At 39.4% G+C, this 1,151,323-nt stretch overlaps 6 protein-coding genes across 10 annotated transcripts; 2 read left to right on the top strand and 4 right to left on the bottom strand.

Annotated features, from left to right (window-relative positions):
* Positions 1-22,125: 22,125 nt before the first annotated feature.
* On the top strand, positions 22,126-40,466 carry PPIL4 (peptidylprolyl isomerase like 4). The gene is made up of 13 exons (XM_084201941.1): positions 22,126-22,225; positions 22,680-22,747; positions 22,833-22,897; positions 24,691-24,808; positions 26,441-26,583; positions 26,938-27,034; positions 28,456-28,572; positions 29,473-29,597; positions 31,691-31,757; positions 32,606-32,717; positions 34,221-34,317; positions 34,948-35,086; positions 40,228-40,466. Exons 1-13 carry the CDS (start codon positions 22,156-22,158, stop codon positions 40,444-40,446), a joined length of 1,437 nt encoding a protein of 478 aa, XP_084058067.1. The 5' UTR covers positions 22,126-22,155; the 3' UTR covers positions 40,447-40,466.
* A 10,405-nt stretch (positions 40,467-50,871) lies between these two features.
* On the top strand, positions 50,872-59,218 carry ZC3H12D (zinc finger CCCH-type containing 12D; the record flags this gene model as incomplete). The annotated part of the gene is made up of 5 exons (XM_084202635.1): positions 50,872-51,248; positions 55,529-55,668; positions 56,656-56,890; positions 57,532-57,638; positions 58,299-59,218. 5 exons carry the CDS (start codon positions 50,872-50,874, stop codon positions 59,216-59,218), a joined length of 1,779 nt encoding a protein of 592 aa, XP_084058761.1.
* Positions 59,219-74,955: 15,737 nt separating this feature from the next.
* On the bottom strand, positions 74,956-135,326 carry TAB2 (TGF-beta activated kinase 1 (MAP3K7) binding protein 2). The gene is made up of 7 exons (XM_084203276.1): positions 134,960-135,326; positions 94,736-94,925; positions 87,915-89,427; positions 81,127-81,287; positions 80,423-80,516; positions 79,144-79,224; positions 74,956-76,954 (listed from the first exon to the last, which is right to left on the bottom strand). The coding sequence occupies exons 2-7, from the start codon at positions 94,835-94,837 to the stop codon at positions 76,809-76,811; spliced, it is 2,097 nt and encodes a 698-aa protein (XP_084059402.1). The 5' UTR covers positions 94,838-94,925; positions 134,960-135,326; the 3' UTR covers positions 74,956-76,808.
* A 64,520-nt stretch (positions 135,327-199,846) lies between these two features.
* On the bottom strand, positions 199,847-352,111 carry UST (uronyl 2-sulfotransferase). The gene is made up of 8 exons (XM_084203571.1): positions 351,555-352,111; positions 297,483-297,526; positions 280,907-281,062; positions 273,620-273,699; positions 257,561-257,714; positions 232,815-232,912; positions 230,556-230,713; positions 199,847-203,874 (listed from the first exon to the last, which is right to left on the bottom strand). The coding sequence occupies exons 1-8, from the start codon at positions 351,811-351,813 to the stop codon at positions 203,591-203,593; spliced, it is 1,233 nt and encodes a 410-aa protein (XP_084059697.1). The 5' UTR covers positions 351,814-352,111; the 3' UTR covers positions 199,847-203,590.
* A 37,138-nt stretch (positions 352,112-389,249) lies between these two features.
* Positions 389,250-912,731, bottom strand: LOC311151552 (SAM and SH3 domain-containing protein 1-like). 5 transcript variants are annotated; one of them, XM_084202079.1, is made up of 20 exons: positions 911,263-912,731; positions 485,668-485,796; positions 449,089-449,139; positions 448,919-448,968; positions 437,566-437,606; positions 436,175-436,261; positions 434,792-434,904; positions 433,117-433,218; positions 418,903-419,035; positions 414,500-414,846; positions 410,364-410,435; positions 407,870-408,013; positions 405,942-406,077; positions 404,883-405,052; positions 403,572-403,781; positions 402,720-402,870; positions 400,273-400,392; positions 394,917-396,055; positions 394,260-394,391; positions 389,250-393,435 (listed from the first exon to the last, which is right to left on the bottom strand). In XM_084202079.1, the coding sequence occupies exons 1-20, from the start codon at positions 911,719-911,721 to the stop codon at positions 393,175-393,177; spliced, it is 4,047 nt and encodes a 1,348-aa protein (XP_084058205.1). In that variant the 5' UTR covers positions 911,722-912,731; the 3' UTR covers positions 389,250-393,174. The 5 variants fall into 5 exon arrangements, with proteins under 5 accessions (XP_084058205.1, XP_084058207.1, XP_084058206.1 ...); XM_084202081.1 differs by having other exon boundaries at positions 436,175-436,252; positions 911,263-912,727; XM_084202080.1 differs by having other exon boundaries at positions 400,279-400,392; positions 911,263-912,726.
* A 36,940-nt stretch (positions 912,732-949,671) lies between these two features.
* On the bottom strand, positions 949,672-1,051,493 carry STXBP5 (syntaxin binding protein 5). Its single transcript, XM_084202121.1, has 28 exons — positions 1,051,117-1,051,493; positions 1,049,217-1,049,314; positions 1,023,630-1,023,711; positions 1,022,820-1,022,920; positions 1,011,142-1,011,276; positions 1,009,952-1,010,015; positions 1,007,498-1,007,581; positions 998,507-998,630; positions 996,681-996,759; positions 990,657-990,811; positions 989,565-989,637; positions 987,526-987,673; positions 987,228-987,295; positions 986,087-986,127; positions 984,992-985,212; positions 983,332-983,510; positions 981,420-981,545; positions 980,786-980,937; positions 973,498-973,560; positions 970,097-970,156; positions 969,951-969,998; positions 963,167-963,217; positions 958,844-959,083; positions 957,080-957,443; positions 954,445-954,610; positions 953,572-953,683; positions 951,169-951,389; positions 949,672-950,473 (listed from the first exon to the last, which is right to left on the bottom strand). The coding sequence occupies exons 1-28, from the start codon at positions 1,051,267-1,051,269 to the stop codon at positions 950,432-950,434; spliced, it is 3,450 nt and encodes a 1,149-aa protein (XP_084058247.1). The 5' UTR covers positions 1,051,270-1,051,493; the 3' UTR covers positions 949,672-950,431.
* Positions 1,051,494-1,151,323: the final 99,830 nt, after the last annotated feature.

Below are 1,151,323 nucleotides of genomic sequence, written 5' to 3'. Positions count from 1 at the left end.
AATGATTGTCACCCAAGATAATTTTGAAAAGGAACATCTTTATTAACGTGTTTGTGCACTATCTACGCATGTGTCATGTTTTTCAATCAGCCTCTCCAGAACAGTTTCCAGTAGCTGCAGTCCTTAATGCTGCTGAGCTGTCCCTTTCTCTTGATCTGGAAGCCATGAGCATTAGCCACAGCACAAGCTCCCCCACATGGCAGCATAAATTTTATTTTGCTGAGTAGCAAAATAAATAGAGTGGGTTTGAGGGACCTATAAGCAAGAGCTCTGAACTTTGAGAAAGGCCTTGAGCCTATGCTGGGTACAACTCATCCCTATGATTTTGGTCTTTGCATGAGGGCAGTTAAGCCCAGGGTCTGGCTTGAGTAGCTGGGTCTAGCTTAAGGTCTTTTGAGTAGAGATGAAGTGACAGACTGAGGAAGCTTGAGTGAAGGAGGACGTGTGCCACAGAACTGACATAGTGCAATAACTCAGTACGGTGAATTGTATTTAAGTAGATGAAGGAGAAGAGGAATAATTTGAAGGGTAAAGAAACAGCACGGACAGCACAGGAACAAAACTTGTAGGAGACAGGAGGATGTGTGGAGACCACAGAGTGTTTCTTTGGAGCTGTGGTCAAGCAGGGGCTTTCCAGAGCTGTTCAGGAAGTGTATCGGTTCTTCCACACCCTCGTTCTGGTTTCTGCCCAGTAGACTCAGTAGAAAGATCTGTGATCCACTTTGTGTAGAGAAGAGGGAACCTGCTGCACCAGTGCTCTGCTTCCTTCCTTCCACAATCTCTCACTGCAGGTGAAGTACAAAAGTGCAGCTCCACCCAGGTATCAGCAGCCCTGCTCGCAGGGAGAGGGGGTTTCTCTTCATGTCCATAAACTCCTATGGCAGCCTCTAGAGGGGAAAGTGAATACCTGATAAGAAGGTCAGCCAAAGAAGATGAATTCCCAGCAAGCCTGGTGATCAGTTATGGCTGTAATATCTGTGAGAGCTAAAAGTGACCAAAAACCCAGGCTTTAGTTAGCATGTGCTAACTAATGATGTAAATGCGTCACATTTTCTGGAGGTAGAGAGAATGGGATGTCGAATGTGTCTGCATAACACCTACACTTGCTTCTGCAGTGAAATACCCAGTTTCAGACCTAAATGTGGAATCTATTCCTTCTTACATCCTTTCCCTTGGAAGTTCTTCTTGCATGCACATAATTAATGAACTGATAGAATAATCTTGTGTAGAGAATGGAACACTCAGAGGATCCTGTTGATACCAAAATAGAAGGACAAAAGGGAATTATTATTCTATTTCTACCTGCTTGAATATCCAAAGCCAACACTTACAGGCATCCTGTAAGCACCTGAACATTAAAGAACAAGCTCAGAGTTCTGTATCTTATCTAGTCCAGTTTCATTGCCATATTCACAGCCGTTTCCAAAACCCAAGGTCTGCAGCTGTGTAGCTGAATTCTCATGTGTCCACTGTCTCCATATTGAAGTGATCTGCTCTGCAAGTGCTCTCAAACACTCCAGCGTGTCCCAGGGACTCAACATCTTAGCCAAAAGCAGGCATCTACTTTTTGCAAGTGCTGTGAGACTTGCACTGCTTGCATCTGGATCTGTGAGCTACTGTGGAGGTAAGGGTCAAGCTATCTGTAGACTAATAATTTAAATATGAATGATACAGAGCTAGAGGGACTGAGATTTATTTATTTAAGCAACCTAACTGAACAGGAAGTGAAGCTGCAGCATGATGTTCTTAGGGGAAAAGTATGACTTGGCAAAATGAGGGCTTATTTGTCACACTGCGAAGGCCTGTGAAGTTCTACAGTATTATGCATTCTTATCTTAAATACATGTTTCCATGAGGGCTTTAAGTGAACCATGAGGTAAGTGAAAATAGTCAGGAGCTTTTGAAGGGCCCTTAAGCAGTCAGGCTCAGCCAACCAATTTAATGGGTTTTAAAAGAGACATCCTAAATATTTGCACACTTCCTGAGCACAGGTAGTTACAGATGGGGAATCCTTCGCTTCCTTCTTCTCTTCTGCAACTCTGAATCTGTCTGTATCTCCTCCTGTGACACAGAAGCAAGCCCCCTCTTGTGGATAAGCCTGAAGTAATTGTGTGCCACTAACTAAATTTCTGAATTCATAAGTCTTTATATCAAAAAGCTAGCTGGAATATTATTATGTTTAAGGGGATGCTTAGTACTCTTAGTATGTCTGATTTTGGTCCAAACTCACTCACTAGTAATACTTAGATTATAAACTTGTCTCAAAATGTTGAGATAAGTTCAAAGATCAGCAGTGGTATTTCTCAGTTGATTGGTTTGTAAGTACTTCTGGCTCTTTTTCTTTGTCTCTTGATTTTTTAACCCTTATATTGAACCTAGATCATAATTCTGATGATTTTTTGGTGTAGCCACATGGATTAGAAATTATTTATGTTACTTTTAAACTAGAGATTACATGACTGTTTTGTACCAGAGCTTGAGATTTTAATTTTAAAATGTTTCTTCTGCAAAAGATACTTCAGTTAGACTCAATAATTCTCTCTTATCTTTACCTGTATGCCTGGTGGTCAGCTCATTGTGATGGAATAGTTTCTTTAAGCTAATATTTGGATTCAAGTGCAGCAGTTGTACTTTTCTCGAGTGTTCTGTCTTTCATTTCAAGATTTTTTAAATCACTCTCAATATTAATTAATTAAAATTTAACCATACTGAAAGAGCTGAGCTCTAACGGCATACCCTCAGTAGTGTTTAAGTTCTTTCACATGTAAGTGCTCCTGGTTTAGCATTTTAAATTTTACAAGAATTTGAGACCTAAATTCTCAGTATTTTTCATTGCTCAAATTGGTGATTCTGACCAGACATAAAGCCAAAAATAAATCAGTGACTCTTTTTGAGAAAAGCTGGTGTGAGCTGACAGCCTGTTGGTGAAGGTCCCTTCAGGTACATCTTTGACTTTCTATTTCCTGCAGTATCAGTGGTTCACTGGCTTTTTGCCCTACGGAGGCTGAACTCAAGGTCTAGGCAAATGTTCAAAGGAGAAAAACATTATTGGATCTTCCTTTCCTATCATCTGGTTTCTTGTTGTCATTAATAAGATGCAATGTTTTATGGTTTCTGTCTACAGAAAAAACAGAATTGGCATTGTTGTTACAAGGTTGATGTTTCCTTGATCATCTCCTTGAGAAACTAAAGCAGTGTTCTTCTTGTGGACTGGAATTATGGGACACAATATCTTTCTTATCTTGTTGTGTCTGCTATTTGACACGGTAGAACATTTGCACTCTGGTTTGCTGGTTTTATTAATGTCCCTACTATGAGCACAGATCTTGGTGCTGGTGCCTTGGTGAGAAGTAACAGCATCACTTGCTCTGCAAATATGGATATAAAACTTACTCTTTGTCCAAATATGATCATAATATTGTTTGAAGTGTTTTTTCTTCCACATAGGGCTTTAAAGTATTTTGTCAAGCATAGTTCAGTTCTTTTCAGATAGGACGTCTTTGGCTTTATGTCCAGACTTTTTCTGGCCTCCCTGTTGAGGCTCCCAAGAATGAGGCAGACAATGCCAAAAGTATCCATTGGGTTTTGGTTTGTAGATACTGGAAACTGGTTTTTGTTTTAGCCTCAAAAAAGGGTGTTATAACTGACAGGCAGTAGAGGGTTTTAAAAATAGCTTCAACATGTCACTGTGAAGCTGGCTGCTTTGTTGTTTGATCCTTCTGACAGAAGGGTCAGGAGAGTCAAGCTCTCTGTCAGGGTTGAAAGCCTCATCAGGAGAGCAGCGCCAGAGTTTCCAGGAGTGACTGGGACTCCTTGGATACCTCTTTTCTCAGGCAGACGTGTAAGAGGCCTGATCCCTACTTAAGTTCTGTCCTTAATGTAAATGTGGACTCTTAAGGTACCCCCATTTAGGGACTCAGAAACTGTGGCTCACAGGACTTGAAGTCCCTTTTAAATTATTTCAGCAGAAATGTCTAAGGCTTCGACAGGTCCAAATCCAAACACTATAGAAAAAAAAAGTCCAAGTATAAAGGAAAGATTAGATTCCTTCTCTACAGTGTCAAGACGGTGTAACTTTGTTTCAGAAACCTGTTTTAGAGAATTTTTTAAGTTGTTAGGAAAAATGCCAAGATTCATGTATGTAAAAGAGAGGGATGTTGCTCAGCTATTTTTGAAGAGGGACCCCCAGATAACTATTCTTGGTGGCTCTACTGAGCCACCTACTCTACTTCTGTAATCTTAAACAAGTCCTGGGAGGCTGGCCAAGCCCCTGAGCCATATCACATACTTGGCTGCATAACAAATGCATTGCAGAGCTCAGCTCATACTCGTGTGCTGTGAACGAGGCTCTGGGGAAATGCGGACAATTCATTGGATATAAAAATGCTGACAGGGCTGTGGACTGATATGGGATTACTGTAAATCATAGCCCAAATGTGTACATTAGCAGATACTCAAAATTGTCTGCTTCAGGTGTCTAACTGGGGATGATGGGGATGAGAGCCCTGTTTTCTTAGGTGCTGTATACGGCCAATGGAGAGAGGGAGAGAGAAACTCTTGCATTTGGAAAGCAGGTGCCGTTCACTACCTGTATGCTTTCAGGTTCCCTACCCTCTTTCAAACAGTACCTTGAGAAGCAATGCAATGCCAGTTTCACAGTGCAGCTGACAAGAGCTGAGGTCAGGAACAGATCTGCAATTGTTACTATTGGTGACTCTTGCCACGCAGCGGCTGCCAGCACCAGAGAATGGCCTTTGCCCTGACACCTCAATGTTTGTAAGGGAGACTCTCAGAACAATAAGAATCCTGCATGGGAAATACTGCTGAAGAAGATTTTTTAAAATGTTTTAAATTAAAGATTAGGTAAAGCACATCTGAGATCTGATGAAAATCTCATCCTATAAAAAGACATAGATAAACAGTGTACATGTGGTAGCTGGCAGCTGTGGAATATTGAATGGCTCCTGTTGGTAACCTCAGGGAGCCCATACAGAAGGATCAAATGGCCCATAGTATTGGTATCTGGGTCACTCAATGCTAGGTTTCGGATATGGATCCTTCATGTTGTCAATATCCCATATCAGTTTGTCTGTGATGAAGACCTTTGGAGCAAATCCATGGGATAGTGCCACTTTGGTTTCTACAGTGCCCAAGTACCATAACAGAGGACAAGCACCAAGTGTAAATTTTCCTCTAAAGAGGACCTCAAACACAAGGTTGAACCGCACTTAGAAAATAATGGTCCAGAGGGAGCCACTGGAGTTGCCCACAAGTTGTTGTGGACAAGTGTTAGGTCCATGGACCCTCCTGACAAATGCAAATCCTCTCCCCTCACATGCACACTTGGATGTTTGCACCAGCATGATTGATGTTTTATGCTGCTACTTAAGTCTCTTGGGCTCAGCAGTAAGATGTGTTCATGTCTGAAACTATCTCTGCTTGCAGGGTGCGGGTTTTCATTCAAACCAAACAACTCAAAGATGGCTGTGATCAATCTGCAGAAGGACACATTAAGGTTTTGGACAGCAAATCAAGAGTTGCCCCTGTTATTCTGTTTCAATACATCTTTAAATATTTAATCATGTGCTTTTCTGAGTTTACAGTATTCTCTCCTTCAAAGATCTTTTCCTTTTTCCATTAGTTCTTCATATACTGGCTTTCACTTCTATCTGTGAGAACAGTGTCTTGCTACACTGAATTAAATTGAATATTATCCTGAAATATAAATACTGACGTGTATTTCCATGTATCGCTAAGAGCTTATTGGGAAACCAAGTTAGCTTTGCAACAGCTGAGGCATTCATTTCCATCACTTTTTACTGTGGAAAATCAAACCAAATTACTCAGACTCACTCTTGTCCCCATTCCTTATATAGCATTGACTCCATGCAACTGAAAATAAATGTTTTATTAACATAAGAACTCTTCTTACCCTTTAATTATCAGTATCCCATGTAACCTGAGTTAATTCTGTTCTTGTATTTTCTTTATTGTAAGATGAGAAGCTCTAATCATGTCAGACATTGCAGATTTTTTGTGTGCATACTTGTATATATAGGTACGTATTATTATACATAATTCTAAGAACATACTTATACACACAGATATATATAGATAGACATATAGGTATACATATCTATGTATATGTGTGTATGATATTTCTTCTTTTCCACTGACGATATGAAGTCAGATACACACAGTGGATTAAATAAATTGCTATGGAAGTAAATGATACTAAATTATTAAACAGCCCAGCTGTCTGTGGTCAAATGCAGCATCTCACCAAACACTTCTCCAAAATAAAAATTCTTCCAAGGCATGATTTATAATTTTGACCTGTAAAAGGTTTCCTGGATAGCATTTTTTCCCTATGTGTAATGTGGTTTTAAATCTACTTTCTGATCCAGCTTTCTGCAGTTGTCTCTGAAATGGGCTTGGTGACAGATGGTGGCAAACCGCCTAAGGATGAGTAGATATTTTGACTCTCTAACATTCATCTCCAGAGTGGTGAGTTAGTGTCTAGCATGGTAATGTCACAAAGAGGAAGTGGGCTGAGAGAATTGCTAATCAAGAATTACTTGTGCTGGACTCACAGAAGAAAAGCTAGGCAGCCAAATGCTCAGACTGATTCTTCTTATTCCATGAAGATTTAAATCTCTTTTTAGGAGAGATTTTGTTCAAGCAGAACACCTTTTGAGGTTTGTTTTTACCTGAACAGGAGCAGGATCCATGTCCTGTGCACATTAGGTCCCACTGGTGAGGATACCGATACGTGAAGCTGCCTTCCCTCTCTCGGGCTGACACAACCTCCAACGCAGTGCAGTTTGGTGAAGATATTCTTACCACTACACTCCATTGACCTGGCCATCTTGCCACTTTTCTATGGCTCTTTTTTTTTTTTTAGTTTCCCATAACTGCAAGTACAGGAAACTAACCTGGGCCAGTTCCAGCCCACTGTGAGCTGGCATTCTGGCACCAGGCAGTGATCCTTAGAAAAAGATACTTTTGTCTACCAGTGAAGAATTAGCACAAGAAGGGTTTGCCTTATGTGAAAACTGAACTCTGAGACTGGGTTAACTTCCTAGCTCTGTCACAGTCAACCTGGGTGCCTTTGGAGTCTCTTTCACTTTTGATGGGATTTTCAACAATATCTACAAAAAAGAGGTGCCAAATTTCTCATTTGTACTTAGTGCAGTGATTAGCACAGTACCACTTTGTCCTCATTTGGCATATGCTTAAAATCTTGAAATCCAAAGAGAAAGAAGTGGATATTATTATTTACTATGCTCAGAATTGAGGATATCCTATGAACATTCTCTCTAGAAGAATTTCTTGAGAAGTTAATTTCTCCATTAAAAGATATAGCTGCATGTTATAACTTGTGCATATACTTTTACATTATGAACTAGGTAATTGTTTGAATAATTAATAAATTCAAGGAGACTGAAATCTATTCAGACACCTAGTAATGATGCAAGAGCAAAATTCATCAAGGTAAAGGTTTACCATGTGTTATTTTCTGTGTTTCTGAGAATTGTGTAAACTGCACGCACCAGTGAGTCTCCTGGCTGACCTACAGTCCCTTCCATGCAGATGCCATGTTGGTGTCTCTCTCCCTCTTCTGTCTCAGGTCTCTTGCTGGTGACAGCAGTGATCTTCATGCAGCATCACCAACATCTCAGTCCAGTCACCTTTCAGTTTGTGGCTGTGGCCAGTATCAGCAGCCACCTGTAGCCAGCACTGCCTTTGAACCATGCCTTCACTACCGACCAAAGTTGAGAACACACTATGGGGCTAAATGGACCTTCGGTCTGACCCAAACATTTGTGTCCTAACATTACAAAAATGTCCACGGGAGCATATGAGAACATGAAATTATACTCGTCCACTCTCTGCCATTTGAAGTGCAATCATTTCCTGAGCCAGGGATAGCAGTTAATACCCTCAGACATCTTTCTATGGCTCTGTCCAATAGCATTTTTAATTATGCTGGTATAAACTTAAGTATCTGCAAAAGCCTGCTAGCAATGATTCCTACAACTTAGCTACATGTGGCATGAGGAACCACCTCCACTTGTTTATTCTGAACCTTCTGGTTGTTAGTAGTTTAATCCAATGAGCCTTCATTCTGGTACTTCAGGAAAGGACAATCATCCCTTGTTCACCCAGTCTGACATACTACTCATCTTTGTAAATGTTCCTGCAGTGTGAAAACAAAACACTGATTTTATTCTTGGAAATAACAGTTGAAACCAAATATTTTTTACCCTGGATGATCAAATTAAGCAACAAGAAGTGACCTGCCTTTATGAAGCTTGCCCTGCTCTTTAGCTTCCAGATAAGACTGTTGATTTATCTACAAGTTGTTGTTCCTGTTTTCTAAATTTGAGTGTCCAAGTTATAAGAGTTTTGCATACTGTTTGATTGACCTTCCAGGACTATTTTTAAAAAAAAATCGAACATAGGAGGTTGCGATTTTCACAATCAGCACTGACTCAGGCACATGAAAAGCAAGTCTGCAGAGGGTGAAGGTGGAATTTTTCATATGAGATGTTTTCTCACTTTAACCACACTGCAACAGACTGTAATGAAAACTCAAAAAACTTCAGTCAGCCTCTGGCTTTCTGCAAACCTACAGGGGAGATTTGTGTTTGCTTGATAGGCAGAAAATCATTTAGAGGCTGGGAGTTTATTCCCTGGAGTCCCTGAACTTCCAGAAAGATATGAACAAAATGTGAGTGTGTTCCAGAATGATTTGGGCTTCAAGCATGCAGTGAATAATATTTTTTTCTACCAGAAAAGTAAGGCTGTAAGAGGTCTTCCTACATGAAGGTCTTTATAAGACAGAACATTTTTTTGCACAATACAGGATATCAGATGCAAGTTCAAACAATCCAGGATGTATGTGCTGCAGCCCAAGGTTCAGGTATGGTTTATTTAGGATAATTGCCCAGTAGGATAGCTGTCCCTTTCTAGAGTGCACTGGAAAATCTAAAAGTACTAGAAGTATCATCCTGTAAGATTTCTGAGTACCTCTGTCAAGATTACAAATACCTTAAATTTTCCCTGGCTTCAGTCAGCAATCTGCTAAACCTCAATCTCATGCCTCTTACCCCAGAGCTGGACTGCTAATTAAACAAAAAAATCCTTTATATCTCCAAAATAATATAGCTGAATAACCACCTGTTACAGAATTATATATGTTGATAATGGTTTTAATTCATGGGGGGAGGTATTACTTGTATTTTCTTCTTGTTAGTGTCAGCTGAGTGCTAAAGACCCCTCTTGTGCTGGGTGCAAAACATACCCTGTACAAAAGGAACATTTTGCCATGGTTTCCCCCCTAAGCAGTGGAGAACTTTGTTGTGTTTGTAAGGGGCAAAAGAAACAGTAAGATATCTGGGCACAGCCTCATATCAGACAGTGGTTTTGGAGTGCAGCCAGCTGAAGCTCAACCACTCTCAAAACATGACACTTGAAGAGAGACCAGAAGACAAGAAAAAGATTCCCGACACTCAAGTATGTTGTGGGAGTTTCCATAAATTGAAACTTCAATTCCCATTGTTCTTGGTGCTATCAAGACTGCACAAGTGGTTCTGTACCCACTGCCTTTCTCCTTTGTCTTGTGAAAATCGGTGCCTTGCACAGAGCTTCCAGATGAAAAGATTAGGTTTAAAGTTTCCTCATGGAACAAATTTTATTTTATAGAGTCCACATTTTAGAGTCTAAAATTTCTTGCACCTGGTGAACTTTTGCTGAATGTCCAGAATCCTGAAGTAACCCCAGAGCCGCCCCCTGGGAGACAGGCCAAGGAGTCAGGGAAGCCCCAGCCTTCAGTGATGCTGATACCTGGCTTGGCTGTTGGTAATAGAGGGAGCTGTTACAGTGTCTGAGCAGCTTCCTGCTGACTGGAAAGCTGGGAAGAATAAAAAGATTTCATCTAATTCAGACTGAAACCAAATTCTGAAAAAATGAAGTTTCCAGTTAGCAGGAAACCCCCTTTCCTGGCTGTCCTCTGCTCTAACTTGGATGACTTCATCCTCTTAGCTAAACTGAGGATGCTTGTGCTTCTTGACTTTGCAGATTCTGTGCACAAAGGAAACATATAAAGGTAGTGGACTATAATGTTTGATCTAATAAGAAGCACAGAAGGGAATTACCTATATTTAAATTCCTAATGTGTTTCCTAACACTGTTTCTCTCTAAATAAGTGGATAAATCAGACTAGGTTTTAACAGATGGTGTTACATATAGTTCCAGAAACTAATAATCTGAATACTGTAGTTGGAAGGGAATTTACTCTGTCAAAGTCTAGATTTTTAAATCAACAGATCTATAGTTATAAATCTATAAAGTCTGTAGGCCAGGAGCAAAAGTTAGGTCTATCCCTCTCACATCAAATGTAACACAGGCAATAGATTTTTCTCCTGTTTTTTTCCCACATTTATAGCAGCCATTCCTAGACCAGGAGGAGGCTCCTGCAAAGTGGCGAGGGTGGCTCTTGTGGGAGAGAACAGAGGCCTTCCACACACCAGGGGAGGAGGAACTGTAGAAGGTGGAAACAGCTTGGCCTCTGGCCAAAAGGGGGAACTCAGAAGCTGCAATGGTTGGTAAATTCAGCAACTTTATCATCCTGTGATTGAAAGTGAAGGACTCTTCCCTCAGGATGCTTATTAGAGCTCCCAACAAAGGTACATGCTCCTGTGTGTTTTGGTAACAGGACTGACACAAAGGATTTTGATGAAGCACACTACCATCCACTAGAATTAATAATCACATGGAATACCCAACTCAGGTAAATAATTTAGGCACTGGTTCTGTGTTACATTGTAATTGCTGAATCAGCATTTGTATGTGCCGTTCATAATACCTCGTAATTCTTACTCCGCTATCTCCACGTTCCACAATCTTCTGGGATCTGTCATTCTCTTGCCCTCTGGATGTAACCTACTTACCACTCTCCTCTTGCTCCATCAAGCTCTTCACTCTTTGAATACTATTGTTGATGTATTGAACAGTAGACATGCTATATATTCAATTATATCCTTACAAATTATTCTTCCATTTTATTCCATGTTGGTATACGATGCTTTTTTTTCCTGGCTATTCCAGTTCCTTTGATAATAGCTATTAGTCTTGTAAATCATGTCTTGCATGTAAAACAAAACATTTTGTACAGGTGCTTCCTTTAGCCAGGGGCACTTGGATTTGAAAGGTCCTCCATCAAGACTCAACAAACAAAGGTTAATCCCACTGTCACAACCTCTACAGGAGCTCAATTTTCATGAAAGAAACCAGAGCAAGACAGCAATGAGGGGCAACAACTTAAAGAAGATGTAGCATCTTTTTATTACTTGAATGACTCCACATACAAAGAACACAGTCTGTGTTCTGTGAAATGACAATGTAATAAAATTAATGTAATGTAATAAAAACGTAATGTAACGTAATAAAAAATCTGCAAAGGAAAAGACATGGCAGCAGAAAATATTGAAAAACAGTCACAATAACAGTTAAGGTTAATGAGAACTACTAATAACACTGGTGTAACTGAAACTTCTCAATAGCAGTCCAGCAAGTAGAAGCATTTGTATAAAACAGCCAAAAATTAAATATTTTGCTAGGTATTTGATCTTATTTGATTTCTGGAACACATGTTGAGAAATTATAACATGTATAAATGGAGAAACACCATAAAAATTTCATTATCCTAAGGGTCTGCCTTGGCATAAAAAAAATGACAGCCAATACTAGTTTTATTACTTTCATTTGAGTACTGGCACAAAGGGAAAAAACCTTAATCCAGGAGTTGTACCTGTGGTTTTTAATATATTCTTTTGAGGGTTTTGCTCTACCTGACCTCAAAATATTTCACAAGAAGACATAGTATATTTTCATGAATGCTGAGGGTACACCAATGATGCTCCCATTCAGAGACAACAAAAACAGACCGTTCTCAAAGATCTTGGAAAGGCTGGGTGATGATGGCTTAAAATCCAGTTGACAGAAATGGAAGGTTAGTGCTGGATATGAGATAATAAGCAGATTGAGGAGAAATGCTGATTTATTATTGATCATTAATTTATCAGTAACAACTTGAAAAAAGGAATACTAAAATGATACAGGATTCTGGAAATTTATGCCCAGTCTACCTGCTGAAAAAATCTTAAGAGATTTCTTGTAGAAAAATACAAAATGGACACAAGAGGTGAATCTGAACTGAAAGTTTGAAAATGTCAGGGATTAGAGAAGGCAAACACCTATTCCCAGAGGCTCTGATGATACCAGGCAAAACTGCCAAATAATACTTCTAAGCAAAGCCATAGAGCAAGACTTTCTCAAAAGCAGGTCAATGACTATAAACACATGGCTTGTGCTTCTGGCACCTTCACCTGAAATGAAGAGCAATGCTCAAACTAGAAAGAGCCCAGCACAGGTAGGAAGAGCTTCCCATTTCTGCCTACAAGACACACATTGGCACAGACAGACTGCAAACCATTGCTATCAGTAAGAGCTCAGCAGGCACTTTTTCTATTTTCCATTGCAGCTGTATAAATGCCAAAGAGAAGGCAGAGTCAGCAAAGACTTCAGCAGTGGCTGGCATTTAATCTGCAGTTTTTGGAGAAAGTCCTCAGGTGGGGTGCACAGGGAGGGGAGAAGCACCCAATCCTGACATTTTCTCTCCTGAGGTTCTCTAACAAAAAATGTTTTATGTTATGGTGTTAAATGCTCAAAAAATATCAAATTTATACTAATGCTCTGTCATAAATACTTCAAGGTGAAGTATACCCTATATTTGTGGCACTTCCCTTAGTTCTCTGTCATAATGGTTACTTTTCTGTTCAAGTCCAGAAGGTTTGGCAGTCAACTTCCCAAGTTCAGAGGCACTTAGCCTGTTGAGAACAACTCTTACACCTTTAAGACCAAATTTCTTTCTTATTTCCTTGTCTTTATCCTGACGTGCTTTTTCGTCATTTCTTTTTTGCAAGTCTTCTTTGGATGGGAACGCAGGCTTGCTGAGGAACTGAAATGGGAAAGAGTAGAACTTGACTATCAGGAAGTGAGTGTTGAGTAGTGATTTTCTTCCCACCCCAGTTTATTTTCACAGCTTTTTTTCTACAGTGTCACATACCTTGGGCATGTGGCTTTGCAAGAAGAATTTAATTCAGGAGGGATCGTGCATGTCAGCCCTGCTCTATTCTTCCATTGTAACTTTAAAAAATGATCACGATGGTAATCATCACCTGTCTTCAAAAACTCAACCTTCTCCCTTGGGAAATATCTTGCTATTATATTAAATTCTGCCCTACTGTTCTCTAAATAGCAATGGACCATGATGCTTTTGTTCTGTTCAAATATAAGAAAAATCTTGGTATAACTCAAAATGTATTTTTTTCTCAGCATTATGTAATTATATTTTTTTAAAACAGTGAAGTCTTACAGGCCTACAAGCCTTAATTTGATTTCCTCTACAGTGATCGTATCCGCTGGACTTCTATTTAACTCCCCCAGAAAAACTGAAAAAAAAACCCAGGTCACTCATCTTGCACAGCATGTTATCAATACTCTGAACACTACACTTTGCATTCAGCTACGTCTAACAGGAGAGCAATTTACTGTTCATACACAGAGGCTCACCTGCTCATCATGGATTACCACCTGCTGCCTTTTCCCAGCAAGACAGGAGCAGTCCTCAGGCTGAGAGATTGTAGTCCTCTTGTGTGATGAGAAATGTATTTCATTTGATGTTTTCTTTTGGGCTGTGGGGGTAGCACAGGCTGTAAGACATTTTATCTTCTCTTCCACAGCATCTTCTCTCAACAGCAGTGGATGTGAATCTTGGAATGTTAGCTTACGGACAGAACGACACGTAATGAGCCAAATCATGGTCTTCATAAACAACATATGGTGGCCAGATATTTTCATTTCTGCTGCCAGGTCTTCATGCCTCATTACATATAGAAGGTAGACTTGATGATTATAGATCATAAGAGCATTTCCCTTTAAGAGAGGAATTCCTGGTCGCTCTCCAATAGGACTAACAGATGAAAGTGTTAACATAAAATCCTTATTCTTGATATTGGTGAGTGACTTTAAAATTTCCGAAACAGCATTGTTAGATGACTTTACAATAAGAGGATAGAATCGTGCTGTCTTTCCATCTGACTCTTCTTGCACAAGCTCTTTCACTGGGGTTATTTGGGAACATTTCTCATCCTCAGTTATATCAGGACTAGAACAGGGTCTTGTTAAGTCTGGGCTGCTTGGTATTAAAGACTTTGAAAAATTGTGCCAGAAGGATATGGAACTCTCTTGCATCCTTATTACTGGCCATATGTAAATTACAGATTGTGTTTCTGTAGCTTGTCTTGCTTCAGAGACCCTTCTCGCTGCAGCTACAAGGAGTTGCTGTAGTTTAGATGGGAAATAAGATAGTGGTATTGATGTGACTTTGGCTTGATGTGGTATCTCTAGATCAGGTTTTAAAATCTGTGCCTGAGGTTCTTCAGTAACTTTAAGAGGATCAGAGATTTCAGAAGTGGATACTCTGTCTTCTTGGTTAGCATGACTTGGTGAGAAACCTCTTTGCAGAGAGTGCCTTGCAGCTAAGTTTTCATTACTTTGAGCCTTAAAATCGGTTGAGAACTTTCCTCTGCCAGCAGAGGTCACGATGCTATTTTCTAGCATGCTGACATCTTCTTCGCTGCTCATTTGCTGATTCTCTCCCAGCAGGGCAGATGTAGCCCTGGTATCCACCTCCTAATGAGCGCTGTGGTTTGACTCAATGGGTTCTGTTTAGACAGACAAGCTCTTGTGATGGGCAGCTGTACACGTTGGAAAGGCTTCTGGAGGAAAGAGAATGCAGAAGGACTTTCAGCAGGTCTCATCTATTTTCACCTCTTTCCTGAAGGGCTTCACTTGTGCAGCCTGGCATGCTTACAATAAAAGTGGACAGAAATTAACATGTGATTACATGTTTGTAAATGCACAAGGAGATTTTTCTTCCTAACGTCAAAGAAAATTAATAAACAGAAACATATTTGTCATGTAAGCATTCACTGCAGCTCATCTAGCCAGTAGAATTTTTCTGCAATAGCAATATGCTGTCAGATACTTCCAATCTTGACTTAAGTTGGCAGTGAGTTTCTGCTTGCTTTTGTCGGAATTTACCCAATACTACAAGCTGCTGGTGGACAGGATCTCTTTTGTTTAGATGTAGCACTCCCTCATGTCAGAAGAAACAATCTTCTTAGACACACCATCATTGAAATCAATGCACACTTTTAATAAAAATGGTCTCAACCAAAGGCCTTTACAATCAGTTCTGTATTTTGCTTGCAGAATGCTTTCACTTCAACAGTCAACCCCAGCCTACCCTACTCTCAGCTGTAGCAGAATCAGACCCAGTAGCTTTGTCATGGCTTTTAATAAAGATGTAAAATAATAAAAAAAACCCAGTTCAGATGTTTATCTGATACATATTACAATCTTCTAAGCACCAGTGAAAGTGTAAAATGCTAAACAATAATAAAAACGTAGTTGAAGGTACAGGAGAAGGAAACATGAAATTTACATTTGTATCCTTTGTAAATTTGAGAGAAATCAACAAATTAATTTGAATTAACTGCCACTTCTCCAGTGGTTATATTCTCCTAGGAATAACCCACTCATCACTACAGACTTGATTTTGTAGAAAGGAAACATACACACTCACGTTATTTGCATGTCAATCATACAATTCTAAAGTGGTTTTTAGCCTTCCTAAACATTTAAAACGACAGTGAGTTTCACCTCCATAACTGAAGAGCTTCCACTACTTAACTCACAAAAAGAAATGTAATAAACACAAGGTCAGCCAACTTCTGTTTAGGATCAGGAAAATTAAATTTTCTGAGTCCTTTTATCTAGCAAAAATGAATAAACTGAAAAATAAAATTACATTTTGTCCTCATCTAGGCCATATCTCCTGCATTTATGATGCATCCATAAAGATGCAATCACCCAGTTCCAGGATTCTCATCAAGAATAATTAGAAATAATTATATCAATTGTCAGCAAGTTATTTGAATAATCAATCGTACATAGAGGATGAGTGAGGCCTTCTGTAGAAGCAGACTCTAAATCAATTCCTTTGCTTTATCTGATGAGCAGGGTCTTTTTTGTTCTGCTTTTTCACTTCTGATATTAGGGGTTTTTTAATACATCCAGCACTGCAGTGTGATAAAGCTAGGGCCAATCTTCCGATCCAGAAAGTCTCTTAGCATCTTAAAAATGGAAAAGTCTCAGAAACCTAGAGACACAGCAATTAAAATAAAATTTAAAAAAAAAGAAAAAAGGCTTTTATTTTTGAGCTAGAAAAATCCTGGTTAATTGTGAAGCCAGCTGAAAAAGAGGCAAATATCACTGCAGAAAAGAAAGTCTCTGATTCTCAGAAGTCATAGCTCAGCTGTGAAAGCTCTGAAATAATTGATGAAGTGATGGAGCTCATCAAATATAGTCTCTAACTTTGATGATTAATGTACTGTACCTTACAGTGCACATCTTAATGTACAGAACTGACCTGCATTGTGTACTTTTGTCAGTCCTTGAATTTAAAATATTAACCCTTGTGTCATGGGTCTCAAGGTTCCCAATAATACTGAAAAAAGGAATTACTATATTTACATGCCTTAAAAAGGTCTTATTTACACACAAAAAAAATCTGAAAGAAATCCTTCTTTCTTCTTCCACCTCAAAAGTTGCAGCCTGCCAAGCAGAATTTCACACTTAGGAGCTGAGCAGCACAGATTTCCCTAATACTTCGATTTCACGGATATAAATCTTTTCCATCTGAAGTGGTTTCACAATCTCATTTTTATGACTGTGTCTCACCATTGCCCTATCTTCACCAGAGATGAAGACAGGAAAGATTCTTAAGAGTAAATGAGTAAAATTCATATTTCACATTTCCTTATTTTGGATAAAAGCGTGCCATGCACCAGCAAGGGGTTCTTCTAGCCCAGTCCCTGTGCCTGATGGCGGCCAGAAGCGAAGGCGCACCAATAACCTGAGTAGAGGCCCCGCACATGGTGACAATTCCCACACACGGTGACAATTCCCGGGTGTCCCCAGGCTCTGCGGGTGGGAGGCACAGGGCCCTCCCGAGCCAGCAAGGCTCTCTCCATGGGTTTCCTGCAGGCACCGGGCCCTGCTGTGCAGCACCCTCAGCTCTCCCACCAGTGCCGCCCATGGGGCTACGTCTGGGCTCCCGGGGTGGGCTCAAGCCCGGCTCTCAGCAGGACAGCCAGGGTGGGCTGCAGCAGTGGAACAGGGGGCTGAGGTTTGGTTACCATTACAGCCAGAGCGCGGGCACCGGGCTAGAAGTGCAGCCTCCAACTGCAGCAGCAACTGCCAAAACTGCAGAGAGCCTTCCAGAACCTTCCAAAGGCTGCTAGACACCTCTTGCGTTAACTCGGAGCGGGGGGAAGAAGTGGGCAGGAGACAAAGAGACCACTCACCCAGATCTTCGTGCGGCGACAGAGAGAGTTTATGCCCCAGCCCTTCCTTATAAAGCGAGTTTATAGCCTGGATACTTTCATTGGTGGCCCCACGCCCCTCCAGGTTCCGGCCAGTGAAATGCCTGCAGCCTGCGGAGCGATGTGACTGGGCCAGGGCCCTGCCAGTCAGCCCAGGGGCTGGCCGAGTCACACCCCGGCGGCGTGACACCTGGCAACGCCTGGCCCTTCTGCCCTCGTAGGAATTGTCATCCGCTCTCTGTCACCCGTCTGCGAGGGCAAACAGGGGCACAGAGCAGAGCATGGGTCTAATTTGCACTGGAGCTGCAAAATTCACTTCCAGGGTCTGCCAGGCAAGAGCTCAGGTTAGCATTGGTCACAGGCTTAGTGCTTATAGGTTACAACTTACCTCTGAAACCAAGGAACTACTTAACTTTTAAACCATTTATCCCTTAGAGAAAAACCCAGCTGCTAGAGAAAGCAATCTGTAAACAGAAAAACAGTTTGTAAACAGGAAGCATCATTTGTAAACAAATCAAGCCCTTATATGAACTGACTCTTCAAGGGTCCTGGATTTCCATGGGATAGGTCCTTGTGGTGTTTGTTGAGGGACATCAGGATAAGCAGACATATCCAGCATGGTTCAGTGTCCATTGAAACACATTTATCAAAGGTTTAGGCAGCTGCTTATGGTAGGATATTGTGCTGCTATATGATTGGTTGAAAGATATGTGACCAGAATACTACCTAAGACTTAAAGGGGAGAGGGTACATTCACCCAACCTTTCCCCCCTTTTTTTCTTTGTATTAATTACTAAAAATAGGAACAAAACATGGACTTTGAACAGTATTAATAAAATAGGGGGTTGCTGAGGGGGTCACTTTTTCACTGTGAGGACTTGAAGGAACCTTTTCCAGACGAGGCTTTCTCATTTATCTCAAAGGAAAAAGGGTTTAACTTTTGTAAAGTTTGTATACTAATATATTTTTCTTAGAGGTTTTCTGTATTTTTTTTTTAACAAGCTTGTGCTAATATCTAGTGCAAACCAAAATTTTTAACATGAACAACTTAATGAAAGATTGAAGAAATATAGGTATTTAAATTTTCTAATTAATATGGTAACAGCGCAAGCAATATTAACAGATGACTTTTAGGATTTTGGTTTTTTTTAAATGATGACAGAACAAATTCTCAGTTAAAAAGAATTTTGCGACTAAAATTTGCTTATGATATTTCTAAATTAATGTTCTATGTATGCTTTAGTGTATCTAGAATGTTAGGACGATTATATTCTTTGAATCTTCCAGGTCGATCTAGATATATTACAAGTAGAAATACAATGAGAAAACTTATTAAAATACATTCTAGGATCTCTTTAATGCTCTGTAGCCCATGAGTTCAGAGACAGAAGCATAATATTTTCTTAGTAACTGTCACAGAGTCAGCTATCAGAGGCTTATTAATTTTTGGTTTAGCTAGCATAAACAACAATAATAAATATTGTACTGTGAGTTCTAGGACATACTTCTGTCTTGGTTTGGAAAGACAGGTGTCTGCTAAGGAAGGCAGGAGCATTTCCTGAACTTGCAACTGTAAACCCTCTCCCTCCGAATTGTTATAAATTTGAAATTAAAGGGGGCTCTCAGGCAAAGAGATGGGAGCAGGAGTAACAATTCTTTATTAGGGAAGAAAATTTAAAAAAAATAAAAATAAACAATGCAGTAGACCAAAACAACACTGACAGAGTCAGAATACCACCTGACACCCTGTTGGTCAGGGTGTTGGTAGCAGTCCAACTGGCATTGTGGCTGCAGTCCTCCTGCAGTGTCAGATGTGGTTCTGATGGAGCAGGGGGGTCCTGTAGAAGGATGTAGTCTTCCTCTGAAGATCCAGTGGAAAAGGCAGCTGCTCCTCTGGGAATCCAGTGGAAAGGCTGTTCTGGTGTCCCAAAATCTTGGATTATATCCAGGTAAGAATGTTTGGTTCCTCCCTCTGGGCAGAGCATCTCACAATGGGTTTCTGTAATTTTTATCAGTCATGCAGTGACATTCAATGGCCCATTAACAGCAGATGTCTCCCTAGAGGGAGGATTGGTTTGTGGAAGAAATAAAGAAAACTGCCCAATTAACAGAAGGTAACTGCCACACTTCTAACAGATGGCAAACAAAATACACATTGTCTTGCAATCTAGCACAACTTCGTAGGCTGTTGTGCAATTTTGTAACCCTTGTGTGACACTCTTTCAATATTTTTACCCTTAGCACAAGTTATTAGTCTGTTAGAGTCTGTGGAATATGAGAACCTTTCAGAGGGGGACTGTGAAGTTTCATTGAGGTTTGAGGGATAGAAACTTGGTCTTTGTTTGCTTTTTCACTGCCCATATGCAGGGAGGTGTTGGTTTCCTGCTGGACTTGGTGAGAGAGTGGCCCTCTCTTAGCTGCTGTGGAATGGCTGTGCCATGTGGCCAGCACCATCTTTTCAGGGCAGCTTGGTTGCTGTTATTCCCACAGCGCTGCATCCCTGCACATTTCCTTCCACTGCTTTTTGCTGGGTGGGTTCCTGCAGGAGCTTTTCCCACACTGCTTCTGGGTCTGGCGTCAGCAGCTCTTCTCAGGGGTCAGGGATGGCAGCTCTCCCTATGGCTCACCAAACGTGCCCCCACCTTTCCTGGGGGAGCACTGGAGGCTCTGTCTGAGCCCTTCCCATTGCACAGCCTGACCACAGGTTCTTCTTGCATGGTCCACAGGTCCTTCAGATGTCCTTGTCCTTGTCCTCCAGCCGGGGTTCAGTGGCTCTGGAAGGGAAGACATTAGCAGCCCCAAGGCTCCCTCCTGGCCTTTCCTGAGCACTGTTTCCCTTGCATTGCTAGGCGGTGCTCAGGAGTGGAGGTAGAAACAAGCCCTGGGACCAAGGTGAGCAACAAAGACTCTGCCCCTGGCACACCTGTGCTGGCCCTGCCCATCCCAGCCCGTGCCATTATTCCCTGCTGTGGCCCAGCTCAGCTCAGCCCAGCCCTCCAGGAGCCTGGGTGACAGCCCATCATTGCTTGCTGTACTGCCAAGGAGGCTGCAAACGCGGTGTCCCTTACCTGCTCACAGCTTGGAGAGGGGACAGAAGGTTTCAATATCAACCCTCTATCCGGCTTTTTCACACTGATTTGGGAATGTGACACAGCATGTCAGACAATGAATAGATGTTAGACTTCATATTGGGTTTTTTTTGCCTTCACAACAGTTTATTTAAATGCCTAGCAAAAAAACCATCAAATTTATTTCAGTGGGTTCTGGACCAAGTCCTAGCCTATCAAACACTTGCTCATAATACACTGTGTTTATTTATCTGTTTCAGATGCTGAGCTTGACATATAAATATGATATATACTGCACTGATTTTGAAAAGAGGTGGCTTCCTTCAGCTTGTGACAAATCCTGTTTGGAAACAGTGCATGGCCTCCAAGGTGAAACTTGAAGAATAGGAAAGGGCAAGCACCCCTGTACGGCCTGAGAGAGTAAGCTATGACCATGTGCAGCACCAGAACAAAGAACATCACACAGATATGCTTGTGGGCCTGCAAGGCACCAGCTAAAATCTGCAATGCCTCAGAAAAATAGGGTTTGTAGTGTTTCCTGCGAGCACTATGCCCTGCCAGCCTGCTTGTACAGCACAGCACAGGCACTGGAACGCATTGGCTGTGTCAGATGGCAGCTCTGTGGGTGAGAGGTGCCCAGCACAGCTCCTCAGTGTGTCAGCACATCCTCCTGTGCCTCTGCTGTCAGGGTCCTTCCACACCCCGGGCTCCAGGGCACCTGAGGTGCTCAGTTCAACAACAAGCTGGCAGGGTCCCTGTTCTTGTAATGTGTGGCTCTTACCAGCCTGTGGCACAAGAGTCTGAGTGGACTGCCTGCACTCCTTGAGCAAGATTTTTGAGGCCTTACAGCAATCTAGAAGGGCACTAAGTAAAACAGATGCTTGGAAAGCTCTATCTAGTGAACCATAATTAACTTAATCTCATTATTTCTATGCACCTTCCATAACTGAACAGATGGATTGCATTCAAATATCTTCCCTTTTAGATGATTCCACTTATTGCGGTCCTTAGCTGACGCCTGCTCCTCATTGATTTTACAGTCCCTAACTAGATGCTTCATGGTCTCAGCTGGGTGAAGAAGACAGGGGATTACGTCTCTCAGTAAAGTTTGATGTCTCTCAGCTTGGGTCTGTCAGGTTTTCATGATTGTAAGTCCAGCTTCTTTTGCTTGGGCACAACAGTTCAGAACGGCTCAGTAGCTTACAAGAGCATGGGCTGGGCTAAGGACCGACCAGGGAGATGGATGGTGGTTTCCCCATCCCTGGAGGTGTTTAAGGAACGACTGGCTGTGCCAGTTCTCTCTCAGCTTGGACTCGATCTCAGAGGGAGGTCTTTTCCCACCGGATTGTTCTGTCTGACAGTATACCAGGATCCTACATACCAAAGAACAGCCTGCCTTAATTTTTCACGCGTTCCACATTTTCCACCGCGCGCCCTGAGGACTGCGGGCACGGCCCGGCCCGTCCCGCCCCTGAGGGATCCTCTGCGGGGTCCTCCGCGCCGCCAGGGGGCGCGCCGTGCGCGGAGGACCCCGCGGGCCCGGAGCGGGGCGGGCTGTGCCGTGCGCGGCCATGGCGGTGCTGCTGGAGACCACGGTGGGCGACCTGGTCATCGACCTGTACACGGAGGAGCGGCCCCGCGGTACGAGCCGAGCCCGCCGGCACCGGCTTTCCCTGGCCCCCCGGCACCGGCTTTCCCCTTGCGCGGGCGGGTGACGGCCGCGCTCGGACAGAGGCCGGGGGTGGGCAGTCAGCGCTTGCGGCCGCAAATGTAATCTAATCAATCGAAGGGTTACCGTGAGCTGCTTTCTCAAATGTTTGACAAGAAACGGCGGGGTAAAGGAAGGGGGGAAGTGTATTTCTGTATAACCAGCCGTGTTTAGGGTTCTTGGAATCGCTGGCGATGGTTTATAGGAGGGGGGGAAATGTTAGGCCTCTTTCGAGCATTTCTCTCAGCGATTATAGGTTGTACCCTGGTAAGTGTCCATACAGTCTGCTCCAAAACCACTTTTCAACGCCTTAAACTAGGGCTCTGTTATATCTGTTCTTATTGTCTCTGGAGTTTCCTTTCTAAATGTTGGTATGATTTCTTGCAGCTTGTCTGAATTTCCTGAAGCTCTGCAAAGTCAAATATTACAATTATTGTCTTATTTATAATGTACAGGTGAGTATTCTCAATTCCTTGTTTTTTGGTTGGTTTAAATTCACAAGCATGAAAGCAATATCTTACGTATTCTCTTTTGTGTCAGAGGGATTTTATTATACAAACTGGTGACCCCATGGGAACTGGTCGTGGAGGGGAATCCATATTTTGGTAAGTGTATATGTATAAAAATGATACATACACATGTATATGTGTGTGTGTATATATATATATATATAAAAACAAAGAATTTGTGTAACGGAGTAGGAGTTCCAGTTAGATTGTCTTCAGCTTTCTTGGGGCAGAATTACTGGTGAGAAATAAAAATGTTGATGCATAAGCTTCTTTGGTTTTCATGCTTAGGTACCTTTAAAATTCTTATGCTGCCTTTGGCCATTCATTGGTTTTTTCCTGGACATTGTTCTGTCTCTGACCTTAGAAGTGAAGTTACAGGTAACAACTTGTACATACATTTCTGTCTGTTTAAAAGCTGGCAAATAACTATGTTTGGTAAGAAAAGTATCATGACTAAATGCTCTGTAGAAGACAGAATCAATTAGCATTGTGAATTCATTTATTATTATAACAAAATGTACTAAATTGAGCATGAGTGGAGCATAGAGGCTATGCTTGATTTCCTCTTTGTATAAGAAAGTGATCTCCTTACTTGAGTTTATTTTAGTCCTGTTGGGTGTTTATAAGGAAATCACTTTTCTTATTTGTTCAGGAAGTTTTCAGTGGTCATGGAGACAAGAGTTGAAGAAATCATTCAAACAGCTAGGACAGAATTAAAGTGCATGTGTTCTATATGATTCATTTGAAAAGTAGAATTAAAGTTACAGAGCAGAACTAATTACCAGGGAATTGCTGGGGAACACAATTTACAGCAATAAAAGAGTTTAGCTGGAGCAGAGACAGTGTTTCTAGACTAGTGTTGGCTTTTGTAAGTCAGTCTGTCAGAGCCTCTTAAATAAAAAACCTGGAGCTCATGGATCCATGAATCACCACTCCAGTGGTCCTGGAAGCAGTGTGCCTGTGCTAAGCAGATCCAAGTCTAGGTAGGTAAACTTGCCAGGCTTGCCTGTCTCTGCACACAAGTAAATTAAGTTTATTTTGATATGTTACAAATCTTCTAAGATTTACTGGTATGGCAAATTGGGAAGTACAGTGTGATGAGAGAGTGTCGCATCATGTCTGGCAATAGCATGGAAAAGGTCAGCTCATCTTTTGTACCTGTTTGTTTCTGCTGCAGTCCATGAAACTGGAGTTTGTGTTCTTGCAGGCAAAGTTTAATTTGAATCCTCTCTTCATAGAGGCTAGCACCTGCTTAGCAGAATGAGTTTAAACACAGCACTGTCCTTATTGATTATGCAGCCATCAGTTTATAGAATGAGACAAAATAGTGATAGCAGGATCAGACATAAAAAATTTAAAAGAATGCAACAATTTGCTATATCCTGTATGTCCCAAATTACTGTATGTAGTCCTGTCTGTATGATGAACTGATTTTGCACATAGATGTACTGCTTTTTTGTTTTTCTTTGTGGATAAATTTTTCATGTAAATAACTGCGTTTTTACAGTGTGGAATAACTTATTTTTGCAGAACCTATTTAAGAAATTTTTCTGAGGCATGAAAGAACCTATAGTTCTTTCATGCCTCAGAAAAATGTTACATACTGTTCCTAAAAATATATGTGTACCCTTCCCACCCCCCAGAAAGCCTCTGTGAAAAATTTGTTGTTCCTTGTAATATGGAAGGAACATAACTGTAACTGTGGAAGTGTACAGGTCCATAAATATGTTCATGGTTGCAATATAAAATATAGGTTTATTTGAAGGCCTAATGTAAATGTGAAATGTAAAAAATTTTTGAGATGTCATTTAGAGTTTTACAATGTTTGGTTAGCTCACTTTTAAAAATTCCTTTTTCTCGTAACATATTTGTTATTTATGTTTTTGTAGTCAACTATATGGTGATCAAGCCAGATTTTTTGAGGCAGAAAAGGTGCCGAGAATCAAACACAAGAAGAAGGGAACTGTGTCAATGGTGAACAATGGCAGTGATCAGCATGGATCACAGGTCAGCGCTATGTTAATACTTTGATGTGATTTTGCTAATGTATAAAATGGTCAGGAAAAAAAAAATTCTGTAGTTTAATGGAAGTGAAAATTAAAGAAACTGAGTTTTGAAATAATGTTGATATTTTCTGGTTATGACTTTGTGTTAGTTTGGAAATTGAAATCATATCACAGTTTCTCCTGTATGGTTACTTGAAAGTGCATTAATATGTAAGTTTACAGTTTTACCCCAGTGCCGGTATAAAAAGAGTTTTTGAAAGTGGTCTTGTTCTGTTTGCTGTTCATGTGCACAAAGATTTTGCTGCAGGTAATTCTTGTTTCTTCTTTTGTAAGTTTTTTTTTTTGTTTTTAAAGCTCATAGAATACTATTATCTCTGAACTATTATTATTTTAGATGCATTGTCACTTCTATGAATTAAAATGCCTCACTTTTAATATCCATCTATTTAAATTTTTAAAAAGAGGGATTTTTGAAAATCAAAGAACAGTTCAAAAAAAGGTAGGGTTTTATTCGAGCTAGAGCTTGTAAAATACACAGGTAATTATGGTGCTTCCCTGCATTGTATATATAAAATGGCATGGCTGGAGTATTTAGGAAAAAGAGATGACATCTGTATTTATATTTGAGATGTAGCCTGCTAGTGTATATGCTGGCACATGAGAATGAATGCTGATCCCAGGAACATTATTGCAGCTTCTTCCTTGGGAAAGAAAAATTCCAGAAAGGAACTACATGGAGTTGCCTTACAAGTATAGTGTAGCTTAGTGTAACCTATACGAAATACTAACCAGTCTTAACTGTCTTGTAGAGAGAATGAGGAGTGGGATGTTACCAGTCAGAGACTGTAAGGTGTGGGTGCAGTAGTTGTGTCCTGGTATTTGTGTGTATCTGCCTCTTCCTCCCTCCTCCATTACCAAATACCCTCTATAATTTGTTACTAAATTCTCAGCTGTGATAAATTTTCATAGTTTCATTTTTGCCTTAAGGTGAAAGATCTGATTTGTGATAAGATACAGTGCCAGTTCGAGTTGACCTAAGTGTGTGTTAGTTCTTCTCTCAATGCTACTGCATCCTGTTTTTCAGGAGAGAAAGGTTTGTGGGAAGAAAGGAAAAAAGTCTGGATAGAATAGGTAAAGGAAGTAGGAAAAGGTAGTGCTATGGGAGTTAGGTAAAGATAGTGCTAGGGAGTTTTTGCCAAATTTATGAAAAAGTACCTGCCGAATGCTGCTTGGTGAACAGGTGATTTGAGTACAGCTCACAAGGGGTAGCCTTGCTCTTTCTGTCCTCTCCCTTTCATCAGCTGTGATGCCAGTCATAACCTTTGCTGGTCTTGCTCACCAGACCTCCCCAGCAGAGATCTCTCTGCTCCTCCAGTGCTCTTGTGCCCGATTACCAATTCACAGAAGGGCCCTGTGGGCTGCACCCACTGGCTCCTGCAGAGAGAGATTTCCTCAGGCAGTGGCTGTGAACTGTACATTGGCTCACCATGCTCTCAGAGCAGTCTTCTACAAAAAATGGGAAGAGTTTTTTTTTCCCCACTGAATTCAGTGAGAGTATGTTAAGATTTTTAAAAAAAACCTACAACCTGAATTTTTCTATTTACTGTTTCTAGTTTTGTATCTTCTTTTGTAGTTCCTCATTACCACAGGGGAAAATCTGGATTACCTTGATGGTGTACATACAGTATTTGGAGAAGTGACAGAAGGCATGGATGTATTGAAGACCATTAATGAAACCTTTGTAGATAAGGATTTTATCCCATATCAAGATATCAGGTGACTGCTTTTAATTTTACTTTTTGAGGAATACATTACTATTGAATGAATTTACTTTTTTTGGAAACTAGATGAATATCATGATGTCAGGTGACCTGTATGTGCTATCTTAAATCCTTTTTTCCCCCCCAGTATTATTGGAAAAATCAACAAGTACTAAATAAACAAGCATGTACAAAAATATTTAGCCATGTTGCCCTTCCAAAAGCATCAGTGCTAGAATTTACAAGCACACAGGATATTTGGCTGTTTGGGATCCTACTGAGATTTAGTGGGGCTGGTTTGCTGTTAGTTGGGTAAACCAAGTTTTACTTGCATGTAACCAGTGCTGATCTTGATTTTGTTTTCTCTAAGGATAAATCATACAGTAATTTTAGATGATCCCTTTGATGACCCACCTGGGTTGTGTGTTCCTGATCGCTCACCAGAACCTACAAAGGAACAGCTCGATGTGAGTGTTCATGACAGGGAAAAGTTGGAGGAAATAATTTTAAAAGTTTATCTCAGTTAGTGTCCAGCACAGATTTGGCCAAAATAAGAAATCAGTCTTCAAGATTTTGTGTCTCAAATCTATGTCCTAAAAGAGCTACACATTTTTTCATGCAGGAGGTGTTCTTCTACTGTGCCAGCTTGAGTTCTGATATGTCAAATGTTTGTCAGTTATTTGGGGCTACTGCTGTGTTTAATCAAATACAGCTCCTTAACCTTTCAAGAGAAGGATAAAAGCATGACTTGGGTGCTCTCCCCTGTGGCTGCAGTGGAGTTGTGTTTGAAAGCTGTATTTTAGGTTCCTGTTTACAGTGTAGATAAGCAGAACATTCAGGCTATTCAGCACTAGTATTACTGGTTTTCTGTATACTCTGGTAGAAGACAAAATATTAGTAACATTTATTAATATTAAAATGGTTACTGCTGTTTTCCTTTAAATGTGAATAGGTTGTGTTTCAGTGGAAGTAATCTTGGTCATTCTTAGCATTATATGTGCAGGCACACATACTACTGTGGGATATTTGTTCCAACAGAAGGAATTTTATAAAAAATAATTGCAGTTATTATTAATTTACTCATGGCATACAGTTACAGAAATTGTATGTGAGATTATTCCCTTGTATGGAAACAGTTGTTTCTGTAAAGAATTAATTAACTAGAGAAAATATTGTTTATTTTGAAGCTTAATAGATACAATTACAAGATTGAAGTTAGGGTTTTGTAGTATGTGTGCACAGTGGTTTATCTCTGATGTACCTTCAGATATGTTAAGAATAAGATATTTAGTGGCTCACTGGCAGCAGCACAGAGATGTGAAGACTTGTACTGAGTTTTTTTCACTCATAGCCTGTCTGAGGATGCCCCTTTTAGCATAGAAATGTCTGTAAGAAAGGCAGCATTCTAGAGATGCTGGTGAGGAGAAAAAAAATAAACCTCAAGTCCTGCCTAGGTATAGATGTATAAAAACAAGATTATTATTGTGCTATGCTCTATTTAATGTCTTGCTAGACACAACAAATATTTGCAGTGTTCCTTGCCTTCATTTGTGGCAAGAGTTATCTGGATGAGTTGACACTTGTGAGATGTTGAGTGGATGGGTATATAGAAAAGAATTTAGAATACCCTGCTGAATATGGTTCAGACTAGTCACAGAAGTTCAGAAATAGTTCACAGTGCCTGAAATATGAGGATAACATCTTCTTTTTTCTTTTGTTCTTGTCTAAGTGGGAAGAACAGAATGAAAGCCCAGTTCTGCAGACAGTGCTTAAGCATTTTTCATGTATTGGCGGGTGAGGGAAGAGGTTGTCCAAGTAATAGTTGGAAAGTGAGAAAGAGGTTTTGGCCATGGCTTGGTAATAAATAGCCTTTTCCTTCATTTTTCAGAGTGGCAGAATAGGAGCAGATGAAGAAATCGATGACATGAAAGGACGGACTGCAGATGAAATAGAGGAAGTTCAGGCAGAAAAAGAAGCAAAAACTCGTGCAATTCTTTTGGAAATGGTGAACATCTTTCTGTATTTACCTTTTAGATCTTATTCCTCTGTGTGTGCATGTTATTAAGTCTAAGAGGATGTGCAATATTTATCTTGAAATTATCTATCTGGTAATGATGTCATGTTTCAGAATTTGCTGTTACTATCTGTTGTACAGTGAAAGCATTGAGCATGAGCACTCATGTTGCGGTTTTCTGATAAAACCAGTGATACTTCATTGTCAGAGTGGGCCAATGGAGGCTTTCTGAAAACTTGCTAGAAATTCATCCAATTAAAAAGTGTAACAGACATAGTATGCTGCTATGTCCTGCAGTCCTGGAAAAGTTTTAGCATGTGTGGGAGAGAGCTGAGCTAATTTGTGACAAACTCCTTGCAGTGCATACAGTGGTAAACTCCATAGTGAAAAAAATTGTAAACAGGCTTAACAGGCTTTGAAGTCCTTTTTTTTCCCTTCTTTTTTTAAGAAAAAATACACAGCATTGAAAAATGAGTGAATCCATCTCACTTCCTTACAACTACCAAATTCAAATTTATGGTGAACAGTTTGCAGCAGAGACTTATTCCAAGATGAAGCCAGATCTGGCCACAGTGTTGCAGGAGATTTGTACGGACAAAAAGGGTGCGCTTCCACCTTTTGGAACTGTCTGGTTTTTATGCTAAGAACAGAAAAAGCACAGTAGAACATATTTGTGAACTTTCATGAAGTCCAGCAGTGGAATTGCAAATAAATAATAAATTTTAGGTGCTATAGAAAATACTTTGTGACACTGAGTAGCAAAAAAATTTAATAAAGTTTTGGTTTTGTGATAGGAATGTGAAATCACACAAAAAATGTATTCCCGGTGTGCTGTGCTACCTACAGAGAGCTTTAGGCCAAAGTGATGAATGTCTTCTTTCCGTATCCCAGGTGGGAGATTTGCCAGATGCAGACATCAAGCCACCAGAAAATGTGCTTTTTGTTTGTAAACTGAATCCTGTGACCACAGGTGAAGACCTGGAGATAATATTTTCACGATTTGGTCCCATTAAAAGGTAATTATGATAAAAGAGAAAACCTTCTTTGTTGAAACTGAACTTGATTCCTCCCAGTCTGTTTAGGTTTGGCTGTAAAGGAGTAGTCTGGTGTCTCAGGAGATTTATGCTCTGTTTGGATAGAGACCACAACAATGAGGATACAAAGGCAGATCTGGCTAAATAAATATCCTGACCCCGGGAGTGTTTTAAGGAAAGCCTAAGAAGTGTAGGAACCAAGAAGGCATATGACACTTCTCTTTGCCCCCATCCTCTCACTCCCTTCAGCAGTTTTTATGTCAGATGCTCAATGAGCTGGATAGAGTCTCTGGGTTCTTCTTTCCTTTGGGAGTATTTGTGGTTTGGGATAAAGCACCAAACATCTGTGGCATCTGATACACTTCTTGTAAGGTGTTCCTCATTCCTGCTGCCCTTCTCAGTTTTGATCTTGGCTTCTAGGAGTTTCAGCTGATTCTTCCTAGTACTGCTATCAAAAGACCAGATGGGCAGTGAAATCTGCTTTCCTACACTCCTCTATCCTACTCCCCAAAGTTGCTTTTTTTTCCTTGCCAAGAGCACTAAGCTACATATTCATGCTTCTTCATAGTAGTGACTTAATTACCTTGTTTCGCTTTTCTTGTCCTTTTCCTGTTCTTTTGTTTTCATCTCGAGATGACAGAATCCGAACTGCACGCAGTTTTGAGGAAATTACAGATTTATAGTGCAACAGTTTTGTTCTCTGTTTTACTCTTAACTCCTTTTCTAGTGAATGCTAAAGTTGTTTTTTCATTGGGGTTTTTTGGGTTTTTTTTACAATATACAGTTAAGGTTCAACCCGTGCTTATCTTGTTGCATGTTTATTGATGCAGAGATGTTCCTTATGCCCTTTCTGCTTACTTTCCCCAAAAGCCTTTGGTGCAGGAGTTTATTAGAATTTGCAGAGGGATTTCAAAAGACTTCATGGAATGGATCATCATCACCGCACATGAGCATAGTGACTCTGTTAGAGCATTTCACTTAAGTTTATTCAGGTGGTCTGGAGTAGGCCATGTGTATTCAGATGGATGCTAACTTTGTTCTGCTTAGAGTTTCTAGCAGTTTGTGCATCACTGGCACACAGGTCTGCAAGCTTCCAGATCCTAAACTACACTGTCTGTATGTGGGGGGGAAATTGGCACTGTGTGCTGCTCTTACTACTCCAGCATGATTTCTCTATGCTGTAAAGATTTCTAATTTTTTGTATCTCTGTCAGAGTTGTCACTCTTCTGCAGTGCTTCCACTTTCAGATAGGTTCTCTGAATAATCCATGAAGGAGGGTTCTTGCACAAAATCATTCTGCCTTCTGCTGCAAAGAATTCCTATAGTTTGTCTGAATAGCCTTACAGTTTACTTTTTTTTTCTTTTCCCCCCACAGATTCTTTTTTCTTTCAGCCTTGATCATCTTTTGATTGCGGATCCTGATTTGTCACTTTCTCTCTACGTCTCACGTTATTCTCACCTTAATGCCACATATCCTGCCCTTGTTGACTGTGTACCCTCCTCCAGCATCCTGTAGTCAGAATTCTTACATCCAGTACAAGAATTGTGTAATGCTGATACAATACTATATTCTTCCCATTTTGCACTACTTACTCAGTGCTTTCAGGCTTCTTATTTTTGCCCCGTGACCTGCATGATAAAAAGTTGGGCTGCTGAAGAGGTGCTTGCTGAGAAGAGAAAGTTTGTCACAGGATGTTTGTTTAAACTTTTGCTTAAAGTGACAGAGACCAGAATGTGAAATTTCTGTCTTGCATTAGTGGAAAGCAAAAAATTAAAAACATGTTGGAAAATATGTTTTGTTTCATTGATTAGAAATCTATCTCTAGTTTTGTGCTTCATGGTAACCGCGTGTGAGTTCAGTGTAAATGCTCAAAGCAATGTCTCATGCATTTTTTTCTTGCAATAGGGAGTCTCAGAATATGGTGTTTTAATACCTTCAAGGTGTTGAGGTTTTGTGGGTTGGGGTTTTTTGGGTTATTTTTTTATCTCTTACTCTCCCTTTTAAGCAGTGCTTTCCTGCCCTACATTTTTTGCTCCAACAGTGTTGACATATTAATTTCCTATCATTTTTTCAGTTGTGAAGTGATCCGAGACTGGAAGACTGGTGAATCTCTTTGTTATGCTTTCATTGAGTTCGAAAAGGTATGGGTTTTAGGTATAAACTGTATATAGATCCTGCTTGTAAAAGCTCCTTTTTGGTATACTTCCATTTAGGAAAAACACTGGCATCTTCAAGTGTGGAATAGCTAATATTTTCTCTTACTGAGAGAAACTATAACTTAGTTATAGAAGTTGTAACTCCTAAATGAGGCAAGCATGTAAGTCTGTCTCTGTTTGAGTAGCCAGTACAAAAATGTGCTTAGACTGTCTTGAAACCAGTGGGTGGGGATCAGGCCCTTTTTTTTCCCCAGAGTGCATTAAGTCTTGGAAGAGTTGAAGAAAGGAATGCTAGGAGCATGCAGCATAAAGAAAGGAGGGTGTATGGAATAAGATGGATCCATGTGTACAGTGGTTTTCTCTTTTGAGCTTGTAAATGATGCCCACTGTATCAACACGCTGCTCTTACTGTGAGATGGATGGCAATAGTTCTCTTGGTGGTGCATAGCTTTATGTGTCCTGGTATCTCTCATCTGTGAGGACAGCACTGGAAAATGGTCTCACTTTTCTTTAGACTACTTATGTAGTTAAAATGGAACTTTTATTAGTTGTTCTGTTTTCCTTTTTTTTTTCTTGAATGTATTACATGTGCTAAACATGTAGCTGGATTGGCAATTTTTTAAAATACTGAACTGAAGAATTGGGAATTGAAATGCTGATATTCAGAGAAAGCATAACTATTTTTTTTGAAAAGGTACAATTCAAGAACTATGATGTTTTAGGCAGTTTCAGAAAGAAATGTATGCCACTAAGCAGTTGAATTTGTGTTTGACCTTTTCTGTGAATATTCCTATGAAATAATCATGACTCATGATTTTCCTGGTTTTTATCAGGAGGAAGACTGTGAGAAAGCCTACTTCAAAATGGACAATGTGCTGATAGATGACAGACGGATACATGTGGATTTTAGCCAGTCTGTTGCAAAGATTAAATGGAAGGGAAAAGGTGCGTATATTTGCAATTCTTTGATCCTCATAACTTTATAAGCCATGACTTTTAAATTAAGCATTATATAAAGAGTTAAGAGTTTAAGTCATCTCATCTTCAAGCCTGTAAATGTTCCTGTACTGTAATAAATGGAACAAAGACAGTTGTTAGTTCTTCCCTTCATTTGTTTCACAGGAAAAAGTAGAAGGGCTTCCTACTGATACATGACCATTGCATTGCCATTGATTACCTTTTTAGCCAATGTAATTTTGCCACTAAACATTTTTTTAATCTCAAATTTTGGACTTTTTTTTTTTTTTTGTATATATTACTAGCAAAACAATATGCCAATACATTGTTATTTTCTAGTTTCTTTATTCACTGTACGAGAGTCAGGTGCATGCAAGAAAAAGTCAGTATTCAGGCCAGGGATTTCTGCTCTTCACCTCCTGTAGGTCAAACATACTGCATGACAGATTGTATGTTACAAAAACCCAGTTTCAGGAGTTTGAGGATATTTTGGGAGGAAAAAGGGTGGTGGAAGAGGTGGATGCAGTGGTTATTTGAATACTACTGGAGTTAGAGACGTGTCTGTGCAGTGCATTGTTGACGTTCTTGTGTGTGATCTTATAAAAATGCAGTCAGCCCTCTGTTGGTGTGCAGTTTCTCCAGGTAGGGTTGTGGCCATGAGCACTGAGATAGTGGAATTTGTCCTGCACAAAGCTGAGATGACTCTGGATTCTGTCTATACCAGGTGCCGTAGTGCATCCTATATTGACTGCCTGCGTGGAGAACTTTACCTGAGCTCTAAATTGTCCAAAATACTGGAAAGCTAACTATATTGTCGTCCAGTGCTTGTATGGTACCCAAAGCATGGCCTTCCATCCTCGGGGGTGGTTTCTGGCCTAGCCGCCAGTGAGCGTTGCAGTTCTAAGCGTGGCCGTGAGAGGGCAGCACGTTGCCGTAGCTCGTTGATCCGTGCATTGGTGCTTCAGTGAGTGGAAGCTGAAATCCATCGTGTCCCTCTTTATATCTGGACGTGAACATTTTTTGTCATAGTCTTCCTTTTGAATTCTTGAGCTGTAGCTGTCTCAGAGGTTTCCCTCCGCGCAGACCAGAGCAAAAAAATCATTTAATAATGAGAACAGTCTGTGGGCTTACATGGTAAAGGAATTTTAAGCAGTGTGATATAGGACCTGTAATAGAAGTGAGACTAAGCCAGTTGCTGAATCCTGCTTTGTGATCCTCTTTATGTTGTCTCCATGTCCAGTGTTGTCTCCACTGGACATGAATGAGCAGAAAGCTGGGTGTTGTTTAATGGAATCGGCAAGCAAGAGAAGGACAAAACATCACAACTTGTTCTGCTCTCTTCTACTCTGTTATGCAGATGTCAGTGTTTCTGGAACTGGAGCTCTCTGGGGTTGTAAAGAGCCCCTAAATCATCATCAGAACTTAATGATAGTTGTGGGTGTTGGTTGTGTTTGTGGTTAGAGTGAAATGAACGTATTTTTTTGTGGACAGGTGGGCGGTATACCAAAGAAGATTTCAAGGACTATGAGAAGGAACGTGACAAACCTTCAAAATTTGCACTGAAAGAAAAGATAAAACCAAAGCAAGAGTATCCTTTTCTGGTCAAAGGTACTTTTTGAATTAGGTAGAATTCATGAAAACAGCCTGGAAAAAAACTTCTTATTTTTAAAGCTTGCCAAATGGATGTTTCCCTTCTAGCTCATATAGCCATTTGGTGCTTGAGATGGAATTTAATATTTTGTGGTTTTCACTTTGGTGAATTTAGTCAAACCAAAATGTGCTGTTTCACTTCCATGTTGTATGCAGGTGAATAATGTTCCTAGTCCACAGCCCTGGACATATGGCATAACAGAGTTCTTAAGTAGTTTCAGAGAGGACCGTCTACATCCAAAATGAGACCATTCTAGTAATTAAATCATTCTCTATTATACTTTGCTTGTGGTTAGCATGAGAGAAAACACCATAGGTTGTTCAGATATCCACAGATAGAAAAGAAAGGAGAAAGCAGCCTAGCTGTCTTGTTTGACAGGACAGACTTCAGTCATTTTAGCACAACTTATTCTTTTTTCCATGTGTACAACTGTGTTCTGACTGAACTATGTGTTAAGTCTTGGTAAACTCTTGTTAGATAAACAGGGGTTGATTTCCTTCCCAGGCTGTTGTGTTCTGCTCCTTACTGATATTGGGAAACAGATCTGTCCTTAACCAGCACTATCAGTGCCAAGTATGACCTTGTGCTGGATGAAGATGTAGAAGAGTCTCACACAAGTCAGTCACACTTGGCTAAAAAACAGAAAAAGAAAAAGCACCACCACTCTGAAGATGAAGATGATGACAAGAGGACCAAAAAATCTAAGGTACTTGACTCTTCATGCATTAACTTTATACCTGTTCATTGTTTTCCTCGTAAAAGAAGCCAGGAAGAACGTGTGATATTGAATAAGGACACAGCGTGCAAAGTCCTGTGTAACATACAGCAGCTGTAAACTTAGAGAAGACTGATGTTAATATTTGATTATGAAAGAGGGTTTCCTCATGGGCTTTTGTAGCTTGGCAGGTCTAGATGGTTTTTTTGCCAAAACATCCTGAAGAGCAGTGTAGCCTCTTGTAAAGTAGGGGATCTTCAGCACTTTGAACAGGTTGTTCACATATTCCTAGTCATAAAGTAGTAGTTAATCGTATTTCATGACTGTAGACTATGTGTCATTTTCTTGCCAGACCATAGTATGTTGGGTTTTTCCTACGTGGAGTTGGGAGCACAACCTCTTTACGTTATCTTTTTGTATTTGTCCTTAACTGTTTTGGAAGTGTTTCTGTAAAATCTGCATGTGGGTTTGCTTGCATCTGGAATGGGCAAGCCTATGGGGCTGTGGAGGACAGCACCAGGAGATAGTAATTCTGTCATTCATTAGTTCCACTGCAGCCTGTCAGGAGAGCATTCCCACATTTCTGTGAGCTTGGGATACTGAAGATATGGTGTTTTGTGGAAACAAAGTCTGCAATGAGAAGGTGGAGTGTTAACCACTGCTGAAGTGAGCATTAGGAAGAATTGAGCTAAACTGGAAAAGAAAAAAACCAGACCCCAGTATTTTAACAGTGCAAACTTTATGAGTGAGAACAAATCTGTCTCTAGCAACTTTGCAGAAAGTGAAAAAGCTTCAGCCACAGCAAATAAGGCTATTGTCCCATCCTGAGTTTTAAGTACTGCTGAATGTTTTGGGTACACAAAGCATACATGATTCTGTTCTTATACATCACTTCTTGCTAAGATGCTTGAAAATCATTTTTCTCATGAGCATCAGCAATTAAAATCTTTCAGTGCCAGGAGTAAGCCCTATTGCTCAGTCATGGACCCAGTCTTTTTGTCACTGCACTAATTCTGTCAGGTTCCTTTGAGTGGAGGGGAGGGGCTGCTTCAGGTAAGTGTAGTCCTGACTGCCGTGTGTACATACAAGAGGTGTGATCTAATGTTGGTTTAGACTTTCTTCTGTCTGTTTGGCTGATTGAAACTGTCGCTTTAGACTTCTTAAAACAGGTGTTTTTGGTGGCAGTCTTTGTTCCTGATGGTTCAGGAGTTGCACCCTTGGAACTGGCTGGTTATGCATTATCAGCAGGGAACCTTTTCAAATCATTTAGAAGCCTTCACCCCTGCAGGTGGCACAAGTGCTGGCAGCAGTAGGTTTTTACATCTATTCTAATTGTTGTAAATGGATTGTGAGACTTCATAGCACAGAAACATGAATGAGAACAGAGGGATTCTTGGTGCTGTTTTCAAGTTCTGGAATAGAACATATTCTGATGCTTGTCTCTGTGATCTCCTCTGTGTTTATGTGTATCTTTTTGTGATTTAGTCACCTGCTCCTGATGTGGTTTGTTCTTGTAATCTGCTCTGCTGGATTCTGGTATCTTCTTTCCCACAGCTTTCTTCTCTCTTAGTCACCTTTACCCATTTTGCTGTAAGTAGTTTAGCTTTCTTATGCCCAAAATCACAGAGGGAGGCTTACTTCTGTTCTCTGATGGCAAGCATCACAATTCCCTCTTGGAGCTGTGAAAATTAATTTCTGGGAAGGATTTCTCTCTGGATTTGAATGTCCTTGTTATTGTGTACAGTACAGTATGCATATAGTTAGCAGTATGTACTCAGTCTCACACAGACTCAGTATTTTGGGCATGCCCTCCCTAGTGAAATCTGCAGCTAGCTTAGGTGACAAATCCTGCTTAGCATATTCAAAAATTTAATTTTGTTTTATTTTTTACTATTCCTACTTTGGGCATAATATGTGAAACTAGGAGGAAGCAGGCATGTTCCTGAGGTGGAATATATTTGGGGGAAAATTGAGTCAAACACAAAGCATAACAGCATGGAAACTTTTTAGTGAATGTCTATATTCTAGTGAATGCCTATTTGCCTGTATTTTTAGTATAGGCAAACAAAGCATTCTCCCTTTTGTGAATCACTGAACGTATTTGAGGTAAGAACTTTAAAATAAAACAGCAGCAGACCTTCCACAACTCATCAGCCAAAGACCACAGTAGCTATGCTTCATACAGAAACTTCTACCGTGAGTCCATAGTGTGGCAGAGATTTTAATTAAGAGAAATGTGGAACTTATAATGGGATGTTATGGCAACTGGAGCTGCAGTTTGTGCTATCAGCTCTAGCTATGACTTGAAGGGGTTTTATTTTCTCAATAGTTTCCATGATGTTGAGTTGTTTTTCTGTTCTCTTGCTGGTGTTATTTTTTTTCTTTAGTATATTTTGACTCATCCTTTTCTTAGTCTGACACCCATTTCCTGAATCTTCAGCCTCTGTGTTGATGTTTCAAGAATATATTTTTGAGTCTTGTGCTGATTGACTTCATTCCAGTGGGTAGAAGAGGTAGGGTACTGTGGCTTGCTTTTAGTAAGTAACAGGATGTGGGTCCTGGGCAGGAGGGTGGACTGCCATGTGGGTTTGTGAATAGGATTTGGTAGAGTTTTTTTGCATACAGGACATACTTCCGCCTGAGATCTGTATTATGACTTTGTTCGCCTTCCAGTTTTCTCTGTTTTCTCTTGGATTTTATTTTTTAACAGAACTGGATCTGTGAGGTAGTATGGCCTATCCAGTAGATTTTTGCAAGACATAGGGACTTCCCAATTTCAGATTTCTGTAGTGCATGGTTTTGGCAGAGGTGCTGATTTTTCTGGTTTTGATTTCCTGCTTTTACTGCTTACTGGACACTGTTCCCTTCATATTCGGGGTCGAGTTTTATCAGAATCTCCCCCCAGAAAAGGCTCTCTCTATTTGTTTGCTCCTTTTAACCTTTAACTACCGTGTTTAATGTATGTAAGAGATGGCATATGCATTTTACTCCCATGGCAGAATATTTCTAGTTATTTCACCTGGGACTGCTGTTTAGCCAGTTACTAATTTTGGCAAAATCAGCCATGACTTCCAGAGAAGAATCTTTTCTTCTTTCATTATTTCCTTCCTCGTGTGTGTTCCAACACAGTGCTGGATTAAGAATTGGGGTGATCATCACTTACTCATTGACTGATGAGAGGCTGTGATCCCTGATATATTGAAAAATATAAATTACAGCAATAAGAGAGAGCCTGTTTTTAAGTATGAATCCTTTCCTTCCTCTTCCAAGACAGCATGTTTTTGACTTTTGGGCATGAAAATTTGGTTTCAAAATACCATTATTTTTAGTAATTTAGTGTGTTTTAAAAATTGACCTTTTTCTGCGCCAAAATCTTTAAAATGAAAAATCTTATAAAAGGGGAAATGTAAATTATGCTAACAAGAAATAAAGATGCAATTCGTTCTATTAATTCAAATTGCACTTTTTTTTCCTTTACATTGTGATCATATTAGCTACTGTGGTGACTTTGTTGTGTCACTTTCAGACTTGTCCTGAATACCTGTACGTTAAATGCTTTTGTGAAGGTCACTGTTGGCATTTAACTCAATGCTTGTACAGCTTTTAATCCTTTCAGCAAGTTGTCCAGTTCTGAGGCATTCAACGTGGGCCATTTGTCTGTAGGTTGAAATGTTCACTAACCTGTTCCCTGCCCCTACTTGGCCAATAGTTTGTCTCCAGTGTTTACTTGGTTCAGCTGAGTGCTGCCGTGCTTTTCTCCTGTTTCTTCCATTTTTTTCTCCCGTTTTCTCCTGAAACTCCAGCAACAATCCAGTTAGAAGGCAGCCATACACCAAGCCTACCATTTGGTTTTCTGGCCAATATTTTTTGTCTTGTTCCTGTCTACCCCTTCACTATCATGTCCATTGTCTTGATGTTCACTCAGGCCTTGTCACAGAGGGGCTTGAAACCTATTGGCTTTTTCAAACATATGGAAAGTGAAGTTTCTGGGTACAAGAGTAGTAGTATGGATGTGCATCGTTTTGAGAGTAGATGGACAAAGCTCTTACAAGTAGTTGGCAGCATCGCTGAGACACTTTGGTGGATCCAGATTTTAAAATCTGTACTGAAATAAAGTACAGTAAAGATGTGGAATAGGCATTTGGCCACCAGTGAGATGACTCTACCCAGCAGTAGCAGAATGTTTTTGTTACAGATCAAACCTGTGATTATTCGTGTGTCTGTTTATCCAGAGGGTTTGTGCTGCTTATTGTAACCCCAATACTTTCAGCATTATCAATGTCATTCTAAAGGTGGTGTTTGCTCTGGGAACCACCCCAGTCACTGACTTTCTGCGTAAAAATCTCTGTTTAAAGTAGAGTTTTTTCACCATTTTTTAAATAAATGAAGTTTGCTTGTACATGGAATGTAGGTTTTAACCATACAGTTGTGAAGGCTGCTGTCATGGTACATCCTTAGAAAAATAATATCTGAAATGAGGAAAGAAATACTGTGTGATCTAATGCAGACCTTCTTCTTAACTCATATTGATCTGTACTTAACCAGTATTATTAAAATCCCATAAAATTGTATCTTTCTGTTAGTACATATAGTGATATTAAACTGTCTGGTTGTTCATTTTGCTGAATCCTAGAATTTGAGCCGTTAAGAATTATTACAGGTAGGTCTTAAAATATGTTATGCATCTGCGTAGCACTGGAATGCCTGTAGGGCTTGAACCAAAACTTACAGAAATATTTGTTTTGCTTAGGTAAAAAAATCAGAAATCCACATCTAGCTTACAGACATGTTTGATGCTTGTGAAGAGTTTGATAATATCTATCTGAATGGAATCCCTGATATAACCAGTTTTGCTAAAGCTCCTTAGGCAGTACAAGAAGCATACCTGACAGCCATGCTTTTTTCCATAAACACTGACAGACACTTACTTGTAAACTTACCTTCTTCAGATGGTTTCAGTAGGGCATTTTTGTGTTACCTTCTTCAAATCACCGTGGATGTGAATCTCTTTAAGGTACTGCCAGCTGTAGCTAAGGAACCAGCCGTGCTCAAGTTTTCTCTAGTTCTCTTTATGCCTCTGTGTGTTTTCCCCTCTTGTTTGTAACTGCATTTCTGTCCAATTCCTTTGGCAGGACTCTGAGCGGAAGCACGAGGAGCGCTGCAGGGAGAGGACCAAGAGTGAGAAGAAGGACAGGCATCGGAGCCGCAGCCGTTCTCAGGAGAGAGATTACTCTTACAGCAGACAAAAAGACAAATACAGAGAAGACACCCGAGTAAGAGACTGGGATAAAAAAGCAGACAGAAGAAGTCCTAAGAAATCAAAAGACAAAGAGAGGTCCAAGTACAGATGAGGGACAAGGAAAATACAGAGGGGAACAAAAATAATAAATTTAACTTTTTTCTTTTGTGATCGTGTTTTTTCTGTAATACTTATTGTAGTGTCTGACTGCAATATGCAGTAAGATTTTACAGCTTGATACCCTTCATTGGAACATACTAATTCTAAAATTCAAGATGAATCACTGCAAATTGCTCTGCCCTGGAGCGCCTGTGCCTGGATAGAGTATTTCAATGAACTGTGAAGAAAGAACTTCTTACTGATTCTCTGGGAAGGCAGATATTTAAGGAACATAATCAGCTGAAACTATCCCATGGCAGAAATTTCTGACTAGGCAGAGCAGGTGGGATGGCTGTAATCTCCAGACTTAAGATGAGCAGGGATACTGAGGGTATTTAATACAGGAATGTGCTTTCCAGCACCATCTGCCCTCTGCTTTGTTAAAAACAAAGCTGGAGTCCAACATCTTTGGTGCTGGTGGTAATTAGAAAACAGAACAAAAAAAACCCCACCTTCCTGGAATGTTGAAAATAACATAGAAAATGCTGTAGCAGAAGCATCATCATCTTCACTTTGACGTAGCTGAGGCCTGTTTGAAGGGGAATGCCTCATGCTTTGAGGCTCTTTGTTCCTTAGTTGAAGGCTTAGAAACTAGCTCCTCAGAGTTTTCTATTGGATTCCTTTACTTGCAACAGCTTAAAAATGTGATGTAGGCTCTAAATTCTTTTATTATATGGATTTGAGTAAGTTTGAGACCTATTTTGATGTCACACATTATAGTTCCTTTAGTTCTTTGTAGTCTTGAGCTTGAGTCCAAGACTTAAAGTGGGCTTGACCAAATACAGGAAGTGTGCTTGGCTAAGAAGCTGCCTTTTGATGAATCTCTTACTTTTCTGTCCTTCAAAGCATAGAACTAGAAATCCAGGGCTTCCATAACTGTCTCCTGGCAAAACATTTCTAACTGCCTGAGACCCTACAGGGGCTGGTGCCATCCTTGCAGAGTCTGAGCGAGAGCCCTCTGTCCCAGAGGAGAGGGAAAAGGGAAGCCTGTTCCTGGAAGTCTCCTGGGGAATCTGGGACTGAGGACTGCTCACTATTCCTGTCAAAAAAATTTTGCCTTCTGTCTGGGCGTAACAAGACTCCAAGGAACTGTACCAGGACAGGTGATGGTACCTTTGGAGTAGTCCTGTGGAGGCAGTAGGTTGTCTCGAGCTCCTTCCTGCTCTTGGCCTGCTCTGTTAAAGAAACAAGGATTGTACTGTCCTACTGTTCTCAGTCCTGCTGTCCTTCTCCATGCAACATTCTTAACTTGGAAGAAGCACTGGCCAGATTTGACAAGGATTTGGAGATAGTGAGGCAATTGTGTTCTTGCTATCTTTAGGAAATGGCAGTCGTAGAAACAAACTAAAGCTTCCAGCTGGAGAGAATGCTGGATTCTTGCTGAACATCACACATCCTCTTGTTTGAGAGTTGTGACTTAACATCGCAGAGTTTCAGCAGCCATTCCTAGGCTTCAGCTAGCCCTCAACCACTGTAGAACATAGAGGGCTTACCAATGTTTAGAAACAAACACCCGAGTTCAGGTGAATGTGCTCACTTTTCTGCAGCAGAAATGGCTTTTCTTTTCTTTGCAGCAGATAAATGCTTAAGAGCTGAAAGTTTAAATAAGTAGTATATGGAAGTAAATAGTCCATTTTCATTGTTGGCCAAAGTCTTCAGAACCAAGGGTTGAAAAATCAATACATCCAAAAGGTTTCAAGTTTCTGATTTTCAGTATGCCTTGGTGCTGTTAAAAATGCACAGTACCTTCAGATTAGTGAAATTACCTGTTTATATTTTTTAGGAGGAAGCTTTCAAATATGGACATTCAAAAATAAGGTGGTATTAATAGGTGATTAAATGACAGTATAAAAGCTCCCAATTTGGGGGCAAGTACTTAATTTTAGGGCTGCATTTCTAGGCTAGTCTGCTGCCGCTGGAGGGGTCGCAGTTCACCTGGCACATAGACAGCAAAGCACTTGGGTTAGATGGGATTTACTCCTCCTGTCACTGGAAATTATGGTTGTGTACATGTATTCTCCTGGGAATGGCACGAACAACCTGAAACCACAAACATTTCCTGCTTTGCCTGTCCAGCCAGAGGTATTGGAGTGGACAGGACTTTATTATCTGGGAGCTGAAGAGTTGACTTGTTTTCATCTAATGAGAAGTCACACTTCCCTTTCATTTCTTTTTCGTCAATGCTTTCTCCAACCTCAGTTTCCCTATTGACCTTTGGTGTTTGTGGTAGATGAAAAACGGAACCAAAAATCCACCTTCTTCTATAGTGTTGAAAATAGCACTGAAAGTGTAGCAGAAGCATCAACTTCTTCACTTTGACTTAGCTGATGCTTGTTTGGAGGGGAGCACCTCATGCTTTAGGGCTCTTTGTTCAGTGGTTAAAGGCTTAAAAACCAGCTCCTCAGAGTTGTCTATTGGATTCCTTTACCTACAACTGCTTAAAAATGTGATGTAGACTCTAAATTCTTTTATTCTGTGGATTTGAGTAAGTTTGTGACTATTTTGCTGTCATGTGTTGTAGTTTCCTAATTCTTGGTAGATCCCTTGAGTTTGAGTCCTAGACTGGGAGTGGAGTTGGCCAAAACCATGTTATGAATGGGATCTGGTGGCAGAGCACTGAAGCCAAGTGGGAGGGAGGGTAGGTTGCAACAGAGATCTCTGTAATCTCATGGACATCACACAAGTCAGTGGAAGTAGCATAAATGTTGTATCCAATGGTTGGCATTGCAGGGTGGGAGTTACCCAAACCCAGTCGTGGTACCCCTCTGGAGACAAAGCTCTAACTCTCCGGAGATAAACTCTACCTGCTTCCTTCCACTTGTCAAAACCACACCCAACCCTAACAACCACACAAGCAAACCAAACCAAATTCTCTCCCACTCCCCTCATCTATTAATTATTTGGACAAGCATTTTTAAAATTTCCAAGAAGGTTAGAAGAGTTTCTGATTCTGTTGCTGCTGTGATCTTTGTCCATCTCACCCTGCTGTAGCCTGTTTTTTTTTTCATGTAAAACTTGTACGTTATTAGCAACAGGATTACAGGTTTTGCTTGTAAGCTTCCTGGAGGATGGGTAATGTCTCTCCTTTTCTGTCAGTCACCTGTTGCACACAGAGGAGATGCAAGCAATTTGAAAAACGTTAAATTACAGTCAGATTTATGTAAATACTTGCTTCAGGGTGGTATTTTTTTATCAAATACTTGGTCTGACCACTGATGGAATGTGCTTTTTCCCAGTGAGCAAGCCACTATCACCTTGGTTAAATGTGGTAGCTGTGGTAAAAGGTACCAGCAAACTGCATGTTGGTTTAGGCCTTATGAGCTTACAATAAATCATTGAAGCTGAAAGACAGTTCCGAGAGCCTTCTGAAATCTGAACCTGAACGGCAGTAAACTTTTGAACTTGAAACTTGTTTGGGACTTTCTGACTCTGTAAAAGGTACTTTTTTATTTTAAGCCCAGTGGAAAACAACTTGAGTCATAGCAGTATCTTGTTATATAAAAGGAGGAAAAATAGATATTTTAGGCCAGCCAAGTAGGGATCCTGCTACATCAGACATTATGGATGGGGTTGCAATTTTCCAAGAAGTTACCATTGTTTGCATTATTTGAATTGGTTTTCCTGTTTTTTGTTCTCTCTGTTCTGTGGTCAGATGGAGTGCTTGCTACAGTGGCAAGTACTACTTGCTGTAGTTTTGGGGAAGTAGGAAAGGTGGGCATTTTGGCAAGCATGTAGAAATACCTCTTCTAAAGATAGTGGCTTCCTGCCAGTGTGAATTCAGGATTGCCTGTCAGGAACTGAGCTGGTACTCTAGTAGGACCTGCTAAGGTAGTGATGTAGGCTTTTGGGGTGAACACCTGTCTCTAAGTCAAAATTTTCAGAGTCTCCAACAGGGAAAGAAATTCTCTGGCAGAAAACATCCAGATTTCACCTAATCGTAAAAAATTGTAATTAAAATCAGGATAAATAACTTATACTGTTGAGAGAGCTCGGCTTGAGGGTCTGACCCGAGCCTTCCTGAAGGGAGTAGGGAAATACTCTCACTTGAAGCAGGATGGAGAATATATTAGTTCCACAATTATTAAAAATATTCTTGGCAATAGACCTACATTTGATTTAGTATTTGCTTTATTCTGACTGTGTTCTGCTGGTTAGGGGCTAAAGAATTTTCACTGTGTTACTGTGGCCACGAGCTTGTTTGGTACACAGCAGGTAAACTTTTCAGATGAGGAAGAGGGTGATAATGTTTTTCTCTTGTACTGATGCAATAGACTGTTTCCTTTAGCAGAGCAAATACCTCATTGAGGTGTGTAGACCAAAACACCTGAGGTGTTCCACAGAACCACTTTCAAGAGAGTGTTTTTTCCAGGCAGGAGTCTAACACCACCAGGAAAGGGGTTTTGCCCAGGGAGCTTTCTTCAAAGTCGTGCTTGGTCAACTCTGTAGCCTCCAGGAGCAGCTGCCACAAGGCTGCCCCACTTTGAGGTTGGTAGTGATTCTTTCTGGTGAAGGTCTAATTGTTTCACAAACCAGTAAATCCTGTCCTCAGCACTGAAACATCCATTAGTGGGGAGATCTTCCCCTCTGAAAACTTCTCCTACTGCAGCTCTTTCCCTCCTCAACATAACAGTAGCCTTGAGCAGCAATAAATGTGCTGGGAAAACTCAGCATGCTTGCCAGCATAAGGGAGCTCAGCAGAGAAAGGAAACGTCTACAAAACCACAGCCTTTGATGCTCAAACGTGTGTCTGTGCTGCTGAGTGAAAGGGTGTGAGGCCATCTGAGAAGCTGGGTTATTTCTCATGGTCTTCTCTCTGGTAGCTGCTGATCACCTTGGTAAACAGGTTTCAGGAACTGGCTGAGGGTCTTCCTGGCTGTCTTCAATTTGAATGATGTTGAAGTCTTTTTTGCTCATGAATTTTACAGTAGATGGGCATGGTCATTTCAATAAAAATGAGATTTCTTTTATCTAATTGGCTTCTCTTTTTATAATTTCTGGTTTGTTCCTATTTAGGTAGCAAAACCCCCACTTTACTGAGAAGTAGGGGTTAAAACACCACACAATGTAGTGGGCTTTGCTCTGTTGCCTGCCTGGGTTAAAAATAATGCAGCAACTTTCTTCCCAGCAGTACTGCTAAGTGGTGGTCCTGTGATGAGGCGTGGGGCATTGTGAAAGCTTAAACGGAGCAGAGGAGATCCCTCCTCTCCAGGGATGTTTGGAGTTTAGGTTGGACTTGGTGATCTCAAAGGTCTTTTCCAGCCTAGTTCATTCTGTGATTCTGAGTCCAAGGAGTGAGGAGTCAAAGGTTGTCCTGCTCTCACAGCTGTTCTGGGCAGAGGGAGCTAGCATGTTTCTTTACTTGTGGCTCTAGGAACACTTCCCTGTTTCTGTAGCCTTAACCTGCCCAGCTTCGTGGATTAGAGGAAGTGTTGTGCCACAAGTAGGATGGAGGAGGCTGTGTCCTGCCCCTTTATCCTGTGACTGCCTGAGCACTGCTTTACACAGCAGCAGGGCATCCTGGCTCCCTGAGGGTTTCCAGGAGTCTGGGTGTGATGTAGAGGTGCAGCCATCACTTGGAAAGAGCGAGGGTGAGGCTCACAGCAACCAGCAAACACTCTTTGGGTTAAACAGGATACCGCTGCAAAGGCTTTGGCCACCCTGCTTACCCCCCCAGAGTGTGCAGTAGTGGGATTTGTGACTGGGAAAGGTCAATCCTGCTCTGGTGTGTTGCTTTCTGGCAGTGGCAGAGGCTCTCTCCTTCCACAGCACGGCACCCCCCTCATCCCTCAGGGCAGAGGGCACTGCCCATGCAAGAGTTGTCTGAAGCATCCAAAAGGTCCCAGAGGTTGACCCCTCTTAGAGTCTCCAACCCTTCTTGCTATCTAAAATTGGATTTTGTATGTATTTCTTTGTGGTGAGGTAAGGAAAAAGCAGAGGAAAACCTCAGGTTTCCATGAAAAAGTGCCTGTCAGCCTTTGCTGTGGACAGGCTGAGCATCCCTGAAGCAATCTTTCACTTGAGGCACCAGCAGGCTAAAGGGGGTTTGTTTGGATTTTGATATTTCATTGAAGTGTCCCAGAGCAGGTTCCTTCAGACATGGAAATGTTTGAATGAGGCTTTGCAGTATCAGGTGCTAAGCAAAATGTTGATTTTTTTAAAGTCTTTTTTCCCACATTTCCCTGGAGGTCAGGAATTTGCCAGATGTATGGGAATGAGGCTGTGCTAACTTGGTCCAGCAACCCTGGTGGAAAATGTTTCACTTGACCCGGAATTCATATGCAATGTTCTCACTGCCCAGTGTTCTGCATCCCTGCTGGAGTGACTAATTTTTGCCTGTGACTCAGAACAGAGATGTGTTGGGAACCTCTTTTATTTTTTTTTTCTTCCTTTTGAAAAATGCAGTGAAAGTTTATCAAACTATGGTTATATGAGAGCGTGGCCTCCCAAATGAGGAAGTAAAGCCTTCCTATAAAATGAGTTCTGCCCACTGCACTTATTTGCCTCAGTTACATCAGCCTTACCTCTAAATACAAGCTGGTGACTTCCTTGTGAGCCTGGTGCTGCTCTGAATCCAGCTTCTGGCTGGAGGATGGTGGGACAGCGCTTCTGGAACACAGAAAGGACAGCTGCCAGGTAAGGTGCAGAGCAAGAGGGGTTACCTGTGGGCACAGCTCACTCCCTGGGGAGTTTGACTTCATTTATTTTTAGCAAACAGAGCAGGGAAGGTGGGGAAGAAAAAGGCAAATCTTTTCTTAGTCATCAAGATAACAAATACCTGGTGTTGCTGTGAAGAGTTTATGAAGAGTTACGTGCGTCTTTCATTTGTGAAAATAAAAATTCTTCCTTTTCTGAAGGTAGAGCAGCCCCACCACATGGCAGGGCTCAAATGGGCTGTCAGTCTTGGGTGGTTTGCAGTGCCATTCTCAGGGGTGAAGGAGGGAGAGGGTGAAGTGGTCCAGCCCCAAGGTGTGAGGGGCAGCCCTGTGGTGGCAGGGAGCTGTAGCTGTGCTCCCTGTGCTGCTTGGCATACACATGAGCTTTAGAGAAGACCTTGTCCTGCTCTGCCTTGGCCAGTGCCAAGTCTGTCTGAGTGCCCTCTGCCTCTGCTTGGGCAGAACAGGCCTTTGGGGGGCTTTGAAGAGCCCTGTGGGCCAAACTGGTCCTTCTGTGGTTCTGTGCCCTGAGGCTGCTGGAGGTGCTGCTCTGACTGGTCAGAAGAGGAGCTAACACCTGGTGGAAGGAAAAATTATTCTTTGAAGTCATTCAAGATGTAGTCAACCACTTCTTTGGAAAAGTGCTCTCAATTATAATTTTCTAATCTTAAGATTGAAGCAGAATTTTGGAAATCTGACTGAAGCCATTTCTTCTGTGTGTGTGTGTCTGTAAGAGGAGTCACAACAACACAGAGAGAGTGCTTTTTGAGCTAGAACACAGGATGGACACACCATTAACCATGGATAAATTATTCCATGAAATGAAAAGACTTTGGCTGTCAGTGGAGTGAAAACAAAACCAGATTCCGGTGGGAACAGCTGAGATGAAGGGAGGAAAGTGGCAGGAGGAAATCTAGGCAGTTTGCAAATGAAGGTCATAAAGTTTGTAAATGGAATTTCACAACCTGTTTGTGATAGCAAAATCTGGACTCTGTGATACACAATTTCTCCTCTTGTCATGTTTTTTTACACTGGTTATAAGCAGCCAGCTCCATGCTGGACTTGGGCACACTCCTGACTCTTCACTAATGTGTAAGCCAGGGATTTTATTGCCCTTTAATTCCCCCTTGAGAAGTGTGACCAGTGTTTTCTGTGACCGAGGCTTCCATCTCAGTTTTTCCAAATTATTCTCTCTGTGGTGAAAACCCTGCAGTGCCTGTATCACCCATTGATGATGTTTGGCCACACTGCAGCAGAAATCCAGTGGTTAACCTTGCAGAATTGCCACACAGCTGCTGATGGCTGATATTGCACCACATCAAGCCGAGACACCCATGTGGAGCTCAGCACTTCCCAAGCTCACCAAGGCACAGGGATTCACTGCTTGCACAGAGGGATGAGCCTTGCAGAAAGAAACAAAGTGTGCAGACATGGACCACGGGCTTGTGCTGCCTGGGATGGGGCTGGGAACGTGCTGTGGTGGGCAGCTCTCATCCAGCGCCTGCTCACGTGCGCTCCAGGCTGCAGGGGGGATGTGGCCTCTGCCCCTCGGCAGCTGGTAAACTTCTAATGGATTGAATCCCACTTAATTTCAGGTGAAATCCAGGGCAAACATCCAAGCAACACTATGTGGTGCTAACATGGGAAATTCTGATAGTAAAAGATAAGGGGGAGAAAAAAAAAAAAGGAAAAAGCATCAGAGTAGACAGAAGTACAGGTTTGAAAACAATAGTAATGGCAATTAAAATACGTGGTAAATATTTTCAACCTGAAGCTATAGTAAGAAAAGTTTTAATTAGAAATAATTTATTTTTGAAAGTCCAGGCATTTAAAAAAAATGAAGTAGCACACTTTAAGTGTTTGGAGCCACTAATTGCATACCTGGAAGAAGGTTTTACTGTGGTGCTAGCCCAGATGTGACTGCTTCTGCTTTATTTCATTACACCAATGTATTTCAGCTCAGACAGTAGCTATTCCAAAGACAAGAAAACATTTCAATAATGAAATAGCATTTTAATTTTCATCTTTAGTCAAAGGATTAAAAACAAGGATTAGATGTAAGAAATGTTACAGAGTGCACTGTGAGGAAGACAGTCACTGACTAAAATAAGCAATGCTTTCGTTTAGATGGAAAAATACACATGGTAACTGTTTTTCCCTTGCAGTTATGACATATTTAAAGTATGTCTTATTTTATTGATGCTGTTTGTCATTTTTAACCAAATGCTAGATTTCTCCCAGAGAATGACTGAAATTTATAAAGCGACGTAGACAAGTAAAAATCAAAGTTCCACTAGGTGAAGTTATAACTATTTATCATGTTTTCCTGCTGAACTAATCAGTTTTAATGAAGCCAGTGTGGATTTCTTCCCCACAGCCTGAGAAGGCTCTTATGCCTTAGGGAGGAGCTTCACTCTGAATCCTCTCCCAGACACTTGTTTGCAGTACCTCCATGCCTTCTTCCACATGGTTTCAGCCTCTGGCTCCTGGGGTGGCCCAGGCAGTGGCTGTGGGCTGGGAAGGGGAGCTGGTGGGTGGGATGTGGTTCTGGCTCTGGGCTCAGCACGGAGGGGGTTGTTTGGTCAGTTAAATCTGCATCTGACCGCAGCCACAAAGGGGACACGGCCACCCTGACATCCCTCGTGTGGGTAGAAGAACCAGCCACAGCTTTTAACCAGGCAGCACCAGTAATTTCAGTTTTGTGACAACAGATGCTCCAGGGCAAGCAAGCCAACAGTGGCTGAAGGTGTTTGGCTTGACAGATGAGTGGTCACCCTGTGTGTTCTCCTGTGTCACCCTCGTTGGGCTTGGGCAGCTCTGGGTATCCCTGACTGTGCTGCCCAGCACCTTCATTCACTGGGTAGACCAGAAATTTACGTGGTGCAGTTCTGGGGAATGTGAAGTTGCTGTTTGCTACTTTTGCACACTCATTTCTGAATTACCTTGACAATAAACGTAAATGAAATTGAAACCGCTTTCTGGATCACCTGCTTCAAGGCACTGTCCCAACTGCTTTCAAAAAAACAAGCTGCTTCTCTGAAAATAAAAGCCCTCACCGAAATAGCAAGTAACAGGAAAAGAGCAGTCAGGCATCATTAGAACTGATGAGTGACAGAACTTCAGAATTTATGTCTGTATACACACAGACACATAGTAGGAAAGGGAAAACTATAAAAAAAAATCTGTTTCCAGAGACTTTGCGAAGTAAGTATGTTTCCTTATATCACTGGATGAAATTTGCTATACTTGTTAAGTTGCTATGGCATCTGAGCCCGTCCAGTAAAATGACAGATATTTATCTGGGGCTGAGAAACGACACAGCAAACTGAAAATCCCCTTTGTGTCATTTCCTGTCGATAAAGTCTGAAGCACCAGCTCATGCATGCAGCCTGCGCACAGGCAGCCTGGCACAGCTCACCAAGTCAAGTGACACCTGTCTGACATAATATTTGGGGAGTGACGAACATCACGGGGGACACTCTGGTGCTTTTATAATTAAGAGTGGAGCAGAAAATTGCTTTAATGCTGAGGGAAGGCTGGACAGTCTCCCCAGAGAGGAGACAGCTAATCTGCTGGTCTCTGCTGCGCACTAGGCAAAGGATTGAGATGGTTGCGTGTTCTTCCTTAATGCTTGTGTTTCGCTGTTGCTGATCTTTCCCTCCCTGCAGCTGATGCCCGTGGGACACAGCTGGGAAGACGGGATCATCAGGCTTAAAGGAACATAAATGCTCGCTAAAATGGCACTGGCCAGTTCAGTTTCTAGCAAAGCAGCACCACCACACTCCAGAAGAGTTTCTGCAGCAGGGGTGGAAGTGCACCAGAGCAAGATGGATTTTTTCTGCAAGCTGGGCTACGGTAAGCAGGACATCCGCAAAGTGCTGGAGAACCTGGGCCAAGAGGCCCTGGAGGATGATGTGCTGAAGGAGCTGATTCGGATGGGGAGCAAACCTCTGGAGAGCCAGGCTCAGCCTCCCCAGCTGAAGCTGGTTGCCCGTGGGTCGTGCAGCCCCGCGCCAGGGCTGAAGTGGCCCCGAGAGGAGGAGAGGGATTCTTCTGATTCCCTGAGAGCCATTGTCATCGACGGCAGCAATGTCGCCATGAGGTAAGCTCCTCTCCCAAAGGCACCGCTCTTCCAGAACTGATGGCTCGAAATGTGGTTTTCCTTCAGGTGCGAGGGGCATTGATGCATTTGATGTATGAACTATTGCTTATTCCTGTTCTTTGGCTGATGCCCAAGGACCTGCTGGCTCCATGCCCATGGACATGCACATCACATGAACATGCACATCACTGGCTCGCTCTGCACTCTGAGCTTCTCTAAGGCAACCCCTGCCCACTGATTATGGCACTGCCTCTCCCCTGGAGCTCACCAGTAGATTACCCACCCTTTCCAAATGGGCACCTGGGAATTCCAAACCTGAGATATTTCCGGGGAAAATCTGATGAACAGACAGAGAGACCGCCCAACTCACCTAAGGAGAGGGGAAATAAAGTCAGGTGGCTGTGGTTTCTAACAATATCACAGTTTTACTGCTTTGTCTTGCAAGTAAACTCCAAAAGTAAATGGAAGCCAAATCGAAAACTGACAAAAATTATACAAGCTGGGAACATTTCCAGTCTTGTATAATTTTTGTTGGTTTTTGATTTAGCTTCTGTTTTAGGTAAATATCAGGGAATTGATAGTTGATTTTTATTGAATAGATTCATTTCCTCCCCAGTCATTCTGTTTCTGGGAAACGTCACATCAACCCGTGCTGGCCAATTACATTTCCTGAGCACAGCCCTGGCACTGTGAAAGCGCTCTTACAGATGGGGAGCCTGGCATGTCCCTGTGGATGGGATGTCCCAAGGCAGCAGTGAGTTGGCCTCTGTTTACCCAAGCAGTATTGAGCCAGGATGCACTGGCTATCCATCTGTTTTCTCTGTTAACTTCCCTGTCCGCTCAGCAGGGCCAAGCCCATCCCTGCAGGCTGGGACAGGGCAAAGGAAGGCTTCCTCCCTCTGCTAGCCATCCTGTGAGATGAGATGAGGCCGTATCCCCGCTGGTTAAAGTGGCCAAGCACATCCAGAACAACCGGAGACTAAGCACATCATGCCATCTTGTGGGTGGAGGGAGAAATCCCAGACAAAGCCAGAGGTTCCCAGGGCAAAATAGTTTGGCCTTGTCTGGGCCATGAGCAGGTGTTAGGATCTGCCCTGCTTTGCCTCTTCACCCAAGCCCCTCCTCAGGGTGTCTTTCTTGCCTCTGCAAAAGAACTGGGTGCCCACTCAGGCTGAGCTGATCACCCAGCCTGTCACTGTTTTGGGGTCTGTACTACCCACAGCTGACCCTCTCAGCTCTCCTGGCACAGCAGCCTTAAGTTTCAGAAAGGCAAAGGTTTTACAGCTCTTCCCAGACATCCCAAACTCTGCCCTGATAACGAGTCTGTGGGTGGTGGAGGAGAATATTGAGTTGTCAGTTCAGCTGGTATGAAAGGGAGCAGCTGCTGAATGGCATTGGCTTGGCTGGTCAGTGCTTTCAGCATCCTTGCTTTATCTTTTCTGGTTTGCTGCTGACTGACAGAAAGACTGTGTGCAGATGTCAGGGGAAAGGGATGTTAGGTTCCCTTGCTGAGGAAAACTCCATCCTCATCAATACCAACAACCACAGACGTGCAGCAGGAGCAGCAGTTTAAGACTGAAACAATTGAGAAGTTAGAGCTTCAAGAGGCAGCTGTCTGTGTGGGGAAAAATACCTCGAGCATTTATGTTTATATCTTAGGATTGCTGTTTCTGGAGCGTTTTGGGGTTGGCACTGAGGGCCCACTGTAGAACACAAGGTTTTGAAAAGGATGGATGTGCCCCAGGGTAACAAAGAAACTGGCTCGGCAGTCTGCAGCCATCAGTCAGCCTACCCAGAGGAGCTGAATGGAAAATGGCCTTGCCTTCAGCCAGTCTCACTCACCAGACATCTCAGTACACTTGGTGTTTCCATCAGGTGAAATTTTGCTACTTTCCAGCCTACCCATGGGAAGTTGGGCAAGGCTGGTGGAAAAAATAAATGGAGTTTTATTAATAGAAAAAGGGAAGTGTCGAAATCATATTCACTGCACACTGCTATCTCCTCTAGTGCTTGCATTTATGCTTGGTTTTAAAGCTGTGGTAGCTACAGAGGCCTGTTCCCAGCCTTCCTGACCTTGGGCTCTGGCTGATGCTCTGTCATGACCACACGGAGATTGGGCCATTTGCAGTTTTCAAAAGGAGTTGGTTTGCCCAAACCACCTCTCAAAGGAGTTGGAATGGCACAAATGGAAAAGGATGCTAATGATAGATTAACTGCTGGAGTCACAGAGATGCCAAAGTGCTGCTCCATTTCCTGAGAGGGGGCCCTGCAAGTCTGTGACCCACGGGCAGCGTGCCCTGCTGCTGGCAAGGGGCAGAGATGAGACTGGGTTATGGCCCAGGGACTCCTGGGTTCTTGGGAAAGGAGACTGGCAGGAGGCAGAGTGTGCCCACAGAGGGAGGGTGGGAGCTCCCAGAGCCCTGCTCCATTGCCCAGCAGTCGCTGCTGCTCCCTGGGACCTGCAGCCCCACAAGGGCACACCTGCTCAGGCGGCCGCAGGTCTGGCTGCAGCAGCGCAGCAGCAGCAGCTGGATCAGCTGGTCATGCTGAGGAGCAGTTCCAGGTTTCCTTGGAGCAAGGAAAGCCCCACTTCCCTTGCTCCACCCAGCCTTTTGGCTGACCCACTTGTGCTCGAGTACTTTACTTTTGCACAGGATTATACATACAAGTAGCCAATATTTAAGAAAGGTGTTGCTGAACTCTGTTTGAGTCATGGCATCAAAGGTGTACCTGGACTGCTTTTAAAGGCAATTATCTGAAAAAGTCACTCAAACTTCCAATTCAACAGTCCAGATGATGTTATGAATATCCTGGAATGATCCTATCCTTTAAAACAAACAAATCAGCTGTTCTAAAATGGAGATTAGATATGCCAGGCACATCAGACCATTTATTATTGCTAGGGGTTTTGAATGACTTCCTATTGCCTTGGTAGCTCTTAATAGGCAGCCAGGTTTCTTCCTACAAATTGTGCTATTTTCATCTGTGGTCACCATTTCAGGACAGAAACATTTATTTGGGGTAAAACCAGCTTTGATTATGAGGCTGGTGTGGACAGATCCTAGAGATGAATCCCTGGGAGGGTGGTGGGACACTCATTTCAGACTGTGGCATCGCCCTTGACTGGTCTGTCCGTGCAGGTGGGTGGAGCAGCCAAGAGAGTCGTTCCCAAGGGCCTTTGGCAGAGGTGAAAGCCTGAGTGAGACTGGCAATATCGTGCAGAAAGGTTAAAGTACAAGGATGAGCATTCTGTAGATACTGTGAAGGCATTTATCCACTTAGGACTTGGGGTACAAATTTAAATTTAAATTAAAATTAATTTTATTTAAATTAATTATTTTTTTATTCTAATTTCCTTGTGCAGAGGTAGTTAACAAACTACCTTCCTTTACATACACTGTGGCGTAGTCAAATTTTAGATAAGTGAATGCCAAGCAGTAGGAGCTTTCAGGGAAGGTGGGACATTTAGAAGGATGTCACCCCCAGCTGTTTTCCTTGAGGTTATTTTCTGTCTGATGCTGCATATTGAATTCTTCAGAACCCACCTCGCTGGCACTTCTGGAACACTTGCCTTAGGGCTTTCCTACCTCTGTGCAATGAACAAAATATCCATCAACCAGAGCAAGACAGAAGTGGGCCTGAGGTGCCTGTGGCCATCTCCACTGATCTCTTGTCCCTTTTTTCGTTCTCTACATTTCCTATCCTGCCTCTTACAGTTTTTCTTCATATTGTCATATGTCATTCTTCATATGTCATGAGACATATTTTGTCTCATGTTTCCAAAAAGACCACCAGTGGAGTGCCCTGTGATCACACCTTCAGCCATTAAAATCTCCAATGGCCCTGTTTCTACAGAAGAAAATTCCCACATTTTGTTTCTCACAGGAGCCTCGTGGGTTTCTGCTTGTGCAGGAAGAAACTCTCACCCCTCAAACCTTTTCCAGACAAGGCACATGGAGGGTTTGACAAGGCCCAGGATCTTGTTGGTCCTTTAGAACGAGAGTGCATCCAGAGACAGACGGAAGGAATAGGCTTGGGTCACAGAAATGGGGGATAGGACACCTCTGTTTTTGGGCATCCAAACCGTTTCAGATAAGCCCTTGGCTCTGCTGGAGGAGCTGTTGGGATCTGTCCCACCAGGACACCCCGCCAGTTGTTTTCCTGGAAACCGGGGAATGACACAAAAGCCGTTTGTTTTGCCTTTTCGTTACTGGCTCAGTTCAAGAGAGCTCTCAGTTGGATGAAAGCTTTGCCTCATCATCCTCTCTCTTTCTTTGCAGTCATGGAAACAAGGAGGTGTTCTCCTGCTGGGGCATCCAGCTGGCGGTGGATTGGTTTCGAGAGAGGGGGCACACCTACATCAAGGTTTTTGTGCCCCTCTGGAGGAAGGAACCGCCTCGACAAGACAGCCCCATTGCAGGTAGGTCCCATCCTGGTGGAATTTGGCAGCCTTTAGGCGCAGTTTGGAGACAGAGGGGGTGTGAAGAACCCCGTGCTGCTGTTTTTCCTGTAAAGACAAGCACGGTGCCAGTTGTGTATCAGGCTTCCCTCACTTAATGAGTCATTAATCCATTGCCCCATTCAGTGCTCCTGGCTAGCAGCCCAAACTGCTCACAAGGCTTTGTTGCACTGCTTAAAATCTTCTGCTTAACAAGCACAAGGTGCTGCCAAGCTGGGTTACAGAAGGAGTTTGTCAGCTTGCAATGAGTCTGTGGAGCCTTTGAGGCCTGCCAGGAGACAGTGATGCTCATCACTGCCTGACTCTCATCTGCCAGCCTGCTACCCAACACCGAGGTGCATGGGCTCCCCTTCCAGGAGGAGAAAATGCATCAGCAGAAATCTCTGGAGGGGAGGGAGACTCGGTTTGTGGAGAAATATTTTGTCTGGGAATCAGCCAGGTTTGTGCCAGCAGCTTGGTGTCTGCAGATGAGGTGGAGGTGCCTTCCTGCAGAGAAGGAGTGGCAAGAGGTCAGAGTGCCCCAACAGCAGCAAAGGAAGTTTATTTTTGTATTTTATCACACAAGTTTTATCTCCATGTAAAGCTTACATCAGGGCTGGTTATGAGCCTTCTGGCATCTAGCAGGGTAAGAAGGGTGCTGCAGGGATTCTGTGTCAGACTCTGGTGTAGAATTCAAGGCGTTCTTTTACAGATAAAAATCAAAAAAGGGTGTCTCAAAATTTACAGGTTAGGTAAAACCTCTTTGTAAAAGACCTGATTTTCAAGTTGTCAAATAACCATCAGATATCACTGCATCTGAAAATTTCACCCTGAGTTTCCTAAAGTGCTTCAGTATCTTTAGATTCCTGCAGGTTTCTAGCAGATGTCTGAGACCTGGTCATAATTCATTAATTCGGTTCTCTTTTATTTTTTGCTTCCCTCATCGACTTCTGCCCATCCCCCCCCCAGATCAGCACATCCTGGAGGAGCTGGAGAAGCAATCCATCCTGGTGTACACCCCCTCCCGCAAGGTGAAGGGCAAGCGGGTGGTTTGCTACGACGATCGCTACATAGTGAAAGTGGCTTACCAGCAGGACGGAGTCATTGTTTCCAATGACCACTACCGGGACCTGCAGAACGAAAACCCCGAGTGGAAATGGTTCATTGAGCAGCGCCTGCTCATGTACTCCTTCGTCAGTAACAGGTGAGTGAGAGATGGTGCTGTTACAGAACCTAGAATTTAAACATTATGGGCCAAGTCGCCTCCAGCATCAGAGCCCCTCCCATCAGTAGCAGAATACATGAGCGTTTTTATGAAAGGAATTTGCAGCAGCTTTTCTTATCTCATTTCTTGAGTGTCCTACTCCCTCAGCTTTGGGCTTAAAACCTCCCATGTCACTCTTCTATGAACTTTCCTACTTGAATGGCAGCATCAGTGACCAGCTTTGCTTCTTTCCAATCCAATTTGTGATCTTGAACCAAGGGCTGGTATCTTTTAATTTCTATTTTCTGTAAGAAGCAGAATTAAATCCATGAGAGGAGGCTGGCTGGCAGCATTTTTAATTCACCTACATGACAAAATAGGACTTTTCCCTGTGTTTCTGCAGTTGTAGCTTGCTAGAAGAGACAAGAAGCTGGTCTCCCTGGCCCTTCACATCCCTGCTGAGAGCAGGTTTTCATTCTTCCACACGCCTGTGGGGCTGAGCTGAGTGCTCCTCAGTGTGTTCATACTAACCTCTCTTCTCTATGAGTTTCCTAATAGCTGTCCAGGGGAATTGCACTTCCCTGAGACATCCAGTGTGCACAGCCATGTGCTCACATCCGTGGCTTCTGTTCCTTTTCCAGGTTTATGCCTCCCGACGATCCATTGGGCCGGCATGGACCCACCCTAAGTAACTTCCTCAGCAAGAAGCCAGTGCTTCCTGAGAAGAAATGGCAGCCTTGCCCTTATGGTGGGTTTCTCCCCATGCTGGGAGCTGCCCCCTGCTTCCCAGCAGTGCTCTCCCTCGGCTGGGGCCCACTGCCACGTGCTGTCCTGCTTTGTGTGGTGGGCATTTGGGATGGGGTTGCTCAAAGGCATGATGCTTTTCCTGCTGGAGGGGCTGCAGCCACAGCAAAGGCAGCCGATGTTTGTGGCCCCTCCATCCTTGCCTGCACCCAGCACCCACGGGCACCGTGGCTGTGCTGATTGTCCTGCCCATGCACACTTCTCACCTGGTGGAGTGGATTCTGCTGCAGCCCTTGGGAATGGCCATCCAAACTTTCCCTCCCGGCAGCCCCCCAGCACCGTGCAGGTTTTTCAGAGGTAAATCCCTATGCCATCTTTTAAAGCCACCTTCTGCAGCAGCAGGCCTCCCAGCCCACTGAGTGCAGGAACTGAAACATGAATATCAGACACTTCCAAAATAGCTGAGACTTCCTTTCACTGCTGCTTCACCCTGCTATTAATATCAGCAATATTTAAATCTGGAGTCAGCGGTGCTGAGTTTGAAAATAGCACTTCCTCTTTTTTCCGCGTTTGTCACACCCAGCGCTGGGGAGAAGTGATGCGTGCGTTAATTGATGTTGGTGCCAGTGACAGCTTCCTGTCTGATTTGTTTTTATCCTTTCAGGTAAAAAATGCACTTATGGCAACAAATGCAAATTTTACCATCCAGAGAGACAGCATCAAGCTCAGCTTTCGGTCGCTGATGAGCTCAGGGCCAAAACAAGGGTCCCGTTAGCCCTGGGGAAAGAGGAGGAGCGGTGTCAGTGCTCCCCGTGCGATGCCTGCACAGAGACTCTGCGGGGAGCCAGGGGCTGCTCTGGCCCTTCCTGCTGCTCGGAGCCGGCGTTCCGCGCCTGGGCCAGCAGTCCCGGCTCTGACCTGCGCCTGGACCGGCGCTTGCCGCGGCCGGAGCCGCTCCTGGAGAGGATGTCGGCAGTGTCCATCCGTGAGGACGCCTGCGGCGGCAGCTGGTCCCGGTGCCCCTCTCGGGACAGCCCCCAGCCCTGCTCCGACCTCGGGCACAAACTGTTCTCCCTTCATCCCCCTCAGGGCTTGGAGCGCTCTGCCCAGTGCCCTTTCCAGCCAGGAGCGCTCCCGGCCGCGCCGGGCGGGATGTGCCCGGAGCGCAGCTGGGCTCAGGAGCGCCCAGGTGCGCACGGAGCTGGACACGGGAGCCGCTCCTTCCCTGGCGGCGCTCAGCACGAACAGGCCCTGGAGAGCCGGTCCCGCCTTCTGCTGCAGTGCCCGGCCCGGCTGCCCCCGCCCGGCGAGCCCCAGCCCCGGCGCCGTGTGCCCAGCCAGCCCCCGGGACAGCCCCCGCTGCCGGAGCCCGGCCACGGAACGGGATTGTTCCAGACAGCCCATGCCTACCCCAATGCCTCTTACAGGGACTACTGGCCCAGCCCAGCCGCAAGGTCACCCTCTGCCCAGCAAATAAACATACACAGGGAGCTGGGCTCCCCTTATCCCTACAGTGGGATGAGCCAGCTCGTGACTCTGTACCCTAGTGTCCAGGATAACGGGACTGGAGCACCTCCCCAGTGAAGACGGGCTCAGGAAGTTGGGGCTGTTCAGCCTGGAGAAGTTTGCATGGAGACCTCATAAAAACCTTCTGAAGAGAGCCTACAAGGAAGCCAGAGAGGGGCACTTAATCAGGAACTCCAGTGATAGTACACAGGGGGATGGCTTCAAACTAAATTAGATTTTAGGATGAAATTCTTAATTGTCTGGGTGAGACACTAGAACAGGTTGCTCAGAGGAGTTGTGGATGCCCCATCCCTGGAAGTGTTTAAGGCCAGGCTGGGTGGGGCTCTGTGCAATCAGGTCTGGTGAAAGGTGTCCCTGCCCATGGCAGCAGGCACGTTGGAACTGCATATCTTTTATGTCCCTTCCAATTCAAACGATTCTGTCATTCTATGATAGTGCCTGCTGGACTTCAAAGACACAGAAACTTGTGAAACCTCCAGGGCAAACCATTCCCAATCAGCACAAGTCCCAGGGCAAGAATATGCTGAGGCTTAACTAACTGAGGTTTATTCTGAGGCTTAATGAACTGTTTTTAGAGGGTGCTATGGCAAGGATTACAGCTGCTCCAGGAATACAAGTATAAGGATCAAGTCAAGGCAAGGCTGTCATCCATGGCAGTGGGATTGCATTCCCCCTCCCCTGAAAGAGAACAGGAGGGCTCAGGGTTACTGGGCTGTCAGCATTTGAAGGTCACTGGTGCCTGGATTGAGGATGGCACAGATTTTCATTAATGCCCTGAAACACTAGATGTGTTTTTAGAGTCCCAACCGATGGTTTGACTGCTGTAAAAGAGCTGTGCTTGCCCAGCCAGCACAGGAGGGGATTTGGCCCGTTCCCCTAGCACAGGGCTGTGCTCTCTGCTGGAAGGCAGCTCTGGGTCCCTGTCAGCACCTGCCAGTGAGCTCAGTGAGCTCTCAGAGCTGCATCTCGTGCTTCTGAAGAGAGCACACAGAACCCCCAGCAGAGGGGCTGGAGGTGCACCAGAGCACCTGAAGGAAGACACAGGTACATTTCTCAGAAAAGGGACACACAGAGCATAAATAAAATCAGGGAAGTCTCTTCAATGTAAGTCCTGGTGTGGACTGAGGGCTCAGGGCTGGTAATTAAAAAATCCAGAAGTCCAGATGATGCTAAAGAGAAAAATTTTAAAAAAAAAAGCTTGAAAGTGTCTCCTGTGTAGAACAAGAAATCTCTTGTTGACTTAACTCTCAATTACCACATGTGGCCCCACAATGCAATCATACAGTAAACTGTGTTCTGTTAGGACACGTTTGATTTTCAGTAAGCTGTAAAGCTGCTAATCTCTGCATTATTCCACCGAATGCTTCAGGTTCAATTCAATTAGTAAAGTTGACCCTGAAGGCTTTTTGGCATTATACCAAAGTTTAAGTATGTCAGTATGACATGTTTTAAAAACGTTTTAACACATTATAGAATGTTCATCTATAACACTTTGTTCTCGATAATGTCTTGGGTTTTACTTACTTGGTGGGGTTTTTTGTTGTTATTTTGTTTAGGTTTTGGTTTTGTTTTCTTTTCCCCCCAGTCCCAGTCATCTTAGAACTGATGCTTCAACATTCAGGTGGGATTTTCAAGCTCGCTGACCCTGCAGTATCTCATTTCTCTGAAGTGCAGGATTGTTAGTTCCATGCAGGAATTAAACACAGTCCTCAATGAGAAGTTGGAATTCTGTTGCTTTTGCAAAGGTAGCAGTAATTTACCCTTAGTGCCATTGTCACATGATGAATTTTTTGACAGCTGTGATAGTTTGGCATGTTTCCCTCTGGAAACCACCTTTTTTTTTTTTTTGATTTTTTGGGGGTTTTTTTTGATGATGGTATTTGAAGAATCTGCAGAAAATAAGTATACTGTGTCTGTTGAATTTCTTATGTCCCTGTGGTTGGCTCCAAGAAATAGCAATTTGGATTTTGGAGGTATGATTTACGTTCACAGAACATGACTGTTTTTTCCATATGTCCTATGGATTGTCAGAATGGCTTATAAATTTATCCACTACATATTACATAAGGATTAGAAGTTCTAACAAACCAGAAGTTAAAACAAAACTATGGAAAAAATTCTGCGTGACATGCCTCAAAAAATATTGGAGACAAAGTGTGATGCCGAGTGGAAAAATGCCTTCCACCCAAACAAAGCAAGTCCCAAATGGCAGCATCCAGAAAACACACACAGAGCAGTGGAGCAGGATGTAACTGTAGATGTCAACATTCATTTTCATGTCTGGCATGCATTTTACATATTTCAATACACAAAGCATTTAAAAATCCATGGAAAAATTGGCACACTGCCTTTGCATGGTGCCCTCGGCTTGCTGGAGATGTGCATGAACTTTTCTCCTTTTCCTTTGAGGATGCACAGGAATTTGGTGGTTGTCCAAAACCCTCTCAATGTTTAATTTTTTTTCCCTTTTAATTCCTGTCATACTTACTGAGAATCTTTTTGTAAAATACATAGAATGTGCACTCTGCTGAGAAAGTGTCTGAGAAAATAAATCAGATTTTGGTGCTAAACAGAACTCGATTTCTCTTGGCTCTCGCGCTCACCAGAGGGTTTTTTCTCATGGGGGTTTTGTTGGAAGGGCAGCTCAGCAGCAGCGCTGTGTCACTGCCTGAGAGGAGCTCTGCTGCTGGCCCGGAGCCCGCAGAAAGCAGGGAGAGCTTCCCTGTTCCACCACAGCACCAGCACACGGGGCTCAGGAGCTCCTGCTGCAGGGCCCTTTGCACTTTCCAAAGCAGGGATTTCCATTTGCCTTTGTCAGCCCCTGGAGCTAGGGAAAGGGCTGAGAACAGAAAGGAGGCAGCAGCTCTTGGACAGAGGGCTGAGAGGCTGTTGCTATTTGGTATCTCTGCTGAGATGCATTCGAGGCCAGCTCTCACTGCCAAGTTGCAAATGAGCCATAAATCTTAACAGGCTCAGAAAGCCCTTGATGTTCTTTGCTTTTTGGTTGTCAAGACTCTTTTAGAAGAAGCTGGAAGCACTGAGAGCAATCTTCCAGGAGATGGGCTGCTTTCCCAAGGGAGATTTACAGAGTTGCCAAGTTCATTTAAAGGAAAAAAGTCAGGGGAAAAAAAAAGGAAAAAACCACCAAACCAACAAAGCCAGATAAAAAATCCTCTTACTTTCTCTACACTCAGCCCTTCCCAAAAAGGCAGAAAGCCAGAGACACCCTCCCTTGCAAGGGGCTAGGGAAACTAAACACAAATGTTTCGCTGAGAAGTCTTGGGTCAGCCTCAGCATAAGAAGGAAGTAGGGTGCTCTCTGCAGTCCTGGGCACCTCAACACACCTCCCACCACCTCTTCTGAAATACAGAACTCTCTCCTTTACAGAACAGGGGTGACAAGCCTGCTATTGTGGTGAGCTGAGGTACCACAAGGATTAATGCCACAAAACAGTCTGTAAAACAAACAATCTTGCTGGGTATCAAACTCTTGTATTTGCCAATTATTTTGAGAAGTTTTGATAATATTTTAACTCAGTTCCCACAAGAGCTGGCACAATTTTTAAGCAAATATTTGAACTAATCACAAAAACTAAATAGAACATGACTTCTCTCTGCCTTAAGAAATGCTGGGAAGGACAAGGCCTGTACTCCACCAAGTGTGACAGACCTTTGCACTCACTCATGGATACACAGGACTGCTGTGGGATCTATCTCCCACGCACCGGGGGGACGGGGATGCTCTGACCTCTTGAGAAGAGTTTAATATTACAGCACCATTAGCATTATTGAGAAAGTGCAATTGATAGCAAAGGGATTTTTTTATAGTATTTTAGCCACATCCCTTCTCCACCCCCAGCTGGGCTCACTGCTTTGAAGTCTTGCAGCAGGCTCAGAGGAGCTCTTCAGTGAGATGTGCTGGCTTTGCAAATGCAGCCCAAAGGACACAGCAGTGGGGCAGAGCAGCGAGAGAACACAGCCCATGTGGGGCAGTGAGCCACAGAGTCAGCACAGCCCCTGCAGGGCTGGCAGGGCTTGGGGTGCAGTCAGGAAACTGGATGATGTGCATGAATGGTGGCATCAGGATTGTTCACCCTAACCACACGGCCAGCTCCTCCTCTTTCCCTGAGTCAAACTGTTTCCTCATCCTCCCTTTCCCCTCTCATCCCTGCTGGGCTCAGGATTTCCATTGCACCTACAATTCCCTAGTTTGGGCATTGAAGGGAATTACTAACACTGCTGGTTCCATACAGAAGACAAATGGGCATCAGCACACTGGATGGAAAAAGAAAAACACAAACTAGGAGCAGGCAGCGAAATATGGATGGCACAAAAAAATGTCACACTGGCCAAACAAGTAGATTTTCTCAGGAAAAGAACAAAAAGACAGTTAATTACAATTAATGAAATACAATTAATGAATAGTAGAGCTTGAAGAAGCAAGTACTCAATGTCACACATGGTAGGATGAACCTTGGAAAGGAGCTGCTGTGCACAGTAAGACTGAAAAAGGTGTCTGCCACCCATCTGCACACTTGCAAGACTGAGCAAAGCAGGCCCAGCTCTCCTGTGGGTCTCAGCTTGCTGAATTTAGAATCTGTAATTTAATATCTGCAGAGACTCCAAACAACTGAGAAAAGTGCTAAATAAGAAGCAGCATCAGCTGTAGTAACCAAATGAGCTACAACACTGAACACAAAGTCAAGACAAAGAGAACTTCACTGTCTGCTGATTTTGTTTCCAGATTAGACTTCATTTTACTACAGGAATCAAAGTTCTCCTGGCATGGTCGGGAGGAGAGCTGTGCAGAGAGCAGAACTGCCTACAAGGACTAAAGAACAGCCAAGGCTTGCCAAGGGGGGCAGCAGGAGAAGCCCAGGGGAATGTGATGGTTTTTACCACTTGAATTGGTAAGCAGCAAAATGCACTTCATTAAATAATACCACATTCTCCAGCTACAGGGAAATCTCAATCCAAAGAAATGCCATGATGCCCTGGCAAAGGTTGCAGTCCACCCCCACCACTGCTCCAAAAGTGGTGCTAAGGAAAATTTAGCAGGGAAGCAGATTTGTTATTGCCAAAATATACACAGCCATTGGCAGACAATTATAAGTGTTACTCAAAACCATCATCAGAATGAGAAATACTGAGTTCTCCCCACAGGAGGTCCTGTTAGGAAGAGGCTGAAGCGAATACAGAAGCTTGTAAAAATGTTATTTCCAGCAGGGAAACATTCTCGGAGAACTTCAGCATCTGCATAGCCTTTTGTTAATAACGTAATGTATGACATGTGGTGGATTTGGAGCCCTGGCTTCACTTAAAGAAGCAGATGGAAGATCTTTCAATCTTTGGAACATCTTCCCTAGGTAATATTTAAGCCTTGCAGAAGGTGAAAAAAAGTGAATACCAGTTTAAATTGAAGTAAAACAAACAATATTATGGAAGAAAGGGCAGCGAATCCAATTTTCTACATCAGTAGAAAAAAATAATCAAGTTTTTTCTGTTATTTCTGTTCATCTTCTATGACATTGATAGCAACTGGGAATGGTATTTGGGACACACTGGTTTAGGTCAGCCTCGGCGCTTTGCTCTTTGATGCTATAATGTTTGAATTTGCCCACAGCCAAATGGAAGCCTCTAGGGAACGTCCAGCAGCTGACATCCCTAAGACGTGCGCCGATAACGCCTTTCTAGAAAACACGGCGGCCGAGTCCGCCACAAGGTGTCAATGTGGCAGCACGAAGCAGGATTTGCTGCTCCGAGGCCGCTTTGACACGCGGCGGGAGCTGTGCGCTCGGGGCAATCCCGGCAGCGGGAGCGGGAGCTGCCCCGGGAGCGGCAGAGGGAGCGGGAGCTGCCCCGGGAGCGGCAGCAGAGGGAGCGGGAGCTGCCCCGGGAGCGGCAGCAGCGGGAGCGGGAGCTGCCCCGGGAGCGGCAGAGGGAGCGGCAGCGGGAGCAGCGCCGGGCCCTGCGCGCCGCAGCCTCCGCGGGACGGGCCGGGCTCTGCTCGGCACCGACGGTGAGCCGGGAGGGAGGGCCGGAGGGAGGGAGCCGGCCTGAGAGGCTCTCCCAGGCTGAAAGAAAGCGCGGGCGAGGCTCGATGTCCCCGGCCGAAGCAGCCCTGCTGGCTCCCGCGAGCAGGAAGGCGCGGCGCTGTTATCCCGGAGCCCAGTCCCGGCCGCCGCCCGCGGTTCGCGCTCCCCCGGCCCCGCAGGGCTCACAGCAGCTCCGGCGGGCTCCGGGGCTGCAGCAGCGTCAGGCTGCGAGCAGTGAGAGACAAACGCAGAATAACAGGTTCCAGAAAAGGGGCATTTTACAAAATCTGCCCTTTATTCCATCTCTTTATTCTGCCCTCACCTGCAGTTCAGGCTGCGGCTGCCCTGCCATCGGCCGCTCAGGATTTATCTTGGCCGGCGCCCAGGCGCTGCTGCCAGGCTTTCCTTTCAGGGCAGCAGCCCTGGGAAAGTCACTCGGGGTTAAGTTTAGAGTTCCAGGTTGGCACATTCTTAACGCAAGCCAAAAATAAGTGTGAATGGGGATCAATTTTATGAATTTGCTGAGCTGCCAATTATATTTTAAAGCTGAAATCTGAAACTAGGTTTGCCAGTGGATAAGTATCACAGCCAATCCTTAGGCAGAAATTAATTGAAAAAATACTCTGCAAGCCCAGATAGCCTTGCCTTACAAATGTTATCTCCCACGTCTTTCCAGGTGGACTTTGGACATTGGCAGTCAATCAGAACACAGGGGATTTAACGAATTAAATTTATTGTCTCGTTTGTGTCAATCAGCAGTTAGGTGGATATGCAAGAAAGATTCCCAGCATGCGACTGTAAGGCAGCATTAAGGGGGGAAGGGGGGAACTTTCTCCCGAAATGAACCAGCACAAGCTCCTACTGCATTCCTTCTATACCTTCTTTCCTTGCATTTTTGGGGAGGAGGGTCTCCACAGCTGTACAGTTGCCCAAAGCCAGGCAGTTGGGCTGTGCGCCTACATCTCAACAGAACTGAAAATAAAATTCTCCACTTGCCAGGCAGAGGCTGGATGTGCAACTCAGCACTTGGAGCCTTGAGCTCACAGCCATCTGAAACCTGCCTGCAGCTTTGTTTCTAAGCTCCTTGCCAGAGGCACAAATAACCCTGTGGGTCCAGCTGTCACATCACCAGCGGAGCAGCAAAACTGGCTTGAAGGCAGCATTTCCTGATGGAGCCTGGATTTGTCCACAAGCCAGCAGATGACTCCCAATACTGGGCCACACTCCATTTCATTTACTCTGGCCTGCTTGAAATGCTTCATTTGTGGTGCCCAGCTCTTGGTTTTCAGGGCCCAATACAGTTTTGAATGCAGTTTATCCCATTTCAAGGCAGATTTACATCAGAGCCATTAGCACTGATATTACAAAAGTTACACATGCTTTCTAAACTCTGCCATAAGTAAAATAATCTGTGAAAAACAGAAGACATCCCCATCCTTCTTGAACAACTTCTAAAGCAAATCTTCCAGAGGACACAGACAAATTATGATGTACAAAATATATAAGTCTTATTTATAAAAATGTATATTTATACATAATAAAATTTTTCTATTAAAATTTGTGAAATAATGCATAAACAGCATGTCCCATTGTATGGACACTAAACTGCAATCCAAAAGGACCCACCTCAAGTGCTGTGTGCAGTTTTGGTCACCACAATACAAAAAGACATAGAGCTATGGGAAAGCATCCAAAGAAGGGCCATGGAGGGCCTCCAAGGGCATCCAAGAAGGGCCTCCCAAAGAAGGGAGGATGGTGAAGGGTATGAGAGGAAGCTGTATGAGGAGCAGCTGAGGCCATTTGGCCTCTTCAGCCTGGAGAAGAGGAGACTGAGGGGAGACCTTGCTGTAATCTTCAACATCCTCACAAGGCAAAGCAGAGGGACAGGCACTGATCTCTTCACTCCTGAGCCCAGTGACAGGATGTGAGAAAACAGCATGAAGCTGCATCTCAGGGGAGGCTTAGGTTGGGTATCAGGAAAAGGTTCATCGCACAGAGGGTGCTTGGGCACTGGAACAGGCTCCCCAGAGAAGTGGCCACAGCACCAAGCCTGATAGAATTCAAGAAGTGTTTGGACAATGCTCTCAGGCACAGGGTGTGTCCTATGCAGGGCCAGGAGTGGACTCGATTCTGATGTTTCCCTGCTAACTCAGCATATTTATGATTCTAAACACTGAGGCTTCTGCTGGAGCATCCCCAGGGTGCTGCCATGACCCAGCCTGGAAACACTGCCCTGCAGTACACAGCCTCTCAAGCACAGGGGAGCCTGCCCTGAGAGCAAAGGCTTCCCCAGGCTGGCCTTGACATGATTCAGAAGGAAGCAAGAAGCACCAGCTTTGCTCCTGCCTGCCTAGGGACCAAACACTCTAGAGTGGGTCAAGTGTACAGTAAAACCTTGCCAGCTCAGGGGTCACTCAGCAGCATTGCATCAAGCCTTGCATGATCAAACACACTAGCAGGGAAGTCAAGAGATAATGAGGGAACATTTGGTTTGGGAGCTACCTGTGGCCATAATGTGGTAAAACCCCTCACAGCACTGCAGCAGGCTTATCTCCTCCTGACTGGAAAGAGCTAAAAGGGCAGGCAAAGCAAGCTCCATTGACCCAGGTACTGAAAGCTTGTGAAAAAAACATCTGGAAAAGGTCAGCAAGCGTGCTGGCTCATGTTACTGCTAAAGGACGTGCAGAGAGAGCTAACTGTGTCTTGACAGCTGGCAGACATCCTCTCAAAACACCACACGAAAACCAAACAGAGGCAGCCAACAAAACTTGCAGGTACGGAGCAACTTTTGTAGCTAAACACACAACAGGAGGGCTTGGGGTGGGGGAAATCCCACACAAAGCAGGCCCTGTCAAACATGAGTGACGGCTGATGCTTTAGAGGATCACACAGGAGTTGCTAACAGATGAATAATGACTGACAAAACAAGCCTCTGAGCAATCTGATTTATGCCACCTACCTCAAGCCCTCAGCCACAGCTTTTTCCCTGGTCTGTTTTATTCATTGGTCTTAAATGCTTTTACTCTTAAAATGAAAATAAAAACAATTAGGTCATGGCAGTAACAGCAGGAGCCAATTGTGATGTGAAATGAGCTGTGTTACCTTCCTGAGACTCATCTGGAGTCATAAAACCAAAATTCAGAAAAGAGTATTAATCACCGCTTGCCAACGTCTTCCTTTTGGCCACAGAAGTGAAAGCCCTTCCACACCAGGCAGGAAACAGCAGCTGTGACCAAATGATGAGCAACGCCAAGATCAGCCATTCCCTGTCAGCCCTAGGGGTGTGCCATTCCAGTGCCAGAACACAGGATTCATAGCTCATTAACAGCTCCACAGAGAATGGGAGCATCCTGGAGTGTAGCTCTGTAAACCAGTAACAAGGACACCTCCAGCTGGGGGTGATGCAATCCCTGCTCTGAAGCATTACTAATACATTTTGTCTCAGTCTCATGAGATGAATTTCACATGTGAAATGAAAAGATACGGAGCTGAAATCACCACATGGCAGCCCACCACCCTCTGGGCCACTACTATGAGTAATACAACTGTTTCAAAATCCAAGAGAAAAGCATGGTTGCCATGGGGTGTCAGACTGGTGAACAGGTGAGATCTAGATGCTGACTCGAGCCTTGAACTCAAGCACTGTGTGCAATCAAGTATCAACAGGTTCAACCCTGCTACCAAATACAGGGATTGGTCAAGGAAAAGAACAGGAAATTAAATGAAAGAGAATGCAAACCAACATGAAGCAACAGATCAGGAGATGGATGACACTTTTCTATGCAACTACGTCAGACATCCTTTGCATGACACTTACCTTATGTCCAATTTGAACTTGGCTGGGGTCAAAGTCAGAACACAAGTTTCCAACCATGGTACAGGGGTACAGCCATGCCTGACAGTTGTGTTGGGGGCAAATAGTAAATAAAGTCAGTAGTGAAGTATCTCCATCACTCAACCCTACTGTTTTTTTCAGGAAGCACTGAGAACTGCGACATATGACAATGGCCTTGAAAAATGATGAAGTCTCATTCTTCAGAGCAAACTCCACACTTGCAGTGCAGAGCTGTGGGGCCAGCAGAAAAACACTTTGTGGTGAGATCCATCAGCACAGCGGTAGGGTCCATCCACAAAAGGAAATTCAGCCCTGGCCATGCTAGCTGGCTGTTTTGTTTCATTTAGTCCAGAGTGCCAGAGCCAGAAGTGAAGCTCATGGGGGCAGAACGGTGGCCAGGCAGGCCAGCATTGGTTTCCTTAAGGCTTCAGAAAGTTTAAGCCATTTACTTTTAAAGCACCAAGCTCAGCAGGAAGAAACCTCCACATTACTAATCATTATTAAAGAGGTAAAAACTTGTTATGTCCTTCAGCTCAAAAAACACTAACAAGACATTTTCTTTCTCACGTACAGGGCAGCTGTACCAAGGATTAGGAAGAGTTCCCAAAGCCAAGCATCACGCTGCCTTTCCCCCCTCACCTCCTTAAGCCCAGCAGCAGCTCAGCTGGAGTGACACAATAAGATTTTCTACTGAACGGCATCACTTCTTCAAAACCTCAGTGCTCAGGAATATGCATGGTAGAAAAGATGTATGCTCCTCCAAATGCTTCCTCAATTGCAGCAGAATTGCACAACAAACACTGCAAGAGGCCAGACTGCTGCTGTGGGTCACACAGACAATGACCTGCACAACTTTCTCCAAGGCACCAAACAGGTCTGTGACAGGGCAGCAAACCACAAGCCATCAAGTTTCAAGCTGGGCGTCCAGTGACAGCCTCCAACAACCTCTCTATGACAGCAAATATGAACTATAGACATTGGATACCAAAAAGCTTTTCTTGCTGGCAGAAATTATGCCGCATGACAATCTTTTCATAATTGTGTCAGGTATCTCTGTCAGAAGACAGTATATTCTTTCCTCAGGTTATGTTAAATTTTATTTCTGGCCCTGAAATACAGAGGGAAGAAAAAGGCTCATGAAAACCACCAAAAGATAAATCCTACTTCTAACCCAAATTTGCACTGTAGCTACTGGATAGTTGCAACAAAATATCCGAAAATTGGCCTGAGGGGTTGTTCAAGTCTCTAATCAGAGATGGAGAAAAGGAAAACTGAAAAGACAGAGGCAGAGATGAAGGCACAGCAAATAGCAAAATCCTGGGGTCACATTCTGCACACTGCCAAGGCACAAGAACAGAGCATCTTTTAGAAGCTGAGCCAGTGACACTGCAATATTGCTGAGATGGACAAACCAAGGGCCAGGCTGGATTGGGCTTTGAGCATCCTAGTCTAGTGGAAGTTGTCCCTGCTCATGGCAGGGGAGTTGGAACTAGATGAGCTTTAAGGTCCCTTCCAACCCAAACCATTTCAAAGATTCTCCAATACCTTTGGCCAAATGCCTTTTAAGGCCTAAATGGTATTTCATGCTTTTTCACTACTGTCCACAGGCGCACAGCACCAGCCCCAGAGCAGTGGACCCAAAAATGCCCTCCTTCCAAACAGCAACTCCCCAGACAGAGCAACAGTAGCTCTCTGTGACAATAAAGTAAGATACAAAGCAGGTACAAACAAAAGCAAAGCTGCAAAAAGATTCTGTAAAAAAATAAATCCATCCATCCATCGTACATCCAATTTTGTTCTACACAGGATACCTGTGAAATAGCAAATATAAAAAATAAATAAAAAAGCCAAAATAACAATCAAAAAAGGGCCCCCAACTCACCATTTGCAGCTAACTATGAAGTACAGATCTGCTACTGGGAATAAGTAGATTGTAAATGAAATACTTTTTTATATCAGCTGATGAGAGACATTATGTATGTGCAAACATTGTTTTGCTTGTAATCTTAGGTCAACATAAAACCGCTATAAAATGAATTCTTTAAATAGTTTTTGGGATGATAACTTTTGTAATCAAGTTTTCATTACAGACACACATTCATTCTCTCCTCTGAATCATATTTCCTGTCACCTCAGAGGAGCTATCAATATTTGTTAACCTCTTTCAAACTCACTTCTAGATTTATTGCCCGAATTAGGAAACACCACTTTTATGGGTTCACTCTTGCAGTACAATGGTACAAAGCTAACCCAGAATTAATGATGCATGGGCTGTTCTTTCGAGAGTACAAAGTGTCTCTTTTAAGGAATCAGTGTCCAACCTCCAAAACCATGGGAGGCTGAATAACCTCTTTTACAAGCAGGCACCTCTTCCCTTTTGTGGGTAAGCAGCTGTGTACCAGCCAGATGAGGAACTCCAGGGACTCGCTTCCAACTGCCCTTTCCTCAGGAAAATGTTGTGAATGTTTCCTTGGCACATAATGAAATGTGGCAAGCGCACGACCTCGGTACACAATGGAGACATGGCTGTGCTGTCAGCAGATGCACAGTGCTGACACCAGCATTTCTCTCACGTAATGTCCCAAGTTCCTGACTCCAACAAACCCTATCCAGCTCTGAGGCCTTCTGCTTGCCACGTTTTATTTTGCATGTTACATCTGGGTGCCGGGAAAGCAACACTACTTGCTTCTGCATATGGAGAACAAAGGGCACAGCATTCCTCAGTCCATTTTCCTTGATATCTCCAACATCACATTCTTTAGCCTTGGACCTTCAATCACTTGCAAGGGGAACCTGAATTTAGGTAAAGTTTAAAGGCGTTATAAACAGATAAGGTCTGCTGATATCTACTAATACTAAAAGCACATTAAAATGCTTAATATGCAGCATGTCCATTTGTTACCACATCAGCTACATCAAAATTATTTTGGCACCATGCTCCTGTAAACAGTGTGAAAAAAAGCACAGCCACAGAATTCAAATCTGCAACAATGCACCCCCTTAAAAAGTGGAACTGGCTTTTAAAGCAACTTCAAATACTCTAGTAGTACCTGAATTGAGATGTTACTTTTCACCTTTAAAATCTGCACACTCATGTGATATGATAGGGTTTTATTTTTCTAAATGAACTTGCAAATCATAGGCAAATCATGTAGATAATCAATCATTTTGGCTCAATGCCCTCCGTAACTACACATGGGTATCTGCAAATCAAATCAAGAAAGAGAACAGGACACTGGGAAAAATAATCAGCTAAACTCATGTCTGCAGCAGCACTGCACTGGCTGAAGATTGTTATATTTTGATTAAATATTAAAAAACATTTGTATTTGCGATGAAAGCATAATTATATGCACTGCTGGAAATTAGCGTGTGAAATCTTGACTGAAGCAAGAATTTCTGAGACTTTTACTCAGTGCTGCCTCTGAAGGCAGCACTGTTTTGACTTCTACTGTAGATGCCATCCATACAGAACTGCTCAAAGAAAAAAAAATTAAAAACTAAAAAATCCTATCAAAAAGTCAAAATTGAGTCTGATCATATAATTTTCAATGTTCACCACTACTCCCAATTGCTCCTATAGCACTTAAGCTTGTTATAGAGCCTGAAGCTCCCAAACATTTCATACTAACTCTTCCTGTTCTCTCTCTGTACTTTTAAAGTAGTTTACACAAATATGAACCTCACAAGGCATTCTGGACTACATAAAATCAAAGACTGTTCCTCAAAATTAGCAATAAAAGAGCTATTCAAGCAGTCAGCCTTGTATATTCTGTAATTCCACTCTGTGCCAATGAAAGTAATCTAAAGTTTAATTTGTATTTGCTGTTCAACTTATCAGGGCGTTTTTAAAAAATATGAGATAAAATATCAAATTATTTTCTTGCTAAAGTTGGAATTAAACATAAGTAATAACTGCTGCACATTGACAAGCTGCACTACATATTTTGTTAACTGTGCTGAAAAGTTTCTGCCACTGCTTCACAGCAATACTCCCATTTTAGAATACCAAAGGAGTATTGAAAAGAGTAAATAGTAGATTTCAATAGATGACTTTTCTCTAATATCTCATCTACATCTTTAATCAAGTCTTCCTTTAATTTGTGTCCAGGCTCCAGTATACATTCAAGTGGGAGGAATTTGACTGAAGGAATATAGTACTGATAAGGACACTTTTCCCCCAGTCATCTACAAAATATACTGAAGGTAGACATTTCAAGACCAGAAAACTGATTAAATTCACATAAATAAGCAAATAGACAGGCATGAGTACTGACTACAGTTTTAAAGCCAATCTATCATTAGCTTGAGACTGAAGATATTGAATCTCACAATTAAACTGAATTTCACGGGTGCCACACCTGGCCACACTCCTGGACAAAAGAATAACTCTACTGATTGGAGACTGCCCAAGACAAAATGTTTTTCTAATATATTTAGAAAGTAGCAAGGTGAACTGAAGTCAGTTCCACAGAGCTGATGTCACAGAGCAGCCCAGTCAGTATTAGCTCTGTTTACTTGCTACATTTCTAAAGCTATCTCAATTCTCAAACTTGTCCAAGTGATAATCTTAAGCATTCACAAAAAATAAACAGGAGCATCTCTGAAAGCCAAGAAGGGTGCTCCCTTCCTGCCCATATGTACTTTTTTTACAGAGATCCCTGACAAAGACAGCACAGGAAAGTAAAAAATCATAAATCAGCATCCAAGATAAAGTACTGATGTCAAAACACAAAGTTTAGCCTTGCTGCAAGTATTTATTTTTTTATGCTCCATGAGGAAAAAAAATCCAGCAGTGAAATCTAGTTCTAGTTCATCCTTCAAACCGAAACCCAAAATGACACACTATATTGATATGCCACTATCTGATGATATACGTGACCTGAAGTACACAAAGAATAAACAACTCTTGAAGGGGAAGGTAAAAGTCTGGAATAGACACTGTTTCAGAACAAGTTACTGAAAAGGATATCCAATGCAAACTCATGTTGAGCATATGGCTCTACACGCCTAACTGGAGCAAGGAGGTAAGTATTTTTTTTTCCCTTCAGAAAATAAACACTCAAATTCAGGGAAAAGATCAATTATGCATGTCATAGAATGAGCAGGATTCCATCTCACCTATTTCTCCAAATATGCTCTTTCCACCCCTCAGCTGACTGGTGTTTCCTTTATAAATTCAGTTGCCTCCCTCACTCCAACCACTATTTCTCATATTGCAGATTATGGTACACTAGTTGAATAATACTCATTAAGGATTTTTTTTCCTGGATCTGTAACTATTTTTTTTTTTGCTACATAAGTTTATAGATGTCTCCTGAAGGCCTTTTATACAGCATCAGTATGTCTCAAGAAAGTTCAACTCCACGTAACAAATATCTGCTTCAAGAGGGTCCATGTGGGAAAGACAAGTCAAGGAACACTCCACATCTCACAGCATTTATACCCACAGCACCAACATACAGTTCAACCATATTCATCCTTAAACTGTGCTTATATCAACATAAGATTGTCATCTGTCACCACGATCAGTTGCCCATTTTGATTTAGAAAAACATTTTAAAAATCATAAACTCCAGAAGCAGGAAGTAAAAAGAGACTGTGTCTAGCTTATTGCTTTATGAATAAATGAGTGGGTCTTTGGTGAGAAAATAATCTTGCCACTGCAACTTTATGAAATACATTCCTTATGCTCACTGAATTGGAACCAAACAGAGTAATGCATGGCAGGAGAGACAAGGTTCAACAAAACAAAGGCTTAAATAAAAACTCTGGTCACAAGAAATCAGCCTACTTTTAGTACTGTTAATGCTTATTGTTGAGTATTCTGTTGCTCCACAGCATGGAAAAAGCAAACAAATCACAAAAGAAAACATTAGAATATATTTTTTTTTAATTTTTATAAATAACTTATCTGTTACAAAGGCAGTTTACCCAGCTAAATCACAAAACCATCAACTCAAGATATCCAAATTAGGTTTTATTAATAAACAGGTAAAAACTGATTTGTCAATCTTCACATAGAACTGCAGATGAAGCTGAAAAACAAGGCCTCATTTTATAAACAAAATGCATTGAATGCAATTGCTTTGGGTCTACTGCCTAATTACCTGGGATTGACATTTTCTTCCCACATAAAAAAAATTGCAAAGCCTTCAAAACAAAGGCCTCTGTGCATTCACATAGATCACTTGTAAAACTCCTAATAACAGTGTCCACTGGCAGATGTTTACAGTGGGTGACAGTCTACTTTGTCTCTTGCTACATGGTTAGCACTCCCTCCAGCCTCACGCTAAGTGCTGCTGCTACATAATTCTTTGTGTGCCGTCTTTCATGCATATTGTACTGGAATTCCATTTTCTTGATCTCGGTTACATACATCCCCGATCATGTGAGTATTTTCCTTAAAAAAATAGATCATCAAAATAAAAGAGATGCTTGAGGTTGCTTCAGTGTTCAAGTCTGTTTGATTTCTCTTTTCCAGCCTTTATTTCAGTTGTCCTAAATATTGCTATCCTTGTTTTCTATAAATATGAGACTTCACCACAAAGTCAGGTTTAGAAACTGGCTGCCAAAACAGGAAAGCATTTAAAGTCCTTGAACAAAGCCGTACGATGCTGCTGCTGTTGATTTTGGCACTTTATGTACTTCCCCAATGAATCTCTCTTCAGGAGTCTGCAAGACACCCAGCAGATGAAGCAAGCTTAACTCGGATGCTGATCTGTTGGTGGGTTGAAAGTTTCCTAGTATAAAGTTTCCTCACACCAGACAAAATGCTCCCTTTGTGTCACCCACCGTAAAACTCAGTGTACAGAGTGAACTATATGCATAACTCTTCCAACTTTTCCTGCACTTTTACCACGCTGCATCTGCAGGTCTTCACAGATCATCAGCATTTACAAGAGCAATGTACAGAACAAGCAGAGGAAAGCTATTTTGTGCATAGTTTTTTACTAATGCTCTTATTTTAAGGCATTGCTTCTCTCAGATAAAAGCTTAAAAAAAGGGACATGATCGTGCTTAATCACTTAAAGGGAAAAAAAGAAAGTTAACAAAAAGACTATTACACTATACATACAGAAGTACAAGAAAATAATAAAGGTGAGGAAAAGAAATCACTTAAAGCAGGCTCTAGAGCTATGTACAGTAGGAAAAGCTTTGGGGTATTTCACTGTGTGTATTGTACAGACAACGCATGCAGTTTTTCCTTTTCATCTTTAGATGTACTGATTGTACTGATTTCTGGCTTCACAGAGATGTTTTCAGGGAAGACAAGGCAAAGAGTACCACTGATTTGTGAAGTTCTTCCCTTTATCAAAGGCACTATGTGGCAGCAAACAGTTTAAATACTTAAACCTTGTTCCTTTTAAGATCTCCTTTGTGCATGTAGTGTTTCACTGAAAGCTCTGAAAACAAAAACACTAGCACTCTATGCCTTTCCCCTGTCAAAATTCAGTAGTGACATTGGGGCAGAGAAGAGGATGGGCAACACCCAGGCACTGAACACGGTGTGTGTTACTGGTAATACTGTACGTGGTTCAGGCAGCTGGCGAGTCTCTCAGCAGATTGCCCTTCAGCCGATCAGCGTCAGCTGCCTGCGACACAACTCTGAGGTATTGCTTGCTCTGTGGGCTTACATTTAACAATAGCAAAACACCATCTCGTCACGCTTTCCATTTTACAAAATCCTATGCATAAATGCTTTTTTTGCCCCCCAATGCCTGGACGATTCCTTGTACGTTTGCTATGGTTTTATGGAAGGTAATGGGCCTGTTGGCTCAGAAATGCCTGGGCATTTCACACTGTTCACAGCGATTTAAGGCCGGATGATTTAAAAAAGTACAGGCGGTACAACTCCACTGAGCTCCCTCATCTTCATCTGTGTCTGGAACAGTCTTTGGTGTTTTCACAATGGACCTCTGATCTGTGACATGGAAGAGATAAGATAAAATAAGCAGTTACTAACTGAAAACAGCATGGAAAGAATTTTGAGATTTTTTTTTTCCCAGTAACTGAGAACTATCTTGTTCCTCTGAGAACAGCACAGTTATTAAAAGTGACAGAAGCAGCTTTTTACCACCCCCTTGACCACAGCTTGATTGTAGGTCAGCCAAAAGGCTCAAGGTAAAACTACAAAAATCAAGTTTCCCATTCCCTAACTCTGCTGTCTTTCCTCAGTTAAAAGCTACGGCATATAAAGGAGATAACATTTGCAAATTTTTCAGCACAGGAAACATGGACAAGATTTAGAAGCCTGAAGTCTATGAAGTGGTCTAAAATTCATTATGACAAGAAGTATGTGCTTTGTAACTCTTTGACATGTCAAACTTTTTGATTCTAGAAAGAAGGTAGCAGCTCTTCAAGCCAGCTCAGCTTTTCTTCAGATATACTGAAGAAAAACCACTGCCTTGCTCTGTCATGCTACAGAGTAATCATCCCAGCTATACCAACACATCTTTCTACATGATGTGTTAGACAGTAATCTTCAAATATTTTAAGAGAGAAAAGAAGAGAGAAAAGGAATGAAAAGGATGAAAAGAGAGATGAGTGACTTCTCAAGTTAAGGGTTCCCCAGTCTAGGCAACTGCAAAATCCTTTCAGCCCATTATTTCATCTGGAAAACATCTCATCAGCAACGGCAATTGCTGCAAAATGACAGCAAGAGCTCCATAAGTACAACAGTACTGATCACAGTTGCAAGAATTATTTTTGTTCTTTTGTGAACAGCAGTAATTCTGTTTTAAGTCAAAGCCTACATGATAGCTAAATTTAAGCTTAAAATGAAATTAAAGTTAATGAAGAACTAAGATACAGCAGTGATACTTTTCTTAAAAAAAAGAAGAAAAGAATGATAATTGATAGAAGGACTTTAGAGCTTTATAAACCAATCAGGGTCAATTTTGTATTTTCAAGGTAGATTGAATGAAATACTTAAATTTGTGAGTTCCTAAGAGATAAACCAATACAATGTTGACAACTAGTCAAAGAAAATTAATTTTCCTTCTTTGACAGGTTAGTTTTTATTTATTATAAAAGGAGCTACATAACTGACAGAACTTATTAAGTTCTCCATGGTTCAGTTGTAAAATGTATCTAATAGGAATGTGTATGGATTTAACTTTACTCAGAATTTTAACTACCAGCTCAGGTAGTAGAAGGATAAAAAGTGCTTTATAAAGCATGAAAAACAGTATCAGTTTGGAAGTGTTGCAAAAGATCTGCAGGACACAAAGCTCAATTTATCTAGACCACTTTACAATGCAGAACTGTCAGAAATCTCCTGCAATGCAGAACTGTCAGAAGATGAGATTCTGTAACAACAGGTTACTGCACACTCCAAGGACAATTAACCACACACATCTATATTATGTGGAGAACTTCCAGGACAGAAAGACTGCACAGAAACACCTGTGGACTATCTCCATGTTTCATGAGGTGGTCTGCCTAAAGTCATAGTATAATGAAGTTCCAAACAAGCTGAATTCATTCTCTGCTTTGTGTAAAACACAAGAGGTAATTGTTCTGCTGTGTTTGGCACCCTGAGAGGGGGAAAAAGCAAGTAATGTGCACACTAATGATAAGTAGAATGCTTAGGAGTGGCTAATACTCAGCAATACTGACTGCCCTACTACTCTGCATTACTTTCCTGTTCAACCAGCTAGAACTACATTCACCAATAGTCAAAAGAGGCTTTCAAGTAACTTGTTAATACAAATTCTACAGTAGCCATCAATTCCAGCAAGGGAAACCAAGTGGAGCTGTTACTACATGTAAGCAAATCTACTCTTTGCTATGGATAATGGTGAAGTAATGTGAGTTTCACTGGTCCCTAAGCAATGTACCTCATGCCCATTTTTAGAGAAAGATGGATGCTTCTATTACATAAACTGCCTTACAATATATTATCCATTCTTTAATATAACCCATTTAATATACTTCTCTTTCCTGAATGTATGAATAGAGAGGAAACAAGAGCAAACAGAAGCATACTTACTGCCAATACAAATAAAATGCAAGGTTTGTATGCTTTTGAAGCAAGATTTGTAAATTAGAACTTGATATTAGATACAAACCAGGTATTTGTATCAAATCCAAATTTTATCAATACAATACCTTTGGGTTTTGGTGGCACGGGACCAAGAAATCCAATATTATCGTAAAAATTATGAATAGCGCTGGGATTAAAATGTGGTCCTAAAAATAAAAAAAAAAAGTGCAGCAGTTTAAAAAAATAAACTTGAGTAGGGAGGCATATCAGTTTTTTTCTGGCAGTAATTCTGTAACAATACTATTATTCACTTATCACCTTTTATATCAAAGTGTCAATACAGACCTTGGTGATTTCAACAACACACTTTAACAAACGTATTGCCTAAAATATGCAATATAAAATAAAGTCAGAGACAAGATCTAGCAAACTAAACTCCTTTAAAGGTATCTTCTTCTGCTACTCTTTAAGATCATTTTGTTAGTAAATCTTATCTGACTTTTTCTAAATTGCAACTATACTCAGAGATATCTTACCTACTATGCAGTGTATTACACATGCTTAGAATTAAAACTCAACAGGAAGTTCTAAAAGCAATTTATCTATTGAAGGTCAGGTTCTCAGTGTAGCATTACATTCAGCACACCTGTCTGCCTTCTCCTGAACTGCAGGTACACTTCTGAAGCAGAACTTTTGTAGCTCATGTCTCAGCTGAGCTAACAGCTCACTGCTTCTGGAAGTGGGAAGCATCAATTCCTTCCCTCTCACTACCTCAGTTCTCCCTTCCTGTGCCTCTCCCTCACATCAGCTACAGCAAACTTTTCCAGCAATGCAAGTTTCAGCTCGGCTCGTGAACAGAATCAGCTCTGCAAAGGGTCTAAAAAATTAATACAGAGCCAGAGGTCAGTAAGGGGCAAGAGAGAGAAGAAGGAAGAGAGAGGCTTTCTTGTTGGCAGCTCTTGAACTGGCTCAGCTGTCTCATAATTTCACACCCATGACCAGAGTCTGTGTCCCTGCAGACAAGGAAAGCAGAGAGCACACTAGAAGTTACAATCACATTTTATATTTTCTAACTTGAGAGGCTAAATACAGACAGAGGTGGAAGACAAAAGAGAGAGATGAACACATATGTACAGATGTATCATTCAAAAAACTCTCTTTCTTTGATACTCAGATAATCAGATTTGTATGAAGTACGAATGACTGTGGAATTAGGAAAATCATATGGCCAACAAAAACAACAGGCTTTAACGACAGTTACTACCATGGTTTCACTCAAACTAATGTGATGATTTTTCAAAAAGTGTGTATATCCATCCATGGACTTTTTTGAAACATGTGGACCATGAAAAAAAAGAAATAAATCAACATTTACAGTTACTGATGTACTAAGACATACTGTACCTCTTGCTTGAAAAAGATCAATCTCTTTGGTTAGGCAATCTATGTCTATCTGCAGCTGTCTGTTAGAACTTCTTAACTGTTGCATTTCTTCCAGCTGAAAAAATAAATCTGCCTGTTAGACTAATTTTCCCAGTTTATGAACAGTTATCATTCACGCACAAGTAGACAACATTTAATTATTTTAGAAATTATGATAAAAGAATCTTCCCTAATGACCATCTTTCTTTTAATCCAAGCATAATCTTAGAAAAAGCTTCCAGACCTACTGAATAGTTCTCTCTCATCAGACTTCAGAGAGGACTGAAGTCCAATCTTCAGTCAGGGCACAGCCACAGTCTGGTCCACCAGATCAAAGGACGATCATCTAGCACTGAAAACTGGTGCAATGATCGGTTTCTTTGAACTCAGTATATGCACCAAGACCAAAAAGTACTTGGTGTGATAAGAGTATGAGTATTAACTTGTAAGGACTTTAGTGACTGCCTTCAAAAGCAATTCTTCACAAAGCAATTAGCAAGTTGCAAGGTTGCAGTTAAATGACACATTTTTAGTCCTTACTCTAAACTCCACTGTTCACCAGCTTAATTCTAACTATACTGCCTGTTCCTAGTATATTGTCAATATATGAACAAGTCTTCCTTCAATTTATTGTGACAGACCACACTTGTGGTTTAGGTTTATACCCTACAGACGTTTCAACTTACTGATGGAATTTGGGAAACAGAATTCGATCTTTTCAGGCGCCTTCGTGTTAGATTATTCTCCATTTCATTGACCTCTGATTTTAGTTTATCCAACTTTTTCTTTTGAACCTCAAGTTCTCGTTGAAGTCGCTCCATCCTGGCCTTCTGGTGTACCAGTAAAGCTGCAATACATAAAGTCCCATTTTATCTACTTTATTATCCTTCACATGGCAACATCAGATTAAGATGCAAGTTAGTACTCTTTTGGGAAAAAACAGAAAAAAACCACTGCTACAGACTGCTTTTCCAATTTCCTCACAAGAAAACCTCTGCCATAAGACACAAAGTGCTGCATTTTTACAAACAGCACAAGCTAACTACAGACAAGCAAATATGAGGAAGCCATACAACATAATAAATGGCCACAAAAAATTTAACTGTAATCTGTAAAAACCTACAAGACTAACTACCCAAAGGCAGGAACAAATATTTCTGTGTGTATTCATCTTAATCACCGTAAAACAGGTAGCATGAAGAGGATTTCAGACAACTGCAATATAGAGCACTACATAGGCTTATTACAATTAGGATTGGATCCAGTGTGCATCATAGTACGAACCAACAAGTGAAACCAAACCAGAAATAAGCACACCACTAGCAAACTGATATTTGTCAAAAGCTGGACTGTATGTCACTTTACCCCTAAATTATGGTGCAGAACCATTAGCTCAGCTTCTAATTTCTGACAATGGTTACTATTTGTAAAGCAAAAGGCACAAGGACACCTAATTTAGAAACAATGAAGTCAGCAAAACTTCACAGTTTCAAACCACAGTTTTTTAAAGGTATAAAGAAGCTAAGTAGCAGATGACACAAATTCATGCAATCTAGTGAGTTAATTTCACTGAAGGCAGTTTTACTATTAAATATCATCACAAAAGCAGATATCACTGCTCAAAGTAATAACCACCTTCTATAAAAATGTATATAATTAAATAAACCAAAGAATCATTTTAACTTCTGCACAGCCATTCATTCCTCCATTAAACTAGTAACTCCTATAAACTGTGATCATTTTCACAGACTTTTATATCACCCTGGAAATTACAAAGAAGTAGCAATAACAAGGTATTTTAAAAAGATTGAATTTGCCTCACAAAGTCTTTAAACCAAACTCTAGCTGGAACATGATGTTTAATTCCTCACAATTTCTTCAGGTACCAAAAAATTAGAAGCACTAAAATCTGGTTGCCTAGGTTTCCTAAATAGTAGCAGAGGAAAAAAAAAACCCACATCAAAAAGATGGAATGCTCCACATCTCTGGCGAGCAGAACTGTCTTCTCCTGCAGATCCTGCCTGCTCATTCATTCATTCACACATTGCATTTTGTCTTCCAGAGGTTCTTTAAAAGGAGGAACCATGCCAAACTATTTTTGAACAGTGTTACAGACCGAACTGAGATCCAGCCTAGGCTTTTGAGCCACAAATGTTCACAAAATACTGAAATGACACCTAGCTTCTATTAGGTTTTATTCCAATTGCAGAAGTTTTCATAAACAGCCACCTTTACTTTGGGTCACAGTAGTTGCACTACAGTAAAAATTGCAGCTGTGCTCATACGTAAAATAAAAATGTAGTAACTGAAATCTCAGTGTAAAGATTTTTGTTGAAGACTTGGAATTATCAGGTAAGCAATCTCAACAGACAGCCTCTCTTCTTGAAAAGCCTTTTACAAACAGTGAATGAAGCTGCAAGTCTAAAGAAAGGAAATGAAAGACTAGTTTGCCTCCTGTGGAGAGTGTACAAGCCCTTTTTTTTCCTATATTTTATTTCCGCTTTTTGACAGTCTCTTCTGTTTTCGTTACCTTGGTAAGCCTGCTGAGGCAACACAGCCATGCTCTGCTGCCCCGACCCAGAACTCTTCAGACCTGTCAAATGGTGGATCCAGGCTGCAGGTGAGTAGCCAGTGCTGCTGGATGTGGCAGGTGAGGAGCATTGTTACCAGAATATCAACTTGTATGGCATGGCATGGCTTCAAGAGTTCTATATGACCAAAACTTTGCCTGTGCATCCCTCATCTCCTTTTTTAAGCTACTCTTGTAAAGGAAAAGAACCCAGGATTTCTCATTTTGATGTTTTCCTACTTGTGTGGTTTAGAAATTCAGCTGTCAATATGGACCCGTACAAGGAGGAGAAGGCACTGATGAATGCCCCCAGCATTACTACATGCTTTTCATTTTCATGTCATGTCTGGAAAGTCATGCACTTTACTCTCCTAGGAACTTTGTGACTACCATCTCACAATTTCAAATCCCAACAGGTTTTAAAAACACACATTAAAAATTACCATTGTGAATAAAGAAGAATCATTTGCTATCACTGTGCTATCCTTCTACTATTAAAAGTAACTTTGATAAGGAACTTGAAGGAGATTGGTGTAAGTGGAGACTTTAATATACAATTTGGTAATTTTGCTTTAATACCAATTTGGTAGCAGCAGGAAAACAATGGTGGGGGGAAGACAAAACCCTCCCTGTATTTCAGTGTCGCATTTATGAATGGGAAGTGGCAATTTAAGTATTCAGCTCCCTCTAGTGTTGCTCAGAGCAACTGAAAACGTTCAGAAAAACACTGCAGTTCAACTTCTTAATTAAGTGCAAACAGGGTATTTGGCACATTTAGTTTTTTACACTTCTGCACGTTTGCATTCAGCAGACTGCAGTACATGTCAATGCTCTGGCAGATGCCACTGTTTCCTCTGACATCCAAAGTGCACATTTTTCACATAAAAGCTGTATATCATTATAATTACAGGAAGAAGCATAAAAGTCTGGAGGACAAAAGTTCACTCTTCCTCTCCCAGAGACCTACTTAGTCGGGCACTAAATATACCTTTAAGTTTGTAAATGTATGCATAATTGTTTTCTCAAAGACTCTGTGAATGTGAATTTTAACATGAAGAGTGTCTTTTATTATTTTAAGTGTTTCTAAGATAAATTCTAATCTAGGAATACAATGATTTAACCCTATCCTATAGACCTAAGCATTTTTAAAATCTCTTAATTTGTCAGATAAGGAGGGGATTTCTGGCAATGCAATTACACAGTGGCAGGAGGTTCATGAGAGTCTCAAAACACACTTATGCTTGGGCATGTTTTCTAAACCTGTATTTGAAGCTGCACAGAATTCAGTCATCTGATGTGCAACTTCAATAGCTCAAACTGATATTTTTTTTGTCCTCTCTTTTCAATATTCTCTTCACCTAATTTTTTAAGAAGAACATCAGTGAAGAGTGGGGCCTGATATACAGAGCCAAATATAAGGTGGTATTTTTTCTCAGACCACATGATACAATGGGCTCAGAGCCCCTTGGTGCACAGGCCACAGCTGTATCTTATTCAAGTCTTTTTTTTAAACATCTTCAAGGACTGCCTAAGAAAGAAAAAAATTTGTTTCCTGCAGCTTTATTTTTTTTAAGTTTTAAAGAGCTCCAAGAAATCAAAGCAAGAGCTGTGCAAAATATTATTTTACTAATCTAGTTTATAAATTAATTTATTTACATTAAAAACATGGTGGCAAGAATTGCTAAGCAAGCATGTATCCACATATGTATCTGTAGTTGGTACCAACGATTCACTCAACTTTGCACACCATTCTCTTTCAAGTTAAAGAAAATAATATGAAAATATCAGACAGTCAAAGCTGTGTAATATTTAACCAAAGGACTTAAGTTCCCTAGGAAGAAAACATCTACCTAGTGATTTTATTACACAATTATGGATTTTCTTGATGGGATGCCTTCCCATTATACAGATGGAAAGCTATATGCAGAATGAGCAACTGTTAAATAACTACTCATTACATGACATGCATATAGAGCATATATCACAAAAATGTATCTGAGAATTTTCAATTTCTAACAAGATTCCAAGTTTTCATCCATAAGACACATTATACTAAACTAAATTATATATTGAAATCCCACTTAACTACTTCATATTAATAAAATTAATTATAAATTGTAATCTCTACTATGGGAATACTCCTGCACACTGACAGAAGTGATACTGAGCACATAAAAATGCATTTTTTGGCTGTCCTTCTGGGCATGCATCTAGCATTACTCTTCTCAAAGCAACATGAATTCTTACTGACTTCAACAGCGGACACATGCACTCAACACTTCCACAAGTGAGTCCTCAGTATTTCAAACTAGAATTCTAGAAAATGAGAAACATCCCTCAGCAACCAGTTCTGAAATATGAGTTTCTCAGGATCACAGAGTCAGTGCCAGAGATACAACCAAGCATTCCAGGGAAATGACATTGACCTTATCTCAGCAGTACACACTCCTTTACACATTCTATAACCTCCAGGTTTGGCAGCAAATAAGACAAAGATCTGGGGCAGCATTCTACTACCTACTGCAACTTTCCTGGGAGGAAAACCAGAAATACCATGGAAGAAGACTGAGGTGCCTACACACACTGCAATTAAGTAAAGCTTCTTTGATGGCAAGCAGCAGCACCTACAAAGAAGTCCAACACATCTTCTGTTCTCCTGGACTGGACTATGTACATAAATGTAAAATAAATAAAAAGAGCAAAGGAAATTTCATTTGACATCAAAGCAACTCCATCTTCCACCCCAAGGTTTCTTTTCCCCCAAAGCCAGTTTCAGTTCTCCCTGCCAAGATAAGGAGCATTCTGGCAGAAACAGAAAAGCTGATGAAAATACATTTTTCTCTAATCATGGCCAGAGAAACAACTCTTCCATGGATAAAATGAAAATGAAACAAGCACCTTGCATGGAAGGATTCTGGCAGTCTGGCTAAATCATAAGCAGTTTAGAATAGAGAAAACATCAAGCAACTAAAATCCCTTTTTGTATGTAAGATGAAATAAACCCACTGCTAAGTATAAGAAACATGTTTAAAAGCAACAGATAGGACTTCCAGATATCAATATCATACAAGTAAGTCTATCACAGACTTCTCAACTTTCCAAATATTAATTAATAATAATAATGTAAGAAACACTGCACTTATTGCAGCAGAAATGGAGCACACATTCCAGGAATGCAGAACACCTCTACATGTAAAGAAATTCAGAAGTATTAAGCATACTTTCTAATGAAGGACACAGAAGGATGGTGATTTCCTGTAGTCCCTAAAGCTGTACCAGCCCACATCATAGATCTACATATCACCTAATAGCTGCAGCTTGGCTTCAGGAAGAGATGGGCTCCACAGCAACTATGAAGTCAATGCTTGTGGAACTCTAGGTTGTGTATCAAGTTTGACTCATCTTGATAAACTAAATGTTGATACCTGCAGCTTGTAGAGAGGTTACAGTGGTCATCACTACCAAGGGTACAGGAGATAAAAATGTAGACCTGGTGTAAGTCAGTGCCCTTAGAAAGGAAAAACAGACAAAAGGGACAACTCCCCAAAATGTATAGCTTTGCAAACCCCTAAAAAGTATCCAACTTGCTTGGGAAGTAAGTTCATGATCTTAAAGACTCTTTAAAGCCTAAGGACAAGATTTCAATTGCTTAATTTCTGGTATATGAAGTTTTCCAGGACTAAGACTAAAACAGACAGATAAGTCTCCCTCCAAAGAAAGAAAAGGACATATGATCTGGGGGGCAATTTTTTTGCTTACCTACATATGAATTTTCTGAAGTTCTTTATGCACTGAACATAAGAGAATGTAAACATGATTAACTTTTTTGTTTTGACACGTAATATTTAGAAACTCTTGAGTTAGGATTGACTATTACTCACTAAAAATAGTTATATGCAGAAGTAATGCACAAGTTAGAATAACTTTTTGATTTACTTCATTAACACAGTACTCCAGAGGCAGCCCTGGCTTCCAGTGTCCTGACTGCTGTACTTACACAAAATAGAATGGCTAAGCTCATCTGAAGAATGTTTACACTGGTTGTGGAACAGGCCAGTTTTTTAAACTCAGAATTGATTGCTAGATCCAGAGAAGACCAGTGAGGTCAAAGACAAATTATTTTGACAACCTATTGTGAATACTGCTAAAACCTCCTAAGACTAATTTAACATTTTTATGTAAAAAGCTCACAGGATGGTTAATAAACCATTGAATTGGTAATAAAAGCATGCAAACCCATGAAAACAGAAGAAGAAGATTAACAGGTTATCTCGCTGTATCACATATTCTAAGTTTTACCCCTCCATTAACACTGATTCCTTAAAACAGATTCCTTTGGCTTGGTGTTCCTTTTCACATTTTAAAATGTAACAGAAGTAAGTATCAAGACGTTGAGCATTTTATTGTCAGGAACATAGTAAGAAACATGGAGGCCAGGCCAACACTTTGTGCCATTAATTGCTTTTGAAGTCTCCTTTTCTTTCTTCTTAAATAACACTTGCAAAAAAAAAAAAATTACCCGATGAAAACAGTATCTCAACTGATTTAAAAATCTGACAATGGAATTGTAGCTTTAAATCATTAGGACAAGTTGAACAAACGTAGATGTTTCTTTCAGAACAACATAAAAATGAAGATGGTATGACTCGACTCCATTAAACAGATAACATATCTACTTACGAAAACCAGAAGAATATCTCCAAGTATTCAGTTACATGTCTTTACCATAAAAAGAAATCTATGAATTGCTTATAAAATGCTTTTATTTATTTAGGAAACACAAATGCTAAAATTAAAGACACTGTATTACCATCATAAAGGTTACTAACTGTTTCCTGTTCTGCAATCTACATGCTGAATTGACAACCTGGTCAAAATCTCTACAATTGATATTAAGAATATTACCTTGTGTGTAGGCAGCATCATCAGATCCCATACTCAATTTCCGTGCATCACTGATCCTATCCACATGTGCTAAAACAGGGTCAGTAAGATGCTGGATACCCTCTGGTTCAACATAGTGATCAGGAAGGTTTAGAAGATTTGTAGGTTCAAAAGTTGGGGATACTACCCCTGGGGAAACTGCAGGGGGCTTATTTGGAGAAACTGTAATTTTAAAAGTATATTTTGTGTTAGGCTGCGTAACAACCACTCGAGGAGAAGTTGCAGTGGTGCTGTTGCCCACTGCTCGACTCTTGGGTGGATGGTGATGAATAAATGCAGGACCCATGCTTACTTGACCAGACATATTCCTAGCAGTAGTAGATACTCCAGGATTTGTCGATATGAAAAGCGTGGGCTGGTTCCGCACAAGTTGATCGTCTCCTGTCGTGGCATTTGCTGAAATGTAGACCTTGGGCTGACCACGTGTGATCACTTCATCAGTATTTGGAGGACTGGCCGATATGTAAACAGTGGGTTGACTTCTACTTAATGTCTGGCTGTTGAGGGAAGAGGGAACAGTGGAGGTGCGAGGGCCAGTTGAACGTAACTTAGAAGAACTGTTTCTTTGTGGCGGTTCAAGTTTGATTTCAATTTGATTTTTGCGAGGTCCTGTGGATATATTCTGAATGTTGTATTGGCTATGAGCAGAAGATTGTGAGCTACCAGATGAATGAATCATAGGTGCTTGTGGAGTAGTAGGAGAACTGATAGGCATGTACACATGGGAAGTCTGGTGGCCTTGCTGGTTTGGCTGTGTTGAGTGTTGCGATGAGGTATGTGGCGTAGTACTGGATGTAGGAATAGTAGTCCAGGGACTTGGCTGTGAAGGCTGGTAGACTTGCTGAGGGTGCATGGGATTAAACTGAGATGCCCAGCCTGGCTGCTGCTGCGTTTGCCGAGCGGTACCACTAGGAGCTGTGATGTAAGGCCTAATATAGATAGAATTTCCCTGGGGACTGTTAAGTACAGGAGGAGGTACACCATGTATGTGCAAAGACGTTGGGGTATTGCGACCAGGCTGAATGTTTGGGGCTAAAGTTACCATAATGGGGTTGAATCTGGGTGTTTGTTGAGACAAGTTAGATACTCCTTTGCTGCCTAGGTGAAATCCAAGATGCTGCCCTGGATTAGAAGCACTAACTGTATTAGCCATCCCAAAGACATTAAATCCTTGTGGAACCTGCGCAGGTGCCGTCTGTGGTTCCTGCTGAAACAGTTCATTGTTGGACTGACTGGTTTGAAGGTGTCCATCACTAACACTGTGAGCTAGAGTCCTACTTCCATTCATTCTACTTCCTTCTCTTCCATGGTGATAGACGTTCTGTGACTGCAAATCCAAATTAAGAGATGTCATGTGATTTCGTAGTCCAGGAATCCCAGAATCATCCGAAAAACTCAGGTCTCCTTCACCATAGAGATATTTTGTGCTCTCTTGAGAGAGAACTGCACAACAGGCATCCAAATTATTGTTATTCTAAAAAAGACAGATGAAAGTTTGACATTACTGATAAAATAGTGTCACAGTTATGTATGAATACATCCAATCACAACTGAAAAAAGAACAATATAGCACCAGATAGAAAGCTTTAGGTGGCTGGCTAGTGTAGCTGCTCTATACACTTAAGGGGCTTGCCTGTGAAGCTCACTGCTCTGGGAATAGTGACTGAGCCAGTGGCACCAAGGGTAGAGGTCTGCATTGCCTCTGAAGCAGTGACAGGGAGATCCTGCACCTTGGAAAGCTAGCTTTATACAGTATGATAGACCTTAGATGACTACTTTCCCTATTCCTTCTCAGTTTCAGAACCATCTTCAGCAGAGACCAAAGCTCTGGCTTTAGGGAGGAAAATGACAGCAGGAATGGAAAATGACAGCATCTTCATAGTATTGATTAATAACTTAAACAAAAATAAAAACACATGTTTATTTAAAAGTTTTCCCAAACACTTCAATACCAGTTATGCATTACCTCCTGCTGAAAACAGAAAGTGAATCTTATGAAGAGAAGAAACATGCAGACTCAAGAAACTGTACAGGACTTCAGAAGAAATGCAAAAATTCAGTTTATACAAATACATCAAAAGCATATTCTTTTGTAAGATCAAAACTATTAATTGAAAACCCAGAGGACATTTGTATTTTCATTTAAAATCACTACTTGCAAAGCTCTGAAATACTTATATTTGTACCTTTTAAAACCAGTAATAGGATGACTTGGAACAGAAACCACAATCTAGCTAACTCTTTTTTAAAGAACATTTCAGATGCAAACCGCTAGTCTCTTCTCCTTTTTCACATGTGTAATAATATTGTACTCTAATCTTCCCAATTGTGTTTCCTACATAAGGATTGTTAGAAAGAGTGAATGTGCATCAGTGACCTAATTTCTTTATATTGGGCTCCATCTTTATCAATTTTCACACAGAACGTCCCACCCCTCAAGAAATAAAGGTTAATACTTTCAGCCAGAAGAGCACTGTTCAGCCCCATGTTATTAACACTAAATAGGTGGCAAATCCATCCATAGAAACAGTTACTAGAAAAAAATGCATATGATCAAGGAAAAAAATTGCATGTGCTAAGTAGCAACATTATCAGTTAGTTAAAAAGTAACACAACCAGATAAACTGATCCATGCTACATGCTTTCTATTTTGTCATTTTTGTTAGACTAGCAGACATTTCTCATTCTTTGACTGTGATGAAGGTGACAGTGTGTGCAGACATAGCAAGACTGTCTGCATTACAGATTTACAAAAAAAAAAAAAAAAAAAAAAAGAAAAGAAAAGAAAAAGTAAAAAAATAAACATTAGTGGGAGAGGGATGACAAGGCTAAACTTCACCCACAAAACCAAAACTATGTGTTCACACAGACCAGATACAGTTCTGAATTCTTCCAAATTAAAGAAAAAAGAAAAATCCCCAAAAAACCCTAGCCACAGAACTTTTTAAAATGACAGGATTTTCTAAAGGCTATCTATCAACCCAGCTCTATATAATGATTGCTGCAAAAAAGTATTCAGCAATATGAAAATGGATCAAATTGATGATACACATATTGGCGCTAGTTTGGAATAAGCACCAGAGGATGAAGTAATCAAAGGAAGTTAGTAGTGAAGAAAGGAAACACACAGACAGAACAGTGGTAAGATAAGAACAATAGCCTGGTATTTGTTGCAAAGGAAAAAAGGGAGCCGGAAAAGGGAAAAAGATAGGATGCCACAGAAAAACAAGCTAGAAAGATCTCAAAGGCAGATTTTGCATGAAGTGAATTAAAATTATCAACAGAAAGGCCAAAAATATCAAACCAAAAAGGAACAGGCCAAGCTTGCAAGGCCCTTACATTCAGCTTGAATGCATTTCTTTGGACAATTTTTTTTTCTTTTTTAAGACCGCATCCAATCAATTCCAAAATTTCAGTGACGTCAATGAGAAAATTGGAGAACTCAAAGGGGAAACGGGGGCACATGGAACCCCTGGCATCTTCTGGCTGGCAGAGGCAGAGTTTCAACCGCTTCTAGCTCTTTACAGATCAGAGAACCGGTTGATGGCAGAACTGAGCATATTCCAGCAAAACAATACCCCTCATCTTATCTCTGCCCATGTCCCATTTGAGTTTAAAATGTTGGCACCCTGAAAGAGAAAGAAAAAAAAAAGAAAGAATAAGAATGTTGGAGGGAAATGAGGAAGCAAGGAGAGGACGTAGACTTGAGGAGCAGGCAAAGAATGCTCCGAACACAAAAAACAGAATAACAGGGAACAATGTCCACTGACTGTGGGCACTGCAGTGATTCCTTTAAATGAGGAGAATGGGAGAGCTGAATGCAGGAGGCTTGTTGGGAAGAACAGAGGGATACAAAACTTCTTAGGAATATTCAGTGCTGTCAGCCCAAGACTTCTTACTCCCTAGATTAAACTGGTTTAGGTTTCCTCCTATTAGCTCTCTGGTGGTCCTCTGCTGTTAGCATGCTATATATTGTTTAGGTATTTCAACAGCAGGCTATTTACCTTGAGGTATTTGTATATTCTCTTTATCCTTAATTTTTTCATTATAATCATATAATGCTATAAACTGCCCTTTAGAAACAGCTGTGTTTGTTTACAAAGAATTCATGGAGGATGACTGAAGTATCTGTACATTTTTTCTGCACAATTCCCAGTGATTCAAAGAAATTTTCCTTGTAATAAAAGCCTCATCAATACTATTATAAACTGCATAATTGCTTATATTCTTTCAGATTCTCACCTGGGGTATCTTATAACTCCTAGCTTAAATATAACTTCATCCTGACATATGACGGCTGCACATAAGGTACTGTGGGGGGCAAGGCACTTTGTATGCCAAATGTCCTCAAGTACTTGTCTTAGACCTGAACTACACTTACACTTTATTGGAAATTCCTTCCACTGTGTTCAGCTACAAGGTGGCAGAACTCAGGATTCAGAGTTGAATTGAAAACATGCGCACAAGTACTCTCAAATGCTGCTTTTCAATCTTTCCCATGAGTCTAAGCACAAAATTTGTTGGTTTGAAGAGGTCATGTTAGGCAGCTTTTATAACAACAACAACCCCAAACAAACCAAAACACAAACAAACAAACAAGACCCCAAGCCAGAGAGTAGCAAAGCTAGAAGGTGCATCAGAGAAACCAGAGCTCATGAAATTTCAAAAAACCACCAACATGACAGGATTATCTTGGTGAGTCTTAGTTCACAAAAAAGGTAGCTTTCCAGTGTGACAAATTAGTTTAACAATACTGCACACACAGAACATTAATTACTCTAGACTGTTTTTGAAAGATCCTCTTATGAAAGCTGACTTAGAACACTTCCTCAAAATTTAAACCCTTCCTCATAAATCTGTCATAATATGGGACGTACAGTATCTTTTCTTCACAATTATAAGGCTCTTTTTATTTAAAGAAATCCACTGCATTCAATGTTACGAAAACCGCTGACTCTATTGAAGACAAGCATTAGTTTTTAAATTTATCAGGAATTACATTCAAAAGATGATTACTAATGAATTCGCTCCATCAAGACCACAGACCTTGCCAAACAAGCAGCTCTCATGTTTGAAGAACAAAACTGTACTTGTAGCTTAAAGTCCTACAGAGCACTAATAAAAATAGCAGTGTACAATCCTGACAACAAGTACAGGCAATTTATACTCTGGTTCAGTTTCCTTTTCAGCTAAATAATGAGAAAGGACTGGAGAAAGCTTGAAACCTCGTGAGCCCCAAGCAGAATTTTGCCATCTTGCAAATCAAAACCAATCATGTTGATGAAACACACTTTTCACAACTTCTTACTCTAGAAAGACTGGAGAGTCATGAAGAAGTCTTGGCAATATGAATGTTAAATTGTCACAGACACTCTCCCCAGCAGTACGAACACTTTATTTGGATGTATGTGTGTGTGAGTACATATACACATGTAAGTATAGAAGAATATGTATTTCATACATAAAAATACATGTAAATAGTAAGACAAAAAATTAGGAATGTTGAATCACAGCCATCACAGTTGTCCTAGCCATACTCCAGAGACAGTTAGCTTCTGGGAAGCTGAAACATAATTTTTCCTATCAGAGTATACTGATAATGAGTATGACTATTTAGATAATTCTCTTATTAACCAGAATAAATCAAATGTTGAATATCTTAGAATGAAAAAGAAAATCAACCATTATGGATGCTTTGAATTGATGGAAAATGCAAAGCAAACATGCTTAAGCAACACAGTTAAATAAGTCAAATCTACCAACATTTGTTAACTCTAGGCATTTAGGTGTCCCCCTTTGGCTTTGGAGGGACATTAATTTATCTTCTGAAGTAGCTAACATGATGTTACAGAACAAGAAGCTGATACAAAATATGGTATGTGTTCTGATAGTGGCAGTATTAAAAACAGACAGCTGCATGTAGAAGTTGAGAATATGCAGCTTTAGCACTAACTGGTCTAGCACTGACTAGCATTGTCAAAAATTATTTTTTACTATCAAGCCCAACAGAAATCCATTAATTAATTACACAGACTCCAAAGGTACAGCAAAAAAATGAAGCCCATCTGGCAGCTAAAGTCCTGGGCAGATGCACACCAGTGCCCCTGCCTCTGGTCTAACACTGGTGGAGGCAAGGCTACCAGCACATCATCCTGCCTGAGAGAGCCCGACTTGGAGCACCTGGCTGTGCCCACATCACACTCCAGGCTTCCTGCCGGAGAGGGTACCTAAGGCCAGCAGTGGTAGCTCTGCAGGCCAAGGGAGATGGGAACGGAAAGCATTGGCACCAATCTGCATGCAGGCAAGGGCCCAGCTTTAAGACTGATGGAGACCAGGTGGCAAAGTTGCTTCTGGACCTGCTTCCACACTCAAACAAAAATTAAAATAAAATTTTAAAATGCTGCTCATTGTAGCATTGCCTTAAATTGTCCCTGCTGGACTCAAGTTGGATTTGCATCTCTCCTTTTGCCACAGTTAGTTTTGGCTCTTGAGATGGCCAAAAGGCATGAACATACTGATTGGCGAGTCAGTAGTCTCCATGCACACACTGATTACTGATTTACAGGCTGATTTACTTTGGACCACACCTGATTAGGGATGGAAAAAGAGAGGTCAATTTAACACTTTGCTTGCTGTGCAATATTAAGAAATTGGCCGAGTCTCTTTGCCTCATTTATAGAGAAACACCAAAAGAAAAACATCTGCTTTCAAAGGGGACACCCATACAGAAAGCTTAAATTAGCTATGCTGCTTACTCGTACAGCCATGAACAGAGCACTGACCTGTAACATGCATCTGGATACAACACCTTCAGGTACCTCAGGAAACTTCTGTCGCAGGTCATGTAAAACCTGAATATCAATTTGCTGGCTTCCTTGGGCCATTCGTATATTGCCTGGTCAGGATTGTTTTTCAACAGGCAGTTTTAGGCCTTAGTAAAGGGAGTACTCATCTCTCCTGTCCCAGCATTTTCTGAAAGAGAAAGGAAAGCCTTGAGACACAAAAAGCAGGCACTTTCGATACAACAAAAGAACACCCCACAAACTGAAACACACATACAAAATCCCTTTTCAATCATGCAGCCAAAGTCTGTACTTTATCTTGATGTTTTCCCATGTGATACTTCTGTCTTAAGTAATTGTCCTTCACACACTCATAACCTAGAAGATTGCCCATTTATAGACACATTTGGCAGTCAGTTTCCTTCTATCTTTAGTTTTATACTGATATTATAAAATACATTAAGAATAAAAAAAGACTTGAATTATGAAAATATTAAAATTATTTGGTTTAAGAACAGTATTTTTACTTATTTTAAACACAACTGAACGCAAAGTAGTCCACATCAAATACTGGAAAATAGTGTTCGCTCAACTTTTGAATGTACCTGTATTTTTACCTTTGCCATCATTGCTTTTGTTTACTGTCAGGATATTGTGCATAGAAGTTCAATGTCTCTAAGTTTCAGAATTTACTAACAATTGTCTACTTGGTTTTCACCCAACATACTTCAGAATATTCTGAAATTATTACTAGAAGGAAATAACACTGCAACAACTTAGGCTTCTTCAACTAATTCTGTTCCTGCTTTGAAGGAAATTATGAAGAGCTATGAATATGACTATTTCACAATCACCCAATCAACACATTCATACAAATGATCTGTCCAGACAATATCATATCTACAGGTTTTTAACAAGAAGAATTTCTACCAATAAATCTTCAAAGAATGCACCTGTGTTAAGCAACGGAATGGTATATTCTTCAGATAAACTAATATTATAAATAAATATGACCATATGGTTAATAAAACCCCGGCATGGTAAACTCCAATGAACATTTACCTCTTAAATTAGTAAATCTTATTCAAGCATCTCCATGAATTTTATTTACTTTCTCTATGGCAGCAGTAGAGCAATTTAAAAAGTTACTTAGTCTATATCTCACTAGAAGTACATACATGTTACTTCAACGGTTTACAGTGCTAGACCAATTTAAGCAGTGACAAGACTACTGATCTTGCACCTTCTTTAAAGAAATAAGGAAAAACACTCTTCAAATGAAGCAACTAAACAATTACAGTGTTTATCAAAAACTGTACTGCAATACTTCTCTAATTAGACTTCAAACCCAACAAGATCACAGCAAATCCACAAAACCAGAAGTTTCTAGTAACAAGAAAACTGGTTTTACCTAGTTCAGTATCAAATGCCATTTTTCCACCCCTCTTCTACTGAGCAGTTCATTAAACTTCCTGCTAAATTTTTAACTCCCCTCAATCCTCCTAAGATGGCCTAATTTTTTTTCCAATTTCTCTAACCTAGAATAGCAAATTCTATGATCTCCATCCCAAGTTCCCTGGACAGTACAAAAATTTTGTATTTATTCTTCATTCAAATTGTATCCGCAAAAAAGCACCTTTACAACTGCCACAGCAAAAACTCAATTGAAAGAGATTAATCCATGTAGTCTTTTTTAAAAAAACACAACGAATAAATAAAAAAACCCAGTATTTAAAACAAATGCTCCACATTGTCAACCCTGTGCTTCATTTCAATGAAGTATTTTGTGTTCTAACTCATTCTTCAATGTCTGAAGTCTTGACAAAACACACAATGACCACAATTCCCATTTATTATTCCAAAGCAGCAAAGTATTGTAACAATTACCTTAAAATTCAAAAGTGCTACAGAAAAACTTGTCTGCATCTTCAGGAGGCATAAAATGATTTACGTGTCATCATTCAATGCATGCAAAATTCAATTATTTTTTGGGAGCATGCAGAACTTAGGAGATTGCTTATTTTTATTTTTTCTACTGTACTTCTAAGTTTTGGTGGCTTAGCACCAACCAGATGCCTGTGAGCAGTATCACTTTACTAAATTTGCTGATAAATTTTTGCAGGTGTGCATCAAATGTCTCAACATAGCAAAATATTATTTTTACTGTAATATGGGAGGAAGTAAACCAAAGAGGCTCTGTTCCCACTATTTTAACTCTGAGAAACATACTCCAACAGAAAAAGAAAGAAGTTTTTCCCCCTTAGTTTCAATTACAATGGGCAACTGATACGGCTTCACTGACAATTTAACATATGAAAAATGTATCATATGAATATGAAGGTCTCATTCTAATCATCACTTCAAGAAGAAAAACCCACTAAAGAGCTCAAGACTATTAATAAACTCAAATTAACCTTAAGGAAGGCTGAAGTGACAGGTCATGAGATCTTTTGAGGCCTCTCTAGTAAAGACAGATGAAAAGGTTTTTTCCCAGTTCTTGATGTTGCAAGAAACTACAAAACGGACTCAGGATGCATCTCCAGAGGCAAACTTAAAGGAACTGAAAGTTATTGTGACAGATGGAAGCTTAAGGAACAGACACATCACACTGCTGTCAGCCATGAAACTCAGGATCATCCAGAATACTGCTGAGAAATATTCTCAGAATATTGTTAGAAAGTTACATATGCAAGTGGAAAATAAAAGGCATGAAGGCAAGAGTGAATAGCCAAGACTGCCAGTAATTAAGACTATAGAAGAAAAGGGTATGAACAGGAGGCAAAGGAAACTGCTGGCAGCAACATTTTTGCTTCATTCAGAGACTCTGGCATAAAAATCAAGGCAATACAGCACTACAGACGCAATCAGAAAAATCTATTCAAGAAATTAATTATTGGAAGAAGGAAAATTCAGCACTGGTGACTCAGAGAATTAACTCTTTCTAAAATCATTAATATCAGAGTTTAATTACAAAGGAACACTTCTAAATGCTGGCATGCAGTACAATATAAAGTTATTCTTGTAGTAATGCCCATTTACTAATAGTTTTACATACTGCTTCTAGCAATAAAAAAACCCCCTCAAAACAACCCCTTTAATGTGCCTTTATAATGTTGAAGAGAGACAGATCCCAGTGCTCATTTATGCCAGAAATACTAAGTAACCGGAAGAATTAATTAGCTGTGTTCTTTTTCAAAGAGTATTGGCATGATCCCCAGACAACTTAAAAGGCCTGGCAATTGTATCATGATGGAGCTCCTGTTGAAGCTTTATTCTGTGAAAACTATTGAAACCAAAGTAAACAATGTGTCATCTCCCAAAGACTACTCAGAACCATGAGTATGAGACAAAATACACTGCCTGTCTTGTTTATGAAAATATTCAAAGACAACTTAATGTGAAACATAATTTAGATGCCAAATACTAGGCTGTCATAGTACTGAACCAGAGCTAGCTAAATACATAATTTTTCAAGTCTCCTTTCTTCTGACAGGGCACATGTTTAACATACCACGGACTTTCACGGAAATTCTTCAATACAAACTTTAACTTAGTATAACACATTGACTTTCTACAAAATACTTATAAAGCAAGTGTTCCTCAGAGTAGATTCTGCCAAAATGGATTTTATGAAACAATTAAACCTGACAAAATCTAAACAGACTAGAATGTTATCTGCACTTCTTGTTCATTACTAATTTTTTCCGACTGCAATTTCACATGCAGTCCATGCCACAATAAATATGAAAGATAATTGTACAGATTTTAACATAACCGCTGTATTTAATAATTCCAGTTGAAGCTATGATGCACTCATTATGACTGAAGTCCCATTTATGGTCAGCTACCATTTGGGAAACAACCTTTGTGCATTCAAGAGAACAGCTTTTGGAAATATGCAGAACACTGCCACGCTAACCAGCATGTCCTTCACCTCCTCAAAACTCAAATCAATGCAGCCTTTATATCTCCTTTGTTAGTTCAGCTACATCTAGTAAGTAAATTGCTCATGTTTTTCTGAGGTTTTAATCTGATCACATCTGATCTGTGTTTTACTCAGCTGGCTAAAATGCTGTAAAAGTAATCTATCTAAAAGCTTATTTTAGAAATCAGGCTGTGAATATTTCTAAAGAGAGTGAATGCAGAAACAAGAGAACATTTTCTTGTGGCATTAATGGTGCAGGGTACAGACAATGTACATAAAAGACACCTGTAATGACAGCAAATCAGATGCAGCAAGTTGAAAAGCAAGCCTGGTAGAGGTTGCTAAACCAACAGCAGAAACACACAAGCAATTAAAAAGGTGACTGAAAAAAACCCAAAACCCAACAAACACCCAAAAATAAACCACCCAATCTCTCTATACTTATCTCAGGCTCCTTCATCAGGACTAAGACACACAGACTATGTATTCGTGCATTGGGTAATTCCAAAAAGTAAAATGATCTTCACCCGTCCTCAGTCCATGCTTTCATGAGCCATACCTTCTACCTTCCCCCATATATTTAGCTACATTTTTTCTGTTATCTTATCCAAACACCTATCCAGGCACCAAGCCAACAAATATTATGAAACTTCTATGGGCCCTTTTTTAAGCCAGACCTCAATTCTGATGTTTCATTGCAATAATTCAACTAAAGACTAACCTTAGTTCACTTTCCATTAAGGGATTCTTTACACTGAATTGCTTGAATGACAAAGTATAGCTGATACTAATATTGCTAGCATTTCTTTCAGCTTTCTTTAAAAAATATAATTTCCTCTCCAGTCTATAAGACTGGCAATCACATTATAAATATACGAATCTCTATCCACAGAAGACCCCTTCTGAGCAGGACCTCTGTTTCTTTGACTGTAAAAAGCATTGCAAGCTTATTGCCAGTTTGTACTTCTGTGTTAACACTACCCTTAAAATAAGTATGTTTCTGTATCGCTATTGCTTAGGAAAAAAAAAGATCATCACACAATAAATGCCATATTGTTCTATTTCAACCTCCCTCTTCAACCTCTTACATTCCAATTTCCACACCTATTCTTCCTTTTCTTCCTCACTTATAACTGAACATTCTTGTTAAACATGAGACTAGAAACTTTCACTGTATGTATGCCTCACAAATGAAGGCGGGGGGAGGGGAATTAAAGAGTTACCACTGCATGTAAGGCCAACTTTCCTTAAAGAAATTGGTTCCAAGCTACATCCAGGACAGCACACTTTTAACTCTGTCAATGACACCTTACAGGCAGGAAAAAACCCCAAAAAAATCAAAACCAAAATTGTCTGGTTTCTGAGAAACTACAACACAAAAAATTAGAAATTAAACAGCAAGGAACAATTAAATTATTTTCTCCCCATTTAGCCCTAATAGACTTTTTCTGAAAGCCTACATGGAGCAAAATATCAGGCAGCCTGAACACAAACTTGTTTTCTTAAAATTAAAATTTAGAGTAATTTCATAAGGGCAAAAATATAGAAACAAGTACATTCCACCCCCATTCCATTCCACTCTTCTGCAAAAGAGATTAAGTAGTGACAGGACAAAAATCTAAAAGCTTACACTAACATCACTAACACTTTAAATGCATATTTAAAAAAAAAAAAAAGTGAGAACTGCATGATGGAAACAGGTTTATTAAAAATTCCTAGTATAATTTAATTGTTCTAATATAGTATTCAGCTTTTCCATGGCCAATTTGAACCATTTCAACAGTTCTTCACCAGTATCTCTGCTTAAAGAATAGCATTATCAAATGCAGATGTTATACTTCACTCATTGCCATCAATCTCTTAAATAAATACAGAATGAATAAATTTAGCCCATCACAATTAGTTTTCCATCTCATCCTCAACTTACGATACAGTGATACTTCCTTGTAACTGTTTGCCAGATTTGTACTCTACACTGTTCTGAATCCAAACAAGAACAGGAAGGAGATAAACCTGATTTCATTGCATGACCTTAAAACCAAAAAAAATCAGAATTGCAAATAAGCATCACTAAGAGTTTTCCCCAAGAACATTACTGAATTAGATCAAACCAAAAGATTTCTATCAAATAATTAATGATGAGCAAAGTCAGAAAAATGGCAAACTCTGGAACAGTTCAAAGAAGTAATCTGTTCTTATGGAAAATTTATTTCAAGTGACCGTACCTGGAAACAATTCCTACCTGGAAGCACAACTCGGTATTTTTTCTTCCTCCAAATTCATTACAAAGAGTAATTTCCAGAAATAAATTTTATTTAACACATTTCATAATGTCTTTTAAACTCCTGGCCGGAATAACAATGTACTTTAATGGGTCCCACAGCAAAAGTGCACACATGAAACATTTAAAGAGGTTTAATCTGTCCGGTATTCCTTGGAAACTATGAGCAGTTACACAATTTCTTTTTCAAGGGAAATTAGTTGGGGTTGTACGTTTTTCAAGTTGAGCAAATTTAAAAAAAAAAAAAAGGGTTTGGTTTTGTTTGACTGAATTTATAATTCTTGTTAGTTCAGTAAAGATAATGCGCACATTAAGGGATTCAACGAATGCATTTTTCCTAGGTCTGGTTTGGATTTTTTTTCCCCTCTTCCTTAAGAGAATTCATTAAAAACAAAGCCACCTTCCTTTATTGCAGGTCATTCTGTCAATTCTATCAAAGCATAGCCGACCTTTTCAGAGCTCAGCAATATGCTGGCAAATCTCATACATAAGCATGTTAAAAATGACATTTCTCAGATCACTGTAAAAATTTCCTCAGGAATATGATTTTATTAGAGAAAAACCTATTACAACAATTGAGCTTGCCTTAAGCCACCGTTAGGAGTTGGCAGCTTGAAATTTGACCCGTATTTTTTGCACAGTATGTTAACAACAGAAAATCAGATCTGAAAGCTTTGAAATTTATAAAAAGGGTTTAATTCATTTTTATTGGAGATGAACTAAAGGAAAGGAAAGCAAAACACCTCTAAGATAGCTGAGAAGGCATTTTCAATTCTTCCTACACTTGATCACCAAGGCACACCCAGCCACTTAAGAGCAACACTTCTCATGTGCTCTCCTGTCCACAGAGTTCCCACAAGACCCCTAAAAGCTCTATATCACTACCCATTAAGTTATACTGGAAATCTATGTGAAGATAACAAAATCAGAATTACATTACAAATTCTGAATGACATGTGTATCTTAAATACAGTAGTTGATGAAACTCAGAATTAAAGTCCAAGAATGTTATAAATCTATCCTTATGAACCCTCTTCTTCACTTTAGAATCAATCATATGTTTTGTATGTGTCTTGTAAAACCCATTTCATGGCAATTGTAGGATGTCATATGGAAATGAAATACACAAAGCTAAAATTGCATTGCATAATCCAGCCAGGGTATTTTTAAAAATCATATTAATGAGCTCTACAGTAACTCTAAATTCTGCCTGCATTAGGATTCCAGTCCTAATATTCTTCATGTCAGTTTTACCTAGACAATCAAAACTCTCTATCTTTAAGGAGATTTATTCCCTTTTTTATTACGCAAATGTGTACATTTGCTTCCCTTTGTCAGCTTCCCAATGAATGAAAAAGCCATTATTAATTCACAGGAAGGTCAAGTAGCAAGTATTGCTCTTCACATCCCCACCTGCGACTGTATCAGGTTTCTTCTACAGATTAACAATACGAGAAAGCTGTCAAGTATTTTATTTTCCTTCTGCATACTTAATTTCTATGTTGCTGCAGTGTAAAGCCTTCACAAAGATAATCTTCTATGAACTTTCTGAAGTCAAAAGCAGGTGTAGCTATTTTGAAGTGTATGCACTATTTCCAGTGCAAGTGTTTTAAGAGTAGAAGGAAGAGAAAAAAACTTAAAACAATAAAAACGCCAATCAGAGAAAGAGGTGGGAAAAAAACCTTTAAGACGCAGCCCTCATTAAAAAAAATCTTGAAAAAGTAACTGAAAACAGTGATAGTCTACAAAGAAACATGATTAAACATTTTTCTTTAATTCACTTGACTATATCTCCTTTAAAATCTGATTTTTATTTATGACTGACAAAAAGATAAAAGGGCTTCCTAAAATGAAGCAGTGATTTTGAACAAGCAGTTGAAATCTAACTAGATGCTATAATCTCTCACAGATTCTCTAATCACAAAGTGCACTAATGGAAGAACATAAATATCCTACTGAGTCAAAAGAGGGTCATTTTAGCTCGGTGTTGTTTGCAAGAGTGGCAACAAAAAGCAATATTCAGGAAGAACATGTAAGCCTAAGCCTTTTTTGAGCACATTCCTCTCATTCTCTCCGTAAGTACACATACAACTCTCTGATTGAGGAAACTTGAGAGCAGTGCCCTGCCTATTCTCTCTACAGACCTGTTGATGATGTATTCATCAAATTCCATTTCTTAACCTACTGAAATTATATGCTTCTCCAATACATTGTGGCAAAGAATTCCAGAAGTTTACTACTCCATGCATTTTGAAATAACAATTTGAAATCAACCAAAAGATCTTCCTTAGACTTTTTTCAAACCTCTTGTCCTACAGGTCCTGAGTGGTACACAGTTCCAAGCTGAAGGATTTCGTAACAGTTCTGCATTCACCAACTGCATTAATTTTCAAGCTTCACTCATAAATCCTCCTACAATCTTCACCCCTCCAAACTGGTAAGCCTGTAGTCTAAATGCCTCCTTGGAAAGCAAGAGCTGTTGTCACGATTAAAAATAAAATAACATCCTCTCACTACCTTCTCTAACACCAACATATGCTCCCTGAAATACCAGGACTGTAGCCCTTGGTTCTCAAGGGGAGGGCTTACCAGGGCTTCACAGAGGAATGGCACCATTTCTCACGTCCTCAGTATCTTTCTGATGATGCCCAATAGCTCGGCTGGCTTTTCCATCTGCTCCTGAACATTGCACCAAAAATTTTACGTAACTCCTCACAAATCCAAGATTGCTCTTCTCAGAAAAAATGAGTTATAAATGTAGTACCTATACTAGTCCAAACCAAATCAAAGTCTTCCTTGAACAAACTGCCCCCAAAAATCTGTAGCTGTTCAGGGAACTCGCCAGTAACCTACTGCCAACAGCAGCAATTAAATGTATATGAACGACAAGTTGAGTAGCTTCAGGAACCTCTACAATAGCTCACTCCAGGCCAAAGGGGACTACCCCGCAGCCCAAGGACACAGAAGCCCATCTCAAAACCCCTTGGCTCCAAACACCCTTTCAACAGTATGAAACCACATTCCAGCTGACCTGGATCTGCAGAGCTTGCAGACTTCTGGCTCCACCACTGAAAACCAGTCCAGCATGACTGGCTGCTTCAGAGCTGTCAATCTGAACTCTAGAAGCATCAGTCCCATGATAGCTTCACTGAACCCAGGGAAGATTCAGCTTACACTTGCTAAGCTCATATTTAAAAATCTTCACATAAATGAAATAGACATCTCATGAAACTAGAATCATGACTCCTAGCAACCTACATACTTAGCAGTAGTTTTTGATAGTGATTTCCCAATTTAAAACTAAAACAAGACAGCACACAGTGAGAGATATACAATTACTACTGAAGAGGCATCATGGGACATCAGTGTATAGAAGTGGGCACATAGGAAGGACACGATATTTTTTATTCTTTGAAGATCACATGATCAGGAACCTTTCTGATTTTCCCAATGTAAAGCTCTATTCAAATCATACATTAACAATTTATTTTTTGAAAAGAGAAATATGACTTAGAGAAATAAATTTAGATCAAAGCAACTTGAAATTGCATTTAACCAAGCACAAAGAGACTCAAATCTGCATTGAAATACTGAAGTACAAAAGCACTGGTGGGTTTCATACTGAAATCCCACATACCTTAGCTTCCACTGTAAAGAGAACAGCAAGAAGTGTCATTGCTTCAATTCAGAACTAAGTAAGAGTGCAGTTAAAACTACACCCGTTCCCATGACTCAGAAAACTGTATCAGAGAAACACTGCAAACCTAGCTGGTCTGAAACTGCAGTAACTCTCAGATTTATTAATAAAAAAACCCCTTCAATTTCATTATTATATTGCCAATTCAATGATGAGGGAATCCAAAAGGCTAAAGAAATGCAATTACATGCATGATATATAATGATTTTGTTCTAATTTACAGTGACCTTTATAGTGACCTACAGTTGTTGCATGTAAAATTATCCTGTTGTTTGTCACGTTTCCACAACAGTGCAAAGCCTGAGAGTGAACTTTGTGCCCTTTTAATATGTTCCCAATGACAATATTACCATATTTCATTAAAATTCATATGAAAACATAAACATGTTATGCCATGTTTTAGCAGCTTGCCAGGTAGTTCAATTTCTGATATGTATTTTGGGTTATTGAGTTCACAGCAGGAAGCTCTAGAAAGCCTCTGTATCCAGGCAAATAGCCGAACTTGAGCAGTTCAATACAGAAGCCAACAACAGCATTACAAATCTCAGAGCTTGCATTATGTAACCCAATCTTCCAGTGGTTTTGCTGATGACTAGATTGGTATTTGAAGGACTTACTTGAGTGTTTCATACTGACACTAAAGCAAGTACCTCTAAAAATGCTGAGAAGTTCCATTATCCTACAAGTGTAAGCCAGAAGTCAGAGATCAAGGGATATGACAGCATTTTAGGGAAAACATTCCAGAATCAAAGTATCTCAATAATTACCCATAGCCAAAGTCAAAATCTCCTGAAGATGAGGTAATAATTTTAAACTAGAAGAGCATATATTTAGATTGGATAGAAGGAAGAAATTATTTGTGTCAAGGGTGGTGAGACACTGAACAGGTTGCCCAGGGAATTTGTGGGTTTACCACTCATTGGCAGTGAACAGGTTAGGTGGAGCTTTGAGCAACATGAACCTCTGAAAGGTGCTCCTGATCTTTCAAGCCCCTTCAGACCTAAAACATTCTGTATCCGTGGTGTCCAAACCAAGGACAATTAATTGGATTTTGATGCAGTTAAGTAATACCTTTAGAATTTTTTTTCATACAATTATACGATGTTGCTGAAGTCAGGCTGTATAGCAAATTAAATGCACACAATTACATTAAGAAAAACATACAGAAATCCCAGCAGTAACAAGGCATGCCAGTTGTTGTCTTATTCACATTATAGGATGTGTCCTATTTTCTAGTATTTGCATTACATTTTTCCCTAGAGAAAAAAAATGGCTTGTGTATAATATTGGCCTAAAATGCTGTTGATAGCACACCTAATGTATAAAAAGTGAGAAACAAAAAAGCTTGTCCCAGATAATTTCTAAATTATATTATTTAATCTTCCTTATTGCTTTGCCTGAAAAGATTAATTTATGGGAAAAACTCCTAAGACATTTGCATCTCTCTTTCCTTCTTAGGCACACACAATGTACAGGCTGTTTCCTGACCTTACAAGAAAGATTTTCTAAGCATTTGCCTGATTTCATGGAACCATTCTCTATTCTTTACTTTTTAATTTAATTTTCTATATTTTTAGTTGTGCAAGCCCCATCTATACAGTGACTCATTTTGCCACAACCTGGTCACTGGAGCACAGCCCAGCAAGAGCAGCGTAGCAGCGTCCACTGTCAGAAAGCAAAGAATCTGCAAGTCATACTCCAAGAAAACCTGGTCCTCAAATGTTTGCATGACTATAAAAATAAACAAAGCACACACTTCAAATTCAGGTCTAGCTGCATCTTTGACACTCTCTCCAGTTGTTCAAAATTGAAATCAAAACATACACGTTCCTATTTGGAAGATATTTACATTGCACAAGTATGGTCTTTTTATTATTTTTTGCCCTGTTCCCTTTATGTCTCTTGAATGTGACTAAATGAGGTAAGTAGGTAACTGAATTGTCATTTAGACAAGCAGATGGAACAAATTCAAAAGATGCCAGTATAGCCCCACCTGAGTGACCAATACAATTGGCCATAAGTTGTCTAAAGGTTGATAGTTCAGTCCATCCTCTTACTGAGGATAAAAGTATAAGATTAACTATAAGGATCTAAGGGAACATAAAAGATATAAGGCTAACTCTTGCCATAAGCAGGAGCTGGAGAAAAATATGCAGGTCTGGAAAAATGATTTGGAGGAAACTACCATCTCTGCACTAAGATTTAAATTAACCTTGTTTTCTTAGTAATTCCCAGAACAGAGCCAACCAGCCAAGAGATTTCTCCACCCTTCATTTATTCTATTGCTCTAAATGTTGTTACTACTGCAGCAAGGGCATCACTACTGGCAATGCTTTTGAATGCAGCTGTGGTACTGAGCAGAAACCTCCTCAGGCCATGGAGGAAAGCATATTTCACTAAGTTTCTAACTCAGCCAATGAGTTCAATAACATTTCACACAGCAAGAGAGGCCTCTAGCTTGAGGAATTCTCATTACCAATTTTTAAAACTGAGCTTCTAACAGTAGGTATACTAGACTAACAACAATAATTTTTAGAAAAGTATTTTAAAGTCTCATTTCCTGCTACAATAAGGCCACTATGAACAATAACATTCTTATGAATATTGCTGCTGGATCTTTGCCCTTGTAGCCATGTTATGTACTGTTCATCATATTCTGCAAATGAAAAGCCAGACCAACACAGTAACTGAATAAAAGGCCTCAAAAAAGCATAACTATACCAAAGGCAAACTAATAGCTGTGATACTCTGAATAACATGTAACTGCAATGCCAGTTCAGTCATACAATGACAGCCAAACTCTAGTAGTAGTAGTACTTTCTTTAAATATATCTTATTTTCCATTAATTATTTTTCATTTTTATCTAAAACCAGTGTGTACTTTTCAATAGTTGACATATCTACTACAGAGCAGCCTATATTAATGGTGACTTAACTGAGAAAAGGTTTTAAATACACATGAAATCACATTACTTTTGCAGAAAAAAAATCCTCATGCACTGGGAAGTTAAGAGTAAAAATATTAGAAACATCACAGCTAAGCCTGATGTGCTTTCACACACATGTTGCTCAAGTCCCACCTAACATCCTGCAGGAGCACCATCGTACTGCCAGGAAGAGAGCTGCACACTCTGAATTTAACACACTGGAACACAACCGAAGAGACAATTTCTCTCTTCTTATCACACTCCAGCTAATTCATCATCTTTCTCTTGTCTTGCAGTAGGGAAAACACTATATTTCTGAATTGTATCATCTTCCAAACACTCTTATCAACACAGTCTCCTTGCTGAGCTCATTTTAAAACATAGCAGGAATTCTAACTTGTTGAAACAACAAGAATTTTTCTAGGTCACAGGGTCAAAGCCTCTGATTCCCCATATGCTAAGCAGGCACTTTAGGAAGAATATTAACATTTTGCAAAAATTTACAGCAAGGGCTCTGTCAGCACTTGTATACAATGCACTTGTATACAAAAACCTCCATTCAGCTTTCTGAAGCCACATTCATACAGTATTTTACTGTGATTCACTGGCTACTTTGAGAATGCCTGGTTTATACAAAACACCACTCAAAAGAAAAGTGAAAAATTCCTGAGCAGTAAACTGGCTTTAGGGAGATTATCTGCTTAGAGAAAAGCAAAGATACCAAGGATAGCTTGAGCTATAATATTTTGAGCAAGTCTGTAAGCTATCACAAGTTACAAACCATATGATTTAAGAGCAAAACAACTTCATTGCCTTCCATCTTCAGTGCTCTTTCCTGGACACTACAAACAGTTAGTTACCTGTACATCCAAACATACCTTTGACACCACACACAAAGGTAGTTGCAAGTTTGGTGGTGGAATTTGTAATCCCATTTTCATGAAAGCCATAGCACAAAGCATTTAATGGATTAGCAATCCATAGCTGTGTGCACTGCACTACAAGTAGAAGAAACAAGCTGGTTTATTTCTCCCTAGCTGTCATGTACAACCATAAGACCACACAACTTCCTCCTAGGAGGCATGTGTTAAAATACACCATTTACAGAAAAACTAGAAGTAGCTTTGGACTGTTAAAGAAAGCATCAAACAACAGAAGAAAAAAACCCCTCAATTTCATATACACCAGACATAAGTAAGTATTTGAACAGTTGCTAAGCAGCAGCAGGCTGTGCACATCGCATCAGACTTTAATGTTTCACTGATATGTTAGAGGCAGTTTTGCAAAACCACCTATCCTAAGTTTTCAACTATTTAGCCATATTGCATTAAAAGTGCAGTCTGAAACCTTATTAACCAAGCACTACAGCAACTAACACAAATACAGATCCTGTTGTGTCACAAATAACGCACATCTGTGCTTTAGTCCTCTGGAGCAAAATAACAGACAACCAAATCACAGAGAAAGCTATTAGATTTTTGGCAGGGACCTTTTCCCCTATGGATAGAACAGGCTGTCCCCACAAAACTGGTACTTACCAAATGTGGCTCGATGATCAAATTACACTTCTCTGGTATTCACAAAGTAGTAAATGCATGTGTCACAAAAAAGCCACAAGAAATCCACAATGCTGAAGAGTAACTTAAAGTATTCCCTTTACTTTCCAGATACTCTGTTCAGAAAGCACTCTCAATTCCATGATCTATAAGCAAAAAGCCCTTTATTTTGTATATTCATATTTAAGGAATAAAATATCACTCACATCAATTAAAATCACCCAAAAATATTCAGGTAACACAAATAATTAGTCCAGGATGGTAATGATACTGATTAGAATGTCTCAAAAGGGGGACCTTTCTTATAATTGAGACTGCCAAACTAAGAGCATCATTTAGTGCAAAATCTATACGCATGCAAAAAAGAAAAAAAATTAGTTGCTAAAGAGAAAGTTTTGCTCATTCAGATCAAGGACTCCACAGGTAATATTCATCTCACTTTTCTTCTTTGTTCTTTCTTAATTAAAAAACAAATAAATACTAATACAAAACAGTTAAAAGTTTTACGGAAACAAAGTATTTAAGGTCCTCCATTAACTGCCCTAAGCAAATGATACTTCTAAATATTTAGACAGAAATTTCCTGCTTGAATACAAATGAAAGCTGGCAATTCATCCAACTGAAAGTTTTCTATGTTTCAACTCTTCAAAGTAATTCCAGAATTAACACTCTGGCCTACTTTCTTTTGGAAAAAAAAAAGTAGGGAAAAAACCCTACCTTTCAATATATTTGTCTGAAATCTCTATGAACCTTTTCAAATCAGGGTAAAGGCCACTCACAGTTCCAGATGCAAACACTGAAGACCCAGAACTCAGATTATTAGATCTGCCAGCTGCCTCCTGTGGCACAAGGCTGGGGAAGAAACCACCTTAGTCAGGAAAGCACAGAACCAGCTCCTTCAGCTTCCCTAAAGACCACAAGTCCTCAACCACTATTCTCACTCACTGTGAGGATAAGATTATTCCATGAATCTTGCCCTGTGAGATGACTAAAAGCTGCAAATTAGCTGTGTGGCAGTAACAGTCAGCCCTGCATGCTCCCTTGCTAATAAAGTGCTTACAGATTTAGGGAGAAACCACAAGAGAAAGCTGAACAGACTAAAATCTTCAGTGTATCTTACCTTTCTTGCCACTCTGCTCTTAGACCCAATTCTGCCCTCTTTCTTACTCAGGCCATGATATTTGTCCACCTCTTCTCTGTGACAAATTCAAGAGATCCATCTATTAGAAGATAATACCTTTCTTTTTTGTTGGATTTTTCTTTGTGTTCAGCAGTGATGAGCTGCTGTATAAGCTCAAACCACCCTGGATACATTAAACTGTATCACATCCAGCAGACTGGAAGATCCCATCAAGCAGAAAGCCTGAAAATGCCTTATTCTGAAATCAAAGACTTTACTGTAAAACTGAAAGAAATAATGAACTAGGCTGACATAAATTACACCTGCTTTCCAAGAACTGTAATTAAGAATCTGAATTACAGACTGTAAGTATGGCTAGACAGAAAGCTGAATTGGAGCAGTGAGTTATGGGACACGTGCTGTTATTTCAACAGCCAGCATTGGATCAGTGCTATGACTGGATCATTTTAATATCCCACTCCTATTATAATCCTACGGGACTACATATTAAACCAATTCTACACCTAGAACAGGTGCAGAAGAGCAGCGACTGCCTAAAAAAAAGAAAACAAAAGCATTTCTAAGACATGTAAAAGCAGATTTTAGGAAGCAGCAATCTCAATTCATGGAGCCTCAAAAAAGTGGTAACTATATAGTCTAAGCTGCTCTGTCTTAAAGCACTTCCAACAGCATCCCAGACAAAACACTATTGATCTAGAATGTTTTCTAAACTTGGGCCTGTGATTCTTGAATACTTTGTAATAAAAACCAACTCTACCTTCACAGAATTGCTGATAAACTCAGGTCGGAAGGTACTGACACAAGTCAACAGCTCCAAACACTACTGAAACCAGGACTTTACTTCGGGTTTAAACCAGGTGCACAAGGCCTTGGACAGTCAAATCTGAAAAATCCCAAGGATGGAGATTCCACTAGGTTTCTGGAAAATCTCCTCCACTGATTAATCACACTCACTAAGAGCAACTTATTCTTTATATCCAATTGGGATTTCCCTTGTTGTGATCTATTACTTGCCATTTTGTTTGCTACCTGAGAAAGACATTCTTGCCCCATCTTGCCTGCAATTCTGTACATCAGTTCATCTTTAGAACTCTCTTCCCCACATTAAGCATGCTGAGGTTCCTTAGCCTCTCCACTTATGTGACTAACCATCTTATTTCCTTCAGCTGAAGTTGCTCCCAGTTGTCAGCATTTCTTGCAATGGCAGGATCAAGGCTGTCAGATGCACCTTCACAAGTGCTGAAGAGAAAGAATAACCATCCTACAGCATGCTGCCTATGCTATTTCTTATGTTCACTTCAAAAAGCCCTTTTGCTTATCCTTCAACAAGTTGACTTATTGAGAAGTACATATCGAGAAGCCCATTCACAGCTGCTGCTAGAAATATGCTTTTTAAAAAACAAGGTTAGTGAACTTAATACTTTTACAGTGATTTTGCACCAGCAGTTGTATTGTAAATCAAGTAAAGCTAGGTATCTAAGAAAATACAATAATTGGTATAGAAACACTTTTTCTTTACTTTTACATGTATAATACACACATCTCCCTCTTCCACAGAACACAGAGAAAACCAGTCAGGTTTGACATCTGCCTACATAAGAATTGAAATGGGGAAAATCACACAGAGAGAAATTAAAGTTATGGATTTGAATAAGCTAGGAGGAAGAGCAAGAGGAAAAATTATAGAGCTCAGTGCAATTTGTGACACTGAGTCCAAATTAAATTCAAACATCTGTGCTAAGTATTTGTCTGTTACTGTTGGGCTCTATGCAAATCCTTTATCAGTAGCTTCTGTGAGTCCCAACACTTTTTTTCCAGACCTTTAGATCCCTCTCCACTAACTAGATGCTTACATACCTCAGTGGAATTTGGTTCCATTTGAGTAAGACTTATTTTTTTTTAGCCCAGACACATGTCCTCTCTAAACATCACAGAGAACACATTTAAATATTTGAAACTGAAATTTGAAAATGCCAGACTTCTTAATGCCAAAAATCAAAGCCACTGCTAACGTTATTTGCACAGCAGGAAAGTTTTGATGCCAGTATAGACAGTGGAAAAGCTTTTTCAATATCATATACTGAAGTTCAGAAAAAATTGTCAAGTTCCAAATCTTCCCATGTCATTACAGCTAGCAGATCTTGCTCTGCCTTTCTGAGAAAACGCAGGATGGCCATCTATTGGCTACGAGAACAAGCCTTGCAAATAGAAAAGCATATAGGTATCAAAAAGGGCTACTGTGAGTTGCTACTGGCACCAGTCATTATAAAACTAAGGAAAAAAATAAAGATCCAAACCAAAACCAAATGTTTTCAGACGGACTTCTAAACTTCATTTCCCCCTCACTGCCCTGAAAAGCTGCTTCTCACCAACAAGAAATGGAAACTGCTACACTTTCCATACAACAGAAGTTACAACCATATTGCAAATAAATTGTTAGCTTTTTTAAATGAGGTGGTATAGTTAATTCCTTATGCGGAAAATGAAAAAGAAGATTAAAAATATTTGAAATGCTCTGGCTTCCTCTTAACCTACAGATCTTCCAGAAGGTCTACTGATTAGTCTAAAAGACTGTCATAAAATTCCTTTTGGTCATTACACAATAAGTCCTCAAAACAAAAGCCTGAGTGGCCTTCTACTTCACCCTAAAAGCTACCTTACAGCTGTAAAAAATGTCAGTGATCTGTCTCTGGAAATATTGTATCCTCATTTTGACACTGTCAGGGTACTCTTTAGCACATCTTAAAAAAGCAGTTCCCTCAGTGACTGAACCACTGAGGAGGCCTTTCCCCCACTATTATTATGCAGTAGTTTTTAATAGCACCGACCAAGACATCTTAACCCTTTCACCGAGAGGCACAGAGGACAGATACAGCAGTTTGGGTGTGACAGTAAACAACTGAATCACACTGGGACAAATTTTCAAGAGATCACAGAAAGAATTTTGACCATACTGTACTCTATTCTTTTCTATCAATGAGAGTTAGATATGCTTAGAATGCATGACTGATTTCAGTCTTCCAAAGAATGCACTGAATTTGTCATAATACAACACAGGTTATAATAAATAAATTAATAAATCTAGAGCCATTTAACTTCACAATGTTAAAATATATTCTGAAATATTTTCACTTCTTTCATTGTTTCAGCTATAGTAAAATCAATCCCTTTTTAGCAGCAGTGAGTCCTAACAGGATTGATAGCTCAGTCAAAAGAACCCTACCCTAAATGCCACCAATACCACCAACCTGAGAGGCCTTGTATCTTTCAGGAACAAAACAAAAAAACATATACTAGAACAATAAAAGCTTCTGTGAACACTCCATTTCAGTCATATGAATTTAGAATTAGGAATTATGAAATGCTCCTATGCATGGGTTAATAGTAAAATTAGTATGTGTAATAGTAGGATAAAACACATGCTACCCACTATAATGTTTCATAGCAAAAACTCATCTAACAATTAATTACTTAAAACTCTACAATATATGTAACTTGCCTTCTAAGAAAATTATTCCTTGTATCTCAATTTATAAGAGATACAAAAAAAAAAAAGCTCTTCCTGTAACTTAAAATTCCATAAAGAAAATTCCATTACGAACAACACTGGATGTTAGCAATGTATTTCTTATAGATTCAGCAGAGGAAACCACTATTAATTAGTGAAATGCGGTTGCCCATACTCCTTTTTCCAACATCAGAGGAAATTCTGCATGAGTTGTCTTTACAGCTTCCCAACTACTGCATAATTTTCTCAAATATCAGTGACTGGAACAATTTCACTCATGCACAGATAAATAAGCTTACCCTTATATTAAAATTTCTCTTCAGTGCATAGGAAAGCTACAAACAGTCAGCAAAAAAAACTGTCTACAAAGAACAGATTTGTGCTTCCTTTCCAAGCCACAAAATGCAGAAGTTTAGGAGCTGCTTTTCCTCCCCGCCCCGCTCCACTTAAAAGAAACCTTAAACTTTGCATAATTAAAAAAGCTCTTTGCATAGGGATAGTGAACTCTTTAAAGGAATAGACAATGCACAAATTTATACTGTAACATTACCTTTGATTTCTCAATTGATGTGTACTTACTCAACTTTAACATTACATGATAAATACATGATTACATACAAGGATATTTGTAAATGAAACTGGGTAGAAAGCATTATAAAGACTCATTACCAAATGAAATAAATGAAACTTCTTTACAGCCACACAAAAGCTTAGATATTTGCCAACTTAGAGAGTAAAAACGATAAAACACTGCAGCATTTTTTATTTTTTTTTTTTTAATCCTAGAAATTTACTGTTAGGCACACATGACTGAAGGAAGCCCACCTTAGCCGAACAACACCTGTATACAAAGAAATGTAATATCAGCTCTTTTATTCTACACTGTATACTATGCATGCCAATACACAGAAATATAAAATTTAAAAGTAAACCATCATGAAATTCTAACTAACTAGTCCAAGTAAGGGCAAATACTTTCCTTCCCCCCACCCATGTATAACATGAGACTGAGAACTAAAGCTGACATCTAAAATTATTAAAAAATCCAATCAGAAATTAAAGAATTGAATTGTCTGTGTACAGGACATTTGACAAGCAACAGTACAGCCACAGTTTCAGGACAAAGAATGAAAGCATTTTTATGCTTTCTTTCCCAAGGGAACCCATAGTTACAAAGATTCTGCAGACGCACAACTGCCTAAGAAGGAATTACTATTCTTAGCATATTATCTCCTGAAGTCTTAAATCCATTCTTCAGATCTTTAAGGTTCTTATCACATCTATTGAAAAGCTGTGAATTTCATTTCTCCTAAGACTTTCTGCTGCTCTCATCTTCAAAAATAAAGGCTGAATGAACTGCAGGAACACCAGTGTTGTTGAAGATGGAAGCAACTATCTCAGCATTACATATATTCCAAGCAGACAGCATAAAAAAGCAGAGGATGTCTTGATTTTCCAGTTCTTCAATTTTCTAATGATGCATAGTAGTTCAAATCAGTTTATATAAACAATAAGAAATTTTACACAGAACTGTCAAGACGTGTTTTATAGACGTATTTTGACAACATAAATATATCAGAGCAAACCCCACAATTATAATTTTCTCCATTCCACAGTCAAACTGTGCTAATAAAAGCTGTATCTATGTGAAGAATATTTTGCCAGCATAGTACAACTGTACCTAGAACACACAGATTAAGCTATAGTTTCACAACACTTTTTCCACTACAGTACCAGCTTAAGCAGTCCTCATTCCTCAGCTGTGCTGGCACAACTGTTTGTGCAGCTGAGCAGTGAGGCCGGTCAGGGAATCAATCCAGGTTAAAAATAATATTTTTCTGATGGTAAATTCCACAATCTGCTTTGCTGCAAAGCCACCTGGCACATTAACTAGTTACACCAGCACAACTGAGGGGCAAGGCAGGAGCAAGAAGCTAAGGTCAGGGCAGCCCATGCCAGTGCTGACATGGAAAGAAATGCTCATGAAACTACACTCTTGGTCTTTAAATGTTTTGGCATTCCCTGATGAAGCGCATTATCCAACTACCACAGGAAAAAAAGGGAACACTAACTACTAGCTCACAAACATGTTTAAAATAAATAAAAAGGAGGTTTCCACCTACTTTTGAAGAAATTCAATGCAAGGGTTACAAGAAATTCTCTTAGAAACTCATTTAAAACAGAAGTTTTGAACTGCCTGCCCCCATTCCCTCACCACGATCATTTCCTGTCTGTGGAACAAGTGTATTTTATCATTTACTGCTTCTTTCACTTGCTCACACACAAAACTTGATCTTGGATCTCCATCCTTCAGAAAAAGGGCCAAAACGTAACTGCATTTGTCCTCTTAACAAATCCTAGGCAATGGAAAAGGAGGGGAAAATAAACAGTTAACTATGATTGCAACAACTGTTTACAGCCCCTTTGTATTGAAGCAAATTATCTCTGCTCTGAGAGAGTAACAAAACTAAAACAATACAAACTCATCTCACAACTGGCTCACAATTGGCTATCCTATTTCTGTAAGGGCTACACCCTAGCTCCTCAGTAAGATTTTAAGCTTCTGCAGCAAAAGGACAAGACTTTCCTTCTGTTAGTTCATTCAAAAAGATGTCTAACAAGGCCATGAAAAGGGATGAACCCTTGTTGGCTGTGCTTTATTGATATAAGCATTTCTATCTTGGGCACAAGCTATTGGCATACAAATACTCAGGTTTACAGCTACACAGCCAAAGCTTCCCGACAGAAGCTGGTTTAGATCATGTTAGCATGGCATGGAGCCATACTCTACACACACAGGGAGCACACGTGTGCTTCAACCACATTCAAAAGAAGCATCCCTGGCACACAACCTTCAACTTCCTGCTGGTTACAGCCCAATTTTTGAGAGTACTGCAGTTAATATTGAAAGAAAATGCAGTTTTACTTTTTCTTAAAAGGAAAAAACCACTAATTCTGGGAACATTCTATTATTTCGTTTTATATCTGATTCACACATACATATTTTACACTTAGGCAAGTCTCTGAACACATATCAGAAAAGTCAATAAATTAAATGTATCATTCCAAACATTTAAATTTAAATATATCAAACAGCTATGTCCAACTTTTGTAGCTTCTTTCTATGAAGTTGCTTCAAAGCATCCATGAGACATTTTTAACACTAATAACTTAGAGAATAAAGAATAAATGCATTTTTTTCACCTATTAACTTTAAATATTTATCATCAGATTTAATTCAAGATACAGTTCAGAATTTTTGCTAAGAAATACTGTAATTGAAGAATAAGCCTTATAATACTGATTTGGAAGAATTTTTAACACCAAGTACACACTGTACTCTATCCAGCCATGGTTGGGCAGGGTTACTTCTTAGAATGGGTCATGAGGAAAAAGCCTTGTTTAGTATTTTGATTCTTTATTTACCTCCCAACAGATATTACAATATGGCAAACCAGTAACAATAATACATGAAAGCCTGCTGACTCTGGACTAATTAAATAAAAACAAAAACAAACCTCAAGCAGGAATGACTATAGCATCAAACACTGACAGAGGCTTAATTAAGTTTAAGACACAATTCCCCTCTCACCTGAATACAACTTAGCACAGAATCAGTAATGTTGGAAAAGACCACAGGGTCATCTGGTCCAGCCTCCCTGCTCAGGCAGGAACATTCTAGAGCACACAGCACAGGATGGCACCCAGATGGTTTCTGAATAGCACCAGGAGGGAGACACTCTGGGCAATCAGTTCCAGTGCTCAGTCACCCTCACAGTAAAGTTCTTCCTCATGTTCAGGCGGAACTTCCTCTACATCAGTTTCTGCCCTTTGCCTCTTGCTCTATTGCTTATCCCCTCCCAAGAGTTAAGGTTGTGCACTTCCAAATCTATTAAAAAAAAACCAAAAAAACAAAACAGCCAGAAGCCCACACTTCTTCAGCAATTAATAAATACAAAAGAACGATAATGATGTCAGAGCTTGCCCAGACGACCCCAAACTACTGATCATCCTGTGGTACTACAGTAGCCCGTATCATGTAGGAAACACTACACTGAAGTTTTGAGACAGCAGTCTGGCTTCTCATCTGGTCTGAACACACCTCTTCAGGGGTCAAGTTTCACTGCATTACTGTTACAGTATAAATTCTATTAAAACCATGATCAAACTGTAGCCTGTGGGAACCCCCAAATACACTTTATTTAGGTACTTGTTCTAGCACCTTACCTGGTCTTGTATTACTCTGATAAAGGGTCATGAATTTTGATGTGACCAAATATATCACCCAAGACACATACTACCTGTTTACCTTGCACAAAAAGTATTTTAAAATGCACATTTCCCCTTACATACGTCTCACTGTACCATTACAGTAACACAGATGGGCCTAAACCAATCTACGTTCTCAGAAGATCCTACAATGAGTAGCTGAGCAAACAACAGCAGCCTGCTGTCACTCAGGGAGGCTCCTTTCTAAACACCACTCCAGAGCTCTTCTGACAAGTGTCCTGCACCACATCTTGTTGTGCAAAGGTCTGAGAAAAATCGTTTAACAGTTATTATTATTATAATCTATTAAAAGCTATCAAGCTACCTTCAGTGAAGTTTCTTCATCTATTTATCATTTACCAGCCATTTTTCCGTGCCTTCATACCACCAAGGCAGCCCGGCTCAACAGGTTGCTGCTGCCACCTGCAGGAAGAGCTTTACTATCCTTTCTCCATCACAAAAACTTCCCTGGATCTTCTGCTCACTGGATACTTGAAAAGGGGAAGTCCATTTGCTAGGTGATCAGAAAGTTATCTGGCAGCCTGAATTTGTCTGTAGCAAATGGAGCTGGTTAGAAGAGGTACCTGAGAAGTGCCAATCCAAGCCCACGTGTAGTGGAAGATACACTTTTGTTAACAGGAAGGAATTCTTATACTGGCACTGTATTATTTCCAGTGACAGGAACAAGCAGAATGACTGCTGAACTCTCAAAGCCAACTAGCATGATGCTTGTTATAAATAAAGCCATCTACTGTTATCATCAACAAAACTAACCATGTCAATATTGCTTATATAAACCATAAAAAAGTTGATTTCTCAAGACTACCATCTTCACATATACATTTAAAGACACTTGGGACTTTGAAAACAAAACTCTAAGCTGACTTTAGGCACCTTCTAAAATTCTTGGTCTTGCATCCCTTTGCAATGAAGTACTGAATTAATATGAAGTAAAGATCACACATATTTGATTTCAAGCTTTCAATGCATCTCCAGGGAGTTGAAACAAACTACTCCATTGTTAGCAACTCTGCTAATACCCGTCAGTCTGGTAAAAGAGCAGAAAACCAATTCATCTGTCCACTAAATTCCTTCAAATTTGAATGAAGTCTCCTGAAGTTGCAAGTGAAGTAAGGCATGAAGCATGAACAAAGTAACTGACTTGTACAGGTATCTGGTAATTCATAAAGATAACTTCCAGAGTGCCCTGGTGATGCATTAGCTTAGACTGGTACTTCATCACTCAATTGTGAAAGTTCCTCAGAACGCCAAACATTCCGTTGGGTAGTTTTTTATATTTTTAACTTTATAACAAATGTCATTTTAGATTAATTGTAGTCATCAGCAGCATGAAGCTTACTGGAAGTCTTTGGAATTTCAGTTTTAAAGTAAGAAGCAGTCATCAATATAGATGACCACATAAAAATGGGCTCTGGTTTTCTGGAAGACTTCAGAAGAAAGTCAAAGAAGAAAGAAATTCTTATCAGAACAATTTATTTTCCTTTCTCTTACTTTGTTTCATTCAAAATAATCAGAAATTATGTCAGCTGTGTTCTTCAGTCTTAAAGGACAGAAGATTGTGGTTTAAGAATATTGAAAATCTAACTTCAGTACTGGGCAAGCACCATGCAGCTCATTGCAAAATCACTCGAGTTGGCAGAGGGTTTCTTCTCCTAGTTATTCTTGTCACTTCTTCATGCACATTCTACCAGGGAACAATAAAATATATTCAGAAACCAACACTTTAATTATCCTATATTCCTTTTTGTCTAATCTCTCATCTGTTAAAGAGCAATCTTCCCACAGTCAGCAAGACCAAACCAGGTAAAGATGTGTGTGAAATAGGTCTGGCACTGTAGACTGGAAGAAAATGCTAAAACAGATAAAGAAAGAACACAGTGCAGATTCCCTTGTAGAACACTCAGGTCCTGAGAAATAACCCACTAATGAGAAAAAAATCTTGCATAGCAGATACCCAGTTTAAACAGCAGATCTTTGGAGAGGGACAGATGAATCAATTACGCCTACTAGAAACAGGCTCTGACTACCCTCTGTTGCATTCCTTTAAAATATATTGCTACAAATCCTACCAAGTATTGTATCAAACTACAACATTCTCATCATAAAAGTCCATATGCCTGCCCACAATGACTTGCTGATCCAGTTCTTAGCAATTTCATCTGCTCTTGAAAGGTAAGTTTTACTGCATGCTCTGATAAAACTTTTATCTACCTCAAAACATAAGACCCCAGCACAGTAAGACTCAAAGCTCAGGCTCTCCCCCCTCTAATTTCAGTAATTTTCAACATCTTAAATGTCATTCTTTAAGTCCAAGCTGCCAAGAGAAAACTGCTACCTACATCAAGCTGTACGATGCATTTTGCATGTTGAGGATAATAAGAACAAGAAAGTCCCTTTTTTTTTTGTCAAGGAAAAAAGTAATCACACATGACCCTAACCAAGAAAAGAGGAGTAAAAAATTCAGACCAGATTATCAGAGGACACTTCCCCATGCACAGGCAGACTTATGTTCCCCACTCACTATTTGCTCAAATAAAAGCAAATGCCAGCTTTTTATGCATGACGTTAAAAGGTAAAAACCAAATACCTGAAAGCTACAATCATGGTCCCTTAACAAAGCAAACACAATTACAACACCACTCTCCCTAACAGCTGAAGAAAAATTAAAAAAAATAAAAAAAACTTCTCCCTTATGAACACCTCTGCAAATCAGGCTTCTTAAAAAAAAATAAATTATTGGTGGCAAGAAACTACCAATTCCTTTAACTCATTTAAAAAGTGAAGAAATTCAATTAAGAGATTCAGTTAATTATTTAAGCCTAACTGAAAACCAGTTTGTTCAGAATATCCAGGCAGAAAATTAGGTTCTCAAGCTTTTTAAGGAAAATAGTCTCTTGTTTGTCTTAATATGATTCACACAGACCATATTTCTTTTACTCAAGACCATCTTCAACTAAAATGCTTCAGATTACAGATAAAAACCATTTCAAAACACTCATAACTACACTTCAATCCAGAAAACAAAGCCAGTATAGTAAAATGTATCCATGTCACAGTGTAGATTTTTATCAAACTGAAAGGCAGAAGTGAAAGAAAATCATATTTTTTGCTAAGGCAAAAATTTTGATTGCATAGAAAATGATTGGCTAATGCAATTAAGTCATATGCTTCTCTCATTTTAATGAAATATAAAGCAGATTTGTTCTAACAGAAGCAAACAGTTTTGGTTGTTTTAAGGATTTGGGTACATCTCCACCCAAGAGTTTATTCATATGGGTCATATTTTGAGAACAGCAAGCTCAAAGATACAGTAATAACCAAACATACAATTAAAAGATATACTTGATGATCGAATAGAACAAACCTTCAGTTTTGTGCATTGCTGTACTTCATTTCACCCATATTTTCCTGAGAAAATGACTACAATTGTTAAAGAAAATTCCTTGAATTTTTCTTGCCAGGCTTCGAATCCAAAATAAGCTCTCCTTTTTTCATTTTGGCATGCTTTAAAGTTTTTGCAATTACATGTGAAACTGGGACAGTAGGACAAGCCTCAAGGAACCATCAAATGCAACTCTTTCACTCTCCTCTGGCATGACCACTAATACCTTGTCCTGCACACTCCGAAATGGTGAAATCTCTTATGGTTAACTCCCATTCCATAGAGGTGGGTAGGTGGAAAGAGGCTAATGAGCAAAGAAAAATATCCACCCACTCTTTTTGAAAACACTTGCACTTTTCATAATATAATGACATCACCTACCACTACCAAAGAGTCGAAACACTAAAATGTGTGCCACTTGGGTACCGCTTAGAAAGCCCCATGGTCCTAATTCCCACAGAAACAGATGCAAGCAGAATGAAAGGTCTGAAGCAGCCGGGCCAGGGAATATGCAGTCAGATAACTAAGCAGCCAAGTACCAGGAGCTCCAACTTCCCTCCTTTTCCCTAAAGATAAACCAAGTAACTAAAGGGCAACTTCTACTTCCTTCTCATTTACATTGCGTGACTCGCCTTGAGAAACATCTCAGTTTATTTCATGAACTCTGAGATTTGATTTAATTTCCCAGCAACCCTCATGGTACTCTCTCCTGATCAAGGAGCACAGAGGACTGTGCGTCACACACGCTTTTACTTCTGGGCTGGCTCAGTACTTTCTTTTCCATTCTTCCACCCTTAACAAAACTCGAACAATTTCTTTAATTGATGGGAGAGGTGCCACTGGTAAATCCAGCATTTGCGTAAATACCTACTGGAAGCCAGACTGGCAAAAAAATAAATTCCTTTTTAATCTTAATCAAGGATTTCACTTGTTTACCAATATATCCTTTACTCATAATATTTTAATGACAGTAAGGCTGGGTATTTCAGCCACTCCTTAAAATGCTGTTCCAAAACAATTCAATACTGCCACTGTCGTTCATCCTGTTCCCAGGCATGCATTCCCCCTCTCCCTCCCCTCCTGTGAGTGCCCAATTCTGGCACTCATCTGATTCTGCAGCAAGCAAGTTCACGGAGCAAAATCAGAACAGGGAATAATGTTGTATTGATTTTTTGTTAGTTTAGCTTTGAGTCAGATGAATATCAGGGTGAACACAAGGAAAGAAGCAGAGCAAACTTACACTGATCTACAAATCACACCCTTATTTCCTAAGGACAGTCTTGGAGATGGGAGAAAAATCAAGGTTCTATTTAACACTAAATCAGACTTTTCTGATTTTCCATTACCTTAGCACTAGAATAAACACTGAAAAAGTTAAAAACCTAGCCCAATCACATAAAGCTGCTTCTGGCAGCTGTTACAAACAAGCAACAATGTAGGCCTGTAGGATAAGAGGTAGGAGGAAACATACAAGTTCTAGAGAAGCTATACAAAGGGTAAATAAAAGCAAACCACTTCCTTCAATTGATAGCAGCTATAATTGGAAACAACTCTGTCAAACACAGCACCTGAACTTACAGGCAGCAGAGAAGTTTCAGAAAGATTGGTAGGACAACAGCAAAAGAGAACCTCCCACCAAGAGTTAGGGAAGAAAAGACCTTTAGCTATTTAACACAGTATCATGAGCAAAAAAATGCCCACAGAACTCCCCTTTTCTGACAATCCTCTCCTCTAGAAGGTCAATTGAGATCCTTAGATATAAAGGGTGTCCATATTAGGAAGAGACTCACAGCTGGACTGCCATAGTTTTAGGCTAACAAAACTTTACTTTGTATCTGTAGTTATCTTCACCTGTGAAACTACACTGGCAGAAATCCCTGGGGTAATAGTGGAGGACTTTTGACAGCTGTCAGAAAAAAAGGGAGAAAAGAAAGGGTGAAGTGTGGCAATGGAAAACTAGCTGCTGTTTTCTCTTTCTTCTCTATTAGTTCCCAAACCAACACATATAAGGACAAACCCAAGTGCACCACTGCAATATTTGGGAGGAAGTCTCTAGCTTCCACTTATTTTCTGCCAAACTTGTAGTAGTAGAAAATAAACAAAATTCCATCCAATAACCTCCACCAACACTAAGATGAGGTAACAGACACTGATAGGCATGCGTCAAATAGAAATACTCATGGTGGTGCCTATGCAACTTGGTTTTCTTGTTGCCTTTCTTCCAAGGCCCTATCTGATGCACAAGTAGAGAAAAGTAACAGACAGGTATCTAAGCAGCTATTCCTCTAGCTCCCCCAGTTAGCCACCCATACTTATCTTCTTCTAGAATAAGATACAGATTTCCCATGAAGAAACTGATAATATATAATTTTTTAAATTGCTATTTTTGTATGTTCCCCATGTTTCACTATGAGCTGTCTTCAAGGAAGAGAAGTGTGCTAGTTGTTCTCCATCCTTTTGTTAAGGAAAGGAAAATGTGATCACTGTACTCCCTGTTATGTAAGAGACTAATACCACTGATCTTTTTTTCTGCATTTTACTCCACACAAGATTCAGGGGAAGGGGATTAACAAGGAAAGGGGAGAGGAAAGCCAGGAAGAGCTGAAATGTCTCCAGCGTTCACAGCTTCTCAGTACCTATTGTCTGTTACAATCTTTAAAAGATGATTACTAACCCTTTTACAAAACAACCTATCATCTACTTTTTTCCTACCTTAAACTAAAATTCCTTACAAGAACCCTGACAACAGATACATACTAACAAGAAAACTAGCTACTCAAAAGGAAAAATTAACTAAATAACCTGCTCTGAAAAAGTTAGACAAGAAAAGTAACAGGAAAACTGAGAAAGAACAGAAAACATGTCTCATGGCACCAGGTGAGTAGAGAGTTTTTAGCCTTCTAAGGTCTTCCACTTTTTCACATCACTTGGGAAAAAAAAAGTCCAACAGCAGCAGGTAAGTTTTACACAAGACTAAAATTCACATAAAAAATCCAGAGGACTTGCAACTAAGATTTTGTCCTTGCATGATCCCTATTCCAAGCCCTCTCTGTAAACTGTGGACTGAGAAGCAGAAGAAAAGTTAAAAAGAAACAATTTCTACTCAGATTTTGACTTCCCACTGTGTTTTCTGGATATTGTCTGGATATATTTTCTGGATATTGATATCAGCTGATAGCCTTTTATTAAGAAAAAAAAAGGAAAATATTAAAAGTACATACAATTAAGAAGAACTGTTAAACCTCAATGTTTACCTTCTAACAAGAGATACAGCCAGAGATTGTGTATTTTCAGGAAAATAAGGAAAGCAGAGAACCCATTTTATGAAAATAAATATTAAACAAGAGCATGGTGAAAAAGTACCTCTACTAGTCCGGATATCTCTTCACAGCTTTGACATACTAATACATTTCTTGCATTTGCAACAAAGATAAGAAGCCTGTTAATAGAAGTAGACCAACTTTTGAAAGATAAAATGAACAGTGTCACACAGATAAAGCAGCAAAGGATTTGTAACTATTTAGCTCTGTATTTCACAAGAATTCAATTTTTACTCATCCTAATTTTCTTATGCTTGTCCTGCAAAAATAATAAGCTATAGGTTACAGGCAGCATTTTTTAAAGGCAGGCATAATTAAAAAAAGCAGATGGGGACTTTTAAGAGGAACTAGCAAGAACCAAGGCATAAAAAACCAGCAAAACTCAAGCTTTTATTTTGTGATATCACCACAGTTTCCTCCAAAAATAAATAGCAAACAAAGTACTATTCCTTCCAATTACATTCTAACAAGAGGTTCAGAAAGGATGATAAAGGAGGGACAACAAATTCTTAAGTTCATGAGGCAAACAAAGCTGCATGCTAGGCTTCTCCTAAATCAATTTAAAATCCCAGTCAATCCATATATACCAAAAAATAAGGCTACAACAGCTAGAGGAGGTGGCAATAGTAAAACATAAATGAGAAAGGGCTTTTGAAAGCAGCAAATTTTGACAGTCTGCATAGTCACTGCAGGCATTCTGCAGCATTCATTGACATGACAGTGTAAGGTGATGACTTGCCCTTATCACAAACAGGCAGCAGCTTGAAGTCACACAGACTATGCTGAAATACCATTTTGTCCAAGACTCTTAAAAACTTCAAACATAAAGACAAATTTCTTTTAACTAATGAGACTCCATGCTAGTATAACTCTGAATATTTTTCTAGACTATGTATTCCACTCAAACTATATTATGCTGAAGCAGGTTGCAGGTCTCAATCTCATTTGCATCGGCAAGAATTTCCCCACTCATTGACAGGGAGTGGAAAAATCCTTCCAGAGAGCTGCCCCTGGCTCTGCACTGAAGAAACATAAGCTTTAGTTTGGCCTGTTCTTTTGGCTGGTTTCAACAGGAAGGAAGCCTGTAGCTTCATCAACTCTGTTAACTCCATTACGTGGTACTTTAAGATACTCTCTTGTCACTGCAATACAACTGGCAACCAAAACCCCTAAGAAATCAAACAAAACCAATATAATAAACACAACCAAGAAAACATGAAAGAAACCAGAGCCTAAGCTTTAGCTTGAAGAAGTTGTTGGTATATGCCAGGCAAGAATCTGAACATGAAGGCCAGATTAGCAACTGAATTTCAAAGTCCATTCAAAATGAAAGAAATGGAAAGAAAGAGAACACCTACACACTAGTTTTAATTTACTCATCTTTAAATGAAGCTTTGTATTCATTAATATGTTTGAATAGAAGATTATAATTTAAGAGATTCACTAGTTTTGTCTTCTAACCATTAAAGGTTATTAAAGGCTCCAACTCCACACTACAAATAATGCTCCCTTTGTGGTACACAGATGAAACATTAACATCATTACAAAACAACTGTTTTGCTATCCTAATTTAGCCACATTTTTCCTTTCCAACAAGTGCTGGACCTTTTCTCTGAGTCTTTCTCTTAGTTTGCATAACTCATTGCACTGACACTTACCTATTAGCCACACTTTGACTAGTTTCAATGGGACCTGAATTTCCTACTACACTGCAAAACTAGACTACAGCATTTAAAGAGCAGAAAACCTTAGTAAAAACTCTTTCTTATTGACAAAGAGAGGACTGCTAGGATTCTTGCAGGCACCATCACTTAAAGCTAATTAAAATACAACTGTTGAAAGCATTAAAGACTCCTTGATTATGTCCAGATAAGAGGAGAAAAATTACTGTAACCACCTTTCATCCAGCTAGGTCACTAGTGAAGATTTTACCGGTAGAATTCACATACATGGGTTCTGTGGTAAAGTTATTTCAACTAATTAAATTAGTTCAACTTATGAAGTTAGTTCTACTTTTTGAAGGGCTAGCTTTTAATTTACACCATTTCAGTATTTCATTTGGTGACTGTGAACAGCTGCAGTGCCACAGTGCGTAAGGATGAATCCCTGAGCAGATATTCTTGCTTCTCTGTCATAGGACCACTCTGAGGTCTACAGTTTCATGAGGGGCTTTCATCATCCAAAATACCAGCTTAATTAACTCTTATTTCTTCTATGTATCTATTCTTCTGGTTTTTCTACCATTTCTCAGTTTTGAAGAAAAACCTATTTGTGGGCTCATACTAAAAACACATCAGTGAAATCAGAGGAAAGGATGGCAAGTCCATGCCCTGTCACTGATGTAGCGCAAAACAATCCCCTCAGTGTGAAGTTACAGGAGGCTACCAGACTGACCAGCAGCTCCTTGGCACCCAGGGCTTAGTCTTAGCCCACGAGATCACCTAAATTTAATAGCAATCTGGTTAAATTTCTAACCACCCATACAGAAACTGCCCTGACTCACAGACAGATGAGACCAGAACAAGGGACCAGCTGCTTGTGTCAGTGAAAGCAATCTTCCCTGTTCAGTCACAGCAAACTATCAATGGCCCCTGATGCTCACAAACACTTGTGTGCTCTTCCATTTTTTGCTCTAAACCTCCTATCTCAAAGCCATTTTTTTATATTACTTCAGGAGTAATTAATGTATGCAAAATACTGACAAAATGGTGAAACCATTCCTTTCATGGCAGGTAAGGCCTATTTTTGTATCAATAAACCAAAACTACTCACTCAACATTGCAGCTCTTCAGAAAAACAGCACCATTCTGCACATATAACCGCACTACACCAGCAATCTCTGTATGCAGACTGCTGCACTATGGAAGGATGACACTTTCATCCATCCAAAATCATGGAGCCATGCTGGTACCTTTCCCAGCTTTGCCAAAACCAACAGCATCAGAACAGCCAAGATACCACATTGTCAAACTGATATTTTTCCTCCACAGTATGTGTATGAAAGCACTATTGGCAGAAACTAAATTTTCCTTTTGATCTGGAAACCACAGGGGTTTTCAGCTCCATGCAGGGGAAAGAAGAAACAATTAATGGGTATTTTCCCTGAACCTTGCTGCTTAAAACAAGAGACTGGAAAGAACAGGAATTTCCACAATTCAAGTGACAGCTTTCACCTGCTGCTTACAATTTATTTTATTCTCCTTCACCACATATTGTGGAAGAGGAACAAAAAAAGTGTTGCACCTTACACATAGAAAAGAAAGATCAACATGTACTTATTGTAGAAGCAGAAAAAATGATCCTTTAGCAATTTTTTTTGCATATACATTCATACTAAGTTTTAACTCAGATACAAAACAAAATTAAATATGTATTTTTAAGAAATTGCTTGTGGTCAAATTTTCCTCGTATTCAACTCATTTTCTGAAGAAATTAATCAGTTCTTATTCAGAGTGAAGCCCCAAGTGTGTCACAGATGTGATCCACTCTGATAACCTTCAACTCTCAGCTTTGATACACTGACCTCTACCCTAAGCAGCCACCAATGAATACAAGCTAGTGAGGGTCTAATTCAAGCAATTTCATACCTCGTCCATAAGTTTTCCAGGCAAATATTAGAAGTAATGTCAAAGCATCACTAAATTAATTACAGCTATCAAAGACAGTTTTAATTAATTTTTAAAGACTTTTTAAAGTCTTTAAAAACAACAATTTTAAAATTACTGGAGAACTAACATGCCTAATAAATGAAAGATAAAAATACTTGGCTAAATGTCTTTGTCTAATCCAATATATGTACCTAGGTAAGGAAATTTATTATTCATAGGATGGCAAACTCTTCTAGGACTGACTTATTTGATAAATATTTATACACTGCTTTGCACAAAAGGGCCCAATACACATTAAACTCTAGTCAATACAATATAATAATCTGGTATTGGCAGTTATTACAGTAAGACAGTTTTAAATACACAACTTTTTGCATACAAAATAATCTTATCCCCATTTACCAAAGACAAGAGTGGTACTTAAAAAAAAAAGAGAGAGAGAGAGCAAGACATCAGATGTTTTTACTGCTTTGCACTTATCAACCTAAAATGCCTTTTTAAGCACACTTTTGTTGAGCCCCTGGAGATTGTCTGTTCCCAGGCTTAAGGCCATCAGACTTAAGAAGGCTCTTAAAGAAAGATAACCTACTATTCCCTTTGAAAAACAAATGCTTATTCAACAAATGGAAAGCTGCAGTTTGAACCAGTTGAATGAATAGAAAGAAATCCAAGTATGGAACTCAAGATATTTTTTTTCCCTTATCATTCTCTCAGGAAAGCCTAAATGAAGCAGGGGCAAACTTAGCAACGATACTGTGAAGAAGAGACAAAATGGGAATGAAATGACAAGTGCTGAATGAGTCTCTTAAGAAAGATTAGAACTAAAAGAATGGCAAAGTCATGTATAAACGAGGGCACGAATGCTTCAGCTATAAAGTATAGAACAGCATGCCTAGGCAAGGTAAATGGAGAGGATACGAATGACCAGATTTCCTCTTTTCTAGCTTGCCTACAAATATGATACTATGTCAGTAAGATGGCTGGAAGGGATAAATTCTACATGACACAGATATTCCAAAGAGTAAAGAAAAAATAAACAGAAAAACAAAAAAACTGTGAATGCTGTAAAAAGACAAGAGAGTACTGCAAAGAGATGTGTAGCATGACACAGATGCAGGGAAGGGAGACTGCAGCTCTTAAGAGTTTAAACACAACATGAATCAACAAAAGATGCAATTACAGATCATACTGTACAAGTTAAATATTTCTTTAAGTGTGTGTTTTTCCCCCTATATATAGGTGAAACAGTTAATTTTCTTCTACCTGGGGAAATTAGGCTTAGGACTTACATGCGGAAAGGCTTTTCTGCATTTCTAGCCTTCAGTACAAAAGAGAAATCAATTTCCAGAACCCAAACAGCTTCAAGAAAAGAGATGATTTATCTGAATGTACATGTCACTCTCAGCTTCTGAGGCATCAGATCAGTAACTAATGTCTATGGTGTAGTTAAATTTGGAAACTTACTGTATTTTTTTAGTTACTTTACTAAACCTGTCTCATTTACCCTGTTGAAAAAGGCATTCTGAGAACACACTGATAAACTGATAGATCAGCATGAGATTTTTACACACAGTGTAATTTCCTTTGAAAAACGCATCCTAAATCCCTAACTTTGACTTACGAAACTCCTCCCTTACTCATGCACGTTCTTGCCCCATGCTGCTTCACACACTGTGCCAGTCTGGGCACTCCTGTTGAATCAGACCGACACAAACACAAGAGCAGCCACAGTGCAAGAGGCTCTGTCATGAGTGGAAACAACAATATCACCAAACCTTTTTTCTTCTTTTTTTTCAGTCTTCATCTTCTTAAGAACCAATTTTAATGTGACTTTTGTTCAGAGTGCTGTCCCAGAAAGTACAAAAGTAATATAGTCCATTTCCCACAGATTTTCTCTGTGTCTCAGCCATGCCCTTGTGCTCCAATTAGTCACGCTCCACCTCTATCCCAGACACCTATTATCTTACCACTCTCTCCCAAGCACTGGCCACAATATACTTAACCTCTCACGTCCTCTAACTACTGACTGGAGAAAAGAGTACAGCTCTTCATACCTGGTTCTTACCCCACAGACAACTGGCAGCTAAGTACAGGTAACTGCTAAATTCATGCAAAACTTTCCCCTAAATAGATGATCTTAATGAAGCTATCAACTTCAACAAGTTTAAGTTTTGTTCAACATTATTATAATGTAAATTCTTTCACACCTTGACACTTGGCTAATTTCTCTGCTGAAATTATGATGAGCTCAAAATTTACTGAGACACAAGATTAAATGAAATATAACTGCTCAAGATTTGTGACTTCAGAAAAGCAAATTAAAGACAGTTTATACACTACACAAATATACAAAACCAGCAACTATTTCTTAAAAAACCCTACAGAAAATAGGTGCATCTCAACATTTTATCCACAAGAGAACAGCTGATTTTGAGCTCCCAAACCGCAAAAGTTTATTTTCTAGCATGTCCAGTAAACTAAGGCTTCTTAAAGAGATTGCATTTATGTGTTTTATTTGTCCTTTTAATAACTACTTGCATCCTCCGATCATTTTCAAGTGCATTTTAAAGGACATGCAAAATCTCACAGATAAAAAGGGTTGTACAACTTTTGTGAAAACTGGCAGCTTTGTAGAAAAAAGTAACTTGAATTCATGCTTTCAATGACAGTAAAAGCAGGTTGAATTCTGCCTTCTCCACTGGCAGCCCCAGAAGACCAGCCAGCCAGCACCACATTTGATTATTCTGGAACAAGCATAGGATACTTTGCATTTAAGTGGTAATCTACCTTAAGTTAATCATCAAAGCAGTGAGCATATAAAGTGGCTTTGTCCCATTTTTGGCAAATTCTAGCAAACCTAACAATATCATGACTAAAAGGTGTACAGTCCTAGTTGCTTGGGTGATCATTTTTAAAAAACTCAATATACAACCTACATTTTTCTTCTGCCATGGAGTATTCCTAAGTTAATGATTTTTTAAACACTAAAGGCAGCACAAGGTTTAAATCCATGCTGAAACACAGATTTTTAAATAATGGAAACACTAAATTCTGTTCATAGTACAACAGGGATCTGAATGAGTTTTAAACCACTCATCACTAAAGACAGCGAAATCTGATCTTCATCTGAGCTTAGAATAGAAAAGAGCTACACATTTTGCACATTGCTGCAAAAATTGATTCCACATAGCATTTTTCTAAGACTAGAATGCATATTTCAAAACAAAAAAAAGTATTTTTGTGGTAAAATTCTGTGATTAGGTATTAGCTTACAATTTATTTAGCACATTACCAAATTATGCTTGACTTCTTGCAACCAACAAAAAAACAAATACATTCTAAAAATATTATGTATTTAACTGTACCTTAACTGCACCTATGGCAACAAGAATATAGGAAGTGATGCTGTTAATTTAGCGATGGTCACATTCCAAGAATATCGTGATACTACACACAAACCCCACAGATCTTTTAACTACTTATGGCAAGCTATTTCACTTGGTTTCACAAGAATCCAATTACTACCAGTTAAGGAACACCACCTAAAGGCAGTGTAACAGAAACCAGAAAACTCAGTAAATGTCTGTATAGCATTTGCAGTAATTTCTTGATTGAGAGTTTTACTTGCTGATCAGTTCAATAAAAATAAATCCCTAATTTTATTATAATTAGGATAAATGTCTACAAAAACTTCTGTAAGGGAAAGCATCAATATTATGTCAGTGATTTTTTGGTAAGCATTCTCAAGAGAGGGTGAAACTGAAACAATTATTATACTGAAAAACGCCTGATGACATTGGAAAGTTTATAAAAAAATATTATCCAATCTGACAGCTTTCTTGCTTTCACACTTGCATTTAAAGACGTGAAATCCAAACCAGACCAGGTTGCAAAGAAGAATTCAAGATGCTTTAGAGCATCCAACAGCATTTCTCCTCCTTGAAACAGAAAGCACACACTTGCTCAATTGAGATAACCTACTACACCAATGAAGTGAGAAAAACCCAGCTTGAATCACTGTATACATTCGTGGTAAAAAAGTTACCTTTCATGTCAAACATTTAAATATTTGAGTTTTGAATGCAGCTTTAAAAAAATCCAGTTCTGAATCACTGGAATTTTTGTTCTGTTTTCTGTAAAAGCACCAACAGTAACATCGTTCAGCATTCCGCTTGCAGCAGTTCAGAAAAGATCAGCCTGATCCCGCAGTCCTAAATTTACAGTCATTTCATAAACTTGAGGTCACATCTGACCAACTTATTTCTTCCAGTGTTTCCAACCATGGAGATCATGATAACGAAGGCAGCACTTGCAACAGGATGAACAGTAACATAGTTTTATGTTTCAAAATCCACTCTCACAAAGAAATAGTTTGCCAACAGCTCTTTAAGCTACCTAGCAAAAAAAAAAATTTTCTTTCTGAGAATAATCTCTTCAACAGATGACAGGTTTAATTCTACAAGACTCAAAAAACATACCAGTTACCTATAACACCAAAAACCATTACAAAACAACACAAGACCTTGTCCTTCAATCCTTCAAAGTAATGCCATGGTGCAGAAAACCACTATCATCTTCTCTTCTGTCACTGCTGGAAAAGAGAAGTTTCCACCAGGATACTGTCATAGGAAGAGTGCCCATTTTCAAGAATTCTATTTCTCTATCAGCAGACATAAAGGAAGAGAGTAGAACCATTTGACTTCTCTTATATTGAGAAAGATAATGGTTTGCATTTCACAAAGTCTTGAAAAGCTGGCATAAGCAAAGGTAGCATAGCACAGCATAGCAAGATGGCACTGCCCCCACAATGCAATGATAGGGATGATCTTTATCAAGTATCTCTTAAACACAAAATTGGGATGACCCAGACTGAATATGTCCCCCAGCCACCTTCCTTACCTCTTCCCCTTTGGAGGCTGTCTCCCCTGTGAAGCAACATGAGAAAAACCACCCAGGTCTTCTCAGTTTTCACAAGAAATTGAGACCAACTGAGACTTCATTCTGCTGCAGCACAAATCAAGGTGCAAGAAAACCCAAGTTTAACGTGTGGATCACAGTCACAACTGACTGAAATTTTCATTTAAAATGGAGAGCAGGACTCACTGAAGCTGATGACATGTCTCTCCTCCCAGTGGAACTTCCCTCTTGCCAAAAGCAGGTAACAGAATACACTTACAATTGTAGCTATATACACTGACAACAGTATAGGCAAAGAAGAAATAATTGAAATTTGTATGGGAAACACAAATGCCTAATTATCTGACAATTATCTGACAAATCAATAGCTAAGCTGAAAATCATTCCTGATTTCAGCAAATTGTGGCTGATAATGAATCTAATGCTACTGCTACAGCATCATTAGCTCTCCTTATAAAGCAGCATACGAATAGTACCATTTTGGTGGGTAAAATCACGATATTAACCAATTTGAATGGTCTAAGACTCTATCTGACTTATGCTGATGTTTAGAAGACATATGTTAAGAGTATTGAAAATTATATGCAGCACTTTTTTCAGCGTTCTACAGGTGATCTTCAGAAGCTACTTTATCAAGTCTGTATCAGATATCTTAAACTTACGACTAGAAAACCGCACCTGAAACCCACTCCTTGCTAAGAAGCATCCGTTTGGAATTCCTTTTTTATGTATGTGCTTACCATCATTAATGCGGAAACACCCACAGGTCTTGGGAACAAACCAGGCCCTGCCGAGCCACCGGGCACAGCACAAAGAACACCAGGTTTCTGCCCTGAAGGCCTTGCCTACATCTAACAGGACTGAGCATTCAGACTTTTGATACGAGCCTTCCAATGAATGAGACAGAGTACTACACACCTCCGCAGAGCGCTCCCACGTCTCTCAGAGGGACAAAACAGAAAAAGGGAAGAAAACGAGAAACACTATGCATCTCCCCTCTGCAAAACCCCTCTTATCAGAGCCATTTCAAGAATTTCTAGTCGACAACTAAATTGACTCGAATAATGGAAACCAACGTCCCAAATATACTATATATGGAATCGAGCCCAGCCAGCCCCCGCAAAGACAAGGGGCACCAAAAACTCACACCTCAGACACACTCGGGTACTCATCCTCAAATGGCGGAGTCTCGCCCAGCGCACTCACACCTGTCACCTGCCAGGCGCCGGGCCAGCCCCTCCCTCTCTCCTCTCTCTCTCTCCCCCTCCCTCCCGCAGCCAGGCGAGCCCGCTGGCAGCTCCCGCCCCTCCCCGGGCAGCCGCAGCCCCCCGATCCCTCCCCGCGTCGGGAAGCTCCAGCGACTCGCGAAGGAAAATAAGTTTCCATCTCTCCCTGAACGCCCCGCTGCGCGGAGCCTTCCCGTCCCTGCTCTCCCACCCCGCCCCAGCACGCCGGCAGGAGCGGGGTGCCGGGGCTGCTCCCTCCCCTCGCACAGGCCTTCCCTGTCTTCCTCACCGTGGCACAGCCCGGGGCGCGCTGAGCGGCCGCGGCAGCCCCGGGCCCCCCGCCCCTGCCGGCCCCCTGCGCCTCTCCCTGCAGCCCCCCGGGGATGGGACCAGGAAACCGGCCCGGGGAGCCGCCACCAGGCCCGTCTCGGCGGGGTCAGCCTTACCCTGCTGCCGCTTCTCCTCCTCCTCCTCCTCCTCCGCCGCCGCCGCCTCCCCCACCACCACGGCAGCAGCCGCCGCCACTACCGCCGCCACTACCGCCACCAGCGCCGCCGCCGCCTCCGCCCGGCAGGGGGGACCCCGCCGACCCGACCCTCTCCGCAGCCTCCCGCCGCCGCCGTTCCGCTCCGCGGGGGGAGGAGGCGGAGGAAGGAGGAGTAGGAGGAAGGAGGGCAGGGGGGTCCGTGCTGCCGCGGCGGCGGACGGGGTGGCGCGGGGCTGTGTGAGGGTGTGCGTGCGGTGGCTGTGGCGGCGCCGCTCCCGCTCAGCCGGAGCCGCCGCTGGGGCCGCGCGCCGCTCCCGGCCCCCTCCCCCCGCGCTCTCTGCGCTCCGAATCAAAATAGAGCGACAATATGGCGGCGGCGGCCCCAGCATCGCGAGACCGCGCCGCGAGCGCTAACGGGGATGCGCCGCGCGCCAATGGGCGCCGGGGCGGGCGGGGGGGGGGGGGCGAGGGGGCGGTGCCTCCGCTGGCTCCGCCCTCAGGGCGGGGCGCGAGCGGGAGCGGGGCCGCCGCCTCAGCGCTGCCGGGACCCCGGCGGGACGGCGGCGGGACACCGGGACACCGGGAGCTCACAGGGGCTCCTTCCTGCCCTGCCGCCGCCGCTCCACCTGGCCCTGCGCCAGAGGCCAGAGGAGGGAGAGGGGGAAGCGGCGGTGGCGCGTAGGGGGGCTGCCCGCCTGGAAAGCAAGCCGGGTCTGAATGGGCTGGGGAAGGAAGGGCAGCATCTGCAAGGCGAAAAAAAAAACAAACCAATCCTAAGAAAATTAATATTAATTAGCCCTCCCCCTCAGTTTATAACCAAAACGGTTATTTCGAGGGAATTGCCAGACGCTTTCTATCAGAAATGGGAGCGCTTACTCCACATTACTCAGAGTACGTGATTTCAATCATCCCTCTGAGGTAGAGCTCTGACTAATCATCTCCCAAAAATGTCGCCAGGCAAACGGGGCCCGGTATGCTGGTGAATCCCTCTTCCCCTCTCAGCTCCACCAGCACCCTGGCCCAGTCCACAACAGGCATCCTAAATTTTAGTTGGCTATCCAAGTAGGTCTTTGTATTTGGGAAGTTTCAGCTTCAATGAAAAGACAACTTTCTCATGAAATTGTAAAATCATCCAGTAAATCAGCTGAGTTGCAGGGTTGTGATACCTTACACTGTCTACTGCTTTCTATATTTGCTTTCTTCCTGCTTCTCTTGAATCCTCCTCCCTCATCCCTGCAGTGAGCAGGTGCTGCCCATGCTGTCCAATAATAGTCCACCCATCCATTCTTGTGTCATCTTACTCTGAAAAACACAGTCAGACACAGAAATAATTTTAAAGTAATTGTTATCATCTAGTGCAGAGGGGAAATTGCCTGAAACCCTGCAACCTAGAATGGGACCTGGCAAGGAATGGGACGTGCTGAAGCTTTCAGGTTTTCCCATACAGTGGAACTAGGCTGGAATCAATACAGAGAAAGGTTTTCTCCACCACCTTAATTCCCAGGGGCACCAGTGATTTTCTGCAGATGCCAGTGTGTGAAAGGTACTACAAAATGGGCAGGCCATAATCATCTCAAACCTTAAAACTATACCTTGCTCTATCCATTTCAGTGGTGTGACAAGAGAGAGCTGCACTTCCTTTGAAAGCTCTCAGCTGTTAGACTGGCCAATTAACAATTGCAACACTGAATGACAGAAACTAATAAAAAATGTAGCATGATGTAGGCAGGAACTAAATTACTCACGACAATTTAGGCTAAGTGTGCTGTTAAAGAAATAAAGACATCCTTGCCATTGAAACAATGGATATTTGCAGAAAAGATTGGAAATGCATTTTCCAAATGAAAGCTTTAACAAGTGAAAAAATCCCTCTCAACTACATTTAGTTAAGCTGTCAGAATCCCAAGGGAAGCAACTGCAAGGACTGACTGCTTGGAGTAGACAGGGAGAGAGAAAATACCAAGGAGTCTAATACTGAGTTGTTATGCTGTGAAGGGAAAAAAAATAGAAAAAAAGGGGAAGAGGAAGACAGCTTTTTTCCCCTCACAAAATGTGGAAATATAGGGGTGGGTGGGTGTGTATGTATGTACATTCCAGTAATAATCAGTTGCTTTCATAAGCTGCAACAGGGAAGTCTGCAGTTCTTTTGTACACTAGCAGCATGGAGCATGAAATGCTTGTGTCCAAACCTTATTACTCAGCCTGTCTTTTGTCATGCATATGCAGGGTTGAGAGTCACTGAGATTTGTTTGTTGTAAACAAAGTATTATTTCCCCAAACAGACAGAAATTATTGCAGTCCATTACAGAAATGGGTAATGGGGCACCTAGAAAGAAGGTGCAGTGGGAACATCAGGTCACAACTCTACCAGGGGTTGCCCCACTCCAAATGTTTGGGTACCTTAATCAAACTTTTCTCTTTTGCCACCTATGCTGTAGACATGGTCTGTAGGCATGGTGTGCCTGGTCATTGCTCAAGCACTCTGCTCTTCAACTCTTCCAGCACAACTGTTTCAAACTTTGTTAAGCCATTCCTGACCTTTCAGACAGATAGGATAATAAACTTACATGAATATGTTTTTTGCACAAGAAACTCAGTTTATTTTGCTAAGTTTAATACCAAGTTAAATATTTGACCCTTTTGCCTACAGTTGCTAAAACAGGGATTTACCACAGGAAAGTGAGACCACTTCTCACTGTGCTATCAGCAGAATTTACTGCAATGTTTAAGCACTGGGATCACATGAGTGAGCTGCGCTGTCCCTCCCCACTCCCCTGCCCCTTTTCCAGGCTCCCCACACCACATCTACGTCTGAGCCCATTGCTAAAGTAGCTCTTGTCCTCTAGCAGCTAATTTGGAATCAGTTTTTAGCACCTTTCCAAAATCTCACAGCACAACTATTTAGGAAATCGGGTTTTTGTAATGAGATTCAGAAATTAACTGTTTTCCTGTCAATCTGAAACAAGAACCAGGCAGATCTATCTAATAGTACATTCTGTGTGTAACTTACCATGGTGCAAATCAAAGCTCTGTCACCAGTGAGGCATCTTTCCCTTAAGATTTTAGAGATTACCCCCCTTTTTGCCATAGAAGGTATGAGTTCATGTTTTTTAAACCTTCATCAGACTGTTTATATTTTTCCCTGCTAGAAAATGAAATTTTGAGTAGGTTTGGGGAATTATTCTAAACATATTGTGCAGAAAAACTATTTCTAGAAAGTACAGCCAATTTCATCAGCTTGCTACTGACAATTCTGATGCTGAAATTTCCTGAGAATGCTCTTTAGAAAAGGTAAGAGGAGAAGTCCAGTTAAAATCCACAAGAACTAGCGTAATTATTTCTGCAATTGAGTCTAAAAGTCATCTTCCTCAGCAGAAGGTAGCACTGGCAGCTTTAAAGACAGTTTTCCATTGAATATTCAACTGGCAATTTATTTTTTGTTCTTCTGGATAGGTCAGTCAGTCCTCCTGTTGGAAGGGTGACAAAAACAGAAGTAGCATTCATTGGCTAAGAACAGTCCTTGCAAGCTGCTAGCCTGAGGTCGCAACCACAGCTTCTCCTACAAAAACAATTAGAATTTGAATTAATAACATGACAAGGAAATACAGAAATTCACCTTATTTCACAAGAAATTTCAGGCACCTTACTTCTCCCATTCCATGTGGAACTTACCAGCTGTGTGCAGTTACAAAAACCTGTTGAGCCCGATGTTTTCCTTTGCAATCTGCAGAACGCAAACAGCTCCTGTTATTACCGCTGAGACTCCCTTCTTTTCCAGGTTGCTGCCGTCCTTTCTTCAAGATAGCACCGGCTTTTTCACTTCCTAGCAGCTCATCTATTTGGGAGTGGAGCACAAACATGACATTTGTGATAAGGATGTGATTAAGAGGTGCCTTAGTGGTTCATGAGTTCTAGCAGCTTCACAAGATTTGGATAAGGCCTTTGCTGAAGGAAAATCCATTGAGATTTTGAGGACAGCCAGCCTACCCAGGCTTTTCAGTGGTAAAAGCACAGAGACCTGTGTTACAGAGGAGCATTATTGTGGTCTATGTATTAAAATGACATACAGAAATAGCATGTTTTGAGATATGGTAAGACTTTTTTTAATGCATTAAAAACCCCATACTTGTTTATATTGATCATGAGCATATTAGGAGAATGTTTACACTTGAAGGAAAATATCTTTGTTTACCCAAAGCAATTCTGATTTTTTTTTCAATAATTGTTTTAAAAAGTGGGAGAGATAGTCATAATAAATCAGTCTTTTGAGTAAGCAAGGAAAAGTGCATCCTTGACACATCTTTCAGTGCTCTGAATAAGAGAATTTAGAATATGTGAATAAAAGCTCATATGCTCATATGACATAGAGTTGAGTCAGTAGCTACTAGGGAGACAAATTTAGTATTACTTAATGCTATGATAAACCTTTTAATTAAACTATTTTATGATAATTCAATGACATAAAATATAAAAAGCCAAGACCATTTAAGGCTTCAAAATACTTCAGGATAAACACTGATTATGTTTCTTCCCAAAAATCCACTGTTTCCTATGCTTTGTGGGAAATGGAGTAGAAAGTAATGATAAATATTTATTCCACTTTTCTCAAGATTTATGTAATACTGGTATAGAGTTCCTATATGTCTCTAGGGTCTTGATCAGCAAGACACCTTTAATCTCTTGCTAAAGTCCATCTTTATTCAAATACTTTTCAATCCCTTGCTTAAACTTTATGCTGTGTTGAAACCTGAGACAAAGAATGGTTTTAAGTGTTTCTGGACAGGTATAACTTGCTAAGTTGAGACAGGAAACCTACCTTGAAGTCCAAACAAATGACTTGCCTGTTCCAGATACAAATCAGGCATGAATGTTTTCATAGTAAAAACCCTTGCAGAATGTCTTACAGCTATTTCTTTCTCTAGCTACTGATTTTAACCTCTTCTGTCTCAGCGACTTCAGCCAAATCCCTTCCCTTTACACATTTTATAAATGTGAGAAGTGAGAGTGAAAATTTCAAGATACTTAATCTCACTATATATGTTAACACACAAGGTACAATAATTATATTACATTTAAATTTCCCTAAATGTGAAGGAGGCTGTTTGTAGGTGGCTAGTATATTTTAAAAAAGAACCCAAAATACTCTCTAAACCTAAATGTTTCATGGCATTATATTTCTCTGTCTTCTTCTGGCCTTCTGCCCCACCACTGTAATTACCTTATCACCCAATAATAAAACTCTGAACAAATCTTGTGCCTTCTATTAAGGAAAATTAAAGCTTAGTACAAATTCTCTGCATTCTTCTCTTCAGCTGCAGTACTTGGCAGCTTGCATGGTACAAATGAAACACAGAAAGCCTTTAAGCCATCCCACATAATAAAAAAAAAAGGCAACTCTGAGCTTTGTAATGCTGATAGGTATTAGACAAAGTCAATTTTGAAGGAGAGGGTACTGGGTCCCCCTTTTGAGTGGAAAACTCACTAGTGTAACAAAACAATCAATCATGTGAACTTATATACGCACTGTACTGGTTTGTTTCCTTCTGGGTCTTATGCAAGCCCTTGTAAGGAGAAGGCAGCTTATTCCAGGTCCACTGTGTCCTAGGTCTGTCTGAGATTGCCAGCAGAAGTGAAAATTGTGGGAATACATTTCTCTATGGGACCAGTTTTCCTCTAGCTACTGCATCAGATCCCTCAAGTTCCTGTTAGACTTGTGTGACTTTCAAGTTCCAAATTTAGCCGCGTTTCAGTCATAATCTCCTGTGGTTTCACCCTTTCTGTGGGAAAAGATCACTTGTGTGCACCCACAATTAAAAATGTTTCAGTATCACAGAAAAAAATATTAAGAAATACTAAACTTCCAAATCATCAGCTCGCTAGCATGAAGAAAGATCATCTTTTTTCCAAGGTAAAATTCTTGATATAACTAGGAAAACCAATACAGAAAAGACAGTGATCATTTGTGAAAACAATCAGCTACCGCTGCTCCTGTTTTCTGCTACTACATTGTCACGTAGCAGAAGAAGAGGAAATTGTGGCAAATTTGTTAGGAGATACATGACATACATATTTAAAAGAGTGCATTCATCTCCAAAAATTTTAGTGTTCACTTGTTGGTGGGTTTTTCATCTCGAGATCTTCTGATAAATAACAATATACCTTAAAACTCCGCAAAACTCTGCTCTTCCTTCAGGAGGGCATCCATTCTGCAAAACACACAAAGCTCTCTAGACCATAACCCAGAAACTATAATCCCAGCTAAGCCAAACACAAATTTGTACTTAGATTTAGGCATAGGAAAGTTTTATTGGCTTTATTCAACTTGCTTAAAATTAAGCATATGTTTTAACACTTTACTGGATTAGGGCCTATGTCAGCAAAATAAATTTCTTGGGAAGAAGTAATAAAAATGTAGCTTGCAGTGAGGGACAGCAGAGCCATTCACAGTTACAGAAGCTTTAAAACACTAGCTGGTATTTATACATTTAGAAAAGAAATCAGGCGTGAAACAAAACATTTTAGATAGCAAACTAATTAGTCTGCTACAGAATCACTTTTAAAAAAATTTCATTTGAAGAAAAACATTTTTTTGTATCCTTGCGCCTCCAAAAGCAAATTGATTTGCACATCAAGGAAAAACATTTTTTGCAAGCACAAGTTTCAAAAGCAATTTCCCCACTGTTTAGTAACAGCTTGGCTGTTCAAGATATACCACTGCATTCCCTGGAGAAGAGGGCCGACAGGAGGCCAAGCTTTTTAAACACAGTTTTGTTACACACATGCACCTGAATTTGCTCATTCAAGTTCACAAAATTGCATATATACTATAAAAGTCAGCTAACTAATTCTCTTGTATGCATTGTGCACTGGTGTGTATTTATTTTTTATGCTAAGAATCTCTCTGAATATTTGATGTTGTAGGTCTATCCTTTAAAGAGAACTTACATCATTCTCAAAACCAGAAGGAATAAAATTCTACCAGACTGCGTCCATGCTAATTTGAATTTTTCCAGCAAAGCCTTTCTGTTGCTAACAACAGTGGGGCAAAGTATGAATTCTAGGGTAGCTATTTGCTTCTTTGGCATTCAAAGCACAGGGCTATCTGTCATCATTCAGAGCTGCTCTATCTTGTGTGAAGGGCCATGCACCCTTCAGGAAACCCAGACCTGGGAGGGGCAGATCTGGAGCTGCCCTCTGTGTGACAAGGCAACACTTGGATTGAATCAAGCTCTGTCTTGGGGGGGTGATGAGCAAGTCAAGAGTATATAGGCTGGGTTTAAAGAGCAGACTGGTAAGGGAGGGACTGTGTCGTGTTTGCTGCAGGCCATCTGATTATGGGGAGGAAGTAGGTGCTGCCTTTTACAGACAGCTGGAAGCAGCCACAAAGTCACAGGCATTGGCTCTTGTGGGGGACTTCAACCACCCTGACATCTGCTGGAGGAACAACATGGCAAGGCACAAACAGTCCAGGAGGTTTCTGGAAATTGTTGGCCACAACTTCCTGACACAGGTGGTGCAGGAAAAAACGAGTAATGGTGAGCTGTTTGACCATGTACTACCAAACAGGGAAGGCTTTGTTGCATATGTGAGGGCTGGGAGCAGCCTTGGCTACAGCTGCCATGAGATTCAGTATCTTGCATGGGGAAGGAAGGGCAGCAAGTAAGAATGCAACCTTGCAGTTCAGGAGAGCTGACTTTCAGTGACCTTCTTGGAAGAATCCCATGGGAACCAGCCCTGCAGGGAAGATGGCTAATCAATATTCAAGCATTACTTTCTCCAAGCTCAAGAACAGTCCATCCCTAAGACCGGGATCATAGAATTGTACAGGTTGGAAAAGACCTCTTGGATCTTTGGGTCCAACTGCTGACTATCACTTGCAAGTCCAACGTTAAACCTTGCCCATAAGCAGCAGATCTACACATTATTTTGAACTTCAAGGGACAGTGATTCTGTCACTTCCATGGGCAGCCTGTTCAAATTTTTGACCACCCTTTCACTGAAGAAATCTTCCCTAATATCCAGTTTAAACCTCCACTGGTGCAATTGAAACAATTTCTTCTTATGCTATCACGTGTCAGCAGGGAGGAGAGATCAACCCCCCACCTATCTACAGCCTCATTCAAGGTACTTGTAAAGTGTGGTAAACCTCCATTTCTTCACACTAAACAACACCAGCTCCCTCAGCTGCTCCTCATTGGACTTGTGCTCCAGGTCCTTCACCAGTTTCATTTGCACGGGAAGTTTCACCTGAACATGAGGAAGAACGTCTATGCTATGCAGGTGACTGACCACTGAAACAGATTACCCAGAGAGCTTGTGAAGTCTCCTTCCCGGTGGTATTCAAGAAGTGCCTGGACACAATCCTGTGCCATGTGCTCTAGGATGACTTTGCTTGAGCAAGGAGGTTGGACCAGATGGCCTCCTGTGGTCCCTTCCAATCTGACCCACTCTGTGATTTGTGATTCTGTATATCGTGGCACCAGCAGTCACAGCAGGACTCTGAATTAACACTTTGGCACTTCCCAGCAGCAGTGGAGCTGTACCAGCAACCCTCTCACTAATATCCTCAACAGAAAATGTGTTGGACTTCCACAATAAGTGTCATCTATTCCCTTAGCATTGCTTCACACCTGAATCACCAGGCAATGCATGTGCATTGTGCTTTCTGCCTCTTCAAAGGGAAAAACATTCAGAAGACATCATAATTTGTTTTCAATTTAGGTCCTTTACTGATCTTTAGTAGCTCTGTCCTTATAGCCAGTCTTCCAAAGGTGCAAGGTTGTTGAGTGCACAGCCTGCAGGTGTTTGTGCTCATTCTGCATTGCCAGCTACAGCCCCAGAGCCCATTGAACAGTTTCAGATTGACATGTTTCTAGTTTGGAACTTTTTCAGAAAATAAGTGTCTGGGCTGAAAGTAGTATCCTTACAAAAGGGAAGAATGGAGATGGATCTTATCTCACCCTTATGACACATGAGGGAATCCACTGGAAACACCAGCCTTGAGACACATGAAAAGCAAGATTTATCACTCCAATGTTAATAAATTCCTGATCTGACTGGATTTTAGAACTCAGGATCTGCAATCCTCTTTTCCTGTCTTATTCACAAGGCCCACAACTCAGTGAAGACTTGGTCATGGTCCCAATGCCCTACAGAACAAACAAACATTAAACAGTAAATTTATTGACTGCATGAAACTTATGAGATCACAGATGGTAAGAAAAGTAGCTCCAAAGGAATGTTTTCTACAGTAATCCTTATAGACAGTCATGGGACTCTAATTAGTAGGGTTTGTTTAAAAAAATAAATCCATTCTTCCTACCACTTATGTCAGAAGTTGCTTTTTCTTCAAAAGTCACCTCTTTACTAACTCTTCTGAAGTCCTGTGTTGATTTCTGCAGTGTTGTATACAGATACCATTAATCAGGTTAAAGTTTTTAATAATTTTTTAAATTGCACGCTTGTAGTAAACCCCAGTGCCACCTGTTCAGCTGGACATAAGCACAGTGCAATCCATAATATCAGAAAGAATAATGACACATATAAGTCACGTCTCAATTCTGCTGTATGGCTGTCATCTGCTACTGATGCACAGGAGACCAGAATATAAATTGGAATTATGTGGGTCTTGTGTTGAGACAGGACTGCAAAGGAGCCTTAGCACACAGCTGCACATTGACTGAGAGTGTGGCAGAAAGGAAAGTTTCATTTATTGGCAAGAGCAGCAAATGGTTTAGTGAAGTTGGGCAGCCAAGCTAAGATGTGCTGACCTGCAAAGAAACCAGCTGCAGGGAGCAGGCTAAGGTACAACATGGCTAGAATGACAGTTCAGGTTCAACAGCAGTTAGCTCAGCATTGTGTGCTTAAAAGAGCTGTAGTAATGGAACCATAAAAACTCCCACCAGTTGAAAGCTCAGTTTGGGAGCTTCCTAATGCATTACATATTTTAAAGTTTAATCATCAGCCCTTCTCCAAGCAAAACTCCTACTCGTTTCAGTTCATCTTTGCCAGAATTAGTCCCAGTAGTAGGCAACACTCTGCAGTAAAGCAAAAGTAGGTTTCTAATCACAGAAATTAAGTTCTGAAATAGTCTCCCAAAAGTAATGATGAGTGAAAACTAGTTTAAAAATGTAATAAAATGCAATAAACATGTATTATTGCAGCATCATAGAACTATGTGCAATGAACCATAGAGGTCTTGTCTGGTTCAATTTCCTAACTACCAAAATCCAACAGCTAGTAGTAATCTGAATTTGTACATGCATTGAACTGTTATTGATTAAAATATTTGTCACTAAGCAATTATTTTAGTGAGACCATCATCCTCAGAAAAAAAAAGAAAAAGAGATTTAAACCACTGAGAGTAACTTTTTTAATAAGTAATTTTTCAGCTTGTTTATAAATACTTGATGCCCAACAGCATAAACAGACTTTGTTGCTTATTTAGAAAGTATGAGTTTAATTTTCAGGAATACCATTTCTATCCAGAAATCTTGCTACAGAACTAAGCAGAAATTTTTGTTTTGAATAAGGAAGGTCTACAAAGGCAATGCATACATTAAATTGTCAAAGAACCTGTGCATTTTTGAGGCAATAAATATTCAAGTAATTAGTGTGTTTCGAGTATTGTTAGTCCTCATAAAACTTAGGGATTTTAAAAACTAATAGTTTATATCTAAACTAGCTTTTATGCATCAGCTTATATAGGAGAGAAGACACTCCAAAATAAAATAAGACTCAGAAAAGAAAGTAGGTTTTAGTTATTATTTTGATTATGATTAGCCTAACCCTGGAAAAAAACCCCAAAGGAAGATCACAACAAAATAAAAACAGGTGTGGAAAACAGTTAAGAGATGGTGTTACAATGCTGCAGCTGAGACTCATAAGGTACCTGTATAAAGAACAAGTAACACATGTGCTGCACAAGAGGTGAGTTTTAAAATATGTAAGTCAAGATGTCCTAAATAATTGTCTTCCTTTTGATTGTTCACCTGTGATAAAACATTAATTTAGTTTCTCCAACTTTTAGTTTAAGAATGTATAAGCCATTAATTTTGAGTTGTGATTTCATCTAATTTAATCTACAGCCTTTCTCATAACTGCAGTTTAGATAATTCAGCTTCAAAAAAGGAATTACATAGACCACATGGCCGTGTAACTGGGCAATTTAATTACAAGTGCTCTCTGTTTCTTTGAGGTATGATAAATTATCAAAGAAAATTATATATATGTAATCACCCTGAAGCAATGTAGTGATGAAAAAAAAACCAGCTGCTATAATTTCAGAGTGGAATCCATCAGAAATGTTGTGAAAGGGAGGAGAAAAAATTGTAGCACAGCGTGTAATTTTTTACTGAAATGAAAGAACATGCAATCGTCAATGATGCAATAAAATAATAGTGTGCAACATTAAAATGCCATGCATTGCAATAAAGGAGTTGGCTTGCAGACAGTACACCTACGTTTCCTGTAAGGTGTTGTGTATTGCTATCGTCTCTCTCCGATCAAGAACAGTGAGAAGCAGTGCCTTTTGTTTGTATGGATTTGTAACAATTCCTAGAGAAAAAGTTAAAAGTAGATAATTTTGAAACTGCAATAATTTGATAAAACTTTTAAGAAAGAATGCATGTATCACATTGGAAAGTACTTCTAGCAGTATTGTGGTAGCACAACTTCTAGGCACTGAAATTAGGCTGAAAATAGCTATTGAAGTACAATAGAGTTGCCGTATCCTTATCAGTTTACATCTTCTTCAGATAACCCAGTGCCCTGCCTCTAAATATGCAGATCAGATAATCACTATGTTAAAATGTACTCTTAAAATATTTTTCTGAGCAGAGCTCCAGTGTCACAGTAATGTAGTTAGCAGAGATGCCTTCTGTTCTGGTTACCTGGCTACCTGTATTAAGTTGATACAACTTTTAGGCGTGGTACTTAGAGGGAAATATCAGTAGTTAAAAAGCCCACCATGTTTAGGAAACTAGTTATGCAAATTCAGAGGCCTCATTACTGTGTGTTTTCTGAAGGCTCCTAGTCCTTGCCCTTGTGGAGCTGACTAGTTTGGATTGTAGTGAGGTCTTGTGTTCATGGCTTTACTCCAGGTGTTACTGGGAAAAATTGTTCAGAGCATCATCCCAGCTGCAATGCTATTCCAGATCACCCTGTGCAAGCAGGAACTCTTCCACCTGTCTTATAACAACCTATGCAGAAGATGAGGCAGGAGCACAAAGCTGCAGGAAGTACCAAGCAGTAGTTTGTGGCGCAGAACTAGAACCACAGCTGGCTCTGCAGCCCATCTCAAAATAGAGCCCTCATTAATCAAGATAATTTTATTTTATGAGCAGAGATCTTTCATGTCTCTACTCAACAGTACCTGGACTATGGTGGCAACAGGTGCCTTAAAGATACTTCTCTTAAGAGAGTGATCAACAGATACTGAAAGCTGTACCATGTGTCTTTTAATCACATTGCATAATGCACAGCAGTTACTTGCATGTGATCTAAAGCAAGTACTGTTTATGATTCCTTCCCTGGCAAGGTAAAGGGGCATTGTCATGTGTTTATGGTAAAAACAGATAAGAAGTAAGCAAGAAGTTTCTGTCAGGTGTAGGGCCGGAAACACTGTTAATAAAGTAATGTGTTGAGGATTGTAATTCCTAATATTTTAACGCTATAGGAAGATGCCTACATTTAAAGTATTTACTTATTCCTGTGGTAAGAAAAGTAAGTGTCATGCACCTAACTTGGAGACATTAGAAATGCCTTAATTAAAAGGCAAGCACGTAGGACAGCACAGCAACTGATTCGTTACAAACAGATCTTACACGTAGAAATTCTTCCCCAAAACAACAAACAGCAGCAGAATTAACCTGGGCAAAGGCTGGGTCCTTCCCCCTGCTGCAAAATGAGTTCTTTGGAACGCATGAAGAAAACCTGGTCTGAATGTGAGCACACTGGGAGCACGGAGCTATTGGCTTTTGGCATGCATACAACACAAAACAACCTGGAAACACAGAACCCCCTCACCTCAACATCAGCAAAAGCTGGGAAGTAGGTCAAATGCACCACTGCATTATTTCAAATTACGTAGCAGTTCCATTACATGAACACTTTTTCTCTTCCATGATACTCTCAATGTAACATTTCTCCCTTCTATTAGAAAAAATTACAACTATTACTAGAATTCCTTTACTTTCCAATATGTGGAAAACAAAATAATTTAAATATTCTACTCATGTTTATTTGTTTATTTCTAGAGGGTATTCTCCCTTGACTAAGTTCCAGAAATCTGAGATTGAAATTTATCAACCAATAACTGTCTCAAAACCTCTGCCTTTTAATTGTGTGGAGTTTTTTCTTCTTATTAACAGATTCTAAGGACCAGTTAAAACATTTCTAAGGACCAGTTCTTTCTCATCACTCACACTAGTTTGTTTCAGTTCTTTGTTTCGAAAGTGCCTGGCTGATCCGTGTTCTCATCTTTGGGAAATGATCCTTTTCTAAAACAAGAAGAACTTCAGAGCAAGCAATCTCATATTAGGCTTTACAAAAAAAAAGTCAGCAAAATACAGAAAAGTCAGCAAAACCAGAAAGTAATCCTGCCCTGCTCAGCACTGGCTTAAGTGAACCTTTCTAAACAGTGAGTGCAACAGTAGCTGGGGTAGTTCAAATAGCTCCACCTTTGGAGATACCTACAAAGAACTTACAGTACAAATGTGTCAGGAATGCTGTAGGGTATAGTTTATCCCTTAGGGAATAAATGAAATTGCTTATCTAAGTTCCTCTCCTGGCCTATTTCTATTGTAATTCTGGTTATGCAATAAAAATGTGTACTTAAAATGCAAATGTTTGTATTAGTTTATCATAGCTTTTACCTTTGTGATCATCTTCTTTTTGTCTGTAACTCATTACCCTGTTAGATATATGCAAAAAACACTGTCCAATGTAAACAGAACAAAAAATCTGCCTTCTTACAGAGTCCAATGGTTCACAAAATGTTATACCCCTCTTGTCTACATCTTCCTTCAGAGTATCAGGTGAAAAAGGAACAAGTCCCTTCATTTTGTAGAATTATTTGGTATTAGAAATGATCATCTGAGGCATTATCAGTAAGAAGACTGGTCGACAAGTATTCCAGTCTATTAAAAAAGGATTGGAAAGCCTCTCTTGGGTCACCAGAGTAAGCCTTTCAGTCTATAGTTTATCAATCTTCAATATGTTTGCAAAGTTATGTCCTAAAATGCTACTTCCATTATATCGACTGGGCAGCTGTTCTGCTTTCCTCTGATGTTCCAAAATTTCTGAAGTTTTCAAAGTATATTTGTTTAGGGCAGTTTGTGCTACTTCATTCTTGTGCCAGCATTGACTTTTTTGTTAAATATCAACTTTCTGTCCACCAGAGAGGGAGATAGCAATCCTAACCTCTCTATGGCTTCTTTGGTTTAAGGTTAATTTTTTTTTTTTGCCTCTTCTTTATCTGGTTTGTTAGCCACCTTTTGGTTTTTTCCTACAAATTTTCACCTTTAATACATCAATTTTTTTTTCGTTGTTGTGTTTTTTTGACGTCCAAAGCACTTCAGTCTTATGCTTTACTTGTCAGCAAGAAGAACATGACCAGTGGTAAAGACATATACCTCATCACTATGATATAATCTATTCCTAAAGTATATGTTGGATCTTATTTTAAGTTTTTCTCAATATTTTTGGTTATACTTCATTCAATATTTACAAGTTGAGATCTGATCAATGGATTCAAGTACTTACATATATTTTATTCTCGCTTCGTCCTAATCATAGGAACATATTTGCTATTTATGCCCTTTCCTTACTATCTGACCAAGTCAAAAAATCTTTACTTCTAGATTCCATTTTATGCACTAGTCCTTCATGTTTAGTGATTATTTTATTCTATTCTCTCTGCCCCACCCTTCAAATGAGCATCTTCAGGTCTTTAAACTTTGCTGCTGTCTTAGGTGTTCCCATTTTCATTTTTCAGTGTTAAACAGCCTTCTTAACTTGTGTATTTCTCAGTAGCTTAGAGGTAGTACAATTTTTTACCTCTACTTTTACTTCCTTTACTTGTTTCCATGCACTATCTCTCCTCAAATTGTTGGTTATTGGCACTTATTTAAACCAGTGGACACCAGCTGCATTTTGTGCAGTAGCCTACAGCACTCACCAGAACGGAACCAACTAGCATGTGGAGTCTTCCTCAACCAGAGAGGGTCCAAGTCATTCCTACATTCATGCTCTGATCACCCACACCACTACAGGAAATTCTCATGCAGGGCCTCCTGCATCCCACCTGAGTTACTGCATAGTTCAGATAAAAAAACCTTCTTGGCACCCAGAGTGGAAGGAGGAAGAAAGAGTTTGTGTTTAAAGCCCACTGTCAGGGGTTTTGGCAGAGGTGACGCCTGATCTGTAGTCCCCAGGCTGGTAGTGCATTTCACCCTGAGGCAGAGCAGTACCACAGCACTGGCTGGCTGTACCAGCTCTTTGTGGTTCAGATGCACAGAAGTGGATGTTCCAGGATGAGATTCACAGCAAACCCTGAATGAATGGTAAGTCTCAATCCCATTCACAGTTCAGTGCCAGCTGATGGTGGGAGAGAAAGAGCACCACTGTGGTGCAAATTAGCTGCCTTCAGATAGAGGCAGGCAAAGAAGCTTACAAAATTACTTCTTTAACAACAATTAGCAGATAAAACTTGAATCCAGTCAAACTTTAGGAGAAGCTTTATGGCTATGGACTTTTCTAACTGCTTCACACTCCCTAACCTCTGCAGCTTGCCTGTCTGTAAAGGAGCAGTAACACCCTAGCAGAGTTTATGTAACTGCTACTCAATATTGCATTAAGCTTCCTCTGTCTGACATGTAAAACTTCCACCTGCTCAGTCACCCAAGTCCTGATTTGAACTAATGACTTCTGATACTCCTGGGCTATATTTGCTCCCAGCAGGCTGATAACAAAGTGTACAGAGGATCGCCTGATCCAATTTATGCTATAGTCTGAGACAATAATTATTTTACACTGCCTGTTATTACCTAGCAGCAGAATCAGTTGCTCTCTAGAGAAGAAGGAAAATGCAAATGCAGAGAGAAATCTATGTGCTGTGGTATTTTAAAATGTCAGAGAGCCTCTACTATATCATTAGCTATAATTTTAAGCTTTAACAATGCTGTCAATGAGCCTTGGTATTTTGTCATCACTTTACTATTTGAAAAAATCTGTTTCTCTCCATTGGCTTCTTCTTTAATCTCTGTGGTTGGCAGTGTTGTTGTTTTTCTCTCTAATGGAAATTCTAGAACTCCTGGTAGTAAAAAGAGTATTGCTATGAAAAATACATTATTCTCCCTCCTCAAATACATCTCTTTCTCTGTTTAAAAATTAAGACTTTACCATGTGAATGAACACTGCTTCCTCCCCCTCCCAATTTGTTCCAAAGGCAGCAGGAGCTTTTAAAATCTGTTTCTCCCTAGACTTACCACTGATATAATTCTGAGTCACTGTGAAAAGTTTGTTTCTGTACACTCCCTTCTTTTTTGCACAGAGATGTCTTCACAAATCTCCTGTTGTCAGGCAGTGCTGAGAGTAGAGCAACTGTGGAGTCTCAAAATGCCAGCAAAGATGATCAAGTTTGCAGTGGTAAAGCACAGGAACAAATGAAAGATTGTAGCATACTTTAAAGATTCAACCTGAATTTGAGCATTTTCTGTGCTTGATCCACACAAAATAAGTATAAAATAGGCCAGCAAGTACAATAAGTCTGTGTATTCCTCTAGGGCAGAATAAAAAGCTCACAGGCTTTCTGTTTAAGCCATTGTAACGCCCTGGTTACCAGGGAGGCTCCAGAGCTTCTGAATCTGGCAATTTTTGTAATTACTGTTGTGCTTCTTTAATCTGGCATTATTTTATTTAATCTTAAATCTATGATCTAATCTCCCCTGCCCTTCCCTTAATGCATGTGCTGATCCTGCTGCTGTATGCAGAGTCAGCTTTCTGGATGTTCCCTCAAAACATACAACACAGCTCACCTTGCCGTGTGTAGATAGCTTTATCTGCTCCAAATCAACTTGTATCTAAAGAGAAATGAAGAGAGAAAGAAAGAGATCCATTCACCTTGCTAGAAGGTGGTTGCTGGAAATCCATACCAGCAGATCCACAGACCAGAAAATCCTTGAGAAAAGTGGATCTGGCACTGCTGTGCTGAATTCAGTGTATCCATGTGAAACCAAACCTCTCAGATGACCAGGGATGAACCAGGTGAATTCAGGTTATGAGGAAGCAGCAGTGGAGAAGCTCAGCTGCACCAGTGGCAGCCACCCTGAGCAGGTGACTAGAAAATGAGCAGAACTAGAAAATTAGAAACCCCTAGGCCTCCTTAGGTACCTTTTGTGGATGGCTCATTAAATTCCATTTCAGTAAAGCTTTACACCTTTCCTTTTTGATATGGCACTGCATCAAAGGAGCTGCATTTAACTTGGTCTAGGAACTGCAGAGGAGAGGTGGGGTAGAATGTGGCAGTATCACCTTGGCTTCTCCTGCCTCCCAGGTAATTTACCGGTGTGCACTCAGTGGGGATTTTAGCCATAGGTGGTGCCACAAGGCGCAGGGTCCAGTCCCCAGTGGATACCCTAAACTCAGTTCTTCCATGGAACAGCTGGATACTTCCGTCCTGATCCACAGCTAAATGACCAAAAGAACAAGCATACATCATGCCGGCGGCTTTAAGCCCATCCTTGGCACTTTGACTGCAGTGTGAAAATGTCCAAGAAAATGCTGAAGACAGAAATTCAGGAAAAATGAGAAGGCATCACGCAGAAAACAATACAGAGTCACATGCCTGAATGCTAGATTTCATCATCAGGGCTCCAATTTAGATTACAAGTTTGGTGATACTTTAGGAAACCCCACAATCTGCTATTCCCAAAGTTCTCCTGCCCCAGTTCTCAAGAAGCATATGAACAGTAGGCACATAGGGTTAAACCAAGGAATCTGTAATGAAATGCCAACTTCTTCTGTTGATATTAGTAAGGACTTTATAAGGAAAGATTTTATATTGTCAGAAGAAGAATTTTGTGCCCAGGTTACTTCTAAACTGTAGCATATATCTATGTCCCATACAGAATGTGTCTGTGACCAAAGGCCAGAATGAGTATTTAAGAGAGAAAATCAGAAACGTACCAATGTGAAAGAACAGGACTGTGGAATAAGAAAGATAGTTTACTTTCCATTTCTAGAGGCGCAATGAAACCAAGTGCTTTGCATTAACTACTCTCTCAATATCTTAAAAAGATTAGGAGCAGGGCATTCCCTTTGTGCATGTGACCTTTTCAGCAGCTTGGCAAATAAAATAAATAAAGAGAATAGGCCAGCCCCAGAGGTGGGTTTATATTTAAACACAAAGTTTACATTCAAGTTCCTAGGAGAAGAGTTGGAACAATGTGATGTAAGCTTGGATCTTCTAATTAAGATCAAATTTCATAGTATTTTTAGACTTTAAAACAACATGTTTTGACCCAAAATGCAGTTCAAGTTTTCTTTTCTCTTGGATCTATTGTGAATTATTAGCACTTGACATTCTGTAAACCAGGTCTGGCACAGACTTCAACGGACATAAACCCAGAGTCAGAGGGGGGCTGCTGGGTTGGCTTTTTTCTCTTTTCAGTAAACACAAATTTATAACGTGCCAAAAATTCTACAGATCCCTTCAGTCCAAAGTCAAGGGGGAGGCTTTCAAAACATTCTAGGCTTTTTTATTTGACCCACCTCGTAGCTTTTTGTGTAGGCATTCCTTCCCAGCAAATAGCACAAGAGCTAGCATGCTGAACAAATAAATATAAAAAGGTTACTGAGTGCATAACACTTTCCCTCTGAGCAGCCTCCCTCTACCTTGCTGCACACTGCAGGTTTGAATTGCAAGTGTAATTTAATTTCCACAAAACAAATAAAACAAGGCCCCCAAGGATTCAGAAAAAAAATATTATTGAGTCATGGCAGCTTGTTTCATGCGTGAGCTTACTGAAGATATAAAAGTTCCAGAAATAACTTCTGCTTGCTGGAACCTTCATTTCACAAGGTGCTCCTGTGCATCTTGACCCCTCCACAAGCACAAATTAAAAGGTTACTCATGGAAACACCAAGTTCATCTTCTTGTGAGGTTTTCGGACATAAACCCAGTTGTAGGTTTCTAATTAACGTACCCGGCCCCAGTGGCATCTTGCTCAGTGCTCTTGTTTTAAACCTGAGGCAAACATGACTTAATAAGGGAAATAGCCCTGTGCAGTAAGGTATTGTAAGGTTTTTCCCTAATCTTAAATACGTAAGGCAGACTTTGCTGCTTTAAAAGTGAAAAAACCAAACAGTTCTCACAAAAAAGTTACTTTCTGCAAGCACACGTCATGCTTCACTCACATAGTTTCAAAACCACACCTCTCAGTCTCAAAAACCAAGCTCACTTTTTTCATAACTTGCCATCTCTGAAGCAGGTAAACACATCCAAGGAATTAAAGCTGCTTGCCACTTACCCTAAGTGGACTGGTTCACTGTAGTAGAAAGATGAACCTTTATGCCATGAGAGTGATATACTTTTAGGCTCCTAAGGACTGCACCAGCAGTCTTCAGCTTAAAAAAAGAGAGAAATAGAAGCATCATTAGCACAGTGTTTCACAGCACCATAACCATACACAAGGTTCACAGCCAATCCAAGTCCAAGGATAAGTGGTGATCCTAAGCAGGCTATGCATTGTCATGCAGCAAAAGCCACTTCCTTGTGTACATGCCCAAAGCTCTGTCCCAGCTTGCACAGGAAGAGAGGTGAATGGGTTAAACCTCTATTTCCACTGCTTCTTGACAAGGCTATATGAAGGCTGAAGGTCTTAATGAAGCTTTTCTAAGATTTTATGTCAGATCTTGGCTTCCTTTTTGTTTTTTTTTTTACATTGTTCACAAATAGAATTCAATCTTTGGAAAAGATATTTTTATAGAGCTTAAAACATACATGGTTACAAGACTCTGACCTAGATTTGAAGGTTTCATGTGGAACTGATAAAAGCAGACTCTTATTGAATTTCTTCTCTCTACGAAAGTGACATTAGGGATTCACATCTTCACATATGGATGTGAAGATGTGTCAAAGATTCTCTATCTACCACTTAAAGCACATTCACCATCTCCTCTTTCTCCATGAGACTGTTGTCTCCTCATATCTGCTTGTTTGGATGGGGGACATCATTGACAGGGCAGGCATGACTGGCAGAGAAAATTGTCTATTGCAGCAGTCACACAATGTGATACACCCAGGGACTGCCTTGGAGAGAGTGGATGTATGCACAGAAAATCCTTAGTGTTTTTTGTTGTTACGTTTTCCCATGAAACCAGAACTGAAAGAATACACAGTTAGAAAGAACCTTTTTAACTTGGCCTTACAATCTTGAAATTCAGTATTACTCTGGGACTTGGAAAGAATTAGTAATATGTCAGATGATACGGGTATATAAAAAAATTGTACTCTTTTAATTATCTCAGTATTCACTCCTATACTGTAGATTTTCAGAATAAAGACTGGTAGGGACCTATCACAGTGCAGCCGAGGCATTTAGAAGAAGTGGTATCATTGCTTAAGGCATAACAATGTATCTTAATGATGTGAGATCTAACCCATTTTTTGTCTGTCAGTAAATGTACATACTGCCACTAGTGTCTTGGGACAGATTTCTCATCTCTTTTGCCATGTTATTCAATGATTTCTCACACTACTCTCTCTATACTGAGTTTCAGTTTCATTTATTATCTGACCGTGTATATTTCCCAAGGCTTGAGCTGCTATTCATCCTTTAAACAACAAAACCACTAATTTTATTTTCATTTTCCACTCTCTCTCCAGTTGTCTTCTATTCTCAACCTCATTTCTTCCCACTATGTTTTCTACTTCCCATTTCTCTGTCTCAGTTCCTGGCCTTTGTTTCCATCTCATCCCAGTCTGTAATCTTTACTTCTGTTCCTTCTCTTACCCCTTGTTTTCACAGCCTCTCTTCTTGATTTTGCCTCAGTACTGTGTCAGTTAGCCTGCTAAGCTCTCCGAGGATACATACATACATACATACATACATACATACATACATACATACATACATACATACATACATACATACATACATATATATGTGTATGTGTGTGTATGCACACACATTTTGCTGCCTAAGTAATTGCCATGGGCTATCTTGGGTTTCCCCCCATTCTCCATGACAATTCAACTCACCAGTCACTTTGGCACTCAGAAATGGGCTAGGGAGGCTAGTTCTGAAAGCGCCCATAATAAACAAAATCTTTCAACTCTTCCCCTTTCCACAGACTGCTGTTTTTGCCTGGCAGAGCTGTCTTTTAACCCATGAGTCTGCAGATAAATCTGCTCCCTGATCTGCTGTGCTGTGCTGGTAGAAGTCCCTCCGCAAGTGATACCTGTACATGATAACCACATTCAAAGAAATGGGTGAGAAGCACAACAGTTCTTGTTGTCTCTCTAAAATGATCCAAGTCATCTGTTTGGGTTTGTCCTCTTGCTGCCTCACTGTGTCTCCAAGCCCTGGACTCCTTGGAAAGGCTCTGTCATGCCTGGCTGCAGTGGGAACATCCCTATTGCTATGACTACAAATGCCCATCGTTGTCTTGTGCCCGTGCTCATCTCAGCAATTCAGAAATGAAGGCCCCAAGAAGAATTAGTAGGCCCCAAATCAATCCTTGGAGCTCAGTGTAAATACAGCCCAGTGGGAGAGAGAGCTGGATCTAGTCCTTAATCAGGCAGTGAGCACAGTAGCGTGGCTAAGTATAGAAGCCACTTAGTTTACAGTACAGTGACCCAATAATTATGCAAGATAATACTGTACGCACTTAGCTCGCCCGTACCATCCAGAGCACTTGCCAATAACACACGAGCATATTTCATTATCTCCTTCCCCAGCTCAGGGCTCTCTATAAACAGTTTGTTTTCTCCCCAGATTGCTGGAGCTATGGCCCAGAGCGCTGTCTAGGTATATTTAACCCCGCGGCTCATTCCAACATGCTTCTTTAAAAGAAGATCATATTGTTTTTCCTGCTTTCCATTTTTGTAAGCCTAGGCTTTGGCTGGAGGGTACTCAACATATCTGGCTGTAAATAGACTGCTTGGAGCCAAGCAATGCGGTGCCTTGACTAATTTCAGCATTCACTTAAGCTAAATTATTTATGATACTCTCTGCACAGGCTTTTCTCTGTTGTTGTTGTTTTAATGTCGTAATCTCAGCCAGAATAAAGGGATAATTTGCATGCGTTTTCAGCTACTGCAGTAGCTAACACATGGCTCTGAAAACTGAAGCCAACTACAATATATTCAAAGTTTGAACTGAGTGGCCAGAAAAGGGAAATCTTGACGTGCCACTAAATCATGTTCCTAATGGTGAGAAAGCTTAACTTTTTTACTTAAGCAGCTGAAACAACATCAGAAACATTTTCCAATGATACAGTTATTCACTTGTATCAAGAGCTCATCACCTTTGCTGCAAGAACGTAAATCAGGAGGATGTTAAGCTGTGAATGGTCTATTTTCACCTCTATGCTGATATTCCGAGTCCAAGTTCATCGCCAGCAGAGCATGTCTCCATCGTCATGAGAATGTAAAACACCATGCAGGCAGAAGGAAGAAATACAACTGTGTTTTTAAGGAGCCTCTGAGTTTCCAGCAGGCACAAGGCATAAGAGATAAGAAAGAGGATAAAAGTTAGAAGAGAGCTCAGAGCAGAGAGGTACCTCCTTCTCCACCAGCTGGTGGCTTGCCAAAGAAAACAACAGAAATGAGGATTAGAGTTTGCAAGGTTGCACGTTGCAGGAGGGCTACCTATTCCCTGCCTTTTCTCCTCTGAAAAGCTGCCATGTGAGGAGAAACATTCCTTTTATTATTTATGGGGACAGCCACTCTTGTTTATTATGCTCATGTTACTATGCTACATGCCAAGTACAGGCACTCTTTTTCACAGAGAGGTTTTTCTTTGTACAGAGGGGGAAAAAAAGGAAACATAACATAACCCCCCTCGCCCCATTCCCTGTTTGCAGGATGGGTGAGGAAATTAAAGTCAGGGTAGTTAAAGGAGATCTTTCTACAGAGTTGATTTTGCTTAGAAAGGTGGCAGCAGCAGAGCATTGCAGTGGCCTGACACCATCGTGCTCTAGGGGATTAGCAGATCTACTTCGAGAGCATTTCTGTTTGCCCCAGCACTGCTCAGGCAATCCCATCCCTTAACAGCCCAAGGGGTGGAGAACTCACAGCAGAAGAAAGATGAAATAACCTATAATCTGAACATCAGTATTTGTACAGCTTGTCGGAGGTGGATATTTTCCCTCCCTCTGGGTTTGGAACAATGTTGATAGGAAAGAAAGAAAAACAAGTTTATTCCTCACCCCCTTTGTATTTTTTTCAAGGCAGCTGAAGGACAGCTGACCTATTTTCTGAGTTGAGCAACAGAGCAGGCTCCCCAGCACCTGATCAGTTCTTTGTGCCTGTCCCCTGAAGCATGTTTAATACTGAAAGGCCTGGCCCTGGCCAGTGATTGCAAAGGAGGAAACCCTCAGCTGCACTTGGACTGCAGCCTTCGTGCTGAATGCAGGCAAGGATTTGAAACAATCCACTGAATGCAAAGTAAATCCCAAGGCAAAGGGAAGGGAAACTAGGCAACAGTACTTTCTGTGGTAGATGGCAGTGGATTTATTGCCTGGCAGTTCACAAACTGCCTACAGCTGGGGGAAATTGCTAGTTCAATTATCCTGTGTTTAATGTGATTACTGGTACTGGTTCATAGGCTTAATTTCATTCCTTTGAATTCCTCTCCACTAACAAAAACAAAACAATCAAGCAGAAAAAAAGGTGCAATAAAATACCTTCAAAAATACAGAATATAAAATGTATTTTTCAAACCAGGACACTTAATTTATTCTGTCATCCGGTTTTTTCTTATTTTTAACCAAATTATACACAGAAGGATCTTATTCTGATGAAAAAATCTGCCAAGTTGTAACAAAGGAGGAGAGATCTTTCTCCTTTCCCATTGGGATTTTAAAAGATAACACTGACAGATGCTCTTTGAGTTTAGAATCTAGGAATTAAATATTTAGATATGGCAGCAAGATAATCTATTTGCAGTGGCCATGTAAAAACCTGACTTAGCTGGATGGTGAGAAGGCACAACTCTCCCCAGCTAAAAGACTGCTAAAAACAAAGCTCCAGACTTCAGCATAGCAGCTCCTACACAGAAGCTTGGTTCTGCCAGGAAGGGATAAAAGAGCAAACACATGAAAAGAACAAAAGGACTCCTATCTCACACATAATTTTTCAGATTTTAGCCTTAAATACAGGATACAGCCACTTAGTTCTGTTTCAGAAACTGTGTGTTGCTTCACAATGGCCTTAGAATAAGGTGCTGAGGAAACATTTTCCTGTTTATCAGCAGCATAAATACCGTGTGACAGCAGCAATACTTCAGGTAGAGCCTTTTTCTTTACTGGGCATGATCTGAGTCACAGGACAATTCCCAAGAGCCAAAAGAAACATACCATAAAGAAATGCATCCCAACAAATTGCATTTTTCATGCTGCAAGGCCACTATATAACCACTGTAAACAAACTATAAGTTTAACATGCCAATTTACCCTTGTTTGCAATAGGTGGCTGAGCTTACTTGGACTTCATCCTTAATATGGTATCAATAGTTGTTGTAAACAATGCATTTTATGCCTTCTCAAGGCAGGTTATTGAAGCAAAAAGCATAACTTCCCATACTCTGAGTTGCTGTGGTGAATTTTGCAGATATGGTTTTTTTCACAGAAAGAACACAGATGTTCTATTTTTTGTTTTTCTCATGAAACAGCAGGAATCATTGCTTTTTTAGAAACAAAACATCTGATATATGGCAATGCAATACTGCTCTCCTAGTGCCTGTATTGACCTCCAAGTCCACTGCAGAATGCTGTTTTCTTGCTGTTTTTCTTACCTGTTAAATAACTTTTTTGTCACTGAGACTGTCCATTTCACTTAATTTACATCTCACTCTGCAACTATTGCATTATTTAAACATTTATAATTCTGTTTGCCAATGACTGTCTCCATATTTCTAAGGTGTTAATTAACATTTATAACATACCTGATTATATTTTACTATTGTTGGCCTAATTTACATTGAAGGAACCACAAACAGTTCTTACCAGTTAAGCTCATTACAGGAATAATGTTATGCCATTTTTGACAAAAAGCTACAGATAATAACTCACTTCAGTCCCTTCAGCTTCCCCACCAGCAGCCATGGATTTATCCTCCTGCTGTTGGGGTCCCTGGCTGCACAGGCCTGCCCAAGCCAGACATTATCCAGCAGGTTTAAAGACGGATTATGTTCCAGAGATCTTTTTTGCATCACCATCCTATTCTTTCATTCCCTCTCTGTCCTCACCTAATGAACATCACACCAAGTCCATTAGCTTCCAGGGAATTACTTTTATTTTTATCTGGAGATGTCTGGGCTTTGTGATCTCTACCCTTCTGCTGCATCCCAACATCCCTGTCTCACTCCAGTGCCCCAAAAGCCTTACTTGCTTTACTCTATCAATTTTCTCTAACTTCAGACTTACTTCTGGCTTTTTCCACTTGTACCAGCTGACCCCTCACAGTCCTGCCCAGCACTTCTTTTGCTGCAGAGCCACTGATCCCCTCAGTCCTGACATTAACACCTGCATTCCTTCTACTCAACAACTTTATTACATTTGTAGTTACTGTATTCTAATAGGGGGTATCTACAGCCTCTTAAAACCTTCCCCCCAACCTCGGTGTATTTTAAAAAATCACAGATTTCTTTTCTGCTGTACTGAGATTATCTTCCCTCTAGACTGTCTCACACAGAAGTGAGAAGGTGAAGAAATATGAGTACATGAGGAAATCTCTTCCCAGTCTCAGTGGACCTAGTATCTTCCCTCCTTCCATTAAATTTCATCAGTTCTTTCTCAGTCCTTCCACACTCCCAAAATAGTACAAATCCACACACTTCTCTCCTCGAAGTCCTCCCAGACTTTATCCACTGCTATAACTGGTTATCTGACTTACCTTTTTTTTGGCTTAAGCTACAAATCTGCATAAGTTCTTGCCTTCACAAACCCTTTCCCTTATTGAGGGCCCATGTTGGTGACTCCTACTGAAGCCCTCACAAGGGAAGAAATGTACCCAGGCTCCCAGAAGAGTGGCTGGACCTTACCCCTCCAGGTCCCTCCTGTCCCTGCAGAGGGGGTGACACACTGTGGGGTGGCCATCAAACGAAGCATCTGCTGTGCCAGGCTCCAAATTTCATCCCCAGCTGGGCTGCTGGGGCACTGCTCACGCTCCCCAGACCCACAGTCTAAAGGTACAGAACACACCTTCTCCAGAACCCGGCCACTGGCCACCTCTGCAGGATGACTACAAGCCTTTATTGGGTCTGAGAAATGCCCCCTTCTATTCCAAGGGGAAGCGGTAAAATGGTGTCCCCACAGCATGCAGACCTGAGTCTTTGCCAGCAGTTTTTCCAACCCCTCCCTGGTTGTGTTTGCTCATAAACGTACCCCAAAGGCTGGATGTGATTTTATTGTACTGCACTTCCTGGCTCCAGGTCGGCTGACTGTGTGCTGGGATTCTTCATGGAAGGAATGGTATCAGCTCCTCTGTTTACGAGGCTGGGACGTGCGCTTACCATCGTCATGGGGAAGATCTGGGCACCACTACAGTACTAATAAATGGTCAGTAATAATCAAAATAAAGGAATAAACTATAAACAAATAGCAGCAGCAGGAGCTGGCAACAGTCAAGAGACTTGAATGTTTTCTTTTCTTTGACTTTTTATTAAAGTCAGTAAAAAAATTGTATATGAGAAATCTTTTCCAGGAGAAAATGCCTTTTTTTTTTTTTTTTTGCTTTTCCCAGAGTGAAAACTCAGCAAACAGAAACACAAATGCTCCTACACCACCCTAAACAAACTTAGTTGATTCATAGGTATGTTCATTTACTGAAACAAACCATTTTAGGCAAATGCAAGCATTAATGGGATTTTAAAGGTGGTCCTTCAAAAAAGTTTAATAAAAATTATAAAAATGAAGAAACCTCAAAACTTAATTTTATTTACTGTCACACAGACCCAGTTGCTCAACTTCTGCTGAAAATTTGCAACATCTCCGAATACGCTGAATGCATAAGCAAGTGTACATGTGTACAAATATATACAAATACCTACATGTACTTAACTGTTTCATGGCCTTAAAAAATTGTCATGAGCTCTCAGATGCCAACATTCACTGCACTTGTCCTGAAACAAAGTCTCTGGAAAAGACAGCACCTGTCTCTGTCAAGCACTCCCACTCTGGCTATCATGGGGTGTATAGAGCCCAAATGGGCTATTATCTGTCAAAAGTTCATCTGTCTTGAAATGGAAATGACAAACACTGTGCTACACTGAAACAAGAGCTGCTGGTTTTCACTCCGTTTTGCAAAGGGCCTCAGTTTGCAGCTTTTCTTGCAGCAGAACCTTGTGAGGGCCACCCATCAGCCGGGTTCTGCTCTGTGAGAGTGGTGCCTTTTCTCCTGAAGAACAGTCATCATTTATTCAGTGGAAATTGACCAGCTGAGGTAGTCTATCAGACACGGACTCCACTCCATTTGAAAACTTTCCCCGCAGGCTATCATCAGCACATCTGTCTCAAAGCAGCCTTAGGTGACTACTTCACCTTATGTCTGAATCTTGTCTGGAAGGGCTTTGCCAGAAAAATCCCACAGAAGCAATTTTCTGTCACCAGGCTCACATTGTCAGAGACATTCCATGTTTTCCACCAAAGCACTCTTCCTACTTTTATTCTTTCCTTGTCCTTCCTAAGTGCATCCCTATGGGATAATTTCTTTCTCAGAACTCTGGACACCAAAGAAAGAGTCACGAAAGTGAAGCATTTTACATTTGCAACATGAGGATCTAGACTGAGTCAGTGAACCCAAAACCCCAAGCAAAATTAAGAGTAGAACTCAGTCAAGCAAACTGCTTCCTAGTTAATCTTCTTTTATTAGGGCACAAACACAGCGGATCTTCATATGTGAAGGACCCCTGGAAATCCCAGTGGCTGAAGGCCTTTACTGCCCTAAATTTGTATCTCTGTGCTAGGTACTTTGCTGGCTCCTTCACCATATGCCCCTCTAAAAGCTGAGCTTCTTCCCTGTTTGCAGCAACTGTTTTCTGCACAGCTACAGTGAAATGACACATTTCACCCCTCAGCTGCACCTCGTGGCTCATATCTACTTCTTGGTCCTTGTAGAGAGCTAGGCAGCTGTGATGAAAATATGATCACAGCAGCCACTACTTAAGAGTCTGGGGGACAAATAATTATCTGAAAAACTAATTTCAAAACACACCTCCTCTTGGTTACAGATTATGAAATTACTAATAAAATAATAAAAAAAACCAAAACCAACTTTATCCTAAACATAGTGGCTATGGATACCTACAAGCTGAGATGAGCTGGGGCAACACCCAAAGCCAGAGGGGTTTGGGTAACCCATAGGACAAAGTGTCAGTGTCTGAAGGCTGGGATCCCCAGGTGCTGAGTTTTAGGGAAATCCCTCCTGCAAGTACAGAACAGCTCCTCCTTAGCAGTCAGAAAGCAGCAGAAATGGCCTTTTGCCTGGAGAAATCAGGTTGCCACATATTCTAAACATATACTAAAAAGGGCTTTGTAAGGCTATACCCTCATTTTTGAACAGTTAAAGCATAAGACTAAGGGATAGGATCTAATTATCATAATTATTATGTGAAGATACATGGCTTAGTTTCTTGTAACCATTTCTTCAAAAACGAGCCTATGAGACTATTTTTAAAGGACCTTTTAAAAGTAAGTTGAGTAATTTAACAGGAGGTCTGCTTATTTCAAAGACTTTGAACCCAAAAACCACCCTAAAAGAAAAGCTAGTTTGCAGGGCCACAATTATGCTACAGGGGTCCTAGAGGAAATCAAGACAAAAAGCAGCAGCACAGCACCAGTGCAGCCACCCCATTCCAGGGCAGACAATCCCACACAGTGTGAATTTGAGCTGGTGTTTACCACTTGGCTCTGGAATAATAATCTCAAGTTGAGGGTATTACACTATTTGCACATAACAAGAAAATACTTCAGGAAAGACTCTTAAAGCAATTTACGAACACTGAGCTTCCAGGGAGCCCAGTGAAACTCCTGTTAAGAGTTTTGGAGATAATGAAGCAAGGTGCTGTAAGTTTAAATTACTCATTCATCATCACAGAAGTTATTTAGCAGCAGAAGCCCGAGACCCAGAACCCTTTCTGATGCTTAGTAAGGCTGTAATAAATGTTATGAGATGACAGAGGGCTCCTGAGGCAGGGGCCAGGAGCTGATAAGGCAAGAGTTGCATTCCAGCCCCCTATCTTGTGTTTACTTCAATCTGACCACTGGGCAGCATTCTTTCTAGGGGAAGAACAAAGTGCAAATCTCCTTCTTTCCTTCATTCTTAAGGGCCAGGCTCCATTTCTGGGCAGAACATGAAGGTTTACCTTATCAGGAGAAATTCCCACGTGGCGCAGCCAGACGAGCGGCTCAGCCATGTGCAACGTGCAGTCATGTGCTGCAGCGAAAGGAAAAGCTGGTGGAAGGTGCACGACTCTGCAATATCTCAGGGACAGATAATACTGTAATGACAACAAAATCAAGTCTGAATGGTCTGGGAGCATTAATGAGTTGTAGCAGAGCTCTCCGGTTGGGATAACGTGGTGACAGAGTTTGCATGGTCTTCATAGTTCAGAGCATTCCCCAGCGCCTCAGCCCCTGCCAGGCAAACAATGCAGGTCTTGAACTCTCTAGAAAGTGCTTTCCATGTTGAAGTCACTGGCCAGGGCTTCCCACTCTTTTTTTTGTTTTGAATGCAGGAAGGGATGGCATCTCCTACTGACAGCAGAAATGCGTCTTGGCCTTATGAGGAATTGTTTTTCTCAGAGCTGTCAGGAAATCTCAGCGAAAGCATTGGCACCCTGGAAAGTTCTGAGGCAAAGGCCGTGCTTCTGTTGATGTGTTGAGACAGGCGGTGCCAGCCCCTGGCAGAGCAGGAGGTGCTGAGTGTCTCAGGACATCAGAGGATATGAAGGCTCTCACCAGCCCAGAGTCCTGGGATGCACTCTGTGCAGGGCACCCAGCTGGTTTGCTTGATCTCACTGTAGCCATAGTGTACAAGAGCTTTTGCTCAGCTGGGAGGAAATTCTCCCACCTACAGTTCTGTTCTGGCTCCTTTTCAGGACCAGCACTGGAAGAGCCCCTGCCTGCATCATGCCGTGCTGCAGAGTCACTTCACATCTGCTCATCCTCTATCTGAATAAGTCCCCACATCAGCTACGGTGCCCCAGCCAGAGAGGAAGGATTTTTTGATTCAATGAACATGGCACTTGGGTTTTGCTACTCTTTGTGGATTTTTGTCAGTTTATGAGAGGAAAGACCTAACTTTTGATCTGTATTTGAGTCTGCAGAGATGGGAATCAATTTCAGCAGGAGTCTGTGGGCTCGTGCAATGCTGACCCATAATTAGGCACGTTGGAAAGTGCAAATTACAGCAATTTTTCCTTTCAGGTTGTACAGTGGTATCTGTCAGGCTTTTCCAAATGTGGGAGCCAAGGTGGGATGCTCTAAAAACAGTGGCAACTGCATATACCCAATACCCTTTGAAAAACTCTACAATATCATCTGTTAAAAAGATCTGGAAAATCCACCTTAAAAAAGCCACACCAATGAAATGGCCTGCCAAGCTGCAGCTTCCCAATCCTTCCATTATAAAGAAATTTGCTTATGGTGCAATTTATGCAGGCTCCATATTCCAGCAAAAATACATCAAGTGGTATCAGGTTACTAGAATCAGTCCTAAAGCAACTGTTTCCTAGAAGGGGAGGATAGAAAAATGAAGCAGCAGCTTGCTTCACACTCAGCGAGTACTTGTGACACAGGTCTACCAGGAAAGCAACAGGAACATGAGAAATGATGGTGGGTTTTTGGTTGGGGGTTTTTCTGTTTGTTTCCTTATGAAAGCCTAATGTGGTGACTAAAAGCAGAGGAAACACCCACTTTTCAAAACTGAACTGTTATCAGTATTTCAGCAAGGATGATGTCTCAGGCCAGCGGTCCATCTGCCACAACAAAACAACAATAGTAATACCCTTCCCTCATCTTTGAGAAATTTATTGGAAAAAACCTTTGTTATATCTTAATCTCCAAACCCCCTCGTTTGAGAGCTTTGAGGACCAAAATGTTTTGACCCTGTTTGGAGTCAAAGAAGTTTCCTGAAAGAAGATCTATCTAACACTACAGCCTCCCAATCACCATGGATAAACTTGTCTTCTGTCTTCCAGCAGAAACTCACCATTTCAAAGACATGATCTGACATCAAAGTAAAGGTTGACATCTTTTGCTGAACTGCTTAGGTTTTACAGTAAGGGAAGCAAATATTAGCAGAAGACAATGCAGCTGCCACAGAGGGTTGGTGTGAGGTTTTTTTGTTCTTGTTTTTTTTTGTTAGGAAGCTACATAGATGCACAAAACAAAACTAAACCACATGTGCAATTAGAGGGAGTTAAAAAAGTTTCACTAGAATCCACAATCACATATTCATCAGCTGAAAGCACCAGTTTTTATACAGGGAATTTTTCCTTACTTTCCCCAGTTTTCTGGAGCAGAAACGGCAAGCTCAGATGAAAACTTGAGCCCAGACAGTTCCTTGTTTCAGAGATTAACCTGAGTACCAGAAGAGCACAGTTGCACAAAGTGGAAGTGACCTACTTAATGACTGTGACTCATTTCCCTCTTTCTTAGGCTGGTAGTTGCTGCCTTGTCCCCATTCCCCACAGCCCCCAAGGAAGGGATCTTGTTTTGCTGAGCGCATATATATATATATATACATACCTTTAAACATGAAGCACTGCAAAATGTGCTCTGGAGACAAGGGCAAGCCTGAGGTACCTGGAGCTACATAAAACTTCAGCTTCACAGGAGTCTCATTTCAGGAGGCAGCAATCCTGCAGTTACACAGGTGGGTATTATATTGTCTTCCAGAGTAAATTGAGGCAGGCATGTGCTTGTTTAGAACATTTTAAAACATTAGATCTGCAGAAGATACTGGCTCCCCTGCTTTCTCAGCTGATGTGATCACCTGCTCCCATTACCTGATTTCTTGAGCAGTAAGAACAAGGTGATCCTGAAGAGGTGACACCCATGAGAGGTATTTAATTTACATACTGGCAGCAGCAGCTGAATTTTTAGAGTTGATGCTGCATTATGAGTTAGGTTAAATGTGAGCAGGAGTGTGACACTGAGCAGAAAACGTGAAGAAGGCTGCAGCCTGCTTGCAGTATCCAAACTTGCCCCTCACTTTTATTCCTGTAGCCAAGAAATTCCAAACATGCCTTTTAGTTTCAGGATACTTCACTGTAATCCCCTCATGAATAGTCACTATGCATGCAGGGGAAGAGATTAAAAACCAAATGGTTGACTCACATCAATCTAAGGCCTGGCACACTGCAAACTCATTAAGGAATAGCTCTCCAAGCTGCCCACACAAATACTTGCCATGTGTGACTCTGCCCTTTCTGAGACTCCTAACCTGCCACTGTGACTTGCAGCTGGGTACCCCATTCTTCCCTCCCACCCAGAACTTCCCTCCCCCATAGAAACTCTCAGGAACCCTCCTCATCCCTGGTCTCTGTCTTGCCACCACAACCACTGGTGGAACATCATCTGTTCTGCCCAGCCACCCAGGCACAGATCTGTCATTGCTGGCAGAGCCAGGGATGGGGCTGGGCTTCCCTTTGCTCAGCTGTCTGTCATTCAGAGTGCAATGACCAAACCCTCTGCACCATTTTATGTGCACACACTCCTTTCAAGTCAAAAGGAAAAGAAAGAAGGAAAGTGTTTGCATACTTCTCTTTCTTTTCCATCTGCAGCCTTTAAATAGGTACTGAGAGACTCTTTAGTACTTTTCAGTACTAAACTCTATCAGTATTTTTAGGTAAAAGCCAGGACTGGGGACTAGAGCAGCCTTACAACCACCAGTGGCAGTACACAGCACTAAACTGAATGAACTAAGAATAAAAAAACAAAAAACCTGTTTGTCTCTTGAAGTTCTTCACTAAAAAAGTGCCTGTGAGCAAAGTTAATTACTTATGTTATCATATATTTACCAGCTAATTTCCTACATGCAATTTACCGTTTTAGAAGTCAATGTATGATATAAGATTATAATTATAAATATCTTACAGTATTTACAATATTGCTCCAAAACCTCCTATCATAGGGTAAAATCATCTTTCCATTTTAGTTTGTCTTTCTGCCAGTGCTTCATGCTTCTTCACCTCATCTCCAGCAACTCTTCCTGAAGAACTTGACTAGTCTGTCCTTCTCTGACAACCACAGCAACCTCTTCTATGGATCAGTTCTTCCAATCATCCCCTGTGCACCTTTTAAGGTATTAAACATAAAAGCTAAATAAAAACCAAATAAAAAGGAAACAAACCCTAAAAATACAGGGATACTTCTCTCTACATGGAACTCTTTCACTACAAATGTTCAGTGCCAAGCTGGTCCTAAAATATACTTCCTTTGATGGTTCATATCCTCCACCCCTGCCAGACAGCTCTCCTCTTATCTTTCATTCTTCAGGTGAGTTTTTAGATATCATACAATATAAGAATCTAGTTAAAAAGCAATCAGATTAAAACACTTGAACACTGAATAAAATTGAAAGACCCTATGCTGAGGGTGTGAGAACTCAGAGACTGGCAAAGTGCTAAGAAAAGCAGATACAGAACCAAGCCTCAGTGATGGGCTTAGTGATATTTTCAGAGTGATAGTTTCAAAGACCTTCTCAGAGGAGATTTTTTTGCAGTACAGAAAGTTCCTGAGCTTCTAAACTGAGAGAAAACCTAAAAAAAGGACCTTTTCTGCCAGGACATAGCAGGCAAGAAGGAATTTGGTTTCCAAATGCTTTCATTTCTGTTTTGTCTTACTCTAAGTTTTATCTGTTTTTCGAGCTATGGGATCTAGTTTCTGTTAAAATAAAACTTGGGTTTGTATTTAAAAGCTCTTTTACAGTTTTGAGAACAGTTAACTTAAGAAAAAGATTTACTCAGATCTGCCTCAAGATTCTAGCCAGCTTGGAGTGCCATCACACCACCTTAGGCTGTGAAGAACACACCTATTTTCAGTGGAAAGTAACAAGAAATAAGCATTTCTAGATGCCACACTTTGTCAAAGTGCCTAGGAACTCGTGAGAGACATCTGTGTCTGCCTTTAAAGAGCTGCAGTATTTTTGCTTGGGGAAGAGACACCTGCTTCCTCTAGTGAAACATGACACAGATTCTGCCTTAAAACTTGCAGAATAAACAAGATACAACACTGTACAAAGCACACATCAACCTTTTTGTCTGTATTTACTTGCATGACTTTTACTGATCTTTTCCCATGAAGTCTGTATCTTGTATTACAGTGGGGAATCAGAATAAGCAGCACAGGAAAAAGGTCATTGGAAGAATGGACAGATTAATCAAATGGCTTATTCAACCAGTTAAAGACAATGGGTGTGGATCTTAAAATCCTATTTTTGCACAGAAAGGCACAATGATGACTCCTGTTGCCTGATACACTACACAATTCCTCAATTTGCAAACGTGAAGTCATTTGTACTGGACTTATCACCATCATATTTGACTATCAGAGACTTTTCTTTTTTATTTGCAGCAGCACATCCAGTTCAAAGGATGGCTGGGAGCCTTCCATTTGTTAACTGAATAGGATATGCCTTTTTAAGACATACCCATTTATGGAACAGCATAAACATAAAACTCATTCAGGCTGGAAGGGACTTTTGGACCACCCCACCTCTGCTGCACAAAGCAGGGGTAACTTCTAAGGTTCTTAAAACTTCAACAAGTCAAGTTTGGAAAGCCTCAAAAGATGCATTTCATTTCAGTCAGGAGTTCCCCATTCCAAAGCCAGTCCCTTACAGGGTTAGTAATTTCTGAGTGCTTCTAGTCCAAAGAGATCCTTGGAGATCAAACAAATGTAAGCTCCTTCACAGTGCTCTATGACAGGCTCCCATGGTACCCTGAAGATGAAATCTGCTCTCCTAAAGACCAATATTATCACTCTGTCTTCCTTTTTTTCCTCATGGGCTTGAAATTTATCATCTCATGGTCACAGTAATGTCAAACTGTAAAGCAGGTTGCCAGGTAAACATTAGAACAGTCACAATATTAGCTTATTTTATAGTTTCCTTTATAATGCAAATATCAAACTCATAGAAATATTACCATGATGCAATGCCAATGAGAGTGACCATTATATATCTTTGTACTTGTCAGTCCAGTTTTACCTTGCAAGTTTTACTCAACATTAAAATGCACAGGGCTGCATCATTTAAGTAATTACACGCCATTAAGATGAAAAGCAAAAGTTCAGATCTCTTCAGATCTTGCTCCACCTGCCTGTGGACACCTTTGTATTGCTTATCTTTGGCTTGCACTTTCACAACCATCCTTGCAGCCATTTGAGGGCCAGCAGGATGTTTGGGAAACATTAAAGCCAGAGGGTAGAGCACAGAGTTGCATCCTCTGTGAGACAGATTTATCTGGTGCTGCCTGTGAGCCAGCTCAAACTGCCCACACAGGATGTGTCCACATGATTTATTCACTTCTCTTGGGTCATTCACTCCCTTGCTCCTCCCTTCATCTCCTATAGTTTCTCATAACTGCTTTAAGAGCCATTTGTACAGATGGAACAGCAGAAAAACTACACTTAGAACAGATAGGGCATTACCTCACTTGTGAAAATAAACACATGGATATATGTTTCTCTATGTATGCACATTCAAATTTGATTTAGTGATTCTTGTTTTTCTGCCTTCCCACTCCTGTCTAGTTGACATCCATAAAGATATTGCCATTAACAATAGTTTGGAAACTAGTGAGCGTGAGTTTATGAATAGAATTTCATTGCTGGGCTATTTTGTCAGTTGTCAGTACTTCATTTTACATACCATCCATAACATCTCCAAACCAGAATCTGATTGACTGAATGTTTCAGCTTTAGCTAATAATAACTATTCAGTTTTAGAGACACAGACCATTGCTGCTAAAGCGTGGTCCTGACAAGGAGTTTGAGGACATCGAGGTCTTGATTTGATCATACGAAAATGGCGAAAAAACCGTCTAGAATGTGAAGTTACTTCCAGTGTATGTACCACATGTAAACCACAATGCAAACATTATGAAATAATAAATAAAAGTGTGAGAAATTCCCAATAGCATCCTGAAAAATATGGACACATCGGCCTTTCATGCTTCCTCTCAAACTGGAAGAAAAGCAGTCTGTTAATGAGTAGCTTAGCAGACTGCCAGCTCCTTTTCTCTCTCTCCAGACTGTGGCTGAGATGTCAAAAGTTATTCAGGCACCTGACCCTCATTTGAAGGGTCTGGGCCGTGGTTTCTTCTGTCAAGGTCATGTAGATCTTTTTAGGGTTCCTTTTAGTTGGGCTCCCCTTTTCTAGCTATCTTCATAATTTGCTATTTGAGCTAATTATTGTTCTATTTATCACAGCAGCATTTGTGTTAGCCAGCACAGAGCTCTCCTGAATATACAGACACAGGCTCTCCTCACATCCATCAGTGTGACTGCGTGGTGTTCCTGAAGCTTTCCCAAGTCCCATGGTAGCCATGGATGGATTGAAAGCCCCAGCTTTAAAGAGGTGTCAGCTGACCCCACAACCCACCTCTGTCAATACAATAATCATGATCTGTTTTGCTCCCAGAAGCCCACTAAATGCTTCATCTACATCTTCAGCTCTCATCACTGCATCGCTCGCAACTTTCAAATCTATTATTGTAACATGATCCTTTGAGCAATCGCTATTGCTTTTAAAACCAATTTATTCCACCCTCAAGGCCTCTAAACTCCCATAATATCCAGATTGGTGCTTGCACATTGAACTCTGGTTGCTAACAAAGGTCTCAGGAAACTAGCTGGTTACACATTCAAGCTAGTGCAAAAACAGTAGAAAGAGAAAAGGAGAGAGACACATTCAAACTACACTTACTAGTCTATCATCTTCCCAATTTGAAAATGCCCCACTGCTCTAATTTAAAGACAAGCAGCTCCCCATACAGCTGTGCAGGATAAAGGCTGTCCAAAAGCTCTTTCATATCATTACCCAGTGAAAAATGAGTGATTCCCAGGAGGGAATGGGAACCCAGACCCGGCAGGACCCACCTCCCCAAACAGGGCCCGAATGAGGCAAGCAGGACAAACCTGGAAACGAGGACAAACCTGGAAATGATAGCTGGAACCAGCCAAAAGCTCAGCTCACGAGGCAGGGTCATGGTGACAAAACAGGTCTGAGGTCAAGCTGCAAATTCAGTCCATAGGTCAGGGTTAAGACCAGGTTTAATGAGGTCCAGGAAGGTCCACAACAACCAGGCTGGATTAAGACAGCAGATCAGTCTGCTGGCTGAGGTCTAGATCAATAAGGTAAATAAAAGGTACAGCAGCAGACACAGATGAGAGAGCAGCAGCCCCCTGTTACTGCTCAGCCAGGGCATCACAGCCCTGGGCTGGCTTGGAATGGGGCTTCTTGGCCCCGTGGGTGTGGCTGGAAGCTCCAGCTGGGGCTGATCACGGCTTATTACTGCACTCAGGGGCCCAGCCTGGGCAGACTTGAGGAAGAAGATGGGACACGGATCAAAATGGGGGCACGGGGCATTTGAATCTCTTCAGCAGTTACAAATAACCAGTGGCAGCACCCCACAAACAGCAAATGCATCCCCTGACCCAGAGGCTTGGGTGGCCAGGCTGAAAACCTGCGCTGAGCGTGGCTTGCTGCAGGGGTGGGAGTTGCATTCTTCTTCTCACACTGTTGTCTTTGCATTTCCCCTGTGAAAACACACTGGGAAAAGCAGGACTAGTGTTTTGTTAGCTTTAAGATTTCCTCAGAGCTATCTGAGTCTTACTTGAGAAAATATTTAAAAACCAAGAAGCCCACTTCAAAGAGCCAATGTGCTGAAAGCACACACATGCAACACACACATGCACCAACGGGTTATTGAACTTGAATTTACAAATACAGGCTCTGTGTGAGGCAGAGGTCACTTCTTGGGACCTTTTTCCTGCTGCAATTCATTTTGATGTCTACTGAAAGGATAGGAATTATATCAGTGCTGTGAGAGTGATTATGTTAGCCAGTTTATTATATGAAAGTGACTATGTTATAAAGCTTTTGCTTTCCTAGTGTAAGCTGCAGAAATGTGAGAAAATTCAGGCTTGAGCTGTCTTGCTGATTCTGTTACTAAAAGTGCCATGTCTCTGTGTCAGCCAAACTCAGGGCTCAGCAGAGTGTTCACCATCTGCCCCCTGTGCAATACTCATAAATGTTGCAATCAATATAAAATGTGGGATGTGTGGGCAACGCTGGAAGGTAAAAATATTCTTTCTTTGCCAGATATATGGTAATTGGTTGTTTCATTTTACACATATGGGACAGTAAAATGTATTTGTTTTCTTGCCAATAAAAGAACATTTTCCTAACTCCTTATTCACAAGGTATCTACAAAAGGAGAAGGCTCTGATGTTTCCTGTTGGGTTTATGGTTTACATTACAATTCATACACAAATGCTTTTTGGCATCTAAATCCCGAGCTAGAAGTATTTTTAAAATTATGTCCTGAAATAGGAACTTCAGAACACTGCGTCGGCATCTGGCAGATATCTCAGGAGTGCCATGAACTGTTACTGCTTGAGGAACTTGGCAGGCTCTCCATGAGCCTTGTGTACCTCACAAGTGTGTAGGAGTCCGGCTTAATCATTGAGCATCCGTACAGCCGTGCTCTGGAGTGGGCACATACCCACCCACCAACCTCCAAACACGCGGCGGTGCGTCTGGGTTTTGCAGGATACATCCACGCCCCGGAGCAATGAAGGGGCTCACACACAAGGGACAGCAGACCACTGTGTTATAAAAGCAAGCATTTCCTCAGGACAAACCTTGAATCACTGCTCAGCCTCACAGAATCTGGCATGCGTGTTTCCATCCCCGTGTGTTTTACAAAGCGCTGACACACACGCTGGGGCTGAAAGCCCTTTATAAAGTGTTTGGGATCTTGCGTACAGGAGTGTTTCCTGGTAGGAGAGCACAGGAAGCATTTCTGGGGCCCTTGGTGGTGAGGCACTGGTGGTGACCACCATTCCTGCTCCAGGACGGACGAGGCACCCACTCCTGGTAAAAAGTGGCACCGCGGTGAGGCTTTGCCCCAGTCCAATTGACATTGGAGCCGTGCTTCATGACTGCTCCAGAGCAGCACCAGCTGTGTTTGTAGAACAGAATTTGCCTGAAAAGCAGTTTATATGTGTCTGCTTAGCGAGGTCTTTTGGTGGGAATTCTATAAGCGATGTCCTTCAGAAGCTCTCCGGTCTGCAAAGATGCTCTTCCTGGACAAACATTTGCTGCTTTCAGAGGGCACCCATGTACCAAACGCCCTGCACGGTTAATGACAAGACTTATGCCATTTTTGAGGGTCTTCATGGAAAAAGTTGCATAAGTCTGCACAAAAATGTTAATATTTTTTCATGGTTTACTCATCATTCCGGCAGAGAAACCACACAGCTCCAGCACAGAAAACAATGGCTTTGGCACTGCCCAAGCCAAGGAGCTAAGGGCTGGGAGCCCAGGAGCCCCACGGGGGGCGAGCAGTCACACCAGAGACCCAGAAGGGGAGTAGGGGCAGATCACCAGCTTCAGCCATGGCAAAGCATTAGACAGCTTTTCCCAAATGCCTCAGTGACAGCTGATTCCTGTCCCTCCTGTTTTCTTAAAAGAACATGGAAATCGCCCAAATTAGGAAGTCTTCTGAAGAGAAGTGCAAAGGACAAAGTATGGACCATCAGTCCCCGAGCCCACCTCCCACTCAGAGCAGGAGAGCAGGACAAAACCAGAGTAGGGGAAAGGCATGGCCCAAGGTAAAGGGTGAGTGCTCCTCTCAGTGCTGGGTTGCATGCATTTATTTAAGACACCAGCTTTGCTGAGCACCCTACCTGACCCTCTCCAACAGAGGCTGTCCAATTTTTGCTGTCCATAGTTAAAATGAACCAGAATGCTCCTGGTGTCTGTCTCTGGGCCGGAGCTTCTGCACCAGGCAGGAGGACTTGCTCCCCACAAGCCCTTGGCTCTGGGATTTATTGCTTCTTGACACAGAGTTTGAACAGTTGTAGAATGTGTTGTAAGACAAAACTTTTAACTCTGGCCTTTATTTAATTTGACGCTGGGTGAGGCCTTCATTCTACATCTTTCTTTAGCAGATAGAAATGTGTTTGGTCTATATTAATTTTTTGTTCTGTACCAATGGTTGGCATTGATTGGTTTCATTTTATTCACTATAAATGTTAAAATAAACAAACCGAGGTCCCAAGTGGTGGTCAGGGATTTTGCCAGACCATGGGAAGTAGTGGGCCCCGAGAGGCTCTGAAAACCACCCAGAGAAAGATCTGCACCAAGCAGGGATAATAATCTGTTCCAGAAGCTAGAAAATATTTTCCAGGAGACTTGGCAATTGTGGCTTAAGATGGAGAAAAAGATGGATCGAGAGAAATTGCCCTTTTTCCAGGAAAAATGGAGAAATCTGAGAAAAGAAAAGCCCTGGCTATTGCAGGGTACTTAGCCAGAAGGACAGATTGCCTTTGAATCTCCAGAGATGCAGAGACAGCTCTTTGCCCGCTTGTGGAGTCCAGACAGACAAAAGCTGGAGAAAGTCTTTGTTTACAAGAGAAACGACAAATAAGGCTGGTAGATAAGAAAAAACATAAACTAACCTGTACCAGTCTCCAAGACACACAACATGATGGCTAGGGAAGTCAGTAAATTCATCTGGTCTGAATTTCCTGAAGCCAGCTGAGCTGCAGTCCTTGGGATGGGCCATTAGGTTTGGACAGTCTTTCCCATTAGGAGCCAAAGGACTTGTTTAACAGAAACTCATCATTTAGAAAAGCCTGGAGATTTGATGTGATGATAGCTTGATATGAAGAAGCAACCACTTTCTTTGGCAAATTGTTTTAATGCTTACTCTCATTGTTAAACGTTTCTGTTCATTTTCTCATTTGAAGGTGCCAGGCTTCCATTTCCAGCTATTGGCATTTGTTGCACATTTCTCTGCTAGATTAAAAGCTCCTTCCTCCGTGACATTTCCTGCCAGGAAACATTCTCTGTAATCAAATAATTTCTCATTTTTTCACAAGTCTTGATTAACTCAACAGACTGTGCTCTCCAAGTCTTTGCTGTGGCCTTTTTCTCTAGATCCTGTACAGTGTTTTGGCTGTTTTCCACGCCCATGCCAATATTTCAACAACCTCCTAAAACCGTGGGTGTTGAAAGAGTATCCCTAATACTGTGCACAGATAAAAGCACGTCCCTGCTCAAACTGGATTGGGGTAGTAAACTCTTCTGTTTCTGTGATTTTTTTGGTCACTGTCAGAAGCTGGCCTGGATGCCATTTACCAAGGAGGCCCCACTCTCTTAAGTGCTTTGATGGTGTCTCTTGCTCACTTACTTCAAGTCATAGGGATCCCCTGACTTGGTTTCCAAGGTCAAATCATCAAGGACATTTGTGAAGTTTTCATCCTTTTTTCCAGCAGAGATCAGTCGTGTGCCTCTCACCTGAAGAGTTCCTTGCCAGGGTGGTGAAGTCGATCCTGCCTCGCTCTTGCCTGTGACCTACAGCTGATGACAGAGTCGCTGGAGTAAGACACAATTTACCTGCTTGTTGGCTCAGTCTGGTTACACCTCAGCAGCACTGAATAGCCTGCTGCATACAGACAGCTGCCTGCAGGGAACCAGCAAGAGAGCCCTTTGGAGGGGCTTGCAGCCCTATGTTAATCCCTTTGGAACAAACCCCACAGACGCTGGGTATCTTCAGTTTCTCGCAAGAATGCTATCTTGTAAACCAGCACAGACTTCTAGTGACTGTGTTCCTGTTTAATTTCATTAACAATTCATTCTTCTGCTGCCTAGGATCCCTTGTCAGGCAGACCAAGCTGCAGTGCTGTCAGGCATGCTGGTGACCTACTGTGATGTTGGCTGAGCACTTTGCATTGTTCTAGTGGACTTCTGGTGTTTCAGGATTCACTAAAAATGATCTGCTCCTTCATCTCTCTAGGTGTCTTGACTGCAAGCTTTCTAGATCTGTTGATTTTCAAAAAAATTAGTTCTGAGTCAGTGTGTTTTAATATACTCCTGCTTTATGAGTGGAAAGAAGGCATCCATGCTCATTAACTTTCTGGCTTCCAAACACAGGTAAGAATGAAATGAGTCAATCTTTTCAACATGACCATTAATAATTTTACAATTTTTATCTATCAAAGGGCCACTTACCTCTTGCAGTATGCCTTGCATCCTTGCAAAGTAGTCATATTGCTGCTTCTGATAGAAATATGGCTGCCCCATTCCTGCCAGTGTTCAGCTGCTTTTTACATCTTCCACGTTACCAAACCTCCAAACCTTTCTCTTTCTCTTATTAATGCATAGTTAATTTCACTTGTGTTTTGTTCCTGATGGCTAGACAAAATTTTCTGAGAGACACTAAAATATTCATACAGTCTGAAGTTTTGGCATCTGAGTCATGCCCTAAAAGAATCAGTGTTTTTCAGTAGAGGATTCAAGCTCTTTCATGATGTGCTCTGCTTTTCACCACATTTTGAAAACCTAAATAAGAGTGATTGTTGCAACTGTGTGGATCACTGTGGATCAGCTTTTGGTCCTAGTTTATTTTCTTTCAACTCAAGATTTCTTTCTCTCTTCAGTCTTATATGAACATGTATACATTTGTATTTAAGTTAATAATCATGATTCTTTTATTTTTTCCTCCCAATTCCTCCCAGTTCCAGGAAATGTTTTTTTTTTATGAAAATATGCCTACGACTCATCAGCAGTGGCTTCCATTTGCCCCTATTGAGTATCATGCTGCTACAGGCAGGCTACTATCAAGTTTCATCCAGTGACTAATTATCTTTCTCTTGAATAAAGAAACCAAACGATTTACCTCTTTGGGCACAATACCCTTTTGTTAGAAATTCTTTTCAGACAAAGATTATCTTGTAAGGAAATCTTACCTCTTCAGAACTTTTTAAAAAATAAAGCAGTTAATCATATCTGCTCCTCCTCAGCCCTTCCAAAGTCTCCATCTGAAGCCTTCTGCTGGAAACAAGAGCAAAATGGGAGGAGGAGGGGTAGAGGCAGACAGGTGGAGCAGGGCTGACTGAGAGACAGACAGGGACCTTACCTTATGGACACTCTTCTCAACCCTAATCCACTGCTTGTGTTTGCCCCAAGCCTTGCGTACTTGACACTCTGTGTTATTAAAAACTCAAAGCAGTATTGCTTAGACTGTTTTCAGCGCTGACAGTATCTTCTTCAGTGCACAAATCTCTGATACTGTTGCAATTAATAGCATTCTGATCGTAACTCCCCTCACCGTCCTGTGTTACAGGAAACGCAAAACCAAAAAACCCTACGCAAAGTATTCTTATCAGAATGAGGAGTACGTAGAAAAACCACAATTGTTGTTTACTTGTGTTTGAGTTTTAAGCCCCCATACTGGAAAGAAGAAGAAACAGAAAATGTGATGTCGTTCATCCAAATTTTTGTGTAAATAGACATAGCTGTTCCATGATGCCTCCAGCTAAGAAGTTTTCTTAGCTGCTGTTGAAATTGAACATAAAATTGTCTCCTGTACCCTGCATATCAATATTTTTTCTACCATGGTGATGATAGTTAGGGAGTCATTAAATTCAAAAACAGGAATGTAACTGGATAAATAAACCCACGGGATCCCAACCCATAGAGAATTGGTATCCAGGTATCCAGCCAACTCAAACTGCAAATGTTTGTGTAAGAAAAGCACTTGTGTTTCTTGTTCTGTGCCAGGCCCCTCAGTAATTATGTTCCAATACAAAACTCTTCATTCACCAGTGCTGTGCACATGTCATGTGGAGCTCTTGCAAAACGCTTGAGCAGTGCTGAGCCCAGCAACAAGCATAAGCTTGAGTGATCCAGGGCAGGCTTAATGGAACCAGAAGTGGGTAGGTGCAAGGAAAGAGAAGGGAGACAGGACAAAAGGTAAATTCAGGTATGAGGCAGCTGAGAGTAAAGAACCTGTGTCAAAAACAAAGCAGCAAATAACCTTAAATCCCAGCAAAAGGTCATCTCCAAAGGAGGGGACTGCATCCCACGCAATTGCTGACTAAGGATTCGCTCTGACACAGCAGAGAATACTCAAACACTCACATCTGGACAACTGCCTGGTGGACAGGACTCCCCAGAGGAGGAATCAAAGCCAGGAATCCCACTGCCAATTGCAGATGTGTGCTTGCATTCTTCTCCCTGCCTCCCTCCTAGATCCGGAAGGCAGCAGGATGGGCAGGGGACACCAGAGAGCGCCATGTGAGATGGTTGATTTATTGCTGAAAAACTGAACAGTGTTTTGAAGCAAAGATTTGGGTAGCCAAAATTGAAGGTGCTGAGACTTGTCAGAGCCAATGAAGCCCTGTCACAATCTCTTACGCCAAGAATTTTGCACTTCCAAAGTAATCAGAGAGCTGTGTCCGTAAACACACACAGAGTGTCTGCAGGGCCTTGCCGCAGGAATAAGGAAGGAAGGGAAAGTCACTTACTGCGGGACCGACAGTGTTTGGTGTCTGGCAGATATGGTCTAAAACAAGCCTGGAATTGAGGAATTATCTACTGTGCCTTTTTTGTTTGTTTTAAGAAGCATTTGCCAAAGAAGATGCCATGTTACCAGGAAATGACTGCTTGACACGATACCATATTTTCTGCCGAGTTGTTCTGGAAAAGCGGCTGGACTGAATACCTAGCTCCATGAAAACAATGGAGATCAGGCCTCCTGAGACACAGGAGCCATTTTCCATAGACACAGGCTGCTTTAAAGAAATATTTAGGGAGGCACAGTAAGTGTGACACTAGAAAGGCTGGTGCCACGAATGCTTCTAACATCTTTTCTCAACATAAGCCTCTTCATTGTATCCCAATGCAATGCCAAAGTGGGAACAGCCACTTTCTCTCCTTGTTTCACGTGAAGCTGCTCTCTGAGCTGGACCCCAGGCACAGGGAGGTACTTGGAAGACCCCAGTAAAGAAGATCTCTCTGTGCTGCACTAGGGACAGAATTTGGCCCATTCAATAGCAGGATAGAAAGATGGGCAGGCACAGAGGCACGTTTTGGCTTGGTGTTTTAATTTGGCTGGTTCCCTGGATGAATGTAAACAATCACTGGCCAAGATAAGCACAGAGAGAAGAAGCCTGCTGATGGACATGTGGACATACAAAGAAAGGGTGGCAGCATGATTTGTTCACTTCCACCTTGTGTGGGTGAGCTGTTGAGTCCCAGCTGTGCTTGCAGAGAGTCCCACACTGGGCATGTAGATGGACCTACACTGTGCTCCTTGTGGAGTGACTGCCTCACAGGTTCCACATCAGCTTCCTCCCCTGTCTGCTGTAGCTGAATCCCCAAGAGCCTATCAGTGCTCTCTCGTGGGCCAGATCCAGCCATTCCTGTGGGAACCACCAGCAAACTACTATCCACATCCACAGGGAAGGAAAGACCTTGCACTGTAAAGCAGTAAGAAAGAGGTTTGTCTGCCCTTCAGGGATAAAATACTGACAGTTGTTAACAAAGAATGGGTAGAAAGACTATATTTTGATCAAAGCAAGTCTCACTGCTTTGCAAAACATGAACTGAGTTTCTGTTGCTAACTATTTTCATAGGATCCATTTGGGACATACCTATCACATTTTCAGTAAGTTGCTAAAGATGTACCAATCCACCACAGAGGCTAGTTCTGACACAGTTTCCTTCTCACAGCTCAGTCATCACATAGAAAAAAATCCTAAAAATCTCTTTTCAAGATTAGTGCACTCTTGATGTCCAAGGAGCGAGAAGATTTAACTGGAGTACACTAAGAATGAATATGGTTGTGTATTTTGTGTGTCTTTTGCATCTGGTTTGCAGTGAAAGAAGAGTTGAGTACTTTCCTACGTTTCACAATAACTTCAAGTAGAGGGAGATAGTTAGATTTGACCTGCTTCATCAGGAGTCAGCTATTTCTGAAAATGTTGTTTGGCTAGTTTGCTCCAGTGACTTATTTGGCTTGCTATAAAAAACGATCATTTACACATAAACTTGGCAAATGTCAATTGCTTCCATTCCAGTCTGGGAGGTTTTATTGCCCTCTTGAGAAGAGTGGCACTTGGGTGAATAAGGCCTTTTAAGTCCCACTGGCAGCACAGAAGGCCCTGTAAGAAAGAGCAGCAATTTTCGTGATTCTTAGAGGCCGACTTGTCACTCGGTCTTGTAGGCATGTCCAGGAATCCCTGCCGGATTGTTATTTCCAGATTCTGAGAAAACAGCTTTGAGGGACAGCCAAGTGTCTGCAGGTATGGAGCATCAGGGTATGGAGCATCAGTCAGGGGCATGTGGTGGGAGCAGTGTAGGTAGAGCAGGCCGTGTGAGCTGCAGATTCCAGAGGTGCGGAGGTGCAGGCGCTGGAACATGAGGGACAAAAGGGAATACCACCCCTGCTGAGAGAGACACACAGCTCCATCACTCAGGAGAGAGATCAGCTGCATAAGACCGTGGGCTGGTATCAGCCTGTCTCCTCTGCTAATCGGGTCTTTCTGAGCTAAACACGGGGCTGGCAGGCAAATGGAGTCCTTGGGAACAACAGAGGGAAAAGTTTCACTGGGCTATAGAAGCTGGCTTTCAAGCATTATGCACAGTGAGATTTCTTCCTGACACTAATTTAACAACTCAGCAAACATAAAGCAAATAAGCAGATGAAATATGGATAATTTCCAAGATTAGCTGGAAATGAAATGTGAGCAGTGGTGTCTGTGGAGGAGGAAGCAGCCCTCTCTTGTAGCAGCTCCTGCAATTCGGTAGCATTTGGAGGGCTCCAGTCCAAACCCTGCTCTGTCACACCAGGGTTTGCTGGTTTGCCCGAGATGTCAGCGAAGAGCTCACAGCCCTAGGGCTGCTTCTTACTCCCAGCAGTTTCTTGTTATTGGTGGAAGTAAAGGGAATAGGAGCCAGAGCAGCAATACAAGACATTGTGACTCTGAGAATGAGGAAACTGTTCCCACAACAATGGTAGAAAAATATTTTTGATGCCAGCATCAACTATAAGAACAAAAGTTTTCTTGGGGCACAAATCTGTTAGTCCTCTAGGATGAGTATGCTGCATTAAAACACAGTGATAAGAAATTCCTGTCTGCATTGCTTGAGATGGCACATGGAGAAGGGGGAAGGCAAGAGAGGTAATGTTAATAAATCATTGTCCTGTCCAGCGGGCTTCCATTATTCATAGGGAAGGGCAATTACGGAGGCATACCACTGTCCCGCTTCCAAAGTTTAACATTCCTGTTTGATATCTGATCTAGCAAACAGTGTTAGGAGGTATCCAAGCAGCATGCACAGCACTTTAAATGATTAAGGGAGCAAAGTGCTTGGGCACGTTGGCATGCTAGGCCATAGCTCTCTGGCAATTAAAGACATACATACATACATACGTGTCTCCTTAGGTATTCATTGATACAACCCAAACTTGTTTTCACTGAGAAGGGAAAAACACATTCCAGGCCCAGTGTTGTTGGTATGAAGTCTGAGGCTGCTGTATCCTGAAACAGGTAGGCTTATGCTGCTGAAATCAGAACTGCCTCCACTCCTTTCATTTCTAAAGCGGTGATGGTGCTCCCACTGGACTCCAGCTCTCCACATCTAGGGAAAGGTCACTGAAGTATTGGCAAGATCGAGTGGACAGCTCAGACAGTCACCTCCTCACCCTCCACAAATAACAGGCTGGTTGGCTCCAAGTCCAGGACTCTAATCCTACAGGACAGATTCCAACCTAGAGATACTTTGTGCCCAATTCAATGAGTGTAATGTCTACCCCTGAAAATAAACCACAAACCTACAAGCTTACTTCAGCACAAAATTTCAAGTACCTCAATTTCTGCATTAGAATGCATTCCCTCCTGTTTCCTGTGACCATTGGAGGGCTGACCATGAATTAAGAAACAAAAATATTTTATGTGATTGCATATTTGCCCATCATAACCTCGTGGAGGTTTTCTGCAATGGTTCCAGTAACCTCTGATGAATTGGAGAATGCTGTGCCATGGGTCAGAGCTTTAACACTCACCCAGGATGCTTCTCATGGATCTTGGGAACGAACTTGGCATCCTACCTTGGCTCTGAAGCCCAGCTACAAAATAGGGATATAAAGACTGATCTGACTCACTCAAGTGTGCATTTCTCTGTGTGTGTGTGATGCAAAACACAGCACCAACACGGAGATAACATCTTCTGGTGTTGTACACTGGCAAGTGAGAAAGGAGTTAGACTTATTGAGACAGACTTTTATAAGTATGTACTGGAGCCCAACTGACTGTAGAGCCCAGTACAAACTGGGAGCTGAAACATCACATTGGCTTGCCTGACCTTTAGACTTGTATTTTTATTTATGGTTTGAATCACCTTCTCCCCCCAGTATGGTCAGGGTTTAATCATCTGAAAGAAGAGGACACTCAGAGTAGCTCTAACAGGGACTAGGTAAGTATAAAAGCCAGGCAAGCTTTGCAGGGACAGGCACTTACTGTCTGTAATTTCCTTCTGCTTTTGACTGTTTCAACTTTCCATGCCACTTCTGGGTCACTTACCAAACCTCCTATGGGTTCAAAACTAATTTACAGAGCAGAGAGAGAGCTTCCAGGGGCCAGCACCTCTGTATGGCAGGTCAAATGCTCTGCTGTTCATTTGGTCAGTAGCATGGCCCTTCCCTTGCTGCTGGGCTCTGCAAGGGGACCCAGAGTAGAAATGCACAACACAGGGACACAGGGGGTTTCAGCCTGCTAACTCTGACCCAGATAAAGCTGATGAATGCCTTTCATAGTACCTCACATCAGCTTGGGTTGTTAAACTCACAGGCTAAGCTTGCCACTGATTCTCTGACCAAGACATCCATTTCATCCAGCTGCTACATCTTTCCTGTGGTTTTTGAGGAGGACCCATAGAAAAGGGGAAAGACCCACTGTTCCACCTGGCCTGTGTTGATTCCCCTCAGTCTGTCTGTTGCAGATACCCTCTTTCCCACTATTTTAGCACAAGAAAGCACAGGGCTGACTCAGCTCTGAGGGACAAGGTCTGGGCCATATCAGCAAAAACCAAGGGTGGAGATCAGTGGAAGCAGATGCCAATAGAGCCTTCATCTCCTTGGCATTCACAGCCACTGACGACTTGTCAGTTCGAGCTGGGACTTTTGGCTGAGCTCTCATGGAGAAGTACTGACATGCAGCACCTGAAGGGAAAGCTTTTGTGATTCTAGAGACAAAGTCGTGGATGAAGCATCTGATATCCAAATAGGATATGCAGTCTAACCCAAAGCAACCTCAAAATATGGACTGTCCAGGTCAAGCCTTTATGTTCACTAGACACATTCATGCATGCAGATGTGCATACATCCATCCACACACTGCTAATAAAACATAATTAGTTTTCATACAAAACACTAAATGGAAGAAGAGCCCTTTCATTATTCTTAGGCTCATAAAAAATTCTCCTGGCTCACAAAATTCTTAGGCTCCCTGAAATTCTTAATTGTGGCTGACCAGCTGTTTAAGGTCAGTTACCCTGTCATGGGCTGTTTATTTCTCTGTTGCATAGTGGTACCACTGCTTCCACTGTGAGGTGCACAGTGCAATCACTAGATGAAGATCTCTTCTGTGCTGCTGTAAATTGTGGATATTCTGTGTCTGAGAGCTCAGGACACACTGCTGAGCCTTGTCCACTGAAACCCCTTCCCCTAACAGAACTGCCTGTATTTTAATGGAAAGCAGACCATTTTGAGTTATCCTTACTCTTTCATGCCTGAGGAAAAGGTGCTGGTTTTTACCTCATTTTCTCCAGTCAAACAGCTTGTTCTGCAAACTAACCTCTGAGCTTTTCTGTTTTAACCACTGCTGACCTCCAAACCCCACAGCACCCACTCACAGATATTTGGAATGACTCAGGGAAATGTACCTAGGAGAAAGGCAGGTATGAGAACTTTGTTCCAGGATGCAGATTCTGGGATGGTTAAATGGTTTTACCTAGCCAACAGTGGCAATTTGGTTTTCATCACTCAACCTCTTTACCTCAGAAGAACAAATGCATAAATTGAATTTTGGCAATGTGCACCAGAGCCCCATTCCAGAGGATATTTATTAGCTGTCTTACCAGCCAAAGAGTAGAAAGAGACTTTTCAGAGAGGTTGCATCCTGTCCTCTTGAGCAATTCCTGAGTTGTTATCTCAATATCTCACATTTAAATTACTGTAATAAAAGAACTTATTCACCAGGAAATGGGCAGTCAGTCCATTGTCACCTTCTGGTATCTCTGACAGTGTTCTTAGCGGGGCAGGCTCAGTCAGTCTCTGATTTGAACATGGGAACCTTTTTCCTTTTAAACAGCTGTAATAGATCCATTGTGACAGTGAAAATGCCTCTGGACTGCCTGTACTTTCTTGGAGGTATAGGCTCAACATTTCCTCACAGCAGTGAAGAATTCTCTGATAAATATTTGGATGGTCATCTCCTCCACCACCCCAGAAACTGGGCTCCCTTAATCCACCTTTACCTTGGATAGGCTTTCCATGGTCTGGTGGAGTGCCACCATCTGACCAGAATTTCCCAGGCAGGGAAGGTTCCACTACCAGGCACCAACACCCCAGCTGGGCACACATCAAATTGTTCTTGATGTCTTTTGGAAGAAAACATGGCAAGATAAAGAAGATCAGCAAAAGCTGACATTCTGGATTACCTGCAGTGTGCAGCTGGGTGCAAGGAAGGACTTTGTGTCTTCTATCCATCAAGGCATGGAAGAGCCTTTTCTGAAGGGAGGGTTATGGGATCACTTCAGTGAGGCCAGAATTTTACCCTTCTCTTCTGGAAGCACCCTGTGAAAGAAGCAGCAGCCTGAGAAGTGGGCAGGTGAGAGACAAGGCTGCTCCACTACTGCTCCTCCACCAGGGATAGCAGCGGGCTGAAGGCACAATGGGAGCTGCCAGCCTGCTGCACCATTTTCAGCTGGGGCTATCTCTTCCTCAGGTCCTTCCTCAGTGAGCTCCATGTTTCCACACTGGGTTCAGAAGTCTTCATATTTTCTTAGCAGTAATTTCCATAAGGAAAGGACTTTATGGAAAAACCACATGCAATTGACTTAAGGACTGATGCTACCAACACCTGTCATTCCTATTTATGTCTCATTTTAATATCTCTTTACACAATGTTTAAATAGCACAATTCTGCAATTCTCTGTTCTACAATATCCTTCCTGAAAGCTAAACTTTGCCAAGAAATTTCACACAACCACATGTAGAAATAACCAGATAAATCTCCAGTAGAAAGAGATGAACTTCTCTTTGTACTTTTTGGTGGCTTGAAAAGTTCTCTCTGACCTTAACATCCAGGGGGATGACAACATCTTCTGAAGAGAGAGGGAAGTTCTCAACAAGCTTGCTGCCCGTGGGCACACTCCAATGCATGAAGCACGGCCAAGCCTCTGACTGCTGCAGCTCCTCACAGGGAATGACAGCTCTACCTGCTTGGGAATGTGTTGAATTTCTCTGTACTGATCAATTACACCCCACCAGCTGTGAATGACTGACCCCCTGAGCCATTAGGTGCAGGACAGCACTGTTTTCCTGCAGGAGTCAACACTAATTTTTCTCAAACCAAATTCAAAATCTTGACTCCTAGCACTAATTACACTTACATTTACATTAATTTATAGTGACCTAAATAGCAGGACTTGCAAGAGTGTTACTTTTAAATTTCAATATAAATGAAACAACCTGTACTTGAGCTATAGTGATGTAAACATCTTATAAATGTTTCATGAATGAGATCAATGCAATGCAAGCAAGTAGTTTGCCTCCTTCTTCCTGATAAAGCAGCTTTTACATGTTCTTAAGTGCTTGTTGAAAATGAAACTTAAAAAACCCCCAATAGCTATTCAGGTCACCTGGCTCAGTACAGCTGAGCTGTGTGATTCCCCTTTCCTGACAAAAGACTCTCTTTTGCTTGTTTCCCTCACTTTGAAGCTGTTGGATATCAGCTACAGAAACTACACCAGCTTCTCCAAAGTAGGTTTTGTTGGTAGCTTGTCACAATTCAGTGGTGACACGAAACTCAGCTTCATTCCTGTATTTTGGAGCAAGTTAAAGTGCTATGTGATATTTAAGGAGCCTTTGGTACTTAAATCAGTTTGCCATTGTATTTTGGCAGCTTTTTTAGATACCAGCCACAAAGGATTTCTGTGGAAGTCCTGAATTCCTGCTGCTTGTTTCTGCTTGCAATGGTGGAAGGAGCTGTTGGGTCTCGTCCTGCCCAGGTGTACCTGACACCTGCTGGTACCTTTGGCTTTCTAGCTGCTGCATGCATCTGTGCCTTCTTTCCATGTTCTTTCCATTCCATTTTCCCCAGTGCTTCTGGCCCATACTCACACTCTGTCTTGTATTGCCAAGATCACTTCCTAAGCAGCATCAGATGACCCAGGTCCCCAGCTCCCTCTAAGGTCTATAGTGAGGCTGTTGTGACAGCCCTACACCTCTTGTAACAGTGGTTTCTCTATCCCACCTTCAAAACCCAAACAGTCCTGCTTGCCTCTCTCTTTTCTGTGGTCCCCTGTCCCTACCTCAGGCATGTGGTGCTATTTCCATGCTGCTCCCCAGCTCACAGCCTCCGAAGGACTGCCAGAGGAAGGCAGCAGCAGAAGGGCATTGCAGGGTGTGCTCCTCCCCAGCAAACAGGAGATCCCAGGGGCATCTCTTCTAAATGGAATAGATGACAAGAAAGGAAAAAAAAAATCCCTTTATGACCTGCACCCTGCAGAGACAGGTCTTCCCTTCTGTCATCCCTGCAGGCCTGGAGACAGGCTCCAACATAGAGAAGCTGGAGATAGAGGCTAACAGAAGAGGAGAACCAAAAGCTCTTTTCCCCTGTTCTGTTTATCCCAGAGGCCATGAAATACATGCCTTTCAAAGACAGATATTGTTGACACATTCCCCCATTAATATAAATTAGTGTAGGCCCCACACTTGATCCTTCTGGTAAATTCAGTGTATTGTCTCAGCTTTTACTTCAATGGGACTCTCTGAGGTCTGGGATGCTGGCGAGTTGCTTTCAGCACTCAGTGCCATTGCTGCATGAGAGCAGTGGGTGAGAGCAGGGGCTGCTTTACCCAGATCCACCCTGCTACAGAACTTCCATTGTCATTTCAGGAAAACTACAGACAAACCAGAACACCTTTCACCACAAATTCCTTTTGTTATCAGGCAAATGTTTTTGCCAAAATGTCCGAGAGCTTGGGTGTTGCCTCTGGAATTTGGAAGGATGAAATCACCACACATCCCACCACCCTGCTCTCTTTGAGACATTTCTGACTAGGCTCACATGATGTGGTTGCTTCCAATTAGGAGGGACTGGGATCAGTGATTCAGGAGGTCACTTCCAGTCCTGCAACCCTTAAATAGTATGGAAAGAGTTACTCTGAGCTTGCCAGAAGAAAGCAATGGTAATTGTTAAAAATGGCTCAGGGCCTGGAAGCGTGTGACTAGGGCAGGAGAGGGGAGATTCTGGTCCCAGCTGCTGCTCAACTCAAATCATTATGTTTGGTGGATCTTTATACCGCTATCCTTTATAATCTGAGGAAGTTGGTCCCCTGGGAGCAATGGCTCTTCCCAGCCTCTGGAAGGCCCTGTGATCTCCGTGTGCACTGACTCATGCTGGCTACTGGCAGTCAGTCTGGGTCAGCAGCAGCAGACAGACTGACAGAGTGACTCAGTGCCATTAGAAGTGGCCAGTATCCAGAGCTGTATCAGTTGCTCTCCTAGGTCAAGATGGATGTACTTGTGATGTATGTAATTTTCTCTTTCCTGCTCTCTGATTCCGTCCTGGGAACATCTCCTTGCAGGATGCAACAGGCACCATTGCATCTTCTGTCCAACCCTCTGCAGGGCAGTTGGATACTCAGGAGTATGCTTGTGTATTGCAATTAATTGGGAAGGCTGCTTTAGGAGCTTTTGCTTCTTCAAAACAAACACAAAGGCCAAGCAGTCTAATTGACTGCCACAAAATAAAGCCCTTCCCTTCCTTCCCACATGTATAGCCAATATTAAATAACATCCTCTTTTCCAAACTGGGACAGATCCCTGTTCACCTTGAGCACATGAAGCCTTGAAGGAACTTTCTTACACAGGATATTAGACCAAAAGTACTTATGCAGAAACATGTTTATATGCATGTGTTTATATTCACACGTAATTATGCAGCAGTGAGGCATTTTATGGTCTTGTCCTCTCTCTGCCTCCAACAAAGACTGCCTTTAATGTCTCAGTGATGTGCCAATTCAATGTTTACATCCCCCCCAATTGTGAAAGCAACTGTGTGATGTCTGACAGCAGTATTTCCTCTCTGTTATAAGCAGCACCAAAAACTGATTTTCATTTCCTTATAGAAGAAACTCACATTTCTGCTCCCCAAAGGCAAAAAAAAGCTGTATAAAATGTGTTTCCCGAGGAGTTATTTCTGGGCATGATATGATGCCAGCCTTGAGTCCTGATGCTGGAAATTGTTCTGTAAGTTATTTCTGCGAGTTCCTCCTTTAGCCTGCAGCTGAGAGTGCACGTACTAATAACTCAGCAGAATAATACATGTGGTAAGGTATTCAGTAATATTCAGCTTTATCCATGCATTCCTTCTCCTCTGTTTTTGTACAGCGTTCCCCTTCTTCTTACAGTTAAGCCTGGACATATTTTTTCTATTTTAAATTTTCCAATGATTTGTACAAGAGAGTATTAAATTGCTAAAGGGCATATTAAGTATTACAGCTCTGTTAAACTTGAATGAAGCAATGCAAGTCTGGAACACATTTAATAAATCTGCAGCCCGATAAGGAAACTCTCTTCACCAAATCTGACATTCCTTTGCACTAATCACCTTTTGTGAACGAACTACCTCTAATTATTTTATTCTTTCAACTTTCTCACCCCAGAACTAAAACCAGCTGCAGGCTTCCTCTTCTCTTGGTACCATATAATTTAAAACCCTTTCCACAGCCTTCAGAGGAAGGTGTGCAGGAGCCGGGCACTGTCGAGGCTGCAGATCTGTCCACATGGCCTCGCTGGAGCACCCCTTGCTTACATTTTTCCAGGGTTTTTTTAGCTGGAAAATGAGCACATAGCACAGTCAGCTCTGAGGAGGGCTCGTGGTGAGTACGTGGAAGCTGTACCAAGAAAAGACCTACAGCAGTGAATGCAGGGGGAGGAGACCAAACCAGGCCATCCAAAATTGCCTGGGAAAGCTAGGAGATTTAACACTGACTATTTTTCTTTAACCCATTTTTTGAAAAATTATTCTTTTGCTTGAAAACTCCCAGGTCATCTCCAGGGTGATTGACCTCCTTAATTTGACCCAGAGGGGGAGTGGCCATTGAATTAGGCTCCAGGAGGAAAGTTTGTGAAATGTGAAACCATTTCAGTGGCGATATATGGTGACAAATCAGTTTTGATGGATGACAACTCTTCTAGATGGCTTTGCTTTGCATTCAGTTTCTTCTGGTAGTGTATCCCTTCACTGCATCTGTCCTTCTCACTCCCTGCACCTTCTCGCCTCACAGAGCTTTTCTGGCCTGTCTGCTGCATGCTACACTTGTGTTTAGCATATTAAATGAATTAAGTCAGGAGGATTATGAAACCCACTTCAACAGAGATTTCAACCCTTGTGAGAAGCCTGTATAAACTCTCAGACCTGCTGATAAAAGAGCAAGGAGAAAACTTCCAGGTCTCTATGATGAAAGCTTCAGCTTTCTCATATCATATGATAAACAACCTTGCTGTAGTCAACACTTCTTGCCCACGATAGCCTCTTGCACGGCTCCAGACTCACTCTTGATCCTCACTTGGAGGGAAAGGCTGACAGTGGCACGTACAAGGCTACACTGTACCTGCTGCCCTGCTCCTAGAACTGCTCCTAACAGGTGCTCATCTACCTGACAGCCTGCCCACCCATGTGCCACTGTACCAGCTGGGCACTCAGCCTCATGGCCGGGAGGAGCTGGGGAACAAGAGAGGAGGGTTAAGAGGAAGAGGAGATGATGGGGTGCCTGCCAGGTAGCAGGAGGATAGGACACCACCTTTTATTCAGGACAGAAGGACAGCTGGTGAAGGCCAAAGAGTGGCCACAGGATTGATGGTTGAGTCCTGCAGCCCAGTGAGAGGAAATTGTGTGTCCTTCTCCTTTAAAGCCTATGTACAGTAAAGGGTACCCATGCCGTGTGCCAGACTGGCAGGACAGAAAAGGAAAGCCGGTCCGTGTGAAGAGGGCAAGTACTGTATTGACAGCGGGAGCACAAGGCTCCTCATACTTTTCTGATGACACGTTTCAACCCAGATCAAGCTCTTTAGGAGTGAGCTGCCTCATGTGTCACAACCCTCAAATCCTTGGCCTCTGCACTGAGACTACCAACGAGAATGCCAGCTATGATGGTGGGTTTATTTTCACTGGACTGAATGGACTTCCCGCTCATTCCACAGAGAGCACGAGACAGCTGTAAGTTAGCAACAGCTTTTCCTTGGAGAGGGGCCCGAGGCATAAGATTTAAACCACCTAATCTCTCTCTGTGCCCATGTCCCAGAATCTATGTTCTGGCCGGACAAAAATAGCTAACAAGGAACCACAGGCAAGTTTACCTAACGAAAACTGCACATAGCCCTTGAGGTGCTGCTGGAGGAGAGGTAATGGGAAAGGGGGAAAATACAGGGGAAGGCTCCTGCCTCAAGTGAAGGAAGAGATCCAGGTTCCCACTCCTAAAGTGAAGACTGGGTATGTCATGTGCTTCTAAATGTGCCCAGCAAAGCTGGGATTATGACAGTGAATGATCTCTCAAGACAGTGAAAAGGTTTAGGCTATTCATCTTCTTTTGGGCTTTGATGTCACCAGAAGAAAGGTACCCTCTGTGTGGGAGTTTAATTTGTTCTTCCCGCTGCCAAAAGTCAATGGGAATATGTTTTTGCAGATTTGATGGTTGTTCACAAAAGGTTGGCACAGCCGCAGCTTGAAAACGACTTTTCACAGCCTCGGCTTCTTTGGTTGGCTTTTGAAAGCAAGCTGTATATTATCATTTCCCTGAGATTTCAGCCGCATATTATCATTTCACTATGATTTCAGCAATATACGCGTCCTCCTCCTTACTCTCCCTCCAGCGCGCCTGGCTTTTGCCCAGATCCCGAGAGGTGGCCACTCGCTGGTTTTCACCCTCTAATATCCCGCCACACCTCACACCATCTCCCTCCCGGACTCTATGCCAGCCAGAACCCCTCCTTCGGCCGCCCGGCCCGGCCCGTCCCGGCTCTCTCGGCCGTTCCCTTCCCCGGCCGCTGCCCCGCGGGAGCGCAGCCCGACAGCGGAGCCGACAGCGAGCCCCGGGCGCCTTTCGGGAGCCGGAGAGCTCCCGGAGCTGCTCCACCTGCCCGGGCCGGGATCGGGGCCGGGCGGGGATGGCCGCGGCCGCGGCTCCCTCTAGTGCCCGCCCAGAGCCGGCATCGCCCCCGGGCAGCTTCGCCCCGCCGGCCGCGCCTCGGGGGCACGGGCACCGCGAATCTGCCCCGGGAGCCCGGCTGGGGACATCGGCTCCTTCCTCCGAGGCAGGAATTCCGGGGAAAGAACAGAGTCCGCCCCAAAAGCGCTGGGGGAAAGGAAGACCTTCACTTCTCGCGTGGAGAATTTGTTTGCTTTCCACTGCTTCTCATTATAAATGCTATTTTTCCCAAAACAGGATGTTGGGCCAGGGGAGGTAATATAAACAGATGCATTCTTTGAAAGCTTGCGGTGCATTTTTGCGGAGCACAGGCTCAGCGCTGGAAATGCAGAGACCCACGAGGTATGGGAACAAGGGACCACAGCGGCAGGAGGAAAAATCCTTCCTCTGACAAAAGTGAGTCAGCCCAGAGCCTCCCCTGATGTTAGTAATTTTTCTTGAGAAGCAGAGGGCACAAAGTTGAGACCGAGAGGTGAAGAAAACCTCTAAACAAAGCTGATATGGGTAGCTTACTGGAAGAAAGCTTGAAACAGTATTACAGGCAGCCTTGCTTCCTTTTAAAAAACGTGCAGTATTAGTTAATTTACACCAGCACTCACCTTTGATGACCAGAACAAAAAAGGACGAATAAATTCCATCTCTGCTCATTTCCCCTCAGACTGGCTCCAGCACCTGAAAGCCAGTGACTTCCAGGGTTATTAAGCAGCTTCACCAGGATTCATCACTTCATCTGGGCACAGGTTGAATCTTTTCCCCATTGCTGTGTGCTCCTGTCTCTTATCAGGTGTAGGCTTTTCACCATCAGGGGCAGGGAAAGTGGAGCCAGAGAGGCTGTGATTAGCCTTTTTGCCAGCTCCCCTATAATACCAAGCTTCACAGAGAATGCCCAATATCTGTACCTGGAGTAGTTTTCCTCGACCCCTTTTGTACTGGGGGGGGTGGGGGGGGGTGGGGTGTCCTTACACCCCACCTGTTTATCATCTCTGTTTTGGTTTCTCTGCTCTGGTCTCTAACATCTCTTAAATTTTCCAGGAGCAAAACCCTTCTCTCTTTTGCTCTAACCCCTCTGCAGTGTTCCAGAGGGCCACAGTGCTTTGAAGCTGTGCACATCCCACATCAAACACACACTGACTGTGTCACTGCAGCCCTGGGCTGGGAACTTGCCATTGCTGCGTGTGCCAGCCTGCTGTTGCTCCCCTTAGTTGTTTCAGATTGTGATCCCCTCAGTGGTGGCACTCTCAGGCAGGCTTCACCAGCCCTGAATAAAATCACCATTTAGACAGTCTCCAAGCCTGCAGTCCCTACAGCTAATGCAGTGCTTCCCCAAGAACCAGCTACCAAGTACTGGTGCAAGGTTCTGGGCTTTTCCACACCATTTCTCTGCCAGATCTCCCCTTGAGCAGTGCAAATGGGAATGATGAGTAAGGGAGTAATACCTTTTGACTCACTGCACTAAAGCAAACTACTATTGGACGGACAGGCTGGAAAAAACAATGGATACTTAGGTTTGGTTTGGCTTGGTAATTTTTCTGTTTCATCTAAACTGAAATGAGTGGCACACACAGGAGGGGAAGGAAGAGGGGAAAGCTGGCTATTCCCAGGCACTGAGCACTGCAGTCTAGGCCTCCTCAGCAAGGGGCTCCCGCAGTTTAACCTGCACTCATCCCTTTCCTGCATAAGGCTTCCTCTGCATGCAAAGCACCTTTCTTCCAGAATCTGCTGTTTCAATTGAACATCACTGTGAGGTAAACACAACATTATTATCATTACTATCACAATTTTATCCTAAATATTACCAGTAAGAGGAGTCTTTAAGGATATGACATGTGATTGCTGGCTTCACAGTACATAAGGGCTGGCCAAAACCTGAAGGGCTATTTTGAAGAAGGTAGATTACCTGTCCTGTTTCAAATTACTTTTCCTAGCTTACTATCTGGTAGGAAAGCAAGGAAGTTTTTCCCACGGAAAATTTCCCCAGGGAAGTTCTCAGGACCTCCTTTTTATTTCTGGAGGAAGACAAACAAGCGCAAAGTCCCCGAGTGGTTTAGAGAGCCACATTCAGCTGTCTTCCAACGGTGCCCATGCCCTTTGCTGAGCCTGGGACCGAAAGAGAAGGAGGGAGGAGGAGGGTGAAGCACTGTGGGCACTGAGCAGCTGCACCTCAGCTGGATTGTGAGGGGTCTGGGGCACTTTCCACAGACACTGGTGGGAGGCAGAGGAGCACAACTCCTCCCTGCAGAGACTGTGTGTAAATAAGGCAACAGTGCAAGCATTTGGGTTTGCACAGTCTGGCTCTGCTGCAGCTATTGTGATCCCTGTAATTCAGGAATTCTACAAAACCGTACCAATTCTCATAAAAGCTTTGCAGAGTAGATAAATACTGCACTCCAGCATTTGCAGAGAGGGGAAAAGGAAAGCTTTAAGCAATTAGGCTGGGCCACACAGCGATTCGGCAGCGGGCCGGGCTGCAGCTGCACAGGGCTCCCAAGGCACCCTCATCTGCCGCCTGCCACAGCACCAGCACGGCCCCATGGCCTGGGCAGCTCTGCCAGGGGCCGGGGAGGGGGCACTGTGGGACCACATCCATTGTCAAGGGAAGAAAGCATTTGTTCTTCCTTACGTTAGCAGGAGCAGCAGCTTTTGGAAAAGATGCTGACCTGCAGCTAGATGCGTTTTCCCTGGATTGCCCCAGTGAGCTTTGCTATCTATTTTGTGCTTTTCTATTTTGTAGAGAAGTAAGAAGCTCTTAACTTTGGTCAGAGCTGTTCTTGGCCAAGGTTTTTCTGATGCCTCTGTTCCCTTTCCTGTGGTGAAAACAGAGAAATGGGCTGGGTTTCACCTCACCTTCCATGCTGGAGCTGGCTGCTGAAGTGCTCTACCTACAGGAGACGAAAACACTTCAGGCTCCCTTGAGTTGACCAGTCCATGTCCATAAGGATTTAGAGTAAGTTTGAGAAGAAGCCCCAGTCCCAGGGCAAAAAGAGGACATGGTATTTTCTTTTTGAGAAGCAAAAAGCTTTTTTAACTCAGAAGATATTGTTTTGGAAAATCAGAGCTGACTGCACTAATTCAATCTCCTTTTCCCCGTTTTGGAGCGATAAAGCATGCATGATGCTGCTTGACACTGATATTTGCAAGACAAAGTAGAGGTCAAATTTGCTGAATGTTTTCCAAATTCCAGTGAGGTTTATCACAAAGAGACCCATGCACAGACCCAAGTGGCGTGACTGACAAGGGCTGGATTGTGGAGTCACTAGAAAGCTCAGTTTCCAGCCAGTGCTGATGGGCCAAATCATGTTCTCTGGGGCAAAACCTGATGGAAAGCTACAACTCTGCAGAGAGACCGCAAGGAGTTTTCATGGCTGTTTCTGACGCCAAACCCCATTGTGAAGAGCTGGGTTTCCATGCTTCAAGGAAAAAGTGCTTTCATGCAGCACTGTCCTCTACCAGCACCGTCCTGCCTAGGTCTGATGAGAAAGAACTTGGAGCTCAGCCCCTGTGGGGCAGGCAGGAGGCTGCTGCTTTTCCTCCCCCACACCCTGACATCTCCCCAGGATCTCTGCAGCCTCTATGGAAGAGAAGCACTGCTGAGTTTTCTTTGCCAGCTTCCTTTCCAAAGAAGTGCAGGAAAAAAGTTTCTTTTCCACACAGCAAGTGCTGACAGGACTAGCAGAAACTTGTGCAAGGGAGATTGGCAGAAGTGCCCACCAGTACGCCATGAGCGAGGAACTGGCTCAGTTTCCCCCACCCCACTCAGACACCAGCCCCCAGGGCTGCTGCTGGCACTGTCTCTGCTCACACTGGAGGACTGACACTGTGGAGGCTTCCTGGCACCCTGATGGGCTTACCTGCCAGTGCATTTCAGCCTCCTGGCCCAGAGCCAGAGGGGAAGGAGTTGGTACTGCTAAGCCTCATTATTTCAACAGAGACAGGCCAGCACCTGTCCTAACACTCAGAACAGAAACTACATCTGGAGCAGGAACACAGCTGACACCTGCAAGGTGGGCTCAAAATCAAGAGCCTTCCCCCACTATTAAAGTTTAGAGCCAGGCTCACAGCTCATGCATCTCCACGGACACTTGGAACAGAGGATTATGTCCCCACTTGCACAATCTTCCTTAAGATACTCCCCAGAAGATATAGGCAAAAGCTCTAATGATGTTGCTGTCCAGGTGAAGGAAGGACAGGGAAGAGATGAGAGGAAAGCACCAGCTCTGTCAGGTGAGAGGCATATGCCCCTGCCTGGTAAGCAGAAGGTATCAAAGTTCACGTTTATGAGTACATCAAACAAAACTGACTACTTGGGAGCTGTGTGAGAACTCTTTTCACTCCATGGTGGTGGCTGAACAGTGAGGCATCACTTCTTTTTCAGAGGTTTTAAGCGCTGTGGAAAACCAAATGAAAAGACAGCCTAGAGCACATACATGAACACAGGTCTGATGCCTTGTCAGGCAGGCTACAAGTGCCATATATTGCAGGAGAAAATGTGACTGTATTCTTGTGAATGGCTAAACATACAAGATGTGACTTCGGCCACCTATCTGCTGATCTCCTCCTAACTGCTACAGGAACGCCGTTCCCAAACACAATGACATCTTACAACCATACCATTCCTGCAGGTCTTTAGTGTGCAACTGAACAGATAAAACTTGGAATTAATCTTTGTCCCAAAAGGAAATAAATGGTCTGCAAAAGGGCTAAAATATCATTCACATTTAGGCAGTTAACTGAAAGGTTTTCCCAGTTTTAAGGAAAAGAGTCCAAGTAACTAAAATTTTCCATAGCAGCTTTTTTGCCTTCTACAATCTAGGGCTGATCTTACAGCAGAAAAGAAAGTTCAAGGACTAAGACACTTGGCTAAATTATCATCAGTTCTTTTTCACAACCTTTCTGTGTGACATGTGGAATATCACTTACACACTTGCTGTATCCATTCCCAATGTATGAAAGGGGGATAACAGCACTTCTTTACCTCCACTGTGGATCAAAAGGATAAGCATATGAATCATTTCATTAAACAATACGGTTCATGAAGAAATACCCTGCACAGACTGACCCTGGCAAATACAGCCAAATAGAACCAAATGGAGAAAGTGAAAATGGAAAAGGCTCACAGCTCTTCTGCAAAGCACAGGTTCCTCATTGCTGCTTCTTCTAGCACGCTTATCCAGCATGATCTTGAGAATCTTGTCTTCTTTGAGGAGTCAGAGACTAACTACTGCAGCTGACTTACTCTCCCTGAGCTTCCCACCACACCAACTAGATAGGAAGCTTCAAGAAGGCAAAGCCCTGCGTGCTGTGGGAAGCCATAGCCACTCTTGTGTCTAGTATGAGCTGTAACCACCTCTGCTTCTTTCCTGCACTAACCTGGAGATGGTCATGAGTTCCACACTGTGACATGCAATTGGCTTTTGCTACCTGACAGTGGTCCCACAACCCTTGAGGTTGAGGTTATCCAAAGTCTCCTGTAGTAAAGTGGAGAACTGCAGGAATACTTTCCCTTGTGGCACAGTAACTAAATATTACTCCGCCTGTTAGGAACAACACTGTGCCAAGGATTTGCTTCACTCTGCTCGTCACTTGCACTTGGAGAGAGGTTTGCAGAAGGATCAAATCTGTGTGTCTGATGAGCTCCTGCACATCAGATACAGGAAGAGGTTGTGTGCTTATGCTCTGCCAAGTTTGCGAGGTGAAGTGGCAATCTGAAAGCATAAGGAAAAAGTAAAAAATCCAGCACTGTCTTGCTTAACAGTACAAATCACAAATTTGAAGAATGATTTGAAGCATGGTCTCAAGTTTTCCAGATAAGACAAAGCCATAGAGCGAGCAGCTTGTGTGCCACTGCTGCTGGTTGCTCTATATCATCCTTGGGTTTAGACGAATAATCTTATGAACAGCATCACCTCCATGTATTCCTGCTAATCTCTACTTTTCACAGCACCAATTGCCCTGCAGTATGGCTGAATTCTTTCACTTTTGGTTTTTTTGCCCACTGCATCGAAAGAAGAGAACAGAGAGATGACAAAAGTGTGCATAAAGCACACTCTAATGTGTCTGCCTGACAGCAGTTTTATTAACTTACTCTTCTAGCCACAATCAGTTAAATACAAAACCAACTCACATTCCTCCTTTACACACTCAGAAAAGGAAATCCACATGTTTATATTAAAAATCTGCATTTAAATAATGGTCAAATCTTGCCATCTTACAGTGTCTACAAGACCAAATTTGTATTTGCAGAAATCTTTCCCTTTCCCCCATCCCACTGCTCCCACAACAACCTTACTGCAGGCTCTTCCAAGATGACAGGGTCAGCCATCGCTGCTGAGACTCAATCATTACGGTGTGCTGGTGCTCTCCTTACACACACACCGACCTTCTGAAGCTGGCAACCGAGATCTGACATTCACTGCACGCTGCAGCTTGGCATACACCACCATTTCCAGACAAACCAAAGAAAACTTACCACTGCTTCTCAGCTGTGAGACATCAGGAGTTGATTTATGCTGGTTGCAATTTAACTTCCAACCTTCAAAGTAAGATCCCTTCCCATCCACTTTAAATATTCTGCAGTGAAGTTTTTAACCTTCCAGTGACCATTTGTCACGGACTTGCTTTCTGGCACCTTCCTGCCATACCTGTGGGTACTTAAGCAGAGCCTAACTTTGCAAACCCTCCCTTGGGACAGATCCTGCAAAAGTTGTTCCAGTGATTCCATTGCCAGTAGACAGGCACTTCCAAGGCTCGGTAACACCCTTGTTCTTCCCATGGAATCTGTGTGTGGAGGTCTATATGTAGCAACACTCAGCTCTTTGGTCTTGGCTCGTGCAAGCAGACTGATCAACAGCGTTTTATGTGTTAGCTGAACTCCTTGCAAAAAAGGACGAGGCCTTAAAAATAAAACGGAAGGAATGCTGTGGTACTGTATTACAGTATTTTAGCTCTCAAAAATGTTGCTGTGTTGTTTTAGGCTAATGTTCTAACATCACAGATGTTCCCTTTCTTAAAATGGAGGGAATGATCAGAGCACCATTACTCTTAGCTGGGAATTTATTATCAGGTCTTTATTTTTTAAAAGAATGTAGAATTTTATTCTTTGGCAGACAATGCTTTTTCATTTGATAAGAGGATAAAAGTTGGCATGCAGTGTGGTTTCCTTTGCTAGTCAAAAAACATACCTGTACATTCAATTTAATTGTATCACATACTGAAAGGAGGAAAAATACCATGGCTTGAATTCACAGATGTATTCTCCAACATTTAAAACTCGTGGCTTTGCTTGTGTGTTTATGCTACAATGTACCATTTTACATCCTAACACTCAAATGATTCATCAAAGATCCACGATAAAAGAGCTGCAAAGAAACTGGAATGCTTTAAATACACCATCAGGTTAATGCACTTTCAGTTCTGCCAAGCTGCTTCTCTACATACAAGTAGAGAACATTTGAGACACTTGGACTTAGCCCTGCATCACCAACAAAATCATGTGGAGGAGAAGTAAATTGAACAGAAAAAAAAAATGGCACAATTTGTCATTGTCACTTGAAACTTAAGACTAAAATTTATTTTTTTTCCAGAATGCTGCATTTTAACAACAGTTGATTCTCTCTTTAGTGTGAAAGCACTGATACTTCACCTACATTGTAACATCACTCTGACTACTGAAGCTTTATGCCTGGCCATCAAACAGCATATCTAGTAAAAATGCAGTGTATGGAGACTAAGTTGTTTCTCTCCCAGATAAAACTACTTAGCAGCCATGGAACACTGGACAATGTACTTCACTGTACTGACCACACATCTCAGGTGAGTAAAACAATTCAGACCTCAGCTCACACCTCCAGATAGCTTGGGAGATGGAATAACCCAGGAGCAAACTGCTCCAGTCTTACTGTTCAAATATGACCTTCAGAGGATGCCCTAGGCAAGATCCAGCCCTGCTCTGCTGGGTGCAACTCCAGCATCCTACCCACAGCCACTGCATCCAGCCAGGAAAACTAGTGTAAGCAAGAGGACTATGGTGCCAGGAAGAAATGTGCAAGTTTTATTTTTAAACATCATTGGATTGAAAAATAAAGTATCATATGGCTTATTGGTATTTCAGGAGATAGTAGTGAATAAGTTAAAGAAGATTTCATTCCAAAACATGTGTTGCTTCATTTATAGCTAAGCTAATGTAGACATATATTTTCTTATTTTTGTAAGTGTTGAACAGCCACCTTTTTCCCCCAGAAAAGATCTCCAAGTTGGCACTTTCTACAAAGCTGTTGTGGACTAAAGGCTTACAAATAGTGATTTTTTTTGAATAAGAAATATTCCTCAGACCCAAATATAATTATTTAAATCAACTTCTTCCTGAGCAACTTAGAATTTGGAATGTGCTTTAAAGTTTCAATAAATAAGTCAAAGATTTACCAGCTTATAACGTACCTTTTAAAAGTTAAGCAAAATATATTTAATTACAGAGAAATAGGCCATAGGACCAGGTATATTAGATGCTATGTGCCAGATAAATTTAAGAACTACCATTTGAGGAGGAGAGGCCAGGTTGATTGTTACGAAAATACAACAATATTAAAACCTAGCGAGTAAATCACGAAGCAGCTTCTGTATTTAGATTATAAGTAGTGATGGCTGAAGATACCATTAAATAAACAAACAGATAGAAACAGACTTTACTGTAAGCGGCAGTGAACTCTCAGGAAGGGTGAATGTGTTAAGTGACTATACTCTGTTAAAACGTTGGCAGAAAAAGGATTCAAACAGAATTTCAGAAACATGAGAATACTAGTTCTTTCCAAAATATAACAACTCCACAGTGTGTAAACTAATCATTACTCTTTCAATGTAATTTCATAGAAACCACTTAAAATATACAATGCAGCAGATTCATATTTTAGCTAATATGTTAGTTACTATCTGTGCCATTTTCAGCTTTCTTTAATATGCTCCCCCACAGTAGTGTATTGCTACCACCAACCTGGGATGTTAATAATGAGAACAGAATCTTCTTCCTAGTATTTTCTGTAAGTTAGCATCTTGTCTTAACTCTCCTTTATTTTCGTTCTCTGTGTATAGGTAAAGACTGAGGGGTGAAGAAGATAGATCATAATTTCAATTGGCTCTCAGCAGGCTCATGGAAGAGGAAGCCCTTGGAAGCCCATTTGAGCTGATCCCGAGGTTATACGCTTCATCCATCACAAAATAACTTTTGCTTGATGTAGCAAACTGAAGTATGACCTTGCAGATGGCAGCTGTGGAACAGGAAGCAAAACTTTTCTGGTAGATGTTTGAGAAAAGATGTGAGATAGACAGAGGTTGATTGTTCTCATCCTGGCAAGCAGCTGCAGCATCTTGTACCTGCTTCTTTCCCATGCTCTGGGGACAGGAATATATTGCTCTTATTCTCTATTAGTCCAGCTTTCTCTGGCAATAACAGTGCATAAGAGGCCAAGGCCTCATCAAGACCCCAAATTCCCCCCTATTCTGCTGTGTAGCAGAAGGCCAAAGAGCTCTGCCCAGGGCTGCCTGTGGGTCTGTCACTTCTGCACCTCCAGGACTTTCAGGCTGGCCAACAGCCAGCACACCCACACATCCCAGGGAATCCCACTCCAGGGACACCTAATCAGCTGAATAGCAACAGCACCTCACATAGCAGCGCTACTCCTCTTTTGCCAGCTTCCACCGATCCCTTTGCTAGTGTTGGCAGACAATATTTGTAGTGATTAACAAGGGCAACTTTCACAGTGAGAATTGGCTTTGGTTTTGGAGAGCTCATCTTCTCGTGTTTGCTTGATGATTCTGAACTATTTCAACTAGAGGAGCTGTGTATCTCATCCTGGTAATTTTCCTTCTAACCACACTAAAAGCAGGAGTTTGGTGTTTGTGCTAGTGGGGAAGCTGCGCTCAGATTCAGATGTGAACAATTAAATTCTGCAGTTGCAGAAATACAGGTCGTGCTTCATAGGAGCGCCAGATCACCTGAGCTTTTAGTAGCTTTTTCTGCATCTCTTTGGATTTGTGACCCAAAAGAATAATAAAAATCTAAAAATGGCATTCTTCAACATAAACCCCATAAATTACACCTTTTCCTTTAGAGTCTGATAGAAACATATTCAACTGCTGACATAAGTGCCTGGCACTTTAAATTTGTTGTTGCAATTCACTGACCTGGTAACGTTTCCCACTCTATGAACTAGAAGGTTTTACCAAAAATATCTGGTTCCTGTAGCTCGCCTTACACTCACTAGTGCTGATTTGGCAGAACAGCAGCCCTGCTCCTCTGGCACAAGTAATTCAAGGAGCTGTTACCTAGCCCCTTTCTGAGCCTGGTATCCTTGGATTTGAAGACAAAGCAATGGCTCTGACCATACCACTGGGATAGCAGTGTGCTTTGGACAGAAAGAGGCACTCTTTCCAAATGGCTCACTGCTTGTAGTTCATGCCACAGTGTTATGCCACGAAGACTTTTTTCTGGTTACAGAGAGAGATGAGAATCTGTAAGATTTGCTTTTCAAGAATGCCTAATCTATTATTTTGTATTTTGCAGTTCCCAAAAGACTACTGCGTATTCCAAAAGTTATTTTGTGATAGATGGTACATCCTTCTCTCTTGAACTATGCTGTAGCAAGGATGCTATAGAGCCAACACTGTATAATGAATCAAACCTGCAAAATCAGGTATCTCCCAATGGCCCCAGCATGTGGGAGTGATCTCTTCTGTTCCATTTCAAATCCGCTGCGCATTAAATCAGTTCCTTAAGGAATCACTTTTAATAATAATTAAAAAAAAATCTTAAGAAAGCTGGAGGGGTCACCAGAAGAGAAAGGATAGCTCTTCCATCCATCACCTTTTATAGATATCCTCTAGCCACTTTTCATCATCTTCTTCCTCGTCATTTATTGGTTCTTCTGTTTCCAGGGGAGAAGGAATGAAGAACTCAGGTCTGGGACTTGGTTTCCTGATATGAGACTTCAGTCCAAACTTGCGCTTTAGCAGGTGGAATTGTTCTTTGACATAGTAATAGAACTCATATTCGTATCTCATGCGTTGGTAGAGGATCTGTATTGCCTCTGGAGAGGGGACGGTCTTTTTCACTGTCACAGTCAGATTGCCAAGTTTCCTATGTTCTGTAAAGAAAGAGCAACATGGTGGGTGCTGATTAGCGAGGCCAGACATAAACTTTTAAATTTAAACGTTAAGACATGGCCCTGCTACATTACTGATGCTTCAGAAGCCCTCCATTTGTTCTGCTCACACGAGCAAAACTCAGGACATTTTAATAATACTACATGAGACAAGTGCTGCTGGGGTGGACATCCTTCTAATCACTGGACTTCACTGTGTCACACCCATCTGGTGCAGAGGAAAAAAGTTATATCTGAAATAGTTTTGCTTATCAACTGCAGCAGAGTAATTTGAAACGCAGGAAGACTGATACAAAGAGAAGACATGTTGACTAACTTACCCAATGCAACACTGTTCTAAAAAAAAAAATATTTAAAGCATTAATTCTATTTTGCATCTATACTTTTAATTCCTTCTCTAAAGGAAAAATGGTTTTTATTAGTTGGCAACTATTAAAACATACTAAAACATACTACTTTGTAATTAAATGGATTTTTTACACCAAAGTTAGTAGTTCTTTACACTGAAATCTGCCTCTACTCATATATGTAAACAATTAAACAACTGAGTACACAGAGTCCTCTGTTCTTTAATTACAGTGATGTAAGGTGAAATATGCTCTATATTTACTGACTGTTTATCAATTCACTTAGTTTTATTTAGATAGTTGTGAAATTATTAAAATATACAGGAAAAGCAGGAAGAGAGATGCCATTTTTAACATGCTATTTAGCTAAGAAAAAGTGTAGAGGAAGGAGCAGGAAATGCTTGCATTTCAAACAGACAATGGCATAGAAAGCATCATATGGTTAGTGAATAGTGTGATTTTTTTTGGTGAAAATATCTGGATTCCCCAAGACCTTTTTCTCTTCTGCACCATCTTCACCCATAGACCAGAACAGAGTAACAAATATCTCATCTTGTTAAATTTTTAGTCAAGTTGTTCAAGTTACCTTCAAATTGCTATTGATGGGTATGAGATGATCACATTCCAGAAAGGCCAACGTACTCAGTCTGTCCTTGGGTGAGAAAACTTTAAGATTACCGAGCACTTCAAGACACTCCTCTTTATTGTGCCTAACTGATAGCTCCTGCCAGCTTTGCAGTCTGGTTTTCTTCACAAATTCAGCAGCAAATATACACTACTAAATATTGCATTTATTAGCTTAAGCCTTTATACTACCTGCCAACTTTGTTTTTATTTTACGTAAGTTATTTCTGCTACAGAAAACTCCATTTAGCTTGCTGGAAAAAGCTCTTTACTTATATAGTCCCTTCAGGACTGGAAGTGGGGAAAGCCACTTTCACAGCTCCAGCTCCCTTCGGTGGCTGCTCTCCCAGCAGAGAGAAGCACTTGTGCTTAGCCCAGGAGTGCTGCCAAGAAGGTGAAAAGCAGGAGACTGCTTTCTTTGAGGGGCAGGAGCAGCCAAAGGCAATGTCCTTCTGGCATGCCAGGCAGGGAGCAGCCCAGTGCCACCCTGGCAGCACAATGCACTCCTCTGAACGAGCTGTTGCAGTGGCACAGGGGTTTCTGGATGCGTGCAGTTCTCTGCTCTGTTCACACACCTACGACTCCAGAAGTACGCGTCCGAACAGACAGGAACAGCCACGCTCTGGAAGGCTGCAGGGATTGTGTAAATTCTCTGGCTCCTGTTTGTTTGCCTTGCAGAACAATCACTGGAACCACAGAGCATGAAGAGCTGTGAGGTGTGGGCTGTTGGATGGTGTTGGGCCTGTGCCTGGCTGCAAGCTCAGCCTTTTGATAAAACAAGTGAACTCTGCTATTTTTTGTACTTGAACTTTATTTAGGCTACGTTTTCATCTTAAATACTCTTAAAAGGCTCTTTAATACAAATATGGATGAAATCACAAAACTGCCCCTTGAAGTCACCTCAAGTACCTCTTCTCATCATAGAAACAAAATGGAAAATTAGGTAGATCTGGCTTAAAGCCAAAATACTGATCTGCATATGCTACATAAACCACGCTGCCCCACCAAAGGACCCCTGTTTTATGACCTTTGAGACAGCTAACCAGATGGAGGGCAACAAACTACACCATTTACTTCTTAGGGTTTGTTTTTTTTTTTAAGTGTTTGCTTTGGCATTATTTTAAATTACTAGAAGAATGTACTATACAGTAATGCACCTCCCAGGGCAGCCTGCTCATACCTTAAATTAAGACTAAACTGGTATGCAGATAGGAATGAAGAAAATTAAATTCTTTTGGGTTACCACTTGATGAGTGTTTACTGTTACTTTCCACACTCTCACTTTTTTTTTTTTTTTAACCTAAGAAATGGACATTACTCACTGCAGCAATCCAAACCATAGGGAAAAGTGAGTTTTATAACTTGTGGCTCCAAAAACCCTGAATTGCCATATTTAGACAAAATGATCCTAAAGGCATTCTCCACCTCAGAAGAACCTTTCAGAACGATGTGCTCTCCAGTGTCCTGCTGCCTTGGGGGGTGCCACGCAGAGGCTGCTCCTCAGAGCTGCTCCTGGATGAAGCCACAGGGAGCCAGCAGCCCTGGGGGCCCTAGAGGAGAGGTGAGGGTGGCTGCTGGCCAGCAGAGCCCTGGGCTGGCCGGGCTCACAGCCGCAGTGGAAGAACGCCGCGCCGAGCTGCGCCGCTCCCACGGCTGTGAGAACACGACGGCTGTCACAGACACAGCAATCCCATTTCCTGCCACGGGCAGGGAGGCCCCACGTCTCAATTGTATGCAGCTGAGTTACAGCACATACCTACTTCTCCAGAGTTTTAAATGGAAAGAAATGTATGTCACTGTGGTTAGATGTGACGTTCGGAGGGGCGAGGGTCTCTGCTTGGTCTGCCTCTCACTGCTGGGGTGCCAACCAGGGCTCTGATGGCCACGCTGGAAATGATCTCCCCCGGAACGTTCAACTGCAGCTCAGCAAAACAATTTTCTGGCACAATTGATTTGCTTTACGAACTTGAAATTTTTAGCCTGGCTCTTGAAGGGTATCTGGAAAAGGACAGTCTGGGGAGAATGGATGAGACACTGATGTGCTGGGCTTGCATGTCTTTCCAATGGCCACTGGGCCAATGCTGCTCAGGAGTCTCAGCCCGGGGCAGGTCCCTGGATCCGAGCCGGAGGAGGGATGGTGTGCTGCAGCCACACTCTGAGCTGCAGCACCTTGCTTTGGCTCACGTTTGTTAATGGAAAGCAGGGATGGTGGAGAAAATCTAACAGAGACACTGACCAGACAGAAATATATTAAAAATCAAAACTGATGTTTTGAACTAGCAATTTGTCCCAGAGTATCTACCAACTCCATCTGAAATACCATGAATCCCAGTTATTCACCTTATTATTATTAACCTCTTTATCACTAGTTTACTCTCAGTTATGCACACCAACAAAATATGGTGTAAGTTTTAACACATAAATAAATGCAGATTGGACCCTCATGTGCATACTGGGGACAGTTATGCCAGGCTCACAGCAGTGCTTGCTTGGTTTTAGCACTTCTGCCCTGAATTAGTGTGGTGCTTTGCTGACACAGAACAACTCCTTACTCCAGGGGATTAGGAGAACTCTCACACACTGGCACACAGCTGTTTCCTATCTCCTAAAGGTCAGGTACGGATCTCTCTGAAAGAGCATCTCTTCGGAGGTCACTGTAACTCCCAGAACTTCAGGGACCTGCAATCCTAGGCAATGGAACATCCTATTATTTATCAAACAGGGATCTTGGAAGCAAATACACCAGCCTGTAATTGGCCCAGACACTGTGAAATGATGGAACCAGGTTCTTTCTTCTTATCACTACATTGAATAAAGAAACTGGAGGAAAGAATAGTCTCCCTGTTAATCTTATATAATTTCATTATTTATATTATCATAGAAAAAAAAATGCAGGAAGCTCTGATAATCACAAGGTGGCACAGAAAAATGGAGGGATGCCAAAGCAGAGATTAGCCAGGAAGAGTTCAAAGAGACAGTCTAAAAGACACGTAATCAAACAACTACTGATGTTCAAGGACGTAAATACCAAGGAGGCATGATATAAAATCGCAGCAAGGGAGAAAGATGAAGAAAAAAGGAAATAAAAGTTAGTGATAAGTGATAAATATAAGGAGTACTTTGGGCTGATAAGGCCATCAATCACAAACATCTTCTTACACTGTACAAATAACATATATTTAGAAAATATTGCAGTGGTCAGCACTGCACTGGTCTGGCTGTCAACTGGACAGTGCAACAGCAATATGAATTCAACAGTGCTCTTACATACCTTGAGCTGTTAAAGGCATTATATCACTATTATGAAACACTTGCCATACAAGACACTCAGCAATGCTAATATATCACTTTCTCCAGCTACTACTCTCTGAAGTCTCTTCCCCAACCAGTAAGTATTATAAAGAAATCTCTAAACTCTCCTCCTGGAAATGTCACAGTGTCATGCCTTTGCTCCTACCAGTTCAGAGCTCTGGATCCAACAACATGGATTTCCAGCTGCATGGGATACTTCAGCCAACCCTGCTGTACCACACACTGCCTCCGATGCTGTCCTCAGCCTGGAAATGTGCTGTATCTCACACAAGATCAGATAACAAATCTCAGCAGGATCTTCTAAGAGACTCCTTTATTTGGTGCATTTTAATGTTGCATTCCCAGTTCAGGTAGGTTAACAGAGAAGAAACAGAAAAGTTGGAAAATAACCCACACTGGTAGAATGAACAGGCAGATTCCTATGAGAATGTGGTCAGGTACTTTTATAGCCCTTAAGCAACTTTTAAGTTGAACTAGACAGGGCTGGAGGTGCCAAAACCAAAGTCATCTGCAGAGGAAATGCCAGGATTGTCTAGTTTGAGTTGCCGAAAGAACTGCTATGGTTGCAGCTCATACGCTGCAATTTCTAATGTATCTTTTACAGCTGTTTAAGAGTTACTGAATGAATCCAGTCAAATCTGGATCTGACAAAACCACAAGTTAAAAATAGGTTCTTACAGATGGCTTGTGAACAGTGCTGCATAGTAGGTTAATCAGATACTAACATTATCACTTTTTTGCAGACAGAGGAGAGAGTTGCAATGACCGAGACAAATTTCAGCAGTGCTTATGAGCAGGAAAAGCTTCACCACAGCTATGTAATGCAGAAAGCCTGCAGAAATACAGCCCAGGACTTGAGAATCTAGAGCAGGCATCTTGCCTTTGTGCTTCGAGTCATGGTAGGCTGCTATCTGTGATTTTTGTCCACAAAAAGGAAATGATGAAGAGGCGTGCTGTGCAAGCTAAGATGTCCAAGAGGGATGGAGAGAGGTGGAGGTATCTTTATTTCCATATATAGTATTGGTAAGTGAAACACTGGCATATAGCATCCAGCTTTGTAACCACATCCTAAATCAGGAAGAGTATGAAAACAGCCTCAGAATGAACACTGGGGTTGAAAGGGACACTTTGGAGAAAGATGATAAATTTGCTCTGGTCAGCTTACCAAAAAAAGACGATTGAGAGGTGACTTGTTTACAGCATCTGCATATTTTCATGGTGAGAAAACTACGGGTACTGAAGGGTTGGAAGCAGGAACCAGACAAATGCAGACTGGAAGCAAGGCACTGCTTTCTTGAAGTGGTGAAGGTGATTAATTGTTAGTACAAAACAAACACACTTGATTGGCTATCACTTGATAATTCTGCATCCATGATGGATAACCTAATGAACTCCAGATACTGGTCTCTATGCAGAAGAGAGACTGTGTGGCCAGCAGCACACAGGAAGCCAAGCTCAATGACCCAATGACCCATTTAAGTCTTTCACAGATTCAAGTTTCGAACATCTTGCTTGTGTCAGCTTCCAAGTCAGAAGCACCACATGCAAAACCTTTCTGTCACTGCATTTCAGATACCTCAGTGTGAATGTCTTTTTTGGAAGATGTCTGAACACCCAATTTGCTAAGTTTTCCACTTCTTGACTGTTCAAACCTAGTGGTCACCATCCTGTAGGAATTCCCTGCAGGAATGGGAAATAATCCTATATTTAAAAAAAAATGTTGAGACTATAGCCTCAAAAATTGTTAATTCTTAATGCAGCCTCTTATACTCTTAGCCTCAAGCCTAAGTCTTCCAAGAACATACATATGACTGCTTTTTTCTTTATATAACTACTGAAATGAAAAATGAATGCAAAAATACTAACTAGGATACAAGTAACGTCCAGTAATAAAACTTATGCACTGCCAAAGCAAAATCACAACTGATAGGAGATACAGGACCGGGAAGATGGATGCTTCAGTATGAAGGCTGCTATTAAAATAGGGGAAAAAAGGTGCTATTGGTTCTTTTCTCTCTTATGAGAAAGTTACCAGTTCCAAGAAGATTTTCTCCCAACCATGTCTGCACACTCACAACTGAGAGCCTCAAAATGGTTTTGTTTCTTATTATTTCAAGTTACAGGCGGTCAAGAGAAAATTGTCTCTTTTGCCCTTAGGTTCTTTTGTGTATAATGAGTGACTGAAGGCAGCCAGGGGCCGAGGCACTGCTGAAGAAGGAAGAATGCTACCAGAGCAGAAACAACACACTGTTCCTTTCAAGTTCACCCCCTCCTGGCCCACATCCCGACTGCCTTGGCCAGCTGCCAGGAGATCGGGACAAAGGCTTCCTCCTCTGGCCAAAACCGAGGAAAAGGGTCTGTTGTTTAACACAGGCAGACTTGTTTCAGCAAGAGAAAAAAAATAAAAAGAAGGGGAATTATATTAACTAGAAGCCCTGGGAGAGGAGAGTAATCTCATAGTGTGGCTAATGCAATTCTCACCCTGTGCTTTTCCTGGAGAGGGAACATCTTGATTTTCTACTGTTGGGACTGGGAGGCTAAGTATAATGTCCCAACAAGGCTAAGCCCTAAGGCTGCCAGGGTCTTCATGTCCCCTGAGGTCACTAGGAACCAGAAACAAGAATCCATCTTTCCTCCTTCCAGGAAGCTCCAGGACACCCATTCTGCCCTCCATGCCCGCACTAATAGGCTCACACGAATGGCAAGTGTCCTCACTCACAAAAAGAGTAATTCCTACATACCTAGGAGACCTCCAAGAGTCTGACATAGATAGATAAGCCAAACATTTAGCTATCTCAGGACTTCACCAAAACTCCTGCTGGATTTCCACAGATGCAACCCAAGTCAAGGTGAATTCATGCTTGGGTTTTTCACTGCCTGCGTAACAGAGCCTGCAGCCATGTCTGCAATAAGGAACCTGGGACACTTGGGATTTGCTGCGATTTGAGAGTTTGCGTCTCTCCTGGAAATCTTGGAGGCAGATGCTGTTGCAGAAGCTACAGAGATACACTGGCTCTTCATGCCAACCTCAGCACTTCTTTAGCAGCTCAGCCACAGGTGAGGGATGGGGGCTTGAGAAAGGCAGAAGAAATTCCCTAGGTCTGGTGTGACCTGCTCGGTCCCAAGCACCAAAGCACTCCCTCAGAGGCTGTATCACAGGATGTAGTGTCTCAGTGACCTGTGACAGGAGACTTCCCCTGGCAATTCCTTATATGCATGAGAGCTTCTAGAAGCAGGCCCCAATTCAAGGATATGTATAACTTTAATCTTTTTTGGTTAATATAAATGAATACAAAACATTTTTAGGTGCTTAGAAGCTGTTCAAACACCATCAAGATTTACACATGCGTGTACTTGCTCTATATTCCAAGCAATATATTTTCTTCCAGAAGGAGTGTGAAAACAGCATTTCTGACATACTTACAAGAATAGGATCTTGGAAGATAAAGGCTTCCCTATGCACTCCATGCATCTGTCCCAGGCAGTAGCAAAGACAGCTGCCTCTGTAGTAACTCTGACTTGTCTTCTGGGACTGACATGATCAGCTCCAGCACACCTTTACCATTCTTTCTTGTGCACCAAGAACAATCCATTGAGAGAACAGGGCTTGCTCAATGATAATTTTTAATTCAACTCCCATTTAACGTTGTTGTACAGACAAGGAAGAGATAGATGGGTGCATCATTTTGCCATCTATCACCTTGTTTACAGGAAGTATATTCTCAGCAGCCTTAACTCCATTGCTTGTTAAGGGACTTAGCTGAACACTCTGAAAGCACACATGAATCAGAATGAGAGACTTATGGGGTATGAAAAGCCATTGCTCGTGCACTTAATCCTGTAAATTGTCTTATGTCTGCAGTACTTCAACCAGTAGTTTCATGCCAGTGTTAGAGAGACTGGCTAGTATCAAAGTTTCCAGGATAGTCTGCACATGAGTTTAATAACAATACTAGACCTGACATAATGACTACTGTACTTCAAAGTTATACTGCACAAACCTTTCCCTTGTGATTAACAAAACAGGAGATAAAATGATCTGCTGTCTTTTTCCATTTCAGTATTTACAGGAACTCATAAATGTTAACACCTCTGAATAAGAATAAAATGAGACAGAAACCAGGCACTATGACAGCAATTAGGAAAAGCTCTACAAGATAAATGAATTTTGGGAGGGAATGAGGTTACTAAAAGGAACACTATGCATGCAACAACCTAGGCTGTTGTTGAAGAACATGGCAATTTTCTACAATGCAATCTTCAGGAGTGATGGAATAAAGACATTCAACGTTACTCACAAGACGTGCAATATTACAAGTTTTATCAAGATAAAGAGAGATACCTGTTGAGGCAGGTTGGGCATAGTCAGCAGTCAATGTGGCCATTTGCTCTCTCCCACTGCTCCCACAGAGGGAGGATGGAGAGAACAGGAAGAACAAAAGCAAGAAAACTCGTGGGTAGAGTTAAGAACAGTTTAGTCTGAAGGAGGTGGGGAGGGAGGGAGGGAGGGAGGGAGGGAGGGAGGGAGGGAGGGAGGGAGGGAGGGAGGGAGTGATGCAAATGACATCCCTTTTCCATTCCCCAGTCAGTGCATAACCAATGGCCATCCCAGAAGCCAAAGAACTCACTCCTTCCTCCACCTCTACTTTTATTGATTACTGAACATGGTATTATATGGTATGAACTATCTCTTTGATCAGTCTGGATCAGTTGTCCTGGCTGTATCCTCTCCCAACCTCTTGCCCATCCCCAGTCTACTGACCAAAGGGCAAAGAAGAGAAGGCATTGATGCTGTGTGAATTCTATACATAAATTTAACTTATCTGATAACATAACACAACACAGGAAATACCATTAAGAACCAAAAGTCAATATTTCAGTGCCCAATTTCAACACCTATTCCTCTAAACAACAAATCTGAGCCTGAACCTATAAAATCCTATTCAATTTGCTAAGCTTACTAGAAGAATATTTTTTTCAATACAGAATATTTTAATGAAGTTCTGTGGAAGACATGATGAAAAGATTATAAAGGTTATCTGAGAAAATAGTACATTCAGGGTTCCCATAATAAGAACTACAATGAAAAAAATAAACAATCAAGCCCACTTTAGAAAGGCCTGTCCAAAAAAATAAAAAAAACCACCTCTGGCTCAGTGTACATTTGTGTTGAAGGGACACTGACCACACTGATGTGTGTATACACTTAACAGGGCTCTGAGATGCATGTTTTCACCCAGGCTTGGTGCTCAGTGGGTGAGCAATGCACACAACTAGGTTTTGTCCTAGAATCATATAATCATTAAGGTTGGAAAAGACCTCCCAGTTCACAAAGTTCAACCTTTGACAGAACACACCATGCCAACTAAACCACAGCAGTGCCACATTCAGTCTTTCCTTGAACACTTCCAGGGATGGTGACTCTACCACTTCCCTGGGAAGTTTCTTCCAATGCTCAAAGGCCCTTTCAGTGAAGAACATTTTCCTGATGTCCAACCTGAATGGTCCTGGCACAACTTAAGGCCATTTCCTCTTGTGCTGTTGCTGGTTCCCCGGCAGAAGAGACTGACCTGGCCACAATCTCCTTCCAGGTAGTTGTAGAGAGCACTAAGGCCTCCCCTGAGCCTTCTTTTTTCCAGCTTAAACAAGCCCAGCTTCCTCAGGTGCTCCTCTAAACATTTTACCAGCTCCAGCACCTCAATGGGTTTCTTGCAGTGAGGGGCCAAGAACTGGGCACAGCACTCGAGGTGTGCCCTCCCCAGCACCAAGTACAGGGGGACAGTCACTGCCCTGCTCCTGCTGGCCACACTGAGTCTGATACAGGCCAGGATGTCTTTGGCTTCCTTGCCCATCTGGGCACACACTGGCTCATATTAAGCCAGCTGTCAACAGCACTCTCAGGTTCTTCTCTGCAGGGCCACTCTCAAGACAAAAATAAAAAAAATCTACTGGGGAGGTTGTCCTCTGCAACTGAGTGTGCAGCTTTGGGAGGGACACACATGGAGCTATTGAAGGAGGAAGGGTACACCCAGCCTAACTAGTCAAAACAGCAGAATCAACCCTGGCAGTCAATGTGGGGACAGATGCTGCAGCTAGATTGCTTTCACATCCAGTCCTAGCGCTGAGTATGCAGGTCCTGGAACCCAATTCAATGCCTGGATGGGGCCAAGTTCATCAGTAAACCCACGGGGGCTGGGAGTATGAAATTGTGACTCTGAGCTCTTTAAAAACACATTCCTCACAGGCTACTCTAGTATGTCCAGTGACTGTGGTCATCAACTTCTAAATAAACAAAGTAACCTGGGCACATCACGTTCAGCTGAAACTTCATCCATCTGCTTGCCATAGCGGCTGACAGCATTTCTGGCACATTCCCAGGGCATTTAATTTTATTAAGTACATTTACTGAAGAAATGAAAACCCTTAAACTGAGTAAATATAGAGTCCTCATAAATATAACTAGGTTTTTTTCATGCTGTTTGAGCAACAGTGGGAAATGAAAAACTGCAAGGCTAAAGGAAGTGAAGGGGCTATTTATATAGCATGGGAAAAATTAAACTGAGATTCAACACTTTAAAGTGAGTGACATCTGTTTATCAAAATACTTTTGTTGTATCTTTTGCTTTTTGTCTCTTCCTGCTAAGACTCAGAAACAGGGATGCAGTGCTAGATTCAGCCCTTGATTTTAGCAGCAATCTGGGCAAGTTCTGCCATTATTTCAAAATCAAAATATTGGTCTGGCAGTGCCAATTGCTAATAAAATACAGTAATGTGTCATGTGCCATTTCTTCACTAAATTACTCACACATGTGTATACAGTATGAAAAGATGTGTGGGACTAGGAGTTTTTCCCTTTTTGCACATGAGATACAAAATGGCTATGTGCTTAACTATTTATTACTTTTGAAGGAGTGGGATGCACACCAAGATGTGGTCTGAAAGGGTAACTGAAGCAGCCTGTGAACTGAGTGGATGAATTAAGCAGGAACTCAAACCATTGATTTCTACAAGTAGCTTGCAAAAACATGCACCAAGGAAAATAATTTTCAATGATTCAAAGCAGAACCTTTGGCTAAGTGGCATATCTGCCTTTAAACTAGGCTAAATACTAAGTACTTTCTGCAAATGCACAAAGTACTGGGGCCTGCCAGGGACCCAGTACCATATTCCACCAGCAGCAGAAGGCAGTGCCAAGTAAATTCTGAAATGTATTGTACAGACAGATATGCTTTGCAGTTTCACTGATCTTCTGTTAGTAAAAGCCCAAGATGAACTGGGCTGACATCTTTGGTAAACTGTTTGCTAAAGTCTAAGACAACAGACTGAGTTTTCTTGCTATCAACCACTTGCACTGGCATGTCTGCACCAAAAGGCAAAGTTGTATGATATGCAACTTGTTCTTGTTATTTTCCACTAATAAGAGCTAAAAATGGCTGAATATAAAAAGGGTTTACTGTTCTCCAGGAGATGTTCTTGGTACATCTGGATAAATATATGTGTGTGTCAGGATGTGTGTATGTGTATGCCCATCATAATAATGTGTTTCTTTCAAGGGCTTAGAGCACTCATGTCACCCTTTTCACTATGGTGACTGGAAAGAGCAATTTGCCATTTGCAAACAAAACAATCTTAACACAATAAATTGTTTTATCATGCTAAAAAGAAATACACACCCTCCATGCTTAGCATCTCACCTGGTCGTTACAGATAATCAATTAATTGGCTTTGCACACAGTCATGAGCTAGACTAAGTACTGAAATTCCAGAAAGAATAAGAACTCTTCAAAATGCTATTTGGTCTCCAGGATTCCCAGATTCCCAGCTGGTGTCCTGACTCTAATAGCTTTTAATTGCCATCACAGACACTCAAAATTTACCACTGAGTTTGCCACTTACTGAATTAAATAAGACTGGAAATAGATAGGATAAGAGTCTAGAGTGGAAAAAGCCCCACACCAGAAATATCCACAAATCCTGACATCATAGCTCTAAGGAAAACGTGGGAAACGTGATACTTCTGTGGTGCAACCAGACAAACACTGGTCTCTCTATGAACCAGGATTCAGTGCAGAAAAATAGACTGAGGACTTCTCTAACACCCAAACATTAGCTGTGGGCAGTGAGTGGCCAGAGATGTAGCTAATCCAAAAATGTGCTCATCCAAAAAATCTTGGAGAGAATATGGAGGAAGCAACTGGTGAAATCACCTCACTGCCAAATACCTGAGCGGGTTGGTTCAACCATCATCCCTCATCCCAGCTGGTCCTGCCACGCTTCACTCTCTTCAAGACCCCTTCATAGTTTTACTGTCCAAAATCCTTCTCCAGGCTCCCATCTTCTGCAGCTCATTCACTCTCTAGCAGTTGCTTTGGTCACCATGCAGGGGTTTCTTGAGACTTTACTGGAACAGATCTTCCTCTTCATACACCTCCTTTGCTCTTGGTTAGGGAGTCCTGGGCTTCTGCTGTGTTTCCTAGCCCCACAGGGGAACTAAGGTTATACATTTTGTTCCTGGAAGCACTGCAGAAAAATATAGTGGGGTGCTAAAAAAACCCCAAGTGAAGCCTACAAATAAACGCCAAACAATTCCACCAAAACTTAAATCAAATAGCCCTTAATGATGCACAGATCTGTCTATTGGATAGACAAGGAAAGCACTAAGAAGGACGACAAACTTTAATGAAGTAGGAATGCATACTTCATCCTTGCTCCTACAAACCCTACTGCATGCAAACTCCTAGCCAGCATCCCTGTCTACCCTACTGTGTACCAGTATGCAGCATGAGTCAGGAATACTCCTGCTGATGAACTCTAGACAACCACTCAGGGCACCAAACAGCCATTTACCTCTCTTCATTGGTCACACAGTGAGTTCAGTCTCCCCAGTACATAATTTAAGTATGACACGAAATAATATCAATACCTAGTGAAGAAAGGCAAGTTTGTCAGCTGTCTGAAGACCCTTCAAGGGTGAGTCATGGCTACTGTGAAATTGGCAGAGCACTCATGGAACAGTAGAGAGTGGAAGAAAGCTTAAAAGATAAAAATAAGACTTCAATGCCGAGAAAATATTTAGTGGTATTAAGGATAAAACAGAGTTCTTGGTGAATATTTTCATTCAATGTTTTAAATAAATTTGCTTTGGCTATGCTGTCACTTCTGTCATGTCCAATTTCCACTAGCTTTTGGAAGATGTATATTATATATCAGTCCCCCATTAATTCCACACTCTCATTTTATGTAACAGAAAAAGCATGTGTGCGTGCCCAAGCAGAAAACCTCCAAACTTGGTAACATCCTAAAAGCCACAGGAGCACAGCTCTACAGGCTCTGGTTGACTGTGCACGCCCATGGCTCCCTGCATGCGCCAAATTTTGCTGCAGCAACATCCACGTGCTCCCTGTCCCTGTCTTCCCTCCACACAGGCCCAACACAACCATTGGGCTCTCCCAGTAACTTGTGCTGCACTTCCTTCTAGTGAGAAAGAAGCAAAACCTGAAAGAGCCCACCCCTTCTGTTCCCTTTTCTTTGCTAGATCCAACAGTACTCTTTAGCAGCCTCCTTCCTCCCCCCTCCCACTCCAAAAATATCAAGATATAAAATAATGCAGGTGATGGCTTGGAAATGAATCAAAGCAGTCAAGGAGCAGGAGAAGCAGAGACAAGACAAGCACACGGTTTTTGTTCCAAGCCCTACCTTTGCATGCTCTGCTACACCGAAGATGTGATACCCATAATGACCTTTAGGTACACGTGCACCCCAAGAACAGCAATGCATCACACAGAAACACAACTTCACAGGCCTTTCAAAATTCAGTTGAAAGGAACAAAATGGAAGAAGACAAACCTCATTCAAAACTTGCATTACACAAAAGGTATTAAATAGAATCATACTGAAAAAGGCAACAACAATAAGCTCTATTATTTTATCATTAATCTGTTGCAACACAAGAAATTAGGTTTTTTCCTATGCTGGATGCATAGAGCTGAATAATTCCACAATCACAGGGAAGCCAGCCCAGAAAAAACAACCACAAGGAAAGCAAACTGTGAGGAGAGTATTTCAGGGCCTGAGAACAGAGCAGGAGTGCTTGCGTGGGCAGACAACAGATGCTGCTCCAGCAAACAGCAGAGCAGGGAGGGATGGGTAAATGCTGGCATTTACTTGCTGTTTTAACTTATGCAATTGGAGGAAGATAACAATTTAAGACACTGCCTCCTGGATAGCATTTGTATTTCTCCTGAGTCTCCAACTATTATAGTTTTCTCTCTCTTCAATACCCTCATTTCCCCTGGGTATGCACTGACCAGCAACTTGCATTCTCTAGAAATCCTCCCACTAGCTATCTGGAAAGAAATTTATGCTAGAGGGCATAACCCTCTTCTAACATGTAGATGCCTTTAAAACCACAAGTCATCTTCAGAAAGCAAATTGCACAGAGATGCATAAAGAATTCCTCCAAGACCTATTTTGGAGGCAAGTGAATTCAGCCAACTCACAAACATCAGCAGTAATTTCAATTCAGTAAGCATGACTGGCATTCTCAAAACCTTCGCCCAAACCACACAACCTCCTTGCACGTGCACTTCTTCTAAAAATATTTCTTGTTCTGTTTTTGTGCTCACTTTTTGCCCTCAGCCTTTATGATAAAAATTTTCTGTGTGAGCCCTGGAGAACTGAGCAGACCAAACACTAATTTTCATATGGAATTTATTTAGAGGGGAAGAAAAAAATCCCTTAAGTTGAGTAGTACGTTATTTTGAACTGGTTTTATATTTTATGCGTACATAGTGGAGCTGGAATTTCAGGGCTGGCTTTTGTTTGCATTCATCATGAAACATTTGTTATATGAGCTGCTGCTACTGCTACCAAAACAGCTGCTGCTCACTGCTAGAAAACCAGAGGCCAACTCAACAGTTTGTTTCTTTCTCTGGTGAGTCTAGCTGGAAAATGAGGCCTGGTGTGTCTGCAGAAAATTACCTTTGGCTTCGCTGTCATCCTTGCCACCTTCCGCCTTCCCAGAATGCAAACTTGAAAGAGAAGGGATAAATCAGAACAAGAGCAGGCACGTTCTGATGCTCCTGAATCACCTACCATTAAACACAAATCAGAACTACAGCTGTGAACTCAATGCTTTGCAGCTAGGGCAGCACCTCCAACAGGAACGCCTTTCTTTCAGCTGCTCTTGCAATTCAGCCAGGATTTAACCCTTCTGTCCTGCAGCATCATTTTCTGCCATCTGGAAAAATTGAGTCATGACTTGATCTAGCTTCACATAAAAATTTCTTCTGTAGGTGACTGCTTCCCTGTGCAGAGAAAGATACCCAACCATCTGATAATCTGTGCACTTCCCTACCAAGCTCCCTATGGATCAGGACTCAGAGCATCCCGGGACTGCAGCTCTGAGTGCCGAGGACAGACCGCAGCTGCACTTCAACGACCTGAATTTTAATGCTTTGTTTTGTTATGATTAGTAAACCCCTTCAGTGTTGTTTTTGTTGCTCCCTGGTAACATCATACCAGCATTGACCTCTCTTACCTCAGACATAGCTATTTAAGAGAACATTTATCCCAGGCTGGAGCAGTCCCTGCAAGACTTACCTGTTTTTTCAAAGTAAGGGGGTACTACAAAACAATGAACACCAACTCTTTCACCAGCTTTATCCTGCAGGAGATCACTCTTTCTCTTGTCCTGACACCCAATTTTCCTAAAGAACTTCTGGAGAGAGATTTTGCTGAAAATGACACCTGTACCATCTCATATCCCTGTGCTTGCTGAGTCCTTAAGGATTTTACAAATGCCATGCTGACTTTTCCCAACTGTCTATTAATCACATCCTCAATTATTGTTCCTCCCAGTATGTCAATTTGGTTCTTTCATCTGTTGGTGTCTAGGTGACAATTGCAGCCGTCTAAAAGCTTGAGAGTGATCTTATCTATTCTTCCAAAATAGCTGCTGATTGAACCAGCAGATACACCACAGAGCTGGCAATTTCAGTTTCAAAGAAATCCCTGGTGAATACTTGCTCTCACAGCAGCATCCCTAACACTGCCAAGGAGTAAAGACAGCTGTGGAGTAAAAAATGCCACACCCTAACATTTACCTGTATTAGAGATGGCATCTGCAAGTAACTGAAAAGATATTCAAACAGAGTGCAAATAGTAGAACTCAAAAGGTAAGATTTATAAAGTGCAGTAACAATGTTGGAGATCGGCAAAGAAAAGTGGAGAGAAGATAGCAATAAAAGAACACAATGGGAATGCAGTTTGGAAGGGGAGGAAACTGGGAAGATGAGCCTAGAGAGAAACAGAGGGGAGGATGCTCTTTCATGCTACATTTGAAAATTTGTGATTCAACTACAAGAACAGAGAAAAAGAAAACCAGAATCTTCACAGCTATACTTAGCAAACCCCTCTTTTCTTGCTATAGCTTCTAGGAGAGCAAGTTTTCAAGAGGAACAGATCAAAAAGGCTGGGAAATTCCAACAAGGAAAGGAAGTAGGGAACATAACTCTAAGAAGGACTTTTGGAAGAGCAAGGGGTCAGCTCTCCAGCACCATAAACTGCCTCCAGGGCAGGTAAAGCAAAGGGGTTCAGAGGAAGGAGCACAGGCACAGTGTGAAGCTGTGTTCAAGTGAGGAGTGACGGCTGGGAGACACACCAGCTGAAAGCTACACTGCTAACATATTTACTTCATTTTAATTCTTACAATTTTGTCATCAAGAGCTGACCCTTGCACTTTGCTGAAATTCATGTTACTAGTTCTTTCCCTTCTTTCCTAATAGTAGCAACAGTGTCATTAGGGTGATTTTAGAGCACAGTACACTGTGCCCTCTGGGAGTAAGTGGTCCCTTTACAGATGTACCCTGGGGATGTCTCTTTGCTAAGACTGTCTCCCTGCACTTCTCTCCGCTGCCCACTGTTTCTCTCTCCCTGACTCCCTTCTCAACCACCTAGCCCTGATGTGGTTGGAAAAAACCCTTTTGGTGTTAGCTTTAACGCCTTTTGCAAGTTGCATGCCAGGAAGTGTCTTGCTATAATTTCACACCTAACTTGTCAGAGTTTATGCTCTCTCGTGTTTTCCTAATTTTAATTATTACAACATTTTAATTACTATAGCAGCTGATTTGCATCACTGTAAAAAGCTGATGTTAAATTGCAATATTTACGTGAAAATCTAAGTAATTCCTAAGGGATGGCTCCTTGTTCCCGCTGTACAAAAATTACAGGTAAAAGTGTTTTAACAACTAAATTTCTTTTCTATAGCTACCTTATCTTTAATTTCTGGGCCATCCAAGATACTAGCTCATGGCAGTTGCATTGTTCTTGCAAGATGCCTTGGGAGTAAGAATAAGCAATTTAACCTGCAGCCCATTCGGCCACTGATACAGTGATTTAGTCTGAGGAAAAAAAGCACAATAATTTTATTTGAAGACTGAAAATAAGATTATGCTCTTAAAAGCTAAGTGAATAGTCAGCTCTGTGATCTACTTCATAGTGCTCCTGTGTCTTCCATGCCAAATATGCTTTGTTTTCAATTAAGAGATGTTTCTCCCCAAACACTGGCCCAGAAAATATACTGTGGGATACACTGATTATTGAGTTAAATTCTCAGTAGCTTTGGTCCTATTATTAATAAAGTTTTTTATATTCCAGCTTCAGCCACCTTGTGCAGCTTGCTTGTTTCCATGTAGGTGAAATGAAGACCTGTTCACCTGGGAACAGAAGCAGGCCTATTAACTGGGGTTTAATGGCTCCTTCTCTATGCCTTCTATTGCCTGGACAGAGGGCAAAGTTGGCAAAGAAGCAATCTTCATAATCTGTTACCACTGTAATTTTTGTTTAAATTGTATTTTTAAAGCAGAAGCAGTAAGGGAGGTTTAGCTGAAATGCTACTGATTAAAATAGCATTATGATTTTATTTACTAAGTTACTCAGGAAGGAATGAACTGTCATTGCAGGCTTTAACTGCCTGTCATTAAAATGTTTGTGGTATATTGTCATCAGTAACCCTGGATTATTTATGAGATATCACTGTATCTGAATGCAGATTTCCTTCTGTGCTGGAGCTTGTACAAAGCTGGCTATCCATGGGCTTTCCATTTTGTGACACTAGGAACAGGAAATAGTCAAAAGATGCATCAGGGAATCAATCTCAGATGAGCAGCAGGAGCACACTTATAAACCATAACATCTTTAGTGACTGATATGCTCATTAAATAAACACGACTGTTGCCTGAAAGATATCAGCACCAAGCCTTCAAAATGATCTCCTGACATGCACACCAAAAAAATATACATGGATTCTTGACGTGTGAGATGTAAGAGCTTGTTTGACTGGTCCCTTGGGATTTAGAACATAAATAATTTTTGTTTTTACCACAGCACAGAATGAAATTACATCTTTGAGGGTTTAACCCAAAACCAGACAGTCCATCGATAGAGCTGATGAAAGGAAACTGAATGCAAGTGAAAAGAATAGGTGGGATGAAATGCAAAATCTGTAGGCTGAAGTCTTGGAGTTGCACTAAAAGATGAAGATGATGCATTAGGTGGTCTCAGTCTTCATAATCCTACAGACATACAGAAACTTTAGAGAAGGGAAACTGTTAATGATAAAGAGGTTCAGATGAGCATGCAAAAAAGTAAAATTTGTTTGGTTTCAGGTAAAGACCCTGCCATTTGACAGGAAAGAAATACGAAAAAGGTGGAGGAGAGGAATAGGAAAAAGGTAGCAGATTGCAGAGCACAAGCTGGGTATAGGCATAAATTATAGCTCACAGAAGGGGAAGATTAAGTAATTGCACAAAACACACTCAGCATATCTCTACGATACATTGCTGTTTGTCAGAGCCAGTCTGTGAGCTCATGTGTCCAGAAACTGTACTAGAAGAGGAAGATCCAGGAAGATCCAGGTTTTTCAAACAATGCTTTAAGGGAACATGGACTTCACCTTCCAATACAACTCATTCTGAGCAGAGCCTTTACAAATTCAACGCCCATGAAAACCCAAGCCTAAAATAAGGATTTAAAAATCAGTACTGTAATTAGCAAGAAGAGAAACTATATCCTTCTTTGCCATAATCAGTGGTGAGATCTGGAAGGCAGCCAACATCCTTGAATGCCAGAAGCGCCGGGAAAGGGAACTATGGATCAACAGCAGCCTCATTGCTCATTTCCCCAGTTCATGAATCACGCCCACAATCCCGGCCTGCCAATAGGAAATAGGTAAATTTCTCACCTGATCTAAATGATTGTTGCTGGTGCTGCTGCACTCACTGAGTCTGGCGCTGCTCTTGACTCCGGGAGGAAGCAGAGCCACAGCGATGTGTTTGGCAAATGGACACGTAAATCCCACCTCCCTGCACCGTGGGCTCAGGCAGCAGATTCACCCAGACCAAGTGCCAACGCTGTGTCAGGCTGTCAGCTGCCTCACTTTTCATCTCAAAATGCCATTCATTTGGGGCCACGAGATGTATTTACAGGCAACTGCTCTGCTGTGTAACTCTGCACATACGAGCTAACTCAAACTAACAAGTACACACCAGCAAGGAAGAGTTAACAGACAGGACTTGAGCCTGGATGTACACAGGCTCCATGAGGGTTGGAAAGCCATACCAAACTCACTTGCCACACACCTTTACTCCTGATCACATTTCAGCAACGAGACTGATACAATCTTGGATGAATCTTTTGGTGCCACAGTTATGGTTTTCATGCCATGCTCATATTGTCTGGAGTGGCTTCACCTTCCTCAACAGAACAAGAACCTCAGCTGTTATAAGCTGTAAAGCTTTGCTTCAGAGCTCACCACAGAGTTTTGCTTCTGAGACAAATCTTCCAAAGACCTAGTGGTTCTTTTGAAAAACACAGTCATGAGAAAGCCCAGAAGTGCTCAAATCCTTCCAAGAGCTCCTATTCTTAAAGCTGCTTTGTTTATCCACAAAAGGATTTCAAACCTCTGGAAGACAAAACAACATACTTTTCTTTTATGGGACTGAAAAAGAAAGGATACTTTCACTGACTATCCTTACCACTCATTGGTGTATCCACTAACTTCAAGACATCCTGGATCAGGCAGTCTGGTGTCGCAATAGGACGCGAAATGAACGACACGCACATGCTGAAACGTCTAAGGCAAAAAAGCGTATTTCTGACTTATTTCTGACTCCAATATTTATAGACTTTCCAAAGTGACTGTGGATTGGAGGATAAAATTGCTACTTCACTAGCAACACTGGTTAAACCAACAGTTTATCAAATTTCTCCTCCTTCAAAAAAAAAATACAAAACAATCATTATTTACATAAAAGTACATTAAAAACTCCATTACAAAAATAGAAACATCAGAAGGCTTAAAAAAACTTAAAAAACCAAACCAACAGTCTGGATTTTCCCTGCTCTCTCTTGTATCTTCATAGCTGAAGAGCTAGATAACGTATCTACAGCTTTCGATAGTACCTTCAGTTTTATAAAACAAACCAAGGAACAAATTAGTTGTGCAGAATGCCCTAGATGCTATCGACCTAATAAAATAGAAATGTCCTCAGGGATATGCACTGTGACTCTTCCTCTTTCCTTGCCCATCTTGCACACAGAGAACAGGGAATTTTTTTTACAAGAAACAAGCGCACAATTAAACACTTCTAGACCTTAAACTGCACGTTTTAGCATTTACGTTGTTCTACTGAGCTCCTCTGTGCAATATTGAAAGTTGAGACTTCAAAGGGGGGGAGAAAAGAACGGTCTGCTCACGCTTTCTATTTCCAGAACAGGATGCTGGGCGATAAGCAGAGGCCCCCCCGGCGGAACGTGAGTCCGCGGGCGCTGGGAGCGGCGCACAGGCGGGCGGATGGCGCCCCCTGCTGGGCACCGCGGCGCTGCTCGCACTCCCGCCGGACACGGCGGCGGCACACGGGACCCACTTCCAACCCCAACCTCCTGCTTGGCCTCCACCTGACATCTACAGTCTGCCTCGTCGGTGGAAAGTTTTCATGGTCAGCGATTCCTGCTCAAAGTATTACACAGGGAAAACACAACGCTCTCCCAGAGTGCAAGGCAAGAGAAAAGACAGTCTATTCGGAGTCTCCAAAGGTTCTAAACATTTGAATGTGTTTGAAATTTTAGAAGTGATACAAAAAAACCCACAAAAAACCCCACCCAAAACCAAACTGAACAAAAAACCCCGGCACAAAACCCCCTCAGTATTTAAATTAAGACTAATCCACTCTGATTTTATTCTCTTATCAAGAGTGCAGGTGCTTCCAGGAGAGAGAAGGGTTGGGCACTTCAGCACAGAGGATGAGCAAGTGTATTCCCTTCCCATTTTCCAGTCACAACCCTCTCCAGAAAGTACAGCTCACAAGAAGCCAGCAGACTAAGAAGCCTCATATAATTTGTCCTAATTTTGTCTTTCCTTTCATTTTGTGCTAAACAAAGGCAGAATAAAAGATGATAAGATGATCAATATTTAAAGACACTGCACAGAAAGCTCTGCCTCCTTCCTAGTCCTATGATCATTTCTTGCTCCAAGTTTTTGCTCTTGGAGGTGGTGCCAGTAAAAACATATTCACTACAATTTCTCAGAGGGAAAAACCCCCTCGTTCCTTAACTTTTCTAAATGCATGGCATCTGAACCATCTGAAGGCATGTCCCACCTTCAGTGCTGGCCTGGCACAGGAGTGATCTTCAGCACAGCACAAAGACTGCTGAGCTTGATTTCACCCTCCTCCTAACTCCATCAGAAATGCTCTGCTTCTCAGGACCTCAGCTCTGCAATAAACACAAATGGCAGCATCTCTCTCCTTAATGGGTTTAAAGAAGGGGAAACTCATGAATAGAAAATGTCAAGACTCTATCATTAACATTCATGAACATAGGGAGGGTTTATATTACCTGAGATGATATTACTACTACAGCTTAAGACATTCCCTGTAAATGCAATTCCTATGGGAATCACATTTGTATTGCATTAAAAAAAAAATTTAGTTCACCTAAACAATTTATTTTTTTTTCAGCTGACAGTGTGAGTTATTTCATTGCACTCAATGAAATTCACTGCTGAAAAGCCTAAAGTCAGTCTTTTTGTTGTAGAGTAAGACCTATACATTCTCCACACTAAATGCACCTTTCAGGAAACAAAGGGCTCTTTTCCTAGTATTGGGAAGAAGTGTTTTTATAGGGCTTCTGGTGCCAAAGAAAATTTATGAACTCCTGAGGTGTGAGGATATGGCTCATTTCTGAGGTGATAAAAACCCATTTCATTGCCTATTGTTTTACACTGGATGCTGTTAACTTTTACCCCAAGCCACAGAAACCGACAAGACAGAAGAAAACGCTTGTTTTGCTGAGTACAGAAGGTATTTTTTTGTCTCTTAAAAACGCCAAAGATATGAAACCCACACGTGCCCATTTCAAAAGAAAATGTGTAAATATTCTTTGTGTTCTGGCTATCAGCCAGGTTACAGAAGTGAGCTACAGCAGAAATGAACAGGACTGACCAAGTCTTTTTTTCCTTTAGCCCCTGAAAGTGAGGAAAGATTTTACATGTCAAGTTTTGTTATAACTATTTCAGGCTTTTCAAAGAGTTACAGAATACTTTCAAATTTCGCAATAAATATATTCTGAGGTCCTGCAATTGGATCCTATCTGCTTCAATGATGGTGAAAAAAAGACAAAATTTTGATCCAATTTTACTGTGTTAGAGAAGAAAGCTATTAAACATAAAAACATATTTTTAAATTTTACTTTACCCATCTATTCATCTATCTATTGATTTCACAATCTGTCTGCTGCCCCCATTCCTGCCCTTTTGATCTCTTGTTAGCCAGTTTTGGCTGCCAAGATCAAAAAAGAGAGTTCTTTTGCAATTCTTGACTTGGTATTAATGTAAAGATAGTGCTTAATTTCAAGGTGAGAGTGGAGGCACAGAAAAACAGGAAGCCCATAGCTTTAAAGTACTGTACAAGATAAAACCAGATGGGTTCCAATGCAAACTTTAGCACCACAAAGAGCTTTCACATTTTGTTACACGTGGTTATAAAACACACAAGTCAAAATATTTGGCATATGGAATAGCTGAATGCAACGTTTTTGTTAATGCAATGAAGGAAGTTATCCTCCTAGTGCCCTCTCACATTAAAATTTTCTGCCATGCTGATCTGCCAAGTTTTTTTAACATTTTACCTTTCTTCACAGTTTCCTTCTGCCGGCTTATATCAGACAAATCATTAGCATCAAAAAGAAAAGCGCTCCATTCATTCTGCTTTAAGCAGTTACCTGTGTCATTAGGAATACAGACAGTAACTCTCTGATGAGAATGTCACACTATCTTATCATAGAGGCACAGTTTAAATGATCTGCTTCAGAACAATAGCAGAAAAATATTTTTGAAGGTAAAACAACTACAGGCTTTGTTTTCTCCTAAGAGAATGCTGAGCAAGAGTTTCTTGACAAATGTTGTCATAGTGCTTCAGATAAGAAATTTTCCTACAGGCACAAAAGAAACTGAGAGCTTTGAATATGGCCTGTACAGTTCAAAGGAACAGAGATGAGAAAAAGTTTCTAGATTTCCTGATTTCTGTATTATCAACCTATACTGAAGGTTTCCAATACTAAGAAGTTTGCTTAGATGGGCTCTACAGTGATCTGGTGACAAACCAAAGCACCTGTAATGAGCGAGGGGAGTCCCAGCTTCAGGAAGAAGGGGTTTAACTCAAACTCTGCAGATGTATCTTATATGTACATGTGATTTTATGCATCTGATAGCATCCGGCATTTTGCTTCCCATAGCAGGAAGGTGCTTTTAATACTGTTTAGATTATGATGTTGGTGGGACAGCAATTGCCTGTTTCCTACTGTGATTTCTAATCTATGTAATCCACTAAAGCAACACTGGATTGAAAATGTCTTTCTTCAGCTACTTTTTGCTTCAAGGCAGCTCTACAAATTCTGTTTCTGAACTGCCTCCAATCCAGAACTTCTTGTTGCAGTGGACTCTGGTGCAGATATTCACAGACCTGGAAGTGAATCACCTTTCTTACATGTCCTTCTCTGTGTTTTCCTCATCTTGTTATATTCAGCTGACAAAAGATTAAGTTCTAAAAACATTTTCCTTTTTTATGTGGAAAGAGGACAGAAAGAGAATCTCAAGTGGAGCAGCAGGTCAGCAGACAAAAGTGTAAACTCTATAGATTTAATCTGCAAGTGTTAGTTGCAACAAAAGGTCAGTTTTGGCCCAATTTATCTCCTGCTTTGTGGGACCACCACACAGCTGGCAGAACAACATGCCTTCTTCCAAGCACTTCATGATGCAACAGCAGAGGGTGTTGCAGATCAGGTCTAAGATGCCCTGAGGAGAACAATGTAGGATTTCTTACACGCCGCTTGAATATTTTTTATTTTTCTGGCTGATTCTGTTAAGGGGTTTTTTTGGTAAGTATTAGCACCAACTCAGAAATAACCAGAAAATAATTAGGATAGGAAAAAACCCTCAAACATATGCATGTATGAAAAGAGAAGGAGAGAGTTAACACAGGGAAACTGCTTTCTTACTAATATGCCCAGTCAATAAGTGAATGGTAAAGATAAAATAGAGGTGTAATACACCTAGGGAATACTGACAGAAAGTGGTGAATCTTTAGATTCAAGACCCATTTTTCATATGAGATCCCAGAGGAAATCATTGTCCTGTAAAAGGTGATCAAATTTCCTCCTGATAGTGGAAAATAAAAAGAGAGGAAAAAGATCACCCAGCACTTAATGATTCTGGCAGATTGCTTATTTCACACCTGACAATTTCTAGGGCACCCTGATGAAAAACAAAACCCTGTGTGCTGATTATTAGCTTCCCCCACTGTAAAAGAAATGAAAATATATGGTGCACAGAACAGCTGAAGAAGTCATATGAACTCAAAGAAAACTCATGGCAGAGAGATCATATCCTTCCATTGATCCCCCTGCCTTCCTTTTTTCTAACATCCCATGGGGAAACCTTCGAGACCAAATTGTGCAAAACTTTAGGATGACTTCCACACACTACAACATCATTATTTTTATTTTTTAATTTATAAAACCAAGGGAAATACCTGATCCCAAACTGGGCCTTGCTCTTACGTCAGTACAATACTCTATGTCTGTTATTAAGCAAAACTGCTCCATGGCTGGATGTGGCAGCACAGAGTTACACTCCCACCTTCCAAAGAGCTGCCTTGACTGCCTGCTTGCAAGCAGACAATGACCCACTGCAAGCATGTTCAGAGAGGGAATGCCATACTTCCCCTAGTGCCTGTATCACAGCTAAATGCAGAATTTCCAAAGATGCATGCTAGAAGAAGGGTTTGATGGACAGTCATGCAGAAATCCCGGTTATGGACACAAATCCATAATTTCTGCAGAGTGACTTGACTGACTACTGTAATAGCTGTTCTCAGTCAGAAGCCAGCCCTCAGCTGCATGCATTACAAACTAAATTTAATCTTTGTTCCATGTGCTGTGAAAATACAGCTTGGTACAAAACAAGGTACTTTGTACAGATTGGTACAAAACATATTGATGGCTGTAGGCATATCACACTGACACAAATGCAACTGAGTCACAAAGCAAGAAGGGAAGTTTTACCCCTGCTTGGTGCACACAATGTTGATAGGCCAGTCAAATGTAAGCGAGAAATCAATTCTGCTGGAATGACATGCACAGCCTTCCAGAAGCATCATATCTATTTTTAGCATAGGACACAAGACTGCCTTTTAAAGAAGTCAACAATAAATCAGTGTTAGAGGGTTGGATTGATGCAGTGAACCCTTTCAGTTTGACCATGGGGTGCAAATTAAGGAGTGGGCTGAGTGTTCTCCATTTTCATTTCTCAACTCCTGACTCCTAAGTCTTTTTCCTCAGCATGCCTTGTATTGGAAGTACTGTAAATGCACACTCTTATTTGTATTCTACCTAAACTCAGCTCAGCTGAAGGTTCATTTCATTTCAACTCATAGTCAAGGCTGAGGGAAAATAATAACCTGGTCCTGGACAATCTCCAAAGTGTCCAGCTCCCCAAACCATTTCGTGAAGGTTTATTTAAGTACATATTCCTGACACCATTTTGACAATATTATTTGAGAACAGAGTATGACACAATTAAAAGAAGCCACTTCAGTGGAAAATGGGAAGTTTTCTGACATGTGGAAAGATCACTGAGCAACAAGTGCAGGCAAGGAAAGAAAACCATACAGTAACATTAAAGATAAAAGTAGAATATGTTACTTTCCCCATCATCAAATCTGCTCCTTAAGAGGGAGATAAGCAAGAAAGAAACATGCACCCTTCAGCAGCCACACAGATTTAGCTGAAGTTTCTGTAAGAATAGTTTTTAATGGAAGAAGTTACCTGGATTTTTGTAGATGCTAAGCACATCCTTGAAATAATGAGGTAAGAATCTCTCTAATAAAAGCAGCACATCTTCCAACTCCTCCAGAATGCCCACAAGCAGAAAATTTTCATTAACATTCAGCTTTGCTCTTTCAAGGGCCCATTCACCAGGCTCCCTGTATGAAATTGATGGGGGAAGACGGAGGAGGGAAAAAGAAAAGTTTAAAAATGCATTTACTTTGCAGATTCAAGCCAAGAACACAAGTGAATAAAAAATATTCAGTGCTATACTTAGAACAAAAAAAAGACCCCCCCACCAAACCCGAGTAGCTAACTGAGCTTTTCCATGCAACATCTAAAATTGGACTAGCATGTAAAAACAGGATCACATTAAAAGGAGGCTAATCACTGTGTGAAAGTACTCCATTCTAAAGAGATCTTCCGCCAAGTTGTTTATAAGCTCAAACTTGTGAACTTTGGTATTTCAACTTGGAAGCACAACCCATCTGATGGGAGGGATGACTGTCCTTGGTGCTGAGGGGTGGTGGTGTCCCTGAACTACATCAGGAGAACTGCTGGGACCAAGCACTGCCTGCTGTTACTAAGTGAACCCTACACAGGACACTACCGTTTTCCACCTTGTCCTTCATTTTAACTTTTGCCAAAGTCTCCAGGAGCTTCCCTCTCTCCTGTCATCACCCCCAGCTGCCCTGCAGCTTTGCTACAGGATTTGCATTTTTTGCCTGTGACTGATACTGGCTTTGAAGAACAGTTTAGGGTTGTTCTTTTCTCCCAGCAGGAGAAGCTGCCAGGACTTCACTACTATGCTTCTCTGGTTCCCAAAAGCACAATGTAGTTAGACAACCACACGAATCCTAAACCCCTTATAATAACTCATATTAGGTATATTCTGGGAGCAGCAGCCATCATTCATACTGACACATGATACAATGCCAGTGTCCCAGGCTAAAGGAATCAGCTGCCCACACTGCCGGGGAGTGGCTGCAGACCACACCTCTTCCATGACTTCATTAGGTTATTGTGGATCCTATGCAATAGTGAATTTAACATTTGTCTGAAGCTCTGTATCATGTGGAAAAGCTTACTACTTTCCACTCCTACTAGAGCAGGCTTGTAGCAGGTTTTTCATGCTCTACCACCTTCTGGGCACTGATGTGTTTTCTGGAAGAGCTGTGTCCTAACAAACACTACGAGCCTCCTGTTTGTAACTCCTTATGAGACTAAGAAGTAGCTGAAGAAAGTGCAAGGGCATGGCAGGAGCCAAATCTACAGGAAGGTACAAAGCAGTACTGCAATATGCTGCTTGGGAACCTCACAGAGATATTTTGTGAAGGTACTCAGGCATGTGACTGCTGTTAATGGGATTACTCGTGCCTGCAAGTTAAATGTGCAACCATAAGCATTTGCAAATAAGGCCAAAGTATGTTAAAAAATGTGCAATGAAAATGAAATCATTAACCTGCTTTGTTTCTTATACATAACTTCAGTTTATAGAAAAAAAATACGGCAGGATTTTACAACATAGATACTTCTTCTGTCTTAATTTCTAAGTAACACATTTTCATTTGTTATTACTGCTACAAGAGGTATGGCTTTTAAAAGAAATCCTGGAAAATGTGCAGTTGTTTCATTATGGAAAAGCCTAAATAGTACAGAAACAGAATACCTTGAAGTTGAATACACCTAATAAAAAACATTTATTACCAACAATACTAAAATGTTTAAAGCCAAGATAGTATTTTAAGCGATTCCAATATTATTGCATAAAAAATTACTATGGTATCAGTAATACAGCAATATTAGAATGGCGTACACAGATGTTAAAAATGAGGTAGCTCAAAGCAGTAGAGGGCTGAAGTTTACATGGTTTTAAACATGAATATGGTTTCTCACATGGACACAGAAACCCGTATTTCTCATATACACCTGATAGAAGCATCTGAGCAAATCAGAAACAAGTATTACAAAATTACAGTGCAGATAAAATGGGTAACCCAGAAAAAAAACTACACATAAATACATTCATATTTGATGAATTATTCATGCTATAAATCAAGAAGAAAGACTAGTGCTACATTTGCAATGCCCTCCTTACTTCAAAATATATGCATGCAGTTACCACATGCAGTGCTACATTCCTTGAACTTTCATTTTTCTCTTGTACTTCAAATAATGTCACCTCTTTATTACCAGCTTCTGACAAAATGTTGGCAATAGCTATTGCTGAACAAATTGAAATACCTTGCATATATTTACCTGCATCTTGGATGCTGTCCACAGAAATATGGTATGATGTAAAATAACCTGGGATTGGAACATTCAGGGTAGTTTTCAAGGATACATACATTAATGTCCTGTGGGGGAGGAAAAAAAAACCAACTGTATTTTCTGTTCTCTATTAGGAACTGTTTTCTTTATCTCATACTTTTTATAGACATCTCAGGGTCAAAGAACTGTGTCAAGGCTATAACAAATATCTTAAAAGTCATCTATTGGTCCATTAATCTACTTCTAAATAGCAGCAGGGGAAACAAAAAGTTATTTTGTCCTAGAATGCACAAAGCAATTTTTTCTTCCTTGCTGCAAACCCCATAATTATTATACTGAGATTACTGTATGAGTCAAAGTGGGACACATTAATCAACTTTCATGCTAAACAACATTTAAAATATTCAGAAGATTATTTTCAGGCTCTTCTATCTTCTAAATACACCCTGGAGAAAACCTGAAGTAGCCAGAATAAATTAAATTGAGACAAATTATTACTTGTACCCCCCACTTTTTTTTTTAATTCTGCTGCCTTTAGTGACTGGAATGAACAAATATAAGATGTAATTCGTACATCTCACTCAATATTATAGCATACATCACTTTTGGTTACAATTCTGTAAACTTCTCAGATTTTCAGAACTGAACTGTGCAAAGCCTACTGAGAAAACTGGTTATTAGAAAGTATTCATCATTTTCATGAAATATCATTCATCTAATTAGAAGCTATTTATCATTTTTCAAAGACTTGGCTTAGCTACTGAACCCCGAGGAACTGCATTCCATTTATAGCTTTACTTCAGCACAATAATAAACATGTGGGACTGAATTCCATTACCCTAATCTAATAGAGCCCTACTGTGCAAGCAGACACACCCTCTGCAGAGACAGAGGTAAAAACATGGGTAAGACAACGACAGCAAGGATAGAAGGATCTCACCTGTGCAGAATCAATCTTCATTATTAGATAAGTGCTTTCACAATGCCATAGGCGCTATACACATCAATATCAAAACAACTAAACAAATCCATAATTTATCAAGTAAATAAAATGTGATAGAGAACATTCCACAAGACAGATGTGCTTGGCAGCATGGAAGACATGGAGAGCATCCCCTGCTCTCCCCAGAGAAGGGCAGGGTACAGGCCTCCAGCCACAGCATCTGAGACCTCATCAGAGAAAAGCTCTTCCCAGAACTTCAGTCCTCTCACCTGACTTCATTAGATCCCCATTTCGGTCTGTAAGCCTTTTAAAGTACACTTCTGATTCCTACTCTGTCTCAGAGCCACGTGAATCCAACTTTATAAGCACACCAGAAGACTGGGCTAGGAAGTAAATCAGATGGTGAGCAGTCATTAAAGAGAACAACATCGAAATTGCCAGCTGGGATACAAACAATCCATTTCCCCTGCTCCCCACAGTATATTCAGGGCTTGCCTTAAATACATACCAAAAGATTTATGATCAAGACCTGAATTTTGCCATTAAAGGCTCTGAGCTGAAGCTAACAAGCCCCCCACGCTCCATGCTATGATTACTAAGAAATCTTGCTGTGAATGTATAGATTGCACAGGCAATGTGTCTCTCCTGTCATCCCAACAGGGTTTTCCAACATGAATTACAAATTGCACCTCTTTAAAGGCTTATTGTGTGTTTACTATAGACACCACCAGAGATGTTTTCAGTGATACATATTTTTGGCTTTCATAAGAACTTAAAGACCAGCAAAAAAATTAATAAATCTCTCGGATAAAAAAAAAACCCTGAAATATTGCCCTGACAATACCTGAAATTATGTCCAAGCTAGCTTGCACTTGGTAGACAGATTAGATGGAAGGCGGGTAGAACAACTACATAAGACTTAAAAATCTCTAGGAACACCCAGCTAAGAACATTTTCTCTTTTCTCACTCTCATACTAAGGCAAAGGACATTAGCTCTCAACAAAGAAACTTACAATTTCTTTACAAGAACAATGAATATGATGAGTCAAAAAATATTCCCCGAGATGAGTATCAATGTCCAACACAAAAGCGTAACTGGGACCTTCTTGTAATTGTGAAAACAGTATTTGATTCACACCAGAGAAGCATCTGTACAATGAAAGCAATGTAAATTCATGTGGAAAATCCTGCAGCTTTAGCAAGTAGACAGCTGATACTAACTGAAAAAGAGATTTTTAGTGTCCTTTTTAGGGTAAACTGATGTAGGATTGCTGAAAGAACCAGGCTGGCTCTAATCTAATCTCATCTCCCCCATTCTTTGTTGATAACTCAAGGTTTAAGATAAAGGCCAGGTGAGCTTTCATCCAAACTGTTCTGGATTGCCAGGCAAATTGTATTCTATTTGCCATCTGTATGGCAGTTGTCTTCTGTTAAGTGGGCAGTTTTCCTTATCTCTTCCACAACCACTCCTCCCTCTGGGCAGACATCTGCTGATAACAAGCTATTGAATGTCACTGCATGGCTGATGAGAACTGTAACATCCCATTGTGAGATGCTCCGCCCAGAGGGAGGAGCCAAGCATTCCTACCCAGATATAATCTTGACATTCTGAACACCAACATGGCTGCCAACTGGATTCCCCAGAAGAACAGCAGCTGCCTCTTCTTCCACTGGATCTTTGGAGGAAGAATACACCCTTTCTACAGGATCCCCCTGCTCCAACAGAACCACACCTGACACTCCAGGAGGACTGCAGCCACAATTCCAGTTGGACTGCTACCAGCACCCTGACCAGCAGGGTGTCAGGTTGAGTTCTCTCTCTCTCAGTGTTGTTTTAGTTTACTGCATTCTTTATTTTACCTTTTTATTTTCTTCCCTATTAAAGAACTGTTATTTCCTGCTCCCATATTTTTTTTGCCTGAGAGCCCCTTAATTTAAAATATATATCAATTTGGGGGGGGGGGGGGGGGTGTGGGGGTGTGAGGCTCCTGCCTTCCTTAGCAGGCACCTGTCTTTCCAAACCAAGACACAAACCTACAATCTTTTGCCACACAAGGACATGCACTTCACCCTGACATCAAAAGCACCAGGCTTTCCCTGCGGTAGAGGCACTGCCCCTTCCCAGGCTTTGTTTACCACCACTGTTATCATCTGTACTCCAGCTGCTGGAGCGTCCTCATGCATTTGCAGCCCCCGCTCACTCCATGAGATGTGAAATCAGTTTTCAACAAAAAAGTGGGTGAAATAAAGGTCAGCCTGAGGTGAGCTTGTCATTACAAAACTGAAACACACCTACAGGAGATGCCTTTTGCTGCCAGTGGCACTCAGGAATTTTTGGGGTTTTTTTCCCAGCATGGAAAGTCAAGGTGAAATGACATTATTCTAGGCAGTGTCACTCTGCTATCCTAAGCAACATTAATTAAGCCACATTTCCATGTAAGAACATGCTTTCTCAGCAGAACACAGATCTTTCAGGGCAGAAATGCTTCTACGTGAGACAAAAATTTGCAAGGTGACAGATGACAGCCTTGCTCATTTAAATGACTGGAGGAGCCTTGTAAAAAAATTATTTTAACACAGTCAGGAAAGATAGTGAAGGAAACACAGAGAGCTACTTTGATCATAACCTTTCAAAGTAAAGAAAGCAGTATTTTACTTCATTCCTCAGCTCCTGGCTACAATTCAGAACACTCACATCCCACGGGGCTTTGTGTCTTCAACGGGGCAGTGGCAAGCCTGGGAATCAGCCCTGCAGCTCCAAGTAACAACAGACACTTTCTTTTAAATAATACTCTATTTTTCTACTCATGTAACAATTTTGTCTGAAAAGTTGAACCAGTAATTTCTGCTTCCTTTTTCTGTAAAATTGTCTTTGAAATGAAAATCACAACATGCCTTAATCCTTTAATCTGTCAATGAGTCAGACTACTGATCAGAAATATATCAAAGCTGCATTATTAATATGTTTTTTGAGATTAGTAATAAACTATGTCATTTGCCATAGTGGGCTCATACATGCTGTAAGAGAAGTCAGCACCTGGTTTAAAATATTTCATAGAATAATTGAATCATCAGGTTTGGAAGAGACCTCCAAGATCATCTAGTCCAACTGTTAACCCAGCACCACCATAATCACTCCTAAACTATATCCCCAGATGTCACACCCAGATGCCTCTTGAAAACTTCCAAAGATGGTGACGCTATCATTTCCCTGGGCACTTTATTCCAGTGTCTGACACCTCTTTCAGTTAAGTTTTTTTTCCTAATATCTAATCTGAACCTCCCTGATGTAACTTAAGGATGATATCCAATCATCCTTTCCTTTCCTCCTCACTAAAACTCCTTTCGGGTAGTTGTAAAGGGTGAAGGGCTACAAAATTCCTTTGGGAATTTTAATTCCATCACAAAAAGAGCAAGCTTTAAGGTGCTCTTTTGTAGAACAATAAGCAATTTACTGAAGTCAATGTCTTATGACAAATACTGTACCATATACAAAAAGATGAGACACAAGACTTGAGAACTTTTTTCCTCCTAATACAAAATCCTATGAGTGCTGACAGAAATAACTTGTTTTTTATCCAGTAGAAGAAACACACACACACAAAAAAATCATTTTGGGATTCAAGGCATTCCCTATTTTTTGATTATGAGTGTCTCAACCAAAAATTACAGAAACACCACATTCTGCCCTGGATGCATTAGAATTATTAGTAGTGCTGACAATTTAACATAAGAAATCATAACCAATCAAATACCTATGTGCCTTGCAAATAATTTCCATTCCATTTCCATCTGTTCATCTGTGGAAAACCACAAAAATATCCCTTCTCTCACAATCAACACAAAAAATATGCATCCTCTTTCTATGCCCTGCCCCTGTGAGATTCCACAACTTCTGTGAAACCAGGAGACCTTGCTCACAGCCCAGTAACAGTGCATGCTCCTTCAGGCTGAAGATGTGCAGGTGTGTCAGCAGCAACCTAAATTTCAAGTTTTCATAAAAGGAAATGAAGTAAAAAGATGTGGAAAACCAGTGACTGAGCCCAGCCTAGAGTGACCTCTCCTGCTTACAAGGCTGTTCTTCATACAGCACTACAGTCAGCAGTGCAGTCTAGTCCTCACTGCTGCCAGCCAAGGAAAATTCTGCTCTCCTGAGAGCCACCAAGAATGCTCTCACAGCTTGTAAAGTGTTTTCTTGCATAGTTGGTGTTTGTCAAGAGGTCAAACTGACCATTACATCCTGGGGACAATGTCACATCATATGAGCTAAACGCAACCACGCTAAAAAACCCCCAACATAATTTCCCACCTTCTCTGGTCCCAGCTGGGGAGCTCTGGGTGGCCTTAGAGTGATTGGAAACAAAATGTAAACACGATGTCTCAGAAAAGGGCTTGTGAGTACAAGTTTGACATGAAAGACGGAAAAGTACAACTTCCTACTTTGGAAGGCTGCAGAAAGACACTGAAAAGTCAAGGTATTGTTACATTTATGCTTGGAAACCTTCATGCCAACAACTTACTAAATTACTTACACATTTTAATGGAACATAACCTAAAATGCAACACATGTTTAACCCTAGTTAGAGTTTTACTTCACCAGGTGATATTTAATGTTTCTATTCAATCTCAAAGTATTTGGATAACTAGAGCCACACAGCAGCAGAATGACTTCTTTCTTTCAAATATATTTGGTACCTGTTTGTGTATCTACACCGACAGCACTGGCAGCAGATTGCTGTGGGGTGGGTAGGTGCTGGGCACTGCTTCCCACATCAGCATTGCCAACACAGACCAAGCCAAATGTTTCCTATCCTGTGCTGGTGTGGCACTGAGGCCCCCCATGGTGGGCTGCCAGGTGGGGTGGACTGTGCCAAACTGTGTGGGATGATTGTCCTCTGGAGATGACAGGAGGCTGGACAAGTTTATTGTCCACCAGCGGCAGGCTGCAGAGTGACCAGTGGGCATCTTGGGGAGAAGCTCCACAAGATGGCAGAGCAGATCCAGCTGAACTGAGAATGCAGGGTTTCTGTCCCCAAATGCCCCCCGGCACCAGCTGTCTCACTTCTGTGAGACTCAAGCAGCTCAAAAAGCAACAGAAACCCTTTTCTGTTCCTCCTCCACTGCCTTCTGATCTTCCACCAGCAGAGTGAACAACATGGGGCTCACTCACATTAATGCCACCACAGCACTCCAGCTGCACAGGGCAACACAGGTCACCGTGGATGACTTCAGTCACTGCATTAATTTCTTTTAGAGCCTCCCTTGGGCATCCACCCTCTATAGTCTGGGGTCCTCCATGGGCTGCAGGTGGATCTCTGCTTCACCATGGACCTCCATGGGCTGCAGGGGGACATCTGTCTCATCGTGGTCCACACCATGGGCTGCAGGGGAATCTCAGCTCTGCTGCTGTAACACCTCCTCCCCCTCCTTCTGCATCGACCTTGGTGTCTGCAGAGCTGTTCCTCTCATCTACTGCAACTCCTCTCTTCTCCAGCTGCAACTGCTCCTGCGCAGTAACTTCCTTCCCTTTTTGAACAGATTATCCCAGAGGCGCTACTGCCATCACAGAAGGGCTCACCCTTGGCCAGCAGTGGACCCATCATGAAGCTGGCTGGCATTGGCTTCCCTGGACATGGGGGAAGCTTCTGGCAGCTTCTCACAGAAGCTACCCCTGTAGCCCCCCAATCCCCACCACTGCTACCGAAAGCCTGCTGTGCAAGCTCAATACATTTTTGTAGAGGATAATTCTGGGGTTTCTTTGAATTGACTTTCCAATTTCTTCTGGCAAAATGCATGTTTTTACTTTCCTTCCCCCACCACCACATATGTAAATAGGCTGCCAAGTTTAATTCCCATTTATTTTTGGCTGGGCTAATTTGCCTGGACTCTTCTGCCTGGGCTAATTTGCCTGACTTTTCAGCCAGCAATGTATTAAGCTCTTTTTTTGGCATCTTAACGAGTGAAGTGGCAGCTAACAAAACAGCATCTTCTGCTAACCATCTACATTTTCATTAAATGCAGACATAAGTTATTCATTCATATACAAATTTTTGCTGGCATTGACATAGCAGAAGTGATGAACCATGCCCACAATGCTACTATTTAGATGTGACACACATGAAACACATTTTTACATCACTATTTTCTAACTTAAAATGATGTACAACATCAGGAAAATATAGGTGGGTATATTTCTCTCTATTCTGTTATCAGAAATCATGGTAGTAATTTGTCAAAGAAGTTTTACTGTTAAGAATGGAATCACTTCACAGTTGTAAGCAGGCACCTTATCATATCTTTCTTTTCCATTGCTTTTGTATTTTTCACCTCAAACCATCTTAGTATGGGAAATATATTTAAAAAAAATAGAAAGAAATTGCCAAAAAAAAAAGGGACGAGTGGCTGCCAGCTGGAAGCAGTGTGTAAGCATTAAACAACCATCCTGTTACAGAGGGCACAGATCCAGGGAAGACCAAAAATGAAGATCATTATACTGTAATGAAGAATGAATCCCACTGGCAACTAACAGGAGGGAGACAGCACATCTGCTAATTCTGTTTACTAACACTTCTTCATAAAAGAACCTGGAAAATTTGTCTGCTTGGATAACAAGCTTTAATAAAATCAATTAGGGATGGCATATATTCAATTCTGCAAGTGTCAAGCAGGAAATACCCACCACCTCAAGAACTTTTCAGCCCTCCCTAACGGATGGCACGTGGACTGTAGCAAATTGATGCCTACGAGAAAAGCAGCAAGTCACAGAATGGTTTGGGCTGGAAGGGACCTTAAGATCACCTAGTTCCAAACCTCTGGCAAGGCAGGGACACATTCCACTAGGTCCAGTGAATCAACGCCCTACCCAGCTTGGTCTCCCGAACACTTCCAGGGATGGAGCATCCACAGCTTCTCTGGAAACTTTTTCCAACAACCATCACAGTAAGGAATTTCTTCCCAGTCTCTAAACCTGCCATTTTTCAGATTAAAGCCATTGCTCCTTATCCTGTCACTACTATCTGTTTTTAAAAAGTTCCTCTCCAGCTTTCTTGTAGACCCCCTTCAGGTACTGGAAGCTGCTCTACGGTCTCCCCTTCCCCAGGCTGAACAACCCCAATGCTCTCAGCCCATTTTCATAAGAGAGTTGCTCCAGCCCTCTGATCATCTTCATGGACATCCTCTAGACTTGCTTCAACAGATCCAGGTCCTTCTTCTGTTGAGGGCCCCAGAGCTGGACTCAGAACTCCAGGTGGAGTCATAAAAGAAAAAGTCATAGAAGGTGGAGTCTCACTTCCCTTGACCCGCTGGCCACGCTGCTTTTGTCACAGCACAGGATACCATTGGATTTCTGGGCTGTAGGTGCACATTTCTGGCTCATGTCTAGCCTCTGATCTACCAGCACCCTCAAACCCTGTTCCCCAGGGCTGCTCTCCATCTGTTCAACCCCCAGACTGTACTGATACAGAGGAGCTATCTTGACTCAGGTGCAGGACCTTGTACTTTGCCTTGGTGAACTTCATGAAGTTCATAAGAGCCCACTTCTCGAGCTTGTCCAAGTGCCTCTGAAGAGCCTCCCTTCCCTCCAGCATGTCAGCCACACCACACAAACTTGCTGAGGGTACGCTCGATCTCACTGTCAGTGTCACCAACAAAGATGTCAAACAGTGCCAGTCCCAATACTGACCCCAAGGAATGCCACTTGCCACTGATCTCCACTTGGACATTGAGCCACTGACAGCAACTCTTTGAGCATGACCATCCAGCCAATTCCAACTAATCCCTCCATCAAATCCACATCTCTCCAGTTTAGAGACAAGAATGCTGTGCAGGACAGTGTCAAAATGCTTTGCACAAGTCAATAGATACACCCAGCAATTTATGCTCACAAAAGATAGTTCCAAAGCACAAAGTTAATTTCTGACAGGCAACAGCCTCAGCCTGGAGCAGACGGTGAGGCTGAAGTCAGTGGACCAAAAGTGGACAGAGATGCCACTGGTGGGTGAGGGTGCTCCTGGCAGGGTGGCCTCACCACACCTGGTAATGCTGCGCAGCCTTGGCTGCTCCTGTCCCCGCAAGAAAGGCTGCTGCAGAAGACTCAGGTTGTTGAGAAGTATTTTAGCCCAACCTTTGCTAAAGGAGAAGCAAGTTTATCTGTGCCAGGTTACCATCTGTCCAATCTGTTTAAAAAAAAAGTTCATATCCACTCTAATTCATAGCAATGCTTTACTGCTCCTACTGTCAATCTTTACTGGCATCTGATACAAAACCACCCTAATGTAATTCAGAAACTGCTTTGTCTTGATCTTGATAAACTCAAGGAATAGCTGCAGGATATCTGCTTCATAGCACATTTTTATTCACCTGAAGATTTATATTTCCCTACAGCAATTCATTTTTAAGACCATCTTCTGGACTCTCTTCAATTTTTCAGAAGTCCTAAAACAGAGCAATTTTTAACTTAGCTTTTTCAGCAAAACCAGAAAAGACCCTTCCAGTGCCCTAGTAAGTTCTCCCCGAACAAGGTAGTGTCATGAAGGGAATTACGGAATAATTTCACATCTCTGGCAGCTGCAACTCAGCACCTTTTGTTTAGCTTGAAATGCTGTATCCCAGAAACTTGGGCTAAAACATTAAAAAAAAAAAAAAACCAGATTGGAGGAAATACAGAGGAAATAATCATGTAACATGGATCATCACCTCACTAATACACCACTCTTTTAATCTTAAAAGCATCAATGTTCAGCCAAGTAGACTGTAATACTAAGACTCTGTGACCTGCATTAAGAGCAAGTCCTGCTCACAACTGAGCAGTAATATGCGTGACCAGATAACCCAGAATGAAAAATCATGTAATGAGAAAAAACACAGACATCACAGAATCATAGAATAGTTTGGATTAGAAGGGAAGGTAAAGGCAATGTCTAGTTCCAACCACCCTGCCATGGGCAGGGACACCTTCCACTACACCAGGTTGTTCACATACAGAAAACTCTAGAAAGAGCATAAGTCAGGAAAAATAGTCTTGAACTGAAGTGACAGTCAAAGACACTTTAGAAAAAAGTGGATAAAATAAACAGAAGATTGCCAGAACTTAGCTAGTATTAGACAACACTGTAATGAAGAACACAATCAGCAAGGGGAAGAACCAGCAGCAGCAGAAAAGCCTCTCTATCTTGCAACAGGTGTTTAATCCAGCCACTGAAGATGTGATAAACGTCCTTTGTTCCCCGTACAAAAAAAGGGAAACAAAAAGAAAGCATAGGATGATTAAGGACAGGAAGCTAAAGACAGGAATAAAATAGCTGGTTTTCTTAGTGAAATGAGACACTGAGTAAGGCTGCACAGCACCTGTGCTGAGAGAATTCTTGAGAATAGCAAAGAAGGGTTAACAGTGAAGCAGCAAATTTTTCAGGGAATATTAATGGGAGCAGATAAGAAATCCGACCTCAAGGAGATACAGAAGGACTCTATAATGCTGAAAGACATTCAGCATTAAAAACCAGAGATCCTTACAACAGATCCTTTTCTTTTTAAATCCTCTGATTTGAAAAGAAAAACCCAAATCACCAAAAGAGTAAACCACAATAATGAAATAGAAAGTATATATTTATATTACAGAGGTTTATCAAGGCTATTAAACACAGATATGGCAGCAATGTCTGTTGGTGAGCCGAAGGATGTCAGAACCTGGGAGGACACTCAAGGAGAAGCACTTTTTAGCCTGCCCCCAGTTTGTACTGGCTTCCTCCTCTGGGTTGGATGGTGCTCATGTCTCAAGAAGGGCCCAATGCAGAAAGTTCACCTCCATACATATGACACAATATTATTTGCACAGCTACCAAGGGATTCAAATGTTTCAAAATATCGCATTTCCTACAATATAGAAAAGTCCATTTAAATAATGAGACGTCTCTGTAGCTCACATTTTTCTCCCGTTTTCTTTCCTAGGTCAAACCTTCCCATTCCGTTAAAACCTGACTGGATACACAGAAATGATACTCAGCAGATTTTAGCCCAAACCTCAAAAATGCTTATATTAACAGAAACACATTTAAATTCTATGAATGCCTCAGCATCTTGAAGCTAGCATTACACTTTGTCTTTAGCAGAGGTCCACAAAAGTAGTTTAAACAATATAAAAGTTTAAAAGAGGCTTATTAGAACAAATGTCAGAGTTCTGTATACTAAATATATCACCAGAGAAAAGAAATCCATGAGCCAAAAGAAAATTAATATCAATGAGCATTAGGTATTATTGCTTTCATACATCCCAACAGGACAGAGGCAAAACAAACAAAAGAGATCATTCCATTTGCCTTTTTTTTAAAAATAGGACATCATGTGACAAGAATTGGGGAGGAAAATTCTTACTTTCTGCAATATAAATCTTCAAAATGAGAGAGTGAAGAGATGAAGGAAAGACATGCCCCACCAAAAAAAAAAAAAATTAAGCTTTCCCTAATCTGCAGATGTAGTAGAAAAATTCTCATTTAAGAGCCACTTGCTAGCTTTATTTCAACATATTGCTCAGTTACAGCTTAGACAATCTGCTGTCACAAATTCCAGTGACACAACTCCCTTTTGCTCAAGCTAAAGGGAGACAAGCTGTGTCCAACAGCTCCTGATATGTCCCTGAAGTAATCCAGTCACATAACTACACTGTCTAGCAAAAAGGGATAAGAAACTTGCTGCTGACCTCTGAACTAAAAAAAGAGAAAATATACGAGTCATCATACAGCACATGTTACGAATTTCTCTGGGTTTGACCATTTTTAAGTCACATGGTAAATCTCAAAAACCACAGTATTGACTTTTAAGAAAAAAAGTTCCTCATTGTCTAAATGGTCTAAATGCCTTTTATGTCCCCTTGACCTACCACATTTCTGTTGGCACTTGAACACAAACCTGTTGAATGGTGAGAAAACAGCTAGAAGTTTGAGTTGTGGGCTAATTTTACCTCCTTATCAGGCTTCTGCCTAGTGTTGACTGACTTGGAATCTCTCCCTTCATCTCTCAGGGCTGAAATGGAGAAGGAACTGCAGAGCAGAAACCATCTAATTTCCCTAGTTAAAATCTTCCCCTTGCTGAACAGCTCTAATGCTTTTCTGGAAAATTACTAATGCTTTGCATTGTTCATAGCACTGCCATTCTGAACAGCATACACAAAATGGAACATATCGATTCCACTTTTCAGTTTGACAAGACTATCACCATACTGACAAGACCAATATTAAAAACCTCATAAAATTACAAGGTTCAGAGGCATAAATAATGCACCTATTTGCAATTTTTACTTTTTAAATTTTCAGTCATCTCCTGAAGTTCTTTTCTATGACCATGAAAGAAAAAACCATACACCTCTCCCTACACAGAAACCTAAAATCTCTCAATGCTTTAATCTCAGGTGCTATGGCTTTAAAAAGCTCAACAAGCAACAAGATCAAGTATAAAATCATGAAGGTTAATAAATCTGTTAGGAAGAGAAAAAAAGTGTCAAACATGCTTCCCCTCACCCCCCTTCCTTTTTATCAAAGGCATAAACTCTTTGGGTTACATTCTGAATATTTAATTTTTTTTTTCCTTCAGCCACTGATGAACACTTTAGTTTTCTTTTTTCCTTTCAAGGAGAACAGAAAATTAATTTTGAAGAAAATAATAAACTCATTTAACAATCCATCTTCACCATGGAAAGTTTCCTATTTGCCACTAGTTAGTGGATTTTTCCCCATGAAAAAGGAAATTACTCTTGACAAGCTCAGTTATGAATAGTGGCTGGCTTTGCTTGGATCAGAGTTCATAGGAAAAAAGTTGTCTTCAAGGTAACCTGACTAGCCTGTGTTTCAATAACTCACTGAGCAGTAGCCAGATTTGCTGAAACAATGGCCATCCATTTTCCAGAGTCTAGAACTACAAACAATCAGCTTAACACCCTTTGTTGGGGTTTTTGGACAGTCTGATTTTAAGTAAAGCAGCTATATTTACAAGGGATAGAGGAGCTTTGAAAATTCTAGCAAACAAGAAAAAAAAAAAAACAAGCAATGTTTGGAATAAAAGCCAGAAAAAAATGAATGCTGCTTTTACTTCAAAGGAGAATTTCACTACCTTGTTACACAGGGAATGCATTTTCTCAGCTGACACAGCAGGTCTACTGCTTATCCTGAAAGATGGAGTTACCATTTCATTCAAGACATGCACCCACCATCCCTGATAACTCACAACCGTGTAATATCATCAGCAAACTGGTCAGGGACATGTATTTTTGAAAAAGGTAATTCAACTTCAAATAGCCATGTTAAGGCAAAAACCAAAACCACATTTGAAAGGGATGATGCCTGTTTCTTGGGGCTTTTTAAAAAGTATTTCTTTCTTTAAATAACGTGGAATTACAAGGAAGACATAAAAAATTATTTCCTGGCAGCAGTACCCTTCTTAACTTGACTGATTATTAATGAAAAAATGGGGAGGGGAGAGGGAAAAACTGATTTCTGGAATACCTTACACCTGAAGAGCACTCCTGAAGGAAAACACAGCAGCCACTTGCCAGGCAGGGCCAAGTAACCAGAGAGAACATTACAATCCATCTGCCAAAACAAACCTATGGCATTTGGTTGTTTTTGGAGAAACACAAACACCCATCTCTCCATCATAGGAGCATACTGAAGGAAACAAAGCAAGAATAGAAAGACAGCACCAGATTTTAGGCAGACTATTCCCCAGTTCAGATCTATTCATTCTGTAATGAGACAGAAACAAAACCTAAATTTGCACCTCTGTCCTTCACCTTCACTGCTGTATTAGGATTCTTTCCCTGCTGGGGGGGCTGGCAGGAAGAACCTGCCACCTTCCTAGTGAGACAAGCAGCCCAGAGGTGTCCCTCAGGACATTCAGGCACCCCATGTGTGCTCCACAGACATGAGCCTTGGTGCCAACCAGAAAGGAGCAAGCACGCAGTGCTCCAGCAGGCCCTAGGGTCCCTGTGAGCTGGGACCAGGATGAGGCAGAGGATTTTACTCTGCAGGGTATAATAAGCCTTAAAAACTTCAGAAAAACTAGAATAAAATAAGTTTTGAGTATGTCTGGGCACTGATGTACCTTTCTTCCACAAAATGCCATCTCTGCTTCCATATGGTTTCAACATAAATTACTTCAAGTCTTAAAAACACAGAACTGACAAGTGTAACCCAGCCATTCTGCAGTCGACAGAGGAGTCCACACCATCACCCAAAAATTACACGATAGGAAAACATTTTGTTGTCAACGAACACCTAAGGCTCAGGACAGCTTTGGATGCTTGTTTAAAGACATGTCTATCCCTCACCACATCAGCCATGCACCATGGGTGGGCAGTTCTCCTAATTCTACCGCCCTGCACTCTCCTTGCCATCCACCATCTCAAAGCTTCAGCTTTGCTTTAGCTAGGAAGTTCTAGAGATCAGGATCTCTGCTTATTTCACTTTGCTGGCAGATCCGACAGCCAGAAAACTTAGGTATAAACTACAAAAAGGAAAGAGGAAGGAGGATGACAGACAAGGAGTAAAATGGGCTAATAAATTCAGTTTTATTTTCATGGGTTGTCAGCTCCTGCAGGTTTTGACACCTACAGAGTGAAGTGAGTATCTGACTGCCTGAAATTACATTATCATGCCACAGCCTGAACACATTCAATATGCTGGCAGTAAGAGGAGGGTTGTCTCTCTCTGTCCTTCCTCTGTCAGGAGGAGTAAAAGGTTCTGCAGTTTCCTTCCCCATCCTACTGCCAATAAAAGAGTTTTCATTTAGGGTGGTTAAAGCATTACACAACAAGGAAAAGAAAACAAGCAAGGCAAACTCCTAGCAAGGAGTTTTTATAGTACAGAGTATAAAACCTTCTTACTTAGGAGGTTCCAGAGTATGGTTTTCTAGCGACAGCTACCATGATTTCATTAGACAAGCCTTCAAAAAAATCATTAATTAAACATAATTTCAAAAAGTCTGACTCCTCCTAAACACACACCCATACATACATTATTACATCATATTTTTAAGACACACTATTTGCTGGTCAATGCCCCATCCATTATTTATGCCATGTACAAACTGTAACTTTAAAAATAGTTTTTAAAAAATTTGCAGTAATAGAAATTGAAAGAATTCTTTTTTTCTGGATGACAAAACATTCCAGTTTTAAAAACCATTGTATTCCAACTCAAGACAAACAAAATATCTATCAATAATTAGTTTTACTTGATGACTATTAAATGCTGCTTTCGGGTTCATAGTGCCCAAAAAGCTAGACTATGCACTGAAGATAACATTCAAATCACACAGATCCTCTTGTTTTCATTCACCTGAAATAGTTACTTGCCAGCCAATTATAATTGTTAAGTCATCCCTTACTGGGAATCATGCAAGTGTTATCTGCTTAGATGCGTGTTCCTGTTACTTTCACATCAACCAAATACGTGAGAACTGAAAATGCAAATACTCAAACTTGAGGCTTCCAAAAATTATCAAACACTTGAAATTCACCCATACTGAAATATCAAACCAAAGAGACTTTGCATTTCTGAACAGTGTGAAACTAATGATAGCACTGAAACAAATGCTTTACCCCTCTAGTTTAAGGATTTTGACATCTTCTTTGCTGGTACCTTTACTATTACAGTGCACAATGCGAAATTGTGGATGCAGTTCATACTTTAAATGCATTTGTATCTTAGCTTTTAACGATAAATTTGAAATAGTCATGACAATGTTAACAATTAATAGCTTCAGCATCAGTTTGGAACTTACAAAAATTAATTTGATTGGCAGAGATGTAAGACAACAAAGTCTTAGCCACTATGGCATACAGCCAAGAACACTCAACTATTTTAAAGTCAAGAAACAACATTCAACTGGAGATGTCTATAACTGTAACTACCTTATATAAGTCACCTAGTAGTAGAATTCACTTCTAAGCATGTAAGTTTCAAGTTTGCTTTTGAGTTACCCAGAGCAGAAACTAATTTTAGAAAATCACTACCGGCTATGAGGAACATTTACCATACCCACAGGACCATTTCCTGGGCACCCCTGAGGCTTTAAATTTTTACTGATCAGACATTTTCTGATGAAGAGGTGTTGCTTTGGTAATTAACAGCCCTTGGAGGCTACATAGCTGCACTTTTAAGAATAGAATAGAATATTTCAGTTGGAAGGGACCTACAAGGACCATCTAGTCCAACTGCCTGACCTATTTAGGGCTGATTGAAAGTTAAGGCTGTTGTTAAGGGCGTTGTACAAATCACTCTTTAACTTTGACATGCCTTGGGCATCGAGCACCTCTCTAAGAAGCCTGTTCCAGGGCTTGACCACTCCCTCTGTAAAGAAATGCTTCCTAAAATATTTCCTTTTCGAATACATCAGAACTTACTCACAACAATGACCAGAAAGGACTTCCACAGCTTCATTACATGTTGTCCAAACCATCGCATTTTCTATTTTTTACTGGATCCCGTAACTACCCATTCCAATTGTAAACTTCTATTAGTTTTACACTGAAACAGCTCAAAAGCAATCATCCTTGAGGCCACTTTTCCATGCCTCCCAAAAATCTGTCTTATATCCTTTCCCTTGTTTACTTCTTCCTCAAGAGCCCTAACCTTTGTCCTCATATGGAAATTATTTAATCATTTCTCCCACCCATTTGTGAGGGTTTCTGGCTCTTTCAATCCCATTTTGGGAATGGGAGGTGTCCTGGTTTAGGGCAGATTTAGGAGGAAATACCCTAGGACAGGAAGTCACAAATGTCAAATGAAAGTAGTCAAGAGCAGACACAATGGAGATTTATATACAATGAAGCTCTCTGTATTGCTCTCTATTGCTTTTGGTTCGCCTTTTTTGACTGCCACTGGGAAACAAGCAGATGCCATGGTAGAACTACCCAACACACAGAGAAGGTCTCACTCCTAACCCTGCAAAAGGCTTGGGAGAGTCCATCAGTTTCTAAGTGAAATAAGGATTATCCCCTGCAAACTGCTTTCCTGCCTTCACTGGCTTTTGTCCCTGGGCTGCACAAGAATGCTCTTTTCTGTTCTTGTTCAATGATCCAAAAATATATCTCCTTAAAATATAACACAGACATACCCTCTTCTCTTATACAGTTTACATGGCCTTAAAAAGTTGGCATCAATATATTAGAATCTTTGTTCTGTGGTTGGGATTTTCCACTCTACAAACAGGATCTTCCTATAGAGAAGCTCAAGAAAACTATTTCCCCAAGCTACCACAACACATAAAACCCAAAAAGCAGCACAAGAGAGAACATCAAGAGCGGTCCTGTATTCATGCTCAGAAGACACAAATAAAAAACTTGGCAAAATAACCATAAAAATGAAGATTCATCATTTTAAACTTAATACAGCAAGGTCCTTTAATAAAAGATCATAAGTTCTTATGTATATAAATGTCTTACAAAGTGTTACCAAAACACAGTGTATGGTAAAACCCTGTAATAATGTTAGATTTCAATAAGATTGTGGGTACTTAGTTCTGGGACCTCTACTGCTGCTGGTTTCTGGTTTTCTATGCAATTGCTTAAAATCTGCAACAGCCAGAATTTTTCAGACCACTACAACAAGAAAAAACCCCTCACCTCTTTATGTTCTGAAGCAACGTATTGTTGTTATCCTGTATCCTGTCTCCACAAAAAGGAGAATGGCAATACAGAATGGTATCATTAAATAAAAGCATGGTATTAACCTTACATTTTCTATGAATATAAGTATGCATTGTGAATTACATGGAAGTTTTTAGTGTTGCAATCTTAACCAATGCTATATTGCATATTTACCATGTGCAACTGACTTGGACTACTGAATGAAAACAGATTTGGAAGACATTTTCTTGCTTTTGGATAAATGCATAATGTTGCAACATTTGGAATGCAAACTCCACAGGGGAACATTAAAAAATATTGGTTTGTAAATTAAAGTCACTGAAAAGTAAATGCCAGCCACGAAAATATTTCCTTTAATATTATGTTTTATAAGTTGTTTAATCAGTCCCTCCTCCAGCTGAGGTCTGAATTACCATTAACTTTGTGGTTCAATAAATTATTAATACAAAAAGGGAGAATCTGAGGGGGAAAACGGCGCTTTAGAGCACACACAATGGATGAAGAGCCGCAGAAGTGGGCCAGAAATTTTGCCGTGAAGAGGTAATGCAGCAAAAGGGAACAGCTGGAGACTATTAAAAGCGCTCATTAGAGGAAGAAGCAGCAAACTGTTCTAACCGGGTCAGCGGACGGTGGCCGTGCTTCAGCAGCGCTCCCCGGCAGCCCCGTCCCGGGCGCAGGGATCGGCGCTCCCGTGCGATCCCAAACCGAGCCCAGCCGCGGGGCTGTGTCTCCGTCCCCCCGGAGCCTCTCCGGAACCCCCGGTCAGCCCCCGCCGGGCAGACAGCGGGACAGCAGCCCCGGCACGGCCGACGTCGGGGAGGGAGACGCTCTCTGTGCCCCGAGGGTGGCCGGGCCGGTCACCTTTGCAGCAGGAGAGACACCGGAGACATCGGAGGAAGAAAGGGGCCGACTCCTAGCAGGGGTACATCTCCAAGGGTTTATGCAGGAGCTCCGGGGAGCCCCTGCACCTCAGGGCCGCCTGCCGAGAGCCCCGGGAGACGTGCCCAGGTTACATTTATAGGGAGGTGGAAACCAAAAGTAGGTAACATTTAACCAACCAATAAATGACCCGAGGGATGGGTACTAAGGGATGGACATTTAGGACAGCGTATAAAAAAGGTCTTGGGGGGCTGACCCCTGGCTAATCACTCGATGTCTTGGACCGAAGCTTTTAGAGGGAGGGGATGGGATGCTGGGTGATTGACAGAGAGCCAGGGTGGGGATTTGGGGATGATCTCATCAAGGGAGAGGAATTACATAGGTAAAGGGGTACAATCTGGGATACACTGTTTGGGAAAACTACAGAGATACAAAAACCAAACTACTTCAAAGTCTTACAAAGTATAAAAACACACTACAACAGAGCTGCACTGCAGCACGTCCAGTGCCCAGCTCCAGCCACCTCAGCACCAGGGCACAGCACAGGCAGGAAAATGACTACTGTGTGTATACTATGCTATGCCAGGGAAAACACAGAGTGCACAAAATGTAGAGCCTCTTAACTACAGCTCAGAACACAGTAAGTGAAAAATATTCTTTTTAATTTATAGATTTAACTCCCCAATATCTGGTATACACTGCACAGACAAGGGTAAATAATTTTCACCTCTGCATGCCTCAGATTTCCAGTCTAAACAATGTTAACCAGGTTATCAGAGCCTCCCCAAAATTTCCCAGGTTCAATCAACAGACTCCGGTAGCCCCGCTTGTGAGGTCCCCAACAGGAAAATCAGAGTCATGAACCCTCTACTCCCTCACTGCACCAAATCTGCAGGCAGGCAGCTCTCTCCCAGCCTTTTTTAAAATAGAGAAACACACTCATGAGAGTGACAGTCAGAAGATGAAGGTATGGGCTCCATACCATGGTCTCTCCTGGAGACCAGGTGTCAGGAAACTGAAAAGCTTGAAGAAACTTATCTGAAGTCATGAAGCAGAAATCTCAATGATGACAAGTACTGATGACAATTCATAATATAATTAGCCAGGGTATTATGCAGATAAACACAGGAAATAAACGCAGCCAGCTGCTGTCTGAAAACCAGTGTAATTGGTAAAAGAATATTTTTCATTGTAGACAGAAATTTGAGGATATAAATAATAAAAGTAGTTAAATATATTTAGAATATTCTTATATTAATGAAAACCATGGAAATCATAAAAGGAAATTCTCAAGATTCAAGACAAAAAAAAAAGTGTTCTGGGGTGTTTACCCATTCACCTTTTATTATTTTGTTTGAAATTTATGAAATAACCTCAAAAACATTAGTTTAAGTATTTAGCCATAAAAGCTAACATTGCAAAAGGAATTTTTTTTCCCTATTATAAGAAATTTGATGTGCAAGTTCCCTGACATCACTTGAATTTTACCTCTCTCCTTTAAAGTAATCTTAATACACTTTTAACAATTATTTTAACATTTCATTTAAACAGAAAGACAGATGCTCCTTTATGGGATCACTTGCATGAGTAATCTTCAACATAAATGAGGTTGCTCAAAATATTGTTGGAATATTTTGAATTTTTGCTGAGAAAAACATTTATTTTCAGAGATGAAGTTGAAAAACTATGCAGAGCCACCCAGAGATGCTGTGCAAATGTAACTACTAATTATAATGAAAATCTGAAATATCCTATAGAAAGGTGACAAGTTCTTATCTTACTGAATGTTTTTTTAAATACAAAAATTCTCACTTATGATACATTAGCTGAAAAATCTTTTACTGGAGTGAGCGAGGAGTCATAGTATTCATGAGCCTAACAGAGATCAGGATCCCACGTAACCAGATTTGCTGCAATTCAGCCAACAATACACAGCCCATGCTGCTTCACACACTCATTCAGCCTGAGTAGTCTTAGATCAAAGTTTTACCAAGTATTAAGAAAATACAAAGCCCCTATACATGCCTTTTTTTAATATTTGCTATCTCAAACTGAAGCTATAATAAACACTAGATAATTATAAACAAGTTTTCTGGAAGGAAAAATTCTAATATAAAGCATTAAAATATTAATAGTAGTCCCTCTTCATCAGGGTGCTTCCTACCTTCTGCACTTCCAAGCCCTGAACTAAATCGTATCTCAGGCATGGCTTTCTTTTGCTTGGTACCTGCAGCACTGATAAGGTACCAACTGCACTGATAAGGGTTTTCTTGCTTTATTGAAGCACAGTTACTCTAAGAACTCTAGTTCAACCTGAAACACATTCACTACAACGGATGTAAATTAATTTTTGTGAATTTATCTCATCTTACAGGACCATAATGTAGGGCTGACAGTCACATCAGTGTGCTTGAGACTTGGCTCAAGGTGCTCACCATTAATCACCTCTCTGCCTTACTCCACACTACCATGCTGCCACTATTTTTTGGGGGGGAAGCTTGGAAGTGATTTCTTCAGGTGACTAACAATAACTCACTCCAGCAGTGAAAGTGCCAGGTCAGGCACTGGCAAGGAGCTGGTGCATCTAGGTAAAAAGTCACACATTGCAGCAGCTGGCTCTGCTGTATCTGACTCATGAATAAAAGGCTTGTTTTCTATCCTGACTTTCAATTAAATTTTAGTAAACACAGACATTTACCAAAATGTTTAGAACAATTGGTCTGACTCCTGAATGAATTGTTGTGCTTCCTGGAACAAAGTCAAAGCCCGAAGCTCTATTCAGAGAAAATTTCAAATTATCAGCGAACAGCACAAATTTCTATCCCTGTTTCTGACCTCTGCAATGTCAGCAGTTCAGATTTTCAATGTTAAAAAACCAGCATGCAAGGTACTACAAGACTTCAAGATAGTTTGGGTTTTTTTCAACTCCCTTTTTTTCTTAAGGATCAGAATCGAGGGGAGGGAATGCTTCCATCAAGGCCATCACAACCTGGAACTCATAAGACACAAAACCTGATCTTAAAATGCTTTCCCACCCTTAAGAGCCTGCTTTTAGAGCAGTTGAGCTCCCACACCTTCACCGTGCAGTTTCAGGGAATATGGATGCTGCCCTCAGCTTTTCAATGGAGATGGCCAGTGCTGGCAGCTGTTGATGAAGATGCCAAGATGGCCTGGAAAGGTTCCCAGCTGCGCCCACCACCTTCCAAGAGGTAGGAAGCCAAGAACATCATGGTTGATAAAAGCAAAATTCACCTCTAAGACCCAGTTTCCAGATATATATATTTTGCCTGCAAACCCATCTCTTCTAGTAAAACAGAAAAGTAATATATAAAGCTTCTCCAATCCATTTTGCAAGTCTATAACTGCTATCACACAACATCAAGTACTCCAGCAAAGAGCTCAGGGTCATGGATCAATTAGCAGTTAGGTGTTTTCCTGGCTGATGGAAGAAGAAAAGTAAAAGCTCATATTCTCCCCCCGCTTTCATGTATCTGCTCGTGGTCAGGCACACCTCATTTGAAACAACTTAGGTTTAATATTGTGATTGATGTTGAAACTATTTAATATGCTAAACCTAAGTTTATCCTTAAATAGTCCCCTGTAAAAAAAGAGTAACGTTTCATGGTGACTTTTGCATTTGAAAGACTATTAGGGAAGAACTGCAAAAGTTACAAGACCTGCAATGAGACCACCCATCAGTCCTGCGCTAAAGTGGCATACTGGCTCATGCTCAGAGGTAAAACCAGCTGCTTACTCTCTTGACAGCTAGACCTAACAATTGATTTTGCAGATTTCTGAAGCTATGACTTCAAAATCCACAATACCTGAATTTTAAGAAATATGCCAGCTGCCTTTCTTGCACCACTGAGGAAAAGATTAAAATGCAGGCATGCAATATATGATGTGGTTGGATAGCCCAAGTGTTAAAAATGCTGAACACATTGAGGATGAGCAGCTTTCAAGACAATTAATTTCACTGGCAAGTGACCTATGTGTTACTGTCACTCTCTTTGAGCAGTGCAAGTGACTGCCAAAGTCTGCTAAGGAAGGATGGAAAACAGGTTCCAAAAAAGTTTCTAGGATTCTAATACTGACTTACCAACAGAGAAAATCAAAATGAAAATGCAAAAAGAGTTTTTATTAAGGATGCTAATCGTGCCTCAGATCAACAAACTGCCTTTTGAACAAAATGATTACTGACCTCGTCAGACACCTTTAATTTCTTTTTCATTATAGCTTTTGTACTGATCTGTGTATGCGGATATCTGCATATGCATACAAATAATTAACTTCTTAAAGAACATACCAACACCAATGAAAATGCAAGGTGATTTCTATTAGTTTTTAAACCAAGACAATACGAATTGGATCTATTTGTTTCAGTTCTGCTTGAAGTAAAATTTCACTGGCTATATATATATATATATATATATATCATGTCTTAAGCTGCACAGTCAGTACTGAAATAATACCAGTCAGTTGTAAGAGATGCCAATCACTGCATTTCAAATGAGAAGGCACTCAAAGTAAAGTACAGGCTCTACCACTCACTTTAAACATTTCCAAAAAAGAAAAGGTAGTAGAGTTATAAAGCTGTAGTAAAACCCCCCCCCACCTCTCATTAATTTCCTCAACACTCTTGTCCATTCAGAGATCCTGAAGCAGAAGTCCACGCACACACAACATGCAAAACCTTCCAGCTCTGCACACCAGGAGATCAAGACCCACTCAGCCAACACAGGGACCTCTTTGGGATCTATAGGCTCGTAGCAGATAAGAAATCCTTCCCAGTTTATATCTGGACAGGAGATGTCATTAAATTTAAGGCTATTAGACCATCACACTGATACCTCTTCCTTCAAATACCTGCAATGTACAAGCATGTCTGTTCACAGGGCTCTGCATGATCAAAACCAGAAGAGAAATGGAATTTACACCACTCTGTAACACGGAAAAAAAACCAGCCCTTCTTGGATTCATCTAACTTCAGCTAGGGCTGAAAGGTGTTGCGTGGCAGTTGTTCAGAGCTGCAAAGGTTCCTTATTGCTGGAGTTTCGCACCTCCTTGATGTTTCTTGTAGGCAGCTCCTCTAAGCACTGTTTCTTCCGTCTTCTCGCAGTGGCCAGCTGACTCCACCTCCCCCTCACCCAACCAATCCACTCTTTTATAACCCTTTTCTTCTTACTGGCTACAGCTGCAGCCTGTTAGAGTCAGGCCCGTTCCTAAATTGACTCAGCTGCAATTCCTTAGGGGTAAGATTACTTTATTACTTTCTAAACTACCTTTATTTTCTTATATTGTATCCCCCTACACTATGGCTCATCACACATCTTGTACTCTACAGTCTCTTCAAAACCTCACAAAAACATTCTCTCCTTCTCTTCCAAAAGCCACAGATATATCTTGTTTTGACATTATGTCTGGCCTGCAACATCTCACAGCAGACCATCAAGCTGTCCTGTCACTGCTGTTTCACTGAACTCTCTGCAGTTCAAGTATGCCTGAAGGCTGAGTCCAATCCAACTGGATCTCTATTAGAGAGAGAGCAAGAAGTAATTCCACCACTTTGCCTTTTTGAGAAGTGTCTGTGTACATGCAAAGTGATCAATATAAGCCAAACTAGCCACCTTCCTAGCTTTTCAGTTTCTTATTTAGCATTCATTCAACACCTTCTGCCATGGGATTATGGTATGCAGCAAAGTGGCAGGTGTTACAACAGTTCAGCAGTCATACACATTTAAAACTTCTTATGAATAGCTTATTCAGCATTATTGCCATGATCATAACCCAAAAAAGACAAAAGGCAACAAAACCAAAGGAAGAACTGAGATTAGAGCCCTGGTGTAAAGAACATTACAAACAACTTAGCAGCAAGAACATTAGAGATTTGAGTTCCCTGAATTGCTCTGTTTCTCAATTTTCTTCTGAGGCTGCAGAGTTAGACATAGTCTAAACCTAAAAATCTGTCTGAATATTCACAGTGATAGCAGAATTATTATATTACTATTCAGTGCAAATCCAACTCAGTGTAAGGACCATAATCCAGCGGTGAAAATCTGGAAATTGCTGTCAGCTTATTCAAGATCAAACTGAATTCATTGGCAACATTCTACATAGTAAAGCTGAGTAAACTAAGGACCAGGCAAGAGAAGACAGAGGAAACCCACAAGATAGGAGATGCCTCAGTCACCCACTTTCCACGCATCCAGTCTGAATAACAACACTACATAACAATGATGGGAAATTGGTAATCAAAATCTTTTATTTAAACATACCAGGTATCTCTCCTCCTGCCTCATGTTGGGGGTACGGATCATGTGATTCTGTTCTCCTCTCCAGTCTCCAAAACGTCGAAAAAAATAATTGGATAGGAATCGGTTGACAGGATCTCTAATAATATTGATGTACACGGGCTGGTCTCCTCCAAACCTGGTGGGAAGAAAAATGGATGACTCTCATCACAGGCTCCACACAAATACATATCTATTATCTCTCATCTGAATGCTTTAAAATTATATCCTACAGAAATTCAGAGCTTTTACAAGATGAGGAGTGAAACAGAGAATCTTACAACTAGTTTCTAAACCTTTGTAAATGCATGTAAGATCTCTTTAGGGTGGACAGTAAATATGGAATCACATTGAGCTATATGTGTACTACAAACAATTTAGTTGAAAACCACTGTGCAACACTGTATCAACAGTTTTGCTTCTTGAGATCTCTCCTTGCTGTATTCAGATGAAGAACCTTCTGCAGATGAATCAGAGAAGGAGCATTTCTTCTTCTCAGCACACTTCTTATCTGGGCAGTTACGTTAGAACAGGCACCACCCAACAGTAACTGCTGGAAGGCAGCCTTGGATCACCTTTGTCTGTACAGTAATGTGCAAAGGATTTTCAGCTTACTTTGAAAGCTTTTTTCCCAAAAGCTTCCTCTGGATGAACTGACAGATATGCATGGTATTTCCAACATTTTATTTGCTGGAACTTGTGCAGAACCTCGTCCCCTCACCCCCAGTCTGCAGCACTGGCTGGATTTGAGGTTATTTTATGGTTATTCAATATCTTATCCCTATACTGCACTTCATGAACTTTTTTTTCTTTTTTTTTTTTTAAGTCCATATGAAAATTCTTGCTTCAAAAAAGAAATTAAGTATCAATCTCAAGAACATGCAAGGCCAAGGAAAAGGAAAGGGTAACAACAGCTTGCACATAAGCAAAATGTAGCATAGATATCTGCAACTTAGAGATGAGAAGATAAACCAGAGCAACTTCACCACCTTGACTTTACCCTCTTGTATGTCTCCTCCTGGTGCTAAGTGTAAGCACCTCCTGGGGCTAACATCTTCAGTTTAATAGCTAGGATACCAAAAGAGGAAAGGAGGAAAAAGAAGCTTGGGAAGGTTTGTGACTACACTGTATTTTCAGACTGCTAAAACACTGACTGCGTATTTTATATCAACACACAGCATCAGGAGAGCAGGCCTAACTGGAAAAAAAAGGGGAAGCTGCTTACACTGTACCATGGTCAAAATTAAAAAATGGACATTCACGGAACAGACTTATGGACTACAAATTCTGTGAGACAAAGAATAAAATAAAACCTTCCTGGACTGAGAAGTTTATAGGATAAATTCAACTTGGAATTTTCCTCATCTAAGAACATGGATTATGCTTCTCTCTTCTGTTTCCCCAATTTAGGTGAACAATTCTCCCTTAAGCACTAGTTTATTACTTTATTTTTGTGAGCTTGCGGACATATTTAGGTGTTTAAATGGTATTCTGATGATTTTCTGAGTCACAATTTATATTGTTTCTTCTAAAATGTGAAGTACTAGATTAAAGAGAGAAAACAGAAGACACCCTTTAAATTAAAAAAAAACCCTTTCAGTTTCTCCCCATCTTTTGAGGCAATGAATAATTGAATTTGTATAATACAAGATCAGGGCTTCTCATTAATATTAAAGAGGCAGAAAAATTGTTTAAAATTATGATTTCCAGTAAAAGACAAGAGAAAAATCTCATAGAGTTTAAACATGGTTTTTCTTCTGCATGATTCCCCAGACTCCTAAATACAGTCTACAAAGGCTTGTCTCATGAGTAACTATGCCTATCAGTAATCTCATTGACCTCAGTGTTGCAGGATCACTGCCATAATTTGAAACTGCACAGACAGCATAAAATTTTAAAACAATCCAATTAAAAAGGCATATGCTCCTTGCTTCCTGATTAGTGCACAACCCAGTTTGGACATGGATGTGCAAGTTAAGTATCCTGAATTTAGTACCCTGAATTCTTCTCTAAGCTTATCTTTGCTGCTTTTTATCTTTATACAGATACAAAATGTGTATTTGAAAAAAAAAAAGCATTCCTGCAAATACCACAGGACAACGTGGGCATAAAGCTTCGACAATATTTACTCAAGTAGAAAGCTTTGAGTGGATGCTTTGGCCTGGTATTTTTGAAAACTAAAATTTTCAAGTGAAATTGCTGGAAAGAATGGATTGCATTTAAATTAGTGAACACATTATCCTCCTGCTGCTTGATGCAGATAGCAATAATCAAAAGACAGAGGTGAGTGGAGGAGAGCAAAGAAAAGAGGAAGCAGTAAAATTAAGAAGCAAGCTGTCTTAAGACAAAAAGATCACAAGATTTATGGAAGCAAGAGAGCAGGGATGTCCTGCCTCAGGTTCCATAAATGATGTTCAACCTAAATGCTCATCAGAAGAGCAAAAAATGAAAATCAGACAGCTAATAGCTGTCTTGATAGAAATTTTCCATGCATATTGCCTTTTCTGAAGTAAAAGGAGGGGTGAGATTGCATAACCAACCTACACCATATTCCCAGCCCACTCTTTTGCTGGTAAGGTCATGTTTCTGAACATGAAAACAGTAAATGCAGGACCAAAAGCCCTGAGAAAAGAGGCTCACACAAGCTCAATCACGCCAAGAGGACAGCTGAGATGGGAGGTCACTCTTACAAATGCTACAGAGGAACTTCCATTTCCAAAATGCAGATTGTGCGTGTGCCCCACCTCCCCAAACACAGGACAGCTCAAATTTCTGATTTTCTGCACAATGTAACCAGCTGCTACACACCCAGCTGTGGGTTTCTCCACCAGGCAACAAGCAAGGATTTATTAGAAAAATCAAGTCTGTTCTGGTCCTTATTCAAATGTGGTTTTTTTTTTAAACATAGTTTATAATACTTCAAATTCCAACCACTTGTTTCTGTGAACTGTGCTCGGAGTCATTTATGGAAGCAAAGCAGCACTCACAGAGCATAAAAAATCCTAACGGTTAAAAAAAAAATCAAGTACCTTAAGCTATTTAAAGAAGAAAAGGGCAAATCAATGCTCCATTTGTTCAAGTATGTTCTGCATATTTTTAGATACCTATCAATCACAACATATTAAATGCTCTCCCAAGTGAAACTTTTCAGATTAACAACACCCACATGAAAGTGCTCTTGCAAAAAAATAGATATCTGCTCTCATTATACATCACATCACCTTATTTGCACTCAACCCCTATTGTGAAGGATTCAAAATGGGACACATTCATATTTTCTAGGCCTGAGTAACAGACTTACCTTCTCTGAGTGGGATCATGCTTGGATCCCACATGATGGAGTTGCAGAAATGTTCTCATCTCCAGCAGCACATTGGCACAACTGGGAAGAATGGGTCAGGATATCACCACTCCACTGCAAATGGATACACCAACCCCCACAGCATTCTTCCTGTACTTAACGTCTACTGATTTATTTTATAGTAAATCCCATTCATTTTAACTGATCTATTGTTGAAGGTATATTTTTGGAGTCCTCATCAAAAAAACTATTTGCAAGCTTCAATCAATGACATTTAGCTTCATTAATAATATATTCCCCTATGTATTTTTAATAAAAGCAAAATTAAAAAAAAAAAAGCCTGAGAAGTATGTGAGCTTGCTCCTTCACATTTCTGATTAATTCCAATTTTATTATTTACATTACCAAAATCTGAATTTAAAACCATTGACAAACCCCTTGCAAGTTAGAGGGTAAAAATCAACAGAAGTGATTTGCTTGGCTTTAAAATTGAGGCTCTCTTAGCTCCTATTATTTTGCATTTCATTTCAGGAGGCTGCTGCCTTTGCATTTAATACAAAACTCTTCACACAAGTAGAAGACTGTTTCTTCATCCTTGCAGGTGAAGCACAACTCCTCAAGGAAAAGATGACTCCCAATCTATTCTCTGTAAGAACTTTGTCTGCCTCTTTCTTATTCTTTCCACACACTGTTTCCCCTTAAACAAAAAGGGTGATGGCTTGAAACTCAGTATAATGGAAGCAAACAAGTACCAACAGCCACGAGATATTAACAGGAACAGGCATATTGTGTCCTTCCTATAAAGCAAGCACAATTTCCTTTTCCAGTGCCATACAGGTAAGAAACACATGCTGAGAGTACAATTGCCCAGCCATCTTTATTCAGCAATTATGTTAGAACTCCATGACCTGCCCTGCAGCAGAGCTTCATGGGGAGGTCATGTAAAAGCACTAACATAGAACCTTCACTTTTTTAGGACTCAAATAAGATGCAGTTACCTCAGCATTTCTCTTCTGAAATGGTTATTTTGAAATACTAGTTTTCATAACATCTTGCATGAGCATGAGCTTGTGGCAAAGCAGTCCCCTGCACACAAGGCACTAGGCACTGCTGGGATGCTCCAGTGATCCTTCTCAAGGATGAGATGCAAAGAGGAATGGGGCTGAGGTATTGCCAGCCTCCGTAATCAAGAGTTTATCTTCCTGCTCTTGTCTGTAGTGCCTCTCTTGCAGCCTTCACCCTCTGCTCATGGTCACCTCTTGCTGTGGTCATGCTTTCAACCTGTTCTTTAGAACTGGTGGAGTTGATACAGGGCATTTCTCTACTGATGCACCTATGTCACCTTTACAGTTATTTCAGTCATAACAGTACTGGCATAGCTGAACTGGTACGAGGACTATCTAGATCAGACTTGAGGAAAAACTTTGGCTTCATGAGGCCTTTCTCCTTTCTTGCAGAGTACTAACTAGGCTGCCTCTCCCCAGCAAGCTGAACTGAAAGTTATGCCAGTCTGCTTTTTTGTTATTGCTCTCTAGTTTATCCCAGACACAAAACAAGCAATGCAGACAGGTGATGCAATTCTCATCTCTGGAAGCATTCAAAAAACATGTAGATGCAGCACTTAGGGACGTGGTTTAGTGGTGGACTTGGCAGAGTAGGTAACAGTTGGACTTGATGACCTTAGCAGTCTTTTCCAACCTTAACAGATCTATGATTCCATGAAGTAAGTATTTTCATTTCAAAACTTTATCTGCCTTTCAATAAGAGGTGTGTGCAGGGATACAAAATGCCCAGTGGTTCAAGGTTAACAGTAAAATAGTGCACAGTCCTCATCAATCACCCTTTCTGGACCTGCGATTTCAATAGTAGAAATTTCAGATTCTGAAGTGATGTGTCTGGGTCACATCATTGCAAAATTGCAACTGAGTCCTCTAGGAATTGTTTAGTAAGCTGCCTCAGACCAGTGAATGGATAAAAGGTAACAGTCTAAAGCCCCTCTTTCACTATCCTGTAAATCTACCAGAATATTTTAGGCTGTATTTTGTCAGTCATTCACAGATGCAAAACAATTAGGGTCTTTCTTCTACCCTATGCTTTTCATTCTCCTGATGATATCAAAGTTTAATAGATAAACTCACAATGAACAGCACCAACATGGGTAAGTATCCTGCATGGGCCCCAAGTAAAGGAAATACTAATTATGTTTTCATTTGTGTAATGCAAAGTTACAGCTGGAAACAAGTAAGAGAGTAAACACTAACTCTCAATAAAAGACTAACAGCAGCTAAACTCCACATTTTAATTAAAATCACCTAATTCCTGATACCCTGTATTTAAGACTTTCTTCCAAAGGTCTGGCTCAGGATTTCTCTGGACCTCTGATTAATGCTTCACTGTAATTCAGAGATGCAAATGTTATGCATTTGCACAGAAGAATAGGAAAACTAATTACAAAGTATCACAATAAATTTCCCGCAAATAGTAGAATAGCTGATCCAGCTCTTTGGAAAGTATTAAATCAACAAACATGATAGGTAGAAAAGATGTATTTTCAAAATTGAATGAGACCACAGATTTGGCTGAGGTAGTTACATTAGCATAAAATCTTGGGGCTCAACTTCTTAGGAAGGTTATTATGCAAAGGATGCTGCAATGTACTCAGCATTGCATATTCAACTTCTTGTATGGATACATTTATCAAGGGGAGTATGGGTGACACCAGCCATCCCGTGGAAATGGCTGTTGCAGAGAGCAAGTCAATGTTAGGAATGTCCACATGGAAATTGAAATACAGTGAACTGTGTGTAACAAAAAAACCCAACAAAAAACCAACAACAAACCATTGTAACTCAGCAGTGTATATCACGTATGCAATCTATAGAGTATAAAAATCAATGTAAGTGAAAGCTATATGCTATCCTGTGGCAGATGTGAAAACCTGCCATGAGAGAGGGACTGTGGATGTCACTCTGCTTGAGGCTTTGAACCTACACAGTTTAATGTGATAATCTGTCATTCAGAAGCTATGTGCAAGGTGATAATATTTTCAGAAAACAAAGCTGCAAAAGGAGGGAATAATGAACGGAGTGATTTGCTGGTAAAGAGCACCGGGCAAGAAAGACAGAAGAAAACATTTTGCGCTGTAGTATGGCAAATGAAACCCAAAGCATCTAGAACCTGAAGCAGAACATATTCACAGGGAAGGAGTAGTTCTGGCAAGGACATGCATATTCCCAGGTATTATCAGCAGTGTGGGAAACCTTACAGGCCAGAATAATAATCCTAGTTTTCCTTTTTCTGAGAAGCAAGAGAAGAGAGGAGTAAAGGCCTGACACAGCACTCATGACCATTCACAGAGTCCATTTTCAGAAAAACATGAACAAAGTTCATGCAGCATCACAAAAATGATGAAGAAAATTAAAAGCCTCCAGCTTGCAAAGAGAATGAGAAGGAAAAAATACAGAGAAGGCTGAGAGATGACTGCATGACAGTGTGTAAGAAATTATACATGAAAGTACACAGGTGAAAAATTTGATGAGTCTTTACATAGTGGACAAATGTACTCTGAGATCCAAGGAAAAGGAGGCAATTGAACTTCTCTGAAAAATTAGAAGGAAAAATAACTCGCAATTTATTATCTGTGAGAACAATTTACTATTGAAAGAATTTATCAAGTGCAGCATATTCTCTATCACTGGTGATTTAGAATCAAGATTTCAATTTCCTTTCTGAAAGATGAAAGTTTCAGGTTTAAACTTATTTATCAAGGGTAAAAAAGCTTCAAAATTATTCAGAACTGTCACCGTCCATCTTTTTGTCTGAAGGCAGGATCAGCTATGCAACTGCCACTACCAGCTTCAAAATCCTCAAGTAAAATCTATTCTGTTGCTTTGCTGCCCTTGTTGTTCTAACCTTTTCCTAAATGTCTGATCTAGAACTCTATACAATTCCAGTCTGCCACTTGTGTTATCATTATTCATTAAGAACTGCATAGTCCCTTTTTCTCTGCAGAATCTTTTAAATTAAAAAAAAAAAAAATCAGAAGTGTTATGACAGTCCCCTCTTTCCCTGTCTTCTCTATTTGTTTTTCTTTTCCTGTGATTTTAGGTAAAATTTTTAAAATCTCTGATCATTCTTCTTATTCTCTTTTGGACCCCTGTGGACTAATCATCATCCTTCTTAAATCAAGTTACTCCCAAATTGACAATCTACAGTGTGTCTGTGAGCATGGAAGCTGACTACCAGTAAAAACAGGATAATTGAGGAGTCATGCCTGACCCCACCTTCAGTAACTAGATTTCAAGCAACAATCTCTATTCTGAGAATATCATATTATGAGCTGAATGAAAGAAAAATAGTGCATTAGACAGAGAACACAGGAAAACTAGGGGAATAAATTCTAAATTAAATTATCTTAAAATGTGTGGAAAAACTCACCAGAAAGCAATGCTTTTAAAAAAAATAAACCCCAAAAACACCCTGCTTAGATCACATAAAGGTCAAATGGCACATGAGATTTGTGCTTAACCTTCCATCAAGTCACAGTTAAAAAGCATCATTACACACTCACATAATTAAAAAAAGGTAGTATAAAAAAGGAAAAAAAAATATGTAGGAGGGATTACAGCACCATGTGGCCATTCATGAAATGTGTACTTTACAAGTCAGACCTCACATGATGGTAGAAAGTGTTTCATGATGTGTTAGCAAAAAGTACAGATTATAAAGAACACACATAAAGACACAGTGTTAAGGCCATGCTTGAGTTTAGCTGACATTCCCCTACTTTTAACAGCTTGCCCAGAGGGTAACTTTTTTTTTGCTACCATATTTTTAATGACATTTCCCTAAGTGTGTATTGTTTTTTATAGAAGAAAAAAAATCTCACAATATAAAATTACTTTAATAGATAATCTTAGGCTGCAATCATTGTTTCAAGATGTTGATTCAAGAAGGCATTCAAAGAGCCCAGTGCCTCCCACAGCTGAGCTGTATAGAGTCAGTGCAAGCTGACCCAACTACTGCTCTTTGCACAAAGTATTCCTGAGTTTGCATTCAGAGGGTCCTGGACATTTAGCGTCTTGTTATGCCAGCTCCACGCATTTGCCCAACACACTCTTTTCAAATGCTAGTGGAGCATGGTTAACAGACATAATAGACATGTTCTGTAAAACATGAACATGCTGTGTGGCATTAATTGTTCCAAAGAAAAGAAGAAACAATATTCCTCAAATTACTAAAAAATCTGGGTGTCGTCACAAAAAATCGCATGACTAAGACAATGAAAACAGCATCAGAGAATCACTCTGGTTTTGCTGACCTCCAGTGAGTCTACAAAGAAGTCAAATTCTATTTCCAAATCAATGGACTGAAGACATACATAGGTTAAGTCATTGCAAAGCAAGACGTTTATTTGCCAAAAAAAGGAGATTGTAAATGTATCATCCAGCCCTCCCAAATGACCAAGAAGCTAACATGCAAGCCTTCCAAACACAAGCTGCCAGCACAGAGTGTGCTTCAGCTTTCAAACACAAAGCTTATTCACATGACAAAGTTAATTCATCCAGATTTACCTCCTTTTTGTTTGTTAGCCATAGACACATTTTGCAAGAACAAGGGAATGGTGTAATATCAAAGTGCTGTGTTAAAACACAATTTTTAGAGCTGCTTCTGAATGAGAAAAAACACAGAACCAATGACTAACAAAAAAAGCTCGGCAACATTCAGAAATCAAGTTTCCTTTTGGGCTTATCCAGACCGAATTTCTCTGTCCATCCCTGCCTTCACATAGCATGTGATTTATTGCTACCCATAGGTCAGAATTCAGGTCAGAGTTGAAGGAAAATTGCCAACCTGATCAGCACTGCTGCATGTGACACCGTCTGGCCGCTACAGCAGCTCAATTTAGTAATTTTTATTAGTTAGTGTTGGCCATTTTATCTGTGCAAAAAAGTAATAAAAAAAAAAAAATTCAACAATGTTGATACAGACTGCCTACCAAAAAAGGCTTGTTTCAAGAAAAACAAGAACTTTACACATGAACTCTGCTAATGAAAAACAGAAAACTGGAAATATTTCTTATGCTGATTCTAGGGACTAAAGGCAAGCTCCTTTCCAAGCAGAAGACCCAGCAGATCTTTTTCTCCTCCCCAAACCTGTCTCCCCACACCTCTCACATCGAGCAAGGACACAACAGAGCAGGGGCTGGCATCCAAGCAGGGCACAGGGAGGTGACTGCTGGTGACTGCTGTGGCCCAGCAGAAAGTCCCCCAGCTGTGTTCTGCACGGCTTTCCCTTCAGCAGATGTACCTGCAGTGCGGCTGTCTCAGAAGTCTAGTCACCTACTCAATGTGGTTTCAAAGTGGCCAACATGTTCAGAAATTATTTAGCAATTCAGGAGGGGAGAGGATGGAAAGGCAGGTAGGACACCTGAAACTGCTGCATGGCTCTCATTTCTTTAGAAACTTATGCCAAAAGTGAAGTGCTGTCCCCTCCCTCCAGCACATGCACACATGCTAAATACACACTTAAGATATTAAAAACTGCAGCTGAAAGGAAGAAGAGGGCAGCAGCCTGACAGCACAGAAAGGATGACTCCTGACATAGCAGTGCTGGGTGATAATTCATCCTGACTCTGAACAAGTAACATATACTGAACTGAATTATAAGAGCTAATTAAACTGTGTAATTAAGTAGAATAGGTGCTTTATCTCTCAGTGGCCTTTAGCTACTGTAGAAAGTAAAGAATTCACGGCTCCAGTGAGACATGAAAAAGTCTGTCTCACTTTCTGGGTGGTTGTTTTAATGCTTTGCCTTTTTCTGACTTCACCCTGCCCTGATCAGCCAGCCTTCAAACAAGCAAAACTCACCAGTCACTGACAGAGGCATGCCATTAGAGTTTTACACCCTCACCTGCACCATTCACTTACCCCAAAGCAGAAGGAATGCCCAAGCTCCCTGCTCAGCCCAGACTGGGCTCTGTAAGTGCACGCCCAGAAGAGAAGAGTTTGATGCTGCAGAGAGACATGCTGCCTTTCCCCTGACCAAAACAGATGTTGTGCAATTCTCCACATCCCTGACTCATCCTTACCCAAAACCATGGCCTTGCCACCCGCCTCTGCATTCCTGCAAACGTTCTTCCTGCTTCTCTGAAATCTGTCACACTTGGAGTACTCACCAAGTGTCTTGAGTCACTGCCCAGTGACTGTTACAGTTAATTCAGCAGATTACTGAGAAATCAAGGGGGGGTTTTCCACGAATTTGAAGCTTCTTCCTGATTAATTTTTTCTTGGACTAAGTAGATGAAAACAGGCACTTATGGTAATGCAGAGTGACCAAACTGCATCTATGCTGAAACAGCTTTTTATCTCTCTGCAGGTTATTCTGCTTCTGCACTTCAGCACTGTATTCCCTGGATCTACCAGCAACAACTGGAATCTCAGCAAATATACCAACAAAGAAATCTTTACCTGCTTAGAGACATTATTTAATATTTGCTCCTGATTACCACTTTGAATGTTTTTCCCAGCAACATTACTATATAAACTTCAAATCAGAAAAAGACAATAAATATCCCCAAACGCACAAAAAACCAGCACCACTTTCTACAAAAGAAACAAGTCTTGAAATGAACTGGGTGGAGTAGCCACCTTCCAGAAGCACAGGGTCATCTTGTGAAGCTACCAAAACTGCACTGGATAGATGGGAACAGAAGCTGCAAAACACTTTGAATAAAAGCTTTCTCTGTGACAAGGGCTATGTAGAAATTCACTAACATGAAAGAAGAACAAGAAAGTTTTTTATCTTCTGTTCGAAGCTGGAAATAATTAGAGTTATGTCTGTAAAAATTCACATAAGATTTGCTTTCATGTCTCCTTTTAATATTTATCTTTTTGTCTGCCTCTCTGCACTACTTTGGATTGAGAAGAGATAGTATTGAATCAGAAGATGAAGATGCAGTAAAGGGAGATTCATTTACTCAGCTGAACCAACAGGCACTCTTAAAAAACTGTTCAAGACTGACGGGAAAATGGCCTTGGCAAGCATTCAGGTCAGGATGAGATTTTCAAGGTTTTAGAACTTTGTTTGGCAAAACTAATGGGGCTTCAGAAGCCCGCATGTACTCAAACTCACCACTGAAGGCTTAGCTCACTTCCACTGGAGATTTATTCTGGAAAGAAGATATAGTCTTTTTTTTGTTTTGTTTTCACTTGGAAACAATCATAAGTAAATGCTTTTCTGAATAATCAGAGAGCTTTAAGTGCTGACAGGTTTATAAGCGGGTACAGGGCACAAAGGCAGAAAATTCAACTGATTTGTAATTGCTGCTATTCACATCAGCAACGTTTAAAAAAAACAAGTTTATTGTTTTACTACTGTTTGGGAACCTGAGAAGCACCAACAAGGATGAGGAAAAGGCTAAGGTATTTAATGCCGCCTTTGCCTCAGGCTTTATTATAAGACTGGTTATTTTTGGGGTACTCTGCCCCAAGTTGGAAGACAGAGACAGGGAGCAGAAAGAAGTCCTCTTAACTCAAGAGGAGATGGTCAGTGAGCAGCTACACCAGTTAGCTACACACAGGTCTATTGGGCCAGATGGGATCCACCCAAGGGTACAGAAGGAGATGGCAGAAGTGGTCACTGAGCCACTTTCCATCGCTCACCGACAGTACTGGATGAAGGGGAGGTCCCTGTTACAGGAAGATAGCAAACATGAGCCCATCTACAAGAAGGGCTGGAAGGAGACTCCAGGCTCATCAGCCGGATTGGCATCAGGGCCAGGAAGGTTGCAGAACAGATGATCCTGTGTCCCATCATAGGGCACACAGACAACAACCAGGAGACCAGGTCCAGCCGCCTTGGGTTTGTGAAAGACAGGACCTGCTCAGCCAACCTGACCTCCTCCTCCTCCAAGGTGACCTGCCCAGTGGGTGAGGGCAAGGCTGTGGATGTTGTCTGCCTGGACTTCAGAAAAGCCTGTGACAGCTTCCTCCAGCACTCTCCCAGACAAACTGGCTGCTCACGGCTTGGATGGGTGCACAGTTGGCTGGGTGAAAAACTGGACAGCTGAGGAGGAATGGTGGCAAATGGAGTTAGATCCAGCTGGCAGCCTGCCAACGGGTGGTGTTACCCAGGGCTCAGTATGGGACTGATTCTGTTTAACAGCTTTTATAATGATCTGGATGAGGGGATCAAGTGCACCCTCAGACAACACCAGGTTGGGCAGAAGTGCTGATCTGCTGGAGGGTAGGAAGGCTCTGTGAGAGGGCTCTAGGCAGGCTGGATTGATGGGCAATTACATAAGGCTCAACAAGCCCTGGTGCTGGGTCCTGCACCTGGGTCACAACCACCCCAAGCAGCACTACAGGCAGAGTGGCTGGAAAGCTGCTTGGTAGAAAAAGACCTGGGAGTGTTGGTCAACAGCTGCCAAACATGAGCCAGTGTGTGCCCAGGTGGCCAGTGGCATCCTGGCCTGTATCAGCAACAGCGTGGCCAGCTCAACAAGGGCTGTGATCTTCCCCTGTATTCAGCACAGGTGAGGCCACACCTCAGCTCAGTTTTGGGCCCCCTCACTACAAGAAGGACACTGAGGCGCTGGAGTCCGTCCAGAGAAGGGCAAGAGAGCTGGTGAAGGGTCTAGACAATAATTCATGTGAGAAATGGCTGAGAGAGCTGGGGTTCTTTAACCGGGAGAAAAGGAGGTTCATGGAAAATCTAACTGCTCTCTACAACTATCTGAAAGGATATTTGCAGTCAGGTGGGGCTTGGTCTCTTCTGCCAAGTAACAAGTGACCGGGCAAGAGGAAACAGCCTTAAGTTGCACCAGGGAAGTTTAGACTGGATATTTAGAAATTTTTTTTTTTCATGGAAAAGGTTGTCAGGCATTGGGACAGGCTGTCTGGGGGTGATTGAGTCCACATCCCTGGAGGTGTTTAAAAGACAGACATGTAGATGTGGCACTCAGGGACATGGCTTAGCGGCAGATTTTGCAGTGCTGTGTTAACAATTGGACTTGATGATCTTAAGGATTTTTCTACCCTAAATGACTCTACATCTCTATTTTAAGCCAAAGCAAATCAGATTAACTTTTTCATGACTCTGCTTATATTTTCTCTGCTTCTCTAGTACCTTGGTGATGTGCTCTAAATGGCTTAATGCAAACCCTACATATCTTGAAAACACTCAAGCAGAGAGGTGCAAGGCAGGCAGAAGAGACTTTTGTTCCTAATGTGACCAACCAAAAGAGTAGCAAAGTAACATGCCTTCTAACTCCTACCTGTCTGCCAGCTCAATATATGCAGGAGGAAGGAGAATAAATTGCTTCTTATTCCTTCTTGTGAACAAAAATTTGGTTTCAAAGGTATAAAATGCCAAACAAGAGAAGTGAGTCACGGGACTGATGTCCAAAAAGGCTGCTCCCGCAAAAATTCATGGATTCCAGTAATGGCTCTGCTACAATGGCATGTAGAAACCCTCATGCCTTTTCCTGGAAGGCAGCATGAAGTTTCACCAAAATAGGGTTCTTTGATCTTCAAGCTGATCCTTGAGCCTTTGATGGATCTAGACCTGCCCTAAACCTGCGGTCAGGAATAAGCTGTTGTCTCCTACCCATCCCTGTGCATCTGCCCTGCTCCCCACTGTGCTGGCTGCTCATGCTAAGCTATTGTCTGAGGTCTTCAGCTGTCACCCAGAAAACACCTCATCAATATTCTGAGCCCCATTCTTTTAGTCTGAGGAGTTTTGCATGACTTTTATGTTGAGCTGGCAGAAAAGCTGGGGCAAATTGGAAGAAAAGTATTCCACAGACAATCCGAGTCCAGCTAACCACTACGGGTAGGAAGGTTTCTATAAAGAAATAGTTTAAAGAAATCAAGCAAAACTAGAACACTTTCATAATATTGTAATATTTATAATGTGTATTTAAATCACATCCTGGTTTCTGTAAATGCAATATTTGACAATCCATTTCCTAAAGAAATCAGTTAAAAAAAATTCACCCTAGAATTAAATAACCAAGAAAATATAAAACATGCTACTTCATTAAGTATAACACTACTAATAAATTTTGAAATTAAAAATGTTTAATTTATCAGAAAACACTAAGAAATGCTGAACACTAGTATGCAATATTGCTGCAATTCAATGCTGTCTGATTTAGAAGACTCATCAGCCTTTTGACTACTTCACACTAGGTAAACCAAGGATACTCCCAATAAAACAAAAGGTATGTTTTCAGGTTTGCAACAAAGAGCCAAAAGAGAAACTACAAATAACTTTATAAATCTTATGTAACTGTTTGATTTTTGCAGATTTGTATTGCAATAAAAAGGTAAATACATTGTAGATACATCATGCATACACTACAGAACAAATGTGGTACCTTAATGGAAAGGATGTACCATAGGTACAGAAAATGGGATCCAGAGGAAGGAGCAAGAAGTTAAGATGGTTGATCTTTTCCTCTCATACCTGATGTTGAGTACCATCTCTGTAAAATCAGTCTAATCAGGAAACATCCCTTTGACCCTCACATGTGGCTACTCTTTTGGTCTTGCAGTTTGGAAGAGGAAAGAGAATTTACCAAAGCGTGAAGTCCTAATGGTTTTTATTTTTTATTTTATTTTTTTACCTTTTTAAAGGTAATACATTAGAAATGGAACTCTCAAGGAATCAGAAGAGAGAACACAGAAGATCAAAATTTTAAGTCCTCTTGTTTCCATATAAAAAATCATTCCCATAGTTAAGTTCTATATCAAATGAATTTCCAATTGCTCAAAATATTTTATTTTCCAAGAAAACAAAAATGAACACACCCTGCCCTCAATTTTATAATTTCTTACTACACTGTCTACAGAAGCCTGAAGCCATGCAATCACATTACCATGCAAACAAAATGTACCATGCTGTGTATTTAGGCAAGCTTTGGCAAAGATCTGCAGTACGATCATAATTCTACAGAATTTTAAAAAATTTAAATGCAAGAAATCCAATCTGGTGGCACAGACAGCATAGTCCTGAATATCATTTCCAGATTAAATTTACAGCCTGGGCAATAACCATCTGCAGTCAGCTTTAACCTCTGCATCCTGGCTAAACGCTAACTGGCATCACTCATTCAAGTCCTTCCAAAAATTCCTTAGAAGTTGCATCCAAATTCAATCTTCTTCACATTCCGTGCTATAAAAGTCTCTAGAGTCTTGCTGCATACTTTTAAATATCTGCCAGAAGAAACAGCACTCCCATGATACAGAGTGTAATCTGTTTGCATGGTTTAAAAATACTTCCATAGCCTGTGGAATGGGGACTATTTTGTCAGAACAAAATTAAATTGGTTATATTGGTGAAGAGTCATTCCAGACACAAAGTTAATGAACTCAGTGCAGTTTTAGATCTCCTTTTAGTGTCTGGCTATACACCGATAAATGTTAACAGAAGTGTTTGTTGAGTACACAAGTACACAGTTTAAAGACCTAAGTTACCATCTCTTGCATGTTGCAATCATATGAAGAGACAAAAACATATAATAGCATCCTGGCTTTTCACAAACATACTGTATATATTTATGCTACAGAAAAGTGAGTGGGGGGGGGGAAAACCCAACAACTATGGAATGTGCATTCTAGTGCTAGAAGGAAAGAAAAAAAGTGCATCTTATTGTTTACAAGTAAAAGAGGGAAAAAGTTTTATGCATTACAATTAATAGAAATCAATGAAAAAGATTTTTGACAAAAAAAATGCCTTACCTTGAGAAGTTGAGGAAATGAACATGTCTAGTGAATAAATAGGGCTGCTCAGCAGTGCTTATGTTTTTAATCAATTCCATCTAAAAAGAATTAACAAATCAAATTTTCCACGTTACATCAATGCACAATTTGAGGCAAACATAAAACTTTCAAACAGATGATTATATAATTCTCAATTCTGAATTACTCAGGACCTCCTTCCCCACTATCCCTCCCAAACACTGTCATTAAGATAGCGTGATGAATATTTTATGTCTGAGCAAGAAAGGTTGAGCTGCAGACACCATTCTGCTACCATGGAGCTTATGTACTTCCAAAATACTTCCAGAAGTGGGTATCAATTTAAACAAAGGCATAAACTAAAGGGAAAATCTAAACTCTTTCTAAATCTGCAAGAGCCTTCCAAATGACAACTGCTCTCTGAAGACACTAGCTCTATTCACCCCAATGCCAAAAATGCAAAATGTCTGTAACAGAAAGCAGGAGCTGAACCAATGGTCATTTTTGTGTAACAATAAACACTGCCAACACAGTCAAGACACCAATTGATTTCCTTGTTTAAATACAGAAATCAGGACTTGCAATTCCTTTTCCTATTACAACAAATTAGGAGTACAAACTGAAGGGACACTTTTAGAAAGATGATGCTAAATTCTAGTTCAGGCCAATTCACATAATGTTAAATTTTTCAGAAAAAGAAATAATTTGAGTTTTCAGACCATTAAGATAGAAAAATGTAAACAACAACATAGATATGATAATCTATTTTGTGTGAGCTGAACTCTAGCTATGATTTACAGGAAACTGGAAGTATCTAGTGAGGAATCATGCTAGAAAGTCAATGTTTCAGTTAATTTTGCTTCCTTCTTATTAATTACCTAAGATTTAATTTCCAGTTTTCTGTTGTGTGTTCAAATGCAGGCTATGTTACGGACACTGAACAGAAATACACTGGAAATGACAGGTTTATTGATTTTGCAAACAGGGTAGTAGAAAGCAATTTATACACTGGATAAAAAAGGAGGTAAGTCTGTGAACTACATGTTCTGATTGGAATCATATTAATCTATGTGAGGAGACAGTAATTAAAAAATATATTTCTTAAAACTTGACTGCTACAGTTGACATAGATAAAATAAGCAAGAACATGTAGTCCAGTCTGTTGTGTGGTCAAAATAAAGTAAGTGGCATATGTGGCATAGCAGCAAAAGGAGCACAGTAAAAAATTCTGCCCATGCCATAGCAAATACCAAACCACATTTAAGAGAGAGCAGTTACCAAATTTTTTCCCCTTCTAATGTCCAGTTGCAATGGACTGATATTTGGCCATGGTTTTTGTAATTTGTGTCACATCTTACTGCTTCTTATCCATCTTGCATCCTCCACTTTTTCCCAGTGCACATACCCTGCCTTCTGACTTCTTCTTTTAGCCAACATAAGCTACTGCCATTTAACTGCCAGAAAGAAGTGCACACACTTAGAGACTTTCTCTCCTTTCCCTCTGTCTTCAACAATTCTATACACACATATGCACTATGACCACTGAAGCAAACAGTTCAGCTTGTCCACCTTCTCAGGATGGACCTTTTCCTGTCCAACTGGTTTGAGTACATCAGGGTGTATGAGGTACAGACCTTATACATCTCAACACAGTAGGTTTGAGAAAGTACAGCAAGGCGTGTTACGTCTAAAAAAGGCTGAAAACCCAAAGAAATGGAATGTAAGATGAGATCACCAAAAGGGAAAAGAGAAACAAGAGAATATGGAGAGAACATGTGCAATTAAAAATTAACACAAGGAATTTAAGGAAATAGGAAGGGAATAGCATCCCTTCCTTAGCTAGTCATATATGGAGTCTGGACTACTTGATTCAAGCATAAACTGGTCTTTGCACAGCTTCTTCAGTACAAAAAAAATGCATTGGGCAAGAAATTAATAAACCTGAAGAGCAAAGCTTGTCCAGATCAGAATTAAAAAGCCCAGGAAGCTTTGCAATACTCAGCACAAAGGAACTGAGTATTGTTTCTTTGTGGTCTGAAGAGACACAGGCTTTCCTAGCAAACCACTATGTTGACATTTCTTTAGAACTGGTAACTCACTCTGCCAAAAAATTATATTCTTCATTCACCTTGCAGACTCAAAAGATAGAAGACCCTGTAGCCTGTGTATCAGATGTCTCAACTGGATTCTGTGATAGTCAACCTGCTACAGATTCTTTCTCTGGTTTTGGTTTTTTTTTTTTTTTTTAACTGAGACAAGTTACAGGAGAGGTGAAATTCCCAGAACTGTATAAAGCCTGATGTTATATTTTGCATTTTGCCTGTGTTGCTCTATCTGCATGAAGTAAGGAATGAGGACAGCAGAAGTTACTGAACTGGTATAAAAACTCTGTTCATGCCCCTATGGTCATCACTGTAATTCCTTCTTGGCATAAATGAAAAAAAAACCTTACTAGAGTATAAACATGGAGATATAAAGATACTATAGCCATACAAAGTAATCTCACTAAATCTAAAGACACAGGCAGCTCTAGGAGAATACTGCTAGATAAACTTAGCTGGGGGTAGATGCGAGTGTTGCAAAGCACCACATGAGCTTCCCTTGGCTGCCAGCTGTCCCCAGGGCTGGCACCTATTTGCTCTCAGGAAGCAGATTCACATCACAGCACTGCCATGCTCACTCCACCTGATGCCAGTGACACGTGAACCTGCTGCTGGACAAGCACAGGTTCAGGAGCAAAGGGAGTCTGGAAAGATGCACACAGTGCAGGACAGCATCTGGCTCCTGGCTTTTTTTTGATCTCTTGCTAACAAACTCAGTCTCTTGAAGTAAGACAACAGCTTGTTCTGAAGCAGAAACAGAATTTTGTTTTGACTTAGAGTACCTTCATATTTAGACACTTAATGATAAACTGGACTTGTAAGCAGATGTGGATAAAGCTACAATGTGCATAAGAACAAACAAGCAAAATCCTTTCTTCTAAAAACCCTGCCAAAAGGGTAAGTAATGCTCAACTGAAATGACACACAGATGTCAGGAGGGAAAAATAAATAACTGTAATGGCTCATGGCCACATACAAATTGTGGCCATATTTCCCATGGGCCTCTCCCTCTCTCATCAGGCTGTCCTGAACTGCTTTCAGGCTAACAACCCAAATGTATTGCTCAGAAAGACATAGTGATCCCTCCCTCTTCCTAAGATTATGTTAAAGAAAAAAAAAAAACTAAACCACAACCAAAAGAAAAATCTCCAGTGTCTCTCAGAAGAATAAGTTTGGTTGGTTGATTGGTTTTGGTTGTTGTATTATTTTTTTTTTGTTTGTATGTTTGTTTCTATAAGATGAAACAAGAAAGAAAGAAAATAAGATGTAGAGCACCTGACCCGCAGAGAGCAAGAGTGAGCAGAGGATGAGGGCTGAAGAAAACAAGTGCTTTTGGATGAAATGAGTGAGGAAGGAGAATGACACCCAAGTACAGATGATCATATAATCCTAAGTTTGAAAAGAAATAAAAAGGTACAAGCAGCAGAAGATAAACAACCCTGGCAAACTCTGCTAAGGAAGAAATGAGTCAGAACACATCCATGGTTGGAGGGAGAAGCTGTAGAAATGTTTGGAGAAGTATGAAAGGAGCATGTACCTGCTAGGATTAGGGCCCACAAAGAGCTATTTCTCTCTCTCACTGCTGCCCAGAGCTCTCCTGCAGGAATTAGGCAGCTCCAGTGAAACATTACTGAAAAATACACTAATTAGCTCTTGAAATTAACTCGCAAGGGGCTGGTGCTGCATTGCAAATAACGCTCCAGCAGATGGCACCGTGAAGTGACTCCAGGAGGGCTGGATGGGGATGGATTTTCCCCAGCCTCAGCATTGTTCCTGCACAAAAACTCGACTCTGGCCTTCGAGACAGGTCACCTTTCTCTCTTCTGGAGATGGCTAGTCCAGTCCCTATGCTAACCACTGAGGGAAGTCACACTTTGTTTGAGGCTTGCAGTAAGTAGATTATACTGGGAACAAAAGGAAATAATCAGGTAACAATCCCACCCAAACAAAGTCAAAATGTTACTAACTTTTTTTTTAAGATGCTGTATTTCAGTGTGAGAATTTGAGGTCAAAATGTATAAAAATGATGAGGCAACTGGGATTTTCCAGTGCAGTGCGCTGTACCACACTATGGTCTCCACTAATATTGACACAAAAAGGATCAAAAAACCCCTCTGTATCTATCTTCCCTGTGAGCTCTTTATGTCCTTCCACTGCTTTCAGTCTCTACTGAAGGCATGTAGGGCTCAGGAGGCACAAGTACCTACAAGAATTTTGGTATATCACTTTCATCTCAGTACTCATTTCCATAAACAACTCCCAACTCCCAGGAATGAGACTAGATCTTCATTTTTAGCTCTCAAAAGCTTGGAATGGTTTCAAGAATTTCTTCACCTCCCCAAGCTGGTATGACCAATTTTCTGTCTTTAAAAGCATTTTAGAAAAATTAGTGATGGATTTTTAGTGCGTTGAACTGGAATTACATATAAAGTTGGCTGCACAGCCATAATGATGGGTGGTAGAAGGAAACAGTTTGAGGATAAACTACCAATTACTCTTGTATGTGACTGGCATTTCTATGCCTATAAGCATACTCATTCTTACTTCCCTGAATGCAATTAAATGGTAGTGGAGGACAAAGTCAGGGCAGGGGAAGACTTCATTTTCCAACAGCTTGAGTGACATTTTAAAGCCACATCAATTAGGTTAATATTATGTGTTATTTCCTGTAACTAATTTACTTGAAAATATTATAGCAAATGGTAAGCCATATATTAATACATCTGTTTCCAGAACTCACTCCCTTATTCCCAGATGTTCAAAGGCTGCACTTCTAATTGCTGGCAGACACACATAATTTGGGAAAATTTTTTAGTAGGAAGCAGACTGGAAAAGGCAATGAGAATATGGATTCCAATTATGTGCAATCCCCACAGTCATTAAAAACACCTACATGCTTAACTTTATTTAACAACAGCAGACTGCATAAGCTAAATATTTACAGAAAAGTCTTGGCTGGATCAGGGCTTTAACCAAACACAGGACACAGAAATGACAGAAGGAAGAGACATCATCTCAAGTGAGAAGCCCATGCTCATGCTGGAAGCCTACAGCCCAGCCCAGCTTTCTTTTTTCTTGTTCCAATGCCTGGAGCCTGAGATCATTCATTGCCTAAACTTCCTCCTGTTACACCACATTAAAGGTGGAAAACATCATTTATTTTTTCATATTCTGCTCTTAAAAATTGAGAAGACAACTAAAAATGCCCTGAACAACAGAATAGTTACTGTCTCCAAGCATGATCTCTGGTGATCAAAGGCGCTTTTTAGCTAAGTACTCAATAAATTATGAGTCTATTGTAACTATGGAAATAAACCATAAATAAAAATAAAGAGAATCAAATTATGGCAGGGAAATCTATAGAGTAAATCATCAGCTCTGTAGCAATACTTCCAGCACATTTGCCATTTAGTAAATTACCCGCTTGGGGAGTGCAAAAGGTAATGCAGATAATTATTTGTCAGTGTATTGGTTGCATCAAAAGTAAGTCTGGGCCTCTCTGAAACCTCCACATGCTGGACTAAAGCACAGAAAACTGAAGAAGTGATCTTGTATCATGTTTTAACAAAGGAAAATCCACCTACCAGAGAAAGACAGAACAGAACTGAAAGGACGAAGCTGATCACGGTGAAAGCTGGCAATTACTAAAACCTGAAAGATTTTTGGGATTTATGGTATGTCCCTCAATCAGCAATGAAAACTGATGAAAGTTACAAACAAAACTCAAAAGTCCTACCCACAGAAATCCCATATCCCAGCAGAAGAGCGAAGCAGATAGGCTCTGCAGCACGGGATGGTTGGACTCCTTTCTGATGGGACCATACTGCAAGCTTCCCTGGCTGCACAGGGCTGCCGGTAGGATACACACGGGGATGCTGCAGCAGATGCAGAGCAGGCATTCCCTTAGCCACAAGCAGGGGCAGTGAGGGGACACTGTGCCCCTCCACAGCCTGCCACTGGTGTGCCACATCTAACCATGCACAGCAGCTGTATTTGGGCTGGCATGCCAGCCCTGCCCAGCTGGACCCCACCTCCAGCTGAACTTGACTTGTGGAGTGTTAGGTCAGCCAGCTGTGGTGGGACCCCATGAACACCTTGAAGGGGAGGAAGGCGGGACCTGCAGGAGTAAATTCCAAATTTTCATTTGGAATGAACTGCTGCATCTAAAATAACTGACTTGTGCTCATGAACAGGCTGCAAGTAAATGACCCCCAATCACAGCACAATGTCACTGGCAGGCCCACATCCATATTTTGATCATTGCACACATCCTTTTGTGGTTTGCAGGCTGCTATTTCTAGAAGTGACACAGGCGGCAATTGCAGCCTTTACCTGATCAGCAGCTCAAAATAGCAGCAGTGGGCAACGTGTGCAGCATCCGACTACACTTTCAGTCTGAGGTTTTCCTGCACCACTTGTATCAATCTACTCACAGAGGTGATACTTACAGTGGATACATGCATACCCTGAAGAGAAGAAAATTTAAATAACTGGCTCTGTCCTAGAAACAAAGCTGCAAAAGTAATCCTTCTACAGCTCTAAGGGAACATGAAAAAGGGTGCCTGCATAAAGAGGTTTCATGCGGTATTTCCACTTCCCTCAGTGAGGGTTGCGCAGCAAACGTGAAAAAGACAGATAAGCAAGAAGCTGAGATAGGATCAAGGACATGTCATATTATAGAAACATGGGTTAAGCATGGCCCTGGGAAACAACTTTTTGAAACAACTGATTACTAGAACTGAATTGAGAAAGTTATCAAAAAGGACCTTTCTGGCTATTATTTACTCCTCCTCTGTTTAAGACCCAAGCTAGGTCTGAAGAAGGTGTCCTGGTTATAGGATAAATGGCTGCAGATACATTACTACATGTCCCAGATCTGCTTGCACCTCACTGTACTAATCTTTCTGGCCTCGCTGGTAGTCTAACTGCTATGCTGACTAAATTCAAGAGCTGTCTCACTGGAAGTTAGTTTTTCTGGTTAGCTGCCACATCATGTTGTTCTTGGCTCTACCACCCATTTCTCTTATTAAGTGAAGTCACTTAGAGAACGATGAATTCTGCATGATTACTCAGGACAAAGTAGCAATACATCTTTTTAACAGGATTATCTGCTAGCATATGCCTTTCTCAGTTTCATACACCTGTAATAAGAAAACAGGATCTAAGACAAGGAGGAGAAACTTACCTGCTCATTTTTGGTCAGTCTTGTTTTGTTATGTATGTCAGATGTAACCAGGTTGAATCCATGTTTCTCTGATAAAATTCTTAAAAGCAAAACCACAGTTCGACTTCCACACTTTCCAACTCGGTTGTAGACCACCTGACTGGGGAAAGGAAGTACCTAAACAAAGATTGAAGAAAAAATGGAGTCAGTACATTGATGTTTTGCTTCTGTGTACTTCTCAATCACACGTTTTTACCTTAAGCCAACAGACATACAGAGGAGAATTTCTAGGTCCCAGGTCAGAAGCATTCACCTCCCCTAGCAAGGCAGAAGCTCTTCAGAAGAGAAACAGCATAGCTCAGGGAGGTGGCAAGGTGAGATTTCCCCCTTGAGATGCAGTTAATTGAAACAGATTGGCAACTACTCCAGAAACACTATGTTGGCAATTATTATGGTGGTAATGATCTTGAACTTACTGCTCATAATCTCAATGCAAATATTCATCTTTAGTTGACTATCTCCCATAAAAAGAATTTAAAGGAGTGAATTTGCACTACAGTTAGGGAACTTGAAGTCAAGCTGACACAATACAGGAGGAATGAATGCTTGGATTGCAAAACTTCAGCTTAAAATGAAACAAAAGAAACCAAATAACAACCAGTTGCACAGAGCTAAAATTAATCAGCCCTTTTAATTTCAAACATAAACATGAATCTCTCAAACAGACTCAGAGAACAAATCATGCCACTGGTCGAGGATCTACATGCAGAATAATCAACACAGGGCCACAGGGGCACTGAGGCCAGCTGGCACAGTCTGATCACCTCTGTACAGGTAATGTTCATTAAATATCAAAACAGAACAGCAACATCCAGCCTGGCCACTGGGAATGGTGTCCAGCCCACACGAACTCTTGCACCCTGCTCTCCTCCCCAGGAAACTGGAACAAGCAAAAAGTAACTCAGTGGCTCACAGTTTGTCAGATGCAGCCCTGTTTTGTTCCTGGATGATGTCTATGGGCTATTGTTTCAGCAAAAGGCATTCTGGAGTCACACTATTGCACTAGACAAGTATTTGCTGTATAGCAGCATGTGATAATAGAGGCCCAGGGGAAACTGTTTCCAAGCCTTTAAGTTGGCTCACAGATTCAGGAGCTCACCACCCACAGTGGTGCATATACAGCGCTTAAGGAAAGATCATTTTTCTCTTAAGACAATGGCACAAAATGTTTCCTGACATAGGGCCTGCACCTGGGTTCCAGGCAACCTGTGTTCAGCACAAGGAATGGCCAAAGTGATGATGGCATGTCTCAACATACAGCTACTCCTGCTGCTGATGCAATCATGTTCTTCCAGCAGAAGGAATTCTAACATAAAAGCAGTCAGATGAGGCATATGGCACTTTTCAGTGCAGAGCATTTGAACTGCTAATAGATCTTCATCAGGGAAGCAAAATGATTCGTCAGGCAACCCTTCAGACTACTTTCAAAGAGAACTGCCAAATAGAAAGAAGAAAAGGAAAAAAACTGTATTCCCTTATATTTAATGGGAACCTACTCACAACTTTGCTCTCAGTGTAACATTTCACGACCAAATGAACATTGCTGCTGTTACTGGTTGCAATGTTTAGGATATCCCGCACTGCAACATAAACATGGAGGCCATTTTCCCTCAAATTACCCTGGGAAGGAATAAGTATTGGGTGATCATAGCCTCAGTTAAGCTTTCCAAGTTGCAGGACGTCACATCTGCTGATTCAGCAAGCAAAGAAGGGCCTCTCAAGGCCCATACAAACCCCACACAGTGCAGTAAGCCTTCTTACTATCTTGTAACAGTTTTATAGGGCTTTCTATGAGAAACATAGTCCCAATGTTTCTTTATCAATCTTTCCTTCAGAAGCCTTGTTTCCCATGAAATGCAAAATCTCAGCCTCAATTATTAGAGAAGTCTAAAGGTGACGAATTTAACATCCCTGTGCTACAGCTGTAGCTAACCTTTCCCAAAACTACTGTTAATGGTGTCAGAAAGGTTAACAACTGAACACATTTTATTATGCTGATTATCACAGCCTAATGAAAAGGAACATGAGCCCTATTCTGCATTGTCCCCTTTTTGGTTCATTTCTTTGCATAACAAACACTAGCATCACTACTTGTCCCAGTCCTGCAGCACCATCCACACATCACTGCAACCTGTGGGTTGGGAATTACTCCTCTGCTTAGACATATGCTTTTGGAATAATTTGCTGTGTAAGTAAGTGAAAGCCTTCAAGAGACATGATAAGTAGATGCTGACAAGTGTCAGTGAAGGAGCAAGAGCACATACACTACATATATGCATAGCATCCCAGAAATTAGATTATAAGAGTTCATAGAATAAGGAAATATTTTTAAATGTTTCATAATTATTAACTGCTTTGATTTTCCTAGCAGTCTGGACTAGGCAAGATAATAAGCAGTTTTTTTCCTTTACTGGTACTTCAGTCAATTTTACTGCATACAGATTACACTCAAGTTCTAATTAAATCCTTGACTGGATTATCCAGGAACTTTGGGTGAATCTTATAAAAGTAATTCTTTAAAAACTAGATAAAATTAAAGGAGGCCTTTGTAAATTCTCTATTCTAAGTGCAAACAATTTTGTCAGCCTGGAAAAACGACAGTAATTACCAAATTTGGCCAGTTCTCACATTTGTTTCTGAAATTCACCTTCCTAGGTAGCACAATTCTGTTCTGCACACAAACCATGGTAACCCCCAAAAAGACATGACAGCAAATACTCACTGCAGATACAGGAAGCTGAAATAAAGGGCTATTATTTCAGACACTTGTTTAGCTTTAAAGACACCAATGTATCAATGCCTTGCTTCAGTGAATGCACTTAGGTCTAATCAGACAAGATTCAAGATAAGCAGTGCAGCTCAAAGCTCACTTCAGAACCACAATCACGAGGGGTAACCAGAACTTCCCTTGCAGCACTGTTGAGTGTGGTTGGCTTTTGGGATTCTCTCCTGGAACTCTGCTCACGTTTCCTCCATGTACGTCACCACTGCACTTATCGCACCCAAATGCCCCACAGGGTGTGCCAGGGCACAAAGCCAGGCAGTACACAGGCTTTTGGTGTACAAGCAAGGGTTTGTTTAACGTGACCAGTTCCCTCAGGACGCTGCAATTCTGCTTTCTGTATCTAGAAAATGTTGAAGTTATTTGAGGAGAAGAAACACCGCTTCCAAAAACATGAGTTTGTATCAGGCAAAAGTAAAAATGCAAGAAATGGAAAACTTCTCCAGAGAGGAACTTTCTTTTCCCCCTCATGATACTCACAAGACGCTCAGACAATACAAGAAATGGTGGCAGAGAAGGCACTTGGAAAGAAGGCTCCTATTGTATTAGCAGAAACAAGGTGAAAAACAGCAGTTGGACACTTATAAAATGCTAATTGGATTACATTTTATTATTACTTACTACCTAAGAGTAGGTATCATGTAGACTGACTAACTGCTGAGATGATGCTCTGTCAACTTGATAGTCATGTAACAATATACACAAGTGCAAAATAATTGCAGAGTGACTTTATTGAGCACTGCATCAAAGCCCAGAGGTAATACAAACAATTCAAACATATAATTCACTTTGGAGTTACACAAATTAGCACTTACAGCCATAAAAAAGTAAAACCCACAGTATAATTACAACAGCTCTCTGCAAGAGTTTGGAAAGTTATATGACAATTTACTTGTCAGTTCAAGCAGGTTTTTTTCTTTTGTTTCATAGTTAAAGAAGAACCACTGTGAAATGAAATCAAGAAGAAAAAGCAAGTTTAGTCCCAAATGAACTTGTATTACAGAAAATGATTGTCAAGTACCTCTGCAGAGAGGTCTGTCAGTCTCAGAAAGGGAGCCATTCAACACATAACCTAATAAAAACCTAGGCTTTCATCTCCAGTGGGGGCTTTGTCTACAGATAAATCTTTGCACCATTAAAAAAAAAAATCAGGCTGTATAATTACTTGTAGTGTCAACAATGTAGGGATTCACTCACAGGCCTAAATTATTCCACTTTTACTGAGACAAATCCATTACAATTTTGCTCATTTGCCAAAAATCTCCCAGTCCAGGTACAAGCTGCCCAGGTGTCAAGTCTCTGACTCATTTCAGGAGTCCAGTGGATACTTTATTCACACCTCCTGCAACTAAGTGACACATGTCCTTACACACAAGTGGGGCCAGAAGCAGATGCCAGAACTGGCTTCTCCTTTCTGAGCAGACAGTGCCTGTGGTCAGGCAGTGCTCACCATGTTTAACAGGTGAGTAAGGCCCACCAACACAAAAAGTACTGATAAGAGTGTGGAAACAATGAAACATTTGCTGGCATATCTTTATACAGCATTACACCTTCCCAGTCCAACCTCTTAATTTTCTTTTCCTGTCCAACTGAGACAGAATTACAAGAATTTTAGAAATTATTTAATTCGTCAAAGGAATGACCTTTGACCAATTATTTAATTGGTCAAAGGAATGTCCCATTGGACTCATGAGAGGAGGATGATCCTCATAAGGTGACTACAAACCTGAGAGCTGCCAGAAGTCCATTTCTCTCCACTGCCTCTCTTCTTTTTCCAGTGTCCTCAAAAATTATACATGGCATGTTAGAAGGCACATCCTTCCATGCTGCCTGAAGAATTTCTTACACAACTTGTTCCAGAATTTTTTTACCCGCCATGCATTTTATTTTTAGTTAATCTTCTACAATTTCTGTTCTCACATTGTGGATTTCATGAAGACAGATTAGATAATTCAGTCATCAGTTTTGAGATCTTCTTAGATACATTGGATGCTCTTTTTAACTGAAGATTTTCACAAACCCAAAAGCCACTAAGAGATAGCCTTCCAAAACTTAGTTCAGGAACTGCTGCACAAAAATCTCATTTCAAACAAGTATCAACTTGCTCACTTTTAAAGCAATCAAAATGAAAAGTTGCTAACACAAAGTTATGTCAGCAGAAAACATGACTGAAGAATGAGCGAGGGAGTAAACAAAATATATTGCTAGCTGGAATTCTTCCTCCCCATCTAAACCACACAGTTCCAGTCACAAAAACAGTCACCTGTAGAATGTAGTTATGCTAGACGGAGACAAGCTTTTTAAATTAATCAATTCTAAAGCAGACCAGACAGCATGGTCATCTCTATGGGCCACTGAAAATACACCAGAAACCACAAGAAAAGGTAAAAATGAAATTTGTTTGTTTTCAAAGTTTAAATGCCGTATCGCTGTAGCGGAGCATTGAAAGTAAGGCAGAAGAAGAAACAGAATATTCTTCTGCTGCATTCTCATTAAGAAACTAATTCAATTGAAAAAGGGTGACTTCCTTCCCCACCACCACAAACAATGCATTTCATCTGTTAGACAGATGACATATTTGGAAGACTAAGTTAAAATGTGTTCTCTAATGGTTCAACATCCCTAAGTACCAAGCTAAATTGAAAACATAAGCACGGAGCACCAGCAGCAAAAGGAAACTTGGTTGTAGACAGTCCTCGAATTTATTAAGACTAAAGAAAAGCATTACTATGAAGTGCCTGCCAAAGCCTATGGTCCCCAATGTGTCCCACAAGACAGATCTGTGCAGCCAAAATCAAAACTTGCAGTAATTTTCCTGTGAAGAAGCAGTGGACACTTACAAATGTAAAAAGACCTGAGTTCAAAGCGTAGTAAAGTATCCCCATTAAGTCTCCAATCAGGTCCTATTAAAAGACACTGCAGCTATAGAAACAACATCAGTAACAGCCTGGGAAAGTTACAAAGAAAAGGTCAAAGATCCAGTTTCTAATGTTGAAAGTTTTGGATGCATCTTGTCAACACGTTTGGGTTTGCTCACATTATACCTGACACTTGATCTACTCGTCTACAACAACAGGTTGCAGCAGAGCAAAACCCCTGCACCTCCAACTGCTGTACAAGACTTCCCACACCACAGGGAGTGCGGAACCAGGTTTATTTCGGGTGTGTGAAGTTACAGCAACACAGGAACATTCTAACTCGGCACGTGTATGCTACATCAAACAGGTTGGTAGAGAGCACATGCCCTGTTCACTCAGCACTTGCAGGTACTCGCTGATATTAGGCAGCCTCTGGAGGGGAGAGGGGCACTCCCGGCTTTCATCACTCAGCAACACTCACTTGTACGTAAGTGACGGCAGCTCAGTTCCAGCTCCTTCCAGGGATGAAGCAGGTGGCAGGGAATCACCTTACCAAATGGTTAACTGCTTTGGGATGGGGTACAACCACTCCTCTAGACTAATAAAATGTTTTCCTTTCGGCCTTAGCAACATCACACGCTTTTCAACCTCTTCTTCATTCTTCTTGGTTTCCTCTGCAGTTCACAACTTGTTCACCTCTTTTGGGGCCAAAATCAGATATAGTGCTGTATCTTGTCTCCCTGGTGCCAAGGAGAACGGAACAGTTATTGTTCATGTCTTGGAGACATCCCTTTTTAATACATCTCAAGCTAGAATTTAGAAGAATCAAAAAATATGGTATTGTCACTACTATAGATGCAGAACAAAGCTATTGTTCTTTTTCTTCTTTACCCTACATGAGTGAATCCAGATTACAACAGAAAAAGAATTGGAAGACCCCCATTAGCTTTCTTATGAAAAGCAGTATATTTATCTCTTTTTAAGTTAATCACATTGTGGAAGTTATCTCTCTGGTAGGCACCTACCTCATAAGAAGATAAAGGAGACAAATTATCTAAGAACAGGATACTGGTATTTTTTGAGAGAATTACCATGAGTTCAAGTAGGTTAAGAATTTTAGTGTCACTTTAATTATCCCATTTTCCACTGGAAGGTTTAACATGCAATATCAAAAACCCCTTAAACTGCAGAATTTGTGCAAGACTGATTTTAACTCCAGAGCAGCATCACGTTATATGTGTCTTGGAACTGTAAAGTTTAAAACTGCCGATTTTCCTTCAGAGCCCGGCGTTTTGTACATTCTGTGATGTGCTCAGAACACACTGGCACAGTTATTCTCTGTTTAAGTAGTAAATCCTATCACATCCAACCCACATGTTTATATTGGATACTTGCAAAATGAGAGATATTAAGTAACTAAACCTGGTTTTAAAACTTTTTTTAATACTTCACAGCACTGGCATTCCCTTAAGTAACCTCACTACCTTATGGTTGTTTCTATCCTTCCAATGCAATATTCACAAATTCACCCTGGAAGCCAATAATATTGGATTTGAATGTGGTGAGCGGTAGAGAATACTTTATTCCTCTGTATGCATTTGTCTTTCCTCACATTCAGGTTTAACTCTTTGGTAGCTATTGTGGTTGACTATTGATTGGGCTGCAGCTAATGCAGCAGCTCGGTTCCACCACTGCCAAGGACCTGTCATGCTGAGTTTCAGTTTGCCCTTTACTTCAGGCTCCCTTTCAGTAACCCCACACTATTTTATAGTCTCTAGTGGGCTTGTCTTTTCCACTGTACTTTGCATAGACACTTCATAAGCCAATCACAGTATGAAAGAAAGGTTGTTTATAGCCATAATTGAATTTTAATTTTGTAAAACAGGCCAGTTCTGCTGGACTGTAACCCACATGTTCATGAGCTGCCTCTGAGGCGCTCTTGCTCTGCGTGCTTGCAGGAACTCAAAGAAACCCCATCACAGCTCTTGCAGGTAACATATTGAAATCTAGTTTGTGGCATGTTGTTACCTGAAGTAACAACACCAAGAAGCACCTACAGAAAGGACAACATGCTGCTAGCCAACTCTTCCAGCAGAACCAGAGCTCAGCAGAAATCACCAAAATTACTCAAATGCCCAACATACTTTCTCTTACAGACCCCAAACCATGTCCTGAATCACAAATGGATCTTATGGTGCTGAAGATGGCACGACAGAGTCAGTAACAGAGGAGATCCAGCATCAAGTGCTCCCATTTTACTCTTCTGCACTTTGAAATTATTAATCTGACTTGATCAGAGGAAAACCAAACCTCATTCCTGCTGACCAGGGAATGACTCCTTTCCATTTTAACAGAGGGAGCTTCTCCTTGCATCTACTGAAAATCCCCAGTAGTGCCAGCCACAAAGGCCTCCACACTCCCCTGGGATGTCCGGATGCTGTAGGTGCTGTCCTAAGAACTACCTTGCCCAAATTCCTTCACCTTAATCACTGTGATACCACCACTCTCACACTGACTCCCTGTCCTCTTTGCCTGATGCTTTGACTCTGCTTTTGACCACATGTAGACACATTCACAATCTCATATCTGATTAAAGCTAACGGCCCTTCTCAGAGTACTTCACTCCTATTTACAGTTTCCTGAACTAAACTTTATCCTTTCTTAAAGCCCAAGTAGAAGACTGGCAGGACCTACCAGCTCATCTCCAAAATCACAAGGCTTTCAAAATTATACTAGAATTCTTATTTGGTGGTTGTTTTTTCAGTTTTGTAAGACTCCCCAGCATCCCAAGTTTCAGATTTTTTTTCTTTTTCCTTCAAACATCAGAGCTAAAAAAATCCTTTCAGTTCAGGATTTAGGAATACCATTAACAAATGTAAGAAGTGTGGTAGAAACCTGAGTGATACTCAACAGTCTCAAGCCTCGCAAGATAAACGAAATCAATTTGTCACTCAAAAGATACTCCATCATGTTACTCCTCCTATGCAGAATGGCAGATTTTTGTTTTTCTTCTGAAGGTTTAGGTCATCCAGACCCAGCTGCAATTGGACTTTGGTATTATAATCCAGCACTTTTTAATAAAATGATAATGAAGGCAGTTATGATTGAGTTGCCATGACCTTCTCATATACTATGCTAGTTTATGAATACCTTCCTATCATGGGAAGAAGGAAGAGAAGAGAGGAATGTACTGGACAGCTGGAAATCTAAAACTGTAATCTCTAAGAGATATTCAAGTGCTGTGCAATAATCTGCACATATTATTTGCAGGTGAACAAAGATCATCTCAGAATGGATTATGTCCTAAATTTCAGTGAAAGCTTCAGAAATAGTGATTATGCCTTGTGTACTTTTTACAGTGTGTAACATAGAACAAAACCTACAGGTCGAAAATTTGGTGACATTTGATTTTTTTTCTATTTTGGGTAATACTGGGTAGGCTGCTGTGTTAATACCAGAGATAAGCAAGATTCACTTTTAAGCATACACACAGTGGGACAATTAAAGTACCAACCAAAAGACAAAATATTTTCCAAGCATCTTTGAAATTAGATAAAAACTACAGACTACTGCAGCAGTCACAACCCGCATACCTGCTGTTTAAGTCTTTCAAAATGTAAAGGCTGCAAATGTCAGGCTTAGTAAAAATCCAGCTCACTACTGTTTAAATTTTTGCAGGACATCAGCATGCACAATAACCCTCACAGATTTATCTTCTTCTGACAGGCAATCTGGCTTTAATTTCCCAAGTCTCTCTGTACTTCCATTTATGATCAGTCAGCCTCCCCATATCAACAACTCTCTGATACGCAATAAACTGAAGATGTATTAAAAAGTAAGTAATCATATCTATTTTGATAAATTATGGAATCAAGGGATTGTTTTATCCTTAAGATTGTTGAGCAATAAATTAAAATGAACAAACAAATTAGTGCTCCAGTATAATTCATATATTTTTATGATCCAATTCACACTTAACAGTAGAGATTCAATTCCAGCTTTTGGATATATCTCCATACTACTAGAGTGCTGTATCATTCACCACCTGCTTCAGAAGGACTGCAAAGAATTATGATTAACAGACAATGGGAAAATCTTCAGTAAAGACCAGATTTTTCTTCCCTTGAGAAACTGTCATTTAGAAGGAATGAGAACACAATTTAAAAAGAAGATAAACCAATTATTCTGCAATATTTTACACCGTGTGCTAATTTTAGCCAGGGTAGAGTTAATTTTCTTTACTGTGGCTACTATGGGGCTGTTTAGGATTTGTGCTGAACACAGCAAAAATACAGAGATACTCTGTTATAGTAGAGAGACTTTTTGTTATTGCTGACCAGGCCTTACACAGAGCCAAGGTCTTTTGTGCTTTTATTTTGGCAAGTAGATTGGGGGTGCCTGGAAGCTGGAAGGTGACACAGCTGGATAGCTGACCCCAACTGGGATATCCAAAGGGATGTTCCAGACCATATGACATCATGTTCAGTATATAAAGTGGGGAGAAGAAGGAGGAAGGGGGGATGTTTGGAGTGACATGGTTTGTCTTCCTAAGTTGCTGTTACATGTGATGGGGCCCCACTCTCCTGGAGGTGGCTGAACACCTTCCTGCCCATGGGGATCAGTGAATTAATCCCTTGCTTTGCTTGTGTGTATATCTTTTGATTTCCCTATTAAACTGTCTTTATCTCAGCTCATGGGTTTTCTACCTTTATCCTTCCTATTTTCTCCCCAATCCCGCTGGTGGGAGAGTGAGTGGCTGTGTGGGGCTTGGTTGCTGGCTGGGTCAAACCACAACACACTGCTTCTAGTAAACAGAGGGAAGTGGAGAAATGCTTTATGGGTTTTTTAAATCATAGGATTTTATTGACTGTACTAGGCCTAAAAGTTCAGTTTTACTGTAAAACTGCTTCAAAGTATAAAAGAGATCTTTGTGGTTAAGGCACTTGGTGAATTCTCTCTCCGTATTTTATCAGCCAAGTACTATGTCTGGTAACCTTAGGAAATTACTCACTCTATTTTAGTGTTGCTAAATTCTGATGATTTTTGCTAGCTGAAAATTTGTATACTGCACAATAATCTCAACTCTTCATTTTATAAGCAGGATAGAATATTTTTTACATCACTGAAATCTTTCCCAACCTACCTTGGAAGGATTACTTTAAAGATTATCCACCCATCTTTCAATTAAAGGTAAACAGACAGTTTCAACTCTATCAAAAACAACACAGTATTATTCATGCTCTTAAAATCCCTAGTAAGCATATACCTAAAAATACCCAAATCTTGCTTGCTTACAAGTGTTGTGGAGTTTGTTGGTTTGTTGTTTATTTTTTTAATTGGTTCTTTGTTTGTTTGGTTGGCTTTAAAACAAGCACTTCATCCCTAACAAATCAATCACTTAAGACTGTAGAGGGTTAAAACCATGTTCTCATAAGGGATAGCTAGAACTAAAACACTAGTTCAAATGAAGCATGAAGTATCCACTAAAAAAAAAAAAATCAAATTAAAAAAAAAAATACGCACGTCTAAGCCATTACCTTAATGCTGCTATCAAAACAGTAGGAAAAAAGTAAAACTGGTATAAACCTGATGAACATAAAAACTCAGCGTAAAGGGGCCAATGCTGAAATAATCCTTTAGTAAGATTTAAAGTCAAATAAAAAAGAATAAATAATCTAGTTGACAGAGGAGAGTGACTAGGACTGGGGTATGGTATGACAAACCAAAGGCCACAAAAGGATTCTGCTACTTTTTCCCATAGTGGTGAACACGGTGTTGGCTAAGTTAACAATTGGACTCAATGATCTTAGAGGTCTTTTCCAAATGATTCTATTATGCTACGGTATATGGTATATTCTATTACGCTATATATGCTACCATATTATGCTATGGTAGTCTTGCTCCATAAGAAAAACAAGAACAAAAAGCACGTAATTACTAGCTAAGAACTGAAGGAATGGTGAAAGGAGTACTTATCCACTTTCCAGCTTTAAACCAATAAAATCAGATAAAATTTATTTTGTGTATGCTTCTTTAGATTCATTTTGGCCCAATCCTGACCCCCATCCATTTTTGTATTCATTTAAAGCTTTGAAGCACTGTCACACATGCTAAGCATAGTGTCTTGCTGACACCTAAACAGCTGCCAAAAGATGCACTGAGTCCATGACAGGCAACCCAAGGGAAAACCATCAAGAAAAGGAGAATAGACTACTTCAGGGTAATTTATCTGCAAGCTATGTGCACAGCTCCCCCACAAATATATATGTCATCTCTACTGAAAGAGGGACATAGCTTGATGCTCTTGCCAAGTTCTCAGGGAAAAGCTTTCAATCAAGAACAACTGTAGGTCTGATAAAGTTCGTATTATTTGTCCTCCAAAGCCAGTTTCACCATCCTGAATGGAACAAAAAATCTTGGGAGGATTTGATAAGGAAATAGCTGGTCTAAATACTGGAACAAAATATGCCCACTTTATTTGCAGAAATACCCAGACATGAAATATATCCAGTGAACACCATCAACCATTAATGCACATCCATTTCAAAGGTGTTTTCAAAAACCAAACTAGCATCATCTTAAAGGCCTCACTTTAACACCAATCTAGAGAAAAAGGATAAACACATGATCACTTAGCAAATATTTTAAAATTTACGCTTTCAGATGCTTATCTAAAAAAATTAAAAAAAAGGTAGGAGGAAGTGAGATAAGAGATTTGAAATAGGAAAGAGTCAACTTTCACTGGCAGTGTAGAACCACCAGCAATGGCTGTTTGGCTCACTGCATTCCTTTTCTATCTGTCACATACAAACACCAGAAACACCAGAGGTGTGGTAGGGCTACTGGAGGCTGCACCTACCTGCAGAGTAGCATAAACGGATCTGTCTCAGAACTCATGAAAAGTCTAGGATTATTCAGTCTTCTGAAGTCTTTGGTGCCTAAGGACCAAAGAAGAGTGGCCCATATTTGTGTCTTGGGTATACATGGCAAAGTTCTGCTACTGCCGAGGGGACGGTAGGAGCGGCTTCTGTGAGATGCTGCCAGAAGTTCCCCCCATGTCCAATGAAACCAACACCAGCTGGCTCCTAGACAGACCCACTGCTGGCCAAGGCCAAGCCAATCAGGAATGGTAGAACTGTCTCTGAGATAACATATTTTTAAGAAAGAAAAAACGTTATTGTGTTGAAGTAATTTGTGGCCAGAGAAAAGAGACACGAGAATGTGTGAGAGCAACAGTCCTGAAGTCACCCAAGTGTGTGAAGAAAGAGGGGGAGGAGGTGCTCCAGGTGCCTGAGATGAGATTCCCCTGCAGCCCACTGTGAGGCCATGGTGAAGCAGCCGTGCCCCTGGAGCCCATGGAGGTCCAGAAAGGAGCACAGGTCCACCTGTAACCCATGGAAGTTCCTGGAAGGACTCATGGAGAGAAGAACAGGTTTCTCAGCAAGACTTAGTGACTCCATGGGAGACCCATGCTGGCTGGATCAGTCTACTGCTGAAGAACTGCACCCTGTGGAAGGAATCCACATTTGAGCAGTTCATGAAGAACTGAAGGCTGTGGCAAGGACTCAGGCTGGACAAGTTTGTGGAGAACTGTCTCCCACAGGAGGGATTGTGCACTGGAGAGGGGGAAGGCCTCCCCTCCCTGAGGAGGAAACAGAGGCAGAAACAGCATGTTCCTAATCCCCACGCCCTGTTTCCCTGTGCTGCTGGTGGGGAAGAGGCAGGGAATTGGGAATAAAGTTAAGCTTGGAAGGGAGGAGAGGTGGGGGAAAGGTGTTTTAAGATTTGTTTTACTTCTCATTATCCTAGTCTCATTTTGATTGGCAGCAAATTCAATTAATTTCTCCAAGGTGAATGTTTTGCCTCTGACTATAACTGGTGAGTGATCTCTGCTTGTCCTTAGCTCGTGAGCCTTCTGCTATATTTTCTCTCTCCTGTCTAGTTGAGGATGGGAGAGACAGGGAGGGTTTGGTGCCTGGCCTCCAGCCAGGATCAAACCACCACACCTAGGCACTTTACCTTCGCATCACTGGCAAGGATAACCACTGCTAATCTTCAACAGTCAAGTAAACCTTTACTGGGGGAACACCATAAAAGCTGTCTCACCTGGTCCTTCAAGGAAGAATCAGAACTACACCAGCAATGCTTAGGTACAGAAGTGAGCCAGGCTTCCATTCTTTGCTTGCACTGAGAAAATTGCGGCTGCCACCTCTATCTGAAAAAACAGACCAGTACCCTGTTCTCCTGAAATGTGATGATGCTAATTCCTTATTCAGAGAACAAGTGCTATTTTCAGTTCTTCCACTGGGGAAAAAAAACCCACACGGGTATTTAAAAAAATCCAAACCTGGCACCTAGCCATGACAAAGAGCCAAAACTAATATGATTTCCTACAAACACTGGAATGTACTCTGCAAAACAGCTACGGTCCAGTGCGTATCAACTGCTGGTGGCCTTCCCCTACAGCTAACTGCACACTGCCCATCTCAGCTACCAGGCATTTCAACCTCAGGCAATGCACTGTCGTTCATTATCTCCACTTCTAGCTTTCAAGCATTTTATAATGAAATATTTAAATGCTGGAGCCAGGATTGATTTCTTCTGATGCATTTTTGTATGCTGAATTAAAGCATGCATAGACCTTAACCATCTGTTAGTTTAAAGAGAGGCAGCTATCAAGTCATGTGAACGGAGGCTACTTGAAAGATAATGACACTAACAGTGAATCTCACCCACACCCACAGAGTTCACAGTTCAGATACGAAGCTGTAAGAGGGTAAATAGCAGCACTTAGCCAAAAATGCAATGCATGAGATTTACAAAGCAAGAGCATCTTAGTTCAAGACATGACCCTAAGCAAATTCCAGGAATTATCTGGGGATCTATCAATCCCCACCCGTACTTTGATCAGAGGAATAAAAAATGAAACAAAAAACCCAAGCCGCTAAGGAATAAGCAGATTTGTCCAAGGGATGATCTAAATTATCCATATTTTATCAACATTTTTGAAACATGGGAAAATACTTCAAAAAGCAAATCACTTTTAACTTACACAAGCCTATATAGCCTGTTACTATGTTGAGCTTTTCATCAAGTTTCCAGGAGTGAGGATGATTACAAAGGAAGCCCACAAACTTTACTGACTGTAAGGAGCGAATGAAAGAGTATCTACCCAACCAATTCTGTAGAGATCTATTCAGCTGGCCTTTCTACAGATAACTGAGCTGTGAACATAGTCCAAAATTACATGTTTAGACAGCAAAATATTTTCACAATGTAAACAGAAAAGTGTCTGGATTGGATAAATCTGTCCAATTGCTACTGCCCGTTGGAGTATGGATCCCACGCACAGCACCATGAATTGGTAATGCAAAATTCCTGACAAAAAAGTACCAAAATCTGAATAAAGTCTTCAAGGTTAAAAAATCTTATCTAGATGGAAGCCTTTTCCTTACTAGAACAGCTTGTCATTTCTGAATGCTAATGCAAGCAAGAGAAATACAGGTTTGGAATAAGCATTGCTTTAGACTTCGAAGCAGAGTGCTCACTGTGCACACACAACAAACACAATTCTTGATTTCATGCAGCCTGCTGTACTCCCGGACAAGAGAAGCAGCTGGTACTAAATTAAAAAAAGAAAAAAAGAAAAAAGAAAAAAGTATTTTATAAGAACCAGAGAGCACCAAACAGATTTTAGCCCTAGAATACCTGTGTCCTATCTCAGGTTGCAATGATAAACATAACAGGTTGATTTTCTCACTCCTATGTACATCCATTTGCTTTTGCAATTGAGTAATTTTTGTTGACAGGAAAAAAATCAAATGTACATTGTTCCTCCAAGTGAGCCATCTGAATTTTAACAAAGTACAAATACTCACATATCAGCTGAAAATTGAAGATTTTGTTGCTCAGAAAAAAGGTGAAGAAACCCAGTTCACTAATAACAAAGCTAAGTGGAAATTGCTTTCCACATTATCCTCCTCCTGCTGATCAGAAGCTAACTGTTTCACCACACAGGTGCACACATGTGGTTGATCACTTCAACTCAAGGCCTGTGGCTCAGGATGTGACTTCATGGTCAGCTGAACAGAGATGAGGGAGGGCTGCCACCAGAGGTAGTGGCTATTCCCACCCACCCCCTCTCTAACTCCTCACTGTCACCTGCTGCACTGGCATCCACGGTGGGCCACATCAGTGAGATTATCTGCCCTTTCAGCACAGGTCTGCACTGTGCAAAAGGAACTCTAACAGGCTGGAAAGACAGGCACTATATAGTACCAAATCATGTGTAGAGAACAAACCAACACAGGGTAAAACAAACAAAAACACACCAGGAGACCCTAAATGCCTACTTGCACTTTTTTCCTCTTGAAGAAACTATCAAGGTGCCCTTCCTAGCCTGAAATGTCATGAGGTGTCATGATGACACGAGGGAAAAGCTTATGCAGCACAGTCCCATATGATAGGAACAGTGAACCTTATTCCTAAACAAGGTCTCATGACTCACATTCATTAAATTTATCCTACTGACCTACTTCAAGTATTGTTTTTGCAGCAGAACCCAAGTTCCAGAAAATGCTGCCAGCCAGAGGCTATCTTCACCTGCCGGCTTAGTTACAACTGCAGTGTCTTGGTTTTCTGCATGAAAGTGCTGACAGACAAAACCACTAAATCCCTGCTTCCCTTGACTAAATGAAAAATTCCATTAGCTTAATGCATTTTAACCCAAGGTACTTAAAAACATCTGAAAACATCAGGGGGATAAAAAATCAGAAAGACCACTTGCTGTTGATGTAAACTGAGCAGAGTTGCTTGGCACACAAGTAAACACACAATGAGTTAAAAACAAAAGCCAAAAAAGTAAGGATAAAGCAAATACAAAATAACAGCAGCTTACCTTTTGAGGTGGTGGTCCATGGTCATCCAGATAAGTGGAATTTCCTACAAAAATAAGAAGGATGGAGATAAACAAAAGCCATCCAATGCAGCTTCCAAACTTTCCAGTTCATGGAACCAGTGCATCTCTAGCCCACAAGTTTTGTGGTGTCAAATAATTCAAGGAAAATAAATTCCCTCTGCTTTAATTTTTGATTAACTAATTTATTTTACTACATTTGTAATGCAACATTAGATGCACATTGTCATTTTACCAAAAAAATTACATATCCCAAGGCAGCTTTAATTAATAAATCAGTGATTCAGTTATTTGTATGACAAAAAATTGCCAGCTGCATCCCTGTACACTTTCAGCAAGTGAGCATGGTTAACTTCAAAAAGTTTTCTTAAATAATCAAGTATCAAAGGCGTTTATCAAATTTTGGTCTGATGGAACTGACAAGCATTCACTTGTTTCTCTTCTAAGTGTTTTTTTCCCAACCTCCAAGCTACTTTTTTGTTCCTAAGCAGCACTGTTTGAATGGGAATGGTATTCTGATGTAATTGTACCTACCTTTTCAAGATGTTTGCTAAATTCAGACAAAAAGCTTCAGAAAATAAAAAAAGCTCCTAAACAAGTTCACACATCTTAGCTACAATAAAAAGGCAACAATTTCAGACTTTTTATCTCTTCCTTACAAGCACACATTCATACATAAAATACAAATATCTTCTATGACTGTCCCTCCAGAACCCTTCTCCAAAAGTATTAACCATGTGCTTTCCCAACACCTTCCAGCAGATGATGAAACCTTGCAGAAAGCCTAAAATTTCCCTTTGGGCCATACATGCCTCTCCTCCCAGTCATCCTCCTACCAAAGACAGAACAAATACCTCTGCTCTAACCTTACATCAGTGTGAGGTATGAGAATTATTTTTACAGGTACCTACTAGACATCCTAAAGGCACATGGAAGAGGACTTGAAAGAGCTTGTCCTGCTCCTGAGCTCCTGGGGCATTGAATAGGCAACAGAAATACAGGCTAGTAGGGTAAAGCATGGTTCAGAACCAAAGGACTTTTCTCTTTACGATCTGGCCAACTCCCTCATTTCTCCAAGTGCCAAAACCCGCCTCCCAGAGGTTTCTGGATCCAGGAGGCAGGAAAGAGGTGTTTGTGTCTGAGTGTTACAGTTACAGAACAAGAAGGTGAAGCTTTAGTGTGGAATATGCAGTAGCACATCAGTGCTGGGGCCGGTTTCAGCAGGAAAAGCAGGGGGCTGGAAGTGGAAGGGCCACCACTCCCTTGCTGGACTCTTGGGAGAGGCAGCCACCACCTGGACCACACCATCTCGGGGTGAGAGCCTGCGGATCACCACTGCTGCTGCAGCAGCATGATGAATTTCTATATACAACAAGAAGTTAGGATTACTTCTCAGAAGTATTTTGCTTTCTACTTTTCCAGCACATGTTACAAAGCCATGAAAATTTCAGTCAAAAGGCTTCCAACTCATCTAAAGGAAAGTCCCAACCCCTCAAGCATGTTTTTACAGATGTATGTACCTTGATCTTGCAAAAGTTTGTGCAATTAAAAAAGCCTGAACAGTAACTTTTTTACGGTCATCTGAAATCACAGATCATCTTCTGAAGCATACCAGAAACTTATCTCTCTATACATTTGACACAAACACCCACCCTTTGAACAATCCAGTGATTTAATTTAATGCCATAGGTAATATGGCTGACGCCCTACATTCACGACAATTTCTTTATCCATCGCTCTGATATGATTCTGATTGCTAGGGAAGAAATTCAGCTCCTAGACTGCTAAAAGAGTTGGCAGCCTGGTTTTCTGCTAGAGTAGCTACTCCACACACAGTGACACAGAGTTGAAAATAAGCATTTTTAAGCATTTCTCCTTCCACTTAATCTGGGATTAGAACAAGAAAAATTTCTCATTCAGAATTTACCTCTCCAGTAGAACCCAGGCTGTTGCAAGTTTGCAGCAGCTTTCTCCTCTCTGCAATTTGGCAAGCAGAAAGATTGACACTTACTGATAAAAACATTACTTACAGTTTTCTCATTGTGTCAGGAAAATTGTTTCATTTTGATACCTAACAAAAAAGTGATGTTTGTTGTCTAAACAAGCCAACACACTAGAAAAGTCATAAACATTAGATGAAAAGTACTATTAAAAAAAAAATTAGCAAAACTTAAGTTTAATAATAGGTATTAAGGTGGTTACAGGAGTAACAGGTTTTTTTCCTTGTCTCCCCAAAACAATTGCCATTTATGCTTACCTAAATAAAAAAGGATTATTAATTACATGTGTATTAACTATCTTTACCAATCACCTATCACAGCCAATTTCGCAGCAGAGGAGGACTTGAATTACTACTCAAGAGTTTACACAGCATCTTATAGTGCAGCATCAAGAGTGTCAGAGTTATATCACAGCAACATTTTGGAGATCTTTCTTAAAATTAAAGGGCTCATAACTAAATTCATGTCTCTCTGTCTCTGATGGATATTCTTAGAATGGAGACTGCATTCTTCTTCCTTGGAAATTTTCAAATTATCAAAACAACATGGAAATATCTCTAGCTTTGAACATATGCCTTGTAGATGTGATTCAAGTAATCAAAATGTTATTTTTTCACAGCACAGTCCAGTTACTACTGTACCCACTTAGAAGACAATAGTAGAATTATAGGCCATTTTAGAACAGTTTTCACAGCAGTTGCTTGCTCAAATTCAGAAGCTACAAAGTGACAGAAATTAATTGCCAGGGCAACACAAGTGAAGAAGGAAACAGATTATTGATTTGAAACCTGGTCAGAATTACTCACAATGATCAGAGGATGGAAAGCTGCAGACAGCCCCCACAGTCCTACACTCCATGTGCAGAGCTGGCTACTGTCACATGCCACAGCTGCTCCTCCTGCTCCCCAGGCACCTGAGCCAGAGTCAATCTCAGCACCCACAGGCTGCCACATCAATTTAACATTCTGAATTCTTTCTGTTCAAGTTTTAATAGAGAAATTTTTTTCAGTAATAAAAACAAAACCCTTTGCTGCAGGATTCATACCATGCACTAAGCAAAATACACTAAAATAACTCCACAAATCCAGCTGCAGCAGAGTGAAGCAGCAGCCTGTGAGGCACACCAGCCTGCTCCTTAACCCCATGAAGCCCAGAAGTGCCCTCACTGATCACTGCGTTATAGATCTCAGCTTGCTTCCCCTCTGTCTGCAAAACAGGGGTCACACTACAGGAGCCACAACGCATGCAGAAATGTAATGAAAAATATGCAAAAGGCCTGAAGGAAAGAGGATGACTTTCTAACACAAGAGGTCATGAAAATCTTATTAAGCATGATTCCCAGGATGGGTGTGTGCAGGTTTAAAAAACTTAAAACAGGTTGCCACTTTGACACATAGCACCACTTTTCAGACAATACATATCAAATTAGGTTAGTTTAAAAACAAAAGAAAAATTCAGCATTACAGAAACTGCAGCCATTGGAAAGTACAAGGTAAAGCCAATCTACGAGCTACCAGCTACCAACAGCTGACATAGTGGGAGTGTTGCACAGTAAAAACCAGAGACTTAGGAATGGATACCAAAAGCACCAAAGGCACTGTACATAATCTCAACTGTTTATTGCAATTGCATTAACAAGCCTATCTAGACAGAGAACATTATTTTACAGCTTTTATATGCCACGGCACAGACAACATGTGCTTGATGTCACTACGTGCCACAAGAAAAGAACAGGCTTTCCGTGGTAGAAAAGGTAAAGAGATAGAAGAGAGAAACATCTTTCCTCACTAGGAACCTTGTCCATTGCCCCAAAGCAACCTATGCCATTAAATTATTAGGAAGACTTCTCTCAACTCCTTTAATAAAGCTTTAATAAAGGCATCATTGCTCTTGTCTGCTAATTACAAGATTATTTTAGGTTTTTTATTTTGGTTTTTTCCCCTTGGAGTATTTACTCTTTAAAAAGGAAATTTTCTGCCTTCCTGTAATAGCACGAAAGTCTAAGGCACTAGAAACAAGTCAGACAAAATAATCAAGTCTCAAAACAAATGGTATTACACATTCCACAAACATGCTCAACAGCACACTCGGGCTGGCTGAACATGTCTCCTCCACACTCTGCCAGAGATGATTAAAAAAAGAGTCAGGTTTAGTATAGAAAATGTTGAATACATGGAGGCAGTCCAGATTTTTCCATAATTCATTATCTTTGAGGTTAAGTGAATCAGCTGTATGCAAAATCTTTGGGGAAACCTTGTGGTTATGTTCCTGTCTTCTTGGAATCCCTGAAGTGTGGGGGTTTTGCTTGAAGCCAGCCAAGTTTAAAGAGAGAAAGATGGCCAGTCAACCAGGATTAAGGACAGATATTGCTGTGTACAGTTCAGAACCACAGATAATGAAAGTAACTGCAATTCTGGAAAAAACCTTTTCAAAAAATACTGGAGAGTACAGGAATAGTAAGTAAAAGGACTTAGGCATGAACTGAAGACCCTTTGATAGCAACTGAAACAGTGTGACTCTACTTGAACAATTCCGATACGCACGGAAAGAATTGTGTAAAGATAGGGAGGGAAAACCAACAATGAAAACGTGGAGCTTGGATTATTTTTCTGGAGCAGGTTTTTCCATTGTAGGGAATCACAAGCAGCAGCCTAAGGGAGCTGGGATCCAGCTAAGGCCAAATTTAATTTGTCTTGTGAAAATCCTTCTTTGTTCTTTTCACTCAGTCATCATCTCGAACTTCTAGGCACCAATACAACGTCTACTGGCAAACAATCCCTTAGACTCTCTGATGTTTAAAGGAAAGGAATGGTTTAATACTTGCTTGAGGAGTCTTCTGGTCTGGAAATCAGACCCTGAAGAATAATTTTCCCACCAAGCCCCTCCAATCATTAAGAGCTGCACCTTCAAAATAAACTGAAGTGCCAATGAGTTATCAGAAGATGTTAAATTCTGCTGCGCTTCCTTCTTTTTTCTTTTTCCCTCCCAGTTCAGCAGCTGACACACTTAGAAATTTCATGGATATTTCTACATCTGAAACAGTGTGATTTTCTTAGTCATCATGTCTTGGAGCCCTCTGTGGTCCAAAGGCAGGAAGGGAGTTAGGAACTACAACTTGAAAACTAGCAGATTAGCAGAATGATGTTGCCCACAGCTCAAATCAAACCTAAGAGGAAAAACACAGCTAATGCTGAGGTAGCACAGTCACACCAGCTTTCACAAAGGAAAGTTTTCACAGAGGTGGACAGAGAACATTAACACAGCAAAACTTAGCAAAACCCCACTGACATTCTGCACTGGAGTAGAAAGTGACTTACTGTCATTTCTTCCATCATATGTAAAAAGCTGCATACCTACAACTGGTTTCCTCTGTGCAAGACTATCCTCCTATTAAAATTTTCATTTTTAACCACAAAATAGTTAAAGTAAACATTATTTCTTAAAGCATTCCAGAATTGATTTTTTCCTTCTTTTCTTGCCTTTAAAATAATTTTAGTTATTCCTAATTTTTAAAATCATAAATACAATAAAACCAACGACAACAACAAAAGCCACCCTACAGCCAAAAAAACAAAACCAAACCAGCACCAAGTCCACATTCAATTCATTCTACATCACTGCACACAATGAAGGAAAAAAGCTGGAACACAACAAAAATACCTATTTTGCCTTATTAAACAGTGACCTGAACCCTAGAAACTTCATCATGATATAATTCAGATTTGATTACCTACAAGTTTCCTACTTCTAACACAATTAGGAGAGAAGCTGGCACATTTAAGGAGAGTTTTTGAAAACTTACTGGCAATTCTGCATATATGTTATATATGAAAGTACCACTGGAATACAGATATGAAGGGTTTGAACAGGAGGTACTAAACCAGTACAGGATATAATATCCATCAGATGGCCCTCCTCCTGCAAAGAGAGGAGACTGCAGAAGGCCAAGCTACTCCAAAATCACAGAGCCTCTCTGAATTGTGAGGATTTAGAAATGCACAGACAGGGATTTCATTTAATTGTTTTGTCAATAAACTGCTTTATTAATACTGGGGGAAGGAACAGGGGGGAAATTAACATTTAATCAAGAAATAAAACAGTCCCAGAGGTACTTCCCTGCGCACAAAGGAAAAGCACATATACAGCTCTACTGAGACACTGCAGAGAAAACCTAATGACCAAAAATAATAAAAAAGGTGCCATTAAGCCAAACTACTGCAATTTTATTTTAATCCATTTTGCTATGTAAACAAAGACTGTGATCTATCTTTGTGGCCTGGCAGCTCTTTACTAGATGCACTTCAAAGACCCATTAACCTGTTGCTAACTTCCGTCTACTTTTCAGATGGTTCTTCAGCATTCTGGTGTCACACAGCAAGTGGGCACAGATTAAATATGGTGTCTTTTTTCTTTTTCTCCTGAAATATTATTTTACCTTCTGTCAAAAAGTGTCCCAAATATTTTGTAATTACTTCTATTCTTTTCTTAATTTCCTCAGCAAGACTTACCTTAACAAAATGCAGAGTCAGTTCTATAAATACACACAGGTGTTCCTGAGGAAAAAAAAAATCTCTCAAGATGTGTGGTCAAAGAATACCTACAGCTACACAGCTACCAACAAACCTGTTCAAAATTTAAAGGGACAAGCTGGGAAAAGCTCACAGTTCAACAGCTGAACTGCCATCCACTGAAATAACCCAGACCAACACTGGTCTCTGACTTCATTTCTTAGCTGGACAATTTGAAAATAATAATAATGGACACTGTATCAAATTATTAAGGCTGAACACAAAAATGACCAGAGTAGCACAGAAACCAGCAAGTTAGATAGTAGTTAGAAACATGTGACAGTTGTAAATAAGATTGAATCCATGACATCCAAGTAACATACCTGGGAATCTGCCTGCAGAAGGCTGCAGTAACAACTGTATCTGAGCATTAACAGGGATTGAATGAGTCAAAATGTGGCTGAAAGAAAATGCTCTGAAAGTAGCTACCAAAAGCCAACACTCTTAAAGTGGAAACAGAAAAGTGTTGCAACAATCAGGGGATGAAGACTGGACAGCACTGAAGATACCTAAGAGGAAATTAGTCAAGCATCTGCCAGGAATGACCCAGGTGTTATCATGTTGCTTTAGAACCTACAGGCAAATTAAACCAGGTTCTATTCCAGCAATATTTTTTTAATGATTATCTCCTTTTTTTTTTTAGATCAGGCAAACTTCCCTTGGGTGTTGTTCTAGGTCCTATTACTCCATATTCTCATTCATTACTTGAAAGATGCATTAAAGAGCACCACTATCAAATTTGATAACAATATCAAATGAAGGGACTTTAAATCTCCTGAAACGCTGAGGAGAACAGGAACATACTGATCCTTTAAAGCAATGGTCTGAAAACACAAGACACAATCCAGTAAAAACAAGCACACAAATTTCAACTTGGAAAAAGGCAACATCTTCATAAAAGCAGAACAGAAACAAAGCGGAAATTGCAGAAAAGAGCCATGATAGGAGGTGAAAATCAGTTCCTTTCCCTTGGATCTCTCTGAGCCCGCTGTGAAAACTTTTCAGGAAGATCATTCCACTCCAGCTGAATGTATAGAGACAGTTTCACTAGCTTGGTAAGAAGTTCATTTTAATTGATTGTCATATGAAGAAACTTTTTAAGACTTAGGATTACTCCATTTTCCCCTAAGTGAGAGATAACTGCAAGAATATTTGCAAGCCATTTGACTTCTTCAGAGAAAACTTCTTTCCCCTCTGCTGTGCAGAATGCACGTGCAGCAGAGGGGAAATGCATGCATGATGCAGAGGAAGAAACTCTATGGAGTGATGGTGGCATGGCCACAGCGCTTCCCCTTTCAGTGCGCACGTTCTGCCGCACAGGGAATAGCACAGCCAACGCAGGAGATCTCCCCCTCTCTGCACAGCTGAGGCACAGGACTGCAACCCCACAGATGAACGTTGTCTTTCCAAGGCTCCCCCTTACCAAAGTGATGACACTGAGCTGAGGGATGGGCATAGCACATAATGATGAAGCTTCAATGAAGACCTTGTCAAGTCTCTTAGTCTCACTTCCCTCTGCCATTCAGGCTACAAACTCCAGGGAATCTCTATCTGACCAGACACCTTCTCAGATGATACCAGTCAAGAGTTTCCTCTTACATCAGTGCCAGACATCAGCTCTGCTCTTGCACATGATGTTTTTCCAGAGACAAGAGTTTTATTATTTAAACTTAACCCAACTTGCAAGCTTTACTCCTGTCTGCTGCATTTACACAGATATATTTCTGTCCTTTCCCCCTGCACAGGCAATCTTGGCAAATGGCAAGTCAATGAATGTTGGAAAACACCCAGCTGGCAAGTCACCAGTTACTCAAGGAAGACTTTTATTACTATTATTAGTATTATTAAGTACTACACTGCAAATGCTATCCAGAAGGAGTGGTTTGTTGGGTGTTTGGTTTGAAGTTCCTGTCCCTGGAGGCACATTTCCGAGAAGCTGCCTAGGTCTGTGGTCTGACCCCAGCAGCAGCTTCCTAGCAGAGAAAAAATGAACACGCTTCACAGAAAATTGGTCACATAGATCTCTAAAGAATTATTCATATTTTTATTGTGCTGAAGCCAAATGAGTTTTCCTTGCGTGTGCTTCTCACAACATCTGAGTCATATGGTTGCTATGATTTTTTCACATGTCTTTACAGAGGCAGCTGCATTTAGGAAAATGGACCCCCCATATGAGGTAGCCTGACAAGACTGAGCTGTAGGTCTGTTTTTCACTTTCTCCATAATTCAGGTTGTTTTAGTATCTGATTTTAAAAAGTACAAATGAAAATTTTAAAAAAGAGCCTTTTTACAAGTCTGTCTCCTTTATCTCCTAACCAGTTTTTTGTGCCACAGGAGAACCACTGTACAACTTTTCCATATACTTACATGCCTCCTGAAAAGCAAGAGCTCTCTATGTAAGAGGCAGCTATCTTTGTATTGCTTTCTTTTCTGAATACAGAATTAAAAAAAAAAATTACAAATTGTTTAACCATTATTAACTTCCCATCCTCCAAGGTCTTAAGAGACACCAAATTAGAAGTAGCTTTTCATGCCAAGTCTGTTAAAACTGCAAAATGGAGCATACAAGTAGGTCGGATAAGGAACATAATGTACCTAAATGAGCTGTTTCTTCTTTATGACACATTAGCATAAAATTTTATTAATCTCTACAAAAAAAAAACCTACAGCTTCTCAGATGGCTTTCGAGACTTCAACATGATTTAATAGAAATATTTTCCATTACTATAAATGCTTTGGCCAAACTACTCATTTTTCACACTGTCCAGCTTCCATTCATGAAGACATTTTAACTCCTCCCTACCCCAGTCTCAAACAGATGCATCTGAGTGACACAAAGACTTCTCAGTGCAGGAGTTTTGTATTTTAAGAATTTCTGTATAGAAACTGCACATTCAAAAACAAGGGATGAGATTTAGCAAGAGCAGTGAATTGCACTAGACTTAAACCTGCCTTTCTATTTCAACACCCTCTCATCTCCTGCAACTGTAAAAAAGAGGATTAACCCCATTCCTGCCATTCCAAACCCTTGCAATACATAACTTCCACTTTAGATTTCAGCCTTTACTGAGAAAAATAATTTTGTTACATGGAAGAGGCAATTTTAAAAAGTCAGTATTTCTAGAAGTACTTTCTTCCTCTACAAAGCACTGCAAGAGTCCAGCACAAACCTTATGATTTCTAGAAATATTACCTTTTTTGCTTTTAGCCTCTTTTCTCATGATCTTAAATAAGATTTCTACCCATTTTTGTATGAGTGTGTGATTTGTTAGATTGATTCGTAAACATTTGGTAGGATGCCCTATGGAAAAAAAGGAATTAATTGTTTTGCTCTTCAAAATCTAATGCTGTCATCATTACTGCAGCTGAGGATCCACTATGCCTAAACCAGGCTTACAACTGTGTGAAACACTCAGCCCCCATGAGTTTCATCAACCCAGACACATCCAGCAGTAAATACAAACACATACCAATTTAAAACAGCAAAAGTTTGGCTATTTTTTTTAAAGCATTTTGTATGCTTTCAATTTTCAAAAGTTTGAGTGAAAACCTTTAGAAGACAAGTTTTCAGATGTATTGATGAATTGTTGCAGCCTTAAGCTCTCCAGTGACTAAAACAGCCGTGAGAAAGCATCAGCAATGGCAGGTTCTCCATTAACATTGTTATGTGGAAAAGGTAACTACACTTGTAGCAGTGCCATAAAACTACAGAAGCAGACCAAGTGTCATCAGCCTCAGCAGGAGTTTTCAAATCAGTATTATTCCTCTTGTGCTCTCTAGCTATCCTGGAAAGATGTGCACTTTATATATCTACTCCTAACCTAAGTGGGAAGAGCTCAAATTTGGTGAAGGCAACTAAGAGGACTTAAAATGTATTTGGACTCACTGGAATGACTGTTTACTTGGTACTACTCTTGGAGGCTTTGACCGCACTCATGAACTCTGAGCTGCAAACATTCACTACTGGTAACAATTACCTAGGCGTGCTCTTGCTTTTTATATCATTTTCCTGTGTCTTATTTAGCTTGGAGAACCACATCAGGATGCCACCACTAAGATGTGGCAGTTTAATAGAGCTCTAACTGCCACTCACCAGGCCTCCTGCAGACAATGTTTCTTACAAGAGACATCTTAAAATATATGAAAAACATCTGCGCCGTGTAGACTACGACAATATAGTAGTCATTATCTAAATTCAACTTCTCAATGTACACAGGGATTAAAGTAATTTTTTTTACTATACCTACACATAACTAGCTAAATATATATATATACACACACACACATATATATATATATATATATATATATAAAAGCAACAACCTCTGCTTTGCTTCAGTGGTTCGGAGATTTCTATACAACATTGAATGAGTTGTTTCAAAAGTGATAGCTAAGGTATTCACATTGTCACATCCTACAGAACACTGTAAGTTACATACACTATTATATTATGTTATGATGGTGTAATATTTTAAGGACATGTTTGTCAACCTTATGTTTAAGAGTAAAAATTCTTTTCTAATGCCAGAACTTTAGACAATGCTTTTTAATTTTTGCTGAAAGGTGAGAATAGGCTTCTTGTTCTAATTATACAGCAGGCAGAGTGGTGTTATTCTATATTTCACAGGGTAATTTCAGCAGGAGTATTTAATTTCTACAATTTTCCATTGAGCTTGGCTGAGATAGAGAGTAAAGAAATTGCAGCATACTGAAATCAATGTTCAGATATATGAAAAATGCAATCATTTGTCCTTTATTCTGCATTAGATACTACATTTCTCTGAAAGATGACATTATAAAAAAAGATAGGGAGATCTATCTAGAGAAATCTAATCTAAAGAGTTGTTTATATTGTTTTACATAAATAAAAAGCTTGAAGACTGTCTAGACCTAAGCCAGGCTACTGTTCAATGCTATCTGTCAACAGCAATTGTGGTACTAGGAAAAGGTTATTATTAACTACCATTTATATAGCATATATTTAAAATATTAACCATTAAATGTTTCTAGGAATGCAGGAAGAATACAAAAAAAAAATCATATACAAACGTAACACAAGAAGCATGCTCTCCCCTATTACAAAGTTAGAGTTGTGATTTTCTGTGCATTAGGAGCTTAAATACAAACTTCCATACAATTACAGGTAAGTTCACACTTGCAAGTTATGTATTTCCTTAAGTAAAAGCATTCTTACAATGCAAGAACATCCAAATCTCACTCAATTTTCTTACGGCTTTGTCTCTCTTCACATGGGATTTCTGTCCCTTTACGGATGAGGTTCTCTAAGTATTCCTGTAATTGGTAGCAAGTAACTCTGAAGTTAAATTATTGAGTTCCCCAGGCACCAACAGGACTTCTCCTAAGTAAGCCCCATCTAGGATGCAGTCTTCACTCAGGAAATGTGTCCACACAGGCACTGCAGAAACCAAGTCAAATCTCATTCCATGTATTCAAGTGTTCACTGCTCACAGGTCTTGTTTGGTGAACTTTTTTTCTATTTTTACTGGGTTCTTTGTTGGTCTGGATTTTTTTAATTCTTGTGGTTTAAAGCCAGGTACTTAAAAATTACGGAACCTAGCATCAGCAGACAGAAACAATAGTCTGCAGTGTAAAAAGCAAGAGAACACACAAGCAGCTATGGGGATGGCGCCTGCAGTTCTGACATTAGTTATTCATGGAGAATTTAACGCTTCTCTAAGCTATCCGGACCTCTGATTCAAAGATGGAGGTACTTTCTGAAGAACAAGGAACTCTACCCTTGGAATAGACTCCTGTGGGAAAGAGATTCTTTAAAAAAAAAACCCTCAAAAATCAGTATAATGCAACACCAAATTTGTTTCCATCTGATCATCACAACCTATGCACTGGAAAAGGGCACATTCAGTGGACTGCACTGCCACAGCAATTTGCTACCCTGACATGAACGTGAAATAGCCTTTCAGCAAAGTTGTGGCAGTTTGCTCTGGGCCTCTGTGTCTCTTGGCCTGACAACGCTCTAGGCTTTGGGACACGTGTCAGGACTTTTGTGGCATTACTTTCCTCTTTAGACCTCGAAAATTCATCTCAGACTTCCTACCACAAGTCATTTTGTTCCAAGTCTTGACATCCTTATGGATCTGCTATCGGCAGCTCTCATGCTATGGTCAGCCAGTGTCAGCTCCTCAACTCCCCTAACTCCAAACAAAATACAGCTGTGAAAATACCTCCTCTCTGCTGCCACTGCAGCTTCACACAAGCTGTTTAAGAGGTCTCCACTGTTTTCTTCTCGTTTCCCACAGCAGTTTCCACTGTATTACATTATTTAACAATCAAGAGTCTTCCAGAATTTATTTTTGTCAAACTCTAAGAAACAAAGCAATTCCCCTAGCTGCCTTTTCAAAAACAGTACATTATTTTTTAATAAAAATGAAACAAACAGATAAAAAAGACAACCCAGCCCTAGACATATTCCTGACGTGGAAAATATACCAGCCTAAATTATTGAAAATTAGAAAGCTGAAAATGGGACCTTAAGAAGGTAAAAACTGAGGCAGAAGACTTGACAAAATGCCATGGTACTGGGATTACCCATAGTTGTATTTCAGAAGACACCAGTGCATTTACTCAGGCTGAGATTTGAGCTCGCAGCCAAGGCACAAGCAATAAAGTGCTTCAAATGACTCGACTGGGCCCAGAGCTCCTACTCCCATGCCAGGCAGCTTTCCCCCTTCTCTGCAATCCTCCTTTAAATAAGACAAAACGGCATCATCACTTCAAACACCTCTAATTGCAATCCTGTCTTCAGTCACCCTTAAATACTCTTACAAAATACATCAACAATTTGTAATAGAAGTGAACCATTATAAAAGTCCTGTGATGCGTTACTTTAATACAATAGTTCCTGGAAAGACATGAGAGGATCTGATATTTTAAAATGAGGTCTGCACCAGCAATGCTTGTAGGACTGAGCCTTAAGATTAGCACTTCTTTGGAAAGAGAATACAGCCTTCTGACACACTCATGTAGGGCCCAGCTCTCACTAACTTCACTACAAACTAAAACACATCAAGTTTCCCACATCCCTAAAAGTTTACTATTCATTTATTTAAGCCCAGGACTTTATAAACTCATACACTTTTGACTTTCACTAGCACGTAAACAAGCAATGAATTTAGCTCCAAAGAAACCCTGTAATATACTGCCATTTTAGATCATGGAAACTTAAAGAAAGAGGCATAAATAGAGTGCCATCAGCTGGAACATGCATTGAGTGAGCACAAACAGGATTTTGCATATGCAGCTATATGAGGCATATATAAAACTAAATTTTACAGCAAGACAGAGAATCCTACACATCATCCCAAGTTGAAACCAGGGTGGTTGTGTCACTTTTGTTTTCTTTTTAAAACAAATGGCCTGGTACATGAATCACAGCACAAAACACACATACCATCATCCCACTCCCCTCAATAAAACCAAAAACTCTAGAGCTTGACAGTGGAACTGGGAAGACCAGTTTTGTGCTCATATATGCTTTCTGGGTTTGGTTTGTTCATTGTTTCTCTCCTTCTATCTCACCTGCTATTCTAGAAGTGTGTCTTTACTACAATGGAACAATATTCTACATACAATCTTGACTGTAAGAAAAGCAACTCTGCATTGATTCATAATGTCATATTAAGCTACTACACTTCTGCTTGGCCTGGGAAGGATGCCAGCAGGGTAAGCATACTCCTGCCACCTTCACTTAAGGAAAAAATTTCAGAGCCTTATGCTTCTTTCTACACTCAACAAACCATAGCTTTGATGATATTCTCCCTTTTTATAATGCAGCTGAATGACAGAATCCATTTTCACCATGTATTCTCATGGCACTTGCTGAATGCTTAGCCAAATTTTAAGTACAACACCTGAAAGCTATTAACTAACAGAGGTCATCCCTTACAAATTCACCCAGAGAAGAAATAAACAAACAAGCAGAATCATGGATATCAGCACCTCCTCACCGATGTTACAAAGTCTCAGTCTTATGCTGCATCCTCCTGGGCTACTGCAGGTACACAGACCCCATGCAAAATGCCAGCATTCTTCAAGGGATGTCCTCAACCTCTGCCACCATCACTGGGAGTCCTACCAGCAACAGCAGGACCATTTCCTTTAAGTTAAACATCTACAGAGTCTGAGACAGTGTTCACAACTGTCAATGTCCACAGCTCCCAGGAGTCACAAGCCTTGGCTGAGACTGCAGAATCACAGAACCATTTTGGTTGGAAAAGACCTCTCAGATCATTAAGTCTAGCCATTAACTCAGTACTGCCAAGTACAACACTAAACCATGTCCCTAGACAGGACATCTACACATCTTCTAACTACTGCCAGGGATGGTGACTCAACCACTCCCCTGGGCAGCCTGTTCCAATGCTACTGTTTCAGTGGAGAAAGTTTTTCTAATACCCAATCTAAACCTCCCCTGGTACAATTTAAGGCCACTTCCTCTTGACCTGCTGCTTGTCACTTAGAAGAGATGTAACACCCCCAGCTTGCTACAACCTTCTTTCAGATGAAAAGTGATAGGGTCACCAAGCTAAACAATGCCATTTTCCTGGCATTGCTCCTCACAGGACTTTCTCTAGACCTTTCATCGAGTTTGTTCATCTTCCCTGGATGTGTAATTTGGACACATTGAAATGTAAACACATTCAAAGTTACTCTGGGAGCCAGCAGAGGAAAAGGGCAGTGCACATCAGTGCCAAGAAATGTGGAGTACAACATTCCAGCATCAGGTGGATCCCCTTCCTCTTTTAGCACAAATGAACAAGAAAACAAATATTAAGATGAACAGTGTCTAAAAAGGTTTTGGACTTCCATAGTTGTTTCTCCAAGTTGAGGATTCCACAGAGCCAACCCTATTCATTGGCCAACAGTGGTACCATTGCTGGGCTAAGGCAGATGATGCACCAGAAGCAAACAGGTTTATCACATTATCTAACGGTGCTCTAGCCACAAATCACAAAAAAAATACCCCAAAACAACACCCACAACCCAGAAAGAGAAAACTAATGAAACCCACCACTTACCTAGCTACTTATTCCTGATGCTAATTTCCCAGCTGTTCTGCAGAACAGATTCTCAAATTATCAGAACCCACATGAACATTCAGAAGAATTTCTGCTGGAAGAGAGTCTTGAAATCATTGGAAACTTTCAGCTACTTAAGTTTTGGTTAAGCAGAATAGTTTCTCCTCTGAAGGAAAGAGGGATTTCCTCCAGAAACCTGAGCTGTTACAAGGTGGACTTTCCTGACACTTTACTTTTCGTACAATAGTCTGACAATATTAACACAAAAATACCAGGCAATCAAGGCATCCTTTCTGAAGCACCCATACATCTCTAAGTGTGCAACACAAATAAAAGACTACTCTGAAGCTTCAAGAACTTTAACGTGTTTGTATTACTTTATACTACATTGCTAGTAGCAGTGACTTCACCCAGGCAGAATAGGATAGCAATGTATGTTAGTAGTAGCTAGGGAAAGCTGGGAAATGTGATTTCACAGTACAACTAAAGTCTAGGAACAATTTAGTCACTCCAAGATCACAAAGGGGAGAGCAGTTTTACTCCTCCCAGTTGCTGAGCAATATCCTGGATGAACTACAGTTTCTGTTAAAATGATCACAGAGAAATAGGCATTCTACAATTTCAAAAATTGTTTTCAGTACAGAATTAAGTGAAGGCTTTTCACACTTTTCAGGAAACTCATAAAGGCAGTACAAAAATATCAGGAACCCAGCTATGATGTCTTCAGTGACCAGAAGTTTTTTTGCTGTTACAAATGGAAGAGTATCTTCACATTTAACGTAACACTGTTTTCACACAGTTAAAATTATAGTCTTTTTTACTTCCTTGCAATCTGGCACACAATCTGGTTTTTTACTTGACTCCCGTTCTTAGTATGCCATTTAGGACCCAGAACATTATGCAATTTTGCCATTTTAACTATTTTTCTGCAATTATGAGAGTGCCATATTTTTTTCCACAACTGACCTGTTATTTACTGTCAATGTATTATTTCTATATTATTCTGAAATGTGTCTTTGCCCTTACAATATCTTTGCTTCAGCATCATCTGCAAATACAATCAGAACGTTACATCTCCCCTTTCTAAGCACTAAAACAGATATTGCTCAAAACCAGAGTACTGATCCTTAAGAGACATCTTCCTTAACATGCACATGTCATAATAGCTGTAGCACCACAATATATGAAAAATATTATACTGATATACTCAGCATTCTCATCAATAAAGAATATCTCCTAATGGAGACTGAGGGTTAAACACAGTAACAAAAACTTACTTCTATAAAACACTACTAGGTTTCTGATCATAATGGCATTACTGCACTCTAGCACACCCTGAAAGAAACACAACCACACCCAGCAACCAGAGACCCTATTTCAAACTATCACTGCCCTCAGCATCCCAGGTGACCTTTGCAACCAGCCCACGACCATGCCTCTGCGGTCTCCACACCTGCCCTGAGCTGTACCTGGGTGCAAACGTGGCTCCTGCATCACTGGGCTGCCGGTGCCACTCTGCAGCCCTGGTGACACCCTGGCAGCAGCCTCCAGCCTCCTCGCCCAGGCACAGGGACCAGCCCAGAGAGGCGCCTCGGCAGTGCCACTGTCCCTTCTTGAGCAGCACCGCAGGGGAAGTGCCACATCCTGCACTGCATGAGCGGCTTTCACCACCACCTCCGTGTGCCGAACACGGAGCGGCATCAAATCCATTATTCCTGGCACACAGCATTCACCCTCTGGCTCCTCCACACTTTGTGTAAAGCACTTGAACTGCAACGTTTTTATGGCTGACAGCAAAATGTGGGACACTAGAAACAATGGTGTTTTTAAATTTCAATTAATGACTAAATCAGCAAATGCATCTTTGGATAGTCCAAAACTAAAATGTGTGAATATATGAAATAATATATGAAATAATTCACCGAGATACAGTTCCTGACTACATTTTCATTTGTAGCAGCTCTGAATTGAAACAATGCATTTTGAAAGTAGGAATCCTGAGAAGCTGCTCACTTCAGAGACTTCTGTTTAATTCTTGCAGTATGGAAGAGACACGGGGATTACAAGCTGCTTTGATATTTTCTTTTTGCTTGCACTGAAACCTGTTTACTTTCTCTTTCTACTGCTGCTTTTAGAAAAACTCAAATTCACACTTTTATTTAAGCTCCTGCCTTCACTTTAGTAGAAATCCCTACTCTTCAAAATACTTTAAAAAATAATACTTCTTGACTCATAAGAGCATCCCGTGCTGTACAGAGGGAGATCTGTGCTAGTGCTGCTGATGTGCTTCTTCCCAAAGACCCTCTGGTTCAGTCATTCATCTGAGCAGCAACAAGAGGGAAAAATACAAGGAGAGAGAACATTCAAAGACAAAGTTGAATGACCCACTACTACTCAAGGGCATCTGAGATTTTGCTAAACTAAACAGAAGAGTGCTAACTTGATCAGTTATACTCCAATATACTCTCAGTATACTCCATCCTTCAGTTATATTTCCAGTGAACACTCGAACCGTGACAATTTTGCACCTTCTTCAACTGCTAGGAATGCTGTTTTAATGAAATAACAATAAAGAAAATCCCCAAACCACAACTCCAACCATGCAATATCTAAGACTGACAGCCTTCTGTTGCAACACAAACCAAACCTAAACCTCCAAACAGCCTCTTGCTGCCCATCGTGGCAAGCGAACAACCTGCGGCAAGTAGGCATCAATTCATCCTTACAGTGCCATCAGCACTTTGCCTGCCTCCCTCTTTCACATCAGAAGTGGAATCCCCAGGTGAGCTGTCAGGCTCTCCTCCCAAGGGCCTGCAGGAGCCAAACCCCACAGAGCCCTGGCTGGCAGTCCCACAGCAGCGTTTTGCAAGCCTGGCCACGTGGGACCCTTGTGCAAGGCCACCACGGAAAACAATGTTCCCTGTGCTCACAGATCCTGCAGGGATCCCTCTCACACAGAGGTTGTGCAGTAACTCAGACCTGTTGCCACCCTGTGTTGGCAGCAGCCACATGAGCAGCCACAGCAGCAGCTATGCTGAAGAAGATCCTTCAGGAGAAGCCAAGGTAGGGATGCGTCAGGAAGCACGCAATCCATGCACACAGTGGCTGCTGGGCTTATGGAACAGCCAATAAAACAATCTTCCAACAACTCAAGGCAAACAAACATCCAGCTTGGTGCCATTTGTGCAGCCAAAACTTCCAGAAAACTTACAGAAATATCTTCCTTTCCAGGTCCAGAAGATGGGGAAGATTCAGTTTGCAATCACCTACAAAAATAGTGACAAAAGCAAGCTGCTCACCAGAGCACCCACTGCAAAGGCAAGAACGAATGCCAGCCTCCAGAGGGGCACTGGGGCTGCCAGTGGGAGGCTTTCCTCTCCCACCCTCCTGCTCTCTGCCTCTCTTGGGATTGGTCTCACACTGGCACCTGATGAAGCCGAGGGCATCCTGGCTCCCTGCATCACTGATGCAACAGAGTCCTGCACCCATTCTCCAGCTTCTCTACTGATTTTACTTCCTTAGTCCTTGGCAGCAGTCCTGATGGCATATCAGACTGCCCAGTGACTGCCCAGGTGCTCACGGGAGACCTCCTGCTCTCAGTGATCTTCCCAGGCTGACAAGAGAATAATTATGAAGAGTGACTACTTTTCATGAAAACAGTGAGGGAAGCATCACCAATATTTCAACTAGTGTGCATCTGCAGCTTTATATGGCACTATTGCAAATAAACACCCACTTTTATTCACCTCCAGCTAAAACATTATTTTCATACTGCCAATACCATTTCGGGCATCGAGTAATGTTAAAAACAAGGTCAAAGTGAATTGTTAGAGATGACATTATTTTCTGCACTCTAAAGACACAACATTTTCCTTCTAAAATCTCAAATTTTTGAAGACTTGTAAAAACAAAACACCTATTTTGAAACTGACTCTGAAGCATGACATGGAAATTAGAGCTGGAAACATAACCTGGGTTTTGAGTAAGCAGGAAAAAAGTAAAGTAAGAAAATACAAACAAAATCCTGATACTGTGCTTCCCAAACAGTTTTCAGGACATATAAGAAACATAATTATACAAAAAGAAATAAAGAAATTAAAACTTAAAACCTCACCTTTTCACTGAACTAAAATTTATCCTTTCTTGTGCTTAATTGAATGTTCTCCAAACAAGACATCTGAATTCAATTAACAGAAGTTTTGGTTTGGGGGTTGCAATTTTTTTTTTTTAGTGGCTTTGTTTTGTTATTTTAAGTACTGAAAATTTAACTATGTGAACTCATCACTGTTGAATGTCAGAATCATGGGATGTTAAAAGCATAATCCAAGTTTTGAGTAAGTCCTTAGGAAAAGTTGTGTGCAAATTAAAAGTGGAATGTGATCACATGGATATACTGCAGTGAGATGTAAGAGTCATACTGTTACTATTTCATATATTCTGAATTTAGGCAGTTGTTTATCCTCAAAGTCTTGAGCACACAGATGATGTGCTAATTTGTTCCCAATTTAATGACTTTACTTTAGAAGACAGATTAACCTTCTCTTTGTCCTTGGCCACTCAAGTAAATCTATTAGCTTGAAAAATGCTTGTAATTAAGAGCTCTTTTTTGCCTAATATTTCCAGATCCTGTTTTGTACCTGACGTGAGGCTATTGATACACAGAAAGTTCTGGTACAACAACACAGAAATAGTCTGAAGTTTCTTTCTAATATCACTCACGACAATTTGGGTTTCTCTGTAAGCCCAGCTCTTGTGTCAACTTTCCAATTTTTATTTGATGTACGTCTCAGAGGCAACTTACAGGTTGGAGCTGACCTACAGGAGGCCTCCTTTAGGAGGTGTGGATTTTAGCTACTGGTGCAGTCAGGTCATTCAATACAGAACAGCCCTTCACGATCAACTGCTTCCATCATAAACGCCTCGGGACCTTCATGACCAACTAGTCCAACTGTGATAAAATACCTATTTCAGACATTTTTTACACTGATTATTTTATTAACAGATCATATAACAGACTTTTTAGTTGTGCTAACCTGGATGACACTTGCTATGTAATATTCTACATCATGATATCCTTGCTCTTCCAGAGGCCGTACTCACAGAGCTGTCTCAGGCTGTTGTGCCTCACACAGGAGCTTAGGAAACATGCCTATTTATTCTTAGGAAAATAAGACCATTCTCCTTTCTGACAAAAATGTCTCCATGTCTGACAAAAATATACCAAAAGATTTTTACACCACGTAAAAATCACACCACATGCTTTCCCAGAAGTATTTGTTCACAAACGAGAGCAGAGACAGAGGTACAGATCTCATCAAGAAGAGCCTGAAAGCAAGAAGCCTTCCAGCGCTGTCCATGTAAATACTTTCCTCTGCACAGCCCAAGACCATTGGCTTCTTTTGTTGTCTTTACACTGTCCAATAAAAGTAACTAAATCCAGCCTCATCTGTGGTATCCCATTATTTAAAGGAAGCCATTTATGCCTTTCTCTCCTCCAGCTTTATCTTGCAAATTTTCTTGGCCTAATAACTGGTGATCCTATTAGATCTCCAGCTTTATGGAAATAAAAGGCTGGGTTATGAGAGTGAAGATTTGCATTTTTTGATCTGTGACTGCACTGTAAATGCCTCACAAAGTGCACAACAAAATACTCAGATGCAACAATATCACAATATCTAACAGCTGTGGTAAACCAACCCCAATTGCAAGGGATTATTTTTTCTCCAAAGTTGCAAATATCAGTTTCAAAATAAACAGATTCAAAATTTGAAAAGCTGGTTCATGCTCACTGTAACCAGAGCACACATATTCAAATGATATGATCAAGCACTACAGAACATAATTAACTTCCATATAAAGCCGTAAAGAAACATTGTATCATTTCTTTTGGGGTGTTTTTGTGAGAAGTGACTATCATCACTAAGTTTGGGAAAATAATTTCTCTGCCTTGTTACACACAGTTTCAAATGGCAAAACATTTATTTCCAAATTGTTACCTCTCACATCTGACTTAACAGTACTTTTACACGAACAAGTATGTTTGTTTTTCTAAAACCACTCTCTATATAGAAAATTAGCTTGTTTGGTGACCCCAAGCTAAAGCAAAACAGTTATCTCCAGGCACACGACCAGCTAACACTGCTAATGCCAGGCATACACCTTACTCCTGAAGCACAAAGCCCTAGAATTAACTGAAATACTGAGGAAGAGAAGCTGGGATCATTCAGTTGTGAAAGAAGGCTACTTTCCTACTTCTCACAACATCTTAAGACTAAGAAATTTAGAAGGAAAGAATCATCACTCAGTAATTTTAGTCCTGTTGCTCAAAACACTAACAACAGCAGTATAAAAGACTCAGCTACTATTATGAGAAAAGACTGCAGACCATCTAAAGAGAACTCAAGTAATGGAAGGCAAATTCAGAAACAGGGTACTAACTCTGACAATGGCATTTGGTACTGGTTTAGATTTGGATGAAAATATGTGGTGCTTTGGGGAGTTATATGATATTAAACTGGACATCTGCTCTTAAGCCACAAGAATTCACATGCTTTGGTTTTGGATTTTCAACTCCCCTTTTCCAGGAGGTCAAACTCCCAGTTCAATGCAATGCCAACTCTCTTGCTGTTTTCTATGAGAAGCTCAAGACAGAGATCCAAGAAAAGCAGAAGCAAATCTTGGCCCTGGCATGCAGAAGAATTTCCCAGGAGCAGCTATGATTGTTCCACTGTTCACTTGGCTCCACTTCTGGGACAGTCCTGCTCCACTGCTGCTGTCTGCTGCAAGACCTGGCTGCCTGGAGTGACCAAAGACAACCCTCAGCTTGCTGGTTGTGCTCTGCAGGCACCTCTGCCAGCCTCCCCAGCTCTTGCTGCCTCCTCCCCAGCCCCCTTTCCCCTCTCTGCCCTTATCTGCAAAGCCCAGCTCAGCTCCATCAGCTTCAGGCTCAGTGAATCACCATTCCTTGCCCACATTTCTCCCCAGACATGTCGTGCCTGCAATATTTCTTCCTCCCTTGCAGTCAAAAGGGATGAATCTTGCCAAAGAAAGAACAGATAGGAAACCATTCTCATTTAAAAAAAACTCGCTCAGTGAATATTTGCACAGCTTTTTCAGAGCTCTCTTGAGGAACTCTTCCATGACATCTCTGGAGATCTCATGGTAACAATGTCTGCCAGGGCCCAGGAGCTCTGCTCTGACTCCCACACAAGCTACTTCTTTAGGGCTGTTTTATGAAAGCTATCGACCACAATTGTTCAGAATACCAAACCCCACACCAAGCCCCTTATTTCTGTAAAGGGACCGAGTATCCAGCTCAAGCACACCAAGTATAAATAACCCTTGGGCAAAATACATAAAGTGAACTAACAAGGCCAAAAATATTGCATAAAGTTCAGATTCTTTCCTGAAATCGGACTTCTCTTCCCTCCCAAAGGCCAGAAAAAGTTATTCTCATATCACAGTCATGTGCAACAGGTTAGGAGATTTTACTTCCAAATTACTGCCCTCTTCTCCCACCTGTAGAGGCTTTCAAAGCATTTACATAATACTCCTTCTTTCATGAGAGCTTTCATGCCATTTTGAAGGCAAAAGCAAAGCCATTGATCCTTCTCAAACAGCTTAAAACTATTTTGACAAAGAAAATTAAGATTTATTTCAAAACTAAAGTGCCACAATGAGGTTGCATTAAAATGACTGATTTTTGGAGTGCCGAGTATTAGAACTCTAGCATTTGCCAGAACATTTGCATTTTATTTTTTAGAGAAGATGTATCTTTGAGTCTTTGCCACAAGAAATGTTTTTGTCCTGCATTTTTGATAACCTCCCAGAACATTTTCTCCTCCCTTAATTAACAAATGTGGGGGTTTTTCCATAGCTTCTACACAAACAGGATATGAAGACCAAAATGTTTCTTGTAACTTTTTACAAAGAACATGCTACTCATAATGACCTTCTTACAGACAGATTCTCCACAACAGATTTTTCTTGTCACATATCTTATGATTGTCCCCAGTTCTCCACATAATCTCATTATCATTACTATTTCCAATTCAAATTTATCTGACTGCAGCTTCCAGCTATTGCTTCCTGTTATTACTTTCTCACATACTGTAATTTCCTTGGAATTTTCTCTCTGCAAAGGTACCTGAACACTGTGAGCCAGTTACATCCCAGTCTTCTTTATGCAAAATCAATACTAAGTTTCACATTGGAAGGTATTTTTTTCCAGCCTTCAAATAATTTGTTTTCCCCCTCCCACTACTCTTTACCATTTTCTTTTACCCTCCTAAAAATGTGACTTTCAAAACTGTACTGTACAGAGAGGTAAGTGTCATTTCACTGTTGAGAGGAACATCTCACACATATTGGTGAAAAGCATTCTTCTATTACCACAGCATCAGTCTGAGGGACATGGTGATACACAGGAAAAAGACAGTTATATATAACAAAAGTTTTATCTTGAATATTGACCTACCCAGTTGCATAATTTTTTATATTTAAGTATTTGCAAGTATTCTAAATCTGAATGGCACAAACATACTCGTGAAACAGTGACTGCTGCTTAGGCCAGAATTCTTAAACATGTATTTAAATATATAAAATACCAATTTATCTCTGCAAGACTGAGACGATTCTTCACACTCAAACCAAGTTGTACTCCTTACATGGTTATACTTGATACCAGCAATGCTTTCCAAGTGGTAGCAAAGGAAAGCTTAGCAGGACCATGCTGTTTTATGAGAGTCTTCAAATAATACTTTAGTCTTTAAATATTCTGCTTTTGACTTATGGATTTGGACTGATTTCCATTTGGTTACAGACACAACACTTAATATCAAAGATTTTAGTGAAATACATAGCAGGTACTGACTGATTCCAATTGGACACCTCTCTCTAGCACATTAATAATAGCTATAAGTTAAAACTGCTATTTTGTCAATAGCCATTTTGACATGACAGGTACTAAGTATTTTTGAAGTGTAACAGCACATCTACATTCAAAAATATGAAGTCTATAGTAGCAGAAGTCAAAGCATGACTTTGAATGAAATCTTAACATCTTTGATCATCATACAAGCATCACCCTTTGTATGAAAAAAAAATGTTTTACAGAAGAACTGCATATGTCTTCCTCACACATGGATATATGTATTTCTGCAGAACTTATCTTCATGATTTATGAAAAGTCTTCCTTGCTTATGGAGGAAATATTTGAGTGGATATAGCCAAAAAAGATACATTGTCTTAAACACCAAATGTGTTTTATTTGTTGTATTTAATTTTTATACCATTCTACAGATTCATTTCCCCGCCGCTTCCTTCCTTCCCATATATACATTTCAGCCATCATCCTCATTAAAAAGAAACTGAAAAGTCCTTGACTTATTCTAAGCACTAAGCACAACAAAAAGTCAGTGTGCTATCAACACTACTCTCATACTAAATCAAAAAACACTGCCCTGTATCAGCTACTAGGAAAAAATTAACTCTATCCCAACCCAAACCAGGACACTGCAAATAGTAGTAGCCATGAGACAACCACCACCACAGCCCTCAAGGTAAGTCTGTCAGTGTGAGCAGAATCACTTGTGTAAAAAAAGACTGCAAGCAGCCTCCTGAGAGGACCTGCCACAATGGCAAGGGACACATTCTCTGCAGCTTGGTCTCCCAGCATCTCCTCTTGCACCTGTGCGAGCTCTCTCCTGGAGCAGCCAATTCAACCACCTCTTCACCTGCCTCAAAGAGTATAAGAGCGTGACAGCATTTTATTGAAATAGGTATTCCATAAATAAAGGATTCAAATTTTTCTTCCTTCTGGGAAACATTAACTGAAGTACTAACTTTCACTATTAGGCAGTCCCTATGTTGTAAGCAAATTATTTGTGTCTACAAATAATTTGCTTAGGCACATGCATGAAACCCCACAGCCTATGGACTCCAGCAAGCTGTACAGTTTATTGCCTCTGTTGCTATTGTAACTCTCTTACCTAATCCCCTGACTATGAAAAACCCAACATGTGTGACTCATATTTTTGTGTATCTTCAGGCCCCTTTGACCTACTTCATAAGCAACTGCAACCAGCACACTAATAGCAGAAGAGCTTTCTGCTGGCTTCACACAGTAGTCATTTTCTAGGAAACCACCAGTATAGGTGACTGCACTCTAAACTCCCCCCATTTTCTGCCACGCCATACTAGAAAAATTAACAAATAAATAGGAACTTGCAAAGAGTAAAAACCTTATTTCAAGAGAGGAGGCCTTCAACTGTTGGACAGCATCACTGCTGATCCAGACTCACTGCTGTTTAAATCTTTCTCACCAAATGCAAGTAACCAAGAGAAGCACATGAGAATGCAAAAGCCAAAGCTGCATATGCTCAAACGCTTTAAGGATTGTTACAACAAGGACTAAATCTCTACTGTACTCTCTACCTACTGGAGCACTAAATTCTCTGCATCAGATAGAGCAGACTGCCAACTGCTCTAATTCCCTGTTCAGAATGAAACCAAGAGCACCTGATGGGACAAACCTGCAGCTCAGTTTCAGAAGTACTGAGCAGACTGCTTATGTCTTTCAAAAAACTTAATGCACTTCCCAGCATCTAGACAACTTTTTTATCATTTAACAGAAAGAAACAACTGCTGTAAGAAAGCAAACCAAATACACCTCAGGCATTTTAGAAAGTTTTCTAACAGCAGATGTTATTTTCTAGCAGCCAACTGCCATGTTATCATTGCTTACTTCAACAGGCGGAACAAGAGCTGATACAGCCATTCCAGGGCTACATCTAATTAGGGTGATTTAGGCCAATCTTGTGCAAAACATATTTGCAAGTTTCTTTAACATGGCCTTCTTGCCCCAGAATGAAACTCATCCTAGTTCTGCCTCTACCTCTAAATTCAGGGACAAACACTTCCTATTTTCAGCACAAGAAAACATCATAAAGCTTTCCTTTGCAATAAAACACTCAGGTACTTCAGCAACCTTGGAAAACCCCAGGAGGGAAACCAGACCACCCACACGCTGAAGTTCTACACTAAGTTTCCCTTGCAGATGTGCAGTCCTTTTCCATAACAGATCAGATCTCATGGGTTTTAGGAGGTAGAAACATTGATCCTCATCATGCACAGTTCATTTGATTCAGCAGACATACAAAAATAGGAGGAGACAGAGGTCAATGGTTAGAAGTATGCCATATTTTTTGATGATGAAAAGAAAGATACTTTGATATCTCACATAAATGACTCTATATGTTCTTCAGAAAGTCTTCTGAAGGCAACCAATAATATCCAGAGTCAGATGCATTATATTTCATACATGGAAAGGGAAAGATGAGCAGTTTACACCTAACACACTAATATTTTTCTTGTGGTATTTATCTATAAATGAAAACAACAGATTCAGAGAGATCTTATAGCAACTGTTGAAATGGCTTCATACCACCAAGAAGACTTTTCAGCACACTAAGGCAAAAACCATTTCAATCCTTTCCCTAAATCCAAATAACATACAAAGAAACCACCACACCAGGTAAGTATTGCTCACATTTAGTTCAGGTATCCTACTCTTCATCGTGATCTTCTGAAATTGTGGATTACAAAACTAATCTTCCTTTAATGAGGTTTATCAGAAAACATCACTTGAATATTTTTAAGTGGATCAGAAAAAAAATATTAAATACCTCCAGAATTAGACCAGTATTAGAATATTAAATACCTCCAGATGTACTAGATTTAATTAAAAAAATAGCAGTGCTTCATGTTTCTGCTTGAGAAATAAATAATGGCTTAACAAATCTTTCAAGATCCAGTCAGAGCAATCACCTGTCATCCTTTGAATGTCATCCTTTGAACTCCTGCGAGCTCTGCCAGGGTTGTGGGAGGAATGCACTGGACACAAAAGCTGCCACAGAGCATCTTCAGGTATAGGGCAAAAAATACCACGTGAAACAGAGGGGAAAAGCAATGGCAGCACTTACCTAGTTCAAATTAATAATCTTAAAAGCATTCCCTGCTGTCATCCACGTCAGACTTACACAATTTCAATTTGTGCGTCCATACATTACAAATACATGTGCACTTATAAACAACTGATACGGCAAATTCAAAGGGAAGAACTTGTTTGATCTTAGTCTGACACTTCTAGGAATACAAAATTGTCACAGTGTCATATATTTACTGTAAATCAATACCAAACCAAAACACAACAGAATTTGGCCCTTTGCTCTGAACTTAATAATTTCTACCCAAGAAAGAGAGAAAAGAAGTTTGTAATTGTGTAAGAACCAAAAGCTGCACCACCTTAGTTTGGCCATGTTGCAGTCTATAATCAAAATGGCATAATTTTGGTAATTACTTTGGAACAAAGGTTAGGACAACCACAGTGATGCTCCCTGGGACACAAAGCTGGAAGGAACTGTCATCAGAAGTGGATTACAATTTGACCTATGGAGAACCGCAGCAATGCTGAGGATTAGGATAACAGAAATGAGATGCAACTTACTACAAAACTTCACACTGAGAAATCCCCCCTAATGAGCTTTCCACCTGGGAACAAGAGATTGATCAACAAGTCCTTACCTAGATGAAAATGAATGTTAAAAAAGCAAACAGGAACATAGTGTCCCTCAGGAAAATTATATCCAAGTGGAATAAGGAAGAAGTAACACCACTTAAGCTTTGTGTGAGGCTGTATACAAAGTACTGTGCAACATTATTGTCCATTTCACCAGAAAGTAATTTACCCTTTAACGGGTGCAAGAGGTGTTACCAGCACCTTAGAGGAAAGGAGGAAGTCCTGCTGGAAACTAAAAGTGTTGTTTTGGTTTTTTTTTAATGAGGAAGGACTACATAAGCTTTTAGAGGCTCATAGAAACAAGAGTTATTCAAACTACAAAAAGACTGTGGCACAAAGCCAAAGATAAATAAAGACGCCAGAGCAAAAAGTTTCAGCTGGGTATGAGAAGAATTTTCTAAACATCAGAGCAGTGTTGTTTGGTGACAAGTTTTCAGTAAGGATACAGAACTAAAATCTACCTAGTTTTAAAATAGTTATTAAATTGATTATAGGAGATAATTGCTTTCAGTAGTAGGGAATTGGATTGTAGGGTCTTACCCTCCTGTATTCCTAGCTTTGATTTCTGTATTACATCCCTCATCTCTTTATTCAGCTTTATTCAAGAGAAATATTAAGATAGCATTCTACAATTTCATTCTTGCAGTTTAGCAGCTGGACAACCCACCTGATATTATTAGTTCTTTTTTTCCCCAGGAAGCTGATCTCCATAAAAGCACCCTCAAACAGAGCATTTAGGAACAAGCCTATAAGCTTTATTTCACAGAATGTGCTGAGCTGTAAGGGACCCATCAGGATCATTGAGTCCAACTCCTGGCCCTGCACAGCACCATCCCCAAGAGTCACACCCTGTGCCTGAGAGCACTGTCCAAATGCTTCTTGAACTCTGCCAGGCTGGTGCTGTGACCACTGCCCTGGGGAGCCTCTTCCAGAGCCCAAACACCCTCTGACTCAGCTGCAGCCATTCTCTCGGAGCACCACAGAAGAAAAGGTCAGTGTCTGTCCCTCCTTTACCCTTCAAAAGGAAGCTGTAGACTGCAATGAGATCTCCAGGCTGAAGAGACCAAGTGACCTCAGCCACTCCTACCATGTGACCTCTCCTCAAGGCCCTTGGCTTATCTGCATTGTCCTCCTCTGGATGCTCTCTAACAGCTTAATATCTTCTTATAACGTGGGGATTTCTTTATGGATCATGAGTATTCTTAGAACAAAACACAAGGGCAGAGATTTCAGCTATTGGGCTACACCCGCCCCATCCAACTCCCTGCATAATCTCATGCTGTTGTTCAGGTAACACCAGGTATTAAAGGACCTGCCCCAAAAAGATTAACCACTATTACCTAAACAGATAGAGCAGGGACTCAACACAAGGCCACCACACACCCAAATCAGACCTTCACCTTGCAGCTCAATCAACACAGAGGCATCAATTGGTACAAAATGCACTGAAGAGCCACAGCTGCCTCAGAGTTACAGACATTAATCTCCATCTCAATAAAGCTACTTGAGATACTTCCAAAATATTTATCACCAAGTTTTTTTCTTTAACTTGTGCTCTCTCCTTCATTATTTTCAAATCTGTAAATAATGATGTATGGTGATCAGCAACTTAAAAAAAAAAAAAAGAAAAACTCAAAAACTCACTTGTATCAAGAAAACATTACCAGTTTGAGTTTGCAGACTTCTGATGAACAGCGGCCATCAGAAGGGGTGAAAAGTCTCCTCAAACACAACACCTTGTTTGTGCCATTGAAAATACTAATCAAACTTGGCATTGGTTCAGCATTCGATTTTTCTTTTACCTCTAACTTTCTACTCTTGACACCACAAGAACTAGCAAGCAGAAAAAAGCCCAGCAAATTATGCTACATCATCTCAAGCTCCAGCTGAATTTTAAAATTCAAGTGTAAGAAGACAAAGTCGACAGCTTCTGAACAGGCAGGTTTGCTGATATGTGCTATTTAAAACTGCTTATTTCAGTCCAATTCAGGCAACACCAAAAGAGTAGGTCTGATTGTGTTCAGAGCCTTTCCAGTAATTACAGATCTAGAACCACCACAGTTGGCTTACCATTCAGAAACAAACAGCTTAGCCCATATGCTTATCGAAAGGGAAAATAGAGGTAAGTTATTTTAAACAGCATGCCAAATATATCCAGTAGTAGAGGTATATATAGGACGTGGGCTGCCTCCCCCATCCCAAGCCTCTAATCATGTTTTCCTCCACTGAAATGTTGCCACAAAAATTCCTAAAATGTCAACAGCCCTAACATACAGGAAAAAAATTGAAACAAAACATCTTAACCACAGTATTGCAAAGGTTTTTGGTGTCTGGGCAGATGCACATGACAGAACACTGCTTTCACTCTTAGCTTTATGCTACAAGCGCTTCCATAATACTGCTGTTTGATGCACACATTTTCAATGCTTCCATAGAATGCGTTTTAAAAATCCGACATCTGCGAAGTTCAGAAGACAAAGACAGCCCTCCAAAGGAACTTGGCAGTACTCAAATCAAGAAGTGTGCTGTAATCAGGTTTCACCAACCTAAATAGCATCTCCAAAATTCAAATTCAGTTTAGCATCTCCAGTTTTTGTAAATGCCATTTTCAAGTTTTGCAAAATGGGCTTGGTGATTCAATGTAACACATTTTGTGAATTTTAAATTCCCAGTTTTATTATCATCGCAAAAACCCCAAACCCTAGCAAACATTTACTTCTGCATTCAGGTGTTAACACAATTTGAAGCAATGTGATGAAACCAGCTAGGATACATGGGATCTGGTATGATAATCAAGGCCAATCTCTTGCTTTTTGACAAGTAGAAGATTTTTTTGTTTAGAAAATTCACCAGTGCAGGCTCCCAACATCTGCATGTATCCAAAGTTAAATGTAAGTAAATACAGTTTACATATTCTATATTTAGTCAGCACATGGCTTATTCCACATCTCACAAAGTGATCCAGCAAGTCTGTTCAGTGGCTTGTTAGCTTGCCACTGCTAACTCCATGACTTAGGATAGGAAGGAAGAACCTAGTGTGTTTCAGGAGTGGTGCAGGCATCCAGGTGTTGCATCGTCTTCAGCCCCCACACCCAAGAAAATTGTCAACAGCTTCTAAACTCACTGCAACATACAACAACTTATTGTCACACATCCCACAAAAAGCTGATGCAGAGTAAGGGGGTACTGGTCCAAATGCAGTGCATTCTGAGAGGCACTGGCTGGCTGTCCAGACTCTCAGAGCCCAGAACAGACAGGGAACCTTTCACAAGGAGCACGAGCTGTTTTGGAGGAAGGCCAGGATTTTGCAAGTAGCTTAGGTCTACTGTTGGCAAGACTTGACCAACACTTTCTGGTCAATAACCCACGAAGTCCTTGTGTGTTTCCTCTCACAGCTCTCAAGACGTTTTTGGTGTTGTTCAAGGTAGCATTCAACAGTGGAAGAACTACACACAGCCTACAACAGCATCTCCTGTTATTCCGCAATAGCCAGCAAAAATTATTTAGCACCCATCCATCTAGTATTACTTAGTTAGCATAACTCAGTATTTTAACAGATAATACTGATTGCACTATTCCTAAGCAAGTTGTTGGCACTACCAGAAAAATCATAGCTCTGACAGGCAACCTCAGCCCAACACACACCACAAGCAGACTCCAAAGGAAGCTGGCTTTCCCTAGCACACATCGCTCTTCTTCCAGCTCTACAGGATATGTTCACCAGCCACCATGACCAGGACATGGCCCACAATTACCAGAAAGCATAGCACAGCATGTCCAAAACAATATTCTGCTCAATATTCTACTCTGTTTATTCTGGTCTTAAAACATCTGTAATTTTTTCCAGCTGTTCAGTATTACTAGAAGCTTTACAACAAAAATCTGTATTATGTTACTGATATCAGTTCACAAAACTTAAGAGCTTTCTAATTTGTCCAAGATGTAGCTAGCCCAGGAACCATCCAACTTCTAGAATGTCAGAAGAAAACAACTGAGTGCATACTAAAACTCAAGAACAGACAAAATTCCCAAGTCACTACAGTTCTAGAACACTGAAGTAACAAAAACCAAAGAATCTGAAATACAATATTAATAAAGTTAAAATGCTGTAATTTCTGAAAAACCTTCAAAGCTTCATCTTGCTGCTGCCAACCTTCTCTTCTCCTTTTCTTCAACTTTGCTTCGTGCAAGTTTTATGACTACATCTGCCATTATAACATTTTTAAATACTTTTCACAGAAAACTAGAAGCGCACAGTAGTCAGGTTCTTTTTTTCTCCTATGACTAGAATTCAAAGAAAAACACTTATTAATTTTCTTTCTTCAGAGAATATCTTCAGTGTTCATATAAGAAATACAGATTTCCTATGAGGCATAGTACTAAAATAAAATTACTAGTTTTGAGTCTTTTGCAATTGTATTTTTTTCCTCTCTTCCTAAATTGTCAAATGTTGCAAATCCAATGGCACTGCAAGCACAAACAATGGTGCTAATTAAAAGCAAGTTTACCTCAAGTATTCATTTTGTCCCAAACTGCCGTAATTGTGATCTCAGAAGACTCATTTAAGACACTGTCAATTGAAATACACCTTCAATTAAGTTTACAATGCACTGCAATGTTCACAGAAGTCATTACTAAACCCAGATGACTATTTTTTACATATCCCTTGAAAGATTTATTACCAATGACCAAGTTAACACTACTTGTTCATCTATGGGGGAACCTAAATGTCTTAGGTCAGAAAAATTGTCCCTAAAACTACACTCCATGATGAGGTCCATTGTTCTGACCACAGCCAGGTGAGGTGAAGGACCCAGTGCAGCAAGGCTGGGGACAAACTTTGCCTGCCACCTTCCCAGCAAGGAAAGACTTCCCAGGAGCAAGATGTCAGTGAAGGAGCATACAGATTCTGGCTCCATGTTACTGTCCCCGTGAAAAACCAACCTACAACATTATTTTGTATGCTTGGCAACAGCAACACCCAAGTTTCTAAAAACAGCAAACAAGTTGCAAGTGTCTTGCCCTTGAAAATTACCAGGTTTTATGCAGAAAACAACACACCATACTAGGAAGAGCAAAGCCTACTCTCTCAGTAAACCAGAACTTTGTAACATGAACCCAGAAACAAGTCATCTCCTAAGAAATCAAAACAATACACTTTTTTTTCCTGAGTAAAAAAATTATAATCATACTACCTCGAAAATACAAGTGTTACACCCTTTCTAAAATACAGTACATTTACTAAGCCATAACAAACAGGAAATAAAGGTTCTTTTGGCTCGAAGCAAACAAAGCATTAAGGCTTATTTTTATGGAGTTTGAAAATAAGATACTCTATCATGTGTTATCTGGAGCAAAACACAATAGCAATAGAGACAAAAGAGAAATAACTGAAGGCCATTTTACTACACAGAAACCAAGGGCCCCTTAAAGAGTCACTGGAGTTAGATTTTATGGCAATATTGAATTTATATTCACTAGAACAGTTTGTCATAAGTTTCTAGTGTCTAACAAATTTCATTCCCTGTGACAAGCTCTATGTGTGTTTCAGTGAGATACAGAATGATATTTAGCATACCACAATGCACACAAGAAGCTGCATGAATGCACACCTTCATACTTACCACTCTTCAGACTCATCACTTTAATTTTTTTCTGTTAGTGTAACTGACCTGATTTTAATCACCACTTGCTATCTTGTGTCTGCCACATACAGATTCACCTCCAATTCCACCTGAAACATGACACACTATTTGCTCTCTAATGAGGGAGTCCCACTTCCCATAACATGGAAGCCCACCAAGCAGAAATATTTTATTAGGTAACTGCGACCCATTTCTCAATGGTATTCCTCAAAACCCAGGTGAACCAGGCACAGGATTTTTTTGGCCAACATGCACTTACAAGTAGATTCAGAGATGCTGTCTGCATAATACTGGACCACAAACCCTACTCAACAAACACTGACTCCTACAGAAATTTGTAAGAAACGTTAAAAGTACAAAGGTCAGGAAAAAATGGATGAAGTTACTTTTAAAATCAACATGCTGCTACTTTTTTTTTTCCTTTTTGAGAAATCCATAATCCTACAGATCCCTTAGAAAAGCTTACTTACACATATAAAAGTACCCCAAAATATATAATTCTAGCCTGAAACCAAATACCAGAGGAGTTGAGGCGGGTGCTGCTGCCTTTGAGCTATGTTGTTTTTCAGAGCGCAGCTGTTCCCTCTCTCGGTTCTGTTTGTACATTAGCTGGCAGCTACAGTCAGCTGCATTTTTGAGAGAGAGAGAGAAGGATTTTGATGAGAGTCCAACAGTAAGCAGTAGTTATTTGTTCTCTTTAGATCATGGGGTTTTCTTAACTGTTAGTAGTCACTGTCAAGTACGTGATGACAATTCCAATATAGTTCAAAATTAACAGACCATATTGATATTTCCTTTTAGAAAGCCAGATTCAAATGAAGATCCAAGATTCAAAGTATTTCTTTAACAGAACAGCAAAAGAGATATTCAAAAATTCCTACAATTTCAAACATTCCTCTTTGGAGCTTTAAACACCATTAACTTTTTGGAATACCATTTGATTCATAGTTGTTTCTCTAGATACTTGTTCATGTGGTGCAGGGAATAGCACACTGACAGAAATAAGCTTAAAACTCCAGTAATTTCTCATTCTTCCTTACAGCTATGAAATGTACCTGGCTTTGTAAATTCTTGTCTGTCTAAAACCAATGTTTGCATTTCATAATCATGAACATTATGTCAAAACCCTTTCTTCTTTCTGGTCTCAAACATTCTTTTTAGGCCCTAGGTTTTTAGCATTAGTTTTGATAAGCACTGCTTCTACAACATTGCTCTGATTACTTAGATTTTCAACTTCAAACTTCTCCCTTCAGCTTGTAAGGAAATTACAATCTAACTACAGCACAACTAATTTAAAAGAAAAAAATCTCCTATAGGTAACAACAAGAAGTCCCATTAGCATTTTTTGAAATAGTAAAACTAAGTCACAGTGTAAGGTGCTGTATGTGTATTAAGTAGAGCAATTTTTAACCTGCCAATAAATTCTTTGTCCCATTGCTGATGCTCCTGCCTTCCCAAGAAGGGGTAGAACAGAAAAGCCAACACCGTGGAATTGTTCATCGTGAGTCTATCAAAAAGCTGCCATCTCAAAATGCTGAGAAACTACTCTTACCCAAAGGAAAACTTTGGCTAACAGGAAAATTTCCTATTACTTGCAAAAGTTGTATAGTTCCACAGGGCTACAAGCACAGCCTTGTAAAAATGCCATACAAGTCCACAATATAAATCAGGATTTAATATTCACTTTACAGTATCAATGTTAATCTTTATTCCCAACTCTCTTTATTGCCACTCTTTACTTTTAGAGCAGAGAATCATCAGCTTTAAAGGCCTGCTGGGCAGAGGTGCAGTACCACAGTTCCCCCTCCTTCTCAAGAAGACCCTCTTGGTCTGGCTTGTGCTCACAGACTGGGTGCTATCACCCACTAATGTAACTGAGGTTTGCATCAAAGTGAGTGAAAAAAGCAGAAAAACATCTAATTTAATTCTTAAGCAGGACAATGCACCCTACTGAAGAGCCTTAGAATGCATCCTACTAAAATGTACATTTTGCATGGCCTGCAGCTAAGAGTGGGTGCCCCCACTCCCAGGTGTGGCAAAATGCATTAAAGGAAAATTACACAGGCCTCTCATCTCAGAATTGCTACCCTCTTGTTTAATCTACTTGATTAAAATTTTACCAGACAGGTACCTTTCTGCTAAGGTCACAAGATATCTTTCAAGTATTCAATCTTTTTTACTTTCCTTTATTTCCTAGTTTTGGGCTGTTGATTTTTTTTCAGAACTCCTTCACCTGTCATCCAGTGGTGATTCAGCAGCAGACTCCATGTTAAAGGGTGAGAAGTGACTATCCACTGGTTTGTCCTTTTCCTGCTACTCAGTTTTTTCAGAGGTTTAGGCAATCAGTAGGCAACCCAGTGGGGAGAGGTGCATTACCTTTTAAAAGTATTTGGTATCTGTTTACATGGAGACTATCACAATAAGACTTCTATAATCTATTTAGATACTCGAGGAAAAGAGAGTGGGCAAAATTAAGAAAAATCAAAATGCAATGATGTACCTCGATTCTATGTCTTAAATTATTCAAATGAATTCTTTGTCAACTTGCAATGTCACAGCATCCATTAAAGTTCTGCAAAGATATCAGAGCCTGCCTTGATACTTTCAGTCTTGACCCTTTAAAGACTTCCTTTAAAACTTCTTCAGCATCTCTTTGTATGTTGACCAGATCTACTTAACACACACAGTTACAGGGGAACTGTAGGAAAAGGAATGCACAAGTATTCAAATCACTCTTCCTTCACTCCAGCAAACAGAAGTGCTGCAAAAACCAAGAAAATTTCCTTTAGATAGGAATGCTTACCAGCGCCAAATATGAATGTCATTGCAGTGAAGGAAAATCTCAGAATATTGCTGCTCATCTTACTAAATAAATTAACACAAGAGCTCTCAATTCATATGTAATTTTAAGATCAGTTTGCTCTATTTTTTTAAAAGCTAATCTCTAATTGAAAAAATTCTTTGTTTTCTTTTGTCTCCTTAAGCTTCAGGACTTCCATCCTTGGCACAGCCACCTGAATTAGATCCAACTTGCCAGAGGTATCAATTTCATTGAAACAAATCTGCTTCAACATTTTTCACTTGAAAGAATTAGACCATGCCTTTGCAAGATAAAATCCCATTGCAGTAAGAAGGAAAAAAACCCAACAAACAAGCAGGCTAGATTCTGTCTATCTTTCACTAGGAGACTGAGGCATCCTATCTTTTGAAGTGAATACATCCTAGAGGCACAATGGATTTACTGTACTACTTCCTTGTTCTAAGAAACTGCTCTCCTACTGACCCAGAAGGGAAAACATACCACAAAGGGGGAAAGAAGGAATTGTGCTAGAAGTGGTAAATGTTAACCAGCATGGCTAAGGAGCTTTCTCTTCCCAGCACAACCACATGCATTCTCTCTTGGTGTAGCTATCCATTCTTTTTCTCCCTCACACTCAGACATCATCCAAGACTCTTTTTGGAAAAACTTATTTCTGTCAAATACATACAGAAGCTAATAAAACACCATTTCTAAATGTTTTCAGCTACAGTATGTTAGAAGCATACATTATCCTGATTCCTAGGCTCAGGTCCAACAGGATATTTAATTGTGCAGAAAGCAAACTCATGTTTATTTACCTAAGTCACTACTTATTTTTCTCTTTAGCCACTTGCTATATCTCCTTACTTGAGAATGACTCAATGCAAGACAACAGGCAGATCTCACACAGCCACTAAAAGAAACCTATACAAAGGACACCATGATCAAGAAAAGTTTGCAGCAGCATATTCCACCTTCTAGCTTACTACTTAGCAAGTAAGATTTGTAGTGTCTAAAATGATACAGTTAGCAGCCAGGTAGTTTACCTTTCCTTTTGCAACACAAAAATTATGTTCTTACATGTTAATTAATCAGTTCCTAGAAAATTTTCCAGAGTCCTGGAAAAAGAATCCTGGCCTTGCAAGTTATTCATAAATGTGGCATGCAATTTTGACATATCAATCTCCTTCACACTGAGACTGACACAAGGACCCAACCTCTGTTACTAGAGCTGGCACTAATCAGCAACATGTCTATCATGTTCCACACTTCACACTAGAGTTGAAGTTTCCCTCCTACTCCTAACCAAGTTTCTAAAAGGACAGCACATGCCATGAAATCCTAGGCACACAGTCCCACAGCACAATGGGGCAGAAAAGCACCTCAGCAGAGCCACCTGTCCACTCCAATCCCCTGCTCAGAGTGGGGCCAGCCAGACCAGGGGAATGAGGAATTGTTTTGCATCTCCTGGGGAAACCTGTGTTGGGGTTCCATCACCCCTACCTGAAAAGGGTTTTCTGATGTTTCAGTGGAATTCCCTGTATTTCACTCTATCACTGCTGTCTCCTGTCCTGTCACTCTGGGTATTAATGGGAACGATCTGGCCCTGGCAATGGGTCTTCCTTGCCTGGGCTTTCTGAAGGCACATCTCACCAGTAAAGGCTGAGGTGGAGGTGGCTTCAAGCACCTCAGCCTTTTCTGAGGCTGTGTTCACAGCAGCCCCTCATTCTCCTTGCTCTTGGTTTTGCTGCTGACAGTGTTGTAGGAGCCCTTCTTGCTCCCCTTGGCATCCTTTGCTGGATTCAACTGCAGGTGGGCTTTGGCTGTCCTAAGCCCATCCTTGCATGCTCAAAGAATGTCTCTGTACTCCTCCCAGGGTGAACTCAATACAGAGCTTATCAGGAAGCCATTAGTGAGTTCACTTGCAATAACTCATGAAAGTATTTAAGCAGTTGGAAGCACAGAGCACATTCATTGCTGCCCAAACTCCCAAATTGCAAGAGGAGGGCACCCAGAAAAACCAAAAGTTACTTTCAACAGCACATCACACCAATTTCTTTATAGGTACATTGGTATCTACAGTCAACCTGGCCACTTCCACCTTGAGAAGAACTCATATGAAACACATAGAAAGCATTTTGGAGCAATCTACTGGGTTATTTAACTCTTCTTATCCACACAACTTATTAATAGTTACTACCACAGATGCAGGAGAAACATCAAAACTGTCTTATCCGAACCTCATGGATAAAGGAGATCGAGTGGTAAGTGTTTTAATTCTTTATATCTATTCCTTATTAATTTTTACTCTACAGGGAGGTCACAAATTCTCAAGCAAGGTAAGGAAGAAAGATGAAAAGGTTAAAACAATTTATTTTATCTGCTTCAGCTTCATGTCATGCATGAAAAGTGGCATCCTTACCATGTTGATAACACTATGTGTAACCTGGAATATTATTTTTATATTCACACACGTATTACTGATCTTGTTTTCTCCAGAAGGAGACTATGTCTTACTTCTCCTACAGAAAAAGTCCTGTAGTAACACAGCATTTAAGCTCTGAACTACCTCTACACTAAAACACATGCAGAAAAAATATTACTATTCATGAAACAAATCTAGCATGCCTTCCTCCTAAGAAAGAAAATACAGCACTACAGACTGATCTCCAAATAAAACAAACAGAAGATAGAGTTACATAAATAAAATAATATTAAATAATGAAATGCAAATTCTAAGAAATTTCAAGATATGCCAGTATAATAACCCTACTTTGGTCACACACTATTAATTCTAGTAGAAGAAAATAAATATCAGGCTCTACTGAACCGTAATTCTTAGCAGGATCCTAACTTTTGTGTCACAGACAGACTGAAGTTGGTAAGACTAACATAAGAACCATCAATGCAAACTCTGACTTCCATGGCCAACTACAAACTTTCCCAATATGAAACTATTTTTCTTTCCAGAATTAAGGCAGTATAGCAGTTCTCTTTCTTTCTCAAAGGAATTGCAATGCATCCAAGAGAACACAAAAGAACATTCCATGAGTTTATACTTCCTTCAAACTGTTTTTGTGGTTCGCTATAAGTGCAGCTTCAGGAGTTTGAACACATTAGTGCTACCATCACTTTGTTCTAAGTGTCCATAAAGACATTAAAGGAAGGAAAGTGAAAGAATGCTTACTATTCTCCCCTTCCTTGTTCTTGCCTCCCACCTCCTTCCCCAGCTGAGCAGGAGCGTTTGCCAAACCCCAGCTATGACTGGCACAGCATTACAAGGCTCTGTGCAACAGGACCAAATGCAACATCCAGGTTTGCACTAAGAAATTATACTGCTCATGTGGCACCGGGAGCTAAAGGTTCCCCATTCTGCAATCCATGAACCATTCATTGGCCACTGAAGTAAAAGAGATTCATGGAAAATAGGAGAGATGCCTTGCCAAACCCAGAGCAGTCAGAGATGAGGAGTGCAAACAGGCTGGAACAGAAATGAAGAATGGGTGTTTGGGGAAAGCATAAACCATACTTATGATGTTATTTATAGAGTATGAGTAAGGAAATATTTTTAACCAGGGCCATATTACACATTATATTTAGCTGAATAGCTAAACCTGTCATTTTTATCTCAGATTTAACTATACATTTAATCAGTGTGCATTTCTTGTTTTCTTTGATGTTGACCATATTCACAAAGGAATTGCCTGAGGCCACCTCATTTATTCTTCACAATTATTAGATTTCAAGCTTGGATATGGATCCAGAGTAGTCTGTATGAAAATTTTCTGTTTCCAGGCTTTGTGAGCCAAAACAATAATGTTGCAAGAGCATCAGCCATTCAACAGATCTGCCTTCAGTTTCATAATAATTTTGTGTTTGTGGCATGGTAATGATTCTGTTAGAGTGCAAGGGTGCAAGGTTCTCTGGTCATTCTTCTAATACAATGCAAGCATTACCTCAGAATAAAATAAAAATGTGGATGTAAAATTTCAGTTAAAATAACCAGAGAGCTTAACAGATGGATAAAATTTGCTTGAGCAAATCAACTCCCTTGCATTATGAGCTCCTTTGTAGTAAAAATATTTCTGTCTTGAGACTAAGAAAGTTAAGGAAACATTTCTGAAGCTGACTATACAGCTTTCAAGCTGTGCTGTCTGTATAAAGCAGCTGTTTTAACATCTATTTGTGCCACAAATACAACTTTTTCCACTCACAGTAGAGGCTTTGGTGCGCAAATTCCACAAAGGTGCTGAAGACAGCTGCAGAGAGGAGCAAGAAATATTTTTCAATAAGAATAGGTGCTTATCACTTGTCTGCTCCCCAGTACTATTCCTGTCTCTCACAAGCTCATTTTAAGCAGAATACATTAAAAAGTATGCTCTTCTAGCTTAAATCAGGAAAGTTTTGCCCAGCAACCTCTGCTTCTCTCACCCCACTTTTTCTTTTCCCAGCTATCACTCCCTCCCACATGCTTCCCTGTCATTTTGAGAGTCTCAAGCCCAGCACACGATTCTGCAGTAGCAGGCTTCCCTGCTGAGGGGAATAGGATGAAGAAAGACTATAAAATGCTGCTCCTCAAAGACAGGAAAATAGGAGTTTCTACACCTGGGCTGGATGGAGGCTCTGCCGGGCAAAAACTGCACACAGCTGGGTAGACCTGTTTTCACACTGCCCTGAATTACCTTGTGCCTCAGAAATCCCCTCAGGAAAACAACCCCATTACTTTTCAGGAACACTGTACAGATATAAAGCTCAAAAACTGAACAGACTCAAACCACCCCAACCAGGAGAGGCAGGCAAGTGCTGAAGTAAGGGCAAGCAGAAGAGTTTCCGTGTTGCTGAGCATCAATGTTTTGTTGGACATGGTGCACAGGTTTCTGGGGAAATCCCTGCCCTCCTAAGAGTGCAGAGAATCATAACCCTGTTCCTGATACTGCTGTTAATCAGGCAAATGACACCAAAGGCACGTAACCTCTCTGTGCCCTTTAAATGAAATAAAAGGTGTTAATAATTATCTTCCTCTTTGACATCCTAGATGAAAACTGAGGCATGAGGATAAAAAAACCAGAGCTGTACTCTCCTGTCAGTATCAACTGAGTGAAGAGGAAGCAAGAAGGACACTTAGTAGCTTTTACAGATGATGGAAAAATTTCTTTGTTTAGGACACTTGAGCAGAAAATTTCAGGCTTGCCTTTTTTTTTTTTTTTGGTAAATAATATATTTATCATTAATACAATAGCTCCAAACAAACAAGCCTAACAACGCAGCAGGGTAGTACAAAGAAATTCAGCATACAGGCACAGCTCTTATCTTGGGGACTGTTGGGTTTGTAACCCTCATTAAAATCTTTCTGAATCTCAAGTCCCTCTTGCACGAAGCGTGAGCAGCACACACATCATCACTAAAGCCACAGCACATTTAGAAAGAGGGAGAAAAAGTGCACCAGCCCATTGGGAGCCCTACCACACAAAAGCCAATGGATCCCGCCCTGGTGCTCCACTCTCACACTGGCATGACATGCAGTATCCTGGAGCCAGCAGAGCAAAGTGTCACCAGCACCTCAATGAACTTACTGCACACAGCTAACTCAACACCTCAGCACAGTAAAAATAAGATCCAGTTACTGCCAGCCTCAGCTGTATTTGAGCTGGGGTCAGAAGGTGAAAGATACTATATGCTATTTAAAAGCCTTTCAGCTTCTAAAATTCATAACCAAAGAGCTGCAGAGCAAAAAGAACAGAAGCTGTCAGCTGTTTCCATGTAGCATAGTGCAAAAAACAGACAACTGCTGAGCTATAAAGAATCACGGAGCTTTGCCAAAATTTGCTTCATTGATTAGATGAGACAAGTATCAGATTCAAAACTAGACAGGGAAAATGCAACAGGCCTAATGAAGTAAGGCTGTTCATCAGAAGATTAAAAAACTCCTGCTGAATTTGACTGACACCCCAGAAAAATATCATTGAAAATATCATTTATGATATTAAGCTCATTAATAATGAGGTAAGGTAGAGAGCTCACAGTTAGACAATGAAGCATTTTCTATTTCAGCTTTCATTTAATCACACTTCTGATAATTTCTACTTCACATAAAACAATCCCCCCCCCCACCCCCCCAAAAAAAAAACCCAAAACAAAACGCCTCAGATAAACAGGTGGTAAGGTTTAGGCTCCACTGTTTTGTTATTCACCCTAATTTTCATATTGTGCTATCTCCCAACAGGCAGCACAAAAGAAATCTGCACATTTGTATGGGGAGTTCTGCTAGGAAAAGAACAATCAGCTGCAAACATGAAAGGAACTGAGAAGTCAGCAATTTCACAGCCTTTGCCTTGCAATATCTGCTGCAACATCACAGATCCTATCAAAGCTGTTGTTGCACACCATTTCCATGGAACTGGAGGAGTTAGGGAGAAACAAACGTCCTCTTCTTGGCACTGTATTGCCCAATCTGAATGCAAATTCTACCTGTAATCTCACCAAATTTGTAATTTGTAATCTCACCTCTCCAAGATCCTGCTGTGTATTTCACAGCACCCCAGTAGCTTTTTCCCTTACCTTTAAAGAATGCAAAAGCACAGCCTGCTTATGGGACACTTCTGATTTTCAATGCAGAGATTCAGGTGGCTCTTCTCTAGATGTAGGCCAGCAAAAGAGGCAAGAGTATTTGCTCCATGATGCAAGCCACTGAACAAATAAAATGCGAAGGAAACAGGACCACCAGCAATTCATGATTAGGAAATCACTATCTACTAAACATGGTTTGGTGTTACAGAGGAACAGAGTAACAAAAGGACTGGGAAACTACCTATAAATACAGGGACAGGAGAAGGAAAAAGAGGTTCTTAGAAGGTAAGAGAACAAAAAATAAGACTGAACAGAAAGACAGCATTAAGTATGGTAAATATTGATGTAATCTCTTAATTGCCATGAGATAAACAGACGCACAAAGATTTATCAATTACTGTAAACATTCAAAAAATTACTGTCTTCTGAAATCCAACCCAAAATTCTATATTGTGAGATAACTTTCAGATTCTTTCTGAAACAACATCATAAGGCTTCCCATGCCCGAACCCCTTCAGGACTCATGCCCATTTCAGCACAAGACACTGCCATGAAGGAAAAGCATAAAACTTCATAATCTAGATAGAATAATAAAACCCCCAGAACATTCAGAGAAGTAGTGCAAACTCTAATCTGCACAAGAATTTCCAAATCTTATAGTATTTTACAAGGTAAAAAGACACGTAACTGGAATTTGGATTTCAAAAGCAAGCTTTGAAATCTGGGCTTAAACACCACGTGAAGATCTTTGAGAAAATCAAAGTATCCTCCAAAGAAATCTGCCATTACATTCAAAGGCCAAGCAATGACAGAAGCCTCACAATAGTCTCCAGCAGTAATTAAACAAAAGCTAAGAAACATTCACTTATTCTAACAACTTTGCTGTATGTATTTCAGAATCATCTATTAGTAAACTTACAAGAAGAGTTGTAAGGAGCAAGTCCTCTCCCAGAAACACCCAGAACATTCTACATCAGGAAAAAAAAAAAAAAAAAGAAAGAAAGAAAAGAATGGAAATAATAAATGAAATCTCTGACTAGCAACTGTTAATGCAGGGGCCAGCAGCTCATCTCCCAGAACTGTCACTTGCTAGCAGTTAGTAACCTAAGAGTACAATGTTATGTTGGCGTCCTCTCTCTGGGGCAGCTACATTAAACTGAACCAACCATCCACTTGATCAGCAGAAGTTTTTGAAATAAACACTCTCAGGGGTGCTGAAAGATGCTATTTACTTATGGCAGAGATGCACAGCCTCTTCACCCAAACAGGCACAGGCACTATGATCTCCATCCCAGTCTCCTGATGACTTCTACTCTGAATCATTAAGTATGATAAGCAGCAAGCCTTGGCAAGCATCCAAATGTCTATTTCTAAAGCATTAGTACTCAGAAACCGTAACACAAACCTAATCACTGTGCTTCCATGCTTACAAACAAAGCCGAACATCCATTTTCAACACAACAGGGTCTGCTCCCCTCAGTGCAGCTCTAAAGAGCAAGAGAGTAAAATAAATTTCACTCAAATAATTGCTCTCCACTTCCTATCCACCCATCCAGTCTCCAAACATCCTCTAACCCAGATTCTAAAACAAAGAAAAACAAATGCCTCATTATATAAACACAAGTTATGTTTGAAAATCTACTTGCCTGCTCACCAATAACGATGAGGAAACATTTCTTGGTGGAAAAAAAAAATAAAAACCATGTCATCACTTTCCACAGCTTTCACTTGAAAATTAAAAAAAAAAAACAATAACAGAACCAGAAAAAAAAAAAGAAAAAAAAAAAGAAAAAACCTAAACCAAGCGAAAAGCTTGAGGAGCCACTGCTCCAGTAAGACTTGGTCTTTCAGGCAAGCACCTCTGCTACCCAGGGAAAGGCAGTGGCAGCTGATCCCAGCTTGATGTTCCCTTCTAAGTTAATGTCAACCGGCTACAGGCAACTGACATTCCCAAAAAGGGCCGATCCTACTTGAATCATGTCTGTAATAAACCATAATGGCCTGGAAATGGCTCTCTGCCCTCACTGATGAGATAGGAAAAGCAGACAAATAGCTGAGAGGACCATGAATCTTACAGCAAGATTTGAAGAGGAACTTACTTCTTGCCAATTTCAAAAGGATTCTTGTCTTCCTTGCCCCCATGGTATGAATAAACAGCACCCAGAGCATCGCAAACCCCACCTTCAAAACTTACTGGCCCAAGGTAAAAAACCAAATACAGCACAGAAGGGGGATAGGAGGACCCCCCCTCGCACCCCAGTTCTTCAGGAGAAACAGCCCAAATAGAAATATTCTCAGGAGTTATCTGCCCCCATAAGAATGCAGTAGCTGATTTTTCTAAGTGTGTTTCATACACACCCACGCGAGCACACAGAGTGGCTATTGACCTTTTTGGCTGTACTTGTAACAGAGGAAACACAGGGCTTTCTTTCACACCACTGCAACTTCAAACAGAGCTCACAGAGGGTCAGCAGCAGGTGCAAAGTCACAACTTCAAAAAAAACCCTACAACAGCCTTGCTTGCCCAGTCCAAGATGAAAACAAACTGTTCCATCTTACCTGAAACCTGTCTTTGCAGAGAGTGACAACCATGAAAACAAAATATCCACGTCTTCCTGAATAGGCTACAGGAACCAGAAGCTAACAATGTGCAACTACTCGCACATGAAACTAAGAAAACCATCCTGAAAGAAGGGCTTGCTTATGTGCTCAAAATTTATGTCCAAAACACGTGGTGATTATCATAGAAAATACACTTGAGCAATTTCAATAATCCCAGAATTTTCCTAGACACAAGAGACAGCAGACACACTTTCTATTAACATACAAATTTAAATGACAGGAGAGAAAGGACCAATTACCATCTGGAAACTGAGTGAAAAAAGGATACCTGCTCAACCATTTTACAAAATGCTCCTTCCAAAAACCATGTCAAATCCAATCCCCTCAGTTATACCTTCATCATATGTTCTACAAACTTTGCTAAAAGACTCCTGTGCTTAAATAACAAATAACTTCCACGTACTGTCACTGGTGATTTTGACATGTGCTACTGATTTCAAAACAGTTTTTATCAGGTATCAGTGCAGCAGAGCTAGCAGAGTGTTAATTAATCCCAAACCTCTTATTAGAGGTAAGGGAGAGAAAAATTAGAGAGCCTTTATTTTCCCCACAGAGCACGAAGTATTGTAGCTTCTGTAGGAGCTACTTTTGCTACAGTCTCTCACTCTAGAACTTTTGAATGTTTATCAGTCTTTGTAAAACCCCAAGCAAAAGCAACCTTCCTTCTCCCTAATTTGGTGTGAAAATATGAGAATCACTGCAACAACCACTTTTTTCCTCATAACAGTCAATCCTTTTTGGCTGCCTACTCTCCAATAGAGAACTTGCCATTCACTTAGGATGAACAAGGCTTCAAGAAACTGCATTTTCACAAATCAAGTCTAAGCAGCACCACAGGAAACAAGAAATGAATTATTTGGGAAATTCTGTGGACAGGAAGTTGTCTAGATGAAGACACATCTGATGAGACTCTGGAAACCAAATATAATAACTCCTGAACTAAAACTGAACAGAGACTGTGATAGCCAACAGTGGTGACACCCTTGAAAGAAAAGCAGCTGGGCCACTGACTTTGCCTCAGTCTATACAGGAGCTTCCTTCTAACACTATCTACTATCTGCCTTATTTCTTTGACACAGCCAAAACCTGTACACAACAGAAGGGTTTATCAAAAGCATCTTTTTCCTCTCAGTGTTTCTGTGGCTATGACCACCACACTATCTCAGACTATCCTACTCTGTCACACATTAATCTTCAAAATGTCATTTGGACAAAAGTGGGTTAGAGAGAATTTCTACATGATTTCTTCAATGTCACATGAAGTCTGTCAGGGCAGAGAACTGAAGCCTCTCTCATCTCCTCAGGCCCAAGTGAAACATCCCATTTAACCTGCAGACTTACTCTAACACAGGTGCATATACCACATTGCCACATAACCTGAAAGTAAACCAAATAAATAAAAACTTTGAAAAAGCTGTAGTAATATTCCCTCTCATCAGGGACTGAATTAATCCTTTAAATCCCTTGTCAAATGCCCAAGTGGACAATAAGAAAAAGAAACATGTACACAGACACCTATATGCAATTCCTGATTCCCAGACTAGAGTCTGACTTTAAAAGCAGAAAATACATTCGCGAATAAATGCTATTCAATTTTCCAAATATATTGAGTATATTATCACAACACATTCACACAAGTATTTTTTGCTATGACTTCACTGTACAGAGTGTTTTAGCCAGTCAGCACAATGTAATCCAGAGACCACTCAATCTTTTTGAAAGGGAAAGGCTTGAGGTTTATGACCTTGGTTATAAAATTAGATGCATTTGGTTCTCCACAGAGTATTTCCTGACATCACCTTGTGTTGGGCAAAACTTTGTTAATCTTGCCATCAGAGAAACTGTGAGTGATGAGCAGTCTTTTCACAAAAGCTGCTTGGAGATGAGGCTCCTCTTTTGTCTTCCAAAGAAGCTCACTTATAACATGAGAGTTTAGTAACCTAAATAGAAGTCCAGACTATTTTATCTAAAAGATAATATGTATGGCTTTCACAATAGCAAAATGAGGAAGCTCAAAGAAGACAGAAAAGCTAATTAAGAAAGAGCTACATACAGACTTGTGATTTAGGTTCAGACCATCTCTTTTCAAGGATTTTAGGAAGCAGATTCCAAACTGACCTTTCAGTTCCCTACAGTGTTAATGAATTTTGAAATGTAATTAATTCCATGTGTATTGCAACTAAATAATCCTCTGAGAAGTCAGACCAAAACGAAAATGCTTTAGAGTACAGAAGAGCTGTCTCTTTTGAGAACAATAAGAAAAAGAAATTGTCAATAAGAACATAACCTAGGTCTTTCTAAAAGCTTAGGCACCTCAGAAATGGGTATTGTGTCACCACAGTCAGTCTCACCTACAGACCTGACTGTCTTTCCTTGAGTGTGTTTCTCCTACTCACACACCTGAAGGGCTTTCAAAACTGTAAAGGATTCCTGATCCGTGCATGTGCAAAACAAAACTGGACAAGACAACCCTTTCTGGCCATGTAAAGGCAGCATGCTGTCTACCTGCAAAAATAAAGCATGGTAGGTGCTTCTACTTTTTAGAAAAGCTTGCCCTGAAGAATTCTGTGCTTTACATCATTCTATATATAAATGCAGTATTTCCAGAATACAAATCCCAACCAACTCCTCCCAAAAAAACCCTTACTGTTGTCCCCCCTTCTACAGCTTATAAAAAATTCGCATACAAAACACTGACACTTAGTTCACCTGTCTTCTTTGGATAGTCTGGTTTTCTTTCTTGTCCCTCTCTTAATAGGTTAACAGGAAAAAACCAGATAGATCAGAAAAAACAGAAAACAAAACCAAATAAACAAGAAAATCCAATCACAATACCCTACCAAAATAAAGCCAGTTCATACTAGCTCAATTTAAATAAAAAGTTTCCCTTGCTGCTTAGTTTTTAATATTTTGAAGATTTTTGTAACAACCTCCCCAAATACTCAGATTTTTTTCTGCTTCTTTTAAGGTTATATTCCCCAAAATAAACACAACTGTTGCTCTGACAACTTTAAAGCTACCAAGCCCATCTTGGCAAAAATACCTGAGAACTTCCAGTGTCATGAAGAGGGAGAGCAACACAGAAATTGTTTGAGGAACACAAGTGGACACTTGAGACTTTTGCCTCGCATAGGAAACCACAGGAAAGGCAACTTTCACATGCAATCAAACCAGTGGACTTGTTGTACAAGCTCCTGGCAAGTTCATGAACGCTGGGGAAATGTTTTAATTGACATGAACAACAAGTTTGTACAGCAAATACTGAAGATACAAAGGTTTTACATTTTTATTGGCCATCAGAGGGTTGCTACCAGGCCTTGGAAATTGTCATTTCTGTAATTTGAAGCGTGTATATCTCACAAGTCAAAGCAGAGAAGAATAAAGCAATGTAAAACCACTGCAGTTGCAGGGGAGTGGAGTCCCTAGTGCATTCCCCAAAAGCCACTGAGCTGTCCAAGATTTACGATTTGTGTCTTACTCATCTAAGGGAAGACTCTTCTCACTTCCTTCCACCGCTGGAGTTGGTTTTCAATTAGTGAGCCAGGATTACCTTGGCAGAATCAACAAGCAAGACCTCATTTGTCCAAATCCCAATACTGCAGTTTGTTACTGGAAAGACTGGCAGTTTTTAAACCTTCCTGTATTTTGGAGCTCATTTTGGTCCAGGACTGGTATGCACCCCCACATAGCAAATTTAAGCCTGCTGGCAACAGATACACTTTTAATTATCTTCCACAGATTCTTCAGAAATAACCCACATATGCCTATGCCCTTCCCAATAATTTCTTGCTGAAAAACAGGGTCCCTCCCAATGGGATGACTACAGTGAGAAACTTGAGCCCTGTCACTGCGAGCCACATCCAGAACCCACAGCAGGAACATCAGCTTTGCACAGACCTTCTGTACTCTGAATTACCGTGAGCCTGAAGTCAGAACAGGACAAATAACAAATCACAGCCTCATATCTACTGCTCTACTCTCATTTGCTCGGGATGACTCTGCTATAAAAGCAATGGCGATGTCAAGTGGAAATACTGAATACAGCTACTGTCTACCCCACAAACTGCCATAATGTTTTTCCAAGATTCTCTCCAATCAGTATGGCAATCAAACAAAAAGAGGCATATATGGACAAGACACCAGAGAAGCAAGTCTGGGAGAGAAAAAAAAAAATTACTAAAAGTCTGAATATTCTGAAAACACATTCATCTTCCCCACCTCCAAAGGAAAGTTAATAGAACTAGCAAACGTTCACACTTCATTCCTTTGAAAATAAATGTATACCTCCTCCACAGCATATGATGCAGGCCTAATAAAAAAAATTAAAGTTTTTCAAACCAAGAGTTTTCACACTGTCTTGATTTTCTTTTATGCACACACCTGCCTGATGCAGGTGTGATTTCTGTCCAGACCACTAGTGAAGTTTGGTGTTGCTGCTCAGGAACTTCCTTTCAAGTTCTGAGGTGAAAAAATCCAAGCATTCAACTCGCAATAACATAGCTAAACGTGACCAATGTACTGAAACTTGCAAATACAAACAAAAACTCTGAAGTCAGACAAGATGACCGCTCTCACACTATGTAGGGCACAAAACAGAGAAATCAATATTCCGTTTAGGCTACTCCTTGGTTTCTGTAGATTTAAATACAGTAAGGGAAACTGCAAACTTCACACTGCAAACATAGTTTACAAACTAACTGCTCATTTTTGTTTGGAGATGTGCACTTTAGCACCATAAATTGTGGGTTGGAAGGACTAAAAGGGAAGAGTTGCTTGTACACTGAATCTGCGGCTTCAGGGGGGAAAAAAAAGTTTGTTTTCTTTGTAACACCACGGAACTTCCCTCTGCTGTATAAGACACACGTTTACATGCATGGCTTTGGTAGCCAGCAGGATGGGATGCCCAATACCTATTCCTCCAAGCAGCTCTGTTAGCTCCCTGGAAGACAATAAGCCTTCTAGCTACAAATTAGGAAATTACAAAAAATTTCCTAATTTGAAAGTCTTCCCAGCTAGATACATCAAGGAGTATGCACCACTCTAAAAAATTAAAAAATAAAATGTTCAGCCATGTCACCTACATGGATAAACTTCGACAACCCAAATGAAACTGCAGACCAAGGAGGAATAAAGTAACTCCAAGTTGCATGCAAACAGACACCTCAGCACCCAGAGTATATCCCACCTGCCTGCAGAGGCAGCAGCACCACTTGCTTAGTGGCTGCTAGGACTCCAGCCAGCCATGAGGACTCTGCCTCCCTCTCAGCCACTGGCCTGGTGCAGGATGTTAGCCAAGCCTGCATCTCCTTAACATCCCAGGCCACTCAGGCACAGAAAGGAAATTCCTACACTAATTCATGTAACAAGTGCAGAAGTTCATTAGCAGAGATTAATAGATCTGTCTACTTTCTCCTGCAAGAATCAGACACTTCAAAAGAACCCCAAAACATTTTCAGTAAGATTACACTCCATCCCCGGGGCTCATCACGTTCAGGCACACACAACAAAGGCTTTTCTGCACTTGCTGAGCACCTCACAAAAATTACTATGACCCATTCTCCAAGATGCAGTGGTTTCCAAGCCTTTCATCTGCAGGCCTCAGAAGATTTTCCAGCAGACATGCAACTACTGGCTAGAGTGGTTAGGGTAGTAGATCCTAGTCTTTTTTTCCCCCATTCCTCAAAAGCAGTCAAAAGGTCACATGCTGAGTAACCCTGCATTTCTTGCAGTCTGTTTTCACCCAGCCAAAGCAACATTTATCCTTGAAGAAGAGGAAAATTTTAAAAATTGACAAAAACTTTTGTCTGAAACCAGAGATTATGTTTAATCCCACTAAAGTACCAATCAAAGTACAAACAAAATCTTCTATCAGCATGAGCTGTGCCTCTTCAGTCCAGAAAAGAGAAGACAGAAGGGATCTCATTAATGCACATAAATATCTCAAAGATGGGTGCCAAAGGATGGTGCCAGACTCTTTTCCATGATGCTCAGTGACAGGACAAGCAGCAATGGCCATAAACTAAAACTGAAGAAGTGGCAGAGCACTGGACCAGGCTGCCCACAGAGACTGTGGAGTCCCCTTGTCTGCAGATATGCAAAACCCACCTGGATATGTTCCTGTGTTGACCTGCTCTAGGTAACCCTGCCTTGGGATAAGAGGTAGACAAGATGATCTCCAGAGATGCGTTCCAACCCTAGCAATTCTGTGATTATATGGTTAAAAATTTGTCATTTTCCTCTTCAGTGGAGGAATTTCTTCCTAATTGTAATATTAAAGGAAAAATGTCATTAAAACTCAAGCCAAAATTGCTGTTGTGTTTGTCAAGTAATATCCAAAACATTTTTTTTCTCCTATTTTCACTTGAATTTTCACTAACTTTGTACAGCAGATTTACAGAATAACGTTATCTGGAAGTGACTTCGGTTCTCCTGGTCCTATTTCCCCAAGAAAACAGGAAAATTTTACTTGGGCTGCTCAGAGGCAAGTGCAGCTGAGTTCTGAATATCTGCAAGGACATCCCAACCTCCCTGGGTAGCCTGTTCCAACACCTGACTTCTCTCACATTGAAATTTTTTTTCCTGATATCTCATTGGAACTTCCCTTGTTGCAACTTGTGTTTGTTGTCTCTTGTCCTACTGCCTCTCTATACTCTCTCACTAGTTAACTGAAGACAAGGGATAGTTTTTCCATAAGGAAAAGCAACACACACATAAGGCTATATTCTTAAAATGTTCATAAAATATGGACACATAGAAAAGGATCTGCAGCTTATTTTTCTGAATTTTTTCTGCATTTTTGTTTGTAACCTAAAATTGTCTCTTACAGCTTTTACCTCTGCAGCATGTACCACCAAAGCCTCACCTTCACACCCAAGTAAAGCAGAGTGGCCAATGTGGTAAAAGCTCACACCACAAATGATTCTGTAGTAATCCTCCTATATTGAGAAACACTCAGTTTTTGTTCCCTATTTCAAATCAAGAATCACAGAATGGAACTCTATGGTCTTTAAGGTCCCTTCCAATCTAAACCAATCTCGCCGCTATGGGCAGGAAACATCTTCCACTAGACCAGGCTGATCAAATCCCCATCCAGCCCGGCCTTGAACAATACCAAGGATGAGGCATCCACAGCTTCTCTGGGCAACCTGTTCTGGTGCCTCACCACTCTCCTAGTGAAGAATTTCTTCCTAACAGCTAAATGAAATCTGCCCTCTTTCAGTTTAAAGTCATTCCTCCTTGTCCTACCACCACCTGAATTAGCCCTGCCAGCCTAAGGTACTTACCCGACCTCACGATAAACTCTTTTTCACAACTTCTCTGCTGAGCAGGGAAGCAACATTTAGCGATGTGGACGCTAGCTACAAAGAAAAACCACGTGAAAACTTGTGGTCAGCATGAGGGTGAGAACTACAGGCCACAGCGTGGGGCTTTCCCCCGCTCCACCGGGACTTACACCTGCGTAATCCAGGCAGCCAGGCTGGCAAAGCATCCGAGCTGGGCTCGTGTGTTTGAGCGCTGCTGCACTGACCCTGCTAGGCACACCCTTCTCTCCAGACTCCAACCTCCTGCACAAGGATGGATGCCTGGTTCACGAAGTGCATCTGGGGGTTTTGGTTTGGTTGGGTTTTTTTTAGGTTTTTGGTTGGGTTTTTTTTAGGTTTTCTTGTTTGTTTTGTTTTTTTTTTTTTTCTTTTCTTTTTTAAGCAGCATCTTCTGCTGAGGGCCATCCGCACCCCGCTTCTCCCCTCCGGGGCACAGCACTCGGCGGGGAGGCGCTGACAGCTCAGGGCGGCTGTGCCCGATCTCCCCCGGTGCGCGACCCGCGGGCAGCGAGCGCTGCCCTGCGCTCCGCTCTGCTCCGCCTCGGACCGACCTGGCGGCCGGAGGAGCCGGCACACCGCGCTCTGCCACGGCCACCGGGCACACAAAGGAGCCGCCCGCGGGCGCACAGCGCTCCCGGGACTGAGAAAGCCCCGAGGGGACTCCGCTTTGGCCAGCACGAACTTGTGGCGGGGCGCGCCCCACGCTCGGCTCTCGGGGCGCCGCCGGCCGGTCCCACTCCGGTGTCAGCGCTCCCGGTCCCGCGTCCTGCCTGCCCAGTCCGCCCGGCAGCCCCAGCCCCCGGGCCGTGTCCCCGGTGCGGAGGGAGGCCCGGCCCAGCCGCCACGGGGGGTGAGGGAGAGCCGCAACAAGTCCCCGCCGCCGCCGGCCGCCCTTACCCAGACAGTGCCGCAGGGCCAGCAGAAAGTGCGGGGGGCCCCCGTTGAGCTGGTAGAAGAGGGAGCCCAAACAGAAGAGCAGCAGGGTGGCCATGCAGAAGACGTAGTCGCGCAGCGAGAGGAAGGGCAGCAGCGAGAGGGGCCGCCGCCTCATCAAGCCCCCGCCCTGGCCCGGGCCCCCTCCCGCCGCCGCCGCCGTCGCCACGGGGGGCCAGGGCGCCGGGCATTCCCCGCCGCCGTGCTGCTGCTTCTTCTTCATCCTCCCCTTCGCCGCCGCCGGCTCACGCAGCCCGCCGAGGGAAGCGCATCCTCCATCCGCCTGCCCGGCTCCGGCTGCCCGCGGCCGGGAAAGTTCCCGGGAGCTCAGGGGATCCGTCCCGTCCCCATCGCCGGCTGCCCCCGGCTCCGCGGCAGGCGAGAGTCCCCGGCGCTCCTACGGCGGCGGCGGCAGCGGCTGCTGCTGCTACGGAGCGCCGCTAAGGGGAGGGGAAGGAGGTGGTCACCATCCCGCTCCCTGGGGCTCCTCTTCTCCGCCGCCGCCGCTCTCGCTCCCTCTCTCCGCTCGGCCTCTCGCCCCGGTGTCAAGTTACAGCCAGCGCTCCACCGCCGGCCGCCTGCAACTCGCGGCCGACTTATGCGCGCCGCCCGGCCCCACCGCCCCCCGCCCGGCCCGGCCCGGCCCGGCCCCGGAGCCCGCCCACCCCGGCCAGCCCCGGCCCGCCCCGGCCTCCGGTCCCGCCATGCGCCCGCCGCCTCCGCGCCAGCGACCCCTGCGGGCGCCGCCGCCGCCCGGCCCCGCAGGCACAACGCACCTGCCCCGGCCCGCCGGGCCCGCACATCGCGGGGTGCCGAGCTAAGGCTAAGGCGGCGAGAAAGTCCGCTGCCTCAACATGGTGTAACATCGTTTGTGGGGGACGAATGGGATCGCTCTACTCCTTGCAGCCTTGCTAGGGTGATTAAAGCAGAGCTGTTGTGTGCTGGGGACAAGGTGTTAGACAGGTACAGAAATTACAAAATTAAGATTGCAGACAGAACCTTAATTTGACCCCATTGTACATATGGCTTATGATACAGTCTCTAATTACTCAATCATGCTATTTTTCCTAGACAGCCACTGGCGGGTGAATGGCATTCAATCAGTGCCGAGCTGTGTAATAGCTTCATCCTCTTTATAAAACATATGTCCCCAATGTGTCCCAATGGCTTATTTGGAGCTATTCTTGTTCTTGGGCATTGTCTGATGCAGAAATGCACTTCAGTCCCCATGCAGCTATGTTGCCAGCACAGCAGTGGAGGGAGGAAAACTTGGGGTGGTAATGCTGGTTCACCATTTTGTTTTATTGACCTAAGTGGAATCGGGGATTTCTCAAGATCCTGCTCATGGCATCATATGAGACTCTTCATTTCTAAGAAACAGAAAAATTCTATTTGCTGTGGTTTGTAAGAAAATTGGAAATCAGAAGCCAAGTGTAACTCAGCATGTAAGAAATTAAAAAGCAATCACACTTTTCCTTTTAAGGCTTAAAAAATAAGTATTTCTGTTTAGGAGACCTGACTCTTAATCTTTTCACACTTGCAGCTGGAAATTTTGCTCAGGAGACTGCATTCAGATGTTTTTGCCACTTGCCCTGAAAGGTTTGGGTAAATGCTGCCTATGCTACTGATTTTTTTTTTTTGGCAGCCGGCAGCAAAGGGTAAAATATGGAAATTAATCATGCTGGTGTGGATAAGAGGACAGAGTCTAACAATCAAGAACCATTCTCATTGCATTACTTGATAAAAAATATTCTCATATTGCCTGAAAAAACAGACCTTCGTAGTTTGGAGAGGAACCTCCTGGTTTCAGTTACACAGTTCTACGACATCAATGCACAGATGCTCCACAATCTTATATGAAACCTGTAGCAAAGGCAAATTGATGTATGACATATAATTTCTGAAAAAGAGAAAGTAACAGGATTCAAAAAAAAAACAAGCCCACTCTGGGCTAAGCCTTTAGGGCTCCAGTTCACTTAAAAGCAAAAATAGCCAATACCTTTCACCAGATAAAGTCATAACTCTAATTACATGGTTAAACTTCATAATTCTCATGAATACTTCTTTGAAACACTTAGGAAGTACTGGGGGCCTACTTAGGAAGTACTGGGGCCTGCTTCCATGAATGTTTTAATGTTTTATATTCTTTTGAACTCTTCAGTATCTACTGTCTTACTTGGATGACGACATTGCACATTTGGTTAATAGTGCTAGTTGCTGTTGCAGATGAGAAACAGATAAGCTCTTACACTGAATGTTTGAGAAAAATGGATGCTTTGGTGAGAAGACAGACAACACCTGTAAGGTGAATCAATAAATCTTTATTTTTCTGGTTGCAAAGAATGTCTTTGATCTCTAGGCAGAGATTAAAAAAAAAAAAGGATGGAAAAAGAGACCAATCAATAGAGCAAAATTTAAGTGGGAAGGCTTTATTGTTGAGAGTTCTTGTCATATTTCTAAGCATCAACAGATTCAAAACCCCATCTCTTGGGAGGAAGAAGAAACAGAAATCTCTGTTGTTGAAACATATGCTTAAACATGTAAATTAGCTGTAAAATTATTTACTTTCATATATGTGAACTATCACACCTATTATTACATTTCCTAGCTAGGGCAATGTGCAGGAAAATAAATAAAATTTTCTTTGTGCCTTAGCTTGATACACTGAAACTGTTTTCCTATTTTAATTTTCCCCTATTATTCATCCACTTAAAAAAAACCCAGTATGATTTTGCATGCATAGTGTAAAGCAATTTATATATATATATATCCTTAAATTATTGTGCTCTGTTCATACAAAAACCCCCAAAGAACTCAAAACACAAGCTGCAAATGAAAATAATATTATGATTTAAAAGCCAAGTATTGACACTTAAGGGTAGGCCAAAGGTAAGAGTTTTCAGACAAGCTTGTTTTGACTTGTAGAGGGTATGACTTAAAATTTAGCCTTTAATGGTGTGGTGTTACTGTTTTGCTCAGAGGACCACTGCCTTGTAGAGTGCATGGGACAGACACTGTGCAGCCTTTCAGTTTACATTTAATCTCTTTGTTCAGCATATGTCCTTGGGCTTTGTTTAAAGCTGTTTAATCCTGCCTGTAATGTGGAATTATTGACATCATAGCAGGCTTTTCCACAGCATCTATTGTTACAGTACCTTGAGCATACAATAAATGCTTATGAATTACGTTCATGAGATGTAGAGAATATCAGCATTTTACTTATTGGGAAATAAGACAGAGAGATTAAGATTAAATATACCTATTAATTTTGGTGGCCAGCCTTGAGATGACTGGGGTTTGCCTAGGTGAAATAGTATGACACAGTGCTTTGTATGTTTGAAGCATAGCTCCCTTTGACTTCAGATGCAGCTGTGAATGCTGACTACTACATATCAGACTCCAGGCTCTCAAACCTAACACCAAGTGTAAAAAGGGCACTCGGTGGCCACCTGTAGTTCAAGTAATGCACCTGACATCATGTAGGAGTGCTCTGGGGCTAGCAGACACAGAATCAATCATTTTCAGAGTGGTACTCACTGCAGCAGTCGTCATCCTCTGCTTGCCCTGACCTTGTGTTGCTGTTTTTCCTCACCCTTCTAGATCTGGTCTCAGCTTCAAGATCTTTGTCCAAATCTGTTTTCTTCCATGACCTCATCCAGACTAGGTCCAGCTTTTGCTCAGACTGAATCCCCTCCTGGCTGCAACAGTTGCAGCAAGAAGGACATGGTGAGCACAGAGGCACTTACCCCAGGGCTGGAAGAGGATGCTCCTCTGTACAAAGGAACAGAGAGCATAGCTGTCTAAAATTTCCAAGTGAGTTCATATTTGAACTGTGCTAGATATTCCTGCACTGAATCACAATTACAAATGCGTGGATTCAGAAACAAGTTCAATGAGCGAGATAAAGAGTGCAAGGAGGTTGTGTGTCCGGCAATTCTTTGCAGAGAGACTCATTTGGCCAGATCAGGATAGGTTACCTATTTGGCTGGTCAGATCTGCTAGGCAAAACATATTTTTCTTATTCCTAGGCACATCTGAACACCTTTTTTTGAATTATTATTTTCTCAGTAAATTCTTGAAGTAATCAAAATTTCTCAGCTGTTGTATTTCAGAGTTGGCAGTTGGCAAAGGTATAAATAACTAGAAAGCAACAGGATACAGACTGGGCCCTAGTTTTCACAAGACAGTGAGGATAGAAGAAATCTAGATATAAGGCTTCACTGAGTAAAGGTTCACTGATATAACAGAATGACATAATGTCATCTGGGAAGCACCCATGAAAGATTTCAGATTTCAATTCCTCCAGCACTCTACAATTCAGAAAGGGTTCAGAGTAAAACAGAGTAATTGATGGCAACTGTGCAAGCCTTATGTTGCTTTATTCAGCAACAGTTGATAATTTGATGAAGATGAAATAAGGATGCACCATACTCTTTCATTTAATTCATATAGAATTCTTTCAAATTTAATCTGCCTTGGCTGAACTGGAATTGCAGCTCTGTGCTGGTGGTATTCATTTCTGCCCTTTGTGGAAGGTTCAGGAATATATGTGCCTATGAAAAATGTGATAGTAAATATCAGAAGACAGGGAAATGAGCTTGTGTGCCAGATTGATAAAATTTAGTGACACTCTGATGGAGCAGGTCGCTGCAGAAGAGAAATTTATAATTTGTAATTGAAATGGTACTTGGAATTACCTTAGCATGTTCTATCAATATCACTTGGAGTGTGGTGGATTTGTCACAAGAAATTTATATTAATCCCTTAGCAGAGCTGGCTATCTCCATCAATGTGCTACTTACAGGGCCATTTTAAGTCCTGATACCATTGTTTTTATTTGTTTGGTTAATTTTCTCAGAAAATGGGTAACAAGAGAATTCAGCCAGATTGCTTTCCTTTTTAGTCAGCATGCATATCATTCAGAAGGGGCAAAGTTAGATAGAAAAGAGGATGCTCTGTAACATATAGTCTTGATGATCAATCCTTTCCTCTCATAAATATCCACTCAGAACACCCAAACTGTGTTCCCTTTGTCTTTGTGTCCTCTTTGTATTGATTTTCGAATAGCAGTCTAATTCCTACATTTGTCTGCAGCAACTACTAATAGAAAGGCAGAAGTTTCAGTGTGTAAACATGACTTTTCACACAACAGACCCATTAAAAGTTTCATTTGTTTAGACACTTAACAGAGTAACACCATATGATGGACTGGACAGATTTAGACATATAAGGATGGAGAGGGTCACACAGGGAAAGCACAGTACTAGTGCTAATTAGGTACCAATTAAAGTAGATAGTTAGACAGGAATGTCTAAATCTGGGAAATGCAAAATATGATAGAAACACACAGTTACCTCCAAAGCGCATGCATGCAACCACATGCAGTGTTACAGCACTGCAACACCAGAGAGCAGCAGTGACAGGTTAGCACGGGACTCTCAGCAGGACTAGACAGAGTGGGCAGGGAGCCATCCTGGCACTGATTTACCTCAGCCAATTTGTGAGACATTTTACAGCTTCCCGTAGAACACCACATTTTGTTGCATAGGAAAAAGCTTCAGGGAGAAGTAAGCTAATACACTGAGAGGTGTGTTGGTGTTGGAGCTGGGAACACTGTAGGAAGATGAAGCAGCTACCTGGTCTAGTCTGTATGGAACCCCAATCAGAAGTCTAAAACTACTCCTAAAATTAATATTCTAACTCCTGATATTATACTAAGAGTCGTGCCACCCCTGTGGTCTTATAAGGCAGACCTGAAAACAAGGTCTCTGTCACAGTGTGAGATGACTCTCCAACTTGTTTGGCTTTAAGGTTTTGGCGTTAGGGGCAAGGAGTATAAGGAGAAGGAAAGTGAAAAGCCAAAGTGAAGTTAAAAAAGAAGCGGGAAGCAAGTTCCTATGAGGCACTAGAAAAGAGTGGTCCACCAGAGGCAAAGATCCTACACCTAGTGTGGTGTGCAAGGTGGAGGGGTGGTTTGTACTTACAGAGAAGAAGGAAATTCTTTCCTAGTGAGGTGGGAAAACAGCAGCTGATATGGCTTTAGTGCTTAGCAGTCTCAGACTCCAGACAGGATTTTTAAAGGCAGCTGTCCGAACAACAGGAGTAAATCCCTCAGTAAATTTGGCCCTGTTTTTTTTTCAGCTCATCTCAGACCTTATGTATGAAAAAAGTCACAAGCTGAAAATTATTTTACTGAATTATTCATAGACAGATTGGATGTAATCAAAGTATTTCAGAAAAACTCTTCATGTATCAAGAAGCCATCTAATGTCAAGTTCTGCAGCATGGATCCCTCGCTTGGGAAAGTGGTATTAACCAAAAATAGAGTTATGCGTTGGCTGCTTTTGTATAATCTGCCACAGGGATATCATTACATATGTCACGTCAAATTTTGGAAAAAAACAGTGTACAAAAAAGGACTTACACAGAATATGGAGTTTGTTGTAAAGCCTGTGAATCAGGCTGTTTTGTCTCCTAACCTCCAACAGTGGTGGCCATTCAGTGCATGTGCTGTGTGAAACTGCCTTTGCTCCTCCTTTGGCTGCCCATGTCCCGTTGCTCCCAACCCCAAACCAGAAGCACACCTTACTTCAGGGGATACAAGCCTCCCTCCTGAGCCACAGCAGAGGGAATGTCCCTCAGGGCTGTTTGCATTTGCTGCATAGGTAACTTGGTCTTCCAGGCACTCAGTTCTATCTGGAAGCTTTTGACTGCAGAGTGGTGATGCATGGCTGAGAACTGAAACAGAAGGTCAAAATTTAAAAAGAGCAAGCCAACAGATTAACATGCCAACTGCATACCAATATCTGATAATTCCCCCCTCAAATGAGAGACTGGTAAACAGTGGAGCACTGATGATGAAAACACTGTCCTGTATACAAGTATGCACACACATATATGATGCACCTATACATGCAAAATACTGACTTAGACTGGTTCAGGCAGCTTATTGCAACAGCTCAGAGATTTCTTTTTCTAACTTAGTTTTTGACTCATTTCCCAGATGGTTACATATAAAATCCTGGGTTCCCATCCCTTCCTTGACACACACACAAATAAACCTGAAGGTTTTGAAGTTGTATGTAAAGTTTCATTTTGGTTCTATACAGTCAGATTAGGAGTTTTAGTCAGTATCAGCTTGCAGAAGAACTATGGGAAATAAGGAATTTATTAATTTTTTTAATTTAGTAAGAATAGCTCGCAAGTAATTAATTCTTGCTACTCTCGCAGTTTCATGTTGTTGTTAAAATGTGAAATATGCAAAGCAGAAAGTAGATCTGCATATCATAAAGTATTTCCATGTTTAAATTAGATTCTTTGGCAACAGTGCTTCTGGAATGCAGCATGCATTTCTTTTGAAACTATACAAAGTACATCTGGAAGATAATGCTTATGAAAATGCCTGTTGAAAAAGTATACTATATAAATCAAATATTTAGGGCCTCTAAAGTAGAGCAAAAAATCTGTAAAATTACTATAAAAAGATACAATGTAATTAAAATAGTCATGAATGTTTACACAAAAATAGCAGCCAAGCATTTGCAAGGGAAGAAAGAATGTAATTCATTTATAATGAATAAAGGCAAATAAATCAAAGTCTCCTTGCTCAATTTATTGAGTCCTATTCAACATAGGGACTTCCTCAGAACCAATATGATTTTTGTTCAGTCTTTGTCTAGAGCCACATGACTGGAGCAAAACTACGAATTGCTTTAAGCACTCCCAGATGCTGGAGTTGACACTCTTAGATCATAGCACTTCCAATTCTTGTGGAAAAAGAAAGCATATATTCTCATTATACTGGGCCTCCAGCTGAGTAATCTTCTGATTTAGGGACTCGAGTTAAAAAAAAAACAGCAACAATTATGATCAACTGGTCTGATTTCTGTTGCTTGATGAAATTAAAAGAATTACTCTGTTGTTGCTGCTATTTTGTTGGCACTATGTTTACGTCCCTGCCTCTTGCTGCAGCACCCTTAGCAGTTTCAGTGGGACTGCACATGTGCTGCTGATTGAGCTAAGCCAGACTTCAACATCACACCTTGTAAAGGCAGCTCCTATTGCCCTAATGGAAGACTCTTTCAAAAGATGTCACCTTTTTTTTCCTTTCTTTTTATCTCCAATTAACACAAGCAGGCTCAACCATATGTTGTTTGCATTTATAAGAACAGTACACTGATCTTCTGAAGATCTGCTTAAATTGTATTTTTTCATATTCACAGCATAAATCAAAAAGATTATATATGTTTGCAACTTTAAGAAAAATGTTAATTTACTGTAAAAGAAAGATCATTTTGCCTTCTCCTCAGCCTTTCCTTTTCATTTCATTATATTTATCCATGGAAAGAAGGGCGTTTCAAGGACTGTGTGGGACTGTCCCTGCTTACACCTTGATAACCTCTTACACTTGTAGTCTTATGCTGGCTCAAGGATGGGAAATGCCAGATGTGCATCTGGGTAGGAAATCTCACCCTGAATTGCATCATGGAAACCCCCAAATACATATGGAGATTACATGGTATGTAAATACCCCTTTCCTTCAGGATAGATAACCAGAAAAGGGTGGCAGGATAAGGCTATTGCTCCAAAATCTGCACATTGCACCATCTGCATCTCCACTTTTCTGGATTTCAGCCTGTGTTCCTTGTGCCAAGCACAATGTGATGAAGAATTATTCTTGCTGCAATCATCTGTGTCTGATCCCAGGTCAGGAAAAAACTACAACACTGAGCTGCACGTGTATGAAATGCAAGTGCTGTGGAAGAAATTATGACACAGGATCAAAAGTGTGATTCTTTCATTGAATTCAAAGATTTGATTGGCTTGTTTGTCTCCATAAGAGTAAAATTCTTCCACAAAATTACATTTTAATGGTTACTTTAATTGTTATTGGCTTGAGTGTTCTATCATAAGCATCCATACATTTGTGGATCCTATAGCAGTTAGAGGATAAACTGCACCTTTTATCTTCCTTTGAGCCCCCCTTCCAAATGACAGCTTTGTACCTCTAAATGTTCTCAAGATGGAAAGCTAAAATTGTCCCACTCTGCATGACTGCATGTACTGCTCACACAAGTGACCAAAATGTCTGTCTTCTCTAACATATAAATGTGGTATGTTTGCTCAAGCCAGGGGAAGGAGGTGCAAAGCTGAACACTGATGTCTTGAAAATTCTTCTCCTTTTAACCAGAAACATAAATATTAGGTGGAAATAAATCATGATTAGACCAAGCTCTCAGACAAAATGAAAGAGGAATGTTTACTGTAGGGATGAGATGCAATTTTAGAAAAATAGAGCAGTCAAAAGCTGGGTTGGGTTTGTTTTGTTTTTTAATTTCCTGATGCTTTAAGTCTAAGCTTTAGAATTGGAGAAATGGCTTCATTTTTAGCCTTTGGACTTACCCCAGACATGATCTCTCATAAGGACAAGTGACTGTGTATTGCATATGTACACAATGGACTTAATGTTAGACTAATGGGGGGCTGCAGGAGCTTTCTGTGGCCCCTTCATTAAACTAATGACATTCATCTCTTATTACAGAGGATACATTCTCTTCCATTTCCCTTTTGCAACTCACTGTATTTTCTGTTTTTTGCAAAGGCTTTTCAGATGTGTTCTCTGAATTCTTAAGGGTGTATATGATGAAGACTCTTATTACCTATTAATTACTAATCAAATTTTCCAATACTAATAAGCAGCTGAAGTTCATGTAACTGCACCGCATCCTTTACTATAGCTGAGATATTTCAACTTCTCTAAGCTTGTGGGCATGGAAGTCTAAATCCCTTTACATATTATTTGCTGTTGGGGCAGAGCCACAACTCACCTGAAGACAATCACTCATATTTATCTCAATTGGACAAACATACCTTTCACTAGGATGCCTCTACTTCTCACCCCCTGGCTCTGGTTTAAAGGTCTCTTCCATTGAATAGATGGAATGTAAGTAAGAAAACAAAGCTAGAAGGGGGTGATGATAGTAATTTTACATAAGTTTCACAGCTGGGAAAACTCTGAGAAGCCAAAAAAATCAATATAGTTTTGGAAGACCTCGGATAACATTGCTTAATGGTGGGAGTTATTAAATGCAGAACGGTGAAGGCACATGAGTACCCCACGTGCTGTTTTTGTGCACAGCTCAAGATCTTTGTATATTAAAGCAGGGCTGGAAGATCCCAAAGAAGTTTGGCAGGGTGACTGTGAAACATTTTATAACATTTACATCATTGTCTTATGTTTTTCAAAGGAAATTACTCATAGTGCGATTTTTACAGTGAGTAGAAATCTACTCTCTCCTGCAGCACTGCACGCTAACTTAGAGAGAAGAAGGAACAGCTGATCAGCAGCTGATCAGCAAGGTGAGAATTCTCAAAGTTAAACTCTAACTGCCCTTTACTGAGTGAATATGCAAATGTGTTGGTGCTTTGAGGATGTCTGTGGTGAGAAGTTGAGATGAGACGCTGAACTTACTGTCTACAACTTGGTTCTTTGCTTCAGAGAGGCTGACAGATGTTTGCACTCAGTGTGCTTTGTAGCAGTCTCCATCTTGAAAGGAGCAATCATGTACCTGCTTTGGAATTTTTAAAGAAGTTGCTTCAGGGGCTGCAGTGCTTCAAAGAAATTTTTTGAAAAAATATCAGAAGTCTTGAAGTGTGCAGAACAGAACCATAATAATAACAAAAGGGGATGAGCTGCATTCTTGCAAGCAGAGTGCTAGCTGAATGAAAGCAAAAGGAAGGAGTTGCTAAACAGGAGAAGAATGCCAAAAAAAAAAAAGTTACAGTAGGAAAATTTCCAAATTCAGAGCCCCCAAAACTTTCCATTGCCACTATTTTCCAACATTTCCAACATTTCCTTCATTTTGGTAAATATGAAGTACACATAATATCACTTTATCTTTTAAAAAAGACACTGCTTATCAAATAAACCTAAACTGTCACTGCAAAGTTCACTTTTGAGCTGTCACCACTGGGTGATACAAAAAATTCCTTGCACACTTGGAAATAGTAATACAAGACTTATCAGAAAGAAAGGACTGGATCTCATATTGAAAGCAAGTGTTACTTTAAGAGGTAAAGTAAAGCCTACAGGAATTCTGCAATGGTTTATGTTATGCCATAGAAAGTGAGAAGAAACTGCTGTCATTGAAACTGTCAAGTCCTGTTGGGATTTGGCTGGCTGGTAATTGAAGAATGCAAATAACTGAGGATTGAAGAGTATTTTAAGAAATTGCAAATGCATCATGTTCAGAACATGTGCAATTTTTGCAAAAGCCAGGCACAGAAAATCTGACACTGTCCCCAAACACAGGTTCTCTGGCTGGGAGAGTGGTAAAGGTGCTGCAAAGGCAGCTGCAGAGTACGTACTGATTATAAAAGGGCCCCATGCGGAGACCACCTTCATCGAACTTAGTGCTTCTTTTTTAAATTTTCAGTTTAAATCACTCTTTTAAAAATTTTGAAATTGGTATTTGTTATTATGTGGACTTTCCAAGCATGTAATTGTTACATTCTATTATTAGATTGGTAGATTCTGCAGCAGTCCCTCATGCTGACATTTTAATCACTAGTACTTGCTGTTGTGAAACTTCTCACAGGCAGAGCTGATTTGTAAAATCAAATCTTACATCCTTTATGGGGTTTGACATCTTACATAATTAACTAATCTACTATACACCATAGTTCATTGATTTTGCCATGGAAAAAAACAGAAGTTAGACCAAAATTTGCATCTATTATCTTATTCCAATGGATTGTTCTGCCCACCATAAATGTTCTTTCTTGTTTTTCATTTCCATGAAAGAAGTTTTGTTATTGAGATAAGTGTGTCATGGTCATTCTGTTTAGTTATTGATATATTTTTCTTTGTAGAATTGCAGTTTTTGTTTCTGAATGTGGTTGAAGTTGTTAGCCCCCAAAGCCTATCTGAGAAAAGGATGCTTTATACCTTCTCATTTCAACTTTTCATAAAAATCAATATTGTCTTTCTATATGAATTATGACTAGCTTACTGAAGCACTTACCTTGCTGTCATGGTTTGACATAGCTCGATTTTTAGTTTTTCTAACAGGTTTTTCTTACTTCTTACTGTTATTATTAATAGAAGCAAAAGAGAAAATAAAATAGTGTTTTCTGTCATTTATGTATCACATTAAAGTAGCTTAATGATTGGATGAATTTTTCTAAATCAAGTTGCTGGGTTAATGTTTTCTTCCAAAAACTTCCAGTTTCACACATTATGGAAATATAAATATTATGCATTGCATTTTAATTCCCTTTCCACTACAAAAAGGTAGAGTGTTTATCACCTTTTAGTATATCAATTCTCTCTTTAAGATAATGCATATTTGGTTGAATATAATCTAGCTGATTAAAGAAGTAACAGTTTACAAGACTACAGTTCCTTTGGTCTTTTGATATACGGATAAACCTACCATGGAAGTGGTTTCCAAACATAGAAAGAATGAATAAATTAATAGGTGATAAGCAGAACTTATTTGTACATTAGTGATGCAGATCAAACTGTAATACTCAGCTTTAACACAGGGCCTTTGCTGTGGGAGTGATTTAGAAACACTAAATGTTCCTTTAAAAGTTTAGAAAGCCTAGGTTCCTGCTTACAGAACAGGCAGGCTGCTGTTGTCAATTTTTTGTATGCCCATCTCCTTAATCCAGTGCTGGGTGCAGAACTTCTCAGTGACCAGCCAGCTGCTGTGGACATTGCTGACTCTGCCTGAAACCAGGCACTCTCCAGCATTCACAACAGACTTGGGTTCCTTCCTCTCCCTCCTCTGTCCTCCCCAGCTTTCTGTGGACACTGTTTTCTGCCTCTGCTCCTCATTTCTGGGCAGCATGAGCTATGATCACAAATGCAGTTACTGCAGGTTTGCAGTCTTGCAGATTCACTTCAGATGAGTCTCCTGTCCAAGCTGCAGCCCATCTCCCTTGCACTTCATAGATCTTCAGCCCTTCATACAGTAGAAAAAAATTTCTCAGTCATCCTCTATGTGTTCTTTTCCTATTTTCTCCTCCAGGCATTTAGCCAGCCTGCCAGCCTCTCAGACCTAATATCAGGTGTTATTTCTGAATTGCACCTCTTTCACATTCTACAGCATAGGCTGTTCCTAAACATTCCCAATTCTGAAAGCTGCTCTGCCTAGTTATTCATTCAGCTTAAACAACTCATGGCACTTATTTTCTGTCTCAGTTTTGGTAATTTTCATTTCTCTATCCTTCTCTGATCACAGCTGAAGCAGAACTTGGGAGGAGGCATTAACTATAGAGTTAAATCCACTTTTGTCCCTTTGAAAATATAAGCTAATGGAAGAAAAGGAAAAGAACTGTTAGAAAGAAGACCAGAAATTTATTTTGTTGAAACAAAATACGGATTTCTGAACTTTTTCACCTAGTCATAGGGCAAGCAAGACTCTGCCCCAAGTGGCTTTGGATGGGCTGGGGCTCCATATGAAGACCCAGGGTCCCACTGGCACTCAGCACTCCTAATGAAATGCTCAGGTGGAGTAGAGTTTCCTCACCTCATGTCCTGATTACTGTTTTTTGCTCTGGTCAGAGCTCTCATACATAATGCTGTTGATCTTTCCTGGTTACTTTAAATACATGTTTACACATGTATGCATGTTAACCTCTTAATCCTCCTTTGTATATCCTGCTCCAGTCTTAATTTTTGTTTCTATTCTTTATTTTTTAGAGACAGCTATTCAACACATGCATTTTACTCCTCTTGACCATTAAAGCCATTGAAAAGGAACATATTTCTAAAAAATTGCAAGTCACGTCTGTTTTTCTTTTCCCAAGACATTAGCACCTATGGCTCAACTAAGCAGCCATTAATGTAAGCCAGGGGAAAAAAAATCCTACTGCAGTCTGTTTTCCCTCATTGCAGTCTTCCTCTGCAGCAATAGAAATACTGAGATTTCTCCCCAAAAGCTACCTGTTGCCTCCTGAGACCTGAGTGCAGCAGACCCCAAGGAGGTGCAGGGCAGAACCCTGTGCAGAACATTCTGCTCAGAGGGAATCTGGGCATCAGGAGGACCAGGACAGGATGCATCTTGTATTGCTTCCTGCCACAGTTATTAAGGAGTACAGACATAACCAATGAGGCTCGCCCAGAAGCAGCTCAGAAGAGTTATTTAATTGTAAATACAATTCCACAGACATAATCCTCTCAGTACTTCTTGGGAGAAGTAAGTAAAGGTATGCAGAGATGTGGGTGTAATTTCGATTGTAGTAAATCCCCAGTTTCTTGCCACAAAAGCGGACTGCCAGTATCTTCCTCAGAGCTCTCAAGTACCAGACAGACATGCAAAGAGGTTTTGTTTCCACTGGTGATTCCTATCAGGCTGCCCAGTGCACACACTAAACTGAACATGAGGGCTCAGTTCCCTCTCACCCACAGTGCCATTCCCACCGGGACCCTCTTTGCAGATGCTCCACTTTGCATAAAGACTTGAAGATCCCTGAGGCCAGCAGGCTCCGACTGAGGGAGCTTTGCAGAAAAGTGGTGAATGCAAGTTTAAATTGTTTTAGGCAAGAGGAAGGCTCAACATTCATCTCTACACCTAGCACAGAGGGGAATATGCTCCCCTGTAAATCAAGTACTGCAGTGTTATGATCTCTATATATTTTAACAACAAGTGACAAGTTGTTTGACAGCAGCTTTAAGGACAGGCAAACAGATTTTAATCGGGCAAAGCTTCTGCCAAGTGACTAATTTGTATCTACGCCTTGTTGTAGGCAAAGGTACAGAATTGTAGATTACATCAAGAGAAGAAAGATGCGAAATACATTTATTCCTGCAGGAAAATAAACTGCTCTTCTGAGTTAATAGCCACAAAATGACACATTCTCTATTGATATGTATTGTAAAACTTTCAGTTCGACCAGAAACACAGGCTTTTGCTTACAAAACACCAGCAGCTGTAATTAACACCTGAGAAACCCAAGCAGGAGCATGCCTGTAAGGCTTGTGCAAACACATCCTACTACTTACTTCTGTTACGATGTAAACAAAAGCCATATGCCTCAGAATAAAAGAGTGTAAGAAACAGCAATAAATATTTCACAGAGATGGATATAAATTGGCAGGAGGAGTTGAGAGATGATAGCTGGTGCTAGCTTACTGCATAAACACATGCCAACTTGAACTTAAGTATGACGGAGGAAACAAGGTGGAAGGAAGAAGGGCATGTTCAGTTGAATTCTTAAATTTCTTGTGCTGCATACTCAAAGTATTTTATTTCATTACTAAATTTGGTGTCAAGTCAGTGCTCTGAATTCTCACATCCCATTTAAAATAAAATTATATTTCTCAGGGTCATGGCTGTGAAGAAATCATTGAAGACATGAATCAAACAGGACTGATGTAGTCCTATGTTCAAGAGGCCAAAGACAATCAAAAGAATAATTTTCAATCTATATGACCTGTTCATCCCTTTACAGTACTGACTCTGAAATCTGAAGATGACAGACAGAATGTGAACATCGTTAACTGTTCAACTGCTGATAATTTTAATCATGTTACTTAAAAAAGAAAATATACCTAAAGACAAAAATAAGTATATGTTCCACTTAAAGCATGGAATCAGCCTAATTGTACAATCAAACTGGTTTTTACTTGGTATTTCTGAACAGAAAAAAAATTACCAAAAATATGTTCATAAGTTACTCTGTTCTGTATATTTGTGATGAGCTCAACCGTTTTTCCAAGGCCACCTAGAAAAATATTCTAGAGTTAGGAGATGGAAATGGGTTCATTTATCCCAAAATGAAAGGTGATTTCTTTTGAAGGTTTATTGTTATTTAGTCAGTGCTCTCATGTGACTCAGCAGGTCCATGGATTTTAATAGAGTTAGTACCTGTCAAAATAACTCCTAACCCACTGGTCTCCTTCAGCTGGGCATCTGCTTCCCAAATTATTGTGGCATGAACAGAAGACAGGAAGTGAGCTTTGCCCCTGAAAACAGCAGCAAGACCCCACCAAACCAAACCCTACACACAGAGTACTTCAGTCTTCATATGAACAGTCTAGGCAGACGACTGCAAGCATAACATCTTGTTGTCATTGGCTCAGAAGAACAAATGGGGAATGCTAGGTAGATGTTAGGGTTTATATGAAAAAAACATTGGTAGAAGAGAGGATCAGATGGGAGATTCAGGAGAGAGTGCAGAAGGGAAAAGCTTCCACTTGGAATTTTAAACCAGCACCCAGAGCTGGAGCTGACAAAACCAGTACCTAAAGACCTGGTAAGGCAGTCACAAGAGCTCTACTTGGACCTTTACCTTACAAGGTAGGAAAGCTTTAAATACCTGGAACTTTTGAGGCCAGCAATCCCTCCTCCTTGACTGCCAGAGGCACCTAACACTTAATCCCATAGCAGTGACAGAACCACATGTGGTTTTCTTCAGAGGGCATCCAGAGCCTGAAGTAGTTGGAGCCAGGACTTCTGAACTAGCTCCATTTTCCTCTTCAGCTCAGAGATTTCAGTACCAATACTTACATCCATATTATTGTTTTTGAAATTTCTAAGACATTCTGTCCTCCTGGAAATATAAGAGTTAAAAGAAAAAAAAGAAAAAGGTTTAGTGGAAATCATTACTTTTAGTTATGCAAAAGTGGCAGTAATTTCTCCTGAATGGATGTGGAGGTCAGCAGCTCAGTTTTACTGTTTCACTCTGAAAATAGCACCTTTCAGCACTGAGACAGTGGGAAATGACATCTACTGAATGACTGGGGAAAATGTGGTGCTTCCATGTTTTTCTCATGCCTCCTACCCAGTTCTGCAGTTCCTTGGCTGATGAGGGTTGACACTGCCACTTCCAAAAAGGCTGGCAATCTCCACCTGCTGAAGACAGTTTTTCACTGTGTGATTTTGACCATCTGGATACAGCATCCTTATTTACTTTTTTTTTTTTTTTTTTTTTTTTTTTTGAAATACCTCCTTTCATGCATTCCCAGGAAATTGGGTTTTACTCTGCTGCTTGATTCAAGCTGACAAAATCATCTGTTGTCTTCTTCCAACTGGTTAAGCTTTTTCCTTCAAAATCTTTTGGCTTTGGGACAGATCATTCATCCCAGATTTTACTGTGTCTCTCCTCAATCATCTATAACCTGCCTTTGAAACAAGTTTCCAACAGTTTCTCTGCAGGCTGCCTCCTTCCTGTATAGAAGGTTTGATAAAAATGAGTGGAAAAGTGTTTTTTTGTTACCTAAGTTGTCATGTTCTCTCTGAAGAGAATGCACTGCGCTACATTTTACAAACACCACAAGGAACATTATTTCTCTCGGCAATGGATGTTTTAGTGTGCACTGTGAGCTTCAGTGATGAAGAAAATGTAAAGATATACCAAGAAGCAGTGAGGCATACATGGGAGGTGGAGCTTAGACAAGATGATTAGGTCATTCGTTGAAAATTATCCAAACTTACATGCCAAACTACATGTAGGAATGTATGTGTACAGTATCCATATAGTATATATGTATTCTATACTGGACCATGCTACCTCCTTTCTAATGAAAAAAATGGCTAGTTAAAAAAATATGCTAGACTCCTATATCACCTTTTTATTTGTGTATAATTGGCCATTAACTGTTTTTTTCAATCCTTTTTTTTTTTCCCTGGGGTCTGCCTCAGGTTTTAAATAGGGAGAGGAGAAACATTCAGACAAATAAAATACGTAATTAAACAGAAATCTAAACCAAAAAAAGCCCAAGAGGTAGTGCTCGCAGAAACTCTATTTGTCATTGCCCCCCATAGATTTTCCTGCATTATTTGCCTAAAGTTAGCATGCTGCTAGATATCCTAAATCCTTATCTGCTTTTTCAATGGGGGAAATAAATCCAACAATCAAGCTTTGTGTTGGTTTTGCTGAATGCCTTCTGACTCTGGCTTTACTCCTGCACCATGTACAAAACTCTGCAACCTCCATGGTATTCAGCATGACTTGACAGAAAAGAAACATACTTTGCAGATTTCTCCAGACCCCATTTAATAAACAATATATCTGAATAGGTTCATGCAGGACCTTCTCTCAGGAGATCCTAATGTGTTTTTGGAGTCTGTCTCTGCACCTCTTCTTTCACATTTACTAATCTAAGGGGACAGGAGGAGTGGCCACTAGCTAATGCTCTATCGTGTGGGAGCCCTTAGAGAATTCTTGTAGCATTTACAACGTAGAACAGGTAGTCAAGAAAGGTCAAGAGGGACGCTTGCAAACATCTATCTGAAAATAAAATGGCTGGCATTTCAGTCTCCCCATGTACCCTCAGGAGCTTGGGCACACCACATGACAGAGGTCATGGATGAAATCTCTTGCTTAGTGTGCTGCACTATGTGGTCTCTTGGATTTGTCATTAACTTGTGAACAAGGTTCCTCAAACTCTTATATCTAGCGCACACAGCTAGAAGCATTACAGAAAATGGGTCATGACAACACCATTTAGTCTATATGTATGTTGATCTATATATTCAAAAATTCATAAATTCCCAGAAGGCTTGAGTCCAGTATCAAGAAAAAAAGTCAGTATGATCATAACAGACGGTTCAGTACTTCTAGAAGTGCAGCAGACAACACCCTTATGACCGAATTCCTGTGGTTTTGCGTATTTAAACTATGGGTGGGGTCATTCCCTTCAACTTCCCCACTAACACAGCACTGCCCAGCCTTGGGGAGGTTCCAGGCAGGAATCCCGGGCTAAAATGTTACCAGTACAGCAGACACTTGGGAGCATGACACAGAGACAGCCCAGAAGCTCAGGTCAGAACCCAGCCAGGAGCTCTTACACCCAGTACTCTGTCACTGGACACCTTTGCTGTGCTCTGCTTAGCTGTCCAGCTCTGCAGGGGCTGCTGCTGTGGTGCAGAGCATAGTGTAACTCTCTGGAGCCTGTCTCAGGGTAGGATGCTGAGTCTTGCAGCAGGAAAGCTCTCCAGGGATGTCACAGCTGTGAAGCATAGAGCAACCTGAGCAGCTTTGCACCTCAGCCATGGAGCCAGGCTAAGCACCAGTGTGCCCACTTGTATGGTCCTCACTCATACTTCAGCACCATCCATATCCCAAATCTCCTGCATTCCTGCCTGCAGAAAATGCTCCCACTGTTACCTGTGTTTTTCATCACACCAGTCTTTCTTGGGGTAGGGTAGAGGGAGCTGTGTTCAGAAATCACAGACAGCACACGTAGCATGATGGCACATAAACACAGCCTCTTAATTCTTCTGTCAGGCCTGGGTGGAAGGGAAGGGCCATGAATTGCACTAGAAAAGACCCAGGTATTCACATGGAGACCCACCAGCTCCAAGACATTACCACAGTCTGTCCTCCCTGATGTTAGGCCCTTTTTCACTAATGGGTGCACTTAAAAAAAAAAGGGAGAACTGAAAAACCTCAACGCCAACGTTAACGCCAAAACACTGCCAAGCATGAGTCCTGTGGTAAGATCCAACAAACTCCAAGCCAAGATGTGCATGTTTCATATGTTAATACTAGAAGAATGTTGCACACCTTCTGTATTACAATGAAAGCAGGTTTTTCCCACAATACAGAAGATTAATAAAATACTCTTCCATGGAATTAACTAAACAAAAGCTGGTTTTTGTTGGCTTACTATAGCTGTGTCTCAAGTCTTCAGTGATTGATACAGAAAATGCACTATGTCTGTTCTGCATTTCATAAAAAGAGATGCTTGAAATATACCTAAGTCCATTAAATATGATGATAAACAACAGATGCATGATCCTGTTGGTTGCCATCAGAAGACTGCACTTTTGTGAGGTGGGAAAGAAACCTTTGATACTTCTGGCTTTTTTTGACCAGACTGGGTTCTAAAGATGCCTTTTAGAGTTGAAAACAAGGGGAGAAGAGAGCATCATTTTTACAGTTCTTAACTCAACATGCTTATTTAGGAGAGAGACTTGGGGGGGGCGGGGGGGAAGACACCTGTTTTCTATTTTTAAAGAACTCTCTTCTTAAAACATGGTAAGTATGTTCTCAACACTCTAGCTGTTGAGCATATCCCAAGAAGGCTGGCAGGCAAGATGTGGGTGTGCGGTGCTACATGAGGGGGTGTCAGTGGTGCAGCTGAGGTGTTGTCTAGACAGGTGGTTGGCAGCACAAGCAAGGATTGCCTGTTGGTGGGGAGAGCATCTGTGAGTGCTGGCAAAAGTTGAAACTGGTTGCAGCTCCATCCCCAAAAACCTGTACCCATTTCCAGACAGCGTTCTGGCTCTACCAGCCTGATCCTTTGATATCCTAGACTGGGTCTTGACAAGCAGCATGTTCTGCTTTTAATCAGACAGATGTTTTTGTGAAATGGTAAATGCAGATGGCATTGGATGAGTGGATTTGCTGGAGAGCTTCGGAGACACAATCAGTGCTGCAGAAGGGAACAGAATGAATGTGCAGTGCTGATATTTCAGTGTGGGAGAAAGCTACTGTTCTCTCCCTTTTCTTCTCCTTACATCCCAGCCTTTTGTTTCAGCAGATGTGGTGTTTAAGCATTATCACTCTACGGGCAATGCAAACAGCATGTTTTCAATACCAGTCCCACAGCAGTCTACCAAAAGTCAAGCTGTTGCAGGGCATGAAGAGTGGAATGAAGGTAAAGTTTCTTTAGTCCCTCTGCTCTCACTGGATTTCTGCAGCTGCCAGCTACCTGGCAGTTATTACCCTCCAACAGCACTACATATAGGAGAAGTAATTCCCACAGGTAATCCACCATCATCTGTTTACAAGAGCTGTCACTTCAAGAAATTATGCTCTGGTAAATCTTCCTAAAGTAAGGGATGGTAGAAATTACAGCCACCAATAGCTCAGGTCAGGCTGAAGTCAATGGTTTTGTGCTCCCTAGAGCTACAACAACAATAAAACAAAACCAACAAGGAGTGTAGTCTTCATCCATCTTGTGACATTCATTTCCCCCCTCTTTTGAAAAAACCCTCCTCTAATTTCCACAGCACACAGTGCCAGCACCAGCTGGTGGGAACTCAACTTCTTCTTTGTGCCATTGGTGAGGTTAAATGGGGGGCTGCTCCCACACCTCACAGCCACACACTTTATCCTAATTAGAAGGCATTAGCTTTTCCTTAGTGCTCTGAAATATCCTACTTATATCCTCTTGCCTTCCACTACAGGCTTCCAAAATGACTTTTGCTGTTGAAAGCATTACCCTGTTTACTGAGATTTAAGTGAATTACAGGCAATATACATATATGTGTATTCCTAGGACCTATGATAAAGGCCCAGATGCCTCTTAACCTCAAAATAAGGCTGAAATAACTCCTTCCTGGTTCAGCATCATGCAAAAGGTGGGCTTACAGCACCAAAGACCATCTTAAACTTTTACATACTGAAGATGTAGTGGTTGATAAATTATATCCTCCTTCCTAAAGGGTAGGGATGGTTTAGTTCTTGTAGCTGAAAGATGACAATGCATTTAGTAGTCACACAGCAATTCTTTACTGTGGCTTTGACACTTAAAAGCAATTTGTGATGAGTTTGATGGCCTATACTAGGCAGATATGGCTCCCTTCAACAAAAGGCTTCACCCATTTAAAAGTATAATTGTACTGACATTAATTTAAGAAATTAAGCAGCTGCCAAATATTTTTCCCTCTAAAGTGGACTGCTTGTAAAGATATGGGTAGTTATTCAGCAAAATAGTTTCTTATCAGCCTACTAAGTGAGAGCACAGATCAAAACAGTTCAGAATAGGACATTTATGAACGTTTGTAATGCAAGGAAAATGACCTTGTGTGGCAAAGCACTGAACTCTATTATTAATTAAAGGCAAAGTCACACATCCATAGATGAGAGAGAAAAATTGCCACATTCCTGAAGGGTCAAAGCAGATCTGGAAGGTAAAACCTTGTAGGAGAGACCATAGACAAGAAAAATAAATTATTCAAAGAATAACAGAAAATAAATACAACACACTGAAAAGGAGAACAGGCTTAGAGACTTCCACCAATGCTTGGACAAACAGAAAGAGTTAAACTACAGTGAAGGCTTATAACTAAAGCTAAAAGACCTTAAAACCTGCTCACCCTCCCTAGAGACCCCACTGCACAGTACCTTAACACCAGCACAGAGCTTACCTCAGCAAAGCCAGTTCAGAGCTCTCCCTGCTTGTCTCTGCCCAAGCCACGAAACTCCCTGCAAACAAGAGTTACTTAGCAATTATCACACAAGCCATCCCCGCCCCCCCTATTTTTTTTTCTTTTTTTCTTTTTTTCTTTTTTTAATTGATCCCAGCCCAGCTACAGGTGCTGCTGTGCTTGTGTTCTCAGCTTGGCTCCTGGTACCTGCTTCAGCTTTTGTCCTTGCTGCTTCATGCCCTCTTCTGCACCCAGCATGGGCTTTGCATTCCTCACGTATATTTTAGTGTCTCCCAGCCTCTCCAGCAGCAGGGCCCAAGCATTTCCTGCAGATAGGCCTGGTGGTTGATGGCATTAAGGTCAGGCTGGTGGCACCCTGGATAGCACATCCTCCTTATGGCTGTGGCCACAGGCACAGGTCCTTCCCTGGGTATGTCCTTGCCTTTCCCTGGTGTGCTAGAAAGCTGTGAGAGATCTGTCTTCTGAGATGACTTCCCCTTATAAGGTCATGAAACCACATTTAAAGAAAGTAAATAGTGTCACTTAAACTACCTACCCATGGAGATGTTTCTTCCCTCCAGCAGGTTCATGTACTATAACTGCACTGTCTCTGCTGAGAGGCACACTGGAGAGAAAGCCAGAGGTGTTGTCAGGGAGGTGGCCCAGCTTGTTAAAGGGAGAATAGTGACCTTTTCCATTAACTACCTGATTAACATGTACCACCACTCACCTCTGCTCTTGGGGTATTTAGCACAACCTCACGTGAATTCCAGACTGCTTCAGCTGACCAGCAAATTGAATGCATTCAGCTCATGACTAAAAAAAAGCTGTTTTATAGGACTGCCAGCCCTGCAGACCCTCTCAGGGCTGTGAAAGACAGGCTGTATTCCTCCTGGCACTGACAGCCTCATCCATAATCCTGTCCCACTGAGATGCCTCACAGGCGCAGTGAAGGTACAGCCAAAGCCTGCGAGAGATGATTTGTGAGTCAGGTGCAGTTTAAGCACCAGCAGCTAGAAAAAACATTTTTTTTTTTAAGTGAGCAGATCTGAGGTTTGAGTGACTTAGAACCAATAAATATGGATTTTTTTTTACAGAGTAACGTTTCAGAGTGGAGCTGGAGTTGGAGCTCTTAACCTCAGAAGCTGGGACAGAGCCATACCATATATTTTTATGTGGCAGTACAGGAAGAAAGGTTATCATGTTTTAGTTAGCTAAAAGAAGTCTGAAAAGTTACCTTTCTGCTAAAACCTAACCTCAGCACCTTCCCCTCCCCTAAGACTGTGAAGCAATTTCACACTATAAAAAATGTGAATTTTGAAAACACAGCTGCTTGCCCTGACTCCCTGGTTAGAGTAAAACTGAGAAAAAAAAAATCTAGAGGAATTTAAATGTTATCTTTCTTCCTATTAAAAATTTCACTGGATAGTCTGCCAGCGTAACTGACCTCCAGAGCCAGGGTCTGCAGGTGACAGGCTGTTTGTCCCTCTCGCTCCCTGTGTGACTGCAGGCATCATTTTCACAGCCATCTCCTTTGGTTCACAGGGTTCACTTAGTGATGCTGCTCTGGGAACTGCACATCTCTGACAGCAAATCCACAAATGTCTTTTATCTAAGCACAGATGTTTTCCTCCCCAGTTATTTACAGAATCCCTAGAAGTGTTAATCAGGAAGTTTCAAACAGTAAAGTATTTCCAGCTAAGAGCAGCCTTAATCCAAGTGTTCTGCTTTTTCAGAAGCATCAGCCTACGAGCTCACTGTTGAGGTAACAACAAATATCCCACTAGCACATTTAGATCATCATCATTGCCATCCTCAAAACTCAGTGGTGTGGGATCTTTTAAAAATAATGAATTGTCAGAATTCACCAAGATATTGTGAGAAAATTATTATTTAAACTGAGATCTGAATCTTGTAGTAGCCTGTTTTGGGCTATCAGATTTATGGGTTTTCTGGTAGTCTTTCATAATCCATAGGGTATGGAGTTGCATAATATCAGGTATAATTTAATAAATTTTCTCTATTTTATACTTATTTCTATATGACTTATTTGTTAGTATCACAGTTTTATAGATAATTTGGTGTGAATTTCTTCTAGTTTTGCCTTAATTTTGAACCTGCCATGTGGCAGTAACCCACTTGATGAGAGGAGTGAATCTTCCCAAATTAAAGCAAGTTGTGTTATGGCTCCTTATGTACAAATTCTTGTGTCAGCTCAGCTCTGACAAGTGCTCTCTTGGAAGTTGAGCACAGGACTCCAGGATGAGTGTGCTGTGAGACAGCAATGAATGAGAAATCACTGCTACGCAGTTAAGTTTGTCTGGCATCTGTCTTGACATTGGCAGTTTGAGCAATAATTTCCTCCCCAGATGCTGTGCAGAATGAGAGAGTTTGGCTTAAGAGGTTAAAAAAATAATGGTCTGGCAGTAAACAGCTTTTTAGAAGTACTTTTTGGAGACTTACTTAAAATTGTGCAACGCTTTGTCTACAGTGTTAGGAATCACAGCAAGTAACATATTAGATACACAATATGTATCTTTGAATTACCTACCTGAAAGAGACTGCTACCTGCTGCACTTTCAAAATTTTCTCCCAGGATACAACTTTTTCATCTTCTTTCCTTATAGCCTGCGTAAATCAGTGGATAACATGAGCTGAAAACTCACAAACTTTGGGAAAACTTGAATCTGGCTCTAAATGTCAGGTTTTGGTTCTGTTCTGCAGATCTGTGAATTTATTTGCCTATAAAGAAATCTCACAGCTAATAAACAAAATAAAGAAATGTTTAATGATCCTCAGAACAATAAACATTAGCCAGCTCAATTTCCTTCTTTCCCATCAAATTCAATCACTATGCTAAAACTGGTTTCTTTAAAGTCAGTCAGTAAGGGGCAAATTTTCCCCTGGTGAAGATGAACTATTACTCAGCCTGTGCATTCTGATATTTAGCCTAACACTTGGCCCTGGCTGCTCTGCATTTCAGAGGCAGCAGTGGGGAATGAAGCATTCTTCAGCTCCTCGAGGGGTCTGGACCACTGGAAAGGTCAAGCAAACAGAGTTAAAATAACCATGAGGCTTGCTGGCCAGCCAGCACTCTGGGTCCAAAATCAGCGGTGCTGCTGGTGGTGACTAATGCAATTAAATCAGCTCTGGGTCCTGTGCTGCGGGAACGATCTTACAGCGGTGCGTGCTGCTGCCAGATGGATTGCTCAAGCTTGGAAACCTCCCTCATGCGCACATACTTAATCGCAACAGGCGCTTTCTGTGGAAAAACGTGGCACCGGCAGAGGGATTTTTAGCCTCTTCCCTATAGGAAACAACAGCAGGGAGCAGAGTCCAGTGTGCAGGAGTCTGTGGGTGGTGAGCATGGGCTTTTTGGGCTGCAAAGAGCCATTTATTTGTTGTGAATGGTGACAAAGCAGAGCCTGGAGGAACGGGTACCAGGAGGACTTGCTGGAGAAGGGGCCAGTGAGCACTGTGGGCTGGCTGCCAGTACTGAGGATGCTCCACCAGGCGTCCCCCTCCAAGCTGTGGCAGCCCCCAGCCTCTCCCAGAGAGGAGTTAGATGTCTGGCCATGTCTGCCGCGGTTGTTTCTCAATTGTTTCTATCCTGAAAGATTAGTAATTGGAATAACAGTGAGAAAGTAGATATCTGGAATTTGTCTGGACTAAATGGCATGGATAGTTTCTCTGTTTCCCACTTTGTGAGACATTAGTGGAAAGCTGGAAGGAAAGGGTGGGAGGTCAAGGACACCATCTGAACCCCATTATGTCACCCACTGTGCAGGTGCTTAGTTCAGCAAAGTCTTCCTGTGGTGAGGCAACCTTACAATGAAAACTCTTCTGCTTCCTTTCCTTCTCATCAGGTACCCCTGGCTTTGTCACAAGCTTCATTATCACACGCAAGGAGAAAAGCAGCATCTGTTTATGGCCATATAGTAACACTAAGCACCATAAATTGCGTATGAAAATGGAGTGTCAGCCAGGAGAGATCATCCTTCAGCTGCTGCTGTTGGCAGCTGTTGGAAGTTTGAGACGTCCTGTAGGGTAACACAGTGAGCTGCTCAGTTTTTAATGGAAAGGCCCTTTCCTGTTCAATTTCAATTCTTACAGGGTTCTGCACAATTAAACTGGGGTTTGAGGTACTACAGATTGCTCTCAAGTAAAAGTGACTTCATATTTGACCACTGTGGCTAAATTCATGTTGTTAGCGTTGGTCCTAACTATGGAAAAAATGAGATACAAGGAAAGAAGCACGAGCTGCACCTTTCAGTCTTCCAGTAAGTCTCCCAAATTCATTAACATCAGAACAGTTGTGTTGGGTCAGACTAAGGGTTTATTCATCCCAGTATCTTTCCTTCAGATGCATCTTAACTATGTTTGTGGAATGAGTATGAAATCTTTTCCCCTGTACATTCTTTCAGCTCTCTGTGGTTTAAGCATGTCCTGATGTAAAACCCGCACTCACACCATAATCTTTTTAGCAGTCATAAACAAAGCTTAATTCCACAATCTCCTCAATTTATTAATTCTTGTGGCCTCGGAAGCAGTCTGCTGTAAACACCACCACAATATAACTACACAGCCATGAACCATTATTTCCTTTTGCTGATCTGATATCAGTTGTTCACTGCATTGTGAAGACCCTGAGCAAACTGTTCTCCCTTCACATTTTCCCTCAACACCATCACTTCACTGCTCTTCATTTCATTCTGCATCAGTCTCTCCATTCAGACCTCAGGGCTGTTTTGCCTCTTTGTATAGGAAAGCTGTGCTGCACTGACCATCCCTGCTCTCATCCTGTGCTGTATCCAATTCTGACACAACGTTTTCTGGGATAGCAGTGACCTTACTGACATTCAGTAGGTGAGATATAGAAAAACATGCAAACTCCACAAGCTTTTAAGTTAGGACGGAATTACTCAATTAAATATTATTAAGTCAGACAACTGAAAGAACAATGGGTTCCAGAAAGCACTGCTTTGCTGGAACCCATATTTGCCTTACAGCAAGCCCAGAAATCACTTTTTGGGCTCTTTCAATCGTGCTAAGTCCTAGATTTGCCCTAGCACAGAGCAAGGTTTGCCCAAAGCCCATTTCCTTCCAAGAAAGGCAGCCCTCCAAAGGGATGAGGAAGGCAGGGGCAGCCTGCATGGTAGTGCTCTGTGTGGGGAAGAAAAGGGGCAGATATCAGGGGTAGGAACTTCATGGGATTAATTTTTAATACAGTTGAGGTTAAAATACAGTTAATACTTTGGAGGGAAAGTACTGAGTGCAGGGTTAATGATAGTAGTCATAATAGCCAAAAAGAAACTGGGTAGGGTCATTGGAGCCCCTGGAAGATTTACAGGAGGATAGCTACAGGGAAGCACTATTTGTGCATAAAGAAGGCTGAATATTTTAGGTGGGAAAAGTCTGTCTTCATGTCCTCAAGAAAGCAGAGGATGCACAGGATAAACAAACAAACAAATCCACATACCAATGCTTGGTAATTGTATCAAGATAAATGCTAGGCTTCATTATGGCACCAGCAATAGGTTGGTTTATCATTTTTATGGATCAGGACAGAAGAAATGAGTGCCTTAGTTCAGGGCAGCCCATGGAATTATAAACAAGAATACCAGTATGTTTTGTTGCTGCAAAGAGAAAACAAAAACCTTAACAAAATCTAAAGGAATGGCATTTAGGCTTGGCTGCAGTCTCTGAATAAGGCAATTAAAAGAGTTTGCAAAAAGTAGTTGACAGCCTTATTCTCTGGGTGCTTCTGTAAGATACTTCATCTGCAAGGCACAGCTGGCTATCCAGGTGAATTGCTTTCCCATCTCTACCACTGAGGGAGGTATGAGCTGACTCAGGATGAGGCAAGGACAACATAAACACTCATTTTTAGACAAATATAAAGTGGCCCCTGCAGCAAGACACAAAATCAAGACAGTGATAATTTGCTGTTAAGCCCAGATTCTAGATCTGAGGATAGGGAAGTGCTCTAGTAGACATGGGACTTACCTCAGTTTTGCACCTTCCTATCAAACCTCGTGGCTAATGGGGCTCTAAGTGAGCTGCCAGCTGTGCCAGCCCAGGCCTGCAGACCTGGGCTGGAGGGAGACAGGTGGAACAGGTGGTGGCACAGTGGGCATACATGGCTGGCTGATGTGTTCCTGATTCTTGTAGGAGCCACAAGAAGCAAAGGGCTTGGCACAGAGCTACGCGAAATGTTATTGAATGACCGGACAGTGAATTGCAGATCTTTTTTTGCTTTGTTGTTTTGATGCCACTCAGAAATTTTATTAGAAAAAAGAAATACGCTATTATTTATGACATTTCTATCTCTTCCACGCTGTCTCTCAGAGCTGCTTGGAAACCTCCCCAGCTCCCCACCCTGTTTGGCTTTTTGTCTCTGTTTTCAAGAAATACAGTCTCATCAAAATGGAAAAATATCCAAACTGCTGCACAGAAAATTGAGCCAATAGACTGGTCACCTGACTTGGAGCTTGAAGGATAACTGCACTAACAGCAAACTGATTTGGTTTAATTTTTCCCTTTCAGTCATACATTGCTCAACACTGAGATTTACCCCTGTGTTAAGGGTTGCTGCAAAAGTCAGATGGTGTTGCAGATTTTCTTCAGAGAGGTGCAGCATACCAGTATGAGATGCAGAGACTAAAACATGCTTTGTTTTCAAGGGAAGGAGATTAGGAGAGATGTACTTACTTCTTAAAGAGAAATCTCCAAATTAATGGGATAAATGCCATTCTAATATGCATTAACGTCCAGTCCTGGGGGGCTGGACTTCCCTGGTTAAGCTGCAGACTGATCTGTTTCCTCCTGAAAGAAAATTCATTCAACCATTAAAAAAAAAACAGGGGAAATTATATAATAGCAACAATAATAATAATACCTCAACTGTACTTATTCCTCTTCCGCCACTGAGCACTTGCTACCTCATTGCTTTAGGATCACAGCTATTGGCAAAGCCTGGGTCTCATCCTTTCTGTTTGCTTCCTTGCTAAAATGTAACAGTTAAACAATGAGAAGATTTAATTTATTTTGCACTGAAAATGGTTGAGCTCAAAGCAAGTCTTAATGCTGGCTGCAGCCACTGTGCACCATATGAATATGCACAACAGATTTGCCATAACGCTGCAGGATCTGGATGGGATGTTCCCCAAAATGCGTTTCTCCTGCTGCACCAGCTGAGCCTCAGCAGCAATGAGTGACTTGTCTTGAGTGAAACACTCAGGGCTGTGGTGTTCAACAGAAAGGAGCAGACTGGAACAAGCACCTCAACAGATGATATAATGACAAGGTAAGCAAGGAGAGGCAATGAGGAGAAAAGGGGGAGTGAAAACACAGAATCATCAAAGGACAAGCATAAGGAAAGATGGGCAGGAGGCAGGCATGTGGGCATGCAGAAGGAATCAGAAGAGCTGTGGTGGCTACAGCTCATTCCTCTTGAAATACAGCTGACTTTTCAATAATCTTCATCTGTCTTTCTAAACAAAGTATCTGGGCTTTTTTCCTATTTTCTCTTACAAGCATGACTCAAACTAGCCTCAACTGACACAGCCATGAAACCATTCTTTCTCTTACTGTACTTACATGCCTCATTTGATATCTGCCCCAAGCTTCCTCAGTAACGTAGTCCACAGTCCTACAGATTTATTTTTCCCCTCTTCTTTTAAATCTGCCATCCGGACAGAATCAAATTCGGCAATGAATGAGAGGAGCATCCTATAGGAAGAACATTCAGCTCATCAAAGCAATTGTAGTGAACTAGGTAGGGTGATTTGAGGCTGTAGCACAAACTCTAACTATTCTTTTCTCTACCTTCTAAGAGCTTTGGACTTTATAGTCTTTAAAAAAGGTAAATGGAAGGCAGCAAGAGATTACTGTATATTAATAGGCTTAAATACACAGATTCATTTCACATAAAAAAGATAGAGGGAGAAAGCTTTAAATGTTTCACTTTGATTTGCCTTTGACATAAATTCTGCCAGCAGTTTTATCTCCCAGTAGCAATACTATTTAGCTGTCCAATAACCATTCTTACAACTGTAAGAACACAAAGGCCACACAAATACAGTAGATCAGAACTAAGAAAACTTAAATCTTTAGCAACATTTTTACTCGCTGTTTATCCAGTAATCCCAGCTTTAAGCAGATTATATATGCTCATTTTGAAGAAACCTTTAAAAAAAACTTGTTAAGTGCCTCATTCTAAAAGTAATATTTATGCAGTCTAACTTTGAAGATAGTGAACACCAGAAGCTGCTTACCATAACAGAGAAACAGCTTTATAGGCCTTCACAGACTTGTATTAATTGTACAGAAGCAGGGAAAGTTAAAGCCAAAAATGCAGACAACATAGTTCCCTCACTATGAAATAGCTGTTTATTGGAATTTATTTCTTTACTCTCCAGTAGATGGCAATCCAGCACTTGGCCAATAAAACAGTCATGTGGAGACCCTTCTCTGTATACAAGTCTGTGGGGCTTTAGTTATATATTCTAAGTCCAACTTTGGAATGAAAATTTTATCCAAGTGAAAAATTCCAGTAGTGTTTTATTATATTGCTGGTCAGTGTGAGACAACACGAGACAGAACAAATAAGACTTGAGAAATGAATGTGGAAATGATCTTTCAGAGCAGGACAAGATTTTAATGTCTTTAATGGCTGCTTGTTGTCTTAGTTATGTCTCTTACATGGACTTTTTGGAAGACTTGGGAAGTAAAATTGTAAATTTTGGTATCTTCTCATTCGGAACTTTACTTGCTCTTGGAGTATTTCCTGTGCTTACGAAAAGATTATGCACAACTCCATGAATTCTCTCCCTTCTGACTGACCCTCTCTCCAGAAGGTAGCTGTGTGTCACGAGAGTGTCTGTGCCTTGCCTGCTCATTCACATTGCTCCAGGGACACTTCTGGGGTTGTCACTGGAAGATCTAACCCACAGAATATGTCAGATTTGGCACAGACCCTGCCTCAGCTGCCAGCCTGCCTACTCACGTGTCCCACATGCCCAGGTCACCAGAGCCTTCTCCGGGGGTTGGGGTGGGTGCAAGTGGTATTTCCCTTCAGAGCAGGGAGCTAGGGGAGGTATGGATTTAGGGGCACCAGAAGGGGAGGTGGCACCAGCTCTGCATTGCATGACACAGGGATGGCTGAAGTGCTACTCATCATCAATGGCTGTGTCCCATCTCAGGGCTGCGCAAGCAGGGAGACCCATATTCCAGTGAGGTTACCTGGAGAGACGTAGGACACCCTTGTGTGGAAAAGAGTGACAAGTCAGTAAGCAACAAAGTGAAGGGAAGGCAATAGAGATTCAAGTGTATTTTGCTAATATCTCTGAGTCCTCATAGGCTTTTTTCATCACTTCATTTATGCATTTGTTTTGAAGCTTTGTAATTTCTAAAAGTATGGACTAATAAGGGCAAAAATGGCCCTTTGTCAAATATTTGACCCTTGTGTAACAGAGTTAAAAGCAGCAGCACTACAGAACAATTTACATTTTCAGAACCTTATACCAGACATCAATTATTATTTGCACTCCACCTTGAATCAAGCTGGAGCTTGAAGGAAATCTCAGGTTTCCATGGGATGAAGATAACGGCAGCAAGTGGAAGAGTTCCTGTTCAAATGGGGTTCAGAGAGCCTTACATTGCTTTTTTGCTAATTGGCTCATTAGCAACAAGTGTGGGACTGCTTATTTGGTCTGCCATCATCATTTGGGTTTTGTTTGGTTGGTTTTTAAAAAGGCCTTTGGTTTTAGACATAGTTGATGCAAAGGTGGTGCCAAACCTTGTAGTGGCTGCTTCCTTTATAGGTTAGCCCAGTGAGCAGAAACAATATGTCTGGGAAAACTAACCATCTGTTTTATGTTCCCACTGCTGCGTGTGAGAGAGGATGAACTGGATGTTGCTACTCAGAGTTAGCCACAACCTGCTCAGAACAGCACAGAAACATAGGACAGTGGCCCATGGCGAGAGCCTGACGTCTCACCTTGTCCAGTGGTAATTGTCCTGAGCCAAGAGATGCCTCTTCTGGGGGAGAACAGCATGTAGCTCCCACAAGTGGAAGCAAAGGAGAATTTTCTTCTTGTCCTTAAATTCTTCATATATTTTTAAGGAGTTTCTCTTTCAAAAAAATATGCTTAAACTACCTTATTAAATGCATAATAAGGCAAGGCACAACCTCACCTAATTCACAGCAAATATACGCCTGAGAATGTCCGACCTCTGTGTTCCCAGAGGGTAAGAAATGCTGCTCTTTTTCGTAAGACATTCATTGGCTTTCCCCTAATTTCTTCATCCAGCCCTTCCTTCTTTCCCTCCTGTCTCTCCCAGTAAGCCTCACTACTACCTCAGCTGTTCCATGAGCTGGCTGATCCCTTTTCCTTCCTCATGTGCCCTTAATGCAGCCAGAGCAAACACATGCCAGGAATACTACAGAGATGGATTTTCCCTGTGGCTGCTTGGAGGGACTGCCATGCTTGGGTGGCTCAGGCACACCTTGGGAGGGCATGAAGGAAGAAAAGAGGCCCAGCCTGTAAATGTTATTCCCACAGCACATACAGGATGAAACAGAGGTAAGGAACCCTTTGGGCCTGATACTGGAAAAAACTGAAAACAAGTAAGAGAAATCAAATGTTTCCTACTCTGGCACTGTGAAAACCTTGCACAAGCTTCAGGGTGCAACCTGACAGATCTTTGCGGTTTTCTCTAAGTAGGATTTATCTAGATTTACTTCACTTACATCAAGAAGACAACATGTGTAGGATTTCACTGTTAGCCACTAAAGCTTCCTGCTTTCCTGGGCCTTTCATTGCTTGTGCTTCAGGACTCATTGCTCCCAGTAAAACAGTATTTCTCAGAATTAAAGAGTGCATCTGGTATGGATGCTCTCTCAATTACCTGATTGAATCGAGTTTCTCTTCTCCAAATAGCATCTCTAATTCACAGAACTTTACGAAAGTTCTCAGCCAAGTAGATAGACCTGGAAAAAGGAGCAGAAATAGTCACCAGCATGGAAGGTCTCCAGCTCAATGGTTTGTTTTCTGCCTCCCTTTCTGTGTGATACGCAGGATCTTTGTGAGGCCCTGAGGAGGCATTCACCAGATCAGTGTCGTGTTAACTGTGTTTTCCCCAGGCCACTTATATATCTCTTGGGCTGCTTGCACAAGGCATCACAAGCCACTTTTGCTTGGGGATGCTCCTGAATGAGCACCAGACAATTACCAGAACTTGAAAAAACCTTGGCTTTGGTCTTCTCACAGGCCAAACATATGACAGGAGAAGGCAGTAGGATGCAGCCCGTAAGGATGTAAGGAGTGAGGCTGAATCTTGGTCTACTGTGTATGCAGACAAGCATAGAGAAATTTGCTTATGTGTTCCTGGGCATGAAACAACTCTGTAGCTTTCCTGCAAGGTTAAACACTGTGTTGCAGACACCTGCCAGCACCAGGGGAGACATATGTACACATAGACAGGCATTGTGTGGAAGCTTGGGCAATTGCTTGTGATGTGAATTTCCATGAATCCTCACAGACTCAGGTAGAAGCCTCCCATATTCCTGAAGCAAAACACAACTGTCAAAACTGCTAAAACAGACACAAAAGAAAAAAGAAAACAAACAAGTTTTTGAATGCCTTCCTGAGGTTTCCTATGGGCCAAAAAGCAAAATTTTGACTCATGCTCACATGTGTATAGAAAGTCAGCCTGAAACCTTTCTTTACTTTGTTATCAGGCTGAGGAGAAAAAAACTGAGAAGGGAGCAATTGGTCCCAAGGCATGCTCTAAATCCAAAAAAAGTCTCTTTCAAAAGGAAGTGGTTTAATGAATTGAGAGAGCCTCTTATCTCTCATTTCATTAAGCACATGACTTTATTGAGCACATAAGTGCTTTTTTGTGTAATTGAATTTATTTAAGCCATTCTTCTGCTCTCCAGAAATTGCACTGCTCCAAATCCAAAACACCTTCTATGTTTCTATGATGCTCACACTTTGATGTTCATAAGGAAGTGCAGCCTGTGCTGCTCTGTAACAGCAGATCTGATCGCAGGGGGAGGCATGAGGAGGGCAATCCTGCTTCTCACTATCAGCAAATGTGAGCTGCTCAGCAGCTCCTCTGGATGACAGGCAATTCAGTGCTGCTTAAAGAAAACAAAAAGGTATGTAGTGCTTGCCTGCTTGCTTGCAGTCTCAGTGTGCTCAGAAGTGTTACTCATCCTGGTTTCAGATAGCCAAGGCCAGCTATAAAATTGCTCACACCTCAGGGTATAGTAGGTGGTCGGCAGGATTGCAAATTCTTTTTTTTTTTTGGCTTTGTAGGATTGCTAGGACCTGAACACACCTGCAAGTTGAACTAACCTTAGCTCTCACTACCAAGCTCGTTTCAGTGGGGACTCAGGACATCAGAATGGAAGACAGTCTACTGTCACACTGTTAATGATGTACAGAACAGCTCACCACAGGGCCGAGGTGGCATTGCACGGGTTCTTTAATCAACATGGAACTTGACAGAGAGACAATCCAGTTCCATTCTTTGAGGCAGAGAAATGGTGGTGGGTTTTTTTGTTTGGCTAAGTGCAAATGGAGCCACTTAAATCAGAACTTTAAAAGAGAGTGCTAGTATTAGGTAACAGTTTAGTCATGCTTCAGTAAAACATAAAAAAGAAAATAAAAAATTGTATCTTCCATTTCTAGTACCTGGTGAGTATTTATTACCATAGGAGTTAGTGGAGCCAAAGAGAAAAAGAAAAAAAAAAGCAGTAGACTGATAGTCTAATTCACAAGGGTGGCCCCTTAATACAGGATTTGTGGACATAAACACCAGCCTTATTCTCACAAACTTGCACATCCATGTATGCAATTTGGGGCTAAATGAAAAAATGCAACTTGTGGGAAATTCAGAATAGCATATGCATAATAGCATAAGGAATGCAGAACTAGTCAGGGATGCAAAGGTCTCTGCCTACCTGGAATGGACCCACCTTGGGAGAGCCAAGTCCAGAACCTTCAAGGCTATGCAGGATTCATCTCAGAGATGGCGAACTTAACCAAATTCAGTAAGAGCAAGGTGGTTTGGAGTATGAAATTGTAATCCCAACTTACCTTTCTTTCCTACTCAAACCTGTCTAGTCTTGGAAGCAGCTAATCACACCAGGTATCTTTCTGTTTGACCATAGGCATCTATATTTTCCACGGACTTCAACTGCAGCAGGCTGACAAACTATTTCTTTGAAATAAGACCTATGGCTTTGTTCTCCTCTGACTCTTTTTGGAAGAATACTAATTCAATAAACATCCTGAAAAGTTTTTAAAGAGGGCTTGGGGTCCTTTTGGTATAGAATATTAGTAAATCCATTTACGTATGCAAAAATTCTTCTGCCTGGAGAGAGGCCCAAGCCCACTGGAAATGACACAATCTCAGTAATAGCAGAGCTTTGGGACTTGAACAGTACTGGTATGCCTGCAAACAAACTCCTGCAGGCACAGGCTCAGCACAGACTACTTGCGTTGCAGAACTGAAGGAAACAAATAATGATGTCCATTCATGCTGTGAAAGACTGCAGTGCCTGAAAAAGAGCAAGGCTAAGAACTAGTAAGAATCATAGAATCACAGAATATGCTGAGGTGGAAGGGACCCGCAAGGATCATCGAGTCAAACTCCCGTCCCTGCACAGCGCCATCCCCAAGAGTCACACCATTTGTTTTGTACTGCTCCCTGAATGTTAAAGTATCATCCTTTAGTGGACTCCTGAGGTAGCTCTGGTGGTATATGCAACATTACATTCATAGCTTTTAAGTCTCTGGGGGCTTACACATGAACCCTCTGCTCAGACATAAATTTTCTTTTTTTAAGTATTAGCAGCAGGAATTTTTAGCACGTTTCTCCCACATCTCGTTTTCTGGTGCAAACACATGTGGAAAGAGAACTTTTAGAACAAGGATAGGTATGTATGTGTTGGGGGGCGGTGGTGTTTGGTTTTGGCGGCAGCTACTGTGGTTAGCACACATTTGGATCAAACACAGCAAAACGCTGAGAGCAATAGATGGGGGCTTTGTGTTTCAGCTGCTCCCAACGCAATCCTGGACCACAGCAATCTTGGAAGGGAAGCAATACTCCTTCCAGCTGCAGAAATGGCAAGCGCCCTGGCTTTTCATGTTGTGCAGCGTTTGTTTTTATTTCTGTTTTGTTACTTGAGAGACCCTTAGAAACAGAGGGCTCCGGCGGCGCGACGCCCTCTGCTGCCCGAGCGCCCTCTGGGCCGCACAGAGCCCTCCCCCCGCCTCATGGCCACGCAGAGCCCTCGCAGAGCCCTCGCCCCCTCACGGTCGCACCGAGCCCTCACCCCCCCTCATGGCCGGGCAGAGCCCTCAACAGCCCTCAACCCCCCTCATGGCCGCACAGAGCCCTCGCCCCCTCATGGCCGGGCAGAGCCCTCACCCCCTCAGGGCCGGGCAGACCCCTCGCCCCCTCATGGCCGCACAGAGCCCTCGCCCCGTCATGGCCGGGCAGAGCCCTCAACCCCCCTCATGGCCGCACAGAGCCCTCAACACCCCTCATGGCCGGGCAGAGCCCCTCACCCCCTCAGGGCCGCCGGGCGCTCGCCACGTCCCGCAGCTCCGCGGGGAGCGCTGCCGGGGGCGGGAGAAGGGGACGAGGATTCAGCTGTCTGGATCCAGCCCAAAAGATTCTTTTGTTTTCCGCTTTGTGTCGTTTCCTGAGTTCAGCTTCCGGTTAACGACAGCTCGTGCAGACACAGCCCCCCTCGTTCCTTGGGGCTAAATCCACAAAGGATTAACTTCAAGCTGTTGCCAAGAGGAGCTGGCAGCACGCTGTTAGGCAGCTAAGCACACCCATTAATTACACAGCAAATTTAACCAGACCAACAAATGCAAAATAGTCAGCAAGAAGTTACTCAAGTGAGCTGGAAGGAAATGCCGAGAGTCACGTCCTAAGGCTCCTCTGCCCAAACCCTGGGCATTGGCATCGTATTCCAGACTGGAGCCTTTACCTGATCGCTCAGGAGTTACAGCACCTCACCAGCCAAACAAAGCAGAGCTGCATTTGCAAACCAGGTTTGAAATCCCTTCTTGTAGGCAAGAGCTACAAGTCCACAGCATTGTACTCATGGGCCCTTCCTCTGGGTTCACCAATTATTAATTATTCCACTGCAAAGTGGTAAAGCTCCCAAGGGGAGACCTGGGAGGCCTCTCACACATATCTCACTGAGCCCAGCAGCTGGACATTCACAGGATATAACAAGACAAAGTTTGGACTGTGCTGATTTCACTTCATATAATTTAACAGCTGCTTCTAGTCTTGAATTATCAGGGATTTTAATATTTTAATTTTTTTAAAACCTTTTCCTCCTGCTGTAAAAGTGTTGAGAGTGGTTACAAGGAGAGGAACTAGAGGCTTGGTAAGCTACAGGGTGAGGGCCAAAGAAATAAGCAAAAAAATTACAACACTGGATATCACTACGTAAGCATTAAATAGAGGATCTGTTAGCAAAATTAAAAATAACAAAAAAAAAAAGAGAGAGAGACCATGGAAATTTATTTACTTTTTATCTATGAACAGTATGACATATAATTATAGACAAGTTTTGATACACAGGAAAACCCTTTTGTCAACCATTTTTTTTGCTAAATGAAACAGCACAATAATCTTTACACATTCATATTTTGTTTTTGTTTTTTTTTTTTCTTTACAATACACAGCTTTCTTGGGTAGAAGCAAACTTATTGAGGACATATTGAGTACTGGTATATTACAGCTACTTACATCATTTAAGAACAGCAAATGGAGAAAAATAAGTTATTTAAATATTGATTTCATATACAGAAAGTGCAACTTTGTTAGTTGTTACATAACTTGCTTGACAGTTTTGATTCCCCAAAGGGTGTCAATTAATGCTAAAAGTATCTTGGACTGAAAGTATTATTTATTCTAAAAATAATACAGTACAACTGCACAGCTGTGACTTGGTGAATCGACCACTATTGCTGCTCTTAGACATGATGGCCTGTTTAAATAATGCAATGTTTAATGCTTCTGATCATGCTCCCAGTCTGCATCCAGAGCCAGGCTCATAGAAGAGCACAGGGAATTGCCACCTAGGTAGCAACAGCAGGTTATTGATCAAAGCATATGATTATGATGGCATTTGGGAATATTTTGGGTTTGCTGCTTCTATTGTTATATAGCTGTTTGAGTTACTAAGATACAATGGATAGATACTTAACATGGTGAGCCTGAGCAGAGCAGATGAAGATTCCAGCAGCAGGTTTCTTCTGTGCTTTCCAAGAGTTAATGAGTGAACTTCTGCTTAGAGCACTGAAGGTTGCAAGAAGATGCAAGAGGTTATGGCTCTCGCAATGTGCCACCTCACTGCTTGGGGAATGCTGCAGGTCATTGAAACCACAGCAGGGAAGCTCAAACACTGAGAAGCTTAAGGCTTTTTTTTGATTAGAATATAAACTAAAATTGTAATTCAAGTAAGACTACAAAGCACAGTCTATAAAAGAAAACAAAACAAATATTAAAACTCATAAATCTCAAACTACTCACTCCAGTCCTGATGGGTGTGATTTGGTTTCCCTGGGTCACACAATCATTTAAAAAGAATGGATTTACAAAGAGAGTTTGGCAAACAGGTTCAGCTTATTCCCATAATTCTCTTTCTGTTATTAAGAGAGGGGAAAGTGATTAATATGGGAGAGCTTTATTATATGACTTGTCTTCCCTGCAACACAAGGAAATTTGTTTCCTTTTTTATTGCTATAGTCAGCTTGGACATTTCCCTCGCTGCAATATAACTGCTGGCCACTTCTACTCTGTTCTGGTCCCTGCTACCAATCCCAGGAAGTCTCAATACTCTTTCCGTCTCCTGCTTACTGATAGTCACCATGTAAGCCTCAGAGGGGAACAAGAGAAAAATAATAATTATTAAAAAAACTTAATTAAAATTTTTTTTTTCTTTTATTTTTTACAATCATAGAATATACTGATCTACAAAAGGGAACCCATTGAGTCCAATTCCTGGTCCTGCACAGCACCATCCCCAGGAGTCACACCATGTACCTGAGAGTGTTGTCCAAACATCTTTTGAACTCAGCCAGGCTTGGAGCAGTGACCATTTTCCTGGAGAGCTTGTTCCAGTGCCCTGGATGAGGAACCTTTTCCTGATAGCCAACCTAAACCTCCCCTGATGCAACTTGAGGCTGTTCCCTTGGTCACCAGTGTGAAGAGATCAGTACCCGCCCCTCTGCTTCGTCTTGAGAGGATGGGCAAAGAGGTCTCTTCTCAGTTTCCTCCAGGCAGAACAGACTCAGCTGCTCCTCACAAAACTTCCCCTCCAGACCCTTCACCATCCTCGTGGCCCTCCTTTGGATGCGCCCCAATAGCTCAATGTAATTTTAATATTCTGGTGCCCAAAACTGCACATGGGAGGCGAGGCTGCACAGATTTATACCAGCTGTACAAAACATGTCTGCTCTATCTCTCCTGATTCTGTCATATCAGAACATGCTGCTTATCAGACACCAAGGAGAATATTAAAGAGCTCTGCTTGAGGACAATTTCAAGTTGCATCAGTGACTTAGTTGCCTTCATATAATGGTGTTAGTAGACACTGGTGAAGTACAAAATGAGGGAAGTAAACCTAACAGCTATCAATTCTACCAGAAGGCAAATTAGTTATCATCTGTAGTAAAATGCATATTCATCCACTTAAAACATGAACCATGGAAGGGCCAGATATAGTAAGGAATCATGGAGTAACCACAATCTTTCATTCATCAATCTGACAGCATTTTATCAGAAGTCATTAGCTCAGTATGAGACTGGGATAATTGGGGCACCAAACAGTGAAGTGCCTTGTCTGGTTTTACACAGTAAATTGATTTCAGAACCAATACTGGAAACAGCCACACATCCTGACCTGCGCCCAGGTTTCTATTCTATCTCCCTTTACCTGCCAGACTAAGCTTGCTCTGTCTTCCACGGAGCATCTGCACTACAAGAAACTGAAGGACAGGCCATATATAGACCCCAAAGAAAAAGCTGGTTATGTGCTATTCATTTGGTATAGAAAACATGTACCCAATATAGAAAAATAAAATCTGTCATTAGTCACATATGCGACTGGAATGTTTCACATGGAACTAGGCAGAAAAATATTGCATCATGAAAAATGGTTCATCACATTTACCAGAACAATGCTTTTTTCCAGTGAGAGGTAATAGTAATGCAGTGGTGTGTTCTAAAAATCACAGTGTTATTCATAAGACTATCTAGGAATTTTCTTGTCCATGCAATGGAATTACTGGGTCTAATGATTTCTATGGGACACAATTTGCTTTTTCAACGCAAGTGAATTTTCATTTGCAGAAACCCACTGTTTGGAATCAATATGGTCAGGATACCAAGTCAAAGCTGTAGCATAATGATTGACAATATAACACAGTACACAGATTATGATTAAAATGAAAAGCAGTTACATATATACAAGGCAGTATATCTTGGAACAGTTTAGTAACAACAGTAAATGCAAACTGTAGTGAAAAAGGAGTTAACCTGACAACCAAAACCTAGCATATCCCTGCATTTTTAAAAGCACCTCTACAACACAGGAGATGTTATGATGAGGCATTTTATAGAAGCTACTTCAGCTGGAAATCACCCTAAATGCAATTTAAGTGTGACAGGTTGAAACAAGGCTTGGGAAATGTGAAAACAGGTAAAGTGAACACTAGGTAACTGCTTAAAAGCTTATTTTAAGGCAAATAAAAAGCTGATTGCTAGAAAGCAGTTATAAAAATGACCTCAGCTCTGTACAAATAAAAAGAAGCTTTCTGACTCTCCATGGGTTAGTTGCAGTGACGTGACAGAGATGGACCACACTGAAAACTAATTTCAGTCCATCAACTTCAGCCTAGCTAAAGGCTTCGTAGCAACTGGGACCTACACCAAGCAACAGCAAAGATGACTGGGAGGGCTTTGTGTTTAGCTCTAGACTGCTGAAATAAACAAAAGACATTTGCCAAACAGCTTCTACTGGAATTTGCACCTTGATTTGTACCTGGTCTTTAGAACTGATTTCAGGTACCTGGAACCTAGATGTACAAAAGACCTGTTACTAGTATCACTATCACAAACTTGAGGAAAATGTGCAAAGGTCCCTTAATTCTGTGAAGCTGTCTGATTCTCAGGCCAACCCTGTGCAGTTTATGAAATAGGAATACTTTAGTTGGGAGTGAGGGGGAGGGAAGTACCACATCTATGTTACCTGGTGGTTGCCTCTCTTCTCCTTCAGTGGCCAAGTACTTTCATATCCTTTGAAGAAGGTATCTGCCTGTCCTGGGGAGCCACTTTCTTGATCCCTTTAGCTATGTGAAGTGATTAGAGTGGTACTGGTGCAGGAAGAAGCAGTGGATTCTTGACCAGGCAATGTCACACTATGGAGCATGTTAAATTGCCTCTGGATCAAGAGGTTTGAAGAGTCTTGCTGCTGCCAGGAGCTTGCTTATGTGCCTTTCCTCTGTGATGCCAGCTTTTTGAAGGCAAGTTTGTGACAGAGAAGGCACTTTGCTCAGTGTGTTGAATCCTGCTTCTGTGAGCAGGCTGGAATACATAGGCAGACCAATGGAAATCAGCCAGTCAGACACAGAGGTGATGAGTCCTGGGGATACAGGTTTACGGCAAATTTCTGTGAGTCCTCCACTCGGAATCTGGGGAGTGAAAAAAAAGAACAGAGAACCCTTAATGTTAAACACATCTGCTTGTTTTACAACAAGTATTTTTTTTGTTTGCCTTCTCTTTCAAACTGGTAGAATTTCATAGCAGATATTCTAAGTTCTCTCATGTCACATTTGTCAGTATGAGAGTGGTGTGGGCTGAAAGGCTCAGATCCCTTGGCCAGAAGCACTGACAACAATTTTGGCAATACAGACACAGTGGGCCGTATCCAGCTGCTTGGCTGACTTCCATGTACCAATCTGAGTTAGTCTGAGATCAGTAAAGAATACCCAGTAATAAGACTTTTCAGAGTGATCCATTTAATTTCTCAGTAAGGCAAGAGAATACCAATTTTGCCTGTTACCTCCTCAGACAGACCAAGTTCTCTCAGAAGAGGCCATTAAAGTTTTTGATGGTTTCTCCCTTCTGCTTTTGCTAAGGAGAAGTGGACACTAGTATATTTTAAGAAATGAAAAAGGAGTGTAAAACCTTTCAAATTTTAATACAGAGGCATTTAATACATACCATCCTTAGTGAGCAAGTCTCTGTTACCACTGCTTGCAGTCTGCTTAGGCTTTAAGATCATTATTTGGTCAAGAGAAGGCTATCCATTTTCCTTTCAACTACTGACTGTCCTCCTTTGGGACTGGGGGAGGTAGCTCCTGCCCCTGCAGTACTTCTACCTATCTTGTACCTGCTGGATGAACATAAGGAGTACTTCTGTACCAGGACTTCTCAAGTATCTCCCTTTACCACTAGCCAATCCTTTTAAAAACCTGCTCAGAAAAAAGAAAATCTTTGTTATGGAAATACTCACTGCCATGCGATGCTGCTTCCTCAGCTGCTTTACCCGGATTTGGTCCATGTTTGTAGCCACATCCTTTTCAGCCTGCTCTAAGTCTTCAGAGTACCTCTGTACCAAAGCCTCAGGAATGCCACAGCGACCATGCTGAATGTTCCCAGCCAGACACAAAGGAGAGAGGACAGATTAAAGAAGTGTAGTTATGCAGACCAACCAATGCAACAGAAAGAGAAGTGCAGGATGGGAGCAAGGAGCTTTCCTCAAGGTTCCAGGAAAACTAAAAAAGCAATCCCTAAAAGACTCCTTCCTTCCCCCCACTACAAAAAGATGTACTAATTGATGCTATCAATTCAGAGTTTCTTGGAAACAGAAAATCTAATCATTACTTCCTTTTTCAGCTCTATTCCCCCACATTAGCAAAGATTAACACATTCAGCACATTCCCATGTCCAGTGCCACCATGGCACCAGTGGTCTGAAAAGATGAAGGTTCAGAATAAGTCTGGGATTTCTGAGTCCCGTACAACACAGTCTGATAGCAAAGACAAATGTCTAATGTCCCAATGATTGTTGGTTTATCATGGCCAGTGATATGAAATGACAGATACAATGAATGACAGACTATCCCTTGGAATGCTAGTGGAATAAAACCACTGCAGTGATTACCACTTACCTTGTCTGAGTACGGTTCTTCAGTAAGATCAATGTCTTCAGACTGCAGCTTGTTTTCTATCACCATTTCCAGATCCATTCCTCTGCTGCAAGAGACTTTCCTTGCTGATGCAGGACCAAGCTTTACCACATGCTGCTGAACACTAGCAGTCTCTGGGAGCTCCGACAGCCACGGTGGCAGTGGGCTAGGAGGGCTACCAGGCTCCTGTTCAGAAGATGTCCTATGGACAGGTACTCCATGACAATCAATGGGACTGGATGAGCTGGTCTTTTTTACTGGCAAACATGGTGCTTCTAAACTTGAGTGGTTTCCACTTGTGGTCGTGGGAGGATGATATAATCCATTCGAAAGGCGTTCTCGGCATTTTTTGGCAGGGACAGGTGGTGGCTGAGAAGGATTTTTTGGTTGCATTCTTGCCTCATTTGTGCTTTTTTGCTCAGCTTCTAGACCTCCCTTGAGGACTGGAGCATAATCAGCCCGTGCAAGGTCATGAAAACCTTTATTCTGTATTTCCAGAGGTGTCCTTGTTGCATGATGCATCACTAAGGCAGGCTGAGCTTCACAGTTTTTCAGGGGGAACGGAGCAGGCCTTCCACCTGCAGTCTCCATTACAGAGCAGTTCAATTCCTTAGCTCTTCCCTTCTGAGAATTAGCAGCTCCTTTGCCCTGCTTAGCCATGACATCATCTACCTTACAGCTGCCTCCATGAGACTGAGGCAGCAAGGCAGGGCCAGTTGCCTTTTTAGCTATATCCAGTGAATCCTGAGGAAAAGAACCTACTTTCTTGTTAGTGTCCTGTAAGTTGGTATTGGGTTCTCCCTGGAGATCATCCAGCGAGTGAGATCTTGGCCATGTATCTACACCCTGGGGGCCATCCAGAGTTTCATAGCTTCGACACACAGCAACTGGTAAACTTCTGCGGTTCTTCTTCAGAGCTGTGATGGCTGGAGGCTTGACAGAGCTCTTCAGAGCATGATGAGCACAACCCAGCCGGCTTTCTTTTTCCCCTGGCTGCAGAGTTTCTATTGACTTGGTCAGTGGAAGAGTGGGATAATTTGATAGCTGGTTTCTGCTGAAATCCCTAAAGCTATGCTCAATTGCTGATTTAGAGGGCGGAAGACAGGTCCTTCGAGTTTTACCTAGGAACAAATAAACCCACCATTAAAAATAAAATCTGCTGCATAATAACAGATCCCTGTCAAATGCTTTGAAACAAAATGGTTTATTTCCTTTTTGTTAATTCTAAGTGTAGAAGAACTCAATGCCATTTCAAACACAAAGATCTGAACTTCAGCTTTATTAGTAACTGTTACATCCAAAATACCTAATATCCTTCCTACTCTCCGATTGGCAGAGATTTGAGGTTTAGCTCACATAAACCTTGTTCAGTGTAGAAGTACTGACTCTTACAGTTAGAACTAATACCGTATACTCATTCTATGAAGTGGTTTGACAGGCCTCTCGTTAAACACCTCAAAACATGTACATTTTTTCTTTGTCTCTAATTTTGTCTGTAACACATATAACCAAATGTGTAATCTTGAAGCTCCCTGCTTCAAAATGGTTTAAAAGATAGTGCTGGGCTCAATGCTATTGCTTTGTAAAAGGACAGTAGCTGAGAATGTAATTTCTTCTAATGTGATTTAAGTGAAAAGCAGTATCAGGATTTATTATGATAAATAATAAATTATTTATTTCTCTTTTTTCATCTGTTCCTTCCCCCTTCCTGACTGTCAGGTATAATTTCATTATGCTTCTGAGACACTAAAACAGGAAGGTAGGATTTCCTGAAAACAGCTTTTTAAATGTATTTTAAAGTTGTTTTCACAAAGTGGAGCATTATAGAAATAATGTCCACAAATGCAACATTTCCTACCTTAAGAAAAAAAAAAAGGAAAGCAACCTGAAAGGGTTAAAATGTATAGCTAGTAAAGTTTAAATCACATTTTTAATGTTAGGATTTTTGATAATTTGGTATTTTGGTAATAAGTCTTTTGAGCCCCTGGTATAGTTATGCAGACTAATGCCTTTCATAGGGCTGTAAACCATAGAGGCATCTCTGACTCAAATGTGTGCAGAATGACACAGATGTGTGGGTAAAAAATAAGACTACAAAGGCGGTCTTTGCACAAAATGAATGCAAAGCTTATATTATTTCCCGGTTCAGCTCAAGCTACAGGCAGTACTTCAACTCTTCTATTGGATGTTACAGTGCAATTCTTGCTAAACAAAGCACTGTCCACCTCTTATGATACTTCTTGCTATTACCATAAAGGGAAGCAACTTTTCCTTTCCTTGCCATCATATTCCTCAGAAGAGAGGGGACTATCTTGGGGAATCTTTCTGGAGGTACCATAGTTACAGCAAAAAATTTTCAGCATTTCTCACAGTATTTTTTTTCTTATAGAAGATGGTCCTCAGAAATTTAGGTATGCAAAACCAGACACAGAATGCAGTGTCCAAATCTCAGATTTTATTAACTTCATTTTGGTATTGCTTTCTGTGGCAGTATTTTGGGTGCATTTCAAACTGCTCGGTTGACACAACAAAGATGACGGCACAATACTGGCCTCATTGCTTTTTCTATTGTTTACAAACTAGTAGAAATGCACATTACATTAGGCAATGTGGCCACCTGTTCTTTTGCTTCCTTTTCTGACTAATCAGGACTGAATGCTGAACTGCTTAAGGTGCCTGCCCGGTACTACGGGAGTCTGGGTATCAGTTTCTGAACAAATCAGAGAACACCCTTATCTCAACCTGATAAAGGCCTGGTTTGTCTGCTCATTCAAGACTGCACATTACACGTGCAATTCCTATCTCTTCACATCCCCTTGAAAAAGCTACACAACATAACAAGTAAAGGTTCAAAGAAGCCAGGCATGAACAGTGATAGGAATGACCAATAGGGAATAATTAATAGGCCTTCTCAGACTAGCAAAGAGATGACTTGGGAGGGAGTATGACAGAGGTCTATATGCAGATACTATTAGGTATGGAGGTTCTATGTCCCTGGAAGACCAGGGACATTCATAAAAAGTTTCAAGAAAATCAATGAATGCAAGGAAACAGCACCCAAATTCTGAAGTCTGTAAATAAGTCATTCCCCAAGACTGTCCTGGGAAGCATCAGATATGCATGCTCTGTTCTTATACCATTCTGTAGCTATCTGCTTTTGGCCAGTCCTGTGAGAACCAGATCTCTGATGTGGTTTCCAAATGCACCTCAGTCTGTTGACACCTGCATGCAAAACAAGCCCACTAACTGCACCACTGTCACAAGTCTAAGGGACAGCTTGCTCTCTCTGCCCTGTTTCTGTATGGACTAATTGCCTAATCATTGATGGTTACATCCTGCTCTGAGGCTTTTTCTGTCTGACACTGGATAGGTCACAGGCTACATGCTCCTTGCTCTCTGTGAATTGAAATAAAACCACAATGCTGCTGTAAGTACACTGTAGATACCTAAGAGAATATCCAAGTATTATTGCAGTGGTACCCAAAAAAGTACTTACAAAAGATACTCTGCTATACATAGCAAACCATTTTCTAGCCAAAATGTAAGAGCAGCTCTGAAATCTTGAACTTATGCCAAAGGATCCAGCCCCAAACTGGTTGCTGTACTAGTCATAAAAATATTATGTATAACCATTCCCCAGAAAATCTGAAGACTGGTTTCTTCTCAGAATGCACTTGCCCTTTATTAAGTGCAGATCTGCATGTTATGATATTTTTACCAGACAAGTGACTATCCTAAATGAGAACATACTGTACTTTGAAAAAAAGATGTGTATAAACAACTATGGACCATGAACTATGCAAAGAAGGTAGAATACTTTTCAGATTAAATAGCCTTGACAAAATCTCTGAATGAATCAAATGTTCTTTTCATAGTGGTTTTCAAAACAAGCAGTAAATGCATTTGTGAGCAAAAATGATGCAGAAATGCAGCAAGTCATACATAAAAAACAATATAAAAATCATCAGCATTCATATTCTGAAAAACTCAGATAGAAATATGAGTTTAATGTAAGTATCCAACCAGACAGGCAATGCCAATTGCTTTCTAAAGATTTTATTATATTGTTAAAATAAGGAGAATGTACAGGCAGCACTTTAACTTCAGTGTTACAGCTACCATTATGATTGTACTTAGAGATAAAAAGAGAAGAAAACTGTCACATATGCCATATATTTAGCTATGATTCTATTCTAGCATGCCTAGTGGATGCAGATTCCTATTCAAGAAAAAAGCCTCCCCGCTTTCAGGAATTTAGTATACTGTCAATTTCAGGCATTCAGCTTCAAAGCAGATTGCAATTTTCTTCAATGAATGGTTATTTTTTAGGGGCAGACTAACAGAAAATGTACATGCTAAGAGTAAGATACTTAGCCCTTACTTTAAACTGGAAAAATGGCCCTGTAAGGGGTGTACAGAATCTGTTTATACTGTTCTTGGTGTCTGATTTATGGTGAATCTTAGCAATGAATCCAGGCAGTCTGAGGCCAAGACATGGCTCAAATGCTTGGAGTGAAAATGCCCAACTCTAACCCATTTCAACCCTTTTAATATTTCATCCCTAATGACAAGTTTAGACCATCCCTGAAGTAAAACATGCTCAATCAGCACAACAACCTGTTTCTTCAGATCAAAGACAGCAATCTCTATTAACATCATCTGTCTTGGAAATTTTTCAGTGCATCACTTTTCACTGATGCAGGATAAGGCAATGAGAACTGATAGACAATGCTATCATTAGCATTTTTTTCATAGTTTATTTCCTTGCCAACTTGTCAATAATTTAACTTTCTAGTGTTCATACACTAAAAAGTCCTAAATCTCTGCAGCTGGGTTCTGATCAGAGGAAAATGCAACATGCAACCGAAGGCAAACAGAAAAATATGGCCTAAAATAAAGAACATTTTTTCTTAACAGATTTTGCATGAGTTCAAAAGAAAGCCTCCTAATCTCATTAAAGCACAGAGACTTCTCCATTGGTGGTCTCTTTGACTTGGGCCATCAGTGTGCAACCAGTGCAAGCCTCATGAGGCATGGTGGCATGAGAATATGATTGAATTGGAGAAGGCAGGGGAAGGGCAGTGACAAAGACTTTTGCTTTAGGGACATGAAACAAAGACTCTTTGTGAAAGGAGATTTGTCTCCTACTAATGGAAATAAATAAATAAATTAGCAACAGTAGCAGTGAAAACCAATGGCTCAAGCCAAGAGGGAAAGAGGTAGTCCGAGAAAAGGACAAAGTCAAGTAGGTAGTGTTAGCTAGGGAAAGGAGCAAAACTATATGAAGATATTTCTGAAAAGAAAAGACTGCAGGAACTATAAGGCTCATTGCTCTCACCATTACCATTCTCCAGGTTTTCACTGCTTTCGTAGCAGCCAGAATCCCGAGGAGAGCATCCGCTTAGGCCTTGGCCTTCAATGAGAAGTTTCTCCTGAGATCCTGACTGGTCGCTGTTACCTAGAGGATGTGAGAATATAGTGAAAAACAGGCAAACAGAAAATGCAGCTGAACTTCTCAACCTTCCATTTCAAACACCATAATCTTGTGTGTTCAGAGAAGGGCAACACAGCTGGCGAAGGGTCTGGAGCACAAGCCTTATGAAGAGTGGTTGAGGGAGCTGGGGGTGTTGAGGGGAGACCTAAATGCCCTCTAGAATTGCACTCTTGTATCCAGGTGGGGGTCAGCCTCTTCTGCCAAGCAACACACAATGGAACTAAAGGAAACGGCCTCAACTTGTGCCAGGGGACTCTTTGTGAATTAAGAAACATTTCTTCACTGAAAAGGTGGTCAGGTACTGAAACAGCTTGCCCAGGGCAGTGATTCAGTCACCAACACTGGGGGTATTTCAAAGACATGGAGATGTGGCCCTTAAGGACAGGTTTAGTGGTGGACTCAATTGGACTTGGTGTATCTAAAGATCTTTAGCAACCTAAATGATTCTATGATCTTTCCTATTGTATTACTTGTATCAGAAAAGAGTGAGCATTAGGAAAAGCCATCACAAATGTTGGAAACATTCATCCTCTTTGGTAAATTATCAGCAACAGCCTCAGCAAGAGTGTGAGGGAGCAGCACAGTACACAATGAAAGTAGAATGGAACTCCTGTGTTCCTCAGCTGCCTTGGGACCAAGTTCTGCAACTTACCAACACAGAAATTAATTTTAAATGATTGTGTCAAAGTTCTAAGACTTAAAAAAATCTTCCAACACCCAAAGCAGAACAAAAGAGCTGAAAAGTACCAAGTAAAGTGAAAAAAAAAATCCTAAGTCTAAATTACCTTCCAGAAGACCCGGAGGAAGGATTGGGACTGAGTCTGGCACATTATAGATACTGTCCCCTAAGAAAGGATGAAGGAACATGAAGGAGACTAATGGTGCCAATTCCTTCCTTCCTTGGTCTATGCTGTGGTAATCTTCCCTCTGCAATGAAATGTCAGAAATGGCTACTCCAATTCCTACTCTCAGCACATGACAGGTAATTATGGGGTAGAACTATGTGCTGCTGCCCCTCCCAGATTCCATCTGTCTGATCTCCATTTCTCTTTCTCCTCATCATCCTGACTTGGAGCTGGAATTTGTAGTTTCCAACCACCAAATCTTCAAATTTGCAAACCAAAATTGAAGGGTCCTGAAAAAAATTATTACTTCAGGGAAGTTTAGCATTCTAAATAGGTCTGCAAATAATGAAAAGAAGCTCATCTTAGGTGACAAAAAGCTACTCCAATATAAGTGAAAAGAAACAAATTCTGTAACTGCAACTTTATTAGTAGCTAGAGAAGGGTAAGGAAAGAGTGGATGCCTCTTTGGGAAATGAACAAGAAAACTACACAGGCCACACAGCACTGTCTAAAGATATTTACCACACATATTGCTGTAATTGAATTAAGCATTTCCCAGTTAATAACAGCTGTTTAAATAGCTGCTATGGAAGTTTAAGCTAAAACATAGGAATTTGCACAAAAGCAGCTGAGAATGCCCTCACACAATCCATTCCACTGACTCTGCTTGGTGGATACCAACCTTCTACTGACACTTGGGGATGAAGGGGAAATTCACTACTGTCTTATGTTGCTGCAGCTAGGCTCTGCTTACTCCTGTGCAGCAAAGACACCCTTGCATTTGACTACCATGGCTTATTCCACTTTTCCTTGTCCTTGCAACCACTTGCCCAAGACCACGTGGTTCAGTGAGCAAAACTGCACTGTTGTACATAGACAGGTGGGTCACTGTTTTTCACTCTTTGCACTTCACTGATATATTTGCTCCCTTTGAAAATTGCTGTGTTGTCACATACACAACCTGAAGCTACCTTTACAATCCTGCAATTAACAGTCCAAGAACCAAAAGCACGTGCAGATGAAGTTAATTCACATTATACTTTCTCTACAGCCATCTGGGCTTTGACTTTTTTAACTCTTGATAATCACTTCCCTCTAATGTGGAATTTTTTCTTTCCTATTCTCTATGTCTCAGCCTCCTACTTTAAGTAGGTAATCTCAGGATTTATTCTTGAACATCAGTATTCTAAATTCTTATGTGTTTTACATTTGATATTAATTAAATAAGTTGGGTGGTAAGGCTTACGTGAACAGAGTAATTTCAGCAGAACAAAAGAAGTCTTAACATCACCTCTCAAAAATCTAGCATAACACAGGATTACCCTGGAAATAACTGTATTAGGAAAAAAAAGATCAAAATCCTGGAACAAGTTTTCTGGTTTAAGGGGTTCACAAGGTTCTTGGCAGAACTCTAGTAAAACAGAAAACCTCAAACATCCCACGTACTATCATATTCCTGAAGAAGTTCCACTGCTGTGAGGAGAACAGCTCTGTGCTCAGGATCTCGGATGTTCAGTTCATCCAAATCTTCTTCTTCTAAAAGCTTAAAGGTATCCAGATCTTCATAACCATTGAACAGAAAAGTGGGCATGTGCTCCTGAACAAAGGGAAAAAAATGAGTGGTAAGACAACATATTTATTCAACTTATTTTGTCAAGAAAGATACTAAAAGAGATTTTTGCAACCAGCAAGAAAAACAGTAAGTTAACTAAGCGCAAACCAATGCACAACAGCAAAATTATAGCATTGTAGTTTGCATAAACACTGCTCTGAGTTCAGGGAGGTAGCTGAGCCAGAACCAGAACGCTGCACGTACTGTTGTGTTTGGAATGCAGTGTATTAGATGGCTTGGGTATCATGCAATCTGAAGGCACAATGTGGCATGGCTCTGTATGAGGGGACAAGTATGAATGGTGAATGACAGCCACACCAATTTATCCCAAGCACTTCTGAATAGAAACGTGGAAAAAATGTCCTTTTTAAAGACAGGATAACTGTTGTTATTTTACACTTTTTGCTTGCCTCTGGAGTGTGCTAGCCTGTGGTCATACTGTGCAACAATTTACAGTGCCTGAGTGTTCACAACTCACAGCCTGCGGCACTTCATCAAGCCTGGCAGGCAGTTCTGCACTTCAGCTATTTTCACTCTGCAGCTAAGACCAGATTCTGCTAAGCGGTGTGACAATCCTTAGGATTATGAATCTGGCGTGTAGCCTCCAAAACTAATAACTTCAAAGGTGTGGCCCCCTTCCTGCAAGAAAAAGTGAAAGGGTAAGCAGAGAGAGAGAGAATTTGGACCTTCAAATTGATGCGATCCAAGAGATCCTCAACTGACTTGGGCTGGGGTGGTCTGCTTTTTCGACGTCTCCTGGTGGGCCGCTTCGGCTTCTCTTCCTCTTCATTTAGCACATCCACATAGATAAATTTGAAGGTGCCAACTTTGTTGTTCAACAGACCCATCCAAGTGCCCATGGGGGGTTTGCTGATTATATCGATGATGTCACCTTTCTGCAGAGGAAAGAAGTACGAAAGCCATTTAGCTTTCTGACAAATATTTAGGCAAATGCACCTACTTGGATTCTATGTACATGGGAGGGACCACACACTTCAGTTTTCAAAAGGTTAACCACAGCATTTGCAAAGATGTCTCATTAAACTTGTTTTACAAAGGGAAGAAGAAGGAATTAGGTGATATGCCTCAGAGCAAATCAACAAAAGATCCTGGAACGGACCCCAACTGTCCAGATTCACAAATCTGCTGACCTCTCTGGAGAGCACCAGTGCTGTTTGGTACAAAAGTCTCTATGCTTGCAACTACCTGAAATTTGTGCAAACAAGAACACAATCAGTGTCTATGAGCAGAATTTCAAATCAGATCTGAGCAAAGGAAGCCAATGCAGAGGGAACCAATAAAGTTGTTTTTCCTAATGTGTTCCTGACCATAACAAAGAAATGGACATGCAACTGCTTTTGCATGCCTCAAGAGATTACCTTACATACATCTGCTTTAATAGGAATTAGGTGCCCTTGGAATTTTAAGTAATGAATGTAAGGAGTCAGATATATTGAGTTGACAACAGCATAACTAAAAATAATCAGAGCTGATATCCAGAAAAATTAAAGGGTGGTGACAACTCAGTTAGCAAAATATTTCAATATTAACTTAAACCAAATTATATTAACTGAAATGCCTTTAAGAGACACTGTGTGCAGGTGCATGCACATTTCTTCCAAGAGTTCTGAAAATTTTTCCATTTAGGATTATTTCATTGTGGCAGACAAAGTATTTTTCCAATCTTTCAAGCAAAACCCTTGCAAAATGGAAATAAGTTCATGGCACATCTTTAATTTTCCAGAAACTAAAGACACAAGTGTCTTTCCATGGATGCAGAGAAACACTAGTAGCTACTTACGTTCTACAACATTTTGCTATAATTCTATAATTGCTATATAAGGAAATCTTAAATGTTGAAGACAGGTTAAAGGTCTTCAAAAACAGATATAAATTCATTAAAAGATTAATAATTCTACAGTTATTGTAAAATGGTCTTAATTTAGAATTTTAGCAAAATAAATGCTTGACTCCTTAAAAACAGATACAGCTGGTACCTTGAGCTTCAGAGAATCTGTATCATAAGGACTCGGAGTAAAATCCGTGTGAACCCTGGCTCTTCCACAAAAAGGTCCTCTGTAAGGAGGCTCTTCATCATCACCATCTTCTGATTTCACACTCTCCCTGTTGCTGGTTGAGGAATCTGTTGTACTCACTGTCTGACCACCTGTGTGAGGGACATTGTATCAGTTCACAAAAAAGTTTCTCTGTGAAGAAGCTTCACAAAGAGAGGCAAGACAGAAAATGGGTCTTCTTTCCACAAAGCATGGCAATCAAAGTTAAAAGCCCTCAAATGCTGCTACTTCTTATACACACATGTGGATGGGAGAGTTAGCAAATCTACTCTGCACTCCTGCTTTCCTGAATTCACCCCCTCAATATTTAACCAAGAGGGTGTTTAACAAGCGTGTCATCTATGGCACACCACAAGAGATTGATGACATCTTTCTGAGAAGTTTTGCTCACAAAATGTTTGTGAGGGAAAATAAGCTCTGAAACCTGCAAGGGTGTTCCAGAATCCCTCTGGATTCTACAGAAATTTGGTGAATAGTGTAGGAAGTTCACATCACATGTGTTCCATTTAGGCTGTTTCTTGTAAAGACAGTCTAAACCAGAGAGGTTTTAAATACTACCCTTCCTTTAACTAGTTGATGAGAGAAACTCAAGGTTTCTCTCAAGGGAGAGTAAAAGGCCCTTCTGGAGTGCTCAGGAGAAATCCAGTGGAAAGATGAGCCTGTTTACTACTTGATCAGTAGTAAACAGGCTCATTATTACATTACATTTATATTAGAATATTTATATTGTAATAGCAGGACCCAATAGATAGAAAGCAGGATTTCATTTTTTCAGGGTTCTGTATAAACATAAAGCAAAAAAAACCCCTACCTTTGCACCAAAGAGCTTACAGTTCTTTGCAAACCCCTAATGACTAACCCATCAACCTTTCCATGTTTCAACCACTGCTTCTGCTTTGACCTTCTCTGATTCTGCTTACAGTGGAGATCTCTGCTCCCTGAAGCCACAGAAATGGAGCAGCACAATCACAACTAACTTACTCATTGAGCTCTGACCGCTTAAGGAACTCCTCAGGCTCTCCACTGAGCCACCAGCTTTCAGCTTGGGTTTGTCCAGGGTGTCAGTGTCAGGTGGTGGCGACTGCGGGGAACCCGGCACGATCCCAGGGCTGGACTCCTGAAAGGGATTGGACCATTAAAGTTTGATAAATGAACACAGGCACTGACGGGAGCTGTTTATCCCCCTCCAAGGAAAAGGATTCTGTTTTCCTGCTCTTTACCAGACAGGCTGAAAACCTCTGTCTACTTATTGAGCAGTACCCAGCTGTGGTAGAAACTCCACTTTATTAGACATGATAGTGGTGATGGGAGCAAACAGACCAGTCTAAAAAACCTAGCATTGTAAGTACAAAAAAAAAAACCCCTTACACAAAACTTTCAATTCAAGGGTTTTCATGACACATTATATTTTTGCCAGCAGTACTTGCAAGACAGCTAGTGCCAAATTCAGGTCTCTGAATCTGAATTGTGTACAAAGATTTTTGCTTGTTTAATGCATGCAGAAAGAGATACTGGAACATACTTTGAATCATGATGCCTGAAAGTTAAAAAATAGTCTAAAACAACTGTACCATAAAGTTTGTAAACAAAAGAACTGTAGCTTGCATACAAGAGTGTTCTGTGGAGAAGTATGGCCATAAAACTGATGAACACTATTATTTGCATGCTGCAGAATCATTAGGAAAATCTCATCCCATCATTATGACTTCAGATGTGAAGTCAATCTTAGAGTGACAGAGAGCAGAAGTATTGCTAAATCACTGTAAAAGAGTTTCTCAAAGGATCCTTTTTTTTTGGCAGACTTTGCAGAGGCACACTGGAAAGCCAGTCAGATACAAAACCATCATCTTAAAAATATTAAATCATGCTACACCTTAAAATATTGTAATTGTAAGTTTAATTAGCCATAAGTGTAGCACTGCCCTGGTTATGAATAAGTATGGCTAATAAACAGTCCTGCAGGAAATGGATTCTATAGTCACAAAGCACGCCATAACACTGGCCATATTTCTGTCTCTCTTGGTGTCTCTGGATATTCTTCAATTTGGGGTTGTTTCTATGAATGTTATGAAGAGCTCCTTTCACAGGTACTAAGGCTTGGCGTTAAGAGCAAAACTTCCATTCCCGATTTCCCCTGACTGCGAGCATCCCCTGCGAGCCGCCCGAGCCCACTGGGGGGCGGTGTTAACCAGGAAGAATTTTGCTTCCCCAGCGGCTCTCCAACCTATTCTTTACACAGTCCAAGTGGCGAGCCCGGTTTTAAACAAATGCCGAAGATTTTTGACACTCCACTAAAGGAAAAGGGAAAAAGACAGCAATTGTTTCTAGGCCACTGAAATTCAAAGTCTAATTTAGAACTAATGTACTTCAGGTTTGCCTTTAAGAATAGACTATAAAAATCTGTCATGAAAGAATAATAGGAAAATCTTCTGTCAGATGCCCCTTTTAGAGTAGACTGGGCCTTTGTTTTAATGGGCTGCTGCACAGGGCAAGCTACAATGGAGAAGAGACCTGTAATAGCATAGAAGAGCTGTGTATACGTGAAGTTATGCTGGGAATTTAAACTAGGGTGTAAATTGCAGATTAAATGCATTACTATGACCCTGTGTCACAGACTGGTTCCCCTAATAAATTATTATAGAAAAGAAATGGAAATAGAGTGAGGTATGTAATGCCATCAACGACAGACTTCTGATGCGCTACTTAAATGAAAATCTGAAAATGCATTTTCCATGGTACTGGCATCTATAGGAAGCCATTTCACAGTGAGGGATTTTATAAGAACATAGGAATAAGTCACACCATATAATCTTGTTAGAAATTTCTTCAGAGATGCCTTGATGTGTAAGAATCGACATTGATTATCACTTCCCCATTATTAAGTGGATGCCACTGCAGACCTTACATACCTGCTCAGACAAAGAGCTGCTGTATTTTTTTGACATCCTTTTCTTCATGGTTTCTTTGACAGACTTCACCTTTTTGCCCAGAGATATACGGGAGGCAGATGGTGATTTGATCACTTCTTTATAAACAAAGTCTCCTTCTTTGCCCTGCAAAATAAAACAGGGCTTAAGCCTTTAAATTAGAAGAGCCATTTCTCCCTAAGCCAGCAGTTATTGCAGAGATGTCCAGGCAGACACAGGACAACAGTACACTGCCCTGTTGCCTGTTTCAAATTCACTGTTGAGACCTTCCACAAACCACTGTAGCAGTCCACTGCTGGTTATTCTTAAGGCCTGATTTGTGAAAGTATTGTGTGTGGATGTGCTGGGGACTGTTAGGATGCCTTTATCCTTTGAATTTCAGTAAGTATTTATCTGATAGAAACCCTTACATTTCAGGCTAAGCCCTTCTAACAGGACACACAACAGCAGTGGCTCATGTTGTTCAATACTACAAAGAGTTTAAAAGGAACAAAGGTACCTCTGAGATACTAGCCAAAAATGTATCTCTGTGTATATATATGCGGATATCTACATTTGGCTACCTAAATTTACTTTTTATTTTCAGACAGGCATTCTGCTAGCCTCTGTGGTTTTACTACTCACCCTAAAAAAAAACCAACAAAAACCAAACATCACAAAAAAAGTACTAAATCCATCAGCCACGGTAGGTTAAACTTGCGCTGCTTTTTTAAGGTACACAACAGGGTACTGGCGAACTAAATTAGCAGGTCCCTATATAGTGGATGACGAAGACCAGCTGCTTTGAATTCATACAACCTTTTCTAAACCAGCTTAAGGTACTGAGCACTTACTTGTATCACAAGTACATCGTTAACATGGATTAGCTGTCATTTTACCAAACTTGTACAATTCAGCCCTTATTCAGATTGTCCAGGCAGGACATTAAACACGGTCTTATGTTCTACTCTGTTTCAGGAACCACTGAGCATTGCAGCTCTATTACCTCCAGCACCCTCCAATGGCAAGGGTTCACCAAAAATCACAGCACAAAAAAGGACCAAAATCCATCTGGCCAAAGAGATTAACTACTGAGTTTGGTCTCTGATGTGGTTAAATTTCGCTACAAGAATATAGCAAACCCTAAAATAAATGTACTATATTGTACATTAAAGATTTATCTTTTTTTCTGCATTTATGTATGTTTTCTACTTCATCAATATTCTCACAAGAAGTTTCTCTGAAATTCAACTGATACATAATTTCTGACAATCTGTTGTTTTTCCCCTTAAAAGTTGTTCATAATTACAACTTCCTTGATAATTTTCATCTTTTACCAGAAATTAAGGACAGCTTTTTGCTTAATCTTTTTTGAAAAAAAAGTTCTACTTAATGGACTAATATGTTTTTTAAAAAAAAACCACCTGCTCTGATCCATATGTATTGATCTAGGGTGCTGCATCCCTCCCACTACTGATGCTCCCTGGGATAAATGTAACATCTAGACTTCACAATTTCTTATATTAAAACCAATCTGATCAAAACAAGTACCTATGTTTAAAGATAAACACTGTAAGTTCAGAAGTTAATTTGTTTGCTAAGTTGAAAATTGATGACTAAAATAACCACCCACAGATTTAGCAAATTTAGGGGTAATTTATGATGTTAAAAAAAATAAGGCAACAAAAAACATGCCCAAAAACCTCATCTGACATAAAAAATAATATAATGCTGGCATACAAAATGGTTGACAATTTACACTTGATTTAAGTGGACAGGAAGGTTATCAAATCCAATTCTGAAATAGAAAAGAAAAGCATATATGGGCAAAAGGAAAAAATATGTTCACAATTTCATTTGATATAATGTTCTGGCTCATTTCTGTTCTGTTATTTTTGGCCACAGGCCAACCAACAGTAACAGTGGGATCAACATGACTAACATAAAATGGAATTAATTCTCAGGGGAGATGTGGGGTTTTTTTTAAACACAAGAATGCTCTGAGATCAACTGCATAGCACCTAGCCCAATGGGATCCTGGTCTACTCCAGAGCTCTGAGATACAATGAGAAAACTAATAATGAACTTCTTACATAATGACTTCCATGCAAATAATTTGCAGATCTTCAGTGGAGTTAGCCTCATCATTCCAAATAGTAAGTATTTTTACCAAGGAAGTATAGCAAGCACATGTTTTGCCTTGGGTGATGCTCTGAGGGACTCAGATATAAGAACAGCCCACAGATGTGCCCCCAGATCTGTGCTTTGATCACTTGTTCCTACCTCTTTACACATACTGTATATAAATACTTATACACACATGGATATGGGTGGGTATGCTATTCTCAAAGCTAAGGAAGTTTGTGGTTAACAAAGATGCTCTGTTTTCTTGGATTCCCAAACTATTATTACAGACCTAAATTACACTTCAGTCTATTATAACTCTACTGTGCATTTCATTTTATGCTATTTCAAGTCTGCACCTTCTTAAACTCACCATTTGGTCAGAACTGTTTCCAATATGAAGGGAACGATTTGTCAAATCAAAGCCTCCAAAGCTACAGGTTCTCTGCAAAAAACCAAGGATAGATAGTTTTATCACCATGATTACCTCACTTAGAACATCTGCAGTTTGGAGAACACCAATTGAAATACAAATGTCTGCAAACATGGAAAGAAACAAACAAACAAACAAAGGGATGAGAGATTATAAATCAGGAAATCTGTTGCAAGGCCAATATGAGTCTCTCTTTTCCAGAGACAACTCCTTGGCCTAAGGTCTGCTGCTGTTGACTCATCTACTGCCTACTCCTCTTTTTAAAAAGAAAAAAGACTTTTTGGTCTGAGGAAACTGTTGATCTTATGCATCAAGTTTTCCAAGGTGCTGGCAACTCCATCTCTTCACTCCCATCTGCCTTCATAAGAAGTCCACAGCAACACTGAAACAGAGAACCACCAATCTTCTAAATCTTTTAAAGCATTGAATAACCTACCTTCTGAACAGCTGCATAGGCTGCATTTCCACTGAAATGCAGGGAATCACTGGAAGCCTAGTAGGGTAAGCCCTTGGTAAGAGGAGGGAAAACCCAGCCCAGCTATCCATAAGCATTGTGTCCCCAGAGACTCAGCTGATTCCATATTAGTCACTTCCAGATTTTCCTTTAAGAGGTAATAAAACCTGACCAATGAACAACCAGCTGCACAGCACTCAAGTAACTGGCCTTGGCAGAAGTCTCATGGGGCAATGCAGGGAATAAAGGTATGGCCATTACAATTAACTTGCACAGCTTCAGCTCTGAGCTCTGAGTGTGGTTTTGAAGACAGGCAGATGCCTGCTCTAAGTATTCTTTTCAGAGTCAGAGCTAAGAAAAACGGGAGGCAGAAAATCAACGTTTGTGAACTGAAAGTTCTTAGGGTCTGAACTACCCAACAGAGTAACTTCAAAGACACTTTAGGAATCAGTTAGGTATTGATTAGGTATTGGCTCAGACCTACAAAAGACTGTAAGTCAGTGAAAACCCACCTGAGAACTACCACTTGCTTCATCTATTAGGAAGAAGCAAGCTGTATAAACTGTGACACTTAATAAACAAGTATAAGAATTCATTCTTTTAAAGTAAACATTCTTCCTGTTCACCACTTAGAAGCTTTTAAAAGGTTTTAATAGCTTTTAAAAGGTTTTATTTATAGCTTCTTGCTGCTACACCCAACAAACTTGGATGACAGTTTCTGTACCCACTACAACTCTAGTGGAACTCAAAGCCAGCTTTGTCTAGGCCCCACACACATTAAAGAGAAAGCTGTGATGTAGAATTTTTCTTGTTTTTCAGAAGGCAATGTGACTATGGCACAGGTCTTAAAAATTGTTTTAAGAAAACATTTGAGACCAACCACAAGTAATAAGATCAGTTTCTAAAGCACAGCAGCTTTAGCTAGGAGCAATTTGGTCCTTCTGTGAAGAACCATTATAACTAATCCTACAGCGTATGGTAATCCCAGCAATGAAGAGAGGACATCTGGAACTGCTCTGAGCAAACTTGTCTGTCAAACCAGCCAGAGCTCCTCCTAAAGAAGTCTTCTTGGAGAGTAAGACAACTGTTGGTTAAAAGCTTCTGAGTAAATGCACCTTATTAAGGATGCTTGTTTCACTATGGACCTCCCCATACATTTAAAATTTAACTTCCATCTTCAGATTCCAGCAGGGACCCTGGCAATCCTGCAGCAAACAAAAGGTCTGTGGATGAGGAGAGGGATATTCAATGGAATGGCCATGCAATCAAAAGTAGTATTCTTTGGGGAGAAAAGAAAAACTGATGCCATTTGAAAATTTCATGCATGTCCAGGCCACTGAAACAAATATAAATGACAAAAATGAATGGCAAGGCAAGACAGAGTGACCAATTCCACTGAATACAGAGGCATTGCAATTTCCCTGAGGTTGCAGCAAACAAACATTAAGTATTTCTAGGAAGGAGCGGCATTAGTTGAAGCTTATCAGCTATTTGCAGTTTCAGGAAGTGCACTGAAAAAGTTAGTAAGGGCAGCAGGTCTCCAACATTTATCCTATTCACACAAGGCTGGAGAAGCAGCTGACTGAGAAGTTCCTCAACAACAACAAAGCACTGTCCATTTCTTTATCTCTGTATCTCTGTGATTAAGCAAAGGCCAGTGCAGATAGTTTTCATAATGAAATTATTATGGCGAGACAGGACTAATTTATTAGAAGAATTGAAGAGTTTTTTCTGTCATCTGTATTTACCAAGACAGTTTTAGAGGCTATTTTTCATTATGGGGGGTCTCTAGAACATCTCAAGTATGCTTTTTGATTCAAGATAACCTTATTATTCAACCCACAGAAGGATGAGCAAGATTTCTCCTAACATTGCAATATCCTTACAGGAAACAACATCTTCTGAGTACAATGTCTGTAGCAATAAACAGTATCCTGTGAGGGGCAGGGTAAGCAGTCAATGCAGAAGAAACAGTAAAGCTGCCAAGAGAGAATGTTCATGATATTGGGCAGGAAAAAAAACCCTGTATTTTGTGGCCAAAGAGCAAAAAGTAAACCATGAAGACTTGGTCACCTCCCACATGCTATTCAAGGAGACCACAGCTGTCACTCTTGTACCTTATATCAGAAGAAATTAAGCAGAGACCTCTCAAAAAAAAAAATTAATCTGTTATTTAAGAGGGAGAGCTGTTTCTACTGTATTGTTCACTGGAATATCTTGCTTAATGTTACGGGTGCACTGCTGTTTCCATTCACTAAAGTAGGGAATATTGTCAACTAGACAACAGACTAGCTGGCTCAGCTTTGGAGATCTGGCACCAAAGGCAAGTTCCTAGGAAACTCAGAATCATGGTTAACGGAACTGTCAAAACTGGGTCACATAATCAGAAAGCAGGTTTGGATCCCTCTGGAGTGTTCAAATCCCTTTAATTTCTCACTGTAAGCCAAATTTCCTCTTATGACCACCCCTTGTTCCCTTTCTGTGATGCCCTGAGGGAAGGTACCACCTTCATTCCATGCTAGAAAGAGGGAGCAGCAGTGACAATTCTGGTGGTGGTAGCAGCAAGCAGGAGGGCAGTGGCTACCTAATGCCAAACTATCTATCTTTCTGCAGCTGTGTATGTAAGGGAGAATACTGACTGGCTGAGTGAACTAATGAGATGCAATCTGAGAAGGGAAGGGCCAATTTAAGGCAATGACAGCTGAAGAGAAATAGAGCTCAGTTGAGTAACACTACTCTATTACTCTGAAAATCTTGTTCATCTCTTGGTACCCCTTGAAGAGAATACTGACTTCAAAAGCATCACAAAGAACATGTTTGTAGCATCTCAAACCTTCTATGTTCACTGGTGATCTCTACTTCTGCACTAGGTGAATTAAAAAAGCAGAATTTTGTCATATTTGCTCTCTCTCACCGAGTTATTCTGTACACAGAAACGGTAGACTCAACATAACTCTTCCCTGGCAAGATTTTAATCAAGCTCTTCCCTTATACCTGCATTACAGTGCTTAAGAGTTTCTAATGGCAAAGAAAGCAGAAGCACTGACTTTTAGTTAAAAGTACAAAGCAGAAAGTGTTCGCTGCAACCTCACAGAAACTGCAAGACCACCTTCGTGGCAACTCTTTGACTCACAGACTTTTGGTGGATTCTCAAGAGAACCCTTTTAGTACAGCGATCCACTGTGGCAGCCCACTTCCTCTTGGCCTCCTCATCCTCCTCCAGCAGGCATCTCCTCAGGTCCTGCTTGTCGGCCTTGCTCAGGGTCCTGTCAGTAACGGGACGCACCAGCTGTGAGAGGTTGAGGTGACTGTACAGGCTTCTCTCCACCACATAGGTGATATTGAACTCGCTGACAGAGGTGCGCCCTCGTAGCCTTCTGTTTGGGAAGCCACAACCTCCACCCCCTTTCGTTTTGTGCCGCAGTAATTGCAGGTCGCAAGCTGTGGGGGATGCTCCTTTCCTAGCAGGGCGCTGGCAAAGAAAAGCTCTGGAACAGGAATAGTTAGTATCCATTTTCTTCAATCGGATCTGCTTCCTTACACTCTGAATCTCCTCCAGGGACACCAGAAGATGGTGCTTGTGCCTGTTGCTGTCATAAAAGCAAATGCTTTCTGTACTTACCCCATGGCTCAGTGAGCCGAGGCTCTTCTTCATTTCCCCATCTGTCAAGGAGCGGCAAACTTTCTGGGACTTCTCGTCTTCTGGGTAAGAGAAAAATGTCCCAAGTTTCTTGGGAGGTTTGATAAGGCCACGGCTATCAGTTTTGCTGAAGGTCTTCACCAGCTTCCGGTTAGGTCCCCACGTATCAAGACTGCTGGATGAGGGAGAAGTAGTGAGTGAGTCCGAGTCGTCCTCTGGCTGCTTTTCACAGGAGCCGTCGAAGTAGAATTGCTTCTTGTGAACTCCAGAGTAAAGTGCTGATCTGTCATCCAGTATAGGAGAGTTGTCAAGTGAGTGCTCTTCCACACCTACAGGGGACAAGAGCAGCACTGTCACTGTCCGTAATTCTCTGTTTCCCTGCAGAGCCTTACTGTATTTATTCAAGATATCAACCACTTAAATTGGAAGAAAACTATTTTTAAAGTAAATTAGTCACAAGTTATTTCTGAGTGGAAGGAACTTGAGGTAGTTCCTTCCATTTGTGAAGTGAGAATGCTGGGATTAGTTAACAACAGACAGAAGACAATATCCTGTAAGTAAACTCATCATTATTTTAAGTTTCTCTCTCTCATCTGCAGCTAAGACCAGAGGTGTTCCCACTAACAATCCCTTAAAAGCTGGAGCTGGGATCTGTTTCTCTTTTTTTCTTCTGATACTTGCATATGACGCTCAGCTCTAGTGAGCTTATAATAGGTGAGAAGTACACCCAGGTATTAAAAGCCAAACAAGTACCTCTCAGGCACAGTTTTCCAAGTTCTCCTGTGGCTGCAGAAAGGAGTATTTTTCACAGAAAGTTATGGAGCTGAACTCCAGGATGAAATATAAAGTTCTGGGGTTTTGATGGGGGAAGAGACACCAGTTTTAATCACACAGAATTTATTTAGCAGATGCAAAAACAAAGAAGTAGGTCAAACTGCAGATGTGCCAATTTCAACAGTGTCCTGGTAATGAAAGAAACACTTAGTTTTCACCAAATTTTTCCAGAAAATATTTCACAGGAATATTTTGCAACATAAGTACTGGACATGGGCAGATAGCCAGGTTTCCTTTTCGGAGTGGAGAGAAGAAAATAAAGAACTTCAAACTGCAATTCCTTTTAACATTTATCATATAAGAAACTTTTCTCTGGTGTTTTCTTTTGAGCAAAGTATAGGCACAGGTTTTAGATGCAGTAACAAGCTTAGAGTAAAAAAAAAGTACACATCCTCCTCGGTCTCCCTGACAAATTCCACAGCATTCCTAGCTATGTATCAGACACACATACACACACAAATATGGCTGTATTTATTTCTTGCCAAAATAAATGTCTTAATGATGTAATTTTGCCTTCATCTTTGATTGCTTCCACAGTCTTAGCAGAGTAAAATTTGAACTGTTACCAAAATACCTACAATTTACTAAACTGGCTCATTCAATAACAAGGGACACCTTTCACAATGACAGACTAGCAGCCCTGTATAGGATTCCTGCCTCACCTTCAGTTCACTCTGTTGGCAAAACATATTTGACATACATTTGTTGAAACCTAAGATGCTATTTTACTATGATAAGGCTCATCATGACATTGAAGGGATAGTGGATCACATCTGACATGCAACTTTCACTCTTCAGAAATTTATTGGGGTAGGTCTGTACATTGGAGTCTTGTTTTGATGCCACTTTCCCTGGACTGTCCAGCTTGTGCTTCTCCCCCTCTACATTTTAATTTGAACAGAAAATAGACTTTCTCCTGGGACTGAGTATGTACTGATAAACAATTTTAGTCCACTAAGTAAATACGTTTTTAAACAGCTTGTAAAATATGCATTGTGTGTCAACACTGTAACAGATGTTATTTGGAGTGAGTCCATGACACAAAGCCATAATGACACAGATGTAGATGTGATGCATTTTTAAGTGCTATATAAGAATGGTGCCCAGGAATTAGGAAGTTTCAGTTATTTGGCTCACTTAGGAGCAGATTAAGACAAAATACATATGGATTCAGATACTGGCAAATTCTAGTGAGTATCAGCTTGGCCAAATGTACATTCATTGTGATAACAGAGTCAGTAATAGAAATGTGGGAGCAGAATCTGAGATTAGTGTGCTTTTCTTTAAAATCTACAGGAACTCATAAGGGAAATTCAGCAAAGTTGTCCTTTGTGAAGAAATTTTTGAGTAGGATTTTGCAGGATCTTTCTTCCAGGAAAGTGCATGTCAGTTTTCAAAATAAGTCTACTCTTATACTATACTAAAGTCTGTTGAACATTAATGAATTTGTTTAAATTTTACTGATGTTACTCAATCAAATATTATAGCCAACTCCCAAAACCTAGTCACCTATGATTTCACTTACTTCATATGCATAACACAGATTCAAAGGCCATAGCAAACAGCTCAAAAACCAATCCAGTCAATTGCAGGTAACTTGAAAGGCCAGACAGCAATCCCAAACCTGACCACCCTATTTTTTGTCATCTTGCACAGCCTGTCAGAAGGCTCTCTGATATATTCAATTCAGAATACAGACCTGTATTATGAGAGACTGGGATGGACAATGTTTATGAAGCACTTTTAATTTACTGTATGAAAATTTGGGTATCGAATTTCCTGAAAGAAAAGTCACAGATATCTACTGCTAAGGTAGACCTGGCTACTTTGGGTGCCTTCCAGTTAGACAGAAGTTATGCAGAATTAATCCATGTTGCTATTTAGCAATAATTGGTTCTGCCATCAAATCTTCAAAGAGTGAATATACAATGAAACTCCAGAATGATAGATAAAATGCAAACCCAGAGTTATAGATAATTTAATCAGAGAAGCCTAGAGCTAGAGAAGACAGACAGCAGATGGGAAAAGAAGGAAGGAGAACAAACTTTTTTTTTAAATACAATTGCTAGTTCAGTGCTTTTTCTGCAGGGGCCAGGGGTGAAAAAACTCTAAGGAAATAAAAGCCCTGGAAGGAGTGGAACACTGAAGTGAAAGACTGAGGGAAAGAAAGGAAATAAGGAGGTAAAGCACTGTAAGAGAGAATATAGAGAGCAAGACAGATAAGTAACATGCTGAAGAGAAAGTCTGGTCCAACTGCAGCAAGGCATCTGCATGCCCAGCAGTCCCTGAGCTGCCTGCTCCTGTGTCTGCTCCCATCCCCTGGAGCCTCCCCCTGGTTGCTCCCTGCAGCTTTTCCCAGACCCCTGGGGAGAGGAGGAGGAGGAGGTAGGACAGGCTTCTCTAAGGGCCATCTTTCCCCAGGGCAGTGGAAAACCAGTCCTATTTTGTTTGTCCCATCTCAAAATCCTCATCTGTTTCCAAGGTATCTGGGCTTTATGCTCACCATATGAGGTGATAAAACCTTTCCAGACAGAGACAGCTGCCCATTCCAGAGCTCTAGACAGGCTGTGCATTTCACACCAGCCAGTAACACCAACCATAATGTAAGAGAGGCAGGCTAGATCACAGATCTGCCAGCAGCTTCCTGCCACATACGCAAGATGCACGTGTTCTCCTTAAATGCACTAGGGAAGAATCATCATGCTGCTCAGCTCACTGCAGAGCTCAGGGGAATTGACATATGATGCCAGAAAGGCCACCAACATAGAGAGGTGCCCACAATTCCAGTAAGGACTCAAGCATAGCTGTGCAGAGAGGCTCCTGAGGATCAGGCTCCATTAATCTGAGTGCTCACACATGCATACAGGTCATCCGGAGTTAATTCTGCAGCATCGTGTTCCCAGGGCCTGAACTCTGCTTCCCTTTCCCCACCCTTCTCCTCCTCCTCCCTTCTCTCCCCCTTTCTGTGGGGAGCAGGGCTCATTTAGAAGCCAAATTGCAGACAGAAACCCCTGGAAGCAGAAGTCACGATGCAGCCTCTATCCCGCAAGAATGACTGATAGAGTTTCTGAATTTTTGCCACAGGGTGATGCCATGTGGGTTCAACTGCACCACCAGCCAGCTGCTACCCTCCCAAAACGAGCAGTTGCTTCACCTGTGTGCCACCCAGGGCCTGGGAGGAGGGAGCAGTGTGGTAATAGCTCCACTTACCTCCTTGCTGAGCTTGTGGGGCAGCTGGCTGGGATTGCTCCCAGGCTCATTCCCTCCCCAGCATGGGGCATAAAAGAAGCCAACTTCTAATCTCTTAATGAGGGGCTCTCCAGCGCTGCTCTGAGAATACCAGATCAGCAGTAACCACATTCTAGGCTGTCACTTTCCTCCTTCCAAAGCCTAAAAATTCAGTAACTTAAGGCATGCACAATAGACAAGGCAGTTGTTCCTACCATCCCTTATGAATACTCCACCCCTCCCTTCCCGTACCCTCCACTTTCTGTCCCCTGTCAACAGAAACATGAATTCACACAGACTGTTTTAACCACATTGCTTTTTACCTTCTGTGCTGGGTTTTTTCATTTCTTCAACTCTTATGAGTTTCTTCCTGACTCTGCGAGTAGAATTCACCAGCTTGTGCAACCTCTTAAACTTCACCGACTCCTCTGTTTCATCATCGGATTGTTCTCTTGACTGGCAAAGAAACAAAGGGAATATTAATAAAGCAGCAGTTCCATGGCTTGCTCCTTCAAGTCAAGTTAGCCCAGCTCATCTGCTGCGTTGTGTCAATGCAGCTCTGTAACTGGTGTTATATTTTCAGCTCGAGTCAGAAAGAAACATATAAATTACTGAGGGTTTTCTTGCTTTCTTTTTTCCTTTTTCTTTTTCTGAAAGCATGACATACCATTTTGATTTCTAAATCTGTGCAACGTAAGATCCTAGGCACCGAAATGCATTCCTGCCCTTGTCTTTCTTCATAGGCATTGTGTAATAACTACTTCCACGTCCTCTTCCAGTATGTTTCAGGCAGGGCTCTTTTCCAGGGTTCTTCTCACCATACCAGTTATGCTCCCGTGGTTTAGTCAGTCCCTGGTCTGTCTGGCATCTCAGAACTCGCTATTTAAACCTGGTTATAAACAGCTTTTCCAAACTGAAGCTGTCACTGACGACTTCTCTTTTCCCCCCCCAGTCTTCCCAGAAAATCAAAAACAGCAGCACAAAAAAGGGATAGGAAGGAAAGGAAGGAGGAGACCTCATCTGCCTCACTCACAGACTGCCACAGCTACAGAATCTTCCCTTCCTCCTCCCTATTCCTTACACTCCTCCTTAAGGCTCTTGAGGCTCGAATTAAGATGGACAGAGCATTCCTCCAGCACTGACCAAGGGAAAACTCTGACCTTTTCAGATATACAGTGCAGTCCATATTCCCCAGCATCCCGTTTCGTTTTGCATCTGATCCAATATGCTCAGTTCCAGCTGTTTTCCCTCAAGTATCAAACATTACAGAGACAAAAAAAAATTCCCTTCTCTCCAGCAGCAGTGACACAACAAGCTGAAACAATCCATTCCTTGTGAACGAGAAGACAACTTCGATTTTCGAGCCAGATCCAATGTTCAACGTGCTACTTCCTCTGTTTTAATCAGTTCAGAATGTGGAAGGCGGCGGGGGGAAGGGCAGGGAAGGGGAGAGGAGAGGAGGCCAGCAGGGCTCTCTGGCTTGGCCAGGACAGCCCTGGCATCCTGCGCCGCTGCACATTCCTGCGCACAGCACAGGCTCCAGCTGGAGTGCGGTATGGATCGTATACCTTACTTTGTTTGCACTCGCAGTCCCAGCCAATTCACAGCATTCCTAATGGTCAGCTCTAAAAACCCTCATGCAACTTCCTGTCAGTGCAGCTATCTGGGTTTCCACAGTGTGCTCATCCTTTTTTCTCCTTCTCCTTAATTAAACTTTTAAAAATAAAGATCCCCAAGAGATGCAAGCCAAGTAAAAACAAACAAACAAAAAAAAGTCATCCCCTTCTCTTCCCAGCAAAAATTCTGTCTGCTTATCTGGAGGATGAATAAGAGAGGCAAAACATAAAAATGCTTTCTACTTTTGTAGTGCACTTAAATACCAGAATGAGGTACTGAACGCAGATGCCATGGGGCAGGACACCAATTAGCAGCTGCACTGGAATGCTTCCAAAGGCACACACAGTGCCTGACAGAGCCAGGGCAGCTCTGAAAGCCTACCTCCCAGGCATGCACCTCACAAGGGCCCCAGAACCACACCAGAGCAAACTTCAACAAATTTCTGTAAGGGCACTGTCCATTACCAGCTTCCCACGAACTTTGCATTGCTCCAAAATAAGGAAGAATACCAAACTGACCACATATGCCAGCAGGAATTGTCAATACACCATCCAAGAATTGCATAAATGTGTTTACTGTGGTTACAGACTGGCTAGGTAATTAATAAACGTCCTTCGGGAAAAATAGGACTGTAAAGAGTACCCAGGTTGTTTACATGAAGTAAATTAAGCCACAACATGAGCATTAACTCAGAGATTATGCCTAGGACAACTTAGTGATGTGTCAAACAAGACAGACACATTTAGATAAGATGATGAATGGATTATTGACTGTAATCAAGAAGTTCAGTCACAACTTCTTGGGCCATTAAGTGCATCCTGGCAAGCAACCATCATGCATATTCTGCACTCAATATATGTTTATTTTAAATGCAATTACTCTAGGGGATTGCTTTCCATCATTACTTTTTGTACACCCTCAGTTTGCAAGACTACTGTTTTTGAAACTGTGAGCTCTGTAAGACTTAGAGAGCAGCTCACACCTGGTCCTCCCACCCAGGATTTCATTGAAAAATAAACAGCTAGTCCTGCTTTTCGCCACTGATATCTATCTGTTAAGGAACTGTGCCCCCTCACGGTTATGAAGACTCAACAACAACAACAAAGAAAGAGCTTTTAAAACATCTGACACTCGCATTCACAAGTAGCACAGCAAGAGTAAGTGTAGAAACAGCCTTCAGCACAAGACTCGAGTGGGTGGTACAGAGGGTGCTCACCATACTTCAAAATAAATCAAGTCCAATCACAATAAGTGCCAGCTGCTTTTCCCCAATGCTTCAGGACTCCCAGCACCCTTTTGAGCCAGGGTCTTCCACAAGCAGTGACAGATCCTTTCTATCGCCCGTGCTTTGCAGGTAGGTGAGAGCAGGTCATGCTTTATGGGTAGATGAAAGACAAAGACAGTGTCCCTCCAGAATCCTACTTCCTATCATACCAGATAGCATGTGACAGAGAAATCTTCTACAGTGAAAAAGGATTGACAATAAGTTTATGCAAAAAGGCCTAAAAATTGCAACTACACCAGTGGTCCTGCTCAGGAAACTTTATTGTCAAATAATGCCAATTCCTTGCAAATGAATGTATTTTCAAAAGGCTTACTCTTCACTTATTTCCTGTTTTTGAATCAACTTTTTAAGAAAGGCCTTGGAATTATCAAAAGTTTCCACTTTGGCACATGGAAAACAGAGCTTAATTTTCCAGCTCAAGCAATGCTTTCTTTTACAGCTAATATTAAAGAGAAAACAGAAATGTAAAGCATTCAGGCCATAACCGAGATATTTGGAAATCATTGAACTTCCATGCTTTTTGACTTCCCCAACCCACTCTACCCTCCCCTCTTTCATGGTGACCAAATTGCTTTTTTTGGTAGCTGTCCCTGACTTCAGGTGGGAAAATTACCCCAGTGTCCCCAAAGCATGGTAGGCTGGGCAAATGCCTTCCTGGACAGCTCTAGCAGCAAGACTTGGCACAGGGCTTGGATGTAGCCAGCTGCCAGCCCCCTCTTGCTCTCTTCCCCCTTCGCAGGCACTCCAGTGTGCTGCAGAGCTGCAGAAGGGCAGACGGGTCTGTTATGGAGCGGATGGGTCTGCGGGATGCTCAGCCACAGGCAGGCTCTCCGGCACTGGAGGAATCCATGCTGAGCCCTGTCCACCAATGCCTCCCGCCCTGACACTTGGCTCTTGCACCAGGCCGAGCCTTGGTGTCCCTAATGCGCCAATAAAACAGCCAGAGCCCCTCCAGCTCCCGGTCCCCCTGTGCACAGCCAAAGCAGGCCTCTCCCTGTGCCCTCAAGGGGACAACAAACAGATTTGCAGCACTGCAAATAGGAACAACTTAACTTCCATCTCCTCTGCTCCAAATTTTTCCATCCGAAAGCCCATATGGCTCAACTTTTAATTACTTTGGCTAATGCTGTATGTAGTAATTCTGTGGTGAATGCTTAAGTGTTTCATTTCTGGTTTCCAGGGCAACATTACATCAGATTGCAGACAGCTGGCTCCACAGCCCCAAACCATAGCGAATTGGCCAAAGCCGAGGCACAGAACTCGCGCTGGTTGAAAGCGAGCGCAGGGCTCGGCCGGGCTGCCGGGGACGCGGCGCAGCCCGCGGGGCCCCTTGGCGGGGCTGGCTGGGCGGAGCTGCCCTTCCCGCGCCTTGGAGCAAGTGCATCCCGCATCTGCGATGCTCTCACGGTGCGGAAACCCGCCAGCTCGGAGAGCTTGGCTGCACAAACGCGCGAAGGACTGCAGGGAAACAGGGAATATATTAACAGCATCTGGAAATACCGAGAACTGCATGCAGAGGACTGCAGCCACCACGTACCACACGGCTGGAAAACTACAGAGAGGCCAAGACCCATACCCACCGCTCAGCTTTCCACTGCAAACAAATGTGGTCGCAAACAATGAAGATGCTCTTAAATGCAGAAGAAAGAAATCCCCTCTGCCACCTCTCGCCTCCCTTCACCTTGGAAAACTCCCGATTTGTGCACCCCCAAAGGCCACGCTTTGCATCACCTCATATGTAAGATTAAAGTAAAGAGCTTTACGTTCAGGGACAAATAGGAAACCAGCACACATACTCTGGTGTTCTAGGAGCTCTGTACAGTTCTGCTCCTGGCACCCTTCTTGCTTTCTCTCCCGCTTTTCTCACGCAGGCTCTTTGCTGCTGCTTGCTCGGGAGGCAGGGCACACGCCTTGCTCTGCTGCTCTTTAACATCCAGCCCATTTCACACGCCACAGAAATAACAATCTTAACCTCCCTCTTTGAATTAGTGCTTCACAGAGAGAAAGGGAGAGTGAGAGAGAGAGAACTAACATTTATTAGAGTTTATGGAATTAAATGGCAAAATGTAAACCAGAAGTAAGTAGCTGGCTTTTGACAGGACTATGTTTGGAAACACTTCAGGGTTATAGCAGCAGCCCTTAAAAAACAGGCAAAGCTTGGAAGCCATTTCCCAATAAAAATGTGTAAGAAACACTAGGACAACATCCAGTTAAAGCTATCATAACTGATTAATTTGCTTCAGCTCCAGAAAAATCCCCAAACATATATGACTTTTACGTGAGCTGTGTGAAGCCATTTAGAGAGATGTTAAAATTTTACAGTTCACTTTATGCCCAGTAATAGTTCAGTCCCAAACTGAAATCTCTAGGAAACCTTCCATCTAAGAAAAAAGGAAATCTTTTAATACCTGCATAAAATTAAGCTGCAATTCTTTTTTGCTATCAGACAATTCTTGTTCAGCAAAGTGGGGCAAAAAACCACATTTAGATTCATAGACACATTACATCCCCCAGCCCTGGCTAGCTCACCTCAGAACTACAAGCTCTATAGTAAATGTGGTTTTAAAAGAGACTTTGCTGTTCCCTTTAGGAGATGTGGCTACACGTGTCCTTTCTTCTTTTTAACAGGCTTTCCATCTGCCAAAAATCCCAACCATTCCAACTTTAAAAAGTTTTTTATTAAAGATGCCTGGATAAAGTCAGAGACAGGAAAATAGAACAGAAAAGAACTTAAAAGCCCAAGGAAAGGAAAAGGAAAGCTAAGAAAAGCTATGCATGCTGCGCTGTGCCTAAGAATAACCACAAAAGCCTTTTCTCTTTCTCCCTCTCAGAAACAGGAGGCACATCCTCTCCACATCATGCTACATGCTCAGTGACTTACCAGCTTCGGCATTTATAGGCCTAAAGCTCAGTTTCGAGTATTTTCCCCCGAGTCCTCAACCGCTGTCAGCTTTGTAACCCTAAAATTTAGGAGCAGACACTTCTTCTTAAGTATTGAATTTGCTCTGAATCCTGCACACAAAATGCCTCTTCTCTCGAGTTACATTATCAGACACCAAACTGGCTCTGATTCCAGTGCTGAATATGTAAAGAAGGAAAAAGCGTGATGCTGGACTCAATTAGCTGTTTTCTGCTCACTGATTGATTCCCCCAGTTACTCGCTAGCTGCATAACTTGTAAGAAAGGCATAAGTCATCAGCTCTAAGCAAATCTTCTATTCACCACAAGGAAAAAAGGGAGTGTTGTACATGGCAAACAATCCCTGTTTTCACTGACGAAGGCTTGCTGACCTCTTGCTGGCCTCCAGTTCCTTAATTACTGTCTATGGAATTTCAGTGAAAGAAAAAAATACAGAGAATCTCTGCAAAGCCAGGATGAAGAGTGACCCTCAAACACCACCACTAGAGTGGAGGCTGTGTCTATAGGAAATGTAACTTAAATCCTTTACCAGGCTTTTTTTATTTTCTCTTTTTTAATTCTTGTGACAAAAATCCCTGGAGAATTTCCCTTTATAAATGGCTAATTTGAAAGGAAAATAAACCTTGCTTAAACGTTTTTTAACTTAGATAATTTTTTTTGATCTTTCCCCTCAGTTTCAGTGCAAGAAAAGAACATAAATAAGAACTGGAAAGAGAAATGCTGGTCCAGAAGTGGTGGCTTTATGAAGTATTGTAGTGTGACTTTAAAGTTCTCTGCCTAGGCTGGGCTTTGATCTCCCTTCCTAAGAAACAGACTCTGAAATGCTCAATTAAGTTGACATGCCTTTTACCAACCACACCTTATTCCAAACCTCACAAAAAAATCCAGAATTTGGACATTTCTTCTCAGAGCACATGGAAACAAGGACCAAGATTACTGCTTATTGGGAACACTGCTAGCCAGGGGTGGAAAGCAGTAGCATAGGCATACCACAACAGCACCCTCTTTAAGACAGGGAAGATTCTCCTTTATCAGGACCACACTCTTAGTGGCCTGTTAATCTGGATTTACTGCAAATCAATCACATCATGAAATCATAGCTGGACTAAACATCTATTTCCTTTGATGGCTGGCTAATTTTAATGAGCCCCCCCCAGTCAAATAGCCTTTTTCAATTTCTCAAATCACCTTTTTAGTAGTGACTGTACACAGCTTTTCTACTCCCCAGTGGTCATGTAAACTAGATGGACTAGTGTGCTGTAGCTGGGTTCTTACCCTTGAATTACTTCAGCCCCAAAACTCTGATGTAAAGCCCTATGGAAAATTCTAAGCTTCAGATAAAACCAGCTAGTGTTCTCCAGTTTCAATAACATACAAGCCCACATCAAGTTAAACATGACAGCAACTTCCTTGAAATGTATCCCAGATTCCCTTAAAAGTTCATGGCCATGAGTGAAACTGATCTAAGTTTGAGGCTTTGCAACTTGAGTTTTAAAGGTTTCGGGTTTCATTAAGAAAGCTTCACAGACCTCTAATCCTTGCAGAGGCTGTTTAAGAAAACTGCATGAAACTAAGAAGTGATAATCAGTATCATATCTTGAAGTCACAAATAACGGCCTCCAAAATTTTAAAGAAAATTAACAGAGGTCATCAATATATTTTTTTCCAAGAACATGAATCGCAAAGGCTGTGCAAGTCTAGAACAGTGTCAGACCCCGTAGGTAACCACGTCTGGGTTTGCTCTGTGATTACTTATAAGAAAATCAAAGGAGCATCCGACGGCTACTTTGGTGAGAGATATATTACACATCAGCTGGTGACGACACTGCTTGCTGAAATTAGTGGGAAATATTTGTCATAAGTAACGAGAGCATAAAAGTTTAATTCTCCCAGGAGGTCTGTCTTGATACAAGAATAGCTGCTTAGGCAAATTCCTAGCTGTTAACTGTTTCCAGGTTTTAGTTTAATTTTGAGAAGCACATTGCTGACATTTGTATCTGCAAGCCAGACACATTTCCTCGTGGCGAAGCGCTTCTCTCACTGATTAGCATAATTAATTTTAATGACATTACAACTGTATTCATGTACCACTTGTCATAGGTATATGTAGCAGAATGAAGCTCTGTATTACATTATTTTGTACCTGTTACAGTGCAACATTCTTTTCCAATTCTCCCACAGACTCCTCAATACATGGAATCAAAAGTCTTTAACAAGACTCTCTCAAATGAATCTTATGTTTTGGCAAGGCTAAGAAGATTCAGGGAGAATTCCTATACTTTGGCATAGGCTGTACTATTAATGAATGGAGTACTCTACTGGTGGTGGAAATTCAACTCTCGACTTCTTGGAAAACCTAGGGTGAAACAGCAATACATGAAACACAGTAAAATTCATATCAGAGAAACAAAGGAAGAATGAGAACCCTTTAGTGAAGGCTGTAGTAACTTAAATTACATTCTTATAGTACTTTCAAACAATCAGACTGTTAATGATACCATCCAAAGCATGAGGAAGGAAACACCAGCATTGGGGAAGGGGCACAAGTGGTAACCAATGAGAGGGCAATTACAATTTTCTGTTGTACCACAAGGAAAGTTTATTCAGCCTGTGTCTGCCAAATTCCTAATTCTTGAACTGAGCAAAGCTTTGTTCTGATTTAAGAGGCTTGGGGGCAGGGAAACCACATTATGGATTACAGCATCTCCTGCTGGCAGATGCATGGAGAACAGGAAAAAGCTGGTACCACCCCCTCACCCTCTAGGTAGGAAGCAGAAAAAATAGGCTTCTGCCAAAAGGCAAGAAGGGTATAAAAAAGTGAACTAGTATGTTAGAATGAATATTAAATTAATTTGCCTTCCCATCTCCCATCCTCTTCAAACAGATGGCCAAACATTTTGCAATAAAGTAAGTCAATAGGGCTTGTCTGAATGCATGCAAACAGAAGTGGTTATGAACACGCCCAACTGCAGCCACTGGGTGTTACTGTAAGCTCTGAGTCATGACAGAAGGAAGATTTTTCTCAGAGACTTTACAACAGACTAACTACAGGAGAAACTCCTGCTGGCAGTGAGCAGGAGGTTTACTTGGGCTCCATTCCTGCCAGCTGCTCAGTACAGCCCTGTGGTGACAATGTTTAGTCCTGCTAGGGACAGATACCTAGCCAAGCTGTATCTGGTAACAACACAGGTGGCTCTTGTGTGGTAAATAATACTTAAAGACATGACACAGTTTTATTCTGAATAATTTGCTGCTGTTTCTCCCACAAATTCTAAAGTGTTCTGGAACATTTCAGAAAAAAGTAGATAAGAAAATCCGTAAGAGTGTTCTACAAAACCAAATACAAAACATCAATGGTCTCATGCTTTGCTATCATCACTCCCCAGCACTGACCTTACTTTGGGTTGTGTCATGGGAACTGTGATGACAATTTCCATTTCTCTCATGAAGGTTTCTGTATTACTGTACCCATGAGAATTCCTGCTCTTATGCACAGACAGAGGGGAAAAATCATAACAAAATATGCTGTAATTCTTCTGCTACCAGCTTTCACCCAGAGGTGCTGGACAGCGTCCCTGTAATCAGTGGAAAAGGAGGGCAGCCAATACCTCCCAGGACAGGTCCCTGTGACAGGCACATAGCGTGGGAATTCACCATTACCATTCTGAAGCATGTCTTATTATAGGTTCTTTTTCATCATAACTGTTACTAAGCACTAACAGTATCACAGGAATTTGGGTAGTAATAATAAATACACCACCCAATACAACGAGGCACATCGGTGCCTTTCAGGAAATCTTAACAGAAATTGGGTCACTAGATTCTTTGGAACAAAGATGAAAGCTCTGCATTCATTCACAGCCACACTCAGCAGCAGCTCCCCTCTGTACTTGAAAGAGCATGCAGGGCCTGGAGGCAGCAACAAGTTCTCCAAGAAGAGCTAAAACACAGAAAAATCTTCTTCTATCCTTTGGCCTTTAATGGAAAAGAAACCTTACCAAAAATGGTGAATCCTGGGATAAGAGCAAAACTAGGGCTAATACTTGAAAGTATTCACATTGCTTCAAATGAAATACTACTGTTTAAAGTAAAACAAACCTCATCATACCCTACTCTCTGTGGATACCCAATGCTGATTCCCAATATATATTGACTTTGAGCTGATTTCGAACAAATTTGAACTGAAAATGCCAAAAGAAGGACTTTCTTTCTGTTTATGCTAACAGTCCTATATTATGAGTAATGATAATGTTAACCAATGGTTAAAAATTTTAAGAATCCATCAGTACCATGAATAAAAATCAGTTAAAAATAGCTGCATTTAGAAAGCATCCACTTACTGAAATACAGTATAACCCTGAATAATGTGGATTTGCTGTAATTATGCTTAGATTTATTCTTGAGGTAATTGGTGTTACAGAAGTTGCAGTTTCATTGTTTCTTTTCTTCTTATTCTTCACACTTACCAAACACAGAAATGACTGTCATGAGTCAGAGATAAATATATCAGACTTATTTGTCAGATTCAGATTTGTACCATGGGTAACACAATCCTGATTCAACGGCTTCAGCATCTCTGAGACTGAAATGAATACAGCTCAAAGTCCATTCTCATCTGTTACTTTGATGCCTGTAGCAGACACAAACCCAATTCTGTACAGCCTTTCAACTTTTATCCCTATTTAACCACTTGTTAAAAAAAAAAAGAAAGTACAGGAGCAACAAATCATTATCTCAGTCCAGCTGGAGCTATTGCTGTGTGGACTCCATGGACTGCCATCTGTTAAAAAATGGATCTACAGAAGACAGAAAAGAGAGGCAACACAGGTGGGAATTGTACCCACCATCAGCCTCGTGGCAGATGCAGTTGTGCACAGCACACCTACAGGTCTGCACCACTGCTGCCACTCTCCTCAGAGAAAGCAAATGGGGTGCCAGTATCCTATTGGTAATGTAATGATCCTGGGAACATGAGTGTTGGGAGGGCAGGGATGTAAAACAGCTCTGCAGCCCCCCACTGCCCATGTGTGGGCCATATTGTTGGAGGGAAATGCTGCTTTTGTTCTCTCACTCAAATACTATGGCCTCTCTCCTGAGGCTGCTAAGGCACATCTGGTAGGTGGGGTGATGTCAGACAAGCATGGCACAGCTCACTGGGGCACCTTTCTAATGAAGGCCAGCTACACTACCTTGAAGTTCCCTTCGAGGAATGGGTGAGCATTACCTGCTGATTGAAACCAAAATACAGAAGATGAGACCAACAAAGCAGTTTGGTTCAGAGATAATTACAACTTCATTCAACTTGCATCTACAGAAACTGTCAGTGAATTTAATTAGTGGTTTGTGTCAGTGTCAGCACACACATGATACACACTTCTGTCAAGCTCCCTGGTGCTTCCTCTTCCATTTTCCCTGGCATGAAATATGGCAAGTGGTACAATTAGTGGTCTTTAGCAGAAAGCACAGGAAAGAAACTCACTGACACACTGAACATACTGACTTCTCGTGCATGGTTCTCCAAGCTGGGCTGGTGCCATACCAGCAAGGGCTCTGAGGCAGCCCTATTTTAGATGAACTGAGAATGTCAGCCCCCCAAAGTTATCAAATGATCTTCTATCTTTAGGAAGCATAAAAGGCACCTCAGTGTAAAGAAAGAATGTGATACAATTTTGAAGTCCTCTCTTTCCCTGGACTTTCTGACTCCTGAGGACAAATAGGGCCTTATCTACAATCCAGAAAGGGACCCATTTGTAATCTGCACCTGCTTTACATCCCAATTCTTGGCACAAGGCAATGAAAGCTTGTCTAGTGTTAATGTGAACTGCCTTCATTGCAGCAGAGATGAAACGTAAATATTCAGAAATAAATTTGTAAGAAAATCATTAGGCTTTTTATAGCTTTGATAGATCAGACTGAAAAGAAAAACAGTTTCAACTGCATACCAACATTAGCAAATAAAGAACACACATATTTGTTGTGAAACAGTGGGATCATAGTAGTGAGACTGAAAGCTACTAATTACTCCATAGTGGCAAAGAACCAGGTCACCTACTGGCTTGGCAAGGCTTTTGTATGTTTATTTGTGTCTTAAGAACAAACAAACAGGACGTACAATTAAGAGCACAACAATGACACAGGGCTGCCTGCCTTGGGATGCTGACCTTTCTACTCCTCACTCCTTTGTGGTTCATCTTTAGGGTTTAGTTTTGTTAAGGGTATGAAACCCAAGTTTCCATTTCCTGGTAGAGTAATTTTAAAAAGGAGAATCTGGAGAACAGAATCCTCAAATCAATCTTTAAAATGAGAATCTTTAAATCAACACCAGTTATGGTAATCATAAACACGATAGCTATAAAAGCTTTTCTAAAAAAGTGGTCTTTTCCTAAAAATGAAAACAATAACTTATGATATATGCACTTTAGATATTATTTGTATGCTGTGGGCACAGCTGACTTGAAAGGAAAGGATTACTTAAAACCTTAGAACACTCCAGACATTCTGCCTTCATTTTTAGATTCTCTCATTGCTTAGATTCTAACTTGTTTTTGTTTTGTTTACAAAATGATCACATTGTTTCATTAAAAACTGCCTAGTAACAACTTGGCTGTGAGACTGAAAAATAAATAAATAAGTGTAAAAAGCAAACAGAACCAAAAGAATCATTGCCCAAAGACTTCAAATTCAAAGCGCTAATGTTTAGTTCAGGGACTTGTATTTTCAGTTACTTTCCTAGTCTAAGTATAAGGCAGTGGGCTACCTAAAAGTATATTTTTAATATATGGAAAATCATCTGTGCTTCATGGCCTATATAAAATGAGTGAGGTAATTTTAAGTTGAGGTTCCAAATATGCAGAATAAAATTCACACTAATGGCACTGAAACTCAAACCATTTGGGAAAGAAAGGGCTTGAAAACAGAATCATTTTTGCATGGCTCAAAAGCTGGTCATTTCAGATTAGTAGAGAGGTCCTTTGGCAAAAAAAATCTGACTAAACACATATCCTATCTCTAGACATTATCTGATACTTTTCTTTGTTTGTTTTTCCCTTTTGTCAATTACAGCCCCAGTTAACCTCAGTTTCATTCTTGCCCACAAAAAAAAAAAAGTCAGGCTGAGTTTTGTTCCAGCATGAACTTTCATTTCTGCAGATGATGTTCTTCCCTTGAAGGCAAGCAGTTTCACAGCTTCTGCTAAAGTCAACCGGGACAAAAATCAAGAGTGAGGGCAAAAGTCTTGAGAATTATCTACAGTGAGTGAATAGAGATCCCCCACTGAAGTTACCAGAAATTTGGTTCCAATCCTACCAGAACAGCAGAGAGAGGCAACCAAGCTGTTGGCTCAAAGTGCAAAGATGGCTTAGGAAAACAAATTTAGAGAAAAGGTGCCAAGTCATTCCATTAGGGCAGAAATACTGAATCATGTTCAGTCCTCAAGAGATACACACAGCTTTCAGTAATTCAACCCATGCATAAACCACTATCAAAAGATTTAAGAGAGAAATTCATTCTCCTTCTGAGATTTGACTATGGTAAATGAGAGTTTTGAGGGGCTTATGCTACAGGTACCCTGGACAAAAGCCTTAAAAGAAGGGAAAGTTCAAGCTGTAAAAACCAATGAGGAAAGATCAGACATCTTTCAGCTGGCTAAACAATCAGTTCAGGCGAGTCACAATCCTTCCTTCTCTATTCTTTGCACATTTTTGATATATCAGAATGGAGTATAAGGCAACATCAGTTCCCCTCTGCTCCAATGTAACTAAAGATGGGCATATTTTTTTGAACATAAACAGCAAAATCTTTCTCTCCCACCAAATCCGTTAAACATCTCATAAAATGACATTGCATTCCTTTTTTCATTTAGGAAGGAGGAGCTAACCGGCTGCTGCAGTTAGCAGGAAATTCCATTGACAATAAAATAAATAAATCAACCAATCATCTCAAAAGCCTATGATTCAATTAAATGGGTTACAAAGAGCTTGAATTTGACAGTCAAATGTGTTCTTCTCTAAGATTTATCTGTGAACTTCCAATTAGAGAACTGAAGTGGAATAAACTACTCCGTGAAAATGAAGATATCTGGAAGGAAAAAATAATTAATTCAGTATGGCATAACACAAAGACTGTCTGGTGCCCATAAAAACAACAGAAATTAAACAGCTCAGAAGCAAAAAAAAAAAGGAGGAAAGCTGCCTTACTGTTTATGCATCTGACAAAAGCCACAAACTCTGGGCTGAGTTTGCAAATGCAGAGACAGAAGTGTTTGAAGGCAGCAGGCAGTTAGGACTTGGCCAGTTCCTCATCTAGAATGTATCAACAAGGGCTAGAAAAGCCTGAGAAACTCTACTGGTGAATCAACAACTTCCCTCTAAATGACCTAAAAGCCATTTTCTGTGGATTTTGAAACAAGGGGGATTTTTGCCTGGGACAACTTGTGTTTCAAAAGCTCAGTGACAAAGGGGTGAGATTTAAAAAAAAAAAACAAAACAAAAAAAAAGAGAGATTGTACAATAAGACTGTTGAAGTCTATGACAATAGATTTTGAAGATTTAAAATGCAAGTTAAAGATTCTCTGCAGACAGAACAGACCATCACAAGGTCAGCGACACATTTGCTATTAAGGAAATTGCCAGGTAAATCAGGATATTTCAGTACTGCAATGAAACAATTTAAATATTAAATGACACTGGGGAGCTATATCACAATGACAGGTACTTACATTACAATTGGAAGACCCATCAAGTGTCGAGTAAGAGCCATCAGGCCATTCTGTAGCATCTACAGCACTCAATTGCCTGTGCTGGGCTTCATACTCTTTCAGCTGAAATTTGAAAGGACAGAAAGAACATTTTCCAGTGACAAGAAGAGATCAATCTTCATCAAAATAGCAAGAGTTAATGTAATTTCATTTTTTCCCCCTGTATCATTGTGGATCTGGGGAAATCTGAATTTTTCCACTGCACACCTCACTTATTCAAAATAAATTGCCCAATAATTGGAAGTATGAAAAATTAGTTGCCTTTTTTTTTTCTTAGAAGGAAATGATCTGTAAATACTGAAATTTAATGACCTATTGTTGGTAAAACATGAATTATATGTCCCCATCTCAGAGGCACAGATTATAGTGGACAGAGCAAATCACAATGACCTGCCAATTTCCTTCATAAAGAAAATGATCTGCAGTACAGACCAATCCTTTGTAATTAAAAAAAAAAAAATCGTTCCCATTGTCCAATAAAAGGCTTCAGACAAAACCTATACTACAGGAGTCCAAGTGTTGTAAGGATCAAGAACTGATATTTTAAAACAGAAGGCTGTTGCTAGTAGGTCAGACCACTAGAGGGAAACTCTACCAGTCCATATATAAATGATCAGATTAGGTACAACTCTTTCACCCCACAAAACTTTAACAGCAGAGAAGAAAAACTACTCCCAATATTCCAACACAGTAATTTTAAAATAGTGCATTTTTCATTATATGATTTCCAGCTAAGCAATATTTTATTCAGACAATAACATAAATTTATATTCTACAATAATCTATTTCACAATGTAGTATATCAGTAAAGATATTCATCTGACTGCCAACCAATCTAAATGATGTTTTCTCTAATGGAGCCCATACAGAACATCCTGTGTTCCACCACAGTATTTTACACAAAGGTTATGTTGAAACTTTAACCCTCTTTTGGCTCCTGAGCAATTAAAACCTTGGCTCTATTGCTGCACAAATGCAATACTTTATAGTCCTTTTTCTGGTGGTTTATTAACATTTAAAGTTCATGAAGAAACATTTGTGACAGCCACTCCACTTGTAAAAAAAACATAGCTGTGTTTTACATCTGACATAATGACATATGTCAAAAATGGGTGAATATGTTTTCTTGACTGTCATATAAGCAAAAACATCATCTTTTTGGCTAAGAAATAAGCATAAAAAAGAAAATAGTAAGAAATATATATGTTCTGAATTGAGTAAGGCAAACTCAGCAAAATCTGAAGCATTTCTGTCGGTACCTAAACAAACCTACGAACATACTCAATAAATAAGAGCTCGTACAAGTCAGAGAGATTCTTCTCCCTCACTTTAGACAGCTGCAATGAAAAAGTCTATACTAAATCTTTTCTCTGATTAGTACCTCTTATTGTTAATGGAGAGAAGCAATGCTTTTAGGACTCAATTTACCACATACTGGATATCAATTTCTGGTTGAGCTAAATCTCACTTTTCTCAATAAACAAAGGAATTCCTACCTAATTTATGTTACCTATTGCAATGGGGCAAACAGGTAGGCATTCTCCTATGTTTTGTGAATGAAATAAAACTCCAGATTGATACATCCTACGTTCTAAAACATGTTTGTCATGGAGACTGAAGCATGCACATATCATACCCTAGCAAGTGCTTCCTCAATGGTGATCATCTTCTCTTTCACCATCATCATCAGCTGGATCCGCTCCTCATCACTCATTGTGATCTCACTGGCTACATAGCCGACATCCTCTCCTGCACGAAAAAAGCACAAATATTTTAAGCACATGTAAGAATTCACGCACAGGGCAGAGTACATTGAAACTTGATTTTACCCAGTACTCTAAAATCTGGTTGCCACGTGGATCTCGCTGGCCAGAAACAGACCCACCCTAGAGCAGGCTCATGGTATGATTTCAAAGAACTGAATGATTTTGAAGTAACTGAGCAATAAAAGGAAGCAATTTAGAACTAAAAAACGAAGTCTACTTTGATACTGAAAGCAAGCAAGCACGAAAAGGAGAAATAAAAACTGACCGTCATCACGTGCTATTGGCCCTGAAAGACAAGAATCAAAAGAGGAGGTGCTAATGCTGGAAAAGTCAAGCACTCAGCCCTGAGGAATACTGGAATCAGCTGCCAGAACTTTCTTGTTCAGGAATAGTGTGCTGGGCCTGTGCAGCTCTCTGCTGTGGACGGGCCACTGTTTGTGATCTGTGCAGACTAGCTAATCACTCTAAGCTGGCACACGGTGCCAACCACCTCTCCTTCTGCTATGTGCTTGGCATGTCAGCACAGACAGTTAGAACTTGCCTTGAGAACCAGCCAGGACCCACACTTAACTGGAAGTGTGTCCCTTTTGGACCTACTAAATGGGCTTTTATCATCTTTCACAATCTACCTGAACACAGAGAGACATGGAGAAACATCTGTTTGCAACATAAGAAGCTAACCGATACACATGGGGAAACAGAAAGAGAAACACTTAATGCAATCCACAGCTGCATCTTTTGCAGAAGAACTAGAGAAAGACACCTGACAGTTTGAGTGGAATCAATCCTACATTTGCACTGGTCACCAGAGACACTTTTACTGCTCCTTCTAGTAGTGTCTTCTACTGTGACGGGCTGGATTCAAGCCTAAAGCAAACAGGTCAGAGTAACAAAATGCCAAAGAAAGGAGAAATATCCTTCTCATTTAAACAGAACAGTATTTCTCTTACCAAGTCAGGACTAGGGGAAAAAAAAGCATCTTGTTTAGCTACATCTATTACTTATATATTAACTGCACACTTCCCATGTGTGCCATGACTGACAGTAAGGACCAAAGGCAGCCCAGCTTCGTGTCTGCAGTCTCAAGAATTTGACTGGTCGTTCTGAGCACTGTCACAATGAACCAAACCTGTGACACTTCCAGAGCCACAGACCCCAGCTGCCACACTATTACAAATGCATTTTATTCCTTTGTGATGCTGCCTCCTTATGTTTTATATGGATAGGATGTGCACTATTAAAAAAAGTTTTACCTTTTGAAGTTTGCCTCATTAGTCCTTTCTGGTTCTTTCGGAAATTCTGCCAAAAAAACTTATTTTTCTTTTTCCAGTCTGCTTTCCCTAATAGGAAAGTGGAGCGGGAGGATGAGGGAAAAGGGAAAAACAATTTGAGGAAGAAACATTAGTTAGTAAATTCTCAAGACACTTTCAAACATTACATTCCATTTTTTAATCAGAAACAGGAATAAAAAACCCTCAAATTTTCTAGTTTTCTTGATTTATTCCATACTAGAACTATGTTGATGTAGCAATTTCAGGGCAATGTACATTCTTTTATAATTGCCAATGCTATAGAGGATGGAGATAAGCCAGTAACTTACATATTTTGAATTATAAATAGAAAATATTTTACATCAGTTTTGATGTCTGTTGAGTTGTTAATGTCAAGTCTAGAAGTGTTTTTGAAGTATTTTGTTGGTTTTTTCTCTTTAACTGAATCACAATTGTGCAGCCTAAGCCACAACCCAAGTAAGTGATTTTCTAGTATATCTGTGCATATCTATCAAGAAATTAAATAATTAACCAATATACATGCACACCCCCCCACACACACACACATTCTGCTATTTGGCATGAGATCATCAGCTACATCTGACTTTTGCTCTCTGTATGCCTGGACTGTACAAGGCTGGGTCTCCATGTCCACAAGTACCAGATTTCCATATGGATTGATGACCTCAAAGTAAATAATTTGCTCTAGAAAGAAAAATGGGACCTAGCTCAAAGTAGGGCATATATATCTGTGTTCTGTTGAATTAACCAGGGCACATGCTATAAAGTTTATGCCACCTACAAATGAACATACTGTGCCTGATCTGGCAGAAATGCCACTGACAAGGAGCTATGTATTTAAGATCTTGCCCTGGAGGACCTAGAGCTGAGCTTCCTGACTCTCTGAAATACTGCTTAAGTTTAGACTGTGTAGACATGTCCTTAGAATAGGATTAAAAGGAAGCAAAAAAGAAAAACCTCCCAAATTTATTTTTCTTTTCCAATAAGAAATTTCAGAAACAAAGAAAGAGACTCTGGCATGACACAAACAAAACTAACAAAGAACCCCCATTATTTACTGGTAGTGGTAATTTTTGGAATACAAAAGGACAGGCTAGCAGTGATCTAACATGCAAACATTTTCAATTCAATATAACAAGTCAAAAGATGTATATTTATCACATGACAATGCTGACTGGGCAGTTTTAGTGATTATTGAGTCACTCAGCATCAAACTGAAAGCTGCTGAGACTAGCCCTCCACGCACACAAATGTTGCTGACTTCTGCCAGCTCTTCACATCCCAGCACAAGCAAAACTCAAAAGCTGTTTAAGAATTCCATAGGAGTATCAAATAAAATGAAATATACTGACCTACAGAGCCTTCTTCTGAACTTGATTTATGAATGGAGAGCCTAGGACACAAAAGAGAAATGGACTTATTGATGTAGGCTTTTCACATTTCAGGGGAGTTGTCTGGTTACAGTAAATTATAGTTCCCAAACAATATATCATGAGCTGTTTTCTCTTCCCTTTTCTATCCAACGCAGCAAGTTGGAAATGAAAACTGAACCTACTGGTCTGACCACAGTAACTGAGTTTCCTTCTGAAATGTGCCTTTTGTGACCAGCATAGAAAAATATATACTGACAGAAACCAACAGTTAAGGCAAAGGAGTCCAAGGATTCCTCAGAAAAACAATTATTCACATAGTTTCCCCACTTGCATTTGCAAAACAGTAATTTTGCTGCCTTACAAACGGTAGAACTGGGATGCTGCACTTGTTTAGCTGTACATCAATTTTCAGTCTATTTGGTTTTTATCTGACAATCTGTATAAATAAGTGCTCATTACACCTCCAGAAGCCACCATGTGGAAGACAGCAGTAGAGATTTAAAGACAAGGTGGAGAAAGTTTGTCCAGATACTATTAAGTGCGACCATAACCGACTGGAGACTACAGCTTCTCCCAAATCCCTTCTGTGTGCTTTCTCACCAGTGTATGCGCCCTTCCTCAAAAGCTAGCTGCAGAGACTTAGCCAAGTCCAGCACATGGCCTTTACAAACAACTCACTAAAATAGCAAATATATCTTTTGTTCTTGGTCTTTATGTTCACTGAACCAGTTTTCCAGAATGGATTCCAACTCAGTGCCAGCAGTTCATTGTGGGATCTCTGATGAGACAACATCACCCCGCTTCACTGCCTTTTTTCTCTGTCCGCATAAATGGAGCTAACAGAAATTACCAAACCTTGCATTATTGTTTGAAGCCTTCCTGTGGGAATTGCCATTTAACCACACTGCAGCGAGGCAGTGAAACGACTTCTGCAAGCATCAAGGGCTTTGCTGGAGGCTCCACGTGCAAAGCATCACTGCAGCGTCTTTGCTGTGGGCTCGGCCCCGTGACACGCCAATGTCCCATTGTGCGGTGGCTGTGCCGCAGCCCTGCGGGATGGAAACACGCCCGCCACAGCCTACCAAGGGGACCTCGAGCCAAATGGTTCCCTGAATAATAATACACACATCTATTATATATAATACACACACATGACACACTCCTGTTGCTGTCCACGCACATTGTCTGCTCGGGCTCCTTGAGCTCTCTCAGACCCCCAGCAGAGGGCAATAAAGAGTTTCTGATCTATCCACTCAGCCACTCGAAGGGAACTCATGGTTCAAGCCAGGTCGGTGTTTAGAAGAAACAAGCAATTACTGGCCAACATCTTATAAGCAGGAACCACATGCGCATCAATTTGCAAAGGTATCATTAAAGGGGAAACGAGACAGCACGACGTTTCAGTGTGATTCAGTAATTCATCTAGACAAGGAAGGTCTGGCATAGTGAAGCTCTGAAATACTCAGACTGCTCAGAAATTTAATCTCTGAAACTCAGACTGCTCAGAAATTTAATCCAGCACAAACTGAACACTAATTGAGGCAAACAGACTTCAAATTTTTAGTGCACCAGGAGGAGGGAGACATTTAGTGTCTTATGGTGTTTACTCTTGAAGGGGGAAAGTCAATAATATGCCAGCAGATGCTTATTTTCTAAGAAGCCTGGTGAAAGGTGAAAAATACAAACCCCACACTTTACAGACAAAAATTTCCAGAAAAAGCCCCTTCAACAGCTTCAGGAATTAATCCAGACACTTGTAAAGTTCTCAGCAAGTATTTTTCTAAATAAAGGTAAATCAGATCAAAAAAGTACGTGGAGTTGTATATGGAGATTTTTCTTTTTATGAAAGCCAAGCTCTGTTGGAACTGACAGAATTAATTCGCTACATTTTTTGCAGATGAACATGGACTCCACCCATCAAGCAGTTATTCTATTTATTTTAAATTAATTTAGTATCCAAGAAATGTACCAAATCACTATCCTTAGAAAATGAAATCTGTTAATGATCAGAACTCTGCCTCACTAGTGAAATCACCCTTAAAGTGGAGAGGCAGTCTCTTGTGCTCTGTGGCCCCCAAATCCATTTTGATCCTTTTCTTCTCTTGCACAGTTGCCAAAAACGAAGCAAGTAAGCAGCAGGTGTAGCAGCAACATTTGTGATGTGGACATCTGTTCAGTATGAGTTAGCCTGAGGCCACCAACTCATCATAAACTGGCCTCCAAAGAAGGGAAAGGGCAGTAGGAGCAAACATCTGACACGCCCGAACCAGAGCGGGTGAGGGGAAAAGCAGGATCCACAGCAAGCAGACCACCTTCTCATTTATAACTGATTTAAGAACTATGCTAAGTTTCATCAGAGGATGCAAATGTCAATTATCATTTCACGCATTCCTTCAAGAGGAAATCTTCCATGCCTGGGCTGACCTTGAAAATGCTAACAGCTGCTCTGAAGAGATGGAAATGCCAACAAAACTTACCACATAGTGCCTGATAAGGCACTTGCTTTTTAGCTTCCCCAGACAACTCCAAAGCTTAAAAATCCTCAGTGAAATCAATCAAGCATTTTAATTCCTACATGTCCGGTGAAAAATTCCAGACTACCTTGGTGTCGCTGTATGTTTGATTTGCAAATTGCACTCCCTTACTCTGCTAAATCTGCAGCGCTTCTGTGAACGTGCACTGCAAGTGATTTGTGTTCTTCCATTCATAGACTGATAACTTGTACTGAAAGTTAATGATGCAGTGACACTTGGCAGAAGTTTCAGCACTGTGTGTCTGAAAGGGAGCCAAATGCCATTACTCCACCATGGAGGCCTTCATTTTTGTTGTGGTCTGATGTACAACTTCATTAGCAAGCTTTCACATGAAATGTACTCTGTCACTGCGTAAAGCAGAAGAAATGTATGGGTGTATGTTCACACAAAGAAGAACAAAAGATTTACAGCCAGAAGGAAGAAGTATTTTCTTATCAACCCATAATCTCTGGAAGCAGGCAGGAGATGGGGTCAAAATATTAATTCATTAATCTCACAAATCCAAAACCATCTCGAGGCCGGTACTTTGTGCCTCTTCAAGCCAAAGTGCTGCAATAAACAAATGAGAAAAACCCTCACAAAACCCAAAACTGAAATGGAGCTACTTTGGAATGTAGTCAAATATTACTGCCTTAGAAAGTTGATGAGTTTGAGCAGAATTTAGTAAACTACATCAGGCCACTCAGTGATCAGTGACACAGAATTTAGTAGCAACAGCTGGAGCAGAGAACCTGGACCAGGAACTTGTTGATTAGAAAGACTGGCTGAACAGAAATCAGTTTACATTCAACATTGAAGTGTTCAAGTACACAAACAAGACAAACACAAAAGTCAGTCTTCCAAATGCTGGAGGTCTGCAAATGACAGAGTACCTGGGGATAGCAGGTGGAAAAGGATGACTGAGAAAAAACCTACATATTATTCCTAAAAGGCATAAGGATGGATAATTCCAATGGCAGTACGAAGAATACAAAGAACAAATATATATGGGAATGGCTGTACAACCATCATTATTCATGCTCAAGAAAGATAAATTCAAACTAGATGTGGTATAAAGAAAACTGTTAGAATAGCTAGGGAACTGGACAGCTGATCTTACAAAAGAAAGCTAGAAAGTTTTGTCTGTCAAACTGGAAAACTGCAAGAATTTTAACTTACTGCTGATTAATAAATCAGGCACAGGAACAAACAGACACATGCTGGGAAAAAATTAGAAAGAAGAAGTTAACATTTCCTAACTATTTGGACAAACTTCCAACAGCAGGCAGAGAAAGCGAGAATAACTTAAAAAACTTATTTAATTGCTTTTACAGGAGGCTGCTTGAAAGATAAGAGACCAGACCAGACATCTTAAACAGACCAGACGAGACATCATCATAAGGATTGCCTCTGGAGGGCACTTTTGGTTCTTGTTTAGCAGCCTGGGGGCTTTGTAAGAGCAATGTCAAAGCCTGACATGTAAAATGGTCTCAGAATCTATCTTTCCATGAAAGCGCTGCAGTGGGGATAACACTGTTACACCTAAGCAATACCTTTGAAACCTGGAGGTAGTCTCCAAAACTCGGTGTGCAAGGAAGACCCAAGGCACACCTTTGGGTCACAAGCCAGCTAAGCCTGATTATTAAGACTGGTTTTAACTAGGCTACAGCTTTCCAGTTAACTCTTGACTGATTGTGATCTCAGACAGAAAAACACTGGGGCTAATCTTTCATAGAGAGTGGTTGATATCACAAGAGACACAGTCATACGTGCCCCAGGAACGTGCTGGTACTCCACAGAACTGGCAATAGAAACAAATGACACCATGCGCTGCTTTCATGAATGTGCCTGTTGATTTTTGAAATCTCATCATTCTCAAAACAGAACAAATATGGGAACTGAGAATGATGGGCATTTATATTTTAAATGCAGATGTGCTTTAACAAATGTCTGTGTCTCATTTATGGGCCATAAAATCCACAGGTGCATAGCAGCGTATGATGATGAAACCACTACTGTTACTGTCTTCGATAATCTGACAGTGCCCCTCTCATTCCTTACCAATGATTAGTTATAGTACTCTGTGGAAAATGGTTTAGATGGGATTTTTAGTATACAAAATTTATGCATATTCAGAGCGGTGAATAAACCAGTGCAAAAGCCCATGCTGGCTCTGCTGCAAAGCCATTTGGTTATCCGTGTGCATTAGCAATGGCCCACTTACATAATTAGTATGAAAAACTGACAGACTTGTAACTGCTCCTGACTGAATACAAGGTAATTTATCTAACTGGAGCTGGCACAGGGAAGAAAATGGGCCTTTGGTATTTTTATCAAATTTGCATGAACCTGAAGAGAAAGGAGGCCTGCAAGGTTCTGACCTTGCTGGCACCAGTGTGAGAAAGGGATGGAAAGCAAAGAGGTTTCATTCAATTATCTTCTCATTAGGTTTCCATAGCAATGGCTCTTTAAGCAGGTCAAAACTTTCTCAGTGGAAACAAACACTGAGCTGCTTGTGGGCTGTGCGTGTGTCTGTGCACTCTGCAGCATCACCAGCATGGAAGCCACCACACTGGTCCCGTGGGCTCGGTCTGTGGACAGGCACAGGCAGACGGGGGTACACCATGTATTTAGCAACAGAATACTTGCTCCCAGCCAGGGGGTAGATAATTGCCAGCTAAAAACTCTCTGAGAGCAAAGAGCAGGGCCCAACGCTGCAGGCAATGCTTCTCCTCCTATCCGTGTATTGCTCACTCCGTGCCATCTCAACTCGCTGTGACAAGTCAGATTTTCTCGTGAAATGTGCCCTTCATACTTCCAAATTACCAGGCTTGAAATCTTCTTCCAGCTGCTCAAAGGCACACTGGTTTCCCTCCTCACGTGTCCCAGGCAGCGTTTGGCTGGCCTCTCATTCCCATTGTGTGGGTTATTGTGGGAGTTTCCTGCCCTACTTCTCTTGAGGAGCTGTTTAAAGGCAGCATGAATAATTTGCCTTTGACTAAATCAGGCCTCAAACAAGTGAAAACAGGGCCATACACATTCACTGATTTTTTTTCAATTCCTCCAAGGACAGGGTATAAAAAAAATGTATCTTAAGTTCAAACACGTCAAGTAAAAAAACCTCTTACTTATTTTTCTTCCAATATTCTTTTCCATTTTAAAACTATGCAAAAGGAATAATTTATTCTCTTAACAATTAAGTGCAGCCTTTAGCTACCTCAGTTTGGGGGACTTGTTTGTTTTTTGCTTTGTACTTCTCAGTTTCTGCCCTCTCTCTGCCTTACATCCTCTTTCAGACCTACACTCCTCTTTCTTCGAAGATGAGCTTACAAACACCTGCCAGAATTAATCTGGGCACTCAGAGAAGTTGCCAGAATCTATGCTGATAGAATTTAAACCCCTCCCCCATCCATGACCTGGAGGGATGATTTAATAACCTCCTCCATTCAAATATTGACCTGCAGTTTGGATGCTGCAGGGAAAGAAGACTAGGGAATCAAGTGTTAAAAGCTACTGGCAAAGGCCAGTAGATGAGTGTACCAAAGGGGGCAGAATTGAGGCTTGGATGAACCTTTCTGCAGCTTTCACTGAAAACCATTGTGGAAAACAGGAACACTGAAATGCAGGCTCTCTCCCAGCCTTAGGTTGATACAGAGTTCCAGTTTATGCCACGGGACACTGGAATGGCTGCACTATGGCACATTCATTGCAAAAAAATCCTAAAACCAAATTCAGGCAATCGTGTCTCCCGCAGTGACAACAGGTTCAATGCAGATGACAGCCACTTGTGCTGGGGCCTCGCTGCTAGCCTGCTAACAACCTCGGAGAAAGGATAATGCCCGGGGAGCCTACAGCCCCTGCCGTGACATTCCCAACAAGCCACCAGAGATCTGGCCAAACTGCACGAATGGCACGCACGAGTGGCTCGGTACATCCCGCACACACACAGGGTGACAGCCATCCGCCCTCGGGAGCAGCTGAAGGAGGGAGCTGAGGTGCAGCTGCCAGAGGCACAGCAGCTCCCCCACGCCGGGGGAATGCAGAGCCTCTGAGCGATGCTGCCCTGTGTCACCTGCATCCCACACATGCCTGCTTTTCTCCTTCTGCCCGACGTGTATGTTTCTGGCCAGTCCCCTGCTCTGGCAGAGTCTCAGATTTAGGTCTTGAGTATCACAGGGTCAAGAACGTTTGAACTGTACTGAGCCACAGCATGAGGCGTACAGCAGGATGAATTGTGGCACTTGATATGAAGGGTGACCTTTTACTGGTCAGGAGTGCACTTGAGTGGTACAGTTCAAGAAAGTGCAGGTGATCCACATAGGAGGTGACAATTCATAACACCCACTGCCACATAAAGGTGGTGGTAATGACTGAAACATCAGATACATGACACAACTGTTACCTCATCCTTTTTCTTCTCTAGCAACTGTTAAGAAAAATTTTAGTCTATAGGAATGTCTGTGCCTCATCCTATTTGCATGCAGTGCTCCTGAATCCCTCACCCACTTCCTTTTCTTTCCCAGCAGATCTCAGATACGCCACATCTGAAACACAGCCCAAAGGCTGATGGAGCAAACAGTGACAGCAAACAGATCTATTTCCAAAGAGGCAAAACACACAACTTCCTTTCTGCAACATCCCCCCAGTTCTTCTAAAAACAGGATGAGAGTCAGGATGCAGAAGCCTGAGTTCAGGGGACTGGGTTTAACCTGGATTTCCTGGCAAACATGCAGAGCTCATCAGTCTGTCATGTAGACTTGAATGCTCAAAAATGGGAACAGGCTAAAAGTTGGGTTTCATTGTTTAAATGCTCTGTTTACAATTATGAGAAAACCCTGCTCAGTCCCCTATCTGAGTAAACATCCTTGGGGTGTTGCCATCTCTTCGAAATAATAGGAATTGTATATACAATACATCCCCAGATGAACATGGTATGGGGTCAGAGAAGTAACAGTAATTGCTAAAGAACACATTTACTGCATGTTTTCTACACTAATGATTCTTCCAGCAAAAGCAGAAGTCAATGTGTCTGTATAGAAGCACCTTTGGTTCTGGGGAGATTTCTGTTTAAAATTAATAATATCACTATTAAAGACTCTGTAGCCACTTTACTGAAGGCACACTGAGAAACAGCAAAGTTGCACTAGCACCACAATTGTCAGCAAGACCACAGTTTAAAAGATGGAAATCTTGGAAAGGGCAGAGGAAAGTGAAGTTTATTATTCAGAGAAGAAAGCTACAAACACCTCATTCCATGCTCTGCGTTATTTGCTGAATATGACATAACTTAGAAACCTGGCAAACTGTTTCAATTTACAGAAGGAACTCCAGTAAGGCCAAAAAACCAGAGCAGTTGTGAAGCAAAGCTTGAACAAACATGACTTTGTTTTCTGTTGTTTATGGCTAGCTTTTCAGGCTACATCAGTACCCTTGCTGCTATTCACATAAATCTCAGGGGGTTTTGCCTCTGAGTGAAGATTTTTCTTTCTTTGTCAGAACCAACCAAACAAAAGGCATATTTGGTAGGGCACATATAACACCGAGCAGGTTCACATACGCAGTCTTTTTTGGTAGCTTCATCTAATTAACAGGAACAGTGTTGCTAGCAACAGTGGAAGGTATTGCCCCAAATGCCTTAGGGGGTGGGGGGTTGACAACAATGACTCACAGTGACAAACACTTCTGCCTCCAGGCTCATTTCATCCCTCCTGCCTGCCTACAAGCTCTGCTGCTGCTCATCCGTGTTAGAGCGTACCACTCACTAGACACATGCTTGTTGAGCAACTTGCTGGACTGAGGGCACTGACTAATTCTGCACTGACTTTACACCAGACTGGGCAGCAAGGTTAGTAAGACTCAAGGCAAGACTGAACATACACTTCTTGTCCACACAAACAGGATTTTTTCCTACCACAGACCACCAAGGTTAATCTGTTTTCAGTGCGGCGTACAGTGGAGCCTGTTGGGCTCTCTCTTCCATCTGAGCAGCACAGAAAAGGAAAACCAAACCAGGTTAAAGCAAATATTGCTCTTCCCAGGTTCCCTCAAAGCTTCTTTCTGTCTGGAATGTCTAAACTCTGGCAAATTAAACAACCATCCAGATGTGCTATTTTAAAACTTTAGACTTTGGTAGCATTAAGCTGTAGGGTGTGTAGGCAGCAGTGCTGGGTGAGGGTGCTACTGAGAGTGACCGTATTCCAGCCAGACACTTGCTTTCTCCTTATTTTAGTACAGATTTTTCTTTGGGACTGCCCTTATTTTCTAAAGCAACCTGCTCAGAACACTAGACCAGAAACAACTCATTTCACCCTAGGAAAACATTTGGACTTTCAATAAGGAAAATTATAACTGTTCTTGGATAAGCTCTTACTTGTGGAAGAGTACTCAAAAAAACCCACTTTTTCCAGCTCCTGAATGTCTGTATGTTGAGTTTTGAACAAATCTTTCATTTTGTTCCCCAAATCTTCTGTGAATATGAGAAACCAATGTACATCTACATCAAGTTTCATATTTGGCAAACTAGTCCTCTTGCAACAAAAGAAGTTTTGTAGAAGGTTTACCACACATCTTTCATGCAGCATGAGAGTGACATAAAAACTGTGTCCCCAAAGGGACAAGCTTCCATGTTTAGTAGCATGCCCACACAGAAAATTCAGATGAAAGCCATATACTAAACGCCACAAAAATCCCTGGGGCCAACACAACACCCTTCCCTGAAAAATATCAAATTCAGCATTACATTAGTAGCAATTACAGGTGTATTGATACAGGATGGGCTTGAACCGGTCATTTTCCTGCAGAGCAATTTTATGAATCCTGCCTCCCTGGAAGGGGCAATTTCTGTGAGAATTCAGCCTTCCAGGCTAGAGGAGTGAAGCCAACACTGGTGTGGCAGGCTGTCATAAATAGGCACAGACTTGTATAATTTCAGGTTTCAATAATTTGTACAGAATTGAGTAGATACAATTTATTATTTTCAACACCTTGTCCAATTATCATGCATCACATGGCCTTGCTTCTTACTGTGCAAGTATCTGGCACAACCTGTCCTGCACCAGTTTCATATACATGATCAGGTTAATCACATACACCGTTCTACAAATCCTCAAATGACACACTTCCATTCTTGAAAGGTCTACAAAAATCACATGTCCCTTTCATCTGAACTAAGATAATATAATTTCCTTTCAGTGAGATAAATGAGGAGTCACTCAGGAGATTTTTTGCTGATACTGTCTTCTCACTCAGTTATTTGTGGTAGAACACCTACATAGAAGCACAACTTAGGAAGCTGGCTAAAACTGGTAAGTGGAGTTTTTTCTGAGTTGTGTGCTGTTCTCCTGCAAGAGCTTCATCTCTTTATTACCTGAGGTGGGATTATGATATTTACCCATGGGTAAAGTGCTTTGAGGCTGAGAGAAAAGTTGTATGATTATAGGATAACCTTGCAGATTTACTTCACAGATTACAGCTCCCATCTACTTGGCACTTCTGGTTTCATTAAAATGTTGGAGAGCCACGTGTCCTTCAAAGATTCTTTTCCACATACGAGTATCGGAAGCACAAAGTATTAAACCCTAAGACTTCTAGGCCTTCTCTTTTACCAGCATGCAATACAGGGACAGTGATGGTACCCAAGGTGATTCACCTTATCTGTCTTAGGTTAGTGAGAATAAGGTAAGTCACGCAAGGTAATTCACCTTATCTGTCTTATGCTGCTTTGAAAATGAGCATCTACCTCAGGAAAACCATCTTTGCTTTTCTCTCTGAGTGATGAAGGAAGAGAAGGCACCTCTAGAAGGCAATATATCACTTTCTGAGACCTTCAGCATGAATCAGCTTCTAGACAAGCCCAAAGGAAGCCCCTAAGCAGTTGTTCACTACCCTACCACTGACTTCTCTATGGTCAGTGCCTACCAAAGTCCCATACACCGCATCCACCAAAGACTGCTCTGGGACTGACAGTCCTACTGAACTAGCAAAAGCAAGAAACATTCCTATTACTGCCCAGCGATGAATCACTCGAGGATATTCAAATGTGGGACTGTAAAGCCGTACAAAAGCACGTCCCATCACAAATGGATTCCATGTAGTCCCTCTGAACTCGTCCAGCTGGCACGACCCCATGGAAGTGCAGGCAATTGGACATAGAGTGTCAGTTGTCTTCATGCACCACTGCACGTTACCCTCAGCAGCAGGGATCCAAGATCTTGGGATCAAAGGAAGGAGGCACAGAAAACAAGCACACACATTGCAGCAGGAGGTGACAGTAAACAGAAACCCTCTCAGTCCTCACAGAGAGGTTTTCATTAAGGACGCTAAAATTAAAGCTCCTTTTAACTTGGTTTTAAAGTACTTTATGCCCTTGGCACCTCCTTCAAAAGCACAGTTACAAACTCAGGAGTGCACAGGAAAAGGAACACGAGGGAAGTCTGTAACTCTCCCTTCCCCTCACCTATATATTATGGCTGCATTTAGGTTTAGTCAAAGAAAATAATTTTTAAAGCAGGCATAATTTGCAGAGAATGTGAAATCCCTAATGTTCCTCAGAAATGACTAGCAGTCATCTTGGGGTATGCACACCCCAAGCACTCACAGAAAAGAGAAACAATAACCCTCCCTTGACAAAAAAACCACAAAATAATAGAAGGCCAAAAGTGAGGAAGAGAAGGAGCAGGCTCCAAAACAGGTTTCATTCATGGCGTCTGTATCTGAAATCTAGGTATGTAAGTACAATCTAAAATCAATTTACTCCAAGGAAAAAGAAAACGTACCAAATTCCCCCTCCCTCCTTTCTCACTTCCTGTGCCTTCACTTACTTTCTTTCAGTGTCAGGTGTTGATGCAGTGCTGCTGAGACCAAGCGACTCCTGCAAGAGAAGACATGCAGCACTGAGAGCAGACACTAGAGAAAAATTTACCCATTTATGCAGAATATCAAATCAAAGAACAAACAAACAAAAGTTGATGATCAAAATCTAAGTGCTTACCTCAATCTGGGATCGCAGCTGCAGAGATGTGGGGCTGGTATCAGGTTTCTCCTAAAATACAACAAATATCAAGTTAATGAAATATCCAAACACCAGAAGGAAGAAATATGAAGGGGAGAAAAAGGGAAAAGACAGTAACAGAACCAAGAACTATTTCAAAACAGTTCATACAGGAAACATTAACTACTCTAGAAAGAACTGCTTTCAGGATAAATTCTGAAATAATCCAGTAAAACAGCTGATTTCATACTTATCACTGCAGAATACAGAAAGTAAAGCTGCCAGACAGAAGTCATTCAAAACAAAATAGAAAGAGGGGTGTTTTATTTTCACTAGATCACACATCATTTGTTAGATAAGTTCAAGTGCAATTTCCAAGAAATTACCTTCAGGAAAAATTTGGCATTAAAAGAAAATTCTCTGAGGAAAAAATACTGAGAGGATGCAGATACCTTTCAGAAAGACCAGCTTCTCACACAGAAACATGTCAACAGTATGGAGTTCAAACCACTTTTCTACAAACACCTAGGGTATAACCATCTACTCCAGAACTCAATTATCCAGGTTTCCTTTGCAGTTGATGGGGAGACACAGAAACTCCTACAGAACAACTTGCCTGACAGGTTTCAGCTACCTCAAGTTAGATGAGGGAGTCCCACTGGTGGTATCTAATTGAAGACTGCAAGCCAACTGCTTAAAAGGCACACACTATTAACATGTCTAGCTGAAATTAATGGGAAAACTCCAGTTAGAATGGAGGAAGATAATACAGTCATTGGTACGGAGAACTACACTTTGGCGATTGATCTTCACGTGAAATCATGGGGTAAACTACTTATTCCTACTTTATTCTCAGCCAGCCTGAGCCCTTGTAAAGTTATTGTGAAGTGAATTCCGTAACTTACTCATCACAGCTGGCTAAGCAGTGGTGTACATGCTTCAAGAAAATCAAATAAAAGGACATGGATTTTTTTCTCAGTGCTGAAGGACTTCTTGTTCGTGCATTCCTCAGCCTACATGTAAAACTCTTATCTCTGTGAAATTGTACTTCCTATTCCCGTTGTTAACACAAAGGGTGACAAAACATTCCTGGGATTTAATTAAAAAAAAAAAAAAAAGAAAATCAGACACAATTTTCTGGAAATGCAGCCTTTTAACACTAAACAGGAACTTACTACTGCCTGCCATGAGGTGGTGTTGGGCTAACCCGCTCAGGAAGTCTGCAAGATCTGGAGTAGAAAGCAGCCTGCTCTGCCATCACACAACTGAGTCGGCTTGCACTGCTGGCCAGAGGAGCCAGGGAGGGCACGGGATGGCTCATGGCCATGTCCTTGCTCATGTGCAAGGCTGACACTGGGTCACTGCCCTGCTGGGGGATTTTGCCTGACCATCCATTGTTTGCGCATCAGCTTTTGCTGATTTTGTAGCACAAAAAGGGAAGTGAAGTCCTTGAGTGAAAGTGGACATGAAAAGGCGATCACATTCACTTACTGACAGATCTAACAGGACTCCTCTAGTCAAGCAGAAGCTGGACCAAGGCCAGGGGAATTCCAGAGATGTTCAAAGATAAGAGAAATGAAAATAGCTACTTGGCACCAAGCATCCCTCTCTTTCTCCCTTAGTTCTGTCAAAATGGAACCTAAGTTTTGCGCCTGGAAAATGCTGCAGGCACATGGCTGAGAATCTTCCTCAGACACTCTCCAAGCCCTGCCTAGCTCTTTGCAAGGAGGGAGAGAAAGATCAGCTCCAGGATCCAAACACTTGCCATTCAGGGGCACCTCATTTGTCCATGCTCTGCTGCACTAATGAGAAAAGGAACATTTTATCAGTTTCAAGTTACAGTTTCAGTGTGCCAGTCAGGAGAACCCACCAGGTCCCCAACAAGGCCTTTAGATTCCCAAGTTCCTGATGATTTATCTGCTGTCTTAAAAAGCTGCTTTGGTCAAGTGTTTTGGTTTTTTATTTTTTATATATAGTAGTTTTGCGTAAATTTGTGTAACCGCTTGAGCAGTTGCTCATGAAGCTTGAGACTACAATTTCATGAAAAGTTCCTACCTTCAGCATAAAACTACTCAGCTGAACAGTCAGCTGCATCCCATGAAAGTAAATCCTAAAAAACCTGACTGTATTTACTTTCTTTTTTCTCATTTGCTGTCAAGCTCACCCTGTTAGAACAGGACCTGTTTTATAGGACCAAGATGACTGCAGAGGGCAGAAGCAAGAACAACTTTCCTCTCCCTTCTCCAGAGCACTACTTCGCAATGCTGGAATGCAAAACACCTGATAGTTCTACACTGTTATGATTAATATTCCTACCTGCCTTTCCAGCAGAATGGTCTTTTTTTCTATTGCAATTTACACAAGAAACAAAAGGAAAATACTTGGGGAAATAGTACTCTCAACTAAACTTCTGGCTTAGACCTGTATCAGAGATCATAGAACTTTCATCAGCCTTGAGCAATTCTATTTATTTTGGTTAAAATCCATTAAACCTCACATTAAACCTCACTTTAAAATCCACAGGTTGTGTTGACTTTCATCCATCAGGATCAGGGCCCTCTTTTACTAAAGGCTAATTCTAGAAGATTAAGCAAATGTTGTACTGTTGGCATGTTCTCCAGCACGCGATCTTTTCAGAAAATATTTTTAAAGGTTAATTTTATTGAAGTACATCTTTCATCCTTCTGAGCCAAAACTTAAAAATGAAACCAAGGATAACCTGGGCTTATAGAAATAGTGGCTGCAGTAAGAGACATCCCCAGACTGCATTTCCAGAGCTCTTGTCTAGACAAAGCAGGCATCAGAGCAATAGGTATCTTCTGTGCAAGCAGCCTTGCTGCCTCAGATAACTGCCCTCTACCATAAAGCTTGTCTGAGATGTATCAGAAAATTCATATCACCTACACGCTCTGAGGAAACCCAATGATCTGAGAGAGTATCCAATCACGTGCACATTCCTTAAGCTTCACTATTAAATCCAGTGCTTCCCAAAGGTGACTGATTTACTTGCATGGTTTCTGGATTTAAAGGGCCCTAGGCAGGGCACCCATCCTGTACCCAGAAGCTGTTGGTGCATATTGAACTTGTCCAATACACACTATTAAAACTAAGATCTGAAGATTCTCGAGAAATTGAGATGTCCATAAATAGTATCCAATCCCCAGGGAACACATTAGATGGAAAGCGAACAGCGGCTTAGCAACAGCTTGTCCAGCTCCCCTGGGGAGCTGGGTCAGCACAGCACAGAATCTCAAATACTGATAATTAACCCAGGAGTAAGTTTTAAAAATCAGTAATGCTAATATATTGTAGAATAAGCCCACTGAATTTAAAGTAGGGATCCCTCTATCAAGTCACCTACATCTGACCTAAAACAATCTCAGCTTGGAGAGGAATTTTGTTCTCCCACCTTTTGTTCTCCCATTTCTCACCAAGTCCTAATAGAGTCCTTGTTCCTCCATCCAAAACCAATACCATCAAGAGGATGGGTGCAGGAAAGGTCCTGAGGTTGTGGCAGAAGCTCGGATCCAGCAGCTGGAGGAAGGGATGGATGTCAGGCATCACACCGCCCAGGAATTGCCTGGGATCACCAACCCTTCCACACTGTGGGTGCCACAGAGAGCGACTGCAGAGCCACACTGGTAATTTTGGGAGCTCTGCTGCACAAGTGCAAGTTGGAGAAAGGCTTTTTACAAACCTCTTGCTTTGGAAGAAAACATAGTAATAAGCTTAACAAGCAAGATTTGTAGCCTACGCTTCAAACCATTAGTTTTTTGCCTTAGGGACCAAGAAAGAAGCTTCCTTTGCAGGTAGCTTTTTCTGCCTACTTTGTGAATGAATTTATGTGATCATTTGCATACATTTTCTTTTCAAATTACTACAGGTTTCTAAATATTGCGATTTTGGTTTTATATACTACTTTCCTCATAAAAATGTTCAAAACAGTTTTGCAACCATTTATGAGCTAAGTCTGAAAAAAGCAACTGCGAAGAAAGTACAAAGCACAAAATACATGGGAAAGAAGCTCAAAAACCATTTCCTGACTGGAATGGCAAGTTTGGAATTCATGAGGGACTTTTCCTTCCATGACAATTTCAGCTCACTTGTTTTGTATGTAACGTAACAGGTAAAAGGCATATCACCGCCTATCTGAAGGCTGTTCTGCTCCTGAAATACACAAACATAGCAGACAAAGGCATCTGAAAGGAAACTTGGTTATCCGGGGTATGGCACATTCTAGGGGGAATGTGCATATTTTAATTGCTTAAACATTAAGCGACATCTATGCTCCACACCACAACTTAGTTTAGGAAATTGTATTCATTGAATTAATCCCTTCTAATTAAAAATTCACGAACCTCTTCACAATTTCTGCCACAGGAGCTGTATCCATTTGAATCATAAATTTAAGCACTCCTCTGCAGATCCCAAGACAGGATTAATCTCACTGTGCAGACAGAAAGTGTGCAAAGTGAGACTCAGATGAGTGCTGGGAAAATTGTGACATAATCAGTAAAAAGAAGATGACTAAAAAGCTTATAGATGTATAAATTTATGAAACCATTTCAGCAGGTATAAATAAGATATATAGAGTAGAAAACCTCTGTTAGAGAATTCTGCCAATCTTTCCCCACATGTTTTCTCTCTTTGTTCTGAACATGCATTGCATGTTCCAGTCTAGCTTCTAAAATGATTAAATGGAGAGGTATCTGAAAGACAGCAGAGCACTGAAGGCTTGTAAGAGTTTGATTTACTTTTAAAGCAATAATTCTGCCTGGAGTACTCCACCACACTGTATTTCAGCCTCTGTAGAGGTGCTAGGGAAGAAGCAGAGAAGCCCCTGTAAAGACACAGTGCAGGTATGCAAGTATGTAATGGAACTTGCCTATGAGCCCACAGGTCAGAATAAAGCAATAAAGAAGACCTATTCCTGTGTCAACCACCTCAGCAAGTATTTGAGGGAACTAAAAACTCAGTGAGTTTCCAGTGGTACAGATTAGTTAAAGTCTCATTTCAAACCACAACCTCTGGACCATTCCCTTAGCTGTTTCAGAAGGAAGATTTTTCTGCACCATTGCTTTTGCACATTAGAGCCTGAGCTGACACATGCTAAATGATAACATCCTGCAGCAGCAGCAGCAGCAAAACTCTCGATCAAGGAAATGAGTTAAACAGAAGGGGTGGTTAAAAAAAAAAAAAAAGAAATTTCAAACAATAAATACTTCTAAGCACAAAACAAAAGTCCAAGTGTCTCAATGCCTCATACAAAAGTGCAGACATAAGGTAAACACTTAGCTTAACTACTGAAGAAATGCAGCTTCAGAGAGAACACACTGATAGAGTACTCACATGTCTGCTTTTAGTATTGGAGAGGGAAGAAATATCCTGCCTCTCGGCTTGATGTAAACACCAGAATCTATCAAACCTAACACATCTCAGAGCAAACCCTAGACCCTCTCTCTCTTCCATCTGCCAACAATGAAAGCAGAAGGATTTTTTCACCCATCTCAAATACTCTGCATTCAACACTAAGGCTGGGCGCCAGAGGACCAAAAAACATTTCACAATGATTTTGAAAAACATAATTCATTAGCAATTATAGAGAAACTGCAGCTTTTGTAAAGCCATGTAACAATAAAAAGTGAGGCAGCGCTAAGACATAAATTCACTTGTAACAAACAGGAGCAGAGTCCAGAAAAATTATGGCATAAACACAAAAAAAACCTCAATAGAAATGGGCTTCAGAGAAAGGAAAGTCGATATGGGAACACAGCATTCTGCAGCGGAGAAATCAAATACCTTCTGATCAATTTTCCAAACAAGATGAAGCAAGCCCAGAACTATGGCAGCTATCTTTGTGCTAAAACTATATTAATATAAAGGCCAATATGTGATTGAGACACAGCAGGCCTTTGATTGATGCATTTTACACTTGTTACTCAAATGATACAATACTCAAGCGTTCTTGTTGCTGGCAGAAACTGCCTCTGTACTAGAGCTCTTGCTGGTATAAAAAGATGAGTAAGACCTGCCAGCTCTGCCTAAAAGTCCTTACATTAGTCAGCAGTGATTTTTATTGTACAGGTAAGGCCAAAAAGAACTTCTGTGAAATAACGTTGGAAAACAGTGAAAGACACGGGTTTCCAGGGAGGACTTGAAGACAGAGTGGTTTTGGCATCAGGAAGAGCTGTAATGTTCCAGTGGAATGAAAAAACCCTAAACAAACCACATCAAGAATGGTTAAATGTGAAGCCAGAGGACTCAGGATGTGACACAGACAAGGCAGGCACGAGGTAAAGCCCAACTGGATACTGCCCAAATGGGGCCGTTCTTGTTCAAGAGCTGACAATGGGCCTGGGGAAGAGCCACCACCACTTCCCCCAGTGAGAGCCTTTAGTCCTGTGGGAAAAGCACAACAAAAGGAAGAGAGAAAATAAATGAATAAACAAACAAGGAAATAACAGTTTGCTCCAGGGTACTTTGGCTAGGAACAGTCTGGTCAGATTCCTGGCCCAGGTGCTGGCCCTGTGGCAGGACAGCTAATGGCAGCGTGCTGTACCTTGGCCTCAATCACCTCCTGAACCAATACCCACAGTTAATGAGGAAAGCAGCACCTCCGTGTCCATATCACCACCACCCCACAGCCTGCTTTCTGTAACTGTGGGCCAGGAATTTGGAGTGGTTTTGAAGTGAAGCACTCACTGATAACATGGGAAAACAAGCATGAGGAGCTCCTTGCCATGAAAGCCATGGCTGAATATGGCAAACCTCTTTCTGAATACCAATGGTCCTGATTTGTTTTTCTGTGCTCTTCAAGTTCAGGCCACTGATTCCTAAGGGTCAGTGATGTTCTCCATTTCCCTAAATATCCCTTTTCAGGTCTTACCAATTCTTCATTTTCACGTACACAAAGCTGTACTATATTTCTAGTAAGATTACTTGCCATTTTCTCAATTTCTCTTCAGTGTTTCCATGAACAACAAAAAATACATTTTCTTTTTGAAAAGTGGAAAGAAAAAGGAAAGCTCAGACTTAGACCAATGCCTCCAGGAAAACTTCTCCTTAGCCATGCTATAAATCCTTTCAGACACACCATGGAAACAGATGCTAACACAGGTCCACTGTCATATTTGTATTGATAGTATTGATACAATACTTGTGTACCTACATGCCAATATCCATGCCTCGAGCACATGGAATTTCAGATGATCTATACTGCAAATGAATAGAAGCTTTTGTGCTGGATTAATCAATATGCTCAAGGCTCAGGGATTCTTGGAAAATGGATTGTTACCATAATACTGGTGACTTTTTGCAAGTATACCCCCATTCACATCATCAATATGATAGCAAGCTTTTAAAAACTATATGTTGCTTTTACTTTATGTTGTACCAAACAATAATTTACCAAGAAATTCAGAAACTAAGTCAACTTCGAGTTACTGAAAAACCCTGGTAAAATTGAGGAGGAGGTAAATCAAGAGAAAGCACTGATCATTAAGAGACCTACAAATGTTTTTTTACCACAGATGCATGGAGTATCAGCAATGAAGCCCCCCATTTCAGGGGAAAAAAATGCCAAAATTTTGCATTAATTTCATTCTGGGAAAGCAGTGATTTGTTTGTACTTTGTTAAAAAGTAGACAGATTTTTAAAAAATCATACAGGTTATGTAGTGGAACACAAAGGATATTTTAAACTTCGCCACACTTTTTTTTTCTTCTCTAATTTATGACAAACTGAGAAGCTGAAAGGCATTTTGTGTTGAGAACTTCCATCATACAGTCACTGCAATGTGCAGTAGAATTAGATAGTTCTTTCCCTTTGTTTTACTTGAGGCCTCATATTGCTGAGACTCAAACTCAAACCCAAGTACCCATCGAAAGAGATTCGACTCTTTCTGCTAGGTTCTTTAGCTGTAGAAAGCAAACCCAAAATTCAGAACTCAACAGCACTGTGGGCAGTGGAAGAAATCTGGCATGACCCTTTTTTTTTCACAACTGCTGCTCTTTGGGCTGCCTGTGGCTGCTATCAGGCTGTGATCTTCAGAACTCCTGACCTCCTCTTCCTTCATAATCCTCTAGAAAAAACTGCACCCATTCATGTTTCCACTTTTAAGAAGTCCATTTGTATAGATGTGCATATACCTGCTCTGTGGTTTTTTGTTTTTTGGGTTTTTTTTAGCATGAAATTGATCCTTTCAGATCATGACTAAAGCCCTAATTTAATTCAAGAAAACTGATTTAAGACTTTCCCACACCCAGCACAGAATTTCTGAAAGTTTTTGTGTTATTGTTCAGGAAATTGATTTAACTTTGAACCTTTTAGAGAAGTGAAAGAATCCAGAAAAAAAACAAAACAAAAAAAACCCCAAAACCACAAACAACACAAAAACCCCCTAAGATCATAGAAAAAAATCCCAAACCAACCCCACCAGGAAAAAGAGGCAACAAAACCATGTAAGAGAGAGCTGTGCTGAGTCAGGACCTGAGCCACATTGTCCCTGACAAGCAGTCTTATCACGAGGCTGTGCCCACATGCACATTTACTGGTTTGCTCATCTTTCCATGAAGAAATTCAAACAGCCTACTGTTGCATCTTTTCATGCAAAAATAATTACATCAAAATTATAAACATTTGGGCAAAATAGATTCCTGCTTTCCAGCTGACAGTAACACTGTACCTCTATTTTTCTCTTTCAGAGGTTAAAAACATCAACAGCTGCTAGCTCAAAAAAGCAGACATCCTGAACTCAGATCTTTGTTGGCAGTAAGCCTTGCAGCCCAAGCTCTCAAGCCATCCATTCTTTAAGGCTGAGACTCAGTAACCCCTTTCTGCTGATTTGCACTATCACTGTAATTTTTTTAGTTCAGTTCAGTTCCACTTAGTGATTTCTATGTTCATTATTTCATGAGAGGACCACAGTTAAAAAGCTGTAACAACATGACATATTCTGCATATTTCAGGACTTAAAAACATGCAGGGCTGGTGGGGTCTGACCCCCATTTCAGCCACTTCGACAATGAAAACAGCAGGAATACAAATGAAAAAAGGTTTTGAAAAAAATTTTCTATCAGACAAACCTGTGTGAACATATTGGGAACTAACTCTGATGACATTTCTTTATGACAATAAACTTGTTTTGAAGAAACAGTTTATTTCAGGATCCTTTTTAAGAAGACACTTGAAGCAGGAAAGAAACTGGTCATACTGGGAAAAGTTTTATATTAGATAGACATTTTAAAAACCTTAGTTTTACAACCATTTAAAAAAACAAAATAAATGTAGAACTTGAAATCAAACTGGTTCTGTTTAGTAGGTTGACATGTGAAACTGAACACCTGAAAATTAAGACTAATTCCCTAGAGCTGGGCACTGCACTTCTTCCTCTCAACCTACATAAACACACTCCAGGAATGTGAGTGGGTGGGGGAGAGAGACAAAGGTTGATAGTTGGATTCTAACTTCAAAGTCTTCTACAAAGTGAGAGGAGAAATTAATTTCTTGAACAAAAGAACTGAAAACAAATTAATCATATTAATGCAAAAAAAAAAAAGACTAGACCACAAATTGCTAGTCTGTACTTACTCATTCTTCCTGAGTAAAACTACCTTTGATAAAAGAACTTTTAAATTAGCTGTTCTCTCTTTTCCTTTGAAATCGAAGCCTGTATTTGATGGATGCTTTGGGCCAGAATCTTACTTAAATCTTCATCACGAGTCATCACATGATCATTATTAAAAAACTAGATTTCAAATCAACTCTGATGCCCTAAGTCATCATGGAAGATTGCTCCCATCCAAGGGAAAAATTATTATTGAATACCACTAGACTATCTGGCGCAATTTGGTTATTTACAGAGAAGATTTGCAACACCCATATTTGAGAAATTAAGAAGTAATTATTGCCTTCTACACATCCAAGATAAAAATCTTTATCTACACAACTATTGATAGGAATATTCTCTGTTTTCCCTTTACATTTAAAGTGAGACTGGGATAGAAAGTCATGTGCCATAGATGTAGTAGTTAAGAGGAACAGCCCCAACTGGAGGTGCAGCAAATAGGAGCCTTGCTCAATGGGATTACTGCTGCATGCTCTGCTTTGAAGGGTAATGGTGCCACAGTGACATCTGACAGTTCCAACACAAGTCAGCACAACTGCTGGAAAGGGGTTAAATTAAAGGCTTCAATCAGCCCTTAACAGCTCCTGCTGCTGGGCCAGGCTCCAGCCCAGCTGCAGAGCTTCAGCCGGTGTTTGAAAAGCTCAGCTGTTGTGCCGAAAACGCAAGTGGGCTCCTGCCACATGACCAACAATTGGGGTAGAAGGTGGGGTTTGCTCTGGCACACAGGTCAAACAGAGGAAAAGCGCTTAACACAAGTTTCAGTGATTCTTAAATCTAAAGGGTAACAAATATGAATTCTGAGGCGCCATCAAGCAGCTGTAAAATGTTTCTGTCTTTGTTCAAAGCAGGAGGAACAGGGATTTTCCCCAGAAGAGGACAATGGGGGCCAGAACCTTCTCCCCAGGGCCACAGCAGTCTCCTGGTAAAATCTGCTCGTGCAGTCCCTGGGCCTGAGTGCTGCTCCCTCCAGCCCCACTTTCAGGCTAGCACAGGGTGGTGATGCAACACTTTACTTTGCCTTGCAGGGTTGTTATGCAACATGGGATTATCCCATCACAGACTGAGTGAGGGTCCTTTGCCATCTTTCCCAACAAAAGGCCAATTACTGAATGATGAACAAAATTAGTACCAAGAATGTCAGCAGAGAAAAAAATGACAAGTGCTGCTTACAGACAAAGCATTTGAATCTCAGCAAACATCCATTCTGCAATCAGTACAGATAACTCAGGCCAGAGGAATCTGCAAAGAAAGCTGCCACCACTGTTCCAAGCAAATCATCTGCAATCATTATCTACAACTATTCACTGGAGAATTAAGAGTACTGCAGCAAAGTCTTACAAATTATTCTCTCGCCTAATGTTTTCTCCTTGCTTATTCCTGAAATTGCTCCTGAAACAGCAACTACAACAGATTTCTTCCCAAGTTCCACTTGAAACTTCAGTCTTTTTCTCCACCACGCTTTGGGTCACACTTGACTTCAAGAGGGATGCACAAAACTAGCCTTGCAGAAACAAATGAAGCACAAGTGCAGGGCAGCCTTGCACTCCAAGAGCCACCCATAGTTTTTCAGCAACACTGTGTGTACAAGCAGCACTTGCACTTCATTCCAGCAAAGCCTGTACAGCTTTGCACTCCCTCATGCACCTTCTTTTTCCACTAATGGCCATGCTTTACTGTTAAAGGAATGCTGCAATCACAGGTAATCAAATTAAAAAGTCCAGGCATGCTTTGAATTTTTATAACTTGACTTTCAAACACACGTGAAGCAAAATAGAGGCTTCAGCAATGAATAACTGCTTCTGTTCAGAGGTCCATTCAAAACCCTGCCCCTTTGCTATTAGCACTAAACAGTGAACTTATGCAGGCAATGTAGCAGCACAAGAGTTGGCCAGAAGTTACAGCAATGTCCTGATGAAGTAGGCAAAGCCAGGACATTAAGGGAGTAATGCCTCACCTGTACTGCTTCCCATTCTCTTCACCATCCTTCCCCATACTGTAGGGGAGTGAATAAGTGGCTGTGTGGGGCCTAATTGCCAGCTGGGGTTAAGCCACAACAGTCCTCCTTGGTGCCCAAGATGGGTCTTACAGGGTTCAAGATAACAACAGGTGTGACTGGAATGTGCTAGATTGAATGTGTAGCTGTAATTGCTGATTAGCTATTAATTGGCAGGTGCTTGTCAGGAGCCTTGCTTGCCCGACATGAGAGTCCAGTGCTCATTAGTGGCTGGTTTTGCTCTCCCTGCTGCTGTGCTGCTTTATCACCTGGCTGTGCTGTGCCTGGGAGCGCTGTGATGGCAGCAGCAGCAGGGATGTGCCGGGCTGGCAGTGCCCAGGGACTCGCTGTGTGTCTGTGCTGCCGGCCTGGGCTGGCTGGGACTGCGCTGGGAACTTCACTCCAAGGGACCTGACCCAAGGGGGGTCCACGAGGGAGCAGCTGGGTCTGTGTCAGTCAGGACAATCTGAAGTGGCTGTGCCTGTGTCAGTGCAGCAGCAGGAACCTCTAAAGGGATGGAGGCCTGGGGATGAGTCTGTGCTGCAGCAGGTGGATACTGACACATCGGTGCCTGTGGATAAATCTGTGCTGGAGCACCTGAAAGTGTATGGCCATGGATAATCCCACATGAGAGCAGGTACTCCCCTGGAAGGACTGCAGCCATGGGTAAAGCTGCGATGGAGCAGGTTTAATTCTGAAGGGGCTGGGGCCGTGGGTAAGGCCACACTGGAGCAGGTGCACCTCAAAGCAACTGTGACTGTGGACAGGTTCATGCCACAGCAGCTACAGCCCCAAAGGGACCATGGCTCAGAGATAAAGGCTCTGCTTGGAGCAGGCCATACGGGACTGCAGTCCGTGGATAAACCTAGGCAGGCTAGGAGCAAGAGAAGGAATGTTCAGTGTTATGGTCTGGCTCAAAGGGACAAGGGGCAGAGATTTTAATGGGTATAGGTTTAAATCACTGTAACCCATGATTTGGGTTGCATATCAGAGGAATGGCTATAGCAGGAACCACACAGCACTGGGGGACAAGTCCTACAAAAAGCAGTTTCAAGGGTAGCAGCAAAGCAATTTGAACTGGCCTTGATGCCCAAAAACTCCAGACACCACACCACCTCTCCTGTCCTCAATAAACTCAGTGGACATCTATGGATATTTTACAGGCATAGTCCATCGGCTAGGGGAAATAATATCTGTGTATTGTATCAAGGGATAAGAAGGGGGTGGCAAATAATGAGCATGTGTTGGATAGTGTCGTACTGAAGAATGACGTAAAGGGTAATGAATGAAAAGTGGAGAATGTTTTGGCTGGGATAGAGTTAATTTTCCTCAGAGAGGGTAGTGTAGGGCTCTGTTTTCAGTTTGTGCTGGAAACAGTGTTGTTAATTCAGGAACCTTTTTGCTATTTCTGAGCTGTGCTTACACAGAGTTAAGGTCTTTACTGCCTCTCACCAGCAAACAGACTGGGAGTGCACAAGAAATTGGAATGGGACATATGGCATCATGCTCCACGTACACAACTGGGTGAGGAAGAAGGAAGAGGGTGGGGACACTAGGAGTAATGGCATTTGTCTTCCCAAGTCAGTGTTACAGATGATGGAGCCCTGCTTTCCTGGCTGAACATCTGCCTGCCTTGGGAAGGAGTGAAAGAATTCCTTGTTTTCCCTTGTTTGTGTGCACAGGTTATGCTTTACCTATTAAACTGTCTTTATCTCAACCCATGAATATTTTCACTTTTACTCCTCTGATTGGCACCCCCATCTCACCAGGGCAGGGGAGTGAGTGAGTGGCCCACTGGGCTTAGTTGCCAGCTGGGGTTAAACCACAACACATTGAGGGGCAGTGAGAACAAGCAAACTCCACATTAAGCCCAGCTAATTTAAGGTCAATATAAAGGCCATCTGTTACTGTCATGCTACAGAAACCTGGGGCTTCATCATGGCTCCTACTTCATCTAACTAAGTACTTGCAATAATCTTCTAAATAAGTGTGTGCATTGAACAGAAACAGACAAAAACCAACCCACTAAAAACCAGAAAGAAAAATTAAAAAATATTGGCAATGACATAACAAAGCACAAGACTAGAAGTGACCAAAAAAATGTTGACAGCTGGGGAATTTGTAGTAAGAGAAAGACCAAAGCATTGTACACTGTAATCCTCAAGGTAAGCAGTGTTGAGCCAGACTTCATCCCGGAGATGGATAAAATACGATCGTATTTTATTCCAATACCTGGAATAAAATACGATCAGCAAAACCATAACAAACCCCAACCAGCTGCACAAAACCCACAAAGACAAAGGCAGTACCAAAGGTACAAAAGAAAAATAAAACTCACAAACAACTAGTAAATGAGACCCACAAGTCCAGAAACCTTGGTGCCTCTCAACATTGCAGCACCACAGTGAGCAACAACAATTCTCGATTTCAATCTAAACCAAATGGCAGTCAAAGCTTTAGACTTGGGAAAAGCTACTGAAGTCAAACCACTTCAGTTAATAATTTGCTGCTAAGCACTTTCAGTTCTGCTTTGTCACTGCTGCAATCCCAGGGAGCAAGCGCACTGCGAGCTGCCTGCCTGCAACAAGCCAAGGGTTTGCTGTGGGAAGGGAGCGTGCTCAGTCTTGTCTCCTCTTCCCTCCAGCAAACGTAAATTACGAATGCAAAGCTCCACGAACAAATCACCAAACACCCTGTCTTTGCAAACGTCTTTGTGTAAGCAGTATGACTCAGTTTGCTGGTAGGCATTCCAACTAAATTAATTTACCATGGTATGGAAAACCTGAGAGAAGGAAAACTAAAGCTGTACAAACACCTGCAAGAGTTTCTAAATGCTTGGGGTCTTGCAGCCAAGACCTGCTTGTTTGGGCAGGTGCTGCCACAGTTATCAGAGTGTCCGTGGTACAAATTCCTCTGCTCAACTGTCTTCCACAGGGAAAGCAGCCCGAAGTTCTTGGAAACAAATCTGCTCTAATCAGGACAGCAACAAAATGTCTTGACCAAAAGCTTCTTTTTTTTTTTAATTTTTTTAAAATTATTTTTTAAATTATTTTTCCCTGCTCACACTCTTCTTTGCTCCTTAGGGGGTTTTCTTCCAGGTTATAGCCCCGACAGGGTTTTGTTACAACATCTTGAGGCTCTATTAGTGCATAAATTTCTTTATAAGTTTTTATTGTTTCAGATCCAGTTCTAACACTAACTTCTCCTCAGCAATACTGTCTCTTATTCAAGGTTATGTGCAGTCTGTGAATAAATGCATGCCCATGGATACAGAACGGAGTTGTCAATTACACAAGGTTTTGTTAAAAATCAAGTGAAATAAAAATAGTGCATTAGTAAATGTAGCTGAAACTACAGAACAATATCCCATATGCTACACTAGACTTTCACATACGCCAACAGGTCCCTCTAATCTAATAGGAATTAGATTAAGTATATTGCAACGTGCTCAGCATGCTACTCACTTCTATGAAGAAACCACGGGTTTAGGCACTTCCACTGACTTTGAAAGCAGAAAGACACACTGAAACCCATCAGCATCAATTTTTATTCCTTCTCTCATCTGCACTTCATTTCACTTACTCTGTGATAATTCTTACACACACACACATATATGTATTTAATATAATATTTCAGAGAAATTGAGGAGTTAGGATAACAAAGTATTTAGGCACATGCCTGCAACAGTACTAGCGTGTTTAAACCTCGGCATGTTTCTGCATGCTTTACTGCATTAAGTCTGATCACACAGGACAGTACTAGCAGTAAGACAAGTTAGTAGATAATACAGGATACCTTCATTTTTCATTGCACAGGATTGCAGCTCCTGTAGAAACTGCAGCTTTTATTTCACAGTGCATAAACTGCAGTTTCTATACAACTATCCAAGCCTTTAGAGGACAAATCTTTTTAAATTTGGAAAAAGATCACTTGTTCCAAAATCACTTGCTGTCCCAGCATATCCAGAGGCCACTCTTTATCAGGGCGTCACATCACAAAAGAAAAGAAGACATGAGGGTGGAAACTGGTTGGTGCTAAGAAAGAGTGGGGGCTGCAGCAGTGATAGAGAAATTACCTGATGCCTGTTTCATAATTCAACATTCCTTATAAAGTCATGGAAATCCTAACACCCAGGTATTCCCCTTATGCATTGAAATTCCACAAGGAATTTTAATTTCAGTATGCATTAAAATTCTGCAAGGAATATTAATTTCAATATGACTGCAAAAGTGGATTTAACAGAATTCCTTAGATGTCAAAAATCTACTAGTACTCTGTGCTTTTGAAAACGAACTCCAAGTCTTAATAACATTGTAAGGCCAAAATCTGATTAATTTCTGACTTGAAGCAATGCTTCTTTCTTGTGTTTCCCTGTCCCTCAAAAGTACTCAATTCTAGCTTCTTGAAAATAATCCATGGTAAAAATATATACTATAACAGAGCCTGTTTTCATATCATATATATATCACATATAGCTTACTTAAAAAAGGCCAAAACTTAAGCTTAAATAAGGTGATAGAATTGATTTACCATGATCTTTATCTTTAAACTTTTTAAACAGTAACCAATTTGCCTCCCAGCTCTCAGCCACTATTAATTACAAAAACTCAATTATTAGCCTTTCATATTAACACTTCTGTTTCCTCACTCCTTTGGTATCCTTCAGGTCTAATTAAGCACCAACTCTTTACAGCACAACGCTTCCCCCTGAATGGATTCTCACAACTCCTCTGCATCTGCCCTCCCTTGACAAGCCTTGAAACGCTTACAAGGAGTCAAAATGCTGCTGCTGTTGTTTAGGTATCAAAATGTGAGGTTATCTCAATAGATCGCAGTCCCTTTGCTGGCTCTGCCAGATATTGCCTGTAAAAAGCGTTCTTCATGGTCTCTGCCTGTTTGCCACTAAATTAATCTGTTTTCTTTGCACGTCCTTGGCTTCTCTAGCATTGGCAAACACTTGTCTTTTACACCATTCCTTTCTATCACTTCAACTCAGTGTTAGAGGACAAAAAAGACATTTTGAAGTTTACTTCAAAAAAGAAATGTACTAGATGATCAGAATGAAAAAATGAATGAACTGTTTGCTTTACTATCTTGAAAATCAGTTTCTTGGTAGCTCTAAATATGATTTTAATCATTATTTTCAACAAAACTAAAAAGAATGAAACTCTTGGCTAGCACACTATGTAAAATAGGATGAGTTAGAGAAAGACCACTGCAGTTTTAGGGGCTGGCATGCAAGGCTAATTTGAGCCCATTTATCTTTCCAACTGTTTCTCCCATCTCTCATATTCCAGGTATATTACAAAGCGATAAATTTTGATGTCCTCCACACTATGAAAAGGGAAAGTAAAAGTCTTCAGAGAGAAAAAATTTTCCCCTGAAGTTTTCTTCTGCATATTTTGCACTTTGATTGCCTCAAGTTAAATATTTGCCTTTTAGAGCTGTTTTACTATACACTGTCCTGGTCTCTGTAGGACCTGCTCCCCAGGGGTTTTTTCCACAGCTACACATGTAAGAGACACGATTATGTGGTGACCATGAAACACACATTGCACTGCTATTCCCAGGAAGAGAAAAACTAATCCCAAACCTACTCAGTCTTAAGACTATACCTGCCACCCACCAGGACAGCCACTGGGCTCACATCTGTCATACTGCTTTGAATCCTCTCATTGGTTCTGCTGAGGAGCAGATCAGCACCTAAGCAGTAAAAACTGGTCAAAATATGGTGTGATGGCCAGAAGAGAACAAGGCACAAAGCCCAAACAAACAGGAGATGGCTTCAGAAGATGGTGCTCCCTGAGAGGAAACAGCTGGACACAAAATTAGCAGTAGCGCAGTGCTGATGCATCCAAATTAGACTTGATATTACTCAGACTGCTGTGGTCTTCCAATGGACAGCAAGGCTTTCCTACTTCTGGCCATAAACTAGCTCAGTGCAGTGCTGAGTGACTCAGAGTTCATCCAGCAAACCTATAAAGAAAGAGTCCTCTCTGCTATTTTTATATGCTCTGGCTGCAAACAATCTGAACAAGGCCCTCCAGGATTTAGGAGCCTGAATGACCCAGAGTATGACATCACAGAATGTAAAACACAGCTCTTACTTGTGCCTGTTCTACCTTAAATTGCCAAAAACTATTTGTAACATGCCTCCTACAGTGCCCAAAGAAAAGAATGAGAATCATTTGTTAAATGATAAAAAGGAGTCCTCTTGGAGTATGAACCCAAGTGAAAAACCCAAACCCACCATAAACACAGCACAGAAACTACAGCATTTTTCCTCTCACTTTCTGTGAATGGCACTCCCAAAACAGCAAGGACATCTAGATAATAAAAATATTCAGTCCCTCTTCTAGTTCTGCTACTGCCTTTCTGTATTATTTCAGGAAGTTATATCCTTTGTGTCTCAATATATTTGCCTGAAAACAAGAATTCTTACCTACTGTATTTCACAGCTTTGTCAAAGCTGCCAACACATTCAGAAAAGACATATGGAGGTGTAAGTAACTGGAACCACAGTGTACATCTCCTTTCCTTGCGTCCCGCATTTGCAGCAGAGGAGAAGACTCTGCCTCAGCAACCCCCTCCTTACCAAAACCAGCCTTGAAAGCCAATGGTGAGATGATTACTGAGAAAGTAACCACAAAACACTCTGATTTTCTCCTACTCAGTACCACACAAACTTCTCTCCATATTCTTAGAGGGATACATACTCGGTGTTTCTACCTGCATATTTTCATTAGACCTAGATTTTAATTAGACCTGGTGACTAAAGGTAGGGGTAGCTATCTCTAGTGGTCTGAGAAAGCAGAAAGAGACAACACAGAAATGAGCTATTTTGCACTAGTCTTTATGAAAGCAAAGTTGGTAAAAGCCTCAAAAAACAGATAAAGTCATGTTGAGTAGATTAAATAGTTCACCCTGCCTCATGTAGTTTCATGGCTACTCTCAGGCCCTTGATTTTTACAGTAAATAATCATTTTGAAAAATAAATGGGAGAAAACAAAAGAGTGCAACTGGTTTTTAAATAACATTTTAAGTCCATGAATACTCTTTTTTCTCAATTTTCACTGCTTTATTAAAGGAGTGTTTGCCAAATTGAGATAACATCTCTTACTGTTATAATTTTTAATCAATGCAGAAATTCATGATTTACTCTTTCTCAGTTCTGGCTGTGATTCAGGATACACACTCACAAGCAGCCCTGTAGACTTCATGGACTGTGACAATACTTAAAACACATAAAAACGTCAACTGAATTATCTAACTTAATTTTCATCCTTAAGCTTCCTGTGTTTTTGAAATAAAACCATTTAGTAATTGTGCTCTGAAAGCAGACCTTGAGGAGAATGTGTCAGCAGTTAGCACTGTGCCCCTAATTAAACCAATATATTTATGGTCTCCATAAATTCCCTCTGCAGCTATAATATAATGCTTCTATATGTCAATTTCCTGGTATACACAAATGTTTTCAAATTATCAGCACTGCCTTGCTGACTGCTTAAGATAAGGCCCTCATCTAGCAATGCGAAGGAAAGTTAGGCTCTGCCATACATTAATGAGAAAAGGGAACCATTCACAGAGAGCTTTGGTCTCCTCCAGAAAAATCTCTGCTGACTGCATAAAAATGTTACCTTTTATATATTAATTAAAGGAACAGCATCATGAATATACATTTCTTTTCCTTCTTCTGACTTAGCATCTCTTAAACAGCATATCCTTAATTTTTTCTGCAACTCCTTCAAATGCTAATTTAGGTTCCTATGGTTAAGTGCTGCTTTCTGCACTTGAGAGTGCCGAAAACACATATAATTAATGTCCTGAAATTTCCGTCAATTTCGGAGGGTGAACATTGCTACAATTCAACAATCGCCGGCTTAATTTATTTTCTTGCAATTTTGAGAAAATTTGTCTTGGCCAAGGAAAATCCAGGAGTGGTCAACAGCGAACTGTCAAGAAAATGGGGAAACCAAAAGCAGCAGAACATCCTGTATGGCAAACACCAGGAACACCTGCTTGCTGTGTCATTCCTCAGTGTCACTGAAGAAACGTCATTTGTCAAACCCAGTTTCATCACAGGCTTGTTCCATACCCAATCAAGAAAATTATCTCTGTCAGTAGATGCTACATCAAAGCCTAATACCTACAACAAATTGCTTAACATTTGAATGCCTCTGTAAAACTATCTGTAAAATGGACATTTGAGCATTCAATGCCCAGATGCACATCATATGTAACAACAATCTGTCTGCCTACCCAGCAACACCACAGCACCAAGACAAAACTCCTATAAAGTCTGTCCTCTTCAGAGCAGTCATAAACCACTACCTCAAAATGTGCTTTCAGAAAGAGATGTCGTGATGATGAAGGACAGAAGGTATGTTAAGTGACACGTCCTCACACTTCGAAAATGATTTTTACAGCCAAATCAAATGAGCACAGCAGAAATCTGCCTTCCTGCATGGTTTTAAACTTTTGATGGAGAACAGTATTTTCCAGAGGAAAGGAACGGGGGCATTGGTGGGGAAATATGAAACTAATTTCAGCAGGAGTTTGTGAATAGGGCATTCTTTCATATTAATGAAAACCAGATCATAAAAAAGTCTGTGAGCTAAGAAACTGGCAGACAATATATTAAAAAAGTATATTAAATATACAAAACCACACATCATATAAATTTATATGTATTTATGTATATAAATAATTACATTAAAATGTATTAAAAAACAATATAGTTTTCCCCATCATAAGACATGTTCAGGATATTGCTTTTTAAACAATAAAAAATAAGTCAGGATTCCAAAATGCAGTTCCACAGAACAACAGAATGTCTGACAAGGGAAAACAAGTTACACAAATAATTTTGTATCACAAAGCTATTACATAATGTAAATCCATGCAATATAGTTTGTCATTTGATTTCAAAGTCATCAGGCACAGGAAGAATGCAACTGTGTTTAGTTCACAAACATCTCAGGAAAATTTCAAAGCCTATACAAAATACGAAGTATTATTATTACATAAAATTAAGAAAAAACAACCCACCTTATTTTTCAGGTCAATTCTTTTGAAAGGGAGGTTGAATAACAGTTATCTTATAACCTGAGTTGACTTCTTAATTTTCAAGTAATAAGTAAGGCCTTCAGGGTTCAAGATCAAGTAATTAATTACTAAATTTATGGAAGGGTCTAATACAAAAAAAATCAATAAATGGTGACTAAAGAAGGCATTATGAATAAAACAACTTCATAAAACTGGTAACTCCACTTGAGAGGATGGCAACATTTTCTACATAGCAAGTACATGCCAAATCAATCCATGTAATATAATTTGCATTGAACAAACTATTTAGCATTTTGCACGTGGCCTCTGTGTTGAGACAGGTTGAGTTATCTTCCGTTTTTGTGCAAGGTCACACGTAAATACAGGGTGGTCTCTGGACCCTCCACTCTTACAGACTGACCCTTTCCTGCAAATATCCACAGTGGGATATGCTTTTCAGAAGGAGCTGAAAAAACCACATCCATCAGTGAAAATGTAATGGGACTGGGCAATTAAAAATTAATTCTTGTCAAAGCTAGTGAAATCTATATGAATATATACATATTGGTTCACACATACATATTAGATCAATAAATAGATGCTTGATCTCTGGCGAAAGATTAAATGAGAAAGGTGCAAAGAAGAGACTGTTGCCTGTTTCTGTTACCAAGAAGCACAGGGCTGGAAGGTACTGACACTACCCATTAGAGAGACAAAGGTTGCTTTCATTTATAGCTCCATCCTAAAGAAATGAACATGTCAATCTACCACCACTTCTAGGGAAGTAACTGAAAAAGCAGGTTATTCTGGCCTAATGTTTGGGAATCAGATGCTGTGTAATACTGAAAACTGAAAGGTACTGCATTCAAACAGAATTACCCAGAAAAAGACATTCAGGGTGAGGAACATCTGGGGAGCTGCCAGTTTGCTCAAAAGGATGAAGGGACTGCTGTGAATCATAAGGTAAGCACAAGCCTTCGTGTCACGTTGTTGTGTAAAGAACCACCATTGTATTACAGATATTATGAATGCTAAAATAGTTTGCCTAGGGAGACAGTGGAATTAACGTGCTGGGACAGTTTAAAGACAGGTCTGATCAACATCTGTTAAGCGTGATAAGGACAGCTGAATCTATCCTGGGGCAAAGGAGGCACCAGGGGATTTCTCAAAATTATACAACAAAGCCAAGGTAAAAACCATGAAATACAACAATACTTATAACAAAATAGGTTCAGTAACACACCTTCAATCACAACAAAAAAAATTCAGATATTGTTGTATTTGTGTTTCACTTCTGGTTTATGCATTTCACACATAACTACAGAGAGAATTTCCACTCCTCCTTTTGCAATAACTGGAAATTTTATCCCAGAGCAGGTGCTGCAAACTTCATCTGGTGTGGCTGAGATGCAGACTGTTTATGGTGATGTCTAATCCAAAGCTGTAAGCAGAGAAGTTAAATAAACAGCTTCTCTTTTAGTTTATTCTGTGTTTCAAGGGACATTTTACAATTGCACTACTCTCAACTCACTGGTCTTCAAGGGATTGAATTTGCATAGATTTTTTATCTTTTCTATTCTTTCTATTGCTATTCTGCAGAAGTAGCATAGCTGGTAGCACAAAATCACTGCTCTCCAAGAGGTAGCAACATCCAAGCCAGGGAGACAAATACAGGAAAGAATAAGGACTATAGAAGGATGGGGGAAAAGTAGGATGTAGGAGGTGCTCAAGGAAAATAAAATGACGCATATGGGACAAAGTGAATGGAGAAGGGGTGCTGTGAGGACTTTTACTCCGAGAAAATCTTGTGAGGCTTTGAAAAGATGCATGGGTGGAGTAAAATTAAGAAGACAGGAGAGCACAGGCTGAGGTACTAAGGAGTGGGATGCAAGGGGAAGATGATAGCGACTAGTAATGAAAACAGCCTGGAAAGCAAACATGGTGTCACAGAAGGAGAGGCAGTAGAGAAGAAACACAGAGGGGTCCTCCATAACTTCATGTCTCCTATAACAAGGCAGTAGAGAGGCAATGTCTGAGCTGTCACTAAGGGTTAGACATGATTAATCTAGAACAACAAGCTGCTTCCTCAGGTATTTTATCCTCTATCTGCTCTGGGAAAGAGGCTGACAAATCCAGCACTGGTGATCAAAGCCCTTCATCTGCCACTTAGCTGCCCTGACACAGCGCTGGAAATAAAAGTCTTATGCTCAAATCCAGAGATAAATAATCCATAGCATTCCCCATTTGGAAAATATCTTGCCACTCAACATAACTGCATCTGTGTTGATCTGAAGCTGCTGGTAAGAGAAAGGGTACAAAGATTGATATGCTTGTGTTTCAAGAAATGTCTTTCTTTTGTGTAACCCCTTTCTGCAGGCTTATAAATTCTTGCTCTGCAGGCTTATAAATTTCCAATGTTCTGAAGGTAATGAACAAGGATAAGAAACAGGTCTGACTGCTCTAAGTCTTGCTCACCTGTCCAATCCTGACATGGGCAACAGCAAGTAAGACCAGGATAAGCAGTGTGATTCATGCCAAATTAAGTTGATTTTCTTAGTATGGTGCATAAGATGACTTTTTGCACACTCTTTCTATAGATACTGAACTCTACCAAAGCCAGAGACATGGACAGTCAATAGATTCCTTAAAAAATTCTAATAGGCTACTCCTAATAAAAGGAGCTATTAAAATTATATTAAATACTCATGGGTTGTACTTGTTCACAAGAAGTCTTCATTTTGTTTTCATTCCACTGTCAGACAGCTTAAAGAGCAAACTATGTAAGACACCCTTTTAGATTTCCAAATCTCCTATGGTGTTTGTTTGGTGTGAAGTGAAAAAAATGTGCCATTTCCCTCCAGTTAAAAAGGGGAGACAAAAAACAGCTCATTTTGTATCATTCCATTTTGGGTGGGTTTGGGCTATGAATAATCTATGTGCTACAGGGCCAGCATTTCTGTTTTATAAATGTTACATTACATACTGTATTACCAGGATAGGATATGCATCGATATGGAAAAGGAAACAGATAAACACTGCCACCAATTTTAGGATTTACTCATTGACAAAATATCTCTCCCTGAAAGTAAATGAAAGTTGCTAACTTTCAAGGTGTTCCTGAGGTAAAAGATCAATTACAAGGAATTGCATTAGCAGTAGGAACTAGAATGGGACTGTCTAATGTATAAGATAAATTCAGATTTTTTTTTTTTTTAAGATGGAAATTATTAGGCCTCAGTTCATGGCAAACTTGTGATCTCATACAGAAAATATTCCTGTTTTCAAGGCTGATAGAGGGTGACAAGGACTGTGGTCATAAAATGATACAGGGAAATAGGTGTAACAAAAAATACAAGAAGACATGTCCCAGAAAACATGAAAAAGATTCAAGAACACTAGCTTTTTAAGAGAGCCCCTAAATTTTCAGGTAGAGATTTGAAAAGTGCTGTGATAATCTCTAAAGAAAGCTTTCATACTTGAAGAGCTGCTACTTTGCAACCAGAAATAGCCTTTCAAAGGAATAATCTCACCATATGTCAATGATAATGAATTATAAAACATTCTTCAGTGCTAGGAGGACCTCAAGATTCAACAGAGAAGAATTAAAAAAGCCATTTATGTGAAAAGCTGAAAGGAAACTTCAGGTAATCTGCTATAAGCCAAATGGTTATGTCTTGCCCTAACTAGACCCCTTTTACTGTCAACAAAGGCCACTGTCGAACAATGCTTGTTTTAAAAATCTAAATAGTTTCAATCAGAAGAATCTCAATGGATCACTAAGAAGAGAAAATCAATTGTGTTCACACTATTTAGGGAAAACAATAATATTTCCTGTTGCAGGTAGCATGGATATAGAATGTTTCCCACCATACTTTGCAATGCTTCCCATGAAAGCGACTTTTGGAAAAATGCCCATCTCCTTCAACTTCATTGCAGACCTCAGATGTTCAGTATCACTCAGATAAAATGTCTTCCTGCTTTCTTCTCCATTTGCTGACTGAACTATGGTCAGGAAGGTATTTCTATTTTAGTAATTTTAAAGATCAGAGAAATGCATTTAGGATGCAAACTCTAGGGATACTCATACCCTTCCACTCCTCCAAATGAAGCTATAATACAGCAGATACCTTCTGTATTCTTATTTTCACTGAGCATCTGCAGTTCATTCTTAAACGTTAACAGTTTTAATTCCTTCTGTCATTTTGTGAAGCTGGACTAAGACAGGGCTAACTTCAATTTTATTCTTTTGCCCCTAAGTGTTTTCAGGTGTATAAAACACTCAAAGAAAAAAACTGTCCAACCATGACATGACTTTCTTTTTCAATTTCTCTTTTCTCATTAGTTTCATCTTGGAGCTTACAAAGTTCCAGAGCAACCTATTGTAGTGGCAGTCAGAACCTTGACTGTGGCTCAGCCACTTCTCCTGCAGTACCTATAATGAAAAGGTCAAAACTTCGACTCAAAATCTCCTCCTTTGACCTTGTGTCTTATCAAAGCAAGCCTGCATTATGGCCAGGGACCATGACAGATTCACAGAAAAAGAGTGCACTGGTGGGTGAAGACATTTCTGCCAAGAACTGGCAACCATTCTAGCTAACTTTTAACAGATTATGACATTTTTTTTGTACCTTGAAATGACAAGTTGTTCTATGTAACTGTGGGTGTTTTTTAGTTGTTATTCATTATTATAAATTATGTTGCACTGTTACAATATTCTGGTCCATGCAGACAGTTCAGGGCACACACAAGCACAAGAATCTTGCTGCCCTGCGACATTTTTCACCCTTTGCAGCCACAAGAGTGCATCACCTGTTCTTCTTTACTCCACCTTAGTTTTCTAGTGACCTACTCACCCAACCTTCTAACACTTCACTCCCTACACTTATAAGCAAGCAATGACCAAATCTCCTTCTTTCCTCTTCCACCTGAAAAATGCAGAGAGGTCCCTGCTCCTGATGCTCTGGACTCCCTACCCCACACTTTCTGCCCCAAAGTTGAGGCTTCTTCCTTGAGCACGTATCTCCTGTGCCTCAAAAAAACCAAAATCCAAACAAAACCTAAAATCCAAACAAAACCTAAAAAAAGAGTGGAAAAACTGAGCAGGAAGCTCTGAAGAAGGCAAGTCCAACTGCCAAAATTTACATTCACCTTTCCTTTCTCCCAATGTCCTTTCCTATCTTCAGGCCAAAATTTCAGCTACAAAACTTGATGGCTACTTAGCTTCTGTAGAAACTGTTTACCTTAGCCAAAATGTAAAACACTGAAAAGAATGTATTTAATTAATCTACATGTTTTTAACAATATATGTTCCATGTCTAAATATGCCCTGTCATTCAGTCATGGAAAGCTTTATGAGATACTTCATATTTCCATGTTACCAAATACGAAGTGTAGAATTTATGCAATTCTTGCTGTTAGTCCATTTCCACAGTTTAAAGAAAATTTGAAGAACAGTAAAATTTCTTAGCAAAAAAAGATGACTGCTATTTAACATCTGTATATATTTCAAGAGCAAATGTGAGTTTACAGGTACCACCTGCAATTCAATAGCCACAAGAAAATGAACCCACTAAGGCTAAACATAACTCAGCTCAAAGGAGGAAAACCAAACAAAGTAAACAAGTCACTCAAAACACTCATCCAGCCTAACATTAAGCTAGTGTTACTATTAACTTGAGAGGCTACTCAAAGAAAAAGAGATCAAGGAAGGTAACTTTTCTGCTATTGTCTGTCCTACAAACAAAACATTATCCAAACTAATTATGGAGTAAAAAATAGCAATCAAGAAAAATAAATTTGAATTTTGCTAGAGGGTCAGCATCTTAGTTCCTTTTTAGACTATCATTCTGATGTGAATTAACCAAAATATATAAAATAAATAAAAATATATAAATGTAAATATATTATTATTTCTTTTATATAAGAATGTATGATATAAAAACACAAAAGGTGTCAAAAAACCTTGGGCTAAGATTCACATTCCTACTCCACTCCTGTTGAACCATGTTTAAAATATCTGAATTTTTTAACCTGCAAGTGAAAAAGAAAAGATTCACTAACTTTGTGAAGATGCCTACCTGGAAGATGAGACGTAGCTATTCCCACTGCTACACCAGGAACTGTTTACATATGTGAACAGGGCTGATTAACAGATAAGGTTAAAACAGAATATTAAATTGCAGAGTACTGTGTTTCAAGATAAGAGATAAGAGTTCAGGTTTCCTCAGGCAGAGGGAAGAACCAAACTTTGGTTTTTTACAGCAGTGGATCAAACCACCCCCTCCTACTACTTTGCACACCATGCTCTTCATTTCTCATGCTTTCCCACAGGTGCTCAAAATGAAATATCTCATTTAGGGTTTAATAAGGGCATTTTTTTCAGTCCTCACCAACTGACATTATGCCAGTGAAATTAACATGCTGAAGAAATCAAGCACCTCTGCATTTCTATTACGCCTGCCATACGTCAGACAGTTATTTCAAGTGGAGGCAGGATGGTGGGAATGAGAGATGGTGGCAGTCACTACTGACCAAGAGACCTAGACTCCTCATCAGACCCCCACATGATAGCCACAAAGGGAAGTTTCCAGACCAGGAACCCTCTAAGAGTCTGGCACAATTTTGAAGTACATCTGAATTTTGTTTGTCTGAAGTGTGGTCTGATGGACTGGATTTGAGGCTTGAGCTGCAGGTCAGCCATAGCATCCGTCACCTGCTGGCCTCAGTGCTTCACTGGCCAGGATTTGTTTACAGCTACACCACTGTGTATTATTAAGTTGTTCTAAGCTTACTATAAATTTCAGGTTACTCTGCTGTGAATTTAGCTACAGAGGAGGAATTAGGGAATTACATAGGTAAATCTTCATCAGCAGCTGAATCTCAGGGAGGTGAGGCCTAAATAGGGATAATGATCCTAAAATTACCAGCTTCAAAGGAAGCAACAAAGGCTAATTAATGTTTTTCAAGGGTTTTGGGGGTGGAAAGTGCTACACAAAGGAGAAATAAAACTATTTGGTGAGCTTCTGTGTAGGCTAGCAACTGAAGGCTCCAATTATGCAGCTTTCAACAGTTAACCACATGAATAAATTAAAGCTACTCTGATGACTGACTTCCTTCTTCTCATTTGTGTGACTTTCAGCACCTGGCACATGCTTCAAAACTTTAAAATCTCTCTCTTTTGTCAAAATGGACTTCAACTATAGCTTAATCTTTGCTGGGCTGCCATTATCCTGAGATTATCTCAGTTGGTTAAAGCCTGGTGCCAAAAAGAAACCTCGCCAAGGTTGTGGGATCAATCCCTATATGGACTGTTCACTTAAGAGTTAGATTTGATGATCCTTGTGGATCTCTTCCAACCCAGAAGACTGATTCTGTGATCTGTGGACACACCAAGACAGAAAGCTGTCAGAAGCCTGAATTGTGCGCCCTGGTAAGGGAAGGGGAGATAGACTTCTTTCAAATAGTGTTAATCAGCCTATTTTGCCTTAGAGCAAGCTTACAAATTCTGATTTTTTGTTTGCTATCTTTTTATCATATAATTCATCTGGATGTCTCCTGAATAAAGCCTTTTATGATGAAAAGCTTGTATTTTTCCACATCTATAAACATTGATTCATTATGATGCTATTCCTATCATCTTTACAGCCTTAAATGCACTGGGGTACACAATTCTACTGCCACTAGTTTCACATTAATTGTAAACCAAACAATTGTAACTGTGGTCTTATCAGGAACTTCAACAGCAACAGGCAAAAGACACTGACATAAACAAAAAATTACCAGTCTGTGTTTCATAACGAGCTTATGAATTCCAAATTTTGCTAATCATTTCAAGTCTTTCTTCTTTCATTAGTTTCTAATCCATAACTGATTTTATTCATCATGCCCACAAGCAATGCAAGAAATTAATCCCTCTGATAAGAAGCTGAAATGGAATTCTTCTGAACATATGACCTGTTCATTTTCATATGTATATTTTTACAGGATTATTGCCTTTCCCAACTCCATTTGCTTGAACAAGCAAAGAAGCCTTAGAATCAGGGAAAAACTGGATGTAGTAATCCCAGATTACTTTGTTCCCTTGTGTAAAATAAAGCTGCAATCTAAACCATTGGGGAACACCTAAAAACAAATCAAGAGGCATATGACATATGGGAGTCAGGAAGAGGGATTTCCAGCTGATAGCCATTTCTTTTCATTATTTTGTGGAAAACAGATTGATCATTCACCAAAGAAATCACGTCTCTTCAAACTGCTTGAGTTCTCCTTCAAACACAAAATTCACAGAGCATCTTGTTTGAAATGGAGCATTTCTCTGTGTGCTTCAGGCGACACTGCTGAAACAGGAAACCTACACAACACTCAGAGAAGATAAAGCATGGAAAGATCAAAGGAGAGTAGCTGTGGAGCATCAGAACCTACATCATGAAGAACAGGGGCCAGGCCAGCAGAAGAGAAAAAAAAAATGAATCAGTCCCTTTGAATTCACAGATGGAGGCCTGCCTTCCTCTGGGCTTCTTTGCTGGAAGAGTGTCCTTCTGCTGCAGAGAAACAGACATTCCAAAGCACATCCAGATGTGCACCAATACTCACTATGTGTTTCTCATTCTCCTCACAACATGCTCTTGATTTATTATTGATTAAGACTTGTTTGTTTTCCCTAATGACCTGCAAGGCTGTTATGGTTCTTACAAGTGAGATTTTTCAGCTAACCTCACAACATCCATCTTGAGCTGTATCCTTACTATTCCTCCAGGACACACAGTGGTGTTTCCCTACTTGGGGACTTAGAAGAAGCACAAGCAAGTGCTACAGTTAGTTGACATTTGAAGTTGCTGCCAGCTGTCTTCAACACACAGAGATGGACTGGTAAGCAGTGGCTGGGGAGCCACAGAAGGAGAGCACAGAGAGGCTGCCTGGGGAGTCAAGCTGACACTATGCAAAGACAAAGAGGAGTAATCTTAATAGAAACCATTACATCTTTTAGGTTCATTCCTCTGTTGGTTTAGCTGCTGTCATATTACAAAAGTCTGACACTTTTCTAACACAGCCAACACACACTGCTGTCCTCCCAGAGCAATGCCACTGCGCTGTGTATCTTGGAAATCTAGTAATATGTGAATGGCAAGTTGGGCTGCACATCACATAAACTGCTCACTACAGAGTTCGGGCAGGTTTGAGTTGATTTTGCTTGTTAGTTTTGGTTTTTCTGGTGGTTTTGTTGGGTTTTTATTTTTCCCTCAGAAATGCACCTTCTAAATGACAATTTAATTTGCTCTCTTTTTAAACAATTGTATCCATTGCAATGAAATTTACCAGCATGATGCTGTACATTTCCAGTTTTCCTGTCACTTTTAAATTCTAAGGGGAGAAAGGAAAGAAAAATACATAAAGGGAGCTAAAGTTAGTCAATCAATAACTCCTTCCCTCTAGTCCTCAGGCTCCAATGAGATTAAATCACAGAGTTAATACATATCCAGTCTGTCAGTTCCACCAGATCTGTGCTGTTTCTGGGATAAAAGAAGAGCACAGTAAGAATATATTCAACTGATCTAAGGTTCAACGTAAAATTCCTGCTGTATGTAAAGGGGCAAGAAAATGATTAAAAATGTTGTTAGAAGATCAAGAATACCTAGACACTTATAAAGCTAAAGAGAATTTCTCCCTTCCACAATTACCAGACTGCCAGAAGTGAGTTATCTTTTCTATTTATAACATAAATATTATTTTGTTTATAACAGTTTTACCAGCTCAGAAAAAAACAAGCAAAAACCAATTACCTTTGACAACCTATTTTTCCTGTAACACTGACATTATCAAAAATATTTCAGAAGACCAGAAGTATTAAACAAAAGATCCTACTCCATAAAACAAGGGTCCTCCAAAAGTATGAAAGGAAGATAAGGTCACCCAAACCATCACAGCTGCAAAGTCCACTGAGTCTCCAGCCTACAAATGAACAGATTTTGCCTAAGGGATTATTCATAAACAGTCTTCCAACAAAAACAGTGATGAGACTGCAGGAGGTCATTAGCTTGCAGAAAGTGGAGAGAATTTCACTTAGTCTGCTAGTATTAAGTGAACTAAGAACAATTTAAGAATGGTATTCACTTAGCTGCATATAGAACAAGCCTTGCTTTGTTTTCATGTGTAATGCTAGCTCTATATTTAAATGCCTTTGCTGCCTTGGTCTGTGATGTGAGACACTAAAAATAGCCCGTCTGTTCCAGAATTTCCATTGTGTCTACCTTTGAAAAGCTCCATTAATGATGAAATGTCATTATGAATTTAACTTATAAAGATGAACTTAAAATACTGAGAGACTGAGACTGCATACACATAATGGTAAATCTCCATTAATTATTTTCTAGGTGAATCTACTTTATGTGACTCATACTCAGGCCTAATCTCCCCCAGTACAATCTATACTGAGGAAAAAAAAAATCACAATGAAGCTTCAAAGTCCACACCTTCTACTGCTACTTTTTCTTCTGCATGTCTGCCCCATAAGGCCTGGAGACCTTCAAAAAATTAGGAAATCTTATCTCTGTGCTCTCCAGCTCTGTTTTTATTTTTTCTTTTCCTGCTGTAGATACTTTTTAAATTAAACTCAGATGTTGTTTATACTTTGGAGGGCCTCTTACAGCCAGCAAGACAAAACAAAACAGTGGGATCCTATTCCAATGAGATGGAGAGGTGTCCTCAGGACTTATGGTGATAGCAGCCAGTACTGAATTTGCAAAGCAGAGGTGATCATTTCATAGCAGGAATAAGCAGTCTATTCTAGGATCCTGAAATATTAATGTGTGAAGAATGGCAGACATGACTAGTGTCAGCCATAGAGTAGACACAGGCACACACCACAAACACATTCAGCATCCCAACTCCAGCTTTGGTGACTCTCTTGAAGATTTTTTAAATATATGTCAATCACTGCAGCTGTTCTGGGTGTTTTAGTGTGCTTCAGCAAAGGCTGGCTAGTTTCTCAAATAGTCTGATGATATTGCCAGCCAGTAGTACTGTAACAGACAAATGCAGCTCTAAAGAGGAAAAATCATTATTACTCTTTTACTCAAATTACTTATTAGTCTACTTTTGCTGCTTTTCCTCCCCTTGTTCTTGCTGGACATACCATTTATATGGGATGACATTACCTAGATGGTCAACTCCATCTGTAATCAAACAACTGGATCTCGAGCATCCTTTAAAACACATATTCTTTTCTATTTTCTGGCTTTGCCTGTGTACATGTGCAGGTACTGTAAAACCACCCGTGATTAGGTAAGGTAATTTTTCCAAATACATTCATTGTACTTTATCACAGTGTACAGAGAGAGATTCTGAACACTTCCCCACACACAATGAAATTAATTACATGAGTGTGGGAAAAAAAAGTATGCTACTATGCCATTCAGCTTTTCAGTGGCATTAATTTTATATAATTTGCAACACAAAAGATGGATGCAACTTCTCAGTGCCCCAACTGTAGCTGTAGTCAGAGTCCATCAGAAAACCTCAAGCCATTCTTTGACTTCAAGCTCATCAGCTCCAATACAGACCTTGGCAGCAGCAGTTAGCTGGCTGCTGTCAGTGATAGATGAGACACTAGAATGCAGTTTGCTCTTTCATGGCTAAGTCAATGCTGTCCTTCCCTGCTGACAGGCAAGGCAAAGTTGCTTTTGTCAGTAAGCCATGCAGGTATGTCCCCAGAGACACAAAGGAAGCAGGTCATAGAATGGTTTGTGTTGAAACGCCTCTTGAAGATCATCTAGTTCCAACCTGACTGCAAGGGGATTGCTCAAAGCCCCATCTGACCTGGCTTTGAACACTTCCAGGGAAGGGGCACCCACAACTTCTCTGTTCTAGTGTCTCACCCCTATCACTATGCCCTTGCAAAAAGCGCCTCTCCAGCTCTCCTGCAGTCCTCTTTAGCTACTGGAAGGCTGCAATGAGGTCCCTCTGGAACCTTTTCTTCTCCAGGCTGAATGAACACAGTTCGCTCACATCTTTCCTGTGCTGGGGACCCCAGAACTGGACGCAGAGCAGAGTAGAAGGGAAGAAGCACCTCCCTTGACCTGCTGGCCACACTCCTTTTGATGCAGCCCAGGGTCTGGTTGGCTTTCTGGGCTGAGCATGACTTGTGAGCACACACTGCAAGTCACGTCAAGTTTTTCCTCCACCAACACCATTAAAACCTTATCCCCAGGGCTGCTCTTCATTCATTCTCCTCCCAGCCTGTATCTGTCCACAGGGTTGCCCCAACACATTTGCTGGACCTTGCACTTGGTTTTTTTGAATTTCAAGAGGCCTCACAGGTCCATCTCTCAAGCCTGTCCAGGTTGCTCTGCATGGCATCCGTCCCCTCCAGTGTGTTGACCACACCACTCAGCTTGGAGTCATCAGCAAACTTGCTGAGGGTGCACTTGATCCCATTCTCTCTGGCACCAGCCAAGATGTTAAATAGCACCAACCCAAATACTGGTCCCTAACGGAACACCGCTTGTCACTGATCCCCATTTGGATATTGAGCCACTGGAGTCTGGCCACCCAGCCAATTCCTTATACACCTGAGCAGTTCATCCATCTAATTCACATCTCTCCAATTTAAAGACAAGGATGTCATGTGAACAGTTAGAAAATATCATCCTCACAGAGTCACTTCTCTGGCCATAACTATATTTTAGCAGATGTCCACCTCAATATTACCAGTGATACATTCATTATGGGTCTGAAAATCCACTCTATCTACTCCACCTGCAGTTTTTCCTCAGCCAAAAGCCCACATGGTGTACAGGAATAGGCCAAAAGCTAGAACATGTGGGCAACTCCCATGCTGTTCACAAACATTAGTGTCCAAATCCAAGCACATTCTTCATTACAAAAACATAGGCAAAACTCCAAACACAGAAAGCAGTTATCGTGTTTAGGGAAACTAACAATCCTTGACAGCATTACCATTTGGAAAAATATTCTGGGTCCAGCTCCATTTGCACCCTCTGTTTTGTTACAAGATATGCTGCTTCCCCAAATAATTTTACCAAGTGATTTTTTTAAAAATTCAACTTCAGAGCAGGATATCTAGACTGAAATGGCCATGGTCTGATAGGAAAGGCTGGAGAGCTGATTAGAAAGTACAATATACAATCAAGATATCAACACTTGCGCCTAACAGCTTAAAATTATTTCAAAGGGTACAGAAGCAGCAATAAACAGTTCATATTTCTGTCCTTCCAGTGGACGTGCTACAAAGGGCAATCTGGGCGAGCCGGTGCTAAATACATGTTCCTGCCAAAGCTCTGCCAACTCAGGCATGTCTTTGTTATTACACTGCTCCTCCTGACAGGGCCTCTCTGTGCAGGGTTTACACGATGCTTTGACTCCTGGGGTGACCTGCTCTTTCTCTTTGTTCAGAGCATTCAGTAAAAGCAGCAACCTAACCCTGGCCTTTTATGTTTCTGCTAAGTATTATTATGCACTCAGTCCTGCATTTTCATACAGATTCAGTAACCACCACTCCAGCAAACCCCTGAAAATCTGCAGTCATACTCCATGCATGTCAGCTCTGCTATGTTCACTTCACTAAATAGAGGGCAAAGACCTTCAGGGAGGGGAGGGAAAACTGATACACTGCCTACCTCCAGCTCTGGGACACCCCCACTGTTGGGAAGACAGGGTGTAGAGACAGCACTGCCTTCTTCATTCACGCTAGAAGAGCAATGTATGGCAGAGCAAGGTCAGCCTAGACTAACAGACCAACAATACTGGTGCATAATAATTTTGGAGCTGCATATATTTGCTATCTGGTACATTTTTTTTCTTTGCTATCATAGCACACCTGGGATGTGCACTGTTTACCCCAGCATTACTTCCCATTCACTATCCCCAAATGTCTGCCAATACACTACCTTTCCTCAAGCTGTATAGAGATGAAGAACAGCACAACAAGTGATTCACTCTTCTGTTCATCACACTAAAATCACCTTCTGGTCTACATGGCCATTTCCCCCTCTCTGTGTAGCTAAGTCAAGCCTGCCTGTTCATTGATGAGAGCAAGTTTCAGCTGCAGTCAGCACTGTTTGGATGCGGTTGTTGGGCAACTAAGCTAATATCTATAGGCTCATACGTTATCAGCAGAATGGCTCCCTTATGTCTAGAAACTGTATTATGGGAGTGACAGATGTAGCAAAAATGGAGCACTAATTTAATTTTCAATTGCATTGTCTTCTCTCTGACCTGGCAGTTCAAGAAGTAATCACTGGACCACTAGAGTAAGCAAACTCAGTATCAGACGCTGAAGAGGAATCTCCAGGCTGTTTTTCACACAGCCACTTTCTCTGACTACAGCTTCCCTGGAATAGAATGAATCACTCAATGGTCTGTCTTTGGTTAGCTCACATCTATTTAAACCAGCATGAAGATCTGCACCTTTGATGTGAGTTAATTAAGCTCACATGGCTTTTTCCAGCCTGGCTTCTGCAGCTTCAGAAGTGAGGGGTGCCAAATTAGGCCCATCTGTCTGTGGAAGGGGTCCTCTCCTGCCATAAGGCATACTCCATTACCCAGCACAGGAGCTGCCTTCCAAGAGCACCAGGAAAGGGGGTTTCATTGCTGCCAACAGCTACTGAGAATACCAGGCCTGACAGGCGTGGGGTTTTCATGAGCATCACAGTTCTGTGCATCAGTTCTCTGCACAGAAGCCTTAAGGGTCTGTCTACAATAGCATTTCCTGCAATAGCTTTTTGTTTAACCCTTGGAACTTCTTGGCAGCAACAGATCTGCAAAAACATTTGCTTTTTTTTTTTTTTTTCAATTTAAAAATAAAGAAGGAACTAACAAACTTCAGTGGGGCAAAAGATGACTCCCTGCCTTGACTCTGCTGCCATTAATTGTGTAACTGAAGTTAGTAGTCTCTACAAACTCTGGAAGCCTCTCAGTTAGTATCCTGGAATCCCAAAAAGAAAGAAAGTAGCCTTAAATAATCTACATCATCAGGTACAGCCATTACCAAGGCATTCTCAAGGACTTTTGCCCATGCCCAGCAAGAAGAGTTGGGAGATTCAGCTCCCAGTTGTCAGAAAAGACAGTTTCAAGAAGACCTACTGGTATCTGTGGGGAGGTTATCAAAACAGCGTTTTTCATGAGAACAACAGACAACAGGTATAAATTGCTAAGGGAAGGCTCTCACAAAACATTATTTAAAAATAGATGTTCACTATGAAGACAGCAAAGCAGTATTAACGTGTTTCTCAGAGATGGTGCAACATCTGCATCCCTGGAGGTCTTCAAACTCAATGAGATAAAGCCCTGGGCAACCTGGTTGGAATTCAGTGTTGCCACTGCTTTGAGCTGAATGCTGGATTAGGGACCTCCTGAGGTCCCATCCGTCCTGAAAAGCTCTGTGACCCCGTATCACCTGCTACAGGTTCTATAATGTATAAAGTAATGGAAAGGGGTTGGCTGAACTGTTTACACTTGGGAGCCTGGAACCAGCATTTGCACCCTGGACTTTGGAGAAGCGCCTCTTTACAGTTTGTACAGCCCAACTGAAAACCTGCACAGTTTCATTGTGCTCACACTGGGAGCATCTTGGAGCAAGGAAATGATGCTTTCATCAGACAGTATCTTGCCTCTGAGAGTTGAGGATTGCAACCAATGTATGCAAGCAAGAAGTACTCTAATTAAAGAAGAAATAAGAAATGCAGACTCCAAGGCATAATGAATCATAAAAAATACCTAGAAAAAACCTAATCCGGCTAATTCCAAGCGTTTAATTGAGTTGGCTGAAACGTTTGCATGCGTGAACACAGCCACGTACAGTTATTTCCCTGGGTAGAATTCTTCAAGCTGTAATATTGATTCTTCATCTGGAGCATGAATGGCAATTATTTGTTAATAAAGTTGTAACTGTTCTACATACCAAATCAAGGTCTTGGGAAACTCTCCTCTTGCGCAGCTCTTCCATCCTCTCACACACATCTGTGAAGCAGGTGTTATAGTAGTCTGCATACTGCTGTGCCAGATCATCAATATTTCCCAGTGACCCGTCCTACAGGGAAGACAAAGAAAACAGGTTAATCAATCTAAAAATTCTAATTTAAAGGTAGCACCATAACTATGAAGGAAACCCCTGTCCCTGCAGCTCACCCGTCCCATCATGCTCAGGTCATCCTCTCCATACCTATCCGAGAGCACACTGACAGCAAGAACAGCTGGGAACTGGATTACCAGAACAGCTCCTCACAATCAGGCGGGACTTTGTTAATTCCCACAGAGAGAAAGAAGGCAGGGACAACAATGCAGTGGAACAACACATCCTCAGGCACTATCTGCCTCAAATCTCTCCCAGCAGCACCTGGCTCTCCCAAGCAGCAGCTCACTCTTCCAAGAGCCAGTCTTTACACACATTTCACTGACCTCACCAAGAGTAGCCCTGCTTTGTGACAATGACAAACTGCAACCAAAACATTTCTCACCAATACACCAAATCAGCCAGACTGCAAACAATGGCACCCACAAAGACACTCTGCCAGTTGGTCTTTTAAGAGGTACTGGAGGTTTGCTGAGTCCCAAATGTCTGCTTTGCAGGGCAGGATTGCTACACTGCTAATAAAACAGCTACAGCCAGAAACCTAATTGTAATAATATGTTAATTACAGTCCAAATTCATACTTTAAAAATTATGAATTAAGAAAATAAGGACCAGAACAATAAAAGGCTGAATTTTAAGTGTCATGAGAAACCCTTCTAAACATCAGATAAGTATGCTCCATCTGTAAAGTGAGGGGGTGGGCAGGTACAATATGCACACACTTAAGATAAGTCCAAAAGATGGGATGGAATAATCTTGCATCCCTATTTGTCTAACTTATGACAGAGCATGAACATCACTGAGTGCATTCCTTAGAAGGTAACACAGATGAAGAAGATAGGCTCTCTATGCCTATCCTGAGAGAAGGACAAGAATACATTGCAGACTATTATTTTATTGCTGCTGTTAATATATGCACACATATAAACATAAAATTATGTCTTGATTATTAAGAAAAAGCTAAGCAAGAGAGAAATAATCTAAAAATAATCATGCTAATAATATACACAAATTGCAAGGTTGAGTTAGAGCATATGAGCTAGGAGGAACTTTTAATTAGTAACCACACCTTAATGAAGCTGTTGTTACTTGGAAATTAGCACGTGGTCCCACTCTCAGGGTTCTGGACTACGCTGAAGAGGTAGGTTTGCTCTAATGAAGTATCACTTCCAGATAATTGGAAGAAACTTTCCAGTTTAAATTGAAGTGAAAGCCTATTAAATCTCAGAGTCTGTGAAAATGACTTTATACTCTCTTAAAGTGTAATTCCACAGGTGGAACAGTTATCTTCTGAAAGTTTTGCAGATTTCCCCAGAAACTTTTACAGAACTCACATTCCCAAAATTTAGGACAGCATGCATTTTCTCAACACTACTATGTTCAGTACAAGTGGAAAACAATTTGCACATCATGTGTTGGAGCAGCAGAAGCAAAATAACTACACTAAATATATATCTACACTTTGTCCCCTGCCCCCATACCTATGTATTTTTTTTGCTGTAGTTCCTATCTCTCAACCTGACAAAGATCTCACACCAGAGATGCTTCAAGCATTAAAAGATTGGGGTCCTCATAGAAATACACTTCTGGGAACATCAGACTTTCCAGAGCTTTGGACAAACAACTTCCTGCACTGCTAATCAAATGTATAGTTTACATGGGGAAAAAGCCAGCACCTTTGAGAACACAGCAGAGCTACCCTGCCTTTCTACAGTAGCTACAGTGCTACCTGCTCACAATGGAAACCTATGTCTTCCTACAACCACCTCCTTGACATCCATCACTTCCCAACAAGCTGGGGAGGAAACTTGGACTCTTTGCCTGTACCACAAGTTCCACAAATTTCCCTGTGCCCCTGGACACTCCTCAGGTAGCTGAGGGTGTGCTTTCAGGTCCATGGACTTTGTGCTGCTTGCAGGGTTTAAACACTCAGTAGGAATAACCAGGGGAAATTGCTGGGGGAAAAAAATGAATACCAAATTGAAAAAACAACCCCAAAACTTAAACTTCATTTGATCGCTTTTGTGGGCATTAAGAGAACCTGTATGACTTCCAAAGTGATGATGTGACATCTGAATCCCAGCCACACAATCATAACAAACATCCCTCTCTAAGGTTTATCAAAAATTCTCACTTTGGAGTATCCTCCCCAGCCAGAATCTGTTCATTCTTTGATAAGCTTTCTCAGTTAAGAATATTCAAGTTGGAAACAGTAATGATATAAGAGCAACACAGGGAAGCACCATCTTACTAGAACAACATGAAAACTGCCTATCAGTCCATCTCCTCTCACAATTCTGGAAACCACACATTCCATAAAGTTAACCTGCTCCAAAATACCCATATAATTTTCAAAGATAATTCATGACTTTGAAATTGCCTGAAATTCTCCTAATCCAAACATATCACGTGAACTTGAGCTTAGCTGAGAGCCACTCAGAGCTGAGGATCTCAGCAAGCTCCAGCGCTCCTCCCCACACCTCTTCAGACACGTGGTCACGGACCATTTGCAGGACAGCAATGGCACTGCCAGTGGATCAAACACAGCCAAACAAGTGCTCATTTTTTACTTCTGCTGGAGTGCAGTTCACTGTGCTATTTTTAAAGGTAGCCTGCACAAGGCTGAAGGCTTCTGACTGTCCCTAGAACAAAATTAGCTCAATTGCAGCGCTCCAATTAAAGCCTGCAGAAGGTGGGTGGCCCCACTGCCAGCAAGCACGTGGCTGCAAAGAAAGGGCTATTCACCAGTGACCAGTCCAGAGGAGCAGGGCTGCAGGCATCACCCTGCCTGACTGACAGCAGGGATTGCTGGCAGTGCTCAGGGCTTGCATGAGGGGGGCTATGCTGCAAATGAAAACAAGCTTGATGTCCAGAAAAAGATGAAGGAACTGAAAAAACCCCCACAATATGTCAGAACATACAGCTGACACACAGAGAACAGACAGCTGGCATACATACTCGTTACAGCCCTGCCACATGCTTTTGCTGGGGGTCCAGACCGAGGACAGCTACAGCTTTATGCAGTTGCCATTCCACAAAGGCTGCATGCAGCCTCCTTATTAGATTTGGACAGCTTTGGGGTTTGAAGCCCCATAGCTTCAAAATTAGAACAAAACCACAAACATTTGCATTTGCACCTCAACTTGCCAGAAAGGTGCAGTGGAAAATGCCAATTGAAGGATTTGTGTCTGTGGCCAAGAGTTGCTGTTGTGAGTTTATGTTTGCAGGCAATGCAGAGAGCATTGGTTTTGTCAAAAGAAATACAGATACATAAATCAACCCAAGCCAAAGACAGCAAACATCTCATGACCCGCAGCATCCACTGATTTCATGAAATCAAATGTCATAGCTTAACAAAGGATTGTATATTTGATTTATATGACCTCAAATTTGATCCCTACATAGAGTTATCTCCATCATCCTCCTTTATTCTTCAAGCACTACTAAAAACATGGCAAAACTTAGAAAAGAGAAGATGCTTCATTCTTCTACTGCGCAAATAATGGCCAAGACTTACTTTAGGTATCATCAAACCACAAGTATAACTCATCTGAAGAACCATGACATTTTTTCTGCTCTTTAAATTGACCCCCTGCAACGTCTCCAAATAATTCTAAACTGTCTCACACAAAATCACCAGCAGTGTGCTTTGCAATTCTATTTTGGTTTTGAGCCTTTAAAAATATTCATATGGAAAACATTAGCTCCAGCTTGATAAGTCATGCATTTTCTTACAAACAGAGTCAAAGGAATAGTCAGAGATGTTTTTAAAAATCTCTAGAATTATTAATTAGAACACTAAAAGCATAACTCACAATAATTTTAAAAATATTTCACTCTGATGCACAAAGAGTAAGACCCAGTGGCAATTTTCATAGGTCTAGACAAATGTGGAGTGCCATTTTAGGTTCACAGGTAGGAAAAAGCATACAGTTATTTGATACAAAAAATAACAAGTCAATGTAATATATAATAAACCTTTAATCATGTACCACTATGTCCCATTTTGATACAGATGGGTTGCATATTTGAGACAGCTTATGCAAGCTATGAAAAAGTATATAGCTTTCAAATTTGTTCTTAATGATATATCTGTATTTCAGAAGCCTCTGAAATGCTCTGAACTGTCAGTAACACTTTTAAAACCAAAACCTCATAATAAACTCTGTCATTTTGTTACAAATTTAACAGTTAAAGCACTAACATGAAGAGTATTTTACACCTATTGTGTTTATTTCCATGCAAACTGCAATGTTCCCGCTATATAATCCCACAGATCTTCTCTGGTGGAAAAATATTTGTGAGCAATACAAATATCAAGCAGGAAAACCATTCCCCAAAAACTTGATTGGTAAGAAGTTACAACATGTTTTCCCCAAGACTTCACTACAGCACAGACTCTTCCACAAAATAGTTTGATAGCCAGGAAAATACACAACTTGTTTTTTATAAAGGGTTAAATGTAAAATGAAGATTTAGTAGCCTAATGAAAACAGAAGTTCTCTCAGATTCCTATTTTCAGTTGTGACGTGTGTTCCTAAATTTCCATTTTATAATGTATGCATGCAACATTTTTTGGCATCATAAAACGAGCAAAATGATGAATTGCCCTGAAATTCCCAGAGAATTAGTTCTGATATGCATGTGAATACCAAAGGAATCCATTGGGATTCCTGTTAATGGAACAACTACAAAGAAAAGTTGGAATGATTTGGCACTTATTATAAAGTTAGAATTTATCGGTCACTGCACATCAGTTAATTTAATGTCTTGGCAGAATCCTCTGTATTTGACATCTGAAAGCGTTAAAGAGAAAAATGTTTTGCTAGAGAGCTCTGCTGGCTGTAAAATTAAGTAAAAATATATTAATATTTTAATAGTATAATACAATAAAAACACTAATAGCTAAGGAGGAATAACAGACTTTGCTAAGTAACAAATACATTTAATGAACCTGCATGTGCACTGAAATTTTAGGCACTAGCAGAGCATGCGTACTTTCTGCATAAATTTCTATCCAGAACAAGATTTTTAGAAAAATCTTCCAAAAATACAACAATTTTACTCTGTACTTTTCTGTCTCAGAATCTGAAAAATGTGTTACAAAGCTGCATATTCCAGCATATCCTCCTCCTATTCTGGCAGATATTAGGAATGTCAGGAAAAAGGTCTTGATTACTGGATACATGTGCTCACTCTCCCAGCCCCTGGGAGAAATTCACGTAACTGCATAAGTCTCAGAAATGTAAAAAGATGTGGATGCTACAAGCCTGTTTGTTCAGTGAGACAGATGGGTCTCCATCTGCACATGGCAATGCAGGTTCCAGCACACAATGCAACTATACGAGTTCAAAACTTGAAAGCCACTGCAGCTATGGCCACAGCACATGCATCATCTGGGATCTCAGGAATAGGTCAGAAACTGGAAGACAAGCTGACTTTTTTTCCTAGTAAGGTATAAATGAATGTGGAAATGGCACTGGCAAAGGGAAGGCGCTACTTCAACCGAGGCAGCAATCATGCACTGGCAAAGGCACATTTTTTGACCTTTACAAGCTAAGATGAGAAAAATCCATTTCCATACCTGAAACACAGGACTACTGTGTGGAGAGTCAGTGTAAACATTAGCAGTTTATTTCTGGCAGTTAGATTTTAACAGGGACGCCTACTAAAAATTTGTGGAACATGACCTTGCATTTCAATAATACCTTTGGTTTGGATAGCTCAAAGAAGTACATAAATGAAAGCCAGAACGTGGGCCAGAGCAAACAGGCTTGTTTGGGGAGGGGGGACGGGTAAGAGGGGGGAGGGACAAAAAAGCAGTGAAATGAGAGCATCTGCTGCAGGAAAATATATTTGTGCCTAATAAATGCAAGGAATTATCAGATTTTCACGGGATAACTTTGACTAAAATTCCACTCCTTCTTAGATATTTTTACTAATCATAAGAGCTCATAAAAGCTTGAGAAACTTTGTATCCTTCCCTAAGCAAAATTGGACTCATGGCAGAACTCCCTGCATTCCAAAATATACTAATACCTGAATTCAGGCTGCACTTGATAAACCTGAGACACAGTATTCCAGGTTCCTTCACAGTTCTTTCTAAGGAGGCAGATTGAAATCAGATCCAAAGCTTTTCCAAACACAAGAGTTAAACCTGGCTAGAGCTTGTGTCTCAGTTTACTACAGTAATACACAGTGAGGATAGGCAACTGTAGGAAAACCTGCAGAGCTCCGTTCTAATTCTGTTACACATTTCTGACTCTCTTGCTACCAACGTATTTCTGCTAGGAATAAGGCTGATGTTTTGCCTTCTGGCACAGCTTCAAAATGCTTCCATAAAAAATTAACCCAACAAGCTGCTAGAGAAATACTCCCTTCTATTCCTAGGGCTCAGCAAGGACAATCTTCCATTCAGCAGAGTTAACAATTCTACTATCCATGCAATGACAGGTTCAAAGCCTGTCTTGACAGTCAGCAGGGTCAGAAATGTGAGTGAGACAGAAGTGCAAGGCCAGGCAGCCACAAGAAGGCCTTGATATTCAGAAGAAGGCATAAAATACTCAGTGTGCAAGTCATGACATTTTTATATTGAGAACAGCTATTTTTGAGGATGCTGAAAAGTTGTCATGGTTCCCTTGACCTCTCTATAGCCAGACACTGTGAGAACAAAAAGAACATACAGATCAGACTAATTCAAAAAGACTTTCCATTAATTTTTATGGCATCTGAGGGTTGAGTCATTAAACTATGTGGCTTTACAGACAGTTACAAAAATAGATGTGATACTACTGTGTCAAGCTCTCTGCAGCATGGTTAAAGCACTTATAAATTCTGTACAATAAGCAGAAAGCACAATGGTATACTTTGATATCAAAAATTTTGCAGCAGTTATCTGCAATAACTAATGCAACCCACCGAGTTCAGAGCACAGTAACTCTAGACCCAAAAAATCACATTAAACCACAGAGTTATCTAAGTTTCTTTTCCATATATATATATAAAACTTCGTCCTATCTTTAGATCAAAACCCCCTCTTACTCTTTTCAAAATTCTGAAAATAAAGTGTTTCCTTTACCAGTAGCACCAAAGTTTTTTTCCCCCCTTCTATTTACTGTACAGCCCCAAAGTCTTTTTCAAGAAAGTATAACAAAGCATCTCTGGAAAAAACATTCTGAATGTCATTTCTCTTTTTCCCTCTGTAAATTAAAAGAAATTTAAAAGCACACTACTGGGATCCCTCTCTGCGGTTTGCAACAAAGGAAGTCCTCTATGGAAAAAATAAAAATATATGAATGCTAACAAAAAAGTTACATCTATGCAAATATACATTCCAACATACTTAAAAAGTTGGTATTTATCACAAGTAGAACCAGCTCTTGACAGACAAGAATATATGCAAATTTTATTCATGACAGTTAGTTCAAAGCACCCTTAATGTCCAGCTTCCCTAATAACAGTATATTATCTTATGTCCTCCTTTCCCTGAGGTGCTCTGCACTAAGCTCATCAAAATGTAACTCAAAACCCTTGTCTACTCTGATACCTAAAAGGCCACCCCCGTCCACCAGACTGGTCATCAGTCAGCTACAAGTTGCCATTGCCAGCTTGTAAAGTAGAACAAGTTTAAGCCATGTAATAACTGCATCTGACATCACCTCTCATTAGTTTTTTCTCCCTTGCTCTCACTGCCTCCTCCTTTTGCACACTCTGCTGAGACTTTTTCTCACATTGAGTGAAAATTTGTCACTTCATGTGCACCAGCTGCAGTGGGCTCTAGCCTGAGACTTGGAGCAGAAACAAATGGTAAACAAAAGAATGGCAAGGGTTAAGAAATGTACATATATCTGATAAAAATACCATTAAGGAGATGGAGGTGAATTTCCTGTTTCAGATTTGGGAAATTTAGCATATATTACGGGGGTGGCTTCATGTCTGAGATAAGTTAGTGTGTAATGAAATAGACAGGCAAAAGGCAAACATCTCAAGTAGATGTTGAAATAAATATTTCATGGGGTTAGCCATATCAGCTGCAATAGTGAAGGAAGTCTCATTAAAGCTCTTTTCCTTATATTTAGTAGTAGCACAGTATGACAAATCCAAATCTGTGATAAATGGAACTACATAGCTGAGGTGTGAGTAATCATTGAAAGAGTAGTCTGAAAAAATCTAAACAAAAAACATGTAAAAAACTATTTGGATATTTAAAGGCAAAACAAACTGAGTAGTCAACAGTATCGCAGGTCATGTGTGTAAGCTCAGCGAGTCTTGTTTACAGTATAACCCCAAGGTGTTAAAGTTGCTCAGAGAAAACCAACTTTGGTAACGGTTATGTGCTAGTTTCACCAACAAAACTACTTCTCAAGTGTCAAGGCAGGAGAGAATGACTGCCTTTAAATTGAACTGTGCTACACTTTTCCCCTGGGCAGTTTGGCAGAAGGAGGACATACCTCATCCAGAAAAAATAAAGTTCACTCAAAAAAACTTCTCATCCTTCTTCCTCTGTTCCCCCTACCCCTCTCCCTTGCCTTGTACTATTGTGCGCTCCTTGCTGCTTTACTTTGAGATCCAGGCCCAGGATCCTGGGCAGGTCCCTATGGACAGCAGCTTCCCCCAGCAGTACAGGCTTTGGAGATTCACCAGTAAAGGAGAACATTCCATGCCTTTCCTCATTTCTTACCATCCCAGCAGCTAAATCCTGCATGGGACCTTGCCCTCAACTACAACTACTGAAAGGTAGAGGAGAGAGCACAGTCCTCTCCCCCTGTGCAGCACTGGGAAAGCCCAGCAGGCATGCAGTTGCCTGCCTCACGTTTCTCATGGCTGGATGAGCCTATTACCTCATCTGCACTTACAGGGCAAGGGCTACGGGGCAGCATGCACCTTGCATCATCACCCAGCTCGGCAGTGACAAACCCAGCCTTCAGAAATGCTGCTCTTAGGAAGCTGGGTGTGACAGCAAGCACAATTACTTACTCCCACTTGCGCCATTTTGGATGCTGACTTCCAAGAGGAAGGTGCTCTCCTGCTATCCATATTAAGAATTCAGAAAGGGCAAAGGAAATGTCAAATATCTGCCTTCACTTCAAAGGGTGAAAAAACACTGCTGTGCACACCAAGGCATGACAGGGTCACTCCTCTTTTTTGGGAGTAGGTATGAACACCAGCAATCCTGGTTGAGGCACCCAGCAGCACAGGGCACTGCGTGTCCCAGAGACGCAGCCCTTGATTTACTGCTGCAAGAGCAGAGGGCAGCCCAGCTACCAGCCGTGGAAAGCCAGAATGCTGATGTTTAAACTGCTTTATCAAATGCTGATATTTTTCTGGTTTTTCCTGCTAGAAATTCAGCAGCTTGCAGCCTAGAGGATACACCCAACACGTCTACATAAGCAGGGACTAACCTTGTCTTCACTCCTACTGCTTCCTGACAGGTCATCTTTTACCAGGAAAGGAAACAACTGTAATTGAACATGGCAGCAATCCATGTTTCCCCCTGTAATCTTAGCAGCAGAAGAAATGATTTCCTGTAGCTCCCGTAAGCAAGCTGTGCCCAGGCTCTCCCTCACCAATGCCGCCCATCCTGCCTGTGCTATCCCTGCAAACTCTCGCTCCTGCAGGGAACACGTGTTCTGAGCTGGCACAGAGGGGCAGCATTAATAAACTAGCTTAAGTAGACACCCCACATTTATAAAAATCTGAAACCAGAAAGGCTGACTCTGCCCTAAAGCACTTCAGTGAAGCCTCAGCTTTTGACTCTTAACAGAGGTACAGCACTGTTAATACAGTCTCAACCACTGTATGTAACTGTACCGATTAACTAAATATAATTCTGCACATGCAAAACTTCACGGTGCTGGGCTCAGGTTTTTTATCACCTTAACTAAGCTTCCTCAAGTCTCTTTGGAGAGTGTTTTATTTAGGAACAGTAAAGCGCGGTTACCAAGGGGTTTCAGTTCATTTAATTAAGTTGAATACAATTACACTCCAGTGGGTCTTAAAAATGAAGAATCTATTTAAATATTATTTAGATGCGTGTCTTTTAAGTACCACAGATTGCACAGGGCTTCATGTTCATATCAATTAGGGATATCAACTTAGCAATAAGAACTCTATCGCTTGCCAGCTTATAATCCTTTCCACGCTGGGATTCCGTATTTTATTTGCTCATTTCCCTTTATCTGTGTACAGTGAAGAGGGGCTTTTTGCATTCCTGTGTGCTCACACTGCTTCATCATCGCCAAAGCATTTCCTAATTAGGCTAAATAGGCGTCTTACACAAATAGAAGAGGAATATTCCTGCCTATCAACAGAGCACATCCTACAGATTCTGAGCTTCAATAACTGTGTGGTGCCATATCTCCCAGGTATTTCAAGCCCATATTTTTCTGAAGTGGGAACATGAGGGATGTCACGTGCTTGTTTCAAGGAAGTGCTTAATCCTGTGGCTGCTGTCAGTCCAATGGCTCTGCCCACTGATAAGAGACATGAGGACATGGAACGAAGCTGCATCAGAGGAAGCTCAGACGGCATACTAGGAAATGTTCTAGATTGTGGTCCATCACTGAAACAGGCTCTCCATGGAATTGGTCACAGCACAAAGCCCATCAGAGTTCAAGGAGCATCTGACAATGTTTTTAGTCTTATGGTTCAGTTTTAGGTACCCTGTGAGAAGCTGGAAGTTGGACTAAATGATCCTTAAGGGGCCCTTCCAACTCAGATAGTCTTGTGATTCTATGTTGTTTTTATTGGAGACTGAATTAGTTACTCAAGTGTTGCACATCACAGATGCACCTCAAACTGAGGCAAAAAACAATTTGAAAAGCCCCATATGGCTAAAGAGGTCATAAAAAACAGAAGCTGGCAGAAGCCCAGTGTTAATGAAGCTCACAAAAAAATTGTGTCTCTACAAAACCTCGTAGTTGATTCTCACTGACACAAGGCCCTGAACCACAGGCTGAAAGAAAACAATCGTAGATAAAGACACTTGGACTTGGATGGCAAGCAAAGCCCTTGAGCTACTTCTTTATGCATAGTGACATGAACATCAAAAGGAGAACATCCTGCTAACTAACCATTTGTCAGGACAGTTGTCATGCCAAAGAAAAACATTGCACCTAGCTGTAAAAGTGGCAGTAACATGAAAAGAAAGTCTCAGATGGAAGGAGTTTCCTCACAGACTCTGCTTCTCAGATGAAAAAAGTGACCTCAGTCTCAGGGAACACCACCCCATAACCCCAGCAAGAGTGATAGGACAGCCTCTGTACCAGGCTGCATCTGAAGCAACACAAAACCAGCAGGGAGCTCTCTGAGCAAGATGTTGCATCACTTTTCACAGTCTGCACCATTATCAATTTCAAAACAAAGGATGTCTAGTAAATAAGCTCCTTCATTCACAGAGAATTAGGATTTGAAAGAAAACAAAGATTTTGCTGTATGATTATTTTAAATGGAAAGGGAAATCATGGATTTTCAGATATGGCAATCTCTTCAAAGAGGTGCAAGGGCTGGATCAGGAGGAGTTACATGTGAAAGGAAAACAGGGCATCCGACTGTCTCTGGGAAAACAGTAAATTGCACTCTCATGCCCAGCTTGTTGCAGCTAACCAGCCCTCTGCTACCAATTACCCATTCAAAGCATCTGCTGGCAATACCTTGATGGTTTAGTTTTATATGACTCATACAGACACCAATGGTTACCAACCTATTGCCTGCATTTGTCTCTAAGCAAAAACAAAACAAGGTGTGACCAACTATACATGAAGGCTTACTTTGCACTATGATATCCCTACTCGGTGCCTGAAATAAGTCTTTTCATTTCTAAACCAAGCTTAAATGTCCATTATTTATTTCCCATGTGCTCCCTGACACCCACACCATTCAGCTACCTCCTCTGGGTCTCCAGGAAGTCAGCCTGCACACTGACCTTCCCCAGCCAAGGTCCCGTGCTCCAGCCATTTCCTGCCATGAAGGCGGCAATTCTTCCTTTCACATGATCCTTCTAAATCCCTCTTCCTAGCAGTTGCAAGTTACCCTTCTCAGCTGGGACTCCTCTCGCTTTTCTGGCCAAAGAAATACAACTCTGGATACTGACTCACTGCACCTCCATCCCCTGCCATCCTCTGTTTCCGCTTTATATGAGAGGTACTTTCCTGAGACAGGCATCAGTCTGGATAAAAACCCCTGCTTTGCTCTTTTTAAATTTTTTGGTTTTGTAAACTGTTCAAAGCTCCCCCAGCAACAGATCTGCCTAAGAAAGGCAGAAGGGTCAGCAGCAGTTAACATACCTTTTTATCCCCCTTTCCTCTCTTTTTCTTGGCAGTTTATAAAATAATTACTATCTGTAAGCATTCTGCAGTAGTTGTTATTAGGTTTGGCAGATGAAAAATGAAGATTTGTACAATCTTTTGTATTCTATGTACACTTGAGACAAAGATTAAAACCCACAAGTAACTTGGCAAAGATTACTTGAAGAAAGTACCAATCCATCAGAGAGAAAAAGCAACACTGAGAACATTCACCTCTTTTTTTTTTTCCTCCTACTTTTAGTATTTAGGAACTCAAACTCCATACTAAACAAATCCAGTGAGACTCATCATGACTAGGATAACAGGGATATGCAGAAGGGTCCCTTTCCCTTCTCATTTATGTGTGACCACACACCATATGTGGTATGAAGCTATTCTTTATCATCACCATCATGGCAGTGATTTTGGTGAGGTCCTTGACCTTATGTTCCCTGTTAACTTCCTGAGTTTAGATAGCTATCGTGCAAAGCTTAGGTTTTACAAAGTTTAGGTTTTAGAAAGTTTATCCCTCTGCACATATATACTCACTCCCTGACACAAAATCTAAACAATGCATTGCTGGGTTTGGGCTGAGCAGGAAACAGTACACCTCACTGAACTGAAACATCACGGTGTCCCTTCAATTCAGCACACATCAGTACACGGCACCACAGTGGAGCAGGAGTAAGGATTAGACTCCATTTCTTGTCTCATTGTAAACCGCTCTGAATAAAGGTAAAGGGTAACTAGAGAGGAAAACAATTATTAAGGAGGAGCAGTCCTTTTCCACTACCTACAATTGAGCTGTCCCCGCTGATTAAACAAGAAAAAAACGAGATCTTTCCCACAAACCTCAGGAGAAAAGTTTCCTCTAGAAATTTCCCCTCCCTACCAGGTTTTTTGATTTTAAAGTACAGTATCGTTACCAGTCCCCTGATAAAGTATTGCACTGGGAATTCTTTCTTCAGCCTCTGTATAAAATATGATCTATCCCCAAAAATACTCTGAAGCATCGTGTTTTTAAAGTGTAAACATACAATCATCTTGAAGATGGAAACTTGAAGACAGGAACCACAACTGACATACAACATGCCCACGCCTCTTCCTGTTTTACAATGGTTATTTATGAATTCTAAGGTGGGAAAGAAACCTAATAATGGAGTGGAAATCACAACCTCCAAGTGTTGGTGGATATTATGTATGAATACAAACGCGTTTATTTATAAAACAGAATTTTTCTTATTTTCATCCTCAGAGATTATAAGCTGCAGTTTAAATACAAAGGATTTATCATCAGCTTTCAGAGCTACTGCCCTAAAGTGGCCAACCACGAAAGCTCCGGAACTCACAAGTATTAAATATTATTCTGTAAAAGTGAAGGCTGCATTAAGACTATGCAATGATACTGATAACAATATGGAGCATGTCTGACATGGATGGTAAAAGGAGATGACTCTTAATTTAGTAATAGAAAATAATTATTTTCAATTTGCACTCCATCCTTAGGATTGCACTAGAAATTTCTGGTGTAAAAACCCCTTTTGTCTGAGTTGCAATATGCAGCATGTGTCTGCTGGAAAACAGCAAGCACATAATCAAAAGAGATGGAAAATGTTTCTGAACTGTAACAGATACGATAAACAGAGATAATAAACAGGCAGAACACAAACATCCAAACATCCCTGCAAGTGTAAAATGTGTAAAACCCACAGATTATTCAGCAGTGACATATCATTTCTAAAGGTACATACTATGACTCACAAGATACTACTCTGGCAAGCAGAATTCTTTAAAAGCCTAAAATGCCTTTTTTTCTGAAGTGCCACGTAATGCTATGCAATCAGCTCTAGCACATCTATTCATCCAAGCTCCTGCTGTGGATGTGCACTCGCTGACAGAACTTTTAACAGTGCCACCATGGTGCAATGAGCTCTCCTGTTTGCTCCATCGAGTTGTGCTGGGGTTGCAGTCAAGCAAAGAGCAAGCTCTGCAGAGCAGGGTCAGCCTGGTGCTGGCATTGAAAGGGGCAGGAGGCTCAACTCATCTGAACTTATGAAAGAAGAACAAAAGATGCATTTTCCTTTTTTCTTAAAAGCCTACAGGCCACACACTACTCCACTATAAATAAACTCATACCTTAGGCTCCTGAAGTTTTTATGTAAACAGTGCAGAAAGCAGACCCTTTATCTTTTGTTTATCTTTTGTTTTCGTCATACCTACCAGCACTGCACAAAGCATCTTCAGTTGCAGGTGAGAGGGTTAGGAGCATCTCACAACCAAGAGATTGCTCATGTACTCTGAATTTAATATTGTAACAAGCGTAGTACTGTTTCCACTATCATCTATCAGCTCTCATCATGCTTGCTGCAAAGCTTTCAAAGCATTGCTTTTATTATTATATTAAACAGTTACCTAATCTCCTTTACACACACTCCCACGCACAAAGTCCAGGTGGAGAACACTGTGAGATTAAATATTAGTAGGCTGTAACCTACAAAAAGCAAAAAAGCACTGTATATCATTATAAATACAGTGACAATAATGAAACACAAAAGGATGTTTTCATATTCTAGATAACTGTATTACCATGCTTGTAACCTTCATGGTTTATGTTTACCCACACACATGAAATGACATATCTTCATCTGGAGGCCTGATGATGCAAACTGATGTCAAGAACATATCCCCATGTCCATGCAGGGCCACAGTGAAGTCAAATCACCAAAGTTTAATGGGCGGGAGGGGAACAGATCTGCAACAGCACTCCAACCAGATCACACTCAGATTGTGACATGGATATTAGAAACCAGTTCTCCAATTTATTGCATGGCTTTCTATTAAAAAGCCTGAAAGTGCGATTTATAAATCATTACGGTATTATACTCTTTAACTTGTCCATCCAATTTTCCAGCTACACCCTGCTTAAAACTGTTTTCCAGATAGTTTATACAATCCCCGCTCTCCAGCTCTTCATAGGAAACATGCCTCTAAAACTAGCATGTAGCTCAAAAATGCTTATACAGGTGTCGTTAGAACCTACACCATCAAGTATTTTGTTATACTAATCTCAGTTCAAATAAACCTGGTACATTTTAAATCTGTGTTGCAAAACACAGCAGTAGACAAGAAAGTTCTGCTATCACCATAAGCCAGGAAAAACATTCCCCTTGCCTCAAGAAGATGAAAGCAGAGCCACCATTCCAACACCTGACCCACACCACAGCAACTGCACTGAGGGAGGAGAGGGCACAGGTAGCTCCTTCTAGTTTAAATGTAGTTATTTTCAATAATGGAAATCTGTGTTGTGAACCTTTGTGCTCAAAATGTGTTGTAATTTTTCCCTGTCAATGAGACGTTGCTTGATGTCCCTTCATATCTCTTTACCTTATCACACAACACATCCACATACATTTTCATGGAGAACATGTTTTTATAGTGGAAACCTGATTTTTAGACTTGCACATACAAAACCCAATTTCCCCCTATTGCCCATTTTCTCAATGAGAAACATGGAATCCAGATCCTTGCAAAGCCACCTCAGCATCCCTGCAGCCACAAGCACCTCCCTCCTCCTCCCACTAATAATGGCAGAGAGTTCATTAGTCATCAGCTGTATCAAGCAATCACCAAGAGGAAAATTGTTAGCAGCATCCAATGTTAAAACAGGTATTGTGACAAATCACTTTGTTGGGTGTAAATTCAAAGTAATTCCCATTCCTCCTGTGTTTCTGAACCTCCTAAAGTCCGAACACAGCATGTACTCTACAGCCATTAATACTGGCACAACAGGCTGAGAAGAAAAGAAGGAGGGCTGGGCTGCTGCATGAAGGAAAAGCTACAAGCACAGATTCCAAATGACAAGAGGGTGACCCAGAAAGGTGCAGGAAACAGGGCTGGGTGCACGAGCACTGAGCACCCTCTCCTTCACAATGCCACCTCTGAAGGGAAAAAAATCCTGAAGGAGCATAGCCCAGGGCCAAAACTGGAACAGTTCAACCCAGGTCTGGAAGGAGACAATCTGACTCAAACTCCTTTGCCCTGGGCACTAACTGTTCCCTCTGTCCCTTGGCCCTGTGCCACATCCAGCAGTGACCCCGTGCTCCATTTCTGTGCCCCAGTCCCTCCACTCTGCTCCTGTTTGCACAGCACTTGATACAATCAGCACTAATTTATACGGGTTTCTAGACAGCATCAGACTAAGTTAAACTAATCATTACCTGCTTCTGTAAAATATCATTTGCTCTAAGATACACTAAAAATAAGAGGTTTTCACCTGACTGTAGAAAATGGTAGCCAACATGTGTAGCATAGTATATTGCATTCCATCTAATAAAAGTCCTTTAAGTGCTCATGTGCAAGACCTTTTCTTTTTCCACATCAATTTTCACATTTTCTTTCTCCTTAGAGACTGTCATTTTCATATCCACAAAAGGAAGAAGGCATCATTACAGGCAAATTCTAGCAACCTTGTATTCCACTGCTCTTAAAAAAAAGAGAGAGCTTGGTTGACTGACTTTCAAAAGATAAGAAAAGGATGAAGAAAAAGAGTATTTCCAAGTTGGTATTCACAGCAAATCAGCAAGAGGAAGAATTTGCTTTCAAGAAAGAATGAAGAAGGCACCAGAACCAAAAGCTCTTATCACTCCTGATGGTGTAGAGTCTTATGGGGACTAAACTCTCTGATCAAGACATCTGTTTTATGTGCCCTGACGTGCAAGGAAAAGCCTAGACCAAAGGTTATCTCTGTGAGCTGTCTTTCCTCATAAAGGGATTAGCCTTGCCAGGCACAACATTTCTTGGAAAGGCAAAGGAGATGCAACAGGTTAAGTTTAAATTATAAAATTGAATCCAACATCTAAACTGACAGTCAGTCGCTCTCTCTTTTGACTTCTTTATTTGAAAGTAAAATACCCTTCATGGTTTTGTAAGATAGAAAAAATAATATCTGCCAGTTTGAAAGCAGAGACCGGGCCTTCTGGGTTTATCCTTATTGTTGCAAGTGGGATATGCTTTAGAAAACATGCTCCAAATAGAAGTCGGAACCAAAATGTTTTGAATCAGAATGTCCCACAGCGCGTTTTGAGTTAACTACAGAGTGCCACAGGCACCATGCTGACATGTCATCAATACAAATCATAAAAAACAAGTATACTGCATTTTCAAAAGCATATCTACCTGTAGCAGCTATTCATTTACCTGCACTTTTCCACAGAGCTGTGCTGAGGGTCCATGATCTCAACTGGAGCGGCCTTTTGGTGCCAATCTGACACCAGAAAAACAGAGTCACCCAATGAGAAACTGAGAGAGCAGCACTGCAGGGATTTCCATAAGAGGCTACAGTGATTTAATGAGGGTTTAAGGAAGAGCAATCCTGGAAGAAACCTTGGGCTGGTCTTAGCTGCCACAACTCCTCCTGGCAGTTCTGCAACTGCTTTTATCAGTTGGGGATCTACTTCCCTGATCCTTCCAGATACCCAGACTCCCTGGCTTAATATCAAATTCCTCTTCCCAAAGTATGTTAGCCAGCATCCAATTACATGGTATCACAGTAGCATTATCAGCTGGCATCTTTTTCTCTTTTGGTTTTTTTCTTTATTACTTTGATAAGAAATTCAAATAGTCACTTAAACACAGAGACCAAGATAGATTATATATGTAAATAGGAGGGCTCTTGGTAGCCAAGTGAGCTTTATTGTCCTCAAAACACTCTGTTCTCTTCAACTAACAGCAGATGGTGGGAAAGGACTGGTTTTCTCTCAGCATAACTGCAAAATACTATTGAAAAAGAAATTATTTTGTTTCAGCTGTTATAATTGATTCAGTATTTTGAAACGAGAAACTAGCTACTGCTTTGAAATAAAAAGCTGGAAAGTCTTCTAATTCTGTGGCATCTCTTTCAAGTTCTGTTGTATCTTTTGCAACTTGGCCGTTGAAGACAAAATCTCCTCAAACAAGTAAGACACTTTCTTCGGTGAAACTCCTATTACAGTTGATCAGAGTTTTGCCAGTGATTTCATTAATGTCAGAATTTGACCCAGATATCTCTCCTATGTATATACAAAGGAAGAACTTGGCATAAACAAGAGGTGCACTGTAATGACTTCCCTGTACTAAGGTCAATAGCCCATGTTTTGAAAGCACATCTTTAAAAGGATCAAGTTTCTGATTTTAATTTCATATTAAAACTTGTTTTCAGATCTCATAACATAAAAACTTTTAGACCTTTACATAGCAAACAAAGAGTTTGCTATCACCACATCAATACATGATTCTACACCAAAAATATCCCTTTTCATAGCATTCAGTTTTGGCAATGCAGAGAATTTCTTTATTACTACTCACAGTCCATCTCTCTCTAAAACATTAATACACTTCCAACATCCCCTGTTGCCCTGAAACACTGAAAATTATAATTATCCAGTACATTCCAGCACGCGCTTGCTACAGACTAAACGAAAGCTTTTGGGTATAATTTTGTTATCTAGCAAGCTCCACAAAGAGCTTGAGATGCTTATACCACAGCTGCACCTATGGAATATTTCATTAGAAAAGTGCAAAAGAGAAAAGTCATATTTACTTCAGCAAGACCTAGTACAGCTGCAAGTACACACCCAGTATTTATCAAGTATAGGGCTATTAAGTGACTTCAAAGTCCATAAAGCATGCTCCTTACGAGCAGCACTTGACAATTACTTGCTTCCAGACCTGGGATCTGCCATCACAGGTTCCTCCTAATGAGGTCCTGTTTTAAGGAACACAACTAAAGCTACAGAAACAATGAAATATATTTATCCATGTAAATAAGAAGGGGGGCTCAATTTGTATTTCAAGTAACTTCAGTACTGAATACCAGCTGGGCTGACACTACGGCCTCTCTTCCTAATTCAGCACCTAGAGCACACTCCACAAGGCTTCCAGCAGGGCCAGTGGGAGGAAGACAACACCTTCCCCTCCTCCTCCCCACTGCTCTAACTTCTCAGTATGGGGAGGGAAGAAGCAGGTATTTATTACTTCTATGAAAAACATCTTTTTTACCATAAGGACAGCAAATTGCTGGAACAGGCTGCACAGAGAGATTGTGCAGTTTCTGTCCCTGGAGGTTTTCAAGACACAACTGAGTAAAGTCCCAGGCAGCCTCACCTGATCTCAGAGCTCTCCCTGTTTCAGCTTGAGGATAGGCTAGATGCTGCCTGAGGTTCTTTCCACCCTGCATCATCCTGCAATCATGGCTTAAGAATGCATTTTTCTCTTTCATTTCATCAACAAACATTTGATGATCACCTTCTTTCTTGATTTCACTCTAGTTTTCTCTTTCCAAGATCACAGAATCCATAGAATGCTGTCTGTTGGAAGCGACCTTAAAAATCACCTAGTTTCAACAAGCCTGCCATGGACAGGGACACCTTTCCCTAGACCAATTTGCTCAGAGCTCCCTATCCAAGCCGGCCTTAAGCACTTACGGGAATGGGGCACCCATACCTTCAGGCAATTTGTGCCAGTGCCTAAGCACCCTCAAAGTAAGGAGTTTCTTCCTAATATCTAACCTAAATCTACCCTCCATTAGTTTAAAGCTTCTCCCCCATGTCCTGTCACTACATGCCCTTGTAAGAAGTCTTCATGTTTGCTGTAGGCTCCCTGCAGGTACTGGAAGTCTGCAACTAGGTCACCCTGAACCCTTCTCTTCTCCAGGGAGAACAATTCCAATCCCTTGGCATTTTCTTCACAGGAGAGATGTCCCATCCCTCTGACCATCTTGGCAGCCTTGCTCTGGACTTGCTCTAACAGGTCCATGTCCTTTCCTGTACTGGGGACCCCGGAGGTGGATGGAGCAGTGCAGGTGGGAGTCTTAGAAGAGTGATCTTGGCTCTTCTCTCCTGGCTCTCTCCCTCTGATAATGCATTCCTTTGGTAGATTCCAGGCTGTTGCAGGGCCAACCTGGCCAGCATATCACTGCACCAACTTTTCATTTACAGAGCCATCCCCAGTGAGTCACTCTGGTGTCTACATCTATGCTCCCCAGACAGTTTGAGTCACGAACTGCTACAGATCCCAGGAAATTAAGACCCATGCTCTCACATAATTGACAATGCAAAAGAAGTAAGCCAGCTACACAGGCCACTGATGGGGCATCATGGACTACAACCAAACAGCTACTGACTCCCATTTGGAAGCCACAACTCCAGTTCACTGCTTGCCTTTTGCAGCACAGGTTTGAAAGAGGCACCACAAAGATGAGCAGGGGAAATGGCACTGGAGTTACCTCTTCCTTGCCTTCAAATAAGGACAGAGTGCTAATTAAATTTCTACTCGGTTCATATTGGGACCTTATTTTGCAGCCTGAAAGACTAGAAACTCTTTAAAAGTCTACATCTGAAGAAAACTGACAGCATGGAGTGAGAACTTCTGTCTTCCCTCGTTTAGGAGACCCAACACAAGGTATCTTTTCGTATTTGTAATTGTGTTGCAACACAAAACAATGAAGCAAGAACTGCTAATAAGGCTGGGTGATGTTTGCAACTGATATAAACCAGCAACTTCATAATCACAAGATGATTCCTTTCTGTAAAGCTGACCAACTCTAAGACAAATTATTTTAGCATAGTTTTATTAGAAGACAAATAATTAAATAGCCCTGTTTTCCCAGGAAGGAAACTAGCTCGTATTGCCAAAAGAAACCTATTCAAATTATTAGTTGTGTGACAATAAGATCTTTTTCTGTCCAGAGCTTCAGCATGCTAGGCTGCTGGTCTGGCCTCCTCAAAAACTCCTTCCCAGGCATCCAATAGCACTTTGCTCTTACTAAATGCAGTACTGAAACCTGCCAGAAAAAGACAGAAAGAGACTGTTCATAAAGTACCGTGTGCTCCTTACAAACTGGCAGAACTGACTCTGCTTGCATTCTAAGATTAAAATCATTAACAGTGAAAAAGTGTATGCAGTTGGGTGCTATTAAACTGAACATCAAGTCAATGGAGAATTTCTATGAGGAAAAGGAATAAGACAGGTTTTCGAACCTGACTTTGAATATTAACAATAAAATCCATGTCGTAAAAAAAATGCAGCATAAAATGCTAATTAAAGTCTCTGTTCAATTCTATAACATTTCTTCTGAATTACATCCTATGGGTTTACCATTCATTACGTTCCATGGCACTTTTCCAAAAAGTATTTCTCATAATATTCTTGAATGTCTGCTGTTTAAATGTTAACAACAAAAACTAACACGCATCAAGCCTATTCATTTGCTTTTAAAATGAATAAACAGGCACTCCACTGTTGATTACCACATTCCTGTATCGCTGGAAGGCTGCCAGCCCCAGTATGTATATAACGTTAGTATTTGTTTTTTTGCTGAGTGGCAGTCCTCTGCGGTAATTATCATCTTGCAACTAAAGTAAATATTATTCTCTCGCTGCAAGTAGAAATAAAGGATTGACTCTTCCTGTATTTTTACTGTTTGCCATCCCGTCCGTCCTGTCGGTACGCTACGTGCCCATTAAACGTAATTCCTTGAGCCCTCGTTACTGGGCCATCTCTTTTGTCTGTAACTAGTGAATTACGAGGATTAGTCGCTCCTCAGAAGATCACCGGCGCAGAAACTCCACGGGCCGTAACCGAGCAACTAGTCTCCAAAAAACTACCGGCAGTAACAGCTCCAAAGCCGGCGCCTGGGAGCGCCGCGGGGCCCTGGGAGCGCTGCGGGCCCGGCGGCCGTGCCCGGGACCCCGGGGCAGCGCCCCCCCCGCGCGGGGCTTCACCCCGAAACGCGTGCGGGGGGAGTAAAGGCTGCAGCGACACCGCCTTCAGCCCAAACTGCCCCGTATCGGCGGCACGCCGGGCCAGCGGGGGGACAATGCGCCCATTGATCCAGCTGAACCAGCGCCCCCGGCTGCGTCCCCGCCAGCGGGCAGCCCCTGCGCGGACCCGCTCCTTGGCGGTGCTCGGCGCGGCCCTTCCACCCCTTCCACCACGACAGCCCAAAGAGGCTGTCCAGAGCCGCGATGCAGGCGGTCACCGACACAACCCGCGGCTTTACCCGTGAAGTTAGTTTTTTCTGGGACGTACGCGCCCGCACAGGGCGGGCACGCTCCAACTCCGGCGAACTCCGCAGCAGGTGCCGGGAAGACCCGGCGAACGCTCCGCAGCGTCTCCATCCCCCCATCCCAACCCCTCGTCCCGCGGTAGGCTGCCCCCACGGCCGCTCGGGTCGCAGACCCCGTCCTCACCCCACTCACCAGGATCCCCATCACGTCCTCCCACAGCTGGGCGAACACCTCCGACGTGCCGCTGTCCGCCGGGGCGGCGGGGCCGTCCGCCCGCTCCCCCTCCATGCCCCGGCCCGGCCGTCGGATCAACACCGGCTCCCCGCCGCCGCCGCCGCGGCCGGCCCGCCCCGCCCCGCCATCCTCCCCCGCCCCGCTCCGGCCCGCCCCGGGACACCGCGGGACGGCCCCGCCGCCGCCGCCCCTCAACTTTCGACCCAACGACAGAGCGGCCGGCGGTGCCGCTGCGGCCCAAAACCCCTCCTTCCCCGCCCGCCCGGAGACTCGCCTGGCGCATGTGGCCGCCCCAGGGCGGCAACAAAGGGCCCAGCGCCGCCCCGGCGGCTGCGCGCACCCCTAAAGTCAAGAGCGGTGTCGGGACACGCGTGGTCGCTGGCGCAGCTCTTGTTGTTACCCCCGGGCCGGTGCCTCGCCGGGAGCTCCAGTGGCCAAGTCAGCAGCGCTGTCTCAACACCGGAGAAAGACTCTCTGGGAAGAGGTGTCAGCCGCACGCGTTGCACGGCCGGCAGGGCAAGGGGCAAACTGTTAGATCAGGTTTAGAGTTTGGGTACCGGGACCGCATCATTCTCCTAAGGAGAGATGGTCTGTCACCTATCGCCCTTGGGGCGGGACTCTGAGAATGCTGCCTCCCCTACGTCTGTGCCTCGTGCTCCCTGGTACCACCCCAATCCCCGTAATAGTCAAAATAAATAATTACTTACTACAGACAGGAGCAGCCATGCTCCTGCATTCTACCTGGGAAACTACTAAGTGCTTACACACATGCACTTCTTGCGGAAAGCACATTAAATAACCCCAGTGCCTGTGAATGGAAGGAGTGGCAGAGGTCAGCAGAATGACCTGAAGGCCTATCCACCACCTCACACCTCACTCCCAGCTTCTGCTGTGACCAGCAGCAAGGAAGTCTTTTAACTCTTAGTGCTCATTCCTAAGCTTTGAAATGTTTAGATGCTTCTTGCAAAGCTCCTGTTTCGAGCTGCCATTTATTGGAAGCAACTGTGTGCCTGGGGTGGCAGGGAAAGTGATGTATTTAATGGATATCCAGCTGTCACATGCTGGCCAAGCATTTTGAGGGCTCACAAAGCTGAGCAGCCAGTGAATCCTCCAATATCCCTCCTGCCCTGCTTACTGCCAGGCTGTACATTACATGCCCTGCACCACCCAAACACAACTCAGAGCCTGCCCTAGAACCTGTGCTCCCCTCCATGCTCTCTTTTCAGCCCTGGGGTCCCCCAGCACCAGGCTCCCCTCAGCCCACTCACAGGCCTACAGCTGACGAGGCTCCCACTGAGGGCACAGCACCGGCGGCCTGGGAGGGCTGGAGCAACAAATGATACCATTTGCTGTCAGGGCTAAAAATAGCATCTGGAGAATGACTAAAGGAAGCCATAGTCATTGCACTCACCTTCTCTCAATGTTCTCAACAATGCTCTTTTTCTGTCCTGAAAGCTAAGATTTAGTTTGTAGGCTAGCACTGGAGAGAAAAGCTGGCCAAAACACTTCCTTTCTCACCAACTGCCACACAAAGAAAGGGACAAGGCTTTTCTAAGCACTTTGTTACTGCAGCTTTTGCTGGAGTGGTTAACAGCAGAAATTGAACAGAGAAAAGGAGGTGGGGAGCAGAGGCAGAAAGACTAAAAGAAAATTATGCTGAGAGAAAGTGTTAAAGAAACCACTGATGACTGGCCCTCCTTTAGGATGCACATGTAGGATACACCCTGTGTAATGCATCTTATTGACTAGTAATGAGAAATAATGAAAGACCCAAACCAGGTATAAAATCTCTTCTAATTGACCTTTAAATTGTACTCAATTTTAAGCCTATGAAGTACGAGACTAAAGGCGTGTCAGCGAAGTCTCTCGGTACTCTGAGATGGCTTGCATAACTCAAAACTGGTTTAATTACTCAGGGGTAATTTACTGACTGACCCTCTGAAATTCATGCTGAACCACTTACAGTAGTAATGTCAATCTAATTTAAAATATCTGAACAAGGCTCACTTGATCTCAGGATTTAAGTATTCTGGGCTCATCATACACACTATCTTCTGTACTTTGTCTTTTTTATAGACGGAGGGATATTAAGAAAAACAAACAAACAAACCAACAACTCTGCAGCACACAGCCTAAGCCCCCTCACTATTGTGTCTTGGGCGGCAACAGATTAAGATCAAATAGGTGTGAGGGGCAGTACTCCCACTTGCCTGGCCCCTCCCTGCCGACCGCGGTCATCGCTTCTGTGCAAGGATGACTACATCACTTACAAAAGCAGGCCCTGAATAGCCACACTTTCCAGCCTTGGTAACAGGTAACAGAAACTAGATTGTAAATTGTGGTGGTCCCATAGTTGCTTCCGGAGCCATTATGTCATCCCTTCTGTGGAGGCAACAGCTTTCATCAGAGGAGCATGATGCATGGCAGTCTTCACCTCAGCCTTTAATTTGAGACACAGAGCCTTTGATTTCAAGAAGTGAGATAAGGAAAGAAAGATCTTGCAAAATCACGTGACTCCGGGCACAGTTGCTTTAAAAGCAAATGGACATGAGAGAATCCAAACAAATCCATGGCAGTGTACAATAGCTACCATCTTCTATGGTCTTGCAATTACAGTATTTATGCATTTTCAGACATTTGAAACATGCCATTTTCACAAGACATTCAATAAATATGACATGCTAAAATTATTCCCTGCTCTTCTCTCAAGTAGAATCACCTCCTCCTAGACCGGACAGGGTTCCTCTATTTTAACAAAGCCAATGTAGTGCAGAACTAAATCCAAGGAGTATTTTACAAAAATCACCTGCAACAAGAATATAGGAGTTTTAGAAAAAGCAGGAAATCAGATCTTAAAAGGGTTTTGAAGCCCAGCTATGAATGCAGTATTTTGTGTTACAACTGCTACTACAAAATAACAAATTATTGGAAATTTGGCATGTTAGAATACAGTTTTTGTTTGCAGTTTTATCTGTAGTTGCCTAGATGATAACTCCAGCATCTACAAAAGACTGCTCTCTAAAAGCATTTTGCGCTGGACCTCTCTATGGCTATTGGAAGAAATAAATCTGATCAATTTTCTGAGATGTTTATGATATTTCATAAGAGCTCTGACCAGGTGTGTTTCAGAAATCTTGAAGAAATGGTCACTGTGCACCTTCAGGGCAGCACTAGGCAGCAGGGCAGCAATCCCTATAGGATTCCCCAGTGTGTTGCAGTTGCAAAGTGGCTGTGAAGCTCCTTGTGGCTGTTCTGCAAATCTCTGAAGAGGAGATGGAAGCAATTGGCACAGATGTGGTCAATCTAGTCTTGCCAAGTTATGGCAGATGCACTGTGCATTTGAGCCTGTCTTCCTATCACTCCATCAGCTACACATGGCTGTAAAGTTAATATGAGCTCCCCACATATACAAACCAGGCAGGATTAACCAACTTGGACAGCACTGGTCTGTATTCAAGAGAGATGGACTTTCTTCTAGAAGAATACTCCTAGCTCCAGGTTAAGGTAGCCATAGAGAAGCTCATCTTTCTCCTTTCTTTACTGAGGGTTTAGGGAGATGGACTTCACTAGGACAAATTCATTCTCTGTGAAAAGCACAAATGTCAAACACAAACCTCTGAGTCATTAAGGCAATAGATGACAAACTTTCTGTTCCAAAGCGTTGTGTGCCACCAATGTCACATAAAGGTTTCAACAAAGCATTTAATAGGGAAAAACTGAAATATGCATAAAAATAAACTGGAAAAGCCAACATGCACTATCATAACTAGATTATCACAACTGCTGCCACCCTCATCAAAGGCATATAATCCAGGAAATCAACAACCTTGAGCACTTTGATATCAATTTTAAATATATGCAAGGTTGCCTTGGAAAGGGGATCACGCTCCACAGAGTAAATGGACACCAAACTTCATGATTTCCTGATAAATGACCTGAGGGAAATGGCTTCCTGCTCAGAGACCTGGCAATTAACTCTGCATGCATGAACAAAATACATGAGGTTTCTCAACATCACTAACAACACCCTGCCCAGTAGATCAAGTCCAAATAGGAACATCAAAGCCTCAGAGAAATAAATAAGCAAGCCATTGTATGCAGAGAGGCTGGAGGGAAAGGGAGAAATAAAAATTCCAGCTAGGTCCTGCAGGTGACCTGCCGAAGCCATAAAACTCTTAACACAAGCACATTACAATGGAACACCTATTACCAATGATTGCATCTCCTCCAGCTCTCTCCCTCTTCCTGCTTGGTGGAGGTCATCAAATTGAAACACGCTAAGTTTCACATAACAGTCTTTGACTGGAAATGCAGCTCTTAGTTGTTGTAGGCTTCATCCCATCAACTTGTCAAGATCCATCTTAAAACAATTTTATCTCATTGTCCTTGCTACATTTTTTTTTCAAAGTCCTTCTAAAATATAATTTCTTTTACTTCTGCCCCTAAGTTCTTCCTTAAGAACTGTTTAAATAGTATTATTATTTCTGGTAGCATGGTCCTTTGGAGTAGGGATCACCTGTATATGCCAAAGGGGCCAGCAGCTGCTCTCCAACAGAAAGACATGCCAGCAGCTGCTTCAAAAACTGCCCTCTGCCATGGGATAGAATGAGGACCCACAAACCTGACCCATCAGTCAATCTGGCAAATAGGCTATCACTGTCCCAGACCCTCCTAGAATGTACATGCATAAACTGTGAGAGAGTACAAGATCCATTCTGCATTCATGATCCATCCATATATATTCCAAAAGGGTCACGTTTTGGTGCTGCCAGTTAGACAACTATAGAAAATAAAATATTCCTGATTTTAGAAGTGATACAAACTGTACTTATCCAATGGCTTTAAAATGAATGGTATTTAGATCACATACTATATGCTGTACAGTCAGAAATCATGACTTATTCTTTTAGAGATTTAGCTGTCAGCTCCCAGTCTTACTGCCAGCCTAATGACCAGAGTAGCACATCCCAGTGAGAGTGGCACACTAATATGCCCAACAGAAACCAGATGGAGCTAAATCTGTTTAATTCTATCTGTAGAAAGCAGTTAGGAACAACAAATTGTTTTATTCTGATAGAAGTCTGAACTCTGTACATTACACCCAATCTATCATTCCTGTAGATATCAGTATTCTACTAAATTAAAAAATTAGAAGGTGGGAGAGACATATGCCCAGTGGAATTATTCCTGTAGTCTTAATATTTTGGGCTAGCACCACACTCAGTAGACACAGTAGTACTGTGAAGCTTGTCAGGCTTCATTTAAAATACAGTAGCTGTGACTTTACATGACAAATCATATAAGGAAAAGAAATCTAATCACAGCGGGCATCCCAGCCCTCCTGGAAGGATATCTTTTGACTCATAAGGAGAACAGAAAGATTGACATCCTTCCCTTCCTGCTCCATAGAGGCCTCTCATATCCTGCCCAGTTCCCTGTTGGTCATGGAGCACAGCTTCACATTTGACTGCAAGAAGGTACCACTAGCTCAGCCAGTGGAGAGGCTCTGGGAGCTGGAGCGTGACTGGTGAGGGAAACCACAGCCACGGTCCTGCTTAGGTGCACATCAAGCCACTCCAGAAGTGCCTGCAGATCAGGACTCCAACTGCTTCCCACAATGTCAGGCAGTCTGGAGATTTTCCAGACATTACTAAGACTCTGGTTCTTTGTGTTACTTCTGCCTTCTCCACCTAAACTCAGCATCCCCTCTTCTCCACCTGCACAGCAAAACCAGTCTTGATGTGTTGTTTTTTGTTGTCAGCATTGAAATAGTTAGCATTCACTTTCCCCTTAGTTTTCTGCAGCACTTTTTACAAAATGTTTTCTAAACCTTTATTATTCAGAAAGGAGTTCAGCATCCTTTGAGATATCCAGGGGTAGTCTCTGCACTGTCATTCACAGGAGGTTGCTCTACAGATTGAATTGTTTTCATAAACAGCTGCTAGAAGGGATGCATACAAATCTTTTTTGTAAGAGACTTACAAAGGCCATAGAGAAAGAAATATTTAGCTCAGTGTTCTTTGGCTGCTCTTCTCCCAGATGATGTTAGAAGTGTGGAAGTAAAAAAGGTGAAAAGCTAGCCTCAAAACTGGGAGTTGAACATCAGCCTATCCTTTTTCCAAGTGTGGTGTCCTTTGATTCCTTTGTTAAAACTCTTAGTAAGTTACTAATGAAAAGGAGTCTGATGATCTCATCCTAAAGCACATCATAAAAGTAGCATAAGGTACAACTGAGTAGTGTGTGGCAACTGTGTATTTCAGAGATGCTCAGTGCTGATGTAAGTATCACTCCAAGCTGGCTGTGGTAAGATGAGAAGAGAATCAACAGATATGACCAATCACAGAGTGACACCTATATTACTGCTCACTTTGTAACCAGCACAAATTATTAAGATAAAAATGTATGCACCTCAAATGATGCTTATTGCATCTCCCTTTGAAAAGGAAATGAACATTTTTAAAAGCAATACTTCCTGGAAAAAGAAACCCAAGAGCTTTCAGTAATTTCAGTTTCATTATTTGCATCTTTGCAAAAGCAACTAAACATGAAATGCAAATGCAGATCTTTAAATAAAATTATCTGCCTGTTATAGAGAGAAACCTTTAAATAGTTGCCCTTAACAAAATATTATTACAACAAAGTACGTGTGACCCAAACACGTCAACTATAGACAGCTGGAGGAAAAAAAAGAGGAAGAATTGCTTAGCTTCTTATTCAGAAGAGATCACATCCATCCAAAAGCTACCTCCTCCACACTTCACCTAACACCCATTCCCCAATTTACCAATTAAATACTGCCATAAAACATAGCAGAATAAAAATTTTTCCTCAAATGATTCTCTGAAAGTTAATACACTCCCCCTCCTCTCACCCCCATCTGAACCAGTAGAAAACAGACCCTATCAAAGCCTGACTTTCAGTCCCACAAGGATTCTGAACTGATCTTAGGCTTTGCACTTTTAAAGCCTATATTGTAAGTCACATAAATACATTAGCAGTGAAGGAGTAGGTGGGCCTAATGGGTTATTGATCAAAGAAAAGCTGATCAAAGAAACCTGCCTGATGCTCTCAGCTAGGCAGGTGACCAGATGTGATAATCTGATGTTTCCTTGTGTATCATGTCAGCCTGAGGTCAATTCTCCCTACTGCAGCCACTGGACAACAATGTACCAGCTTCAACCTCTTCTTTCAGATCAGTTTCTGGTGGGGTAATTCCTCCTCCATCCCCAGAGCTTCCCCTCTTGCTTCCATCCCTAGAAACACCTCTCATCAGCTCTCTTCTTTCCCTTTCCAAACAGCTGCCCTATCTTTCCTTTTCAATACTTTCTGCCCACTGTCCAAAGCACTACATCTGACTAAAACAGGGGTCTCCTCCCCACATCAGAGCTGCGCCCCTGACTGACCTTCGTGCCGTGCAGCAAGCCCAGATGTGTACATAAAGAGACAGTTTATGGAAAGACAAATGGCAGTTCACCAGCAAGCAGAAAAGCAGTTGTGTTGCAATTTCTGTTGTAATGATTAGTGTTCAAAAATCACAGATGTCAGGGACCTGAATATTACACTTGCATTTAAATATAATGAAATTTTAAAAGTAAGACTTCTGGAGTGTTTCAGCTTCAATTGTCTAAGTCATGAGGGTGCACTTAGGTCTTCATCTTCTTTCTTTTATTGAAAAATAAACCCCAGAATTTACATTTCCATTCTTTAAAAAACAGCAGCAAATTGAAATTTTTACATCACTGCCTGCAGGTGCTAGTATGTTAAATAAATCACCAAGCCAGTGATGAAATCTGGAGCATTCACAAGACTGACAATGTAGTCAAGATGATCAGTATTCATTTCAGCTGTGGCTGTAAACACAGGCATAAGCTTGATTCACAGATTCTGTACTCCTCTAGAGAAGCCTTATTTTTCACTGCCCAGAAAGCTGTACCATCAATCACTCTGGACTCTCTCAAATCAGAGTTTCAAATTGCCATGGAAAAATACAATAAAACCTGCTTTGCACTCCCTAACGAGAGTTATGAAAGAAATGGAGAATCATTCCAGTCTGTAGATTTCATTTTGCCTATATTGTTAATAGCACGTTTCACTTCATAAAACTTCATTCAATCCTAGAGAAAAGAGAGAAACATCTCTATACAAGCAGGCCCACACTGCACTTCATGTCCATAAATTCATTGAAGGGGCATGAGACACTTATTACTTCTGCAACACAGTGAGGAGGGGGAGTAATTCCAAGGAGCAGCTGCTTCCAGTTAGGGTAGCTCAGCTGGAAAGGAGAGGTGCCTGTCAAAGTAATTAAAATGAGAAGAAGCCATCTATCAGAGACTTCAGCTTTTAAGCACTGGCCACCCCCTCCCAAAATGTAATTATAAAAAAAAAAAAAAAAAGACAAGTGAAAACAGGCTTAAGCATTGCTGAAAACATACCTCCAAGCTATTCTCTCAATAAATATTTTGGGAAGTTCACGAACAGAAGGATTATTGTGATTGTGGTGGTGTGAGTGGGAGGAATTTACCCTCCACAACTCAACCAACTGCATCAATGATGATAAAACAGCCCTTGAGGGCAGTGAGCTTACTGCACTGCCTCCATGTTGATGAAGTTTTACAGGAAAGTTTTTTTTGTTTAAGTATATGTAGAGTAGGCTAGTAGCTCTAGTTCTCAGAAAAAAAAAAAAAGAATTTTCATTTGCAAGGATTTAATAATTAGGCAATTCTGTTTTACAAGGCCAAATATGCTGCTTCAGTACAATGTGTATCCTGTAGCAACATATGACTAACAAAAAGTAATTGAGACTTGGGTTTTTGAAAATTGCTAATACACTTGATCCCAGAAGCGCATGACATGGTCATTTTGACTGCTGTGGGAAGATGTTATTTGTGAGAATACATTGAAACAAACAACTGTTGCTTGGCTAGATGAAGGTTAAAGGGACTGCAAAGGATGCAGCAATTATCTGAAAGCATGAAGGGTGTGTAAACACCAAGGGGAAAGCCAGATTGCAGAAGAAAGCTCAAGTGGGTGTAACTCAGGGCAATGAGATAAATGTATGTGTTTTTAAGCCCTGAAACACCGGCTCATAAAACAATGACATTATTTGTGTACACAAACTGGTCATTTTGGTCATTGTTGTGTGTCACTGAGGACAGAATATGTGAGGGAATTAAAAGGAATGAAAAAAAGTAGCTATATTACTGAAGGGAATAAAAAAAAAAAGAGCAGTAAAAACCCTATGTCTTAAGGACAAGCCAAGTGACCTTATGGATACTCTGTATATTTGCTGTCCCTACCACTGAGGAAGCAGCAGCAGGGATGGGTGGTGAGCTCACAAGGCTTTGGGCTAGATACAATCCATGACTTAATTTCACATGACTTGCAGCTCCATGAATTATTTTGGGTGGTTTTAATGGATGATGCTATCTGAGCAATTGCCTAGAAGTCTGAAAAGCCTATGTGGCCTTTAGGTTTCCCATGGTAACACATGAGGCATTTAGGGAATACATAAGCACACAGTAAGAAGACAATTTTCATTACTCACCAAATTTCAGGTGTTCATATAGAAATCAAAAACTCCCAGAGATAAAAAAGATTCTATTTTGTATATTATTTATACATCATATTTGTATAAGTAAACTGTATGTGCAGACTGATCTAAGAAAAGATTGCCTTTAGATTTGTCAGATAGACAAATTCCTTACCTCCTAAAAGCATTCTTCAAGTGTTGTGATACCTTTTTAACTCCTAGCATTTTCCAAATACATACTAATAGATATGGACTTTGTATAAATAGAAAGGAAATATAATTATCCTCTTGGATAGTTACTTAAATCAGTTTTCAGTGTACAAAACATGATTTAAACATATGCTTTCTATTGCCTGTACTTGCCTAGCTAGTGTTTATGTTTGTCTGCAAACAGAAAATTATTCAAATGAACCCCCAACATGCACAATATTATCCTGATCTGTAAATAGATTCCAGCAAGAGAGAAACAGGTTTTAAATACTTTAGCACCCATTTCCCAATGTGTGTATGTACATAGGTAACAGAGGTTAAATAGCTGGATTGTTTTATATGGATGCATGAGAAAGGGTTATAAAAGGCTTTAGGTATGACAGAAAATTCAGGGCAGTATCAAAGGGCTAAACAGTATTAGAGTACTTAGTGAGCCTGGTGGTTTCAAATAAGCCTAACTTGCTCATTTTCATCCAAGAATGCCCAGGCTTGGCTTCAAGATAGAAGGATTTTGGCAGTAATAATGACTGCTGTCTCCATCTCTTGTTCTCACTTCTGTGCCACGGTAATTATAAATGAGGGCGCATGAAGAAGAGAGTTCAAGAAGGCTAAGGGAGGGCAAGCACAGGGCTGGAAAGACACACAAATGAATTACATATTGTTTCTTTTTCTACCCTATTATCCTGTAAGAGTTTTAAACAGCCAAATGAATTTGAAAAGAATTAATTTTTTCAAATCAATCTAATTTCCTACTTTGGAGGATAATTGGTAGTGAATAAGAAGTAGCAGCAGCTGGAATACATATTGAATTTAATAAGGTTTCTACCTTATACAACACAGCTGATACCATTATAAAGAGGTACAAAACTGGTTGAAAGAAACACTTTCAGAGATTAGTTTTCAGAGGTTGGCACCAAAGGGAAAAAATATATTGAGTGAGGTTTTGCAGGGATCTGTTTTTCAATATTTTAATTAACAGGCTGGCCAGTAGAATAGAGAATATGCTCATTGAATTTACAGATGACAGACAGAGTGCTTGAAAATAGCTCCTGAATGTGCATCATAGTACCCAGTAGGATACAGAACCACCTGCAAGATGTAGCAGTCTCACGTACTCTGTTCACCAAGCCCAAGCCATCAGCTGGAGTTCTGGGTTGTGTTTTGACCCAGTGTGCCCTAGATGTCAGGACTGACATGGACTAATGAGAGAAAATGGAGAAGACAACCACAGAAATGAGATGCTTCCAAGCAGAGATTGAAAGAATGAGGATTCTCTATCCAAGACAAAAGAAGATTGCCAGAGAATAGGATAATAATTTTCAAATATGTAAAACCTTTCCTTCACTAAGAAAAATAAACTTCTCCATCTATTTGGGATAGGGTAAGAATGAACAGGTTTAATTGCAGCTGGGGCAGTGTTCAGTTAAACACTAGAAAAAGCTTTCTAACTGCAAGGTTCATAAAAGTAATGGAATTGATTGCCTGGGGTCAGTGTGGTGCCTTCATCATTGTCTAACCTGTTCTTGAGTGCCTTCCAACATCCCATTATTTCAGTACAACGGATTCTGCTCTGGGGCTTGGAGCCGGCTACATAACCTGTTAAGATTTTTCCATTTATTGTTTTTTAAATAAATACTTTTTGCATTTTAATTCTTTAAACCAGACTGTGGAAGTCCTTTGCTCAGCAGCCAGCACTTACTCCAAAGGAGTCTGAATGGCACTCATGCCAAAAGGCCAAGATACAATGCCACAAGTTCGAATTAGAGTTTACAGGTAGCAAGGATACCACAAAGGACATTAAAATGCTTTGCATGACAGTGACACAGAAACAACCACTGTCACCTGGAGAACTGGAGAATTTTTACACAGGCTATTTGTAAATCCTGTAATTTTGCTCCTGAACTGAAGATCTATCCCAGAGTTTGCAACCACCTGGCCTGCTTTTAATATAACATTTGCACAAGATGTTTGAGTGGCTGTGGCAGCATGTAACTGATATGACCGAGGATGGCAGTTGCCAGAGGGACAGGCTGCTGCACAAGGAAGCCAAGAATCTCAAACTCAATATGCTTCTTAAGAGTAATTCTAAAAATTACAGCTGCTTGTGGGCTGTTCATTTATATTCCAGCTGAAATACATAAAATACTTGTTTGGATATTCCTATCCCTCTCGGTCATATCCAGTGACAACCACTGTTAATTACAGCTACCTTTCTGAAAGGGAAATCATTACCTGCTTTCTCCAAAGAGGCACTTGCTGGGGAAACATATGTATGTTTCAGGATTTAAATGCTGGAAGCACATTGCAAGTGTGGTTTTCTGATGTACACCAGACCTGCCAGGAAGCGTACAGCCTTCAGGTGAAGTTACACTTGAAACAGTTGTTGTGTGTTTTTTGTATGAGACATCCATATGTGCAAGAACTGAGCATGATGGTGGCACGTCAAGATTAGCAAAAATAATTGGGACATATTTTCTTCTCTGAGACCTTCTCATCCACCAGCCTTTTGGAAAGAAGACCTCAACCGCTTCTGGAATCCCCAAACTGGACATTGGCAAAATCCCTCCTTTGGGAATCTGAAGAGGGAAGGAGGCATGGAGGGATGTGTGCATTCACACATCTCCAGAGACAGCATTTCACAGACATCTTGGTGTTTTTACACATATTTATGTCTGTCATTACGGGATTTCACAGAGAGTGCTGCTATTTCTATAAAAATGCACGTACACAATAGCATCTGTGGCTATACCTGATACAGTGTATGGTAGCCAAGTCAACAGCAAGTGACCAATCAGTCAAAATAGCAAATTCAGCACCAAGGAGGTATGAATTCCCAAGAGGTTTCACAGGCCAGTTAGTGAGTTACCATTCTCACTCCTCATCCAGCAGTGAGTTAAACAAGCTGCTCCTGAGGAAAAAAGTGCTACAACTCCAAGGCCCACATTTTCCAAGGCAGGATGCATGGAGAGTGTAAGGTTCTGTCAATTAGATACAACAGTAAAATGGCATCCCATCTGCTCTACAAATGTCATAGAGCTCCATGGCACCTGTCTGAGGAAGAAAAAAACCCACCAAACACAAAAGAGCAAGAGTTTACCACAGATTTAAATACTTATGTGAAACAAAGGCCTCTCTGTGCTAGAAATATCTGCAGCAAAAGTACTTCAGAAAAGTTTGGAAATTTTTTTCAGTAGTATTTCATATCAGAATGTGAAAAAAAAAATCCTTTCCACACTTTAGCCATACTACAAAAGTCAGTTAGTTTTGTTACAACTTCAAAGGTGCAAAAACTATAGCTAAAGACTCCACTGACAGGAAAACCCTCCCTCCCCTCAAGTACAAATTTTGAAAGAAGAATTAAGTTGACTTTATTATATACTTTATGTATCTCATTTCCCTTCCAGAAGGGTCTAAACACATTTGTAGTAATTTCTAAGTTCGCATAGTGCAAAAGGTACAGTGCCAATCAGAATTCACCCAGTCATTTCCCTGGAAGCAAGAGCAGTGCAAAGGAGCAGCAAGAACTTTCCTTTCTCCTCAGTATCCAGGCAGGGCTCTCCCTGCTGCACTGAGCAGACAGAAATCCCAGCACTCCTTTCCTGCAGCCTCTCAGTATTGGCCATGTAGGCTTGCTTTAAAATGTCTGAAAACTAATGAAATTTGCACAAAACATAAAATTAGTGTTGACATGGATACAAAGTTACGACCAAGGCTTGTGAAAAGAGCTTTTTTTCCCCCTTGGAATGACTATCTTCTCTGGTAAAAACTGAACTCAATATAAAATCATCAGGGGTTGGACGTTATCATGGCTGAAAATTACCTTGGCAGCTGTAAAAGGGAGTTCCCTCTTTGCAAAGCAACCTGCCCAAACTGCCAGCCACCCAGAAGTCAAGATATTATAATTCTTGCAGTAATAACGACTGACAGTGTTACCAAAATTAGAGTTACCAAACTCAGAGGAATGTATGAAGTAAAATGGGAGCTTTTGTCTACACATAAAGTTCTGAAAAGGCCAGAAATAAATAGTGTACGAACAAATACAGAAGTAGGAAATTAGGAGTAGTGGGACCAGGTGTTGGAACCCTAGCTACTGAGAATGTTAGATTTTCTGTGCGGACAGGCACTGACCCTCAAGAGAACACTGCAAATATTTTGTGACAAATGTTCACCCAAATGGATTTCCTATGTTGCTTCACTTTCTAAGATGTTTTGATACCTCTTCTAGTATCACTTAACATGCATTGAGTGTTTTTTACAGCAGCATCACCTAAAGAACAATATCTGCCGTACTGTACAAAACACTGTTTAGAGATTAAAAGCATTTTCACTCCACATCTGAGTCCAAAATAAAGGGTGAAGATGCACAAAGTTAAAGTTATCTGCTGTGAGAAACACAGCAAATAAGTAACTGAGCCAAAAAGGAAATCAGGGTCTACTAAAGTTGTGGCCCAGGGCACTGCCAACTGGACCACGCTATGTGTACTCCTTGTGCTGTAAATAATCATGCACCAGTACAGGCTGCACATCACATGCTCCATGACTCCAGGAAAGCAAAGATATTTTAGGAAATGATCTCTTTTGCTGAGCAACAATTATACAATGAAGCATAACAGAAATAAACCTGATAAAAAAATTAAAGCAACAGAAGAAAATAAGCAGCTGAAAGGAGACACTCTTGCAAATGGGAAGGGGAAATGCTCTGTAAGAAAGTCCCAAATCATGTCCCAAGACAGAGAAGCACTTGCTGGAAAGCAGTAATTCTGTACTATATAGTGCATGCAAAAATGCAGAGTTTCAGAAGAAACTAAAATATCGACTATTTTTGAAGTATTTTTGCAAGGAAACTTGATACATTACAACTAAAAGTATTATAGTTGGGAGAATTTTATCAGCACCATGATCATTGTGGAGGGTAGCATAGCAACAGAGTTATATTTCAATTGTATTTTCCATGTAAAATTATATTAAAGATAATTACAGAAGTAGTGGATACTACATCATAGGGAGCCATGGTCATAATTTACTAAGACTGTACTGAAGATGAAGAATCATAGAGAACTTAACTACAACTGCACTAACCTAGGTTTATATGATACAGCAATCTCTCCTCATTTCAGGCACTCACATCTTTCTGGATTTCATGTTCCTCCATAATGAAAACTATATGGCAATATGGTGAAGGGGGGGAATGAGAAACAAGACATTTAGAATAATCTAGATCCTGAAAGCCTTTCCCAATCATGATCAGTGGAATAAAACTACTACTTTGAAACCTCTGCTGCCAATCTTTGCTGCTTAAAAAGATATCAGATGCTTCCTCTTGTTTACTAGCAGTAATGCAGGTAACAAACACTGTGAATTCACCACTAATTCCTAACAGATAGTATCTGAAGCTGAGGTTTTCCGCTTGTGGTTCATGGACTTCTGAAACCTCAGTAAGTATCTTAATGAAGTCCTTATAAAGTCATTAGGAAAATCTCTTAAGTTTTTAATAGTCTTAAATTCACCACACTGATTTGCATCTGTGCCTAAACATCTTCAGGAATACAGAAAAGTTGCAAATCACTTTTGCTGTTGAGAGTTTGAAACTAACAAGAAAATTTATGGTGTCAGATGGATGGTTAAACATGCAGGGAATGCCATTTAACACTAAGTACTAATAGCAGCCACAGCTAATCCATGGAAAGTGTTGCAAGCAAAAAGTACGTGGGATAATTGCTTATTCCGGGTCAGTTTAGTAATCAGTTCTCATGGCAAAGTCCAAGGAGTCAGGTGACTAAGAAGCACAGAGGCCTTCAAATGCACCATCACTGCACTAAACTATCTTTAAAGTAAGGAGGAAGGAGCAATCAAGTGGTGGAAGTGGCCACAATATTTTCAAGGAAATGACAAACACTTTTAAGATGTCACAAGATTTTTCTCCCAAGTTTTTTTTTTTAAAAACTGTTTAGAAGTTTGTTTCCTTTGGTTAGGATCTTGATTTCCTTCCCTTGCTGTTGTTTGCTCTTCAGTTTATCACAAGCCCAGCCATTGCCTGCCTGTGTAGGAAGTGCTTCTGCTCCTCTCCAGGTGCCTCAATGACCTCCTGCCATCCAGGGTTCTGGTCTCTTTCAGGAAGGACAGAAAGCTTCTTTTACTTCAAAAAATGGAGCAGGAAACAGATAAAAAGAAACCCATGTTTTCCTAGGGAAAGTGGGACAAATTTGGACAATAATTGGGCTAAGCAAGAAGATGCAGGGGCTGCCTCAGCATCACTTTAGACCTTACCAACTCGAGTAAAACACCAGGCAGAGAGGGGCACACATGGACATGATGGGGCTGCACACACAGGCTGTGCAGAGGACTCTGCCAAGAACACTTTGACTTCTTTGATCATGGAATAATGGCTCCATGACAGATTCCCCACTATTCTGCTGTTATCCATCTAGTGAAGAAAGAGAAAACAACAAAGTGAACTAAATTCTCCCCTCTCAACTAAAACAATGCAGACTAACAGTCAAAACCCAGGCGGATGACGGAAAAAGAAAAAAAAAAAAAAGCACAAACTATGAAGAGGGGAAGAGAGACACTGGAATTCACTGTAAGGTCACAAAAGGGACAAGAACAAATAGCAAACTCTGGCCATCATATTGAAAGCCTGTGTGCTAATAAAATAGCCATGAAGAATAAACCAGGACAACCGGATGTCTTATTGCTAAAAAAAGTAAGATATTTAACCGGCACAAGAGAAACTTTCTTGGAATTCACACAACTGAATTACTAATGCAGAAAATGTACAGCTTGTTTGGGAATGATAGGCAGGGGAGAGGCCTGTGGTTGCATTTCAGAAGTAACCTAAACTCATCCCAAACTCAGAAAGACACAGCAGAAAGCCCAGTTAGTTTGAGGGCATTAAAAAGGGAGGAAAATAACAAAGGCCCTGATACTGTTCAACATCTACTTCAGATGACTACAGCAGGTATAAAGCAGGCTGAATAAAGATTTTTCCTGAATAGTATCACACACAGCAGAACCTGCTGGTAAGCAAAAATACCTAACTACCCAAATGCTGCTGAAACACAAACATCACAGGCCACTAAGCAGATCTATGATATGTGAGAGGAAGTGGTCAAGGCAGATGTGGTTTGGGCATGAAACAGGTAGAGAAACTGAGTCCTCTCCCTCCCACAGAGGTCAGCAGAGCAGTCTGGGTTGATGCAGGCTCACCAGCCCCTTGCAGGGCTGCCCCACACCAGCACCCTGGTCCATACTGCCTCTGCCCTCCAGCTGTCATTGCCATGGACAGCAAAATCCTGTTCCACACAGGGCTGGAGAGGTCAGTAGCACAGATCCAGGCACAACAGTGCAGAGCACAGAGAAAAAGCAAGTAAATGTTTATCTCTATGGGCCAAAAGTAGGTTTCACAGGGGCCCCACTGACCTTTCAGTCTGACCTAAATTTGCAGGAAAAAGTGTGAAAAGAAACACACGTACTATTTTGCAAGCACCTAAAGATTTTGAGCTCACTTGCCTTTGTGAGCAACTTTGTAAATTATTGTCAAATAAAGTTAACTTTTGTTCAATAATACACCTTACAAATAAGAAGGAAACAAATAAGATACAGCTTCATTTTTACATGGTTCCCAATGCTGCTTCACATGGCACATTCACGAAGAGAAGGATCTTCATGAAACTGTGCAGGACAGGGAAACCACATCAAATAGTACTTGCCAGTAGTTCCTCATCAAACTGGAAAGATGCATCAAGACACTTGCACAGTATTCAATATCACAGCATAATTGTTTAGGAACTGTTCACATTTTGAGTCTCGACCAAGACATCCATTTTGAGGCTCCTCTGGGGCCTCAGTGACCGTCCTCTCCAGATCATGGTGCTCAGCAGAAATCTGCAAGAAGTGCCTGAGCCTGCAGAGGACAGCAGAAAGCACTAAAACCCCTGAGTAAGAGAGGACCATGTCTGTTGATGATGATGATGATGATGATGCAGCCTGATTTCTGAGTTTTTAGAGTGCAGCAAGCCAGACAGAACTGCAGGAATAACAGAGCAGATTAGGTACACAGATGGATATGAAAATTGGAGAAATGGGCTAAGACAAAGGGGAAGCAGTATGCAAAAAGGACATATTGTTGCAAAATAGTTCACTTGGGAAAAAATAAGTTTGGAGGATGAGCAGGGGATGGGAGACAGCTGGCCCTGCGGCAGTTCTCACAAAAGGATCTGCAGGCTTCAGGCTGAGCATGAGTCAACTTCTTTCCTGCTGTCATAGAAAAGCAATCATTAAATAAAGATTTATTAACAGATGGCATGTAAAATAAATCTTTTGCTCTCCTCAGCATTACAAGACCTCCATCATCTGAGCTATGAGACTCATTCTTAACACTGCACTTCAAAAAATCCTCAAGCAATTGTGAAGAGTCCAGGGGAGAACACCTTAAATAACCTAGAGGCCTAGTTATTGGGTCTACAAAACATGTCTGTCTAAAAACCCAATTGTCTGGGAGTTACCACTAGCTCAGTTGGAAGACCGTCAACCTAAGAATTTATGACAGTTGACACTTCCTTGCCCCTCTACATGAAGTTACATAGGCTTTTTTTTTTTAATGGAAATGGAGTGGAAAGCAGAGATTTTTTTTTTAGTCCTTTTGATTTTACAGTGCATGAAAACACAATTTCAGCATTTTCCAAATACTGAAAAAAATCCACTGAGCATAAAAGGAAACAAAAAATATATTGGGGGAGAATTGCTTACAGGAGAATTCTCATTATTCAAGAAGCCTAACCTAAACTTGAGCAGCTGTGATCAAGAATACTGCCTATTTACAACAGTCTATAAGAGAAAGAAAATTGAAAGCATTAAAGATGCTCTTCATATTTTATGAAGAACCATAGAATAAGATCCAGTTTCTTTTATTATTATATCTTAAAATAGACAATCTGCACTTAAGAGATCCTGCCTCCATAGTGATACCATCTTACAAGATATCTGAAGTGGTGTACTTCAAACTCATTTAAAACAAATGTATAGCACCACTACAATATATTCCACTTTTATTGACTTTGTATACTTTTTCCTTTCAGAGGAATACACATTTAGCTTCAGTCCTCTTCTTTTTGTATTTAAAATTCTTATGTAACAGAATATGTGAGATGGTCGAATTGTAGAAATGCACTTATTTAGTTGGAACAGGGGTCTCTGCGGGAACTTTGAAAATAATTTAGTTCAGGCCTACACATAATTTGAGGAATGAAGAATCTTTAGATCAATTTTATACCATCTATTATAAAGTATATACTGCAAAGTACTATAAAGTACACTTTATACTTTCAAAATTTTTAGAGTTTATTTTACTGAAGTATAGTCTGATTTCTTTTGAAGTTCCTAAGTTACAACTGGCTTATACAAAAGGCACTGCCATTAAAATAGTGACAAGTCCTCATTTCAATTCCAGCAGAGAACCATACTACCATAAGCTTTCACACACAGAAAGTTAGTAAGTCATGTAAAAGTTCCAACTGAAAAGCAAACTGATTTGCTGATTTTAGTTCCCTAAAGGCCTTTGGTTTGACACCTAATTTAATTCCCAGAGACTGGGAAGTGAATATTCTGTTGTATTGTGCTCTGGGATCTTAAAGCTCAGCATGTTGCTAACATCCGTGCATCATTGGAAACATTGGATGCCCCCAGGCACGTTTTTTCACATCTTGACTGCATTTTCTCAACTGAATTACCCCCACCCATTTGGCAGACAAAAGGCTCAGAGGTATGCTCTGATTCAAAGGCTTTACTTTGTAAGGGAAAGTCGCTCTTAATTGAGATTTCATTTCTTGTGCCATCCCTGGGGAGTACTAACAGCTTCAGCTACCCAAAGAATCATTGAAGTTTTTGTTATGTTCTTCCATATGGGTGTCCTGAACAGAAAATTAGATCTAAACCAAGTGAACACATAGGAGCAACATTCAGTTTCTCTTTCCTCTAAAGCAATGTCAATAGGTGACTAATTCGAAGATGTAGCAAACAGAAAACAACCTAATTCAAGCTAAATTCAATATGGAATTGAATTCACTAGTATTTAGAACATGGAGAGAAAATAATACCTGCATAACTAACTTTTTATCCACATCCTACTTCTCAAAATTTCTATTTATCACTCTCTTTCCTTCCAATTTAAACATTCCTCATGTTCATATTTATCCACTAATTATTCTATGGGATAAATTAAATGTATAAACCAACACCTAAATCTCACCTGTAATGATAATGGACTGTCTAATTTAATTTCTTACCTTTTGTTATAAGACAGCAGGAATCAGCAAACTGTAATGCTTCTATTTCTCAGGTGAAACCAGTTTGAAAGTAATGCAGGAACTACTAAATTCATCTATAATGAACTATATGATAGATTTCTAAAAGGAACCAATGGAGTCTATAGTTTGAAGATACAATGAAGAAATATACATGAAGATGGAGCGATCACAGTGACTTACCATCTGACACTGATGAACAGCAACTGCCTTGACAGGGATTATTAAATTCTTCTTTACAGCCTAGACTATTCTCCAAAGCATCTGTGCCACTCACTTGTCCATCAACATCCAGACACAGAAAGGGCAAAAAGCCCCATCAGCCATCAAAGCAGCACATCCTACTCCAGATGAAAAGCATCAGCAAGCCAAACAGTCCCATTCCTGAGGAGGAGCCATGTGTCCTAAAAATGCTGGGTAACCACTCCTTAAAAAATAAAAAAGTAAATTGACAGGCACACACAAAGGCTCACAGGAGCTGAGCCAAAGGCCTTGCTGACTCCCCAGCACTACATTTCAAACAAAGGCAGAGCCACCCAGCTGCAGCTATCTGGCTGCAGCCCCCCCTTTGAAAACACCTTCTTCCTTTCCTGCTAGACATGTGTCACTTCCACCACCACGTGCCGGCTGCTAACACCGACTGCCAGAGCACGGGGGTGGCAGGTCTGTGCCTGGAACACAGGGGTTCTCCAGCCTGAGAAGGGAGCAGCCAGCCCTGCTCCCCAGCAGCACTCCAGCAGCACCCTGAGGATACCCTTCACCCAGAGATTGCAGCCCTGGCCCAGCCCAGGCTGGTCCCTTCACAGCTTCCCCTCCAGACTGGACCAACCCGAGTTCTGCCGGTTATGAAAACGGCTGATAAGGATTGTACCGCCAATTTGTTGTGGCCCTCTGAATCTTATCTCGGACTAAAAACAGCAGAAGCTTTGTGGCTGCACAAATGAAAGTGAGCTTGGAATGCAGAAAGCAAGTAAATGTGTTGAAAACTGTGTGACTTATTCCTCATGTACACATACACAGAAAAATTTCTCTTAGGCATATGCCCACTCACACTCATGAAAGATTTTAAATGTAAGGCCTTTAGCAAGATCCCTGTATATAATTTCTTAAAATACCTTTTTAGCTCTATTTGGAAGACAATTAAAAAACCAACATACTCTGTCAAAGGCAAATCACTACAAGTTCAAAAGAGGAAAAACGATTTTGAGATGGGGTGTCATATGTGAAGTCCCACCACACTATTGTAAGTCAGTGATGCTCTCAGACTTCATCCTTTCATGTAAAAAATGTCTTGATGTCCTTCTAAGAAGAGCAAAAATGGCATTGCTGTTTTGAAGTACCAGAATGGGCAGAAAACCACTTTCTACAGATGATGGTGACTCTGATGATTTTAAATAATTGCCCCACACCCCATTACTTGCATAAGCTCACCTTTCCAACTCAGCAATTCCTGTGTTTGCAAAGCAAAGCTGTGCTCTAGCAGCAGCTCTTTCCAGCTGCTATAGGTGACATTTTATCTGCAGCTATTGAATTGAGCAATCCTGGAGGGTCTGGTTCTGCCACACTCCTATGAGGACAGAGAGGGCCTGACCTCAGCATTACAGGGACAAGCAGCACAGCCTACAACTGCACAACATCCCAACCCCACCAACCATCCCTGCTGCTGTGGGAAGAGGAGCCAGGACTGAGATTAGGTGAGATGCATACTACAAACAGCTGCCATCCTCACAGTCCAGGCCAGGGATTTATATCCACATTTACATTCAGTGGCAATGGCCTTGTGGCCAAAGTGAGCAGGAGCAGCCTAAGCCCATCCAAGCACAATGCCAACTGTCCATGGGAGGCGAGAGGCAGAAGCAGCAGGGAAAGGACAGGATGTGGGATGCAGGGGCAGGGGGGTAGGGGCTGAGCCCAAGAGCTGAGGGTCCCTGGCAGAAACAAAATGGGAAGGAAGCAGGAAACAAGCCTCTTCTCAGGGCTTCATTTCAAGTCCTGAGAATCTCCTGTTCTCATTAAAAGAAAAGGCAAGGAAACCCCTTTGTTTACTCCTTCTGGTACCAGAAAAAGGAATTCAAGTGAACTAACTTTAAATTCTTCCATATGCCTCCACAGGGTTTAAAATTTAGAAAGTAAATCTGAAGACTATACCAATCTATTTTTAACCTCATGATTCAGTCTGATTCAAGTATTCAAATGTTTGTATATAGTCAGAAAGCAACTAAATCCTTCTTAACAAGACTTCCATATGCTTTCTACGTTTGTGAACTTTATAAATGTTTAATAACAAATATCCAATTAAAAATGAGTGTGCATTCACAAACCTAGTACAACTAGCTCACACTAGGAACTCTATAGCATAAAAGAGACAAAAGAACCGTATGTGCTGCACTCTGACTTATTTGCATGGCAGTGTCAGAACCAATTTTCAGTTTTCAAGTTTATCACTTTCCCCACTGAAAGCAAAGCTTTACAACCTCTGCTGAACACCCACAACATCAGAAAGAAAAGGCTTAAGCTTCCAAATTTTAAATATGAGGAGGAAGTAAGCCAGTGAGCTACCTTTAGCTGACTCTCCCACCTTATATTCATTGAAAATAACAAATGCATAATGAGAAATTCTAGAGAAAATTGTATTGCCATCAGACATGTGTAGTGCACTGCTGAGGACAATCTCATTGCATATGCTACCTCTACTATGCATCAGACAATAAAGACGTGGGGAGAAAGGGACTGGACTTCTCCCAGTGCCACACAAGAAATTCCTGCAGCTTATCATGGTGTCCCATGCCACCAATCCTATGTGTCCTCCCAGTGTGGACTTCTCTAACACCTCCAGGCATCACAGCATAAGCCACAGCACACACTGCAGTTGAGATGGGCACAATACACAGAGTATCATCATCAGAAAGCTTCAACCCATATAGAGTAACACCTTACCACTTCAGAAGGCTTCAAGCATTGGCCCACACACAAGAACAACACTTCAGAAGGCTGCAAGCATGGACCCTCCTTGTTGTTTAGCCCAACCTTTTACACCCCTCATGTTCATGCATTGCACCTGTGTGCCCTCTGCTCCCTTTGGTCAGGGCACCTGGGCACTCCAGGTCTCGTTGCCTTCCACACTGCTCACCTGCCTCTCACAGCTGTGGCCCACTGGGGATGGGGATCAGTGCAGCCCCACTCCCAATCACCACAAACTGTGTGCCTTATCCAGGAACCTGAAACTGTGAGCATGAGACATTAACTCATGTGTGACCCTTTTCCTCCTGTTGTGCCTCCGTCCCTTGATACTCACTGGTTGCCACAGTCTGCTCTAGATAAATTATTTGTGTGTTCCCTTACGTTCCCCATCCACATCTCCTGACCAGGACATTTTAATGCCCTCCTGTATGTCTGGTCCCATTTGCCCCTCTTGCTGGATGCCTTTGTGAGCTCGCTTCCTCATTTTTCCATGTCTCTAAAGACTTTTTAATTGCATCTGACTTGCCTACCAGAGTGCTTCATGCCTCCTCTTCTCCTTGCTACTTCTCCACTGCATTTTCCTACCTCTTGCTGCAAGAGGGAGGCAAGAGGCATTCCTGGGCATCCAGGCACTGACTTCATAAACTGTATCAAGAGACTAAGTGGGGAAGATGTTTGCTGGTTGCTATTAATGGATATGACTCTCAAGCATTTATTCATTTATCTGCCAATAAAGTTAATCTGTTATCTAATACCTGTCAATAATGGAGAGGTATGTTGTGGTTCCCCTTAATTCCTCCACTGTCAGTTTGTTTGCTTCAGGCCAAATCCCCCAGTTATTTAAGACCATGAATTGAGTTTGTCATGCAATGTTTATGCCTTTAAACAAAATCTATGCATTGTTTATGTATTTAAACATAAACATAAATGCATTAAATGTTAAATGCATTTAAACAGTCCTGCAATGTTTAAAGGCTACAGATGTGTAAACAGAAATGGTCTAGTGGAATGAAAGACCTTCCAGGCTGCCCAGTTAAGTTGAGGTTTACACAGTCTTGAAAAGTTGAATAAGGATTTATGCTGTGTGTTCCCCTTGTGCAGGGCTTCCCTGCAGCCATACACCACCCCACCCCCAGCCAAGGGAATGCTCCAGAAGACTTCCTTGGCCAGGTGAGGAGGTTACCATGCAGATAAGACAAAATTCTTACCCCTTGGCAGGGAGTTTGTGTACTTTTAGGTCTGTGTAACTCCATATTCTTTTGATGTATCTTTGTGAAACATCCCCACCCTTGATACTTCAGCAAGCCCAAGGACTGCTTTTCAGGTATAGCCAGGCTCTGCTGGAGTAAGGCAGAAAAGGCTATCTCGAAAATCCATCTTGGCTTTCCTGTGCCCAGAATACAGTATGGATTTCCAGTCCAAATGACCAGAAAGGGCTCCAAATTCATCTGATGCAAATTTTTGAGGCTTTACTGAGTTAGGGTTGCAACAAACTGCTGTCTCAAATTCCTGACAGCTTCACGCACCTTTCCAGCAGCCTTCTGGCCATGGGTTCCTGCCAGAAGCCATTGCCTGGCAGGGACAGTCAGGGCAGAATCCAGCCTGGCAGCCTGCCACAGACAGGGCTCCCTGCTCAGAGTGCCCAGGAGCAGCAGTGTGCATCCCTGCCACAGCCCACCCAACATCCTCCTGTCTAAACCTCACCTAGGGCTGAAAGGAGAGGGCATTAATACACAGACGCTACTTTGTATGACTGTGAGCTGCATCGGCCAGCTATGGAAAACTCTGTACATTGAGTGATCAATGAATTAGTCTTGGTAAGTGATTGGTTATGGATTCCTGGGTGTTGGTCTGCATAGCAGTCCTGGGTGAATAAATCACAGCACCATGTCAGACTTTAATGCCTGACTTCTTTAAGAATACAGCTGGGTTCAGGGACCTGGTTTCAAAATCGTTCCAATTTGTAGTGCCAAGAGAACCTTAAGAATATCCTATAGGCAGCACAAGCCCCAGGCTGTCTCATTTGTATTATTCCTTGTTCTGCTTTCTCTTTCTTTTTAAATAAGGAACAATACAAAGAATGACAACTCAAATTCCGAGTCATGCTGTCAGGAAGAATAATAGACCTATTCTGTACAAAAATGCCTGTATTGTTGGTTTGTTTACTTCATCTGTTGCATGGCCATGCTGCTGTCAGAGCTCTGGAGACAAAGCCCTAGCTCTGAGCCTGTTTCTGGGTGCTGGGCAGGGAGATCTTTTCCCTCTGCTGCTTTTACCAGGGTGGCAGCAGCAGTGCACCCCACCCATCCCCATAAGCAACACTGTGAGGGCGGGAGCTGTGAGATAAACCGGAGACATGCAGGCTTCCCATCAAATCCAGCCCTACTACTAAAATCCAGCATCTCAATGGCACATGGGGATTTATAGGCAAAAAGCCTATTAAGCATGCAAGGGAGTTAGCATGGCTAGTACAGCTCTGCACATCTGTGAAGAGGGTTTAAAGCTCAGTGTCTTTCACTGGAAGGGCGTCTCCAGAACTACACTCTGCTTCATGTCACCCCAGTAATGACTAATGCACTGTCGGAACATCTCTGTTAGATTGATGACAAGGAGGGGGTTTTAGAGAGTCCCAACTCAAATAAATAACTCGACCAAAACAGTCTGTTCCCATACAGCTATACCAACCACAATCTGCTAGAAACTTTCTCAAGAAAAAAATAGAGAATAACAGTATTACATGAAATCTAAACAAGGAACAAAGTAAGAAAACAAAGGCAATGGGTAAAGGAAGGAGTAGATTGCACAACCTACAAAGAAAGACTCAGCATGGTTGGGTGACATGCATATTAATGGCTGTCTGTTTTTGTGGGATTTGATCTCTTTTTTAGATCTATTTTTAAGCAGTTTTCTCAGCTTCTGGAATGATAGTTAAAGAAAGAAGAAGTTCCAGTCATGGGTTACCAAACTACAAGAAAAATAATTATATCTGACCATCAAGTTAGAGCCCAGAATGGAGAAAGCAAGTTCTCAATCTCAGAACAGCCTATAGAAGAAACAATCCTGCTACTTTATTCCAGCAAGTTTTAAAGAAGACATTCCCATTCCAGCTAAGCAGTCTAAGTTTCTTAAAGAAATAGTGTCACAGGCCATTTTGACTAAAACAGGAATGAGTGCATTTTTATTATGAGTTTCTTAAACTGACAGGAGAAAGTCTAAATCCCACCCTCCACCCCCCCAATGCAACCCCCCCACCCAGCGCTGAAGAATCAGCTGTGCTGCTGCCACATTTGTGATACAACGTGTCAACAGAGTGGAGGGAGATGATCGCTGCAACACAGAGGAGCTGTAAACAAGGCAGGGACAGAAAACAAAAACACCAAACATTTTGATGGTAAATTCGATTTAGTTGAGCCAGCTTCATGCAATGTTAATTTAATTCAGTGTTACAAAAATATGCTCTCATGTGAAGAAGTATTTTCAAATGCCTGCAACAATGTTAGTGTGAAAAATTCTTTAACTCATCCAGTTCATTCCAGACGATGTTTCCTGCCAGCTACATTCACCACAAATGCTGTCTGGTAAATAGCAGCTGCAAAGGAAGGATAAGGATGCCAGGGTACACTTCAGTAAACACTCATTCTCAGTGGCTCACTATATCCTGGGCCAAACAAGCTAATATACATTCACAGCCATGTGCAAAAATCCTCAAACTTTGCTTTCGTCACTTCCCGAAGGTGAGGACAGCGGATGAATGGCATGCCCGCACTCAGTGCTGCCTTTGTGGGCAGGAGCTTCGCGGGCAGCGAGGCGCAGCCCCGGGCCAGGCAGGCGCTTTGCTGAGGCTTGGAGCAGCGCGGGCTGGGCACGCTCCCCTGCCGCCCGGCCCGGGCTCCTCGGGCTCTGCCCTGCCTTCCCACTGGCAGCACTGAAGGGCTCAGGAATTACACCTAGCCGTTCTCATGCCTCTTCTTGTTTGCTCACCTAGCCCGTCTTGTTTTCTGAAGCCAACACCTTTCCCCACAGGCTGCCAGGCAGCAGGAGGAAAAGGGCGCGGGCCGTGCTGTGCCACAGCCAGGCTGGCTCAGCACAAACCCCTTGGCAGCGCCGTAAAGCCACCTGTGAAGGATGAGGCTGCTGTTGAGCAACACTTCCCCTAGATCCTGCCCAGAAGAGGCTCCCCAGGGAGAATGGCTGGAGCCGGACAAGCCGTGATGACCTATCTGTGAGACTACCGCAGGCGCCAAAAACCAGAGGGAGAGCCAGGGTTTCCAGGAGCCACACCTGCGGGGATAAACACACATGCAGGGCAGGCAGCTCTCCCTGGGGACGAGATTGCTGCCTGCTGGCGTCACTGCCGCTCCGCCAGGGGTTATCGGTCTCGCAAAGGCACTAAGGAAACTGCCGGTGTGAATGGCCCTAATCTGCTTCTTCTGCAGCTCCCGATAACCCGGGGAGCGGCCCGGCCAACAGGACGCTCGTCCAGCGCCACAAGGAGTCGAGGGAAAACTGCTTTTCATCAGTACAGAGGATGCAAAAGAGCAGGATCGATCCATATGCCGGTGCCAAGTTATTCTAGAGCTACAGTGACCAAGGGCCCCGTACAGCACTCGCTTAGGAGTACAAGTACAACCCCCTTCCGCAGTGGTTTTAGCTGACCCCGATTGGTACAGGAGCCAGCCGAGGGGATGTTAACATGCCTGCAGCGCCATCCAGGAACTCATTCATCCCACATTGCTACTGACTGTGCGCTGCTGAAACCTCCCCTGCCTTCTCCCTGGTCTCTCCAGTTATACAATTGTTTCTCAATTTGTTTGATTAATCAGGCAGTGAGCATGTTAGGAGAACTTGTCTGCAAAGAGAAGAGACAGAAAAGGTAAAAAGAAATAACATCATCAGAAAGTTATATGACAGCTTCTGTCACACAGAAGGAGACAGCTTGGACTGGCTGGAAGGCCTGGTCTGTCACAGTTAACAGAGTAATAAAAAGAAATTTTAAAAATGAAAAAGATGAAAAAATTAAAAGTAATTAAAATTTTATTGCTGCTTTCTTCCTGTTCTCCCATCTCTGCCCTCCTCCCCCACAAAAAAAAAAAAAAGAAAAAAAAAAGAAAAAAAAAAAGAAAAAAAAAAAGAGGGGACAAGAAGCAGACAGATCAGCAATACTTCTAGAAACTCACAGGAAGAAGAGCACACCTAACCTCATCACTGCATGCCTATAACCAAGTAAACTAAACAGGGGAAGAACAAAAGGAAAAAATTGACTATTCCAACTTGACAGACTTTTGCTTCAGAAAACCCTGGTATATCAAACCTAATATTGAGTAAACCTTAGCTCCACCCTCCCAGCAATAGTCTTGGAAAATAAATGGGAGGTGCCAAAATAAGACCTTGCCATTGCTGGTGCAGCACCAGTGCCTGTTTGGGCTGAGGTACCCTGGTCATCAGTATTGCACTCCATTAATTAAACCACCCAAACTCAAACTAAAGAAATCACTTTAGCAGTGATAACCATAGTCATCCCTGGCTCTGCCTGAATAGTACCTTATGGCAGATACTTTAAAAGCAATTGACAGCAGCCCTGGAAATAAGAGCACACTTTCCCACATACAGCAAAACAAGGTTCTCATTGATAGGTACCAAGGGAAAGGAGAGAGGAAAATGTGGTGATATCATAACATAAAATCAAATTACATCTATGCTGCAAAACTTTCCAATTTTTTTTCTCTCTTTTTAGCCACCTCTCATATTTTAGGTTGAGGTGGTTTAACCTAGCAAGGGTCTCATTTCTAGCCTGTCACCTTTTCCATAGTTTACTAACATTTATTACCTAAAATATAAAAGTTCAAACAGATCAAAACAAAGAAAACACAGGTCAGAAGAGCTGAACACAACTGAGAATGTGGGAGGAAAACAGTCCTGTGAGAAGCTGCTTCGGCACTAGACAAATAAAATCCCCTCTCCCTGGATACAAAGACATTACTCTTATTTATGTGAATGGGAAACATGCTCATGCACTGAGGGGGGAATAACTTCCATAGATCAGCAGAATGACTGCACTGGAGATAGCTAAAACCAGACTACATGTGCAATGAATGTGAAAATAATTTCAGCCATCTGGGCTATGTAATTTTTCACAGATGCTTTTGGAGCTGGATGGACCATGTTACCTCTCTTTTCCCTGACATTTCCTCAATGTTTGCAAATTGCTTTCTGTGACCTGTAGGATGGGACTCCATAAAAATTTGGTTTGTTTCTTTCTGCCATCAACCCAAATGTTCAAACAGACCTCTGTGACCAGTTTTCCTTCCAGAAGGATTCTGCAAAACACCCTGCTCACTCAGATGCAGACAGCTGGCAGGTATTCAGTAATGTGTCCACATAGACTGCAGTACAACCACCTCCAGAGACATCTTCAAAACCCTCAAATCGCAAAGAGCTTAGCTCCTTGTGTAAAAAGCTTTTTCCTGGGTACCTAAAAACTACACACCCACTGACTCAGTAATATATAGGGATGCTGCTCTCCATTGCTGTAGCTACCAACATCAACAGTCTTCTCCTCCGTAGAAGGCCACCATGAAAACAAGAGAAAAAGCTCTTAGTACTTTTCATTCAGCTGTCTCAGGGCATTTTTTAAGTCTGAGGCATTAAAAATAGAGAAAACATGCTAGACATCATGAACTACTGGGGTTTTAGAGTTTGTTAGCTGGATTTTAACCAACTGAATTTAGCTGGGGTTTTTTTAGCTTTTTTTTTTTTTTTTTCATTCCTATTGTATGTAACTCTTGTGCAGAGTATCAGGATGTTGTCACACAATGTGCTGACTCTGGTTCTAGGGCACATAGTACTAAATAAAACAAAACCTATTTGGCATAAACCACCAAATCTGTCCAAACTTACATTTCTGGTTATGATTTGTTTTGAAGTATTTCTGAAGGATAGCTTTTTTTGTTCTGGCAGGCATTACTTCTGACTAGGAACGGTCTGTCCTCTGAATCCAGCATAAACAAAAGTCTGAAATACATGCTAGTTTGCAGGTTATTTTGCAGGCTAATTGAGTAACCATGCTCCCAAGTCTTATACAGGACACATCTATGTTGCCACTTGATCTGGATCTGGTGTTGTACAGACCTGATCTTAATGGCATAGTAAACAGGATGGATGTTTGTGGGTCCTCAGTGCTGGCACCACCCATTCCAAAGGTCACTTTACCTCTGGAAGCTGCTTTTTGAGAGGCTCAAAGCTACTTCTGGATGTTATCCAACAACATAATGTTGAACAACCAGTATGGTCCATAGCACTGATAATAGCCCCCACAAAAGAAACAGATCAGAGCTAGTCTCATATTTGTATGCAGTGGCCTCCCAGTTTTATACAGGTTCTTCACTGAAAGCAGCTGGCAATCTAGACCTGTGCTTTTGGACTTCATGCAGCTGGAACTGTGATTCTTGGCGCATTTCTCTGATGGCAAGGGTAGCTTAAACAGCCCTGGCTCTCCTTCTTTAGACACTGGTGTCCACCCCACTTCCCTCCCTGTGCTCCGCCAAAGCCAACTATTTATGCAGCTGTGTGGTAAAATGTTTCAAGGAGCTGATCTGGGCGGGAAGAAAAGGAACCTGAAAAAAAAATAATTCCCATCCTCATCACTTCTGTGGTACATCAGGAAGCCACATGAACACTTTTGTTGGCATAGCCTGGGGTGGGCAAGAGCAAAGAAAGAAGGCTGATCTATGGGAGGTGTTATTCAAACAGCGCTGCTCCTTGATGTGGAGCCACAGCCAAAGCCCTGTCCTATGTCCCTGAGAAGTGGCTTTTATGGGCACAGTTCAGATATTCATTAGTAATAGCTTGGCCCCCCTTTTTTTAACTTTCTCTTCTTCTCATGGCAGTGTGTGGGGAAACAGGCTCATGCAGTTCTGCTAGAATACAGATAAAGCCTTGTAAAGCTAAATAAAACTGGGCACTATTTTTTATAAGCTTGGTAATAGTGCCCTGTGGAAACAGGCCATGATTATGACCATGGCAATCTCTAACTGCACCTTTAAGTGGCGTCCCAGGTCTGCCACACAGATATTTTTGAAGGTCTTTGAAGCGAGAATGATCACTGTTGTTAAGAATAAGCAGGTTTATATCTTCTGGACTGCAGCCATCAATGAGACAAAACTAGGTAAGCATTTTATAGAAGTCTGCAGGTAGCCGAAGAAGTTAAGTCTTATTCTGTGACCTGTCACAGTTTCTATTGATCTGCCTACACAAAATCAGCTACATCTAATGGGCAAGCCTGATTCATTGTGTCTACTTGTGTACAGAAAAACTAGAGGCTGCATACAAAAGAAAGGAATCTTTCTCTGAACTCCAAAACTTCAACTACCTGCTTTTTGAAATAACTAAAGCTTATTAGGAATAAATCTGTGACTCCTGAGGTTAGCCAAGCTCTGAGAAGTATAATTTCAAGTCTCTTCTGCCACAGGGAATACTGCTGGTTAAAAGTTCCCAGTATATCCCTGAAGAAGGGCTCCCTTCTCAATGACAGGAACTGTTCAAGGGACAGGTTGCTTTTCTTGTACAGTGTCAGAGGCCACATGACCAAGTACAGCTGAAACCCAAGCCGCAAAAAAAAGGGTGGAAGTCTGAATTTCCATTTAAGGATATGGAAACACATTTGTATTTAAAGAAAGAAAGGTGTTGGACAGTCCAAACATTTTACAGCTAACTGAATCAGCTGCTCTCACCCTTTGCAATGTGCACCAGTTTTGCAGGTAGGACCTGAAAGACTATGGGAAGAGGAGGGCAGCAGGGGTACAGATCCCAATGTGACAAAGATCAGGAATCCTCCAAGAGGTGCACTTACAGTTGTTTTAAATGTGTGAGGCAGCAAGATTACATAAAACCAATAACTAAAAGCCTCGTTTCCTTCTACCTCAGTTCAAAACAGAAAACAAATAACAAGCACTACAAGCCCTGGCTGGACCACTCTTTTTTTTTTTTTTTTTTAAATCCGGGAACAATCACAAACATGTAAGCACAATACACAGAATTCATTGCTCTTCATGTTGGCTGTCTTATTTGAAAATTAAATACTTCTCTCTAAATATGCCATCGCTCCTACAACAATCTGTGGCTTGTAAAAAGCAGGCAATGACTCTTGGAAGTGTGCAGGACCTGGGCAGAAGAGGCTGGCCCCGAGATACTTTATTTAACACGGGACTGCAAAGGGGCGTTTCAGAGCCCTTGCAGCAGCACAACCCCCTGCCTTGCAGACGGTGAGTGAAGGGAGCATCACTTTTGGCTGCGCAGGGCCCCCTGGAGCACGGGCTCAGAACTGGAACAGCCGAATAGCGCTGCCCCGGGGATTCCGGCGGCCGGCCTGTAATTCCTGTGCCGTTTCACATCAACATGGTTTCTTGAAGTATTCAGCTGGATTTTAGAAATTGTCTTGCTCGCCCACTGCATTGAACCTGCATTTTAAGATTTATTCTTTGGTCTTGTTTTGGTGCTAGCAAACAGATATGACCTGAATTATGTCATCTTCTCAATTAAATCTTACTGGTTTAGTACTTAAAGTTTGATTTTTTTTTTCATTTTTGTAAACACCACCACCTTCTGATTTTAAAAGCTATTTTAAAAGAGCAGGAGAATGCTGCATATCACTTTTAACATGTATCTGGTGTTATCTGCAAGTGCCTGGTCCCCCAGCAACTTCATCTGTTCCCATGTCACTTGGAAAAAGAGCTTTTGGACAGATGTGGTGAATTGGCAGTTACTGGTTTATGTGCCACCTTCTGAAGCTTGCAAGGAATGGGTGGTCTGCAATGCATTTGCCCTAAATTGTGGATATCCCACTCTCAAATATTGTAGCTTGCACTCCCCTGTGTCCTACAGTAGTTTAAATTACTGTATAAAAGGCAGATTTCAGGGTTCTTTTTCCGTTTGGAGTTTTCCACCTCCAGAGTATATGTTTTCAAATGTTTCTTTGCAACAGCAATGGCTGAATTTTATCACTGAGGCAACTTCTCATTTATTTTATTTAAATGAAAGTTCTTTTCCATATAATCACTGTATTCAGCAACTAGGGATTAGTAAAAATACCAAATATCATGAGAAATGTAATAAACCAAAAAGAGACAACCATATTCCCCACTTCTTGTACACTCCCACTATTGCGCTTGCTAGTGGATCTGGGCCAACAGTTTAGATAATGGAAAACATTTGCAAAGAGGTCTTCATGCTTGAAGAACACAACTTTTCATATAATGGAATTCAGCAATATTTTCCTGACAGTGTGGGGCACTGCTTCTCCAGTGAGGTTTGCTCCTAGTGCTTGCAAAACCTTACGTGACTGACAGAAGAGCTGCTGGCGTAGGCAACTATTGCAGTAGCCAGGTTAGTCCGCTGTATTTTTGCACAACAGAAAGGAACAACCGTTCTAAAGGGGACTATTTTTTTCCCCCTTAGGGATGTAATTTCCAGTCCCAAAGAATAAACAGAGGTATCAGCCATTTCAAAAAGAAAACAGGGTTTTTTCCCCCTATATTCTTTGCACAATACCTTTATAAAATTATCTTACCAGATAAACTTGGACATGCAAAGAATAGTAAATAATGATGCATACCAGGCAAAAGGGAAAAGCTATTTTTTTTTTTTTTTTTTTTTAACATATAGCAAGACTCAGAGACACACCAGTCAAAATGTAAATTTCTCTGTGGAATAATTACTAGCTTAAGAGCGGGCAAATACCTTCGCTGTACCTACATATCTTATGCTTGAATCAAAAAGTAGCCTGAGCTGTAAACTTCCTGTGTTTGGAGGCCTAATAAGAAAGCACAGTAGATGAACTGTAGGGACCAGGAAACGCTTTGATCCACACTTCAAGAGAAACCTAAAGCAAACGTGCACTGCAGAGACCGCTAATGCCTGTAAAGATCTTGTTGTTTCTCATTTGCTAACGATGTTAACTGCTATCAGGTGTCTAATATGATTAAGGTGAGTGACAAAGGGGTGAGAATTCAGGTCAGATAAGGAAAAAGAAGAGGTTACAGACTACTTAGGTAAATTGCACTTTTTCAAACAGTCTAGTTCAGGTTGAAATTTACCCTAAGGAAGCCAGAGAATTACCTGAAGCAATCTTGATGTTATTAACAGTGCAGTGGATCCTCCTGAGAGGAGGCTGACATTGAACAGTCTGTGAAAAGGCAAACACAGTGCTTCATTTTGGTGCCTTCGCTTTAGACAGAACTTTATTATCTGTCTTTCCGTCATAAACTTTAAAATGTCACCAGTAATTCCTTTGAAAGCTTTCAAATTTAAATTCTCTTTGGGTTTGACAGCCTGAAAAAGATTATATCCCTTGAAGACCAGAGAAATTTTGGGTTTCTCGAAGCAATAATTGCAATGATGCTGACAATAATGGTAATAGAGAATAAATACAATAGTTTCTATGTGCACGCCCAAATGTACATATATACTGAATTTTAAAAACTTGGTATATTGCCAAGCAAACAGAGATCAAAATTGCAAGACTCTTGAAACAGCATGTATAATTCTCACCTGAGTTCTTGACACTTATTTGTCCTTTATGTCATGTGGTCTATAATGGAATAAATTAAGAAAGCCTTTCTGATAGCTGCCTCTAAGGTACTAACCTGCTTTCAAATCATTTGGCATTGCTGCTAACGAATAAAAACATACAGAGTATTCATCAATACACATCACCTCTTTCCCTTTAGAATGCTCACATGACAGGCATCCTTCAAAAATTATAAATAAAATAAATGCCTATACCTGAAGTTAATGCATTAAAAAATAAGCACACAGACTAAATCTGGGAATAAAATAAATTTTTCCCATTGAAAATGAGGATTTTTTTTTTTTCTGAAAAAGCTTTGATGACAAAAGCACTGTACTAGATAGGGATATGCATTGATACACAGGACATAGGAAGTTTTGGTGATATGGTCAACAAAGTGATCAGGTTTATTATTATTGTTCTTCTCTGCTACATTTGCCAGTCAAAACTAGACAGCTACTCTTTATTGAGTGTCAGCTTTCTGAAAAGTAGAAAGAATGCATGTTGTTCGTAACGGTGATGTGGAAAGATCCTCATCTCTGGCGATGGTTACAAATAGAATAAACATCATTCTTCAGTAGCTCTAATGGCTCAACACACGTGAAATAAAAATTCCTTCAACCAGCCAACCAACTAAATAAGAAATAAAAGGCCTACAATAGGGGACAAAACTTGTGGTCTTCTAGCTGGATGCCCTGAAATGGTTCCAAGTGTAGTGTAGACATACATGGCTTGTGTTACTTTGTTTTGCTGAATAATAAACAGACGTCTTGTTCTGACAAGATGCTGGAAAGATGCAGGAGAAATATGTGTGTAAGAATAAAAATGTGGGTCATCTCAATTCAACTTTTTATCTTATTACAATTAAATGCATTCTTAAATGCCATATCCTGCAAGACTGGGCTCTAGTTTTGTTAGATGAGAAAATACGAGTCACTTGAGTATATGGCATACCCTCTTGAGTCAATTAGCTGGTGGATTTATCATGGCAGATTTATCAGAGCTTGCAACAGGCCACTCACCACTGGGCAGGGCTGGTGCAGCCAAATCACTGCCACTAAATTCATGTTAAGTTGATGTATTTTTCCACAAAGCAGCTTCATTATCTAATCTAACAGATGACAAATGCAGATCTCTCAGGGAGAAGGTAAAGATCTTCCCTGATCTAACAGATACCCAGTTATACTAGTTGGTGTGATGGCACAACAGCCACATCCCTTCATTGTTCTGTGTTTCTCCCTTACTTGATATGGCACCTTCCTTTGGCCTAGTAAGGAAAACATATTTTATCTTAATAACTTGGACCTAAAAAATGTAGTACTGTCTTGTACTGCCACTTCTGGTTATTTTTCTGCTATTTCTCCTGCTCTCTGATTATGGAATAGAGGTGACTAATGCCTGGTAATACTCTGCAAAGCAAGGTCAGGAGTAACTTGTGAAATTTTCTGGATTTTGCTAACATTTGTAACTCAAATTCTGTGAATACCAGGTAATCTTACAAACATACACAAAGAAGATAACTGTACAGAGAAAACAAAGTAAATGCAGAGAGGTTATTTTTTTTTTCTCACAAATGTTGTCATGTTTCTTCTGTTACAGTATACACATAGGCCTAAGTTAATGAAAACAGTGCAGTACATATATTTTAAAAATCCAGTTTGTGCACTGGTAAAACATTTAAGGAAGAGCTTTTTTCCTTTTACATAAGTAATGCAGAAAGACGTATCTAAGCACAAAGAGCACATCCCAATCTCACCCCCAGGACAGCGCTGTCTTTTTGGCCTTTGTGCTCCTCTGCCACCCCAAGACTGGCACCAGCATGGCCAGTGAGTCAAAAACAAGGAATGTGTATTTAACTTTGATGAAAAATGAACTGAAGGACAAGATCTGGATTTTCAGAGATGAAAGAGCAATCTATCAATCTGCTTCCTTAACTGACTCTTGACTGCCCATTGCTCAAAAGGTTTGAGATACTGGGTTAACTAATTATTAGATTAATAATCTATTAATTCTATAAATCAACGGTTTTGAGATTTGAGTGTTAGGTGAACCCAAATAAGCCACCAAAGAAAACTAAATAAAAAATCTGGCTTATACTAAGGCAAAGACAGTCCCATGATACTCTGCAGTAATGTCTGGCATACACAAAAATCTGACATCATTTAAGAGATGCTGGCAGGTTCTCAAAACAAAACAAAATTTTGGACAATCTAAAGAACACATCACCTCCTGGCCAATGCATCATTATTTCAGTAATGAGAATCTCATGTAACATAAATTTTCTTAACACCATCACAATATTTATGATCAATGGACTTTGGAAAAATAAAGTGGTAGCTGAGTGGATCTTTGTCTCACTTTTCCAACAGCTGTAAAAGAAAGGAAGAAAATCTCCCAGTGGCTATTGTTCCAGCTTTCCAAAATCTTTTCAGCTTTCGTTATTTCTCTTATAATGAATCAACAAAAATCCTTTTTTCCACTTTTGTCAGCTATTTGGCTCCCTATCCTTCACATGGTTTTAGTCACTGGATGTAACTCATACCTCCTGCAGAGAGTCAATCTTTGATTCACAGCCTCATTTCCTTAAAAATTAGGCTATTGCCCCCCACGATCTTGTCCTGTCCCAAGCAGGCCATCCAAAAGCAATCAACAAAGTGGTTGTCCCATCTGTGCTAACCACTTTTTGAATTCAACATATATCTAGATGATTCAATTATAATTTCTGTCACTGTTTTCCCAGATGCCAAGAAGAGACTTCATTTTACAAGAAAATGCCAAAACAATGGACTAAAATAGCAAAGTGGTGTAACTTTACTCTTTGGCTTTTCTTAGGGGAGGTGAAATAGCCAAGGGCAGATTCAGAGTGAATGATTTGCTACCGCAGAATTCTCTGTGCTTTGCTCCGTCACCTCTGGCATAAGCTGGTCCTTAAATACATCCTAATTGGATAATGATTATAGTATGCCTGATATAGATTTCAAATTTTGAGATACTGACATATTGTCTTTTAATTTGCTAAAATGATGGTACCTTTCATAAAAAAAAGTCAATCGCACATAATGTTTAAAATGAGAAAGGGCTATGGTCAACCTATCTTTCTAAAGGATTTTAAAATACATTTTGGTGGTTACCAAGAAGTCCTAACTACTGTGTTCTCCTTGTTCCTTGAGAGAGCGATAAATGCTCATGATGTAAATAATTTTTTGGTTTGTACCCAAATAAACTCAATCCTAAGAATTGTATTATATGAATTAAAAATATGTTTGCCCTACAGAGTTGTAGTCTCTTGCAGTGAGAGCAAATCTAAAATACACTTCAGACCCTGATACGATTTTATCAAGGCACCAGCATGACTAGATCTGTCAAGCCATGGTTTCAGCTGGAGGAGGAAGCAGTGATGACCACTAACTGGCTGAACATCCACTGCTTTCATGGGCTAAAGCAGTCCCTGACGCTCTGCAGCATGTATTTCATTGTTACCTGCATAGCCCACTCTTTAAGCACATTATTCCTATTTTTTAACTCTCTAACTAACAGCACAAGGCATTTTTAAAGAACAAAACATGTATTTTGTATATCTCTGTTATTCAAAGGAGGAAGTTAATCGCTTGCAATTTCATCATATTTTATTTGAAAATGTACTTCCCAGCTGACTCATTTCTAGCGTATCAGTGATACTGAGGTAATGCTCTTTAATGCAGATCTGTTTTCAATTCAGGACAGATGCAGATTTTTTTTTGCAGCCATAGGGATAATCAAATTACTCTTAGCACACTGCATAAAACGGAGGAATTGACTCCCATGCAAGGCTTACTTAAAATTCTGTCAAACTGTCAGTAAGCATGTGGAAAAGTTAAAGCTCATATAACTAACCAATATTAAAGAAAAAAGATGGGGTTTGCAGTGCATCCTCTTAAAAAATAAACAAATGTTACACACTGTCAGTAGATCCAGACACATTGTACATTTTAAACATATTCTAACCAGATCCTGTGATTCTGGTGTGGTGTAACTGAAAGGCAAGCCATTCTAGAGGCAACACTGGTCTTGCAACCAAAGGGCTATTTTCAAAATGGATTTAAATACTTTCAGTTTTTAAAATCGGGAATGGACCTCGAAAGGCTCTGGAATACTGCTCAGTTAGATTTCTCTCTATCTTGAATAAAAGCCAAAACTCCCAAATGGGACTCCAAAATCCCTCTTTGTGAAAGATGATATATTTAAAAATGCCCTTGCAGTAATGGATATAGAAATACTGTCATATTTCCAAAGGAACACCCTTGTGGGCTTTCTGCCTTCCTCCTCTATAGGAGAGTCAGCCTCGTGGTACAATATGTACAAGAAAAAAAAGGTTTTGCGGAAAATGATCAGAATTTCTTAAATTTTGTATGATATTTTCTAATATTTTAAAAGTAAAATAGACAAATCATTAAGAACTTCTATACATTGAAAAAGGTTACATGAAAAGGAATATCAAACTGAAGATGGGTCCATGTCTCTTCCTCTAATATGAAAAACCCCTGCATTTTAAAACCAGCCATTTGACTTTCCATACTTAAAAACTAAGCAATGAATATATTTATTATAGCAAGATTACATGATCAACTGAAAAAATTATCCATTTTCTTTAAAATTACAAGCAATGTGCCATCCATCTCTTTTTCTAAAAAAAAACCCAAGCCCACTCCAAACCCTGCAAATTCCCCAAGTTAAAAGGAATTATGATCTCTTTACTTAAGACTGTGATTTTTGAAGGCCATTCCCGTGTGAGTACAGGCTCTAGTCCTGCAGCCTGAGTCATGTCTCCCGGGTGGAGCCCTGTTCTGGCCAGCACAGCCTTGCTTGCTCCCCAGGGCAGGCTGCAGCAGGCTCCACACATGCTCTCTGTATGCCTTCGACACACGCCTGCCTTTCCGAGGCTCTGAAGGGATGCAGCGCTCTCAGAGAGGAGCTTGCTCTTGTGTCCTGCTCCCTGATGCGCATGATGAAGTTTGTTTACCTCCCTCTTGAGCTAATCTCCTCTCCAACAGAGCTGGCCTAATTTGCTGTTTGTGAAGCCCTTCATTAGCAAAACCAGGACTTCTCTGGATAAAAGAAGTATACATTAAAAAAAAAATCTTCCTCTATTATTATTTGCTTGTACAAAATGGGTACAAACCCGTGCCATCATTTTTCCCATAGGGCTGGATCATGGCCTTGAGGAACCTTGTCCCTGAACACTCATGGCCTACATCAAAAGAAACATGGACTTTGTGAAGTGCAAATTTTAATGGGGTCCAACCACAAAAACCTCAGTGTTTATGCACTGAAACAAAAGAGCCATACCAGGACAAAGTCTGGAGGGGAAAGCAGTTCTGATAACCTCATTTCTACATGTTATCCTATCATTCACCTATCTGAAAACACCAACTACTTCCAGGTCTTGATGGCTCAGCATCCAGTTTTTTACTCTGCTGGGCTTTTGCCTTCACTGGAATTTGCAGCTGGGAGGACTGGACCACGGACTAAGTCCATACGGCAAACTTCGGAGTAAGGCAAAGGCAGGAACATCTGCTGCCATCATGAACAGCTTGTTGGCTGTGTTCAGCTACAGAGGAGTGCCAAGCAACTGATCTGCTTTCCCATCTCTCTGGTTTGGCTGGGAGACTCCATATCAATTAATCTAAACCACCCAATACACTAAGCACTGTCTATTTCCTCTGGGAAGGACTGATCACAAAGGCATTATTTAGATTGATTTCTCCAGAAAGTGAAGATTTAAGGATCTGTCTTTGCATTCTGAGAAGCACATTCCTCAAATCACAGCTTTTTTGTCTCAGTCTTTTAACTTTAGATTTACTGCCCATTTTACTGCTGTTAGATTCTTTTTAATACAATTTGGAGGGATTTTTTTTTCCTGTAAATTGTAGTCATGCTAACATTAAGCCATAAATCCTACTTTCATTTGTGAAAATGGAGAAGACTTTTTTTATTATTTTCTGTTGATTTGTAGTTTATTTATCCTCTCTTAAGTGTTTGCTTTTTTAAGGCAAAAATAGGAACCATTTTGTTAACTCATAACTTAAATATGCTGAACACTCGTGCATTCCTCGAACCATCCTCAAATGATTTTTACTAAAAGCTTAAAGATACTGGATTTAAAATATGCATAATCTATAGTTTGGGTGACAGATTGCTACATCGCTTAGGAGGATTGTTTTCCTTAGTGATTTACTGCTTAGACCTTTGGTAAAAGTGGAACCATCGTGTCTCAGTTTTCCTACCCCCTCCACAGTGATCATAATGTTTATCCCCCTACCTTGCTGAAGCATTTGAAGGAATGCTAAACTAGCATACCCTTGTGCTGTGCTTTGGGTAACACACATGGAAAGCATCCCTAGCCCTGTTTTACCCACCTGTATACAAACCAAATTTTCTGGATAATGAAACTTTATAAATGTGTGCTAAGCAGTTCTAGAATAAATATGACTTACTTCTTTCCTTTATAGCCTTAATTCCATAGAATGTTTGAGCTAATTTCCCTCTGTCCTCTCATCTCCAATGCTTTTTTAAGAAAATTACATGTAAACCTCAGAGTGGAATGTGGGCCAGCAGTGCACCCTTGCAGTGGTAGAGATTAGCTTTTTACCAGCTTGCATGAGCAAGATAATACCCAGCAGGTCTAAGGAGAAGTTTTTTCTCTTTTCTGTAGAACCTGAAATCATGTCGAAACCACCGTGGCCAGTTTGGCCACACATCACAAGATAAATACTCACAAAGCAGTGGAGGCTACTGCAGCAGAGGCTGGGCTCAAGCCAAATGCTGCCACGTCTGCTTACCCTGGACAAAAGAAGGCAGAAGGGCAACCTAACCAGTCTTCACCTACCTAAAGCAGGAATGTAGAGAAGACAGAGCCAAACTTTACTCAGAGATGAATGACAATGGGACAAGAGCCAGCAGTCACAAATTGCAACAAGAGAAACTCTGATTAGACAGAAAGACAAAATTCTTCACAACAAGAGTGGCTCAGCACTGAAAGGGGAGCCCAGAGAATGAGCAGAATTAGCACCCCTGAAGACGGTCAAAAGTGGACAGAGCTTGATCCATCTTTGAAATTAGCCCTGGTTCAAGTATGCAGTTGGGACTAAATGGTTTCCATAAACCCCTTTCAACTTAAATTATTATGTGATTATATAATATATGACTAATAAGAGCCATTATTAATGTTCCCATTATTTGTTTTCTCCTCTCTTTCTCCCACCCCCTCCTTTCCCTAAGGGGGACGTTGGCTCACCAAGATGCACATAATTGTGTAAGAATATTCTCAGAAGCACATACTAAGGTGTCAAGTATGAAACACTGGTGCTGGCAAAGAGCCAGGTGCCAAAATATAAACTTCTAGAGCTCAGCTGGATTTTTGACTTGTCAGATCTGTTTCATAATTGCTGTTTATCCACATTCTTTTTTGCTGACATGTATTTGCTGTCTTGTGGTCCCCGCTGATTTAGCGGGTCATTCTGTGTCTGTAAGGAATTGTATAATTAAATGTTGTGATTTAATCCCTTGAAACACATTAAAGTTATTCACCAGTAAAGTTAAGCATGGGAAAGATGACATTTTCAGGGTCTGTATTTATGTATTAGCTTTACATGTTTATATGAAAATAAGAGTCTTTTTGGGCCTGTCCCCAGAGGCAAGTATATTTAAAATTAACATCATTCAGGAATAGCTTACTAGAAAAATTTACATTCCAAAATCAGAGGGACTAAGTTTTGGAAATTACTTAAATATACTCTCCAAAGTATGAAAACTTGGTATTAAGATGATACTCTTATTTTGAATAAGCATGTCTACCTACAGAAATTTAACCAGGAATATTTTTCTGAAATAATTATTCCTTCATTATTTCTGCATTATTACCCAGACATGTAATACTCCTCTAGAGTCCATACATTCAATTCCAGTTAAAAAAAACCCCTGAAGTTCAAGTACAAATAAGTTAACCACATTGCTATACTTTAGCTCAATGTCTCATGTTAAAGGTTGGGTAACAACCTTCAGTTCCTCCCAGGGCTGATGGAGGATGTCTCCTCCAAAGGACTTCCAAGACTTTTAGGCATTTCCAGCTCTCCCATTTCAGCCTAGGAAGACAGATGACTTTTTTTGTTTTTGTTTTTTTTTTGACTATTCTTAAAATTGCCAGATAAACGCAACTGCGCTATTAACAAAGCACAAGCAGTGAAAATCAGACTGGTAACAGTTAAATTTTTTTGAAGAAACCCCATTTGATATTTTGTATTCAAGGTCCAGCTCAGAGGTAGGAAAACTTTTATGGCTAAATTATTAACTCCTGAAAACAGAGCTCAGTAATAGAAATGCTGACAGACGCTCTAGTACAGCAGTGCTATTGGGCACTGCTACAGTCATCAGTTTTAATGAGAGCTGTTAATATCACCTCGATCAAAATGGTTGCCCTGGGCTGACATCTTGGGCTGTGCACAGGTGCTCTCAGCCAAAAATGTAATGAAGGTTATTACATTATCAATGAGGCACAGATGCACATCCTGTCTGAACTCAAGGTGGTGTCAGTGCCAAGCAGCGTCTCTTTCAGCAGGTCCCAGCTCTGTTTATATCAATATGCTGTTCCAGCTCAGTGAACCCAAGCACAGCCTTCTGCTTCTCTGTGGCACTGCTAGGGAAAGAAAGAGCAACTTTTACGAATGCAAGAATGATGAACCCTTGATGTCCAGGTGGGTCACAAAAATTAAAACCAAACAATAATACAGTCTTTGAACACGGAGTTATGCATTCAGGTCTGGGCTGCTTCAGTATTTCAAAACAGTTCCTCCTTTTCCCCAAGCACAGTAACAATATTGGCTTGAGGGAAAACTCTCACATCTTTGTTCCCTCTTCTTTTTTTCACCTGAAATCTGATGTACTATTTTTTGATTTGCATGTTTTCCAAACCATGCTTTACACTTCGCTCCTCAGTGCTCATGCTCACTTACTTCACGAAACAGACCATGCAAGCAAGCCATGTGTCTATTTTGTTAAAGCATCTCTTGGTTTTATAGTAAATATACACAAAATGTAGAGGCACCTTCTGAGTAATGGGATCTATAGTGGCAGACGTGGATACTATGATGGGTTACATTTCTACTGAGGTAACACCTGGACATTCAGAAGCCAACTTGAAATCAGCCAGCCAATCTGCTGAGGCCATCCTTCTTTCTTTGCCCTCCTAGGACCCCAGCCTGAAGGATGAAGTAGCGCAAGAGGCATGATGTAAATAAGAAATGGCATCTCATCAGGACAAAGGGCATGTTTGTTTAGCAGAGACTGACCACTGCTCACAGATCTCCGCTGGCACAGAGATGTTACTGTGCTCCCAGAACCATATGTTATACCTGGAATCACACGCAGGTAAAGGAGCCGAGCAAGCATCACCAATTCTATTTATATGAAAGACTGAGGGGGTGTGTGTTTGTGTATGTGTGTGCAAATACATATGTGCATGTGTGTGCATGCATGCAGGAGAGACAGAACTGGACAAAGCAGCCACTACTGCTCAGCCATTCTAAATGTAATTCCTGGTAAATTGTGCCTGGAAAATGATCAATGTTCTGCCTCCCAAATAGCTTTCCTCTTCATCTTTGTCCACTTCAGTCTTCACCAAAAAATGCAATCACAGTGCTGAAGTTGAACTATTTGTGGTTTCACAGCTGTCCCTCTGTAACTCAAGGACAGACAAAGATGAACTCTCTCCACTGGACTGCATCTGGGACCCCTAGCACTGATCCAATATAAATCACTGACTGAATGGGCTCCATGCCAAAATCTCTGGTACAGTATTGTGCAGGTGATACCAGTGATTCTCCAGCATTAACATCTGTGCACTTGAACCATGCTGGAAGCTGAGTCATTACAACCAGAGAACAGCATGAACCATGAATAGTGGAGGCAACCAAAGCAGAGCACAGGCTGCAGTGTGATAGCAAAAGGGAGAGATTGGTACCATACATTTAGAGGTAGTGGTTAAGACATGACTGCATCCTTCAACTCTGGTCCTGGACACTGCAAGTACATACTAAGCTCTGCTATTCCACCAAAACAATGTTTGGAAGTGATCTGACAAGTCAACCTGAAAATGCAGCAAGGCAAGAAATCAATGAGTTTGATGCTTTGAGCTTTGAAATAGAATGTCTTTAGGTGATTATTTTCCTTAAAAAATATCAGCCTTTTTTTTTTTGTTTGTTTGTAAAGGATTAGATGACTGATAAGCAAAGCTATATATAGGTAAGCAATACTAAAACTGGAAGGATACAAGACAGGAGCTCCTGCTTGTCTTGTAGCCAAGCAGAAGGCACAGAGCACTGTTTTTGAGTCAGGAGGTGAGGGCTGCTTTATTTCTAACAAGAGTAAAGCTGCACTGCCTCAGACCTACTTAGTGGAATGTTTGAATGGAAAAATGTTATATGAATGGAGATGCTCTTTGCATTTCTTAGCAGCTAGTATAGGGTAATCTAGTTCCAATTTTTTCTGTCTATCCTAGCATGTTCCTTTATTCTTGTCACTGTCCAAGTGGAAAGAAGTCAATCTTCTTAGTATGCACAGACCTCCCACCTGCCAGCACACAGTCTATGTACACAGGACTACATGCCTTATGCCTGGTCTCTGTGAACATGCACACACAAATCCTGGTCTAAGCCTGAAAACAGTTCCCTACAAGATCTGAATGTTCTTGACCCATTTCTACATTTCATGCAAGACTTCATAGCAGACAGGTAGCAAAACCCACTGCAAGTGACCCAATTATGTCCTGGAGAAAACTTATGTTGGGAGTAATTGCTACAAAACAAATAAATGTTCAGCTGTCATGGTCTGAATAACTTTCAACCTGCAGCTGAAGGGTTGCTGGTACTGCTCCACAGCTGCCACTTTTATTTGCTCTCTGCACTTCTGACTGGCACAAATCCTGTATAGTGTCCCAGAAGGGGCGGAACAGCACGGTCTGGTTCATGAGGAAACATCAGAACATTCTAAAGTACCTTCTCCCTAATCATTACATATATGTGAAACAGGTAACCTCAAACTTTACCTATAGAAAATGCAGACCAGCACTTTTAAACAGCAGTAGCAGCAGTTAAAGCTTCCTCCCCACCCCAACGTAATAGATTGCCTAGCAGGAAATTGCACTGTGATTTCCTTAAATGAAATATAATACCCTGATTAGCAAGCAATGCTTTGTTTAAAAATGGGGAGTTTCCAGCTCAGTTTTCTTCAATAATAAAAATGAACACTGTAGGTTGATGATAGCATACAGTAATGCCAAGGAAAGCAAAACTCCTGATCACAAAATCACAGATTTATCCAGGTAGACAACAGTCACAGCCCTTTGCTCATCCAAGACATGCATCACCTTATCATGGAAGGAGACAGAGTTGGCCAAGCAGGACCTGCCTTTCACACATGCAAGCTGGCTGAGCCTGATCCCCTGGTTGTCCTGTATGTGCCATATGATGGCACTCAGGATGATCTGCTCCGTGACCTTTCTTGGCACCCAGGTCAGACTGACAGGCCTGTAGTTGTCCAAATTCTTCTTCCAACCTCTCTTGTAGACAGCGTGACACGTGCTGACTTCCTGTTTACCAGGACCTCCCCGGTTAGCCAGGAGTGCTGATAAATGACTGAAGGGGCCTTGATGCTGTGCAAGGAAATATTTGCTTTAGGGAGAGGCAGGAGGTAGACAACCTTTCCTAAAACTTTTACTTTTTTTATTTCCTTCCACCTCTCATGTGCATGTCCTTCCTCTAATAGTTTAGAAATAAAGGATGCAATCTGTATTCCAGACATTTCGCGTGAATAATTTTCTCTTATCGCAGACGAGCCACTACTGTCCTTGAATAAAAGGAATTGCTCCAGCTCCCAGCTGGAGGAAGCATTAGGTTTATAAATAAATTTTAACATGTTAAACTCAACCACACTACAGACTCTCTTTAGCACCAAGAAAAAGAGGTAGTACATTGATCAGTATGTTGATAACTCACGGGTGACTGTGAGTATCCCACTGGCACAGGAATCTCTTTGCAGTACCAACTTCTCTGCTTCTAAAATGACATGCTGGCATCCCAGGTGTGTCCCTGTGGAACTTTATTCTGCATGGGGCTGAACAGAAGGAATGGAAGCAAAGTGTGGCTGCCCTCACACCTTCCTCAGGAGTGGGGGCTGCTCTTACCTCCCCAGAAAGAATAGGCAGGTTGACATCAGCAGCACCATCCCACCTGGGGATGACAACAGCAAAGGAAGAAGGGAAGAAATGCACAATCCACTAATTTTTTAGTAGCCTGAATGCCACAATAATATGAAACTGATTGTTTCAACGCTGTCTATCAGCTGAGTCAGGATGGTGCCACTTTATTGATGCATGTCTGTCAAACAGCTGTCAGACTCTTCCACTTGGGTAGTCCACAATGGTTCATTAGGAGGTGATTTCTCATGGATACCCTAGACCTGACAGCTGGCAGAAAACAAACCTTGCTGTCAATCCTGAAAGAAAGAACCGTGACTTTCAGCTATATAGAGTAAAACTGGTAATTTTTGTGTTAGTGTAAAAATCTTTGAAATAAACAGCTCTGTGTAGCTGTATTAACAGTGGCTGAGAAACAGCTTTTTTTAAACTGTGGTCCAGGAAGGCATCAAGAGCAATACTAGCCATGATATTTGGATGAATAAAGAACTCCTGTTATTACTTAAGCATAAGGAGGAAGTACACAGGATATAGAAGCAGGGTCAGGCCGCTTGGAATGAATATACAAAGGCTGTCACTGTAAGTAGAAATGAAAAAAGGAAGGCCAAACCCCATCTGGAATGCACAAAAAAAAAATGCAGTACCTACTTGCAACTAATCACAGAACCAGAGAATAGGTAAGGTTGGAAGAGACAGTAGTGGGGCCATCTGGTCTAATGTCCCTGCTCGAGCACTTTGCACATACAGCCTACCTACTTAGGGTACTAACATTTTGCCTTAAATTTTCCTACCAACTTCCAATCTTTCAATTACATTTTCCCTTTCCTCCTATGCCACTTGTATCTGAAAAACCTAAAAATCTCCAAATTACCAGCCATTTCAACATAGCTATGAAATGTGAGACCTTTTACAAATCTATGTAAGGTTGTTTTAAATAAGCCGGCCACTGTTTCAGTTACTGGGAGCTTATGCTGTTAATTCCATGAAAAAAATAATGGTTTAAGTACAAATAAGCTATCCAAGAAAGTCTATAAATCTTTGTCATTTTTGATGGGTTATGGCCAAAACAAATATACCTCTCCTGTCAAAACCTTCCTAGTTCTGTGGACAGTACCACTTCTCTTTCAATTACTCCAGCTCACATTTGGGGGTTGTGTTTTATTTCTTCCCCCTTTGCTACATCCAAACCATCTCCAAGTCTTGACACCAATCTCTTCAGCATCTTCAAAATTCCCCTTTTCATTTCTATCCTTAGAGTGCAATCCTTTACTTCATCTCTAACACATATTCCCATTTTCATTACTGCAGCCTCCATTCTTCTCGTGTGCACAAAAATCACACAAATCAAAGTGCTGCCAACTAAACGTGTTTCTTGCCTGAAAATTTAATCACCTCTTTCTTTCCTTCTCCCACCCCTCCATTTTTTGCTTCACCATTAGCTTTCCTTCAGAATCAAAACACACCAGCCTCCTTCAAACTCAGTATAATTCTGGGTCCTTTTAATTTATCTTGTTTATATATACATTATATAAAATTATCTTTGATTTACCTTAACTTCTTGATTGCCTCCACATCCTCCCTTTTCCTCCCAGACCTCGTGCCTACCAGATTTTTGGAGTTTCCTTGTCTTTCCCCCTATATCATCTCTTCTGTCCAAATTTCCCCAAAAGCTCTGCTTTACCTGAACTTAGCAGATCCATTTCTGACACACTGCTTTAAAAACACACTGATTGTTCAGCTGCCTTCACAGTTTACCAAGCTGTCATCCTCATGTTCTCCAGCAATGCCAGGCATACAGCTGGTACTCAAGCAAACACTTAACAGCAGTGACCTGGGCTGCTGAACTGAACACTGAAAACTGATTAAATAATATGTTAGGGGTTGCAGCCATCCTCAAAATACCATCAAACATGTGAAGCAAGCAAGTTAAAGAAATACATAGAAGGAAAAATACTTCATATGCATTTAGCTACAGAAGTTTTCTATCTTTAAATCTTTTATCTTTAAGAACAATTGCTGTTTATTTTTCTGAAGAATATCAATGCCATCTCTACCTCCTCTAGCAAGATTACAGTATACCAGAGCAGTAAGTTCCCTTCCATATCTTAACCACCCTTCTTCAGGTATACGTTCCCCTTCACACCCTGGCAAATTTCATGCTAAAGCCACTGCCTCTAGGAAGCTGCTCTGGGTTTACAGCTTCGCAAGTGTTAACACAAGCTGACCCACACTCTTATGAGAATGGGGCCATATGTCTATGACTCAGAGTATCTACCCAAAATTTTACTTGCAATTAACATTAATCTGCTGCAAGTCCAACTCAGAAGTTACCTATTTACAACAATACAAGTATGAACATATCCGTGTGTGTAGATGTTCAGGCTTCAGCCTCTCTGCAAGACTCTTATCAGGCTCCTACTTCTGTCTGTGAGCAATCCCTCAGAGTCAGTCCTATATCAGATCAACATTTGTCTCTACCTTCCAATGGCATTGGAGTAAAATTCAGCCATTGTAGGACAGAAAGGCATACAATTTTTTTCCACATGTCTTATTTTTAAGATATTTTTAAGATATCAAAGGGCCAAAAAATTGTATATTTGCTAAATTATCTATCAATCTCCTACCTATTAGTTGATACTTCAAAAAACCCATTGAAGTGCCACTTTTAGATGACCAAGCTTAAAGTACTTAGAGACCATGAAAATTTGAACACTCATGCCAATATCACATCACGGTGATTCTTTTCTCAATATGGTTTTTCATATCATGTTAAGCTATATGATTTAATATCAAAGAGCTGTCCACTTTCAAGACCATTGAGAACCTGCAGAAGGTACCACCAGAAGGTATTCAAATAAACATAATATTTTATGTTAGTCTTTCAGCCTCTGACTGTAGCAAGAGATGAGTTAAAAACTGTGTTGTCAAAAAGGAGAAATTTCATCAATCCTCCAAGATTTAATACCTCAGGAGCTTTTGAATATTTCCTCTTTTAAGCGTGAGGCAGCTGTTTCTCCTGGGAACGTTTCTGGAAGACATCTGAGATGAATGCAGAAGGCTGGAATGTAGAATGGATGAAGGAATGCCAGCACAGGACTTCCACTCTCAGACAATATCCCCAGATCTCCCTTTAACTGCTTTCAGAGCCCTGCCAGCTGCTCAACTTCAGCCTTTCTGCACTCCCACCCACCCCAGCAAATTGCAAAAACAGCTAATCCTGCTGTCAAGGGGCAGAGCTCTCCAGTGGGCACCTTCCTCCAGAGGCTGAGGAGCGAACAGAGAGAGTAGAAGGAGGCCAGCCTTGGCAAGGGTCCCACTCTGACACATCCTCACATGGTCACCACTGTAACTACCCAGGGTTTTTATCAGGAACCACACAGAGGAGCTTTTTTAATGAACTCAAGATAGTTGGTCCAGAAGGTTCAGAGGTTATATGCACGGACATATAAAGTGTACACAAAACACAGCTATGCTGGCAAAAAGCCATTGCATGCACTCCTGAGGGCATAAGATTTGGGATTCTTTTAAAACATATCTAGAATGACTTAGAAAAATTAAAGACACAACTAGTGAACTGGGATTAAAAAACAGTTTTCTACTATAGTAGCACGGACCTGCAGGTTATTTAATTTCAGGGAGAGAAAAAGAAAACCTATGAAAAGATATGAATATTTGTCTGGCAAATACAGTATTTAAAATGACAGGAACAATTACTTCTAAAATTGTGTCCTGAAAGGTGACTCAAACATTTGCTGCCCAGTTCCATGGCAAGGAGCTTGCTGTGCTCTGCAGCAGCGTCTGCGTGAAGGCAGCAGCTCCTCCTCTGATCCACCACTAGAGGGAACGGCATGGAGGGAGAGAAGGAAAAAGAATCTCTCCTAGCTTTTTATGATCTCTGCTTGTTTATTTTTAAGCATCACACTCCTAACAATAGAAGTAATTTATGTGGTACACTCATAGTCCAGGGTGATCCAAAGAACAGGTTTCCTCCCTTATCCCCTTTCCACATCAAGGAGAAAAAGCTTTCATCAGAGGGATTGATGTCAACTGCTGCCAGACACATACCCTAGAACTGAATGTTTAGGGCTGGTTTGGGTTGGCAAAACTCTGTCACTATAGCCAGTTTCACTCTTGTCCTCTCTGCAAAGCAAAAGCCTCTTCCATCTGAACTGGTGGACTGTGCCAGCAGAGGGTTAGGGGTAAGATCCAAAGAGCCCACTGGAGGCATGAAGATGGGAATGTGTGTATAAAAATGACTTAATAAGAAATTGCCTCATTGTCTCATATAACACATATAAGAAATTCCTCCTGGAGCTTTAATGATGGAGTGGGAAGCTAAACCCCATAGGAGTTCCTCCCTCTATTTACCAGAAAGGCAAGATATGGGCTCCAGTGATGAAGTGTTCCATTAATATTAAAGCTAGAGGAAATAAAGTGACTTAATTGTAAACTAACGACCTCATCCTAATAACCAAATTCTAAACAGAAAAGGCAAGAAAAACCCCCTACTTTTAGCCATGCTGCCAACTCATAAATTAAGCAAATGACATTGGCATATAATTACACTAATTAGTACTGATGCCAAGCAAAGACTATTTATGGATATGCATTCACCCCATTTCTAACCCCAGAGCCTAAATCTGAACTAGAAGCTCAATCAGCACACTTTGAAAACTCAGTGTTATTGTTTATGCCGTTGTGGATCTAATTTAATCAATACCATATTCTCATTAAATGCAAGGTCTGTTAAAGATGGTTTTTTTCACAGGCCCTACAAATGAACTCTATTTGATTCATCTCATTACATTACTGCTCTAGGCTTAACTATGCATCATTAACAGAAACAATACACAAGTTAAGTATAAAGCTCTATAGATCACCTTAAAATGACACAGTCACACATGATTATGGTCATAAGTAATTGGAATGATAAAAGCTGGTGTCCACAGTGATTGTCAGATGGTCATTGGCTCTTTCACAACAAAAAAGGATACCTCAGTGCCTGGTGCCCTTCATTGTGCCAAAAGGGAAGATAATAGAAATGGGTTCTATTACCCCATTAGTATAGATGCTGTATATTGGATTTTTTTTCATTTTCTGCTGCCATCAGGAAACTCGGAGGATGCCATTTCTTGCTCTGAATTTACAGCTTTCCATCTTTCAGTCACAAAGAAAGGACTGTATCACTACAATGGAGTGGGATTTAAGTGCTCAACACATGGTAGCTCTACAATAATATCTGGAAGAGATCAGCAAGCTTTGTATCTTGAACTACTAGAAGTAAGCATAGACTAATTTCTTCTCTTACTTCTTCCTAATTAATACCAAGATGCATATTATACCTACACATACACATGAAGAGTGCCTTACTTAGCTTTGTGGGCTGCCTCTCTATAATATCTCCTTGCTTTTAGAGATACTGTACATTTGCCACACTTACTACTGCTCTCTTTGTCTGTGTGCTGTTCAGTGGCAGAGAATCACACATGACAAAACACCTCACTGATTTACATCTGAAACAACTACATGTAGAAAATTTTTCATTCATTTTCTTATGGTGTTAAGAGACACTATAAAATGTGCGCTGCCTTGCCAGATTCCATTCACTCAACCACACAGTTGCAAACTTTCAGCAACTTCATTGATTTCATCAGGTTTGGGTTTTCTTATAGATTTAGGTTCTTATGGGTTTCTTTTGTTGTTTCAGCTTTTTATGTTCTTTTTTTTCCCTAAAACTAGCCAACCAGGTCTGTGATTGTCATCTAATTATTTACTGGAAACATATATATATATATATATATATGTATATGTATATGTATATAGAGAGAGCACATGTAGAAAACAGCAGAAGATGTTTCCTGGTCTAAATTCTTTTTTTGATATTTCTGCTGACCATTTCCATGTAGAGTTCTTCACTGATTATAATTGCTAGAAAATTGCATGTTTTTGCTTGTCCCTTTGGACAAATGGGCTGAAATTAGTGGTTGCACAGATCTGCAGCTGACTCATTACAACATAAAGCAGCCGACTGTGGGACTTGGGGTTTTTTTGGATCTGTTATTTTAGGATGGAAATTGCTGAGTTGGCAGCCAGTCTGACCATATAAATCAACAGAAACTGCATACTTTTAAAATGACATTGTGCATAATCAATTTAATATGTGAGGTTTGAGGAAAAATAGCTTTATTGGAGAAGTACTGATAATAAAAATTCAACCTATGGCTCCTCTCAGGTCACTAAGGGTAAAGCCATAAACCAGTATTTATAACACCGGCCAACTGGGTCTTTCTTAATCAGCCAGCCTTTCTTTGGATTGCTTCTGAATGAACAACTGCACCTGAAAGATTTATATCAGTGACAGAAAAAGGCCACTGGTATATAACAGAGTAATTGCTATTATCATCCTTTGAGGAGACACTAATATGAGAGTGCAAAACCAGCACAGATAATCCTGCTGTGCCTACTGAAGATGTTTCTTCCACTTTGCAACAGAAAGTCATGAACACCTCCAAAGCATCATCCCCTAAGTCTTCTGGTTCCAAGACTGCTTTTTGATTAATGCTTTAAGAGAAGCAGAAAGCTGGAGGGATCATACATAATTCCACTCCCGCTGTGGTGCAGGGGCACGCACTGCAGCTTCTCTTTCTGAAGTAATCCCAAGAGGAGCATGGAGTCACGATGTCACATCACACTATGGAGTAGCAATTGTCAAGTCAAGTCTTGGGACAAGTTCATGACATTTTATGTGTGGGGAAAAGCTCAAGCCTCGCATTCACACTGGATACTCTGGGGCAGAAGTGAAATAAATCTTCTTGGGAGGGTCCCTTCTGGAGGGTGGGGTAGGGGATGGTTGGAACCAAAGCACTGAAAGATAGTGCACAATCTTGTCAGTTTTGGACACTAAGACACTGTCTGAATATAGGAATTTTCAGAAGGCAAGTATAAAAATAAGATGACCAGGCCAGGGGCCTGTAGAATGTGCAGATCCACAGCCCTTTCACTGCGATTAACTGCAATGGCTCACAATCAGTAGGGCTCATCCAGCTCTCACTGTCTGTCTTGCCACCAGTTCCTGTATTCAAATCTGGTTAATGGAATTGCTTATCCTGCAATATGCTGCAAGTAGAAAAGCAAGAATCTGCTCATGTGTAAACGAAGCATATGTTTTCTATTCAATTATTTCATAGGTCTTCACAAACATGGCTGAAAAATGAAAACCAAAATTTTTCAAGGCTTTTTCAAATATTTTTTCAAGTCTTATTTTTCAAGTATGATTGAAATTGGTAAGGTTCACTAAAATTTGCCAAAGGAAAAGAGCAGCAAGGCAAGGTTCACTAAAATTTGCCAAAGAAAAAGAGCAGAGAATTAACACAAAGTATTTTTTTATTTTTGTCAGTGATTTTTTTTTTTAAACCACAAGGGACTTTAAAGCACAGCTTTTTCTATTAATTCAGCATTACGGAAAAACATAGGGCCACATATAAGACAATACAAAACTGGCTTCTCATCTTGAAGAGACCAAGATGGTATCCATTGTTATGTCCCTTGCGTTTTGACATCAGAGGCATCAAAACTGAACAGATTAGATACAACCTATTTCTTGAATTCAAATGTTGAGTGGAGAAACAAGGCAAAAATCCTGCAGTCATCAAACGTATTTCTTTGAAATGCTCCGGAGATTTAGGGGAGAAGAAGAGGAAGAAAAATCAAGGGAACAGAAAAAGTGTGTCTGAATTAAAAAGGACAAAATGAAAATGACAGGTTTTGAATTTCAAAATAGCTTCTGGAGTAGTTGATTTATTTCTAACACTGATTTAACAGTACCAAATAAATATTTAAATATATGGAAGTGGGTTTTTTGAAAATTCTTTTTGGAAAAGCAAAAGATACTGGGAAAAACAAAGGAAAAGGAATTCAACAACCCATATTGCTTGAACAACTTCTTTTAAACTACCATATTCTGTAAGAAAACCGAAATGGAAAATCCTCACTTTTAAGCAAATGAAAGTCCTCCTGAGGACAGTTATTTGCTTTAATTCTCCAGAGAGCCTAAAAATGCATAAAGTATATTTAATGAGGAAAAAAGGTTTATTTCTAAAATATAATTCCCAATTTGCCTTCATTTTTAGTGTAGGTAATGGACATAAAACAAATGAAATATTTAGAAAATGGCTTCTAAAAATAAACAGCTTGTGCACCATTTTCCTTTTTTTTTTTTTCGCATTAACAACATTTTTCTCTGTTAACCAGAGGCGAAATTATTTTAATATAAGAGGCTTTCTTCATAATCTAAACAGAATTTAAGAGCAGATTTGTCAAATGCTGTGGGAATATAGTTCTGACTGATTAATGAAAATGTACAGCTTTTAGCCTTTAGAACTGTTTGATGACATACCCCCTGACTAGGATGTGATTATTGATAACCACTGATATCCAGGAAATCATCTCTGTCACCACACACAAATTTTAAGTCTGTACAAAAGATATTAACTTCTCTTTTTTTTTCCAGCACTCAACAATATTGCCTTCGAAAATCTTTTCATAGCAGTTGCTTTGAGACTTCTGTTGCTACTGAGAATATGTACCATGAAAAACAATGAATTGGTAAAATGAATAAACTTTAAGTATCCAATGCAGGCATATCTCGTTCTTGGAACTGGTTTGATCTCAGTTATTTTAAATAAAAACTTCAAAAAGACAAAATAAGCAGTACCTGTTGATCAACATTTGCTGACTCTGTATGGTGCAGTGGAAATTACTACACGTTTGTCACAAACTTGACACTCCAGTTCAAGGAGTGTAATTAAACCTGTTATTTAAATTACACTTGCTCAGTGCATCAGCTCAGTTTCTGCCCACTCTACAGGACCAGACATGCATGTGTATAAGCATGAAGGCAGTTGGCTCTTGCTCACCTAGGTGGAGACCATTTTTCTCTAAGTTCAAAGAAGAAACTCAGGCAAATCATACTTGTTGTACCTGCTTTTAGATGAGACTTCCTCCCCTCTGAACAACTGCACTGACAATAGATGCAGAATTCTCATTTGGTACAAACGTTACTCAAAAATTCACATATTTTTTTGAAACTTTTCTATTGAATTCTCAGGATTGTTGGATTCAGTAGGACAAGTTTTACAGTAACTGAGTGTATGTATACATCCAAACCCTGATGTTCAGCCACTGGCATCTGTTATAGAGGGAAGAACAGCAATCATCACGTTGCACAAATATTTCTAGTGGAGTTTCTTGATCTTCATACCTTTACACCTTCAATAACTTACTGCTACACTCACATCATCTGTACTTCTTGATCTTGGAGGATGAATTTTCCATAGTTCAGACATTTTGGAGAACTATGAAAACGTAAATACTATTGTCATAATTATTAACATTTTTTAAAAGGAGATTTTGTCCCCAAACACTTGGTAGGAGAAGAAAAGTATTTGGTACAAAAATATTTTTTACAGAAGAATAAGATTAAATTTTCAGTTTTCTGGTGAAAATAGTTTGTCTTGTCTAAGTCTCAGATTTCAAACATACTTAGTGGTGCAACGTGCAGGACAACCACTTGGCAGAATGTTTAGGAAAGCTGCACTGGTGAAAGCAGGCTCAAGTAACGTGGCTCAGAAGGTGCTCAGGGGAAGCAGTGTCTGACATAAGCTCAGCATGGTGTGTTTGGATATCTCTTCTCAAGGCTTTCCCCACCCACACTAAGGACCGTGAATTTTACTTGGAAATCCTTTTACTTGAAAAATGAATTTCAAAAATCAGGTATGTATGCATGCCATTCAAAAGATGTGTTTGGCTGAGATGAGAATGTCTGGACCAGTGATTTCAAGAGAAAGATGTGGGGGGAAAAATGAAAGAAGAAGTTCTGACAGTTATAGAATCACAGAATCTTTAAGGATGGAAAGAACTTTAAGATCATTGAGTCTAACTATCAGCCTAGAACCATGCCCATCATTAACCATGTCCGCATTCTTTGAGCACCTCCAGGGATGGTGGCTCAACCATTTCCCTGGGCAGTCTGTTCCAATGCTTTCCAACCCTTTCCATTAATATTTTTTTCCTAATACCCAATCTAAATCCCCCCTAGCGTACCTTGAGGCCATTCCCTCTTGTCCTGCCACTTGTCACCTGGGAAGAAGAGACTAATCCCCACCTGCCTACACCTCCTCTTCAGGTAGTTGTAGAGAGTGATAAAATCCTCCCTGACCCTCCTTTTCTCCAGGCTAAGCAACCCCAGCTCCCTCAGCTATTCCTGCTAAGATTTGAGCACCAGCCCCTTCACCAGCTTTGTTGCCCTTCCTCTTTCGTCTCTAAGACCCTTGGTTATAAGAGGAAGGCATTTCCTGACTTCCGTCTATAAATTGAGAGAATAAAAAACATCCCCATAAACTGAAATGTGTAACCCAACTGGTCAGGTACCACAATTTCTCAAGCCTTGAAGTAAATGGTATGAGGTAACCCTCCTTATTTTTTAACTGTTGGTATAAATATGGATGAAGAAAAAAAGTGAGGTGGAGGGGGAGGTAAGGGGTGGGAAATGAAAACCAAAGCTATTCTTCCATGCACTAAAGAGCAGGTACATTCTCTGTATACCATGAATTGCAGAGTCATGCAAGCATCTCACTGTCAGAAAGGGGAGTTATAGCTTTAGGGGGAAAAAAAAAATCTTAAAAAAATTGATCACAACTGATGTGTGTGAAAAATCATCAGGGTTAACTATTTCATCTTCCCAAAGAACTGGTTTCTTTCTTGTGCTTTTTTGTTAGGTGAAACAAAACAGGTCCAAATCATTGCACTGATTTAAAAAGAATGAGGATGTTGTGTGGGGTTTTTTTAAAGTGTTATTAACTAATAAGTTTCTGATATATGTTGCCATATATCAGAAGGCAGCACCTGAGGCAATCTTTTTGCTCTCAAAAGAAGAAAAGGGACCACATCTAAAAATTTACAAATTAAACAACAACAACAAAGTGATTAAGAAATTTAAAAGCACTAGCATGGGGAAAGAAAGCAAACAAACAAAAAAGATTTTCAGCTATGCTTTGAAATTAGATGGTGAACAGATGCTTCAGAAAGATAAAGAAGGGCTTCTTACAGGCAGCACAAGTTTTAGGCAGCCTTTGGTAGGACCAAAAGGCCTCTGATGCTAGATGAGAGAGGTGAGATCAGACAAAAGCTATGTGAAAGCAAGGTGACTTTGCAAATGAGGGTCTTGCAGGAGAAAAAGAAACCTTTTGAGAGAGTTGCCACACATCTGTCCTGTTAATGCAGGACCAACTGCATCCTGCTGCTTTCCTAGCAAAGGACTGGATGGAGGGTCTTTGACTTTCTCTGGCACAGCTGTCCTGTGCTTCCACCTACTCCACCCTTACAGCTCCTTGTTCTTCACAGTTTCATGGGAACTATATCAGAATGATTTTTTTTTGTCATTTGTACCTGAAAAAGCCTTTTCAATAAGCCAAAGTGATCCAGTATGCAACCTGGAGCAGAGGCAGGATCATCACACATCAGCTTCCAGAGCATATATGCAGGACTTCCCTTCTCTTGAATGGTGCTTGCTCAGGCTAAAACATCTGCTTGAAATTTTTGTACATTGCATCCAAGATCCGAACACATTTTCTGCACGTTTGAAAGGTAAACGAAACTGCCAGAAAGCCTGTCAAGATTAAAACCACTGAAATCCTCTTGAACTGATGACAATTCCTTCTCTTGCTTTTCATTATCCTACTACACTGCACATAATGAACTTTCCTGCTAAAAGATAACCAACGGCAAAGAAATTCTAGGGAGAAGCAACTTGAGCCTATTCAGTCATTTGCAAGAGGTGGATTTTATAATTAGTTCAGAGCAAAACCTGCCCTTTATTAGCACAGTAATCTTTTTGAACAGTATTCATCTTTTTTACATTATTTTACAGTGTGTTATTCCTTTATCAATCATTCAATTATAATACAGTGGCTTACTGGAATTTCATCTAGGCACTAACACAAGGTTTCCTTGCTCTTCCTTTCTCCTTGGATAGGAAATTTTGGAACATTTTGGGCCACGTGCTACAAAAATCAGTGCCATTGCTCAAACCACATTATACTGTGGTCTAGTCTGTGTAATGGTTTTCATCCCGTGTTCTGAGCCCACGGGACCCAGGCTCCTTAACCATAGTCCAGGGGAAGAGACTACCAAGAGGCCTTTATCTGCATTCTGCATGAATTTAAAGGGACTATTTTCAAGAGTAAAATTCAGTCAACTGCAAATTTTTTCAATAAGCACATCCTATGTTTATAAAATATTTCAAGAACACTGCTTATTGCATAAATTTGTGCTTTCCATAGCAATAATTTTTTAAGGATTAACAATCTTAAATGAGAAAACTGGCAAAACAAGGTACAAAATGGAAGGGAAAGGGGCAGAAAACACAAGGAGATGATGTGATTAATTTTTTATTTAATTACTTTTAGTTTGTGAATTTATAATGCTTCTTAGGAGGTAGGCTCTTCCTCCTACTTGGAGAATGAAAAATGTGTTGCAATACTATAATTTCTCACCGCATTAAAGGATTACTTCTCTACCATGAGTAGAGAAGTAATCCTTTAAAGAAAAAAATTAGAAAAAAACCCTTTCCTAAGTTCAGAAAGCTCTCAGGATTTGTCTGTGTTGCAGCAACATATTAACACAAACCATGCCTTGCTCTGACATACTGGTGAGAAGATCATCCCTTCTTCTGATTCCTCCTCCTTTCCTGAATACTCCTCTCCCAGCAGTTTTCAGAGGCAGCCGTACTGCCAGCCTCTCTTTCCATTTCCCAAGGGAACCTTAAATCTTTGCTTCATTTTTTTTCGTTTGGCAAACATTTTAGGTAAGCATTCCATCACACATTTTGAATAAAGATGCCAACCACGCCTAAGGGTGGCCAGATGTGACATGTTAAATGTGGCTGAGGAGTTCTAAAGGGCTGGGCAAGATTTAACACAAGCTGTGACCTCACTCTAAGTGCAAGGAGAGACCAGTACACATGGTGAGAGAGTGGATCTGTCACCCTTGACTTTGACTTTTTAACAGTTTCGAGAGAAACACTAAATGAAGTCCAAAGGTAGGGTATGTCTAAGAAGGCAGGGATCCTGGTTTGATTTACAAATAAGAAGGACAGTTTCGCACCCTGTTCTCTCTGCCTGAGTTTCCACTGCAGCACATCACTGTGGGGGGAGGGCCTTAGATGGAATTTCACCTCTGTGCCTCTGAAAATAATATATAGAGACCTGGAAATAAGTAAGAAGACAGTGGTTGGTTTGTTTGTTTGCTTTTTCTTTGTGTGGAAATACTAAAAAAGTACCCCAGAGCTCCTGAACAAATTCACATGAGGGATAGGGTACCTCTACCAAAGATGGCAAAAAAATTCAGCATCTCTGAGAGATCACAGCTCTGCTTTGTACAGGGATTGCCGTTGAACAGTTAAAAAAAAGCACACATGAATGGTAGTGTGTCTCCTCAAAGAGAAATGCCTGCTACAGCTAGGAGAAATTAACTGACTTATCCCAGCACTTTCTTGCATGTCAATGTCTAACTTTTTAATCACAACCACCCTGCATAATATGGAAATTAAGAACATCATCATTTCCTGTAATTACCAGAAACATACACATTTTCCAACAGGGTGACATTATGTCATGAATCCCCTTGTCAAGAAGAAAAAAAAGACAAAACATATCACACTTGTTTGAGAAGGCAAAGTGATAGATTTGTCATGAGGGTAATCATCTATATAAAAAAAAATCCACTATTATCAACTTCCTGAATTTGTGAAAAGGGATTTTCTGCCTGAGCTAATAATGAACATTTTTCTTCTATTCATCATCTTCAGCTTTTTTCTCTCTTGAGATTCATTTATCACTAGCTACTGAACCTGAGAAATAAAAAATAGGCAACATCCCTTTTTGAAGTAATGGCTTAGAAGACTATTAAAATCAAGAGGCAAAAGATGGATTTTGAAGATGTACATTCGAAATTTTTGTAACAGCTGCAGGTTTTTAACACAGGATCTGCACCACTGGTTTAGTATAGGTACTGTAGAGTTTATCCATTGATGGCACAAAGTGAGGAACAGTAATTTTTATTTTTTTTCAGATAAAATTCACTGTAAAAGGAATGAAATTGAAGAAATAATGAGATCAATGGCACTATAAAGTGCAATTCATGCTGCAGGAATTAATCTAGGATGATTGTTCAAGTGCATTTAAAATCTAAAATGGCCTGCATTAAAGCAGATCATGCAGATGCTTGAAGTCTTCCCAACCCATCTGCTCTCAGCCTGTCAGACCCTCACTTGGGCCATTGATTGACTATTTTGTGCTACTGAGAAATGGAGTGACAGCCACTCTAGGGGAAATGGCCCAAAAGTCTTCTCCTATGGTACAGTCAGGCCTGAGGCTCCCTGAGGATCCCAGAGTCTCAGCCCCGCTGAGCTTTCCCTGCTGCTGGCATTCCTGCTCTTTGGAGGAGCTAAGATGGGACATTTCTGCAGGGAAAAGGAGGAAGACACAGCATTTGCACTTCAATTCTTCTTGTGTAAGATTCTGTGTTCACACTGTCTTACTATCCCCACCTTGTATTTTCCAACAAAATGAGACCTTATATCATCAACCTGGGAAGCACAGGAAAGAAGATCCCTTACACATATGAGATGGAAGGAGCAGGACTTTCTTTGCTTTAGAGTAGAGGCAGAGAGAAGACCGCCTCAAATGCCCTTTTACCTCATCCCTTTACCTCAAGGTTTTCTGGCATGGCAGGAAAAACCATACAAACCATCATCACTGTTGGAGGTGCTTGCCTGATGCTACTGGGTGTGCTTTCACAAGGTTATTGCATAAATGCACTCAGATCTCTCACTTGGGCCCTGGCAGAGGTCTCTGGGCAAATCAACGAGTCTAACTTCCAGAAGCCTGTTTCTGAGAGGTGTGCTTCAGCAACACTAGGATTCACATCACCCTACAGGTTTCTGACATTAACTGGTTCCATACTTTCCATGGTGTCTCATTGGGATGCTGTCCAAATACAGCTTCTTGCTATAACTTGCTATGCTAAGCAAGTGTATGGGATTTGAGAGATTACTCTCTGAGATTCTAGCTTGCTGGTCAGAAGCCAAGATGCAGACAACACCTATGAAGTTCCAAAGCTAAGCAATTTTAGTATGCAAGGCTGACTGTGTGCAGGGGAGGCAAATTTCACAGGCTTATAAAGCTAGTAGTGAAGCACAAACCCTCTGCAATTTATTTCTGCAGTGTTTCCAAAGTGAAGGGGCAGCAGAAAGGAATGAGTGTAAATTCAGTCTCCACTCATGGGTTCCCTGCTAGGAAGCAGAGACGGCTTTCAACAGAAAATTCTTGTTTCAGTGTTGTATCAACCAAGAGCAGGGCTGGAGGAAGAGCAGAGGCTTTAATATCTGGTATTAAAGGTATCAAATCATGTCAGAGGTCAGCAAAAACAAAATTATCCTCCAGGTGATTTCTAGACAGAGTGCTCTAACACAGTTGCCAAGAAACTCGGCTATCACTAGGCAGCACCTTGGAAATAAATACTCACAGCTGTTTCTAGAATTTTGCATAGTGAGTATTGAAATGGATTCTCTACTTAACACAGCAGACAAGCTAGCCAGAACAAAGCATGAAATCAAATTCCATCAATCCCTTAAATTTGTTTATGCAACCCATTGTTATTGCTCATAGAACAGCTTTGGCAAGAAAAGGCCATGACAAAACATAGCTGTAGTTTATAAAGAGAAATTCTTCCCATCTGCCATTTTTGTTGCCAGTTGTTTTATATTGATTTCTCTCCATGTAGTTCCAAGTTTAATCTGGGCACAGCTGCATTGAACCAAGGAAGCTGAAGTAATTTTTCTCTTCTAGTGAAGCAGAAATGGGGGAGAAAATGTCACCTACCACTTTTTTTTTTTTTGTAGGAATATGTTAGAGCTTCCTTGCTGTAACTCTGATGTAGATTAAGCTTGCACTTGTGACTTGTGATACAAATATTTCTGCTAATTTCATTTTATCTGTGACAAGCAAGATGAAATTCACACCAACGAGCACGTTCTCAAGTAACTTCTTTCTTCACATGGGAATGAGCTGACTCAACACATGAATTATGGAGTCACAAATACATGGTGCCATATTACAGTACTTAGATTAATAAAGATTTTGCCTTAACTATAAACAGCATCGCTTGGGCAATAAAGGGATTTGATCTGTATCCGCCTGGACTTCCACTTTACTTATATGCTGAAAGGGCATATGGGATTGTGCCCTACAGGTCATTATCAGTGGTCACAAGGTTGTACTCATTCCTGTGGGGTCTCTACTTCAAAACCTTTCTGGTCACTGCACAGCCATGGCAGAGAAATTGTAAGCAGGCAGTGTCATCATGGCAGCAGAGCATCTGTTGTACCTGAGGAGAGAGGCAGAGGCTGTCAGCCTTGGTAAGTGGAGTCTGAGCTAGAGACTTGCTCATAGCAAGCACAAGGAAGAAAACTATTAAAGTTAAAAACATGTCTCTGTAAGACGACCACAAGGGCATCTAAATTAAAGGACTGCTGAAGCAGTGATGTCTGGGGCTGCCAGCCTAACTACCAGTAAAGCTCAGAAAGTTCCTTCTAGTTCCTTTGGTTTCTATGGTAGCTGTAGCCTTGACATGAAAAAATCCCAGTGGCACAGGACTACTGCAGATATATTAAGAAACCTGAAATGCAAATGTTATGTATCATAATATGCTGTGAGGGAATTAACCTGGTTTAATTTTAAGACTTTTCAATCAGAAGGGTTCAGTGTAACAGAAAATGTTACTAGAAGGTGTGCTTACTTCTATTCATTGCAACGCACTCTGAAGCTGGACAAAATCCACCGGGTTTTATTTACCAGCAAACCTTCATAGCAGATAAAGCGATCACTGCAAGAAACCTGCAATTCTTCTTTGCTAATGAGCATTCCTAGATTATTGTGTGACAGGAAGAATATGTCCAGGGAATACCCTGCTGAACATTTCATCCTCCCTGGAATATGCTTTTGTGAGATAAGTCATAATGAATATAAAGCGCCAACTGTCTATTGGGAAAGAGCAGGTACACGAACAACTGGGTGCAAATATGGGAGAACCTGCTGACAGGCGTGGACGTGGTTTAAATGCCATTTTCAATGACAGCACTATAGGTAAAGGCCAGGCAGGTAGATCACTTGTGTAATAGCGGGAAAGTGTCCTCCTGCTGTGGGCAGGAAGGACTGACAAGAGAAAGTATTTTCTTACAGTGCCTGATACAAAAATTCAGGAATTACCAAAATGGCCGGCAGAAAAATGCGGGAAAGAAAAAGAGGTTCAAACAGGTAATTGATAGGAATTGAAAATGACTGATGCTGAGGAATGCAAAATACATCTTTGTAATATGAAATTCCAAGCTTTAAGCATACATCAATGAAGGGCATGAAGTGACACATATTTTAAAGTTCTAGAGACTACCTGGTTTATTCTTCCAACTAGAAACTTCTAATTTATTGATTGGGAGAGTCAACTATTTAGAAAGTCAATTGGTTTTTCTTTGAAAGGTGTTAAGAGCATGATTCATGTTTTCATTTTGCTGAGCACCCGACCGGAATGTCCTTCCCTTCTCTCATTTGGACAGTCATTATTGAACATAGCTTCCCTATCTGTTCCCAAACTCCTAAACAAAGCTGTCAAAGCTCTCCCCATCAGCTATGAATATAAGAAAAAAGCTCCAATGGTTTCTAAGAGGAGAAAGATAGACAGGATGTTGAGTGGTAAATGAGGATATTTGGAATACATCTGTGGACACATACTTTGTCATTCCCTACTCAGCGCATCTCCAGCTCAGAGGAATGGATTCTCTTACACAGCAGCAGCTGTTACTGTTTGGATTGTAAATAGTCATAAGCCATATGGTGTGGCAGGAGAAAAAAACTTCACACTTTCTCACATGGACAAATATTATTATTGCAAAGCATAAACACACACACACATACATATATATATCATTTCTCTGGGGAAGAATATAGTCTTCAACCTGATGCTAAAAAAATTATTGGCGTCCAGATGAGCATATTACCTGTTAACAGTTGGTTTAGATTTTTAGAATTTGGATGTCTCAAAAGAAAATAAATGTAGGTGTGCAGTAGATACAGCACTTTCAAATTGATAGATGGGGTGAAAGAGACAAAACATATAAACTGAGGTAGTGAAATGGGAGAGATGATTAGGAGGGGAAAAAAGTCTATATGCAATTACTACGGAAGAATATATTGCTATCTATTAATTAACTACCCAAACCCAGCATGACTGTGGCTTATCATGCAAATGGATCTGCAGTTTCTTCATGCATGTGAATTTGAACTTTGCACCTGGTCAGTGGTGCAAAAAGTCTTTCAGATGTTGGTGGATTAAATCCATACAGGCCTCTCAAAAAAGATGGGACTTCTGCCTGGTAAGGGAAGCTGATACAATCAATGTGCCCAGAACTCGGAATAAGGAGAAGATGCAGTCCACTCCCTTCCTGCGCCCCAGCTAAGGTTTGCTTTCATTTTAAACCACAATTTCTTCAGTGTTCATGTTTAAAACCTACAAGTGCTTTTATTTATGTTATTTCTAAAGAGCTGTTTAGCTTATCTTTTTGCTTCAAGCACTTTAATTATAGGAAAGTGTGATCACATTGTGTGGTGAAGCTGGCAACACACAGCTTACAGTTCTGCAGAGCCAAGTTTCTGAACTACACCCAAAAATCTTAGCACAGGGACACTGCACTTGTCAAGAGCAAACACAGGCACATTCTATTTGTATGGTAGGCAGACCCCATAATAGAACCCATGACCTGGCAAGTAACACTCCTTCTGTTCTGTGCCCATCTCAACCTGTATCAAATCCTACATTGAGAGTAACTGGCAAAACAGAGCGGTTCTGAGTTTATGTGAAGAAAATCCCCATCAGCAAGAGATTTTGTCTATGACTACTGCACCCCAAATGAAATGAGATAATGATAAGGATGGCAGAGCACTTCTGAGCCCACAGGAGTGACTCCTAACCTCAAGACAGCAGCAGCCATGAAGGAAGTCAAGAAACTTACATATACACAATCCCTTGATGAGAATCACAGTCCAGACCCAACCCATGGATATAAAGAGAGGCAGAAACTCAGCATCTAATATGAAACAAAGAAAAAAACCCCCAATCTTCCACAGGATTTGGTGTCCTTGCATCAAACAGCCATTTGGCTCTAATGATGTTCCTACCACTACCAGTTTTCAATGAAAATGACTTTATGGCTAAATGCTTTTCTAACACTGTTACGATTTCTATCCTGACATCATAAGCCACATTCTGTTACTATGTATTTTGTTACTAAAACTTAAAAGTGGAAGTAAAATGCCTGTGGATCAGGAGAACGGGTCCACTATTTCCTTCGAAACATCCAGCATGCCTCAAAGTGTTTTCTTTTTGGGAATCTTTGACAGGGAATGTGGTTCAGACCAATGATCCAGTAAGGACTAGATATCCTGACTCACTCTCACCAAGCTGGCTGGATAACCCGACAGTCAAGACACATGGGGAACCAGTTCACCAGGTTCCAGTACCGAGATACTCTGCAGAGTAACTTGAGAATCCCCTCCAGATCTTGGCTCAGCACAGCAGTGTTACTGCAAACCTCTCTACCAGTGTGAACACCAGCATATCTTCATGACAATCAGCAGGCTTCCCCCACAGGAACGCAAAGCATTTGCTGTTCTCTTTTGAAATCACAACCAACATTTCCAGGCACTTTTAAAAAAAAAATACTTCTTTAAAATCACAATGTTCACACAAACACAGCCCCATTTTTGATTTCAGGAAAAGGGAAATCCCACATACAGCATATTTCATTGCATCTTTTTCATGTAGTGTTTCTAATGTTCAGTCTTGAGTGCATGGCTCTGCTCTTGGCAGAGAGAGCTCATCTGAGAAGAGTACAAACAGATGATGATGGAAGTGCTAAAGTTCTGGGAAAATGGTTGGAAAAACCCCCAGCCACTGCAAAAAAAGAACAAACAGAAAATTTCTCCTAGTTTTATTTTTTAAGGAGATATTTAATCCACTTAGCAAATAAATCATGCAGGAGACATTTCCAAAGTGGTCACTGGACTTGAAGCTGATATAACTAAGTTGCAAAGGTAACTTCCACGCGTGGGAACCTGTTCAATATATATATATTTCAGACAACCACAGAGGTTGTCTTTAGCCATAAAACTCTTGGTTTACAACCAGATTACATGATTGCAGCCCAAAGGTTCAACAGGACAATAATTTCCACTTGCAAACTGGCTGTCGTGAGCTAATGACGTTAGCACAAATCATGTATACAAGACAAAAAAATCAAGAGCATCATAGCTTGCAGATGTTAGCTAAATTATATGGAGAAAGATTTCCTTAACTCATACATCCCTAATATGCAGGTTGTTTGTGTAATCCTGTATTTTTAGCAGTGGGACAACCAAATGGTTACTTTAGTCACCTTTTTTAAAACAAGGAACTACAAATAAGCCCTCACAAATCTGAACAAGTTTTATATTAATCACGCTCTCCCAACTGCAGTGCTGCCCATGGAGAAAAGACCGAGAGACAGCTGCAAAAGTGCCATCAGATTAAATACACCAGCAGAGTAAGAAAAAATTACTGACATTTTAAGAATATGGAAACGGAAAGATTTTGCGGGAATAGCGTTCCACATGAACAAAGTACAACTCACTTTGTAAGCAAGTGTAGTAAAAAGGGTTGTACTGTGGCTGCCTCAAACTGATCTAAGGCTGCCTGTGGCAATGCCTGAGACAATAAGCCAGACACACTGATTATAAGCTTTACCAGATAGATCAGGCTCCCTTTCTCCCTCAGAAAAGAAAGTGTTCTTTAGGTTACTTCAGCAAGCCTCCAGCAGATTTTTCCTTTTCGTCAGGCTAATATCAATGTCCTGATTACCATCAGCAACAAGAGAAGGCACAATAAAGTTTACTTGTCCTAACCTGCAGCTATGCATATAAGTACTCCCTTTACATAAGCAGCATTATTCTGTCTGGCCTTTCGGCTCTTATGGGCAAAACTAGGACTTAAACCATCCACAGTGTCTCTTTGAATAAAATCAATAATTCAATGACTGAAATAGCAGTTGCATTTTGATGGGAAAAAAAAAAAAAGAAAACAAGAAAACAAGAAAATAGCTACTTACAGAATGTGCAGAATACTGTTCTCATAAAGAGAACAGTCATAATTAGTCACCTTTAAAAAATTTTTCCCCCATCAGAAATAAAATTGTTATGATTTTATTTTTCCTTTTTTGTTTTAAAGTAAAATACCTCCCTCTTTAAATATCAAGATAGCAATACTATAAATTACTTTGAAAATCTGGGTTACACTTATTTTAAAAGTAGCTGCTTAGACAAAATACATCTGTTTAATGAGCTGACATGTTTCCCTTTCAGATTCTTCTGAAAGCCATATGAACTGTGAATCAGATTTGTATCTTGATATTAAAAAAGAAATCACATTCCACTTCCCAACAGAACACAACAGCAAACGTGCCTGTAAGTGCCTATAATGGCTACATTATGTTTTCTGCTTAATAAAAGACATATAACTCTGCAGAGAGAATAGCAAAATCACTTCCATCTTACTTTTCAGAAACTGCTGAATAGAACTCAGAACAATAAAGATCCCTTTCCCCATTCACAGGGTTTACTCACCATCACTTTATTCCAAAACTCGGTTTCACTTGAAAAATGATCCATAACAATGAAATTATTTCTTCCTTGTCAAAAGTATCACTCCAATCATTTAAATTACTGAACACAGAAAAGGAAACATAGTGCTCCACAGAGCACTCTAAACACGCTCTGTTGTTTTTGCTGATGCAATGAGGCTTCTAAGCAAACGAGCAAGTTTGCAAGCAAGCTGGGTAGTGGCATTTTCCTTATGATTCAAAAGTGAAGTATGCCTCAGCTAACTGAATGCTCACACAACGTATAATAAAGGAACTCAGGGATTCATACACGTCTCTAACACAATCATTTGTAAAACTTCGACTTGTATTACCATCTCCAAGTCCGCCACACCTCAAAAACGACGAGCCAGATACAAACTTCTACTGGGTGCAATGTGCAGCCAAGAGAAAGACAGCTTCAAGCCAGAGGCTTGTATTTAAAAGTCTCTGAAGTTTAAGTCCCTAAGGTGTATGAAATTACATTCCGTGTATGGAATGTAACTGTGGATTCCTGCTTGCTGCATATATAAATATGATAAAGTTCATCATAAGCCACACATTAAAAACATAGAGTCTGCCACAATGCATTACCAGATTAATGCACAAAACTACTGTGATAGCGATAAGTTACAAAAACGTATTTAAATAGGTTTATAATTGCAACTTTTAACAATTAACACCCTCCTCCCTCAAGTGCCAAGTAAAGCACAGAAGCATTTGCACGGTAATTTTCTAAGAAATGGGAATAACAAGATCCAGGGGAAATCTAAAAGCTGTGTCTTCCTTTCCACAGAGGTGCAGACCTGTCTGAGCCCTGAGAAGGCAGAGTTTAGAAACAAAGCTCTGCCTTAAGATGAAGAGGGGAGAAATCCATAACAACTTAATGACTGCCTGATAGGTAGGAGCCTCCAGTGCAAGATGTGTCATTTATTTCATCAATCTTTAAAGCTTATGTCAGCTGCCTTGACAGGTAAACCTTGTGAAGGTTCAAAATCTTTCAAGCACCAGACATCAGCAAATAAATGCTGATGCAGACCTTTACATGACCACCAACCCTCACCGGATTCATTGAATAACCTTTTTTCCTTTGCCAGCTTTTACTTTTTCTGACACACTGAGGTCTGAGGTAGTATTCCCTCTACACCACTTGACGTTTCCTAATGAGCTGGGAGCGCTGCATGTGCTGCAGCCCTTACTGCCTTGGAAACTGCATCAAGATGAATCTTCTCCACAGCTACAAGTTTTAACATTTAAAAGCTCATGTTTTCTTCCAAGCTTCTATCTTTAACATCTTCCTCGGATGCCCTTGCTGTGCTTGCAGGTTCTTCTCACAACTCAGAGAAACAGGCTGGCAAAACTAGGTAAGGACATGGATTAAAGCAGGGAGTGGCTGTTAGGGGAGCCCCAGCACCCTCTACTGGGGCTGGAGTGGTGGGAGGTGGCTGGGCCAGCCTGTGGCACTTCAGCCTCATGGCTGGGGTGACCCTTCAACAGCTGGGGCATGAAACTCCTACCCAGTGGTTTTCACTGGGTGAGAGAGCAGTAATGCTACTGGCCTGATTAAAACACAAGAAAAAACTTCTGCTTCCTTACAGCCTAGGAAATTCTACACAACACCTAATAATATACACACTTACATATATATATATATACACACACACACATATATGTACATATGTATATATAAAATGGCATAATATCTATGCTACTATAACCCGAACAAGTTACACTCTCAGCATTTAATTAGATTGGGGACCTAAATGAAAAGGAGAATAGAAATGCCGTGTTTACACCCAATAAAGTTTTCCATGCTAGTGAAACGTCCATACTGGACTCTGACTGCACACTTTGGCCTGGGATATATTTGGGCTGTTTAACACAGTTATTACATTTACAATCCAGCTACCTGATTTCAGATATCCTGATCTGTGCCATCCCCAAACAATGTGGAATAAATTTAGATGCACCGTTAATCAGCACTTTTTTACCAGTTAATAGTTTCCGTGTTCTACTTATACAAACAAAATTAAATAAAACAGGATACTGATCATCCTGTGTCTGTCCAGAAATAAATAACTTCAAAGGATGCTATTCAGCAATAAATCTATTATAAGTGCTTTTCAAACGCTTTGATTTCCAAAAATTAGCAAACTGTTTATTATTGGTATGTTTTTCTTGCTTTATTCTCTGAATCCTGCAAGTCAGCAAATTAATATAATTCTGGAATTTTGTGAAACACAGGCATCTTTGTCCTTTTGCAAAGGATCCTTAACCCTCTGGGCTTTCCAGTTATGAACAGAACATCTCCATTACCTTATCTGTTGCTTTGAACCATGTTCATTGAACCCAGTGGGTTGGAAATATGTCTCCACTGTAAGTGCTAAGGAATTTTTGTAGATCCATTGCATTACCATGCTAGTGTTATTTTATTTTACTTGGCCATTCTATTTTGAGAAGCATTTAAGACTGTGTTATGAAACTTAATTTACACTGAGAATTATTTCATAATAGATTAGTTATTTAAAAAATGAGGAAACAATTTCCACAGTTAGAAATATTATGGTGAGAAGCTGTGATGTAAATGCTAAGTGAGTTCTTAATTTTGAAGTAATGTTTGGAGGGGAGCGTGGAGAAGGAGAGCAAAGGGGAAGTGATGGCAGCTTGTGCACTGCAGGATTCTGTAAGCTGGCACTCGGGATAGATACAGCAAGGTAAACCACAGAGGTGAAATGGTGCATGGTAGAAGCCATCTTTAAAAGTCTGTATCTTTGCTTCTTCTTCTTCTTTTTTTTTTTTTTTTAATCTCTTGGTTTTCATGCAACACAGCATAAAATCTTTCATCAGGATCACAATAAACATCTATCAGATATCAGAGATCTTTCTCTGCTGCCTTAACAGAAGGCCAAATAATTCAGAGACCAGTTGAAGTTCAATTACATTTTTCTGCAGTAAGCCAGAGAAAGGTGCAAAGTAAATCAACTTAATGTACCCTTCCTGAAGTTCTTTTATATTGTTCCCCCCCAGAAAACGGGGTTTGAATGTTTTCACATGTTCATCATCTAGCTCTGAGGTTTGGTTCCTGTACTAAGCACAAGTATATTCTGGTTTTTCATGCCCTATTTCTGAAGCAGAGCTAGCTCCTGCAGCCACATACTCCTTTCTGAGCTGTGGAAGTGGAGCACTTCACCCCAGCAAGGGGCCTTCCTTACCCTCTGCTGTCACACTTCAGAATTCCCTTACCCTGTGGGTGATTAAGACAGTCCACTATCATACTACTGTTCTCGATACAACACGCACACATTTCTCTATCCCAAAATTTAAATCACATTATTCTCCAGGATCGTCACTCCAATCTGAAAAGCAGAGGAAGATTTCACATCTGATTTACTCTGGGAGGTCTATATTTTGCAACATGAAATAAGGTCACCGATGGACTTTTATTGACTGAAGAAGCATTGCACCAGCACAGAAGCCCATCAGTCTGAAAGTCAGAATCTGATGTGAAATTCTAGCTGCTGAAACAAGTCTATGCATTGGTTAACATGACAGTTAATAACTTCACTGACACCAAATTATGTGCTCCTTTAAGGCAAACAGCTGACTTGCAGCTAACTTGCAGAAGAGTTCTATGTCCCCTGCAGCTCTTTGAAGGAAAACTGATCACCAACAAAATTACTTTTAACTGCCCCACAGATATTAACAAAACTGAGATTATCCCTGTAGAAAGCATCCTGTCTCCACAGCATTGTGGCTCTCAACTTGCTCACTCAAAATGCACTATAATTATGACTTGAATACTGAATGCTGGTATAAAAAAATTTAAACCCACCCATCCAGGGCACAGGGAGATCCTCTCATGACAGAGCAACATCTAACACCATCAGGATAAAGAGCTGCGCCAGAGCACTGCCATGTGTGTGTGCCCTGCCAGTGTCCTGCTTCCTAATTGCAACTGCCTGTTTTGTGACTGCTGATCACATCCCCTGAATAGGGCTTGAGGAAGTTATTCCAGGATGTACCATCAGTACTCTGATATCCTTTGTCTTAATGCTTTATGCCCAAATTAGTGCTGTCAGGTCAAAGCCTTATCAGCAGCAATGCAGGGTGCATGTTGCTATGTGATGTGGAGAGGAATGTGAGGCACATTGTGGCACTCACTTCACTCTGGTTTGAAAGAAATGCCACTTCACAGAAGATGAGATTACAGATTTGGAAATTATATGAAGCGGCTGAACTCTTCCAATGTACACTTTAGGGGAACTATAACACAAATACAGACTATTCCACAATAAGAAGTGAAAGCACAACTGCAAGATTTATAGCCTACAATATTAATTTAATAATCAAGTCCTTAAAAAATAACATCTAACACCATGTGACAAAGGGAGCTGACAGTACCTTCCCAATCAGTGCTAAATAATGCATCCATAACAATTGCCTCACTTGATTATGGTAATGTAGTTGATACTAGACACAATTCTAAGATTATTGAAGTCAATAAGTGTTCTTCATTAATGCCAATGGAATTTGAATAAGACTCATCAAAATAAAATACATGAGAGGAGATAAAAGTGTAGTATGGGCATAATAAGCAACAGTGGTTCTAACCTTGGAGATTAAAAATTATGGTGTTCTCACTAGGTAGCACTATAGTGATTCTTAAAAATAATTATTTTGAATCTTTGTGACAAACGTAAGTGGTTAAACACCTGGTATAGGTCCCCGCTGTTATCTGTGCACATTCCATCCTCTGACACCCCAAAATACAACTTGGTCACAAAATGTCAAGTTTTGATCATAAAATTGCACAGTTCTAAACTCTAAGTAAACTCTCTAATACTGGATTCAATTTTACAGTAGAGAATTATTACATGAAATGGCAACAGTTCTAACTAAAAAGTCTGAGGGATGAGAGGAATTCTTTTTGGTATTTATTGCAGAAGAATATATGAGAATACAACAGAAAGGACTCTGGTTATTAGTAAAGACAAAATGGGATAAAAATGTCTCCAACATCTCTGATGGCGACTCCAAATGCAAACTACATAGTAAATCTGGACATAGCTGTGCTAAGGGAACCTTAAATTTTACCATTTTTTCTTGCTTGTCATGCTACAGACACTTGTAAGTATCAGAAGAAAATTTGCTTAGGAAAAACGTTATGACCCCTTTACTCAATTTTCTTCAGTGCTTGTTTTCATTAATTTACACTATAAGAGCATGGAGTCTTCAGAGGGGTTGGGACACTAATGAGGATGGCAAAGTTCATGGCAGGTTTGGGAATTCGAAGCAGAGGTCAGCATGCTCACCCTGCAGGAATCCTACACAGGGCTTCAGCATTGACATGTACTAAAACTTTGTCAAGTTCCCAGATACTTCTGCCAAAATGGAAGAGCAGGGAAGTGCTGTTTTTAGTTTTCTAGCTATTTATGTTTGGTTTTTTCTGTTTTCCCTTGCAGGAACAATGATACTTTTTGAAATCAGGATGCTGACAGGAAGAGCTCCCATTGCTCTTTTCTTCTTTATAGATTCTGTAGCAGAAAACTCTGGTATGAAAAAGAATTTGGAGTAGCAGGTAACCTTTCCCTGCTGAAACGGAGCTGGGACCTCAAGGTCAGCTCCTGTGTGAGATGTAAGAAACACAAAATGCTGCAAGCAGAGAAGCACAAAGTCATTTCCTTGGATCAGATCTATGGTCTTTGGGGCTGCGAGTTAAAGGTAGCAGACGACATTGCTCTCCATCTGCAGCCAGACTAAAGCAAGAATTGTATTTGTGCACATATGTCCCATGCACGGACCATGACACTTGGGCATCAATACAAACAAAGAAAAGGTTTGTCTTGAACAAAGGAGTGCACATGAAATACTTACTGTTTTTAAAAAATGTGGTTTTAGCTGTTTTCCAAGGAAGTGGCTCAGTATTTCTTCATTAGCAGAGTTCACCATCTTGGATAGACTGACAACATCAATTTTAAGCTTACCTAATGACCAAAACAAACCAAATCTGAACAAAAAAACTTCTTTTGAAGGTACTCGATGTCTGCTAACTGCCTTATTTACATCTGAGCTAAGTTTTGTGTGCTTAGGTTGTTGACAATATTGCAGTATTGCAGACAATGTACACAGAGTGCTGCCATTTCAGAGGGGGAAGAGAAAATCATTATACAGCTCTGTTACTTCTGCAGGAGCGATGCCAGCAATCTCTGGGAAAAGCGGGTTTGTGCTTACATGGATTTCTTATACAGCATATTACTCTGTCATTTGCCCATGCTAGAAGACAGAACAGAAAACCAATGACACTCTGCTCAGTCAGGCCTACCCACACATAGTCATTCTGTGGTTTTTGGAAAATATGTAGTAAAGGTTGATACTGATTTTTTTAGAAAGCTATCAGTTAATTAAAAAAAAAAGGACAGAAAAAAAGAGGCAAAAGTAATTTTATTCTGAACTTTCCAATGGCTCTGTAAATTATGTTGTTCATGTTGCTGGCTTCCCACACAATTTTCTTACCCATTATTAGGAGGCTGCTGCCAATTACTGGGTTTACAACCCTAAATCCTCGATGGCAAATTATATTTCAGTCAACAAATCTTGACTGGAAACAAAAAAGAAATTCATTTGTCTTCTGTAAATTCCCAGCAAACAACAGTAAACAATGTTGTTCCTCTCTCTTGCTCAGACTTGCAAACACAGAATGCTAAACACCATTTTCTTATGCAGCATCGCTTTCTCTCCATCACAAGGGCTGCCAGACAGTCCTTGTGTCCAACTTAACATTGGGCAGCACAAGAAAAACATTCATAGTCTAAGCTAGGTTGCAGCAAAGACTGATGACTTGTCAAAAATAAGGCAGAATTATACAAAGTATATAAACAATCAGCAAGATATTTATCAAACTCCCTGATGGTACTATTTCAAAGCTAACTCAGGATTTGATAGTTGATGGGGGAAAAAGGGTCCACGGCCTGATGTCAATATAGTTCCAACCTGGTTCTTAGGAAAAGCAATGGCTGTGCCCCACCCCTCCCCCAGCATCTGGCTTCAAAAGAACAAGTTTCAGCAGTATTTTTTGTAAGTCTCATTCCTGTTTATCTATATATAATATCCGTAGATGCTTTGATAACTAAAAATGACACATACGCCCCATGAATAATAATACTATTATTTAACTTATATAACTTTCATAACTTTGTACTTTCTTCTACATATATAAGCAGAGCTTTATTCTTTAAGCTTCAGCTCATGGAATCACACTATTTATGAGAAGTTCAGTTTTCATGAAGAAAATCAGGTTGTTTTAAATGCTCAGGATCTCAGAGAAGGGACATAAACTCTAATACCTAAAAGGTATAAAATGTAACAAGGTAAATAATTTTTTTTTAATATCTGACATTAGCAATCAAAATCTCTTAGCAAGCACTAACAGAACCTCTTAGCATTTTGTTTATATCCACAATTGTCTATCATAAGCCACAATAGTTGCCTCATCTAGATTTTGTCCAGATCTGTGCAGAGTATCATAACAGCTCAAGATGTTCTCAGTCTTCCAGTGTTCCATAGACCTCAGAAAGGTAGTGTGGCACAGCGGGAAGCACACAAGGAAACAATTTTCCTGTGCAACAAACAGCTCAGCAATCTTGCAGTGCCTAATACTAAAATACAGTGCAAATGCTCAAATGGTTGCAAATGGGCCACCTTACAGTAGGGATCTTTTTATACAAACCAACTGTAAATGGCTAATAAATCTGTAGTTTCATATCTAGGCTTTGAAAAAAGCTAATGGCATAACTTCAATTATTGTATGGCAGATAATTTGAAAGAACAGCTTAAATAGCTAAATTGTTTAAGCCAGATCACCATCCTGATTGGAGGCATTTAATTTTTGGGGAAAAAAAACCAACAACAAATTGCAAGTAGAATTATGATTATTACGTCAGGACAAAATATCAACTCTTTGAGTTGGTGTTGTGATCCTGTACAATGCGCATAAGCAAAACACGGTTTCCTTTCTTCTTTTGCCTGTTTAAGTTGTCTACGATTTTCTTTTCTTTCCCTCTGTAGGAGTTTGGCAAGGAAGAAACTATTTGGCATGGAATTTTTCCGGTGGGCTTACAGTACTCCTTCAGCAAACGTCTATTTTATTTGCAAACACAAAAGCAAAAGGCAAAGGCGATCCCTCACCTGATAACGCGGGAGCTCCCGGAAGATCCCACTACAGGATGGGCAGCCCAGAGAGCACCCCGCACCACCCAAGGAAAGAGGCACAGTGCCGGGGGAAGCCTGGGCAGGGGCTGGGCAGTCGGGCTGGGCTTTGCTGCCTTTCGGAACCATTGACTGCCGTTCCCGGCGCTCCCGAGGCGGTGCCCGGCGGTGGCCGCTAGGTGGCAGCGCGCGCTCGCGGAGCCGCCGCTGGCCCGGGCCCTGCCCGAAGGTGCGGGAGCGCAGGGGACGCACCCGGGCATCTCCTCGCAGAAAACCTGCCACGGAACTTAGCAGAGGTCCGGAGAGAATTATTTATACGCCTGCAGAAATACCGTGTGTGCTTTTTCTGCCTTTTTTTTTTTTTCCCTTTCTTTTGTTTTTTTCTTTCCCAGCAAAGCAAGTTTTGAACAGAACGTCCCCAGCATGGCTGTTCAAGCCAACACGGAGACCAAGCAAGCGCACTCATGAAATCCTACGAAACTCCGGCTACTCTGTGGGTTTTCCCCTAAATAGCTTCGATTGCAAAAGCAGCTCTAGTTTTATGCATGTGTCAATTACAGAATCAATTAAGTTGGAAAAGACCTCTGAGATGGTCAAGTCCAATGTATGAGCGAACACCGCCTTGTCAGCTCTCCATTACACTAAGTGCCATGTCCAGTCTTTTCTTGAACACCTCCAGGGACGGTGACTCCACCACCTCCCTGGGCAGCCCAATTTAGTGTCTCATCACCCTGTGATGAAATTCTTCCCGATGTCCAACCGGAATGTCCCCTGGCACAGCTTGAGGCCATGTCTGCTCATCACTGGCTGCCTGGGAGTAGAGACTGACCTCCACCTGGCTGCACCCTCCTTTCAGGGAGTTCTGGAGAGTGATATGATCACCCCTGAGCCTCCTCTTCTCCAGACTAGATGCCCCCAGCTCCCCTCAGCCTCTCCTTATGGGACTTGTGCTCCAGATCCTTCATCAGCTTCATTCCCCTTCTCTGGACAATAATGCTTGTTGGATTGGGGTGTGTCTGTACCCCACTGGGCTGCCTCCTCACAAAAAGGAGCAAAGATCTGTCACTGGCCTGAAAGAACAGAGTGCTGCTTTGCATCTTGAAGGAAAGAAGAGACAATATTTCTGGAGAATAAAAGAAAAATAAAAGGGACACTTAACTACAGGCAGCTTTTAAGAGAAAACAGAGGTGGGTGTCCCTGCCCCCATGGGACTACTCTCTTATCTGTGGAGGAGAGAAATCTCTGCAAAGTCTGGATAAGGAATAAGGCTGGACCCACCGGTTTGCCTCTGCTAAGTATTCTCCATCCCCCATCCATTACTCTGTTCAAGGATTCAGAGTGGAGAGCCAGCACAATCTATGTACTGTTGCAAAGCTATGGCTTGTCTGTCCCATCACCGGATATCCAGCACTGAAAAAGCAGCACGGCTGCCAGAGGGAACACAGGTGATTATAGATAAAGCATTAGCCTATCCCTTCCTTTTTGTGTCAGGGATATTGTGTGCCTGCAGTGACACCAGCAAGCAGTAATTCTGAAACACAGAAGGTACATTTGACATCAGCATGTGTCTATGTTCATGAGGATCTCTTTCTTTCTAGGGTGTACAAATCACAGCAGAGCACTTCCAAGCCTTTTGTAGGCTAGGGAAATGACTGCCAGATTACACTGTAGACATAAAATGCCATCTAACTTCCAATGTTGTGTTTGGATGCCTTTTTTGCAGTTCTTTATGACACAAATTTGAGGCCATATAAAGACATTTGATTACCCTCATTGTATATCCTTGCGCTAAACTCGCAATCTGAATCGTCCCATTTGAAATGAAGGAAAGACTGGATAGTAGGATTCAAACAGCTGCCTTTATCAGCTGTATAATAAAGTTCCCACATAAGATACGCTTTTTTTTTCTCCTCAGACAGAGATTGCTGTAAGATAAGTAAGAGGAAATTATGCAAGATGATAAACTCAATTATTCAGCAGTTCAGGAATACCCTGCGAAACCCCACTAACTAAAAAAGTAACTACAGGCCAGACAGGCAAAGAAGGGATGCTACACATGGATGAGAAAGAAATGAAGACCAACCTAGTGTATCCCCCCCTCCCCCCACTTTTTCCTTTTCTCTTTTTCATTCTGTCTCTCTGAATGAGTTTTTCTCCAGCCAAATCTCACTGCAAGACAAATGACCTGAGAAGTTTCATGAAGCTTTCTTCTTTAAAATCAATTATTTCTCCAGGCTGTAATAACCAGAGGTCACAAGGGGCTCCAAGGGGCCTTATCTCTGTTAAGAAAGATATTTTTAAGTGCATTAGGGCAAACAGAAACATGCTTCGGGCAGTTAAGGCTCTGGACAACTGCTCAGTAGAAAAAGGGGAGGGGGGACTAGCTCTGGATTTGCTCCAGAAAAGCAGGCTGGCTGGGGAATGAACAACTTTTCAGTCTATCTCCTGTGAAATGCAACACAGCTGAGATACTGACACAATCTCTCCTCTTGCACAACCTGTATAACTCACCATCTCTGACGTAGTTACCACAACCTGCAACTCTCCACAGAGTTGTGGACATGCGGCTCCTCACCCTTGCAGGACAGAAATCAAACTGCAGAGAGACTGTCTCACCCAGGACCAAACAGAAATTCTGCAGCAAAGCAAGGACTTGAAGCCAGGTAGCCCATACTTGCACCTAGTCATGTCTTTCCTAACCTGTTCTTCAGTCAGGAATCATTCTGTGGCCAAGGGCAAAGTAGAGAAAAAGAAGAGTGGTAGCAAAGAGGGGTGGTGAGAAATTGAGTTAAGGATCAAACTTCAGAAGCCTTGTTGAATATTAACAGTTACATTCATCTTTTTCTCAAATTGAACTGCAAAAGAAAGCTGTGATTGGGGGTTTTCAGTGGCAGCTGGAGCTTCTGTGCTTAGGGAAGTAATTTGACTTGTGATTTAAAATGTTTATTTTCAGGGCATTGATGGGAATGTGTGTCCTGCCTAAGGCCCTGTCACAACTCAGCAACTTTTTCCACCGTGAGCAGCGCTGTCCTGAGCATCTCAGATGGCAACCACCTGGCACACAGCAGCTGGCAAATGGCCTTGCTGTACTCGTAGGGCAGCGTGCTGCTGTGGTTACTCTGGTGTAAACTCCCTGCCTGGGCGCTTCTGAGACAAGAGTGACTGAGCAAGGAGTTATACCTGTGTAACTAGAGCAGTTTAATTACACTGGCAAATTTCCCCTGCAGATAAGCACCAGGACAGCTCATTCTGACTTTTCCAGGAGAAAATCACTTTGGATGTCTCTGCACCTTTGTGAAGTCTGAGTCTTTACAGTGCCGTCACCCATAGCAGGAATAACCTGCAACCCTGGAGGTGACAGTGCCTATCACTTTGGATCACACCTGAGTTTCTCATGCTCCTACTTATGCAATAAGTATTGAAAAATATAAATACAAAAAAACCCCTAAAAAATCCTCCACCAACATAACACCCCCATACACCCTCCAACATAGCTGGAGAAATTAATGCAATTTTTTTGCTATTGTTGTTGTAAAGGGCTATTTAATACCTATTAAGCTTTTCTATTCTCTTCAGAGAATTACAGGAAGCCAATAGAGAAACTAAGGAAACTGATAAAAAAATCCCCAGTCCCCCAACAACCAGCCCCACAGTACCACTGAGGAGGATGTATGCAGCTTCCTAACAGCACCCCTGACTTCTCTTCCAGCCTGGCAGTGGTCCAAAGCAGACTCAACTGCAACAGCATGTGCCAAGCTGTGTCACAAGCTCCTAACAGGTCTCAGGTGATCCCCTGACACTTCCACTTGTTCCTGCTGCTTTAAAGGCAAGTGACCAAACACATACCCCCAGATCTTGTGCCTGAGCCTGTTCAGCATCTTCTGTCATGATCCTAGAAGCAGACCAATGTAGATTTGAAGAAACTTTATGCTGGATGTTGCACTGATGCTGGCATTTAAGTTATGACAGAGGATTTGACACCTTCCCCAGTCAGCAGATTTCAAGCAGTGCTGGGCCTACCCAAAATCTTGAACTCTAAAAGGCACACCAAATGTATCAAAGATAAAATTTTATTTAATTTTCATCAGAATACATCCAATTTAATCCTGCAAAAACATGTGAAAAAAATCCCATACTTGTACAGTTGCACATTGTTATTAACCAACTTGGAACACCTAGTAGAGACTGAGTAAAGGAAAGGTATCAAGCTTTAGATAAAATAACCCTTTCAACTGGAATTCAAAGTCTGAACCCTTGGTCACCAATGTGTGCAACACAGGGACTACTTCTTTCAAGTGACAGAGGTATTTGTGGGGGAGAAGAGTGCCGATTCCCATATGGCCTGGGAGTTTGAGCAAGTAAACTGCTTATTCTTTAGTGCCAGAGTTTGCTGGCATTATTCCTGGTTTGAGATGATAGCTTCTGTGCTAGGAAAACACAAGAGAGTATTTGCTTTCTCTGGAAACTAGGTAGCGTTTGTCAACAATCCACTTTAAGGAAGCATTATGGGACCCTTTTCCCTGTTTTTTTGTTTCTTTACAGGTGAAGAAAAAGCCTGCTACCATTCACCCCTAAAAGCACATTCAGAAAATAACAGAAATAAGCACAACTAGGGCTAGCCTGAAGGAAATGGCAACATTGACTGCATGCACTGTACACTGACAAAATTACAGGGGCCTTACATGAAATTACCAAAACCTGCAGAAGTACTCAGACTTTGGGCCAAGCCATGATTCATACTATAGTAATTCTACTCATTCCATTGGATCATTTCAGTTCCAAAAGAAGTTTCTTTTAAGGTTTTTACATTTCTCCCTATCATTATGACACTCATGTATCTTCCATATAATGGCAACAAATTCAGACAATAGTTTTCAAGTTTTCAACTGACATTTTCTTTTCAAAAAAACCCCTATTTTGGCAAGAGTAAAAGGAGCTAAGATTTATGAATATAAGGCAATGCCAAGTAAATATCTTCTTTTGACAGAAAGTAGTTTTTCATGATGAACAATGGTCAAACTAGATGTTCACCTAAATACTTGCCTTTCCATGACCAGATGTTCTTGACTTTCTCACAGAAGCTCATTGATTAATACAATCTTTAAGATGATGACATTATAGAAAAATGCAAAGTAATTACTGCTTTTGAACACCCTTCCTTTTGTTTAGGCTTTGAACTGCATGATTAAAAGATTCACCTTGTTAAAGCAAGGTAAACAGATAATGCACGTGCCTGCACTGGAGAAGGGAAGCAGAAGGGCTGCAACTATGACTTCTCAGATGCCCCTTTGAATTGGGCAGGGAGTTGCCAAAAAGCAGTAAACAAACCTAAAACTAACAAGCTGTTGCTGCTGTCACTACACTCTTCACACAAAAATGGGCACCAGATCCTTGTTAGCAGGATTAGCAAGGGGTGACTAAAGCTGCTGGAATGAGTCCAGCCTGAGTGCAGTCCAAGGGGCTGTCCCAGAAGGCAGCTGGACAGCCTGCCAGCTGGGAGCTGCACCACATTTTCACATGCAGCTACAAAGCCTATAAATTAGGATTGCTGAGCCTGGAGTTAGCATGTGCATGACTCACAAATATTTATTAGGGAGGAAGGAGTGACATCTCCAAGAGAGCCTGAAGAGAAAAAACAAAATCAAGGCATTGAAGTTTTGCGGAGAATTAAAAAGGAGCTTGTGCTTCTCACTGCTCAGCTGAATAGGCACTGAAGGACCAAAGTAAAATATTGGTTTAGTTCTTCAGTGTTTAGCCTTTCCATCTAGTAATTGTAATGTTTGCTCCTTTTCACCCAAAGCCTGACCTTGTGTGTATATTTTAACATGCTAGAATTGGGGAAGATTCCTGTCATTTGGGAATGTGCCATTGAAGTCTGTGTGGGTCTGTTTTAGTAATTTGTGATACTTTTATAAGTAATCCACTGGCAGTTGAGAACAATTTTTTTTTTCATTAGTTCTCCCAATATACATGTAGAGAAATTAAAAAAGGAATTATTTGAATTTACACACCTTGCCTTTGTTTTAGAGTTACCATCCACCCTCTTTAATCAGATGACAGACTTAGTTGTTTGAGCATGCACTTGTTAGTCTGATGAATTTATTTTAGTTCAGAACAGCTTATAAATGTATAATCCTATTTATTTAAGGTGTTTCCATGAAAAGTTGAAGCAGAATATCTTTCTGTTTTCAATAATGTTAGAAGTATCTCCATTAGCTAAACATGGGGAACAAGATACTGGCTGTTCTCTTTCCCCATCTAGGTTAGTTGGAATTTTACTATCAGTCAGCTTCAGTAACACTTTTTTATTGTCAGGTAACAATTTTATTCACAAGACCAATTGTACTGCAGAGCTACAGCCCAACTGACTAGTGGACTCTTCATTAGCTGATCACAGTTAATGAGCAGCAGAAATTATCCGGGCATTTAATTCCAAAGCATTTGAAAGGGAAGAATTATTTGCAATTCTTAAAATTTCCTTTTTCATTGTTCTTCTGCCATTCTATGTCACACTTCAATGACTCTTCAATAATAGTAAAAAGGTGTCTATTTTAATGAGGGTCTAGTGTTTTTAAATCGCCAGTCCTGAATATTGCTGTCACAATGCCTAGGTCTCGACTGTTCTAAAGAAATGCTTTGTTTTTCCAAACATATTTAACCACTCCTCCAGCAGTTGAACACTCCCATCAATTTAAGAACCCTTTTTTTCTTTTTTAATCAAGGCTGCAGTTACTCTAAAAATACAGTAGGAATTACAGTAACAGCTTCAGTTTCAGATTAGGTGATCAACAAAAAATTGCTTACAATATATACCACTCACTGAAAGAGAATGTTTTTCTTGCTGCAGAGGAGCAGAGGGGCAATGGACAAGAAAGACTTAACATGAAAAATCAGCAGCTCCAGGCTGTGCCCACCTGAACCTGAATGCTATAGGGCTGTTCTCTTCCTTCTGCAGATATGCCAATTAATTTTTATACCTCTGATAGTCATCACATACCTCCATGGGTGCATTAGCACTTGTTGTACACTCCCCCTCCACACCCCATTTGCTTTTTTTTTCATCACAGGTACTAACTGGTTAGTAGATTCACTGGCTATAATAACAGAACGGCCTGAGCTGGAAGAGACCCACAAGGCTCATCAAAGTCCAGCTCCTGGCCTGCACAGGACAGCCCCAGGAATCACACCATGTGCCTGAGAGCATTGTCCAGACCCTTCTCGAACAAGAAGACAGTAAGCAGCAACTTAAGGCTTGTGACTACAATCTCCTTGCTAAAACAACCACCACTATTCCAACAGATACTCTCTAGATAGGCTATAACTGTGCTCTCCCCATCTCTCCATCAACGCTTTTCACCTTGTCTGTCCTACCAAAAACTGCCATTAGGTTATGTTCCTTTTGGTTGTTAAGAGAATGGATATATCAACTTTAAATGGATATATCAACTCTGACCTAATTCACTGCAAAAAAAAAAGAAAAATAAGAAAAAAATCCATTCTACTGAGATAACACTAAGGACTCAGGAATAAATATGCTGCATTTTTTTCCCTCCAATCACTGTAACCGCATAGTCTGCCAATGTTTTGTGACAATTTTCCTTTCAAGAGATTTCTTCCTACTCACCCTTACAGTGTATTTTGTGTCCTCCAGCAGAAGTATTTCAAGCCACCTTCAGGTGTGTGAAATACATCTGTAGATCTGTAGTATGTAAATAAAGTTGCTGCTACAATGCAGTGACCCAAGGTGCCCGTGTTTGCAGTAACCTCTGTGAGCACATGAAATGCCTGCAGCTCCAGGGCTGTCTGAGCCTGGCATGAGCCTGGCCACTCTGCTGACAGCACAATGCATCTCCTTCTGCAAGTTTTCTCTCTGCTCCAGGCAGACAATCCTCAAATACAGAGTAACGTAAGGAAGTAATGGTCTGGGTACACTTAATTAGTTGTAAGAAGGATATAAAATATGTATCTTTTCTTCATATCAGCTTAAATATTGTCCAGTCTGGGAATTAAAGGAAACCAATTTACTATATCTGATATCTGAGATATTACTGATAACAGTATTAAAAAAAAAAAAAAAAAGAAAACCCTGACAAGAAACTTTAAGTCAAACCTTCTCAGTTGCATTGCTCTGAAAGTTCAAATAAAATTAAAATTAAAAAAAATTGATTCATTTGGAGTTTTTGCAAAACCAAACCCTGACTGGCAAGGTTTTACAAACATGAAAGCTCCCTTGAGGTATCCTTTAAGTGCTCTGATTTATTACAACTTTGTAGCTAATAATTGCTTTCAGAGGGGAAAAGAAAGGTAGTTCCAGTTTGTAGATTCTTGCTTTCTGATACAGAAGAGTAACAACAGCCAATATGATTTACTTAGGTGTACTGTTATTTTAAAAAATTATATGCTATTTGTTTAGCTAGTTAAAGCTGGTCCTATAAGGAACGGCTTTAACTCCAAACAAATCTCTCAGACCCGAGAGAGCTGCTGGACAAAGAGCAGTACTGCCTACCTCACTGGAGATGAATGCTTGTGGGTAGGGTGACAGCAAGCCATAAAATGGATAAAAAAAATTACAGGTGCTATAGGAATCTGTTTGACTGATTTACTTCTAATAGTTCCTAAAAACCCAGTGCACATCAAAGACATATAAAAGCAGCATCCAGATTATTTTCTCAACTAAGGTCTTAAGCAACATGATTTGTTAATCAGGATCTATGCACTACACATATCAAAGACACAGGTGGGGAATGTGTAGTGTTGTTAGAGTCTGACCTTCCTTCTTCACATCAAAACAAATCATGTTCCTGAATAACAGCTATGGAGTTGGAAAGGTTTTGGACTTCATCATCAAATGCATCATGAAAGAAAATGGCATACAATGAGCTCTTTGCACACACTGCTTTTCTTTGGGCAATCATTCATTCTCCTGTGTTATGAGGGTGACTATTACACAATCAGAACCATTAACAATATTGTATTTATGGGAGCTTGATTCCAACCCTACCACTCGTACAGAGCCCCCAATAAACACAGTGTTTGGGTTTTATCTGGTGTACATAAACTGCTGATTTTAGAATAACTGACTGTAATGGTTCATAAAATCTAGTAGAGAGGCTGTTGCAGAGTGGTGCCTGACTAATGGATTTATGGGAAAGCAAATGCAAGAATACAGACACTACTGGGAAAAGCAGCAGCCTGTTTGGTGCTTGTACATCTTAACAGTTTTAAACTGCATGAACTAATAAAAGTCCATCTACTGTCTTGGTGTTTTTTCAGGTTGCAAGGACACATAGTTGTGATCTACTGTTTTTGAAAACATGGGGTTTTATTTCTGTATGAAAATGGTTCAAAGGGCTCATAGCTTTATACTTTGTGTAATGACTTTTGTCTGTTATCCATTGGAAGGCAATCACAGAAATTATCCCCAAATCATAGGCAGCCTGCCTTATAGGAGTCAGCACAGAGCTTTCCAATAACTAGAATAAGAAAGAGAAATAATACTTATTACTACTAAAGCAAATACTTCCCACCACAAAATGTCAAGCAATCATCTAATCACTCTAGGAAGGACAATAACTGCTCTGAAATAACGCTTATTCCCTTAGTCCTTGCTAAGAAATTGCTTATGTAATACCAGAAAGAACAACATTTTTCAGATACAATCTAAAAGGACTGTCTTTCTCAAAATGCTTGTGGTCATTATTAATTTAGCTATAAATCAAATAATAAACATCAGATAAATATCAACCTTCCCGTCCACAGAAAAATAGCAAGTCCAACCAGACCAAGTAGATGAAAATGTGGTAAGCAAAGCACATATATATAGGTCCCATGGGAAGAATACCACTTTATCTTTTGCTTACTTCAAAGCAAAATAAATGTTAAAATTTTCTCTTCCATAGAGAGCAACTGTTCCTAGGACACGCCACAAACCACTACAAATAAAGCTCCAACTCTTTGCTATGGGCCAACTGTAGAGGGTATTCCTAAAGGAATTATACCTCTACAAGCAGTAGGTTTCTTTATATGACAGACAGTACTACCTAATAAAGCTTGCAGGCTGGACAGCAAATATTTTATAATCACAAACTGAGTGTAATCCAAAGAGTTAAAAATAAAACAAATGAAAAAACAAAACAGTGCAGCGATTCTAAAGAACAACCAAATTTTCAGAAATTATAATATGTTTGAGGCTATTTGGTGAGCAGACACAGAGGCTAAATTCATCAAGAAAATTATTCACTCAGCATTAGCATTACAGCTGTGTTTTGCCTCCCAAGACTTTTGCCTTTATTTGCAATTGTGTTGATTATGCATATGCAAAATATTTTATCTATTCTATCTATTCCCTTTCCCTCTAAATGGTGCACTAATCTGTAATGACAGGCATGGTGCTGCACATAGAAAACTCATCTTCAGGGCAGGCAAAGGCACTTGGTTCATATCTAGCAACTTTAAAGATCTGAATGTAGGATGAAATGGGTATAAATTTTCTCTAAAAATATAAATGTGGCATTTTACACAAGAATAATGCTCCGGTTTAAGGAAACAGTTGTGGTATGTTGCTGAATTAATTACTGATTATTCCAAAAGCATGACTGCAGCAGCAAACCAGCACTTCAATTTTAATTTGTGAGCCTTGTGTGGGGTGACAGACATTTGCATAAGAGTGACAGTAACTTTAATCCCCCTATACCCTTGACTTGCGCCTTGGTTCTTTGAACACATTTCTAAATCGGCAAAGCTTCAGCCAATTAGGAATTATAATACTTCTTGGGAAAGAAAAAACGTTTTCAATCCCAATACAATTTTCATGAAATAAATTATTTGCATAGTGCACAGCCAGTGCAAGTAACTGTATTAAAATGCCATTGCTAATTAAATTGTATCCTTTAAAACTTGGCAGTTTGGAACAGAAAAGGAGGGGAAAGTGTTAAATATATGTGTAATTTTAAGCAATATTCTAAACACACTTTACTTGACAAATATTTGCTGAGTATTTCCTGACTAAGACACATAGTGATAGCTATTTTCCTATTCCGTCATACAAAAGGGCAAGACAACAAAAGCAGCTGTCTGATTAGGGGCACTGTTGTCCTGAATCAATTACATCCCCGCAGCAGAGAGCTCCACTTGTGCACCTGTTTTTAAATAAAAAGCTTCTGGAGCTCCCAAGCTTTGTACAAGGGAGATGGGGGTGGGGTTGGGGGGGAGAAACTGTGAGTGAAAGAAACAATAATTCTTCTGAAGGTCAGCCAGGGCATCCTTCATCCCTCACTCTCCACATTCACTGATTGCCTCCGAATAGGAAATCCGCCCAAATCTTCTGTTACAATCAAGAAGGGGGGGAGGAGATCCGTGTTGAACATGTGCCACTTTCACTGGCTTTTGAAGGAATATAATTATTGTATTTAACCGACTGACTTATCTCTTTCCCAGAGCTTTTCAAGTTGAAGGGTGACAGAGCTGAGGAGCCTGAGAACTGGCTGCTCATCCTGATTGCAGTGTGCCTCAAGGTACCCATTAGTGCCTCCCCACCTCGCTCCCCTGCTCTCCTACCCCCCCAGCCAGGGCTGCTGCTTCCAGCTTTGCTCACAGCAGCAGGACCGGGTGCTCACTGCCTCCCTGCAGTTCTTGCTGACACTAGGTGGGACCTATTTACCTTCCAGCCTGAGGTGCTGTTCCCTGAAAAACGGCTGTGGACTAGGAGCCCACAGTCTGGTTATTTTGATGAGCTCAAATAACAAACAAGAATCTTTGTGCAATTTATCCTGTCTCATAGCTTCTGGTAGACACCTTTCTATAAGAAATTCATTACCATTTACCACACAGAATAAAAAAGAGCCTGTTTATGCAGCCTCTTACTGCATGCATAAAGCTTTCCTTATAATGTGAAATATTTCTCTGAAGAATTTGCATTTAGTACATTTGACCTGTCTAAGCACACTTTTTTCCTTTAATATTAATAAAATCTTAATCTTTGATGCATGCATACTTCTTTTTTTACAGGATGAAGAAATTAGAATACTTTGTTTTCTTATTATCTGGATGTATGAAAAAAAATGCAATTGAACTGATAAAAGAGAGTGGGTTTTGGCCAAGGCAGCTGTTCTGCAGTGGGTGCATATGTTCTGTTTTCAATTCCAGCTCTGAAGTGAAAGCGTCCAAGCCCCTGTTTTCTTGCATACATAGCAGAAGACAACTAGATAGGTAACCTCATGAAAACTGCCACACAAACACTATAAAAGGAAGATCCCCTCTAATATACATACAGGTATGTTTTAACATAATTTATGAATGATTTTTAATTATTTCCATTTTGCTTTTACATGCAAAAAGGAGTCTGCAAGGTCTTTCAGAATTATAGGTCTTTTGCAATAAATCGGGCAATAAAAATCAGGGCTGAAAAAGTTCCTAAACATCATTTTGTAAATGCTTACAAGCATTGGATTTTTCAGGCCTTAAATATCAAATTATCAAATTACTAAGTAGATAAAATAATTTTATTTGGGGGAAAATACAATTTGATATTTAATTGCAGCAGCATTATGTAATCTAAAACTGTATAGAGCACAAGCCATCTAGGAGATATCTGGATTGCATTGAAGAATTTCCTTTGTGATGGATCTGTCTCTGTCTCTGGATAGCTGGGAAATGTAGGATACTCTATTTGACTACATGCTTAAAATGACTAAAGTTGAGAGAAGCAAAACATGATGGAGGTAGATAAACAGATGCTTTTAACAATCTCAGTGCTTGCACAAATCCTTTGGTACCCATGCAGCTTTAGAAGCCTGACCTGCAGGGTCTGCCGTATTGGGAAATGAAATTCAGGTTCTTCAGTATTTTGGTCTCAAAGATCCAAGTTTTTGTGCATGTGCATACAGACAGAGCAGAGTTTCTTACCTCCAAAGACTGCAGTCAAATCCCTAACCTATGTAACTGAGGGACTGCGTTTATGTAGAAATTTTGTATTCTAATAGGACTTAGATGGACAGGGTATCTGTAAGAACAGATGAAAAAATCAGCCTCAACAGAGGATGAAGAATGACCTTTTAAGACCTTTTAAAAAGATACTGCTATGAAAATAAGGCCTTCCATTAGTTTGTGTTATAAATTGTCTTTATAATTAATAAAAATAACTTCCATTGCAGATATGCATTTCTTAAAAGCCTAAAACAGAGTCTGGCAGAATAAGTAACTATTTATTGAACAAACGATGAAATTTTAGTACTCCTTTTCAGAAAAATCTCTGTTTGTTTTATTAAATGATAATTATCATTCATTCTGATTTTCTGTCAATAAAATGAAAGTGAAAAGTCACTCATTGGAAGAAGACCAATCTGATCCAGTCAAAAGAGCTGTTTCAAAAATTTCTGAAGAACAGGGACACAGAGTCAGCGAACAGCACTTAAAACATGGAAACAATACAGCTACTTCTGAAGTAAAAGGCCAAATAAGGAAACAAGTGGGCTCTTTTGACTTCAGTAAGGCTTGTAACACATCTCCCACAATACTCCTAACTCCATCATAGGATGTTACAGCCTATGTAGTACAAAATTGACTGGCTGGTTGGGCTCAGAGTGTTGGGTGAATGGGTTCTGCTCTGCCAGGAGGCTGGTTAGATGCAGGTGTCTGCCCTGGGACATGTTGTGGTTAACTGTGACCCAGTTCATCAGTGACCCAGAGGAGGTAGCAGAGCTCACTGCCATGAGGCTTGCAGCTCACTCCAGAGCAGTGGGAGCCATCAATATGCTTGGAGCAGAGCTGCCATTCCAGGAAACCTAGACAAGGCTGAAGGAGAGAGCTGACAGAAGCCTTATGAAACTCAACAAGGACAAATGAAAACCCCTTCTACCTGGGGAGAAATAACTCCTGCAACAGTAATGGCTGGGGAGCAGCTCTGGGGAGCACACACCAAGGCACTGGCCTTGGGTGTGTGCAGAAGCCAGCAGTGTCCTGGCTGCAAAGACAGCCAGCAGCAGCCAGGGTTGCAGGTACAGGAACCCCATAACCACAGCCCCTCTCTAGTCAGCACTTCCTCTGATACACAGGAGACACTGATTACCAACCAATTTCAGAAGATAACTACCAGCATGGTCAGGCCTGGAACACTTGCCTCATGAGGACAAACTGAGGGAGCTAGACTTGTTCCATCTGGAGAAGAGACAGTTTTGGTGAGACCTGACAGCAGCTCCTGGTACCTACAAGGAAGTTATTGAGAAAAGGAAGCCAACCCCTCATAGTGGGGTATAATAGGAGAATGGGAGACAACAGGCATAAACTGAAATGAGAAGTCCAGATTGTTTATCATACAAAGGTGTTTTTTTTTTTTTTTACTTCTTGGACAATAAAGCAGTGGAACAAACTGCCAAGAGAGGTTGAACAGTCTCCATCCTTGGAAGATTTCAAGACCAACTGGAAAAAAATCCTGAGCAGCTTCATCTGAACTCATAGTTCACCCTACTTTGAGCAGGAGATTGGAGTACATGCTTCCTGATCTTTCTTCAAAATCAAATTATGCTGTGATAGTTCACACTTCAAAGAAGGAAAACAAGACCTATTTTTGAATATTAAGCCAATTACAATTTTCTAAACTAATGACAGTATTCAAATCTCATGTCAATAATACTTGCCAAGAAATAAAGCACCTTGCTAACTTCTCACCAACTGCCATGCAAAATCTCACATTTTATTGAGAACTTAGGCCAGAGGCAAGACAAATGCACTACTTGGAAGGAAGAATACATTTTGACTTTTCCTTAGACTCATGATAAGATTATTTTGTTCATCCTTCTTTGCCTGGCAAAAATCAGGAAGATTGAGACCTTTAGTGCCACATATTCTAAATTTGTGCAGCATATACAAACTACATGTCAAGCTAAACTACAAAGGGCTCCTCAAAGCTCCTATTATAGTAACTGCCAATTTAAAGAGAGGAAAGTCTGCTTGACTAGACAACAAGAAATAGGTATAAATACCTATGCTTTTATGCAGACAGACAATTTAAATCTGTAAGCATTTTGCCCTACCACAAAACAATTTAAATATTCTTTGCATTGTGTTTCTATGCAAGATTTTTTTTTTCCCTTGAGGTGGGTGTTGTGCTTATTTTGTCATTTGGTATGTCAATCTCAAATGTTGAAATTTTTGGGCTTGGGAGTGCCAAGCAGCACACAGCCAAAACCAATATGCACAGACCAGTGATAGGTCAAACAGTGGATTGCTCACCCTCCCACAGACAAGTCTAAGAAGAAATTGGTACTGCACCTGTTTTAACACACATGATATCACAACATTGCTGTATGTAGACATAATAATTTAGGCAAAATGTCCTATTGCAAGGTAAGTCCCCAAATTACTTAAAATACATAACTATACTTCAAGAATAAGTATCATTCATTTACTGGAAAATAAGCAGTTTTGTAGCTCTCTTTGTAAAGGGAGACTTCTAGCTGCCTGTTTAGGCAATTTGAGCATCAATCTTTCTAGCAGATGATAACCAACATTCAGTACTAACTGCAGCAGTCTAAATAAGAAAAGACATTATATTTCCTAGATTATTTTTTCTGCTTATCCATAAACACTGGTTATAATCTATGCACATGTTCAAGAGCAGACCAAGTGATTGACAAATTTGTAAAAAGACTTCTAAAATATTTTGCAAAATCTATTCACCCCAATCCTTGGAGGAAAAGAATCCCCATGATGCAATAACCCAGGTATTATTGCAGTTCCCTAACTGGGACACGTAGCTCATATTTCTTTATACTATCTGCCAAGTGAGCAGCTGACACAATCACCAAGTGCATCTTAAACAGTAAGTGGCATTTGAGACTTTCAATGACTCTTCATTAACTTAGTGAAAGGAAATGAGTAGAATAATATTTTCTACTTTAATCATCTGTACATAGCAACTATTATAGCAACCGTGCTACTATTTACTTTTGCTGTAACAACGATGAAATACATCACAATGAAATGGAAATAAATTTAACTAAAATAAGACAGAGAAGAAGAAGATGAAATAACCCTTGAAATTACAGTTTGAAAGCAATACCTAAAAAGTCATTCTCTCAGTTGGGGGCTCTGAAGCTGGGCACACACCAATGACAGTATGTGCATCACATGTGCTGCTGTCTGCATTCTTAAGGCTTGTTTGACCTGAGGGTGCAACAATATCTGTATTTGATCTGGAAGAAAACTGTGCAGGTGCATCCAGTACTTCTTTACTCCTGCAGAGTGTGATAGCCTTGTTTTTTTTTAATTTCAAGTGTCCCATTGTGGGAAATTATGCCTGAATCACAAAATAAATTGGAGAGACTGGCAGCAAGTATTTGCCAAGAGGCAAATTAATATGAATAGAGAGGTAATAAGATTCAATATTGCCCTTCTATCAAGCTTGTACCACAAGCCTTGGGACTTTCACTTGAATATCAGGTATGTCCTCATCGTTGCAGTACAAGTAGTTGCAGTCAAGCGAGCATTAAATTAATCAGGAAATGAGTACTGTTAGCTAGCCTGCACTATTTGGTCACAGCAGCAAATGCTGATCATGATCTAAGCAGGATGTGTCTCAGGGCAGGCTTCACAGGCAGTACCTGACCCTGTGTGGGCACCCACCCTCAGCGCTTGGAGCCCAGCAGGTCTGTGATCCACCCTGGATCACAGGGCAGCAAGGGTTTATAACCCGAAATTCAACTACAGAAACAAACCCCAGAAACAGACAGGGTGGGATTAATCACTGAAGACAAGATCCTCTGCAGACTGAAGACCCATTCCCTGGCTGAACATATTTTCTGTGCACTGATGAATTAATATCACCATGCACAGGGATCATCTACACCCGTTTTTCACTACTTTTACTTCTCTCAGACAGAAAATCTCTTCTTTCAGTGATATATGAGGATGGAAAACATCAGCAATAAAAGATGAAAACTACAATGTCTCAGCCCTGACAAGGTTATGTATTTTCAGCAATTTACACTATTCACGGGGGAGCCCAAAGCAGATCGTGTCATCATATGTCCTTTCCTTCTAGGATCATAGAATAGTTTGGGTCAGAAGGGACATTTAAAGATCATGGGATATCTTCAGCTAGATCAGGTTATCTGGAGTCCCATCCAACCTGACTGTGTTTCCAGAATGGGGCATCTACCACCTCTCCGGGCAACCTGTTTCAGAAAGAAACTTCTGTAAGAAACCTTACCGTAAGAATCTTTGAACTAGTCTAAATCTATCCCCTTTTAGTTTAAAACAATTACCATTTGTCCTATCCCAACAAGCCCTGCTAAAAAGCCCCATTTTAAAGCCCCCTTTGAGTACTGAATGGACAACTCTCTCAGCTTGTCTTCTTAAGAGAGACGCTCCAGCCTCCAACAACCTTCATGACCCTCCTCTGGTCCTGCTCCAACAGATCCATGTCATTCCTGTGCTGAAGACCCCAGTTCTGGACACAGTACTCCAAATGGAGTCTAATGAGAGTGGAGTAGAAGAGCAGAATCACCTCCCTCACCCTGCTGGCCACACTGCTTTTCATGCAGCTCAAGATCCAATTGGCTGTCTGAGCTGCAAATGCACATTTCCAGCTCATGTCCCTCTCATGACCTCTCATTCACCAGCACCTCCAAGTCCTTCTTGGCCGGACTGCTCTTGATCTGTTCATCCACCAGCCTGTGTTGGTATGGGGAGCTGCCCTGACTCAGGGGCAGCACCTTGCACTTGGTCTTGTTAAATTGCATGAGATTCCCATGGGCCCACTTCTCGGGCTTGTCCAGGTCTCTCTGGACGGCATCCCATCCTTCAGGTGTGCCAACTGCACCACACAGCTTGGTGTCATCTGTAAACTTGCTGAGGGTGCACTCCATCCCACTGTTTAGGTCACTGGTCTGGATACGGCTCCCTGAGGGACACCACTTGTCACTGATGTCCATCTGGACTCTGAGCTGTTGACCACAACTCTCTGAATGTGACTATCCAACCAATTCCTCATCCACCAAACAGTCCACTCCTCAAATCCATATCTCTCCAACACAGAGAGACAGATGTTGTCGGGGACTCTGTCAAAGGCCTTGGAGATTCCAGAGAGATGACATCCATGGCTTTTGCCTTGTCCACAGAAATAGCCATTCCATCATACAAGGCCACTGAGATGTTTAGGCAGGACTTGCCCTGGGTGAAGCTGTGCTGCATGTCTTGAATCACGTCCTTGTTCTCCATGTGCCGTAGCATATCCTCTGGGAGGATTTGTTCCGTGATCTTCCCAGGCACAGAGGTGAGTCTGACAGGTTGGTAGTCCCCAGGGTCTTCCTTTCTACCTTTTTAAAAAATTCATGCAACGCTTCCCTTTTTCCAGTCACCAGTGACTCTGCCTAGAAGCAGCGAACAAGTTTGACGCCTGCCTTTAAAGTCCAAGCTTCATTTCAAAGCTCCTCTTCTTTTCTCCATGTAAACGTGTTACGCCTTCTAATTCTCTGTACTCTTTTCAACTCTGCTGGTTGCAGCTCCATTATCTCTGGAAGTTGCTTTAACACCTGCCTCCTGCACCAGCCAAAACAACACCATCTGTTGCACAGCCTGAAAGGCCTATGAACCACAGTGTATTCTGGTTTGCCTAAATTATAATGAATCCTTTCTCCCCAAACACACCCAGGCCCAGCAGCCTTCCAGGGGCTCTGACAGGTACTTGTTTTCTCCCCTAGCTCCCACTTGGGCATGGGAGCCGGCCTCACACCAGCTGACAGCACTCATTGCTTAAGAGGTCAGAACAAAAGCTCCCCGAAAACATCCTGCAAGCACATGCCAAAACCACAGCCAAGGCTGCATGAGGTTTCTAACTGTGGTCCGTGGGTCATTGCTTTCCCATCGTGTTCTTCAACAGATGTCAGGGGTAGGCTAGAGGCAGGCCAGCTCTCGCTGTCAGCAGAAGGCATGTGACAGATATGGGACCAAGGCTCACCTGCACTGCTCTGCCTTCGCATTCAGCCCACACTCTGCCCCCCATGTCACCTCCTTCCTTTCCAGTACTGCCCTTCTCACCTGCAGGCCTCTACCCTTGTCTCACTTCAACTGACACTTGAGTAATCACTTCATCTATCAAGACAATAAAAAAGGAAGTGAATGGGTGGGATGAGGGGGGTGATATTTTCAGGTACTGTACTACAGACCATCAGGAAGATGATCCTGATCCCGTGTCTCAGGATTCTCCTTGAATTATCTGAAGATTCTCCTTTGTCTTACTGTATCAAACCACACTTTCAGATTTGGGAAGTTTAAGTTCACATTACCTAGCAGTCTGAGAAATAGTAGCATTCTAGAGAAAATAAAGGTTCAAACAAACCAGCTGGATGTTAAACATGAGTGAAAGCCCAATCCATTCCAATTAGTGTGTCTCTGGGGATATTTTTATTTACTGTCTTTTCTTCCTATTCATCTCAAACTAGGAAGGACAACTGGAAGCCAACCAGACAAACAGCCAGCTCAACTACCTACACTTTTTTTTGTTAGTGGAACAGGAGTAAAGAAGTGGTTTAAGATAAAGTTCTGAAAGGAAACTATAATTTTGAACATCCTAATCCTCATTTGAATTTAGTGATTTATCAAATATATCAAATATTAGATTTAATAGGGACAAAAATCAGCATTATGGGATTCAGTTTGTCTGAACAGGCAACATTCAGGTTAGGATAAAACAATGTAAGAATGAGACTTTTCAGAAATTAAAAGTACTTTCAAGGGAAGTGGAAGTCAGAGTTCTGAGATGAAAATCAATTGTCACAAACAATTATTTCAATAAACAGAGTTTTCTGCTTCACCCCTGGCTGCCATGTATTTCTTGTCTGAAAATGAAGGATTGTGAAACTTTCCATTTTTACCAAGATGAAGGAAGCTCCCAGCTACATGTAGAGAGCAATCCCTGAAAACCCACAGTTATTGGGTAAGTAATGCTGCTGTCATGTACCACCATTTCTCTCCTACCTGTACTCTTCTGACTTTACATTAAGCACAAAAGGAGACCACCAAAAGCTGCAGGACTCCTCCCAAAGATCATGCAATTTTGTGTGCAGGAACTCACGGATGAGGAAGTCTGTGCGGAGACATCTGTCATGTATGGAGGCTGTTGACATGTTCAGCTGGCACAGTTTGGAGGTAATGGGGAAGCCTGTGCTTCAGCCTCAAACAAATTACTCTTCTATAACACTGAGGTCCCAGTTTTCTGTACATCTGGCCCAGATTCTCGACTGCTACCCACATAGGGGAAATTTAAACCTGTTTCTTGCTGCAGCTTTGTGTCTACATCATCTGTGATTAGTAAACAGCAATCATTTTTAATGTTCTTTGGAAAATGTTTTGGCTGCATTTCAAGGGTTTTTATGTATTCTCATCATGATCTTTTTCTGTAATTAAATTTAAGATAATTAGCATTTTCCTTACAGTCTGTATCTGCACATCTTTTTACCCATGTCCTAGACCATTAAATTACATTTACTAAAGCCTTCCTTGTGTCCTAGAAAACAACTGAATCACTGAAGGTCAAAGTCTTATTTTTATTCAGTGCAAATAATAAATGATAGTGCATAAAATAATGCAATATTTACTCCGAAGTCTCAAATGACATTTGACTGGAAATTGGTTTTATATACCTATTTACTTCCCTTAATATCTACGATATACCAAATGTTCGTTGTAAATACTGAAGGTGAGGTGAGTCACTAGTTCAACAGAACAACCCACTGAGGTATTGATGATAATGCAACTAACTCTGGTACTGCTACATTTCTTTAAGCATTAAAAGATCAGAAGAGGAAAATTTGGTGTCATCAAAAAAATCAATAGACACATCAGGAAAAACAAAAAAATGCAATTATGAGCTCCAAAATGTGCATATTTCAGTCTTAATATTTACCTAATACATATTTAATACGTGTATTTTAATGTCATTTCAGCTTTAACAGATTGCAGCATTTCCAAAAGTACTATTACGAATTGTCTTTGTTGAAGCAAAGCTTAATTCCTATGTCCTTATTTAAATTCACAGACTTTAGCCCCCATATTTACAAGTATTGCAAACTAATTGTCAGCATAATGGCTCATCTCCATTCTACAAAGCACTAAAGCAAATACAGAAAAATTTCTACTAGTAATTTTAAGAATAGATAGTTTATGAATGTGCTATATTTTAAAAAGAAAAATTTCAGAGTGCTGCTACTACAATTATGGAAGGAAATACTTTGTATAAACATCACTGATAATTCACTACCGGGGGTCAACTAGTCGAAGCTCCCTGCTGATATCACACGACAAACTCAGCCATTAGGACTCTCATACAAAGTAAAACGTTGCCCTAAAGAATCCACATGGCACCCTGTATTTTCCTAAACACTTTTTGCCATGGAAACAAATAAACCAGTAGCAGCAGCAGTTTGCCATCTGCTGACACATCTTCATCTGACACCATCCTTTGCACCATGTTTTATCTTTGCATTTGCATAGGAACACCTAACCACCCTCCTCCTAGACCCAGTGTGACAGTGTCACAAATTTGCCTGTATGGATTGTATGAAGTAAGGCAGTAAGTGCTCCTCTAGCAACACCTTGGTGCACAGGCAGGCAGTCACATACATTTGGGGTTCTACCACTTATTTTCCTGGCTGGAGAAAGTGAAAGATCATTGAAGCTGGAGAGCCATTGCTTGAGGTGAAGTGCCCTTCTGTAAGACCAGAATGCCTTTGAGCCACAGCCAAAGTGTTTAGGAGAAGAGAAGGGAGGAGGGAGACTGATGTTTGGAGCAGAGGAATGTATTCAGGACAATACAAAGCAGTAGTTCTTAGCAGCAGATTTTAAAAAATGAGTTCCAAGAGTTGCTGGGATGACTCACATACATGTGCCTTTCAATGAAGGAAAACCAGAGTGACATTTTCATAGCAGAAAGAAGAAGCAAACTGAATGTACACAGGAATTAAAGCAAGAAATTAAAGACACACTATGGCTTGGATGAAAAGATAGTTGCAGAAGTCTGATCTAAATGGTTTATACCTGGCTCTTTTTGGGCTGATGAGCTTTGCAGATGTCACACAAGGAACAAATTCAGTCTTACCTTGGCACACAAACTGGAGAAATACTGATTTGTTTCTACTATGGCATGAATACAACCTCTGAGACTGAAAAAATCCCCTTAGGAACATGCTGTAGTGGGATCTTAACATGATAACTGAATAACTGTTCAGCTGGGGGAATTTTAACAAGACTGTAATAAAGCTCTTACTATTGTTCAGTCTGATCTATTAGAGAATCTTTTCTCCATCTAGCTTCATTTAAGCTTTTTTCCTCCCTGCTCCTCTGCCCCTCTGTCCCCAAGTAAATCCAATCAACTAAGCAGCCATTTAGTTAAAATCCTCTGAGGGTCAGAGTCCTCAATTCCTTCAGGACTCTTACAGTCCTATCATCATTTCTTCAACTCTGTTTTTCTAGATCATTGATTATTTTTTTTCCTTAGGGCTTTTTGAAACTGCTCCTCTGGTACTATTTTTGCAATAGCCTGTTGTGCAGTGAGCATTGCCCAGGTCTGACATGCACAGTTCTGTGACTCTGACAGGCCATTAGAGCCAGCCTCCTCTGTGGGGAGAACTGCATCAATTTTGATTGTTTTATTTAATTTTTTTTCCACCTTTGACATTGAGATTAATGCTGTAATTCTCTGAAGTCTGTTGGATAGCCTGGAGAACATGTATGGGTCTAGCTGCTATCTTACAGCTGGCAGTCGACTCTCAGAGTAATCTAGTGTGAAACTGGAGGGGCCACTTAGCAGGAATTCACACAGATGTTTCTGGCACTTCAGTATATCCTGCATCTGCGCAAATATCCGATCTAAAACATGGGCTGAGGAGAAATTCTCTCAATAGCTATCACGTTTTGCTCAACCAAAAACTCCAAAGAGAAGGCATGCACTGCTGGAAACCAACATCAGACACAGCCAGGACTTGCAGCAGCTAAGAGTGAGAAGGAAAAAGCAAAACCATGTGGCTCTTGGAGGCTGTCATGAAAACAAATGCCTACAACAGGGAATGATGACTGCAGATAGCAGGACATCACAAGAAGTTGGTGGCATGGCATGAATTTCTCAACCAAGATAGGTCCTTTTAATATGGAATTAGGTGGTGGTATCTTTCCCACATCCTGGGAGAGCAGAATGCTGTTTTGTTCAAGGAAGTCTCAGGTGAGAACCCTGCCAAGTGAAACTGCTAAGTTTGAGGCACAAAGCAGAATTGCCACAGTAAGACTGCTCACACTGGTTTTACTTCAGGGCAGCCCTGTCAGTCACCACAAACAATGCAGGACTCCTCAGTAACTGATTTTGTGTTGTCATTTGGTAAGAACTGATGGATTGATTGCAATTGTTCTCTTGTGTTTTCCAGGGGTATTACTGTTGTGTTTGGCTGGGAGATAAAAATGGGAGAAAGTGCTGTTAATAGGTCCTGGCACGAGCTAATTGGAACAATGTGTTATACAAAACTGCTTATTACACTGCACTGCTCTGCCTGTTTTTCTGCTATGGCACAAAGTACATCTGCCAAGAACCTTGGTTCCAAGTAATTACCCCCTAGCACGAGAACACAAGTAGCCACAGCAGAATTTGATAGGCTTTAGCACATTTGTAACTCCAAATAACCCTCTCCCCCTTCAGCTATGCTTCTGAGGCAGCACTGAATGATGAGCTACAGGCTGAACTTTTTTCCTCTCTCAGAAAAAGTGCAGTAGATTAAAGTTTAGGTATGCGGACAGAAATAGCGCCTTAGCACCATGGTTTAATTTTCCAGTCTTGCTGGCCTTGCAGTGGTAAGCTTGGTAAAGTCTGAAGGGCAATCCTTAAAAAACTAAGTGCTTTAATGCCATACTTAACTTGGGATGATAATAAAGTTGATTAATTTTCACAAACTCACATGAGAAGAAGACTAGATGAAAATACTGTTTTAAAAGCAGGGATACAATCATTCTGGCTGCACGGCCATGTACTCAGAAGCAATAGGGCACTGGAATTTACTGCCCATTACTTTTTTCCTGTCTTGAGTATACTACATTTAAATGCAACAATGAGCTAACATCTGTATATTCCACAAAGAAGAAGGCTGATAAATATTAATGAAATTTGCTCCTCATGTATCTTATGAATTTTTATGTATTCTTTCATCTAGGGGCATCATCGTACAACTTTCACATAAATGACTGCAGAGATCCCATTTCAACCTTGAATTTCCACTTTGCACATGGGCCCCTGCAGAGGGAAAGCAAACAGAGCACTCACTTGGCTGACAACTCTGACTGCTGAAAAGCCTCTAACCCTTCACAGAAGTGGCCTTTCCCTGCCTGTTTAGAGAACAGTGGTAAGACAAATTCTCTCCCTAAACAGATTAATTTCAACTCAGCAGCACTGAAATGAGTCCTTACTAGATTGCCTTCAGCTAGGCACACTGCCCCCTGCACCTCCCCATGCAGCCAGACACCATAAACACCATGTAATAGATCACCAGTATTAAGCCACATTTCATGGTGTCTAAGAGGAAAGGAAGTAGAAAATCTCTACTGGTAAATAAGGCTATCCTTGAATAGACCAATATTTCTCAAGTGCAAAATGCTTACTAGTTTCTGTGTTTTTCTCCATTCCAAATTCATGAGCTCTGTGCTTGTGAGCCTTTATACAAGAAAATAGTAAAAACCTCTTTAGATAAATGCAGCACACTTCAGAATACTGTGGCTATCTGATCCCTGCAGAGAGAAGCTTAAACAAAAATCTGAAGTTAAATGTGACCAAATGCAATGTGTAGCTTGTGAATTTCACTTCTAGGATACAAGATTCACTCCCCACAGAACAACTTAAATAAGCATGAAACTATGTGGGGTTTTTTTAAGCTTCAAAGTTCTTAAAATAAATGAACAGAAAAGAAGAAAACAGGTGCTCTATAAAATACAGTAACTATCATGGTAATTTCTGCAGTGTCTTCTGAAGTTAAAAACCAATCTTAGCATTAAAATATGCAATTTAAAAATTACTGTGTACAAACTGATATGCAACCCTCAAGATTTATTCCACTGAGTATTGATTGCTGTGTCCAATCTTTCCTTGATGCTGGTTAATCGTGGCAGTTGAATTCTTTAACCCTAGAGAGCAGAACAGGGTTTGGGGTAACACTAAGCATAAAATGTCCTCATCACACACCATCTTACCCTTCACCTTCAGTAAGTCCTTGGTGTTTGGTCCTTTCATCACCAGGTGAACCACACGATGCACATGAGGGAATTATATTTTTCTATTCCTTGTTACTTAAAGCTTCATTGTATTACATGATTGTTTTGCAAATAACAAAATCATTGTTTATCTAAATTCAAGCTAAGACTGAGCAAAATCCCAGCCATGCTGGCCTGCACCAAAGTAGCTCAAGCACACAGGTGGGAAAAGAGCACACCCCCCTCAAAAATCAAGTAAAGCCTACAGAAAAAGGCCACTATGAAAGTAATACTTCAGACATCAGAAGCAGACCTGCTGATCATGAAAGAATCAGAGCAGACAATTAGGAATCTCTGTAAAGGCATCTGCACAGACATCTTAATGAGTAAGATTACAAGGGAGATTTTCCTTGCACATCTTTAAACTACAGGCACTCGTACAGAACTTGCCAGCTCAAAATTCTGTTATTGTACCGTGGTGTTTGCAAAGGCACAATGAGCCTGAAGAAAGCCTAGTGGAAGTCAAACAATTTAAAAAAAAATCCCATGCCAATAGCTATAGAACAGAAAGGTTTGTTATACAGTCATGGCCTTACAGCTTGTTAAATAACTTCTAGCCAGGTTCACTACTTAGGCTGTTGGGTGATGTTTACTTTGATACAGAAATCTTTCTCTTCTAAAAATGCAATTTGATGCAATTGTTTAAAATTGCACTGATCTCCACTCTTGGAACATATTCCTTCTTTTAATGGAAATGCATGAGAAAAAGAACAGTTGTCTTACTGCAGTATTCAGCCCACCACTACAAAAAATTTACTGAAAATTATAAACTCATAGGCAAAACCTACTGAAGATCTTTCAGCAAATTCTAAGAGGCTTTGATCTTTAATTCTTCCAAACTGAAGATGCTATCACAGTCTTTGCACAGATATCATAGCAATAAAAAAAATTACATGAATTTTCATTATCGGAAATGCTGAAGTCTGCCACATTAAGAACATGACCTTTTTTTTAACAAAATATTGGCTGTACAACTGTCATTGTCACTTATTCCAAGGAAAACAAAAAGGCAAAAAAGTAATGCATTGGTATATGTCTGCAGGACTTCCAGTAATGGCTGAATGGTATGTTGGGGAAGCAAGAATGTCTAAGAAGTCACTGATACTTCCATGCACGAGATGCCAGCAAATCCAGGAGCACTCTGAGCTGTAACAGAAATGGGGCATTTCTTGTATCATTAGCTTGTTCTCTAGGGTAACTGAGAACAGAGATGTGACTGTCAGACAGCCATTGTCTTCTCCTTGCTATCACTGATGTCTGCCATTGAACTGAACCTCTAAATATTCCTCAGTTGCCATGGAAGCTGTGGGAAGAGCAATATTACCCCAATACACTGGGAACTAATAACCAAAGGTGCTTATAGTGGGCTTCCTATCTGCTTTGAATAATTGAGCAAGTCAGATTGAGGGAAAAGACCAAACTGCTCAAACATTCTTATCTGCTGACATTTCCCAATACGGATTCTCTAGTTAAAACTGCATCTAAATTTTCTCTTTAAAAAAAAATTTCCTTGAAGGGCACTAAAATGTTTCCATTCTTTTTGCTGATTGTGATTTTTTACTGTTGTTTGTTTTGTTTTTTTTTTTTTTTTAAGCTTCAGATTCACAATGACTTTGGTAGTGTGCTAACCTAGAAGATTTTTAGTAAGCTGATTATTGAGTTGGAAAAGCCATTTTAGAGATGAGTTTGACTCTGAAACCCAAACTCATTTCAGAGTTGAAAGGCCACATCTTTATACAGCCATCACAAGCACTGAGAAATCGTCGCCACAGACCCAACCCCAATAGCAATGGAGCTGTCAGATAGCACATAGTGTGCACAATAGACAGAATGTTCAGAACCTAAATAGACAAAAATCGTATTTTTGCATAAAACCAGTGTGTAACAGCTGATTTAAACATACTTAACAGTATGAATAGTTCTGTTAGGAACATATTTGTGTTTTATAATATGAGAAAATAGATTTCTTAATATAGAACACATACTGTCCAGCTCTTTCTTTATGCTGTTACATATTCATGAGAAAGCAGCATCAGCACTACACTATCAGAGAAAAATTTGTGTTAGAAAAATCAAATCTACAGCATGTAAACTATTCAGTGTAATCTTAAAATATGCCATCTTATATAAAAATAGATGATGGTATTTTTCACCACCTTATGGTACAACATAGTTCTTGCTTGTAAGATCATTAGAAGGTTTAACACCACCTCCCCACCAGTCCTGGAAAACTGAAGCCAATGTAATTTTCTTTTAAAAGACTGCTTGTGTTTGACACCATTATACATGCTAAACAGTCTTTCAGGCATGCATTTATATTGAAATTCAACATAGGATTTAGACTTGGCAACTGTGGCCAGTCCCTGCCAGTTCAGAATCTGTGGGAAGTCAGGAAAAAAATTATTATTCCCACAGTGTTCCCCTAAATTGTCTAATCCAAGATGGCTACTAACCTAAAGTCCTAGTAAATGAAATAATGTCAGCATTATAAAACTTATAATTTATATCCATTTGAACTTACAATACCCTTTTGATTAATCATTCCTGATCTATTGCACATCAATAATTAAATGTCTTCTGAAATGTCAATGCTTACCAGAAAATTACTTAGTTGGGAACACATTAGCCTCATAATTTACCTAATATTTATCTTTAACGCTTGAATTTATGATCCTATTTCTTATAAAGATTAGTAGTGAATTAGATGTTTAAAACTTAAATCATGAACCTGCAAAAAAGAAAAAAGGTGCATAATGCTCTGAAGAGAGCATCTGAGGTGTGTTTCAAAGGATTAGGGAATGAGTCTTACACAAAGAATTACAGGAACACCTGGAACAGGCAAATAAAAAATAGCTACATTGAAAAGAAGTCTCAAGAATATTCTCTCTAGCAGCAACAAAATTTATTCAGTTTCCCACAACCAGCATGAATTATCATGCTTGTCTTTCAACTGGAATATATCAGGCTAGTCATGAAGAAAAATACATTTTAAAATTATCAGTTAGATCTTGTTCTGCTTTGAAAACAAAAAGATTTTTTTTTAAAGTTGAATTTCTACTTTTTTGAACAGCCACTGTGCAGAACTGACTTTTAAAAGATCTAATCTTGCAAAAGGATTAACAAAGGGATTTGGCATTTATAGGACTAATATGAAGATCTCCAATTACATTAAACAGAACAGAAATACTTCAAGGCATCCTGTGGTTAGGAAAGAACTTTTCCTTAGAGCAGCTTATTCCATAATTGTCCACTGTGGGAGTTTTAGCACTTTTCTCCAAGATCTAATACTCTCCACTGCTGGAGACAGAAACACTGGGACAGATATATAATTGTATAGATCAAATTTGGAAATACTTAAAAAAAAAAAAAAGAAAAAAGGCAAAGGCTTGACTAGCCACTAAATTCTTTGCAGGAATTGCTCATACTTATTTTGAGGGCTCAGACCAAATAGCAACTCAGCTCTGCTACCAAAGTTGTAGGCATAGCTGCCCTCCTGGCCCCTGACATTAGTTAGAGCCACTTGTCAGCCAACTCTCCATAAAATGAGGGGGTTTGAAACCAATGGCACCACTTGTAGCTGGTTTATACCATTTACACACAGATCAGATGAAGATTTAAAATTTAAAAGTCACTCTCATACTCAGGAGTTTCATATTTTTGAAAACTGGGAGAGAGTATATACAAACTGTATGTCTGAGACCATTAATCTCCTACTCATTTCTCAAATGTATTTTTGGTTATATTAATCAGAAGCCGGCTCAAATTCTGGCACAGTCAATATACTTTTAGAACATTCCTTTTTTTCTCCTTCCCTGTTTCTCAACCTGCTAAGAAACCTCAAGTTGGTAGTTTTTGCTGTTGTTGCAGCTGCTGAAATTCTAGAGGGTATTCATCAAAAAATGTCAGGACAGGCAGAGATGTAGCTAATGAAAATGGAAGTTATTATTGTCTTGTTTGTATTCTCCTCATCATAAAAAAATATACTAGTGCAAACATCCCTGTTTTGTAAAAGAGCCCAAGACATTAAAACCTCCTGAGAAATAAATATAGATATACACACCATACCTCCTAGCCCTGGGGATTAAATATTCTGATGCTTGCTGAGAGCACATTGGCTTTTTCTCAATTCTGAACATGAAATACTGCAGGCACTCAACCACCTTTATTTAAAAAAAAAAAAAAAAAAAAAAAAAAAAAAAAAAAAAAAAAAAAAAAATCACAAGCATAGCTGCTGCCCGTAGGCCTGGGGAAGGCTCAGGAGACTGCAGAAGAAAGGATTGTTTTCAAGAGATCCATGCAACGGGTGTAAGTGAATTGTAGAGTGAAGGAATGGGATTCAGAAATGATTATTTTAAAACTCCATGTTTAATTAAGGTGGAAAGTTGGACAGAAGGCTTTATACACCTTTATGTAACCAGTAGGGCAGGCTAATGATAACACTTCAAACCTAACACTAGCACAGACTTGTTTGTCAAGGAGGATCTGTGACAGGTCTGAAAAAAGAAAAAAAAAAAAAGCCCTCATGTGCTTCTCCTTTGTCCTCTAAGACAGCAGCTTCAAAGCCCAGAAAAAAAAATCAAATAATTACTCTCACATTGTATATTTCTATTTCTGCACTCAGATCAAACCCAGTCAGGATCTGACTGCCCCAGATATCCAACACAGACTCTGTGCCTAGCAGAAAGAGAAGCTGCTGGGGAGCCAGGAAATACAGCATTACACCATAGTAAAAAGAATGGAAAAATTAAAGAGCAAGGTGGAAGGTGTATCATGGAGGATTTTTTAAAAGAATTTCATATGAGAGGTTAGAAGGAACCTCTGATATTCCTACAACTAATGTATGCTTGAATTTGAAAATACTGAGTCAAGTTCTACCACTGATGTAATTTAGAAAATCTGTCCTTGCTTGTGGCATATTTTACCTATGTTAATCACTGTATTTCTTTCAGTTTTTTCTAGCTTGTTAGATACATTTGTCAACTGGATGACAAAGCCCTCTAACATCACACTTCTGTTCTCTGTGCAATACTAATTTAAAATAATCTCGTTTTTTCTTAACCATTTCCTTGACCAACTGAACCAATTGAGATCTTTTAGAAAGTCACAGCAAAGCTCTCACCTGAGACCTTCTCAAATTGCCGGTTTCCTTCTCGTACCAGGGATTTCAGGACCACACACAGTTCTCCAGAAGCAGTCATACCAAACTCAATATCTAAAGGTGGCAATTATCCGCTTATTAGCCTCTCTGCTGCCTTGGGAGATTGTGTTCAGCTGATAGATGCTGTGACTGAGAGATTGGCCCTGATAACACAACCCAACAAGAGGAACACTGCATACATTTCCTCTCTTCACCATTTGAACTCCCTCCTGCAAGGGGAGGGAAGATTTTGTTCTACTTACTACAGTTACATATTCGTCTGTTTGTTCACCTGTCACAAGTTTTTTCCAGCAAAGAAAAAAGTGATCAGCCTGAGACTCAGAAAGTATGAGGCTTGTTGAACTTACTTGTCTAACCCCATCGTAACAGGGAAATCCCTGTGCTTTATATGAAATGGCAAGGCACTTGGCTCAGCACCGATGAGGAAAAAATACCCATATGAAAGAGGGGTTCTTATGAAAAGGGCCGACAAGGCAGAGGAATGAACAGATAAGTGATATTGAAAGGAGTCTGTCATTCATACAGAGCTTTTCAACAAATTGCTGAACTAATGTTTTAAAGGCTAAAAGAAAGGTTTTTCTAGAGGCAAGGAAAAACTTCAGCAAATTAAACTGCTTTCGCAATTAAACGCTGTGTAACTTGAAAAATTGCAGGCAATTACTGGAATATTCTACAAATGGAGCAAAGATGAAGGCATATGGTATGGAGAAAAAAACATTGTTATGTGACCAAGACAACTCCATAAAATACAATGTTGCCTTCTTCCATAAGACAGGTAGCACACTTACAACCTAAAAAAGTCACTTACTGATGGGTTGTTGACATATTTATGGCCACTGGTTTGGTACAGCCAGTCAAGAGACCTGGTGCGACCCACAAACCTGCATGAGGGTGATAATGAAGTGTGTGCTCACATGAGAGGGAAGCTGAATCCAAACCCCTGCGCCATGACAGAGACCATCCACCACCAGGAGATGCCCACGCTCATGTTTGCAACCTTTTGAAAAGCTGAATTTTGAATTCTGAATTTTGAAAAGCTGAAGGATCATTGTAGGTGTAACTAACCTTACTTTGTACTCAGACTCTAAAATAAATACCAGTCTGAGGCTGGTCAGAATCTCCATCAACCCATCAAGATCATGTGGATCAACATGAGCAGTGCTGAAAGCAGAAAACCTCATTGCTGATTTGGAGTGCTCAGAATTGACAAGAAGCACTTTAAACCCAAGAAAGCAAATACTAAGCAAGAACTTCACATTGAATAGCAGCATTTTAACAGTTCAGGAAGGCTGCAAATGTACCTGTTACAGGATTCTGCAGTCACTTGCCCAGGAAGGGATGTTTCAAGAGTCTGCAGTCCTAACTTGATGTACACAGGAAAGTACAGTCCCAGGGGAGCCCAGTTCCACTCTTCTCTTTCCAAAAGAGAAAGTCACTAACACTTTGGGTAAAATGCAACATTTAAAAGCTTGGCATTTCTCCTTGAAGTTTCAAAGGTAAAGAAAAAGATAGGGGTTTTGTTTTAAGTTATGCTATTTACCTCTTCTACATTATTAGGGACCTAAGCTGTAGGAGATATACTGTACTTCTTGGTGTAATTTTTAATGTGGCATAATTTTTTTCAAAACAGAAGTTTTTTGATATTTATCAGCAAAAGGATTTTAGCATGCCTACCCCCTGCAGAGCAAAAACCTTTATATTCAATACTGCCCATTCACTCTTCTATTACTTTTTAACCAACTGTCATTCATTGTCCTCAGGGTGCTCATTAATTCTGAAGTTTAAAAGATATCCATCAGCAGTATCATAAATTCACACATAGCTACAACAGGAATATCTCTCTCTCTAAGCATGACTTTTTCTTTTATGGTTTAACCTCTGTGATTAACTCCCATTTTTGTGTCTTGTGGCATCTTTTATGCAAATGACAGAATTTCTCATAGAAAGACCTTTCCTTAATATTTAACACATCCTTCATTGTCACTGGTCTCCCGAATACATAGAAATCACATTGTCTAACTGGCAGCACAGAAACTGTGCATGTCAATACCTAGTAAAAAGTGCTTATATACTGGTGAATTTTCACTGCCATGTCTGGATGAAATAAGCCAGAAGAAAGTTAAAGCTTTTCAAAAACAGTCTGCAAAATCTTAATTAACCCATGTTTTCAAACCATCAGATTGTGACTTCCAAGATGTGATTACTATTTGGACCATTAAAACATTTTTTCCTAAGCTGAAGAAAAAATGGTTCGCATAGGAGAGTATAAAGACTATTAGAATGGCTCAATGAGCAATTTAATAAAAAAAGAAAAAAAATCCAGTAGTTTTGTACACATCTGTTAAGTTTTACAAAGTGAAAAATATGGTCCTCTACCCCAAAGACACAGCTGAGTCATGCTGCTTTCTGAGTACTTGGTGCTTATCAGGTGAATCCAAACTGCAGCCCAAAACTGTGCATCTCCAACTCCCAAGATCTGCCAAATTCTAGTAGGATGTGTCAAACAGTGGCATTCAATATAAGCAATATTCAAATTGCATGGTCACCCATCCACTTATAGACTGATACTGTAAAATAAGCTTGCTTTTTCTGCCAGTTGAGCTACAATTTCAAATACTTATTACCAGAGATTACAGATGGTGGAACTGTAATAGTAGAGTGTTATTGTCAACTAAAGGTGTAGCAACATAATTATAAAAGCTACAAACAGCATCTATATTTTAGCAACACTAAAGCAATCAAAATAATACTTCAATTTCAAGCAGGGTAACTATTAAATGGCCATTCAACAGCATCTGAGGGGGCGGGAGAAACAATTCCACAAGACTCATCCATGTTTCAAAATTACCAGCATGTAATTTTCCACCTCTCAGTGCTATAATGCTTTACTACATACCACTGCTGAAAATTTTTAAACAACATGAAGGGCTAGCTCATGTTCAGTGAGAAAATACTGAAGGCAGTGGTGCAGCTGTACAGCCAGAGCTGCACAGATTTTTCCCTACTTTTGTGTTTGCTTGCAACTTAATTCTGGAATGTTAAATTATTTTGAAATACCCACACATGACAAACACAGCTTTCCCAGCTTGAGACCTTAGGCTGAACAGCTTGCCTCAGTTCAATTATTATTCAAGCACTGATACCCAGCATTATCTTAGATGAAATGCAAACCAAGTGAGAAACAGATTCCACATAAAAAACCTTGAGAGCTGAAAGAAAATGAAATCAATCCCCAGCCTTTCAACTCCTTAAAGTGATAGGCAATAACAGGGATGTCAAACCAGGGTAAACCTGAAAAGAAACATTTTGCAGCCCATGATTGAAAGAGAACATAAAAGGATGTCAGGTAGATGGATGCTTTATTGCTATTTTATATTTGAAGCCAGAAAACAAGGCCAGGTTGTAGCTGAAGACGTGAAACTGCAACTCTTCCATCTATTTTAGGAGACCTGATTGATACTGTTAACCTTGTTGTCTGATCATGATCACACCCCTTCATCTTCCCTATACATTGATCAGCTGTTTCCTCTGAGAGCAGCTTGACATTAACACCTCCACACATTTATATTTATATGCATGTCCTTTTCTTCCCATTATATTTTTATTGCAAGCAGCCAACAAATACAGCAAATATGTTAGTAGGAAATATAGCTGCATAGCAGGGAGGGGCTGACACCAAGTTCTTATCTCCAACAGGAGAGACTTGACCTTTTACACTTCTAGTAAGTTAGGTAGTTTTGGACTGTGGTGGGCTGGGGCTGCTTGGAAGCTGAGTTCCCACCCAGTTCACTTCATCACTGCCCCACAGTGGGACAAGGCAGAGAATCAGAAAAGCCAAAGCAAGAAAAGCTTGCTCTCAGTCTTGGTGGTCAAGATAAAGACTGTCTGCTACATGAAGAAAAAACTGAAGCAATGCAACCGCCCCAAAAAACCCCAAAACCAAAAACCAAACCCCAAAAGAAATCCAAAAAACAAGTTCCAAAAACTGACACTTTCAATTTTGTTTAAGATTTCCTTTCCCCCCTCTCTAGATGACTCTCAGCTCAGTACCTGTAGAAGAGCTTCACTTTCAAAGCTTAGCATTTCTGACTGTCAGGTTAAAAGTGTTATCCATTTTCGCTACTGAAAAAAAAACCTCTTCACTTTCTCTTTGACATATTGCCCAAGTAGTAACATCAAAAACAAAAACAAAGAAAAACCTCCACAGATAAAAGAAATGGGAAGGGGTAAAAACCTAAGAAAGGAGAAAAAAATTTGGGAAAAATGGAAACTGACATTTTAGTTTGGAAATTTTGCAAGACTTTTTAATGAAAATTCCTTTTCAGAAAGAGGTAAATCTTTTTCAAAAAAGAGCTGTGAACAATTAAGGAAACATGAGAGTCTTTCCTGACAGTTTAGGAAGTCCTAGATCAAGATTTCAGATAGTAGACTAGGAAGGAAAAACCAAAACATGGCTGGTTATCACACCTTTTATTCTACTAATCTAAAGCAAGTGAGCAACAGTCAGTGAGTCTGCACAACTCAACTGAAACTTGGACTGGATTTCTAATGCTAAATTGATAGGTGTTCAGATACCAGTGTGATAAATAGGCTATAAATACACACTGGCTGACAGCTTAAATAGTTTGCTAAAATAGACAGCTCTAGGAGCTATTCTGGATAACTGTTTATCTATCCATCCATTCATTCATCCAAGCTCACTCTTCTCAGCTGTTGGGCTGAGTTTTTAGACAGGATATTCTAGTGGGATAGCTTGTTGAAATGTTGCTATAATAAAGAGATGGCTAAAACAGATATTAAAGCTGAATTAGATACTTGGCAATACAGAGAGAGCTCCAGGAATTGTGGAGGGAAACAAAAATAAAGAAGATAAAAGAGGTGAGTATGGAAAACTGAGGAACAAGTTCTCACCCTAAAAAAGAAATAGAAATAAAAATCCAGCTGCTAGCAACTACATTTTCTCATAGCTTTCTGCTTTGGACAGAATGGGCTTGAAAATCCATCTTCAAAATCACCCCAATCCAATTCTCTCAGCATTGACTCTGGTGCAGATATACCATTCCCACACACATTGCAGAGAGAGCATGACATGGACTGTAGATCTGCACTGGTGCTCCAACTGAGTGACAGAAAAAGAATCATAATTTCATTTATTCCCCTGCTTTAAATGTCCAACATCTCCTTCAACCCCCAATTTTATTTTCTTTTTCAGGTATATTTTTTCTGCAGCTTGCTGTATTTTATCCTTCTGTAATATTTACCATGTGGCTTCCTGCTCACTAATGACAGCACAAATATGTCCAGTGAAACATTCTTATCACAGTTTGGAAACAGAAGTTCCAGAACACAGTTCATCCCCTACACTCTCATCCCCTTTCTGTCCTCCACAGACTCATATCCCCAGAGAAACTTTAAACAATTAAAGTCACCGCAGGATTTTACCAGCTAAATGGAGTTCTGGGTTTTGAATAAGTTTGTGCATTCAATAGCTACGTTTTAAAGTAAGTTGCACTACATCACAGCTAGATAGAAGAAGACATTTAAAAGTCTTTTTTATAACAAGTTTATAGTTGCCAGCTGTTTTTCTGATCTTTATGGTAAATCCTGCACTGAAAAATAGCTGCCTAGAAGGCAGGAGCTGATAACAATTTGAGTTTACTAGCCATTTCTCTAGATCAGATGCCATCACCACCAGTGCAATCAGTATTCCAGTTGCATGTTTATATTTTTCCCTCTTGGAAAACACTTTGTGAGAAATTACATGGAAATATATATTTTGCTAGACTATGGTTATGAATGCTGTGTTAATCCATTGATATACTTCAGCACAGCTTTCTAGTGGACTATATGTAGTATGCATACATATTCTGCATGCTACCATAAGCTTTTTAATATACCAATCTTTTATATAAATGGTACAATATAGGTGTTCATTTAGTGGATAAATACCAGTATAGTCACTGAAATTCCACTCCTCCTTTAGAAGTTCTTTATAATTTTAAATATAAAAGAGCATTAAAAATATAAGACACAAAGCAAGAGCTATTCAGGTACAATATTGATACTTGAGTTTTACTATTATTTACTATTATTATTACTTGAGTTTTACTATTACTTGAATTTTACTATTATACTTGAGTTTTACTATTTTACTATTATTTACTACTATACAAATCAATTCTGAGACAGAATGTTTATGGATTTGCTCAGCAAAGAAACCAAACTGGCGAGAAACAAATTACATCTGCTTAATATAGAGAGCAGAAAAGACATAAAATTGTCTTAAGATGCTATTGTTAATTTCAGATTACACATCAAGCAAAAGAAAGGGTTTGAATTAAAAAAAGACCAATAAAAATTTTGTCTTTGGATACAGCAAGCTGCATTTCAGTGCATTGTCTTCAAAATCTTGACTACTTTCATCAGTGAAACACATGTGCTGATCAAATGAATACCTTAGAGGTCAAAATTTCAGAATCAACCATCATAGCTAATAAAACTGAATATATAAATAAACCCCTCACACATAAAAAAATCCTTTTATTTATATATCTATAAAACACAGCACAAGATAAAAAAGATTTAATGAGATACGTACATAGTTCAAAGATGGTTAATGTGTTTGTTTCAGTTCTCAGATAAGGTTTTTATAAAAGCTAGAGAATCTTGAGATGCATGTGTGCTTAGATATGAATGGCACACATGAAACATAACAGTGTTTAAAAATAAACCGCAGAAAGAAGGTAAAAAATATGGAGTAAACAAGGCAACGTTCAGATCTGGTTTGTCAAAAATTAATTTTGCAACATTAAAAAAATACAAGTCACAGTTAAAAAGAAACCAACCTTTTGAAGACAGCAAATCATTATGGGGTGCTAAAGATTTCTGAGTATATTAGCTTACCCTTAGGGCTTATTGAAAATAATCTATTTCAATTTTCTTCTCCATTTTCTAGCACAAATAACACTGCAGATTAGATCAAGCCATTTTTTATGCTAGTAGTATTTTCTGTCAATACCCACTAAGGGGTAGAAGCCTGAGAGGAGGAGCGAGTCATAAATGAATTGTATGATCTGCTTGAGAATTCTGCAGTCTGTGGTTTAATGTAAGCTTACACCATGAATGCAACAGCTAAAGAAGGACAGGAAGGAGACTGGTTAGATGCAGTTTTTAATCAGTGCATTATGAGATCAATATTGACCAGTGGAGGCAGTGGAATTTCCAAAATCAGAAGTATTTCATGAGTTTCTCTGCCTTCCTCAGTGACTGAAATGTTCAGCACATTTCCTTTTACCTCCAAGTTTTTTATAACTTGGCATTTTGGGTCTACTGCTCTTGGGCACTGCATTGCACACATCACTATCCCTCTGCATCAGATGTTCCTGCTCAAGCACACTTACAGACTCCATTGCTCCCACCCTCCCACCCTTTGCACCACATCATCCCCCATCTCTTGCTCTTTTTATAATTCTGGACTTTGCTGTGCTTCTCACAGGTACTTTTCTTTGTGCCTCCCTCTTTCATTGTCCCTCATGCATGAAGCACTTTCCCTCCCCTGACTTTATCACTGTAGGACCATGAACAACTCTTCCTGCAAAGCCCACTCCATCATGCCAATGTACAGTTGTAAGGTGAAAGAGATGGTTAACACAGAGATGAAACTTTATTTCTGCATTTTAAGTTAATTATAGAAATGGTTAAACAAGGGACAAGAAGAGCCTGCAACTAATATTAACACTGCTAAACATATTCAAGTCCAGGGTTTAATGAACCACAAGGGTACAGGGAGGAAAAACTGCATGTCTGAAAAGGAAGCTGTCCCCTGAGCTGGAGTTCATTCAACTGCAAAAGCCTGAAACTTGTCACCTAAAGAGGAAATGTCTACAGAAAGGGTTGTGGAACAGCATTACAAAACAAGCAGTAGTTCCTTTAAGAGACACCTGGAGATATTTTTCTTTCTTTGAAAATGGGGCTTTCCAAAATACATTTAGGAGGAAACTAATATAGAAAGCTGCTGTCAGACTACGTATTCCAAAAACTAGAGATGGAAAGGACATAACTACATCAGTCTTTCATTCTGTGGTCACTGGCAGATTATTCCCTTTTATATTCTCCTGAGCTCTTTGTCTACTGTAGTTTTAAATGAGTCAAGTGCTTGGACCTCTATCACTTCCCCTGGGAGACTTACCTATTCCAAAGTCTAATAGATCTCACTGTCAGGAAATAGCCTCCATTTGCCTTTGCTCAACCTTATCCCATTACTCCCAGTTATGGCAGTTTTTTCCTGTTGTGCTCTGAGACACCCTTATAATGGCTCTTACCCCAGAATCACAGAAATGACGGCCATAAATGGAAACCTCTCGCCTTCCATTAAGAGCTCCCTTGTCCCATCGCTGCACAGCTTGGCACAACTCCCCAGGAGAGGCAGGAGCAGTTGCAGAGAGCAGGACCTGGACTAATGCCACCTGGGACAGGCCACTGCACAAGGCTCAGCCATAATTGCAGCACAGTGGGACAGAGGGAACAGTGCGGCATGAAAGCGGTGTCAGCAGGCAGGGACACCTCCTTTTAACCCAGGCAGTCTTTAAGTTGCATGCTCAATTTTGTAAATAGCCTAATTTTGTAAATGGGCATTAATCATAGTGAAACGTCTCATCAGCACCGGTGCTCCCGCGTGGTGTGCCCGTCTCTGCCTCGCTCCTCCCTCCTCAGCTTCCTGCTGAACTGCAGCCAAACACTGCACTGGAGCTACGTGACCGAGCTTTCAGTGCTATTCTGCCAGATTGAATCCAAAATCCAGAACCATTCACCTTCAAGTGTGGCAATGGTGAAGGGGTGTATTAATATAGCTTCCCAGTTTTATACTGAGAGACCTGTTTGTGTTAGTTAAGGGTCATACTTTGATTTTAAGACGCGTGCTTTCATCATTCCTTGGTCTTGAACAGCACTGACAGCAATAGTAATGCAAAGACAGTGGATGGCACAGGAAATCCCCAAATCAGCAAAGAAAAGCTCAAAAACATTGTCAGATGAAGAAAAGACTGCCGTGCTCTAACAGGTATAAGCCTTTCATCTTCATGTGAGAAGAAGACACAATGTCACCCATGAAACAAAGATGGCCAATCTAAAATTTAACTACCAGTTCATGTTTTCTGCTAGACTGATTTTAGGCAACAAACTAGATGCAAGTAATTTTATTTACACCACCAAAAAAAACCCCAAATAAAACCAACAAAATAACCAAAACCCCAAACAAAATAAAACTGTCAGATTAAAGAGAAACCTTACACAGGTTTACTCAAGAAATTCAGACACAAAAAATTCCATTTCACTTGTGTTTTTCTCATTGAAGACAGCTTCAGTCACTTCCCCTGTTCATTTCTTTCTTTCATTATGTTACTTTTAAGTATTTGCTGAGATTTTCTTATTCTGAAGTGTGGTTATTTCCAAGGCTAATTTTTGGACAGATTTTGTTTATGTCCTACCAAAATCCATTGTGATTCCTCTGCACGTTTCCATGTGGTGTCCTTGGAAATACTCAATCTCTATATTATAATCTGGGGACTGTCAGAGTAAAAGAAAACATAAATATCGTTGCTGAGTTGTCTGCAACACATTATACTGGTTTTTTACAGACCTATATTTTTATTAACTCCTGCACTGCTTTCCTCTTTCATGTATGGAAAACAAAGTAACCAATGGAGAGCTACTGGAAATTATGTGCTTGAGCTTTTTTTTAGGCCCTGAATAAAAGCTATCAAAGCAAACAGTATATGCAAGGCCTCTGTCTCTTTCCTACAGAAAAAATCTCTGGTATTTGCCAGCTAACTTACTTCCCACCCACTGGAAAGCCTACAAAGTCTTTGTGTACAGATGCCAAGTTATTAATTGTCAAAGGCAAATTTTTTTAAATTGCAAAAGTCAAAATATCTAAAGAAAAAAAGATGACCAAAAAAGCACCTAAAATGGGAACAGTCCAGGCTAAGATGCCTTGCACTTGAAATGCTGCACAGGCAAAGGAAAACAAACCTCCCAACACTCTGAATTCCTCATATATATTTTCTTAGGTACATTGGGAAGTGACCAAAAAAAAGTAAAGATGTTTCATGCTCTTTCTCAGTCTATTTCATCAAAAATTAAGCATGACTGCAGACAAAAATAGTCAATGAAAATGTAAAAGGAATTATGAACACAGAGTCAGAGAAACCCCACCATAATAACCTTTCCTAATATGCAGTACAACTGGAAATACAAGTAATTTAGTTTTTTATTAAGATAAGCTTTTTATGGCTACATATTTCACATCATGGTGATGTTCATTGATGGTCTGAAGGCCTGAAATACCCACATTCTTTTCTCATCCATCTGTCAGAAGCCCCCTCATTTTCCTGCAGAGAAAGGTGACTCCTGTTCACAGCAAATCCAACCACTAAACTTTCATTATTTACACTTGGCATAAGGTCAGGTCTATAAGATTCAACAAGCAAATTCTGATGTTGTATTAGAAAAAAGATTGTGCATGACTGCTTTATGTTTTCATTTCTTTGCTTAGCATGTCTGGAGGGCACAATTTCACAACTGCTCTCCCCTCATTTTCATTCATTTACAGCCTTGCAGGTCAGAAATGGGACAATGTTGTTGTTTTAGCACCCTGTTCTGCTTCTCTGGCACACCTAATAAGGAATAAACACAGTCCTGGTTATCCATCTATTTCTAACTCCTGTAAGCACTTGACATGCACAAGCTGCATTTCAGGTGCCACTGCCTTGCTTCTCTTTGCTCATCACTACACAGAAATTTGGGGTTACCCAAGATCCAGGCCCACCTTCCCACAGCAGAATGATGGTGTAGGGTGGGATCTGCACTTAAATGGGGGCTGCTCCACTGCAGAGAGTGAAGCCATTAAATTAGTGGATAACTCCCACTTTGAGGATTTGATGACTTGATGTGTGAATTATCTGTCATATCAGTTCACCTAGGATTTGCAAACAGACTCTGGTTTGGATAAGAAAAATGGGGAGTGTAGCCCAAACCAACAGAAAAATACACTTTGCCTTCTTTAACATAATTTTTTATATTTAGTTGATATGTATAAATAAATGTGAGAACATTGTGGTAGACTTCCTTATTAGTCTAGTAGCAAATACCGTATTGCAAATATAAGCTTCTTTGCAGAGATTGCTCCTGACTGGCCAGCAAATCCAATAAAAATATGACTTTTGATTCGGCTTAACCATATAATACACTTTATCACCCAGTGTCTTGTGTAATAAATGTTACTGAAAAGACTAATTTAGGATCTGAATTTATTTTAATTAGTCTTTGTAATACTGCAGCAGATGTTAGCCTGTATAAAAGCAAACCTGCACTTGTGAGGAATCTCAATGAGAAGGCCCCAACATTTGATATTCTCAAACATGCTGCCTGCAACAGCAGACGGGGGGGAGAGAGAAAACGAAAGAGCGAACAAGATGCAGGAGGGTGAGGAAAAAAGGCAGCAGAGATTCATTTTGTTATAAACATGTCCTGCTATCAGTCACAGCACTGTAAAGGTGAGGCTGCAGAGCACCATTAATACCTGACAGTTGTTGTTAACTACCGGGGAACACCAGATAACCTTCCCGAGAATATCTATACCCCCATCTTGGGCAACAAAGTAATGAGTCCCAGTGGAAAGAAAGCACTGGCCGTCTTTGTTGTAGCTATTGATCTCCTGATGTGATTTAGATAAGGGAGGAAGAGATAATGGCATTGATTATTCTATTTAGGAGCCAGACTGAGACTAAACTAAAGTATAATACATAAAGAGGAAAAATCCACACTCGATCGCTTCTTTTTTGTTCTTTGCAATTCAAGCCAACACCAGGTGGTCACAGCAACAGGGAGACATATCTTAATAAACATGTGGGGTTTGGTTTCTGGGACAATTTGATATAAACTAACAAATGACAGAGGGTTTTTTGTTTCTTCTTCCTTACTTTAAAGGACAAGCATTGTTTTCATAAAGCAAAGCATGGGAAGAATAGATTGTTTTCTTGCCAAGAAGGTTGACAGAAGTCAATGATGGAGATCTCAAGCTGACAGCAGGACATGCATAGCTAATTTTGCTTTATGCTCTTTGCCCCCATTGTAAAGAGTAGTCAGCTCAGGCCAGGTAGTTTACAGAGAAGGATCTTGAAAAAAGAGAAGGAATGCTTATGCCTATCCACAGCAAGATGTAATTATTCTGACAAGCCTTTACTGCAGGTCACCTGCAGACATGGATTAGAGCCTCAGGCCTTGCCTTAGAGTAAAAAAGAATCCCTGTTGCATATGACAGCAGACACCAGTGAGATTTAGATACAGCCTAAAAATTGAAAAAATAAAAAGAAAACCATTTCCAATCTTTTTAAAGCTGCTGAGCTTAAAGTGTGCCTAAATTTGTTTGACAGGTTATAGAAGTCACTGTTCTACCAAGGGAACACAGCGAGGGGTATGATGGAATGACAAGCATATCCTGTTTTATATTCCCTATTATGCTCTCCCATATTTAGAATACCATCCTATGTGGATTCCATGGGACAGGGAGAGAGAAACGCCAAGTGTTTCTCACAGTGGCTTGTGAGAAATTTTAGGGAGCTGGAAAGATATGATGACCGTTGACTATAAACAATTTGCAGGTGCTGGTTTTCTATCTTATTTTTCTGTTCCTCTCAAGGACAGTGCATGAGAAAAATGTTTCTGTTAGTTAGCAAGTGGAATAGAATCTATCATACCACTCTGTAAAAACCACGCAGTTCTTTTGAATAAAGTCTTCTTCACCTTTGCTACGATCCTGCTTCTTGCCTGTTCCTGCCCCAACTCTGGCTCACGAGTGACAATCCTAGACCTGAAAGCCAACATAGACTTTTACTTCTCTCCTCAGTGAAGAATTTTAGACATCAAATTGAGGTCCTCTTAAAAACATGTGCATTTAGATTAAATATTATGAATCTTTTATTGGTTTGATTAGTAGATATAGTTTGCAAATTATAAAAGGAAAACAAATATAAGATGTAGGAATTAAAATCAAAATAAATGTGTCCAGTTCTTGGATGACAACATATAGTTTCTACATGTTGTGGAGACAATATGTTCACCTATTTGTGACCCTGCCCTTGCCAGTGTCAGAGAGCTGCAATTGACATCAGGCAGAACTGGCCTAAAGATTTTTCAGGGAAAATCAACTCATCTTTTAAATATGAAATGGTAAAAATCAATCTTTATAAACTTTCTTTTTTTGGGTGGGATTCTGGTTTAGTTTGTTGGGTTTTTTAAATGTTTGTGTTTCTTGAACACAAAGCTGTTTAAAGAAGACAAGCCTGGCTTCCTAGCAGGATTCCATGGGTTGGGTGGTGAGATGCTTGAGCTTCCTGCACCTGATATAGCAAATTAAAGCTTTACAGTGAAGCTAAAGGGTGGATTTGAAGCATCCAAGCCCAATCTGACCTAATCCAAATTTTAGGCCCAAACTATAGTTTCCCACAAAATAGAAACTTTGTCTTCCTGTCAGTTTTAGAGCAAACCTCTAAGACCTCATGTCTTAATTAGAATGGAAAAGATTATTGTACAAAATCACAAAGCACTTCCAACATCTCTGTGCACTGTACCACTGCTCTCCATGGATCTCTGCAAGCTCAGTGTGAACAACACACAGCTCAGACACAGAGGCTCCTGGCAGCTCTGTGGAGGGCACTCAAAACCTGCTCTTCACTGTGTGCACAGAGTCACTGGAACAAAACAACAACACACTGAGCATCACTGCTTGCACAGAGCCCTACACCACCGGTGCCAATCTATATCACAGAATCAGCGTGAGAGGAGAGAGCAGAAGCAGTGAGAACAACCAACCATACACAGGCAGAAGAAGAAATTGCAATGCTAAAAACAGTCCTTGAAGGATTAATTGTAACTTCAAACTTCATAACTCAAACATGAGCTTCAGAGCAAAACAGGCGGTGTGGGTCTAGTTGGTTTAAGGGGGAAAAGAAATCCCTCTACACCGCTTGTCAATGTAACATGGTAGATATACTGATATATTGTCTGAAGGTAAAAGAAGCATAGGTTTTCCCTTTCAAAAGGAAATAGATTGAGCCATGAGGAATGGGTGGATTTACCCATTTCCTTAACAGAGAAAGTTGGATCACTAGTGTCAGTGTTTGAAATAAAAAGCATTTCTGTGCATTTCTGGCACTTGTGCTGAAGAACAAAGACTTAATGGTGGGAAAGAAAATGTCTGTGTGAAAAAAACACAACTTGGGATTTCATTACTGCAAATCAAAATAAGAATATACATAAAATCATCGGCACAAATACTTTTATCCCCCTCTGTATAGCTGTAAAATACTATGACTGAAAAATGATTTATGAATAATATGTCCAGGATTTAGGTACAGGTTGAGGTGCCCCACAATCAGAAATCATATTCTATATTTCCTGCAAAAGACCACTAGGAAAAGGCAAAATCCTGCACATAGAACATACCAACAATTGACAGGACCTTAAATATCTGAAACTAAGTCATTTTAGTTCAGCGTAAGATAGAATCCTAATTTAAGAGCATTTTTAGAGTAACATTACATCACCTATATTGGTCCAAGCAACTCAAACCTGATCCGATAAAGCCTTTAATTCTAATCTTACTTGTCCTCTGATACAGAAATTTTTTAAGTGAAAGTTGCCTTTACATGTTTTTTGTGCTTCTAGTAATTTGGACAATCATTTTGTGAAGTGTTAAAATGAAGCTGTGGCAGTTGACTTGCCTGTCAGCAGACATAAACCAAACCAACTCATTAGATTAAACCCAAATCCCCCCCCAGTGGCATCTTTGATTCCATTCAATATTTTCATGCTCTAAGGCTGTCTGTAATGCTTTGACTGTATTGACACTTCTTTTTATTTTATGGTTTGACAGATCTTCCAGAGCTAGGGGGGAAGTACTAAAGAGATAATAAAAATATTTTAGAATCATTAAAGAAAAAGTGGAATTATTCTAGTATTGTTTTAGAAATGCATTCATACATTGAAGCTATACATACCAGAAATTCTAATACAGGTAGACCCATTTATACCATATTTCTCAGCCACGCCTAAGTCAAGATGACATTTTCAATATGAACTGTCAAAATAAGACAGACAAATCCTAGTAGAAGTGATTACATTTCTAGCAATATCTTTTGAGAATTATCTTATAATATTTCTTTCATTCCACAAAGAAAATATTTTTTCCCTTCTTCTAAATTCTGCAAATCTTTAGCAAGAATTCCCAGGTAACTGGTTAAACACAAATTGGATATCAGCTAAGCTTCATTTGGCAAAATTAACTCAAGCTCCATCTTCTGCTTAATTGCCAGTAAGGTGTGGTGTCAGTTCCTCTGTCTTCTGCTTCATGCTACTGTCCTGACTGATGATAACTGACCAGTCTGCTTAAGTATTTCAATTATTTAGGGAGATAATTAATACCTAGAAAATACTTTTTTTGCCAGGAAAATGACAAATTTTTACAATTAGGAAGCTTCCTAATCCAGTTCGGTGGTAGCTTTTGAGCAAACAGTGGAAATGCTGTTACTAGGCACCTTTACCAACTGGCAAATGTTCTTTAGATAATTCCTGCTGTTTGATGTTCCAGCCCTTTCTGGTTTCTAGGTAAGCTGAAAAAAATGCTGAATCCAGCACTAGAAATGTGCTTTCATGAAATTCCCTTGGGCCTGCCCTTAAGCCAGCAGTTGAAACCACTGTTTACTGGAGAAGAGGTTCTGATAAAGGTGGCATTAAACAATGGCATTCTTGTTTAAATTCATGTCATTTTGCTATTTTTTGTATTTTTTTTTCAGGAAATACACCAATTGTCCTAGAACCATTCCAATAGGACATATGAGAAGTCATATATATGTAAAATAAGCCCAAACTTTGAGACGCAAATGTTAAGGCTGAAGAGAAAAAAAGTACATTGACTTTAAGGATTTTTGAGAGGCAGAGAAACTGTGCCAGAAATATGTATATTCTTTCTGCTTCTTAATCATTTGTGGTAGATACTTTCTTGTATAGAGAGAGGATGAAAATAACCAGAGGACAAACATTTAATTTCCAAAGGAGCCATACTTTTAGTTTATCAGAAAATGACAACTGAATAATTGCAATGCTAACATTTGTAGAAACTCAAAGGCCACACAAATGACTAACCCTACTGAGAATACATTATATATGCATGTGGTAAGGGCAATTGCAAGAGAAGATCAAAAGACACCATGTCTTAAGTTTAATAACCCATTTAATATTGCCTTTCAATTCCATTTCATGCTCAGTAAAGCAAGAATAAGTGAACCTTTCACTGATGCTGGCCTCAGATGAACAGCTTTTGTTTTGAGGGCCCTGGTTGCAATGCCTTATCATGGTTGACAATTATGGCCTTGTAGCAAATGCCAGGGACAGTGTCAGAGGAAATGCTTCTGCACCTAAACAAGGATATGTCTTTAATGGGCTGCTTTTCTTTACTAGGGTCATACCATCTGCTCATGTGCATAGGGAAAAGGCCTGGCATGCACTGCCTTTGTCCCTTCCCCACCACATTCCCCCATCTTTCTTGCAATGAAATACAGCGCCTGCAAATGGGCAAGGGGTGGAAACGGGCATGACATGCTGAAGTAAGCAAAACACATCACACTGTCCCATCAGAAAAGTTAATGGCAAAAAGAAGCAAGACATAAACTCATGACATGCTAAAAAGCCACTTTTAAAAGGTTAATGGCTATTGCTCCCAGTGCTGTCTTGAAGAACAAACTGTGTTGGGACTCAGCCAACCAAGAGCAAAGAATATAAAAGGAATGAGCAATAGCTTGAAATCCAAGATTACAAATTAAACCTGTACCAGATCAGACAGCAAAGGTTTTTAGTCTAGTTATGTACACAGTACAACATACCATTATCTTATATTGTTCATAAACAAAATTATTTGATCAGTAGATCAGGGATACTATACAGGATTCTTTATTTTGAGTCTATCCATACAGCATGAGCAAAAAGACAAATCACTAATTCATCAGGAAATTCATTGCAGTGATTTGGTATTTGCAGTGTAAACTGACTCTAGCCAGGCTACTCTAAAGTCTTTAAAAAACAGCCATCTTTACTTTCACCGATTCATAAACTACTCAGAAATCTTGTGTTTCACCTTGAAAAAGACAACATAAGTCAGTAAAATTAGGATAATGTAATATTGTAATAGTGTCTCAGCCATCCAATGCTATCTTTATTATAACCAACTGGAAATGAAAATTAAAAAGACTCGGTGAAGTTTGCTATGAAGAGCTATTAGAAACATGAAAAATTGTTTTGTTGATGACATGCAGCTGAATTATAGATTTCAGCAGTTTAGAGGCTTTGCTTTAGAGTTGTACTAGGACCTAGTACAGTTGACCCACATGCATTGTAAAAGAATGAAATCCTTACATGTCACATGTACCTCAGCAGATCACACTTCTGCCTTGGTTACATCATAGATACACACAGATGCCAGAGCATATCCCCCAGCTGGATAAGGATTTGTCTTTAATTTTCATGGAACCCTCTTGTTCTACAGGTATGGGGATTATTTTTTTTTAATCCCCACTGTCTTCACAAAAAGAGGTTAACTGTTTGACCGTATCTGTATACAGTAGAATGCTTTTCCCTTTTTCTGTTATAGCTTTTCCATAAATTTTGCTTCATCCCCATCTCTTACACATACCTTTGCACTCCTAGGACCTTCCAAGAAGACAGTTAAACAGTTAATCTGACTGCACATTCACATTTTTCAGAATGGTCCACTAAACCACAAGAGGATAGTGCAATACCACCACAAATCCCCCCAAATTAGCAGGCAGACTTGTAGGTGCCATCTCTACCAAAGGACTGTAGAGGCCAGAATCATTAGCTAAAAAAAGATGAGTGTGCATCAAATCAGAGGAGAAAGGGAGAAGGATTATCACAACAGAAAATTACCAAGTTACACTTTACTATACACTCAGTTACCTCTTGTTGATGCAATCACCTGTGTTATGCTCTGTGCTGTGACAAATATAACACATTTAGGGGGAAATGATATTATCAAACTGTCTTTATAATATGAAGTACAATATTTGGAGTATGTAAAAAAGGATAATTAATAAAATTTTGTTTGGAGAACATGTTCTAATTCATATAAAAAATACCATAATGTTTGAGTCTACAGTGGCAACAGTTCTCTTCCTGCAGTGCTAATACTGTCTCTATTAGCACAAAACCCGTGTTTCTAGGAGAGGGTGCCACCTTGAAACCCTCTGAGCAGCACAGGAGAGACAGGGTTAAAAAAGCTGTTGCAATTTTGTGTGTTTAGATGCAGATTTTTAAATTTATCTTCATGTTCTTATACTGAAGCCCCAATCTCAAAATTGCTTCAAATTATGTAAAACCAACTGCCTCAACTTTTGAATAACATATAAGCATGTCATGTGGTTAAATATTAAAATACTGACTGATATGATCCTGTAGCATGTTAAATCTCCCTGATCTAATCCATGCTTTTGAGAAGTACTTGACAGTTCTGACTTGCTCTGAAGTAAAGCAATCCTCCAGCTAATTACTAGGAGAAACAGGAAGATTATGGGAAGGGATTTTGCTGCCTGATTTTACAGAATCCCAGAATGACTAGGTTGGAAGAGACCTTCAGGATAATTGAGTCCAACCCATGCCCTAATACCTCAACTAAACCATGCAACTGAGTGCAACATCCAGTATTTTTTTTAAACAAATCCAGGGATGGTGGATCCACCACTTCCCTGGGCAGGCCATTCCAGTACTTCATCACTCTTTCTGTAAAAGACTTTTTCCTAATGTTCAACCTATATTTCCCTTGGCAAAGCTTAAGGCTGCGTTCTCTCGTTCTGTCAGTTGCTGCCTGGAGAAAGAGACCAAGCCCCACCTTTCTGGGAGTCGCAGAGTGATAAGGTCACTGAGTTTCCTTTTCTCCAGGCTAAACAACCCCAAGTCCCTCAGTCATTCCTCACAGGGCTTGTGTTCCAAGCCCTCTCCAGCCTCGCTGCCTCCTCTGGATGTGTTCCAGCATCTCAATGTGCTTCCTAGACTGAGGGGGCAGACCTGGACAAGGCACTCAAGGTGTGGCCTCACCAATGCCAAGTGCAGGGGGAGAATGACCTCCCTGCTTCTGCTGACAACACTATCCCTGACACAGGCCACTGGCCTTCTTGGCCACCAGGGCTCACTGCTGGCTCATGTTCAGTCGGCTGTCAACCAGCACGCCCAGATCCTTTTCTGCCCAGGCACTGTCCAGCCACAGCATCCCAAGATTCCAGCATTGCAGGGGGTTATTGTGGCCAAAATGCAGGACTGGGCACTTGGATTTATTGAACTTTTTATTGGATTCCACCCATCCATCCAACCATTCCAGGTCTCTGCAGAGCCCTCCTACCTTCCAACAGATCAACACACTCCCAGCTTAGGGTTGTCTGCAAATTTACTAATGAAAGACTCAATACCCTCATCCATGTCATCAATGAAGATATTGAACAAAATAGGCCCCAGCACAGAGCCCTGAGGGACACCACTGGTGACTGGCTGCCAGCTGGATGCAGCACTGTTCATCACCTCTCCCTGGGCCCGGCCATCCAGCCAGTTCTGAACCCAGCACAGAGAGCTCCTGTCCAAGCTGTGGGCTGCAGCTTTTCCAGGAGTGTGCTGTGGGAGACAGTGCCAAAGGCCTTGCCTATGTCCAAATAGGCAACACCCACAGCCTTTCCTGCATCCACCAGGCTGGTCACCTGGTCATAAAAAGAAACCAGTTTGGTCAAACACGAGCTACCCCTCCTAAACCCCTGCTGGTTGGGTCTGATACCCTTGACATCCTGTAAGTGCTGCGTGGTGACACTCAATATAAACTGCTCCGTCACCTTACTGGGTACTGAGGTCAGGCTAACTGGTCTATAGTAACCAGAATCCTCCTTCCCACCTTTTTTGTGAATGAGCATCACATTGGCCAGCTTCCAGTCATCTGGAACCTCACCAGTGAGCCAGAAGTGTTGGAAAATGGTGGAGAGTGGCTTCACAAGCTCATCTGCCAGCTCTCTCATCACCCTGGGATGGATCCCATCTGGGCCCATAGATTTATGAATATCCAAGAGTCTCAGCAGTTCTCTGACTGCCTCCTCCTGGAAAACAGGGGGACCATTCTGCTCCCTGACACCATCTACCAACCCAGGAGGACAGTTGTCCTGAGGACAAGCTGTCTTCCCACTGAAGACTGAGGCAAAGAAGGCGTTAGGCACTTCTGCCTTCTCTTCACCTGCCGTTTCTAAGTTCCCTCCCGCATCCAGTAGAGAACAACGATTAGTCTTACCTTCCTTTTGTCATTAATATACTTGTAAAAATATCTTTTATTATCCTTTACAAAAGTTGCCAAATTAAGTTCAAGCTGAGCATTTTAGGGAGCCATTTATATTTTACAAGCCCTCACATTATATGGAAACTGTTTTGTGAACTCAACTCTATCAGATCTGACAGAGCACCTATTCTTAACACTGTTTTCCTTCTTAAATAAATGCTCTGAACCTATCTTTTTTCTCAACCCCAGCAGTATCTTCAGTTTTGTTCAAATGTATTTTCAATAACTGGTTTCTTTTCACAAAACCAAATTCAACTCCTGTGTAGAGCTGCTACCACCACTGCTGTGTGATTGTAAGTTTTCACATCATGGTTTCTTTTAATATCCTCTTCTAAAAAATACAAACATGTAATTTAATGTATCATTACATATTTGGAACCGTCCTATTTTTCTTCAGAAATTTATGCATTTGCTGCCATATAGCTCCCACATTGAATGTAATATATTTTTGCAAGTCAACAGATTAAACCAAAGCTTCCACAATAAGACGATTTTCACTTACTTTGTAAATCAGAAAGAAAAGCTGCTATTGCTGATTATGTCAAGAGGTTAAGAAAATACCATGCTTCATAAAAGAAAATGAAGAAGAGCTGAGCAAGAGGATAATTAAAAAGATATAACTGAAATATGTAATAGTTTGAGAAAGAGAGAAGTATTAATACATTTTCAGACAGAAGTTGCTTCAGACTTTTAAAAAACAGTTATAAATCAAGAAAGAAACTAGTCCAGGCAAAGAAATTTTCATAACAGTTCCCAGAGAACCTGAAATGAATGTACAACCACAAATGCAGTCCCACAGTGATGCTGTTCTCATAGTAAAATACTAGCTGCAAAAATTTTTAATCTTGAGCAGCTATCTTGTCCATGCCTCCCAACGAGGAACATCCATGTTTCAGATCCCAGCTGGGTACCATGCCATCCCCCAGAGGGGTGGTGAGGGGGGGTCCCTCCCGCCACAGGCCAGCTGAGCAGCCTTCCTGGACTTCCCCGACCTTCCTTCTGCTGTAAAGAACACAACCCAAGACAAAAGCCCAATGAAAATAAACCTTTGGAATAATCAACAGCAGATGTTTTTTTAAAATAAAAACTATTTTTGTTCCATAAAACAGTAAATTGACTCAAAATAAATCAGGTTAGTGAGGAGCATGTTTTTGATTTTCTATCTAAATTGCACCCTGCAGCACTGTTTTCCTTTGTGAACTACAAAACATGGTCTTGTCAGCAGACCACAGTCCTGCATAGCCCAATGGGCCTACGTATTATACAATATAATTTGGAAACAAGACTATCTGTGAATTTAGAAATTCCTGTGGACACATGTATGCGTCATCTGGTTGTTCTTCAATAATAAAAATTAAATCCTATTGCTGAAAAGGAGTCCAACTTTTGAAGAGAAAAGAATCTGTTTCAAAAAGCATATGAAAAGACACAGAAACAGGCAATTACCTTTTGTGAATACCCAGAGACTAACGTTCATGTGAACGTGGCTATTTATACTGACTTCCCTTTTTTTTTTCCCCTTGATCTTTTGATATTTCTTGGAAGCATAACATGGCACTGAGATCTTTAGGGAAAACATGCATCATCAAGCATAATTATATTGACTTATGTTTTTGGCTGGTAACAAGATTTATTAGTCTTCGAGATATAATAATGTCATGGATTTGCTGAAGTCAATATGTCTGGTGCCAATAAATCTTGATATTGGCAAGAGAAGTCAATGCCTACTTAGGATTTTTCCAACCAACAAAGCATCCTGTTAATATCAGATCTACTCTCATGCAATAAGAAGTTCCTCTGATACATTATTTTGGCAGTGTAGTCTGTTTTATTCAAAAAGCAAATTTCATTCCAAGTCTCATCACTTGCTTAGCTGATGACTGGCTTTCAAGCATAGAGTCAGGCAGAGAGGGGCACAAAAAAAGCTTCGCTTCCCAACTTGGAAAGGGCATGAACAGTACATTCTTGCACTTATTTCAGTGTGATGTTTTAATGTGAAATCCTCTTGTAAAGACCTGGAAAATAAAATTTCTCTGAGTATGGCCAAAACCTGGAAAAGCAAATAAAAGCTCTTTTTACTTGATGACAGCCAAATCTGAAACTTCTAGAGATATTTATGTTGAAGCTGTATGATTTTGTTACAATAACATTTGCTTCAACAATCTTGTACTGTCTTTTGCAAATGCCAAGAATGCTATCTTTAATGTGAAATCAAATAATGTCAACAACAATAATAATCTGAAAATCTTTATATCTAATGCAATTTCTCTAGCCAATTTTTTCACACATTCTAATTCACTCCTAGATTATTCCTTCATATAACTGACCATATCTTAAATCTAAAAATTTCTCCTATCATCCAATCTGATGTACCTTTTCCTGACAAAATAACCTCTTCATAAGAGGTCATAACATTATATATTATACATTTTCAAAATAGAACCCTAAATTTGCTAGGGAAAAAAAATCAAACTCGTCAAAATACTTCTAGTATTTTAACACTGGTTTGTAATTTAATTCTACACTTACTAATCTGTGCAACAAAATACAGTGAAATTCAATGTCTTGATGGATCACTCATGGAAAACTGAAGTAATTACCCTCATTCTAATATTCCTATTTAAATGCATGGAAAAATGATTAGCTGAAAGTTCTTTATGTAGCAGAAATGGCATCTGCTTAATATTTATGCTAATGTGAAATACCTCTTACCCTAAAGGTTAAGGGTGATGCATGAATGAAAAATTAAAGCAAATAAAAACAATACAAATAGAAATTCCTGCTACATAATGCCATTTTAATTAATTAATTTTTTTTTCCTGCAGCATGGGTGTGACATTATTTCTTGGGCATAACTTTTGCTGATATAGGCATAATCCTATGGAAGTTTCTTTTTAAATTTTTCCTTCCTCCTCCTCCTCCTCCCCCTTCTGTTGCTGGTAATGCATGTGAGATCTAAACTGGGTTTAATCCAATACATTAAAGATATCTGATAGTCTCTTTAGGGCATATTCAAAGCCATTCCTCATATGAGCCTGAGGTAAGAAATGAGTAACATTACCTGAGTATTGGATAACTCTCTTTCTGTTCCCCACCGTACAAGGCCAGCAAAATAATCAAGAACTACGCCAGCAATTTTTCTCTCCCCTCTCTACCCCAGCTCATCCAAAAACTTCAGTGAACAGTCCTGGGCATACTAGGGTACCATTTTACCCCAGTATGTCCAACCAAATGTTTGCTGCTATTTGGTCTTTCTCTGTGCACACCTCCAAGAGGAATCCAATTTCTTTTTCTTGAACGCCCCTCCCCCAAATCCCTATTCTCATCTGAAATCTAACAGAAACTTGACATTAACTGAGCAAGCAAGGGGAACCTATTGAAGCTCAAAGACAATAAGAAAGAGCTGTTGAACATTCATGAGGTATCTAATATTGAAAAACAAAACCAAACAAACCCTAACATCCCCCCAAGCAGCAAAAAGCATAAAACAAAACACTGTTCTTCCTGCCCCACCCCAATTATTGACTAGTTTTTATATACACTTCTAAGTTCTGCTTCTGCGCTAAGTCCTTTATCAGAGCTAGTACAGCAGCTTTAAAAAACACAACCAAAAAAGGGAAAATCCTTCCAATCTTTTTACTTGTATTTCTTCTTTAAATCTTTTTTCTCTTTGATTTTCTTGAGTTAAGTACAAAACACTAACAGCAGGTGCCAAGTTTAACCATTTACAGCTATCTATCAGTAATTTTGTAATGTGATCATTTTTTTTTCAATTTCTTCTTTGTTAAAATGAAGATTTTAGATGGATCTTACCATTAGGTACACCACTGAATTTTACTACTGGAAATCAAACCCTATCAGTTTTAGAAAAAATGTTTAACACATTAGAATATAAGTTACTGAAACCACAATCCTTCTAAAATGAAACAGTGACAGCTGCTAGCTGGCAGCTGTAATAGAATTGAAAAATATAGCTCTGTAGAATATAAGCAAAATGGATTAATATTTTATTTGCTCAAGGAGGAAAGAATTCACACGGTAATGTGCAGCCCTACAACAGATTGCACTCAATGGGAAACACCTTCTCAGTTCACATGGGAGGTTCAGTGTTCTTAAGTTTTGAGAATTTATTTCACTTCCAAATCCCGGGTGTGACCTTTAGGCAACCTCTTTCTAATCCTTTCCACTTGATGTTAGCAAGTGATAATTTCATAGATTTAACACCAATACTACAGTGGTAGGTCATGTCAATCATTATACCTATTCTACCAAAAACGTCTAAAAATCCATATATTTTAACTGAAGTCTGCAATCTGCTAAAATAGTTATTTTTATCAAAGAGTGTTTCTGTCAGCTGCTGAATTATAACTGCCCTTTATCACACACATTGTACCACAGGCAGGGACTGGAAGGGGTAAAAAGACTTCATATAGGTGAGGATGTTTCTCTATGAACTGTAAAATCAGTATTGAAAGTAACTTGGCAAAAGATCTTAGGCCCTGGCTTAATTAAAGTTGAGCTTGTTGTGCAAGTAAACGACACACAGTTGGGATTTGCTCTCTGCATAATTTACACATCCCTTGCTGGCTTGCTCTCAAAGCATCAGAGACTTATTCTAAGGCAAGCCTTGCATGATTTGATTCAGAGGTCATGTCATTGGAATAAAAAGAAAGAAAAATCGGTCACTGATATGTTTAGAAAAGCTTAGCTCAGAGTTTCAAAAGCCTGCACACTGTTAATTGTAGTATGCAGAAGAAAGTACATTTAGCTTGATACTGAGCAGTAGAATTCAAGATTCTGCACATAAGTGAAAGATTTATGTCTTACTCAGTTCAACAATAGAGTACTCTAGATCAGAGATTTTTAGAGTGAAGTGTTATAACTACTTATTTTTTAATTATTATGGGTATAGATCCTTGAATGTATTGATGTGAATGTAAGTAGCTTAGAGCAAATGCATTTTTTTATTGAAAACTGTATATGTCCAAGTGTACCTTTCACATTTTGTGGGTCAAATGAGATCTTAGATTCAAATTTCTCCAGTGAAAAAAATTGTATCATTCTATGTGCTCTCAAGCACGTGTGTCAGTTTGATGCTTTTTGGCTTTCTACCGAGATAGTAAAGTTATTATGCTCTCCATCTGTTGTTCCTTACACTGTTGAAGTTTGGTAACTGGCAACACTTAAATACACAGGGTATTTAAATACAGAGGGTCTGTAAGCTATCTGCACTTGCTGGCAGAGAAAAATATTTTCAAGTACTTCAAGCACAGAAGAATGAAAAAAATTAGGGTGTAAATTGATCTCATGTCATGTAAAGGAAAGTTACAAATCTGTGTTGTCATCACGTTTTAGACCAGAACTATACTTTTAAATCATTTGAGAGTCAGCGAAAATGAAGTTTTCACAAAGACTGAAAACACCTATACTCTTGGCTTACATAAAAGAGACTAAATTCTACCTTTGATACAAAACCCAAAGGAGAAACTCAGAGTTGCAGCTGTATCAGGCAGTAACTCAAAGGAAAGGGGCATAGTGACAGTTTTATAGCGTTCCAAATCATTCCCATCTCCGTTACAGCTCAGGTACACTGTAGCAGGAAAGGAGCAGTGAGGAAGGATTTCTGCCTCTCATTCATGTTTGGCAGCACTGGTTTGCTGCCCTCTGGGTTACAACTTACAGACCAGGACAGTGGTGCAGATGATATAGGTCTGCCAATAGGCATCATCCCCAATTTGGGTCAAAAATGAGCAGGGTGATACTTCACTAAAGCATGCTTAGCCTTGTGTTTGAGACATTAATGCACGAGAACAAATGAAAGACTCTATAAAGCACAAAAGAAAGAAAAAAACTCCTTCCTTTTTCTTTTAAAGGTTTCAGTGCTATAAAATAGATCCTGTGAAAATATGCAAGCGAAGATGTAAGAACAATTTAAACTCAGATAAAGAACAAAGTAGTAAACCAATTTAACTGTATAAAAAGAAGGCCAGAAAAGAATACACCACTGAGAAAGATTTTTTTTTTTCTACTACATACTGATCACAATCAAATAATGATTTATAAAAGAATTTTTTGCAAATAGGCTTTGCGCACTGGATTGTTCTAACAGGTCATGTTTTTTATGTGACTTCAGAAACCTTTTATAATGACAAAATGTAATGTACAGACCTTGAGATCACTGCATGGTCATAAAACAAGGTGATTCTTCTTGCTTAAAATGAATTAATCTTAGGAAGTCATTCTCCTCAAGATATAAGGTATACTACTGGCACAGATCCTACTGCCCCTCTTTCGCCCTCTCTCTGTAGCTCATTGCTCAGATGGAATTCCTGTTTTCATACAAAGTGAGTGATGTGAACATATTCACAAGCAACTTTTACAATCTAATTTTTACACTTGCAACTGCCTGTAGACCAAACAGCATCTTAAAGGAAAGTGTCACAGACAATGCCTTACAATAGTAACTCTCACTGTGGAAAATCTGCCTCAATATGTTGCCATCAAGCTCCAGAGTGGTTTTCATAAACAATATGCTACACCTTAATGCCAGGATGTTTTGTATTTTTTAAGTGCCTCACAGGCAAGTCCTGTGTGACCAACCTAGCAGCCTACTTTGGTGGAGGGACTACATTGGTGGACAAGGGAAGGGCTACATATGTAATTTATCTGGATGTAAGGCCTTTGACACGAACCCCAAAACATCCTTCTCTCTGACTTGGAGATAAGGAGTAGGTTGCACAGCTGCATGCAGAGGGTAGTGGTCAATGGCTCACAGTCCCAATGGCCATCCAAACCAGCGTGGCCAGCAGGGTGAGGGAGGAGATTCTGCCCCTCTGCTCTGCCTTTGTGAGGCCCCACCTGGAGTCGGCACCCAGCCCCCAACATAGGAAGGACGTGGACCTGTTGAAGGAGGTCCAGAGAAGGGCCATGAGGATGATCAGAGGGCTGGAGCACTTCTATGAGGAAAGGCTGAGAGAGTTGGGATTGCTCGGCCTGGAGAAGAGGAGGCTCTGGGGTGACCTTATTGCAGTCTTTCAGTACACAAAGGGTGCCTTGAAAGATGGGGACAAATGTTTAGAAGGGCCTATTGCAATAGGACAAGGGTTAATATTTTAAACTGGAGAAGGGTAGACTTAGATTAGATATACAAAGGTTTGTGCAATAAGAGTGGTGAAATACTGGAACAGGTTGCCCAGACTGGTGGTAAATACGCAACCTTGAGAACGCTCAAGGTTGCTCTGAGCAACCTGATGTGGATGCAGCTGTCCTTGCACATTGCAAGGGGGTTGAACTGGGTGACCTTTAAGTGTCCCTTCCAACCCAAACTCTTCTATGATTCCATGACTGTAATATTATTTTTCAAATAGCAATTTTGACCAAAGAGCTTAATAGACTTTGTTGAAAGAATTTATTGTTTATCCCACAACAGCTTCTAATTTCAGGAAAACCTCTACTCCTAGTAGAGTAGGAAATACATTGGAGATTTAAAACAAACACCAATAAAAAGATCCACAAAACAAAGAGATAAGGAAAAAAATACAAACAAAAAACTTTCTTAGTTTTGTAAAAACATTAATAAGTTTAACTTTGCTAAATTTTGAGAACATGCACTGGTACGTCTTAGGAATTTTTATCTAGATTTAGATCTCTATTTTAGATTCCCAAAACAAAACTTAGATGTTTAAAATTAATAGAAAGAGATGTGAAATGTCACTAGTCCCTTGATTCTGTCAATTACAGTATTTCTAATGGAAGGCTTTTTATTAATACCCAATGTTAGCCATAAATGACATTTTAAGTTACAATTTCATTGTTACAGATGGCACACATCATCGATCCCGTACCTAATAATTCTCAGGTTAACAATCATCAAATACATTAGCTTGGAAGAATAATAATCCTCAGAGTGATGGAATTTCTTACCAACATAGTCACTCGTGGCTTTTTAAAGGCATGTAGCCACTGATCTCAATGGTGTGGAAGACATTGAAGATATATATATATATATATGTATAAAAGACCAATGATCCATTAGGTTATAAAATTTTTGGAACTAGTCCAACAAAAACTTTCATCGTTTCTTATCTTAATTTAGCATGCTTAAAAATAATTTTTTGTAGCCTATTACTTATATATCATTACAGAGAACAAGGAGACTCAAAGTCATTCCAGCTCACACAAACAACTGTGACCAGGCACACATGTCACCAAAAACCACAGATTTCTAATGGGTGACATCCCACTGACTATCTATGCCTCTTTCTTTGAAGAAAGCGTTCACTCAGACACTACTGAGGTGATGTTGCAGGGACTTTAGCTTTTCCTTCTGAGGGGCAGTATGAATGAGGAAGCACACTTAATGTCCCTTTCTGCCAGGACCAGTTCCCCTATTAGAGAAGCTGACTACTGCTCTCTGTCATGACCTCACCATTATGCCATAAACCACCACTCTGCTGGGCTGTGACCTAATCTTCTCTCTGTTTAAACTTATGAACTTCTCCCCTCCTGTCCATACCCAATGCTCACATAAGTATGTCTGGGAGTGGCAGAGGTGCCCAGTATAGTCCAGGGGAGAGCAATCTGTACAACAACGAGCAATGGCAGGAACACCATCAAGAGGTTTAATGTAAATGCTGTGAACTTGAGGCACTCTAGACCTCTTTATTCTACAAGTCAGAGATCAATCTCTAACCAATAATTCATTATTGTAGGTTCAACTTGTGATTTTCTATTTCAGCATGTAACTTTCTAACACCAAGCTGCACTGCTTTGATGTTGTTGCACTAGAACCTGATACCACTAAACTATGTCCTTACTACAAAAAGGGATACCCCTACCAAAAGATGTTTTTAAAAAAGTAAATCGGCAATTGTTTTTCTTACCTCTGTGGCATAACGAATTTAAATCTGTTATTGCCTATCTGTATTAATCATTGCTTTGCATTCCATTATTTATTTCCTCTTCCAGTTTAGTGTGATTGACATGTTTCATAAACACGGCATTTTTTTTCACAAGAAACAGCTACTGAAACCATTTGCTCAGCATAGGCAGTGGTACCAACAACTCAATAGATCCTGTTTCCTATAATCAGTGCACTGTTATTGATCATTCAGTAGTTACTTTACTGACTTTCAGATTTTTATCCATCAAAGGGTATTTAAGTCAATTGGAATTACATTTTCAAGTGATATTTCATACAACCTTGTAATAAATGAGATTAAAAAAAATTAAATCATTAAATCCAAATAATTTTCCTTCCTAACTAAAATAATGTGATCCAATAAAAGAATACCATGAAACAGAGGCCACTGCTTTTATTCTGGGTGGCTCCCCTAGCTTGTTGGTGACTGAACAAATTAATTAATTTCAAACTTATGAATTCACCATACTAAGGATTGACCTTAAATTTCTGGAAAGAACATTATACATAATATAGTATTTGGTAACTTTTGCCTTCTCAGCTTTCAGTTACTTTTTACATTATCCAAACACAAGACTGCCACATTAATTTTACTGAAATGTTCAACTTTCTTTAAACCAAGCCAGAGTCCAAAAACATTTAATAGTAAGTCCACCAATTCAACCTAAATTTATTTGCAATGGTCTGGTCATATAATTATAGGTCTGTGTAACACCTGTGTTCTATGCAAAGAATTTATATCTGCCCTAAAACAGAGATCAAGCATGGAAAACTCCAAACCAGAAATTTAAGTCTGGTAAAACTATAAGCTACAGGAAGCAAACTTTAATGATGGAAAGCATTAGCCAACCTTATTTCCCTGCTAGCTTGCCTAAAATCATTCCATCAGAAACAATTTGCTTATTCTCCTTCGAGACATATGCTTTAGGGAAGAAGGAACAATTATTCTATAAAATATGCAATAACACCAGACCATATTTTCTGAGAGGCTGTGATTACACTGCTTTAGAAGCATTGCAACACAGACACAATTACCTAACATCAAATTTGGTCTGAATGTCAGTAGTTGTTACTTCTGAAAGAACCTTATGAAAGGTAAAATAGGATGTCAAAACTCCAAGCGATCAAACCTGAGATTTATAACTTTTCCAAGAGGAAAAAACCTTATGCAATTTTCTATTAATGCAATCATTTACCCCCCTTAGCCTTCACCAACCAGTTCTATGAATTGTCTCAAGCTCCTACCAATGAAGGACTGGCCAGCCTGCCCTGTGCCTTGACCTTGATCACGCTGAAAGAAGACAACAAAACACTATGGCTATAAGATAATATATTTTTCTGTGATGTTAACACTAACCAGAATGTTCAAAGAGAAGTCATCTGACCAGTAACTGAGGAAGAGAACCATATATCTGCCTCATGTGCTAGGTGGGCACACAAATATCTCCCAAAGAGAAGTGACTTGTAATACCATGTTCTACTATCAGTATTTAAGAAAAAAACTGTCATAGCATATGTTTGGCAATGCCCATGTAACCTCTTGAGTGGCCCAGCTGCTTCCTCCTTTTGGATTCCTGTAAGCTATAGTTCTGCATACTAAGAAAAGCCTTTGCTCTTATTTTGTATCCCCTCTTGCCCTGCCCTGCCACTTACACATATTTCTTCAAAACTGTTCCCATTGTCCTAGTCTGTTCTTTTCCTGAAAGTGCTCCTTGAGCAGAACATTTTGGCATGGAGACAGGTAAGCATCTGCTCTTCCCCTGCAGTTACAGCTATTTATAACCCAGGTGTTAGCAGCTGTGTTCTCGGAGTCATCAGCCACAGCTACCTTAAGTAATCTGCAGGCCTAAAAAAATATTGCTTCAGTGAATTTGCTGAAAAGAGGAGACTGATGGGAGGGTGGACAGTCAGCAAAAGTGCTGTAATTCAGACTTGCTCTGTTTTACCTACTAATTCTTCTTTCTTGTAAACTGTCTCCAGGGAGAAATAAAATGCAAATTTTTTTTTCTATAGACTGCAGATGACACTGCAACAGGAAAGAAAACTTCATGAAAATCATGACTATAATTGAAATTATCTTGGAATATTTATTCATTTATGCAACATAAACTAATAATTAAATTTAACTTGTAAAAGATCCCCCTAAATGAAAAAAAACCCCAACAAAAGAATAACTTGCTTCAGGTGCACTAAATCTGTAACTTCCTTTTATATAAGCAAGTTCTATGAATAGTAGAATTTTATTTAAAACCTAATATGTTTTTAATATAAGTTAGTGATATACAATTATTTACAACACTTTGAAAATCTGATAGATTTATAACTTGCTATTAAATTACCATTTGGTGATCCATCTCCAGGTATATAAGTTCTCTGAAAATGCTGGATGCTTGATATAAGGGCTACATTTGAAATGCTTAAATATTAGTATATAACTGTCTCTAATAAAATCAGAAGCTCTGAATTTCATGGTACTTTAATGCTGCCTCCAAAGTAATGGAAAAGCCATTTTCTAGCACTTGCTTCAAGGACTCCATTAATAACATTTTTCACAAAGGACCTATCTTTTTTTAAATAATATATTTTGAAGTTATTCAAAAGTATTTAAAATCATGCAACTAAATTTGGACAGAACTTCTCAGCCTTTTAATTCTCCTTAATGGAAGTTTTTTTAAAAACTATTTCTAAACTATTTTTAGTCACAATTTTTTATCGCAACTTAACATGTATTTCAATAACAAGAATAGAATTACTAAGTTATTAATTTAATACCACCTATGACTCTTCTGTACTAATTACTCTGCCATTCTATCACCATGATCTAGCTTAAAAATCCATTTCAGGTCAAAGCTGAAGACTTACTTGATGTCTTCAAACAAATCACTGCCATCTTTCTTTCACTGCAAAGAATATTTTGCCATTTGATGCTTGGATATTGCAAAGAAATAAAGGGGAGGTTGCATAGGGACAAAATATGCTGGCAGATCTGTGCATGAGAACATGTACAAATACTCACAGCTGGTCTGGAATATAGACAGAAGGAAAGTAAGTATTAAACCAAAGTGCAACAGCTCTTGCCAGCAGCAATGTGCATGTCCTGAGAGCTCTGCAAAGAGGATACAGCCCACTCCCCATCTTATCACTGAAAGAGCCATGCAGCAGCTATGTTCACTTTCAGCAGCCAATTAACTAAACTAAGTTTTATTTTGGAGACAGCAATGAAGATTATGCTGAATGAATTTAAAAGAAAAAAACCTAGACAAGAAATATAATTAAAGGAACTCTTCAGAAAAGACTGACTCTCATTTTTCAAGAGACAGCAATTTCTTTAAACTTCTTGCACTGAATACATAAATTTATTTCAAGACCAACCCATGAGGCCTGAATCTAATCAAGATTTAAAATCTTGAGCCTGAGGACTGTGCTTTCTCAAAAAAGCAAAATTATTCACAAGCTACCCTGACTGCTTTCAGAGAGAAGAGATCCAGACTGTGTTCTGTCTTCCAGGAATTTTAATTGAAGTTGAAGGGCCTTTGGATCTTCCTCATTCAATCTAGCCATGCATAGCAAAGATACCTTCAAATGTACTCTCCCAAATCAAAGCCTTATATCAGTGGACCTAAAGGATAAAACTGCACAGGCCTACAAATGCCTGCCTTCTGCCAAAGGAACTCTCTCCACTTAAGCTTCCTCTCCTCCAACCCACAGAAGTGTGTTCCTATGAGAAAAGGAAAAGGTGCAGCCTTTCTAATTCTCTGGGGTATCAACACATCTACTCCTTGCATATTTTTAGCTCTTTTAGTCTGAGAGGGTTAAAGAGAAGAAGTATCAAGAGGTCTCTTGCCATACCAAAAGGCAAGTTACCTTTAAACTTCTCTGCTTTCCTCTGGCAGGCTGAACTCCAAATAATTGCCATAAATAAACTGTCTAAAAAGAAGCCAAAACATCAAAATCTATCTCAATAAGAAAAAAAAAACATTGAGAAAGCATTACAGAATTACCTTGTGATTATTTCTTAATTCTGAGTAATTGTTTCAGATGCATTTAGTTTTACTTTTTCCTTCAAATAATTCAGTTGCAAAAGTATAAAATTGTATGAGCAAGCGTTCTGATTTCCTGCATGTGCATTTCTCCTAGTTTCCCATAAAGTTCAGAGGTACTCAAGCATGATATAATTTCTACAGATGTAGTCAGTCATATTCATAGTATTTTCAAAAATTACCTCGACATGTAAATGAATTGAATATGTGATAATACATATTTGTAATGTCTAGATCTATCTATCTACTAATATATTTTGTTAGCCACATTTTCAATAAGGAGGTGAACCAGAGCTCATGTTGTCAGTACTAGAATTATATGGAGAATATGAGAAAAGAACTTCCCAAAACTTTTTATGAAATATAAATACACATGAACTGATTTTAAAAAGTCATAGAATTTACTAGTTTTGCTCACAAATAAAAAAATTATTGCCATTTTATTTCTTCATGACAAAACAAACTGATGCAATACAAAGCATACTGATTGTAAATTGTTATTTACCTGCACAGCCATAGGCAATATTAGCTTCAAGTCAATACTAGCTTCAAGTCTACAAGAGCTTTTAGCTTTAAGGATAACATGGATATTCCACACATGATATTGGTCTGAGCTACGTAGGCACAGCATGGATATCTTTCAACTTGGGGCCCTTGATGACTGTGTTCAGAACACAGGCTTCCTCCACATGCAATTAACTAAATTCAGATAGCATTCCTGCAAAAGTCTTTAGTCTCTTGATTAAAAAGAGACTAAACCCTTAAACCTATACATCCAACATTATCAAAGAGAAAAGTAACAAGTTTCTAAAGTTTTTATGCTTTTAGGCAAATGAAATATTAACTATGCATACAAAACAGATTTAGGTATGGATGTCAGAGAGGTTCAGCAAGCCAATATACCCAGACCTTCAACATAATTATATATTGTAAAATATAAACCCAAGGACAAGCAGTTCTCTGCTTGCAGCCCCAGCACTGTTAGAATATCCCTCCTGCCCGGCTACAATTCCTAAATATTTAAACTGCTCTGGCAGATCCATTATTTTCTCACTAATTCAGAAATGGGCAGCACTTAGTGGCAACGTGGCAAAGGAGGGATAGGTCTGAGAAGGACAGTCACTGATATTTGTGGTGCTACTAAGCTAAACGGATCATGCAGTAATCAAAGCGTTTCTTTATCAAAATACTACCAAAGAATAGCTGAACTTAAAGGGAAAGGTCTTTTGATATGTTATATAAGAAAAAAAAATCCAAATGACCCACACAGACAACCTTTTGTTTTATTGAGGTTGACATTACTAGCATTTTCTATTTAACATATCACCCTAAGACAAGAGGAAATTTCTCTGCCATTTAAGTGGTCACACTAATGGTGATGTATTGTCTGACAACAATGACATTTTTGGGCTGAGCAATCCTAGAATTTCCTGCAAACCGTGGGTGTTCCCATGGCTCCACAGGCAGGCAGGGCTGGTAGTAATTACAAATACAGTCAGTGATGTTCTCTGCTTGTCTGCTTTGAGGAAACTCTAAAAGCAAGTGCTATATTAAAGAATCCATGAACATTGACTGTACAAATGTTTTGACATACCATGCTAACACTACAATTAGTTCTTTAGGCCTGAACAGACAGCCTGGAGCTCCAGTCACAGAAAGGCACAGGCTTGTCAAAGCTTGCCCTTGACCTAAGTGGCAGTCACAGACTGAACCACACAAATGTGTGACACAAGAGAAGTAACACACGGGGAGCGCGCTCTGTGCCGTCCCCCACGCCCACTGCCAAAGCACGCTTTTCCAGGCAGAGCTCGCCTGGACCTCACACAAATCATTTCTCCCTAAGGAAGCAAGACTTGAGACCTTTCCAAGCCACTGAAATAAGAGTGCCACATCTACCCAAACTGAAGGTGCTATTAATATCTTCAAATATGACACTTATTACTAGAGCATGGGAAATGACTCATTTGACTAATAATGCTCCACTGTGGATCAGCAAACCGACAGTGTTAGCAGTACTTAAAAAGATGATTAAAATAGCCTTCATGCTATAACGTTTTTACAGCACACAGCAAGAAAGAAAGAAGAAACATTCCAATGCAACATAACCTAACCCACGGAGAGAAAATGTCTGGAAGTAGCAATAAAAATTAGAATTTATTTTTAATTACTATCATTGATTTTCAGACAGCTCAGTGAGGCGGTTTCTCTACACTCACTGGTCTCTGGCACTATCATACTATGTTTAGAGCTGCCTTAGGATGCGAGGGAGGACTGAAAATTTCCAAATTGTGAACTTGACAAGTGACAGGGCTCATAAGGAAAAATGTATACTATCATGAGGAAAGGAATAATTACTTGTTTTCTTAATCGAAGATATTCCATGCTAAGTTCACATTATACTAATTGCCATTTTGAGAGAAAATTTCTGAGCAGAAAATCAGCATCATACAATACAAAATAATTCATGGAAAATACCAACAGATTTGATAGCATTTTCAAATATTTGCTGGAAGATGTTTATTGACTGAAGATGCATAATTAATATAAACAAGCATTGCAATTGCAATTCATCATTAATAATACAGACAGAATGAATCAACCCATCTAGAAATTTAAGCTTCATGCAATTGATTATTATTTAAGAACACTAGAAATGAAACATCCTTTTAATACAAACACAGTGTTTAAAATTGTCTCTAGATGTATCATGCATTCTAGCTAATTCTATGCTATGTATAGAGAATAAGAATCTATTTCAGTGTAGATTTCTATTTCTTTTCAAATCTGGACACCAAGTTTAGCCCAATTTATGATTTCTTATACCACTAAAGAGTGATCAAGGTGTCTTGAAAAAAAAAAATTAAAAAAAATACAGCCAGACTTATTATACCTTTTTTAAAACTGCTTTTGTTCTATTTCATTTCAGAGAAAAAGCTTTAAACTTTTCAGTATGCACTAACAAAATTTGCTTTCTTTTTAAAATGGAAGACAATATGCTCAAGTACAGGCTATTCTGGTTGTAAGCAACTGTCTTCTGTACTGTGTCTCAAGAAGAAAAAATTCTCCAACCAACTAAACCCAAAGTATCATAAAAACTTCCCCAAAACCCAAAAAATACAAACCACTTTCCAACCCAAACCCAAGACCCACCCACCCCTACCAGTCCTTCAAAATCTTCTGTTTGACTTAAAGAAAAATAACTTTCCATTACTGTTGAGTGTTCTGTTAACTCAGTCATCCTTTGTGGGTAGCCCCAGAGTTTCCATTCCTGACAGTGACATAAGGCAGATAATAAAATGATCTGTCACACTGACTGCTAGCTGCATCATCTATCTTTAAAATTGACCAGATACTGTTTCACTTGACTCTGTAGGTGAAATGTGGTTGGATACTATGCACCTCCTCTTGGGGATCCATAAAGATTAGTAACACCCACAAAATCGTTGTGACATTAGTTTTATGCTTGGATGTCCCTATGAAAGCTGGAGAGATAGTGCAGAAAAAAGAAGAGCCATAACTTAAGGATGTTGCCATGGTGAATTTAAATCTCCATTTACATAGTCACTGAGCGAGAAAACAGAATACTGGACAAAATCAGAATGTTAACTTTCATAAATGGTTCAATGTTTGCATGTTACATAGTTGAAGTTTTTAGCTGAAGACTCTGGTTCTTATCTGTGGAAGTGATATATATCCAAACTTCTCAGCTGTGGATCCAAGCAGAAGCTGTTTTGAACCAAACAGTATCCAGAGAAGCATGACCCCAGATAGATCAGGCAAATAAATTGCTATTTTGAGCTCAGTCTATTTGCCTAAGTTCTAGACTTCCTATACTCAAATGTTTTTTATTCCTTTTTCTGATAAAACTCCATAAAAATGAATCTATAAATGAGGATAATGATACCAATTTTTAATATTATATGTGTAATGATGAAACAAGTTGGAATACTCACAAGCATATAAATTGTTCTATTTGAACTGCATAAGGTGTGCCAATGCAGGTATAGGGACTGTGCACAAAGACAGAACAGGAGAGGGGGAAGAAAAGATTAAACAGAGATCAGGAAGAAAAACTTCACAACATCTCCACGTTCCTAAGAGTTAAATTTGCTGACTTTAATTAAGCTACTTTAACACTGCTTTTTTTTCATGATATTATATAATTTTGGTTTACTTATGACTTACACAATATCTGTATGCACACATACATTCCCCAACAAACATTCCCTCACACTATTATTTCGTAATGCATATTTTATAGTTTGTTTCACTTGCACCTGGAATTTTTTGTTTTATGCATCTGTCAGGTGAAGACGAACAGCAGATTACAACGCACTGCACTCTCACAGCATTCAAAGCAAGCACATGTGTTTATACTACAGTGCATTAGCAGTATGCTGTGCAGAAGCAGTGCAAATTGGTACAGTAACAATGTTCTCGGAGGAAGCCTTTATTTCACCATTTTCTCCTCCTTCAACTCACCTTGAGCTGATACTGCCAATGCTGTGTTCAGTTCCACAAAGCTATACAGACTGGGGCACTTAACACGAGTTTAACTTATAGTCATTGCCTGGCCTATTTATGAATTTTTGGAGGACAGGCACGCTCACTGACACGTATAACATCAAATTTGATAAAACTTATTTTGAACGGGGCCTCAAGGTATAACTATAATACAAAATATAAATCATTTTCCCTCCATTCCTGATGAAGATAGGTCAGAGCTCTTGATAAATCCTCTGGGTCTTTACATACAAAGTAATATGAATATCAAATCAATTCAATTCCCCCCCTTTACTACTATTGCTAAAAAACAGTGAATTTTTATATCTTTCCTTTTAAGAACAACAACCTCAAAGAGCTAAGGAAAACGAATTTTGCATTAGGAAGGCTGTGTCGAAAAACATTTCACTTCAAACAAGGCACCACACAGAGCTGACATGATGAGAGATTTAAACACTAATTAGCATCAATTTCTTTATTTAATTATAATTTCAAGAAAATGTTGTGTGACCCTCTGATTTAAATACTGTTTTCCCTTCAAACACGTTTGTCCTTGCCAAAAATGGGTTCTCAGATTTATAGGTATGGATTGTACATTTTGAAAGTTTGATTCTTACAGACGAGAGTCCATTTCCACATTTATAAGCAAAGGCTGCGAGGACTGTATTAACCACAATAAGCATATTAGAGACCAGAACTGTCACAGAGTATGCAAGGCACTGTATCTGTATCACACTTGTACCTGAGAAACAACTTCTTCATACATGCTGAATGGGCAACACGAAATGCGTAGTCATTATTCTCTTTTAACTACAGGTCCCACCTTGACTGGCAGACAAACACATTCTGGACTCCAAACTTCTCCAAGAAGGCTTTACAGTAATAACAAAACTGCACATAAGTGGCTTCTCTCATACAGACTCCTCAACCACCATTTGCATGAATGAGCACATGCAGATGTAGAGATTTGTAAAAACATTACAGGTTAATTCACACCTACCTCATGTAAATCCTCTCCTTTAATATTCATGTGTGAAACACATGAAATGCATATTTCATAGATGAATGAACTTAAGAAGTGAGAGCTATGAATGCTTCTTTCTGTAAAGCTTCCCTCATGTAACAAGAAAGGAGATTTACATGAGGTAGATGAAAACAGACCTAAAATAACTTCATGATAGGGGGCCGTTGACTGAGTGCATGCTGAAGTCTCAATTAATAAGGATTATAAGGTGTTTTGTGACAGAGATGCCAGAACATCAGAAAGGCACCCAGGAGACCAGATCACCTCTGTCCTAATGAGGTTTCCTTGACAAAGAAGAAATATGATGATACAGGCAGTCTATATATAATTTATGAATTCTTGGCACCATTATGATGTTGATATGTATTTGCTTTAAGGAGTGTGTGTCCGTGGGAAAGGGGACTGCAACACCTCTCTGTGGGAAGCAGGCTCGGGTGAAGTGATTATCTCTTAACATTGCTGTGCTGACCCCAGGGTGGGAGGCTAAGCAGGCTGCCTCAGTGGGCACAGTTTGTCTAAGGCTTTGTGCAAAGGAGTGCTGGAGTGGTCGATGAAGTCACCATAACAATAAATCAGCCAAGCTCCCAAAGAGCTTGGCACAACACAGAAAGTGAAGAGGCTGCTTTCCTGGCAGATGGAATCCTGCCTCAGGGTAAAGGGTCAGACCAAAGGGGTTTAAAACACCGGGGTTCTGAAGGACCTTGAGGCAACTGAGAAAACACACTAAAGGGATCCCTACTTTTTGAAAAAGTTACATTCTAATCCTATGCAACATAAACGTCAATAATAATTCTAATCATATGCAATATAAAGATCTGTAAGTTATACCCTGTCACACAACCATAAACAGATAAGTTGTAGGTACAGAGCATTTGGGGGGAAGAGCACAATAGCATGTGATTGCTAGGTTGGCCAGAAAGCAAATTCTCATGAAGGGAAAGCAAGACACATTGCTTATGTGTACCATGTACTCAACAAATATGCAACTACAAACCAAACAAATACAAAAAAGAAGGAAGGAAGGGATTTGGCCCCCTCATATGCCAAGAGAAAATCTGGAGCACAGCAGTTAAGGTGAAGACCCAAATTTTGTGAAATTACTACAGGATTGAGAGAACTTCTAAACTTTGAAGGCATAAAACAGCGCCTCTGCCAGGAAACACTGGCAACTGGAATGAAAAATTAACGAGGCAGTCATAACTAGCTTTCAAAACATAAAAAACTTGTCTTCCTGCAAGAACACTGGGCCAAAAGTTTATCTCAATGGCTTTAAAAAAAACCGAACAAATACAGTATAAACTAGAAATCAGAAGACCCTTGTTGATATCCCTGTGTGCTAAAGCAAATATTTAAAGCTTAAAGAAAGGAGTAAATAAGGGATTTAATAGATAAATATCCAGTGCAAAAAAAAAAAAAAAGACCCAAAACTTTCCAAATAAAACACCTCATATTTCTTATATACTAAGCAGCAAATTCTGAGCTGAATTATACCAGGACACCCTAATTTGTTTATTCAGAGTAACGAGACTGTCTTCCTCTATGAATATTCAGAGTAAGATGCATTGAGAGATATAGGGATTGCTGTCCCATCCATAATCCTCTCGCCTCACCAGCTGGTATTATGTATTTGATGTTCAATGTCTTTTAATCACAGAATGGCTGTTTTCTACCCTGTGTAGGGGTGCCTGGCTTTTTAAACTAGTGATCTGCAAAAACAATTAGAATACTGTTTACCAGATCACACAAAATGCTTAAATAATACAGCAAAGCACAGGCCTCAGAGATAAAAGGATTATTTCAAATTAAACAATCATGATTTCTTCTCTGCAATTTATACTGCTGTGTTGTGTGTTAGAATATTGAAAGCCTAAGTCAGTACTTCGGTTATATTGAGCTTTAGGTTGCCTCAAGTGATGCCTCTGTGACTTGTTTCAAAATATACAAGTTATTTTTCCCTGAATGATACCATGGGTTTTGTCCTCTGTTTCATTAGAAGGCAATAAAAGAAAAAAGCCAAATAAAAATATTTTGAATTATTTCAAATGCAAAAGAAGAGATAAAAACCAAGTCAGTTGGCATCGTGCCACAGTTGTGGCAGAGGACCTGTTCTTCTGAAATGATCACGGATGTTTAGACTTGCAAGGAGACCTATTAAAAACCCCTCTATATTTGGATGTGCTGGTTTAGGCTGGGGGAGAGTTAATTTTCTTCATAGCAGCTTGTATAGGGCTGTGTTTTGTATTTGTGCTGGGAAGAGTGTTGAAAATTCAGGGACCTTCATTATTGCTGAACTGTGCTTACACAGAGTCAAGGCCTTTGTCAGCCAACCCCACCAGCAAGTAGGCTGGGGGGGCACCGAGTCTTTCTTTAGAGCTAAAGGGGGAAGTTGAAGGATGAGGAAAGGGGGAACATTTGAAGTTATGGCATTTATCTTCCCAAGGAGAACTTCCTTCACTTCCTTGCTTCCTTGTTATTCATGAGTGAACACCTGTTTGCTGAAGGGAATTAGTGAATGAATTCCTTGTTTTGCATTGCTTATGTGTGAGTGTTAGTTGCTTTACCTGTTAAACTGTCTTCACCTCAACCCACAAGTTCTCATTTTTATCCTTCTAATTCTCTTCCTCCAACCCACTTGGGGAGGAGTGAGTGAGTGTCTTTCTGGAGCTTATTTGCCAGCTGGGATTGAACAGCAACATGGGAGTGTGAATGGCCTTGATGCATTTAAACTACTTTTCGACTGACAAATGAAGTGTATGCTGAAAAGTCAAAGCTGCTGTAGTAAATCAGCTTGACTTCCAAAACACATTCAAAGCCCCACCCTGCTCTTGTTTTTGAGGGAAGGAAAAAAATAAATCCCAAACATATATGTGTGTGTCTTATGGAGGGTGATTTTAGCGCTGGATATTGCTGAAACAAACAGATAAATGCAGGCATTTATCCTATATGAAGTTAAACCGCCATTATTTATGCTTAGATTTCACTGAACCTCTAAGAAATTTGATTGCTAAATTTGCCTGATTCATCCCAGAAATCCCAAGTAACAGCACTAGCCTTTAGCAAGCAACAACTCAGAAACCTAGAAAATGCTCTTATCATGACTTCATGGAGTGGTAACACAACTTGAGGAAAGGAATGCTTTTTTGGTTATTAGTTGAGCTTCTCTTTTGGTTTTATTTTTATTTTTCTTCCTTTTTGGTTTGGTTGATTTTTTTTAATTTAAAAAACTACAGTCAGCCATAAAAAACTCTCTTGACTTAACTGAAAGGATAGTAAGCATGAGGAATGTATCAAGATAGGCTTTCAGAACTGGCAATAGAAATCAATGAACACTTCGTGGGGTATTTTGCTTTCATATGTTAATTTCAGATTCACAGTCGATACCATATATTTGAAACTTAAATAAGACATAAAAAGGTTAAAAAATACAGACTCCACTGAATAAAAGCCACCTATCTTTCTGGTTAAACTACACCAGATAATAAAAAAATTGACATCAAAGAAAGCACCTCATTCAGGCATTTCAAAATACTTGTCATTAAAAGATGGTTTGTTGAAACTTCAGACAGGCTAAATGTATGCCAGTTTTTGAGTGAAAGAATTACCTTTCCAGGGCTGCAATTACAACTGTACTTAGTTGTCATGGCAACCTGGTAACATATAGATGTTGTCAAATGAAGACATCAAGGGAGAGACAGTGATCTTCAAATCACTGCATGCCAAGTGTCATTTTTCATGGGTATAGCTGTGCTCAGTTAGGAAAAAAAGATTAAAAATAGAAAATTAACATTTAAAAAAATGTTTAAATAGCATTCAAATTGCAATACCAATATCCCATTTTGAAATGCTATTTTAGTATCCTTAGATTAGTGTCTGCTTTCTTTTCCTTTTTTTTTTTGTCAGTTAACATGTTCCCAAAATATGACATTGCGAGTTGAAAGGAATAGAGGCAAAGAGGTCAGGATCAACAACGAAGGTTACCATGCCTTGGTGACTTGCTGAGTCCTGCTATTATACTCCACCTTCTCTTCCTGTTTTAACTGTCCTGCTATCTCAACATGAGTATTTTCAGTCAGATGTTCTTTTTGACCTGTACTTCAATTACTTTAGAGCCAGCAAAAGGAAAAATGGATCTATACTAAAAGTCATTGTTGAGCATGCCCCAAAGATCTGAGGCTCTGCAAATACTCCAGCCGTGATCTATTTGTACAGGTTGAGACAGAATCCAGAAAGCATCCACTACAAACACGGCTTTCAGCTCTCTTCAATAGGCAGCTCATACTGTGGTGCTGTCATCTATGCTGCTATTTTTACTTCTGCTGACCACAGTGGCTTTGCTTTGTTTTATATTAAGATGTACAACAAAGGTTTTCTGAGTGGGCATTCAGTTTCCTCACACAGCCTGCTGTACTCACTAAAGCCAGACGATGTAGTACCTATTTCAAGTGGGTCAAGCGTGAAGAAACTCGTGCATCCTTCCATCTAACCCAAGTCCATGCAAGTGTTTGTGTTGTAACAAGACAGAGGCATTGTTCCAGTTTAAAATTTGGCTGAATACCAAATAGCATAAGAAAGCAGGAAGAAAGATTCCAATGGGAATCTTGTCAGGACAAAATTATTCCTTCAGAGCTTTTAAACAAATTGGAACAGGGATAGATTGTTCACCATGGCTGAGATTTTTTTTATCTAGCACTAAACTGTCTCAAATCCCAAATTCACTACCTTATCAATCCCCACTTTACCATAAATGTGCCTAGTACCCACAATACAAAACTAGACACTAAAAATGCAAAGTGGAAATGAAAATTTGTTTAACTCATTAGTAAAGCATAGTTTGAAATTACTACACTTAATGCATACAGATTCATCAAGACAAATGTCAACACAAATGAATTTGCTTTGGTTTGTTTGCTATATTAATTTAAAATAAACTCAACAGGATTTTACTCTGTGTTGTGGCTTAGGAATGGTGTTAGTGTTCCCACAAAAATGAAAGACAGCGAGCCTCTTCGCTCTACTTTCCACCCCTTTTGGTCAGAGAGAGAGACAAAAGACAGATATCAAGGTGATATAAACAATTTTTGGAAACAGCAATGAGATTAAGAAAACCAAACAGTAAGAGCAATAATAGCAATAAAAAAATTATACAAAAAAGAAGGTAATTTATGTACAAAAATGATCACTGACCAACTGACCGCACTGTGCCGCCCCTGAGACAAAGAATAAAATGGCTCCCAGACCCTCTGTCATCCCCACAAGCCTGAGACAATGAAAACCAACGGTGACAAACATTCCATTCGGAATCAGCATTACCACTGTTCCATTTACCACTTTCTTCCTCAGAAAAGAAGCACCCCAGTCATTCTGGGAAGTGAGAACCCCTGTCCCTCACCCTGGCTGTGACATAAGATGCTATCAAAGAGTGAAATATCTTGGCCATGCCCACACAGCTCCAGGCTCCTCTCCTTCAAGGCCACTGTGAAAAATCAACCCTGTCCTTGGCTTAAACTCTTCTTTCTAAACACTTAACAGAAAACATTCTTTCTGCTGCACAGGAAGAAACAGTACCCAAATCAAAGAGTTAAAAACCAAAAGGATTTAAAAAGAAGTAAAATGCAACAAGTACTCGCCAGAAAACTATTTATTTTAATGGGAAATAGTTTTATTCAGTATGTGTATAAAAAAACGTAGATTTTTCAGAGTATTTAGACATTTCTCCCTAAAATTATATGTTGAGTTACACTGAGATGACTGCTTTCAGATTTTCTCTGTTAGACTGCTGAAGAAGGATGATCAAGAAAGGTAAGCAGTGTTCCACCATATATCTTTTCAACATTATGACTCCGTATTTTTCTTGTCTTCATCCCTTAACAAATGCTTGAGAAAAAGACACCACTCTTTTAAAATTTTTTCACCTCTCAAGCTTATAGAAATGACAGCATTGATAAATCGTAATAGTCAATATTTTTTTTCCTTCTCTTGTGCAAAGACAATCTTCTTAGTTCAACTTCATGCAAGAGAAGGAAAATAAAAAGTAATCTAAGGCAGCCTCCAAACCCATGTATCTCACTGTGAGGTGAGGATCATCAGAAAGTGCCATTTCTTAGCAAGCCCTGCATAAGAGGAAACAGAGAGCATATTGGAAGTATGTATGCACACGCATGTAATGAAAGAAGTAGCATGAAAGGTCTTTTATTAGCACTAGTTCTCCATTTGGTCTGCAGTGACATTTGAAAATTCCCTTTAAAATTAAATTGTATTAGAGATTTTCCTGACACTCAGAAAATTAAATACACAGTCTTGTCAATAACTAGAAATTCCAATATGAAAGGCCTGTCTGTCTTTTACTAATGATTGCTGTTTAAGTCAGATGTCTATATGTATTTATTAAAATACTTTTCTGCAACTCATATCTGTATCAGTTCCTTTTTTATTTCTGTTTTGAAACAAAATAAAACAAAAAAACATTATTTAAGCATTTGGTTTGACCATTTAATGAAGTATATCCTTATTTATGATCTTAACAGAAAGACAATTTACATCAATCCTGGCCAAGGTGTGCCTGTGCCAATAAGAGAAGATACAGAGTTATGGGTATATTCTGCTATAGCCAACTCTAGTCTAGCCTGAAAGAGCCACCTCATTTTGTACAAGCATCCAAATACCCATCAGACTTTAACAGCCCTCACTTCAGCTACAGCGGACTACAAGGTGTCTCTGTAAGGAGTCAGTTATGAAGGCTTTGTGTGCTGCCATAGTCAAAGGTTATTGGCAACCTCTAGGTCTCCCAGGACTGCATTTATCACTTACATCATCTGAAGCACTTCAACTTTCCCAGCAGATAAAATAACATTTCTAAAAATTTAACAAGCTTTCTTAATTTCTTTCCATCAGGAATTTTAAGAGCTGACACCAGCATTTTTAAAGGCAAGAAACTTTTGCATACTAGCACACTTTAGCCACAGACTGTTTAAAGGTACAAAACAAACAGGAGAAATGGTAGACCAAACAGAAACTCTTTCCCAAGTTGGATAACACAAAGGAAAACAAGCTGATTTAAAAATTGTTCTCTTGTATGAACAGGGAAGAGTAAGTGAAGGTAAATTATTGCTCAACCCCTCTAATTTTTCTGAAATTACTAGATGCTAAAATGTTATGGATGCAAAAAGGAAATTACTAAGGTCCAGCCAGAGTACAGGCTAGGAGCCCCATGAAGGAAAGTGCCACTCCACTAATTTATGTAAATAAGAAAAAACCCCATATCAAAATGTTATCAATTATAAAATAAGCAAATATTTTAGAAAAAGTTAATCCGTGCTCTCATTTTGACTTCAGAAATATTTGAGAATATGTTTAATGAAATCAGGACACCAAGTACCTAACCAATTTGTAAAAAAGGTCTAAAACTTGAAAATTCTTCTTTGTAAGCCCTTTTTTTCTGCTAGGAACAAACAAACAAACAAACAAAAAAAACAAAAAACCCAGTATCTTCAGCTTTCTAGTGCTATTAATTTTGAATATAATTAATTATATAAATCTTAAAATGTGGAGGTCAACTTTGACAGTAATCAATTCAGAAGAAATTATAAAGTAAGAATATATACAAAGAAATTGACATTGTAAGCGCTATTCCCACCCTTAAGACACAGATATATACACACATATACATATGCAGTTTACATAGAGAAGGAAACATTTCCAGAATTGATTAAATAAAAGAATTCTTTAGATGAAAGCCTTGAGACCATTATCCCAGCACTGCCAAGTCCATCATTAAATGATGTCCCTAAGTGCCACATCTACACCTCTTTTAACTATCTCCTGCCCTGAATTTTGACCTGCAGGATCTCATAGAAAACCAAAAATCTGCTTTTAAACAAGGATTGAAATGAAGGACTCTAGAATTTTCAGCTCCTGAAATTGAGCCTTGGAATTTCCAACTCCTTGAATTGAGCACTGAACTTTATGCTATGTTCCCCACTTCTTCCCTCTGTAAAAATATTACTTGCCTATCTCAGACCTGTATACAAGATAACTTAGATGTTTTCAAAGTATATCCAGGGTGAAATGAAACTGATTATTGTATAAGTAATGGTTTATTTAGTTTTTCTAAAAATGATCTTCCCCACTTTCTTCACACATGAGAAACACCCACAGCTGTCATCTCTTCTCCAACTATTGGGAGAGATCAAATACATTATCATGTCAACAGGAGCTGTGAATCATTGAAGTACCTGTGTCTAGTTTAAACTTATTTTTCAAGGCAGAGGTGGCATAGGTGGCATTGGGATGATCCAAACTCAAGTGTCTGATGTATCACTTCAGTGATCAGTAGTAGTTCAGGAAGAATTCACTACAGAAATGAGACTTTTGAGGAGGAGATTCATATTAGGACCTTGGCACTTGGCAGAAGAGATAGCTCATCTTGTAACTCCACGAGTAAACAGCACATATTGGCATGAGTGGGAGAAACTAGCAAGGGTAAAAGAATTCTCTTTCCTCAATACACATTTAGAATTTCAACACCTTAATTTTCTATTAACACTTTTTTTGTCAGTATTTTTCTTCAGCTTTTATTCATTTCCTCATCCAAGTCGCACTGTGGCTTTTGGAAGGCACAGGGGTCTCTGGTGTAATTTACAAAGACACCTTGGCATAGGAAGTTACAAATCATCTACATAAGGCACAGAAGTATTTACAAGAAGCTGAGGAATTTACTAGGCAATCTCTCAATCCATTTGTCAAAGCACCTGCAGGACTCATGTGAAGGCAGGTGAACTAGTAAACCTCAGAAAAGCAGCCACCAGGAGAGCATTCTGTTTTACTAAAAGCATTTGTAGCCCTTGCTCACATCCCCCACCAAAACATACACACTTTTTAACTTGCTGGCTCTTATCTCACTCTCTGCTGTAATAAATCAGAGGCTGGGAAAGCTAGTGGAGAGCAGAACAATAGGGTTGAAAATCATGACCTTTGTGTGTAGTAATTGAAAACCACAGAGAGTTCAGAGTGCAGAATGGACTTTTGGACACATCTGTGCTGGGAGCTTTGAAGCCTGAAATTATCCTCTCTTGTAACTCTAGGCTTACATAGCAGTGTTGTCAAATTGTAAAGTGGAGGTGGGTTAAATAATTATAGTTCACAGCCTTAGTATGTAATTACAGAATCAAAGATACTATATAGATATACTATTATCTTATTGAACAGAACAGTTCTTTTTTCTTCTACTGGGACGGCCAATATTTGTACCACCTGTTAGGATGTATCAGTTTTAGAAGTGAACAGAGCAGCTACTGAGACTGCAGTATCTGTAAACAGCTTCAGAGGGCAGCTGTGTTTTTCCACACCAATGCTACCACCATTACACTGTGCAGACAGAAATAACTTTGGAAAGATTTTTAAAAAAATAGAAATAAAAGCGCAGTTAAGGACCAGCATAACAGAGCACTTAAACCACAATCCTCTGCTACCACTTCACCCTGTCTGGCTTTATTCCCCAGTAAGTATCATACTACTGCCAAGGCATAGGTACATCACTTAGCAGTGAAAAACTCCTGACACTGAACTTCTGTCTTTGCCACCACACATGAAACAACAGCATCAGTAGCTTCTGACTCTAGCTAAACTCACTAATGTATTCCCTAAGATCACAGAATCCCAGAATTTAGTACTTTGGAAAAGACCTCTGAAATAATTGAGTCCAACCTATGACCTAACACAACTGTGACAACTAGACCATGGCACTCAGGACCACATCCAGCCTTCCCTTTAACACCTCCCAGGACTGTGACTCTATCACCTCCCTGGGCAGCCCATTCCAATGCCTTTGGAAGAATAAATTCTTCCTAACACCCAGCCTAAACCTCTCTTGGTGCAGCTTAAGACTGCGTCCTCTCATCCTGTCATTGGTTTCCATGGAGAAGAGACTGAACCCCACCTGGCTACACCCTCCTTTCAAGGATTTGCAGAATGGTGAAGTCACTCTGGAACTTCCTCTTTTTCAGGCTAAACAACTCCAGCTCCCTCAGCTCCTTCTCACAGAATGTGCACTCCAGACCCTTCACCACCTTTGTTTCCCTTCTCTGAATCATTCAACTTCAAATTACTCAAGTTAAAACCACCCCTCACCTCCCCACCACAAAAACTCCTCAAAAAAAAACTGGCTTGGCAACCACACAATTAGAAGCTCTCATTCCCTTTGTCTGTTACACCTTACAGTTTAAATAGCTTATCCATGCCCTTGTCTTTGGAAGGAGTGTTGTATGACTGCAACAAGCCAATTTATCACCAAAAAGGTTGAATGTCTTTTGATTTTTCATAATAATAAATTCCCTTCAATTGAAAAGACAGTCTCAGGCAAATTAAATGCTCCCAAGGAAGTCTTTTCTCTTCCCTGCTGCTCACCAGGAGGGTGCTAAATTTGTTACCTGGATATTTCTATAGGAGGTACTGCTAACCTCCACTTTCTAAAAACTTAAAATAAAAAAAAAACAAAACAACAACTATTCAATTACAGACAAACTTCCTGCAAGAGAATGAAAAAGCCAATAAATAAATATAAACAAAGGGGAAAAAAAATTCATAATTACATTACAAAATGCAAATAATCTAAAGCTGTATCTCTTCACACAAAACCAAAATATGATTGATTTTAAAAACTGATTGCCATCTTAATGGTAATGAACTTCCCTCCTACTATTTTTTTCAAATACATAACTTTCCATGAACAGTTTGGGGAAGATGTCACATCATACAGTATTGTCATAGTGCACCTTGACATAATTAAGAGCTTCATTAACACATCAATAGAATATGTTAACCTGTTTTAGAAACACATTTAAGATGTCTGAACTTGTTGCAAATCACCACTAAAGTCAGTGCTAGATTTTGAATTCCTGAAGTTAAATCCAGAGACAGTGGTGGAGAAATATAATGAATAAGGCTTATTATAGACCCCTGTAGAAGTAAAAATCAAATGTAACCTCTTCAACCACAGAATGCAAGAATATTTCTTGTCATAATTCTGCACCACAAAACCTAATCACACTTATCCTCATTAGCTTTCATAGCCTTGGAATTTTTAAGAGGAATTATTTTCTTCTTCCAAGGAGAAATACTATTCCTCCCATCTTAACCTTTCCAAGTACAAGACAACAATCCCATTGTTTCAGAACAAGGAAACCATCATACCAAATGCTACCATTTGTAACAGAACGTTACAAATATGCTGCTCATCCTCTTGAGATGCATCTGTGAATTCATTTTTGACAGGCAGCTGATTTTATGTCTTTCAGTGCTCTCTTATGCGTAGCAGTTTTTGTTACATGTGAAGACCACAGCTCTAACCTAATTTAGGCTTCTATAACGCCAGGCTCAGATAACTAACAGTGGTCTCCAATTACCATCTTAACACCAGTAGATTTATGCCTTAAGACCTAAGAGCAGGGTCTAATCAGCTATGCTTCCATACTAGCTATACTTGGCAATTGCATTCAGTGTTGCTTGTTAAATCATCTGAGGCCATTTTGATTACAAATTTTTATAGAGTATAATGCTAGATCAGAGCATACTGTCTGTAAAGTGCAGCATGACTGTGAACACCTCGTGAACAACAGGAAAGCTGGAAAACTACAGAAACACAAATGCCTCACCTATGTTCTGAACTGAGTGGACTTGTTTCTGTTAGTACAAGAAACCAGAAAATCAGCATGAAAACATAAAATCATTTGAGAGTTTAAAAATAAAAAAGATAAAAAATGTCAAAAGAAAAATAATATAGCTTTCAAGATAGAATATGGCATATGAGCTGAGCTTCCAATCCAGCATGTAGGCACACAATTAAAGGGCAATTGTCAAACCCTGACATCAAAGATGGGAAAGGAAACCAGAAATGCTATGTTTAGAAATGCCATTGATACAATCTCCATATCATATTTTACATACAGTTTAAGATATGCCACACAAGTTTAAAAAGAAAAAAACAGCTACATGCAATGACAAAACACAATATGAGAAATGCAGAAAGGAATCAAGTTTCCTGTAGCATGCAACCTAAGAAAATTTAATTATTATAGAATGAGTCCTAGAGTATCATATTTTCTCAGACTTATGAATCCTGTTCTGTCACACTTTTTACCAGACCATCATCCTCTCTTAGCATTTAAAAAAAACTTTGAAAGAGCAAATAATACAATTCTCCTTAGGAAGTACACAGACTATGTCTTTAGGAGAGACAACCATGATTTTGGGGTGACCAGATCATGTACTTGAAACACAGGATAACAGCAATTTTGAAGGAGCAGGTCTGTGCAAAGTGAAATAAAGTAATACTGGTTTGAAATGCAGATGTTAAGGGTTCAGTTTGGAAGTTTTAGTCTTGCATCTGGCTCAGCTGCATAACACTTAAAGAAAAGGCAGAGTTGCTTTTGGCCTTTTTATTTCCATTGATAAGGAAACAGATTGCCACATGTAATGACAACAGCAATAATTGTAGTGAAATATGAAGAAACCAGAGCTCAAACAGAAGAGTATAAATAAATACGGTGGTGATGTGGCTGAACTGGCAAATTGTTTTATCAGCAGACTCCATGGACTGATAGAATAACAGAGTAGAGGTAAAAGAAACAAGCAGGTAACAGGAAGCTCTTACATTCTTATTTTCCAGCCACCATACCAGCCTTAATAGCAGTTCAGAGAAAAGCTGGGAAGCATTAACCGAAGAAGCCACACACTACATTCTCATTGAGTAGTTGTACAAGTACTCAATCTCCAGATTCAGGTAAGAGTACAAGTGTTGCAGGGTTTAAGACAGGCCAGAGAACAGCAGGAGCTGAGGCTCTGTCATGATGCCTATGCTTTGAGGAAGGCATATGCAAAGGCCAGGGCAAATGGCAGGGTCACTGAAGGGCAGCTGTGCTGGTGCTTTTGGAGTATGTGCGGGAATATTTCCTCTGCCCTTCCAAAAGGAATCCCCCTCCTTTACCTGAGCCAAATGCCACAAATCAGGAGCCTGCTGTTTAAAATGCCAACTGGAACAGAAATACATCCAAAATACATCCTTGACTTTACTATTATTTGCTTTAAACTCAAAAATATATTTTTCCCCAGGAGACAACATACTAGAATGTTGAAAGATTATCATATTATTCACTGATGATTAAGTGAGGAAATTTTTAAACTACTCAGCATGTACAACAACTGATATAAACCAAAGGGGACTTGATTCCATTTTTTTTTTGGTTGGTTGGGGTTTTTTTTGTTTGTTAAATTTTACCTGGTACTTGTTAAGCTACCAAGCCTTTATACACAGGCACATACACTTCAAGAAATTCTTCTTGAGTGCGGGCCACTGATCTGCCCTGTGCAGAGTAGCCAGTTATCTGGCCACAGGCAGGATTGCCTGTGACACTGATCAAGTTTAATATTCCAAACAACATCAAAGTGAAATGTGAAATAACCCTTAAGACCAGGTTCTAATGTATTTCATAACTTGACTATTACTGAAAAATCTTCAGTGTATGTTTTTAAAAGTACAGATTTAGCCATCCTTCAAAGTATTCCAGTATGGTGGCTGTTTTGGTATCACAGACAGATTCTGATGACATGACAATTGTGCAACCACTTGACTGTTATATACAACAAAATTCTCATAAACTGAAAACCCCCAGAGTTGAAGTTGCAGCTGGCAGAGGAATTTTAGAAGAAAAGGCTCAGACATTAGGTGAACTAGAAAATCTACCCTCGCATATGAGCTTGTTTGATCTTCCAAAAATATTCTGTTCTTTTCCTAAGATCAAACAAAACACCCACGTGCACTGAAAACACGTCCTTGCTTTCAAACAACAAATTATTTTTACACATTTACAACAATTTTCTGCATTTCCAAATCATGTCACAATTTGACACATTATCAGCACCACACCAGATTATTCTGTTATAAATCTTACATCAATCCTTGTAGCTTCACTTTATTAAAAATTACATTATGTGATTATTCTAATTATGAAGGCAGGTAAGTTAATCAGAGAGAGTGCTTCAAAAGTGGAGGCTTGCACTTTAGGGATAGTCAGTGCACTATTGCTTTAACAAGCAAAGTAATACATGGATGCACTTCAACATACAAATCATATTTTATAAATATGAATAAAAATATCATATTTTAACAGCCCAGCCCAAGAAATCAGAAAACAAATTAAAGCTCTCAAAATAATCTGCCCACTTTTTTGTTTTAAATCTTTGTGCAAACTAACTAAAAGATAACCAATAAACCGAACTGCAAACAGAGTTTAAAGTAGAAAACAATCTGATATTTCCATTCAATTTTTTTTGTTGGTATCACAAATTCTGATGTTTCAAGATCTGCACTTCTTAACTTTCCGTGCTGTAAAGGGAGGAACAACCTGGCCTGCTGTTATGTGACCTACTCGTTTCCTTTTGAGGATGATGAATAGCTGATGGGAAAGTTCATGTTACACAGTTAACCAAATGTCTCCATGAAGCAAAGATACCCCAGATCTGGAGCTGCCACCATCGCCACATAGAATGCAAACTAATTCCAAAGGCATTTCACTTCATCAACATAGAGAGTCCTTTGGTGTGTTGGAGGCACACACCAACACAGCAAAGTCTAGGAGAATTGAGATCCTTCTGCTTTGGTCACCAGCCCAACCTAAGAAATCATCCATGTGCTTGTTAGGACCTACTGCTGCTTCTAGGGACAATTCTGCACTGTGGAACACACTCTTAGGTTCTCTTGGACATCACTAAAGCAATCAAATACCTGTGACTTTCTTAAGCACCACACTTTGGTAAAAATATTATCTGCAAAAACCTGGTTCTTAGAAGAGAGCACTAGAGTAATTGTCAAAGATGTATGCAATAGAAACAGGATGCCCCGCTTGTTATAGAAATATGCATTCATCACACTTAAATGAAATGTCATCTATGTGGATGATAGATGAATCCTTTTTTAAACAATAATTAGCAACACATTCCAGTGCCTTTCTAGATGTGCAATGCATTTCCATGTGTTAAATATAAAAAATGCCCATCAGAGAAGCTTAATTCAGCTATCACTTCAATTTTCAGGACTACACTACACCAAAGATAACTTCCTTCAATTTCTGAGTGAAGTATGAATTTAACTTCATTTTCAGAGATACACATCTGCTGAGCAAATACATTTAACAGAGATGAGTATTGTTATCAGTTTTCTAATGATGTTCATTATCAGCAATCATGTAGTCAACTGAAGACCAACATCTTTGAATCAGAAGGGAAACCATGGTTTTGAGTATATTATCTAACATGCACTTAATTACCAAAATGCTGTGCTGTTCGCAGTGTTTGGCCTTCTTTTGAAAAAATTTAGTATAAAAAATAATAGAAGTCTGAGGTGTTTACAATGCTAAGCATAGAATAGGAAGGATATCAGCAAACAGGCATCTTTCTTGCTTGGCTTGTTAGGTACAAGACAGACTGAGAGGATTTTCTACAGCTCCTACACAATTAAAATTGTACATTCTAGATGTTGATGCGTTTTTATTGGTCTGAGCATTTTCCTCAGTTTATAAAGTTTATAAAACTGCCAAACACTTTCTAGAACTCCTATGAAAACAAATGGAGTAATATTCAAAGCACTATCATTATATACTTTCTAGACTATTCACATTATTTGTTCCTTTTTACCAATATAATTCATTCCTTCATGTTTAGCATCAAAAGGGCTCTGCTGTCTTTCATGGTTGGCAATCTTATGCAAGCTGCTAAAATAGAATTAGGACTTCATCCCTTCTTCAATCAAATTTGCTATATAATTACAGAGGATATACATTTTACCTATACAACATTATCTCAATGTTCTTCAGATTACTTTAAGAACACATTGTTCCTTAACATTCACAGACAGGAAATCAAATTCTGCTTGTTACTTTTATTTATTGTTTTATTTTAAAATACATGGAATATTTAATTCTTCCACAACACAACATATATATATATGGGGAAATTAGTCAAAGTTAATCTGTATTACTTTGGATAATGTTAATATATTTTTTCTATGTGCCATTCTTGTTTAGATTTTGGGTTTGACTTCAAAAATAATTAATTAATAATTAATAACCTGTCCTGAGCATGAAAGTAAGCATCTAGAGTGATGAAATTCTTAGTTTTCAAACCAACAAAATATAAGCAGATTTGTCCAAAAGACCTACTTATTCTTCTAATGTATTTTAAGTCCTGATACTTTACATATAAAGAGACAAAGTTACCTGAGGTAAACACCATTTACTAGGCAAAAAGATGCATACAGCTCATCATGTTGTTCATATCAGGGTTGTATGAAAAATATAATTCTACAAAGAAGCCTATGAACACTTACAGATTACTTTTAAGATGAAAGCCAGGAATGCTCCTCCTCTGTGCCAGATCTATCTGAAGCCCAGCTGTTGGGAAGGGGGAAAGAAGAAGCATGAGAAGTCCAGGGCAGCCTTGTTTTGCCCTTTACCACACATGAAGAGGGTTCAGGTTATCCGCCCCTTTAATTCCTCTGCTTCCTATAGCAACACTTCTAGAGGTAAAGCAGAGAAGGAAGAATGGATGTGGAAGGAATCAGCCTATTTAGGGCTGGATCAAATTGCATAGATGGAAGATGGGAAAACACAAGGTGATGGCCCTCTACCTACTATTTCCCATCACTCCATGCGCTTAAGGATCTGCAACTGGTCACCAGGAGAGACACTCACAGGCAAGGCACTGACAACAGAACTATTGCTCCATTTAGTTTCAAATGGCAAATAAGGCAGGCGGGGAAACAATCTCACCAGTTATTCACAAAGGTGACTAGTAAGAGTCATGTAGTCTTCTGGTGAATGTGCTACAGATTAAAGATGATAATTTCTTTGAAGAAAGATAGCGGAGGGGTTGTGCTGTTTCTTTTACTGAAGGTATTTGGATAATTGGTCTTTTCCAGCAATTAACCCAGAACTGTCCTATTTTTCAATTAGACAAGAATCTCATTTGCATGTTCTCAAAGACAACAGGATATTCTGCTTCCTGTGGCTTTTAAATGGTGTAAAGATAACCTTAGCTGTCCCTGCAAAAATATTTCACGTGCATTTTCAAGTTACCAGAACTTCCCTGCAACAGAACAAGGTAAAAAATGCGTCAGATACAGAAGAAGAGATGATTGCAATCTTGAGTCCTGCACTGAATTTAATTTCCTGTCACAGCTCCAAAAGTGTATTGGGATGAAGGTGGGGGTGAAAAGGTTTAAAGTTAAGTGAAAGAATATTTGTCCACATCCAAGTTTTGCTTATAAAACTGTGAATATAAATCCTTACATTTTATAACTAAAATTCAGGATTTCAAATGCAATAGTTTCCTCTGACAAAAATAAATTCTGTGTATGTTACTCATATAGAATTTTCAGATGACAGAACATTTAAATTATGCTCAGCCCTCCCAAAACCTAGGGCAGCTCTAACTTCATAATGTTTTTTCTTGTGATTGCAGTGAACCAAATCATGTTCCTTAAAATTTTCCTCCTCTAAACAGCACATTTGAAATACACTTCACAGATGGATGAATCAACAGAAAATTCTCCTTCCTCCCTTTTGCTATGACTTTGAAAAACACTTTCCTGGCACGATCTAGAAACCACTTGAACTTACCTCACTGCAGCATTTGCATTCGAGATATTATTGTATTCTATTCTAAATATCATGTGAATAAGAGACCTGGAGCTATACAAGAATTTCTCCTTCTTTCCTTTTTCCATCTCATTAGCATTGCCTCCACCATCTCTCAGAGGGGCTACCCTAGTTCTCTCAGGTCAGCTTCAACTCTTCTCCTTCTTACAATGCTTCACTTTGAGCAAGAGAATTAACAATAGTAGTTATTCTCCACATTATAAAATAACTGGTCATGTCACATTTAAACATGTTGTTTGATTTTCCCATTATGCAAAATTACTGGGAAAATGGGAGGGAAAAAGGGAGGCATCAATGCTGAATTGTCAGGCACGTGTTAAAAAAACCCTCATGATTGTAAGACCCAACAGGTTTTCTTTCTGCTGAACTGGGACCTATTTAAAGCAAAATGATACATTTAAAATGATTTCCTAGTGGATTCGATTAGAGAAATAAATTAATGACTGCTATTAAATAAAACATTTTGGCACTGAATATTATGGCAACTTGATTTGCATAATTTAACAGTTGCAGGGACTTAGGGAAATAACAATGTAAATGAGTGCTGAAAGTGTGCAGTAATGAAAAAGCAGATTTTGCCATGCATAAGACTCTCCCCCATGATTTTATTTTAAGGTAATCTTCTCATTTCTTAATTACATTTTTAAATAAAGGTTAAAACAATTTGTTGTCAACACCTCTGCTGTCATTTCATTCCGGTGTTGTTACAGATATGTAACAACAATGGGAAGCTTCTCTTCCCATTTCTTTTCCAAAAAAAAAAGTTAAGTTCTGAATATAGAAGACAGTGAGAGATTCTCAAAGATGACAAAATCAAAACTAAAACAAACATGACCCCCCCACCATTACTTAAAAACTATAAAATAGCATTTTACTGTTTCCTGTCAGGCAAACCTTGAGGAAAACAGATATTTCATATAATTAGGAAAGAAATCATTCAAATAATAATAATAGCAAAATAAAATATTTTAGTTCAATATTTCATAAATAATTAAGAGTTGCATGTCAGTTGCAGTTCAAAAATTTCACTTTGTTTAAAAAAAATAAGTTCACAGTAGTAAAATGCATAGATCAATATTTATCTGGCAATCTACACTGTGATTTTTAGTTTTATCATGTTCACAGCAGTTAAACACTCTGGAGTTACTCTGCTCCATAAATAACACTATGGTTCTTTTATAACACCCAACACTCTTGCACAACACCAGATAATTTGCCTTTTAGTGTGTCCTCACCTCAGCTGATAGGGAAAAAAAACCCCAAAACCACAAAGAGATCAAGGCTTCATAAGATGTGTAAGGCCAGCCAAGTGCTCCATTAGCATGTAAACCAGCAGATGCTGCGTTTGCATCCCCTGCTTTGACTGGCATAAAAAAGGGCAGGTACACAAACACCTAAGTGCTCTCTACAGGGTCTCAGGCAAATCTGAGGGCCAATTTAACAAGGCAGTTTGTCACCTCTAAATCACCACACAGTGGGTTTGTACAAGGGACGATGCACAAGCCAAGTAAAACCAGCAATCTGAAACCCTGTCACACATGAGCTCACTATTACTGCTGCCATGGTGGTTCTGCTCACCCGAGCATAAAGAAACAAAACCTCTACAGAGGATCATGTGCACCTTCTGAGATTATACTGATTACCTCCATACAATTTCACCCCTCACTTTCAAAATAAGGAAACCAAAGATTAAAAACCAAACACCCCAGCATGGTTATTGTTAAGCCTTTTGAATGAAATTTAATAGACTAAAAAGTACAATGATAACGTTATGACTACAATCCTTCTGGGCTGGACTTCTGAATTAATGCAAATAATGCACTTTTTGCTTCATGGAATGCAATCCTAACTAATCCCATGAAAAATAAGATGAAGTAAAGGTGAAGTCATGGACTACAAGAGATAAGAATACAATACAAAAAATCTGTGTAAATAATCAGAAAGGTAATGCAGTTATGACGGTCAAAACAACAAATTTAAACAAATTATCCAGCCAGATTGTTATTATAAGCCTGCTCTGTTACATACATGTTTACACATCTATGCACACAAACTCCAAAATGTTTTGAAACATTTAGATTATAATTTTCATGGTTCAGTTCAAAGACACTGGACGTTTCTTAGTGGAAGTTTCTTTGAGAGATAACCTTAACCAACCTGCTGTAGAAATAAGGCAGGTTAGAAAAATCTCAAGAGTATAATAATGAAAAGCAAAGTTAAATGTTACTAAACAGATTAATGCAGTGGAAGTAAATTTATTAGAAGCAATCTGTTATTGCAAATTCCACATCTGTTCCAAAATACAAGATGAACTGGTTTGATTTTGCACCTTGTACTGTAAGAAAATTGAGATCTTATTTGCTTCATTCTTGTTCATGAAACATTGCTTCATCCTACAAGATAAAGGCTTATGGAGCACTGTTTGGAACAAAATATTTTTGAAAATCTATTTTTTCAATAAGTATATAAACACTGTAGCACAATTTTTTTTTTAAAGTAGCTTAAGAAATGTAGTATCTGAAGAAACCAAAACAGCTGGTCACCACAAAAAAACCTTTAACACTCCCCACCCCTAGAAGTTCATCAGTGCAGGATTATTTCTAAAAGGAAAGTTGCCAGATAGAAAAACTTTATGATAGCCTTCATCCACCTAGGAGTACGTGCACTTCAGGCACGCCTCAAAGTCTTAAAGTCACATTCACCTGAAATAACCTATGGAGCAAGCTGGAAATGCTTTCCCCTCCCATACACATAGCAGACTTCACAAGTCTAAAGTATTGGCATGAGTACCAAATCCAACATTTTTTACTTGAACAGTTATTTTTAATAGCCATTTTGGAACATGATGTTTTTGATAGTGTAACTTTTCATATGGCATCTCCTTTGGGCAGCTGCAAAAGGCTCAGCAGTTTCTTTCTGTGTTTAATATCCTGGTTGCAACCCTTGATGTAGCTACTAATACAGGAGAGCAAACAACATGACAATAGAAGCTGTAAGCTAAAAGTTTTTAAAATGTCACTTGATTCCTGAAAACAAAAGTAAACTTGAACTAGAAGAATGTAACAAGTAGTTGAATAAGGAAAAGTAAGACTAGAAGTATTTGCGTCCTAAAATGATCATTACTAAGGAATCCAGAAAATCCATACTAATTAGAATTTTTCTGTGTGTAACGGATTCAAATCTGAATTCCCAGTTTCTACAACACTATTTTCTTTTACTAAAGCTTCTCCAAAGAAATTTGAAAGCAACCTGAGCTGAAAAGATTGAAATTGAAAAGATTTGAGAGATCTGAGTATTTACATTAATCCAAAATTCACCTTCTAGTATTTTGTTTGACCATTGAAATACAATGCAATATAAGAATATTACTGCTATAAAAAAAAAGTTTCATGCACAATGCTGTGCAATATAAATAAGGATCACTCTGGGTAAGCAGTATTAAAAAAAGGAACCCAAATCTATGACAAATTTTTAACTGCAGCAAGATCTGCCAACAAATTCAGGAGTCAAGAACCAGCACCCCCAAAATGAAACGCAGAGGAAGACAGACATACCAGTGCACCATTACCACTTGAAATGGGATACAGCTGTCAAGCTGTTGGATATCAAACTGTATAAGGTCATGAAAAGCCACAATCACAGGTTTGCCCTGACACTGTGTCATTTCCTCTGACCAGCCTCCTTTGAGGTAGCTCTTCAAACAACATCTGGATTTGTGTGCCTCTGTCCTCCTCACAAAGGTTCAAAGCACAAGCATAAAAAGCCTATGCAAGCAGAAAAACTGACCTTCGCCTTTGCATTTTTCTGTTTTCTGATCTTTTTTTGTCCTTTTTCTTCAATAGAAAAGCAAATCATAACAGGGTTGGTGAACAGCATGGGGCACAGACTTCAATGTGGCATTTAAAGGAAAATCTGCTGTCTTTATTGTGTTTCAAGAAAAAATTATCTGTCTGCCAGGAATTAATTTTTAAGTTTCTTCCACAACAAGAAGATATAATTTAAAAGCTGAAAAAGAATATGTAACTAGTGTTGACACTGATATAACTGCATTTTCAAGAACAGTTTCCTTTATGCATAGGCCACTGGCAACTCTTCAGCAGATAGTTTGTATATAATGTTACACACACATATGGCTTCCTTCCCCCTGCTCAACCAATGCAACAAGGCATGACAATTCCCATGAGGTTTTTATTCAACTTTGACACCAAATATTCTTCCCCTTGGACATTTTCTACTTCTCAGAATTGATCTAGTTTTTCTACTCTACATCATCAAGCAATAAATTATTACTTGTATTAGTAAGGCGTGATTCAGGTCTCTTAGTTACTTTGGTTTTTTTCTATGTGTTTTTTTTGACAAAAAAATTAAATTTTTTAAAGAAAAAAATGCCTTGTCAAATATTTTAACAAATATCGAGTGAAAAAAAGAGGAGGGGAAAGGACATTGGAAGCAAGGAAGTGCTGTTCCATTATAAATTCAATTTTTTTTGTAATAAGTAGATAGCATTCTTCATTAAGTCACTGAGTCCAAAAAAATAATTTGAATACAACATATGCTATTTACATGTTATTAAGTTCTATGCTACTGAAAGATTTCTGTAGGGTTTAAGTTCTTTTAAGCACTGAATGAATTTTGATTAATTGGGCAGCATCTTTAAATAAACAATTCATATATTTATGTATGTACATAATCACACATTGGTTGTAATTTTGTCTGTTGTGCTAGCTTCTCTTTAACCCCAGTATTCATTCTGCAATAACCAAAATAACCTATAGCCGTTAAAAAACTTATCCAACTTTGAACTATGTATGGTATTGAATAAATGTTTCCCTTAAGCAACCAAAAAAAAAAACCAAACCCAAAAAAAACCCCAAAAAACCCAAAACAGAATAATAAAAAAAAAGTGCATCTGGGTATCCTCCAGCTAATTCACAAATGCCCTGCATAAAATACGAGTTTTACAAGTACAGCCTGAACTGTACAATGAACCTTTTTCACATAAAATAGCCAAGCCAGTGTAGATGGGCTGTGCCAAGCCTTTGTATGACCATTCTGCATCAGGACACATTACAGCTCCATCACTTTCATCATTTAATAAGCATTTAAAAAAAAATAAGAGAAGCATTACTATATTTTTGATAAAGCAAAAACACAAATAAATGGACTTCATTTGGTTGAAAAGGTGATATACTGAAAACAAAAGCCGATTTATTGAGAAACTATTCTGCACTAGCACAACCCTCTTTATCTGCACCAAAAATACCATCAATACAAATCATGCTGTTGGCATAGGCTAAACATGATGGATATGCTTAAAATACTGTAAGCAATACATTATATCCAGTGAATAAACAAGGATAAAGATTCAAAATCATAAATTTTATCATAATTTAAAATCATAAATTTAAACCTCCAAACCCCTCCAAAAGAAACCAAAACTCAAGCAGAATCATAAAATTTAATTTCAAAGCCACAACTGAATAGATGGTGCTACAACACAGCCCTTTCAACAAGAGTAGGACACATGTACTGCTATTCCCAGGACAATGCCAGAAATGCAAAAGGAATTTTGTCACTCCTGCAGTCCACTGCCTCTTTCTTCATACACCAGCTTAGGCAAAAATAAAACCCCTGTGGAATTTGCATGGCCTCAACAAAAAATTTTCCCCTTATCATCTAAAACACAAGTTCCTAAAGAATAGTCCATCCTTTCCTTTCACCCAGCTATGATACATTGGGAATAGTAAGTGCACAAAAGTAAATTCAAACATTATTTTTTCTCTGAAACAATTCATGTCTAGGTATTCAAATTTTTTTTCACATACACATGTCATTTATAAAGTAATGTAATGTAAATTTAAAAACCATATACCACAATAAACCCAAGCCTGTAGCAATCCAAACTGCGCTGCTACAAAATACTGTTAAAGGAGGTGAGCAAAACAATATTTATTTCTATAGCTAAACACAAGAAATTTGGAGGATAAGTTACCAAAATAGAAACACAAGTAAACCACTTCAGCTAACAAGCTTTTGTATTGTAAGACCAAACACAACAAGCTAATGCTAAACCATATTTACATGAGGAAAAATGAGTCAGGATACTTGCAAGCTGCACAACCAAGCAGGTCTGCAGAGGAAACATCTTCTTCTGTGTCCAAAATCATCACTAACTTGTGCAGGAGAAGCAGCATGTAGATATACTTGCAACCTCCTAGAATCCACTGCCACATGTGAAGCCAACTTAAGGTGTTAATTTACACACAGCTGATCCCTATATTCTTATGGTGAACACTTACCACAGCAATTAAATGTGGCCCCAAGTCATGAAGAGAAACCTTCCACTTACCTAAAATGATAAAAAAGAAACAAATAAGATTATGTATATTATGTTTAGTTTTAACTTTTCCTTCTTTCCCCACCCTCTCACCAAAAAAAAAAAAAAAAAAAAAAAAAAAAAATTTTTTTTTGCAGGGGATGAAAAACTATAGTAGTCACATGTACTACAACCAGCATATATATATATAATCAACACACATCTTCACCAATATGCCTGACAAATCCTGTTCAGCAGGGATAGGCAGAGCAGCTGTTCTGGGCAATTCCCTGGCTGGGGGGCCAGAGCCACATCTCACCCCCCACTCCCTCAGGGGGCTGTGTCAGGAGGAACCCTTCTGCCTGAGAAAATAGCCAAGGGGTCACTCAATCACTGCACACCTGATGCAGCTTCACCCCTTCTGAATGGTTGGATTGATTTTAGTGGCCTTACTCAAACGCAAGATAAAACTAAATTCATACATCGTTATAAACCCAGCAACTATAAAATTGGCACAGTATTTAATCCCTTCTGCTTAAATAGTTCCTAATAACTGAACTGGTGTTGGATCAGAAGTGCTCCATAATTCATTAACTTTGTAAGCAAAAACTGTGATAACAAAAATTAATTCAGCGAAATATGAAATGAGGTAGTATCTGAGAGTTCCTGGAATATGAAATTTGAAAAAATAGAACATATTGTCTCCACTGCAAATGTGTATACAGACATTCAATTGCCTTCTAAATACTGGCATGTCCTATCAAAGAAGGGATTGTTTGAGGGTACACCGCTCTTCAACATTTCAACATGAAATACTTAATGTGTAAGGACATTTAAAAGAAAGGTTTGGAGAAGAGAAAAAGAACAAAGTCCCTCATTTACACTTGATACCACCTTTGAACTGCACTAGCTCTTTCCTAAATTTGCCATCATAGGAAGTGTTTGAATAATTTAAAACATGATGTACATTTAAATAAGAAACTTTGAAAGCCTGGTAAGGAGAAACAAAGGATTTCCTAGAGAGTATAGCTGACTATTTAATAAACCCCTAATTGTCAGAAGATTTAAAATAGTTTGCATGCAGTTGTACCCCTCCAATATATATTTAAAGTGCATCCTTTTGGGTTTTTTTTTTTCCCTTAACACAGCAGAAATATTCCTGTTATTTTGGAGACAGAGATGCCATCTAATTAGCACAAGGGTGTGTCATGCAGTACAGTTGTAGAGCCCTTTTCACCTGTTACCCAGCTCCTTTCTCCCAAGGGAGAGAGAGGCAGATGGGTCAGGGGCCAGAAAAAATGTGTTGGGGATGACACAACACCAAAAATCCCCGTTTGACAATCTCTGTAAAGCTCTTCATTAACTCTAATTTTTTTCTAAAATTTGTATCATTGGTAAGAAAACTAAGACCTTGCAAGAAATACATTACCCTTCAGCCTTTTGCTTAATGGTTTCATATTATTCATAGCTAAGACATTGCTTTTCTTCATGCTTTCATCCAAAGAGACAGTCTACAGGAAAGGACTCAAATGCTAAGGCCCTAAACAAATGCTCAAATTGGACAAAAACAATCAATCCATGATACATTTGATAAACTAGGATTGGGAACATAGAGCACAGGTCTGATACTATTTCTAAGGTACTTCGAATTTCTACCACTATTATACTGCTACAGGATAGCTGGAACCCCAGAACAACAGTTGGCTTTTAACTAACATATATAAACATTAAGAGTTACTTAACTGCAAGCAGCAGTCCTGGAAAGAGTTATCAAAATGTTTAAGTTGGGTAGTTGTCAGAATGATTGGATGGCATCTGATATTGTTAGGAATTATCTCACTATTCTGCTGCTGTTGCTCCTCCTGGGCAGGTCTGCACAGCGAGCTGTGCTTCCTCCCTCCATGTCACCCTGCTGTTACATCACCTAAGGTGCTGTTAGAAAAATCCCATATTTTGCTTTTAAAATCAACAAAAGCAAAAAAGAAACACCATCTACTTTCTACACACTTTAGTTCTAGTAGTTCATTGCAAAGCTTATTAAGACTCTGTTCTTCCTCCAAAACATGGAATTTTAAATGTTCTATTACTAGATATATTTAACATACAGACTCCTCCTTATGATACCTTGTGTCACCACCCTACTCACGATTTTATTATTTTAAAAAACCCCACAAGCCAAACCCACAGTGCATAGGTAGTGAAGGCACTGATCTGAGATTCACTAATATGAACAGTTATAGCTGTATCCAGAAGAGAGAAGCTGTGCTGCAAGATAAGCCCTTGGCAGGAATGGCTTTCTGCCAAGCTTCCAGGCTTCAGCCTCGGAGGGAGATAAAGACACCTTGAAATCCCAGATCAGAAAAACTTGTATGCAAAAGTTAACCTTGCCTCAGAGTCACTTCAGCTTCAAGTCTACATGGTCTGCAAAACTGGGACTGTAGAAAAACAAAACCTGCTTATGCTATGCAGTGAAGGCTATTCTTTTTTCTTTTAAAATTTTAGCTAAAAGTAAAGCTAAATCACAGAAAAATGTGGCCATTTCACATTTAAAAACACAGTCTAGAACCAAAATAGTGCAAACAATATATAGGAAACTTCTGTTTTTAAGATGGTTTCTATCCTGCTAAGTGGAATAAAGCTAAACCTGTTAACATCTACATGTATTTTATTTTAAGTAAAATCGGAAGTATTCTGAATTCAGACTATTCCTCTTCTGCCCCATCAAGCTGAGCAGTCTAGGCACACAGGACACTGCCTTGCTGCTAAGTACTGCACATAAGGGAAACAACACAACATTTTTCCTTCTAGCAAGCTCGCTCAAGAATATCTATAAGCCCTTAATCTGTATTGCAACCAACCATTTTTATTCTCCTTCATTAGACTCAGTTTAAAGGGATTTGTTTCTGCACCAGCTGTGGTGAACTCACAAAAAATGCCTGTAAGATGGAGATAAGCTATGACCACAGTTGCTGCTCTATTAGTTTGCTTGCATGGTGGATGTTTTTGTGATTATAGTTACTCCACGATTTAACGGTGGGAGGCTAATGGAAATGTTACTTGCTATGGTAGCAAGCTAAATCAGTTGGGGGAAAGAAATGTGTTTACACTTGAAGATGTCACATAAAACAGTGGGAAGTTCCCACCCCTGACACCAGAACTGGCACGTTCATTCAAGGACTCATCTACACTATTACATGCTCCTTCACACTTAGGAATCTATTAATTTACAATTAATTGCATTGATTTTATAGGAGATTTTAAGTTTTGCAGTAATTTACAGACTACTGAAGAAATTAACTGTGCCTCTTCCAAAGACCAGAATTATTGATAACAAGGCCTTGCCGTGAGTTACTGAACACATCACTGAGTCTGGATGTTTTGCTGTAAATTCTACATTAATTACAGCAGAACTGATAAGTAAATTCTATCTGTCCCACAAAGAATTTCTTCACTTATTCCTGACAGTAATCCACCTGCAGGAAATGTAAACAGTCAGATAATGTCAGCTCAGCCTCTGAGGTCTTGTTAAGTTAGAGAGATTTAAAATAATGTAGTTATTGCATATATCATCTCACTAGGGAGGGCACTGTTTTCTCAAAAAAAATCAAGTGAAAGTCAAAAAAGAAAACCTGAAAAGAAGTACATAAAATACAATTTTGTCATATTTTGAGAGCTATATTGACTGTTGCACTGAAAAAATTGACAGAGGCCCAGTGATTGAGAATGAACTTCTTGAACACACACGTATAAACTATGGGAACGTGTTTTCAAGACCAATGCTTGTCACTTATTATTTGAAAAGAAAAAAAAAACCCAACTTTGTAAAGTTGAGGGCAGCACATGTCTGTATTATTTCAATAAAGTATGAGCTGTTTGATAAAACAGGATTGTGGATATTATTTCTGGCATATTTCTTCAATTCTTCCATACAAATATGAAAAAAAAAATACTTAAAAAAAAATCAGATTTTTCATCTTTGCTCAGCACTTTGCTCAATGACAGTGTGAACAGAATTAATGTCAACGTTGGGTGAATCCCTTTCAGTATAAAGCATGGCACTAAATAAAACACCCAATTCTTGATTCTGTAGCATAGAGCCATGTTAGAGAAATGCATACCAGTGAGTGCTAATCATAAAATCCCTGCCAAACCATGTCCTTCCTTGAGGAATCTTTTGTTTCTATGTATATCTTCTTTATAATCAAAATTTTTCCTTTTCACTAATAGGCCTTCAGTACTGCATATGGCATCCTGGCACCAAAAGGACCCATAAATGCATACAAATATAAACCTTAAAAAAAATACCAAGCACCAAGCAGATAAAATGTAGATATATCCCATGACAGTAAAAGTACGGATTGTGCAATTTTGGTGCCAAAAGATTTATCTCTGTGCAGCACCTGCTCAGTGGACACTCAGAGTTTATCTTTGTGAAATTCTGTGTCGGCCTAAATTATGTTTGTGGCACTCCAGCAAAATCCCAGCAGAATTGTTACATCAGTTGTGGTCAATTATGCACTGCTCAGTCAGAGAAGAATCTGGGAGATGTAGAAACTCTGATGAACTCTGAACCCATTGAAGAGGATACACACATGCACACATACCCAAGGTAATTGTGCAATTGGAGGCACCGAAGTTATTTACATGCAAACAAGACCAAACAAGGCAGATGATCTACAGCCAAAGGCATTAGTTCTCCATACAGTGCCCAGCAAGATCCTGAGTACTAGATGAGGCAGTGGCTTTTGGGGAGCAGCAAACATAGGGAATGGCATGCCAGAATTCTCATAGAAAAGGAGAGGCTGTAAGCAGCCTGAACAACTGGGCAGTGTAATGGCCAAGCCTTTGACTTTCCAGTGTTCTCTTAAACAGATTCGGTAATCCTTTAGAGGCAGGGATGAACTTTTTGTTAAAATGTAGTAATGTATTAACTCACTGGGGCCTTAGAAATAATGCACAGTGCAAAGAGTGAAGAAACTATATCTCTTCCACTTATCTTAATATTCTGTAAAGTTAATTATCACAAGAAGTCTTTTGTGTAAAACTGAGAACGGCTTGAAAATGAGAAAATAAAGGCCCCAGAGAGAGAAAATATCCCCTGGATCATGACTCTCTCTTCAGTTTCAAATGCAGTTCCACCTGTCCCCATGTGCCTCCTTTTAGCATATCTTTACCATAAGCATGTAAACAAAGTACTAAAATGAGTATGATAGAATGGTAGAGAAAAGAGATCTCTTGTTTGTGATAGACCATGTCGATGTGCATGGTTGGAATTTGTACAATCCCAAGCTGATGTCACCAAGACTGGGAAGAGAAGTCACAGAATATGTTGCAGACAAGCAAAATCAACATTTAACTGGACATCAGATATGATTTCCATTTGATGAAGCAGCTAATTTTAACACAGATGTTCTTTTGACATATACTAACAGCTGCAAACTGAGTGCACCTATAGGTGGTTTGCAAATGCCTTTCACTGAAAGCATTTTCAATTTTCTCTAATTTTTATTAGAGGCATTGCCTAAAAGATTTATCTGAACGGTGTGGGAAAAGACACAGTTACTCAGAATTAACATTCCAAGTGCTACCAGATAATGTGCAATATGCCAGCCTTGTAAAGCCTCATACTATATTTTGTGTCTGAAAATTTGTGAAGTGTAACATTATTTGACTGGCTCATTTTTTAACAGCACATAGCCCTGCTTTCCTCCATCATTGCCTGTTGCCATGCTCCTACCTATCTCCATAACAAATGAACCTCAGTGTTTACTCTGATCAAAATTCATAGCAACAGCTGACTGCTGTGGTTCTGCACTCATCTACAGGAGTAAAACAGGCTGTGGGGCTGATTAGTGATCAGCTGGGCTATACACAGCTACTGAAAAAAATGTTGCTACTGACAGTCACAGTTCATTTACGGCTCATTGTGATAGATGCCCAGAAATTATGAAAAGAAGGTCGGGAGCCACTTAGACATACTTACACCATTAAAAGGGGCAGTATGAACCTCTCTAGGTAAGTCACAATGAAACACAGTAGACAAGCAGTATCACAAAACACTGGGTTTGTTGTGTGGTAGAATATTAGCATATGTCAAGGCCATCACACTGGAGACAGTCACTCACCAGCTCACCAGTCACTCCAGACTCACTAGAGCAGGACAGAGACAGCCACTGAGCCAAGGTGTTTGATCTGTACAGGGCAGCTAGAAGGGACTAACAGCTGTAATCTACCCAAGAGCCAAGGCAGATGTTTGCTTGGCAGGGGAGCCCAGAGAGATGTCCTCTGCTGTGGCAGTTTCTCCTGACATCTACTTAAAATTTTGTCCATCCTAAGCAATTTCCTCCACTGCTATTAAAGGACACATTCCCTCACTGTTTGTGTGGTACAGGTCATAGAGTTTATTTAAATACCTCCACTGGTTTTCACTGGGGTAGAGTTAATTTTCTTCATAATGGCTCCTATGGGACTGTGTTTTGGATTTGTGCTGGGACAGTGCTGGTAACACAGGGATGTCTCTGCTATTGTTAAGCATCAAGGCCTTCTCTGCCTCTCAGCCTACCTCACCAGTGAGGAGGCTTGGGGTGTACAAAAATCTGGGAGGGGACACAGCCAGAAGAGCTGACCGCATCTGACTCAAGGCATATCTTGTACCATATGCTCAGTGTATAAAGCTGGGGGAAGAAGAAGGAAGGGGAGGACGTGTGGAGTGATGGTGTCTGTCTTCCCAAGTCACCATTATATGTGATGGAGCCCTGCTTTCCTCGGGAGGGCTGAACACCTGCCTGCACATGGGAAATGGTGAATGAATTCCTCGTTTTGCTTTGCTTGTATGCACAGCTTTTGCTTTAACAATCAAACTGTCCTTATCTCAACCCATGAGTTTTCTTTCAATTCTCTCCCCCATCCTGCTGCAGAGAGTAAGGAAGTGGCAGAGATGCCAGCTGGTGTTAAATCACAGCACTGTCCAGATTAAAAACTCAGTCAGGGTAGTCTTTTAAGGGAAAAGAGAGCTACACTGTGGCCATCCAGAAATGATAGAGGGTTTTGCACAAACAGACAAGGAGATTGCATCTCAGAAATATGATGTATTTCCATGATATGTTTGGTTTGGAGGGAGGAACAAAACACAGAGCTTTAGGAAGGAAGGAACACCTTCCATGTATGTAGAATACTTAGTGATCCTTCCATATATTTAGTATTCCTTGCATGTACATGAGCACAGAAAAGTCATGAATGCAAGCAGGAACAAAGTCAAGAAAGTTAAACTTCTAGGAGAAAAACCACAGTATTTCGCCTCAGGAAAAAGCTGGAAGGTTGGGTCAGTAGAATATTTTTTTCAGAGCAAGGAGGCATTTAGAAGCATCACATCAGGCTGTGATGTGATCTGTGAAATGGCTGATAGCCATGGCAGCAGTGTCCACACAGTGTGTTCAGCTCTGTGTGAACCCAGATGCAAGAGCACTGGCCAGAGGAAACAGACCAGTTCATGGAACCAACGCTTAATGTGCGTCTAAGGAGGGCAGTGTACTGACCTTCACTGTAAATATCACAAACATCTATTCAACAGTTTCTTGAGATGGGCCTATAATGAAGATCATGAAAAAGGAAGAAAAGCTGATTTTGACACCAAGAAAACTTAAGATTATCAAGTGCTGAGCATTTTGAAAAAAACCAACAAAAACCAACACTAAAACACCCCCAAACTCTACACAAATTTTAGAAGCTATCACAAATTTATTTTTCCTACAGCTCAAGCCTGTCACCTCTGCTACCTTCCCAATATAGAGCTACAGACCAGCTCATTAATTCCCTCAGCTCTACTCTCAGAGAAATACTTTAAAAGCATCCAAAAGAAATAATAAATTGCAGCAACCCTTAGAGGTATTGCAGGTCCTCTCTTTTGTCTAACTTCTTCATAGTATTAATATGTTACAGACACTCTTAGTTTGTGGAATGGCAGAGGGCAGATATCCACAGAAGAAAACCTGCACAAATTTCAAGTTTTATTGTCAGGTAGCTCCACTGAAATAATAATCTGTAAATATAAAATGCATTATAGACATTGAAACTTGCTGTTTAGGAAATGAGAGTGTGCACATACTTGTATATACACAGATACAAAACCACAAAACATTTCATTTCCTCATTTTGATTTTTAAAAAAGATTTATCCTAAATTTCGACCAATTTAACCTGCATGTTTACTTTATTCAGGAAAGAGTAAGAGTATTGAAAAATCAAGACCATAAAGTATAGAAGATGTCCCATTCTTATATCACTGTGCTATGTTTCTAAATATCCACAGTTTCAATGGGTGTTTCTCTCACAAGCATTCTAGATTAAATAAATGAAGCCACATGAGTCCTGTATGTAAAAATGCACAGAGCTGAGACAAACAGCTTTTCACTGAAGATTTCTGAAGTCATAAATCTGGAATAAAGGAAAGGGATATATAGGGATTCATTATATTCTTTACCCCATAAACTTCAATTGAGAGAAAACTAAACACATAAAACAAGATTACAATTTTATAACTCTATCATATACTATAAATTAAATCCTTGGAACTCCTGCTTTTCCTTATTCTGTCAGCTTATGCCTGTAGACTGTGATACCCAACAATGGAGGTGTACAAATTCTCTGTCAGTATAGTAACAATGTGTTTTGCAAATAGTATTTTCCTAAAGCAGATGTTTTGAGTTCACCCTATGGCCATAAATACTTTACAGTAAACCTCCTGTTTAAACTATTCTTTTACAGCTGACAAAGGTTTTAACCCACCAGTAACCATCCATGCATCTGAAGTATTACCTTGGAAATGGTACCAAGTACATTGGTAGCTGGAGGGATAGAAAAAAATGTACCAAGTAACCTGCATATGTACAAGTAGCATGGGCTACAGACAAGAAAATAGGGAAACAAAAAAAACGGGGCTGGTAAAATGCTGGGCAAGAGAACAACAAAAAACCCCTAAACTCTTACACCTTCACCTTCCCCCATAATTGAGACTCAAACATGTTGAAAGCTACTGTTTAGCAGCATACTCAATGATCAACAGTCTTTGGGGATTTAGTGTTCATTCAGCAAGATTTGCATAATTCTACACCAAAGGCTATATCAAGGAGTTATGATTTCAGGGCTGTGCACATACTGGGAAACAGAACTCTTTTGGTGGGTGTTTTGATGGGTGATACAGAATAAGGTATCAGTTTATATCAAAAGGTATAATTTCCCACATAAATAGGCTTATAAAAGCTGTTATTTGAATACATGAATATAAAAGGAATTTTGTAGGGCACATCAGCAACAAGAATTAAACCTTCAGAGGATGGCAACTACAGGAGCATTTTCCAATTAGGATGCTCACTGTGATTCAAATATGAACTTTTCAACTTGCATTTAGAGTTTTCTCAATGTTACACCTTTAAGTAAAACTCACCAAATAAATCAGCTCATTTCCAGAACAAAAAGCCACATCTTCATAAAGTGTTTATCTGTGAACTGACAGTCATAGTTTAATTATCATGGAGCTCTATAAATTATAACAACATGAGAGCTGAAATTGCAAAAAAGACTCCAAGATTTGAAATGACAAGACAAGTCATATTAAAGTGTAAGTGGCAATATTCCTGAGGCATGATAGAAAAATTGATAAACACTGCTGACTCATACAGAAGAAGCCAGTATCTTCAACAAAACCCACTGAAGCAGCAAGTATAAGAATTTGTACTAGATGGTTAGACCCTATCTAGTCAAGGGCATATTGGCTGCTGAAGCAAAATAAAGCAACTGTAAAGCTGACTTCATGCTTTTCATCTAAATTCTCTTAGTCTGCCTTGCCCTGGTGGCTCAGATTTGTTACTTTTGAGCAACTTTTTTTAATAATCTTCCAGAAACCACCTCAGCAACATTAACATGCAGGGGATTATCATGAAAAAAAATAATAGCATGCTTTACATGCTCATTAAAACACAATATTTAGGTGCTGGGAAAGTATCCCTAGAGCACTCTAGAATGATGCAGCATTTTGGAACAGAGGACAGCAGTAATAAACAATTCTACAGCAATGAAAAAAAAAATCCTAGGAGTCCTTTATAAAGAGGGCACAAACACTTTGAACAACAGCATTTCAGTTCACGTCTGTTTTCCAGTCAACAGCACTCATAATTAGTTATTGTTATGCTCAAGTCCACAATTTCCTGTCTCAAATCATATCCTCAGTGTTTTTAAGTTATCCAGTAACTAAGTCAAAAGAATATACAAGAAGAGAAAATATCTGAAGGTGAAGAGTATATGACTTTCTCCAGCCCCACTCAGTTTGTCTAAGTACAGTTGAGTTTTTATGTATCTGTATCCCTTCAGAGAAAGGAAAGTGGATAAACTCTTCCTTTATTTTTATTTTGGTTTTGTTAAATATTTCATTATATATACTCACAATGTATATAAAATACACAAAAATATCATCACTGTACTGTTGTATTGTTTCAGTTTAATATTTACATAACAAGAATAGAAATGGAATGTATTTCAGAAATCTCATGGCAGATCTTCCACGAGGGGAAACAGAATTAAAAAAATAATCATTAAAATAATTCAGCTAAAAGAGATACTAGAATAGAGAGGGGGAAATAGGGAGCCACTTGACACCTCTATCAGCTTTAAAGATTGATATTTATCATGAAAAGTCTCTTGGCCAAATCTGTAATGGGGCACTCAAGTGCAGTGAAATGCACTATTTTGGTCCACTGTTCTTAGATCTCTTTCAGAACCTCTAATTTAGAGCTTAAATTGTTTTGTTTCACTGACATAAAATGCTATCCCCCAAGTATATGTCACTCAGGGCCTTATATGAATTTTTTCCTGGTAGTTTCCTATTTACATATTTTTTCCTCCTTATTACTTCTAGAGGGTATTTTACAGAACTTGACTAGGTTAAAAAACTATAGAGGGTAACACATATCAATTGTAGAAAATGTTGTTTGCCTGCAATTTCTAACAAGCCTGTTGCAAACTGAGGCATTTCAACAATATTTCCCTTTCCTTATATGATTTGCAGTTAGTTAAAGAGCAATTCATTGTGTTCCCTGGTTAGATTCAATCATTTGTGATTTGTGATATGTCACAGCATTACTCCCTCCTGAGTTTCAGTAGCCAGTACGTTGATATATTTGCATTCAAAAACCTATGCTTCCAAGTTATCATAGGTTGTAGTTACAACATCTGGTGTACAGCATGCAAGTGATGTGTAAAACATTGTTTATAAGGTGAGGAATAAATCTTTTCATGTCAGGAGTGATCGCCCTTTCTTTAAAAAGAAAAAAAAAACCAAAAAAAACCCCAGCAAATTTAAAGAGGAAAGGGACAAAGATTAAAATTAATTTTCATTAACTTTTCAAAAGCAGACACTATTTTGTTGGTTTATTTACTTTTGTCAAACCTCTTGTCCTTGAAGTACAAGCATAGCAACTAAACAAGCCCTAAGTTTAACATTTTTAGAGTGCTCTGACCCATTAAATACAAATTATCTAGTTCTTTCAAATGTGCCTTTGGTCAGTTGGTTTCCATCTACATGGATAACCAGCACACAGAATCATCTTTTAATGGTCCTGCACTCAGCTTGATTTCCTAATGTATTCAGGGTTAAATCACTCATAACCTTTTCTCCAGTTCCTCAGCCCTCAGATCATCAGATCAGATTTGTTCTTTCTCCTACTTTTTATCAGTCATTGGAGTCAAGCCTAGGGGTATTATTTCCATTTGCACAGCTTTATAGCTACAGTGCGTGTTTGGAGGATGTACAAAAAATCCTGTCGTGGTCTTCCCTCTTATTTTCTTTCTTATTGTTAAGGATGTCTCCTTCAGTGCTTTTAGCAAATGTGCTGGCCTCAAATTCTGTTTTAGTTTCTGTAGCTAACTCTGGTGCTGACACATCTCATGAGCACTGATGAGAACAGACTGATACGGAACTAAAAAGGACTCCAACAACCTACAGGCCTGAATCGGATGACTACATCCTAGTTAGAAATCCTAAGGGATGACAAAAAAATATTTCATAACTTGAGTGCTTAAATTGGGACTTCTTCCTTCAGGTGAAAAAACCAGCATAAAATCAGCTGTAAAAATTGCATTTTAATATCTTTTACTGCTGGATCCAAGCTACAAAAGCACACATTCTGAAAAATGACCTTTTTTTCCCTGACTGCACAATAAATACATGAGATTGATGTGTATGGAAAAAAACTCAGTTATTATTTTGACCTTGTTGCCTCTTTGCTGCTAATTATGATTAATTATTCTGAATGGTGATTCTCTTTGAGAATGCAAACACACAATGTAGCATGACATAGCCCTTTCACAGGATCAGTAGTTTTCATATGATATAGGAACCTGCTGCAGCTTAGACTGTGCTTCCATAGCTCACATTGTAGAGGTGGAAACTACAAACTCAGGACTAGGAATGATGTAATGGCAATAACACTTCTCAAAGATGTCACAAGCCAAAGATCTAAACAATTCCATGATGAAAGGAAAGAATAATTTCATTATCAGTTTAAATATATTTTGGTATTTTCTTTCCCAAATGGATTTTTAATGTAACTCTCTCTCCTCACATTTTATTCTTTTCTGTTGGTTCTATGGACATAAAGGGGTTTCAAAGAAGTTAGAAACATTTCCACATCACTTCAAAACAGGGACATCACTGGAAAGGTGTTTTTAACCAGGGCTTTTATAGGTGCTTTAGTGTAATGCTTGCAGCAAATTACCAGTATCTTACTATGGAAGGTGATTTAATGAACATTACTTCAGGACATTTTTGTACATGTCTGCATAGAGTTTCTTTGAACACAGTGAACTGAATGAAATCCTGTAGGATGCATCCCTTGATAGCCCTGATCAAAGACTGAGTCAGACCATCAGAAACTACTAGATGTGCTAATTTCCAGGCTATGCCTTCTCCAGTTTTAACCTGAATGTGTTCAGTATTCAGTAGCTAAAAGAGAGAGTTTCAAAGTAAGAAGAGCTGTTTCCACAAAACAGCATGGAAGAACTAAAAGGAGGATATACAACTTACACACTGATGCTGCTGACTCTAATTCTCCAAACTAGCTGACTATATACTCAACAGTATCCACAAAAGTAACAAGAAACTTTCTTATGCCAGCTTAAGGAACAAGAAAAAATTACTTTGGTGATGGTAAAAGTGAACTAATAATGCAGAAGACTACTAAATCCTATGAGATTAAGGAGGCTGATGTGTTGAATGAATTAATAATGTTCACTTCCTTTGCCCTTTCCCCAAGTATGTTTTTGTGATGGAATTTTGCATAGTGAATAATAGACTCATTGAGTGATTTGGATTGGAAGGGATCTTAGAGCTCATCTAATTCCTAACTCCCTGCCATGTCCAGGAACACCTTCTAGTAGGCCAGGTTGCTCAGAACCCCATCCAACCTGTTCTTGAACACTTCCAAGCATGGAGCATCCCTCACTTCTTTTTGTATCTCTCTGGGCAACCTCTTCCAGTGTGACCACACACTCACAGTAAAGCATTTCTTCTGAACAGGTAATCTAAACCTACCCTCTTTCACTCTTAAATCATTCTCCTTGCCCTATCACTACATGCCCTTGTGAAAAGCCCCTCTCTAGTTTTCTTTTAGGCCTCCTTAGGTATGAGAAGGCCACTATAAGGAGTAGAAAATTCAAGGAAAGGAAAATTTTTCTTAAGCTCTTCACAAAAATTTACTTAGGAAAAAAGTTAGAAGAAAATGGTGCGCATCAAGGATGCATCCAGATATTGCATTGAATGTAGCTTCCAACAGGAAGAATCACCTTACTGAGTAAATCCTTGCTTTTGTGGCTGCTTATTTTGCATCAGAATTCTGCACTCAGATTTAAAAGCTCCTTAAAATAAATTAAATTTACAAAGATACCATTTACTGTGGCATCCCTTCTCTTTTCCCAGGAGTGAGTTCTGTCCATAGAGTATTTGTATCTCTCTTTTTATCTAGATTTTCCTCTCTGCTATCTTCTGCCATGAAATCTTACATAAAGGTACAAAACAATATTCAATGTATGAGAAAATGAGAAAATTTTCCAAGTTACAGAGTGAGCTGAAAGTTGCAATTTCCCATCATTTTCAGAGTGCCTACAGTCACAGTATAGTCAAACTCTTAGGTAGCTGCAACTTTATGTAGACTCTTCCCTCCATGCTGAGTTTTAGGAGCTACCTTGACAATCAGTAGCATTCAGATGAACGTGACTCCGAAATTCTGCCAGACATTCACTGCATCTTTAGGCATCCCACATATTAGATTTTTTTTCTTACTTGCCAAATCTAGCTTTTTAAAGGGGCATGGATGTGCCATGTATCAAAGGATCACCCTGAAGATACACAAGCCTTCTGGATGTAAGTTTCAATCACATTAAGTTGAATTAAATTTCAGTCAATTCAATCAACATGCTGTTTTCAGAAGTTGTCTAAAATTCAGCAGTTTATTCTACAAATCTCTTAAAAACATTGTCAGTTCTCATATACAACAAATTAATTTCAGTTATAGTATAGCAGCACCTCTAGATCTACCAAATATGAAACCCATGGAAATTAAAGGGTTTGGAGACACATTTCTAGCTAGCCTTAGCTCTGTTCATTATGTTTCCATTTTTTTTTCCACTGAATTCCAGCCTCCTGAACAACACGTAAAAATATATAAATAAGTTAAGAATACCTTGCTTCTCTGGCTGAATCTCTTTTCTCTAAGTAATATCCATTGTTTTCACATTCCACTGATGCAGGTGTCACCTGCTTTGAAGGTACCCAGAGACAGCCTAAATTAGAGGACAAATAGATATTTGCATTTCAAAATTGATAGACATTTTTCTAAGAACAGATTTATACACTTCATACAGTGTAGGCAAATTAATTCAGGAATGTCATGAAGACTTAGGACCACCTTGAAAGAAGTGTGAATCCCAGCTGCTTAATCTGTGTAAGGGAACACAGTTTTTATTGGCATGTTAGATTTTCTTTGAAATTCTAAATACCTATGTGAAAAACTGGCTACAATAAACACAATTAGGAAAGCTGCTTTACATTTTCTGGACCACCAACTGTCTAGAAATTTTATTCCATCAGAGACTAAAGAAACCTTACATCCACCTCTATATCCCTCATTCAAATAAAGTATCTCTTTACTCACATTTTCTTTGCAAGGGGACAAGTTGGAATTGCAATGGAATTTAATGAAAATAATTTACATTAACCAGAGAAAGAAACAAACAAAATTGGAGGTACTCCTGTTGAATAAACATAAAAATTGCACAAAAATTAAACTACAAAACTATTTCTCCCAGCAGCAGCTCCTTTCTGCCACATGTTTAGCACTGCAAATCTCAGCAACAAAATGCTGAATATCTCCACAGGATAGGAAAAGTGACAGATATAAAAAGTACCCTACTTTTATTTTTTTCTGACTACTGTGGATTTGCATTTTTGTTCATATCTTAATATTTTCCATAAAAATTAATGCATAAAACAAGTCAGGAAGAGAAAGGGAAAGATACGAGGAGCAATTCAATCAGAATAGAAAAAAAAATAATCCTGCCTTAATTCATGTTATCACATTTGTGTGCACCAGTTAATATGAATAGATTTTGCAATACTAAAAAAAATGTATTTTTTTACACAATTTAGGAGAAGAAACTTTATTGCATCTATTTTTATGGCATGAATATTCAGCCAACTAATTTAGATAATTTAAGATTTGTCAATTCCCCAATTGTTAGCACTCATCTGACATAAAAGGTCTCCTTACATAACCTCAGCTCAAGCATTAGAAAATACAATTCCCCAAAGCATTAGTCACTTTCAAAAATTTAGGTCAGAGAAGATTTCTACCCTTCAACATCAAAATGCTATTTCCCTGAAAACTCACAGGGATTATATTCCATTTCATTGAAAAGTTTTACAGAATACAACAGAAAGCAAAGTGCAATCATCAAACTTCTGCCAAGGCCTTGTGCCTACACATCAGAGAAAAAGCTCAAAGAGTGAACTCTGGAATGATGAGACCTCTCAGGTGATGTGTGTGAAGTAAGGGAAAGACTGTGCTGTTCTTTGTCAAGCAGATTCTGTGAGTACTATTTTAAATTGCAGCACATCTCTTCTCCACTCACCACCTTAGAAAAGCTACAGCAGATTTGACAGGGGTCTGAAGTATGGTTCTAAGACAGTACTAGAAATGCATATGAATAAAAATACCCTTCCCAGCCTTTATCCATCACTGGGTGGATTACACATATTACACTCATTTACACATAAGTGACCCTTGTCTGTTAAACCTCCCTTCTAAATTTAGTGAAAGGGGGTGAAAAAGGAAACTTTTAGTTATTCATTTTTAAATATGTATGTAAGAGTTAAAAATTCATAGAACTCAATGATGGGTGATATTTCTGCCTATTCCTGCTAGTAATGTACAATTGGCAAATCACATCATTAAAGAAAAAACCAAAACCCACCATGCAAAAAAACCCCAACCTAGTAGGCTGACACTCTAGTTTTGTCAGGAAAGCAAATGTCTGTAATCAACAGTACAAATGAAAGGCACTACTAAAGTAAGAACAAATCCACTTTTTTCTTTTGTTTACTCCAGTTCCAACTGTATATTGGAAGTTGTAACAAAAATATCTTAATATTTTTTTCAGCTGAATTCTGTACTTTCATAATATCATTTGTCATCTTTTTAAATATAGAAACTTCATTTCAGCATTAGCTACAAATCAGACTTGAAACAAACCAACAAAAAAACCCTCACCACTTTCTGTAGCCTTCAGCTTTATTTCTACCTCTACAGTGTATAAAGTGTTAATTTAAACAGGTGAAGAGAAGTGTGGAAAGGTCATGATTGCCTCCTTGGAAAAAATCTGTTCCCTCACTAGCGGTTTCTGCTTCCCTACTAAGAAATAAGACCCAGAAAAGGGTTTTGGATATCTAGGTTTTAGTGCAGATTTCAAAATCCTTTGTTAGGACTTCAGCTGAGACTTTTGCCATCAGACAGAAATTTCACTCTCTCTCTATGAATCTGTTTCTAGCTTGAGAAAAATCAGCAGAGACTAGATGAAGGCTAGTCTGTCTAGTTATATAATTACTTAAGGGAAATTATATTATAAAGACAACTGAGAAAAAGGAAATCTATGAAAAACGTGACTGAAAAGCCCAAATAATATTAATTTTAATGCCCTTCTCTGGAGATGCACTTGCATAATCGTAAAATGTATAGATTAAAAAAAAAAGTGTCAGTACATCAAAACTGAGTTTTAAGAAGCATTTGCACACCAGAGATACCGCAGTGTTTAACTATGACTTCGGTACCTCTGCTGCAATAACCACCCCAGAAAGATGTGCTTCCTAACATGGTTTGTCATGCACACAGAAATCAACTGTGGACCTTACAACTTTTCATTGTAAATCTTAGAGGAACCAGAAATGTAATATTAAGAACCTTTTCTTTTTAAAAACTACTGAGGGATCAAAATAAAGTCTGCAGATTAATATGCCATCGGAAAACAAATGTGCTTTTAAAATAGAAGTTTTGTGTAAAATGGACACTACAGTATACATACTATAAATTCATATATATCTATATATATATATGTCTGTCTGTATGTATGTATAATAGAATTGTGAGTCTGTGAGAAGCTCCTGATGAAGATCACACAATTTGAAAATTGACCTTTCTTTGTCTGCTACTAGCACCCTTGCATATTATTTCCTGAACCTGATGAATTTTTCTTCTACTCTTGTGCCACTTGAATTGAGGCATCTTATCAGTGGGTCACTAAATTCCAGGCTTGCTTTTAATTTCCACTTGTTCCAATCAGTTAACTGTGAGTAAAAAGAACAGCTTCTATTTACTGTGGAATTCTCATTTTCTGCCTCATTGAATTTTTATTTGCATAAAGTCAGAAATTCACCTAAACAACCAAATTATCCTACCCAGTCACAGACTCACATATCCGAATAAATTAAGAGCAAATTGAGGTATTTGTCTACTCTTATTCTCCTTTGGTCTTTAATTTTTAAGGAAGAAAACAATTATCTTCTGAGTGCCGTATTTTTTTCCCTAAGACTTAACATATACTAGTATCAGACTGTTCTTCATTCACGAAATTCACTGGCACCATATCCAGCTTCTATGTCTGTACTGTGATGCTGAAGCTGAAAACCAGCCCAGAATTTACAGATGATGCCCTAGGAGGTTACATACACCATTAATAAGTACTGGTCCCTGTAGCTCTCATGTAGTTTATGACACAACATTGCATCCAAACATTAATAGTTCCTGTTTTCACACTGGAATTACTTTGATGAAAACCTTCTTTGCTGCTTTCTTTTTTTTTAAGACATAACTAAAAGGCCCAATAGGTTTTTTCTGTAGACATCACACAACCATTAATTGTTTTTAGAATTAAGATGTGCCTGAAGGAAATAAATGCTTTGAACTTTAGTCATGTTTCTGTCAAAACCTGCCTAAATTTAGTCTTTGGGATGGTAGCATCTGAAATAATAACATCACATAAATTCAATGTCTGTGTCAAAATAATCTGGTAAAGTTTCCTGTAAAAAATAAAAAAGTCAAACACAGAGAAAACACACTCTCAGACAAAAACTTCTCTAATTTTGGGATACTGTGGCTAATTATACTTCATTAAGAACAATTTCCTTATGTAAACAAATTGAGACATACAGCCTGAACTCCAGTCTACCATCATACTGTATATGAATGGATAACTTTATGTGGTAGAAAGGTATAGATACTTTGTGGTTTGTGCTCCATTTGCCCCTTGAATGATTTTAGAACACTTAACTGTGGAGGTATCTTGCCAGTTTGTCCAATGTATACATAACAGAATTCTTTCTTTATTAAAAAGGTTTTTTCTCTGTCTTCTAGGAGATTTTTATCAGATTTAAAAGAGATTTTACAATAAAAGGAACCAAAAAACCAAACCAAAACAAAAAACCCTCAAACCCAAATCACAGTTTATTTCATTTGATACTTTGTTGCATTAAAACAAAAAGGCTCATGTTTTATAATTCCAAGGAGCTTGTACATCAGTAGCAGAGAGGTTGCATTCTTCTGTCAGGTCATCAAGTAGTCAGGGCATAAAAGACAGGTTTCCTCCAAATCTGTCATAATGCTTTGAAATTGCAGACAGAGGTATTCCTCAACATCTTAGGTAAAGCATGACATCATTAAGATCCTCTACAAAGCCTCATGAGAACCTGTGTGATAAGCTAGGAGCTTCTGCCATTCTTCTGCACTGCACAGGGACAGAACAAAAGTCACTGTCTACCTTGTCCCCCTCACAGTGATAGAGACACAGCTTATGGTGAATCACAGAAAAAAAAATGTTATGTGGTAACTACCTACAGAATAAATTGAATTCTTTGTGCAGTAAAACCACTTGATAAATAGGTTTTACTTCTGACTATCTTCACCTGCCCTCTGCCCACAAATCCCTCTCTCCCTTTCTCACTGTGCTATTTCTGACATCCCTAGGTATCAAGCCATAAGGCATTGCTACTGTTTAAAAATTATCACCCATCTAAAAGCCAATCCCTCTTGTCCCCAAACCCACAATGTTTTCTTTCAAAAGAATTTAAAAACCACACAGCAATTAACTTGAATGCACGGAGGCATTACAGACCATCAGTAAGCAATGCTCTCAACTCTGTATCTCTGCACTTTCCACAGCTGAGAGAATGGTTGATAGAAATGTCTCTTTAAATGTCTAGAGAATGACAACTTCTAGATGACTTTTATTATCAGTGGAAAGAAAAAAACACTTCTGTGGTAGTTTTGGCACTAATCTTAGGATGATCTTGACCACATCCTAAAAAGGGCTTTTCTCTGCACTGACTACAAAAGGGGGGTTCTACTCATCTGCTTCACACGTGAATTAATACCTGAGTTGGGAATGCATTAAGTAAGATAGACCCAACTCTCTATGTAAAACAGTGAAGCATCTCTATCCTCTATAGCACTGCTGTAAATGACATAGTATAGAATAGCACAGGGAAAAAATACTGTGAAAGCTTTGCTTAGACACACCTAGAGCAGTGCAATTCACATACCATAGCTGTGGTATGCAATGACTTATTATTGAAAAACTACAGCTTGAGAAAATACACAGCTAAAATCTTCAGTAAGATTTCTATTTTCACTCTCACACAAAAAGGAGAAACTAATCTACTTAAAACCAGATGCAGGAAAATACAAAATATTGGAAGTTTTACAGCAAACCCCAATATTCTAAGATAACTCCCTACCATGATCGTTAACAATAACAACCACATAAAGAAATATTAGACAAACATAAACATTCTGCTCTGAAAAAAATATCTCTGAGCAGAAAAGAAGAAACATAAAAGACAGTAGGTGAAAGCATTTCTCAAATAGCACCATAGTCCTCTAATTTCTTTCTTCTTCTTTCAAATGTCAACATAGTTAGATCCTTGTTTGTACTTCACATGTTGTTTAGCAGGATGAGAAGGGCTCAGAAAGGAGCCAGAAGTTTATCTAATATAAAATGCCATTACTAGAAAACTAGTAATAGAACTATAATGGAGATAGGAATCAAATTTGAAAATAGCAAGTTTACATTCTCTAAAATAACTTAATCAAACAAAATCACCTTATTGAACATCTAAAGATAACACTGATGCAGTACCCCATGTAATAAGACTGCTGCATAATCTTCAGAGGGCAATCTTTTACCTAAAACCCTTTCTTATTCATCCTTCTTTATGCACAGAATTTAAGCAGAGCAAAAGCTTTGTAAAGCTGACTTAATAACATGCAGCAGAGAGTGAAAGACCAGGAAGACAGAGCCAAAATATGAGAAAACCCCTCCCCTCCCCAAAAGCTTATCAAGCAGCCAGCTGCCTGTAATAAAGGCTGTAGAGAGCAAACAAACTGAAGATCATCTTTGTGGACAGCAGCTTTACAGCACCACAAAAGATTTAGTTTAATGTGTCTTAAAGCTGGTTTCCTAATAAATGTGAGAAAAGGTCATTTTTGATTGAAAACAGCATTTCAATAATAAGAATTACCTAATCAACTTGTGAACATGTTCTTCTTTTATTATTAAGATGTAATAAGCAAAGGATAATTTGTGGCATGAAGGTTTCCATTTAAAGATTTTTTCCCCAAGTTGTATTCAAGGAAATGATCCAGCATGGCTTTTCCTGCCTCCTGTTATGGAGAATATAGCAGAACTTTAACTGACAAGTAGTGAAACCTAAGGAAACATTTTCATTTTACATGCATTTACTATCTGCAAGACCTGAAAGTGATTTATTATGTAATGTATCTCACTATTTCTCTTCCCATTCTCACACATTTATCACCTTTTACACATAGTTAAAATAGCACACTGCAGTATATAATACAATTATTATTCACACAGAAAAGTCTGCAATACATAAAAGGAACAATTAAAAGAGAAAAGCTGCTACACCAAATCAGCAGGTATCACTGGCAGTTTTTCAAGTCACCTGCTAAAGATTATCTTTTGTAATCCCAGCTCCTTGCTTGTGCTTTTTCACTCTCCAACATATTTTATGGCTCTTGCAGACTTCTTAGCAGAAGTCTCTGCCCTACTCATATGTGAGAGATCTCAGGCCATACTGGACATTTGCCATTTGGGTCTGACCACACAAACACCTGATGTATATTCAGTAGCATTGAATTAATACCACAAAGGTATAAAAATAAATATATCAGTATAAGAGAAATCTACATATGTAATCTTGCAGCCTAAATGATAACTGGAGATCCTCTCTCTCTGTACAAGAGCCTGAAAGGAAGTTGTAGCCAGTTAGTGCATCAGTCTCCTTTCCAAGTAACAAGTAACAGAACAAGGTGAAAGGGCCTCAGGTTGTGTCAGAGGAGGTAATGCCAGGGTATCAGAAGAAATTGTTCACCAAAAGGGTGATCAGGTTCCCCAGTAACAGGCTGCCCAGGAAAGTGGTTGGGTCCCCATCCTGGGAGGTATTTAAAAGACTTTTAGATGTGGCACTTAGGGACCTGGATAAGTGGTGAATTTGGCCATGTTAGTTTTAATGGTTGGACTTGATGATCTTAAAGGTCCCTTCCAACCTAAACAATTCTATGAATCCAAGTGGGTTTAGAGAGATTGATTAGTTGCTGTTACAATAGAATATACCATTAAAGAAGCATTAGAAGTTATAAAATGATCAATTTCACTCATTATGTTGTTGTTGTTATAGGACAAAGTCAATCTACATTTCACACAGTTAAGGTTATAAGAAGGGACAGGGAGAGCTCTCTGCACCAAAACTAGGTCCAGGCACACACCACTTACAGGCAGGAAGCTCAAACAATGCACGCCTAAAGACCACTGCACAACATATTTAAAACCAAAGACTGCTGGATGTTTCATATACTCTTGTTCATAGACATTTCAAAATATTATTTTAAATTGCATTTTTAATAAAAGTTAGTTTTACAAGCCAGTCAAAGTGGGTTGCTCTGTAGACTGAAGCCAAGTTCATCTCTCTCTTCCTTCTTTCCCAATTAATATTTTCATGAAGCTTCCTCCACCAATACTTTAACAGGTCAAGGAGGGCCAAAAGATCCCCATGCAAAGTTATAAACAAATACTGCAGAGAGAAGCATTAATGACTGAAGAATTATAGTGTCATAATAGCTAGGGTCAGGTCATATCAAACAAAGGGGTTTGAGATGACTTTCCTGAGGGCAGAGGATTGCTCAGAAGACATCCCATTAAGAAATTACTACACATTTTGTCAAAACTCTTTGCTCATGGGAGTTCTCATGAAGGTTTGTGTGGATGACACCATCTCAGAGAGATACAGCTGTAACACACTGAAAGACAGTGAAGAAGAGCTGCCAGTACACGGAAGGAGCTCTAAGATAGCGGCTCTTGGTTAGCAGGGAGAAGGGCATTTGTTTTTTACACATGGATTTGAAAAAAGTAAATTTCAGGAAGCTTTGTACAGGTTAAAGTCACTAATGGATGGCTGCCATCATGTAGCAGAGAGCGGGCACGTAACTGTGCCTAATTACAGACCAACTTTAATCCACCAGATGATCTGGCTGTGCAGAAGTCTGGCAGGAGCTATCAAGAAACACCACCTTGAAGGGCTCAGTACAGGCAGGCTTCAAAAGCTTTATTTCACTTTTGAAATATTTCTGCAAGGGTACCAGAAGGCAGTATAAAAATTAGCTCTGTTTTCCAGCCTAATTAAGCTTTTAAAATGCTGAAGTTTGGTGAGTAAATTTAGCACATACCCAGAGCCATGGAGCTACAATATGCTACCTAATGTTCTGAACAGAGAGCATTCTGAAAGTGTCTTCTGAATATAACCACTAGTTTTACAGATTAATTTATTATGCAGATATTTTATACAGTATCTCTCATTTTTGACAACCAGCAGTAAATGAAGGCAGAGTCAATAGTTTCTGAACTGAGTGAATTATTTTACTAACTACCAGTATTCATGGATATCATATTTCTACAAAAGCAGCATTAGCACTTGATTTATTTCTATCCAAAAGCTAATGCAGTGTTATAGCAAGGAAGCATAAGATACATACTTTCAAACTTCTCTCCACACTACAACCAGGATGAAGTGAAATTCAGATAATACCAACAGCTGTCTATTTGTTAGTTTAGTGTTTTTCATCCTTTCCTGATTCATAGACACAGAAGAGTGGAAGACAAGAGCTCTTTAAAAGTTTAATATACATGTATTTATATCAATATCTAACCTATACTATATCATCTATATCTATATATATAAAATCTATATCTATCTATATGATCCATTATGTTCAATTTGACTTTTATAATCCCCAATACACATCTGTGCCTCAGAAGCAGCACAGGACCCCCCAGGAGGCTGTGTGTGTGGCTGCTCCTGCTAGATATGCAAACCCTGCTTGAGTTATACAAGGTCTCCTTGTTTTAAGATCCATCTCACAACTGCAGTGGTACACTTAGGATGACTTATGCATCTAAGTAATGGTTTGAAAAATAAGAGAAATGTAAAATATACTTCAGTAGCTAGAGAAATGGTCAGTATTCTTCATTTTTGTAACATTCTTAATGAGGATGACTAAGAAATATATGACAACACAGTCTACTATTTTGAAGATGACTCTTGGGTTTTTAGTTTGCGTGCAAGGGGCATTTTTTCCAAACAAAGTAAAAAAATCCTGAATGGTATGTATATTATCCAGTTGCAACAATCTTTCTGAAGAACCATAAATCCTACAAGTGCTTAACTTACATTCAAACAATTTCACAAGCTGATTTCACCTATGACATAACTAGCAATTAACCTCTGAATGGTATCAGTGCAGAACTTCCTCATTAGTTGTCTTGGTAGCTTCTCCAATCAGGCAAATCAGGAACTGCTTCTGCCCTCAAAAAATCTAAGCAGCAAACTGAGATGCATCAATAGCAGAGAACACACAACAAGCCTTACAATAAAAAACACTTCAGAGAATGACAGAGGCAATCTAGCCCTGGAAGAACACCTATCTCAGGTCTTATGGGGTCTATTGTAGGGAAGGAAACTTGAACTCCATCTGCCACTGCCTGAAGTTGTCTCTCAGCAGCCAGGCTACAGTGAGACAGATCATGCTGAATTCTACTGGCATGGCTGCTCTGCCCTGCATCCTTCACATGGAATGGGGCATCTTGGCAGAGGAAGCTTTTCTACTAGACCCCTCCACTATCAGTTTGCCTTGAGAGTCCCACTTGACTTAATATTCTTCTTCTTGATTTTGGCTTTAAGACGTCAGGTACACACTCCTTTGGTGCTATCTTGGCACGTGTTCTTCTATGCCATGGACACCAGTGCTGCTCCTACTGCCAGAGGCACATGAGCAGCCATCACTTCCATCAATTAATTTCTTCAGAACAAACTCAAAACAGCTAAGTAGACCTGCAGCAGGGTCTGAACCTTCATACAGAAAGCAAGATCAACAGCTCATGTGTTTTTTCAGGCGAACTGAGAGAAACAATACTGGTGGCATCAGCTAGTTTGAAATCCAGGCTCAGTTTCAGGCAGGCACTGGGGCTGTGGCTGCCGGAGGGACAGAGTGTGCTCCTGTGATTCCTGCCAGCAGGGCTGCTGGAGCTGCTCAGGGCGCTGACCTCTCATGTTGAGGAAGGCAGCAGCCAACTAAACAAAGTCTGCAGGGTTTTGCCTCAGCAACATATCACAGCTACTGACAGCTAAGCTGTTTGTGACATCTTCCTCACTCAGCTGCACTTTTGTAACTTCTCCTTTATGGAGGCTGTTCTTTTGTTTTTCTCTAAGGCTGAATATTTTAGCTGGGGTCCTTAAATAAATTTCCATCACATGGATGCAAAGAGGGAGAATGGAACAAAACTTAAAAGAAACATAAGATTTTGCAAGTAGCTTTGATGGTCTCTAGCTTTTTATTTATAGAATACAGATTAACTTCCTTTTGTTACCATCTATTGTTGGTTTATAATGGGCCCTGCTTTGATAAGTAAATTGAAAGAGTTTACTGCAGTTCCTTCTAGTGCCCTGTCTTGCTAAAAACTAGGTTTTGTACTAATGTGTTTCTGACTGAAAAATGGAACAAGAAAACTTAATCTGATTTTGGATGATTGTGAAGTTGTGCTTTGAAGCTGTGAAATGTGATTTCTATTCTCACATGTAACCCATAAAATTCAGCTTCAACCTAACTCACATATGGGCATTGGACAAACATAATCAGTAAGTCTACTCTTTGACTTTTTATCCCTTTTGATATAATGATATTGTTTCACTGAGACACTACAGGTTCCTTTTCTTCAACTTCTTGTATCTCTACAATCAGCACCTTTTCATAATACACAGAGAGGCTTGCTTCTGAGGGCAATGCCTAATCCTTTTTTTATCAAATATGTTTGAAATTCTCTACAGATGTCTAAAATAGTCCCAGAAGTGGCAGATATTCTGAAAATTCCTAGAATCACTTTAAAGATTTTCCCGTGACATTTATTATGAGTGAGCCTAGGTATGTGCACTCTAGCAAGATGGGCTACTGGATGGCTACCACTGTTTCCCTTCTCATTTCCATTCAGACACCTCCTGTTGTTGTCACACCCATTGCTGATTGCTGTCCTCAGTGGCACTGTTCCTAATGCCAGTGCTTTGGGCAGAGGAGGTTTTCAGTTCAGTACTTCCACAAACTGACAGAGAGCCTGAAACTCAAGTGACGAAGGGCTAAATCAGTCCAAGCGCTAAGATATCTAACATGCAGTTTAAGTGGAAGATACTGGCCTGGACTCAGACAGGATGTTTCACAAACTTCAATCCCCACAAGCCATATTCATACCAGTAAATTAAACAGGTATAACCTCAAGGTCTGCTGGTAGTTGCACAGCAGCTATCTGCAGCAAAAATTCAGAAAGCAGTCACAGATAAAACACACTTTTCAGTCTGTATCATGTTCAAACTGCCCTATCTTTGCCATTTTCCCTTTTGATTGCTCGTTTTCTGGTCACCCACTGGTGCATTCAGCACAATGGTGCAGCTCCTTTTACTGAACCCACATGTCCTCTAGAGAGGTATCAATGTGCATTTGAGTCTTCTCAGGCCACAGAGGAAACTAAAGGCAGACTTCAGAGCACTGGATGAGTGCTCCAGCTGCAAGGCTACATGTAAAGGTCAGCAACTTGTCTGCAAAGGAAAAAATCAGTTATTTGTCCATACTCAAAAGGTTCATTTTCAGGGATTAATTCCAGGCTTGGGGTCATGAATTTCCATCTTTTCAAGTTCACAATTCAAGTGTTCAATGTGGCATCTAATATGTAGGAAAAATACCCTCCTCCATGGCATAAATAGGTAAATATTCTTATCAAAAGGATTTTTCTCCTCAGCTATATATGATCACATGACTATAATTCTTTGCTATTTGCTCTTCCCACTAGCTGTGAGTGCAATAGCAGCATGATTCACTAATTCATCATCTGAAAACACCACTTAATGACATATACTGATCCTTTGGTTACTACAAAATCCAGCTTATTTTGCTTGGGCTTTGCTCTTTTTTTAAAGTAGTATAATATATTATAATATTTCAGTCCATAATTTAGTGAATTTCATCTGCCATGTGATTTCCGAATAGAGAAACATCTCACCTTTTTTTTTTTTTTTTTTTTTACTTGGTTGTAGTTTCTTTAAGCTATTCAGGGCTCCTTTCTCAGCCACCTTTTCCATCTAATGGACCAGATACACAAAAGGCAGATTCCTTTTACTCAAATGTAAAACCATGATATTTCCCGTATTTAATGATTTCCAGCTCAGTTTTGTAAAAATAATATTTGGGGAATTGGACATGCTTGTTAGCTGTCATTCCTCTGCTCTTTCAGCTTCTTCCTGCTCTTTTCTGCAAGCCTCCTTCTCATCTCAGCTTTTTAACTCCAAGGACTTGAACTCTATTTTTAGCCTTTGTATGAATTCCCAATCTAATGCACTTAAAGAACCTATCACAGATGTCTAAAACCTTGGAAGCAATTAATTAAGTCCTGCTATTTCCAGACTACACCAAAACAATTTGTCACTGCGTGTAAAATGGTATAATTGTGTAGAATAAATGTTTTCAGACCAAGTCTTGCTATGAATTATTTAGTTCATCTCTCCTAATTAAAGACCTATTGGAGGATTAATGTCTCATAACCTGGCAAACTACTTTACTAAGTAACAAATTATCCATAAAATGACCTTAAACTAAATTTATGTAACCTGAGCGGTAATTTGCATAAGTATACAAAATCCATTGAAATAGAGAAATCTGCATTCAAAAAAGGAATCTGTACCAAAAGTAAATCTATACTAGAAAAAATAGTTCACTGAATATCTGGGTATTTTCAGCACTTACATCCATATACATTTATAAGGAGTGCTTCTGTGAACACAGCAAGATAACACAGTTATGCTGTGGAAGGAAAACACAGATTTCCCATTTTCCTCATGGCAATGGAACTTACTTTCCTCTGTAATGCATGCTATACATACATTTCCTGGTGTTAGACTTTGTATCAGAAGCCTACAGAACATGCTATGCGGCTGAAATTGGTTGTGAAGAGAAAAAAATGTAAATGGTTGAAAAATGTAGGGAAAGATGAAATAGATCAATATATAGGTTGATGTGGAAAGATGAAATATTGGTCAATATAGAACAACTGCCTATATTGGTATAAGGAGGAAAGCAGGAGGGAAGGCTATGCTTGCACAAACAAAATGCTCTGAATTGTTATTGTTCAGTTGTCAAAAAATTCATAAAACTAAATATTAGCAGTAAAAAAAAATAGGCTATAACAAAAAGCAACAGCAACACTTTGTAAGCTTCCCCCTCTGACTCCCAGAGCCCTGCCGGGCTGTGTTTCCAGAACTTGAGGGCCAGCTCTGATCCAACCCAACTGCGTTACTGTGCTTTTGAGTAAACGACTAAGTTAGGAGAAAGAGCTGTCTGAAAGAGTAGAAAGATGAGGAAATAAAGATTACAAGTGGGGACAGTTGCTGAGCTGGGGCTGGTTACCAATGCAAGGATTCGAGAGGGAAAGAAAAGTAAGCTAACTACCAAGAGGGAAAGTTGCACCAACACAGCGACATCTGAAATCCTAAAGGGAAAACCACGGATGCCAGTCAAGGGAGCTGGGAATCATCAGGTCACAGCTCTGAGGCGGCAGTGACAGCAGTGGTGACAGAGCTGGTGGCAGACGGCGGCTCAGCAGCAGAGCTGGTGCCGGGGCCGCAGGGCTGACCCTGCCCCCGGGCCGTGCTGGCCCCAGGTGCCGCACGCTCAGCCTAAGAGCTAGTGCTGATGCTTACAGACCGGGGCTAAGGGCTCATTAAATCCTACCTGTCCTCTGTGTGCTACCTAGGCAATAATTGCTTTTTACTCCTTGTAATATGTATGCATATCCCTGTATCCGACAGGTTTTTATACCAGCTAATGACAACTCAACAAACCCATCCAAACTGGCAAAAATGCCTGCTGCTTTAATAGTTCTTCTGCTGATTACATGACCTATTTCTGCTAAGCATGGCAGATCAGGCTATGACTGGACAACTTCCGAGTCCCAGATTTTCAGACCTTATTTCTGCTTTCTTTATGTCCTACTTTTACCAGGCCACAGTTTTAGTAAAATGAAAACCTAGTATCAACTCTTCTTATCCCCCTTTACTCTCTGCAGAAGAAATTGCAAAAAAACCTGTTTAGAGGACATAAAGAATTTATTAGGTCTTTCTGGATTTTGATTCTGTAAGCTCTGCTGTAATACACATATTATCAAAGACAAAGCTGAGCAAAACCATCTGCTGTCATAGACACCAAGTGCCCCCAAGAATGATGAAAAATAGCCAGTCAGAGCACCTTACTTGGCTTGCAAATAGAAAGAGACTGATGAATTTGGATATGACTTCTGTAGTCTAGGGGAGAATGCCTGAAGAAACATATTTTACTGAAGAAGCCAATCCGTAACATATGTGATTTTAATACTGATCCAAATGCAACAGTAAAACAGAAAAAAAATTAAAACCCAACAAACAGTTCTCCCTGACCAGTCCTTAATAAGCCTCTAAAATACCCAACCTTACAAAACTGCTTCTTAGGAAGAAAAAGGCCTTCAAGGTAATAGAACAGAAGCCTCTGAAAATCTTGCAATAGTTAAAAGCATAAATGTTAGCTAACCTAACTGAATGGGCTTGAGGGTTTTGGTCTGTTGTACTCTAAGAATATAGTATGGCATAAGTTCCAGTACCTAATATGGGATTTTTTTAAATTCCAGTACAAAAAAATGGAAGAGGTGAAAAATAAAACACCTATACCGTATTCTAGATATACGACAAACTATAAAGGGCTGTTGGAACTACTTGAGGAGTCTATTTTTACAAGTCAAAATAATCAAAATGCAAAATATGCTGCAATTTCTTTCTGAGTCAATGCTCAATAAAATGTAGAGAATAACGTAGAAAATATAGTGCCTTCAAATCAATTATACTTGTCTTTTTATTATTCATTCCCTATTCAAGAATGTTCTATAAAAATATCCCTCCATCTTCAGGATTCAGGAGGCATCACCTTCACTATAGGTCTCTGTTCTGTTTTGTATGAAATACATATGTATGTGCATATCCTCTGCAGAGAGGAAAGGAAAAAAAATCCCAAACAACTGCTTTGCAAGATTTTTCTCAGTGTCCAAGTCTTCACAGGAGACATGTGAAGACCCAGACCCTGAGAAAACTCCTAGCTTGTCCTCTGCACCAAGTTGTTCCCACAAGACCCAGTTACTGACTGGCAGTGAAACCCAGTTACGGTACCCCCGCTCTATCTATAACGCTTCGACTCCATCCCAATAATCCCTGCTACCAAGTCCAGCCTGGCAGATGGCACACCACCTTCCTAGCAATTTACAGAGGCTTGAGATGAGCCAGTAGTGCAACTCAGGACTGTAAAATTCATTTTGCTGAACTTCTGTATGGTTTTAACTGTTTCCAGAAAAAGAATGTAGAGTTACCTTTAATACAGAGATTGTATTTGTAGTATGTCCATGGTGTGCCTTGGATGTATTTTTGAAGGTTTGATCCTGCAGTTCTGGAGAGCACAAAAATTTCTTGAAAACAGCAGGGGAAAAATCTGACAAGGGAAACTTTTGTGTTTTCTACTGGGAGCTGCAAGGTCAATGCTGATTTAATCGAGATGTGGGGAGCAGAGCTTTACCCAGAGGTATAAAAGAGAAAGATGCTACAAGATTTCTTCTCATGAAAATTTCAATTCAATCAATATGAAAGCTAAACATTTGGATCAAAAATGGCAGTGAATCCTCAAGGACTCTTCTTACAAAGGGTTCAAATAATCCTAAAATAGCCTTTGATAGTCTGAGAGAGATATTTTTGTGGCTTTGAAAATATTGAAATAGCTGAAATTAATCAGTGTTGCTGGATTAATTTCATTTTAATGCCAGGCAGTGACATTTCTTACTGTTTTGAGTGCTTCCATGCCAATTTTTTATTTACTAATAAGTCTTGTCCTAAGAATGCTAAGCATTCTCTAAATGTTGATGATGGTACTTGAGGAAGTACAAGGCAAAGGTGGAGGGTAAATCTAGGACAAGTTAGTATATTACCATGATGAGGAGTTTGTCCTAGGAAACTGATTAACCTCCCAGTATGTTTCTCTGGGTTCATGCATCTCTCCCCTTTTTTATCTGTGGTATTTTGAAGAAAGTCCTGATTTTTGTTTTTCTAAGGCTAAATGAAAAAAAGCCCAAAAAACAAAGAAAACACCCACCAAAAAACCCAATAAGCAAACATTACTTAGGTATCCTATTATAGTTGCTGAATTGAAATATTTCCATCTATAGTATGATCTCAGTTGGATGTCTGTTCAAATGAACTTAAACTAGCACCTGCCCCCATTTTAGACCAAGATATACAGATATGGATCAAAACAAGTCTCATGTTAGTAAGTGAGCTGGTCTCAATGTTGGAATATTTAAATTTGACTTGCTGTTTTTTTTGAATGAGCTAACAGTAAGTGAAAATAGGTATATAGTGTATGCAATATTTTAATATGTTTTCCTTAAATATACTTTCTATATATTTACATTTATCATTTAAATTCTACTATATTACATTTTTAATATAAAAAAGTGGAGAAAACAGCTAGAAATTAAAAGGAATGGTGTTTTAAATCATCTGGGATTTTTGAACTACAACATAAAGTACCTTTAAATTTTATTACTGAAGGATTTTTACTTTGCTTTTCTTATATCAAAGTTTATTTAAGCAGAAGCATTGATAATCTCTTTGAAGATATATGTGCTCAAAATCTATGATTCAAAACTCAAAACATTTAAAATTAAGTAACTATCAAGGGGCATGTACAATGAACAAAAATGAACATTAAAAAAAATCTAAGCTGATTCTAAGTTTATTTATGGAATTTTCTTCCCTTGTGTGGAATAAATGGATATGCAATTTGCTTTGGCTTTGTGTTTAGATTTAATTTACATCTGAAAAAAAGGCTGTTCAATGGATTTCTGGGATAACTAGAAAATCAGATCAAATAAAATCACTCATTCTTATCAGATGCATCTACCCTTATACTTTATATATACACACACAGACACACTTCTATATATATACCCTCCAAGCCCTCACTCACTCTGATCTCTTCCCTCACCATAATACTGTCATCTCTGCATTCCACAAAAAGAACTTATTGAATCTTCCCTACTTGACTGCAATGAAGAAATATGAAAAAGCTGGATTGCCATTGCCCAGGTCACCATTTTCAAAGTTTTTTGGTGTTGTTTTTTGAGGACTGCATCTTGCCAGAAAAACCATCTCATAAGAGGCAAATAAGTTGGACAGTATAGCGGCATTTCCAAATACTGCATGTGTTTGAGTGTGGATTCAAAAAACTGAGACATACTGGAGCTCCACTGTTTGGCAGTAGAGTCACCAATTACCACTTTTTTAAAACCATAGCATTTACTACCTGGAAAGCTGCATGTTCTCGTAGCTGACTCAAAATAATGCCATGCAAGTATTAAACAGGAGATACACAGAAGAGCTGTGAACCTGTTGCTTTAAAAATGAAATATTTGTGACTTCCTTATTTTTCCAGTACCTAAACATTTCTGATTCCTTTTGATTTGAGGTGACTTCTAGGTCTGAAACTTGCATGGGAGGCTTGAATCTGAGGGTATACACGACCAAAACTTCTGCAACTGAATGAATAAAGTAGGTACTGTGATAGGCCTCAGACCTAGTATGCTTAATTAAACAATAAAGAAGAAAACACCCAAATAATCCAGGGACTTAAACTTTGGTCAAGGTTTAAGAGTCACTGAGCATTAGTGATCAAAAGTATTATTGAGAGATAGTAGAATAAGACGGATAAATAATATAAATGGTGTGAGATTTTAATTTGACTAATTGCTTGAATGAAATCATTAACATTTTGTAACACTGACAGGAGACATAAAAACTCAAGACTTGACTATCAGAGAAAATATAGCTACAGCCTGAAATGCCAATTGAAAGGGGAAACAGAGCCTTTGCATGTAATGGCATGGAAAGTACTTCCCCAAAAGTGTCAACAGATTTAAGATATGACTAGCAGTGAATGACCCACCTTTCATTTTAACTATCAGCTGAACCTTTTCACAGCCCCAGAGGCTAAGCGTTAACTTTCATGCAACCACAACCAAGCTCATCTCACACAGTTCTTAAAAGGCAGCAGTTTTAAAAGTAATAACCTCAGTTAGAATGACCACAGAAAGTCTTGCTCCCCGTAAGTAAAAAACCCAACCAACCAAAAAAAGAACCCAGAAAAACCAAAGAAACCCAACCCTCCAAACAAAACCGAACCAAACCAAAGAACCTTGTCTGCACTGCAGTTTTTACATGAGAGCAATTTTTGCTGTCATTCAGCTCCAGCCTTTTCCATGCTTTCTGCTGGATTTATCAGTTTAGTAATTTGAAAGGTTTATGAATAAAGTCAATGCGTTCAATCAGTTCCAGTTTCCAGTCCTTCTTATGGAGGCTGAGACCAGGAACTGTCATTTGAAGAAACAGTAGGTGTTCTACAGAAGTAACTGAAATAACTGAGGTTTAGAAAATTTAATCTCTTCCTTTTACTTCTCTGTAGGCATGAAGTCACATCAATTTTTCAGATAAAAAACAAGACCACTTGGATCAATTTGGTGTCTCAACTTCTTATTTTGGGGAATATTCATTTTCACATTAATGTGGCAAAACAGGATAGTGAAGGTTCAATAAGCAGGGAATAGTGAGGCAGACAGTCCTTTTAAAGATGTCAATCAGCAGGCATAAAGTTGTATATATAATTTCAACTGCCAAGTGATATGTTTCTTGTCCACTACAGAACTGTTTAAGATTTAAACTTTTGTAACTGATATCTAGTAAAGGAGCTGAAACAGCTGCAGATCTCTTATTTTCGATGCTGGATAAGGCAAAAAACAAACATTTAGAGGAACATTCTCCTTCCTACTAACATAATTTCAAATTTCTTATATTGGACAAAGACCCTCAGGCCCTCCATCATGTTTCATTGCCCTGGTGGCTCTGCCAGCCCACACTTCCTCATTTGCTCTCAGAATTGTGCCCTTCCAAGCTGGTGGTGCAGGGGGAAGAAAGGTAAATTCCTACAGTCATTCAAGTGTGCCTTCCTGCCCAGTCCTGTACCAGCAGAATAAACTAAAGCACGAAAGAATTGAGAATTGGTGATTGGTGCTGTCTGCTCTAAAACATCCATCCTTTTAGTGCCCAAGCTCTCTCTGCTAAATGAAGTTGAGAAATGGCCCTTCCTGACCGGTCACATATCTTCTCAGTGTGCAAAGATTCAAGATTTTCTGTTTGAATTTAATAGTATGTGAAATTACAGAAGAGCTATAATAGGAGAACATTAAACACTGAGAAAAACTGGAAGAGTAACATGCAGAAGAGACGGAGCAGGTCATTGTCTTGATCTGTAATCTCTTACTGAACCTTACTACTACCCTTAAAAATAATGTTAAGTCATGTAGAATATTACAGAAATGTCAGCTAATAAAAAATAAAATCCCTTTAAGAATTCAAATGGCAAGAGCCTTGAGCAGTTGACGATAGGTTTCTCCCAGAGAAACAACTCATGTAGACAGAGGAGTCAGGATTACTGGAGCTAGCTGTCATGCAGCTCTGTGAACTTTCTACATTTCTGTTAGCTGAGGGTACTGGCCCGTGCTGACCTTCTGTGCTCTGCTTGAGGCAATCACATCAAATTCCCTTTCTGATGAGCCAATGTGAATGGCACTCTGCTAATGACTCTTCCTGCCACATTTCAAGATTCATGGCAGTTACATCCAAAGGAATTATGGACTCCCTATCTTTTGCCTTCAATTAATGAAATCCTTTCAGTTCAAAGACCCTCAACTTGAATGCTAATTCAAAGGATATCAAAGTAATTGATAGTCTGCATGAATAAATCTATGTGCTTTAAAATGCTTAGCCTTCAAAAAACCCATCAATTTATAATCATGGTGCCTTAGAATGGTGAAATCAGAAGTTTCACATCAGAAACTGTATGTGCATTACATATACAGTTTATTAACCTATATTAGGAAAAGAACTTAATTTCCTTACCAACTAATTTCACAGAGTAAATTCAGGCAGCAAGTACATCCCACTTCTTCTATATGTGAGCTTTGACTTGACCTTTGCCTGGAGAATTTCTGCACAATGACAGTTTCATAGCTTGTACTTTCAGTGTTACTCCTGATTAAAAAAAATCTCAACTAATTAGCATGTAACAACCAACATTAACAACATATGCTGGGACTGTAATGAAGTCCTAATTTGTAAAATGTTCTCAAGGATGCTGTATTATTGATTAAAAATTAACATTTTCTCTTGCTCTAGAGCAATTAGTGAAAATGTAAGATAATGAATATTTATAAAGCTAAGGTAAAAACTTGATCATACTCTAAGACACCATTTTTTGTGCTTAATAGCAACTAGCAAACTGCTGGCAACCAAATCTTATGTATTAGGTTTCCAAGGCAGAAGTTTGTTCATGGCAGTCTGCTCTACAGCTAGAGCTAAGAATGCAAGAAAAGGGCAATTTCCCTCACAAAAGCCAAAAGGCAGCAGCAATAGCACCAAACAAAGAACAAGAAGTCAAGTCAAGCTAACTTCTCATGCATATTCCCATGTGTTACTCAAGAGGTCAAACTGTCAAGTTAGAAAACACCTTTGAGGAATTCAGCAGCAATGCCAGTTAAAGCTTTGCAGTTTCACTTCAGAAAAATAATATGTGCATGCTGTATTGCACTCATTCACTGGGACTCCCTTGATGGAATATAAGGTGGTAGCTAGACATCTTTATGTCACTGGCAAAGGTAAGATCTGACCCATTCTTCACTCTCAGGAACAACTTATTTTTATGAGCTGTTCTGCTATCACTCTGCATTCATCAAATAATTATACCTATTAGTACTTTGTCTTATTATCAAATTTTTAATCATTCCTTAGCCCAGAACAACCTTTCAACAAAACCTGCCTATTTTATATTTTCTGCCTTTGATTCTCTTCCCCCATATTTCACAAGCACAATAAACTTCTTCTATACTTATTAAAGAGATTGCCCCTGGACTTGCCATATGCAAGGCGATAAAGCAAACGTGTCAAACCTTGAAGGTTGAGATAAATTCTCAACAATTAATTACACTGGAAGGAACACTTCAAAGTAGTTGCTAATGCTAACTTCTGGGAATTGCAACTGAAAAAAAACACCAACAGCTGTCATAGGGGCCTTTCCTCCAAACCAAGAAAAACTGTTGTGTAGCCCATGGTCTTCAGAAACACAGAGATACGTCACCAGGCAGGGAAGGATCTGTCCGTAAAGGATGCCATATCCTGTCAAAATATAAACATATCCCTTACCACCCTGTGTCTCCAGCCTGAGTGGAAACCTTGGCGTACAGGCAGACAGGTGTGTATGAAATTTCTTGCTGACTTCTTTTTCTGGACCAGTTGGGAAGTCAAACCCTTCTTGAGAGCTGCCATTTCAATCTTTCCATTAGGTAACTGGGACTTTACGTGTCATGCTGAGAGCTCAAGGTATAAAGTTCTTAATCAAAAAAGATACCTTTTCTCTTTGAGGAAGAGTCTTACATAGTGACCATGGCAGCAGAACCTGCTGATGTCAGCTGTAGCTGCAATACACATCTACCTGCAGCCTTCACAGAAATGCTTCCGACACTGAGGGAAAGCCTGTTAAAAGCTATGGCCATCACAAAGGGAAGCATCATAGAAAGAGGAGTGTTTTTCTAAAGCTTGAACTTTTCTGGAGCTATTTAGGTGCTTTGGTTTGAGGGGCAGTTGTTGTTGTGCTGGGGTTTTTTTGGTTGAGTTGGTTTTTTTCCTGAAATGAATAGCTTATATCAATAAAAAAGAGAATTGAAAAGAATCTTAAAATTAGGCTGCAGTGTTATCTCTCCTACTTATTTGCTAGCATCATAGAGCCATGGCTCTTCTCTCAGGTAAAGCCAGTTTGTGATAATTAAAATATTGACATCCATTTTCTGACAAAAATGAAAGATTCAGTGCTTTTATAAGATAGCTCAAAAAAATACCTTTTGTCAGCATTTTTTTTTTCCAGTTAACTTTTTGTTGTATTAATAATGTAAGCTAATGTGAAGATTTTTAATTCAGTTCTCTACTGCAGAAGGGCTGACTATGGCATTACCAATCAGAAATAAATGTTGAATGACAGCTCACTACATCCATATGCATTTCCTCCTCTTGTTAACTTCAGTAGATGTGACCTATCAAAGGATATTGCTTTGTATTTCATTAACTCAGAAATATGGGGAAATCACATAAGGGACAAGCATTTATAACTAGAGGATTTCTGCTATAAAAATGTTTTCTGTATCTTTGGTAACTTTTGTAGCAAAAGACATTTCTTACACTTATGCTTAGTTTCAAAAGTACAAACCACACTGCTAATTTTAACAATAGACTTTAAAGCATCAAAATCTTTTGTCAATGTTAAATAATGCTAGAAAAATACAGTTTAACTTCCATTAAGCATTTTAAGCTCTAGTGCTTTTTAGCTCTGAGAGCACTAACACACAGTCTTTGCCATTGTGCCTAATTAGAGGCCATGTTCTTTGTGTTCTTTTCAGTTTGAAAAGATGATGTTTTATGGGTTTTGTTCCTTTAAAATCTTGGTGATTTTGTCAGTAAAAATAAAGAGCCAGGAAAAGAGGGTGTCTGTCGCAAACAAAAGGACACATTTAAGCAACAGGTGAATGCTCAAATAATCAAGTGGTTCAAGAGATGAATTACCGCTGTGATAATTAACATGATTACAACCAAGTCAGGAATAAAGCTGTGGCCACTCTGTAAATATTCTAAGATGGACCAAACTGAATGGTAATTGTACCAACCACTGCTCTTCAATACTGCTTCTCAATTACAGGAAACACAGCCACAGTTTCTGTAGGTTTGTTTTTGAAAGGAGCTGAGTATACATAGAAGCTACTAAAAATCCATTACTCCAGTCCTATGAATTTTGACAAAATTTGGAACACCTTAAACCTTGGAAAAGCATAATAGAGTGGGCAAGTAAAGCCTCTGGATTTTAGAAGTGCTCTTTACAGAGACAGTCACAATAAACTGGCAAATTTGCAGGTCTCTTTTTTCAGTTATGAACTACTAACCTAAAGAAACACAGTACTGTACTTCAATTTCCATAAGCTATAAGTTATTGCAAAACAAGTTCCCAGCAATACAACTAAGACTGTTGCTTCTTAGCTTATCTGTGCAAGTTTTCAGGAGAGCTGACTTGTTATCTTTTAATTATATATTCTACATCAGCATTGCCCAGGCTGGCTCAGCCCATGGGTTTTGCTGTCTGACTGACTGGAATTACTACTTTCTTTACTAATTCATGCCAAGAAAATTCTGAATGAATTACTCTCAAGGTCAGTGTCAAAGGTGCCATATAATATAAACACTTGTTTAGAGTTAACACTATTATACTTAATTTATTGAGATAAATAAGGAATCCCTTGGCACAAATAGTATTTTTCACTATAGGGAGAAGGCAACAGTCAGCATTATGGGTTCAGAAGTAATTACTGACATAAATCAATAGATGCTGGAAATATTGATTACACATTCACTGTTAATTCTCTGGCACTGAATCTCTAGGATATGACCACCACATCTTTCACTTAAGTCTTTTAAAAATGCCTAGAAATAAATACAGAATTTTGGGCTCTGGCAAAGATTAAATACTCAGTTAATGACTCATAAGAGAAAATCTTTGTATGTCACTGCGTCATCAAACTTTGAATGTTCCATGGAGTAATTTTTTACTTCCTTCTCAATTAGTGTAAGATGCTAATATAGGTTGTTAAAGGGAACTTCCCAAGAAAATGAGAGAAATATGATAACTGTCACAGAGTTTCCTAGTTGCATTTTTCCCTGTTATGGTGAATAAAAGCTAAATGTCATCTCTACATTTAATGTGTTCTGCTTTGATTGAATTGGACAGGAGGAATATGTTCAAAGATTAGCATTTTATATTGCTTTATGAGAGGAGAGGTTTACAGCCTCAGTTCCTAGAACTGGGCAGTATATTTGTAGAAAGGTTATGTGGAGTTAAATGGGAGAAAGGATAACAGTACAGTAGTTAATAAGCAGTTAAGTTTTGGGGTTGTTTTTTTGGTGAGTGAGGGTATGTGCACATATGCTTATGTCAAGAAAATTTTCCCAGATGAGAAAGATAGAAACTAAACTGGACAGACAATAATACAAGGAACCAGAGAGACACACAGACAATAGGGAAGAGCAAAAGACATCAAAGCTAACTGGTCATGTTGGCATGAGAAAAAACTGAGTATATAAATAAATTTAATATAAGAATTAAAATGAAATTACTAATCTGCATAAGCAGGGAGGCAACCATTCTAATTAGTTTTCAAATGGAACTTGATTAATTTATTACCAATAATCCATCAGGCTGTAGCTGTATCACTGGAAACTGAAATCAGTTCCTCCCTTTTAAAGCACATCCCCTGAGCTTGCTCTCCACAAGCACATTGGTCTCCAGGAGCTCCACCCTGAAAATAGTTTCCTTTTCCTCTAGAACTACCAAGCCTCTTTTTCTAATGTCAATCTTCTGCTTTAACGAATTTCTTAATCCTTTCTAAGAGACACCAGTTGTGTTTTTTGCACTGCCACTGTTCGAGACTCTGCCCTAGGTCAGGCACACATATTTCAGCAGTACAAACACCCACACCTTCTCAGAGAAGCATTTCCTAGCAAGGTTGCAGCAAGGATGTACTTTTGCTAAGATCTAATAGAAAGGTGAATTGCTGATAACTGAAATTTTACTTCTGTAGATGCTTTGCTTCACAGGCCCAGAGTCAGGGGCTTTCCAGAGTAATTTCTCACTTAAGAGACCATAATGCAGCCATATGCTGGGACATTTTCTTAGTAGAACCTATTTATTTCCAAAAAATTATTTACCAACTCCCACTTCCTCAAGCATAGAGGTCTTCTGTTTAGGATCTGTGTACATGTACTGGTGCAGGAATACCCCAGTGTGCTTCCTCTATGATTTTCACAAAGCTAGTGCACAGTGTTCACCCCAGAAATAGACAGGTCAATCTCTTCATCATTAAAAAAAAAGCTATGATGATCACAGCCATAGTAAGATGATGAACAGTGAAAGTCACCTCCCAGTCATGAAAGTCACTCAGATCTGTGTGCAGCACAAAAAAAATTAAACTGCCTTTTTAAACTGAAAATGGGACCTTATAGTATTGTCTGACTCAATACCATGAATGTGTCATGTAATGCATACAGAGTGGCATGCCTTAGTTGAAAACAGATTTTCAGGCTGCCTATTATATTTATTTTACCAGATTTATTTTGTTCATTTTAAAGACCTGGATAGTCATCTCTGCCCCAAAGTGTATCTCTTCTTTGGCTCTATTGTGTCTGCATTAAAAGTAACAAAATTAAACTGCAGATTATCTCTTTTTGATTCTAATGATTCTTTCTTATATCTGGGAAAAACATGCTGCATAATGTTTTATGCCTGCAGTTTTAAACAATGACTTTATATACCTTTTTTTTTTTGTGCATTGAAATAAATTGCCTTTTAAGAATCTACCAAGACCAACTAATGCAACCAGTTAATTTTAAAATGCATGCAAATCAAGTTCATTTCAGCTGGCAGCCTGATCTGCTGTGTCTGCCTTGTCTCACAGATTTGCTGTACTTCACACTGAATACGGTAGGCCATCCTTTTTAACTGGATGATTTAAATAGATGGCATCTGTACTTTGTAGAATTTACCTCTGGCCAAATACCCTTACACCTGCTTTTGACAATGTCATCAACTACAGTGACAGTCAGGTTTGTCCTTAAAGGGACGGCAGGAACCTCACAAGCACAGCTGTGGTCTTTCCAAGGCATCTAGACCTGGATGGAATGAGAACAACCTGGGACATGAATTGTTTTCTACACATGCACCAATCCTCCAAACACAAGCTTTCCCACTGGTTGCTGAACAGAATTAACCAGAAAAGCAGTTAGGTAGCTATTTATAACAGGTGACTGTATGAGGCAGCCTGTTACATGTGCCAAATATATGAACAGGATTCACGGCCTGTCAGGTAGTATCACTCCACAAAACACTACACAGTGTTTTGGACACAGTCTTTGCAACTTTTTTTTTACCAAAGCTGAAGCAATCCTCTAAACCAAGGTAAAAGATGCCCCATGTGCAAACACACTCGTGTTTTACTTTATGATAGAACCTCTGTAAAAGAGGCAGCATTTGTATAATCACCAGGCATTCCCAAAGCCCCAAGACTTTGCTCTTGCAACAGATGGGACTGAGAATGACAGGGAGACAGAACCCTCTCAAAATACTTATTTTAAACAGGCACCTTTGAAACTTTTCAAATGAAAAAGCACAACACAGAAATTACTTTGCATTCTTACTTTGCAGATAAAATTTGGTATTCCTACATACAGCCCGCCAAATTTCTTTTGCCTTTTTCTTCTAAAATATGTAGTTTGTTTGGTATTTATACTGCATTATTAAATTCCAACTGGCCTTTAAATTACATCTTTGGAAAAAGTAAAAATATCAATATGGGTTGTTTTAAAAAAAAGGCGAATACTTTCTTTTCTTTTTCCTTACAATTTTGAGTGTAAAACAAGAATATCTATCAATCGGTTAGATTGTTATAAAGTGCCTACACAACCACAGCAGTGTTATGATTGGTTCCACAGAATCTCTTCTACTTTCACACTGCTGCTCATTTCTGAATTGCTCCAATATAAAACGATTTCAGAGAGAGAATGGATTCCTAGGCAGCAGATTCAATCAGGCTCCAGAATGTTTTGAATTCTAGCGATCATAAATATAGTTGATGCAGGGAACTGAAAAATCGTTGACATACTATTTGTCTCCGAGATGCACTGTGAACTGACTCAGCTGTTGCAGCCACAAAACAATAAAACATTCTGATGTAACCTACCCTGCTTTCAGAATCACATTTCTTTACCTCCCCCCAGAAAAATCTCACCTAAATCTAAGATGTTTGTGGATTTTCTTCCTTCTTAACACGGGAGAAACATCTTTTTCTCACTAGTCTCAATCTCACTTCATTTTGTCTGGAACAGAACCCAGGGACTTTGTTCAATGATGAAATTTAGCCCAGTTCCTACTTAGACATAATTCATGGTCTATACTTCAACCTTGTTAACCACCCTATTCATCTATATGCATCAATCTCAATGGATGAAACAAGTACTGACACTAATAACTTTGCTTCCAGTTTCCAAATGTGGCTGAAGGGAAGTAGAGTAAATGGAGCTGAAGTCTCCTATGGACGGTGAGCTTTATCTTGTTCTCATCCCCTGAAAGTATTGTACAGTGCTTTTGACAGATTCTGAATTTGCTATGCTGATGTTATTAAACATCTGGTGCTGTTTCCATAGAACTTGACATTGCAGAGGCTTGAAAGCAGCAAGGATGCTGCTCTGACATGCAAGGTAACACCTTCTGAAGTATTATCTAAAAATCCAACCCAGAAAGATTCAGGTTGGTTCTTACATATTTTGCATAAAGGCTAATTACTATATTAATAAACTATGAAGAGGTGGAAGACTGAGTTCCTACCTGCTGTACCCTTTAGTGCTACTATTAGCAGTTATTTATTTGGTTTTTTATTTACTTTAACACTGGCAATATGAACCTACTTCTAGCTTCCCAATATATTATATATACAATGTAATTTGTGCATTATATGTGCAATATTGTGTTCTATGTAGACTTGCATATATCCTATAAATACTGGTCAATCCTTATCCTTGGTTGTCTTCCACATATCATGCCTACTATTACAGCCTTACAAGGCTCAAATACTGCTTATAACAGTAATTGCCTTTTTTTTTTTCCAGTTACAGACCAGCCACTATCAAAGTCTAACTGCTTTTCTAAACCATCTGAGCAAGACCTTATTAAACAAGGAACATAAATTTTGGGGGAAAAAATTGCCTTTGCTAATAAAAACATGGGTATTACACTGTCTCAGTTAGGAGAATTTGGACATTATTTGCTTCTCTCTGCAAATTAAATTTGATCTTTGCCAAAAAAGCAGAAGTACACAGCTTCATATGATAATATAGAACCTGTTGTGAGGTAACACAGTAAAAAAAATTCATAACCAGGTCATAAATGTTAAAATGCAAAAGGAAGGAAATGCCTGTTATTCATCTTGCAGGCAGTATTCAGACATTCATGAAATTGAAAGTTAATGTACCAGGGACTTTCATTATCTGACCCATTCTATACTATCCATTAGAATCCCATAGTACTGGAGACAGAGGACCAATATGTCACTAATACAAGACGGAAAAGGTCACAAAAAATAAGCATCAATAAGATATTACTTCTCTATTAAATTTCACAACACTCAGCAGAAAACACATTTGCTGAAACCAGAATGTTTTATTATGTAATGTAGCTAAATTGAGAAAAATATATGTTTACCAAGGCAAGGGCATAATGATTAGTTGTCAAGTGAAAGTAATGACTTTTTTCTCTCTATTTCCTCATTAAAGAAATTTTGTTTGTTTAAAGGAAAAGAAAGGTATTGCATGGGTTTATTTTTGCTTTTTAAGGCTATTTCTCACAATAGAAATATATTGCTCCTTGGGCTTTAGGAAAGGTTTCCTTTCACACCACTGAAAATATAATATTTATTAGCATGTAGTAAAGCCAAAACAAATTTGCTTTCCATTTCCTCTAGTGGAATATTCCATTTATTTAGAATAGCTTTCAGTAAAAACAATATCACTACTACTGCAACATCATTTTCCTGTAGAAAGATGATGTACTGATTCCCTTGAGCTTTCTCCATCCCATTTCTCCCCTAACGTTGTTGCCCAAGCTGCTCCATATACATTGCTCTTACTACACAGCTGAGAAAAATGCATAGCAGGATCTGTGATGTGCAAATAAATTACTATGAAGCAACTTATGAAAAGACTCAACTTTACCATTTGCCATTACAGAAAATATGTGAGCATTCATGATATTTATTTTAAGTGTTAGAACTAGTTTTTTCATGAGGCAAAGTTTGCAGTCAATGATCTTGGGACTCACTGAGATGAAAACCTCATTCTTCATGCTCCTCTATCCAATAATGGATAAAAAAGACTTGTCACAGTAGACTCATCCATGTAAATGAAAAGCAGGACTGCTGATTATGTGCTGATGGACATTGGACCAGAGGATTTCATTCACCAGTCTTTGACTTGTGGGGAATGCCACAGGAAAAATGGTTACAGCTCTCCAAGTTTTACCTTAATACATTGGTTCAGGGGTTCTAGATATTTTCGGTATCACCAATAAACATCTGGAGACTAGGATAAAACTTTAACTATTTAAATGTAAACAAGCACACCCAGGTCTTTCAGCAAAACAGTATTTTAAAATTGTTTTAAAGGGTGCAAAACCAACCTGTAGACTGGATAGAGTATACTAAAAGTCCTTGTAAAGAAAAGACAAAACTGAAAGTATGATGAAATTTAGAGATCACAAGAAAAAAATTCCATTTGGGATTCCCAGGAGTAGACTGGACAAAATTACACAACATACTACAGCATATGTGATGTAAAGAGTAACTCTACAGTGCCTGAAATAGAGACACAATAGATCAGTATCATCTCACTGCCTGCCCCTGCTACCCTTTTCAGTCAGGAAGGTTGGAATTTCAAGTTAATCATGCAAACCAAGAGAATGACTGAAGAAAAGCCTGACACAATTTCAAGTCAGTTGGAGCCCTTGGATACAAATGTCTCTCTCTTTTTCTTCCCAGTGTCTATAAAGACACAGTCGTATTTGCAGTCTTTAATTGAAGATTTGCTGGTTTTATCTTTTTTTTCTTTTTAATCAGAGGAATTACTAGGAAAAGATAACTGCAGCTAAAGAAATTCAAAACTGAAGAATGTCAAAAATTTAACAAAATGGCTGGAAGACAAACTATTGCCTTGCCTTCAACTCAGCCACTCTTGGTATAATGGTTTGAACTCATTGCCATCGTATCAGAGGGAAAGCCTCTCCTCTTTTCATCAGCTCTGGGCCTGGGCTTCCCAGCGCCCATCAGCTTCCACCTTTACCCAGGTTACCTCGGCTGGGACACAGCTGAATGTTCCCACTGGCTGACCAGCTGTACTCTTCAATGAGTGACAGAGTGAAAGCTTGGTTGTTCTTGGCAAAAACAAACCTTCTCCTGCATCCTCTCCAGAAGGCTAAACTGAAGGAATGGTGACCAGATCTAAAAGACATCCACAATTCTTCTCTCCTGTCTTTCCCTAATGATTTAAGATTTGATATTTACCCGTAAGTAGGAAGAAACTCTACTGCTCATCAAAGAACACCATATCCAATTACAGTATTTATCATAAGGCACATGGAAAACAACTGTATTTCCTTTAATCCTATTGTTTAATGAGGAGACACAAGGGAACATTTTAGGCATTTTTTACTCTTGCTGTGGTAAACACATTGCAGTGGACTGTGACACAATTTTTATTTAGAAAGTGGTCTTTTTAACGGCGCAGAATCAATAGCAATGCAGACAAGGTTAGCAGTTAATGGCTAACCTCTGTCCAAAATAGCGGGCCCCTGAGGCACATGGAATTTATGCACAATCAAAGTTAATAGTGTAGAAAAAAAAGACAAAACCCTGAATCCTTGCTACTTGATGTTGCCTCCTACCCAGTGTGTTCACTGTGTTTGAGATAACAAAGACAACCCAACAGTCCTTTTCCATCCTAATCTCCTGATTTTTTTTTTAACAGAAGCATAGTATTATATAACTGAAAGACAAAAACACAGAAAGAAACTAGGATGGGATTTCGTTAACATTTATTTGCAAAAGACAAGGAACATTTACTTTTTTTTTACATTATCCAAATTTGTTGACTTTAAATATCTGGATAAAATGCTAGTTGCCTCTCTGTGCTTACCAACCTTTCATGAGGGCTGGATTGATGAACTGGGGCATTGGATGGCATGACAACCCCTCCCAAAAGAACTACTCTGAAGTCTTCAACTCGCCTTTGAAAAAATAATGTTTTTCACAAGACATCTTCTGTCTACAGGTGTGCTAATATGAAGTAACCCCAATACATACAATAAGAAAACACTGAACTGCAATTCAAAGATTTTAAGCTTAGCAATATGATTCCATGTAATGTAGTCAGTCTGCACTCCAAATAAACTCAGAAAAACAAGAGAAGATTTCCAAGCACTGCAATTCTAAAAAATTACTTCTATTTTAGTAGATTACAATGCATCCACACCATATGTCTTGACATAAAGAGATCAGTATCATGGTACCAAGGATTAGAACATGAAATATATACTTTCCAAAAGAAAATGACAGCTAAGAAAACCTAGCCAGCTACATTTCAATAATAGGGCAGGCCATATTGTTGTTTTACTGGGAAACAAAATATATGGCAAGTAGAACTTTGGTTTAGACTTAATGTGTCTGTAAAAAAACAGCTAACCTTCACCAAAAACATCCCAAACCCAATAAAACTCTTAAAATAAAGCATCCCTACACAACATACAAAATACAGGACTTCACCATACTTCAGCTTGAACGGGCTATGAAACACATTCAATAAAGTCTCTCAAGATACGTACTTCTTTATTTGACATGCTTCCATGTATTACTGTCACCATTTACTATTATTTACTTTAATTAGATCCTACTGCCAAAATTCACTGGAGAAGAATCTGGTACAATGAAGAATAATAAATTCTGTTCATTCATATATTTTTAAATTATTCTGCTCCTGTAGAACAAAAATGATACCTTGGCTTCTAGCTGAGAGACTGCAAAAAGAGTCACAACAATTCCTTCAAAATCTTATGTCAGTCATAACTGACTTCACAGGGTGTGCTGCTGGAGCTTCATGAACCAGAACTGCACAGTTCACCCACAGCACGACTGAGTGCTGTATTACACATCTTACTGCAAGAGACACTGTAAATGTTGGCCAGGAGGGGTGACTAACACCCCCCAGCCAAACCCCTTCCCAGAAATCAGTGCAAGAAATACGTAAAGCTCCAAATTTTGAGCCGTGCTTAATTATCTGGTTTAAGGTTCTGGAAAGAGAAGGGTGGAATGAAGTATCAGCCTAGTGGCTATATAATTTGCCCAGGAAGTTAAGAGTCCTGGATTTAATTCTCTCTCCATCTAGAATAATGGGTAATTTCAAGGTAATTGCATTAACAGCAGGTTTAAGGGCTACTTTCTACCTACCTTGTCAAACCATGAGAGTACTGAAAGGCTTATGAATGCCAAGCTACGAGGTATATATAACTATCCATTTTCATCCCACATAGCAATTAACTGTTGAAAACAAACACACACACACATGCCATCACTCCCTCATTTTACATAAATGAGAACTAGAAACAAAAAGCATGAAGTGCATTGATGGAAAAATCTTCCATCAAATTGTAGTACAACTCTAATCAATTACTGCATTAAAATCTTTATGACATCATAATTTTTAAAAATTACTATTATGAAACTGAAATACTTTAAAAGTATTTATCGAGGAAAATCCTTATTCTCCCATGTCAATCTGAAAATCCCACTTTTTAATTTTATTCTTTCTTGTTTCGATACAATAGAATACACATCTTCCTCTTTTTAATGAACGTCATCTTCAGGTAAATATTGTGTCATTCCCGTCTTTTTTGGGAAGAAGAAATGAAGAGACAAATTCTCAGTCCTGTAAAATCTAACCCATTTTGAAACTGAGGGGAATTGTTAGATTTCACTGAAGGATACAAAATCAAACTTATAATGGAAACTTCTGCTTTAATTATGGAGCAAATACTGATGCCACATGAGAATATTTGTTACTAGACTGTTATTGAAGTTACCATGGCTCTCAATGATATCCAAAGCGATACTGTTTGAACTTTCTCACCAAAATTCCACATGGATTAAATGGAAATATTACAAAAAATTTCAAGGTGGTGAGAGGAGACAATGAACAAAGGCAGGAAATTCATTTTCTGCTTTAAATTGGACCCTTACTTCAAATTAGATTCTGCAGGAAAGGTTAAAATCCCTAGTGGAGGCCGCAGCCCAGCACATTTGTGGTACCCTCTCTACATGCTCCCTTTTCCTTAGGTACAGGATTGCCTCCCTGCGCCAGTTCCCCACCTATGACAGGACAAAAATAACAGCTCTTATCTGGTATTTCAAGGGATAAGGAAACCTGTGCTGGCCAAGGGAAAAAAGGACAGGAATTTGGCTTATCACTAGGCCCTCTCTCCCTCTATTTCTGTAAAACTTCTCAGCTCATAGAGCACAGATGGAGCTATGAAAACTTACAGGAGAATTCCCTGCCTGCCAAATAGCAGATTTTTTATCACCTCTTTATTTAACTTTATCATTATCTTCTAACACCATGAAAAGAACCACTAAACAAAACATCAAAATATCTTTTTTCCTGAAAGTCATGAAAGAAGAAAAAAAAAGCCTTGCTACCCTCTCACATGATCTGTCTTCAATCAGTGGGCTGCACTCAAAAGCAACAAATGTGGGTAGGAGGACAGAACCAATATAAAAAAAAAAAGAAAAACCAAAACCAAAAAAACCCTCCAACCAGCAATACAGGTGCTGCTAGAGATAGAAATTAAAGGAAGAGAAGAAAGAAGCGGGGTAGCATTTATATTCTCACAGTCTACAAGATGAGAACAAGGTTTATCCTGACCTTTGTGCCCCATTCTTCTTCCTGAGCACAAAAATGCAGTTTTAAATAGTTTCTGAACTGCTGAGAAGAGGGGGCAGCAGGCTTAAGTAAAGATAAATAAATGATGCCCTGAGGGCCTGCTGCATATCCAGGGTGCAGTTTTGTGTAACAGCAGAGAAGACCTGAGGAAGGAGTGGAGGCCAGCATTAATTAATTTGATTTGGCCAAGGTATTAGAATTAAGTGACTTCATTTGGCTGGGTGCAATTCAATTACAAAAGGGCTCAACTGATGATTTTTTGAAGATAGAAATTATTTATTTCAGAGAAGTAAAAATACATGGATGGAAATAAACCAAAGAGGAGACAGAAATGTGCACAGAGCATTTCTCATCCCTTTTCATATAAATTGACTTAATGCTTTAAATTTTGGGTTCTGGCAGATTCTCCCCTAGGAAGAATCCTTAGCAAATAGCAGCTGTAAATATTTGGCTTGCTTAAACCCTTGGAAAAACACATTGCTAAGAAACCCAGCTAAGTAAATAAATGTTCCAATTTGGAGTCAGTCTGAAACTGAGCACCAAATGGTACAATAACAATCAGATTGTGCACAGTCACCTAACCTATGTGTGGCAATGAATTCATGTTAAGAAGTATCTGAATAATTTAAAATGCCTCTTTGAGCCCCTACTGAAAATATGGCTTCCTATTTTATTGAATTGTTAATTACTCCAAGTAGAAGATTTAATGCCAGATAAAGTCATGTGTGCATGAATTTTTCACATCTAAAGCATTTATTTGTGTGATGCCTGTGTTACAAAGCAGAATAAAGCAATGCTGTCTGAATTAAATACTCCAAATGCCAATAGGTTGGATGGAAATAATTTCCTCTCCCCTCTTTTTGCTTCTACATGACAAAGATAAAAATTAGCATTAATCATACACTGGCAAACAGCTCAGCGTATTTAGTTTGAGCAAACTCATCTCAAGTGGATGTAAATCCAAGCACACTGGGAGCAAGAAAGACTGCAGTCTTCTGGGCAAGTGAGTATGAGGGTTGCTGGCACCCTCCTCTGTCATGGCACAGTGCTTAAGGTGGCAGGCATTTAAGGTATGAACTCTAGAGGGTGTGACTCAGTTTGTTTCTCACTTTCATAATTTGTGTTTTCTCCAACTTCTGTGTGAGAACAGCTGCTCCTTACCTGAGAATACTTTTTATGGAAGAAGCTTCCTCACTGCTAACTTCAGACAGAGTTTTCAGTTTAGGGTTAATGCTAGAAGAAAAGCTAACATTGGTTTTAAATATACCTTCCTTCACCTTAAACTTGAAGAGTCTGATCCTTACATTCCTGAAAAACAATTCGTTTCACCCAAACAAATCAATCTCTATTTGCAGTCTGAGCTAATTTGTCAGAAATGCATCCACAAAATGCTTTTATTTGTCCTAATTCTGTTAGCTCATCTCATTTTCTCTTCTCCACCATCCCCTGGCCAAGGAAGAAGATCTAATTAAGAGCCCTGTTAAAGTAGCACGGTGTTGGCTGAAAGCTTTGTTTGTACCTTTGCCAGCAGAGAATGACTGACATTAATAATAACCCAGATTGTAACCGCTCCCAATAGTTAAAGCAAAGCAATGGCTGATGCAAAGCCAGGACCCGCGTTTTAAAACAGGCAGGGAAACAAAATGGGCCCACATACCTGGCAGCAATAAGAATCCTTTCACTGATTGATAGGAATAAATATAGAGGCTGATAGCACAGTAATAAAACAATGATGATAACCTAAAATTATTTATTACAAGGAAAGAATGTTGCTGCTTGCTCAGGCTCTGCTGTAAATGGAAGCTGACATCAATGGATGACTCTCAGTGAGAAAACATGGACCATTTTAATTTGGGAAGTGTCATCTCATTTTTTAAGGTGAAAGCCATTATCAGAGGTGACAATGATCTATAGTGAATGAAAAGAAACAATAAAACCCCATATTTAACCCTTCTGTCTTGTACATTTACTACAGATAGCAACTTCCTCACAAACACCACAACCTCTTAGGAAGTTGAAAATCATCAATGACATCTTCTTGGAAGTCAAAAGTCCTATTTGGTTTATTAAAGAAGAGCTAAAAATCACACTGATACAGTACATTTTTTGAAGACAATACAATCAGCCCATATTATTCAGACAATGACTACCAGTGAATAACAGGGCACGTTGGAAAAAAAAAATGAAAAAGCACAGCATAAAAACATGGAATAAAGTAAAATTCTGATGAATGGTGTTCAATAACTCCTAGAGAGTCCAGTCAGCAAGAGAAACATTTCTTCTCACTGTTTCCTGCCTTAACATAGCTAAACCTATATTGACAAATTTAAGAGAGATAATGTGCAAAACAAGCCTTATGGCACATCCCATGTAAGTTCTATGGCCTCCAGTAAAATGTTACCATAGAAACACCTTTGCCACAAGGAAGGTGCACTTTTGTAAAGGGCCTGGGGGTAAACTTTCAGATTCCCATGGCAACTGTTGTGTCAAAAGGCTAAAGTGCCAGGTATCAGTTTCTTTTGGAGCAGCATGCAAGAGAAATAAGGAAAAAACCCCACCCAATATTTTCTTCACTGGAACAGGTAATCATAGCTGGTAATCATTCAAGGCAATCATTCACCTGAAGGTGTAATACCCACAGGGGAGTATTTTGAGTTTAAAACTGGGGTGGGGGGTACTAAAGCTATGAAAAAAACAAAGGAGAAAAGTAGCATTAATTAAAATGGCAGTGAATAATCTGATACATTCTCAGTGAGTAAAACTTATAAGGGCTTTAAGGTTTTTAAAGTTAGGAGAGGGGACTCAAAATTCCCAGATATACTTAATAAAAAGAGAACTACAGTAAAAAAAAAAAAAAAACACCCAACAAAAACCGAAAAAAAAAACCCTGTTCTTTTTGCCCATCAGATTTTATACCACCTAAGTGAATAAATTCCTTTATTTCTGTCACACGTTCAATCACCACCACTCGCTGGGAACAGCTCTCACCGGGAGATGACACTCCGTAACAAAGGTCAAGAGGGCAAGTATGCTTAAGAAGGGCTACACATTTCTCATACCTCAGCAACTTTCCTATCAGCTAACATAGAGCTGCCTGTGGAAATCCTAACAAACAGCAAACTTTTATTCAAACCAGATCATTAGACAGTACCAGGATAAAAAAGTATATCTCAACTGTGTTTGGACAGCTTGTCCTTTCCAGAGCACAATAAGGGTCAATAAAAACTTCTGTGTATTTTCTAATGCTGACTGAGAAATGTAAAAATGCTTGTTGTCTCTATGATAAATCCCTCAGTTTCTTGTCCTGAAACCTAGGTATGAATATGTAGGGGGGTGATAGAAAAGTGCTTATTGATACTGAATTGGTATCTACTAAAACTCTCACAGTAAATGAATTATTACCTTTCTGTGAACTGTCTTGGGACTCTTATTCTCATGAATCCTATTGGATCTAGTAAAACCACTAACCTTTTTTGTTCAGATGGAGTCACTTGTAATAATTAGATGCCTGTTTTCTGAAGTCTTTGAAATGGTCTTTAATGAGAACTTAGAAAATTACCAGCATTATATCTGGTAACTGTCAAAGTAATTAGAGTTCCTTGGGATCAAATACTTGGAAATTCCTAGAAAATGAACAATGGGAATTTTTTCTTTATCTGAAGTAAAACTAGGAATATTTCTTTTAGAATAGCCAAACCTGGGCTAAGAATTAAAAATTACGAGAAATTTGAAAGGTGTCTTCAGCTGAACAATTCTGTCACTGTCCCATCATTATCAACATGCTTATGCATTTTCTGTCATAATCCGAACACACAATGCAGCTAGGGAAAAAAATAAACCCAAGTAGACAGAAAGGTATTGCCTTGAATGAGTTGGTACTATGGCAAAATTCAGCTCAGAGAAACGAACACAGAAGGGCAAGCTTCCTTTTAGGATGATATGAAACTCCAGGACATAAACATTGTTTTTTTCAAACCAGGGAGACTCATATTCTCTGAAGAAAAGGTTTGTCTCACCAGCTGGGAAGAGGCAATACCATGCAAATTCTCCTTCTGTTACAAAGAAACTTAAACACAATATTCAACTGGCTGACACCTGTTTGCTCTTAACAAACATAATATCCTTGAAAACCTGCAATCTTAGCCTTTATTTACAGTGATTTCAATACAATTTTTATCTTTCTTGAAGATACACACATTCATGGCATTCCATCAACATTTTAAATAGTTGATACTACACAGTACAAGAACTAGAAATACTGTATCATGTCTTTTGCTATTGCATGTTTTGCACAACAAAATCTCATCAGTTTTTCATAAACATCCTATGAATGCTTAATGCACTTAAGTCTATTTTATTCTAAATGATGAGGGCTCAGAATATAGCAGATATTATTTGCTCCTGATACATGGCTTTGTCTCTTGCACTATTAAAATCCATCTCTTTTTATTCATTTCAGCTCTTCATATTACCCACTTCATCCTACTTGTTATTCAACTCCTACTCTGCATTGAGATTGACCCCATCTCTGTTATATCAGCAAATTTCATTCGTGAGTCAAGGTCATTAAGGAGAATATTAAATAAGATTGTTCACTTGATGAACTCCTCTAATATCCTTTTTCCCTGAAATACTTCCACTTTCAAGATAACTCATCATTCTGGGAAGATAAGGAGGATACATGTAATAGACAATGGGTCAGGAACGGGCTCAGTTGCTTGAAGCCTCTTCGTGGAACAGCAATAAACTGAAACCTGTTACTGTTATGAAGGGCATTACATATTAATGTCACTATGGTACTGGTGGTACCTGACCTGTGTCTCATTCTGTAGTCCCAGATGTAGCCTGGCCCTTTGCTAAGCCACTGCATTTTGTTATGCCAGGCCCATCCCAAGTTAGGCCTAACATGAGGACTGTGCTGGAAGCATGGCTTGTGCACACCAGCAAAAAGGACTTGTACCAGCAAAATGCCAGGTGTGGGGTCAGGGGCTGCTGGATGAACCTGGAGAGAAGCTGGGGGAGTCAATGATGAGAAAGAGAGGGCAGTAAAGCTGCAGGAAAAGAGCTAGTAACAAAAATCTCCCAGAGGAATGTCCTCATGTCCACAATAAAACCAAGACTGTCTAGAAGAGAACAGTGTCAAAGAGGAAAGAGACCCCCAGATTCTTAAAACATAATCTAAATATTTTCAGGGCATCACAGAATTCTTTCAAGGCATCATCATGATTCTTACTTTTTAGTACCATTATTATGAAACTTTCAGATGATACTATGCATGTGAGTACAATAAAATTCTTCAATTCTTAAAGCTTTGATGCAGGGTTTTTATAGCTGTGCAACAAAATATTGCCCTCTTGTCCTTTGGTGCTGAAGGTCCACAACTATTTAGCCAGCCATTGGAGCTGGCAGGCCAATGGAGTGAGAAATTAGACACGCTCAGCAACATTCCTTAGATAACAGCCATTGCTAGGCTTAGTAAGACTGCAGGTGAAGCAAATCTGGCACAAATAAAGAGAAACTGGGAAGAAGGAAAGAAATTTTAAAAAAGCTAATTGAACTTCTTCAAGCATATTCCAGTCACTTTTGTGCCTGCTGGCCTATGCAGATTGGCAGTACAGGAAAAGCAGGTGTGGAGAGGAGAGGTCCCTGGGCAGAAGGGAGGCCAAGCAGCAGCTGTGCAGGCTCACAGAGCGTGCTCGAGCTTTCTGGTCTGTAGCTGAACCGTGATGTAGAAAATGAAGGAGGGAAAAGAGGTGAAAGCAAACGTAAAATGGGGAACTGAAATAGATTGATCGCATCGTAGTGACCTTGGTTCAAGCACACTGCCTCATGATATATGGAACCACAAACTGACTTTTGAAGCATATTGGTCTATTTTAATAGGATTTATTGTCAAAAATTTTGGTTTGGTTGCAAATAGGCTTACAGGCATTCACACAGAAGTTTGATACAGTAAAGCAAATTCTTGTATTTCTGTTGCTTCTCTGCTGTGGCACAGAAGCCCTGAGCTGGTTTAAAGTAGCTGTACAGATACATCCCAAACACAGCCAGGTTGGCAGCTTACATACAGGAAACTGATTTATAGAATAGCCTGATGGGAAGATTTTGCTCTGACTCAGTTTTTTTGGTCAGTCTGAGGAATTTACAATTTGAAGTCAGAGTTAAGCTTTAAGAATTGTTATAAATTGAGTTTTAAAAGTCCTTATAAGTACCTCTAAGAAAGACAGCTATAAAATCCTGTTAAACACAATTTAATTTATTTGAACTCAGAGCCCAACAGTATAATGGAAAAGGAACTGTGCGGTCAATAGCCAAATAAATCAAGAATTTATCTGGGATTTTAACAGAACCTAGAAGAATTTAAAAGCCTCTGAAAATCCCTTTCTTAGAAAAACAGGTAAGACCTTGGGCTTTAAAGACACTTATCAACCAGTTTCCAAGAGTAGATGCTGCATGCAAAGGCAAGATATCAGAACTCAAGGTCAGGATTTTGCCTAGGTAAAATCTCTTTCACTGGCTATTTTCCTTGGATATTAATCAATGTGAGAAAGCAGTATCAAAAGCCTAGAAGTTATCCAAGTGTGATCCAAACAAAGTTTCTAATGACAGTATCAAGCACTGTATCAACATAGACAGGATACTTGATTATAAAATACTCATGCAAGTTAAGGACACACTAGTTAATGATTATATCAAATGCCTGCAAAAAGAGGTTAGAAAGATAAGCAACATTTCTTAGTAATTTTATTGTTTTAAAAACATCACACTTCTATACTGATGCCCCTTTCTTTGGCCCTTCCTGGGTTAAATTACAGTACTAAAAAATAGATGAAACTGAAAAAAAGTATTTTGCTTCATTTCCAATGCAGTCTTGCACAAGTTTCTTAGAACTCTGAAGCTGAAAAATTTTGTGTGTATAAAAAGAACAATCCTCACCCATCAAAAGACCAGCATATTTATTTCCCAGAAGTGGGGAGGTAATAGGTGCTTGAAGGATCTGGATTATTGACTGTTCTAAAGGAGGCCACATCAGTTTACAAACCAGCACACAGCTTTGCACTTGCCTCACCCAGCACTGAGAACCTGTAGCTGTTCATGTAAGCTAAGTCATAACAGGCAAATCATGTTTGACTCACATAAAATAGAGGCAGAGAAAGAAAGGTTGGAAACTGCCTCCCTAATCAGCTTCTAAGACAAGGAAACTAAAATGTTCCTCTATAAAGAAAATTATCAGTTCTGCAAGATAGCATTGATGCAAAAAGCCATAATATTCTCTGTGCACTATTCTTAAGTTCTTTTTGCAACTGAATTAAGCATGATTTTATTAATCAACATTTAAATTTCATATATGAGACCTATTTTAGAGCAAACTATTTGTCCATAGTAGGAAAAATTCTTCAGGTGTTAAAAACTTCCTTTTTCATGTCTGCTATTTTTAACATCTTCATAAGTAAAGTAACAAGTGCATGATTGACCTCTTTATGAGAAAAATCTAATGTGTAAATTAGTAAGACATCCTAAGGTTCAGTAACTAAAAGTGACATGAAATTCCCTTTTGCTTTTTAAGCTAATTATCTAATTGATGCATTTGCTTCATTAAGCTTTAGGCTTTATTTCTTTTTCCAAGTAGTAAAATGCTAGCTGACATGCATTTTAAAGAGATATCACTTTCAATGGCTTAAGACAAATTTTAAAGCAGTATTTCTTAGAAACTTTCAGCAGATAAGGTTTCAATCACACTTTAAAACAATGGCACACAACTTTTTAAAGGTTGCACAAATACTACTCAGAAGAACACAAGCTGCATTATCCACCTTGAGTATCGTGACACTAGTGCACAAAAGTTCTTTTCCTATTGCAAGATGTACAGACTTTTAAAGTACAGTTTTACAGAACTAAGAAATTAGGAAATTCAACTTAATATATATACACAAAAATTACTATGCATATTTTTTCAAAGGAGAAAAACAAGTACCCCATAAATATAATTATTAAAGCCAGTAGAAGAAACTGAACCATGTGTGAAAGGCCTATTCTCTTGTAACAGGTGAAAAGTCTTTTCAAATAGAATAAATGTTAATCATATCAGGATACAATGCATATTTCAATAGAATTAAGGGTCACTTATTTGAGCTATCATAGAGGATATTATTTCTTTTTCACAATACTGTTCTTTTTGTTGAACTTTATTAATAATAGTATTGAATGCAGTCATTAAATATAATTAAATTACATAGAAGCACCACACAGATTATTCAATCTGCTAGCTAAAAAATGGATTTAAACTTAGGAAAGAACAAAGAAGCACTACTGTTTTACATAAGTTTGGAGAGGTATGTTGTCTGTTCTACATGCAATTCATTGTCTACTCTACCTCACTAGCAAAGATTATGGCTACTTTTCATTGAAGTTTTTGTTTCAGAAGCAATTAGAACACAGAAGAGACTATAAAATATCTTAGATTTGTGGAGACTCGTATGTCATTAATGGAATTAATGGAATTTTCAGCTAGCCTTGAGTAACTACTAGTAAGGTCTATCTACATCAAGACAGACAGGCTTCCAGCTATTGCTGCCTTTCCCAATTTCCATAAACAACATCATCATCATACAGGATGGAAGCATGTGTCACACATTTATTAATGTGGCTGGAGAAGGAGCACAAGTGTTAAAAGAAGTCAGAATACAAAGGAGTACTATTTTGGAAAAATGACAAAGAGAAAAGTCTGGCTATTTGAATGCTGACTGTTGGGCAAAACCTACAAGCAAGCGGACAGAAACCTGTTTTAAATTGGACTCTTGTGTCACATCCATTCTTAAACTATGTACATATGTATCTGAAGTGTCAGGGTGAAAGGCAAAGCCATTACTTTGCTGTTCAGATCAGAGCCATTCAGGAAGGTGAGTGTTCAGCACACAACCTTACAGCAGCAACATGGAAGAACCCATTGCCTGGTTAGAGATCTGTGTGCATCCTTCTTCAAAGGATCTGTCTTATTAGTAGAAATCAGACTTCCATTATGAAGTGTTCTCACACTATGTGGTGAGATCTTGGCTGGGTGCCAGATTCTCAACTTTATTCCTGATTCTCTACCTCCTCCCCCAGAGCAACATAGGAAGATCAAAAATAGGGCTGTGCTCGTTTTCGTTGGGGTAGAGTTAATTTTCTTCACAGTGGCTAGTATAGAACTGTGCTCTGGATTTCTGCAGAGCGGTGTTGATAATGAGGAGATGCTTTGCTGAGCAGGGCTTGTACAGAGCTAAGGCCCTGTTTTTATTTTTTGTACTGCCACGCTGGCAAGGAAACTGAGAGCTACAATCGTTCCCCACATATTATTAGGGCTGTTGCTTTCTTCTCAGAAAGAGGAGTCCTTGCCTTTGCCGGTGGGGTCCCTCCCACAGAAGACAGTCCTGCATGGACTCCTCCAGTGTGATTCCTTCCCATAGGCTACAGTTCTTCACAAACATTAGATTTTTCTCATAAAGAGGTCAATCATGTGCTAGTTACTTTATTTAGGGGAATGAATGAATGAATGAATAAATAAATAAATCTGGATTGCCTTCTATGCTTTGTGGCTATTAGTAGTCTAACAGGTTCCAGGATAAACAGATCCACTTCTGAACAGAAATTAGTCTGTGAGACTCCAGAGCTAAGCCTTTAATCTATATCGGCATCTATTTCTTATGGTTTTGGCTTTCCGGAATCAGATGGATTTGTGCACTTGATGATGTCTCCATCTCCCTGCTGAGTCAGCTACACCTGTTTCCACCTCTTTGCTGCTACTTTCTTTTACTGTATTTGGCTTCTGTCACAACTTCCTTGTTCATCCACACAGGTTTCTTGCTAACATTGCCTCACTTCCTGCATGTTATACAGGACTATTACCAAGCTTGAAAGTGGAGATTTTGGAAACCAACCAGTTCTTCTGGACGCCTCTTCTATCCAGGGCCATATCCCATGGTGTTATTCCAAGAAGATCCATCAACATGCAAGAGCCTGTTCTCTTAAGCACAGTGTTATGATCCTGCTTTTTGCCTTGTTACAGCTTTGCAACTTCTCTATTTCACAAACACTGCAGAAAAGGCTGCCCACCGCAGGCTTCAAAGTCCCAAGCAATTCTTCCTTTTTTTAAGTGTGTGGTTCTGCAGAGTGGTATTTCTGTTGGCTAATTGATCACTTTTGTCATAAGTGAACCTTTTTTCCCCTACAATTCACTTTTTTCTCTGTGATGTTGTCTCTGCACAGGAAAGATTGCAAAGCAAAACCAGCAGAATGGTAATGAATGAGAGCCAAGGGACAAGAGGAATTATAAAGCAACTGTCGGTGGTATGTTTTCCTATTTGAGCATTCATGCAGCACTTGAAAAACCAGCGTACATTAAAATGCAGTCAGGTATTTTCTTACACAAATTCATCTCCAGCTACTCAGCAGGCTTAAAATAAATTTTCTAGCATCTCCTGTGGTAGATACTCCGGCGGTATTCCTAAATTCAGAAATACTGCAATGGGTGATCTGCTTATTCTGATAATTTAACATGGCACTGTGTGATGAAGGTGTTTGTCTCATTGTTCCATGTGACAGCAGCATCCTTTCTTTGCCCTCTCTTAGGAAGTTGGCGGTGAAACTAACTGGCACTCAGTCAAATTCTGCAGTGGACCAGACAGCAAACCATAGTTCAGAATTCAGTAAGGTTTGCAGTGTGCAGGTTTACACAGTGACACCTGCCACGCTATGTCACTGTGTTCAGCCAGCTGTTTACAGGAGCCCACTCAGACTGCCACTACATTTCTCATTTTGATTTTGCACTTATAACCCCTTCACTTGCAGTCCGAATTATGCAATGCAATAAAACATCTTGAAAGTGGGAACTCAACAAGCACCAAAATTTAGTTTCAGTAACCCTTGCTGTGTGGAAATTGAATGATAACACCCCCCACAGGGATGAAGAGATTTATAACTAATCATATCTATTCATATCAATGATTCACCATTCAGATCCTGGACAGTATGTAAATACTACGCTCCTATAGTGCCTCTAAACATTTGCCTATGCTCACTTTTAGCTTTTCCACCTCAAAACCATTTTAGAAGATGCAAAAGTTTGGCTGAAATCAGATTTTAAGTTTTGTGGCTAAGAAGACAAAGGATCTTGGGTTTAGCACTATGCACAATATAACTTTTAATGATCTCTTCATTAAAACCATTACAAAAGAGAAAAACCCCCTGTATTACACAGCATAGAAACTTTAAAACACTCATTTATCAATCATTTAACATTGCTATATGTGATTCCATTGTACCAATGTGAATTTAATACGAGAAAACTTGACAAGAATTTGGAGCTTTAAAGAAATTTAGCTACATTGTGCAATACCTCCCATACATAGCATGGTGGGAAGCTGCAGGTCCCAAGATCAGACAGAATTTTGTAACTCAAAAGTTGTCTGTGTACAAGAAGTGTATGTATTTTCTTGGTGTGGTAGGGAGAAAACAGACAGTTAAACATAAATCACTCTCCTATCCCTTTGCAACTTTAAATCTTTCAAATTGATACATAAGGACAAAAATTCCAACAGATTTTTTCTTTTGTTCCCTTTTTTTTTTCCCCAGCATCTCAGCTATTGATAATTTCCACAGCTTTTTGCTCACTTTAGATAAAACAGAATTTTACCAACTTGGCCATGGAAAGAAACCAATCTCACAATCAAAAATATGTTGCTTAAAGATGCACACACACAGAGCTCTTAACAAGATGCAGCCGCTGCATCTCATCTACACATTAGCAACCCTGTCATGACCAGCTTGCTGATGTGTAGCTTCTCCCAGTTTCTTAACTTCTCCACTTCCAGGGCAGACATGTCATGATATGCTTTCACATAGGCAAAATATTTATACATCTTTCAGGTTTTCTTTGAAACATTCACCATATTTCTATGACTGAGTCAACATGAAGCTTTTTCTGAAAATAGTACAGCCTTTACCCCTGCTGGCTCCATCTCACTTCTGCCTACTCACTGCTACACACAGCCACTTCCAGGTAAGTTTGAGAAAGTGGGAACAGAGTAAACCCACGTTTGTGTGCTGTATATCACTTTTACTATGCAAATGATTGTTTAGAGAAGAATAAAAGGCTGTAAATATTTTGAGAAGTGGGCCCCCAGTGCCTCTTCAGTCTGCCAAACGGCAGCGCGTGCTTTGTAATTATGTAATATAGAGAATACCAGCTGGTTCCAATCGTTCTCAGGGGCTTTGGATGATATCGAAATGCTCGGCTCCCTCAGTGAGAGTCATAATCAAGCAAGTAATACCGTAAAGCCAGACCAAATTGACATTGAGTTGTTGGCTCTTAACACACTTTAAACCAGATGTTAATGCAGTACACTGTGATTTTAAAGTTTTTTTGTCTTTTCTTTTCTTAGATGAAGCATTACTTCTCTAATAAAACAATGCTCTCATATATAGAAACTCTCTCAGATGTTGCATTTTCTGAAGGAACAGACAGGCGTTTATTTTTCCACTGCTGTGGCACAGAATGAAAGGGGTACTTGTTTTGCTGACAAATTAGTTTTGGGAGCCACCCAGCCCAGATATTGTTATATATTCAGCATGACAGACTTAAATTTGAGTCTTAGGAGCAAACTTCTCAATTCCTACAGTGCCACTTACTAAGAAGAAGTGGTAGCTTTCTGTTAACATGTAAAAATAAGCAAGCATCTCCATTAAAAAGTTTTTGCAATGGGTTCTCCACTGCTTTACAAAGAAACAAACATCTAGAATTTCTCCAGACCTTGTGGTCTTTAGATATTCACAAAAATGTATTGTGAAACCATAATATTATATCCATTTTGTGCAATCTAATATAGAAGCTGAGGAAAGTCTCAACTGTTAGCTCTAATTATAACTACTCCCCTCCCAAAGCATCACAATTAAACCACTCTCCATAGATATTATTTCTTCCTTCATATTTTTCTTAATAATTTCTTACAGCCATGCTGAGACAACTTTCAATTTTTATGAGCAGGCAAAGAGCTGCTTCCCTTTCCATACAACAGGCTCCCCGGTCAAAGACCCTGTAAGCCAAAGAATGAATGGTGAACCACTCACCACATTTCCTATGGACTGAGAGTGGAGCTGAATTTGACTACATGGGCTGCTCTTCTTGCTGCTTATAGGAGCAAGTTTAACAACCACATGTCATCTCCTGCAGGTGTCTAATGCAATAGTGGGATTATCCACAGAGCAAACTGCACTTTGCAGTATGGACTGGAGGCCCAGCAATCAGCTGGGTGACCCAGCTCACTGCCTGGGTGCTCCACAGCCAATCCTCCCACATGACCAGGGAAAATTTTATACAATGCCCATGCAAATCCTATTCACAATTTATAATGCTCTTACAGTGTTAGCCAAAAATATGCCAAGTCTGAAGGACCCAAGAATGGCTGCCATGCATTACATGTATCATGAGACCAGTTCAAGCTCCTCTTCATCCTTACTCCCTTCTTCCTAGCCTTAGTGCTTTTCCACTCTGATCCCTTGACAGCCATTCTGCTGGTTTTAAGCTGCTTTGCATGCTGCTGTCTGATCTGGGATGTGGGAAACAGAGTGCTGTGTGATTACGTGTGCTGTTAGACAAAGCCACTGCATAAGGGATAGAGGTCAACAACTGCTTCATTGAAAAAAAAAATTGAAAGGAATGCAAAAATGTCCTAACCCCCCGCTGTATATTATAATATCCCAAGGTGAATCACAGCGACATTTCCTCCCTGAAGCACAAGTATAGCATCGTTTTTGTAGAAATGGGTATCAATCCCTCACCAAAAATCAGTATAATACACTTTTATGCTCTTCAATAAGCACTAAAAACTGTTATACGTATTATCAATACCCTCCTTCTAGATAGCCATGTTAAAGCAGCAAACAGACAGGCCCCTGGGTAATAGGAATAAACACAACCAATTATGTTATCAATTATTCAGATGGATAACTACTTTAAAGAGGACAACACAGCTACTTTAATAATTAATAATATTTAAGACACTAACAAACTACAATGTCACTTAAGATTTTTATGGTCTACTGGGCAAGTATTTTTTGAAAGAGCACATAAAAATAAAGGAGCATTTGAGAAACTTCTCTTTGGATTATGAAAAGATTTTATCAGTATTTCAGGTTAGATTTTAAAGGTACTTTCCACAATAATCTTCTATCCAAAATGACCTGTTCTAAAAAAAAATATAGTTGCCTTCAATTTCAATAGTTAATATTTTGTTTTCTGTTGGGCCTATCTTTATTCTTTTTTCCTTATCAGTTAGCTTTTTTCAGTATATAAAAAAACTGACTTTCAATCCTTTGTTTCCCAATGGGAATCCATATCAAAACGGAAACTTGTTGGGAATGGATGCTGAGATAACCTAAAAATAAAATAAAATAAAAAAAAAAAGAACAAGAAGATGTCCAATGTTGTATGCATTAAAAAAAAAAAAAACAACACTTCCCTTGAGGGATTCAATAAAAAATATATGCAATTGCATTTTTGTGAGTAGGATACCAACTCTACTGTTATTATCTGTTGTATCAGTTTTTGTTAGTTCCATTTATCCAACAGAGAGGAGAGATATAGAGATTTTTGCCCTGATGAGCACTCAGAAATTTCCTAATTTCTTTACAGGAGTTCTTAAAAAACTAAACCTATATACTTTGATATCCAAGTTGTTCAGCTTTTTAGCATGAGTAACTAATGGCAAGGCATTCATCCCCTGATAAAATAAATGAAGGTAGGTTTTTATTCCATGTGTATTAAAGAATGAAAGCATTTCTAATTTAATAGGACAATTCTTGTATCATTTAAGATTAAAATCATTGCTACTGACATGTGCCTTTTCAAGCCAAATAACCTGAGGCAGGTTCAATACACATAATTTCCAGAATTAACCTGGAGCTGAGTGTGGTATCTGAGCTATAGTTTTATTGCTTACATTCTTTCCTTTAAAAGGTAGTTATCCCTCAGGTTTCTTTCCCAGAATCTTCTCCTGCAACTATGGTTCACTGATTGCTTGTGATTCAAGGACATGACTGTGCAGGAAATTCGTCACAGCAGGCTGAAAGGGCGCTCCATTTATGTTCAAAAAACCACAGACTCCACAGTAATATGTCTTCAGCCTTGCTCCAGCACAGCAACTACACAGCAAACAGCACCTCAGAAAATATCAACACCTGACTTACAGATGGAGTGAAAAGCAACATGATTTTTGATTCACAGTGTGAATCAAAATGTGCCTGGCTTACTGATACAGGCATATTTAGAAAAGGGTTTGAAAATGGAAGCAATTTAACTGCAGTGAAGTTTAAGGTAATAAAAGCTTGTTTCAAAAGATACACACAATTTTTGTGTCAGACCTTAAGTATCTCCAAGAGGACTATGTCATTTCTTTGACAAAAATGACATGGTTGCTTTGCTAAAATTTATTTTATTTTTACATATACTTTTCATTCTGGAAAAAAATCCTTGAATTTATGTTGTTTTTTTTTTTTTGGAGATGCTCCTCGGCTTTTAGAAACTCATTTAATATTCTGTGCAAACAGCAAAATTTTAAATACGTTACTGCTTTGGTAAACCTAAAAATGAGCTATGTTCTTTATTCCAGCCCAACTACACAGTGACTGAACTGGAACACATAATAGGTTTCAACTAGATGACATTTCTCCTTTTTTATCACCACTTCCCCAAGGGCTGTTTGCCAAATTGGAGAATGATAAAGAAAGGGGAAATTATTTAGCAGGATGGATGTTATCAGAAACATGGGAATGCAATCTAAGATCAAGCAGAATAAAATCACAGATGGCAGGTATACAGCCATTATGAAAAAGGCTTTTAAGTATAGTAACATGAGAATACTTAGCAATAGTAAAAACTTCAATTACAAATGGAAATGATAAAATTTCATGACATGCCAATGAGACTAAGATATTCAAGTAATACGTGAACTCACAAAGAGCACAATGTGGTACTCATCACATGAAAATGCAGAAAGATTTTTTTCACTGTGTGAGTAAATTAAGGGTATAAATACACAATATGGACTAGGCAAAAGAATTCCTTAAACAGCTTCTTTTTTATAATGACCTCTCAAAACTCTATGGAGATGAGTGCAGAGATATTTTAACTACTACTACCAGTTTTTATAAAAACCCCTTAGTATTCAGGATACTTAAGAAATTTGAAGGCAGTCTAGCATTTCATTACCCAACAAAGGCAAACAAAGAAGTATGATGAATACTGTGCATAATGAAAGAAAAGATCGCCAAAGATTTGATTTCTAGAGGATGGGAATTCAGGTAAACACTACCTTTGTGGTTGTATAACAAAGGTCTTGGCAGCCATACCTAATTCTACTATTTAAAGAGGTTATAAATTGGTAACTACAAACCTGGGATATTCTTAGAATTTTGTATTGATTCAGCTAGAATCACATTAACTACAAACTAGAAAATAGTGCAACGCTAGACAAATACCAGTAAAGAATGCACAAGGCAAAAAATTATCTAATAATATGTAATGATTGTCAAAATGCTGAAATTGCAGTTTTGTAATATTCAGTACTAAAGACAACCCTCTAATTTTTTTAAAAAGCATGAAGGAGTAAATAAAACAAACCCCAACAAATGAGATTGTTGATTTTTCAAATGACACTAAGAATACTTGTAAATTCAGATCTGCAGAAGGAAGTAGTGCATAGAAACCAGTTACTGGGCAGGTAGAACATATAGGAACCACAAATACAGCTCACAGTAACAGAACACGAAGTTTGAACTCTGGAAAATGATGAGGCTGGAAAAGGTTCAGAGAGAACATAAACTTGCAGGTTGATCTAATGCTATAAAGTACTAATGAAATTCTTGGGCAGGAGCAAGAAGTATTAAGCAGAAATAATGACTTCACCACAGTGCTAAATTGACATAAGAGCATTTCACATGTACTTGGCATGCATAAGCCAGAAATAATTTTCAGAAACTGAAGACACTCAGGGTAAATTAAAAAAAATAATTTGGTTTGGATATTGCTGCATAAAATGTTCAGAACCAATCCATATGCACCACACATCAAGAAACTTATTTCATGATGATCAGATAAGCAGCTTTGTAATGCTTCCCTATCCTGCTCCAGTGCTTCTATCCCATCCCATGCCTGAAAGGTGCTACAGGCTCACACAGCAGTTCTGCAGGTAGGAATCGCCCCAAAAATGGTGGGGTACACCCTCCCCAGCCCACATATTTTCTGACCCCCTGTATGAAACGGCAGAACACAGACTGGACTCCTCAGTTGGAAACAACCCTGGCTCAGGTTGCAATGGCCAGAGCTAACCCCTGAAAAAAGAAAGAAATAGCTGGAGACAGTTCAGATGGGAAGCCAGCATGATATTTTGACTGTGGGAATGCACAGATACCAACACCACTGAGCTCAGGTGTTTGGCACTTCAGTCTCCCTGTTTGTGCCCACTGAATGGCATCTCAGGCTGGAAGCAGTAGGGAGGGGAGCTTGGAAGAAAGTCTTGTTGGGCTTGCAGGACACATCCTCACCTGCTTTTCATGATGAGTTGATTCAGTATGAACTGCTCTGCAGAATCACTGATGTTTGTCTGACCCTGTTCAGGTAAAAATTTTACCAAGGGAAAAATCAACTCAAAAATTGGCCATGTTTTACAGACTATCTTTTCCATTTATTTCTGAAATGGAAATACATAGATTGTTATGAAATTTTTTAAAATATTAAGAGAAAAACATATGTAGGTTTTTCTGTAATTACTGTAAGACATTCAGCATTTGCCTTACAAATTCCCTGGAAGTATTACAGAACTTTCCATCACTTATATGACAAGTGAAGTCAAGAACACCTCCCATGTGACTGCAGACTGTGTGAACTATGAACAATTATGGCCATGAAAGCCAAGGAAATTCCCCCTCAGAAACAGAATACTGACATACCTATTCCCAAGCCATATACTGAAAATTTAATATAGGAGACACTTGCTATATATGAGCTGTGATAGGAACTTTTTCCTCTCTACACCTGTACCCCCAGTAATAAACACCTTTTGATTCACTTAACTACAAATACTATGAAGGATTAAATACTTATAAAGAAATAAGCATTAGAAGAGTTGCTTTCAGTTAGATGCATTAGCATCAGAAGAAATTAGCCTAATTAGGCATTTAGATATATTTTCAGAAAAAAAATTCAAATATTTAAAAGCTATTAAATTACTAAAGAGTCTTCTGTTATTTGCAGTCCTATTAAATGTTGTAAAACAGTGTGTTTTTATGAAAAAAAATTCAGATGGGTTGGTGGGGAATGGACTGTAACCAGTTTTAAATCAAATTCAATTCTAAGCTAGCATGCATTTTAAAGTCTTTATTCCACTTTAATTTGTTTCTTCTTTCACACACAGAAAGCTTGGCAAAAGTGGAATTGACCCAAACCAGTACAATACACATTCATCTCAGAGTCCTATATGTGATAACTTTTCCTTTCACCATAGCTCTGGATCATGCTGCTTCAAGAAGCAGGATTTTAAGAGCTTTGACAGCTGATATTTTAGATGTTAGGCAACTAATATCTTTTGAGCACCTGACAGAGAAGTTTGATCTCTTGACCAATCATTTTCATGTGTACCTGTCCTACAGATTCAGCATTCAGGTTGTGCACTGTTGGAAGTAATATCAGAATGCTTCTGTGGCAATTCTTTGTTCCAAAGGCTTTATTTGTTAATGCTCACATAGATTGTTTCACTTCAAGTTACAAATGAGTTAGCCAGTATCCAAAGAACTCATCTCACAGTAAGAAATGGTTCAAATTAATCTTCTGGTCCACAAACTGATCCTGTGGCTGGGGACTAACTGCAGCATATACAGCCTCAGCTTTTCAGAAGTGCAATTCTACTCATACCAAGGCCTTAAAAAGGCTGCTACACTTTCATGAGAGAACAGGAACATCCTTTTATGCCAGAAATACACAATAGGAAAGCCACAAAGGAGACTGAGAAATATAGGTCTCACTTTTTTAGGACTGCTGTTAAAAAACCCTCATTTTCCGTAGCTTACATGCTGTGTGACTAAGAAGGAAACCCAAGAAGAGAATGAGATGAAAAAAAAAAAAAAAGAGCTAGCAAAGGAATTCTTAAAGGTTAGAATGTTTTTCACAGAATGAGAAAATATAAGTGCACTCTCAGATATGGGGTATAACGACTAGAAAAAAGAAAACCCAGTGAGATGAGGCAGAGGGTTACAAAGGCAGTACACATGGAAGCAAAGCAAGCAGGTCATTTTTACAACAGAAGAGATCTTGACCAGAAAAATACAGCAATATACATATGAGAGGCAAAAAATGTGTAAATATGTTGGGTAGCCATAAGATATGTAAAGAAGAAACATGTCAGAGCTTGCAAGGAGAGAATAAACAAAGGGAATAAATAAAACTCTTGGAAAGCAGATGGGAAGGGTTATTTTGAAGCGGAAACTATCTAGGGATGGTATGAAGAATGATTCACAGGAAAAATATCAGGAGGCTTGCAGCAAAAGGAAAATAGAATTTTGGCTTGAAGGGGAATGGAAAAAAAGTTTTGTAGATGAAATAGCTAATAAAGGACAATCAACAGAAAAATTGTAAGGAAATATGGGTAGTTTAAGGTAGGCAGTTCAAGGAATTGGTATTGGATGGGATTTTTCCACTTGGAAAGGCAGACTTTCCAAGAGAGATGGAAAGTACAGACTACTCAAGAGAGATGTCCAAAGTACACAAGATTGGGATGAAATATTTGAATGGGCCTACAGAAACATCAGAAGCTAAACCAAAGATGCAGAAAGTGGAGAGAACTAAATGAATGTTGTCAGCCAGAGATACAAATACTACCTGCATCCATGACAAATGGTAGAACCAACATTAATCAATCTAAGCCCTCCTAACTTAGCAATTAATCAATCAAGGCAACATATTAAAAAAAAAATCATATTTAACAGTAGTTAGCCCCATATTTTCTCAGGGTAAACAACCACAAGTTTCATCAATTTCCAGAGGTCTAGCATTCCCAGCTGCTACATTCTATTTTTTTCATATGCTGTATACCTGCAGGATAAAGGGTATATAATAAGAGCCTTAAGTGTGTACGTCTCTCTCCAAATAGTTACCTCAAATTGATTACTGAAGTATATATTTACTGCCTGTCTAAGCTGCAACTTATATTACTGAAGGACTCAAAACAATCTTAGATGATGATAATAAGCAACGCTACCCAGCAAGCACTTACTATTGTTTTAAGACCTGCCAGAGAGTAGACATGCACTGGGATATTGCTATGAAAAGATGAATTATTACTTCCACTCAGTTAACAGGAAATTTGTTGACACAATAAAAGGAAGAAAAAACAAAGTGATTTTTTTTCCTTCTCTGAGTTTGCACCTGTAAAGCTGTCACATCTTGCCATGAAAGGAAAAAACCTCACAAACTCTCTGGAAGAATTTCTATCCAACACACTACTCAAGTACACATAAACTGTGTTTATGTGTTAAGTACTCATTTTGGCAGAGATCTGAAAAGTTACATCTTGCTCAAGCCTATGACTCAGAAACTGACATTGTCCTACTCCTGCTACCTCATGCAGCTTCAGGGATTCTCTAACTGGGAGTTATTATTGCACTTTGCTCACATGTATCCATCAACCTCAATCACCTTGGCTGGTGCATTTCTCATATTTTCGTCTCTTTCATTTCACTTTATCCTGTCTCAGCTTTTAGGTCCAGGAGTTCAGAAAAGCAATTTCTCCCTTTCACCACTTCAGAAGCATCCTGTTCGTTCAGATGACCTCATCAACCCATGAGGGATTCAACTCCAGAGTTTAGGCCTCTTTCTCACACAGGGCAGCACAGTACCTGAGAGATTTGTCTTTTTTATCTTCGCAAGACTGCAAACAGTATCAGTGAAGCAACACATCACAGTATGTCAGTATTATTATATGGCTGCTTGCGAAAGGTGCTGACAGCAGCACAGTTCAGAAGCTCTGTGTGCTAGCCACAGAAGGTGGTTATGTTTTCATCTGCTAGCATTAATAGAGGCCATGTTGTGGCACCATCAGAGAGAGAACTATCCCAGAAATTATTTTTAGGGCAATTTTAGCTCCTGAGCTTTAACACATAAAAACTTTTGTTCTGCCTCAAGAGGCAACATGGCTGTTGAAAACCTGCCTCCTTTTAATCTTCCAAACCGGCTTTCTGCTGGCTTCAGTTCAGCCCCCTCTTAATTATAGAGGAAGATGTGCTCACCTTGGCCAGGTCACTCATGGTCCTCCTGAGTACTAGTAGTGAGCTCAATGCCTTCGTTTTCTGTGTGAAGTTCTGACTTTTTTCTATCTGTATCACTTTGTATCTGTTTACATTGAATTTCATCTGCCATTTCACTGCTTAGTCACTGATTCTGTAAGTTCATTTTGCAGTTGGTTGCTGATGAACCTGGTGGTTACTATGCTGAGTTAACCTTAATATCATGAACAGATGTGGTCATATCTATATTCAGTCTCATTATTTCTATTTTTTTTTCTTTTATCCACTACCTGACTACTAAAGGAACTGTATAGGCAGCAACCCTTTAGTCACTTAATTTCCCTAAAACTTTTGAGAAGGCACCTTTTTGATAGCCACCTGGAAATTCTAACAATATCCTTTACCCTCATACTTGTTAGCAACTCAGAAGAACTCCAGTGGCTTTATGAGTTCATTCTATTTAAATAATCATCATAAGAGTTCATGACAGTTATTCATGTGTCCATTAATTCTATCAGCTAATGACATCTCTAAAGGATCTAGAACTGTTGCTCTACTTTCAGCTACACCTGACTGCTTATGCACTTTATCCACTTAAAATTAAAAGTAATAACCCTCACATTCATACAAAGATAGAAATTTTCGGATTTACCAGTTACGAGCAGAAACTGTTTTGTATGCAGTACCTGTTGGTATGTCTCTTTCACTACTGGCAAAAGAAATTACAAGAACACAAACCTTAACCAAAATGCTGCTCAAGAATTCCTACTTAAACTTAATTGGATATGACTTCCCATTGTTTCCAGATTTCGGCATAATTATGCTAATATTTATTTTTAATTTAAAATACCTAAATTTCCATTAGAGAACTGTTGTGAACTTCTGAATCTTAAAGGTCTCAAATAGAAGACTGCAATGGATTTAATAGAACTGAACATCTGTGATGTAGATACCTGTCATCTCTGTCAGTGCTCCCTGATAAACATCTAAACAATTTTGTTCTCCCTTCTCATCAAAAACTGTATAGGTCAGTGATTTGGACTAGATGTTCATTTAGGTCCCTTCCAACTGAAATATCCTATTCTATCCATCCACTGCTAATCTGGCTTACTTCTAAGAAATAAAAATTCTAATTATGTACAGAAAGCATGCATTAGGCACAATACAACACTATCTAAAAATGTTCCTACTAGGTTATGTTACTTTGAAAAACATCCTGTAATAATATATCCACATACATGACCAAATGCTAATTAATATATTGAAAATAGTCTGTACAATTTCATTTTATTCCAGTTACAAAAGTTGTCCCTAATAAAGACACAATAAACAGCCTGTGAGTGAACACAAGCATATTTTCTTCCAGCCTTGATTTGAGGCGGGTTCTCTATGCTTCACCAAGCATAGAAAAGATGGTTTTCTTCCTTGCACCAGACACAAGCAAGGAGAAGATTTTGTATATGTCTCTTGACAACATTTCATCTTAATACAATCTGGTCGCAGCAGCTACTGCAGAAAATTGCTCATGGTTTGCTGGCACCATGGGAGACCATCATTACTGACAAGATTGAGAAACCCATCAGAGGCAATTCAGGACTCAATCTAACTGTGGCATCCAGGTGCTGTGCTTTTTTATTGGGGCTATTTTCTTGCATCTCTTTAATTCTTATTCATGTCCGTTGGTCCTTGACTCTCATTGCAATTCAATGCAATAAAGGCTTCAGCTCAACTGAATTCAATCTCAGAAATCATCAAAAACTAAGATTTATGTTATAGTTTTTGGAAAACCTTATGACAGCTACCAATTCAGGTGAGATGTAATCTCTTCTTCAACAGCATTATAAAGATATTCACCTGACTCCTTCACAAAGGAAATACACCAGGCAGCCTATTCTGTATCACGTTGTGATGACAGAAGTCACTTTCTCTGTGGATGTTTGGCAGAAACCAGTTACCACCTGTGTCAGCAACTTTGTTTAATAGGTTTGTTTGATTGATTGAAAGTCATCTATGGTATGGGAGTTTTTTACAAAAAATTCTCCTTTCAGTCTCATGGTCACCCAGTCTAAATCAGACTGAAGCCATCACTGCTTTTAAAATACCATACAAAACTATTCTTTTGAAAACACATGACTAGCTGAGCTTGCAAATGTGACACAATAATCAGCAGAAAGCAAGAGGTCTATTTTCATCTTGCTATTGCAGACAAGATACCACTACCTGCAAAGAGGAGAGAGAGATTACAATTCTAGAAAAGTTACAAAAATACATCCTTTTCATGAGCATGGCAACAGACACAAAGATTCACATTATCTTCAGCTGAAGTTGCTGCACCTGTCATTATACTGCACCAGTTCTATGGTCTTCATCTGTAATACAAATCTTGTTTCATACCAGTCTACTATTCCTTACAGTGGCAAAAATTAACAGCTAGCTTTTCCTAAAGAAGGGGTAATGAAATGAGTAATCTGGATCTAATTCGGGAAAGGAAAAAAAAAGGAAAAAGATTTTGTGATTCTTCTTCTTTCTTTTTTTTTTTTTTTGTACTTCTAGTCCCTATTTGAAAGTTCTCTCAAAAAACTACATCCCCAGTCCCTCAATAGTAAGTAGTAGGATATTCTAGCTTTTGATTTTCATCAATTATTGAAAAACTATCTCTTTATACACTCAAAATACATTGTTTCCAAATTTAGTACAGATTCCCAAATTGTAAATTTCCAGACTGAAGAATTAGTCTGGGGCCAGGAGGAGTGCTGTGTGAGTGCTTTTTGCTTTTTCATGTCATATAGTCAGACATAGAAAAGAGGTTAAGAAAAGTCCTTCACAGCAACTGGGTGCTGAATATACCTTCAAAAATCTTGTGATCTATTAAAAAAAAAACCCCAAAATATCTGGCTGGCCTTCTTTTGTAGCCAAAGGCTGGTTCCATCTCAAATGATGTCATTACCAACTAGCTTCAATATGAACATTGTATTACTCTATCATGTCATTAAACAAGCAGAGTGCATTAGGCCAAGGCTAAGAATTCCTCTCTTTCATCATTACATTACACAGATCCAAAATGAGATACCAGATCATGGTCCAAAGCCAGGATTGGCCAAAACACTAGCAACCCAAACAGATATTAGCAAACTTTCCTCTGGGAAAGTGATACTGTGCAAATGGAAAAACTTATCTGTGTGCTGAAGTGCCCACATCTGAATGGATTAACCAAAAGGAAAACTACTTGGTTGTGGAAGCTATCCTAAATTTTAGGTAAATTAGCATCCTAAATTCATTCACTTTTCAGATGTTTATTCACTAGCTGATTCCCATCTACCATGTGTGAGATCAGAATCACATCCAGAATCACACACCTCTATTAATAGAAGCTAATTTTGGTTGTCTCTTTTACAGCTTGGAAAAAAATAGTAAATGATCACACACAGTGTAGAGAGAGAGTGCCATTAAAAGTGTTAAATATATCTAGATGCTCAACTAGCATCAACTAGGTTTCTTTTAACCACAAATCTAATTAAAAACAGCTTACATAGAGCATCTCCAGGGTATAGTGAGTCAATATGGAAAATATGCATATTTAAAATCCCTGGATTTAAATCTAGCAGAGCAAATAATGCAAAAGAATGTAGAAACATTTTTCAATTAAATTTAGAACCCTAATTATTTTTTATTTCTTTTTCAAGTAGGGTCTTAAGTTATTTGGGCACATTTAACCATTTTATCTTTGGTCTAAAAGACAGGTTTCCTAGTTGGGCCACAGAATCTGTAGACAACACTCAGGATGAGTAATTTGGTTGATATAGTCACAAATATTACTTGATAGAAGAACTAAAGCTTCACATAATTCTGCTCCATCTCTGGAAGATCCAGAAGGATCTCATGATGAAGCACCTGCTCCATTTAGGACCAGGGGTGACTGAAAATGGACCCTTAAATAAGGATCTTCCTCTCAAGCACCATTGTCCAAAGAGATATCTGAACAGCATCTAGCACCAGAGAGAAAATGAAATTACAGAAAATAATCTCAGTGGCAAAGATGGAAACTCTGGATGTAACAAAGACAATAGAAAGAAATCTAAATCATATTCAGTACTTTAAAATTGGCTCCTGGTGAAAAGAACCAGCAGAGAAAAGTCTGATAGTAGTTGATTCTTGTGTTCTTGATGCATTTTGGTTGGCAGTCACATAGAGGCAGCTGACTGTGCAGATGCATTGTATATGACCGAGAAGAATCATACCTCAGGTAAGACCAACATTTGTTTAAAAACATGTATGTCTTGTGCTTGACAACAGAAGAAAACCTAAACCTTGAAAATGCTGGTAGCTTACCAAAGACTGAAAAGCTATTTGCAACTCTCAGAGGATTAGCTGACATAAAAGACCAATTCTTAGCCAGTCTAAAGGACAGAAATGTCAAAGGGAGATTCAAGGACACTTGGAATGAGTTCTTTACAGGGAGATCCTCATTTGCCCAGGAACAGCTGCACTGATCAGGCTGTAGTTTCTGACCACACAGGTGAGATTAAAAATGTGATGGTATCAAAAGGAAGGGCTGGAAGCAAAAAGCAAATGGAGCTAGTTCAATGTTTTTCAATAATACCTGGAGCTTGCCCAAAGTGCCAAAACTGAGAAAGTGTAGCGAGGCAGAAAAAAAAAGAAGGGATGCAACTTATTTTTAAGAAAAAATACCAATATCCAGATTCAGCTGAATCACAGAAGGAATGGTAGCAGCACCTGTGTCTGTATGACAGCATACTCTAACTGCCTACAGTAGGCTAGGGACGCAAAATAGGCGTATTTTATCATTTTCAGAAATGCATAGTTGAGAAATAACTCCATTCTTTAATGGCAAATGGATACAGAGAAGCACCTTAGTCTGTGGGGAGGTGTCTACCACCTAAACTTGAGTGCACCTACCTCCACCTAAATTCTCCAAGCAAATAAAGTCAGTCGGTGGGTTTAGAACAAATCTAAAAATGACTAAGGCAATCTTCCCTGACAGAAAAGGGAAGCTCACACCAGGCAGACAAAGCCAAGCCGACCATGGTGGGACATCAAGCAGCTAGCACAACTGCAGCAGAGGCAGGACCCAGGACTTCTCAGCCTGACAATATTTGAAACTCACTGCTTGGGAAGACCCTGCTTATCCGACAAGAGGCACAACTGAGAGGGAGATGCCTCTGTTCAGAGCTGGAAAACCAAGAATGGTAGAGGTAAAGGGCTGAAGAGAGAATGGGCATGAAGAATGTTGATATGGTAGCTTTGTTCCTATTCACAGACCATTGCATACAGCTTAAAAATGGTTTTCAGAATCATCTTCCTGAATTCCCAAAGGAATTTGTTCTTCACTGGGCTATAAGTTGCATACTTGACGTTTAACTTTAAATATAATCGTCTACTATTACAGTAGGCTGTAGTTTACAATTTGCTACTATAATTTCCTAGGAAACCATCACAGTAACTTATGAAAGTCTAAGCAGCAGGCCAAAGTGCTCAGTCTGGTCTGCCTAAGTATTTGACTATATCAACAAAAAAATCAGCAGTTTATGAATGCTTAAACTACATAGGTGGGAGAGGACGGGTCACGGTCATACTTCCGTACTTTATGTTCCTGATTTTTTACAGAAACAAAATATGCAGGGCAGCTCTCCAAAGTTTTACGTGTCATTCAATTCTGGTGCTGACCTGCTTAAAAACTTGAACTTTATCCTCATGGAATGGTTGAGAAAACTGTGAAGCTGCATTTTCCTTGATAGTTCAGAGCTCATCAAGAAACATCCAATTGCTGAGTCAGTAAGATTTTTAAAAAGCTTCTCTATAATGCAGCTCTAATACTGGATTACTTCCAGTCTACTTTTTTGACCCTTTGTTGAAGTAGGTGGCATGGATTTTTCAAACAAAGCCTTCATTGCCTGCCATTAATCCTTTTGGGTAAGCAAATCAGCAAGCCTTTTAATCACTGCGATTGATGCAACCACTCCTAGAAAAGCACCACAAGCCATCTGCCAATTTCACAACTATCAGATCCGTGAGTGAATGAAAGGACAGAATAAACAGCATGGTACAGAATGCCACGGCTGTATAAAAAATTAGAACCACCACTGGAGAGACGAATTTCTACTTTGTTGTACTACAATCCACGGAGCAGTTAAATCTCAACATGTAATTTCTATTATAGCAGTCTTTGCTCCGAACCACAAGTATAAGCACAAAGACTTTTCTGTGTGTTACAAGAACAGAAGAATGCAGTCACATATGCAGCAAATATGAACATAATGTAGGTCTGCATAGGCTACCTTGCTCCTGCTGCCTACAATCATGCTTTATCTGAAACAGTACTTCAAAATAAAGTCTTTGTACGCTTTGCACTTTAAAATGTTGTAATTTGTGTCCAATACAGTTAAATAAACTCAAAACTGCTTAATGGGATATGAGATGCCCCTTCAAAGTGATAATAGGCCCATCAGCAAAGGCTACTGCAGCAAAGCAGTTGATTGAACTAGGTGCAAAACAAAACTCAGGGCAGGTCTTTTTCGAAACAGTTAAAGATGGAGAGTTACAGTGGAGACAAGGAAGGGTCACCAACCTCCCTTTGCATGTAAGGATTAGAATAATTTATCTATTTGTTTTCTTTTAACATACTTCTTGAGAACATAATGGAGAAAACCCCTTAAAATACATTGAAATATGAAATCATTGGAAAAAAAATGTCTAACCACTATCACAACCCATTGGAATTAATAGTGGCTACAAGCAGAACAAAAGACACAATTTGATGCTCCACTCGAAAAGTGCTGGCAACAGCACAAACAGCTGGGGCCTCTTTTGAGTCTCCCTCAAACTTTCAAAGATCAAGGCTTTTCAGGATAAGTTCAAAATTCAGAGAGACAATTATTTAACAGTACCAATCAGAAAAAAAAGGCCAGCAGTAAACAAAAACTTTAAAAATTATAATTATTGCTCCCCTTCTCTTCTCCCAGGGCAAAAATTTCCACCTCCAGGGACAGCAATTGCATCCAAAGTTTAGAAACAGAAGTTGATTGGACATCAACCTGTTGTCATCTTATTGCAGGGGTTCCATACTGTTGCCTCCTTATCACAAAAGTTTCACGCTTTCTTGGTGTTTCTCATGGGCAGCTCCTCAGAGCACTGACTTTTCTTCATCACTAACTCCTAGTCCCTTCTCAACCAGCCAACCCACTCTTTTATAGCACTCTTCTTCCCATTGGTTACAGCTGTGGCCTGTTAAAGTCAGGCATCTTCCTCATCTTCGCTAATTGGCCCAGTTGTAACTCCTTAGGGGTAAGATTACTTTCTACACTATCTTTATCTTCTTATATTCTATCCCCCTACATCAAGCACAGGTTACAAGTGGCAGAAATAAATTTGCAGTAGGAAGACAAGATAGTGAGAAGGTAGAGACTTTCCTGCACTGGTTTGGCTAATTCCCACCAAGACCCTAGTTTTGCAAAAAAGGAGCTGCTTGCCCCTCATCGGGGCGGGCGCACATCCAGTGCTGTTTCTCAGGCTGAGGGAAAAGCCACCCTGGCAGGGCAGATGCAGGCAAGAGTCTCTTAATCTGATGCTCAACCAGTAGCAGCCTGGGAAAATGAGAATCAATAAGGAAGTTGCTGATGAATAGCTTTGCCTGAATACTGAGAAGGGAGTCAACCTGACTCTGGTACCTTCTAGAAGGATTCCTAAGGCAAAAGCAATCAGTAAAATGTCAGGAGATGAGAGAGACGTGCAGTCCAGCTTTTGTTACTGCCATGTGGTAGCTTCAGCCACACATAGTGAAAAGATCCACTGGTCTCTGGGTTCTTCTGAGGTCCTCAGTGGTTCATGCTTCTCTCAGTAGTCAGGGAGAGGACAGCTGGATCCTTACTTAGAACAGGAACCAGATGAATCACAAATACAAGGTTTCTTGCATAAGGGTGAATGGCCAGAAGCTGCTCTATTTATGTTCCCATTGCTTAGGAAGCTTCCATTCACTCTGTCTGAGGCAGAACAAACTGGAGAGGCCAAAACAATGCCTTTGTTTGGGGCTGTTTGTAGAAGCAGTGTGAAGGCCTTTAGCCAAGAGTGTGTCCCAGGCCTCTTTATTACCTGTATTCATGTACTAACAGAGAGCACAGGCACATTCTTACTAAGGGAAAAAAAAATCCCAAAAGCATTAAAAGATTTTTTTTTTTGCTTACAATTTTTTTAATTGGCATTGTGAAAAAATTTGATCAGTGTTTTCAAATTTGAATGGCCAAGTTCTATAAAAATGAAAGCTGCCCGGTTGACAGAAATATAATTAAATTTCTGAAATCTGGATCCTTTGGCAATCAATTTAAGTGTGTATTTCTGATGTCCAAGTGTGGACTTAGATGTCTTATTTAAGTATCCCAGTAAGACAATGCCAGGATGACTATTCAGTGTCCAAACAGAAGATCTTAATTAAAATTATTTTATCTAATTCCATGTCTTGAAGGACATTTATCTGCAGAAGTCATATAAAACTTAAACCCACTAAAAGCTGGTGCTCTTCACTTAAATGTATCTATAATTTCAATAGCAGAAGTGATTCAGCAGGCCAAGTGGCAACATTAATACAGGAGAAAGCGATCCAGAAATGGATTTCTTTATTGGCAACAGTTTTGGATTTGTGCTGAACAAATAACGCAGATGATAATGGAGAGCTCTTTTTGTTAGTGCTGAGCAGGGCTTGCACAGAGCCAAGGCCTTTTCTGCTTTTTGCACAGCCACATTGCTGAGGATGTTGGGGGTGCATGGGGGGCTGGGAGGAGGCACAGCCGGGACAGGTGACCCAAAGTGACCAAAGGCACAGTCCAGACCATGGGACATGATGTTCAGTATGTAAAGTGGGTGGAAGGAGGAGGGGGAGGGGATGTTTGGAGTGATGGTATTTGTCCTCCCAGATAGCTGACTAATGCTGCTGACCCTATTTATTGCACAACTACAGTTTTTAGTAAGAGTTTTCTATATTTTAAGATCAATGCTTACAAGGTTTACATTATTTATTTATTATCTTACGGGTGGCTTCAGGCCTTTCCTGGAAATTAATGACCAATGACCAAACAAGGACTACTGTGAGGTGTTAACCTTTCCAGATGTCAGCAGTATCCCATGAAGTAATTTACAGAAGTTTTATTCTCATAAGAAATGCAGAATAATCTCTTTCTGCTTTCTGACATAACTTTTTGAGAAGAGCTACAGGTTTTTTTTGCTGGAACCCTTTCCTAAAACCTTTGAAAGATGTTCCCAGTGTGCTGGGTCTTTCTGAAGGCTTTAAGCTCTGAAATTTGGTGCATTCAGTCTTGATTACAATGGCTACAGTTCTGCCAACAGAACCTGCTCTTTTAAGCATCAGGGGGGAAACATGCTTTGCTAAAGTGGGTCAACTGGCCTGCTCCTACTGAGGCAAAAGCTTCGGTATATTCACAGATGGACCAAGCTGTGATCTGGCTTTATGTTTGCTATTATCTCTTGAATCAAAGAAGTCATCATTACTTTTAAATTCTGTGAAATATTTATATAAGAAAATCCAGAAGGTTACAGTCTCCTACAGGCAGAGCCTCTGAGACTTCCTGAATGGTGCTTCTACTTTCTATATATCCTCTGACATTTTATCAATGCTTTTTATATTCCAAATCCCCCATTCAACCACCATCTCTTATCCTTTCTGCAAAACAATAAGGGGCCAATTTTCACACGTCTGAATTTGAATTTTCAGTTTTAAATATATACCTTATTTAAGACTCCCTTGAAGCATGAGAAAAAAATGAATGTGTTGCAAAGTTCAAGAACTGAAGTGCCAAAGAGTTGAAGAGCAAATCAGCTAATACTCAAAAACCCCCAAAAGAGATTACCATTGTAGACATGGACCAAAAATGTCTTGCTCTCACATTAATATTGAGGCATTGCTCTAACAGTGTAATCTAGTCTGCAGAATAGGGTGGTTTGTGCAACACTTATAAATATTGCAGAGGCATAAACCTTGCTCTATTCGCTAAACCCACACATCAACCAAGTCTTGTCCTCAACTCTGACAAGAGGGAGACAGATAGACAGATGTAGATTTGTGAATTTTGTCAGATTAAACCTGCTCTAACACCAAGACAAGCACTCCAGTCCACACGACTGCATTCCTCTTTCCCCTCCTTCATTTGAGGGCATCAAATGTCCTCTCAATCAGCTTATAATTTTTGCAAAGGTTCTACAAAATCTTGAAAAAAAATTAGAAATAACAGTAATCCTGATTTAACTTAAGAAACTAAAAAAACTAGAGGAAGATCATCAGTTAAAGAGAGCATATTTTCTGACTGGTTTGAGAAAAATTCCCACATAGTTCAGGAGGCAAATAGCAGAACCAGAGTAAGGATATGCCAGAAGCTGCCCAAGACAGCCCACACCTGCAAAACAGCATCCTGGTCTATGTCACTTTTGGTCATGGCACTTTCATATACTGATCTAAAACCATGCTGAACATGGAAAAGGCAGCCTGTCTTATGTCTGTGCTCTCTGTTTAGTGTTTCTACCCTCCACCCCCACCATTAGTCATGTAAAGAAAAATAATTTAAGTCAAGCACTTAAATAAAAATAATACATATATTTTGATATCCCTAGTTCCTATAATGAACAACTACAAAACTATGATTAACAATCTCTGTCTCCACATCCCAAGAGACTGCTATGCCTTTTACTCATGATTACTACTAAATAAAGTTACTTAGATGCTGAAAGGATGCATAAAACCCAATACAGCTGCTTTGTGAAGTCTGAGGTGCTGTTGTAAAACCATGAAATGCACTTCCCTATAGTTACTGTGAATACATTTGAAAATAACGCAGTATATTTTTATGATAGAGTATACCATGCCAGAAATAAGGAAGATGAAAATTGCTATCAGATTAGAATTCTTATAATCAAGCAGTCTAGAAATTCAAAGATAACCTATATGCACACAGAGATGTATATATTTTACATTTTACATATTAAAGACTACTGAGAGGATGAATTTTGTATATCAACTCTGAATCCTTAAAAAACTTTCAAAGATACCCTTATAGTTACTGCATGACCTTGTAGGTTTGTTCCATTTTACAGTACAGTCATTTTCAATTGAAGATTAGACTGAGTGAAAGAACCGTCAGTCAGTGCAATTTTAGAACATTTTAAAGCATCACATTAGCAGGAGTAAACCTGGTCCTTTCATGATGAATAAGAAGTGACACTGTGGCAGCTACAGCACATTTCCTTTACCTTCTTTGTGAAGGCTTTCCTCTATCACACCTGTGCTTCCATAGCCTTTTAACCAAGCTGCTGTAAATACATGGAAATAACCTAGTCAGTCCTCTCTTGGATGGGCATTCCGCCCCACATGATCTACTGAGCCTGCCACTGAGCCTATCTAGTGACTTACAAAGTCCCACAGTGCAAGTGCTCTCAACTGTGCTTATCACTCCTGGTATCCCAGAGTGATAAAAAGAGGGCTCAGTCACCTCTGTGAGTCCAGACAGAGTATCTCCTACTTTGTCACTTGAGACATTTACATGTATTTCCCCAACATGTATGGATAACAGGGCTGAGGATAGGCTCCAGCACTGCTCCGTGATCACTTAGTGTCAAAGCTGTAATTAATATCTTGTCTGGTGCTTTTTCACACACCAGGTAGCACGTGGGTAATAGTCTGGTTGTAGCAAAATGCAAGGGCTGTTCTTAATAGCCTATGTAGATGAGGACATGGTATTTTTTTGAGGGAAAAAAAGTACACTACATGGGTACAAACTCTGTTGTGCTACTTGAGCTTAAGCAAGGAGTGGGGCTTTGCCCATAGATGCTTTCCCCACACAATCTACTTCTCTGCAAATGTGCTAAACTCCTGGTGAAACATGGCAAGAAGGCAATAATTGAGTTTCAGCAATCAAGTTTAACCTCTGACTGCTCTGTCTGTGATTACTTCTCATTGGACAATTTTAGGGTTTTGCCTTCCCCATACTACCTCCCCACAAACATACACATTCTCTTCTATTTTCTGTAAGGACGATTAATAAATGAGAATCTGTCATTGTAATAGGGAAATGTCTCTCACTTGAAGGCCTTTTATGGACCACTTGGAGCCTGTCACTGCAGCAGCTGCCGAGCATCTATGACACAATGGCTGCTGTAAGCCACCCCAACAGCCAGTGAAGATGACACTGCAGAAGGAAGATTGCAATACAGAGCTAAGCCCTTGAAATAAAGTGGCAGTTTGCCAACCTGACACATTTTATTTAATTTTTCATAATCCTACATGGTTTTCTTCAGTACGTCTTTCTTAACCTAAGATTCAAACAAATTTGTTTTCTTCATTAAACTTTCTTGATACTACTCCCTGCTCATGCACATAGTTTTAACTGGTTTATTGAGCACCTTGCAGGTATGTGGCACACACTATCCTCTTTGGCTATACTTTTTTCTTAATAGAAAATAATAAGATGTTCTGTAGAAGAACCAGTAACCAAGAACAACCCTGTTTTATGAGTATGACAGAATCCAGCCCCAGAAAATGTACATCGGTGTGGTCAGAAAAAGCTCTTAGAGATTGGTTTTAATTTTAATTTTTAATTTCTACTCTCTCTTCCTAATCTTCTATTATACTTCTAAATAAACCCTTATAATGAACATATCACTTTACTCTTGCATATGAAAACTATATATCAACAGTCAAGGAAAACACTGTCAGTGTCTTAAAATCCTCATTGCAGAGCAGCTAGATCTCTGAAAGTAGGCATATACTCTAAGTAGAAAGTAGGCATATACACTAACCTTGTAGCATGAACAGAGAAAAAGAGGATGAAACTTCAAAAACTATACCTTCTTATAAAAAACTAATTGAAAATTTCAGCTCAAAGATTCAAAGTACAACTATGTACTGTAACTGAGGCAAAGGTTGTCATGAGTCACTGTCTTGAGCAAATGAATATAGATTTTAAGGATTACATGTATATCTTGCCTAGCAAGCACCTGCAGTAACTGAAGATGCTGCTGTTCCACAGCAATATGTTACAGCCTTGGTGCTGGAGGTTACTGCATCGACCTGCATCTTCAGCCACCTCATCTGAAATCCAACAGCTTAGCCCAACGCACATTTTCATGAAAATATAAAATAAAACTACTTAATTTTGCACTGTTGATGAACACTTTCATAACCTGTTGACACATCTAAGTGGTTGTTTTTAAACTTCTGCAGCTTATTGCCATGTGACATGTACTTAAGATTTTAATTGTCAAAAGCTGAAAATTAAATACAAGATTAAAATTTGGACCCCAGTTTGCTTCTTCAGAGACAAGGCTGATCTCTGGAGCATGTTTGATCTACTGTGCAACTCAGATTGCTCACAAGTCTAGCCCTAGTGCTTCAGACTTTTGCACAACTAGCCCAAAATTAGTACACAAGTTACAATCTTCCAATGAGAAAAAACCCCATTTTTAATATACAGCCAGGACCTGAATTTCATTACTCAGTCTCTTCCTGCAATACACTCTAAAGAAACTAATTTAAACAAGGAAACATGACAGTTATGGTTTGACCTGAGGCAAAAGCCCTAAAGAGATATGGGCTGCAGAACTAAAGCTGTGACAATCTGTACAACATACATAACTGTAAAACAAAGTGATGGAATGAAATCATCAAGCATCTGAAAAACAAAAAAATAAAATTCCATTCTCTACATCAGAAGTTATCAGTACAGTAAAACCAGTGTACCAAGTTTGCTTGATTGAATTCAACACATATTGCATTTAGACTGATGGAAACGAAGATGCTTGTAACCATGTTCTGAATTGCCTGAACAGTAACTCGAGACACAGTTTTCTAATAATCTGAGTGGAGAAATGTGCTTGTGGCAGGGGAGCCGAGGGAAAGAAACACCATTTTCAATTATTTACTTGATGACAACCTACACTCCACAGCATAATCACTTCTGTAAATTACAAAAGCCTTATTCCTGTTGTAATGACTTGGTAATAAGTCCAAATGCATTGGAGCATGACACAACATCTAAACTATTACATAAAGTGTAAAAGATCATTACCTGGCTCAGAAATTATTATTGTAAACAGCATCTTGTGCAATTAACAATATCCACTGAATATGAAAAATGACAAGTCATTTTCAGGCCACCTATACATTGCTTCTCTAACATTTACATATTACTGTGAAACAAAGACACCTTTATAGTTAGAGCCCAAATCTTGAGAATTTGGAATGTATGTGTTTGAGCAAGAGAGAGCAGGAATGTCTTCACTGGATGTCTGTCCTCTGCTGTATGTTTTGAACTCAGGCACTGTCTGAACTGGATAAACATTTGATAATTTTCTGCTTAGCAGAAAATAGTTCAGATGTGGGTTCCAACTGTCATATTCCATCCTTATTCTTCTTATCTATAATCAAAACATAATAAATTTGTTTCATAATAAAATAAATTTGGTGGAATAAGGCTTTTAGATCAGTGCATAATGAAAGTTGTCTTCTATGCTCTCTTCCTATGCCCCTTCCTACAGCAGGGGCATAGGACAATTTCAGTTTTGAACATCCCACAGTTGGTTTTTATAGGATTTCTGAGAATAAAAAATTCTTTTTTGTTTTGATAATTTACGGTTTTGGATCTTAAATCATCAATGTAATTGTCCTTAGTGAAAAGATAATGTGAATACAATGACTGTGTCCAACTGTTAACAATAGGGTTCTCTATTTTCAAAAGAGACTGCCCTATTTTTAATGATAATTTATGAAAAGAGTAATAAAAAAATCCCTAGCATTTTTCAACCCTTTTATGTTGAGCCCTTTAACGTCATAAAGTAATCAAATGACAGTTTCAGCTTCCTGTGCTTCCAGAGCACCTCATCAGTAAAAAACATGAAAGGATTTTCTCCAATAAGAGAAAAATCTACAGCAAGTTCTCCTGCCCTTTTCCTAAGTCCAGGGATGCATTACTCAGGGAATACTGCATAGGTGCTCATTAGAGAGTTACTGCCTTTTGAGAAGTTTCAGCAGCCTCTTGGTTTTCTTTACTTTCTTCTCTACCTCCTTTTTGTCCATGTCTCTCCATTTACTCTCAGTGCATAGAAAACACACTAAAAGCAATTACACCCACTGTTGAGGCCTTTTGTGCTGTATTGCAATATTTCAACATATATCTGTTTCTGAAACAGAATGCTGGTACTCTAATTAGAGTCACAATCATGGAATATTAACTTATTCCTTTAAATATTTTTTATTTAAATATTTTATGTCAGAAATAAAATGCATATTTGGGTTCCTAAAGAAACATGGGGTGTTTATAGAGCTATATATGTTTCTTAAAAATATAATGGAATGATTTTTAGATCTTCATAATACACAAGGCCCAGAAATAACATGAAATCAGATGTGCAACAAACCCAGTCTTGACAATAGAGAAACGTTTTCTTTTCACTGTCTCTTTATCCAAAACCCAGATTACAGTCAAACTGAACATTTTCTGAGCTTTGAAAAACTTGGCTAGATTTTTTCCCATAAGCATTTTCTTCTCCTATGACCGACAGATCACAGAAATACCAGACAAGTTATTGTGGTCAGACTGATGAAAAGCAGAGGTTTCTTTTCAGTTGTGCTGGACTGGTTTGTGCAGTCGCTATACACAGTGACTGAATGTTCACCTAGATTTCTGTAAGCATATTCAAATTGCTTGAGATTCTTCCAGAAGTAACTCTTGCATTCTAGCAAGTGCCACCTTTGTTAGCTAACACTTCCACTCAAAAACAATGAAGAAAAACAGCAAGACCTATTTTATACAAATTTACAGTCTAACCCACTACCCACTTTTCTTATAATGAAGCAGCTATTCCAGAGACTTTAACAGCCTTTTTAATATGTAACATGGCTATTACCAAGACAGGGTCAAAGCCCTCTTAATGTCTTGAAGGCATTTCTGACTTGCCAGTTCCTACCCCAATAGAGTAAACACCACAGTATAGCTGAAGTGCAATCTACAAAGTAATTCATTTATGACTGCATTCCTAAAATCCTTCTGACAGGGTCACACGAGGTGTGTGAGACACCAGACACAGTCAGTATACTTTGGCAGTGAGATTTCATGAGAAAGTGTGTGACTGGACCACTTCCCAAAATGGAGATTTGCTAAAGCAAAGTTATGAAACTCTGACAAACAGCTGATACAATCAAGTCAGTAACCTTCCTGGAGTCTCCTTTCAGAGTAGGTGTTGAAACCTTGTGAGTGCCTTCTTCACTGAAAAATAGCACAAGATCGCAGCGTGATCCTGTGCACAGAAAAGCTGGGCACTGCACCACCTAAAATATAATCAGTATTCTTCTACTATTTACCACCTAATATACAATCATTAGTCTTCTACTCTTTGACTCTACAAATGTAGGTGTCTCCTGAATCCCATATCATGCTGTAATTTAAATGACCAACTGTCCACACCATATAGCTCATTAGGAACAGAGCAAAGCTGAACTCTCCTTCTTGCTCTATTTCCCTAATTAGCTCAAAATCTGCTCTCTCTTACTGTTTTAATGTATATTAATGAGATATATTTTATTCATCTACTAATTTATTACAAAACTTTTATTTCAAAAACTGGATTCTGAAAGAAAGACTCACAGTTACTGTTTTTAGAGTTCAGATTTTTGATCATCTGATAGTCAGGAAACACAGTAGGAGATGCTTTGTATCAGGGAGGCAACAAGGGACTTAGGAAATCAGAGGATTTATTTGTAGTTAGTTGTGCTATCAATAAAACAACAGAGCTCCTGCTAAGAAAGCAGTTTGTTGGGGGCATGTAGCACAGTAGGAACACCATGTCTGTCTTTAAAGGTGACCTGAAAAAAATTATGTTATACTGCTGAGCTGTTTATTATGGGGCCTGTTCCTTTCACAGCACAAAAACTGTCACACTTAAAAATTACTCCAAAATGTTACTCCAAAAATCCTTGTTTGAGAAAACCTGCAGGAAGGGCACAACATTACACAAAGAAAGAGTGTCAGAAGACCTGCACCATACAAGTTCACACACTGATAGATGACAAACCTTCACCAGGAAATGATATCACTGATCTTTTGCTATGTCCTTCATTGCTTCAGTAGTGACACATTTTAGTAAGGCGTGCTGCAATAGAATATAACATCTTCAAACTAAAAGATGGTAGATTTCAGCTAGATACGAGGAAGAAATTTTTTACAATTAATTTGGTGAGACATTGGAAAAAATTAGTCAGAGAGGTGATCGTTTCCTCCCACTGATGCTACATTAGGTGAGATGACAGTACTTTTCATAAACAAATAAAGTATGTGAATAACTATTCATCTATCTTAATTGGCTACCTGGTTCTTCATTAGTTTAAATTTATACCAATCTCTTCTTTGGCTGAAGATAAATATCTTCACCATTCAGCTTTTAATTTGCTCAATATTCTACTATCTTCTCCCCTTCAATAGGGATGAAATTATGAAATTATTATTAAAGATTAAATAGCTTTCATATGCACATCTATGTAAAAATAAATCCTCTCTCAATGATACGAGCAGGTTGCCTGAATGGCAGCTAAGATGTGGCACATCCCAGACTGAGGCTGGCACAGCCTCAGTTCCATTTTAATTTTTTTCCTTTTAAAGAGAGATAATCTCAACAAAGGAGAAAAACATATTTAATTGACAGAAAATGTAAGGATAAATACAATGTGATCTTACCAGGAGCTACAATGCATGTCTTTTACTCTGTATTTTGATAAATGCATCATCTGTCTATGAAATGGAAAAATGTGTGATGAGAGCATATCCCTCCCAGAATGCAGCCCTCTCCACCAAGGTCATGCAGTTATGAAGATGTTTTCCCTCCGTTACAGCACATTTTCATTATGATTTATGACTGCAAAAACCTTTTCACGTTAAGATTTTTTGATTGTCTGTTTCTATTAAGGATATCATAATAATATTTTTCCGTTTTCCAAATAAATGTTCCATACTGCCTAGCATCCGCCAGACTTGCACAGGAATGTGACAGTGATTAATTTCTGTTGCTGAACTCTTTATTTCCAATAGCTAATTTAGGAAACTCACTGCTTTTTAATAAATAAAAGATATTAATTCTGCAGGGTATTTTTGCTTGTGTAATTGATAAAACATCTTCCTATAATACCTTTAAATTATGACTGTATTATATAAATCTATCTCCTCTGAAGTGTCCTGTAGGACATGGCATTATAGGCAGCTGCTGTGCACTGAGGTATAAAATTTATACTATGAGGAATAACGTATCACCACAATACCAGAACTTCTCTGAAAAAAATAAATATAAAAATACTTTTTCTGCTATAATTTTATCTGTATGATAAAGTTCTGATTAAATCATATATAATGGAAATAAATTATATATAAGGTTTTTGAGACTGCTCAATATCATCTTCTCATAGGAAATAGCAAAAGCACAATTTGTATTGGGTTTTAAAAAGCAAATTAGACAAACCACTGGAAAATTGTTTGTGGAGAATAATGGTGCAGTGGCACACAGAAGGAAGGTTACTTAATAGAACTTTCCTAATATCTTAGAAATTCTCAGTCGCTGGTCCTTCCTTAGGTAAAACTCTAATCAAGCGTAGACAAAATTGGAAGCGATTGCAAAAATAAATGGTAAATTAACAGTCCATTTTTAAAGCAAGCTCATAAAATGATCCTTGCTTCCACATAATCCTTTCTGATAGCTGAGGCCCACATTAGAAAATCAGGGAATTTTCTTGTGGAGTATAGTATATTATATGTGCTTAAAAACACTTTAATGTTTAGAAAATAATTTGGTCTTGGTATGCCCTACTATTTTTGAAGAAGCTATAGGAAGTTTTTTCAGGCTGTGATGAATCCAAGTCATAGTACAGATGGATAATCAGACCCTTGATCAAAATAGCTAAGAGTTTGGTTTCATCATTCCATTGATCTGCAAACCACTAAAGCCTCCAGAAATTGTCAACAGCCAAAATATGCTGATATTTTATCACGTTTTAATATCCATATTAAAATGTTCAATTTTATAGCGCCTTACAGGAAAGTATAGTCCAAGTATTTGAGTTAATAAAAGTTAAGAGGACTTCCCATGCAAACATAAGGCTGAAAGTCATGTTGAACAGAAACCCACTTCTCTGAAATATTCTCTGCTAAGAACAATGCCTTTGGGCACTTGACCAGACTACAGAGGGGAGTAGAAACATGTTCTTAAGATACTCAGCAGCTATTTCTTATTTTGTATTTTACTGGAATTCAAAGATTACAGTATTTCAATAATGCATATAATCACAAGTATGGTATCTGTATAGTGTGCAGGGTCATCACTTATTCATACTGCACTATCTTTGGCTCTAACTCATCTATTCTTTGTAGTTGCACAGAAACAGCAGGAGCTAAAGAGGATACAAGGACACTGACACAGACCCTTCACCATACCATACTGGAAAGCCTCTCCAGATTTTCTATCCACCTAACCTTATATCACTTCTGTGCATGCTACAACCTGCCATTTTATGTACAGGATTTTAATGTTTGTCACAAAAAAACCCATTAAGATGTTTGTGCCAAAAAGCTCCTCCTGGACAAGACAGAGGACAGCAGAGACTTTGTCTGTGAATATGCAACTGAATTTTAACAGTCCTGGAAGAGAAAGGGTTGAACACTCCTAATCTATTGGCCAGTATACAAAAATATTATCTGACAAAGGCCTAAGTACTTCCCAGACATACTTTTAATAGCATTACTGTGTTAGTCAACTTTAACAAGAAAGTAAATTCAGCTGATGCTGCGAGGAGAATGAAGTTGTTATATTTTAGCATTCTGTCCTTTTAGAAATAATCATGGGATTTATTAAGTGCCAGTCAATCAAGTCTTTCAGGGGCTGAAAGTCTTGTATATGACAAAGGCAATGTGCTGCATTATTTCTGTACATGAAAGCAATTTACCAGGCATGAAGTAGTGTAGTAAAAGAAAATTACAGTAATTCTCAAATTGACCAGGATGAATGTGCTCCTACCTTAAATACACACTGAGCATCACTGAAAAGAGAGGTCTGAATTCCAAACAAACCTCAACATGCCTCAGCGTGCAGTTGAACACACCCTCTTTCCTCTTTCTCAAAGGTGCTATGCTGGAATTATCACAGGCTAGACGCTTTGTTGGGGTCAATTTTGGCTTACTCCAGTCAGGCTATTATGCAGGAAAATTATCATTTTCAAATTGCTGCAAGTACAAACACCACCTTGCTTTTGCAAATAATAATATAATTAGAGGCTATTATAAAATAATCAATTCTGAACCATAATTCTGCATGTTTTCACTAAAAATGCACAGACTATAATTTTTAAGTACTGTAATTATTTTAACATTCAAATAACATTTCATGGAAATGTTTTATCCCATGCAGATTCAGAAAGACCCAGTACCTTGAACAGTTGCAAAGTCATAAATGAACTCACAGTTCCTGCATGTGCCTTAAGATTTTACAAACGAAATGAGCTAAAAGCTTTGAAAAAGGCACAGATGGTATTTCATATCAGACTGGTATTAGAAGTAACAATAAAAAAAAAAAAAAGATAAAAAGGAAAAAAAGCAAGATAAAACCCCACAGGGTAAGGAGTGATTTAAGGGGAGTAGCAATGCTGGTAACAGAGATCTTTGAACAGTTTTCCCAGGGAAAAATCTTTAGCTAGACAGTGCACAAAACTGAGTATATCATGTCTTACCAAGGATTCAAATAATTGAAAAATTTCTGACTTGCCAATCTTTACAATATTTAAGTATATACCATATTTTAGTTTTGCCTATAGGAATTTATCTGAGAAAGGACATTCCACCTCCACACATTGCTTTCTTTAATCCAGTACTTAAAAACAGCAGAAGATATGTACCTATTCCCAATCCAAGGAGTTAACTGGAATGAAACTTCAGGCCTGATAGGTAACTACAGCTGAGGAATGAAGCAGCTACACGAAATGCCAAATGTAAGGAAATACTACAAAAACCATAAAACTTCATACATATATTAGAAATTCTGAAGCCTTCTCTTTCTTGGAAGGACTAATAAAGATACTGAAGCATCCTATAATTTACATCTATAACTTAATCTAAATTTCAATATAATGTGTGTTTCCCTTTTAAGATCATATTATTAATTTTATCTTCAAAATAGAAAAGCAGTTCAGAAAAGTGCTTCTTCACAGTTAAACACTAACTCTTCTGCTTTTAAGCAAGAATTGAGTAGACAAGAACTACAGTCTCAGAATGCTACAGCCTGAGGCAGATCTCCCAAGGAAATAATTACCAGAGCTCTTTGCTGACAAGCAGCCAAAATAATGGAGAAAAGAGTCACTGTGAATAACTGGAAATAGATTTGAGATTTAAAGGGGAGAGAAATTAAATATATGTGTATTTTTTTTTTACTTACAGATGTACTGCATGCATTGAAAATAATTTAATAAATACATAAGCAAAGCTACAGAAGGTGGATTTGAGAAATATGACCCTGAAAATTACTAATACTGCTGTTAACTGCAATAGAACTAAAAATATTATTTCATTAAATTTATAAATATTCCTCTAAAGTATTAAAACCAAAAATACCTCACAGCATAAGTTTTCCTTCTCTTTTTAGGAGCACTACCTGGCAGCAGCATGAACAGGATGTTTTGTTACCACACTAGACTTTATTTATTTCATTAATAAATTAATTCATACATAAGCATCTTGTGCTATGACTAAAAAAATCCTGATCCCTTGCCTACTTCTGACAATTTAATTTCTGAAAAACTGAGAAAAAGCAGAAGACTTGAAATTTTCCATGACAATGGTCACAGCTAGACCAGTGAGCTTGCTGTTCACCATCCATGCCATGGCTACCTACCTATAGCATGGGACAACCTTGAAACTGACAACACATCTGAGCTGCTTAATCCTGGTAGAGCTAGATGAGTTCTCAGAATATTTTGATCTCTATAACTAATGGCAGCACACATGGAGGAGCCACCAGAGGAGCAATATAAAATGCTGTGTTAGGCTACTATAGTGCACTGATATTCTACATGGCAGTAAAAGCTAGTTTTAATGCCTTCCTGGGCTTTTTTGGGGAGCATTTCATAACCAGTAATTTGATTTTAAAATATTAACGCTTTATGCATTTATGATGTAAATATATTAATTAATATTCTTGATTTAATTAAAACCTGGCCAAAAGCTAAGTTCTCCATAAAACTAGACACATGGTTGTCAACAAAATCTATGGCAACATGGAAAGAACTAAGCATGGAGTAAACAACAAATCCTCACTTGTTTTCTCCTGAAAAGGACATCAGAGCATGACATGGTGCATGCACACAGGGACAAATTACATCTGCTATTATCCTGCTTCTTTTGCATGGTATGACCTTTCTCTGACTTGACTTGTTTTGGTCACAAGTGCAAGCTCTGAATGGACCTTCCACCAAAGTGTGTGCAATAAAGCTTTGGATAAGACCACTGCACTGTTTCCACATTTGGTTTGATCTTAAGCACAACTTTATCCGGAAGAAACTTGATCACCAGGAAGATGGAGGAATTTTAGAATATATAAATAAAGAACTTATAAATATAAGAATTTAGGAATAAAACTGGACATTGCAGAACAGCTGCTCTACATCTCCCACAAATACTGCCGCTGTTCTGTTTTTATGTGCATCCACACATTCCAATCCAAGCTGTCCAATTATTTCCTCTTTTTTCTTCAGAATCATGACAGTTGAGCTGCTCAATAGTTTAACATTAAATGTGGAAAAAATTGCATTTCATTTCCTTCACATTCCTTTTCTTTTTCTTTATATCCATCTTATTTGAAATCTTCCTCCATTCAAACTATTAATTACAGTTACTTCCTCTTATTTCCCTTTGTTATGCAATCCTTTTTTGCTCCCAACTACCATTATTTTCTCATGTTGTAATTCCTGGGCCTATCATTAGACCTATTTCTACCTCCCTCTGTGTTTCTCCAGAAAAATCCCCATTGTTATCCAGCATGGTCCAAATCCTTCCTTTCTTCCATTTGTATTTCTTCCTAACACTGAAAATATGATCCCACTTTCACAGCATTATGTATCGCTCCTACATTTTGGTTTTCCCAAATCTAAACCAGACATCTCTAGCCATCTTCAAAATAATCCCTGAATGCCATGCTGGTACTTACACCTGCCCTTACCATGGGGTAGAATTTAACGCTTTTCCTGATATCACTCTCATGGTGGCTACACAACCAAAGGAAAAAAAAAAACCCTCAGCAATCCATCAGGAAAAGTACAAGAGAAGAAAGCTGAATGAGCTCTTCTCTCACCATGTCAGGCTGAGCACATTCTGTGATATCCCATGGGGGACACAGATAATTAAAGCAATAGACAATTCAGTGGGACAAAATAAGAAGAACAAAAAGTAGTATGAACATTATTCAGCAGGCTGAGTAAGCCACAAGGTATTTTGGGCTACAGAAAGAAAACAAAAAGGTGACACTCTCTGGTGAACACAGAGGAAGAAGTTATTTGAATATAAAGGTATCTCCTTCCAGTTGTGAAACATAAAATTACACTAGTGGATAAGAACACAGCCTTCCCTTGTCAGATTTCCAAACTAAAGGAAGAAAAAGAGCCTTCATTTCTGTTTCTGCTTTCAGTGTATTGACCATCACTGACATAATCTGGAAAAGGACAATGAGGGCAGTGTCCTAATGTATGTTAACTGCTGTTTTCATGCAGCTGATGAGAATATTTTCCTAGAGACATAACTGAAGATATTTTCAGAATTATTTGAGTAAGATGCTGCTGTGCACACAATTCTTATTTCTGATTTAGAGCCTAAACAGAGTTCCTTGGGATGAGCTCAGAGAAAACACAACATTCTCAGAGTTCACCTTGTGGCCTAGCAGAGAGTTAAAACCTTCAGTGTTTACTGTAAGGAGTTTACAACTGTCATTTAATAGCTTCCATATTTCAGTTTTTACAATGGAAAGTAAAAACATCAAAATGAAGGATAAATTTACGTTTTCTACAGGCTTCTCATCTCAAGAATTGTTTCCAACATTTCTAGAAATGCATACTTATCTGTGGCACACGCTTATCTTTTATCTTCCTTGTTATATTTAATTGAGGAATAGTACATGTTTCTGCTGCTAAATTTTTTAAGCACATGTGAAAAAACACCCTTCAAATGCTACACTACAGTATATGACTAGAAGACACTGTAGCCTTAGAAGACATGACAAGCTAAGCAGAAGGAAATTTGGGATTGGATTTTGCTTGTTTTACTCAAAGGACAAGCATAGTAATATTTACAAGCTGTGACATCTGACTTAATTTTATTTCTTGTTGGCTGGAAAGAACAAATTGCTTCATTTCATTTTCAGGAACCTAGAATTTGATTCACAAGATCATAGGACAGCTGCAGCACATTCAAAGAAAAGCCTTCAGCTTCTAAAGTGAGTTTTAAAAATGTAATGGCCCTTCCTTGTAATGAATTTATATTTTCATTTTGAGTAAATAGTACCACCACTGAGACTACAAGACCAAGAGACTACAGAATGCACTGTTGCATCAGAAAAGCATAAATATTATTTCCTTTCAGAAGTTATTTCAGGTAAATATAAATGAACACATGTCAAATAAAAAGTTTAGTAGTCTGGCTCCAAACAGGGTGATCCATAATACAGTCTATGTGTGATTAGGAGAAAAGAAGCATGACAATAATAAAGAGATGGGTATCCAGAAAATGTGTCCTAGAGAGCACCAGCAATAACATGTATTTTATTGAAAAATGGGAAAAATGTTAATTATATAAAAATGTCAAGTTACTAGATAGTTTTGTGAGATTTTTTCATTTGTGTGTCACATTATTTGCATAAGATAATAACTTTTTTTTTTTTTACAAAATCAATTTTTTTTCTTAGGGGCCCCAGGAGAAAGATTTAAAGACTGAGACCTTGAGCAATGGCTATCTCATTTTCTTTTTAATAGATTTTACAGCCAAAAAAAAATCAGTTTTTTCTGTGTATTTGTGTCAAGGATTCTTGTTTCTCTGCCTAGTGTCAGAGAAATGGAATTATACAACTAAATGATGATTTAGTTCAGTTGGCTCATCCTTTGGAAAACTAACTCTGCCAGCACAGAAAAAGCAGAAGGCAAGGTATCTGATGATTTAACATGATCTATTGATTCACCTTCTTGTGATAAAATCACTTGATCGAATGCATAGTAGAGAAGTGGGAATATGCTTTGGGAAGGAAAGCACACACGCTGTTTCATTAAGTAGTCTCTTGCCACAGGATCAGTTTTGCATCCTTCATGTACTTATCCCAACATACATTCCAGTGTATGGGCCATTCCTTAAATGTTGCTATCCGAGATCTCTCCTCTTTCTTGGCTGTGACTTTGGTGTCCTTTCAAACTCCTTTTTCTGGAGAAGGTGAGCTTGTGCCCCATGACTTTATTTTGCTTACACCACTGTCAACAGATGAGTTTTTCTAATGCTGTTTTATATGTTATCAAAAAAGTTGTAATACCTCTGTGCAGTTATCCATGTCTACATATCTTTGCAATTTATCCTTTCATGAGTGCTTAAACTGTATTTTCAGAGGCAGACTAAGCATAGAAAGCACCTGATAAGGAAGGCCACATAAATTAGAAGAGGCACTGCTATTAAAAGAACAAGTAACATTATTAAGTTTCTGAAGTACTTCTTGCTTTCTAGTGATTTTCTGAAGTACTTTCTAGTGACTGATACTGGAAAAACAGAGGTCCAAAAGGCAAACGTGTACTCCAGTTCCTCTGACAGAAGCCTTGGAACAGTAGGATCATTTATGAGAACTTTCTTTAAACGGAATTCACAATGCAGAGAGCCTTAGACATCCACGGCCTACAGGGCTCCTGAAGAACATTGGACACAGTGAGCAGATGAATTGATAATATCAGGAAAATGCCTCCTTTATTGTCTTTTGCAAATGGCTCAGTGCACTGGTTATTTCTATGAGATCCGTGACAGAGAAGTGCCTGGAGAGAGCACTCAGGTTTCTTTTCAAAGGAACAGCTGAAAGAGGAAAAAAATCACCAGCTAAGGGCCTGGATCTGCAGAGTGCCAATTTTACCTCATGCTGTTTCAAGTGCAATGGGAGCTACTATCTTTCTCAATTTCTTATCTTTCATGAAGTAGTGCAAAATTCAACACAGAGCAGACTCATAAGCTTGGCCAATACTGTGAGCAGTTTCAGCAATGATATGTGATTTTTGAGGTTGTCCTCTGCAGGGCCAGGGGGATACTCTGATCCTTGTGGGGCCCTTCCAACTGAAGATATTCTATGATGCTCAGTGCTGAGCTACATGGATGGGCAGGAGATGACAGGTGTTAACACCAAGCCTGTGGAAATCACAGGTGTCTGGGTCTGAGATGCTACAGAGAAGAAAATACCATCGTAACCATTGTGAAAAAGAAAACATTCAGACCTTGGAATAATGAGCCTAGGATCAAGAACAGCCTTTGACAATAGCAAACTTCAAGTTTTTCCAGGCTTCTCAGCTCCTCTAGGAGTAATAAATTAGTTATTCAACTGTGTCCAGAGCTGAGGAAGCCAAAGAGTGTTACAAGCTGGAGAACTATGCAGTTAGCCCTAAAAGCCAGGGGACTAGTGATCTGCCACAGTAGTCTCCTGAAAAGTACAATCAGTAGGGAGAAGCTAAGTCTACAGAGGAATATAAAGTCACTTTCTTTCCCTCCAAAGTACCAAGTTTATTAAATTCAAAGAAGAGGAGAAATAAAATCGAGTCACAAAATGAGAGTGCATCTGTCCTTCACATAAGCATGCTCTGACACAGAAGAGACAGAGCACATGGCCAGCATTTGGTTTCACAATAAGCTTGACTTGGTCTTTTGTTGTGGTCAACAACAATTTCTTCACTTGATGTACTCTTACATTCTATGACAGAACACTCATGTGAGAACAGACAGACATTTGAGGAACAAACACATTTACAAGTCTACTAAACTAATTAGCAAAACTGAAAGGTAGTGACTAATTCTCTTTGAAGTTTTTCCCTCTCCTGAATACATCACCTACAAACAATACAGTAATCTTACAACTGATTTGTTTGCTCAGATCCAAGCCTCTGGTTACTATATCCTGACACCGATTTACCAGGGTTAATTCAAAGGAACATTTTAAGATTACCTAAAAATATTTTGTAGTCTACCCTGCAGGTCTACTTTTAGTTACGCTGTCCTTGCATAATTTCCTCTGCTGAGCTGATCAAACATCTCAGCTCCTCTTTTGTTGTTTAGGTAACTGGCAGCACAAGTCCCATTTGGGAATCCTAAAATGCCTTCTTCTGTGTGTACCCAGCCCAATGCAAACATAACCCTAGATCATATGCAGTACTGAAGAACGTCTCAGAGGACTGCAAGTGAGAAAGCCCTCTGGATTTGACTTTGTGATTGTACCAGCACCTACAGTCACTGAGGCAGCAGATGAGGCTACAGGATAGTGCAGATGAGGGCAGGCCAGTTTTTCTGAGGCTCTTTCCAAGATACTGTATCTTCTGTCACAGTGCCTAGCTAGAACTAGCTTAACAGAGATTCTGCAGCCAGTACACAACTGCATTTGCTCAGAGAAAAGCACTCTGTTACATAAGCTAGGGCAATCTTATGCCAGGAATTTTCAAATAACAGCATCTAAGGCCACAGCTGTACAGCAGAACCCATAATAAATCTTGTCTCATGTACATCAGTCACACATTAAACAAATATAGAATCTCTGTAGACATTTATTCAAAGAGAAAACAATACAAGAATACAAGAGAACAATACAATACAATAAACATCAGTCATTGGTTCTCACTGCTTTAATAATTAATTGATACTTTCTTAAAAAAAAAAGGTAGCTAAACCAGCCCAAAAATGTGAAAGTTGAACAATGTATAAAATAAAATGCTATTCAAAATTTGGATTGAATAATCAAGAATAATTATTGTTCAAAAAAATACCACAGTTCTTCCACAATGCTTCCAAGGACATTAGCATTAATGTACATACCTAACCTCATATTATGAGCTTTAAATTTAAATTACCTAACTCACTGCTGATTGAATAATATCTTCAAGGTGCTCCTGTTGTCATTCTACTACTTTTCTGAAAGTTAAAGGAGAGAAAAGCTAAAGAAAGGAAGCAGGAGTCAGACTTGGGAAGTTGCAGGTTTTTTTCTATATTTCCTTCCACAATCTTTTTTCATCATTTGCACTTATGGTATTTTAGATATATAATCTTAGCAGACCCCCTAAATGCAGCAGGAAGAATTAGAGAAAGGAGAGCAAATTGCACAAAAAGCAGCGCTATAGACAATGGTTAAGGAAAGAGCAAACATTGTAATCGTGCTACATATTAGTGTGAACCTATGTAGAAAAAACACTGAGTAATTTTACATTACATTAAAGAAAGCATCTGCTCTTCTACAGTGATTATTTTTATTGAGAAGTCTCTCTCCTAAAAAAATTCCCAACTTTTTAACAAGTCATGCCCGCTTACCACAGTTTTGAGTTTGACCTGCTGCTCTGGAACCCCAACAGAGACTACTTGTGTATCCAACAGTTTGACAGGGCACCACTATCATTTCCCTCATGCCTCAAAACAGAACCATTAACTGGGTGCTGCAGGTAACACTGCTAAATGAAACTGTTTTCCTGTTGCAATGAAAGTATTACAGCATTCAAGTTCTGCTATTAGACAACAGTATCTAACTATGAAGGTGGTAAGGAAATAATATGACTAAATAATGTATATATTGTGTGGTTTTTTACTTATTTTGAAAGCCCACAATATTCAGCAGATGAACAACATACTTATAGAGAGAACATTCTGTTCATAAGAAATGTCAATACATCTTATTAAGTGAGAGTGCAGTAGCATGTCTCTGATATTATTAAATTCACAGCTTTGATAAACAGCCTACAAATTACCTCTTGAAGGGAGCCCCATAATAATACCTGAAGCATTAAGAGAGGAAATGGAGTTTAATTAAGTGTTGCCCAGCTAAATCACACAGATAAAAGCTTAGGAAAGTGGTAAAAATACTGAGGACTTCCATCTCTGCATGGAGGTGGTAAGACAGAGTCACCAGGCAAAAGGGTGTATCTGAAAATATACTGAGCTATAGTGGGCTTTACACCGTTACTTACTGATAAGCAAAAGCTCCCATTCTTATTCCTCCCTTTCCACATGCAACATTCATTTTCTCCCCCTTGTATTCAGAAGAGAAATGCAGTAGCAGACAACAAGGAAAAACTAGTAAGGATGAACTGCACATATCCAAATTAACATTTAATACCTTAAAAAATACACAAAGCTGTAGTGCAATGCACATTTAGTAGCCCAGCAGGAAAGTCTTGGGGAAATAAAAAAAACCCAAAACTACAAACACAGATGGAACCACCACGGAAAAAAGGTACCAGGGTTATACCGGTGCTGGAAAGTGATTGTACTCAAACATCTTTTGTAGAATTTGTAGATTTTTAAAACAAATGGTTGATTTTTTTGCCTTGATGCTAAATACTAACACCACACACTTCTTTCCCTATCACAATTAATACGTTGTTAATAATAATAAGTAATACAATAATTAACAATATAATAAATGTAATTATTTAAATATAAAAACTATTATGTAATTATGTAGCATATACCAATTTTTATGTTTAATGTATTATTACATAGAACATTATGTATCAATGATTAATTAATAATAGATTATTAAGTACCACCTATCTTCTAGAACTATATAGCTTCCCACTAAGAAAAAAAGTATACTTTTGGAAAGTATACAAAATTTTTAATGTATCAAGGACCAAGATCTGTAGGAACAGGCAGATTCTCAAAAAGTGTGTTGCTGCAGAGCTCCAGGACTTACTCACATCCCACAGGTTACAATGAGCCTGGATTTGACTTTGCCTCATTATGAATAGTTCTTGACTGAGACCATTTCACAGAATCCTAAAATATCTCAAATTGGAAGACAGCCACAAGAATCGTCAAGACAAATCCCTGCTCCTTCCAAACCACCTAGAACTAATCCATATAAATAGAAGCTTCTGGATGATGGTCCTCGATATATGGTTTATTTCTATTGTCCTAATTGAACAAATGAACTTTCAGAAGCAGAAGCACATTAACAGTGTCCTAAATTTACCAAAATTTTTGAAAATTACTTTTGTAAACAAAAATTCAGTCACTTGATAGGTATAAATTTCTAGGCTTTTATGTCTGTGAAAAATAATTCCAATTCCTGTTTTTCTCCACCCTGATTCCTAAATTAAAATGTGCCTTCAGTAAACACAAAAGTATGTACAATGCTTAATAGTTTGAAAACAAAGGCCAGACATGAATTTAAAAAGGAGTCATCTTCATAGAAAGACCATCCCAACTACATCACACACAAATAATCCAAGCAAATTTACACTGAAGTCAAGGACTCCAAAGCAATGCACCTGCCCTTCAGAAACAAGCTCAGGCAGATATGGTAACAACTCCTGCAGTTTTGTCTTTGCCTAATGAACTAACAAAGGCTCTTTAGTGTTTCATGTAACATAATCCCACAGAAATATTTCTTCTGAGAAATTTCATGTTTCTGGAGAGCGTTGGCTAGTCAAATGCTAACCTAAAGCTCCAAGAAGACAAGTGCTGGTGCTTCTGTGGTGAGTCAGTCTCTTAACTGGAGACTCAGCAGTCAAAACAGAACTTCGGCACAAATTGCCTGTACTAATAATAGAGACAAGGTGTCATCTCCTAATTAGCACACCAACAACTGAATATTGATTAGAGTTTGTCACTTTCAAAATAATTGAATCCATTTTGCCTCTAACAGCCAAGAGTGTTAAATATTTGTAATAAAGAAAGAATCTTCAGTTCAGGAATGCTTTTGCTAGCTTTCCTATTGTGTTCTGTACACTGAAAGACACATTCAAAATATTTCCTCCTATTTGATAATTTTCCCTATTTTTTGGTTCCCAAAGAGAAAACACCTGGGCTATCCTGGGTGCTTAGAATTAAAGCATATCTTCTTATTCCCACATACAAAAGCAGATCAAAGTGCAAAGGATTTAAAAGAATAAAAACCTAGAATTAATACTGCTAAATGTTACATTATTTACTGGGAATTGGGACAAAATTAGAAGGGTTGCACAGCAACCCTGTGAAAGCCCAGTAACATGAAACAGAAGGGGGATTTTCCTACTGGATTTTTTCTCCTCCACCAGTTACACTTTTTGGAGACAATCAAATCCTGAGAAATAGTAGTACTTGAGATAACTGGAGAAAGAATCTCTGGGAAGATATCTGCCTGGTTAACAGTAGAAACAAGTTAAAGGCACAATCCTGCTTGCTGACTGGGAAAAAAAAAATAAAAGCTGTTGACCTTAAAATGTTTTCTTATTGGGAGTGAAAGGAGTATAAGGAGATGAGACCAAAATCCAAATCCTAAATGGACAACTGAAATTAAATTAAATACTATTCAGAAATATCCCCTTTGAGTGATTTTAGTTCTTTAGTTCCCTCAGTTTTACATGCATGCCTCACAAAACATATGACTGATTATAAAACAGTAGATTTTAAAACAATAAGCAATCTTTCCAAGTTCCACCTGATTACCCGATTTCACGTTTAAAAGAGAGGTTACTTTATGAGTTAAAAGTTCACATGTGATAAAATATATGTCATACATGCACATGTGATTTTCCAAGACTATTTTTTTAAGAGTAGATACTATTTTAGTATAATTTAAATTTATAAAAAGAGCTTTTTTCTACAACAGGGATTCAAAAAATGCATTTAATAAAAAACCCAAAGTCATCCTGATTCCATGATCCTATAATTAACAAAACAATTTTGTGATGTTTGCTTCCCATATGTTCAAGTAACCAGAAAACTACAACTGCCTGTTCACACTAGTGACTTCTATGTTCTACCTTGTCCACCCTGAAAGAAGTGCAAGAATTTAAAACCATGAAACCTGAGAAGCAATTTCTGTGGTTAAAAGGCAATTTAGGCATAACAAAATGAGGTGTTGCTGGTCAAAAAAATAAAGGTATTTATTTTACCTTATTTAACTAACAGGGAAATTCATAGGTATTCCTTTGCTGTTCTACATTTCTTTCAAATGGAAGTTGCCCTCTGCAACTTATGCAGCAGCCGGAGAGAAACAGTGACACATATCTACCAAATCCACCTTTTTCTCTCACAGAAGGTGCCCTCTGTGCTTGGATTTTGAGGCAGAATATTCTGGATGGAAAAGTCAATTTTTCATTAAAAGTCACTGAAGCTTATCTTTAAATTGGTGCCAAAAATGGTTCTTGCACTGCAACCTTTTGTGTTCGGATTCATCATGTAGGGAATTTTTACAGCAAATTCCACACCTCCTGCAAAGCACGGTTTAAAATGGAAGCTCCAATACAACATTAGCAATGGCCATGCCATGATAAGAGAGAAGAGAATACAATAATTGTTATAGTTTGCTAAACTCCACCTGGAGGACCTGGTGGCTAAATGGATTACTTGCTGACTTTTCACCTCTGGGATTCCAGCCCTGACTGGAGTGACTGAAAATCATTCTGATCAGTCAAGTGAAAAAAGACCAAAGTGAAATTAGACTGGTGGTTTCAGATCAGTTCCCTCAGTGCTGTACTTCCAAATCACAAAACCACAGCACGTTGAATGCTGCTAGCAGGGGAGAAACTGAGAGGCTTTGAGGCTTAATGAGCATGAATCCAGCTGCCTATCCAGCTCACAAACACCTTAACATAGACTATAACCACCCCATACAAACAGGCACAAAGTAGAATAAATGACTGTGGATTACCATACAAATTAAGGAGGAATCCCTTGCGAACTTGTATAGAAATGCCTGCACTGCAATCACAATAATAAAATTGTTAATCATATTAGATTAATTCTGACAGCCAGATGATACTTCGGTAAATGTTTAAACCAAGTCTCTAACAGTATTTCAATATCTCTATTTTAAAAAAGAAATGCCTTTTTCTTTTCATTGCACTCACAAAAACTGAACAGTCCTAGCATATCCCATGACCCATGTGTACAAGAATTATTTCAATTTAAAAATGGGAAAACTGGGAAACAAAGAGGTTGGAGTGTTTATATCCATAGATTTTTAAGGCCAAAAAAGGACAATGTGATCGACTAATCTGATATTAGACCTTCCACCATCTCTGTACAAAGCTGGACAGTGAAAATCAATCAAGAAAACTGCTGTTGCCATGCTAGAATGCAAGATTTCAAACCCCAGCTCAATTTCCTGTTAATTTATGGAACTAGGCATAGAAAATTTGCCTTGAAGCCAGTGTTTTACTGCAGATAAAACAGTCTTGCCCTGTGCTGCTGTCTTTAGTTGTAGCTCAGCCGGCAAAGACAGAAAAAAATCCCACTTTCTACAGTGAGACAACTTAAATGGGAAAGAGAGCTGGCATACATTATATGTGTATTAATACTCCATTAAATGACGACTTGGAACCAGCCAGAAGAAAGAACTCTGTCATAGTTTGAATATTTGAGGGCTAGGTTTTTTCCCTTTGCTAATTCCTTTTTTTTCCTTGTCTAAAATCATATAATTTTGTTTCTTTATGGCAGAACCTGCAGAAAATACTCATTTGCTATACAAACACAAGTGGCAGTGTAGGTATAGAAGAAACTGTGATTTTTACACTGGAGCTGAGATGTCTCAAAAAGAAGTCTCATCAAGAATGTTGCCAGTAAAAAGGAACATTTTTATTCATGAGAATATTATTTGGGTGTATCTAGCACACTGTCATGATTTTCATTAAATGAAAAATCAACTGATTTGGTAAAGGTAAAAGCAGAGCCTGTGAACTTCTCTAGAGGATCAGGCATCGTTCCTCACTCAAAAGTGATGTTGGTTTTGCACGGCAGAGCATTCTCAATTCTCACATCAGAGGAACAAACATGAGTTCTTATAAAACAGCCACAGCAGCCCAGCTTCAGTTTACAGAAGTCTGACATTATTCTTCTCCCCAGCCAACTATCTGCCATGCTCTGTTTAACGAGATTAAGGAATATTAGCAAATATTCAACATTTGACTGCTGTGAAAATGTGTGAGAAAAAATTAGAAGTCGATTGAAACATCCTGTGTATGCGGAAGATTTTCAAATATGGTTCACTGCAGAAGGCTTGATTAGCTATACATGATTGCAATCACTAATTCTCTTCTTTAGGGTCATATGTCTGCTCAGATGCCCAGGAAATTTTCCCCTGCAAAGAAAATGGGCTGTGTGTTCTCCACAACTCTTTCGCTAACCTAATACTAAAAAGCCTTCTTAAACAATGTTTCTGACCATAGCTTGTGCAAGGAGTTTCCTGTCTGGAATTACCTGTCTGTATTTATTGTTCATTGCTTTATAGGATTTTTCTTAATATATTTTAAAATGGTTTACAGTATGAAAGTGGTTGAAGAACTTTTGTAAAACTTGCATTTAATGAAAGAGTATGCCAAAAGACTTCTAGAAATCCAAAACCAATTCAAACTCCTGATAGCTATTTAGTTATTGGCACAAAAATATATGGCTCCAAAATAATTTATTTCATGTAGCACAGGTACCGTAGCAAGATCTCTGTCTCTACTCTTCAGCTTCCTGTCTTTAACACTGTAGAAAGGAGACTGTATCCATATCCTGGACTTAATTTTTTGGCTCAGTCTCTGACAACTGGAACCTGGATTACTTACTGTAGTCTATTGAAAACCGTGTGACATTATTTTTCTCTGGCAAGTCATATGCATTATAATAAAAACTTTCTCAGTGAGAACCTTGGTAAAAACTCATCTGAAATTAATCGGTCTCCATACAGACACCAAAATAAGACAACGGAACTGATTCACTTTATCATAAAGAAAAGATCAGAATTGCTAATGGCATTTACTGCTATGCAAAAATAAGGGGTTAGATGCAAGTTAATTGCATCTGATGTTTCATCTATTTCATTATAGAAGCTCATGTGTTCTGCCTTAGAAGAGTACCACTACAGAAGATGATGTTATCTTTCTTTTGATGCATCACCAGGAATTAAAAATGGCTTTTTAAAGAGTCTATTGGGGAACCAACATTTTCCACAATTTTTTCATCCTTTATTTCCCCAAAATGGATTTTCTTATTGATTTTGGAGCTATCATACATTTTAGTTCACAGTAGCCTAGCACACTGAAATATTGCTGGGCACATCTATCTCTTTTGCTCTCTGCTATTTAGATTTTGAAATATACAGTCATTCTTCTCCCAGTGTGAAAGCCTGCATCATTTTCCGTCTGTGCAACCTATTAATAATATTTAGCTATTCTCTCACATCAATTCTTTTTCTTAGCAATCTTAATTAAAAATAAAAACCTAAAAATCTACTTATGATTGTTTTAAATAAGCCTTTACTGTTTTGCTTCATGTAAAAAAGAGCACATTCATTTGATTCCTATTTTCCCATTTTACATGTGAAGCAGTATCCAAAACTGCTGCTGGTCTAACAAAATACAGCTAATGGAGAAAAAAGCGTTCTTACAATATTTTTTGTCTCAATACATTTTCTCTTAAGAACAGCTATCATTGAGTCTAGTTTCACTGAAGAGCTAGCCAGGAGACAGGCACATTTTTCTTATTTAAATGCACCTTTGTATTATGAATCTGTGTCTATTGGTACACAAAATGTAGTTCTTGGAGCACAAACAACCTGACCTGAGAGCTACTGCCTGTGAATCAGACAGAAGGATTTACCTTAGAATGAATTAAGATAAATGCAGGGTATTTCTAAAATGCTGACACCAAGTCGCACATTCTTCTCTTTGCCTGGATATGAGATTGTAACCTGATGCCACATCCAGGTTTGCATTTCTAGAAGCTGGGCACTGCATTCAGTCATACTTCTTATTCTCCTTGTCTTCTGTGGAAAAGCCCATTGTGGGAAGAGAAGGCAACAGCATCCTTGGCACCCTAGCTTGTCTGGACATGTAACAAACACAGCATCTTCAAATCAGGACTCAGCAAAAAAAGGCCTAGGAGCAACAATCTGTATTAAGAGTGAATCTAAGCTGTGATGTCATGCAAGTGTCCTAATCATGTGTAACAAGATGTAGTAGAGAGAAAAATATTTAAAATTAGTTAACCAAAAGAATAGGATGGTATGATCTTGATTTTCATGTATTTTGCAATCTCAAATTCTAATATGTGATTCTAATTAGTGATAAGCATTAAGGTTTAAATACTATCAACTAAATGTATACAAATATTCATGTCTAAGAATAGAGTTTTTTATTTGTTCTTCGATACCTGCAGCTAAGGTTAGATGGGAAACCAACATATCCAACACCAAGGTACCGGCATTACAAGCAGGAGGAGGGGCAGGAGTGCTCAAGGTATCATCAAGAACAACATGCCTTCCCATCGACCAGCCTCACCCAGAGTCCTTAGCAGGCAGGGGGAGAGAGAGAGAATGCTTGAATTCCTGTCTTTGTGCAAAACAATAACATTTTTCCTTAAGGGAGCCCTTTAGCTCTATTTAACAATCCTTAGCTTTTGTTATAATGATCTTAGCTTTTGTCCAGTTTTTTTGCATGGTGAGAGCTGTATGCAAGCAGTAGTTAAAAGCTCCCACTCCCTGAATCTCGAACTACTGTGAGGAAGTTATTCAAGTGGAGGCATTAAAGTTAGCCCCCATTATGCAGCAGCGTCACTCCCACTGGGTTTGTGAGAGGCGTAATTCTTCTCTCTCACGAAAAAAACCAAAACCAAACAATAAAACACATTTCATATGCCAGAGGAGACCATCTTCCTACCAGCTATCTTTACTAGAAGGGCCCTTGAACACCCTTGAGTTCATTTATGCAGCTGATATTGGCAAGGCTTGCTTTTTTCCTCTTACTGGTGATTGTTGCTATTTTAGGGGAAATGCTGTTTGAAACAAAAGCACCTGTAATCACTGACACTTCATAAAGTGTCCTCAGGCACAAAAGCAGCCAAACAATGGATGCCTCCTCATACATTTGCATATATTTGGTTTCTTTATTCAGAGGAAGCTATTAGACATAAAGAATGGTTGAGAATGCTGATATATCAAGACAACTGCATGATATATTTAAATTCGCCTTTCCCCCCACCCCAGCAATACTGCTTAGAATGGTATTTTTAACATAGCACAAAAATAAATTTTCACACAACTACACTGTCATGCTGCTATAATCTCAGTTCATATCCTACAAAAAACAGCTCAGGTTGGTAGATGTGCAGACATTGTCCCTAATGAATTAATATTTCCACCAATGGTAGCATTGTAGGGACAGCCCCAGACCCTAGATGATACCCTAAAAACTTAAGTTTCTCTCAGTAAATTAACAATTTTTCTTTCAAAATTATAGCAATGTTTGCTTTTTTTTGCTTTCCTAAGGAACAATACATTTGTACTTTCTTAGTGACCACCTGCTTCTGGAATTTGTCCAGTTAGCATCATATCACTGTACAGGAAAGGAAACCATAACTGGTCACAAGTTTTCTAAAAGCAAGTGTTCCTAAATTCTCCTCTTCCCCAAATAATATCTCGAACACCTGCAAAAGGTAGCAATGCACAAAATAAAACTACCAAATTAATTGTAGAGTTTAATACTATCGTATTATGAAAATTTGGGAAAAAAGTTTTATTTTGTAAACTTTGGCTAACTAAATATTATTATTTTAATACCAAGATGTACTTCTGAAATCAATCACCAGAAATACTGTAAAATTAAATACAATAGTAAAGGGAAAAACAAAACATTAAATAGTTTTATATAACAAACAGGCTTCCTTAAAAGAAGACTCTATTTGCGAATATGTAAAATGTTAATCAACTTCTAAAAAAAATAAACCAGAAAATTGTTGCAAGCTTATAGGTCTCATGCAGCCTATAAAAGCATTACCATTTTGTAGTTGTAATTAAACTCTCCAAAACCAACAGTTACATTCATTTTGCCCTCCTGGTACTACCACCCTTTATCTGAAACAATTATTTCACTTTCTTCTCTGGTGCCTGCTCCCAAAGCAGTAATCACACTCCCCAGCATTAATTGTACTGCATTTAACAAGCCAAAATCTCTTTGTACCCTGCACATGGTAGGCTTTCCATTTTTTAATTAACCTAGCTCCACCTGTCCTAGTTCAAATTCATTTTCCACGAGCATGGCTAAACAAAACTGTCAGGTGAGTCCTTGCACCATGCTGTACATGATGCATGCTCACCTATCTCTATCCAAATGCAGTTTTTGAATGGCTAACAGAGCCTTTTTTATGCACTCAGCTTACAGATACCTCTGATATATGGGGTTCTAGTAGATTTGGGTTTTTCCTAACTTGTTAATTTGTCATTGAAGGCACCAATTCGGTGCAGAAACTGGTGTTCTATAAGGCTAAAAAAACTTCAAGTCCCAGAACTTCTCTATCCCTAAAGTCATGTACACAGTACACAGCATTAGAGTGTAAGGCTGTGCCCATACTGTATGTCCTTGATCCAAGGACACATGTTGATAACAACAGCGACAGCAACTGCCATCATTTTTACTATTAGCATTATTACTGCTAGTGTGTGGGGTTTTTTCAGTTCAACATACTCATACCAAAACCAAAAAAAGAACCCTGTGTTGTAGTCCACCACTGCAGCCCTTTTATGCTACAAAATCAAGTTTATCTGCAATGTGCAGCACACGGATGCCTTATAAAAGCATATAGGACTGTTTGAAAGAGCAAAGCCTGTGGGAGTTAATTGCTAGCAGCACTTTCCAAACTGTTGGCCAGGAATCGTATTTGGAGCTCTCTGTTTCCTAAGCCATACCTGACCATTGTCTTGAAGAGGGCATCAAAACTCATCAGAAAGCATGCTATAAATTAGAGATGCTAAAAATAAAGCAGCACAATCTACGCAAGTATTTAGCAGTCTACAAGTAATCCAAAGGAATGATCCTGCACTTCCTAAAATTGAGTTTCATTACATTTCTGTTATCATAATCTTCAAGTTCATCATATTTTCCTCATCCTACTATCTCAATCCTCTTCCTCTGTTGACAGTAACCTCCTAAATTTGTGTCAACTGCAAAAACAGAACACCAAAACTTACTAGAATCTAATGAAAAATACTAATTATTCCATTAATGTCTTAATTTTTAGGAAACCCCACTTCTGTTTCAACCTCAAACCAATATTTTTTTTAATACAATCCACTATCACATCCCGTTAGCCAGGTCTTACACTTCCTAACATTCCTTATACTAATCTTCATATTTCCTGGTTTAATAAGTAATTTTTGTCTCTTCTCTCTACAGATAACTTGTTACACGTCATTATTATTCCTGTCATTGCAGATTCTCTCAAAATTATTAATTACAAACCGACAAACCTATTTGCAAACGTCCTCTGAAATCTGGGGTATGAACTCTAGTTCTCCAGAAGTGAACACACTGAGCTCTGGAAATTCAGATGCAGTAATTCCCCTTCTCATATAATCCATAACCCTTGAGCTTTTGATCAGTGCAGCCTTATAGAGTGGAAAATCCAATTCTTCATTACTCCTTTATTCACACAGTTGAAAAACTTAAAGCTAAAGTTTTGTAAGTATTTCAAAGGAATCTAAAGTGAAAATCGGTCTTTTACAGTACTACAACTGTTATTACACTTTCATGGCAGTCTCTTTTGTGCTGTCTCAATACTCTTCAATTAGTTATTTAAACACATGCTTTGGTTCAGAACCTCACAAAGATGGTAATGTAGGCTGATGATAATAAACACATGAATCTTTTCAAGCTTTTCAAATTCTGACTCTAGGGATGAGCTTCTGATGAGTCCAAATTTCATTGTTAAGTCAATCACTTAGATGATTACAGATTATTTTTCCTAAAAAAAAACCCATTCCACATCAAAACTAACTTCTTAGCTGGTCTCCCTAGCCGCTTCCAAGAGCTCCTGAATTTAACATATCTTGAAGAGAAGTAATTGAGAAATGGAAGGTGAAATACAGCCTCTATCAGGGGAGGGAGCAGATAAGGTCTTACACTGATGGATTTTGCATTTGCAAGCTTGCCAAAGGACTATTGGCTGAAAAAAGGTGGCAACCTCCTGATTCATTCCAGGATGTACTCCACTTCCTGGCAGTTCAGGCAGATTTTTTTTTTTTTTTAATAATTTGCTTAGTGGAAAAAGCAAACATATTTACTCCCTTTTCCCTATGAAAGGAATAGGTTCAACTGTGGCATGTCTCCAAGAAGCACTCCTTTCCTCCAGCAAGTCTCAGACTGGGACACCAGATTCACTGAAACTTTATACTATCCTCAACTTGTTTGTGCCAGACGCATTTGGAAACTATTCAAATGTGAATTTAAAGAGTTTTGTGCCTCTAGTTACATGATAGTGCTTTGGATTGTTTTTGTTTTGATATTTTTCCCTAAAAGGAGAGGATTTGCTTTTTTTTCATTCATTGAAATTATAAAATACCTTTAAGAATATATTTTCTCTTTTTTACTTCTTGTTCTATTAAAAGACACAGTATAACAAAAAGCATATCCCAATAAGGATTCCACAAAATAACAAAACCTCTGAGCTTATTCTCCTCTCAACAACTGAAAGAAAATAATAGGAGCTAGAGACTTTTTATGATCAAAAAGCTTTATCTCTGTGCAATCTATGAGGCAGCTTATTCATTATTTATCCATTTGTCCATTCATTCTCCCATCCCCTTTGACTGCAATAATTACATCTGCAAGACTAAAAGAAAAGATTACTTTTTAAAGTCGTTTTTGATCCTTTTTCTTTGCCAGAACTTCTTGACCAAGCTTCCTCTGTCTCTCTGGAATTAAATGAAAGCCATATGCTGAAAACACATAACTTGAAGACTCCTTCAATATTAGCAACGTTTTGACTTGCACTGAGAGAACAACACTTCGAAGAAAAAAACCCCAAAGAGATACTTTGCAGAAGCACTGCACAACTCCTGACCTACCACTTCTGTGTAGAAGCACAGAAGAATTGGTTTTGGAGCCAAATCTACCAAATAATCAGATGGATGTTCCTTCCTCTCTCCCAAAGACAGTTAATTGAAGAACAGTGGAAAAAAAATTCCCACACTTACATTTAGAGAGGCAAAAACACAGTCTATTTATGGTCTGTCTGAAAATATCCATGTACACAGAAACATGCACTGCACCTTGGCAGATTTAGTTTCTGACATTAGATGCAAAGCAATATGTGTGAGCATGCAGTTTGCACTGAGGAATGCTTTCATAGAAAAAAAGAGCCCAGCAAATCCTTCAATATGCTCCATCTCAGCAATGCAGTCCAATAGCACAATGATTTCTGACAAGTAGCCCTACATTCTCTCCGAAAAATAACTCATCATTTTATACCAGAAAGCTCTGGCCAGACTGTAATCCCTCAGTCTCAGGATGGATTCAATCATAAACTCCTAAAGGGAAGTCATACAAGAGATTCCAGGGGAAAAAAAAATTAAAAATTTTCTACTTCAGAAAAACAGCTATTTAGGTCTTCTCTGTAAATCACAAAATTAAATTCCATTAAAGATAAGCCACATTATTCTATAGAATATGAAAAGTAAACTCCTATCAGGTGTATTAACACTTATTGTTTTGAAGTACTATTTCCTAAATAGTGAAAATTCACTCCACTTTTACTAGAACTTGGTAATGCTGTTGAAAATCTCAGAAGTTTCAACACCTGCACCTATTTTTAAAGATGTTAACAAGTCCCCTATTATGGTAACTCCAACAAGTAAAGTATTTTTAAAAAACAAGCTGGTTTTGTTGCAGAATTTTTATTACTTTTTCAGAAAGATAAGACTAGAGAAAATTCTAGAAAAGACAGAGAGCTTTTTTTATATAGGCTGTGTGCTAATGAATTATTAATATAAGTAATTGGTCATCACCACCTATAATTCTTCTTCTGTGAGTCTCTGCATCTTAGCTACACTTCCCAAGCTATTGAGGATGGATTCAGGTTCACTTCCCCAGTAGGAGACCAAAACATTTCATTTTCTTTCAGTGGGTTTTATCACAAATTACCTTTGCCTGAATGCCCTTCTCTAAAATCTCACTAAAGCTTTTCACAGGCAAAATTATTTCACCATTTATAGTTTCTCTTCTTTTAATTAATAACCTAGGATATAATTGCAATATGACATTTCAGAGAGTGCAATTACAGTTTAATAAACCATGCGGGGCATTTAAAGGCAAAGTGCCCCGGGTTTTCAAGTACTCTGCATTATTTGCATACTCTTTGACATGCTTTGTGGTTTAGTCTGATGTGGCTTTTCTAATTAGAAATAAACATAAGTTAATCATTCAAGAGGCAAAGAGAAAGGCACAGTCAGAAAAAAAAAAACAACCTATTTTGCAGTTATACATCTATTCCATGCCATAATTTAGACACAGTTTATCCCTTTGATTTTTTTTCTTTTTTTTTGAAATGGACTGAAGAAATACAGTGACATTGACAAGGGGGGGAAAACCCCAAAAAATAATACAGAAACCTTAAGACAGAAAAATGTTCTGTTAATGTTTTTTCAGGAGTCTATATATCACCTCTGTCCACATTAGGCTTTCTGAGAAGTACCTTGTAGAGTTCTTCCATAGACAACAATAAACACAGTTAGTTACCCAGATGATTCAGAAAGGAAGAATTTGATAAGGACATCACCCAAGTTGTACATGAACGCCACATGACTCATTTGACACTTAAGAAAATCTGTGGCATCATTCCATTACTCATTCTCTAATATTTTGGGACTATCTCCAGTGGGGATAATTACTTGGGGAAAAAAATACAATCAAATTATCTAGGAACAAGGTCAGATGTTCATATAAATGAAAGATTTTGTTAAATAAAGCAAATGTTTAGCCACTGTCTTGCAGGAAGCTCAGAGAAGATAAGGAAGCTGTGAGCATAGGAAGTTGTTGACAGGCTTCATAATAACTACTATTTTCCAAAGTCACAACCAGAATTGTCAAGAGCTTTGAGTGCTCTCAGGACGTCAGGCATCTGACAGGCATCTCAGGACCTTCCCAAAATGACTACCTTTGATAATAATTTTCCCTGAAAATATGATGTTTTCCTACCTCAGACTACTTCTTAAGTCAAATATTTTTACAATAAATATTTATTGTGATGAAACATGTTCTGAAAATTATTATTGGAAAATGAAGAAACTAGACCAACTCACTAAGGAAAAGTCACTAGGTATTTTTTCAAAGAGAGAAAAAAATAGTTCTTTGTATACTTACAGTAATGACAGGATAGGAAATGATGTGTCAACTATTTTTTGCAGTTCTCTAATTCCTTTTGTAAAATCTTACCTCAAAATATTGATTTTCCACTATTATCCCAATAAGTTGCTAATTATTCTAATTAAACGTGTGTAAATTAGCAAACTAAGGGTTTTGAGAAGCATGCAGTGTGTATTCCTTCTTGCTGTGTGTATATTCCAGGTACCCTAATTATTATTTGACTACTTTATTCTATTTCTTTTTTTGGGTGTTTTATATTGTGTCATTTAAGTGTTTGCTAGAATGCGCCACTCAAGGAACACCAGATCCTCAACGTTCTCACCACTAATTTAATGGCCTTGAAACAAGAGCTACAAGCTATGTTTAGTTATGGTCAGTACTACACAAATTATTTAACCTTAAAAACCTTCACAGTAGTATCCCAGTCTGGAAAGAGCTTTCTTTCCCCTTCCCCCCCCCCCCCAATTTGTTACTCTCACCTAATAAAGAACTTCTCAAATGCAATGTCTTTAAATACACAGCTGCTAGGAGGACCATAGAAAAGCCTGTGACCACCAGCTGCTTACCTTATACTTGTACTGGGAGATTTTCTTTTGCCAATTTCCCATTAAACTTTTAATGAAGTATTTTTGTTCAGAAGGTGATCAAAGTAGTTGGTACTTTTATAAAGAGTAAAACACACACATGCTCTCCCCTCCCAGTTCTAGTAAATGGAAATCAGTTGCTGTTTGTGCTCATGCCCCCAGCACCTGTGGGAGCTGCTACCAAGGCAGATGGCCAAGAGGAGAATGAAAAGAAGACGGATGAAGGAAAGAAGGAACCAGACGGACAATCCAAGACTGGTATTCATCTAATTCTTCATGGTTCGGTTTTCCTGTTTCTTCCCTTCTGTGTCTCTGTCTGTTTCAGACTGAAAATTGGTTGCTCCTTTTCAAGACACTTAACAATTTCCCAAGCAAATTAAATAAAAACATTAATTCTGCTTTTATGTAGCTCAAAATGGTGAGCAAAATAAGAGTTCATTGATAATAGCAAAAACGCTAAACAAAATACTTTTATTCCCAAAAAAAGGGGCTTTCTGGTTATGTAACTCTCCCATCACATAGGCAATTCTTTTTTTCACAACAGTTCAACAATATCTGGAATTTATTTTCCTCAGTTCCTGATCACCCCTGCCTCTTATCTCTGTTTCTCAACCTCCTTACTCCATTCCTGAAACTTGTTCTAATATGCATGTAAACCATTACTAAAAAGCATATAATTAGACCTAAATCAATAGCTGGATATCTGGACTATGCAGTGGCAAAAGTCAGGCAATTCACAGAAATAGCCCCAGAGGGATATCCTCTGCTGCTCTACAAGGTTTTAGGTTTTACTTTCTGCATTTTGACTGATTAATACAAAATGTACCTTGGCATTTTTGCTGCTTATAATGAAAAAGGTTTGCAACATTCAGCAAGATAGACTTACATTTGCCGAATATTTCTAATATAAACACTACCTTAAATTTTCTGAATTACCGCAACAGTTTTTTATTATTTCACACACACACACACACATTCTCTGTTGGTAAAAGCAGTAGCTGTTTAATGTTTTTTAATGAGAATTAAAAATCTGTTTATTTGATTTAATCAGCTCATTGAGCATTCTCTTTGTTCCTCTAATCCCTTGAATGGGGATGTCAAGGCATGTGATAGCACACAGCCGTGACAATAATCTCAGGAGGTTATCTATTGCTGCCATTTATAATAACTAATGCATTTTAGTACTAACGAGACAGCCATACTCATTACAGGGGAAATCTACTCCTCCCCATGCATAAGAGCAAGAGCAGCAGCTGGCTTTGGGCAAGGAATTAGGGAGGTCTTTTGGGTATAGAACCCATTTACAAAATGGGAACTGAATCTGTAGCCTTCTGGAAAGGCCCAGTCACTCCATCACATCTTTCTGTGGTCCATCACATCTTTTTGTTCAGCATCTAGAAGCAAATCATAATTGTCTCTTAGTTTACCTTCCTCCTGTTATACCACATTCAGAAGCTGCCATGGACTCACTGCTCTACTCTGCCACTGAGTATGAGTGCTATGGGACTCACCAGGAAAAAGCACATTCCACATCCAGTCATGGATGACTGTCAGGATATACCTGCACATATATATATGGCATATGTATGGCATATATAACATTAGACTTTGAATGAATAGGTGTATAAAGTAAAAGTCATGCCCATTTTTACTTCAAAGATTAGAACTTTCAATTAGCCTACCCTGCAAAAGAAACTCTTTTCAGAGTTGTTTAGCACCAGCAAAGACCACCAGAACTTTAATCAGGGCAAACCTCTTTTAGCTATTTCAATCTAATTTTAGTTTCTTGCACAGAAAACTAAATGTTTTTGTCCACAATCAGTTGATACATCTATGTAAAAAGCTACGTTAGGGTAAAGGATATTGCAAGAGCAAAGAAAAATTTTTTCTCTGAAGATGAAAATGTAGGCTGTCTCACTTATTAAGTACACGTACTACGTTTTTTTAAAGTTTCCTTCTATTCCAGTTTCCAATTCACTACAATAATCTTCCCTGATAGTCACCCTGCTTCTCTTTACAAACTCATCAGTGTCTGAAGTTGTACTTTATGATGAACAAGAAAAATCTGCAATGTGCTTCAAAGGATTGTGCAATGCTGATTAGCATTCATTTGAATGATGTGTGCACTCGGCAAGGCAGTAAAATAAGTCAATATGGTTATCATGAGTGTTCAGTCGATCGGTTTCCAGAGAACTACACAATTGTTTCAAGTAAGGCAATTTTTGCCTCTTTTCATAAGCTATTAAGATAGAAAAGAGTTGAGCCATTACCCTTCAGCCTTGAAGAGAGATGATGACTTGATTTTCTCACTAAACTGCAGCTCCAAACTTTCAAAGAGCAAAGAAAAACTAGACTGCAAGGGCTATCATAGAAGGACCATAAAGTCCTTCCAGGTTTATCAGTGTCAGATTTGAATTGTGTGGGTTTTTTGTTTTTTTTTCCAAATCCAACAGCTACTTATATTAGTAAAATTTTTCTTTTATACTTTATCTTATATGGAGCATGCGGTTGCCTTTACTTACACAACTGAAAACACTTTTGGGATTTCTACTGAAGCTTAAGTCTGCTGCCATTATTTAAGCATTCATATTCATGTTTATGCTCCTTGGCTGTAGAAACGTTGTGAATATCAATCACTAAAGTCCCATCTCAAAAAAGCAGCACTATATAACCTCTGTGAAGTGACTAGGTCCTTGCAAATTGCAGCTTGAGGTAGCAGGACAGTTCTGTTCAGCAATATGTAGAGAAATAATAAATTCCTTAAATGCAGCAGAGTTACCTGAGAGCCATACACAGTGTCACTGATATCAGAACATGACCATAAATAGGAGCAGATGAGAAAGCACATGCAGGGATGCTTATCTGTTTCTCCTAGAGGTGACATCTATAAGAGCTATTATTACAGAACTGAAAAAATAAGTTTGAAGAAATATGATATCCAAATTCCCATTAACTTCTCCTAGAGATGAACCTCAGAGGATGCAGAATAACACTCCCCTTTTTTGATGTGATTAATGGATGTTTTTAAGCCTTTATTTGCTAACCTCATGATCATATAGCCCAATGCAGCAACCACAGATACCACAAATTATTTTAAAGGAAAACAATTTCCATGCCACATTTTTTGAATGGGACATTTTAATGGCTGCTCAGTCTGAGGATTTGGATATCATGTCGCGTCTTTGAAGAGGGCATCATTCTGCACAGGTAATTGCACTGACTAGAAACTGCATCTCCCCATGAGAACTGATTGCGGAATTCATCCACTCCATTTGATGGTTGGTTTGGAATTAGCTTGGGTCCCTGACTCACTCCATTAACTAAAGTCAGGTCAGTTCCTGGTAAAATATTCAGGCCTTCTTGAGCAAAAGAGAAAAAACACGTAAGCAATTAAAGTTAGCATAAGTGTCAATTTGATCACAATGTAGTCTAGTAAGAATGGAGTTATTTCATAGATACCAGTTGTACAGCCTCAAAAGAGCTCACATGCAAGAGAAGTTAGGTAACAAATCCAGGGGGTAGAAGTGATAGGCAACAGATTTGCCTTGTGCGGTGAAGTGTGAAGGGAGGGGGAGCTTTTTTCCAGCTGTAATGAATTTCATGCAAGCACATTAACAAGCCACTTACTTCTATTCTGATTTATCTTTACCATCAATTAGATAACTTTTATTTATGCCTTAGGGCTGTGCTGTGTTGGCACTTGCTGTGCACTCTTACCCCTGTGAATTTATTAGCCAAAGATGTAATTTAATCAGTGATTTCAATTTACCACCAGCAAATCACATTTACTGTCATTATTTCTGATAATGTTTTTCAACCATGTGGTGCTTTGTTGTGTTTCATTTTTAAATAGTGTCTTCAGTATTGTCAGCCTGGTCACATTAGGCCTCAACCTTTGCCAAAGAATGAGCTAGCTTCCTGAGTTCCAGCTCTCTACTACTCCACAACATATCACACATGTTAAAAACATAATTAAATTTTAAACTAATGCCTCAGGACGGTGGCTTTTCTACCTCAGTTATAGTTCTGTTACTTTCTGGATACCGGTCCCAATGGTCTCAACAAAATGAAATCAACTCTCCCAATGATATCAACTAAACCTGTGTGAGTCGGGCAAGGATGACAAAAGATAATGGAGCCACTGCTTTGAGCTTCCCCTCAGGCACCTTTTATCATTACTTTGCAATATTAAAATTCCCAGTGAATGACTGGCATGTCTAGGACAGGAGCTAAAGTACCTAAGGAGCAGTTACCACAATAAATATGCCGCCTGATTTTCAAGGTTATTCAAGTTGCTCATGCCAAAAAGCCTCTCAAGTGGCTTCCGTTTTGAAATACGTGCAGGAGGAAAGACTTATGAAGCTCCCACCTACCAATGCTGCTAACAGCCTTGCTTGGAGGATGAACTGAAAGAGCTGAGAAGGGCCCTAAACCACAACAAAAGAGGCCCCTACAAGGGATCCTAAAGGCTCTGCAAATATTCCTCAGATATCTTCTAGGTCCCTGTTTTCAACTTAAAGAGTAATTTCTTTAAAGGCTTAATTCCTTTGTCTCCTGCTTTTCTGTGGCATGGGGAAATCAGGGATCATTGTAATTTTTTAATACACAAAATAGCAAAACCAAAGGAAGACTGAAGCACCTCCTCCATATAAACATGACATTTCTAATTTTGAAAATTCAGTTAAACATGAATATCTGACTGTTTTGCATATAAGCTCAAGGCACTGAACAAAAGGGTGCTGCAACAATGGTCTTCAAAAGAAAAGAAAGGAAAAACATGAGACGAATGGTGAAAGATGAAAAAATAATGAAACAATTAGGACTTAAAAGGTGTACTCACTTATTAAAACCAGGTTCTCTCATTCCAACATTTCATGATTCTCTTTGTTTGATATTAAAACACTGATTACAGATTATTATTTCTAGATAATTTGCTATGTGTATAAGCTGTAATTCAGATGATAAACATCAAGCTGTTACTGAACAGTATTTTGTGTTTTATTGGCTGTGTTGGGTAAGCATAATTTTTTACTGTGGTTTTATTTACTCTACTAAGGGTTAAGAGTTGATATGGTTAACACATCTCAAAATATATGAGAAATAAACCCCTGAATAACAGTATTTTATACCTTTTTTAATGAGTAAGGACTGTTAATAACTGCAGTGAGTGAAAGTACTTGTAAGTATTAATGTCTATTTGTTCTACAGTTTAGTTCTTCACATGCACATTTATAATTAGGAAGACTTATGGAAAGCAAAGCAAAACTAATCCATTAGGTAATATTCAATTGGAATGTTCATTTCCTGAGGTTCAAAAGAATTCTTAACATGGTGCAAATAAGTGACAATGAAAATACCCATTCTTGAAAGGAAAGAGATATTTAAATTCATTTGGGCAATCTGAATGTTTTCTGTAAATGAGATTTCAAATGCAAAACTTACCACACCTGCAATATGTCTTTAGGTTTCACAAGGCTCAGTCTTATTACTTTAAATAACCTGTGTCAAATCCTCAGATGCACCAACCCGCCTTTTTGGCAGGTCAATGGGGACAGATTAGGCAGACTGTCCTGCCTGGCACTCCTAAGCTTCACCCTTCTATCACCCAACACAACTAGCATATTAAAGAAAATAATATGGTCAGGGCTCTGTTTTACTAAGCATTGTAATCAATTCACACACAGACCTCAAAAAGGATGACTAGGCCCACATCAGCACAAAATTCATCAGAATCAGGAGCTGCAGTCAAGCAATTTTTAGCAGTTAAAAATCTAGGCCACTGTCTTTACTTGTTTTTGTCAATGACTTTGGTTATCTGCCTGCTATCATCACCAAACTCCCAAAATCAATTTAAGTTCCAGATTAACATTCTTTACAATAATAGAGTAGAAAGACCTTTCAATTTCATGGAAGAGTCTTTAAGGTGAGCTAAAGCCAATGGAGTAGGAATGAAAAGCCTTAAGTGTCCTCAGAGGACAAAAAATGATTCTTTCTAAAGCTTACATCTTAGTTCAGCATACAAAATAGTGTAAGGGAATTGTGTCTGATTTGCTACTATTTGAATTCCTTACTTTGATCTTTTATCTGTAACATACCACACAAATAAAGTTCCATACAATATATTTAATTTGTCCTAGCATCCATCTTCCTATTGAAAAACAAAATAATCTTTTTCTAAGTGTTCCTAAGGTTGAATCTTGCTGTATTTAATAAAGGAACAATGAATTAAAAAAAAACCCAAAAAACCAAAAAACAAAGAAAGCGCCAAAAAAGAGTGACAAACCCCCCACCAAAACCAGTTTCAGATCTTTCCAGATATCCAGATGGCACTATCAGCTGGGCAGCAAAACTTTCCTGCATTATGTGCCTTCAAAACTCAGAAGACCTAGGTGTACATATCCCACCATATAGCCAGAATCACCTCAGTGCTAACCAATAATAAATTGGGTATTACAGATTTCAGAGGTATTACCACAAAAATAACCCTTTGTACTTCATCACTGCAATCAAAATAACATTCCAAGAAATAATTTAAGTTCTGGACCTCTCAGAGGAGTGAAAACAAATTCTGTTCCATTCTCAGAAGAATTTTGCCAAGAGAATCCATTGTTGATCAAAGGCCCTATGTATTTAGGATTTGCATACATATTATGTGTTATCTGAAGGAGCTACTAATGCTGGTAAGATCCAGAAAGCACAGACTAATAAAAAGGTTATCTCCTTCAATACTTAAAGAATAAAAATGGCTTAATCAGAAGTCATCAAAATGCAAAGGTAACACAGCACCTCAGCAGCTAAATAGAGCATGACTTCCACCTGCATTCTTCCTCTTAAATGACACATTTCTTACACAATTACTAAAATAGCAATATACTGCAAGGCAGCACAAACTTTTTGAGGGCATGAAGAACTCCTATCCTCCACAGAGGACACTGGGAAGTGGCTGTGCTGTGCTCTTCACCTTGAAGGATCGTGCCTGGAAGTTTCACTTAAAATCAATGGGACCTGGTATGTCCTAACACGGCGATCCTTGGATGGTTAAAACACACATGGATAGAGACACAGTGAAAAAGCTAAGATGCTTATTTGATGAGAGAAATGAAAAGGCATGAAGGCAAGCATCTGTTCAGAGGAGGACCATGCACACAGTCAGCCAGAAATAGAGAATATGTAAGGACAGCATGCTTGCTTCTGGATTACATTTTTTATTAAATATGGCACTGCAAAGCTAAAAGCTTCACAAATTAGTTTCCTTGAAGGGTCTTCAAAAACTTGGACTTCCAAAGCACAGTATCTACAAAACAAAAAATGTTCATCTTACAAAGTTCTTTGTAAAGATGTATGAAAAGGAAGCTCAGTCTAATTCACCACTTAGGCAGTTAAGGAGTGCTTCTTTCAGCATTCCTCTGTGGCCTATGTCAATCCCATTATTCTTAATAAGATAAGGATGGCTTGACACATGTTTCATTTTCTGTAATAGTCAAAATTGGTGATGCTGGAAAAGCTTTTCAGGCACATGACCTCCCTCTATCTAACTGCAAGTCAGCTCTTGTTTACAAGTGCTGGTATTGTACTATGCTGGTATCATTATCTATATTATCTGCAGCACAGGTTGCATTATAGATTTATTTTATAATGATTTTTTTTCCTTTGGAAGAAAATCCTGTTTGCATGGTACCTCAAAAAAACCCTCCAGACAAAACAATATTGGCATTTTTTAATTTTCCAACCTTTTAACACTAACAGTACTTCATATTTCTGCCACAAGTCATTCACTGGTACCTAAGTGCTATATGAACAGTAATTAATTATGTTTCTCAACATGCTGTTCATCCTAACAAAAGATTAAATGACTTATTCAAGGATGCAGAAACAAATCAGTGATTCAGATGGAAGGTTTGAATCCTGGGCTCCTGCTTCTTGATGACCAACACTTCCTCTCCTTTTGCTGGAGAGAAATAATCATAAAAAATTTAATGAGTTATCTGTTAAACATCTAATTGTGCATTGCACAGACTATCAGTATCAGTGTGCATAAATACATCGCCACCCAACCATTTCATCTTCACTCCAAGACAAGTAACTTCAGCAAAAATGAAAAAGGAGATGTATCAGAAAGAGATCAAAGGTTAATTGTTATCACATTAGACTCTAAAAATATGCTCCCCTTTAACACCTCATGACAGATGCCAGAAAAACAGATAGAATCTGCCACAAGGGAAGAAAAGATGCTAATTTGTAGATAAGCCAGCTATAGTCTACAGTAATAAAGTCAGTTCTTGTTGTTTCTTAATAACGAGCTGTCAGACAGTGGGATTACAGCATGGTTTGACACCAAACTACTTACAGAGAGACACAGTGTTGTGACGACACTCATCTCCTTCACTCCTCTGGGATATTTCAATTCCATTACATTTAAAATGGAACCCAATTTCCTTGGTAGAACAAACCAACTTTGAAACCCTTAATGTAATTCTGTGGGGTGAGTGGGCATGAGGGAAACCACTTCATAAGGAAACAAAATCACATTACTAAATTGTCATTTCTCACAAATACACTGCCTACTTCTGCCTGGTACCCTCCCTTCTTCCCCTTGCTCCAGGGCACAACACAGTACTGTGCAGTACATTGCCTTATGAATCTTCTTCAAGTACCCAATTATCCTGGTGCACCAGACTTGTCATTACCATGACAGCTGTGTGCAGCATGCAGCACATGCTGTCAGAGGTGAAAGATTGTACACGGGCATCCTGCATTTCCATTACTACATGGAAAGGAAGACAGACATGTGGACACCCCAACAAACAACTTTGCTGAAGATGCTGATTAAAAGCAGAATTTAAGATCCTTTTTTTTTAAGAGGGAATATAATTGCCAGGCATTCCAGCGCTGTCTGTGCCTCCAGCAACAATCCTCTTGTGTATTTTTTGCCATGATAATCGATGAGGTGGCGTAAGTACATCTTGAGCACTTTTTAACAGAGTTGAATAAAACATTCCATCAGCCTGAAGTTCCTTAATATGAATTAAGATTCATATTTCTTTCCTCTGACCAATTTTCTTCTTTTCAAAAAGTAAATAACTCATTACTTTTCACAAACAGAGACTCAACCACCAAATCTCACAGGATATCTCCACAGCGCTGGATTAGTTGTGCTGGTTTAAACAGCCTCCTATGTACATTAAAGTGCTCAGGAGTGATATGGGACACTCACCCTCTAGGTGAGCAATACTGGCTAAGCACAGACATCTGACCCAGGACGCATCTGGCAAACTGGATTGTGATGGATCAAACCTGGCACTCAGATGGCGGGAAGTAAGCCCTCTAAACATATGTTCATGCAAGGTGACATATGCCCTCAGTTCCTACTAATGCCAATGAAAACCATACCCTGGAAATATCACAGTCAATATCTCACTGCACCAGGCCTTTTAAGGACAAACCTGCAGGACAGATGAGTGGTTGCAGTTCTTAAGAATGTGCTGCAGATTTTCTAATTACACAGTGTTTGACACTTATATTCTGCATCTCACTTCCTCCTTCTCAAATTACCCCCAGCAATCCCTTGCCAACTCTTCACTTGATCATGCAGTTCATTACAGCTGTAAATACAAACATCCTTTTTCCACAACCCATCATTATTAAGAAAGCAGATGGTACAAAAATACCTAGAATGAAAGTGAGATAGGGAGATTTCTTCTTCCCTGAGTAATGGATTTTCTATTTTAAACCAATATATAATAAGCTTGTAGAAAACAATAATTAGAGAGAGTTAAGGACTTTTCTCTAAAGACAAGCAGGTTGAAAAGACTGTGTAAAAACTCCTAATTCAAAATTAATTTAATCTAAATTAATATACACAAATGGAAGCAACCTGAAACTCCTGGTCAAGTATTCTAATACCAGCACTTGAAAAAATGTATCTTTCCAGTTTGAAATGGAAGAGAAAGGGAGCAGCTGCAGAGAGAGAAGGGAAGTAAGCAGAGAACTCCCACCTCTCTCCTTTGCAAAGTAGGAATGAGGTGTTTATTACTCAGCATCAGCTGCTTACTTTTCACAGGATGATATAACACACAAAGCTTCTGAACACAATCTAAAGGTAATACTCTGTGCAGACACAGCACATTTATGTTTCTAGAGGACATGGGAGGCTGAGGTTATGAGGAGTCAGTGCAGAAGCCTTTCATCCCATGTTGCACATAGCTAAAGGACAAACATCAGTTCCTTGGAAGAGCTGTACAAAATCTGTGCTCTGAAATCAGATCTGAAATATGATAGTGCTGTTCTCCTGTTCAGGTAACACCACTCCTTACTGAACAATAAGCACTCAGAAAGCAGCTTCTCTCTCAGAGTCAATTACCCAGAAGACAAAAAAATGTGTAGACAAAGAATAAGCACTGAAAGGTAAGGATTCAGAAATATGTTAAAAAAATAGGAACTGAAACACTCTTCAATATCAAGCATTTAATCCTTCATAAATTTTCTCCACTGCAAAGGCCCAGGAGCATCACTCTATCACCTTCTTAACAGCACAGTCACACCGATGTCAACAACAGACTTAAGCCTGTGTGAAAAAAGATCTTTGGAGATGGTGTGGGAATTACGACAGTGAGATAAGGGAGTGGAGAAGGGTGGAAAAACAAATAACAGCAGCAATAAGAAAGTGAGTTCTAAAAAGCTAAACTCATTATTTGTGTAATATCTTGTAGGAGCAGCTCTGACAAAAACCAAACCCAGCAGTCAATCTGACAAATAAAAATATGCATAATTTTTACTAGTTATGAAAACTGCAGCTGTTTTATAGCAGAAGGTTATGAATTTCCATATGGTTTAGATTATTATAATTTCTTTTAAAACCTACATCAAACTAACAACCAATTATAATTCTCATCTCTCTGATGAGAATAATGACATTTTTCTACGTAACATGAATTGCTTTCATTTTAAATTATGCATTATCATTTTTTTTCACAAAAAAATCCTAATACTTATAAAATTTTCCAAATGCATGGCTTATCATATATTCCTAAAATAAATATCCTCTTCTGAAGCTGCAAGGTCAGAGACACAGAATGCACACATGATCAAGTTAGTGGTAAGAAGGAGCTATAAATATCTTAATTAATTTTATTACTAATCTTACTCCCAAGCTCCTTTCAGGTTAGCAAATCATCTTCACCTTGCTGAAGCTTTGTGAGTGGAATCTACAGGATATGACAACTTTTCTGTCATGAGGATATGCTGCATAATACCTGGACAGCATTTCTGTGAAGCTGGTAGGAAGGCAGAGAACACTTTTCAAGTGCATTTAGTAAAATTAAGTTCTGGCTCATCTTAGCTCTGTAAAATTACTCTTATGCTTAAGAATTTTTTTTTCCTTAGCATTTATTAGCCCTCTGAATGTTAAATGATCTGCAATTCTGGCTTTAAAAAATAATTTGGATAGCCTGGGATTAATAGTCTTGAACAATGTTGTGCATTTTGGTAAACACATATGAATATCTTCCTAACATACTGTGTAGGAAACCAGAGGTGCAAAATGCAACTTCCATTCTGAAAAGCAACATTTTAAAATTAGGGTTTATGTCTGAGTTTTTCTGAAAGTCAAAAAATAACGTACTATATCTTAACAAACAAAATGAGAAATTCAGAAATCACTTGGTGATAAAAGGATCAATTTACTTGAGAGGGAGAGGAAATTACTCGCTGTGTATTTATTCCCTTGCACCTCTGCACATACTCATATACCCAACAACAGAAATTAAAAACACTACACTGGGAAATGAAGACCTCAAATTACCAGAACCCATGGGACTGTTCACAATCTGTGAACCACTGATATTAGCAGACTTTCCCTGTACACCAATAAAGATCTATCACAGCTCACTTTCAGAAAGTCTTGTTACTTTAATGCTGATTACAACTGATCCTCTGATTTTTGAAGACAAGCATATTATCCCAAGCCTGCCCTTCCATTACTATTACCATTATTCAAATTACTAATGGCATTTTAAAGGCCCAAAGTAATTCCTAAAATATATTCTAAATTATTTCATACAACAAAAGCAGTTTACCAATGGAAATAACTGTCTCTCTGATTTGAAGAGAAAAAAAAAAAACCTCACATATGATTAAATTTTAAAATATCTAAAATAATATTCCCCCATTAGGAGTAGTTATTATTGCTGTCAATGTTAAAAAGAACCCCAAACAACAAAAAACCCAAAACTAACAGAGGTTAATTGAAAGTGGAAGAAAAAAATTGTAACCGAGATGTTCTACTTCATTAAAACTGATAGTGAATGCCCTGTTTTTATAGAGAATTATTTCAAGCCTCTCAAAATTCTTCTGTAGAACATGCAATGCTAGCAGATCATGGTGCTGTCGGGTGCATGATGTCAGTTCGACCTGATACTGTACTTCAGCAACAAACAGCTACCTTTTGCCATCTTCCAATTTCCTTCAATCAATTATGTTTCATTTCAATATTAAAACTCCACTACATAAATCTACTCAACTGATACTATAGCTCATATTCAGAAGACTGGGATGTAGTCTGAAGAGTGTTTGCAGACCAAATATTCATTTAAACTTTATATGCACAAGTGAATTCACAATTTTAGCTGATTTATCAAACTGTTAGAAAAAGCCTCACTGCACCTGGAATGTATCAGCTATATTCTAAATAGTAAAATTCTACTCCTATGAGAAGTGTTAAATTCTGCAGATGGTGCTTGCCCAAGTAGAGCGTCTCTGACGAACCAGCAATATTTAATTTGGGGCTCTAACAGAGCCAAATTGCTAAAGTACCTACTGTCTCAGAGGACTAACAAGTGAAGAGCCTTCACCCCCATGGGTGCCACTGAGCCCAAAAAAAGAAGTAACACTGTAAACTACCTGTATTATAGGACCATAAGGGAAAGTTCCAAACAAGGATTTGGGTCAATGGGTCAGGACTTGGAGAGCGCTTCTAAGTGTCCAGTAGAAGAAGCTATATACTGTGACAGCACATGCCTTCAAATTGATGCAGCCATCTTCTGCTACAGAAATAGGAAGGCTTTATTCTCTAACCCCATGATAAAACTACTGGTGGGTAAATCCTTAAAAGAAACAATTTACACAGAGGAAACACTGCTGCTACCTACTGCTTGGGATAATACACAGCACTAAAAAGGTCTTCATTATTTTATCATATCATTGTAATAATTAGAACTGGCAGAAGTTTAAAAAAAATTCAGCATCATATTAGAAAGATTTGAATATATTAGCAATGTAAGTCTTCTGGAAAATTGCCTTCATGCACAGACAGTCTTGTAATTTCCAGGTTCTCTGTTCTTCTCTTATATGCATTTTAATAATGCAACATATTTATACTGTCATGGCACAAAAACATTTATTAGCAGAAACATTTGATAGTAATAAAGCAGGAGGAAAGCCACCTTCCTTCCTTAATTGTGCTGCAGAGCAGCAGCTCTTTGTTTTTTCCCATGCCTAGACTCCATCTGTGATCTGTGTAGGAGCAGACCTACCATATTTCTTGATCTCTTTCTGCTCATCATGGCCTCCACCTGAAATATTGCTCGATGGGATTGCAAAGCCATGTGAAAAGATGGTCTGTGCCTTCCAGGGACACTCTGCATAAGTTCCCCAGACTAGCTTAATCTTCTAATACAGGATTATAACATAAACCTTTATCAACACAATCAAATCGGGGTTGGGGAAAAATGAAGAAATTGCTCTATCTGCAGTAGAATTTCACTCTTAAGACCACAACTGTGTTATCAACATTTCATTTTGAAGTTTTTTAATTCAAACACCTAAGAAAATACATTCTGCATTTGTTTCCATCAGTCTGACATTCAAGAACACTCACAGGGCAAAAAATACGCAATTCCGTTTGGTGCAACTGATAGGCAATAAAAGTAAAGGTAACTTATGAATTTTGAATCTAATCACAGCAGATTGCTAAGATGACTGACATAAAATGGGATATGGCTTTTTGAGATACTTTTCTACCCCATTTACAGTAAACAGCAGAAATGCTTTTAGAATTTAGGGAATGCTAAGGCTGTCCAGAAACCATTCTCAATTTAAATTCTATTGCCATTTTAAAAAAGCTGAGGTGGGAATAGAAGATAAAACATCTGTATCAGAGGAATTACATCCAAAAAATAGCAAAACAAATTATGTAGCACAGGTTGTCCAACTGCTTCTCAGTCATGGCTTGGGGCCAAGCATTACTTGTCCGTTTGTTTCACACTAACAGCTGGACACTCTTATGCATGGTAAATGGCTTTCCTAATGAATTATACTTAACAATATAATCTACAGATCTTCTCCAAGACCAAAATGGAGACACCACAAACACTTGAGACACTTTATAGGCTGAGACTAGTCTCCTTTCCTTCAAGGGCCCACACAATAGAGGTGTGCACAGCAATTATTTCTGGCCACATAAAAGGAGATGGGCTGTGCAAGCCCTCTCCAAAAATGGGGAGGGGAAACAAGAAGCCTTCTAGCAGGACTGGCTTCATCACAGGGCTGCACAAGGAAGCACACACAGCTACAGCAGAGTGCAGCAATCTCCAGGGTCAGAGGCAGATGTATGAGCTTCTCTCACTGGTGTGAGGGGTCACAGACTGAAAGAAGGCCAGTGCCTTTCCTGCCAGCCTGCAGGATCTCATCCTAGCTTGGGAGAAACTGGACGCAAGAGCCTGTCTCATGCACTGTGCTGGGCAGGAGGTGAAGGTGTGCATTTAAATGAGTTTTCAGATGATGTAGAAATGTTGCTCTGGAAGTCCTGTCTCAGTGCCCTTGCAGACACTGCTTTGTCTTAGCTACGACTCTGAATGATATTGTTTCTGGCATCCAGTACACCTTGAGGGTTTAATATCCTTTTCTGTCTCCTCCTTATCCTGTCCATGTACGCTCCTACTTCACTGTGGTCTGTAATTTAAAGATATACTTTAAGATAATATACCTGTCTTAAAGAAGAATATGGCAACTCTTCAGCTTTCTTAAACATATTTTTCACATATCAGAACTTAACCTCAGCTACACATCAGGAGCTTTTGCTCCCTTTTGCAAGAAATAAACTATTATTATGCAACCACAATTGTTATGGGGCTTTTCTAGTTAATAATTTTAAGGACAAAATAAAAATTAAGACTTATTTTTAAAAGAACCTGAAATTTTCAACTCATTTTTATTGATTGTCGCCAAGAAATCTGATTCCTTTAAAAAATGTCAACACAATCCATTAGCCATCTGATAAAAAGCAATGTTGGAAAGCTTTCCTAGCTCAAAATCTCTATAGAGGTCAACAATGTGCACAGTGATACATGAGTTCTTGTCTATTTGTGTGTTCTGAAAAGAGGCAACACTCAATGAGGACGTCTCTTTATCCAAACAATATTATCTATTATTTGAGCAATAGTCTATAAAAATAATTCAGAATGGAGAGACAGCAGTAGCCTAGAAAAAAAAAATAGAATTACTCGTTGTTACACCTACAGAAGTAAATTTTTCCTGTGCTACAGAATGTTCCTTGGTACTAAGCCTTTGTGGTCTGTACTACTGAATCACTAGAATATGCTTTTGGGCTATGATGACCATTGTGCTCCCTAACAATTTCCTGCCACAGTTCAGGAGTTAGTACACATTGAAGACTATTTCTAACAGGCAGTCTGCCTACAGCCATGCTGGCCCTACTTAGGAGAACATGAAAAGTGTGTGAAAATGTATTATGAATGTCTGGATATACCATAACAGTTCTGGCATGTTTAATTTAGTAATGACAGTGTGTGTCAGTTATAGCAGATCCCAGAGGTTGATCTAAATACATTCAGAGCAAGCTATTAATAGACATTATGTTCAGCAAAAGATGTTTCAATTTTTTGAAGTACATGTTTAACTTTGCACAGCTGGTATGTCTAAATAGCTGCCATAAATGAAGACAAAATATATGAACCATACTAAAGAAGCAAAATTTATTGAAAAAAATTGCTTAAAATTTCGAGTAAGTGCATCAGAATCTCTTTATGGACTCAGCATGCAAAGGTTTATTTCCAAATGTAATTAACACAGTGGGAAAACATCAGTTCATGGTAAAGATCTTTGTTAACAGAAAGGAGGTTCCTACAGCAGTGATCTTTTTATATGGTTGATGCCCAACCTAAGAAAAAATGTTCATTGAATTTGTGTGGAATAAACCAACTACTGTAACACTGTAATTGGTATGAACCCAAGGTCATTACTTTCTGAGCACTGAGTGAAAATAACCGGTATGAAAACAGAGATTCAAGTAGTATGCTGCTACCAGATGTATACTGTCTGTGTTGTTTTTACTTGTTTAGGATATAAAGGGAGTTTTGTTCTTCAGAAGAAAAGAGAATTGGCAACATTCCACCAAATGTGCTTATGTGCTGCACCTCAGGGGGCCAGTCAGTAACTTTATTTTGCTTTTGTTTTGTCTTTGCATAAGGGCCTCCATATGCTTTACCAACATATCCATATGCCTTTTCTTGTTCCTCTGGAAAAAAAAAAAGGGGGTTTTCTTTTTTTAAACTAACAAAAATTTTGTTAACATTTATCTGATGTGAAATGAAAATTTAAAAAAATCTGATCAGTTTTATTTTCTTCTCTGGAAGCCTACAAATGGATAATCTTTTGCTACTGTTCTGAGTTCTCAGTAGTCAGTTCTATTACTCAGAGTGTAGCGCATGATGCATCTTAGAGAATTTGGGACAGAGTCCTCTAAACATTATCTCTTCTCACATAGGGCTAAATTCCCTCTTCCAAGAATATATAATCATTTTGGAAAAGCAGGTTCATCAGAAAAAAAAGTATAGAAATTTGCTTGAATGTCTGTCTTTATTAATGCTGTTTTTGCTAAAACTTTTAAAGCGGTGGACCTAAAGTTACCAATAACTACTATATTAGCAGTTTATTACATTCAAACGTACTTTTTCCAAGCCATGCATCTGCTGTGCATTTCTTTTTTGCTTAGATTTTACTACTAAATAAGAATATAATCACAAGTAAATTCTTTTCTTACAAAGTCTCTTTTTACTACGACCTCTTTCTTAAGCACATCCAAATAATACTCATTTGAACACACTCAAAAGTAGAAGTAATTGTTGATTTTAGAATTTGATATGGAAAATAAAGATGTGATACTTGGGAGAAAGACCTTCTTGTATGGAATAACTTCTCATCGTATAATTGGGGTATCTGTTTTATACATATTTAAAGTCTGTTTTAATATATCTACCCCTGTTTTCCATACATTGTGTTCTTTTTTTTTTTATTTATTTTACAATCCCTATATAGATATAACTCTACCTATCTTTTTACTCAGTGACTTTTGATGAGTTCATATATATATATATATATATATATATATAAAACCACTGAAAGAGCGACATAATATGTAAAAAAAGGATTTCCTTACTCGTAGGTGGTGAGTGACTGCAGCTGGTCACACATACACTTAACAACACTAACTCTTGGAGACAAAGAAGTTAAAATACAAAGGGCATGACAATAATATTTTTCCTATTGTAAAAGAGCCTTTATGTTACATAGCTCTGTTACAGTCTGCCTGTGTTTTGAATGCTTTCTTTTCCTAGGCTTAAACCCCTGCAAATTACATTTACTTTGCAAAAAAGTGCAAAATATATAAAAACAAAGAATATGACTTACTGTGACAGATAAATACTTATTTTATTCTGAACATTCTGGCGCTTCCTTATGAGTTTTCCTTTCCCATGTTGTCTTTTCCATGATACATGCATGGAAAAGGATCCCACAAAGGCATTGCCACTGAGTAACAATACCTTATAAACTGAAAGCTGGATTATGCAATCAGGCAACTACATGGAGATGAGAAAAGAAAAAGAGAATTAATACTTAGAAATTTCACTCTGCAAGTTTTGAAGTAAAGAAATGACCAACATAAGGGAGAACCTACAAAACTACCTTATTCTTGCAATGAAAACACACAATGTATCTGCACAAATGCTTTAAGCTCCATTTCCCCTTAAAACATAGTTAATAGATGCTGGCAAAGTATCTCAAGCATATCAAAATAAAAATACAACCAAGCATGTTTATGTTCAAAAGTCAACACAGCTCCTGCCCACCCATGAATTTTACAGTAAATCCCAATGACTCCCAGGAAGGCTGTGATTTCCACCACAGTGATGAAACAATCTCTTTCCTCCCTGTCTTAAAGGACAGGTTTTCTGTTAGTCCTGTCCCCTTGTCCACTTACTCCTGTAAAAAAACCTAGCACGTTCTGGTCACTGTGAGCAAGTGCAATGGGAAATCAACACTGCTTGTGCCATTACAGTATTAACAGGGTTATCTTGCTTCTTACATTATATTACTTTAAGGATCATGTTTGTGGAATAATGCAAACTTTCCTACTTCTTAGAGCAGCAATCCATAAATATCCAAGACAGCCAGAGAGAACTGCAGCACATTTCACTACAAGAGCTCAGAAACAAACAGTACTCTGCAGTAACAGGAGGAATTAAAAGCCTGCGTGAAAACCCATAGCAGAAGAGAGTATATTTTACTCAGCAACATTCAGCAACCATGTTATTCAGATGGTAACATAAAATGAAGTTAAAATAAATGTGCTTCATAAAACTCAAGGCTAGGAGAAGAATCACAAAAAAATACAGGGGGGCAGATCATAATTATTTCTTATGCAGTGACTCTGATTAAAATCATTTGGGCTTGGCTTTCCATATATTCCTTTATTGGCAACAAAATAATAGTAACTCTACGTGCTATCTGACAGCTAATTGCTTTCTGAAAGATTTTTTTTCCACTTTTTTTTTTTTTTAAATAACCTACACAATTAGCCTGCAACTGAATAATTTAATCCCAGACTTCATATCTTGCAAGCAAGCAAAATTTTATTTTGAAAAATCTAGAGAAAATAAATACTTCATAATTTTAAATACTCTGACATTTCCAAGAAGAAACAGTCCCACAAACTTCAGAGAAGCTAAGAAGTGAGATACATATTGGATACACCTTTTCCATAGCTCCTGCCTCATAATTAGATGTTTGCCCAAAGATAACCCTTCTGAAGTCATTTGGTTAGAAAACTCTCCTGATAAGAGCAAGGTGTGACATTGAATCCCAATAGTCTATTAAAATGCTTCCAGGAAATTCTCCTTAAGCCTTGATTCCCCGCACTCAAACAAAACACAAAATCCCCTAAAAAGTTCACCTACCAGCAACAAGAACTAAATAACTTTTCAAATTACTATGGTGCTGTGATTTGTATCAGTTCTCTGCACTTGGTTAGCTCTTTGCTCCTCAGACAAGGCGGGTTACAACAGCTGCATGTGGAAGAAAACTGAAGTATTTTAAACTTGACATGAGGTACTAAAATTATTTTGCTTCCCTTTGAGTCAGACTTTCACAGGCTATGTTTCAGATGAACACAGCTTCTCTGTATCTCACTGCCTTGAGAGACCTGAAATGAACTTTTTCCTGTCAGTAAAATTATTCTGACTTTGCTTCGAGCAGTTTTTAACCCAGTTCATGGTGAATTGAATTTTCTTTGTCTAAACTACTCCTGTATTTTTCACAGTATACCCAGTTCTGCTCTGCACTGTTGACAGACTTCACACAGTGGAAAATTTGTCTTGCTCCTTTGTCCTATTGCATGGAAAACTGAAGGGAAAGACGTTGAACTTCCAGTTAGATTTTTCAATGCCCACTAACAAAGTGCATAGATATTATACAATACTGCAATAGTAGCCACACCTTTCCCTGTAACACCTTTTTTCTGCTTTTCCACTTTGTGCAAGATGACAAATCAACTGATTCTCACCATTACTGATACTTAAAATCTCAGAGTTAGTTATCACTTCACTCTTTCCTCTACAAGACAGCTGAGATGCTCCAATTCTACTGCTACCTCATTCTCTCCAAGACCCTGCTTGTGCTTCCTACAGAAAAGTCTCTTACTCAGACCCTTATTAACCCTTAAGAATAGATAAGTCCCGCTCCTTGACTTGTCAAAAGACTCCCCTCATTCACGCAAAACACAGCTGCAATAGCCATCTTCCTCACCTGTCAATTTGATCATGTCAAGTCACTCCCTCTTTGAAGCTTTCCATTTCTATCACATCAAATTTAAGCTTCCTGTCATCACATTCAAAGCTTTAAATTGCCTGTCCCTGTCCCCTTCTTCCCTTGGCCAGTTTTCCTTATGCTTTAGAGCAAAGAACATTCTCCTTGAACACTTGTAAAATCATTAGTTGCATGACAGAGGTTATTACCACAAATAAATCACAAACAATAAAAGACCCCACCAAACCTCATTTTTTATTTCACTGTTAACCTTGCAAGCTAATTCCTACAGCTCAGACACTAGTGAGCTAAATTTCACTTTCCAGTTGACATCTGAAAAATTTCTAAATTATTGGCCTCAAAACCTCTCTTCCCAGAGTACCAGATAAAATTGCAACATGGAGAAACTGAACAATATGCAGGATGCACAGAAATGTTTTAAATAACAAAATTGAGGACTAAAGAACCAACATAAATCTCTCCAAGGGAGGCTTACACAACAACAAACAATATACTTTTGCTCCTAAATAAAATCCATAAAAGATTTTTATAACTCTATGCACAATATATCACACCATAGACAAATTCCTTTCGCACATCACTCTGCAGAGTAGCCCTCTTTCTCAGGTGTCTCAAACTTGGAGGAAAGTTTCACAACTGCTTTCACTGCTTCATAAGATTATTCTGCATAGTAACCTTATGTGCTTTTTCATCTACTTTAATATAAAACTCATAATTAAGTAGTACACTTGTGTGGTGCTTGACTGACTGCAAGGAGACTTCCAAACTGGAATAGCTGTGAACCTTGTTGCTGCACCTTCCCCATTTTTCATTTCCAGTTTCCCAATACCTTGCTACAGATATTATGCAAAAAATCTCTTTTATACATGGGCTTCCTGTAAACAACTAGATTCTTTAACATTACACGTTGAAAAAATAAGAAATAATTGTGCATCATCGTCCAACTCTTCTCTGAGGATATGTCATTCTGAATTTGAGACAAGGGCTAACTAGCTGAAAGGTCCTATATCTGCTCTGAAGCACTTCTCTCTTTATGTGTATTCCAATTTTCCATGTGTTAATTAAGACAAGCTCAATTTCCACTTGAGCTAACTTCAATATGTCGGCATCTGTAGCAGATTTAATCCCCTTTTCTGTAGCTGCCTTTACATCAAATGCATGCTGTATTTTTATCAATTCCTTGCTCGCTCATGACAGACTTAAACACCCATGACAGCTCAGCACAAAAGGACAACTCAAGCTTTTAAGAATTCCAGGAAGTGCCACTGGAAAACCTCCTTAGGCAACCACACTGCCCTACAGCCTTCACATATCCTCTGTGACAGTAAAAGTACCTGTTGCTCCTATCACTATTTCCTCCTCTCCTTTTATTACTTAACCAATTCACTCACACACTGAAATTACTCTTCAATGTTTATAGATCATTAAAAATTAAAAAAAATCAGCATCTGTTAAGTTCATGCAAATATTTTGGGCACTGCAGGTGGATTCAGATAGGAAAACATGCAATAAAAATTATTGTGTCTTTTTTTTCTGCAGCACCTACATTTCCACAATCCTGCCACAAGTTCACAAAAAACTACAAAAAAATGCATGATGATGGAAAATCTGGTGGATGCATCTGATTCCCAGATCTCTGCTACTACTGTCTTCTGTGCACCTTTGTTTCCTGATCTTGACTTTATTTGCTCCTCTGGTTATGATTCTGGGACATTATGAGCAAAGATCTCAAGTACACTCCTACTACAGGAGGAGCTCCCAGTGTTGCCAACTAGAGTTGGCATTCCCCTGCTTTGATCCCAGTCATTTCATCTTCCCCTCATCTTCCTTTGCACCACATCAAGTACTTTCTAATTTTGCATTGGGCAGACTCATTGCTCAGAAACAAAGCCTGAGCAGAGGAGCTAAAGATCTTTCTGCTGAATTAGCTGCCTAAATCTTTAAATGAAAAGTTAGGAGTCAAAGCTGTGGCAAAGGAAGATGAGTAGAACCATGTGGTTTAGGAGTAAACAGGAGGAGCAGGGGAGGACTTGTCTCTACACCTCTCAAGGAGCTCAGCTCTAACTTGTGATTGCCTCTCTAGGCTGACTCCACAGTAGGCTAAGCAGAACAGCTACTGCTTACTTGGACTTGTGCTTCACTGGCTTGGTGTGGTGAAATGCAGGTTTGGTGAAAAGAAGAACTGTCAAATGTGAGTGGGATATGTGTGGCAAAGAAAAGGGCAGATTGTGACTGTGGAGACAACAGTGAGACCAACTTAAATTCCTGTTATGTGCTGGCAAGACCTTCAGTTATTTTTCTGAGATAGGAACTTGTCTCATCTGCATTCATATGATACAGCTTTAAACTCAATAAGGCCATTAAGTGCAATCACACTGGAAAAATAATAAAACAGATAAAATAAGATGTCAAATTGAACATGTCACTTTATGTTGTTTGCTGAACTAGCCACATTCCTAGTAAGTGATAGCATCAGATGCATCACAGATTCGGCTTAGAAAATACCTCAGTATATTTAGCAGATCTCATAGAGATATTCAAAATGACAGAGTCCAGCATAAAATGCTTCATTTTGGAAGATCTATGAGCATCAGGAAGACAGCTATAAATCCTTTATTTTTTGCTTCCAGACTATTTTTTAGAAGACGGATAGAAGAGATGCATCAATTTAAATACCCTACACTAATGTAACAACGCGTGGGACCTTGTTTAGAAAACTGATGCTCTTTCTGTGACAATTTGTAACCCTTTTTAAAGGTTCTTCAAAGCTTAAATAAAATCTGACAGTTTTCTTCCTACCATATGTAGAGGTAATGAATCTATCAAGTCTCTTGAGGGAGCCAGCAATTATCTCTGACATTAGATACAACACACTTGCATTTAGCCACACAAACATAATTTTAACTATGGGCCAGAATAATTACAACTTTTGAAGCTACTATAAAGTAAGGACAGAACAGCTGGCAAAATGAAAACACACTGCAAATAGATTTCAAAACTGCAATGTGCTGATTTTCTTCTGATTGCAGTTGTGGCACTTCAGGCTATCCATCAAAAGATGTTTAGTGAAGCGGTTTGGCCCATTCCACCACTGAACAGTTTGTGCACCTGCAGACTCACTCACTAGTTCTTAACAGATTAAATTCTCTCTAGGTCTGGGGCACAGCTTCTCAGAATAATTTTGGTGCTGCTTTGAACTCACTCTTCCTGACTGCAGGTTCTCCTTGTTCCTAGTTTTACCAATTCTGGCCAAAGAAGGGAATCATTTAATCCCCTCTGTACTCTACAGAGTTTAGAAACCATAATAATGAAGATACTGGGATTGTCTACTCTTGTCTAATCCCAGTTTCCAGAATCTGAAAATTTCCAGTATTCTAGGGCAGGAAGAATGTCTTGTTTTCTTGTTCTCCAGTCATCTTTGCACAGGGATGGTTAACAAGCTCTTGAATGCACTGTCTCTCTCTGCCATGTAGAAAGGCTGGGAAGTGTCAGATGCTATTAGTTATTCAGTAATGTTTTCTCAGAAAATTCACTGTCCCTGCCAACCCGGCCAACTTCAAAACACAGTCCAAATTCAGGATCACCTTGCAATGGCTCTCAGGGACAAGCTGTCAAATGCTCCTCTCAGCAGGTAATACATCTGCAATATAGTCCTGGGCAAGGTTAGGTTTGTTCCTGCAGCAATACAAGATGGAGACCCTAAAGTAAGACAGTGACAGTTTGACAGAGATGTATCTTACTGTCATCCTTGAAAATCGGTAGTTTCAGGCCTGTATGAGTTACAGCTACACAGTGATTTCTGCTATGCAGCCCAGTGAGAAGCTTCCCATCTTTTCATTTTCATTTTCACCTATCAGGTCCTCAAAACTACAGCACAGGAGAAATTTGGCCTGCTTTGTCCTCTTTTCTCTCAGAGCAGATATTTACTACAGATAAGCAGCTATTTGTTTCCAGATGACTGCATATGCTAGCCAGACCTGCTTTGTGAGTAGCTTACATGCTGTGTGTAAGGGTCAGCAAACACCTGTGAGCAAACCAAACCCTAGACAAAACCTGTAGCTGCTGATGTGCTCAGTCCTGCTCCCATCACCTCCAGTGTGCTTCAGCACAGGTACAAGTTGAGCACTAGACCTCTTCCACAGCCATGCTCAGTCCTGCAGTGAAGGACTATGCATACAGGACAGTAAATTCCTTTTTAGTGTAGTGCTCTTATCTCCATATGGAAACATTGTACCTTTGAATATCCAGGGTCTGTTGTATAGGACTGACATAGATCAGAAATTTTGTGCTGAGACTGAAGGGAGTGGAGGGGGGGTAGACTAAAAAACAAAAGAGGAAAAACACACCAAAACCAAATTCCACAGTGACAACTTGCATGAGACAGCAAGTCTACACTGCAGTAGAGAAACAGAGCTCTATTTTAAATTACTTTAATTTCCTTCACCCACTCCCTATAAGTCATGAGCTGGAGACCCCTGAAGTCAAAGTTTCCTGGCACTGAAGATCAAGCCTGCTTGGGCTTTGCTCACTTTGGAAAATCCCTGTTGTCAGCACATGGGAATTTTTCAGTCTTGTTTGAAAAAAGTTGCTTTTAGTCTTAGCTCTACAAGACAGAAGTCTCCCCCACCATTCCTCAGTTAGAATCATAAACCCACTACATGTTTGAAATAGACACATATAACCCTACTAAGTTTTCAGAATGGCTGTGGTTCAAATTTATTTTGATCACCGCTACAGCTTTCTATTGTTGGAGCATGATGAAAATTAACAGATTTGATGTATACTGTGAAGGTGCATATTAACTTTTGAGCCTGACACAGCAACTGGAGGGAGAAGCAGAACAGTAATTAACTATCTGGATGTTGTGGCAGTGTTAATTAGATACTGAAAAAGCTGATTTAGCTCCACAACAATTTTCACTGAGGTAGTCACTTCAAGCACTTCTTAAAGGGGTTTTTCCGTCAGTCATACAAAAAGATTCATGCTTTGCTTCTTTTTTTTTCTCCAAACTGTCATAACATACTTAAAAACTTGGCACACAAAAGAAGGAAGATCAAACTATGCCTCCTCTCATTTTCTCTGCAATCAAAACAAATTCAATACTTGAAACATCAGGCCTAAATGACTTGTGCACAATGTGAACCAGCATAGCCATATTTAGTTAATGAATGATTTTACATACATGGACAAAGCAAAAGTTCAGTCACTGCTTCCACTCTTCCTCAGAGGCAATCCAGGTAAAAACCGAAAGTTTTAAAGAAATCTACATATTTTCACTGGTAGAGAAAAGGAAAGAGATTTAAGAAAGCAAGGCAGCTTTCTCCAGGAGAATAAAATTGTCAAGCTTGTAGCTCTTAGGTTCCAGGCATACAATATGTCATGTCCACAAATCGTTGCACTTGTAGCTGGCATTTTAAAATGAATTAGGTGGGTGGATGGTTAAATGACAACAAGTACTGTGTATCTTTAGCCCTCAAGGAAGAGAGTACTTGAGATCTCCTAAATATGTCTTTTTTTCCTCCTTCTTTAAGGTAATAAATTTTTCCAAGAAAAGGTCAGGCCAGAGTGACAGAAAATCTGATTTGAAGGCTTTTAGGAGTCATGAAAATAACTTATCCTGCTATATTCAGCCAGGCTGGATTTGTGCAGAAACCTGCACAATGCAAAAAACACAGGAGAATGTGCAGTGGAGGGGAAATTAAAAAAAACCCAACAATTCAAGAAGAAATATCAAACACCAAAACCAAACAAACAATGAAAAGAGGAAAGAGGAGAGAGGGCAGAAAAAGGAAAGGGAAAAGGAAGAGTTTCAACAAAGCAAGTTCTCCCAAAACCACAACCAACAAGGGAAGGAAAGAGGAAATTATACTTGGTTTTGAATACAAAACCTCCTATATCTACTCTAGCACAACTTTCTACCATTTTTTCCACATAAAAATAGCTACTTCTTTAGATTATGTTAGAACAAGTTGGGGTAAATGTGTTTTTAACGGCAGTAAACCTTTCAAAAAGCATGGGAGCTCAGCTGGGAGGTGACTTGCATCTCTTTCCTTAAAATATGTTGACGAGAAGAGGTGAGCTAATGCAGAGGGAAGATAAGCACCGGCAGGTTTAAAGCTCATGATAATTCAGTGATCTAGCTCCAAGACATGTACAATAAAGCTTCTTCGAAGACTTATTTCATTGCATTCTTTACCAAACAAGGAAATCTCCTCTAATCTGCAAGTAAAGGAAATGACAAGTGTGAACAAAAAAATGAACTGGTTACAGACTATTCAACCTTAGATTATATTATTCTGAACTGTTAATTAAACTCTTTTTATAGCTCTCTCCTGAGTCTGCCTGGGGCTATACCTTTAAATTACCTTTTAATGGGAAATTGATGTGAACAGCAGGCAGCCACAAGACCAGGGAAATGTGTCCCCATTCTTAGGATTTCTGCTGTGCACATCAATGGACATGAGGGGTTCATGTAGAACTGCTACCTCTATTCTTGGCTGAGTGAGGAGACAGCCAATTAATTGGCTGTCAGGAAATGCATACAGCACTGTAACAGTTGGATGGGAAAAGAGAAAGAGCATACAAATCAGAGAAAAGAACACAAGATAAGCAGGTCAACTATCATAAAAAGTGTGGAAAGGAAAAATAACTATTGGAAATAGATGAACACAACAGTGGCTCAAACTTTCAATTCATTGTATTTATACTGACGTAAGCTTGGCCAACATGTTTATACAATGACATGAACCACACTATGATATATTCTGGACTATTTCCAAAAGCTTACTTTACACTTAGAAGATAACCCCTGGTAGCACATGTCAGATGAATGGTGTAAATGAGATTATTGATATGATAAACTGTTACAAAAGAAAACTGAGAGAAATAGCAATGGCTTTATGCTATAGTTTTAAGTTAGGAATGTAGGATAACACTAATGGGGTTATAGGGTTTGTTTCATTATTATGTCTGTCTTGTTTTGTAGAAAATACAGCTCTGATACAGCCCATAGCTTTAGCATCTTAAAGCTCTCGTCAAACACAACATTTTCTGCTGGGTCTACCCTGAGAAAATCCAAGTGGAATACAATGACATAAAATGCAAGGAATGAATTTATACCGGTAAAAAGGCAAACTGTGTCAAAATAGGTAATAAATAGAAGGAAACAAAATCAACATAAATACTGCCCTCATGTTCCATCATAGAAAAATCAGCTTTCACAAATGGATTCAGGGGAAAGCTAATTTGGAATAAGAGGACTGGCAGAAAAAAATTAGAATTCTACAATCTAAAGAAAGACAACTGTCACCATTTTCAAAGAAAGACTTAAAAGAAAAACTACATGAAAAAAACCACTATATGACATAGAAATGGTCAAGGTGTTAATTGAACTTCAGCAGTGATATAAATCAGAATAGCTATGACGGGACCTGAATTCATAACAGAATTACAGGTCAGGTCAGTGCCCCACTGCTCAGACATCCCTGGGACTGGGGAAGTGAAAATATAATAGCTCCAAGGAACAATTACTGAAACAGTATTGTTTAAAACATGTATTTGGCTACAGTAAATTATTCTATCCTTAACTGATAAACTACTATAGAGTATAAAAACCAAAAGCCAGTGCATTATTACAGAGTTACAACACAGATTTTATATTTTATTAATAAAACCAAATACACAGACATAAAAATCTTATTAAAGTTTGAATCATAAAGAAGTTGATGTTTAGAAAGAAGTATGAAGAATAACTAGATCAGTGCAACACCATGCTGCACACTTATATTCTTAGATATTTCTAAACAATCATCACATTTTTAACCAAGAAGCAAAAAGCTAATCATATTCAACAGAGCAGAAACAGGCCTAAGATCACAAGGCTGGGCATTTTGGTTCTACAACAGCAATCCTCATAAAACAACATTAAGGATGTATGACAATGTCTCCTTCATTAAATGTTTCTTAAATAGCGCCCACATCTTTGGTTTGAATACACAGGGGCTGATCATGAGATTAGAAAGGCAGGTAATTCAGCATTTCATAACTAAAATCTTATCCTCCTTTTGTTCCTCTTTAAGCAGATCCAGCAGGAGAGGAAGTAATGATTTGCTATTCCAACAGGTTATCAGCTTGACAACCTTTTGGAATAATTGATAGATTCTTGTTGGGCAGATGGAGCAAGGAGGGAAAGGTAGGAATGGGTCACATCCTGCTGACTCAACACAGCTCAAAAAAAGCCCTGTATTTGAAAGAGGAAGGCAAATACTCATAATGGATAAATTCCTTCCTATTTCCTTGAAGAAAAGGAGTGTGATATTTGCATGCAAATAGCATCCTCATGAATGATTATTTGCATGTATTTCCACTGTATTTCAGGGTGTTGACATGTTACCTGATCTTTAAAACTCCTGAATATGACTCTGTTGAACCATATTTCTCTCTCCTAACATTACAGTGCAATTGCCAAGAAACTGCATTTCTCGAGAGAACCTCAGGAAAGATAATCAAGTAGCACATAATAAAAAGTTAGGGGCTGATTTCCCCTCCTAAGAAAGATGTGTTCTTCTTCAGAAGGTCACGGACCACCCAAAAAATCACAATAAACTATGGACAATTGGCTAAGGTTTCAGCCTACCTAGTAATTTTGAAGCAGGTAGATGGAACATTTTACAACACAAAATCTACAATGCACAGCTGGAAACAAAAGAGTAAGTAGACAGCATTTAGACTGCCAAGTGATTAAAGGCATACAGAGGCATCCAACAGGATGTAAATATACCTTGTTGCAACTTAAATAATTTAAAATGGGTCCCTTTCATGGAGGGGTTATTCAGAGTGGAGTAACTCCTAAACAACATGATTTTGCTGTTTAACTGCCATGCTCACTACTACTGATAAAACGCCACCCACAAGGGGAAAAGAAATCTTTACAGCAGACAAAAAGCTCGGCCAGGGGCAACACTGAGAAAGTGAATTTAAATACTCAGTCGCTACAATTGAAACAAATTGCTGAATTATATGTTTTATTTAAACTCAGCTCTAGTATTAGACTACTTTAAAATGTAATCAAGCACAGTTAATTACTGTCAGTTACTTGTTCTTACACTGTGTATAGGTGGTACATGCTGAAAAAAAAAGATTGCTAAAACACATTCTCACTCCCTCTCCCTGGGAAAGACAAAAAACACTCAAGGACCCAGAAGGAAAAGAGGCTGCTGCTGGCTACTGTTTCAAATGGTACTGTGTCACTCTTCCATTCAGCTGTATAAATTCAAGATACAGAATGAAAAATATTACTGATATTCCCAGTGCACCAAAGTAGAACACACAATTTACTTGTATATACTTTCCTTGGGTTTGAATGCTGATGTCCACAGAGCCTTTACAATGAATTTTTCATTTGTTTTCCTTATGGAGAGAAAGACTGAAAGAAGGAAAATAAGGGAGAAGGGATGCACAGGCTACCCACAAAAATAATAGAAAACCCTTCAAACTAAAAGCCCACCACTTCAGACAGCTTTCAGTTAGGAAAAATACAAAGCACTATATTCATTCATCATCACACTTGTAAAATATTTCTAAAAAAAAACCCTACCTATTCTCTTCCCTCAAATCCCCTTCAAATCCTCTCCTGTCATATCTACAGGAGCTTGATAATAGTGTAGGTAATGCATTATTGCAGAACTATTCATAACCTTGGATTTTACAGTTTAGCATCAAATGTTGTTAGGAATATGCATTGATTCATAAATATTTTTCCAGACATACTGTATCATACATATTACTCTACATGTACTATTTCTAACAGAATTTAATTTTAAGCATGATTTACATAGACACACAACTGTGGAATGTGTATTTTTAAAGATAGCATTAAAAAACTTTAGAACCCCCACAATGCTGAAAGGCTGCCCTCAGGGAGGACTGTGTCAAGATGAAGGCAGCCACAGCCTAAGAAGCAAAGAGTGTCTATATCCTTGGGCACCTCACACGGCACACAAATATACTCCATTCTTCCCTCTCCTCCTCCCAGATGCCAGCACAGACCCTCATAGTTGTACTCGCCTCCTAAACAATGTATTGGATGTCTCAACAGTTCAGGCATTTCTTCCTTTTACACAGTCATAGACTGGTTCACAACACTTACAACTTTAGTCTGATGTCTTCAATAGCCATAATAAAAACACCGGCTAACAGAAATATCAAGGAGAGAACAATGGCCTGAATTTGTGATTAGTGTCCAGGTACTTTTCGAATCCCTCATGGTCCAAGCAACCCTCATTTTGTTAAAAAATTATTTCAAGCAACAAAGTTTTCCCAGGTGGTATTCAATTTAAGTAACAGTTTACTGGCTTGATAGGCTATAAAAATCTTTAATTAAAAGAATACATTCACATTAACTTTCTTTATCCACTTGTATTATCTGACTCTTTCTACTACACACAAGGGGAAAGATGCAGGAAGCATGCAATACTAAAGGGTTTATCCTCATTTCATATAACCATTTTAAGATCGATACCTGAGGGACTTAAGCAACTGCATAATAAAATATGGCAGAAAGCCCAATAAAGCTATTGCTGTTACAAGAAAATAGTCTTAGGCACTAGAGGGAGCATCTGTCTTTACAGTCACTGAACAAATGTTTTCATGTCCCTACAACATATTCTGTTTTATGCACAAAAATAATTTTGCATGTTGCATATAAGGTACAAGTCCTACCTTTCCCATGAAAGACAAACAAATAAAAACAATACCAATATTGTAAACCCATCACTTTAAATAAATACGCCTTCTTGTCTATTTAACATATTAGGCACTAATTTTAATTTCATTTTCCTAAATTTCAGTCTCTGAAAGTAAACCTTTACTGCAGAATTATCTAAATAGCCTAACAGCATTAGAATACCCTGGCTGCACTTTTCAGGAAATGAAAGCAATGACATTTTACTTTAAGGACACAGCTTCAGACTTCTGCAGACATCTACATCTTGGCTAACTGCCTAGACTCCCCATGAGAGAAGGACATTTCTGGGCTGTGATTCACCTGACCAGCTCTAGGCAACTGTCAGAGGATTAACATGTGACTCATACTCCCCAAGCACCACTTCTATGAACAGCAAAAGTAGCTGAACTCACATGTGGATGTGTACACCACAGATAATTAGCTGACAAGGTCTGCACCCAAAGACATAGAACACACTAAGAAAATCACGTGTAGCAATATCAGTGATTTTAAACTTGGGTGGGTGGGGGTGGGAATTTTACAGTGGATCACAGTGGCTGGTTACCTGGAGTGTACTGGCAGCATGAGCTTACTGTATATTTTCTAGTACTGTAAAACTCTTCATTCTTGCTACATGTAACAGATTCAGTAAGGAAAGCTAAGATACAAAGGCCAGAAATCCCTTAATAAAGCCTGCAAAAAATAAGACAACTTAAACACCTACCAAACTTGCATACAGAACTATTTGAAACATTATTACACTTTCATCCCCTTGGAGTAATGGGAAACAGAAAGTATCTGTCACCTATGGCTCTCCTTAATGCCTCAGCCTTGCTGTGAATTCCCTTGCTTACTGGCAGGTTTGCATACTCACTTCAAGGCAGCCCTCAGCTCTCTGCCTGTCTGGACGCTGCTAACTGAAACACTGCTGCTAAGAATCACAGCTTAGTTTACCATGGCAGTTTAGTAGCCATGGTTTTAATATCAGGCATTATGTTCCCAGACTTTGTGCCAAGCCCTGAAGTAGGAAATTCTATTTTCAAATGCATCAAATTGGTACTGCTGCAGTCAAGGTTATGAAATTATATAATTTTAGCTTGTTGTGTGGTTTCTTACTGTTGTCTACAATGATCAGCCACATTAGACAGGATTTAAATTTTGGAAGAAATATTAACTGTGCTTAAGTCCTCTAAACAAAATACAATGACTGTGGCTCTCCAGACTTTTTATTAGAAAGCTCCTTTCTTCTTCCCCTTGGCACAAAGGTCCTTGCTTATTGTGAAGGACAATGCATCACAAAAGCACAATTGCCACAGTTTCTTCAGTTATTCTTCCAAATTTATAAAGCAGCGTGATCTCCAAATAGGACTTTTACTGAAAGAAGGCAAGACACCAACAGCCTCTGAAGTTCAAAGCTAGGTTCACAAACCCACTAGTTTTGACTCTAATAAAGCTGAATATAAATTATTGTACCAAAAGGATATGAGCTCCTGTAAATTTCAGATCTCTTTGAAAATATTTCTCTTTGCACTTCAAACATTTTTGCAGTACTGTAGCAAAGCCGTCAGAAAACGAACATAAGCATTTATCTTTAAAGCAATAATAAAAAGAATATAGAAAAATCACAAAAATAGAACTTAAAAGGTAAAATCTTGAAGATTCAGCCAATATACAGGGGTTTAGAATATAAGTTTATATATTTTGTACTGCAGCAATAAGGCAGTTGGAAATTCCCATCAGCACTGAGGTTTGTTGGTCACGAAAATTGCAGGGTACCTGACCTAAGCATGTATGGGTGCAAGGAAAAAAAAAATAAAAAAGGGACAACACAATTAGAAGGAATTACCATATGGTCTAGACTTGTCCTAACATGAAGCTGGGACATTACAAGACTAATAATTTAAAGATGAGCAGAGATGAAGAAATAGGCTTTCATCTTTTTCACTTTCTCCATTCACTCAGTGTGAGCTTTCGCACAAACAAAATGCTCAGTTCCCTCTTGTTAGGAACGCAATATATTCCCTCCCAGTGCAAGAGAACATTCTGGTTTCAAGTCATTATGGGAACTCAGATTCACTTGCCAGGAGATGCGTATTTTGAGCAAATAAGAGCCACAGGAACTAAAATCTTTGATTCCTGGGTATGTGGAAGACTTACTGTTGGCCCTGTGAGCCTTAAGGCAGAAGTGATAACACTACAAGGATGAAATAACTGTGGAATCAGATACCCCATTTTTTTCCCCTTGTGAAACAAAAGTTACTGAGATCAGTAATACCATACTATGGAGGTAGAATATTTCAAGTCTAGGAAATTACTCCTTCCCATTGCTATCCAATTTTAAAAAGCCGGCACAACTCCTTCAGTAACAACTTTCTAAGGACTTCAATATTTTTTTTCTCTAAAATAACTGAATTTTTTAAAAGCAGCTAAAAAGCCATGTATGAAAAGTGATTGGTTCTTATCCACAAGCTTCATTCTGTTTAACTGGGACCCCAAACATTAATAGCTATGTCCTGTGCTGGGTGAACTAAAAAATACAGCAGACCACACTCAGTCTAGGACAATGAAGAAGCAAAAGTCCTGCTCCTGTCTCCAAGCTGTATTAAACAAGTGCCACAGTGGAGTTTCTTTGGTCCACAGGCTTCCACCCAAGCACAATGAATTGTGCATCATGTTGTGAGAGGGAAGACTACAAATTACATACATCACTCCTCCTCCATTCCTCGGGCTTTGTGAAGTAAGGGGGGAAAAAAAACCCACTTTGGAGAAATTTAATTCCTTCCATATTTTAAATACAAAGCTTCAGCTACACAGGAAAGCTCAAATTGTTACGTTTTTGGGCGTTTTGGTTTTTTTTTTTTTTTTTGTTTTTTTTTTTTAAACTTAACAGTGAAATCTACTAAGGCTGTGTTCTCTTTAGAAGAAGGTCACAGATAGTTGCATCTTTGTAAGCTCTGAAAATACATAGTAGAGCTCCCTAACCATTTTCCTTACAAACTGTGGAACACTTGCTGTATCAGAAGCAATACATAAATATGTATTACTACCTTATAAATATGTATTGTGTTACAGATGAAGAAAACAACTTAGAAGAAGACCTCATAATTGCTATGGTCCTTCTTTTAAAAATGAAAAAATCCCCACGTAATTCCACAGGGAACTACTTTACATGTAAGTGTGGAAAGATAGTACAGCAAAATAGTTTCTAGTTCTTTGTACTTTAACACAGCATTTGTGAGTTTCGGGCATTTTTGTCAGGTTGGGCTTTTATCTAGTTATTTATTTAGGTTTGTGTTTTGGTTTGTTTTTGATGTTTTTAAAGTTCTTTTTAGTTTAAACTGAGGCAAAAGGAATGCAGAATGAGCTGCTTGGTTTATTGCGAGAAGCACAGTAGATAGGGCAGTTTTATATTCATCTATGTGGCAACAGTACTCATGCAAGTCCACAGCACCTCAATTATTGTATTATTTTTCTTTCTAAGCTGGCAAATGCAAGAGTACTCAGTTGTGATGACTTCCTGAAGCTATTGCTTTGAGTATGCCACCCACATATTCCATCTAATATTTCCTATTAGACTGAAAGAAGAGTAGACACATGACTATAATTTTATGCATGTTCTTCTTATCAAGCAAGCTAATCAGCTATTTGAAGCCTGGCTGTATACTTTGAAATTCATAAATACAAGAAAAAGAAATTAGTTGGCTGAACTTGCCATAGAAAAATATGCAGGTCTTTAAATTTCTTCTTCCCATCTAAAACATTCCAGATTTAAGAAGATACCTGCAGATCAGCCAGGAGCTGCACACTCCTCAAACACCGGGCAGAGGCACTGGTGAAAGAATCTCCAGCTGTTCAGCCCTGAGCTGATGTGAGCTGTTGGAAGAGTCACACACAGGTCCCTTAGTTTGGGCTATGGAATCCTGGATGTAAAGTGGAAACACCAGCAACCTGAATCAACAGAGAGGAAGAAAAGACCTGAAGCCCAAGACTTGCCATCTAGAAAAATTAATTTACTAACACCTTATTTTAGTGCCGAATTGGAAAGCAGAAGAACAGATTGTGTATAACTTTTAAAGAAAAATTCAACAGTGATAGTATCAGGAAATGGCAATTATTTCTTATTTTAAAAATAGAGGAATAAACAAGATTGTAATGAAAGAAGGATGCTCATTACAGGGAATATCACCTGTACCTCAGTTCATCAATCAGACCTTATCCAACTGTATATTTTTCTATGCAAAATGGTGTCTTATAGATATTGAAGATCTCTAAGCAATCATCACCAGGTGTTTCAGGCTGCTTTGCCAAAGGTGAGTGCTAGAAAGACTAAAGATCATAATATAAGCAAAGCATAAAAATGGGGATTTGAACCAACTCCATGCTCAAGGACACAGCCTTCAGACTCTTTACCATGTGTCTTTGATGTCATTTGTAAAGGTCATTATAGCTCCATTCCCAGGGTTAAGCCTGAAGAATTTCCAACCCACAAGGAAATTTTTGAGCAAATGGGGTGCTGCTACTTGGAGAATTCAGCTTAAGGTGAGCTAGTCTACTCCAGAAAGAAAACTGTAAAAAAAGGCAATAACTTCATCTGCAGGAGAAACTTGAGTTCTTCTAACATCCTTATGCATATTCAGCCCATGTAACTTTACAAATGAACAGTGAAAGAGATCTCCAACACTTTATAACATCTATCATTCTTTCATTTTTTTTCCACAAAAAAGGGCTCCAGACTAAGGAGCTTTTAAGAAAAACATTAAAAATACCAGGTAGGCTACACAGAAGGGTCATCACTAACAACATTACATGGTCACATGTGACTCTGTCTTCCATGTAAAGCATCACCAGACTGATGCTTTCCAATAGGCAGTCAGGGTTAGAAGCCTGCCTTTCTATGGAACCACCTTGTGGCAGAGGAAGGTTTGGGCTGTACATCTTCAATTTTCAGGAGAAAAACAGCACTGCCATCTGAATATAACATAACACTACTGTTTAATATTCTGCAATTTAAATGAAAACAACAGCAGACTTTGAAATTCAGTAACCTGAGGTTCTAAATTAATGAACGTGGGATGATGAGAGTAGAATATAAATTAAAGGGCTCAGCACTAGAATTCCCACAAATAAAGATCCAAGGATTTGAGAAACAATTTCCAAAAACACCTGATTATTTCACTGCTATTTTTCAGTAAGGACTGGATAATAGCACTGACACAGTTCTATTTTCTGGCAATCCACTGATGTAGATCTTTATTGAAACTAAGTGTCTTATTACAAAATGAAAAGATAATTTACTGGGAGTTTATGAGTAAGAAATTATTTTACACTTTCTAATCTCCCTCCCATCCAAACACCATAAATGTTTCATTGTTCTCCCGAGAGCATGTCTCTGGTGGAATATAAAGACGGTGCTTACAGCAGCATTTTGAGACAGTTAGTAGTTAATCATATGTAAAACTGTTAAAAACTAGGGGACCAAATAATTTTTAAACCTCCCTCATGCATCCTGTAATTGTGCCGTGGGAGTCTGACAGCCTGATGAATACTGGGTCAAAGTTTTGCAGAAGACGTAGTGTTTAGATGACTGAGTAGGTAACAGTAATGACAGCATGATAATTACAAGGAAAAAAGGATTAAGGAAAAGCCTTAAAGGAAATGCAGATGTGTAAACATGTCCCTGAGTCAGGAAACATAACCAATGGTTCTAAAATTCAAGTGTCAGAGCAGACTCACAAAACACAAGAAGGGCAAATATTGTATGTTGTATTTAACATACCTTCTTAGTATCATATTGAAATGGGATGCAAGACTTGTCTACAACATCTCACGAGATTTTTCCTGTTCATCTATCAGAACTGACTGCCACTTCATTTCTTAATTCTTTGGACTCTCATTTGATTCCTCATTTGGGCTGATGTCATTGCTACTCAAACAGATGTAACATAGCCTGCAGCTCTTAATATTCAAACTCTAATTAGAAAATCAGAGTAGAAAGCAAGACATTCTCTCACAGGAGCACATGTACTATGTGACCAGAGAACCCCTGTTAATCCTTTAATCACCATTAAAGGATGACCTCCACGTTCTGAACAAAGTCTCTGGTTTTTGTCCCATGTGGAGTCCGGCATGAAAGGGTTTTACCTTACCTGTCTTTTAAGCAATTGCTTTAGGGACTTGACCATTCTTGGACTCAAGCCCTGTCATCAAAGTCTCAACTCATATAACTTGCTAGAAGACTGATGATCTTGGTGATCCTGTATTTCATTAAAAAACCCAAAACAACCCAAACACCCGCCCCCAAATCAAACACACACCCGACAAAAACTGGGCAACAAAAAAACCCAAACAAAACACAAAAAATCCTCCCCCCCAAAAAACCCAAAAGAAAACAAACAAACAAACAAACACCAAAGCTTCGAAGAACCCCAAAAACAAAGAAAAACCCCCAAAATTATCCCCAAATTCATCTTTGTAAAATAAGGGTAACAATCCCTAAAAGTTTTAGACTCTGTGCCTATTTCTGCTGAGAGAAGCCCAAGAGGTTGCATTTTGTTGGTTTGCTTTAAGCACACCATAGTTAGCAGTGTGAGCAAGTTCTGACTCCTTAGCTGCCTGCTCCTCTCAAACATGAAAAGAATTGTACGACTTCAGCAATCAAAAGAGCCTTTGAAAGCCACACTGATTCCCCTACTACAAGAGGCAATAAAAAACAATTTCAGTCTCCTCGTGAAATCACTTATTTTGAGCACAATTTATTTGTAGATTGTTTTTCTATGACTAACTTGTTGAAATGAAAATTCCAACATTTCAGTATGAGTTACCTATAAAGACTGTGAACTGCATTCACTGACTTGCCCAAGAAGGAACAAGGGACAAAGAGAAGCCTAAAATCAAAACTAATTCACTTGGAGTGTTGGAAGTTCTGTCAACCTTACAATGTGAGGTTTTGCAGCTTTGTAGCATGGCTATACACCTAAAGCCATACAAATACTTTTTTCCTTCTTTCCATGTTTTACAATATTTTTAATATGTCACAAATAAACCTGAAATTTTTCTTGCTGGACATCAGTATGCCTGATAATCTCTGCAGAGCATCTGGCTATTAAGTGTGGAGATTCACTTCTTCAACTTTGACAGCAAAGAAAAAAACAGTTTACACAATTTATTCTTTATTTTTCATATTTTGGGAACAAAAAGGAGGTAATATTTGTAATAATATTTGTAATAATATTTGTAATAATAATTGTAATATTTGTAATAATATTTGTAATAATAATATTCAGAATATCACATTCAGAATTTTGGAAATGCAAAAGAGAACAGGTCCAAAATCTGACTGGGTCATACAGAAGTGAAAAACATGTCTCTACTTACTGCTCAGCTGGCAAAGCCACTGTTTGTGTGAATGCCAAGGAAAATTAAATAATATTCATTTGGAAGCCATTCAGGGTTTCATTTCACATGATTATAATGAATTAAATGCAGACAAGATTCACAGCATCAAAGTACTCAATCAAAATAAAACAATGAGAAAACAGGCAACAAAGCCTGATGATTGAAATATGAACAATTCTATCACAAAGCAAATAATTATCAGTGATACAGCCAGGGGAAAATAGGTAAACATTATACACTTGGCCTTTTAGTTTTCTTGCATCTACTGTAGACTGAACACCATTTGTTTGAAAATATATAATATTACATTAAAAAGTGAAACAGACTTGATTGACAGAGAGGGACAGGGATTAAAAGCCCCAAGGTTTACTAGCCTAAAGGCAGCCATGACAAACTGCTGCCAGTTGCCCAAAGCCTGCACAGCTACTCAAGCACACAATCCTCAAAATAGTAATATGTGGCTGAGGACAATCCCTGCTGTGCAGAGCTGAATTTCAAACTGGGCTCAAGAGAAGGGAAAACATCAACACAATCACACACCAGTCACTCACATCTTACATTCATTATCAGGTTTTTCAAAGGAATCCCCAAGGCAGCTATATTTCACAGAATTGAAGGTTTAAAATAAAAGAAAAGGAAAGGAAAACCAAAGCAACCCCCTCTACTACAAACTGTATTTATTCTATTTTCTAAATAGGCAATAAAACATACGAAATAAAATTGTTCAAGTAGACATCACGACAAAAATGTTTTTTGGAGAGTGGAAAATAAATATTAAGAAAATACATAACAAGAATAACACTGCTACCAGGCAATTGAATGCAATCCAATATATAAATTCATAGCCAAATACTATATAATTATAGCTTATTTTCCAGGAAAGCTTGCAAAGAAATTTTCATTTTCTGTACAGAAAACATAGCTGCCCCTCTTGTCCTTTCCTCTGAAAATTCTATCACTGCAAGAAAGTACCAAGTATCAGCAGTAGGATGTGATATGTTAATGTGTTCTAATTTTGATTACTTCAGCAGAACTGATGTGTGAAGACATTAAAGTCTGTGCATTAGACAGATTAATAGTTTAGGATGAATAAAATACGCAATTAGAAAACTGTTTAAATTAAGAAGAGAATTTGCAGAGAGCAGGGCACATTACATTCATGTGAATGGCAATCTACCCATTTTTCTGTGTGTTTTCTGGTGTCGGAATGAAATTTTTTTTATTACAGTACTCTGAAAAGAGTTGGAAGAAATTAATAAAGACTTCAGAAGGATTTGTGTATATTTTACTGATCAAACGTGCTTCAAGAAAGCCAGTAGTAGTCAAAAATAAGGCAACATTTAGTAGTGCATGCAGAGAGTAAGCAATCAAAACACACACATCTCATTGATAAGTTACACGTGCAGATGAGTATCTTAAGTACAGCCTGGGAGTTGTTGGTTGTATTTATGTTCATTTTACTGCAAGACCTCCACAGTCCTCCTCCAGCACTGCCCTAGTGGGAGCGCTTCTTCCACATTACCCTTTTACTCTGGTGGGAAGTATTTAATAAAAACCCCTGAGATTAAACAGATCAGAGCAGTTAGTGAGACTGACTGCAGCCAGCAATGTCATTGTCATTACCCCATTCAATGCATTACCCATCATTCTCACAAAGGGAATGCGGCAGCCAGCAAACCCTGTTTGTGTCGGGCACAGATGGGAAAGCTCCCTCCCTCTGCTAATTGTCTGGGAAGGAAACTCATTAAATAGTGGTTTTCACCTGTCACAGTCCAAGAGCAAACTCAGCAGCCCTCTCAGCTGTCCACTTGTAGGGGAAGGCACAGCCGATGGTGCAACGGGCTCTCCTCTGCTACTAAACAAATGCCCTGTTTCTCAACACAAAAGAGCAAAGGACCATCCCTCTAATAATTAAGCTCCAGTAGACTCCAATGTCATATGCACCATTAAGTTCTATCACCACCCCAAAAAAATGTTACAATTCCTGATTTTCATAGGCAGTAAATATTGAATAATCTAGAGGATGAGTTCTGCATTTTGTTAGGGCATTTTTTCCTTCTCGTTTAAAGTACTGTCAGTGCAATGAAGCTTTATGAAAAGATATTTTGATTTAAAAAATAAAAAAATACATTGTTTTCAAATTACTTTTACTTTTTCATAAATCAGGCCCATTATTATTTGCACTTACTAGAAAAAAAATGAAAATATAATATAGAGATATTTTTCTGCTTTGTGTTCTGTTTTATTATACTGCTTAATTTAATGGCAGCATAATTTTGCAAAATTCAAAGAACCAAATGCACATACAACATTAGTGTAAATCCATGCTAGACCAGAAAACCTTTAACTTCTGTGTTACACTGGTATAAAACAGAACAGGATTTGGTAGAATGGTTAAAATAGTTCCTATACACTTGTGCTACTTCACTGGGTTGTGAAATTCACCAGTGGACTCCGAGAAAAATTAATTACTGCACCTAAAAAATCTTACACAATTGCAATGTTACATTCAAAAAGAGTAGATATTGAAACACTCTAACAGAAGAATATAATATAGAGACAGAGGAAAAAAAAAAGATAAAATCCAAGAGTCATACATCTCATAAACAATAATACATGCAATTACTTCAGAGTACAACAGCACTCAGCATGAATGCATAGCTCTTATAGAGACATAGGAAAGAATAGCAAAGAGTTTTAGAGAAAGGGTTTGTGCAAGCTCAGACAGTGCGTCCCTCCCCAGAATAAAGTCTTAAAGGGAGTTCCACTAGTTTCCTGTCAAACAGCTCAGTAAAGTGGGAGAGTGGACATAAATCAAATCTATAATCAAAATTTCTCCCACTGCTGCTTTTGCCTGACCTCTTTCACCCCAAAGAAAACCTCACTAATGCTTATCTGTACTATATATCATGGCTAGGCTCTCCTGCACACAAACCTATCCTTGTATTTTAAATGGTTTGCAGGAAGAACAGATTTTACTTCAAAGTAATGCTGCTTTCAAAGAGCTGCTTAGCTATCAGTCTATTTTAATTTATGATTTGCATGCCAACTCTAAACCACAGAAGAATTTTCTCTCAGAGTGACTGGTGATAAATAATGCAAAGCACTGACACTGAAGCTGAAAGAATTAAGGAAAATAGTCCCAAAATTAATCCTGTTGATAGAAAAAGTGCCACGTGGCATGGTTTTTAAGATGACTGGTCCCAATACTTCAGCCACTTTTCTAATTTAGCATGTTTTTAAAGTGTTATTCTCCTTATCCTTTCATTGCATCCTTGCATAATATAACAAACTAAAAATTTGACTAAGATTACTCACTTTCTGCCTTAGCCATAGAACAAGACCTAATTGTTATAGAAAACAGAATGAAGAACAAATGGACACTTCTTCCTTTTAGTAAAACATTATCTATAGGGAGGGAGGGGCAATGGCTTAGTAAAACCAGCAATATATAAAGTGAGCACAGCGCAGGTCAGCCCAATAGCCCTCTATAAATTCTGTTTTCCATTGGCAGTTTAAAGAAGGAACATGATGGGGAACAGTGAAGTAGCTCTGTAGATCTTCATGCTGAACTCTAGCCACTTATGGAAAGCTGCATGCAAGACTGTCAATGGTCAGTCTGACACAAGAGGAAAGACGTCCACAAGAGCAGATTCACTCTAGAGCTACCCAATACAAAAGCAGGATGGTAACAAATGGTAAAGGATCACAAATAACAAGCAAAGACAAGTATCTGTGTAGTAAAGAAGGAGCAAATGCACAGACTCAAAGAGCAGCACAGTCCATGCAATAGGTCATGAAGAGGACATACTATGCAGCAACCCAAAAGGAGGTAAGGCAAGAGGATTCCTCTGCAGAGGAAAAAGAAGGATCAGTGCCTACAGAAGAGCCAGGATGAAAGCAAGTTTGTTGTCTTTTTTTTTTTTTTGCCAGCTCCAAGAGCTGCTGCTGAAGTAACAATTGGAAAACAAGTAAAATATGAAGAGAGACTCCCAAAAATGTAATTTTCAGACTCACAATTCACACTCTGTTGTTTGCCTACAGGGTAGAATTCAAGACCACACTGCTTCTTTAATTTCTTTCCATAAGACATGATGGTAACAATCATCAGGTTAGACAAATTTGTTGCATAGACTGAATTTGCCTATTTTTCTACTTTGTGTCCTACTTTCATTGACAATTCTCCAAATAAAACTATTGTGTAAGTTCTTTGGTTTCATTGGGCTCTGTAAAGATTGCCACAATGTTATAAAACATCCAAAAGAACACATAAACTCCCATATTGTGAAAAGTTACTTAGTCACTGCCATCCCATTTGAAATATTTTGTTTGTTTCTTGCTTCAGATGGAATATACCCATTATGTTCTCAGATGTCAGCCATGTCTCATGAACACAATGCTGTCAAACTATAATGGACAAAGAATTTTATTTTTTTTTTCCGTAATGTGTTTTGCTTTTATGAAGAACTGGCCCATGTATCTACTAAGTTATATCATTTCCTTCAGCGAAACTAATTTTCAAGGAAAATGAATCATGGGAAAGACAAAGACGATATCAGCCATTCTATATCCACCCTGTTCCTTCCTGTATCTGCGCCTGGAAAAACCAAGCAACATAATAACAATAGAGTAAACTCTGACCTGCGGTAGTGCCATTGAAGTCAACGATGTTACAGCATGAATGAAGTTGGCACAACATCAAAATTTAATTTTTACCAATGCCAAAGTCGACCCCAGCATGTAAATGTTTTCCAATTACTTGACAGTATGAAGATAACATTTCTGTTAAAAGCACATTATGCTGTATCCTTTTTAAGTGGAATTGTGTAGGTAGGCAGGAGGCATACCACAGACTTAAAACTAACTTAATGCTCCAGGAGAGTAACAGAATAAGTGTTCTAACAAGCTGCATGAATGACTACTAGGAACAGCAGCAATATATTGCCACAACAAAACAAAATCCCATCGTGTTTGCTTCTCTGAGAGCACAGACTTTAAGATAGGAGGGGCAATGTCATAGCTGTGAATAAGTCATTTTTTATCATAAGTCCTCATGTCAGGTATATTCATGAATTCTCTTAGGAAGGTCATCCTTTGAGACAAAATTTCTATGCTTGATTTGTTCCCATGATTTCTGACAGTAATATGTCATTCTTGTAAAATTGCATATATAAAAAAAAAATTAGAAAAACCCCAAAGAACCCAAACCCCCCCAAAATAACAACAATCAAAAATCCCTCAAACAAAACAAAAAACCCACAGCAAACACCAAAGCATAAAAGTACTCTATCAGCAATATAAGTATTAAAGGATTATACAGCTGCATTTTTTTCCCCAACAGAGTATCACAAAAGTAAAATTATTTCAAATCTGAAATTTATCACCCTCACCATATAAAAAAAGTCCACATTAATGGCTCTGCATGTTTGTTTTCCCTGCACCCAGACTCACTAAATACATGCTGCTTCCAAAGTCAATGATTCTCCAAAGTTCATGGGAATGCAGAGATAGAGAGGGTAGAAAAACTTTCAAAAAGAAAAGATAAGGATGTAGGCCTGAATCACAAGTTGTGCTGATTGACAAATGATGAGCAATGAAGTCTTTAAACTTATTTTAGAATTACTTAAAGATTTTTTGAAGGGTGTTCTTGTGATGAGCAGCAATCAGACTAGTTTTGGGCTTGTTTGTTTCTTCTTACCTCAGTAAAGAGTACATGATTTCCCAGTGCCCCCTCCACTGCTAACACATTCTCTTGTGCAGCATATGTAAATAAAATCTGTTCCCATGTAGATTGTGCTCACCGTTTCAATTTGGTTTCAGTACAATTGTGTGCCATTTGACCTCAATACTGTATAAGACTAAATGCCCATTTGAAATATGCTCATAAGGCTGTAGCAGGATGTGCAGTGCTACATCCCTGGATTTCCCTCCCTGAGCAGTACCATATGACAAACACCTTTCTCTTGGCTGTGTTGCAGAACCCGTGCCTACCACTGCTATCCACAGCTTAAAATCACACCATACATAGAAGCTTCTACTCCACCTTTTATAATTAGACTTTTATTCCTTACTTGTGAAAATTGATTTCAGATTAAGATTGTCGAGGGATAAAGACTACTATGGAAGTCTACCAATATTTGCCAAACTGGAAAAAAGTTTTAAACTAACAAATAAGGAAGATGGATTAGCTACAATATAAAAACAAAAGACGAAGTTCAAGACAATTACTGGTTCCCAAACACGGATGTATATTTCACAGCTTTAAAGAGAAAAGAATCTTTTATAACATAATAGGAGCAAACAGACCATTCACGCAGCGCTCTTATGTATCCAAGGAGCGCTTGAATCAATCACGCTATTCTTGGCAGTGGATGGGCCAAACAGAAGATGATGGTGTGTTGACTGTGCACTGATGCTCCAGAGACTAAGTCCTGACAATGCCTCACGGACCTAGACATGTCACCTTGTGCCTTCATTTCCCAGTCTTCAAAACAAAGGCCAGTGGCAGTAAACCTTACTGACATGCTTATGATTTACTTGGGACAAGCAGTACAAATGCTGGGAGCCGGGTGGCGGAGCAAGTAGTGCTATGTCACATGTTTTGAATTACACAAGCTTAACTACTTAGGATGAAAATACAGCCTTGTGCAGGGCAGTCCTGCAAATAAACTACTCTGGACCTTAAGTGCCTAAAATGGTATTTTTTCCTAAGTTTACAGTCAATTCAGGTCACAAGCAAATAGGATGCAGTTTCACAGCCTCAGAAGCAGACTGAGAGGGACACTGACTCAGTTTGAACTCTGTTCCTTGTGCTGCAGTAGAGTGTAAAGTGTACTGTGTTTGTGTTGTTGAAGTATACATCGTCTGATGTGTTGCACTGAGAGATGCAGAACACAAACTCATTTGAAAATGTGCTCCATTACCCAATTCCTTAGGTGGGGGACTTTCTTTGGTAGATCCAGTTTCTACTCTTTTTTTCCTACCAGCAACTTGGGTAAGTGACAGTCAGCTGTAAAAGGACTTCTCTATCCCCATGAAGCCATTCTCCTTTTCTCCAGGTTGCTTGCGCTATCTTAGAAAACAAATCTGAGCCATGTACTGAGTTTATAACTGATGCTGTAGCTCATCTCTTTGCTTAATATGATACCATAAGATTTAGTTATTGTATTCCAAGCAAGGCACTGAATCTAAAAATCTTACATAAAAAGATCAAGCAAATCTTGTGTAAGGAAAATAGAAGAAATGCAAAAAATAAATACAAAAGTGGGGCATAAACAGTAGTTATGGTTTCAGATAGTTGTCAGGGACTACAAAATTTTTAAAAAGTAGGGAAAAATGTATTTTAAAATTGATTTCATAAATATAAAGGGGAAAAGTATACACTACATTGCCAATTAAAAAAGGCAACAGCTCAGTCAAAATAACAGTAGAGTTACTCCCTTCAAGTCTCTGATAAAACAATGTTTGAGCTACAACAGCTCAATTCCAAAGGATAGCTCTCTGTGTCCAGAAATTTATCACTGGCAAAGACATAAAGAAATGAAGGCAGGCAGCCAACATTCACTGAAGGGAAATAAATAACAGTACCTAAAATGACTCCAAATATACACAGCAATATAGCCATAATTTTTGAAAAAAAATGAGTAGCTAATAAAGGAATGCTTAGAAACAGTTTCAGCTAGAAATCTTGCTCTTTACTTTTTGCCCATATAATGTTTGCATGTGTGTGCATGCAAAATAATGAATAGTACTGAAAATTCTTTGTTTGCTTTAAACTGTTCAGTAACATGCGCTGCCATCTTAATCATACCCTAGGTATGTTGGCAGCAGTGCAACACAAGTGGGAGTCACAACTGAATTTTCCTCTGTAAAGACCAAATCAGCCTTTAAATGCTTAGAAAGGAAAAGTCCTGAAGGAGCTTGTTATTTATGAAACAATTTGTTCTTCAACAGAAAACAAAACATGTTCCCTTTTATTTAGAAGCCACCAGGAACAAAACTTACTCCTTGTTTAGAGGCCTAAATTGAATCTAAAAACTTTCTTAAACATCACTTAATGGTGATTTTTGCTGCATTATGAGCAGTAAGTTCACTTTACTGCAATGAAGCATATACATTTGCTGAGGTGGTAACAAGAGTACATATATTTTATTGTCCCACACACATTGAGGCAGTTATGTACTCTTCATTCTATTTTTTTTCCAGAAGAACACACACAGAGCGTGTGTGAGTTCAGTACCTCTCTGAACTCCCTTCTATACCCTTAACAACATTCCAGACTGCCAGAATGATGCATTTCTCATATATATTATATTTGTTAAGTTTAGGGAGACAGCATTATTTAATGCTACACAAAACATTATCATGTAGTATATTAGGCAAAAAGGACAGTACCTACCTCCTTGCAGGTGACTGAAAATCCCTAGCAAAGCTGTATTAATTTTAGTCTAAAATAATCATCCAGAGAAATAATTTTGATCCATGTGAGTCTTTAATCCTAATCAGCCTTACTGCTAAATTCTTTCTTATTGGACCAAACCACAACATTAAGAGGTATTTTCTACAGTATAATGCCCTGCTATGTAGAATTACTGCAATTAGCTCTAAACCCACAAAAGGTCTCATTTACTTCACTTCAGGCATAAGAATCTGCCCTGTGCTGTATTGTTAAATACTCCACACCAACAGATGCAGAGCATTACTGTAAGTTGCCCTTGATCCAGGAGATACTCCCTCCAGTGTATCTCAGTATCATTGTTATTCAAAAAACCCATGTAAAACCTCCAAATCCAATAAAGAATTCCAACAGGATTCTCACTTTGTTTTCAAACAGAGGGAAGAAAAAAAAAAAAAAAGGTGTCAGATTTTGAAAATATGCCCTTTGCAGACTAGCTTGGCTATTGATGATGGATCAAATTATGTCGCTTTGCCTTCTCCCTGCCCCCCAACCCTTAAAAAGGCAAGGAGGTGGTCTCTTAAAATACAGCAACTTATATCAGGCTATTGTTTCCTTTCCCTCCAAGACCACCCAGCTTTTCTAAACTGAATCTCTCTGCATGAGACAGATTGGAGTACTACCACTGCTCTCTATGCAAAGACCTGCTATGCTGCACTATTTACCATCCCTGCATAAACAGAGCATACTGTACTGGCTGAATACAAACACATAGGAGACAGTAAAGGTTGGGGGGGAATCAGTGAAATCTTAGGCATTTCAGAAGGGGAGAGCCATAACTAAAATCCTCTTCAAAGCTCAGGAGATCGCTTAAAAACAGGTCATTTTTTTCAGAGAATGTATACAAAGCCTTTATTTTATTCACACATTTGAAGTTTTGAGGCTACATCTTTAAGATGGGAGCATAATTAAAATTTTAAAAGAAACTGGAAATTATCACATAATAACTGAATTCTAAGTTCTAGCATTTCTGCAGAAAAAAAAGAGAATCCAAAGTGGACTTAAGTTCCAGTTTGCCCTGGAGGTTGGGCAGTACACCGGGCAATACAAAACACAGATTCTAACTACAGCTTTCTTGTTATCTGCTTCAATTCTCAGATTATGATGCTACAGTTTCCCAGCGAGATACCGGTATATTGCTACTCGTCTTCACTGTGCTTTCAAATCTACAAATGAGAAGCAGAAAGTATGAACAGAACTATGCTGTTATGAAAATGAAGTTGGGATGCTGCACAAGGGATAGACACTGCTTAGGGGAATGGTTTTTCTAGATGGCTTTGGCCAGCTTGAAAAAAATTAAAATGAAAGAGACAAGGTATGAGCTTCTTTGAAGACAGAAAAAAATCACAGCAGGGAGCTGCTCAACACTGGCGTCTGCCCAGCCAGCTAGATTTAGGTGACTTGAAACACATCCTAGGCAACAAAATAAGGCTAAATTATTTACACAAAAACATGTCAGGCATTTTGTCCTTGGCTCATCAAATCACAACACTGGCACCAGTGTTGTTCTGTATTTCATCAGATTTAAAATTAATATTTTCCTGTGATCAGCTATACATATTCTTGAACAGTCAGGAACTTGCCACCCCAAACTTCATAACTGGCACAGAAGATATCCTATAAATCAGCAGCTGCTCAGCAGTGAAGTGGGGCAGGCACAGAATCTCCTAAGACCATGATCAAGACAGGGCACTTTTTTCTGCTATGATATGCATCAAGGAGCATCTATAGACAGTTATGCTTGTACTAAGACATTTCATTATTAAATTTAATTAACAAGTGTCAACAGAGTGACTGGAAATCATAGAAAAAGAGGAAAAGTGCTCAGCAGACTACTATCAGTAATAGCTGTCTGGATGTGGGTTATGTTTTAAATACTTTAAGATACGCATTTTTTTAAAACAAAAAACCAGATGTAACATTATTGCTCTGTTGCTACTGGTATTTAATATAACACTAACAAAATGCTTCAGTTTAGATGTTGGGTTTGTATTCTTAATTTTCCTTCTAGTTCTCTAAAATATGATGAGAGTTGGAATGTGCAGCTCATCTTGGAAACAAGGTTGCTGGTTCTTTGTTTACACACAGACAAATATGATAATACAGAAAATAAGGTAGCTGAATTGGGGGTGGGGATGTCAACATGTGGAGTTCTCAGAAGCACAGAGGGACAGGATGAGTGACACCAACACAGGCTGTAATACAGGAAATTCCAATGAGGTATTAGGAAATAACTTTGCAAAATGAAATAGTCAAGCACTGAAACAAGGGGCCAGTCCAGTTGTTGAATGCTTATCTTCAAAGAGATTTAAAACTGGGTTGGATGAGGCTCTGCTGTACTTCCTCTAGTTGCAGTGGAGGGCAAGACTTAATCTCCAGAGGTTCCTCCAGCTTAAATGACTCTGACTGCAAAGCACCTTAAAATTCCTTGCCTTCCAAATGATCACTATGTGTAAGACATTTTAAATTATTACAGTTAACAAAATGGTAGGTAATATTGTCAGCATTTCCCTGGTAGGTGAATTTCTGCTTCTCAGGTAGGCAAATAGCCCATGCATCAGTGACCTGGGAGGCTGCCTTGAACATCTTAAGCTTGCTTGACAAAAATTAATTTCTTCTTTGCAGTCTTGGCATGCTTCCTTCTCTCTCCCTCCCTATCCACAGCTGTGGCCTATAACTAGTTTAGTGCCTGTAAAATAACCAGTGGCATTAATTCATTGTGATAACTACATCACACATTTCCCAAGCTGCCATTTTATGAGGTTTGTTGTTTCCTGCTTCTAACCTGGGCTTTGAAACGCTTCACGTCCAGACAAAAAAAACCCCAAAAATTAAATGTGCTTCCATAATTGAAGTTTAACTACCCAGAAGTCAGAAAATTAGCTACTCATTGAAAATGGATGTTTGCAAAAATAGATGCTTCCAAATATATTAGCAAATAGCTAAAAAGGAAGGTGGTAGATAGGCTTTCTACCACTCTGATACCTACAGTGGATTATAGTAATACTCCAACAAAACCACATCCAAAATCTATACAAAATTTCAAAACAATAGTATTGTTTCTGGGAGAGAGTATTCTCTGCTTTAAAACCAAGATATCTTCACAGAAATCACCCCAACAGTAAAAGACTGAATTTTGTAAACATTTATAAACATTGAACATAATTTTTGAGTGCAAATGTTCCTGTAGTTTTTTGCCAACCCTCCATTTTCTCCTAACTTGGTAAGAAGGAAAGAAGAGCAATTTCACAGGCATCTGACATTGACAACTGAATTGGATTAGGCTTTGGACAGAGTAATAAACTATCAAGATTGTTATTATGTTGTATATTCATCAGCAACTGAGCTTTTAAAAACTTCAGGAACACCAGTATAACTACAATATCACAAATACCAAAGTCCATTTCCATGAATAAGGAAACACAAAAGGAGCAGAATGGAAAACAGGGGACTTTTAAACTGTGAGAAAATGTCCAAGTGGAATAGCAGCAGTTGTGTTTAAAATATTTTAGGGCTTGAGTTTATACAAATATATCCAGATTTATGACACTGTCCTTGTCAATTGACAGTTAGAAGGTTTTTATGTCATCCATAATGATTAATTCATATGTCTAATAAATATAGTCTTACTGTATTTTTCCTCCCTTCATGACTTCCAGTATGAAAAGCTTACTTAACACAATATTAACACTAGACTGAGACAAAAGGAGAGGTTTTTTGCCACAAAAATGTTCATTTTTTTTCAAATTATTAATAAAATGTCAAAAATTCAAACATGGCCTAAAGCCAAAACTAACCCAAAATCAATCAAAATGTTTAACTTAGATGGCTGCAATTTTTTTTCCATTTTAATGTTAATTATCATACTGTTGAAATAAACACCAAAGAAAATTATTTCATTTAAATAGTGTTAAATTAGGATGTCACAATAATTTCAAACTTCCGTCAAAAACATTTCAAACCAGGAAATTCCCAACCACTTCCTATTAAGACTGAAGCCAGGAAAATTCTGGTGTAGCTTGCTGCTTGGGCTGTTCTTTGTGTGCATGACATGAAGTATTTCTATTATGGAACTGCAGTGAAGAGATAGCATTCCAAAGTCAACCATTTTAGAAATTGGAATGAACTGTGAGTATATTTTTTAAACTATATTTACATAAATAAATTGTCACTGAATCAGAAGACCTTAAGTAAGGAATAAAAGAAAAAACAGAAACTGTCTGCATGTAACTATGAGAAGTAACATTACAGCAACTTATGCTTTGATTTTTAATTCATTGCTTTCATTGGAACAAAAAGTATTTGAAAAATGAATGAAAAGCTATAATGAGCTTCTGTTGTAGGGTATTTCTGGGTAGTGAGTCAATCTCACACTAAAGCATCCACAGGAATCATGAAATACGAAAAGGGATGCTGTAGATCTGTCTCTCAGCACTGAATTAATTATTTTGTCCCTGGATCAAGCACATTTGATCTTCAGATGTGTTACAGCTGTTTTCAAGATTTACTAAAAATCCTTTAGATGTACAGGACTTAAGACTGTTTCTATGTTTTAGAGAAGGCTCTCTGGAAAAAGCAAAATTTTTGCCTTTTCAACTACTACGTTATATGTGAACATGCTTAACAGATGTCCTGGTACAAATTTTCTGCAGATTTCAGATGAAGAAATGGCCTGGGTTAATATTAACCTTGAAGTTCAAGTGTTTAGGTAGACTGAAAATACTTATTTACGCAGGAATTTTATGGATTATTTTCCCTTGGACACTGAATACAACTTGATCTATATGGTACCTGGTATTTATCAGCCCCTGCACAGCTGAACTACCTGCTGCTTAGATATCATTGCCAAATTTTGAGGCACTGTCCTTACCGACGTGAGTACCTCTACAGTGCACTCTAAAATCACAGAAAAAGGAAGTGCCCCAGAGACCAGCAACATGCCAGATGTCACAGTTAGCCAACAGGAGAGCCCACTGGTGCATCTTCAAACCCCTTTCCCCTGTCAGGGGAGCACAGGCAGCAATATTCCTGTTAAAGCTGCCTGGCATGTAACCAAATTTATATACACAAACTTTACAAATCTAAACTGTTGCTTAATGTTTTTAGGTAAATCTCATGTCTTTTGTATGCAAAAAAGCAGTTTCAGCTGAGGACTGTCTGCCAGCCCAGATAAGTGTCATCTGCAAGGCAGGACCATTTCCTGAGTCTGAACATATTCCCAGATGCAAGACAGAAATAATCTTAAATCTTTCACATCCTCACTGAGGCCTTTAAAACAAATTGGAAGACTTCCCCTTCCTCATGTTTTGGGGTGGTTTTTTCCTCCCTATCTTTCATTCCCATTGTAATTGTTCAGTGTGGCAAGTTGATAGAAATAATCATGTGGATATGGCAGACACGTTAATGCCTAAAATCAGATCTCTCAGCTCTCAGAAAATTTTACTTATAAAAATCTGAGTACTAATTGACTTTAGGTGTGTTGTTAGACATAACTCGATAACATGTTTAGGCTTCTAAATTTCTTTCTCTACCAAGTTTTGGGCCCACTAGGGTATGGGTCTCAGTATGTCACTGAAACACATGAAAATGGAAACAGGAGTGAGGCAGCAGAAAGTAGTTTGTCAGTGAACACTCTGCAAGTGTGTATAGAGTGAAAGATGCTCTGCAATGTCCAAGGACAAAGGGCATCTTCTGTCACACCATGTCCCAGGGCAGAATCTTTTACATATTTAAAGTGATCACAGTTAGGTATGCTTCAGTGGTTCCCCAAACAGAAGTGCTTTCATTTGCAGCCTGACACAGTTCTCAAAGACTGGGGAAAGGAGGTCCAGGAATGCAAACTTTCAAAAGTACTGCAGCAGAACTGACCATTCATAGCTTAAACCTTTCTTAAAAGCCTCAGGTGATCAATAATATATTAGATGCTTTTAGAGAATTCATAATGTCTCAGCTGTTAATTAATTAACTAACAGATTTACTATAACTTGATCAAACACAGACATCCAGCTTTTAAAAAGAAATCAAGTTCTGGAGAAAATAGCAATCTTCATACTTGATTGATCTCTGACATGGGCTTTCATCTCCTTCATTTTGTTAATGAAGTTGCTATTTTGTAAGTATATTTTAGTACTAATTGAAGTAGTTGAAAAATTAACTTTAGTTGTCTCAAGCTACTAGTAAAGAATTTCAGTCCCATCTAGTTCGATAGGAGAACAGGAGCAGCATTGAAGGTTATAGGAATTTATTGCAATAGAAACAAATTGATGGGGTGTTCACAGAGACTAACAAGTCATGGTCCTACTATTTTGCCACAAAGTTATTCCCTTATTAAAAACAAACAACCTATTTTGTATTTCTGGAACTGGCAGTTGTTTTTTCTGTGGGTCATTTTATTTGTTCGTTTTCTCCTCCTAGGCCATGTTTTGGGGAGATCTTTCCCCTCCTTTAACTACAGCAAGGATGAAACAGGTAGTTTAAATTGCTGAATAGCAATTTCAACAGAATTGCTGTTCATGTAAATTACCTACCCCCTGTGGCATGTTTACTAACCAATCAAAATATTTTCTTCAGACAAAGCACTGCAATAAATTTAAATGAAAATAAGGACAACCACAACACAAGACATATAATAAGAGATTTGTGCACAGCATGGAAAGCATCTTATAAGTAAGAAAATTATGTTCATGCTTTACAGTGCAGAATTTTCAGAACAATATAGCGTATTTATCATTTGCTGCAGTACAGTTGTTTCCAACAACTTAATGAAAAAACTCCAGTAATAAGTTGCTATTGGAATTGCTGGAAATAAAAAAATTAATCTGCTTTTCAAAGCATTTGAAAAGACATGCATATTCTATGAGAGCAGATCTTTTATCACAGTCTTACTATAAAAAACACTTACTGAAATGTACATTGCAAGCCAGACAAAAAATTCCATCTAACAATTTCTGGGGTCCATTGCAAGTGCAGATGGAATATAACACAGCTCTCGACAAAAATTATGGGACAAGGCACACACACCAAAGCTGAACAGAAAAGTGTAAATACCCTGTAAAATAACTTTACATCCCCTCAACAGACAGATGCTAAAGACCCTAGTTGCTATCAAGCTCAGAAAGTATCTCGGTTTTCTTCTCTTTATTAAAGAAAGGCCACACCCAGAACAGCGCAATAAACTACAACTTTGGAAAATGCTGTCTATCCCAATCCAGGGTAGAGTCCCTCAGTTTGCTTTGTTCTGTGAACTGATAGTCCCAGCAACTTTCCCCTTTGGATTTGTTAATATTTTACATATGTATACATAGGTTTATATGTGTGTGTATATATACACCTATATATCTATTTGGATATAAAAATGTAAAAAAACAGTACTGACATCCTGAATCAAGATACAACAAAATTTCATCCCTCTTCAAGTCCAATTTTCTGATATGCTGGCATTTGGCAGCTCACCTGCTGCCAGACTGTTAGCCAATCTCTGCTCAGCCTCTTCCCAATGAAGGATCCTCTAAAAGCATGTAGCTGAAGCTGATGATCGCCAACAGCAGCAGATTACTGGAGGCAGGAAAACAGTCTTGTGTCCCTGCTACCTGCTTCCCCATTCCAGCTCCCTGAGGAGTGAGATGACTGATGGTGATGCTGAAGAAGAGTGTGAGGCACAGCAGTGACTCCTGTCTGGGGCATAAAAGAGCCAGACCCACACTCCCAGACAGCCAGTCTGCCCCAGCTCCCTTGTCTGTCCCTCCTCTCTCAGAGAAAAGCCCTGTTTTGCTTGGCAGGATGGGTCTGGTCAGACCTGGAGACCAGCAGCCTTTGCAGCCCTATGGCCGAGCCCATCACATCACAGACCCCACTGCTACCCCAGGCCTCAGCACCACAGAGTCTCAGGCTGTACCCTCAGCTGCTTGTGACCAGTGACTGCCTGCTTGAAACACACAGCATTCCCAGAGCCTCTGGAAAAATAAGGCATTCCCATGTGAAATGGCCAGAAGTTGTTTACCATCTGATAGTCCTTTTCATTACTACTTATTTTTCCTCAAACAGCTCCCTTCTAAACTGAGGCTGCATAGTCAGACAGCAAACATATCAACAATACACTGACATACTGAGCTACCCAACCCAGGCTCAGCTTAAATCCATCCCCCCTGTATCGCATCTGTGCTATGGAAAAAAGTACATCATGGAAGAGCGCATTGCCACAAGCACTTGACAGGCAAGAGGCAGAAGCCAGCTGGTCCAGCAGTTCCCAGCCACCTCCATTACTCATCCAGCCTGAATGCATGTTCATCCACCCAGAGAAGGCCAAATGTTTGAGATACATTAAGATAAAGAGGATGTCATGGAATTAGTGGGGACAATATAGAGACAAAATAGAGGAATGTGCTACTGGGAGTACCGTCAATGGAAAAAGGGAAAGATCTTATACACAGGGAAATATGCCATGATCTGTCATAGCCCATCAGGCAACCTGATCTGTACATTCTGATTAAGGAAAATGGGAGAAGGTTGGAAGCATTAAATTGAAGAGACTACAATTTTAACTTTTTTTGCTTTTTTCAAACAAAAAACCCCAGCTAGAACATAAAAATCGGCAATTGCATAGAGCAGTTAGAATGAGTATGACTTATCTTGCAACATAGGGAGTTGTGCAATTAAACTGAAGGCAGAGAAATGCAGGGGGAAAAAACTGATCAGTATTGTTTTGCAGAATAAAAAAAAAAAACCAAAAACATCAAAGTACGAGCAAGGATATACCTAAAGTTTTGACAGCCATAACTTGCACAGCTGTCAAGAATACTCAGATTTTGTGAAACGAACATAACATCTTGAAAGGTTATTAAAATCTCATGTTTTATGGGTTTAAACCTGTCTTTAAATATCTGTAATTAGAGTGAAAACAGTTGGAAGAAGAACTTATATGCCTACTGTGCCATTTTTACAACTTCAGTTTTCGGATGCTGTCAAGTACACTGTCAGAGCCAGGACACCAGCCAAGGCCGCACTGGGAACTGGTATTCCCACAAACAAAGGGCTCATTCCTCATCACTGAGACTTCCCATAGCCATCGTTCTGCAAAGTCAGTGATTCTTAAATCAGGATTAAGAGACCAAAAGAAAAACTGGAAAAATATACTGTGCTGCTGGAACTGGATTCATACATAACGAAAAGCTGGAAATTGCTGATCTGTATGTTGTACTTCATTAAGTAAGCTGGATTTTGATAAAGTTTAAACATGAAATTATGGTATACAAAACATAGTAAGGACTTACTTTGGAAAAAAAAAAAGCCCTTATGTTTTAAATTTATCCTCATTTTTTTCTTTTTTTCTACAAACCAGGGCACATTTAAAAAATTGCATTTAACCTCTTTGTCTTAAATAACCATTATAGCATTAGGACAGGTGAAGCTATTCAGTTAAAACAAGAGCGGTATGATCCAAATTGAAAAATCAAGGCCAGAGTTGAACTAAAAAATTCTCCCTTGGAATGGTAAGAATAAAAAACCCAAAAGTTACTGATTGCTGTCAGATCCTGAGGTTATTTTATTTTTATTACTATTTTGCATGGAAACTAACAGTTAACTCAAGCTTTTTAAAAACATTGTAATCTGTGTTTTATCTACAACTACAGATAAAGAAAAAAAATCAGTACAGAAAATTAATGAAAAATAAGCCTTGTCTTTTTGCGCTATCAATAGTTTAAAGTTTTTACTGAATCTTGGCTGAAACCTCCCTACCTCCACAGAGACAGAAGGTTAACTTGAGTCTGAATATCTTGAATCCTGACTAGCTAGCACAGATGGCAGTATGGCTTAGAGCCCAGGGTCTAGTTTAAACTCAGTTAGTGCTTGCCCATTTTGTAGCAAGAACACAAATAAAAACACTCAGAATCCTCCAGTACCCCTCTTGCAACCCATAAGAAGAAAGGCTACCCCATAAGGAAGTCCGGCTTTCCACATCTGGCTGGGATAAACTTAAGGCATCTCAGGCCTTGGGAACATAGTTACAGACACAAGGTTAGACCACACTGTTCATCAACTAGTGCAATAGCTACATTTAGAGAGAGATAAACTAAACGTTAAGGTTACAAGCATGAACTTAAAATACCTGAAAATCTGTTTCCTCGTCTCTATCAGTTTGGATGACAGGGTCAGGATGTGGAGCTGATCAGATACAACTATTACACCCTAAATTAACACTCTTCCCTAATAAGAAACATTGGGAAGGCTACCAAAGAATTAAGTTTCAGATCTCACTCTCAGGTGAGATCAGTCATAGGAGCCCCACATCTCTGAAAACTGCTGTAGGTGGCCAAGTTTACCTGCAGAAATGGACTGGCTGCTTGTTCTGTAAGGGGGGATGACACACTGCCTTTTTCATCCCACAGGGGCAAGATGGAGGAAGCTGAAGAAGTGCTGCAAAAGCAGCAACACTTATCCATTTCTAGAAAACTCATGCCTGCCTAGAGGCTTCAAAAATTGTCACTTACATTTCCATTAATGTCCAGTCTTTATCTGTGGAGTTCTGTGAAGTGTGTGTAGTGTTCAGCTTTATTAAAAAAAATAGAAGGCATATTCAGTCAATATCTTTTGACTGTTTACTTTCTTTTTACTGACACTGCTTGGGATTGTACATGTTTCTATTTCAAGTCTTCCGGTGGCTATTCTGAAGAGTAAACACAGAAAAACCTGACCATTTGCAGCACTACACTGATTTTAAGAGAGGAATGATAATATATCAAGTGGAAACAGAAAAAGTAAAATCTAAGAATACATGTAAAATCTCAACCATCTGTATTGTTTAATATGCTTATTAAAATAAATCATATACAGTAGCTTCTAGTTCTCATACCACTATTTACAAATGAGTTTTCACCTTCCATTCCTTTACCATGTTTTAACCTCCAGTTAAGTACATCTAATAGCCTTCAATAAACTTGTCTTTCCACATCTGCTAGGCAGAGAACTGCTATTCTCCCATGCTTCATAAATATGGTGCCTGGAAACTCATTAAAACCATTCTTGTGAATGCTCAGGTTCTAATTCATGACTTCTCTGGAAGGATTTAATCAAACCAAGATGTCCGATAATCAAGAAAGTTCTTCCAACAGGCAAGAGCAACAGATCTCTCACAGCCTGTTAGAAGATGTGCCAAGACAAGTTCCTTCCCTGTGTAATAGAAGCCACAGGAATCAGAGTTTCTGATCAAAGTCCAACACCTCAGCACTGCCAAAAGCTGACAAGCCTTTTTTCTCTTTCCTGAAAGGAGCTCTGTAATCACACTGGATTTTAATAGGATAACTATCTCTTGGACTCAGACTGAACTCAGTTGTATTAAGCTATGATTAAACCATATGACAATTGCTACATATAGCATTACTTCATATACTTATTTTTAAAGCATGCTGAGATTCTTATGCAATCTACTACTACAGTCCAGGTCAATGGGGTTTTCTTAATACATAAAAATTTCCCTTTTGTCAGGGACATTGTATGAAGCATGGAACAGAATACTTCAAAAAGAGCAAGTGACAACTCTGCTCTATTTGCCAGTCCAGAATATAGATACTGAATTTAATGAAGTTATTCTGTTTTGACCAGCATAACCATGAAGAGATTTTACTGCTGGAAACAAGTTCTCCTATACATTCTCTCATACTGTGGGGCACTGCTTTGAACTTTTTCACAGCCAGAGCAAGTAGGAGACTCAAAAGGCTACAAAATTCCTTCACCAAGATTTAGGGACTGAAATAACAAACTGACAATGCAAAAAACTAGAGCAGGTCGGGCACAGTTTACCTGCTCATGTTTTGCATTGCAGCTTACAGACAGGGTGTTTTCAGCTCACTAGTGAGACACACTCCCATCAGCGGGAACGTAACCTAAGGCCACATGAATCTTTAAAATTTGAAAGCACCATAAAACTGTTCTTGAGTAACAAAGAACCAGCATTAACAGGGTCTCTTGCAGCCAAAAGAAAGGAGACTTAATAGATGATACTCTATACAACAATTCACACTCAAACCAGGGCAGAGGGTGAGGAGGCAGAACATCAAGATCTATGCATGTGACTTTCCACATCTATGCTGATGCTCTGTGCCCTGTAGAGTGGGGGGACAAGCACACACACAGACTAAGCAAATCACACCTTAACTGAGGGACTCATGTGGACAAGGGCCACTCCAGCCAGCCAACATCCTGCATTAGTAACGTATTTTGTTAAATAATTTCACATCACTGAAATCCTTCAAAAATATAAGGATTGTTCTCATAGACATTTCTAAACTCCTTACCAGTTTTGAATGTACAGTTGACTTTTAGATGTTATTCAGTTAGGGGTACCAGAGGAAGTAGAAGTTCAGGAGTAACATATAACAGTCTGGACTTCTGACCTTCTTGCCTCTAGTATTACTGATTAAGTGTACAGCCACAGCAATACCATGAAGCTGATTTGTGCAGGAGAAAAGGCTAAACGTGGACCAAAAAGATCTAATTGTCCCCAAGAGGAAGGACGGTTGCCATAATATGTAGCCTTAAGATGAAAAGTCAGGAGAACCTCAGGACACAGAAAACTGCTCTTTCCTCAGTTCCAGTTCTTCTGTTTGAGCTAAATCACTTAAACATGCGTGCCAATGACCTAATTCTGTTTTCTATAGACGTATTACTTATGCAAGAGAGACTATAACAACCTCTTCACAACTATTCCCAGTCAATTGCAGAGTTACATATTTAAAGTACATACAGAGCATAGTGAAATGTAATAGTGAGAAAACATGCAGAACCCAATTTAGCAGAGGGATTATAACAAGTCATACTGTCAGTTACATCTCAATTCAGTAAAAACAAATCTATCAGATTTCATACCACACATTTATGGAAATTTTAGCACCTACAGAGAAATGAGTTAGCTTCCTGAGGCACCAATATTTTCAAATATAAGATGTTATGGAGGCATAAAAATATCATCAATAAATGATAACATAAACATCTAATTTAGTATAATTTTTCTTTTAAATCTACCAGATGGGGAAAGAACCTATTTTCTCTCACAGTTCTCATCACTCAATAGTCACTTATTTTCCCACAATATTCCTCAACCAAATAGGATAGAACTACTCATAATAGTGGAATAATCACAGTTAATATTTCGAGAGAGTTTTTACAGGAAACAATTTTCACTGTATGCTTGGACTTGTATAAAGAACAGTTCTTGTGAGTCTAATGCTTTGTGATTATGAAGGTGCAAACTGCTGACATGAGGCCTTACAACTTGTTATATTAGCTTAACTCTCAGCAAGGACTAAATCACTCAGAGGTATATTAACAGGTTTGGCTATAACATGCCATTATTTTGAATTTTAATTTTGTGGCAGACCTGCTAAAACTACCATTACAACTTAAACTAAAGATAACCAGGCTTTTTATGCCTGCCTATGCATGAATTGCTTCTCAAAAGCAGGAACAATGGGAACATGCAGCAGATTCCTCTGTATCTGGTGATATTTAGGTCCGTTTGAAGCAGTTCCAGTCAGCCTAAGGCTGCCAGTGTGGTGCTGACCACACACAACCTCTCAGCAATTGTTGTATGAGAAAATGCTGTGGGCTTGTGTACAAGTGGAACCAGCTTTTTCCTACCCATTATTGGCCTGATACTCTTCCCAACCAAGCTTTTGATTTTTGCTGACTGATTTCAGTCAGAGAAGAATTTTAATCCCCAAATACTCTTATTATTTTAAAAATCCTTAATGTAAAGATAAAACACACAATCATACAAAACCAGAAAAATTAGTCTTTCTCTCTAAACAGAGAAATCTTATACTAACAGAAAATTCGGAAAAAGAAAAAAACAAGTGTCTGTAAATTACTACTTTGCAGTGAAAAAGCTAATGTGTATTGCAAAACTGAATGGATTTTACTTTACACATTATATCTAAACTGTAGCTGTTCATATCCCGGCACAATCCAGCCAGACAGGAAACTGTTTGCTGTTCTGCCAACAGTTACTTTATAGTTTGAGCAGGTTGCTTCCCTTTAGTTTGAGCACTAATTTAGCTGAAAAAGCCAGCAGGCCAAACTCTTCTCCTGGTGAAGTGGTCTTTATTCACCCCCACCACCACCCACACACTTACTTCAAATGTTACTGCTTGGCCAGGGAACAGGAAACAAGTAAGTTCCCTTTGCACTGCTTAAATGGAAGCAGCTTATCCCATATTATTGCCAGATGGGTGAAACTGAAGTCACAAGATTGGATCACGTGCTTGATAATGTTTGTACACATGATGACCACACTTTCTAGTAAGCTAATTAGGGTATTTTGGCACGTAACACCCATAAATATCTTAGAAGACATCTATGGTTAGATATTTCTAAGAGAAATTACTTGCTAAGCAAAAAAATATTCCACTAGAATAAATAGAGGAGGTGGGAGGCAGTTTTTCAAGTCATTGCCTTTATGAAACAAAAAAGTTAAAAAGAAGAGCTGAAGTTTAGATTGTCCTTGCAATATACCTGCCCTGAAGCCAGACAAGAATCGTTTAGCAATCTAGTGGACAATATAATCCTGTAATCCCTGTGCTGCTACCCAAAAACCCATGTGCCAACCAAACTATGTGGCTAACTCAGAATGGAGGACTGCTTGTCTTTCCACAAGACCAGACAATATTAATGCCAGTGCTGGATCTTCCTAACTACTACTCTGTTGTAGTTTAACATAATGATGAAAAAGAAATGTAAAAATAAAGGTTTTTAAAATTCTCACATCAAGTGTTAAAACCCCAGAAACATTCACCATGTCTCAGAATTCAAGCTACCATTTTTTTATGGGGCTTCCAACAGGAAAACACAGAGTACAGTAATGAACAAGAAAATGGATAGAGACTGCTGATTTTATGCAAACAAGAAAAATTAAAATATGCATTGCAGAATTAAATGGGATTAAAACCGTTTTGCATTTTTCTCTTCAATTGCATGACATGAACAGTGAAAGTAATATTTTTTTTCTCCAATTTTAGAGATTAACATGCCCTAAAAGTATCTCCACATATTTAGGCAAAATTATGCAAATGCCAAACCCTAATACTTTGTTGTTTATCTCCTGCTGGAAGACATACAAATTATGGTGAGCAGGAAATTTTTACTGCATATCACATCCCATACTTCTGGGATTAGATACGTGTGTGTGTGTCTGTGTAGAAATACATGTTCATAGTTACAATTTTCTTGAAACCTTACTAAAGCAGCAGCAACCCTGCACTCCATCTTTCCTCACATACACATATTAAAAATTTCCAGAGACAGAGACAGGAGCTCATTAGCAAACTGAAGACAAGTAAGATGAAGCATCCTTAAATTATTATTTTCCCATTAATTGTTTTGACATTACAAGATAAAAATCTGTGAAGAGAGTGTCACAGTAAAGCAGAGTCTATAAAGCATTGTGTAAAGATAATAAGCCTTTACAGATCAGATTTTAGTCTGGTTCCCCAGGATGCCACCTATTTCAATTTGTCAAATAAAAATAGCTAAATAGCTAAGAAATTAAATCAGCATTAGTGTATGCTTAAATTTTTAAGCTCTGAGAATTGTTATAGATGTATTGTCAACCATGTGTTTGGTATCTAGCTGAATTACCATCAGTTTATCTGTTGGTAATTAAGAATTCTCATGTGCACGTTGAAGAAATCAATTTGCATGTTACATAAGCTATAGTGCATTATGGCTTAATAAATATAAAATCCACATACACCAAATTTTTTCTTCCTAGACTGAATTACGCTTCTTTAAAAAGAAAATGCTTTGTATCATGTACAGCTTTCTATCTTACATGAACAATGTCATAATACACCTGATTAAAAGGAATCAAGGAATGTTTATATTTTGTTTCCCGGACATTCCAATTTCTTATCCTCTATCAAGCACAATCAATAATTCATGGCAAAAATGCGTGCTTCACATTTGTTTTCAGTAGTCATTCCATTGCCCTTTCACTAACATGAAGATGGCCATAATCCAGTCTTGACAAGTACCCATCTCATTAATGCCTTTTTAATCAACAAGGATGGAATCCCTGTCAAGTTCTAGATAAATTATGTAAAAGCACATGCAACACACAAAAGCATCATTCTCTCAATACATTTCAGTATAAGTGGGTTTATTATGGTTATCTGAAATTTAAAAGCAGTGGGCAAAACCGGAAAAAGTAAAAAAGAATACATAAGAACGGGGGTTTAGTGATATGTAGAAATAACAAGAAGGGGTTTTTTGCTTTGGGTTGGTGGGGTTTGCTAGGCTTTGACTTTTTTCTCCAATCCCTGTCCTCCCCAGTATCACAAACAGATATGAACTCTCAAGAGAGAGAGTACTATTTCTTTTTCCTCCCAGCGCTGTTCTGCTTGCACCAAAATGCTTCAGCCCTGCTCTTTCCCTCTTGCTTTGCACACTCCTGTCTGACAGCTTCTTACACAGCATTGCCTCAGGGGCAGCACAGGGTTCACCAGGAGCACAGCAAAACAGAGGCTATGATTTCAGTTTCAGTGCTAGTTCTTCACCCAGGAGCAGCAATTGCAGCAAAATGAATCCAGCTTTAATGACGTAGCTCCAGGCTAATGCATGTTAAGTATCTAGGGGCAGGGGGTGATATGTGCACAGACTGGTCAGCAGTAGCAGAACTAAAACATGCAGAAAAATGCCCAGAGACAAATTTAGAGAATTCAGAAAATCCTGAAATGAGAATTCACCAGTACCAGTCAAGTAAGTTTTCTCTCCCTTGGCTTCTTACAGAAGTAATGAATGAAGAGAGCAACTCAGCACAAACCTAACTTTGATCCTTTGAATCAGCCCAAGAAAAACTTGTCTCCCATTAATTGCAGAGAAGATTAACTTTTTTCAAAATCTCCCTTTCGTCTTTATTCAGCCCATGCAAGCAGACTTTAAAAGTTTGCAATTTGGCAAATGAATTATAGAAGAGATACCCCTGGCAAAAAGGCCACCCACTCCTAAATTTCAAGGCAGTGTTCCAATTATTGATCTCAGTACACAAAGCTAAATATTATTATTAGCCGCTGGAATTATTTTGAATGTAAAACATGTTTTTCTCCTCATCCTCTTTCCAGAAACTGTGCAATATTTTAGTCCAAAAACTTAAAAATACAAAAAATAAAAATTTTATTATAACAAAGATTAACACACACACACACACGTGTATAAATGTAGTGATCAGGCCTCATCAAAAATATAACACCTTGACTGATTTAAATCATTCCAGTGAGGTACAAAAAGGTCTCAAGTCAAGCAATGGAAAATTTCCATGCCCCTAAACACCTGCCACATTGAGAAAAAAGCCACTCAACAGGGAAGAATCACACAGAACAATCCATTCTCAGGGATCATTGTGCAGCACTATTAAATGTTATCACAAATGAGCACATAGAATTTTTCTTAACCCAGGCACCTATCTTCAAAAATAATACTAAAATAATGTGAAGGCTGAAAGCTCTGCTAAATGCCCATTCTCAAAACTTCCCACATCTCTCCCTACCAGGACACTACCATCACAATGCCCTCAGATCTACCCCTCCTTCCTTCTCTCCTTGCCCGAAGAAAAGTAAACAGCCTTGCAGCAACATTCACTAATTCAGCTGCATTTCACCAGGTGCTTTTTAGGTATAAATTTATATATTTGCTATTAGTACAAAATGAGACAATAAATATATTCAGACCATACCATATAAAATTGTAATTTGATCCATCATTTTAGCAGTTTCTGTATTCAAGCGTTTAACCAATGCATCTCACACCTTCTACTAGTTTTCTAAGTGTATTAAATGACCAGATTATAAAATTTTTATAACAAAAGTCTATTAACATCTTAAAAATGCTTTTTAAAAAAGCTGCCCTGACTAGTCAAGGCAAAGCAAGACAAGTACTACACAACTGAAGGAAATTTCAAATACATTTCTGAATCCCTTTATATATGCCACTCATTTCAATAAAGAGAAACTAAGACACAATACTTTTCTAATAATATATGATGAAAAACTTCTTGCTGTTCTCTGTGGCTGGGTTTTGGAAAAGTTAATGGGGCTTATGTCATGTGGTAGCCTAAATGTTTTGAGTTTTTTAAAAATAATTAAAAGATTTTGTTAATACATCCATATTTACTGAAGCATTCTACGCATGTCCTTGAAATAAGCTTTTGAAAATCTGCCAGAGAAATTAAATTGCATATCTTCACATTGTCTCATATGACTCATGTTGGCTAAGAATCTCCTCACAAAACTGGACTTCTCCCACTCAGGCTTTCTGATTGCCATCCATAATTACCCCTTTCCTCCAAAAAAACTGTGATTCTTTCTTACAAATAAGAAATAGAATATTTTATGTTTTGATATTTCACAAAGATCAGGAAAAAGCCCTCTAAAGAGTTCCTGCTTTCCCATATATTGCTCCTCTTTGTGTTTATTAGGTTCCATCCACCAAACTTAATGGCATTGGATGAATGTATCTAAGAAGAGAATTCAGCAAAAGGTTGTTACAAAGTATGGCAGTGGGTCAATATTTAGATTTCTCTGCCAAGGGCAACAGAGTGTTGAATATATAAACATACTGCTGGGCTTCAGGGTTGTTGTATGCCAAGTTATTCTCTTCCCACATATGGACCATAAACTTACTTCTGAAAGCAGTGGCAGCAATCCTAGGCTTTAAAGCAGCTTATGAAAGTTAGCCACTGCGTGCCCCATTGACTGGGCATTTCATTCCTCAGCTTTCCTTCAGAGTCCCCTAACATAATGGATGCCATACATATAAATTCATGTCCCCATACATCAGATTTCTACAGTTATTCAGCTGTCTCAGTGCCTAATTGGATTTTTAAAAGCACTGAGTAATTTAACATTTATTGATTTCAATGGAAGCATGCATTCATGTGATTACCTGAGTCTGTAAGTACACTAACATCTATAATTTAACTGGACTTACAATGAGATCACCTAATTGGATACTCCAATTTTGTCATTGCTAGTGGTGTGACTTCCAAAGATGCTGAGTCTTTGCAAATCCAAGCAAATCAGAGCTTTGTAGACGCTCAGCACTTCTGAAAAAGCAGACACTAAGCTTACCTGCCCTAATCAGAAGAAGGAGGCTACCTTTGATCAAGTATGCCTGACACAGCATGTTTATTTAAAGTGCTGAAGTGTCATGCACAGTATACTGAGAGAGTCTGCCTGAACAGGAGGAGACTAAGGGGTCCTTCCACATTCATTCAGCACAGACCTGACATTCTAGCAGCTGTGTTTAGATAGTCTGGAAGAACAAAAACTGATTCACATTTCAAAGATCCTTAGCACATACATCAAAAAATAGAAGGTTCAAACTGAATTGTCTTTAAAAACCTATGTTTGCCAAACTGAGTGTAGCCTCCATGCTGTCCTACACTTCGAAGAAATGGGACCAAAGACACACATCCATGAGACCCATTTTGGAATTCATTTATTTATGCCTGCTTGGAAATTTGGCTGGCATATCCCTCTTGTCCAGCCTCTTATCTGTATGGCTAGAATCTACTGTACTGGAGACATTCTGATGGAGTAAATGTGTATCTAAACAGTACAAACAGCTAATGTCAAAGGAATGAGCCAAAGTAAGGAAATGAAAAATTCAAGCCTATACAAGAGTTTGTCAGGGAAATAAAAACTACTCTTTCTTAAATAATCTCACCTTTAAAACATGCTTTTAGCCTATGCCCTTCAGGAAGCTCTCAAGCCTAGCCAAAAATGCAGTTCAGTGCAACAAATTATCTACTTTGTCCATCCTAAAAGGAAGTTTCTCATTAAGTTGTCGTGATAACAAAACTGTATTTCTTCAGCACTTAATGTGCAAATCTATAATATAGAAAACACACTAAGATAGGGAAAAACTCTGTCTCATTCAAGTAGTCTTATCAGTGCTAGTGTAAGGTGCAGAGTAACATAGCAGTGAAATTTATGCTGTGCTTTTTTTTTAAACAAGATGAAAGAGATAGAAGTAACTATCATAAATAGAGCTTTGGTTAGGACACAAGATGGGTAAAAATCAAGATATTAATAGAGCCAAGACCAAAAAACAGACCTTTGCTTCCACTGTCAGAAAGCAATTTCAAAAGCACAAAATACAATCCCATGATACAAATAGTCTTGTAGATTAGCAGATCTTAATTCTGTCTCTGAAAACTTCTGGATGCAGGTTTTATACTGCGCTAGTCCATGGATTTGAATCCATGAAAACACTGAGATCTAGGTTGGATAGCATGATTCTCCAAATGCTTTTATACTACAGATTATCTTGACATAGTCTTACATGCATCTTTCCTTTCATAGGAGCTGACAACTTACCACAAGTCTCATAACATCTTTTCAATGACTACATAAGTTGCTTATGTGCAAGAGCAACATTAGCAATGTGGTTTTGTCTTCATTTCAATGCAATTTTCAATTTTAAAATGAAGAGGACACATACAATTACTTACCTCTCTAAGGATCAAATACTTGGCACATACTTACCAGACCATCAGTAACTCGTGAACCACAGAGTGAAAATCTTTATGACATAGTCATAAAGTCCAGAAGAAGAAGTCATAAAGTCAAGTCAAGAAGAAAGTAGGTGAACAGTGAGCTTTTCTCATTTCACTTTACTACTCAAACAAATCTTAGCACTGTTGCCTTAAATCTACAGTATATACAAGGGCTAATATAATAGCAAGGGATATTTGGTAGCATTTTATAACAAAGTAATGAATAAAGCTGGGAAGTTAGGGTGGACAATTTAGAGGGAGAACAGGAAATCAAGGAGAGGAATGGGGATGTGTGAGAAAGAAAAATGTTTTTCCCATTTCTGATTAGCCAGATTCTAAAGATTATTTAGTCAAAGAAAATATGTAAGATTTTCCCCACTCCTAAATCAAATTATAATGTTGCTGGTTACTCTCTTCTAGTAAATGCTTACATAGTTAAGGTTTTTCCTTGTTTGGGTTTTTGGGGGGGCTGGAAGGAAAAGAAGTTACTTGTTGGTATTTTTAAAGTACTTTTCAGTTATAGGACTAGAAACATAAGTTAGAAGAAAAAAAAATGCTGAACACCAAAATACTACTACTACAGCTGCCACTAAAAGCTTTTCAATTAGCAATTGGTCAGATTTGTCTTTTAAATCCCAACACAAAAATTTACAGTAACACTGAGAATTCTTAAAGATGAGCTAAATAAAGCTTTTGCCCTTGGAGAAGACTGAGGGTCTTTCTAATTCAAAAGAGTTTTATAGAGCTAGGTTTTCTATTTTCTTCCTTTAATAGATTCAGGATTTATTTCCTTGGTTGGCCAGCATTATTTCTATTTTCCAGCTCATCCTGTTTGCTCGGTTAGTCACATGCAGACAGCTATTGATATAGTGCAACTGTAGCCTTCTGCACAACATAGTCCAGACAATGAACACTTAACAGTTATCTTTAGCTCAGTCTGTAGCTAGAAACAGAATTATACCCCAGCTCAGTCTTCAGTTCCCAGAACTCAGCTGCAAACCAAGCCAATGTAATCTCAAAGCCTCCTAAAATATCTGTGTTAACGCTAAATAAAATGGGCAAAAGCTGAAGGATCAAGAACAAGGTGTTTCCTCCATAAAGCCAGTTTTGCTCAGGTCTGAACTCCTATAATGTTTAATTCAAAGCACTTGTTTCTTGTTGCCAGTGGTTTGTGTTAAGTTTGATGCCAGCTGGCAAAACCCAACCTGTCACCTCAGTAAAACTACCTCCCCAAACAGCCCAAGCCCGCAGCAAAATGTCAGCACGGACAAACGCCAATTGGGAACATATGCCCTCGGCTCCTCTGACACTGTCCTTTCACAGAATAGCACCTTCCTCAGCATGGCTGCCTGGCACTAGGAAAAGCAGCCAACTCTGCATATGTTCCAATAATACAGCAACACTGGCAGCTGTGAGCTGGTAAGTTTTTGGAGTGCTGTGCACACCAACACACGAATAGAGGGGGCGTGGTTTCCATTCTAGGATTTAATTAAAATGAATAAAATTTTCTTGAGGCTTAAATTCCTCCTCCTTACCTTCTTTTGTACCTAATAAATTAAAAGGCAGGAAATTCTAAGAGAAAGGAGGGAAAAGAGAAATGAAATAGATCCTTGTCACTGAGGAAGACAATGTGTTAGCAAAAATGCAGCCATGGTAACTTAGCAATTACATCCCAGCCTGTTGTACGATAATTAGAACTGACGAGGTCACTTATACCTTGGCTTCTATGGAACAGAGAGGGAAGCATGAACATCAGTTTCACTACTTTTAGATGACCAAGACTTCATTACTGAATAAGCTGATAATTGCTTTAGCTGTGAAAGAAAAAATTGCCAAATAACAAGTCTTAACACTCATCTTTGAAAAATCCCCTTTTCCAAATGAAGTTACAAACCAAGCAGACCAGCACAGCACACACAGTAAATCCTACATATTGCAGTATGAAGATAAATGTTTTTATTTTTTTTAAATTTCTTAAACCTGTGCAGAGAGTGTGTGCTCAAAACAGTTCTCATTCCTGCCTTAGAAATGGAGAAATGGTCAGATTGAATCAGACAGGCTGACTTTGCCAGACTTGACCCAAATGACAGCACATTTTCAAGCTGCAGTGCAAGGCAGCAGGCCACAGATAAGAACACTGTGTAAGATCATGATTTACTGCCACAAGGTAAGTAGGTTTTTGAAATTAAAAGCAATTGAGCTATTTGCATGTTTGCATGGTAACGTTCATTTCTGCAGGAATTTTTTCTGGATCATTGGAAAGGAAGCATTTGAATACCATTCCCTTAGATTTTAATGACACTTTATCTAGTCACATGTACATCAGGTGAAAAATAACCAATAAAAATAGCTTTTTACTCAGAGGAAAAGACAGAAATTTAATAAATCAGGCTCTTGCTTCATATACACAAAAAAAATTGAAAGATTCTAGTTCTTCGTTTGCAAAAAATCAACAGCTAATATTGCTGCTCAAGGGACAGTATCTCAGTAGACATCTGGAAAACCTACTGATTAATTAATAGATTCATTAATTAGACAGCTGTAGTGTTAGAAGAAAATTTAATTGTTTGGATTAATAATCCTACTAATTAGTCCTAAAGAAAATCATCATCTACCCATGGAGATGAGAAAACACTGACTTCCTAAATGCCCATCTGCATGATTAACTTCACATTTCCAGAACATGTTAACTAAGTACTGACAGACTTAAAAGACTGTATGTGCCTTAGGAATACCCAGAGCAAAACAAAAGGCTGTGAATTTTCTGGTATAAAACATATACATACATATACACAGACACACACCACTGAAGACAAATGCTACTGATAATTTACCTATTTCTTAATTCTGAAGTATGGCCCTGACATGGGAATCTGATAAAAACAATTATAAACATTAAGCTTGTGTGGGGCTACATAAAAACTGAGGCAGCCTATGAAGATTACTTAATTTAAAACCATCAAGCTGTGTAAGTGACACACAACAGCGAAGAGGAGCCTATGCAAAACCATGGCAGGGCTACAGGGTTTGTGAATAATCTTGTCTTATCTCATCAAGATAGACATATCCCTTTCTGGAAAAGAAATGCTGAAATTATATGAGGTATTTCATACAAACCATAATCATCTACAAAATGTGTCAGCCAGCTTAGAGTTCTGTTTAATAATGAGCTAAAGACCTCATTGCAGAATGTTCCTGTCAACAGAGTTGAATCTGACAGTATGTCTGTTTGATGTTAAATATGCTAAAAATTTCTCATGCTGGTTTTCCTCCTTTGTGTCTAAGTTGCCAAATGTATAATGCAGGTACTAGATCAAGGAATATCGTTAAAATAAATTAATGAATTTTGTGAAGCACAAAGGTGCTTCACTGTCATTCACCTCAAAACCCCACAGATAAATGGATCATTTTGCATGGAAATTCATTTAATTAGGGTAAAAACCATGTACCAGGAATATAGAGAAGAAAAAACATTTTGCACATGAAACATCCTACATGATAAAAAAATTTACAACCAGTTAGAAAATAATTAACTATGAAATAGCTACACATGAAAGGAGAGGAGATTGGGTAGTTAAAATTGCAAAGGAAGCCACAACTTGACTTTTTTTCCCGTTACGAGTACTTGCTTCTGCAGACATAAAATTCTCTTCCTGCATACATGAATTCTTTAGCTTTTTAGGTCTTTGCATGCTGTAGAGTTTTGGAAAATGAAGTTAATTGGCTAAGTCAAAGACTAAAAGAAACCACACCACATCAAATTATAGAAGCTACTTAGTTACATAAAAATTCATGGAATTCCTTGTAGAATCTTAACAGGGAAGAGATACCAAGGATGTTTTTAAAATTCTACAGCATCACTTTATGCACAGCTTCCTCTGAGTAAAATAAATCTTTTCATGAATGTGTGTCAGATTATTATAATAAACTACATGACATTAGGAAAGAAACCTGTAGTTCAAGTGAAAGTATGACTTAAATACACAGAAATCTTGTTGTTAGCTCTGGCCAGTGCTTATTTTACCTGCAATGTAATGCTTGAAGATTACAATCAAAATCAATATTTCTTCTCACAAACACAATTCTGCAGTTGTACGTTAAATCAGAAGTTTCTCAAAAGAACGTTGATCAAGTAAGTTTAGCCATAAACTTCCATCTTACCAAGTACCTGCACACTTGAGCTTCCAAAGCACACTACAACTCACCCAAAATGCAAACTGCAGAGCAAGAACTGAATAGAGAGTGGGAGAAGCACATAGAGAAACCTTCAGAGACTGCTTGGGTAAGGATGGGGTAGAAAGATGTTGTGGGTGACTATGTATGGACACCAGCTATCCAAAGCTGCCCATGAGTCAAGGTAAGGACAGGGAGAGGTCACTCCTCAGTTACTGCCATGGGCAAAACAGACCTGCCTTGGGGAAATTAGTTTAGTTTATTACCAATCAAATCAGAGAAGAACAATGAGAAATAAAACCCAGTCTTGAAAACCCCTTTCCTCACACCTCCTTTTTCTTCCCAAGGTCAACTTCACTCCTGATTTCTCCACCTCCTTCCCATGAGCAATGCAGTGGGACAGTGAATTGGGATTGTGGTCAGTTCATCACACTCTGTCATTCCTTCCTCCTCACAGGGAGGATTCCTCACACTTTCCTTGCTCCAGTGTGAGGTCACTCCCACAGAAGACAGCCCTCCATGAACTTCTCCGATGTGAGTCCTTCCCACAAGCTGCAGCTCTTCACAAACTGCTCCTGTGTGGAACCTTTCCACGGAGTGCAGTCCTTCAGGATCACAAAGATCCACTGCAGGACCCTGCAGGGTTACAAATCCTGCCAGCAAACCAGCTCAAGTCTGGGCTCCTCACCACACACGTTCATAGGTCCTGCCTGGAGGCTGCTCTAATGCAGACTTGCCCCACTGTCACAGCCTCCTTCAGGCATCCCCTTGTTCTCCACCATCACATCTCCCCAGAGCACACACTAATAATCAAATTATAGGCCAGAACACACTAGAACATTTCTTGTCCCTTGTTGAACTGTAGCTGCAAAGTTTGTCTCTACAATGACACAATCAGGTCTAAAAATAGAGAAAGGGGGAGGGAAAAAGTAAATAACTACACAGTCTAAGACAAAGACATCCACCCAATATTCTACCAACCAAAACATTTTCCCTACAGAATTATTCGTTTTATACAATTATTTTTATTTGATACATGATAAAGACACAGACAGCAGAATAGAGACCCACAATACTGAGAACTCCCCATTAAAATTGTCTATTTAATTTAGAAACTTTCACAATTCCAAGCCCAACTACAACTAAGTGAAGAAGTCCTCTGAATAACCTGGAAAGAAGATAAATGATCAATAAATGAGATGGATCAGGTACTGGGATGAAGGGAAAAAACACATTACTTCAGGCTCCTTTTATATCATGTTTATAAAAAGAGCAAATGATTTTTACCTGACAGAAAATAACAAATATGAATTTTAAGAAACAAGTAGAAAACATAGCAAGATATGTTCAGAGGAATTTTGTGTGTGGGAAACCACCTTCCTGCCTTCTCTAAGTATATCAAAAGTTAACAAAACCACTCTAGAAAAAAAAATGAACATTAAAGCTTATGGTAGAAAAATTTTTCAAGTAGATTTATTTCAGGGATAAAAGCCACAAATTCCCATTACGTGGTGTTAGGGAAAGACAGATATCTATTTAGGTTGTGGTGACTGCAGTCAATAAGAGTATTTCATCACTGCTGCTGCCAAAACAGACAGCATAGAAATGTGTCTGACAAGGGTAAAGAGAACCTGAATGATTTATTATTTGCATTACATTAATAACTGAAGCGTCTGAAGGAAGATGAACCAAATGGGATCAACTGGTTAAAAATAAATCATTTGCATTGCATTTCTAGAAATAACCTTTTTCCATAAGTTATCATGTGACTTTTTCATATTACTTTTTCTTCTACATTGGACACCCTTTCCTCTTGATGCCTATTTAAGAAAGTATTACATATAGTCAATGATTCTGTTTACATGAGAAACATGAAAAGTTCCCTAACAGAAGAGTTAGCAAATCATACATTTAAATCACCAACATCAACTAAAAGCAGGTTATTTTATGAGCATGGAAAAGACTTACTGAACAGAAAAGTAGCTTCAAGAAAAAAATATTGAACCAAACTACTAAAATTAAGCAAAGGGCACAGGACTCCTCTTGATGGCTTAAGTAACACCTCTAAGGTCCTTTACCTTTCCCTTCATCAAAATGCCGAAAGAGGACAAAAGGACATTCTAAACAATAAATTACTCAAACTATGCAATTATTGAGGGTGGTATAGATTAAAATAATTACAAGTCTTTTTTCATCTTCTTTTTTCACTCACGGAGTATTAGGAGAGAAGCAACTTCCAGCTATCTTGAAGCATAACTGCATTCAGCCCTTAGTAGCTGGTCACCATCAGCAGATGACAGGTGATCTGTCAGTCAGTAGATTAAAGGTAATGCCAGAGGCCCTTGCTGCTATTGCCAAAGGTTTCTGTATTGGTCTTAAAAATATACCAAAAATATTGTTACTGCTACAGTTCCAGCTACTGAATGCCTCTTGCAGCCGAACTAATTATTATTAAAACACCCTCTCCTTAAATTGTTTGCATCATTATGCTGTATAGAGAGCAGCAATAAAACCCAATCCAACAAACATGTATTAGTTTTTTATGGTAGACGATGCAGAAAAAGGAAAGGAAGTTAACACAGGGGAAAACAATGGTCATATAAAATGAAAAAATTAAGACACAAACCCATATGGAAACACAAAATTGAAGACTGGAACTGGAAGAGAGAAATCTGGCACAATGAGATTTTATACCTGTGCTTGACCATAACAGAAGTCTCATGACACCAGTATATTTGAGTGTGATACTCAATTCTTTGTTTAGGTAGTACTAGTGGAAAGAATAGAGTTTGGGGGGTGTTTGGTTGCTGTTTGGGTTTTTTTCTTGTTTTGTTTTTAACATGCAAGTCAGCCAAATAATTTAGAGTGTCAAAATATAAATGTCAAAGTCAGTCTGCCTTTCTGTCAAGAACACACAGAGAATATGAGCACGTTGCCAACTTCTACAACACTGTCAAAAGTATTAACAGCACTTTTTTTTCCCTCAAGGCATATATATGGTTCAGTAACAACCCAATCAGCTTCCATTTTTTAATAGTGTTATTTGTGCTTAAAAAGCACAAAGGCAAAAATAACAGAAGTTAAGTGATGATAATACAGTAACAACACAGCTGTGGTGGTCTGGAAGAGCTAATAATGGGCTATTACATTCAGTAAAATCTGTGGATGGCAGTGCCCTAAAACTAATTAGGAAGGAGCAGGAGTAATGAAGAATCACCATTAAAGGGATAAGTACCACTAACATGATCAGCCTCAAAGTCTCAAGTCTGTGCTGGTCATGTGATCGAAAATTTCAGCAGCTCCTCACCACATCCAGCACACGTGTGAGATTCACTGCAGAATGAGGGTGATGAGTGCAGTCAGAGTTCTGTTCAGGCCCCTGCAGCAAATACCCTCCATTACCCAGAACTGGGCTAAATTATGCCCATTGCTGGACCAGAACTCCTATTCCTAAGAATGCAACTGAGATTTTTCTGGAATAAACTTACAAGGATTTCACAATGTTGTTTTTCACAACCATTAAGAGCTATCTTAATGGCTTAAGACACCCCTACACACGTGATACTTTTTTTCCCTTCCTTTTTATTAAAGGAACATGTTTGTACTCATGGGCTTGAAAAAGTCCCTGGATCCCAAAGAGAGCAGAGAGAATGGAACTGGAACACCATCAAGAAGTCCTAAAGACAGCATCTTTTCTCCCTCTTTCACCTCAGCCTCTTCATGGCATGAATTCTCTAACTGTGCTCTGGGCAACAAATCTGGCCATGCTAAAAAGTAATACATGTTTCCCTCTTTTCACTTCTTTATCTGAAGTATGTCATGATTTTTGACAAAGCCAGTTCTGGAAAGAATGCCACTGCTCTGCATTGTCTCAAAAGCCCCATATCTTTCCATCAGATTTTCTGTCAAGGTACTTCAATGGAAAATAAGAAAAACTGCACCATAACAAATACATTTACACCTCCAGAGTGCACAGGGTTTGTTTAACGTGCACATCAAGTATATAACCACACTTTCACCACCTGCTTTACATTCATATCACAAATGCATGAAAATGTTCAAAACTATGATAAAAAGGAAATACGATGATTCTTTATTGCTTTAATTTCTCATTTTCAAGGTGCACTGGCACTTATGTGTAAAAGCAGCTTTTTTCATGGCTCTGCAGTGTGGAATGGACCATCTTATACTGGAACTTATAAATCAAATCATCACAAATATATACATATATTAGTGCATTATAGATAAAATTTGTTTTGGATAAATCTTCACCACATAAGAGACTATCTTTATGTATTTTCACTGTGAATTATTTAAAAAGATGAAAGCAAGATAAAAGCCCCAAAAGCACCAAAAAAACCCCTGTTACAACAGGCTGATTTTCAGGAATTAAGCCGATATTCAAATAAGACTCCCAAATACATAATATTTAATTCTTGATTCTTTTTAATTGTCCCAAGTTACATGACTTTCAATAAATAAGTGTCAATAAAAAAGAAAACCCATTGAAGAGAAAAAGTATTGCTCTTAAAAAAGATCTGAAGAAACTATTGCCTTTAAATTTAATTGCCCTGAACTTATTTCTATTTAGCTGTAGACACTATTAAAGCCACCGGAGTTCAGTACTTCTTACGTAAGTTTCGGTCTCTATATCACAGGCACATCAAGTTGCTTACTGTCGAAAGTACAAGCAATAAGATTTATGGTACATGCGGAAAAGAACAACAAACAACTCCAAAATCCTTGAATCAGCAAGGCTATTTTTTTCAGGGGCTACTAAATGATCAAAAAGTAATAGAAAATATCTTTTGGAGTATAATTCTAGCCAGCAACATTTTCACAACTATGGATTTGTCAGAGCATTTCTTTTCATTCAGGTACCAGATAACACAAGTAGATCTTTCACAAAACATTGTATTATTCCAATGTTGTGACACACTATATTCATATCATAACGGATTCGTGTGTGTTGCCACCCTAGGGTACTTTCTCAGCAAACTGTTGTTTTCCATTTGATGTCATCTCTCTGTTGGACATCAAACTGTTTTGGCAATGCTAGCCCAGGTTGGTCCCAGGTTCTGTTCCACTCCTCTCATTAGAGCTCTTCAGTGTTTTCTAAACTCTTGCATGTGGCGCTGTTCAGGCAGCTCTCTGCTGCCCACAGATGCTTCTCAAATCCCACATGCAGACATACCTAGACCAAAAGAACCCCAACACCTCATACATTCTTACAGCTCCATGTTTCTGGGCCTTTTCTTTTTTTTCCTTCTTTGTTGTTTTTTTTCTCTCCCCTTCATTTTGTGGTTCTCATGTTTTTGAAAAGCATGAGGCAAAAACTATTTTGTCAGGAATTCTTGAGTCTTCTTTAAATTTTAATCTCTTTCCTCCTCTTGCCCTGGCATTTCTTTTCCCCTAAAGTAAGATGATAGCAGTATTTCATATTGGAGAATGCAGCAGGAGAAAGAATGGATTTATAGGAAACCATTCTATTTCAGTACTACAGGTTCCCATTATGCAACTTATTCTTAGGAGGAGTAACTCACAGATTTAAGTAGTAGATACACATTCAATCTCAGGTAGAAGACAAGATGTAAATTTTAGTTCTGAAATACTGAAAAGCCCAGGGTACTATTTATCCCTCTAAGCCAATTTATGAGGACATAGCCAAGTAGGTCCAAACCAGGAAGGATGACTGAAATCAAAGCCATGTGCCACTGTGTTAAGTGCTGCCAACAGTGGCTGTGAAAGTGTTCCCCCACCAGTCTTAGGATTTCTGTGTAAAAAAAAACAAAGCATGTGCCCTCTCTCAGCTGAGCTGGCTCAAACATCTGACTGACAGCATGCTGCCTTTAATGAACTGGAAAAATGTGTCTTCTGCCTCTGTAGATTTGGGCAAGTTCCGCTCTGAGAAATCATGAGCTGCTCTTGGCCCTCTCCATCATCCCACTCCTTTCAACAGTCCACTTTGAATAATTAAAGGACAAAGGCTTGTTTTACATTTCTAAAGGTTCTCTTTACTCTCAAGACATACCACTTGATCTTCCCTGTTGCTTTGTGTCATTGAGACAGAAGATTCAAATATTTGGAAGCTACTGGACCCCCATGACAAAAGCTTTTATTCCCAAATGAAATGGGATCTTGCTTTTTCTCCTTAATATGTGTTTGCATTCAATAGCAAGATTACATTTTTCCACAAAACTGCATCTATAGAATGTAGCAGATCACATTCACAGCACTAACCTCTTACCAAGAATTGTGCTGACTCAGGACTGCTGGAGCCGATAGCCACATTCTGTGTAAAAGACATCATGGAATAAAGATAACTGAGATTCCTCATCACCTAATTTTAACTCCAAGTTTTTGAGGTTTTTTTTTATTATGTTTACAACTAGGAAAGGCATTTTGATTTTCCAAAGAAAGACAGGAGGGTGATAGGAAAGTTGTTTCCTGAGCAAAGCACTGCAAGACAGTATGTGAAGGTTGCTATGATTCTTCCTTGCTGTGAAATTAAATTAGTCTCAATGTAGAGTTGATTAACCACTGCAACTTGTACCACTTAAGCGTGCAGCAAGAGTCATAAGTTCATATCCCATTCTACCTTACGTAAAGTTGGTTTTAATTTTTCTTCTTCATTCTTCCTTCACTTCAGCAGTTTTCTCCAGTCCAGAAAACATTTCCAGATTAGTGTGCCTCATTTCCTCCTGGCAGCTTCTCCAAGAAGCACATCTCTGCAGTGGCCCGACTAAGGTTTTTCCTCCCAGGGCAGAAGAATCTCCTTCTGACACTCCTCTTGAAGATGGAGCACTTTACACAGGAGCTTGCAATGGGCCCCTGAAATCTTTACAGATCATCTCATAGCTGCTCAATGAGAAGAAATTCCATTTGTGATGAAGGTATCTGAAGCTGTGTCCTGACACTAGAATAATAAATGAAAACCTTCCGCTCTTAACAGCTGCAACCTCAAAATCTGTGAGTGACTGAGCTCAGTGGACCTCAGGCCACACAATTCTAGATTTCCCCCTTTCAGTAGTTTTCTTTCCTCTGGTGCATGAAACATCCATTCCCTCCAGAGGCCCCCTGTGACATCTGTTGAAACATCTGCTTCATTTTCTATTCTGTATAATATCCATAAGAAAACATTCAAAAAACCCACAAAAATTACTTGCATTTTTAAACTGAAAATATAATAAAAGCACACATCATTTGGAGAACTTTTAACAACTTGTTCTCATCTTGAGTAACATAGTAACAAACTTTACAAGGAGAGAAGAGTACACTTAAACACCAGTATTCCCAGTGTATCCTATGACATTTACTTTTCTCTACCAGTTCCAAAGAAAACATGTACATATACGCTGTGCAACAGAAAGTGGAAAAAACCATATCTCATAATGAATCCATATTTGCAACAGTGCCAAAATAAACATAATCAAGAGTAACCTAACACTCCTCCTTTCATCATAACCCAGCTTTCTTCCCTCACGTATCCTTATTCCTTTAACATACAAGGATAAGAATCCAAGGCTTTTTCAGCCAAAGTCTTTAGCTTTCTGTGCTCTGCTTCATCCCTAGAAATAAAGTGAAACCAATCATTATGCTTATTACACACTTGTAAATCACTTCAGAAGTGATTTGTCTTCACGTTATTTTATAAGCAATGCACTACTGAGAAATCCTATATACTGTTTTAATCTGAGTCATAAGCAAATTTTCACAATTAAAGGCCCATTGTTCTTGTTCTTTTTAACATGTGTAAGAATTAATTTAGTACTAAACAAAGATATATGTTTGCAGTTCTAAAATAACCATGACCCTATCTACAAATTCTGACAGAGGAAAAAATTGAACTTGCAACCCAGAGGTTAAAGGACTTGGTCATTTTGCTGTAAAATCCCTTGCTTCACCTGTGATTGTGAAGGGAAAAGGGGAACAATATAACACAGCATAAGAAGATTAAATGCAGAAACAGCTTCTCAGTAAAACAAAGAAATATTTTAAACATGGAAATAATAGAAACTATTGTTAAAAAAATTGATCAAATGAAGTTTAGCACTGAAGAAAATAATGTCACCTGCACCTACACATGTTCTTCAAAGAGAACAAGAATATAATTCTCCAAATTACACTCTTACCTTTCTAGATCTGACAAACAACTACCAAAGTAAGCACAATCCATTAAAACTCCACATACCCTGCACTTGCATCACCTGAACACAGCTTCTTTTAGGACCATCAGACCAGGAGACATGCTCCAAAGATTCTAGCTCTCTGAGGAATTGCCATTTCTAGGCACTAAACAGAACAACTTTGGAATAGATGTCCTGCCAGGCTTCCCAGAGCACAGCCTGCAGCACAAACCATAGCCTGATGCTCCTTGGATATGAGTCCACACAGATCCAGAAAATCTATACCTTTGCACTACCCCATCTAGGTCATGTTACTTCTCTAGACTGTATTTCAAACCCTGCCATAACATGATTGTGAGGAACATACTATTCAAAGCAAGTAGTGCAAGGTAGATTCAATGCTATCGGTATTGTGCTTATATAAAAAACCAAAACTAACAAGAAAACACTGTCTGGTGGAATAACTCAGCCCTTTAAAAACATCCCAAAGTGCTTCTAGAATTTAAAAACTTAAGACACTCTTCTCCTGACATCCTTTCTCCTGATTTTGAAAATAGGATATTTTGCGACAGCCTCAGGAAGAGCAAGTTATAGTCAGCATTAGAAAACTCATCAGAAGCACAAAACTACGCACTATTATGGCCTTGTAAGTGTACACACGTTTTCTTTTCCCCCACCAAAACTCCCAATGAGATTCATTTGCAAGTGCCAGCTTTCTCCTAGAAAACAGTATTTCCTACTATAGCACATGGATTTTCAACTGAGAAGAAAACAAAGCGAGAATCAATTTTGGTATTTTTCATGTTCTGCTAGACAAATTTTGAAGACAAACCTGTTGAGCCGTAACTTGTTTCTACCATATCTATCCTTATATACATTTTCTACTGTAAATACCTTTAAATAAATTCAGATTTTAACCCTAGGAATATACAGGATTAAATAATATATATATTAATAAATATATATAATGAATATGGGATTATCGTACTAAACAATTTAACACAGTTTTTAATTTTCTAAATAAACACTCCACTAACTTAAATTACCTGGGGATTTTTTTCTTCTTCAAGAAAAATTCAGAACTATTACACAACACAATGTGCAAAGCACATATATTGCACAATGTGCAGTACATGACATCATAATATCATATATCACAAATAGGTTTGTCACCCCAAGGATGGTTGGGCACTGGAACAGGCTCCCCAAGTAAGTGGTCACAGCATCAGCCTGACAGAGTTCAAGAAGCATTTGGACAACACCCTCAGGCACAGGGTGTGACTCTTGGGGATGGTGCTGTGCAGGGCCAGGAATTAGACTTGATGAGCCTTGTGGGTCCCATCCACAGGATATTCCATGATAATACACAAAATATTAATTATACTGCAAGGCTCCCTAGTAATTACTGCAAATAAATCTTTAAACCAACTTAGAAAGATTTCTGAAGTCTTTAATAAAGGCAGATGCCAACTAATTCATTTTGACAAGTGGTAGATTGAAGATAAGCATTTTGAAATACTGTGAGAAATAAAGGAACATGGGCTTGTGTAAAAAGCTGTATTCAGAATGCTTTATACAGTAAAAGGCTGTGTGTCAAATGCACAGTTTCTCTCTTTAAATATAATCTATTTAATAGTTCTATTCATTTGATGCATTTGATTCTTTTGCAATCATTTACTTAATATTCATGTACAGGTCTCAAGGGTCTCAGTTCTTGGCTATTTGTACGCAACCCAAAAGAATTTTAAATTAAACTTCTGTTTTAAACATATCGTTTTGATGTAAATGCATCTAGGTATCTTATATTTGTTTAGTGCTGCAGATTGACATGACATTCCATTTGCTTTTCTTTTTTATTGTATAAAAGGCCCTTTTTACCAAAGTTGTTGCCTTGATTTTAATGAAACGTGCAGTTCAAAAAGCAGTAATATACAGGGTTTGCAAAGAGTCCAAGTCACTGAACAGCTAGATTTTTTCACATGACATATTTTGTATGTGCACACAAGGGAGAAGCTTGAAGTACAGAAGACTTTCTTATTTTTATCAGTTTAAGTAGACTTTATTCAGCCACTGCATTTAATATCATTCAGAATGACATTGTAGGCAACCACAGTTGTCATGTTCATATTCTGCTTTTTGAGATGGAATTAAATTCAACCACACAATTGTATACATGATTTTCTATTAAATCTGCTCTTATTTTTAAACATAAAGAACTGCAATGAGTTTATTCAGAAGGTTACAGTGTTAAGAGACACCCACAAGAATGTTTTTCAATATATTTGAAATATTACAGCTCAGTGGAAACATTGAGCAAAATGGTACCCACTGAAGCAGACACAACTTGGTATCAAAACTTATGAACCTAAATAAAATCTCCAGATAGCAAAGAAATGACTTCTGGATGAAATGAGAGAAAAGATACAATTAACAACATAAGTAGAGGAGCTAAAAAGGTAAGGTGAAATGACAGAAGAGAAAAGGACACAGTATCCATATAAATTGATCATGAGACATAGGTACAGTCTACAGTAACACAAGACAATCCAATTTAACTCTTCCTAATATACACCAGGAGCCTGAGAAACTATCTAACTATGTCAATTCTGCTACACAATTAGTTTAGAAGAGCTGCTGTCTTTCATGATAAACATTGGATGTTAGGATGGCTGAACCTCCAACACATAGAAGTTTGCTTTCACAGTAAAAGCATAAATATCTTCAGGAAGGAGAAACACTACAGAATTTTTTTTTTGTTTCCAACTGTGTTTCTAAGTCCAGCATCATGCACTTTTTTTCATTTTATTTTTTCCTACACTTCGAGGTTACTCAGTTTTTCTACCACACTTCATAAGGGAGATTACAAAACAGAGGATGGTGCAAATTGCAAAGCAGCAGCATCTGCAACTCCCGTGCAGAGCTGTCCCCAAGGGCAGCCTGCGCTGGCAGAGCCTCTCCAGCCTACTGCCCACAGTTCTGTCTGCTCTGTGGTCGAGTTAATCTCCAAACTGGATAACCTATCCTGGGTTAATAAAAAACAGACCTTAGAAAATCAAGACCATTTTGTTTTATACAAAACCCAGGTGGAAAGATGCAAGGATTGGGGCGGGGTGGGGGGAGGGACGGGGGACAGGGAGGGGAGGAGAAGGGACAGGACAACTTTCAAGAACAGTCAGTGTTCAGTGTTAGAACTTTCCTTTCAGCAAACTAACATCTGAATAAAAGTAGTATTTTCTTCTCCAGAAAACCAAGACCCAGATTCTCAACTCCCCCTGAGATGGTTGTTTAATGAGTGTCACCTTTTACCTAATATTGACAGACAGCATTACACTGCAAAACTAAAATGTTTTCACCACCATGGAAGTTTGTTTGGTTTTGATTATTTTTTTTCATTAAAACTACTGAAAATAATGCAGTTATTTGATTTTAATATAACAACTTCATGTGTGTAGTCCAGTTGAGAAACAAAATGAGTACAACTTTACCAAGTCAGTATTAAGACACTGATACTTTTTTTCCCTAATGTTCGTGCAGGTTAAACACACACCTTTAATTACAGAAATGCCCATTGCTCTCAAGCAAGGTTGAAAAATGATTGATATTCATGTTTACAATTGTTCAAAGCTTCTCCTTTATAATTAACCCTCTTATAGCAAGCAGATTACATATTAGACATATTACAGCATGGTCTTTAACTGCTTATTGAGTTGTATGAGGCTAGATCTTGAATCATCCCAGTGACATAAGAATGTGTAAACCAGTGCACTCTGAAAAACATTCTTCTTTGAAATATTAAAAAATTCTATGAAGTAACATGATTTGTAAATCTCCTAACAATTATGAAGATAACTACCAGTTCCAGGAGACTTAAACATTTTAAAAAACTCTTTATTTTATGCTTACAATTCATAAAACAAATTCTGCTCAACTAATATGATCAAGTTATGAGAAATTGGTATTTATAGATATAGTTTTAGAAACTGAATTTATATATTTAATTGAAAGAACTTGAATTTCATCTAGGCAGTAAAGACATACTGTATCATTAATACAGAACAAGCAAGATGAACTGAGATTATTTAAAATAAGAGTAGCCAATACAGTAAAAGGATTTTCAGGAGGGGAGCAGAAGGGTGTGGAGATGTAAACTCAAGGTTTTTAACTTAAAAATCAATCATATCCTTACCACATGCATTTCAATAATACTAACTAGATAAACACAGGCAAAGCTCCCTGTGCTCAGTTTCAGATCATTTTGATTAAAGTCTCATCTCATTAAGTAACATACGCTCTCTTCAATTTGTCAGGGAATGCTACAACTTGTTTCTGCAGCTGGATTTTTTCATCTCATCTGTTCTGTACGGTAATAGGAAAGAGCATGGCATGTGAAACAGGTATTTGAATGAGAAATGATTTCTCATGTTATCATAATTTTCTACTTCAACAACAAGAAATTTGACTAGATAGCAAAATAAGTTCATATGTTCTTCAGCACATGTTAAAGTTTATTGCATAGAGCTCTTTCCTCCCCTTATTTAACATACTCCCCATGGAGAATATTTTATTACTTTGCTTAAACATTCTTATTCCTATTTCTGGAACTTTCAGATGCAGCTCTGCAAGCTCTTCTCCCCTCAATCTCCACCACTTTCATTTGGAAGGCTGAAAAGTAAGTTTGCCCTCCATTTTCCAGGGGCACAGATTCTTCTGATTACTTTAAATATTTAGACTTTTTTTTTTAATTTTGTGAGATTTTTTGGTCTTAGATTGCGGTGTTTTCTGGTTTTTGCCCTCCTGAGTCTTCTGGAACCACACCAAGACTGAAGAAATCACAGATGCACAGATTACTAGAATATAGTACAGAGCTATGAAAATGCATCATTTCACACATAGGACCCTGCCAAAGTAGGTAAAACTGCACTATGTTGAATAGACTAAAATTAATAAACCACCACCAAGGCAGGGGTTTGCAAAGCAGGATATCTGGCTAATCTTCTCCTTCCTAATTATAAGAATTAAGGATGTCTGTAACATTCAAGTGTTATTGAGACTGACTGCCGCTATAGCTCAAGTGAGAGAGTTTTATTCATCCTTTCTTTAAAATTATAATTTTGGTTGAAAATACTTTGGTTTACTTTCAATTAGAAGAATATTTAGTTTATGATAGGCTCAGCATAATTTATGGGAAATTGTTTCAGCTGGAAGACTGGGAATTGGGTTTTTTAACCTCTTCATACGTCCCAGATGATCCCCTCACTGAACATGCAACGTTAGTCTAAAAAGAGCGGATGTTGAAATATTGTTTCAGATCACAATGGACTTGGGAGGCCACAATCATCTGTCTCTAGAACAACAGGCCTCAACTGTATGTCTATGGTTTACCTTTTCCAGTCAATCAAATAATTTCCAGTCAAGCAGTAATTTTAACATCTGACAAACTTATCTTTTTATTAATAAATACAGGGCCTCCCACATCCTTGATGGTACATGGCTGCAGACCACTGCCACCAGCCTACACCTGCTTTGCCCACAAGCACATTTTACTTCCAGCGGCGGTGCAATTAAAGTTTCAAAATACTTCAAAGATAAAATGTTATTCAGCAGAGATAATGGCATCAAGTATTGCTCTACTGCTACAATGGCTTTAAGTAAAAAGAAAGGAGAAACTAACATTTATGCTGTCTGAAAAGACTAAACAAAATCCTTCAGACACATGTCCCTCAAAAAACCCAAATCAACATGGAAATATTTTTAGAAGATAATTTAAATAAAATAAAAGACCTCACACACTCTTATATAAGCACTCACATTGTTAAGCGAGCCCCAGAATGATTTTTCAGGGACTGGGCAGATTTCCTATTCTTAGAGGACTTCACTGAATTAAGCCATTAGCACTATTCCTGGAGAATGTTACACCCTTTGAGCCATTAAAATTAATGCAGAAATCAGTGACATGCACGACATTCAGTCCCAGGGATGGTTCCTTATTTTATCCTGTACATATTTGAAAGACTCTTTCACTTTTGAAATAATAGATGTTGTCATTTTTATAAAAGTCATGATACAAAATACAACCATAATAGATTTTTCCGGTCTTAAATTATGTTTAAAAGTTTATTTCCTTCCTAATGTTCCAGTGGAATGACTTTTTGGCAGAACTAGCTGGAAAGTAGAAAGCAGATTTAAATGGAGAGCTTAACCCATTTATTTCTGATCTGAAATGAGAACTAATATTTGTAAAATTTTGAAGTCTTTTTCAAGCTTTAAGTTACTAAAATAATCTTCTCTAAAATAATCACTTCACCTTATTTGCCTTTCGATATTTTTCTCCTGAGAAATTACAGAGAGATTATTTGGGAAACTAACTGAAAAGTCCAACTTTCCCTTTTTTTCCAAACTGCTTATTTCTTCATAACTCTCAATAACCCTTTCCACTGGGAGAAATTCCTCACAGACTGACTCTGCAGTGAGCTATTCACTGCAGCCATTTAGGAGGTTTTTCTTAAGTATTACAGAAACAAGAATTAGAATTAAACACATACATTTATTAAACATCCATGTAAAACACTCTCCATTCCATAACAAACTGATCACTAACGCATGCAAATGGGGGAAAAAAATTTAACTGGTTACATTCCACAACAAAAGGGAAGATGTCCAAGCCTTGAAAAAAAAAGTAGCATCAGTAAAGCACATGCACCACATTAAACCAAGAAATACTCACCATTATAAAAAAAGACAAGAAAAAAAATAGAAAAAAAACCTGACTCAATACACAAAAAAATGTCCCCAAAAATCATGGTCAAAGCTTCCTTTTTCTCCAAATAAGCATTGTCTGTCTTGTGGAATATGCAAAAACTACAGTAATAGCTGTTTTATACCAAGTCTCATTCCAGAAAACACTTTCCATGGGACTAACACTTGAAACATTTGAACTTTAGACATGAGTGAATGATACTTTTTCTTCTAGTAGAACAGCTCACTTGACTAAAAGTAACTTAACATCATTAGAGTTTATAGACCCTCATTGTAAAAGCCAGTTAATTGCTCAGTGTATCAGTTTTATTAGTGCACTGCAGCTTTATCTATATCCTCCACTAGCTGGAATCATTCCCACAGTGCTGAATTTCACTGCTAGCTGCTTACAAATTTCCAGAAGTTAATGCATCTCTTCTCCTAACCAACTTTCCCTTCTATATTACAAAGGAGTAAATAATGTAAATTGCAAAAAAAATCCATTTTAAAGGCAATAATAGCTGAAATAAAGGCAAGCTTTTGCAACTTTACATGGAGGTTCTGCAGCTTTTCTTGGGATCATTCAACACAGGGATCTCCAAATGTCAGCATATATTTTGGTATTAATTAAAAATTCAGTAAGAGCTCTACTGTACAGCTTCATCATACAAAGTTGTCACTCGTTGAATTTGATGCTTGGAGTTTGTACAAGGTGCATTTTCTTTTTGTAGAAACAGTACTGAAGAGAAAATAGAAGTAGTGATGATGAGTTTCCACAGAGAGACTATGAGAAGATATCAGTCAGATCATTGCACCTAACTACCCAGTGCAAAGCAGCTATCACATTCCCTGCCTTAAAAGAACATGGAGAGAAGGAAGTTAAGTTCTTTTCCCCCTATGTAGATTTAATTTGGACAATCTTGCTATTTCAGGAAGTTAAAAGGCCTTTCTGAATGGCACCTTCAAGAAAGTATATAAAATGGGTTATTGCCTTCATAGCCAGTGCAAATTCTCCACAGCTTCATTTGTTCTTTTTCAGGTGTTCCCACATCAACATGACTTACCAAGAGCATTGCAAGCTCAGCAAGTGCACGCACATGTGCTGCTGCTGAACTTCACTTTGCACGCCACTGTCATACTCAGTTCTATTGTTCTAACTCATATACTTAGTACTCTAATGCTTCAGTATGGACAACACACACTCCTCTGAAACAAAGGAAAAATTTTGAGGGTCACACAGATAAGTCATTTATTACAATAAAATTGATTCTTGTCAGAATCTTAGAGGTCTATAAATGTAATGTATGTGTGTGGATAAGTGTATGGACCAGTTTTTGTAATAAATAATTACTGAACACTTCTAGAGCAGCCATATGACTTGTACAATAAGAGCTATACATTCTCACTATAAATACCTCCAATCATGTAGAGTCACATAACTAAACAGCTTGAGCCACTTAAATTGAAATAGTCAAATAAAAACAATCCATGGCTAATTGGCATCTGTGTCTTCAAATAACATTTTTTAATATTTAAAACCAAAATGAAAAAATCCTCTAGTACACCTCAATCTCAGCAATTTCATTACCACTTCCTTCACGATTACTTTCCTTGGTGATTACTTTATGCTACAATACTCCATATCTTTTTTCATTTCAAAGGATTTTGAAAGCCAGGCCTCTTTCCCAATCTGGTTTCCAGCAATTAGTCTTTCTGGAAGAGCCTTTCCAAGGGATCATTCCTGCTACCTTCCTCCCCCAAAGAAGAAAAAATTACTTAAATACAAGGCCCTCTCTTCTACAAGAATAAACAAGTATCACAAATACCACTAACTGATAATGGTATTTGCTTCAATGTTGCACTCAACTAAAAACAGCTAAATTAGTGAGGAATACAAAAACACCTCTGCTATATATTTTTTCCTAAAATCCATCAGAAAAACACTGAGCAAGCACTATAAAATGTGTAAGTTACATAAAATTATGTGCTGCATAATCATGGCATATTTATCCATGGCACTGCAATTAATAATCAGCTGTCAACATCCTGGATTGGCTTTCCAAACACATTGAGCATAGGATGCTCAAATATTTTTAAATTCTTTTGTTAACATGCATCTTTGAACAAGCAGAATTATTTTTCCAAAGCACTGCATTATTATGAACGTCTGAATAGGAATAAGAGGCTTTCTTGAAATACAAGAGACCAAGTGGATTTCATCTGCTATGTGGGAAGCCAGTGCTGTTCATGGGCTTCTCAGGTTTACATCACATTCATTATCCACAAGCACTGTTAGGTGTTGACAGTTCTAACTGCCTTCACTGGAACGACGAGCCCTGCAAAACTGAACGCACACAGAATTTACGATTCACCGCCCATCTGCCAAGGCCGAGAGTCAGCCCTTCAGAAGCACATGTCACAGCAGGCACATCTCCCCCAACCTTTCTGGGGAGGTGAGAAGAGGGAGTCAGGGCCAGAACCAGGAGGGCGGGCTGGGGAGAAGGCCCTCAGCAGTCCCTGTAAGCTTCAATTACACCCACTATCCAGTCACCAATAAAAAACTTACTAAGAGGTTTACACATAGCTTAAATGGCATATAAGTCTGTGCCTCAGCCTGCTATGCCAGAGGAGTCAGCATAAGTTTGTAATATGATATAGATTTCCAGGTCCAGAGGATGACCTCAAAAATGAAACAGACAGCTGAAGCACATCTCCTGTGAGGAAAAACTGAGTTGGGGTTTTTCAGCCAGAGAAGAGAAAGCTCCAGAGGAACTTGTTGCAGCCCTTCAGTTCCTAAAGGAGGCCTACAAAAGAGCTGAAAAGGGACTTTTTATAAGGGCATGTATTGACAAGACAAGGGGGAATGGCTCCAAACAGAGTAGGTTTAGATTGCATGTTAAGAAGAAATTCTTTACTGTGAGGGTGGTGAGGCTCTGGAACAGGTTGTGCAGAGAAGCTGTGGATGCCCTGTCCCTGAAATGCTCAAGGCCAGGTTACGCAGGGTACTGAGGAATCTGGTCTAGTGGAAGGTGGGCCTGCCCATGGCAGGGCAGGGTGGGGGTGGAACTGCATGATCTTTAAGGTTCCTTCCAACTCAAACCATTCTAGGATTCCACAAAGAATACAGACACAGGTGAAATTAGGAGAGATTCTTTTGTCAGTGACATGAAGATGCTTTGACAACCTCTTTTGATGTTCCAAAACCCAGGAACACCTCCTCTTGGTCTTACTATTAAAAGCAATCAACATTCTGAAGTATTCCTATTCTAGACTTTAACTTTTCCCTTTCCATAAGGAACATAAGTTTTGTCTATAGACCACAATTTTATTTCAAAGCATACTCAGATACATTAAAAGCATATTTATAGCCGATATTATTTTCATTATGCTAAAAAGAGTCACACTTCAAATAATTGTCTAATGGTGCCAGTATGTTAACCATGAGGCTGTTATTAATTGATTTTGTGTCCAACTAAATTGTGTAGTGCAACCACAAAATGCTAGACAGATTACGCTGAGAATTTCACTCATGCATCTTTTCAAAGTACTGCTTATGCAATGTTTAGAAAAGAAAAATACATTAAAATAATGAACTAAGAAAAGTAAAGTGGAATAAGTGGAAAAAAATAGATCAATGTTTTAAATACAAATTTTAAAAAGACATTGTCTTGCTCCATACAAAAAAAAACCACTGTGCAACCTTAGTAGAAAAATTCTTTGACAAAGAATAAACATGAAAGTACATACCAAACACTAGTATTCTATATGAGGTTGAAATTGAGAGACAAAAGTCAAATGATGACAAGTAAAACCTTTCAACAAATACGGATTGTTTACAGCACACATTGCATTTTTTTACTTTTTAAAAACATAAGTGAAATATCAAAAAAATAAAGCCCTGATGTTCACTCCTGAAGACAGTGTTATAAAGTAGATTATTTTCAGCAGTTACTAAAAAATGTTTTGGGAGGTATAGAACAAAAACCTATTTTGACTCAGTTTTCAGTAGCAGAGGATAGAGAACACAAAGGCAGGAGGTATGAACAAGAGATGCCTGAGCTCTTAAACTCATCAAGGCAGAGGCTTATGCTTGGATTTGGAAAACTAGATGAACAGTAAGCATGAGCAGGAATAAAAGTCATTAGGTCAGTGAGAGGATTTTTGCACAAAGCAAACAGATAATTTGTTGCAGAGGAAAAATGTTTCAGTGGTTTAGACCACTCTGGTACCTATTCTGTCCCTGGCAGCAGCTGCAGTGGGAAAGGGGTTTCAGAACAAGCATGTGAACAGGCAATTTCTGCAGTTTTAAAGGTTCTCAATTTGCTGTGTCAGGCACAGTTTCTTTACCCATTTTACACCCATGACCTACAAGTTTTGAGTCCACTGTAGTTTTCACATGACAAGATCTGGTGAATAGCAAACCCACTCTGTCAAGTTGTGATGTTTTCAAATCATATCTGGCGCTTCCAAGGTCAGAAACTGTGTTGGGAACTTTTTTTATTGTCTCATGTCTTTACTTACTATATATTGTAACTTTTTCTACTTTCAGACTTCACAGCTACAACCAGTTCTAATTTCTCTATTCTTTCTATTTTTAAAACCTACTTCTACAACTTTCTAGAAATCATCTTACCTTTACCACTTCCCACAAGAAACAGTTAAGCCTGGTTTGGATTATTCTTCTGCTCAATGTACTACTTACCTTTAGTGCAGAACAATATATATCTGATGCCTTTCACTCACTTGGTATTGTGAAGCTCCTCCCCAAAACCACCACAGAATTTGAGCACTCAAAACAAAAAATAAGAATACCCCCAAACTCCCTCCCACCCCCTCCCAAAAAGAAAAAGACAGCTCAACATCAATTTCATTAGGTATTTAATATGAAAAAATAAGGAAGTTTCTGAATGTTAAAAAGCAAAGAAGGTTCCTCAACACACAGGAGGGCCAGTCTCACAAAGAACAATTAACTCAAGGATTACTGTATGGAAAACAGACAAGTACAACGCTTGAAAGGCCTGTTTATATCAAAACACAAGAGACCTGTATTTACATCAAACTATAATTAACCACAAGTGTCAACAGGACAATCACACCCACAGGAAAAGCAGATGTAATACAGCAATGGATCAGCAAAGTATATACCATGGAAATATTCTAAATATTCTATTTTACCTGTAATAAACCCAATATATGCATATGGCACATCTATAATACAGATATAGGAAGTTTTTATCCCACTTTGGATTTTTTTGCTTTGATCTATGCTGGAAACCAAAAATAATCAATCTTAAAAAAACCCCAAAACAACAAATCTCCATGGAAGAAAGAAAACTCACTTTATGGTTTAAAAGAATGAGGAGAGCTTTAGTTTATTGCATAGAGATTGATCCTGTCATTGGAGTAAAGACAGCTTTGCCTGATTGAATTTAAAAATTATATTAGAATTGTAGATAATTAGGAATATTAACGATACTTAAAATGTATAATAAAATATAACCTCACAGAGAGTTAAAATAATTGGTGTTTGCAAGGAGCCACGCATACGCATGCTCTATATATAGTACCAGCTACACACATGTATGCTACCTGTTACTAGTATCAGTAACTGCCATCTATTCTTTCTGGGGAAAAAACTCAGGGGGGGAAAAAAAAAACTGCTTGCACAAGACAGTTGGGGTTTTTTTACTGAAAAGAAAGCAGGAGAGCAGCACAGGAATATTGCGGTTTATTTCCAGATCTTCAACTGATCTAATGAGCACATTCAGGTGATTTAATTTGCTATTATACATAAGTTTCATCACCTGTAAAATGGTACTTATTTCCATTGTAAAACACTTGAAATGCACTGATGAAGATCTCTACATAATCAAGTACTTTTATTTTTTAGTTCACTAAGTAGGCATGTAGGTCAAGAGATTACAGAATCCAAAATTTAAGGAACTAAAAAATTATCACATGCAATATTAAAAGTATTCCCACAGTCTTGAGAGTATGACTGCTGAGATAATACAGATAAAACCCAAAACCCTACTAAACTAATTGTTTCCCATTAGTAAAAAAAATAAACCCACATTACACAAACAAATACATATGAAGCATCCCATTCAATTGCAGTTGTGCATCTATTTTCCCGACTCCAGCTCCAAGACTTCAAACACAGTCTATCAATTGTCTAAAGATGGAATACCTCAGTATCTTTTAACTTAAAGGCAAATGAAAATTTAAAACAAACATGTCCACTTCAGTAAGCCTTCTTATTATCTGTTTTTAACACTCATGAAAGAATTTTCACTTTCAAATGTTTTGCCTTTTCACTTACATGGCAGTGAGGAGTTCAACCAAGTCTGCTATTGTCAAGGTTTTTTCAGTGTTTTTAGTACAGAATTAAACTGCATCTATTTATCCCTGTTACAGCCCTTCTGCCATCTGTGACAGATCATATTTCTTGAATTCATCATCAGAAGATTACTTGTTTCATATGTTACCCCTTTACACTGCTGTACATGCATTCCAGTAACTGATATTTTACCTCTAGGAAAGAAATCCTTGGATTTCAAGAAGCAGAGGGAGACTAATGACAGAGCCCTCAGCAGGACTCCAGCTCCTCAACACCAATCAGGGATTACATTTCCTGCCTTCCACTGCAGCAGGAAAGCACCAGCTGAGCAGTTCAGAGGAGATCTAAATAGTTTAGAAAAAACCCTCAGAGCCAATCACAACTGCCTACTGGACACAGCAGTCACAGAGAACTGGATTAGTATGCAAAGCAGGAGGAAGATTCAAGTTATTTATTAATTCAGTCATCTGGGTGCCTCAATAAACTATTAGAGAAAAGGCAAAAGAGATAGAAAATTACAAAAATTATGTTAGGAAAAAATCTCCCTCTTCTACAACAACAACTAATTTGATTAACACAGTTATTCCAGTATCAGGGCTCTTAGACAATTGATGCAACTCTCTGCTGTCTTATCTCCACACAGATTTCTTTGAAGGCCAAAGAGACCCAGAATATAGCTCCCCTCCCAAGCACACCAACCTACACAGAAAGGGCAAGGGCTGGAAACACGAGGGCCTGAGACCCCTGGCCAAACAGCCTCCTGAAGAAGAAAAGGTTGTCAACTTGTCTGGACAAATGGAAATCTTGAGAGAGGCACCATTCCTAGGTTGGGCTATGTTCCTTCCTAGCATGTCAACAAGAAGCAGCATCTGCAATCAAGTTTCAAACTGGTGATTATGAAACAGGAGATTCTCACTCCTGAAATGATCAAGATAAGCAAGAGCGACACGGAGAGATTTTCTGCACATCACATACAGGAAACTGATGGTACCAAAAAAAAAGCACAGCAAGCACTATAACCTGCAATGCTGCTAGAACTATAGTATGTGATCTAAACATTTCAGTTGAGAAAAATGCAGCAGTCAAGGTCTGCTCCAAGTTGTAAGAATGTTACAAAAACAGCTCTATGCAAGCTTTGTGTGATGCATTGCGCACGCTGCTGTAGTAGAGTCCTAGCTTTGAGCATGTGAAGGAAGACAGACAGTGGGGAAAAAGGTTGCTATTATTCATCACAGAATAAAAAAAGGTCTGGAAGCAATCAATTGCAACAAATCCTGACCATAAGGAGGTTAGGTTTTCAGCAGAGGGACAAGCCCACATGTATAGGTTGTCAGCAGACAGACAACCTGTCATGGAATGCCAAGAACCAAGTTTATTTTGGAATGCTGATATGCAAACCTTAAGGGTATAAACAAATGTGGAAAATGTAGATGGGCTTTAGAAGATCCCAAAACAAGTCAACTACCGCAAGTCACCTTCTTATCCACCAGCATTTAGCTACTATTCAAAGATTCAACAAAAATAACCATCAGTTTATATGACAGGCCACTGCTTTATGTATTCCCCATAATATGAAGCTAACTTTCCCAAAAAGCCACCACACTCACACACACAAGGTTTTCTACTTGGGCATAGGATGGCTATACTAACCTCTACTTCCATCACAGCCTTCTATGTCTTTATTCTGCTACATTTCCTTCCTAGTTTCCAAAAGACAAAGAATAAACTTGTAATAGCTCTCATGGCCTCCATCCCATCATATCCCTTACTTCCACCTCCCACATTCCTTATCTTGCAACTCTTACATCAAAACTTACTTTTTTTTCCCCCCAAAGTCAAACTATCACTTCAATTTTCCATAAAAGAGTATCACCTTTTCCCTAGGGGATAGGGACAAAACAAGCCCTAAAACACAACACTATTTTATTTAAACAAGTCTGTACTTCAAATTAAAGTACTCTGTTCTACATTGACCATTTAAGCTCTAGTTTAAAAACTTAGACTGCTGCTGGTTTTTTGTGAAAAACCAAAACATTAAAAAAAATCCCACATACTTAATAAAAATACTGCTTCCCTAAAATATTATCATAAAAAAATGAAACCAGCTTTACCATCCAAGTATAAGAACTGGTTTTAAAATTAAGAAAGGGAAGCCAGAAGATTCTGAAGTTCTGGGATTAGTCAGAAGCAAAAAACCCTGCAAAAAGAACAAGATGAAAAGTCAAAACAGCTCACTCACCTATCAGCAATAACTAGCAAAACAAATAAAATGTAGCCACTCACAGCAATATACATTTGACACAACAACAAACTCCAAAACATCTTCTCTAGTTCCTGTAAGGCAGTGTCCTGTTTGTACCACTCTCCTCCTTTATACTTGGAACAAGAGAATAATAAAGTTCTGGCCTGCCTTTTTCTCAGTTAATGTATTGCTTCAATTCACACTCATGAGATGTCCTTGGCAACTAATGATTTACCTCACCTGTTCCAGACACAAGCTGATTGTAATAAATTAATCTGCCTTTCAACACGACTTCTCCCATCCATATGGCCCCTACTATACACTCATCATTAATCTACAGTGTTTTCTGAAACAAGTGGCGCTGGTGAAGGAAATTCTCACACAGTAAAACAATATTCCCATTTATTTAAAATGGGCTCAATTAATACATTCAGTACTGAAGCTTAGCTTAGTCCTAGGACTGATCAGTCACAAGTGTCTGGATCCAACTGAGCCCCTAAATGTGCACCTTTTACAATTATATTTAGGCCATTCACTGAAATAGTGTCTGCTATATGCTGCTTCACAGACAAGTGATAGCACTATTGCTGTAGGAACCAATACACAAGGCATTAATAATGCAGACAATTACTATGATCTCAATCACACTTGGAATTATGCAAGTCCATGCCAGCTGCTGCCATTTCATGTGTTCTCTGTATTGCTCAATTTCCCTAATTTAATAATATTTTAGAACTCACAAGTAATTCAAAGCATAAAACTATGCCTTATCTCCCTTTCCCATCTTCACCATATAAGCCTCAATACTTTAGTTGCTCATGTAGGGCATTGCACACTTTGGTACTACATGCTGTGAAACATATAATAAAGCCTCAAAAATGTTCAAACAGATAATTTTCAATGTATCAAGAGGGAAACCAGTAAGGAAAAAAATAGTATGAGCTATCCTCTCTTTCTCACTTAATCACATTACAAAAAATGAATATAAAAGCCTACTTACATAAAAGTCATTCTAGGACAAAGAAATGAAAATTCTGATTCAATAAGAAACTGAAGAAGGTATGGCTGTGATGAAGTTCTGTTATTATATCCAAAATAATTATCCCAAAGCAAACAACGAAGCAGCTCCGTTTTCCTAGACTCCATAAATCTATTTTGTGACACTATGATTTACCACACATCATGCCTTTAAATTTACAGTATTTACAGCATAAATCTACTTGTTTTACTCAATATTGTTCATCTGCTACTACTGTTTTAGTATGAAAAAAACCACACAAGACAAAACATACCAAATTCAACTCTGCACTGACTGCTAAAGTTCTGCGACATTGGCAGGAAACCTTGCCCCACATATTTTGCGAGCAGTCAAGCAAAAATCCCAACCCTATACATTGTTGCCATACAGGCAGACAGAATACATCTACATCCTCACAGAAGCAACCTGACCTAGAAGCAAGCACCAGTCCCTTGGACAGCCTGAGAAAAATCAGCACACACTTGTGTATGGCGACAGCAGCACATTGTCTACCTGTACTGCACATGGATGTGCTATGAAAGGGCCTGGAAGGCCAGGACAGCCTCAGGCTGCAGGTGCAAGCACTCCAAAGTGCAGGTATGCTGCTCTCAGACGTCAAAGACAAGATGCTGCTCTACCATCAGACAACTGACGCTGCCCAGACATTGCCAGCCGTGAAAGCTACCACATTCATCTGTTTTCAATCTCCAGTGTCCTGAGTGCCATTTGCAGGCACCTAAAAGCTTCCCATGTAACCTACATGTAACTGATAATATAAAAAGATAGAAGTGACTGGACCTTTTGTTAATAAATTTCATTAGATGATCCAAACAAGTTACACTCCAATCTCATATGCAGTTGTTGCAACGCAGTTCAAACTCATGTTTTGTATTTGCCACAAGGAAAACTGTTCATATAAGTTTCATTTAAATATTCATACAAGACAACTGTACATCGTAGCAGGCTCAAGGATCTCCTTCATACATACAGACTTAACCCACCACTACCTTCAGTAATTTCCATATAATCTTTTACTACTTCCAAGATTAATCTGAGAAGTAGTCAGTTCATCCCTGTTTACCCTAGTTTAGTCCAGGTACTTCAAATACTATTTTTGAGCCCAAAGGCTTATCCAGCAGTCTGACTCTACAGAACAATGAAGACTTCACTAATTATGCTAATTAATTAAGTTAATTAGGCAGCTTCAGCTAATGTATGTAAATGCAGCTGGTTTCAGAATATTTCATTTTAAAAGGCTAACATAATTCAGCATGACTTAAGGCAAACAGACACTTTTATAGTAAGTGTTAGAAAACAGCTGTAGTGGGTTGTTTTGCACAGGAAACTATTGCTGTCATACTCCCACAGAGAGAAATGCTCAGGGGACTCAACATTACTTAACAAATCGAAAAGACTAAGCTCAGCTCCAGGACAGTGAAAGTGTGACTTGTACATCTACTTAACATATGTGCCTTGCTGCCTGGAAAATTCCCAGCAGAATTTCAGAGTCAACACCCAAGTCTGAACTGTGCTAATGCTGCTATCACCTAGTTAGCTTTAACCTGAAACAACCTCACTTTGCCTTTGTGCAGGCAGAGGTCATGATTATAAAAAAAGTAATGGGTTTGTCTTGCCTTTTTAGACCATAAATACCTTAATTCAAGCTTCACAAGCTAAACCATCAAAATAGAATTAGCAGGATATAATACGCTTTTTACATGATATTCTACTCCAAAAGGGACTGAATATGGAAAAGTATTTCAGGGTTAAATATGCATTAACATAGTCTTTGATTTTGCTAACATAAAGATTAGCTACAGATTACTACTGCCCCATGAAGGTCCAAAGGCCTCAAATGTAATTTCTATTGCTAGGCTGAGCTTCAAGTGATAGATTCATCTGAAATCTGGCTTACTAAAATGTAAAATGGACATTCACACTTGCAAAGTAAACCTCCTTCTCATCTTGCTGCATAAAAACACTAAAACCCTATTAAAAAAATAATATGAATACTTGGTGGATAAGCATAAGCCTAGAGAAAATAACTGTCAAAAGAAACAGCAAAATTTAAACTCTGACCTACATTCACTTTGGGTAACTAGCAGGGTCAAAGGCTGACAGCCTGTAAAACTAGAACTAGAGACTCTATATTTTGGTAAGAAAAAAAGGTAGAGATTTTTGCAAGAATGTTTTATTTGATCATAATTGTCATGTTAAATTCTAAGAGCTGCAATGTGCATGCTAGCAGCCTATCCCATTTTTGCTTGCTGTTTATCGTATTTCCTTTTCATTAAGGAAATGCCTCTTTTCCCTACATGGAACTGTAGTGACATTTGACAAAGTAATTAAGAGAAGGATGATCACGATCAGCTGCCTTTGCCCTGTTACCAAACACAGTCAATACACAGTTCATGACTCCAGCAGATGTTCGTGCTTTACAGACTTATTGGAAACTTAAGGTCTTAGTTTTTCTGTCCTTCCTGTATTACATGGAAAAGAAAATCTAAACAGAGAAACCACTGAATTACTAGCAGCAAGTATTAACCCATCCAACACAATCTACTGTCCTAAGCACCAAAAAATAAACTGCCCAACAGTTTTATTTCCACAAATACAGAGCTATTATGAAACAGGCAAGCTTGAATTCTCCTGACAAATGGCAGAAAAGCTTGTTTGAGCAAAGGACTCTGTCAGGGTCCTTGGCTACTCATCCATCACTCAGTACCCCTCCCAGTTAATACTTGGCTAAAATAATCCTGCTCACAAAACATGAATCTACAGTGCAGAGGACAGAGGGTCACATAGTATAATGAGGCAGAGTCAAACTCTGACTGTAAAGAGGCATTTGTGAATTCCCCCATCACTTATGTCCTCGTCTCTGCCTCTACTCCATCTCCATTTGCTACCCATCTTCACGTGACCATGGACTTGCTCACATCACAGGATTTATCCAAATCAAAGCTAGCCCTTCCAAAAGGGGCACAAAGAGGAGCTTTGTGGGTGTGTGTGTCTGTGCTCAGACAAGATGAAGGTAGTAGAAATTTAAAATTAACTGCCTAATAAAAAGGTTGGATTTGGGGCTTTGTTTGTTTGTTTAAATTGCTTATAAAATGAGGGTCTTATTATAATACAGACTACAACTAATGCAGTGAAAGTACAGTAGTTAAAATCTAATTTGGCAAAAGGCATCTCCAGTCATACAAGAATGCAATCTCACTGAGCAGCTATGAGTATGAGGTTACAGGATAAATGGCTCCTAGGCAAACTCCTCCTCATCCTGACAATTTCTGGGCTTCAAACACTGGAGTTTTGGCTACACCCTAGACACCCATCTGGGCTTCACAAACATATCAGAGATCAGCTACAGAAACTGGGGACAGGTACCAGCTAGGGATTCACAGATCCTTCAGTGAAGAAGCTGAGAAGGAGAAATGAACAGATGAGGCTTTACAGATCAGAGAGAGTCTGCAGGGAGCCTGGGCCAAGTCTCATTAGAAATCAAAAGTTCACTCAAAATGGCAGAATATAAATTGAACACTTCAGATGCTTAATTTTAACAAAAAAATATCCAACAACCTCTAAACACAAATAGACTATGGTGAAAATTTTTTTTAGGTTCAATTTTGGTCAGCATCTCTTCTGCTTGATTTTACTGAAGTCCTTAAGAAAAGGATAAAGATAAAATCTTGCTATTTTCAATTCCCAATGCACCCTGTCTCACTATCATAACCACTAATCAAGGTGCCAGACTGGAGAGAATCTGCCAGAGTGTGCAAAACCCAAAACAACCAGCACTGAATCTCTGTTGCACTTCAAAACCCACTTTCTGATGAAGAATCTTAATATGGAAAATTTCTAAAGATCATTCTTAAGAACATTTTACATCAGTGGTATTGATACAAGTGGTAATTCAACACAGTGACTGAAACCTTAAGTGGAATTCCACATAAAACACAAGATAAAATAAAATACTGCATTTATTCCTTTAACACTATTGGTCAGAAATAATAAAGGCCGTGCACGAGAACATGTAGAACCAAACCACTGTCATTCAAATTTTCAGAAACCTCTCTAGTTTTGAGGTTTTTTTCAGTGTTCCTAACTAAGAGGTATATAATCAGTTACTATAGCAGTACATTTTACATCGTGACTTGACTGCTAATGTACCTGATCACTATCTTATCTTAGTTAAAATCCAAGCTTAATAAGAACAGAAAAGTGCTCTCTATGCTAATGCTCAAGAACGTTCTCAAGAAATGTACTATTTTTAAAACAGCTTTAACTCAGAGTTCCCAAAGCCCATCTCAGAATCACAGAATGATTTAGGTTGCAAAGGATCTTAAAGACCATCTTGTTCCATGGTGACATGGACACCTTTCCAGGTTTGTCCTAAACCAGGTTGCTCAGAGATCTCCACCTAACTTGCCTGGAACACTTCCTGGGATTAGGGATCCACCTCTCTGGGCAATGGTTTGCAGTGCCTCACCACCCTCACAGTAAAGAATTTATTTCTAATATCTCATCTTAACCTACTGCCTTTCAGTTTGAAGCCATTCCCCCTCAACCTGTCACTACATGCTCTTGTAAACAGTCTCTTCATTTTTCTTGTAGGGTCCATTCAAATAATATTACTTAAGGGTAGTTTTCTGTTCTTGAGTTTTGATGCATGAAGGTACAAAAAAATAATACAGAAAACTGAGAAAATGGATAGGAAGATGAAATGTGAGCAAATTTCCTCTATATACTTATTCTAGTCAAAAGGCATTCTAAAATAATTGGCAAGTAAAAGAGATCTTCCTTCTTTTTGTATGATTTTAAGTATACTCAGAACTTCAGTATATTAGCTACTTTTCTAATAACTCATCTATACCTAGATATGCATTTAGGGTATGACGGTAAAGAGTGAAGAAAAGTACTTAGTTTACATGCCAAACAGAAAGGAGGCTGGCAGCTAACCTTAAATTCTTAGACCATAATAGAAACAAAGAGGAAAAAATCCACATGCATATGTATATGACTCTGGCTATTGCAGTCCATCTAAGTCATTTCAGCTGTAGTTAATTTCTAGCAACAAAAGGAGATACAAAGGACTACATGTGTATTCTTTAATATACAAGATTATAACTAATATAAATTATTTTTAAAATTTACTGTTATCATCTATTAAAGAATAACTAATTTTACAGCTTTCTAATGTGTAGCTCTAAATCACTGACCATAACTAATAAGCAGTGTAATAGCAGGAGTATCTGAAGTAAAACCACAGACTGCAATTTCGTTGATTGTAAATCATAATCATTTTAATGCAAAAGCAACAGCAAATCTCTGTAATTACTGGGTGCATTTTGAATCACTTTTATGATTACTGCTCTATACCCATTAAAAATCCAAAACACTGAACTGCACAGGGTATAAAACTAGAATTATGATATACTACAAACTATAATTGAAATCCATAAATTCCCTTACCAGTGTTCAAAATTATTTTGTGCCAAGAATTGCAGCCCTGCAAAATTGACTTTACAAACATTTACTTTATCTAAGAAGGCAGTAGGGGCAGGGATAGGAGCAGTTGCTTTGAGATATGCAAATAAAAAATTAAAAATGCCAAGGATCAGATTTGGCACCCCTGCTTGTTTATGTTATACATTTGGCTACCAAACTAACCAATTAAAAAAAAAATCTGGTTTAAGTGCTAAAAGCAAAAACTGAAAAGGTCAGCTGTGGTATATACACACTTTGGATCTGTAATTAAAAACTTCCAGACACAATTTATAACACCTGGGATAACTTACCACCTACAGCAGCATCCAAGAATATTCCACAAAGTAGTAAAACACTGTATATCATTTTAAAAAGAGAAAACAAAACAAGATGAAACCCAGGAAACAAAAAAGAAAATGCTTACACATTACTTGAGAAATCTACTGCATTTCCTCAGTAATAAAAAGAAAATTGGCTTCTAGAAATGTATGCTTTTTTGGGGAGAGGTGGAAAGGAAATCAGGAAAATTAAATAACTCATAACAGGAAAAGACTTTAATGTTTCTAGAGATATGAAAGTGTATCCTAGGTAGACATTACCAGATTAAAAATTCTGGTAATGTCCAGCCAGGATACACTTTAATCTTTCTGATTAAGATTCTTCATCAGAAACAAACCCTCATTAAAACTGAAATAGGGTTAGCAGGAAAGGGATATCAGAATATTTGTGGCTGTGGGCTATTTGAACAAAGAGAGACCAGGAGAGCTTTCCTTGTTTCAGCTATCAGAACAAGGGCATTGAAGAGATACACTTGCTCTTACCGTGCTGTGAGTCTGGGCTATCCCTCAAATGGGGACTGTTGTTGCAATTAATCTCTTCATGCAAGGAGATACACCCATGTTGGAGAAGACGCACAGGGCACTGTGTCTGCGTTGTTCTATTGTTACACAATAACCTACTTAAAAAGGTCATTCATATTCTTGAAAATATGAAAAGCAAATGCACAATAAATGTAGGCTGAAAATTAGAAGACAGCCTCTACTTAAAAAAAACTGAAAAAGCATTTTTGAGGATTTTGCAGAACTTCTCTTAGGATGACTGATAGGAATAAACTGGTTGCTAAGTCAGAAAGATTCCTCCACACCTCCATATTGATGTCATTGTCTGCTTCAAATGGTCACTGAAGTGTATTTTAGTGTGCAATAAAAAATGCTTTTTATTCTGGTGAGGGTTTTCCTCAATTAATGACACTGCAAAAAAAACCAGTAAGAGACAATTTGCAGATCCTTCCTGAAGAACCTCCAGGGGTAGAATTTGAAAAGAAGAAGGTCAAAACTATACTTTGCCTTTTCTTTTCCTTTCCTCTCCTCACCCTTATTTTCCCTTCCCTCCCCACCCACCCCTTCATTCCCCAACTTCAACACTGTAATTTCTACATGATCAGATTATACATCCTATCCTATAACATCATATTATGAGCCACAGCCATGGTTGAAAAAGTATTCCTTAATCTAAAAGCCCCTTCACACAAATTTATAACTTCCTCTAAGTGGTTTCCTAATTTTCCCAATGCTGCAGGCTAGGAGCATCTGCAAAATGTTTCCCCTAAAAGCAATATATTGAACTGTTTGTTTTCAGGAATTGTGTGGTAAAAGTGGGTAACATCAGTACTATTTAAGCATGTTTGCTATTTAAAAATAAACTGTTGAAAATACCAAAGTTCACATAAGTAGAGGAATGTGTGGCTCAGCAATTAAGCACAAAAAAATCTCCAGTATGCTGCAGCTTGCCCTCTTCTCATTAAGATCAGCATTTGTGAATCAAAACATATTCAGTCCATTAGGATGATAATGCAGACAACATTCAAAGACACTGCATGTGCTCCCACTGCATTAAACAGATCTGCTGATTATACAAGTAGGAACTAAGATATACAGCACTACAGAGATGCAAACATAGTGATTTCTCTCATTTATCCCTTCCACTGCTAAGGCTTGAGGAAACACAAGAGTGACATTTTTGGCTCTCTTTTCTTTTGCTCATGCATTTGAACTGTCCAGGGTTTTTCCATGAACTTGATTCCTTTTGCTAGCACATCCCTTCCCCTGGTTAAATTACTGTGCAATGTTTCATGATACTGTGGACAAATCCTTTGCAGACTCTGCTTTTGCACACTCACATTCCCGTAGCACTTACAGGTGAATCCTGCTCAGGCACAAAGGGTTTAAAGTATAGAACAAAGGTACCTCAGTTTCCTCTACCCACCAGAAAACCAGCAGGAGCTGAAACACAGAGGACACACAGGTGGCTCTGTCTGACAGACATTGTCATCCGTGTAGGGGTTAACAGCTGTTCAGAGGCGCTTACCTACAAGGCTGGGTTTCTTATCACAGCATGGGGGGAAATTGAGACTGCATGCAAGGAGATGGGCTGCTGCTCAGCAAGAAAACATGCCACCCTTGCCCAAAACTGGCGGTGTAAGTGACCAAGAGCAGTGACTTTTTGGTAAAGGAAGATAACAGAAGGCTGAAACAAATGTGTATTGTTGGAACAAGATTTTTATGCTGTACAGAGATACTTATTAATCCTCCCACATAAAAATGCTTCTTTCTTATTAATAAAAAAGTGACAGGATGTTTAACAGTCAACTTAGACTTGTTTAGAACTGAATATGTCAACTCAACCGGACTTCTTGGTATACCACACAACAAATTGCCAGAAAAAAAAGAAAGAAGTGGATGCCAAAAATCTTAACTTCATTATATTTTCTGATGTTGTTTCCCTAGACATTTGGATTAGTAAACTAGAGAAGCAGAGTATAAATCAAAATACCAAATGAGAACAAAATATAGCAAAAACGTATTTTTACAAATAAAAACTTCAAGAGAGATCAAGACAAGTTTTGCAGGGGGCTATCCTCATTGCAGCAATAACCACTGGTTTTAGTACTGATTTGGGTAGAGAAACAGAATTTTTTATATCAGTTGGCCACATTCAACTGGATAGCACATTAGTGCACAGAACAACAGGTTTAGACTTCCAAATGGCTTACGCTGGAGGGAGAGCCAGGTAAATACAGGAGTGTTATTCATCAGCGACAACAGCAAGAAAGCACAACTGACCACAAAGCACTGCATACACCAGTGATGGAAAATAAACGTCTGGCTCTGTTACCCAAGGTCTCAGGGCCCTGTGGATCCAAGGCATGAATCCACACTATCGCAACATTAGAAAAGGACAACAGCCACAAGGGGACAAACAAACCAAACTGTCAACTGCAAAGAGTTATGCCCAACATCAGCAAGGCCCCAATGGAATTCAAAGTTCAGAGCCCTTAAGTCCAACAAGGGAGGGGACCAACTTCAAAGAACAAGAATTGGCCTAGCAAGTAAAACCTAAAAGGAGAATTAATTAACCATCTTTATTAGTTAAGCAGATGCCTTTAGAACTCAGTAACATCCTCGGGCAGCTAAAGCTTGTCAGCAGAAGAGAAGACAAAAACCTTTTTTCTCCATGACCATGGCAGACATGGCAAGAAGTAACAAGTTAAACTGTTGCATGGAAGATTCAGGAAAAAAATGTAACAGCAAAGACAGCTTAGTGTTGTCAAACAATTAATAGCTAAGATTAAGATCACCAGTAATGTGACCTTTGAAAAGTTATACAACTACTTGTCAGTCACCAGTTTCAAAATCCAGCTTACAATTGAGGAAAAAAAACTTACCAGTATGTCACCTCTACTCAAAGGTATTGGACAAGTATTTCAGCCACAAAAACTTACAAGGGTTAGTGCTACCAATTAGCTGAACAGCAGAAGGACATTTAACTCCTTGTGTAGATCTGATGTCACATAAACAGAATTATTTTTACAACTCAGGCAACATCCACTTTGTCAAATCTTAGATACATTGAAAGGGAACACATGGAAAACGGCTGAACCATTTTCACTCCTTTTTCTGGTACTTAGAAATACACATTTCCATGCAGCACTACCACTTATTTGTACAGGAGAAAAAAGAAGCTTATATAAAACTGCAAGAAACATTCTTCAGCTGCAAGCTGTCTAAACAACATCCAGAGTTGTGATTTAAACATAAACCTCTGAAAAAAACCCCATGCTTTTCGTTTCCATTTTTTTCTTGTATTTGAAAGATGCTGACAGTATTTGGAAAGCCAGGGTTTAAATATTCTTTATGCATAGCTTTGGGGATATAGAAAGAAAACATCCTTAGGGTGTTATTAGCATACCCTTTCAGGTCTTTTTTTTTTCCAGGCTGATGGTCTAAATGAGCAGAAGCAATGGACTCACAGGTCTAAAAAATTGTGTGTATTTATCAGAAAAGAGAGCAGAAACCATAGATTTTGAAGAAAAAGCACATGGGCAGACAGCCAACAACTCCCCTGAACACATGACTTTAAATTAAAAAAGAACAGGAAATTAGTAACAATGTCGGTAAAATTTCCACCTTTAGGATTGACTAGACACGAAAGCAAACCAATCTACACATCTCCAAATAAATCCCACCCCTTCACCAAAGTCAGAGTGATCTTGTCCTTGGGGCATACCACTCCAGGACAGCATGATACAAACCCACAGTGCAAAAACCATTCTTTCCTCAGTCTGGATTTCTTGCCGTTTCTTTACTATAGCTCATATCGCCTTTTCAAGTTTTGTTTCTCCCAGGCAGTTTAAGTCTAGTAAGACACCAATAATTAAAATATGGAATTATTCTTCTTAAATAGGTTAAAAATCCTTTTGAAAGAGATATATAGCATCAGTAGATAATTATAACACAATTATCAATTTATTCCACTTCCTGACTTCTCAATATTTCTGATGCACCAAAAAATAAAATTTCATTCTTACTGACAACATCTTCTATTCCCTAACTTCTAGCTGAAAAATGAAAAACCATCCAGAATTTCCCAGACTGTTTGACAGGCTAGAACTTAAGAGCTTCCAAACTGGAAAAAGAAAAGGGTGGGTGGGCATGGGGGGTAGAGGAGGATTGGGTGAGAGTGAGAAAGAAAGAGAAAGAAGCAAACAAGCAGAATAAAAGAGATACTGATTGATTTAACAGCATTTGGCTGACAATATTAAGGGCAGGGGGGAGGGGTACCCACAACCTCAGCAGCTCATTCCAAGAAGGGACTTTACCACCTTGTGAAAATAGCAGCTAATAAAAATATGTTTTAAAAACTATTTAAATCAAGGCAAAATTTCAACCAGAAACCATAATGGTTACATTTTTTATTTAGTACTTTGAAAGCACAGTTGTAGCTCCTTGGCAAAACCCTCAGTTCATTCCCAACAAAATCAGTAACAAAATTTCCACTAACTCACATGATGGGAGTAATGGCCGCGGCCTACAAACCTGACAGAATCTAGTGTAAATATGCTTTTAATTTAAAAACCCTGCTATAGAAAAGATAACTGATAACACTTAAACTGCAGAAATTTCCTCTTCTATCTAGGAGCTATTTACCCAGCATCATACAATTACATATTCTGTAGGTCTCACCTTCAAGCAACTAATGAGCAGACCACAAGAAAGTACAGCAAGACAAAAATTCAATTCTGTAGTCCATTCAGGTTCTAGTTTTAGGGGTTTTTGTAATGCTTTTAAATATTCATACATGCCCCTAAACCCATGTAATATTAAAGCCATAAATATTTCTCTGTTAGCTTATTATTGTCCATGCGATAGATATAACCACTAGTAGATAATTACTAATCAGATACATATCTGAAAGAGTCTAAAGAAAATCAGGGGGGTTTTTTGGTAAATGGGACACGTAGTAAGACAAACGCATGCTAAAAGAAAAGGAAGAGAGATCAAAAAGAGAAGGAGACAAAAAGAAAAGCAGCAGGAAAAAAAAAAAAACAACAAACTACCGAAGAGCACATATGTTCTGTAGGAGCTGCATAAAGTAGCAAGGTGCTAGTGATAACAACCAAGTCATTCTGAAAGTCATTTTTGGGATGCCAACTCTAAAAATTTAGAGCAGAATTTAGTTACCATTATTGATTTGAAGGCACATCAAAGCTAGCACTTAGCTGGAAATAACACACACAAACTATCAATTAGACATCTATGAAATGAAAAACTATCAAGTACATGAAGCATATATTCACACTGCACAATCAGGAAAAGCAACAACAAAAAAGGAAGATTTTTAAAGTTAGAATGGGCTAAGTAAAAGTATCACATTGTTCTTGTCTAGTTGTATGGCAAATTCAAATTAGAGAAAGACATTTCCATTGCAAACATGACAAGAGATACAAGGAGAAGAAAAGAAAAATAAGCTCTTGAAATTCCTTCACTACCTTCACCTTGAATTTAATTCATATTCATTGTAAGTACAAAGCTGCTATTTATATTGAGATAACCATTTCCTTATCCCTGTAGGAAGAAATATACTCAGCACAAAGGAATGTCTGCCTTATTTTCCAAAATGAGATCAATAATATTAACTATTACATCAATTTCAACCACTGAGAGGTCTATGAAACACATTCTATAAAAACCTAGACAAAACTGCGCTTCTTCCAAACCCATCACACACGTATAGAGGAAGGATATACAGCAACAGCTTATTTCCTGATAGACACCATAGTAATTGACTTAATGAATCTAGTGGTTGCATAAGCAGTTCTTTTTAACATACGTAAGTTAAGAATATAAATTTTCTTTTAAGTGTGTTTCCAGCTCTATGATGAAACAACTCCTTAGGAAAATACCTCAATCCTTCACAACCTCTCATAGAAGTGAATTAATACCTGCTACTGAAGACTGATAGGAAACCCACCCAGTTTCATACGTGATACAATGCTTTATAAAAGGCACAACACCCAAACCAGTACGTACTTGCTACACTATCAGCATAAGACAACCTCCACAAGAGATTCAGACCACCTCTTATTATGATAAACCCTGCTTTCAAAGACATGCATAAAACTTACCTATGACAAGAGTAATTGCAGACAAAATTCCCTTGAAAAAATACTCCAACACAACTCAAGGTTATACAGTTCTACTCGTATTTATAGAGGTAAATGAGCACTGAGGCCACCAGCCTGGGAGCACTTAGGAGCAAGCCTGGCTCAGCTGATTCCCATCACGGCCTGATAGCAAATAAGCTCCCTTCCTTTCACTTAATGGTACATGCATGCCTTTCTATCAAAGAGAAAAAAAAATCCTGGGGAACTATTGCATCAGGACCCAAAACACTAGTGAAAAGAGAATTTTTCAACATTCCTTCAAACTAGGAGTTTTTAGACCACAACCCTGAGAAATATTGAAGAATTTAGCCTTAACCTTTGCTAGGGATACAAATGTTACTTCTTGAAGAGATATAAAATGAGAGGCTGGGGGGTTTGTTTGGTTTTGACATTACTGGCAATGACACATACACATTTTATCACTTCTAATCATTGGCTCAATGAAGTATGTCCCTACTGTGTGTAATTTTTAGAGCTGGACAGAAACCAGCTAGTGGTATTCTTGTCAAACTTCCTCTTGCGCCATCCTACTCCACAAACTATAGAGCATTATTTTTAACACTGTGCAAATACTAAGTGCATGTGAAAATGCTCTCTCTGAAACGCCCTCTTGGCAAAATCTTATTTAGAAGTTATCACAGGAAAGTCCAATAAGTTTCCTTCACATGAAAACTGCAGGTTAAATTAAAATTACTCTTGTTTTAGTCCCTTTTCCTTATTTGGTGTTCTCTCCTCTTTTAATGTTAATACCTTAAAAGGAACAAATCATCTTGGTTAGAAATTTCAATTTCCACCATTAGTTTCTACAAGTTAGTGTTTTAAAATGAGATCCCCTTCTGACATTTGGTACGATGTGCGAAAGAATACAGACTCAGATGCTGAATTAACCATTTGCCCTTATATTTAGGTTGAAGTTTTTATCTTAGGAACTAGCACATAAAGACCTATGGTAGTCTTGATGATTCTTTATTCTGGTACTTTTCATTCCCTAACTGCAGAAAAAACTCTGCTAAACTAATTACTGGATATTTAGGGGGAAACCTTAACTATGAGGTAAACAAGAGGTCAGAGACGCATTTGTATAAAAATTCTTAATGCAGTACAGTGCAAGTAGTTATAAGTAGAAATGGTTTAAATAAAATATCAAGAAAAACATTTTGGGAAACAAAAAACTATGGGACAAGAATTCAGAGATGCTGCAATTAGAAGCAATTATTATGATCATACTATTTGAACTAGAAAATTATGCAAAAAAAAAAAGCCTTTCAAAATTTTTGCATTGAAAGCATTTTGTATTGAGGTTACAACTTATTTTTTAAGAATACATTGAGTCCTGCTTCAAAAAGACCAAATCAGTCCCATACAGCAGTTCAAAAGCTACTATGTATCCTCCTTTTCCTAGATCAATCCCTTCTTTCGGCCACAAAACCGGGGCTGGAGGGACTTTGGATGACTGCTGCTTATGGCAGTTTTAAGATTGAAATTTTTACCATCAAAGTTTAGAGCTTTCGTTTTATGAGAATAATCTGGGTTCAGCCACCTGTGTAAGTCAGTCGGAAGGCAGCTGGGGACACTGAGCACAATGGGCAGGGAACTGATTGCCCTGCTCTCCTGAGTGAGAGAGAAAATTTCTCTTCTCATTAGAACAAAAGGGGGCAGAGAGAAGGATCCAAATAGCAGCCTGAGACACTGGGCAGCAGGAGAGGGAGATGCAATGAAACTCACACAGAATGCAAATTAGGAGAAAAAAAATGTTAGGAAGACCAAAGGCAAAAGATGTATAGTCTTGGGTGGGAAAAAGATTGTTTTTAGGGAAGAAGATAGTGTATCTTGAGGCAGACTTTGGGGAGATAATTTAGGAGAGGTCAGGGAGTGGGTATCTCTGGGGTACACAGAAGGCTCTGGGAAGTGCTGGGAAATGTGGAGCCCAAAGGCAGAGGTACCACTTCCAGCAAATTTCTCTTTTCACAAACTAAGTGCACTGGTGCAAAAATGGCACATACTCCTAGTTTTGTCTGGAGGTTGTTTTGTTATTTCCTCTATGGAATATACTTACTAAGTTTTTGGTTTATACTGGCTTTTGGCCTTCTTCACAGCATGAATAGCCTAGTTACAGAACTCAGCCACTGAAGCTCTCAGTGCCTTTTTCCCCTAATAAAAATATTTCCTTCTGTGCATGTGAAAGCATGGCCAAGTGGCCACTTAAACTAACTCTGGGAAAAAAAACAGTACAAGCTTTCCTTAGCCCCTGACTGAAAGGCAAGGGTTTTTTTCCCAGACTTTTAGCTCTTTTCTTAACCACGCCTAGCTTACTATGTATTTTTTGAGGCACAGACATCAGAACCAGACTTAATTTCTCCAAAAGATTAACATCATATTCAGTGATAACACCACATGCCTGCATCAGGGTGTGTTTCCTCAAAACCAAAGAGGTTATTCTGGGAAAAAACCCAAATGTGCAGCAGGTATACATTTGTACCTGCCTATAAGGTTTATTTGCCATATATTATTGCTATTTCTCCCTGTTTTAATTTACTGAGAGGACAGCTGTAAACAACTATGTTAGCTCCAACCAATACACATTAGTGGAGATTTCAGAGAATATTTACCAAACATTTATTCTAGCACAGATCTGTAAGATCTATGTTCAGAAGTCTGCCTCACTACTGTTTGAGCTGTTAATGGTGATACTTAAAGATCTGAAAAGTTCCGAATTTTTTTTTTTTATGGTACTGTTGTATTTGCCATTCTAAACTCATGTAATCCTGTTCTTGTCCACCACCACAATTAGAGCCTGTAGGGGTATGCTTTTTAGCTGATTTAAATTTGAACACCTCACTCAGAAAGCAGCATCAAATGAAATCCCTGGCAAAACCCCCACTGACTTCACTGGGAATGAGACCAACTGGAAGAACAGGGCTCCCGCGAGAGGCATGAATCACTGTCATTCCCATCCTGCTGAGTTTGTGAGAACGAAGATGAGATACTGTTTGAAGGCCCTTCTACTTGTATTTCACGTGACATGCCACTTCTTTTTGTTTTGCAAAACCATAAGAAAAGTTTTTTTACTATCTTTAAGAAACAAACTGAAGAGGCTGGACGAGTCACTGGAGCCAGCTTTGGGCTGGCTTGGCTCGCAGACTGCCAATGTCATGGAAGGTTCACTGGAATCTCCCCTTCCTGCTGCACAGCCATTCCCAAAATAACATGGCAGAGCTAAACATAGCCATGCTGTGCTCTTTTAATAAAAGACAATTCCTGCAGGGCGCAACAGCCACCACATTTGTCAAGATAAGCACATCAATATGAGATGTCATATTAGCCTAGACAAAGAGATTGAACAGATAGCTTTGTCAAACACCAAGCAGAGGGGCTCATTCAAACTGACAAAGCAAGAAATTCAAACGTTGAACCTACACTCGAGTAATAACACATTCCATCCTCTTCTGCTGTAGAAGAGTCTCAAACCAGTAAGCGAGTCCCTGTAAATGATATAATAAATTTATTCCTAATCTAAAATAATAGTATTCCTGTCAATTCAAACCTCTCTGCTGCACTTATCACGAACTCTGTAATGACTGTTTGTATGTTTCAGGTTATGTTTTGATCTATACACCTTAGTGGGTAGGGACCCTCCAGAATGACATATGCACACAGGGTATAACTAACATGGAGAATTAACAAGCATAACTAATTTCCAAGCAGCCAGGCCGCAAGTTATTCCTTGATCGCTTTTCCATTATTTGCACATAAGGAAGTTTACTCTTAATCCTGAGGCAATAGACAAAGACACTGCAGCAGTGGGTCCCAGTGCCTCATCTCTCTAAAATCTGTCATGACTTTAAACAAATTATTCAATTCCATGTCAGAAATCAGGGACACAGCTGCCCATATTATGGAATATGTGAGATATTCATATTGGTCATATGCAACACTAGAAACATGGCTCACAAGATTACTTCCTTAGTGAGAAATTATCGTGGAGTTTTTTGTATTCCACATGTGTAGTTGTGTGTATGGGCTTAATCATCCTACATATGGCAGAGGAAGAAGCTATGGGGGTAGGGCTATCAACCTAAATATTTTCCTTAAAATGCATTTACATTTCAGAAAGACTTATGATCACCAAACTTACTTAAAACAAGACAGGTTATCGGCGTGTGGAAGTGAAACTGGTAGACAGACTTTTATCACACCACAGGTGGTGTGCCTCTTGAAGTGCAGTATTTACACAAAACCCCATAGTAGGTGGCAAAAATCAGTTCAGTTTTCACTACAGAGCTCTGACTGAATCAAGTCCTTTAGGGGAAGGAAAAAGCCCTCAAGGAACTACCAGAGGCTAGGCATTTCTCTTTTGCCAGGAACCTTTAAGTTTAGCGTTTCCTTCAAACTAAGAGCCTTGTGTAGGATGTAGGAAGGATTCCCCTTGCGGGGCTGCTGCTCAGTCCCACACAGCTCCTCTACCAGCCAACAGCTCTATCAGAGCTCAGAAATTACTCTTAACACAATCGTGGAAAGGGGGAAAGAAAGCCGTGGAGTTGATACTATCCTCTCTCAGGATGCCACCTGTAATGTACCCTAATGAGATCTTCCTTCCCTCTTAACTTAAAAATAATGAAACCCATGAAGATTTGCATTCAACATTTCCAGAGGAGATTGAATACACTTTAAAATATTCAAGAACAATTCAAATGCATATACAATATAGTACTGTATTGTTCACATTCTGCAACATTTTGCTTTAATGGGCTGATTGGAAGATCTTTTCCAGGGTGTTTTTTGTGAGTTTAATAAACCAGGACTTTGAAACAGCTGCCAAATATATGAGGTGCTACATTTTCTTTAAAAGAAAAGAGTTGTGAAGTCAAAGGCAAATTCTGTGGTATCTTGTATGAAATACCGTTTCACTTCCTGAACATTGCCTGTAGCTTTACTAATTTATTGCCATGAAAATATTGTTACTACTTAATGCACTAGTACTTCTGTCAATAGGCAGCTTTCCCCAAGGCATATTTGAGAACGCTCTGCTAATCAGAGTTGATGCAGTTATTCTAAAGCAGCCAGGTCTTTAGAAAAAGGTTCATGTTTAATTCCAGTACAGGTGAGTGTTGTCTTTTCTTCAAAGCACAATATTTTTAATTTGCTGAATTCATTTCTGTAGATATCTAAAGTACTGATTACATTATCCAGCCCCAGCTTGAACCAGTGTATTTCAACGCAGAATTGCTGGCTTCTTTACCTCTTAAAACTTAACTTTTGTGAAATATTCCCCATTTTGTAGTGGCAAGGATTAAACAATGACTTAATCAGAACCACAAATCTGTGCTATATTATCAGCACATAACTTAAAAAGAATGTATTTGGGTGTTTAAGCAGATACTCACTTGGATCTGACATTTTACTTTTCTACATCTGCTTGAACTCTTGAGATTATGATCTCATGCATCTGAATTTTTAGTGTTTGTTTTCCAAGCATGCTGATAATCATGAAGAGCACAGTGAGTGACAATGAGGTCACGTACATGTACATATGTCACACTACAGTTTTATTCTCTCTAATAAATATTGAAAACTCCATGACTATAACTGTACTAAGGCAAAGCAAATAATCTTAATTGGTGTGAGAGATTTAATGCATGTATGTTTTTAATGTACTTCCAATTCTATGCAGATGAAAAACTGAATAAAGTCCTTCAAGAAAGAGGTCAGGCCATTTATTTCAATTAGAAATAATAATTAAATTACAGTAAACTATTAAATGTCACTTAATCTACATTCAAGATAAATGGAGTACTAAATTTCTCTTGGCATGTTCCACAACAAGGTACCCTACTGTGACAGTGATCACAAGGGTCCCAGGAGGAGGGAAGAGACGAGAAAGTTGACTCCATGTTTCAGAAGGCTTGGTTTATTATTTTATTATATATTATATTAAAAACTATACTAAAAGAATAGAAGAAAGGATTTCATCAGAAGGCTGGCTAAGAATAGAAAAGGAATGAATAACAAAGGTTTGTCTCTGACTGAGACAGTCTGGACAGCTGGACTGTGATTGGCCATTAATTAGAAACAATCACATGAGACCAATCACAGATCCACCTGTTGCATTCCACAGCAGCAGATAATCTTTCTTTACACTGTGTTCCTGAGGCCTCTCAGCTTCTCAGGAGGAAAAATCCTAAAGAAAGGATTTTTCATAAAATACCATGGCTACACTCTACTTGTCTTTTTATTGACAGATTTGAATGCTCCTCTGCTCTCTCTTCCACAGTGACATTTAGTGACTTTACTCCTTCTCAAACCCAGCATGGACATTATCCATTTTGGAATATGCCTACCAAAGAAAAAAGTGGTTTTGTGTGAAGTTGATGGCTATACTTTGGGAATCCCCTTGGTTCAGATCAGTGCTGTGTTTTCCTACATTCATCTTCACTGTAATGCAGGGGGTCTCGTTTTGCTTTCCTTCTGCCATCAATTAATTTCCCAAAACTTCTAGGGGCAAAAGACTGTCAAAAGTCTTTCTACATTGCACATAATTCACTTCCTAATTAACGACAGAATTATAACCATCAAAGATAATTTTTTCAAGCAGCTAGATGTTTCAAGATGACAAAAAGTTTCACTTGGTCATGGGCTCTTTTTTGAAAGGCATTAAATCCCACCACCTCCACAAGAAGTTTCTTAGACATGGGAGACTCCTAAGGCTACCAGCCAGCAATAGCAAGCTTGGTGAAAAAAGTAAAACATAAATCTTTGAGTACTATGGAGCATTACCAACATAGAACAAAATCTGACTCCTCTGGAGTTTTCCTCAGTTACAGCTATGTTCCTTGGTTTACCTGAAATACACATGGGATACAATATAAGGAGGTGAGGCCTCATTCAAATTCTCCATGGAAATAATCAAGATGTCTTATGGTAAGTCTCTGTGTCTGAAGTCACCCACACACATGGCTTCAATTCCAAGTCTGCACGTCTTTTAAGGGATTTATATTAAGCTCTGCAAAGTAGCTGTTAGCCATTTCTGCTGACTGAAATCAAACTAAGTTAAACTAAAATTTACCATAGCAATAGATTTCTACTCTGCCCACTCTGTTGTTCCACCTTTCATCTGAAACGACAGCAAAAGGATGCTTTAAACATCTCCACAGCCACATACAATACTAATTTTTGATCTTTTGACATGTTTACAGCTCAGCCAGCTAGCAAAAGACTCTGAAAAAGCCAGAGGAGCAACACTTCCAGTTCTCAGGGATGTTTTAAAATAAAACACCAAATCTTGCTTGAGAACTTCTTTACTGAGACCAAGAACTCCTCAGGAAACAAGTGAAATGCATATGAATATGTACATGTACACACATATACATACCAGCAGGCTCCTTCTTTCATAGACACCAAGTTCTATGCATAGATATTAAGAAGAAAAGATGGCATTCTCCATGTAAGCCATGGAAGTGGAAGACTAGTATGCAGCTAAGCACAACCAGAAATGCAAATAGTTATCAAATAGGTCAGTGGTCTAGTGCCTCACTCCTGAATGTCCACATTGCAAAGATGAGTGTTAAATGTATACAAAAAAACCATGACATAAACTTGGAAGTTGATTCTTCAGTCCTGTGTGCTGCAGAAAATATATTCAATTTCTTTTGACATGCAGAAGCCTTTATATTCTACATATGCTGTATGTTCTATATAAAACTCTAATGCTTAAATTATACCCACAATTTTCTAAAGTTTGGCTTTGTTGGCTTTTTTAGGTTTTGTTGGGGTTTTTTTTAAGAGACACTGCTATAATATGGCTCTTTTCCAAATGCAAAAATGCAGTATTTCATCTTTCTTGCTCTAAACAACATCCAATGAATAATGTACAGTGACATGATCTTCTGCTATTTACTTTAAGCCATTTTGCAGATAGATTGCTACAGTGGGTGGCATTCAGAATAATGCATGTTGAGCAACACACACTCAAATCTTGCCAGCTTTATGCTTTCTTACAACATGCTACAATGTGAAGTGATTCACACAGAGAAAAGTTTTTTCTGTTACTGTAAAAAATGATGTTATATGCATTTATTATCCAAAATAAATACATTGACACCACAGTCTGAAAAAAACCTAGGAAAGTAAACTTCGTTTCTCTTTGTATTTCAAAATACTACATTTAGGTTTTAAAAAATTAAAGCTGAGTGATGCCTTCTGTGTAAGTCAAGCTTGTCCTGACAGTTAATCCACATTATTATCAGACTAATCATATTAAAATAAAGTGAGCTAAAAAAGAAATCAATGCCAAGGATTTAAATTGCCTTGATGTCATATGCTGGCATCTTATAAATTTTACAATTCATGTGGAAAAGCATCATAGAATCATTTAAGTTGGAAAAGACCTTTAAGACCACTGAGTCCATCCGCTACCCTGCACTGCCAAGTTCTCCACCAAACCTTGTCCCAAAGTGCCACTTCTACACAACTTTAAAATACCACAGAGAGAAGGAAGACGATCCACTTGGAAAGACTGAATTGGTAGCAAAGAACACACACAAAGTCAAATGAAAGAAGTGGAACACAGCTGAGGAGGTGGTAAAGTGGTGCAGCTACACTGACAAGCCATAACTTCCATGGAATTTTCTTTTATATCAAACATGTATTAGTAATTTCAATCTAATGATGTGTTTGATGTGTTACTCCAAAGCGTGGGGGGAAAAAAATCTCCGCAAAATGACACAGTAACTTTTGGAAGATGCTGTACTTAGACTTGACATTCATGAGAGTTAAGTTTGACATAATGTCTCTCACCATGTCCTCAGCCAGAAGCTCAGGAAAAGGGAACAAATAAACATCCCAAACCAGACAACTGTGCTGTACTTGAGAAGTGACTATGGGCCTCTGTCACCAAGGTGTTAAAAAATCGGAATACTGAAATTTGCAGTTTTATTATCTGCACCTTCACAGTGTTATCCAAGTTGAATTTTGCCCATTATCCTCACAGCCATGTCCATGACAGCAGATAACACATTCTCAATTTTAATTCCTCAGATTTCTGTAAATCCAGACTTGCAGCCCTCCCCGTCACCTTGCCTCCATACATTCATAAGCATTTCAGAGCGAAAAAGTACCCACAAGTTGAAGGTCAACCTCAACTGCTCAGTCTTTCTGAAAAATGAGACTTCAAGTCAATGAAGAAAATATAGGCAACTTGGGTCATCAAACTAGTCTGAAGCACTTCACACTGAACTCTTAAACCCCCATGCATTATAATACCTTAGTTTCTTTCACAAACAATTTTCTTCTCCATGGTACTATTCATTTTATTCTATTGTTTTACTTATTCTGCATATTACATTTTCAGCAGGAAACCTACCAAAAATTTCAGACAAAACAATTTCAAACTTCCAAAACTGATGAATCTTGTATTATAACCTTTTCAAAAGATAAGAATCAGGTAAACACTGAGGCTTCATCGGCCTGGAATGGACTCTACTGGGATGTACCCTTTTCTGGTCTTTCAGCAGACTGCATCCTGGAGACTGACTGACCTGTGCTGGAGCCTGATTAATAGTTTTGACATTCACCAGTCACTACTATATTCCAACAAATAAATCCAGGCAACAGTTGGATTCAGCTGCTGGAGTTCTTCCTCCAGCCAGATGACCACTTATTTCAGGAGCCATTTCACCAACAGAAACTGACTAAAACAGGATCACTAACAAAAGATGAGAGAAGCCATCCCTCTTGAACACAATGGAAAAGTTTCACAGAAAAGACAAAGAAACGCCCAAACCATTAAGACCATCCTGTCAATTTCTACTCTCCCACCTCAAATTAAACCATACTAAAAGAAATGGTTAATGGAAAAAAAGGGAGGCAAAACCAAAACACAGCACCATGCCATACCACCAGTGCCAAAACGTGCTGGTGGATCTGACCTTTGTTGGCCCCACTGCATCTTGCTGGTGCTCAATCAGTATTCCCCTCCAAAACGCCACTGGCACAACTGGAGAAACTTCGCACCGGTACACGGCAGAGCCAGGACCAGGCCCTGCTGAACTCCCCATCTCCAGCCCAGCCGCCCCGCTACTCCCGCCAGTCACGGCTCCTCCGGGGGTGGCAGCCGGCGGGGACCCTCTTACCTTGTTGGAGTAGGGCGGCTTACTCAGGTTGATGCCGTCGCGGATGAGCTTGTCCCGAATCATGATCTTCAGCTTCAGCCTGGGGTACGCGACCAGCCCCCCGCCACCGGCCGCCCCCCGCCGCCCGCCGGGCCGGACCCTGGAGGGCGCCCCCCGCCGCGGCTCCTCCGGCCCCCCCGCCCGGCGGGGGCAGCGCCCGGCGGGGGCGGGGGGCGGCGGCGGCGGCGGCTCCAGGGTGAAGTAGAGCCCCGCCGCCCTCTCGTCCGCCTCCTTCAGCCGCCGCACGGCTTCGTGGATTCGGCGCCGGTGGTGGGGCACGGCCACGCCGATGGCATCCAGGTCCGGGTCGCCGATCTGCTTGCAGACCTCCAGGTCGTCGTAGCCATTATCGACGAAGGACTCCGCGTACTGGGGGAGCTGCAGGGTCTTCAGCCACTCGTAGACTATGTTGGTGCACATGCTGGCTCCAAAATAATAACGAGTGCAACTTTCAGCACTGAAGCCAGCCTCCCCCTTTCCACTTTTCGCCAAAGGACATAAAGCCACAAAAACTGCGATGCAAGTAAGAGACCTCAAAATCAAGGTCAAGAAAACATCCACCAGGAAAAGGAAAAAAAAAATCCTTAAAGCAGATCAGTAGGGCACCGCAAGCACTGCTGACCGAACCCCTCCTGCTTATTCCTCCTCTTGTATTGAGTACAGCCGCTTTCTGCCACAGAAGGGAGGCTCAGACTGGAGAGAAGCAAAATACAAGGGTGCATCCCCTAAAATCCCAGGTCGCTGCTGCACAACATCCACCCACTTTCTCTGGAAGTAATTCGCAGTCGCTGTCTTTTTTTTTTTTTTCTTTTTTTTCTTTCTTCCTTTCAGTGTTAGTTTCTGTTTCTGCTTCTGTCTCACCTTCCTGCGCTCTGTCGTATGATCAATCTGTTTACTTTAAGTAGCTGCTTTGGTACACGATGGTGTCGGGGGAGAGCCGAGCGTAGGATCCCGCACCCTCGCCCAGCGTGGGCAGGGGTGCCGGTGTGCAGTGCGCTCCTCTCCCGTGTCTCTCCCAGCAGCGGGCGCACACGGCGGCTTTTGCTTTCCTTTTAAACGGCTCTTTTCGGATTAGGAGCAAAACAGAGGGAAGGAAAAAAAAAAAATCCACTCACTTTTCCGAGTTACTTTCCCAGTTTCCCTTCATCCCCGTAATCCTGGTTAAATGCCCTTCGCTGGCAGCGAGACCAGAAACCGCTTTCCAGCCCCACTTTCTCCGCGCGGATGCCGGCAGTGCCCTCCTGCCCCAGCGGGGCACGCAGCCCTACGCCCGGCCCGCACAACTTTCCCCGCGTTCCCCTATCCCTGCTGGCGCTCCCGCCGCTGTCCGCAGCCGCCCTGGGGAGGAGGCGGCGGCGGGGCCGTGCGGACGGCCGGCGCTTCGTGCATCCTCCAGCGGCGGCGGATGAGCCGATCTGCGGCAGGTCACCGGCGCTGCCCCCGCCTTCCCCGGATGCCGCCGGAGCTCTCCCTTCCCGGCCACCGGTACTCGGAGCGGTGCTCCCCGCCCAGGTCCTTTCTCTCCTCTACACCGGAGGCGCCTGATGCGCCTCCCGCAGATCTCCTCCGGCTCCTCCCGGTGCGGCTTCTCCCCGCTCCTCCTCCGCGCCCGTCACCCCGCTGCCAGCCCCCTGCCCCGGCTCTCCCCCAGGCCTTTCCAACTTTCCCGGCCGGCAGCCCCCGGTGTCTGCCGCCGGCCGCTCGCCTGCCCAGCCAGACCCGCCGGGGGCGCGGGGAGGCGGTGTGCAGCCGGCCCGGGGGGGCAAGGCAGCTTGGCAGGGCAGCGGCTCGGGGCTGTCACCGCTCCGCGGGCTCTCCGCCGAACTTGCCCGTCCCCGTTTTCCCCGCGGCAAGGGAACGCCAAAGGGGGACCGGCCCGAGGAGCTGCCCCCCAGCGCCCTTGGGACAGCCGGGCCGACGGCGGCGCCGGCTGCCCCGCGGGGGCAGCGAGCCCTTCGCGGTGGGAGGGGGACCCTTCGTGGGTCGGAGGGGCGCAGAGCGGCGCTGTCCCGGCAAGCGGCGCTGCCCGGGAAGCGGCGCGGGCAGGCGGGAGGCGCCGGGCCCGCTCCCCCCGCGCCGCCGGGGCCGCCCGGGGCCGCTGAGGCGCCGCGCGCTGCCCGCGAACGCCGGGCTCGCAGCGCCCCCGCCGGGCCGCCGCGGGAAGCGCCGCCGGCACGGCACGGCCTGGCCTGGCCCCGCCGCCCGCGGCTCCCCTCGCCAGTCCCCAGGGGCTGAGGTGAGGACCCCCTGCCACTTTCATTTTAAACTGTTTGAAACTTGCTTTCCTGCGAAGATCCCTCCTCATGGCGGCTGGGGGGAGCTGGGGACAGGCGGCGGGGCACCCACCAGCCTCCCACAGCACAGGGGTGCCGGAGGAGGGGCACCGCTCCTCCAATTTTGTAATTTGGCGGGGGCGTTATTCGTAACGGGTTTCCTGCAGGACTTTTTTGAGCAGAGTTAGGGGCACATTTGTCCCCGGGCTTCATGTAGCTCGCCGCATGATTGCGCAGCAGAGCGGCATTCTCACAGAAAGCATTGCGCTGCAAGGTGTTTTGGAAAGGTTAGCTACTTACCAGCGGTTAAAATGCAGCCTCTGGGTATAAAGCCTAGGGATCACAGGTTCGTCTGCTAAAGAGGGAGAAAAGGAGGAAGAGCATTTTAGTCCTTTTAAAATCTCCTTCCATCCTTTTTTTTTCTTTTTTTTTTTTCCCCTGAATCTTATTTTCCTTCCAGACCACATAATATGTCAAACTCTCTTCTCAGCCCACAGACAGATTGATGCAGCAATTATCTTCTCTTCACAGACCCGGTGAAAGACTGACAGCACCAGCAAAACTAGCAAGGAGGTTCTGTGATCTGGAGCTGGAACTGATGGTATGAGAGGCAGGAAATCTGACTGATGCTGGCCCTATTCATCAGTCTTATTGACAATACATACTGAATTATATCATTTTTATGCGTGCATTTTGGAAGGGTCTTGAAAGGCTTTTAAGATATTGTAAATGTTATGATTCAGATGGGCTTGGTGAAAGGGTAAGACCCTTCTGATGGGGCTGCAGGAGGAGAAGCGGTGCGCTCCCATGGGACTGTGGAGGCTGGCAAGGTTGCAAACACTGATTTTGGTTTCACAAAATTAAGTCATCTGTCAGCAAATATAGTAAAGTTTTATGGGACTTTGAAACAAAAAAATAAACAGCAATAGAAAAAAAGAAAGACAATCAGAAGTCCAAGAAACAAAAGACTAGTCTACCTCACCTCAAACCCACAGAGAAATCTGGGGCAAGTCTTTGTGAGAACTTAAATCAGATTTGGGTGGGGCATTAGAAGGAATGTTCCTCAGAGTTGATACTAGTGCCAGCACTGTTCATCATTGTCACTGATACTCCCAGTGCCAAGGTGGAATACATACTCAGGGAGTTCCCAGACAACACCAAATAGGGGGAAGGGTAGTCAATATGTTGGGAAGGTGATTCAAGAGTAAAGACAGTCAAAAAGTGGCAGAGCAGAAAATGGAGGCATGTTTTAATTGGTAATGGAAAACTCAGATTGAGGAAGTCCTTAATGTGATTTTTATTAACTGCAGTATTGTTATTCAGGGACACTTAAGGTTGTTTATTTTTGATTCATTCAAGATTTACTTGATTTTTGGCACATTAAGGAAGAATCATAGGCATTTGCTCTGGATACCTGACTACTGTTCAGTGTTTTGAGTCATGCACTCACATATTTGATGGTCCAAAAGAAAACTAGACAAGAACACAAACACTTATAACTGAGTACTCACACAGTGGATGAATGAATACAATTCCAACAAGATATTTGTGAAGGTGTTCAGGTAGAACAGCAAACTCAGATTCACAGAAAGAATGAGTACCCTATGACTATATTGCAAAGAATAATGTGCAATGAACAAATGGAAGCTAATATTTCTGTGGGTTTTTTTAAAAGAAGAGAGCCAGACTCTAAAATATTTCTCTAGGGTTTCCACTAGGGCACAAGGTGAATGATTTACTGGAACTCCTCATACACAATAGCAAATATTTGCAGAACCTGGCTATTAGTTCAGGTAAACAGAGCTTTTTATACTTGTGTGTAAAATGTTGCGATTATTTGACTGTTCATGGTATACACTGGCAAAGAGTCCAGAAGGAAATAACAATGTCTGTGAGGGCTTTGAATGTATCCAATGTCTTACCCCAACTGGTAATCCTAAAAAACATAAAGCAACATAACTCAGCAGCTAAGGGAAGATTTGGCCATGTAAACTCTGCAGAGAAATAAACTTAAAACTTCAAAAACTGGTATACATCATGTCAATTCCCACAGCTGTACTAACTCTAATGGAAAATACTATCTGTTAAGTGTTCTGGAGATTGACTTTTCCTCATTAAAAAATCAGATGACCATTACTTAAAGTACTCTTTCATAGAAGATTAGGAAAGTTTTGTTTGGAGAGGACCCCTGGGAGTCACCCAGTCCCAAACCCCACTCAGAGTAGACCTAGCTGCGAACTCTGACCGGGTTGCAGATGGGTTTGCCCCACCGACTTCTGAAAATCTACAGGGATGGAGGCTCACCAGTCTTTCTGGGTGGTCCCTTCCAGCACTGACCTACTCTTACCATGAAGAATTTTTTCCTCTTGTCTGGTCAAAGCAATTGTGATCTTTGTCTTGTGTCCTTTTGCTGAGCACTTCTAAGAATAGTCTGGCTCTGTCTTCTCCATGGCTTTCCCCACAGGCAATGAAAGACTGCAGAGTGATCCCCTTTGCCTTTTCATCTGTACAATAAACAAACCAAGTTCTCCTAGCCTCCTCTCATATTTTGTCAGCAGACAAAAACTTGAAAATGTGTTTGTGAGGTATGTAAGTAAAAGTTTTGTCACAGAAAAGGAAACAAAAAAAAAAAGAAGACTAATACGAACATTGCAGTCAGGAATTTATATGAAATTTAAATGTAAAAATAGAACTGTTTACAAAACAGATTTATCACTTAGAATTTTATATAAACAAAGCAAGGTCTAAATTATAAAGGAGACTTTAAAATACGCAAAAACATGACCCTACTCTAAATTTACTCTCTATGTTTGTAATAACTTAATGCTCACTGAGACTACAACAGGGAATGTGAAAGGATCTAGCTGATTAAATATCCATTTTTCTTTGTTGTGTATATAAAATTAATTTGGCTTTGAGAGTGCATTTGAAACAGAACAGTTACTTTATTTACTGTGATTCTCCTTTCCTGTAAAAATTTACAGGCATTAATTTCAGTTCTCTTTTTAATGAGACAGATTTCATCAGAACAAGTCCTGTAACAAGAATTCAGTCTAAAATTTACCCTCTTTTTCCTTAGTAACAGAAAGAAAACTGATAACAGCCAAACTTCTTCCACAGACTAGCAAATTCTCCATTAACTTGTCAACCTCAAACACTTTAATTTTGATATCACAGTCCATGAGAAAGTAAATGGGCTTGCACAAATTTTACCTTCTTGGCCTTTTGTAGCAAAGGCTCTATCCTGAAAGAAAACAAAACATCCTAAACCAAAACAACAATTTTGTGATTATTTTACCAGACACCTATTTTCACAAAGCAATGGTTCCCTATAATAATTCAGGCTGTGTTGTCTTCACAAACATAAGCCCTGGCCAGCTCTCATTGCAACTAGCTTTGAGCCAGCAGGTAGTGCTGATATGGTGTGTGTATGGTTGAATTTTACCCAAACTCAAAACATTTTATTCACACTAAATGCTCTTTAAGTGAACTGCTTACTGTAGATAAATATAAGAAGAAATCTTAAATTATTAATGATAGTTGCATTTTACTACACCATAAGTTGTGGAAATCCCTACTAATACCAGCTGAATATCAGCATGGTTGATAGAAAACTAATAAATATTTACACTCTTACAATTTACAATCTAGTGCTTCCATGTGATGCTGTCTGAAAATCATAATGAAGAAAAAGCTTAAAGCTTTGCTTTCTTGATCCTTTAATTTCTGTTTCCTTTTTTCTAGGAAGTTCTATTTACTCATCTTCATCAATAAGTTCTTCTTCATAAGACACATTCATGAATCATGAAACAACAATCTTTATGAGACTTTCAAGTTGGATTTTTTTTCCCAGTGAGAAATTTAATTTAAAGCATTGGCTAATGCCTAACAAAATTGAACTCACAGTATAGTCACATGCCTTAAACAAATATGTTGTGAAAATCCACAAACATCAAGCACCAGGTTTCCAGGAAACCAAAGAGAAGAAAAGGGTTTAATAAAATAGGCAAAATAATTTGTAATTATTGTTTTTTGTATTATTATTATCTGTAATTCCTGTGGAAGAGAAAGCATATGCCAGGGAAAAGGAGAACCCTTCAATCCTCCAGAAATTGTCCTCTCCCTTCCAATAGGGTCCTCTCGTGTCCTGGCCATGGTGGATACCAGGGAAAGAGATCTCCCATTCAGTTCAGACTAGCTGAGCCTTCTGTGTGCTCCCAGAGCAGGGTCACCCCTTCATCCTGCAGAGCTTCATCAAAGCTGCCCCATGACAGACAGGTCCTAGTTTGTCCCATGTTTGTTTTTACTCTGGCTCTTTCCAGGAACATATACACAAAGGTCCAGATTTATAAAGTACTTAGGGGAAGACAGAAAATGAGATTTTCAAAATTACTCAAAACTCAGACTCTCTTAAGTAAATATGCACTACAACTGTGTCCTTAAACTTCTGTTGGGTGCATAGCTGATAGTAGACTGGCTGTTCCTATTACTCCCTGCATGTGTTCAGGTTCCCTTATTCCATGGGCTCTTTCTCAGACTGCTCCACTCTTTCATCCTTCCTCCATATTTATTACCCACAGCAGTTTTCTGCAGTTCCCTCTGCCTCATGAGCTGTGTTATTTTACCATCTCCAATTTCCACAATTCCTCCCCTTTTCCTTTACAACATCCCTTCTGAATAGCTTTTTTGTTCACACTTCTCACTTTCAATTATTTTTTCCTTCTCTTGCTGTGTGCAGATCTAATTCTTTCCCCCTACACCTCCAACAAAAATAGTTAAGTGGTAAAATTTCCTTGTAATGTTTTCCCTGTTCGTGTACTTATTTTTTACTTAGGCTACCTAGACAGAATATCAAGCCAGAGAGGCTTCACATCTGATTCAGCATGGCCATTACTGGGTGTGGTTTTTGTGAAGGGTGAAAGCACCATCCTAGCTTTGCCTTTCTCTCTTAAGCTCAGCTACTGTAGATTTTATAAACACACAGAACTTCCTGAGTGGTGCTTCAAACACAAAGTCTTAAAGCAAGAGCTGTCCTAGGTAGAAATCAGCAAGAGCAGAAGCAAATAGTTATTCTATTTCTTGAGGGCCATTGAACATAAAGTGCTTCCTTGGAGGAAGAAGGTAAGATTATTACCCAGGTGGCTATCAGGTAAAAATTACAGGAGTCAAGCTGTACTGCAGGTTAGCAGCCAGGATTTGTCCTCTTATGGACCTGAATTCATCACATTAGCAGGACCATAAGTCCTGGAGGAGGAGTTGGAACCAGCTGGTGTGAAAACATAGGCTATGTAAGTTAGACTATCTGAAACAGCTAAGGATTTGGCTCCCGGCTTTGAAATAAAGAGTCCTCATACTGCTGTGACTGTAAAGAACCTCCACAAAAAAAATCAGAAATCTTTCGCTGTGCCATTTCAAAACAAAGACAGAATAAAATGTTTGGATTTGTGCAAAAGCTTTTCTCCAAATAATCAATGTTTGAAAGAATCAAATATTTCCCTAATTCCCCCCAGACATCCTGATTCTGGTTGAGTAATGAGAAATTAATCATCCTGTCAAAATAGATGCTGTGAGACCTTTTAGTCATGCTCACCCCTCTCACCGTAATAGATTTTTGTCAGTCATTCAACTAGGTGTCCCAAAAGACAGTGCTGCATCTCAGCTCCTGCCTTTTGTATGGTCTTTTTTTTCTGCCCAGGACTAATTCCAACATTCCTTGGTATGTCAGGAGTCAATCACATATCACAGGAGCCCAACCCATCACACCCTCCTTGCCTCCACTGACTGCCACAGCCCCACACTGCACCAGCTCTTCATTAAGTCAGGGTTGATTCCAGCCTTCCTGCAGCTGATACCCAGGATCTTCCTGACACACACAGACATGGCTGGTGCATCTGTGGGGTTTTAACTTCTTAGATGGATAAACACAAGGATAGCAGAATATAATAAGGTCAGGGAATTACCAAACAAGAGTTCTCACAGTCATATGAGTTAATTCACACCACGTATATTTCTGCTAAAGTTGATGCAACAGTATAATTAGAAATGTGAGTAAGAAAAAGGAAGATGTAACTTGGGTTTACTCTTCCTCAGAGTCATGATAACTAAAAGAACCTGGAGTTTTTCTGTAAATACAAAAATGAGATGATGGGTTTTATCTCCAGAGAACACATCCATTTTATATTTTTGATGTCTTAGATTTTAATTCTTTTTTAACAACCAGTACCTCAACAGAAGTGTTTTTTTTTTTTAACTTTGTATTACTTGTTCTTCATTTCTTGATAGCCTGCATGCAGTTTCCATTAATATACAAACACTTTCATTAGCATGAACCATCATCTATCTTTAATTATCAGTTTATATTTGAAGCAAATCTGGGAAGACTGCTGAGGGGTAGAGACCTTGGCTGCAGAAAGAAAGACAGGTCTGAGAGTTAACCTCTGCACCTCTGGTCAGAGAAGACATGAGAAAAATGAGCTACAAAGCAAATAACTTTCCAATTTAAAAAATACCATATGTGCAAATCACTGCTGTTTTTTAACCATGAAAGTGTTGGTAGGGGGATGGAGAATGTTTTCTTTCCTTCCAGGCATCTGTAGACCTTCACATCTCACCTACTTCAGCTGAATATGCAATATAGGAGTGTTGTGGAAGTGTAAGGGGGCTGCACACATGAGATAATCCAAGCTGTGACACCAACTCTGCTCTAGACATGGGTCAAACCCTAGCCCAGAAATAGCCTCATTGATAACACCTTGGCATTTGTCAGCATCCTGATTTTTGTTGTCATTTGAGGTTGTGACATTCAAAAAGACAGTTTTAAGTCTATAGCTCTGGTTTTTAAGTATGCAAGAAAGGCTCTGTCTCAGCTTAGTGGACCAGGGACATTTCTGTGCTCCCAGATTCTGTGCATGTAAATTCTCCAGCTGTGTCACAACCTCTTGCCAGAGTAGAATTTGGGGGTCCATTTAGTTATCTTTGCAGTAATTCTTATGGTAAGAACAACAATCACACAGCCTGGAAATCTGCTATTGCTGATGTGAACCAAAACCTTAAATTGAATGTTTGAGACAACAGGAGTCCAAACTGACTGGTGATTCATGAAACCCACCCACCTTTCCATCTAACAAGCCTCTGCAATCCTGCTTGTGGTTTGAGACAGGTCAAATCATGTCCTCAAAAATCAAGACTCTGATTTGGAATTAAGAGTCAAGGTTTGATCTATAGCTAATATAATGATGGATTAGCTTATTTTGGATTAATCCAATATTGGGCTAATTCCTCTTTCATTCAAGCCCAGTTGAAGACTGGTAGAAGATTAATGCATCTCTGTCTCTGACCAGTGTTAGCCTTAAAAAACTGTCATTGGTTCAGGCTGGTTAGCTGAACTGTCAGAAGTATTCTGAGGAGATGTGCTGTAATGAAGAATTTTTCCTTTTTCCAGAAGATATGAAAAGCTCTTTCTAGTGATGCTAGTCAATAGGTTTCTAAGGCAATCTGTAATCTACCTTTCCATTAGCAGACATGTAAGATAGGGTTGTAGGCATTCCCTGTCTTTTTACAATTAAAAAAAAAAAATCACCTCTCTTACAGCTGCAAAAATCAAACCAAAGGAAGCTTCATCAGCTCCAGCCCAGGCAAAATGCCCTACCTTCAGTGAAGGGTTCATGGGTTTTGTGTTACAAGTTTTTTTTTATCAAAATCCCATGCCACACAAATGAGCTCTTTTACTTTCAGAAAAAGATAGTCCTCTATGGATGTTTTCAATGAGAGCTTTCTCTAAAGTCCCTATTTCATGGATGTTTCCTCCCTTAGTCACTGCTATGCTGAACTACCCAGCACCTGTCTACCATAATTGTAGGAGGGATCATTGGAAGTAGCACATTTTTGAAGTATGAGCAAGAGAGGTGCTAAAGATTCTTGTGAATTAGATAAGGAATATGAAATGGAAGATCCTATCAATGAGATCAAAGAACACTGTAGAAGTGGGACATATATGTCTCTGTGTTCAGCCTAGTAATTCAATCTTAACCCTCATGAATAGAAATTTTTATACATAATTAATTTAATAAAAAAACTTAGGTAAAATTTTGGGAGCACTTTGTACAAAGCATGCAGATAAACCCTTGTTATGCTAGAAGACTTCACTGAACTTCCAAAGTAAACTAAATCTGAACAGTGTCTCGCTCCTAAATGAGGTGCATGTGAGTGAGTGCTCATGGATGCCAGACCAGTGATGCTGGGGGCTTTCAGAGCACCCAAAAGTAAAGGTAGAACACCATATTATCTTCATTCTGCCCCTGCCTGAAGTACAAATAGAAAAATGCGTCTTCCTATGCTGCAAACTGAAAATATTCAATGCTGATCTTTTAATATTTTCTAATCTAGCCGGTGTTCCAACAGTCTCCACAGTTCCCCTGAGACATAACACCCCTAAAACATTGCTGCAGTTGTCAAAGACATGGCCTCTAACATGCTAATTCTAGTAGTTGTTTAAAGACATATTACTCTGCTAACGTCACAGGTTCTTGTCACACATGCTGGTTTATATGCTAAAATGAATAAAAATAAGGAAATTTTGCTTTATTTACTTACCTTCCCTCAAGGAGTGGCAGACACCTCATACTCATGGCATTGCACATCCATTGGAAATTGTCACATTGCAGAGATAGCAGCAGTATATGTGGTCCCTCCCTATTTGCATTAATGTAATCATATTAAAAGTTTTCGGTAGCAAGATCTTATTATAGCAAAAAAACAAACCAAAAAAGAAACACATTGAGCAGGAATACATACTATTTTTTGTCACTGTACAGTTCAACTTAATTTTGAAGATTTTAATTTCATGAGGAAGAAAATTAAAGCTTCCTTATTTCATCAGGTTTTTACTGCTAGAATAAACAAGAAAGAGAGGTCATGCAGCAATCATTCTTGACAGCAGAGCACTGTAAAGGTTATAATATTATTTATAAACTGGTAATGCCAATATCATTTTTATTTCATTCTATTCACAAGGACACCACAAATGCATCTGGCTCTGTTAATAGCAATGCTAGTGGACCAAAGCAAGTGACTGAAGTGTAGATTCTGAAGATCCTAAAGTGAATTAAACATTATAAATCCAATTCTGTTTTGCTTCTGTTATTTTCTCTATCAAAAATATTTTTAAAGTTTTTGAAGGGCTAACCTAGCAGTTAATTTTATTTTCCTTTTTAGTTGCAGAACTAGCTCTTGTAGATTGCACTGCCTAACCAATGCCATCAGCAAATTATCTCAAGTACATCTTGAGCAGTTCTGCATATTTCAGCACAAGCTTTCTTTGAAAAGATGACTTACGTAGATCCATCTGCAAGAAGAAGCTAACTTGGTGAGTTTGACTTCAACCGACACTTAAATGTCTTGCAAAATAGAGGCAGACTCTGAACCTGAAATAATTTCCTTTTTGAATGCTGCTAGATGATTGTTATTGAGGGGAGAAGGAAGGAGGGGTAAAGCATGCCTGGAAAACATTGCTGGTCACTAACCTGCACTGCTTTGAGAATTGTTCACTCATTTCAGCAGATATTTTTCTCCAAGTATTCCAGAGACCATTTAGATTTAAAGCACTTTCAGATCAAGTTTTTGGCTTTGTTTTGCCATCTCCATTTTTTCAATGTGACATTCAGACCACTACAGAGAGCATAAACAATTATTCATAGTTTTGAGCAGTTGAATAGTAATTATTTGAGATTTAATTCCTTCAGTAAAATGCCTACTATTCTTTGCTTCTGTAGCAACCATTGTGTTTTCAATCGAGAATATTCAGAAATCATGAATTATGTCTGACATTTGATGTCATTCATATAATTTTTCATGACAGCTGGTTTTTTGCAGGGGCAGCTTAGAGTGCAGAGGAGTTCCTTTTCTTTCCATTTTTTTTTTTAAGAAAGAAAGATAAAAGTTTAACAAAAATCACTTGCTTTGGTGATTTGGAGTTTTAGTGAATTTTAGTAAACTTTGCACTGCCAGCAGTGCCGGTGGCATCTCAGCAAAGCAGAGCAGAGAGGCAGAATCACCTCCCTCAACCTCTTGAAGCATCCCAGGATACAGTTTGCATTCTATTATTGTATTCACTGGAAACAGTAAGATATGACTATATTAGCCATTGCTTCTGACTTCATTGCTCCCCATTTGAGTAAATACCCAGAGATCCCAAATAACTGCAGGACTTATTTAGGATCCTGCCCATGGTCGTGGCAGGCTGTGCTAAGCATGGGTGCTCAGCATGGACAATGGGCTCTGTCTATGTAACAGATCCTGGGAAAGGATAGAAATACACATTACTGCTTCCCTGCCTTTCCTCCACCACAAACAGCCTGACAGTCATCTGAGAAACAGGGACTTGTCATGCCTGCCTTCATCAATAACAAAATTAAAATCTTGATTGCCATTAAAGAAGCTTTCTTTTTTTTCATTTTTGCTAGACTGTAACAAGCATTTCAACTGTTCATTTGTGTTAATGTTGCAAGATAGGGTGTAACCTGTAGACTAACTAATTAAATGCTCTTTGATTTTGAGTGAAGTGTTTGGTACAGTCTAGACAACAGAGTCTAATTAGCGCTGGATGTTTAATGGAACTAAAGACCCATGAAAAGCAAAAGGTGCTGAAATAAAAAGTCAGTGAGAGAGATGTGAAGATAAATGAGAGTGAAATAAGGAAAACAAAATAACCCTTTGCTGTGCTAGAAATACCATTCCCTCAGAAAAAAATCCACTATATTAATTATGAAAATTTGAAAAAATCCAATCAACTCCAATGTCCAGCTGTTTAGGGTAATATAATGGAAAGTTATCCAAAACACATTATGTCAGCAAGGAACAAATTAAGGCATTTTGCACTATCTCACTGCATTTCATTTCTTCCAGGCACCCCAGTATTTTTACAATAGAATAAAAACTCCATGTGTATTCCTTTGTGAGCTATGATTCTCAGCCTCTCAGCAGGAAATTGAACGTTTGCCTTAACAGTACCTTCCTCTGTCTGTAAACGTAGCCAATTTGTGGTTTTCCTCAGCTGACAAAATGTGGATGTAACTTTCCATTAGTATGTAAAGTCCATTAAAAAAAAAAAACAAAAAAACCAAACAAATAAACACCACCACCACCCCCCCCCCAAAAAAAAAAAAAAAAAACCAAAAAAAACCAAACAAAAACAAACCCTCGATAGATTGGTCAGCTTTAAACCAATGAACTTTTAGTCAATGCATGTGTTCTCTCTAAGAAGGGATTAAGCTGGATGGGTTAGGAATAGCAAAGCTAGATTGCCCTCCCCAGCTCTGTATTAATTCCCTGGTACTATCAACTGCTGAAGAGCTGGGAGTAAACTGTACTGAATCAAAGCCAAAAGGCCCATGGCCCATTTAGTTCTTCAGCATCTCTCATTCCTAGGAACCACCTTGTTTTGCAAAGGGAAGTTAGTTTTAGGTTTAGGTTTGGTGGCACACTTTGTTTTCCCCTGTTTTCTTTTAGGGCTTTTCAATGTATTTTCAGTTTATTTATTCTGAAGGAAAACAAGTGAACAAAGGCATCAGGAAGCCAGTGATACACTGTACAGACACTACTTACACTAGCTCCTGAATAGGATGGTTCAGGAAAAAAACCCAAACTAAAAAATCCCACCAAAACACAAACAAACAAACTAAAAGAAAACAAATACCCACAACAAGTACAGTACAAAACCAGATCCCTTAATCCTGCAGCAGCACATCAGTAGATTTATAATCCAGCCGTTGTTTTTTAAGAAGTAACATTTGCCTAATGATGAACAGTATCCCTGCCTGGGGGATGCAGTAGGGCAAGGATCCCTCCAAGGGCAAAGCTTCCTGAGGAGGGATGTGTGTGTGCTCTTTGGCAGACTGCTGGGGAGCAGAGCTGTGCTATGGATCAGTGCAATGCAGAAGTGGCACCTGGCCCCTGTCAGACATGAAAAACAGGAGCTTGAGCAGCTCAGACTTTGCTTAGGTGCCATGGGGCAGGAATAAAAATGTCTCAGTGGTCCTGGAAGCCCCTCCTGCCTCTGAGCTCTGGGGCTTTTCTCCTCACACCTCACTGCCCATTATGCAGTGTCAGATAATGTTTGTCTTCTACATAAGGCCACTGCACCCTCTTCCATCTCTTCAAAACAAAGAAACCAGGATAATGTATTCCTGAGCTGGGCTCCTGTGGACCACTGAGACATGCTTTGTGGGAGAGGTCCCAGTAACTCACAGCCAGGATAAACTTTGATAAACTTGGTAGAGATTTGCAAACTCTTGGTGGGCATCACAGTGCAGCCTTGCAGCACTGGAGTTAGCATTCTGGTCAAAAATAAACAACATTAAATGAATTTAAGAAAAAAAAAGTATTCAAGAAATACATCAATGTACTTCATCTGCATATTGGAGTCCATCCCTGGGGACTAGAATCAACCTATTTCAAAGCAGCCTTCCTGACCTGGGTATATCCTGAAAAACAGATATTTAACACTGAGTGTTTCTCACTGCCAGTATCTTTCTATTACTATTTTGCAGCTATTACTATTATGCAGCTGCAACCACATTGCTCAGACGATGGGTTAAATGCTTTCACCTTCTCTACTTGTCAGTCCTGAAGCTACTGCTGTTGCTGAGAAAAGGAAAGAACTGACTCAGCAGTCACAGCAGCAGGGTTTCATATAGATCAGCACAGCACACAAGGTGGCACCATATGTTCCTGCCCTTCAGCATCTAACAAATATCAATTAATTCTAGCAAGCACCAACACAGAAGCAAATACTAATTAGAGATTTTGAGAAAGTGGTGGTATTAGCAGTCTAAATATTGGGGGAAAATCATGCTATGCTTAGAGGCATTTGAAGAAGGACAAACTGAAGGTCATTTGCATATTTGCATTTAAGAAGCTGTAATAACAGCCAGTCACCCCCCACAACATGCTAAACCAGAGTTAGCTTGGTCAGAAGAGATTTGGAAAACAGGCTTCAAAGTTCATATTGGGTTCAAGGAAGAAGTTCATATTGGGTTCAAGGCTCTTGTGTGAGTGGCTAAGAGGAAGAAAATACTGAATAAAAGAAAGATACCTTACTCAGGAGTTTTGAGAGTGCCTTGGTGCTGCTGATCCATAACTAAGTAACAGAACAAGAAACAATCATTTTTTCAAAAGTATAGATTTACGTAAATAAAATTATTTTTGGGGATCTACCCCTGGTTATATACAACTCATTTTACTCAAACTTACTGCAGTCTTTATAAGGCATTTATTCTCTATGAGTGGGAAGCTTGCATGGTGACAAAGAAGAGGGGACTTAAGAGCTCTTATCCCATAGACAGTGACAAAGCATATAGATCTTACTTTCTTTTTTTTTTTTTTTTTAATGGGATATTTACTATATCTACTAACAAAACCTGCTGTTTTCTTCTAGCCCTTTTAAGTACTGTGACTTGATGACAGGAGTGTACTGCCAACAAGGGAGTGGAGGTTGAAAGTAGGGGCTCTGCTTAAGTGAGCCCTAGAAGTGGTTTGAAATACTGTAAGGTCAAAATTCAACCTTAAGAGTTAATGCACCCAAGCTCTTTCAAATATTCCAGTCCAGAGAACTAGAATATCAGAAGCAGCGACATAATCTTCAATCTGTGAAGTTGATAAAAAACCCAACAAGAACAACAAAAAAACACACCACAAAACCAAAAACAAACAAACAAAACCAACCCCAAAAAAAAACCAGCAAGGAAAAGAACCAAACCCAATACAGATTTACATGCAGGTCTGTATTTTGAAAGGCGGCAAGAGAAAGCAGGGCCAGAGTGCCTAAAAGCCATGGAAAAGTAGCTTTCCTAACACTGACTAAAACTTAAAGCCATTGACTCTTGTGAAATACCACCCCACCACCTACAGCCTGTCAAGATGATTTCTACTGCAATGTATGCTAGCATCCAGAGCTATTTGCACAGAAATAAATAGAGAAGAAATAATTATTGAGTGTTGTCATCATATTGCAAAGCTTTCATACCTTCTCAGTGATCTCTCATGGGCAGCTCCTTCTTCACTGACTCCTTCTTCACAGCACAACCAACAAACCCCAACTCTCTTCACAGCACAACCAACAAACTCAAACAACTCTCCTCAGCCAGCTAACCCACTCTTTTGTAGCACTCTTCTTATTGGACACTGCTGTGGCCTATTAAGGGCAGGTGTATTCCTAAACTTTGGTGGTTAGTACAGCTGCAACTCCTCAGGTGTGAGACTTCCTTCTGACCTATCTTTATTTTCTTACATTCTATCCCTCCACAATTGAGTTTGCAGGTGTATTTCCATAGAATTTAGAGGTTTTCTTTTCCTCCAGTGCCAGGGCAAACTAAGTCTCTGCAGATCAATATCCCAAGTATTTCTTTTGGAGCAGAGGAAAATTATACCACTGTTGGCTTCTCCTTGTCCATCAACTATTCTTTGTTTTCCAAGGTAGGTTAGTGCAGTCCTTTGCTATTCACGTGGATTAGTGCTGAGAATGAAGAAATGAAATGGGCGGAGCTCAGAAAGGTAGAAAGTATCCTGGCACACTGCTCATGAAATTATTCAAAATGAAACTCCTCAAATGTAAATTAATATCCGATGTTGGGTGTTTTCTGAAGTCACCGATGTTTCTTTATGAGGAGGAAGGCAAAGGGAGGGAGACTTCAGCATTGCTGCTTGTGCTTAACTCACCACAGCAATACCAGATCTTCAAAATTAAGTAATGGCCCCAAAGTATGGCCTTTTCACTGTCATCAGTTCACATTCCTTTGAAGACTGTGCATGGCAAAAGGTCACTCAACTTCAAAAAGCATACAAAAAGCCCATTAAATGCTTACAAGAGAGAAAGCACTGAGATTTGTGAGAGAAACTTTTGCATCAAGGACATTCACAAGAGCAAGCCACTTTCTAATCCTGAAAAACTGAAAGGCATGGGAGACAAAACTTCAGAACAGTTTAGTGGTTAAACAAAAATGCAGAAAAAAAAATCGAAACAAATTTTCACTATACCCATAATTGACTATAGTTTCCAGTGCATTTTTTTCCTCTCTCCTTGCCGTTTTCAGCCAAGTGAATAATTTACACATCAAATAATTATAAAGGCAGCTATGGCCTGACTGTGTGCCATTGTCACCATCAGCAGTTTTCCTACTCACCCTAACAGCCCCACACTGATTTTTTTTCTAGCTCAGGTCTTTCCTTTAATCTAAGGACTCTAAAATTCCTTGACTAAGCTTTGTTGGACTTTTGAAAGAGCAGGTAATAGTCAGATAATTTACTGACCACAGTCTTAAAGTCTGAAAGAAAATATTCAGAGGATGGCCAGAGCCTGCTTTACATTCTTAAGACCATTTTATTCATGACCCAGAGTAAAGAAAAATCTGAATCCCTATCAGAAGATTAAGTGCATAGGCAGAGAGATCTGAGTGGTTCTGTGTGTCATGGAAAAAAAAACGATTCCCAAAACTAGAAAACAGTAATGGATGCTACCCCTCACTGGGTTTTTAAAAAACATCCTAACCTCTAAGCCTGGCCTTCACCTAAGCCTGTTTCATCCCTGGTGGAAGACAATGGAGAAGCCTGAACAGTCAAAGGACTTTAAAACAATGAATGAAAAAAATCTATTTCTGGGGTTATCCTACTCTCAAGAGTGTGAAATTCAATAGTAGACAGTAAATAGTTTTTGCCTTTTTTTTTTCTGAAAAACTCATAATTTGTGATAGAAACACAAAAATGCATAACCCTTATAAGACATGACTCTATGATATTCGGTAAATATGTCATATGGAAAGAAACTACGTTACTGCTTTACTTGTCCATCAAAATTCTAAAGATACTCTTCAGGCTTTGAAAGAGTCTCATGGGAGAGTTTTGTAGAAAGGAGGATGACACTTTAGTGATCCAACTGACAGCTGGAAAGGCAGCAGTAATTTTCCTGTTGAATTCAGGCTGCTGTATGATAAACACTGTTTTACATTGAAACCTTGATGTATGAATGTAAATTGTTTGCAACAAGAAAAGCATTGCTGACCAAAGGACACATGCTAGGCAGCAGAGGTTATCAAAGTGGTATAAACCCAGTTCTGTCTTTAGCAATTCTATATGTAACTACAAAACAAAGGAAAGGTTTGATTCATCATATTTTGTGAACAAGTTGTAATTTGTGTCTATAGAGTCCAAATTTGGATTTTGGAATGGGGATCTGTAGCTGGATCACAGCAGTGGGCACTCAGCTCTGTGCAGTGGTGCTGAGAGACACCACCCATGTTTTGTTTCCTCTCAGCTGGTCCAGGAGTTTGAGGTTCGTAGCTCACTACAAATAGACACTGAGATGACTAAAATATTTGCCAAATTCAGAAATAAATATACAGGCCAATTTTTTGACCTCTTGTCTAAAGAAAGAGCTAACAGAACACTCTGTGGCGTTCTATGAGGTGCTGGGAATTTAGTTGCCTGTGTAATGACCTCGACCAAAAAATTGAAAGACAAAGGCAAAACGAGAGGAAAAAACAAAAACCCAGCTAGCAGAGAAAGACCAGAAAGCCCGGCTGAGGCAGCATTGAAAGAGATTTTACAATAAAAATAACAAAGGCAATGTCACACCTTAGTAAATGAAGTGAAAGAGCAGCATAGACAGTCAGCCTAGACCCTAACACTAACCCTGGGCGGAACCCTAGCACTAGGCAGAGGAGTAAAAGTGGCATTGAGCAAAGAATGGCAAAAAGGAAGAAGCTGTGGAGAAAGCCATGTTGTGGCAGTTCTGTGTTCCCCTTGGCAAGCCTTTTGCAGCTACAGTGTGCTAGGAGGTCTGGCCTATGTGCTTTTCAGAACCCTAACCCTAGGTGGAATCCTAATCCTAGGAGAAACAATAGCTGAGCTGACTAAAGGATGTAAAAAGGCGAAGCAGGTGCAAAACAAAAAGGTGGAGACCAAACCATGTAGTATTTTGCACTCGCCTTGGGATGCCTTTGGCAGCTGCAGTGTGCCTGGAGCTCTGGGCTCTGTGCTTTCCAAGATGCTAACCCTAGGTGTAACCCTAACCCTAGGCAGGAAAAGTGGCCTTGGGCTAGGGGTGGTCCCAAGGAAAAAGCGGCGGAGGCAGCCATGTAGTGGCAGTTTTGCGTTCTCCTTGGGATGCCTTTGGCCTCTGCGGTGTCCCTGGAGCTCAAAGGTTTTTGGTTTTCACAACATTAATCCTAGGTGGAACCCTAAGCCTAGGCCGAGTAGTACAATCAGTTTTTGGCTGAGGGTGGTTGAAAGGAGAAAGCTTTCGTGCAATTTGCGTTTTGACATTTCTGTGTTTTCTCTGGGATGCCCTTTTCAGCTTTAGGGTGCTTAGAGCTCTTTGCTTTTTGGTTTTCAAAACCCTTACCCTACATGGGACCCTAAACCTGGGCAGAGAAGTAAAAGCAGCCTTAGGATGAGGCTGTTTCAGAAGTGAAAGCTGTGGTGCAACTTATATTTTGGCAGTTTTGTGTTCACCATGGCATGCCTTTGGAGCTGCAGTGTGCTCGGAGCTCTGGGCTTTGTGTTTTTCAGAACCCTAACCCCAGGCTGGACGTTAACCCTAGGTGTGATCCTTATTCTCATTGGGTTAGTACATGATGCAAGGGGTGAGGCTGCTGCCAAGGAGAAAAGTGGTGATGGAGCCATGTTGTGGCAGTTCTGTATTCCCTTCACCATGCCTTTTGCAGCTGCAGTGTGCTGGGAGGTCTGGGCTTTGTGGTTTTCGGAATTCTAACCCTAGGCATAACCCTCACTGTACACCCATCACTGGGGCTGCACAAAGTTGTGGGGTGGAGGTTGGAAACGAGCACTTTTTACGTGACAGCAGGTACTTTAAAAGGCTCCTGATTTCTGAGTGAGCCTCTTCATGGTATTTAATGTTAGAGAACACTGAGTGTGTTAGGGAAAATAAATTGGTTTTCTAAACCTTGTCTATTCAATTCTGCAAATGCTTATCAAGGATACAATACTGGGATTTTGGGGACAATCAGCAAAGCAGGGTTATTAGGATCCTATCTGGACCTTCTAGGCTTCTCCTAGCATAGAGAGAGGAATGCATAGCTGAGAGGTGTAAGGTTCTGCAGGGCAAAAGGAGCAGCAGGAGAAGAGGGATGGGGACAGGCTGCTCTGCCTGGGGTCTGCAGTCCCCAGCAGTCCTCAGAGGCCAGCCCAGGACACTGGGATGGGCTGGGGAGCAGTGATGGGGATACACACTGGCTGGAAACCTGGTGTGTGGGAACAGGGGCAAGGAGAAATGGTCTGCCTTGCAACCAGACCTGCTCCTACAATAGTCATATAAAGCAAAGCTGTTTTGCCTTAAGTGGCTTACATTTTCACTTTTCAAGCTGGGAACCCAATCTATTCTGATCTGTTTGTCATGTTTCAGGTAAGCATAAAATATACAAATCTTATATGCATAAAAGATAAAGGACTAGCATAATTTACACCTAAAATACAGCTTCCTATCATAGCTCTCTGTATTTCTGTTCAACATTTGAAAGGAAAAAAGATCACGTCTTTTGCTTTAAGCTGGTATTTTTACCCTCTAAGGATTTCCTTCAGAATAAGCATGCTGACCCATCTGCCCACAGATCTCTGTACCCTGAACTAGATTTTCCACGTCATTATGCCATCATTAAGTCAATTTGCTATAAAATTTAAAAAGCAGAGAAAAGGAAAATGGTAAATAAAAAACCTGCAATTTCTTTTTCTGGATTAACAGATAGTGGGGAAAGTTTGATAGAAAATGGACAGCGGACATTGTTGTTCCATCAACATGGTTTTCTGTTCCATGCAAACTCTGTTAAATTTGTTCTATTTAGAACAAATAAGGTCCAAACTGCAGATGCATACTCCTAAAACAGTATATTAAAACAAGTAAAGGTCCAAGCTACAGATGTATACCCCTAAAAGCTGAATGAGTAATTGTAAGCAAAATAAATAGTATGCAAGCTTGGGAATGGCAACCAGGCCGTAGGAACAGAAGTTGATCAGAAGGACTGCAAGCCCTTCAGCCTGGCACAAAAGAGACTTCTCTGATGAGTGTGACAAGAAGGGTCCTAGATGAAGTAAATTGGATCCAGGCTGCCTATCTCTGTTTTGCAGAAATGTGAAGTAGCTTCATAGATGGAAAGCAAGAGGAAACAGTATGAGCACCACACTACTTTGAAGACAACACTATGAAGAAACCTCTCCTCATACAACCAACACATTCAGCTCTTGGCTTATGCAAACAAAGTACAAAGCAGCTGTATGAGACTGCACATACCAGTATGGGTTGACAAATTTTACTTACACTGGAGGAAACTACATTTTTCAGGGTTGCTCCTACCAGGGGTGTAAGCTCCAGCAGAGTACATCATTTATAGCACCACACCACTGAGATCTTGCTCTGAAATGCAGGGAAAGCATTTATTGACATATAAAGTGCCTGTACAGTCATTTTCCCAGGGTCACAAACAATTGCTTTGCTTGACATGAAGACTTACTGTAATGAATCAAATCCAGAGAAACAAAAGAACTGGAGGCTACAAAGCATCAGTGTTGGAATTTGTTTATGAAAAAAAATCTAACTTTGCTTTTGTTTAATTCATTGCACTTTAATTTTTTTTTCTTTGCTTATAATGACAGTAATTTACCACAACAAGGAGGAAATCCAGACAGGTGTGGCATTGGGCTGTTGTCCTTGACTGGTGTGGGAGGAGCTAGGCTGAGCTGACAGTGGCCCTGCCATTGCTGCCTGAGTGGGGTCCAGCCCTTCTTCCTGCTCCCCTCCTCCATGTCTGCCCTGCTCCCCTCAGCCTCACCAAACCATCTTCATCTACCATTTCAAATAGCAGCTGTGCTGGCACTACAGCTTAGGCTTGCAATTAAATTGCAGGCTGAGATCTTTCATGAAAAATGCCATGGGATTATGAATGATCCCAAGCAACAAAAACAGGACATCTCTAGTAGAAGAGGGCAGCTGCTGCTTGTTGGTGCATCAGGGAGATTGTTCAAGTCATTACCACCTGTGATACCATTTACCTGTTGTGATTCAATGAGGTCATACCTCCACAGGCAGGAATCTTGTTGATGTGTCGATACCCAAGCACATGGATAGGTACCCAAAAGCAGTACTCAACCCTGCAGGTTCACAGCTTTCTCAGAAAAAATTGGTGCTTAAGGCCTTCTGGAAATGCCCAAAGAAGCAAAGCTTTACAGGTAAGCATGGCCTGATTTCCACTTATTTCAGAACTTATTGAGGATCTGCTTCTAACTGCTTTATAACCCCAGATTCCAGCAAAAGATGGAGCCAGACCCTAAGTTTTCAGTGCTCTGGGTTTTCTTTAGCATTGACTAGTTCTTTTACTGGTGTACAGAGGAGTGCTAACAGGCAAACTCCAGAATGATTCCCATATGTCCAAATGTTTCAAAGACCACACTCGGATTGACTGGCACGCTGCTGTCATTGTCCTCACAATTTGTTGTCGTAGAATTTGAGGAGTTTGAAATAATCACACTCTGTCACATCTGCACTTGAAAGGAAACATCTAAAACTTTTTAATGTTCTAAATGAATTGAAACTAACAAGTTGCTACTTCACAGCTGGCATTAATGAATCTACACCCCGTACATCTTCTACTGGCCAAGGAGCTCCACCACAATGGACAAAACATGGAAGTGAGGCTGGGGTTGCATAGGGTCATTGGAATAAAAGCACAAGCAGCTTTGTGAGAATACCGTCTGTTACTGTGTTAGTAAATGGGATCTGCAACCCAAATAAAATATCTGAGTAGACTGAAGCAAAAATGAAACATAATACATAACACTTTTGAAACATAAAACTCCACTTTTGTCCCAGAGAACAAAATGTGATTTGTTAACACACTCAGCAGTTGCTCCTGGCAGAAATACGTCAATGAGTATTGCTTGTATGGAAAGGCAGCAGAACTCCTGCTTCAGCAAAATCTTTTGAGAAGAGGTTTTGCCATAAGCTGCTGATGTTACAGAGTATCATATCCAAGGTGCTGAAAGACATCAATTTTTTTCTTTGGAACAACTGCCAGAGAAATACCTGATGGGTCAATGGCCTCGCTACGTGGGGCGAAAAATTCATGGGCATCTTTCGTCAGGAATGCATAAGTAATTATTTGCACTTGTTCATTCTGCAAGAGAAATTGTTTGCATGTGAGCAATAATAAATTAGGCACTTTAAACAGTTGATCCTCTGCTGTCAGAAAAAAGTCAATACAAAGACAGTTTCCAGCAGCTAAGATTTGTAATAGAAATTCAAGCCCTTTGTGCAAAGGGCATTGGATTTAAGGATCTCATATTTTTCTGTAGTGGAAAAATAAGTAAGAACCTTGTCTATTTAGGTGAATCCATATGCTTGATAAAAACTTTATAGGATTTTCAATTGGCTGTTAGATCTAGAATGAACCCATTTACACATTGTTATTCTTACTCTTATTCTTAGCTGAAATGCTGGATTTTGCTAATGCGTGTGGCTGGTTAATGAAGTCACTGCAGTATTGAAATAATAATTGTCAGAAACAGGATAAATTGTTTTCTCTGTAGTTTATTGTTACCATTACTATTTTCAGATGCATATCAAAGAAAGTTACCTAAATTGCCTCAGAGAACCTCATTGCAAAGTGATAGATTCCAACAATTCAGATGAAAGGACGAGTTGCCTCATGGTCTCAACACACTGCTCTGCGAGCTGCCCCCTTCCCAGTTCAAGAGGCATTATGGTTTAGTCTCTGAAAAAAGTGTTACAGTTGTGCTAATTCACCTTCATTACATCACTGTGACTATCACTATTTCAACCAGACTTTCTACATATTTTTTAAAATTTCTCAGGGCAAGGATAATTATGCAGATTATAATTAGGGTTTCTACAAAATGCATTATAGCAACCCTTATGAAGAAGGCTCCATGTAAAATGGAATGAAGACATATACAGGACCTGATTGAGTCCTGTAGAAAAAACTTTGAGGATATTTTTTCTGGAATGCAGCTATATAAAAATTACTTCTGATTTCCAACTGGATGGCTTCTTACAATATCCAGTCATATCTGCTTAGTTGCTTGACAGAAATTACTTTTATTGCCTCTTCCCCTTGAGATACAGTACGTACCAATGCCATTTTAAAAGTCTCCTTTCAGTACAGAACCACCTCTTGCAGCCAGAAAGAGACAAAGACTCCAGCAAGGCTTTTCAGCTCTCCTCTCCCCCTGCCTGGGCTCATGCGCTACAAGGATGGCCTTTCTCTAACTTTTTTGTTGTTGTCATACAATTTGTAATTTATTGCAAATATCCAGGGAGGTAAATTGACAGGCAGGCGCATGTTAGGGTGATATTTCTCTCCTGACAACACTAGATGGACCCAGACATAGGAAACAATGGGGTATCATGAGATATTTTTGCTGAATATGACACTTTCAACTGAGCATCTTCAAGACTGCTTCAGCTTTAAATCTGAGTTTGCCTGATATAACAAGGATTTGACATTGACCCTTCACCTGACAGTAATACATTTTTTATCTTTTAATAACATACAGTAATGCTGCTTTGTGATTTCAGGGAGCTCTTTGAGTAAACAAATCATATTCATCGCCTCGAGACTAACATGCCTTTCCAGAGTCTATAAAGATGAGAGATAAGCTGAAAGGCAGGCTTAAAAAAGTTTTCAGCCATCTAACAGAATATTTTTAGGAGCACATTTCTGCACCATTTAGAAATTACTACTTACTTTTATTTTTTTTAAGGGACCGTTGTTTATATGATTTTTCAAATTTATTTCTCAATACTGTTTGATTCAAATGTACTGAAGGTTTCAAAGCGTGTCTTCATGCCAGTTTCTCAGAAAAACAAGTGTTATGTGCATGTACTGTCTATCTGCCTATGCTGAGCAAATTATTTTTGAACTCAAACTTCAACTTACAATTTCTCTTAAATTTCCCATCCCACTAGAAGCAATCCCCTCCAAATTCTGATTCACTCTCAGGTCATCAACTGTTAGAATGAGAAAAGCAGTCCCACTTGTACCATCACACCCACACCCAGTGGCAGAAATGCTGAGGCCTGGAGAGTGTTTGGTCTGGCAGAAATGAGTGGGGAAGATCAGTATTACAGTGAAATACAGCTTTTAGACAGTGATGCTTTAAAACAGAAAATGAAGACAGTGCCAATACAATTGAGGACTTTTTTTTAAAAGGCATTCATGCAATGTCCAGGGGACGTCAAAATTGCAGTGTGAAACCAGCACAGCATCACGTGCTGCATGCACCCCTGGGTCCTCCCAGCAGAGCACAGCACAGATTTTCCTCCAGACACAATTTTGTGTGACAGCTGCCACTTACAGGGGACTGCATTTGGCAGCTGGTGGTAGGAATGAAACGTGTCCAGAACAGTAGGATGACAAAAAATTAATTAACTGTGGTTTAGCTTGGAAAATTAGCTGGATGAGGGGAAGCAGCAAGATTTGTTTGAAGTTTGAGGAATAGCTTCAGCAAAGTATTTCAGAATATAGAGAGGACACATGAACATACTTGCAAACCAAGAAGAGTTTCCAATAATGTGTTTGGAAGGTGAAGGCAGAAGGTCACAAACACACACAGAGAGGATGGAACATCAGCCACATATATGTTTCAAAGTTCCTAATGAGGCTTTTGAAACTGTGTTCAAACTGGAAGGGAATATTTTTGTGTAGCACAGTGGAGAATAATTACTGACAGATTGAAGTGAATAGCACATGCATTGTACCATTTATTTTATCAAATGAATTCTATGATTTGTTCCTTATCCTACAGTCTTGTAATGGCATTAAGTGATAATTCTGTGCTACCATGGGTAATCAGAATGAAAATTAGCCTTTTCCAGTTGAATTAATTGTCTCTATTTATTCTGCTTCCAATTCAGTTTTTAGCCATTATTTGTGGTCTATTTTAAAAAGATTGCATCTCTTCTGCAAAACCACTGTCTTCAGCAAAACCACTGTCAGAAATAAGAGCAGTGTTACAATAACTGAAATAATGCAGTGTTTCTCATTTCAGTTGGCTGTGCCTTCCATAGTTAGCTTTTGGCTTGAAAAGAAAGCCATTATATTCAGATAATAGTTTTCCCAGCCAAAAGCATGCACTCATATGGAAAAGATTGACTGTTAGACTATAGCAAAATCTGTAATCTACACACAATGACATTTTATAATAGCAGCCTAAGCCAAGTAAAGGCATTTTGGTTTTATTTTTAAAAAACTCCTGAGAAACCACAGGGCTAATGTCTCTGAATCCAGACCAGCAAGCAGCCTAGTACCCCATTATGCTTTTGACAAAAACTGATTTGTTCAGTTCCAGAAAAGGCTGGGATGGTTCTATCAGTGTTTTTACAATATAGCAAAGGTTGCTATCTGATACAGCTTTGTCTTGTACAGGAACTGAGTCCCATAATTTGTCAAATGCTATTGATCAACCATAATAATTACTATGACCCAAGGTTCCCTTCATTGTCATCAGACCTATGTAAAAAATCCACACTGTTGCTTTCATTATGTATTTTGGGGTAAATTTTTCCTCTTGCTCTGCCTCTTGGCCCCCTCCAGGCAGGCAGTAATCACAAGTCTGTGTAAAGCATTCTCTGAGAAACAAGATTTTCCTGGCAAACACAAATTAGAGGTGAGGTGGATTATACCTGCAGCATACCCAGGTGTTTGATTCAGTCAGGCTTTGGGTGACCCACAGACTGGTGCTGCTCTTCCTGTCCCTGGGAGATTTTCTCAGAATTTAAGAGAGGTGAAAAGCTGTGTGCACAGCTGGTCCCTCTGTTGTACTCTGCTGGTTAGAGAACAAATTTAAATAGAAGGGTAATAGCATGAGGTGGAAGAGTGAGAGAAGCCAGACCACATCTCACAGGTATCCAGGGATGCCCAGTGTTTGGTAAACATGACACTGGATCCCAGCAAGCCATTGGAGCAGCAACTCTCCCTACACAGAGCTTTTTCTTCCCGCCATCCTTGGCCCATCCCTTCCACCTTTGAACTCATCAGCTTCATCCAGAACTCCTGTGGTGACAATCCACAGGCTTTTCTTCTTCCTATCCTTCACTTGTCCAAAATACAGCTGCACCCTGCCTGGGCTCCAACAGATGCAGCTGGGACCCTGCCCAGCCCCTCCTGCACTGGAAATTCAGTTCCTGAGCCCAGGTCCCTCAAAATACTCCCTTCCTTTGTACTCCAGTCCCTTGTCCCCATATGTGCAACCTGCCCAGCCCCAGGGGTCACCTCACCTGGGAGGGGGCACAGAGCAGGGGCAACAGTCCTGCAAAACCCCAAACTCTACACATCCCACCCTGCCACCACCTCTCATTTCTCCTCCTCGTGGTATAACAGCATCTTCTTCATGCACCTGATGGGAAAATGGTGGCTGCTAATGAAAAGACAAAGTCCTGGAGAAACCTTCCTTTTCCACAATGTACCTCCACTCCTGTGGCCCAGTGGCATTTGTTTCCCTGGCACAGAAAACAAGGAAAACCCTCCCCAGAGAGCTGCCACAAAAAAAAAAAACCAAAAACCAAAAACAAAAAAAAACCCCAAAAAAACAACAACAACAACAACAACAAAAAAAAAAAAAAAAAAAAGGGGAAACAAGTGAAAATGTGGAGCACAGATTTTGGGAAAGGTTTCCCTGTACCCTACACAGTGATAGGAAGAGTTAATCTAAAAAGTAGCTGAGTGTGTGAATCTTTTAAGTGACTCGATCAAAGTGGAAGTTTGAGACTCATATTTTAGTTATCCAGGAGCTTTTAATGGGAAGTTTTACTACAGCATATACTAGTTACTGCATTACTCCCGTGTGCAGAGGAGCAAAGGATAATGCTGTCGGGAAGATCTACAACTTCCCATTTCCTATGCAGTAAATCATCCCATGTAGGACAAGAGGTGTCTGCAATTTCAGTCATTCTTGGTGCCCTATAACATACCAGCACAGCTTTTAATTAAAACTATGGAGCAGGAAGGGTTTTTATTTCACTCCAGAGCAGGGTGGGTGGTAATGATGAGAAGGAGATGACTCTTTGCTTATTAACTTGCAATATTACCAGTACTCCTCCCATGAACAGCCATCTGGCGCCTGAGAACAACCCGATTTATTATTACAGGGCACGTTCGCTGCCGAGTCTGTGAGGCTGTTGCACATCCCACTCGCAGAGACCTGGCAGTGAAGCTCAGAAACCCGGCATGCCCATGAAATCCCTGTCTCACGAGTCTTTAGCCAAAATGTGACACTCCGCTGAAAACTCTGAGAATGAATGAATGAAAAAAATCTGCTCCTGTGTCACATGCATTGCTTGCAGGGAGCAAGTGTCCCAAGGCACGGCAGACCTACCGAACAGCAACTGTGAGGCGAAAAGAAAGTGCGCTCTGCAAATCGATTTCTTTGCACCAGAGGGTGTTTGCATCTGCAGGGCTCTTTGGACAGATGTGGTCACATATCAGTTCACTGAAGTAAGCTGCAGATCTTCTTACATTAAGAAACATTGCTTGCCAGTTAATTTGGCCTTGAGCAGTGGAGGGTGGGGGTCTTTTCTTAAAGAAAAAGAACTCTAAAAATCAAAGGCTGTATTTTCATATTCAGTTCATAGCCACCTCGGTAAATCTCGGGGGTCAGAACCCCAGTGTCCGAGTCAGAGAAGCCAGCAGGACCACACACCTCCCACCATCCACAAAGGGCAAGAACCCCGCTGGCATCCCTTAGAGGAGGACAGAGATTCTGGTCTGCAGTCAGGGTCTGCCAAGACTGCAGTGCCAGACTCTGGCTCTCAGTTTCTCACCACCAACAGAAGAGCCTTGGGGGCAGTGTTCTCCTCATCCTGGCTGCCAGATGAATTTGAGGCCAGTCACTCCTGGGCTGTCACAAGCCACAGGTTGGCCCCAGGTGTGACTGGACACACATGGCTCATGTCTGATAGTGCTCATATGTGAAATGATGCCTGGGATAAAATGGGTCCTCTGGTCAAGCATGTGTCTCCTCAGGCATTGTTTCCTGCTGCTCTCTCCAGGTGCTGATAATGGGGCTGCCTGCTGCCTTGTGGGACCTTTTTTGTGCCCCTCTTCTAAAGCAAATCCTGTTGTACACATCACCAGGACAAAACTTCGTGCCAGTGCTCACTTAGATGCTCTCCTCCAGTTCTGACAAACACCATCCTACACAACACAGCCACAGAGGTAATTTCAGAGCTGGCTGTCAGGCTTTTGCTGCCTTCCCTCTTCTTGAGAGCAGCAAATACGAGCAGCTTGCTCCATGTCCAATGCCTTCTCTGCACCCTGTCACCTCCAGAGCTATCATTGCTCTTTCAGTGGGATGCCAGGTCTCTCATGATCAGTGAATTATGCCAAACACTACCACTTCTGGCTGGGTTTTTCACACAGTTCAACTTCTCTTTTTCCATGCTGTTTACGTTAAGGAGCAGCTCCCTGTAAATGCACAAACCATCACTTTTTCTCCTTTTAAATGCATTCTTAAAAGACTTTTTTTGGAACAATAGCTGTAAAAACATGTGAAGAAGAGAATCAGTGCTGTGCCAACCAGCTCAAGCCTCTTTCTTCTTTCTGCCTCCTTGCCTCTCTGAGCTATGCTGCAAATTCTTTTGCCAGGCTAAAGCCTATGGGACCACAGGCTCAGATCCACATTGCCTGGAACAATCAGGTAGTAGACCAATGATAGTAGCTCAATGATAAAGCAAGACATGCAACTCACACTCTTGACTGAGAGCAAATGACTACCTTATTGCTTATAGTGCAAATATAAAGAAATTCCTTCAATACCTACAGGAAAAAATTTACGTAATTTCTTCCCATCAGTCCAGTGGGAGAATACAGCAAACCACCATTATTCACATAGGCTTTGCCTTTTCCCCAGGTGAAATCAAAAGGAGTGGTGTTTTCAATCTTGAAATTTGCTCTCCAGGATGTGGTCAATGTCTGCAGGACATAGCCAATCCCTGTCACCTTATACTTTGAAAGACATCTTGATGGTCTGAGTTACAACCCTCACTAAACTCTGCATTCACTTCAGCCATGCCCACTCCTACTGTTGAAATACTCTGAAATAGTGAAAGGCCTCAGATGCAATACTCCCCAGGTCCAACATGATGCAAATCCCAAGAGTTACACTGTTCCCTGCAGAGGGCACACAAAGAGATTTCCTATTGCTCCTTAGGCCATAATCTGCTAAATACTTTGAAGTAGTTGTGATACCGGTGTTAGAGCCTCATAGTCCCAGGCATATTTAGATATTCTTCAGTTTTCTTTAGCTGGAGAAAGTTTGCATCAGTGACTACAATTCACAGGCTACTTGCCAAAAACTGGCTCATGCAGCTTCTCCCTCTCATGGAGAAAAAGAAGCTGCATACAGAAGAATCCTAAAAAGAGCAAGGAGCTGCACATCAGACACAGAGCCAAACCATCTACTGGCCTTTTAAAAATGAGGGAACGCAATAGAAGTCAATGCAATTTTCATGGATCCTACTCTGACTACAAATTATATTAAAAAATGTGTGAAAAGAAGTTTTCTAAAGGGGTTTAACTGAAACAGTAGAATAAGGAGCTTATTTCCAGAATGACCTGAAAAAATTCTGTGAAGTGGTTGGGAACTCTCAAACCCAACCAATAACTGCTCTGCTAAAGACAAAATGGGAGGTAAAGGGCCTCTAAGCTCACAGCTAGAATTGACTTTGGATTAGAGCATATTAAAAAGAAAACATGATGCAATGACCTTGATTAGTTCTTTTTCTAACTCCTTCATATTTAAAAAAGAAAAACATAGCAGTTCTTCCTTGTATAAATTTATATTAACTTCTGACATACATCTTGAACAACAGACATGCATACTCAGTCTGAAGACAGCAACTCTAAGGAAGAGAAGTCTCATGAGACCTTGGACCACTGTGCTACATCCTTGGAGATCCTGGAAAAAAAAGCACCACAGTCAGTAGGTGACACTAACACTCAGGTAAAAAGTACTTAACTCAAGTGGTGCTGAGAGAGTTGCAGGTGCACAGGAGAATTAGGGAATACCAGCTTGAAATTGTTTTTTGTTCACTCTGTTACGGGAGACTGCATTCCACATTATTCTTTCCAGGAGTGTCTTGCACCACAGAAACCAGAATTATAGAAAATTTCTCATTATGTCTGCTTAATTAGGCAGAAGAGTTCCTAAATTTATCAAAACATAAGCACAGTCTGACATTTTGATTGCAAACCCCTTCAAACACTCAACTCTCTAACAAGTCCTGTTCACACTGAGACTGCAGCAAGATACAAAAATGCAGTTACCTGCTCCAAAACACCTCAACCTTTCCATTTTTGTCTTGACTGTGGCTTTGCTAGAGTCCTCCATCAGCCCTTCTGAGCAGTGTTGCAATCAATCAGCTCTAAAGGAGTGTTTGGGGCTAAATGAGTGTTCCCCAGGTCTCAGTGGGGGCAGTGGGGGTGGGTACAGCTTCCGCCTTCTGAGCAGCCTGCGCACAAGCCTTAGCCCAGATTGTCTCCTGTGGCTGGCAAATACAGAAGGCTGCTTGCTCCAGCAAGTGAGCAGAGGTCTGCTACTATAATGAGTTGCATATGCAAGCCCCCAAGCCCTCACTGAGGGAGCATTAATTACACATTGTGAAAAATCAGCCGGCAAACTAGGAGGTGAGAAACTGGTGCTTGCTGCCATCCTGCTCTTGTGGGTTCACCTCAGTGCAGGATTGTGGGGGGAAAACATCCCTTTTCCTCAGGCCAGGCTGGGATGCCTCCTGCAAGAGGAAGCAGACAGTGCCTCTTGCTTGGCTGACCCAAGGCCAAGGGAGCAGTGCAGGCGCACAAGGCAGGAGGAGGGAGCAGGCAAGATCAGGGATACCATTGAGCCCCCCCGGCCAGTGGGCAACAAGGAGGGGCTGGTTCAGTAACCCTGCCTGGATGAAAATTCCCAATTTAAAAAATCAGGGTAAGAAAAGTGCTGATGGGCATATAATCATATGTCTGTAGGTCTTAAATGCATTTAATTTACAGTACAGCACCAGAACTGTTGAATCACATGATGTGCAAAGGAACCACGTTTTTAATATAGGTCTCATCAAATCCTGAGTTTCACTAAATGAAAATGCTTCATTTTGCAACCTCACTCTGGCACTCCCCTCTTGTCAGTCCATTGGTCTGTGCAGCCCTACAGTACCCATAGGAGGGAGCTACTTCTACTGTAGCTTTTTTACTTTTATTGGAGACTACCAGACCTAGTGAGTAGCTGGAGGCTGTGTGACAGCTCCAAATATCTTGAATCCAATTAAACTGAAGATAAAACAATTTTTTCATTCCCATGCATTATCCTCTTTATAACTCCATGCACCGCAGAGCATCCAGTTCATTATGTGTAACCATCAGATATGAAAGAAAAAACAAAACAAGTCTGGAACTAGCAGACTTTTCCCACAGATGAAACTGTATTCTTACATACTAAAACAACCAACAGTGAAATATTTTGCTATTTGACATCAAGAGATTCCAAAAATTTCTCCAAGGTACAGCAATTTCACTTCTCAGATTTACTGCCCGAGCCTCTCTTTGGATTCATTATTTCCCCACCATTGAGAGTCTGTTTACAAAGCCAGGTTGTTTGTATTTCCTTCTCTCCCCAACAGCAAAAGACAGCAAATTTAATAACCCTGCAAGCTAGAAACTGCTCTGTGGCAAAGCTGAACCTCAATCCAAGAGAACAATCCATCTGCTGTACTGTAAACATGGCAAAGAAAAAAAATACCAGTTTCATCTCTTCTCCCCTTACACACTAGATTCTTCATTTAATAGACAAAATGCAGCTACAGAAAATACTTTGCTTTACTGAGTCTGTACAATGAACGACCTTAACTTTTCTGGTAACTTGAAAAGATAACAGGACTTCACATTGTCACCATCAGGATGCACATTTCAGAACGCTTTTAGATATGCTTAGGGACATCACTGCAGATTAACCATTTCACACCTCTCGGGGTCCTTCAGGGCTACTCTTCATCAGCCAGGCTGGCTGCTCTACTTGCTATAAAGCAGTACTCACACCTTCCTGCTGCTCCACCCAGCAGGAAAACAACTGGTCAGGAAGAAAAGGAGTAAGCTACACTCATTTCAGGAGAGATTTGAATAGTTTATTTTGCCCAATCAAGAGCCCTTCAGCATAATGACACATTCATATACACATATATGAACATTTTTTTCTGAAACATTAATGTATAATACATTTTAAATTTAAAATACCAGCTGCACAGGTATTTTTATTTACAAAAATATTCCATACTTAATTTTTTAACTTCATTATGATGACATAGTTCAGTCCAAGTACATGTAAGTAAAATAACTCTATGCAATCTAACATAGTTGAGTTTGTAACAGTACAGTTTGCAGTTCATATGAAACTATATTTTTAGACAGATGGATTTGCAACCCTACCTAAAAATGCATATTCCAGTAATCATCCTCAGAAGAGCTAGTGGGGCTCAGCAAGACTTAACTGAAGAATAAGTTGCAATGAACATAAGGGAAAAAGAAAACACACATGTACACACTAACATATACAGAAACGAGAACTGCTACACATCAAGCATGCTTACCCAGGAGTGGGCAATGTTAGAAAATTTTACGGATGTATTTTTTCCCCCCATGGTGCTGGTACAATGAAACAGCAGCATAACTGGAAAGCAGCATGTTTTCCTAGTTCTAACCACTACAGATAGCAGAGCTCAGGTCTAAAATAACACAGTACTGCTTATTTACAATTCTGTTTTAAAAGGGAATATTTAAAACATGTTCCCACCCCTCTCCCTTTCCATCACCTATGACTGAATGGTAGTGGTAATCCACATACAACTTCTTACATGTTTTCAACTGAAACAGTTTAACTTCTAGTTATTTGCCTGGTAATACAGAACTTAGGTACTAACAGAAAAATACAAGTGTCAAAGTAACCTACAGCTGTAGGTCTGCTTAAACGTTTCTAGGAGCACATGGAGCTACTAAAATACTGATTGACATCTTCCATTTGATTGTTTGGTGTTTCTGCCTTTTTTATCTTCTTCCTTTTTTAAAAAATTAATGCCTACATCTTTAAGTCTAAACTTTATAAGGTGGAGAAGAACCCAGAAACAGTACACTCACTGGTTTTGAAAAGTAATAAGGTAGATATATAGCACATCTTTATAATGGGCTTAAGAAGAAGAAATCGGCCCAGGTCAGCTTTTCAATGAAATAAAATTGGTTTAACTAATTCACCTCCATTACACCTTTTTCCCTCCTGATTCTGTTCACTTCCACCCCTCAAGCATCATTAATTTCCGTCTACAGAGTATTTGAAGATTTTGTGGTAGTAGCAAAGTTATCAACATCCACCCAAAAAGACTCAAATCAATTACCCAGGAAATTGGCTGGCACGAGGGAAGCTTGAAGTGACAGGTTGCCTTTCCACCTGGAGAGGGAGGCAAGGTACTGCAGTCCCTCCCTCCCACACCGGACTGTCTGCAGTCAGTGCCTGCCCAGACATGTTAAACTACAAGCAGAAAGTAGTGGGCACTTCAGCCACAGACTCTTTAAGTTTTCCAACACATGTTTCAGACATAAAAAAACCCCAACAAAACAAACCCACATAAAAACCAACCCTGATTTACATGTAAAGAGCTGATGTATAATAAAATACGCAGTTTGCTCAAAGAAAATGTTTATTGGACAAACCTCACTTCAGTTTTGGAGAATTTTAAAAGTCCAAGAAATAGAGCTGAAAAAAGTCTCTCATGTGTACCAGAAAAAAATCCCAAACCATAGAAAACCAGTCAGCCACAGACTGCAACTATTGAGAAAACTTGAATATTGGGCTAGTTCCCTATCTTCTTGCTCCATACTTGGAGAATTGTTCAAGGATGTTCATAATGGGAGGTAAAAATAACTGATTCTTTTCTGCAAAGCAAAATGGGCTATTTGTTTTAATTGCTTAGTAATTGTATCATCTCGATATGAGATATGAATGTATTCATAAGCTTAAAACAACTTCTATGGATAATATACATACTTTAAGTACTTTGACTTAAAACTTGAACGTAAGTCTTTTTAAAATTAAAGGTAGAAGTGTACATATAAAAATTATTTAAAACTAAAAGTATATTCTTAAGCAGTATGTATAAATATAACAGATTTCTTTTGTATTATCTAGTAACAAATGCGAAAGTGTTGCAGTAATTTATAAACTGAATGCTGACACAGAATACGTGCCTTTCATTAGTTTCTATATTGTATATACATATTTTGCTAAGAAAACACACATTCTAAATAAATCACATAATTAGCAAAGGTGCCTGAAAGTAAGCTGTTCTAAAGTCTTTATTGAACATGTGTGTTTATATACAAATAATGAACCTGAACTGCACAAATGCAGAAACAAAATTAAGGAATAAAATACCATGATTGAATTAAAGTGCAGGAAAAATTCAAGTTTAAAAGTTCAGGTAAGATCAGTGCCATTAATTAAGCAAAAAAAAAAGAAACAAAACAAACCAAACCAAAATTCCCACCCCTCAAAAAAAAAAAAAACCAAACAAACCAAAACACTACCAAAACAAACCAAATTAAAAAAAAAAAAAAAGAACAAAACATAGAAAGGAAAATAAAAGGAAAATAAAAAGGAAAAAAAAGAAAATGAACTTGCTCCCAAAAATCCTCCTTTGGATGTAGCTTTCCAATCACCTGCCATGCAAGTACCACCTCAGGCACAAAAACTTTGCATAAAGACAGACAAAGAACACAGCTATATATTACTCTACTTTATAACTGACTGTTTGCTGAAGAACAAATCACGGGAGATGCCTGTGGTGTAACATTTTCAGACTGATTTGGAATACACACATATTTACACATACCAGGATTCAAAAGTTACAATTTGGCAGGACTAAGGTGAAGAAAAGCTTCTTCAGTTTACAGTTCCTAATGAGACACACTACATATAAACAGATAGGTAGCAGCAGGTAGTTTCTTCCTTTCATTAAAAAAAAGTAATAGCTCAATTGTATTTTATAGTTTTCCGGACACTCTAAAAAAATGCCACACAACTAAAATGCTAGTGAAAAAACCAGGGGTGCTTCCCTGCAAGGATTTCAATACACTTTGCTGTACAAAAGGTGCACCACCAATAGAACAATAAGATGCAATGATGTGTGTGTGATTGCCTTCCCTCCACTGGGAAGGAAAAAGTAACATTTTAGAGTAAAATTGTACATAGCCCCTTTTATTGACCAAGAACCATTTGTGTATTTATCTCATCACCAACCATGTCATTATTCTTCCTATCTAGAAGCATGCCCTGAACATAAGCACCAGAAGACATTCAACTACAATAGATTCTGTAACACCAAATAAGCCACTACTCCTCTGGTACTGCCAGATGGTCTCTCATTGCCTCTGATTATTTTGCTCGCTGGTGGTTGTCAAGTGCATCTTGATGAGAAAGTTAAGTATGCTTTCCTTTCAAGCCAAAGTCATCTTCCATTGAATGATACCGTAATTTGTTGAAGAATACTTTTGCAATCCTCTCCCCCAGAGCCTGACCAGATTGATTCCCCAGGATTCTGTGGCCCTGAAATGTACTTTATCTTCAGCAGGTCACATAATAATGAGTCAACTCAATTTATAAATGTGAGGCAAGGAAGGGGACAAGTGTCAGCTAGGGTGGGTTTTTTTAGATGTGGTATGGGTAGTAGTTTATCTCATTTTCTTCTACCTGGATGTCTCACAAAATGGTGTTAAATAGGCAATAATTAGACACTAAAAAATAAATTAACATGCAGAGGCAAATATTGCATGGCAAACTGAGTTAAGTAACTCAAGTAAACAGCGCCTCAGTAGCTATGGGACAGAGCTATCAAGAAATCATAATACTGCTTGTTTGAATTGTCACATTCTCATTTTTTAAGTCCTTTGAGCAGTGGGCATAGTAGGGCATGCCCTTTTATTGGCAACACAGTTCAATTGTCTATTAAAAATGTTGCTCTACATAAAGTGAGAAAAATTATCAGTTTGTGCTTCAAAGCCTGAAGATATTTTCCTCTCATTTGAAAAGTGATTTAAGGAACCATAAATAACTTCAATATTTTGCATCCATGAGGTGTTTTGTAAGGTTGCCTTATCTGTGCACCTGCAACATCACTTCATAATACAAATAAAACTGAAGTTTAGCTTTGGGAACATTCAGGAAGTTTGTGAAAAAAAGTACACAAAATGCAATGCTTGGAGAAGCAAACCTAAGGGATTAATTTCAGACAATGTAGATCTATCAGCTTCTAAGTACTCCCTTTTATAAAAAAAACCCAGTCAACTATTCCTGATTTGAGGAAAAAGGTCTAAAAGAATTTTTGAAATGCAAGCATTTATTTCAAGGACTCCTCTCTTTTAAAAAGAGCCCTGGTTATTCACACTGATATAGCTTTAGTGCAGTAGCCATTAACCATTAGCTCAGCTGTATTATTTACCTCACCCAAACGGAACATTATTTCAGCAATTCCTGAAGTTTTTCTGCACACTTTACCACTGCTTACAATGAAAACACTGCTTTAGAGATTAAATCCAACTTTAGGACAAGTGCCTTTAGTGCTGCATGGGGCTAAGACAGGTACTTGTAAAATAGCACTACTGGCAGAACTTAGAGATTGGCTAAACAACATACTGACAATTATCAAGTATTAGATGATCGCTTGCCATTATTCATGCATCAGCACCTCCATGGTGTGTAAAAGTTTGAAAACCTGAGTCCAAGATTATCTGATTTCATAGTAAAGGACTAAAGGGGCATCCAGAACTTAAGTTTTGAGCAAAACTATCTCAGCTATTTCAATTAATGGCTGTAAAGATACATTCTGTTTAACATTTATAAAAACTCACAGCATGAATGGAACCCACAGCCAATTCTAAATGTTACACAACCTGAACCAATAACTATTTTTGGCAAAAATAATATTTAACTGAACAGAAGTTGAAGAATTCTTACCACAAGGAAGATGTTACCACATTTCACATTGCACGGCCATAACACAAACGAAAACTCCCAGCATGACACATTCCAGTCATATTATTCACTTGACTTTTTAATGCAAAAAATTACGTATTCTTTTGTTTTGCACGTCACAGAATATGATGTGAATACAAGAATACTAGATCAGGGGTCCAAGAAAAGACTATGCACAGGTCAACTATGTATACAATTTTCAATAAGAAATCTTCCAAGCTTCCAGCTTTTTAAATGAAAGAAGTGACAGGAAACTTCAACTCTTCTTCAACAATAATGGTAAATATAGCGAGTCCTAGAGAGGGTAATTGTAAGTCAGCTACTGTCCAGCAAGACAAACAGCTCGATTCCAGCTCTTGGACCCCTGATTTATTGCCTCTCCTTACAGGAGGGTATAACACTGGCAGCAATTACAATAGCACAAAAACTTTTGGCATATGAAATATTAACACAGGATTGACCCTGCATTGCCCCTGCCCATCTCACCACGATCTCCCTTTACTCTTTTTTCCACATCTTCCAGCTACCTTCTCTGTTCCAACTTTATGCTAACCAACAGCTAAGAAACACTCAAGTTTCCTTTTCTGTGTGTGTTTCTTAGATATAAAGCTCCTCAGTTAAAGCCAGGACTGAGGTAAAACATTGTGTCATTTGTGCTAGGAAACAACAGTATCCAATGGTGAATACTCCTTTAAATTTCAGTGGTCCTGCCAAAATTAATGAAAAAACAAGATTTTTTCATCAGGACAAAATTAAACAGATGTGATTGATGAGAGTCATCAGAACTGGTACCACTTCTTGTCTTTGTACTTCAACATCATCTAAAAAAAAATAAAAATTTCTAATTACTGTTCCTGTAATGTACCAAAATGTACAATGACACAAACAAATAATATGCTTTAAAAAGCATAAGGAGAAAGAGGGATGTTAGCAAGGCTTCTCAGAGTTGCAAACACATTGCTGAACACTGAATGTTTAGCATGATGAATTTTCTAATGGTAGCATCATTGCTGGTGAGCTAGCCTCAGAAAGAGACATTTTTGGGAGAATGGGGAGGTTGCACAGGATTTTGGGGTGTGGAAAGAAGTTGGCATGAGAATGAATGAGAACAGCCATTCTGTGGAAGTCACTGAGGAAAAAAACAAAGTTGCACTCAGAGGGTTTGCATACAACGGATCTTTCTTAAGGACAGCAGGAATCTGACATAAAACATTACTCTTCTTATTAATTCAGTGACAATAAATAATTTTTTCCGTAATGGGGATTGAGTTGCACATTTAGAAGCTTACATGCCACTCTAGCAGGCTGCATGCTCTAGAGCAATGTGCCTTGAGACAAGGCTGTTTACAATGAGTACTTAATTGTTAGGAGTGACAAGTGATGGATGAAAGGGAAGCATCCTTTATCAATGATACTGCATGCCCTTCAGATACCTCTAACACGCCTTTGGCAGAACTCAGACACTTGCAGAATTTGCATTTATTTGACAATCAGTTTAATGTTCAGTTTAACATACCTCATGAGCGTGTTTTGAGAAAGAATCAGCACTGTAAAGCATAGCTGCAGTTTTTTCTTCCAGTTCTCCCAGTTTCTGTCCTCTTTCATCCAGTGCCAGCCGGGCTCGTGCCAGTTCACCAACTACACCAGATGCTGCTCCTTTGACACCTTCAATACCCCCAGGTCCTGGAATATGCTGGGCAAGACTCCTTGATGCCTTCCCAGATGCTGATTCTCCAACTGGAGGCATTTGCAAAAGCAGCAAATACAGAATAGTAAGTCTTTCGATCATTGTGACATAAATATCACTGAAACTAGTTTATCTAGAGGTGCAATTTCTTTGCACAGAGACCAAACAGCTTATTTTAGTATGACTAAGAGCAACACTCACTACTCTATGTTAATAGATGTTTCTACATTAGAACTGAGGCATTCAAACATATTTTCAAGTTTCCAGGTAGGTTGTAAAACTGTAAGCTCTTCACAGCTCAAGTGTGAAATTAAAATTCTGATGTTCATCAATAGAATTGTTGAAAAAACACTTCACCAGCACAATATAGCTTATTTCTTGAGGAATGTGTTTTGAGTTCAACAGACAAAGCAGGCTATTGAAATATTGAAAAGTTGTGGTTAGTTCTGGAATTGCTTTGCTGGTATGTAAGCCAGCCAGTGTGATTCCACCAGCAGAAGGTTTTTTTGATGGAAGCATGCAGACACCGGAAGATTAGGTGTCAATGCTGCCATTATTGTAAAAACCTTGCAAAAATAAAAGGAAAGGAATGTAAAAAGACAGTATGGCTGTAAGAACAAAAGGTCAGCTGAACAGCTCCAGACTCCAGTGACAGCACTGACTACATTGCCTTTGCTCTTAATGGCACATCAGTCACCTAGTTCAATCTAGACACTTGATGTACCAATCTCAAGCAGAATTGTACTGACCACAGAAATATGAGTATTTCTTTTAAAAAGTTAAATATTGTTTTAATATTTTTTTTTGTCTCTAGAGAAAATAATATTAACTGGTTAAATACATTTTGATGCAGTATTTCAAGACTCTCTGATTTGATTTGATGTTTCTATGAAGAATAATTTACATTTAAATTAGCACCATAAACATCTTTCTGTGAATTCCCAAAAAAAGAGAAACAATTTCACTTATTCCAGATTCTGCTGTGACCCTCATGGTAAATATGGCTACTTTAAAGATATTCTCAAATATCTTTTGAATTGTCATTGAAGTCTCTGTCAGGCTTTTTTTCATTCATTAGGATTTTTTTCTTCCATTCAATACTATTTTCCTTCTAAAGATCCAAGCCAAAACTTAATAGTGGAAACTTGACATGATATGAAGAGATAGAGGAAAAATACCATGTAACTTTAGAAGCTTTCTCATTCTTATTAAATTATAATTCGTACACATAAATTTCTCTACTGGAATACTTCACCAGCCTTCCATAGTATTACATACACATATATGTATATAGAAACACACAAAAAAGAAACCCTTGACACAAAAAGGGACCTCTAAATATCTGATAGTTGCTCAAAATGTACAGGCACAAGTAATGAAGTCTCATTTTTATAGAACCACCATAAAAGAAAGGATTGGCAAGGCACCTTGTCCATTTTGACAGATACATTTCACATTAATAAGAAAAAGGTCCTTAAAAAGAAGCTTGCATAATATGGTGTTGAATCTAGCAAATATCTACATAAATAAATAGAAGATATTTTCCTTAAATATATTAAAGTGCTTAATGCCACCACAGTAAAAAAAAAGGTAATCAAAAGAACAATGAGAAAATTATAAAGCAATGAAAGTTTTGCCAAATCTGAATTTTACTATCCTATAAATAGAATTTTACTGAATTTTAATGTCCTATAAACAGTCCTATAAATTGAAATATCATACAGTTCTGCCCTTGCTGTCATTTCTAAGGCATCTCTGCATAAGCAAAACAAGGAAAAAGCAAAACAAGGAAAATCTGGCTAGTAACTGAAGTAAAGTGAAATTTTAATTTTCCCAATGTCCAGAATAGAATTCTCCAAAAGCAGTGCCTTTAGAGGCAGTTTACCAGCATAGATAGAATCATGCTCAGTACTACACGCTTCATAAAGATGAATAAAAATAAAGTTATAAAACAAGAAATGATTATAAAACAAAACCAAAATGTTATAAAACAAAACTCATCTACTGCTGAATAAATGAACTAAAAGAACCTGTGAAAAAATCATCCAAGCTTTTCTGATCTTGTTGGTAGCCTGTACAACACAAAATCTATGAAAAAAATATTTTTCACTCCCTATTTTACTCTCCTCTCCACAAAGGTAATGTTCTATGAACACAGGTAATACATTTACCAAGGATCACTAGGATCCTTGAGAAGAAATACCAGAAAAATAACGATTAATAATAACTTACAGAGTTCTTCTCTGTCAAGTGACTGTGCTCCACCACCAAACAGGCCTTTGAAGAACCCCCTGTTTGGTGCTTCTGGTGTTTCTACGAGAGTGAAGAGCTCACCCAACATTTCCTTTGCAATGAAAAAGAGACATAACAAGGCATAAATTATTAAAAATAATGGAATATTCTTTCACTTTCAGGATTTGTTTAATGGATTTGAATTTCAAAAGAAATACGCTTTAATGAGCATCTGTCTTTGCAAGGTGATGTAGGAAATAGAAAAATAAAGAACATATTAAGAAATTTGTCCAAACTATCTGCTTCTGATGGCTACAAGGTTAGAGCTCATAGAATTCAGAAGCAAAGAAATGCATTCAAGTAAAGCTTATTTGCCCCTCTACAACTTGGGCAAGACTCCTGACTTTGTTCTATTGAAACTGCATCTACAAATACTTATATCCACATAGCAGTATGAAAGTAGAGCCTGCAACTCTGCTTATTCATTATTCTATACAACTACCGAAGCATGACTGAGAATTTTTCAAGCTGTTAATACCCCTGAAACATAATAGCTTCCTTCAAATATCCTGAGTTGGCACTCCCCACTTGTGTCAGCACACACCTCCCCCAGTGTCAACTGATCAAGGGAATTTTAACTGCATGTTAAAGGAGGAAATTTCCTGTTGATCAAAATGAAATTAAGCAAGAAACTGATTCAACTACAATAGGATGGACGAAACAAAAATTAAGGGCAGAAGTGATTCATTCAGAATCACTCTCTACAGTGAAGGAAAACAAAAGGGAAAAACAAAAATCAAAGCACAAAGGTCTAAAGGCTCAGCTCAGAATTAATCTAAGAAAAAAAGTGATTTTTTAGAAAGAGTTCATTACCTGAAGATTTTCACATGTTTCTTGGCTGTAGGTGAGCCTCTGTATTTCAGTGGGTGAGACAAGATAGAGTGCTTGTCCATTATCAGTGAAGCAGAACGTTCTGGCTATCCGCATATTGGTGAGTGGCAGGTAATATACATCCAACAATGGCCTTAAACTTGGCAAACTTAAAGAAAAGAATTAAACCCCCATAAATATAGAAGAAATGTCTCTTATTGATTAAATGACTGATTTTTAAACTGCAATACATAATTTTTTCTCTTCCCCATTTGCATGATACCACATAAACAGGTATCATTTAATGATGTTACAGAATCTCAAAGAATCAGATTTTTCAAGGTAGCACCTCAAAAGTGAAATTTAAACATCTGCACCAAAGATGCATTTAAAAGCATTTTTAAAATGATAGTCTGAGCATGTAAATCACAAATTCAGTATTTAATGAATTAGGCATCACTTAATAATTACCAAGATATTTTGATAAGTATCTACTAAGAGTTTACAATTAAACATCCTGTCTCTTCTCTCAGGTTAATAATTTCTCCTTGACTAAAAATACAAGTCTAAAAGATTTCTCCTCAAGAAAATTTAGAACTATAACATGAGTGTGCTGTCAAAGGAAAGCAGAATACCGTAGCTTCAAGCAATCTTATTAAGTCCCCCTTTTTTTCTCTGACTAGATGTTAAAGATAAAGTCCTCTTAGAGCAAAAGTTTGCTTACCTTGTATTTTCTGATTCTATACATGTAACTGCAGAACTTACTGTATCAATATACTGAAGTAGAGACAGCACACTTGGGCTAGAGCAATATTTTCCTACCAAACATTCCTCTCCCTCAAATAAATGCAAGGGACAAAACACCTAATTTCTTGACAAGTAGAACCCAAAATAAACCACTGTCTCAAACATCCCCTGAGAAGTTCTTCTAAAAAAATCACAAAAGTTGTTAGCTACCAATGTCCCAATAATACAACAGCTGCTGCTGCTGCAGACACCATCCACATAAGGTTATTAATTCTAGACACTAAAAAAGCAGCCAATGGGGAAAACTGAAGTTAAAACCAAAAAAAAGATGTAGTAACCACGACAGTGTCAGGCTGCCTTGTTTTGGTTTTTGATTTTTCTTTTTTTACATTGATGCTGAGATTGCCTTCGGAGGCAAGTTTCAAAAGTGAGAAATAAAAAGCAATATTCTCTTGTAAGCGTATCACCTGGTTATGACACCTCTGCCATGCAGGTCTAAAATAAGAATATTCCTAAGAGTCTGTAACAGGGAAGTGTTTTGCTTCAGATCAATAGGAGCATAAAACATTCTTACAGCTTCAAAACACAAAAACATTAGATCAGATAGGACCAGCATGATATCCATGAAAGCATTTTCATCATTTCTGTTACATATTTGTTTGTTACTAAGTCCTATCTGAATTTACACCAGTAGTTAAGTACTGGGCATCTTGGGTATGATATAGTGCTCTGACAACTTTACATGAACTAAACATAAGGTCCATCCCCAGCAGCAATTAATGCTTACGAAATGGAGCTCAGCACTGGAACCCAATTTCTCCACACAAGGAAACAATTCAGCATTTATAGTTTACCACATGTAAAGTTCATTAGAGAATAATATGAATCCCGAAGAAGACAGGATTTGTTTCAATATGTGGTATCTGAACATAAGTTTAGTTTTAGTTAGGATAAACAATACTGAGTTGCCCTGCAAGGTGAGCAGCATTTTTTAGACATGTTTAGAATACATAAAACATGGGATATACACCAATGGAGTTACAGACTTACATACTACAATTAAAAAACAAGTTTTGATTTGATTTTAGTTTTACTCCTAAAAACTTCCTAAAGAAGTATTTTTTACAGAGTTTGCCAAGCTGAAAGCTTCTTTTGGTAACCTTAAAATAATGATCCAAGAACTTTACTGGCATAATTTTATAGGGCCATGTTCTACATTAATCTTATCATCAGGCCACAACTGAACTGTAGGTGCAAGGGTTTAAGTACATACACACTGCTGGTTCAGAATAAAACAGCACTTAGAAATATTTAAGATAAAGGACATGAAAATTATATAGGTGACTTGTAAGTGTATTTAAACACTACTACTACTACAACACATGTTTAAACTCATAACTGAAACCCCTTATTTTAGATGACTTAATACTATACAACTGGCAGTTAATCTTGCCTTCATAGCCTGGGCTTAAGCCTTTAAGGCACAAGCAAGCTACACAAGAAAATATTGAGGCATGACTGTGATACAAACAGTAGCACAAAAATAGGCAGAGTTCTGGTCAGGTGCAAGCTAAAGGTCTGACTCAAGGCACTTTTCTCCATCAGGAAGTAAATTCAAGTTTTAGACAGACTTAAAGTCATGGACCTATATCACCTGTTTGGGACTATGTGTCGAATCAGTGTAGCTTGAGCTAAAGTGGTAAACTTTTTCATGTGTTAAAGACATAACTAAAAGGAATGTACAATCAAAATCATTCAGGCTCAAGTATTAGAGAATCATCAACACTGAGTGAATGTAATTTTTTAAAAATTCATCATCCCATGGAAAAGGAACCTTTCTGTGCAGCAGAGGACTATTTTTGCATTTAAGTCACTATCAAACAGGTCTTACCTAAAAGTCATAATATGTCCATTGGCACAAAAACATGCAAGGCAGATACTGTTACTCAACGACACTATGTCTCCACGAAGAACAAAAGAAGTCTCTGTTATATTTTGCTTATAAATACAGTTCTGGGATGGCAGTGAGATAACTTTTGCTTGCTTTTCTGAACATATCACTGCATATTGGTTTTCACTGATTTCCTGAGAGGAAGAAGGGGACACTGAGACAGGTCGTCGCTTTTTTGCTTTTTCTTTTTCATCTTTATCTTCATGGTGCTCTCTCCAGGTTTCATGTGCTGGTGGGACCAAAGATCCTGTGGTATCCAAAAAAGCCATTCTCAAGATTGCCCCTTTTAGCCTCAGGATGGTTCCTAGGAAAGAGTAGTTGAACACACTTCTAAAACAGTTCTCCTAAATTGCTTTCCAAGCTACAAAATATTCCTTTAAGAAGCTAGGAGGATGAAAAGAAAAGAAGAACTTCAGTTTGCTCCCCTAGCAAAACAGATGTAAACAAACCTTGGGCATTCATCTAAAAACTAATGAAGCACAAATGTAATCAGGAAAATGTTAAACCAGTTCTCAAGGGTAAAGTGGGTGCACAGTCTTTCATTAACTTCAAGGGAAATGTATTTGTATTTAAGTTCAGTGTCATAAATGCAACTCATTTAATTCTCTCCTGATGAGTGCACAGTATATTTAATATCAACAATAAATGTTATTAGTCAAAGGTGAGCACCACCTTTTCCTTCAATTTGTTCAGAGACAAGCATGTGCAGTTTTTTTATTTCTCCCCTGCAGTTCACATTTGAATCCACTTCTCTAGCTTGAAATGAAAAGGTTTTCCCTCCTTACAGTTCAGATCACTGTCTCTGTAGGCCAGACCTTGAGCAAATCAATTTTATTTTACTTTAATTCATTTACATGTAAGTAACAACATGAACGTTTGCTGAGTCCAAAATATAAAGCAATATCTTTTAAGGATTATGCTGCAGATCCAAAGGGGAAACACACTGCCTAGCCTGCAGCATTGCCTTTAGGACCAACTGTTAGCAAATCTGACCACTGCTTCCAACCCCTCACTCAATGGACACAAATCCCATATATGGTCTAGATGTCCACTCCTCATCATTCCTAAAATCAAAGGCATTGCAATTTGTCTGTTTGGTACCATCTGTGTAGCAAAATGGACTAGAGCAGCATGTTCTGCATGAGACAGTGGTAGCAGGAAAGCTAAATCTATGACTAACAGTCTATCCAATAAACCATTAATACATAATTACAACAAAATCACTGGCTGTGCATCAGAAAAACAAGATCCAAGACCTTTCACAGCGATCCAAAGGAATATAATTATCACTAATATTTCAAGCTAGTTGTTTAATTTACAGCCCTAGTTTGCACTCCCTATTTTTTGCTGCAAGAAAACTGATTGACTCTTACCTCATGACTAAAAAAACAGTAATAAACTGAGAATTTGATACTATTCATCTCTTCTGCTATCTCTGTTTAACAACTACAAATGGTTTCTCAGCAACTAAACACTGAAGTTATATTTATTTATTTTATGAAATTGTACTTTCCACTTTTCCAATTTGAGAAGCTCTGGTAAAAAAGTAACCACTGTAGCTTGTTAAACTTACCAGCTAAATCAATGCAATACATGTTTTAAATTAATCAATCATTGAAAACTCCAAACAGTTTCTTAAAAAATAGGAAGAATGACAACAATACTTTATCAAAGCGTACTTTAGCTTGTCTGCTTTGTACATACCACTAGGAGAAACAATTACAGGCTGAAGAAGTCTTTGCTCTCCTCCTGGGGGTAAGTTCAGTACAATGACAAGCACTGTACCCAGCGTGGTCCCAACCCACAGGCATGGGGAAGGTGATGTATCAGCCTTTCTTGTGAAAGTCTCACAAAAATGAAGAGCTGAAATTGCCTCGCGTGACTCTTTATCAATGCTAGTTACACTAGAACTCCGGGATCGACTGAAAGAGTTGTCTTTGACATCTGAAAATAAATCAGTATTAATTAAAAAGAATGGAAAATTGGAGGGAATAAGAGAATTTAATTTTTTTCTGTTCTTTAGCATCAGCTGTATACTAACTATAATGCCATTGATTTTTGTACCCCTATCTCCTTATTCCCCAATTTCCAGCTGTTTCTTGAGCAAAGCACACAATCTTTGTTGCAGAGGTTGCCATTAGGTAATTATAATGAACAATTTGAAAGCCTATTTTTGTCTTCTAGAGCCAGAGAATAATAGTTATCAAGTGGTACTCCTTTAAAAAGCTGAATGACAAACCTCTCTGCCAATTAGTTCATTGAGCAGATGCAAAAATATTGGTTTTTTTCAACACAGTTAACTAATCTTAAGAAGATACAACTATTTTACTTTAGGAAATGCAGTGACATCTGCACAGCATGATAGCATGGAACCTGTAATGACTCACAATATTGCTCCACTTTAGGAAACTCTGTGCAGGATATCAAACAAGCTACTTAAACACCCCCAAACTTTTAGTAAGAGGAAAACAAATGCTACCAAATGCCACCTGGTACTGCTATGCAAAGCTGAAGATTTCCACTGGGAATGCTGTAGCATAGTGCCAGTAATAGCACTAAAGTCCTTCCAGATGCCTTGCTCACTGTTTAGCAACACATGAACACTAATGTTAACAAAAGTAAATTGCTGCTCCACTCTTGCTGTATGCTATCTGTAGGTGTGGCAATACCTGATACATCAGCAGATGCTGAATTTATCTATGCATCCACAAATTAATGATGTAATTTCTTCTTTCGTAATTGTAAAGTTTTAGCACAAGACAGCCCTCACCAGCAAAAGTTGGATGCAATTTATATTATACTTTAAAAAAAACCTCAAAAAATCTTTTGAGTAGGGTATAGATGCAATTGACATTTTAAAGCAGGATTAAGAGCTAAAGAACAGCATTCAACCATGTACTTTTTGGAACTGCTACTATGTTAGTTTCATTAAATTATTGAAAAACTTTGTACAAAGAATATTTAACATGCATTTGAAAAGCATACATACTAGATTTCAACTGACTAAATACACACATCTACTTAACACAAACAGTGAATCTTCTGAGGAATTGCCTCATTCCAAAAAGGATAGGAAAAAAACCATTGTCCTGCTGAATTTTAGTTTTCAAATATAAAACATGGATTATAGGAACTAACTCAATAGGATGTTGACATACTAAGTTTTCACCTTAAAAACAATAAATCCAGTGTAAAACAATGAAAACAATAATTTATTTTTAGAAGTCTTCTAATGACCACCACCTCTTATGATGCTTGTTTTTTTTTCACGCTTGAGTATTTACTAATTTAATGGGTTTTTTTCAATTTTAACATGGATTAATCAGTCTGAATATAATCAATCATACAGTAACTGCAATAAACATAGCTTTACATGTCCATTTGTGCGTTCTAGCTATTAGATTTGAAGAACATGTGTAAAAATTCCAGAAGCACTGGAATGGACTGGAGAAAACCAAGGAAAACTAACTTGTCAGACATATGGGCATTTTTGAGAGTGGATAATCCATTTGGAAGAGAGAACAGAAGGTCAAAAGTTTAATTGCTTTAGTGCATCCTACTTATCCTGAAGTTTGGAAAAAGTTTGTAAATGGATTAGATTTAGATGAAGAGGAAGGAACAGCAGTGTGATGAATCACTAGGCACCACCAGAAGGATGGAAAGATGAGGCTCTTTTGAGGAAGTAAAGCAAGGAATAGCACCTAGAGGCAGTAGCATCTTAATCACTGGATTAGAGCATTGAAAAGCAATGGTATAATGAAGACAAGGGTATGATCAAGATAACTTCTATTTAGAAAGCAGAGAATAAATACAGAAACACATAGTTTAGATTTTATCTGTTCAGAGAGGAAGAGAAGCCGGTTAAAGATCTAAAGACAGAAAAATTATTTGAAAGAACAAGATCATGAAAGAGTAGGTTTCAAGAAGCCATGGAAAGAAATGAGAGACAATGATAAGGATAATGAATTTAGGAGGAAGGCATTTCAGTTGTCTCATACAGCCCATAGATATGGCCACATAAGTGACAAAAATACAAGCAAGCCAACACTGAAGAACACTATGCAAAAACTGTATCACTACAAGAAAAGATAGAAGCAAAATTAAATGTAACAGCTTAAGAAAGTGATTTACAGACCTGAAAACCTAGAATAATTTTACACAGAACAAAATGAGGTTTCTAAGCACGGATATTCACACACATGCAAAGTCAAAACCAGTCAAAGGCTATTGCAATTCAGATGGTACAAACCATTTTATGAGTTTATCAGAAATGATGTGACCAAAAAACCCTTCCATTATTTCAGTAGAAGGAACAGCAAATATTAAGTGATGTAGGAAACACTGTAACTCTTTCAAGATTGGAAAGTGCTGAAAAAAATTCAGTATTCACTTTTCACCGGTCTTCATTAGGAAAAAGTAACACTTCCAAGTAATTATTGCCATCAAAGAAATGTGAGTAAAACAGCAGAATTACAATAGGTTGATACTTAAGTATAAATGTGTTCCAGTTTGCCAAGTATGAAATTCACCCTGTACCCAAGATAATCCCATTGGTGAACATAGCATAGAACAACAGAAACATATTGAAGAGAGTCATCAAGTTCTTCAGCTCTTCTGTGCCAACATGGCCACAGTCAAATTACTCTAGTTCCAGACACTGAGCTTAGAAAGATGAGGAAAAATTCCAGTTCCAGAGGAGATTAACAGAAGCCACCCCAGGTTTAGATAGCATTACCTAAAGAAGAAGGAACTGAATTCTGTAAAGAAAAAAAATCTGTAAAAATGAAATTAGAGATACGATGACAGATTTCAACAGCATAAAAAATGACTAATAAAGATAGGGAGTACATGTTATCCCTGTTTATTGTGCAAATGACAAGAAAAAGTTAATATGGAAGCAAGGAAGTTGGATTAATTAACAGGAAATCTGTCAAATTAGACTACACAACATTGAAACTTTGTCCGGCATATTTCTAAAAAACTTTTTTATTGGAGGCCCATGAATAGATCAGATGTTAAATTGTCAAAATATCTGTATCCCTGCCAAATGATCCTTGCCAGTCCTTGGATAAAGAACCTCTAAGAATCGCTTCCAACTTAACATTTCCCTGAGAGGGGCAAGCTGTAACTGTAAATCAGGGTGGTCCAGCTCAGTTTGAGCTATCCCAGTGCCACAGACTTTTCCCCTTGTTGACAGCAGGAGCACCTGGCAAACACACAGTGCTACAGCTCCCATCTGATCCTGGCTGTCTTCTGCTGGGCTGGTGATAGCAATTCTGCTGCAGACAGAGGAGCAAGCTGTGGCAGGCAGAAGGCAGCTGCATTTACTACTGTAGGTCTACAGTTGTCCCCCATCATCTTTAGAGAACGAGTCAGAGGAGCTGGATCTGATCTAACAGCTGGGAAAGTATTTAAAAAAACTCCAACCGACTCATTTGTACATTGTTTTAGGCAACACAATGACCTTTAGTACCACAGACCTCATAACTGAGCTGATCCTTATTTAAAAAGTTATGGTGCATTTTCAAGAAAAATAAATTCTCAGACTGGTCATCCATCCAAACAGCTGAATGTTGCTTTACTTTAGAGAGAGTGGTCACAAGACAAGTAACATTTATAAAACGATGCCCAACTATTTGTTGAGAACACCTCAACATGTCCAGTTAAGATATTTCATTTTTCAATTTAAAGTGTATCAGATGGTCCTAAGCAGGCAGCAGCAGTTTTCCTAATGCTGTCTGCTTATTCACGGTTTTGCTATCACAGCACTACTGATAAAGTGAGTGACAGATACCTAAAAATGATGAAAGTGTGATAAGCCATATACAGGAATTGCAGGCTTACCTTATGATGACAGCAATGACATTTTGTGCCTGAGAGTCCCCAAAAAGAGTGGAATTAAAATTTTATTTCTACACTTCAGATAAATGCAACATAAAGTCATGATAGCTTACATAATTTAGGCCTCTTACTTTAACATACTCGCATTCAGATTTAATAAAAATAAAATCAACTATATAAACTTACCTAAATCAGGCTTTAACTCAGTTGGCAAACTTAGCTTCCTGGACATCTTTGCTGAAAAGTGAAGTATATCTTTTTTTTAAAAAGAATAAACATAATTTTGCTGGTCCTTATTTGCTTCTTTTGCAATATTTAATACATAATTATTTATTACATTCATTGAGGTACTTTAAAGGATTTCCACTAAAGCAGAGCCTCACTTCCTCAAGTGAGTGGTACAAACTAAATCATGGAAGACAGCAAAATCCCTAAATACAGCATCTTATAACTTTTGCTGAGCTTGATTTCTCTTCAGGCGGGACTTAATGGATTGGATGAACTTGGCTTTGGCTCAACCTCAAGTTTTAAATTCTCAGGTGAGAGGTCAGAATTGCAAGGATGTGCACTGATTCTTACAAAAAATTAAGATCCCGCCCCCCTTTCTAATGCCCTACTTTCTGATCAAACCTGAGACATTTAAATATAAAAAAAAAAAAAGAACTTGAAATTACACTAAAATTAATGCACATGTGTATAAGCTAATCACCTGAGAGGAAATCCACAACCTGAGAACAATGAAGACATTACAGAGAATAATAATAATATCAGCAGTGCACAAACACTTGTAACACATTCAAAAACCCAGAAAGGTTTTGATAATACTGCTCAAGTGAAAAACAGCACTTCAACTAATTCCTTAGAAATTATTTTTATAGTATTAGAAATATTGCAGTCCATTTAAACTGCAGTACAATACAAACAAATGCTGCTACAAAAACCATCAGAAACAAACTAGTACGCATTCATACCACTTCCATCTTACTTTCAGTAATTACTGGAGAATGAATTGTTTTGATATAGTCGATCTGCTAGATGAGGACTACACTCTAAATTTATTTCTCAGCCACATGCTTCTGCTTTGATGTATCATTTTTATGATCTTACATAGGTAATACTTCTTTTCCAAAAGTAGATATTGAGCTTAGCCTCATAATTCTAGGAGTATCTTGTAATGGATACCTCTCAAAGCAGTCTGAATCCTGCTGCTTTTCTCTGTTAAAATTGGGAGTTACCTCATTCTAATTACCACTTTAACAGAAATCATTCCAATTTCTACATACCCTGAAGAACAGCATGTGACTTAAAGTTAGTTCCACTCCTCCAAAAGTGAAATACTTCACTGTATCATCAATTATGCTCATCAATATTGCAAATTCTAGTTATCTGAATAGTTGAACAGTTTTATTCCTGTCATACATCATAAAAATTTGAGAACAAGACTCCAGAAATAATCTTCTAATTTCCTTTATGTGTCAATGTTAAAAGTATGCTTGAATTAAATTGAAATTACTTACTCTCAGGCAGAAATGCTGATCACCTATTTTAGTGCAGGCTGAAACTGAAAAGGGCAGCCTGACTGTGTTTTCTACCCTCATCCTTGCCTTAGCACTGGCAAATACCTAACCTAATGGTGAGGTCAAAACCCATCTAAATGAGGTTTCTGCCAAGGGTTGCTTCCAAACAAGATCAACTCCTATTTCAGATCAGAGCTCAGAGACAGGAATAGAAAACCAGGGTACACAACAGCAGTGTGTGTACACAACAGCAGTAGTGACGAGGATCCCATCTTTTTGCTGTCAGCTTGAACTTAAATCAGCTTCTGGAGACATCATGAAATCTCATCTGGAATAGTGAATTTCAGGATGGGCATTCCTCATAACACTTTTGTTCTCTGTTGGACATTTAAATAATGAGAGCTGAGGTACTGAACAAAACCTCAAGCATGTACACAGAAAATAACTGGAGCTATTTTTGGCTTTTAACAGCTTTCACCATGTATAAATAACCTATTTAACTAATAGAAGACCAGTACAGTCACTCTTGGCTTTTCAAATAGAAACATTTGGCACAATCTTAACAACTGGGAGAAAATTGACAAAAAAAAAAAAAAATCCTAAGTTATAGATAATATGACATGTAATAGCAAGTATAGGCAAATGTGTTGGATTCTGAGAGCCAGCCCAGTTTTAGCTTTTTGTTCCTTAGTGAAAGGCCAGCTGTGTGCACTAGGCTGGTAAGATAGAACAAATTTGTCCGACAATTTTCAAGACACACTGAACTATGCCTCATTAATAGGACAAGAGGATACAAGATTTGTTAAAAAGGATATCATTACTGGAAATTGTGAATTACTGTGCTGTGCAAAAAAACCCCCAACACTTCAAAACATATGTTAATGTGTCAGAAAGCTCAATAATTCAAATGTAAATGAGAAATAAGAACCTATTCCAACAGCAATGGTGCCATCTTGCGTTTAAACAAAAAACTGCCTAAACATGCAGTAAGAAAATAGAAGTATTTCACCAGCTAAGCCCTTTTTGACTAACATTACTCAGTATAAAAAAACCCTCTGCTTGCATTCACATTGGCTTAAGTTTTAAAATTTTTGATAAATTCAGTTTTTTTATGCCTCAGATGAAAACCAGCAACATGCTAGATACCTTGTGCAAAGCCAAAGATACAAATCAGAAAAATGGAAGATACAGGATGGAAATCTACAGAGAGCGCATTCAGTGCCAGGCTTTTCACTCCAGCTGTACAGCAGGGCAGAGGTGATGCTGACTGCTCCTGCTGCACGTGGCTGACTTCAAGAAGTAGCTGTCATATCAGAGTTCAGTATCTCCCTTGTTGTGGCAGCATTTACAGCCCAGAGAGAGATCTGGGAGCAGTTGTGCTCCTCCTGGCACATTGCTGCTCAGGGCAACAATGACTGTTTTGCCTGGGTTTAGTCCTACACATAATATTTCTCTACATTAAAAAATTTAGAGAGTTATACACAGGTGCACACACATGTCCTGTCAAATAAATATAATTAGGCATCATATTAGAGAACTGTCCAAACCCAGGGATTCTTGGAGATTTCTCACAGGTCAGGCTTGGGAAGGTCGGTGTTAAAATATGAAAGACTGCTTTTCCATAAGATGTTATGTGTCAGCATAGCAGGAACAACCTTCAATTCAATGAAGAAAACCTGAAGTGTGAGAAGGCTTCTCACTAGGAAGCTGTGGCTTAGAAGCAACAGCTACATTTCATTTGCGGTGGGTTATCCTGAGCTGATGCTTTAAATGCATAGCACATCAGTTTGAAAGCTATACAGTGACTTCTTCATCCCTTTTATTTTAAAATAAAATTCTAAAGAGAGACATGTGTCTCAGAGCTTTGACAACCAAGAGAACAACTTATGAAGCCTATTTCATAAAACATCATATGAGAAATAACTAAGCAGCTTAGAATTTCTTAGAGGCACCAAAGCTCCCTAATTATCCTATATTTGACAACTACACAAAGTGAAATATTTACATTACCAATTAACTAATATTGAAATCTCTAAAATTCACATGAGAACAATAAAACCATTTTACAAGAAACTGTAAGAAAACATGTGCTTGGATACATAAAAAATTAGATCAAAGCATTAAAATCACATTGAAAGAATTGGTCTTTGACATTAGGGCAAATAAGAACTTATTATGAACATTGTAAAATTTGATTCAATGAAAACAGCTGTAATGGTCAATTATTATAGCAATGTTTGAAAAACTTAGGTATACACTTAGAATGTAAGAAATGTGAGAAACCTCTGTCAGTTCTAAAAGCAGGGATTACAAAAGTTTGGGACTAAATCTACTCTGCTTAAATCCATCTACTAATACTCTTTGCAATTATTTTTAAATTTGTAGATAAATAAGACCAATTTTCCTAATAATTGTTTGGCACAGGCTACCACAAAAGTTATAAAGGTTGTAAAATCTACCACATTTATCAGGCACCTTTACTAAAGGTTTTTCCAGAAATGGTTGTTATATCTTAACTTACAACAACATTTACTCCTATTTAATCATCTGTATCTCTTCATGGCAAATACTTAATTAACCAAATTATGAGTAAAAAAGCTGAAAGTTTTGCTTCCACTGAAGTTGGATTCCAATGTCTTTCTATAAAAATGTCATGGCCTTAGAAAATAAGTACTTCCTACCAATTCTTCTTTCTGTAAATTCATTTATATTTAGAATATTCCTTCATATTACTTCACAGCATAGTTTTATACCTTCAAAGAAGTGACATTTGTAAGAGAATGGGTTGGATTCAGTAATGGCCTCAGTACTTTCTAAAATTTCTAGAAATGCTTAGTTAAATCAGGTATCTCAATATCTCCAAGGAAACAATTAACTATGATTTTTCAAGGTTCATCTTTGATGCAAATAAAAGATAAGCATGACCCAAAAGCAACACATTCACAACAGGCTTTTAACTTGACTTACTATCCATTCCTTAGCACAGAGCATTCACAGTTGTGTATTTAGAAGACAACAAACCAGACCAACTGATCAAAATGTTGGTGCATGAAGCATTTGCATATTGTTTTACAGAAATCTGCAGAGATGATGATGCTTTTCATCTGTTGCAATAAAGTGACAAATTGACAATGGCTTCCACGTTTACAACTGCATGTATGAAGTTACCACCTTGCAGCCCTACCACTGAAATGAAATTACTTCACACTTTACTAGCAGCATTCCCTTGCTTCTTGTTCCCATGGGGCATACACAGGCGTGATATTAACAGCAACTGAAGTTACCAATGGAAATGATTTAATTCTGTTTTGCACCACATTTAGCAGGTTGTAATTTACACATTGACAAGGAATGGAAGGAACTTGAACTGACTGCTCTGTGTGCCAGTGCAGAGAGCTATGACCATGCCATATACATCAAATACATCTAATTCATCCCTGAGAATACAGTTGATGGCAAACAATTTGTTTCATACAACATGGTGATGTTGATGAGAGTGACATATTTTACAAAACTCATTGTCCATGCACATTTGGTTGTCAATTCAGTTTAAAACAATGAAAAGCAAAACCATGCAACTATTAACACAGGAAAGGTGTTTTATTTACATGAAAGAGCTTAGAAGTAAGTTCAGAAAGAGCTAGAATAAGCATGCCAGATAAGCTATAGAAAACATGGTAGTGAAACAACCACATACAGTGCGCAGCAAACCACTCAAAACTATGAAAATGCAAAATAAATAATTATCTTTAAGCTTCCAATAAACTGTGTGAATTACACAAATCACAGTATAACTTACACCCTGAAGAATGCATTGCTTATAAATAAATGTTTTGCTTTTTTTAGCTGTGAGAAACATTTCAAATACTTTCAGTTGAAAGGCTTCCAGCTGAAACAGATGTGAATGGCTCTATAAAATCCTCATTAGCATACTTTATTAATGCTGTAACATAACTCTTTGAAAAGAAGCGAAAAAGAAAAAAAAAAGTGGTCACAGTCAGTCATATTTTCCATGTGTTTTGCACAAGACAGTGTGCCTTATTTTCAAAAGAGACAAAAGGAAAACATTACCTCAAAGGACATTGATATAATACGCACAAGACTAGGTGTTGTTTTTTTTAATGTTTTTCCCAACCTGAACATTAGGTTCTAGTTACCCTGAAATTCCTTTAGGGGAACATATTAATGCTTATGTAAAAGGCACTAATTTCTTTTTTAATTACAGATGAATTCACATAATGTATTATTGACAGCCATTTGCTTTCTTGACTTATATTCAGACTTTTGCTGCCCCAAAATTAATTTTCCCTGTCATTTCTCATGTCATTGCAAGAAGGTCCGTCATAGAGCAAAAATATGCCCTTTGTACAGTACTTTCTCATTCTGTACCTGATTTCAAGGATTTTACTTTGCCATACTCCTGTTTGCCTCCCTGAATTCTGAATGATTCTTTGCCTCAAATACTGAATTAGGATGAAAGGGATTATTATTTTAGGATAAAATTTAAATTGCCAAACAGAAAACCTAAGGGGAGACTTCAGGAAAAGAAATATCTTCCTCCTTGGTCTCAAGCTATGCTTCCACACAACCTGTGAAATAGTAGCTTAGCAACTAATTTTACTCTATAATTTCAACCTAAACTGACTGAAGAGAAAAAATGAAATTATCCTACAATGATATAATAATTTGCTAAATGAAAACAAAATGAACATTAGCAAAGTGATTCTGCAATCAAAGTAACCATATCCCAGTTAAGGAAGAAGAGTCCCTTTCCCAAAGCTAAATCATACAGCTTCTTGCTTTAATTTATTTAGTGAGCTAGTTGTCAGAAGCAGAGTTATTTCCATCCCAGCCATGAAAGGGTTCAATCTACCTGCATACAATATATCTCAAGGCAATTTTGTTGCCTAATTAAGACACAAGTCTAGAGCTGGTAGGGTTTTGTGTCACTGTTGGATGCAGAAAAGTAGAGAGTTCTGGAACAGCAGTAGGGAATACTTATATATATATATACAAGCCAGTCCTCTTCCAAATGAATAAATGAAACCATGATAGTACCTCTTTCCTGACCACAGCCAGATAAAAATCAGACCATATGGCTATGAATACAACATATAAAAATATATGTTCCCAAAACCAGCGCATCTTTGCAGAAGTGGAATCACATTGTTACTTGTATAGACTGAACTCTTACTGTGTATTAGAATTTCACCCATCCGGAAAAAGAGAATTTAAATCACCAATATCCTTGATTTTTTTAGATTATTGTGCCCAGTGTATTTAGTACAGAAGCAGCCCATAGAATTACCAAGTAGCATAAAGAATGAAAAAATTAATAACAGAATGCATTGAAATTTGACTGTTATTTTGCCTTTTTTTTTTTTGCTGCTGGGTTAGTGCTGCATAGAGTAAGGCACTGAATTAGAAAGAATAGATTTTTTTCTAGTTCCTACCTATGTCATTGGTTACCATCTTGGAAAACTTTCTGCTTTTGGTCTTCACTGTAAATAATATTATAATAAAAAAAAAAAATCAATCTAAGTGTATCAAAAGGTGAACTAAAGAAAAATTAAGACTAAAGAAAATAAAAATACTGTACCCTTTTCTATAAAATTATTCATTTTTTGTTCATCATCAGAATTGTTTGGTGAACCAGAACCTACAAGTGGAGACAGAATGAAATGGATATACATTTGACATGAATGAAGCGTATTTAGTTTTGACACATAAATCACTGTATATTAATACACTTAAGATATACATATATTATACAATATATGTATACATTTAATATACAGAATTATATTCAAGATCTGAGTTTGACAAAGATACAAAGAAAATATCAAATACTGATATTGGTATTCTCTGTAGCTGTATTAGATATTATAAGGTACAAATTACTTTGGCATGACACAATTCTGGCATATTGGAACTAGCCACAGAAATTACAATGCAAGGTACAACGCTGCACATTGAGATTATTTCTAGAAATAATGCCCTCATTGAACAAATGTTTACACTGAATAACTAAATGGCTCTACTAATCATTGCTCCAGACACAGAGATTAGCCTAAGTTATGATTCACAAAACACAGCTGTAACAGGAAAAACAAGTTCTATAAATCTGTTTGGGTTTGGTTGTTTGGGGTTTTTTTCAGTGCAGTAAATTACTGTTGGACCACAGTTCTTCAACTGGTCTGCAGACAACTCTAGGCCAATAGTGCCACCTGTATTTTTCTGTATCCCAACCCTGAAAAACTGATCTTAGCAACAGACCACAACTTCAGGCTTTCCAGTGTCATGAAATTAAAAGATTGCCAGGAAATTAAAACAATTTGTCTAAAAATTTTAAAATTTAATTGCATTTTATATTGTGGAAGTGTGAAATGAGAATAGAACACAAGCATTTTGGCACTTCTGAAGACAAAAACTTGACAGTTTAAATGCTGTACAATCTTTAAGGTCAGATAAATGCTCTCAGAGTCTAAGCCTATTGCTGCTTGACATTTATAGATAAAGCAAGAGGTAAGATTATTCCTCCTGAATTTTCACAGTATTTCTATAGTTCTTTGTTACTGAAACTGTAGGATACTCTCCTAACTTGCACAGGCAGGCAGTCCCTTTCGCAGTTCTCTCATCTCTATAACCTCCCACTGGAGGAATCCTAATGGAAGTTACCTTCCACTTCACTTGGACATGGAAAGGTGGATTTGAGACTTCAGTACAAACAGTGACTGGTCTCTTTTACAGATCACATTATAGCAGTGAACGCCAATAAAGCATTCAATTGTTGCCAATCTCATCCTCAAATTTTAGAGCTAGTAGCACACAAACATTTTGTGTTGGGTATTTTCCTCTTAACTAGAAAGCCTCTAGACTGCAAAAAGTTTCCCTAAATTTAGCCTCCATCCTTCTTCTCAAGCTTGCCAATACTCTGCAACAAATTTCTCAAAAAGGTCTTCTATTACCTCTGAAAGCAAAATGCCACTTTCAAGCTTGTTTTCAGTCTTGAGCTTTTGCCCAGAAAAGATATAAAACTCAAACCAAACCTAAGGAATTACAGTTCTTTTCTCTTCACAAACATCAACAAATTATTTCCATACCAGAGTGGTGCATCCAAGATTTTTTTCAAAGGAAAAGTTGAGAAATCTACCATAAGTTTAATCTTATTCACGGAGAACAGATGACAGAATCGAGGGAAGCAAGGCACAGTCCAACCTCGCTACTAGAAGTTTCTATTTTACAGGAGAATGCAAGAGCTACATTCCCCCTCTATCTTTTGTCCATTCACTATTTTTGGTACTTTAGACATTATTTTTTAACCTTCTTCAGCTCACACTCAACTCAAATAAGGAGGAGGAAGGTAGGGGAAACCAATTGTTAAATTTAGGAGTTTTCCATAAACCTTGATTTTCATCTTTGGAGTTGCCTTCATTGCACTGTTGCAGAAGTGCTGAATTTAGATTTATTCTACTTCAACACCCAATTATGAAAGGGCCCTCTTATTTAAAATACACAGCATTTTAAATGGTATAAGTTAGGAGTTGTTTGGGCTAACATTTGGGTGATTCTGGAGCAGGGGGAAAAAAGGATACACGTTTAAGGTTATGATCCATTAGCTGTTCATTTCAGACATTTTATAGCAGTGCTCCAGAGCCTAGATTTAGCCCAGACTTTTTAAGTGGGTCAAATTCAAATACCATAGTGAGTTTATAATTATGCTCAACCTTGACATGCAAAGGATTTACTGCAACTGTAGCAATGCATAGCAAATTGTTTACAGGCATTGGTCTCAATATGTAAAAATGAAATAGGAAACATGCTCTTTATTCTCAACACCACAAAAAAAAAACTTTCATTATAAACTATACTGAAGTTGATGACTTCAGCATGCCAATACTTAGCAACACAGATTTGTCATGAAATGCCATCTTCAGGCAAGACTTTTAACTAAAACTCACAGCTAGGTTTTGCTTTAATTATAAACAAATCAAATTTACTCTAAGAAAGCTAGCAAAAATGAAAATGACACTGATTGATCTAGAGGAGGGTTTGGCATAATTTATAATGAACATCAAAAGACAATTGTCTAATCAGAAATTAAAATTTATGTCAAAATTTCTACTAGTGCTACAAACACAATGTTTTGGTTTGTCATGTTTTCAATTTGGCTTTGAAAGATACAGGCTGCAATAGAAAAAGAACCTATCTTTAGATGCCCATCTTAATTAGCATTTTACACTACATACTACTTTGCATGCTTCACTTAAATCTGCAGTTGAGTCCTTTAACCTTGAGTAGTTTTGAATGAAACAAAATTACATCCTTAAAAGTTCTCAGAGCAATAAGCAAAGTGACAATTTTTAGCTACTACAAAAACTATTCCATCTATACATTGACATGCCTTATTAAGTATTTACATGGTTATAGCCTCAACTAGCCAATATGAAAATAATAAATCTTGAAGCTTTCATTTAAAATATTCACATACAGCAGTGGCAACTGGAAAACTGGAAAAAAAAAGGTGCAGGAGGAGGAGTATTAAGTAGGGAACTCCTTTCTTAGGATGCTCTTTTCTGAAGACTTCTGATTCTACAGAAAAATAGTAATTTGCCACTTATGAGGAAGCAGAAGTAAACTTGCTCAGAAATAATCTCTGCCACTTTTGAGGAATACGAAACACAACCATAAAAATTATTACAGGAATTTGTGTATCTCTTGTCAATGCTTCAAAATTCCATCGTGCAGTATGTTCCCTGAGGCATAAATATTTCAACTTATTCTCTCTTCAATCATCTTTATAACATACTCCTATTGCATCTCTAAAGTCAGCCTTGTTTTAAAAATGCAGCTGTGCAAGATGGCAAAATTTATGACAGTTCCAAAAGTTTATGAGAGGACAACAGGTTTTATATAATTACTCAACTAGTAAGTGTTAACTTAATGTATGCCATCTTCTGGGAAAATAAGAAGCTGAAGATCAGGGAAAGTTATGATTACCTGACGTGGGTGACTTGCAGCGGTCTTCTGGCACCACCGTACCTTCATTTATATCACAAAGACCTGGTGAAACACAAAACCAGTGTATTATAAATACAGCTCCCATTTTATTTCTACTTCCACCGCAGTCAGGAACTTCATTTCTTATTAGAGACAAACAAGCCAGCTGTGATAGGATTTCTGTTACGTACTAATCTTTTTGACATTACCCACAGTAACTGTAGAGTCACTTCTTCCTACTAAAGTTTTCTTTGCAAAATACACTCTCAATAAATTTCAGTGAAAACCATTATATTTTCAGCTAGACAGACTTATCAGAACAGTTAATTATTTACATAAACATAATCTGCTTTGAAAAAAATCAGTCACATTAAAAATGTAATTGCAAAAGAAAATCATATAAAAGAGGGTCCTGAAGACTGGAAACATGATGTGTGATATTAAAGTGCCTTTTTTCAAACTACTTTTCCACTGTTACAATGATATGCCTTCTATTTGCCAATTTGTATTGCCAAGTTAATTTTCCAGAAAAACTCCTTATTGGTGTCACTTAGAGAACTCAGGTGTTAGGATGTTGATAGGTGTTCTCCCTTGCATGGAAAAATTTCACTTAATGTCTTACATCATCAAATCTGATCAATTTGAATACCTGCAGTATGTTAACATCTGAAAATTAATTCCTTTCATTTCAGTGAAGGAAATAAAAACCCAGCCATACACAATCAGAAGCAAAAGATGGGAGCTGCCTCAAAATATTCCTAAATATTATTTCATTGCATAAATTAAAAGCATACAAGAAATTTTCTATTTTCCTTTTTTGACAAGAAATTGCTGTCAAGACTGCCCAAAATTAAGAGAAGTGCATTTTGTTGATATTTTAAAGTAATGCATCTTCAGGTTTATAACATGAAGCTCTCCTACAGAAATTTCATTATGTGATACTAAGGCAAACAAGGTTGTAATACTGAACAGTAATAGCTATGAAATATTTGCTAAAATTACAGAGTTTTGTATGCACAAAAATATTTCCAATACTCAAAAAGTTTGTGTTAATGGTAATGGCTAAAGCAAGAAAGGTATCACATGGAAAGCCTGTCTATACAACTGCACACTGCACATTCACAAGTGCATCTGTACATATCTGTTAGCAACAAAAATACAACAGCTCTACTCCATCAAAGTTTTAAAATTTCCAAACACTTAATCAGAATTTCATAGTTCAAAGGGAAAAAGGTTCTCCTGAAATAACATATCAATGTGGAACACATTGAAAGTATATTACATTAACAGTTGTATTTATCCAAAATAGTCTTTTTTAAGATTACTAAGAGCATGTATAGCTTAAACCCCAAAACTCAATGACTAGAATTGTCAAATGACCACATGGCTTCGTTAATCCTGCATTTAACAGTCCTGGAACCAATTTAAATTCTAAAATGTCAAATGAAATTCCAGGTGGAAGCTATATATTTCTACTACACAGGAGAAAGAAAAGAGCAATTTATTTAGTCATCTGTCAGTAAATCAATGAACACTATGGGATAATCAGAGCTTTACATCAGAGTTTTAAACAGGCATAGGAGACTAAATGTTTTGAACTAGACAGGATTGTGTAAAAAGATTTTTGAAAAATCCTAAAGTTGCTTCCACAACAAGCAATACAAGTTTTTGATGATAGCTGTGCTGGGAGGATAAACCCATACTGCACTCTTAGAAGTAGTTGCACCCTCAGGAGCCAAACCTAACAAATTCATGCAGTTCAGGAACACAATTTCCTCCTTTCCAATAAAGATTAATTCTTTACCTTCAAAGAAAGAGCTTAACTTCTTGTACAAGTTCTCCTATGAAAATTAATTAATTGACAGCAATAGTCTTTTGCCAAGAATGAAGACACCTGCACACTTGAATTCTTTGTAGGAACTCTCAAGGCTATAATTTGGTTAATATACATCTTAATTATTAATAAGTGTGCATTGTGGTAATCATTATGGCATATAAATCTTGGATATCTGTTCATAGCCATTATTGCTATTACTTAGGAGAGAAAAGGAACAGGAATAGATGAAAAGTAATTTTAACTATGATTGTATTAGTAATTAAACCAAACAGAATATAACAAGAATGATCTAAGTTTGTGAACTAGGAGGGTCTGCCCATAACCAAGCTGAAGAAACTTGCAAGATAATCTCTTGCTATTCATCTTAAAACCCCAGGTATCCTGATAGAAGCAAGACAGTGCTCCTGAAAAAATTCTCTGGTTTCAGGTTTATAGCATCCATATAAATTGCTATGAATTACAAAAGAAAATTGATCCAAGAGTTTCTGTTGCAGAAACACAAACTATATCATTCTATAACACCAATATATGTTTAAGTGACCTTCTAATAAGCTTTTAGTTATCTCTGTAAACTCCAGAAGCAAGAAAATTAGAAACTCTCCAAATTAACAAAAATTAAATATCATTGAAGACATCATTACTATACTGCATTAAAAACTTCACAGAATTACAGCTAAAATTAACTGATACATAAAGCTTCATGAGACTTAGTTTTTTTCACAAGCTATAAGCAGACATATCTCAGAAGAACTTACAAGTTGACTGAAAACAGCGCAATTAAAAATTACAACTAAAACTAACTTGATAGGATGTAAAAGTTAGAAATAAAAACAACCAGAAAAACAGGGCCCAAAAAAAATCCCCAAGCCCAACAATAAAACTTTCTGATACAGTTTTGGCCTTGGCTGATGTCAGCCACAGCTGATGCTGGTCTCATGACATTTAAGTTAAAAATTCAAATAGTTCATGGGGGGATAGGGAAAAAAAACATGATCAAGCAACTCCAGAAGAATTCCAGGCATGTATTTTCTTCCAGTTTTTTGAACTCCATCCCACTTTTTGAATCACTCACAGATTACTGTCAAAAATCTCTTTGATATAAAATAAAAATTTTAAAAAGTCACATGCATGTAAGAACTGTTTCATTTTTGTCAGAAACCTAAACTACCTCTGGTAGAACTAAGAAATCATAACTTCTAAAGAATTGTACTAAATTGCACTGATCAAAGAGTCACATCAAATCTTGTAACTCTCACCAACAGTAATTTGCAGAAAAAGAGTTATGATTCATGTTCTCTGTGAACTTATGGAACTAAGCAGGAAAAAAGAGCAGCTATACAAGTTTTGATGTTTCATCATGAAATGATGACCTGTCTCATTTTTTTATCAGTACTGATTTAATGACTCCTGTCCTATTTAGCAAAGAGTACATCAAGCAAAGGTAGCCTAACAGTGTAAGCCTCCATTGTGTAGAGTTTTCACCACACTATAAACTTTTACTTACACATTTCATGTCTTTGGGCACATGGGCAAAGCTGATTTTCTACACCCTCCCCCCTCACTATTAGACTCTGAAGATAAACTTTGTTTTCGTTTTTAACCTTGACAAGCAACTGACGACACTGTCTGGCAGGCCTTAACAAAACATATATACTGCATGCTTCACAAACTATAAATTGCCACCCAAAACATGTGAGTAGTATACCTGGTACGAATCACTGATAAATTCCAAAACACGATCCCAACTGGGAGCTTGTATCTGTAGAGCTAGCCTGAAATGACATTTTACAGTCTAGCTAGTGTAGAGAGCCTTGTCTCTAAATAGATGCTGCTTTAAGACGGGAATCTGAATTTCTTTTCTGAGTAGAAAAAATAAGATGACAGAGAAATACATCATATTCTTGCAACACAAGAGAAGGGAAAAAAAGCTTGCATTTCCATTTATATTTTAGAAGACACGCAACTCTCACTCTATATAATTTTTTAAAAGACGCCTTTGTAAATTTTAATTGATTAAGGACATACCATTTACTAGATCTTAAGTATGCTGGCAAATACTGATAATCTATAGAACTGACATTTTGTGCTGAAACATACAGAATATCTGGGGTTTTATGAGGAAGGACCAATCCTTCCTGCCTTTTCTGGAGGTAGTTGAATGTAAAATAGCAATATGCTGCTCTGTTCCAGGCTGTCTGAAAGCATACATAAGCTAGTATGATTTTTTTTCCCCTTAAATACACTCTTCTTGTCTCAAAGAAGAGAAATTTCTAAACCAACCACATTAGATAGAAAAACACTTTTTCTAGGACAATTTAAATATTAAGTACTAGTACTCCCTGAAGATTATTAGTTCTATAGCCACTGAAAATATCTCATTCATAGATAAAAATAATTTTGAAGTATTTAAAATAGAAATGTTTTCAAGACAGAAATTCAATGAAGGCACATCTTTCAAAGCAAAAACAAAGAAGCATAAGCTCCTTGAATTTTTGAAAACACTAAATGCTGATAGTGAATGTCCAAGAAAGGGAGAATGCAAAATCCAAAAGTGTTCTGACTACCTCGTATAGTTCCAATCCTATAAATAAATCAAAGGGTAGTACTTAAATATAACAGACTCATTATTTGTGGAAAATTATTGAAGCAATTATTGAAGTCTGGGCAACACATACACTGAAAGAACTACAAATAATGAAAAATGTTAAATGATAACTAAAGAAATTATGTTCAGTTTTTAAACCACTGTAGCTCCAGTTAACCCAGATACTGTCAGGATGGTAAACAGAAAGAGAATTGCATGGTTATGAAATTAACTCTCGGGTACAAAACTTGTTTAAACTTACTCCTAAATAAAATAGTCTGAGTAAATTCAGCTTTACAATATTTACTATTTTTGGGATTTCTACCCATCTTTTTCTTTTTTTTCAAAACAATAATCAATCAGTGCCAGATCCTGGTTTTCAGTTCTGTATCATCTTAACGTGGAGGTATTTCTTTTATGCCTAGCCCCCTTTCTGCCATGGCAGTAGAGGAGGAAAACTATAGAGAAAGCAGTTTTGGCACTTGAGACTATCCTCTGAGATGTATTTCTTTTTTCTTGTTGCGGGAAAAGAAATGGCAGAACTAAGACTTGGACCACAATTTCAAGTTTGTTTTGCAGTATTGTTTGTTGTTTTTCTTTTTAAACTCCATTTTTACAGTAGCTTAATCTGCTCTACTTCACTAAAAAAAAAAGGCTGAGATAACCTACCTCTGCCTGAGGCCTGGAGAAAACTGGCATCCTAAGAAAAGGAACAATGCTATGCTTTTGAAAAATAAGCTCTACATCCTCCAGATCCTTGGATGCTGTGAATGATGTTGTCGGTCAGACTCTCGGGTAATTCATGGTTCTGATGGCTTACCTTCCTCACACAGATACCTGAACTTCAAAACTGCTTGGAAACTGAACAGGGCTGTTCACAAACACCTCTTGAACTCTATAAACAACATTTTTGTAGAAGTAACTTTTCACTTTTAGAAGAAGTATCTCTCTGTAATCACAATGTTTATTCTTATGATTGCTACTAATACTCTAACTCTGGACTTCTGAAGCTTTTTCTGCCAGAAAGGGAACCAAGCAAGGTAAGTTTCTAGTAAAATAACACTCAATTTTTGAGTAAGATCTTAGCTCTATAAACATCAGTAAATTCTGAGATAGGATCTCCTTGTGATTTTGAGATTTATTTATTCAAAACCACAAAATACAGAGACTATTTATGGTTGCTTTATTCCTTTAAATTTCTTTTAAAGATATCACAAACATGAAATACAATGAAAGCAGGATGGATTAAAATCAGTTTCTATAGTAAAACAAGTACTTTAAAAGAACTAAAGAAAGTAATTATGGCGAGTGAAAAAAACAAAAAAATCAAGTTCAGATGTTCAAACAATATTTGAATGCCATGAGATGACTTACTTATATAAGAGGTGCGAAGCTTTTTCACAGACTCTGAATATAAGTTAGAAAGGCCGCACATGCAAGAAGCCACAGTCAGCATACCTTCGTGAAGCAATGAGAAAAGGAAAGACGGAGACACTAACAGTACATTTGAGACAGAAAAGCCAGCCAAGTAACTTGTACAACCAGGTTATTAAAATGCCATTGCCATGCAGATTGTTAGTATCAGAAGTTAAGATGAAAAAAATATGACTTCTTATAAAGCTATATTAATGAGCAAAGAGGGCTTTCATCATGAACATCTTTGAGACACAGCTGAAACACAGAGTTATGTGAATCCAATTTATTGGATTAAATAAAAACAGTTAAGAAAACAAAGGCAAGTGATGTTTAAAGCTCCAAAAGGCAGTTTATAATCTATATGCATGAGGCAGACTTTAAGCCCTTTACGCCCAGGACAAATTATCACAGTCAAACAGTAAAGCTATTTCTTTCTCTAACAGTTTATATAACACAATAAAATATTTTATCTGACAGGATACTGGCTGTGTATGCTCTGCTCTATATGAATGATTTTTAGATCCAATCCATCAGTTGAAATAAGCTGACTGGTGTTGACTGGATCTTTTTCAAACCATCCATTTACTAAAACACCTCCTAGAACACTCACTTCAATTTGAATAAAATATTACGTGAAGAATTTACAAGGACTTTACTCTGGATCTCTTAAAGAAATTAACACTCAATCATGAGGATGGGTTTTTTGGAACAGTTTATTATTATGTCTTGTGCTGTTTTCTGAAATAACTTACAAGTATCCATGACACATCAGGAAGAAGAAAATTTTAAAATACTAAAATTTCCTTTTGGTTACAAAAAGCTTTGCATTTGGACTGAAAAGTCGCTTTCCATTTTAGCTGAAAGGGAACACTCTTCAGCATATTTTAAAATCAAAGTCCTTTTTTCCTATTTCAGAGAGATTTATTTTACTAGTTTGTTTGTGGAAGTTTATTTTTTTCTTTTCAATCAAAGGTTTCCTCTCAAGCATAACATAACAGTATTAACAACATAACATGATTTAGCTCATCAGGGACATTTCTGTTCAAATTTTACAATAGGAGCCAAAAGATCCCAGCAAGCACTCAGGCTATCTGCAAACATTAATGGATTTATACAAACATGTAATATGGGCACTAGCTGTATCAGAAATATCAGGATACTTCCTCATGCTGTGTAAATTCTTGTAAACTGCATAAATCCATCGTAAATTTTTATTTTTTCTTTAAAAATTGCACTGAAAAATAAGTAATGGTATGAAACATCAGTAGATTTCACTAAGCAACAATTTTTAGTGAAAGATGAATTAACAAAGCTTCAGTAATGACATTAGCAACAAATCAAGAAGAAAGAAAACCACAGTGAAGAAAGTGTGTATTCTTTGAATACAAACAAAGACTAGATAACCAATTGGGCCTTTTTTCTGACCTTAAAATATGTTTTGGGTTACTCACCTCCGGATGGTTGCCGAGTTTTTCGGGGAGATCGTGGCTCCCTGCGGTAGGGATCATTGGAGCCATACAGTTCAATAGTTCCTAGATTCAAGAGCACTGTCTTCTGGAGGTAATCAACCATGGCAATACCATTACAGTTTCCAAAAACTACTCTGGAAAAAGAGAAGTTAAAGGAAAGACAATGCTAATTAAATGTTGGTAATGTTTCACACAAATAGTTTTGCAGTGCAGCATTTACCAAGTCCTAATTTTTAGGAATTATCCTAGATTGCATTTATTTATAAATTTGTATTGTAGAGCACAGTATTGATTAATTGTTCTCTTGCAAAAACATGGTGCCAAGTAGAACAGATCACTGTCAATGTCCTTGCCAACCTATCTGACACAGGGCCTTAAGTGTCACTTTCTCTTGGCTGCACAGTGCCATGTGAGGAAGAATGATGCTGATTTGTCTCTGCTGTTAGCATCATCAGTATCTGTCATGACCCAAAAGGAATCCTCTCAGAAGCACAAGAAACTGATTACCTCTATGTTGCTGTGCAGCTCATGTGAACACACACAGACACTCAATTTTAATGGATAGCTTTAAACCACTGTGATGGAATAATGAAAGAACTGTGTGGAATATACTTACAGGCCATATGCTGAGTTGATGGCTAAGCTGGTTATCTGTTGAGGAGGTTCTCCACTCACCCACACCAGTTGGATAACAAGCTCAATTTGGTAGCCTGGAGACTGCTTGAGAGGAGAGTTTTTGACTCTGCCAAGTAAACAAAACATGGCATTCCCAGTGTCTCAATTTTTTCCTTATGGGATCAGAGTTCATTAAATTCTACACCATGCTGGACTTGAAAATGTTGGAAAATGGTAAAAACTATTATCAAAAGCAAACAAAAGCAACCAGAAGAAAAAACCATAGTGAAACTAGGAATTCACTTCTTTTGATTCACTACCTAATTGAAATTAAACTTAATTGAACAATGATCACATATTTTTCTTTTTTTCTAACCTCAGAACAAGGCATAACAGTGCTATTATGCTGCATTTCCTTTAATAGATACAGGTGCTCAGTTAGTGTCTAAAAAAGAAGGTGTTACGTATTTTTTCAGAGTTTCCAAAAGAGCTCTGATTTAGAGAACAGAAGGGGGTGAGAGGTGTATGGAATAAGCACAAAGAAAAGGGAAACAGAGGCACAATGTATTGAGATAAATGCAAATAAAAAGCTGATGATATGGCAAAACCAAAATGAAAACAAGTAAATTATTGTAATGGTAGACCAATTGTATGCAATGAACCTGGGACTGGGGGAATCCAAACTCCTGTCAAGATTTTGTTTGCATGCTGACAAGCTTACACAGAAAAGATTAGGTCTTGCATTTTTTTACACCAAAAAAGTTTTGTAGAACAAGCTCTTGTCTCCTCAATTCCACTTATTTTACCCATTTATTCTCACTAATGGGTATTGGAAATTGATATTTGAAAAATTATTTTAAAATATTTTACATAAGTTTAGAATTTTCCAATTTTTCTACTTAGATGAGTTTCTTTCAGAAATACACCTTTCCAACTCAATACAATCAATACCATTTGAAAACTCTTACCCAAATAAAGCAACCCTAACAGAACTGTTTTCTGGATGGATACATTCAAAGAATTAAAATCCAAGTTGGATCTTAAACTTCAGAAAACCAAGTATATACTTAACTTTATATCTCTAGATATATATGACATATTTCTTACGTTCTGTTAGAAAAAGTCATGGCTCATAAGTCACATAACGCACTCTTGTCAGAGAGTAAAAAAAGACTCTTTAAACTCTAATTTCTCTAAATAGGTAAAAGCTCACACAAAGAAGCTTGCAGAAAAAGCTCGCAATTTAAAAATATCAAAAAACTTGTCAAAGACCTACAATGAGAGCACTATTAGGCATCATGCAAAGTGAAGATCCATGAAAAAGTGATTTTTAATTAATTCTGTTTCCAAAATGCAAAGTTGTTCCCTTATAAAACTTTCAGAAAAGAAGTATATTTATAAGCCTAAAGAGTTAGCACTCAGCTAGCTATCTGTAAGAATTTTCACTTCTGGTTTGCTTCTAAAACTTAAGGCTCTGCAAAACTAGAGAGATGAAACCTATTCAGACAAACTTGGTCTAAAGTTAAGGAGAGCCACAAAACATCAACTTTCCTATTCATTTCAATGACAATAAGATATCAAAGTGACTGAACTGCTGCTATTAAAAACTGTTTGCTCTAAGGCATGATCATCTATAGCTATACTAACACCTATGCCAAATTCTCCTAAAATCAGGTAAACCAAAAGGCAAGGATTTTTTTTTTTAAGTCAGCTTAAGAAGTTAAAAAACATTAATATTTCAATATTTATTTCTTAAAGCAGAGCTCAAATTTCAGATACTTGAAAAACTTTGCTTTACAAAATAAAACATTTTCACCAGCAATGACATATCTATAACGATATCAAAGTGCACATACTCTCACATATTCTTGCAATGTTTCAGACTCACTGAAATTGTAACAGAATAAACTTACTTTAAACATGGGACATTATCACGAAGTCCATCAGATGAACTGCTACTAGTAGATGGATGAGACTGGGGAACAATGGATTGGGGATTGGAACCTGTGCCTGGAGTTGGTACAGGTGGCACCTGCTCACCATCTGGAGTTTCAATGTCATTTATTTCATATAGGAGACGTACTTCCAGCATCTGTTAATTAAAGGGAAGAAAGATATCTGTAATGTTCTGCCTTTCAAAAGACTGAATATGAAATAAATGAAGTGCAACTGAAGGTAGTAGTGATAAAAGCGACATCCAGAACTTTTCCATCTTTTGAATGATAACCGTTTAATAAACAGTGTAACAAAGACACATGTAGTATTCAGAAATACAGTCATAGTACTACAGACTGAATATCTGAAGATTACTAGAACTTGAATGTATAACATATTTCCCAGGTTTTAAAAGTTTCCTTCTTAATAGTGAAAGAAATTAAATACTGCACCCATTTAATTATCATTCTGCTGACATACATATTTAGTTATGAAGATGACTTGGTTTATGTACTTCAGGGATGGTAAAACAGAGCTAAAGCCACACAGACTCCTAAATTTTTACTGATGTAATACTGTACACATGGTGACTTAGCTCAGTGTTTGATGTTGTGTTGAACTGGATCATACATTTTAAAGAACTGAAAATTCATCATGACTTAGATTTCCTTCTCCAGAATCTGTAACAACATCAGTATTAACTGCAGTGCAGCGTAAAGGAAGTTTTCAACTGTTTTACTATCACCTGCAAAATAGAACTTAACTCATAGACTATAGAATTATATAGTATTTTTTAAAATGTCGAAGAGCACTGAAGATTAACTCAATTTGGGCTGATTCATAAAAACTTAGGAAAAAACTATTCCCTAAGAAGTGAATGTACTTGTACATAAAAAACACACAAAACCCGCCCACACCTCAGGTCCTTAAAACTACAACTTACAAACAAGCAGAATAGGGAGGGGAGGGTGCATGTGTTGGAGAAAGGACGTGAGAGAAAAAAACAACTACATTGCAAATAACACTTAGAACAGGCAACACTTTGTAATTAAATATTAAGTTTTAGTTCATACATTCAAATACTTAAATTTGCATGTGTGTGTTTCTGATTTAACAAGACACTTAACTCTTGTAATAGAATCATTGTATCTTATACAGAATAAAATAGTGACACAGCAAAGTTCTTAAGAGATTTCAGGGCATGTTTGGCACATTTTTATTCTTGTAGCTTTGCGAACAGAAGAAGTTTTGACAGGACAGATGGTAATTATGAAGACTCAAGGGATCAACTCCCTAAAAGCTTTGAAATTCTTCAACTCCATAGCTCATTCACTTCTGTTATCATTATACCTTTGATACAGCCAAGTTTTGATCCACTATTTGTTTTCATAGACAGACCAAAGAATGATTATTGGCTGCAAAGCCTCAAAATGTCACTGAAAACCATCTCCGTGTGCAATATTTACTTTTGTTGAATTTCATAATTAATTACTTTCTCTCCAAAAACCCACATCTCTGTTTTGAGTCAATCACTTTTGTCCATTTCACGAATATAATTAAAGACAAAAAAAAAAAATTCTAGAACAGTCTTATTATAGCTAAATCCTTCAAAGTTAAAAAATGGTCATAACTCTTTACCGGAATGACTTCTGTTGTCACTTCCTGCTTGCTGAACCTGTAAATAATGACATGTGCAGAAACTCCAGCTATGCACAGCATTCTACTTTCTGGACACCATGAGATGATCTGAATCGCGTATGGATCTTCATCTACAATATCTGTGTTTGGCCTGTCATCTTTATTCCGTGATTTTTCAAATACTTTGGCTGTTTTTAGCTTATAGAGTACTTGCAGTGTTACTAGAACAAAGCAAAAGAGAAAAATCAGTTTTGATCTAAACATATAGCTAATATATTGATATAGCTAATTCTTGAATTGTATCCTTCTCAATTAGAATTTTAATTTTGTGTTAGAATTTTTTGCAATTGTCTACATGCTGATTTCAAACTTCACAGGCATATTGTCTAATCAATGGCTCAAATTACTGCTATAAATTCTAATCACAATTAGGGAAACCTAAATTATAGCATCCTTTCTCCTCTTCCATATTTCACTGGTTTTACCTGAATCACATTTCCCTACTTCATCTGTAACACTGTCCTATTAGAAAGACTCAAAAGTTTTTAAATCAATAAAGAGGATACTTGCAATTTCTCCCTTAATAGGTTTATTTACCTGTTTCAGAAAGAAACTAAGTATCTTTAACAGAATCTCCTTTTGACAGATCTATGCTGAATAGAATTTTTAAGCACACAATCAAGTAGGTTTGGCTTACCCCCTCCTCTCTCCCAGGTTCCACTCCCACTCCAAACCGAAATTAAAGATCTATAACACTCCAAACAGTCCTCCTCCCAGCTTTTAAACATATACATTGCATCTGCTCCCTCCCACAACCACACACGCCTTAGCCTTTTGGAATCTCACCAGTTTTCCACAAGTTTTCAAAGACAACGGATGATGATTCCAAGATTGCTTTAAACAGCTTTAAAGTACCAAGAGTAAAGTTAGCTCCAACTAGAGCAATTCAAACATCAAACCTTGTGCCATTTCTACTCTGAATTCTTGCTGCATTTTTCACTGTGAGCTGTGTGGAATATCAGAAGTAATTGACCATTTAATTGAAGAGAAGAAATCTAAAACTGCACAGGAAAAATCTCTACTGAAAACACTTACTTGCTGACGCATCCCAAAACTTGATTGATCCATCAGCATGCCTATAAAATATAAAAAAAAGAAGAGCTGGTGAAATGATTAGTTGGAGTGCTCGAGCTCTATAGGACAGTATACAGTTAATATTCTATTTTTATTAGTCTTTTTAGTGACACTTTATTTTCAGTTTATTAAAAGCAGATATTCTACCAACATGTGCTCCAATTACTTTGGACAGAAGAGACTAGAAAAACGTTTGAAAGGTAACTTCTTGATGATCCCACTGTAATATATTCATTTTCCATTTTAAATAGTGAGGCCTACCTTACCGTGCACTGTTTTTTCATAAGATGCCCTGTATTAGGAGCAACACTTGTAAAGAAGATGCCTAAATATACAGTATCCCACTGTTAATGAGTCACCTAACTTGTTTATTTAGCCTTGAGTTTGAGAATCAGATGACTATATTTTTTCATGACTGTCTCAGTCTCTGCAATGTGTAGCACAAGGTGACAGTAATCCTGATTAGGGCTAATGGACTGTTCTAAAACCACTTTAGTAGTCCTCTCACTTCCAGGAGAGGACTGCACAGTTATAAATTAAATTTAACTTATGTTCCTTCCAGTAGTATTAGAAAGATCAATCTCAAAATGATCAGATTTAAGTATTTGCTTTTCTTTTTTGAGATAAAAAATTGGCTTCTCTTTGAGAACTGAGCTCAGTAACTACTTAATGGACCTACCATGCTTTAAAACAATACTCAGCTATTTTGCAAAAAACAAAGAATGAAAGGTAATTTTGATCCAAGATACTTTGATAGTAAGCCCATGTAAATAATAATAATAATGATGAAGACGACTATTATTATTATTATTATTATTATTATTATTATTATTATTATTATTATTATTATTATTATTATTATTATTTTAGTGCTGCCTGTGAAACACCTGCTATGATTTTGTTACTACCTTCCCTTCTACATTCTGCTTTACTTTCTCAGTAACACGTCAAGGAGATTATGGCAAGGTTATGTCTGGTGATCATAATTTCATGAATCACTCAAACCACTCATACAAAACAGTGTTTTACAAGAGAAACAAAAAAATTCCCACTTCTACTTCATGAGCTAAGAAAGTTATTACTAGACTATGGTATCACTTACCCTGTAATAATGATCTCTGAATAGCTCTGAGTGATCACACCCCAGTTGCCTCCACTGATAGGCCATTCCTGGAAGATTAACAAATACACTGAGGAAGAAAATATCATACAGTGTGAAGTTAAGGCAAATTACCGCAGATCCTCCCCAGACATTAGCCACATATATCCTCCCCTGCTATTAGTCACTGTCAAAGGCAGGCTGAGTCAGGTGTAGCTTTGGTCTTATCATGGCCACTCCTGTTATTTAGTTTCTAGTTCTCAGTATTTTAAAATACAAACATGTGCAGTAGATGTTATACCTTCTTGCTGTAACCTTGACGTTTCTGTCGAGCACCAACGGAATAGAGTGCGGGTATGAGATCCACAGGACAATCAGCAAAATATTCACAGCAGGTAACCGGAGACTCATGTATAGTCAAAGGATAGGGATTCTCAAATATAGGATACCTTTAAAGGAAGGAAGGAAGAAGCTAACTGTTAATCTAGTGAAAACTTTTTTTTTTAAAGTGCAGAACACAAAAATACTAAGGACTAAGCTGGCATTCTTTTCGTACACAGAAAAATAAATGCATATCAAATTAGACTATGAACAAATACACTAGAGAACTTTACTGCTCATCCAGTACATCATAAAGATAGTGTAGTACTCTAGATGGAATCTAAAGTTTGTACAGTTTTTAGAGTTTTTCTAGAACATTACTATTCCCTGTCATTTTATATTTTCAAAAGCTTACTAATTTAGCAGCCTGTGGAAAAAAATTAAGCTGCCAAGTCTCAGTTGTAGTAACATGCACCTATGAATTTATCTCTAACTCTTCAGTCTATTCTTCTAGCATAAAGACAGGAAGACTCCCATCTCACTTTGTATTAGCACACTGTACTAAAACAGAAAGTTGTCCAGCATTTTGCATGGACAAATTTTGTTTAATCCACTTGCAACTTCAAGATCACTTTCTGAAAATTACAAATAGCAACACTCAAATACCAATTAGAAGAACATACACACCACTATGTCCATCTGAAAAGTGACAGAGGCTTAATGAGGCAAAAGGTCAATAATACTAACAGAGGTAAATGTATCTGTGTTCAAAGAACATTTATCTCCAGAGAAATGCATGCTATACATTGCTTTCCCTTTTTTATCTCCCCTTTTTTGGTGGAGGTGAAAAGACACAGCTTCTCAACCCATCTAAAGGAAAAATTAACCATAGATGAAAACATTCTGTGCATGAGGAACTTTATACAGGGCTATATGGAAAGCAACAAATGTATTTTAAAAATTATGTGCAGAAGAGGCTTAACTTTAACAAAATATGACAAATCCCTGAGAGAACACAAGATAAAAGGAAACCTGTGGATTTTTTTGGCATTAATTTTATTTCTTTTTCAGGTGTCAAAAACCTAATAGTTTGCAAGTCAATCATAACAAAGAGCATTGTAAAAACATAAAGTGTGGAAGATCTTTTAGTATGAAATAGAATAACCTTTAACATAACTTCAAATTTCAGGCACTTCAAACTAAATATGAATGTTGATACTTCATGCTATTGGTATATCAGAAACAAGTTTAAGATGCAGCATACAGCCATGTAACATTTGGAAAACTTAAATGAAATTGTTTAATAGCTGCAAAGATATGAGGACAAAACTCGATCTTCTTTCAAATTCCATTGAGTCTTCATTATCTAAGGTGTCACCATTGACTTTGAGAGCAAAATTTCAGGTTTTTGTTTTGCCTTAGAAGGATGTTTTTCACAAGGATTTTTCTCCATTGACCATTGGAGATTTTTATTCAGGAACAGTACTAAGGTCTCAGATAGCTCCTCTGCTCCTGATCCCTTAACAGTTAGTTGTTATTGTTTACACAAATTTCAATACCCTTCAGAAAAAAATTTTGTAGTGTCTAGAATTTTTAATCATCACTAATAATAGTGTATAGACTACTCCATGGACAAAGCAACAAGAGACTCAATGTTTTAGGCAGGTATTATTTGTGAATACTACAGCAGCATACGTAAACTAAAGAGCAGATGTTATCATTCAAATTTTATATATACCATATTATTGCATCAGTATGGAGTTACTTTAAGCAATGCAGGTAGTAATTTATTTGGCAATGAGATGAGCAAATATTTAAGTGATGACAACAGCCAAAATTACTGGGGTTATCTGATCAGTTCTCCCTGCTGCCTTCCTCAAAACTGCAATCTCCCCAAAATTTCAAACTACTTCAAACTTCTGAGGCGTTATGTTAGACTAAAAAGCTATAAAGTAGAACAGTAGGCTGATCTGTGGAGCCAATGATTAAAAAGACTTAAAAGATTAAGAAGATTCTTACCCATTTTGTGCAAGGTCAATCAGTACTAAGTCTTTTTCTAGGAGAACAACTACAGCATATGGTTCTTGAAAGTCTGAAAACAAGAACAAAACGTTACCTATTGGTAAATGGAGCCCATGCATGTACAGCCTCAAGAATGGAATCAGTGCTTGCACTCTGGCAACTGAGATTACAAAGCTACTTAGATTACTATAGTTTTTGAAGATATTTTAAACATGCAGACTACTGAATCATCCAAGTTAAGTTTGGAAACGTGTTCTTTTCTTCAATGTTCTCAACAGCACAAACAACAGAAAAAGGAGCATGCAGAGTAAATTCTATAAGCAGGTTATATGAGTGACAGAGCCAATTTCTGAGTAACATCCTCCCACCCCTAAACTGCTTTTCCTCATATTCAGTGGGGTTTAAGTTTTACTTGCTTACAAAATGGCTCAAAAGACAGCTGACTTGACAGTAAAACAAGAAACTTGAAAAAGTTTTCAAAGTTTAAATTGCCCTCTTTCAGCCAGATCTCAAATTCCAAGCTAAGCAGGTAAATATACTCTGATGGAAGCTGACAGCTAAAACATTGGAACCATCAGCAATATAATACTATTCATCTGAAATAACGACCTAAACTACAATAAGAAATCCCCTGCTGCAGAAGAGAGATTACAGGTTAGTTATGAAATCCATCTAAATATTGGAATAAATAAAGCCACTAAAAGTTTAAAATAATACAAAAATGTTCCTCATGGTTTAGCACTGACTGGAAAGGCCCTATGTGCCCAAATACCCAGAGATGCACACATCTGCTCCAGTAACTACAGCTTAAAGTTGTAATGCTTTTGGTCTGCACATGCTTTTGGGATTAAAAAGAAAATGCTATGAGTAATTGGCTTTTTTCTAGACACAAAATTGGCTTTATAATGAACTATTTTATTCATGTTCTGGCAAGTAAACCACACTTCAGACAATAGGAATAACAGATGTTGCTGCTGCAGTCTGATCCCCAGAGATAAAACAGAAAGACAATCATAAAGAATATTCTGATGGGATAAAGCTCCAGTGATAAGAAGTCAAGGTACAGAGAAAAATCTTTACAGAGCCTACCATTAGGATATGGTGTTTCACACAGCGTTAGAAAATCAACAATAGAATAATCCATTTCTAGCACAGCAGTACTTTTCCCATGCATGACTGTTAAACAGGGTCTTCTTCCTACAGTGTCATATGACAAGCCTCCTGAGAGAATGATGAAAGGCTCCCTGGAATAAAGCAGAATCATTTAGGATCAAGTCAGGATAACATGCTAAAAGAGACTGGGCAGGTTTTGCAACCTTATGATAAAGTTCAATGAAATATCATTAAGCAGAGATGGAGTAAAAATAATGCAAACCAGCTCTCATGAAATATACAGCTTGGGTATGTATTTCAAATCTTACTCTAACTCTTGTTTAAGGCCGACATCTCCTCCAAACATGAAATTAAAAAAAAAAAAAAAAATTGTACCAATTTAAAGTTGGTTTTTTTTCTACTGAACTGTGATTCAGATTTGCCAACAGTCCCATTTTTCCATAATGTAAAACACCCCAGTAAAATCAGGAAGAAACAGTCCCATTTACTTGCTGTAGAGTAATATGACTGTCTTGGAGTTGGAGTTGGAGATGCAACCAACTGCTGGATAAGCTTTAAAGACATACCATCTTTTAAGTAACATCACACATTTACTCTAGATGTTTTATCCATTTTTCCCTCTACCACCACGCACAAAATTCAAAAAACTACTTTGTCATACATTATTCCTACTGCAAAATCAAATAGCCAAGTAGAGCAAAGCAGAGATATTTCTTCTAGTCTTGAGAAGAGTTCAGAAACTTCCCTTGAAACTTTTTTGAAAAGTCTGAAACATACTTTTAAATACATCCATGTATTTCCAATATGCACACAATTTACAGCTTACTATTTCATGTATTGAAAAACAAGACGAAGTAAATATGTTCATTTCACCAGCTATTCTTATTTCCTGATTGTCAAGAATCACTCATTTTAATACCACTTATGTTTGAAATAGGATATAATCCTTTTCAGAGAGCAGACTGACTCTAATTGTGCAGCTCAAAAAATAAATGTTACTCATTACTGACTATTGCCTGAAATTTCCCATTGTATTTCTGAAGGAAAAATAGGCACGTTGCGTATCTATCAATCGCCTCTGATCTACTTTTATGTTCACTATCAGTAGAAGTTCTACCCTTCATTTGCATCTTCCTTGGAAATAGCTAGTATATCAGTATCTGGAGAAAATTTATACAGGAAAAAACCCCATCCTGATATATTGTAAAAAGAGAGGAAACCTTTTTTTTTTTAAATCCTTTCCTATAATGCTATCTTTTTCATACTGTCTAAATGGCTTTCTATTGTTGGCATTTGAAATACAAAGTGAGACTAGACATGTCAGAATTCTTGAAAACTGCATATTAAGGGTTTGGTTTACGCACATGCTGCAGTTCATGAGCTTAAGACTTGGCTGAGATGTACTTTGTGTTTGCAGCACTGAAGGCAAAGCAGACTGAGATAAGCCCCCAGCTTCTACAAGTATTTCACAATCTGCTTGATCTTCCAGAAAGACCTATGACCCAAGATTTGATAGGATCAAGGAGCACTGCTGGCCGAAGAAGAGACCTCAAAGGAATGGCCATAAATCAGACCACGGGTCCATCAAGTTCAATATCCTGCCCAGAGTGTATGTCTAGAAGAGGATTAACTTTTCTCTGAGTCTTCATTTAATCTCAGCTCTTCATTTTGAAACTTCACACAATCTTTTATGGTCAGGTCCATGAAGAAATTTCAAGAAAGTTATACACTTGAACTTAGTCTGGCTGTCAGTGAAGAGAAAAATACTGGTGAGGACTCATTGTGCTAGAATGATTTACTGCAGTATCTTTTTCTCCATAGAAATCATCAGGTTTTTTAAATGCTGCCAGGACCATTTGTAGTAATTATCATATTTACAGATTCATTGGGATCAACTGACATTAACAAACTAACAAATTTCAATTTTTAATTTTCATACATCACAGTGACAATTGTATGTCAGCTTCTCCAGGTTTTATTTCTCAAGGTAATCAAACTGCTTTGGGCAGGCCTGCCAGTTGAGATGCAAGAAATGGAAGAGGTAAGAATAGAGCACACTGATCTGTCACATAGATTTCTCACAAATGAACCAAAGATTAAATCTGACTTGAGTCTGCCAGAAAGACCACTAAAAGTTTGTGTATGAATTTTTGATATTTTCATGAAACCATGGATTTACCACGAACACAAACTGAGCATTTTCTAATTAAAATGTTGCCCTTCAGCTGTGATAGATATTAAAAGGTTAGTGCACATCAATTAGAAATACATAATTTAAAATAAAAATCTAGAAGATTTGTATTTTATATAACAGATGAGACTGATTCAGCTTGGGGAATTACATTTTACCTACCTGAACATTTTAAAAAACCCAGGATTCAGATCTTAGAGAACTGCTTTATAGCATTTTTAATAGCAATTTATAGCAGCTGCTAATACAGAGATTCTTTGAAACAGTTCAGCTTCAGCAGGTTTGCAAGCAATGCCCTTACATGAATGTCCTCATCAGTGAAATATGCAGAATCACTTGGAGAATACTATAAGAAATTGACTATAAAAGGGGGTAACAGGTCATTGACAAAAAATTTCAGAAAACACAGGATTGGGTCTCGCAATTGATGAGAAATAATACAATTGAGAGCTGAGTGGCTCACAAACCAGGAGGATGTTTCTGTTCAGTTTTAGAAGTAGACTATCAAATGTGAGCCAGCTTCTAACAGACCAGATGTGTGAGAGAATGGTATATAGAGAAATCAGGTCATTGGTGCCATCTGGCTTACTTTTCAAACCCTGAGTAAATCTGTGGAGAAGTTAATCCTAGTATGAAGACGGAAAAGACTTCAAGAGTTAGTTTACCTTAATACTTGAAATCCTGAAGTAGTAGTGAAGATAAAACTATGAATTTATTTTAGGAAGTGTGGTTTTAAACCAATAAGCTGGCACAAAAAAATAGCACTATTCAAATTAAATGAACAGATTAACATCTATTGCTTGGTAGGAGGCATCATCACTAATGTAACCTTGACATCCCAATTACACACAACCATCACTCAGTCAGTCAATGACAGCTGCAACAGCTACCAAGACAAAACCCTTCTGAATCATGTTTTACATGGAGACTTTGGAGCTCTAATTTCTATTAGACACAGGCAATTTTACCAAAATGCTAATATCAACCAGAGTAAATACTGCAGGGCTGTAGGGCACTGAGCCTGCATGCGTGGAATGTGCTGTCGAGAAGGACTGAATGTGGAGGGGGAGGGAGTGGCACAAGGAAGCCTGAGAGTGCCTCTAGATTCACTTTAGACAGAAAAAGTACGCATAAAAGCAATACGGGAACCAGTTCAGGAAGCTCGAAAGGTAAGCTACCTTTGAAATTCAGTGCTTCTGAAAAGGATGAAGTATTTTAGATGAAGAGTGGCTGCAGTACAGTGACATTATGCTCTGAGATTGCAAAATTATGCCACTTTGCACAAGGAATATACAAAGAATGTAACTTTTTCAGCCACTATTCATCAATAGTAATCTTTCTCCCAGGAATAAAGCTATAGACATACTCTTGTTTTAGGGTAAGTTACTTTGGCTCTGGACACTTCACTTTTTGCACTATTTGCAAAAACTTAAAAACCAAACTGACCAAACAAAAAGTAACAGAAAATCCCACAAAGTTAACAAATAAAGAGGCAACCCATAAAACCCAGGAGAAGCCTTATGTCCTTCTTTTGACCTGACCCCAGTTTTACAATATGGAAAACAAGATGCAGGGGAAAAAAAAGTGAGAAGAAATTAAAGAGACCTGCAACAGTAAAAAGAATAGTGTCTGTAGCCCTTAATATAGGTTGCCATAGGTTATGGTCCTTCCTTTTGTGTGGTTCTGAACCACTTTTCCAAAACCAGCTTACTAGAATTAGAAGCAGTAAAAAAATCCAGTTCGGATCATATCAATGAAATGTTTTCCACTGGAGGAGATACTGAAACAGACATAGATCTTTGAGCACTCCAGATAGATAAGGAAGAAACAAAAAAGGGCTGATAGAAAGATGTTCAAAATAGAGCATAGAAATAGTGAATATTTTTTCCTAATAAAGATTCGAAATATAACTTAAATAAGCATTAAATAGTATCTCTTGAATGTAAGCTTTTTTGCTTTGTTTTGTTTTCTTCTGTATTTTTATAATTTGTTTTTTAAGAACAGCTACAGTGTACTGCCATAGAAAAAAACATTATTTGTTTCTTACATCGTTTCAGTAGCCTGAAAACTTTTGTCCTGTCCAGAAACGATTCTCCTCTGTGCTACAGAAACTAAACCATGAATAAGAAATGACACCACTTTAGATAAAAGTTAAAATCTTGCTCATATTAAACAATTCCAAATGATAAATAGAAAATTTATCGAAAATTTAGATATTGAAAGGCAGTTCTGTCTTGCCTTAAAATTCTTGTAAGATTACAAGTAAAACTGAAAATTGAGTACAAATTGAAGTACACATAGCAGTAAATGAAAGGAGATTTCCAGTGCACCACTTCTCTACCACAGTGCAGATGTGGTTTTGCTTGTTGCAGGTTTTTTTCCACCTCTTTTACTTAAAGTTCAGGAAGGGTTTATCAATAATTGTACATTTAATAGTACACTGAAGATAGAAAACATTAGAGAGAAGAGTAAATTGAAATGTATCAAAACATTCAGTTTGGACAAATACCAGAAAGTGAGAGGCGCAACAGAAAAAAAAAAGCCAAACCTGGAAAAGTAGCTTCCCCAAACCACCAAGAATTATTAGAAATTGTACTAGAAAAAACTCCTCCTTAAACTATATGAAAAGTCAAGTAGTTTTCACATTGAAATACTATGTCACAGAACCAGCTCCAAACTAATTGTCTCTTTCAGAATGACTATTCATAATAAAAGAAGGCTTTTGATTGCAGAAATTGTAACATGCTGAAGCTGCGATTTTTTGAATATCTCTCTTTAAATCAGCTTTTGATATTTCAGAGAAAGGATTACTCAGATAGATGTAGACTTTTGCAATTAAAATATGGCTTTCCAGATAATGATAGATTTTTATAAAACTAGGAGCCAGCCATAGTTTTAAGTTTCTGTTTACCTCATTTTTAGCAGAAAATAACACCTAAAGCCAGTGATATTATGAATATATAAACGCAATACTGTATTGTATCATTTAATTAACCATCTTCTACAGATTTCAATGCCTGAAAAGTAAATAAAAAACAACTATTTGGGGGGTAAACAAACCCCCCAAATTTAAAAGAAAACAAACAAACAAAATACCAGCTTTTGAAAATAGCTGAACAGATTTCCATGAATATTTTATCTTATATTGCACTTTTTACACAACACTTTATAACCACAAATAAAAGAAATTCCACATAGTTCAGGAAATCCATCCACCCTAGCTGCAGTCTGGGTAACAAAACATGCTACTCTAGATCCTTCTGGGTAACAGAACATGCTACTCTATAGATCCTGTAATTGCATCTGAGCCTCTTGTTGTAATTACTGCTTTATTTTTCTCAATGTGCATAATTAGGCATATTTCACTGCATAAATTACTGCACTCTCCTAGAAAATTTCTGTTAATGACATTTTAGGGGGGAGGAACATGTATTCAAAATTAAGAATATTCAATTTGGGATACTATTTGTCAAAGTTCAATTTACCATGTCTGTGTTTTGGTGTCTTCTTTGCTTTATCAGCCTTTTTTTATTCAGAACTCTCAAAAATTTGAGCAAAAACGCACACAAGTTTTAGTAGCATGAAAGAAGAGTGCAGATAATGCATTAGTGGCATCGTTGGTTTGTATACAGTAATTCATTCACACAAATTTTTGTATTTTATTAAGCAATATCTGATTTATTAAAGCTAAAACAAAGCTGTACCATCAGAATATGCACCCCAACAACTGGGAAACAAAGTCCATTCCCAGAGTGTTGCACAACATATGTAACAACATATGCTCATTTTGCACACGAAACAAGCCTTACCCAGCTCTAGTTGTTTTATATTCCACCTTTAGGATAGGTTTGCAGGGTTCTGGCTTCTTTCCATCCTTCAGCTGCTTTCCTAAAGTAAATTATTTTCCTGTGTTAATCTTGCAGTTCCGTAACATTATGGCAAGTAATGAAATTCACCGTGCAGCTTGAGAAGTATAAAATTCACACAACATATATTCAACAACTTTGACAGTTATAGAGTATGCCTTGGAATAATGTAATTAAAAATTTCTTAAAGCTCTCAGCACACCAAATTTGAAGGTTTAGGAAAAAGAGCAACTCTAAACCTGACCGCTGTAGAAAATTTGTTTTCAAACATATAATCCTCCCCTAAAGGTCTGTTTTAAGTCACGCTAGGAGATTTTAAATTTATGTTGTGTCTACCCTTTTGCAATTAAAATTGGTCAGCTTACAAGTAAAGTGAGGTTTATCCTGAGTATTATCCTTAAGGGCTAAGACTTCAATTGAGCATGAAAAGCCCACTCTCTCTCAGCTGTGCAATTATCCTCACTGATACATCCACACTTAAAAATCTTAAGTAAATAAGTTGCTAAAATAATAAATACAGACAGGCACACCATGTAACCTTGGCATTCGTATACAACTTACTTGAAGAGCAGCAGTATATTTCACAGAAGAACAACATGTAATGTTAATTTCCTTAGATTAACATTAATGAAAGACCTCTCAGAAGTGGGAACATCTAACCAAACGCTATTCTTGTTCTGTTATAAACCCTTCCGAAAATTTGTGTGGTAATCTACACAATTATACATAAAACAGGTACTTGCCTAAATCTATTTTAAACAATCTATGGGATTCTAATATAAGCAAAAAGCAAGTCCTGCAAAATATGCATTAGTTAACTCTGAGATCAGTTGTTCCAGATTGCAAGGAAAGAGGTATTCTATTACCATCTGTATGGCAGATGTCTGGTGTCAAGTTGGCAATTTTCCTTATCTTTCTCTCTCTGAGTGATCACAATCACTCCTCCCTTGGGAGGGGACATCTGCTGATAACAAGCTATTGAATGTCACTGCATGGCTGATGAGAAATATAACAACCCACTGTGAGATGCTCCACCCAGAGGGAGGAGCCAAGCATTGCTACCTGGATATAATCAGGAGGTTCTGAAACACCAACACGGCTTCCCATTGGATTCCCCAGAGGAACAGCAGCTGCCTCTTCCACTGGATCTTTGGAGGAAGAATACACCCTTTCTAAAGGACCCCCCCCCTGCTCCAACAGAACCACACCTGACACTTCAGGAGGATTGCAACCACAATCCCAATTGGACTACTACCAGCACCCTGACCAACAGGGTGTCAGGTTGAGTTCTGACTCTGTCAGTGTTCTAGTGTATTGCATTGTTTTATTTTATCCTTTTTTTTTTCTTCTTCCCTATTAAAGAACTGTTATTTCCTGCTCCCATATTATTTTTTGCCTGAGAGCCCCTTAATTTAAAATTCATAGCAATTCGGAGGGATGTGGAGGGTTTGCATTCTCCATTTCAGGGGAGGCTCCTGCCTTCCTTAGCAGGCACCTGTCTTTTGAAACCAAGACATCAATGTCATTGTGTGACAGACAAGCTTAAAGTTTAGAGATTTAGAGAAAGCTGCACTGATTTGGATTCTTATTTCATAAAGACTTTTCTTTTTCAAGTGAAATCTATGAGAAACTGTCATGAATGAGAGAGATTTTTACTGCATTGCAAGTGCACTTTTAATACTTGTTTTCTGCAAAACACACTTCTATTAAAAACAAGTTCTTTGTGTTTTAAGAGCTGTCAAGTGCAGTGGGTATCCATTTCATCTTACCATGTGGAGTGATTGTCTGGAATGGCTTGGTAGGAGATTTTACATTCCATATGGTCAAGGTACCATCTGAGTGACTACAAATGAATTGTTTTCCTTCATGATGCCAAGCCACAGAGTGGATAGCCTATGCAAGAAAAAGCAGAACAATATAAGTTGTGCATCCTATTATCATTTTATTCTTTCACCTTCCTCAATGACATTAAACAGAAAACACCAGTTAGAAAAATTACTAATTAAATAATATCTATCCTATTACCCATGTAAAGTTTTCCTTACATAACTAGTACTTTCAGACACACTTTAACCATCAAAAAATACTGTCTTCACTGTAGTGACCTGTTTAGGGAGACCAAGAAGGGGACCTACCCTCCTCAGTGTAGTACACTTCCATGAAGGGTAGCATGAAGAGAATAACTACAAGCACTTATTTAAGCTTTGCTAACCAAAATTTTTCAGTATTGGGAAAAAAATATTGTCCAGACAAAAAACATGGGATGAGATTATTAAGTTCAAGTATTACATATCATTTTGAGATGTTTATGTGGATGTGCTCAAGAGGCAAGCATTGGGTCAAAGGATCCATAAAACAAGAATTGAAGTAACAAGACTTTTTTAAAATTATGGTGATGAAAGCAAAGTATTAGCCTGGACGCTCTAATATTGCAATGGTAGCTTTGAGGTGCAGGAAAGCACAGGAATCTACAAGTAAATCTCTCCATAAATACAAAATCATCTCCAGATTCCTAAAATTAGGAATGGAACAATTACAACATGCCACATAAAAGCTACAGAAAACAGCTAAATAAATAAAATCTAGTTGCTGCCTCAGGCAAGAGAAAAGTAAACAGTGATGCAAAGGATACAAATAAGGCAAAAATATTAACTAGCAAGAAAGGATTGGTGCCATTTCTACTTCCAGCACGTCTGTTAGTACATGGAAACATGATGGAACCATTAAGTGATATTCAAAGGAATTTTAGTTATTGCATGAAAGTATCAGTAAATAATGAAACCTTAAAGTATTTCTCTTCTGCCCAGAAGGTGCAAAAGGAACTATTAACTGCAAGAAATACAGAACTTTGGTATTACTGAGAAGGTAGATTTTATGATGAAGACATTACTCTAGGTAAACTAGAAAAGTAGGTGCTGAATAAGTGAAAACTGATGGACTTTACAATACCCTCAGTGGATACTTTCAGTAGTGATCCTGTCTGTAAGAAGGGCTTACAATCACTCCAGCTCTGCAGGGACCTTGGGATTTCCTCTGTGAGGAAACCTAGGTGTGTGAGCAGTAGCCAACTGTAACCAGCAATGACAGCTTAAGCAGCAATTACTGGGTGAAGAGCACATCTGAGGACAGATCCAAGTGAGCTTTGCTCAAACTGATTATACACAGATCAGGTCTTCATGTTTCATGAAATTATACAGAGAGACAAGACATTTTCCAGCAAACTGAATGGGAGAATCCAGAGCTTAAATGACAGAGAAAAATGGCTATGCTATGTGAGTCTAGAGTCTCCAGTAAAAATTTCCCCAATATAAATTAATATAACATCTGGATATATATAAACTACAGATTAAGTTTAGCATTCCTTCATGAAATTTAATATTGTTCCCTATGTATTGTGGAATCACTATAGATTTTTTTAAGACAGATTCTGTGTACCAGTAGCACATCTACACATGTAGCTCAGAAACAAACCTACATGCCTCACATGATGTTTCCTACTGTCAAAGTGAAATATTCTTGCTCGTTCTGCCTGTCAAATAGTATTATAAAAGAAATCTTGCATAAATATTGAATTTTTATTTACCAACATTATACCGAATAAAGCAAGGGATCAACAATTTTGAGACTGCAGACTCAGTAAAGAGAAGTTCACATTTAAAAAAGCTCATCACTGACAAAATAAATGTCTACAGCAGGCTTAGCAATACAATATAGTCAGTACATTTGACATAATCTCCCATATGACATCTAACCTTGACAACAGTAGGCAGCCCATAGTGTAAATGAAACAGTTTGATTCACATTTATGTAGAAATAGGTCTTAAGAACTATTTCTACATAATAGTAAGAAAGCAAGTTTCACAAAAGGAAGCAAGAATAAATCTGAGAAATGATCACTTCTTTCCTTTCTTGAAAAAGATGTCAGGAGAAGGGAAATGCAACAACTTGTTACTCTTGAAACAGCATTAATGCTTAAGAAGATAAAAAGATCTGAGCACAAAGGAGAAGGATGACTGCTCTCACTTTCTGCAAGGAACATGGAGGTAAAAAAAAACAAGCTCTGAAAGAGAACAAGGAGCCTTTAGTCTCTAGTTTTAGAGTCCCTTGTTATATTTAGTAATGCAGCTAAATATTTGAAATATATGCTTTATGTTTTTTAAAATAATCCAACTAACAACTCTGTGGGCTGGGTATGATTAACTTTTGCATTGAGCAATATCCTTTGCTATCACACAATTCAGAAATTCTTGTAAGCCTAAAAAATAAAAACCAACTTCATAAGTAGCTCCAGCACTATCTCAAGGTACACAACAAGCTGGCCTAGTAACAAGAAAGTTATAATGAAAAGAGTGCAATAACCTTAAGTAGTACGAGTCAGCTCATAGCACTAGCTGTTGACTAGCAAGAGTCTCAATCACCAAAACAAAACTGATACCTGAAAAATCATTTCTATACATAAGAGCAAAGAAGTTTTAACATTTTCCATAGTTAATATTAGTGCTGGAATCTGGAGAAATGCATAAAATAGAAAAATGAAGCAGAATCCACTGAGTCTGCAAAACAAATCTTCTAAGACACTAAAGAGCCACTAGGAGTAGTACATTTTTATTCTAATATTTAACACGAAACTTACTGATGCAGAATAAAACACTCTGCTTTAATCTCGACTCTCATCATGATTAAAACTTCCTGTTTTCTTTTTGGTACCATAATGCAACAGTATGCTTATATCAGCTGGTGCAGATTTAACTGTGTCTCAAATCTTTTCTGGTCATATGGGACCAGAAAAAAAAACCAAAACCTTATAACAAGATCATGCCCAAGTATCACCAAGGACTGTTGTTATATTTAAGGCATTTGCATCCATATTTGGAGTTGTCTGCACAGGTAAACCAAGTCTTGACCTTACTTCCATTCTGAGTCCTTCCACTAATGAACATGAAGCAAATACAGGGAATCTTTACAGGAACTCAAGCAGAAAGAAGTCTAAGAAAAAAAGTAATCAACTTTGTCTAGATAAAACTTTATATTTAATTAATTACCACAGAAGGTTTCCTATTAGAAGTATTCCTACTACTCCCTTCTCTTTAATTTAAATTTAAGGTACCTGTTCTGGACTCTAGGGAAGTTTGTTTTAAAACTTCTGAGACAGTTACGTATTTTCTGGGGAAGTGGGGAATTGAATCTTACTTTTGTTGACTAACAACACAATTGACTTTGCTGTCCTACATATGCCTAAACTATATTAGAAATTGTAGAAACTATCCCTGAGTTTTATGTAGAGACAGGCTGTACTCAAACACAAAATCAATTCACCATCTGTTCCAGAAAGATGATCCCATGTGGAAAAATTACTGCTATGCTGCCTGTAAAGAAGGTGAGTATACCTGATTTTAAGACAGAAACATTTTTGCAGCAACTGCAACAGTTAACTGAGGGAGACTTTGCAATCACAAATAAACCAAAAAAAAGTCTGAGGAACAAAATTAAAAATATTTATATGCAAGACTCCTACAGAAATATCTTAAGTAGATCACTAGCTTTTCAAGAGATTATTGCATACTTAAAAACATTTTGCGAAATTTATTTTTTTCTGCAATAGCTTGTAATATCCCTGCAAATAACTATTAGTTCTTGGTACTTTGAAGAAGTACAAAGATGAATAATTTAAATGCAACCTTGCAATTTAAGAGACAAGTTCATCAATAAAGACTGAAGCTTTTATGATATTTCTCCACCAGGGGAATTTAGCTGTTTCAATTCATTAAATACTGATACAAATAATCCCATCCTTTTAAATTCATGCATATTTTAGCCACACACATATGATTGTGGAACATTTTGGGACCACTTTTCTCATCTGTCATGGTTTAACCCCAGGCAGCAAGCAGGCACCACAATGCTGCTCACTCACCAGTGGGATGCAGGGTAGAATAAAAAAAAATGGTACAACTCATGGGTTGAGGTAAGAACAGTACAATAATTTCAATAAAAAGAAGTACTCAGCACAACTAAAACATCAGTGTGTTATCAAAGTTATTCATAGTGAATCTAAACACACAGCTCTTTGGTAGGTACTAGAAAAAAAATTAAACCTATTCCAGCAAAAACCAAAACAGTACATGGAAGATTTCAGTGATGTAAACAAAAAAGTTATTAATGAGCAGTTTACCCTGTTTTCAAGAGAAATTTTTTAATCTACTTTTCTGACACCAAATTTAGACTACTGCAAATATGCAACTCACTAAAGACATTGATAAGTCCTTTCATAATTCCTTGGATTTCTCAGTGATCCTTTACTCTTGTGACATTAATTGAGCTTGAACTACACTGTGCATGACTGGCAAAGTCCATGATTAGTTATTCTGCAAACCAGACTGGTTATTTACCGTATCTTATCCAGATTTCACAGCCTTATTATGACAGTCCTATAATTTCCATGGATATGGGCAGCATTTTTGCTTAAACATGAATGGATGATGATATTGACTCCTTTTCTATCAGTTCACCAAAATATACAAAGAAAGTATTTTATAGCTTGGGTGCACCTATGCTAATTCTCTTGTCAACAACCCAAGGAAGAGGAAAAAATGCTGTGAAAGGAAGAAAAGAAACAAAAAAATGTAGCTAATGAGACTTAATTGACAATACAACATGAAGATTGTTTTGATGAAATGAAATACATTGACACACTGGTTTCTGGCAAGTCACATACTGGGGTTGTTTCTCTTTCTCCTGTCCTCTTAATTCCACAAGCTACTTTGACATGTTTTTAATGCTCCAAAATAATCTCTTACACTCAACCATGTACCATAACACTGAGTCTAAAAATAGTAATCTATAATGCATTATAGTTAATGCTGTCAAAGCTTACTTGACATCAGAACAAACAAAATATTACTTGAAGAACGGACTTGATTATAAAATAAGCTTTAGTTTTCAGAAATTCCAGTTGAGGTATTCATCTTTGTTTTGTTTTTTTTTTTTTTTTTTTTAGGAAAAAGCAATACTTGAGAAATTTGTTTCATTTCTTTTATGAGCATACAAGTTGGGAAATGATTGCAATATAAACTGTATTTCACATTACAAATTCACAGCTTACTTAAATCCCCAACATCTGCATACAAAAAGGCTTAAGAATGGTGCAAAAGGAATTTAGTCTTACTGTTTCATTGAGCCTGCTCAAGACAAAAAGGGATGTTTTGAGGAAAGGGTTTCAAAGAAATTTTCTAAACAAAAGTTCATTCACAGCTGCAGTTCCACTATGTACAAATAATTTCCTCCAAATTCTCAGAATGTTACATTTTTGCATTACTCTAACTAATTCTAAATATTCAAAATATTACTGTTATAATAAAAAATATATACTACTTTAAGTTCAGGATTTAATTAATAATATAGAAATTATAGCTAAAATTATAGCTAATTATAGCACAAATTATAGCTAAATCCTCTGAATTTTCCTGTAAGTAGAATATTCTGGAGCAAAGAATATGCCAGCAATCAGCACTAACCCTAATCATGACCTAGAGCCGTGTCCCCCAGCCATGGTTAATGTTACCCACCTGTTCCTGTCCTTGTGGTGAGTGTCCTTGTGCTGCAGCTATTGGCCCAGGGTGCTGGGAATGCACACGTGTTCAGACAGGAAGAAAGTGTGCACAGCGTTCCATTAACCTGGCTTTCAGGCAACAAATGAGACTGCCCTACCACAACATGGGAATTTGCTTCAAGAAAGCCTCCTAAAGGTCAGGCCATTTGAAATGAAACCAAGCAGGAAGCTACAAACCCATATAATTGGATTCAACATCTTCCCTCAGGAAATGACAGGTATCTTTCCACAGACCTCTGGACACACAGAAATTTTGACCCTCATTATGATCTTCCTCTGCTAAGGAAGAAAGGATGACATTTGGATCCCTGCACACATCCAAAGTTTTGAGTTAAGAAAGTTTCATCAAATGATGGTAAAAGACTGCAGAGACGTTCAAGATATATGCTTTAAGAATCACATCAACTACAGAGTGATGAGAGAGGAGGAAACCAATCCCATGGCAAAGTTTCTAGCAAATGTTCTTTATGATATCAATGTCCAGGCCACCCTGCTCATGATGCCTGAGGAAGCCTAGCCACCCACTAAGATGGCAAACGTGACAAGATTGGACTAAGTAGCTCTCTTCTTACTGGTTGTCAACTCCTCACTCAGAAGAGCCCTCATCAAGAACAAGCAGAGAACCAAGTGCATAAAACCTGAGGCTTAAAATCCTGCTCCTGCTACGGGGCAGAATGTCACATGGATTACCCTCAGTGAGAGAAGAGGTGAAGCATGTTGTGACGTTAGATGCTCCCTGTCCCTTGAGGGTAGGTTGGCACACATGTTCATGATGGAACACTGCCCTTACAGTCAGTGCATGAAAGAAGTTCTCTAACAACGCCACAAAACCAGGAAATCAGCAAGAAACTAGCCAGAAAGATTCTCTGCACAGAAATGTCCAAATTCGCACAGTTTGTTAGCGGGGAACAAAATGGCAAAGAACTTTCTGTGCTCTGCCTTACAGTAATCAGAGACAGAGATCTCTTGAGACAGGGCACTGCTCCACTCAGTCTTCTGCGTGCACTCTTGTGAGCAAGGAAGCCACTACATTACCAGATTGTCACTTTTTTTCTCTTCCCTTCCTAATCAATCCCAAATTATGATAAACACATCTCTTTACTGGGTCTGACCTGAGATATTTCATTACTACTTCTGCAATCAAAAAACTCAAACTGAACATCTAGATGCATTCATTTCTAAATCCTAAAGAAATTAAAATATCTAACACCTGAACTATTCACTGATCTCTGCAGCCTCTCAAATCAGAATTGGTTCCAAAAAGTAGTGAGACAGATATTAAGTTAATTTTTAAATAAATGGACCACAAAATTAAAAAAATAAAACCAGAATAAGCAGCATGGTGTCTACCTTAAGGAAGTTTCTAGAAACTGCAACAAAATGTTAATAAATAACAGAGTTAATTGATGAATGAAAGAGTATAGTACACCAGATAGAAGTAGTCAGCATGCTTTTTGTGAGAGGTAATTCTAGTCGAACAAACCTCCAAGAATGGTAACAGGCATGAGGTTCATGGAAACACCACTTAAGCTGTCTACAAAATTTTCAAAGTCCTTGAACAACGTATGTCAAAGGAAGCTAAAACTAAACAGATTAGATAGCTTTGAACAAATAAATAACTGGTTAAGGAAGTAAAGCAATCTGCAATAAAGACAGGCTGGCACTAATTGATTAGTTCATGGATGAAGCTAAATGGGAGAGACCTTCAGGGATCTCATCTGCTCAGTTTATTCATAAGCAACTTGGAAAATTAGAACAACAATATTAAGACAGTAAAGTCTGCTGACACTACCAAACCACACCCAAAGCAGAAATCAGGATTTCAGTGAAAAACTGCAGAAAGACTTCAATTTTTACTGTCCAACTATATCAATGGAAAACAATGCCTAAATGTCAGGACTTTGACCTCACAGGTAACACCTGAAGAACGAGTCTCTGGTTTTATAGCTGGTTGTTTCAAGGAAGCATCTGCTTTATGCCTGCAGCATCAAAAAGCTAATCCAATATCAAGATCAAGAGAAAAAGAAAGCAAGGCCAAAGACAATTATTCCACATGATAAATCCAGTGTGCCCACATCTTCATATATACTATGCTGCTCAGTGTTTCTGTTTTACAAAACAAAGACAAAACAGAATGGTTAAAAAAGTTAGAGAGGAACACAACAACTAAGAGGTCTAGGAAGAAAAATATGATAAAGACATAAGTAAATTTATAAAAAAAAAACAGATAAAGGGAATTAATTCGGTTCATGCAATGAAAACAGAAGGGAAAAAAATTGGTTTTTGCATAACACGCTCTGGGGCTTATATGGACATCTCTGATGATCTAAGGCTTAGACTGCTTCAGAGCCTCCTCCTCCAAGCAAATTCCTGGTTGGTAGAATACATACCCATACAAGTACTGAGCCAGAACTGCCACCAAAAAACCTAACAACCCCATCCCCCTCCCCCCACAAAAACCCTAAAGCTGGTACTGAACAATGACAAAGCCATTTTACAGTCAACAAAATGCAATCAAGACCAATTCCATATTATTTTAAATTAAATACATCAACTTGTATATTATGCTGACTCATTTTTCTTAATCTCAGTTGTTCAAAAAGTCTGTTCTCTCAAGAATCAAGTTTTAAAGAAATGAATAGTACCTAATGCCATTGTTTTTTTAAACCTCCCCCAGACTTATTTCAAAGATCTTATTCTACAGAGAAAAGGTGATTGGTTAGAGAAATGTTGTAGCGAGACTATTTATTTAGTGGCATCTTCCTCTGTCCTTTTCTCTACCAGTTCCCAGAACATGTGAGAGATTCCAAATTACAGAAATTGCTCAACCATCCTCTTTCAACTTAAGCCCTTAACACAGGTGAAAGTCACACAATTAACAGAAATAAGATCTAAAAGCTTAGTGAAGAAATCCAATACATGCCACCATTCATTACTTTACAAACTTAAACTCAGTGAAGTTATTTGGTCTGGAGTTTATTATCCAAGCCCTACTGCTCTTTTACAGAAAATTTCCAGTACTTGCAATTTCAAAGACACCTACTTATTGATCCACTAGTGACAGAAGCAGGAGATTAAAAAATAATAAAAGTCGCCATTTGAGTAGTGAATTATATCCTCAGAGTAAGTAATGCAGATGAAAAATTGCTACCTCATCATGTGTGTATCTGTAATCTGCCTTCTTTGACTTCAGGTCCCATAGTACCACCGTCCCAGATTCAAACCCAATCAGAAGCTGCAATAAGAAGATACATTAATTCTTTATAAGGAAAATCAAAATGATATAATTAGCAATGCCTGAGGTTCTTGTCCAAAAAGATATGCAGCATAATAGTACATATAGTAACAGCAAGTAGTTATAAAAAACAAAAATTAAAGAGGCAAAGGCCTCAACATTAGAAAGGTTTACTTTGTACTTATTGGCCTCAAGAATATATAATGGACATTCATGCAAAATTAGAAGAAAATGAAAGCATCCTTCTGAAGTTTCCTTGGAAATCACTTTGAGTTCCAGAAAGATCTATATTAACCCTTGCTCTGTGTATTCCGCCCTGAGTGAAAATAAGGGCTGTTGAAAAGGACAACTTTATTGTGCGTTTTCCTCACTGGAATTCATTCTGCTTAAGTTTGCTGGAAGAATACAACTTTCCCCCTGAAGTTCTCAGTAAGAATTTATTGTCTATAAAGAAACTATGTACTATGAAGTTTCTCCAGAAGTTAATCACAATTGAGATAACTGGCTGAGGGAACCTCAAAAACATTATTTTTTCATGGGTGAAAAGCTAGATAAACTGAAGTAGATAATTTCCCAAATAATCTTTTTGCAAGAAGCAAGTTTAAATCTTTACTGCAGGGAGTGAAGACTCAAATTGCTCATAACAGTTGGTCTAACACATCATTTGCTATTTAAGTGTTTCAGTCTCCTAACTTAACTGCTACTTTTCTTAATGGAAGAAAAAGAAAGAAACCATGTCCAACATAAGGCAGTAGTAACAATCTAGTGCCACAGCTAAAGGTTTTGCCTGGACAGTCTTTTCAGCATGTTAAGATTTTAAGGTGCACAGTTGTCTCCAGTACAAAAATAACAGATGCCCTACAAACTTACAAATAAAAGATTTCATCTCTTTTGGTGCTATACAGCACTAAAAAAATAAATATTAGACATGTTTGATCTAGTAGAAGTGAATATTCCATTTTTCCCATTAACATTACGTATATGTAGGCAAGAATATTTTTAAATTATCATATGCCATGTATTATAATTTTTCTATTTTAACTTAAAACATTAGAAAATCCACTGTGATTAGAAAGCTAAAAGCATGAACACATTTTAAAAGTATGCACATGGGGGATTTTTGCAACTACACGGGGCTTTTTTAGTAATGTTTTTCTTACAGGAAATAAGAAAAGCATAAGGTCAAGATCCCAAAACACTGATTTACAGCCTGATTAATAAAACCAGTAATTTTTAAACTTTAATTGACAATAATTAGATGTGGGGTGGAATACTTCAAAATAAATTGATCACTTGTATTTCCTGAAATTACTACAGCTTCATTGCATTCATGTACTAGAGTCCATCAGCCTGGAATGTGATTCAAACCTAATTCTACAGAGAAACCCATTAGTTATTCACTTACTGCAGTGAACATCAAACTAATAAAAAAACCTCTACTCATTAAATTCTCTGCTGGACTGAAACCTCAGGTGTTTAGGGTAGATAACTAGCTAAAGCTTTCAAACCACTGCTAAGACAATGGTATCATTCCCTCTTTCCAATTTAGTCTACTACTGACATGAAAAACACAAAGTAGACAAAAAATATTTCTCCAGCATTTGTAGAACACCAGTAAGCAAAATGGTATGTCTCAGGACAAGGACTCCTGTCTTGCAAGGGCTTGAAGAACAAGCACTGTAAAACTTCTTTTTAAGATGAACAGATGATTACGTTAATACTATCACATAAGAATGAAAATACAAGTCTAATGCATAGATCTTTCTCACATATTTTTGTTTACATTTCTGAAATATCTTGCTTTTCTCTAGGCCAGTTTCATCAGCAAACAGCATGTAGGGATCATAATAAATGGCCTAATATGAGGGTATGAGTTAGATGTCAAATTCCACAAAACTCTGTCTCAGAGTAGTTAATCTAAAGACAAATAACATGGTATTTTATAAAAATATGCTACATAAATAAGCATTTTAAAGTTGTGAAATAACACACAAGAGCATGATGAAGTGGAATTAATTTCCATCACACTTTAAGCATTCTGATTATGATTGATTGGTTTTTTTGTGACATCTTAATTTTTATTACCATAAGGAAAAGTCTTTGCTTTTATTTCCAAAAGTTTTGCAGCTAATCATTTTCATCTCTGTTTTCAAATTACAAGATGATTCATTCCAGTAATGTGTCCTACACTCATGTCTGTACTTGGTTTTATTTACTTTCAACAAAGTAACTTTATGTTACTTACAAAGAAGGCCTAAAACCTTTGTTGTCTTCATATATTTCATCCTTCCTCAAATAGCAGTGGTATCCATACTTTAAAAGAGTCTTGCTGTGAAAATAACATATTGAAGAGTCTTTAAAACATCCTACCTTTCCTTCATCCATTGGATTGTCACTAATGTGGACAACAGGTCCTGGGTGAGATTTGGATGACCTAAAAAAGAAATATTTCCATTAGAAAGAACTGTCCCCTGCTGTAAATGGTATCTCAAAATGATTTGAAGTAATACTGGTTCTGCAGATACAGACTCCATGTAAGCAAGTTGTGACCTTTCAAAATGGAGTTACTTTTACTTTTATCTTCAAGCACATAAATATTGCATCTGTTTGTAGACACTTAGTTTCTGTCTTAAGGAAAGACTAATTTATTGCCTATCAAAAAAAAAAAAAAAAACCCCAAACCATTAACTTTAAATATTTTACCTTAACATCTGTTGTTACAGAACACTGTTACAGAACACTGTGACACTGTAGGATGAAATATTTATTTTACACTGGAACACAGGTTTTGCCATTCTTCATAAACTGCCCAAGATGGCCATTGTTACAATAAGACAGAATTAACACTTTATGTGGACTTCCTGATATTGAAGAAGATGGACTAAAATACATAGCTGTGTTTGCTTCAACACCCTCTGGCAAGCGATAGACTTCATGTTTTTTGGAAAGAAGGTGTACTGGGAACAAAACACCAGCACAAGAAAGAGCAGCACACAACTACATCTTTCCCCCACTAACCACTATATTTGTACATACAATTTTAACATTGAAAAAAGGAGATGCAGTGACAATAGCTATAAAATGTATTTTGGTCTGGGAATAGACTTATTTAAATTTGCATTTCAGAAACTCACTTCCAATTCAGAATACATCAGCCCTCTTAAAAAATGCATTATCTTTATACTTTGGTCTTTAATCCCCAACATGGCTGTCCAAGTACCACACCATACTTTAATGTATATTATTTTTTCTTCTGTTTTATCCCAACACATAGTGATTTTTACATCTATTTCTATATTGTCTATTTTGTCTATTTCCATGTCTATCCCAGGAGCTATGATAAAATACTGCTAAATGGCAGAAACATATATTAACATTAGCGCTTCACATTCTTGAAAATAAAAATGTTTACATGACTATGTATTTTGATAGTGTATGTAGTGCAGTAAGATGAAATGGAGGCCTCTCTAGATAACAATAATATTCCTGCAACTGATGTTATCAACAGCTGGGATATTGCTGTTCCCTCCCCTCCACAGACAAAAATTGGTTAAACTCACAGTTCAATGGCTTTGTTCCACATGATGACATAGCCTGAGAGAGTAAATGATTCCACATTGACAATGTGAATGTTTCCTCTTTCAGTGCCCACATAGAGCCATTTGCTTTGGAAAGGCAGGTGACAAAATGTTATCCTGAAAGACAAAGCCACCAAAAAGGAATTAAAGAAATGTCTTTTTGATATCCTACACTGCAAGGTCTATGCTACCAAAAGGTAGAAATGAGGCAAACAGGCAAACAGGAATATATACGACAAGTTTGAGGTAAAGTAGAAAAGCCAGTACATGACCAAAGTAAGAGATGAACAGACAAAGTAGAACCTTAGGCTGAACAAAAAATAGAAAGCAAGGTATTCTAAAACTCATAAATCATTCAAAAAACCACAGAAATTACAGTCACCTTTAAAAATTTTTGAAGGTATTTGATTGCTGTCATGTCAAACTTAAAATACAATACTCCTATAGTCTCTAAATCTCTCTTTGGAATCTATCTATTTCAAGTTTTAAAGAGCAAAGGATTTTAGAAGTTTTCACATGCAGATAAGGCTGATTTCAAGTAAGGAGACAGACAAAAGATTTAACTCAAAAACGCAAGTTCACATAAGGCCAAATCAATGCCTAAAGAGCAAACCTTAGAATAATCCTAAACAATTATAAAAGTCACTTTAAAAGTAGTTTAAATTTCAGACTGTAGCTTTACTTCAATCATGTTTTAATTTTCTGCCTTTTAGTTTTTTCTTCTGCTAGAAAGGTGTACCAGCACAAGACTCAAAAGCTGACAACTGTATGTACCAGCAGAGGACTCCTCTTTGACTGTAGCTCCAGCACAAATACTAGCATTTGAAAACCTGATTATTTCTGCACCCTTGGGTCCTGATTACTGTTGACTATTTCTTCAAGATAAGGAAATAACGTCTGTACAAACTGACAGAATGCTAACTCAAAACTGGAGTCTAGAAATTTTCTGGAACCTCTAAACCATTTTAATCTGACAGGGTCTGACATTGAAAGAAATTGCCAAATTACTTAGCTACCAAACTTGGGCTTTCAGAAATGCTTTAGTGATAAGGTAAAACAATTATTCAACAAGAATTTGTTCTGTCGGCTCTAATCCTTAGCTTCACAATTTTTTATGTTCTTGTTTGCTCCCAATTGGGTTGCTTATTGCCAAATCCATGCATCACTTCACAAGCCTGTTAAGTATTTATGCAAAGAACAGCTTTAGATCCTTTGCATTAGATGCTGCATACGCACACCAACTTGAGCTGAAAGGAAAATCTAACAGCAGCAAAGAGAGAAATTGCTGTGGATGAAGAGATGTTAATTTGTACTGCAGGTGTCAAAAGCTAAAACTTCTGTAGTGATACCACCTGGATTCAGATCCAGATACCTCTGGATCTTGGGGTTTTTCCACTTATTTCTCCCTAATTAGGAAATGGACTTTGCTCAAGCAAATAGTAATCTATCTGCTTTCCAGCTCCATTTCTGGTCTTTGAACATTTATGCCTAAATAAAAGACTGCATTAACTTTTTCCCTGATGTTTGACAGAAAAAAAAATTACTACATACATGATTTAAAATGCCCTTCCAACTCAACTTGCAGAGTTTGTAACACATTTAACAAAGCACATTAATATGCAACCACCACAGGTTGAAAACATGTGTTTCCCCAACATCCTTTAAAAAAAAGGATTTTGATGGAAGCTAAATTACATACATTGGTACACATTCTTCCTAGGCAGGCAGAATGATTTGATGAACCTTCAGCATTCTGCAACACCACAGAGGCTTTTTGTGCCAGCACTCCACATGCCAGAAGCAGCTGGCAACCACATCAGTTGGATCCAAAACCATGGCCTAGCAGCCAGAAAAAATAATCAGTAGCAGGGTTGTAGGCCTGTCTTGATTAGCAAGTTAATCTTGTTAATTACAATTGTCCAACGCCTTCCTTATGAAAACCAATCTATTTCACATCATTCAAAGTGGGCAAAAATAAAAGTTTGGCATTCCGTTTTGACTGTTATAGCCCAAGGGTAACATTCAAAGAAGCTCCTCAATATTCTTGATACACTTCTTGAATATGCAGGGATATTCAATTTACTGTCTCCTTTGTGCAACTGAGATTAATTTTGTCAAGAGTTAGCAAACAATGAACTGATTCAATGCTAATAGCAAACGAAGAGAACAAATAGCTTCACAAAATATTTACAAACTCTCAAAGGCAGGAGGTTGAAAAGACTTCAAAATTGAAAGAATAGTCACATAACAGAGTTCTTAACCTTATTTTTCAAAGTATTCTACCATTCTTCTACAATCAGACTTTTGTGATTTTTCTATAAACTAAGAAATATTCCCAGATCCTTTATTTCACAGAAAAACTAGTTAAATCCAAAAGGAATAGCATGCTGTTCCTGCTATAAGAACCAACATTTCTCCCTGAATCTTGTAAATGTTACTCCATTTGCAAACAAAAAAAAAAAATTATTTTCTTAATAGAAAAACTGTATGTCTTCCAACTTTCAGAAACCCCACTATATTTTGACTTAATGACTCATTTCAGATAATAGCATTTATTTTAAAAATTTACAGAATAATATTTCCAACATCAAAGTTCATGCACTGAGCTTCACTCTTCACGAATTAAGGCTTCACCTTAAGCCATGTATACTTTAAAAAACTTCGGAAGTGTTACAGCCCTCTTAAAAACTAAAAATTAGTGAAGCTAGACCATCTGAATGGCCTGAGCAGCCTTGTTAGTTCTGCTGAGAATTGGACTGATGATTGAAGGGATTCAAACTCCTTTTGGAGGATGGACACAAAAGGTTAGAGTCTTCTTGGTAGTGATGCAATACCTGATTATTTGACATTTGGCCACAGACAGCATTTTTTTGTTCTGAAAATGAAGATTTTCCTTTTGGAAATCTATCTTTTTGCCACCAGATTAGAATATACTTCATCCATAATGTATTTGAAGATCAAGAGAAACAGAATTGGCCATATAATCCTCTAGCCATCTCTACAACTCGAGCAGTCTTCCCCCTCTCTCCCTAGTATTTGTGAATGGATATATATATATATAAAAGTGAAAAAAGTAATCAATTGTTGAGAACACATCAAAAAGACTACAGGTGAAAAAATTTTGTACTCATCTTTCTTGCACACAAACCCCAACTGCCCGAAAACAATGTAGGAATCAAAAGCAGACTGCCATACTTTCCTCCTGTAGCAAGCCATTCTGCCCAAAAATACTAAAATAGAAGCATCTATGATTTAAAATCGTCCAGTTCTGTAGATCTAAAGCGACAGCCTGGGATTGTTGGAGCCAGCAGTCACAGAAAGCAGGCTTTTGCAGGCAGCTCTTTCATGGCACAACAGATTCCTCATGTTGTCTCCAAGGCAATTTCGGCTCCCTCAGTAAGCGTAGTACATTTTGTGAAACAGACCAAAGTTTCAGCATAAACCAGTACAAGGCACAGCATGTCATTTCAAATATTTCACTTTCCCATATCTTCACAAAGAGAAAAAAACCCTTTATAGAAAAAAAATGCTCTAAGGAGATTTATCTTTTCAATGTGAAATCTACAGCAAGATTTTAGTATGAACTAACATCACCACTAAAATGAGGCACTGTTATACAACCCCAAAGCAGTCAGGATAGTTTTAAATTCTCCTGTAGCTGTAATTTACTGTAAGAACAAAATCTTCATCCTCACCACACACATATTTGCAAAGCTGCTCCCTCCCCACCACTCAAAAAAAAAAAAGCAAATCCAAGATTTTTCTTTCTTGCAAAATTAATTCATAAAAGTTGAACCAATAGTTCAAGAAAACAAAATTATATACAGAAAAGCAAGTGACACACCCACAGGGAAAAACAATGATAAAATATTTACTGTTCTTCCACTAATCAAAATTAATTTAGGATATTACTTATGGGAGAGTCTTAGAAATGACAGGAAATTCTTCAATAAGTTTTTTGTTGACCTGCTGAAAGGATTCCCTTTGTTAACTGCAGACCATGTAACTTTTCTGATAATCTGTCAAAGATATTTAAAAAAATCTTAATTGCTGCTGTTTCACAACATATATCAAAACAATTAGTTCAGCAAGTGATAATACTACCTACAGGAATTTATTTACAGAAATATTAAAGAACACAATTCATTAAATTAATACATTATTCAAAGAATTAGTTTAAGAGGAAATGCTAAGGAAAAATGGCAGGCTGTTAACTTGACTGTATTATTATGACAGCAGAAATCCTTCTAAATTAATCTTAACCTTTTCCTAGTCTACTGCATTATGAAGCATTATACATACTTCAGAATTTTTCACTGCTTTAACAAAGCACAGTGACAAATACTTTGAAGTATGACAAACACTGATAACAGGTTTTATTGTTAAGTCACTAAAATATTTCTAGTGCCTCAGGCTATTATTATAGGTCGGCAGTAACTGTGAGCACACAGCTGCTCAGATCATTACTGTATAAGCAAAATAAAAGCAAAAGATTAAGCTATCAAAGCTGTATTCTGCACACCTTTATCCTCAACCTTTCATGTATGAGATAGCACCTCATAAAATTCAGAAGCTGAGAAGTTTAATTCCGATGTTAGTGTAGACTCCAAATCCATGGACTCCTGCCAAAGTCCTCCATGGGCTTTGAAAGTCAAAAGCCAGTGTCAAAATGACATTCTGATAGAAGCAAGCAGCAGCTTTGATACTGCCTGACTGCTGCAAAAGGGTCTTTTTCCACATCTGATAACTTCAATAAGCTTAGAACATCTACCCATACAAAAAAGGCCTCAAAGACCAGAAGGCATAAGCAGAGGAAGATGCATCCCAAAGAACATGCTCTTCAATGCATCCCAAAATGTCCCACCAAAAAAACATGTGGGCAAATGTGGTAGAAAATGAACCAGGTATTTGATTTCCATTTATATCCCCCAACAGCACTCCAAATGTTGCTTCCCCAAATCCACTGCCTTGAATTTCTGCCTCTTCAGGCAGCAGGGAAGCGCCTGTGTTCAGTATCTGAGTTGTGGTGAACATCGGGGGGGTCAAGATGGAGTAAGCATGTGTCAGAGCAAGATACTCAACTGTCTTGGGATGACACAAAAAGTAACAGACCATTGGCATGTCAGACACACCAAGAGGAGTTCACAAATATATAGTGCAGGGTGTTTCATCAGCGGTAAGAAAGTTTCAGATTTTTTGAGTGTTTTGTGTAAATTCTTTCAATACTGAAAAATTCTCTTAGTTTTCAAACAATTTTTCTCAAAAGACATGTAGGGAGTCACAAACTCAAACTGCAGAAAAAAAATGGCCATGTCAGAGATGGAGCCCTACCACACGAGGCAGAAAAATTATTCCTATCGCTGATGGAGAAGCCTGTCATTTAGGCAGAACTTAAAGACTAGAGGTCAAATTCTGCCCAAGAACGTGGCAGTTGGCCATTATATGCCTCTTATCACTGTGAAAGTCAGTGTGAAAGGTATAGCTATGAGGGCAACTGAGGCAATTTAAAAACTGTTTCTCTGAAATTTGAAATTTCTGAGCGACAGGACTCAGCATTTTGGTTCTGCCTCAGCGCTAAAGGCAGAAGAAGGCAGCTGATGCAACTGCAGCTCCATCAACCACACTGACACGTGGAACTCCACACGCATGCATGGCCTCAAGGAAACATTTTTCAAAGCAATTTGATCCTTGTGAAACAAACATTCACATGTATAACAAATCCAGACAGCCAATATGTTTTCTTCTGCTAGTTTTTTGAAACAAGATCAAATTCCTTCCAATTACATGCCCTAGTGAATCACCAAGTTAAAATTTTGAACTCACTAGGTAAAAGGCTTTGCATGACACCATCAAGGCAAGGAAACCAGGTGATTGTTGCCTCTCACTCTGAAGAGAGTCACTTTAAAAAGTGTGAAAAAAAGAAAACAAACCGCAACCCAAAAATTTAGGTATGTGTGAAAAATGAACCAAAACCCCATAAACAATGTCTATCACCACCTGCTCTCATAGGCAAGACAACCTGTATGTCCTTCTGTTATCCACAAAGTGGCAGAATTGGTCAGTTTATAAATTCAAGGTGAACGAAAACTCCCAAGTCTGCTAAGGCACAGGCTGAGTATACAGAGTTACAGTATCCAACAAGGTAACATATGTGCCAACAGAAGTTTATAATCTTATTGTTAATAAGTAAATACGAGCAGGATTTTCCACTCTCCATAGACAGTGTTCCAAACACAATGCTAAAGCTGCTGTTTACAGCAGGATACAAAGCCAAAGATATTTTAAGCATAATTTTGTAACTCTAAATTATGCAGTTTCATGTTGAGGAAAACTATTAAAATCCCACAGCACGGAAGTTGACATATTAAAAATTAAACTGCTATCAAGGCATTCAGAGATCGATATGCAGAGCACTGGCACAAAACACTCTGTTCTATTTTTATGCCATTCTTGCTTTGTGACTTACCATAAAGACAAACTTTCTTTTGTCAACTCAGGAAGGATGCAAGTCTCAGAAAATGAAACAAATTTTTCATACTTGCATACAAAGCTGGTTTGCTTTGGCTAAGGGGCTGGCAAAGGGGCCTCAAATATTTCATCCCATGCTACTTTTTCTTTTTTCAATCAAGCTAGTCTGTCACTCCACCCTCTCAAACAGGATCTGTCAAAGTCCCTGGCTGGTTAGTGATGCATGTTTGACTTTTCACACCTCAGATCAGCATCAAGTTTAACAGCTTCTGCATGGCAGGCATGGAGCCAGATCAGTTATGTATGAATGTATGTATGTATCTCACAACATGCTTTCAATATTTATTCTAATAAGATGTTTTAACTACACTTATTTCAGAGCTAGCCTAGTGAAACATTTATATTTACTACTGAGTTTGACATGAATCTTGCCTTACTTGTTAACACACAACAATCTTGTGTTTAAGATAGTTATACATAGATACGCAGATGGCAAAGGAAATAGATAGTGATCAACTGAAGCCATCTTAGAGATGTACAAAACCTGAGATATTGAGTTCACACACTGAATTATGCATTCTGAAAAGAGGTAGTATTTAGACACTTCTGCATGACAAGTTGCACAAAAACTGTTCCACACCATTATGCATTTTTGTCCTGGCCCCTACACACTGCTTCCCACAGTCAAGGAACAGTGGCCAAGCATGACATCGGTCTACTGTCTCCCAACCCTCATTTGGTATCTATAACATAAAGCAGCTGCAAAACCTCCACAAATGCAGCAAACAAAAGGCTAAAAAACTTGAACTAGCATGTTTTGCACTGAGCTTTTGACATCTGTCAGTAACTTCAGCTAACTGATTTGTTAGACATGTAAAACCTCACCAATTCCTGCTTCGGAAGACTTGCTTCAAATTACTAACTCTCCCTGTTACAAAAGGCAGTGAGGAGCTATGAATCCATTAATGGTCAGTTTGTTAGCTACAGATTCTTTACTAATTTAATGATTCAAGAGAAAGCAGCATCCTTCAGGCCTCTTGGCCACTGCTTTTAAAAAAAATGTTTTGCTCAAATCTAAGATTGATGTAAGCCACCCAAAGACATTTTCCATGTATCAGAACAGGGCCTGTAATGGCACAGAATTATATTAAAAAGAATCACCTCTTCCACCACTCCTTGTTCTTAAAATTCATGAGTAGAAAAGCAAGAATTCACATCACTTTCCTGTTATATACTAGAGACTGCATTCTGAAATAATTTACAGATTTAAAACTCAAATTTTCAGCTAAGTTTACAAAATATTTAAACACACAACAGAAGCATTTATAAACAAGCTAGTTCTGTTCAAACATATTAAGATGTTTAAAACACCTGAAAGTGAGGCAACAAAATTCAATTACCAACAGGATAAACAAATGTGAAATCTAGAAATTGTGTTGTTAGATATTGGGCAGTAGTTCTTCCACATGACTAAAAGAAAGGAATTAGGCAGAGCTGTTAGAAGGCTGTGCCAGAAGACTACAGTATTAGTTAATGAAGTCATGGCCTTATCACTTGATTTTTTAATTATTTTTTTTTAAACACAGTTAAAGAATAGTTTTCAAGACTAAGAAAATCCTTTCATCTGAGTAGCTAACTGCTACAGTTAGCTTTCTATGCTAACCACAACTTTTTAGATCAAATCTAACCCTTACATATAAATTAGCTATTTTGAAACAAAATCTGAATAAAAGTTCCCCTGTGACAGTTTAAAGTTCAACTGCTGTTACAGGACACAAATACTGCTTTTCTGCAATTTCAACACACTTCCAGATAAACCAAATCAGTTAAATAATTTTAAACCTTCACCTCAGCAGAGTCCTAGAGCAAATACTGATGCCACTGCAATCATGGCTTCCATCATATAATGAGTTGTAAGATATCTAATCTCTCTTCACAAACTGACAAAGTATCATTAGAAAAGACAGTTATAAGCCTGTGTTGTAGTGCACAAAATATTTCAAATAAGTCCTGTTTGAGAAGTTTGCTGTCCTTATGAACAGATCTTAATTCCCACAACATAAAGTACTTTAAAATTTTTATTAATTAGGTCTATAACAGCTTAATGACTTGAGAATGTAGAGGCTGAGAGGAGCTGACTTTAGTTGTGGTATGGGTTGTGGTACTGCATGCCTCTGCCACCCAGGACAACAATTTCTCTGATCTGAGAAATGCTCATTAAGCCCTGGCCTTGATGAAGTGCACTTGGACTAAACTCCCCTTGAGCTTATCACAAACACTGTCGGTTCCCAGGAACTAACAGGCATCTGATGAACATCTGCTTTTACCAAACACCCTTGGAATTATTTTTTTTTTTAATAACAACACAAGTGGAATAATATTTTGTTGTTGAACAGGCAAATAAAGTTACCAACTCAAATTGGCCAGAATGGAAAATTACTACAACTAAAGCCCACTCTCTTGCTACCCTATAAACAGTGGTCCAAAGTGAGCTGGTTTTGAGCTCCTGATTATAAGGGGCTAATGCATATTGACACCCATTGTCTAACAACCCTATGAACAGCAGCCCACAGTGAGATCCCTTTGAGCTCTTGATTCCCAGAAGCTAAGGGACTAATGTGTATGTCTCAAACACAGATAATTGGATGGCTGTGGAGCCAGCCAAGGACTGTTATTACTAGCAGACAAGAATTGCTGGTAAATCCAAGGACAATTGGCATTAACACACCACTAGAAAGAACAAGGTTTTTCTGGAGAAGGGGGGTCAAGGGGAGATGGAGAGGCACTTTTACTTTCACGGTACAATGCAGGAACAAGTGGCAGGAAGTGGACATGGACTAGAGGGTGGGATTAAAACCACCAAAGACATCCAAAGCCCCCTGACACATTTCCAGAAAGGCCTCACAGAACGGACTGTGCATAACTAATTTACATCATGAACACTCTTCTCAATAAACTTAGTTGTATATAGCATAAAACTGACCAAAGAAAAGCCCATTACTTCAGATTCATACAGCATACTGAGAGTATTAGTTACAATGCATTATAAAGAACTAAGTGTTATAAAGGCCCCTATTTAGAATTATTCAACAGTGAATTTTTTGCAGTTCAAGTTAAAATCAAAATATTTACCTGATAATGAAATTACATGTTATTTTATAAAGTTGTATTTTATGAACTAGTCAAAAGAAAACAGAATATTTGAAAATGGTTAACAGTCATCCAGCATGACCTAAGTGGCTATGACAAGGTACAGATCTGGGAACCTTAAGTGTTCTGGATAACTTCATATATTATTATAACAGATGTTTTAAAATTAAAATTGTTAGAAGAATAAGCCCTTGTCTCAAGCTATGCTTACACCACTCGTGGTAACTATGATGCTCTCATTACCTACATTGGCAAGACAGAATTTGTAACTAAGTCAGCCACTAAAGCAACATCAGTGACCAAGACTCCTTTCTACCCCCACTCAACTCCCTGTGATGGATTTTGCTAGTAACATCATTACATTTACAGAAAAAAGGATAGTTTAAAACTTTCACTTGGCTTAACCAAAGATACCACACATCTAAAACTCTAAGCCAGCCTACAACAGATTTACTCAGAATCAGATACCTGCTTTAGAGCATTGTTTAGAAGCCCATGTTTAAGTGTGGTTTCAGGATACAAATCCCACTTTTACACTGACACTTAAGTAGACACTACAAGTAAGAGAAAAGTCACTAAAAAAAGGAAGGGAGAAGTAGAAAATTCAGTTTGGACACACTACTGTATCTCTTACATTTGGACAATCCTCATTACATTAGTGGTTATAAACTGCATTTCCCTCCATTTGACTTCTATGCCACTCCTTTGGGGCAGAGAATTTGGCTCAGTCAAGAAAGCTTCCTGTTTTCTGTACAACAGTTCAGAATCACAGAATTGTCTGGGCCTGAAGGGGTCATTAAAGATCACCTAGTCCAACTCACCTCCTGTGGCCACGGACATCTTTCAGTAGATAGTTGAGCAAAGCCCCATCCAACTTCTTCTAGAACACTTCCAGGGATGAGGCACCCGCTACTTTTCTGGGCAAGCACTTATGGTGTCCCACCACACTTACAATGAAGAATTTCTTTCAACATCCAATCTAAATCTACCCTCTTTTACTTTGAAGTCATTACCCCTTGTCCTATTCCTACAGGCCCTGGTCAGATTTTATGCACAGTGATCACAGAAATAATTTCAAAAGGGAACTAGAATCACTTAATCCTCTATACAAAGAAACCCCAGAAATCTGCAATTATGTTGTTTCTGATGAATTTGTTCATAACCTGCTCTTTAAAACTACAAGGGTACCATTTCACCCACCCAATAGTTTGTTAAGCACTTGGCATGACACTACATTAGGAGGTATTACATAAGTATTTGACTTTTTCTATTGCTATTTATTACTTAAAATGTATTACCTCCTGCCCTATTCAAAAGAAATACAAGAGACAGATTATTCTGTGTTCTTGCTAGTATCCTCTGAGCTCCCCAAGCAATCCATCTCTAATGCATACTGTTGAAAAGCGAACACAGCATTTCAGCTGTGACTTTACATATACTGGAAAAGAAGGAATACCCCCTAAAAGGGAAGGAATACTTGCTTTTAAAACAAAGGACATGTTTTTCAGAAATTTACTCAACTGACTTATAGAAATTTCATCTTAAATGTCACTCTAGTTTGCTTACAATTCTATTACTTGAGCATAAAAATTTTTAGTCAAAATACAAGTGGTTTTCAGCTACTCTGATACAAACAAGAGCTCTAACACTGCATAATTCTGCTTTGCCATCAAGGGAGAAAAAATTCCAGGTAAAAAAATTGACCAGTCTTCCTGGTTGTCTTTTTGGTGCACACACTTTCTCTCATTCCAAAATTCCTCTGAAGACATACATCCAAATTATTCTGCCCCTCCGCCTTGTAAAGATAGGAAAATTGATGTTCAGCAATGCAACACAAAGTGATAGAAAAGGCATCTCAGTTTAGGTCAGCAGTGTGTCTTATTCACAACTACTTTGGGGCCCAACAGATTGAAATTCAAACCCAGTGGAAGCCCAGTTTCAATTATGTACCAAGTTATGACTTGGACTGCATCAATAAGATCTGATCTTACAATAGCACATAGTGTGGTGCTAAGGGCACCGCAACAACAACCAGTCCCTACCGTTCCCGGTTAAATTTGAGGGAATGAAGTATAGCCGGCCTCTTCTGGCGCAGGTTCCACAGGTGTAAGGTGTCATCAGCCAAGGCACTCACAAGAGCTCCCTAGGAGAACAAAAAGATTTTAGTCAGCTTGTTTTCATAGCCCTAGGAACAGTGTAGCATCACTGTGGAAATACTTATAGATGCATTTTTCATCCTGGTAATTAATATGTAATGTATGTGCATCAGCACCATAGCACAGCTAAATTCTAAGTAGTAGGAGTGAGGTAAGCGATGTGATCACATGCTCAGCTCACTCATGTTTGGTGCTATACTGAGAGGTGATGGGAAGTAGCTTTTTCCAGTGTGTGCTCATCAGTTTCCTCATGCCCACCTCTGCAGAGAAATCAGGCAAGGACTGCTAATATCTGTGTGCTGACAAAGCTAGCGAGATCCCTCTAAAAAGCCATCCCTAGTTCAAGAACAGGGCTGCTGTCAAATCTCAGCTGCTACATCCCTAGAAACACACGTCTGAAACTGAGGCGACAGTATTCAGTTCATGTCTAAGACAGTAACTCGATCAAAATAAAATTAACTACCTACTGAAACTGGTAGTACTATTGAAAAAGTACTTCACCACTTCCAAGATATTTTCAGGATTTAATCAAGCATTTTCCAAAACTTAAAAACTTAATTTAATTATAATTGTTATTACAGTTTGTTATTTGTGCTACACCACTTTAATCAGCTAATTTTAATACTTGCCTAATGAAAAATTAAAGAAAATATGCTCCATATCGTCTCTGAATGACACATAAATCATTTTACTAACCTCATTAATCAGGAACTGAAGTTGGATTACTGCAGCTCCACTGTCATGTTGACAGTAGCATTCAACTCCTGGCCGACCAAAGCTGGAATTAGTACCATTAAGGAAAAATTGTTGTATATAACAAACAAAATGCACAGCATCACCAACATTTTCACTTTCACTAATACCACATTCACACAGGCTAACATCCTGCTTCTAGCTAGTGCACTCAACATACCTAACCACACAGAGCTGAATAGTTACCAAGACAGTAATTTATAAATGCCTCAAAGTAACACAAAGAAATCGAAAGGCCTACATTGAAATATAAAAATTTATGTATAACTGCTTAACTTAAAAATATTCAAAGGATTCTTCATCACGAAGAACTTGAGGAATGATGAAGCAGTTATTTTAATAATGTTAAATATCGGGACTAGGATTGAAGGAAGTTTAAGTTAAATAAGCATCATAAACAAATTATTACATTTTTCAAATGCCAAAGGATCTTTCTCTCCATTTAAACATTACTTAAGCATGAAAAGACCTGAAAAGTGAAAGGCACGTTAAAAAAAAATCTGCTGTGACAGAGATGAGAAGATCAGTAGTCAAAATATGGAGGAGTCAATGGAAAATTATGTATAATGTAAATTTTCAGGATCTCTGTATCAAGACTTCCTGGATTCACACCAGCTATGAGATAGCAAAACCTTGCTCATTTTCACCCTCACACATAAATCAGTCCTATCTTTCCATAACGAATATTGCTGGAAGCTACAGCAAAACAGATTCTTCCACTTCTCCATACTTAACTCATTTTTTAGTTGCAAACATTCTGTATTTTAAATGTGGTTATGCACCTGCTTCTGATACAAAATTAAGGTCTCCAATGTCTAGGAGATCAAGCAGAAATAAGAGAGGAATTAAGCAAACTGCTCAGTATTTCACCATCATTGTATGCCCAGGGTTTCTGGACTATAATTTGTCAGCGCTGAGCACTTCTTGTTTTAAAGAATCACCTTAGCAATCAGAAGAAAAGAAATTATTCCAAAGTTTTATGCAAAACAGGGAATATATGTACAATTTTTTATCTCAGTATATGTATGCTAAAAATTAATAAAACAGTAAAATTCTCACCCATTCTGCAAGCTTTCCATTTACTGAGAAATCGCTAAATAAAACCTAAGTGGATAATATGCACATTCTTAGAAAACATGTGCATTCACTCTACGGACAGTTGAAGGGCTGAAAAGACTATTAGGCTGCATGCAAATCAAAACTCAAACACATCTCCTGCTCAGCCTCTAAGCTGGTAAAGTAAAAAAGTACAACAGCAGGGAGAAGTCTGCTTCAACACACTGCTATATTTTAACTTTTCAACTTGAATCACATTCTTCTAGACTAATGAATTGGCATAACATCCAGCTATGTGGCGAGATACACACTAGACAGATGTTGAATAATCCACCTAACTTAATACCAGCTTTTTTTCCCAAACAGAATTAGTAATTTAATTTTGTTCTGCCATGGAAGGACTTAAAGAGTCAGCGAGCCTCACCTGTTTTTTTTGCTTTTATTTTACATTCTTATCAATAAGTTTTTTTTACAAAGAAGTTGCCTGTATTCCAGTCACAGTTTATGGCTTAAAAAGCAGAAAGAAGAGTGGAGACGGTGTTGCCCCAATAAACAATACCTTCCTACAGAAACTCAGAATACTTTTAATGTATGGATTGACTACACAAATTGCCACACTGAAAAAACCCATAAGAAATAACATAAGTTTCAAAGCTGATTGCCTTCGGCCTTGCTCATGCATCTGCATTCGCTTGAATTAATAATTATTTGCACAAGTAGACAAAAACAATTTTCAAATGTGAAATTCAAATGCTTACAGGAATTAAATTTTAAAACTTGTTTATCTTCACTGACACAGGTAGTTGTCTAATAAAATATTTTCCCAGCCCCTCCCTGGAACAACATTTTCCAACATAATTAAATGCAAACCTTGTTTGTAAACCTGCAGTTTATTCGGAATTAAGACTTTGCAGCTACCTTGCTTCAAAATAAGAGGAATATGACCCAGAAAAACATAAGTCCATAGACTGCTCCAGTTACTTCTTCCTTCAAATTCTATTCCTCAGATGCTTTCTGCAAGCACTTCTGATGCTAATATTTCTGGAAGCACTGTTATAACTAGTCAGTAAAAATTTCCTTATTAAGAATATTTCAATGTTTCTTAAAACAAAAAATTCTTCCACATTTTCCAGGAATCAGTAAATATGCAGCACTGGGAATAAGACCACACAAGTTTTAAATATTCAGAGCAAATTTCTCTTTGACAAATTAGTGGAAACCTCACAGCCAGATGTGAATATAGTTTGGCCTCTTCTATAGTGCTTGCCGTCATTAAAAAAAAAAACCCAAAAACAGTTCTTGCAGCTAGTCTATGTAGTTCCTTTACTCAAGGATTATGTCATCTTCACTTTTTCACCTAGTAGCTAAAATTATTCTTCTCATCTCAAATTAATATCATCCTCCTAACCAGCATTAATCTTCTTTTCTAAAGCAATGCAAAGCCTCCCAGTTTTGCAGGGTATGCTGAATTGAAAAAGCATGTCACAAAGGCTGACTGCAGAAGGATAATACACGTCCGCTTCAGCACATGCGAAGCATTTCTCGAGCACACAAAACAGGCAGCAGCCCAGGGAATGCAGTTTGCCCAAATCCGCTGCACTTGTGTATGCGTGCTTTAGGCAAGAGAGCTCACTGCACTAAGCAGTGATCATCTACTACATCCTCGTTCCCAAAACGGGCAAAAATTATAATGAATAATGACAAGATGAGCAAAGCATTTTAATTTTCTAGACAGGAAAAACTCTCTGCCAAAGACCTTGGGTAGCTCTAGAGGAAATACTCTGCTCTGAGCAGTTTTCTAATCAAAGACCCATCCCTGCTCCTTCAATTCCAAGCAGCTCATTCTACTACTCATGCTTCATCCCTGATTCAAAATATTAAGGAATTGGATAAATTAATAGCTTCTAAACTGTACCTTTGGATATTGCTTCCATGTTCCCCACTGCCATTTGGAAATTAACCCTAGCATTTCAGTGTCTTCACTACATATGCTTTGAGAAAACAGCTGTGCCTGAGAAGAAAAAGAGAACATGCTCATGTCCTAGCACTAGTGCTCATTTTCATAACTGCCAGAAGTGAAGGTAATACACAAGGAAATCACAGTATGACCTTAATTTAATATCACATAAGACTAAATTCACTTTAGTTTACGAGAAAAAGCAACATTTCCCTAAGATATTTTTTCAAACAAGCTTCAGACATAAGCTTATACTTCAAGCATTTCTTTTAGCAATATGCAAGTTGTCTCCTCAAAATACTTTTTTAAAGCTATTAGTATTATTTATAGCTTAGCTACATAGTTGCAACTCAGTGCACATCTGCCCTTAGAAAACACATTTGAAAGTAAAAATTAATTCCAGAATGCTTATGAAAGTCAGAGAAAGAAGACCAGGGTTGTTTTTTTTTTGTTTTTGTTTTAATTCTTTAGTTACTTTAAGTAGACCTAGGGATTACTAGGGACAACTTCTTCACCTGTGGTTGACCCATCTGACATACAAAACAGTCCAAAATCTGTAGCTATCAATTCAGCCCTTAGCATAAGGCAGTCATCAAAAAAATCACAGAATTTAGATTTATAAAGACCTCTAAGTTATTCAAGTCCAACCTTTGACCAATCACCCCCTTATCAATCAGAGTATAGAACTGAGTGCCATTTCCAGTCTTTTCCTGAACCATCCTCCAGGGATGGTAACTCCATCACCTCCCTGGGAAGCCCATTCCAATGTTTAACAAGCTTTTCCATGATAGAATTTCCCCTGGTCTCAAAACTAAACCTCCCCTGGCACAGCTTGAGGCTATGTTCTCCTCTCCTGTCATCAGCTGCCTGGGAGAAGAGGCTGACTCCCACCTGGCTACCTCCTCCTTCCAGGCAGCTGTAGACAATGGTAGGGTCTCCTAGGTCCCTGAGCCTCCTTTTCTCCAGGCTAAACACTCCCAGCTCCCTCAGCTGCTCCCCGTAGCACCTGAGGACAAGTCCTTCTCTGGACACGCTCCAGCACCTCAATGCTCTTCTTGTAGGGAGGGCCCAGCACTCGAGGTGTGACCTCACCAGTGCTGGGTAAGGGGACAATCACTGCCCTGGCCCTGCCAGCCACACTGCTGCTGATAGAGGCCAGGGTGCCATTGGCCTTCCACCTGGGCACACACTGCCTGATGTTCAGTCAGCTGCTAAAAAGCATCCCCAGGTCCTTTCCATTGGACACTTTCCTGCCATTTCTCCTCAAGCCTTCAGCGTTGCAGGGGCCTGTTGTGATGGAAGCCAAGCGCCGGCACTAAGTCTTCTTGAACTTCATCGCACTGGCCTCAGTACATCAATCCAGCCTGTCCACATCCCTCTGCAGAGTCTTCCCACCCTCCACCAGACCAGCATTCCCATCCAACTTAGTGTCATCAGTGATCCCCTCATCTGGACCATGAATGAAGGTATTAAACAGAACTGGCCCAACACTGAGCCCTGAGCACTTGTGACCGAACACCGACTGGACATGACACCATTCTCCACCACCCTCTAGTCTGGCCATCCAAGTAGTTTTTAACCCAACAAAGAGTACACCTGTCCAACCCACGGGCAGCCAGTTTCTCCAGAAGGAAGCTGTGGGAAACAGTCAAAGGCTTTGCTCAAGTCCAGGCAGACACCATCCACAGCCTTGCCCCTCATGCCTGTCACCCAGTTTCCTAAACCAGGCTGGCTGGGCCTGACCCCTTGGCTCTCCTCTAAGTGATCACACTCAAGATAACCTGTTCCAGAACCTTCCTGGACAGCAAGGCCAGGCTAACAGGCCTGTAGATCCCCAGATCCTTCTTCTGGCCCTTCTTGTGGACGGACGCCACATTGGCCAGCCTCCGGTTGACCTTCCCGGGCAGCCAGGGCTGATGATAAATGACAGAGAGCAGTTGTGTCAGCTTTTCCACCAGCTTCCTCAGCACACTTGGGTGAATCCCATCCAGTCCCATAGAGTGCCTAAATGGCTCAGCATGTCACTAACTACTTCATCCTGGATTACAGGGGGTCTATTCTGCTTCCTGTCCCTGTCTTTCAGCTCAGGGGGCCGGTTACCCTGAGGTATACATGCACATTTATAATTTAAATTATTTTCCAAATTATCACTACACAGATATTGGCGTCATTATTTATTACATTGTCATAAAAAGTCTTGATAATACAGAAAAGACAGACTGGGTATCACACTTGCTACTGTTACAATAGCTCACGAGTATTAAGATAAATCTGAAACCAAGGCAGCTTTTAATATTCACTCCTAGATACCTCTCAAAAATATAGCTCTAACACCTAACAGTACTTAAACATTTGAAAATTTTGACAAAAAAGATCATTGGCTAGAGAAAGACACAAACCACTGATTTGAATTGCATACAAAACACTAAGACCAGCAGATTACTCAATGTATTCTTATGTATAGCAGTCCAGGACTGCATGATATACCTGCATATTTTACTATAGTAATGTATGTGTAGCAGTTTTCCACTTAATCAGATCCTGAATAATTTTAAAAAATAAAAATGTACCACTGTATCTCATTAAATATAATGATTACTATTACTTTCACATATATAGTCTACAACAATCATCTCAAAGAACAATCTGTCAAGAAATAGTTATTTAGCAAGAGAGAGTTATTCAAAAAGTCAGAAAGTACTACAGTCAAACACTGTCTAGAAAATACACTTTGACCTTGCAGATCCATGTACTACCAAACAAGATAACATATAATTTGTCCTATTGCGAGGGCAGTAACAGGTACAACATTTTAAAAATTGATGTTAGATCCTATTACAAATATCATAGTAGTTTAACAGGGTACAGCAAACTACTACTGCTGTTTGCTATTGCAGGTTTAAAACTTCCAGTGAAATGGTGACTAAACAACTGGCTGGAAGTTGAATTTCTCAACTTCCAAATCAGCTACCAATAATGTACATAAGTACAGATCAGCTTCCTTAAGTATTCACTTTGTTTACAGAACAATGTTCAGCTCCTTTAAACAACAGAAGCCAAATGTTTTCTCTGCAAGCTAACATGGAATCAGTCTCAGACTGATACAGTAAAAAGGAGCTCTGTTTTGAAAAAGACAAAAATCTATAGATTTCAGCAAAAGTTGGTTAAGTCTTTTTTGTATAAAGGTAGTTGTAGCAATTTTAAAGCACAAACCCATCCTTTTTTGTCTCAATTTGCATGAGTTTTTTTTATTTTAAAATTAAACAATGCCTGAACTAGTTTTCATGTAAACGGATAGGGAATAGGTAGGGAACAGTAACTACAATCCACTTTCTAACAACAACAACAGATAGGGGTCAAAGCACTTCTTAAATGTCAAAGTTGTTTACATAAATGTTCACAAATGCATTTCCCAAGTAGCTATAAAAAGTGCCAACAAATTTTCTGTAAAGGCTGTATTTGGTAGAGTTTTCTCAGAGCTGCCAGCGAGAGGCAATCGTCCATTGGAACGAGATGTAATCGAGCAGTACAAATGCAAACAGGATAAAAAACCAAAAAAACATGATTTAAAATTAAACAAGAAACAAGATTGGTTTTAATGATAAGTTTCTATATGCACAATTCACAGATGGCAAAGCATGCTATTAAATTAAGAGGTAAAAACATCAATTTAGACTAAAAAAGAAAAAAACGAAAAAGGCTACAGGCTTTCCTTGATTTTACTCACTTTGCTTTCTGACACAGGTTGTACTCCTTTAGTGTAAGACCTCTATTTCGCACTAACAACACAAAGATGACTAATCCAGTACTTTTTCTGGGTGGGATGGAAGAACACAAGGGTGGGAAACTCTTACAAATACTGGATTCTACAACTACACAAGATGCAGTGAAATGGGTGGTAACTGGTAATTCAGTATAGTTTTTCCAAAGGTTGCATATGTAAGCGTAAATCCAGGAAATAATGACGTATTTTTTAAGAACTTCATCAAAATTCAGAGATAAAACCTTTGTTTTCTGTTGCATGCCTCCAAGACCTGCTCACCTGTTACACATTTAATCCAGTTTAGTTACGAGTCAAATTTCAACATGTTATTACATACTATATCCAAGTATTAATAATTAACCAGGCTTTTCCTCTTTACAAGCATAGCTTCTTGGCCAAGAATAAGTGCAGGGGCATTCTATGCTCCTAGAACTGAGGTATACTTGGAATAAGAATGATGTCTCTTCTCAGACTCCTGATATTTTGTACAAACATTGCCAAGAGCAGCATTAACAAGTGTAATGTTCTAGAACTAGATGCTAAGTGAATTACATACTTATTTAATTTAGCTTATGAAAACATAAATAACCTTGGATGTTATCTAATAAAAGGACAATTTAACATTTTCAAAGAACATAACCAATCCTTGTCCAATCAACTATTGTCTGTCATCACCTATTTCTGACAGTAAGGCATTTTGCTAGGTCCAGAAAAACTCTCTTCATTCACACAGCATGATCTAAAATAGTTCCCTTAACTCTTGTCTGACAAGTAAAATCTCTTCAGTTGTTTCCAAATCACCAACCACTGGATAGAAGTGACAGAAGACCAACTGTAATCACCAGTCATTCCATCTCAACTTTGTTCACACACAAGCCCATTCTCTAATCCCCTCCCCACAAACTTCATAGTAGTGAGTGCAGTCTCCTGAGTCAATTTTACCTGTACCTCATTAACCTTTTACACCATTTGGGGTCATTTAGAATCAGACCACAGGTGCTGTTACCACTCTTCATGCAGCTGCTTTTACTCACTTGCTTTGATAAAGGCAGCAGAAAAAGCAGGGGACCTAGGCATAGGAAGAGGTCTTAAAGAAGATCTCAAATTAAAAGTCGGTCACATCTATCAATTTTTTCCCAGACTTTGCTGTAGTTTCTCTCTCAGTACTGATATCAGCTCCTTCCTTTGGACACAGTCCTTTAACACTCAACTAAGGGATGAGATTTAATCTACCCTTCTACTTCCCACACCACTTTGCATTGTACTAATGATGGAAAAAACTTCCTCTTCCAAACATGCTTCTGAAGAAAGTTTAATCACTGGTAGTTTTATCAACACAGTGACACAGGTATACCCTGTTTCTGCTTACACAGCTTTTTGAAGTAGTTACCAGCCAAGTCACTTGTTGAAGCACTAAGCAGGTCAAGGATTAGAAGTACCAACACTTTCATGGCATAGGCAAGATGGAGAAACCTAGATCCCAAATCCAGATGGCAGATGCGAGTTTACCTCTTCTGTCTGTACCAAATTGATACAACAATCTGTCCCCAGACTCATAGCAGCAGTCTTTCAGCTATGAGTCTGGGGACAGACAAGCTGAAAGACCCCACGTGATGTTCACAGGCACAGCATCACAAAAAGCTGCTATTGCTTTTTAAATATTTCAGCTGGCAGTCTCTAAACTCTAGTAATTCAAACATAATGAAATAAATGGATCTTGGGACAAAATTTTCCTTGTCTGCTCAAAGCAGAAGCAGAGGCTTCTTAAATAGTCTCATTCAAAATGACATTAAAAAATTGTTAAAATTAGCCTCAAGTGTGAGCAATCACAGCTATCCTTTAATTGCTACTTTAAGTATATTGTAACTCTAAGACAGTGTTTTTCACTTTATCTTACCTCAAGCCTCCTCAGGTTCCACTTCAGCACAATTTCTATTTTTGCATATCACCAAAGGACCGAGAAACTTACTATTTCACTGCTATCAAAATAGTAGTGACCATTTTATAGGTTTGCTCAAAATTAGCACCACAAATTAAATCCAAGATACAATTCCAAAAATTCAGTAGATGGCACTATTCCACAAAAATCAAGAGAGGAAACTATGTCCTTGCATAAACAAGGGGTACCATGGAGCTCAGACTCTTATTTGAAATATGCAAAAAACAATGCTCCCTCATTAGAGTGCCTTGCATTTTTTTCGTGTATTTCATAGAACGTGGAAAAATACATGCCAAATCATTAAAATAAATCATTGTTTTGTGGAAATAGTTGTAATTTTATTTAGCCATTTTGATGAGGCATTTCTGCTATTATACAGAGCTCCACTTCACACCACAAAAATAGCTGCATACCAGTGTTGCAAAAAGTAATATTTTTATTGTTTGTATTTACCAGAAATCCAATTTGACACATAATATTAAAAAGTTGACATTGTCCTTAGAAGTTGCTTATGCAACCTTAATTCACATCTCCTCAAATCCATGATGGTATTTTATTTTTAAAATACAATGCACTAGCTCATGATCAATTGCAAATGTTTTGATAATGATAACTTTTTTAGGGGTCAAAAAGATAACTGGTTGCTAACAAAACTTAAATTGCCAGATTTAAAAAATTGGCATTACAAGATGTGTCTTCAATATGATTAAGCTCTAAAGTGTAGCACTAAAAATAACCCTACCCATTCCATCTTAACTCTTCTCTTAAAATTTGTTGCAGGATCTAATTTGTTGCCAAATTAGATCCTGTAGTTTGCTTCTTTCTCAGTGTACTTGAGGACTTCAGATGGGTCCTTTCCTTAGCTCCAAGAAATGCACCATTGGGCAGTGCTCAGGAGTTCCCACAGGAGTAAAAATACAGAGCTACTGTTTTGCACAAGCTGTGAGTTTCAGAAAGCCAAGGGTTTTTCTTAGCACTGGGAAGGGGATAATTAAAACAGTGTTATAGGACTTCCAAGAACCCAAGGCCCAGTTTAGGACTACAAGAAGATGGAAAATAGAAAAACAGATTATCAACAGATAAAACACAGTCCAAGGTACTTCTCCTGTACATCTTTCCTGCAGTTTTTCCTAGCAGGTACTTTAACTACAAGATGGAGGAAGGTATTACCTTGCAACTATAGCCTCAGTGATATTTTTTTTTCTGAGACTTTAGAGAATGTCCCCATCTCTTATTCACTTTACTTCAGCGTTTGTCAGATTCCAAATGATGTCTGATATTTCAGGCAGTGCTTATCTGCCCTGCTATTACAAGAATGATTGGTTTACTAGCAGAACAAACAAATAATCTGAGTCTGAAGAGTTATTTCAATCAACTTTGAAGGAAATCTTCAGATAATACTTTGCCATAAATTTCATGAAAATATCAAGCTGAAAAGAGTGGAGAAAAGAAGATGGAAAGAGGGGGGAAAAGCCAGATTAGGCCCATATGCTATCCAAAGCATTACCTCAATATCCTAAAATACAGGCTCTGTGTAGTCACAGGAAGCACTTCAAGAGTTACAACATACATGTAACAGTACTACAAGATTGAGTCATACGGCAGCAAGTTCCACAGTGAAAATGTCTTTCCTCTAGATAAAAGTATCCAAAATTAGAGATGTGCATATATTACAATCCACTTCACATAACTGAAACCATTCCAGTTCCAAAGGAACTTAAAGTGCCATATAGAGCAAATTGTTGCTTCAAGCCCCTCAAAGACACAGAGGGGCTACTGATGCTGCTCAGAACTTTTAAGTTTCTTCCACAATCCTGCACCTTAACAGAAATATCTACCAATATTTCTGCATCACAAGACAGTCTTAATAAAAAATACAAGCACTGAAGGTTTTTAGTTAGATCTCTGATTGAAAAGGAGCAAGGAAAGATTCAGGACTTTGGGTTTGTAAAGAAACTTGAGTATTTATGTACACTTCCTGCATAATAAAGGAAAAGCTGCAGAAACAGTAGAGCTTTTCCTTTCCACAACACACTTCCATCTCCTTCACTACCACCCTGCTCCCCAAATGCCAAGAGAACACATTCACATTTCCAATGTTCCTCTCACTTTTTTTACCATGGTAAAGAGAAGGTAATGTAAAGAGCAAGTCTGCACTAAGATATGCTAGAAGAAAAATACAGCCAGATTCCTCAAAATTATTACCTACAAAGTGACTGTTAAAGTAAAAAACTAAGTTTCAACTCTTTTTTCAAGTAATTTGGATCTCACTAGAACCTTCAGCAACATATTTACACAAGAGCCACTTGCAAGAAAGTGAAATGGCTGCTGTTCAGTTAAAATATAAAACCTACCAATTATGGATATTCCAAAAGAGTAACCTTGATCATCACCACTAGTCACAATACTAGCCCACACAGAAAATTTAAAAAGAAAAAGAAAACCACTTGCTGTTTGAGGCAGACTATCACCACTAGTCCAGAGCTTTACTGAGGTTTTAATGTTAAAGCCTGTAGTTACAGATGTCAAACAGGCAGGGTTTCCTACCTTTTCTATGGAAGTTTCCAGCTGCGAAAAAGGACACTTCAGAAATGCCATAACATGAAAATATCCAAGCGCTCAGACAAAAGAAAAGCATTGCCTGGAACAGGACTCATCATCCAACCTCAAGATAGTTTCTAAGCAGTAAATCCAGATCATTAAAATTAATGTGGCATTGTAGCCCCATCAATTCAGACCCGCATTGAGTCAGAACCTCCATTTACGCAGTGTAGTTCAGTGTTCAATGTTTTGAGTGTCAGATAACTTTTGCTACTCAGCAATAGAGAAAACTAAATTAATTCATTTTGGAAGTTCACTTCTATAAGACTTTCCATCAAAAATATAAGAGGAAAACATGTAATTGTCAGCCAGCTACAACTCCCTAGAAGCTGTAAACTGTGGAAGTTTTATGTATGCTCTGCATGGTAAGGAATAAAAAACACATGAGGCTCAAATATAAGCTGGAACATCTGAGCTGGTACGAGTCAGACAAGTCACCTGGGTGCTCCTCAAACATTCACTAGGGAAAAAACAAAAACAAAATATGGGAGAAAACTACTGTTTCCAAGACTTCACTAGAAAAGTTTGAAGAGAACAAATACTACCTTTACCAGGTATTGTTTAAAGTTTACTACTTCTTTCAAATGTCAGCATAGCAGATTGGCAATGAAATAGGAACAAATAATCCCATTGTATATTTAGAGTGTCCAATAGCTCTGTATGAATTAAAAAAAAAAATTTAAAAAAAAATTAAAAAAAAAATCAAGAAGAGCATTAGACTTCCTGATAGTAAAGAACTCCACCAGAACAAAATTCAAGTCATATATGTATTAAGAGAAAAAGCTAAGGAACCTTTTCTGGCTAACTTCATGCTGATTTATTTTAGTTCTTTGAAGCATTACAAATCTGAACGTGTTTCACCTGCAAAGCATCCCTACTTCTTTTGTAACAAAGGACTATAAAAGTTCCCAATTGATACAATAGGGACTGCAACCTGAAGTCTGAATACTACTCATTTTTCCCTCACACACTCAGTCTGCTCAACTCTAAACTTGCTGAGGCACAGAAACAGTAGTCTTCAAATTCACTGTCAGGTACAAGACTTCAGAGTCAGGATAAAAACATTTCAACACAATCAAGCCTCACCCCTCCTCACAAACCACATCCATGCACAAACTCAATCCTCTCGAAGCAGAGAAAAAAGAGTTAAATAATTCACCCCAGATCACCAGAGATGTAGGATAGTTACATTCCTAGAAACTATTCATGGACAAGGGCTACAATTAATTCTACCAAAAAAAAGCACTATACTATGAAGCACACTTGAAAAATTAAGATAAGTACTTTTTAAGAATTATTTTCTGAGAAAAAGAAACCAGTCACATTGAGATGCCGAAAAATTTAAAGATGTGGTTTTAAAGGAAAAGTAGAAATTATTTCTATTACCCAACAATTTCTAATAAGAAAAAACAGCAACTATAAAAGAAACAATTTAATCTCCTTGAATAAAAATGAAGGAATAAATATTAATTAGTGGCCTGTTGCAAAAATCCAGGATGAAACCTATTTTACTAAAAACCACTGTGATAGACTGATACATGTATTCCAGTCAAACATCAAGAAAATTAGTACACTGAATGGCATTTATTAGTAGTCTTTAAAAAAAAAATAGACAGCCAGAGATCTAATATATCAAATAATAGCTGTGAGCAGCACTGAGCTACTAAGATACTTCAGGCTACTGAATATGTTAAAAAGTTCTTTTTAGGAGCTGAAAATCATATATTTATAGCAGTTCAGTATCATTCATGCAGAATTCACTTACACTGATCATCTTACATATTGTCCATTAAAGCACTAAGACAATGCAAACAAGTATGCAAAACTGAGTTTAATTTCATCATATGTGAACTTCCCCCAAATTAACTTCAGTTGTATAGTTTACAGTTATTGTCTGTACTACAGCAAATAAAGACAGGTAGAGAATCCTCTGGTATTCTGAAACTTTTAGGGTGGTATTTTTGTAGAATGACCTGTGTGAAAAAAGCTTTCAAACTACGCTTTTAAATATTTTACCTGTATTGTAATCAAAGCCTGCATAATTCAAGTTTGACATGAAATATGATTTCAGAAATATTTTGCAAGAATAGCCTCTTTGTATGAGCCTTTCTACAGCAAGTGAGATTACACTCCTAGAAATGCCAGTCCATTACTCGGTATATGAAAATAGCAAGCATTAGCAGTATCTTCTTTGTCAAATTGGTTACAATCACTCTGGCAGCACACTGTGACCGCCGAGAAATGGCACAGAGTAGCGTTTCTCCTTTAAAACTTACTCAAGGGCATTGTTTTCTGAACTTACCCAGGGCTGTGTTCGCATTGCAACACTAACTTCCGCTGCAGACAAAAAACTGAAGGCAGAGAACATCCTCAGATGGCAGCGTGATCATCACACTCCCGTCTGCACAACAGCTTCCTTGATAAACTCACCACTACCCCACTTCAACAGTCTTGGCATTTCACTTTTACCATAGCATCGATACATTTTCATCAACTCTTCAGGCATCTCAATTTTTACCTTTAGTAGCAAAGGTGTTTCCTTACTAACAAACCAGAAAAGCTAAGAAAATAAGTTGTGTCCAAAAAATGATAACAATATGAAGTACTGAGTTGAAATGAAGAGGTGCTTCTGGTCATACGCTATGATATAAAATTGCAGTTTTACCAAACCAAACTTCACTGTCAGCATTATTTGATGTGCTCCTTCTCTCACTGGGAATTACCGGCATAAAGAACAGATCATCAAAAATCAATAAAGTTGGCAATAAGTAACAAAAATGCCACTTCCTACTTACCTCTTTTTTTTTTTCTTAAATCCAGAACACCATTTATTTGATCTGGAAATTATTGGCAGAGCATTCATAAGGGAAAAAAATTTCTTTTAAACTGCCAGAGTTCAAATGTCATTTTTGTCCTTTGCTACTCAGGTAAGGAACAGGATTGTGCAAGTTAACTCCTGCTGCCCCTCCTCTAAAATATGTATAAATCAAATTTTCCCCCCCCTTTTTTTTTTTTTAACTACCCCTTGGCTATGAACATAACTGAGACTATATTCACAATACTTCCATGGACCAAGTCTGTAAGAAAACAGGTATAACAGTCACATCCTAGACAGCCATATATACTGAGGGTAATTGAAAAAAAAATGTGGACCTATACCTCTGTTTAGGGTTTTTTTTTTAAACTAAAGATAGAAAAGCACAAAAGTTTAAGAAAATGGTAGTATTCTTTGTCAGCTTGAACTCTTATTTCCTTTGACAAACAGCCCTTATGAAAACATGGGGACATAACTAACAAGCAATTACTAACATTGCTTTTGACATGTAGGCTACCTGATCTCTCTCCATCCCTCTTAGTAACTCACCAGGATTTTCAAAAAAGCTGTATTTTCTACCTTATTATTGTAAAGAATGAGGGGATATACACCATGCCACTTTTTTTTTTCTTTTTTTTTTTTTTTTTTGTGACTTTCCTTTTTATCTGACATTTAGGGGTGGCTGTGAAGGTAATCTTATTACATCAGTTTACTACACAGATTTGGAAGCATATAAAAGGGAACACCAGGCAAGATATTGTTTTGCAGCCCATTCTCCATATTAATAAGCATCACTAAAGCTTAGTAACTGTACCTCTAACATCAACATTACAAAGTCCAGTTAAGAATGTTTTTCAACTGTGAAGATGAACATCTGCTCTGTTTAACAAGGTAGTATGACTGGATAGAGCATATGCGAAAAAACTAAGACAAGCATGCTAAAACTATTAATTGAACATTAAGCGATCACAAAAAAAATTAGTATTCCATCTTTTTCCCTAATGAGCAAGTTGGAAAATGCAAATAGGTCCATCTGCTGCTACTGACTAGGAATCATTGTTACAAACTGGGAAAGAGGGAGGGCCTATAGTAGAAACTGTTATCAAAAACATTGGACACCAGCTGGATTACCTCTTTAGTTCGCTACTCTTGAAGAGCTACATTTATCATTATTATGTGAACCAAAAATCTAATAAGGTTACTTGTACACATGCAGAGTACAAGCCAGACAGCAGGTTCAAGAAGCTAAAAAATACAAACCTCTATTTAAATATGAATCACACAAAATAAAATAATAGCTCACTAAGCAGAAGTACAAACCTATTGCTTCATTTGGATCCGCATCCTCTCTTAATCCCCTGGCTTACAAAGTTCCAAAGTTAAACTCCTGTGGAGTTTACATGAGAATATAAAGCAGGAAATGACAATTAATTCTCGGAGAATCCATGAGAGACAGGTCAGAAAAGGGTGAGTTTGATCAATAGCCTTCTTGGTGGAGAACCCAGCCTCCACTCTTCACCAGCAATGCTTGAAAGAGCACTGAGTGGCTCAAGGAGGACAGGCTGAAGCCTTACTGTGAACTATTATTATGTCAATCACAGAAGAAAATTAAGCTTCATGTTTCCTAAACATAAAACAGGTTTTGTTAGTACCTTTTTAAGGTGTTTATAAAACAAAATCCTAGACATTTAGCAAAACTGGCAAATATAGTAGCCCTGAATTATTTCTATTAAGCTGTAAACTTCTCTGTACAACAGGAATCAAATAATTGATTTGGAAAACTGCAACACTTTGGACTGCCCTTTTTCAAGTATTACAAAATCTGCATCATTATTATTACAAGAACTTCTGGGTTTATGTTTTGAAGAAGCCATCTGGACACAATCCTGAGTCATGTAATCTAGCAGGGTCTGTTTGAGCAGGGGGGGATGCACTAAGTAACTGAAAAATAAAAAAAAAATCTCAAAATTCTCAAGTAAAAATCTGTAAGATTAGAACTACTCAATCTTAGCATGAAGAATACTAAGACAATGTATGGAAGACTATGCATGGAAGACTATGCATGGGCTACTCCTGATATGCAAAAACATTTTTTACTAATACAGAATTAAAATCAATCTTAATTCAGCAATTGATAGAGTTGCCTCAATACAAGCACCATCAATAACTAGATTTTTTGTTTAAGCAAAGCTTAGGGATTCAAAATACACTGAATCATTGCACAAAGCGAATAACTTCAAATAAGCAGCACACAGACCAAGGACATCATCCAGTTGTGCAGATCTTGACACAAAGCTAGTTTTAGAATTTCGTAAAAGGAGAGATTTTTAAGTGGAAGACAAAATTGGTTCTCATTTGCATCAGTCTTAAACTGAACATCATTGTTCCAGAACTAAACAACAGCCACAGAAAAAGTAATTTCATAAATGCATTGTAAAAATCCCAAGGAATCAGTATTCGGTATGAGTCCCCAGGGGCTGAGGGAACTGCTATACATTTTAGAAATTTACTAAATAAGGTATTATACCACTCTACCAGTCCTCTCTTCCAAAATATTTCTGTTTCAGCTGTTTCCAAGACCTTAATTATTTTAATGTGTCTAAATTCAGAGATACAAATACCACTGACAGAGATTTAAATTACGTCTTTAGACCTTCACCTGTATTCGCACTGAAAGTCAACAGTGGCGGTAACAGAGTGCTTCCTTTGATAAACATGAGCTGTACAATTACCAGTGCCTATGACAGGAGCGTTGACATGAATGGGGTCACGAAGTTATCAGGAATTCTACGAGGCTACACTTGACTGGCATTCAAGTACCAATTACAATACCACAACTGAAACTTACAGGTCAGCAAAACACGGGAACTCCAGAAGCTGCTGGCAGACAGCACAGAGGCAGTGGGTAAGCAATGTGGTTTTGCCTCAAAAGTAACACAAACCTATTCCTCCTATTACAAATTACTACATGTCAAAGAACTGCATCTCTGGGAAAGCAGAATCTTCTCTACTTAACGAGATGAACTTTGCAGGATCAAGAACCACAGTTTAAAAAAAAAAAATTGTTAAGTTTGATGGTGCGCTTTAAGATAGGCACATTGAGAGCAGGAAGAGGAAAGACCCAACAGATTAAAGATCTACCACAGTATTAATTCTCTCAAAACTATTAGGTACTCTAATATTTTTCAAAATGTAAAACCATTACCAGATAGCTAAGATCAAGGGCAAAGTGAACTGTTCCCAAAATCCAAGTCCTGCAGTTCTGTTTATCTTCATATTGAATGTAATAATTTGCAGGTTTTATTCTGTTTCTCACTGAGGTTCTACATAGATAAGCCAACTTAGTCACCTTAAATTTATTGTGTAAGAACACTTACCTTTGCCTTTTGAAACCTCTGTATAACAAAGGGACCTGGGCACTTAGAAGTCTAATGCAGTTACAAAATTTCTGTCAAACAAAGTTTTGTTAGGAAGGGTTTGCAACCTTGATTTGTGCCTTCATGCTTTCTTTATCACATCTCAAATCTTAAGCTGCTTCTACTCTTCCAGCTGTGACTTGACTAAAACTGCTCATGTCATCTCCTGCAGCAATAATGCTACTTCAGTTCTAAGAGCCATTCCACAGTGATCAAGAAAGAACAAATCTAGTAAAATGCCAAATTAAGATCTAAGTGAATTGAGCAATGTACCGCAAGTCTGAAAGCCTAAGCCTGGCTCCAGCCATCCAATTTCCTCTTACAGTTTAGCCTAACCTCATCAGGTCACACAATCCATATACCACCTCAGTGTTTCACAAATAGCAAAGTGATACAAGGAAACAAACTATGCTCCTGCTACAGTAACCTGCAGCCTTACAAACTTTGCTTGCTTTCCAAATATTTCTTTCCTCATGTTCACCATGACCCAGCAAGTTTGAAGCTGCAAGGCTATATCCATTAAGTTCCTGCTCTGTCAGTAAAATACCTAGAGGGAAGTTTTAATTGTAAATTTTTGTAGGTTATAGATTGAGTTTTAATACAGTTATACTTCAAGCATTCTTGAGCAAAAGGAATTACTACTAGAAGTTGCATTAGTAGATTCAAAGTATATGTAATAATGCTCCCTATGAAAAACCTGCTGCTTCCCCACAGCCATACTTGCTACAGAATGGCCTTACCCACAGTCCCTTCAGAGATAAACCTGCTCCATCATAGCTTTACCCATGGCTGCAGTCCTTCCAGGGGAGTACCGTGGCCATACACTTTCATAGTCTCATGTGGGATTATCTGTGGCCACACACTTTCAGATGCTCCAGCACAGATTTATCCACAGGCACCGATGTGTCAGTATCCACCTGCTGCAGCACAGACTCATCCCCGGGCCTCCATCCCTTCAGAGGTTCCTGCTGCTGCACTGACACAGGCACAGCCACTTCAGATTGTCCTGACTGACACAGACCCAGCTGCTCCCTCGTGGACCCCCCTTGGGTCAGGTCCCTTGGAGTGAAGTTCCCAGCGCAGTCCCAGCCAGCCCAGGCCGGCAGCACAGACACACAGCGAGTCCCTGGGCACGGCCAGCCCGGCACATCCCTGCTGCTGCTGCCATCACAGCGCTCCCAGGCACTGCACAGCCAGGTGATAAAGCAGCACAGCAGCAGGGAGAGCAAAACCAGCCACTAATGAGCACTGGACTCTCATGTACAGTCGGGCAAGCAAGGCTCCTGACAAGCACCTGCCAATTAATAGCTAATCAGCAATTACAGCTATACATTCAATCTAGCACATTCCAGTCAAATCCTGTCATTATCTCAAATCCTTTGAGCTGCACATTGGGTGTCATAAATGATTGTTGCAATTCAAACCCATCTAACAACTAGGCTCCACACAGACACTTGCTCACTGCCTCTGGTGAGATGGGGAAGAAAAATTGGAAAAGAGAGAAAATTCACAGTTTGAGATAGAGAATGTTTAATGGACAAAGCAAAACCCACCCTGCACACAAGCAAGGCAAAACAAGAAATTCATTCACTGTTTCTCGTGGGTGGGCAGGAGCTGCCTCCAGGAAAGCAGGGCTCCCTCATGTGTAACAGTGACTTGGGAAGACTAATGCCACCATTTCAAACACCTTTTCCAGCTTTATATCCTGAGAATGACACCATATAGCACAGAATATCCCTTGGGTCAGCTGTCCTGGGCTGTGTCCCTTCCCAGCTACTTGTGCACACCCAGGCTGCTCATTGGTAGGGTGGGGTGGGAGGCAGAAAAGGCCTTGGCTCTGAATAAACCCTGCTCAGCAATAAGGAAAACATCCCCACATTATCACAACTGTTTCCAGCACAAATCGAAAACACAGCCTGATACCAGCTACTGTGAAGAAAACTAACTTTGCTCCAGCCAAAACCAGCACACTAAGTTTCCCAACAAGTAAAACCACAGATTTAAAAACAACACCATCCTATTTATTATAAAGAATTCAGTCAAAGCTTTCGCTGTGTAGGACTCAGTTGTTTTAATTCCATGCACTTTAAGGAGTTACATGCCTCACCATGCCATTTTGGCCCGATTTCATTTCAAAATACCCAAAAGTAGCTGTTTTTCTTCATTTAGAGGATGGGAATTTTTCACTAAGATAACAACAGCCACGTGAACAAAGTGCTGGATGATATGACAAGAAATGCAGTAGTGTTAAAAGAAACGGAAATGTGACAAAATTAACATATGGTTTAAGCAAAGTAGTTTTCTTGTTTGAACTACTCTGTGTGAACTGAGTGGCAAGGTAGATAATAAACATTTTCGTAATAATAAATAATCTGTGTGTCTCTGACATGACATTACAGCAATATTTTTAATAGCTTTACAAAGTACTCTTCCCCAAACAGGCATATTTATTCAAAGTCCAGAACACCAGTGACAAGGGCTGAGACCATTTTCTTCAGTGTACAAATGCCAAAAGACCCTTACCATCCACGAAAGAGTAGTTCAGTTCAAATCTGGTGTGTTCACAGAATCAACAGAATTACAGAGCAATTTAGGTCAGAAAGGATCACCCAGCTTCATCTGGTTCACTTGAAGATGTGCCAACATCAGTTGCATGCTCTGTTTAAAAAACTGAAATCTTAGCATACTCTAAACAACTCCAGCCCCTGTCCTACTGCCAGTGTAGAGCTACTATAGAGAAGAGCAAGTATAGAACTACTTCAATTAAAAATACCCCAAAAGCAAAAACCCCAACACACAAATATCCTAAGCTGATATTTCCATAAGGAACAAAACCAGTTGGACTGCCTTGCAAAGTCTGAATGATCCAAAGGAGAAATCAGTTTAATGGTTATAATCACATCACAACTTGGAAATGCTATTTTGCTAGAGCTTCAGAGAATTTACCAAATTGCTTGAATTTTGTAGCATACATCTACGGCAAAGCTATCCAGATTCTGCAACAAGCCCTTCATTAGAAACTGACTGCATGGAACCACATACCCAGGGTTTTGAGCTATTTTGATTTTAAAAAGTGAGTTCTCAAAAAGACTGGAGAATGGAAATCACAGAAAGTCACAGAAAAAAAACTTTATACACTCCAAACACATAAAAACTTTAGCCATTTGTTTGCATAAGCCATCTTTCAGTGCTGAAAAGACTGTGGGGAAATTAACAGATACTGACATTCAGGATGACTGGAAACTTCAGGTTTTTAATGATGGAATGATGAACAATCTAATTTTTCTCCTTCCTGTGAACTTGGTTTGCAAGAGAGGAAAAAAAGCCAAACTTTAATTAAATAACCTATTCTGCTTGGGAATAAAGAGTCAGAGGCACAATTTGGTCTGTGTGGAGGGTACAACACTTACTCTTACAGGTATTCCCTTCATTTTCAATTATTTCTAGTGAAAATGGCCATCCTTTCTAGAACTCCCTCTATAGAGAGCAAGCCTGAACTTCATGCTTCAAATGCATATCTTTAAGGCACAAAGCACCAGCAGATATTGTATTTATGTTGGGAGAATATCACAAAACATCTAATTTGATATACTGTCCTAGTTTCACTATAGAAAAATTAAAGTGTAGAAATATGAAGAAACTTGTTTAAGATGGAGCAGTTAAACAGTGGGGACCAGGAGAATTCCTTCAATATTTCTGCTTTAGCTTTGAAGATTATTCTACCTTATAAAAGCAAATAAAAAAGCTCAGCTGACTATTATCATTAATTGTACAGGGCCCTGGACTTAAAACTTCTGAGGAAGCACCATCCTAAAGGTAAAAAAAATCCTAAAAAGCTCATTACATCTTCCTCTAGCCTCTTCAGAGTTTACACACCCCCTGCTCAGATCACATTAGGCTTCCAGAGGGCCTTCTAAATAGAAGAGCAAAAGCAATGAAGAGCACAGAAGCAGGGCTATTACTTATGACACTGAGCACTGTCAGGACGTCACAGGGTAAAGTCTAACCGATTACACCAAGTTAAACCTTGAGTAGCTAAACTGAACTCTAACTCATTAGAAGGTTTTGATATCTGCTGGGAAAACAAAGCACAGCCATTTATGCACAAAACTTTCTAAAGACCAAGGACTGTATGTCCTACTGTAATGGTTCAGGTATGCACAGAAAAGAAGCAAAGCACACATGAATTTTTAACTACTTGCTATCTCACATGAAAGCCACCCTGGAAACAGCAGCTAAATCCCTCCAGTTATGGAGAAAACCAAAGATATTGATCTGAAATGACAAAAGAGGCCACCAGCAGCTTATACTGACCATAGCAGCTTGAAATGAATAGTGAGCACAAGTGTTCCCTGTGGAGATCACATGCAGAAAAATCCAGCACAGAACAGAGGGAGCCTGAGGCAGAACTGCCACACAAGAAGCAGGCCACCAGCCAAGACTCACACCTCAAACAGCTGGAACAACCACACCACAAACTCAGAGGAAGAACTGGACCAGTATGTCCAGGTAAGTGCCACTACTTGTGAGGAATCACTTGAGATTTTGTGTCACTCAGCACAGTGCTTCTGCCCACGTGTCTACCTCACCCCTCAATTTCGCTTGCAACAGTGAAAACAAAATCCAACAGCTTAAGTGTTTTTAACAGATCCTAGTGTCAGGAAGAGGGTCACATCAGGCTGCTCAAGGTTTCTACTCTACTAAGCTACTCACTTTGTAACTTTTCCTCATACACAGTAAAGTAACCAAGCTGATGTTCATAGGTGAGAACAGAACTTTCGTTATTAATAGCTAAAACTGTTCTTTTTGGGGTGGGGGAATACTTCTCTAATTAAGGATCTGTCTGCCTCCAAAAAATGTTGGTTTTAAATCTCCTAGCTAAATAAGAGTTAGAAATGTTTCTTAGTGACTAATCAAGTTTTTTAAAATGAATTCAAGGGATATACTGCTCAAGTTAAACCAGTGAATAATCCCAAACTAACTTTCATGACTCATAAGGTTAAAGTTTTACACTTTAAAAGCAGTCTCTTTCTAGTATTTTTATGAACTTCTCTCCCACTTAAAACTGCAGGATCTATAATAACCAACTGCTGCTTATGGGCATAGAAAGGAAAAGTTGCCCCTCTGGCACACTATGTTACCAACTACATCCATCAAGCCTAGAAGCAAAAAATATTAACATGGTAGTGATTCTACTTCTAATCCCATTAGTGCAACACGACACCTCTAATTTAGGCACTTCCATTTTTACAATTACTTTGTGGATTTAGAGAATTCAATACAGTGTTGATGTTCAGTATATTTATCCATTAAGATAAAGAAAGACAACATCATTTAACTGGCAGTATATTTGTAACCACAGATTTTGGTTCTTCAGAAAAAGCTTCAGTTCTATTTTTACAAATAATTTTAACAGTAGTGCAAACATTTAGTACTTGTGCATAAGTCACTCTGTTCTTCCAGTAGTGGTTACAGAGGAATCATAAAGAAGAATAAGGTAAGAGTGTGATTTAGAAAACTCCTCACATTGACCTGTTCTGGTTCAGAATTTAAAATACCCAATTTGAAGACTGATCAAATACAGAGAACCTCTGTAAAGGTCTGATAAAGAGTCCAAAGACAAATCAGGATTGTAACATTATTTTCCTCACATATTAATGAAATCTCAAACAGGTTCTCACTCCTTGATTTAAGACTATTTTACCTTTAATACCCTTTCCAAAAAAACCCCAAACTTGTTTCCCCGTTCCTCAGATTACTTGCAAAAGAAAGCGTAAAAAGATGTACCTATAGTTGAAGACACAAGGAAAACAATAATACCCACCTCCCATTTTATAGTAGGCAATGAAAGAAACATTATCATTCCTTCATTTCTATACTCTCACAACATGAACACAGAAGAAAATTAGGACTGCCTTCCATTGCACTTTTATGATCATTCAAGCACTAACACTTTACTGACGCTCAGTCTTTCTAGTCCACACCTCATTCCAATTAAAAACACTTTTGCAGCTTTAAAGAGTAAGTGGATCCCACTTTAATGAACCCTTGCACGTAATTTATTATTCATAAAAACCTTAGTGGGCAAAGCATCCTGAGGGTTGGCTCCATCTTTGAACCATAGAATGAAATAAGTACTTCTTGCAAGCCTCACTCTGACCCGTTCTTCTCAAACCAGCAGAAAGCAAGAGGCTGCTTTTACATTGGGAATATGTCTGAGTCTATTCCTTCTGCCTGCATTCCTCCATCACAATGAGGAGGTAATCCCCAGAGATGCAAATCCTGCAGCGCTGTCTGGTTACAGGGCTACTCGATCAGCTGAGGGCTTTTAACCAGTTCTTCCAAGAATCAAGAGCTGTATCAAAGTACTAGGAAGCATATTCTTCTTCATCAAGTAAGAGGAGCACTAACATTTCAGCCTCTGCATGAAACTTCCTCCATTCCTTTAGAAAACACATTTTCTGTCATTTTCTCACAGTAATGCTTTCTTCCCAAACAATCTTGCAATACCTCTCTCAATTATTTGGAAAGCAACTCCTACTCCAAGAATTCACAGGTGTGTGTAGACATGGATGAGTGGCCAGAAACAGTTTTTGTTGAGTCATCATTACCCAAACTGCAACATCATGTTGCCCAAAATTACAGGTGAGTAAGCTCTAAACAGGTACATTTTGATGTCTTCTTTGCCTCCAAACCAATTTCTAACTTCCATGTCTCTTTTTGCTTTCTCATCTATTCTACCAATATGAGAGTAATGAACACCACCCACACACAATTCACTCTTCATTTAAGTCAACTCTATAACCTCTTAAAAAGTAAAATTTATTAAATTAAGTGTAGTTTCAAATATGGGATTAAGAACATTGCATTATTACCCCTATTCCTCATGCTCTGAGTTAAGAAATCTCGAGAGGTCTAATAGAAATCTAGTTTTTCAGCTCCAGTTTTTCAACTTTTAAAAGTCAACCCTCATATGGCAATTACCCTTATAGACAGGGTAGTGATATACCAGAAAGAAACAAAAAAGGTCCACTTGAAGACCAATATAAACAGGAAAGGAAATTGTTAGATTTACCTACAATTTAAAGAGGATTAAGTCAATTTCTCTAGCAAGATGGCCTAAGCCTTCCCCATGATGTTTAGAGTCCAGTCAATTTCAGGACAACAAAGAATTCAATTCATTCTCTTATGCTGACAAGTAAAGGTTCTGGCAACAGCAGTGTAGATTAAAGACTCTACAGGACACCGTCTTTTAAAAATAAAAGTTTAAACACATATGTTGTTACATGGCTTGGATAGTAGCATATGGCTGTGGTACCATATGGCTATAAACATATGGGTAGTTCACTTTTTAGTGAACAAAAAGAAGCAGGGTTACTAGTGCTTTACTTCACAAATTCATTCCACTTCTCTCTGTCACTTGGAAGCTTTTAGCAAGATGCAATCCCTGTACCTTTTACTACCCCCCCTTGAAACCCTCATTTGATAACACAGAAGTAGTAGCAGGTCACTAGAGCATTACAAAGTTTATCTTAAGAACAAGCCCACCACCCAAAAAAAGCCCAACCAAAAACCCTACAAAATAAACCAACCAAACAAACACCACCTCACCAAGCAGCACAGAATGTTTCAACCCCAGAGGATAGAGCAGAACAACAAAACAGAGCTCAGCCCACGTCTCTCTTTAGATTTGCAGTCAGCTGCTGTAAATTGTCAGGACACTAGTAACCTTCTACACAATTTATCTATTACCTTGAGATAATGGCAACTGAACAGCCGTACCTCACATGATTTACACAACTTAAACTGACACAAAGAACAACCAGAACAACCAAGCCACCCACCAACAGCAAAGACAGCCTGCTGTTTTACTCCCCTCCTGCATACCTGGTTCCCACCAGACTTCTGAATGGTTCCAGCAGCTGAATCAAGACATCACCTGTGTGAGGTGCACTAAATCCACTTCAGAGTACAAAAGGATACAGCCTTAGTGCTCCAGTCTGAGTCCCAATGGCCAGTATTTTCTGAACAGGATCAAATGCCAAGGCTGAAGGTTGATAGGGGAAACCGTGGCGTACAGTCTAACAAGTCAGAGCAGCGCAGTAACAATGGGTCAAGCAGGATACCAAAAACAAACAGAATCAAGACTGTATGTTAGAGAAGAGGACTCAATGTTAATCACAATATAAAAAGGAACAACAAAGCAATTTAATCACCGACTGAGAAAATCACCTGCCTTACACAAACCATTTACAAAAGATTTTTAATCATAATTACTCATTCATCTTCAAGCATCAAGAGACAGTCAGACTGAAACTTAATTTGAATCTTACATTTCTTCTGTATAAAGACTGTATCAACTCAGCATTTCATTTTTTAATCGACCTGAGTAATTCCCTGAGTAATCTTATTTTCAGCTCTAACAAAGACATTAAACTATTAAAATCTGAGATGTTCCTAGCAAGTTTGGCAACAAAGCCAGACTTATCATCAGAACTATTATACACTACTAGACTTGCTTTTCTGAGGATCACTTCAATTTCAATCCAACAGACCCAACATGACAGTGCAACCTCTCTCAGCTCAGTAAAGAAAAAAAAATAGCAACTTGAGCTCAACAGAAAAAATTTCTCATCCTCTACTTCCCTCAAAGAGAACAGGCAGCCCCAGAATTGACGAAACAAAAAATACTTCATTGAACAAAGGCAAACCCCCTCAAACATGGGATTCTTCGTTAATATGGAGCTGTTGGCACATTTAGCTTTTTTGGTTAGCCAAGACTAATTTGGTAGTCGACCAAGCAATAACTCCATTAAACTTCTCAGGCTGCAATTAATCAGAACTGAAAACACAATAAAAGTGTCACCTACTTCCACTCTAAATGCATGCATCCTAAGCCATACAAATGCCAGCTTTTCCATTTCTAAGGCTTTAGTTTAAAGCAGAGGTATTTCATGACCTCATAAACACACGGCAAGCTTCTGATATACTCCTTGTACTTCACTGAAGTTGCAGACAAATCCCACAACTTTCTGTATTTCACAACTGAATAAAGTCTAACTGGCAACAGCTCTGCTCTTCTCCACATTCTTTGTGACCAACTCCTGAAAGCAGCAGAAATGCCTGCAATACACAAAAAAACCGAGGAGAGTCCACAAACAAGCTCATCCATGTCAAGTCAGGCCATGAGCGCATCACAAAGATAAAAATGAGTATTGATATTCCAATCAGCTTTTATTCCTCTTGATACAGCTGGTGGTTAATTCGCTGCATCATTTTCTGAAGCGTGCAGACACAAAATGCAGTTATAGTATCACACACAGGCAAATAAATAAACGGGAACTTCGTTTCTAGATAGAATTTGCAATAGCAGCATCACCAACTTGGCAACACACTGCTGTGAAACCACCACAAACATCGAAAGCCTTTTTCAGGCATAAAGGAACAGGACAAATGATTTCCAAATAATGCAGAGGGACAGATTTCCCGTCCTTCGGGCCCATTAGCAGAGGCTTCTACTCAAACGCCGCGATAATCAGATCTGCACTACAGCTAAGTACCACTCCTTCCCCCATCCATCCAACTCTTTCTACGAAGCCCTAGTGAACACTGTCAGGATTACTCGCATGAAAGAACCTGGACGACGACAAACCCCGAAACTCTCCAAGAAAGATGACTAAAGAAATACCGCAAGACCTGTACAGCTACACCCACCGCTTTCTTCCCGTCTTCGCCCCCGAAATAATCAATCCAAACAAGTAAACAGGAGCGGCGGGCAGGCTCGGCGAGGTCGGTACGGAGGAGCAAAGCCCGCAGCGCCCATCGCGGCGGCGCGCCCCCTTCCCCGGCCGCCCGCCGGCTCGGGGCTGCAGCACTCATTCACCTTGCAGAGCTGGAAGTGCTCGGACTGGAGCGTCTCCTGGATTTCGGTCTCCCGGTTCCCCGCCTGCTGCTGCTGCGCGGCGGACGACGCCGAGGCGACGGCAGAGACCGCCGTCAGGCCGTCCAGCACCTTCCTGATGTTAAATTTCCTCATGGTCCTCGGCGGCGGCGCTCCCGCTCCCCCGGCCTCGCCGCCGCCGCGCTGTCACCGCCGCGCCGCCCGCCCCGCAGGCGGCAGACGAGCCCCCGCCGGGGAGGGCGGTGCAGGGGCGGCCCGCGGTCGGGGGCGCCGCGCTCCTCCTCGTCCGCGGGGAGGGCGGCGAGGCGTCAGTCCGGCAGCGCAGGGGCGCTTCTCATCGGGGCCCGCGGGCTCGGAGACGGAGACTGGAGCCAAGCAAACAGGAGTCGGTCAGCCCACCGAGCGCCGCCACCGCCGGTCCCACGCTCGCCGCCCGCGGCCGCCCCGCGCCCTGCCCGCCGGGGAACGCGGCTCGCCCCGGGCCCAGCCGGCCCCGCCCCGGCCGCCCCTCCCGCCGCCGGGGCTGTGCGGGCTGCCTCGCCTCGCTTCTCCGCCCCGCGGAGCCTCCGCGCCCCCCGCACAGCCCCCTCACAGCGCGGCGGCCGCCGCTGTCACCCGTCCGCGTGCGTGCGCGCGTGTGCCGGTCCCCTCCCGCCGCCGCAGCCTCTCCCCCCGCGGCGGCAGCAGCCGCCCGCCCCGCGGCTCGGCTCGGCTCGGCTCAGCACCCTCCGCCTCCTCCTCAGAGCTGCGTGTGCCGCCAGCCAGTCACCAGCGGGGCTTCTCCCGGCTGCTGCCAGCGCCTGCCGCCGCCCGCCCCCACAACCATCCTCCTCCTCCTCCTCCTTCTCCTCCTCCTCCTGCCGCGGAGGGAGCCTCCCCCGCCTCTCGGTCGCTCCCCCTTGCCTGACAACGCGGAGCGCAGCGCCCCGGGGAGGAGGAGCGGCGGCGGCGGCGATACCGCGGCGCCCGGCCCGGTAGCGGCGGGGCGGCCGCTCATGCGCGCTGAGAGCGGCGGCGCCCGGATGTGGCGGAGCCGCTCCCCCCGCGCCGTGCGGAGGCCGGGGCAGCGTGCGGGGCGCGGCGGGCCGGCCGGGCCGGGCGCTGTGCTCCGGCGGGGCGGAGGCGGCGGCAGGTAACAGGTGGTGGCGGCCAGAGGCTGCCGCAGACAGCGCTGTCAGCGCCGTCCCTGCCCCCGGCGCGGCGCTGGAGGCGCTCGACGGCTGCGGCGGAGTCGGGCCCCGCGCGTGGCTTCCCGCGGGACATCCCCCGCGGCGGCGCCTCGTCCCGGGCGGCGGGGCTGGTGCGGTCCGCGGCCGGAGCTGCGCCGGCGGGTTCCGGGCGGGGCCGTGCTGGGCGCCGGAGCCGGGACAGCGCGGAGCGGCGGTGCGGCTGCGGGCAAGCCCGGAGGAGGGGTGCGATCCCCCCGTAGCACTCACCCCGAGCGCCCTGCTGGTTCTGCGGCCCCGGCCCGGGAGCGCTCACTGTGCGGCTGGACGGAGGGCTGCGGCCGAGCTGCCCAACACCGCCCGGCGGAGTCACGGCCAGCTCTGCCGTCGCAAGGCGAGCGCCGGGGTTACGAAGGTGCTTCCATTCATTTTTACGGCTGCAGAACCAATTTAAACAGGTGGCACAGAGCCAAACGTTTGGTTCTGATAGCCCCTGTTGTAGAGTATTCTGTATTTGCGCTTTTTTTTTTTTTTTTACTGTGAGCTTGCAGTTTGGGATAGTCAGTGGTCAGGCAGTAGATATAATTCCGTCTTAGTCATGTTTCTTTATTCATCAAGGTCATAATTTTTTGTGACTCGTTATTGAACTTCTTTTCAGCGAAAATTAACTGATCAATTCCTTTTGGAGGGAAAACTTGTAGAGATGTGACTCAAGATGTTGGCTCACGTTTTCTAGCCTCAGCATGAATGCCTTAGCAGTAGAAGGCTCTGCAGACTGGAAAATGGTCCTTTCGTGGAGTTTCCAGTCTGATGGCCAGGCACACTGTGTTAGCCCAGTGTCCAGTGCCGTAGTGCACTGAGGGATGAGTGTAACCCAAATGCAGTGGAATTGCTACAATGCAGCCACCTTCATAACCTCAGAAGTAAAAAATCCCACAAACTCTTCTTAGACCTGTAAGTTCATGTTAATTTACAGCTGTATTGCCAGCAGGTATATGATGTACAAGCATTTGAAAGAAACCAAGACAATTCACATATTCCTGCAAAGTGAACTTACAGAGCTGTTCCTTGCGTTACACATACTAGGACAGAAATGTTGGACATTTCCTGAAATCATCTTGGTAAAATGTGAAAGAATGCTTCCAAAGATAACAAAAGTCCTAGAAAAAAGAAAGAAGTAAACTTAAATAAGGTTCAGTAAATATCTGATGTGAAAATCAACTTAAAGAGATATGTGCAGTTTCAGCATGTCTTTAATTATCTGTAACATATTTTAGCTAACTGTGTATAAGTTACAGAAGTAATGTCTATTTTTCCATCTATTCACACATGCTTATTATAATGCACTGAACTGGGAAGGAAACTGGTAGAACTTGGCCATGTTTGAATGGTAAATATAAGCTATTACAGGTAAAGACAGGTACACATATAACTTTAAGAATGTAAGTTATAGGCCTTTTGAGTCCTGTTCAGTATGTTTTAGGCCAGGCTCTGCAAACACTCCTAGATACAACTTTGATAGTACAACTAACATGATTTTTTATTAGGAATATTAATCACAGCAACAACCCCCTCAAAACTAAGTGACAAATTAAAGCTCTCTTTTTGCATACTACAGTCTCTTTTTCTTATTTTCTACATACTTGGTCTATGAATGCATTCTTTATTTGAACTGTACATTTTTAGAGGAAAGATTTGATTTGATTTTCAGTTTACATTAGTGCCTAAGAGGAGCACTTCATTCATTATTGCAACCTTGTATCAATACATGCAAACATTGAGGCAAGTGATACAATATATACTTGGTTGGACCAACACTGGTTCCTCTCCCTCATGCTTTCAGGTTAATGCCATTCAAGGAATCCGTGTTCTCTGGGACTTCAGCTCTTCCTGTAAAAATGCTTCCAAAAATTTTCTCCAGCCAATTAGTGAAAAAATTTGTTGTTTTTACTGGGACATCAGTTGAAACAGTAAAAGTCCTTTTAATATTATAGTTCAGTAAATATCCTCTTTATCTCTCAGAATTTAGCTGCTGCATTTGAGAGCTTCTTTGGGTCCTCCAGCACTTACACAATAACCACATCCTGTTTTACAAACAAGACCATCATGCTTAACCTCCTTCATGCTGCCCACTCAGACCTTCCGGCTTCCAATGTCAGAAATCTCTTGCCAGTTTTATACCCCAAATCTTGCACAGCTGGAGAAGAAGCAGTCAGACCCAAGTAGTGTGCAATGCTGTTGTACTCAACTATGACAGAGTCCAGCTGGGACAGAGCCAGTGTTAAATGTTCACAAGTTTCTTAAACCCCAGCAGTGCTGTGGAAATCCGTGACATTAAATGAATCCACATGGCTTATGTTTTCTTTGCCTGTCATTTCTTACTGATCTCGTTATCTAAGGCTGCTAGAAAATGAGAGAGGGAAACACTTGCTCGTTTCATGATTGATATTCTACAGATACCACATAAACAGCCACTGTTCCTAATAGGTATCTGAGACAATGGGGCATGAATTGTTCTACATATCAGTGCCCACAGACCATTAGTTAGTGTAGGTCAGACTTGTTGGGTCTTTTACCTCAAGGTTTTCACAATAACTTCACAGATGACTGTAGGGTGCAGTTATGACTGTGCTTTTGAGCCTTCTTGGTTGGTTTTTGAGGGGGTTGGTTGATTGTTTTGTGAGGTGATATATCACCAGTGTTACCTTGAAGAAGAAAGGAGTGATTGTAGTCCCACATGAGCCAGAATGAGTAAAAGCTCACCCAATTATAGTGTGTTCTAAAATTTGTTGGAATAATCAAGAGAAGTGGGTAGGTAATGAAGTGAAAGGTCCACATATGGTGTTTGTCATTAATTTGTACATGACCCCCAAAAGTTACTGGTTGTGCCCAGAGAAGGCTGCAGGGGATTTGCATACCCCGCAAATTTTTTGTTAATTATTGCAATACTCAGCGTATATGTGAAATGGATCATCAGAAGCGACCTCAAGATCCCTGCTTGGCCTCTAACAGCACTAAAGCTTTTGAAAGTCAGTCAATCCAGACTTTGAAGTCTAAGAAGCACGCTTAGCTTTCCTGAGAACTTCTTAAGGTGCTTAGTCACTGCAGTCAGGATCGACTGAGCCCTAGCCAAACATTTCCTCGCCTTAAATAGAAAGAAACTTGGAAACATTTCTAGACTAATCTTATTCAGGTTGTTCTACTCAAATGTATTGGACAGGGCAGTGTAACCACAGGTCCAAGTAAGTTTTGGAATCTTTCCTGCCTGCTGGGAAACTGCTCAAGCTTTCTAGACTTAGAGCTGTTGCCAAACAAACATCTGTGATTTTTTTCCCCACAATAATCTGCACTGGTGATGAATCCTAAGAAGGACTTACAGCTGTAGGTGAGTTTTTTGATTTTTCTGCAGCTAGGTTTGAATAAGCCATAATCAAGACAGAAACTAAGAGCATGTGTCAATTAGCTGGTCAGCTCCAGGAAAAAAAAAAGCTATGCTAGTGCTCACCAGAGCCACAGCTGGAGGTGAACTGTCTAGTGTTTGTAAATTCACCCATTTCAGAAACATCCTGACGGACCATACCTACACTGATACGATGACTTTTTGCATCTGGAAGCCTATGTGGTCTTTGGCATGCACACAGATCATGGAGCATCCATAACAAAAGACCTATGGAACAGCATGACTAGCACATGCCATCAGGCTGTAAGGACATACATGACAGAGACCTGCTGCTGCAGAGTCTGCACCAACATTCCTGCATGTTCAGCTTGGGTCAGCAGATAGAATGACAGGTGCTTACATTGGTTGTTGAAATCTGAGTTGGCAAGGCTCTGCAGCACTGATCTACTCAACCAGCATAGCAAATAATATACAAGTGCCCGTGTAGCTGTTGTGCAGAGCTGTAGCATGGCAGAAGAAAGGCATGGATGTCTTGGAAGAGTTCAAGGAATTGTTGCCAGTTGTACACTGTGAGACTCTGACTGCTGGTCGCTACCAGTGATGAGGTGAACAGCTGTGATGCTCAAGGAAGGGGGAGTACATAAGGCAAAAGAGAGGAATGACAGCAGCACTGCACAATGGAAACACGAGAAGGAGGTTGTGCAGCATTCTCCTCACTATCTCACATGCTTCTTTGCACCTTTGTCCCACCACTGTTATGTTGGACCGGACTAAGGCAGTGTCAGCTATTAAACTGTGCATTAAAATTTACTGCATCTAATGAAAATATCTGTGTTACTTAATATTGAAGTGCAGTGTTGTATTTAGGCTCGTAAAATTCACATCTGTTGTATTTCAGATCTGACCCTTTGTCAATTCATTCCATTCCTTACTAATTATAGTTTTTATAGATTTTTTTTTTGTGTATGAGTTGATTTCATATTTATCTCAAACTGGAGGGGTTTCAGTCTCTATGTTTTTAGGAAAATCATTACTCAGGTACTGTTAGTGGATGGTCAAGATTTACAGGAGAAGCAGGTAATACATATATTCAACACTGAGGTCTGCTTTATGTGTTGTAGGTCTTTAGATGCCAAAGCAAAATTACAAACAATGATTCTAAGGAATTTCTAAGTTTTACATGATTTATGCAATCACTTCAACATGTAATTAACCTGATGTTTCCTTCAGTTCAATCCGGGCACGTTCTTAACAATATGCATAAGGTTAAGCTACATCACGAGAAGACATGGTTTACTCCACTGACAGAGTGACATGCTCATTGCCAGTACATAAATCGCATCATTACTTGCCTTCTATCATATTGCTTCTGTAATTCCATCTATTCTGATGGATATTTGAGACATATTAATGCAGAGTCATGTAAACACAGAATAATAGGTGAGAAAGGATCTCTGGTGATCATCTGGTCCACTGGTCTACTCAAGTCTACTCAAGTCATAAATTGGATGCAACTTCAAAGTCAGAGCATGTCTAATGTCTAATTTTCATGTCTAATTTTCACATGCCTCCCAAGATAGAGATTCTTTGACATCTGTGTTTGTTTTTTTTTTTTGTTCTATTACAAAATAAAATTACAGTTTCACATTCCATGTGCTGCATTTCTATTTTCTAAGTTTTACATTAATAGCAGGCCTAAGTCAGTATTAAAACCTGACATACAATGCTGGTCAGAACAGGGTTTTTAATAGCTTAAGGCTATTATCCATCTGGAAAAATATGGGCCAATACTATACTGAATAATGAATATTGTTTCATATGGATTTATCATACACATTTTATAGTTTTCAGTCAAGTATATTACAAATGCTTCTTATTACAGTGCTACTTTATGTCCTGTGTGAAGTAATATGAATTACAACCTGTCTCCATTAAAAGAAAGCTAAGTATTAGAAGTGAAATCAACAAAAGCTTTATAAAGTAGCCAAATTAAGATGAAGTATGAGTGTCTGTCAAGTGAGGAAGGTTCATTTTGTACTAAATGAATTAAAGCTAAAATATGATGGACAAAACAAATTTATCCATTCTGAAAACAGAATTATAGTGGTGCAATGTCTTTCAAATACAGTGATCTGTTTATATGCAGTACTTTGTGTGAAGTATAGCATTTCAGACAGGATCTTTCATCAGCAAATCATTTAAAGTGATTGTCAAGCATAAGGAAAAAAAAACCAACTTTTTTACTGTCATTCTAATTACAGTGCATTAGTTGGAAGGTCTGTTATACAGCAGTTTAACAAATTAGACAAGTACTCAGACTACAGAAACATTAGGCCTTTGTTAAAAATGGCTCCTATTTCACTGGTATTTTCTCTTCTTGCTTTAAATTAAAAGTGGTGAATTACATAAACTGCAAGGCTAAGCACACAAGCAAGTGGACAATCCCTTTAAAGATGCTGAAGCTAGAAGATACAAAATACATCAATGCTTTGTTTAATTTTAGGCTTTCATTTTTTAAATACAGTCATTTTTATCCATGTTACCATTTTTCTGTGAATGTAAACCCTTCTTCAGTATAAGAACACCAGATACATATTTAAATTTTATTATTAGCTCCATCCTGTGAGAAAATTTCAGATATCATGACAATTAAAACATTCACCATAAAAGTATGAGCATTCTAACATGCATTCTAGCATGCTCTTAGCTTCATCTGCCTCTTCCTGCATCTCCCCCTCTCCCTCACCACCTGGTGAGACAGGAGGTGAAATGCAAAGACAGCTGAGATATTTCAGAGAAAATGCTGGTGTGCTCCAATTTGAGAACAACATAATAATCTGAAATTAACAAGGTAAATAATTGTTTCAGAGAACAGGTAACAAGGCAAATGGGTAGGAGAAGCCTAGAGTATGTAGGATGGATTCCAATTTATTAAAGTCAGTCATCCTGACAATTCTCATTTCTCCCAGTCTTTAATTTTTTTTAGGATCTGTCCCAGGACATGACCAATCAGTGAGATTCTTGAGTGGGCTTTAGATCCAACTGGTGAGTTGGTCTAAGACTTTGAAGTCCTAATTGAGGCAATTGAACTTTGACATGAAGTAGATGATTGAATTGAAGTCTAGAGGAAATTGTAAGCTTTAACTAGATCAGCTCAGTAAGCTCCATAGTGCATGACATTGTCATGACCAAAATTCAGACCTATTGCTGAGATTGGGTCGAGCAACTTGATGTATTATCACAGTTTTCAGCTTTACTTCAGGCAAGGTGTGTAAGAACTCATTAATATCTGCTCCTTTAAATCTCCTTGTGAGTCAGCATCCTTTCTGCTGTAGCACTCCAGTCAGACTGGTTCCAGTGTCAATTAGGAATAGCCAACATTTATGAATGATACTTTATTTTATAGTCCATTTCCATATAGATGCTCAGTTTGAGAAGATGTTTCCTGAGTCACAGTGGGAGAAAAACTTGGCACAGAGGCCCCCCCTTCCTTAGGCAAGACTGACAGGTTAATGGTAAAAAAGAGATTGCCTTAATTTTAGCAACTGGAAATTGAGATATACACACACAAGGCGAGCGGTGCTGGTTTAGCTGTGAGGCTGTGGTACAGCCTGTACTGCTGCGTGCAGCTGTGCCTAAATTACAATCTGCACTAGGAGCCGTTTAATTTGCATTCGATTTGCATCTCTCCCCTCACATGGAGAGCAAGTAACTTCCCTGGAACAATGCTGAGGTGTGTCTGGAGGAATCACAGAGGTTGCTGGCACAGCCTGAGGTTACCCACAGCTCTGCCTCCCAGCTAGGGAGTGGAGATCCGTTTTCCCTCTCCACAGCCAGCCCCACTCCCTCACTCGTTCTCCTCAGGACACCTTCTCCTGGTGGAGCCTGAGTGGACCTTACATTCTGAATGTCTTAAGGAAAAAATAGCAGCTAAGCTTTTGAAAAACACTCCAGCCTAACTAATATCCCTCTCTTTTCCCCATCCCAGTAAATATCCTAGGCCAAGATGGTCAGGGCTTTGAGCAACCTGGTCTAGTGGATGGTGTCTGTCCATCACAGAGTGGTTGGAACTACATGATCTTTGAATTCCCTTCCAGCCCAATGTTCTTCTGTGATACTAAATACTGGACTGCACTAACTCTGGGCCATGAAGGTCTCATTGTAAAGATGGTTTAACATGCAGTCAGGCACTGTGTGAGGGCTGCTGGCTCTGTGGGTCATCAGTGGCTGCTTATGGCAGTCCATTGGCACAGCCTGAAAACCAGGATGTGACACACCCACCAGCCAGGAGGCCCCAGGGCAGCCGCAAACCTGGGCACCATGGGGAACATCCATGGGGATATGTCAAGACTGGGCTGGGACATGGGCCCACGGCTGGGCAGGGCCATGGCAAGCTGCAGAATGACCCTGCTGCAGCATTTCTGGAGCAGGAGTTGATGGCTCCAGGTGCTGACATGAATCCTGTGTCATGGGAAGCCCTGGGGGCTGCCAGGGACAGTAGGGCTGGGAGTGGCCCCAGGGCTCTGGCATTTTTATGCCTACATCTAGAATAGCAATTCATATCTGAAGAGCAGTCTTATGTCCCATGGAAATATTTTTCTAGGTCATGAATATTTTTGTCCAGAAGTCCAGCAAAAATAAATTTTTTGAAGATAAAGGTGTATCCCATAAATAACCATTATATAAAATGTTGGTGAGTTATTTTCTCGCTTTGTATTTATATTTTGCTGATATAATCTCCATATATCAGCTGATATATTTGTGTCTTCTGTCTTCCTCCTGGATATGCTGTTCAGGTTTGGAGACACTCCTGGACACACTGAATTTCAGGAATCCCTTAGAGCTACCACATAGAAGAGAGGCCGCTCTATCTTTTAGTAAGTGCTTTGAAATACTTTCGTCTGTCTTTCTGATCCCACAGTAAACACAGTTTTTTAGAATCAAGAACTTAGGCCACTGAACAGTATTTTCAAAGAATTATTCCTGTTTATGCATAAATTTAGTGAAGTATATATCTAACAGATGGATTCTTAATGCCTGTGACTTTGGAGCTTACAAGTGTTGACAGATGTATTGAAAAGGTGTCCTCCCAGAATAAAAAGCATATCAGGGTTTTATCATAAAGTAACTTCAGCTGTGCTGAAATGGAGCATACAAGCATTAACAAACATTGCCCTGTATATGAAACTGTTCACATAATGCTGAGGAATAATGCTGTGTTCCTCACACCTTTTGAAAGCATGGTGTCTTTGAGCTAAGTAAACGATTAAGTGGAATAAGAAGTTTATCTCCCTATTGTGATCTGTGTAGGTTATTACTGCTATTGAGTTCTGCATTCAGCATTGCAACTCTCTTATGTCATATGCAGCTTGTTTTCCCTCAGTCTCTACAGAGAATTATGTGAGCAGTATAATTCTTCCCTTTGGTAGTTTTCTTTGAGGTGGAGAGTTGGTTGCACATATCTGCTGCTGTATTTTTGTACAAGAGAAGGTATGATCAAAGAAATATGCCTTGCACTTCAGCAGAAAATGATAATATTTGTGACAATACATATTTCATTTAATCTGTAAATTTAATTTAGTGAAGAAATAGGACTTTGTGTAAACAAGAAAGGAAAAGCTTTCATTAAGGTGAAAGCAGACAGAAATTTTTCTTCTGTGAATGTACATAGTGTAAGTAAATACATAAATAGCAGTGTTGTTTAAACAGATTTTCCCCATAGAACTCTTGCTGCCCAAAACTCATAGGAGAGTTCAAGTGAAATTTATGTCCAGTAGAAGTAAAACATTCTAAAATTTGATAGGAACAAATAATGCTCATATATTTTCATGCTGAAAAATATCAAAATTAAACAAATTAAAAGGGCATAAATTGGTGAAAGCAAGATTCTGCTTTGCTTTACATATGTTTTGAAAATGACCTTAATCTACCACAATCTAATATTTAGTTTCTGAAGTAATTATAAGCATTGTGTAGTGTCTGTGTAATAAACATGCAACTTTAAACAGGGTACCTACCCCACTCTCTCCAGTCAGAACAAGATGGATATTTCTCTTGGATAATACAAAGCATGCAATTGGGTAAAAAATAGTGTGATCTGGAGGTCAGTGACTTCCAGCTCCAGTGGATTAACAGAGAACACATCCCAAAACTGAAGATCCTTTGGTGGAGGTCTCGTCTTCCAGCTCCTTCCTGTCTGAAAGTGGAATTGTGAGTACTTCAGCTGACCTCAGCTGCACAGTATTCCATGAGTGGGAACTATGCAAAGGACTGTGTAACCCACCATGGCCCTGTATTTTAATGCATTTTTCACTTAGTCTTCTTTTATTCAACACCTATACCCCTCAACTCTTCATTTTATTGCTCTAGTTTAGAAGTCCTTGACCTAAGATAGGCTTTTAAATGGAGAAAAAATGGAGGAATTGTGTCTTGTATTACATATAATTATCACTTTTCTCATAGTGTATCAATTTCTTTTCCTTCCCAACACAGAGCTACCGCTCTAGCAAAAAAAAAGAGAAACAAACCAAATCACACACAAAAGAATATCTATAACAACAATAAAAACCAAAAAAAACCACTTCAAAACCCCAAAAACCTTAAAGAAATTAAAATAATGGATCTGAAGTGATATACCTTACACATGGAAAACATAAACATCACAGGAGATTGTTTTGAAAGAAAAAAAGAGCACTCTTTCTTTCTGAAGTATCTTTGTACTCATAGGAACTATTTTACATGTCTGAGGTTACTCAAGAATATTTGCTTTCTTGACCTTATGCTGAAAGTAGGTTCAGGTTGAAGAATTTATCTGTAACTGAGAAAAAACCCTTCTACAAATAAAGTGAATACCCCTCCCCAGATTTGCTGTCTGGAATAATTTAGTGAAATGTAGCTTGTCAAAGATAAAGGAAAATTTGGTGTGTTCTATTTAGTCGCTAGTGTTGTCCATCTGATCAGCTATTATGTAAAAAAAAAGTAATTGAGTAGACCTGTGTAAAACACAAAAAATGAAAGTAAAAAAAATCCCTCAGATATAAGTAGCAACTTCAAAACAATAATAATGTTAGCAAAATATTTCAACATATGTATAATATGTGCATTTACATATATTTATTAATGATCTTGAAAAGACAGCTTATGGCATCTAGGCAAGAGAAGAAGTCAGAAGACTTCACAAAACTAATAAGACTTCACAAAACTAATAATTTTTTTACAATATGAATTGTAAAAAAAAAGCCTTTAAATTAATATTTACAGTGAGAAAATTCCAAATAAAAATATGAATATCTATTTTCATGTTTTAAATTACTATCATCATGCCTGTAGAAATCTCAGGGAGAAGCTATACTTGGTAATAGCAAATCAATGGAATCTATTTCTAAATTTCTAGAAAATACTAATGCATATTAGCCTGAGAGTGAACTTCATCATTCTAAACACTGCTGTGAAATGAAAATAGGTAAGGAGAGTCTGAATTGTTTAGGAGAATTGTAAGGTATTGGAGAGTAAGTCTACATCACTGAGGAATGAGATGAATCAAGGAGGCATTAGTTATATACAAATAACAGTGAAAAAGAGAAGGTTACAAGGGGTTATGAGAAGGGGATGTGTCTATACTTGGCATAAAAATGGAAAAAATAAAAAAAAATGGAAAATACTGAATTAAGAGCTAACAAATTAAAAATTGACAACAGGCTACATCTGTTATACTATGCCAAATGAAGCGGTGTAATTTAATGGAAGAAAACATTGATCAGCCAAGAACTGTGAAAGATTTTTAAAGATATTTGGATGAGTAATGAGCACATCCACTGATAATTTGGTGACAACTTTGAAAAATATTGCATATAGACAATCATGACCAAATTAATCAGAATTTTGCTGGGGCAGGGAGGGAATTGCTTCTGCTGAGGGATGAGTTGCATTTTTTCATTTCAGAGGTCTTTTCCTAACTTCCTGTAGTCAATATTGTCTGCTAACAGACACAAGACTAAGAGGATCACTCATTTAATTCCATTGGTAAACTGCTGTTCTGCTCCCAAGTAATGCAATTTTGCTTTATTTTGTCCTAGCTTTTTTACTTATGACTGAGTTTCTTTTTGTTTCAATACTTACAAGTATCTAGATTTCTTTACTGTTAGCAATTCCCTGATTTATGATATTTCCCTTCATATTTTGGAACAAGGATTTCCCATCCTCAAAACAATATGAATGGGACAATTCATCACTTTATAAGTAATATAAATTAGAAAAATTCCCTGTATTGTTTATATGCGTTTGAGAAACCATGTTAAAATTATATTTATTGTGCAAACATTGCATCTGACCTTCAAAAACTTAGGAATATTTGGACAAGAATCCTGGAAGACACTTGAAATTCAAGCAGCACTTATGCCTGGATATCTTCAGGAGAAATTTTCAGCGTGTACGAAGAAATGTCTGTTTCTGTGAAGTATTTGCACTGTTTCAGGATTGAAGGGAGTTATGAAGGATGTGCACTTTTAAGTCTAAAAGCTGTTTACAGACCACTGAACATACATATGGTACTTAAAATATCCTTTACTGAATTATAGGCTTAGCATGACCTTTCAGATCCATAATTTTAACAGCATATGTGAGTTTTTCCCAGTGTTGAGATGTTGAGATTTGTGAGTGAGCACTTTAGTGGTTATTTCACTCAGAAGTTTTCAAATTATCATAATGCTTTCTTCACACCAAAACATTGCAAAGAAATTTACTCTTGAACTATTTGTGCCAAAGCATGCAAATACTTTGTTTTATATGTATATGTGTGTATATATATATATATATATATACACACACATACACACACACACATACGTATGTATGTATGTTTGTATGTATGTATGTATGTGTGTATGTATATAATGTTTTATATATACATTTATTTGGGGCCAATGTTTTTATTGTGGGGATTAGTAATCAAAATAAGAAGGAAAAGAATGAATCAAATGTTAATCTGAAAAATCAGGGCATTATGATAGCCCTGGAGATATGAGATTCAGGCCTTGAAGGGCTGCACTTCCCAATGGTAGGATAACTCACATAAGAAATTCCTGCCACTGGATATGACTGAATTCAACACAGATATAAAACAGGAGTTACTCCATCATTTTTCAGATGCTAGAGTGGCACAAACTATAAAATCCCTAATCAGAGAGAGAAAACTTGTTTTTGATAGATATGCTGACTGAAGTCTACAGCTCTCACTAATCAATTGCCCTGGAGTTTTTCTAGGTTGCCCAGGGCTTCATTCACACTCAGAATGAACATTTTAAAAGCAACTCAACCTGCAAGTAAAACTCAGTGTTTAGGTTATAGTGCTGTCAAAGGACAGGGCCAAAAAAAATATTTACTTCTCCAAATTCTTTTCTACCAAAAACTTCTCTTTTGGACTGAACTGTCCCTTGCTCTCAGATCTGGCAAAGGAATGAAAAAGTGAGAATTTGTGTTTAAAGAAAAAGCACTGAAGAGCTTAAACTCACTGGGAAAGTATGAATCCTCTTGAGTTTTTTGTGTAACACATCAAATGAGAAGGGTCAAAAGAGAGTACAGGCAGCTCTCCTGGGGAGAGTTCAAAGCACAAATCAATTCTCTGGCCATTTGGGATCCCCTATCAAAGTGAACCCCCTGAAATACACCTGTATAAGCCAGACATGAATTACAATCAATGGTGTGAAGACCCAAAAAAATCAGGACAATGACTTCTGATGCTAACTGTGAGAAGACCTTCCACCAAGCCTAATATTCTGTTAGTCTGTACAGTCTGATTAAGGTAAAATAAAGTGAAATCTCGACAGGTGTCTATACTTAGCCTTCTAACACCACTTGAGACACCTCTCTGCAGGTACCAGGCAGGACAATGATTTGTGAACCTGTTGGTACCCAAAGAGAGCTGAGAGGAAGATACAACTATTGCATGCTTGAGCAAGGTCTGTACGAAAGGAGGCATTAACAATTCTCAGCAGTAATAGCTCTCTGATTATTAGTGTGTCTTTGCTAACTTTAGTCAGCCATGAAGAACATACTTAATGATGGTGAGATGGTGCATAATGATGTAGGTCTGAAATTTTTAATAGAAACTCTCTGTGTGACAAATGGTGTATTAACTTTAACTTGGAGTGAGTCTTTAATATCCTGCCCAGTGAAAGAATCTCAGAAGTCTTATGGGTAGTACCAAATTTACAGACAACTTTCTCATTAGTCTTTAGAGGTTCCTCAGTTTGATCTTGCAGTTAGTAAGGAGATGAGTAAATTTTGAGGGGTGAACAGCCTCCCAGATCTGTGTTTTACTTTCCTAAATATACCAAGAGACCGGGGTGATAGTTGTTGCAGTCTCTGCACTTGAAATTGTACTTCACTTATTTGCAGTTTAGAATAATATAAAAAAGAAATATTTTTGCCTAAGAAAACTTCCTTTCCTTACACAAAATATTAGGAGTATGCACTTTTTAAAAAGATAATGTGAACTTTAGAAAACTGGTGCCTCTTGATATTGATGTAATGAATGACTTTTTAAAAAAATATTGCATTTGTAATTGAACACAGGCTTGTGTTCAACTGTGTTGATTCTCTTCTGAAAATTAGAATTCCATGTCTATTGACCATCTGTGCTTTTTTTGTTTCAACTGAAATTTGTCAGATTTATAGATAAAAAAGTCTTTCCTAATTGGCACCAAAGCAAAGACTGCTTTGGAAGTGAAAACCAAGACTGATGTTTTGCTGTCTCACATGTCATGATAATGGACCAGCCCCTTGGCACCCTAAGCATAACAGAAATAGTTGGTTTGCCTCTAATTACACCGTTTTAATCACACAGTACAGAAGGAAAATGGAATAAGTGTTTTGATTATTGACAATGTAAAACCTGACTCATTTTCTTATTGTCTTATTGGAGCTGTGACAAAGCTAAGAAATAAAATGTATATTGTACAAAAGTTGCTGTGATGTAGCTGACTAAAAGCAGAGAACACAGCTGAAGCAGTGCCCCATGATAAATAATAGAATAGAGAAGAGATACCAAAATCTGAACCTACCAATAAGTGTTAATATTAGGCTGTTGAAAAACAAGAAGTTTCAGTGTCTGTTCCACTTAGGAGAAAGAATGCAAACATGTCTATATTTACCTCTAAAGTAGCAAAAGCCAGTCTTTGACAATAATTATTTTTTGATGCTACTGCATAGCAAATATTTTTTTAACTTATGCAACATAATAGCCAAGATGATCTCAGTAAATACAGACACAATCTTACCACAGGCCACTGCCAAGCCTAATAAAATTCCCCAAGACATCATTCAGCATTGTATGCTTTTGATAGACACATTTTAGACACCAAACCCATTATCACTATAAAACTAATAAGATGTTTATCTTGAGCAAATTTGAAAAGGTCATAAATTTTTTTTTTGCACACATGCCTGTAAGGAAATAGTGAAAATACTAATAGATAGAGTGTTGCCATTCATCCGGGCTTTAGCCTTAAACAATAGCTGTAATATGGAGCCATGAGCTCCATTTCTCAAAGCTATGGCTTGTTTGCAAATACCTTTATTTCAGAATACTCCCATTTTGTTAGTAGCCTCCTATTCTTATCCTAAGTGGTTGGTTACCAAGGAAGTTACATACTGGTAGCCAACAGATTAAATGGATTTGGCTGCTCAGTTTGGTGTTTTTCCTCTCTTAATTTTACTTAGCAGGTGCCTCCCCATTCTTGTGGAAGGTGTTGAAGCAGAAAAAGTAGGGACAATAGGCACAGGGTATATATTCTGTGCCCTGGACAGGCTGAGAAATTTTTGTTACTTTTTCCTGCTGTTGCAATGCATTTTTGAGCCCACAAATATCACACTTCTGAGGGAATGATGACTTTTGTTTCCAGCTGCCAGAAAAAGAAGCGCCCTTTGTTTGCAGCCTGTCAATGGAATGACCTTTCCCTCTTGCCAATTCATGCTCAAGAAATACACGTGATTGTTTTCCCTTTGCTGTGTGTTTTAAGATCTTCCAAATTTGTTTGATCAATAGTTCAGAAGCTTTCAAACTGACATGAGAAAATACAAATTTTTGCAGACTCATTTTCAGTTGGATCTAAAGCAGATGAAGCTAGAGATCAGCGAGAGTAATCTGTACTTAATGAAGGAAACTTGCTGAATTTCTATAAATGCTTGCCTATGACACATATGCAGAGTTATATAAGCAGTCTGCCATTTATGCAATCCGCTTTGGCAATATTTATATTTGTATTCAAATCTTCCTTGTGAAAATAAATCAAAACCTTATAATTGCCTATCAGTCAATAACATGTCTTTTGGAATGCTACCTCAAAGGCAGCGACAGCCTTCAAAAGCTTCTATTAGGTTTTCAGAGTTGGCGTAGCCAGCAGTACTTTCTTTCTGCTGTGTTCAAAGCAGATGTTATCTTTGTCTTTAATGAAACCATGCAGACACACCAAATTCCATATATCTGCAACAAAAATTTATAAAGTAACTTTACATGCATTCTTGCCTGTTTGGCTACATGGCAGGCATAGATGTACTCAAATGACTTTTGCCTGTACTCCAAGTTCTCTGGCAAACACATATGAGCAGGCATTGTATTCAAGCCACAAATCTCTGCTAAGAAGCAGCATATGTTATCCTGGGCACAGGTCACATGTTAGCATTGGGATGCTGCTTCATCTGAGCACTGTAGTCTCCTACCAATCTCTTTTCTTTCTCTGAAGATCAATGCAAAATTGACATTAGGCCCTCTGAAATGCTCCATACTGACATCACATTTCCCATTAGCAGTATCTGTAATCTCCTGTTGCACTGGGTAATGGCCGAGAGCATCTACAGTGGAAGCTCAGGCATGTAGAGCTCTTGCCTACATGAAACCAGTTATGCCAGCTGTGGGTATCTTAAGTGCTTTTAAAAAACTCGCCTTAGAAACTACTGCCTGCACTACCACACGTGTTTTTTGAGTGACAGGAAGCAGGGATCAGATTTTTAGGTGATTTTATAGAGGATTCCTTATTTGGGTGGCACAATGCCTTTCCACTAAGGTGCCTGATTTTTGACAGATTTTAGCAAGTAGCATAGTCCATGCTGTGCACAGGATGGATTACTTGCTTAATTTGCCAAGTCAGGAGCCATGGCTGCATTACATGTATTACATATTAATTGATCTATTACTTCCCTATTGATCTCAAATCTAAAAATCTACATTATGTACATTTCCTGAAAGCTAGGACACATGCAGAACTCATAAATCTCATTTTCTCACAGAGGGTAGGTCATACATCAAAGACAGAGCAGTGACAAACAAAGGTGAAGACCCTTAGCCCCAAAGAAAAAAGTTGAAGAGAATTTAAACCAAAGGGTATATGCATGAATATCAAATGTGGGAACAGTTATAGCAGAGTGAGTTGTGCTGGGGTGAGTTTGGGTAGTGTCTCTGAACCCTTAGAAGCCTGTGACCAGCAGCTGAATTCCTCCTGCTTTCCATGTGGCATCTCGCAGAGATGTGCTGGTCTAGCTGTGCCTCTCAGCCATGTTTTGATGGGAGCCATGCTGTCCTTCTACCCCCTGGCAGCTGCACCAGGGCCACTTCTAAAAGCATCTTAAAATATTATCAGCTCACTCAGTAATTTAGAGGTCATGGCAGTGTTGTTTGCAGCCAAACATGTCTTTAGAAGAGGCTAAGTGAACCTTTGCTTTCAGGCAGTTACAGCTTTGATGCAATAGCGTCCTAAACCAACTCTCCATTATTTTCACTGAGTCAGTGGTCTGCTGCTGCTTCTTCTGGCCAGAATGTTCTGGTAGCCTCAGCTGCAGAAACTCTTGCCTATTTTTACTTCCTGATGGCAAGCACTTAATCATGTGGCTCCTCAATGTTTGCTCTAGGAGATCGCAGTATGCACTCCCACAGGTAGGGAAAGGCTCTCCTGGAAGTTACAGGGACCACCCTTCAGGTTTTTATTGCAGCCTCTCAAGGGAGAGTGCTGCCTGAATTGAGAATGTTTCTCCCTCCCAGTGCTAAGTGCCAGTGGTTTAGGGCCAATGTTTGAGGGCGCAGCTCACAAACAAACATGGTCTCTCGCATGAGGACACAATTCAAAAAGTTGCTCAACCGTTAGTTACTGATTCTTGGGTAAGAACTGATGAAACACAGTGCAAGTATTTCTAGTCCCTGAAGCTGACTTTGGCTTAAACAGACTGGATTACTTGGGCAGCTACATGGAGAGGTAGAGTAAGCAAAGAGGCAGTAAGCATCATAATCCTAAACAACTCCTAGTTGTACTTACCAAAATTACAGTCTTTCTTCCCTCTGCCCACCCTTCAGCATCCATCTACCAAGACATACATTCTGGGAGCAAGTGCTGCTCCATCTGCTTATTAATGGAATTTTCCATATTTCTACTCAGAGCTGCATGGCACTGGAGAGCTGCCATGCTTGTGCCTAATGTAATGAGAACGAGATTTTGTGCCAAAATACAAGGGTATGTGACTTACCACAGGTACCAGCTGTGCACTGAAAAATGCTATGAGATGCTCTCTCTACTAACTTAAAATCCTTTAGCACCTTCAGAGCTGTGCCTCGAACACAGGCTCTGAGTGGCTGGAATGTTAGGAGGAAGCTGATGCCAGTGGATGGAAAAAAATGATCCATAGTGCAAAAAGGAACATGGTCCACACTGTAGTCATATCAGCACAGTGTCATCCCAAACTCATTGGGCTTGCTGAGATGTAAAGCTCATTAGTCCATGTACATTGGCTTCCTTTCACAGGCAGGCTGCTTCCTGAGGCTAAACCTGCATGCTGGCACATGTGCTACACCATATTGTCATACCAGCTGATTTGGCAGAGCTCAGACACTCGTGCACTCCCCTCCTTGTGTGCTGCAGCTCCCCTCCAGGTATCTGGGAGAGTAACTAATGACTGAACAGTGGCTCTTTACACAGAGCATGCATGGCGCTGGTAACCATCTACAGTCTTACTGCCTTTAAAAATCTAGTCCTCAATGGATGTAGGGAATTGATGGATATCTGATAATAGCCTGATATCTGATAATAGTGACTGCAGGAGTAGGAGAAGACACATTTTTTTGTGGACCACTGTTAGAGTGGTTCTTTTACAAGATGTGAATGATGCTTTCCCACCTTACACTGATGCTCTCAACAGAAAGGTGTGAGTGCACACATCCAGACAAAATGGTCTTCATCAACACATCACTTAATGAAAGACCCACTAGCTACTGCTAGTCTTATGACAGCGCCCACTTTTAGAATAATTTCTGCACCTTCACTTTCCTTTTCTTTGTAGCCTCATTTATGTTTGTTCTTAATTTGGCTTCTTCATTATCTTCTATATCCCAACAGCCATGATTATAGCAGCCACCTGCTTGATTGCTTTCTTCTTAGGAGCTAGATAGAACACCTTCCTGCTCAGCAATAGGAGATTCCATGCCTACCATAGTAAGTAGCCTAGGAGTGTACTGTCCTTCAAAGACCACTAGCCAGGTAAACAAAACATACAGAGTCCAAAATCCACATACTGAGCCATTAGATGCTCTCCCATATTTCTCAAATCCTCTCCTTCCAGTCTCCTCTGCTTCCTTAAAGACCCTTTAATCCTGCTAGGTGAATTGCTTTCCTACTGCCTATTTCCCTCACTCTTCTCAAACCAGCTCTAGTAGCTCCACGCCAAGATGGCATTTTGCCACCCCAGAACTGAGCATTACTATTTCAAAATTTTACTTCTTACTGTTACTGAAAACCTAATTTTGGAGCAGGAATAGGGTCAAGTATGTGTAATATTTGTGTTTGGATCCTGACAACAACACAGGATTGTGTAAATGCTTTTCATTTATTTTGTCACTTTTTGTTTTCCTCTTTTCTTCTTATTACTTGGTCTCTTTTCGTTTTCCTCCTCACATGTAAAATTAAAATAGATACCACTTCAGAACTTTTAGAAAAAATCCCCCGCCCCAAAAAACCAAAACACACACACAAAAAAAAACCCCAAAAAACTCTGAAACTCCTTCCATACTGTTAATTCACATCTGCAAAAGCAGATACAAAAAAACCCTACCACCCACTTTTGGTCAATAAATACCATTACTGCAAACAAGCATGAGTTGTTAGAGCTGAAGAAATCAAGATGCGCTTTTGACAGGTTCATTTGGCAGTGTAGGAGGTATTCTACAATTCTAAAAATATGTTCTATTTTCACAGACATTTTGAGATGTCTCTGTAAGTTCTCTTACAGAAGATGGCCTAGGGCCCATATGGTACAAGTCAATCTGACAGATGTTATATAATAATCTTTCTTGATTAAACTAGTACAAGACATTCTCTTCTTACCAACCAAATAACCAAAAGAAAGAATGAACCCATCCATTCTGAAATTAAACACCACCAACTACAGAGACATGATAGGGCTACAGACCTTGCTGTGGAAATGTTCTGGTCACGTTTGAGAAATCCTTGTCCCTCTATGTCCCCTCTATAGGAGGAGTCCATTACCTGAGGAGGTAAAGTAACAAACAGGACTTGTTAGTTCAAGAACTTACATCCATGCCATAAATTCAAGAGCCAGATTAAGGAAAAGAAATATACACAAAAATAATTAATTAAAAAGAAAGCAGTGGGAAGAGAGTGACTCATTATGGAACTGATAATAATTAAATTACTTTGCACAGAAAAATTGAAAGTAACTAATTTACTTTATAATATGTATATATAAATATATATATATAATATATATGCAATATATTTTATATATGCAATAATGATAAAACATCATATAGATGTAGAGAAAATCTATATTGTATTTTGGGGGGGTAGAAAAGACCACAAAAGATTTTGTATCAGGTATTGAAGAAATAGGAATCAGGTATATTTTGAAATATATATCTCATATATTTTGAATATGTTATCTCTACGTACAAGGACACATTGGAATATTTTCCCAAGGGAATTTGCTGAACAGGCCTTGGGGATGCAGCATCTTCTAGGAGCTCATTACAAATATGGCAAAATAAAGCCTTCATGCTTTTCTTGAAGTTTCTCAAAATTGCATCTGAATCTCTAAAGCTGTTGATGAGAGGGAGAAGGATGTAATGAGACCATGCCTATACTGCCAACAAAAAAAGACAATTTAGCTCTGAAACATCTGTGCTGATCATCTAAATTAAACATTAAAAAAACCCCCAAACTGTAACTGTCTTTAATGCCTATGGCAGAAAAAGCTTCAAGCTCTTCCACATAGAAGTTTCATTTTCTTATACCAAATATGCTCATGAAGACTGAAGTTTTTGGTTTTCACTGAGTTTTGAGTCAGTAGGATTGCTTTAAATATTTAAATGTAATTTATGTGTGCAGAGCCTCATTGCATTGTGTTGTGATTTGGAACTAATTTTGCAAGCCTGCTTTTTTTTGGTATTTTATTTATATTAGGAGTCATGTGGGGATGACTGTAATTCATTAAGTCATAAATAAATTTTTACAAAACTGGATCTCTAGTCTAGATCCAGTAAGACTGAATCAGAGGACATTTTATACCATAGTGTTTTTTCTTGATCTAAATCTTTCTTATGTTTTAGGACTTTCTTTGCCTCTCTCAGAACAGTTAATCATCCTGTCTTGTTTAGCTGGTAAAAAAAGTAGGCTTATGTGAACACAGCAACCTCAGATACTGAGGACTGGACAAAAAAATCTTCTGGTCTGGTGATACAGCTCTATATCTCTGTCAGGCTTGTCAGTCACTCTCAATTTCATGCTATTTATTCTGATGTAAAGCCTTTTAAAAACGTAGGAAGACTCCCATTCATTTTATTGGTCTTGGCATGCTTGTCCAAGTCTCAGCTGAAGCAACAATCTTCTGTTCATCTTGTATGAAATTAGACTTCGTCTTATTGTACCAGAACCCCTGGGAACTAATTACAAGTCTATTTTTATGGTAAAACAAGCGTATTAAAGGTTTACAAATTGGGTGTATGTTTGCTTTCCTTAGCTCACATACTGCGCTCTGGAGTATTATTCCCACATGTAAACAACATTGCAAATATAAATTGCCTAAGTGGCTTCCCTATTGTCAGAAACAGCTGTTCAGTGTGCTAGTTACTCCAGTTTTTTTCAAACACAGATACTAACCCCCTAAACTAACTCTCTTACAAGTGAGTAGCAAAGGGGGGTACTGTAGGAATTATTTGCTTCACTAATTTTCTTTGGATTTCAGAGTAAGTGTTCATTCACAAAATGAATACACTAATATTGATTGAACAAATCGAAAATCAGGGGCCTAAACTGAAGCACTCAAGTGTGTGTATCACTTGTGCCTAATGCTAAATCATGTGCTTTAGTGTTCTGGAAAACAGAGTTCTAACACATCAGCTTTCCCTACATCCTTGTCAATGGATACGGATAAATTTGATTCCTTGCATTCAAAGTCCATGTTTCAATGCTTTTAACATTCTTAGAGAAGTGGTTGGTTGGTTGGGTTTTTGGTTTTGTCTTTTTTTTTTTTTTTTTTTTTTCCAAATGCAAGGACCAGGTATATCTTTGTTTGTTAAAATAAGAAAAGTTGCACGTATTATTTGGTAATACCAGGTGACTAAATTTCAGAGAAACACTGTACACTATGAGAATCATGGTAAAACAGTTGATTTCCAGAAGGGGGGAAGTCACTGCTAGATTGTAGATAAGGGAACAAAGCATTTGTGTGGATGCTCATTTCTGTGTGCAAACAGGGTAAGCACAATCCACCAGATACACAAATGCTAAAAGATACAACTTCCCTGAAATCTTTGTATCTCTCTGGCACCCTCCAAATAATAACTGTTTTCACCTTCTTTAACATTTGAGACTATAAAGATCACAGAAAGTGTGCAAGAACCATCAGTAAACAGCACCAGTAGAATTTTAAGAATTAAGCACTCTAACACTGCATTAGTATACTATCAAAAATCAACTATGGCTTTCTACAAACTAATTTAGTGGTAATAATGATTTTCTGTCTTTTTTTGGTACACTTATTTTAACAGAAGTCTCAGCAGCTTCAGGAGAAGTTTTTATCTAGGTGGGAATTTCAGAGATGAGACAAATGACAATTAAATGTGACACAAAGAGAAGTTTGAATTGATATTATTGAGTGCCTATATGATGATGGCATAGTCCAGTGAATTTTACAGATACTGTGACACCAATACATTGTTCTGAGCAAAACAGAAAGCACTTTGGAACAAAGAGCATTATTACTGAAATATTAGAAGGATTAACCCCAATGGAGCTGGGCTTTACCCTTGGTATGGAGGGTGTGGTATACTTGTTTAAACAGGCACTCCTTATAATTGTGCCAGTTGTACCTGTGGTGAACAAACAGGCTTGACTCAACATATTTGTCAAACCTTAAAAAACTATGTCAATAGCAGCATGGATGGTGCATAGGACTTTGTCAGAAGAAGAAAAATTTAATACCAGACAATGTTAATTTTCTTAGATTTTGCTTCCATAGACTTATAAAGATCACAATAAATCTGGTAAGAAAACTCAATTTTGAGTAGCATTTGAATGGCTCCAATCACTGAAGGACAAAGAAAAACTCTCATTTTATCAGGAATTCAAAACTTTCCTACTACTAAGGATTCCGGAGGTCACATGGAACTGCTGTAGACACCTTCTGGATGAAGCTTTCACAACAATTCTGGCTTACCTGACTTGGTAGGGGTAGGCCAAGAATACTTGAACTCTAAGGAATACCAGCTGATGTTGAAATTAGATACATAATATAGAAACTACTCCCCAAACTGTTAGTGGTAAAGCAAACAAGCAACTAAAAATTTTAAAAAAAATTTTTAAATTCCTTTAAAAGACAGTCCTAACAAGGACTTCAGCTTTGACCCTTCCAACTTATTAACTAGGAATGTCGCCACAACTCAGAAAAAAAGAAGCAATCAGAATTTCAAAGCTATTGAAGTGAGGGTGGTTTGCAAAAGTGTCTCTTTGAGTGATTTTCTAAATCTTTAGTTATCCCTGGTGATTCTCTGTATGCAGAAGATCCTAAATAGCTGTGCTAATATGAGTCTAAAGAACAGTTTGCCTACAAAATGACAGAAATATTCAGGCAACTGCGATTAAAATTTCATTACTGCTTACTTTATTTCTCATTTTCATTCAAAATTCATGTGGGCTACCTACTCTGGGCAGAATATATGTGACCAGGTCCTTTTATAAATTATTGCTTTATATTCAGATATCAGGTAGCACCAATAAGTAGTAATACTACAGAATAGTGTATGAAAGACAGGAATTGGCTTCCTTATCAAATGACACTAAATGTTTTTTTTTCTCATTAGGCAGCAGATAATGTCAAAAGTGACTCAACAGAAACCAAGTAGTGTCTTTATCCTTTTTTAAAATCACCAGAAGTGTTTATCCATCATGTCTCAATTCATATTCTTAGCCTAATAATTCCTCAGCTACTACTTACGCTCATTTAAACTTTGGAGCAGCTGTTCTGCTATATCACCTGTTGCATGAATGCTGAACATTTACTCCAAGCTAGTAGTCTGAAATATAGAATTAGACATAGATCCTGCATGTTCTTCTATTAAAAAAAAAAAAAATTGTTGTCAGTTGGACAGCTCTGAACTACAAATTTGAAGCATAAATAAAACTTGAACGCCCCCATCTCCTCTTTATTTCAAAATCTCACACATTCACATCATTTTGACCTTAATAACTTTATTAAATACTCAGTGTTGAGCCAGGCTTACAGTGTGGGGGTTCTATAGTGTGAAATTAATGAGCTGGATGGGATCCCTTATATTTAAGAGGCAGAAGGAAGTTTTGTGGGGAGGTGTGAAGTCTACTCATGTCAGTGGAAATGTGTTGTGTGGGCACTGAGGTGCCTTTAAGAGGAGTTCCATAACCTGACATTTTCTTGCTTTCAAGAGTTTTCTCTGCATGGATATCATACTTACTCAGCCTTGACTGATTCAAACAAAGTTCTTCTACACATAAATCTGCACAGTCAGTGGGGAAGTACTCAAAGTAAGGCTGGTGAAGCCAGTCATAGGTTCTGACGCCACAAAAAGCTAAATTCAGCAAGCTTACAATGTACCAGCCCTAACCTAGTCTGAATTTGTAGCAGAAATACTCCATTAGTCACCATTCAGGCATGATACAGTCTCTGCTACCTGGCAGTGTAGTATGAGTGGGACTAGAAATGTTCAGAATCTTTTACCATCATCTGAAAGCAGGAAAGCTTATCTGCTAAGACTGGGGCAGAGTTGGGTCTGGGATATTTAGTGGGGATTTCTTTCTGTGTCTAACATTGGAGTTTGTTTCCTTAAAATCTTGAACACCAGCTTTACTTTGCCATAAAGTTCATAACACTTCGCTGTAAGTGTGGGTCTGCTAAGGGCATCCGTGTATGTAGGTACAACCTACAGGATGAGAAGAACATTTCTGCTCTCTGGATGGAAGTTCATGTAGAATTCTTCTAATTTGAATTATTTTTTAAATTTTTAGTCTTTGATGTAGACTTTGTTTAGGGTGATTTGTGAATTTTCGAAAGGATAGATCAGCATGAAAGTAACTAATTAGCACCACTAGAGTCAGTACATTTTTCAGCTATCACCAGTCAACTTTCACTTCCTCTTTAACCTCCAAAAGGGAATTTCAAACACAAATACATGTTTGAAAATAAGATACTTCTGGGTACTTATCAAGTTAATTTTGCTTTGCTAAACTTTCCACAAGAACTAAAGGAGAATTGTTGGGCTTTTATGAATTTCACAGTGTTTGCAGATAAGTGTTGAATAGGTAGGTAGTGCAACTTTTGGAATGTTTTGTGCAGATGTCTGCAGGATGGGTGACACTCCCTGACAAGGGATTTAGCAACTTTTTACACTGTGTTACAATTATACTTTGATAATACCTTACATTTAATACTACTTCTTTTTTTAGTGAGCACATACTTTGGCTAGTCTCACTTTATCATGCTAGCTTGTTATTTGATCATACTGCTGCAGCCAACTAAATCTTTGACTGAGGGAACAGAATGATTTTCCTTTTTATTCAATTATTCTCAAACTCAGAAAAACAAAAAAAAAATCAGCTTTTGATTGGAATATTACTTGCTTGGTTTCCACCAAAAAGGAATGTTTAATATGTTTGATTAGAAATTTGCCTCAGAATGTGAGCATGGGAAAATGGACGTTTTCCCAAATGAGATATTTCTCATTAAAAAAAAAAGAAAAGGCACTGGTGTTATTTTGAACATCTGTAATGGAGAGATGTTAGAAGCTGAAATTGAGTGAAAAATGGCTTCAATTTGCTTGAGTTACAGATTGTTAGATACAGAACCCTGCGCTTGGTCAAAGCAAATTTTTCTTCACTAACATGGCATGCTGTGATGCTTCATGGTTAATATGCCTAAGAGACAGAGGCTGGGGAAGCATTTCTGTGCATTTTCAGGTACAGCTGACAAAAAAAACCCAAAACTTTGCAAAATGGAAAATAACTCTCAACAAAAATTATTTGCCCTTTGCTGAAAATGTTCATTGAAATAAGCCACATCCAATTGTGCAAGAATTCTGAACCTTAAAAAAAAAGCAAGTGATTTGATTTTGGTTTTAGTTTTTTTTACAAGAATTGAGGAAGTAATATTGTTACCTACAATCAATTCCTTCTGTTTGCCAAAGGTGTACAGAGTGGAATTGTTCAGTAATGCTGGATGCTGTTTAGAAACCCAGTGATATGGGAGCAGATCCAAGGTGTGTTACACACAGGCTTCCCTCTGACAACCAAGGCATAAAAGCCACCAGAGTAGGCAATTATGCATCATCCCAGTACAACTACTCCAAACTAAGGTGACTATAAGAAATTACCAAGGATGTGCTTCTAAATTCATATGAAAATCAGATGTAGATTGTATCATACTTATTTCTACGACATCTTGCAACAAAGTACACACAGAAAAACCTGGTGTAACACGTAGCACCACATAAGTAAAAAAATTTTATTCAAAAGAAGGTGGAGTTGGTCAGAAAAAGAGAGGAAAAGCTAGGAAAATTTTGTTCATGGTATATGAACAGGGTAACAGAATTGTTTTGCTACCTGAAATTTTAATGAGTCACCTCCAAAGTAGTGTCGATGTGAAACAATGTTTCAAGCATGTTCTATTGCTGTAACTTGAAGTCACTAGTTTGTATAACCAAGGTTTAGACAATGCTAGCAGTATGCAAAATGGCTTAGATGTATATAGGACATAAATATAGGAAGCAGATGGAAGAACACAAAAAATAACATATTTAAGAGAAATAATAACTTTTGGAGGAGTTAACTTTTTGCAGCATGATGTGTATTGAAGTTAAGCTGCACTTAGATAAAATAAATGAACAAGGTTTTGCATGGAGAAGAATATAGCAAAATTCCAACAGATTGCTATGGAGAGTTTGGCAGGAGATAAGTGATATTATTTGCAATAAAGGAACATTAAACTCAGTAATAGCTTTCTGAAGTAAACCTTAAAACTGGCAACTATTTGAAAAATACCCAGAGGCTGATTAACAGGAAAAAACCAGGATTCCCATGAATTTCAGTGTAATATAGGGTTCAATCATGGAAAAGTCTGGGTTGGAAGGAACCTTTACAGGACTTCTGGTACAATGATCAGGGACACATTCAGCTAGATAAGGCTGCTCAGAGGCCTTACCTTAAAAGCTTTAAAATTTTGGTTAATTATGTTCATTACACATTACATTACTTTTTCCCCCAGCTTCTGGCCTCTGTAAAACTATGGAAAGTAACTCCTTTTCCTACATTTCATAGGGAAAAACAACAAAAAAATGCTGCAGCTGGAACGGGTCTGATTACAGGATGTTATCAGTATACGTTTTATATAGTTTTCCAATTAATTTTGAGTATGTATTACCATTTATTTTGGTTTAAATTCATGAAGTTTTCCATTGGTTAATAATGCTTTGTTGGAAATATACAGGAGCAAAAGAAGTCTTATGACTGAACTTCGGAAAATTTCTGGTTTTTTACTGATATATTCTTACTTTCATGATATTTCTTTCCATAATAATGTATTCACTTGTTGCAACATAATTGCCTTCTTTGCAGACACAACTATGTTATGTACTGTCGCTGCTATTTATATCTTATTTACTTTTAAATATAAATGACTGTCTAATAATAAGGGAGTTATTTTTCTTCTCTGAATCATGGTACCTCTTACTTCAGTAATGAATTTTTTTGTGACAGATGTGAGATCACTTTCTTCATTTTAACCAAAATAGACTATTAATAATTTGTCTAAAAGACTTTTACTTCTTCAACATATTTTTAGATACTTAATGTTCAGCACTGTAGCTCGCACACAAGAACACCTTCCAACTCTCATCTACAAGTGCAAGAGGAAACACGAAAGAGAAGAAAATCAAGGTCATAACTTTTTATCTAAATGTTACATGTGAGAGGATAAAACATAATGGCTCCGCTTGTGTGTTGGGTCATCTCAGGACAATCTGTAAAGTATTGCATTCTCATTTCAATAATTTGGGCTGCTTACTCCAGTTTCCTAATCTTCATAATTACACCAGCTTTGAAAATTACCCTTTCACGTCTATTGTAATCAACTTAGCCTTAAGAGGTACATACCATTCCTCACCATGCATTCTTAAGAAACTCAAAAGGTTATAGATTCAGCAACTTCACAGCATGCAGGTACAATAAAGAGCTATGATTTTTTGAGCTTGGTGTTTCAGATGGTCGTTTTGTATAACCATAGAAAGCCCTTATATCAGAGGATTGTGAGTATTGTTCTTTTAAATAACCCATATCGCATATAAACTCCTTGAAGATTAATATTCCCAATCACATACAGAATTAAAGAACATAATGTGAAGAACTATGGCTGCATGGCCACTAATATCACTAGATTTACAGTTATGAAATGAAATCAGGTCTCAAATCACAACTAGATGTAAGCATTCATTGAAATTCCAAAACCCCACCCTCTACTTTAGAAACACACAGCTGCTTTATGAATTTTTAATTTGCTCCTTTTTATTTCAGACTTTATTACTCTCTGACATTAGCCAAAATACTATACAAACAGGAAGATTACTGCAATATATTCAGCTTATCTTTAATTGGTTCATTCTGGAAATGGGAGAGTCACCTGGTAAACTTGTGTCATTGCAACACGATGCAGTTCATGTTTACTGCAGTGACATACAGGAGATGAAACTACAAACTTCCCCGCACAAGTCAAATAAACAAACAACAAAAACAACCTCCAAACCCTTATAGATATTGAACCACTATTAGGTCTAAGTCTCTCTTTAAAAATATGTCCTTCTGTATGCCCCTGATTCTCATGGGAGTCTTCACGCTTTATGTCTATATCTTTGTGGGATTCTCACTGTGAATAAAGGCTGGGTGCATTATTGCTGGGTAGCTACAAGCAGAGAGGTAGCTGAGGGACCTGTATGACCTGCAAGTCACTGGGCAAGATCAGGAAGGAGGGCTTTGTCAGTTACCAAATGCAGAGCCAGAAATAATGGAGATCAGAGAGTTCCACAAGCCGATCTAGGCTTTACTAGGACGGTCTTGTTTTAAGTAGGAACAACAGAAATTGATCTTTCCCTTGGAAAAAACCCCATAAAATCATTATTATTTTGAATCGATATACCAGCTGGCACAAGTGGCCTTCCCTCATTTCAATATGCTATGCCTAGAACTGAGATCAGGCAGGGCAAGCCAGCCATTTCTCCATCCCTCTTATTCATCCATCTCCACATACAGTCAGTTGAAACTATAATTAAAATGAGGTTTAATGTAAACCTGCTAGTCCCATCAAAATTTGGGAACAGGTAATTGGCAGATTACCAGTGAAATGATTACTCCTGCTTGTGTGATCTGGTGATACCTAACCACAAAGTCTGGATTATGATCTGGAAACTATCTGTAACAGGACACTACTTACACTCTCCAAGATTTTACCAAGGCATCAGCAGCTTCATATAAAAGTCTTTCTGATGAGAGAACACCTAAGTCCAAGTAGTTTTTCTTACTACATTACTATGGCTGGCTTGTGCCACTTCTTGTTCTTGTAAAATGGATCTGACACTGCTGAAAAGAGGCTTTGGAATGAATTTAAAAATTATGACTAATTGATTGTGCTTTTCAGTCAAATGTGGCAAGGATTCAAGTTTGCATGTATATAACACACACCCCCACAGATGAACACGTGTGTCATTGAGCGGAGTTCTAGATCTCTTGGCATGGATCCTCATCATTGGTAGGCATTGTTTTCATTATGCTATTACATATTTACTGTCTCTCAACTATTTTCTTCCCTTTTTTGTTTTAGAGAAGAGATATACTCCAATTTAAAGTTTGGCATTTTTTAAACAAGTTAAAACAGTCATCTGTAAGGACTGGCTTGTTTTTGATTAGGGGATTTTGTGTTTCTTTGAGGTTGTTTTATTTTTGGTTGCCTGGAAAAGAAACACTTAAAAATTTAAAGGGGGAAAATAATTTTTTCTTTCTCTGAGCTCAGTCTAGAAAGACCAAGTGGAATTTTATCAAATTTTATAAAACATTCACTTTTCAGCAGAGCAAAGTCAGAGAAAAAAAATTCCCTAAAATGATGGAACCTAATGACAGAGATTTCAATGAATATAACTCATCAGCCATAATATCTTTTAATTGACTAATTGCTTCATGAACTCAGAAGCCACAGAACACAGAAAGAGCATTGCACTTAGGAAGGGTCGCTAATGATTTTACAATCCCGCAAACCCCAGGTGAAGTTATGACTTTGGTAGACATGACCTTTGACACTTGTAAAAAGGGTTCTCAAAAAGCAGTTTGGATAATTTGCCTCTGGGAAGAGAGATAAAGATGCTGATTAAATAAAGATTTGGGGTCTTAAAGCAGACTACAGAGAACTTTACAAAACTTCCTTTTTCTAGGAGCACACTTATTCTCTTCACATGTTCCAGGTGGTCACAGCAGAAATGTGGCCAATCAGAAATAAATTGTTTTCTCCATAAAGTATTAGATTGGAATGGCAAGCTAATAATGAAAAGGAATAAAATTGGGACTTGCAAGTAACCAGCTTATATTTGATTAAATATGACACCAATAATCATAACCAATAGATCAAACCAATTGATAATTAGTTGTGTCCAGGAATAGTAGTTATTCTTTGGCAGAATAAAAACCTCATCTCCATTTGTGCATACATAATGTACTAACACCAAGAAAAGGAAGAAGGAAGTATAGTTCTCTAGGAATATATATTTATAGATCAATGAAAGGTGAAAGGAACCAAAAGGAGATCCTTTTAGAAATAAAAAATCTTAGTATGGCAAAAAGAAGAACAAAAATAATGTGAAAAATGAGGCTGAGGAGAAGACTCACACCTTATAAGAAGGCTTATGACCCTTGAAAGTGATTCATTGTCTGCAGATGAATGGTGAAGATATTTGTACTTCCTGAATGGCGTTATTTCCAGAACAGATTTCCTCGCTCCTACATAAAACAAAACCTGCTCCATTGATTTTATGCATGCTTTACTTAATGTGCCATGAAACATTACATTAATTTAATGTTGACCAACCCAGCCCAACAATTGGCAACTCCTTTTTTGCAGGTTTTCCAGCAATCCTCTAAGCTGGGAAAACATGGTAATTAAATACTTATTCAAAATACATTAAAATTAAATGTATGGCTCAGGACATTCAAATTTTGAAAACAGTTGGCTGGCTAGGATAAACTGGTACATTCTGAAAACTTGTTTGTCATAGCCATTTGCAAAAGCCAAAGATTTGGCCTTTAGAAAGGAATAAACTTATCCCATTTATTGTGGATTGATTTATGTTGTTTTAGAAGTGATTTGGTGAGGTTTTTAATTTTTTTTAATATAATTGTGTGTTCTATGAGAACAACATGGATTCTCCAGAGTAGGGTTTTTAAAATTTAATTCTAAAGATTTACATAAATTCTCTGAGGGTGACTGTAATTTGAAGGAAGATCTCTACCCAGCTGTGCTTCAGGTTTTAAGTAAATTATTTTTTTTCTGGGTTGGGAAAAAACCCAGCTCCCAAAGAAGTTAGAGAATTAACACCACAGAACAAATACCATTTCTGAGTACACTGAGAAAGCCCTTTTCCTTATTACTTAAGAGTGAAATCTTAAGAGTTGTAACTTAGACATGTTTGATGAAAAGCAGGAGAGACTTGCATGCTGAGTGAGAAAATTGTTTAATCTGAAGAGCTTGAAAATCATATCCTACTGTAGGCACAGGCAGATGTAATACACCTCACGGTATTAAACAGGTGCATCAAAGAGTTCTGAAGAAAAAATAAGGTCAGGAAGAGCTAAATTCTATCAAGATCTCACTTCCAAATACGACCTTCTGATGGTCTCATAGTTGATGATTAACACAGGTCATGACTCAGTAAACCCCAAAATATGCTAATTATTCAAGCACTCCTTTAAAGTGGACAGTCCTTTAGTAAAGTCAAAATTAAACTTTGTTGTATCACTGCTGTTAGCAAGACTTCCTATTTTGCTCATCAGCTTGTGGGAGAGTGGGGGGAAAAAAAGAAAGAAATTCTCCCATTTACTCTTCCTTCAGAAGTGAGCTCTATTCTTCTCCTATATTCTCTCAGCATTTGCATTCTTCTCCATACCCACAATATTAGAAACCACTCACCTGAACCGCCAGCCTTTGTTTCTCAGCTTTCCTTAGAGTTAATGGAGGGAAAAGCTCCTTCACGGGGCAATTTGTAGCAGGAGCTGTGTCCATGTGGGATGCCTTCTAGAACAGGGTTTTCTGCCCTCTTGCTTATCCAGGTGTGTGGGATTACCAGCTAATAAAATGGATACACTCAAGCAGTTTAACTATGCTCTCAATACAGCTTGAAAACTCAAGGAAAATTTAAACTACTAAAAAATAAAATAAAAAAAAAAAGCAACACTCAGCAATAAGGGAATTTAACCCTTGTCTTTTTCTCATTACATAATCTTGGGACATTTTATGCAGCGCAAATCTTATGTGAACATAATGAGACCTTTCCACTGAGTGCGTTTGTGTAGCCACTTTTATTTTTAAATTTGGTGAGTTTTTCTAAATTATGTTTGCTTTTAAAGTGTTTTTTCTAAATTTTGTATGTGTGTGCCTGCACTGCCAGGTTGATTAATATGGGGTTTTGTACATTTGTGTAATATCTGCAGAGATCCACAAAGCATTCTTGTAGTTCGCAGTGCCTGACACTGTGGATATGCCATATTTCCAAAAAGGGGGACAGACTGTGATTCTTGGATAAGTTATGCTTTGGCTTTTTGCAGTAATCTTCTGTCTTTGTGACCCTAAGGGAAGGTTTGAAGGCAGCCTTTTCCCCTGCTGAGATATTCAGCCAGGATGTGTTGCTGCATTCAGCAGTGCTCTCGACCCTCCTGCTTGCCCTCACACTGACACCAGCTTTTGCTTTCTCCCTCCTTTTACTTCATCATTGTAAAGACATAGTGTAAGATTCCAGTCTTCCCTGACCCTCAGTGACAGACACACTTATGAGTCCTTTCCCTTCATTTCTGGCCATGACATGAAAGGGTGACCATGACCTCCCTAGTTCCCAGTGGTGCTAAACTACATGGACAACTCACACCTTACTCTGACAGGATAGAAGTGCATGCTCCTATCTGCTTTAATTGGCAGAAGGACTGCACCAAACATTTAGGAGCAGCTTAAAAATAGAGGAGTTCCCCTTGCTGGCTTGTGCTTCTAAACACAGAAAATTTAAACCTTGCTTCTTAATTGTTTCTTAATTGGTTGGACACTTCATTTATTTAAGCTTATGCCATAGTATGGCAATCAAGACCTCAGCATTCCCAGCTGTTACATTCTTAAGGGCAACCTACAGTATCTTCTCCTTGGGTTCCAATTTATCCCCACAGTAATTTTTCTGTCCTGAGTGCAGCTGGTTTTACTGCAGAAATGAACTTCCATGGACTTCCATCAAACAAAACTCTTGAAAAGAGGACCAAATCAGGGAGGCGTACACTTTAAGGTTAATATAATCACAGACACACCCCACCTCTTTCCCTTCCCTACTCTAATTCCTTCAAGTGACTTGAGGACTTAAAGCATAAGAAAATGTAGTGAGAAAAGCTAAATGTTAGTAGGGGTGCACTGATCTATGCTCTTCAAGAATCTCACACTTAATTTCTTTCCCTTTATCAACTAAACCTTTCTTTTTTATTGTTTTCAGAGTCCTAAGATCCCAGCCTGCTTGCTCAGTCTAATAACATGTACGGGGCTGGCTGAATAAATCCCCAAATCAATAAAATCACAATTGTAGAGAAGAATAAAGAAAGAAATTATTCTGGGAAGACAAGCAGTATTAGAGCTGGTTGATTTGACTCTTTTTCAGCTGAGCTGGATCTGTTTACTGAACTGAATAATTTTCAAAGTATGTCAGACCGTATCTCCTATGTCAAACGCATTTATCTATGAATACTTTAGTCTGCAGGCTGATGTACAGCCTCCAGTAGACAAAGCTGTAGAACTTTTAAGTGGCAAATGACTTGGCTCACCAAAGCCAAACTTACCTTAAGTATTTGGCTCAGTTTTCCATTTTTCTGCCCATAATACGTAAAGGGTGTTTTTTGCCACCAATAAAGATTAAGCTATTGGACTGGTTTTGCAAATATCGTCAGTGCCAAAACAAACCTCAAGGTAATTCATTCGTGAGTCAGCAACTACGACCTGCCCGGACCTCCTCACCCTCTGTGTGCTACCCATGGCCAAAATGGTGTGAGTGACACAATGCTCACAGCAGATCCTTGGAGCTTGATTTGCTTTCTCCTGCAAAAGAAAAAACAACAAGGGAAAAGGCACCCACTTGCTGAGTTGGCTTGTATGGCCGTTCATTACCTCCACTTCACCGTGTAAAGATAATTGGAGAGACTATTTTTTCCAAAATTAAATAGAATATGTTGCTAAAAGTTAAAGAGGTTCTTATTGTCTGAAATTCTTTGAAACGCTAGAAAATTCATTTCCCTATAGAAAGTTTTCAAATAATGTTGTGAAATATGGATGGACATGACCTTTTCTATTAAAAGCTCAAATTTCTTCTGTGAGAAGGGGGCATTCCTATTTAGAATTGTTTTCATGCAGTCTCTTGCCAGGCATTGCTGCTACTGAGAATCATACCAGAATGCCAAAAAGACAGGATTTTGTTTTCACTATCCTGTAAAGTTATTTATGATGAAGTTAGGAAAGTGAAATGGGATTAAAACTGGCCAGGGATGCGAAAGGCAACCCGAAGGGTTTCTATAAGCTGGTGACAAAAGGAAGACTGGAGAAAATGTGGGCCCATTAATGAATGAGATGGGGGACCTGATTATGCAGGGTGTAGGATGAGGCTGAAATACTGAATGCTTTCCTTGCTTTAGTCATTGCTAGCAAGACTGGCCTTCAGGAATCCCAGGTCCCACAGACCAGGGAGAAAGGCTGGTGGAAGAAAGTTGTACCCTTGGTGTAAAAGTATAGGTTCAGGGAATATTTCAGCAAGTTGCATATGCATAAATCCATGGACCCTGATAGGATGCATTCATGAACAATGAGTGGTCTGCCAGAGTTTATTGCAAGGCAATAATCTATAATGAGATATGGTGACCAGGAGAAGTTTCTGAAGACTGGAGGAAAGAAAATTTTGTTCCTATCTTCAAAAGGGAAAGGAGAAACCAAGGAACTACAGGCCAGTCAACCTCACCTCAGTCTCTTGGCAGACAATGGAGCAGCTAACTTTGGAAAGCATTTCTGGGCATATTAAGGATAGAAGTGCTTGACCTAAACGATAAGTTTCTATGAAGAAGTGGCTGGCCTAGTGGATGAGGGAAAAGCAGTGGATATTGTCTACCTGGATGTCAATAAGGCATTTAACCCCATTTCCTAAAAGACCCTCATAGACAAGCTGCTGATGCATGGGCTGGATGAACAACAGTGAGCTGAAAAGTGACTGAATGATCAGGCTTAGAGGGAAGTGCAAATTCTAACTGGGGGCTAGTAACTATTGATGTATCCCAGGGGGTCAATACTAAGTTCAGTCATGTTCAATATCTTCAACAGTGACCTAAATGGTGGGACAGCTTGCCCTTACAAAATTTGTTGATGACACAAAACTGGGCGCAGTGGCTGATATACCGGCAGGTTGTCCCCCCATCCAGAGGAACCTTGACAGGCTGGAGAAGTGAGCCAACAGATTAATTTCAAATGCAAAGTCCTGTCCCTGGGGAGGAACCACCCCACGCTGGAAGACAAGCAGCTGGAAAGCAGTTTAGAAGAAAATGGCCTGGGAGTTCTGGTGAACACCAGGTTGAATGTGAACAAGCAATGCACACTTGTAGGACTGAAGTCTAGGAGTATTCTTGATTAGAGAAATTATTGCCAGGAAGTGGCAATAATAAACTTCCAATCTACTCAGCACTGGTGAGGCCACACCTGGAGCACTCTTTCCAGTTCTGGGCTCTTCAGTACAAGACAGACATGGACATACTGGAGAAAGTCCAATGTACAGCCATGCAGCTGATGAAGAGACTCAACAATCTCACATATGAGGAAAAGCTGAGAGCTGTGGGACTGTTTAGCCCAAAGAAGAGAAGGACTGGAAAGTTATTACTAGAGGACAAAAACACCTGAAGGAAGGATGCAAAGAGGGGCTTTTCATCAGTGACAGTACTAGGGACAGTGGACATGAACTGAAATACAGGCGGCTCCCTCAGGAAACACTTTTTCACTGTGAGGGTGCCTGAGCGCTGCCTCAGTCAGGAATGAGATTGTGAAGTCTCCCTTGCTAGAGACACCAAAAAGCAGTCTGGACATGATCCTGGACATCTGGCTCTAAGTGACACTGCTTGAGGTGGAGGGGGGTGGACCAAGTGAAAAGTTCAGAAGTCCATTCCAGTCTCAACCATTCGGTGATTCTGCCAAGTTAAGAGATGAGAGAATTGTATTTGAAGCAAAGTATCAGTGTACTGCTCTCAGACGTCCTAACAGAAGCAGCCCTGGGCAGTTTTAAACTGGGTACTTACTGCAGGTTCCTGTGTGCTTTGGGTTCCTGCCAGCTTAGAAGGGTGGAAAGCTCTTAGCAGCTTCTGAAAACATGACTAATCCCAGAGGGCACAGATCTGAGTACCACATTTGATCTTTGTTTCTGGAAAAGCTTGCTGTGCTTGTATTTTGTAAAGGAGAAGTAAGAGATATTTTTATGTGAAGCTGTTTTAGAAAGAAAACACAGCTTGCCTTGGAAAACATTCTTGGATTTGAATTATAAAAATAATTGTAGAGTTTCCCTCTCCCTTTGGTTGGTGCAGAGAGGTTAAAAATTTAGGTAAAAAATTAAAGATAAGATATTTTAAGGAGCTTTTGATCTTCTGTTACAAATAAACTTTCCAAATTCAGTGGTTTTTTCTTCCTCCAGAGAATGGTAAATTTGCAAATTCAGCATTACCACTAATGAGACTTATGAAACTTTAACTTAGTCGCCAAAGTTAAAGTCATCCTAAATTTAAGATGCCTTTGATCCAGTCACCTAGAAACTTAGATTTAATGTTCATTTGATCTCCCTTCGTATGCACATGGGTCAGGTCATGTTGTTTATCTTTATAGTGGCTGGACATGAAAGCAGAGACAGCTGCTTTCAGTTCCTCGTATTCCCATGAGTCCTTTATTCCCATGGCTCAGGCACATCCCTTTGCCTGAGAGTCCCAAGTCGGTTTATTCTCAGTGTGACAGAATGGTGGGGGTGTTTAGCTGGAATCCTGATTGTGCATTGAACACACACATTTTGAAAGACTTTTAATTTCTATTTAGGCAGAGTTTACCCAAGGGACAGCTTCTTTCCTCCTGAGTTCACTCCCTCATCAAAGAACCACAAGTTTCTCTGAGTTGCTAAAGTAAATGCTTGAACATGTACTTTAAAAATGGTAGAACACAACATTTTCCTTTAGTCTCCAGGTCAGAAATAGTTGATCTTTGTTTTTCCCTCACACTAAAAATTCATTCAAAATCAGACACCCACACTATAATATTATAGTTTAAAGGAAAAAAAGTGACAACCATAAGTGCTTCAAGGCATAGCCTTATTCTGGAAAGCATTGGGCAACCATCACTTGAGAATTCTGGTAGCCTTATGTAGCCTTATTTGTTGAATATATATATATCTCTAGCTATAAATAGCTCTATATATATACACACACACACACACACACACACATATATATATATACACACATACATACATTCATTCATATTCATGCCAATAGCTTATTATGTAAACACGTGCTTATGTCTTAAGCCTGAGAACATTTTAAAAATTAAATCATAACCACAGCAGTACATATTTTAAGCTTAGTGATCTTCATTCAGTCAAAAACCAGCCAAAAGAATCCTGTTATATTACTTGCATGTTTTTTTATCTAGTTTCTGCTGGCTATCATAGTAATAACTTAATTTATGATGGTTTTTCATGTTGACCAAAATACTGCTGCAAAACAGCATTTCAGGGCCCTCCAGCTTTGCTACTGCATGAACAGACTCGGTGATTCACCTGGGCTGCTCACGAGTGTGAGGCTGCAGAAGGGCTGTATGCAAAACTGGATGTGCAGCTTATCTCCCTTCTCTCTATAGCTTCATGCTCCAGTGCCAGGAGGTGGAACGACTGCTGGACAGATTCTCTCATATGCAACGCCAGCATCCTCTAGTTCTTCTATAGAACTCCAAATCAAATGTCAGTAAATAATTAATACAAATAAAATAGCAATTGTGTTTCGGTCACAGCATAGGTTTTATGTGCCAAAGAGAGGCAAGGAGTCTGTAGGAAGAGAAGAATGCATCATTGCTTCACAATTGGTGGGTTTGACAGATATCAGCAGAGTTTTATTGCTTTGCTTTTGGCATAGTGGGGGGCCAGGGAGTGGCAGGGGGGGCAGAGGCCCTCCATGGAAAGGCGGCTGTGTCTGAGGAGGTGGCGGTGTTGTGTAACCACATTGACAGAGTGCGTCACAACGTGTGACATGTGGTAGCAGAAGAGCCTTAAATAGCTCTCACCATCTTTTCTCCTCCGGAGGTTTTGAGGAAAATTTGGTTTTCTGAGTAATGTTTTATCCTTCCTAAAATCACCTGATAATATGGCTCAAGCTCCTCTAGAGAACATCTCCCTGAGTTGTCAGGTAGTTTTAGGGTGGAATCGGTGAGAATCATGGTCTTTTAAGCCCAGATGGTAAAATTTTACACCCCAGAGACTATGGGATGAATACATGTTCATTAATCCTGGTGTTAAAATTGATCAACGTCCCTTCATGACCTCATCTGTAACAGAAGCTGGGGCTGAATTAATTCCTGCTTGCACTGAAACCATTATTAGAAGACTGTCTGACAGTGACTAAACCTTTTCCAATGATAGAGGATTGCAAAATACAAAACTTTGTTTAACTGTTAATTATCTTTTGTACTAAAATTTCCACTTTGTTTCTGAAGGTTCGTGAACTTATCTGGATTCATCACCCACTCAGGACTTTGTTATTTGTTTGTCTGCTAGACTTCAGAGACCTTATTACCACATTTCTGTACTTTATTCTTGTACTTACAGACCATAACCCAGTCACTGTTTATCTCTGTAAGCTAAAACACTGAGTTCTTTCGCTCCTTGTCTCCAGGAGCTGCTTCTGCATGTTGCTCATTGCTCTGATCTCTCTAATTTATCTGTGTAGTGTTTGATCTGTAACAGCAAATTTGGACTAAGCATTCTAGCAGTGCCTGTGCAAATGAGGAATACAGTGAAAGCAAAATTTAGCTGTGCTGCTTAATATTCCCCTTTTACTCCTCCCAGAACGTAGGTGACCATATCAGGATGCTGACCCCATATGTTCAGTTCATCAGTGACCTGAGTGGTCTTCAGAGTCACTGCATTCTTCCTGTAATTTTGGCCTTTATTTTTCATTTCTGGTTGAATAAGTTCTGTGGGACAGCACTAAAATGCAGGCTGATACCCATACCCAGCAGTGCTGCGTCCTGCTGACAGATGCCGATTGTGCTTTACTGTACCTCAGATTGTGACCTGTGCTCAGTTTCCGTAAATCACCTCGAGTCTTGTTATGCAAATTAGCAAACCCCCCGACACTCTGGTGGGATGCCCCAAGACCCTGGGACTCAGCCTAAAGTCACTTTTCTGCCCTTTGAGTTTCCCTCCTCCTCTGCCAGAAGAAAAAACCTATTTCTGCAGGCACTGCTCCTCCACATCTCAGCCTGGGCCAAATAAACTTAATTAATTACAAATTAAGTTAATTACTTAAATTCTTACCTCAAAGTGAGATTTTGTAGCTGACTGGCCAGGCCTTCGGAGACACAGCCCAGTGAAAGTGTTTTGCTGGTGAGACCCACTCAGAGTTCAGGTCTCCTCAAAATGAAATTCATTAAGCTGAGACTTAGCCTTTCTCAGGTATTTAAACATCTGGTGTCAGACCGTGTAATGCAACTTGGATTTTTACCCATATTCAGCACTCACCTGTCACCAGGCCAAGGATGGGGCATCAGCTGAGGCTGTCAGTAGTCTCTGGGGTGGGGACTAGGGTACACTGATGGTGTTTGGGATTTATGGTGAAAGTAGGAATGTAGGAGCCACCCAGAAGGAGTGTACTGGTTTGCAAGATACACAGGCAACGGAGTCATGTGGGATGCTGAGGCTGTGGGTGGCAGCTAGGAATGTAAAGGCAACTGCTGGATGGGTGATAACCAAAATGAACTAAAGTCTTTTAAGGGCCAGAAAATCTGGAGCCAGTGAGCTGAGAGCAGAGACTGAGGCAGCTGCAGAGTGCAGATGAGCCTAGGTTCTCTTCCCTCCCTTCTCTTCTCTTATTTCCCTCCTCTTCTAAACTGGCATAAGCAACTTTTTCTCCAGGTGCCAAGCTGTGCATCCAGAAGGAAAAAGAACTGCTGGAAGCAGCCTGTAGCTAAGCTGGCCTGGGCAAATAGATGTCTTCTCGTATGTATGTTCTGGCAATCCAGATAGTGAGGGAAGGTATCTGTCTTTTTCTGACTTCTTCTTTCTGTTTCTCTAAGATCATCTTCAACAATGTCTTTTATAGCAAATGGGACATATAAAATGTAATAAAGGAATAAAGAAGGCAGTGTCCCCCAGTTTGCTTCCAATCCTTCCCACTGCTGCCCCCAGCTTCATTTTCCATGCAGCCACAGAAGTTTCTTTTGTGAAATTTCTCTGAATATACCGCTCAGTAAACAAGCATTAATTAAAAGAATAAGAAGATGGGGATCAATGTTGATTTACAGACAGAAGACAGAGCGCTAATCCTGAATAGATAAATAGCTCTGAAATAATATCTAGAAAGTGGATGGAAAGAGAAGAACAAAATATCTGTCAAGGTCTTGCAGTGGAAAAGTAAGACCCAGATTCTGTTTGGCCCCAGGATTCACATGTCTGATAGAAAAGGGCAGGACTAGACAGCTTTCAGGATACCAGTGCCAGTGAGGAGTAGGATGGGGGAATACCAGAAACAGCTGGTTTCTTTTCTGGGCAAAGCTTTTATTTCAGGTCTAAGAAATATTTTCATCCCACTTAGGCTGTCATGCAAAATGCTTCCAGATTTCTGAGATGTGTTCCTGGAAGAGCTTTCTTCCCACCCTTGTCCCTGTGTATTCCTCCTTTCAGTCACTGGGAGAATTATTATTTCCAAAATTATTTTCTTATCACAAAAACGTAATCTAATTCCTTCCAGTTTCTCCACCCATTTCTTTATCTGTCTAATCCCTCAAAGAAAATGTCAGCATATAACATATATCCACTGTGGTATATGAATGTCATACAGAGGGCAGTGCTGCCTCTTCACAGGCTCTGCTGCTTCCAAATGTTACACTGCTCCTTGTGATATTTTTTCAGCAGGATTTGTTACTTTTTAAACCAAAGAGGAATCCACCGCAGGAATGAATTTATGCTGGCCTTGTGCCACCTAATCTTGAGAACTGAGACACTGAGTTTAACATTTCTGAGACAAACTGTAATGTGTTACAGGCTCTGGGTAGCTTAACCTCTAAGGAGGGAGAAAAGGTGTTTGAACAGGGATGATTTAACAGAAGCAGTATTTTAAAAATTATACCCAGGCCAACTGAAGAAAAAAGACCCCCTCTTAGAAAGCGGTAGCAAGGATTTGCTTTATGAATTTCAGGAAAGGATTTTTCAAATGACAAACTGTGCCAAATTCTGCTTCTCTGTCTCAAAGCCCATGATTTGCAGCATGATTTGATGCTTGGTTCATGAACATCTGTGAAATAATGACTGAGGAAGCATAGCAGTAAGTCTCTGTAAATCTCTTAATGTTATATAGTGCAGTTTCTCCAAGGCAAATAAGAAATTACACTCTAAGGGGTCCCACAACCCCGAAAGTACCTGTCCCTCGAGGTCCCATTACACTGCCATTACAGTGAGCCTGGGGCTGTGCTGCTCTCTCCCCAGCCCCCCACCCCTCCTCCTTCCCCTACTTCTGTGTGTTTTGTGGCTCCTCAGCAGGTTCCCTCATTATTTTGGAGGGAAATACAGTCAATAGATTGAATATCAAAAAGAGTTGAAAGCTAGATGCAAAGTACCAGCCCAGTCAGAACTGAACAAGTGCCATTTGATTTTCTCTGCAGAGGAAGCAGTCTAGCGATGCACATACAGCTGTGCCTACTGTTTGGCACATCCTGGGAGGTGTTTGATCACTTCTGTTGCCTACTTAACCATCAACTGTTGGATTTGTTTTCCCTGATGTGATAGGGCAGGGGGAAGGGGAGGTCAGTGTCACCCCAAGCTGCCAGAGATCGACAGAGATGTTTCCCCATCTGCTGACTGTAATTGATTTCCTCTATTCAAAGCCAGAGTCACTACTCTCCTACCCTCCTTCTCCTTCCTTATATTTCCAGCTGCTATCCCATTATGATCTTGTGCGCTGGTTTTTTTGGTGCTGTAAAATAGATGTAATGGCCTGCAATTGGACAAGCAGTAGAAGCACAGCCTGCCCCAGAGTTTCAGACATAGCAGAACACAGTGGACTCTGAACTAGTTAGTCTTCAAGGGCTGTGCAGTACCCAATCCCTGTCTCCAAGCTTTTGGTCCAAGTGATACCACTGTTAGGGCTGTATGGGAGACCCTTTTCTGCATTAGACATGACCCCACCACAGAGCTGCAGTGACAGGACTAGATGAGCCCCAACTGTGTCTTCCAGCCTCTGCTGTTCTGTGATTCTGTATTCCAAAAGAGAAGCCAGATTTGGTGGTGTTTTCTCAATATCCTTGAACAGAGACCCAGCTGCGATAAGAGATTCCAGTAACCATTTTTATAGAACCAATTAAATAAAAACTAACTGCAGAATTCAACAGCCCAGGAGTTTTAACCAGCTTCCTTATTTAATAATATAAGCATTTAATTTTTCTGCTTGGCAGTTTTGTACAAACAGGTGGAGAGGAAAGATCTGGGCTGGCTTAACTTGTGTTTTTTGACACAGCCAAATGTCAACACTGAGAAGTGTGTCATGCAAATCAAAGCCTCAGATCTGAATGGCTCCATTCTAAAGGAAGTTTGCACAGAGATACAGATTTTACAGATGGCTTCTATCTTTTCAGTCATCTGGCAAAGGCCTTGGGGCTGAACCATGGAGTAGTGTGGAGCTGCGTGATGCGGACTGAATTAATCTGAGAATTTATGGATAAGAAAAGAAAATGGTCTTGCTCTCCAATACAAAAATAGCCTTCATTACACTGAAGGCTGATGTTGTCCTAGTAGCCAATGTCTCCTGCAATAAAGTACACATTATGATGTCAGCCAAAGCAGAAGAAAGCAACTCAGGTGTGCCCAGGACAACACACAATGAACAAAAGGGAAGTTGTCATTCCAAACTCTAGCCAGTAAATATTCATTGAACACTAGTGGTCGATTTTGAGGAATTTGGATAAAGTCATGAGCAGTCTAAATGAAAAGCAATTATAGTAATAGTAAAATGAGACTCTGAACAGTCTCATGAGCAGCACTGAAAGCAAAAGTAAGAATATCAACGACATCACAGGTAACTCAGATGGTGAAACAAAACTGTAGTAGCCAACATCTACTACAGTTTTTTTCTGAAGTGTTCCCATTCATCTGGATGAACATTTTTTTCTCAGCAGTCAACCACAAATAAACCTTCATGGAGTTCTTGTATCATGAGGTCAAGGAGATTAACAGCAGGCTTTGCATATTTCAAAGGAAAAAAAAGGTTTCTCTGCGTTACTGAACTACTCTTTTGCACTAAAGATTCATTCAAACACAAGGTTGGTTTCATTTCAGTTCATAGGTTTTGAAATGGAGAGAGGTAAAGTAACACAAGCACATGCTAGGACACAAATGTCAGAAACTAATAAAAAATATGCAGTTACATACCTAGGTTTATAATACCTTCGTATAAATTCTCTCAGGCTAGGTGGTGTTCTTGGCTTTACAGTCAGTAAATAACTTCATCTCCACTCCTGACACTAAATACAGATTTCCTTACTAGGAGATTAAATACTCGGATACAGGAAATAACCAACCAGACTTGATCTGTAAATAGGGCATGCAATAAGGTTCAGTTCTCCTGATCCCATTAGCCCCTTTGGTATCCATAGATAAACTGTTTCAACAAAATCTTTGGATCTGTAAAGGTACCTGTATCCTACTGATTCGGTTTGTTTTCAGTGGAGCTCCTTGGAATTAAGTATCTTTAATATGTAGATCCTAGCCTGCCAATTCTTCACTTCCTGCACTAATACATAAGAGCAGCAGCATTACATGTCCTCACAGCAGGACTAGAGAGTAATTGCATTAAAGCTTACGAGGGTCTGAGGCAGAGGTGGTGGACACTGCTCAGATATCACACACTGAAAATATAGCAGTGTACATTGCACTCACTTCCTACCCACAGCCTGAGGGGACTTTTCATAGCAGCACTGAGGTGGTGTCAAATCAATCATTGCTAAAGTCTGCACAGGCAAATGAATACCTTCTGGTATTTCCTCCTGGTGTCCACGAAGATTGGCACAGGAATTGTTATTCTTTAAATTTTGCATGAGAGTTTCTGTGTTCTGTGATTTGCTGTGATTTTCATCGCATTGCTGAAGAGAAGATATCTTGGTGAAATCTGGGCCCTGATGTGCATTGTCATTATTATTGATGTTTTGGCAGTGGCAGGGGGAAAGGCACAATCTTCCCCTCTTCTCCAGCTTTGAAAGTCTATGTGGCTCCAAGAAAGAATTCTCTTTCCTGTCTGCTAGTCAGAAGTGGGTCATCACTGGCTTAGAGTTGGCCAATCTTTTTTATTTGCAATTTTTTTCAGGAGCTTAGAAGGACATACAGTGGCCAGCTTGGCTGTGTCCATTCCTGACGGGCAATGCCCATTTAATTATTGCACTGCCCTGCCTCCAGACCATCCAGCTTCTATCCTGAAAAAGCCAGAGAGTGAACACTCCCAAGGTATCTTGGCAGAGTTTTTGGTGTTTCATCATTTAGGATTCTGTGTCATTGATCTATTTGTGCATACAGATTTTGAGCAAACCAGGCCTAAGACATATTTGTAACCCAAATAAAACTTTTAGTAGAGCATACATTAGCTTTTAATCATTCTGACTACATTGTGTACAAACGATGCCAAAGGGAAAAAAATCTAGTGGTTATAAATTGTGAGGTGTGACAAGCCCTTGTATGTGTCAACAACTAAAACAATTATTTCTGTAATCAGCAATCACAGAAATTTAAAGAAACAGGGAGATTATCCTTCTAAGCAGTTCCTAATAGGAATTTAATTTTAGACAGCATACCTGATCTCTCTTTTTTCAATCTATCTCTTTCACTCATTTGATTATTTCTTGAAAATTGGATTTATGAAAATGAAATCTTCATTGTAGTTAGAAGTGGAAGAATGCTTTGAAAATTAGGGCAATGGTATAGAAAGCATAAAAATTCTTTGTTCCTAACCTATATACATCTGTGTGTCTTCCCTCATTCCCTATTGCTACATTTTATTTACAAGTAAGCCACCAGGCAGACTGATTCTTGCTATGAGGAATAGACCCATTTTCCTTGTAACTAACCTACTTGCTCATCCTGTAATTTTAATGGGTCGCTATAAGTACGCTAGTGGCCGTACCTGAGGAGACGTTTCAAGAGAAGATAGCTGAGTGCGATGTACGGTTTAAGTTCAGAGCTTCCTGTTTCCAAGCATGCACAGATTTCTATTTTTGTAAAGCAAAGGAACAACTAATGAGCTTTAGACATAAAACATTTGGTATCACCCTGCAGCTGCTGTTTGCCAGAAATGCTGACAAACCTGTTTGTAAGTCTGCAAGAACCACATGACACAGTATGATTCACGTTCATGTTGACCTTTGTCTTGTTTGTGATTGAAAACAATTAAAATTACCAGAGTCAACAGAGTGAAAACTATGTGGAGTAATTGAGTTTGGTTATCTGTGCCTCTAACTCTGTTTCTGTGTTTCATCATTCTGGCTTTGCTGTGCACAGAAGCTACTGAACCATTCATGTGCATTCATGTGAAGATCTAGATTCAGCGTGTTTGACAGCTCAGGGAAGTCATAAGGCAATGTTGTCAAACAACTGCAGAGAAGATGCAAGAGGCATTAACTAAACTGTCAATAAGATACAACATTAACATTAAATTATCAAATCAAGTTTGTTGAGTATAAACATACATTTTTCTTAATGGAACAGCATTTGGATATTTGATTATTAAGTTCTCTCCGAAGACAGCAGAGTAGAACAACAAATTGAATTTATGTTTCTCTTAATAACAGATTGTCTTTAAATATTTATTCTCTTTAAATATTTAGTCAGGAACTATTTGATTAGGATACTTTATTTTTAAGGAACACCTTGATTACACAATGATTTCTTCCTTGCTCACATGGTGTCTTTCAGTCAGGTGTTCAACACCTCCTAGTGCTGGTGGAAGGTGATGACAGCTCCCCAGTGATTAAAAGGGTGAATTTTTTGCCACTGGGTAATGAGAATGTCTAGATGTACATCAGTGTACATGAATTAGAACAAGTTGCTGGCATTCATTGGCCCCAGTCATCCTTGGTGCATTCTTTCCCTCTGCATTCACAAGATACCCTCAGAAGATCCAGGGACCTATTCCTAGTAGGGTTCAGGAATGACCCTGAATTAACATATTAATAAGAAAACATACATATTAATAAGAAAAGCATATATACCTTCAATATAAGGAAATTTATCTTCTTTCTATCAACAATGATCCTGGAGTTTGGATAATCTTTGTTTGGGTAGTGTTTCTACAAATGAGAGCTCTTTGACTTTTTTTTTTTAAATTGCTGTTGTTACGAAAAATGCAAGAAACAGCATTTCTGAAGTCTTGTATTACCCTGAGCAAGGCCACAGCATTTGCTGAGGTGAGTTCAGTGCCAGAGCTTGGTGTGGTGAGCAAGCAGAGAGACAGCCCAGAGCCTTTAGATACCAGACCTCTGAATGCCACCTTACACGGCCAGGAATCTCAAAAGCAAAATATGCTGCTATCACAAGTACCTGAAAAACAAATAACACTGGCCACATTAATTTATTGCAATATGAAGAAGTTCTATTACCACTTCTCCGCAGAGGGTTATCAGATTTTATGATACAGTCAAAGATAAAGATCTTTAGCTCAGGATGTCCCTCAGCTGGTCTTATCTTAGTGGTGTAACGATTCCAATGACATCATATGTGGCTAGGTTACACATATGTGTTAGTCAAGCAAGAGAAGTTACTTAATGTTTGGAAAGCCAAAAACAAAATCAAAGAGAGGAAGGTATTGGTATGAAAAAGTTCAAGAGCTCTCAGCACTTCCGGAGTGTTGTAAAGGAAAATGGCCTAATAGATTTCTTTCTTTTTAAAGTATTTGTTTAAATAAATAAATAAATAAATAAATAAATAAATAAACAAAATCTTTATTCTATACAAAGATATTTCTTCATGTTTGAGTGTTTTTCAAAAGGATGTAAGTTTATACTTAATATTTTATATGTCCATAGCCTCTGTTAACTGATACTACAGTGGATTAGGAGATATACTCTAGATATTATGGATAACATACTCTTCTTGTGGAAGCATCTTTAAATACAGGTTTTTAGCTTTGACTTAGAATATCTTTTCACAGCAAACACGTGTCTTTTATTTGTAATTTGTCATGACCTTTTCTTTCAAGAATGTCTGCACATATGCTGACATTTTGTATTTGTCATTCCTTAGACTTAGTAATCACTGTATTTGCCTTCTAGTGCCACAGAGTTCATTCGTAGAGCCATTTCTTTTTATTGCTATACACTCTAAGGCTTTTCCATCATGCTCCTCCCTGTAGCATTTCATTCACTTTACAGAAAAGAAAGGTAAAATCTTCATTTTTGAAAGAGTGACTAAGGCATCATTGCCTTGGGTCCTTTTTTCTTTGCTGCAGAAACTAGCAACACTATTCATATAATGAATACATTTTATCTTTAATTTACCGAGCTTTTTCAGCTTAATACTACTGGTTTTTGCCATTAAACCTGCTTCTTTGATGGTAATTAATGTCCTTCTTATTTCCTAATCTCTGTTCCAAAGTCAGTGAGCATTTCTGTTCTTTGCTTTTTCCTAGTGAGAGGCAATGGGAGAAAATAAAGAAATGTATAAAAAAGATGTTTCTGGTTTGTTTTGTTTTGGTTTGGTTTTTTTACATATCCCTCCTTTTAAAATATCCAGAATTATAGTCACGCACAAAATAATTGTTTTTGTTTGAGAAAATTAGTATTTTTGAACATTTGTGCTTCGGCATATAAATCAGAGATCAACTGATAGGATTAAACAAACTTTTTATAATATTTTTTACATAATTTTCTCCTACATAGTTTTTTAGTCTTACCCTGAAGCAGTCAGCAGTTTTTACAGGGCAAGACAAACTGAAGTCTGATGTGAAAGGTTTCCTTGGGCATATAAAATAGAGAAGTACAATCAGAAATCCCAGCACAAAAGTCAGTCATGCTGCTTCCTTAAGGCTTTAACATGAAAATTACCTAGAACACATTTCTTCTTAATTCAAGCTTCTAGAATCCTGCTTATATGTCTGTTTCATTGGTAGTGAACTCCTCATAGGGAATAAAAGTTACTATTCAGAATATTATACCACTTAGATGCCTAATTCATGGACAAAGACCCATTGTGCTTGGCACAGTAGGGACCACAAGACATCCTCTCCCTCTGTAAAAGCTTAGGCCAAATGAAAAGGCTAATAACTACTCAAGAAATAGTATTTATTGATCAAAGTATGCTCTAAAAATACTGTTGTCCAAAGTCTATAGGCATCAGAGCAAAGGAAAATTATAGGGAAGATAGGGGGAAAAAATAATGAGGTAGCCTTGTGAGTAATCATGGACCTTTCTTTCAGAGTATGAAGTGTGCCAGAAACACAAAGCCTCCGTGTTTGAAGGTTAACAGGAGAAGTGTAGGCTGGCATTTTCAGAAGAAATGAGAATATGTGCATATAACCAGGATGGGTATCAGCACTCTGGCAGAAGGAAATCAAGCAGTGTGGTTCGATTAGATAAGGAATGGAGGGCCAGGGATGGCGAGCACAGGGAAACCTCAGTGGTCAGTGTGGGTTGGATGGCAGCAAGGCTGAGACTGCATTTCTCAAAGAAATAGAGGAGCAAGTTGCAGTAGCTGACATATGAAATAAGGGCCCTGCTTTAAGGAGGATGGGAAATTCATCTAGTCAGAAATGCAATGTAATTTTAATTTATTTTTTTTTTTAGCACAAATATGTGTGAAAATTTTGAGAACAGGCAAAGATAAAGGTAACACGCTCTTCAAAGGTTTAGAACACAGGAACAGGGTTTTAGCCATACTAAAAATTTTAATAAGAAGTGGAAATATTATCTCATGATCTATTAGATTAACATGTGTCTCTGTTGCTTGCTAGAGCTTATTTTATTTTCTATAATGCAAGTTATGTCAGTGTAATGCAAGTTGAAGGCAAAGAACAGATAAACCATTCTTCAAGGAGCACAATTCCTAGGAAATAGTGGTCCAGGGATTATTAGCTATGCACAGATGTAACTGCTTTGATGCATTATAGCTGACATTAGACAGATCTTCACACCAGTGCTGCCTCATTAATTATTTTACCATCAAGTATTTTTTCATTGTTAGAGTTTTATATTAAATAGCTGCCCTCCTATGAATAAACATTAATCTGTACCTCTGCCCAAACTAGGAATATGTCATATCAGCATGCACCTCAACTGCATGCTGGTAATTCTATTAATGGATGTGAAAATATAAATATATCTATTGCCTATTTTTAAAAATATATGACTATTATTAACAGTATTCAGGATAAAGTACATAATCATGCAATTTTTAGGGATTAAAACTAGAGTACATCTATGCTATCATATTTATTACAGTTCCTGCATTAGGACATTAAAGTTAACAAGTTATATTCAATTTTGAGGTCAGATATATAACAAAAGTGTACCTTGAATGGGCCAATGGATTACAAATTCTGGTGACTGTGTAGATACAGGGAAAGGATCAGAAAAGGTTTTGATTAAAAAAAAAAAGCAGCTGTCTCTTTGAAATTGTGCCATTTACATTCTTGTGAAATTAGAAAACTCTGATGAGATGATAGATTTTGTGATTCTCCCTGTTTACTTATTTTTTTTAAAGAAAAAGAAAGTGATGTTCAGTTACACAATCAATTTAAAAGAGGAGGGAGGGTTTTTGTAAATCTTGGAAGATCCATCTGTTCAGAGATCAAATAAAAAAACAAAATACTTAACATAGAGTGTTCTGAATAAAATAATTTTTTACATGGAATATGTATTATTTCCTCTTAAGCATTATTGGAAGATATTAAAAAAACCTAAAAAGCAAACATAAAAACCAAACCAAACCAAAACACCAAATGAAAACAATCAGGAGTCTGGGCAGGGAGACTTCTTGGGCAGCATTTACCAACATGACATGATTTTTGTAGACAGAAAACTGTAAAACACAATAAAAAGTACAAGTTTTCAGACACAATGATTTACTAAGTATATCAGCATCTCAATCTAATTTTTCTCCAGACAGGTTTTGTTTTTTCAAATATTGCATAAGTGAAGCAACAGAAAACGTAATTTAACTAAAACTTGTCAAGAATATTGAGGTCTAGAGGTTCATAGAGGCAAATTCAGATGAGAAAGATAATATTCAGCTTTGATTATGCTTTATTCTAAATAAAATAAAGGCTCCAAATTGCTTAAGAAAATATAGCCCCAAACCTGCAAATTATTCTTTTTTTTTTTTCTAGTCTTGCAAAGTTTCAAGATCTTTCAAGGGATTGGAAGAAGATTACTTAAGGTAAAGTGTAGAAAGTTTAAATCTGTAGTTTAGAACTGGAGGAGTTGTAAATCCTGCAAACTCTCATGTCCCCTTTTGACTCAAAAATTATGATCAATTTTTGAGAACTTCATGAGACTGTTCAGAGGAATAGCATTAAATATATGCATAAATAGCAGCAGCAGGGGAGGGAAAGAGATCACAGCATTCCCTAAAACAAAGTAACACAAATGTAAGAAAATTGGAATTTGACATTTTCAAGTAATGTTTTCCATCAGCTTTGTTTTTTGCCACGTTTTCAGAGCATGCCAGGGAAATGCAGGCTTAAGAAATTTTGATACAATCTCTCTGCTTTACAGTGCTTGGTATGGTTGTAAAGACATATGCTTAGACGTATATTTTATCAAATTTAGGTCTTACTTTTTGAAGGATTATTTTTCATCTCTCATTTAAAAAATCAAATTTATTTAGCTTGAACCTCTGCTCCTGATATCACATCCAGCTGCTTGCTAAAAAACCAATGTGCTTTTATTGCTGCCTATGTTAAATATCTGTTTATTGTAGAATAGTAGGCAGCTAATTCTTCCCTTTCAAAAGCATAGCATACTCAAAGCTTGAACTATAAAGTACTAATAAAATAAAGATTGCAGACCAATAAAACACAATGAATAATGGTAATGCAATAAAATACAAACTACCTTTATACTTGCATTAAGAAGCAAGAACTTAAGCTAATCTTTGAAAATGCACATATGAAGAAAAAGGTTTTCTGATATACTGAGTTATGTGGCAAAGAATTAATAGTCTTCATAAAATGTATCAGCCATTTTAATTTCTCAGAGTTAATGTGTATATAAATCCATATTTCCTATGTCAGTTGCATAATTTTGTTCTGAAATTTTAAAAGGCAAATATTGTCTGCTTTAGTTTTTTCCATGCTGTTTCTCTGACAGTACCTACAATGTTCTCAGAAAACAGGAACTCATCAAATGCTATCTTAAGTTTCCATAAAACCTTGAGAAATCCTTACTCTTTCTACAGCTCTTCATTTCCTGGAAATATAAGCCATCAGGCTCAACATGATGGAGTTGTGTGTACCAGCATGCCCTTGCTGACTTCAACAGGACAGTGAGCCTTGCACTGGGTAATGAACTGGCCATCTCTAACCCTCTTGAGCTGGGAAAAAAAAAAAAAAAAAAAGAAAGGAGGGAGAAGAAATAAGTTTTAAAAATGACCTTGTGGATGGAAAGAGGAGTACTGTTATGAGAAGAGGAACATAGTCAAACCTTAATGGTAGATTTTCCTTTTTCTTCTATATCAGGCTGGTAAATCACCATTTCCTCAGTTCCACATCCTTGTTATGCTACCACTTTCCCTGCAGCCATTCTTTTTGTCTGTTTTAACTGGATGCCCTTCAGCGCAGAGTCTTTTGGGTGCTGGAACAGCTTCCAGCTCAGTGGGGGCTGGTGCTCTGCCAGAGACTCCAGGGACTGGTCTAATAAGCCATTTGCATACTTGTTGCCATTCAAACTGAGCTTTGTCCAGCCCTGCCCTGAAACAGGCAGTGAATTGGACATGAGAGTTGTTATAAAACTGTAACTGAGAATTAGAGCTGACAAAACAAAGATGGTTGGCCAGGTCTCTGTCACTGGAGGATGTCAGTGGTAACTCAATTAAACATAACTGAATTCCACTGGAGAGGAGGAATGGAAAATCTGAACTGATGCATGCAGAGATGAATGTGTGGCAGAGGAGCAAGGACCCAGACCGTGTCTGGACTAGATTGCTGGCAAGGTGGCTGTAAAGCTGGTTGAGAAGGGATGTTAAGTGTGAGATGAAGGTCAAGATGGATCAGCAAACTTTTAAGGAGTACATTAAATATCAGGTGGCAAGATGAGGACAACACACATTAGCCTGTGGAGACAACTGGTTGTGCTGTTTTATATGACTTGCAAGGAGTGTGTGTGAGATTATAACACTGAATCAGAAGAACATAAATATGGTGCTTTTTCACACTCCTCAAAACCCCAGTATGTCCAGAACAAATAATGTACAACTTCTGGTAGTATATTGAGTTTATAAGCTCACATTATAGACCTCATTTCTCATGAGGTCTTTCTTTAATGGCAAACACTTCTTATATAGCTATGCATATACTTTCTCCTTTCAAAATGGCTTTTGAATGGAAAGCTTTCACCTGGTTCTGAGTTCACACATTTTTATAAATAGCTTATTTTAAAAATATATATCTACACCTATCAATTCATGGGGATGTGAAAAGCAGCCAGTTCAGAAATATTGAGTGTCTTATACCAGTCTGCCTCTGTTCAACAGGAATGTACCACCATTACTCAGCAGTGTCAGCCAGGACAAGCAGTGCCCACATCACCTAGTGCAGCATCTCAGACACTAAATGCAGCTCCTCACATGGACCTGTTTCTTCTTAAACAGCAGGGAGATGAGAAATGGGTTTCCTGAAGGACCTCAGCCTTGGTTTGTCTTCTCAGGGGCAGGCAGCACTGCTGAACTAAAACCTCCATAGACAGTTCCTCAACCCTAGAGAGTATTGGGCCAGCTCAGTTTTGGGGGACCTGTTTTGGAGAGGGACTGATGATTTCCTATCTGGTCTTACAGGCTGCACTAGGCTATGGGGAAAAGTCTGCCTTTTCATTTAGGAAGGAGGGTTTTTTGAACAACAACCATCTCCCATGTAAAGTTTGTTAATTTGATTCTCTCTTTGCCTTTCTAACTAGAAACACTCCTTACTGCAGAGCTGCTGTCTCAAGAATATCTAGGCAGCACCCAAACTCCTAGATTCCTCACACTGTGTAATGTTGAACACAAAGAACACCATGAAACATTGTTTCATCAACAGCTTTCCTATGACTGTCTCCAATAGGGCTGAGCCCTCGTGTCTGTGTTTGCTAGATGTTTTAATGTAAAAGTGGAATTTGTTCTGGATCAGCTATTTTAATGTAAATTATGGTGGCTGTTGAAGGTGCCAATTAGACTGACAAGCCTATAAGTGCAGGTCTCACTTTCCACAACTTAAGTAGTAGTGTGTCATTTCTCTTGTTGCATTGAGGCAGCTGTCAGAAACTAATCCAGCTTGTGGGCCTGATCCTACAAGGCAGAGTACCTACCTACCTACCTACCTACCTACCTACCTACCTACCTACCTACCTACCTACCTCCCTCATAGAGCAATTAAAACCTGAGTGTCGTGTTGGCAATCAAACATGCACTGAGTGAGGAGGGGGAACAGGGAGATAAGGATGACTCAATACTACTTGGCCTAAAGTGAAGCAACCCCAGCTTGTCTGCTACCTGAATTTTAACAAGCACATGTTTTTTGTCTTTATTAGGACCAAAGATTGTTTTGAAGGAGGCGAGTTTTTGGAGGCACCCTCTTACATGAGAGGAGAGCACAAGAAAACTGATATTGCTGGCAGAGGTGAGGAAGTGGTCAAAAACAGAAAGAAGAGGAAGGTCTAGGTAGGTATTTCACAGCAAAGAAAGAGAAATGGTTTTTAGTGGATTATAGCTGAAGTGACAAGTACTGCTGCCAAAATTTCCTTTTAGATGGATAGTTCATTCTACCAGTAAATGCAACCCCTCTGCCTTCCTCAAGACAGGACTGACAAGCCAGGAAAAGGATTGTTGCAGTAGCCTTCTGGTCATACCATGGGAATATGAAATTTATTTGTGAGGGTGGAGAGGAGAGGTAGCCAATTTTCGAAAGGTTATAGAGGAAATAAGGGGAAGTCTTCATCTCTGCTGTAGCTTTAGGATCAAGGAGAGAACTATTGTAAAAAGGAAACGGGCAAAGAAGATGGAATGGTTTCTGCAAAAGAAAAAATACTCTCGTCATGCAAAGATTTGGAGATCTGTTTTGTGCCTGTGTTGACAAGACATCCATAAGGAGATTTGGATATTCAAGCCAACATTAAGACATTATGAAATAGGGACTAATTTAAGGCAGCCAAGGTAAGCCAAGGATATTATACTAACTACCTATTTGTCCAGTTTCAGGGCTGCAAGTGAATCAAAGTGATATAAACAAAAATATTGCTTCAGTTAGCCACTTCCCTACCTAGTTTGTCAACTGATGTCATTGCTCTCCATGGTGCCCTCATCACCACAGCAAATTACTTCAGTGTTACAGGCTGAGGTGTATGTGAGGGATAAGCAGCAGAAAAAGATCAGCCCATCATTAATAATTTTGATTCTCAGAGACAAGAATTCCACTCAGAATTTTTTTAATTTCTTAAGTTTTTTATTTTCAGGAAAGTTAATTTTTTACAGATATTAGTAAAGGTTTTATCTTCTCCTCTCAGAGACTTCTCTTTAACTGAGTTCTGTCAGTCCAGCAAGCCTAAGCTCAAGTTGAAAGTAATTTGTGTCCTCTGCAGTAGTAATGACCATCGGTTGAAGTGTAACTCTTAGCTGTGAATCATGGTATAGCTCTAATGATAGCTTTCCCCTTATTGCATTGGTTTTACAAATGAGAATCCTAAAATAGAGCTTTTTAGGCAGAAAAAAAATGCCAATAGAGAAGACTCATTCAGGAAGAATTACATATAAATACTAGCTATTTCTTTTAGAATCATAAACAAACTCTCTGCTGTTCAGTGCAAACACAAAACAAAGAGAAACTGCAAACTTTACATGGAGACTGCTGCCATTAAGGTCTTCAAATGCCAGGCTAATTCTTTTATCTAAGCAGGTACTGAAGGAAGTCTGATATTTTTCAGGAGAAATTTCAGAAGTCTGAGAAGTATCTTATGAGTTTTATAGGAAGTTTATTTATTTGGAATTATGTCCATGCATTTTCTAGACACTTTGGTTTTCATCTATCATGTTATGAAAAAAATTATAAAAATATCTTACAATAGCTAATAAATTATTCTCAAATACATAGAAACAATTTTTTCTTCAGTATATTCTCTAGTTAATAAAAAAAGGACCACTTTCAAACGGGTAAATATTTCTGCAGAGGAGCTCCTGATTAAGTTGTGTGCAGCTCTCTTACTGTAAGCCAACAATTTCTATGTCCCTGAAACAAACTGGCAGCTGCTTGGAATCTAGCAAGTGTATCTGCAGAAGTGACCCATATGTCCACCTTTTGCTTTGCAACCCTCTGCTGACTGTGAAAGAAATGAGAAAAAATTCGAAAAAGTTCCAGTTCCCCCACTTAAAATACTAAAGCATGTGGCTGTTTCAGATCTACAGGTTCTTGAACTATTAAAACATAGAAAAGAGCTGAAGTTTCCCAAGGACAAATGTTTGCATGGTTTCATGTACTTTTCCTTTGAGGAGACGGGGTGCTTCACTTTAGTAATCTTACCTAAAGTGCAGTGGGCATCTTTTAAAGTGTATCCCCTATTTTCTTCATTCCAGAATATTTTAGGTTCACTTGTAGTAAAACTGTGATTTTCAAAGGGTCTCTCCATACTTCAGTGCTCAGCTCCAGCTGAAACAGGACCTGAGTGCCTAACATCTTTTTGATGCTGTACTGACCTTTCTAATTCTAGTCCCAAGACTGACCAAAGGATATGGAGGAGATAAGGGAGGAAAGACAAAAACCTGTATTTTTCTTCTTAAAATCAAGACCGGTTTACTTTTACAGAGTTCTTCAAAAGGAGATGGTAAATTTTTAAACTTTTTGCCCATTGACACAATATAGTTATATTGTGGTGATTAGCAGGTAAAATGGCTAGTGTGACATGAAACTCCATTTCCCAGAGAAACAACAATGACAAAAGTTAACAGAGATCACATAAGAGCTATTGTTCTATTGAGTAAGATAATTCCAAACTGCTAGTTCCCTTAGGTAATTACTGTGTTATCTTTCATTTTGAAGTTCTGAAAATTTTGAAACCCCTCAGCCAATTTGAATGAAACAATTCACGTTCTGAATCCTTAAAAACACAGTGAAATCAGTGAGAACCTCTTCATTTCTGTGTTTCTTTGCTGGTCTGTATAAGTTTTTCTTTGCAGAAGGCATTGTAGACACTACATAATCTTTTCACAGATTATGAAAGTACATTCAGACCACTGCTTCCTGCCAGCAAAGTTTCCCTGGCTCATCAGGTTAGATGGTAACAAGATGGTGTATTTGGTTTGTGTGGAAAGGTTTTGGCAAATGGGGGTTACAGGAGTGACTTCTGAGAGAAGCTGCCAGAAGCTTCCTCTATGGCCAGAGAAGTCAATGCCTGCTGGTTCCAAGATTCCAAGACAGACCTGCCACTGGCTAAGGCTGAGCCCATAGAGGCAGCATGGCTGGGATAATACATTTAGGAGAAAGGAGTCACTGTGAAAAGCAAGTGCAGCTGGAGACAAGAGGAGTGAGGGTCTGTGAGAGGAGCAGCTCTGCAGGCACCAAAGTCAGTGCAGAAGGAGGGGCAGGAGGTGCTCCAGACACCGGAGCTGAGATTCCCCTGCAGCCTGTTGGGCAGACCTGCAGGTCCTGCTGCTGTGCCCCTGCAGCCTGTGGAGGTCTGCAGTGAAACAGAGACCCACCTGAAGTCCTTGGAGTATCCCATGCCAGGGCAGGTGGATTCCCAAAGGAGGCTGTGGCTCCTTGGGAAGCCTGTATTGGAGCAGGGTCCTGGCAGGATTTGCAGCACCGTGGAGAGAAGAGTCCACAGTGGAGCAGGTTTTCTGACAGGACTTGTGACCCTGCAGGAGACCCCCTCTGGAGCAGTTCACAAAGAACTGCAGCCTATGGTAAGGACTCATGTTGGAAAAATTCATGGAAGACTGTACCCCTGTATCCCATGGGAGTGACTTCATACTGGGGTGGGGAAGAGTGTAAGGAGTCCTCCTCATGAGGAGAAAAGAGCAGCAGAAGCCATGTGTGATGAAGTGACCGTAAACCCTATTCCCCTGTGCTGCAGTGCAGAGAGGAGATAGAGAGATTTGGGAGAGAACTTGAGTCTGGGAAGAAGGGAGGGGTGGGAGAAAGGTGTATTTAAGATTTGATGTTATTTTTCATTATCCTACTCTAATTTAATTGGAAATAAATTAATTTTTTCCCTAAGTCAAGTCTGTTTGCCTGTGATGGTAACTGGTGAGTGATGTCTCCTGTCCTTATTTTGACCCATGAATGTTTAGTTCTATTTTTTCTTTCCTCTGTCCAGCTGAGGAGGGAGAGCAATATAATGGCTTTGGCTGGCACCTGGCATGCAGCCAAGGCCAGCCCAGCACAGCTGAATTTCACACAGGACCATACTGGACCAGTATTGGCACTCAGAGCACCTCACGATAGAAAACAGACCTCTGATCTGAGAAAGAAGAGTTCACTGAAGTGGTGCTTCAACAATGGTACCTCACTCCATCTGACATACAAACCCAGAGCACTGAGATAACATGCTTCTTGGACATCACACCACCATGGCGCTTGAAGGAGTCACAATAACAGGGTGAAGTATAATTATTGTTTCTGCACTTTTGTCAAATATCACACTGGGACAGCGTGTGGGTTGTCCTGCCTCACTTTATGTATGGCACTCCTGGGACTGCATAAAATTTCTCATGGCATGAAAGGATGTGATCTCTATAAATAAATGGCAGATGATATTCTGCCTGTTCAGTGGCAGGTGTAACTTCTCCACAAACTTTGGATTCTTTCTGGGAAGGATGACATTGGATGTGGCAGTACTGACCACAAAGCTGCCCCCATAATGTATGCAAAGCTGAAAACTTACTCAGTGCCTTTGGGGTGTTTTCTACAGCAGATAAGAGGAGCTTGATTTTTTCCAGGCGATTTTATCCTCTTTTTTTTTTTTTACCTGGAGCTCTTTTTCCCAGAGCATTTATGTCCTGTGGCTGCATGAGAGTACTCATTCTGCATGAGTACATCTGTGACCCTATGAAAAGGTGAGTGTAAAATGGACAACTATAAATCCTTTTTAAGGATCAATGGCAAGGAATAAAATGGAAGTAACGAAACTGGCCAGAAGGCACTGACATTAGATGGGAGTCTTAACATTCCTCCTTTCCCATTTCACTGATGTTTTAAAGTCTTGGAAATTGTCCTTCAGGGTAAGTTTAACATGCAGAAAGTAAAGGTTTATCTACATGACCCTCATTAGCACTTATGGGGAGTTGTTTTGGATTATGGTCTGTGAACCTTGCTGCTGGAGCTTGCAAAGTATAGCAGTGGAGCACAATTTATGCATTACAAGTCCAAAGATGACAGAAGCTCCTTGTTGTCTTTCACAGGAAATAATGTTGAAGGAAAGGTATGCAGGAGAAAGCTTTCCTGGAATCACTGCTGAAGGAGCCATTGTAGCTCTTTATTTTTTCTGGAGAGCATATTACTAAGCACCTGACAGTCAAAAGGCAATGGACGTTTCCTAGCTACGCCTGTTGAAGATGCATCTGCAGTTCATGTAAACTCTCTTTGAGATAACTACAACAAATAAATGTTAACAATAATAATGAACATAATGCAGAACACGGAGATCTACTGGGTAAGACCTCAGCAGTGAGGCTTGCTCTGAGCTCCACTCCATGCTTCTAAGCAGTGAGTTCAGCTTAGCCTCAGGGACAAAGGCAGGCAGAGAAAGCTGCAAGGTCAGCCCAGGGCAAACCCTGGACAGAAAAAGCAGACAGATCTACCAGAAACAGCATCTTCTAATGGTTAGGCAGGGCTGTTAGGCCTTGAAGATGTGTAAAGAAAAAGCTGCCTGAATGCAACCCAGTTGCCCCTCTCCCTGGCAGGATCTGTGCAGGCACTGGCTGCACTGCCACCACTGCAAAGACGGAAGGGAGAGAGCAGCCCTGACATTGATCCACGAGGGTCATAACCATGTGCCTGTCACAGTCAAGGGCTCTCACCCAGCACCACTGCTTTCCATATCTTTTAACTAACTTCCTGGATTCTTAAGGATTATTTTTTATGAGCTGAGCACAGGATTAGGAGTACATGTGGACTTTGAGGTTTACAAGAGAAATAGAGGTACAGAGAAATAGACTGCCTTCTTTATTTGCATTCTTCTCTAGCAATAGCCTCTCACTTCACAAGGGATGAGAATGGAAGATCAAAAGTCTATTTTGAGACTGTCTGGAATTCACTCTACAGATGTTGCTCTTAACATGATGCTTTTAAATTAAATCAATTTATTTTTAATTTCACACGCATATTATGTTGTTTCTAGAGCTTGCAAGTCACAAGTCCAGCTGAACATACAACCTCAAATCTACATTGAGGAAAATAGACCTTATTTAATTTCTAAATTTTAAAAGTAGATCCTGTACAACAGACAGTTTTTCTGACTAAACCTACCTAACACAAATGCTTACCTAATGACAATTTAATAGGTGTTAAAGATACAGTACTGTACCTTGATTCACAATTAATAACCAGGATAAAACTTTCCAGACTGGCTCCCTGCGCTAGATTGTTCGAGATACTTTAGGAGTCCACATAGACATCCAAACTTATCCACTAAAACAAGTGACACTTTGAGATTTTAATTTGATATTATTTGCTGTGCTTGCATATGTAGCTCTCAGTGGATGAAATTTAGTTTAAATGTCATGGCATTATTAGTATTTTTTTTTTGTGTCCTCTAAAAGCCAACAAAGAGCCATTTACTTTGTAAACTCTTAATTTTCAGTGTTCCATGTGCTTGTGACTCTTCAAAACTTCAGCAATTTTCCCCCAAGCATTTAAATATTAATTTGTTTAATGCTGACTCAGTCCACTTAATACACCGAATTAAGAGAATATTGCAAAGTCACCTTCACATAAAATTTAGATAAAAAATTCCAAGAGATAGGAATGTTCCTATCTAGCTGCCACTTTAGATTTGAGCAGTAGGGTAGGATGTGAATCCTTGAGATGTCATGGTTTGCCATTCTGACTGAAAGGGGAATATTTACATTTTGGTATGAGACACTGCAAAAAATGATGCATTTCTTAGCTGCAAGGTGGCAAAGGAGGGAAACTGAGGACTCTGCAAGCAGCAGTGCAGCGGGAGCAAGCCCCACCACTGTGGCTGGCAGGAGGACCTGCCCACACCCTCACATGGAATCAGCAGCAGCAGCTCCTCACAGACAAAGGAGGTTCCAGGCTGGCTCACTGGCCAGACTGCCCTGGGCTACGGGGACAGCCTTCAAAGCCAGTGCTGCCATTTTTACCAGTTGCTGCTGGGTATATGACTGGTTGGAAAATTTCTGACAGAATAATGTTTCCACTAAAGAGACAGTTCTATTAAAATTGACACATTTCAAGGAAAGAATGACAGAGTTGATTCATTTGGACTTCTCCCATTTGAAAAATGAGGCATTTCATTTCAATCTTCTGCCATGAAAACAGATCATCTCAACTTTTATCAGTTTGCTTTACTGTGCATTTAAATAATAAATGAGCTGCTACATACACATAATATAGATGCATAGTATCCTGACATTACAGTGACCTAGTGATTAAACCTTATGAAAAAGGTTTCACAATGCAACCCTTTTGCTAGCAGATTCACTCTGCAGTTTCTACATCCTATTCATAGGAAGTATGAAAGATGAGGCTTTAAAAAATAAAACAAGAAATCAGATTTGCCTGTGCAATGCGGCTACTCAGGTTCCTGAGTATCTCTGCATGGGAGCCAAGCTGTCATGTTCTGCAGGGCAGATGCTTGGAGGAGGCTCCTAATTTCCATGGGCTTGATTACTGTTCCCAGCTAATCCAAGAGGCCAACACGACTGCTGCTTTCTTTCCTCTCCACTTGAATCTGTCAGTACGCTCCACTCTGATGGAAAGCCAGGGCATGCAGAACTGACCACAGCTGATCATCAACCAGCCCCCATGTCCTTCTCTCCCCACTAGCTTTCAAGCTGGGATGCAGCCTTTTAGCTAGTGGCTGCCAGACACAACTGTTAGAAATGTGATGTCACAGCAAGGCTGCAGAACCCAGCAATGGGGGCATAACTGAACAATTACGAGTGAGGTGTAGGATATTTCCCAGGGAACTGATAAGCAGCCGGGAGGACTTAATGGCCCACATTGTACTTGGCTCATTAAATGCTAGCAGATATCAATCTCTAGAGAACATTCCTGATGGGAACTGGTGTTGCTGTTTGAAATGAGATGAAGCTGTATTTTGTTTTCTGTATGCCTATCTTCTTGTTCTCATATGTGTTATGAGTCTGATGGTGATCTCTTTCTCTTTGCCAGAATGAGCCAAAGGGGTCCTAAATCTTCTCCACAGGCCCTGGTAAAAGTCCTGAAATCACCAGGTGGGAGTAGGCTGTTCCTGCACATTTAATTGTGCTAATTCCTGGCTCGTGGGTCAACCCCAGATTCCCTTACTGAGTTCCACACCAGCACAGGAGTTTTCTCCTTTCCCATATACAATGCAATAGATGACTACAAGAAAAGAAAATTGAGAGAGAACAACTTATGATAACTTCTAAACCTATCCAGGGAAACTTCAAGGAGTTCTGTAATGTATAAACTAAAATTAATTATTCCTTACAGGGAACTGTTTCAGAGGAAAAAAAAAAAGACATAAGGCAAGCACGCAGCTATTTTTGGAGGACATAAAAATATAGTAACAGAAGTTATTGATGGGTATACCCTTGTCAGAGAAGCTCAATAACATTATCAACTCAATCACATCCCCAGTCCTTTACAGCTTCTCAACAGTAATGGCAACCCAATAAAAAGAGATTGCATACAGTTTATGTCACTTTTTGTTCATTTTAAAGCTACTTTATTTTCTGCTCAGAGGGGAAATACTTTCTGGGAACATCATGCTGAAAAATCAAAACTCCTCTTTCCAGCTTTTCTCCTAAAAAGTAACAGAGATGTCTTTGGGAATCAGCAGCTTAATCAATGTAAGCAGCTCCTGCTGAGCTGTCCACTGGGAATTACCTGAAAATAATTTTTTACAGAACTCCATTGACAGTGATAAAATTACATCAAAGGTGAATTTGGTCCTGCCTACAAGGAGGAAAGACAGAATCACAGTAGGTACTGTGGTACTTGCATCTGAACATACTAGTTGGTTTGGAATTTTTCTCTTTGTGTCTGGGCTGGGAACATGAGGGAAAATCATTAAGGACAGAAGGAATTAAGAAGGCAAGGGCTAAGGGCAGGTATCCAGCGAGATGCAGTCATTATCTATGTGCCCAGAGCACTTGCCATGAACTCATTAAAAAACCTTACTGTTTTATAGCTGGTGAGAAATGCTCATTTGAATTACTTTACAGCAACAGTGCTTTTTAAATTAAAAGTTGGACAAACATAGGTTCTGTTGTAGAAAAGTTCCACTTAATAACTGGGCTGTCTCTGGAAGACAAGGGGTTTCAGAAGGTTGTTTTTGTTAAGTTTCCTGGAATTGGTAGTCTTGGCAAGAACAGGGACGTTAAGCAAGGCTGACCATATTCAACAAGACCAAGGTGGTTGTGGGAGGCTGAGCAGACCCAGGGCACTGGAGCTGTGTTGGACTGGAGGGGGTGTAGAGCATTCAGGTAAAGACTCCTTGTATAAGGAGAACAACCAGCTAGCCTGCCTGAGCCTAGCAGACAGCACAAGGAAAGCTGTAGATGCAAAAGGAATGTTTTATTGGGTGGAATTTTGACCATCAATAAGACAACCAGGTATTAAGACTGTGGACCACTCTACAGATGCAGTGGGTTTTTTACACTTTTATGTATATGACTATATTGTATCTTTTCCAAATAAAGCTGTTTGCAATTTCATCTTCTAAAATACTCTTGTGTGATTTTAAAACGTTGAAGAATACCTAAAAAAACATTAGGAACGTCACAGATTCAGTCTCTGAACCATGAGAATAGATACATTTTTGGACAAGGAAGAGTCAAAGAGAGACTGTTGAGAAAACTGAGTCTGTCTCTGGCAGTAACCACTGACATCTGGTACAAAGTCACAAAATAAAAAGGGAGAGAGATTGAAACATATGATCTCAATGAAACAACAGTTCCTTGGCATGGTGGAATAGAATGAGATAAATATATTTACAGCAAGAAAAGGGAATAGATTGCCCACACCTCTAAGGATGCTATGAAATGCAATATAGTAGTATTCCTCTGTCTTAAACTTTGTAAGTATATTACAGGTAGATTGTGGAATGAATCTGAACAAAATATTAGTTTAAGAGATAAATAATAAGAAATTGGTTGCTTTATTCTTTTTGTTATGCTGTCTCATGCCACTTTTATTGCTCCTCTTCTAAAGTGCAAGAAGGCCTCAATATGTGTGTGATGCCAAAACCACTTTGGATTTAGAAACAAAATTCTATCCTTATAGCAGAACAGTCATTCAAAACTGTAATAAATTATATGCCTAATATGATAAAACAGTTCTGAGAGTGGGTAAAGTGAAGGCTTGAGACTTCTCTTCTTTTATTTTATTTATTTCTTGAGTGCTTATGGGGCTCCCACTGCTGCAGAATCTAAAACTCACCACTTTAAGAATTTATTCTCCTAATACTTAGATGATGTTAGGGAACTGAAGGAGCAAGTCCATGATAAATGACTAGTCACTTCTAGACTCCTAGAGTCTTCAAATTTCTTTCTTAGATCTTTGAGAAATTAAAATTAGTTTTTTTTATTCTCACTGATAAGTTCCCTGGAGTTCTCCGGCTTTTAAAATCCAGAGAAAGTTCTTTATCTCACAGGCTCAGCAAACTTATTTAAATCCCCAAATTGGACAGTCTCCTCAATTTAAATGCTTCTTGGCCATAGTGAAAGCAGGCGTCCTCAGCACATTCTGCAGAAAACATATAAACAAGTAGATTTGACTTCCCCCCCACCCCAAAAAAAAAAGTTTTGGAAGCTGCAGTTGTTCAAAGTTACAGAGAAAGAAAGAGGAGAATGATACTGAGTATTCCTTTCTCATCATATTAACACATACATATTCACTCCATCCATTAGCAAGGAGTGTCCTAATTACCAGCTAAATCAGATATTCAGATTGGAGTTGTTGTCTCTAGCCTTGGACCTACACTGGACCTCAGTTAACTTAATACTCTCAATCCTGACTTTCAAACATGGCCCTGCAGCATACAGATGTGAATTCACTGGGCAGCAAGAGCACATTTAAACTTTCAAAATCTGAAAGCAAGAACTCAATTTTTTGGCCCTAAAGCCTGTTAATAGTTATTTCCCATCAAAAAATGAATGAATAATACCTGCCTGGCAGAGATTGGTTCATACTGGTAGGACTCTCTCAGGGATGGATGTTTTAAATGAAAAAAAATTATGCCTCCGGAATCTTTTAGGCTCCCAGCTATGGGAACTGATTTGGTACTCCAGATTACCTAGCCAAGTGGTCCAAGTAACGCCTGGAGGGCTATATCAAATGAAGCTTTATGTGATTCAGAACATGGCAAAGATTTAAGAAACAAATTTTTGTCTGAAGCATTTCCTATGTACAGCTCAATACTGAAGCTATTGGAAACACCCCACCAGAGTGCCAGCTTGCCCTTGGAAGAGAGGTGATCCAAGGTTTTTTCAGTTTAAGCACCAGATTCAAGACTTTGATTTCGAATGGTCCTGGAAAACCAAAGGTGAGTCCTTTTGCAGCTTTAACCGTATATAACTTTTCAGCTGTCCCAGCTGGGTAGGAAACGGAATGAAATGCTACATGCTAGCTGCTACTAAAACTACTACTTTAAGAATGAACTAAGCTGTTCACTCTAAAGAAGAATCACCTCATTTATAGTTAGCCATGTTAAAGTTAGATATCTGATCTTGCCATGTACATATTTCCTTAGTTGGTGGGAAGAAAAAAGGCTGAACAAATTACTCTTAAGCAGTGCCTGAATGTTTTAAGGTAAGAACCTAGGTGGATGACCTGGAATAACTTTTGGATGGCTACATCTGGATTGGACAGATCCCATTTTTTGTCTGTGTTTAACATTATCAAGAGGAGATGCTAAGGCAATACTGTCAAACGGCTGGTTTTCATCAGGAAGAAAACTACCCCTGACACATCAGTCATACGTATGCTTATTTAGGCCAAGAGCCAAACGATGCAGCCATCCAGTCAGGGATACCTCCTTAGAAGGAAACGAGCCTTAGTTTAGAAATGGCAATAGGTTAGATAATAGCACCTGGTCTCACCGGTTTCTTTTCTTTTTTTTTTTTCTCCTTACCATTAAAGGACATAAAAATGCTTAGGGAGCTCAGAAATAAGGCTTGAAGTACATGCAATACACCTCTTTGAGCCTTCACCAGACAAAACAGGAGGATAGGGTGGGCTTGTGTTGAGCTTTCACGCATGGTTTGCTTATAATGTGAGAGTAACCGTCAGTGACAGCATTTAGCTGGTTGAAAGAATGTGTTTTTCCAGCGTCTTCTCACAAAATTCTGTTTTCCACCAAACTCCTTAGGTACTGAGTCGCTCAGAATAGAGCAAATGGATTGCCAAAAACCATGAAAACAAAATGACTGTCACCACTGATTAATGAAAATAATATGCATGCTAGTAGGCGCACACTCGCTAATCACATTTTCCATGTACAAGCCCTAATCTTGTATTTACATTCAAAAATACATATTTTGCATAAAAAGGAACAACAAAAGAAGCTGAAAGTAAATACTCTGTGGGAGAACACAGTCTGCATCTCATCTGCAACAGCCTGTGTCTGAGCAGAAGATGCAACGGTAGCAGTCTCCAGCTGATAGCAGATTCCTAGTGACTGAATGGGGTTATACAGAGAAAAGATTCTGATGTTTCTTATTTATCATCACAGTCTTGAATTCTCCAGACTAGGAAAATACTGCTTTGATAAACATGACAGATAACAAATTGATGAAAGTTAAGCATGAGGAACCAACTCTTTCTTCAATATTTTCACAACATTAAACCCTCCGACTCTCTAAAAGAAGCACTGTGAGAAGGACAGGACTATAATTACTGAAGCTGTAATTCTTTGTGTTGTGCATGTTTAGACACCAAAAACTGTACTCCAGACAATTGTACTCCAGACTTCTGCTTGCAGTACCAGGTTCTCCATCTTTCTTCACTCCTAGCAGCTTCAGCAATTTCAAAATGCTGGGCATGTCTCCTCTGTAGCTAGGAAAACAACCAAAGCCAAGCACACAAAATAACACCGGTCATCCTCTCCTCTTCTCCATCCTTTAGTCCTGGGTCCAGTTGGCAATTGCCACCTTTCTGTGCAGATGGTAGCCTTCTCACTCCTCCTGCAGTCCTTTCCCTTCCTTGGTTCTGACTGCCAGCTTTCTGGTGAGAATCTAAATTAATTTATCTAGCAGAGTGATATCACCTCGTTAGCTCTATCATGAAGCCCTGCTGAATGGAAAATAAAAGGAAAGTCAAGCCTGGTGAAACATAGTGGGATTTTTCCTTCATTCTCTAATTTCTGCCACAAGACTATAGGTGTTAGAACCCAGGTAAATGGTTTAGAGTTAATGAGCACCCAATCTGCAGCCAAAACTATTTTGTATGGCACAGAGCCTATTTTTTTTTTTTGTTTTTTTCAGTAGTTGGCTGAAACTCAGCGCATATGGAAACGACAAGTACTACGAGCTGAACAGTCAGTGCTTCTATAGCTGGCTGGACCACTCTTAATATTCATAATGAGACTTCCTTTCCACAGTGCATCCAAACCAAAATGTCAGATCTCAACTTCCTCTTGAAGTTTGCAAAGCTGAAGCCTGGTGCCCAGCTCAGCAGTTGCAGACCAAGATGAGCAAATGTTGGAAAGTCTTGGCCTGGCCTGAATGGCTGAAAACCAGCCCTTACATTGTTCATGTAACTGCATCCAGGGAATAGGAGGTCAGGAGCCTGGTTTTCCTGGCCACTATAAAGTTGCTTTATCTCTTAATTACATCTAGGTAACTGGCTCTGTGAGTCAGAAAGGAACACAAACAGCCCTGATGCAGAGGACTAACACTAACTTCCCCCCTGTGTGCCAAGCTTTCTGCCCCCACTGCACAAGCCAGTGAGACACAGCCATGAGCTCAGCTGTCTGTAGCACCACTGTGATACAACACCATAACTTTAGATTAAGATGGGAATCTTCTCCTTTCCCCTGCCTTTGCAGCATGATAAAGCGAACCACGAAATGTTAGCTATCAGGATTTTCACCACCCTTCCAATAAAGCTATGTCCACATTTATTGAGATTTTTTTGTCTGAGATTTTTCTTTATTTTTAGCCCCCAGATCAGTACTGCGAAGACTTCAGTTTCTACAAAATCATGAACTCTACCTAAAAGAAACTGAGAGTACATTTTTGCCAGCAAGATTGTTGAACTCATCCTCTGCTAGTGGCCAGTCCAAGGGTGTCATGAAGAAAGTAGCTGGTCGGGAGTGGAGACAATGTGAGTCTTGTGTCATAAGCTCAGATTTCTTTTGACTACAGAGATGAGGAATGTACTCTCATTTCACATAAATACACTTATATAGTCACTGACTTCTTCCCAGCATCCAGGTTGTCTGAAATCAAACTAGTGAGGAAGACTAGTGGTTTTGCTATTGTTGAAAACCTGTCATTTATAGCCACTTACTGCAAGGAGAAAATAAGAGTCTGCTTTTTTGTACATAACTCCCCGATGTGTGAAGCATCAGAGGAACAAGCTCAGTGACACTGCCAGTTATTCAGCCATGCAAACAATCAGCTTTGCGAGAAATTACAGAATTAAGTCTGCTTTTAAATTGGCATTTAGAGAAGAACTTCAAATTCCTCCAGTTTCTGTTTAAAAAGAAGAATTTTACATTTGAAAAAAGACATGTTTTCTTAATTTCTTTGAGTTCTTCTAACTTACAAGATAAATGTTCATGAATTTACATCTCAAGTGGCAATTTTTCTCTGCAATGTTTTTGACCCAGACAAAAAGAGAAGAAATACCAAAAGTCTAAAGTTATTGCTGGAATTTTTCATAGGTGAATATCTCAGGGAAAGCCAATATCAAGTAAAGATTCTGTATTTCTAACACACATTGATTTTAAAGCTGGATTCCCAATAGAAATAATACTGAAGAAATAGTAAGGATCTTGGAAAACACAGCTCAGAAGCAAGGGAAATAATAAAATTTTGAATAGGAAGGTGCTGGAAGAGCTAAGGTCATCCAGGGACATAAGGGTAGAAAACCTGGGAAAGTGAAATGGCATAATCTGTAATTTTCTCTTTTGAATAGACAACAGTTAAGAAGACAGCATTGATTTGCTTTGACCTTAGAAGAAACACTAGCTCTTCTTTTGTGAAAGATCACCACTATCACTTCATTAAAAATCTCATCAACTCAAGTACCAGCCAGCAAGCACTGCTCTGACTTCACAACAAATTAAAACAAATACTGAAGGTCCATCTTCCTCTACCTTTTGGTAGAACATTACTTTCTCAGTACCTAAGGTTAATGCATTTAAATCAGAATTAGAGATGCCATATGTGCACACACCATGAGACATAGCAGTTGGGAAAGGAGTGAAAATTGGATACCAAGACAATTGATGGCCTGGACAACTTGTGGTCCTTACTGCTTTGAAGAAGAGTAACCAGAAGTGATGTTTACTCAGGCTGGGAAGCTGAGAATGATTTTTGTGTTCTTTTTTTTTTTTGGTAGGTGGCGTGTGTTTGGAAGTCATCAAGTACTACCATATGGCAAATATAGAAATCAAAATGTCACTTTTATTTGGTTACTAATTGAAAGACTCCCCTCTTCCTGTACAAGAAGTAAGGTGTTTTTCTTTCTCTTCTTTTTTTAAATCAGTAATTATTTTTTTGTTTTAGATTACATAATCCTATAAGGCTTTGCTTCTCTTTCAATTAGTGTGTTATCACGATCTTTTAAATAGCATTTTTGAGCAATCTTGCATGTCCTTTAATCCTGTCTGTTCAGCATCTCTTCTGTGACTTGTTTTCTATACAAGTATTTTCCAAATGAAAACCTTTCACCATCTTTTGAATCTTATATTATCTCTTCTGCAGCAGAAAGAAAGCCCAAGCCAGTAAGTATGTCAATTCTAACCTTCTCAGGTTTTGCACACACAATATTGCAAAACATCAAAAGTACTTGAGCAGATATTTTAAAAGCATGCAGAGAACATAAGCTAATTTAAAAAATTTGTTCTTATTGGTACATCTAACAAGCAATACCCTACCATGACCTTTTAAAGCATCAAACACCTAGTGAAAAAATACCAAATCATTTTCTTCTTGTCTTGTGTGTGGTTTCTCTTAGTGAAGGAGGGGAAAAAGAGAAGCTGTTACCTTAAAAACCCTCCCTTAAGAGGCACTCAGCACCTGCAGTTGTGCCCTAATGTCTCCATCTAAATTAAACTGCAAATTTCTGCAATTACCTGAAGTGGTAAATACTGATGTTTAAAGCTTAGCTAGGTTTTCTGTAAACTACTTTTGTTTTATTGCTTTCAGTGAGTTCTGTTTTCTGTTTAGGTGAAGAAAGGAAAATTCATTATTTTGGCTCTAACAATGAAGCCATACTAGACCTACAGATTTTAGAGAAATACAGATAGAAGACTAAGGGTAGGCTAAAGACAGGCTTTTCCCCAGGAACCTGTTTCTGGTGTTTTTATTTGAGACTGAGCATGTTATGTCATTTTATAGAATGACAGAATCATTGAGCTTGGATTAGACTCCTAAGATCAAGTCCAGCTGGCTGCCCAGCACTTCCAAGGGCCCCACTGAACCATATCCATGAGTGCCACTTCCACAGACCTTTTGAACACAGTGATTGTGCCACTTCCCTGACCATTCTTTAAGTGAAGAAATTTTTTCCAATATCAAATCTAGACCTCCCATGGGGCAACTTGAGGCCATTTCATGCGGTCCTCTCATTTGTTACCTGGCAGGAGACTGACTTCTGTCTGACTAGAAGCTCCTTTCAGGTGGCTGTGGAGAGCTACTTTGGGTTCAGTTACAACTGTTAAAAAGATCCAGACTTTCAAAAACCATTTGCACTGGACACAGAAATTCTGAACAAGAAGATCCCCATAGGAGGCACAAGTAAAGTAAACACTGGCTGTGACACAGCATTCAGAGCAGCTGGGGGATGATAACTCTGTGGAGCAGTTTGCACATACATATGTAACTGTGCCACAGTTCCATCTAACTAACCTTGTGCTTTACTTGGGGAAAAGTCTCTGCTCCCCTGCACACACACACACTGAGTCCTGCAGGCCATGTTTGCCAAAGGGGATCCATAGGTATGCAGGTTATAGGGGCTGCCCTGTAGCTGTGGCTGACAGCAAAACTCTTCTGAAAAATGACCAAATCCAGAAGAGGGCATGTAAATAGGCTGTAAGACATAGGCCTTGCTCCTATGCAAGCTGGCACCCACCCTCACCAGTAAGGGTGATTTTTTCTTCCCAGCTGCACTCTGATGCAGAGGCAGCAAACTGGTTCCTCTGCAGCTGCAGAAGAGAAATCTCTATTCTAAAAACAGTCATGGAGCTATACTGAGCTTTAAATGGGTTGCACTTTGTGTTCTTTTGCTTTCATATATTTTTAAAACTTTAACACTGGAAAATTTTTCTTTTTTAAACTATTTTATTGAAGAATTTTACTGCTTCTCCATCAGCTGAGCAGTCATCAGCCCTTTTACCATGCAAACCACATAAACAGCAGGCCCTGAATTTGTGGCTGGGAGCTAACCTGCTTCTGATACTCTGTGGGAAGGTTCTTATAAGACTTTGACAAACTGGTGCAAAGCTCTGTGGTCTGATTTGCTCCGGGTTAGAGCATTCTACCCACTTTGAAGCCTGTAGCCTACTTGGCCTGTATTATGCATGACAAGAACACCACTGGCCCCCCCTCCAGGCAGGGAATCAGCTCAGCAGGCTGCTGGCTTGGCTTACATCCTACATCACATGTTGGATTTGCTGCTTCGGGTCTGATCTGAGTTAAAGTTCAGGTCCTGTGGGTTTAAGTTTAAGGCATTTTGTTGTTGCTGTTTGTCAAGTCTGAAACATTTTTCTCCCTGATGTTCATAAACTGACTTCTTGTTATCTATAGTTAAAAGCACACAATCCCTTGCTAAAACCAGTGAGAACCATTTTAAAACACTGCTTATGTGTTTTAAAGAATATGGTGTATTTTAATCCACATCTTTGTACATAAGGGAAAATTTGTGAAATAAAACAATTATCTGGGATGCCAACATTTCTGCATTCATGACTTGTCACATTAAGGAATCTTGGTTTTCCTCACTGTAAACCCTCACCCCTTCTCAAGAAGTCACATATCCAGAAAACTCTAAATACATTTTGAATATTTAAAACTTGTTTGCATTAAGATCTCACTCCTACAGTTCTGTATCAGAGCTTATTAATTTTAGCAAACTTCTGATACAAAGTCTGTTTTTTCTTCTCCTTCTTCCACTTCCTGCATCTATAACAATCCTAAGCTCTTTGGTACAGGACCTGTCTTTCCATACTGCCATGCTGTCCACAGTACAGTCTGAGTGCTGTGGCTGCACCCGGCATGCAGGAACAGAAGTACAGATCTTGGCTGGGCCCATATCCAATCTTCCCTGGACCACTCTCAATAACAGCACCCTGCTGCAAGGTTCAGTGCTGAGAACACAGCTCTGATATTGCAGGTTATAGTATGATTTTGGCAGGAGAGCTGCTAGCTGGAGAAAACAAAATCTTCAATGAGGTGAATTATTCTTTCTCCAGGTTGGTTTCCTGACCTCCCCTACACAGATATGGCTGTGTAGTATCATTTCTTCTGTTAATCCCTAGTAAAGCTTTTGTGTGGTTGCAGGTGGCTGACAACAACATCAGCTAGCAGCCAGCTGCCTTTTCAATGCTGCCATTCCTTTCTATCTTGCTGCCCCTTTGAATGTGCTGTAGTTTCAACAGCCACACTGGCCCTGAATATCTGGAATATTACAGATCTACAGTCCTCCAAACAGAGACCCCTGACCCCACCCCAGCTACAAAGACAAAGCTTGAGCCGTAAGAGGTGTCAAAGGGCAGAAGACAAATCAAGTTCTTATTTAACAGGGTTGTAGAAATAGACTTGATGACATTTTCTTTGTGGGTGTGACAGGACTGACCCCCATCCTCTCTACCACAGATAGTTGGTGCATAAAGAGATAACCCAGGCTGGAAGGCCAGCAAGGGGTCATCTCTGGTGCCAAAAGGGCTCAGGCCTCAGCTAAGAATCGACATCTCAGCCTTGAGAGCAGATGTGGGAATAGACAAAAGAAATATTCTTGACTAAGAGACACTGTTTTATAAACTATAAAAGAGTTATCACATGAGTTATCACAGAGGCAGAAGCCTCCTACACTCACACCCTAAAAATGTTTGAGACTTCTCCCTGGAGTTTGCATGCAAATCCATGGTTATTTCCCTGGGGATTGAGGGAAAGGAACTGATTGGTGCCCCACCACCAATTGGATGGTAAGATACATTGAATCTTGAACTGTATTATTTCTTGGCTAGCTGTAACATTGATGGCAACTTTAACCCCACACTGTATGAATCTACTACTAATTTCTCTTTTTACCCTTATTCCTGTGTAGTGTTAGTTTGTTTTAAGTCTTATGACTGTTAGTTTTCTGCTTATGAAATCAAAAATTCATTCTATAATAGACTGAATCAGCCATTATTAAAGAACTTGCAAATGAGAGTTGGTTTTGGGGTGCTGGCTGCCTCAATAAAACTACTGCCTGCTGCCAGAGGCCTGGGCAAAAGGCAAGGGGCTCATCTAAATCCCCACATCCATTCGTAACAGTGGGATGGATCAGCAGCCTATTTAAACTTTATTCTTTGAATAGACATTTTGACAAGGCTTGTTAATTTGGCATCCTCTCCTTCCCATGCACTGAGACATGAAGAAGGGTTCATTCTTCTTCTTCAGCTATGCTGCCTGTACATGTGGAGGAGCAGCAGGATCTAGAAGGCATGACATTCCCTGAGAAGTGACATTAACCAGCTCTGAGGCACCACTGCTCCCAGGGCAGTGGGCTGTCGGTCACTGCCTGGAGAAGCAATTTTTTCTGCAGTCAACTCAGCAAAGCAGAGGGCAGGGAGCCAGAAGTAGAAACAATTGATGCAAGAGAATTTTAAAAGCCAATAGAAACTTTTGAAGCTGGATTGTTCAAAAAATAAGGCAGAATAGCCTAGTACAGCCTATTTCCTAGAGAAGATGACTTAGAGGAAGCTTGTACCTCTCCAGAGATTTATCACTGATTCACATCTCATTCATTCTCTCCTCTTTCCTCAACATCTTCACAATTTCTCCTTTTGGCAGCTTTCTGGAGATAGGGCATGACCTATGAGCATGAGACAGCATAAAGTCTTTCCCCTTGCTAATAATATGCAATAAATATTGGTAAGCCTTTGTGGGATATTTGTCACTGGTCACCCCTCCAGCAAGTTTCAGTCAGGGAGCAGCAGGAGATCCACAATGGTAGGGCATTAAATAAGCCAAAGCTCATGACACCACTTCTATCTGGCAGGTGCAGAGTAGCTAATGGCACAGCAACTCTTCCCTTCAGGCACATAACTTTAGGAAAGCAGCTCTTGAGGAGGTGTATAGGCATCTGACCCCCAGCTATGGTATATGCTTGGCTGCACCACCCCATGGGCACAGACCAGGGAGGACAACCCTGGCCACGCTGCAGGAAAGGGCTCTGCTCATCCTCTGGCTCAGCAGGGCCACTCTCAGGGCTGCACTGGCAAGGCATCCTTCTCTGGACAGTCAAATGCTGTTGACATCATTTGCCAGAGGAGGATCACATCCTGCTGACTCCAGAGGTTCGGCAGGAACCATGTTACTGCTGGCTCCTGATCTTGGATGTGCTATAAATGATCTCATAAGAGTTTAGGGACCAGAAGAGAAATTTGTACTATCCTTACCCCTACAATTTTTTTCCTGCTGTACCTTACAATTCAGAAACCAGTGCCCTTTACTCCCATCATGATCTTGCACAGAGAAGTATTGCAGTTACTGCCAAACCAGCAGTACACTGAAGGAATAGGAGGCCCCGTGCACTTGCTGAGACACACAGATTTCTAGATATCAGCAAGGAGGAAGGATGCAACACCTGCTTGAAGAGAGACTTTTATCTGAGGAAGTCAAAGTTGGTTTTTTTTTTTTCAGTAAGCACTTGTAGACTTAAGCCAAGCCAAAACTGAGTGGAATTTTCTTGCTGAAGCTAGGGGAAGAAATAAAACTACTTTCCTATGAGTTAATCCTATGAAAAGCACAACCCAGTATGGGATTGGACAGGATTATTTCAGCTGAAGTACTCTTAAGAAACATTCTCTCATTTATGTTTGTGTCAGATGCAAAGGTAGAAGCTCAGAGATGAGACTGGTGGACTGCCTCAGAAACAGTCTCCTGCTATGAACAACCTGGTGAAAAAAAAGTTCCCAGAATGGCTTGATGACTATGGCTATTTTCCCAGTTTTATTCTGATGTTGTTGTTATCTGGGATGTCTGTCCTGCTAAGAGATCAAAGTGTTTGAAGCGCTCAAGATTCAAGAATTCAAGACTTTCAAGCATCAAGATTCTTCCAAGCATTAAGCAGAACTGAACGTGAATCAGAGCTGGGATCTAGCTGGACTGAGAAGGACAATTGAAAAAGAACACTAGAAATTTTATGTTTTTCCTATGGAATATGCTTTTTCCAAGAGTGAGAAAATCCTTGTCAGGAAATACAGTCTTTTCAGCAGACACTGCTGGTGATTTGTCTTGAAAACACCTGGGAATATGGCACTGGATTTGGAAGAACAGCCTCTTTCCTCCACCTCATCTGAATGATGAAGTGCAGAGGTGGGGCAGGAGAAACCCTCATCAGGGAGAAGAGGACACAGTGCTCCCGGTGCCAGGTATCTATCACCCCTTGAGCTCTGAATGCAGAAGAGATTTACATCTATAACTAAAGGGTCCTCTGGGCCAAAGCTTAATGATCTTTTAAGTTGCTCTGGATCTGCCTCAATTATGCTTTCAGTAACCATTAACTAACTATTTACCTGTTCACACCAAAGTATTAGTATTTTCCAGCTGTTCAATATACACACATACATCTCTGTATTGGGTCCAATTTAAATTCCCAGCTTCCTTTTCTTTTTTCTATTATGTCAACAGACTGAATGTCTGCAGATGTCCTCAGAAAGTTTGCTAGAGAACAGTCAGTTACAGTCAATTCTGAATATAAAATATTTTCCCTTTTGTTTGAAATGAAAATAACCTGAAAGCCTTTTCCTAGTAATAAACTAAGCTTTGTAAGATGCATTTTTAAAAAAAAAAAAAAAGAAATTATGATTTGGAGTATTCACAACTCATCATGGAATCAAAATGAATGTGTACTCCTAAGCAAGAATATAGCTATTCTCTTTGATGAATAGGAATTGCTCCATTTTTAAGAAGGAAGTGCCTAATGAGGGAAAACAGGCTGGCAAAGCAAACTCCCAGTATATTTGCATCTGAGACTCAACTTGCCAGCAGGTTTTACCCACACATTTTTAGTTTAATATTCAGCAGTGACTGATAATTAAATCAAAATTCTCTCCTTGACTATCCTTTTAATTTTTGTTCTTCCTTATTTGTTGCCTTAATTAGTGGGTCTTTTTTTATTCTTAGACTGGAATACTTAGTAGAGGGAGAACTTTTTTTTTAACTCAATATATTAAAACAACAAATCTTGGGATAAAGTGCGGTGCCTTAAGAACATTGGTCTGCAGCCTTCTTCTGCACTTTGACACATTCTATGTTTTCTTCTCGACTGGGAACATTTTGCCTAAATTTTATTTTAAAAACCCCAGAAACAAACAAACAAACAAGCAAGCAAACAAACCCGAAACCAAACTCAAAAGGGAAAATACATTCTGTTGAAAAAAGGCTAAAGAAAATAACGTGTTCATTTAAAAGAGATTTCACTTGAGTGTGAAGAATTCAGGAGTCCACATGCTTGGAAGAGGCCAGAGGTGTCTGACAACCTGCAGATTGCTCATTTCAGCATTACCTTTTCTTTCTGGTTGTTCCCTGCACGTAGCATCATCAAGTTGACTCTCCTTTCATTACCTTGTTCAATGGAATGTTAGTCTCCCTTAGGTGACTAACAGTAATATATGAACACAGCAGTCCATGTGTGTTATGGTGGGGAAGGGGAAGAGAGCTTTAGAAAACAAACCTAATTAAAAAGCTGAAAAAAATTAAAATCTTTGCTACTTAAACACGTCTAATTTTTACGTAGTTACTAAAACTGGCTAAAAAACCTCAATGCAAACAAACCTGATTTTATTGGATGGCAGGGTTTCAATTAAATTGGAGGAAAATAGGTTTTCAAATCAAGGCTTACTTTCCATAAAACCTTAATTTGAAGACAGGTATATTATGCATAAATGCAAAATTTTCCCTAACAACAGACCCCAAGGTATTTCTCCTCTCACAGCACAAGCTCAAGTTCATTATATAGTACAATTACACCAGATAGAAAAATCCAAAATGCAAAATGTGGTACAATCAAGCACATTGTTTCTATGATTCTTTATTTTTGACATTTGTCCAGTTCCTACCTGTAACTGCTTTTAAGGCTGTAAAAGTTGTGGTTCAATTTAGGTGTCTTTAGAGGTTTCACTGCCATACCTTATTTACACATACAACCTGTTCAGACCACATGGACAGACTGTGCCACCTGGAGAGAGGGAGCTCACCAGGAGGTCTGATTCATTCTGTAACACAAGACTTTTACTCCCAACTAGCTGAAACAGCAATTAACAGCATTGGCTGTTGTTTACTGGACATGAATAATTCTGCAGTTGGATTTTTTCCCTAGGCTGTCAGGGAGCATTGATTTTAGGAGAGAGCCCATCCTCACACATGCTGAGTTTGGTTCTGCAGCTAGACACATCATCAGGAGAGCCTGGATTTTGTTTGGGATGCAGATCTTCCTTACTCTTTTATGTTTTAACTACATATGCAGGTCAGCAATCTGAAGATCATAACACCACCTGAAACCAATGGTGTTTTCAATAAAATAGGATATTGATAAAGGATGAAGACTATTACTATTCCGAAAAATCTAAGATTGAATCAGAGATACAAAAGAACACAGTAAAAATTAAAAACTTGAGTTCAAACTTACTTATATTTGAGATAAGCTTGCAAGTATTTAAATGGGTACAGATCCAAGATCTTTAGGTCAGGTTAAAATATGAGCCCTACAGACCATAGAAGTAAGGTAGATTAATTTCTGGACTACTGCTAAACTGCTTTTTTTAAGATTTCACCATATTTGATTCACTGTGCCCTTCTGATTTTCTCTCTCTGCTCTTACTACCAACAAAGATCAAAAATCTTAGTTTCCCTGTTGTTTTAGGTAGATCATGTCTTGGCTAAGGAAAATGAAGGCTTTTGTTTGTTAGTTTGCTTACTTGTGGACATTAACTAGGACAGCATCTCACAACCTGTCAGTAATAAATAATAGAATTTGTCCCTTCTCTTTAAATTTGCAGCTCATCACAGTAACTCTTTCAATGTGCATTTTATTGGTGTTATTTGATCTTCAAAACCTCTGGAAAGAGGACCACCAAAAAAAGTTCAAGCCCAATTCCAGTACAAGCTCCTATCAGCTTCAAGAGCACATTGCCATTGTCAACTTTCGGAAATGAAGGTGTGTGAAATATAGGTCAATTATTATCTGGTTTAACAACAAAGCTACACTTTTGTTTTGCTCTGAATGAAAAAGAGAGTTGCTAAACTCTTTTGAAATCCTGATAGTGTCAAGGGAAATACTTTATTTTATGAAACTTAATATTTATGAATATGTTTTATAATGCAGCCCCAGCTTTTGGAAACAGCACCACATTAGGGCAAACGCATTTTTTGCAGAATCAAGCAGTTGGAGATAAAAGAGATGTCATTTTAATGCCAGGGCTATAGACATTCTAATGACACTGAGCAACTCACAGACTCTAGAGAAAAATGGCATCCCTTTTTAAAATACAAAGTCTAATCACTAATATGTTCAAATGTGAATAACAAATATTACCTTCTCCCTCAAGCACTCATCAGCTCCCTGTATTTGTATACATATTTAAATTTATACATATAAATATCCTACATTTATACACACAGTGTTACATTGCCCCTGTGTACACTCACCCACCTTGCATATGTGGTCTGGGTTACTGCAAGTCAAGAGAAAAAAATCCAGTCATAATTTTCCTGTGAATGTCAAGCCAGATGTCTCCACAGATATCTCCTGCAAAAGGCAGATATAAGAAGCACCTGCATGTACATCCTTTCCCAACTAATCCCCAAAAAGGGGCTCAGCCAACAAAGCAGCAGTTTGCTATGAATGACAGTGCCTTGCCATCTGTAGTTGCTCAGGGCTTTAAAACCCCTTTTCACATCTGCCCCCAAATGGGGCTGCTTGGGACAGATCTTTCCAGAAATCTCTCCTGATCTTATTCACGGTAGCTGTTGACATAGCTTCCTTTAGTCTATTTGGAAGTAACATTTTTCAATTAATTTTTAGAGTCAATTGCAGCACATGCTCAGTAACAGATAAAACACTGCATCTTCAAAGCTGCCTTGTCTGTGCCTGGCAGTTCCAGCACAGCTCCACAGTTCAGCTATGATTCACCAGGAGCCACAGCTTGATGAAAAGACTGGACTGAATTCCAGTGAAGTTTGACCAAGTCTGCTGCAATTTGTTTCTGGGAAGAACTGTGGTTTATAACTGAGAAGAATTGCTGATAATAGCTGAGTTTTCATGCAAGTTTTTGAGTCTAAAAACTAGACTCTAAAAACACAGTGTAGGCGAAAACTCTCAGTGCTTCTTGAAAGCTGAGATAACAATATTTCTACTGGAGCTGCTGTTTGTTGTAGCACATGAAAAAAACCTAATATTGGCAGGTTGCCTTCTGAGGTGCTATGGACCAGAATGAGCCAAGTGCCCCTTTCATCACACAATGGAAAAAAACATTTTCCATGTATCTCCAACAAAATGTTTCTACCTTATTTTATTCAGAAGAAACACTGATGACAAGTTTAAAAAGGGCAAAAAAAGAATGAGCCACACAGAACATTAGGAGAAGAAATATTAATTAAATATATTGGACAGGGGAAAGTCAAGATGTTTGAAATTTTGAATACTGCAATATTATGACTTGAAACTAACAGTGAAGTAGCTCTGTTTTATCAAGGAAAACTTTCCTCTGGACAAGTTGGACTGTCAGTGTGCATCCTGCTCACCCCTCCTGCTCTGTACTTACATGTTGTGAGACAAATCTTGTATTTACACCTAAAGTTTTACCTCTTGTGGATTATTTTACTTTCACAGCCATAAAGACAAGATCTCATGGATCAAAATGTAGGTGAAGTTTCTTAGCTTTTTAACCACTGATGTATTAAACTCTTGCAGAAGAGTAGCAAAAAGTATTTCTCTATCACATCAGAGTTCAGTTTCAAGAAATTTCAAATCTACAGAATATTTTTCCCCCAGATTCAGAAAACCTGTAGCAATCTTATACCACTGATCACTCCTTTGCAAATTTGTTCTTGTGTGCATATTCCATGCAGGAATGCAACCTTTTGCCACTTCCATTAATTTTTTCTTTCCAGTTTTCTCCAGTGAAAATGTTCTGACTGTCCAGTCTGCCCAGTCCAGCAGCATAAGCTCTCATAACCTCTGACAAAAAGGTCACTTTACAAGCATTTTGCTATTTAGCATGTATTCTAAATCTTGATTTTTTAACTCAACACTAAAATAAGTAATTTTGTGCTCTGCAGGCCCCAAATGTGGCCAAACTGCTTTGGGAGCAAATGTATTTTGAAGGTGATGGCTAAGAGTCTTTGCATGCTCTGAAAACACTGAATTCTTGCTATTCAGATGTCTGCCCATGGAAGAATGTATATGCTTTCCTTTTCCTCTCGTATTCTAAATCCAGGTTAAAAAAATAAAATGGAAGGGGCAACTCTTATTAAGTAAAATTAAAGCTCTCCTTGAAGAACCAGATTTTATTCCAAACTGTAGTCTTATAAATCAGTCTCACTGTGTTAGAGAAATAAGGTGATACCCTTCACCACTTTGGTTCACTTCCTGGACACTGTGCTACTGTTTGGGGCTTTTTCCATTCTGTTTTTAATTCACTTTTTGTAATAAAGTCAGTCTTCACTGCCCACCCTGAATTACATTTTAGTACTGCAATTAGGCTCTTAAACAATTGCAGCATGATCCCCCCAGGCAAGGGACACAGCAGATAAACAGCAATCTGTGCTTATTGTCTTGTATATCATACTACTGTGACACAAGCTTTTTGCTCCTGCAAAGGAGAGGTTTGCAGGAGGTGCCTGGGGGTCGTTTGGTTGTGCTTGCAGTATCATGAAAAACAATTCACACCGCTGATGATCGTTTTGATTAAAAAGAAGCCGAGTCTGGGGCTCCCAGCAGGATGTCAGAGAGATTGTTTGCTCCCCACATCCTTCTATCCCAAGACAATGGTCCAAAAATCCCAACTTCTATTTGTAGAAAGAAATTTACATTTATAATTTTGAGTAGATAACAGGTAGCCTAAAAGCTTAATTTATGTATCAGATTATTCCATCTGAAGTAGATTTTACAGCTTCTCAAGGTAGCCTGCCATATTCATGTAAAGCTTTTCACTCTGAAACACTGCAGACCTTTGCCCAGAACTGAGCCTGTATTACTGGGACTTCAGAAAAGATACAGTCCCTGCTGGTTATAGGCTGGAACCGATTTCAGCTTTTGTTTATGCAATTGTGAAAAGAAAATGAGCTGCAGACTTATTTTTACCAGCCCAGATGCATCTACTGTCTCTCATTGACACTGGCACAAAGACACAGCGGCACACCCCCAGACACACACTATCTGTCCCAAAAAATGCTTTTCTTCTTTAAAACAAATTGACTTTTTTCTTCTTTATCCCCTTCCTATTTTTAAGGGTGGGAAAGGTCAGCACATTGCCTACCAATGTTTGCCACAGATGAACCTCTGAAAGTGGTAAGAGCAGCAGTTGATGCCAGGTTTTGGGTTCAATGCCTTAATTCAGCTTGGAGTGAAGGAGAACTTCCTCCACCTGTAAAGATTTCACTGAATTTTGACTGAATTCAGTTTGTTCTGGGATTCTTCCCAGAGACATGCTATTGAAAACCACCAGTTGGGAATCCTCCCTTCAGCTGCCTCAGTGCCTACAGAGGGGAGCTGCTGTCCTGAGCCCATCCACCCTGCCACAGAAGGACATTCAGGGTGAAAGCATTTCAACTATAGTCCCAAAACACTAAGAACTACTTCAAATTTGCATTAAGAGAAAGCAAGAATGGGACCCTTGGTGTATACACATGAAATACCCTCAAGCCAGATACAAGTTAAATACTTGAGAAAGTGAAGCACTTGAGATGAAGCCCCAGGACCAACTCACATCCCAGAGTTTTGGGGAAAGCAATGGGCAGTACGTCTCATTTCCACGGGAAGTGAGAGTCAGCAGTGTTATCTCACTGGAGAACAATGAACACAATGCCTTTAATCTAATATAGGTGCCATAAAATATATTGGCAGCAATTTTACTGTGCTTTTATCAAAAATGAAGTTGATTGTAAAGAAAATAATTTTACAAACATGGAAGTAGTTAGGCAATACCAAAGAGGACAGGACACAATGTGAATTTGCCAGTGTTAGATCAGATTAGACTGATTTTCTTCTCTGCTGAGATAATTAGTATTCACACAGGGAAAGATATGGTTGATCTAACATCAGAAAATATTTAAATTACTGCCCCACAGGTAGTTATTAAACTGGAGAAGATAGAGAATACCTGTGAGAATCATAAGCTGCAGGAAATGGGCTAAAGAGAGTGGCTTGGAAAAGGTTATGCAGCTGGAAGAAAAAAAAAAGTGTGCAGCTTTTCAGCAGTTGGTCTTTTGGTCTCACCTTACATAATGTTCTTGTTAGTGCTTGGAGCATGTTGGTGAAGTTAGTGATCCTATGAAGTTGGGAGGCTTTAGGGAGATGTAATAGGGTTAGACACTTGCATTGGCAGAAATGGATGACCTTGCAGTCTGGAGTAATAGAAATTGCACAAGTGAATGTCATTCCACAGAGAAAGCTAGTTTGTTTCAGGATAGATAGCTAAATCTTCTGCTTTAAGGCATGGATGTCAACTAGAAGTGATGGGAGAAGAGAAAGATCTGATTGTTTCTAAGTGTGGAATAGTCACTTCTCACTGTGATGATGACGAAAAGCATTTCTGTAACGCTGCTGCAGTCGGCCATCTTTGCAGAAGGGCAGAATTTTCCTACCAGGCCTTTTCCATGCACTCAGAGAAGGAGCCCATTAGGAGGTTGGCATTTATGACACTGTGACAGGGCACTGTGGTGAATGGAGCACTCATCCTTTGCATAGCCATTCTCTCAGGTTCCCAAAAATGCCAGTGGACATAGCACCCCATTGGCACTACTATACCAGTGACATTCAGCTCTCAGAGCTTTCTCAGTGGCCATGTCAGAGACTATTTAAAATGAAAGGAATCAGATTCTTGGGAACAAGATGTCAGTGAGAAAGAAGTGCCAGTATGTCATTCTGTGTTAGGTCAGCTGAATGTGAGCCTTCAATGAAATAATATCCAAACATTTTATGCATCTGGACAGTATGTTTACCTTGGAACTAATTCTTCCTGGGCTCCTAAGATATTTTCATTTGTCCAGCTTAAATTTAACTTAAATAAAAGCACAGAATGTCAAAGAAAGCCAAACTGCAGGAAAAAATCTTCATAAATTATTAAAGATTGGGGATGTCACAGCAGAAATTCTGTCTTTGTACCTTATAAAGCTGTCACACTAAACGGATGAAGGGCCAATCTGAAACTGGGTAACACATTTATTCTGAAATGAACTTTCAAAAAGAACCCCAAACAAAAACAATCAAAAACAAAAACAACAAAACAACAACAACAAAAGCCAAAAAAAACCACCTACAAAACAAACTTGTTTCCAAGCCAAATAGCAGGTACATCTCAAACTTGGTCTTTTAGAGCACAATCACATAGTACGTCAAGTATTAATTCAATTAAATTTAAATACACCCCTAAAATGTAAGAGAACTTTTTCCTTTAATTCAGAGAAGAACAAGACCCATCCTTCTGAAATAAGAAGCTTCTTAAACACATTTGTGTCTCAAGGGAGGATGTGGGGAAAAAAAAGCAGACACTAAATAGGGAAGATCACATTGCACAATACATTATTAAAAGGCTCTTCAAAGTGAAAGCTATAGAATACAAAACCTTCAAAACCAGAGACAGTATTGCCACCTACAAGAATATGAAAAAATGGATCAAATTGACTAAAATATCTTTTAAAGATTAGTGAGGAAAAGCTCTTAATTTCCTAACAGAAGAAAAAAACTGAATTATTAATGAAGCTGAGTTCTGACTGCTGTTGGAATTGAAAGTAGGCCTGCAGACTCAGACATCTGGCCCTGAGCATGGCTCCACTCCAAGTCTGGGAGAAGACAAGAAGAGAGAAGCTTTGGCAAACAGGCAAATACACTGTTCATTGGAAATACTTCCACCACAGAGGAGGAGCAAAAGTTCTTGAGTTCTGTCTCCCCCAGGGACACCCTATGACAAATGTCCCATGACTTCAGGTTTCAAAGCACATCTGCTAAAGGGACAGCATCTGGTGAACTGATCAATCAACAAAAAGATCAATCTGGTTTGTAAGAAATACTCTTAAAAATATAAAAAGAAACAGCTGGAGTGTACCACAGTGTTTAACTAAAAACGTGTTTATCTGCTAGACACATTTTTCTGAGATGGACAAATTTTGCAACTTTAGCAGATCTGAGCAGATCCCAGGCTGTTCAGGCATGACTGGAGCTGAGCTCTGCTTCCTCTGCTGCACAGTGGCTCTGTCCACAGTGAGACATCACATCTCTGGGTATCAGATCAGGACAGCTTTTCAGACACCGGGCTGTTGGAGTGGCAAAGCAGCCTATCATTCACTGCCATTGCAATGGGTGGAATCCATTGCCAAGGAAAGGCTCAGGGCTTGTGCAACAACAGGCTGTCGCTGGCGTCCATAGCAACAGTAAACTCCCCATATCCTTTCCTCATTCAGCCTTGGAAGAAGTAGGACTAGATTCCCAGGACATCTCACAGCCATCTTTCATTCCAGCTCTGCTCCCCTCTAAGCCCCTGCCTCCCCATTCTTTTCCTACAGCAGCAGAAGAGTGGTCCCTCTCCCATATACTTGTGAAAGCAAAATTTAATTTTGCCTTCTCTGTCTTAAAGTCCAAACTAATACTGAACACTGCAGAGCCTTTGGTATTGAGAACTAGTGTTGGTACAGTTTAATGACCTTTTGTATTTCAAAGGGAAGAACACCACTTTCTGAACACACTCAGCAACAGAGAGAGATTGAGTCTTAGTCAAAGGGTGCAGGATAAGTTATGGTCAGTTGTGAGTATCCCAGGTATTCCTGGGAGTGCACTTTGGGTCAGAAAATGTTTCAGAGCTCTAACCATTGCTGCTCTCTGTGAGGCTACAGGGCAGGAAGGGTAAGTTTCCGCAGGTGCCCTGTACTGTGGAAAAAAACTTAGTATTTCTAGCTATTAAAAATAGGAGAAGAACCCAAGTTACAACAAGATACCAAGAAAATAAAGCATTCTTTGAAGGACTGGAAAGGCTGGGGGCAATTTACAAGACTTCAGTTTCCTGTGGGGAAGTTTCTCCTCTTTGAGCTTGGTGGCAGTGCTCAGAGCCAGAAGCAGAGACAGTCCTCTGGAGCCCAAGTCACTGCTGCTGAGGCTTCCCAGGGTAGAGAAGCAGCATAGGGAATAGTACAAAGTTGCAGTCACAGAGGAATTAAGTTATTTAGCAGTAGTCCTGTGACAGATTATGTATATCTAGGCTCTGAACCACTTCTGATTTGAGCAGGACTGTTATTACTATTTTTAGTGCATTGGGGCAATTTAAATAAAGAAAATACAGTCAATCCCTAAGGTCATTGTAAGGTCACATGTCCAAATTGTGGTGGTGCTCCTTCTGCTTCTTGGTTATTCACTTACATGGTACATACCATAACTTGCAAGCATGGGGAAAAATGACATGTGGAAGACTTGAGGTTTATAAAAATAATTTTTAAAAAATTGCAAGCTATCAATAGTCCTGCAATTATGAGAGAGCTGATGGTCATTACACATATTCATCAGGAGAAAAAGTCAGTGAACAATGCTGTAGGGGTAAAACACAAGAGTTGAGCATCAACAAAAATAAGGGATAATATAGAATTTCTGCCTCTAGCCCTCTTCAAGGTAAACTTGCTGAATAGATACATTTGTCATGCACGCTTTACTAAGTTGTCATTAAACTGAGCAACTAATGTCAAGGTTGGGGCCTGGAACCAACAGTTTCAGCTTCATGGCCTGGCATATGGTTGTGCAAGGCAGTAAAGTTTTAAAAACTACCAGTTGTAAAGGGTTGTGCAGAATAAAACTGAAATGGGCCAGCTCAGAGTCAAACTTCCAATCAGAAAGATGTTAAAAACCATAATTAAAGGCAAGTTAAGTCGGTGCTTAAATCTCAGGGAGCACATTGAAAACGAAAACATACTGTAAAGCCCTGGTCATCATTTGGTGGATTTATTTAAAGGAGGCTACTTTTCCCTTTGGGATTCAAATCCCTTTTGGGATTCAAAAGTTCCCAAGAGGTTAAAAACTAGACTTTACTGGTAAAATAGAAGGTCATGAATTCAGCAAAATTTAAAGTCAATATTCAATCAAAATAAAACATTTAACAAAGCATTGACTTGATGAACTCTAACTTTAAATTACCCAGATTTCAAGAGGAGGAAATTAGGAGAAGAAAAAGAGAGAAAGAGAGAAAAAAGAGAGTGAAGAAAGATACAGCTATTGCCTTGGATCCAGCTTCCTGTCAGCTGCCATCCAAAGACAACAGGGAAGTGTGACCATATGTGTCTCAGGGCAATGGGTTTTATCTGCTCTGGTCTCCTGTGGTCATTGCCACCCCCCTCCTCCCGGGTGAGGCTTCCAGTCATCTGGCCACTGTGAAGCTAGACTGGTTCCAGGGTGGGCTGTGGGAGATTGCTGTCCCTGTGCCAGTGACTGACAGCCATTCTGGGCTGGGCTAGAGGCTCCAGTGGGGTGGGGAGTGGGAAGTGCATCATCCCACCTTTGCAGAACTTGCTCTGGCCCACTCCCCCTCACACACACTTCAGTTGTTTTGAGCCAATAATAATTTTCTCCAGTCTCTCACAGATACTGAAAAAGCTTCTTTATACCTAGAGCGCAGACAAGTTGTACTGATTTCATATACAGACATATAAATTATCATTAGCACACATGCAAAACAAAACAGCACAGTCAACATGAGTAAACACTAATTTAAGGAAGCCAGGCTTCTCAGAAATGTCTGAAAATCACCAAGTAGCCTCTACTTTCCAGTCTACATGCATCATGACTGAAAATTCTGACCCCTGCCTCTCATGTGGAACTCAAGTAGCTTGCCTCTCAGCAGCACTTATCAAATTCAGACTTTTCTTCTAATCCCATTGTTGCAAGTTTCACAAAAATCCTGGTGTCACTGCTGTTTATGATCACATCTGGTTTGAACTGAGCTTTTGATTTTCCCTGTAGCTTAGCAGCAGAGCTCAAGCAGCAAAACAAGGACTGCAAAGTTGATACATATGAATGGATGTTTTTAGGAAAGGATAAGAATACTTTACAATTCAATAGCATGCTCACCTGGATCTGGGGCTTTGATTATACTGAGATGCCAAGTGATGCAAAACACAATTTATTTCTGATCTTTTCCCTCAGAGACCTATACTGTATGAGTGAGGATATAACTACAGGGTTGGCATGTAAATAACTTATTTGAAGGATATCATTAGCAACTTGCTGTGTTCTCAGTTGCCCTCCTCTTTCTATCGACCTCAGTATTTGTTAAGGATTGTATATTGGTCTCATTTTAGAATATTCCTTTGTGTAGCTGTCTATAGGAATCAAATTTGCAATGCATAGTAGCCAGATTCTTTAGCATTAACATACATTAGTTGAAACTTCTTTTTTAAGTGGAGTGTGAAAACAGTAATTTCTTCTCCTCCACACTCTTGGAGGGGGTGGGAGGGCTAGACAGCTCCTCAGTTTAGCTGGAAGTAATCTGTGCTTTATGGAAGTTCTAATGCACAAGGAAGACTGCATACCATGCACAGCAACTAACAGGACTTTCTGGAGTCCTCAACATTGATACTGCTGTTGTAACACAGTAGTAATATCCAACCTCTTTTTGGGTTAGTTCAAACATAAACCAGTTATTTTTAAAACCAGGATTCCACCCCCTTTTTTACTCTTCTTGCATAGATGCAGAGTCCTACCACATTCAAATTTTGGTTGCCAATTCATAGATAAGTCCCTTGGTAGTACCTGAATATATTACATGGAAAACAGACAGCAACTCTTTCAACAGATTGCAATTCTTCTGCCCTACTCTTTTAATTTTTTTTTCAATTTTAAACAGAAACCATAAAATATAAGACAAAGTCAGTGCACAAGGGTAGCAGGACCTTGCATATTTGTACAGGGTTCCTTTCTGGATGTATCACTACAGTGAGAACTGTAACAAAAATATCACCATAAACCCTAAAGAAAGGTTTTGTAAAAAAGGTGTATGCCTACATCATGTTAACACCCAGCTCTCTCAAGGCAGTGCACTTTTCAGAATCAGAAAAAGATAATGACAATCTCTACATCTTGAATATAGAGCTGCTTTGAAGCTACACCAGCTATTCCTGACACAGCTATCAGCCCCTGCATGGAGAGTTGGCAGGAGAGATGGCAAAGGGGTTTAGCTAAGCAGAATTGAAATTCTGCTGGGAATCTCACCCCACCAGGAAGTGTAGTAGCAAACAGCCTGGACTGCGTCCTAGGAGTGCCTAGGAGGAGTGCAAAAGTTTCTCTCTGCTGGAGGAAGTCAAACTTGTGGACAGGTATTTATGTAGCCCTTTGAATACTTGCAATACATCTACATAGAGCCATAACTTTATTGCATACCGAGAGTTATTTGAGTGTATGACAGATTTCTTAGGTGGTCTTGTACAGGTGCATACAGTTTTAGGAAGAAAATTGTTTCTGCACACATGTCAGAGTTTCATGAATAGGAAAGGAATTTAGCTTGTAGGAGTGACTAACGTGATAACATCATACTGCTGTTCATTTTGTATCATCTCTACCAATTACAATGCACGCATTTCCAAAACAACACACATATTACATTATTACATTTAACCATCTTCTTTAAGAATATTTTTCTTCTGTTTATGAAAAAAAGTGGGAGGAGAATGGGTACTTCAGAGGAAGAGAAATACAGATTTTCTGGAAATGCTTATGAAAGATTTTATAGCTCAATATGTTCTCTGTAATGTTATGAGGAACAGAAGATGCACTTCACATACTTCCTGACTGAAAAAGGAGTTATCTTTAAACAAGTCTCTCTCTCTCTCTCTCTCAATTAAAAAAAAAAAAAAAAAAGATTTAATTTTTTTCAGTTGTAACATTAGCTTTTAGGAACTTGCTATTTTTCTCAATTGTTATTGAATTTGACAAAAGGAAACTAAGTAGATGTGCCACATAGTACAGGAAGAATGAAATCTCATTCTAGAGACCTCAGTTCAAGATTGCTGGCTTTGTTTTTGAGGTTCTGAAGAAGGGAGCAAGATGTGCTTGTGCAGAAAAGCACTGCTGCAGACACCCTCTCCATCAGCCTGATGTCAGTGCATTCCTCTGAGAGAAGGGAGCATTAAAGATCAGTCTATCTTACAAAAACCTTTCTGTGGAGAGCAATTGAACATCCCTTTCTGTTGCACAGTGGACTAGACTGAAGTTCAGGCTCTTCCAGTTGCTTTTACTTTTTAGACTGAAGGACTAAGCCTGAAAATTTCTGGCAAATAAAGATAAATAGGAGCCCTGTATGTTTATATGGCCCTGCAAATGAGCTGTGGATCATTCATCACTGCCTCAGTTGTAGTCCTACCAAAGCTTTACATGAATTAATTTTTTCTGTAATTGGCTTAACAAGAAAATAAAGTGGAGACACCGAAAAATGAGGACTGGTGAGCCTGCTGTATGTACCAACTGAAGCAAAATTAGTGAAGAATTAGACTGGTTATATAAACCTAAAAACTCTTAAAAAAAGAAACCCAACTCCCCTTAACCCCCTTTCTCTCTAGAGCGAGAGGACAGTTAGTTTTGGCTGTTGGGCTGATTATATTGCTTATTTCCAGTGGATAGCGCATCTCAGCACATTTACCTGTACTCTGTCTCTTACACAGATACTCTGTCCCTTCCTGTGCTAAAGCCTGGTGAAAGGAAATGTTGTCTCTTGATGTCAACAGCAAAACAACCATTATCTTCATCTGGGTCAGGATTTCACCAGCTGCCTACCTCTTGACTGTAACTAGGCAAGACAAAGTCAACTCTCAACTTCAGCTAGCCTTTGGACAAATAAATTTATGTATGGCATTTTGCATAGAGTGAGAGTTACCAAAAAAAAAAAAAAAAAGTGAAGGGGGAACAAAAATCCAACCCAGACAGGCATCTTACACAGACTCTCCAATCTTCTCTGCACGGGCTAACACAAAAACTGAAGCTGTGCTGAATCTTAGCTCCAAAACTCAGCTTGGGGACTCACAGTCCTAGTGCTAATCCCAGCAAACTCCCAGATTGCTTCCAATTAGGAAAATGTATTTTAGTGTGAGAACACAGGATCTAGAAGGCTCAAATATGAGAAGAGCTAAACATTGCTTCTCTTTAATTGATTAAAATCAAGGCCTTGCCAGCTGAACAAAGTCTGATTCTGTACATACTGAGCCACCCAGGAAAAAACTTAAGCCACAAAAGCAGCTTTGTAGAGTTCCACATTAAAATGTTCTAATTCATCTCCACATTTCACTATTTTTTTCCATATTGAGAACATGTTGTTATCTACTTCAATTTTTAATTAATTTGAAACAAATTTGCATAAGTACTTAAAAAGATTAAAAAAAAATATATATATTAAGTGGTGAATAATTTAATAAGTGCACCCAGTAACACAATAGGGTGCTCGCACTGCTTGTTTTCCAGAAGAGAAACTCAAGGATATTCAGTACCCTGACACAGTACCATAGTTATATATGCTATATCTATATTGCACCAATAAAGGAAGTTAAACTAGGAAAAATCAGAGTTCAATAGGACAAAAAAAGAAAGTTGTTCTCTTCCCTAAAAGTGAGGAGGGTAGTATGTATTGTGTAATTATGATTAGTGTAAATGAGCCAACTTCAAAACATTACTGAAAAAACTTACTTGATAATTTTTTTCCCTGTGCATTTCTTAAAACATTTTCTTTTGGCTTGGGCTCCTCACATCCTCTAAACTGGGTATCAGAACTTGTCTGTGGCCACTTCTGAAAGTTTTTGGACACAAAAAAGAAAAATCAAAGAAAAGCCTGTTGCATTAGGCAACACAGAACCTGTTGCTTGAAATCAATAAGATACATTCCACCAAATCACAACTATAGCTGATGACAGACAGAACATCTATGTATCTGCGTTTTTTTATAGCTTTCAGGTCCTCTGGCCTTTGTCAGAGGGCAGCTGTGCCAGGGCTTTCCAGGGCCACAGACGGATGTTATTTAATAGGGACTATAAGCTGATCAAAAGAAGACAAGTGCAATGAAGACAAGTTGGAATTTACAATTCCCTTAAAGGAGGTTGTAGTGAGATGGAGTTTGGTCATTTCTGCCAGGTACCAAGCAATTGGACAAGAAGAAAAGGCCTCAAGTGGCAGCACACAAGGTTTAGATTGGATATTATCAAAAACTTCTTCACAGAAGCAGTAGACAAGCAGTGGGCTGCCTAGGGAAGTGGCAGATTCACCATTCCTGGAGTGTTCAAATGTTGTGAGAATGTGGATACAGCTTAGTGATGAACTTGGCAATGCTGAATTAAAGACTACTAGGTGATCTTGGAGGTCTTTTCCAACCTTAATGGGTTTATGATTTTAAGTTTTCTAAGAAAAGATTTTCCTAGTAAGCAAAGATCCCTGGTAGCAATCAGAGTCTTTGTACAACTTCATTACGTTGCCTTAGACCAAATGGCTTTGGAGCTGCTTTTACAGGCCAGGAGGCAGTTGGACTGGAGGCACTGCTGCACTGCCATGCATCACAGTGGCAACAATGCATCACTGGAGTGATCAGCCCTGGTTTCAATGCAGCAATGTAATATATTAGGTCTGTGGCAAGAAATCCCCTCATGGAGGCAAATGTGGGAAACACACTCGTGTGCCAGGCTGCTTCAGTAGGTAACTGTAGGCAGAAGGAAACTGTTTTACTTACTAATTTGAAAGACATCTGGGGGGGAAAAAAAATTACCTGGCTGATGGGGATATGTTTGTTCTACCCCTAAACTAAAAATGTTCCCATTAGACTCACTCCAGAAATCTGTTTCTTGTTTCATTAGAGTTATCGAGAAGGAGCCCAAAACCCTAAAAGTGTATTGCTTCCCTGCCTCTTAATTTCCCTCAGACTGCATATTTCCAGTGTGCATATTAAATATAATGTGGTTTTAAATGCTGATGTAAAAGTTATTTTGTGGCTGGGTGTTCTGTGAAGTTAATTAGCTGTATACTGTATCTGGACTCAGACCAGCAAATCTTGCTCACCCTTTTCAAGTAAGACCCTCCAAATAACTTGTTAAAAGTTACTAAATGGGTGAAATTTTATTCCTATCTAACATATCAAGCAGTTTATGGAAAATTAAAGGTCTTTACTACAAAACCTCTTCTGTCTTCTCAACTGCGTTGCACCTATGACACTAATTATTTAGTTAAAATTTAAATTTTGAAATAAAAATCAGAATTTTATTGTTAGTTCATAAAGTCTATTTCTTTTCAGATCTGCTTCATTCTTCACACTTCGTAATAATCTTGAAAGAGTGACTTGGGTTGCAGCTGAAATAAACTTTAATTTACATGTAACTTATATTAAGTATAATTATTTTTATAATTACCACTTGCAACTGAAAATGTTTCTTTCAGAAACTCAATAGTAATAATTTGTCAGCCATATTTTCTTTGTAATTAAGAGTGACTTGGTTAAAAAAAAATCATCCTACTAGCTAGACATGCCTTGCAGACAATGCTTGTGCACAAAATTATATCATCTGCTGCACAGTAATTTAACTCACAGCATTTTATAACTAAGCTTTCTGCTTTTGAGGTTTCTCACCATTTAATTTGCCTAATTTCTGATATGGCTGTGTACAAAAGCAGACTATAGACAGTGTGTCCTGGGTTTTGGTAGTGGTGCTTTAAACCTCAGTGCCAGCGCACTCAAACATTCCAGCCCTAACCCAACAGAACGACTTGGAAATGACCATTTGTTCCATAGTTGGGATGAGTAAAATGAAGGAGGGGAAAACAAACAACAAACCCAAAGTAGCAAGCATTTTCTGCTAATGATTCCTTTCTTCTGTTGCCACTTCAAGCCCCAGCTAGCAATAAACTCCAAAGCTGGCAGGTGCTGGAGAATACTTTCTTCATCTTTCAGATGTTCACAGGCCTTCCTAAAGGACATATTAGTACTAAATCAAGAGGGAAGCAGCAATCACTTTGAGTACTGAAATCCCTGCTGGGAAGAGGCTGAAAATATTTTCACATTTCTGCATAAAGAGATGTAAGTGACAAAAAATGTTGGATATCTTCTGCCTCCTTCCCTTTTAACCTCAAAGCTTATTTGCTGCAATTTCACTTCAGCAACAGTCATGAAGCAATGATTTAACCATTAAATAACTTGAGAACTATAGGGAGAGGAGACAAAAAATATAATTGTTAAAGCAAACTATCAAGTACTAGCATTGCAGTGTCATTCAATACCAGAATGTGTTTGTATGGGAAGCTTATATGGCAGGCAAGGCGAGACTGTGACTCCCTAAGGTGCCTTTAGTTTTTATCTCTAGAGTGCCTCCATAAGGATATGAAGTGCCTTTGACCTCCTTTCCTGAGAAGCAGTCCCCACATTTTGAGGGATTGTTCCAGTTTATACAACGTTTGGAGTATCTCATATTTTCCATTTGTCTCTGAACACTTTCAGTCCTTTGCTTTGTAAGGGAGGAAAGTTTTTCTTAGTAATGCAAGTAAATAAATATTCAAACTGTAAGCTATTGCTTCAGAAATCCCATTCATTTGGAGAAAAGACCTTCTATCAGAAGCAGTTTAGCATTTTAGAAAGAGAAAAATGGTGCAGTCATGCATCAGGAAAGCTCAGACGTGTTTAAAGAAGCCAGGCATATTAACATGGGGAGACATATTCAGCAAATAATAATTGTTTGCTAGTTGATAAGGCTGACACAACAAGATGCAACCTATAAGGAAGTTTATTGTGGATTACACATTGAGAGCAGTGGGTAATACTGGTTTTGCACAGATCAAAGGTAAAAAGACATTACCCCACACCTGAGCAAATAGTATTGCTTGGCTAGCAAATGAAAGTAGAGGTCTTTTGATATACCTGCATGGATTAATTCTATCAGAGGATTACTGAAGTCCTAATCCTTCAACTACATTTCTGATTTTATGCACCAATCATAAAGCCATTTATGAGCTAGATATGTAGCCAATGAAAAAACAAAGCCTGCTCCACAGGACTGTCACACCCAAAGGAGGCAGACTGCATAGGAGGACTCACGAGTTGAAAGAACTTTCCTCTCTGCATCAGCTACATTTGTCCAAGCCAACTCAGAGAACAAGGTTCAGGTGAAATAAGTCCTATTTCACCATATGTTGGGCTTCTTATAAATAAGCAGGCAAATTTAACCTCACTAAAAGTCTTACTCAAGAGGCTGAAAATGCTATTGCAGTTTGTCACTGGTCTATCAACAGCTGCAAGCCATTAAGGCGTGCAACACAGAATTAAACAACCTCACTGAAAAATAAACTATTACTTGCAAGAGCATTTATGCTGGTATTAAAATTAGAACCCAAAAGAAATGTTAAGTTATGATTCTACCACTACTGAAAAAGATCAGAAAGACCTTGTAAATCAACATCTGATCAAGGAAAAAGAAATGTGACAATGATTGCAAAGTTTCTTATGAATGCCTACACACTGTATTATATAATACAGTGTATGCACATGGAAGTGCTGGTCATATTGTGTCAAGACATATTTACAGGGAACAATCATATTCCTTCTTCTTGGATGACAGCAGTAGCTGGAGGGACTCAGGCATATTTGCCTTGGTTTGGCACTGCTCTCAGAGGGGTGCCCGCAGCGGGTGTCCTCTGCGTGACACCCTGCCTGCTATTCTGGTCACGGCACAACATGGCATTAAAAGCTGGATCAAACGCTAAAATAGAACTTTTAACTTTGAGTGTAAGAGACGAGATTGCTAGATAAAATTGAGCTAAAATGCCTCAACCTTATCACAACCAAATTGTCTTTTGACCTTCCTCAGCTTAAGCCTTTCAACACAATCAGAATTCTAAAAAAAGAAAAAAAAGTGGGTTTTGGCATGTGAACCTTTTTCGATTTGTTTTGTGATGCATTCTGAGCACTTTCAGTGCACAGACAGGGCTCAAAGCTCACTGCAGTGGGCCAGTAGGATCAAAGCATTAGATGTAAAACTTGTCATCTCTAGGAAGGTAGCAGCATGCCTTCCTTTATCCATCTCATTACTAAGCATTTTTCTCATCTTTCCCAGGAAGATTAGGATAAATGTATAGTACACAAGAATGTTCCCACAAATCAATTGGACTCATAGCATCAGGAAGGCAGACATACAATGATGGGGTTTTAATTGCTTTTATTAATAACACTTAAAACTAATATGCAACTCTCCTAGGGTTTTAATCAGCCTTAAAAATGTAATTGCACAGAACCCTTATGGTTCAAATGATGTCAATATTTCAGGATGCCCACATGCAGAGAGCTGCTACCAGCAGATAATATTGCTTGTGTTTCTTAGTAACTGATAAAAATTGTTAATTTATAAGGAGGAAGCCTCTCTGAGTCACCTTAGCTTTAAAATCCTTGTAAAGATATGCTCCAAGACATGCCATATGCAACCAAAAGAAGTAAAGGGCAGGTTGAGAATGACAAAATCATATAATTTCGAAGCAAATAATGCAGTTAGGGATAAAGACAATTACTTGTGTATATTTAAATTTGCACTCTTATCTTTTTCCTTCTACTAAAGGCCTGCTTGGTGCTTAGCAACTATGAGCTATCTGAACAGTTCACTACAGTCACTGCAACCCAGTGAGAGAGATTTACAGAAAAAAATGTAAAAGGTTATGGAACAAGCACATTGGGACCTCTACTATATGAAATCATAAAAATGATCCAGAATTAGCCAGTTCATTTCATATATTGCTACGGATTCAGAACACAACACAATTTGCCTTTCATTCTTGTGTATGTATATTTCATATATACATAAAATGCATGTGTATACATATATGGGTATGCATATATGTGGTGGTTTTTTGGTTTTGGATTTGGTTTTTTTTCTGGGTTTTTTTTTTTTTTGGTTTTTTTATTACAGTATTCAATGAGCACATGGAGGTGTGCACCTCTACAGCACATCTAAGTGGGTGCATAGCTGTAGCTAATATTTAAAATAAGCTTCCATGTAAATAAACAAGGAATCCCTAACCCAATCATTCGGAGCTGAAAAAAAGAAAAAAAAATTCTTCCTTATGGCAGAAAAATGACTTTCAAAAAGCCAAAACTCTTTGTAAAATTAAAGAAAAACTTGTAAAAGACAAGAATCACATCCACATACTCAAAGCTGTGTAAAGCCACAATATTGAAAGCATGGGGGCAATAAATATCATCTACAGAGAAATTCTTGAGAAAGAGAGCAAAAAGAGTTTTCTATTTCTACCTGATACTTTAACAGAGGCAGCCCTTAGAAAGTGGAAGATGTGAATGAACAGAATAAAAGATCATGAACTCCTACAGACTAAAACCTAAACACACAGCGAGGCAGACATAAATGTTTCAAAGCACAATTGATAAAAGTAATACATCCATAGAGATATAGATTGATTGCAAAGTCAATTGATAATAGTGTGAGAGCAGAAATGTATGAAGAAAAGATGTAATTTCTTGCTCAGCTTTTCACTCTGGGAGAAACTGGGAAGATTCCCATGTTCCCAGAACAAAAAAAAATAAAGATGGGGGTCTTTTGAGGGAGTTTGTTTTTAAATGAGTGACTCAGAGGAGCTGTCTGAAATTCAAGTAACTGTATAATAAGTTATGAAACAAATTCAGAAAATGAACTTAACAAATTGCCAAGTCCAGATGGTATTCACCCAGGAGCTTTAAAGGAACTCAAGGATGAAATAACTGAATTACCAAGGATAGTGTGCAGCCTCTCATTGCATCAGTGTGAGAGGACCACAAAAAATGTGATGTCATATTTTAATGGTTTCAAGGGAACTTCAGGCTGCTTGACCTGTAGTGGGCAAGTAAATGGCAACTTCAAATTAAAAAAATGCATAAAAAATAGTCATCTGAATGATCAACTTCAGGAGTCAATAGGGCTTTGAAGAAAAATTATGCCTTGCAAAACTACATTTTGAAGAGGGCAAGAAATTCTGTAGAAAAGTCTCATAAAGCAGACAATAACTACTTCAGTTTCCAAAAGGATATCTAACTGCTAGAAACAACCAAGTACAGCATGAAAGATGTATTTTAAATAGACAGATAATCAGTTGAAAGTAAAAACTGAAGTTGGAAGTAAATGGTAATTTCTTGCTGACTAATGATTCTACCTGAATTTGTGCCTGGTGAAGTATCTGAGAGAGGGTGAGAAATTAAATGAGAAAGTTTTCTTATTTTGTTAATTTTAAGTTATTAAGAATGAGATCCAACAGAGAAACAGCAGGGCCAAAGAGCTGAGTGGATAATAAAGGAGCAGAGGAAATTCAGTGTAGGTGATAATAAAGGATGCACAGTAGACAAAGCACAATTCCAGCTTCACATATAAATTATGGTCCCTACCATTTTGCTGATCATTACCACTCACAAGTGGTATCTTGAGACTATGACAGAAATAGAAACAAAGGATATATCTATATAAATGTAATAGGAAGCTCCATGAACACACAAGCTCAATTCTTTGAAGTGCTTAAAAACTTAAAGTTTAGGCACTATTGGGTGATAAACAGAGAAAAAAATATGACCTACATGATGCCACGGCTCATTTGGTTCATGAGTATTATGAGATTATGAGTGCAATCTCCACATCTCTTGTTGGAGCCTGGAACAGATTCAGAGATGGAAAGCAACAAAGATCATGAACATGAGGACTGGACAGCTCAGCCACAAAAAGAGATGACAAAAGCAGGTTATGGTGGAGTTGTATAAAATCATGATGTTCATGAATGGGTTAAAAAGGCATCACTAGTTTGCCCTCTTTGCTAATAAAACAAATGAAGCATTAAAGAAAGCAATTTGGATCCAGGTTGCAAGCAAACAAAAGGATAAAGGTTCATTTTACAACATTCCTTAAGATAATAATAGCTGTACCTGGAAGGATATTCAGGATTACCTGTGTTCCTACTGTTTTCACTTTCCCACATGCCTCCATTTGTGGCCACTATAGTAGCTAGGATAGTTAGCAAATCCCCTAGTCTGACCCTTAGCCTTTTTTTCTATTGTCATATTAAGATGCATGGCACCTTACTTCCAGATTAATTCAGATACATCTGAATTACAGATCTAGAATAGCAGTTTATCTTGATTTGAGAATAAATTCTGTTTATGACAACCAACAGCTTTTCAAGGAGGGGGTATCATGAATTTTAATACTATCTCTACAAAACCAGGCATGTAACAGATGAAGAGATTTTAAAAGAAGAGGAACCTCTTGTAATTCTTTCACTGCAGTTTCCTCTTGTCAACTGACAATCAGATTTTCAGTTGCTAAATATCAGTCGAGCTTCTGTCATTTCACTGCAGCACTCCAGGAACACTCAGCAAAGAATCTTAGAAAGTGAATACCAGTGCTCTCTGTCCCTGTTAACTAGATAATTCTTGAGACTGTTCCTGGGAATGGGGATGTGGTCTATACTGTCGTTACCACTGTCCTATCAAACAGCACCATACAAAACCTCACAGAGCACGATTCTAAACCAAAGATGTTCCAGAGACCCTTGCCAGGCCAGTGTGCACA

Source organism: Fringilla coelebs (assembly GCF_963513975.1).
Source record: "Fringilla coelebs genome assembly, chromosome: 3".
NCBI classification, from domain to species: domain Eukaryota; kingdom Metazoa; phylum Chordata; class Aves; order Passeriformes; family Fringillidae; genus Fringilla; species Fringilla coelebs.
This window is presented reverse-complemented; position numbering and strand designations above follow the sequence as displayed.

Excerpts from the sequence above, each read along its gene's own strand:
- LOC311151552 (XM_084202079.1), bottom strand. The coding sequence starts at position 911,721 with ATGTGCACCAACATAGTCTACGAGTGGCTGAAGACCCTGCAGCTCCCC. Across the intron at positions 437,607-448,918 it reads ACACCTGACACTGAAAGAAA|GCTCTCCATTCATAAATCAA; the intron begins GTAAGTGAAGGC and ends TTTGTGTCCTAG. Across the intron at positions 403,782-404,882 it reads CAGATTCTCTGAAGCTCAAG|AAAGGTGACATCATCGATAT; the intron begins GTACCAGCTGTA and ends TTTCCTCTGCAG.
- PPIL4 (XM_084201941.1), top strand. The coding sequence starts at position 22,156 with ATGGCGGTGCTGCTGGAGACCACGGTGGGCGACCTGGTCATCGACCTG. Across the intron at positions 32,718-34,220 it reads GATTAAATGGAAGGGAAAAG|GTGGGCGGTATACCAAAGAA; the intron begins GTGCGTATATTT and ends TTTTGTGGACAG. Across the intron at positions 34,318-34,947 it reads AAGATAAAACCAAAGCAAGA|TGCCAAGTATGACCTTGTGC; the intron begins GTATCCTTTTCT and ends CAGCACTATCAG.
- UST (XM_084203571.1), bottom strand. The coding sequence starts at position 351,813 with ATGAAGAAGAAGCAGCAGCACGGCGGCGGGGAATGCCCGGCGCCCTGG. Across the intron at positions 297,527-351,554 it reads GGCCCTGCGGCACTGTCTGG|GAAATTCCACTTATCTGGAT; the intron begins GTAAGGGCGGCC and ends TTATTTTTGTAG. Across the intron at positions 257,715-273,619 it reads CATTTCCTCAACTTCTCAAG|GTTTGGAGGAGACCAGCCCG; the intron begins GTAAGGCATTTT and ends TCTTCCCACCAG.
- TAB2 (XM_084203276.1), bottom strand. The coding sequence starts at position 94,837 with ATGGCCCAAGGAAGCCAGCAAATTGATATTCAGGTTTTACATGACCTG. Across the intron at positions 80,517-81,126 it reads CTGTTTCCCAAATTCCATCA|CTGGAAGAAATGCAACAGTT; the intron begins GTAAGTTGAAAC and ends TTATTTTTTCAG. Across the intron at positions 79,225-80,422 it reads TGATCTTTTTCAAGCAAGAG|GACCACATTTTAATCCCAGC; the intron begins GTACAGTATGTC and ends TTTTATTTTTAG.
- STXBP5 (XM_084202121.1), bottom strand. The coding sequence starts at position 1,051,269 with ATGAGGAAATTTAACATCAGGAAGGTGCTGGACGGCCTGACGGCGGTC. Across the intron at positions 983,511-984,991 it reads TGACAACAGAAGTCATTCCG|ATGCTGGAAGTACGTCTCCT; the intron begins GTAAAGAGTTAT and ends TTTAATTAACAG. Across the intron at positions 969,999-970,096 it reads GAATAATTTTATAGAAAAGG|TGAAGACCAAAAGCAGAAAG; the intron begins GTACAGTATTTT and ends TATTATTTACAG.